The sequence below is a fragment of the Nycticebus coucang genome, chromosome 3, assembly GCF_027406575.1.
Source record: "Nycticebus coucang isolate mNycCou1 chromosome 3, mNycCou1.pri, whole genome shotgun sequence".
Lineage (NCBI taxonomy): Eukaryota > Metazoa > Chordata > Mammalia > Primates > Lorisidae > Nycticebus > Nycticebus coucang.
Window position 1 is genome coordinate 89839054 of NC_069782.1, and position 1153433 is coordinate 90992486.

General features: G+C 42.8%; 1 protein-coding gene and 1 pseudogene across 16 annotated transcripts; one reads left to right on the forward strand and one right to left on the reverse strand.

Annotated features, from left to right (window-relative positions):
- The first annotated feature begins 140388 nt into the window (after nt 1-140388).
- On the forward strand, nt 140389-924396 carry KCNMA1 (potassium calcium-activated channel subfamily M alpha 1). 15 transcript variants are annotated; one of them, XM_053584058.1, is made up of 30 exons: nt 140389-141118; nt 367481-367642; nt 537557-537618; nt 602623-602716; nt 603540-603651; nt 677761-677836; nt 687666-687741; nt 689850-690020; nt 691535-691626; nt 709650-709760; nt 712787-712892; nt 715076-715158; nt 718621-718690; nt 724456-724611; nt 762256-762365; nt 777222-777290; nt 786717-786803; nt 794326-794402; nt 830766-830852; nt 835235-835328; nt 850456-850579; nt 854696-854920; nt 858573-858765; nt 886974-887087; nt 887864-887944; nt 893335-893465; nt 910382-910576; nt 912306-912424; nt 914091-914315; nt 923618-924396. In XM_053584058.1, the coding sequence occupies exons 1-30, from the start codon at nt 140738-140740 to the stop codon at nt 923640-923642; spliced, it is 3708 nt and encodes a 1235-aa protein (XP_053440033.1). In that variant the 5' UTR covers nt 140389-140737; the 3' UTR covers nt 923643-924396. The 15 variants fall into 15 exon arrangements, 13 of the variants coding, with proteins under 13 accessions (XP_053440033.1, XP_053440034.1, XP_053440044.1 ...); XM_053584059.1 differs by having other exon boundaries at nt 923621-924396; XM_053584069.1 differs by lacking the exon at nt 830766-830852 and adding an exon at nt 916606-916634 and having other exon boundaries at nt 923621-923772.
- On the reverse strand, nt 234548-252736 carry LOC128582485 (60S ribosomal protein L7-like; annotated as a pseudogene). Its single transcript, XR_008379055.1, has 2 exons — nt 252499-252736; nt 234548-235302 (listed from the first exon to the last, which is right to left on the reverse strand). The product of XR_008379055.1 is annotated as a 60S ribosomal protein L7-like (transcript).
- Nucleotides 924397-1153433: the final 229037 nt, after the last annotated feature.

Genomic DNA, 1153433 nt, shown 5'->3' on the forward strand with positions numbered 1-1153433 from the left:
GGGAGGTCAAAGTGGGAGGATCGCTTGAGGACAGGAGTTTGAGGCCAAGCTGAGCAAGACTCCATCTCTACAAAATATAGAAAAATTAGCCATTTGTGGTGGTGTGTACTGTAGTCCTAGCTACTTAGGATGCAAGGGCAGGAGTTTGAGGTTGAGTGAGCTATGATGATGCCACTGTACTCTAGCCTGGGTGACAGAGGGAGACCCTGTCTCAAAAAAAAAGCAAAAATTATATAAAGATTTAAAAACTGTTTTATGTAGAGCCAGACTTGAAGTCCTTCTTTGTACCTACACTGGCGGTTGGAGGATGGGGAAGACTCAGCCCCTGCTTTGGGAATTGCACCTTGGGGTTACAGGAGGTGGAGATTCTCTCTTGCAATTTGAGCAGGAGAGTGCCTGTCTAGGTTTGCTCCCTTGGTCTATCTAAGACATGAAGGTAGGCGCTCAGAGGAAGGGACACGGAGAGTTCTTGTCTGAGAAATAACATAAAGAGGGTGACATGGCCGCCCCCAAGAGGAGATGGTGCAGTTTCCACTGAGGACCGAGGAGAGTGGGTGGCCCTCTGTGGGGGTGACGAGGCTGTCTTCAGGATGTGCTGCCGGTCACGGCTGAATAGAACCTGAAAGATACAAGGGCTGGCCACTGGCCGTCTTACGCATTGTTGTATCACCATGGGAATGGACTCTTAATATTTGCAGAACACCTACTATGTGCCAGACACTATACTAGGTAATTTTCATATGCTCTGCACATTTTCCTGGGGTTAAAATTCTTTTCTTTTTATAATGGCCAGTATTTGACTGTAGCATTCTTTTATTCAAATTAAAATTAAACTTAGTTTTATGAGATCAGTTTAATTAAACTGCACCAAACTTTGTCATTTTAAAACCATTTAACGCTGAAGAACATTATTTTGATATATTGAGCCAGGTATACAGAATGTCTTAAAACTGCATACTTTGACGGGCTTATATAAGATGAATTCTACATGAAAAATCAAGCCATGTTTTTATTGTACATTTAATCTAGACACATCCAAACAGTTTAAGTAGGGCCTGAGTTGAAATGTCAAGAGTCCATCCTTGATAATGTGAGGGGTCTGACTGTGAAGACACTTATCAGTAACAATTGCAGACCACCCAAATGAGAGCAACCAAAGGCTATTTATCCCTGGCTTAGGATATAGCTGTGGATCAGCCTCTGCCGCTTGCCTCTGGCAGGGACAGGCAGGGGAGTAGGGAAGATTTGGTGGGAAAGGAGAGGCTTCAGGTATGCCCTGATCAGAGGCTGCTGGCATGGGGTCACTGAGGTGGGCTAACTAGAGGCTGTGTAATGATTGGTTGAGGAGAAGTATTTGGCTTTCCCCTGTTAGTCCTCTGAAGTTGGAGGCGGTGGCGAACGTTCAGGAAGCTGGCAGGTATTGATCAAGGCCCCGCTGTTTGTGGCTGATTGCTACAGGGGTTGCTTGGTCTCCTGGACTGGTTGGTGGCTGCAGGTTGTGGGTCAGAGTTCTAGTTTTAGATATGGTCTGGCCATGGCCTGTTAGTGTATTGCCAGTAAATTCCCTCCTGGAACCTCTCCATCTTATGATGAGACGCAGTGCGAGGTACATGGAACCAACTGTGATGTGTTCTTGCCAAAAATGTTTCACCTGGGTCTCATCAGGCCTTTAAACCCAGCTGCTTGTTGACAGGAAGTTTAGGGAATGAAGAAACAAAGAGGTGAACCTGAAATGAGAGTTATTCTACAATTCAGTGACCTTGTCTCCTCAATGCTACAGATAAAAAAAAGTGTGAGGAAGGAAGGCTGAGGGTGCTGTTTTAGAGTAAGAGTCTTAAGAGACTTGTAGAATCAAATACCAGGGGGGAAAAAGTTATGAGAGACATTTGGGAAACAACTGAGGACATTTGAATATAGATTCAGACTTATGCGACATTGTTCAGTCAGGGCACTAATGGCACTGTGGCAATGCAAGCTTCACTTTTTATTTATTTATTATTTTTTTTAATTTACAGACTTTATTATTATTTTTTTACTAGGCATTCTGCTTTTAGGCTGAACTTAGGTGTTTTTTATTTTATTAAATCATAGCTGTGTACCTTAATGCGATCATGGGGCACCATACACTGGTTTTATAGACCGTTTGATACATTTTCATCACACTGGTTAACATAGCCTTCCTGGCATTTTCTTAGTTATTGTGTTAAGACATATATATTCTACATTTACTAAGTTTCACATGTACCCTTGTAAGATGCACTGTAGGTGTAATCCCACCAATCACCCTCCCTCCGCCCATCCTCCGCCCTCCCTCCCCTTGCTTTCCCCCTTCCCCCTATTCTTAGGTTGTAACTGGGTTATAGCTTTCATGTGAAAGCCATAAATTAGTTTCATAGTAGGGCTGTGTACATTGGATACTTTTTCTTCCATTCTTGAGATACTTTACTAAGAAGAATATGTTCCGGCTCCATCCATGTAAACGTAAAAGAGGTAAAGTCTCCATCTTTAAGGCTGCATAATATTCCATGGTGTACATATACCACAATTTATTAATCCATTCGTGGATTGATGGGCACTTGGGATTTTTCCATGACTTAGCAATTATGAATTGGGCTGCAAAAAACATTCTGGTACAAATATCTTTGTTATAATGTGATTTTTGGTCTTCTGGGTATATACCTAGTAGAGGAATTATAGGATTGAATGGCAGATCTATTTTTAGATCTCTAAGTGTTCTCCAAACATCTTTCCAAAAGGAATGTATTAATTTGCATTCCCACCAGCAGTGTGGAAGTGTTCCCTTTTCTCCACATCCATGCCAACATCTCTGGTCTTGGGATTTTGTGATATGGGCTAATCTTACTGGAGTTAGATGATATCTCAAAGTAGTTTTTATTTGCATTTCTCTGATGATTAAGGATGATGAGCATTTTTTCATATGTCTGTAGGCCGTGCACCTGTCTTCTTCAGAGAAGTTTCTCTACAAGTCCCTTGCCCACCCTGCAATGGGATCCCTTATTCTTTCCCTTATATGTTTGAGTTCTCTGTGGATTCTGGTTATTAAACCTTTGTCAGAGACATAACCTGCAAATGTCTTCTCCCATTCTGAAGGCTGTCTGCTTGCTTTACTTACTGTGTTCTTGGCTGTGCAGACTAGCTTCACTTTTTAGATATGTCTCACAATTTTCTCTGAAAGGGTTCAGTACAAACATTTATAGGTGATACAAAATGTAGTTTTAGACCTGGGTGGTGAGTACATGGGTTTTTATCACACACAAACAGGCTTAGAGAGGCATCTATTGTACTCTATCTCAAATTCTGCTTAAGTAAAAATGGTTACAGTTTCATGGCTGCACAAGCAAAAAAAAATATATTCCCCTTTCACATTTTTTTCTAAACATAATCCACCTGCTTGATATTTTTCCCTGCCCAATGCCATGGAGATTTTCCTACATCAGAGCACATGGGTCTGCCTTGTTCTTTTTCATGGCTATGCATTATAGTTTTTGTGGGGAATGTACCAACACTTCTTTAATATCGATAGCTTAGTTTTTTTTATAGTCTTTCCATTGTTAAAAGCATTATGTAATTCCATTCTTGAAGAAACAGTGAAGGGGGCATTCAAGGAAATAGGCTAGCTGCTCACCCAAACAGACACAGCAAAGTATGAGATGAACTAGGCTTTGGAGCCAAGTCCATGTTGTCCCCAGAGCCCTGGGGTCTTTCTGGTAACCATGGCACACCAAGCAGGTATCATAAAACTGACACGTCTGAGAAACCAGTGTGTTGCTTGGCGTATAATTTTGGGAGAACTTACTTAGGGGTCAGGCACCTCCACCACTGTTTTGGATCTGCTAACAATAGATAGGTCACTTCAAACCATCATCTCTGACTTTTCTTTTACTTTTCTATGAAGGGGGCTGCCATCTCCTTACAACCAGTAAGATAATGTCTTTGAAGAATGAAAAACAAGCAAGGATCACTGCAAAACCAAATGTCTCTGTCACTGTCCTCAGTGGAAAATGTGTCCTGTACAATTCACGGCTCTCTAATTCAGGTTTCCTGCAAAGGTGTCTCAGAGTCACGTGTCTGTCCCCCAGCTGCAAGGGAGTCTGAGAAAGCAAATTTGAGTCTGTAGCTTGGGGAGGCAGGGCCCATTAATGTGAGAAATGTCCCATTATGGAGGACGGCTGCTCAGAAGATACTGGGGAGGCCCAAACACAACAAACGTACAGCAGGAATCTCAATGTCCCCAGATAGGAGAAATGAATAAAGCTGCTTTCACAACACGTAATAGCACGTAGTCATTTATAAGTCTATTTTGAAAAAACAATTAATAGCATGGGAACTACTCAAAACATGTTAGATGGAAAAATATATGAAACCATATGTCTTGAATAGTCTCAAATTTTAAAAGGATACATGGAGGGAAAGCCTTGAAGTTAGCACAAGCATCCATCCAGGCCAATGAGATACAAAAAGTTTACTGGGGAGAGTGCCTGTGAGGATAAAGAGGAGGGGGTGGGGCGGGTAGGGAAGCCTGCAATCTAGACTTTAATCAGAGAGAGAAAGGGAAGGAAGAATTGAGTAGAAAGAGCCTCAAACTGCAGTGCAGTTCTGAGAAAATCTCACCCAGGCCAATGGAAGAAGCCCCAGGCAGAAACTGCTCCTTGGAAGAGTCCCACATGGGGCAGGAACAGTTCATGCTACTACCGTTTGCTGCCCTGAGTCACTGCCTGAAAGTGACTCAGGGCAAGTGCGGCCTTGGGGTTCACGGGTAGCAGCTGGAAGCTGTCAGTCTGTGGGGAGGCACCCACAGTGGTTCTCGCAAAGAAGATCCCAAGGGCGCAACCAGGACACATTAAGAAAATGAGAAGTCAGGCAGCTTGGTGGCTTTCGAGCTGTGTGTCTTGACACACAATGGACGTTTTATAGCCAGCAATGGTCATCGCGCCTGCCCGAGTAAGCCGTTGCTGCTCTTTTCAATGTTATCACTGGGAAGTAGCGCACATACGTAATGTAGGGAAATAAAAAAAGAACGGGCAGCGCGTCACCCAGCGGCTGTCTGCGTGACCAGTGTTCAGGTTGAGAGCTGGACACTGATGGCCCACGGGGACCCCGGGCTTCCTTCCCTGGGCCGTGGAAGCCCCCTGGGAAGGAGCCACCAGCCTGGCTTGAGATTAGCTCCTCTTTGCTTTCCTTGTAGCTTTCCCCTCTGGGTTTGCTCTCCTCCTCCATCTACGGGTTTTGAAAAATTGCCTTAAAAGGGAGGCAAATTGGAAGAGGTTGCTGAAAACACAAACTCTTTTTCTAATGTTACACAGTTTTGAGTTCTAAGTTTGGGGGCTTCAGAAAAGGAAGGGCCGGGCACGGGAGAACCAACCCATGTATACGGAGAAATTTGCCTTTTGTGGTTCTGGTTGGAACCAACTCAGATTTTGCCTTCCCAACACTGCCCGTGCCTGCTGAGGCGGGCTTCTGCCTAAGGGGCATAGTCTTCAGTCCCGGAATTTAGGTTCTGTGGCTTATGACAAAGGTAATCCCAGACGACCACAGGCAACTCTGAGACACTTTAAAATGAGCCAGATACTGAAATGTCAGTGCTTCTATGAAAGAAAACCGCATCTTATGTGGTCCCAGCCTTCCAAACTAGGAATGAAGAGGCTGCCACTTACAGAGATAAAGTGACTTACCCCAGGTCTCAGAGCCACTGAGGGGCTTCAGCTCAGGGGTCTTGGGGTTGGACTGAGCCTCCTGAGGCCACCGTGCGGCCTCCCCATCCCCCCAAGACAAAAGAGGTGTAAGAGAGGTGAGATCCTTGGTAAGGAGAGTCTCTCTGGTCTGTAGGTGCAGAATCAGAGATTGTTAAGTGGTTGTAGAGCACGGCAAAGTGTAAGGATGTCCCGAGGAAACAGTAATACACATAATGAAAATGGTGACATTTTTATGGCCCTTACTGTGTGCAGGCACTTCCCTAAGTCCTCTGTATATTAACTTATTGAACCCTCATCCCAGCTCCACTTGCTAAGTATTGCCATTCCCCTTTACACAGGTACAAGGAAGTCAGAAACTTGCCTAAGGTCATACAGCTAATCAGTGGCAGGGCCAGAGTCTTTGCCCTTCACTGCTACTAGGGAAGGCCTACTAGGGAAAGTCACCAGCCCAGCCAACCTGGGTAACTGCGCAGAGCCCTAGGGGAGGATCAGTGTCTGGAGAAGCTGAAGGGCCTACCAGGGAAAGTCACCAGCCCAGCCAACCTGGGCAACTACGCAGAGCCCTAGGGGAGGATCAGCGTCTGGAGAAGCTGCCAGGAGTACCGGTCTCCCAAGGGACCCAGGATGCCCAAGGGAAGTGGGATTGGAAGACAGGGGACACTGGCAAGAGCCCGGAGCCTCTCCTGGAACCCAGCCAGTATCAGTGAGGATGAGGGCCTATAAGGTTTGGCTGTGAGAAGTCCTTAGGACAGCTGTAAGGGCAGGACCAGCTGCCTTCCAGCCTCTTTAAGCTTTGCTCAGAGGACATGTGGGACCTTGGGGCATTGTCTGTGCTGACTAACTAATGCCATGGCTGGAGACCCAGCATAGCCAGTCTTCCTAATGCCACCTCCAACAGGAAGGCAGGTTTGCAGTGCCCATTAGGGAAGAGCCTAAAAGGGGAGTGTGCATGGACCACATCGGACCCCACGCACTGGTGATTATGACCCAGTCAACATTCGTCAGAGAGAGAAATAGAGATCTCTTCAGTTAAGACGACACAAAAACTTCAAACGTCACCTCACCCTAAGGGGCCCTCCCGTCCTTCCACCCCTGCCTCCCAGAAGTGGTTAGGAAGTGGAAGTGATTCATTTCTAAAGTAAACACCGTTGACAGTGGGAGCGGTAGGCTCCCTAAATGTCTTTTTAAAGGATTCTTTTGAAGAAAAACATTTTTAGAATTTAACTAGAAGAAAATGCGAGAAATATACACAGGTAATTTGCCTGCCGTATAGGTGTATTTTTCAAATATTTTATCAACAAAGCTGCAAAGTGTCCTATGACTTCAGTGTGTAGGTGGGAGCCCCTCTTAGCTGTGCCCACGCCAGATGAGTGGGCAGCCTTGTCCCGCGTGTGGGTAAAAAGGTCTTGGACAAAACTCCAAGCTCCCAGGGACAGGATGGTTTAATGGGCAATCCTCCCGGGAGGCAAGCTTCCTCTAGATTCGTTCTTAGGCTGTAGGCCTTTACAGCCCAGGTCCACTGCAAAGAGAGGTCATACAGAAGGATGAGGGCGTGAGGAGCTCTCCAGCTGGCCCCACGGGCCAGCCTGCAAGGAGTCTCGGTGCATGCCTGTGACCTCAGAGGGGATCTGAACCATCAAGAACACCATCCTATTTGTGGGTAGATGGTGTCTGCCTGCTTGGGACCAGTGGTCAGCAGAAGCACTGCATGGAAGTGGCGGTGGTGGCAGCTAAAGACCGAGGCTAGATGCCTCTTGCCAGGAGAATGCAGAGGCTTGATTCTTGCCCCAGGGGAAATGGGCTGAGCTACCTCTAGGCATTCTTGGACAATGCAAGGGGACCTAGGGGTGCCCAGGAGAGATACTGAGCCTGCCACTAATCTAGAAAGAAGAAGGTCAGGGGTCAGTTGAAAAGAAATATAAAATGTGCTATCAGCCTCGTTTTCTGAAGTTGGTCATCTGACCTGCTCACACAGAGGCAGGAGACTCCAGCAGTGGAGTCTCTTGAGTTCCTGACTCTGTCTGTTGTTCTTTGGAGGCTTTATAAAACCCAGCCTTATGGGAAATCCTTAGGAAAAATCCAGAAATATTCTAGGAGACAGTATCATTGGCTTCAAATATTTGGATGGCCATCAGAACCAGGCCTAAGGACAGAAGTTCAGGAGGCAGATTTCTGCTCAGTATGAGAAATGGCATTCCATGGTGCAAGACCTACAGAGACCCAGCCAGGCAAGGGTGGGCCATGAATAGTTTGGGCCATAGGTCCCCGACACTGCCTCCCCAATCCCAGACCAATTCTTGGTTGGGTTTTCAGCGTGCAGCTTCAACTAATCTGGGGGAGTGGGTTCACAAAGGACCCCTGGGCCCCTTCCACAAATGGTCCTCGCTGGCTCTTTTCAAAGCCTTCTGTGAAACCTAAAGGTACTAGAATATTACTAATTTAAGGACTGTTTAATCATCCTACCAGCCCTGGAGAGAGACCACAGTAAACACTGTAGGGAAGATGAATTCCAGGGGCACATGAAAAAATGGAAGATGACTTATAGGCCATCTTGCAAAATAAATGCACTTCTGAAATGTATGAATATTTTCAGATATGCTTCACATAGTGTCAGTGCCCAGTGTAATGTAGATTTTTATTAAATAAATAAAAGAATCTGGGTTTTGTATTTTAATGCACAGTACACTAAGTATTAATGTTTACAACCCACTGTATGAAAAATCTTTTAGGGATCCCCAATCACTTTTACTTACCTTTGCCCCTTTTTTAATCTGAATTCAGAGGGTTCGGTTAAGTGTGGTACATTGTGTGTTGGAGTGGTATAGAGAGGTTAAATTCAACAAGGACATTAGGGTCATTTTCAACAGATCCAAAAAATGTAATGTTGAGCAAATAAAAAAGTCTCAGTATGATATATACATTGTCCAGCATTTATGTAAAATTTTGTGACACAAAAACAACTTCTCAGTAATATTTATCACGTGGTCAAATACTTTGAAAGTCCATGGAAATAGTGTACAGACCATTCCAAGTGTCGATTACTTCTGGGTAATATTTTTAATAGTACAATAGGACTATTTTACACTATTAACATTTCAGGATCACTGATTTTAAAGACTGTGTATACCAAATATTCATAAAGGAATGATTAATTATTTTACTCACAAGGATATCCCCTCACACACACACAGTCTGCTAATCAGAACGTCTGACTTCCTTAGCATCATCAGTGTAAAAACAGAGAGATGGAATAATTCAAGTTAAAACGTGACTGACGTGTGAACGTGAAGTGTTCCTCTAAGTAAAGATTTGATTTCCAAGAAGCACTTAAACAAATTGTAGAGTTACAAAATTCACCTCTCAATTCCCTCACAAGGACAGGGATGCCAAGTCAGAGAACTACGAGAGGCAGAATAACCAAAACCAGACCAACAACAAAAGAAAAGAAAATTATCTGGTGTGGCCGTTTACACTTTAATCCTTTCTACTCCTTTATCTGGAATAGCAGCTTCCATATCAGAGATACCCACAGTGAGCTTTGAAACCAAGTGCATCCTAAGTAATGCATAATTTTACACAATGTACAAGGAATAAATCAAGACAAACAATGACTATAAATGTCTTACTACTATAACTAAGAAAATGCGGTTGCAGGCTATGTTAACCAGTTTGATGAAAGTATTTCAAATTGTATATAAAACCAGCACATTGGAGCCCATAATGTGCATGAATGTCCACAGCTATGATTTAGTAAAAATAAAACGAAATAAAATAAAAGAATGAATGTCATTACCTGAAACTGAGGTACTATCTTAGAATCCCCGCAAAAAGCAAAGACCACATGCATCAATGTAGACACAAAGCCAAACCTACAGTCCAAGAGAGTTCCTATGGAGCTGAACCCATGTGCCGCACCCTCGGCACCAAGCCGCAGCGAGGTGGCGCTGTCCGCGTTGTAAAACGACGGAAAGGAGGTCTGTGCTCCCCGGAGCAAAGCCCCCAGCACCCCCAGTGTGCGCAGCGACAGAGATGTTGCCCAGCATGCTGTTTTTTGTCGCATTAACCTAAGGGTATGGCTTTCTGTTACAGTGTACGTGTATGTTAAGCTGAATGTCTGTTTGTCCTGATAAGTAAGCAATAAGTCCTTGTCAGAATGAACACAATGATAGTTGATCCAGAAACAGCACTAGAAGTATGACTGTGCCAGACTCAGTGGCTCCAAGTAAGCCTGCACAAAAGCAAGTCCCCACCATAAACGCCAGTGGGCACAGGAAACAAGATGTTCCAACACGACATGCACCATCACCACCCACAGTAAAATTTTCCTTAAAAAACATCTTACTTCACTACATTTCTAATCAATCAAATCACAATAGAATAAGCACATATGATTAATAATAAGCACATAATAAAAGTATATATAACCAACATTAACTTAAAATTTATATATCTAATAAGAGCCTTAAAACAAATTATGCCTTTACTATTACTTAAACACAAATGTAAAGAATTACACTATACTAACATTCCACAGATAAGAGGAAGCAAGAGGAAGCAAGTAGTTTTCGCTGATAACCACTAACCTTTGTTCTCCTTAAGGGCAGGATATTGAAAAATAGTAATGGATAACTACCCACGTTTGCAAACTTAAAATATAACTTGTAAAGGTCAGCAAGTTGTAAAAAAGCTTTGTGTAACCTGTAATGCTTTGTGTAAAATGTATAAAAACCGTACTTAAAACTCAGTAAAGCGCAGCTGCATACTTCACCAAGTGCTGTGTGGCAGACTGTCATTCCTGCGTCGACCTTTCAACCAACCTGACTCCGTTTCCCTGCTTTCCCTCGGACTGAAGCCCACCGACAGGGTGGTCTGCGGCACCCATGAGCTTGGCTTTGAAAACAATTACTTCGGGTTTGGGGCTGCTTTTCTCTCTTTTATTAATTGATTGATGGGTGACCTCTCAATGAAGTTCTAATTTAATTTTCGTAAAGCTACCTGAAAGCAGAAAAAACAGCAGCAAAAAGAATTGTTGGTGTATTTCTCCCTAAGACTGGCTTCCTGAGAGACTCAGAATGACTGCTGCCGTCCTGGCCTCCTTAACAGACTACTTGCATGAAATTAGGGGGAATTCTGACCTGGCTTAGGGTATGGATAGCAAGTAACCCATTTGAATTTTCTATCTTGTATGAAGTTATTAAAGTATTTGCTCTGAGCACAAGAAATCATGTTCTAGGTGTCAGAAATTTCAGTATTTTCTTGACTTTTTTTTTTCTTAAGGAAATCAGGGTTAAAAAGGTTCTGAATACAGGCAATCCCCCAGATACAAGTATCTGGCCCGTGTGTGAGCGGCACTTAGGAAGGCTATTACAGGTAATGGGCAAATGCACCTGTTCTAACTTACTTACAAATTCAACTTAAGAACAAACCTATAGAACCTGTCTCGTTCATCATCTGGGGACTGTATACCTCTGGGTCCTGGACAGAATCACCACACTTGTTTGGGTCTCAATGTTCCCTTCTGTAAGGACAGGGCTTAGAGATCTTTCCTCAAGATGGAGAAAGGGAACTTGGAGACTCCCCCTAGGAGGGCAGCCTGCCTTGTATGGAGTCTGGCCTCTGGAGTTACAGAGACATGTACAGCTGGCTCAGGTCACCTTGTGCATGGGAAGGCTGGCACCAAATGTGGTGGTAGCGATGCCTGCTGGCCTGGGCTTGGACAGGTTGAACTGGAGTCTCAGAGCGTGGGCTGGTCTCGTCAAGAAGAAGGGGTTGTGCCTGCGGCTGTGGCACCTGGTGGGGGCTGGCCCTCCTTCAGACTGGGCTCTAGAGCACTGTCAGCGCAGGACCTGTCCCCATATAGGGTGGGGCTTCCATGCCACTAGCTGGGTCGAGTGGGCCCAAAGTGGGTGCCGGTTACAACCCCTGGCTTTTTTTTTTTTTTGTATGACATAGACAAAATTTTGTAAAAATAACATTTTCCTGCCCAGGTTGTACTGAGCAAATATTTATTCCTGACTTACGATACAGTTTGAATCAAACATATCCATCTGACTTCACAATAATATGGTCTGAGCTTTAACTTTTAATTCTCTTTGAAATTTGAATTTTAAATCAAAGAGGTAACACAAGCTTATTGTAGAGGGTTCACACAATACAGAAGAGTGTACAGAATCTGGAGGGGAAAAGGAAAGTTCTCCACTGTCTCCAGAATCTGTCAGCATTTTCCCTTCCCTGTGGCATTGCTGTAGGGGTCTGCCCAGATCTTTCTCAATGCTTATTCACACAGGGAGTCTTTGTACACAGACATGGAGCGTACCGTATTTGTTTCTTTTTTTAAATAAAATAAAACTATGTGAACTCATTGCAGTAAGAGAAAACAGCACTGTGGCAGAGTCTTAGCGGTGTCTCAGGGGAAAGTCAGAAGTTGGATATAATTGTAAGTTTTAGGATCTGGCTCAAGGGGGTTAAGGCAGATGGGAAACTGATAGAGATCAGCAACATTCAAGATTGCCTAGGTTAGGACTGGTAAGCAGTGAGGACAGAGTCTGGAAGGGAGTCTTGATAAGCACCTTGCTTGCTCAGGTGACTCGAATAAATTGACTTGTGGAAATTTCCTTTATTTTCACCATTTTGGGGGAGTTTTAAAATTTCTTGTGTGGATCCAAGTTTCCATCTGGTATCAGATTCCTTCTACCTGAAGGATACTCTTTATTACTTTTTGTCACGGAGGTCTGTTTGCAATGGCTTTTCTCAGCATTTTGAGGCTGTAAAGCCTTTTACTTTATTAAAAAAAAATTTAAGTGAATGTTTTTCTCAGGCTTTCTTTGCAATGATTTTAAAGTCAGCCACTGTTTGTTTATTAAGCTACCTGGGAGGGTAACTACCCATAATGACACAGATATAAATTTTTGTAGTGTCCCATGACACAGCTTGAGTTATTTGAAAGCAGAGAATGACAATGCCTTTTTGCCTATGATTTTCTATGTTTCTTTTCTTCAATTGAGCTGAAATCCCTATAACACAAAATAAACCACTTTAGGGGAGTATAATTCAGTGGGTCTTCTACTTTCAGAATGTGTGCCGCCATCAGATTTGTCTAGTTCTGAAACATTTTTCTCACCCTCGGGCAGCCACTCCCCCCCACCACCAGCAACCACTGGCAACCACCCATCTGTTGGCTGTTTCTATGGATTTACCTTTTCTGGATGGTTTATATAAATGAAACTAAACAAAATGTGGCATTTTGTGTATGGCTACTTTCACTTTGCATCATGTTTTTGAGGTTCACTCTAGCGTCTACCATCCTTCATTCCTTTGTATGGTTTAATACTATTTTATGGTGTGGATGTACCACACTGTTCATCTATTCATCCATTGATAGGCCTTGGGGTTGTTACTACCTTTCTGCTATTGTCAATAGTACTTCTATAATCATAAAGGAAGTGTTTGTTTGAATACCTGGTTTCAGTTCTTTGGGGTATAGCTTGAGAACGGAATTGCTCATCATATGGTAATTCTCTATTTAGCTTTTTCACAAACCTCACCTTTATTTTTTTTTTAGAAACAATCTTGCTCTTTTATCCAGGCTGGAGTACAGTGCTGCAATCATAGCTCACCATAACCTCGAACTCCTGGGCTCAAGTGATCCTGCTGACTCAGCCTACCACATAGCTGGGACTACAGATGTGTACCACTCACTATACCCTAATTTAAAAAAAAAATTTTTTTTTTTTTTTTGGTAGAGAGGAGGGAGAAGGATTGGTAAACCTAATGCATACAATGTAAGGGTATATAAGTTGAGCCCGGGGTGAAGGGCTCAACTACAACTTGAACTTTACCTAACAGATGCAAACTATGTAACCTAATCATTTGTACCCTCGTAGTAGCCTGAAATTTAAAAAATAATTAAATATATATACATATATTTTTTTGGTAGAGATGGGGTCTTGGTATGGTTCCCAGTCTAGAATTGGGAACCCTGGAACTCCTGCCTCAAGTGATCCTCCCACTTTGGCCTCCCAAAGTGCTGGGATTACAGGTGTGAGGCACTTTGCCTGACTGCCTTTATTTTTGAAAGGTGTGGTTACTGTTATAAACTGGGTTTTCTTCTTCTCTCAGTACTTTAAAGATGACATCTCACTGTCCTCTTAATTGTCTGAATTTCTTGGGTGTATTGTTGGTTGCCTTTAATTTTGAAAATTCGTGACCCTTACATTTTCTTATGTTCTTTCTCTTTTCCTTCTGAAAGTCCAGTTGCGCTAAACTGTTTGACATTATCCCATAACTCTTGGATATTCCTTTCTGGGTTTTATTTGTTACTCTTTTTTCTCTTTGAGCTTCAGTTTACATAATTTCTATTGACCTATTCTTTGAGCTCAATGATTCTCTTCCCCGGCTGTGTGCAGTTTGCTGATGAGCCTGTCAAAGTAATTCTTCATCCCTGACATCATGTTTGTTAATATCTAGCATTTCCACTTGACTTCTTATTTTATAGTTTCCCCTGTGTCTGTTTTCTGAAATCCCCCTTCTGTTTATGCACGTTGCCTGCCTTTTCAATTGGGATTATTTAACATACTACTTGAAGTTATTTTTAAGTCCCTGTTTGATAGTTACAAGATCTGGTTCATCTCTTGAGTCCAATTCTGTTGATTGCTTTATCTTTTGACAACAGGTTGTTTCATCAGCTTTTTGTGTGTCTTGTAAATTTTTATTTAGTGCTGGACATCATTTTAGAAGCCAATAAGAGACTGAAAGAGTAGTGATGCCTGGAAATGGGCATACCTCTTTTGTCAGCTTGTTCTTATAGAGCAGTGGTCCTCAATCTTCCTAATGCCATGACCCTTTAATACAGTTCCTCATGTTGTGGTGACCCCCAACTATAAAATTATTTTCATTGCTACTTCATAACTGTAATTTTGCCACTGTTATGAATTGTAATGTAAATATCTGATATGCAGGATATATTTAGGTGACCCCTGTGAAAGGGTCATTTGACCCCCAAAGGGGTCACGAATCTCAGGTTGAGAACCACTGTTATAGTAGGTTGAGTCAAATTAGTCATGAGATGAACTAAGTTTCTCTTTCTTTTTTTCTTTTTTGTAGAAACAGAGTCTCACTTTGTTACCCTCAGTAGAGTTCCGTGGCCTCACACAGCTCACAGCAACCTCCAACTCCTGGGCTTAGGTGATTCTCTTGCCTCAGCCTCCCGAGTAGTTGGGACCACAGCTGAGCCCATGTCATTATCTCAGTGAATCACAGTGGAGTCTGGGGTGCTATAGGGTTTTCTGAGTGTTCTTGCTATGCCTTCAACTCTCAGTAGTCTCCGTGAGCCTGTGTCACAGAGAAGGTGTCCTCCATGCTCTTGACTCTCCTTCAGCAGTACATTGCTGCTGGCTTGTGTTGGGAGTGGCTGTGTGTTTTCTGTTATCCTGGTTATTGTAAGCAGGGCCTGTGTGTATGAATCTTGGGAGTGAGCCCCCCTCCCAAGGAAAAGTTTCCTGCTGCAGTCCCTAGTGTAGCAGATCTGTGCTTGGTAGAGGCATAGAAATTAGAGTTCAGAGATTTTTTTGTTTTTTTCATTGCTGCCTGGTATTCCAATAGTTTGGAGGTATTGTAATCTACTTAATTATTCCTGTTCTGATGGATAGTTTTGACATAAAATTCCATTAGAAGAGTGCATATCTACATGTGATTGGTTCTCTAGAATTGGTCCCTAGAAGCAGAATTTCTTTTTTTGGCCGGGGCTGGGTTTGAACCCGCCACCTCTGGCATATGGGGCCAGCGCCCTACTCCTTTGAGCCACAGGCACCGCCCAGAAGCAGAATTTCTAAATTGAATGGCACACAACTTAAAGGTTTGATAAACATTTAATTCTTCTTCAATTGTGCTACTTTTTAAAAACCTTCCCTTAGAGAAATGTAAGAAAATGTATTTTATTTACAATCTCTTAATTTAAAAAAAGCTCATTTTTTAACTTTATAATGATTTTTTTTAAATTAGCAAAAAAGAAAAGTTTGATGCTGTGATCAGTCCAAACAATAAAAAGAGCTCTGATTAAAATTTGTATTTGCCTCTGATATAAAAGAAGAGAAGTCATTCTATAATGGATTTTTTTGTACATTCTCATCCCATGTCTTAAACCTCCATCTGATGTTCTTATTATTCTTCATGAAGTGCCGTCCTCTGACATATCCTTTGTAAACTCAGCTCTGTCAGGTGCAAAATGTGACCTTCAGGTCATATTCATTGATTTCTCAGAGCTAGAAGTATGTTCTCCACATTTGGAACACTTTTTCCCACTGCACTATTCTGAGAACACCTCACACTATCTCTGTGACAGCTATTGACAGATTCTGATTTTTTTTTTTTTGAGACAGAGTCTCACTCTGGTGCCCCTGTGGCACCAGCCTGGCTCACAGAAACCTCAGACTCCTGGGTTCAAGTGATCTTCCTGCCTCAGCTTCCTGAGTAGCTGGGACTACAGGCATATGCCACCATGCCCCACTAAATTTTTCTTTCCTTAGTAGAGACAGCATCTCACTCTGGGTCAAGCTGGTCTTAAACTCCTAAGCTCAAGTGATCCTCCTGCCTTGGTATCCCAGAGTACAGGCAAAAGCCACTATGCTTGGATGAGATCCTGATCTTTTTAATGAACTTTTAAATATTACTTTTAACTTTTTCTTAAAATTTAGAATCCCTAATTTATATCATGGTCAAGGCTATTTTAGCAATACCTCCTTTGTATAGAGATCCTTTTACCTAGCAGTCTCAGTTATCTACAATACTCAAGAAAGGAAAAGTGAAAAATCAATGCATTAAAACAGTTGAAAATAGATGCCACAAAGCTCTGCACTCAAGTTCATGACATGTCGTGTTTAAGAGGAAACTCTACAGGCTCTTAGGACATTTTCTGATTCTCAGTATTAATACATTTTATTATGTGTGTTTCAATTGCCAGAAAATTGGAGTAGTTGTTCGAGAGCTTTGTTTTAGGCAGACATACTAAGCCCACAAAGAAGACAGCAGACAGAAAAGCCACTAAGTAAGAGACAACAGCCAGGCAGACTTGCCTGCATTACCTACAGAGGGTCCCCACCAGTCCTGCACCTGACTGACCCTCTTCCATGCAGGTGGCTAGTGGGGAAATCAGGGCAGCAGCAGGCCAGACCGGAGCCTGGTTGCTTGGTGAGCACAAGTGACTGAATCTGTTCTAGGGTTGAGGCAATAATGACCATGATTATCTATGTGAGGCCTACCACGTGCCATACACTTTATATATTTATTCATATCCTCACAAGGACTTTGAAAAATGACTGCTTCTTAGGCACATGAATAAACAGAGAAACCGAGGATGAGAATGGAAAGAATTATGCCCTAGATCACATATCTAGAAAGTGGTAAAGATGGATTGAAACTATGCCCACCTCCCCCTTTCCCTTGCCTCTTCCCAAAGATAATATTTCTAACACTGCGTTTTGGAAAAAGAAGAGACTTTTGGGAAAAGAAGACGCCTCCTCCTGAACTAGGAAGTGATGATTATGGCTGGAGGCTTCTGCGTGGGCCCAACTATGGGGCTCTATGCTCAAGAAGAGGAGTGACTTTTTCAGACTGCATGTGCCCAGTCCCATGCTGGGGCTGGGGGAAGTAGGGAGACACGAAAAGAGGAGCACCTGGTCTTACATTCCAGAAGCCTCTGGTTTAGCTGCAAAGACAAGACGTCCCCACAGAAAATAACCAGAGTGTCACTCATATTCCGAGGTTACTTAACTTTGTTGGTTTTGTTTGCCAATACATGTCCTCCTGACTGGGACGTGTGGGGAGCAGGCTCCAGGAGGTCATACAAAGACAAGCTCCTTTTTGTGGAGGTGCAGAACTGTGGCATGAGGGCGGGGTGGGGGTGGGGTTTCAGCCAGGCTGACCAGAAAAAAACATGTTTTAAGAGGCTTTGACCTATTGGCAGGACTCAGGTAAGGTGATAGACACCCAAAGCTGTCTTGGGATGGTGAGTATCAGAAGCCCAGTTCCCTCTGTCCAGTTTCTTAAGATACTCTGTCTTTATCCTGGCCTGGGAGGACTGGGTTGCTCTTTGTTGCTTAAAATTCGCATTCTCTCCTGAAATCAGGGATCCACTCCAATCCTAGCAGATGGTAGAGATTTGGATTATGTTCCACCCTCCCTGGTATACAACTAGACCTCTAGGTGCTACTTATTGTTTTTATTCCTTGAACACCTACATGTGCTGGAACCAAGGTGAGTAAGACATGTCTCCTATCCCGAGTGGCCTTCAGTCCTGTGGGGTGACAGGTACACCGAGCAGCTGTGTGTCTGCTGCCTAAGCACCACAGTAGAGTGAGCTCTGTCTGTCTAGGCAGCTCCCAACCCACTCGCCTTCTCCATTTGGCACGGTCCTGCATGGCCGCTGGGCCCTGGGTATAGACTACTTTCCCTCTCTCCCCTGTAAGGATGAAGGATCCTTCCAACTCTGGGGCTTTTCTGCTGTTGTGCTGTTGTACTGATGCTGGCCATGGGACAAGGACCCAAGGGCCAAGGTGGCTGATGCAGTGGGGCCCCCCGGGCTTATGGGCAGAGGGTCTGGACACCGGATGAGCTCACAAACAGAAGATAGGGGTGGGAAGGGGGAGGAGGTGGCAGTGAGCAAGTGACATAGCCCATCCCTGCAGAGAGTCCCCTCCTAGCATCATTGAGGTGGTGGGTGCTACGGTAGGTGGGAGGGAGAGCACAGAAATGGGGTACAGTAGTGAATTGCTTGCCTGGGGAAAAGGATTTCCCATGAGTTGGGTACATCTTGGTCAGATATATCTCTTCGAGACTGGTCTGCCTGCGTTGATGTCTTTCCAAGTATACCAGCTTCATTGCTTTGTATATTTTTTTAAGTCACTTCCGGTACCCCAGAGGACAAGGCTGTGAGAAGGGGCTGCTGACTGCAGGATAGAATACTTGAGTCCTTTTGAACTCTTCAGGGATGCCTTCACAGAGCAGCCGATTCTTCCTGAGTGAAGAGTGGGAGGGTGTGAATAGTTTAAGCACAGACCACAGGGCCTGGCCAGCACAGGTGGAGGGGAGGACAGCCAGGGCATGGGGGTGTGGGAAGGAGCCCCGCCTGAGGGGTGGCAGGCTGTAGAATGCGGAAGGGAGCAGGCACGATGATTAACTAGTGGTTGAAAGAAATGCAGCTTTTCACCTAGAAAAGCCGTGATTTATACCCTCAGGTTTGAGTCTCAGAAAAGCAACTGTTGGGGGAGAGCTAACATCTAGGTGGGCCTCGCTCCTGCAGAAGTCAGACGTGCCCCTCCCCTGGGTACTGCTCTGGGAGGGGGTCGAGCCAGCAGCGGGAGAATGCTCGCTTCACAGACTGGGTAGTAGGCAGGGTTTGATGGCCACAGAGGAGAAAGGTCTGTTGGAACCCCGGGGTGGACAATAGGCTGCTGGCCGGGACTGTCACTGTGCCATCAGCACTTTGAGAGGGAAGAGGCCCAGGAACCGGGCCAGCACTGCACTTCAGTTCCCACAGCTTTCTTCTTGCCTCTCCAAACCCATGGCATCTTCAGGTCTGTCATGGGGATGTGCAAGCTGAGAGGAGACTTCCAGCCCTGCTGGCTGTGGGATGAGCATTCAGAGGTCTCTCTCATCCTTTCCTCACTCCTGCCTGACTTTCCAGAGCTGCGATGCGCAGGTTATACTGGGCCAGGGGCACAGGTGGGTATGCAGCAACCATTTGACTCGTCAATAGGGCGCTGACAGTGTGCCAGACTCTCTTCTGAAAACACTCAGAATACAAGGGTATTGAATCAGACATGGGCCCTCTCCTCGAGGTGTGAACAACATTGTGGTGACGCTGATGCTTGAGGCGTTGGCTATCACCTTCACTTAGCCTGTGTCCCGAGTGTGGGCTATGCATTTCCTGTAACAAAGCACTCCCAGCAAAGTGCAAAGTGTCCTTTATGCTGATGTCTCCCCCCCACCCTTTTACCACACTGGCCATCCCTGTTTTTTCAAGCTTCCTGATCATTTAAGAGAACCTCTTTGGTCATTTTGGACCACAGGTGGCTTTTCCCCTATGAATAGCCTTCAAAATGTAATCCCAACACACCCCTTTGCTAATCCTTCACACGAGCCACAGCTCTAATAAATAGTCAACTGACAATTACCCATTTAAGGATCAACAGTCCTGGGAATAAATCAGTTTTTAAACCATCTTCTCAGATACTTTCTCTCAAACATCGTTGGTGTATTGCCAGAGAAGTGAGACTAATTTTTAATTGCCCATATTGGCTTCAAGAAAGAAAAAGAGAAAATAGTGAAGTAGCAAAAGCAGGAGCCAAGAGCCACAACAAGTCCTAGTCTTTGTCGGACGTGAGTTGGCTCACAGGCTTTTCTTTTGAGCATCATTCTCATCATCTGCAAGCTCGAGGTTGCAAACCATTGTATGTGTCATTTATGGAAAGACATAGTGTAGTTTAAGTATAAAATGATACATGGGAGCAATCAAGAGTTTAACAGTTTTTATCAAGGAGGGAAGGAATAGGATGCAAGAAGGGTAAACAGTTCTTAGGGTCTGATTCTGCTGCATGACAGGAGTGGTTAGTATCATAGTGCAGGGCTAACTTGCGGCTAGAAAGAGTTTAAGGAGAAAATAAAGCTGAGGCATGGATTGTTTCTTTAAGTGCATCCTTTTTGTGGGCTGCGTGCTCATCTTTAGCAGGGCTTTGTCTGTGGGACTCCTGTGGGGCCTATCTCGTGGATGGGTCCTTGTAGATATTTTTCATTTGCTTATGCCAGGTCACCTAGGGATATACTAGGCTTAGAGATGATATTTTAGTTCCCCAATATGAAGTACTATGTAATTATACCTCAAAATTTCTGTGAGTCCTAGAGCTTGGTTAAGAATTCTCTGAGGGAAGAAACTTTTCTACCCAGAGCTCAGGTGTAGACACACTCCCTTGTCTTCCTGAGTAAAATTTTCTAGTTCATCTTTTATCTAAGAGTGTTGCTCTTAGACAGTCCCAATATTGTGTGTCTGTGTGAGAGGTGTCCTGGTTCCAACCCCCCCTAGCAAGGCCAAACGCTTCTGTTTCCTCTCCCTATGAGAGTATTCAAAGCCAAGTTTCCTAAAACAGGACTGTCTTACCACACCCACCATGTTCAGAAGCTATAGCAGCCACTTATGTTTAATGTACCATTGGCATTCTGACTCCTGGGAGTTTCCTTTGCCTTCTTGTAAGCTCAGTTATGCATTAAAATTATGTTATGTTTCATAAGTTGTACCCAACATTTTCTAGGTATTTTGTTGGAGAAAGCTCCTCAGGTTACACTGTCCACACTGATGGCAGAACAAAAGCATCTTGGGCATCAGCAGCATTTGACTTTTTAAAAAAAGAATCTGAACCAGAAGAGTAAAATAGTAAGATAAGCTAGAGCTACACAGAGAGGGCAGGGGCACTCATTCTCCAAATTCTTCAGTTTGTCAAAACATTTCATAACCAAGGAACAAAGAGGTCTGACTTCGTATCTGTGGTCCCTTTTTGTTCCAACTGGGAGTAGCTTTAAGTATTTGAACAAGTTCCCACCTGCATCAAGGGAGGCAGGATTCTTTGGGGAGAGGACGTTTGGGGGATCCGGAGAAGAAGCATAACTTTGCTGATACTGGGCAATGGCAGGTTGCAGGCTTGCACCCTTTACCTCTGGCTGGGTGCCTGTGAGCTTTTTCAGCACTAGACACAGGGAGTCCCATTCCATTGACCAGCCAGCTCTTTCTTACCACCTGTCCATTCACATGGGATGTGACTATTTACTGAAATGACTGAAGACCCTTTTTCTGCTCACAGATTCAGCACCACATTGTGTAATACATTGGTGGCCAAGTGGGAATAAGTAGAAAAATTAATTCAATTGCTACTTTTTCCTTTAGTCTGGTCCACTCTGTCTTCACTTTATTCATGGTAGGTAAAGAAAACTCCTAAGGGCACAAAAGGCAGCCAGGGACAGACTGGGAAATGGTGTAGGTCAGATCCAACATCCATGGGGTTACGACCATCTCTCAGGTGTTTTGAAGGTAAGCAGCAAACAGTTTTTTCTTAAAAGTGTGGGATATACTGTTTTAGGTCAATTTATCTAGAGGAATATCTAGCCCTGTGGATAGAAGATCGCCCTTGATTGTGGCTGATTTATTCTGACATGTCTAAAATTAATGTCTGTTACATTAAAAAACTATGTATTACACACATTCGTGTAAGTTCAAGAAAGGGTATTATAAAGCAAGGAAATTGAAACACACACTTCAGTGATAGGTAAAAAATAATCATGCATCAGTTTATCTCTATTCATGTCAAGGTACTGCAAGAGCAGCTCTAGTCAGTTCACTGCCAAGAAAAACATCTTCAAGTTAGAATTTGGGGGGTTGGGTTCTCTTGAGTATCTTGAAGTTATTGTCCACCCCACTCTCAACCCTCTCCACCCACCTCCACTCTTGTTTCCCCTCCTTCCTGGGTTTCTGGTACTTGCTTCTTGGTGACGCCATTCCAGGCAGAGAAAGTAGCATGAGAAAATCCGGTGACCTTCTCCAAGCCTAGGCAACATCCTTTTTGTTTCAATACTGCTGTTTCTCCCATCACCTATGTAAACTCCTCAATCATTTAGGGTTCAGGCCTAGTCCCGCCTCCTCCAGGATCCAGGAGATTTCCCCCAACTGTCCCTGTCCCTTCAGTTCCATGAGTGGCATCACATTCATCTGTACCATTCATTTTACTCAGGGATCCTTGACCAGAGGACAGTTGTGGCCTCCAGGGATACTGGGCTCTTCAGACAAGTCGGCCATCTAGGGAGGAACACAGTGGATGGAGGATGCCACACGGAGAGTCAGCTGAATACTCTTTAGGTGCTGGATGCTACAGTCAACTCTCCCCCACTTTGGGGTCACTCATTCTTGTATCCAAGAGACCCTGCCTTACTCCATTAGTTTCACCTCTGTCTCTTCTCTCTTGAGATCCTAAATTTAATTTCTCAAAGGGAGGTGCCATTTCATTTTCAATTAATGCATCTCTTTTGACACTAACATGTTAAAGGTTACCAACAAATTTGTACAGTATAAATGAATAAATAAATGCTTTTGATTATCAAATGAGTATTCCCCAGTCCTCAATCCCCAGGCATCAGATGACCCTCTCGAAATCCACAATTCTTTCATCAACACCAGTTCAAAATGTCTAAAATTGTCTGTTTTCTCCTTCAAAACTGCCCTCCTTCTCAACCTTCATATCTCTTAATGGTACAGTTAACCTCTAATGCTCAGCAGAAACCTCCATCATCTTAGAATCCTTCCCTTCGTGGTCCCCAAGTCACCAAAAATTTATTGAGTTGGTTATTTTCATCTAGAGCCTAAGTGCAAGCCCTCGTCATCCTCACCTGGAGCCTGAGCACCTCCTACTTCACTACCTTGCACAATCAAACCAGGCTAATCTTCCTAAAACATTGTTTTCTTCAAGTAAGTGGAGTACATATAAAAATAAACATCAGTGGCTCCTGTAAGTATTGAAATATTAATTCCAACGCCTTAGCCTGCATGCGAGGCCTCCCCAATCTGACTTCCCTTCCTACCTTCCTCTTTCCACCCAGACTTTGCACAGTTTCTGTCCTATTGGACTGGTTTGCTCACTGGCACCCCAGCAAGTCTCTGACAGTATTACATCCCTTTCTTCCTCCTGCCACACAGCTCTTTGTATATGGTCTTTCCAAATCTTCCCATTCTTCAAGGCTCAGCCAAGTCCAAGTCCCCTCTTTTTGGCACCTTTGCCAGCCACCTACAAGGACCATAGGCTGTTTACCCTTGAAGTTCTTGAAGCTTCATCTTCAGGGCCTACTACCCTCCACCCCCAAGCCTTGGACCTTATTTTATATTTGTAATTTTGTGTTTGTCTTAAAGAAGTTCTCTCAATATTATGAACTTCAATGTCACATAAAACTTGCACCCACCCCTGCTTCTCATCATCTGTCAACTCTAACTGATCTTTGGGGCTGAGTCTGCTTACATGTGACCTATTATGATAAGACTGAAAACGAGCTCCAAGTTTACACTGAATCTCCTATTTCTTTTCCCTCCATTAGGATCGAATTCTCAAGGCAATGTTGAACATGTATTTTGTGCCAGACTCAAGAGCTCCTGGATGGGGAGGCAGGGAACATCTTGCCCTTGGCATCAGGGCACATATTGTGCAAAGGATTAAATACAAGCAACTATAAAGGCAGGTAGGTAACATGAGCACCCTGAGGGAAGTACAAACAAAGTACTATAGGTAGGGGTTAAAGGAGACGTGACTCCAGGCCTTGCCTCTTACCCATGGCACCTTTGCTGGGCTGGGTTAGGACTTCAAGACTGACAGTAACAGGCCGAGCTTCTTCCTGGTACCCACCTCCACGCCCTTCATGCTCATGCCCCCCAAGGTGTCTAATGAGGCTTTCCCCCTCCTCTTTGACCTGCCCCCTACTCCCCAACTCCTTTCCAACTTTCCCAGGAACATGTGGTCTGAAAAGGAGTCAAAGTTTCTCTCAGTCTAATTTCCCAACATGTACTGCTTTTAGGAGAGCAAGTAACTGCTTTGGCTTTTGTTTCTAAATCACCATCTGTGTCCATGAATTGATTTGAGTTCATAAACTCAATGAAAGAAAAACCCCAAGTCTATAGTTTGCCTGGAAGTGCACAAAGAGAAAAGAGAACAAGGGAAGTCTCGGGGAAGCGGGGTCCTGAGACCAAGCTTCATTTGCCTCAAGGTCGTAGCCTCTGACACCCTCATTCCGCTCTTTGAGCTTTGCTCTGCCCTGTCTTCTTAATCTGGCACCCTCACTGTTACCTCTTTGGGGTAAAAGTTCCCTTTGACACAGGGGCCAAATCCCTGTTTCCAGGAATAAAGGAGAAACTATGGTTTGCTGCTCTGCTCAGAAGCAATTTCTTTTCCCAAAAAATATATGCTACAGCTCCTCTTACTAGATAAATGGGTCTGATGTCACTCATCTGCTCCCTTCTTTGCTTCATCTGCCAAGAAGCTCAGAGCCTCATTTTCTGTACAGTCACTCCAGTCTTCTGAGGCTAACCCTTTGGGATTCTAATTCCCTACTTCTCCTCTCCTTGACTTTGTTTTCCATCCCTTAATTTGTGTTAACAAGCTTTGGCCCTATATTTTGATTCATTTCTGTAGGTCAGTGTAAAGATTTTGCTCAATCCCCATTTTATCATTGCCCTGGACACATCTTCCCATTTTATGAGAAAAATCTGGGCCCAGTCCTGGTTGGGGACTTAGGATGGCAGAGCCTTCTTCCCTTCACTACTGAGCAGAAGGACATTCTTCTCAGCAGTGGCGTCTGATGGCCGCTCCTCCCAGCCTGACCACAACTAGAGGCCTCCTTAAAACTCAGCTTCTGAAAGATGGCTGTAGGAGGTTCTGCATTCACTGGGCTCCTGGCTCCCCAGACCCTTGAAGGGACTTCCCATTTCTCTTTCTCCTCATCTTCAAGCTTCTCTCCTGCCTCAAGAAGGGGGAGCAGCACCTCCGCAGGCTTCTTTGGTAGCTCATCCCTCCTTCTGCCCTCTCTTCACTGGACCAGTCACTCCAGCAACTGAGTCTGGGGGGACCTGGGCCAGTCTCAGTAGACCTGGTTGCTCTGGCAACGTGGGTGGGGACTAAGCCTACCAACTGCCAATGAGATGACAGTTCAGAACTTTCAGTTGGTTCTCACTGGTCTGGAAGTTAAATAACAGGGCAGTGGTTAATTAACTGTACTTTAAAGATGACAGGCGAGGCTTGATCAGTGTCTTCTAAGCTGGGTCTAAAAGCCAACTGTCCTTTCTCAGAATCCATTTGTGGTCTTCCACATCACACTCTTTGTCACTAATAGCTCCAGTGTCACCCTCCAGCCCTCAACAGGAAATGTTAGGCCTGAGGGCATCTCAGAGCCCCTAAAGGTTGGTCAAACATGGCCTGATTCTGACCCAGGAGAGAAATCTAATCCCAAACTTCACTTTGGGCAAGTTTTCCAAAGTGGGATCAGAGGACACCTGAACCAGAATGGTCTAGGGAACTTGTTTCGAGTGCTGGTCTCAAGCCCCACTACCTACCAAATCTCCTAGGGATGGGATATGCCTGGGAAGATGAGTTTTATAATCAAACAACCCTCCCCAGTGACCCCGATGCACACTAACATTCTGAGGACCACAGACATAAGAGATGAGGTTGCAGGGGTGAGCAGAAAATTGTAATATTTACAGTTGATTTTTAAAACTCAACTTTATTGAGGTCCACCTACAAGAATACATGCCTATTTAAAGTGCATAGTTTGAAGATTTTCAATAAATGTGTACACTTTTGTAACTGTCACCACAATCCAAATAAAGGGCATCTTGCTCATGTCCCTTTGGTCAGGCCCCACCCAGATTCCAGGCCCACCGATGTTCTTTCTTTCTGCAGGAACATAGTAGCCTTTGCCTTACTACAGTTTCACATGATTAGAGTTATGCAGAATGTCCTGTTTTTGTATATGGCTTCTTTTGCCCAGCATGAGGTTTTTGAGATTTATTCATGTTGTTGCATTTATCAATAGTTGATTCTTTTTTTTTTTTTTGGCGACAGAGTCTCACTATGTTGCCCTCAGTAGAGTGCTATGGCGTCACAGCTCACAGCAACCTCAGACTCTTGGGCTTAAATGACTCTCTTGCCTCAGCCTCCTGAGTAGCTTGGACTACAGGTGCCTGCCACAACCCCTGGCTATTTTTGTTGCAGTTGTCATTGTTGTTTAGTAGGCCCAGGACGGGCTTGAACTCGCCAGCCTCCGTGCATGTGGCTGGTGCTGTAACCAATGTGCTATGGGCTCCAAGCCAATAGTTGATTTTTTTTGTTCCTGAGTGCTAGTCCATGCTTATACAGACAACAGTTAGTCTATCCATTTGCTTCTTGTGGTTTGGGTTGTTTCCAGTTTGAGAACATTGTGAATAAATTGTAATAAACAAAAACTAAACTGTTTTAAGCAATCTTCAATCCACCTCAAGTTATTTTGGGGTATGATGTGAAGTAAGGGCTGGTTGAGATTTTTTTTTCTTTTTTAAATATGGGTATCTAGTCCTCTCCTTTCACTTATTAAATGATCTTGGCATCTTCGTCAAAAGTTGGTTGGGCCAAATATGTATGAGGTCCTTTTCTGGACCATTTATATATAGTATTCATGTATCATGTTGTGTATGGACTCACGTCATACACCATCAATCTATATGGCTACCCCATGGCCCATTCCATGCTGTGCTGATTGCTATAGAGGTATAGCTTTATAATGAATCTTAAAATTAATTAATGTAAGTCCTCCAAATTATCTTCTGAGTTCTTTGCATTTCCATATAAGTTTTAGAGTCATCTTATTAATTTCTACAAAAAGCTTGCTAAGATTTTCATAGGTATTGCATTGACTCTGTAGATAAATTTGAAGAAAACTGATATGTTAACAATATCTTCTTTTAGTCCCTAAAGGTGAAGTAGCTATTTAATAATAGATAGATTTAATAATTCCATAGTTTCTTCTGCCTTTATGCTAACTGGACTTTTAATGAGAAGAATTATCTTTTCTTTTTATTTATATTAATGTGGTCTCATTTATTTTACACTATGGGTTATAATTCATTACTATCTTTGTATTTACTGATTTAAATTATCCTAGACTTGGCCATTGAATATTCCTTCAAGTTGGCTCTTGTCATGTTCCCATCACCTATGTAATTTGGTTTTTTTCCCTATTAACTGATTTTCCCTCTTACAGGGGTAGCTCTTTATTGCTTCTTCACATGTCTAGTAATTTTTGGTCTGATGCCTGGCATTTTAAACTTATATTTAGCAGTGTTGTATTTTGTTGCAAGAGTGTTTGGTTTTGTTTTGGTAGGTGGTTAAAATACTTGTGGTTCTTCTGAATTCTTTTGAAGATTGTTTTCTAAGCTTATTTAGGGCAGGTCTAGATTATGCTGTACTCTAGGATTATTTTGGCCATACTATGAAGACATGAGTTTTCTGGTGTTTCTACTCATCCCCCACCCCTGTGTGTTCAACAAAGTCTCTCAGCTCTGTCTTGTAGGAATTAAAATGGTTCCAAGCTCTATTTGAGTTCTGATAACTGTTTGGCTTAGAACTGCCTTAAATTTTTTCTTTCACTGGTGATTCTTGTTCAGCCTCATTGAGTTTTACCCTAAGCATGCACAGATTCGTATTTGGTCATAGATTCAAGTGGATGCCAGGCATATTTCTTGAGCTCTTTTTCTGTATAGCTTTCTCTTCTATAATACTCTGCCTTGCAAATTCTAACTGCCTTAGCCTCTGCATATAGTGATAGCTCATCATAGTCTTTAATTTGTACTTCCCTGATGGTTAGCTATGGTGAGTTTGATCATTTACCTTTGTCAGATAAATGATTTGCAATTATTTTCTCCTAGTCTTGCATCTTTGTAAAAGGATTGTTTACAGAGCAAACGTTTTTAATTTTGATTTTCCATGGCAAAAATTCCCTTTTCTTTAATTCTAATTTTTTAAATGTTCATAGAAAACTTTATTCTTTTTTAACTGATGAATAATAATAGTATATATTCATGGCATACATAGTGTTATTTTGATACATATAATGTACGGTGATCCAATCAGGGTAATTAACATTATCCCCATTATCTGAAACATTTATCCTTTTTTTGTGATAGGAATATTCAATATCCTCCTCCTAGGTATTTTAAACTATATAACATGTTGTTGTTAACTATAGTCTTCCTACAGTGGTAGAGAACATGAAAATTAAAAAAAATACCTTTTATTTCTTTTATTTACATATATGTGTAAAATATATGTATGTACTTTACCATTTTTATCATTTTTGAGTATATAGCTCAATGGTAATGAATATATTTATCTAAATTCCCCCTTCATCTTTCCTAGTCTCCTACTCTTTCCCAGTCTCTGGTAACCACTAATCTACTCTCTGCAAGAAACACTTTTTTAGCTCCCACTTATGAATGATATTATATATTTGATTTTTTGTGCTTGTCTTATTTCAGAGACCATCCATGTTGCACAAATGATAGAATCTCATTCTTTTTTATGGCTGAATTATATTCCATTGTGTTTTAGACCACATTTCCTTATCAATGAATGAATATATATTGATGAGCACTTACATTGATTCCATATTTTGACTATTGTGCACTATATATACTATATTATAGTATATAATATACTATTATATATAGTATTATATATACTATATATAATAGTATATACTATATAATAGTATATACTATTATATACTAGTATATAATAGTATATATATTATATACTATAATATATACTATATTATAGTAATACATATAATATAGTATACATAATTATATGTATTACTATACATATAATAGTAATAATATATGTATTACTATTATTACATATATTAATAGTAATATATTAATATATGGAAGTGCAGATATCTCTGTGATATATTGATTCCCATCTTTTGGCTATGTACCCAGTAGTGGAATTGCTGGCTCATACGGTAGTTCAGTTTTTTAGCTTTTTGAGGAATCTCCATACTGATTTTCTTTTTTTTTTTTTTGAGACAGAGTCTCACTCTGTCATCCTGAGTAGAGTGCTGTGGGTCATCATAGCTTACATCAAGCACAAACTCTTGGGGCTCAGGTGATCCTCTTGCCTCAGCCTCTTCAGTAGCTGGGATTATAGTGTCCACCTTGATGCTCAAGTAGTTTTTTAGTAGAGGAGGGATCTTGCTCTTGCTCAGGCTGGTCTTGAACTTGTGAGCTCAAGTAATCCAACTGCCTCAGCCTCCCAGAGTGTTAGAATTATAGGCATGAGCCACCACACCTGGCCGTCAATACTGTTCTTCATAGTGACCATACTAGTTTACAATGATTCTCCCTTTTCCCATCCTTGCCAGCATCTGTTATAACTTTTCTTTTTGATATAAGCCATGATATTTTATTATGGTTTTGACTTGTATTTCCCTGATGATTAGTGATTTTGCCCAGTTTTTCTTACACCTATTTGCCATCTATATGCCTCCTTTTTTTTTGTTTTTTGACATGTATATTTTTTAGGAAAGTCTGTTCAGATCTTTTGCTTACTTTTTAAATTGGAGTATTTGCTATTGAGATGTTTGAGCTCCTTGTATATTCTGGTTATTAATACCATGTCAGATGGTTAGTTTTCAAATATTTTCTCCCATTCTGTGGATTGTTTCCTCACTATGTTGATTGTTTTCTTTGCTGTGCATAAGGCTTTTAGCTTGATGTAATCCCAGTTATCTATTTTTGATTTGGTTTTCCATGTTTTTAAATTTATTTTTTGTTTTTTTAAGGGTAGCTGCTTGTGCTACTGAGGTCTTAGACAAAAGTGTTTGCATAGACCAATATCCTAAAGAGTTTCCCCAATGTTTTCTTCTAGTAGTTTTATGGTTTCAGATCTTAGATTTAAGTCTTTAATCCATTTTGATTTGATTTTGTACATGGGAGAAACAGGAGTCTAGTTTTATTCTTCTGCATACAGTTATCTAAATTTTCCACCACCATTTATTGAAAAGACTATTCTTTTCCTACTGTATGTTCTTGGCAACTTAGTTGAAAATTAGTTGGTTATAAATGTGTGAATTTTTATCTGGATTCTCTATTCTGTATCACTGGTGTGTCTATTTTTATGCTATTGTCATGTTCTTTTGACTAGTTTTGTAGTAAATTTTGAAGTCAGTGTGATGCCTCCAATTTTGTTCTTTTTGCTCAGGATTTCTTTTGTCAGTTGAGGTCTTTTTAGGACACTTTTTCCTACTTCTATGAAGAATTAAATTGGTATTTTGATAAAGATTGCATTGAATCTGTAAAATGCTTTGACTAGTATTGTCACTTTAACAATATTCTTCCAATTCATGGGCATGGAATATCTTTCCATTTTTTGGTATACTCTTATATTTATTTTATCACAGTTTTGTAGTTTTCCTTGTATATGTTTTTCATTTCTTTGGTTAGATTAATTTCTAGGTATCTTATATTGTTTATAGCTATTTTAAATGAGATTTCTTTTTCAGATTGTTCACTCTTGGTATATATAAATGTGGATTTGTACCTTATACCTTTACTAAATTTGTTTAACATTTCTAACAGCTTTTTTTTTTTTTGGTAGCATAGTTGGGTTTTTCTAGGTCATGTCAGGCATGTCAGTTCACGTCATCTGCGAACAAAAATAATTTGACTTCTTCTTTTCCAATTTGGATTTCCCTTGTTTGTTTCTCTTGCCTAATTGCTCTGGCCAGGACTTCCAGTATTATGTAGAATACTAGTTGTGAAAGTGGGCATCCTTATTTGTGCCAGTCCTTAGAGGAAAGGCCTTCAGTACGATGTTAGCCAAAGGTTTGTCATGTATGGCCTTCATTATTTTGAGGTATGTTTCTTCTGTACCCATTTAGATAAGAGTTTTTATCATAAAGAGATGCTGAATTTTATCAAATGCTTTTCAGCATCTGTTGAAAGAATTATATTCTTTTGTTCTTGATTTTGTAATGTGTTGTATCATCTTTATTTATGTACTTATGTTGAATCATCCTAGCATCCCCGAAATGAATTCCACTTGATCATAGCATAACAATTTTCTTAATGTGTTGTTTAATTTTGTTTGCTAGTGTTTTGTTGCAGAGTTTTGCATCTACGTTCACCAGTGATACTGGCATGTAGTTTTCTTTCTTGTTGTGCCCTTGTCTGGTTTTGGTATCAGGGTAATATTGGCTTTGTAGAATGAGTTTGGAAGTAAGTATTTTTACTTATTTTTTTCCTTATCTGTTATTTTATTTTATTTAAACTTAATTTGTATTAAATCATAACTGTATGCATTTATGTAAACATTTATGGGGTACAATGTGATGATTTGATATATAATGTGGAAAGCTTAAATCAAACTGATTAACGTAACCATCACCTCACTTATTTTTTGTGGTAATTTATAATTTACTCTTAATTGTTTTGAAATGTACCCTTGCATTGTATACATTCGGTGAAATCCCACCAAATGTCCTCCCTCCACTTGACTTTCCCCCTTCTCCCTCCTCTCTTTTCCTTCTTTCTGGACTATATTTGTGTTCCCTAGAATTGGTATTAGTTCTTCTTTAAAAGTTTGGTAGAATTCAGCAGTGAATCCATCAGGTCCTTGGCTTTTCTTTGATGAGAGACTTTTTATTATGGCTTCAATCTTGTTGCTAATTATTGGTTTGATGAGGTTTTCTGTTTCTTCATGGTTCAATGTTGGTAGGCTATATGTGTCCAGAAGCTTATTCATTTCTTCTAGGTTTTCCAATTTGTTGGTGAACATTTGTTGATAATGTTCATGAAGCCACAGAACATTTTTTTCATAGATGAGATGAATAATATGTGAAGTGAGTGAGCATGATTACATGTTGTAATGCTATGAAATGCAGGGCACACGGCAGAGTGAGAGATCACACTAGCTAGCATATACGTTGCATGATCCAAACATGGTGGATTAGCTCCTTCCAAAGCAGAGATTTTAGTAGTATAATTTGTGTTGAAATTACAAGTTTTAGGTGGATGATTAAATTTTTAATATGATACTTGAGGGCATTTATCTAGTGTTTTAAAACAGCCAGGCACGGTGGCTCACGCCTATCATCCCAGCACTTGGGAGGCCGATGTGAGTGAGTGTCTGAGCTCACAGGTTTGAGAACAGCCTGAGCCAGAGCAAGAACCTCTAAAAATAGCCAGGTGTTGTGGTGGGCACCTATGGTCCCAGCTGCTTGGGAGGCTGAGGCAAAAGAATGGCTTGAGCTCAAGAGTTTGAGGTTGCTGTGAGCTATGATACCATAGCATTCTAACGAGGGTAACAAAGTAAGACTCTGTCTCAAAATGAATAAATAAATAAGTAAAAAACAATGTTTTGGGGTGGCACCTGTGGCTCAGTGGGTAGTGTGCCAACCCCATATACTGAGGGTGGCGGGTTTGAACCTTGCCCCGGCCAAACTGCAACAAAAAATAGCCAGGCATTGTGGTGGGCACCTGTAGTCCCAGCTACTCAGGAGGCTGAGGCAAGAGAGTCCTAAGCCCAAGAGCTAAAGGTTGCTGTGAGCTGAAATGCCACGGCACTCTACCGAGGGCGATAAAGTGAGACTCTGTCTCTAAAAAAACAAATAAGAACAACAACAAAAAACAATGTTTTAGGACACATTCAATTACTGTGTTTATTATAAGCTAAATTAGAAAAATAAGTATTAATAGTAAAAAAGAGACCAGATTTTAAGATTTCAAAAAGAATAGAATGAATACTCTGAGGAATCCAAGAGCATAGTCTTGAGAAGCATTGTCCCATTTTTGGTTCATCTCTTTTAGTTTGTTGTAACCATAAAGCTTGTTCTTTAATTTAGCCAACATGTAATTCCAATTCCGTGGAGGTATTTATGTAAGCACAGCATGAAGAATTAGCTATAACACAAACACTCTCTTGTTCTGCTAAGATCCAGTCGAGAGTTATGCAATTATCAAGAACTAATAAGCCAAAGAGTCTAAAGATTTTTGTTGGGCTGTTGTCACTATTGTGTTTCATGAGCAATCATTTTTAAGGTTATGAATAGGTTGTGGTGCACATGTTACTGAGCTGTCACTCCACACCAGGGTAGTAAGGCATACCCCAGGAAATATTTATTCTCACCTGGGATTTTCTCTGGGAGATACTGTTTTGGGGGTTTCCACTCAAAATTCCCCTAGTTATTCGTGAAAACAACTTCAGGAAACTGGTATAGCGAATGACTTCTGATATGTTACAGACCAAGAAGGGAGTGGTGAAGAGTCCTAATGAACAAGTGTCCTCCCCTCCATTGTCCAGCTGTTTAAGCATTCATAAGCGCAATGAATTCCTTTTTTGCCTCCACAGACAAAAATACATTCAGGGGCACACAAACAGTACCTGCTTGCATTTGAAAGTTTATAAAGCCATTTGGGGGATAACATTGAGGTCAGATTTTCTTTTTTTTTTATTTATTTTTATTAAACCATAGCTGTGTACATTAGTATGATCGTGGGGCACCATACACTTGGTTCATAGATCGTTTGACACATTTTCATCACATTAGTTAACCCTTATTATGAAACTAATGTAGGACCTTCACATGAGGTCAGATTTTCAAACCAGGAATCTGCGTAAGGGAGTTGATTGTGTCCCTTTGGGGGCTGGCAGACTGCTAGTTTTTTAAAGACTTGAGGAAACAAAGTTTGCTGGTATACTATGGTATAGAGAGGGGTCCCAGCATCCCTATTTGAGGAGGTAAAGCCTTTCTGTGGCTCAAAGGGGTAGGGTGCTGGCCCCATATGCCGGAAGTGGTGGGTTCAAACCCAGCCCTGGCCAGAAACTGCAAAAAAAAAAAAAAAAAAAGTATCTAAAGAGGGTAGTTTTGGAAAAGTTATAGTAGTTGATTTTTTTTTTAATTTTTTAGAATTTTCTTTTATTTTATATATTTATTTATTTTGGCTGGGGTCAGGTTTGAACCTGCCACCTCCGGTATATGGGGCCAGTACTCTACTCCTTTGAGCCACAGGTGCTGCTCATAGTAGTTTATTTATTTATTTTTATTAAATCATGTGTACATTAATGTGATTATGGGGCATCATACACTGGTTTTATAGACCGTTTGACACATTTTCATCACACTGGTTAACATAGCCTTCCTGGCATTTTCTTAGTTATTGTGTTAAGACACTTATATTCTACATTTACTAAGTTTCACATGTACACTTGTAACATGCACTGCAGGTGTAATCCCACCAATCACCCTCCCTCTGCCCATCCTTCCTCCTCTCTCCCCTCCCTCTCCCCCTTCCCCATATTCTTAGGTTATAATTGGGTTATAGCTTTCATGTGAAAGCCATAAATTAGGAGGGCTGAGTACATTGGATACTTTTTCTTCCATTCTTGAGATACTTTACTGAGAAGAATACATTCCAGCTCCATCCATGTAAACATGAAAGAGGTAAAGTTTCCATCTTTCTTTAAGGTTGCATAATATTCCATGGTATATATGTACCACTATTTACTATTCCATTTGTGGGTCGATGGGCACTTGGGCTTCTTCCATGACTTAGCAATTATGAATTGGGCTGCAATAAACATTCTGGTACAAATATCTTTGTTATGATGTGATTTTTGGTCTTCTGGGTATATACCTAGTAGAGGAATTATAGGATTGAATGGCAGATCTATTTTTAGATCTCTAAGTGTTCTCCAAACATCTTTCCAAAAGGAATGTATTAATTTGCATTCCCACCAGCAGTGTAGAAGTGTTCCCTTTTCTCCACATCCACGCCAACATCTCTGGTCTTGGGATTTTGTGATATGGGCTAATCTTACTGGAGTTAGATGATATCTCAAAGTAGTTTTGATTTGCATTTCTCTGATGATTAAGGATGATGAGCATTTTTTCATATGTCTGTAGGCCACGTGTCTATCTTCTTCAGAGAAGTTTCTCTTCAAGTCCCTTGCCCAGTCTGCGATGGGATCACTTATTCTTTTCTTGCTTATACGTTTGAGTTCTCTGTGGATTCTGGTTATTAAACCTTTGTTGGAGACATAACCTGCAAATATCTTCTCCCATTCTGAGGGCCATCTGCTTGCTTTACTTACTGTGTTCTTGGCTGTGCAGAAGCTTTTTAGTTTGGTCAGATCCCAGTAGTGTATTTTTGAAGCTGCTTCAATTGCCCGGGGGTGGGGGTCCTCCTCATAAAATACTTGCCCAGACCGATTTCTTCAAGGGTTTTCCCTGTACTCTCTTCTAGTATTTTTATAGTTTCATGTCTTAAGTTTAAATCTTTAATCCAGTGAGAGAATATCTTAGTTAATGGTGAAAGGTGTGGGTCCAGTTTCAATCTTCTACAGGTTGCCAGCCAGCTCACCCAGCACCATTTGTTAAATAGGGAATCTTTTCCCCACTGAATGTTTTTAATTGGCTTGTCAAAGATCAAATAACGGTAAGTAGCTGGGTTCATCTCTTGGTTCTCTGTTCTGTTCCATACATCTACCTCTCTGTGCCAGTACCAAGCTGTTTTGATCACTATCGATTTATAGTATAGTCTGAGGTCTGGTAGTGTGATTCCTCCTGCTTTGTCTTTATTTCTGAGTAATGTCTTGGCTATTTGAGGTTTTTTATGATTCCATATAAAATGAAGTATTATTTTTTCAAGATCTTTAAAGTATGACAGTAGAGCTTCAATAGGGATTGCATTAAAATTGTATATTGCTTTGGGTAGTATGGACATTTTAACAATGTTGATTCTTCCCAGCCATGAGCATGGTATGTTTTTCCATTTGTTAACATTTTCAGCTATTTCTTTTCTTAGAGTTTCATAGTTCTCTTTATAGAGATCTTTCATGTCCTTTGTTAGATAAACTCCCAAATATTTCATCTTCTTTGGCACTACTGGGAATGGAATAGAGTCCTTAACTGTTTTTTCAGCTTGACTATTGTTGGTATATATAAAGGCTACAGATTTATGGGAGTTGATTTTGTAACCTGAGATGCTGCTGTATTCCTTGATCACTTCTAAGAGTTTTGTAGTAGAATCCCTGGTGTTTTCCAGATATACGATCATGTCATCTGCGAAGAGTGAAAGTTTGATCTCTTCTGACCCAAGTGGATAACCCTTGTTTTCAATTTCATTTAATTCTGTTCTGTTTTTGGTTATTTCTTTTCTTCTGCTGGGTTTGGGGTTGGAATGTTATTCCTTCTTCAGTTGCTTGTGATGTCCCATTAAGTTATTAACTTCCTCTCTTTCCCTTTTCTTGAGGAAGGCTTGCAGTGCTATGAATTTCTCTCTCAGGACTGCCTTTGCAGTATCCCAGAAGTTCTGATAGTTTGTGTCTTCATTGTTGTTTTGTTCCAAAAATTTGGTGATTTCCTTCTTAATCTTGTCTATAACCCATCTGTCCTTCAGCATAAGGTTATTTAGCTTCCATGTTCTTGTATGTGTATGCAGATTCTTGTTGTTATTGAGTTCAACTTTTATTCCATGATAGTCTGAGAAGATGCAAGGAATAATTTCTATTTTTTTTTAAATTTGCTGAGGTTAGATTTGTGGTGTAGGATGTGGTCGATTTTGGAGTATGTTCCATGGGCTGATGAGAAGAATGTGTATTCAGTTTTGTTGGGAAGAAATGTTCTGTAGATGTCTGTTAAATCCAGATGTTGAATGGTTAAGTTTAAATCTGAGATTTCTTTGCTTAGCTTCTTTTTGGAGGATCTATCCAGCACTGCTAAAGGGGTGTTAAAATCTCCAACTACTATGGAAGTGGAGGAAATCAAGTTGCTCATGTCTGTTAGAGTTTCTCTTATAAATTGAGGTGCGTTATGGTTGGGTGCATAATATTAATACTTGAAATCGCATCATACTGAGTATTACCTTTAACAAATATGAAGTGTCCATCCTTATCCTTCCTTATTTTGGTTTGTTTAAAGCCTATTGCATCTGCCAATAGGATTCAATGTCTGCTTTTTTCTGCTTTCCATTTGCCTGGAGTATAGATGACCATCCCTTCACCTTGAGTCTATATTTGTCTTTTAATGTAAGGTGAGATTCTTTTATGTAGCAGATATCTGGCTTGAGTTTTTGTATCCAGTCAGCCAACCTGTGTCTCTTTAGAGGACAAATTAAACCATTCACGTTAATTGAGAATATTGATAAGCCTTTTGAGAGTCTGGTGGACATTTTTAATCCTTTTGTGACTGTGGAAGTTGGAATTTGATCAAAATTTTCTGGGTGGGTTTACTTTTGTGGTGGAGGATTATGCTGGTCTTTATGGAGGATAGGTCTGAGAATATCCTGGAGTGCTGATTTAGTTATGGCAAATTTCTTCAACATGTGAATGTCATTAAAGTATTTAATTTTTCCATCATAAATGAAACTCAGTTTAACTGGGTATAGGATCCTGGGTTGAAAGTTATTTTGTTTTAGAAGACTAAAAGTCGATGATCATCCTCTTTTAGCTTGAAAGGTTTCAGCAGAAAGATCTGCAGTTATTCTAATATTCTTGCCCTTGTAGGTGATGGTTTTCTTTCATCTGGCTGCTTTTAGAATTTTCTCCTTCATATTAACTTTAGTGAAATTGATTATGATGTGTCTGGGGGATGTCTTAGTTGGGTCGAGTTGTGCTGGAGTTCTGAAACTGTCTGCTATCTGAATTTCAGAATCTCTTGGCATGTCTGGAAAGTTCTCCTTCATAATCTCATGGAGAAGAGACTCTGTGTCTTGTGAAGCCACTTTGTCACTTTTGGGGATACCTACAACACTAATATTGATTTTCTTTTAATTATCCCAGAGCTCTCTGAGAGAGTGATCTGTTTTTGCCCTCCATTTCTCTTCTTCTTTGACAGTTTGGGAGTGTTTGAAAGCTTTGTCTTCAATGCCAGAAATCCTTTCTTCTGCTTGCTCCATTCTGTTACTGAGGGATTCTACTGTGTTTCTCAGATCTTTGAGGGCTGCAACTTCTTGTCTCAATGTGTCAAAATCTTTGGTCATTTGGTCTTTGAATTCGTTGAATTCTTGAGACATCTTTTGGGTTACTGCTTAGAATTCTAATTCGATCTTATTTGCTATCCAGATTCTGAATTCAATTTCTGACATCTCAGCTATTTATTTGTGCATGGGATCTTGTGCTGTGTCTGCCCCATTGTTCCTTGGGGGATTTAATCTACTTTCATTATTCATATTGCCAGAGTATTTTCAATGATTTTGCCTCATGATTGTTTTTCACCATTGCCTCTGGCCATCCTCAGAGTTGGGGAGGTATCTCTCCAAGATTAGACCCCAGCGGGATCACTCTATTGTTGCTGGATCTTTGTAAGGAGTGACCCTATGTAGCTCCTCTGGGGCTGCCCCAGCCAGGGAGTTCTGGTTGTGGGGGCAGCTCTGGAGTGTGACACACCTGGATCCAGCAATAGAACCAAGGGTGGTGCACACGGTTCTGGGAGTGCCTGGTGCCCAGTGACTTTGGCACAGAGGGCCCAAGGCTCCAGCAGTCTCTGGCCAGGAAAAGGGCTTCGCACAGAGGCAGGGAGGGCTCTGTAGGGCACGCAGCTACCAGAGTCCCTGGCCAGATGAGCGGGGCGATGTGGAGGCAGGGAGGGTACAGGAGGGAGGATACGGGGTTGTGCAGCTTCTGGAGTTCCTGGTCAGGGCATGCAGAAGCCCGGCGGGCATGGGTCACAGGTCGCTGTGCAGCTCTTACTGGGGTCTGGGCTGGCGCCAATTGCGGGTTGTGGCGCCACTGATACAGAAGTCCAGGCAGGCACCTGTTGTGGGTTGTGGCAGCTCTTACCGGAGTCCAGGCAGATGCCAATCGCAGGTTGCAACACAGGTCTTTGGGAGGTCTGGCAGGCACCCATCACGTGTTGTGGCGCATCTCTTACTGAGGTCCAGGCAGGCACCGATCACATGTTGCGGTGCAGCTTTTCCAGAGGATCGGCACTCACAGGTTGTGGTGCAGCTCTTCCGGAGGTCCAGCCTTTGAACCCCTGGGAGCCAAGAAGCTGGAGGTTGTGACCAAACAGCATAAAACTTCTTCTCAAACTGTGAGTCAGCACTCGTTGAACACCTGATCAATCACTGACTCCCTAATAAAATTATTAATGACATTAATACCATACTTGTATTATATGCTTACATTCCCTAATCTTCCTGAGTCCCTTGAAATTTGCTATTTTAAATACCTAGGAATATACCTAACAAAAGAGGTGAAGGACCTCTATAAAGAAAATTATGAAATCCTAAGGCAGGAAATAGAGGATATTAATAAATGGAATAATATACCATGCTCATGGCTGGGAAGAATCAACACTGTTAAAATGTCTATACTTCCCAAAGCAATCTGCTGATTCAATGCCATCCCTATTAAAACACCAATGTTGTACTTTCAAGACTTGGAAAAAATGATTCTGCATTTTGTATGGAACCAGAAAAAAATCTGTATAGCTAAGGCAGTTCTTAGTAATAAAAACAAAGCCAGAGGCATCAGCATACCAGATTTTAGGCTGTACTACAAAGCCATAGTGGTCAAGACAGTATGGTACTGGCACAAAAATGGAGACATAGACATTAGGAATTGAATAGAAAACCAGGAAATGAAACTAACATCTTAGAACCATCTAATCTTCTATAAACAAAACAAGAACATACATTGGGGGAAAGACTCCATATTCAATAAATGGTGCTGGGAGAACTGGATATCCACATGTAAAAGACTGAAACTGGACCCACACCTTTCTCCACTCACAAAAATTGATTCAAGATGGATAAAGAACCTAAATTTAAGGCATGAAACAATAAAAATCCTCAAATAAAGCATAGGGAAAACACTGGAAGATATTGGCCTGGGGAAAGACTTCACGAAGAAGACTGCCATGGCAATTGCAACAACAAAAATAAACAAATGGGACTTCATTAGACTGAAAAGCTTCTGTACAGCTAAGGAGACAACAACCAAAGCAAAGAGACAACCTACACAATGTGAAAGGATATTTGCATATTTTCAATCAGACAAAAGCTTGATAACTAGGATTTATAGAGAACTCAAATTAATCCACATGAAAAAAGCCAATAGTCCCATATATCAATGGGCAAGAGACCTGAATAGAACCTTCTCTAAAGAAGATAGACGAATGGCTAACAAACATATGAAAAAATATTCATCATCCCTAATTATTAGAGAAATGCAAATCAAAACCACCTTGAGATATCATCTAACTTCAGCGAGAATGGACCACATCACAAAATCTCAAAACTGCAGATGCTGGCATGGATGTGGAGAGAAGGGAATGGTTTTACACTGCTGGTGGGACTGCAAACTAGTACAACCTTTTTGGAAGGAAGTATGGAGAACCCTCAAAGAACTCAAACTAGTCCTCCCATTTGATCCTGCAGTCCCATTACTGGGCATCTACTCAGAAGGAAACAAACAAATCCTTTTATCATAAGGATACTTACACTAGACTGTTTATTGCAGCTCAATGTACAATCGCCAAAATGTGGAAACAGCCTAAATGCCCACCAACCCAGGAATGGATTAACAAGCTGTGGTCTATGTATACCATGGAATACTATTCAGCCATTAAAAGAGATGGAGACTTTACATCCTTTGTATTAATCTGGATAGAAGTGGAACACATTATTTTTAGTAAAGCATCACAAGAATGGAGAAGCACGAATCCTATGTACTCAATTTTGATATGAGGACAATTAATGACAATTAATGACATGGTGGGGGTGAGGAAAGGAAGAGCAGAGAGAGGGAAGGAGGGAGAGGGTGGGGCCTTGGTGTGTGCCACACCTTTTGGGGGAAAGACACGATTGTAAGCGGGATTTTACCAATAAGTGCAATCAGTGTAACCTGGTTTCTTGTACCCTCAATGAATCCCATACAATAGAAAAAAAAAAAAAGAAGAAAGAAAAGAGGGAGAGAGAAAGAGAAAGAAAGAAAAGAGAGGGAGAGATAATTTCTTACTATTGAATATTCAGGCAATGTTCAAGTTTCCTCAGTTGTCTTGTCCATTTTTTCTAGTGATTTGTTCAAATAAGTATCAAAAAAAAAAAAAAGAAATTTGCTATTTTGCAGATCTTAAAGGATAGCAAAAGATTGGAAACAAGCCAAATACTCATTAAAATGAAGAATGCTTAAATAAATTATGATACCTCTCACAGTAGAATACTTTGCACTTGAAAAAAATGATGAGAAAGCACTTCATGTCCTGATACGGAATGATCTCTAAGATGCACATATAGTTATATTCTGCATCGCAATGTTCCTTGGTCAATGATGGACTGCACAGATGATGGTGGCCCCATAAGATTATAGTGGAGCTGCCCTAGTAGATATACCCTTTTAAGTCATTTATAGCATATTTTTCCTGTACCCTTTCTATGCATAGCAATGTTTAGATACTCAAATACTTAGCATTGTGTTACACTTGCCTACAGTATTCAGTACAGTAACATGCTGTAGAAGTTCGTAGTCTAGGAGGAACAGGCTATATCCGATAGCCTACATGTGTAATAGGCTATATCCTATCTAGATTTGCGCAAGTACTCTATGAAGTTTGATCAATGATGACACATTTCTCAGAATGTACCCTATCATTAGGCAACTCATGACTGTATTAAGAAAAACAGCCAAGGCTGGGCAGGTGGCTCATGATGCCTGTAATCCTAGCATCCTGTGTGGCCAAGGCAGGTGAATGCCAGAGCTCAGGAGTTTGAGACTAGCCTGAGTGAGAGCAAGACCCCATTTCTACTAAAAATAGAAACACTAGCCAGGTGTTGTGGCAGGCACCTCTAGTCCCAGGAGGCTGAGGCAAGAGGATGGTTTGAGCCCAAGAGTTTGAGATTTCTGTAAGTTATGACATCATGGCACTCTACCAGGTGACATAGTGAGACTGTGTCAAAAGAAAAAAGAAAGAAAGAAAGAAGAGAGAGAGAAAGGAGGGAGGGAGAGGGAAGAAGAGAGGGAGGGGAGAGAGAGAAACAGAAAGAAAGAACGAAAGAAAGCCAGTTGCAGAACAGAGGTTAGAGAATAATTTCACTTTGGATATAAAGGAGATGTTAGGATGTGTATTCGATTGTAGAAGCATGAAATACTTCTTAAAGATATATCTAAGAATGAGATAACACATGTTGTTTGTTGGGAGGGAAATTGTGTGGCCATAAGGCTGGGTAGAAGGGGAGAACTTTCAATGTGTAGTACATACTCCCAAACTCATCACTGTGTTTTTGCTAAGTATGAGGTCATTCTCTTGCCTAACCACTGTGCAACAATCCAAATTTGGAAATTTAACATCACTATACTATCATCTAATCTATAGTCCAGATTGAAATTGCAGTTGTCCCAGTAATGGCTTTATAGACGTTTTTTCTCAAGTCTAGGCATGTCTTAGTTTATTCAGGCTATTGTAAGAAATAATACTATGTGCTCAGTGGCTTATAAACCACAGAAATTTATATCTCATGGTTTTGGAGGCTGGAAAGTCCAAGATCAATGCTTTGGCAGATTCAGTACCTGGTGATGGATTTCTGGTTCATGGTCAGTGTCCTCACTGACCTTCTTGCTGTGACCTTCACGTTCTTGCTGTGTTCTCACATGGTGAAGGAGTGAGTGGCCTCTCTTACCTCTTTCATAAGAACATGATACAGTTTGGATATTTGTCCCCTCCAAACCTCATGTTGAAATCTGGTCCCTACTGTCAGAGGTGGTGCCTAGTGGGAGGTGTTTGGGTCACAGGAGTGGATCCTTGTCCTCTTACCGTCCATTACTCGCATCATATCCTTCAATAGCTGGTTCAAAAACAGCCTCATCAGGGTCTCTGGTTAAGTCAGGGAAAGTTGAGAGGAGTGACTGGGGGATTCAGGATGGATTGCATTCTTACCGATTTGCCTGCTAATTTGTTCCTTTTTGATTTATGTGTCTGGTGAGTTACAGATATAGTTTATTGCTACTTGACTCTCTATTGTTCTAATCTATGCTTCTCATGATCCTTACAAGGATTTTTATCTACAATTTTTGTCTCTTAATTTGAGCTTTCATTGTCATAAGTGGTTTTGTGATCATGAGGTTATTATTATTTTTTTTTTTGCAGTTAACACACAATTTAATGAGACACAAAATTTGTTTGGGAAATTTGGGGGAGCGGTAGCAAAGAGGGCAGAGTTGTGGTGGGCACTTGAAAATGGAGAGGGTTGGCAGCCTGATGTGCAGGTAGGTTGAGAGGGACTGCTAGGCTCAGGGCAGGGAGGGAGGACCTGATGTGCTGGCCCGGGTACCGGGGTACAGCAGATGCCACCACAGGCCAACACAGAGCTGTGCATTTTCTGTTTCCTGGCAGCACCCCCTGCAGCCCAGACAGGACAGTTCATGTTTAGAGGAAAAAAAAGTCAAGCATTTATTAAGCACCTACTGTTAGTTTATTCAACTGTAGAAGACCTTATTTCTACTTGGTAGATGGGAAAACTGGGGCTCAGGGAGATTAATATCATCATCACAGATTGGCAAGACAGGCTTTGATCTCACGTCTGATGGATCCCAGAGCAAATACCGGTATAAATTGTGGTTCCCAGAGCAGCAGCACCTTCCCCTGGGAACTTGTTAGAAATCTTCATTCTCCAGCTCCATCCTCCCATGAGTTTTTTTTTTAATCTCTTGAGGGACTGGAATCACTTTTTGTGGAATCTCCTCTTCCTTTTTTTCAGATCCTCTCTCTCCTCCGTCATCTTAGTTCTCTGTCCAGATGTAGAAGCCATACATTTATTTAAAAAATAGACATCCTTTACTAGGTTGAGAAAACCCCCTTCTATTTCAATACTTCTCATGAGAGTTTTTTTTTAATATTCGTAAACGTTTGTTTTTGTAGTTTTTTTTAACATCTCTTAATATGATGATTTTTCTCTTCAGTATCATGAATGACATTGATTTTTCAAATATTAAACTGACTCTGCATTTCTGGGGTAACCCTAAGTTGCATGCATTGTCCTTTTTGTATATGAGTAGAATTGATTTGCTAATATTTATGTTAAGATAAGTAGTCATCTGTAGTTTTCTTTTCTTAGAATGACTTTGTTTTTCTTATCAGGATAATACGACATCATGAAATGTCACGGGAAGTGTTCTCTCCACTTTTTTTTGAAAGTGTGAGTATGAGATTGATGGTGTTATTTTTTTCCTTACATATTTTGGTAGACTTCACCAGTGAAGCCATCTGGGTTGGTGCTTCCTTTGTGAAAAGATTTGTTTTTTAAATCAGAAAGAATTCCATTTCTTTCATATATATAGTATCATTTAGATTATCCCTGTTTCTTCTGTCATGTTTTGTAATTTGCTTCTTTTAAGGAATAGGTAATTTCATTGTGTTCATAAATTATTGAAATTATTATTCATTCATGTTGTTCCTTTCTATCATTTTAATATTCATAGGACATGGTTATATCACCTCTTTTTAACTCCTGATATTGGTAATGTTTGTTTTCTCTTGATCAGTCTGAAGCAGTGGTTCTCAACCTTCCTAAGGCTGCAATGTATTTTCTTTTTTTTGGTTTTTTTTGGCCGGGGCTAGGTTTGAACCCGCCACCTCCTGCCTATGGGACCGGCGCCCTACTTCTTGAGCCACAGGTGCCGCCCTACAATGTATTTTCGTTGTTGTTTTTTTTTTTTCCAAAAAAATTTTTAATATATTTTATTTATTTATTTATTTATTTTGCAGTTTTTGGCTGGGGCTGGGTTTAAAGCCGCCACCTCCAGCATATAGGGCCAGCACCCTATTCTTTGAGCCACAGGCGCTGCCCCTTGTATTTTCATTGTTAAAAAGGGGTCGTGACCCACAGGTTGAGAACCGCTGTAAAAGGTTTATCAATTTTATTATTATTTTATTTATTTATTTATTTTTTTATTGTTGGGGATTCATTGAGGGTACAATAAGCCAGGTTACACTGATTGCAATTGTTAGGTAAAGTCCCTCCTGCAATCATGTCTTGCCCCCATATGTACTCAATTTTGATATGAGGACAATTAATGACAATTATGGTTATGGGGGGGGGACAGAAAGAGGGAAGGAGGGAGGTGGGTGGGGCCTTAGTGTGTGTCACACTTTATGGGGGCAAGACATGATTGCAGGAGGGACTTTACCTAACAATTGCAATCAGTGTAACTGGCTTATTGTACCCTCAATGAATCCCCAACGATAAAAAAAAAAAAAAAAAGAAAAAAAAAAAGGCTCTGCCCTCCAGGAGCACAGGACATGAGCTCAGTCACTCAATAAAAAAAAAAAGAATAATGTCTTCCACGTCCATCCAGGTTAATATGAAGGATGTGAAGTCTCCATTTTTTTTAATGGCTGAATAGTATTCCATGGTATACATATACCACAGCTTGTTAATCCATTCCTGGGTTGGTGGGCATTTAGGCTGTTTCCACATTTTGGTGATTGTAAATTGAGCTGCAATAAACAGTCTAGTACAAGTGTCCTGATGATAAAAGGATTTTTTTCCTTCTGGGGTAGATGCCCAGTAATGGGATTGCAGGATCAAATGGGAGGTCTAGCTTGAGTGCTTTGAGGTTTCTCCATACTTCCTTCCAGAAAGGTTGTACTAGTTTGCAGTCCCACCAGCAGTGTAAAAGTGTTCCCTTCTCTCCACATCCACGCTAGCATCTGCAGTTTTGAGATTTTGTGATGTGGGCCATTCTCACTGGGGTTAGATGATATCTCAGGGTTGTTTTGATTTGCATTTCTCTAATATATAGAGATGATGAACATTTTTTCATGTGTTTGTTAGCCATTCGTCTGTCGTCTTTAGAGAAAGTTCTATTCATGTCTCTTGCCCATTGATATAAGGGATTGTTGGCTTTTTTCATGTGGATTAATTTGAGTTCTCTATAGATCCTAGTTATCAAGCTTTTGTCTGATTGAAAATATGCAAATATCCTTTCCCATTGTGTAGGTTGTCTCTTTGCTTTGGTTATTGTCTCCTTAGCTGTACAGAAGCTTTTCAGTTTAATGAAGTCCCATTTGTTTATTTTTGTTGTTGTTGCAATTGCCATGGCAGTCTTCTTCATGAAGTCTTTCCCCAGGCCAATATCTTCCAGTGTTTTTCCTATGCTTTCTTTGAGGATTTTTATTGTTTCATGCCTTAAGTTTAAGTCCTTTATCCATCTTGAATCAATTTTTGTGAGTGGGGAAAGGTGTGGGTCCAGTTTCAGTCTTTTACATGTAGACATCCAGTTCTCCCAACACCATTTATTGAATAGGGAGTCTTTCCCCCAAGGTATGTTCTTGTTTGGTTTATCAAAGATTAGGTGGTTGTAAAATGTTAGTTTCATTTCTTGGTTTTCAATCCGATTCCAAGTGTCTACGTCTCTGTTTTTGTGCCAGTACCATGCTGTCTTGAGCACTATGGCTTTGTAGTGCAGACTAAAATCTGGTATGCTGATGCCCCCAGCTTTATTTTTGTTACAGAGAACTGCCTTAGCTATACGGGGTTTTTTCCGGTTCCATACAAAATGCAGAATCATTTTTTCCAAATCTTGAAAGTACGATGTTGGTAATTTGATAGGAATGGCATTGAATAGGTAGATTGCTTTGGGAAGTATAGACATTTTAACAATGTTGATTCTTCCCATCCATGAGCATGGTATGTTCTTCCATTTGTTAATATTCTCTGCTATTTCCTTTCTGAGGATTTCATAGTTTTCTTTATAGAGGTCCTTCACCTCCTTCGTTAGGTATATTCCTAGGTATTTCATTTTCTTTGAGACTATGGTGAAGGGAGTTGTGTCCTTAATGAGCTTCTTATCTTGACCATTATTGGTGTACACAAAGGCTACTGACTTGTGGACATTGATTTTATATCCTGAAACATTACTGTATTTTTTGATGACTTCTAGGAGTCTTGTGGTTGAGTCTTTGGGGTTCTCTAAGTATAAGATCATGTCGTCAGCAAAGAGGGAGAGTTTGACCTCCTCTGCTCCCATTTGGATTCCCTTTATTTCCTTGTCTTGCCTAATTGTATTGACTAGAACTTCCAGCACTACGTTGAATAGTAAAGGTGACAGAGGACAACCTTGTCTGGTTCCAGTTCTAAGAGGAAAAGCTTTCAGTTTTACTCCATTCAGTAAAATATTGGCTGTGGGTTTGTCATAGATAGCTTCAATCAGTTTTAGAAATGTGCCACCTATGCCTATACTCTTCAGTGTTCTAGTTAGAAAAGGATGCTGGATTTTATCAAATGCTTTTTCTGCATCTATTGAGAGGATCATGTGATCTTTATTTTTGCCTCTGTTAATATGGTGGATAACGTTTATGGACTTGCGTATGTTAAACCAGCCTTGCATCCCCAGGATGAAGCCTACTTGATCATGATGAATGATTTTTTTGATGATAAGCTGTAATCTATTGGCTAGGATTTTGTTGAGAATTTTTGCGTCTATGTTCATGAGTGAGATTGGTCTGAAATTCTCCTTTTTGTTTGGGTCTTTTCCTGGTTTTGGTATCAGGGTGATGTTAGCTTCATAGAATGTGTTGGGGAAGATTCCTTCTTCCTCAATTTTTTGGAATAATTTCTGCAGTACAGGAATAAGCTCTTCCTTGAAGGTTTGATAGAATTCTGAAGTGAAGCCATCTGGACCAGGGCATTTTTTGGTTGGAAGCTTTTTTATTGTTTCTTTGATCTCAGTGCTTGAAATTGGTCTGTTCAGGAGCTCTATTTCTTCCTGGCTGAGTCTAGGGAGAGGGTGTGATTCCAAATATTGATCCATTTCTTTCACATTGTCAAATTTCTGGGCATAGAGTTTCTGGTAGTATTCGGAGATGATCTCTTGTATCTCTGTGGGATCAGTTGTTATTTCCCCTTTATCATTTCTGATTGAGGTTACTAGAGATTTTACTTTTCTATTCCTCGTTAGTCTGGCCAATGGTTTATCTATTTTATTTATTTTTTCAAAAAACCAACTCCTTGTTTCATTAATTTTCTGAATGATTCTTTTGTTTTCAATTTCATTGATCTCTGATTTGATTTTGGATATTTCTTTTCTTCTACTGAGTTTAGGCTTAGATTGTTCTTCTTTTTCCAATTCCATAAGATCTCTTGTGAGATTGTTGATGTGCTCTCTTTCTGTTTTTCGAATGTAAGCATCTAAAGTGATGAATTTTCCTCTCAAAACTGCTTTTGCAGTATCCCACAGGTTTTGGTAGCTTGTGTCTTCATTGTCGTTATGCTCAAGGAAGTTAATGATTTCCTGTTTTATTTCTTCCTTCACCCATCTGTTATTCAACAGAAGGTTGTTTAGTTTCCATGCCTTTGGGTGGGGTCGAGCGTTTTTGTTAGAGTTGAGTTCCACCTTTAGTGCCTTATGGTCTGAAAAGATACAAGGTAAAATTTCAATTCTTTTGATTCTGTTGATATTTGTTTTGTGTCCCAGGATATGATCAATTTTGGAGAATGTTCCATGGGGTGATGAGAAGAATGTATATTCTTTATCTTTGGGATGGAGTGTTCTATATGCGTCTCTGAAGCACAGTTGTTCTAGGGTCTCATTTAAGTCTCTTATATCCTTGTTTAATTTCTGTTTAGAGGATCTGTCCAGCTCTGTAAGAGGAGTGTTAAGGTCCCCTGTTATTATGGTATTATCAGATATCATATTGCTCAGACTGAGTAAGGTCTGTTTCAAGAATCTGGGAGCATTTAAATTGGGTGCATAGATATTTAGAATTGAAATGTCTTCTTGTTGTATTTTTCCCTTGACCAATATAAAGTGACCATCTTTGTCTTTTTTGACTTTAGTTGCTTTAAATCCACATGTATCTGAAAATAAGATTGCAACTCCTCTTTTCTTCTGAATTCCATTTGCCTGAAAAATTGTCTTCCAACCCTTGACTCGGAGCTTTAATTTGTCTTTTGAAGCCAGGTGTGTTTCTTGCAGACAGCAAATGGATGGCTTGTGTTTTTTTTTTTTTTTTAATTAATTAATTTATTTATTTTTTATTAAATCATAACTGTATACAATGATATGATTATGGGGCATCATACACTCACTTCATAAACCATTTGACACATTTTTATCACAGTGGTTAACATAGCCTTTCCGGCGTTATCTCAGTTACTGTGCCAAAACATTTACATTCTACATTTACCAAGTTTCGCAAATACCCCTGTAATATGCACCACAGGTGTGATCCCACCGATTCCCCTCCCTCTACCCACCCGGCTTGTGTTTTTTAATCCAGTCAACCAATCTGTGTCTCTTCAGTGGGGAATTCAAGCCATTAACATTTATTGAGATAATTGATAAGTGTGGTAGTATTCTATTCGTCTTATTTTGTGAGAGTCCATTGCTTAGTTTTATCTTTTGCATCAGTGTGGAGGTTTGGTCCTGTCCTTTAATTTCTGAGTTCTTACTTTGCTGCTGATCCATTGTGGTGGTCAGTGTGCAGAACAGGTTGAAGTATTTCCTGTAGAGGTGGTCTTGTTGTGGCGAATTTCCTCAATGTTTGTATATCTGTAAATGATTTGATTTCTCCGTCAATTTTGAAGCTTAACTTAGCAGGGTACAGAATTCTGGGCTGGAAATTGTTCTGTTTAAGTAGATTAAAGGTAGATGACCATTGTCTTCTTGCTTGGAAAGTTTCATTAGAGAAGTCTGCGGTCACTCTGATGGATTTGCTCCTGTAGGTCAACTGGCGCTTACTCCTGGCAGCTTGCAGAATCTTTTCTTTTGTCTTGACTTTGGACAGGTTCATCACAATGTGTCTTGGAGAAGCTCGGTTAGAGTTGAGGCGACCTGGGGTCCGATATCCCTCTGAAAGCAGTGTGTCAGAATCTTTGGTGATGTTTGGGAAATTTTCTTTTATAATATTCTCTAGTATGGCTTCCATTCCTCTGGGGCATTCTTCTTCCCCTTCTGGAATTCCTATAACTCGTATGTTGGAACGCTTCATAAAGTCCCATAATTCTGACAGTGAACGTTCTGCTTTCTCTCTCTTCTTTTCTGCCTCTTTTACTATCTGAGTTATCTCAAAAACTTTGTCTTCTACCTCTGAAATTCTTTCTTCTGCATGGTCTAACCTGTTGCTGATACTTTCCATTGCATCTTTAAGTTCCCTGATTGACTGTTTCATTTCCTTCAGCTCTGCTATATCCTTTTTATATTCTTCATATCGTTCATCTCTGATTTGATTCTGTTTTTGGATTTCCTTTTGGTTATTTTCCACTTTATTAGCAGTTTCCTTCATTGTTTCCATCATTTCTTTCATTGTTTTCAACATGTGTATTCTAAATTCCCTTTCTGTCATTCCTACCATTTCTGTATAGGTGGAATCCTCTGCAGTAGCTACCTCATGGTCCCTTGGCGGGGTTGTTCTGGACTGGTTCTTCATGTTGCCTGGAGTTTTCTGCTGATTCTTCCTCATGGGTGATTTCTTTTATCTGTTTCCTTGCCCTAATTTTCCTTTCACTTCCTCTTGCTCTTTAAGTTCTCGTGCCTGTGGAAGTTGCGGGCGGGTTTAGACGGATTGAACACACGCGACCACTTGCCGGTTTTCCACTGTTTTAGTCCTCCTCTTGGGGTCCAGAAGTCTCTCGCTGACTCCCTGTATCCTCTCAGGGGTGATGATAGGCAGATCCTACCAGCCAGAGATGCCTGGAGTCCTATCTCCCCAGACTCACGGTGCCCAGATGCAAGGAAGCTGTTACTCGGCTGCCATCTTGCTCCGCCTCTCAATTTTATTATTTTTAAAAGGTAGAGCTCTTGGTGTAATTGGTTTATCTTTACCGTTTGGCATTTTCTATTTCATTATTCTTGTTCATTTCCCCTTTTTCTTCTATTTATCTTGGATTTACACTGTTCTTTTCTTTCTAGTCCTAAATATGTAAGCTGAGATGATCACTTTCAGACCATCCTTCTTTTTCTAAGCATTGCTTCATCTATTCTATAAATGTATTTTCCCCCTTTGCAATCCTGATTGTTCTGTTCCTGGAGGGCACAGGCATTTCAACGTTCCTGCAGCTGAAGCCACCTGAATCATGGCCCCTTATCAGATTTTTTAAAATTAAATCACAACTTTGTACATTAATGCATTTATGGGGTACAATGTGCTGATTTTATGTATAATTTGGAATGCTTACATCAAACTGGTTAACATAGCCTTCGCCTCACTTACTTAAGTATTGTGTTAAGACATTTATACTCTACTCTTAATGAATTTGACATGTACCCTTGCAATATACACTCTAGGTGAGGTCCCAAGGGTTTGTGATCATGAAGTTCTTAATGATTTAAAACCAATGAAATATAGATTTTTAGGTAATTTATTTTGAACCTACCAATTGCATCCTTCTAAGTAATGAAGCCTAGAGCAGTTAACCAAACACTGGGGGAAGGAAGATTCATGTTTCATCTTTTTTACTCTCTCTTGCATCAGGAGAATCCTGGGGCAAAGGGCCCTACAGTCCGTGCTTTGCCTCTGCCTCCCCTATTCTTCTACGTGTGAAACAGCAGAGGCGCTGGGTATGCCCAAGTTTGTTGGCAAGCAGGCAGTTAAACTCTTCAGATTCAGCAGGTTAGAAAAATTGGTTTCTGGATTTGGTTCCAGTGGAGTCTGGATAAAGAAGCAAAAACATATTGAAATGAGGATAAAGAGTATTTTAAGTGATATCAGAAATCCAATTTGATGAAATAGAGGTAAATTCTTTTCACTTCATTTTCCCCAATTCCATTTAAAAACAAGTGGTCTTTTATTATAATAGCAGATGTTTTTGTAGCAGTGGGCATTTGATACGTTAGCCTTTCTGGGCTTTCCTGGCAGGGATATAGCTTCAGCTAAGAGATATAACTGGTTTCTCTGAGACAAGTTAGTGTTAAATGTGGTCCCTAGGTATGGGGAGAGATGGATAACCTGATAGTCTGCAGATGTCAGAAACTTTACTCTCACTCTCCATATATATTAAATTTATGCGTCTTTTTGAAAGAAACATTAAGACTTTCACTTCCAGGGCAGCACCCGTGGCTCAGTGGGCAGGGTGCCGGCCCCATATATGAAGAGTGGCCGGTTCAAAGCCGGCCCCAGCCAAAATGCAAAAAAAAAAAAAGACTTTCCCTTCCAGTTAGGCTACAGAAACGTTCAAGAAACTATTACTCTCACTGTAATAATGTCTGTATGTTGGATAAGCTACAAAATCATTGTTTAAAAAACACCAGAGAGTTGAGGATAAAGAAGTTAAAATGAACTCTATGCCAGAGTGGAAAGAGGTCTTGCTAGGAAAGTGAGACCCAGGGATGCTTCCATCATAGGAGTCTGGCACATGGAAGAGCAAACCCATTATAGATGGGGACTTTTTGCAAATGCAAGGAGAAATCAGTTGAACTTTTAATAAATTTCCATGAGCTGGCTTGATGTATTCAGACTCTCAAAAGTCTCAAATGCAAAATGGTATCCATATAACAATTCTTCTTTGTCGGGTCTTTACCCACTTCATGGTCATATCCCGATGAAAGTTAAGGACAGGAAAGGAGGATAGAGAGATTTCCTTAGGAGATTTCCTTGTACTCATCAAGTCTTCATAAGTCTTTACTGAACACCTTGACAGCAGCAGGGACAGGGAAGGAGAATCAAGAGAAACCCTTCAGGGTGCACCTGCCCATCAGTTTTTTCTTTTTTAAATTAGAAAATAACAAAAAGTAGAAGACATGTAAAAAAAATCAGGAAGATGTGATGAACAATCAAGAGAAAAACGGACAATAAAACCAGGAATGACCTAGATCAGAGGTTCTCAACCTTCCTAATGCCACGGCCCTTTAATACAGTTCCTGTGGGTTGTGACCCACAGGTTGAGAACTGCTGACCTGACCTAGATATTAGAATTAGCAGACAGAAACTTTAAGATAAACATCACAACCCTGTTAAAGTCTTCATAAAAACACTGAGCAAAATGTGCCCACAGATTAGAAATTTCAGCAGAGAATCTGAAACACTACAAAAGAATAAAGTGGAAATTCTAGTATGGACATGAAAAATTCATTTGAAATACTTAGCAGACTGAATAGAGCAGAAAGAAAGATCAGTAAGCTTGAAGATAGATTAATAAAATACATCCAAACTGATCCATCAAGACAGGTAAGTTAAAATAAAATTTAAACTAAATAAAAAAGGTAAAAAAATAGTGTCAGAGAACTATACAACATCAAACGGTATATTTGTAATGGAAGTCCCTAACAGAGAGGAGAGAGAAAATATTTTTAAAAATATTGGAAAAATTATGCCTAAGAACTTTCAAAAATTGATTCAAAAAATGATCAATCTGCAGATCTGAGAAGCTTAGGAAAACTCAAGCAGCATAAATACAAAGAAAACCACACCAAAGCACATCATGGTCAAATTGTTGGAAACCAATACTAAAGAGACTATCTTAAGCACCATTGGAGAAAAGGGGCAGATACATTTAAGGATGTAACGGTAAGAATGATGCCTGAATTCTCATTAAAAACAGTAGAATCCCCAGAAGACAATGTAATGACTTAAAAAATGTTGAAAGGAAAAAAATTCAAAATGTATACTAATGTCAACTGAAAAAAAAGACATATATGAGGTTTATACTCTGGAAAAAAGAGAGTCTTATTTCTTGTTAAGGGTTTTCAGCTCACAGTAGTCATTCTGATTCTGGCCAGCTGGGAAACGGTTTCTGTTTGGCCACACATTAAACCCTTTTCCCTCCTCCTCCCCCCCACCCCAACCAAGACAAAGACACAAAGGATCTGGCTAGCCCCAGCCCCCAAGAACACTGTGTCAATAGACCCTAACTCTGTAGGCAAGCTGTGGAACTTGCCCAACCACTACAACCCCATATAAAGGGGTCTTTAACTGCCTCCGGGCACAGATACCACCTTTGCACTGCCCAGGTGGGCCACCCTGCCTGTTCAATAAACCTAGCCTGAACATCTCCACTGCAACCTAGTTCTGGATTCATTGTTGACACCTCTCAGTTTCAGCCACAAGCCAGATTATAAATTTCAGTATTTCAAGGGTAAGACATGTAATGCCCTAACTCCATTTTGTACATAGAGCCAGACTTACTCCATTTTGCTAAGGGCTTTCAACACTTCTCCTTTAAGTTCAGCTGAAAGCTGCAAAGTTTAGCAAAGAAGTTTAGCTGTGGTTTATCCTGTGAGACCACAGATCTCCCTTGTAAGCACTCCCCTTACCCTAGAGATCTAACGTTGCAGGTGTTGGCTTGCATTGAGGACTTCCCCTCCCCTACCGAAAGCATCTTATAAAAAATTTGTACCCCTGCTTCTGGGTGTCAAGAGACTTTGAGGTGTAAGTACACTCTTGATGTTGGCCAATAAAGGACCCCTGCTTACTTTGGACTCAGTGTGCTGGGCATTTCTCTATTCCACTTCACTCAGGTATAACAGACAAAAAGATCAGGATTTTATCTGAGTGAGATGCCTAAATATACATATTTAACACGCTATAGGAGGAGTCATGAACATTTATGGAAAGAAAACATGCACATGTGTAATTCTGCTGTACACCTGACACTCCACCATGGCTGAGAACTCAACATCTGTTTTTTGGAGACAGTCTCTGTTGTCCAGGCTAGAGGGCCATGGCCTCAGCCTAGCTCACAGCAACCTAAAACTCCTGGGCTCAAGTGATCCTCCTGCCTCAGGCTCTCCAGTATCTGAGTCTACAGGTGACCACCACATCACTCCTCTAATTTTTCTATTCTTAATAGAGATGGGGGTCTCACTCTTGTTCAGGATGCTCTTGAATTCCTGATCTTAAGCAATGTACTGTGCTCAGCCTCCTAGAGTGCTAGGATTACAGATGTGAGCCACCATGCCCGGCTGGAACTCAGTTTGAAGGTTTTTCTGGGGTCCTCTTAGGCCAGATGGGTCTTTACCATTAGTGTAGAGTTTAGGATTTTATTTTTAGTTCACAACCCCCACTTTTGGCAAAGATATGCCTAAGGTAGCAGTGACGACCAAACTCAATTTTGTCTAGTCATTGCCAGGGTGGTGTGGTTATTTGTCCTAAGTCTAGTTAGCCCCCCAATGGGACCCCCTGTGGCTGGGAGGAGAGATTTAGAGCCATAAAAACACAGCCAATTAAACATTTTAAGCCAGATTGGAGTGAGTGTGGACAGGTACTCATTAGCCCCTCAAAACTTTTTAAGCAATAGTGTTGAAAGCTAAAAGCCAAAACAAGGCTATGAAGTTAACTGATCTATAATATTCAACTACTACAGGATTTTGTTTTGTTTTGTTCTTTTCTTTTTCTTTCTTTTTTTTTTTTAAACAGAGTCTTACTCTGTTGCCCGAGCTAGGGTGTCATGATCAGCCTAGCTCACAGAAACTTCAAACCCCTAGGGTTAATCAATCCTCCTCTCTCATCCTCCTGAGTAGCTGACTACAGGCACCTGTCACAACACCTGGCTAATTTTTCCACTTTTAGTAGAGATGGCATCTCACTCTTGTTCAGGCTGGTCTTGAACTCCCGACCTCAAGTGATTCTTCTGCCTTGGCCTCCCAGAGTGTTAGGATTACAGGTATAAGCCACCACATCCAGCCCAGAAGTAAATACTTACTAATGTTAAACATGTCTATCTTTTTTTCTGCATATTTAATTATAAAAATTCTAAAGTATACACAGTTTTATATTCTGCTTCTTAAAATCATATTGTCAGTATTTTTACTCAGAATTCAACATTATTATGAAAACTGATTTCATTGGCTTTGTCATATTTCAACATAATTGTATCAAAATTTGTTTAGGCCTCTTCCTGTTATTGGATTTTTAACACAAATGCTAATTTTTCTTTGTATCTACTACGATTAGCACCTTTGTACATAAATAATCATCTGGCTTTCTGAATAGTTCCTTAAGACTGGTTCTCCACAGTGGAATTACTAGGACAAAGGGTGTAATTAGGAACGTGACTTTGATAATGAGAACTACAAGTAAGCCAAATCTGTTTATATGCCAAATTGTTGTTAGTACATTAGGGGCTATTTTCAATGTGAATTCACTGTGAGTTATTAGTTTTAGGAACCTTATAATTGAGAGTAAAGTAGGTAAGGCTCATTTGGTCCCTCACCACTTTAGCGAGTTTTTTTGTTGAATGGGTAGGTCCGGACAGCTCTTCACTTGAAGGAGTGGTTCTCACCCCTGCAACACGTTAGCATCACCTGGATGCCACCCCACAACAGTTTAATGTGAAACCTTAGGGGTAGACATGGGCATCTTTTTCTTTTCTTTTTATTTTAATTTCCCAGCTAATTCCAATGTGTAATCAGGATTTCGAACAACTGCCTTAAACAAAGTTTGGTCAGTTTGTAGCAGCTGGATGTATTTTAACTGTTGACGTCTTCAGTACCTTTGACGTTTGCCTTCTTAGGAGTTGAATTTTCTTCTAATGATGTTTACACCTCAAGATTAGGGTTCACGAATAAAATATAGGAAGCTCAGCTAGATATAAATTTCAAGTAAATAATAAATAATTCTTTTGGAGAAAGTATGGCCCAAATATTGCATGAGATGTGCATGTGTTAAAAATTACTGATTTCTTTTTTTTTTTTTTTTGAGACAGTCTCACTTTGTCTCCCAGGATACAGTACTGTGGCATCACAGCTCACAGCAACCTCAGACTCTTGTGCTCAAGTGATTCTCTTGCCTCAGCCTCCCGAGTAGCTGGGACTACAGGGGCCCACCACAATACCTGGCTATTTTTTTTTTTTTTCAATACCTGGCTATTTTTTAGAGATGGGGTCTTGCTTTTGCTCAGGCTGGTCCCTAACTCCTGAGCTCTAGCAATCCACCTACCTTGGCCTCCCAAAGTGCTAGGATTGCAGTCGTGAGCCACTGAATTGTTGATTGTTTATCTGAAATTCAGATGTAACTAGGTGTCCTGAAATTGTGTTTGCTAAATCTGCCACCCTTCTCATGGTTTAACTTTAAGGCACCTCTGATTTTCTGTAGTGTTCTGGTCTTGCTGAGGATTGGTACTGGTACTTCCTATTTTGTGAAGTGGTTTCTGTTTATAGCAGGTTTAACCTCAGATTCTTTCTGTCCAAATCAGAAAATTCATCAACCTCCTGAAATAAGTCCACAAGAAGACTTTCAAGACACTATATAGGCCTTTGTGAGCCCCTTACCTCATCCTAAAGTGTGTTGTGGGAAGCTTTTACTTGGTATATAGGAGAAGGCTCCTAATGGCCATAACGTATGTAACAGTGTCTTTAAAAAATGTTTAGTTTTTTTGCTGACTGGGTCAGTAATCCACTCTCCTCAGCCTCCCAAAGTGATGGGATTACAGTTTTTTTGCAGACTGGGTCTCATCTGTCACCCAGGCTAGATTGTAGTTGTGTGATCCTAGTTCACTGTGGCTTCACATTCCTGGGCTCAAGCAATCTTCCTCCCTCAGCCTCCTGAGTAGCTGGTACTACCGGCGTGCACCATCATGATTGGCTATTTAAAAATAATTTTTTATTTTATTTTATTTTCAATCCACTTATTTTATTTTATTTTTTATTGTTAAATCATAGCTGTGTACATTACTGCAATCAAGGGGTACAATGTGCTGTTTTCATATACAATCTGAAATATTCTCATCAAACTGTTCAACATAGCCTTCATGGCATTTTCTTAGTTATTGTATGTAGACATTTGTATTCTGCCTTTTTTGTTTTGTACAGATGGGGGTCTCACTATGTTGCCCAAACTAGTCTTGAATTCCCAGTGTCAAGTAATCCACTCTCCTCAGCCTCCCAAAGTGATGGGATTACAGGCATAAGCCTCCACACCTGGCCTTTTTTTTTTTTTTATTGTTGGGGATTCATTGTGGGTACAAGAAACCAAGTTACACTGATTGCATTTCTTAGGTAAAGTCACTCTTATAATAGTGTCTTGCCCCCAAAAGGTGTGTCACATACTGAGACCCCAAGCCCCCTCCCTCCTTCCCTCTCTCTGCTCTTCCTTTCCCCACCCCTCCCTCCTTCTCTCTCTCTCTGGTCTCCCCTTCCCCCACCCCCACCATGTACTAGGTCATTAATTTCCTCATATCAAAATTGAGTACGTAGGATTCATGCTTCTCCATTCTTGTGATGCTTTACTAAGAATAATGTCTTCCACTTCCATCCAGCTTAATACAAAGGATGTAAAGTCTCCATCTTGTTTAATGGCTGAATAGTATTCCATGGTATACATATACCACAGCTTGCTAATCCATTCCTGGGTTGGTGGGCATTTAGGCTGTTTTCACCTTTTGGCAATTGTAAACTGAGCTGCAATAAACAGTCTAGTGCAAGTGTCTTTGTGGTAGAAGGATTTTTTTCCTTCTGGGTAGATGCCTAGTAATGGAATTGCAGGATCAAATGGGAGGTCTAGTTTGAGTTCTTTGAGGGTTCTCCATACTTCCTTCCAAAAAGGTTGTATTAGTTTGCAGTCCCACCGGCAGTGTAAAAGTGTTCCTTTTTCTCCACATCTACACCAGCATCTGCATTTTTGAGATTTTATGATGTGGGCCATTCTCACTGGGGTTAGATGATATCTCAGGGTGGTTTTGATTTTGCACCTGGCCTTTTAATAGACTCCTTAGAGCAGTGGTTCTCAACCTTCCTAATGCCTCGACCCTTTAATACAGTTCCTCATGTTGTGGTGACCCTGAGTATAAAATTATTTTCATTGCTACTTCATAACTGTAATTTTGCTACTGTTATGAATCATAATGTAAATATCTGATATGCAGGAGACCCCCAAAGGGGTCACGACCCACAGATTGAGAACTGCTGCTTTAGACATAGTTAAAGAGAGAAGCTTCTAGCACTTCTACAGTCAGTAAACAAAACTGTAGACCTGTGTTTAGGCAAGAGTCACTTGAGCCCCTGTTAGTTATGCATAGGGAAGGAGAATGGACACCCATTATTCAAAAAGAGAATACAAAAGAACATCTTTTCTCTTCTTTTTTTCCTTTTTTTTTTTGAGACAGAGTTTCACTATGTTGCCCTCGATAGAGTGCTGTGGCATCATAGCTCACAGCAACCTCAAACTTTTGGGCGTAAGAGATTCTCTTGCTTCAGCCTCCCAAGTAGCTGAGACCACAGGTGCCCACCACAATGCCCAGCTATTTTTTCATTGCAGTTGTCATTACTGTTTAGCTGGCCCAGGCTGGATTCAAACCTGCCTGTATGGCTGGCACTGTAACCACTATGCTACAGGCACCAAGTGAAAGAACATCTTGTTTGTTTGGTTGTAAGTCTGTGTGTGTTTAGGAATGCATTTCCTTTTAGCAGTCAGTCTCAGAGGGGGTGGACCAGTTTGTACAAGTTGTCCATTGCATTGTGTATAAAGGCACTTAGACCAATCACAAGTTTAGTCACTCCCTGAAACTTGAAGTTATGGAGACCTCGTGTGGTCCCTTGGCACAGCCCTTCCCACAGCATTCTGGTAAGAAAAAACTCCAAGGGATCCAAGATGGATCTGTGGAAAGAAAAGGGAGTCTGGGCTAGTGGTCCAGAACCAACATGGGACCAGAAGCTTCTTTGAATTCAGAGCCAGTCACCCCCCAAATGATTTAAGGAACAATATCTAAGCAGCATATGTGAGAACTATGGAAGTGAAGTCTCAGAACCCCAGAAAGGGACCGCACTGTAGCTTGGGCTGGAACCTGAACCAGTAGGAGCCCCCCATCTATAGATGCACCTGCGCCTGCCTTGTGGGATTGGCCTTCAGTAGCGACACCTGGTGGTAGTATCTAGCAATGGCGGCACAGGGCTGAGAGCTTGTTCTTCATTGAGGTGGTGCCCTGGACTGAGTAAGTAGGATTCTGGACCACAGAGAGGAGGAGGGAGGGCTCAGGAAGGAGACCCCGGACTTCCTGTATCTTAGGGTGGGAGGGTGCTTAGGCAGTGATGGGAGGGGGCTCCACTGAGTTCACATCCCTGCTCTGCCAGTGTGTGAGAAGTTGGCAAGTTACTCCATCTCTTCTGCCGCAGTCTCTTTAACCCATCTCCTAAGGCTGTTGTGAGGATAAGGGAAGTCAATGCATATGCCTGGCACACAGGAAGTGATCAGGAAATGTGGGAGGCTGTTGCTCTTATTAGGAAAGATAACAATGTATGAGACCATCTTAGCGCCCAGGTTAGCTTATGCCATAAAATGCAGAGGTAGATGCTATAATTCTCACTTTACACATGGTGAGATTGAGTTTCAGAAAATGCAAAAGGTTTGCTCAAGAGCAGACAGGCTGGATTTAAACTCTGATCTTCTGGTCTGACTTGCATTTCACAGAAGCCTGAATTCACTTAACCCAAAACCCAGGTCTGTGTGATGCTTTGGTCACGATCTGAATCAGAGACAAAGTTTGTTTTTTTTTAATTAATTAATTAATTAATTTATTTTTATTGTTAAGTCATAGCTGTGTACATTAGTGCAATCAAGGGGTACAATATGCGGGTTTCATATACAATCTGAAATATCCTCATCAAACTCTTCAACGTAGCCTTCATGGCATTTTCTTAGTTACTGTGTGTAGGCATTTGTATTCTGCATTTAGTAAGTTTCGCCTGTACCCATTCTAAGATGCCACGTAGGTGTGGCTCCACCCATTACCCTCCTTCCACCAAAACCTCCCCCCTCCCTCCCCCTTCCTTGCGAATCTGAAACACAAGTGAATCTCACAGGGAGGAAAAAACAAAATCCCTGTTTTCATTGCCTCCGTTCCCCCCCCCCCACTCCCCCCACCAGACTCCAGTTTCTCTTTCCGTCTTCAGTGGCTCTGCCTGAGTTTAACCCTCTTCTCCTGTCTGGACTATGCTGCTGTCTCCTAATTGGTTTTCTCCCTCTCAGTCCTGCTCCCTTCCAGCCTCCCCTCCATGCACGCAGAGGGCTGGTCTTCCTAATCAAAAACATGGCCCTGTTTAGACCCTGCCAGTGTGCCCCGAACTCCCATCAGCCTGACCAACCTTCTCAGCCATTTACAATCTGCCCCCATCTCTCCACTGGGCCTCTTTTTCAGCTGCCCTCACAAGAGCTCTTTTCTCTTTCTTCTTGTCCCCGAAGCAAATTGACAGGGTTTTACGGCACCACTCACCATGGTAGACCACAACTATTGTTTGCATTGAATCTTTCCAAGAGACTGAATTCATCGCTAGTTGAAAGCATTATCAGATCCACTGGTGTCCTCTTAGTGACCAGCATAGTCTCAAGCCAGGAAATGTTAATGAGCGAGACAGAACATTTTGGGGCTCATTTATGATACAACGTAGCCACTTGAGTTTAGGAGTAACTTGTCATTGTATCCTGGGTGAAGATGTAACAAATTAGAAAAATGTAACTGACCATCATATACTGTATTGGGTGCCCATTCTACATCTTTTAAGACACCTAAGACCTTGCAGTTTGCCTGTATATCAGAACTCTCTAATAAACAATTGAAAGAAAAAATATTGTTGCCAGGATTTATCCAGGTACTTTGTGGTGATATCAGAGAATAATAGCTCATTTTGACAAGTTTAGGCAGGTCCCAAACATTAATAACCCAGTACTCTGGCACGGCAGAGGCCAGAGTACTGGGTTATTCTGCAGATTTATAGGGGTGTTCTGGGAGAATCATTCTTCTGGCTGGTGGTAGAAGAGTTGAGAGGTTAGGTGCTCCTTACCAGACTGCCTGGATTCAGTCGTAACTGTAGCTGCGCTACTAGCTGCGTGACCTTGGACAAGCACCACAGCCTCTCTGTGACAACATCAACTCACATGTGTTATTAAGAATGAAATGTCTGGGCGGCGCCTGTGGCTCAGTCGGTAAGGTGCCGGCCCCATATACTGAGGGTGGCGGGTTCAAACCCGGCCCCGGCCAAACTGCAACCAAAAAATAGCCGGGCGTTGTGGCGGGCGCCTGTAGTCCCAGCTACTCGGGAGGCTGAGGCAAGAGAATCCCTTAAGCCCAGGAGTTGGAGGTTGCTGTGAGCTGTGTGACGCCACGGCACTCTACCGAGGGCCATAAAGTGAGACTCTGTCTCTACAAAAAAAAAAAAAAAGAATGAAATGTCTGATTTCTGCAAGTATTGACTTTGGCAGTTGATATCTCTGACATTTCAATTTGGCTCTTCTTGTTTTATTTTGATTGTGAAGGTACATCCAAATTCTTTCAAATTTGTTCACATTTCTTTGTGAACAATTATCTTTCAAAAAACTATTAGAGAAATTTTTGTGAAAACATGGATAAGTCAAAAATTCATGTTCTTTTTGAATATGAGTTCCATCATGGAACCAATGCCATGCAGACAGCTCAAAATATCAACAAAATGTTTGGAAATGATGTGGCTAATGAATGCCCAGTATGTTGATGGTTTGAGAACTTCCATTCTGGTGATTTTAATCTTGAAAATAAATCACATGGATGACCTGAGACCAAGATGGATAATGATGAGCCAAAAGCTGTAGTAGAAGCAACTCCATCTCCACCTACCCATGAATTAACAGCAAGCTGGACCATTTAAAAAAATCAGCAAGGTAAAGAAGCTGGACAGGATGGGCTCCGCATGAATTAAATGAGCATCAGAAGAGAAATCACCTCAAAGTTGGCCTTTCTTTGCTGTCATTACATAAAGGCAAACTCTATTGTTACATGTGATGAAAAATGAATTCTTGCTGGCAATCAAAAGCATTTGGCACAGTGGCTGGATAAAGATGAAGTGCTGAGACACAGTCCAAAAATGAGTATTCATCAAAAAAAGCTAATGGTGTCTGTGTGTTGTCCAGCGCTGGTAATATTTGCTACAGCTTCATGAAATCTGGCTAATCTATTACAGCAACAAGTTGGGGGAAATGATGAGGATATTTGTGGTTAAGCAGCTGAGATTAGTCAATAGAGACAGGCCAATCCTCTTCCAAGGCAATGCTTGACCACCTGTCACGCAGACAACAAACTACAGAAGCTGGACTCAGAAGCGCTCTGTCATCCATCATATTCACCAAACCTTGCCCCAAATGGTTACCACTTCTTCCAGGCTTTCCCACTTCTTGCAAGGAAAAATATTCAGTTCTCAACAAGCTATGGAAAATGTTTTTTGCAATTTCATCGCCACTTGCTCTCTAAGCTTTTTGGCCTTTGGCATAAACAAGCTACTGTTAAGATGGCAAAACTGTGTCAATAGTTTAGGAGCATACGTTGATTAATTATTCTGCTTCTTTTTTGAGATATAATGAACTTTTGATTCAAAATCAGACTAAAATGAGGTAGTTATAGTACACCCTAGTGTTGCTGGCAGGAGTAGGTATCTATGACATTCTTAGAACTGTCTTAGTCTGATTGTGTTACAATAAAATAATACCCGAGGCTGGGTAATTTATAAAGAAAAGAGGTGTATTTGGCTCGTGACTCTGCCGGCTATATAAGAAGCATGGCACCAGCATTTGCTTCTGGTGAGAGCTTCAGGCAGCTCCACTCATGGCAGAAAGAAAGAAGAGCTGGTGAGTGCAGATATCACCTGGAGAGAGAGGGAGCAAGAGAGAGGGGAGGGAGGAGATGCCGGGCTCTTTAACAACCAGCCCCTGAGGGAACCAACCGAGTGAGGACTCACTCACCACTGCGCCCTTCCAGGGAAGGCATTGATCCATTCCTGAGGGATCCACTCCATGACTCAAAAGCCCCCCATCAGGCCTCACCTCCAACACTGGGGATCAAATTTCAACGTGAGGTTTGGGAGACAAACATGCAAACACTAGCAGAGTAAGCAGTAAGCAGCACACATGTGTTAGCTCATGTTATATCAACCCAGGAAGCTCAGTCCTATTCTAAGGAAATCTAGCCCCACAAAGTCAAGATGTCCAGGGAAGAGGAGTCTCCCTTCCTTTCATCCACTAAGAAGCTGCACACACAGGCATGTCTAGTTCTTTTGACACACCAGGTATAGCTTGGGCTTGGAAAAGCAGCAAACCTCATTTCCTTCCTCCCGCAGAGCCTTGGTCATCAGCTGGGCTGGTTAATGAGCTATCTTTCCATTCAGAGTAATTCAGCGTGACCCCTCTGACCAGCAAATCATCTTAATGCACTTGGTTTCCAGTGTCCTGCCTCCCTGAGAATTAGCTCCCTTTTCTCACCCCCTTGGCACTGCAAATATACAAACAGAAGCTTTCTGAGTTCTAAGTTATGACTGTTCAGTTTCTGTTGCCCAGCAGTACCAAAAACTGTTCTAGAAATCTTAGGTTCTTCCATTATAGCCAGCAATGTCTTCTTCCCCTGATATATTGCTTAAATTGCACCAATTGATTAAGGACCTACAGAAGTGCATTTTTGTAGGACTTTTCTGTTAGTGTCTTCTGAGTAGGATTGTTCATGAGCAAAACGTGCCCCCTTTTCTCTTTGTCTCTCTTGACTCATCTGCTTTTGGGCGGTGTGGCAGACAGAACATGGGATTTTTATGGCTGGAGGGGACCTGGTTCTGTACGCCATTTTTCATCTACTAACTAGGTTCTTTGATGCTTCAGCTTTTCTCCCACCCCTAAACTCAGAGCTGATCATTCAAGAACCCTATTAAAGAAACCCTCATCTGCTGCAGTTGGAAGAGGCTCAAGAGATACAATAGGCCAGACGGCTCACCTTGGGAACCTCATGTAGAGAACCGGGTGTTCCTAAGGGGACCCTGGATTTTGGGTCAGTGTTGATGACTGTTTGGATAACTCCTTTGGGATCTGGTTGCCAGTTAACCAGTGAAACTAATGGTCACTTCCAAGAGGCTGAGACCAGGCCTATTCCTTTACTTAGGATGTCCAGCACGGGCCTGGGTGCATTGTAAATGTTGCTAAGTATTTCTGAAGAATGGTAAGAATCAATGTTAGGATATGGTTGCAGAGAAATCTACTGTCGTCTCAGACCGCATAAATTACAAGCTTGTTAATTAGAACAAGGGAGGTGATAGCCTCGCCTCTGCATGCTGGAGAGAACTCCCCTGTGGAACTAAGTTTCATTTTGGTTACTCACTAAAGCTATGTAACAGTAGGCACAGTGTTTGTCTCTATTGCTAATAAAAGCACTGGGGCTGTCAGATACCAGGCTTGCAATAAACATGGTGCCCGCCCAACAGAGGGAGAGTTGAATCTCCTTCAAGATTGCAAGGATCCAGTGCTTTGGGAGGCTGAGACAGGAGTAGTTCTTGAAGCCAGGAGTTTGAGATCAGTCCGGGCAACAAGTGAGAATCTCATCTCTATAAAAAATAAGAAGAAATTAGCTGAGAGTGGTGGCAAACACCTGTAGTCCTAGCTAATCTGGAGACTGAGGCAGGAGAATTGGTTGAGCCCAGCAGTGATCTATGACTATGCCACTGCACTCCAGCCTGGGTGACAGAGTGAGACTCTTTCTCTAAAAAAAAGGGAGGTGGGAAGATTGCAAGCAAGTCCATCAGCATGACTTAAGGAGAGCAACTGAAGTAGCTGGAGATATATATGTGTGTGTGTGTGTGTGTGTGTGTATAGATATAGTTTGTTCGTTTGTTTTTTTTTTTCTTTGTTGTTGTTGTTAAGCAGCAGGCTGGGGCGAGGTTCAAACCCACCACCCCTGGTGCTCCAAACACTGTGAAATGACACCCAGCCTAGCTGGAGTTATTTGACTGACTGGGAATCCTGAGAGTCATCTCCAAACATTTGAACAGTTTTTCTATATAGGAAAGGAAGTAGGCCCATAGTGTTAAGTGAGAAGATGATGAATCATAACACCCAGAACTTTCTTTTTTTTTTTATTGCCTTTATTTATTTATTTATTTGTTTGTTTATTTTTTTATTTTTATTGTTGGGGATTCATTGAGGGTACAATAAGTCAGGTTACACTGATTGCAATTGTTAGGTAAATTCCCACTTGCAATCATGTCTTGCACCCATAAAGTGTGACACACACCAAGGCCCCACCCCCCCTCCGTCCCTCTTTCTGCCCCCCCCAACCTTAATTGTCATTAATTGTCCTCATATCAAAATTGAGTACATAGGATTCATGCTTCTCCATTCTTGTGATGCTTTACTAAGAATAATGTCTTCCACTTCCATCCAGGTTAATACGAAGGATGTAAAGTCTCCACTTTTTTTTAATAGCTAAATAGTATTCCATGGTATACATATACCACAGCTTGTTAATCCATCCCTGGGTTGGTGGGCATTTAGGCTGTTTCCACATTTTGGCGATTGTAAATTGAGCTGCAATAAACAGTCTAGTACAAGTGTCCTGATGATAAAAGGATTTTTTTCCTTCTGGGTAGATGCCCAGTAATGGGATTCCAGGATCAAATGGGAGGTCTAGTTTGAGTGCTTTGAGGTTTCTCCATACTTCCTTCCAGAAAGGTTGTACTAGCTTGCAGTCCCACCAGCAGTGTACAAGTGTTCCCTTCTCTCCACATCCACACCAGCATCTGCAGTTTTGAGATTTTGTGATGTGGGCCATTCTCACTGGGGTTAGATGATATCTCAGGGTTGTTTTGATTTGCATTTCTCTAATATATAGAGATGATGAACATTTTTTCATGTGTTTGTTAGCCATTCGTCTGTCATCTTTAGAGAAGGTTCTATTCATGTCTCTTGCCCATTGATATATGGGATTGTTGGCTTTTTCATGTGGATTAATTTGAGTTCTCTATAGATCCTAGTTATCAAGCTTTTGTCTGATTGAAAATATGCAAATATCCTTTCCCATTGTGTAGGTTGTCTCTTTGCTTTGGTTATTGTCTCCTTAGCTGTACAGAAGCTTTTCAGTTTAATGAAGTCCCATTTGTTTATTTTTGTTGTTGTTGCAATTGCCATGGCAGTCTTCTTCATGAAGTCTTTCCCCAGGCCAATATCTTCCAGTGTTTTTCCTATGCTTTCTTTGAGGATTTTTATTGTTTCATGCCTTAAATTTAAGTCCTTTATCCATCTTGAATCAATTTTTGTGAGTGGGGAAAGGTGTGGGTCCAGTTTCAGTCTTTTACATGTAGACATCCAGTTCTCCCAACACCATTTATTGAATAGGGAGTCTTTCCCCCAAGGTATGTTCTTGTTTGGTTTATTGAAGATTAGGTGGTTGTAAGATGTTAGTTTCATTTCTTGGTTTTCAATTCGATTCCAAGTGTCTATGTCTCTGTTTTTATGCCAGTACCATGCTGTCTTGACCACTATGGCTTTGTAGTACAGACTAAAATCTGGTATGCTGATGCCCCCAGCTTTATTTTTATTTCTAAGAACTGCCTTAGCTATACAAGCAGAACTTTCTAACTTTCTAACAATCAGAGCTATGCACAAACATACCGAGTATGGCGAGATGGTGATCTTTCTGTCGCTGGAGGAACTTGAGCCTGGGCTGGGTGGCCATCTGTTGTCATGGAGATTCAAATCTTGGCTGGGGTGGGACACAGGGTGCGTCTGTGGTTTGTCCTGCTTAAGTAACAAGTATTCTGTCTTCTAGTCGCAACATTCTGATTTTGTTTTGGAAATCCCATTGATTTCTAAAATACAGCTTTGAGCTTTGTGTGACTTACTGATCCCACTGAGTACAGGTGTGGTGGAGTTTTTTCTTTTTTTTAATGTGCCTTATGTTCTCTGGATAAGCATGGCACATGACCTAAGCCAGGTTTCCTTAAAAGGGTGGTTTTCATAGTGTGGTGCCCTGGGCACCAACAGCAGCATCTCCCAGGAACTTACTAAAAATGTACAAGTTTTGAGTCCTACCCCAGAATCAAAAACTCTAAGGGTGGGGCCTGGCATTCTGTTTACAGGCCCTCAAGAGACTGCTGGAGTGTTCTTGCTCTTAAGATCCTTGGAGTCTATCCTTTTGGGACTTAAGTCTTCAGTTTTTCTTCAATTCTTTGAACTTCTCCAAATAAACTGATTTTTCTTTTGCTTCAGTTAGCTACATCAGTCAGTTTCTGTTTCTTAGAATTGTAACAGCACCAGACCAGTCTGGCTCAACTTTCATGTACCAAACTTGTGAGCTCTTTATCAGTTGCCACTGACCTTCAGGTCATATAACCTGAGCGTGCCCTAATGAACCCAGCATGTAACCATGGGTGGAACCTAAATGCTTGGCCTGGACTGAGGAGGGGGGACTGAATTAAGAAGTGGACACCACATGGGCTCTAGGGCCCAATCAGATCACACCTCATTACCTTGTGTTTATAAAACCTGACCCAGTCCCCAGCTTGGGAGCCAGATTTGAACATTTTCTCCTGTCTCCTTGCCAGTCAACTGGCAATAAAGCTTTTCATTTCCCAAAGGCTGGTGTCATGGTGTTAGTTTCTATGCACATCAGGCAGTGAGCCCACTGGTTAGTAACAGAATCAAAGAGACCCGCTGACACTATAGGAAAGATTTGGTCAGATGAGCCATAAGGCCCTTCTGGCCTTGCTTCTTTGAATGAATGAGTTAGTCAATGAAGGATAATGGAATTAAACCAGATCACCTCTAGTTTGAGCTTTGAGGGAAAGTAAAATTAGAGCAGGGGGGAGGCTGGGGAAAGGTGAAGAATATGACTGCAGCAGATACTTATTTCAGAATGACTATAGTTTTGCACGGACCAGGATTCTTAACCCTGGTGAGAGCTTTTTATTGATGAGGAGAGTGACCTTGGGGAAGCCATGTAACCTTCCTAGGTTTTATTTTCTTCTCTCTGAAGGAGAGGATTATTCTGTGCTCTTTGCTCCTTCCTCTTCTGTAGCTAAATTAAAACGCACGCGTGACTAACAGCAGCGTTGGGGTGGCCTGCACCGAGTGCTGTCTGTTGGGCTGTGAGCAATTTAACGAAAAAGTCTTCATCGTGGTAATTTGGGCCAGATGCTTCAGTGCAGACCCTGCTGACTCATCAACAGCCCTGCCTTCCTGAGAACTAGGCTGGGGGTCGGCTCTGAGCTAATGCCATCTGCTTTTCCAGAAGCACCCTGCTAGGGTGGTGCAGGGGAGGGGGACAGGAAGAACAGGCACTTAGGGAAAGTATTTGGTGTGGGGGAGACCTGAAGGGTGGGGAGTTTTTCTGGCTGGTATGAAGATTTATTGGATGTGAGCCTTTTCTAAGGAGATATTGGTAGAAATAAGTGTCTATATGTATAACTTAGGGATTATGAAATTTATGTGCATTTGGAAGAGGAAATGTTCAAAAACGCCAGTTCACAATGATTTTTTTTGTTGGTTTTTTTTTTTTTTTTTTTAGTCAGAGTTGCACTCTGTTGCTCAGGCTAGAGTGCCATGACATCAGCCTAGCTCATAGGAACCTTGAACTCCTGGGCTGAAGCGATCCTCCTGCCTCAGCCTCCTGAGTAGCTGGGACTACAGGTGTCTGCCATGATGCAGCCAATTTTTCCACTTTTAGGAGAGATGAGGTCTTGCTTTTGCTCTGCTTGGTCTCGAACTCCTGAGCTCAAGAGATCCTATGGCTTAGCCTCCTAGAGTGCTAGGATCACAGGTGAGCTACTGTACCTGGCCAAGTTCATGACATTTTCATAGCTATTTGGGGGCAGTCTGTGGGCAGAATAACCAATTGAAGGAAAAGCCAGTGCTGGCAGTCTGGGAGGATGGACAAAAGGCCTTCTTGCTTTCTGTACTTTGTTCTTTCTGCTGCTCTCAGCTTCTCTTTCTTCTCTCTTATTCTTCTTGATATTCTGGTCTTCTGGGTTTCAGCCTCTTGTGTTCATCCACATGTCACCTTCTGGGTAAGGACCCATTTTGGTTGTGAGTTTCTGATCCCCAACTTGTAACAATGTCAGAACACAGGGAAACTTCATTGGTTCCTGAAATTGAACTCTGAATTTTGAACAACCAAGTCCTAAGACTTTCTAAAAAGGGACGGGTCAGCGAGACTTTAAGACTTTCTAAAAAGGGACGGGTCAGCGAGACTTTAGGAATGGCTGGAACCAGGGCTTGAACTCTGCTAGCAAAGTCTCCTCTTTTCTCTGGTGGTTTTGTCATCTCTTACCATAGACCAGCTTCAGCCACATGGTGGCAAATATGGCTGCCTTCAGGGCCCACACTCTGCCTTTTGTAATTCTGACTATGGAGAGGGGCTGGATTTTACTTTCTAAGTCCCACGTTGAATTAAAAAAAAAAGCTCAAGTGAAAAAAAAAGCTCAAGTGACTAACATCACAGCTCTGCCAATAACTACCCATGTGGCCTTGCAAAAGTTTACCTCTCTGAACAGCAGTCTTCTCGCTTGAGAAATGGGGATGAAGATAGTTCCCAGATCAGAGAGGCATTTACTGCCTGGTGGTCGGGAGCAGAGACTCTGGACCCAGAATGCCTGGCTTCAATCTCAGTTTTTCTGGTTAGAAGCAGCTCCCCAACGTCTGGGTGCTCCAGCTTTCTCATCTCTAAAATAGGGATAATAATGGCTCCTCCTGGCAGGGGTAGTGTGGGGATTAAATGAATTGTGCCCATAAAGAACACAGGACAGTGGATGGCATTTGGCAAGCAATCTGTGCTAGTATTTATTCCTTGCTCTTGTACAGTTCTTCATGATATTTCTGTAGGGTCTCCCCATGGCTGCCGTGTAACCAAGACAGGTTGTGAGCTCTGGGCCATTCCCTCCTCTGCCAGGGGTCCTTCTGCTACTTCAGAATGCCAGCGAGTAAGAACTGAGAGGGATGTTCTTATAGGAATGAACTCAAATCTGTGCTAATTTATATTTTCACAAAGTAATCATTTTAGAGACTTTGTTCGCTATCATGAATGGGTTGCCTTTAAGAATAGAGTCTATTCAGAGCACTGCGTCAATTGCTCCACATCCACTATTTAATTTAATTGTTACAACAACACAGCCAGGCAAGAGTTCTTAACCTTCTTTTACAGACTGAGAAAGCGCACCTCAGTGAACTAGAGTGGCTATTAGTAGAAGAACTACAGTAGCTACAGGTCACACTCCTGGCTTGCCAAGGAGATTCAAATCCAGCTCTGTTCTGCCAGCGTCATCTTCCGGGGAGGGCTGAGCCTGGGTCGAATGTGAAGACCACCCTTCCTGGGCATCCTGGAGGCCTGGGCCAGGGCTTCCCCGCTGCACCCATCTCCCCTCCTTCCTGAGGGTCAGACCAGCTTGTCTGCACAAAAACTCAGCCTCTTCTGCCCTCACCCTGACTTGTTCACTCTGTGTGCCTTTGGCTGATATGTTTCCCCAGCTAGAGAACAGGTGCTGTGTGGTGGGCGTTGTGCCTAAAATATTTGTCCCCCTAAAACCCTTGCCCTGGCAGAGCTGGGTCCCTAGGTGAACTCGGGGCTGGAAGAGAGAGGAAAGGAACATGTTAGTCCCGCCTCTCGCCAGGCGGTGGCGCCATTCTACAGGCCAGGCCACGCCAGCCTCCGCAGTTGCTGTCACCACTTGGGAGCTGGTGGCCTAGCAGACGCTTCAGGGCCCCACTTTGGAGGAGCACCAGTCACTGTGTTGCCTGTGAGGCAAGGAGCAAGCATACAGGCCCAAGACAGCGGCAAGATGGTAGCAGAGAGAGTTGGCATTTGCCATCCTGCTCTGAGGTGCACCAGGGGTCAGGGCTCCTGCTTTCGGGGGACAACCAGGACAGACACAAAGCTCCCTCTGCCCTACAGGACTCACAGTGCTGGCCACCCACCCTGGGCTGGGCATTGAGGCCTGGGTTTCAGACTTTAGGTACAATCTCCCCGTTGGAGCATGACACGCCCAACCCACAAGGCTAACACAACACCAAGGTTACCTGCAGACAGTCAAGATACACCATGACCTTCACCTGGGCAGCCAGCTATTGCATTTCTTCATCTTTATGCAAGCCAAGGGGCCTCAGAAGAATGGGGGGAGGCCAGGGCCTCCGTCTGTCTCCAGGAGTGCAGGGCTCTGGGCCCCCTCCTCCCCTTCATTCTGCAGAAGGAAACTGAGGCTCTGGTCTTCCCCCAGGACTCCAGCTTCTTCCCTTGTCTGTGAACCAACAGGAGTGAATTATGGGGCTTCAGAGTTTCTGTGAGCTCTACTTTCCTGAAAATAAAATGTAGAATTCTCCCCAGCTATGGGGGTTATCTAGAGCACCTTGCTTGAGGGCTACTATTCATTTATTCAATTCCTCATTTACTTGTTTGGGACTGGTACTGTGTGTACAGGGCACCTGGGCAGGGGTGGAAAACTAAACAGAGAACCCAACAGACATAACCCACTGCTCACGTGGGATCTGAGATTTGGTGGGGGACACAGACAATTGAGGAAGTGATTGCCACGTGGTATAAGAAGTGCCCCAGTATTGGGGTACACACAACAAGGCCCTCAATCTAGCCCAGGACCTTGAAAAGTGAGGAACTGGATCAGACGTGGGACCTTAGAGATTCCTTGCTTTCCAGGCAGCGTATGGAGCTGGCTCGATCCCTCCCTTTTTGTCACTTGTGCTGTAGGGACCCATGACCTGAGGGAGGTAGGAAGTCTGTTTCCATCTGTCCATGTACAAGGTGGTGTCCTGCACGGAAGGATTAAGAATCGGATGAGATCTGATTTTCTCTTTCCACAGGAAAAATATAACCATATGAGCCTTCCCTAGTCTTCCACCTTTGGTAAGTACCCCTTTGGTAAGTACCTTCTTTTCTGAACCAAGTGTACCAACAGGCTGCTCCAGTGCCTCTCACCAAGAGGGTCTTTTCTGCTGACGTGTGTCTGAGTGGGCTCGGAAGGAGGGTGGAGGTGCCTAGTAGGGTGGTTCGCACTCCAGCCTTTTCCCCTGTTCCCCACTTGTGTAGTCTGCTGGCATGGGCCTGCTCCCCTATACAATACCCTTCTAGTTTAGGTGGGGGGCAGGCAAGCCCCCTTCCCTCCATGTTGCAAGGCTAACAGGACAGGTCTGTGCAGCTGGGTGAGAGGTGAAAGGCTTGGTAGCCTCACTGCCTTCCTCATTCTGGAACTTTCATTACCTCTCAGGTGGCAGGATGGGTTCCCAGTGCCTGAATCTTTGGGCCACTGGGGGACTGAGCTTTTGACTTAGCCCCGCTGTTTGGTTAGAGGCCTGGCAGCTCAACTCTTTGCAGAGCACTGTGGTCACTGCCAGGCAAGTATCCCATCCTCTGAGGACCTGTGTCCCAGACAGGAAGAAGGCAGGAGACAGTGCCCTGCATGGGAAGAGGCTTGGGGGCTTAGCGTGAGAGGGCTGGGGTGCTGGTCTTGCTGGATCCTTACCATCTGCTTTAAAAAAGTCCTTCAAACTAAGGTGTGACCCTTAGTTTCCTCTTGTAGGACAAAGATACTCATCTCCACCATGACTTGAGAATGGTATGAAGATAGGAGATAGGACAACAGCGACAGTCACGATAGCAAGGGCTGCCACTTACTGATGTCCGCTATCCAGTTTCCATGCACAGGACATACATGTGAGCCTTTGTGAGCTGTTTACATATTGAAGAACACATTGTTACTGGACGCGAGTGATACACACTGTTTTGGGGTCCCCAGACCTGGTTGAGTCCCACAGCAACTGCAGGCCTCCTGTGCAAACCTGGCTGAATCTGCCCCTTCTTCAGTCCTCAATGCTTTGTCAGTGAGAAGCTTGCCCCGATGACCCCTAAGGGCCATGCGGTGAAGTGGCCTGGGAGAGTTACTGTCAGGAGCCAGTGGGAGGCAGAAGGCGGGGATGGAGGAGGAGACGAGGTGGCTGTGGTGATGATGAGGGGGAGAGGGACCCCGTGGAAGCAAGATCTAAATCTTCAGGAGACCCACGTGTCCTCTTTGACAGTTATTCTCAGCTCTGAGAAGAGCGTGGCGCTTATTGGAGGTGGCACAGAATCACTGAGACTCTTCTGCAGATGAGCACCCTCTCCTGTACCTATGGGGAATCAACCTGCCGTGGACAGACCTGCCTCAGGGAGTCAGCCCTGGGTATCAGAACCAGCACAGGTAGTATGGGAGGAGAAATAGCCTCACCCCATCCCTTAGCTGAAGAAGTTACTTAATGACCTAACTGGTTATCCATCAGTCATGTCAGCCAGTGCTGTGATCTAACTGGTTATCCATCAGTCACTTCAGCCAGTGCTGTGACCTAACTGGTTATCCATCAGTCACGTCAGCCAGTGCTGTGATCTAACTGGTTATCCATCAGTCACGTCAGCCAGTGCTGTGACCTAACTGGTTATCCATCAGTCACATCAGCCAGTGCTGTGACCTAACTGGTTATCCATCAGTCACGTCAGCCAGTGCTGTGACCTAACTGGTTATCCATCAGGCACGTCAGCCAGTCCTGTGACCTAACTGGTTATCCATCAGTCACATCAGCCAGTGCTATGATCTAACTGGTTATCCATCAGTCACGTCAGCCAGTGCTATGATCTAACTGGTTATCCATCAGTCACGTCAGCCAGTGCTGTGACCTAACTGATTATCCATCAGTCACGTCAGCCAGTGCTATGATCTAACTGGTTATCCATCAGTCACATCAGCCAGTCCTCTTGTTTCCAACACTGCAAAGGCCATCATGACCCTGGGGTGAAAACAAAACACCCGATGTGCAGCTTGAGAAAGTAACCAACGGTGAGACCTTCAGCTAGCGATTTGAGGGATGGATGGTGTTTAGCTAAGGATAGTAACATTTGGGGAGGGTATAAGAACTCTGTGAAACTCTCTAAAGTAAGGCAGGCTTTGAGAACGATCTCCCTGTCTCCCTGGGATTGTGAATCTTGGTGATATGGGATAACTGTAACCCACACGAGGGTTTGGCTCACGCTCCTGGTTCTGGCACCCTGGCTATAGTAAAACCCAGCCCCAAGCTCTCTGAAAGCCCCAAGGGGATCCTTAGATCCAATTCATAAGCCTTATTAAACACACTGCCTGCTCAAATGTAGGACTAGTGACCACGTAATGTGTTTGCAGTGTTATTACTAATGTTCGAAAACTTTCTGTGCATCCCCCTACCCACGATTACTACTTTTATTCTCATTGCAGTGTTTTCCATCTCTTCCCATTGACCCAAGACAAATAAAAATAAAAGCCACCGTTTAACGAGCATGTACTATGTGCCAAGTCCCACATTAAGTGCTGTATGTGCACTGTCTGGTTTGAGAGCTCTGTGAGGCAGCGCCATTATCATCACCTCCTCTTTAGAGAGGAGGAAGCTGGGTACAGAGTGGAAGTGGCTTGTCTGAGGTTACATCCTTAGGGAGCAGCAGAGCCTGAATTCAAAATCAGGTCTGTTAGACTGCCCTGAATTGTATCCCACAAAGAAAAGATTGTTTTGGTTTTTATTATTTTTCAAATCCACCCAGTGTGGCCAGTGTTGTTCATTTGACTTCAGGTTGATCTTGATGTTCTCTCCAGAAGGCTGGCCAGGTCACACTTTCTCCTTCCTGCTTCCATCCTTTACCTGATAAGTCTTGGAAAACCCAAGTGTCTCCAAGGAAGTTGCAGGCAAGTCAACCCCTGTGGCCTCCACCTTTGGCTTAGGGTAAGCCCCTACCAATCATTAGCAGGACTTGCCCACCCAGCCCCAGCCCCTGACATCAAAGCAGTGGATTAATGAGGCTCAGAGGACAACAGATGGACGTGGAGGTGTTTTCTTCTTGTTGGCATTCTTTTTCTGGGCAGTGGGCCTCAGAAAGAGCAGAGGGAGGGGAAGAAAGAAATTCCTTCTGTATTGAGACTGGTTTAATGAGCTTCTTTGCCACCAGATCAGTCCAATGATGACGGACTGTGCTAGGTCAGACAAGAAGAAGGTCCAAGGACAGTCAGACGGCAGGTGTTCCTAATGCCACGGAAACGTCATGTAGCCTTTTGGTGATCCTTTCCACTTTGCCCAGGAGCCCCAATACTCCCCCTTCCACTTCTTTGTCTTTCAGGAAAGGAGCCGTAACTCAATAGCAGTGAAGAAAATGTGACTATCAATGCTGAATAGCTCTCTGCTCCCCAGAGGTGGTGAGGGGAGAGGTGGGAGTTGCAACTCAACTGTAAAGTTGAAAGAATGACTCCACTCCTGGAATTTCAAATGTCAGTGAGTGGTTTGGGGAAACAGTATCTTAGGTTGGATGCTGATGCTGCTGGTATTCAAAAAATATCCTTCAAGATTTTTTTTTATAGCTTTTTGGTTTAATTTACAAATGCCAGCCTTTAGTCCCAGACTCATGGATTCTCACCAGACTCACTCCCAGTCTCCTTGAGCACTGCACTCTGGAAACACCTTGTTGAGCTCCCTCATTAGTGAGTGTGATCCCTACCCAGACCCCACATTGAGTGCTCAGTTGTGAATGCCTCGCAGCCTGAGAGCACCAACATTCCAGGGCATGATTTGAGGAGGCCACAACCACTGCCCTCTATGATGTTAGCTACAAAGTTCTGGCTATACCCCAGTGTGGGTTTAGGCTGCTATAATGAGATATCATAGACTGGGTGGCTTCTGGATCTGGAATTCCAAGATCAAGTCACAGCCAGATTTAGTACCTTGTGAGCACCTGCTTCCTGGTTTAGATGGCACCTTCTCACTATGTTGTCACATGGTGGAAGGGGCAAACTAGCTCTCTGGGGTCTCTTTGAAAAGGGTACTAATTCAATTTCATGGCCTCATCACCTCTGAAAGGCTCCATCTCAAAATACTATCACATTAAGGATTAGTTTCAACATATGAATTTGTGGGAACATGAACATTCAGACCATAGTGTACCTACAGTGGGCACAACCCTCTGAAGTCGTAAGAACACCTTCTGTTTGCCAGTCCACGGCAGGCATCGTGGCCCAGATCTGAACTCAGATCAAGGAAACCTGGGACTCAGGGTGGCCATATTTCTATCATGTGAATGTGAGAAAGTCAGTTTACATCCCTGGCTCTCAATTTCCTCATCTGTTATAACTCTTGACAACTTTGAGAGTTTTTTTTCCAGAATCAAACAAGATGACATAAATTAATTTTAAACTGAATCGTGATTATATCTGCTAGGATGCTTTCAATAACTAAGTAGAAGAAAACAAAACTCAAATTGGCTGTCTCAATCTGTTTCTTTTTTTTTTTTTTCTGCTATAACAGAATACTTGAGACTGGGTAACATGAACAGAAATTTATTGACTTACAATTATAGAAACTGAGGGGTTCAATGTCAAGGTGCCTACACCTGACAAGGCTCTTCTTGCAGTGTCGTCACATGGTGGAAGGTGGAAGGGCAAAGACAAGGTAAGAGAAAAACAAAAGGGGCCTGAACTTGCCCTTTTATAACCTCACCCCAGGGGAGGGGGGGAGAGCCCTCCTGGCCTAATCATCTCTTAAAGGTCCCATCTCTTGATACTGTTATGATGCTAATTAAATTTCAACATGAGTTTTAGAGAGGACAAACGTTCAAACCATAGCACTGGCTTAAATAATAAAGGAGACTTATTGGTTCCTGTGAGTGAGGCATGCGTTGGCACTGTAGTTTCTCCATGCTTCCATCAGCTCTCCCCGCTTCCATCAGCTCTCCCCGCCTCCTGATGCCGGCTGCATACTGAGGTTTCGGCTGAGAAGGCCATACGAGTCACATGCTCTTACTACAACCATGGTAGGAGAGACTCTTGAGAAGGAGGAAAATTTCCCCAAAGCATCCCCCAAACAGGGGGCCTTGTATCTCCCAGGTCTGAATTGGATCATATGTCTATTATGGTCTCTGAGGAGGTCCTCAATAAGTAGCATTTTTTTGTCTCAATCTGAGTTATGAAAAACTTGATAAATAAAACAAAAAAGTAAAATGTTATCTCTAGTCCTGATACTGTTGGAGGCTATAACCTAGTACAAGAACAAAGGACCTGCTTCCAGAACCCCAAGTTAGGCAATCTGCTTGCTTACCAGGTGTCTGTGGAAATCCACCATGTAGATAAGACTCCCAGGGAGGAGGAGCAGAGGTGGCGCTGTGCTCCCTGTGGGAAGCCTACTAGAAGAGGAAGGAGAGATGAGCTGACTCAGCACTCACACCTCGTTCTTCCCAGATTTCCACTTTGAGGGGTTACTTTGATGGAGGCCGGGAGCCACACTAAAGGATTTTCTTTCAAGGGAATGAAACATTAGGAGAAGAGAAGACATATTCCCATTCCACCCCCTAAATTCCCATTATAGACCCATCCATTGGCCAGGAAAATGTCTTGCACTAAATGACTTAGATCATTGGCCTTAGATCATTTGCACAGGAATTCGGAGTCTAACTGAACTGATCAGTATGGCAAGGGGCATGGGACTAAACCTATTGGCTTCTGGTCCCATTTGAAGTTGTAATTGAGGTTCCTTGTTCTCTCTCCTCAGTTGTGTGGCTATTATCCAAAGGGAGAATGATAGAGCTATCAAGAAGTTAACTACAATGGCCACTGCAGTAATATGAAAAAGTAAGTCAATCACAATTGTGATTTGCTTAGTGTTTCTTATGCATGACAAGCTGGATTTATCTTCTAAAAAATTGAATAAATTGAAATTTCCACTTCTGCCCATGATGGCATAATTATATCACATTAATTCTTCTTCCATAAATAACTAAAAAACTGGTTGAAATATACAAAATAATTGTTTTTAGACATGAACAACAGGCAACAGAAGACTGTGATCCCTGGGAGATGGACCCTACAATTGTCCTGGCCTTCTTCAGGGAGGCTTTCACCAGACACCAGCACAGGAAGGATCCAGTTAGAGCACTCCAATCTCGCTGAACTGCAGAGTACTGAGTTTAGGAGGCTCCTTATGTTAATCTGATATTCCCAGGCCGGACATGTACTACATGTACTCAGTGGAAGACTGACCTCTATATATTGACCACCTCTGTAAGTTGTATCTTGAGTACTTGGACTATGACAAACAATATTGATTAACTCTATATAACTTGACTGATTGAGTCTGTTCTACATTAAGGGGTAGAAAGTATAGGTTTTACCCCTTAGCTGTATTATTTTTTCTTTAGTGTAAGTTCTTTTCTCATGTTTTAGTATTACCATGTGTTGGGTTAGGCCTAATATCCTGTTATTTATCATGTGTTGTGGAAGGCTTTTCAACATGAAGTACTGGTCTGACTTGTAGGTACATCCTACAATTACTGAAAATTTTTACAGTTAATTGAGACATGATGACCCAAAGGAAAGAATTCAAAGAGCTGACATGAAAAAAAAGATTGATGTCCTACATTTTCTGGAAAAAAGCCAAAGAGAGATGGTGGAACATTTTGGTATTAGCAAGACCATAGTTAGCAACATCCAAAAATTTAAACATGAATACTTGGGGCTATATGGCAAGGAAAGCAGAGACCTACTGCAGAAAAGGAGGAGAACGTCCCTCAGTGAAGCTATAGTAAACTGGTTCAAAAAAACAATGGAAGTTAATGCCAATGAACTAAGAAGTTGCTAAAAAACATTGTACAGGAATTCAAGGTAACAGATTTCCAAACATCAATAGTGATTGGCTCAAGAATTTTTTTTTTCTTTTCTTTTTGTTTTCTTTCTTTCTTTCTTTTTTTATTATTAAGTCAAATACATAGAGATCATGAATACATTCATGCACATGTGGGGTACAATGTGTTGATTTTTTTTTTAATACAATCTGACGTGGTCAGATCAAACCAATCAACATAGCTTTCACCTCATTTACTTGATTATTGTGCCAAAACATCTATGTTCTACACTTGACAGATTTGACTTGTACCCTTGTCACATGCTCCATAGGTGTGGTCCCGCCTCCCTCTGTCAAACCTTCCCCCACCCCTCCCTTCCTACTCCATTTCTCTCCTTCATCCTGGGCTATTGTTGTGTTCTGTCTTTCATAAGAAAATGTGAGTAAATATAAATAGGTTTCATAGAAGTACTGAGTACATTGGATATTTTTTCCTCCATTCTTTTTTTTTTTTCCTCCATTCTTGAGACATTTTACTTAGGAGAATATGTTCCAGATCTCTCCATGTAAACATAAAAGAGGTAAAGGCTTCATCCTTTTTAAGGCTGCTTAGTATTCCATGGTATACATATACCACAATTTATTAATCCATTCATGGGTCGATGGGCACTTGGGCTTCTTCCATGACTTGGCTCAAGAAATTTAAATGGTGACACGAGAGCTCTCAGAAAGTCTTATGTGGTGAATCCAAGGAAGTTCCAGTAGAAGTTTCTGGACTTTGCCGGAGGCTTCAAAGATGATAAAATTTTTAAAAGTGATGAATGCAGACTCTTTTTTAAGGCCATGGCTGATAGAAGCATCATCATTAGGGGTCACAAATGTAATGGTGGAAAACTTTCCAAAGAACATTTCACAGTTCTGCTTTGCACTAGCTCAACCTGAGAGAAACTACAGCCATTGGTGATTGGTAAATTGGCAAAGCCACATGCATTCAAGAACCAGAAGCCTGAAGACCTCCTTATCACTTGGAGATCAAACAAATATGCGTGGATAACTGGTGCTCTGTTTGACAGTGGGTAAAGGGTATTGATTGAGAAAGGAAGAAGAAGAAATGGTCTATTCTACTGATAGTATATAACTGTCCTGGCCACCACAAATGAATCTTTTCAAAAAATACATCATTTCATAAAAGTGGCACTGAAATTTCTGCCTCCAACCATGAGCTTACAAATCCAACCTTTTGACTAAGATACCATCAAAAAATTTAAAATGCACTATTGAGCTCAGATTCTGCAGGGGGTCATTACTAAAACATACTCCTTTGGTCACCTGTGGAAGAAACTTCATTGGTTAATATTCTGGATTCTGTCCTCTGGATCAGTTTTGCTTGGAGTAAAGTTCAGCCAGAAATGATACAGAAGGAAGTTATATTTATCACAGTCTAAGAGCATGCTGTTTTGGCCCCTTCAGACAGTCCATCTTTCATGGTAGAATTTGGAGTAGATTTTGAAGGTTTTGTTGCAATGGATGATGCAGTGGCAACCAGTAATGAACCTGACCCAGAAGCAATTTTCCAAGCAATATTGACCAAAGTACAGGTCAGGGTAAAAGTGTATGAAGCAGCTGACGAAGGGGAAGAAGCAAGTGAGGATACCATAGAAATTTCAGAGATGCCAAAAGAAGAGGATGCCAGGCATCTGATAATACAGCAGGAGTCATTTGCTGTGGAAAAATGTCCAGGAGTGCTGAGTGGTGTAGTGAGCTCCTTATGTTAACCACCTCACAGAGACTAGTTTGTTTCAGTCCTTTGGGCGGTCAAGTTCCAGGGGTTCTACTGTGTAGGAGACCGTTCACCAAACTTGTGGAAGCAGCCACCTGCTCTTGAGGGAGGCGCTGGGAACGGGAAAATCTCCAAGCCAGCCTGGAGATGCTTTGCTGCCTGGAGACAAGCCCTCAAGCAGATGCAGGCATTAATGAGTTATAAGATTGGTCTCTCGCTAGCAAGCAGGCATTATATATTGGACATTCGTGGTGCAGCAGGGTAGGAGTTGAGCTCATGGGGAAAGAGTACATAGCGACCATTAAGCACATAGCTCCAGTGTGTGGCCCCACTACACCTGTTGAATAATGCTTCAATAAAAGGCCACAACAGAGGTTGCTTGGGGGTACCCTGCACTTATGGTTAGCCCACCTCTTGTAAGCTTGTACTTCTATCTGTGTCACACCTGTTTCCTTCATGTGGCAATGGCAATAGGGCATTAGGGTTCATGACACGATTGTACTTACAGCCATGGCTTTATTGGGCCTTTCTCCTTCACCTTTAAGCTGCTTCTTTCACTCTGTCCTGGGAAATGCCTTCCTTGATATGGCTGGACACCCAATTGCTGGTGCTATTAATAGCACTTTTATAAATGACAGGTTGTTATATGTGGTACCAACAAATATTGTCATCCTGGTGCTTAAAAAATGAGAGGCTGTTAGGCTTGAGGGGACATGCATGGCCCCTCTTCCTACAATATGGAAAGGAGACAAAGGTACTTTGGCCTCATGGCCTGTGTTGTTTCCTGGGGAGACCCAGCTCTAACAGACCCCAGTGGGTATATAGCCTACCTTCACTCCCTCCTTGTTCCTCAGCTTCATGGCCTGGGTTGTGACCTGGGGAGACCCAGCTCTAACAGACCCCAGTGGGTATATAGCCTACCCTCACTCTCTCCTTTTTCCTCAGCTTCATGGCCTGGGTTGTGACCTGGGGAAACCCAGCTCTAACAGACCTCAGCTGCTAGCCCTTGCACCCCTTTTCCCCTCCTTACATTCTCTCAAATTGGGACAGGTTTGATCCAGACACTCTGAAGAAGAAATACTTAATCTTCTTCTGGGTGACTGCCTGGCCACAGTACAAACTGGACAGCAGAGAACAATGGTCACCATGCAGGATTCTAAATCTCCCTGCTATCTTACAGTTGGACCGCTTTTGCAAAAGGGAAGGAAAATGGGCTGAGATACCTTAGGTACAGTCTTTCTTTTATTTACTGAAAAATCCTCAGTGGTGCAAGGGATGTCTGGAGCCAAATAAGACTATAGTGTTAAGAGGTCCTCCTTGGGTCCTATCTGTTCTATGTTACACCCATACTCAGGGAGGCCTAAAGGGGGCCTCACAAAGGGGGAAGAGGTGCTATACAAGGGAAGCTCAGCTTCCACCCTTGTTATAAGCAGTGGGAGTTCGGACCAACCCTAGTCTATGAGCCCTTTAGTAGAGTTAAAACAAGTAAAACAGAATCTGGAGGCATACAAATTTGCCACTGGATTACACCTTTCAAATCCTAGATATTGCATGGGTGAAACAGCAGTATCTGTGACTGACCCGGGGTGAGGTAGTAACCACTCAGAAATTGGAGAGCTAACTAACACTGCAGGGAACAGGCAAGTCCTCGAGGCTGTTGGGTGAAAGGTGGTCATTTATTTCAAGGTCATTTCACTCTTGCCTGCTTTTGGTGGGTCTGGTCATTCTTCACGAAGAGCACACCAAGAACCGAGAGCGCATGCAACTGCCTGAACCCGAGCAGAGGGAATGGGAAGGAGAGTGAACGGGACAGAGAGGTGAGAGATCACAGTCAAGATGCTAATGAAAGGAAAAATCTGGAGAAAGAGTATATTACTGTCTACTATCCATGCATCTTTTCTGAAAGTTTAATTACTTTCAAATAAATACATTTAAAAAATTGAAAAAAAAAAAAAAACAAAGGAAACAATTCAAAACCATTGAGTTGCAAAGGATTTGCAATCCAATCATCAGAGTAATTCACTGTCTTACTTTCTGGGAAGTATATCAAAAAGGCTTTTTACCACGCCTTATCAAATGACTATTAATTATCTTCCCAACCCTTTTAGAAAAGGGCACTTTAAACTGCTTTTCACAAAGAGTTGGGGAAAATCTAAACATAAATTTGAATTTATCTTTATCAGAATAACCTTTTTGATAAATGTGTTTTGTCTGAGTGCAAGCTTTAAACATATATTCATCCAAACTTTGGAAAAGTTCCACCAGATGTCCTAGATGGCAAAGCTAGTTCTCATTGCCAAACTAATTAGCCAAGTCAAGATGACTTATTTTAAAATATGATACGATTTGATAAAATTGCACCAGGCAAACTCTTATAAGTTAATAAACAGTCAAAAATTAAACACACAGGTAATTATCACTCTTTGCTGGTGTCCCAGAAACCATACTCCTTCCCCTTCCCCCAGGAAACCACCATCCTGACTTTTACGGTAAGCATGTTTTTCCTCTTTTAACATTTTTCCATCTATGTACTCATCCCTAAACAATAGTTCTGCCTAATTTCAAACATTTCGAAAATGGAAATCTTACCATTTGTTTCTTTCTTTTTTTTTTTTATCCCAACACTGGGTCTGAGCTGATAAATTTCGTGTGTGCGTGCAGGATCAGTCATGTGTTCATTTCCATTGTGGTATAGTTGTCCATTGTATGAAATTACCACAATGTGGTATCTATTCTGCGATTAAAGGACATTAAGGTTGTTTCCGGTTTGACACTGTAATGAATCACGCTGCTACAAATATGCATTTAGTTCTATCTAGAAGTGGAAAAGATGAATTTTAGAGCCTGCATATCTTCAATTAGAGTACGTAGTGCCAATGTTTTCCAAGGTGGTTGTACCAAAATTACACTCCCACCCGTGGATGCTTTTTGCTTCCCATCCTCACCCACACTTAGGCTCATTAGTTCAGAGACTATATGTTTGCATATTCTTTGTAACTCCTACAAATTTGTCAGTCTTTGTGTTTGTACTCCATGAACGTTCTGAAGGGCGCATGGTGATGTCTCCTGGGGCTTTAATGTGCATTTCTCTGATAATGAATGGGAATGATCTCCTCCTGTGTATTGCTTGTTAAGACTTTGGCTGTTTTTTTTATATTGGAATGTTTATTTCTTGCTGTGGGTAGGAGTTCTTTTTATGTTTTGGATATATATCTGATCCCACTAATAGCTATGTGTTGCAAATGTCTTTTCCCACTCTGATGTGTCTTTCTAACCTTTAAATAGTTGTTTTTGATGAACAAGAAGTTCTGAAAAACAATGTTTTCCTTATTGGCTCATGAATTTTGTGTCCTGATAAGAAAATTTCCTCCTACACCAGAACCATAAAAACAGTTTTCCATATTATCTTCCGGAAGTTTTCTCATTTTTTTTTTTTTTTACATTTGGGTCTACAATACACCTGGAATTTGATTTTATGTGAAGTGTGAAGTAGAGATTGTTTCATTTTTTCCTCTTTATAGATATCCAATAGTTTAGCTTTACTAATTAAAAATATTATCCTTTTTCCATTCTCTTTTGTACAGGCACATTGTTAAATATCAAGTGTGCGTGTGTGTGTGTGTGTGTGTATTGCAAAGCCTTTTAGACTCTATTCTATTATTGTGGTCTATTTGTTCAAACCTGTGTCAAAACAATGCACTTAATTACTGTGTTTTCATAACAAATCTTAATATTAAGTAGAGCATGTTCTCTCAACTTTTTCTTCCTCTCGAATGTCTTGGCTGTTGTATTAATCTGGGTCCTCCAAAAAGCAGACACTGAGATAGCATTTAAAATGAATAAATCCATTAAGGAAAATGCTTATGTGAGAGAAACTAGGAAGAGAGCTGGCTAAAGTGGGGAGAGTTATATGAAAATCTGATTCTAAGCAAAGGAGAGAAGAGAAGATTATATAGAAGCCATCTGGGTTACTGTGTACTCAAAGAAAGATCCCACAAGGTTATTGAGGATTCTTAGAGCCAACCTTGTCCATTAGAGGAGTGCTGTGTCTTCCAAAAACAGGTCTGTTAGTGCACAAAAGGTGCGGCCTCAACGCAAACTTAGTAAAGAATTTCAGAGCACAGTAGTCAGGCCCATTGCTCAATTATTCTCCCTACAGCTGGAAATCTGCAAGACTCACTCCTGCAGTGCCACGGTCTACCTTTTGTAGTGGGAAGATCGACTTTTCCACACAGGTTTGGAAGCAGTTTCCCTGTTAGGTTTTGGTCAAAATTTGATCAAATCTATAGATCAGTCTGGGAAGCATTGATATCTTTAAAATATACATCTCCTGATCCATAAAATTAGCTATAGATTTTAAAATTTACATCTTCTTTTATATCTTTTAATTGTGTTTCATTGTTTTCTGTAAGGTCTTATTTGTTGGATTAACTCCTAGGGGTTTAATATCTTTTGCTATTTGTTGCTGTTATGTACAAACACAACTGATTTTTGTTTATTAATGCTTTATCAAGCAACCTTGCTAGCCTCATTATTAATTCTAACAATTTAGCTTGGATTTTCTCTGTGCACAATCAAATAATCTGTTACTAATTATTTTATTTCTTCTTTTTCAGTCCTATACCCTGGACTGGCTACTTCCTATACAATGGTGAATAGAAATGGATGTATTTATCTTGTTCTGAATCTCAAAATACAAACTTACCATGTTTCACTAGTAAGAGTATGCTGCATACCTATTTAAACTTTCCAAGATTCATTTTCCACATTCCTCCACATGCTGTTTGCTCCAGAGGACCACTTACAGGGACTGAATCAATGGGGTCCATTGCCCTTTTGCTGTAGATTGGTTGAAGCCCACAAGAAGAATTATGTGAGATAGGGCGGGGAAAAGAATTCAGTCAGGCTGTCTATTTCCAGACCACTTCACTGCCACATAGGCTGGGTGTGTCTTTTCACCAAAGGCCACAGCTATGTCATGGGGCCCACTCCATATAGCTACTCTTTCCATTTTGTGATCATTGCTGCCTTTCCTTGCCTCTCCCAGTCTTTCCACCCATTACTAACCCTAGGCGCCACATTATTCCTTGTTAATTTCTTGAAACTCTACCTCACCTTTGTAAACAGGTATGTATTAAACTCTTCAACTTACGCCAACTGAAGGTGCGATCTGCTTCCTGCTGGGTCTCTAGAACAACTGAAGTTTACTGCACGTTTTTATGTAGATAGCCTTTATCAGAAGAAATTTCCTTGTATTTTTATTTGGCTGAGTTTTTTGTTACAGTGTGAGTTGAGAGAGAGGCCAAGATAGTGGACTAGAAGCAGCCGGAACACACAGCACTCAAGGAGAGGATCAAAAGTTGCAGGTTGATGCCCATCTATAAATGGACCTTCTTGAAGAAATTGTAAATCAGAGAAGTGACAGGAGACACTCAGAGTGAAGGACATGGAGATGAAGAGATCCACTTACCAAACTGAAAAGTTCTTGGGGAAAGTACCCACATGTGGGGAAGGGATAAAGGAGAGAACCCTGAGGCTCCACACGCCCCTAATAGACATTGGAATCTGAGTTATGAGCGGGCCACCACACCACCTTCGTACTGATCGGGGAGCTGCTTGCAGTAACGTTGTACTGGAAAGTGGGCTCAGTAGGCACCCAGTGGCTTTCACACCTGAGTCACTGCAACCGATGCCATTCTGAGCTCTTGGGTCAGAAGCACCTGGTCTACCTGGGAATTAGCTTCACTGAAACCACCTCCACATCACCCCTGCCATGAGAATGACTACACCTGTTGATTTTGGTTTCTATTTGCATGGAATATTTTTTTTTCATCCCTTCATCTTGAGTCTGTGGAAATCTTTCTAAATTAGACAGGTTTCTTAGAGACATCATGTATTTGGGTTATGAGTTTTTTCATCCATCCAGCTAGTCTGTCTTATAATTGAGGCATGGGTACTGTTCATGCTCAGTGTTAGTATTGATATGTGGGATACTCTTCTGTTCATCGTGTTAAATGATGCCTGGCTTTGTTTTCTCTTGTTTTACTGTTTCATAAGAACTGTGCACTTTAACTTTTGGGTATTTTTACACTGGTGGGTATCTTGCCTCAGCTCAATCTTTGGGAGCTGTGACATCTTGGATTTTATCATCATTTGCCCGTTCACTGTGTTGGACAAGAACTTAATAAGGAAGTGAACATGAAATCTCTCTGCAATGCTGTGGAGTGGACAAGGAACACTTAAGATGCCACCTCAATCCTGACAAATTCAGGTTCCTCTTTCTACATGGTCTCAACCCCTTTTCTGTTCGCGTCAGAACACTCTCCCACATATAATGGTTCTCATTAGACACTATAGTTCTCCCCTGGGAAGACAGAGACAGTAAAATGGGGTGGAAAGAGCTGGGACAATGAGTTTGAAAAAGCCCCCTCCTCAGTCAACAACTCTCCTTCCAAGAGAGTTTTCTTTCCCCATCTCCCATGGAATTCCTGCTTGACCCAGCATTTACCAATGTGGTCTGAAGGAAACAGATGGTCTGGAAGGCGATTCTAGATGGGAGGTAGAGACAGGAATGAATAGCAAGAGCGTATCATGAGGCAAGACAAGTGTTCCCTCTTCAATTCTCCTCAACACTGCCAACTATGTTTAGAGTCTTGTTCGGTGTTAGAGGTTTCCAGCACCTTTCTAACCTTTGTTCATCTCTATTTTTAACAAAGAGAAAAGCTGGTCTTTTCTTCAGGTGGCCACTCTTCAGGCAGGTGGTCTTTAGTTAAACTTTAATAAATTCTTTGGTTTTCATTGTTTCTATTTTTACAGTTATCTCCCATTTACAGAAAGAGATATGCCATAAATAGTAGCTAACACTTCCCAAGTTCTAAGCAGTGTTGTGACTACTTTCTGAGGCTAGGAGTTAGAGACCAGCCTGGACAACACAGTGAGACTTCATATCTACAGAAACCTGCAAAATTAGCGAGGTTTGGTGGCTTGTACCTATAGACCTATCTAGTCTGGAGGCTGAGGTGGGAGGATCACTGGAGCCCAGGAGTTTGAGTTTTCAATGAGCTATGATGATGCTACTCCAGCCAGGACAACAGAGACAGACTTGTTTCAAAAAACAAAAGAAAAGAAATAAAAAGTAGAGGTCCTATGTGGATAGGGAAAAAACTGATACTGGTTCTCAGGAAACCTCAGCTTAAGCCAGTATCCACTATCCTGCCCCAAAGGAGGAGAGTTTTCAGCTCTGATCTGGTCTAACTGGCAGGAGGCAGAGCGGAACTGGCTGGGCCAAAGAAAGAAAGCAAGGGCTTTCCTAGGCTTCTGTTTACTTATTTTTATTTCAGATTAATACGATGGTACAAACAATCAGGTTGCAATGTTTGCATTTATTAGGTAAAGCCCCAGTTATAGTTGTGTCCTGCACCCAGGAGGTGTGCCATATACCCTAACATTGTGCCCATTAAGCGGGAGCACCCAAATCCCCGTCCCCCAACTTGAATTGAATTTTTCTCCTGTTTGGGTGTGTATTAGATCATCTACTGGCTTCATATTAGTATTGAGTGCATTGGATACTTGCTTTGTTAAGCTTCCATTTAAAATCTATCACAGGACACCTCATCCTGGACATAGGCTGACTTATATCCTTTTATCTTTTGTATTTTTCACCATATAATTTTATTACTAATTTGTATAATATGATGATATAAAATGTATATAATATATCACTTGAGCCCAGGAGTTCCAACCCAGCCTGGGTAACATAGGGAGGGTGAATGGTGGGATCACACCTACAGGGCATAATGCAAAGGTACGTGTCGGATCTATTAAGTATAGAGTATAAATGTCTTAACACAATAATTAAGTAAATGAGATGTGATATATATTAACCAGTGTGATGTGAACATTCCTAATTCTATGTGAAATCAGCACATTGTACCCCATAAATGCACTAATGTATACATGATCTATGTGCTTATGATCTAATAAAAAATAAAATACATACAAAAAAGAAAAATGTTTAATAAATTATATGTATAAACCAGAGCTTTCCCCACTAAACCTAGCACAGTGGGTAAGAGTGGTTGTGAAGACTGATGAGCTGATACACATCAAGCTTTTAGAAAGGGGCTCCACACTATATGAGTGCACTTGTGAGAGTTTGGGGGGCTGAGGGCTGTGGAGAAGGGGCAAGTCCTCAGGGAGCTCCTCCCCGTGGCAGCTCAGCAATGGACCTGGCTGATGTGTTTCAGGACTTGCTTCATTTCAGGTGGTGGTCAGATCTGCCAGAGCCAGCCCCAGAGTATGGAAACATTCTGCCCGGTGACTGGAGAAGCCCCATCTGATCCTGGCCCCTGTGCATCACCAGGGGCCCGATCCCACCTCCACAGGAGCTGAACCTTAATAGGCTCCCAAATAAAAACTCACCAACACCTGCCCTGTGTTGAGGGCCACGCAAAGCTGGCTGATGAGTTCAGGGAGTGTGTTTCCAGATACTGGCACCACCAGGCAGAAATGGGCTTTTATTTTATTTATTCATTTATTTTTAGAAATGGGCTTTTAAAACTAGAGGAGATGGATTCTTTCAAACCTCTGTTTTTTTATTGATTTGAAAAATTTTATTTTATTTGTATCTTCATGGGTACATGTGATAATTTAGCACATTCATATAATTTATAAACAACTAATTGGTATACTTGGAATATTCACACCTTATATATTTGCCTTTTCTTTATGTTAGAAACATTCAAATTATCCTCTTCTAGCTATTTTGAAATGTAAACTGTAGTCACCCTACTGATCTATGGAACACTGGTTATTATTTCTTCTATACTTCTTAGGGAGTTAGCCTACGACCAAGAGAACAGGGTCAGGCAGGAACCCAGGCCGCTCTGGGAGGTCATGTGCTGGGGCGCTGGGACAAGCTTCTCTGCCGGCCCTTACCTTCTGCAGAGCTGTTGTGTTCGTAGGGCACCCAGAAGCATGCTGGTGATTCAATGATAGGGCTTGTATAGAACGAACATGCACATGTCATTTGCTAGACATTTAACCCTGGACAATCATTTGTCCCTGTGAGCTTCTCCTGTAAAATGCAGGTTGCAATTAGAACCTAATATACAGGGATGATTCGACAATCAAAGTAGATAAGGTGGGACAGGTGTCTGGCACATCACGTGTGCTCAATCAGTGATAGCATTGATTAATCTTATCTCCGCTGCACTGGGCAGGCAGGGGCTCTAGAGCTCCTTTGTCAGACAAAGATATCGGGCTACAGGGAGGTGAAGTGATTATACCTGTACACACGGGTCATATTCTCAGGCCCCACTGGCCTCTGCCCTAGGCAGTCTGTCTTGGGCACCACGTAATGGCCACAAAATGGAACAAAGAAGTTCAAGACTCTGAGATCAGCCTGAGATTTCTGTAGGCTCAGATAGATAAAAACTTGGTTTGTTTAACTTATGTCACGGCTATGGATGAAAACACGGCCAAAATCTTCAGCTGAGAGTGAGCAGGGGATTCATATACTAAATGATTAGGAGCTTTATTTCATATTGGTCATTAATGCTAATTTTATGGGATTTATTTATTATAAAAGTAAAAATGGGCAACATAAAACTGATGAGATATTTGACATTGTATTTGAGAAACTAAAGCATCAATATCTGGTTGGATGAAAGTAGGTCCTATGCGTTTTCAATGAGATTGTGCACTTGTTATGTGTTGCCCAGACTCAGGGTCTTTTGCAGTGTGGGACTTACACTGAAAGTTCAGCATGAGGCTCTGGAATCACACCCCTGGGTTCAAATCCTGGCTACCCCACTCTTGAGCCGGTGGCCTTCTGGTACACCTTGGTTTTCTCACGCACAAGGTGGTGATAAGAGTGGAACTATTTCACAGGGTAGCTATCCATGAAGACAAGGCTTAATAGAGTCTGTGCTAATAAGGCACTTAGCACAGGGCCTGGCAAACAGGAGTGCCATAATGATAGCTGTTATCATAATTAATTAAGACACAAAATCTCACTTAAACTTACAAAGCATTATCTTTGACAGCCAAAATATGAACAAACAATTCTTCCCAGCCATGGACTTGAATGCTGGCTCAGTCTGCAGCCCTGACAGCTGAGCTCCCACATGCGTCTGACCTTCAGGAAGCCAGCCTCTGCATCTTGGCGGTGTCTGTGCTGCCCTCCCCCGTCCCAGCGCATCCTGCCCCAGGCTCCGTGCTCAGCACGCTGAGGTTCTGTATAATGGTCTGCTCACCAGCATTGAATGTGCCATCCATCAACTGGGGAAAGTAGCTCCAGAAGGGATGGGTGGCATATTGGCGATGCCTGGGGATGGGGCCAAGGGAAAGGAGTCCAGGGCTACCCTCTTGGACAGACCCATGGCTGTGTCTTCAGCAATGCCCTTCTAGATTAAAGGCATTGCTTTCCAAGGAACTTTTCAGACGTCTAATAATTGATGGGGTGCTGGTAACTCATGGTGTCCTTTAATAGCAGCCAATGCTGGCTGGGTTAGTTAGCCTCTCTCTGGCTCAGCTCTTTATCTCAGAAAACAGACAGATATTTGCCCTTATAGGGTTTTGTAAAGACTAAATTATCTCATAAGTGTAATACTGTGTAAAGATTCTCTCTCTCACACACACACAAACAACACATACACTCACATGTACATACACAGTTTTGGTCTTTCCATTTCTCAATCTAACAGGCTGCTAGGAAGATGCGAGGGCCCAGAAGTCTTTTTCCCTACATCCATCTGACCCGGTCCAGATCCCCTTTGGCTGCAGCCTCTAAAGGGAAGAGGCCAACATGGTGCCTACTGGACAGCAGGAGATGGTGGTGATCCCATCAGTGCCTTTCCCAGTCAGCTCAGGAAGGAGGTCTGTCTCGAGTGGGAGATTTCTGAGCAAAAGGAAATCCCTCTTGAGGGCTAACACCTGGGATCTGAGTGCAGCGTGGAGCTGAGGTGCTTACTCAGATTCTGGGGGGAGAGTGTGGTGACACGCTCTGCCTTTCCTCCATGTGAAGTCTGCACTGCACCAGCTCAGCTCAGGCCAGAGCCCACCTCTGAACTGGCCTCCAGCCTTGACTCCAGTTCTAGCTTTGTCGCTTACAAAGGTCAGCAAATAAGTAAATAATTATAATGATGATAAAGGCTTGATGTGGGTTGTTTTATTTAGTTTTATTGGCATCCCAGCAAGGTGGGTACTGTTACTATTCCTTTTTTATAAGTTGCTTAAGAAGGGCTCAGAAAGGGTGAAATGCACTGTGTCATATGCTTGGTGGGTCAGAATTCAAACCCTGCAAGTCTGACTCCAAATTCTAAATGTTTGGCCCTTATTCCTTATTTGTGGCCTTCTTAAATAGAAGAAGGGAAAAAAGGGAGGAAGGAAGAGAGGTAGGAAGGAAGGATAAGAAGTAGGGAGGGAAGGAGAGAAGGAGGGAGGGAGGGAGGAAGGAAGGAAGTGAGTGAGTGAGTTGGGGTTTCACTTGTTGCCTAGGCTGGAGTGTGGTGGTGTGATCATAGCTCAGGTCTAAAATTCTAAACTTGAACTCCTGGGCTCAAGTGATCCTTCTATCTCTGTAATGCCTGAACTCCATTTTGTACATAGAGCTAGACTTACTCCATTTTGCTAAGGACTTGGCTAAGGGCTTTCAGCACTCTCCCTTTAAGCTCAGCTCAAAGCTACAGAGTTTAGCAAAAACTGCAAAATCCTGTGAAACCACAGCTCTCCCCTGTAAGCTCTCCCCTTATGCTAGCAATATACCTTGCAGGTGTTGGCTTTTATGAAACTCATCTTGCCTTAAGGACCTCCCCTCCCTTACTGAAAGCATCTTATAAAAAGTTTGTATCTCTGCTTCTGGGCATCCAGAGACTTTGAGGCGTGAGCCTGCTCTTGACCACTGGCCAATAAAGAACTCCTGCTTAACTTGGACTCAGTGTGCTGGTGTTTCTCTATTCCACTTGCTTCGGGTATAACATCTCAACCTCCCAAGTGCTGGGACTACAGGCACGAGCCACTCCACCAGCTGAACCTTCTCTATAGGCCATTAACCTAATCAACTTCCCCAAAGTCCCCCGTTCTAATACCATCACCCTGTTGATTAGATTTTAACATCTGAATTTTCCGGGGGCACCAACATTCCAGCCATAGTGCCTCCTGTGCCCTTTTACAGGAGTGTCTGCTTGGCATTCCCAATGCAGAATTTTGCCGCTTGCTTTTTCCATGATTGCCATGGGATTGCCAGGTGAATGAGCCTCAGCAAGGAGAGAGAGCCTGCCACCTTCCAAGGACTTTCCTCCAAGCCACGTTGGTTTGAGGACATAGCCTGAGGTCGTACCCACCCAGGCTGGTTGGTCACTGGTGGCCCCCATCCTATAGTAGGGATTACAGGAGATCTGAATCACATTTGAGCTGCAAAGTGGAAACTATGAGCTACTTTTGGTCTAAAATTCTACAAAGGATTAAGGAGCCACATTTTACCGTTTTTGCTTCAGACCAATTGACAAAAAGGCTCAAGAAGAAAAATATCCAACTTTTTGCAGAGATGTTAGCACCAAGGCTTGAAAATCCCCAAGTGCTCCCAGCCTTTCCCAGGCCTGCCATCCCCAGGGGTGGCCAGAGCAGTCATCTGTGTGCTGAGAGCCAGCCAGGATGAAAGGAACTGTGAATTCCGGGACTCCTGAGCTGCCAGGGGAACAACCTTAACTGACCTTTACTGGGTGAGAAGAGGGGCCCCACAGGAGGGAGGAGGGAGGATGCAGGGATAAATGTCACAGCGCAGTGCTGGAGTCTTCTCCAGTTATCAAAGGGATGGGGGGGCAGGTGACCCCAATGCCCAGCAGGAGGGGACTTGTCTGCAAACTGGAATCTACCACTTCTCCCTGTCCGTGGGTCACACTCACTTCCTCCATGTGTACTGATTGGCAGCTAAACCTGGGTGAAAGCAAAAGGCCTTGTGACCTCAGTCCCAGGAAGGAGGAGAGAGGGCAGCTGAGGACACTGCAGCCTGAGAGGATGGGGCTCAGGAAGGAGGCAGCTGGAAGCTGCCCAAGAAGTTGCTAGGGGCGGCAGGACACAGGGAAGGAAGGAGGCCTGGCGTGGAAGGGGTCTGGAGGTCACTTAGCAGTAAGAGGAACACACATCCCTCAAAATGCATGCTGACAAGGCCAGGAAGTGATGGGTGAGGAATATCCTCATGGAACAGGCGTGGAATGGGTGACCTCTTTTGCTCACTGGGCAGAGCCTCATGAGAGTGTGTGTGTGTGTGTGTGTGTGGCAGTGAGAAGCTCAGGATCTGACCCAGGGGGTTCAAGGTGCTTCTGTATCAGAGGCTCACACAGAAAATGAGGCAGTCCTCGCCCCCTTCTGGGCTCCAGAACTTACAGCACAAGGTGTACCTGTGTATAAGCCAGCCTGGCCTGGCCCTGTCTCCTTCCCTGGCCCCAACCCCCAGAACCAGAGTGAGAGAAAGCTCTTTTCCTCCAGCTGGAAGCTAAGAGTTATCAAACAACGCTCTAAACTTGAGTCTGAAACCTTTACTGAGTACTAATGATCCACAGAGCTCAGCCCTAGATATGCTAGGTAAGGGTGGCCAAATCCCATCAATTCCCAAGGGGCAGGGGAAGCGGGATTGTTGTTGGCAAGCATTACACAAACACTTTCTCAGAATTAAACAGGTCACAGTTGTGTTTACTCTCTCATTTTGGATAGTTGGTGCTGTCTAATCATGGACTGGTAGAAACTTACAGGAAAGGTAGTAAACTCTCCATCACTGCCAGGCTGAGACTGGACCAACCACTGGCAGGGATTACATGTGTGCGCATGTGTTTCAAAAGAAGAATAGGTGGGTGATTTACACAACTACTATAGGTTTGGACTGGATTTGTGCGTCTCATTCATCTTTCAGACTTTTGACACATTTGTGACTTGTTTATTTAGATACTACTTTTTAAAAAAATTCACCCTTTTGGACACAAAAACAAATGTATGATTCAGGAAAAGTTGAAATTGATATCTTAAAGAAAAGATGGAATAATCATGGATCAAAATAGAGGCTAACAAAATAGTGGCTAAGCCACCACCTTCCACTACAACAAACCCAAGCAATTAGTCAATCCCAGCTAGACACTGCTGCCTGCCTCGCTGTGTAGGGCAAAATGGAGATCCCAGGTGTTGGGTCTGAAAGAAAGAGAGGTTGTCTCCAAACAAGGCTTTCTCTTTGAGACAACCAGAATTCTCCAGATTACCCTGGACCACTTGCACCTTGGTCTGTTCCCTCTCTGGTTGCCCCATGTGGCGTGGGGCACCCCGACTGCAGGTTGCCCCATCTGTAAGACAATGCTTTTGGTGGGAGAACTGGGCAGCTCTAACATTCCTTCCACTTGGCCTCTTGACTCTTAGAGGACTCTTTTATGCCTGGCCCAGCAGGCAAAACACACTTCACCTTGAGCTGCTGTCTCCACACTGTCCTCGGAGCCTTTTTCTTCCCTATATCTTTCTGCTTCTCAATCTGGCCCCACGAAGAGCTTCGCATAGGCTAAATGTCGGCTTGAAAAATAGGATTCCGTTAAAAGATTATTGTCTGCCTCCCTGCTTGGGCTTTTGAGATGGAGTCTGTCCTTATTCGATTTAGTTCAGGGGTACTTTCAAGAGAAGGGGTGGGGGGAGCTGGGGAAGCCAATTTATCACTGAGAGTGAGACAGTCAGAGAAGCAGGTTTCATCTGAGGCTTTGTTTACATCTTGGCAAAATGCTTTAAACCGTTAGCACCAGCAGGTGGTGGTCAGCGTGGTGCTGGCCCTCGCTGAGCACAGCACCTAAGCCGGAATCCAGCAACAGCTGGCTTGATGAAAGTTCATGTTGTGAAAAATAGGCCAGAGGAACGAAAGGTAAATTGGTAGGTAATTATGCACTTTACAGAGGGAGAACTCTATACGGAACACTTTAGCCAATCCCTGGTGAGCTTTGAGTAAAATTATGTTTTTTCCCCTGGGTGTGGTAAGGATTTAGAAAGGGGACTCCATTTCAACAAGAAGAGTTTCAGGCTTCCTTTCCAACATGGGCCCAGCAGAAGGGCTCCTGCAAAGAAGGGTGGTAGGAAGAGGAAGGGCTGTTCTGCTATCAATGAGGTAATGACCTGAGACTGCACCATCAACATTCAGAAGTGCATCCCTGGAGTGGGCTTCAAGAATTGTGCCCCTGGGGCATTCAAAGAGATCTGGAAAATTTCCATGAAAGCAATGGGGACTTCAGATGTGCCCACTGATACTAGGCTCCACAAAGCTGTCTGGGCCAAAGGAATAAGGACTGTTCCATATTGTATCTGTGTATGGTTGTCCAGAAATTGTAATGAGGATGAAGATTCACCAAATAAGCTCTACACTTTGGCTGCCTATGTACTCATTACCATGTTCAAAAAAATCTATAGAAGGTCAACATAGATGGGAACCAGCCGGTGACAGTCACATGCATCAAAGTTGTAAAACCACAGGTGCACACACACACACACACACATGCACAGATGTGTTTCAGGGTGTGCATTTCCTCCTGGAAACCACTCTTCTCTAGTCTTTCTCTATGGATTGACCTGTTCTGGGCATTTCATAGAGAATGGAATCACATGGGTCCTTTCCTGGCTGGCTTCTTTCAGTTAAGCATAATATGTTCAAGGTCCATCATGCACCAGGATTTCAGTCTGTTTTACAGGTGAATAATAATTTCCATTGTATGTGTGTGATGCACGGAGGCCCATGAACCCGCCCAGTGGCTTCTTGGTTTTGAACTATAGTTTGTGAGCCAGCCAACTAGCGACAGAAAGTTTATTGAGAAAGGCAGACGACAGCTACCACTCCATGGGCAGCGTAGGGGTCTTTTCCTCAGCAGGAGAGGGATCCCTTATGGGGCATTGGTAATGTTTTTAAATGTTTAAAAATCCCATACGTGACTAGCCTTGTTTCGAGATCAGGCTATAAAGGTTAATCATAAATTGTCCCAGAAAGGTAAATGCATGCAGGAAGGCTTAGGAATTTGTCTACCCTCTGGAGGTCTGTGCTGGCGACTTCCTTATTCAGGGTGCTTACAGTTTGGTGTCACTCAGGTTCTCTCAATCTTCCTTTTCTGTCTTATCCCTACATTACTTTTATTCATTCATTGATCTGTTGTCATTTGGATTGTTTTCTCTTTCTGGCTATTGTAACTGATGCTGCTATGAACGTTTGTGTACACATTTCTGGGGGGAAGTGTCTGTTTTCATTTCTCTTGGATATATACCTAGGAGTGCTGAAGCATATGGTAACTCTACGTTTTAGTGTTTTGAGGAGCTGTTGGACTGTTTTCCACACAAAACGCACTATCTTACATTTCCACCTGCACTGTCTGAGGGTTCCGGTCTCTCCACTTCCTGGGCATCACTTCTCATTGTCTTTTTGTTTTAGTCATCAGAGAGGCTGTGAGATGGTATCTCCTTGGGGTTTTGATTTACATTTCCCTAACGCACATCTGCAATTTAAACTCAATTCTGATCCCCAAGTCCCTGTTTATGATACCAAAGGACAAAGATGAGGGGCAATGATCGGGGAACGGAAATCTACCATTTGCTGAGAAATTTGTTCAGATTCCCTAAACAAGAACTAAGTTGGACATAATAAGAGGATGGAATAGCCTGTTTTAGAAGATACAAAAAGCTCAGACAAAAATAAACTTTAAAAGGTGGGGGTCCCATTTAATCCAGCATTTCCTCTACTGGATACTACACAAAGGAAAATAAATCATTGTATCAAAAAGATACCTGAACTCCTGTGTTTATCAGAGCACCGTTCACGATAGCAAAGATCGGGAACTAACCTAAGTATCCATCAACAGGCGATCAGATAAAGCCAAGGTGGTATATTTACATAATGCAATACTATTTAGTCATAAAAAGGAATAAACTCATGTATGTCACAGCAACATGGATAGAACTGGGGTTGTTATCTTATGTAAAACAACTCAGACACAGAAAGGCAAATACTATGTTCTCATTTGTATATGCACACAGGAACACAGAGAGTGGAATATTAGACAGCAGAGACTCAGGGGGTTGGAGGAGATGGATGATGAGAAATTATTTAATGGATACAATATACATTATCCTAGTGATGGACGCACTAAAAGCCCTGACTTCCTTGTTTGCAATCTATCCATATAATAAAATTACACTTGTACTTCATAAATTTATATAAATTAAAAAAAAAAGACGAGGGCAGAGAAGATGCCGTGGAAAGGTGGAACTGGTTAATTTAAGACGTAATAGTAAAAAGCCAAACCCAACCTGTAATAGTACCCAGTAGATGATAGACATTCATGTTGCCAACAGAGTAAATGTTTGCACTGATTCTCGAGAGTAGGTGCCTCCCAGTCCCTCCCTCCAGCCCTTGCTGGGAAGGCTCCGTGATACAGAGTGCCACCATTCCCACTTCAGTTGGGTCTGGTCCCTTGGGAACATGGGGGCAAAATCAATGTTGAGAACCACTGATATCATGACTGATAGTTCCCAGAATAATGCATTTCATCACTTTAAAAATATAATACCAGTTGATGTCTTTTTCAATGGACAAGTACCATAGTTTTACCCATTGAATCCAGAGTGCTTGGCATATAATAGGCTTTCAATGAATGTGTTGAATTCATTCATTCATTCATCTATCCAGTTAGAAAATATTTATTGAACATCAAATTTGTACCAGGTACAATTCTAGGCTTCAAGAATACAGCAATAGACAAAACAGCTAAAAAATTCCCTGCCTACATAAGGCTCACAGTCTCATGGATAAATGAACACAGTGTAAAAGTTTGTGTTTGAGACAATGAATAGAAAGAGAATTTGGATGCTTTACATGCTACATGAAGTGTGGGATGATATTCACAAAGAAACAAATTAATAGCAACCCCACTTACGTGGTGGCATTGACTACATGCCAGTCACTGTTCTCATATAATATCAATTTAACCCTTACACAACCCTATTAGGTGGGAGTTAATATTATCATCTCCATTTTATAGATAAGAAAACTGAGGCTCAGAAAAGTTAAGAAATGTGTCCAGAATCACCCAGCTGGCAGGTGGGGAAGTCAGAATCTGAAGTCAGGCAGGTGGCTGCAGTACTTATGTGCTGAACCACGATGCTGAGGCCCCTTTCACTGGGCAGGAAGCAGCGATGAACTTGGCATGAGTTGGCTTTTGGGCTCTGAAGCCTGGCTGCCACAGTTTTTAGTCACTGGTTCCACTCTGCTTATTGTGTGCCTGGGACATTCAGGTTGACAGCAAGCTAGCCAGGCCATCCGAGTGGATGCCAGAAAAATCTTTAAGGACCGTGCTGTCATCTGTCTGTCCCCATAGGGCTATCCTTATCCTGCACCTCGTGGCCTTGAAGCTGACCCCCCAGAGTGCATTCCTTCTAGCCTTCTAACCACCCCTCTCCTGGGTGACTTTATGGGAATTTTCACTCTGTTCTGGTACCTGCTGAGTGACCTCAAGGCTGTGCTAAGGGTTTGAGATTCAGGAAAAATAGGAAAGTGGCTCCCCAGTCTCACGCCACTGCTTCCTGTGTGTCTTAATTTGGGATCTTTAAGATGGAGAGCACCCTTTGATTATTAGAAGAGTCATAAGATGGACATAAAGATTTCATTATGTACAGGTCCTGGTACTCCCAAAGCCACACACGCAAACATAAGTGAGCACGTGGAAAGAGAGAGGCGGCACCCGTGGGCCAGTGCCTTTACTGATGTTCAGGGCACTATCCTAACAGGTTTCCCCCTTGGGGAGTTTCAATCAGTGGGTTTAAAAGCAAAAAAACAAGTAGACACGAGTCCCAGAGGTCACTCTGTAACCAGGACATAGTCACGGTGGCATATCTGCACAGTCTATGTGGGGTGTGGGTCAGCAGAGCACCAGGCTGCATCTAGCTGCCCCAGGAGGAAGTGCTCACCAGGGAGGGGTGAGTACGGTATGAAGGAACGGGGAAAAGCTGCGAGTTGGAAACTCCCATGAGAACGAGCCCTGCTTCTTCTGTGAGAATGCTAAGAATGTATTTGAAATGGATGCTCAGCAATATGTGATTGTAAGAATTCACTATGCTGTGCCTGGCTCCGTCAGCATCCCCAGGGAAAAGCTGCTGGGTGGGGGAGGCAGTGAGTCACAGGGACTGGGTCGCATATTCTCCCCAACCCTGGTAAGCTGTAAAGGTTTTTTGGGTTTCTTCGTGGAAGACAGGGTGGTCCATCAAAGGCTGGTATCAGCATGGGTGGTTCAGAAACTGCAAGTACCTCTGAGCCCTACTATGAAACTAATTTATGGCTTTCACAGGAAAGCTATACCCCAGTTATAACCCAAGAATAGGGGGAAGGGGGAGAGGGAGAGGAGGGAGGGGGAGGATAGGCGGAGGGAGGGTGATTGGTGGGACCACAGCTTACAGTGCATCTTACAAGGGTACATGTGAAACTTAGTAAATGTAGAATATAAATGTCTTAACACAATAACTAAGAAAATGCCAGGAAGGCTATGTTAACTAGTGTGATGAAAATGTGTCAAACGGTCTATAAAACCAGTGTATGGTGCCCCATGATCGCATTAATATACACAGCTATGATTTAATAATAAACAAAAATAAATAAATAAATAAAAATGAGAGGGAGAGGAAAAAAAACATTCTGGTACAAATATCTTTGTTATAATGTGATTTTTGGTCTTCTGGGTATATACCTAGTAGAGGACTTACAGGATTGAATGGCAGATCTATTTTTAGATCTCTAAGTGTTTTCCAAACATCTTTCCAAAAGGAATGTATTAATTTGCATTCCCACCAGCAGTGTAGAAGAGACAGAGTTTCACTATGTCACCCTCAGTAGAGTGCTGTGGTGTCCCAGCTCACAGCAACCTCCAACTCTTGGGCTTAAGTGATTCTCTTGCCTCAGCCTCCCAAGTAGCTGGGACTATAGGCGCCTGCCACAACGCCTGGCTATTTTTTGTTGCAGTTGTCATTGTTGGTTAGCTGGCTTGGGCCAGCTTTGGTGTATGTGGCTGGCGCCGTAACCACTGTGCTACGGGAGCTGAGCTTTATTTTTTATTTGTATATATTCATAGGGTACAAGGGCAATTTGACTACATTGATGTATTACATTGTGGTGAAGTCAGAGACTTCAGTGAATCCATTAGGATCTTAAAAAAAAAAAAAGTAATTAGCTATAGTAACCAAAACAGCATGGTATGGGTATAAGGGTAGCCACACAGAAGGGTAGCCACACAACGGAATAGAATAGAGAACCCAAAACAAATCCATATAGCTTTGATGAACTGATTTTCAACAAAGGAGACAAAAAGATATACTGGGGAAAGGATGCTTTATTCAATAAATGGTACTGGGAAAACTGAATAGCCAGATGCAGAAAAATGAAACTGGATTCTTATCTCTTACCATATATAAAAATTAACTTAAGATGGATTAAAGACTTAAATGTTATACCCCAAACCATAAAAATTCTAGCAGAAAACAGAGGGAAAACTCTTCTAGACATTGGCCTAGGCTAAGAATTTATGAGTAAGACCCCCAGAAACAAATATGGCAACAGCAAAAATAAATAAATGGGACTTAAATGAAAAAGTTTCTGTACAGCAAAGGAAATAATCAATAAAATAAATAGGCAACCTATGGAAAATATTAGCAAGCTATATATCTGACAAGGGGCTGATATCTAGAACCTACAAAGAACTAAAATATATCAGCCAAAAAAAAAAAAAAAAAAAAAAAAGATGGGCGGCGCCTGTGGCTCAGTCGGTAAGGCGCCGGCCGCATATACCGAGGGTGGCGGGTTCAAACCCGGCCCCGGCCAAACTGCAACCAAAAAATAGCCGGGCGTTGTGGCGGGCGCCTGTAGTCCCAGCTACTCGGGAGGCTGAGGCAAGAGAATCGCTTAAGCCCAGGAGTTGGAGGTTGCTGTGAGCTGTGTGAGGCCACAGCACTCTACCGAGGGCCATAAAGTGAAACTCTGTCTCTACAAAAAAAAAAAAAAAAAAAGCAAACAACGCCATCCAAAAGTAGGCAAATGACATGAACAGATTTTTCTCAAAAGATGATAGATAAATGGCCAACAAAAAAATAAAAAGATGCTCAGCATCACTAGTTATCATAGAAGTGCAAGTTAAAGCCATAATGAGAGCTGGGTGCCATTGCTCAGTGGTTAGTGCACCGCCCCTCCACCCCCTCCCTACACACACACTAGGGTTGGAGGGATCGAACCTAGCCTGAGCCTGATTAACAAACAAACAAAAGCCACAATGAGACACCCTGCCAGAATGACTATTACTAAAAAGTTAAAAATTGCCTCGGTGCCCATAGCATGGCTACAGCGCCAGCCACAAGCACTTAGGCTGGTAGGTTTGAGCCTGGTCCGGGCCAGCTAAACAACAATGACAATTGCAAAAAAAAAAAAAAATAGCCGGGCCTTATGGCCAGCACCTGTAGTCCCAGCTACTTGGGAGGCTGAGGCAAGAGAATCGCTTAAGCCCAAAAGTTTGAGGTTGCTGTGAGCTGTGACGCCATAGCACTCTACCGAGGGCGACATAGTGAGACTCCGCCTCAAAAAAAAAAAAGTTAAAAACCAATAGATGTTGGTGCGGATGTAGTGTAAAGGGAACAATTACACGCTGTTGGTGGGGATGTGAACTGGTATAACTGCTCTGGAAAGGAGTATGGAGAGTCCTCAAAGAACTAACAGTAGATCTGCCCTTCGATCCTGCAATCCCACTACTGGGTATCCACTCAAAGGAAAACAAGTCATTTTATATAAAAGATACCTCCACCAGAGTGTTTATTGCAGCACAATTCACCTTTGCAAAGATATGGAGCCAACAGAGGTGCCCATGAAAATGTAGTGTATACATACTATGGAGTATTACTCAGCCATAAAAAAGAATGAAAAAATGTCTTTTGTAGCAACTTGGATGGTATTGGAGACCCTTATCCTAAGTGAAGTATCATAGGAATGGAAAAACAGACACCACAAGTTTTTACTTGTAAGTGGGAGGTAAACAAACCATATATATAGTATGGTCATAAAAAGATGTAATAGATATTGAAAACTAAGAGGCGGAAGGTGATGGATAAAACTCTCCTTACTGGGTACAACATACACTACTCTGGTGACAGGTACACTGAAAGCTCTGTCTTCAGCATGATACACATATAATTCATCCATGTAACAAAAAGTATTTGTGTCCCTTAAATTTTCTGAATTAAAGAAAAATGAAATAAAAAAATAATAGCCTAAGATAACTAGTACACAGAATGCTCAAGCAGTAGACTATTCTAACTCAACATGCTAAATATGCTTTAGTCACTTTTTTTATAATTTAGATTACTAGGAGGGTACGAATTGTTAGGTTACATTGCATTTGTTAGGTAAAGTCCAGTTGCAGTTGCACCCTCCACCCAGGAGGTGTGCCATATATCCTACATGGTGCTCATTAGGTGAAAGAACACCAATTATCTACCCAGAAGGAAAGATACCGTTTTACTGTAAGGACATTTGCACTAGAATGTTTATCGCAGTTTAGTGTTTGTTTTTTGACCTTTTACGTGCTATTTTTAAATCTACAGATTTCAAATACTCTTTACCTGATCGATACTTTTAATGGCTTTTGAGTTTGGGATTATGCATAAAGAGAATATCCCCAAGATTATTTTCAAGTCATTTTTGTATCTTTCACGAACTTTTAAGGTTTACATTTTACTTTTAAATTTTCACTCCATCTGGAAATTATTTTAGTGTGAAGTGGGTTTCTAGCTTACTAGGTCCTTCCCCCAATAATTAAGCAATTCTTCTCATTTCATGTGGTGACTCATGTATTTTTTTAATCACTGATTTGAATCACGCCCTTATCGTGGATCAGATTTCAGCATGCATGTGGGCTTAGATCCTGTTTTGTGAATGTTTGTCTATTCAATCCACTGTACCAAATCGGTTTAGTTGTTGTAGATTTATCATAAACACATTTAAATATCTGGAGAGGAAGTCCATCTGTCCATTTTCCTTTTTATCTGTCATCTTTTCTGGCTAGTCTCAGATGTCTACTTTCCCATGCAAACTTTAAAATAAATTTGTTTAGTTAAAAGAAATTATGTTGCTACTTTAACTTGGATTGCTTTGAAGGAGGAAGATGGAAATTTCTAGAACTCTGAAATTTTGTGTATAAGAACAAATGTCTTTTAATTTATTCAAGTGTTATTAAAATTTCTCAGTAGGGGTTTAAAGTTTTTTTTTTTTTCTAAAGAGATCCTCACAGTTCTTGTGAAATTTATTCTTGAGTGGTTTTTAAAAATACTATAAATGGTACCTTTTTCCCAGTATATTCCCTTAGATGGCTGTGGTTTGTATAAGAAGAAGCCCATAGCTCATTTTTTTCTCTAATGTTTTTTTCAGTTGATTTATATAATCATATCATCTGAAAATCATATTAAATTTGCTTCCTCCTTTGTAATACATTTACCTCTTATTTCTCTCCTTATCTAATTGTGCCGGCTTGCACTTCCAGAACAGTGCTCAGCCATGATGGTGGTGGTGGTGCCTTCCTGTTTAGAATGACCATTACAGGTGTCCTGAGTCATCTGCGGCTTTCAAGGAGCTCTCTCAGAAAAAGGAGGTGGAGTTTGCCAAGGGAGGCCTCTGAGGAGAGGCAGTGATCCTTAGTTAGAAGGTCCCTCCCTGAGCTCTTTCCACTTAATAGTGACCCTGGCCACCTCGCCCTCCCTAAGTCTCACCGGCTCACCTCCTGTGTATAATACTTATTACTTGTCACTCACTGTCTGTCTCCCTATCAGGGTAGAGATATGGCCTTTTGTTCTCTGCTATTTCCTTTTCACCGGGGCTGGGTTTGAACCCACCACCTCTGGTATATGGGGCCGGTGTCCTACTCCTTTGAGCCACAGGTGCCGCCCTGTTCTCTGCTATTTCCCTCCAGCCTCATGCCCTGCTTGTCACAAGGAAATGCACCATCAAGATGTGTTCAGTGAAATGAAGCCATCACAGAAAGCCTCAGACTGCCTCCATAAAGCGTGTTCTTCCTACTAATTGTCTTTGCATTTTTATATAAAGGACTATCTGTCAACAAAGCCCTTTCATATGCACTATCTTGCTTTACCTTCTCAACAAACACCCTGCAAATGTTTCCTTCTTCCTTCTCCAGATATGGAAGAGGAGGTTCAGAGAGGGTAAGCCACTGGCTCAAGGTTGCTCAGCTAATAAATGCAGAACAGGAATCCAGAACAATTCATTCGATTGGGCTGTGCTGCTTCTTAATTTACCATTCTGAGGATATTCCATACTGGTAATAAAAGGTGGCTTCTTTTGGCTACTAGCTGAGGAAGAAAAGGTGAGTAACTGGGGAAGTTTTGTCCCTGCCAGGTAAAGGTAAGACCGTGGGAAGTTGTGGGGAAGGATGGGGCAGGGCTGGGGTGCGGAAGGCATGGGGGAGGAATTGAAAGCGCAGGCTGGACATTGCTCAACTCTTCTCCAGGTCAGCAGGCCCCAGCTCCTGTTTCTTGGAACCTCTGGGAAAGGTGGCTCATCTTTGGCCTTTTGGGTTTATGTCTGGTCCTCTCAAATGGTGACCTGCAGAGGGTGACTCAGACCTCAAGGCCACTGGCCACTGGATATTTGGTGGCCTTCTCTATGCAAACCAGCCTGGTCCATCCACTTTGGGATGGTCCAGAGGAGTCAGTCCTCATCCTCAGAAGCCCATCTTCATTCTGAAAGGAGAGAAATAACTTAGTACCTCCTGCTGCTCGGCCCTCTTCCATGCATTCATTACTTCTTTTAATCTTTACTCGAGAGTCAGCTATGAGGACATCCATAGATTGGGTCTCAGGCTGATGGAGGGTCACAAGCATCAGAGCTAGAATTCCAACCTACAGACTCCAAAGCCCACGCTCCCTCCCCTGTGCCCTGCTGCCCTCTGGCCACCCTCCCCCAGGAATGAAGGGTCTACCGGAAACAGAGAAGAGTCCAGGGTGGCAGCTCGCCAATCCACCCAGGTTTAGGATCAGGGAAGGCTGCCTCCAGAGTGAGTTGGACAAGGTGCTGTGAAGAGACTTGAGGGAAGGCAGGGAGGCTGGAGACCGCCCGTTCCCGGAGGGGAAGGAAAACAGTTTGATCTGGCAGTAAGGAGAGATGAGAGGGATTAAATCCAGGCTCTGCACTAAAGGGTAGCTTCTGACTCAGCAACCCTGAAGGCCATGTTCCCCTGAAGGGCTGACCTTGGCAAAATGATGATGTCAGTAACATTCGGCTCCTGTTTCAGGCCTCCCAGAGCCCAGGCTGAATTCTGCTCCCATGAGGCTTTGCGTTAGGCTACAGGTTCACCCTCTGCTCCTCCTGGTCCCCTGTTCTCCCTCCACACAGTGGTAAGTTCCTTCCTGTGCCTCTGAGGATATTAATGCCACTCAGGGGGTTCTCAGAGTCCCCAAAAGCCTTCCAGGCTGTTTGTGGAGAAGGAATCACTAATGGGGGCTTTCTGGCAGAAGGGATTCCCAGCACACTTCAAAGTCTTAGGGGCCACTCTTGTCTACTCCTGAGCCCACACTGGCTGTCCACAGGCTCAGGAAGACGGACGGAGAGGCCTATTGGTGGCATTTCTCTTCCCTGCCCTTGGTACAAGCCCTTCCAGCATCACTGACTTCTCTCTAAACAAGCAAAGTAGAGCAACAGTCCTATACAGCAGTTTGCATGGGGCGACTAGATTTCTCTATCAGAACGGAAAATCTTCAAGGGTTACTATTTTCCAAAGGGCTGGCCCCTGACCTCCCTCATCTTCATTAGTAGCTCCTTAAAATGCAATCCAATATCCTGGTGAATATCACTTTGAAACCAAATCTGGTGTCCCTGCTTTGTCTTAATCCAGGTAAACCTCCTGCCATCGCCCAAAGCTGACCCAGCACTGGCCCCCTGTGGCTAGATCTTTAAATGACTTGGCTTGGGTGGTAGGGGTAAATGAAAGTGGCAGCTTATACTTAGGCTGGACAAAAACGGACTGAATCTGAGGCCAATGTCCTTAGTCATTTGGGTCCCCTTCAACTGCAGGTGACAAGTGATCCACAAATAGGTACACCCTCAGCAAGCATGAGAAATCCTTAGTCAAGGGTAATGTTGACATGGAGGAAGGGGCCTGCCAAATTGGAAGGTGGGGTTATAAGTTATAAAATAGCCATGTCCTCTCAAGCTTTCCTGAAGCCAAGGGCACCATCAGCGTCCTAACCCCAGTCCATTTCACCCCTAGCTCTTTCATCTGCCCCCCACAAACCCCAGCATCAGGGTAGCCCTGTGAAGACCTGTTGGATCATCTCCCCAAGGCACCATGGTTGTGCTTGTACAGACACACACTCACACCTTTCCCTTTCTCCACTCAAGTCCTTTTTACTTCTCAGAGAAATTGAGAACCTGAGAGCTAAACTAGCTCCGTGAAGTTCCTCCCAAAGAACAGCATTTCCAAAGAATCTGGATATTGCGCCTTGATGGACCTGCAAAGATCTGTAAGCTAACTTCCATCACCTTACACTCGGCTTGAGAATGCAGAGTGCTGCCCCCCTCTGTCCCCTACATTTTTTTTTTTTTTTATTGTTGGGGATTCATTGAGGGTACAATAAGCCAGGTTACACTGATTACAATTGTTAGGTAAAGTCCACATTTTATCTGATGTTCAAGATCATCCTCTGGGTCTCCACTGCTTTGCAGCTTTTCCTCCTCCCTTCACGGGGTACGCTCTCACTTTCTCTCTTTCTCTTCCGATTTCTCTGTATCTTTTCTTCTCCCTGCCCCACTATCTGCCTGCCTCGCTCTGCCCTCATCCCTCTTTCTCTCTCCATCTGTCTCTCTCTGTCTCTCTCCTCCCTTCTGTCTGCCTGTCTGTATGCCTCTCTCTCTTATCCTTTCACTTTCTCTCTTCTCAGGAAACCTTGTCTCTCTGCTTCTGCCTCGTCCCTCCAGGCTAAGCCCAGTTTAGTTTCTACCTGTAACAGAAGTAAAGGCCTGAAAAAGAGCAAACCTGTTTTGACGAGATGTCTCTTCAAAACTCCCTCACCCTCTTTGGGAACTAAACCCGCATCCTTGCCTGAGGCCAGTGATCAGAGAGGCAGGGGTCTTCTTTTGAGTGACCTCAGGGATGAGTGCTGAACTTTCCTTTTTTTTTTTTTTTTTTGGTTGCAGTTTGGCCAGGGCCGGGTTTGAACCCGCCACCCTCGGTATATGGGGCCGGTGCCTTACCAACTGAGGCACAGGCGCCGCCCGAGTGCTGAACTTTCCATCACATACTTTTGCCTGAGATCTTCTCCTATGCCCAGGTCTTCTTCTCAGAGTGTCAGGAGCATTCAAAAGATGATGCGACCCTCCTTTCTCCCTGTTGTCATTTCTTTAGTGCCTTGTTTTGTGTGCCAGTGCCTGTCCCTAGCGAGATTACCAACTCCACGAGAACATGTGTTTTCAGATATCCCTGGGGTGCCTGGGCCAGGCTTGGGCACATGCAGACCCTCAGGAAATACTGAATTCTTGATTGAGAAGTTTGGTTTCCTATTTCAAGGAATAATTCCTAGTAGCTTAAAAATAATTCCAAAGAAAGCAAATTAAAGAAATGTAATCAGGAAGCATTTGAATAATTTCCACAGAGTGTTCTGAGAGTGCCTGGTGTGCGTGTGTGTGTGTGTGCGCACGCGCGTTCTTGCTCTCAGAGGCATACATGTGGTACTTTGGATCCAAGGTAAAATTAGGCTTATTAAGATGCTTGCTGGCTTGGTGCCTGTGGCTCAGTGAGTAGGGCGTTGGGCACAAACACTGAGGCTGGCACATTCGAGCCCTGCCCAAGCATGCTAAGCAACAATGACAACTGCAACCAAAAAGTAGCCGGGCCTGGTGGTGGGCACCTATAGTCCCAGCTACTCGGGAGGCTGAGGCAAGAGAATCACTTGAGCCCAAGAGTTTGAGGTTGCTGTGAGCTATGATGCCAAGGCACTCTACTGAGGGCAACATAGTGAGATTCTGTCTCAAAAAAACAAAACAAACAAATGAAAAAAAAAAAAAAAACAAAGATGCTTGCTGACCACCTGCATATGGGTGCATCCACATAGTCCTTCACTTGTCCTCATTTGAATGCCTTTTTCTTCATATATTGTACCAGTATGACAGGAGCTGAGGTTGGAATGCCTAATGAGCTGTGGATGAAGAAATGATGTGATAGCATCTTGCAGGTTGTAATTAACAGGAGGCCCCTGTTATCCCCTATCAGAGCAGCATCTTCTTGCTGACAAGTAATTCCCCAAAATAATCACTTGTCTTTCAACATCTCCATGTGAGGACTAATTGTGAAAAGCCCCGCCTGGAAAGGCTACCTGGAACAATTTGGGGACAATTATATAGGAACCGGTGGCTGCTGGGCACAATTACCTGGGCTTAAATACACGGTGAGTGAGATGGAGCATGGGGAATGAGGCTTTGGCCCGGCATTCAGGCAGCACCTGCCCATAGCTGCTGGCTTCCTAACCGGGTTGCTGAAGAAATAACATGTTATCTTAGAGCAGTAGAATAAAGTATCATCAGGAATTCTTGAGAGGATTTGAATCTGTTCTTTTTTTCATAAGTGATACTAGTCAAAATTAGCTGTAGGAAAAAAAATAGATGATATAGATAAACAATTTGGGCCACTACCAGCATCTTGGTTGGTGAAGTTGTCATTGTCACCACCACCACCACCATCATCATCGTTACCATTAAAATTGTTGCAAAGTAGGAGCTACTACTCCACTCCATGTACTCTGGAAGGCACCTTAAATACGTTATTTAATAAAAAAATTTATGTTATGTAATAAAAATTTTACAAAATGGGTCTCTATAGTCCCATTTTACATATGAGAAAACTGAGACTTGGAATTGTCCCAGCTCACTCAAAGCAATAAATATCAAAGGTGTGATTTCCATTCCAGCCTGTCTAAAATCAGTGAGGAGGCTACTACACTTGTCTCTCTTCATCTTTAAAACAGAATGATGACCCTAACTCTCCTGACTGCCACACAAAGTTGTTGTGTTGTGAGAGGTGAGTAAGGTGCTGGATGTGAAAGCACTTTGCAAACGGTAAAGCCCCATATAGATGTAGGGCGTGCTAGCCAGTGCCTGGCATCCATCCAGACACCATACGCAGCTGCCATGTAAGTGAGCAATACTCGTTGGATGGTCTTTAATTGGGTCCCATTGAGTCACACAAAGCGTGCAGAATTTGGGAAAAGGGAAGGAAGTGAAATGAGCAAAGCCAGGCACGGGATCCTGAACACTGTGAGCTGAGGAGTGAAAGAATGACATGACCAAATGGCAGAGTGGATGGAAAAAGATACTGTACTGGGCAGTGGTAACTGCCATTAACTCCGTAATTCCCATTAGCCACCCAAGTAAGCCATCAGTCACAATTAAAACAGTGTGTACAAATGCAGCCTCAAAACAAGTTCCTTAGCCCGTCTTTTAACCAGATAGTCAACTTCTTATTTAAAAAACTCACAGCCACGGTAAATGCTGGGGAATAGGAGGGCTTGAGTTTGAAGAAGTGGAGTGAGCGACAGTTCAGGGGCTGAGTGTACGAGGCGGCAGGGGCAGGCTTGGAAGGCAGCTGACTCTGCCTCTGCACCCGCGTCTCTCAGCTCTTCTCTCTGCTTCTGTCTTTGTTGCTGCCTCTCTCCACCTCTCTTTCTTTCTGGCTCTTGAATTGAAGAAGTATGTGCAAATCAGAGACTTTGTTCTTGCCATGTTTGTGACAGTGCTCAAGTCACGGACTTGTCCTCCTATTGAGGCCCCAACATCCTCAATGTCTTCCCCAAACACTAGCCAAGTCCCCTGCCAGGCCTGGACGCTGAGCTCTGCTCCCACGTTGGAGGTCCTGAAGGCAACGGGGGAAATTAATTGAAGTTCTGTTGGGCAACTGTCTGCCAGGGCAACTCTCCAGCCTCCTGCGGCTTCTGCATTTGTCTTGGAAGACAACCAAGCCAGGAGTGGAGTTTGACCAAAAGTAGGTGGAATTGACTCACATGAGCCAACTCAGGCAGTTGCTACCATCCAAAAACAAAAAGACAAGGTGGGTGGGAGGGAAATTGGAGGGCATCAGTGAAGGTGGACTTTGCTGAGAACAACTTTCAGCCACAGCCTGGGATGCAGCAAAGGCGGCTACGTGCAGCTACACATGTCCTCAAGCAGGGCCCAAGTCAAGGAACAGAGCCTGAACTTGAGCTTCACATCTATGCACTGTGAAGGTCAATCCTCCCAGACCCCGAGTGATGGGCCATCTGGATCTGTCCTGGCATGAAGAAATAACCAGGCCTGGTGATATAACCAATCAGGCTTCTTGTAATTGGCTGTGTGGCCCTGTGTCCAGTGAGCCGGGAGGAGTAGGGAGTAGACAATTGCAATTCTCACTGTGCTGGTGTTGGCACCATGAAGAGGGGACACTAGTGGGCATGAACTTCTTTTTTAGTGTTTTGTTCTATATATCAAAGACCACCTCTACCGTCATTCTTGGAATTGCTTCTATTTCTTTTTTTTTTCTGTAGAGACAGAGTCTCACTTTATGGCCCTCGGTAGAGTGCCGTGGCCTCACACAGCTCACAGCAACCTCCAACTCCTGGGCTTAAGCGATTCTCTTGCCTCAGCCTCCCGAGTAGCTGGGACTACAGGCGCCCGCCACGACGCCCGGCTATTTTTTGGTTGCAGTTTGGCCGGGGCCGGGTTTGAACCCGCCACCCTCAGTATATGGGGCCGGTGCCTTACCAACTGAGCCACAGGCGCCACCAGGAATTGCTTCTATTTCTAATAGAAAAGGTGGTGCATACGTGGTATTTGTTCTGGGAGGTTTTTAGAAGTAAAGAGTGATGTGAGGATGAAGAATAATGGATAGAAGATTTTCTCAGTGGAAAGTAGTGAATGAATGGTTAGGAAATTAAGCTGTTGAGTTGCAGCAGTGAAAAAGTTCTTGGATAATTCAAGATAAAAAATTACATAGGAGTAAAAAAATGTCCAGATGCCTATAATCTAATTGGAGTCAACACCAAGGATCTGCCAACCTATTAACTAGGTTAATTGGTTAAATGGATTATCACCGTTAACCACCATCAATTAGCTGATTTTTACAATGATACCATCGCTCTTTTACCGTCCATAGGCATTTTCAGAGAGGAGAACAAAGATGTCCTCCGTGTTCTGTCCCTGTTCTACTGCAAAATGCCCCTCCACTCTGCCCTGCACCACCACCAGGCTGGCACATGGAGAAGAGCAAGAATTCTACTGCTCGAGGGAGGGACATGGGCCCTGAAAGGCCAAGTTCAACGTCTTCATAGCACAGTTTAACTCTCCACCTAAAGATGGAGAGAGTGACTTTGGGGGGACACTGCGGAACCTCCCTAATGCCCTGCTTAGATCAGCTCACTGAAGAACTTCTACAGCTCTTCTACAGTTCACTGTAGAACCTCAGAAATCATAATTAAATGCAGAATTCTCAGAAATTCAGCCATGGAGCCCTATCAAGCCTGACATTCCTTGGCCAAGGCTCACCCAGCTGATGAAGAAGTCTTCATGGGTCATTGCTCTGGACTGAGACCTGAGAAGCCATTTCTTTGAGCCTCTGACCCAAGGAGTCACTCATTTCTCATCCTGCTCCCTCAGCTTTGAGTCTGTCAAACCACCTGCCCCTCACCTGTGTCCCACCTCACTTTCATGGGACAGGAGTCATCCTCTCTTTGCCTCCCTTGTTTCAATTTCTCAGAATGCTGGACAAGGGTCTAGAGAAGTGGTTCTCAACCGTCCTAATGCCGTGACCCTTTAATACAGTTCCTAGTTCCTCCTGTTGTGGTGACCCCCAACCATAAAATATTTTTGTTGCTACTTCATAACTGTAATTTTGCTACTGTCATGAATTGTAATGTAAATATTCGATATGCAGGATGGTCTTAGGCGACCCCTGTTAGGTCTGGCATTCACAGTTGCTAAAATGCCATTATATTTAATTTTTTTCTAGGAAGTTCTGACTGGTATAATTTCCCAAACATAGTGATAATTTCAGTAAAACAAGAAACCAGACGCAAGAAAACACACGGGGGCCTGTGATCTCTGTCAGGAGAGTTAAAGGGTCATTCGACCCCCAAAGGGATCATGACCCACAGGTTGAGAACCATTGGTCTACAGGGTCTAGAAACCAAGTTTTATGAGGGATGTTTGAAGAATGATAAGATATGCAGATCAGAGAAGAGGAAGGGCTGGGAGGGGCCATGGCTCACTTCAACCCATTTGGTATGTGTACATCTGGGTAGTAATCGGAGTTTGGGTGACTGAGTAGACAGAATTAAGACCAGCTGGGAGTGGGAGGGATTAGATTTAAGATCAGTCTAAGAAAGCCAGTGTTGTGTTTAGGAGCTGAGTGCTCCTGCAGGTGGCTGATTTATCAAGGTCATCATCATCACCGCACTTTGTATGTGTTTTCTCAGTTCCTGCCCCTTTACTTACTGTCACCATCTTTTCTCACCAGGCTTATTCTCCCCATTCCCCAATTCCCCTGGCTGTGGTCTTCAGGAGACTCAGAGCTTCAGAAGAGGAGGCTTGACAGGGCTGGAAAATCCAGGGAGAGGGCCATGGTGTTAGGAACAGGCTCACAGAACGTCAGGGCTTAGGAAATTCCTACCAGATGCAAAGCTATATTCATGCCCCTACCTGACAACCAGGATTCATTCTTTGACTAGTAGCAGATACAATATACCATTTGTCCTTCCTACTCTGAGGTCCCCTTCCCCACACACCATGAGACATACCCTCACCACTGCCCTTTCTGGCATCCTCCACTCGACCCACACAGAAAGCTGTATATGGAAATAAGTCATTCACAAGTTTATGTGAAATTTAAAGATTCTAGTTTCCTCTTTCAGGAGAATTTTTTCTACAAGTGTGATCTCTCCTAATACAATGAAAATCTCTGTGCCTTTATTATTAAACAAACATGGTTCACAGAGCAAGCGGGAGTATTTTGGGAGGATTGGAAGGAAGATGGATGCCCCTCAAACTATGCTCTATGGGCAAGTGTCAGCACATACACATATGGATTGAGGAGATGGGCATTATTGTTAATGTTAACAGAGTTTCAGTTTCAGATGATGAAAACATTCTGGTGATGACCGCGCAATATTGTGTACTTAACACCATTCTATTAAATATGGTTAAAATGGGTTTAAAAAGACAAGAAAGAGTGACTGAGCATAACATTTAGAGACATAGCGGGTAGCTAGGTGAAGAAACAATGAAAAGAATTAAAAGCATCACTTCCTCTTGTACATTGTTTGGAGAGGTGCAAAATGGCACAACCCTAGTGGGGAGCTGCCGGCAATAACTGGCCAGAATCACAGATGCTCAGCCCTTTGGCCCAGTGAGCTCAGTGCTGGGAATTCACGCTAAGGGTGTGCCTATATTGGACAAAATGAGGACCAGCAAGGTTCTGCACTGTGGCAGTGTCAGGAGAGAGAGAGGGCTGGAATTGGAGACATCCCAGGTGTTCATCCAGAGGGGGCTGGTGAAATAAACCTAAATAGAGCAGCAGAGTGGAACTCAAGACAGCTTATGTGTGTGTGAGAGAGAGAGAGAGAGATTGGTGAGCTTACTATATACTAATATGGAAAGATCTCAAGTAGGATCTGTCCATAGTTAAGATTAATAAAGTAAAAACAGCAAAAGGGGAAAAACTGAATGTACGTATCTGCATTAGAGGATTCACGGAAGCTAAAGAAAATGATTTCTAGCTTGGTGCCTGGGGCTCAAGCAGCTAAAGTGCCAGCACATACACCTGAGCTGGTGGGTTCCAATCCAGTCCGGCCAGCCAAACAACAATGACGGCTGCAACCAAAAAATAGCCGGGCGTTGTGGCGGGCGCCTATAGTCCCAGCTACTTGGGAGGTGGAGGCAGGAGAATTGCTTGAGCCCAGGAGCTGGAGGTTGCTGTGAGCTGTGACACCACGGCACTCTGCCCAGGGTGACAGCTTGAGGCTCTGTCTCAAAAAAAAAAGAAAAGAAAAGAAAAGAAAGAAAAAAGGAAAATGATTACCTTCAAGGGGAGCAGTGGAAGAGGGGAACAGGTGGACAGAGATGGGTAGGAGCTGGACTGCCATTGTACATTTATCTATTTTAATTTTTTAATGATATGAATAAATCACCTGGAATGTATAGAATGGCCCCTTGTGAACTCTAAAACAGAGTGAATAATGAAAGGAGTCGATAATGAAAAAATGGTAACACTCTCATAGCTACCATTTCTTAAGTGTTTACTAGGTGCCAGACGCTATGTTAAATATTTTCTTTTTTTTTAATTTATTTTTTTATTAAATCATAGCTGTGTACATTAGTATGATCATGGGGCACCATACACTTGGTTCATAGACCGTTTGACACATTTTCATCACACTAGTTAACATAGCTTTCCTGGCATTTTCTTAGTTATTTTGCTAAGACCTTTACATTCTACATTTACTAAGATTCACATATGCCCTTGTAAGATGCACCGCAGGTGTAATCCCATTAATCCCCCCTCTCTTCACCTACCTTCCCCTTCCCTCCCTCCCTTTCCCCCTTCTCCCTATTCTTAGGTTGTAACTGGGTTATAGCTTTCATGTGAAGGTCCTACATTAGTTTCATAATAAGGGTGAGTACATTGGGTACTTTTTCTTCCATTCTTGAGACACTTTACTAAGAAGAATATGTTCCAGCTCCATCCATGTAAGCATGAAAGAGGTAAAGTCTCCATCTTTTTTTGAGGCTGCATAATATTCCATGGTGTACATATACCACAATTTATTAATCCATTCGTGGATCGATGGGCACTTGGGCTTCTTTCATGACTTAGCAATTATGAATTGGGCTGCAATAAATATTCTGATACAACTATCTTTGTTATGATGTGATTTTTGGTTTTCTGGGTATATGCCCAGTAGAGAGATTACAAGATTGAATGGCAGATCTATTTTTAGATCTCTAAGTGTTCTCCATATCTCTTTCCAAAGAGAATGTATTAATTATTACATGTATTCTTTCCAAAAGGAATGTATTAATTTGCATTCCCACCAGCAGTGCAAAAGTGTTCCCTTTTCTCCACATCCGCGCCAACATCTCTGGTCTTGGGATTTTGCGATGTAGGCTAGTCTCACTGGAGTTAGATGGTATCTCAAGGTAGTTTTGATTTGCATTTCTCTGATGATTAAAGATGATGAGCATTTTTTCATATGTCTGAAGGCCGTGTGCCTGTCTATTATCTTCTTTGGTGCTTACACAACCTTATGGGGATAATGATCTTCATTACTACAGATGGCGAAACCGACAATGATAGTAGTTAATAAAATTGTTTAAGGTCACATACTTCTAGAAAGGTGCAGAACTGGGGTTTGAACCCAGGTCCCTCAGATGCTGATGACTTTTGATTCTACGCCATGCTTCCCTTCACGCCATTCCCATGAATAGGATAGATGGCAGATGGCTTCCCCGGGGGCCTTCTTTCTTTCCCGCCCCACCAGAGCTTTCTCTGGCACGACAAGGCCATTTTCCAAGAAGTTCAACTCTTCCTCCATCTTGTCCATGCCATTCTGGGAAAAACCCAAACACCTTGACACCGCCAGTCTGCCGCAGGCCACGTGGTCATTCTGTCTTCAGGAGGTATTTTTGGTCATAATTTTCCTACGCCATCCGGGCAAGTGCCATGATTAGGCACAATGCTTCCTTGCGGTTGCTCCTCGCCATCCCAAAATATCAACCAGGATCATGTTGGCTCCACCGCCTTGGAAGAAGCCCAGAAGGTTTTTATGGAACACGTCTTTAAAACGGTTAATGATTGAGGAATAACTGGGCTCTGAAGGTAATATGAATATACGTGCACAGAAAACCTTTTTCTGTGTTCAGACAACCTTGGAGCCATGCACTTAAGCTTGCAAATAGGGCCGGGTAATTACATGGTCCCGGAGGAGGCCCAACAGTCAAACCAAAATTTGGTCATAAAAATAATTAGATTGCAGGATATTTTAAAATAGGGTCCAGAAGTAGTGGCACAGGCTCCTTTGACTTCAGAGAAAGGACCCCAGGTGGAGAGCAATTTGAGAAGCACAGTGCTGGTGTTTGGTGGATTGAAATTCCAGGTAGCACATTCTAGGGTTCAGGCCTGCTGCTGGTGGTGCTGCCAGACGGAGGAAGAGGCCTTTCCAAAAGATCCCATCAGAGAAGTTTGCAGCTTACAACAATGCACAGTGTGTTTCCTTAAATGGAGCCCATGCCATCCTTTTCCCAGATCCAGGCTTGATGACTTGTCTCTCCCACCATAGTTTATACGTTTTTAAAGTTGATAGTGCTCTGTGTCCAGAGGGTGAGGCAACTGACGTGCAAGTGCTCCCCCTGCATAGTGAGGTACGAGAGGTCTCCTGGAAACTGAAGGGTCAGTTTGTTTCAGGATAAATGGCCTTGTTGTGTTCTGTTTGCCTTATCTCAGCCGATTTCCCACAGCCGAGCTAGCATGTCTGGGTGTGGTATTTGGGGTAGGAAGAATGCAGAGTTGTTTGTTTTTGCTATGACCAGCAGGTCAGGTGTCTGTGAATATCATCTTCCCTCACGCCACATCCTCCCCCAGGATCCAAACACCAGGTTACAGTGCAAGTCTCCCCACCTGAATCATGTCCCCCTCGGGGTATCTAGATGCCTTCTGGGTGGGTTTCCTGGTGGGGAGATGGCTTTCCCTCTCAGTGATCAGTGAAAGATATAAAGGATGGCACCCACAGACCAGGCTGCAGAGGAGACAGTCAGTGCAAAGACAGCATCTGTGCCGGGAGGGGGACAGTTAGAGACCCCATTTATACGAGGCAGTGGAGGGTGGACACATTCCACAGCTTATTTAGAAAGTTAGAGTGTTTTGGTGCCAACTTCTCAGGGGGGTGGGCTAGCCAGATCCTTTGTGTCTTTGTCTTAGGAGGATAGAAGGAGGTGGGGGAGGGGAAAGGGCTTGTGTGGCTGCATCAGACCCTCCTCCAATGGGTATGTTGAAAATCTGATGTTTTTCACAAAGGTGTTAAGGGTAACTGCAACAGGAAAAATCAGCTAGTTTTCTTTCTACATTCACCCCCAACACAGACTATTTCAGTTCTGGTCACCAAAAATTTGTGTGGGTTCTCTCCATTTACACACATATAAAATGGCCAAATCTCCAACTCCAGCGGGTGTCCCTCTAATTCAATTCAGCCCTGACCTATCTACCTGAAGTTGGAGTTGGATCTCACTCTAACGTCCCACAAGATAGCAAGACTGTCCCCATTCAGATGCCAATCACAAATCCCGGTTGCGACCTGTGCTTCTGACAAGCTGCCTATAAATCGGAGGTTCCCACGTAACTGAGTCAAAGCTCATACCACCTCACCTCAGGACAGCCAATAGGTGTTGGGGAAAGGAAGGTGACTTTTATTCACAGAGCAGGGAAACAAAGATGATGGCAGAATAGTGTCCTAAAACAATGTTTTTGGCACCAGGGACTGTTTTCATGGAAGACAGTTTTTCCCCAGCTGGTGTGGTGGGATTAGATTCTCATAAGGAGCATACGAGATCCCTTGCAAGAACAGTTTAAGTAGGGTTCCCACTCCTGTAAGCATCTAATGCCCCACTGAGGTGACAGGACGTTGAGCTCAGGTGGTGATGTCAGCATGGAGAGTGGCTGTCAATACAGACGAAGCTTCCCTTCCCCACTGCCACTCACCTCCTTCTGTGCAGCCCAGTTCCTACAGTGCATTTCTACAGTGACTTACTGAGTCACTGGCCACAGACCAGTACCAGTGCATGGCCCAGGCGTTGGGAACTGCAGTCCTAAAGAACCATCTTGAGTTAGTGGGAACTTTAGGGTCCTTTTCATGTTGAAAGAAGGGGGAAGAGGAGAGTTTTTCAAGAGGTAACTGAGGACTGCAGACATCCAGAAATCAGTGAGGGCCTGAGGAGGTTGTAAAACTTTTTGTTCTAAAGTCAGATAGCTTTGGATGATGTAAGTCAGGTCAGGATAGTCGCATAAATCTTTAACATGGCATTGTTACTTGTGTGCATACTTTCCTTATCTCCTGGGGAGTTAGTTTTGGGAAAGGAACAGTTATTATCTTTTTTCTAGAATTGAACTACAAACTGAATTCTTCCTGTAATTAGTTAACCTACTGTGCAGAGCTAAGCGGAAGCTTTTAATCTAAAGGTTCTTACGGCAGGGGGTCAGAGGCAAAACAGAGCTGTTTTGGTTAAGCCTTCCTTCTACTGTTACACCGCAGCCCACTGCTTGGGTGTGATTATTTGCTAGATTGGCCCAATGACCTCAGGGAAATAATTTAGTTACTTTTACCGATTTATTATAAGACGATATAACCTAGGAAAAGACAGATAAAGAGATGTGTGGGACAAGGAGTGGAGGATGGGGTGCAGAGCTTCCATCCTCTCTGGGGCCACCCACCCTCCCATCATCCATGTGCAAGCTCTCTGAACTTCAACCTTTTGGATTTTTATGGAGGCTTCATTATGTAGGCACAGTTGATTAAATCATTGGCCATTGGTGATTTACTCCATCTTTAGTCTTTCTCCTCTCTGGAGGTCAAGATAGACTTGGGGATGGGGAAAGGGATGAGTGTTCCAACCCACTAATCACCAGGCTGGTTCCCCTGGCAACCAGCCCCCATTCTCAAGCTATCCAAGTGCCCCTAGCAGGTCAGTCAACTCATTAGCATACAAAAAGACATTTATCATTTTAGAGGCTCTTAAGATTTTAGTAGCTGTGTGCCAAGAAACAGGGATGAATATCAAATATATATATCTTTATTATAAATCACAATAATACATGCTGCAATGGGCAGAGAGAACTCTGATAAATAAGTTCCTGAAATTAGACACTGTATCTGACCATCTCAGTGAGAGTTTTCATCAGAAGCACCACTGGCTCTTGTGCTGGCCTCAGATGTGCCAGTGACCCATGGTCAGCATGGCCCAGAGGACCCCCAAGGTTGATGACCCACTTAGTGCTGGTTGCTCCCAGTGGCTCCTGTGTGCAGGGTAAACCCCTCTGTAAGATACTGCTCCTGTGATTTTGTAGACTCTGGATCTTGCTGATAAAGTTCCCAGTCTGCGCAAGAGGGACTTTGCCTAACAATTGCAATCAGTGTAACCTGGCTTATTGTATCCTCAATGAATCCCCAACAATAAAAAAAAATAAAAATAAAAAAATAAAAAGCCATATGCCCTTGGAATGGAGAAAAAAAAAAAAAAGTTCCCAGTCTGCTTCCTGACAGCTCTTTTCAGGATCTTGTTCAGATCTTCGTAGACTCAGTAAGTCACTGTAGAAACACAACTGTGCCTGGAGCTTCTAACTCCTTAAGGACATGTTTGTGGGATATTAGAGACAATCTTTCAGTCCAAATCTTCCAGTCCCTATCTTCCAGTCCCTTCCAGTGACCATGTCAGATCTCTGATGGCACTTGATAATGAAACTGGCCTTTATGAAATCATTTAATAGCTGGGTACTGTGGCTAAGCTAATGCCTGCACTCTTAGCACTGTGGGAGGCTGAGGCAGGTGGATTTCTCAGACCAGCCTGAGCAAGAGTGAGACTCCATCTTTACTAAAAATAGAAAAATTAGCAGGCATTGTGGTGGGGACATCTATAGTACTAGCCTCTCGGGAGGCTGAAGTAGGAGACTGAAGCAGAATGTTCTCTTGATCCCAGGAGTTTGAGGTTTCGCTGAGCTATGATGACGCCATGGCACTCTACCCAGGGTGATGGAGTGAGACTGTGTCTCAAAAAAAAATTATTTAATAAGGCTCCACAAGCGGGAACTGTGATAGGAGAAACACACACACACATATGCATGCATGCACACGTGTGTGTATGTGTATGTGTGTATGTATGTATGTGTGTGTGTATATATATGTATATTTATATATCCATTTAGCCATTGTCCCCTAGGTTGCTTTCCTATAATTGCTTACTATTCAGGAATCATGTGGTTGATGGTCATAAAGATTCTTAGCTTTCTTCAGTTCTCCCATAGATAACAACACTCTTGCAAAACCTAAGGCTAATTTTTGAGATATCTTCCAGACCCTGCATTCTGGGGGAATGGTGGACCCACCCAGACCAATGGCCCATACCAAGGAACTGACTTAACTGGTTTTGAGATCCTCATCTAAGAATTAACTCGGCAAAGAAAACAATTTCTTCACCCTTATGGCTCTGCTCCAAACCCAGAGAATTAGCAGACCCAGTAGCCCAGGCTTTTTGTGGCCTACTATCTTTAAAAACCTTTTCTCCCAAATTCTCAAGGAGGTTATTTGAGAACTTCCCCCTGCCGCCTCATGCAGTGCCTGTGATACATATTAAACCCTTTCTCTGCTGTAGCCCTTGTTGGCTCAATGTATTGGCTTCCTCTTGAGCAGTGAGCAATGAATCTGGTAAGGCTATACCAATAACAGCCCCAAATTCTCTTTCCTGTGTCCCACCATGGGCTAACCAGGCAAACCAAAGCCTTTAATAACCTGGGTTATCTGTTGCTCCCGGGGATAGGCATGCAGATCATCTCTGATAGGGCCCTGTCTTTGTTTGGGCTGCTATAATAAAATATCTCAGTCTGAGTGGCTTATAAACAACAGAAACTTATTTCTCCTAGTGCTGGAGGCCAGGAAAGCCCAAGACCAAGGTGCTAGCAGATTCAGTGCCTGGTTCATAGATGGTGCTGTGGGAGCTAGGCCCTCAGCCCCTGTAGGTTCCCTGAAAGTCAGTAACATGAGGCAGATTAATTAATGGGAAAAAAGGCATACAAATTTATTTAACACGTATACCCAGGAGCTTTCAGAATGAAGACCTAATGATACAGGGGAACTTGTTCATTTTTGTGCTCAGGTTCAACAAAATATGGATGGTATAGAAATATGACTGGGTCCCTTGCCCACTGCCCAGTAAAGGCCAATATATTGAGACAGAAAGGTTTGCAGAAGAAAAAGAGTTTAATATTGCAACACACCAGAAGATGGGAGTATTTTCCAAACCTGTCTCGCTGAGAATTTTGAGGGTAAGATTTCTAAAGGTGGCTTGGCAAACAAAGGTCAAGAGGGAATGGGGTCAGCTGATTGACTGGGGATGAACTCATAGAACTGGGAAGCAGAAATTGTCTCCTGGGCTGGGACAGTTCCTGGGAAAGGGGGTCACAGGACTTGTTGGATTGGTTCCTTCATGTGGCCTTGGTTGGGTTGATGTCAGTTGGTCCTCCTGAATGCACAGTTTGGAAAGATATCTGAAAGACAAGTCTTAGGTTTTATACTAGTGATGCCATCTATAGAAGGGTTGGGGAAAGTCACAAATTTTTTGATGCCATCTACAGAAGGGTTGGGGAAAGTCACAAATTTTTCATCTGTCGAGGAGCTGTGATATTTAAGCAGGGCTGAGCTGTACAGTACAAATTATAGTGCAAAGGGATTCTAAGCAGGAGGACCAATTATGAAGCCAAATTCATTGGTGTCCATGGGGGGCCTTGGGAAGTGTCCATATGCACCAAGGTTTTTGGCTCTTGGGTTCCTTGTTCTAAAGCCTTTAAGGACAGTGAATAAAAATGGCCAATTGTTCCTATAAACTATAGCTACTTTTAAATTATTAATTATCTTGAAAACTTTATATATTAATTATATCTTGAAAACTTGCTCTATACAAAGTTCTGTGTCTATTCCTTTTAGAGAAAACAAAAACCTGCTTTCCCATCAGCTGTGCTATTAAGAGCTCGAGGCTTTGGACAAGTCCCTCAGCCTGAGTCTCAGAGACTTTAGCTATAAAAAGAAGACAATAAAACCTACTCTTGGAGAACTGGTTGTTTTGTCAGTCCCCCTCTTTTGGAGAAGTGCTTGTTCCTTATATCAATCATGAGATTTTGGCTGGGGGTTTTGATGGTCATGCCCCATGTGCCAGGCTGTGTAGGTATTTGACCCATGTTGGGGAACACTCCTGAACTCTGTGACGAGGTGGGGAGTGGGCCTGTGATCCAAACTTGGTCCACCAGTGCCCTTTCACGGGGTTTTTCTAAAACAAGATCCAGCTCTGTCCTTACTTTTAACTCAGACTGATTCAAATTGGATTTCAGTTTTCTATAACCAAATTTGTACTAACAAAGCACCTTGTGAGATTTATCTGAGGAGTAGAAATAATTTGTGAATAGTTAGCATAGTATCTGTCATGCAGATGCTCAAAAATATACATTTAAAAAATAGAACAAAATGTTACAATGAAGATTCTCTATTTTAACTCATATTTGAACTTGGCTATTGAAATTTATTAGGCACACCCTCCCCCCCCTTTGTATCTTTGTTCATGCAATCCTGACAGCTTTTAACAGCTCTCCCTTCTCCACCCACCACTGCACTTAGGTTCTACTTATTCTTAAAGTCTATCTTTTTCTGTTTTAAAACAGTTCAATTATTTTCCATTGGTTAGAATTTGTCTGGTACATCTTTCCCCAGTTCTTTATTTTCAACTCTTCTAAGTCCTTGAATTGGAGATACGTTTCTGTGGAATAACACATGGCCAAACAGTTTAAATCCAGTCAGGTGCTTCTTTTGATAGGTGAGCTGAATCTATTTATAGTTATTATAACTTCAGGTATGTTCAGCTGTACTGTAGTCTATCATTTCCTTTCATTACTTCGGTTTATCCTACTTTACGCTGATTTTCCTGTCTCTTCTTTTCTGTCTTCTTTACTTCCCCTTTTCACCATTTTCTGATTTGGGGGCTATATATTTCATTTTTATCCTTTTGAAATTTATGGTTACCTCTAAATTTTTAGTCTGTTTAATTGACTTAACAATATCAAGTTAATTCATACCTTGATTTTTTGGCAAACCATCTAGGAATTTTGACGGGCTTTAAATCTGATATGCAGCTGTCTCTGTCCAAGACGTTATTACATCTGATATTTTGGTTCTATCTTGTTTTGGCGCCACCCAAATCTGTCGTTAATATTATTGTTATTTTACAAAGCACTTTTGTTTAGTATTTCCCACATTTTTGCTCGCTAATGCTTTTTCATTATTGCCTTCTGAGTTTTAGTTTCTTTCCTCCTGAAGTTCATTCTTTAGAAATTCTCTCAGGAAGAATCCATTGGCAACAAATTCTCTCTATGTTAATTTACGTAAAAACATTTTATTTCAACCCCAAATTTAAGTCATAATGTAGCTCAGCATAGAATTCTAGGTTGACATAAACTTTCATTTAGTTCTTTGAAGATCTTGTTCCACTGTTTCTTGTTTCAGTTGAGAAGTTGGCTGTCTAAATGTCATCCTCTGTAGAAAGATTTTACTCTTTGACACTGGTGAATTGTAGTTTATGTACAAGGCATCCCAAAGTGGGTTTTTATTTATCCCACTTGGACCTTGTGCATCCTGAATCTGTGGATTCCTGTTTTCGACCCTCACCCATTATCTCTTTGAATATTGCTTCTTCCCATTCTCTTTATTGTTTCTCGAGTTCTCTTTAGATAGATGGTAGGCCTTCTCATCCTCTCCTCTGTGCCATGTCAGCGCTATTATTTCTATCATTTTCTTCTTTGTACTATATTCTGAGTATAGTTCTCAGATCCACTTTTAGATCTGTTATAGTTCTACTGAGTCTAATGTGCTATTTATACTACTTGCTGAGTTTTAAAATTTTAAATGTTTTAGAAATAAAATATTAAAACATTTCTGTGAGTTGTTTTTTTCCAAATCTGCTTGTTTTTTTCCTATTGTGTTTTTTACATATTTAAATTTTATATTCCTTCTTTTATGTCTAATAATTTTTAAGTTACTAATTTTGTGATCTCTAACCTATTATTCAGTTATTTCAAGTTCTTGGTAGTCTTTTCTGATCTTGCTTTCTTTCTACTTATTAACATTTTCTCATGATGTGATGGTTGGAATTTTTTATTGTGAATTCATATTTAATAAGGCTTCTATTGGAGGATCATATGGTCTTTGTTTATGTTGCTATTTATATGGTGAATTACATGTATGGATTTGCATATGTTAAACCAACTTTGCGTCTCTGGAATAAAGTCTACTTGATTTGATGTATTTTTTTTTTAATGTGTAGCTGTAATCTATTTGCTAAGATTTAATTGAGTATTTTTCATTGATATTCATTATTGAGATTGGTCTATAGTTCTCCTTTTTAGTTGGGTCCTTTTCTGGTTTTTGAATCAGGTGATATTTGCTTCATACATAGAATGTGTTGGGGGAGGTCCCTTCCTTCTCAATGTTTTGGAATAGGTTTTGCAGTATAGGTACAAGCTCTTCTTGAAGGTTTGATAGAATTCTGGTGTGAAGTCATCTGGTTCAGATAATTTTTTTTGTGGAAGCTTTTTTATTGTTTCTTCAATTTCAGTGTTTGATAATGGTCTGTTCAAGAGATCTATTTCTTCCTGGTTAAGGCTAGGGAGCTGGTGCAATTCCATGTATTTGTCCATTTCCTCCACATTGTCAAATATCTGGGCATAGAGTTTTTTTGTAGTAGTCAGAGATAATCTCTTGTATTTTGGTGATCTGTCGCTATTTCCCATTTTTTGTTTTTGATTGAGATTATTAGATATCTTACTTTTCTCTTTCTCATTAGTCAGGCCAAAGATTCATCAATTTTATTTATGTTTTGAAAGAACTAACTTATTGTTTCATTAATTTTTTGAATTTTGTTTTCAATTTCATTTATTATTGATTTAATTTTCATTATTACTTTTTTATACTAGGTTTGGGATTAGATTGCTCTTCCTTTTCCATTTCCTTGAACTGTTTCATTAGGTTGTTGATGTGCTCTCTTTTTGTTTTTCAGAAGTAGGCGTCTAATGTGATAAATTTCTCTCTTAGGACTGCTTTTGTAGTATCCCACAGGTTTTCAGAGCTTGTGGCTTCATTATTATTATGTCTGAGGAATTTAATAATTTCCTTATTATCTTCCTGACCCAACTGTCATTCAGTATAAGGTTGTTTGGTTTCTATGCCTTTGTATAGGGATGAAAATTTTTGTTGGAGTTGAGTTCTACCTTTATTGCCTTGTAGTCTGAGAAGATACAAGTTATAATTTCAATTCTTTTAATATTTTTGAGGTTTGATTATTTGTATCCTAGGATATGATCTATTTTAGAGTATGATCCATGGGCTGGTGAGAAGAATGTATGTTCATTAGCTTTGGGGTGGTATGTTCTGTATATGTCTATTAAACCCATTTGTTTTAGGGCCACATTTAAGTCTCTTGTATCTTTGTTTAATTTTTGTTTAGAGGATTTGTTCAGTTCTGTCAGAGAGGTGTTAAAGTCCCCAGCTATTGTGGTGTTATAGGATATCATGTTGTTCAGAGCAGTTGAGGTCAATTTCATAAATCTGGGGGCACTTAAGTTGGGTGCATAAATATTTAGAATTGAAATGTCCTCTTGTTGTATTATTCCCTTGACCAGTATGGAGTGATCATCTTTGTCTTTGTTAACTTCAATTGCTTTAAATCCACTTGTATCTGAAAATAAGATTGTGACCTCTCCTTTCTTCTGATTTCCATTTGCCTAAAATATTGTTATCCAATCCTTCACCCTGAGTCTTGTTTTGTCCTTCGAGGTTAGGTGTGTTTCCTGGAGACAGCACATAGATAACTTGTGCCTTTCTATCCAATCAGCCAGCCCGTGGCTCTTCAGTGGGGAATTCAAGCCATTTACATTTATTGACAGAATTGATACATATGGTAGAATTCTATTCATCTTATTTTGTGAAAGTCCGTTGCTTAGTTTTATCCTTTGTGCCACTGTGGAAACTAGGTTTTGTCCTTGAGTTTCTGGGTGTTTACTTTGCTGGAGGTCCATTGTGATGGTTAATGTGGAGAATAAGTTTGAGTACTTCCTGTAAAACTGGTCTTGTTGTGAATTTCCTCAATGTCAGTAAACAATTTGATTGCTTCATTGAATTTGAAGCTTCATTTAGCAGGATACAGAATTCTAGGCTAAAAGTTTTTTTATTCAAGAAGGTTAAAAGTAGACAACCACTCTCTTCTGACTTGAGAAGTTTTAGCTGTAACGTCTACTGTCACCATGTTGGATTTACCCCTGTCGGTCAATTGGCACTTATCCCTGGCTGCTTGAAGGATTTTCTTTTTCATCTTGACTTGAGACAAGTTCATTATAACATGTCTCAGAGATGCCTTGTTTGTGTTGAGATGACCAAGGGTTCAATATCCCTCTAAATAGAGTGTGTTAGGATCATTGGTGATGCTTGGGAAATTTTTGTGTATGACATTCTCCAGTAGGGCTTCCATTCCTTGGGTCATTCTTCTTCCTCTTCAGGGATTTCAATAATTTTTATGCTTGAACACTTTGTGAAGTCCCATAATTTTCTAAGCAATTGCTGTGCATTTTCTCTCTTCTTTCCTGCCTCTTTAAATGCCTGGGTTAGCTTAAGAGCTAACCATATCCTCTATCTCTGAGATTCTTTCTTCTCCATGGTCTAATATTTAGTGATACTTTGTGCTGAATCTTTAAGTTCTCTGATTGACTCCTTCAATTCCTTAACTCCGCAAGGGCTGCTAAAGAGATGTCTCTAGTCTGCCATCTTGCCTTTAAATCTAATAAGGCTTTATCTTTAAGAGTCTTTTCCATCTTGATTTAAGGATTTGTATCTTCTCACTTTTTTACTTCTGATAATTAAGATGTTTTCATGTATATAACAGTTACCCAACAAACACTTGTTTTTGTTGATGTTCTGGACAATATACAAAAAGACAATAATCTCCATGTTTTCCTTACTAGAAAGGCACCTCATTTCTCTACCATATTCCCTCCATGACATTTTGCTTATGAGTCTGTGAGTATTTTCATTGTTACTGAAGTGTCCATTCTTGAGACAAGAAATATATCTGGCCTTGGTAGAAGAGCAAAGGGGAAAAGAGGAAGGAATAATCCTTCAGTCACAGGAAAGAGAGACAACACCAAACAGCAAACAAAGGCAAGTGAACAAGAATATTACCATTCTTAGATTGACATAAGGGAGAAAAGATATGATTAAAATGGCTATGAACCAAAGGGGTGGAAGGAAATACATCAGAAGATGGAGACTCAGACAAAGCGAAAATAGGTTTATCCATATGTAATACAGTCACTTTTCTGCCTTTATTAGTAGTAAAGGGCAATGAAAAGCCAAGATCTAAGAGCTTTACCTGCATTCTTCCATGTCATAATAACTCATCAAAGGTGTACTTTTCTTCTCCTTACTATGTAGATGAGGAAAATGAAATTCAAGAGACTAAGAAACCTAAGCTTTACTCTATAGTCAGAGAGAGGAGCAGAGCTGGAAGTTGAACCCAGTTGTGTGGAATTCCAGAGCAGGAACACTTAGGGCTGAAATAGTACTTCCACTGAGCTATGATGCAAAATACTTTGTCCAAGTGGGAGTTCCTCCAGGGACCCTCTCATGTGGTGGGGGGAGAGCTGCTGTAGATGGGAAGACGCTTCTTATTAAAATTTCTAATAGCACAAAACATGGAGCACCTGGGAGTGCTTAATAAATCTTTATGTAATAAATAAATAAATAATATTTTTTCCTTTGCGGAACTGAAGAGATAAGCCCTGGTGAAGTGAAGTAAGACATGTTACATTGAGACACTCTCCTCCTTTGTTTCCTCGGGTGTAGAACACTGTGTAGTCAGCTGGAGAGACCACTGCCCTGTCACTTTCCCCAGCACGGAGGCTACGCTGGGTGGGATTGCCACGAAAAGGATCCACCTGGAAGGCCACTAATGGAGGTGGGCAGGCAATGCCTGGCTGTGTGCATCCTCTCCTGCTGTGGCAGCAATTTCTAGATGTCATTTCTGTCAAGTCCTAGTATTATCAATCCTCATCTTGATGGTGAGAACAGAATACACGATGAAACAGATTCCTCCTTTGTCCCCACCTCCTACACACAAGTTCAGGCTCCCCTCCAGCCAGGATAAACCCTCAGACCTTATAGGATTGAATGTCCGTGCTATCAGGGCTCCCTACAATGGGCATCTCAAGCATATATTCCCGCTGGAAAGATAAGCAGCTCAGAATGATATTTGTGTGTGTGTGCATGCACGGATGTGTGAGTGTTGATCAACTGTCAAAAATTTGCAACCAGGAGTCTGTGTCTTTCCTTAACAAGGGAAATGACTTGAATCTTACTGTTGAAACTTTTAGACCCCTTTATATTATAATCATAATCTGTCTGTGCTTCGCTGGGAAAAGAAGAAACCCAGAAGGGACAACAAACTTGGTCAATTATATGTTCTTTTCTCTTCCTTGTTTCTTGGGTCTCCCCATTCTCTCTGTCTTTCTACTTCTCTCCCTTTCTCTTTCCTTTCACTTTTCATGTCTTTCCTTCCTTCTCCTTCTCTACTCCCACACTTTCTCTCTCATGACTCATTTTCATTTTTGTGAAATTTTTCCCAACTCCACCCACCCCCTGCCCTTCCTGTAGTACAATTCCTACATTGGTCTTTCTCCCTCACCCCACCAGCCTCAAAAAAGTCCTGGCTTGCCTGGCAACCCCCGGACTCATCTCACAGAGGTTCTTCAAAGTTCCCACCTTGGCTTCTGGATGCATCTGAGTTCCAGGGAGAGACCAAGGATCCAGGCTCTCAGGTGCACCTGCTGAGTTTAAAGCCTCCCTCCTGGGACATTTCCTGGGCTAACTGGGCCCCAGCCCCTGCAGGGCACATGGAGGTCCAGAAGCCATGGAGCAAGTTCCCTACATGCTCATTGTCAGCTGAGAGACTTCTGAGGCTCCATGTGCTGACTCACAGCCGTGGGCTCACCTGGCAGTGGGGCTCCCAGGTGGGGCAAAGGGCCTCCTGTGTCTCAGAAGCTCAGATTAGCATTTTAAAGAAAGGTCAGCAAGAAAGGATTTCCTAGACCCGCTGGGAGCAGAAAGGAGGATGGTGAGGAAACTTTACCACCCCCAGACTCCCAACAGGCCCATCTGCTGACTGAGAGGGCAGAAAGGATGCCAGATATAAATTCTAACCTCAGTTCAGTCACTGGGGAGCAAAGAGGAGTTGGGTAGGTTATTTAGCATCTTTAAGCTTCACTTTCCTTACTTTATAGAGAAAAAGTCAGACAAAATAATCTCTAAAGTGCCTTCCCCTCTAAATTATAATGGGCCAGTGGAGAGGAGGCTGAGGGCTGGGTGACCACTAAAAGTACTGTTCCCTGACCTTGTAGAAAGGCTTTAGAACAAGTTCTTTGTGTTACTTTGGGCAAATGCTTTCTTAATCTGTTTAAGCCTCAATTTCCTCATCTGTATAATGGGGGTGATACTTTATGGGATCAAGTAACAATTAAACCAATAGGAAAGCACAGTGTTACCCCAAATCTAGGCTGCTTGGCCCCAGCTGCTACAAAGCATTTTAGCTCAAATTCCAGTCCTGAAACTCAATTATAAAATCGTGCCTTGATCAATTCTCTCTTGAATTTGATTGGCATGGAGGCAGTTGGTGTGCCTATAACATTCTACATCACTCACCAATTTTTCCTTCTAGCAAAAGGAGTCTGGGCTCAAGTTAAAGGCTATCAGCTGACATCACCAAGCTCTGATTTAATAACGTTGTTTTCATTAATTGTATTTATTTTTATATTTGCCTTCTATTTGTGCTTTATTTTAATTTTATTTATTATTACAGAAGACTTCAATTCTCTATGGCTTCACTTTCTATACTTTCAGTTGCCCATGGTCATTCATGGTCTAAAGAAAGAAATTCCATGGAAAATTCCAGAAATAATCCATAAATTTTAAATTGCCACCATTCTGGGTAGTGTGATGAAATCTGGCATTATCTGTTCCATCCTTTCTGGGATATGACTCATCCCTTTGTCTAGCGTATCCAGATTGTAGACACTATCCACTCATTTATCACTTAATAGCCATCTTGGCTCTCTAAAGAAATAGTATATACTGTAGAGGGTTCAGTATTACCTATGGTGTCTGGGGATTTTGGTCCATTTCTCCAGCAGATAAGGGGAGACTACCATATTTATGTACCTTCTATTTGTGGTGATAGTGGTTGTCAAAGTAGGTAATGTAATAGAATTTACTTATGAAATAAATTTAAGTAAATAAAGGGAGTCAATTGAAGACAAATATTAAGTAAGTAACTGAAAAGGCAGCATGACCCTTTGTCCAAAATCGTGAAGGTGATCTAAGAATTGGGGAAATGTTTGCATTAAATTTGGGGACCTATGAAGTGTCCACTATAGTCTCTGCCCTCCTCAGTAGGTGATCACAACTGTTACTGTCCTGGAAGGAAGGACACCTGCCACCACGCCATTTCTCCACCGGTTGCCTCAGCTCCCAGGTAGTGCAGATTTACCCGGTTTTCATGGAAGATCCAGGAAGAGAATGCAGAGTGAACCCTCTGCGCATTTGTAGATAAATTCTGCTTAGTCTTTAGATTTGTTCAAATGGTCTCCTCCATTGAATTTAATGGAACATCTTTTCAATGGGCCACCAGATTATGAACAATTGAATTTAATGAAAAGTCATTTCCATGAGCTACCAGGTTATGAACATTGAGTTTCTATACTAATGACAAAGGGACTGGAGCTCCCATCTGGGCCATTGTACTTTAAGTAGAATCTGTATTACCTTCTGAAATAAAAGCCACTTATGTATCCCAACCAATCTATCTCCTTATAGTGTCACCAAGACAGGTCTTGATAGAAGTGCTAAGATTAAGTCAAATAAAAAGCTTTAAGCCCATGACTATGTATCACCCAGGGAGTTCCCAGGGCTGCTAGCACAGTTTGTGGGCTGCTAGCACAGTTTGTGGGTTCCTGTGCTCCACTTACAGCTTTCAATTTTGTTATAACGAGAGAAGAACAGAGTGAGACTTATAAATAAGCAAAAGAATGTTTTGCACGCCTTCAATTTAGCATAGTCCCTTGAGGAAAATACGTTTAGCATAGTGTCTGGGAGCTTGCAGATGCTTTTCCTGAAGTGGGGCTCAGCCACACACTAGGCAGTGCTGGTCTCTGACAGGTTCCCCTGTTCCAGCTGCATGGTGTCGTAGGCAAGGTCTCGTTTTGGAAGATCCTCTGGAAATATCCAAAGTTTGTGCTCAAATAAGCCCATGTCAAAAGTCCCCAGGGAGAAAGAACTGGGGATGTGCTCAGTGGATTTATAAGCTTTGTAGTGGCTGTACACAGCTAGGATTTAATTAAAAAAAAAACAACAACAACAACAAAAGAAACCCAAGGAAGGGGTCATTAAAAAAAAAAAGGGTGGCGCCTGTGGCTCAGTGAGTAGGGCGCCGGCCCCATATGCCGAGGGTGGCGGGTTCGGACCCAGCCCTGGCCAAACTGCAACAGAAAAATAGCCGGGCGTTGTGGCGGGCGCCTGTAGTCCCAGCTACTGGGGAGGCTGAGGCAAGAGAATCGCTTAAGCCCAAGAGTTAGAAGTTGCTGTGAGCCCTGTGACGCCACGGCACTCTACCCGAGGGCGGTACTGTGAGACTCTGTCTCTACAAAAAAAAAAAAGCTTTGTAGTGGCTTCAGCTTCCAGAGAAACCAGAGTTCACGTCTCTTCATGTTTGGAGTTTCTAGAATGGCCAAGGAATTGGCAGAGCCTCCCTCATCTTCAGCTGTCCCTCTGGATTAGTATAGTAGAACAGCTGTGCAAAGTTCATTGGGAAACCCCCTCGTGGTAGCATCAACGACTCAGGTCTTGGCCAGTGGTGAGGCTCTCCATCCCCTTTCTGTTCCCAGGTAGCATTCCTGCAATGGCATTTCCTGCATTCTAGAACTCTAATAGCGTTCTGCTGAAGCGTGGCAAATGCCTTCTATTAAGACTTTTACTGAATGTCCTCTTGAACTCAGAGGCCAATTTATTGGTTTGCATTTATGGCTTATTTTTCTGCAACTCCCAGGACACTGCTAGACTGGGTTTTTATTTTGTTTTGTGTGTCTTTGCAAAAATATAGCAAAAGTGGGATTTCTTGGTTTCACAGCGAGAACCTGACCTCTCATAAAAACATAACAGTTTGTAATTTTTTAAGCTATTTAATTTATTACCTCATCTTTGGGACACAGGAGGCTCATCTACTGTAAGATACTAAGGCTAAAGCAGGAACATAACTGCAGGGGAGGCCAGCTGTCAATCTGAAACTAAGGAATCTTGCTTTGGAGAATGTTATGACCAAAGCAGGCACTAGCGGAGGAAATCAGAACTGGAAGTAAATGAACTTCAGAGATTTCTGACTTCTTAACCTCTCTCCTTATTCCCAAGAGGAATTATAAGTGGGAAGTTTGGTCTGGGCATTGTTCTTATCTGCAAATGCTGCAAAAGCTGGTAGGCAGAGGCAGGAGTAAGTCCCTTGCCTCATCTGCATGGCCTTCAAGATTATGTCACTGTGTCACCATGTAGCGCTAGGGATGGGAAGGTGAGTACAGGACCACCCAGATCTTGAACCAGAGCTTTTGCAAAGATTAAATCAGGAATGCTCTAAAAAAATGTTTAGACAACCTTGGGTAGGAAGGTCAGAAGAACAAGTTGTGTACCCCTGGGGAAGATCTTCCCTTTGGTACCTTCCTGTCCCACTAGTGAGAACGTGTAGACTCACTATTGCCTTGCGTACCTCGCAGGGGCAAGGTGCAGCACTGGTGCTCTGGTGGAGGGACGTGGATCACAGAGGTAGGAAGGTGCAGAATTGTTACTCTGTTAGTCCTGCAGAATGGCAGTGAAAGGTGAATTCTAGCCGGGGCATGTTCCATGCATTTAGACCCAGTCATAGTTGTCATGTTGGGGAACGAAGACTATGTTTTTGCAAATCTTGGCAGGCAGGAGGCTGAATTATTGGGAAGGATATGGTGGGACTATATTTGGGGGGCTATTTTTCCACAAAGGCACTGTCTTTGATGTGTTAGAAAAGGGGAGAATTATTATTTTTTTAATTTTTAATTTTTATTGTTAAATCATAGCTGTGTACATTGGTGCAATCAAGGGGTACAATGTGTGGGTTTCATATGCAATCTGAACTATTCTTATCAAACTGTTCAACATAGCCTTTATGGCATTTTCTTAGTTACTGTATGTAGGCATTCGTATTCTGCATTTAGTAAGTTTCGCCTGTACCCATTCTAAGATGCACCATAGATGTGGCCCCGCCTATTACCCTCCCTCCACCAAAACCTTCCCCCTCCCTTCCCCTTCCTTGGCCCTTTCCCCATAGTCTTGTGCTATAGTTGGGTTATAGTCTTCATGTGAAAGCTATAATTTAGCTTCATAGTAGAGCTGAGTATATTGGATACTTTTTCTTCCACTCCTGAGATACTTTGCTAAGAAGAATATGTTCCAGCTCCATCCATGTAAACATGAAAGAGGTAAAGTCTCCATCTTTCTTTAAGGCTGCATAATATTCCATGGTATACATGTACCACAATTTGCTAGTCCATTTGTGGGTCGATGGGCACTTGGGCTTCTTCCATGACTTAGCAATTATGAATTGGGCTGCAATAAACATTCTGGTACAGATGTCTTTGTTATATTGTGACTTTTGGTCTTCTGGGTATAAACCTAGTAAAGGAATTATAGGATCGAATGGCAGGTCTATTTTTAGGTGAAAAGGGGAGAATTATTTTGAGGTACCATGTCATGGTTCATAAATTCTCCATTGGAATTGGCTGGTCGGAGGCCAGTGATGTGGGGAAGGCTGGGAAGTATCACATGGTAAGATTGACTCTCATACACCTCTCACTCACATGCACCTGCTCTCACTAGGTGCTGGGTACAGGGTGTAAGCAATCAGTGGAAATCTTCTGGACATCTTTTCAACTACAATAAATCATTTGCACACAGTTAAAAAATTTATTTTTATTTCAATTCTTTTTTAAAAATTTCATATTAACATGAGGGTGCAAATGTTTGGGTTACATTGTTTTTATTTCTAAGGTAAAGATCAAGTTGTAGTTCAACCCTTCACCCAGGGGGTGTGCTGTATTTTATTTCAGATTAATATGACGGTACGGATGATTAGGTTACATTGTTTGTGTTTGTTAGGTAGAATCCAAGTTGTACTTGTGTCCCTTACCCAGGAGGTGTGCCAAATACCCCTACATCCTTACACATAGTTTTAGAACTTATTTTAAAATACATATGTTACATTTTGCAATAACCTAAACGTCAGGGGTATATCATCTACTGGAACATTGTTCAGTTAATTGCTTTTTAAAATAGTGGAGCAAATGCTTACAATTAACTAAGGTAAAATAAGATAAAGATTAGACGCTCACTCTAGCCCTAATATTGCAAAAATGCACACAGGGAAACTGTGAAAAAAATATGTAAAAATGTTAATAATGTGGGTGGCAGGATTATAGGTGAGTTTTATATTCTTTTATGAAACTTTTATATTCTAGATTGCTTACAATAAATCGGAATTATTCTTATAAGCAAAAATAAATATGAAATCAACATTTATTTTTTAGGAAAAGCCTTCAAAGCTTGTTCTCTAATCCCTCTCTCCATCCTGGGAACTGGCGTTCCCTTTTGGTTCCCAAATGCTCCTGAGCATAGTTTTCTGATGATTATTTAGAAGAGAACACAATTCTTTTGGGATAATTGTAATGTTGGGAGGGGTAGGGCTACCAAAAGCAGTTACAGCTAAGAAAATCTGACATCAAGTCATTGTAATAATAGGAATCTTGTTAGCTACCTTTAGTATAACAGTTTATATGCTGGTAGGAATAGTAACTAGATATTTACTGCTATTGTGACTATAGATTTTGGTTCCTTGTCAATTTTTTTTTAATTTGACAAAAATTGTTTACTTATAGTATACGACATGATATTTTAAAATACATACACATCGTGGAAAGGCTAAATCAAGATAATTAACATATGTATTGTCTTACATATGTATTTATTTGTGGTAGAAATCTACACTTCTGGCAATTTTCAAGTATACAAAATATTTTTATTAACTATAGTCACCATGTTGTACAATAGATCTCTTGAACTTATTTTTTCTAACGGAAATTTTGTATTCTTTGACCAATATCTTCACAATTCATGCAACCTCCCCCTTCTTCGTGGCTGTAGTTTCCCCCAGCAGGACTCTCCTCTTTGGAATTCCTTTATCTTTAATTTTAGAAATGTTTAGGAAAAGAAGACCCTTTGAGCATTCACGAAATAATAGCATGTGCCAGAAAAAGCCACCAGAGGGCGCTGGATCATTTAATCACCAAATGCTTTATGTCAAGAGTATTGGAACTGGGTCCAGGCTGGAGAAAAATAAAATCCACCATACATTAATGGTGATGCTGGACCAACATTTAAGTACATAAAATTTCTTGTTATCCTTGGATTTTACTTTAGTGACTCTGCTTTTTTAGTTTGTATGTTTATGAGCTTCCTTTTATTTCTTTTAAGTGGGTTGGGACTGTTCAGACAGAATACATACTAAACTTGAAATCCTATGATTTGTTTTGAAAGCCACCATAGACACATGTGCACATATAAAGAGGCTTCTATCTTCACAGGGAAGCTTTTACAGGCATTCAGAAGAAAATCAGGGCCTGCATTGTTTTCAGAACAGGGGTGAAGTTTCTAGGTTGGCATCCCTGTCTTGTGCAATGGTGCACAATTCCCAGCCTGCAGATAAATCTATGTTAGTTGAAGGTGCTCTGGGGCTGTTCCTGGGTGCTTCTCCATGCTGTTTCCATTTCCAAGGCTCCTCACAGTGTAGCAAGATCATGAGTTGACATGAGTGTTGGGGTATCTGACAGCCATTCAGGATGGAGGGGCTCTGAGGCACCCTGGCTTCTGTTCACAGCCTCTAGGCTGTCATGGGATGGCTGTGGCAGAGAGCAGCAACTGAATTACCTTGCCTCAGTTCTCACGAGCAGCCTTGTGGGGTGCCGAATACCAAAGTGGAGCCAGGAAGCAGCAATCCTGCTTCTACTCATCACCACAATGGCGCGGTGCCCAAACGCGTGCAAGTACTGGCTTGGGGGGCCGTGTCAGAAGATCTGGTCCAAGTTTGGCTGTTAGTTTTGGGGGTTGCAGTAATTGTAGCCACAATCTGTATAATGTTGTCTTTTTCACCCTTACAAATAACCTTTTGAAGTAGGCAGGAAAGTTCCGGAATTCATTCTGATTTTACAAATGAGGAAATACAACAAATGAAAGATACCCGAGGTTCTTTTAAGTTTAAGGTTTTGTTGTTTCTGCGCAGAGCTTTTTCCTAAATTTGTAATACCAGGTGCCAAGTTTTCTGAACAGAAGTTTGTGGATGATGTGGAGGTGACCAGAGAAAGCTGGGCAAAGGCCTGACGACGTCTACTTCTGGTGGATGATGGCACCCTCTCATCAGTGCCTGCCAGTCAGGGAGGTGGTAAGGAAGTTGAATTTGTAGGAAAGGAAAGATTTTGACTTTGACATTGGGGTAGGTTCTCTGATGAATCCCAACTAAGCTAAAGTTTTGGATCACACAGAGGTTGCTAAAAGCTTCCGTCAGTAAGGGCAGAGGTGAGAGCAGAGGAAGATGATGTTTGAGGGTCCTGCTAGTCCCCTAGCATCTTGAAAGATGCTGAAATGACCAAGATGACGATGCAGGATGAAGAGCTGGGGACTCTGAAGTTGGGGTGTTAGGAGTCATAGGAACCAGTGGTCTTTTGTTCATAAGCCCCCCATCTGGTGTTCCTGGAGAATTCTGGCTGTAGGGAATGTCTAGGAAGGTCCCAGAGGGGATTTGTTGCTTTGCAGACGTTCAATTTTGTGGGGGAGGGAATTCATTTTGGAGGTTTTCTATCCCATTGGGGAGACAGCCCAATCCTTTGTTTCTTCTTTTATATTATGGATGTTTTATTTTTAAATCGCAAATCTTGGGTTTGATTTAAGGAATGTCCTTAAATTTCTTGGCATATGCTGAGGCACAAAGGCAGCAGAGCACAACCATTTAGAAGGCCCATAAATAAAGGAACCTCGACACCGCAGTCACCTTCCTGCACATTCCCACAGCACTGCTGGGGCCAACTTCTCCAAGCTGATTTGCATGCTTGGACTGATGTGGCAGGGATGCATTCAGGGTGGCTGCTGCGCACCAATGCCAAGGACAGAGGTACCCTCAAATAGCATAGGAGAGACGCAAACAATTTCCCTTTCTGGAAAATACTATCTGTAGCTCCATATGCTTTTCGAGTACCAAATACTCAAGAACTTTTATCTCATTCTATTTTCCCCTTGACTTTGGCTTTGACTCTTTCATAATGGATGTGTATCCTGAGCCCAGTGAATGTGTTCAGAATCAAGCAAGAGAGGCTTCCAACATCCCCTTCCACCTCTCGGTCCAGCTCAGCCTTCCCTGCCCCTCTCCTTCCCTAAGGCCTCCCAGGACAAGGGCAGGGCTGATCTCTGACTCAGGCAGAGACAGTACCCGCCTATACAGTTAAGGATGCTAACTTGGGCCTTTACCACCATTAGAGCTGAAAGGAACCTGAGAATTCCAATTAGGCTTAAACTAATGAGCTGGAAACTTTGGCAAAACCATTGTGGGCAGTGAAGGGGAGAGACTGATCATCTTCGTTTTAATTAGCACTGGAAAAAACCTGTGGTCCAGCTGGTAGCAGGAAGAATGGCAGTGTCCAGAGGGAGCAAAGTTTCTGGGAGTACTGGAGGGGCCTCCCCTGGTAGTGCAGAGGTCCAGGTTACTGAGTAAACCCAGACTTCTTCATCTTTGTGGGTGGGAGGCGGTAGGGAAGACCCTACATGGAGAATGGTGAGACTGAATGAAGCCTGGAGATCCCCTTTCCCAGCTACTCTCCTCACAGGATGGACAGAATCTGAGAGTAGAGAAGGGGGCGACTGTTTAGGGAACTCTAGCGTCTGTTGGGGCCTGTACTATCCCTCAGGCCAAGTCTTCCTGATCATCTCTGCCTACGCTCTTAGGCAGCCTCTGTGGCTTAATAAAGAAAAAAGGAGAAAACCACCTGCTGCTGTCAGAGGCCTCAGACCACCTGCCAGCCTTCCAGATGGCCTTGCCCTCTGGCCACAGGTCAGGCACTGGAGCCTCTCTGAGCAGGGCGAAGCAAGAACTGGGGGTTGGTAATTGTGTGTATTCCGAAGCGGGGTCGTCCTCACTCCAGAAGCCAGAGGATCTTGGGGGCGCTCAGCGTGTGGAATTCCCTGACAGCTGGCCACTCCTCCCCTCCCGACTGGGGGCTCCTTCAGGAAAAACAGGGTTGCCCTGAGCGACCCGCGGTTCTTCCCAGGTGTCCCAGGGCTCTCGGCCGGGGGCGCAGCACCTTGGAGAGAGGCGCTCGGTTCCACGCCTGGGCTGGGGCGCTCTACCTTGCGCCCTGGGATCAGAGGCGCGTGCCGGACCGCAGCCGAGGGGCCCTGCCTGCCCCTGCCCAGCCCGAGCCGAGGCGAGCCAGGGCGGCGAGCCTCTCCCCTCCCTCCTGGGGCGGCCAGAGCCCGCGCCCGCTCCAGTTGCTGCAGCTGCTGCTGCTGGCGGCTGCGGGGAGCGCGAGGCGCGCGCCGAAGAGACTCGGGTGGCGAGGACGGGGACGAGGAGGAGGCGAGGAGGAAGAGCGAGCAGAGGCCGAGGAGGCTCCGCGGCGTGGCGGCGGGACTTGGGGGTCCCGAGAGCATGGGCTAGCGGGCGGCGACAGCCCGGCTGCCGGACACGGTGAACCTGCCGTGGCCCGCACAGGGGAGGAGAGCGGGAGCCGGACGCAGCCGGGAGAGGAAAGCTGGCGCGGGGGCGTCCGGGCGGAGGGGCTGATTTTCCATTATTAACGAGTTGCCGCCTAATAAGCGGAGAGAGGCTCGTTAGCTTTCCGGAAGCGCGCGGGGAGCGGGGTCCCGGGCGGGAGATCGGCGCACAAGCGTAGCGCTCGGCGGGCGGCGCGGCGCCGAGGGCACCCGGGCCCGCGCGCTGAGCCGGGGCGGGCCCGGGGGCGGCGCAGACCCCGGGCGCGGGCGGCCCGTGGCGCCCCCTGGCTCTCGGCGCTCGGGGCCGGAGCAGCCCCGGGCGAGCGGGGCGCGGGCCGGGGAGGGAGAGCTGCCCGCGCGCCTCATCCCCCTCCCCCCCGGGCGGGCCGGCGGCCGGGGGGAGGGCGGGCAGCGGCGGCTCGCTGTATATATCTCCGCGCACCCCGCCAGGTCGCGCACAGCGCCCCGAGCCCAGGCGCCTCCCCGCCCCCCTCCCCGCGCTCCACGGCGGCGGCGGCGGCAGCAGTAGCAGCAATATGGCTGTTGATGGGTGTTCGGGGTGGCGCTGGCGGCGGGAGGAGCTCCCCCGAGCCCCTGCGCCGGCCGCCCGTTGCTAGCTATGGCAAATGGTGGCGGCGGCGGCGGCGGCAGCAGCGGCGGCGGCGGCGGCGGCGGAGGCAGCAGTCTTAGAATGAGTAGCAATATCCACGCGAACCATCTCAGCCTAGACGCGTCCTCCTCCTCCTCCTCTTCCTCTTCTTCTTCTTCTTCTTCCTCCTCCTCCTCTTCCTCTTCGTCCTCGGTCCACGAGCCCAAGATGGATGCGCTCATCATCCCGGTGACCATGGAGGTGCCGTGCGACAGCCGGGGCCAACGCATGTGGTGGGCTTTCCTGGCCTCCTCCATGGTGACTTTCTTCGGGGGCCTCTTCATCATCTTGCTCTGGCGGACGCTCAAGTACCTGTGGACCGTTTGCTGCCACTGCGGGGGCAAGACGAAGGTAACGCGCGCCCCGGGCGCCCTCCTTCTGCGCCAGCCCCGCGGCTTCTCGGCGTGCCCTGCAGCCCACCTCCTCGATCCGCACCGCGCCGTGCCTCCCTCCATCCCTGCCCACCTTCCCCTCGCCCCCTTTCCTTCCCTCCGCACTCTCTCCCTGCGCCCTGGGACTGGAGCGGCGGGTGGCACGCTAGGGGTGAGGAGTTGCCCCCGACCGGTGCGCTCCGGGACGCGGACGCCCAATCCTGTCCCCTTGTTTACTGTAGGGTTATTGGCGGCTGCGGCTGGGGCTGGGTTGGGGAACGTGCGCTGGTCCGGTGCAGTGGTGCTGGGCGGGGAGAGCCAACCCCGAGGGGACAGAGGACGCTGGGTGCCGCAGGTGCGTGTTCCGCACCGCTCACCTGCCGCGGCTCGGCTGTTGGCGGTGGGCGAAGGCGGGCACCTCTTGCCGGCACTCTAGAAACCTGTTGGGGAGATGAGTTCGTGGGGTCAGAAAGAAGGAAAAATTTGGGGGGCACGAGAGAAAATCTCTTGGAGTAGGGAATTCTCCCAGGGGGGAGAAAACAGCCAGAGAAAGTGGGGGACCTGAAGGGGAGCAAGATAAAGTTGGGGAGATGCATCCCAATATTGGAGGCACTGTGGGCTGCCACTTTATGAATGTGGCGAGGTCACCATCTGATGCCACCTCCCACTCTATCTTGTCGATATTCTCGTGAAACATACAACCACCCCAAGTTCTTCAGCCTCTGTCTTCTCTACCCCAGGCCACCCACTCTGGGTTCCCAGAAATGGAGCCCGGCAGCGCTGAGCTGGAGCTGGGGTCTGCCTGAGTCGGCAGAGGCCAAGGCTTCTCTAGGAACTTCTTCCCTGGTGCCTGAGGTGGCTACATGGCTTAAGCTATTCCTGGCGCAGACGCCCACCAGCACCAAGGCTTGCTACACCTAGAATGTGGTTGCTAGGCTGACTGCTGTCCGTCGCAGTCACCCTGGAGATGTCCTTTCCCTACCTCTACTGGCTGGAGGTGGGGGACAGGCAAGGGCAATGTTTGTTAGAAAACTGCAGAATAAAAATAAAAAAGAACCAACTGGGAAAAGAGTGACCCAGCTGCCTTTTTGAGTAATTCCTATCCCAGGGGACTTCGCAGCACCATCCTTTTTGGAGGGTGGGGGTACTAGGGGAGTAGTGAAAGGTAGACTTTTGTCTAGGTCCCCACATGTTCACACCTTTCTAGTGAAGTTAATTCAAGGACCCCTGAAACTTGTAGCAAGTTTCAGCACAACAACTTGTAGCAGCCTCCTGGGCTGTGGAGCTAGAAGTGGGGGAAGCCAGGGGCTGTGGCAAAGGCAGACTGTAAACAGGCAACGAGAACGAAGCTGTCTCCTGATCATTAATTATACATGGTGTTGGGTGCTGGAGCTCAGCTGTGTTTAGTGGCAGCACACTTGTGTTTTGGAAAATACCGGTGTGTTGGAATACGGGAGAAAAATAAAAACTATCATTCTCTTCCTCCTCCTCTCTTTCCAAGGCCTCCAGAGGTTGGTCAGCCAGCTTTCTTTGGAGTTACCTTCTCAATGATAGAGTTTCCTTCTTACTTGTTAAGGAGGACAAGCCGCCACCTTCCAGAGAAGCCCTCAGATCAAGCCAAGTCCTAACTATCAGATGCCTCGCCCTCCCTCTGAGACACTTTATTCATAGAGCCTTCTTACTCACACAGTCTCTCTCTTCTCCTCACGCCTCATAGCCTTCAGTCGTGGGGACTTGTTCTCTTTACTGACATTCAACCACTGTCCTTGGAGGAAAGATAGCTAATAGTCGTGCACATCCGAAATGTTCTTTAGATAGACTATGGTGAACTTTTTAACAGCTTCCTTTCTTTCTGGAAGCCAGGAATTTCTATCATTACGAAAACTTTTTTTTCAATGATTTAAAATAAGTGGTGGTATTTCTGGGATCTCGGCCTTTTAAACACAGCTTCTAAAATCTTTTTACCCTAGAGAGCACATACTTAGGACTGCTGTGCCTGTAATGAAATGCTAATCAGGTAATTCACATAAAGAATCTCTTTCCTAAATGATGACCAAGCATAACTTCTGTCAGTTTACTCAAGGGAATAGGTTTTTGGCAATGATCATTAGTGAAAAAAACAAACTGTAAATATTTGGCTATATTTTGTAGCTGCAAGACCTGCTGAGTGGACGTAACTGAAGTTTGTGTGAGGAATCAACCTGGATGAGAGGTGATTGTGCTTGGTTTGGAGTCAGATATTGACTAGGAGCAGGTCACTTCTAATAGCATGAGTCCATTTCAAAACACACCCAGAATCTCTTGATACCTTCCCCTTGATTTGCTCAGTTAAACTGTAAGTGGCTGGCTCATTATAACCAATAATGGTTAAGTCAGGTCTTTTTATAAGCTTTTCTTTCTGTCCTGGAGGTCTGTATTTTATTGCAATCCTGTTTTTTTTGTCCTTCATTCTTTTTGCTTTCCAAGTATTTGGTAATTTTGTTGAGACTTGGTACAGAAGAATGTATTTGGCTTAAATTTAGAATAATTATTTTTGGGCTAGATTTCCCACGCAATCCTAGGGTGCCTTTCTACAGAATTCCTCAGATGCGTTCACCCTCGTCCTCATCCAGCCATAAGACGGTTTGACCAGGAGCTGGAGTCCAGAGGAAGGCAGGTCATTTTTAACATCTGAAATTCATGAAAGATAAGTTTCAGCAGGGAGCTCCGAAATCACAAACGTTTGGTCTCTAGACTGCATCATCGTTTGTGATCAAAGAACCTGAGACCAGACCTGCATCCTGGGACACCCCTTCATTAAATGAGTGCCTCTGGGCCTCTGCACCTCAAATACTGAATGACTTTAGTTTTTTGAAAAGAATGGTATGTGAACTTTTTTTAGGAAGTGAAGAGGAAAACATTGCATTTCTCCCCTGCTGGGAACTTGGGCATGGTCCTTCCAGCACTGTTCATTGCTGTACTTTTTCACATTGTTGTTTTTTTCTTCATTGGATTTCATCAGAGCTCTCTATTCACTCAGCTGTGACGTTGTGAGGTCTGATCCAGGCGGAGATGGAAGTGAACAGGGAGCTACTCTGGCAGCCTAAAGAAGGCCATGACTTTGAAGAAATCATTTAACCTCTCTTTCCGTGTTGTATAAAATGTGGGGATTGAATTCTGTGAGTTCTAATGTCCCTTCATACTCTGTGATTCAACACGGGAGAGTGGAAGGCATTGAGAAACATCACGTTTCTAGCTCACAATGTGCTCTTCAATTCTCCAGCAATTCATGTAGGAATTCAGCCCTGGAACACATAAGCATCTTTATTCCCGTCTTCTGCTCATCTTCCGGTATACAATCTACTTCTCTTGAAGTGGATGGAGAAACTGAGGCCAACTTCTTGATGGAGCTGTGGTTTGCTGTAGGATCTGAGTGTAGCTGGGCATGGACTCACTCCTATTCTTTTTAAAGCTGTATTTTTTATTGCAATCCTGTTTTTTTTTTTTTCTTTTTGCCATCCTTCTAGATGCTCTGGCTTGATCAAGATCTGCGTGTAATGAATTATTGAGGTGTTGTCTCCATGGCTGTGTCTGAGAAAACAACACGTTTTCTCTGTCAAGCTCGTGACTAATACAAATATCAGATCCCATTACGGCTTGGTAATTACCCAGGGTCTGGCCTGACGCATTCAGTCGGGGCTGGAGCTTCAGTGCCTTGGAACTCTTGATTCCACATTGGCGCTGGCACCTCATCTCATCCTGTCCTGGGGATTGGCACCCCTGGATGACCTTCAGATACTCCTTGTTGATCAGATCACTTGGGGTGGTGTTGGAGTAGTTCACAGGTCCTAGTCACAGGGGTGCTGCAGTTGACCCGCCCTTGTCCAGAGAATGTGTGCTTCTCCTTTCTGGCTCTCTATGGAAATGCCCACTTTTTTGTATACTTCAGTACAAACTGTGCAGTCTGACACACCCACAGTCACATTGCAGATCTCACATTAATTGGCTGGCAACCATGTTGAACTTTGATTTTGTTTTTAAAAAGAGCATAATGATGCTTACTTTGTAGGATTCTTACAGAGAGTGGAAATAATGGGTATGGAAATCCCTGCAAGTGTCTGGCACTTAACAGGCCTCTCATGAGTGGGAGCACCTATGGCTCACAAGATGGTGAGTTTGTTTTCTCTTTGATTCATTGAACTTAATGGCCCCTGACAGCACAGGCTGCAACAAACAGGATTTTTGAGCCAAAAGGAGCCTCTAGATCAGGTGTCCTCAAACTTTTTAAACAGGGGGCCAATTCACTGTCCTTCAGACCATTGGAGGGCCAGACTATAATTTAAAAAAGAAAACTATGAACAAATTCCTATGCACACTGCACATATCTTATTTTGAAGTAAAAAAACAAAACGGGAACAAATATAGTGGGCCGCAGTTTGAGGACCTCTGCCTAGATCCTGAAGTCTACTGTTACGGTTGACCAGCCGGTTAGGGTGAGAGTGAGATGGCTCTTGGCTATTCTAAGGCCAGGAGAACTGGGGCTGACAGCAGAGGCAGGCTCTGTGGATGGGGGCCTGGCAGCATGGTTAATGTCTTGACAGTGGGGACATTGGGGGATGAGTATTTCAGGTTAGGGGACTAGAAACTGCAGGACTGGCGGCAGGGAAACACGGGCATTTGGCAGATGGGTGTGGCTGTCCAGCACTTTACCCTTGAGGAGGGACAAACTCCAACCCTGTTATTCCAAGTTCAGAGCTCAAAGACCTGCCTCCCTAGGATGTAACAAGACTCCTGGCCAGGGCACTGCCCACCCAGACCAGGCTTTTTATTGCAGGGTCTACAGCGTTGTTTCCCAAAGTGTGTCCTGTGGAGTACTTGCCTTTGAAGTTAACCTTGTGAAAGGAATCAGCAGGCATGGCATAGCTGGGCTTCCCCCATGAAGGGTCACGTCGCAGGCTTGGAGTAGTTCTGCTGGTAGAGAAATGGGAAACTGCTGAGCAGTGCCTAAGGGTCAGGCAAGGATTTCACTACCTTATGCCCCAGTTTCCTCATTTGCAGATTGGGGATCATCACAGGGCACTGCCCTGTTGGGTAGGTTTTCTTACTAACTTCACTTTATAGCATTTCCCAGGTGGACTCTGGGGACCCTCTGTAAACCTTAAGCTGACCCTGCTTCTGTTTGCCCAGGGTAATTGACCAGACATGCATCAGGTGGAAAGGAAGAGCTGCCCGGCTGTTTGACCTGGGGGTGAAAGGATTCCAAGGCCAAGGCCAAGTGCGCCCTCTGTTTGCTGCAGCACTATCTTCTTCCTGGGATGGGGGCATTCACAGGCTGCTTGGTAGTAAAGAGCAAGTGCTTGCTTTAGGGCCCTCCCTATCTCTTTCTCACCAGGCACAAAAAGCTTGGTGCCAAAATGGCCAGGTTGGCAGTGGACTGCAGTGCCAGGGCCTCCTTCCCAAGTGGGTAGCAGGGGCATCCTGGCTCACACTGACAGTGGCTGCACTAATCTGGCATCATAGCAGCAGCTAACACTACCTTCCCCAGAATTTAGAGCTGTGGAGCCCCTGGAGAGTCCCCTTGTGGTTCCATAAAAAGGGCTGTGTTTGTGCTGTGATGCTACAGCCCCACGGGGCCTTGTGGTGACACGTCTGGGGGTCAGGCAAGGCCAAGCCTCCCTCAGAGCCCCAAAGATTCACAGCCTTCCTGTGCAGCAAGCAGATCAAGAGTGCCTCCCTTCTAAAAATGCCTCCTGGGCGAGTGGAGCCCTGGCCCTAAGCACGTGGAGAAGGAAACCTGGGCCCCATCCCCAGAGGTGGACTGTGTTAGCATTGTGAATAGGAGGTTCAAAGAATGTTTAGTTGGGATATCAGATCTCTGTCTCCAAGGGCTGGAGAGGGCATGTAGGCCTGGGCTTCTCAACCCTTAATAGGCATGTACATCACCTGATAAACTGTTAAAAATGCAGGTTCTGATTCAGGAAGTCCAGAGTGGGGCCTGAGATTCTGCCTTTCTGGTGAGACACAGGCTGTGCTGATACTGTGCACACCACACTTTGGGCAGGGATCTGATTTCTTGTCCATTCCTCAGCCTTCAGGTAGTCCATCCCTGCAGACATGCCTATTTTAATATGGAAATTCCCAGCTCTTCAAGGCAGGAAGGGATGAGAAGCTCAAAGTTTGCAGTGCCAGACAGTCAGGTTGAGGAAACTCAGCTACAGCATCACTGAGGATCTGTGGTTTAGGCTGGGCGCTTTCTGCTAAAGCTGATTGGTCTAATGCCTGCTTCAGAGAAACCCACCAGGGAGGGCTATTTATTTGGGATTGGCTGGTAATGGCCAGGGCAGAGTTCTGGAGCTTATAGGGTGTGGTCTGAGGGCTGCCCACCAGCGTGTGGGTTCTCGCCTGTGCCAGGTGGTCGTGCTGCAAGGGGTGCGGCTTCCTGAAATCCAGGATGGCAACTCGGCCAAACCACCTTCTTGCAAAATTAAAGGCTGGTGGTGTGGCTAGGGCTGCACTGTGGGCAAAGGTCCAGGAAGGCAGCCGGCAGCCACTCCCTCTGGAGGGTTTGGAGTCAGTGGCATCAAGACTGATTTTCCATAAGGACCTGGGTGGGTCTTCCCAAAGGGAGAGTTCAACTTTAAAGGATTGGGCTCAAGACCTCACCATCAGGTGGGCGGAGCAGACATGTGGCAGCCCTGTGGTGGGGCCCCTCCAGTTGCACTTCTGGAGGATTCCAGCAGAAGAAAGTGAAAGGAGCTCCCAGTCTCACCGTAGTGAGGATTTTCACAGCTCACACCGTCAGGGACTTTCTCCTTGAACTGTGCTTTTTATGTTGTTCCATGGTCAAAGGGGAGAACCTGGAATAAACTTTTCTCTATGAGCAGCTTTGGCAGTCAAAATGAAGAAGGGCTTAGCAGAACGTCCCCCCCCCCCACCCCAGGAGTCCTCCCATAACTCTTTTGGTAGTTATTTTTGTTACTCTTTTTGATTTTACTGCATATTAAGTGTGTGCATACTATATGTGAGGAATCAAGCTAGGTGCAGGGTGGGGGGAAATGATTAAGACCCAGTTCTCATTGCCTGCTCTTCAGGACTCTTTAAACCCAGTTATCTCTGTATAGGGTATGAAACACACAGGTTGGGAAGGCTCTTTCTGTAGCGGTTAGCTGGGGGCTGGGTGGGAATGTGGTGTGTGCGAATACATTTTACTGGTTCTTTTTGCTAGTTAGGTGATACGGAGAAACTTGGGGTGAAAGGGATAGGCTTGGTTTGGTGACAAAATGATGTTTGAGTCATGCCTGGATTTTCTTTATTCACGCCACCAGTGGATAACGAGGATTAGTTCATAACGGGCAGCTGTTTGCAAGGTGGCTGAGTCAGAGAGGGGATGGAAGGGCAGTTTCAAAAGAATGGCTGCTTCAAGAAAGAACTTACTTTGTTTTTGGCATTGTTTGGTGATTGTCTTTGGGACATTATGTCTAATTGCCAATTTGGAAATGTAATGGGCACTCCAGGCCCAGAATGGATATGCTTAATGTCATCAAGCCCAGCCCTGGAATCATCTTCCTATAAGATCTCATTACCTATATGACTAATGCTTCTTCATGTGGCCAAAACGGAAATTATTTAAAACATCTCATTTACTTTCTATTCTTTATGCTGTTTCATTGGCCTCCCTACTAAGTGTTCCTGGGGACCCAGATCCTGTTGCCTGGGGTATTTCCGAGCTGGCTGGCCGGGAAGGCCACATGCATTCTGCCTTCTCCCACGCCTTCCATCGCTTCTCCCTTTCCTTCATAGTCTTCGTCCTCCGCGGTGGTTCCCCTTCTTGATGGCTTTTGTGGAAAGTGGGTGTTGTTTAAACTTGGTTTCTAGTGCAATCGGGAGGATACTTCCATTTGGGGAAGAAATAATTAAAAGCAACACTACATGTATCTCCTCTTTATCAGAGCTTACTTTTCCTGAGAGAGAGGGGCCTTTTTTAAAAAGAAAAAATAAGATTTCAGATTTGTGACTTGAAGTGAAATTAGTTTCTGTCTGTTAACTGCTGAAGTCTGGGACTGTGATGTCTTTTAGTTTTTAAAGCAAGATTTTCCAGTAACGTTCTTTCCAGGGCCTCTTCTCTAACTGTATAAAACTGCTCGGCCCTGTGGGTCTATATCTTTGCCCATCGCTGCAAGGCACTTACCTCCATGCTGCTAGCACGGCTGAACATGGATTTCAAACTGAGTTTAAGATGAGTATTTATCTTGCTCCTTGGCCTCTTTTAGGCTGGGCAATCCTCTTTCCCATCATCATTGGGAGTGAACAGTACATCAGGGTTGCCCTGAGGGTTGGGGGCTTGATGTTGTTGGGGTAGTGGACAGAAATGGTGGCTTGATCTAACAAGTTCAGAAGTCTGTGGAATTATCAACTTATGGTGGTGGAAGGGGGCCTCTGGGCCTCTGGCTCTCCTGTTTTCCCCTCCCAGTGCTGGAAGCTCTGTGCCCCACTGCCACGGGGGACCAGGGTGTTCAACATCTCCTGAGGCCACCATTCTGCTGGCCTTACAATGAACTTGGAAAGACCTTTCTTCTCACACTAGCCCCTCTTAGTTTCTGGCCTGTGTCTCAAAGACACAGAATAATTCTTGGTGGATGACAGATTTGAAATTCCAAATCCAGCCCAAGAATATCTGGAGCTGGGTGGTGCTCAGGTGTCAGCTGTGTTGCTGAGACGTGGGGTGACCTTAACTCTGATGCTGCCATGTAGTCAGCTTTCTTCTCTTCCCTGATGGCTTCCAGGTTTCCTTCCTTCTCCGGAGACAGTGAAGATTCTCTTGCTCCTTTCCCCAAAGTTTGGGAAATGACCTCTTGTGGCTGTTGGTTCTTAAAGTTTGCCCTCTGAAATCTGTTTGGTGTTACTGGAAGCTGTGGATGGAGGTTTTTGGTTGTCCTGGGCCATAAAGCTGCCTCATTCTCAATGGAACGTGCCTTGGATTTCCAAGGTTTAGCTTGCTTCTCAGTTTAGAGCTCAGCTATTGAGCTAAGAATTCAGATGTAGGGTGTGGGTACTCTGTTAGGAAGCCTGCGTTTGATTCTGTTTTCTATAGGATGGCCTTTTGGAGCCCAAAGCACAACAGACAGTGATCTTGAACCTCTTTTTGTGTCACTTGAATTAGCTAGCTGCTCCTTAGAATTGGAGGCCATTTGTTCCACACCTGTTCATCTGGTTGCCTCTCCTCTTGGCCTTCTATATATTCTTGCTTTCCTCTTCCCTATTTTGTTGAATGGAAGGAAACTAGAAAAGAAAAGAATACATATAAAAGGAGAAGGCAGAGGAGGGCTGGGAGTCAAGAGGGAGATGTTCACACTAAGGAAAACTGAATTTCTCCTCCAAGAGTTAGATCTTGGTTAAATATATAATTGGATGGATTTTGATTTTAGTCCTTTCACTTTTTTAAAATGAATAAACCATGACAAACGACCTCACCTCTAAAGAGTGATATGTTATGTCTGTAAAGACCAGTGGGTAGCATGATTTCACATTTGGACAATTTTAGCTTTTCAAGAGATGGTCTGTCTAATGAATGGATAACTTGGGACCGGTGTGGCCCTGTGGCCCAGATGTTAGGGTTCTAAGATGTGGTGGTGGTGGTCTTCTCTGTGTACTTGTTATCCAGGAGCAGGAGAATTCTGCTCATCCTTGGGAGAAGTTGCTGTGTTAATCTTGTTTTCTCTTTATGTAGCTTTGGAAAGTGAACCCTTTGTGGCGCTGGAAGAGGGAAAAGTGGGCATCCAGTGATGTTCAAATAGAAGTGGTAAGCGTTCTAAGGCTTGGAGGAAAAGATTTGCAAGATGAAAGGGCTGATCCAAGTGCTAGGAACTTTTTTTTTTTTTTTTTTTTTTTGGTTTTTGGCCAGGGCTGGGTTTGAACCCACCACCTCTGGCATATGGGACCGGTGCCCTACTCCTTGAGCCACAGGCGCCGCCCGTGCTAGGAACTTTTATGACCAGCATTAGCTGGCAACAGCTTTACACATTGTTTTTGTCTTTTGTGCATCTGGGAGCACTTTCCTCACAGTGCCTAGAAGAATTGGTTCAGCTGCCCATGAATTATGGCCTTTTCTCCTGTGGACTGTGGCAGGCACAGCCGATTGAGTGATAGATTCTTAAAGAGTATAGGAATGATGTTTCTTGTTGAACCCATGAGAGAACGCAATGGTTTGCCTAGGTCTTAAAAACTACTTCTACTTCTTTTATTACGTTCATTCTCAACTCTGTTTTCCCTGTAAGATTTATTTTTCAACTTCAATATTTAATACTTTTGTCCTTCATCTTAAATGCACTGTATGTTCATTGTAGAAAATGTGGCTTAAAAAAAAAATAAAGGACATCTCACACCTTTGGCTACTATCAAAATAATAAATCACAAGTGTTGGTGAGGATGTGCAGAGATTGGAACCCTTGTGCACTGTAGGTGGGAACGTAAAATGGTGCAGACACTATGGAAAACAGTATGGCGGTTTCTCAAAAAAAATTTGGGGCCATGCCTGTGGCTCAAGGAGTAGGGTGCTGGCCCCACATACCGGGGATGGCGGGTTCAAGCCCGGCCCCAGCCAAAACCCCAGCCAAAAAAAAAAAAAATTAGAAATTACATCATATGATCCAGCAATTCCACTTCTGGGTATATATCCAAACAAATTAAAACCAAAGTCTCAAAGACAGATTTGTTCACCCTTGTTCACAGCAGCATTATTTGCAATAGCAACAGGTAGGTACAGTCTGCGCGTACGTCAGTGATGAATGGATAAACTGCATGTGGCATATAGTGAGTGCACTGGAATATTATTCAGCTTTAAAAAGGAAGGAAGTTCTGACACAGTGTAGATGAAGCTTGGAGACCTCAGGCTCAGTGAATTAAGCCAGGCACAAAAGAACAAATTCCACTTACACGAGATACCCAGACTACTCAATCTCCTAGAAACAGAAAGTAGACTGGGGGTTTCCAGGTGTGGGAGGGGACGGGAGTTTCAATGGGTATGGAGTTTCAGTTTTGCAAGATGAAAAAGTTCTGGTGATGGGTCGTACAATAATGTGAATATTGTAACACTACTGTACACCTAAAACGGTTGAGAGAGTAAACGTTTGTGTATCTTTTGTCACAATTAAAATTAAAATTTTTTAAAAAGGAAAAAAAATTCCCTTTCCTTATCCCTTCCTGGAGATGTCTACCATTATCTTTGGACACATTTCTTTCCTTCCCTGGCACATTCTTCCCCGTGGGGCTCTTATTTTGTTGGCAGGGCAGCTACCATCCTTCCTCTAAATGTTGCAGCCTCTTGAGAGGTACCCAGACTGGCCTTGTTAGATTTAGGCGGCATCTGCCTTGAGACCAGAAGAATGAGCAGAACAATCCTCTTTCTGTCGGAGGAGTCTGGTTTAAGGGTGTTACTCTTAGGGCGAAGTTAAGAAAGTGACATGTGAGTATCTATGGTGTCTTAGGCAAGTCATTGTCTCTGGGACTTGGTTTTCTCATATGTAACATGTTTTCTAATTTCATAATTTCTTTTCTTTTAGAACCAGGGTTTTGTTCTGTTGCCCAGGCTGGAGAGCAGTGGTATGATCATTACTCACTATTGCCTTGAAATCCTGGGCTCAGACAATCCTCCCACCTCAGCCTCCTGAGTAGCTGGGACTACAAGTGTGCAGCACTACACCCAGCTCATTTTTAAACATTCTTTTGCAGTCTTACTATGTTAATCGGTCTAGTCTTGAACTCCAGGCTTCAACTGATCCTTCCTTACTTGGCCTCCTGAAGTGCTGGGATTTGAAGTGTAAGCCACCACACCCAGCTGGCAATTTCAGCATAAAGCCATTTCTTAAATCATATTTCAAAGCTGTCATTTTTACCTGACAAAGAACCAGAGATGAAATCATTCAAGGCAGTGGACCCAGAGACTAGTTCTTTTTCTGGTATAAAACACAAGGGTAAAATTTGATCGACATGTTCTCAGAATTTTGGTGTTGACTTTGCTGAGGCGACGTATTTAAGAATTACAATCTGGGGGGTGGCGCCTGTGGCTCAAGGAGTAGGGCGCCGGTCCCATATGCCGGAGGTGGCGGGTTCAAACCCAGCCCCGGCCAAAAAAAAAAAAAAAGAGAAAAAAGAATTACAATCTGGGGACATAAACTTCATTGGAAATATCAAGCCTATCATTAAAAAAAAAAAAGTCTCAGAAAATAGGTTTTTGTGACTCTGCTATTACTTCTAATGACACAGACACACCACTATTGAGGCTTTAATCTTAATTTTCGGTATGGAGGGGAAAGTTGAAAAATCTTAGATTATAGACTGTCTATAGTATGCTATGATAGGCTGGTTTTGTTGAGGTTGGGCATAAAAAGAAACAACTGATTAAAGGGGAGGCCATGCAAGTCAGCTTACTTGGATAGTTTTCCTTCACTCGCCCCCAAAGGCAAGCCTGAAGCCAGAATGTTCATCTCAGCCTTGTTCCACGAAGTGTTCCAGGTGCTGAAAGCAGGCTAGGATTACCGCAGCTTCTGTGGCAAAGGAGCAAGCGTCTAGAGGAACGATCCCCAAACACTCAATGATCTCTGAAATAAATTTCACCCTGAATTGTAAGCAGCCAACACATCAGAACTTACTGGAATCATTCTCTTAGGTTACATAACCTCAATTTGATTGTGCCATGGGGGCCACATAATTACATTTTAACTTGTCACAGATACTTTATACTTCACAGATCCACAGAGTGCCAGGTAGCTTTTGGGTGTTATTAAGGGAATTAATGATTGTATAGGACTTGATATAGCCCAGATAAAAAACACTTAGGTGTACATTTAGTTTCTTTTATATTGTAGTTCAAACCCTCATTGGGGGTGCAAATGTCCTTCAAGTATTTCTTACAAAATAAACATTTAGACAGTAGTGATTGCACCCGCAGCACTGAGAACTTGATTTATGGCCATGAACCAGATATGACAGAGATTTTTAAAACTCTGGGAACCTTTTCATTTTCCAGTGACAGGCAGTGCAAGCGCTATATTTTTAATTGGTCCCTTCTTTAAATCAGGAGCTGAACTGTTACAATGCAAATCTCTCCTGAGTTGCATGGAAACTAATAAAATCATGAAGGTTTCTATTTGTACTCTACGAACACAGACTATAATGAAACTGAAACAGTGATCTCTAGGGATGATGCTATTTAAATTCTAGACAGGGCTTTCAAATGATTTTCATGGTGAAAACTGAAACCAGCAACTGAGACGTTCCTGTTCTTTCTTCCCGTCTTACCAGTGTCTGTTCATCCGTGGTCCTCTATTCCTCCCAACCACAGAAAGAATGAATTTAAAACAAGAATCTCCAGTCTTTAAGATACTCTATCACTTGTTCTAGAAAACAGCAATGATTCACCTTAGGTCTTGCATTTATCTCCAAACTGACTGCTGCTTTTGTTTTGGGAAGTCTTTCTCTGTGAACTGGTGTTACTGACTTCTTAGGGAAAAGACATTGGTAACAACACACGTTTTCAAGTGATTACTATGCGTTAAGCGTTGTTTGAACTCCTTATATTTATTGATATTTAATCAAACAATCCTATTATGTAAGCACTTTTGTAATTCCCATTTTACAGATTAGAAAACTGTAGCACAGAGATAAAAATTCTTGTCTTTTTTTATTATTAAATGATAGCTGTGTACATTAATGCCATCATGGGGCACTATACGCTGGTTTTATACACAGTTTGACGCATTTTCATCACACTGGTTAACATAGCCTTCCTGGCATTTTCTTAGTTATGGTGTTAAGACATTTATATTCTACATTTACTGAGTTTCACATTTGGATCACACACTTGGATTACCATGTATGCAGTCGTTCCTAAGTGGTTTATTTGTATTATATAGTCACCACAGCGACCTGGTGAAGTAGGTAGGATCAGCATTCTCACTTTATGGATTAGGAAGTCGACACCCAGAGAGGTTGAATAACTCATCTAGGGTCACCCACTGAGGAGGGGCAGAGCCAGGTTCAAATCCAGGAAAGCAGGTAGTGGAGCCTGTGCCACTAAACCTAGTCCTGCACACCCCAGTTCGACCTCCTGGCCTGGTGGATTGGCTCCGTACAGTTCATCCCTGCCGCAGGGTGAAAGAAACTTTGACGTGAATAGGACTGAAAAAAAGGAGTTGGTGTGTTGAGATTCATGCACCATTCCTAAATGAGATGTGAGATCCCTTGACAAGTTCAGAGAATGCCATGCTATCAGTATAGGAATGAACTTTAAATGCCATCTGATCCTCTTACATTCTCAAAGAGTTTTAGTTTTTCTTGCTGGAAAAAGAGATAATCACCTTTTCTCTACCTGACAGGCAGTGAACTGTGTACAGTTGTCCAGGTTGCTTACTGTACAACTCTGGGGCTTCTGCGAGATTCACATCAGCTGGTATAATCCATAATTGTCCTTTATGAATTATGGCATATTTGCTTTACCCCTGTGCTGGGCATATGTGGAGGTACAGAACCAATATTGGGACATATTTTTTTTGAGTATCATCAGTCTTCCCCGAAGTTTTAAAGAAAACACTATTTTTAATATTAACACATATATCGTACACAGGCTATTTTAGAAGAAGAATGCAGAATTTCAGTACATGTTTTAAAACTTCAGAGAGATAGGTTTGTGTGGGTGGTGCACACACATGCAGGAGAGCATGGAGGACCAGAAAAGTCTGCCATTCACCAGCAAAGTCTTATCTTTAAACCATGGACCTATGCATCCTGGTGTGGATCGATGCCTTGTTATTCCCACCCACCATCTGCTCATATCTCAAACTCTGAAACTGCGTTAGCAAAAGAATGAGAACTCTATGAATGAGAAAGAAGTATATCTGAGTTCCCAGGCACGTTAGAATTTAGTGCATCTGAGAGGGAAGGAGGGAGGTGGGTGGGGCCTTGGTGTGTGTTACACTTTATGGGGGCAAGACATGATTGCAAGAGGGACTTCACCTAACAATTGCTATCAGTGTAACCTGGCTTATTGTACCTTCAATGAATCCCCAACAATAAAAAAAAATAATAAAAAAAAAAGAATTTAGTGCATCTGGATGTTGGTGGAACAGAGAATTTAATCTGCACACTTAGAAGATAGTAGTGGCAACTCATTCAGTGGTTATGAATCCTCACTTGCCTCGGGAAGATTGATTCCTTGTTCTCCACCTCACAGCTTAGAAATACATTACTGGATCTCAATATGGATTTCTTCCTGGACAGCTGAGTATTGTGGCCTTGGACCTGCCAAATTCCAGGTATAAAGTATTTGGAAGGAGGAGACAGATTGGTCAGTTAGCAAATCCTTATTAGCATGGCTGTCCTTTTCCCTGGGATGTGGAATTATGTAAGACTACGGCTGCCAGTGCTTGGGCCATGGAACAGGACTGGTCTGTGACCTGTTAGGAACTGGGCCACACAGCAAGAGGTGAGCAGTGGGCAAGCAAGTGAAGCTTCATCTGTCACTGTCTCCCATCAGCCCCAGATGGGACCATCTAGTTACAGGAAAACAAGCTCAGGGTTCCCACTGATTCTGCATTATGGTGAGTCATATAATTATTCCATCATATATTACAGTGTAAAAATAATAGCACAATCAATGAAAATACACTTGACTCATCTTTAACCCTGCCCCTCCCCCACCATTTGTGGAAAGATTGTCTTCCATGAAACTGGACCCTGGTGCCAGAAAGGTTGGGGACTGCTGGTGTAAGACATTATTTCATCTCTGGCAACACCAGAGCCACATTCCAGGGGGCTGTGAATGATGCCTCTGGAGTTCTGCAGTGCACAGCCCCTCGTATCTATACATATATCTTTTCCAGGCATCAACTGGGTTGGTCTAAAAAAATCCCCTCACATTACATTAAAATCATGGTGCAAGGCTGATAATTCTTAATGGAAAAATGAATAAGAGAAACATCAAGAATTTAGGACTCAGGCTCGGTGCCCGTGGCATAGGGGTTACATTACAGCACCACCACCCAGCTCGGGCCAGCTAAACAACAATGACAATGACAACTGCAACCAAAAAATGGCTGAGCATTGTGGTGGGCGCCTGTACTCCCAGCTACTTGGGAGGCTGAGGCAAGAGAATCACTTAAGCCCAAGAGTCTGACTTTGCTGTGAGCTGTGATGCCATGGCAGTCTACTGAGGTTCACATAGTGAGACTCTGTCTCAAAAAAAAAAAAAAAATGACTTTAGGATTCAGAAAAGGCAGAGGAAACAGAATTGGTCAGAGAGGGAGTGGCTGGAGAGTGCTCACTGGACATGTGAGGCTGTGATGGGAGCTCTAGCCTGGCCACCTCTGAGCCCAACCAACACAGCAGCCTGTTTCCATGACTGCTGGTCTCTGTGCAGCTTCTGATGTGATGGAAGAGGCCTCTCCCATCCCCGCACCTGTTCTAAGCATGAGTCTTTCAGGAGGGGCAATGCTCAGGTGCCAGCCCATGTGTATCCCTCAGACAAGGAATAACAGAACCCTGAGGACTTAGAAAAGCCTTCTCTATTGCCAGCTGTGCTATTTTTAGCTCCCTCCCATGGCCCCTGCTGTCCCCAGGTATTTGTCAGCAAAGCATCTTGTGCCTACATGGAAAGTGGCAGTCAGGGCCCAGGCCTGCCTTGTGCTGTGCAGGCCACGGCAGTCTCTTTACTAGGCCTGGAGGCCAGGCTCAGCCTCTGAAGCTGGCAAGCTGCGGTGAGGGTGGTTGCATAACTGGCCTTTCTGCTGCTGGTTCTGGGTGAGGAGGTTAAGCCAGAAAAACCAAGTCTGTAGTCCACAGGCCCTCCTGAGCACTGGTGCTTTGGTCAGGCTCATCCCTAGTGATGACCTGTCACAGTGCCTTTGTCCTAGAGCTGTTGCTGATGGCTATAGAGTGCCCCAGGCCTTAGCTCCATCCTTGTTGCTGGGAAATGGTGGCCTGGGATTGCCCATGATGGTCCAGATATGATAGAAGGCTGGAAAGTAGCCTCAGGGATGGCCCCCTCCTCCCTTTTGAACCCTCCACCTACCCCTCCTTTAAGGCATAGCTCTCCTTGCTAGGAATGCTACTCTCCTGGGAAGCCTTTTCCATCTACCCAGTCAGCTCTTTCTCTCTCTATCCCCTACCCCCAAATACTCTCCACTCTCTTTGTCCTTTTCATCATGGGTGGTGATCAGCCATCTGTTGCTGACTTGGCCTGCTTCCTCTGCTGACAGCTCTGTGTGGATAGGGCTGGTGGTTCTTCTTTTTAGATCTGTGCCTGGCAGGTGGTCCTGGAGGGCACTCAGTGAGCATGTGTTGAGCCATAACAGTGTGGTAGCTAGTCTTCAAAGAAGGGCTTCAGTGAACCATGACTCCTAGTTATTCACGCCCTTTGGTCATCCCCTTTGAGTTAGGGTTGGCCCCGTGACTTGACCGTGGAATGTGGTAGAAGTGATACTGTGTGACTTCTGAGGTGAGGTCAAGAAAACTCTTTCTACTACCCTCTGGGTCTCTTGGAACACTTGCTCATGGATACGCTGGCCTTCATAGAAGTCTGACTACACTGTGACCACCATGCTGTGACAATGGAGAGCCACATGGAGATGTTCTGGAGGATGAGCTGCCAGAGAGAGAGAGACCCCGACTCTCCAGTGTCTCTCTAAGAAGCACCAAGGTACTAGGCATGTGGGTGAAGATGTCAGCTTGGAGGTAGATCCTCCAACTCTAGCTGACACAGATCAGAGATGAACCAACTGTGGTTTAAAAATCATGAACAAAATAAAATGATTGTTTTAAGCCACTTTGGGGGTTGGCTTGCTACCCACAATAGATGAATAGAACAAATAATTACTACTTAGTGAGGTCTGGTTACAAGATCTAGCTCTTGCCCTCGCTCCAGGTTCCCTGTAACCTTTCTTCCCAAGTGCTCTGTGTCCAGGCACTTAGGAATTCTCTCATTTCATTAAACTTTTTGTTTTTATACTTCTGAGACTTCACTCATGCTATCCAGCCTGCCAGAATTCTCTTTTTTTGTCCCCCCTTTTTTCTTTCACTTAGCTGACTTCTGTTTATCCAGGGATGTTTAACAAGTGGATCTCTAAAGGACAAAAGCCCCTCTGTGCAGTATTTGTCAACTCTTTTGGTGTAAATACTCCCACCCTGGCTGATTTGAAGATACCAGCATGACATTGCATAACAAGGAGGCAGGTATTGGTAGCCACATTTTCAGATGTGGAAACTGAAGCTGAGAGATGTTCAGTCACTTTCATAGATGAATCACAGGCATGTCTGGACTCTGATATGCTGGGCCTGTGAGGCTGTGCTATTTCCACTATACCCCACTGTTCTCCTGAGGAACCTCTGGTGGACTCTGAGCACAGGTAATGTTGCATCTGGGCTGTCCTGTTTCTTCTAGACTGGTGGTCTGTCCAAGTCTTATCTTGAGTTGCTGCTGGCTCTTCCTTATCAGTACTAAACCTTGCCAGTTGCAGCTGCTGATTTCTCTCTTGGACCATATTGTGGAATCTGGACTCTGATGCATGCAGTGGTCATGTAAGCACTGATGCAACAGGGACCTACGAGTCCACGTCAAGGCGTGATTAACTGTGCATTAGTCAGGCTAAGTCAACTGCTACATGTATAACAAGTAATCCCAACCTTCAATGGCTTGGTCCAGTAGAAGTTTATGTATTGCTCATATAAAGTCCCATTGATTGTGTGTATCAGGTGGGATGGTGAGGACCTGTCCCACACAGCCATTCATGGACCCTGGCTTCTCTCACTTGTGAACCTGAATTCTTCTAGGGGGTACTGAAGGTCTCTGTTGTGTCTTCTGCATCTGTCTGGCTGATGGGGAGTGAGAAATAAGGATCATGAGAGGGTTGTTCTGGAAGTCATTTACACATTTCTGCCCATTGGCCAGAATTTAGTCACATGGCAACTCACTTGCAAGGGATCCTGGGAATGTAGCAGAGCTCCCAGTAGGAGCTTGAAATGGATTTAGAGAGCACCAGACTGCAGAAGGGGTTCTGTAAGGGCTTCTGCTCTCCATAGCTGCTCTACCATAATTGTTATAATGACCCAATAATAAAAGTGGATATTCACTGGGCATCTGCTAGGTATCAGACATGTTGTTGAGCACTTTATATGCTTTATTTTCCTTAATCCTCTCTGTGAGCCTATAACAGAGATATTATCATCATTGTCCCCATTTTACAGATGAGCAAAAACTGAGGCTTGCAATGGCTATGCTATGTTACTGGCCCAACATATGTCCTTAATAGTGACAGGGCTGGTATGAGAGCCCAGGGTTCTCTGACTGAAGAGTGTTAACTTTTAGCCTCCCCCTGTGTTGCTCTGGGGTTTCCACAGCTCTCTCTTTTCTTGTCCCTGCCTTCAGCTTGGAAGCTCCTCTGTTTCTTAGACATCTCTTGGAAGAAAGCAACCAGAGGGCACAACTGCCTCCTCTCTCCATGTTGCGGAGAGAACAAAGATGTCCTGACTGTCGCCAGATGATATTGTCCCTTATTTCCGGCTGTGGGGGGTGGGGGTGGGTGAATTGACAGCGGTCCTGTACCTGCCCTTATGGCTCGAATGCATCATCTCCCACTTACCTCTCCTGCTTTGAATCTTACCTGGAGTGTTTCTTTACCTGGAGCAGTGAGAGTAGAGGGCATGTGGATGGCTGGTTCCCAGGTCTCTCATCTTGCTTCTGTGGTGGTGCCCTTCACCTTGGAAAAGCGCTTCACACTAGCCTCTTCTACCTGGGTCTGATTTCACGTTTAAGCGGAGTGACTTCAAGAGTTCACTCCTAAAAAACAGGTTCCAATGTGAGTGATAACAAGAGTAGCAGAGTTCTTTTTCTAAAATCCAGTGAGTCAGAGTGTAAATGTGGACACTGTCTCTGGTTCTAGACAGTGCAGTGTGGTCATCGGGAGTGCACCTTCTGGAGCCATGCCTTGGGCTTAAATCAGCTCTGCTACTTGCTGACTTGCAGACCGTGGGCAAGCTGCTCTACCTCTCCAGGCCTCAGTTGACTCACCTGGAAGGTGGGACTAGGATAATATGTGTTAATCAATGAAATGCTGAGGGTAGCATCTAATACATGCCAAGTGCTAGGGAACTGTTACTGTTACTTCAGTTTGGTCACCTTTGGGAGACTGACTTTCTTCCCTAATGTGGACCTTGACAATAACCTCCCAGGTCGCTGGTCACTCTGTTTCCTGTAACTCTGTGCTCCTGTCCACCGAGGTTCATCGGCACACCCTGCTCCTTGTAGGGACCTGGCAGCCCTGCACCCAGGAACTGTATGCCTTCCATCTTTGCATCTGCAGTGCCTAGCATGGTGAGGGCTGAGGTCCCTGGCCAAGGTTGCCTGGAGAGTGTCCTCATGTTGAGGGCTCCTTGAAGATTGGAGCCTTATACTCATGTCTGTTTCTTTAGCAAACTACAGCAGTGTCTGTTGTTACAGCCTCACATTTCTTTTTTTTTTTTTTTGCTATCCTTGGTGTGTTTAAAATTTCTTTTTTTTCCTCTTTTTTTTTTTTTTAATTGTTGGGGAAGCCTCACATTTCAATAAATGCAGACTGAAAGAGTGAATGGTTTCCTTCTTTCTTGAAAAATGAGAGTCTTCCTGGGACCAGCCTGGACAATGCTGATGCTGTCTTTTGAATGTTGACATCTCTCAACATTTAAAAGTCAGTTTTATTTTAGGAAATTGTCCAGGGTAGATTGCAGGCAAGTATAATGCTCAAGGAGAAGGAGCCAACAGGAGTGAGGCATTTCTGATCCCTGAAATTCATATGAAGGATTGAATCTGAAGGTTCTGCATGGCCTATGAATGTGCTCTGTAGGCAATTTCCAAAGAAAAGTTCCAGAGATTCTTTAAGTTTTGGCAGCACTAGAATGCGGAAGGGCAGCGCTCATTTTGAATGTTAATTTTGGTCTTTTAAATTCCATACTGTGAGCTCTATAGCTTAGCTTAGAGTTGGTCAAAGGCAGGTTTGAATCTCAGCTCTACCTTGAATTAGCTCGGTGGTTTTGGCCAATTTACTTAACCTTGCCAGGCTCCCTTTCTTTATTGGTAAACTGTGAATACTAAAAATATTCACCACATAAACTTTATTGTGAGTGTTAAGTGAGCATTTAGCACCTTGTAAGTGCTCAATAAATGAACTTGCTTGTCAGTAGCCATAGCCAGGATGCTGCTGAAGTGAGGAAGAGGAGGCTTCCGGACAGAGCAAGGTGGCTGGGGCCAGCAGCGAGTGCCCAGATGGGTCAGCAGCGAGGTGGAGACTATTTTCTTTAGGATGCTAAAGGTGGAGGCAGGGCATAGGGTAAGAGAAAAATGGGTCTAGAGATGCTCCCTTCCCACACCTTCCATCACCACCAGATACCCCCCACGGCTGTAGGTTGCATGAAGGAAGAGGGATTGGAGGGAGAGGAAAGGGCCAATTTTGGAATAAGAGGGATCGATCGCATCAGAAAAGGGTTGATTCTGGGGACTCTCAGTTTTCCCACCTGTAAAGTGAGGATTGGATGAGGCGATTCTCATGGTCTCCTCTGGCTCTAACAAATCGTCACTTTTTGAGGGAATTTTGATTTTGTTCCCACATGGTCTGTCCCTACAACACCCGCCTTCCACAGCCTCAGGCAGATGGAGATGATGGCAAAGGGGGTGGAAGGGGAGGAAAGCACTAGAGGGCCTGAGAGGGCTTCTCCCAGGTGGCTGAGGGTCTGTGAAGAGGCTCTGCTGGCCGGAACGGGAGGGCCGGCTGGGCCCGTCTGTAACTCCTGGGGCTGTGATGTGCCTAGGGGCTGGGAGAGTGGTGAATGGATGAGAATGTGGGCTGGGAGGGCAAAGAAGCCAGCGGCATCTTTGTCAGGCCTCAGCCTTGCTGCCTGGGGGGCTTGGTTGGCTGGCAGTTTTCCTATTTAGGGCCCGTGCTGCCCTGATACACAGGAAGTCCAGGTGCCCGACCTGAGGTTTGCATAACACCTGGGATTTGTCGCCTTGCTTTCCCCCCTGTGGGGGTTATGTGTTCCGTGGCACCCAGAACCTCTTTCTGCGTACACTGGACTCCTCCAGGAAGACTTCCCGTTTCTTTCTTCCCCATCTCCCAACTCATCTCAAGTTTCTTCTGCCACGGGCATGCGGTTCAGCAAGTATTTTGCTCATTGGCAACTTGTCCCTCACTTGGGCCAGGTTATGGAGAAGATTTCAAGAGTGTCACTCATGTGGCACTTCCTCAGGGGAGCCTGTGGAGGAGCCGGGGCTGGGTGAGGGACAGACACTGGTGCTCCTTTCCCTGTGTGTTTGGAGAGGTGGTCAGGGCATGAGGTTGTGGGTACAGGGACCTGGGTTTGGCTCTTGCCTCCCTGTCAATGATCTGGGTGGTCTTGGGACAGTTGTCTACCTTCCTCAAGCCTCAGCTTCTCTTCCCCCTCAGCTTCCCTTCCCTGTAGGAGGAACACTGCAGAGAAAGTTCTACCCAGCCCATAAGAAGGATGCTATAGGTAGTGGCCACTGTTGTTATGAGGCACCCAGGTGGAAGACTGGCATTTAGCAGAGGTAGGTTTCTTCAAGTCACCTATGAATCCACTTTACACTAAGCACTGTGTCTCATAGGGGGATGAAGATAAGCCTTGGAGGTGTCCACATCGCCTCCCCTGCTCAGGTCTCTGGCTAGATTGTAAGCTCCTAAGTCTGGATCCTGCAGGATTCAGCACACTCTGGGCTGTGGACTGCTGAGGTGGGACATGTATCTCCTTCACTCATCTCTGTATTCACAGCACCGAGCTCAGGGCCTTAGATGGCACTTGGTAGACATGGGGTGAATGAATGAACACATGAGCATTCAGAAAACTCTTGCTAATGAATCAACTAATATTCCTCACTGGGTAAACTTATATTTTGGACACTGAATCTCTTTGTTCTCTGTGGCTGTTTGTGCTCTAAGGGCATTGAGTTATTTCTGGAAGCTGAGGTGTAGCATTTTAGAACCACCCTCACCAGGTCCCAGGCTCCAAGTAGATGAGAGACGCCTGCCCAGGTCTGGGCAGTGGCAGGGAAGGAGCAGATCTGGGGGGGGTGGCCCACAAAGTTACTCCTTGTCCCCACATATGCCAGTGGCTTGGCACAGGGCTCCCAAAGCGTCTCATGCCTGACTGCCGCAGAAGAAAGGGTAGTTTGTGAGCTCTGTGGGTGTACGTGTTGAACAGTGGTTTCCACCAGCTCTAATCTTTACCTGTGTTTGTTAGAATGACAGACTCATGCCTCTCTTTTCCACTGCTCTCCATTGCCTTCTTTCCTTCCCCGTGTGATGGGGCCTCTGTCAGACCAGCCCCCAGCCATCATGAAAGGAGCCAAGTTCCTCATTGCTGGGTGCTGAACCGAATTGCAGCAAATTTGGATGGAGGAGGCAATTTTAGCTCGAGTGCAAACATCCTGTTGGAGAACAGAGTGATTATAGTTTTTGCTGCACATGGGAAAATAACAGCACAGAGGTGAATCCTGGCATCTGTTCACTGCTAATTGACCCCTCCATGTACACTGGCATTACATGTGAGCCAGACCGCGGCCCGAACTGCCTCCTAGAAGGAGGGCCCTTGTGGCAACCAAAATCAGTTGGTCCAAATGCCTTGATAAGCTTCTCTTGCTGCCCTTTGCATCTGATTTTAGGTAAAAGCATTGCTTTGGGTCCAGAGAAGCTTTGAGTTCTTTAATGAGGCACTAGCTGTATTGGAGAGAGGCGCAGAGTCCCCAGAGATGAGCTGGCCAATCCTGGTCAATGTGAGTTTACGGGGCTTCTGGGAGGTTTCATACCCTGTGTTACAACTAGGGGAAGGTTGGGGCTGGGTATATTCTGAGCTGGTTCTTCATTTTTTTTTTTTTTTTTAATTGAGTATTACAGTTTTATTTTTTTCACTTAACAATTTTTTTATTAAATCATAACTGTGTACATTAATGCATTTATGGGGTACAATGTGCTGATATTGTATGCAATTTGGAATGCTTACATCAAACTGGATCTTCGTTTTTCTTGTATGTGTGTGTCACTGTAGCTCAAACCCTTGGGCTCAAGTGATCCTCTTGCTTCAGCCTCCCGAGAAACTGGGACTACAGGTGTACACCACCACACCTAGCTAATTTTTCTATTTTTTTTGTAGAAAAGGGGGTTTTGCTCTTGCTCAGGCTGGGCTTGAATGCCTGAGTTCAAGCCATTCTCCTGCCTTACACTCTAGTGCTAGGATTGCAGGTGTAGCCACGCCTGGCCCACTTTGCACCTTAACTGGCAAAATTCTCACAGCGATCCTGAAGGACAAGGTTGTTCAGGTGCTGAGACTCAGAGAGGTGCAAGAATCACCTGGAGTCACACAGACATCCCAAAAGAGACAAGCCCAGACACTGAGGAACTTGCAGACGCACTGTGTGAGTGAGAGTTCCAGACCATTTGTAATGTATTCCCCAAATAAATAATTACTGTGCATTTTTTTTTTTTTTTTGCAGTTTTTGGCCGGGCTGGATTTGAACCCGCCACCTCTGGCATATGGGGCTGGCGCCCTACTCCTTTGAGCCACAGGAGCCACCTTGGGCATCATTTTTAAGCTTGTGATCTATGGGGACGTGGAGGTGGCCCCAGCTTCGTCTTCCAGGGAGCAAATGGCCTCGGGGGGACTCTTCCTTTTCTTGCTTTGTTTTGGGGCCAGAAACTGTATCAGGGGTGTGCTTGGGACCAGGTGAGAAGGAGGAGACTCTTTTAGGCTGTGAAAGGAGAAAGCTGCTTCCACATTTGAGACATGGCTTGAAGGGTGAGAAGGAATTAACCAGTCTCTTGACTTTTGTTTCTTAAACTGAGGCCCGGCGTACCATGCACAGATCTGAAGAGTGCAGGTGGGTGCATTTGTACATACGCAGGCACCTGTGTGACTGCTTGTTCTCCAAGGCAAGGACCCAGCGTTGCATTCTGCTCGGGCAGAACGAGGAGAGTGCCGATGGGGAGGGCTCCAAGGAATTCAGAGGAAATGGAGCTCAGTGAACCCTCTCCAAATCTGGTTTCCAGCAGAAGGGAAATGAAGATGAATATTCATGTATCTTGATCTCGTTTTGCATCATTTACATTTTGCTTTCTCTGGATTCGAGGCTCCCCACCTGCCCTGGGCTTCTGAAGAATAATTGTTTCACGTATCACATTTCCACTGACTGCATCAGGAGGAAAGGAGAGAAGAAGAAAAGAAATCGGGGGGAGAGAAGACGACGGGACTTCTTGATTAGGGGAGTCGGCTGTAGGCCCATGACCTGGCACCTGTCTGGGTCATGGTCATGTCTGTGAAATGTGCAGGTTATCTCTGGGCTTTGTGGGAGCAAAGCCTGAGGCTGGGGTGTGCTGTTGTGTGGCTCCCAGGGTGTTCTTGGAGGGGATGTGTTCAGATCTGGGTGGGCCGTGTGTGGGAATATTGGGAACCAGGAGGAACCAGAAAGCCAGTGGGATTCCTTGGACCTTTTGGCTCTCATCATCATATTCTGAAAGTCAGGAGGAAATCGAAAAGCAATCGGTTAACGTTCCCTACCTATACGTCGTCACATTTAATCCTCACAGCACACCCCCTATGAAATTATCATCCTCATTTACAGACAAGAAAACCGAAGGCACAGAAAGGCTGAGTAATTTGGCTCAATTCACACCGCTCATGGCTCAAGCCAGGAATTGAGCCTGGACAGTCTGACTCCAGAGCCTGCTCTTTTAAACACACCATGGCATCTTTCAGTAAGTCTTTTTCTTTTTCTTTTTTTTTTTTGAGACAGAGTCTCACTCTGTCACCCTGGGTAGAGTGCTGTGGCGTCACAGCTCACAGCAACCTCAAAGTCTTTGATCCAAGTGATCCTCTTGCCTCAGCCCCCTGAGTAGCTGGGACTGCAGGCACCTGCCACCACACTCAGCTAGATGTTTTTCTATTTTTGGTAGAGACAGGGTCTTACTTTTGCTTAGGCTGATCTCAAACTCCTGAGCTCAGGCAATCCATCTGCCTCAACCTCCCAGTGTGCTAGAACAGGCACACCCTTGCTCTCTGTCCCCCGGTGCCTTGGGGATATGTGCAGTGAGGGCTCATTCTGCGTTCTCCAGCACCCCCAGTATTCCAGGCACTGTTTGAATGAAGCCCTGGAACACACGGAATAGGCTGGGTTGGAGGTGAGCGTATTGGGCGGCGGTGAGCAGATAATTGGCACATCAGTAAGTAAGTGAATGAAATAATGTGCAGTGACACAGCAAAGATCACTCAGTGTGTGGGGGGGTCGTGAGAGTCTGAGGGGCACAGTCGGCAGGTGGCCGGGACAGCTCTTCTGAAGAGGAGGAGGCAGGGGTGGTCGCTGAGCTGAGCTCCCAGGCTCTGGAGCAGGGGTGCAAGGCAGGAACAGCGTGGCCTGCAGGCGAGTTGGAGGTGCGGGTGATTCCCGCCCTGTGTCTGCTTTTCCCAAGTGGTTCCTCCCTCTGTTACAGGAAGGTTTGGCCACTGTTGCCAGGCTGTGGGGAGTTTCATCCCTGAAGCCTGTTTGGGGCTTTATCTCCTTCTGTGCTTTTGAAACTTGAGCCCTGACTTCCTCCTGTTACTGACTCAGGCCTGAAAGTGCCATTGGCTGTCTTTATTTATTTGTTTTTAAAAGGAAAATTTGATTAAAGACCTTTATGCTCTTTCTCTTAAATGTTTTCTCAGCCAAAAAGTAAAAAAAATGTTTTCTCAGCCAAATTTCAGGTGTCAGGACTGTAGCCTGAACAGAATGAAAACATGATGGCCCTCACAGCTGGAATGCCAGCTCACAGTTAGTGGATGCCTGGTCCCCTCTGTCAAAGAGGGAGAGGAGGTTCTTTCCTACAGGGAATTCCAGAGTAGAGGGGAAAGACAAAGCCCACACCCTGAAACCCACATTCTTTAACATTTAAATTTTATTAACACATTTATAGTGTATAATAGTTTAAAAATGTACCATTGCATTATGCACAATAGATGAGTTCCCACCAAATACCCTCCCTCCTCCCAGCCTCCCCCACCCCCCAGCCCCTCCCCTCTCCTGCCTCTCCTCTCTTTCTTTCTGGACTATAGTTGTGTTTTATCATTCATGTGAAAGTGTAGGTGATTATATATTGGTTTCATAATAGTATTGAGTACATTGGATACTTTTTTCCCCATTCTCGAGATACTTTGCTAAGAATATGTTCCATCTCCAGCCAGGTAAATATAAAAGATGTGAAGTCTCCATCTTTTTTATGGCTGCATAGTATTGCATGGTATATATATACCATAATTTGTTAATCCATTCATGGGTTGATGGGCACTCAGGCTGCTTCCCTGACTTGGCAATTATGAATTGGGCTGCAGTGAATGTTCTGGTGCAAATGTGTTTGTTGTGAAACGATTTTTGATCATCTGGGTACATACCTAGTAGAGGAACTGCAGGATGGAATGGCAGGTCTACTTTTAGTTCCTTGAGTGTTCTCCAAACTTCTTTCCGAAAAGGACATGTTAGCTTGCCTTCTCAGTCTTACCACAACAAGTAAGTAAGTGAGGTGTTGGTTCTGTGAACAAGTTTGATGTAAGCTTTCCACATTGTATATCAAATTAGCACATTGTACCCCATAAATGCATTTATGTACACACTTAGGATTGAATAAAATATTAAAATAAAAAATAAATTTTATTAACATTTTAAAATTGATAAATACAAATTGTATACATTTGTTGTATGTGTCACGATAGTGCTGTTTTGAAACGTGTACGTATGTGGACTGGCTGGATTTAATTAATTAACATATACATTAACTCACATCATTTTTTTTGTGGTGCTAACACTTAAAATCCACTTTCTTAGCAGTTTTCAGGAGTATAGTAATTAGGCTCAGCACCCATAGCACAGTGGTTATAGCGCCAGCCACATACACCGAGGGTGGCGGGTTCGAACCCGGCCTGGACCAGCTAAACAACTGCAACAAAAAATAGCCAGGTGTTCTGGTAGGCATCTTTAGTCCCAGCTACTTGGGAGGCTGAGGCAAGAGAATCGCTTAAGCCCAGGAGTTGGAGGTTGCTGTGAGCTGTGATGCCATGGCATTCTACTGAGGGCAACATAGTGGGACTTTGTCTCAAAAAGAAAAAAAAAAAGAATATGGTAATTATAGTCACCATGTTGTACAAAAATAGGTCTCTTGTCTCCTGCCTAACTGAAAAGTTTTTGTACCCTCTGACCAACATCCCTTCTTGCTTCCCCCACCACTGTTTTCCTCTCTGCTTCTGGGAGTTCCACTTTTTTCAATCCCACGTGTAAATGAGATCATGCCGCATTTGTCTTTCTGTGCCTGACTTACTTCATTTAATAGAACGTCCTGGTTCATCCGTGTTGTTGCAAATGACAAGATTTCCTTCTTTTGAAAGGCCAGATATTATTCTGTCCTGTCTGCACCCAGCATTTTCTGTACCCATTCATCCACGGGTGGGCACTGAAGGTTCTGCCACACCATGGCTGTTGTGACTATGGGAATGCAGACATATCTCTGACATACTGATTTCATTTCCTTCTCAGAAGCGAAATTGCTGGATCATATGGCGGTTCCATTTTTAATTTTTGGAGACACTCCCATACTGTTTTCCTAAGGACTGTATCAATTTGCATTCCTACTAGCATTGTAAATAGGGCGCCCTGTTCTCCACGTCTGACCACCACTTGTCCTCTTTTGTCTTTTTGGTAATAGCCATTGGAATGGGTGTGCGCTGACATCTCATTGGCTTTGATTTGAGTTGCCCTGCTGATTAGTGATGCTGAGCACCTTTTTATATACCCTTTGGCCATTTGTACGTCTTCTTTGGAACAATGTCTGTGCGACAGCTTGTTTCGATAGAGATGCTAAATAAAGCAGTTCCAGGCAGAAGGAGATCAATGCGAGTGCCTAGCGCCGACTGAGGGTGGATTCAGTGGTGATATTATGTGAAGTGAAATAAGTCAGGCGTAGAAAGACAAATATCACGTGATCTCACTTATATGTGGACTGTAAGGAAGTTGGACTCATAGACGTAGAGGGTGGAACAGTGCCTGCCCTCAGAGGGCTGAGCCATCCCACTGTCAGACACTGGGGTGTGCAGATAATCCCTTCCTACACACGGGCACGCACAAGTCACATTTGGGTGAGACGAGAAACTGTGGACTGTGATAGGGCTCTATCCAACCCTGGGCGGGGGCTTCGGTGTTCTCACTAAGCAGAAGTGAGACCCATCAATGAGATGGTGCCGGCCAGGCCCTAGGGTGGGTGCACATGGACAGGCAGAGGGATGGTGTCTGTGAAGCTGGAACGAAGATGGAGGGAGCTGGAGCTGGAGCTGGAAGGCTGGGGAGGACTTAGAGAGGCAGAGAGCAGCGTAGTCTAGGCCTCTGGGATTCAAGGGAGCAGGCAAGAGAGTAGTTAGTTGCCAGTGCAGGAGGGCAGGGCTGTGTCTGTCTCGTGCACGGCTTAGCCCCTGATGCCAGGGCAGTGTGGAGCAGGAGCGGGGACATCTCAGGTGGCTGCTGCACCCAGTGACCACAGACTCAGTGTCTTAGAACAACGTAAGTTATTCTCCAGTTCTGGAGGCCAGAAGTCTGCACTTGCTTTCACTGGGCTGAAGTCCCAGGGTTGGCAGGGTGAGTTCCATCTGGAGGCTCTGAGGGGAGAGTCCATTGATTGCCTTTTGAGGCTTCCAGTGCCCACATGTGCTCCTACTCCTGCAGCTCCTCCTTCCTCTCCCAGGCGCATCTCTGCAGGCTCAGCTCCCACCATCATCCCATCCCCAGCCTCCTGTAGTCCAGTATATATAGTCCGATATTCCTGTGCCTCCCTCTGAGAAGGACCCATGTGATTGCATGTAGGGCCCCCCTGGATGATCCAGGATAGTCTCCCCATCTCAAGATTCATAACGTAATCACATCTACACAGTCCCTTGTGTCATTGAGGGTAACATTCATAGCTTCCAGAGAGGAGGACACGGACCTCTTGGGAGGCTGTGATTCAGCCCAACCGCAGTGTAAGCTAACAGTGTTTTTACAGGAGTCAGAGACGTGTGTTCAGTGGGGAAGCGGGCCCTGAAGGCAGAGGTAAGGGAGAGCAGCCCTCTTGCCCCATGTTGCATGATCGGATATGTTTATTTCTAAATATTATCCTACACCCTGTGGTGCTGCCCTGCGGCCTCCCCACCTGCAGTCGCCTTCCCCTGCCAGCTCTCGAGCTGGACCAGGTAGCTTCTTCAGCCTCAGAAGCATCCTACTCATACCAGTTTCTGACACTCAGATCCTTCCTTGCCTCACACTTCTTTCTGTCTTTTTTCTCCTTCCTATCTGATAAATATGTGTTTGACATGGACAGACCTGGTTTGACACCCGCGCTCTAGTTGTGTAACTTCTTAGAGCCTCAGAATTGTTTCCACAGATGGAAGATGGAATCACACCCTCCTTACTGGGTGCTTTTAGGTTAGGAAAGCCGAGGGGCCCTCTCCCAGAGTCCCTCCAGCTGCAGGCACTGGGCGGCTCTTTCCTTAAGGAGGGCGTCTGGCGCAGTTCCTGGCAGTTAGTGAGCACCCTGCAAAGGGCCCTTCCTGCCTGTGCTCCTGGGCTGCAGCAGGGTGGTGTCCTTGGGAGGGACATTTCTCTGTGGCTCACGGGGAGCCCGGCAGCTGGCTGCTTTGCCCTGGTCCCTGGTGCATCTGCTGTTAGAGCTGCAGCTTTATGGCTGTTCCCTGTGCTTGGCCTCGGAGCTGTTTTATGGGTTTCTCTGTTCCTGGAGCCACACCTCACACAGGGGCCCAGGCCTTGGAGATCTCCCAGAATCTTTATGGGCCGCAGTGGCATATGGTGGCCATTCGGAGCTGCCTGCCAAAGGAAGGGGCTGGGCGGGCTCAGCAGGTAAGCTGGGGCCCAGTCAGGTCTGCTAAATCTCTAGGAGGAGAAGTTCATCCTGATTTCTCTGATCGACATGTTAGTCTCAAAGGACCCGAGGCGAATTTGGTATCTTTTAAAAACCAATAAATAAAAACTAATAAACACCATGCCTGCCAATTGTCTTTTTATTTTCTTCTTTTTCAGTTTCTATTTCCCTGTCCCCCACTCTGCTTGACAAGAGAGGCTTTTTGTGCCCACTGTGGGGTTAAGCTGAAGGCAGTTTAAAGTAGGGTGGTGGTGACAGCCACGGGCTTAGGGGCTAGACAAATCATGGTTGGAATCCTGTCCTCACTACTAAACTGATTTGACTGTCACCTAGACAAAGGTCATATCCTGTCATGCATGGGGCAGCCCGGGACAATCAGGAGTTGCTGGCTGGCCTTGAAGGCCAGTAGCTCACAAGGAGACACTAGCAGTGGGTTCCCACTAACAGTGCCATCTGTCACACGTCTCTATGTGTCGGCCACTGCGGTAAGAACTTCACAGTGGTCCTGTGAGGCGGTGTCACTGTCCTCATTTACAGGTGGGGGAACTGAAATTCAGTTACTTGGCCAAGGTCACACAGCTAGTAAGTGCCGGGGTGGGATCTGAGGCAGGCGGCCCACATGGAATCTGCACTTGTAATCACTAGGAGCACTATTGCCTTTCTGAGGCTGTTCCCACTATAAGATGTGAGAGTTCTCTGTTAAGAGCCAGTGCTGGGCAGCCCTGGGTGGGGTGGGGGTGTGCAGGTGGTGAGAGGCTGTGCTTCCTGGAGAGCACTGTGAGGGGGGGGGTGGGTAAGCTGTCTGACTTACAGCCCTGTGTTTCCCCCAACTCCTTCCCCTAGGCACCCACCAGGACCCTGGAGGGTGGGGCTAGGGTGTCCAATTGTGGGATGAATCTGTGTCCCCCATTTCCCCTGTATTGACCCAGCACTTGCCCCCTATGTGGCTCTCAAGTGCAGGACCACCCCCCTGAACTGGGACATGAGAAGGAAGTCTGTCCCAGCCTCATGATTCCTAGAAACATGTCCTTCAGTCTGGGCTCCTTGCTGGCCTCTTGGTGCTGCAGAAGCCCTGGCTGGGGTGGGAGGGCTGAGGATCAGGAGGGTGGAGGGGAGCATGTGAGCTTGGCACTGCGGGGGATCCTGAGAACTCTGGCATTACAAATACTTAGCCTGTTGCTTTATTTTTAGTGGCATGAGGGGCCCTGAGGGCTCTAGGGGGAGGTGGGAGTCCTATGTTTTGCTCTGTCTTGCTAATGGAACCTGTAGCAGTTTTCATGCCTGATTTGTTTCCTCTAAAGTCTTTCTGCCTGGAACTGCACTCTTCCTTTCCGAGCAGCACAGAGGCCGGCCTTCCTACCAGCCCGTCTTCCCGGAGAGGCAGGCTGACCTCCCGGGTTTTGTGTCTTTCCCTACCCTGCGCTCGGGTACCCTGTAGTTGCCAGAAAAGCAGCCAGCTCCCCTCCAAATGGGGAAATAGTCCCAGAGGTACTTCCGGGCATGTTCTGAGAATGGTCCCAGGACTGCCTTGAAGTTGCTCGAACCCTCACTCATGGGAAGGATGGGGCTGTCAGGTGGCAGGAGGGGCCAATGGAGGGCTGACCAGATGCCTGTGTGAGGTGTTGGTCCCCCGCGGTGGGAGTGCGGGGAGTGCAGAGCCTGTGAGTACCCAGGGCGACAGGTGGCAAGATGCTGTATAGGGAAGCACTCCTAATTTGTTACCTTCATATTCTTCTCCTCCGTGAAATTAAAAAAACAGACTGCTGGGCTGGGTGCAGTGGCTCACACCTATAATCCTAGCACTCTGGGAGGCTGAGATGGGATGATTGCTTGAGGTCAGGTATTCAAGACCAACCTGAGCCACAGTGAAACCCCATCTCTACTAAAAATAGAAAAAATTAGCTGGGTATGATGATGGGTGCCGATAGTCCCAGCTACTTGGGAGGCTGAGGCAGGAGGATTGCTTGATCCCAGGAGTTTGAGGTTGCAGTGAGCTAGCCTGACTGTGCAGCATTCTAGCCTGGGCGACAGACTCTGTCTCAAAAAAGGAAAAAAAAAAAAACCTGCTTTATCAAGGTGTTACTCACATACTATACAATTTATCCCTTTAAAATGTTTTCTAGTATATACACAGAGTTGTATAAATATCACCATTATTGAATTCCAGAACATTTTTCATCACCCATAAAGAAACAGACCCCATGCCCATGAACAGTCACACCCCATTCCCTCCTTCCTCAGCTTGGCATCCACTGCACTAATTTCTGGGTGTATGGATTTACCTGTTTTGGCCTTTTCATATACCATAAGTGGCCTCTGTGAGTCCATGTCACGCTAACCCAGGGAGCCCCTGTGCTGTTCCGCAGCAGACACAGAGTACTCAGAACCTGACGGTGAGGATTGCGAAGGCATCTCTCTCTCCCTCAACCTGGGCTTCCGTGCCAAGGCAGAGATGGGAGACCCAGAAGTCTGTCCCTAAAATTTGCTGTCAAGTACTGGTAGGTTCTTTGTGCTTCACAAGTGGAAATAAATTCGGAAGACCCCTCCCATCAACTGGGAGGGCAAAAAGTCTGAAAGATGGGCCTCATTCTCAGTGCTACTGACCGTCTTGTAAACACGGGAGCAGAGCTAGGCTCCTGCTACCTCCTTTGCTCAGAATCAAGCATTGCCTGGACCTAAACCTTACCATTGTCTGTGACACCTGCTTTAGCTCTTGGTCCAAATAATTTGTTACCTCCCTTGACCAGCTTGGCCGTGTCCTTGAGAGTCACGGGGTTGCTTTGATGTCCACATGGTTCCTGCTTGAGTCACTAACAAATAAAGTGGCCTCAGTGCTTACCAGGGCCTGTGAGGAGGGGAGGCACCATGGCGATGACCTCAGACAATAAACAGACCATTGGGATTGGACTGTGGCCTCCAAACTCCTGCTGACTCTGGTCTTGGAAACAAATGCAGAAGCTACTTTGTCCTGGGGATGATGGGAACAAACTGCCTGTAGATATTTTGGTGCTTAGCAAATGTGTACTCCAAGTGTATAAAAGTTCTATGGTCTGAGTCTAAGGTGGGGGCATTATTTGTGCTTGATTGACTGAATCACGCAGCAACTGCTTACTCAGTCACTTTGTTGAACATTTATAGAGTGGGGAATGCACTAATCAACACCTCGGATTTGGATTTGAAGATAGGTTCAGTTGATCTCTGCTTTTTCATGACACTTGACAGCATCTTTTCTTTCCACTTATGAGGCTTTGGAATGGAGATAATTGTGGTGGCTTGTGACCCTGGGCACAAGTGTGGCTGCCTGGTGTGAGAATGTGAGCCCCAGGGGCCTTTTCGGTGAGGCCCTTGCCTCTCAAGGATGTGAAGCTCAAAGGAGATGGTGTTTCTGAATAGATTTTGGAAAGGTGGAAAGGGCTGGGCGTAAAAGCCCTGCAGTCAGATCTTCCTGCATGGGAAGGGCCAGGGTGAAGTCTTCCCCTTGCTTCATGGATGAGAAAATTGCCTTTGCTCAGCTGGAGGGACCTTTGACCATCTCAGTCTGGGGAGAATCATTAATAGCCCATTATGTGGCTGAGCTGTGTTTGACAAGCGCTTTTGTGCCTTGTGGCTTGGGAGGCAGAGTGGGGGATGGTGGAGTGAGTGTACAGACTGGAGCCCAGGGCCTTGGTGCAGGCCTGGGCACTATTACCTATGGCCTGTGTGCCCTAGAACAAGGAGTATATTGTGGGCATGTGTGTGTGGATGTGTTTTGTATGGGTTTCTCTGTGTTTTCTGAGAGCTTCTAGGGCCGTTGTGAGGACTGAATGAGGAGGTGTGTGTCACAGCCTGGGAGGGCTCCATCCGTGCTGTTGGCTCAGTACAGTGCCTTTTGATTGAACTCAGTACACTCATTTTACGTGGGTCAGTCTTCATCTCATGTAGAAATACCCTTTGTAACAAATAATCATGGGGGATGTCCCTGCTTCTGTTTACATACCTCTGGGAGTAGGGAGCTCACTACCCACTGAGATACCTTGATCCATTTCGGAATAGTGTCATATGAATCTTAGAATATGCTAAGGTGGGTGTGAAGTCTTTACATGAAAATTATGAGCACATCCTGATGAAAGGATGTGATCAGCTTGCTACCCTGGCGTGGAGATGGTTGGCAGTGAACTTACTCTCATGATGTCCCTTCATGCACAGGAAGGCCTGTGGGATTTTAGGGACTACTTAGAGTTTGGGATGGAGGTGAAGGACATTAGCCCAGGGAATTACAGAGTTGAAGTGAGGAGGGGATGGATGTGGGAGGAAGGGACCATTAGGAATGCTTAGGCAGGGAGTGACTGCCTTCTGTTCAAGGTTACAGCCTTATCTGTCCTGACCCTGAAAGGCAGCATTGGGTTAGAGGCAACCCAGTGCTTTGCAGGTCGAGGGAGGACAGAAAAGTGAAGATGTCTTTTATTGCTGAAGAAGCCTTCACTATAGCCCAGTAGGTACTTCATGATAAAACATTGCAGCACAGCGAGACCTTTCTTAATCTGATGTCAGATAGCTGCTAAGATCTCTAACAAGTGTTATTCTTGACAGATATAGGATGCGTTCCCTACAAGTTAACAATAAGAAAAGAACGCCCAGTGTCCCCTCCCTTATTCAGCACTGATCCACAGTCAGTGCAGGAACACAGCTGGTGGGGTGACCATCTGGCTGGAGGACATCCTTGACCCTCAACCTATAAATTATTAAAAGCAACAAAGTTGAGCCAGGTGGCCAAAGATCAAATATAAAAATGCCTGGCTTTCTAATAGACCATTGGAAAGGCAGTCGAGGAAAGCAGGGTTGTAGGGAGGGCGTGGTTTGGGCATCACCCAGGGCTGCATCCACCGCAGTGATTCTCGTCCTAAACTCTATCCGTGCAGTGCGATGACGCAGGGTCACATACTTGCAGTCCCCTGAGTGAGACAGGTGACTTTAGTTCACTTTTACAGAGGAGGCACCTGTGGCTGGGAGAGGTTAGAGTGCCCTTGCCCAAGGTGACTTAGTGGACAGGAGGCTGAGCTGGGACCGGCCCTTCTGGACCAGTTCTCCTTTCTTTGCGCTGCTTTCTACCCCATTCTTCAGACCTCACCACCTTTTCCACAACTCCTCTTGTTTGGCCAGCGCTTCGTTATCACCTCCAGAAGTGGCTGAGCTCAGGGGGAGGGACAGGCCAGGAAGGGGCATGGGGTTAGTTCTTTTATGAGCAACAGCTGTACCTTCCTAGCACCCCTCCTGTGTGTGGTGCTCTGAGGGGGGACAGGGCCAGGCAGCTGGGGTGTGCTCTGGGTCCACTCTCTCTTCCCTTTGCCTCCCCTCCACACTGCTTCCTTTCAAACTGATTTACATTTTGCTTTTTCATTCTTATTTAATGCCTCATCAAAGGTCATACAAATTGCATGCGTTTACTGCAACGGGTGGAATCATAATATAGAAAAAAAGGGATTCTTCCTCTGTGGTTCGCTGATGCTACACGCTCCTACCCTGCAGCTTTACCAGCCGGTGGTAAGAGCCCGAGATCGACTCTTCCACTCACTTTGCCAGGCTCACGTCAGGATGTGCTAACAGGTTTTCCATTCATTCAGTGACAATTTGCTGAATTTCTATTCTGTGCTGAGTGTCGGGAAGGCCATAGTCAGCAAGAGAAACCGAAATCCCTGCTCTCTCAGAGCTGACAGGCAGAGGCTTAAACTATCTCATATCACACAGTGATAGTCTTTGAAATGCCAGCCAACAATAAGAACCATGGAGAAAAATAACGCAGGATCTCCTGCCCCCAGTAATTTTAAATGAGGAGTCAGGGTAGAATTCACCAACAAGGCGAATTTAAAGGACCCATGGGAGAAAGCTGTGTAGACCTCTGGGGAAGGAGCATGGAGGCTAAGGGTACAGAGGCCCTGGAGCAGGATTGTGCCTGGTCATGTGTTCTGTCAACTGGAGCACAGTGATCGGAAAAGATAGGAAGGGAAGTCACTGAAGGAGGAGGAAGGAGTGAGGGAAGGCAGGTTGGGTGGGGCCTTGGTCTTGTTTACTTTTTTGTTGTTTAATGAGAATGAGACCTTCTTAAACACCTGTCCTTTGCAATTTGCTTTTCTTATTTTTAATTGATGCATAATATTTTACATATTTGTGGGATACATGTAATATTTTGTTAAATGCAGAGAATGTGTAATGATGAAGTCGGGGTATTTGGGGTATCCATCACCTTGAGTATTTATCATTTCCATGTGCTGGGAACATTTCAAGTTCTTCCGTCTGGCTACTTCGAAATATATACTACAGTGTTACTGACTTTTCTTATTTAATGTCACACCACGGACATTCCTTTAGAGCTATAGATACAGATTTGATTTTGAAAAAACAATTACAAAATATTTATGGTGTAGATATGCCATAATTTATTTGATCATTCTCTTTGGATAAATGCTCAGGTTGTTTTCAAAGTATTGTTTCTCTCTCCCCACTGTGGCAATGCTATAGTAAACATCCTTCATTCTGGTGCTTATTCTGTGTTATAGAGAGGGATTTCTAAGTCAGAAGGTGTGTGTCTATATTTAATTTTCATAGATATTGTTAGATTTATCTCCAGAAAAGTTGTGGCTGATTTCTCTGATAGAATTCTGGTCTCCTGGCTTTGCCCTTAACTAGATGAATAGCTATTCTGCAAAGAGGGGAAATCATACCTTTACAAAAAACAGATGGCTCTGGAATCCGTCACCTGGTGGGAAGGTGTGTGGCTTTTTGTGATGTGTGCTGCTGGGAACAATATGTTTTGCTCTTTTTTTGGAGCTTGTATTTGATGGTTGTGACGTCAAGATAGCCAAGAAGATGAGAACACAGCTGTTGCTGTGTTATTTGCATTGTGGCTAATTTTCCATATGCTTAAAATAAGCACAACACCAAGGAACTGCAAGGAAACAGACTCACACCTTGTCAAATAGTGAGTCTTGTTCCTGTAACATCTTAAGGATAGTTCTTCTCCATAGTACCCCTGCTTGTGAGCAGGGAAACGCTGGTCAAATCTCAGTGGGTACATACTTGCTTGCCAACTGCCTCCTGGGACGTTCCGGAGCAGGATCTTATAAACTTTGAAGTTGACTTTTCATCGGTTTAATAGCCAAATGTATTTGTGTGATTTGTACCGCTGGACATTGAAGCTGTTTCCCATCGGTTGCAGTTCAAACAATGAATAATCTTGTGCATGAATCCTTTTGCACATGTATGAGGATAGCTGTTGGGTAGACTTCTGGAAGGAGAATTACTTGAATCGAAAGGAACTTGCCTTTTACCCGTGGATAGATATTACCGAGCTATAAAGAAGGGTCCGGGTCCCTGTCCACAAGTAACACAAGCGAGCACCTTTCCCCCACACCTTCTGCAGCAGAAGGTCTTGCCACACTTTTTGATTTTTGCCACCATGATGGGTGAGATGTCATATGTCATTGTCATTTCATTTTGTATTTATTTCTTGTGAATTAAGGCGAGCATCTCTTCATGTGTTCAAGAGTTATTTCTGTTTATGTCTTTCAATCCTTTGCCCCCTGTTTTTTCTGATGGATTCTTAGTCTGTTCTCCAGCCTTTCCCAGCATGGCCTATTTTAACAGGGCATTTGATACGGTGATCAGAGAACCTGACCTGTCTGACTGGGGTGGGGGTGATCCCCACAGCTGCATTGTGTTTGAGATAAGGAAGGATGGCTCAGCAGCTATCTGTAGATCTGTGTCGCATTTTGACCAGTGTGTTGTACTGGCTGTTCCTTAAACACAGACATAACAGAACTTCTGGACCCTGCAGTCCATCAGCTGGGTACATCTTCTATGTGATCTCATTTTTATCCCGTTACTAGTTTGAGGAAATATGAGAAAACTTGGCTGTTTGCTGTTAACCCCCCTTTCTCCATTTGCTGAGCTTTATAACGCCATTGTGAGAGTGTTCTAAGGAACTATGCTGGGCCATTATGTGAGTCCAGGTGGCCTAACTGCTGTAGCAAACAACTACCAACTTCTGTCCCTTAACACAGTGAAAGGGCATATCTGTGGCTCTGCCCTTTCTAAGCCCCCAGTGTCCTCTTCTCGGCCCTCAGCTGGCAGAGGGGAAGAGAGAGAAGAGGATCGTGCATGTGGGAGAATTTTATGGGCTAGATGGTCTGCCCACATTCCACCAGCTAGAACTTAGTCCCATGAGCCATCTGACCAGCCTCGTGCTGCCTGCATCAGTCCTAACACCGTGTGGGACTTGTAAGTTTCCGAAGTGTCTTCTCAAGTGTGATCTTACTCTGTCCTCACAGAGCTGACAACTCTATGAGGAGGTAAAGAGGTGTGGTTTTAACTCCTAATTTAGAGCCTTGGAGATGGATGTCCAGGGAGATCAGAGTCCTGTGCAAGGCCAGGCACCTTGTTAGGGATGCAGAGGGTATGGACTTGAGCACAAAGCTCCCATGCTGGCTGGCCCTTTCTAACATGGCACAAGACTGGCCACCTGCTCTGGGTGAACTTGGGTCAGCCTCTGTGCCTGGTGGGTGTGGGCCAACGGAGCAGCTTAGTGAGGGGAGATTGGAGCTAGTGGAGCATACCCTCAGCTTGCAGTGTGGCAAGAGGGGAAGCTGTCTCTTGTCAGGGGTGACAGTGTTGCCTCTGGGAAGGCTGAGCCAGCATGTCTCATTGGGACAGAACTGATACACCTGGTGGTGCCCAAGAGCGCTTCCACTCCCCTTGACTTTGGTCATCATCTCTTTCTTATCATTTGCAAGGGATGCCAGCATTGAAACTGGGGCTTTTCTTTCACATTTGCATTTCCCTTGATTTAATCATCTTAAAATATCTGATGTTGTAGTGAGATCAGCTGTGATATCGCATCTGTTTTATTTTGAGCCATGGGGAGATGAATGAGGAATGTTGCTGCCTCCCCTCTGGGTAAGGGGAGCCCATGGGATGGGCAAGCCCGGTGCTCTGGGCTCACTTTGGATGCTTTCCTCTTGGGAGGGATGTTTGGGTTTTCTTACCCTGCAGGTGCTTTGAGCTACCCTGGTCAAAACCTATAGAGGTAGAGTCGTAGATGGTTGCATCGGGTGCCATGGGAGCAAAGACAGTGCCAAGTGACAGAAAGGAGATGAGGCATCCAGAGACCTGTGCTCAGGGCTTAGCACTGTCACTCCTAATTGAATTGATGGTTTTCTCATCTATGCAAAAAAAGTAACATGTTTCCTACCACTCTCACTGTGTCCTTATGACGATCACACAAAAGAATGTGTATAAAAGTGCTTTGTAAATGGGAAAGCACTCTGAAATTTAAGGCATTACTATATTAATAGTAACAATTACCATTTGCAATTCTGGTGATTCCCTTGGGGTAGGAGCCCACAGAACTCATCACTGATCTATTACGACCCCATGTTGTACTTCAGAGCTGCAATTACCATGCACAATTTCATTTGATATGTTACTGATAATGCAGTGTTAGAACTGGAAAGAATCTTGAGGATTAACCAAGTGATCCAACCATATCACTTTTTAGATGGTGGATTGGTGCCTGGTAGGGAGAGACTTGTTCGAGGTCTGTAGAACTCAAGATTCAGACTGTTGGTTCTAGGGAGTGGACTGTTTTGCTCTTGGATTATTGTGTCCTGTCCTTTCTGAAGGGCTGGACATGGGGAGCTTTGGGTGGGACATATACCCTTAGTCATTAGGTGGAGTAGCAGCCTGACTCATGTCTGCTGGTCACACTGACCCCACACTGAGTTCTGCTGCTCCAGGTCCTGGGCACACTTGGAGAATGCCCCAAGAGAAGCTCAGATGCTGAGAGGGTTGGGCACAGGGTCTAAGAGGGAAAGAAATAGGAACTAAAGTGGGTTTCTGGCAAGACAAAGAGACCAGGGCAATTCCAGAACATAGAAGGCAGAGGTGCCTCAGCTCCTGGGTCATTGAGACCCCAGGGCCCCGTGCATTCTCTCTGACTGTCCTCAGCAGGGACCCAGGGCACACTCAGGGCCCAAAGCTAAAGGGCTGCGAGGTTCCTTCAACAGACGACCGAGGGGCCCCCAGCATTGTATTTAAAGGATGGTCAGGCTTGGTCTGGATAGAACAAGCGCCAGTGGATAAACATCCTGGCGAGACAGACTGTGTCCTCATATTCATTTGCAAAGCTTCTTGTTGACCTCTTTCCTGCCTCCAGGTCTCGCCTACATGTCATCTCCTTGATGAGGCACCCCACCTCGACTTCTCTTCCCGACTGGATCTGCTGTCCAGAATATTATACAGAAAAGTTGTTCTTGTCCACAGTTAGCCAGCTTCCCCCAGGGTTCACCTCTTAGGTAACCGTAGGATAGAACAGTGCTGGACCCAGAGTTTGACACTGGGATAAAGCTGCCCACTAAACTACAGCCCCTCTTCGGATAGTACCAGCATCTGCCCCTGTGCTGCTGGTCTTCAGGGTCCAGGATCCCACGTGCATCCATCTGCCACGTCTCCTGAACGTGCACCCGTCTGTGACTCATCTTTCCTTACCTCTCATAACTTAGACATTGTTATTTTCATAAAAGACCCCTCATTTTAGTGGTGTCTGAAATGTTATCTTATGGTTAATATGTGTGGATTTTTTTTCTATTTATTGAGTCTCTTCTTCAACTAAAATGTCAGCTTCCTTTGAGCAAGGATCCTCTTCTGGCTGGTTCTCTCGTGTGCAGAACATCTGTGTGTGCCTGGCACCCACATTCAGTCAATATTTACTGAGTAGATTGATGAGTCTGTGAACTCCCCAGCATTAGTGGAGCACAGCACAGAGCAACGGGTCACTGGCAGAGCCTTGGTGGGCGGCTGGGCTGGATGGGCACTAATGGCTCTTTAATCTTTCAGGTTCTGTGATTTTATAACCCAGTGGTGATATCTGAGTTCAAGCTAATTAAACTTCACGGGTGTTAGTGGAGCATGTGCTTGCTGGGGTGCTATGGGCACCTGAGGTGGGGGATTGATGGGCACCTGAGGGCCAGGCTCTGAAATGAATGCACCCTCTCCCCCAACCCCCCGGAGCCAAGAACACAGGGAAATGCAAGAGAAGCGTCAGTGTCTTGTGAGTGGTCCAGAATCTAGACTTCAGACTTAGTGGTTCCCAAACCAGAGCCTGCCCCCAAGTCACCTGGAAGACAGATTGCTGGGCCTCACCCTCAGAACTTCTCATTTGCTTGGTCTGGGGTGGGACCCAAGAACAGCATTTCCAGCAACTTTCCAGGTGATCCTGATGCTGCTGACGCTTTGAGAAGTGTCACTGTAGATGTTCAGAGAGGAAACAGGTCACTGCTCTCAGCAAGAGCCAGGAAGGCTTCATGGAGGAGGAGGAATTGAGGCCTGGGCCGGGTAGGATTCACCCAAGTGCGTCTGGGACTTGAGTCTGCCCAGCTGCTTTGCTGCTACCCACATGCAATCTATGTGCCTTTTGCCTGCATTTGCCCCGTTGGCACCTAGCCTTACTTAAAACCTTGCCCAATCCTTTTGGTACCATAAGCGCTCTTGGCCAGGAGGGTTGGAGCCCCTAGAAGAGGAGGCTGGCTGACTAAGCCTTTAAGTTGACTGAAGTTGACCTTGGCCAGCTTGGATGAAGTCACTGTGAGGCCTGGACGAGTCCTGCACTGCACAGCCTGCCTTAATGTGTTTATTTGCCTGGGCCTCACTGACTGCCTGCTGGCACTGTGTGAGGTGTTGCTGTTGTGTTGGGCTGCATGGCTCTATTTCTGTTTTCTCGTCTGGCACCAGCACAGCGGGGGCAGATGAGGTGTGTGGCCACCCTTGCTTTCCTCCTGGCTCCATGTTCTTCTTGAGGCCAGCACTTGGTCAAGGAGAGCAGACACGGGAGTGTCTGGTATGGAAGCGGATGGCCCCTTTTTGCAGGGGTAGAGGTTCTGTAAAGGAGGGAGATGGCCTTTAGGAAGTTAAATAAATAATGTTTAGACTTAAAAAGTTAACTAATGTGATGAAAATGTGTCAAACGATCTATGAACCAAGTGTATGGTGCCCCACGATCATACTAATGTACACAGCTATGGTTTAATAAAAATAAATAAATATAAAAAAAAAGTGTACACATATGCATGTGTGTTTGAATTTCTAGACTCATTTAGGGATTTTTATTCCTTTAAGTACACCCACAAATAGATGTTAAAAGTGAGAAGGGGGATCAGGAAGCTTGGGAGAGGCGATGTTGTTTGTGCAGTTGGAAGGCTCTGGACATGAAGACAGCACATCGTCCAAATCATAGAACTCTGGAATCTGGAGGACCATCCCCGTGCTTTGGATCCAATCCCATCATTTTCACAGACCTAGAAAAGCTAAATGACTTGCCTTGTTCCAGTGCCACCTCCCCAGTCATCCCTGGCCAGGCTAAATAATTTTTTTTTTCCACTGGGCTTCAAGGTGGTTTTATTTATAACACATCTCTCTTCTTTTATAGTAGTCTTACACAGGTTTATATTATTTAATAGATTAGGGATCAGCAAAGTATAGCCTGCAGGTCAAATCCAGCCCATTGTCTGTTTTTGTAAATAAAGTTGTATTGGAACACAGCTACACCCATTCATTTGTGTATCCTCCATGGCTGCTTTTCTGTTACTATGGCAGAGGTAAATAGTTGCTGCAGAGACTGACCGGCCTGCACAGCCTAAAGTACTGTCTGGCTCTTTATGGAAAAAGTTTGCCAGCCCCTATGCTAGAAGATGGCATGAATGGTATTTCATTTATTTTGCATCTTCTTTTTCCTTGCTAATACCAGGTGCTCAAAAAGTCTATGTTGTTAAATTGACTTGAAATGCTGTAGATTGATTTGTCAGAAGATGAGCGCAGACACCTGGCTGTTTTGGCTTCCCCAGCTTTCACCCTGCAGTTTGGCTATTTTGTGCCCCAGTTTTCTCTCCATAGAATGAAGATAATAATGTCTATCTTGCTGAGTTCATTGATGTATCGTCAGGGTAGAACAGGATTCTAAACTATCTTATTAGAACCTCAGGCCAGCTCCAGTGTTCCAGATGATTGTAAGCCAGCCTTAGCTGGACTTCTTTGCCTCTGCCATTTCTGAGGCTCCCTTTTGCCTCCAGGCTAAAGTACACACTCTACTCTTGATCTTCCTAACTTTGAGGTGATAAAATATAGGGGCATAGAGGAGGCCAGTCCTGTCTGCAGACTCCAGACCTGCCTGTGTGTCTTGATCTCTCCTCCAGTGCAGCCTGCTTCCAGAATTTCCTGCATGCCATCCTTGACATATTCATTGAACCTTTGCCTGGGCCTCTGCCTCTTCTCCCTGCCACCCTGCCCTCCCCCTGTCCTGTTTCTCTGCTTTTTGCTTCCTGTCTGCCCTTGCAGGTCCCTTTTATGTCTGACCTTGCTGGAATCCTTTGACCTTGGCCAGCATGAGTGAATGACTCATTTGTCACTCAGGATAGTGTCTTTTGTTTTAAATTTTTAATCTTTGGGGCTCAGAATCCAGACACCCATGGACTTAGAATCTCCAGGGGTAGGTTCCAGGCTTCAATTTGCTTATTTTTTTAACAAACTCCCAATGGAGTTGTGATTCTGACCAAAGTTTGAGGAACATTAACATAAAATAGAGCTCTTTGGGGCATTATTTATCTATTTATGGGATTCTTTCTTGTGAATCCAATAAACTTTAAACCCTCCTGAGGGCAAATCTGGGCCTCGTTTTCTTCGTGTCTGAAGCTAAGGTCCCTGAGATGATGGTGGGTGAGGTGAGATTACCTGGCCGTGGGCTGTGTATCTGCTAGGTGCTCAGTAAATGTTTGCCTGTTGATCAGTAGGAGATATGAAAGTACCTGGGAAAGCTAAACAGGTGTGCAAAGCAGGGGAGTATTATGATGAGTAGGCCTGACTATGCCTTCTCTGCTTCTGCTGAGGATGTCCTCAGACCTCAGATCCCTGGATGCTCAGGAGCCCACCTGTCAGCTGCCCAGACGCAGAAAGTCCACCCTGCTGAGAAACGTTCACGGAGCAGAATCCCTCACACACTCTAGCTTTGTTCTCTTTGTTTTGACCTCTCTGTGCTTAGGAGAAAAGGCTCTTTTCTCTCTCTCCCTTGGCTTCTCCCCTAATGCAAAACCACAGAAGTGTATGCTTCCGGGGGAACGTTTGTTTAGACTCTTAAGAATGTAGAAGAGGGTTCAGCTTGTGTAATGCGTTTTGCTTACCCACTTAAAAAACTCCGAGAGAAGTGCAAATGTTTCATCTCTGCCTGAAGAATTGTATACAACCTCTTTGCACAAGCCTCTACCCTGCAGCCTCAGAAAGAGACTTTTTGTCTTTTTCAGGGTGTGACAGTAAAGCCAAGGGCCAAGCCAATATAAGCTTCCCACCAAGCTTGGGCCTCACTTGGTGGGAAGCTTATATTTCAGGAAAAATAAGTTCAAACAGTGCTTTGTTTAGAAGCACGGTGCCAAGTCACTTTGAGGATGCTGTCCTTATATTGAGCAGGGAGAATAGAGTGAAGACATGTAGGTTGTGAACCTGGTCATGAACCTGGTCCTTGTCAGGACTCTCTGTAACTGGAGTAGAACATTCTTAGGCTGTAATGGAAAGGGAATGGGGTCAAGCAGTAAAAGCAGATAAAATAAAAACAGAGCTAGAAGTCCACAGGGAGGGTTAATGCAGAATTCTCTGGACTTCCTTAGAGATTTACAGCCATCTAAGTACAAGTGTGAGCTCTCCCTTCAACAAATAAGCACTCCAGTGTGTGTGTACCAAAGATAAAAACTTCTTTGATCTGTCGTATCATTGTCAATATGTTTTATGTGGGGGAAAAATACGGTTTCTAGAACCTCTTCTCTTCTGTGCTCACGATTTTGCTCCATTAATATTAGGCTGAATTATTCCAATTATATGTATTAGAGACTCATTCTTAGTTGAAATATTGAATGGATTATTAGATTTTTAGTAAACAATGATATTTACTATGTGCTAATGAGGGCTCGAGTTATTTTATTACTGCATCTCTGTAAGATCTCTCGTATTGAGTTCATGAAATGGAACAGGGACACCTACCTAAAACTGGACTTGTCCCCGTTTCTATGAATGTGGACAGTGAAAGGTGGCCTGTGCAGGATCCAGGGCATATTTCATGTGGGACATAAGAAAAGGATTGCCTGAGCTCACGAGTTCGAGTCCAGCCTGAGTCAGAGCGAGACCTCGTCTCTAAAAATAGCTGGGCATTGTGGTGGGCGCCTGTAGTCCCAGCTACTAGGGAGGTGGAGGCAGAAGACTACTTGAGCCTAAGAGTTTGAGGTTGCTGTGAGGTGGGATGCCACGGGCCTCTACTGGGGGTAACAAACTGAGAGTCTGTCTCAAAAAAAAAAAAAGAAAGAAAGAAAAAGAAAAGGACATCAAACACTGTAATTGTCTGCATCTAATTGCTAGAATCATATATATGTGTGACAGAAAGAGAGAGACAGTCCGTGCTCTGACACCCAGGCTAGAGTATAGTGGAGCGATCAGAGCTCACAGTAACTTCAAACTCCTGGACTGAAGTGATCCCCTTGTCTCAGCCATCCGAGACTAAAAGGTATGCACTACCATGCCAAGCTAACTTAAAAAGATTTATATTTTTTATAGACTTGGGGTCTCACTATTGCCTAGGTTGGTCTCAAACTCTTGGCCTCAAGTGATCTCCTCCTACTCACCTCCTGTGGCCTCAGCCTCCCAAAGTGCTGCGGTTATAGGGGTGAGCCACTGCGCTCAGCCAAGAACCATTTTTCTGTCACTTTCTCCAGAACTAAGAGTGTGGTGGGAATAGCTCAGTTGAGTGACTGTGTGATTCAGTGTTACAAGTGAAGACAGATCCTGGCACAGAATCTCACAGGGTGGACTGTGAACCTGACTGGTCTCCCATCAGATTCAAAAGGGCATTGAACTGCATACCGATTTATGAAAAAATGTTGGATGAAAATGGGGGTCCTTTATTAGAGAGAAGGGATAGAAAATGTATATCGATAAATGTGGTGTTTGATGTGGACATTTGATTTTACTGCAACATAAAATGTGCAAGGTCAGACTGGCTTCTATTTTCGATTAAAAGTGAGGTTCTGGAAGGCCATTCTGGCCTATGCATTTATACGAAAGAAGTTACAGAAAGGAGTTGTGGCGTGTCCCCCACAGAAACAGCAGTGTTTATTAGCAATTGTTCTATCACTGGAGTCTTGGCACTGATGAAGCGAGCACAAGTGAGACTCGGGCTTTGACCTGGAGGAGCTAGAGGTCTGGTGGGGGTGTCAGTGCAGCTGCATGGATGGGTCTAACTGAGGGCAGTGAGGACCTGTATTCTCAGATGCCAAAGAAACCTGGGAACCGAATGGGAAAGCTGTTCATCTGGGGAATCACAAAACATATGTAATTTTTAAACAAATAATGATGATAGAGTTGATGAGAACAGAAAAAGCTGGATAGAGTGTGGAGATATTCCAGGCAGGTTGACAAATTATTTCTTGAGGGCCTACTGTGTGCACAGTGTGCCAGTCTAGTGAAAGGAATCAGATAAGAGCTGGGTACCAAACCCAGTCATAGACCTTGGCAAATCTTCACTCTGCTTTTTACAATCATTACTGAATACAAGAAATGTTGTCTATAATTGTCTTAATTCATGAGACTGTGGCAGCAACCTGATGAAGTCCGCACCAGGCTTGTTCTCGTATCATGGAAGAGGAAACGGAGACCCTTGAAGTTCAGTGGCTGGCTTCAGCCCGCGCGGCAGTGCGGCATGAAGCTGAGGTTCACACGGCCAGTCCGGCGCTCAGGCTCCGGCCCTGAGCATGGCACGATACGCTGCCGCTCCTCAGCCTGAGTTGCTGCGATTTGTTTCTCTGCTCACGCCTGGCCCTCCACTGCTTCTGGAGCAGGAGTGGCCTGAGAGTGGGAACACATCTGTTTCATCTTGGTACCTGTCATTCAGCAAACTGCCTGCCATGTGGTCAGAGTTCATTCGGTAAGTGAATGCTGAGTATGAAAGATTTGCTAGGGAGGTTTGTGAGGTGGGCACAATCATATGTTCTGGGTTTTGAGGTGTGGCTTGGAGAAGGTTAGGGAGGGCATTCCAGGGTGAGAGAAGGGCCAGGTGACGAGAGGGCTGGGCACTGAGGGAAGCTCCTGGGGTCCCTTGGGCAGATGAACGGATGCACATAGGGAGCTGGAGGTGATGCTGGAGGAACTCATGGTAGAAGCATTAAGTCCCGGGTTAGCTTCTCTGTGCCAGTTCTCAGGGCCTGAAGGATTGGGCCAGCCCTCCAGCCTTGGAGGACACATCAGAAGGCCAGGCCCTCTCCCAGCTCACCCTTTGGTGTCTCTGTCAGAGACAGAGTTAGACACCAAATTCCAGGGAGCACTTCCTTCTTTAAAAAGACTTATGGAACGATTTAAATGCACCATAAGAGCTGCTTGTGGGTCCTGTCTGTATGCTTGCTGGTGAGGGAAGACTAGTGGGTGCTGAGGACCAAGGCCTTTTTGTTGTTTTGAAAAAAACAAAACAGGCCTGGCACCTATAGTTCAGTGGTTACAGCACCAGCCACAAACATCAGGGCTGGTGGGTTCGAACCCAGCCTGGGCCTGCCAAAGAACAACAACAACAACAACAGCTGGGAGTCCAGGGAGCAGAAGCCAAATGGGCCAGTCCAGAAAGGAGCAGGCGGAACTACAAAGACCAGGCTTTGTGGGGACAGAGGTGGACAAAGGAAACCCTGCACGTGAACTTGGCATCTCAGAGGTGCCATTATCCATAGTCCCAGACCAGGGAGCGATGTTTACAACTAGAAGAAAGTTGGAGGCCGTGATGCTGTGAATTGCAGCAGGAGGGGAGTGAGATACTGGAATAATCTCACCACATCAGAGTTAACTTTGCCTGGCCATTGGCACATGGGGCTCGCGGCCTGTCATGCGTGCAGAGGAATCACAGAGAAAGTGGGGCCTCCCTGGTTGGCTGCTTGCCTCATGCTTTGGGGGCAGTGCACACAGCTAAGCAGTCACATGTCTATTTAAACGTCTCATCTGGATGCTAATATAGAACTGAACATCTGGGTGTCTGCCCAGGCCTCCACCACTCAAGTCAAGAAAGTCCCTGAGGGTCATGGCTCTGTGGGCTGCTCTGGTGGCTGTCCTGGTGGGGGCAGGTGCTTCCCTGCAGACGTACTGCTTGCTTATCTTGGAGATTCCGGGCTGGGTGGGGGAGATTTTTGGCCTGGCTCGGCAGAGACTACTTCCTGGTGTGTGAGTATTTCTTCAAGTCCCTAAACAGAGCTTGAAGATAATGATATTAATGCTAATTGTTAGCAGTTATTAAGTTCTTATTCCACATATATTAGCTTGTTTATGACTCATAATGATATTATGAATCAGATATTTCTGTTTTACAGAGGAGGAAACTGAGGCAAAAGGAGGTTAAGAGATCTGCCAAGGCCAGTCAGCTAGGGAGTGTCAGAGCCAGGATTCAAACCCAGGCTGACCGGCCCCAGAGCCCAAGCTGGACTCAATGTCGTGACAATTTGGATGACCTTGGGCATGGATTCTGCTTTTGCCCTGGATTAAAATGTGTTTTGTTTGATCATGCTGGAGAAATTTCCAATCTTCTCAACCCCTGGAAAATAAGAACAGTAGAACCTCAGCGCTGTGTCCTGAGGGTATGTCTCCTGATTGCCTGAAGTTTTAAAAAGAGGTTTTACTCTACAGCAGGCTTTCTGACTGGGGATCAGAGACCCGTGATGGCTTGCAGAATCCGGCCTCTGTTCCGGTCCTCTCCTATTCCTCCAAAAGCTCAGATGCTCTTTGAAGTTCTTTCTTTCTCTGTCTAGGAGTGTGGGAGCAGGGCTGGCCAGGTAGGGACATTTCTTGTTACCACTGTGGAATAAACAGAGGTGGCTCAGTGAGGAAGGATGCTTCTCAGAGAGAGAGAGAAGGTGGTGAGATGAAGGGAGCTGGGCTCCGTGCTGGATCAGCCCAGGCTACAAAACTCTTTGTCCTGACTGGGTTAAAAGTCCAGAATTGGGTGTCAAACAGATCCTGCTGTCTGTCCTGACTTTGCCTGTTAGTAGGAACTTAAATGGAATGCCAAACTGTGTTGTGCTTGGCAGGCAGGTGCTAGAGTCCTACTGCCTGTATGAAACCTGCCCGATGTCACTCCCAGGCAGCCATGCGATCTGAGCCACATTAAATAGGACCAGCTTTGTAATTTGTGGGATCTGGTGCAGAGTGCATGTGTGGGGCCCCTTGTTCAAAGATTTTGAAGAATTTTATGATGATGACAGCAGAGTAGAAAGTCAAGCGTGGGGCTGTTGTCAGTGTGGGGACCTGTATGACTGCATAGGTTGTACGCTTAGCCTCGGTCTCATCATCTCCAAAATGGAGACGATAGTATCATATCCCTTGTAGGGTTGTTGTGAACTTTGAGAAAGACAGTGCATGTACAGTATTAGGCTATATCAGTGATTGTTAACTGGTGTGCCATGGCATACTGGCGTGCAGTGAGGGGCTCTTAGATGCGCTGCCAAAAATTTTTTAAAGATCATTAATTAAACTATTTTCAAAAGAAATTCAAAGAACAGTAAGTATATATATATGTACACACATATATATTTTTTAATCGAGACAGAGTCTGACTATGTCGCCCTTGGTAGAGTGTTGTGGTGTCACAACTCATAGCAACCTCAAACTCCTGGGCTCAAGTGATCCTCTTGCCTGAGCCTCCCGAGTAGCTGGGACTACAGGCACCCGCCACAACCCCCAGCTATTTTTAGTGACAGGGTCTTGCTCTTGCTCAGGCTGCTCTCAAACAGCTGAGCTCAGGCAATCCCCCTGTCTCGGCCTCCCAGAGCCTGAGCCCAGAGTGGTAGAATTACAGGCATGAACCACTGTGCTGAGCCTAGCATACTCTTTTCTTCTCTCTCTCTCTCTCTCTTTTTTTTTTGATCAACGTAAGTTAAGTGTACTGTAGAAGTTTAACTATAGGTTCAAGTGTGCTGTGAGATGAGAAAGGTTGAAAAACACTGGGCTACGTGGTAAGGGCTTGCTAAATGCTAGCACTGATCAGTTCAGTGTCAGCAATGGACAGCCTTTATGGGGGTGTGGTTATTGGCAAAAGATACACCCACAGCAATGGCTCAGCTTCTGGACCAGGTCTGGGGTCTGCTCTCTGCCCAGGGCTGCTCGTGGCTTGGGACTCTCACTTTCCTTACTGAGCACAGATGCTTCTTTTGTGGGAACAGGAGGCCCCTGACCAGGTGCACAGGCTGCCCCTATGGAGAGACCTCCACCTCCCAGGGATGTGCGCGGGATCCCAGGGCAGGCCGACCTTGCCCTGCGTTTCCCAAGATGTGGACTGGGAGGAGGAGAGTAGAGGTTGGAGCTATTTCTTTGCACTCATCTTTCATATGCTGAAACATGTTGAAGTCAGTCACCAACATCACAGCATTTTACTCCTAAAGATTTTAGTATGCGTTCCTGAAAAATAAAGATATTTTTCTCATATAGGCACAATAACCTTATTAGACACCAAGGCCTTTTTAAAAAAAAATCCCAGCAATTTATGGAATTTATCTAGTTTAGCTAGATGTGTGTGATAGTGTTAATTTGCTTTGCAAGGATGAAGGGCCCTTATCCAAATTCATCCTCAGCATGCTTGTTTAATTGCCATTTGTGGTAGGCAGTGGCTCACAATTTCAGTAAGAAAGATCCTGGGCACTTGCGTCATTGCCCCAAGACTTCCTAGGGGGAGTCTTTTTGCCTCATTTCCTTAACTGGAGTCTCTTCTGTCTTCCAACTGTACTGTTCTAAGGGCCCCCAGAAGGGTCTCCTCACCTCTAGACTACCCCTTCCCTGGTCCCTTCTTTACAGGTCACAAGAGAGGGCTCTTGAAAAGGTAACCAGATCTCGTCCGTCCCTCACTTAAAATCTTCCCAAACCTCTTTATTGCTTATAGCAGGCCACTTCGCTTTGTATGGCCTATGGGCTAAGAATGGTTTGTCTATCTTTAAATTGTTGAAAAAAAAAAAAAACCCCAAAGAATGATTATATTTTTGACACATGGACGTGAGATATTTAAATTCTGGTGTCCATAAAAAAAGTTTTATTGGAACACTGCCATACACATTCATTTATGTATCTTTTATGGCTGCTTTCACACTATAGTGGCAGAGTTGAGAATTGCAACAGATCATTACAGAAAAGTTTGCCCACAGTTGAGTTGCCCACAGGCTTCTTGGCAGGGATCTAAGATCCTCTGTGGCTGGCACCTGTCTGCCTGCCCTAAATGCTCTCAGGAGCCCCCAGCTGCTGCATGGTCCCAGGTGTGGGCCATTTATACCTCTGTGCTTTGCTCTTTCTCTTCTCCCCATCTGTCTATCTTCCTTGGCTACACAGCACTGACTCATCTCTGCAGAAATCACCTCCTCCAGGAAGCCTTCCTGACCTTCTTTCTTTTCTGTCCTTCATCTCTGGCTTAGTGGCTCCCCATTTGGATAGGAAAAATAGGGAGAAGCCCAGAGACTCTGAGAGTTTGGCAGCTAGTTTGCTCAGCATGGAGGAAGAAGGGCTGGGAATGAAATGGCTCATTGAATCAGCAGATGTGCCTGGTACATGGCAGCTGCTGTGGAGATGAAGACCACAGATGCAGGCTCTGTCCCCGGGGCTTACATTTCCATGGGGGATGCAGTCACACGTATGTGTCTATATACGTGTTACTAATATATGGGGATGAATTTTCAGTCCTCCTGAGTGCTCTGGCAAGGGGCTAGGAAGCCATGGAGGGTGAGCTGGCTTGATAAGGAACCCGGGAAGGCCTCTAAGGAAGTGACATCTGAGTCCTGAGTGAGGCAGAGCAGACAGACACTCTGGATCAAGAGGAAAGATGAGATCTCTTTCAATTTCCTTATCAGCCCCATGGAGATGGAGGGAGGCAGTCACTACTCTTCCCCAGGCACATGGTGCCAGCTGTCTGAGGCTGTCAAGTCAGGGTTCCCCTCATGATGGGTGGCACGGCTCCCCTGGGAGGTGTCTTTAGAGCATCCTTTTTTTTTTTTTTTTTTTTTTTATTTTTGGCCGGGGCTGGGCTTGAACCCGCCACCTCCGGCATATGGGACCGGCGCCCTACCCGTTGAGCCACAGGTGCCGCCCTCTTTAGAGCATCCTTAACTGGCAGCCCCTTTTTGAGATCTATGAGAAGGCTGGGATTTTTGAGCCGAGGCGGACTTCAGCAATGGACGTGTCTTTATTTCAAGAGGCAAAACTGAAACCCACAGTGATTGAGTCCTTTGCTCATTGGGCTAATCAGAGGCAGAGCCAGAACTGAGACAAGAATCCTGGCCTCCTGATCCTCAGAGAACAGGGTCACTTATCTTCTTTTGATTTTATTGGGAGATGCTGGGAGAAATCAGTTGCCAGAATTGGGAGAAAGCCATTAAAGGAAGCCTTTGTGTCCGTATAACACCCAGGAGAAAGGCTCTTGGGTGAAGCCGAGCTGCTTGCTTGAAGAGGCTCCCCTCCTGGTCACCAGGGCTACACTGCTAGAGATGTCCAGGAGCATGGTCCGAAGTGGCTGGCCTCTAATCCCACCAGTTTAATTTAGCTCCAGTGCTCAGGGAGGTTTGCTAATTATAGATAGCTGGCCCTGCAGGGAGCTATAAATAGGGCAGGAGGCACCTGTTCGGTCATTAGTAGGCATTTAGCAAGGCACCTATAAAGGATTCAGCCACCCGGATGGGCACAGTGTGGGTGTAGAAAGCACCTGGAGGCCTGTGCTCTTCCCCTACAGTTTAGTCAGGGGAAGCCAGTGTGAGCAGGGGAGGGGGTCACGAGTGTGACCTGGAGACCAGACCGTCTTTGTACCAACTGGCTGTGAGATCAGGGAAGGTCACCCAACTTCTCTGTCCTTCAGTTTTCTTGTCTGTCCAGTGGAGATCTTGGTATTCACCAAACGTGGAACAAGTGTATTAAGTATATGTAGCTTCTGTGTGTGTATGTGTGTGAAATAGTCATCCCCGCATTGGTCCCACCCCACCCGTGCATACAAAAATCTACACATGCTCAACTCTCAAAGTTGGCCCCGTGGAACCCATGGATACAAAAAGTCAGGCCTCTATCTGTGTGGTTTTGCATCCCATGAATACTGTGTTTTTGATCTGCATTTGGTTTGGGAAAAGTCTGCATTGAAGTGAACCCTCAGAGTTCAAACCTGCGTTGTTCAAGGGTCAGCTGTATGTGCGTAGAGTAGCTGGGTATATTAAGTAATGAAATTGTTTGCAGTCTTTTCTTGCGCTTCAAAACTGCCCGAGGGAAGCTTCAGCTGCAGCCTGCTGGGGAGGCCTCCATCTTGGGTGGAGACCTGGGTCCCAGGAGGAGGTGGAGTCCAGTCGGCCTCAGTCCTAGGGGAGGCCGTTCTGTGGGGCAAGTTAAAAAGCACAGCTCCTTCAACCTGGGCTTCAATTTCAACTCTTCCTTCCTGTTTGACTTCAAATCTGTAAGTCTCCACTGTTCCTTGGTTAACTGTGGTGACATGACCGCCAGCATTTTGTGGGGTTGCAGTGAGGATTAAATGAGGCGTTACCAGCAGTGCCCTCTACACAGAGTCTAGCACACACTGAATGTCGCTCAGGGCAAGTTGCTAGTGTCTGTCCTCCTCCTCTTGTATGATTTTGGCTTGACATCCTGTAGTCCCTGGAAAACAGCACTTGCGGCTTAGCTGCAGGTGCTGTTGGTCCTGAGACATCCGGTTGTTAGTGTCGCTCCTGTTGGGGCCTCTTGGAATTTCTCTTTGCTTCCCAAGTTTCTCTTCTCGTGCCCCAGCTGAGCCCCGAGCACCAAGGACCATACACAGCGCAAGGTGGGCCCTTAGGAAGCACGTCCCCAGCAGAGTTTAGTTTATCATGACATAGGAAGAAGAGTTAACGGGATGGGGGGTTCTTCATTCTGTTTAGAGGAAGGCCAGGAGATGGCGGAGGGGACAAGATACTGGGCACTGTCCTGGGAGAGGAACACACTCACTTTGTCCTGTGGCTCAGAGCAAGGTCTGCAGAGTGGAGGCTTCAACGAGGCAGATCTCTCAGGCAAGGGTGCCTTGCTTGGCCCTAAACGTACTTGCATTAGGAAGAGTATGGGCCTGACAGTCCGGCGTGCTTCCTTGAGGGTTAGAGCAGCACAGATCCCACCCCAGACTCTGAGCCTGAATCTGAGTGTTAACAAGATCCCCAGGCATGCACACAGACCACAGTGAAGGAGTGCTGTTCTGGACAAGTGCTTCTCAAACCCGGAACCACTCTCCCCGGTTTACAGCTGAGCAAAGAGACTAGTACGCGGTTCCTGGGCTTCCAAGCGCTGGTTCTCAGTGTTCTAGTCCTTGCTCCGGACCTGTAGTGTCAACATCACCTGGGAGCTTGTTGGAAGTGGAAACTCTTAGGCTTCACCCTTAAGCCAGTGAATTGGAACCTCTTGGATGGTGGTGCTTCCAGGTGGTTCTGAGGCACCAGCGAGACTGATAACCAGGGGACAGAGCACTGGTTCTCAGGCCCTGCTGCACATTGGGGTCTCCTGGGAGACAACAAAGCAAATGCCTGGATAGGACCCAAAGAGCAGTTGGGTGTGGTAGGGACCCCGGCAACTTCAGAGCTCCCGGCTGACCCGAATGTGTGGCCAGCATTAAGAATCAGTGCATAGGTCATGGACAGAGCCTCAGTTTTCTCAGCTGTCAGTTGGGTAGACTCACCCCTGTTTGCCTGCCAGTGAAGTGGAAGTGCCTTGGGGAACATTGCCATTTTAGTTCCCTGGGTCCTAGAAAAGCAAGTGGAAAGTGGGCTTCCATCTGTCCAGAAAAGAGCAGCTAGGATTCCTGCACTGGGACAGGCAGGACTGGGCACTGAATGGAGGCTTAAGCGGGACTGCTGATTCCAACTCTAAGTGCTAAAGATGATGCCTTGCTCTGTGCAACGACTGTGCTTTAGAAAAGAAAATTGCCGGTGTCGTGAGAGCCTGGTTCACACATTTTCCTCATTTTGTGCTTCCCACTCTCTGCCACCAGTGCTTAATTCTGGGGCTCCCCTTTGCTAGGGACTTTTGCTCCGTGATCAGGCAGACAGTGCCATCTGCACCATGCCAGGATCCCGTGGATTAGAATGGGGGCTGTTCCCTAACTTTGCTCTGCGCACTGGAGGTAGCAAGTATGAGGTTTAGAGAAATATTTACTCAAAGTAATCCTTTCACTATGCCACTGCCCGTCTCCTGGGAGGCTGGGCAACAAACACATGGTTCTGGTCAGGATTCACTGAGGGGACAAGCCAAGCCTTTCAAGGACCGGCATGAGGCAGGAAAAAAGGGTAGCAGTGGCCAGGGCCTCTGGGCTTCTGAAAGTAGCCATGAGCTCCTGGTACAAAGGTGCAGGCTGCACGGGCTCCATTCCAGATTCAAAAGCCTTATGAGCCACCAGCTGTGGAAAGGAATCACAGACTAACCTTAGAAACGAGGCCTTACTCTGGGTCAGGAGGAACCATTCTAAGTGTGACCTTGTGGATCCTCCACCACTCTATGAGCTAGCTCATCATTTCTCAAATTTTATGTGACCAGCTGCCCTTCGATGGTCTGTGATGGCCAACCTCTGCATTTCACAAGTGGGGAACGAAAAGCCAGAGATCAGGTAGGTGCCTTCCTGGTCACGGTGAGTGAGTGGCACAGACAAAACGACAAGTTAGGTTCCAGTCGCTAATGCACACCCTGAAAAACAGAATTTAGCAAGACCTTGCCTTAATTTTCAGTCTGGGGTGGCTTGAACACTGTGTGCCTTGGTTAGGAAACACCGGGAAGGATGTTTTCACAGGATATCTGTGATGAAAAGCTTCCGAGACAATCACCTAGAGCACTAAATGTGGAAGATTTTAGACCACATCCCACCGCGCACAGCACTCTATATGTTGGTGAGTATGTCTACATCTGTAGGCATATGCTGTGCGAGATTTTATAGACACACACATAAGCACACGCATGTCTATCTCATAGAAACAGAAGTTCATGAAATCGTGGCTGTTCTTACCACATGAGATGTAGTCTATTCTTTTTATTATTTTTTTTTAATTGTTGGGGATTCATTGAGGGTACAATAAGCCAGGTTACACTGATTGCAATTGTTAGGTAAAGTCCCTCTTGCAAAGTCTATTCTTTTTAAAAATTATTGTTCTTCAGTTATGAAGAACATTATAAGGGAAATAAAGCAAAGCCAGATGAAAAGACATACAGGGTTGAGTCTGGAAGGGTCCCAAGCACAGGAGCTCATGTGCTTGTAGAGTTGAGGTGTAGAGGTTTCTTTTCTATTCCATTTTATTAAAAAATATTGATCATAACCCGTTAAATAGATTCATGACCAACCAGTGGACTCAGGCCTTGAACCTCCCGGTGTGGTCCAGTTCCTGTGCTGCAGAGGAGGAGGCTTGGCCTCACATTACACATCTCTTAGTCACAAATCTGGCACTAACTGGAACTGTATGGATTGCCATACACCCCTACCCCACCCCTGCCATTGCCCCTGAGACTTGCAAGGAGTCTTTTTGGACCACATGCTGTCCTGTCCTATGGTTTTATGACCACGCTTTCCCTCTGCCCATGCCTGCACCGCACAGCTGCACACTGCGGCCTCTGGCCAGTGCCTGTTCCAGCCCATCTCTGCTGTCTGGTTGATGTTCTTTACTCCTCTTCTGAGAACAAAACCCTGACTTTTGAGACTGAGTCTTGGGGAGTTTGGGACCAGTGGATTTAAGTGCAAGGTATTTTAAGAGATGATTCTTTATCTAGTTGTCCCTGTTTCTGAACTCCCCATTACTCTGAAAAGTAAGGATTTTTTTGCCTAATTCATGGGGTTGGGGTGAGGTGGGCAAAGCCATTCTGAACAGATATGAGGCAGTTCATGGTCTTCATTCATTCAAGTGTAGTCTGAATGCGTCTCTGTAGAAACATGGACACGTTTGATTGCCAGGTACAGCCCAAACCCCAAAGATTTATGTTATTAATTTTCTCAAATGTGAAACAGCTGGAATTCTGAAACATATCTGCTGTTGAAGATTTTGGGTGAGGGGTTGTGAACCTGTAGATGTGTTTGGAGTGTGTGTGAGTGTGTCATTGATAAACCAATGGACATTTTTTGGGAGGAACGCCTGAGAGATGTCAGAAGGCATGGAGGATTGGTTATCAGAAAGTTGGCTGCTCTGGGCTGTAAAGCGGACCTCCAAGGGCTTTGTGAGAAAAGGGAGAGACGGCTAGGAAGCTCTGTGGACACTGTAACAGGCTGCACCCGATAAGGTGTAGAGTGTGGTCTGGTGTCTTCAAAACATTCTGAATTCTAGTTTCCAATCACATGCTCTTTCTGACCAGTACAGAGGCCCACATCGTGTATGTTTAGAGCGACAGGTGCCACCTGTTCGGCTGCACTGCAGTTGAAGAATAACCCAGAAAAACACAAAGACAGAGAGAAAGGTCTCTGGGGCTTTTGCAGATTGTGTTCTAATATTTCCTTCTTTTTTGTTCTTCCTTATTCTAATATTTCAGATGCCCCTTAGTTGAACTGCTGACTCTCGCGGTGTACGTTTTTCCCCTCTACCATTAGCCTTGTGGGTCACTGAAACCTACCCACTGCTGCTGCTTTTCTTTCCTTATAAACTTGTAAGTTTCAAAGTTTTGAAAGCTCCTGCCTTAGGGCCCTGGGAAGTCTGGGCTCCTGAGACTAGAGAAAATTGTATCTAGCTTCAAATTAGGTACAGGAAAAAGCACAGACCTAAGCCCTGAGAGAGACTGGGGTATGCCTAAAAGAAATCGGACTTGAGGGAGTGGCAGGCTTTAAGCCAGGATGGAAAGTTTGGCCTTTAGAATAGACAGGGTAACAAAACCTGGAACCTTTGTCAGGTGGGGAACTGGAAATGAAATTCCTACCTAAAGCTGTTCCCTCCAAGGGTGCCATAGCCCTCAGAAATAGGTGGTCTACCAAATACCTGCAGGTGGGCAAAGGGAGAAGATAAGGGATCTTACTTGTATTAAGTTTGGCTTAGGAGTGAAACCATGTCTTGGCAAGAGAGTTTGTAATCACAGATCTGCCTTCACACAGGTTCACGTTTGAATTTACACTACCCAGAAAACTCTAAGCTGCAAAACTTACCTGATATAGTTTGGGTTTGGTAACACCAAAGTGTCTCTCAGAATCAAATGCAAATTCTCTCTGGACAGACATATTCATAGCTCAAGCCTTGAAGAATTCTTGTGGGCAAAATCCAGCCATTCAAATGTAAATTTTTACCCTCATATTTATAAAACAGACGAGGAAACAAGTCACCATGAGTGAAAGTCAGCAGAAACAACAAAGAAGAATCAGACTCCCGAGGGTTTCAGATATAGGACCCGATGGATAGATGGTATGTTTAAAATGTTTGCAAAAAATGCAAAAAATGAGAAAGAAATACTATGTTAGTTTAAAACAAAGATATTTGTACCAGAATGTTTATTGCAGCCCAATTCATAATTGCTAAGTCATGGAAGAAGCCAAAGTGCCCATTGACCCATGAATGGGTTGATAAATTGTGGTATATGTACACCATGGAATATCATGCAGCCTTAAAAGAAAGATGGAGACTTTACCTCTTTCATGTTTACATGGATGGAGCTGGAACATATTCTTCTTAGCAAAGTATCTCAAGAACGGAAGAAAAAGTATCCAATGTACTCAGTCCTAGTATGAAACCAATTTATAGCTTTTATATGAAAGCTATAACCCAATTATAGCCCAAGAAGAAAGGGAAGGAGGAGGGGAGGGGAGAGGATGGGTGGAAGGAGGGTAATCAGTGGGACCACACCTACAGTGCATCTTACAAGGGTACATGTGAAATTTACTAAGTGTAGAATATAAATGTCTTAACACATTTATAAGAAAATGTGGTGAAGGCTATGTTAACCAGTTTGATAAGAATGTTTCAAATTGTATATAAAGCCAGCACATTGTACCCCATGATTGCATTAATGTACATAGCTATGATTTAATAAAAAAAAAAAAAATCCATGGATGTGTGAAGAAAAACAAATAGAACTCCCAGAAATGAAAAATTCAATAATTGAAATTAAAAATAGGATATTCAGCAATTGGTGTATGTGTGTGTGTATATATATATATATATATATACACACACACATATATAATTTTTATTAGAAAAATTAAGACAAATTCTGAATGGGGATATGTCAGAGATAATATTTTTAAAAAAGTAATTGATACAATTTTACAGGATTAAATGTATTATAATGTTTTGAGAAGAGACTAGATTTTGGACCCAGGCAGGCCTATTTTAGACATGAGTGTTTCATTTAATGGCTGTGTAACCTTGGGTGGCAGTTGTAACCTCACTGATTCTTAGTATCTTCTTGTGCAATGTGACACCACAGATTTCCTCCGAGTTTTCAATTAGACAGTTTTTGAAAGGATCTGGATTTCCCTTTCCCTTCACTTCCCTTGGTTCTGGAGACTAAATAATCTCCTTTTCCCTTGGGAAGGGTCACACAATTTCTCATTTAATTAAATCAGCTCCTCAAATGAACAAAGGCACTGTGTCATAATAGCTGATATCTCCTCCAGGGACTAGGGTTTGCTCAAGAGTTACACATGTTTATCTGGAAGCCCATGCAGGAGGCTGGCAACTGAAAGGCATGCTGCCAGCCAGAGGCCGGGCCTGGGCAGCAAGGCTCTGGCCAGCGTCCTACCCCAGGGTGGTGATGGATGGTGGGGCTCTGATTTTAAGAAGGGCCTGAATGTGGTTAACATGGTGACAGATATGGATCTTGGTTGGGCACAGCCTGCAAGTCCTGATTAATCTAATCCCAACCCTTGGGAAAGCTGAACTTTGCATTAAGCTTGAATTTGACTCTGGGGCTCAGGGCCCAGTCTGTGACATTGCCCTGCAGGCATTCTGTGTCTGGTCTCCTTGATCAGGTCTTCCAGAGGAAGAACAGGATCTGCCAGGGCTGTCCCAGGGCACGAGCTCCCTGAGCAGATCTGAGGAGGGAGGAGGAAATAGCAAGGACCTGAATGGAGGTGCTCAGTGGCAGAGCTACTCACCGGGCTGGAGCCCTTTCTTCCTTTTCTCCGATTTCCCTTCTTCCTTCTCTCTCTTCTTTTTTCTTTTCTTTTTTTTTTTTTAATTTTTATTTTTATTAAATTATCACTGTGTACATTAATGCAATTATGGGGTACAATGTACTGGTTTTATATGCAATTTGAAATACTTTCATCAAACTGGTTAACCTAGCCTTCACCTCATTTTCTTTCTTTCTTTTTATTAAGTCATATATACATAGATCATGAATACATTTATGCCTTTGTGGAATTCAATGTGTTGATTATTTGTACAAATCGGAGTGCTTACATCCTACTAATTAACATTGTTTTCACTTCATTTACTTAATCACAGTGTTAAGACATTTGTGTTCTATACTTGATGGATTTGACTTGTACCCTTGCAATATGCTCCGTGGGTGTGGTCCCACCATTAACCCTCCCTCTATCAAACCACTCCCATCCCTTCCCTCCCCCTCCCTTTCTTCCTTCATCCTGAGCTATAGTTTTGATTCATCTTTCATATGAATACTATTCTTTTTTTTTTTTTGTGGTATTTGGCCGGGGCTGGGACTGAACCTGCCACCTCCGGCATATAAGACCAGCGCCCTACTCCTTGAGCCACAGGTGCCGCCCCTCATCTTTCATATGAAAGTGTGAGTGAATATAAATTGGTTTCATAGTAGTACTGAGCACATTGGATTTTTTTTCCACTCCTGAGATATTTTACTAAGAAGACTATTTTCTAGCTCCATCCATGTAAACATAAAAGAGGTAAAGTCTCTATCTTTTTTTAATGCTTAGTATTCCATGGTATACATATATCATAATTTATTAATTCATTCATGGGTCGATGAGCACCTGGACTTCTTCCATGACTTGGCAATTATGGATTGAGTTTCAATGAACAATCTGGTGCAAGTATCTTGGTTGCCAAGTGATTTTTGATCTTTGGATATACACCTAGTGGAGGAATCGTAGGATCAAACGACAGGTCTACATTTAGATCCTTGAGTGTTCTTTAAGCTTCTTTCCAAAAGGAACATACTAGTTTGCATTCCCACCAGCAGTGCAGAAGTGTTCCCTTTTCTCCACATCCATGCTAACATTTGTAGTTTTGGGATTTTGTGATGTGGGCTACTCTTACTGGAGTTAGATGATATCTCAAAGTGGTTTTGGTTTGCATTTCTCTGATGATGAAAGATGATGAGCATATTTTCAGGTATCTGTAGACTGTGCACCTGTCTTCTTCAGAGAAGCTTCTGTTCATGTCTCTTGCCCACAATGAAATGGGATCACTTGTTCTTTTCTTATTAATAAGTTTGAGTTCTCCATGGATTCTGGTTATTAGACCTTTGTCAGAAATATAACCTGCAAAAATCCTCTCTCATTTTGAGGGCTGTCTACTTGCCTTACTTACAGTGTTCTTGGCAGTGCAGAAGCTTTTTAGTTTGATCAGATCCCAGTAATGTATTTTTGATGTTGCTTCAATTGCCCAGGGGGTCCTGTCCCAGGCCAATTTTTTCAAGTGCTTCCCCTGCACTCTCTCCAAGAATTTTTATAGTTTCATGTCTTAAGTTTAAGTCCTTTAACCAGTGAGAGTCAGTTTTTGTTAGAGGAGAAAGCGTGGGTCCAGAAAGGTGTGGGTACAAGTCGCCAATTCACCCAGCACCATTTGTTAAATAGGGAATCTTCCCCCCAATTTATATTTTTGATAGGCTTATCAAAGATCAAATGACGATAAGTGTCTGGGTTCATCTCTTGGTTTTCAATTCTGTTCCATACATCTATGTCTCTATTTTTGTGCCAGTCCCATGCTGTTTTGATCACTATAGATTTATAATATAGTCTGAAGTCCGGTAGTGTGATTCTTCCTGATTTGTTTTTATTTCTGAGTAATGTCTTGGCTATTCTAGGTTTTTTCTGTTTCCATATAAAACAAAGTACTAATTTTTCCGGATCTTTAAAGTATGACAGAGGTGCTTTAATATGGATTGCATTAAATCTGTAGATTGCTTTGGGTACTATAGACATTTTAACAATGTTAATTCTTCCCAGCCACGAGCATGGTATGTTTCCCATTTGTTAACATCTTCTTCTATTTCTTTTCTCAGAGTTTCATAGTTCTCTTTATAGAGATCTTTCACATCCTTTGTTAGGTACACTCCCAGATATTTTATCTTCTTTAGCACCATTGTAAAGGGAATAGAGCCCTTGATTGTTTTTTCACCTTGACTACTACTGTTGGTATATATAAAGGCTACAGATTTGTGAGTATTGATTTTGTATCCTGAGACACTGCTGTCTTCCTTAATCACTTGTAGGATTTTTGTAGGTGAGTCCCTGGGATTTTCCAGATATACAATCATATCATCTGTGAAGAGTCCTTGGGACCCTGGGATGAAACCCACCTGGTCATGATGTATAATTTGTTCTATGTGTTGCTGGATTCTGTTTGCTAGGATCTTACTGAATATTTTTGCATCGATATTCATTAGAGATATTGGTCTATAATTTTCTTTTCTTGTTGGGTCTCTTCCTGGTTTGGGGATCAGGATGATATTTGCTTCATAGAACGTGTTGGAAAGTATTCCTTCTTTTTCTATGTTTTGGAAAAGGTTAAGTAATATAGGTACTAGTTCCTCTTTAAAGGTTTGGTAGAATTCTGATGTGAAGCCATTTGGTCCTGGGCTTTTCTTTTTGGGGAGATTTCTTATAGTTGATGCTATTTCAGAACTTGATATAGGCTTGTTCAACACTTCTTTCTGGCTAAGTCTAGGAAGGTGGTGTGTTTCCAAGTGTTGGTCTATTTCCTTCAGATTTTGACACTTCTGAGAACAGATTTTTTTTTTTGTATGAATTCATTAAGGGTTTTTTGAATTTCTGAGGAGTCTGTTGTTATTTGGCCTTTATCATTTCTGATTGATGAAATTAGGGATTTTACTCTTTTGTTTCTGGTTATGTTGGCTAAGTGTTTATCTATTTTATTGACCTTTTCAATAAACCAACTTTTTGATTAATATGTTGTATAATTTTTTTGGTTTTCAATTTTATTTAATTGTGCTCTAATTTTAGTTAATTCTTTTCTTTGGCTGGGTTTGGAGTTGGAATATTCTTCCTTTTCCAGTTGTTTGAGATGTCCCATTAAATTGTTGACTTCCTCTCTTTCTATTCTCTTGAGAAAGGCTTGCAGCGCTATAAATTTCCCTCTTAGGACTGCCTTTGTGGTATCCCAGAGGTTCTGGTAATTCATGTCTTCATTATAGTTTTGTTCCAAAAATTTGGTAATTTCCTTCTTAATCTTATCTATGACCCAGCTATCCTTCAGTATAAGGTTATTTAGTTTCTATGACTTTGTATGAGTATGCAGATTCCTGTTGTTACTGAGTTCAACTGTTATTCCATGATGGTCCAAGAAAATACAAGTAACATTCTGTTACTGAGGGATTGTTTATTCTTTTAAATTTGCTGAGGTTAGACTTGTGACCTAAGATGTGATCAGTTTTGGAGGATGTTCCATGGGCTGATTAGAAGAATGTGTATTCAGTTAGGATGAAATGTTCTGTAGATGTCTTTAAATCCAATTGTTGAATAGTTAAGTTTAAGTCTAAAATTTCTTAGCTTAGTTTCTTATTGGAAGATCTATCCAACACTGCCAAAGCGGTGTTAAAATCTCTGACTGTTATGGTGCTGGAGGAAATCAAGTTGTTCATATCTGTTAGAGTCTCTCTTATAAATTGAGGCGCATTCTGGTTGGGTGCATAAATGAAAAATAATTGAAATCTCATCATGTTGAGTGTTGCCCTTAACAAACACGAAGTGACCATCCTTATCTTTCCTTACTTTTGTTTCTTTAAAGCCTATTGTATCTGTGAATAAAATTGCCCCACCTGCTTTTTTCTTATTTCCATTTTCCTGAATTATAGATGACCATCTCTTCACCCGGAGTCTATATTTATCTTTTAAGGTAAGATGAGATTCTTATATGCAGCAGACATCTGGCCTGAGTTTTTGTATCCAGTTAGCCAACCTGTGCCTTTTTAGAGGACAATTTAAGCCATTCACATTAATTGAGAGTACTGATAAGCCTGGTAGTATTTTGGGTATTGAATTTTTCAAAAGTCCAGTGAACATTTTTAATCCTTTTACCACTGTGGAAGTTGGAGTTGGATCAAAAGTTTCTGAGTGAGTTTAATTTGGTGGTAGATCATTGTGCTTGTCATGGTGGAGGATGGGTCTGAGAATATCGTGGAGAGCTGGTTTAGTTATGGCAAATTTCTTCAATAAGTGAATGTCATTAAAGTATTTAATTTCTCCATCATAAATGAAACTCGGTTTAGCTGGGTACAGGATCCTGGGTTGAAAGTTATTTTTTTTTAGGAGGTTAAAGGTCAATGACCATCCTCTTCTAGCTTGAAAAGTTTCAGCAAAGAGATCTGCAGTCTTTCTAATTTTCTTCCCTTTGTAGGTTATGGTTTTCTTACATCTGGCTGCTTGCAGAATTTCCTCCTTCATATTAACCTCGGTGAAATTAATTATAATGTGTGTCTAGGAGATGTTGTATTTGGATTGAGTTGTGCTGGGGTTCTGAAACTGTCTGTTGTCTGGATTTCAGAATCTCTTGCCATGTTTGGGAAGTTCTCCTCTATTATCTCTTGGAGTAGAGCATCTGGGCCTTTTGAAGCAACCTCTTCTCCTTCAGGGATTCCTATAAGATGAATGTTTTCTCTTTTGGAGTGGTCCCACAATTCTCTCAGGGAATGGTCCGTTTTTGCTCTCCAGTTCTCTTCCTCTTTGAGTATTTGGGGGCATTCAAAAGCTTTGTCTTCAGTGTCAGAGATCCTTTCTTCTGCCTGCTCCATTCTGTTACTGAGGGGTTCTATTGTATTTCTCAGATCTTTGAGGGCTGCAAGTTCTTGCCTCAATGTGTCAAAATCTTTGGTGATTTTGTCTTTGAATTCATTGAATTCTTGAGACAACTTTTGAATTACTCGTTGAAATTCTAATCCCATCTTTACCTCCATTCTGTTTATCTTATTTGCCATTCTGAACTCAATTTGTGACATCTCAGCCATTTGTTTATGAATGGGATCTTCTGGTGTGTCTGTTTTGTCATTTCTTGGGGAAGTCAGTCTACTCTGATTATTCATGTTGCCAGAGTTTTTCCGCTGATTCTGCCCCATGATTATTTTTCACCATTTGGATAGGTGATCAGGTAAGGTGAAATTGGATTGGGGGCTCCTGGAGTTGTGGTTAACCAGCCCTTTGCCAAGGATCTGGGACTGGTGACTGTGGCTTTTTCCCTTACAGCTTTGCAAAGGACCCGCACAGTATTATAGTCTGAGGCTCTGGGGACCTGCTTGGTGTGGTGGGGTTATGTGTCTCTGTCTTGTATTCAGCTGGTCTTTGTCTGATCCATGTGGATCAGGGACTCTGGGTTGAAGTCTCAGCTGTGGAGAAATACAAGCAACTAAGATACCCTGCCCCCCATGGGCAACAATTAGAAAAGGAAAATCAACCCATCCTATTACCACACAACCAGGGTACCACCCGAGAGGGTCCTTGGGTGATTGGCCCAGGTTAGGAGTTCTAAACCAATTGACCCAGTCAGTACCGAGTCTCAAGTTTTCCAGCAACTAGATAGTAGAGGTCTACTGGATGCTCAAATGTGGCTCGCTCTGGTGGTCTGTGGAGTCAGAAAGGCCCGCCCAGTAGCAGTGTTAGACCAGGGGGCTGGTATCTCTTTCCCCATCTTGTACCTCTTTCACACCCAGTCACTGGTAACCCCATGGGTAATCCCCTATGGTCCTGCTCCCTACAATAAGCAAATGTACCAGGGCTTTGTGCCTGCCAGACTCAAAGGAAAGTCAATGCCCCCTTGGCCCAGCCACTACCCTGTGCCACCAGCCGGCTGGGGGAGCTGAGGCCTGCCTGCCTCAGGTACTCTATGTCAACTGCAGAGTGTTCCACCTGAGCTCAGTCTGTACCTGAGGATAACAAGTCAGCAAGTGATTTTCTCTCTCAGCCACTGCACCTTTGCCCCAGCTGCTCTGCAGCACTGGTAACCCTATAGGGCGATGTCTGGCTTCCTCTCACAGTCCTCAGAGTTGGGGAGGTGTCTCTCCAAGAATTAGACCTTGGTGGGATGGCTCTACTATTGCTGAATCTTCATGGGAGGTGTCCCTGTGCAGCTCCGATGTGGCTCCCACAGCCAGGGAGGGTTGTAGTGGTGGCTCCGAGATTGTGGGGTGCACGGCTCCAGCAGGAGGGTGGAGCATGCGGTATGCAGTTCTGGCAGGGTGTGCATGCGGTTGCTCTGGCAGGGTGGGGCTAATAGCCAGTGAATCTGGCTGGGGGCACAAGGCTCTGACAGGGGGTGTGTGTGGTACTGGGTTCTGGCAGGGCGGAGCACACGGCTCAAAAGCCTCCTCCCGCAGATGGTTTGCACTTTCACAGAGCCAAGCCCAACAGCCTCCTCCCCTTTGTTGGCACTACTGCTGGACTCACTGTTACAGTGCAGCTTTTCTACCACTGCCCTTGCAGTGTCCAGACCTGGCAATGAACTGCAGACATTCTGGTCTCTGCAGGGGTTAGGCTTCTGGACCGTCAGGCAAGTGGGGAAGGGTGGACCAGAAATTCAAAATGGCAGGGAAAACATTAGTTCAACTTTCATGCCTGACAAGAGAGTACTCAGGGTCATAGCAGGGTCCCTGTGGAGTAGTCCCCACCTCTTGCAGTTCTCTCCCATGGGGTGAGATAAGTGGTCCTCAATTCACTGCTTTCCTGTAGAAAACCTACAGTGAGCAAACAAACAAACAAACAAACAAAAAAATCCCAACTCTCTTGGGGGAGGGGACTTTTCCTTTGGGATGAGTTTTGTACCTGAAATTTGCTTTCTTGGATTTGCAGGTTGCCTCAGCAGAGGTGATGTGCAGTTATCACTCTTCTCTCTCAGCTCGGCTCCCAGTCTTCAGCTTTACTGGGTACTTTCTGGTCATCCTTCCCTCTGGACAGGAGCTTCTGTGGAAGGCTGGCTCCAGTCAGCCATCTTGCCCCTCCTCTTTCTCTTCTCTTTTCATTTTCTTCTCATCTTCTTGTTCTTTTGCCTTCTTTCCAATTTTCTCTTTCCCCTTTTTATCTCTCTTATTCTCTCTATAGCAGAGGAATGCAAGACCATTTTATTTTTCACATTAAATGAATATGGTGAGAATTTGGGGTATAGGCTGGGCATGATGGCTCATGCCTGTAATCTTTTCACTTGGGGAGGCTGAAGCAGGAGGATAGCTTGAACCTAGGAGTTTGAGACCAGCTGGGAGTAACATAGTGAGACTCCCATCTCTACCACACAAAAATAAAATTAGCTATTCATGGCGGTATGCACCTATAGTCTCAGCGATTCAGAAGGGTGAGATTGGAGAAGTACTTGAGCCTGGGAGTTTTAGGTTGCATTGAGCTATGATGGAGCCATTACTTTCTACCCCAGGCAACTGAGAGAGACCCTGTCTCAAGCAAATAACAAAACAAAACAAAAATTGAAAAAAAAATTGGGGGAGTAGATCTCATCTGAGCTTGTTTTGACCCAGGACATTGCTCGACATACAGTACAGTTTTAGGAGCAGTGGATGGAATTGTCCTGGACATTGGAATAGCTTCAGAACCTTTCCTGGTCTGCGTCACAGTTATGAAGGAATATTCCCCACAAAGGGGAGCAGCAAACTTGAGCAGAGCCCATCTTGGGGAGGAAATGGCAGGCTCCTCCCTTCCCAGGGATAGGGCTTGGCCTGCAGGGGAACTTTCTGCCCAGCCCAGCCTTGGAACTCAGCACAAGCAGGCCTGTGATGATATCACTGGCCTTCCATGGGACAGCTGCAGCCAGCAGCAGGACACTCCAGAAATGCCAGTGGTAATTGGAAACTTTATTTTCAGATGCTTCCCACAGCATTCACGCATGGTGAGAAGTGCTTCTGATGTGGGACTTTTCAGGTGAGAGACCAAGGAGATCTGAAGCCAACTTCATCTTCCCTGGAACAGGGCTTCTGGGGGATGGGATGGGGGCATATTCTCCAGACAGCAGCTTTCTGTCAGTGGGATTCCATTTGGATGTGCCTTGAGAGGGCCTGTGAAGTACATTTCTAGGCATTCATTTTCAAGGCCCCCTTTGCTATTTTGTTTAAGAAATTGTCTTCATTTTTGCCTGTCATTGCTGCCTAATCTTGTGTGCGCAACAAGTGAATAGAAGGGACAAGAGAAACACAAAGAGATTCTAGGGAAGACATTATTTCGGGGAGGCACAGCAGCTGCCCCCACATGTTGGAAGGTCTGTAAAGGGAAGAGGAATCAGCTGGTTCTGTGTGTCCTGTGGTGAGAGAGTTAGGGCTGTGAGTGGGGATGGGGGGTGCATTTATCTCTGCATTCCAGTGAGGGCAGGGTGGGAGGCTCACGTCCGACACCTCCTGTGGCACAGCCACAGAGCTGGGGGCTTGTTCCTCTAGATGCTAGAGGCAGTTTCTGCTTCTGGAGATAACTTATAGCTTTGCGCCCATCAGAGCTGCCAGTTACTAACCACTTATCCTGTGCCTGGTACCAAGTGCTTACCAGCTTGACTTATTTACTTCCCACAGCTACCTTCTTGGGTGGCAGTTGGCACTAACATCATTTTGCAAACGGGGAAAGGGACTGCCAAGAGTCCAGTGCCCAAGGTCACCCAGAGAGTTGGTGGCTGGGCCTGCATGGGGACCATGGTGACCCACACCAGGGTTCCTGCCCCTCGCTCTTCAGCACCAGGGCCTGCTTCTTGACAGTGTTTAAATCGTGGGTTGAATCCACCAACCTGTGTCTTCCACACCTTTTCCTTTACTGTCTTTTTATCATTGTCTTAACTGCTACATTAACCTATTACTTTGTAAAACTGCTGAAAAGATAGCGCTTTGGGAAAAGGTGCTCAGAAGTGAAAGCTCCGTCACTGTTCTCTCCTTTTAGGGAGAGTTTACTGTCAGAGTTGTCATCTAAAAATGGAATGGCTTGGCCTGGTGGGATTCAGGAGGGGAAATGTAACCACCTGCAGGAGGCTGGTGCTGGGTATAGTACAGGAGAACTAGAGGACACTAAGGGTCCAGTGTAAGAAGGACAGTCACTGAGGGTGGCTCTCAGTGGACCCCTCTCTCCCTGGGATAAAGACAGGTGCTCCCAGAGGGTGGCTTGGCTGGGGAGGCGGTGGCTTCCTGGAACTTTTCACCATCTGCCTGACCGATTGCACTTGCTTCTGACTGCCCTACCAGCTTACTTCACGCCCTCCTCCAGGCTGTCCTGCATGCCAGAATAATAATCTCTCCAAATACTGCTTTTGTGATGTCACCCACTCCTCTGAACTCCCTCTGAGCTCAGAAGCCTGAACTTCTCTACCCCAAAGTCAAAGCCTCTGACCTCTGCTCCAGCATCCCTTCCCACCCTCCCCCCGAGAACCCCACTCTAGCTGGAATTGTCTGCAGTGAGCCCTGAGCATGCCTTGTAGACACACTGGCTCTTACTCAGGATTCCTTCCTCTTCTCCACTTATCCCAGTTCCTTGTTGGTTCAAGGCTCAGATTCTTTCATTTGCTAAATGCTCATCTGTTATGGGCCAACTCAACATTAGGAAGAGGCTGGGAAAACCAAGCCTTAAAGACATGTCAGAGGCCCTTGAAGAGCTCTCAGTCTAGCTGATTGAAGGTGGATGAAAGCACCTTTGATCAGTGTGTTGAGAGCCACTTCAGGCCAGTGCAAAGCCTTCCTCTTCCACAGGGCCTTTATTGATGGTCACTGTGAACTCTCTGTGAGCCCTGTGGATCCTCATCTCTGTCCTTCCTTGTTTTCTGCCTGGCATAACTCATTTTATTTTATTGCTAATATCCCTTGTCCTAGGGAACATACCACAACTGCCTGGCATTGAACTGTGTGCCTAAGAAAAGGAATTGCATTTACATTGCAGTCTTATTACAAAGGCTGTTCACATCTTGGATTCCCCTTGCTCCTGTGACATCTCTGCAGGTCAGGCAGGACAGATGTGATGAGCCCGGTTTGCTGAGCTCACAGGCATATAGAGTGGCAGAGCTGAGGATACAGGCATATAGAGTGGCAGAGTTGGGGATGAGGGCCTGAGGTTTTGCAGAGGTTGTGCTTCCCAGACCCATGGAAGGATAAATGGAGAGATGGAATCTGTCATGTAGACCCTCCCCCAGGCTTGCAGTGTAGGAGTTTTAGGGGTGGATGAGAAGATAAGAGGAGGATCTTGCAGCTGAAATTCAGGAGTTTATTAAGACCAAGGAAGTAAAGGGTGATTTGAATTTGTACTTCTTCTCATCTGGGCACGCCACTTCTCTTCCTCCGTGGAGACTGGGGCTGGCTGTATGGATGGAGGGTGGAAGAAATGGAGCTGTGAGTGTAGGGGCCAGGGCTGGAAGGACGGAAGAGGGAGCAGAAAGGTCTGCGGGGAGGTCCCATCAGGTGACCTGTCACTTCTCTTTGTAATAGCATGAGCTCTTGGCAGGATCAAAGTGCATCAAAGACATGGGTTTTGTTATTATCCAGAAAGGAGGAAAAGCTTGAGGCTCCACTACCCTGTTACAAATTTCAGAATTCTGCTCAGTTAAGTACTTAGTGGAACTGGGGACAGTGTGCCCAGAAAGTGGAATCCCAGCTCCTTCTCCACCACTGCTATTGATTTTTGTCTTGGCAATTACAGCAAAGGTGTTGCCTCTGGGAATGCTAGCTGGTTGGAAAGCTTGGACTTTTGAAGCTCAGCTGTTTGAGTTACCTGTGTGTTTGAAAAAGAAAAATCTCACCCTGCTTTGAGAAGAACAAAGTGTATTTCTTTAGCCTGGGCATGAATCAGTAGTTGAACTTTTTTTTTTCCTTTTTTTGCTCAAGTTTAAAAATAAAAAAAAGTCACCTTTGGGCTGAGACCAAGAATGGAAAATTTCAAGGCATAAGAGTAATTTTTTCCCCATCTGTTCTGGGCAGGGCATGATAAAGTGGTCTGAAGGAAGGTTGTGTGTAAACATCAACCATGATTCTCACCACTTTATTGCTTTGCAGTGTCTACTTTGTTAGGACATCCTCAGTGAAAGACCCCTCCTGGCACAAGTGAATGTGCACAGTACAGGGCAGATGTGTAACTGAATATAAGAACTAATTGAAATAGGCAAAGGAGGAAGTGATTAAAATTAAGCTACAGCTTCTGCAAAGGCGGCTTTATCACATAAAGTACAGGTTAGTCCCACAAATGGTCAATTACTAAAGCTCGAGATTGGGCGGTGACAAGTGCCTGGAGAGAATGTAGGGCCTTGGGAATTGCATTGGCAAGCTAAGGTAGGATGAGGATACCTTTGAATTCTCATTAAAGGAAATCTGGACGGTCCTTCACTGCTATAGTTACCGTTGCAGCTTTGTCTGCTTGAGAGGCTCTATTTTTACAGTTCAGTATTATTAAGGTATGAAGAAGCTGTTTTGTGGAAGTCAATGTTACTGTTTCTGACAACAGCTTGTGAGGAAGTATACATTTGTGCAACAGACTGCCTCGGATGTTAATTCTAAGTTTAGAAGCCGCCTTCAACGGGTGCCGAACTCAGTTATACAAAATTCAGGTGCTTACCCTAAAAATCTGAATACGCATGAGGATGGCTTGGTCCCTGATGGAAATTTGGGGTTGTCAGAGTGTGGCACAACAGCTGTAGACTGGGGCTTAGACACGTACGAAAAGATAAGCCACTGCCAACAAACCCTCCAAGCACCCCCTGGGGTTCTGGGCACCCTGGATTTTTGTCTTGACTCTCCCACTTACTAGCTTTGTGACCTTGGGCATGACGCTTCACTTAGCAGCCTTGGTTTCCTTATTGGTAAAATGAGTCTGTTGGATCCTATATGGCCTAGGGTTCTTTCCAGATCCCAAAAGTACACAAATTCAAAGTTTTAACTAAGAGTTTTAGTCTCTCTTATTTGGGCCATTTGTAGCGGTCAAAATTGATAACATATTGAAAAACTTCCTACTAGTTAAAATAGACATCTCCCTAAGTGCTGTGAGTGTTCCTGTCACCTTCCCCCTTCCTTAGAAGCCTCTGGACTTTCACTTAAGGCAGCACAAAAGGCTCACTGTCCATCACAGCAGAGGGTATCCAGCCTAGGCCTGTGGTGTCCGTTCTGAAGGTCATGGCCCTACCTTACTGGTTGTTAAATATGTTGCCCATCTGTCCCTCTGGCTTGTGAGTACAACCTCTGGGTGGGGTCAGCAGAAATGGTTTTATTTTCCCAAAGCTGTTGTCCTGCACCTGAAAACGGAGTTAACCACAAGCAGTGTGGTGGAGGGAGTTCGGAGGGTGGGGTCCAAAGACTGGACCAGCTGGGCTCAAGTCCCACTTACTATCTGTGTGATCTTGGGCAAGTCATGCAACCTTTCTTACCTCAATTCATTATCCACAACATGGAGATGGTAATAGTACTGACATTATCGAGCTGATGTTGAGATCAGCTAATACATATGAAATGCTTAAGACAGAATAAGCACTGTAGAATATGCACGGCTCTGTGCATGTGTGCATGTGTGTCTGTGATATTAATATGTGCACCTGTATCTCAGGCTTTATTATATATCAAGTGAGATAACCACTACACATTCAGTAAGATAATGTGTATAAAGCCCCAAGCCTGACAAATAGTTTTTGGGAAATGCTTGACAATGCTTGATGATGCCTGACAAATAGTTTTTGGGGAATGTTAGCTCTTATCTAAGTAGGTCCTATTGGGAAAAGACAGTTATATCTTTATATGGCTTCAGTTAGCATCTCATCTGGGATCAATGCTATTTTTAATTGAAAAAAAATAGGTGTCAGTGCATTTTCAGGAGGAATCTCCCCTGTCTCTGTCTTTCACAAAGCACATATTCCTTCCATGATTTTTCCAGTGGTCCAGGGCTGGGTCACTGTTGGAGGTGGGGAGGCCAGCTAGGCAGTGGAAGCATCTCTTGAGAGGGACTCTAGCTGCTTGCTTGAAACTCAGCTTGAGGAAGGTCCTTGGGCCCTTGCTCCACTGTTTGCTTGGACTTTGGAGGAGGGAAGGAGATGTGGAGGCTGGACCCAATCCTGGCCCACAGCCTGACTGTGGGAATGGGAAGCCTTGGATGCTGTATCTCTTCTTAGGGCCTCCTGGCCATGTTTGGGAAGTCCTGTGCTTTCTCTGCTGGAGAAAGTGTCAAGGACACTGGAGACCACTTGAGTGCACCTCTTGGGGGCTGAGGAGCCAACTACTTAGTGTGCTGGAAGCCTACTTAGAGGCCCAGAGCTCCTTAGAGGAGAAGTGAAGGCTGCAGGCTGCGTGGACCGTGAGCCACCTTGCCTGGGGCCGTGCTCTCCAAGTGGCATTATTCTGGTCCCCTGCTTCCCTGAGCCTCAGTTTCCTCGTCAGTGATAGGGTGGAATTAGCCAGATCAGGGGCTTTCAAACAATAAAATACATTTTCTTTCTCACTCTGATATATGCATATAATGCAACAAAAGTTTCAAGCAACTATTTTAATATCCAATACTCTCTATTTTCTGTGCTGGTGTTATTTTGTATTTCAGTTGAAAAATGCTGATTGTGAATGATTAAATTGATTCTGTGACCTGCTGATGGGCCTTATCCTGCAGTTTTAAACACATCAGGCTAAATAATAGTTGAGGGAGTTGAGCGCTGTTATGCTGTGATTCTGCTGGGCCAGGAATGGAGGGAACAGCAGCTTCCTCTGTGTTGGGCCAGAGACGGCTGAAATGTCTCATGTGTTAGTAGACCAACCAGAGTTTTAGTTCCAGAGGTGGAGCTGGGAACTAAAAAAATAAAAAAAAAAAAATTTTTTTTTTCCCCTCAAAACAAGTGGGTAAAATCTATATAAACACTTACAGGAATGGGTGCCTGCCTGTCAGGCTATGGTTCCTTTTCCAGGATTTTCCCCTCTCGGTGGGAATGCAGGTAGGATCCCCGGCCAAAGAGGAGAGTCGGGGGTGATAAATTCTCACCGAAGGAGGGCAGGTGGTGGCGTGGTCTCAACAGGTTCTCACCTAAGCTAGGTCCTTAGACTTCTGACCCGTGGGGTGCCTGTGTCACACTGTGGCACCACTGATGAGGCACACTTGGGGCTGGAGCTCGAAATGTCTCACAATTGCACAGTACAGGTGCCAGCATATTTTTCGAGCAGGGTCCACAGTGCCAGGTGCCAACCCTGAGCCTGAAGTCCCAGCAGAGAGGCCAGGTGATGGCGGTGGGCATGCAGGAATTCAAAGCAGCTGCTATGTACTAAGACGGTGGTCCCCAACACCTTGGCCATGGACTGGTACCTGACTATGGCCTGTTAGGAACCAGGGCTGCATCATCACCCGAGCCCCACCTCCTGTCATATCAGCAATGACGTTAGATTCTCATAGGAGCATGAGCCCTCGTGTAAACTGTGCCTGCGAGGGATCGAGATTGCTGGCTCCTTATGGGAATCTAATGCTCTCACCAGTCTGTGGAAAAAAATTATCTTCCATGAAACTGGTCCCTGGTGCTGAGAAGGTTGAGGACTTCCATACTAAGATAAAAAGTGTATTTCAGTATTTTAACCCTGGTAGGGTTGCGCCAGTGGCTACTTCTCAATCTTGGTCATTAGTGTAGGCCTTATTGCTGGAGGTTGTCTAAAAGAGACCATCATTAAGACTCCAGAGCTTTGAGTGTCCGAATGCTTTCAAGTATTTCTAGGTGACAGGGGATGGACTGGCCAAGGGCATGGAGAGTGACAAGCAAAAACAACTCATCAGCACTTTTAAAACACTTGGCCAGGAGCCAGTCACATTTCCCAGGGTAGCTTTTGAGCCTCTGTGCTGTTGCTGTGTTATGAAGAAGTTGTATCAGGACCCAAGGTGTGCAGGCTATGACCACTTTAAAGAAGGAAAGTCTAATCAGAGAGAGGCTTTGCTTAGCGAGGCTCGAGGCCCAGCTGTGGGGACCTTGCCAGGATTTCTGTGTCAAGGTGCCTGGCTCCATGAGTGCTTCCAAGTGTCCCCTTCTTGAGTTTATTTTGCACCTTCTGCCCTCCTCCATCTGGGGGAACAGTAGGCTTACTTGGAATTCCAGGACCTCTGTGTCAGCAGCTTCTCTTGAGATGCAGTAAGTAATGTTTCCAACTGGCAGGCAGTCTCCCTAGGGGTAAAGTAGTGGCATCTATCTCAGCCCCGTCGGTTTCTTCCCCTGGACCACCTGCTGCTGCTGTCTGTGGACAAAAGGGTCGGTTGATATCAATTTGAATGTGGAAGCCCATCTCCTTGGAACTGGCCAGAAGCCATGGTCTCTTTTCCCCCAGGACACCTGTCAGCTGATACCCTCCCCTGCCCCCGATATCCCAGTGCTGGGTTCAAGCTGGTGAACCATGGGGCAGAGTTTTCCGCTGTTGCCTTCCAGGACCTTGGCTACTCCACTCTCGACTCCCTGTTCATCAGCAGTGTCACGATCACATGGGTCTGATGCAGTCGCTGTTTCCTTATAGCTCAGCACCGAGGGATGTCCAGCATGTCCCTGCCTCTAGAAGTCTGCACCCCAAGGACTGTGCTGCCAGGTCATCACCTGGCTCACAAGGTACATCCTACCAACTGCGTTCTTACTTTTTACTTTTAAAGATCAGAATGAAGAACATTCCAGGGCGGCGCCTGTGGCTCAGTCGATAGGGCGCCGGCCCCATATACCGAGGGTGGCGGGTTCAAACCCAGCCCCGGCCAAACAGCAACCAAAAAATAGCCCGGTGTTGTGGCGGGCGCCTGTAGTCCCAGCTACTCGGGAGGCTGAGGCAAGAGAATCGCTTAAGCCCAGGAGTTGGAGGTTGCTGTGAGCTGTGTGAGGCCACGGCACTCTACCGAGGGCCATAAAGTGAGACTCTGTCTCTACAAAAAAAAAAAAAAAAAGAAGCATGAAGAACATTCCAGTGATCAACTGGAGTCAGGAGAAGCAAGAACCCACTTTTTGAGACTTCTCCTTAGCCCTACACTGGGGATAAGAACACCCCATTGTTGTGAAGATCAGTTGAAATAGAGAACTGGAGAAAGCTTTGCCAATCACTCAGCTCAAGGTGAAAGAAAATGCTTTATTATGATTGGTTACTATTGTTATTATTTAGCATTTCTTAGAACTTTAATTTGACCAGTATAATCTTTCTACAGCTCCAGTCTGGGGTGTCAGCTTAGAGTAGTATTTTTTAACCCTTTTTTTTTAATCTCACAGCACACTTGAACCTATAATTAAACTCCTGCAGCACACTTAAATTATGTCGATCGAACAAAAAGAGTTAAAAAAAATATACTTATTGTGTTTTTAACTTCTTTTTATTTATTTATTTTTAGTTATTTTTATTAAATCATAGCTGTGTACATTAGTATGATCATGGGGCACCATAGATCGTTTGTGTCATAGATCGTTTGACACATTTTCATCACACTAGTTAACATAGCTTTCGTAGCATTTTCTTAGTTACACCTGCGGTGCATCTTACAAGGGTATATGTGAATCCTAGTAAATGTGGAATGTAAAGGCCTTAGTGTTTTCAACTTCTTTTGAAAATCATTTAATTAATGATCTTTAAAATATTTCACGCACACTAGTGTGCCTCGGTACACCGGTTGAAAACCATTGGCTTGGAGAATGGCATCAAGAAAAAAAAAATCACGTCCTGGGCAGTCTGATTTTCTGATCTTGTCCTAGATAGCTTAAAAGACTTTGAAAAAGTGGGGATGGGGGATCCAGACTCATTCATCCCCTCTTTTAGTGGGACATTATTATTACGCTTCTACATCCCCTGTTTGTGTCTGGAAACTCTGTCACTGCCCAGGGTTCTCCCATGACCCTGTAGGGAGCTGCACACATGTCTTATAAACTCAGCTGGGCTAATGTATCTCAGCTGGGCTAATGTTATAGATCCGTTTCTGTCACCTCTGGGTGACTGAGTCTTGGGTTTGTCCACACGCCCTTTATGCCCAGGGCACACGCTGTGTGGGGCGAGCTTGTGCCCTCCCAGCTGGAGAATGCACATAACTTAGGAACCCAGCGCTGGACAGCTAATTGTGGGCCTTGATTCATTGTGTTCCTGAGAGCTTTGGGGCAAGATTAAACTGCTTTTTGACGGTGATTGACAGCGTTCGAGATTGAAATAATGAGCCGGGAGCTCTGATTCCCTGCAAACCACCCTGGAGTTAATTTCCTCATGTAGTAGTCGCCCTACCTTTCAGAAACCTGCCTCCTGTGAGGCTCTGCGCTCAATGGATGTCACATCCATCTTCTGCTCTTTTGCCAGAATTAATTGCCAGCATTAACGGAGGGAGTTATTTATATTAGTCTCAGACCAACCAGCTATTGCAGCTGGAGGACTATCGATATAGTATGTGCTCTATTGCCTTGGCGACTTTAGGTCTTAGCCTTGGTAGGGGTCCTAGGAGATGGATGGGAGGCATTGCAGATTGAATGTGCCTAAAATTATGGGCCAGAAGCTGGAGCTAGGGTAATGCCCCAGGGATTGCATTTTCCTCAGGTGTTTTGGCCTCTTGGCGTGTTGATGGATGGCGATGCCTGGAGTTAGGCTGGAGGCACTTTGTTAGATACTTTCACGAACCAGGATCCATGCTCATCTTGATCCTCAGTTCTGGGTGGATCTGGGCCTTATCTCCAAGCTCCTGGATTCTACCAGATGCAGTGTGATCATGGGTTTGATACCAGGGAGGACTGGAGGACCTGTCCAACTGGGTCACTGTCTTCATCCTCACCACTTCCATAGAGTGCTTTAGAGATGACAGCACCATTGTCTGAGTTATACATTTTTGGGGGAGATAAGTTCTTTCTTTGTCACCCAGGCTGAGGTATAGTGGTAGTACAATCATAGGTCATTGTAATATCTATCATAACTCCTTGGCTCAAGTGATCTTCCCACTTAGCCTCTCAGGTAGCTGAGACTACAAGTGTGTGCTACCATGCCTGGCTTTAAAAAAATTTTTTTTTTTTTTTTTTGAGATGGGGTCTTGCTATGTTGCCCAGGCTGGCCTCCAACTCCTAGTCTTAAGCAAACCTTGCACCTTGGTCTCCCAAAGTGCTTGGATTGCAGGTGTGAGCCACCATGCTTGGCCTCGAATTACGACTTTTAATTCCTTTAATCACTTTAAGAGCTGTAATTGCATTTTTAAAGATGAAAAAAACAGGCCCAGAGGAGTTGCGCGAACTTGTTCTAAGGCCCTCAATGGTAAATGGCAGAAAGGAGCTTAGAACTGACTGGATACCAATGTCCAAGCTCCTTCTGTCTGGCCGCACTGGAGGTCACTCTGCAGATTCTTCTCCAGTCCTCTTTGAGAGGAGTGCAGAATGCTTTTGAAAACCTATGTTTTACTATTGCTCCTCTGCAGGGTATCAATGTTTAAGTTAATTCTCAGGCAGTGATGATCAAGGATGCAACAGTTCAGCAGGAGTTACCTGGTTATTTCAGTACAGAGCCAGCGGCCTCAGAACACAACCCAGGTTCCTGGCCTTTCTAGAACTTACGTCATCTCCAGATGCCCTTCCCTTGGGGCATGTGTGTGTGCAGTGGGCGTGGAGGAGCTAAGTTTGGGACGCTGTACTGTTCCCTTTTCATCTGTTTAGTTTAACCTCCAAAGTATTATACCATGTTCTCTGCGCCAAATGGAAAATAATGTTTGTACATCGTATCGCACGTCATCTTAACCCCGGCATGGGGGCTGGGGTGTTGGAACACTTCAAGACACTCAGCACAGGACTCTGCTTAAAGCTACCAGAAGCTCTCGGATTTTTTTTTGGCTAAGTCGACTGAACTAGTAATTTTTACAACATTTTTTTAAAGTTCCGTTCAGAAAGACAAGCCTGAAAAATAGGCGACGCTGAAGTGTCATTTTAGTAAAGATTTTTTTTTCCTGTTAGAAGGGAATTTGGCTCTTCCTTGATTCTAATTTTTATATTATTTCTCCAAGAGCTACATTTCTTTTTTTTTTTTTCCTACCCCATGGGGTATTTAGTCCTGAATACTCACTTCTTGTAATAGCCAGAAATGACCCTTGATCCATTGAGTTTTATTTGGGTGGAAATCAAGTCCCAAGAAACACCAGTGGGCCTTGTACCTCCATCATGCGGTGCCCTTGGCCTCTGAGGAGGGCTCTGCTGATCCTTTCCTGGAGGTAGAGCAGTTACATGTCATCATTTCTCTGGTCTCCCAGCTACCAGGCCACCTCCCTAGTAGACATGTCCTCCTCTTTTTTAAACTGGATCGAGAGACTTCTTCATCTAATACATTTTCCTGTGTACACATATGTGCACATGTGTGGGGGTTTGGTGTGGGTCAGGGAGAAGAGATGATGGGGAATTAGTAGCCCGGGTGGAGTCTCATTAGGAATGTTTCTATCCAAAGAGAAGTCATTTGCATGTGATGGGAGAAGTCAGAAAGATGTAATGCCTACCCAGCCCTCCCTTTGTTGTGATCGAGTGTCCCTGTTGTTTACTAAGTCCCCCAGGAACTGCCTCGTCTAAGAGGATGCACAGTCGGGGTGGACTGGGCCAGGCTCTTCCATGTGCAAAGGCGTCTCTGGAGATGGCAACGTTTCCAGAACAGGAAGGTCTTGGAAAGTATGTGGGCTCCTTAGCCAGAGGCAGAGGTTCTTTTGGATTTGTCCTTGATCTTTTCCAAGGTGCAAAAGCAATGCCTATGGAATCTTCCGGACCTCATCAGAGAGGCACGACTACTTTGTTGTCAGGGAATGTCTTCAGGGAAACTCGGATGCTATCTTTGTTCTGCTTTGTGCCATAGTGACCTGGGCTTTCAGAGGGTCAAAGACACAGCAGACCTGTCCCTGGCTGTGGAAAATCTGGCTTTGGCTTATTACCAAAAAATTCGTTTGGCCTTCTTCAGAGAGCTTGTGTTGTCCAGTGGGGGGGCCTTGTGCATGCCTCTTCCACTGTCTGTTGCCAGTGGCCAAGGTCAGAGGTGCCCAGTCACAGCCACAGTATCATTTGTTGGACCCCCCCCCAAAAAAAAAAAATCAATCCTCACCCAAGACCTATAGAATTGGAATGTCCAGGAGGGGACTATGAAATCTACATTATTCAACCTAGATCTACAGAGGATTCTGATGCTTCCCCAGGTTTGACAGCCATGGGACTCTTTATTCATTTCCTAGGCAGTGGAGAAGGCAGAGGGTGGGCCCTCCTATTATTTTTGTCGCTGGGAGCACAGCACCTGGTGCTAGAAGCAGCCTGCTGGAAGTGAGCCCTGGGGTGGGCTTAGCAGGATGTGTTCATCCCTGATGGGACCTGAGACAGAGGCCACTTCATGGGAATGGGAAGTCCATGAGGCACAGCAGGTGAGTGCACTGCTGAACAACTCAGCCGCTCCCCCAGGCCACGAGGTAGCCCAGGCCCTGGCTTGGCCCACGTTATGGATGAGCAGCATAGCTCAGGGCCTGTGGTGCACTTCCGGAGCGCTCCCCAGCACTTGAGTGAACAATGCATGTGTTCACTCAAGCGCTGGGGAGCGCGCATCTCCCCAGAGGAGTGTCAGTGCCTCCATTCCCTGCATTCTTAAATGCGATCATGGGCCATCGGTGGTCCCCAGGTCTGAGGTGTCCATGACAAGAGAAAAATCAGCAACGTGACAATGGCAGAAAAAGCAAAACTCTGTCCTCTGAAATCTTAAATTCTGGTGCTTGAAATTTCAAATGTTGAAAGGTGAGCAGAGAGCAGAGGCAGACACGTGTGCTGGCTGCCTACCCAGCTACTGAATCAGCCTCTGCTGGGTGTGTCTGGTAGAGGCTGCAACCTGGATGGTGCTTCTCTGTGTCGGACACTGTGTTAAGTGCTTGGCCTGTGTTAATTCTTTTAGATTTCCCTGCACCCCCACAATGCATGTGTTCAGTTATTGTTCTAGCTTTCAGATGAGGAAACAGACCCAGAGAATTAAATAACCTCATGGGCAGTGCCTGTGGCTCAAGGAGTAGGATGCCAGCCCCATATACTTGGGGTGGCAGGTTCAAACTCCGTCCCAGCCAAAACTGCAAAAAAAAAAAAAAAAAAAAGAATTAAATAACCTCATTAAGGTCCCACTGCTGGTTAATGAATCAGGATTCAAAGCAGCAGGTGTCCTCCAGAGCTCACAGTGGCTCTGTGCTGCTTTTTCCTGAAGTAGGGGAGAAAGTGACCAGGCACCCACAGTCCACCTGACACTGCCAACATGTGTCCATGCCTGGGCTCTCTGCTTAGAGAGTTTTCTCCATCTCTTGGTCTACAATCCTGTTTTCTAGCTTTCTACAACCGAACCCTTTCCTTATCCTGCTGGGTTTCAGAAACTCCTGGAAGTTGCAGATTTGTCCTGTGTGTGTTGGGGGTTTACCACCGTGACTCAGGGAAGTCTGAGCCTCGCTATTGACATCTCACCTTCTTCTTGCTATTTCTGGCCTTTCACTGGGGCTGGACTGTGTAGGTTTCTAGAAGCTCAGGACATATAGTGTCTCTTGTATGTAAATCTGCTTCCCACAGCCATCCCTGGAAAGAGAAGTAGCAAAATTACAGTTATGAAGTAGCAACGAAAATAATTTTATGTTTGGGGGTCACCACACCAACTGTATTAAAGGGCCGCGGCATTAGGAAGGTTGAGAACCGCTGATTTAATCCACGCTGTATCCTCACAGTGTGCTGCTGTGGGCACTGGGCAGGATCAGTTAAGTTGGAAGCAGTTCCTGATCTCTTGAAGGGGTTTGCCTCAGGCTGGAGGGGTGATATGTTAGTGTAGGGAGCATCAGTCATGGGGTTCAGGGGCTTGGGATCTGGTCTGCTGCTGCCCTTCCTGCGGGTCTCGTTTCCTCATCTGTAAAATGATGCCCTTAGAAACTTAGAGCTTTTCAGAATTTCCTACCAGATATACTTCTGTTTGGTACATTTTCTACCATGATTAGGGAGGTCCCGTGCATCTGTCATTGACATTTGATGAATTTGAATTTGGCTGTACAAAATTCTTTAAGGGGAGAGGAGCATAAAGGTGAACAAGCACTTCCCCTCTGCGTATAGCAGCGTAATTCAAAGTCGCCACTCTAAGCACAACATTTACTTAATAACCATGTGCAGGATTTTGTTGTCACTCTATGATGTATGTGTTTTATTTAATATAAAAATAACATTCTACTCCCATCTCTGAATTAATTTTATACTCTGTGAGTCTGTCCCCTGAGTGGGCTTCGTCTGCCCTTGATCCTAAAACCTTGGTTGGGGTCTTACTTCTGGGAGGCAGAGCATAGGGGAAAGGGCTTGTGTCACTGCCTGGGTTGGGGGGCAGTGTACAAAAACAGTACCCTCCCTGGACCTTCCGCATGTCTCAGGGTCCTATTTTCACTCTGTGTCTAGCATTTCTCCTTCACGGACTTGACAATTATGTCAACATCTTACCCCACAAATGCTCCACTTCTGAAAATATGCTCAGAGGGAGTATTTGAAACCTTCCCCACACCACTCTTCCACCCCAACCTGGTTTCTCACCAATGCAGCTTGGTCCCTGGGGAGAGGCTCCCCTGAGTCTGCTGAGATGCTTGCCCAGGATGTTTTCCAAGGCCCCTTCCAGCTCTTAGGCTCTGTGGGTCTATGCGAGGTCACAATGCTAAGACAGGCTTGCTGACACCAGAATAGATAGCACAACAGTATGTCAATCCAAGAGATAAATGGGAAACTGAGGCAGAAGAGAGCAGTGTGAAATCCCAGAGGGAGAGCAAGAGCGTTGACGCCAGGGACTTCCTGTTGCTTCCTGCAGCAGAAGAAAGAGTTCGGCTGCCTCAGCACCCCCCCAGGGACCAGCAAGGGGAAGTGAACCTGGCGGGCGTGCTGGGGGACAGGCAGCCCCTGCCAGAGCCACTATCTTGATGGGAGTGTCTGCGGAGACATGATCTGGTCTGGCCTGGGTGCGGGGCCAGCCCTCTGTCTTCTCCAGCCCTCCACCCTCCCATCCGATCACCGGGACTTCCCTGGGAGGTGCTTCTGTTGCTTCCTTCTTTTCCTTTCTCCTTTGCTTCACCCTGGCCCTGGTGCTGAGCAGGCCAGACGTGAGCCTCACGGCTCAACTTGGGAGAGCTGCTTGCATCGGAGGTCCCCACACAGCCCCTGAATCATGCACCTTTTCTCTTCACCTCATCCTTGCTCCCCGGCTAGCATCCTTCTCTTCGGAATGGGAAGATGTGATATCCTTGAATAAACTAGCACTTTCATCCTTCAGCATCGGCAGTGGAGAAAAATGCTCCGGGAGGGAGGGCGAAAGGCAGCTGGCTGTCTCCAGCCTGGCCTTCCTCTGCGGGAATTTCTCACTTAGTTAGTACTAGCACCAAGATAAGAGTTTTGAGGTGGTGCTGCATTCCTCTAAGTGTGGTGGCCCAACTTGGGTGCATGGTTTTCAACTTTTTCCTGATCCCTTATGTTGTGTTGGAAGTCTGGCTGGGATGTGTAAACAGGACTTCCCTGAAAAGGGGAAATAGCAGAGAGCCACAGAGTCCGATAACTGCCTAGGTCATCCCTCTTAGCTCACAGACCCCTGCCAGCATCATTGCTGTTTTGGCTTGCCTCTGTGGGTTGGGGTCACCCCTCTCTACGTCCCACAATTAGATAGTTTCCCCCCTGGGAACCCCTAGGTCGGAGAGTTGGGCCCAGTGACCACCCCTTTGGAGGAGCTGGAGACCTATCTTCTGGGTGCTGCTTTGCTGTTAAAGAATGTCCTCTTCAGCCGTGACTGAAGTAGGGAGAAAGAGCTTCCTTTCCCATCTGGGGAGACTTTCTTCCTAGTATGGGGGATGCCAAAGGGGGTTCTCTCTTAGTAGAGGTTAGAGGTGATAGAAACCACCTGAGCTTCACTCCTGTCTCTGCCTTTGACTGGTTGAATAATTCTGGGAGTCTGAGTTGCGAGAGCTCATGGAATTGCTATGCAAACTCCTGCCAAAGGGCAGCTTTGGGGAAGGCTTCTTTCTACCCCTAAGCCAAGTGAGGGGTGGAGAGGAGGAACATGTGACCATGTGCCTTCTTGAAGCAGGCATTATCCTCCACAGGCTTCTAGGGTTTGGGCATGGGTGCAGGGTGAGGCTGCATGATTGCACCAGGCACATTGGTTTGGCCTCTCTGAGGTGGTGCACAGATTGCCTGTCTGCAAACAGGAGGTCCAACACCTGAGGCTCTGCTACCAGGCATCTCATCCCTTTTGGCTTCCCGTGGGGCTGGAAGGGACCTCAGGAGCTATATTTTTATCCTTTTTTTCTCCATACAAGACTATACCGAATATACATATCCAATAGATATTATTTGCTCTTAAGAAGGCTCAAGATAGAGGCCTGACCATGTCTGGAAGTTTTTCTAAATCGAGGGTAGGCAAGTGGTTTTTCTGTAAAAGGTCAGATAATAAATATCATAGGCTTTGTAGACCACACTGGTGCAGCTGTTCCACCATGCCTTTGTCAGCCGATGCCAGCCGTAGATGGTACAGACGAGCATGGCTGTGTTCTAGTAAAACTCATTTACAAAACCTTAAGGCAGGCTGGCTCTGGCCCGCAGGCTGCTGGTTTGCTGACCCCGGCTCTAAATGATTGTCTTTGGGGTCAGCCCATTTCTGTTGGTCTTGCTGGTCCTGGGTGCTGCTTGAGTCAGACAATCCAAGGGAAAGGCAATTCCATGTTGACCTCTCTCTAAGGCCTCTGCTTCAAAATGCCTTTCAGAGAATGCCCACTCAGGAGAGGGCCTGGTAGGTTCTGGAAACATGTGCCTTTCATGCGGAAGGCTTACAGCATGGGGAAAGGCTGGCTTTCACCCCAAATTCCAGTTGGTCTGGGAAGGCCACGCAGAGGTGGCCTTGTCTTGGGTGAGGCCGGATTGATGCAAGTGCTTGGGCAGCTGGGTTCTTGGCTCTGTGTTCCTCCCTGCCTTTCTAAAGCCAAGAAAAACGAAAGGCCAGGACTATCTGAACTGGGGCATAGTATCCACAGTTTAGTGGGTAGGGTGGATACAATGGATCAGTTCTGTTCATTCAGCCAAGCCCACCTGGCTCCTTAATGGTGAGGACTGCAGGTCTGTGGGGAGGATAGAGACTCTTCAACAGCTTGGAGTAGATGTCTGCATCCTGGGAGGTATGAGCGTCTAGGAGGGAAATTTGGCATGATTTGTTTTTTTCAGCACATCTCTGCACAAGGAGATTTTTATGGAAATTTGAACACTCCCAGCTAAACACCCTGGCTATTAGCATATTTCATTTTGACAGAGGAGTTTTCTTCCTCTGCCGTGATGGATGGCCTAGGCTGGGCTGGGTTCCCGTGTGGAGTTGTGGGCACTCTTCAGAGGGAACATTTGGTGTGGTAGAAAGATCCTGGTTTTGGGACCAGATTTATGCCTTGCCCATGTGTCATCACTTACAACCGCCTTCGGGCAGGATCTATGACCTCCTGCATCAGGGACCTTCCTGAAGAGGGGACGCTGCCATCCTCACTGTTACAGCAGACTGAATGAGAGCTGGTTTGCAGAGCCCTGATCATGGGGCAGACGCTTAGGAGATGTCCTGAAAGGAAAATGAAGCTTGAGTTGCTAATACCCAGGCCTGCCCCTCCTCCCTAGGGTGTCCGTGTGCGTCCCTGACAAGGAACCACCCAGCCATAGCATTTTAAAATGGGAAAGGGATGTGAAGAGCCAGTGTTCCAGACAATCGGCCTGTCCCTTTCTATCCTGCTGGAGACGCTTATCCAGTATGGGCCCCAGGCAGCCCTGGGAATCTTGAGAGAGAGCCTTGTGTAAACTTTTCTAGAAGAAGGGAACATCAGTGGCCTGGGGAGACCTCAGGCTGTCGGCTTTGAAGATCTTGTCTTCTGCCATCCTTGTCTTGGTGATCAGCAGGTTCTTAGAGGCTGAGGGGCTCCCTAATTGTTCCCCTGTAGGAGGCATCTTCTGTCATTCTGTCCGCCAGGGCCTGATTCCCTGCTTCCTGTGCCCCATGTCTGTGCTGGGGAGTGACTGTGCTCTGCTCTTCTTGGCTGGGAGGCCCAGAGCTTCCTGTGGGTTTTGAGTAGAGCTGGGGGGTGGGGGAGCAGTACACCGTGAGCCAGTGGGTGGCTGTGAGCTGGCAGTTCAGTGGAGGAGGGAGGCCTGGAGGCACAGAGAGAGGGACCAGGATGAGGACCAGGGGGAAGAGGAGGAGGAGGGAGTGGAGATAACTCTCTCACTTATGCAGAAAGTGTGTGATCACAGCCAGCCCCACACAGACTTTTCTCCAAATGAGAAGGGAGTGAGAAAATGTAATTTTAGCATCTGGCTTTTGACTGACTCCCTGTGGAGGTTCCTTCTGGGCTGTGGCGTCGGGTGTCTCCTCTCCTCTGTGAGGGACAGCCAGACCTGAGTAGGTGGATGGGGAACAGTCCTGGGCGGGAGTGGAGAGTCATGCATGTGTCCTAGTGGCCTGGGTGGCTTGGATTCTGGGATGTCAAGGAGATAACATCAAGGACATTGCAGGGGGATTTAGGGACAGGGTAGTGGGGTCAGCGGCCTGGCTCGGTCCAGGCTGAGCTATATTGGGTCTTTGTTCCTACACCGAGGTGTGCTCTTCCAGGCTCGGGGCCATGTTTTCCAGGCCCCGGTCCACGGCCCTGCTGCCAACACAGGTGTGCATTTTCGTAGGGGCCTCTGACCTCTCTGAAAACCGGGGCAGCAGAATATTGCCTTGGAATCTGGGTTCCTGGAACAAGACCCTGCTGGGCAGCTCAAAGTCCTGTTCCAGGTGAGGCCTGGGGGAGGGGGGGAGGGCTTTGTGCTCTGCCACCGTGGCTCTTGGCACGGGAGGTGGCAGGCAAGATGAATTGCCTCTGGACAGGCTGCCATGTCAGCCTGTGAAAATCAGACTCTGGGGAGAGTATCAGCAATGAGAACCCCCTACCCAGCCCAAACAGCTCTCAGGGAGTCGTGTGTGGAGGCTTCACACTTGGTGGAAATCAACTTAACATTTTTATCCTCCTTTCCCTCCCCTCGCTGTCAGTCACTGTGTGTTAGGGGAGTAGAAACTCATTTGAATATGAATCTATGAAAAAGTATAATTAGGAAGATAAATTGAAAAATGCATATAACACACTTCCGTGCCAGATAGAAATTACTTTATCCACACCACTGCACCCATGCATTAACCGAGAGGGCTGGGAGTTGTCTGTGGCTCGAAACCCTCTTAGGAGGGTTCTTCCCCAGGAACCCAACTCTTAGGAACACCTTAAAAATGGAACTTAAATGATGGTATATAGTTTTTTTTTATTATTAAATCATAGCTGTGTACATTAATGCGATCATGGGGCACCATACACTGGTTTTATAGACCGTTTGACACATTTTCATCACACTGGTTAACATAACCTTCCTGGCATTTTCTTAGTTATTGTGTTAAGACGTTTATATTCTACATTTACTAAGTTTCATATGTACCCTTGTAAGATGCACCACAGGTGTAGTCTCACCAATCACCCTCTCCTCCGCCCATCCTCCCCTCCTTCCCCATATTCTTAGGTTATAACTGGGTTATAGCTTTCATATGAAAGCCATAAATTAGTTTCATAGTAGGGCTGAGTACATTGGATACTTCTTCTTCCATTCTTGAGATACTTTACTAAGAAGAATATGTTCCAGCTCCATCCATGTAAACATGAAAGAGGTAAAGTCTCTATTTTTCTTTAAGGCTGCATAATATTCCATGGTGTACATATACCACAATTTATTAATTCGTGGATCGTTGGGCACTTGGGCTTTTTCCATGACTTAGCAAGAACACAGTAAGTAAAGTGAGCAAACAGCCCTCAGAATGGGAGAAGATATTTGTAGGTTATGTCTCTGACAAAGGTTTAATAACCAGAATCCACAGAGAACTTAAACGTATAAGCAAGAAAAGAACAAGTGATCCCATCGCAGGCTGGACAAGGGACTTGAAGAGAAACTTCTCTGAAGAAGACAGGCACACGGCCTACAGACATATGAAAAAATGCTCATCATCCTTAATCATCAGAGAAATGCAAATCAAAACTACTTTGAGATATCATCTAACTCCAGTAAGATTAGCCCATATCACAAAATCCCAAGACCAGAGATGTTGGTGTGGATGTGGAGAAAAGGGAACACTTCTACACTGCTGGTGGGAATGCAAACTAGTATGTTCCTTTTGGAAAGATGTTTGGAGAACATTTAGAGATCTAAAAATAGATCTGCCATTCAATCCTGTAATTCCTCTACTAGATATATACCCAGAAGACCAAAAATCACATCATAACAAAGATATTTGTACCAGAATGTTTATTGCAGCCCAGTGATGGTATATAGTTAAGTTCATGATTCCGTTTAAAGTTATCATTCATCAACCTCATCATGGATCAGAAAAAATATGCAAGCTATTTTTGGGGGGTACATTTTGCATCTGCTGAGGAATCATAAAAGCTGGGCAGATGAGGGCCAGGTGATATTTGTCATCTTCTATTGGGAAGCAATGTTTATGGAAGGGGGTTAGATTTTTTTTGGCATGTGCCTAGAGAACAGGGAAGGGGCTATTGATTAGAAGTTATAAAAAAATGGTTTGGGCGTCCAAATATTCCAAAGCTATATTTTTTTGTGAAAAAAGCTATTTTTTTTTTTTGCGTGTGAAAAATACAGCTTTGGAATTGGCCAGAATGTGAGTTGAAGCCCAGATTTGCTACCTATTAGTTGTAGGACCTTGAGAAAATTCACTCCTCTGGATTTCAGTCTCTTCAACAAGAAAATGAGCAAAATTGAAGTGATACCTTATAACCTCACAGGGTTGCTCTGCGGATGAAAGGAGAATAGAGGACAGTAGGTCACGACCCTTCTGGGGGTCGAACGACCTGTTCACAGGGTTAGCCTAAATACATCCTGCATGTCAGGTATTTACATTATGATTCGTAACAGTAGCAAAGTTACAGTTATGAAGTAGCAACAAAAATAACTTTATGGTTGGGGGTCACCACAACATGAGGAACTGTAATTCAAGGGTCGTGGCATTAGGAAAGTTGAGAACCACTGAGATAGGAGAACATCCTTAGCTCCTAGGGCAATTCAGTGAAAGCTAAGTATTATTATTAGGGCAGTAGTTGACAGAAGATTCATAGGAGTTGCTCTGCAGTGGGATGGGACATTTGGGTATAGTGATTGCTTCATTGTAACTGGAGATTTTGGCAACAGCTTGGCAGAGGATTTTCTTAGGGGTGATGCTTGGAGATTCTTCGGAGAGATTCAGGCATCAGTTTCCTGGGCTTGATTTCCTCAAACTTAGCTGTGACCATCTCAACTACAAAGAAGCTTTTTCCTTTTAAAAATCTTAGCAATTGCTTCTGAAAATATTCACTCTAAGTAATTCAAGAAACAGCAAAGTTCAGAGAACAAATTACTCTGAAAATAAGCATCATGACTATTAGGAGAAAATCACGAAGGAATCTTTCTGTGGAGTATAAACACACACACATAAAGCTGGAATGATATGCAGATCATAGATTGACAAGAGTAATTTTAAAATAATGAGATCGCACTCTACGTCCCAATTTTAACAGAGGGTATTAACTTACTTTGCTGAATTTTCTAAGAGGAGACAAGCACATCTGAAGGAAGTTCTGAGTCTGGATAAATGTTTCTTCTTTGAAACAGATATTTTCTGAGAAAATCGTGCGAAGGTTATGAAAAATATTAAGAGATTGAAAGGATTCCTTTTTATTCATCATTTTAATAACAATAAAATAATTAATAATTTTAGTTTTAGACCTTGGAGTCGATGCTATAAATGAGGAAGAAGTTAGAAATCTCACATTTCCTTCTACTTCCTACCTCTTTTTTTACTTTAATAATAGCATTATTTTTACATTAAGGTTCATAAGATCAAGAAGTCCCAAAGTTGTTTAGTCTCAAGATTTTCCTCTATGCAGGAATTCAATTTTCAGTTGTATTCTTCCTGTTCTAATTTATTCTGCTGTTGAAAATGTGCTATTTTGGTCTGTGGTTTGTTTCCTTTGACCTGCAGTCTGACTTTTCTTGTTTTATTCAGTTTGTGTTCTTATTAATTTCTTCTACAGCGTTGAGTGCTGCCAGGGAATTCTCTCTGTTTCTTTGGTTGTGTTTTCTTCCAGAGAGGGTTCTTCATCTTCTGTCTGTTATGTTTTTTATTTTTCTCCTGTAGCATGTGTTTGTAAGTACCATACTTTTTATCTTGCTTATGCTTAATTTGAGTAGCTCTGTCCATGCCTTCTCATTGCTCTGATACTGTGGGCAGGTGATATATGAGCCTTTTTGTAGCTTATGTGGACAGAGTGGAAGTGTGCCTGAGCAGAAGTTCAAGTGATTTCTGGTGCCTGAGAGCATTGTAGGGGAACATGGAAGATGAGGGAGGTGGGACTCAGAGCTGTGGGCTCCTTCAGGCAGGATGTACTCTGCTCTCTTGAGATTTTGTTAAGTGGCTTGTTCCAAGGATCATTCCATTAACGGGGGTGGGGTTGAGGGGGAGTGCTCTTCCAGTAGGGGATGCCCTTGACATTTAGATGACCTCCTCAATTACGCATTGGGCCCTGGGTCTATGCTTTTGGGAGAGAGAGAGAGAGCACGAGTGCTCTAATTGTCCATGTCACTTCTTTTGTAGCCCTCTTCTTTAAGTTTTTAATTTGTTCCCCCAACTTTCTCCCTGTTAAGTCAGAAAAGGGGAAAAATTATGATTCACCTATAGTCTGCTTCTTCCAGATATGTAGTAATTAGAAGTCTCAGGATTTAAGCCTCAGCAATAAGGCTTCTGGGGGAGGGTATAGGGTTAGGAACCTCACAAGTCAGGCCAAATCCTTGTTCCCCACCCTCATCCCATGTCTCCCCATTAGATGTTGAGAGCATGAGGTTGTGCCAATTCCTTATTTGATTGCTGCTGGCTTTTCCCCCTTTTTATTTGTCTTATTTCTGTTTGTTTTGCTTAATTATGTATTGGGACAGGGAGTTATTGAGCCCTGGTTCCACTCTATTGTATTTCTCCAAAAGCCTCCCTGAGTATCTATTAAAAAACAGTTTCCTGGGCTCAGCCTGGATATATGGAATTAGAGTCCTATAGGCACAGGGTACAGAAATCTATATTTTTATAATGCTTTCAAGGCAATTCTAATAATCAGCCAAGTCTGGGACCCATTTTAAGTTTCCCCTAGGACTCTCCCCAACCTTGAGATTTTGTGATTCATGGTGTTCTCTTTAAGAAACAGGGAGGGGGCATTAGTACAGGGATAACCTGGGGAGGTGCACAGGAGTCGGTCACATCTCCCCTCATTCTAAGTATTTCTTTTTAAAATTGTAGATAGGAAATGTCTTAGGCCATTTGGTCTACTATAACAGAAGCACCTTGGACTAGCTAGTTTATAAACAACAGAAATTTATTTCATACAATTCTGGAGGCTGGAGGTCCAGGATGAAGGTGCTGGTGGTGTCTGGTGAGAGCCTGCATCCTGGTTCACAGATGGTGTCTCCAAACTTTGTCCTCCTATGGTGAAAGGGATAGGGAGCTCTCTGGGGCCACTTTTATAAGGGCATTCATCCTATCTATGTGGGTTAGGATTTCAGCATATTAATTTTGGGGGGACAGAAACATTCAGACCATAGCAAAGGGATGAGTTGAAGGGTCTTCCAATTTCTACTTTTCACGGTAACTTAAAAATACCCTCTATCTTTTAGTAAACTTGCCCTTGAGTTGCATACGTATAAGTTGTTCTCACTCTGGCTGCACGTTAAAATTACTGTCGAAGTTTTTCAAATAGAGATGCCTGAGCCACACGGTATTAATTGGCCTAGGGTAGGGTCCAAAACACTGGCCTTTCCTTATAGCTGGGTAGGATCCAAATCACTGGCCTTCCTTACAGCTGGGTAGGGTCTAAATCACTGACCTTTCCTTACAGCTCCCCTAGATGTTTTATCTTGTGTGCTTCCAGGATTGAGAAAGAATAGATTGTTCTTTCATATTTTTTTAGTGACTTATGACCCAGTCTCCATTCTCCTTACGCATACTCCAAGCCTTATCTATGGAATGTGTACTAGGAGACTTCAAAAAGTTTGTAGAAAAATGGAATTAAAAGATAAAAATATAAACTTTAGTTCAGAAGGAGACAAATTAGGACTGTAAGGTGGATGCTAAATGATTTCCCATTGAAACTCTGGCAAAATTTCCCTTGTTCAATGAAAGGAATAAGCAGAAGCTTTTTTGTAGTGGAGGACTCTTTGGTGAAGCTTTCTTTTTTTTTTTTTTTTCAATTTGAAAGCAGTGAATGTTTATTAACTGACCAGATTACATAAACAATCAGGGCAGATACCTTAGTTCATTCTTCTAATAAGCCTATTGATTTGATCTTCCCTATTACCAGCATCTCCACCTTCTACAAGGTGGGTTGTTTTTTTCTTCATCCCTCCCCGTGGAGATGATAACTTAAAGGGCCACAAGAAGTTATTTGCTTCTTTGAAGCGTTTTCCAACAGTATAGATCTCATGAATCAGATCCTCCATGCAGATGATGCCATATTTACCAAGAGATCACGCAATCAAACTGTTATCAGTCAACGCAATTCGTTTCTTACTGATTTTGCCATAACCACGCTTGTAGATTAGCTCATTTACTGACTTCAGATTTGGGTACCCCCATGCAATATACGGTTCTACAATCCTCAGCATGTTAATGGAAGCCTTGTTGAGCTTAACAAAAGTTCCATTGAAGATCTGGTGAAGGCGAAGAAGCTGCAACACTTTTCGGACCTTTGGACTCACACCATTGATACCTCTGATCCTGATGACAAATGCCGATTTTGGTTCTGCAGGTACATAAAAGTTGCCGGCTTTTCTTGCCATCCTAGCCATCCGAATCTCAGTTCTGTACATCTGCCTGTATTCTTTATGATAATGCTTAGCTTTTTCATAGATAAGCTTCCTCCTTGCCTTTCGAAGCATCTTTTGGGCATATTTCTTTCTCAGACGTTTGATCTTCAGCTCTGCGAAATTCTTTCGCTTTTTCTTAAGGGTTTCTGGCACAGCAGGAACCTTCTTTTTCTTCTCTTCGACAGCCGCTATGGTTCCAGCTGGAAAAGTGGTGAAGCTTTCTTGAGTGTTTTTCTGCTAACCTTGTCTAACTTTCTCAAAACACTCTCATTATAAGCAGATGCTATTGTTTTTTGGCCCTCCAGAAGGTCAACATGCAAAATGCTTTGAGCATCCCCCCCCAACTGTTGTTATGCCCTTTGATTTTGACCAGACCACTTTTGCCTTGTCTGGACCATTTCCACCTCTTGGTAGCCATTGCTTAGGTTGTGCTTTGTCTTCAGGATCATACTAGTAAAACCATGTTTTATCTCTCATTACAATTCTTTGAAGAAATGCTTCAGGATCTTGATCTCACTTGTTTTAAAATTTCTATTGATAATTCTGCTCTTGTCTGAAGCTGATCTGGGCATAATAGTTTTGGCATCTATTGAGTAGAAAGTTTACTCAACAACTTTAACTTTTCTGTCATATTTGAGATGTCTATGATGTTGGCTATTATTTCTGCTATTCATCATCGGTCCTCTTCAATCAGTGCACAAGCAAGATTAATTTTTTCCCTTGCAAATTGATGTTGATGGTCTGCCACTGCAGGCTTCATCTTCAACATCATCTCACTTTTTAAACTAAGTTACCCATTTGTGAACTGCTGTTTTTTTTTTTGATCATTTAAACCTTTATTTCCCATTATTTCTCCATTTTTGTATTAACAAAATAAGAAGTAAAGTTTTCAGGCCTTTTCCCAATACATTTAACATGGTCTATTTTTCATATCCAATCTGGGGTGCAAGGAACATGCTACTCTGGCCTTAGTGGATTTTACCTATTGCCAATAGACTCCTCCAAGAGCCACCAGGGTATATTTTTTATGAAGAGTGGCTCAGAAAGGTGGTAGGATGAAACTCAGAACAAACTGAATTGCTGTTTTTTTGGGGGGTATTATCCCCATAAACTTTTTGTAAATAATCAATGATTTCACTATTTTTTCCTTCCAAGCTTCACCATAAATTTAATGTTCTTGCTTCAATTTTAGCAGAATTCATGTTACTCTGATAGGGGCTCTTTGGAGACTGATGTGTTATTCTTTGTAGTGTCTCAAAGTAGATCCTGTTCAGACATGTTATAACAAGTTAGTATATATGAGTTTATTTTGGCACAAAAAATCGAAATCCATTTATAATTTCTCCATAATATGAATTTTCCATGAACTTTTTGAAGGTTACTCATGTTTTCCATCCACTAATTATTTTCCAAATAATGTTATTGAGATAATAGAGTATTTTGATTACAAGCATGGGCTTTGTAGTAATAGATACCTGAATGTGGATCCTTTCACTGCTCCTGGTGCTTGTGTGGCCTTGACCAAGTATCCTAACTCCTCAGTCTCCTTATATAAAATAGGAATTTCAGATCTACCTTGTACTGTTTTGAGAATCAAAATTAATTTTTGTTTGTTTGTTTTGAAATAGAGTCTCACTTTGTCATCTTGGGTAGAGTGCTGTGCTGTCATAGCTCACAGCAACTTCAAACTCTTGGGCTCAAGCTCTTATCCTCCTAAGCCTAATCCTTCCAAGTAGCTGGTACTACAGGCAGCTAGTACACCACAATACCTGGTTAGTTATTTTATTTTTAGTATAAATTGGGTCTTGCTCTTGCTCTGAGCTAGTTTCAAACTCTTGGGATCAAGTGATCCTCCTGCCCAGCCTCCCAAGTAGCTAGGATAACAGGCACCTGCTATAGGCCTGGCTAGTTTTTTTTATTTTTAGTAGAGATGGGGTCTCATTCTTGCTCAGGCAAGAGTTCAAGCAATCTACTGAGTTCAAGCAATCTACTACCTGCCTCAGCCTTCCACAGTGCTAGGATTACAGGTGTGAGCCACCAAAGCAGGTTCAAAATTAATTTTGAATGATGTTGATTACAAGTTACACGAGTTTTTTTTTTTTTATGTAGTGTTGTAGTGTGTGAGTGATAAATTATTGTTTTGTCCCTTTGTTGTCAGCATTTTATTTTATTTTTCAGTTTTTGGCCAGGGCCAGGTTTGAACCTGCCACCTCTGGTATATGGGGCTGGTGCCCTACTCCTTGAGCCACAGGTGCCATCCCTATTATCAGCATTTTACTAAGCTTTTGTTTTAGATTTGTGTCTTCTAATCATCGAATAATTGGATTTTGTTTAACTTTTTCATCTAGTCTGACAATCACTGTCTTCTAACAGGTAAATTTAGTCCATTTATATTTATCATAATCACTGATGCAATATCTGAGGGTTTTTTCCTGCTGTTTTATTTTGGGTTTCTGTTTACCTATGCTTTTCTTTGCTCCTCCTTTGTCCCTTTCCTATCTGTGTTAATGGATAGTTCCACATTCCCTCCTTTTTTCCTTTGCCTGGGTACCTATTATAGATCATATTCTGTTCTCTTAGTGATTATTTTTAAATTTTTGACACACATACTTACCCATAAATTTTCCTAGGAACCTTGAAATTGAGACAGTAATTTTACTAAAAGAATGTATGCATAGTACCCAGCATAATGCCTGACAGTCATTAAAATGTATAATAAATTGTAGTTACCAGTGCCTCTCTTACTACCACCAACACTACAATTAATATTGTAATTTTTATCCAAAGTGCAAATGAATATTATTTTTACTCATGAGTATGTTATTAAGAAGCTTAATATTATGAAAAGTTGTCCAGAACAAGTTATGGTGTGAACAGTGCCAATTTTTCCTGAAGGAGGGGCTGATAGGAAGGATAGCACTATATCCTGGTATATTTTGCTTCTGAGTTCAGCGCAGCATCTTTTCACATGACTTTGCTCATTTATGCCAAGTTACACTGTGGCAGGCTCAGTGGCTCATGCCTGTAATCCTAGCATTCTGGGAGGCCAAGGTGGGCAGATCGCCTGAACTCAGGAGTTCAAGACCAGCCTGAGCAAGAGTGAGACTGCATCTCTACTAAAAATAGAAAAACCAGCTGGGTATTGTGGTGAGTGCCTGTAGTCCAAGCTACTCGGGAGGCTGAGGCAAGAGGATAGCTGGAACCCAGGGGTTTGAGGTTGCTATGAGCTATGACACCATGGCACTCTACCCAGGGCAAGAGAATGACACTCTGTCTCAAAAAACTCCCCCCAAAACAACAAAAACAAGGTTACACTGAGTATTCAAGGAGAGAGATTTTGCAAAGTGCTTAGCACTTAGTAGGTGATAAATAATTGATAGCTTACATATGGATGCTGAACTGAGCTTGCCTTTTAAAACAGCCCATTCTTGCCTTGTTCTGTGTATGGGTGTCTGGCTTTGACACTTGATGCGAAGCTTTCATCAACTGAGTGTGGATGCGACTTTTTTCTGCTCCACCTGGATGGGGCTCAGCCTGGAGGGAGGCAATGTGGGGCTGTGAAATTGATCATGATGATTCTGGGAGGAAATATTGGTGAATTAGGGGAGAGCTCTGAGGGATGGTCCAGATGGAGGTAGGTGTAAAGCAGAGTTTTGCTGGATGGAGTTGGTTTTGCACAACATATTGATCTCTTTGGGGTGAGATAAAAAAGAAGCAGCAAAACTCCTCGCTGCTCTCCCAGAGTGGTGGCGGGAGAGGACAGGTGGGAGTCTGTGGGCCCTCTAGCTGGCTTTTTTTAGATGGACCATCAGGTATTGCAGCTGCATTCCCCTTGCTTCCCTGGAGATGCAAAGGGCAGATTATGCAGCAGGGCTGGGCTGGCATCGAGCTTTGCTTTGCTTTCTCTCAGCGTCTGGGGTGTTTGCATTGGTGGGTGGTGCAGATACTCAGGGAGGGGGTGATGCCTGTGCCAAGGGCCTACAGATTGAGCACAGAATAGAGAATTAGGGCTGGGAATTCACCTGTCACTCTCCAGAGCCTAGGTTGCTCATCTCTCATGGACCTGGAAAATAGCAGGGACCAGGAATAGGGTGGGGACTTCTGGGTAGGAGGGAACCTGCCAGAGCTAAGTTCCATCCTAGAAGGGTGTCTCCCAAATTTACTCTTGTGAGCGGCTAGAGTTCTGGTCTTCACTCTTAGTTCTGCCTCACTTTCACACTCCACATTATCTAGGTCAGTGGTTCTCAACCTTCCTAATGCCGCAACCCTTTAATACAGTTCCTGTGGGTCACAGCCCACAGCTTGAGAACTGCTGATGTAGGTGATCCTAGGCCACTCACTTATCCCACATGTGTCTGTTCTTTCAGCTGTAAAATGAGAATCACAGATATTTCAGTGGAGTAGGGGTCAAGAGATGAGACTTGGATTTTAATTTCGTCTCCATCTCTATATGATCTTGGGTACTTCACTCTCTATAAAATGTGGAATAATGACCCTTACCCTTGTTAACTCATGGGAAAGCTGGGCAGGGCAAATGAGAGAATGCCTCACAGGCTCTCGAGGGCAGAGAGAGTTAAAGAGAAGAAGGCTGCTTAGAAACATTTGCTTTTCATCACAAGAATGGAGAAGCATGAATCCTATGTACTCAATTTTGATATGAGGACAATTAATGACAATTAAGGTTATGGGGGGGGGAAAGCAGAAAGAGGGACGGAGGGAGGGGGTAGGGCCTTGGTGTGTGTCACACTTTATGGGGGCAAGACATGATTGCAAGAGGGACTTTGCCTAACAATTGCAATCAATGTAACCTGGCTTATTGTACCCTCAGTGAATACCCAACAATTAAAATAAATAAATAAATAAATAAAACACAAACAAAACAAAACAAAACAAAACCAAACAAACAAACAAAAAAAAGAAACATTTGCTTTTTACCCAGGAAAGGGAGCTGGTATATGGGTAACGTTAAGTCTCAGAGTCCCCAGCCTCTGGTCCAGCCTGTACTGGAATCTGCTTAGCTCCATGGGTAGATTCAGGATCAGGAGTAGAGTGTTGGCCTGAGGGAGACAGGTGATCACTCAGAGGGGAAGGAGCTGCTCACAGAGCTGCCCAGCCTTAGAGGTGACTTGTACTAACAGGGCCTTCTTGCTGGACCTTGTACCAAGCAGTCCACATGCAGTGTTCCACTTAATATCTTAACAACTAGCACCCCTAAGGGTAGGGACCAATCACATTAGATGCTTTTTGTGCAGCTAGAGAGAGTCCTAGAGACCCTCTGTAGGCCAGATTTTAACCCTTTAGTTGTTAGGTCACGAGCTGATCAGGGGTACATGGAGAAGGAACCAGACTAAGGGGCACTTGGGGGGCTCAGACTCAGGACTCAGGGTCTAGCTGGTCTGGTGAGGCCTGGATTCATACTAGTTCTGCAATTTAGTATAGCACTCTCCAAGATATAATGGAAGAAAGGGAGGGTCACAGAGGGTAAGTGATTTTGCCAATGTCACACAGCTTGTAATTGGTGGAGCTGGAATTCTAATTCAGATCTGGCTAATTCAGGAGTCCAGGTAGTGATAACGACACTAGAGAAGGTTTTAGAATTGGAAGAGACCCAAGTAAAAGGGGCACGAGGTTACTTCAGTGGCCAAAGGGCTTGGTGGGGCCCACAAGACCACAATGGATTTCCCTGGGTCACCGGTGGCCAAGGGTGAAAGTGTGCGTGTGTATGTGTGTGGACTATGGTATATGCAGGGAGTGTGTGTGGGTGTGTAGGGCATGTTTGTGTGTATATGAGTTTGTGTATGTGTGTGTGCAGAGTTCCTCTGCTTGTCTGTCACTGTAACAGGCTCATAAACCTGCCAAAAAATCATGGCGAGGGAGCATCGTGAAGAGCGTGTATGCCGTGGAGGCGCAGGCTGTATCTTATGGGATGAATGGCCTGTAGGGATGATGTGGGGGACGGGAGGGCCAGCGTTGCCACTGAGACTCTGAGGCTCCTCAGGAGCTGCTGCATCTGTCGTCACAGATTGTTCCCAGTTTCCCAGTGCTGTGTCAGTTTAGAAAAACGATTTCTTCCTTTATAGGCAGATGTGAATGGAAAAGGGGGAGATGGAGAGTAAGTGAGATTGAGAGATGAAGTTCTGAGACTGAGAAGAGAGAGAATTTTTCTGCCATCATGGGAGGGTCTCAATATGGAAGACACCTTTTAAGCCAGTTCCTGACTGAGTCTTGGACTCCAGAAGAGCTCCTCTCAGGCCCTGTTGTGGCATTTGTCCAAAGTTTGCAGAGGTGGGCCAAGGGGGAGAGGGGGAGGGTGGCTTCTCCTATGGCACAGGGTTCTGCTGGGGACAGGGCCCTAATGGCAGAGGAGCATGTCACCTGAGTTGGCATTGGGGGAGACATGGCATAGGAAGGACCAAAGCGGGGGGGGGCATTTCCTGTCGCTGAAAGGTTCAGGGGATGGCAGTGGAGCACAAGTTTGGTTCTAGGAGGATTTGGAGATCTTAACAGTGTTGGGGTAGGTGAGATGGCCTCTTCCTACTCTGGGGCTCCATATATTCCCTTGGAGGTTTTAGAATTGGGGATGCCCAATGTTTAGGGCTGTCTCTGGAAAAGAAATATGAACATAAAATAAGAAAGAAATGAACGGATGAAAGAAACGAACTAGAGTCAGTACATGTTTTTTGCTAGGCACCATGCTAGGTCCTGCAAATTACTCAGAAATGAATCAGATGTGTGTCTGCCCCTTGGATGTCACACTCGTGCTGTAAGCAAGCTGTGTGTTTTGTTTTGTTTTTCTCCCAGTCGTTGGCTGTGTTGAATCACGGGTCCTCCCTGTGTTCATCTGGAAGCATTATCAAAGTGGCTGTTGAGAGAAAGGGGCAGACTTTGGCTGTGTTGGGGAGGAAATCAGCGGTAATATGACTTCCTATTTATCCAGGACCCACTATGGTGTTTTGGATAGCTGGCTTTTAAAATTCATCTGAATGACCTGTCAAGTGGGCCTTTTTGCCTCCAGCTGACAGACGTCAGAGTGTGGGGAGTAGGCTGTCTGGTGGAACCCTTCCCTGCTGCTGACAGCTGTAGGACTCTGAGCAGGTTACTTATCTGTCTGTACCTCTGCTTCCTCATCTCTAAGATTATTCTTCTAATAAGGCTGCTGCAAGGAATAGATGAGTTTGATGACACTTAGCTTTGTGTCTAGCACAGTCTAAGTGATACAAAAATACGGAAATTACTATTAGAAATGAGGAAACTAAGTCTCAGTGAGGTGAGGTAACTCTCCCCCCATCACTAACTAGTGCCCGAGGAAGCTGGAATTCAAATCCAGCTTGGAGGTAGGCCGAGAACTTCTCCCCTGGGCAGAGCTGAGTGGTGCTGGTGGGGGTAGCACCCCAACACTGGCCTTGGCCTTGGCCTCAGCTCTTAACAGTTGGACCAGGGGAGGAGAAATTTCCTACTGTGGAGGTGGTGTTCAGCTGGACAGAGGAGAGGCTCTTTATCTTATGGGGACTCTCTGAGCCTCAGTGGCAGTAGCTTCAGTGGGAAGAAAGACACTGGCAGGATGTCAGCACTCTGGGGATGTCCACACTCTAATTTTAACAAGAAGGGATGATGGCTTCCTCCTGCTCCTAGGTTCCAGGCACAGTGTCCTCGCCAGAGGGAAAAATGTAAACTATCACTAGACAAAGAGTGGTTGCTAAACCAAATAATTGTATAAAATATATTTGCCAGTGTGTTTTCCTTTTTATTCTTTGTCTGTTTTTTTCTTTTTAAAGAAATGACGGGCATTTTCTTTTTACTGATGCATAATAGTTGCACATATCTATGGGGTATGTGCAATACTTTGCCATAAGCATACAACTTATGCTTATGTTGTAATGATCAACTCTGCGTAACTGGGAATTGGGATAGCCATCACCTCAAACATTTGTTATTTCTGTGTGTTGAGAACATTCCAAATCTTCTCTTCTAGCTATTTTGAAATATAGAAAAAATTATTTTTAACTCTGTTTGCCCTGTTGTGCTACTGACCACCAGCTCTTCTTTCTTCTATCTAATTACATCTTTGTACCCATTAACCAACTCCTCTGCCTGCCCCTCCACAACCTTTCCAGCCTCTGGTAACTACTCCCATGAGGTACTGTCTACCTGCATGAAGTCGGTTTGTTTTAGCTCCTGCCTATGAATGAGAACATGCTATATTTGTCTTTCTGTGCCTGACTTATTTCACGTAACATAATGTCTCCCACTTCTATCCATGTTGCTGCAAATGACAGGATTTTATTCTTTTTTAAGGCTAAATAATATTCCATTGTGTATTTGTATCACATTTTCTTTTTCCATTCATCCATTGATACTTAGGCTGACTCTACATCTTGGCTGTTGTGAGTAGGACTGCAGTGAACGTGGAAGGCAGGTCTCTCTTCAGTACAGTGATTTCCTTTCTTTTGGATGTATACTACACAGTAGGCCTGCTAGATCACGTGGTTAGTTCTATGTTTATTTTTTGAAGAACCTCTCTAGACTTTTGTCCATAGTGGCTGTACTAATTTACATTCCCATGATCAGTGTATGAATGTTCCCCTTTCTCTTTATCTTCACCAGAATTTGTTATTTTCTGACCTTTCTCTCTCTCTCTTTTTTTTTTTTTGTAGCAGAGTCTCCTTCTGTCATCCTGGGTAGGGTTCCTTGACATCATAGCTCACAGCAACCTCAGCCGATCCTCTTGCCTTAGCCGCCGGGGTAGCTGTGATATTTTCTGACTTTTTGATAATAGCTGTCTTTTTTATGAATTAAAGCTTTTTCTAGGTATATGTTTCAAAATAAAGTTCTTGGAGCAACCTGATAGGCCCTGAGAAGTATTAGGCAGATGGACAGGAGTCACATGATAGGCATTTTGACTTTTGAGCCCAGGTGGGAATTTGGGGGGGATGTTAACTCTTCTCCTGGAGTTAAGACGCACTTAGTAACTGATGTGTGGTTGGTACTGAAGTTTGTATGTGTGTGTAGATCTCAAGAAGTCATTATAATTTTATGCCTCTCCTTCACTTGGGTGATCCCACAGCCCTTATGACACCCCTACAGTTTGTAGGTGTATGTTTACAGGCTGTATGTTTAGGTCGTGGTTGTACGTTGTAGGCTATGAGTGGTAGGTATAGGGTATAGGTTGTGGGTTGTAGGTGTATGCTGTAGCTTATAGATTCAGGGTGTAGGTTGTAGATACAGATGATGGACTGTAGGTGTAGATGTAGGTTGTAAGTGTAAGATGTAGATGCAGATTGGGAGTTGTGGGTTACTGGTTTTAGGTGTAGGTTGTAGATGAGAAATAGAAACAAAGGGCTTTTAACTTTCCAAGACCATATGCCTTTGTGAATGGACAGATTTGGATCTCGAACCCAGAACCTTTGATTCCGAGATCACTAATCTTTTTGAGTATATGTTTCCCAGGAGAAGGGAGATGTTTTTCAAAAATAATAGAAGAAGGACCATGTGTCTGGTTTCTACCTAGAGATGCCAGTTGGTTACTGTTTGATGCATTTCCTTAAAGCCTCTTTGTACAGATTTTTAAATTACTTCAATTTCTTTAGCTCTGATTGCACCCTTTATACAATTTCATATACTTCCTTTCCTTCTCCTGGTTGCTATAACAAACGTCTCCTCTGTAAGCCTTTTATATGACTACATGCTATTTGGTGTGGCTGCCCCATCATTTCTCTAGTGTAGAATATTTGGGCTGTTTATGCTGTTTGGCTATTGTTATTATAAATAATATAACAACAATCATCTTTGAGCTAAAAGTTTTCTTAATGATTTTATCTTTAGGTTTGCAGGGTGAACATAGGGCTGGGTATTTGCCAGGCTGGGGAGAGGCTGGGGAAGAACCTGGTAACTCTCTGATGGGGAAGCCCATCCTGGAATTCCCTGACCGCCTGGCCTGAGTGTGCCCTTGCCAGGGGCTGCTGGCCCAGAGGCCAGCACTGGGCAGATGAGCAACGGAGGGAGGGAAGGGTTCTCCCTGCTGTCATCACGGGTAGAATATTCAGGCATGAGCTAAGGAAAATGGATGCCTTTGAGAGATTTAGATTTATAGATCCAGTAGAGGTGGGCATGAGGTGGTAAGGAGCAACCACAGGTGTATATCTCTGTCACGATTCATCCCTGTGACATTTCTGTCTGGAGTTATCAATGAGCAAAAGGCAATTCTCTGCCACAAGTAAAGTCCGAGCAGGGGGCAATCAATCCTCTTCTGTCAGGACTTGGAAAACCCTGGTTAGCATTGGTGTTTATCAGAGGGATCTTTGAAGGTCAGTGTCTAGAGAAATAACCCTCTCAGAGGGCTGGGTGAATCCTGCTTGCAAGGCAGTGATGGAGGGGAGCGGGCAGAGCCTGGTGGTGGGATATGAGAAGAAAGACTGGCCCCTGTACTCAGGGAGGTTATGATCCTCAGGATTCCTGGTGCCAGCCAAGCCTTTGCTCTTCCTCCTCCTGGGATGCCTTCCTCCTCTTGGTTAGCTCGAATTCCCAAATGAAGTAAATTCAAGTTCTAGAGGAGTCAAATGACTTGTTTAAAACAGTGTAACCATTGAATGGGGGTGGGCAAGTGGGCCAGGAGCTCCAGCTTCCTGGGTGCCCTTTCTCCCATGTCTTGAGCCTCTTACCCATGTTGGCCCTTCTTCCCGGGAGACTGTCTGCTTCCTGGGGCTCAGTGTTATGTCCGACCTTGTGGAATTGCCCACAGTCATGGCATGACTTTGTCAGGACACTGTGGGCCCGTCAGCAGCACCGAGTGACCAAGGCACAGAGGCTGTTATGGCATGCATGGTCAGCTTCTATTTGTTGAGTGCATGAGTACTTACCCATCAGAAGTACACACACGCTCACTCTGCAAATATCTTTAAACACTTACTGTGTCCCAAGTATAATAGTAGAGCTGCTACTCCTGCAAGGGAGAACATCTTCAACAAGAGTTGCAGAATTAACTAATTACAGATGGTACTAAAGCCGAGGAAGAGAATGATTTCAGGTTGCCAAGAGAACCTTCTCAGAGAGGACTGAGAGGATTTGGGGACACATTTTAGGATTATCAGGATGACCTGGGCTCTGAAGTCAGGGTCTTCATAGAACCAGGGGGAGGGTTTCGGCAAACCTGGATATTGCCTCTTGGACCGTGGTTTGGGCTCTGCTGTCGACCGTCTGGGTTACTTTCAAAAAATCATTTGCTTATTTCTGTCTCATCTGTTGTATTTATAAAATGAAGAGATTGTCAACTCCTGCTGCAAACCATTTACCTACCTGCCCCCCTCCCCTAACAATAGAAACAAACCTAGGATGTCCTAATCCTGTTTTAAAAATATTTAGTACGTGGACTATTTTAGTGTTTGTGTTTTCTCTTTTGAGTAGGGTTTGACCACCGGCTGGTTTTTGGGTGGGTAAAATTTAGAGGGAGATGTTCTCTTGGCTTGCAGGAAGACATAAACAGACCCTGGCTCTCTCCCACCGATGAGTGTCCTTTGTGTTGGGCATCCCTCTGCTGTCATCTGAAGTCAGTCCCTTACCGGCTGCCAGCTTGTTGTCTTTCTGGCTTGGGTAGACAGTCCCGAGAGCCCACCGCCCTGCAGGGGAGAATCTCTCCTTTTTGCACACGTCATGAAAGGCTCAGAGTCAGCTGCTGCTGGAGTCAATGACGTATCAGCACACGCCCGCTCGGGGAATCCTTCTGCATCAGCGAATCTCGTGACACATGGGGGATTTCTTGTCGTGCTGAAGTGCACAGCAAGCCTCTTCTTTCTCCAAACACGATCCAGTGCATTTCTCCCCCAACTGCCGCTTCTCCTGGGATTATTTCTGATGCATATTGACTTGTTACTGGAAACACATTTCAGAGGGATAATGAGCTGGGTGGTTTTCCTCTTCATTTTTCTTTGTTGTTGTTGTTGAATTCATATGGGTAACTGGGCTCTCCACTTACACTTTATTGATTCCTGAATTTAGGGAATGGCTCTGTAATTGGCAATTTCCTTCTCACTGCCACGTGGGCAGAGAGAAGTACTATGCCTGGGGCTGCTGGCCCAGGGGTACTTCCCTCCAGCCCTGGCTGGACACAGATGAGTGCCCTTGGGCAAGTCCCTCGCTGCTTCTTTCCTGGCTCTGGTTGTCCTTTGCTCACCTGTGAGAGGTTGGACCAGATGACCTTGAAGCTGTCACCGCCCCCCAGTTCTTGCATTTTCCGCCCTGAATTGGAAGCTCTGTTCTTTGGTGGTTTTGTGTGTGAAGGGCCAGGTGTTCCTGTGTTCAGGGATGACACCGCTGACCTCACGTGTTCATGCCATTGTTTTCTCTGGAGGCCTGGCGGATGTGTGCTGAGTCACGCACACGCACAGCCGGAATCCCTTGTGACTAAGCTGTGCGTTTTTGGGAAGGCTGGTAGAGCCGGTGGTACAGCCTCTGGGCTTGGACAGCCTGAACCAGCATTGCCAAGATTGGGGCCATAAGCCTTGACCTTGCCAGGGTGGGTGAGGGACACCTGCCCACAGAGCTAACCGGTCTGGGCTCACACAGCGCTCTCCTTCTGTCCATTCCTGTATGCTGGCTGTCAGCTTCGCTTATGCACAAGATGGATTACTCTCCTTCATGATTATCATGGAAAATCTTGCTGCTGGGTTTTTAGGACAGGATTAAGTAGAATAGGTGATAAAGGTCGTTGGCATTATTTACAATCGCTTGACTTTTATCCGTCCCTGTCACCTGTAGACAAGCTGGATGCTTGCAAGAGCGGCAAAGACTTGGGATTTGGAATTAGGCACACCCGGGGCTGAAGTCCCACGGTGGTGCTTTTGGCTGCATCCCTTTAAACACGAGCCTTGCTGAGTCTTTGTTTTCGCTAAAATAGCAAAAACAGCTTTGACCTAAGGGCTTTGCTGGGGAAGACAAGTAAGTGCTGTGCCTCTCAGTGCCTCAGCCTGGGTGGGATTCAAGGGACTGTGAGGAGGGACACAGATGAGCGTCTTGTTGCAGTGGCAGATTGGAGTGTGCTTGTGAAAAAATAGAACTAGCACATCAGAGCTTGTGATTTCACAGAGGTTATTGCTCAGGACAATGCCAGGTGGAAAAAAGTAAGGCAATTTCAAATGGGTTTCAAGAATAATGTCCAGTGAATATTAGCGTGGGGCATGCAGGCACAGCAAAAATCAGGGTGGAGGAGACAATGACAGGATTTGGGGTTCTGCTGAGCTATGTCACACTACAGATCTATAGAATACATGGTCGGGGCGGAATCAAAGTTTCGTTCCTTTCTCGTGGCTCCCGTGTAGGGCGCTGGGGTAAGGAGCTCAGAGAGAAAAGTTGATGGTGGCTCCACTTTGCGCATTCTGTCAGCCAGACAGGGGACGCTGTGTGCTTCTAGGTGTGAGTTCTGCTGAGTGATTATGGACAAGATGGCCACTTTCTAGATCCTTCTGGGGCAGGTGTTAGTTGTCACAGACTTATGGCCCTAGAGCTAGAAGAGATCTGGGAGATGATCTATTCCATTTTACATGAGATGGTTTTTTTACAAATGGAAAAAAATTAAAAAGCCTCAGGAGACTTACTCAAAGATATACAAATCTTTATGTGTAACTTTTCCTGGGAATCTCTCTTTCCTCTGCCCTGGTCCCCAACTGAGGGAAGCACAATGTTACCATATGATCTGACAATTCCACTGCCAGGTCTCTACCTGGACCGCAAAGAAACAAAAACAGATGAGCTAATAAAAACTTTTCAAGTATACAACCACAGTAACATGCAGCTATCTCTGCTACCTAGTCCGAGAACTTTCCCATCCCCCCAAATGCAAACCGGAGTAGAACAGTCAGTCACTCCCCGTTCTCTCCTCCCTCTGCCCCTGGGACCACCCATCTGCTTCTTGCTTCTGGGGATTGGCCTATTTTAGATATTTCATCTGAGTAGAGTGATAACACTTGGCTTTTGTGTCGGGCTCCTTTGACTTATTAGCATAATGCATTGCAGCTCGAGTCAGTGTGTCCTTCCTGTCTAAATGGTATCCCGTGGCGCGGACAGACAATGTTTTGTTCGTCCAGGCCTCAGTTGATGGACATTTCTGTGTCTCCACCTTTGGCTATTGTGACTGGGGCTGCTTTGAACATTTGTATGGAAGTTTTTATTAGCTCACCTATTTTTGTTTCTTTTGGATATAGATCTGGGAGTGGACTTGTTAGATCATACAGTAACATTGTGTTTAACTTAGTGAGAACATTTCTGGATTGTTGAGGGTATATTTTGGCTCTGGCCACTGCTTGGGCCCCCTCCTCTGTCACTTGCTCTGTTGGCATGGACTGACTGGATGCCTGCCTTGTGCCAGGTGTTGTTTTCCATCCTTACAAGCAACCCCAAGAGATGGGCACTATTCTTGGCTCCAGTTTTCAGAAGAGGAAACTGAGGCATGGAGTCATTCAATGTCATGCCAAGGTCATGCAGCCTGTGAGTAGTGAGTCTAGGATCTGAACCCAGACTGTCTCCAGAGCTCAGTTCTTCCCTGACACACCCCACAGTGCCTCAGTCACCACGGTGGTAGAAGTCACCATAATGTGACCCCCTGGACTGAGTCTGCAGGCTTCCTGAGGGTGGTGGGAGCTGTGTGTACACCTCAGTCCATACCAGGTCCTGATGTGAGGGCTGTCTGGGGTCCCCCTCGCCACACCCCGCCCTGTGTCTTTTCTCTTCTTGTCTCCCCTCTGGGCCTCCTCTTTACTCCCCAGCAGCCTCACCTCTCTCTGTCTCTTTTCATAAATGGAAATAGTTCATGGGCTCTGCTAGAAGAAAAACCAGGTCTCACAGAAAGATCCTGTCTTCTGGCCATAACGAGAGAGAGAGAGACCCCTTCGGCAGATCTTGGACAACCCCACAGGACCTCTGGGCCTGAGGTTTCTCATTTCTCATGGTGCTCCCAGGCCTGTTGCAGAAGTGACCCCAAGTTGGGCTGTGGTTTAAGGGCTCCCTCTCCCCCCTCCTCACGTGACCACTCATGGGACAGTACACTTGCTCTGCTGTTGTGTAAGCAGCCCCCACAAGGGACACTCCACTGCTGGGTCACAAGTGCTTGTCAAAGAGCCCCTGTGTGTTCTCCTGGCCGAAGCTGAAGATGGGGGTCCATGGAGAAGTGGGTGGCCTGGTCACGAATGGGGGAGGCCCTCTAGGGTAAATGAAGAGGGAGCCCCAAACCAGTTTGTCCTGTGGGAGTTGGCCCAGATTATGGTTCACAGTGTAAATCTGGGAGTGTGCCAGGTCCATATTAATACTGCATGAGGCAGTAAGGGGACCTTGGGCTTGAAACCCGAGCTGTGGCCTAGAATGGAACTGAACAGTGGGCCTTGTCTTAAAGGGACATGACGAGCTCCCAGAAGTATGTGCCGGCATTATTTCCCTTTAATGCTGTTTACTATATTGGTACACTGTGCCCCCAAAGGATTTAGAAAGGAAATGGCAATGTAATAAGGGAGGTGTTTTTTATTACACTTGGTAGCACCATTTAATGCTCATTGACTTAATTATTGCTTCTTTTGTTACTTTGGTGAGTGAGAGAGGAGGAGAGAGGGAGAGGGAGGGGAGGGAAGAGAGAGAAGGAAGCCTATGTCTGCCTGATACTTTGCTGAAATCTATCTCAGCTAATAAGCAGATTGAGAAATCGTGAACTCATCACAGGTAGAATAAAAAACGCATAACACTTTGAAAGCTCATAGCTGCCAACATAACATAGAAGTTAGCCTTGAAGGTGCCAATTTTAGCTCTTCTGCCCTTTGGATTGAGTTCATGGCTGTATACATCGTCTCTGTGGAGAAGGGCGAGTCAGGGCCGATTCTTGTCAGAATGATCGGGCCACTCACGTTTGCTAAAAACTAAAGCAACTAAAAAGTGAAAATATCTGGATGCTGTTGGCTTATGAGAAAGAAAGGATGTTAGGGATTTAAAAGGGTGACTTCCTTCCAGATGACATCCTGGAGCATTTTCCAGGACATTAAAAAAAGATTTAACTGTGTATAGCAGTTTTAATGTTAAGAGTGTTTCAGAATACTTTTATTCTTTTCAAATTGATCCTACATTAGTTAGGATGCTTTTGATTACAAATAATAAAAAACATGACTCATACTGGCTAAAATAGGAAGGAAATACGTCTCCTGTAAGTAGAACAGAGGTGGGGCTGAGGGGGGCTCCAGGGTGGATGGATCAGTAGTTCAGTAATGTGGGTGAGGCCCTGGATCCTTCCCCTTCTCTACCCTGCTGACCTTGGTGACAGCTTCATCCCACATCTGATTCCTCTCATGGCTGCAAAATGGTTGCAACAGTTCTGGACATCACATCCAGGCATAGCAGTGCTCAGAATCAGAGTGGGGACCATCTCTTCCAGTAAGGACTTAACAGAGAGAAGAAATCTTTCACCAATGCCTCCCAGAAGTTCTCCCATTTGTGTCATTGACCAGAACTAGTCAACTTATCTGCCTCTAAATAAGTCAGTTGTAAGTAGAATAGAAAAGTCCTGGTTGATATAAACTAGACAGGACCCACTGGGTGATGAAGGAGGGAGGCTAGTTTATCTGAGGTGCAAGGCAGTTTAGAAAAGAGTGGGAACCTGAACAAAGTAGGGTCATGCTAGCAAAGAGGAGGGGGGTGACATTTAGCTGTCTTTTGCATCCATGAGTAGCAAAAGGCAGCTCAAGTACCTGGAATGCACCTGGCATCACAGAGTGCTGGAACTGGGAAGGGAAATTAGAGACAATCTTCTTCGCTCCTTGCATTTTGTGTGTGGGAAGAGACTGAGCCTCAAGAATAGGGGTGACTTGCCTAAAAAGTCAGCGATCTACCCTGGACACAGGCTCCTGATGTGTGGGGCTAGTGGGCAGCCGGGGTTGTTGGCAGGTGTTGTTAATATAGTCTGTGGAGCAGTATTATAACCCAGGAAGAGTATCAGCAGGACCTATCATTTCCCTTTCAATAACTTTATTGATCAACTATTGAATCTCTAACCCTGTACTTTTTGGGTGGTTTTTTGAGGAAAAGTAAAGGAAGCCTCAAGGCATCCCCAAGAGCATGTGTTCCAGCCTGTGTTGGCATATCCAAGCCTGGGTATGTCTCTTCTGGGGAGAATTCTTTTTTTTTGTTCTTATATTTCATATTCTCACTATCTGATTCCAAAGACTTATGGCAGTGTCTGGAACATAACTAGTGTCCATAAATGCATGAGGAATTGCAGCCATTAAGACGGCATGCAGCCTAGAAAATGTTGATTTCATCTTATTTTAACCTGTGCAAATTGGCTACAAAATTAAGTCATGGTAGGTATTCTCTAGACAACATTATCCAAAGAAAAATACTACACCACCCACCCTGCCTAAGAGTGAACTCACCTGAGGACAGCGATCCTGATGGTTGCTTATTGACGGGGTTAGGGAATGAGGCAGGGGTGGTGGTCCAGCCCGCTGGTGCTGAGGGAGGCTGGGAGCTCATGCCATACAGGTGACCCATGACTGCCTTTGACCCAAGTTTACAGAGGAAGTGGATGGGCTCACAGTGCACCTTCCTTTCCCCACCTGTATAACCCTCAGGGCAGTCCTCCAGTACCATCAAGGTGGCTGTCGCGTCCATGATAGTGTGATGTCAGCTGCAGAAAATGTGAGTGGGGAAGATAACTAGACTCAGGTCCCTCAGTCCCTCGGTACCACCCTAAATAAAACAATAAAGCAATCTCCAAGCTGCATTGATGCGCTAGGCATTTTCATTTCTTCTCTCGAAACAGGTCTCTAGGGCTGTCAATAATTCAGAACTCAGAACTCCACACATGCACCACCACGCTGAGGTTTCTACAATCAGGCTGTGGTTCCTGTGTGATTTTGAGAGTGTCGGAAACTTCCAAACATTTGGCAGTCCCAGAAGGGAGAGGAGTAGCCTTATTATTCTGCGAGAGCACAGTCTGCACAGTCTTGCCTTCCCTCAACATTTGGGTGCATGAGCCTGCTGGTCTGGGGATGAAGCAGTAACTCCGCCTTTTCCTCTTATCACCCCAATGGACAGTCCCAGCATCTGTTTTATTAGGCAGGCATTCCATGTTCCCTTCCGACATCTCACTCCTGCTTTCCTGGTGGAGTGAAGATTGAGCTTGCTTTATAGGTGGTAAAGCTGAGTTCTCTAGAGAGTGGATTTCTTTTTTTTTTGAGACACAGTCTCATTCTGTCGCCCTGGGTAGAGTGCCATGGCATCATAGCTCACAGCAACCTCAAACTCCTGGGCTCAAGTGATCCAGAGAGTGAAGTTTTGTAGCATAAACCCTTTTCTCACATTGATGTCACTTAGACATTGAAGATAAGGTCCCATAGGGAAAATATTATCTAATCATTTTTTAGTTGTTTTTAAATTGAACTATAATGCTAAAAAGTGAACATATCTCTGCAGATTGTATATGAAACCAGCACATTGTACCCCTCGATTGCATAAATGTACACAGCTATGATTTAACAATTAAAAAAAAATTTTTAAAAAGATAAAAAAGTGAACATACCCTAAAGTGTGTGTTTTTTATTTTATTTTTATTTTTATTTTTATTATTAAGTCATAGCATCTCTTGAAATAAACCCTTCCTAAAGACACAGAGCGCCTGCGTGTTCTTCCAGAAGCATCTGTCCACTACGGCATCTTCCCTCTGATATCAGCCTCACCTACAGGCTGCCACACTGTGGGCATTTCTCTCTCACGTGGAGGTTACCAGGCTTGCCTTTGCTGTGTTTTATCAGAGCCTCCCTCATTGTCTTTTTGTGTATTTATATACCTCCGTTTCAAGTAAACACAACATAGGAAAAGCCATATGTTCCAGGGCGACCAAATAGGGCCAAAGTCTGCTGAATAATTGGGGTTGGGTTTTGTTTTTTCACTTTCCCCATAAATTGTCAAGCTCCAAGGTGATTCCTCTTACCAATCCGAAACTACTTATTTGGCCCCTACTGTGCGCCAGGCATTCTGGCAGCTACTGGGTATGTATCACATGCGTCTGTGGTGTGAGTGCAGTGGGACTAGACCCAGGGATGACTAAGAAGTGGCTTCTCTCCTTCAGGAGGTCCAGTTTGGGAGGGGTGGTGAGACGTGCACTAGCGGGATGTAGTGGGTATTGAGGGAGGACAAGAGAGAGTTCAGGGAAGGGAAAAAACATGTGACCCCTGGATGGGGAAGGTGATTCCGGAGGACTGGTAGACCAGGGCACTTTACCATTCAGAGCAATCTGCCCCTTAATGGGGCCCGCGCTTACGTTGAGGATGTGGAAAATGGAAAGGAGACAAATTGTGTTTTGATAATAGGTGCTGCTGTTGAACGCACGACGCTTACTCAAACGGAAGAGCTTGGATTTATTAAAGGAAATTAGAGCTCTGGGGGTTTGCAGTTGCGTACATTCAAAATGTACTGCAGCAACTGTTGGTTGCCCCGAGACCCAGCTCTTGTGGAATTGGCAGCTTGGCAGAGTTGGACCCTTTGAAGGCCGCCCTCCAAGGGTAAAGAAAGACCGGAAGTGGGCGCTGACCTGGGCCCCCACAACTCTGCTCCGCCTGTATCCTGCCCCTCCCTGCCAGCTTACTCAAGCGAGTCCTGCTCCTGGGCGGTGACAGCTGTGAGGTGTGGGTGAGGGGCTGGTGCTAGGAACAAGGCTCCAGCTTGCCTTTTCTGACGCCTGTGTTTAAATTAGCATCTTTAAATGCAGCTCCCGAGACAGTTATTCAATTTGGAAACTACTGGGGATTTTTGGGCAGGTGGGGGGGGGGGAAGGGTGCTGAGGGGGAGGAGAGGCAAACTGAAAAGACAAAACATTTGGGGGTGTTTTTGAAAAAGTCGAATAAGGAAAAGGTGTCAGCAATGTAAAGCACATCTCAGGCACGGTGGCAGAACCCCTCTGGGGAGTCGAGTCGTAGAAGCCCCCATCCTGCCCCAAGGTGCTGGAGATGACTTGCGGGAGTATGCCGAATGCTCCGATCCTGTTAGGGTCTCCAGAAGTCACTGCAGTGAGTGAGGGTTTGGGATGAGTACATCTGAGGGATAAGGAGCTCCTAGGCAAGAGGGCTGCGGTGTCTGGGAAGCTGGGTAAGAAACGGGTGGGTGTCATTCATCCCTAGGGGCCAGTTATAGAGGGGAGTCTAACAAGAAAAATGACAGTGCTGAACATAGATATTATAGTGCTCACAGTTACTGGGAGCCTCCTATGTGTCAGGGACTGAGCTAAGAGCCTCATGTCTTTTAACTTGTCTAATCCATACAGTAGCTCTAAGAAGTGGTTATCTGTGATCCATTGTTTGCAGATGAGGAAACTGAGGCACAGAGCGGTGGTCAATCACCAAAACAGTAAGTGGCCTAGCTGGGATTGAAACCTGGGCTTCCTGACACCGGGGTGTATCCCTCTAACCTTGCATTTTGCTGCCACCAGGAAAGAAATGGAGGAAATCAGAGAAGAGAAAGAATGTAGAAATAGAGGGCAGGGTATGGGACTCAGAAAGGTTTTCTGAGTTAAAGTTGGTGCCTCTGGTGACTTCTTAAAGGCTGCTTTTGGATAAGGGTGATGCAAAGGTATTGACCTGTCCTGGACGTTATCTGCACTTAGAACCCTGTCCACAGAGAACATGCTGGTCTTTGTATACCTCAGGGCCTTGGCATATGCTGTTCTTTTGGGCTAGAGTCCCTGTTCTTTGTATTATGGCCTCTTCTCATCTGTCACATCTTAACTTGCAGCCACTGCTGGCAGAATCTGAGACACATTAGCCGCCCAATAAAAGTTTGGGGAGTAGATGGCTGAGGAGTAAAGCTCTTGGGCTTCCAAATGAGACGTTTGGAAGACTTTTTTTTTTTTTTTTTTTACAGCAGAGGCTTTTGGGATTTCTATGTCTAAAGGCCAGAGTCATGGGAAGTGGCTTCCATGCCAACATGGGACTTCATCAGCAAAGATTCAGCCAGAGATCTCGTCCACGCCTTTCTCTGAGCCTGGCCATTGAAAACCAGCCTACCAGTCTGCCTCTTTCAAATGGGGACAGTGGGTACTTTCTTCCTGGCTGAGAATGGGAGTAAGGGTGCCGGAGGGGGGCTGGGGGTGAGCCTGGCACCCCGTGTGGGGGGGGTCAAGGCACTGTATATGGTGTGGGATGACGGGGGCCTCCCCTGGGGTGACTGCTGGACGTGGACGGGCAGCACATGTTATTCTCATCTCCATTCCTGGGGGGTGTGGGGCCACATGAGATCTCATGATTCCTACTCAAGATGAACTATCGTTACTAAGAACTATTAATAGAGTGACAGCTAGTATTTGCAGTATTTGCAGTGTGTTTCTCCCTGCTGGGCACTGTGCCAAGCCCTTTCAGTGCTCCTTATTCCAAGTCCTCACTGGCCCCTGTGTGTGGGAACCTGCCAAGATGATTGACTTGCCCCACTTCCATACCTGGTGGGGCTGGAAACCAAACCCGGAGGTCCTAGCCCTGGCACTATTACCCTCAAACAAAGCCCTTTTCTGATTGTGAGTAGCACCACACAGAAGGTGGTGAGCTAGAGGTTCCTAATTCAAACCTTAGAAAATGTTTTCCTTCTTTGTTTCACCAAGGAAAGCCTTAAACTGTTGAGGTAATAATAGCAGAGTTCCTCTGCTTTATAATCTCTCAGGTTATTCATTGTTCTCGTTATTATTAATACAAGCTGTGATAATTCAGTCTTTGGGCTGGAGAGGCAGCCGGAGCCAGCTGAGTGACCTTGGTCATGATATTAACACTTTTTTGCAGTCTACCCTCGGTTATCCAGGCTAATGGAAAGGGAACCGGTGCCTGCAAATAATCATAAAACAAAAAAATCAATTATCTGCTCACCAGGGTGTTGACTGACAAGTAGGTACTAAGCCTTTTATGAGGCTGGCCTTCAAACATGCCTGCTTCTCTGAGGCTCTTTTAGAAAGTGTAAGGTGGAGAGTAATCCGTGCCTTGCGATCAGGCACAGAGAAGTGGCTTGTGTTCCCGCCTTTCATCTCTGGGTAGAGATAGCACGAGGATGTCATCAGCTGCCAAGGCGGGGACCAGTGCTGTTTTTCCCTTTCCTAAAGCAACTCGGGGTGATGGAGCAAGTTGTCTTAATCCCTCCTGAGCATTGTGCTGGCTGATGCGGCCTTATGGAAAATGTCAGCGTGCTGGCCCTGGCCAAGTGGGCTGAAGCCAGCGTGTCTTACAGCTCTGCGGGGCGGCCATGGCGTGCCACTTGCAGGGAATGGAAAGGTCATAAAGGTCTGGGACAAGGGAGTGGACGGAGCCAATGACACTGTCCGGTAACATTATATGGAAGATGAAATTGTAGTGTGGAGCTGAGAGATGCAGGGCTGGGGAAAGAGACCTCAGCATTTTCCATGATTAACTTTCTAATAGTAACCGTGTGTCTACAGTGGTGCTTAGCAACGGAGAGATGATCCTCTCTGAGTGTGCATTAATGTGGTGTGCGTGGCTTCCCACCGTTAGTGGGTTTTCCCCCTTTGGTTGGAGGCAGAGATCAGACCTCAGACCCCTTGTCCTCGATGGCAAAGTGAGGAGGCAGCTAAATTTGTCCCCTCTCCTAATTGACTCATCCCTTCCCCGCAAAGTCCCCACGGCTCAGAGGGCCACAGAGCTCCCTCTCAGCTGTAAGTAGTGTAGCGAGAGATGGTTAAAGAGGTTACCAAAAAGTTGTGGACAGAGCTGGGAGCAGTACCCAAGCTCCCTTCCCTGCAGCCTGTGTCTGGAAAGCGGCCCTAGGCTTTCTCCCTTCTGTCATGCCCCCTTCCCTCCACACACCAGCACATTGTCTTAGATTTCTAAGCAGCCCCTGGGGAGAAGTGACCATTCAATTAGAGTGTTCACGACTTCCTGTGTGGCCTGCCCAAGAGTATTTTTAAAAAGATTCCAGGAGAGGGCATTACTTGACACAGAGGAAGAAAAAGTGGACTATGAAATTTCGGCCTGAGGCCTGCTGCTTGTTGACCTGTTCTAGTTAGAGGCACCTGTGGCTTAAAGGGGTAGAGTGCCAGCCTCATATGCCAGAGGTGGTGGGTTCAAACCCAGCCCTGGCCAAAAAAACCCAAAAAACAAAAACAAACAAACAAACAAACAAACAAAAAACCCCTGCAAGATACAGAGGTGAGCAAGGCACAGTCCCCTCTCCTTTTGGATCTTATAATCCAGTGGGGGAAGCAGAGACATAGTAACTAAATACTAGTTTAACTTCAGATGGTGAGAGCTGGTTTTAATTCATTAATAAATTTCTAGACCATTATTATTCATTTACATCATTATTCCAGAAGATGTCCAGAGCTTGGGAATTGTATACAATGAAAGTATGTATGACAGAAATAGTTATGGTTTCTAGAAAGGATTTTCCAAGTGATTCGAAAAAGAAGAAACTTCAGGAATAAGAATTGTATACCTATCAATGTGATATGAAAACGATGTGCCTCTCATTCCACGACAAGAGATTGGTGACAATGCCTAGAACAGTCTTTGGGCCTCACACACAGTTGATCACTGGTTATAGGAAGAAACTGCCTGTTCAATCTGAAAAACTGACAGTTATTTTTAGAATACTGCTTATGGGGAAGAGTGGACAGACCTGATCATTACTGTGGATATTATGGACTCACAAGCAGGTCCTACAATGGTAGAAAAAATTATTCTTCTGGCTGATGGACATTACAGTTGTGAGCCCCTATATCCCTTCCTTGTTAGGTCAGAAGGAGAGTGGAGAAAAAGTGCAGGCACATTTTCTTACAGGAGAAACCTCTTCACTCAGCTCGTGAGCAACGTGAGGAACAGAAATTCAAGAAAGAGGGGAAGGCCATCATCTCTGAAACCGAGGAGAGGCTAAATGGGAAGATGCGTTTTATAATGCAACATGGAAAAAAATCAGTGAAGGATTTCTACTGTGGGATATGTAAGAGGGAGCCCGGATTTCATCCTGGAGAAGTATCACACTCAAAAAAATTATAAACAGGATGGAAGTGGTGGTTCATGCCTGTAATCTCAACACTCTGGGAGTTCGAGGTGGGTAGATTACCTGAACTCAGGAATTCCAGACCAGGCTGACCAAAAATGAGACCCTGTCTTTACTAAAAACAGAAAAAACTAGCCAGGCATGGTAGTGGGCACCTGTAGTCCCAGCTACTTGGGAGGCTGAGGCAGGAGAATCTCTTAAGCCCAAGAGTTTGAGGTTGCTGTGAGCTGTGATGCTGCAGCACTCTACCCAGGGCCACAGTGTGGGACTCTGTCTAAAAAAAGAAAAATTACAAACAAAAATAATAAAAAATACTTTAACTATTTTATATAACCTAAAATAGATAATAAAACATCCTATATACCTTTTTATCTTTTAAAACTGGAGGATAGGCTTGGCGCCTATAGCTCAAGCGGCTAGGGCACCAGCCACATACACTGGAGCTGGCGGGTTCGAATCCAGCCTGGGTCTGCCAAACAACAATGACAACTACAACCAAAAAAAAAAAAAAAAAAAAATAGCTGGGCATCGTCGTGGGTGATTTTAGGCCTAGCTACTTGTGAGGCTGAGGCAACAGAATCACTCAAGCCTAAGAGTTTGAGGTTGCTGTGAGCTGTGATGCCATGGCACTCTACCCAGGGCAACATAGTGAGATTCTGTCTCAAAGAAAAAAATAAAATAAAAATAAAACTGGAGGATAATTGCAACCCACCAACATCTTTCCTGCTCCAAATGAACAAGAGCTAGGGACAGAAAAATTGGATGGGAAAGTGTTATTAGGTAGGCTAAGGGGATAGTAATGTTTGATCAGGCACCTGCTTTATGTGGGTGGTCAGGAAGGGTCTCTCTAAGGAGGTGACCAATGAATGAAACGAGACTGACCTGCCTGAAAAAGAAAACTATGGGGGAGGTCTGAGGGAACGGTGCTCAGGCCCGTGGAACAGTAGCTGTGAAGCCTCTGGGGGGGGGTGAGCTTGTCTGTTGGAGAGCTTCCATGGCTACACTGTTTAAGGGCCCTTCTTCCTGCCACACTTGTTTATTTTCTCACCAGGGCACTTACCACCCTTGAACATACCTTATATTTGTCTTATCAGTGTGGTTTATTATTGCCTGTTTCCCCAGACACAATGTGTATTCCGAGAGGACAGTACTTGGTCTGGTCTGTTCAGTTCTGTCCCCTGGGAAAGTGCCTGGGAGGTAGCAATACTTGATACCTCTTTGTTGATTGAGGAAATGAATGGATGCTAAAATATGTGGACCCAGCGAGGAAGGCAGAGGGTGGGAGGAGATGTGCTGCTCGAGGTGGGCAGGAGTCTGGGTGCACAGGGAGAACGGAGGAGGCTGAGAACGTGGGCCCTTTAAGGGCTTGTGTCTTTGCCTCACTCCTGCTGAAAAGGCCTGTAGGGAACAGACCTTCTTGAGTCCCAGCTCAGCAGAACAGCCCAGAAGGTCTCAGCATCCCCTGGCATTGCTGTTCCGGTGGCTGCGATGCTCATTAGCTCTGTTATTGGTAATATAATGTCTACAGGCTGTACTGGTGACTTTTTGGAATCTCCAAGGAATTCGAATCCATGTGTTTAGTCCTGGTGCAAAATCATTAGGAGCCTGGCCTCCTTCTGAAGGACACGGGGACCCATGTCAGGGTACGTGAGGTGCTCATGCGTGGTGTTGGCTTGTGTTTTCCAGCGGTAGATTCGCCTGCCTGGTCACTGATGTCTGATTTTCTTCGGGCCTGTTAATCGACGAGGCCTGGGTTCTAGTGACACTGTTTCCTTCCCATATAGGTTAGATGAGGTCAGATAGCAACCACTGGAGAAGGAACTCTTCCTGAAGCCCCCAGGGAAGGCACCCTCTGCTCAGGCTCCCCAGACTGAGTTTGCACAGGCAGCAGAGGTGCCAGCACCTTCCCCACCAACACACCCTTCCCCACCCTCACAAACGTGCACAAGTGGGCATAGGCACACACAGGCTTGCTTCCCCTCACCCTGGCCTCTTCCCACGCACCTCCCAATGTGCACAGACACCCTTACCTTCAGCTCCTTCTCTCCCCCACCGCCCCCCCGCATACCTACTCCCTGACTGTGCTCACTGGCTTCCAGGCCTGCAGTTGCTCAAACTCACCTGCCCTCTGTACTCCTCAGACCCCCTGTGCACACGCAGGTGCTCACCCTGCACCCACCAGAGCCTCTTGCACTCACACAGACAGGGTTCTTCACCTGCTTTGTGGCACCTGAACACAGAAACACGATGAAATGAAAGTTCTGCAGGTGTCGGGCCCAGTGTGGAAAGGAGGAGGAGGCAGGAACCTGGCTGTTTCTTGGCAAGCAGAGGTTCGGGGATCTTTTAGCAAGCAGTGCTTTTTTGGAAATGCCTTGCTCTCTCCTTTCTACATTTATTCATGCAGCCAGCCTTTCCTGTGCACCCACCATGGGTCAGGCACTTTCCTAGGCACCGGGCACAGGGCAGAGAACAGGCAGGCATAGGTCCTGCTCTCACGGGGTGTAGGCTCTAGTGGTGGAGAGAGACCATAAAAAGGACAAATAAGGAAACAGAAGTCAGGTGGCCATAAGTGCAAAAGGACAAATACAACAGGGAAAGGGAAAAAATAGTGGAGGGCTCATGGTGAGAAAGCTCTTTGGAAAGGGGAGTGCAGAACAGATGTCAGGCAAGAGGAGTGTGCACAATGTGATTCAGACCTGAAGGCCAGGAGGAGGTGGCTGTTGGCAGGGGGACAGCAGGTAGAGTCTCTGTGATGGGTTTTTTTTAAACATCTGTTGCCCTCAATAGGCTCCCTTCCCTGTTTACGCTGGACTCATCTCAGAGGCCTTGTGCATCCCTTATGCACCTGGTACAGGTCGCTGCCCGGAGAACATTTGCCCCTCGAGGAGTTGCTTGTCTAGTTCTGCATGGAACTGCTCCTGTGTTCCACGGTCTGTGCTGCTACAGGGATAATGGGGATGAAAAAGACCCAGCTCTTCCCTTGAGGACCTCTCTGCTCGGGAGGGGTCAGCTGCACGCATGGATGTTGTGAATAGTTGTGCAGAGTGTGCTGATTTGCTGGGTGCGGGGAACTTCCCCAGCCCAGGGGCTTCTGGGAGGACCCTAAATAGCAGGCAGCTCTTTGGAGGAGCTGATGCTTAAATGGAGTCTTCAGGAAGGAGAGAAATTAGTGTTACGTTGTTGGGGAGAAGGAAAGAGACACTGCAGGTTGAGGGGTGAGCCAGTAGGCTTTGGGGAATGGCACCAGTAGGGTATATGCTGGGGGGGATTCCCAACATATGCTGGAGGGATTCCCGACTGTTCCGTTCTCTCCTCAGAGTGGTGCAGCCACACATCTTGGCTCGTTGCTGGGTCCTCGCTCTCTGGCTGGTGCTTTGTAAAGTTTGGGAGGCAGCCCAGGAAGACCTCCCTGGGGAGCAGCAGGGGAGGACAGTGACCTCTGAACATGCTCCCCAGAATCCAGTCACTCCACCCTCCTTTTTGGAGCGTGCAAACTGGCAGCCTGCAAGTCCATCAGGTTCGGCCTAATGGTCCTATCTTTTTTTGCATTAATTGCCTCTTTTATCAAAGTAGGAGATTTTGGATAAAAATCTGTGTTGCTAGCTTTTCTTGGGAAAAAGAAAAGAGATTGAAGATGCACATTTGTGGGGCTGGGTCCCCTCAGGGTGACCACTGGCTGGGCAGAGCCGCTGCACCCTGCATCCCTACCGCATGGAACACTCCTCACTTACCCCAGTGAGCTGGCAACTGTAAGCATGTGAGCTTGAATCCCTTTTTTAGATTCAGGGGAAAAAACATGTGGGATGGCACTTCTGCAAATTCTCAGGGATGGCTCTTGAGCCTTTAAGCTCTTCTGGGTCATTCTCATTTCTCTGCTGGAAGCCAGGGGGTGGGAGCTCTTTCTCTGTTTATGTCGGCTGGCAGACAGATTTCACTGTACCTCAGAGAGAAAGGAGGTGGGGTGGGCAGGGCTCTCAACTGCATTGTTGAAAGACACAGGGAACATCCTGAGTTCTGTAAAAATGGTGTCTAGATGTGGGTGAAGAGGCACAAAGACTCAGGCCGTTTGGAAATCTTGAAGGCCTAGCAGAGAGCTCACTGGTGCGACAGGAAAGCTCTGGGTTCTGGGCAATTCCTCTCTCACTCCTCAACTTAACCTCCAGCCTGTTCTCCAGAGCAAGCAGGTGCTCTGTGAGTCTTTATTGAAAGAAATGAGTGAGATTGTTTGATAGGGTGACATGTCTGATGTGACCCTCTCCCCTGCAACTCACAGCCAGGGGTTCCCTTCTGCTTGTGGGATTCACACACAGTCACTTCCAGCAGGTGGAAAGCCCGGGGGCCCCCGAGGGCTGGCACTGCCATGGGGAATCTGCCTCTTGTATCTTTTTCCTGAGGTGGGGAGGCTGGTGATGTTTTCCCACCTCTGCTCCATGCTCTGAGGAAGAGAATGAACTCATACCACCTGGAAAAGTTAATTTGATGTGACCACACACACACATCAGGTGCCAGGTGAGCGCCTGCAGAACCAGTCATTCAGGCAGCCAGGGTGCAGAGTGACTTGCTTCCCCATCGCCAGTACTTTTTGAGGGCCTGGGGTTTGTGTGTAGCTTCTGGTGAGGACCAGCTAGCTCTGAGGGGCAGACCAGCACACCTTTGGGGACAGCAGCTCACCTGTGTGGCACTGCCAGGCCCTCCAGTCCTTGAGTAATGCCTCACGCAGCAGGGCAGGCAGAGGAGAAGCCCCATTGCCCCCCCACTCATGTAGCAGCGAAGCTCCAGACCAGGGCGCCAGACTGGTAAATTGTTCAGCCTGCAGAACTCCTAAAGATAGGCTTGGGTGATGCTCCGCTGGCACCGGGAGTGATGGGCCATCTGTGAATCGCAGGCCAGCCTCTGGGGGAGTGCAGGCCCCGGGCAGGCAGTTAGAAGGATGCAGCTGTGGGAGGGGAGGGCTAATGCAATGAGGGTGAGTCAGTCCTGCTCGCCAGGATCCCCCTCCCAGGCCACTCCTGCCGAGGGTGCTCCACTGCCTGGCTCCAGGAAAACTGCAGTCGCCTGTAATTGATTCAGTTCCTTTGGCTGGGTAGAGCAGACAAGGCTCGAGTAAAATAAATAAATCCTCAGTGTGGTTTGTGCTTCTTGGGCCCTAGGCCTCATGTATTTAACAAAATTTTCCTCCCTTCCTCCCTCCTTCCCTCCCTCCCTCTCTCCTTCTTTCCCTTCCTCTCTCCTTTCTCTTTTATACTTTTATTTTGAAAATTTCTTTTTTACTATATTTTTAAAATTTCAGATTAATATGAGGGTACAGATGATTAGGTTACATTGTTTGGTGTTTGTTAGGTAGAGTCCAACTTGTAGTTGTACCCCTCACCCAGGAGGTGTGCCATATTCCCTCACATTGAAAGCATAGAACCTCCTGCCCCTTGAGTTTAGTTGTGTTTTTTCTTGTCTGGGTGTGAATTTATTCATCAACTGGCTTCATAATAGAATTGAGTATGTTGGATACTTGCTTTTCCATTCTTGCGATACTTTACTAAGTAGAATGTTCTTCAACTCCATCCAGGTTAATACAAAAGATGCAAAGTCTCCCATCTTTGTTCATGGCTGAGTAGTATTCCATGGTATACATGTACCACAACTTGATTTATTTCTTGAAGTCTTCCCAAGTTTACTCTAAATTGACCATCCCTCTCCACTACTTGTCCCTGTTCTCTTTTTTCTTTGAATTATTTGGCTAGCTCCTTGAGGGACTTATGATACTTGCTTACATTTACACATCACTTTACAATTTGCTATAAGTGCTTTCACATACATTATCCAGGCAACACAGATTTACTAAGCTCCAAGGCACTGGACAAAGCACTGGGTAGGGGGGACTCAGCATGAAGTAGACAGCTAGAGTGGCTGCTCTCAGGGATAGGCTGCTGCAGGGAACTCAACAGCGTGAGCTGATGCTGAGAGTTTATGATGGGTGAAAAAGTTCTCTTCAAGGAGGAGACATTTGACTTAAGAGGAAGCCAGCCAGGTGGACATTTGGGAGAAGAGCATTGCAGGCAGAGGGAATAGTTAGTGCAAAGGCCCTGAGGTAGGAATAAGTTGCTTGTTTTGGAAACACCAGAAAAACTCCTTAGAATGGAGTTTTGGGCACAGAGGGAAGGAGGCTTACAGAGCTTGTTTAGTAGGGCTTTGTAGACAATGATGAGGATTTCCTTTTCAGTGCCCTGGGATATTGCTGGAGGGATTTAAGTAGCCATGCATGTGATCTGATTAACAGTTTTGAAAGCCCACTCTTGCAGTAGCAAGGGCAGGAATGGAGGCAGAAAGGCACCTTAGGAGGCCAGTATACTTGTCCTGAGAAGTACAAGTGAGAACTCCTGGTGGAACAGTGGCTTGTACTCTAAGGCTGAATTCAAATATACCATCTTACCTTATAGCAGCCCTGTCGGAGAGAGCAAGATACTGTTTTAAAGAGCAGTGATTACTTGTCCTATGGCCAGCGAGCAGCCAAATTATACCAGAGCCTCAATTTGTGGACTTGCACGATCTCTCTTGGCCTCAGCTGTGGAGCCCCAGGAGGTTGACCTACCTCTGGCTTGTAAGACCTGTGCTGAGCCGTTAGCTGAGAGCTCTTGCATGAATTTTCTGGGACTGTCATAGCAAATCACTGTAGAATGGGTGATATAAGCAATAGACATTTATTTTCTCACAATTCTGGATGCTGGAAGTTCAAGATCGAGGTATTGGCAGGATTGGTTTCTTCTGAGGCCTCTGTGCCTGGCTGGTAGATGGCCATCTTGCCCCTGTGCCCTCACCTGGTCTTTTCTGTGTGTGTATCTGTCTGTGTCTGAATAATGCTCTTCTTATGAGGACACAAGTCATATTGGATTAGGGCCCCCACTAATGACCTCCATCATAATTTAACTACTTTAAATATCCTATCTCCAAATACAGCCCCCTTTATCCTTGGGTGATGTATTCCAGGATCCTCAGTAGATTTCTGAAACTGAGGATACCATGACTCTAAATACTCTATGTTTTTTCTTATACAGATATATCTATAATAAAGTTTATACATTAGGCACAGTAAGAGATAATAATCACTAATAATAAATAGAACAATTATAACAATATAGAATAATAAAAATTATGTGGATGTGGTCTCTGTCTCAAAATACCTTATTGTACTGTACCTTGGGAATGGAAGCCTTAGAAAGCAAAATGTGGGCAAGGGGTGACAACTGCTTACAGTCATAATCTGAGGCCACCTGACAGCAAACTGATGAGCTGTTTACCAGCTAAGGTGGTTAAATGACAAAATTGTTTAAAAGAGGGTGGTGCCTGTGGCTCAGTGGGTAGGGCACTGGCCCCACATACTGAAGGTGGCGGGTTCAAACCCAGCCCTAGCCAAATTGCAACAACAAGAAAAAAAACCCAGCCAGGTGTTGTGGCAGGCGCCTTTAGTCCCAGCTACTCAGGAGGCTGAGGCAAGAGAATCGCCTAAGCCCAGGAGTTGGAGGTTGCTGTGAGCTGTGATGCCACGTACTCTACTGAGGGCGATAAAGTGCGACACTGTCTCTACAAAAAAAGAAAAAAATTGTTTAAAAGGGATAACAAATATTTATTGATATTTACAAATGTTAACAAATATTTATACACCCCATTCTCTAAAATATTATTCAACACAATAATATTATTCAGCAGACTATTATTCAACCTTAAGGAAGAAGGAAATCCTGACACATATCACAAAAGGCATCACTTATGCTAAGTCAAATAAGCCAGTCACAAAAAAGCAAAATATAGCACTCATCCACTTAGATGAGGTACCCAGAGAAGGCAAGTTCGTTAAGAGATAAAAAGTGGAGTGATGGTTGTCAGAGGCCAAGGGAAGGAAGGAATGGGGAGTTTTTTGTTTTGTTTTGGTTTTGTTTTTTTCAAGGCAGTCATCAAGAGGAGGAGTTGTTTAATGGGTCCGGAGTTTCACTTTGGGATGGTAAAAAAGTGCTGGAAATGGGTGGAGGTACAGTTTCACTTTAGGAAGCTAAAAAAAATTCTGGTAATGGATGGTGGTGAGAGTTGTACAGTAACGCGGATGTACTTAGCACTGTAGAACTGTACACTTAAAGACGGCAGAATTTTATGTGATGTTTATCTTACCACAATAAAAAGAGTATAAAAATGAAAGCAGTGATGAAATCCCAGAGACAATTGCTATTAACATTTGGATATGTTTCGTATTAATCTTTTCCCTCTGCATTTTAGATCATATAGAAATCTTTCCATGTTTCAACAGTTCTCTGAAGGTGTGCTTTTTGATGATGTGTGTTCGTTTCTCAAGTGGATGAACTGCAGTTTATTTAATCATCTCTCTATTGTTGGTTCTGTGAGTTATTTTTTAGGTTTCACTGTTTTAGTTTGCACTGCAGTCAAGATCTGAATATGTTCATTTTTATTCACATCACAGCCTATTTCCCTGGGACAGATTCCTAGAAGCAGAATCTTCTGGGATAAAGGATGTGCATGTTTTTAAGATCCATGGCCGAGCACGGTGGCTGACGCCTGTAATCCTAGCACTCTGGGAGGCTAAGGCAGATGAATCGCTTGAGCTCAGGAGTTTGAGACTGGCCTTGAGCAAGAGCGGGACCTTGTCTCTACTGAAAATAGAAAAATTACCTGGGTGTTGTAGCAAGTGCCTGCAGTCCCAGCTACTCGAGAGGCTGAGGCAGGAGGATTTCTTAAACCCCAGAATTTGAGGTTGCTGTGAGCTATGATGTTACAGTACTTTACCCAGGGCAACAGAGTGAGACTCTGTCTTAAAAAAAAAAATTTCTCTATACACATTGCCACATTGTTTTCCAGAAAGGTCATACAGCTTTCAGGAAATTTCACCAAAAGTATTTGAGAGTACCTCTTTCTGTTAGCTTTCCACCCCTTCCTCTGCGGGAGCCCCCGGGGTGCAGAGACAGAAAGAGAAAGGCAGCCTGGTCCCTTTGGATCTCAGAGGTGAGTGGTGGCCTGTGCATGTCGTCTCTCCGGCAGGGAGTGGGCACCTTGTCAGCATGCTGGGACAGAGCTGATTAACACTCTGGCTGGCCAGGAGTGCAGAGCCTGCCTGCAGGAAAGAACAGCCAGTTCACGGATAATCCTTTGATGTCAGTGCTCTGGTTCCAGTCTAGAGATTGTGATCAGGACTGCTCACAAGTTCAGCTCTGGGCTGGGCAGTGTGGGTGGTCTGCCGAACTGGTCAGGCTGAGCCTCTGGTTCGGCCCTACGATCTCATTTCAGGAAACATTAGCAAGGCATCTCCGTGTTGCCTTTCTCCGATATACTCCGATACCACATTTTAGGGAATGAGCAAACAGTGCCTACGTTCTCACGGATGTTTTTTTAAACTAAGCTGAAAGAATATTTATTTTCTTATAGTGTTCCATATAGCTAATTACATTTTTAATGGGAAAAAGAATTCAGAGGCAGCAAAGCATTTTCTGTTTTGACATTTTAAACAAAAAACAATTTTTTTTTTTTTTTGTAGAGTGTAGAAACAAATGTCTCCTTGCCCCAGCCCCTTTGGGAAACAGAGAGCTGCTCTTATTCTGAGCTGACAGCATCAACATTGGCCTGGAATGCATGGTCTATTCCTCTGAAATGATGTTCTGTGATGGGCAGAGAGAGGCTTTGAGTGCTGAGCCAAGGAGAGGGCTGGGAGCCTAAAATTTCAAAGAAGGACCTTTCTTTCTTTCTTATCTTTATTTTTCCTGCCTGCTTCCTTTTTCTCTCTCCCCATATTTAAAAGTGTTTCCCTGCCCTGATGTGTACACACGTGCACGCACACAAACAGGTGGATACACACATGTGCAGAACCTGAGAGTATCAGCCTTGACTCTGTTCCTGGTTTCTCTTAGGGAACCCTGGCAAGGCTCCCTGAAGATCCTCTTTTGATGTTGGAATGTTCTTGAAAGGGGCTCTAACCATTTTCAGAGGAGTGGGGTTCCCTTGGGCTGCCCCCGCCCTGGATGCACTCTAGTCAACGAGAAGGTGGCAGAAGAATCAGGATGACCTGGGGTCTGCCGATCAGAGTCCGTCTAGAAACTCACTGGTGGTGGTGTCCCATCTTTCACAAGAAACTTGAATTATCTCTACACAGGAGTCAGGGTGGGTAAATTCACCAAAGAGTGATGGGGGAGCCCTGCTATAGTTTTAACAGGAAATGGGCAAAAGAGTTGGACTCTCCCAAGCAGCATGGTTTTTAGGAACTAACTTCCCCTGGCACCTTCTTTAGTCAATTGCCAAATCCCAATCCTACTTGGTCCCTCGTGTGTGTCCCTCTTCCCCACCGCTGCTGTCTCTCATCAAGCTCACGCTTCCCTTGCTGCTTGCTTGGACTAGTGCAGTAGACTTCCAGCTGGCCTTGTGGCTCTCTCATTTCTGATTAGTCATACATCTTACTACCCACTTAAACTTTCTAAATGTTAGCTAATTATTTCACTTTCCTCATCACATACTCTTTCATGGCTGCTTATTAGCCAAAGGAAAACACAAAGTCCCAACTTCTTTTTGTGGTGTTCAAAGATATCCATACTTCTTCCTCTTCCTTCTGCTTTGCGTCCTTGGGCTCCAGTCCGTGTCACTACTTAGACCTATCTCTTGCCTCATGTGCGGCATTCTGTCCTTTCTGTTTCCTTGTCTGTGTACCCCTAAGTCCCATAGGCAGTCCCCAAGTCACAAACATCGACTGACTTACCACTTGCACTTTGACAGATGGAGGGTATTATAGGTAAATGTAAACCTATTTCAATTTACATACAAATTCAACTTAAAAACAAACCTACAGAACCTATCTTGTTTGTAACCCCGAGGACTGCCTGTCATTCTTTGTGTCCTGGGGCCAAGGCCAGGAAGCTTCTGTTTCTGATACTCCAAGCTAGAACTGGTATCTCCCTCTTCTAAGCCACCAGCTTCTCCAGCCAAACCCCTTACCCCGTTCTCTCTGTAAAGGCATTAATAATTTGTATCTTCTATTGGACTTTGCTGAATACTAGTCATATCTCCATAAGCCTTGTAAAGCTTTGACTTACCTTTGAGAGCCTCTCATTGCCAGGGTAGGGAGACTTACATAGGGCAAATACCTAGTAATGTTTGATGGATAAATAAATGAAGTGATAACTGAGGATGGCCCATGGTTGTCAATGTTTATTTTCACCCTGCACTACTATTTGCCCAGCACTCCCTTGGTCTGGTTCCTGCTGGTGAGGGACTCACTGCCCGGCACTGCGTATTTTAAGCATCCTTGTGTATCAGTATTTCCAGGCACGTAGCAAGGGGGCAGCGGGTGAGTGATTCATGAGTAGGCCATCGCCTTGAGAGCTGCTGACTCAGCTGCCGACTCAGCTGCCATCCCCTAACTGGGGCTCCTCTGGGTTCTGAATCAGTGAGTGGATGGCATGAATGAACAGATAGCTGTAGAATCTTGGGGGACCTGGGTTTTCTGTATTTATACTTCCTAGCTTCAGAGGTACACAGCTTAGGGCCTCAGAGAATGCTGGAAGGTACAGTGTCAATGTGGCTCATTTTCTTGGAGAACCTGTTCTTCTTGAAGGGTTGGGGATATTCATTAATATTCAATCACATTTATCATGAGAAGGAATGAAATATGCATAGATATTTAAAAAGATAAAATGCAACAAGTTAAAGGAACTTCCTGTCCACGGAAGGCTTGCTCCAGGTTCAAATCCCAGACAGGAGGCAGGAGGTAGAGGTTGCTGCTTCTCTGTCTTCAGGGCCGTGATGGGAAAGTTCAGTGGATCTGGGGCAGTCTGACCCCCACCCCAGTTGCTGGTTTTCCCATCTCTCCACACCCCATATCCATTCCTTGGCAGGGAATAAAATGAGGGGACAGGTTAGATTTGGAGAGTTGGGCAGGGCTGGGTTCAGATCCCTCCAGCTGGGCGGACACCCTATCCAGAGGACGATGGGGGCACATCAGGGATGCTCCCTCTGCTTTTCCAGAGGAAAGCGATGAATGTGAGAAGCGTGACAGCATTGTGGGAATTATGTGGAATAAATTATGTAGTTAGTAAAGCATGAGCCCACGACATTTAGTGTAAGAAACACATTCTTGTCAGGCAGGAAAATTTCCAAAAAAGGACAACCGGGAGTGCTTCAGCTGATGATGTTACTCAAATGTACTGCTGTGGGGAGAACCCTCCCCTCCCCCCCCGCCACCCAGTAGCACATCCCAGGCCCCTGTGCCCTGCTCCCCACTGGGACCGCTCTTCACCTTTAGTCCAGCTGAACACTGCGCAGGTCCGCGTTCCCTCCCTCAGTGTCTGATTGGTTGGTAAATGACAAAATACCTAATGATGACTTATATAAACGGTTTTGGGCACCTTGTGGCTAATGTGGTGCAGACCCCTTCCAGCACTGGAGAGTCCCAAGTATCTGCGGCAGTTCAGACAGGAGAAAGGACCAGTCATTTGCTCCCCTTGGTTTCTTTGGAAATGGTTTAAACAATGTCAGATCCATGAGGACAAGACTGATTGTCTTGCCTGATTTCCCCAGTTTCTACCTGCTGAAGCAGGTGCTCAGTGTGTATGCCTGCTCTGAACCAGGGCTTGCTCATACACCAGGGCCACTGACACCAGAGGATTTGCTCAGGATTTCTGAGTAATTGCTAAAATGTTATGAATTTAATGACTTCTTCAATCTGAAATAAAGCCACCTGGCTTTTCTGGAGCTTTCTTTATTTCTAGGGAGCCTAGGGCTCGCCACCCCAGCTGGGTACAGAGGGAGTCCTCGCATATAGATGTGTCTAGATCAGTATCAGTCTAGACACGTTCTAGACTCTAGAATGTATGAAGGGAAGTGACATTTCTCTCCAAACCACTCATGCTAGGGAGAAAGAGGTGAGAATTATTTCCTTTTAAAGAATTGATGTAGTCTTTGAGCTCCAGAAGAAAGAAAGAAACATCAATGTGTATTAGGTGAGATTTTGTCTGGAAGATGGATTTTATCATCACGTTTTTCAAGTCTGCTACCACCCCATTCTCCTTCCCTGGCCTAGAAGGTTTGGGGTTGAAATATCTGCACAATTTTAACCAAAAACACTCTTACCTGTCTTCACTTCTTTGACAGAGTCACCAAGGGGTCTTAGAAAAAAAAAAAAATTGGGCGGCGCCTGTGGCTCAGTCGGTAAGGCGCCGGCCCCATATACCGAGGGTGGCGGGTTCAAACCCGGCCCCGGCCAAATTGCAACCAAAAAATAGCCGGGCGTTGTGGCGGGCGCCTGTAGTCCCAGCTGCTCGGGAGGCTGAGGCAAGAGAATCGCTTAAGCCCAGGAATTGGAGGTTGCTGTGAGCTGTGTGAGGCCACGGCACTCTACCGAGGGCCATAAAGTGAGACTCTGTCTCTACAAAAAAAAAAAAAAAAAAAAAGAAAAAAAAATTGAAAAGTATGGGTTATATACTATTGATATTTATCAACATCATTATAATTGTTAAAATAGCAATTTCCAGTGCTTGAAAGGGGGTGTTTAGAGCCTTTACACATGTAATCTTATTTAATCCTCACAACAACCAGGGAGGAAGATATTATTCTTGCCGTTTTTCAGATGGGAAAACTGAGGCTCAGAGAGGTTAAGTGGCTTGTCTAATTAGAAAGCGCGGGTAAGAAGTACAGGCAAAATTTGCATTTGGCGAGGTAAGAGTTCAGGCTTTGCCATGAGATGGGCCTAAGTCTCACTCTTGGTGCCCACACAGGTATCAAGAGATGGGGGGTGCGGGGGGGGCTGTGCTCTCTCCTTCCACATCAGACACAGCTGGAAGTTTGACGACTCAGGTTAACCCTGAGATCTGATTCCTCCTGATGATCCAGGATGGAAAAGAACAGGAGCAAGAGGAAATTGCAGGAGAGCTTCCTGGAGGAGAGGACATTTGAGCAGAGAGGAGGAGGGGCAGGCATTTCTGGTGGCGGAAGCGGCCTGAGAAAGGATTCCAGGGCAGGTGGTTTGAGAGGATGAGCCTGTCTCCCCATCTTCCTAGGCACTGTTAACTATGAATGAAGCTGCATGAGAGGCGTATTCTCCATGTAAGGAAAGTGCTATGAAGTAAAGGCATTTCCCATGTCAGAATCACGATGATCAGTGGGAGTGTCAGGCACAAGTTTCTCTTTTCGTGACTTTTTCTCTCTCCCGAGGCGCCTGAGCCGTTAAGTTTCGTGGCATCCTGATGTGGCAGAAAGAATCTTCTTTTGGAGTTCTCAAATGTGGGTTTTAGTCTTCACTGTTAAATTTTTCTGCTGTATGACCCTGGCTTCCCCAGGGACTCACTGTGCTTCCTAAGTCTCACCTGTCAGATGAGAGGCTTGCACTGGGTGATTTCTGTGGGCACTTGTAGCTCTCTAGTTCTCCAGTGTATGATCTAATCACGATGACACACAGTCAGCAATGGTGAAATCCCTGACACATCTCAAATCAGAATTGCATCTTTATGAGTGGAAAAATTGTCCCCTACCCCTCAGGACATTCTGATTTAACTAGGACACACCTGACCCTGGCCTGCTCACAGACACAGAGAATTTGCTGTGTGGCTACCCTGCTGTCCCCAGCCTCCCACCCCTGTGGGTGGTAGTGGCCATGTAGTACCTGAGGCAGCATTCTGGGACATGCCCAGGACTCCCCCAGGTGCTGGCTTTCTCTCCTCTGCAGTGATTTGGACCCATAGCTAGGGACGGCTTCTGCTCAGCTCTGCAGACTCACCGAGGAGGAGGAGGAATTGGGCTGGGAGATGGGGATGGAGGGCTGTGTGGGTGGGGGAAGGAGCCCTCCATGACTCACTCAGCCGTCTGCTCCAGCTGGAGAGATTAAGGGAGGGGGCATAGCACTGTCTCATGCAGCAGTGAGGGACAACCATGAGATGGCATTGATCCGCCCTCCCCGGGCACAGAAGAGAGTTGGGAGACAGGAGAGCAGCGGCGCTGGAGGCACAGCTCTGCCCCGCACTCCTGACTCAGACTGTGGGCACAGTGAGTGCCACACGATGTGATCTCATCCCATCCTCCCCATACCAAGGAGGAGGTGCCATCATTCTTCTCGGTTTATGGATGATAAAACTGAGGCACAGAGAGGTTGGGCAACTTTGTGAAGTCACACAGCAATACTGAAAAGGGGCAGGATTTGACTTTGGAGCCTATGGGCTTAATTACTACATTGGTGATTCTTAGTCTTTTTTTTTTTTTTTTTTTTGAGACAGAGTCTCACTATGTCACCTTGATAGAGTGCGGTAGTGTCACAGCTCACAGCAACCTCAAACCTCAAACTCTTGGGCTTAAGTGATTCTCTTGCCTCAGTCTCCCAAGTAGCCGGGACTACGGGCACCTGCCACAATGCCTGGCTATTTTTTTGTTGCAGTTGTCCTTGGTGTTTTAGCTGGCTCGGGCTGGGTTGGAACCCACTAGGCTTGGTGTATGTGGCCAGTGCCCTACCTACGGAGCTACAGGTGCCACACGTTAAATGTATTTTTTTTTTTTGAAACAGAGTCTCACTATGTCACCCTCAGTAGAGTGCTGTGGCGTCACAGCTCACAGCAACCTCAAACTCTTGGGCTTAAGCGATTCTCTTGCCTCAGCCTCCCAAGTAGCTGGGACTACAGGCACCTGCCACAACGCCCAGCTTTTTTTTGTTGTTGTTGCCGCCATTGTCATTGTTGTTTACCAGGGCCTGGGCTGGGTTCGAACCCGCCAGCCTCGGTGTATGTGGCTGGTGCCGTAACCACTGTTCTACAGGCGCCAAGCCGGTTCTCAGTCTTAAACCTATATCAGAACCACGTGGGGGTCTGGGCCCCACCCCGGAATTAACTATTCTGGATGGGTTTGAGAATGTATGTTTCTAGGTAATGCTGATGCTGTGGTCCAAGGACCACACTTTTCTATTACTGTACTTACTTACCTTCCCATTCCCGTGTCCAGTCTGAAGAAGAGGGTGATCTCCTACCAGTTGTCTTCAGGCGAGCGGTTAGCCCAGGAATGCCATCCCTCTAGTCATCCATAATTATGGACAACTTAATTTATGAAAGAGCAACGGCAGTTTGATGAACTCTCCTGCTGCTACTGGGTTTCCATCACTCGTCTCTTCTTATTTATAACAATTTGCTGTTGTTTGTTTTGATGGTTCCTCCATGCAAAGAGGCCCTTGACTTTTAGAAATTTACTTCACATTACGCTCATTATCATAAAAACCCTGCCATGTCTTATTTACTGTCTTTGCCTTGAATTTCACTTGATTGGATACCATGGCCTCCAACTTGGCGTCACTCCTCTCACTTGACTTTTGCCTGGCATAGTCTGGTCCATTCTTAAACAATATTCTAGGCAAAGGGAATCAGAAGAAAGCAGGGGTTGTAATCTTATTTCGTGGTACACTTGGATTTAAACCAACAAAAATAAGGAAAGATGAGGATGGGTACTATCTACTGGTCAAGGGAACAATATGAAGAGATTTTAGTTCTAAACATTTATGTACCTCACGTAAACACTCCTAGTTACATAAAACAAACCCTAACTGATCTGAATGATGTGATATCCTCCAACTCCATAATAGCTGGACAGAACTGGACAGATCCTCCAAGCAGAAGCTAAACAAAGAAGCAATGGAATTAAACACAACCCTAAATCAAATGAGCTTAACAAATATGTACAGAACATTTCATCCTAATAAAATTGAGTATACATTCTTCTTGTTAGCCCATGGATCATTCTCCAAAATTGATCATATCTCAGGACACAAATCAAACGTCAAAAAATGTAAAAGAATAGAAATTATACCTTCTGTTTTCTTGTACCATCATGGAAGAAAAGCCGAACTCAACTCCAAGAGAAATATTCTGGTCTATTCTTTTACTTTTAACCTTATTTTATCACTTAACCTGAGGTATATTCCCTCTAAAAAGTGTATCATTTGGGCCAGGTGCAGCGGCTCACGTATGTAATCCCAGCACTCTGGGAGGCCGAGGTGCATGGATTGCTTGAGCTCACGAGTTGTAGACCATCCTGACCCAAGAGCAGGACCCCATCTCTAAAAGTAGCCAGGCCTTGTGACAGGTGCCTGTAGTCCCAGCTACTTGTGAGGCTGAGACAAGCGAGTTACTTGAGTCCAAGAGTTTGAGGTTGCTGTGAGCTATGATGCCAGGGCACTCTACCAAGGGTGACAAAGTGAGACTATGTCTCAAAAAAAAAAAAAAAAGAGAGAGGCATATCACTTACCATATGTTATTACATATGTTATACTATCTATCTCATATTTTTTAATAACTAGTATGTTTAGGCCTTTTGTTTTTCTTATGTTTCTTTGCAGTCTCTTTTGTCTTTCAATAATGGATCATTTTAAAATTTTATTTTATACTTTCTCTGGTAAAGTACTAAGTTAGTTCTATTTGTGTTGCTTCTCAGGTATTTAAAAATATTCTTCAACCGTATTTCACTAATGGTTGATGTGCAGAGTGAAATAGTGTTGCATGACTCCTTGCCATCTGCAATAAATAACAATTTTACCTTCTTTTCATTCCCCTACTCCTGTAACACTAAGTTCATGCTTTATTGGGTAATCTGATATTTTATACTTCTACTGTATTGTTATCACATTTTATTCTTTTACATTTTTATCTTCTCTGTAAAGTTTTAGTTGTCATTTTCATTTTGATTTGTAATCACCGTTGTAACAATTTTTTAAACCTACTGGGTCTTAGTTTTCATTGCCAGATCTTTATTACGGCGAGCATCTCTTTAGTATTGAATTCTTTGTTTCGATTAATGTCTTAATCATAAATATGAAATGCTTAACACATGTCTAACTTTCTTGAATAATTTATTCTGATATGTTGCTTTGTTTTCTAATTTAAATGACAACTTGTCCCTGTTGTCGAGGTTTGCAAGAGAAGACATCAGATACCAGCCTGATTCTTCTTCCTTTCATCATAGGTAATATGATATCTTCTGCTTGAATTCTTCTGGTTCTTCGTCATGAAATTAAAAAAAAAAAAGAAATATATATATGCCTAGTCGTTGGCGAGCCTTTTGACCTTCAGGTCTGTCTTCAGTGGTGGACAGTTTTCTTGTCTTTTCATAATGTTTTCAATTCAGTGTATTCTAAGCTGGCTGCCTGTCCTCTAAATCTGTTATCTTTTTGTGTAATCTGTCTTAGACCTCATAATATTTCTGCTTCTCTCTTTTTTTCCCACTTCATTTTGGGAATGCTTTCTGAATGTGTCCTTCACAACACCTTGTTTCAGAGGTAAGCTCTCTTGACTTTTACTGCAGATATAAAAAAGATGGTTTCTCAATGCTTCAATTATCACAAGAGTCATTTGCTGAGCACTGACTATGCTCTGTGCACTGTGGTAAGCATTTTGTATTCATTACCTCATATAATCTTTAGAACAACCCTGAGAGGCTTGTGATGATTGTCCTCACTATACAGATGAGAGGAATATGTGCCCAGAAGACTGTGCCCTACTCAGCCTTGCCTGGGTATTGGGTGGCAGGCCAGGATTCAGGTCCAGCCAGTTTGACAGTAAAACCTATACTATTAGCCATGATGATGTGACTACTTAAGTAGTCATTCTTTTTCAGATGTCTTCTTCATTTTGAGTGCTTTAATCTCTGCCTTTTACATTTAAGAAAGTTCTCACAGGTCTGGTGGGAGGTTTCTGTGTTTTGCAATCATGAATACAGTTAGCTTTTGCCTGTAAATAGGGAGGGTCGATTCTCCTGGGCCTCTTTGCTATTCCCAATCTATCAGCATGCAGAGTGCTCCTCTTGGGTCCTGAAGCAGAGGGGAGTTGATGAAGTGAAGTCTTACAAGATCCAGAGACCTGTGAGGTCAGCTCAGTGAGCTGTAACCATGAGCAGTTCCAGAAGGGGAACATAATCCTGTGATATTTCTTCCCAGCGTTTGGTAAAGCCGCTGTACCCCGTGCCAACTGTTTGCATCTGGCTTGCTGTTGAACCTGGCCACCATGCCAGGTACAAACTGTGCTTGGGCTTGTCCTCCTTCCTGGAGCTGCCACCTGCTGTGTCAGGGACAGGCCCTGCCCCTGGCCCGGTTTCTTCTGGACGTACCTACCATGTGATTCCTGGGGCTTCTCGGGGCTGCTGCTGACGAGTGCTGTGGCGGATCTGCAGTGATGAGAGGGGAGTCCCGGTGCTGTGCACTTTTGCCCGTCTTGGCTCCCGCTCCTGCTTAGTCCTTCCAATTGAGACAGCTCTGACGTGAGGTTCTTCAAGGGCCTCGCTCCTTGTCTCACAACCATTCTGCTGCTTCTCAGGGAGCAAGGCTGCACAGAGGGCTCCCCACCTTTTCTCTTTTTCTGCTTCACTGATTTTTTTTTTTTTATTTTTCTGAGATTCTTTTAGTTTTCTGGCACACGGATGGCATTTGTTCCCAGCTTCCTGAGCAGATTTTCCAGGCTTGCCATATTTGTTTGGTTGTGTCAACAGGAGATTGAGCAGGAAGGCCTTGGCGTGCTGTGCTCATGTTGCTCTGATATTTGTAAATGTTCCCTTTGAAGCCAGTGGCAGGATCTTTCTCTCTCTGCTGTCCGTGTTCCTGAGTATGGCGATCGGGGAGCAGGGTGAGGGGCAGGCACTTCTTCCTCCTGACTTCCCCAAGCCTCACTTACTAAATGCATCTTCCCCTTTTCCCCTTACAGCCCACCTCAGGTGTGAAGTCCTTAGGAGAGGATGAGGGCCTCTGGTTTTGGTCTGAGATGGATGGGGCCACTGTGGCCCCAGATTCTTCAATTCTGTGGCAGCATCGGTCCTGGTGAGCTGTGTTAGGTTAAACTCAGCTCTTTTTCAGGACATCCAGGGGCTTTATAATAAAGATTGGGTTCTCTGCCAGCTCTCTTTGTGTATCATACGGCCTCAGGGTGGGGGAACTCAGGCTTTAGAAGCCTGTATGGGTGTTTCTGGAACTCAGTCATAGACACAACAGTGGGGCATTGTCATTGATGACAGTGGCAGCTTCTGGAATAGAGTCGGTGTGTGAGCTCATTCACTCCCAAGGGGCATCTGCTTCCAGGATTATCACTTCCACATCCATGTGCATCTGGCTCTAGCTCAGGGACTTCCTTGAGGTTTAGTTGATGGGCAGCTCTTTCTACCAAGGTACCCAACACTCCAGAGGCATTAAATGTGTCACACAAATGGCCTTAGCTCCCAGGCTAAAAAGGCAGTGCCCAATAAACCCTGATCATTCATAAAGGACAGTTGACAGTAAAGTCTTGCCTGCTTCAGAAAATTTATTGAGTTGAGATTGCAGAATTTTTTCAGTGAGGGATGGGACAAAAACAGGAAAACACAGTAACCTCAGTGATGACATCCCACTGAGTTTGTCCCCTGAGATGTTGCTTGCTCTTGTGCATAAGCTTCTGCAAAGCCCTTGGGGACATAGGTCCTTTTGTTAGCACCTGTCTGGTAGGGTAAGTGCTGGTACCCTAGCAGGGAGAAAGAATACTGGAAGAGCAAGGTTGAGGGAGGAGGGTGGGAAGGAGTGTAGGGAGCTTGAGGAGGGGAAGATGGTGAGGGGTGGGTTTGAAGTACTCATGGGACAATACGTGAGGACAGCTGGTAGACAGCAGAAGTGGGGGGAAATGTGCCCATCATGGCACAGAGGGTGATGTCAGGCTCCTGTTAGATTTATGTTTTGAGAAACTCAGTGACCTTATCTATAAAATGAGAATGCTGATAGCTCTCTGACAGGGATATTGGGAAATTAAGTAATTAAATAAACATGTTGCTCTGGGTGCCCACTGGCCTGGCAAGGTGCTGAACTTGTCCTCTCTTCCATGAAGGGTGCTCCTTCTAGAGGGTTCCTTGTGACACCCATGAGGTGCTCTCTTATCTCAAAGACCTACCCCAAAGGAGGAGGATCTTGACTAGAAAGGGGCAGATAGATGGGATTTTGTTGTTGAGGAGGAGTAGGAATGGGCCTGGAGTCCAGGGTGGGACTGAGGGAGGGCCTGGCTGTGTGGTCAGGTGGCTGCCGCTGCCTCCAGAAGGCTTCAGGGGCTCTGGGGAGGAGGTGGGAGGGGGAGCCCTCAGGGACCTCCTCTGAGGCTTGGGCGTCTAGGCTTCCAAGGAGGCTCTGTGTCTTTATCAGACTGCTGCTCGGCCAGAGTCTTTGGCAGAGGGCCTCAGCCAGCCTTGGTGCCAACAAGCTTCCCTGTCAGGAAGACTTCCAGAGACTGGCAGCTTTCCATGAGGAGGCTCCGTAGCCCTCTGCTTCTTCTGCCAGGAAAGGAGACTGCTCTCCCTGGTGTGTTGGGTCTCTTCCTGTCCTCTGCTCAGGTTCGGGCTGGTTTTCCTCCTTGCCCACCCCTTGGGCTGGGGCCAGAGCACAGCCTGTCCCCAGCATGGCCGGCCATGCCTGTGTGTGCCAGCCTCTGAGGCCATAGCCTTGACATGGGGTCCTGGTGAGCTTCCTCCTAGGCCTCTCAGGGCAATATTGCAGTAGACATATGGAGAGTTTGCCTTTTGTAGATGAGCAAACAGACTGTGAAGTCACGGGCCCTCCTTGGCTAATGTCCTGCTTGGTGCAGATCACCAAGGGTGCAGCTGTAGGAATGAGTCTGGAGCCCGGCAGGCCACATCTGTCCTCTGGGCAGTGGATGGCCACTGGGGGCTTTAGAATGGGACAGCAGTGCAACTGAGGTGGGCCCGGAGGGTCAGAGTCAAGGTCTGGGAGATTGATGCAGGCCAGAGGCAGGGTCGCCAGCAAGGACTGTGTCACAGAGCAGTGTAGGCAGGAGGCCACAACGGCTGGGGCTGCGAGCGGGAAGTTCTTTCCCATGTCTACCCTATTTCTCAGGACCCTCTGCCTCAGTATATTAGTAATGTTAGATGTTATAACTTGACTTTTTTTTAAACTGTTTTTCCTTTGGGGAACCCACATATTATATTATGTCCCCTTTAGAAAATGAAGTCCTAGCCTCCATACCTGCAAACGTGCATGTATTTGGAAGGAGGGCCTTTGCAGATGATCAAGTTAAGATGAGGACATTAGGTGACTGTGTCCTTATAAAAAGGGGAAATTTGGCATGGACAAACTGGCATGGACGCAGGGAAGTGTCAAGAGAAGATGAAGGCAGAGATTGGGGTGATGCATCCACAGGCTGGGGAGTAACAAAGGTTGCCGACACACCCCCCAAACAGCAGAGAAGAGGCCTGGAACAGATGCTGCCTCACAGCCCTCGGGAAGAACCAACCCCACAGATCCCTTGATCTCAGGCTTCTGGGTCTCCAGGACCGAGAGACAAACATTTCTGTTATTTAAGCCACCCAGTTTGTGGAGCTTTGATACGGTGGCCTGAGCAAATGAATACGTGAAGTTTCCCAGATCCCATTTTTCACTCCCTGGAAAACTGGTGCCCTAGAATCACATGTGTGGCCTCTGCCCTTGAGGGCTTCTAGAATGACAAAGCCTGCCTGTCCAGGTGGTGAAGGCTGCTTGCTCTCTGAGCCACAGAGAATGCGGGCAGCTGGGTCAGCCTCTTTCTGCATGGCCCTCCTTAGGAATGTTCTAAGTGCCTACCCTGCCTAGCCTGAAGCTGAGGAGGGGCTGGGAAGGAAGATTGGGACCTTGTTGCTGAGGAGTTTATTGCCCACTGGGAGAGACATCCAGACTGACCAGAGGCCATCTTTCAAAGTCAAATGTAATGTGGTGAGTTCATATATTCATCAGCTCCCAGAGGGTGAAGGCACTCCTGCCTTGTTTGGCCTCCCATAGGGGAAGCAGATGTTTGCCCAGGGCTTGCCTCCTTCGACCTCATCTGACCGGTGGTCTTAGCAGCATTACCCTACTTGTACAGGGGAGGAAACCAGTTCTCCGGGGTGGAGTGATCGGCCTGTTGTCTCACCCACAGCAGAACTAGACACAGAGGTCTTCCAACACTTAGGAGGTTCACAGGAAATATGTTAACTTTTTTGGTACCACATCAGAGTTCATTGTTTTATGGTTCCTTTCCTTAGTGTTTCCCTACCTGCCAGTCCTGTGTCCTCAGCTAAGACCATGAGCCACTGGGGACAGGGATGATGTCTTCCCTGCAGCCCCCAGCCTCCCAGTTCCGGCCTCAGCATGTGCTCCCCGTCCCGTACACCTGTGCTGATTGATTGGCATGGTGTTAAATGTGTGTGGCCTTTTGCAAGCAACTCTAGGAGGGTGATGAGCTTTGCAAATCTGCCCAGTGCCTAAAATTGAACCACATACATAATTCTCTCACACACACTTGCTCAGCTGGGCTTGCATTCTCCCTGCCATCCTGCCTCCAGCTCACACTTGACGCCTTAGAATTCTGGACTTCTCCTCCAGCATACAGTGGTGTCTGCCCTGGCTAGCCAATACCAAATTCCTGACCTTTGAGCCTTGGGTCCCTGTGGGCAGCTTGTTGCCATCTGAAAACCAGGTCCTGGCCCTTGGTGAGGCTTTCCTGAGTGTTCTGGTAGCTCACATCTGCTTTTCAGGCACCCTGCCTGCTTTAGGGTGGGGTTGAGAAGGGGGTGATAAGCCAGGGTGCCCTGGGAGGGCCAGGGGCTCCTGATCTGTGGCCAGGGCCCTGCATTTAGGAAGCCTTGCCAGAAGCCTATAGCCATAAGTTATTGAGTCTGTGTAAAGGGCTCTACTCAGTGCTAGGAGCTTCAGGGAATTTGAAGACACGATCAGTTCCCAGAGAGACAAAACAACCAGCTGAGGATTCGGGTTAATAAACTCAGCCTTGCATTTAACTACCTGCTTCAAAACCCACTTTACTAGCTCTGACCTAAGGTGAATGATTGTGCTTCCCTAAGCTTAATTTCTTTATAAACTTTCACAAGGGTTTTTGGGCATCCAATATGGTAATACATGGTGTGGATGTATGGATGCATGTGTGTGCATGGCGCATTGTGGACACCCAGTCAGTCTCCGCTTAAGGCACTCTGGCCCCCTCACCTCCACGGCCATTAGAGAGGCCTGCCAGACAGTGCCCACAGTGCCCCTTTAAGAGTGTCCCTTGAGCTTCATAAAGGTTTAGAACGATGCCTTGCACATCGTAAACACTTAGAAATTATAGCAGTTCCTGTAAGAAATACACACGCACAGGTGACCAGAAATACAAGCTGCTAGTTGTAGGATGCCAGGGAGGTGACCTGGCTTTGTCATTATAGGGATTCAGGGCACGGAGCTAAACAGGGGTGCTCCAACTGAGGGATCCTCTTGGGCAGAGGGGAGGAGGCCTCGTGTCAGGAGCAAAGTCCTTCAAGACATGGGCTTGGCCTTCATCAGCTATGTAGGTTTTGACCTGTGGGGTGTGAGCAGGCACTGAAGGTGGTCATCAGCACCCTGGCTGTCATGGAGCACAGGGGCTTCTTGACATTTGTTCAAATCCTGTTATCCTTGTGGGCACCAAGGGAGGGACCAGCAGGGCACATGAGGTGCTGGGCCATTTCCCTCCTTCTGAATTAGGCCTGGAACATCCTAAGGGGCTAGCCCTTCAACTATGGACACACCTAGGCCTATGGCTTTATAGCTTTTCAGCTGCTGTTTGTGTCACAAATGCTTGTCACACAGGGGACATTAAAAATAACCCAATGGCTAATAGCATTTCTCAAAATAACTGCTTGCAAAGTGCTTTGCTGGGATGAATGGCTACTAAAATTAGACTCCCTGGTGGTGGTGTGTGTGTATATGGTGCTTAAGCCTGTCTCCTCCCAGGGTGAGGCCCACAGCTTGGACCCTCTTGTTCCATGGTCCCTCTTGCCATTGTTGGGTATCCCACAAAACCCCGAAATGCACCTTTCCACCATCCAGTCCGCAGCAAATTGGAGCCACTGCCCTACATTGCCCTGTTGTCCTGCTCCAAGGAGCAGAATTTTGAAGAATCTTGGAGGGTGGGGTGGCCTCATTGTAGCAGTGGCCTAATTCCTTGGTGTGCCAGGTAATAATAGCGCGCAGTGGGGAGAATCTTGCTCAGCGTGCTGTCCAAGAGGAAAACTGGGCCATGGAACAGTGTGGCAGCCCCACTCAAGGTGACCTAATAAGTGAGGGCATGGGCACACAATTTTCCAGGCCCTTGTTCCATATGGAAGATCCAGAACTCTTCAGTGGTCTCCTGGGTCCATCCTTTGGGCCACCAGGCAGCCAGGTCACTACAATCCAATACATTCTCCATTCGCCAGTAATGTAGAAGGGATTGTGGGATCCTAAGAGCAGCTTAAGAAGCAAAGTGAATGAGCACATTGGGGAATTTTGGATACAGGGGAAATTTGGGGGGGGGGGGGAATTTTGCAAACAAAACTTGAGACCCACAGCTGATTTCTCTTAGATATTGACTTGATTGAAGAAGGTGGCCCTCAGTGACCCTATCTCTGAAATAGGGAAGCAGTAAGTTATTCAGTTAGCAAAATTTCTTGATTGAGTGCCTATGGTCACTCTGGCTCTGTAGTAGGCACTGAGGTTTCAAAATGTGCTTCAAGGTCAAAGGAAGGTCTAGACATATTTACAAGTCATCCCTATAAAGACTGGGGTTCTGCGTGGTCCTAAGTAAGAAATGTACCTACAACACTCTGACTGGATTGCCGTGCTTCTGGTCCCCAGAGATCTAGGTCCTGGAGATGAAAGCCCACCAGCATTTCCCTGGCATGGAGGCCCCTGGAAGGGCATGAGTTCTGGACTTAGGCAGACTCTGTGACCTTAGCAAATGGCTAAACTACTCTGGACCTGTTTTTTCAACTGCTAAATATGAATAAGCACAGAGCTGACTTCTCAAGGCTGTTGAGAATTAAATGATACAACCCCGAGTGGTCACAGCACACGGCAGGTGCTGTACACATTATAACTATCAGTAGTAAGTAGTGGTAATATTAATCTTAAACTAATAAAATCTGTGTTTGCCCAAGATGTTTCAATAAATCACCTTCAATCGGATGATAGTTTCATTTTTGAATATTATTGAGTCACTGCTGCCTTTAAGGCCGTCAAAGAGGTAGAGCCACTTAGTGGAAACTGGCTAGGCCAGTATCTGAATGTTGAGACGAGGATGGGGGGCTGGTGAGGCAGAGGTACATTTTTAAAAGTTTGCATATAATCAGACCTTGGTAATTCACATCCTGTGCTAGGTTCGTTATGGGAGTTGGATATTAAGAGAAATCTTTTCCACAAACCCATGTGTAAAACCCCAAATTGTCAACTCTTAAAGTTGGCAGGGACCCTAGACATTAGGACATGTAGTCATTGAACCCATGGTCTTTAGGTGTTATTTTTGTTCCCATGAGACATTTGGCACAATCGTGATGGGTGCCGCTGGCATCTGGTGGGCAGAGGTCAGGGATGCTGAATAACACCTTACAAATGCACAGGACAGACACTGCACAAAGACCTATCTGGACCAAAATGTCAAAAGTTCTGGGGTTGAAAACCTCTGTCCTAACCTGACGATGAGAGAACTGACCCACAGAGAGTCAGGGGAGGTGAATGACTTGCCAAAGTCAGGCAGCTTGTCCGAGTCGGGTGGGTCTAGATCCAGTTGAATGGACTGACCAGAGGCTGAGTCCTTCCCTAATGTTCGTGGGTAGCTTCGTTGTGTGAAGCAAATCATCAACTCTAATCATGTTAATGAGATCTTATCCTATATCATTTTCAAGGCCCTTTCTCTTTTGCTATCCCAAGTTCTGCCTCAGGAAATATGGAGTAGGGTTAGTAGATTTAGCAAATGAAAATAAGGATGCTCAGTTGTGTTTGAATGTCAGAAAAGGACATACCTGTTTTTTAGGTTAAGTATTTCCTATGCAACATTTGGGACACACTTACGCTTAAAAATGATCTCTTATTTCTTCTGAAATTCAAATGTAAGTGGTGTCCTTTGTCTTTGTCCACTGTCCTTTGTCTCTGCCAGTGACAAACCTGTGCTCTCTACCACTGCCCTGTGATTGCACGCAGGCTGCGGGGCAGCCCTGGTTCCTGCATGAGACTCTCAGCATCCCTCACTAGACCATCTTCCTGGAGGTTAAAGGGCGAAGGGGCGGGTGAGCCCAGACAGCTGAGCAGGCACCCCCTCTCCTGGCCTGCGGGTGCCTGGGAAGGGCTGGCCATCTACAGTGGGCTAAAGGGCCTATGAGCTGAGCTGGCTGTTGGCCAAGCTGTCCCCTTTATAACTGAAAGTGTCAGCAAGTGACCTGTGTCTCTGGAACACCAGATCTGGAGGAAGTTGTGGCAACTTTGTCCCTGAATGGATAGCAGAGTGTCCTATCTACTCCTGCTGGCTTCTAGAGCACATGGCCATCCCGGCTAAGGAGTGCGTGGCTACAGCGGCTTCCCGGACTGAGGTGCTGTCCCCAGGAGCTGTCCCCAGGAGCTGGAGGTGGGTAGCTGCCTGGTGTGGGGGAGAGGACAAGGGGCAGGGCAGTATATCCACAGAACTGCTGTGGCCTGCTCACCTGAGCCCAGCTCCTGTTTAGAACCTGCGGAGATGTGGAGGCTGTTGCCAAAAGGGTGCTGGCCAACCACTCCACCTCCTTGTCCCTCCCCATCTCCCCTCCCCCATATCCCTGCTGCTTTTCCAGCCCAGACACTGGGCTCCAGCACAGCCAGTGCACAGGTGCTGATGGCCAGTGGCACAGATAGGTGCGGCTCCCTGCCCCCTCCCTTCTGCCTCCACTCGTGGTCCGGCAGCCATTGCTCCCAGGCATCAGGATGCCATCGCCTCTCTCAGAGCAGCTTCCTGCTGGGGAGCTCATCCTCACGGCTCCTCTGGGAGGGTAGTCAGCTGGCCATGGTTTCGGCTTGGTGGCTTTTCCTCCTATTGGCTCAGAACAGCCTTCGAGGGGCTTCAGGGGTGCTTGCTTGGGGGTTCCACCACAGTGCCTGCCATCCTGAGGGCATCCCTGGGCCACCCAACAACCCGTGGCTGCTTGCTTCTGGCTTTTGTGTCTAGGTGCTTAATAGTGTATGCTGAGTACATGAAAGAGCCGAGTACTGCCACCCATACCGCAGAGGGTGTCTGATGGTAAAGGTGAGGTCACCGGTTCTCAAACACGGTGGGCATCCCCCAAGGCCTGTTAATACACAGAGCACCAGCCCAGCCTCTGGATTCCTAATTTCGCAGGTCTGGGGTAGGGGACCAGGACTCTGAATTTCTTATAAGTTTCCAGGTGATGGCATTTGGTCCAGGGCCACACTTTAAGGACCATTGGTACTTAAGTTATTGCCCTTCTCAAAATGTCTTGTATTTTAAAATATTCATTAATTAACAAATCTTTGTTAACTGCATGCTGTGGCCTGTGCATGAAATTTGGGGAATAAAAAGATAAAAATGGCCTGAGGAACTCACAGTACAGCGAGGGAACTACACAATAAAAGCAATCATCACCCCATCTAATTGCTTTTACCGGGGATGTTTTGTGGAAGGTGCAATGGGGATGTGGGAGAAGGGGCCATCGGGAGTGATTCCTTTGAAGGCCAGTGTCATGTATCTTTTTCTCTCTTCGTGGATTGCACTTTTGTGGGGCCTGTCTCCCCAGTTGACCAGTGAGATCCCTAAAGCCAGAGGCTGAAATGAATCTTTGTCTTCTTTCTTTAAGTATTTTCCAGTGTTGGGGAAGAACAGGCAACCAAATTAAAAAAAAAAAATTGCCCAAAGGAAAGATGTTACTATCAAAGACATGAATGTCTAATGGTGGAATTTCAGGGCCAGGAGTGTGTGAGGCTTACTGCTTTGGATTCTGTCGTGTTTGCCTTGTTTTAGCACTGACAGGGATGGAGGTTAAGGTTAAGCTTCCAGGTTAAGCAGGAGGGTACCTTCCCTGGTACCTAACATCCACTATGCTGCTTAAGGTTATGAGGACCACTGCTGGTATTTCACCTGCAAGGATGCTTGAAATCTGCTCTGTACTTAGAAAGCTCATTTCCAAGAGCCTTAAGTGGTCCTGAACTGATGCTTAGCTGGGGACTTGTCATGGCCTGAGGTGACACACCCTCACAGCAGGGGGAGGAGGCCTGTAACCTTTCTTTCTTTAGAACTTAACTGGATATTTAGAAAGAGGAAGCTTCTCCTTATTCTGAACAGAGCCGGGAAAAACCCTCAGGGTTTACCCGGGGCCAGGGCTGGTTTTTTTGTGACTTTTTCTCCTCACACCATCACTCTACTTCTCCCTGGCTTCAGGAGTGACAGACAGGAGCAGAACTAAGCTTGCTGTATCCATCATTAGTAACAAAAATATCCAGAATAGCTCCTTCTTATTGAGAACTTACTGTTCTTTAGAAATAACTTCAATCCAGGAACAAATTGAAAAGGGTCAAGAGAAGTTAAGAACAGTCAATATAGAGAGACCGTGTGCTCTCAGACTCAGCTTCATCCGTTCTGTAGGCAAAATTTCATTTAACCTTTAGCACAACCCTCCGAAGTGGAGTATAATTGGCCCCATTTTAAGGAAAACAATAGCAAGGCTGCAGACATTTGAGTAACTTTCCCAGGAGCATTCCAAAAGTAGAAGGGCAGCACCAGGTCTTGATTTGAACTGGAGACCTAGGGTCTGGAGTTCACTGGTCCGGGGTCCAGCTCTGAGTGGTGCTGGGGAGGGGTGACATGGGATGAGGCTGAGAAAAGCCTCCTGCTGCTCTGTGCTCCCTCTGCAGGGTCTGTCTCAGCTACTGCACCCCACATTATGCCCTCTCTCCAACTCCTGTTTTGACCCCATAATGGCATTTAACTTGGGCCGGCTTATTATTATTTTATCTTGGTAAGATTGCAACACTGTTTTGGGGGAGAGATTGATCCAGTGAGACTCTGTTGCCCCGGGTAGAGTCCATGCCTCAAATGATCTTCTTGCCTCAGCCTCCCGAGTAGCTAGGACTATAGGCACCTACCACAACACCTGGCTAGTTTTCTATTTTTAGTAGAGGGGGGGGTCTCACTCTTGCTTAGGCTGATCTTGACCTCCTGAGCTCAAGTAATCCATCAGCCTTGGCCTCCCAGTGCTGGGATTACAGTGTGAGCCACGGCATTCGGCCTATAGCACCCTTGAGAGTATATGCCCTTTGGCTCTCCTCATAGCAGAGGTCAGGGTGGGGCTGAGAAACACTCAGACTTGTCTGGGTTTTAGCAATAAGATCTGGCCTCTTGGGAGACCCCTCAGCATTGGTTGGTCACCGTGTACTTTATTTGACAGACAAGGACACAGATGTCCAGTGGACACAGCATGGTCCAAGTCTCACCCGTGTGAAGGCAGGAGAGAACTCTGGGTCAGAGGCCAGAGAGCAGGCCCTGCCTCCAGCAGTGAGGGCTTGCTCTTCTGCCCTCTGCCATCCACAAAAGCCCGTCACCTCACAAGCTTTTACAGGCTGCTGCTGGCTGCTCTCTGGGCTCCTGGATGATGCTTATTTGTCACTGGAGAAATGACCACCGTAATCGAGAAGCTTTGCCTGACCCATCCTTACTGAGGGAGCAGTGGTGCTGGGCTGAGTACTTATCTGGGTGACTCTTGGAGAAAGGAACAGCGTGTGCCCTCTAGGGGCTTGTCGTTGACAAAAAGAAAATCACTTTTCCCAAACCACAGAGTTCAAGGTTCCCTCAGGGAAGACCTGTTGGCCAGCAGGGGCAAGGAAGCGATTGGCAAACTCTCATGGCCAGATCTTAGCAATGGGAATACCAAATTCTCAACCAGCCTTCTCCAAAGTGGCACAAAACCATCCTTTGCAGGCGTCCTCAAACTTTTTAAACAGGGGGCCAGTTCACTGTCCCTCAGACCGTTGGAGGGCCGGACTATAGTTTAAAAAAACAAACAAACTATGAACAAATTCCTGTGCACACTGCACATACCTTATTTTGAAGTAAAAAAACAAAACAGGAACAAATACAATCACACCACCGCATGTGGCCCACAGGCTGCAATATAGGAATAAAAACATTAAGTGCTTTAGAGTATAGGAAGAAAAACATTAAATGTTCTGATTATAATTATCAGCCTTTCAAATGAGTAATTCTGTGCACATTTATTGTGTATGTGATATTAGCACAGCCTGGCACCTGATGAGTACCTGCATACACTCAGAGTATACACCGATTTGGGCTGTGGCTTCAGAAGTGCTCCCTGTATTTCCAAAGAGGTACTTTAATGAGAATGAGATGGCCTGGCTAGAAGGTGGATGTTAGACATTCTTTCAGCAGGAGGTCCAGAAGAAGAAGAAAGAGAGCTTAGTGAAAATTGGCTGAGAACATTCCTACGTTGGCCTTGAATGCAGACAATGTTTAAGGGCCTGTGGATAGTGCATGCTCAATTTAAGGGAGTGGTTTTGTGTGGTAGGAAGGGCCCTTCCAGTAGCCACATTTTGCACATCTTGTTTCATCACCTATCTACTGGGATGTTCACATTACTGTTGGGTAACAGCAGGCAGGTCAGAGACAGAGAGGTGCTTAAAGTGGGCTTCCTGCACTGGCAGCTGGGGCGTCACCTGGGGACGTGCTGGCAGCGCAGACTCTCAGGCTCTATTTCAGATCCACTGACTCAGAGACTCTGGGAGTGGGGCCCAGCATGCCTTGTTTGCCCCATGAAAACTTCTAGTATGCATGGTTAGAAGCACAGAGCTTGAGTTCTGCTTCTGCCCTCGCCACTTCTGTACCCTGGGGCAAGTTACTGAACCTTGATTTCCCCATCTGACAAATGAGGCTTCTGACACGTCTCTCCAAGTGTGAGCAGGAGGAGTAAAATAAGAGGGAAGTGATGGAAAGTGCCTGGCACCCTGCACACAGGAGGTGCTCTGTACCTGGCCTCAGTGACTACTTTTATCATTAACTGGATTACGATAGGGAGGGTGGCCACTGCCACTGTAGGAAGGAGGTGCCCAGTTACTTCTGCCAGTAGCTCTGTGACCTTGGGCAAATCAGTCTATAAAATGTGGGCAGCAACACCCATCTAACATGATGAAATGAGAGGAGGTGCTTACTGTGCTGTGTGTTTTGTATAATTCCCATCAAATAGGAGAAATTTCTAGAGAGTTACTTACTGAGGTGGTTCGTACTTTGTCTTCTCTGGAAAATACTGCCCCTCTGCTCAGAGAGTAAATGAGAGGGAAAAGGAAACCAGAAGTCGCACTGCACCCTGCTGGCCCCCCAGGCTGGGCGTGGAGCTTTTTGGCCCCATAAATCCCTTTGCCTTCTGCGCATGCCCTTCCCGTTCCCCCCACTCTGGTCCTTTAGGCTGGAGATCCTGGCCTCAGCTTATATCCTCGGTGGTCCGGTGTTGATCCGTTATTAAAACGTCACCTGCAAGTCATGAAAACTCTGTCTAGTTTCCTGAATGAGGAGAGGGTGGGGTGGCTGTCCAACGTGTCCTTTTGTCATCCTGATAATTGCTTAGGTAGCGGTGCCAAGACATCAAATAAATGGCCTCCTCCCCTTCCATGTTCTGGCGCTGTTTTTGCAACATGAATTGCTCCAATGTGGAGATAAGCTTTGCTTATCTTTTCAGCAGATCCTTAAATCTGGTGAAAGGGCAGGAAATGGGCAGACAGCTTTTCTTTCCCCCACACTTCCATTATTTCCATGACAGCACCCCGTGACCACACATCCATCACCACGAGGCATGGAGCTGGCCAGCGCCGGCTGCTGGAAGGCTGCTGTCCTCCCCTGAGAGTACTGAGGACTGGTGAGGCGTTGGCAGGGCAGGGGTAGAGAGGGAGACTGGGGCAGGTGGCCCTCCACGCTGCTGTTTACTGTCTGGAGGCAGCAGCTCTCGTCCCTGCTTCCCCTGCCTGCTTCCGTAAGCCCCACACCGACAAGGCAAGAGCTATGTCACCTCCACACCTCGTCACAGGCTGGGGATGAGCAGGGACACGGGAGATGAGTTGGGCTCTGCTGTAGCATTTCTGTACCACCCTAGCAAACTGCCGGGATGTCCTTCCCTGGTACAAGTTGAGGGAACAGAGCAAAGGGGAAGGGCCAGTGTAGAGAGATTTCTGATATGCTGCTAGTGCTGCTGCCAATTAAAAAGAAATTAAAACAGAAATCTCTGTTGGCTACTGGAGTGAAACAGTCTCCTCTCTTGGTCCTGCTAAACCATTGAACAAATTAATTGGATGGATGTTGCCAGGGTACCAACTAGTTCAGTTCCTAGATACCAGTTCTCCTTCCAAAGGAGGCCCAGAAAGACAAGGTGTGTGTGTGGGGGGCGCGGGTAAGGGGAGAGAGAGGAAAGAGGAAGTGAGGGAAGGAAAGTGAGTAGGATTACTTGGTGCCTGTAGCACAGTGGTTACGGTGCCAGCCACATACACCAAGGCTGGCGGGTTAGAATCTGGCCCGAGCCAGCTAAACAACAATGACAACTGCAGTAAAAAATAGCTGGGCTTTGTGGCAGGTGCCTGTAGTCCCAGCTTCTTGGGAGGCTGAGGCAAGAGAATCGCTTAAGCCCAAGAGTTTGAGGTTGCTGTGAGCTGTGACACCACAGCACTCTACCGTGACATAGTGAGACTCTGTCTCAAAAAAAAAAAAAGAAAGAAAGAAAGAAAATGAGTAGAACATGGGGTGAGTGGGGCAGTTCAGGGATTGACAGTATCCTGTGTGACACTTGAGCATTCTGCAAGGGGAGAGGACTCCAAAGCTGCTGGAATTCCATTTTGAAGGTAATAAGAAGATTGGGAAAGAGATCTGTAGCCCAGAGGAGGCAGAGTGGGGCTATGAAGGGTGCTTGGCCCCTCACCTCTCTTGTTCTCTGCAGACCCCTGAGCCTCAGGAGGGACACAGTGAATGCTGAGGGGGACCGCGTGACCATGGCCGCATGGTGCTATGAGTTGGCAGAGAGATGCACGGGCCAACCTTGCCCTGTGCCATGTCGTTCATTTATCCAAAAGCTTTGCGTCTGCTGTGTGGTCAGGTGGCCGGGGAAGAGCCAGAAGGAGTAGATGACCTCTCTTCCTGGCCTGGTTCTGTTGGGTCAGCTGGATTCCTCCCTGATCTTGGGATGTCTTAAATCTGTTGTCCCACACTTCTCTTTCCTTTTTGCAGATTATCTTTAAGAACTTTGAAAACAGCTGTAACCTCCCTCCCTGGATGTGGCATGGGTGGCTTATGCAGTCAGGGCAGATGAGTGGGCGCCAGGCAGGCACCATGTGACCTCTTGCCTCCAGCTTCCTCAGCTGGTTGCTGCTCTGTAGCAGGGACAGGGGTGGCCTCCCTGGGAGCAGTTCCCTCCAATCGCTGGGCCATAAATAATTAAACAGCAGGGCTATCAAATATTTAATCTGCCTGATGAATCAACGCTTGCAGGTTCTTATGAATTCTTTGCTTTGATTAAATAAAATTGAAGGATGGGAACTGTCTACCCAGCACTTTAGGAAAAGGAGACTCAGGGCAATTACGTCGTGCCAGGGATTGGTTCCTGAGTCTCGGGGAACTGTCGCTGGCTGTCTGGATTTCAGTTTTGTATGGTGTTCTGACCTTCTTTTTTCTCACTTGTAAAATGAAAGTAATAATAATGATAGTATTACCACCTCATTTAGAAGATTTATATGTGGGATTTATAGCAAACGCCTATACCTGGCACCTGGTAGGTTCTATGTAATTGTTGATGATATCACTTTATTTTTAAAATAGCATGATCAAAGTGAACATCTTCTTGGATTTGGAAAGGCATGGTTTTGGAGCAGGATGACCTGTGTAGGCTGCAGCAGGCATTTCCTTGGAGTTTATCAACTGACCAGTCCATTAACAAGTTCACTTGTTTGTTTATTCATTAATTCAAGTCTGTTGGGTCTACTCTTCAGTTGCATACAGGAAGTATAAGCAATTGGTCCCTTCCTTTAAGGAAAATATGCTTTTATTGGAGAAATAACAGGTTCACACTCTGTGTGTGTGTTTGTCACACAGGGAGAGAAAAGGTGCTCAAGAGAAAAGGTGGGTGGTGCTGCTGGGGCGGGAGTGGGGAGCTTTGCTGGGAGTAGAAGCCTGTGCAGGACTATGGCTCTAGCACCTTGGAGGAACCTGTGGTTTCAAAAGAATTCAGAGAGGGGAGGCATAGCCCAGTCTCCAAATGTGCAGCACCTTCTGGGCAAGCGTGGACCTAAAGGACAGAATTGTAAATGAAATGTCTTCTTCCCCAGGCCTGCATTTGCTAAGTTTTCTGCTCTAGGAGAAGGAGGACTGCCTCCGTTTTTGGCTGTGGTGCTTAAATATATAGTAAAATTAGCGTACTCCTATCTGACTGCCTTTTTTTTTTTTTTTTTTGAGACAAATTCTCCCTCTGTAGCCCAGCTGCATTGGCATCCTTGTAGCTCACAGCAATCTCAAACTCCTGGGCTCAAGAGACCCTCCTGCCTCAGCCTCTGGAGTAGCTGGGACTACAGGTAACACCGCTATGCCTAGCTAATTTTCCTATTTTTTTTGTAGCAACACGGTCTTGCTCTTGCTAAGGCTGGTCTCAAACCCCTGGCCTCAAGCAGTCCTCCCTCCTTGGCCTCCCAGAGCACTAGGATTACAGGTGTGAGCCCCCCCGCCCCTGGCCATCCTGACAGCCTTTGCCGTAGATGGAAGATCTGCTGTAATTTTAGGAGGAGACGAGGAGGGTCCAGCATATGACCAGTTCAGATCAGAGTTCTATGACTGGGATTTGCCTGCTAGAGCCCTGGGCCGCTGTGCCAGACTCAACCATAGGTTAGAAACTGGAACTAGATCCTTATGGCCAGATGGGATGCAGGCAGAGCCAGCCTTTCCCTGTTATTGGCCTGTAGCCAGCCCAGGTCTGGTGGCAAGTGAGGGACACATCCTGATGTCTGAGTGCCCTGGGATTTATTAGCTGGTGACTCAGTGATGCATGGGACAATTGACATACATCTGCGTCCTAGTTGGTGAGGTCAGTGGGTCCTGAGGGAGATACATCCAGCTCCTGTCTTGGTTTCAGGCCAAGGTGCCCATGGGATCATCCTTCTGATCTATTCAGCCAGTCGGTCAATGAGCAGACATTGCTGAGAATAATGCACAGGTGTCAAGGATTGAAGAAATCCCTAGGCTTGACTCTGTAGAGGCATAAGGAGTGATAAGGCAAGGACCCCCTCCTCTGCCTAGGGCGCTCACTGTCCAATAGAGAGAAGCAAGAGAAGCAAGAGAAACAGGTGCACCTGAGAGGCTAAACAACTTGTCCTAGCCTGAAAAAGCAAGACCGAGGCGAACCATTCAGGAAATGTCTTGAGGCAGCATTTTTTCAGTGCTGTAAGAGTCCAGAGGGAGGAATGACACAGGGCCTGGGTACAGGCTTCTGGGGTCTGGCTACAAATTCTGGGACCTCGGCTACCATGCTTTAACTGGTTAAGTCCTGCTCTCTGTATCTCCTAACTGGGCACAATAATTCCTGTTTCCAGAGACATGGTGAGGATTTAGCAGGGTGATGTGTATAAAGGACACAGCAAATTGCCTCACAAAGGGGGAAACACTCACCATGATAATTAACTTATTGTTTTTGGCTACAGGTGCCAGAGGGTCCATGCTGGGGCTCTGGAAGTGAAAACACAGCTGACATCTCCTGCCCACTCCCAGCAGGGTTTGAGTGGATTTTATCATACAGCCGCTGTTTGTCCAGCACTGGACTGGGTCCTAGCATCAGAGAGCTAATGCCTACCTTCTTAGTCAGTGACTCTGTGTCTTTGTTTCATCAGCTTCTCTGTGTGAAAAGAGATAAATGATCTCTGTCTCCTTCCAAATTCCAACAAGGATGAATAGTATCTGTGGATCTTCTTTTCTATTTCTTAATACCTTCCCACTGCTTATGGAAGTCCTTTGGGCCTATTGTAAATTATCTATGAAGAACAGAAGAGTTCAAAGCAGAAATAAAACCTTCCATAATCACAACAGAAATATCTACTACCATTCATATTTTGTTTTGTTTTCTCCTGATAATATAACTGTGCATTTTTCTTTATAATGCTGGGATTCTAGACCATGTGCAATTTAATGTTCTGCTTTTCTCCTTAACATCATATAATCAGCATTTCCAAGTGTCACTGGGACTCTGTAAACATATTTTAAAATGACTACTGTCTTATCATATGGATACCCCTTATATTTGCTGTTTCGTTTCCTCCTTTTACTGTTACAAATAGCATTATACTGAATATCTTTTTGTAGTTATATATCTCACCAAATTTGTGCATTTATTTAACAAACTTTGAGTATCTGCAATGTGCAAGACAATGAGCTTTTAGCCTCTAAGAGGAAAGGTCTTATAGATGCAGTTTGGCATTGAGAATGCTATGTAAGATTTATTCTCAGGAGGAAACCATCTAATATAGCTAAAAGGCATATATATGAGGTAATTAACACGCACAGTTTTATGATGCGTTTCTCTACAGTAACTGTCCCTGGCCTGAAAAATGACTGTAGGCAGGTTAATTATTCTAGGCCTCAGTTTCCATATGTATAGTTATAGATGATTTCAAAGCTGCCTCCTGTCTCCAGCAGACTGTGATTCTAATTGCAAATGTAAGATCATCCAAGGACCCATGTATCCTCATGAATCATTAGAGCTGTTTGTATTTTGAGCATTCTTGGTGCACAGATGATGTTGTTGACAGGCTTGGACACAGTCTGTTCTAATCCTCTCTCAGTCATGATCAGAGTGTTCATTTGCTTAGCTCTCCTTTTTCATAAGTAGTTCGGGGTTGACTGTAGCCTAGCTCTACTGGGAATTAACATAGCCATAATAGAGTTTTATAAAATTGTGAAAAGAGAAACTAAGGATACATTGAGAGAGAGGTTGGTCCCCTTTAAAACTCAAGAGTAAATCTTAGACACGTGGGAAGAATTTTTAGAGCATGAGCCCATAATAGGTGTATTGTCCTGAGAAGTGTTAATGGCAGAACATAGAAGAAACTTCCAAAAACACCATAAAATTAAAGGCTAGAGGGTTTATGGTACCTACTGGGTATTTTGACTAGGTGATTTTGTGTGGCAGTGACCAGAATCCACAAACTCCAGGTAATGACACCCAAATTTATGAGGTGTTGTTCTCAGTTTGTATAAGTAACATGATTGAGACCACCTGGCACGTTTAACCAGGGAATGCAGGACCAGCTAATTTCCTAAAAAATAGCAGTTTTATGCTGGGGATATGTCTTTGGCTTTGCTGGCTCACAGAACTTAATCAACAATACACATGGAATGAATCAGGGTCAGGGGATTGGTCAGTACTCAGCTCACCCTTGAACAAACAGAGGATACAACTCTAAAGGTGTATAGCAAGGGATGTGGGTGTGTGGGAATGTCATCTTCCTAGGTCACAAATGACAAAGTGGTACTCCCCCACTCCTTGCTCATAATGGATATTCTTAATCCTTATGGATAATCTTTACAGCTAAGCCAAGATGTAAGCTCAGAATCCTTCTTAACACAGCATTCCAAGTAGCCACTCCCAAACAGAGTTAATTTGCTCTGGGAGCAAAACTCCCTTGTCATCTCTGGGTATAGATTTATTCTTTCTCCCCTGGGCAACACCATATAAATAGTCACAATATAAACAATTCCTTGGTAAGCAAAGACATATGGTAGCCTGATAAATTGCCTTCCTTTCCCTACTCTAGAACTCTTTGTCCCAAGAACTGGGTGTCATCTCGAGTCAGACTGGTGAGTGTGGAAAAACACAGTATTCTTTTTACTACTAGAATCTCCATTGGTTCATGTTATGATAATGAGTTCCATTGTAGGCTCTTCGCACTGGGCTTGTCTCTGTGTTATGTCATGCGTTCTCCATAGCAACACCTGTGGGGTCCACAAGGATGGTATTATCTCCATGGCACAGATGATGGCAGCTCAGGATGACAAAGGACCTGCAGGAGCCAAGTAGGCTTGCAGCAAGGAGCTTTTCCTGGCACAGGTGTTCTGTCTCCAGGTGCCAGTTCTTTTGGGGGCCTTTTGTCTTTTCGTTCAAAAAATTTGTTTTGTACCTGTCAACTTTGTGCTAATGTGAGTTCCTCAAGGGTGGGGCCATGTCTTATTTATATGTATTTTCTTCTGTTCTCCAATCTCAAGTGCTATGACTAAAACACGGGAAGTACTTAAGGAAATATTTTTGGTATATAAGTCAGCATATTATTTATTTATTCATTCATCCATTCAAGTAAGAAATAGGGAGATGCCCCCACGTCTCTTCCATGGTGGCCCTTCCCAGTCCCCACTGGGACTGTGCCCTCAGCTTTAATCACAAGAGCAGAGTTCTGGCTGTGAGGCTGCCCTGGGCACACACACCTGCACAGCAGAGAATGACATTATCAGTCCACTGGAGACACTTTCTTCCCTATAAAGAGGCTAGTTAATAAATCCTTATTTGCAGCCCATGACAACAGGAGCCAAAAGCTTCTGACCAGCCCAAGACCTAGGTTAGAGCTATATGGGTTGTGCAACAAAGCAGAATTGTTCTTTGCTACATTTCAAGTTAAGTTGCTGTTTAATTGTTCTTTGCTGCATTTCAAGTTAAGTTGCTGTTTAATTTCAAGTTAAACCCATAGGGCAAGGTGGTCTATGGGTTGTGAATATAGGACCCCTTCTAGGATAGCGGCCTTATCTGAGCTGCAAAGGGAGGAGGATTTGGGGAGTAGGAGCCCCCATGCTGGGCCTGGTGCAGGAGGAAGTGGGGCTCACGGGAGTGGGGCTCACGGGAGTGGGGAGTGAGCCTCCCAGGAGCTAGAGGTGGATTAGATTTAGCACCTTCAGAAAGGGCAGGAGGCCAAACAACCCAGCTCCCCAATCCCTTTCTGTGGCCATCTTTGTTTTCTGATTTATAATCCTTTGGGGATGGCCTTTTGACATGTGCTAATTATAAATTGTTCTTTGCTGCATTCTGAGAGTTCTAATAATTAGAATTTCTAATTCTGGACCTCGGAGCTGCTCCCAGCAGCCTTATCCTGTGAGAGGAGTGCTTGACTCATTTGCTTTACTGCTCAAAGTCACTGCAGGAGGCCAGCAGCCCGTGTCCTGGAGGAAGGATCCAGATTTGGGGGTGGGGGTGGAAACATTTCCTCACAACCCAATACAGATATCCTGGAAGACCTTTCTCTTTATGGTTTGTGCATTTTTAAAGAGGAACATTTTCGAGTTAAATCCACAGGTCCAGGTGGTCTATGGAGTAGAAACATGGACTCTGGGTCTAACCCAGCCACATCCTCATCATGGGACCCTAATCAGGAAACTCGCTGGACCCCAACTTCCTTGCCAAAAATCCAAGGGAATCACATCCATGATTAGCAAGGGCCCTTTTAGCTCTGAGATTGAGTCTATGAGAGGTAGTCATGGTGTGTTCTGGGTTGAAGTCCTCAGATAATGTTTTGACCCCACCTGAGCTAGCTCAGGACTGCATTTGCAAGCAATTTGATACTAAATGACTTTGTTTCAGGCCAAGATAAGAGATTTGGTGTTTTTTACTACTCTGTTATATTGTCTTGCTCAACCTTCCCTGGCCTTGGTTACTTCATCTGTAAAATGGAAATGTTAACACCTGGGAGAGTGTATGGATGAAAGCTCTATGTGAAATGCAGACCACTAAGAATAAGGACCTTAATTTCATGCCTTGTCTTTGGAAGAGGCATGTTACAATTTCTTCACTGTCTCGGTTCAGCACAAAACCACAATTCTAATGCATCTTTATGACTGTGTAGCTGTTAGGTGGCTAGGTTAGGTGGCTAGAGGGGAGAAGCTGGGCACTCCTGCACCAACTCTGAAGACCCACCTGCCTTGCTGGGGGAGTCACTTCCCAGGGATTCTGATAGACATGGACGTCAGTCCTGAGAAACCACTGGGTGTCCACCCTTCCTTCTCATCTGCTATCATAATGGCAAGCATGCTTAGCTTGCTGTAGGGTGTTTTACTCTTGCACAATGGTGACACACTCCTGTTAGCTCAGTTATAGAGGTGGGGGTAGTGGAGAAGGCCAGGCAGTTAGCAAGTAAAAGAAGTGGGGACAAAAAGTGAAGTTCTAGCTCCAAGCAATAGCTGAGCCCTCCTTCCTCCACTACAGCCATCCCACTCTGTCCTTCATGGCTTCTCCCTCTGGGCTCAGGCTCTAAGGCCATCCCTTGCTACCCAGGGTCCTCAAGTTCTAGAAATTGGAAGGAGCATGTCAGTACTGGAGGGTGGCTGAGAGGTCACTTAGGCTGACTATTTTATTTATTTATTTACTTTTTGAGATAGAACCTCAAGCTGTTGCCCTGGGTAGAGTGCTGTGGCATCACAGCTCACAGCAACCTCCAACTCTTGGGCTCAAGAGATTCTTCTGCCTCGGCCTCCCAAGTAGCTGGGACTACAGGTGCCCACCACAACACCCAGCTATTTTTTGGTTGCAACTGTCATTGCTGTTTGGCTGGCCCAGGCTAGATTCGAACCCACCAGCTCAGGTGTATGTGGCTGGCACCTTAGCCATTTGAGCCATAGGTGCTGAGCCAGGCTGACTGTTTTAGTTAACGGATAATGGGATCAGGGCTGACATGATGAGTATTTCCCAAGACTGCAGCTTGTTAAGGTAGCCTAGGATGAACCCACCAGCTCTCCCGACCCATGTCCTTTCTCCTTCATGGTGTCACCCTTCTTTACTGGAACTTCCCTCCGGGGGTTACCCACTTGTGAAAGAGAGTCCCAGCTGTTTTGTTTGGCTGGTCCAGTCTTTAAGAGAAAGAGAGAATTCAAAGCCTCTGGACAGGACATGCACCACACTCGTGTGTGTTTACTTGGGCTGCTATGACCAAGTACCACCGACTAGGTAGAAATTTATTTTCTTGTAGTTCTAGAGGGTATAAGTCCTAGATCAAGGCACCAGCCAGGAGCGGTTTCTTCGGAGGCCTCTCTCCTTGGCTTGTGGACGGCCTTCTTCTTTCTGCATCTTTGTCTCGTCTTCCCTCTCTATGTATCTGTGTCTTAATCTTTTATAAAGACATCCGTCCCATTGCACTAGGGCACACTCTTATTATCAAGAGTGTTCTTTAAAGAACCTGTCTCCAAATCCAGTCACATTCTGAGGTCCTGGGGCTTAGGACTTCAACGTATGAATTGGGTGGGTGGCAAAATTCAGCCCATAACTCTCCCCTTTACGTTGTCCTGTGTCCCATCTATACGTTTCTGCTGTCTGGCCCTTGTAGGCATTTGTGTTTTCACCCCTATCTTCTGTTAGAAGTCTTAATGAATGACCAGGAGAGAATGTGGGCCCCCAGAATGGAATGAATGTCCCAAGGGCATTAGAGAAGGGAGACCAGGGTTTCTGCCCATGCTCACTACCCGCTGTCATCCTTATAACTGCTTCAAGGATGGGGAGCCTGGGCCCTGGGTGAGGCTGAGGAGGGTCGTATGCAGAAGACGGCCAGGCTGAAGAGGGAGTTGGCAGCCCTTCTGGGGGAGTAGGTGATTAAAATAATCATATTAATGGGCCCTCAAAGAAGCATATTTATAGATGCAGTGACTCGTTATTAAGGATCTAATTTAGATCAGGACTCTGGGAGTCTTATTTTTAGGCCCAGAGGAGAGCCCTGCAGGCAGGTGACTAGGAGGTCTCAGTGGCTTTGTGTTCATTCTGTTGAGTCAGAGACTCTCAAGGTTGGACGCAATTAGAAAGGTCATGCCAACCGGTCCTCCCACCTGATGCTGTGTCACTGCTCCGGTGTCCTGCCAAGGGGTCATCCGGCCTCTTCTTAAATGCCTCCAGTGCCAGGGAGCCTTTTTCCCTCTAAGGAGCCCCTCCTATCCTGTGAGAGTCAGGTTCAAGTGAAAAGCAAGAGGGAGCTTTCTTCCTTCTTTCTGAGTCTACCCAAGAGTATGGAGAGAATAAGTCTCACCACTGGCAACTCTTCAGACCTTAAAGACAAGGTTGAAGCTCTTCTTGGTATTCACTGTTTCAGGCTAAAGCTCCCAGTTCATCTTTCAGCAGCTCCTTTCAGGAGAGAGTTGCAAGAGCTTTCACCACCCTGTTTCTTGAGGGGTGTGAATGTTCAGTTCTGGGGTCCAGCAGCTCCCCTAATCCCAGTGCTTACCTCCTGGGAATAGCTATGATTCTGGGTGGAGATGAAAGTAGGCCCACTGAAGTCAACTGGCCACAGGGGAAAGCAGGCTTTGTCTAAACTCCCTTAGTGGGCATTGGGCCTCTCCAGGGTCTAGGAGAAGTAAGGTGAAGGCTGAGTATTGATGGGGAGGTTTGCCCATTTGAGGGGCAGCCCATGGGAGGACTGGGTCAGATCACAGCAAGGAAGGGGGTAGGCCAGAGGACCCCAAAGGGTGGCCCTTCTGAGAAACCTCGCCCTGCCCAACCCCAGTTTGGGGAGTGAGCATCTTTGACGGGGATGCATCTGTGCGAGGCTGTGTTCCCTTGGTCATGACAAGCTCACCGTCAGTGTCACACTGCATGGATTAAGTGCACTTCAGACCCAGGGTGAGACCTTGAGCAAGCATGCTTGTGTCGCTTATCTTTGGGTTCTGCTGACCTGCTGATGCCTATGAATAAACGCACGCTCCAGCATTCTCCACAGATGTCAGGGATGAAAGATTGGGCAGCTGTCTCTGCATGCACAGATATTTATATTTTCAGTGCCAAGACACAACAGAACAAAAAGAAAGAAATCGGTTTTTAGATGTGGGAAAAGCAGACTTTAGAAGATGTTTCATAGGCACTGTGGGATCGGGCTAATTGTCCAAACACCTGCTTTCTTCTGCTTCCTTTTAAAGTTCTCTATTTTTTATTAAAGGCAAGAAAACACATAGTACGTGTATATGTTTGTGTGTGTGATATTTGCGTGTTTGGTGTGTGCATGTGTGATGTAGGTATGGAGTGTGTGTTGTGTGTACGCGTGTGTGGTGTGTGTATTTGTGATGTGCATGTGTGGTATGTGCGTGTAGGTTGCTTAGTGATATGCACGTGATGTCTGTGTGGTATATGTGTAGTGTGTGTGCAGTGTATGTGTGTATGTGTGATGTATGGGGTGTAGATGTGTGTCCAGTATGTGTATGTGTGTGCTGTACGTGTATGCATGTATATAGCATGTATAGATGTATGGTGTACATGTGTGTGTTTGTGGGTGTGGGTGTGGTGTGTATTGTCTATTCCTGGACGGGCCGGGGTTCTTCTCGGGGGCAGGAGGCCCTCTTGCCCACCCCACTGCCTGCTGTGGTTTCCTCCTCACCCCCTCAGCTGCCATAGATGTCTTTATTTATTTATTTATTTTTTATTAAATCATAGCTGTATACATGAATGCATTTGTGGGTTACAATGTGCTGGTTTCATATACAATTTGGAATGCTTACATCAGACTGGTTGTCATAGCCTTTGCCTCACTTTCTTAAGTATTGTGTTAAGATATTTATACTCTACACTTAGTAGATTTGACATGTACCCTTGCAAAATGCACCATAGGTGTGGTCTCACTGATTACCCTCCCTCCACCCATCTCCCTGTCCCCTCCCTGATGTCTTTAGAGTACCTCAAGGAACAAGGTAGGAGATTCCAAATTTCAGGAGAAAGCAAAATTGTATTTCTCAAGAAGTAGCTTTTGGTGGCTCTTCTAGAAGAACCCTGGTCCCTTGAAATAAGATGAGAGTTTCCCAAGTTAGACCCAAGCAAGATAGCAGATCATGTGGGCAGGCTTTTAAAATGATGAGATTACTTGTTCAGTCTGATCAGGATTATAGTCGAGTGGCTTCTTTCCACTCTTCTGCCTAGCTTGCAGCTAAAAATAAGGTTCAGGAATTAGATTCTTCTTCTTCTTCACCAGAGAGTACTCTCTGTGAGAGCTGGTGCTGTTAACCGAGACTTCCTGCCCAGAGACCTTGTGTGGGGACGGAACCTCTTGTGCTGGGACGGACAGCAGCTCTGGGTGCCCAGAGTAAAGGCATGTGGCACTTAGTTTATGTCTCTGGTGTCCAGTCCTTCTGCTGACCTGTGCCGTTCCTCCGTCAGGGTGCCAAACTGAGTCTACCCCTTGCAGCACACAGTGGGCAACTTCCATGACTTGATTCTGGGACATCACTTCTTCTGTTTGCTCCAACCAAAATCTATCCTCTTCTTTATCGTGGCATAGTGTAGGCTTTTCATAATAATTGGTGAGATAAATGGATATTTTCATTTCTTAGGCCCTCCCCACCATTGGCACAGGGCACAAAGAATTCCACCTGCTCCTCTTTCCTGGACCAGTGGGGAAGATGGTTCTGAAGTTTATGCCTCAGCCCCAAATGCCTGCATCCCTCCAGAAGAGGCTAGGAGTAGGGAACCGGAGGCCCAAATAGGAGTCGGCCCTGACCTCCTTGCTTACTGCAACTGATGGGATGACTACAATCTTGGCAGCATCATTAGGTCTTCATCTGCTATTAGCTGATTAAAAAATTAAAAAAAAAAAACAAAAACAACTCTGCATCCCTGGATAGCCTATTCCTTGCTTCAGCTGAAGTGAAACAAAGGAGCTATCAGCTACTTCCTGGCTTCTGTGGCCCTGCTTTTGGCCTCAACCCCTTGGGAATTGCTGTCTTTCCCTCCAGCCGTGAACAGGAAGATCCATTAACAAATTAAAATTCCCTTCTGAGTCAGAATGGCTTTGGTTTCTGGGTTTCTAAATGACCTTAAGTTTAATTACTATTGCCATATAGTTTGGGAAAAAGCCACCGTCACCAAATCGCTTGCTCTTTGCTAAGGCAGCACCGTACTGGGGTTTTCACAGCACTTGGTCAAGTTTCCAGATTTATGGGTGATACCGCTGGAGGCCTACAAGTTTCTAAAGGTCATTGTGCCCCTTTCTTCATGGGTCCATCCCAGTTTCTCAGTTAGCTGTTGGTAAGTTTATTCCCCTGGGAACTTTTCCATGACCTCCAACAAGCTTGTTCTAGGCTCTAAGGAGTCTCCTCTGGTGACTGTAATATTCAAGGTCCCTTCTGAAGATAGAATTCTTGAGGAGGCACATTTCTGGGGTTGTCATCAACAGGCTCTGTTATCCTGGGATGGCCAGAGGAGCTGTCCAGGGCTGTGTTGCTCTCCACCCATCTCTGAGGAGGATGTCTTGACTTGAAATCCTCCTCCGATAAACTGAAAGGAGAGGCCTCTGATTTCCCTAAGAGGGGAATCTGGCCTCTGGATCTTTAGTTGCATCCTAAGTTGTCCAAAGTAGGCAAGTCCCGGAGTAGCAGAGTTCCTAGTTGGGCCCCAGAAGGCACTGGGTGGAGAGAAAGCAGCGTTGCCAGGCAGATCCTATGACAGAGAGCAAGATGTGCGGCTAGAGCAAAGAGAAGTCCGTGCTCAGGCAGGCCCGGAACTCATGCAGCTGCACAGTGCTTGGGTTGAGGTGGCTGGGAAGGGCAGCATGGATGTGACATGTTGGCTTTCCTGTTCTCCGTTGTAGACAGGCAAGGTAAAGCAGCATGCCAAGACCAAGTTGGGTTAAGGCTCCTTATTAATAATAAGCATAAGAAACATGCATTGGGCTCGTGCTAAGTGCTAGGCAGTGGGTATTCAATTCCATGGGGAAGGGACTACTATCGTGTCCTTTTTCTTGATGAGGAGAGCGAGGCACTATGTTAGTTTGCTAGCCTTGCTATAGCAAAGTACTCCAGACCAAGTGGCTTACACAACAGACATTTACTTTCTCGATGTTCTAGAGGCTAGAGTCTAAGATCAAGGTGTCAGAGGGCAGGTTCCTTCTCAGGGCTGTGAGGGAAGGGTCTGCTCCAGGTTGCTCTCCAAGGCAGCCTTCTCCCTGAGGCTTCATATCACCTTCCTTCTTCTTATAAGGACCCCAGTCATGTGGGGTTAGGGCCCTAATGATCCCACTTTAATTTTATCTAATCTTTAAAGATGTTATCTCCAAATACAGTCACATTCTGAGGTACTGGGGGTTAGGACTTAAACATGAATTTTTGGGGGGAGGACACATAAGTTAGTAAGTAAAGAGAAGCTAAATAACCATCTGCAGTCACATGCTGTAGGATTAGAAGCCAGGCAGTCTGACTCCAGAATCCCCTGGTTCTAACACTATTGAAAAACAAAAAAAGAAGAAATGCTAAAGCAGGGTTATGCAAATTGTCGTCTATTTAAAACATTTACATGAATTAAACGAGTTCTTTTAAAAAGAAAAAAAAAGAAATGCAATGTGATTGTGCTGTTCAGAAGATAACTGCCTAATGTGTAACCTTAATGCCTAGTGCACTACAGGATGAGATCTGGTAACGGTTAAAAGTTTGAACTTGATGGTCAGTGTCATCTTCTCTCCATTTCAGAGCAGATCTCCGTGAATGTGTATACATAACCCTATCAGGGAGAGCTGCAAGGTTAAAATTCGAGGCCCTATGAATACAGAACTTGGTGAGTGGCCTGCTGTGCCTCCCTGCCCTCTTGGGACAGTCTTTTACAAAGTGCTGGACACCCTGCTCTCTGGTATCTCTTATCACTGTCCTCCTGTTCTCGTTAAGTCTGGAAAATTGAGAACTAACCTTCACTTCACCAGGCTGCAGTGCTAAGCATGGGAAGGCTCAAACGCCTCAAGCTTACTTTCTCTATGGGCAAACCGAAGGCGTTGAAATAAAAGGCTGCCTTCATTAGGGGCTGTGGCAGCTGCACATGTCCACACAACTCTAAGGCTGTGACTGAGAGTTCTGCCATTAGAGTCTGTGTATTAAACCAAACTAAATTGCAATGTCTGAGACCCTGCTGGATCATCCCATCAGCACCCTGGAAGCCCCTTGGGGTCCTCTGTCCCTTAGCATTACATCTGCTGAACGCTGCTCAGCCAGCATTACTGCAGATGGCCGCTTGGAAGATGAGCTTCCTATCATGAAAATGTGTAGTCTGCAGAGAGGTTGGTTCAAGTGAAGATACTTGGTGTCCTGCCAAAAACGTGGCAATAAAGCATGGATTAAGATGAAAACTGACACACTCACTGGCTTTAAGCATCTGAGAAGCAACTGGAATGTCAGATTTTTTAAAACAGGTGAATCTGGAAGGCTGAGAGACCTGGGAGGTGCTAGCGCATGTCACATGGAGGCGGCAATAGCTTTAAAACATGGTGCCCTTCACGGTCCAGCCTAGAGGTCACCTTGAGACCAGGGGACAGGCTCTGTGTTCTTCTAGCTGGATTTCCCCCGGCACAGGGCTCTTTCTACCCCCCCCCCCCATTTCTTCTTCTTTTTTCTCACCTCTTCTTTTCCTGCCTCTTCCCTTTCCTCCTCTCTCTCCCTTTTTCTCACTCTTCTTTCTTCGAGTCCTACTTATGTGATTTAGAGTTCACTTTCTCAAGGGCTTTCAAATCAAAGGTGATAACTTGCCTCCCTGCTGGGTATCAACATTCCACATGGCAGAATAAACAAGCCCTCAGTTCTATGAATGGGAGTCAAAGTGTTCAGAAACCTCTCGTGCGGAAAGCTTATTTGCTCACATTCTCCCGTCTCTCTTGCTTTTCTGGCCCCTTAAAGTCAGCCTGTCTTTTACATCTTCTATGACTGTTGAAGCTTTTAATCGTTGGTTTAAAAATGCAGTGAATTTCTTTCTTGCAGTTTAAGTTAATCACAATTTAACATATACAGTAGAATCTCTGTAAGTTGCCACCCAAGGGGCTGTAACAAACTGGCCAACATAGGGATGTGGTCAAAATAAGGAACTAGGCCTGCTGTACTGATAAGTACATGTAGCTGGTTTATGAAAATTAGGTCAACTGGAGATGGTCACTGTAGGTAGGTGGTCAACTAGGGAGGTTTTGCGGTATATAATATGTAATATTTGCTAGGGTACTCAACTGCCCTTTGTCTCTCAGGAGAGTATAGCAGAGTTTGTCTGCCTTGTTCACGGTTGCATTCTGAGCGCTTAGCACAGTGCACGGCACATAGGAGGTTTTTAGTACATGTCTGTTGAATGAGTGAATGAATGAGTAAGCTCGGGTGGGCTTTCTGACCACCCTGAAAGGAGGGTGGGCAGCTACATCTGTCTTCCTTTGGAGCTGAAGAAACAGCTTGCCAGCAGATGACACAGACCTAGGCTGTCATAGCACATGTGTTCAGCTCAAGAGGATCACAGGGATACCGGTCAGTCCTTTGCCCATGGGGTGCTTACTGTCTAGCCAAGGAGACCAGATGAAGGGGGGACAGGTGAGGGGCCTGTGCTAAGCAGTGTGGGGCATGAGGGGTGAGGGCAGTCAGGCTTTGGAGGAGCAGAGAGGTGGGGTGAGGGACAGGCAGGTGCCTTTGCCTCTGGCCCTGGGCCGTGGACCTGCCTTTACCTCCATGTTCAGCAGCTTGCTGTCAGCTCCTGCTACTCCTGCCAGCTGAGCCCCTGCCAGGAGCACTTTCTTGGGATGGTCCCATTTCCTGCCAGGGTGGATTTGGATCTTTGTGCTGTTAGCATCCCATGGACCAGTGCCCAGCCCTAGAGGGTGCTGTACGTCTAGACCACGATGCGGGCAGCATCCTCTGTAGCTGTGCGGTGGAGTGATGATAGGCTGCAGGACGGAACTGAGAATCTGGCTGGGACTGGTCCACCCTTTTACTACAATGTATGAGGGAATAGAATAGAACTAGGATGACTCTACCACTGGAAAGGTTTTCCTTTTTTTGTTTTTTGTTGGGGGAGGGAGCCCATACTCTCTAGACGATTGCCATTTGCCAGGCACTAATAAGGTGCTTTGTATATGTGGCCTTATTTAATTCTCCCTGTAGTTGGCACTGCAATTATCCCTGTTTTCCAGTTGAGAAAGCTGAGGTTTAGTTATGTTTAAGTGGCTCACCCAAGGTGGGGACAGGTAGATTCAGACTCAGGCTTCTCTCATTACCAAATTCCAAGCATTTCCAGAATACCATGATGCCTTCTAAGATCTGGGAACAGCCAAGCATCTTCAGAGATGGGAGGTGTTGTCCCATCTCTGGACCAGTGAGGGTGCCTTTTCACGTGGATGAAAGGCCCTTACAGCCCAACTGGTGCTCCTGGGTCTGGGGCTTTCAGCTTTGCCTTACCTGCCCTTCCCTAAGCCCAGGGAAAGCTGTCAACTTCCTTGGAAACAAGCGGTGGACAAAGATCCTGGTTTATGCAAAGGTCTGGGTGGAGCTCAAATAGGACCCAGGTCTGGCCTTTTCAGAAATTAAATATCAGACCTACTATGTGAGTGTGTGTGTCTGTGTGTCTGTGTGTTGTGTTCCATTTTGGGGGGTGTGCTTAAGTCTCTCATCTCTTTTTTTGGTTTAGAATTTGTGCTGTGTTCCTTTGTCCTTTACCCAGGTTGATTTACACACAGCACAGTCCTATGGAGAAGACAGGTAATTGGCCATCTCAGCCCCTGGAGCTAATGGAGGGAAGCAATAAATTTGACGAAATAAGTTAAGCAATAATTTAGAAACTTTTTATCTAAACTCTGTAATATAATTTCCTCCCATGGCAGATTTATCTCCTCAATTCTGTCCAGCTTAGACCACTGTCTGATGGCTTTTCCCTTCCTGTCCTCACACCAGTCTGGGCTGACTTTTAAGGCCTTGGGTACTGCCTCATCCTGGCCCTGCCTCTCACTGACTGTGTGTCTTTGACCCTTTCCCTTAAGCACTCTGAGCCTCAGAAATCTCCTTTTTCAAAGGGGAATTCCATAGTGATACTGGAATTGATTGCCCAAAGACAAGGGATAGCACCAGACCTGGGATTTGCAGGTTGCTGTATACTGAGCGTGGCTCAGATTTGATGTTTCCCCATTAGTAAGAGGCTGTCTGTTTTAAACTTTTTTTTAAATTGGGAGACATTAAGGTTTAAAATGAGATTAAGAAGCCTTCTTCCTGACTGCAGAGTGTCTTTAAGGATCATCTCTCCATCTGCCTTTCTGTGCACTAAATGATTCCAGGAAAGGGAAAGAGAGCAGCCTGGTAGAAATGAGATAATGTCTTTGTAAAAGCCTTCCCACTTTTCCAAAGGCCTTGCAGATGAAAGATCTGACTTGAGCATCCTGGATCTCAGGAGAAAAAAACAAGACTTGTTTGTCTCACAGCCCAGATGAGGAAACTCTGGAGCCCAGAGAGTTCAAGTAATTTCCTAAAAACCACACAGCAATTTGATGGCAATGGCTAGACCAGAACTCAAGGGTTTTTTCTCCTTTTTCCTTTTCCTTTTTTTTTTTTTTTTTCTGAGACAGAGTCACTCTGTGCCCTGGGGAGAGTGCTGTGGCTTTCTAGCTTGCATCAAGCTCAAACTCTTGGGCTCAGGCGATCCTCTTGCCTTATCCTCCTGAGTAGGTAGGACTATAGGTGCCCACCACTCCTGGCTAGTTTTTACATTTTTTTTTGGCAGGTTTTTTTTTGTTTGTTTTTTGGCCGGAGCTGGGTTTGAACCCGCCATCTCCGGCGTATAGGGCCGGCACCCTACTCCTTTAAGCCACAGTAGAGACAGGGTCTCGCTCTTGCTCAGGATGGTTTTGAACTCCCGAGCTCAAGCAATCTGCCTGCTCTGGATTACAGGCATGAGCCACTGTGCTGGGCCAAGGGTTTTGACTCCTGATCCAGTACTTCTCAGACTTTAATGTGCATGAGAAATCTCCTGAAGTTCTTCTGAAAATGCAGATTCTGAAGGTCTGGTGGGGGCCTGACGTTCTGTGTTTCTGACATGGGCCCTGGTGATGCTGCTGCTGCTGGTCTGGGTACCTCACTTGCAGTAGCAAGGGGTTCCATGAGGATAGAAGGCTGGGGCTTTTGTACTCTAATCTGGAAGGGCACGATCCCTGACCCTGTGAAACTGTCTGCCTCCTCTTACTGGTTTGCGTGTCATCTCCTTTCCCTGTGCCCCCAAGACCAGGGCTCCCCCATCCAATCCCTCTCGACCCCTACTGTGCTTCCCCAGCTTATTTTTTCTGGCTTCATCTTGTTCAGTGTTTAAGTAAACAGCACATCTCCATTGGTTTCTATGAGGCCCCCGGCTCACGAGCCTCCTGCTCTGGGCTCACAGCTCCTGTTCCACGGAGACTCGAGTGCCTGAATTAACTCCCTCTTGGAGCAATAAACCACCCTGAGTGCTAACCCAATTTGTATTTTTAGAGTGTGCTCCATCAATTACTCAACTTGCAGAGCGGCTCCTCTCTGCTCATCGGGGAGGCACCGCCAAAGAATATTCTTCTTCTGGCTTTCTCGAGTCGCTGCTCTCCTAGGTCCCGTTCCCTGTGAGGTTGGAGTCCTTTTTCCTTGGCGCTGTATTCTTAGTGTTTAGGATGGAGAGATTACTCACCCATTTTATAAAAGTGGAGGAAACACTGAGGCCTGGACGGGGTGACAGATGGGGTTTGGCCAGCACAGCGGAATGGTGCCAAGAAGCAGGTCTCCTAAACTTCTCATCTCCCCACTGGAGACATGCCAAGAAAGGGGTGTCTTCCCAGACCATGCTGGGCCAGGGGCATTTTTTGAGATACTGTTTTGCAAGATGGTGGTTCGAGGGAAGCAGGCACAGGCTACCTCAGGTAGAAGCCAGCATCTGGCTCTGGAAAAGCCGTATGCTGGGCGGTGGGGCCCACATCACTTAAGCCATTGGTTTCTGCCACCCCTTTCCCACCCTAGGGGGATCTTGGGCTCCGTCCACAGACAAGCCACAGAATGGCTTGATTTGAGGTTCATCTCGCTTTCTCCCACTTCTGGCAGAGGCAGCAATCCGCAGCACTCTGCCAAGAGGCTTGAAAGAGGCAGACTGATTCCCAAGCAGGGATGGGCTGGAGAGGGGCTTTCTGGAAGGGGGTAGGAGAGGGAGCTGTTGGACACTCAGGGTGATAGAGACAGTGGCCGGCACTTCTAGAAACCTCTGCTCATGAACAAAGTTCCAGGGATGGGACAACTTCCTTCATTCCTCCATTGAGGAAACATGAGCACCAGGCTATGGGTGGACAGGGCTTGGGGGAGTAAGCAAGACATGGTCCCTTTCTCAGGGACCTTAGACGTCTTCCTAGGAAACTCTCATGGCTGTGTGTAAAGGTGAAAGCTACAGACATCAGGTTTGGTGAGTGTGTGTGAGAGAGAGTGTGCTTGGTTCTGTGGGTGTACACCTCCAGGTGTAGAAGGTTCCCTGTGAGCCTGTGGGCATCTGTAGGGTAGGCGTGTACACATGTTTACGTGTCTGTGTGCATGTGTGTTTATTTATGTGTCTATTTAAGGGCATGTATCTGGTTTCTGTATGTAAGCATGTCTGTGAGAGTGGTTTATGTGCTAGTATGTGCGCATGTGTTCATACACGCGTGTTTGTGTGTATATGTCTGTGTGCATGTTTTTAATGTGTCAGCATGCACACGTGTCTGTCTGTGTAAATGTGTACTCATGTGTGTCAGTGTGTGAATAGAAGTGCCTGTGTTTATTGTATGTTTAGGTGAATGGTTTTGTCAGTGAGGCAAGTGTCCCTCTTCCTGGGTCTGCTGTGTCCGTGTGTGTGTGTGTGTGTGTGTGTGCGCGCGCGTGCGCACACAGGCCTGTGTGTCTGTGACTGACTTACATCTGTGAGCACAGCAGTTTGGTTCTGTGTCTCTATCAAACCCCGCCCTGGGGGGCACCCAAACAGCCCCCTGCTCAGGCTGCTTTGGAGTCAGCCCTGGATAATGAGATAGGACTTGGGCCTGTCACATTCTGTCCTCCTGCACAGAAGGCACTGGGCAGACTCATGGGGGAGGAAGCGGGAGACCAAGCACACGGGACTGATTCCGCTCCACTGGGGCATGCCAGGGCCCACACTGGATGTGTGACACGCAGAAGTAAGCCAAACCTGTCTAACATGGGGGAGGAGCTGCACGATTGCTCTGCCTGCCTAAGGAGCTGAGGCTAGAAGTAAAGAACGGGGGTGGGGGGAGGGGGCAACCTAGCCCAGCCCCTGGAAATGAACAGTAGGCGGCTGGCAGTGGAGCTTCCATTGCTGAGTGAGCTGTGCCCTGCTCCCCTCCAATACTGAAGTCTCATTAAGCCTGCACTGAATTGAGAATCAGGGTACCCTGCCCTCACTGTGTGACCTTGAGGAAGTCTCTTGGGCTTTCTGGGCCTTGGTTTCTTACCTATAAAATGAAGACATTGGATCACCTCCTCATGTAACATCAAACTCTGCTCTGAAACAAGTCACCCCACACACAGCAGGAAGGGACAAATGTCATGATAGAAGATCCAGTTGGAAGTGCTCAGAGGGTGTGCTAAGAAAAGAAGGTGGGATCAGGAAGGCTTCTGGAGCTTGGCCTTGAAGGATGGCTGGAGGAGAAGGCAGAGGAAACAAGGCAAGAAGGACCTAAGAGGCAGGAGGGCACAGCATAGTACTTCACTTATTAACAGACGTTCACACAGCACCTGCTGTGCAGCAAGAATCCTTCTAAGATAAGAGGTCGGCCAACTGTGGCCTGCACACATGGGGATGGACCATTCATTCATCTATGCATTGCTATCACAGCTGCTTTGGTGCTGCAAGGACAGAATTGAGACATCACAACAGAGACGTCTGCAATGCCTTAAATGTTTACTGTCTGTCCCTTTGCAGAAAAAGCTTGCCATCTTTGTTCTTAGAGCTTTATAAGCATGGACTTAAATAATCTTAATCTCCTACTGGGGAGGCATTGTTATTGTGCCCACTTTACAGATGAAGAAACTCAGGCTGAAAGGTACCAAATAATATGCTTGTAGCTACATGGTTAGGAAGTTGGAGATGGGACATGAGCTCGGGCAGTGGAGTCCCAGAAAGTCTGTGCATTGGCCCCTGAGCTGTGCTGAGAACAGGCCCATGGCTGAAGGCCAGGCAGAGAAGATTTCAATCGCTGGTTTTCAAAGCACTACCTTGATCTTGCCAGGTTCATGAGTAGGGAGTATCATCTCAAAGCTCTGTTTCGGGAATTGTTATCATGTGGATATTCAGGGATTAGCTTGCCTAATGGGGACACAGTCTCCAACCATGTCTCTTAAGCTCTAGATAGTTCTTAGAGGCAATACCTACATGACTTAGCTGTTCCCCTCTCATATAGACTTCTCCATAAAGAATTCCTGGTTTAGCTTATTATTCAGAGTTTGTGCATTTGCTGTGGCTTGTGTCCCAACAGCTTGCTTAGAAGGCCAGGACTGTGTATTTATTGTTGTGCTGTCCTGGGGAGAATGGCCTCTCATCAGGTCAGAATCCTCTGTTGGGAAGCAGCTGCCCAAATGCCTGTGCTCCCTAACAAGAACACTGGAAACATTCACCTGGGCTGCCATTGCATCTGAGTGAGAGCACGATTTGATGGATGGTTACTTAGGGCCCCCCATTTGTTCTCCTCTCCCACAAAAAGGCAGTAAACAGTTTAATTAGGTGGTGATCATGAGGCTTTTCATATTTCGCTTTATTTTTTTTTTCCTGGACTGGAACCAGACAGGGTGGGGGTGTTGCATTTGCAGGCAATGTGGGTTTTCCTAGCCCCTCCATTTTCTTGATTTTCCTGGGGGTTTGTATCTTCAGCTAAAACTAGCCTTTCCCAGGAGCTCCAAGGCTTCTGATTGCCCATGCTAAAGGGAGGCTGATTCAGCAGGGACCCAAGAGGAAACCAGAGCTCCCGTCAAGAATGCAGCAGGAGTTTATGCGGCAATCTACTTATAAAGTGTCAGAGACATCAAAGCCATGTGGAAAAAGGAGAGGTAACCCAGAGAATAGCAGTAGCAGGAAGCTGCTAGGATCCCTAGGGCTTGGGGGAGAGGGGACAAGCTGGTTTTCTAGATCAGAACCTGGAAGATGCGGAACCTTTGGAAAGCCTGCTGGGCAGGGTAGGACCCCAGAGAAAAGGGTTCCAGGAGGGCAGGACACCCAGAGGTGATACAGTCACTGTGGTGACACCACCCAGTGCAGATAGGGGGAAATGCCTGGTTTTTCCCTCCTTCAGGTTTCTGCCTGGATTCCTACCCTGAACAGATTGACCCAGAAGGGAGAGCCAGGGGATCTGGGAAGCACAGGCTATAGGGAAAGGTAGAGACTGGGTTTGAGAGCCTTTAAGTGAGATAGTTTCATTCTGGGGCCTGTCAGTGAGCTTCAGGCTTCATACGTTTCTCTATGTATGCACATGCATTTCTCTGGAAAGAGAGTCGGCATCCTTCCTCAGATCTCAAGTCTATCTGTGCTCCCCAAAGATCGAATGTAATCCACAACCCAGCCACCTTATCTCACGGCTGAGAAATCTGAGAGTTGCAAGAAACACGGATGAGAAATCTGAGGTTTCACAGCAAGAGTGTCTAGGCTCCGGGTCTGGGGTCCTTTCTGCTAACTGGCTGTTGTCCTGCACCTGTCCTGGTGGAGGCTGCCTGCTAAGCAACGTCCCTCTCTGCTCCCTGCCGCTCCTGAACAACCCTGCATCTCATTTGCCCGGGCAACCTTCCCGATCTCAAGCATGCAGACCTGTTCCCTCCAGTGGGGCTCTGCAGCCTGTGGCAGCCGTGCCGTGGATGTGGATCCCGGTCTGGGTGCATTATACAGCGCTCCAGGCAATCAGAGTTGGCACTGGAAAGAGAGCCCAGTGTTCTCCGTTCCGTCTCCCTCCTTCAGTAAACATTTGCCTTGCACCTGCCATATGCCAGACGTTTTGCTAACTCCTGGGGATACAGTGCTGATCAAGGTAGCCAATGTCCCCGCTGTCATGGAGGTAGAAGTAGTCAGAAAACAAATGAGAACAGTTTCTGATGGTGATAAGCATTGAGCTGATAATGTAACGGGATGCTGGGATGGAGTGATGAGGGTTTTGGGGTTCAGGGGCTACCTTTATGGTGAAGGCTCTCCCATGAGGTCATATTTAAGCTGACATGTGGGGGATGAATGAGAAGAAGCCAGCTTTCCCAGATGTGGAGAGGAACTGTGTTAGGTGAGGGCATAGCCAGCACAAAGGCCCAGGGTGGGAATGGGGAGAGAAAAATAAGCTGAGCCTGTGTGGCTGAAGACTCGTGAGAGCTCTTACCTCATCTGACTCTTTCAACAGCCCCTATCGTGCCTCATACAGATCTCCTGGCTTTTGTGGGTGACTGGGTGGCAGAAAGTATGATCGTTAGCCATGCCGTGTTGTCCTCAAGGTGCCTGGCAGGTAGCTGGAAGCCACAGCTGAATTTCTGCCGTGTTTCCAAGATGCCACGAGGGCGGCAGAGCCTTTCTGTTCAGGCCATCAGCCGCACAAAAGCCCCAAGATCAAAGAGCATGGGCTTAATTTATTGTTTATTTTGTAGAGGAAATAACGCTTCCTTGGATTGAAAGCTCTGGGGACTAAAAGCTGAATGGAGAGGGGGAGTTGGGATTAAATGAATGGGCTGGCCGGCTCTGACCCAATTTCCACGCTGCACAGCAGTGATGGAGGAGGGAGCTGCATTCTGGCTGTCTCTGCTCTGGTCCAGGGGCTGGTCACTGCCCCAGCCTGCCCTTTTGTAGGGGGATGGGCCTTCTATGTGATCAGGCTTGATGGAAGCATCCTTGAAGGTAGAGGCTTGATGGGGAGGGAGGGAGGGCACAAGGTATAGCTTGTCCTTGGGTCCCTCAGCCCTGTCTTGCTCTTCCCCATCACCTTAACAGGGAGGACAAATGCAGATTGAGGGGAAACTTACCTAAACTTTGCAGGGAATGTGAATGAACTGAGAAGAATAATTAGATGTCAAAAGAGCATTCAGACAGGAGATTCTGAGGCCTGGGTTAGGCTGGGCCAGGAGCGCAGGGGACATTTCCATTCTGTGCTGTGACCAGGTTGGTGCTGTGATTGCAGAAAGACTTGGCTCAGAGGGGTTGGTGCAAAGAGTCCTGGATTCAAGTTCTGTTAGCCCTGGGCCCCAGCTGATTAGTCTCTTTAGAAAGGTCAGCTTCCTCATCTTCAAAGTGGGGGTAGAGATACTTGCCTGTCCTACCTCTGAGACTTGGTGTAAGGTCCCGAAGGGATACAGGGTTTGAAAGTGCTGCCAGGCAACAGTAATTACCTGTTTGCTTACATGAAAGAATGCATGATTACCTGAAGGAGACCATCAGCTCATTTATTATCTTAGAATTTTGTGAGTATAAGGAAGACGGATTAATGTGGCAGTGATAAGTGACATAGTTAAAGCCGATGATTACAACCTACCTGTCTAGGGAGGCGTCTAACACCCCAGTGCCTCTGGCAACTATTTCAGGTGCCTCTTCATTGCAAAAATACCAGGGGTGTGGATAAATTTAACTTTATTCACTTCATATGGGATGGGTTCTTGTGAAATATAATTCCAGGATGCTTGGGCCTGTTAATGACTTTCTTCCTCTAGATTGCTTTAGATAGTAGTTTATAATAAAGATCTTCAAAGGGAATATGGCCCAAGAGGGATGGAAGGCTCTAAGTGTAACATTTTGAGTATGTTGCACTAATCAAATAATCAAATCATTAATCCCTAAGTGAAGAAAGAAAATATGCAGGCATCAAAGTAAGGCAACATGTTCATAGGTACTGATGACTGACCAACTCCAATTTGAACAGACCAAACCTTCCAAATGAGGAACGAGGAGTCATCTAACTTAGGGCATATCAAAAGAGGTTCAGGAAGGCTGACATACAATTAGCTAAAACTGGCAAAAACTGCCAGAGATAGCCACAGACCTTTGTAAAATTACCGACATACAGAAAATGAATGAGATGGGATGGGATAGTGTCGGTGCTTGGGAAAGGTGGCCCTGTTAGCGAACAGAGAAACAAATGAGAAGGGGGCATTTCTGTTTGTTTTGTTTCTTCATTGTCTCTACCTGGGATGACCATCTTTAGAATGAAAAAAGAGAGAGAAAGTCTTTTGCAGGAAACTAGAGAGGCACTTTGAAATATACTTCCAGGAGCAGGTGGGTTCTAGGGCCCTGAAATAGACTGAAGATGGGATTGTAAAACTGGGGAGTCTTTTGATTGATGTTTCCTTTCATTATGGGCTGAATTTTTCTGCTTCTCTGAATGCCTGATAGTTTTGATTGGATACCAGACACTGGAAATTTTACTTTGTTGGCTGATGTTAGTGCTCCTGGAAATATTCTTAAGCTTTTTTTTCTGGAATGTGGGAAAGTTATACAGAAATGGTTTGGTCCTGTTGGGTCTTGTTTTCTGTGAGGTGGACTAGAGCTCTCTTGAACTAGGACTAAGTTTTCTCTGCTATAGAGACAATGATGTTGTGAGTTCTCTACCTGGTGGTCTATGAACTTTGAACTTTCCAATCTGGCTGGTGGAACATGAACTCTCCTTAGCCTTCTCTAATTGTTCTGTCTGGTGCTTTATGGGGTTCCTTTCTCCTGCCTTGGGTGGTTTTCACCCATGTCAGTGTTGATCAGTACTTAGCTAAAGACTCCAGGGCCTCCCTCTGCTGATCTCCAGAGTGTTCTCCGGGTAGTTCTCTTCCCTCTGGCCCCTGCCCTGGGAACTCTAGTCTCTCTGGCATCCTTGCAATGCCACTTTATCTCTTCAACTCAGGGAGACCTCTGGGCTCTGCTGGGGTCCCTCATCTCTACGCTGTGGCCTGGACACTCTCTCCAGACAGGATGCTGGGGGCCACTGTCGGTTTGGCTGCATTTGTGTCCCACGTCTCGAGGATTGTTGCTCTTCCCTGCCTGAGCTCCTATGTCTGAAAACTGTTGTTTCAAATATCTTGTCTGAATTTTTAGTCTTTTCAGGTGGGAGGATAGATGTAGTCCCTGCTACTTCCTTTGGAGAGTCTTAGAATAGTGGGATGAGATTTTTCCACCTCTAGCATTCTGGAACTTCTTGTACTTGTTAGTATTTCCTAGGGGGAGTTAGAAAATGGATTTTGGAATCTCTATTCTGATGGAGCTTATCCTTGGAAATAATTTTGATTGGATTTTTTTTAATCCAATCCAAAATTTCCAACGTCTGGAAAATTTTAATATTCTCTGTTGTAGCTTATCCTTGGAAATAATTTTGATTGGATTTTTAAAAGAATATTTAAAGTTTTTTATTGATTGGGATTCATTGGGGTTACAAAGAATTAGATCACATTGATTGCATTTGTTAGATAAAGCCCCTCTTATAATTGTGTCCCACCCCCAAGAGGTGTGCCATACACTGTGACCCCTCCATTCCCCTCCCACCTTTCCTCTCCCCACTTGCTCATTCCCTTAACCCACTTTGTATTAGCTCATCTACTACATTCATATTAGAATTGAGTACATTGGATTCTTGCTTCTTCATTCTCGTGATGCTTTACTAAGAATGTGTTCCACTCCATCCAGTTTAATACAAAAGATGTAAAGTCTCCATCTCGTTTAATGGCTGAATAGTATTTCATGGTATACACATACCATAGCTTGTTAATCCATTCTTGAGTTGGTGGGCATTTAGGCTGTTTCCACATTTTGGCAATTATAAATTGAGCTATGAGAAACAGGCTAGTGCAAATGTCCTTATGATAATAGGAATTTTTTTTATTATATGAGATTGCAGGATCAAATGGGAGGTTTAATTTGAGTTCTTTGAGTGTTCTCCATACTTCCTTCCAAAAAGGTTGTATTAGTTTGCAGTCCCACCGGCAGTGTAAAAGTGTTCCCTTGTCTGCACACCCACAACTGTGACTTTGTGATGTGGGCCATTTAGGCAGAGTTCTTATGAGTCCTTAGATATCCAAGTGCTGGCCACAAGAGTCAGGCTAGTCTATGCAAACGGGTTAAGCTGAATCACCACTTACCAATCTGTAGGGCTCCCTTTACCATGACTTAATTTAAAGGTCATGGTGACTAGCTTTTATTAGGTACTAGGCTTGCTTCTGCACCAGGTTTTGTCCTTATAGCAACCCCATTAGGCAGGTACCACCATTCCTATTTTCCAGATGAGATTAAGGGACTTTCCAAAATCCAGGGTTCAAATTCACCATTGGTGAATGGTTCTGCTCACCATTAAATGAGTTGCTAGATTGTTCAACATCTTTATCAGCGTTTTTTTTTTTTTTTAAGACCTAAGGTCTCACTCTGTTGCCCAAGCTGGAGTATAGTAATCATAGCATGATGATAGCACACTGCAGCCTTCAACTCCTGGGCTCAAATGATCCTCCAGCCTCAGCCTCCCAAGTGCCTGGGAATACGGGTGCACAATATCAAGACTAGGTGATTTTTAACATTTTTTTTTGTGAAGAGGAGGTCTTGCTTTCTTGCCCAGGCTGGTCTTGAACTCCTGGCCTCAGGTGATCCTTCTACCTTGAGTATCCCAAAGAGTTGGGATTACAGCAGTGAGCCATTGCCTTTATCAGCATCTTGACTAGGGAGGATTCGGGAGCTGGAACTTAAACATGAATCAGTAAAACATAAACAACCGATCAGATACAAGATGAAGGCTCCTTCTGTGTCCCTGAATTGAGATAAGAAAACATCATCAGAAGCAAATGAAGGCAAAGTACTTATCCCTGGAAGAGGCCTCATTTTTAGAAGGGAATTTAAAGATTATTCATTTCCTGAGTTTACAGCTGAGGTTAATGGGAAGCCAGGCTGCCAGGCCAGTAGTTCTCGTGGTGGTGTCATACTCACGGGCACACAGGAGCTTTCCTGACAGGATTTTCCCTTAATAGCTCCAACCCCCATTGTACAAAAGGACTTTTCTTTGTGCATTTGTAAAGGGTATAATTATTCTAGCAGCTAGATACATACAACTTTGTCGATTATAAATAAATCATCACCTCGCCTCCTTATCACCATCAAAATGTCTTTCACACTTCAATTAAATTAACCCACTTACTTCATTCTCTAATAAACTTTTGCAAAAGTTAACCACCCCCACCCCCCACCACATGGCTCCATCTAGAAAAGCACCCTGGTTGGATGTTTGCCATGCTTTTGTTCTCCTGGGCCCCCTCAAGTGTACCCCATCTGAGTGATCATCCTGACCAGTGGAGGGTCTCACATGGGTCTGGGGTGTGGTCACCAGGCATGGCCAGTCTTCCTGCAGTGTCTGGGGGACCTGGACTGCACCAGGGGTTGGTGGGCAGAGGAAAGATTGGAGTCTGGTAATTCTCTCCCGCCTATAGCCAGGTGGGGGATGGGGAAAAGGCAGCATCTTGCTGAATTTTGTTAAGAAGCACTTTGCTCTCTTGGAATGCCTGCTCATGTCTAAGGCAGAGAAGATGATTAGGCAAATATAGAAACTATGATTTTATTTTCACTACTATTAGCAAAGTTTCAGAAGGAAGGAGACATTGAGTAGGGAGTTTAATCAGAGCCAGGGGTGTTCTACAGGAAAATACTTGTTAGATGTAGTTTCTTGTGGTGAAAGTCTTATAAATTTCAGATACACTTTATAACTATCTATACACTTCCTGCTGGCTTGTAATTGAGATATGTGCCCTGGGGAGAAAAACAATCCAGGCCCATAGGTCCTTGGAGACATAGGTGCTCCAGTGTGGTTGTGGCTGGCAGCATTGCCCATGGAGCAGGAGGGGCGTTTGCTGGAACGTGTGGTCCATGTGCTACATAGATTGTCTGCACCTGGGCAGGTGTACACCTGTCGTGTACTTGAATATACCCAGACTTTAAATCCAGTTCATGTGCTGACTGCTATGGAAGATGTCCTTGTCCCTTAGGCTGACAGTGAGCTTTCTTCCTCCAACCCCCAATTGCCCTCTGTTCATACATCTTGTGTGGGGCTGTGTCACTTTCTGCCTGTGATTTGAGTGAGTTCTCTGCCTTCTTACCTCCTCACCTGGGCCATACTCCTTTGAGCATCCAGGTCTAAGTCATCTCTGTGACCCCTAAAGGACATTGCACATAGCAGAGTGGACTCTCACAGGGGGACAGATTGACTACACGGGCATGAAATTCTTCTTTTCATATGCCTCGTGGCCTCCATCCACTATATCGCTCAGGGTAAAAATAAGAGGAAGATTCTCCTCCTGTTTAATTTTGGGGTGCTTCTGGTCAGGCTCTTTTCCCTTTGGGGTCCAAAGCTGAGGGGCTGTGGCTTCAGCTGGGATTTAGGCAAAAGCAATAGAGTTTGGGTCTACTGCCTTGGCTGGCCTCTCATGGGGCCCCTTGCATCTCCTGGACTCACAACAGTAGGACCCTTTGGGTAGGTCTGAGGCAGGACATGAATGGCGAAACCCAAACTCACTACGGACCTTATTAGATCTTACTAATTGGATCTCTTAAAGTTTTAAAAAAGAAGCTTTTGGCTGGGTGCAGTTGCTCATGCCTGTCATTCTAACACTTTCCGAGACTGAGGTGGGAAGATCGCTTGAGGGCAAGAGTTCGAGACCAGCCTGAACAACATGATGAAATGCCCCATCTGTGTAAAAATAAGAAAAATTAGCCAGGCATTGTGGCATGTGCCTGTAGTCCTAGCTACTTGAGAGTTTGGGGCAGGAAAATTGCCCGGGGCCGGGAATTTGAGGTTGTGATGATCTATGATGAGGCCACTGCATTCTAGTCTGGGCAACAGAGACTCTGTCTAAAAAAAAAAACAAAAACAAAAAAACCCAAAACAAAATATCCAAAAACAGTAAAAAAGAGGCTTTTTATAATAATAAAATTGTGTGTTTATGTTAAAAAAACTTGAGAAATACAAAAAAATTCTAAAAAGAAAGCAATGTTATCTGTAATTCTGCACTGCCCTGACCATATTTGGGTGTATTTTATTGTTATATTAAAATGAAATATTCTGAAAAGAATTAGATTAACTAAAAATATACTTATAACTTTAAAAAGCTATAAGCTTTTTTTTTATATAGCTATAAGAGTAACACATGGTAAACATTTAAATAGTTCATAGGGTATAAAATGAAAAGAAAACGTTTTGTGCTGCACCTGTCTCCCCTCAGCCCTTGGAACCTCCCTCCAAAGGTATCCACTCTTCCTAAATTTGTTTAGGAGAGAGGGAAGGATGCACGTGCCAGCATTTATATGCAGGAATACTTAAAGTTATTCGTTACTTTTTAAATCTAGAAAGGCATAATGAGCATTTCTTTCCGTTGTTACATTCTAGAAATGGAATTATTGTAGCAAAGAACAGAAACTTTTTTTAATGGGCCTTGGTAGGTATTGTTGAATTATACAACATTTCTCTATAGGAATAGAGCCATTTCTCTTGCCCATACCTTCTTTTCTAATATTTTGAAGATTAAAAAGTCATACAAGACTTGCCCTTGATAGGAAATTCAAACAATGCAGAGATACGTGGAAGGAACAAAAGGGGCCTTTTCTCTACTTTCCTTTCATCCTCAAAAATAACTCAAGATTAGAGATAAGCAGAGCTAGATGGACGTGAATTCCAATTCAGATGTTGCTGCTGCTCTTTCTTGTGATCCTGGGTTACCTATAGCCTTGCCGAGGTTTGGTTTCCTCATCTGAAAGTGACTACCAACAGTCGCCTTGTAGGGTTGTTGTTAGGATGCAGGGAGCTGTGCAGATGCCCAGCTGAAGACAGGCACTAGGACAATTGCTGTCTTTGTTGCTTGACTGATGGGCTATTCTCTGTTTCATGTGAAATCCGCAGACTCAGGCTGAAATCGTACTAGAAAACAATTCCCTCATTCTGATAAATGCTGGCCCTTCTCTGCAAGACTGCTTTAAAATCGGAGCCGATGGGATCATAGTGCTGCGAGCTCCCCATGGAGGAGACGGCGTTTCTAGCAGCTTGAGGACTGCAACTGCTTCACTGAGCTTCATCTGGGTGTGATTGTCCCACCCTTTAAGTAGCAAGATCTTGTCACCCTTTATAAGGATGGACACACTCTGAATATCTATTCCAGAGAAGTCTGATTTTAGAGAGAGAAGAATCAGGCAAGAGAAGTTCTTGCTTGGGTGGGCATTTTATTGAGTGTGCCCTTTGGAACACCAGCCTGCTCAAAATTTTAGGCATGACCCTGTAAACCCTGTTATTAATATTATACTAAACTCTGCAAGTATCTTCAGTAACACTAAGCCTGGAGTTGTTTTAACTACGTCTGTAGTTATAACTTTTTTAACATTTATGGTGGTGTCACATTGTCCTGATTAACATACCGTGGTGAGCAAAGCTGTTTGTGCCAAGAGGCAGCATTGGGGTGAGAAGATGCCTCTAAAGTTGACCTTCCAGGGAATAAAAGTCTGATCCATCACTTACGATGCTGAGGTCCCAAAGAGCCACTGTTCTGGATCTCAGGATCCAAAATCTCCCAGGTGAGGCCTTTCTCTGTGAGTTTTTTAGGAGCAAGCATGCTGTGTGATTCCCAGGGAAGTCATGTTCTTGGGTGGCATTTTCATTTCATGGCCTCACATCATTTCTTTTTTTCTTTTTTTTTTTTTTGAGACAAAGTCTCAAGCTGTTGCCCTGGGTAGAGTGCCGTGGTGTCACAGCTCACGGCAACCTCAAATTCTTGGGCTTAAGCGATTTTCTTGCCTTACCCTCCCAAGTAGCTGGGACTACAGGCACCCACCCTAATGCCCAGCTATTTTTGTTGTTGCAGTTGTCATTGTTGTTTTAGCTGGCCTGGGCCAGGTTCAAACCTACTAGCCTCAGTGTATGTGGCCGGAGCCCTATCCACTGAGCTGCCGGTGTTGCCGGCCTCACATTATTTCATCTACCTGACCAACAGCTACTGTGAGAGTGCCTGGAAGAGGGGCAGGATCTCCAAGAGCCAGTCAACAAGTGCAAACATTAAATTATCCCGTGTGTTTATTTATTAAAGACTTATTGAGCATTTTCTGTGGGAGAAACATGAACCGCAATAATGGCCAGTGTCTGAATCTGTGGACAGGGATGGATGTGGTACAACTTGGGTTCTCTGGAAACCGATGCTGAGTGTGGGCTCGAGATGTTTATATGGGATCCACACCTGATAAAGGAGGGGCAGAGATATGAGGGATAAGTCAAGGGCCCATATAGGCTCCATAAAATCTCAGCCAGCCCAGCAGGGAGCTCTGGAGTGAATTTGTCCAATAGAGTTAATCTCTTTGGGCTGAAATGACTGGGCCCCCATCTCACTCAGATGCAGGCTGTCTCAGTTAGGGTGACCTTGGAGGAGGCCACTCTCTGTAGCTGAGCCTGGTCCTGGAGGAGCTGTCAGCTGGGGACTTTCCATTAAGCCCACTCCCTGGAGCTGGGCCATATCCTTCCCTGAAGGGGGACTGGGCCAGGGCATCTCCATGGCTGGCACAGCTTGATGAAGGAATTTGAGTTTGATTTGAACCCTGACGGGCAAGCCAGGCTTTGGTTGGCAGAGAGGAACAGGAATGACTTTTCAGGTGAGTGGAACAGTGGGAGCACAGGTATGGGGGTAGGAAAAGAGGATGCTGTAGTCAAGAGGCAGGATGGACGGCATCCCAGTGTGGATGCCTGGGTCGAGAGCCTGTCACCGTGACCTTCTTGCTTGTTTGCTTTCTAGTTATCCTCTGAAGCCTGTTGTACCCACCTGCTCTAAGGAAGCCAGGCCAACCCGGGGATGTGACTTTGTTTGTTGTCCTCCAGCCAGTTCATCTTGGGCAACTGGGGAGATTATCTGCTTCTTCCTGCAGGAGGTCTGGATTTTCAAGGCTCAGCTCATCCTTGACCAAGGTTAAGGTGACTTTCTGGGCAAATGACCAGGGCTTGGAGAATGTCCCTGGGCCTGATCACTCATTCCTACTCATGGGCTCTTCTCAGGGGCATAGGAGATCTGGGTAGAACATCCGCAACTCCCAAGCTTGGCGCAACCCCATCCCCAGCATCTGGGCCAGAAGCCACCAGCCGGGCAGCCTCTATTGCTGGGCACCCTCAGATGGTGACAGGCTGGGCTTGGGTCTGGAAGGCTAGTCTGTCTTGATTTCTCAGATAGCTCCATAGTGAAGGGACCGTGACAGGCAGTGAGTCTGCTCAGTTACTCTGGTGGTCTGTTCAGCTTGGCACTGGGTAGAGGGGAGGGTCAGGAGCCCAGAGAAACTTCATTCCATGGTAGCAGCTTTCTCAGGACCAGTCAGCTTCCTCCCAACACCAGCCTTACCCACGAGTGTCTTCCTTTCTTTCCCACCTGTCCCATTTGCTTCCCCAGCCTCCCATGATCCTTTGCTTCTCCAGCCCTTGCTGCCTCTTGGCTGATGGAGGCCTGTACCTCCAGTCCCTATTGTGTGAAGTTGGATTTCCTCTCGTGTGTCCTCAGAAGCCCTGGTTTGGGTGCTGTTGTGGTATTTGGGGATTTGACGGAGAGTGGCCTGTCTGTGCTAGCCTCCCTCAGCTTTGACTGATGGTTGCGATGACATCTGTGGACAGTAAGCAGGTCCCCGGTGTGATTGAGTTTCCTGAGTTATTCCACATCAGCATTCAAGAAGCCAGTCTCTGGCTGCTAATTGTGCTAGCTGGTACCTGGTGCTGGGTTTGGATTTCAGTTCCCTCTCTTGGTCCCTCTCTCCCTCTCCATGCTGAGTCCCATTAGGAAATATCACATAGCTAAATAACAGTTATGGTACCAGTAGAGTTATAGAAATAACTAGAAACTTTCATGAAAGGATCTTGTTGAAATTGGTCATCCATAGGTATTTTTCTGATCAACAAATCAACCATAGGCTCCTTTGAGCAATGGCAAGACCTTTATATTTTGTTAATTTTGCCATGTGTGCTTGTAATGCATGTGTGTGCGTGTGTTTGTGGAGGGTGTACAGAAAGGAGATACGGCAGATCCAGAGGTGGATTATTTTGGTTTAAAATCGCTAGCACAGCTCAACTGACCCATGGGGCCTGCCTCAGCGGCACACACCAGCTTTAGGTTACTGGATATTCTTGGAGCTTGCTTTATAGAAAGTGAGATATTAGCCAGATTTTTTTCCTGTGGCCTTCTTGATCTTTTCTGAACCTAAATAAAACTTGCTTGCCATCTCTAAATACTGCTGGGTGGGTGGCCCTTGATGTTGGGATTCCAGAATTCTGTCCTGTCTGGGGCAGCCTTGGGCATCCATCCATCACAGGGGTGCTCAGGCAACCTCAGTTGGGTTGCTATAGAAACCAGACCTCATGGTGTGCTGCAAGTTTGTTTAGTGCTCCATGTCCTGCCCCTGTCTGTCTTGGGAGATAATGTTGATGGTGGAACTGTTGTTCACTGCTCAAGTGGGAAAATTCCTCTGTCATTCAGCAAGGCCTTTTGAGGACCCAGCCATGTCCAGGAGTCAGTAACTCTTGGGGTCTGTTTTTCCCTTTGCTCAAGAAAGCTTCAGAGCTTCTCAGTTTCAGAGAGGCTGCCCAGCTGCTCCCCACTGGGACAGGGAGTCCTCCATCCTTTCTGAATGCCTGGGAAACACCCAGGATAGCCTCTAGAGGGGCTGGGATCCCCAGGGTTGATAGCTACCCTGAGGACAGCCTCTACCTCTCAGCATGGGGCACAAGCTAGGCACATCTGTGTGTTATAGCATTTTACAGCTCAGGGACCAGCTGATAAGATAGTGAACAGAATTACCATGTGGCAAATTAAGGTGGCTCCAAGTCGGCTAACAGGTGTCATTTCATTATTAATTCTAATCAAAGTCATTAGTTGCTATTTATGGATCTAGCTGCTTGGCCACCTATGCCATACTTCATCTGGCTGCTGCAGCATTTGAAGAAGAGAGAAAAGGCCTCTTTCTCCTTCCCCTCCTTTTGTTATCCTTGGAGAATTTACTGTGGCGAAACACTGGGGAGTCTCAGGACTAAGCCTTTTCCCAGAGCAGGAGTGTGAACAAGTTGTCACAATAATTCCATATGTAACATGTAAGAAGTCCCAGATGCATTATGTAAGCTCCTACTGTGTGCCTGTCACCTTTTTAGATTAGAACCTTGTAGTCTGAAAACAGTCCCTTGCAGAAGGGTACTTTTATACCCATTTCTCAGGTGAGGAAACTGAGGATTGGAGAGGGTAAAGGAAGCACCAGCATTCACCCAGCTAGGAAGTGGCATAGCTAAAATTTGACCCTCAGATTCCTAAGTGTGCTCATTCATGTTCTACCTGAGATCCAGGGCAGTGCCAGGCAGGGCTGATTGATTCCCTGGTGCTGCGGGCTCTGTGCTCCCAGGGGCTGCCATTCTCTCCAGCTGGCAGCGTCTCACTCTGCTCTCTGCAATCTCCATGAAGTCTAGCCCAGTCACGATCACGTATGCTGTGACCACAGCCCATAAAGAGCTCTGAAAATGCCCATGAGCAGGGTTAGTGTCCCAGAAGCCTGCTGGGACACTGAGAAGACCCTTCCTGTCTCTGAGAGGGACAGCCTTTCCTGCTCCTTGGGGAGTCATTCTGGCCCCTCTGTGGGAGACTTTTGGCCCCCAGAGTATTTTTCCTTCTCCTGGTTGCCCTATCTGCATGCAAGCACCCACCAATACTGAATCCCAGTGTCACCATGGTCTCGTGTCTCTGGGCAAACACGTTAGCTGAAAAGCAAACCTGTGTTCAGAAGAGGGCTCTCCCATACCTTGGCCAGCGAGAGGCTCTGTGCCAGGGAGAAGGGAGATGACAGAGCGTAAACAGCAGGTGTTAGACACTTAGGACCAGGGGCCTCAGGCACAGAGGTTGAATGTGCAGACTCTGGTGGCCACCTGGCCCTTTCTGAGTCCAATGCATATGGGGTGTGAGGAGTGAGACTTAGAGAAAAGCTGCCTGTGATGCACCTTAGCTGGCACTTGCTGTGTCCCTTTCTCTACTGTCTGCTGACAGGTCCTCAGAAACAATCCCAGGAAGCCAGTACTGTTATTGTGCCCATTGTACAGATGAGGACACTGAGGTACTGAGCCTCTCGCCCATGGTTTTAACTAGTGAAGTAGCAGACTCAGGAAGATAAATCAGGCTTTTCTGCCTTCAGCTCTGGGTCCCCGTTATGATTGAGTAGGGTGGGGAGGTGGGAGAAGAGAGGGCATACCTGTAGCATACAAAAAGCCTGTTCTGGATGGAGAGGCAACAGGTTGGGTGGCCCTGGGAATGTTCACTCCGTTCACCTCCTGCTTCTCCGTCTAGAGGAATCTACTCCTTAGGGCAGCTGATCTAAGCTGGGAGTGGGATCTAAGCTGGGGTAGAAGTGAAGGCTGAATGTCGGTGCAGTGGGGGGTAAGGTGGGAAAAGTCTTGGGTGACTGGAACCAGGTCTTGGCCCCATGGGCAAGGAGACACTTACAGCAAATGGACTTTTCCAGTCTCCCAAGTGATGTCCTTCCCAAAACTCATCCCCATTCTAAGAGACATGAGTGACCCTGGCACATCTCCTTGCTGACTCAGCTGGGAGGGACAGTCCCCACCAGATCAAGGGCAGTTCTGAAGCTGCCCTGAGGTTGTCTGGCTCAGGTGGAAGGAAAATTGCCTGGATGGAGGGAATAAAATCCATACTCCCCACTTCTGCCAACTGGTGACCCTGTCTTTGTTTGCAAGATTGAAAAAAAATACAGCCTATTGTCCAATGCTTCTATTTATAGCCACCAAATAATTAAGCAGATCAGCCTGAAGGGGCTGCCTGGCTGGTAGACCATATGGTGTGTGAGCAGGGAGGCCAAGTGGTTAATAGGAGGGGAGAGAGAGTCTGGAGAGCCTCTTGTTGATGTTCATGCTTCGTTTCTTCCCAGTGTTTTTGGTCAACAGAAAGACTAAAAATAGCATTAAAAAAATTCTGTCCACTGGATGTGACCCTGCAGAGGGAGGCGGGGTGGGAGTTTGGATTGAATTTGCTTACTTCCCTGATGACACAGAGTGCCCAAGTCTAAATAATCCTATGAAGAAACCCAACTGAAGACTTCCAGCTGAAGCCCCCCTTCCTAGTTCTCTCTGAGGAGTACTGTGACCTTGACCTCCTGTTTTCCTCGGTCAAGGCCAAGGGCTTCTTGGACAACACTTGAGAGAACTGTGTCATCAGCAGACGTTCTGGTCATGTTACTCCTCTACCCTCAAGCTTCTCCGTAGCTCCCTATTACTCACAGGGGAAAATTCAGACCTGGCCTTGACAAACCTCTCCTGCTCCACTAAGCCATCCTTAGTCACTTGGGACTCCCCTTGTCTCCAAACATGGGAGCTGTGACCCTTTGAATTTTGACTCTTGCTGGAATGCTCTCTCTCCTGCCACACACTCTCTTGTTCAAATCCTGCTCGCCCAGAAAAGCCGGTTCTGTGCAGCCTCCTAGCTTCCTCCAGTCTCAGAATGATGTCACAGTTGTGTGTGTGCATGTGTATTTTTCCTTTTCTGGACCTTTAGAGCAATTTGTCTGAATACTTTCATTTGGCAATTTATCATGTTCTCCCTGGCAATCTCTTTCCCACAATTATCTCAGCTAGTTATTTAAATATTTTATTAGCATTTAAATCTTCACATTTGTCCTGTTCTTTCCCCTGGACTGAGTCTTCCTGGAGGGCAGAAGGGGGCATCTTTGGGCTTCCCTAGCAAGCCCCATTTTGGGGTGGTCACCCATGCCAACTCCAGGACCTGCTGCCCGTGTTTCTTTCGTCTTCCCTCCTTGTCTTACTAACCTTACGACCCCAGGGAAGTTTTAACCTCTCCATGCCTCAGTGTCCTCGCCTGTACAGTAAGGATAAAAGGCACACCCACTTCACAGAGTTGATGTGAGGATTAAAGGCGCTAATACACGCAGAAGGCTCAGGTCAGGGCTCCCGTCTGCTGAGCACATCAGCACTCCTCTTTCCCCTCCTCCTAGTACCTGCTGCTGGGACATAAGGGAAGGACCAGAACTTGATTGTTCTTTTCATTTGGTGTTGTGTCCTTTGCACAGATTAGAAAGCTCTGACCCAGAGAGGTAAGAGGTTTCTTAAGGTCAGACAGCAAGAAGTGGTGGGAGCTTATGTTGGCAGGGCTGAGTGTCCAGGGCTCTCAGGCCCCCACCCCAAGGCTTTTCTTCTCATTGTGGACCTGTTGTGTGGTTTTTATTTTGCATAGGGCACCAGAAAAAGCTGCTTTTTTATGGCTGAACAACTTTTCCATGAGTCAGGTGGACATCCGCCTTGCAGGACATTGCATTCTATGGGTCTGTGTCCACTTTCGGTGCACAAAGAAGCTGTTGTTGGAAATTTCCCTGCCAACCTTCCCACCCCACTCCTGCGCGCCCCCTGCCGCGGGAAGACATGAAGGCTGCTATTACAGTCCCACTGGACAGGTGGCAGGGCTCTGAAGGGAGGTGTGGCTGCTCTTTTCCAAGTGCTGCCTCTAGTCACTTTCACAAAGACGACAGGCTGTTGTCACCCTTAGTGTTCAGGGAGGTATTTTGAGGTGGTGAGGTTTCCCCACGTACTCTTCCCTGTCTGCTTTGTGCCAGGGGAGAAATCAGAGTTGGTTGGGGGGTGTGTGTGTGCTGTGACGATGTGCACAGATGTTTCCAGATCAACAGCACTCCATCTGGCTCCCCAGCCCCAAAGGGAATGGGATGAGTGGGCTTCAGAAGATGCCAAATTATTTCTGATTCAGAAATGGCAACATCTGAGCTCAGCCTCAGAAGTGCTTTTTAGGCTGCTTTTCAAATGGAACCAAAGGAGACAGTGTTTATTTCAATTTGTGATAAAACAATACAGTAAAACGTGATGTTCATGGTGGAATGTAGTGGGCGGGGATACAGGTGCTCTCTGTGAAATCCTGCCAGGCTTGGTGCATGTTTGAAAATTTTGCTAATAAAATGTTGCAGGGAGAAAAAGAGTGAGGACTTTGTAACTGACCGCCTTGGTAGCCAGTCCTGGCTCTGCCTCCTTCCAGCTATGTGGCTTTGGCCATATTGCTTAATTTCTCTGAGCCTTGCTTTCTTCCTTGGTAAAAATGGGGTGAATCATAGAACATATTATAGGGCAATAAGATGATACATTTGAAGTACTTTTTAGGTAGAGATTTGGGACAGTGCATTTAATATCCAACTGATGGATAGCAGCTATTACTGTTCTTATCAAATGGAGAGCTTTGTTTGGAGAGGATGTTAGACAAGGCCATTTCACTAGGCAATTAGAAGGTTATTAGTAACCTGAAAGCATAATTCTAGGAGTGCAGTGGAGTAGGAAATATAAGTCAGATGATGGAATTTAAATAGAGAGGAGCACAGTTGGAGAAGTTGAGGCAACAGGCATAGACATTACATTCAGAAGGTTTGTTAGAAGTAGGGAAGAGGGCTGGGATGAGAGCCTGAGAGGAGGAGGTCATTTGGGGAATAAGCAGATGGGCCCCAGGGAGAAAGAGAGAAAAGGAAGGAGGGCAAGTTACAGATGTAACTTTACCCCTCAAAGTGTGGGCCCCACGGCAGGTGCATCACCTGGGAGTCTGCTAGAAATGCAGAATGCTTGTGCACATGGAGGTTAGAGAAGCTTCAAGCTGGGATTCATGATGGATTCCAGGACTGGAAAAGCCTCAGAAGCCCAGTCTCACATCCTGGGTCAGAGGAACTGAGTCACCTTTTCCCTGGGGCCAAGGAACCTCAGATGGACCAACAGCAGGGACCACCATTGGGATCTGGTGAGTTCTGCCCAGGAGTTTCTGATCATCCTTTTCCTTGCCACCCTTCTACAAGTCTCTTCTGAAGACAGAAATGGTGTCTTGGGGGAGTCACAGGGTCAGCAACACCTGTTCCGTGCAGTGATGGAGCAGGGGCTTGACACCCGGCACTGTCAGAGAAATTATGCAGCATCTAACCCAGAGACCATGTCCATGTTCTGTGCCACTTTCTTTCAGGGTGTTCACATGTTTTTATTTTTTTTTTAAAGTCTGATGCCAACAAAAAAACTAAGAGTGTCCACATCAGGATGTAGATTTGTAGCTTCTTTGAACTAGAAGCATGGAGCCCAGTTCTTAGCTGGGGCTGAGTGCCAGCTGCCCCTTAGGCCTGGGCGTTCAGTCTCTAGGCCACCACAGTCCCTGAGGACCCCTTCAGTTCTGTTCTCAACCTAACTCTTCAAAACATTTTAGCTTATCCCCCCTAGTTGAAGGCAGTCTCTTAAGGAAGAGGAAATAGTTGGCTTGGTTAAGGGATGTTCCTGAGGTCACTCATTTTGTCCCTAGAGTATGGTCCTAGCTCCCAGTGCTGGCTTGCTGCCTCTGCACCCCACAACCTCTCTCTGTGGTGTCCAGGGCCTGCCATGAGAAGCTCTGTGAAATTCAGAAGCCTGGTCCAGTGGGCCTTGGTTCTGATTCTCAGGAGGCCCCTGGCGGATGTGTTAGGGATCATATGTAACACTGTTTTATAAAATTATCACAAACCCAGTTCCCCTTGGTGAGTAGTTCTGAATTTTCTTTGTTTCTTTCTTTTCTTTTTTTTTTTTTTTTTATTAAATCATAGCTGTGTACATTAATGCGATCATGGGGCACCATACACTGGTTTTATAGACCATTTGACACATTTTCATCACACTGGTTGACATAGCCTTCCTGGCATTTTCTTAGTTATTGTGCTAAGACATTTACATTCTACATTTACCAAGTTTCACATATACCCTTATAAGATGCACCACAGGTGTAATCCCACCAATCACCCTCTCTCCGCCACCCTCCGCTCTCCCTCATATTCTTAGTAAAGTATCTCAAGGATGGAAGAAAAAATATCCAATGTACTCAGCCCTACTATGAAACTAATTTATGGCTTTCACAGGAAAGCTGAATTTTCTAAGAACGTTCTCACATCTCTCTGCTCTAAAATCTTCCCTGTTTAAAAACTTTATAATAAGAACTTTAAAGGACATTTACAAAAGCGGTCATAATCCCACCATGATAGCACAGCAGCTATCTCTATCTTTGATGTTTAGAAATGCTTTCAATCACAGAAAAGACTTTTATCCTATGTCACGGACAATGTATTTTAGCCAAATGTCCTGCCTTCTACCCCACTCCCGTCTCTCCCTGTCCTGTCCTTCCCTTTTCCTTCCATCCTTTCCCGCCTGCTGTCTCCTGGGTAATACAGGCCTTCTATCCTGTGTCTACAGTGTGTCTTTGGAGGAGGCTACAGTTGTCCAGCCCAGGCCCACCCTCAGCAAGATCAAGCTCAGGTCCTGGGAGGCAAAAGGGGGAGCAGCAGGTGTCAGGAAGAAGCTAGAAATCTGCCTCCCTGGGACTCATGTGGAATGTATTGACGGAAGGATCGTGTGTGTGTGTGTGTGTGTGTGTGTGTGTGTGTGTGTGTGTGTCTGTCTGTCTGTCTATAAAGAAATAAGCCTGGACGTTAGACACCAGGAATCCCCACCCTCACTAGCCTGAGGTTCAGATAATTTTCTTTTGTTGCTTCTGACCCGTATTAGTTTTTGAGTGCCATAGAGTCATTTTTTATTGGGCATGGTATTCTTAGCATTTCTGTCTGTTCATTTTAGTAAAGTTGTTCCATGGCATGCCAGCAGCTCATATTTTAGTACACGATGATACCAAAATGCGAATGACCCTTCAATAGGCAACATTCCCTGCGCTGCTGGAAACAACCCTTGCTTTTAGTGCCGGAGTAGCTGTGTGACCTTGGGCAAGTTGCTTGACTTCTCTGTGTTCAGTTTTCTTTTCTATAAAATGGAGATTCTTAACCCCATGAGAGGATTAATTAAATGAGATACCGTAAGGGAAGCACTTAGCTGGAAGCCTGGCAAACCAAAGGAGCAGACCTTCCAGTTCCCTCCCCTTCCTTTCTCTTTTTCTCTGGAGTCTGAGAACCTGCCAAGTAGTTAATAATCTGTTAACAAACACTTAAGTGTTCCGGGAAGCTCAGACTACAAAGGACTGCTTCTGGAGAGTGAAGAATCTTCTTGTAATGTAAATAGTCAACTCCAATGTAAGTTTTTAAGTTTAGTAAGCTTTCAGGTTAACTTGTTAAATGAGTTGATCTGGGTTCTGAGGAAATCTACCTAGACGGATGTTGCCTGAGAGGCAGGGCCTGGGGACGTGGCCTGAACAGTTAAGCTTTGCCATGGTCTTTACTGATTTCCTTGGGCAAATGCTTTGGACTAGGCTTGTGCAAGCTTCCCCTAGCAGGTCTTGAGAACGTCTGGGGATTTGGTTCTGTCTTTCTTTCATAATTCAGATACTCTGCACCTACAGGGCCTCTACTGATTCATTACCTCAGTTTCCTGAGCTCCCTTTGGCTGAACTCCACCGTATAGAAACACACATCACACAAATATTGGGTGGTCTAAGGTCAGGAATGAAAGGATTTTACAGTCCTCCCTTTTTTTTTTTTTTTGAGACAGAGTCTCACTATGTTGCCCTGGGTAGAGTGCTATGGTGTCACAGCTCACAGCAACCTCAAACTCTTGGGCTTAAGCAATTCTCTTGCCTCGGCCTCCCAAGTAGCTGTGACTACAGGGGCCTGCCACAACACCTGGCTATTTTTTGGTTGTATTGTCGTTGTTTGGTAGACCCGGGCTGGATTCGAACCTGCCAGCTCCGGTGTATGTGGCTGGAGCCCTAGCCACTGATCTACACCATCTGTACCCAGCATCGAGCTTCTCCCTGCTCTCCCAACTGCAGGCCCTGCTAACTAACCGCACACTAAGGCCAGCCCTGGAACCCAATCCCCCCCTTTTATAGAATGTTGAGTCTCACGGTACAATCCAAGACTAAGAATTTTGAGCGTTGTCTGGGCCTGCTGCATGGATGAGGCCCATTCCCTCCTCTCTCTGGGTTTTTCTGCCCTCATTTGTAATGTAAAGACCAAAGAACAGTGGTTCTCAACCTGTGGTGGGGACCCCTTTTTAACAATGAAAATATATTGCGGCATTAGGAAGGTTGAGAACCACGGCCATAGAATATGCATATGTGTCCAGGTACCTGTGCTGCGTCAAGGAAGGCAAGGATGCAACAGACACTGCACCTGCCTTTGAGGCAGGAAACTCCTGGAGGGGACGGAAACTCTGGCAACCTAATGCGTTCATCAGACCTATGTTGTTTTACTGTTGTCTCTTTTCCGTGTCTTTGATTTCTTTGATGTTCAGTAATAATAGAATCTAGAGGTTGAAAAACATGGTAAAGGTTGTTTAGGCCTTAGGGTTTCCCTAAGTACAAAGAGCACACTGTCAGTGGCATGTCAGAAACCTTCTAGTCACACATGGACAAGACCTTGAGTCACCAAAGAGGAAGTTAGTCATTTCCAGTTTTCTTCCAGTGCTCTGATTATCTCTGGGAAGTCTCTGTTTGCTATTTTAAACATCTCTTTACAGTCACCTGTTTCCCCTTGGAACAAAGGCGGAGCAGCCTTAGGCCAGACTTTTCACGCAGTGGCATCTACCTGGAATTTCATAGCCCAGTTTTGTTTTGAATTTCTATGCATTTTGAAAGTTATCTTCTATTTTTTCCTCTGGTGATACTAGTTTTTCACCTAATGCAATGCTACAAAGTCTCTTTAAAATGTGTTTATTTAATTAAAAAAATGACTCCTTGGAAAGAAAAAGGTTTAGGGAACAGTGGTAGATGCCATATAGATAGGGCAGAAGTTAGGATGGGGGGATGTGAATAACATGCTTTCTTTCTTTCTTTTTTTGCAGTTTTTGGCAGGGGCTGGGTTTGAACCTGCCACCTCCAGCATATGGGGCTGGTGCCCTACTCCTTTGAGCCACAGGTGCCGCCCTGTTTTCTTATTTTTTAAATTATTATTATTATTTTTTATTGTTGGGGATTCATTGAGGGTACAATAAGCCAGGTTACACTGATTGCAATTGTTAGGTAAAGTCCCTCTTGCAATCATGTCTTGCCCCCATAAAGTGTGACACACACCAAGGCCTCGCCCACCTCCCTCCTTCCCTCTTTCTGTTTCCCCCCCCATAACCATAATTGTCCTCATATCAAAATTGAGTACATAGGATTCATGTTTCTCCATTCTTGTGATGCTTTACTAAGAATAATGTCTTCCACTTCCATCCAGGTTAATACGAAGGATGTAAAGTCTCCATTTTTTTTTAATGGCTGAATAGTATTCCATGGTATACATATACCACAGCTTGTTAATCCATTCCTGGGTTGGTGGGCATTTAGGCTGTTTCCACATTTTGGCGATTGTAAATTGAGCTGCAATAAACAGTCTAGTACAAGTGTCCTTATGATAAAAGGATTTTTTTCCTTCTGGGTAGATGCCCAGTAATGGGATTGCAGGATCAAATGGGAGGTCTAGCTTGAGTGCTTTGAGGTTTCTCCATACTTGCTTCCAGAAAGGTTGTACTAGTTTGCAGTCCCACCAGCAGTGTAAAAGTGTTCCCTTCTCTCCACATCCATGCCAGCATCTGCAGTTTTGAGATTTTGTGATGTGGGCCATTCTCAGTGGGGTGAGATGATATCTCAGGGTTGTTTTGATTTGCATTTCTCTAATATATAGAGATGATGAACATTTTTTCATGTGTTTGTTAGCCATTCGTCTGTCATCTTTAGAGAAAGTTCTATTCATGTCTCTTGCCCATTGATATATGGGATTGTTGGCTTTTTTCATGTGGATTAATTTGAGTTCTCTATCGATCCTAGTTATCAAGCTTTTGTCTGATTGAAAATATGCAAATATCCTTTCCCATTGTGTAGGTTGTCTCTTTGCTTTGGTTATTGTCTCCTTAGCTAAGGCGGTTCTTAGTAACAAAAATAAAGCTGGGGGCATCAGCATACCAGATTTTAGTCTGTACTACAAAGCCATAGTGGTCAAGACAGCATGGTACTGGCACAAAAACAGAGACATAGACACTTGGAATCGAATTGAAAACCAAGAAATGAAACTAACATTTTACAACCACCTAATCTTCGATAAACCAAACAAGAACATACCTTGGGGGAAAGACTCCCTATTCAATAAATGGTGTTGGGAGAACTGGATGTCTACATGTAAAAGACTGAAACTGGATCCACACCTTTCCCCACTCACAAAAATTGATTCAAGATGGATAAAGGACTTAAATTTAAGGCATGAAACAATAAAAATCCTCCAAGAAAGCATAGGAAAAACACTGGAAGATATTTTTTAAATTTTTTATTTATTTATTTTTTTAGAGACAGAGTCTCACTCTGTTGCCCTGGGTAGAGAGCCGTGGCATCACAGTTCACAGCAACCGCCAGCTTTTGGGCTTAGGTGATTCTCTTGCCTCAGCCTCCTGAGCAGCTGAGACTACAGGTGCCCGCCACAACATCCGGCTATTTTTTGTTGCAGTTTGGCTGGGGCTGCGTTCAAACCTGCCACCCTCCGTATATGGGGCCGGTGCCCTACTCACTGAGCCACAGGCACCACTCTGAATAACGTGCTTAGAGAGCCCTGACCTAGTCCTCCTTCTGCATCAGTCCAAAACCAGCTGACCTTGACTCTATTTCTGACCTCACCAGACACCACCACCTCGAAGGCAGGTGTAGCGTCTGTTGTGTCCTTGACTTCCTGGGTCCAGCACAAGTACTGGGACACATAATTATTCAGGTATGTAACACGTATTGATGGGGCACCTGCTCCTCACCTTCCTGGTGCTGGGCCTGGGGGTCTGGTAGTGAGAGATGCTGCTGTTGAATGTTGAATGCTTTCATACAAGAGAATTTGCACTGGCTCGCAATGGTCCAAAACACACATCACACAGATCAGTCGGCCTCTCACTTAGGAGAGGGTTGAGCTGTTAAGACCGGCTCCAGCCATGTGGGAGAGGCGTTGTCAGTGATGGTGTTTCTCTGAACACCAGTGACCCTGCTGCCTCCTCATAGTCTGGCCACCAGTTTTACTTCATACTGTCCAGAACAAAGCATGTTCTCACCATGGCAGCTGCCATTTCCCCCAACACAGTAGGAAAGACACCTGTTCTGGTGCAGTTGATTTTCTATCAGTCAGTTCTTCTAGGGGGAAACAGCCCTGAAGGTGAAAGGCAGGCCCTGCTGCAGGAGACTGAGGCTTCAGGCCCTGGTCTGTGGTCAGCAGCCCCCAGGGCTGGCCTTAGTGTGTGGTTAGTTAGCAGGGCCTGCAGTTGGGAGAGCAGGGAGAAGCTCGATGCTGGGTACAGATGGTGGAGATGATCGTCCTGTGTGTGGGATGAGGAAAGCGTGACTCTAGGGCTGGGGCATGTTGGTGACGTAAGGAATCTAATTGAGTTTCCCCAGGGGAAGTCATTCAGAGGTTGAATGTGGCTGTGATGGAATTTCGCTTGTCCTTGTAACCCAGGACCCAGCCTGGAGACCATAAGACACTCTCTTTGGTGCTGCTGTTTCTTTTGAAAAAAGAAACTTTCTTTTGAAAAAATTAGAGCTGATATTATGACTGTTGCCTGGTTCCTGAGCCCCCCTCCTCTCTGACCTCCTTGGTTTTGAACTATGAAGTCACTGTGTCTTTCTTCCTTTTATTTATGTATTTTTTGAGACAGAGTCTCACTATGTCACCCTGGGTAGAGTGCCGTGGCATCACAGCTCACAGCAACCTCAAAGTCTTGGGCTTAAGTGATTCTCTTGCCCCAAGTAGCTGGGACTACAGGCCCCTGCCACAACGCCCAGCTATTTTTTTAGTTGTAGTTATTATTGTTGTTTAGCAGGCCCAGGCTGGGTTTGTACCCGCCAGCCCTGGTGTATGTGGCTGGCGCCCTAATGGCGGAGCTACCGGCACTGAGCCCACTGTGTCTTTCTTATTTATGAACAGGTCTCAGTGATCTTTCCACCCTCTACGTTGACCTGTGAACTTGACTAGTCCTTACCCCTCTCTCTCCTTGGCCTCACACCATCATAACCCTCTCTGGCCTCCCCACCCTGCCCTTTGGCCCTCTCCAGGCTCTCCCACACAGGTGCAGGGTAGGAAAGTCTGCTTTATGTTTTATTTTATTTATTTTTTTTAGCCAAAAAAGATGAATTTATTATTAGTGAAGAAAACAATTACAGGGACGTTTTCACAGATGGCTAAAAAAAAAATGCAGGCCTCCGGGCACAGCCAGCCCGTCCTGGTACAGCTCTGAGGCAGCGCAGCTCAGGTGGAGGGGCCACGCTGTCTCATAATGACAGGTGGCGCCGCTCAGGCCCTCACACCCCGGATCGCCGACTAGGCTGGCGCCTCTGCCTCCTGCGCACCCCACGCCCTGCGCGCCAGGCCGCACTCCGCCTGTTTTATGTTTTACTTGATAATTTTTAAAAAGTCAAAAGTTGAATGATTTTTTTTTTTTAATGTCCCATCCTTGAATGGCTGTGTGAAGACAACCGTGTAGGGGGAACATGGGGCTGAAATTGGGGACCTGTGAATGCTCTGGGGTCTGTCCTGGCTCTGTCACTACCTCCTCCTCTTCCTTTCATGGCACTTGGTTTCTCATGTCTGGGGAAGGGATCTGGGTCCCTCATTTGAGCACATTTCCCCATGTCTGCCTGTGGTTTGCTTGTTGGTGTGATGTGATTCCAAAGCCCATCTTCGGGCCTCCTGTGATTCCCAAGTTGGTGAGTCTGATGTAGGGCTGTGCTTGAGTTGCACAGTCGTGAAATGTAGGGATACGATCAGGGCCGCTGCTTGTCTCCAGTGGCTTTTGTGAGGAGGGCGTCACTATAGAATAGGAGCAACAGGCAGCAGGGGCCTTCTCTGCTGTGTTCAGTGCTTAGAGTGGCACCAATGACCATTGGCTGATTGAGTGAAGGAGTATGAGGCTGTCGTATTAGATTTGTGCAAAGCCCCCAAATTCAGCACTGTCTTATGCTAGCAACCCAAAGACACTGAGGCAGGGAGACAAAAGGAGAAAGGTAGAGGGAAGAGCAGGGTCTCCCAGGAGTGAGAGGTTTGCTGTGTGCTTTTCTAGTCTCTGCCTCTAAGCTCCTTGCTGTTAGTTTTCTAAAAGCAGACTTGAGGGGGACTCTGAAAATATCCAGCAATTGGATTCATGTTGCAGGTGTCGAGACATCCTTAGGCCACTCCTGCCTCGGGCTGAGCCCTCAGCCTCTGCTCAGTGCTCTTCTGGTCACCTCTGTCTACTTTGGACTGACTGGGGCCCTGGGCCTGCCCTCTAGCTTAGATCCTTCACCATTCCTGTGTCCTTACTCTCTTCTTGGAAAATCACAAAGAGCTTGGAGCAATAAGGGCTGAAAGAGGATCCCTGGGACACGAGAGGCCTTGGGGTGTGATTATATTTCAATTCCCATGCTAAACTGTACAATGTCATACCACCCAGTTTCCCTGTCAATATTATTTCTACTGTTTTGCAATCTGAGAATGGGAGCCTCTTCAGAGCTTGGTTTGGGCAACTGAGACCATCAAGAGATTGAGTGATCACTTACTTCATGTTGTCTGGCTCTGAAAGACAAGACAGTGGCACCTTGATGTGCTGTCTTTAGGAGGGACATTGGGCCAGCTGATCTCAGCCAGAAATTTACCTTTTATCTCTTAGAACTGGTGCAAGTGCAGAGATGTTCAGAAGACACGTCAGGGAAGAGGGGAGCTGCCATTTTGAAGAGTAGTTCTCTGTAGCCTGGAAGGTCGGGGTGGAATTTGACCCAAGAAAATATGAGGTGGATGGAGAGAGTGGGGAGGCTTTATTGTGGTGGTGATGATCTGTGAACTACGATCAAGCCATGTTGATGGACAAGGCCTTGGCTTTTACTGGCTGCCTGGCTTCTTCCTTCCATCAAACTTAATTGAGGCCCTCTCTGTGCCAGCCACAATACAAATGTGTATTGTATTATGACAAAGATGAGTCAGGATTGGTGACGCTGTGTGACTTGTGCATAGGTCAGCAGGTGTACAGGGATGTGCAGGGACGTGATGTTGAGTGGATGACAACTTCCTGCACCCTGCCATCTGCAGAAAGTGCCTGCTTTGTTCCCCTGGGGATATGTGTACTGAACTTTCACTAGGCATAGTTCCTAGGCAAATGTTTTGGATGGTGGTGGTAGAACAAATTTAACTGTGGGAGGATGGTTTCTTTTATCTTGTGTCTTGTTATGGGTTACATCTAAATTGTTTGTGTAAGAGGAGGAGGTAGGCTGGGAATTAGAACTTCAGGCTCCTAGCCACGGCTTTGCCACTCATCTGTTAATAGGATTTAGAAATATGACTTGCTTATTGCTTCAGTTCATCTGTTCAATGGGTGGAGGGGAGGGATTGGGTTGCCTGGCATATAATATATATATATATATATATATATATATATATATATATATATATATATATATATATATAGTATGATATATACTAACTCTGTGTATATAAATCTCAATGTCTTCTTTGGAATATTAGCTCTGAGAGATGTAAATAGATAATAGGAACAAAGGAGTTTTGTTTGACAAAGTTTGTGCAATGCTAGGTCAAACAAAATTATTAAACAGTTTCCTTCTTATTGCAGAACTTTCAGAGACTTTAAGATAATAAGGGGAATCACCGAAAGCAGGGACAGTGTGCAGTGATTCCCAAGCCTAGTTGACCCTGGAATCGTTGTGTTATAGGGATGCTTACTCAACTAACATTTCTTGGGATCTACTTTGGGAATTGCAAGGGTAGAGTAACTGATGGTAATTTTGCCCTAGGGGACATTTGGCAATGTCTGGAGACCTTTAAGTTGTCACAACTAGAGGTAGGGGTGGCTGGGTGGGGGTTGCTACTTGCTTGCATTCAGTGGCTAGAGTTCAAGGATGCTGCTAAACCTCCTAAAACACATAGGAGAGCCCCTCACCCTGCCAAAAAATGTTCATCTGATCAAAATTCAATAGTGTTGGGGTTGAGAAACCCTGGACTACATAGTCCCTGAAATGCCCTTTTCTTCCCAGCTCTAACACTTGGGGAATGGGGTGATCTGGTGATGCTCCCAAACTTGGCATGCCAGTTTACCCAGAGGGATCTCTGGCCTTTGAACTGAATAATTTAGAATGTAGGAGAGGTGAGGCCATTCTGATTCATCCTTGAAGAGGCTCACACATTTCTTGTCAAGATCTGTATATCCGTATGTCTACATATTTAGTGACCATGGCCGGACACTGCTGGCCGTTCAAGGCTGATGGCTAGGTGAGAAGCACATCAAGTCTTCCCTTCCTAGGTTTTGTTTCCATACCCAGTGGTCAAGCTGGGAGAAGCTCGCTTTGTTCCGTTGTCTGAGAAACTTGGATTTCAAAGCTCACTGCTTGCCAGGAGCAGTTCCCGCAGACGGAGCTGAGATTCCAAGAAGACTCTCTGGCTCTCAGAGATTCATCATCTTTATGAAGTTTTAAAATCACAGATGGTTTTTATGGATACTCAAGGTATTCCAGACTTTCATGTTTCTTCTTGGCCCCCTCCCTTCTCTACACACACATTTTTCTTCAGTAACCAAAACACAATAGGTAATGGAAATTCCATCACAGCTGACCCACAGAGACCGAATTGGACCAGTGCAATTATGTCTGAAGCAAAGTGCTGTCACGACTAATTAGCATCTCACAGAAATGAATTTTCCTATGAATAACTTCGGGGAAATCAGCCTGCAATGTACACTCCTTGTTAGCTTCCCTTTCTTCTCTGGGCTGGGGAGTTATACTTTCCCTAAGGATTCTCTCCCACTACTGGGCCGCATGAACAGTCTAGCCCAAGGTGGAAATTCATCTCTTGCCTGCCCTCCACTCCATCAGTCCTGTGCTTATTCTCAGCAAAGGATCCCTCGCTGTTTTTAGGGATATGAGCCATTTGTTGAGCACCCTGCCTTCCAAGGCATCAACCCAGCTCTGTCACTGACAGTAACTTAGGAGGCCCTTGGGGAAACCACACTGGGATTTCCCATCCCTCTCTTTCCACCTGTAGGTGGGGGAGCATTATCATGGACCCAGAGATATCAGATATGACTGAATTAGTGAAATTTGTGCAGCAGACTTTACTTGTCATGGGTCTTGGAGAGCATTGTATAAAACATCTTTGTTCAAAAGGATGCCTAGTGATGGATGATTTATTGGGGGAAAATCCTGGGCCCTCACCCTGCCTGGTGCAGATATTTGTTGAGTGTTGCCCATTTACTAGGGAGTGGATAACCTTTCTTCTAAAGGTTGTAGAATCTGTAAATATGGATATGAAGAGAGGGGAAGAAAGGCCGTTGTAAGGTTTTGGTTTAGGCCTAGAGGGGCCAGCAGAGAATTCCCACCAGCATTGACTCAGTATTAAACACCAGAGTGTCCTCAGCATCTCACCTAACACCCCCTGTGGGGCGATTTCCCCTTCCAGAGGAGGGTGGTGAGGCTCAGGGAGACACCTGCATTAGTAACTAGCAGAGCTGGGTGAACTCAGTTCTGTCAGACTCTGAAGCCAAGGCTCTTCCCTCTGTGCCTCCCATGAACACTGACTTGATTTGGCCCTTTTCTCTCAGCCGATATGACTTTCCACTGCCTTGTCTCCCAGCCAATATGACTTTCCAGCCCAGCTCAGGAATCTGGGGGAGGACCTGAGTGACTGTCCAGGCTCTGACACCACTGTAGTGCTTACACCATGGGTGGGAATCATTGGGAAGAATTGCCATGCTCTGTGCTCAGAAATTGCATGTGCTGGATGTTAGAGCTGAATTCCTCTAACAAGAATTTTGTAGGCTGGTAGCTACAACTCATAACTGGATTAAGAAATCAATGTAACGAGTTACAACCAATATTAAAAAAGACACAAGCAACCAAAGCACATGCCTTGTAATAGGGCTAAGTATTGTCTCATGAATCCTGTGTTGCAGTTACTTACACAGTCGGTATGTAGGGGTCACGTTGGAGAACATGTCTTACTTTGAGTTGAGCTTGAATGTTTGAAAATAAGTCCTATAAGCTTTATTTGAGAACCCAACAGAAAGCTTTTTCAAGGCAAGACTTGAAGTAGTTCTTGAAGATTACTCCATTTAATATTCTTCTTCTCTTCCTTGTCATAAATCACTACTATTTTTCTGGGTCATAAATATGTTCCAGACACTGTGTACAGTCCTGCGAATATGTCTTACGATCCAGTAAAGGGGGACGTGTGGTGCCCATTTTACAGATGGAGAAATGAATGTTTAAAGAGGGTCTGAGCCAGGCCCAGGTTGTCTGGCGATAGCCTGTGCTCTTGAATCAGAGAATGCCTTCTGTCTGTCTTTGGCCTGCTGTTGTCGTTTCCTTTGATTCTTTCCCAAGAAAGGGTACTGACATATCTGCTGGGCAGAGGGAGGACTCTGAGGCACAGTCTCCCTGTAGTTCCTGATCCCCCCACCCAACCCCACTCCCCACCCCGACGGCCTTGTCTGTGGTATGCTGAGGTCTGGAGCAGCCTGCTCCATCCCGCACTTGACTTACCTTCCTCGCTCAGCCTCAGAATCCGAGCCCTGTGTGGACAGAGAGCCCTGTGACCAACATAGGAACCTATGGCCAGCAGGCTCCCAAACAGAATATGTGACCTAGCAAGACGCAGCATTTTTAAATGCCTTTCTGCTTTTGGAGGAAAGTTCTTGAAAAATGCTGGAATCATTAGGGCTCTTTGTTATCTAGCTCAGCACTGGGGACCTGAAGGATCTAAGGGTCTGAAGGAACTGAAGGGACTAAGGGAACTAAGGATCACAGCTCTGATCACAACAGGAGAAATCCTGCCATAGGGCAGGGCAGTGGTGGGGAGTGGGGACAGCCCTTGCTGTGACCCTAGGACTGATGCCTCCAGGGCTGGTGTGGGATGACTAGGATGGATTTGCAGACAGGCTTTAGTTAAACACCAGCTATATGTACAAGTCTTACCCAAGCACGCTAGACAAACATGACGGGGAAAGCAGGGCTGCTGCCCTCCTGGAGAGTCTGGTCTAGCTGGAGAGAAGCACCCAGGAGCTTAAGTGCTATAGGAATGTGGAGAGGGGGCGTTTACGGAAACTACGATAGTCTCGAAAAGCTTCCCACAAAGGAGAAAACTCAAGATAACCGAGGATTTGGAATAACTGCAATGTTAGATCTGGGCAGTGTGTTTACCAATAATATCACTCCCTCTGAAAGCAACCACTAGCCCTCCAACACCACATTCATGAATTCAGCAAGTACCTACTAGGTGGACGCTCCGGCCCGGGCCTTGTATAGATTGCAGTGAGTGCATGGCATATGGCCTCTTCTGCTAAGCTCATGTCTAGTGAGAGAGACCAGCATTAAACAAGTACATCTGTGCATAGCTGTGAAATTAAACAGCGGTGAGTCCAACAAAGGAAATAAATGGGTTGCTATGAGGAAGAAAAATAAAAGGGTCTCTAATTTGGACTGAGACTTGCTGTGTGCATCTGTCAAAATGCTGCCCATCTTTCAAGGCTCAGCAGAAATACCTTCTCCTTCATTAAATCAGCCTGTTTCCAAAGAGTGTTTCCTGCCACTTAGCAGGTCGCCTGACACACTCTGTCTTCCTGTTTGGTGTCAGATTCTACCTTTATGTAGTTTGGGACACTTGTCTGTTTACCCTGATAGCCGTTCAGTTCCTGGAAGCAGAGACTGTATTTTATTGTCTGAGATCCTACTGGATCTACTGTGCGCAATCCTTTCTGAGAAGTGCATAGGTAAATGTATTGTTGTTAAATGAATGAAAAAATATAGGTCTTCACTCTAACCCCAGATATCCCCCAATGGACAAGTAGCAATCTCTATGGTGAGAGCACAGATTCCAGAGCCAGTTGCTTACTGGTTGTGTGACCATGGGCAGGTGTTCCAATCTCTGTGAGCCATCATCTGCCACATCTGGAGAGATGTTAGAAATAGACATAAGGATGGAAAGGGTGTCTGTTTGTTACTTAGGTTCATACTTGGCACACTGTGCTTTGTAAGTTAGAGTAATGTGCCAGACACATCCAGCATCTCTCAAAATCCTCACAAACCCACTGCAAAGCATTTATAATTACTCCTGTTATAGCTTAGAGACCTGAAGTTTCAAAGGGTTTACTAACCTGCTCCAGTTTGCACAGCAAATTAGATTTTAATGCAAAACAAAACCAACAAAATGAGACTGATCTGCAAACTCAGGACTGTCTGACTGCAAAAGCTTGTCTTCTATGACAGTGTTCCATTCCTCTGGGCTGGCTGAACTCTCGACTCTGTAGTCAGAGGCTGAGATGTTGGTGATCTGGAATCCACCTGGAGGTCAGGGGATTCATGCTGTTCATGAATCAACTGGACATTTGAAATGTGAAGGGTAAAGTAAGGAACACTTAACTTTCAAGGGATGTCACTGTTCCACTTGTCAAAGAACCAGACCCCCCTCTCATTTGGGGGATGCCTTGGGAGAGGGCATCCCTAAAGGCTTATGATTGGCTGTAGCAGAACCATGGCTTTGCCCCCCCACCCTTGAAACATCTAGAGATTTTTGAGTTCATGCAGAATGCATGTGAGCAGCCAGCCCTGGGTGGGCATGGATTGGAGAGACAGGGGTGGCCTTTAGTTGATTCTGATTTTTCATTCTGTGGCCTCTGAGCTTGAGAATACAGAGTTCCCACCCACTCATGTCCCCTTCCTCCCCTTCAACTTTGGCAAGCTGTGTCCACATTTTCTTTTTGGCTCCTTCCTAAGGTATCAGGCACAAAATTATGTCTGCCTGAGTCTCTTTGGAAAATAAGAATTATACCCTTTATTTTTCTAAAAGGAAAGGGTATAATTTATGACTAAGGCCAGGGTACTCAGGCTGTGAAAATACCTATTGCTTACTCGTTTCTTTGTTGATCTGAGAAGGCATTTATAACTCAGACCCAGAGAAGAAGAAGCCATTTCTTTGTCACTGAGAAGCCCCTTGTGAATATCTCCCAATGAGAAATAAGACCTGTGAATGCGGGATAGGGCAAAGCCAAATCTCCTTATTTATTGACTTTTTTAGTGTAAAAAATAATCACATGCTTTTTTTTTCTTGACCAAAGCCAGCCCCAACACATGAATCCAAGAAAACATTGCATCTATTAGATAACTTAATTTCTAAAGACACACCAGCTCAAACACCCACCAGCTAGCAGATGACAAAGGGCTCGGATAACCGAAGCCATTGCTCCCTTGAAGTTCACGTGGACGCCTACCATGGCCTTAGGTGGAGCTTTATCTGTCCTCAGAGTGGAATCTTCCTTAGGCCTGCCACAACAAAGTGCTACAAACTGGGCGGCTTCAAGCAACAGAAGTGTATTGTTTCACAGTTCCGGAGGCTGAACGTCTGAAGTCCGGGTGTTGGCAGGGCCGTGCTCCCTCTGCAACCTGCAGGCGCTTCTTCTGCTCCCCTCTTCTGTGCCTCGGGTGGTGGCAGGGAATCCGTGCCCTTCCCTGGCTTGTAGCCATCACTCTTGTCTCTGCTTCTGTTGTCACACAGCCTTCTCCTTCCTGGGTGTGTCTCTTCTTCCTCTTCTAAGAATGAAGAGCTCCCTACTCAAGTATGACCTTGTTTAACTCAATTACATCTGTAAATACCTTTTTTCCACATAAGGCTGATGTCATAGGTCATGAGGGTTGGGGCTGAAACAGGTCTTTTTAGGGAGCACACTGCCACCCATTACAAGCGCTTGATACTAAAAAGATGGCTCAGGGCTTCTTCTGCCACTGCGAGGAAATGGACAAGTTGGGGTTCTCCTGAAACTGGATCCCTGGAAGGCGGAGGAAACCGCATCCGGAAGACTTAGCCTTTAAGGCCTTTTTATTCCCCCCAGATCAGTGTTTCTCAAAATGGGGTCCCCAGGCCAACAGCATCAGCATCAGCTGGGTGGTTGTGAGGAGTGTAAATTCTTGGGCTCTGGCTCAGACCTCCTGCATCAGAAACCCAGAGGTGGGGCCTAACGAGCTCCTGTTTAATAAACCTTCCAGATGATTCAAACACACTAAAGTTTAAGAACCAGTCCTCTGTACTCTTTCCTTGTATCCTCACTGCAGCACTTTCTAATGTGGTTGCCCTTGGATACTGGTAAACGTTTGCGGTTAAAGTAGAAAGTTCTTTGGTCAAATATTGGTCTAAGTCAATGTGTTGGTCTAAGTCAATCAAAGTTCTCAACTGAAGGATAGTTCTGACTTTTTGGTATGCTTTATGCATTGAGCATTGAACACTTCTAGGAAGGCAGACTGTAGCGTTTGCAAATTTCATTGATAAGGGAACCACCCTTTTGTGTGAAGTGTCCGGGTGTTCTGTAGAAACACCCTGGGAAACACTGTTCTAGTCCACTCATCCAGGCATTCAAGTCCATTTTTATGAATCACCTTGTAAGAGCCAGGTGCTGGGCTGGGGGGAATACATCAGCGAACAATACATCAGCAAACATAGTTTCTGTCTCCAGGAAACTTACAGTTGAGTGCAGGAGCTGGCAAGCTGCAGGCTGCATGCCAAGTCTGGCCTGCCATCTGTTTTTGTATGGCCCATGAGCTAAGAATGGTTTTTACATTTTTAGGTAGTTGAAAAAAAAATTTTAAATGAAGGATATTTCACGAAACATGAAAATTATATGAGATTCGGATTCTGGTGGCTCTAAATAAAATTTCATTGGAAAACAACCACACTTATGTGTTTGCATATTGCCTGTGGCCACTTTTGTCCCCACAACGACAAAGTGAATAGTCGCAACAGACACCATATGCTGCAGCGTCTAAAATATTTACTATCTGGCCTTCACAGAAACAGTTTGCTGACCCCTGGTCTAGTGAAGCAAAAAGGCCCCGGATAAGTCTTCGCAAATACCTTGAGTGTTACGAAAGAGAGGTGCAGGGGCACACAACTAGAAGGTTTTATTGACCTGCGGGGATGGTGGAGGTAGAGAGTGAGACAGGAAAGGCTTTCTGGAGAAAGATCTTAAGGGTGAGTAGAAAGTCTGCAATATGGCTAGAGAAGGTGGTTACAGGCAAAGGGAAGATAGCACATAGACATCCCTGAGCTAGATGACAGAGCCGCGCACTGAAGGAATGGAAGAAAGCCTACGGAAAGTGAGGTCAAGAGCGGTTCAATGGGTGGCCAAATGCCCAGCAAAAACCAGACATGCCAGAGCATCTTTGGAGGCCACATCGAGGGTTTTAAGTTTCCCTTAAGAGCAAAGGGGAGTCCTTAAAGAGTTTAGGCACAGGAGTGATCTGATTGATCTCAGCCTGGGAAGGTCTCTCTGGCTTCCCTGTGAGATTGAGGGGGAGGGTGGAGTAAGTGGGGCAGGTGTGATATCCTGTGAATGATTATGAAGCTCAGGAGTCGGCCAGGGGAGAGAAACTGGGCTCGGGAGCAGTGGATGGTTTGAGATGTAAAGGTTCTCCGTGATGCTCATCTTCCCTCCTCTGGGCCCTTTGTATTCCTCGACACCCTAACAAACCTGATTTATTAATGCACATTGGTTGCTACTATTACAGATCCATTAGGCCCAGTGCCTAATACAAGGATTAACATGGAAGATAAGAATTAATGAACCCTCTGTTCCCGACCTCAAGCATCAGAGCTGGGAAAATGGTGTGTAGTCTGAGAACTTGAATGTTATGAGGGCAGATAACCAGAGGACAAGTGATGCTATAAAGGGACAGGGAAAAGTGTCTCTTAAACACCCCTGGAAAGTGTTTATTCTAATTGAGAGATCTGGAGTTGCTTCATGGTGGAGGCAGCTTTTAAATTTTGTCTTGAAAGATGTGCAGGATTTGGAAAGGAGGGGCACAGCGGTAAATCCAATGACAGGCTTGTGACAGCCTAGGGTAGATGCAAGAGGCCAGGGGACCTGTGTGGCCAGTGTGAGTGATCAGTGGAGGCTTAGAGGGGTGGGGGATGAAGAGGTACTTTTGGGGCTTCTGACCTGCTTTGGAAACTCAATCCAGAGTCTCAGTGGTTTCATCTTCCTGACACTTTAGTGCAGGCTGTGCTGTGGAACCCTGAGTAGCCCTCAGGAGTGGATTGGAAGAACCTCTCTTTCTCTGATAGCCAGGGCCCTGCCTGCCTAATGTCATGACCTCCCAAGGAAGGTACAAACTGAGTCACATTCCCCTACTGTGACCTTGTTGGAAGGTGCAGCTCTCAAGCTGGGTCAACAGCAAACTGCTGGGGTTTCTAGCCCACCGATCCTGTGACTTTTTCTGATTGCCTTTGACCGCTCCACATTCTCCTGTGACTGGCATTCTGGCCCCTGGGACTAATGACTTACTGAGGTTTTCTGGTTCTTGGTCCTGCTGTCCAGGTACAGGGCTGCTATTGGCACTTAGAGCCTTCCGTCCTGTGCCAGAAGATACTTAATAAACGTTGGAGAGGATGATCATGGGTCCCTTACACGTACTTTGCCTGTTTTATTTACAAAATAGTTTAAAAATAGTGACATACTACAAATGCCTACATACAGTAACTAAGAAAATGCCATGAAGGCTACTTTGAACAGTTTGATGAGAATATTTCAGATTGTATATGAAACCCGCACAATGTACCCCTTGATTGCACTAATGTATACAGCTATGACTTAACAATCAAAATAAATAAATTAAAAAAAAGAAAGAAAGAAAAACAGTGACATGAAACAGATATACAGAAAAGTATAAAAAAAGACAAAAGTACAAAACGGCAGATAATAAGGAGAAAATCCATTTCACTAACTGAGTCAAGAAATAAAATAGTGACGGTACCCCCCAGAAGTTTCCTTGTGTGCTTGTCTCCTTGGCTGGCTTCACACCCTTGACATATCAAGTCTAAGAAATCTTTCTAACAACTATCTCTGCCTGGCTCCTAGTCAGAGGCACAGCTGCACAAGGAGCAGAAAAAACAGAGACTTAGGATTTGGGCAACAACCTGACCTTTCTTTCAGAGCTGCCCACTCGAAGAAGGTCCCTATTTCTCTCCGTGCTAAGGGCCATCCTGGTGGTGGTTATAGAAAGGTGGGGCTCCCGAGATGCCAGCTCATGGCGCTCAAATAGGGGTCCCTGCCCTGCAGGGTTCTTCTCTCCTTGCAGTTGTAGGACCCTTAGAATGTGAGACTTCTGTGGTTTCAAAGAAGCTTCCCTTCTGGTGCTACCTCCATCATGGCACCCACCTGGTGGGGCCCCACCTCAGTGGGGTAACACCCTAAAGGGGCCCTAAGGGGGAGCAGGTGAAAAGCACCGTCCTCTGTGTCCAGGGAAGCTGGTGGCTCCTGAGTGAGGATGTTGCAGAACTGACAACTGTGGAGTCATAATTCATTAGTAAGCTTGACTTTCAGGTTATAGACAATTTTGCAAACTGCATTTTCTAGCAATTGTCTCGGGCCCTCCTCTGGTTAGAGTCTGTAATGGCTGAAGGAAGCCCAGTCTGAACAGGAATGAGGGGAAAGACAACCTCCAGTGGGGAAGGCTCAAAGGCATGGGCCTCTCTTCCAAGAGAAAGGGGTGTGCCTTTTGAGTTTTCACGTGGTGGGCCACTTCCACCTGTAGCTCTTCAAGGATCTATACTGAATGTGTTTCGAGTAGATTCTCCAAGTGATGGTAGGGAAGGAGCTCCCGGTGTGTGAGTGTGTGGACAAGACCTTTTGGCTCCTTCTCTCGCTCGTTTTCTATATCTGACTACATCTCAGGGCTGAACCCTCCACTTTGTCAAGTGTGTCCTCCTCACTAAGGTCTGGAGACAGGGAAAGGGCGTGGGCGCCCCTGGCTGTAGCGAGCTGTCGCTTCCAGACACTCGGTGAGCTCTGTCTGGGTGGAAAACCTCATCTGAAGCCAGACTGAATCACACCAGTTTCTAAGACATTCCTCAACCATGTTAGGTAAAAGAGTCCCCCCACTGACAAGCTAGGGTAAAAGGAAACCTGATATAATTTTGGAAAAACCTTCCTTGAGAAAGAAGGTTCTCACAGCTCCCCATGCCTCTCCCGGAGCCCAGGGTTGGAGGGGACCCAGGCCATGGGGAGGAGATTGATTGGAGTGCCAAGTAGAGCTGAGGCTTTGCAGGGCCAGGGGCTTGCCATTCCCAACTCCCATTGGGGATCTAGAAGGGAAAGGAGAAGGAGTCCTCTGAATCCCGTGGAAAAAGAAGTCCTCTGTCCTTTCCCGGGGCTGTTGAATTATTGTTTATATTTCACATTAGCAGCCAGTCCAGACTCTCTTGTGTTTGGCTGCTGTGTTGGAAACTTAGGTCCAAACTTGGGTGTGTGGGAACCCAGGGGCATAGGAGGCTGAGGTTTCGGTACCCAGCTGGGTCTTCCAAGGGATGTGGACAAGAGCAGGATCCAGGGAACAGAGCAGGTGGTCTGAGCCTGGACCCTCCCACAGGGCCACTCTCAGAGCAGTGGGTTCAGTCTTCCCCTGTGCACCTGATACACCGGCCATCTTTCTGCCTTCCAAGGTCTGTCTGTCTTGCTAGGCCTTGGTTTCCTGAATGAGGGTCATGTTACGAGTTGGGAAAGGCAATCTGACGACCTAATTGCGACAGCTCTTTTGACCTAAAGTCAAACCCCATCCAAGTTCAGCGAATGGAAGAAGAGGCAGAAAAATGTTCAGCCAGTGAGGTCTATAGGCACAGACTGGATTAGGCCCTAAATCACGGTGGAAATTCCCTGGAATGGGACAAATCCTTTTGTAAACAAGAACATTCATCATGATCATCTTCTTTTTTTTTTTGACTGATGTGTCTTGTGAGGCTTGTGCCTCTCAGAAGCCCCATGACATCTGATCTCATTTGGAACTTGGCGTTTGTATTTGCACTGAGGAACAGCCGTGAGGAGCCAGTCCCCAGTTTAAGCTTCAAGTCATGGAAATTGGCTTGCTTTAACTGGATGTCAGTGCTGCCTGCAAAAGCACTTGCTTTTCTGATGGCCACTGAGCGGAGTTTTAATTTACTCCATCAATATATGCCTATTAATCACTTTACTGTATGCCAGACACTTTGAGTTTAAAAAGTATATAGGTCTTGCCTTCAAAGAACTTCCAGGCTCATTGGGACAATGTGACACACCTGGATCAAAAGCAACTGAGGCTCCTAACCTGTGTCTGTCCTGTGTTGAGTTAGGGCAGAGGACTCGGGCAGGGAGCTGGGACAGAGAAAGCTACCGGGGGACAGAGCCAGGAAGGAGGACTTCAGTGGACCCCTGGGACTTGATGGGGCAGGATGCAGGTGGGCGGGAACCACGGCGAGGGCGAACAGCCGGACCAGGTCTGGTGGTCAGGAAGGCCAAGTCATGTCCGAGCTCTCAGACGGGAGAGAAGGTCAGCAAGGAGCCAGAGGGCAGCAGGCAGGCCTGAGCTGGAGGCCTTGGAGGTCAGGGCTCGAGGGGGTTGAGTTCTGTGCCTTGGGCTGTGCGGACTTGGCAGGATGTTGACATTCCAGAAAATAAGAGCGAAGAGTGAAAACAAAGCAGAACAGAACAAAAAGCAGGATTCTTCCCGTCAGTCTTCCAACACGCTGCCAGGTGCTGGCGGTGCAGGCACTGTTCAGGTTCCGAGACCATGGGGAGCAGATGGACTGGCACACACAGGTGTGGCTGGGCGGCGGTGGGGCAGCAGGCTGAGGGCAAGGGCATGTTCTGCTTCATTTGCGCGTTGGGTTGTGACTTGGTGGGTTCTCCTTTTACTCCAAGTTGCTTCTGTCTGTTGACCCAGAGGGGAATATTCAGCCACAGGTAATTAATTGATCTACCTGCTATCTGATAAAGGATTCTTTCTCCCCAACTGCCCCATGAATGGTGACTTGTGGCCATGTTACAGTTGCCACAGAAAATCTGGGGAGGTAATTTTAGTTCTGTATATTCCCTGCAGCAGTGATATAAGGGCATCAGATGCCAGGAACTCAGGGCCTGTTGGTTGGCTCTGAGCTCTGGAAACAGATGCATTCCCTTTTCCCTTGCTCTCTGGGCCAGTGCTAGCTGAGCTGTCAGAGCCCGAGGGTTCATGCCTCCATCCCTCAGGGACTCTTTCTGACCCCTTTGACAGATACTCCCTGGCGTCTACAGAGGGAGATCTGGCCACTAGGATGGTAGCATCTCTGGGCCCTTAATTTTCCCACCTGTGGAATGAGGCATTTGGACAAGGTTGGTGGTACCTAGATGTTTTGTGGGCTGGCCAATTAAACATTAAGAAACAGAGAGAAGATCACAGGGCTATCAGCTTTTTTTTTTTTTTTTTATTAGTATTTTTTTTTTTTTTTGTAGAGACAGAGTTTCACTTTATGGCCCTCAGTAGAGTGCCGTGGCGTCACACAGCTCACAGCAACCTCCAACTCCTGGGCTTAGACGATTCTTCTGCCTCAGCCTCCCGAGTAGCTGGGACTACAGGCGCCCGCCACAACGCCCGGCTATTTTTTGGTTGCAGTTTGGCTGGGGCTGGGTTTGAACCCGCCACCCTCGGTATATGGGGCCGGTGCCCTGCTCACTGAGCCACAGGCGCCGCTCAGGGCTATCAGCTTTTTATTTTGACAAGCAATAATTAAAAAAGAAACTCTCAAATGCCAGCGCCACCATCACTGTCGTTTCATTAAAAGGGCATGTTAATACCCAACAAAGGAGCGACGGCATAATGTCAAAGAAAAGGACAGTTTTGCCTGGGAGAGGCACCTCTGTCGTCTTTCACTGACACGTGCCCAGCATGCTGTGCTGTGGCTTTTCTCTCCACACTTTATCCTGGAGCAGAGCTGCTCCTCGGCTATGCAGGAACCTCGGGACCAGAGGACCTGTGAGCCAGCCTGTGGGAAACTTTCCTGTGGAGTGTGAGACCTTCCCATAAAAGTTAACTTGCAAGAGGGACTTTGCCTAACAATTGCAATCAGTGTAACTGGCTTATTGTACCCTCAATGAATCCCCAACAATAAAAAAAAAAAAAAAAAAAAAGAAAAAAAAGTTAACTTGCCCATAGCCTGAAGACTTCTGCCTTCTTTTATGAATATGAGGGTTTGGGGTTTCCTGTGGATCTCAATTGTCTCTATCCCAGTCTGTGTGGGCTAGATGTGAACATGAGTTTTATCTTCCACGTGGGCCTGGGCAGTGGCCCAGGCAGACATGGCGCTGTCCTGTAGGTGACAATTCAGGCCTGAGTCTCTGCAGGTGAGCAGGCTGCTTTGGACCTGACCGAGGTTAAGGCCAAGGAGCCTTAGCTGAAGTCTCCACTATTCCATTTCAAAGTCTCTGAGGCCCCGGTAGTGAACTCTGGGCAGCCACTAGGCTTTCTCATTTTATTAAGCTCAGGAAGGAGAAGTAGATCATTATTTTATAGATGTGGTGTATTGACTAAGATAGATGCATTAACCTCGCAAGTTTGGGAGTTGACTTATTAATTTTAAGAAGCTAATATGGCCATGTGGGAAGATACCTAATTGCCATTCTATTCCTGGGTTGGTGGAGTTCTCTCTGCTAGTCTGTTTCTCCGTTCTCTATCCATACGTGGCTGATTATAAGTGAATTTAGATGTCTGAATTACAGAATTGGGTGATTTAGAAGCCATAGGGTATGAGATGGCTGTTCCCATGGGAGTAATAAAACAGCATTTCATACGCGATCCCATCAGAGATCCCATCTCTGTTTTGTACATTGTGCCTATCCTGAGGAGTGTGGAATAGAATGAGAAACACAGCCTTTGGACTTAGAATGGACTGGATTTAAATTTTAGTTGAGTAATCTTGGAAAATTACCCAACCTCTCTGAGCCTGAGAACATCCCTATCTTGCAAGTTTTTTGGGGAGGAGGGAATAAGTTGATATAAAATCACCCGGGAGAGAGCAAGAGGAAATCAAGGATCTCCTGAAGACCAGCCCACACCCTTGGTCCTCTGGAGACTGGAGAACAGCTTAACGTGTGGCTCTGAGAAGAGCTGGGAAGGAACCTCTGCCCTCCTCCAGCACTTCCCAGGTGATGGACTGATGCTGACTGACTAGCCGTGGGTCACAGAGCTGAGAAGTATGTGTGCAGAATGAGGGATTTACACTCCAGACCTCAAGGTCAGGTGATTTCAGAGCTGGATAGACCTTGGGGAGCGTTTACACAACCCCTTCACATCTGATAGGAGGAAGCCCGAGGCACAGGCGGTATGGACTTGTTAAAAGTCACTTGGCCTTTTTCTACCATGAAGGCTTCTGAAGAGCAGCTGTTCACACACAGCACAGGGGTGCTTCTAAGAGGGAGAATCCATGTAATATACACAGAAAGGAATAGCGAAGTGTCTGTGATGGTGAAGGTGTTAGGCCTGGCGGGCAGAGACACCCAGAAACTCACAAGGCTTTCTAGCATCCCAGGGCAATTGGTTTTATCCCAGCATCTTTTAAAACTCCTGTGGCTGGGTAGCACCTGTGGTTCAAAGGAGTAGGGCGCCGGCCCCATATGCCAGAGGTGGCAGGTTCAAGCCCAGCCTTGGCCAAAAACTGCAAAAAACCCTGCAAAACAAACAAACAAAAACAAACTCCTGTGGCTGCTGAGTGCGAGTGCAGTGGCTCACACCTATAATCCTAGCACCGTGGGAGGCCAAGGCAGGTGGATTGCTTAAGCTCAGGAGTTTGAGACCAGCCTGAGCAAGAGTGAGACCCCATCTCTACTAAAAAGAAAAAACAGGAAAACTAGTCTGGAGTTGTGGTGCATGCCTGGAGTCCCAGCTATTCGGGAGGCTGAGGAAAGAGAATTGCTTGAACCCAAGAGTTTGAGGTTGCTGTGAGCTATGATGGTGCCACAGTGCTCTACCCAGAGCAACAGAGTGAGAAACTATCTCAAAAAAATCCCCCAAACAAAAAAAACCCATAACATAACAAAACAAAAACTCCCGTGGCCTGAATCCATGGGCAGTGTGTCACCTTCCCTGAAGGTGTAGCCCGTTGTTAGCAAAACCAGTGGGTGCTAGATGAGTTCATAGGGAACAAATGTCTTCAGCTCTGCCAATGCCTGTCTGGATGGACAGAGGTACCAGCAACCAAGGAAAGGTTGAATAATGGAACTTCTCAAGGAAACAGAAACAAACTCCGCCACCCTCACCCCAGCTGTGGCAAAGGCCTGGGGCCTCTGCTACCCTATTTCTCTGGCTACCAAGTCTCGGAGTGACCCCCTCCTCCCCCTTTGCAGAACTCACCAGGAGAATCCTAGCTGGTGGTGCCCACATTATGCTTGATTTACTTGAGCTGCTTAAGGTAATCTGCCTAATCCCCTAATATGCAGGATTATTGGTACCTGGGAGAATGCCCATGGCTGGGCCGCCGGCCCAGGAGGTACATGAGGCTGCTGGGTAGATTTCCTCTTGGCCTGTTTGGTGAGGGAGAAGCAGTGAGTAAGTAGGTGGGGGGGTGGGGGATGGGTGCTGGGAAACCTTTCCCCAGTATTCAGGCCTGGTGACAACCTGAGGCACAGGGACCAGGGGAAGTGGCCTGTGTGGAGGTCCTCGAAGGCCTCGAGGCTTTGAAGTTCAGGCATTTCTGAATCTTAGGCCGTAGAATGTCACAGTCATTGTCTTGAAATAAAGCATTTTTAAAAAGCTAATATGGGCCTATGGACTTTTACTCAGGGGGTTTCAAACTTTTTCCCCCGGAAAACCCCTTCACTCAGATGCAGTCTGGCACAGAACCCTAATGGGTGAAACTGCCCAAGACAGAGAAGCTTTGATTTTCATGGCAGGGGCCTTCTTGCCTCTGTCCTCCTTGGAACCCCCTCACCTCACCCCCCCACCCCTGCCTCAAGGCACTTCACAAGTGCTGGACTCCCAGGAACAGAAATCTGTGGGCTTAACCCACCACTCCCTCTCATCTCCTGGATGGAGAATCTGCTCAGAGAGGTTAAATGACTGGCCCAGGCTGCACACCCTGTCCTGGCAGAGCTGGGGAGAGGATGTGAGTTTCCTAACTTCTGACTCTCTGACAGGAGAGAGGTGTGCTCTGTGCCCAGCTGAAGGGTGAGTTTTGACAGATAGAAGGGCAAATGGGGCTAGGGAGAGCATGGGGTGGGCTCTAGGCAGCCATCCGTATAGGCTTAGGGAACAGTTTCTAATGTCAACTGGAAACTGAGGTCACAGTGGGGGTGGAGGTACAAGGAGAGGACAGACAGACGTTTCCTGGACTTAATCCTTCCCCTGAAGCCCTCTGGGGGTTGGGCTTCCTGGGATTACCCCACGATATCAGGGCCCTGGGCAGGGGGTCCAGCATGGGACTTCAGGGATGGGAGTTGCTTGTCTGTCCATACTGTGGTCCTGGAATTGATTCCTTGCCAGCTTGATCTCTCCTGTTCCCTATCAGACCCCCACCTTCCACCCTGGGGCCCTAGACCCTGCAGGGCTCAGCATCTTGCAGCCTCTGCGTGCTCGGGACCACCAGGAAGATGATGTTAAGGCCTCCCAGGAGGGAGGAAGTCAGCCTTCCCCTTCAGTGGCATCTTTACCGTAGAGGACTTTGGCTCCTAGCAGGAGGGCTTTATAGCCTGTTGGTATAGCCACATTCATTTCTGATTTGATGCTCTGTTCCATGAAGGGTAATTTATGGTTCCAGGCTGGTTCTTGGCAGAGAAAGGAAATGTGTTCCTCTGTCTTTGATATAACTACCCTCCTAAGGCACAGAGACCTTGAAGAAGGGTCGCTTTGGTACACACAGTACCCAGAAGTGGGGGGGGGGGGAATCGAGTGCTCTTCATAATAATAAACCTTTCACGGGCACTCTACACAAGCCAATAATCTTTCCGCATCCATTATCCCATTTAGTCCTCTTACTGTCCCTGGGAGGATGGCAGGACAGCTACTTGTCCCTTTTTGATGTCAGACAGCTAGGGTTTAAATTTGGACTATGTCTTCCTCGCCAGTGCCTGAACCTGTGAGAGGCGGGCATTAGTACCTACCTCACTCAGTTACCGTGATCATGCTTAAAAACAGCAGCCAATATTATAATTGCTGCCACTGTTATTAGCAGTACTGTCTTCTCTAGATACTGTGCACACCGACATTGACCTTCCTTTGCTGGATTCTTCCTCCCTCCGTCCCTCTCTCCTGCCCTTCCTTCCTTCCACCAAGATTATCAGATGCTTGCTCTGAGCCTGCAGTGTTTCAGTGTTGAAGATGCAGCCATGAATAGAACAATAGACAAAAATTCCTTCCCTCATGGAGCCTACAGATAATTGAACACGATTAAGGAAAGTGTAAATGCCCCAGAGAAAAAGAGAGTGCCGATAGGGAGTGGCCAGGGTGAGGTGGGCCTCGTTTCTGATGGTGTGCTCAGGGAGGAGCTTGCTGAGAAGGTGGAGATTTGGGCAAAGCCCCAGAGAAGTAAGGGAGCATCCACTGGGGTGTCTGGGGCCCGCATGGGCTGGGCCTGGAAGTTTCAGGCGGTACAAGGAGGCTGCTGTGGCTAGAGTGGAGTGAGTGAGCCACAGGCTCCAGGGTGACAGGCAACAGGGACAGAGTGGGGGTGAAGACTGTCACTTGTTTTCCCAGTGGGATGAGAAGCCACAGGAGGGTGTCGGGCAGAACAGGGACATGTTGTCACTTACATTTTTAAAAGAGTATTTTTCTTCCCAGATGTCCATTGCCTAAACAGCTTCCTAGGTCTGGCATGACGAGCCAGTGTCCAAAGAACGGAGGTGCAGTTAATCTGGAGACAGACTGGGAGCTTCAGACCTGGCCCCCAGCAGATGGCAGAGAGCGGGCTGTGGGATGGTCCTCACGGTTGGCCCGGCTGGCTCCCCCTCCTGATGCAGTCACCCAGGAGGTGTGGGGCCTGCGGTGACCTTGGCGCCTGGCTCAGCCTGACAGGTGTTGGTGAGAGTGTGCCAGGGGGATGAAAAAGCCCAACCAGGTGAGAGCAGGTGTGGCAGCAGCTCACACCTCACAGGGAGGGTGTGCCCAGCATGCTGCGCCACCTGGCAGGACTTGGCAATTTGACATCCCATCGGGGTACAAGGAGATAACTGGAGCCCTGGCCTGCAGGGTGTAGCTGGGCAGGGATCCGTGTGTTGAGCCTGTGCTCTGCGAGGCCCCTGGCTTGGTGGACCCCTCTCTCCAGAGCAGCCCTGCTTCCTGCCCGGAACCAGAGGAGACCAGCGGCTTTTATCAAGGGCTGCATTCTACGTCACCACTTTAGGCTTCTTGCGAGAACCAAGTGGGTAGATGAGGCAGGACTCAGGTCTGTTCACCAAGAAGATCACTGAGGCTTCCAGAAATGAAATGACCTGCTCACAGCCACCCAGGAAGCTGGACTGGGGCTTAAGTATCTGATTCTCAGAGTTTTTCCTCCCATACCACAGACCTGAGATTCCCAGGATATGGGGCTAAACTCAGGAAGGATGAGAGACAGCCCAGATGTGAGGGGTTGAGGTGTCCTGGAATAGCATGAGCCTGCTCTGCTGTGTCGGGCCAGGGCAGCTTTCACTGCCATGGGGCTGGGCCCTGTAAGGACAAGCAGGGTTGGCACCTGTCATGGCCCTTATACCTGAACTAAGTCCCAGGCTGGGGGAAGCTTCTGCTGGTTCTAGGCACCCCCTGAACTCCAGGTGACAGCTGGGATCATAGAGGGAGCTGCTTACTAGTGAAGGAGTCACATGGGCTAGATTTGGGACAATCATCTTGTTGGAGAGATGACAAGCATCTTGGCTCAGTGCCCTGGCTAGGCAGGGAGGTACTGGGCTCCAGACTTGCGTCCAGGCCCTTTGTCTTCTCACCTGTACAGTGTGTGTGCAGAGTGGCATTCTAAGGCACTGCTGAGGGCCTTTCTCAAGCTTTGGTCTTAGATCTTGTGAGTCAGGGTGGGGGGAGCCCAAAACCAACAGGTGCGTGGTCTGTGCCTTCAGCACCGGGTGAGGGTGGCGTGGTGAGGGGTGAGGCCCTCTGTGGCCATATCAGCAGGAAGTCATTGTGGGGAACACTGCTAAGAGGAATGGGAGAGGGCAACAAGGGCTGACATGGTGTGGTGGGGTTCGGCCCGGGTTAGGCTACCTGGTAAGTGGGTGCAGGAAGGATCTACAGCCACTGTACCCTGTGACGTCCCCAGCCTCATGTTCCTGCACCCTCACTCTGAAGACGTCCTGACCCTCCTGTGTGAGCACCGAGACTAGATATTGTCACTGCTGTCCCTGGGAGGCAGCTGTGGCTTGCTTCATTCTGGTAGGGGAGAGGGCAGGGCTGGAGGCAGAGTAGCAGAGTGGCCTCCAAAGCAAGCCTGGCCCCCTTCTTCAGGGAGCTGAGTGGGGTCGGGAGTGGGCTCCTCCCTTGAGCCCCCTGCCTTCTGGGATGGTCCTTCATCCATGGACCCACATTGCACTTCTCCTGGCTCCTCCCTCCATGTTCCTCTCTTTTCCAAGGCTGGGGGCCTGTGCTCTGAGGCTGGGGTAGCTGGAGCTTGCAGCCAGCAAGATTTCTATTCCTTACATCCTGCCCCAACCACATACAAACTCACGCGTGTGCACACACACTTTCCCACACACATGCACACCCTCCTGCTCACACACACACTCTCACACACAGTGACTTCCTGGCTGACATCAGGGGCATCCTGCTTGGCCCTTCTCAGAAGCCCTCTCTGCCTCAGGCCAGGTCCTGTCCTCTGCAGTGGAAGGTTTGGGGTGGCTAGATGCCCACTTTGCCATTCAGAACAAAGAGCCGTTCCCCTCTTTGTTCAGGACAACTTGGTCCAGTGACAGGAGGCGGCGCAGGGCACTGAGACCCCGGGGGCAGCCTTTCTCTGCCTCTACATCTCAAAAAATGAGAGGCTGATGTATGGGGCTTAGAGCCAGAAGGGTCTAAGATGTGCTTGGTCTAGGGTCCACCTTGTGTGGGGACCCCTGTCCCCACTGCCCTGGGCAGAGGTTACAACTCCTGCTAGAACCCCCCAGAAGTCAGGGCACTTTACCTCCCAATGCCTCTTCAGAGGGTGATAGCCATTAGAACCTGCACTCTTGTATCTTGTTCTGCAGTTAGTCATTAAAGGTTCGCTGGGAGGCGCAGGGTGCCTCCCAGCGCTTCCAGTTGACAGAGGTGGTGCAGCCACACTGAATATCCCTGGGGGCCACCAGTCCCATCAGCAGGTGCTCTGCCGGGGCCGCTGGGCACCGTGCCCAGTGCTGTGTGTGACTTGCCTTACACTTCCCCACCACTACAACTGGTGCAAGCTTATCCCATTTTGCATGGAGGAGGTGGAGTCTGGTGGGTTAACATCCTGCTGACACAGTCAGCCTGCAAGTGGTGGAGTGGACCTGAGCCCAGTGGGCTGTGTGCCTGCCCCTGAGAGACACCTGCTCCCAGTGGTCCTATCTGTAAAATGGGGTAATTCCACCTGCCTGCTGGATCTAAGGTTTAAGCAAGTTTACACACAGAAAACACTAACTCTTAGTTACTGGCACCTGATTCTGGCTTGATCTATGGTGGCCATCAGTATTCTTCCCCTCTGACCCTCTTCTCTTTCATGTCCCCAGGAAGGCCATTTAACCCTTCTGGGTCTCTTCTCTCTTTTCTCTGGAGGTGGGGTTATAATACCTATTGCTGATAAGGGGTGCTTTGGCCAGAGTGAGGCTGTTGATGGAGAAAGTGGCCTCGCCCTCCTGGTGCAGGACCCTGGCGTCCTGGCCAGCTGGCATCAGGCTTTGTATAGCCCTCTCCCCACTTTCCATGTGTGGTAATTAAGCTTATGACATCTACAGCTCAAGCAAATAATAACAAGGGCATTATCTACCTTTAGTCTATGTTTTTCCTCGCCTATCATAAAGTCATTAAAATAATGAATGCCATGTAAAACAATAGGTAAGAGGGCTGGCAAAAGAACATTATCTGCAGCATCCCTCTTGTGCTGTGAATTACTGATGCATTACAGCGCTGTGCCTGGAGGGGAACCTCTGCCTCCTAGCGCTTTTCCATACTCATTCCTCTCCTCCAGGGTCTTCCAGGGCCTGAGGAGCCTGAGCCCCCAGGGTGGAGGAGCAGAGAGCTAGCCATCCAGGGACCAGTTCAGAAATATACTTGGAGGCGTGACTCCAAGGAAAACACCAGAGCCTGGGGTCTGAGGGCCTTCTCTCTGCTCTGGCTCTTTCCTATCCCTGCAACACTGTCCAGTTCTGCAAGAAGCAGGTGGTCCTGCCCCTGGGTGGAGGAAGAGGCTGGAGAAGTCTGGGGGTTAAGGTTCATCTTCCCTCTTGGTTGAGGGCAGCAGTCACCAGGTCATACTAGGCTGGTCAGGACCTGTGGTTCCCCAAGTGTGGTCCCCAGACCAGAGGCATCAGCGTCACCTGGGAACCTGGGACAAATGCAGGTTCTGGGGTGGGCCCAGCCCGGTGTGATTTAACAAGGCCTCCAGCGGGCTTCTGCTTTACCGTGTCAGTGGCAAGAGAGGTGGTGGTGTTGGGACTGATTGATTGAACCAGTATTTTGTGCCACTGGGCACTGTTTATGCTGACAGTGCCTAGGGGGTAGTCTCTGTCTTACAGGGGAGGTCACAGCAGTGGGAGAGCTAAATTTTCACTGAATCGACACCTGCGGTTACTATGGCTGCCCCTAGATCAGGGCCTCTGCCTCCTCCTAGATACCCACTTGTTCAGAGTCTCACAGGACTGAGACTCAGGGACCAGGACTAATCCTAACAGGCCACTGAGACTGACCTAAGGGGCTTGGTCAACAGGTTTCTCACATTCAGCAGGTGGCCTCCAAGCACATTTACCCTTCTGCCTCCTTCCACCAGGTAGCTCCATGGGGCTTAACATAGAACTCAGACTTGGAAATAAGACATTAACATTCAGCTGCTTCCCACTTCCCCAGCTTCCCTGTGTCAGGGGCAGCCAGAAGGAGAGAACAGAGTTAGGGTAAGCATCCTACCAGCCAAGTCCCCACCAGGATGCCTCATGTAATGCGCCCTCCCACCTGCCCCCACCCTGCTCACTGCAGATTTTCACCTCTGCCTTTGGTTCTTCCCCCTTATTCAAAGTCACTGATCCCTAGTGGGGCTTTGCTTTGGAAATGAATTCTAGGGTTTAAAATGATGAACATAATTTGCTAGCATCTTATTAAACATCTTCATCTGCAGTAATAATCTCAGTGGGCATTTGAGTAGGGGTCCAGTGAAATTTATATTCTAGCTAAATAATGAGTGAGTTCTGAGCGTAAGTATGTCCCTGGCGGTATTTGGGACTTATACTAAGACATTGTTGTTTATCTAAAATTCAAATTGAACTGGGTGTCCTGTATTTTATCCGGCAACCCTAAGCCCAGGCTCTGTAGCTGACAAAAGGCTGATACTCATAATTGTTTTTATTTTATTTTATTATTATTAAATCATAGCTGTGTACATTAATGCGATCATGGGGTACCATACACTGGTTTTATAGACCATTTGACATATTTTAATCACACTGGTTAACATGGCCTTCCTGGCATTTTCTTAGTTATTCTGTTAAGACATTTATATTCTACATTTACTAAGTTTCACATGTACCCTTGTAAGATGCACCATAGGTGTAATCCCACCAATCACCCTCCCTCCGCACAGCCTCTCCCCTCCCTCCCCTCCCTCTCCCCTTTCTCCATATTCTTAGGTTATAACTGGGTTATAGCTTTCATATGAAAGCCATAAATTAGTTTCATAGTAGGGCTGAGTACATTGATACTTTTTCTTCCATTCTTTTTTTTTTTTTTGTAGAGACAGAGTCTCACCTTATGGCCCTTGGTAGAGTGCTGTGGTGTCACACAGCTCACAGCAACCTCCAAATCCTTGGGCTTAGGCGATTCTCTTGACTCAGCCTCTCAAGTAGCTGGGACTACAGGCACCCGCCACAACGCCCGGCTATTTTTTTTTGTTGTTGCAGTTTGGCCGGGGCTGGGTTTGAACCCGCCACCCTCGGCATATGGGGCCAGCGCCCTACCCGCTGAGCCACAGGCGCCGCCTTTTCTTCCATTCTTGAGATACTTTACTAAGAAGAATATGTTCCAGCTCCATCCATGTAAACATGAAAGAGGTAAAGTCTCCATCTTTCTTTATGGCTGCATAATATTCCATGGTGTACATATACCACAATTTATTAATCCATTCATGGGTTGATGGGCACTTGGGCTTTTTCCATGACTTAGCAATTATGAATTGGGCTGTAATAAACATTCTGGTACAAATATCTTTGTTATAATGTGATTTTTGGTCTTCTGGGTATATACCTAGTAGAGGAATTGTAGGATTGAATGGTAGATCTATTTTTAGATCTCTAAGTGTTCTCCAAACATCTTTCCAAAAGGAATGTATTAATTTGCATTCCCACCAGCAGTGTAGAAGTGTTCCCTTTTCTCCACATCCACGCCTACATCTCTGGTCTTGGGGTTTTGTGATATGGGCTAATCTTACTGGAGTTAGATGATACCTCAAAGTAGTCTTGATTTGCATTTCTCTGATGATTAAAGATGATGAGCATTTTTTCATATGTCTGTAGGCCATGCGCCTGTCTTCTTTAGAGAAGTTTCTCTTCAAGTCCCTTGCCCAGCCTGCGATGGGATCACTTGTTCTTTTCTTTCTTATACGTTTGAGTTCACTGTAGATTCTGGTTACTAAACCTTCTCGGAGACATAACCTGCAAATATCTTCTCCCATTCTGAGGGCTGGCTCTAGCTCAGCGGTTCCTTCGCCTCAACAGTGAAACTCATAATTGTTTTTAGTCATTCATTTATGTTTATTGAACCAACTATGTGCTAGGCACTCTGTTAGGCACTGGGGCTATAGCAGTAAGGGAGGCAGGCAATAAATGAAGGAAGTAAATGAATTGTAGAATGTATTAGAGAGTTTAAGTGCTGTGGAGAAAAATAAAGCAGAAAAGTGTTGTTGGAAACTAAGAGTTGCAATTTTGTTTTTGTTGTTGTTGTTGGGGATTCATTGAGGGTACAAGAAACCAGGTTACACTGATTGCATTTGTTAGGTATAGTCCCTCTTACAATTGTGCCTTGCCCCTAAATGGTGTATCACACACTGAGACCCCACTCCCCTTCCAAGAGTTGCAATTTTAAAAGGGTAGCCAGGGAAAGCTTCATTGAGAAAGTGATACTTGAGCAAAGACTTGAAGGATATCAGGGAACAAGCCTCTGTGGACGATTATCTAGGCAGAACATGCATTATGTGTAAAGCTATACTAAATTGTAGGGCTCAGTTATTTGATAAGGTCAGCTTTGTTTCCTCAAACACATTTAAAGTCATAAAGGGGAATTAATTCTCTCCTGTGCTTGAAAGGGTCTGGTATGGATTTCAGGCACAGATAGATTCAGGTGTTCAAGCAATGACACCAGTATTTCATCACTTCTACTTTTCTCTGTGGTGGCTTCATACTCAGGGGAGGATTATTTTTCCTAATCATTTCAGCAAATGTTTCAGGCTTGAGTCTTATCTGGTCAGAATGAGTCATGTGACCATCCTAGCCCAATTGTTGTTGCTGGTGGTAGAAAGGACTGATTGACCAGTCTCCGTTGATAGAGAGCCAATGTGGGACCATCAGTCCTCTTTGAGCCACATAGACTAAGTGAAGAGATGGGGATTTGTTTAAGGGTAAGTAGGGGTGCTGCAGTGGAGGCTGGGCAGGCGATGGCTGCAGTGTACCTCTCACACGCCCTTCTAGGCACCTCGTGACCCTAGGCAGGTTTCTTTCCCTCCTGGGCTTTGGGTATTTTCTTTAAAATGAAAAAAAAAAAATGATAGGATGCTTCTTTCTTTCACTAAGATATTTTCAGAGGCAATAAGATAAGATTTTTAAAAAATTTTTTTAATAAAAACAAAGCCATTATCTACTCCTCGTGTGCTTTATGCCTTTCAGCCAGTTTCCACCTCAGCAGGGGGAACCCTTTGGGCTTTGATGCTTTATGAGTAGGGTATGTTATTTAAATCCAATTGTTCTCGACATCTCAACTCTTGTTCTCTCTGTTCTAGGAGGCCCAGAAGGTAAACAATGGCTCAAGCCAGGCAGATGGCACTCTCAAACCAGTGGATGAAAAAGAGGAGGCAGTGGCCGCCGAGGTCGGCTGGATGACCTCGGTGAAGGACTGGGCTGGGGTCATGATATCCGCCCAGACACTGACTGGCAGAGTCCTGGTGAGTCTCCACCCCCTCCTCACACCAGGAGGCCATGCTGTGCGGGCCTGGATGGCTTTGTTCATGAGATGTGGTGTTCTGCGGGGTCTTCTCCAGGTTGCTGGTTGATAGAAAGTGGGGATGCACGTCATGGGAGAGTCTGTGTTCTCATGCATGTCCAGGCCAGTGGCTTGTGGAGAGACTTGCAGACAATGGGCTGCTTAGAAAGGGTCTGTTGGGAGCAGGAGGGGTGCACATATGCACATGTACACGCACATAGCTCAGCTAATGTGAAGAGGGGAAGGGAGTGCAGGGAACATGTGCCAGAAACCTACAGGGCCCATAAATGCAAGGATCTGAGGAGTTCTGTGTGTGTGTATTTGATGGCCTTCAGGATATATGCTCTTGTCCTCTGGTGCTGTGTAGAGAGCCTGTCCTGGGGCAGTTTTCACTCTCCTGCACTGTGACAGCTGGGTCCTAGTCAAGCAAGAGATCTTTGGTTATGCTGATGCTGAGTCTCAGTGGCAGCCCACATGAGGTTGCAGCCTGCGTGAGGCTGCCCAGCCCCCCAAGCCTTGTGCTCTTGTGTCCTTCCCATGAGGTTGTCTTCTAGGCCTGTCTGCCACTAGAACTTACTCCTGCTTCTTCCCTATGATCTGATTATATGAAGCTTGGCTTTACAGCTGGGCCTCAGGAGCCCATGGTTTTTGACAAAGATCATGGGTGGGATAGGCCTGTAAGTAACCAACTGTTCCAGTTTGCCTGGGACTGAAGGGTACATGGGACATGAGTCTTGCAGTGCAAAGACTAGGAAAGTCCTAGGACAAATGGGTCACCCTAGGCAGGCCCAGGCTCTGCTGCAGTTGGCTCCTCCCTGTGGCAGCCCTGCCCACTGGGCTTCTCAGTGATTAATTTCCCATTGCGAGTCTGGAAGCTGTTTTGTATGGGCCACCTGTCCTGGGCCTAAAGCTAAGGCTCAGTCAAGAGTCATTTGGCTCATAGGGACAAACTGCTGGGCAGATCAAAGATCAGGCAGGAAGACTGGAAAATTAATGTTATTACCTCTGTGTTTTATGGCGGAAACTCAGTGAGGAGCTGATTGTAGATGGAAGGAGGTGGTGACAGTTTCACTTATCAGGATCCTTCTTGTGGAGAGCTCAGTGTTATGTTTGGGATATATACCTCACCACCTGCTTTAGGGAAGGAGTAAGAGACCAGGCCTCCTTGCCTGGGAACCTGCTGTGAGTAGGGTCTTCTGAAGAGTCTGAGTATGAAGCCAAGGCCAATGTCAAATGATGGCAAAATAGAAAGAGGAGAAATTTCAAGTTGCTTTTGGAGGAGAGAGACACCAGTAAGGTCAGCTGCTGCCTGAAGGAAAGCAGAGAGGGGAAAAGTCCGGCCCGCAGGACCCAGGAGAGACTGTGTCCTCTGAGGACCTGGGGGTGCCTTGCTGTTGGCTGTGCTATGTAACCCCACATTCCTGTCCCTTCCTGACTTTGCGGTAAAATCTCCACTGCTCTTTTGCATGCTTGTTTGTGAGTAGGTTCTGCATTGGAAACTTAAAGAGGTTGAGTCTATGGCCATCCCATTCTGAATATGCCCCGTCTTGTCTTAAAGAGGTTGAATTCTGGGCCTGGGCACTCACGTGGGACAGAATGGAGGCAGCGTCTTCTGGGCACTTGGCGGGGATGGTGGATGAGCAACAGCAGCCAGTCCGGTTGTACAAGTGACACCTGTTCCTTTCATGTGGCTGTTATACACAGTTCTAATTATCTTCTTCAGCATCAGCCAAGAGTTACTGAACAATAATTCTGGACCAAGTGTTTGTTTATTTGTTTTGTCATCCCTGTGGAAAGTAAGGAATGATCTTGATTGTATTGCTTGGTGTGTGAAAGCAATGTTTATCTGTGGGGTATAGGGGGCCGCTGTAGGGGAAAGTGGAGGGGAGAGGAAGGCTTTGAACTGGAACCTTTATTATATTAATAATATGAACTCAGTACATGATTTATGGAAGGGAAGATATCAAGAATAAAAACATCCCCAAGCTTGAAAATAAGATAGGCTCTGCTTGGTGGGCCAGAAGTTGTGAAGCATAACTAATGAGACAGAAAGCATTTGAGTTGAGCTTTGAAATGCAAGTTAGGATTCTGATAGTCAAAGGAGAGAAAATCCTTCCCAAGTGAAGAGCTGCAGGAGCCCGGTCTTCCAGGGAGGCTCAGGCCTGAAGACCCAGAGGGCTGGGAAGGTGCCCTGGAGACAGCTTGTTGGAACTTCATAAAGGCCAAAGCAGCTAAAGAGTTTGGGCCGAGTTTGTAGGACAAGGAGATTTTGAAGGAGGAGTACCAGGATTGATAGTTGTACACAGAGAGCTAGAGGGCAAGTGGAGACCAGAAGGATGAGGCAGGAGCTTGGAGGTCCTAGGACGAGTTAGCGTGCTGTGCCCCAGTGAGAGGAGGACCAGAGAGGATGACTTCTGGGGTGTGGTGAGGCAAACTCTGAACTAACACCAAGCAGTGGACGAAGGTAGATGGGTGTTCGTGACACTGTGGAAGCAGATCTGATAGGATCACGCACGCCCAGTAGCCAGCCACTTGGCACTGTTGCTAGCAATCACATTATCCAGGGGCCCTTGTGGGCCAGGCACCATGCCAGGCCTTGTATCTTACGATTGGTTGCATGGGCAAGGACCACATGGGGCCCACATCGTATTCATTCCATAGCTCCTATATTGCTGTTGTATTGTAGGGGTTCATTGCAAAGACTTAATCCATGAATTCATCTCTATTTTACACTTGAGAAAATCAAGGGACAGGAAGGGTAATGACTTGCCTAAAAACACGCAAGTTTATGTGACAGAGCCAGGCTATTACCCACGGGCCTCCAAACTCCTAGTCTAGGGCTCGTTCTGTGTCACTACTTCCTAGTCAAGGATAATGCTTTTCCTTTTCTAAGCCACTGCCAGCTGTCACTTTGGCTGTGACATTTTGACATTACCATCTTTGAGCCAATTAGGACCCAAGGCTGCTTGGCCTGATTACTCTTACCATTTGTATGCAGAAGCATGGTCTGCCCAGGCCTCCTTGCCTGGGACTGCCCCTGGTGTCAGCTGCTCTCCGAAGGTCTCCTTGGAGAAAATCCTGCCCAGGCTGCTGGGACCACTCAGAACAGAGCAGGTCCCACTGTGCTGAGAGCAGGCATCTCAGAGTTCCAGGTGGTACCTTGAGAACAGGCCTCTCCTTTAGGAGCAGACAGGTCCTTGCTCTCTGAACAAAGAACATATTTTACATTGAATTCTTGGCACGCAAGAGAAAGCAGCTCTGCCTGTTCGGAACCCAAAGCTGTGTTTGTCTTGAGCCATCCAAATGTTTATCTCTGCAACAGTGGGACCAAAGCAAGACTAGACATGGCTATTCAGTTTCCCTTTTCAATTTATAATTTGTTTTCCTTGACGCACCCTCAGGAGCTCGGCATTTGTATCTGGACCCCTTTCTCACCTGTCTAATTGTCACACGTGAGAAAGAATCTTAAAGATAGGACATGGTCGGTAAGGCCCAGCTGGGGAAAGATTTGCCAAGACGGCCTCAGATCTCTGAGATCTCTCAGAGGAGCATATCAGTCATCCGGTAGATGCTTGCTTCTCACCTGTTCCTGGCACAGCTCCCGCACTGGGCGTAAAGCAGTGAGCAACAGAGATGCAAGCTGTGAATTATTTATATTGATAACTAAAGGCATAAAGCTTCATTTAAGAAATGACCAATGATAATCGCCTTTCACCAATGCTGTTTATAATTAACTCCTGGAGCCTCATTATCAAAAGGATAAAAGTTCCTTGACCTCACAGCTCCAGTTCCTTGACCTCACAGCTCACAGCTCTGTGTCTGCCTCGGCTGTCACTCTGGCACTCAGGCTTAGCTGCCCCTGAACAGCAAGCCTAGACGGAGCCTTCTCTTGGAGCACGTGGCTGAGGGACTCGGCATTAAAGTGGACACCAGGTTGTCAGAGGTTACTGCTTCCTCTTTTTTTTAATTAAAAATTATTTCTTCTCTGATCATAAAAGTAGTATGTTTCCTTTATTTTCCCTTCTAAGTTTATGAACATACTGGAAGAATTGCTGATAAATCCGACTTTGTTTAGAGTTGGTCCAGACTGAGGGAAATTTCAATATGGCCGTAAATGTCACCAGACTGTCTCCCAGCTGTTCAGGTGTCGTTGAGGACTTTGTCCACTGCCTCTCATGTTGCTTGCTTTATTCACAGGCTCATGGCATAAATATGTTTTTTTGCACCAGGGATTGTGGTGGTTTTCATGGTGAAATGATAGCTGGGCGTTGTGGTGGGCACCTGTAGTCGTAGTCCCAGCTACTTGGGAGGCTGAGGCAAAAGAATCGCTTAAGCCCAAGAGTTGGAGGTTGCTGTGAGCTGTGACGCCACGGTACTCTACCAGGGTGACAGCTTGAGGCTGTGTCTCAAAAAAAAAAAAAAAAATAAGTATTCATGGTGAAACGAATGCCCTAAATTGGGAGAGGGATCATATCTTTCCATGGTGGCTGCACAAAGCCAAGTTGGTGAACCATAAAAAATGCAGAGGGCCTCAGGTGCTCACTCTGTTTATTCACGTCCCCCACACTCCAGCCCCCTCTCATCACCTCTCTCTTCTCTTCTCTTTGCCCTGATTTCCTTACTCTCCCATTTGAAATTTACATGTATGCATTTAATGTGCTTCGTGCATTTTTGTGAGGCAAATTAAATCCTTCTAAGAATAAAATGGTATCTAAACAAAGAGGGCAAGAAACACATGCAGAAGGCTTTTGTGTAGTTTGGTTGTATTATATGGAGTCAGAAGCCAAAGTCAATAGGGATGATCAAGTTCAGGGTTGCTACAGTTTTCTGTAAAGGGCCATACAGTAAATTTTGGGGCTTGCAGGCCATGAAGACTCCACCACTGACCTCTGCCATTGTAGTTTGAAAGCAGCCACCAACAGTCCTAGTGAGACTGTGTTCCTGTAAAACTTTATTTATAAAAGCAAGTGATAGAAAATAGTTAGATAGAAGGAATAATTTCTAGTATTCAGTAGTGCAATAGAGAAATGATAGTTAACGATAATTTATTGTATATTCTAAAATAGCTAGAAGAGAAGAAATACAGTGTTCTTAACACATAGTAAAGATAAATATTTGAGGTGATGGATATCCCAGTTACCCTGATTTGATCTTTATACATAGTATACATGTATCAAAATGTCACACGTGCCCTTAAAATATGTACAACTATTTTATATCATTTTTTAAAGAATTTTAAGATAAATGAAACAGGTAGTGGGCCAGATTTGTTTTGCAGACAACAGTTTGCTGACTCTTGGTTTAGTGTATTCCCTTATTTTATACCTAAACAAATTCAAAGGCTGGGGGGAAAGGGATTTTCTAAGCTCTATGGCCTAAGAGTGATGGCACCAGAGAAGCCACTTATAAATGGGATAGTTACAGACACAGTAATACACACATGCACAGGCACATACGCACATCACACTCGCTAGCTACATTGTCACCTAGTTTCTGAATAGTCTTGTTCATTTCCATGTTAATCTCAGAGTGACCATCTCCTTAGGAAAAAACAGGGACAGCCTCACCTCAAGGTGTGACCAATGTCTGTACCACCTGGACTCTACCTCAACCCCTTGACAGATTCTGCGTTTTGTGTGTTTCTTCAAAGACTGGTTGCAGAAATAGAGTCTTTTTCAAAGACTGGTTGCAGAAATTTACCCGCTTCTTGAGCAAAGAGAGCCCTGAAAGTCACTCTTTCTAGTTACTTTCCCCATATTCTTGTGCTGTTGCATTTGAGTATTGCTCAGGAAGAATACACATATGCTACTTGCGTTAACATCTGGGGGATGAATTACCGATGTAAAGAGACAGAAAAATGCCCACCTCTCCCTTTATCTTCCTAAATATGTCACATGTGTGGCATTTTACATTAATGTTATGTACTTAGTCTGGACCATTTATCGTTATCTCTAAGCACTCAAAACAAAATGTGTATCAAGTACGCCTTTCAGATAAAAAGAATCCTACTGGTATAATAGAGTTAAATAGATGTGCATTCACTGCTGCGCTGTTTGCACACGGAATTAGACTGGTTGAACCACGTGGAGGCACACACGGGCAGACACCTCATCTAATATGCAACCGTCATTGTGTTCATTTCTGCCACTAAGTGGCTCCCGTGCTGACGGCATTTCTCATCTGCATCTTTTTTTTTTTTTTTTATTGTTGGGGATTCATTGAGGGTACAATAAGCCAGTTACACTGATTGCAATTGTTAGGTAAAGTCCCTCTTCTGCATCTTATACTTTTCTTTTTCAGTGGTGCCTGGTAGCAAATTCACACACAGCTCACATTTCCATCTCTTTCTCTCCCTTCTTCTCATCTGTGCTCCCTGTTTATTATATTTTAGGCAAATCTACATAAAATTCTTATAGCATCTGCAGAGTCCCTGTGCAACAGAAAGACCAGAGGTTTCCCAGGGCTGTATTTATAATAAGAAAGCCCCTCATAGCAACCAGGTATGCCCTGCTCTGTGCTGTTGGGAGTAAGTTGAGGTTTTATTTGAGTTGTTTTTAACACCCCTAAGGAATACTTCTTTTTAATTTTGTTTTTAAGAGACGGGATCTCGCTATGTTGCCCAGTCTGGAGTGCAGTGGCTATTCACAGGTGTCGTCCCACTACTAATCAGCAGGGGAGCTTCGACCTGCTCCGTTTCCAACCTGGGCTGGTTCACCCCTCCGTAGGCGTGGCCTGCTCCTGGGAGGTCACCATATTGATGCTGAATTTAGGGTGGACAACTGATCGGAATAGTGCACTATAGCCCAGAACTCCTGGACTCAAGAGATTCTCCTGTCTCATTCTCCCGAGTAGCTAGGACTATGGCACATGCCACTGCGCCCGGTGGGACACTTCTTTTTTTTTTGCAGTTTTGGCCGGGGCTGGGTTTGAACCCGCCACCTCTGGCATATGGGGCCAGCGCCCTACTCCTTTGAGCCACAGGCTCCACCCAGGGGACACTTCTTTTTAAAAGAGCCATGTGTTATTTACCTCGAGGACTTAATAATGGCCCCTTGTTTCTTCCTATACTTAGAGAGTTCCTATCTCAGGTATCAGGCAAAATGTCAAAGAAGATAAGCTCTCATTATGTTATTAAACATGAAATTTTATCTTTATCTGATGAGAGATCCACTGGGTCTGTAATTTGTGACCCAGCATCCTTTTACTCAGGAGGGGAACATGAGTCCAAGGAATTACTGCATCAACCTGTCTTCCCTGAGAGGTAGTGAGTTGCCTGTCCCTGGAGACGTTCACGGAGAAGCAGGACCACGTTTGGTGGTGCTGTTGCTAACAGTTGGTTAGACTTTATCCCCCTTGCTTTAATTAGGTTCTACAGAACACTAGACCCAGGAGGTGTTCCAAGATAAAAATGGGCTTGCTGGGAACTTGGACAGACTTCATTTCTCATCCCCCTCCTCAAGGTTGGCAGCACATAGCAGCATATCAAAACCCTCATGGATGCCCTGTGGTGGGGAAGCAGGAAGACTTTGTTTGGCCCAGCGTTTCCCACTCTCATTTCCTGCTGGGACCCTTGCCCCATGAAACACCTGTGGGCCTTGCAGAGCGCTCACTTTGGGAAGCATTTAACCAGCCCAGGGTTCCGTGGAGTTACAGCCTGTGGACCCATCTGGCTCACAGCCTCTTTTGTGCGGTTAACAAGCTAAGGATGGTTTTTGCATTTTTAAATGTTTTTTTCTGAAATCTAAAGAATATTTTTGACATGTAAAGATGATATGAAATTCAAATATCCATGTCTATAACCAAAGTTTTCTTGGCATACAGCCTTGCTCACTCCCTTACACATTGTCTGTGGCTGCTTTCTCAATGTGCTACAACACCAGAGTTGAGTAGTAGCCACAGTGTCCAAAACACCCACTAGCCTAAAATAATTGCCGTCTGGCCCTGCAAAGGAAGTTTGCTGCCCCTTCTGTGAATGTCAGTCCTCCTTTCTGAGTGGCCTGTAGGACTTGCTCTGCATGTTACCCTTGGCATAGATGCATAGTAACGTCTGTCCTTTTCTCCAGGGGACAGGCCTCCATTGACTTGCACAAGCTCAGCTAAGTCTTGCGTTATAGATGGGGAGACAGAGGCCAGAGCCAAGTGGTCCCCGACTTCCATGGCAGCTTCCTAGCTGGGCTCAGCATGTGGATTTCCACTTCCCAAGGTCAGGGGAATGTTTCTGAGAATTTTGGAGCAGGGCCGCACTCTGAGTCTCCCTGTCTGCTTTCCTACTTCTCCTGCAGCCCCTGCACTCTGGGCCCCACCTGGCAGCTCACAGAGTCCAGCCCTGACTGCAGAGAGGGGCTCTGATCTGGGTCCGATGGCCAGCACCTTGACCTGCACTGGCTGCTGGTCTGCAGGCCACTCGCTGTGTGCTGGCTTCTCCAGCACATTCTGCAAAGAGCAGCTGTTAATTTTACTAGCTCGTGTGTTGGCTTCTTTGGTCTCCCCAGGGATGCTGTGAAAATGAAGGAGAGTTTCAGAAATCAATCCTCAGCTAGCTGTGCAGAGAGGAAGAGCATCCTGGCCCCAGAGCAACATGTTCATCTGGCTACGCACCTCTGGCTCCCAGGACCTCTGGGCTCTGGTGGTGAGGGCTTACACTGCTGTGTCTCCTTTCTTCTGGAGTTTGCAGATGTCAGTGGGTGCCATTTGTCCTTCTGTCCATCTGTGCCTACATGTCTGTCTGTCTGGTCCTTATATATTTGTTGGTATCCCCTAGCACACAGAACTAAGGTTAGCACACAGTAGGTAGGGGCCTAATATTATAACAGTATGCAGAGCATTTGTAGTGTCCGTGCAGTGGGCAGGCCAGGCCGGCCTCCCTTTGCCAGCACCCTCTGCCTCTCTCCTCTGTTTCAGCCTCTCTTGGGGGGAGGGTGAGCCCTTTGGCCCATGCAACACGATCTGCACTTTGATCTCTATCTGGTTCTTTTTCTTACTTGGTTGGAACCAGTGCTGAGGGAAGATGGAGCCCTTAGCATTCCCAAACTCCAGCTCCCATTTTTGCTTTCTCCCTGAGACACCTGTCCTAGGGAAGGAGCTGTCATGGCCCTGAGGACTGGTGGCTGCTGCACTTGGTACAGCCGGGTGCTGGGTGCCCGGCCTCCTCAGACAGTTGAATCCCAGCTCCAGCTCTCCTGGGCTTCTAGCCTATTGCTTCATCGTTTGCTGCCTTAGTTCCCTCATCTGTAAAACAGACATTATAATAGTCCCTTTAACTGTCTCTTAATGAGTCAATGCATGTAAAGTGTTCAGAATAGTGCCTTGATGGGGTCAGTGCTTTCTAAATATTGGCTCTTCTTAGTTTTGTTATTGCCCGTGAAGCCCAGTCACCATGTCCTAGAGGAAACGGGTTGATGTGGAAACACATAGGGTCAGGGAGTGGAGAAGAGATCCTTTCCTGGGGCAGAGAGACAGCAGGTGTCACCCAAGCCAGGCGTCCTCTCCGCTTGCTGAAGAGCTCTGGGCATGGCCATCTGAGTGTCCCAGGCAGGCCCTGATTTGGGTGCAGCCAGTGATGATGTTTGCTCTGTGCACATTCTTAATTCACGCCCATCCAGGCTGTGTCCTCTCTGTGGCTGGCTCATGCCAGCCTGAGTCACCATTGTCCAGTCAGCCAGGAAATTCTCACTTCATATAGCCTCCCCAAGCTGGCTGGGGCTGGAGAGAGGGCTGGGCTCCCCTTGGAGCTGTACATTGTGGGCGAGTGTGTCACAGGAAATGCTTTGGCAGGAAGACAGAGGAATCTTAGGGGAAAAGAAGGTCACGTGTGCTTACTGTGGTCTCCGTGTCCAGTCCCCACCCACCCATCAGAGGTGGAGTGAGCCTGGCAGGGAAGAGACAGGCTGGTTTCGGAGGGTGCGTCAGCACCAGCCTGTGGGGAGGTATGTTTAACATGCATTTTGGCAGATAGTGACTGCAGATCCATAGACTGGGAAAGGATACTACACCCCCAAAAGATAAAATCCTACATTCAACGGTACCTGGGAAGCGTCTCCCCGAGCTAGTTTCCACTTCTCTCTCCATGCAGCACGGGTCAGACACTATTCAAGCCATGGGTGGACACATGTTGGTTCTTGTAGCAAAATCTGCAAAATGTTACCATTCAAAGGATTGAAGGTGAAAGTGTGACTCTTGCATTTGCTAGAATGATTAGGTGGCAAGGTTTTTGAAGTAGAGTTTGGTGGTAAGGCAGAGCCTGGAACCTATCCATCAGTCCATTGGGCAGGCCTGAGAGCTCAACTTTCCAAATCCTGATGACACGTCCTGTACATTTCTGCTGCTGGGTCCCAGATTCCCGGACAAATATGTTTACGTGACTGAGGTTGTCTCTCCTTTCTTCCTTCCCTCCTTCCTTTTGTTTCTTCCTTCCTTCCCAACCAGTAAAAGCTGGCGCCCCCTGGAGGTTTTGTAGGAAATGTCTGTATTTGGAGTTCCCACTGTGTGTGAAGAGTTGTATCTGGTTCTCCCCGCCACCCCCAGGGCCTTCAAAGCCTGCTGATGGTTTTGCGGTCCCTATTAATCTGAGAAATATCCTGGTGGACTGAGACTCTCCTTACACCCTCCATTTCAGCTGCGAGAAAGTTTATTTAGCAGGGAGACTCAAAAATAGAGATAATAATGATGACAAAGTCATCAGCCTTTGTGGTTGCTGGGGAGCACATGCTTGGAAAGTCACACCCGGGACCACACGCAGGCCGATGTTCCAAGTTTAGTTTACCCGGCTATGTTTAGGAGGAGGCAGACTGACTCGTGCCTGCGGGCCCCAAACAACCCAATCTGGTGCACTAGAAGCCCCATTTTTAGAGTCTGGGTCCAGAGTGAGGCTTTGTCCAGAAAAAAACCAGCTACTTTAGGGAAATGACAACAACAGAAAGCCACCATTTGCCCTAAAAATTTTATGGTAGAGACTATTTTCTCCTGTTTGGGTAGCAAGGGAACTAGGACATGCCAGTTGCTTCTCTCTCTGTCTTTCTTAAGGAATTAGGACACTTGGAAACTCAATTAAATATACCCAAGCCTCTTAAGCACCAGGGTTATCTTTCTGCTCATCCAGTTAATTTTAGTTCATAAAATTGGCCTTGTGCTGACATGGAGGCATGGCAAAGGTGGGAAGCCAGCGAGTGGAAGCTTGGTTTCCAGTTCGCAAGCCTCCAAGGGTACATATCTTCTTCAGGGTATTGAAGGTGACCTTGGAACCTCTGTGTGCCTCATCCCTGGAAAAGCAGACATTGGGCCCTTCCCTGTTGACTTGAGGCGGGTTAATCCAGAAAGTAAATTGGCCGAACACACTGACTTCTTTGCCAGCATGAGAAGCTGAGGATACAGCAGGTTAATCCAAAGGGTTGAGAAACCATCACCTTCCTAGTACTGTTCCTGGACTATTTAGCAAAGAGGCTGAGTTTTGACGTTTCCCCATTTTCTTTTTCCTTCTTCCCTTTTGGATGGCGATGGGTGAAACATCTGCAGCTCGTTGACAAGGAAAGAGGAAGAAAAGACCCCATTCTCACACAACCCTCCCTCGAGTTTGATCTTCACTTACACTAAAAGTAGCTGGAAACAAAAGCCAAATCACAGAAAGGTGGCATTTCAGGGGCAGAGGCTGCTGGCTCCCTGGCAGCTGCACTAGCCTGTCGAGTTGGTTAGGCTCTGAGTCTTGACTTGCCTAGGAAAGCATGGGGTTTGCAGGCCAACTGAGACAGGTCTGTCTGCATTGGCTGGAGAGTCTGTCTGGAGCTAATTATATCAGTGAGTGCACACAGAGCCCTCTGCCTGGGCTTATGCCTTAGTGGTGGAAAATAACTTTCTGCACAAGGAAAGCATTTGTTTTCAGGAGCTGCTTAATCCCACAGGCTCCTGCATGGGCTCCTGGGGAAGCTGCCATGAGGTTATTGCTTTCCTCTGAGCCATGAGGTGGGCAACTTGGTTTCTTGGCCACTTCAGATGTCTCCAAGAAGAAAGCTCAGCTTATCAGAATGAGAAAAAAACAGTTACTCACTGAGGTTCCAGCTGTGTATCTCTCTGGCCCCTGAGGATTCGTGGCAGTGTTTGAGATCAATTTGGGATCTGAGAGTAAAGATGAGAGTCACTTACTTTTGTCTGAGGAGCTGCACTCAGCAGAAAACTGGATTCTAATCCTGGCTCTGCTGTAACCTTTCTGGTTGACCTTGGACAAGTCAGTTCCCTCTCCAAGGCCTCAATGTCTTTCTGGATGAAATGAAGGGGTAGCTGTAGTTTGTCAGTAGTCTGTTCCGCTGCAGGCCAAAATGTCTCTGTGTTTTCTCATTCCCTTCCTCAGCAAAGGGAGCGGGAGTTTGCCTCTGGCCAGCTGTGTACTTGACCCTGTGCTAGGACCAGGAGCGCTGGAAAAGGAGAACAGATAGTCCTTTTCTCCAGGTCCAGAATGAATGGAGAGAAATAGAATAAATCATGGGGCGTCCCTGCGTGGCCCTCTGCTGGTTTTGCATTTATTTGAAATAAAAACTCAAACTCTTTCTATGGCTTACAAGGCCATGTGGGATGTGGCCCTTGCCTCTGACTCATCTCCTACGATTCTTTTCCTTGCTGACCCCTTTCCAAGTAGATCTCAATATGCAGAGAGGTGAAGTACTTAGACAGAAGCATCTAGATGGGCCTGAGGCCATGGAGTTTGGCAGGAGAGAGGATGAATGCGGGGGTGGGTGGGGGTGGGAGGCATGTTGTAAAGGGCCAGTTCCTGTCCAGAGGAGGTGGCTTCTTTTAAGCCATCTCAGCCCAGCCTTGTATTCTTCTCCTTGAGCTGTCCCCAAACATCCAGAAACCTCTGAGAGAATCATGTTCTGACTTGGTATTAGATGTCCTAACCCTACAAGCCCCAAAACTCACCCGAAGGGCCTCCTTTCCGATGAGCAGCAGCTTCTGGATGAGACGCTGGCTGAGACATGGCCTCTGTCCATTGCTTTCTGTTCTGTGTTGACCAACCTGATTCTGGAGCAAGTCTTCGGGGTTCCGAAAGTCCATTCCTCTTCTGCCACCTCCATCTCTTTGTACCTGTAAACATTTCATAAAAGACACATTTATTTAAAATAATGCCTGCCAGAGACAACCAGGAGGAGTTGAGGGCCCAGGAGACATTACTGTGGTGAAAAGTCGTTTTTTATTTCTGGAGCAAGGCAGTGGACTTGCCAGGAGCCGCCAGGCTAACCCCCAAATTTCCAGTGAGAGTACTAACCACTGGATCATCCGTAGATTAGATATCACAGAGGTTCCCCCCAAGGAAGCTTGATTTTAGGTCAATTTCTTAGATGAACTTGGGAAACAATGCAATGTACCCTCAATGGGCTATTTCAAGTTTTTCCAATTTAATTAACTTGATTTAAGCAAAAGCAGTCCATATCCTCTGGAAGAAGGTCCAGCTCCTTCCCTGCATGCTAAATAATACGACTTCACTGTTCTCCTGCCCTTATGCACAGTTTGTACACCGGTGGGTTTACCTGGTGGGTCCCCCTGAGAGTCTGAGAGCTGAGCTGGTTTCCACGGCACCCTGGCCTAGAGGAGTTGTGGGCTGGGGCTTAGGGCTGTCATACAGAACAAACCCCACAGAGGCAATTTGACAAGCCACCCCGCCCAATACCCAGAGATACAATTCCTCTTCCTCAGGCCAAGATGGCTGAGATCTAGATAGAACAGAAATAAATAAGTAAATAGTTTCTTTTTCATTTAACTCTCTTTCAGGAACAGCCTCTGGTGCTGATTATTTCTGCTATAGATTTTGTCAGACTTTGACTCCTAATCCTTTTGCCATAGGTGATACGTTTCAGAAATGCAAAATAACATGAAAAATAATCTACTTTCCTGAAAGATAATTTTGTGTACATTAAAGAGACACATTAAGCCATTTACAAGAGAGCTGTTTGTTCTCAGGAATCTGGAGGAGATCTGAATTTCTAATTCTGGGCTCTTTAATAATTTTCAAAAGAACTGAGGCTAATAATTGTATGTCTTTGAACTTCCCCAGGCTGTCATCTAGCCCATGATCTCAAAGCATTTGAAAAGGAATAGAATTATCTACCTTGATGAAATCCTTAGGAGGGAAGAGAGGACATCGGGTCCACGAAGAGCTTTCTAGCAGAATGGGGGGACTTAAGGTAAAGAGTCTCAAGAAAAATGCACAAGGTCACTTTCAGAGCTTCAGACATGAAGTTGAATGAAGAGCCTTCATACCAGTTTTTTTTTTTTTTTTTTGAGACAGAGTCTCACTTTGTTGCCCTTGGTAGAGTGCTGTGGCGTCACAACTCACAGCAACCTCCAACTTGGGCTTCAGTGATTCTCTTGCCTCAGCCTCCTGAGTAGCTGTGACTACAGGCGCCCGCCACAACACCTGGCTATTTTTTTGTTGCAATTCTCATTGCTGTTTTATCTGGGCGGGCTGGGTTTGAACCTGCCACCCTCGGTATCTGGGGAAGGTGCTCTACCCCCTGAGCAATAGGCAGTCCCATATACCAGTTTTTAATTCACAGGCTTGGCAGCTAAACCTCGGAAAGAAGGCCACAGAGAAGAGAAAACACAGATAGAACTTAGAGAGGGATGCGTGTGATGAGGTTACACAGGACATGCAATGTTTTCTAGTTCTAGTGTTTAAGGATGGAGAAAATCTCATCTATGGGTGGGGAACAAGTTTTATGTCCTGGGTTCATTCTGATTGATCAGGAGTGGTTACAGCGGTTGCTCTGCTCTAGCAAATGCTGTGAATGCTTAGTGCTGTCTGCTGTGAGTGCTGGCGGGGAGAGTGGCAGTCCCAGTGTTGCTAATGCCCTAGCTACCTGTTCCAGAGTACATTCGCTAAGGTTTGTTTACTTTATATGTGATTAAGGTGGGGCTTGTCCAGGGTCACACAATTGGTTTCAGGCTATATATGGACTGACCCCCATGTCTCCTCTGATCTGTCTGATATTTGATACCCTGGTTCCATAGGTTGGATCTCAGAGGAATAGTCAAGTTGTCAGCTTCCTGAATAAGCTTTCTTTTTCTTTTCTTTCTTTCTTTCTTTTTTTTTTTTTTCATATTGCAGCCTGACTTCAGATTTTTCCATCTGGAGACTTTCTTTAGTATTCGGGGAAGCAGAGGGGGTGGATGTCAGCGCCACAGTGATTCTATAGACAAACAGAATTGCAAGGACAATTTTCCCATTGGTTATGTCCACTCTCAAAATTCTCTTAGCACACAGTGCACGCTGATCACAGCCCTCCCACAGCAAAGCTCTCCCCGCAGCCCACTCCCGGGCTCCATTCTCCCAGTCTCCGCAGACGCCTTTTCCCGCACCCCACTCCCCCGGTACCACCGTAAAAAGCTTTTGGTGGGGGTTGATGCGTCATCATTTCCTCCCATCATAGCCTCACCTCCAATTTCTTCCTGTTTTCTCCCTTAATGTTCTATCTCTTCAGCTATTCATGCTCACATCTTAATGGCCGTGCTTACGGAGATAAATACATTTTGCCTCTGACCAAAAACAGTTTTGGCCCTGTTTTGAATATAAAAGCCTGCCAGAGTTGCAAGGAGGGAGCAAGGGCAGAGTCCTCTGTTCTGTCCTGGGAGCCATAAAAGTTAGCTGAGAGTTTGCATCTCTATCAAGATAAACTGGATCCTGAGGCTTCAAATATGACAGATAAATAACAAGGAAAACTTCAGCTTTTATCAAAGCCAAGTTCTCCTTACCAGTTTTATGAATCTACCTATTGTGCCTGGACTCTGGCATCTGTTTCCTTGTGATGTCAGGTGCAACCTTCCCCAGGAATTTATGTAAATACTGGGACTGGATAGAGGGTTTCAGGCAACTGGTAGAGCTTAGAAGGAGGCTGAGAAGCCATGTTCATTGGCCAAAATTCAGTCTCAAACTCCTCATCCGTTCTTCAATTCTCACTCCTCCCTTTCTAGTATAAAGGGAATTGGAATAACCACAGCCGCATGAGCTGTAAGGCCCAGGCTGGGTTTAGATTCTGGGGTTGTGATTTAGAGGGCAGGATAACAAATAGGGATGTGGTTTGCTGTGCCGGGCCGTCTTTCACATTGGAGGTGTCCAGGATCCTTTGTCAGGACTGAATGTGCCATCTTGGCTTCAGTAACCTGCTGCATGCACCTGAGACAGGCTCGGCCTTGTCTCTAGGGGCTGCACAAGGGATTCCCATGTTCCACCTTCTGTGGACACCAGCGCTGCAGGAGCCCACGTGCCACTCTGGCTGGCCAAGAAAGTGCCCAGTGAGTGCTCCTAGAACTCGCTTCTGATTTGCATGACTTGTGGGAAACAGATGTAGACGTCTTACATCCTGGCCACCTCTTATGGATTTGCCCTTGAAGCTCCTTTTTCCGTTGTCCTGGCTTCAGCCCTGTGACCTCTCCTTCCACTCCTTCTAACTCCTTATGCCCATCTCCTTATCTTGCATGCCATTGCAGATGCATTCTCCTCAAAGCCCGCTTTGCTTAGGTTTCCTCATGGCTTGGAGCCCTTCCATGGCTTTTCATGGACTGAAGCTCAAACTCTTCATGTGGGCTTACCACCATCTGGGCTCCACTCTCTTTCCAACAAGTCCATCCTCTGTTCTCCACCAACTCTGCGTATTTCAGTCTTGTATCATTTTTAAGATACAGTACATGGTCTTCCCTCCTCTGAAATCCACCAGTCTTGTATACTGTTCACACACATTTGTGCGTGTGACTTAACCTCCTTGGAGGCAGAGCAGCTGGGTGGTTAAGAGCATAGGCTCTAGAGCTAGACTGACTGAGTTTGACCTTTGCTCTTCTATGTACTACTATGACCTTGACACACAGTGACAGAAGACAACAATAGTACCTACTTCACAGGGTTATTATGTGGATTAAATGATCTTTCTTTTTATTTATTATCAAATCATAGCTGTGCACATCAATGCGATCATGGGGCACCATACACTGGTTTTATATACCATCTGACAAATTTTCATCACACTGGTTAACATAGCCCTCCTGGCATTTTCCTAGTTATTGTGCCAAAACATCGACACTCTACATTCAGTAAGTTTCACATGTACCCTTGTAAGGTGCACCGTAGGTGTGATCCCACGAATCACCCTCCCTCTGCCCATCCTCCCCCTCTCCTCCTCCCCCCTTCCCTTCTCTCTCTCCCTCTTCCCCCTCCAAAATGATCTAATACCTCTATAGGTGACCACCTTCTTAAATTGACCTAATTTTCATAGAGTGGGACGTGCCCACATGTACGTATCAGTACAGCAGGCCAGGATCCTTATATTGACCATCTCCATATGTTGGTTACAGTCCCTTGGGTAGGTCAACTTACAGGGGTTCTACTGTATTTATAAAGGGCTTAGAACAGTGTCTGACACAGACTAAATATTATATAAATTGTTTGTTAATCAAATCTGGTAAATTAGAAGTTCCTCAAGAGTAGGAAACATGCATTTAAATTTTATAATCCTTTTTGTTTTATACTGGGCTTAAATAATCCTAAACCATATTGCTGTGAAAAGTGGAATTTTTAAAAAAGATAGAGGAAATGCCTGTGAAAGCACATTGTAATCTCTTTATTCAATTGATATTTTTCAGTATCTGGAAGTGGCAGGCTCTCTGTTGATCAAAATGGAATGAGATATGGTCACAATCCTCAATATAAGCTGTGTCTAAACACACTGGATACGACAACTGGATAGAAGAGAAGTGGCAAACATTATTCTCTTCTTCTCCCCATGCTACAGACAAGAAAACCAAGGCATGGAGAGTTTTTAATAACTTAAGCGAGATCATACATCCAACAAGCATGAGAACTGGGCTTTAAACCTGTGTTCCCATTAACTCTGTGGCCTGGGCTCTTTCCACTGTACCATGGTGCTTCTCATTTGAGAATGAGAGAGAGAGTGAATGATGTGAAAGAATGAACCTGAAGATACAAAACACACATGGGTCTAGGAAGAGATCAAACCAGGGACTTTGCAGAGAGGATGAGTTCTAAGTCAGGTTGGTCAGGTAGCAAAACCCTTAAGCCATAACCATTTGTCCAGCTGAGCATTTACTATGGTGGAGAGATGGGCACTTTCATTGCCTCCCTTTTAGGGACCACCTTACCCCTATTGTAATACTTCAGCACCCTCCATCCATTTCCCTTTGTGGCAAGGGTAGCTGTATTTTCATCTCCTTTGGGTAATTCCCAGGATAAAAGGTGGATGTGAGGACGGATGGATGGAGAAGATGGGCCCATTTGGAAGGTTTCCATAGGTACCGGAACAATGCCTTTCCACTGGGCTTCCTCTGCCACGGAATGATCAAGGCGCCAGGGAAAAAGTCTGGAGTGAGGCTGGCTGGTTTCTATGGCAACTGCTGCTTGCCTCAACGCTGCACATACACTGCCCTCTTTCTGCGTAGGTGTGTGTTTATTTATTATTGGCCTGACCTGGAAATGCCTCTGTGGCTCTGTAGGTGCTGTCCCCACCTACACCACTGAGGTCACACACTCAGGCTGGAAGTGGATCCACAGCTGGGTGGTGAAGGCACAGCATTTGCTTCACCAGGACAAGCTTCCCATAGGCCCCAGATCTTGTGTTGTCTGTGAGTACTATGACAGTGATCTCCAGGGGGTTAGAGATGCCGATCTACAACCGCAAGTTAGACACTGTCTGGGTCCTGCAGTGAATCACAAACTGCCCTGGAGAACTGATGGTGACGCACAGACCTCTTTCATAAACATACAGCGGTTACTTTCCCTGGGGGGTGTCCATGAATTGGCTGAGTGTGCATGGGCCTGAGCGACCCTAGATCTGGGCTGTCTGACACAGGGAGGCTATTGAGCATCTAAGATATTGCCAGTCTGAATTAAGGCGTGCTGTAAGTGGGAAATTTAGTACAAAAAGAGCACTGTTAAATGTTTTATTTGTAATTTTTAAATTGATTACATCTTGATAATAAGTTGGATAGTTAGGTTAAATAAACTACATTATCCCTTCAGGAGCCATGGCTCACACCTATAAATCCTAGCATTTTGGGAGCCTGAGGTTGGTGGATTGCTTGAGCTCAGGACTTTGAGACCAGCCTGAGCAAGATTGATGACCCTGTCTCTACTAAAAATAGAAAAACTAGCTGGACATTGTGGCAAGTGCCTGTAGTCCCAGCTACTCGGGAGGCGGAGGCAAGAGGATCTCTTGAGCTCAAGAGTTGAAAGTTGCCGTGAGCTATGACGATGCCACGGCACTCTACCGGGGTGAAAGAGTGAGACAGAGTCAAAACAAACAAACAAAAAAGCTACATTATTAAAATGAATTTCATTTTTTTTCTCTTTACTTTGAAAAATTGTGTCTCTTTCATTTTTTTCAAGGCAAACGTGAAACAAAGTTTATTGAGGAACAAAAAGATGGATTTACAGAGTAAAAGAATTTACAAGGCAGGATATGTTTGCTGCTGTAGATGCCACGGCAAATAGGCCAACGGGCCAAAAATATGCCTATAGGGTAGTGGAGATGCTTGTGCAGCAGCGTGAATGCACTTAATACTGCTGAATGCTACACCTAATAATGAGTAAAGTGGTAAATTTTGTGTTTATTTTATCGCAATAAAAGGAAAACAACAAACATGTCCGATGGGAAAGGAGCCATCTCCCCTGGCCCCTTTCTCTGGAGTCTGGCCCCTGTTCTGAGGGGCCTCCAGCACACCTCACATTTATCTCGGGTAGCTTCTAAAGAAATTGCTGGCAAAGGAATGCGGCTGCCAAGCCTTGCTCAGACTAACCGAGGTCTGCCCTGGAACAGGGCCATGGTCTCGTTCGGTGAGTTACCTGCATCCCCAAACAGAATGAAGATGGAAGGGAGGTGGAGAGGGCTGTTAGGAGCCACCCCATGCTTTAATCTTAAAGGAAAATGCATAAGAAAATTAATGTATATGAGTTATAGGTGAAAGCAATTTGAAAATGTCCTTTCCTCCACTTGGAATATTATTTGTCTTTAAATCTGTCTATATTTGTAAATAAATAAAGTGTCAACAAATGTGACTTCTGGAAACTTTAAAGTTACTATGTGGCTTGTCTTATATTCCTTTTGAACACTGCTCAGTAGCATTAGTGTTTAAACATGGGGTCAGGGCCGTTCTCCCCCATTTACCATCTCTGTGACCTTGGACAAGCTACTTTACTGTCTCAATTGCTTCATCTGTGAAATGAGAATAATACCTACTTCCTAGGGTAGTTGTATGAGTTAATGCATATAAAGTGCTTAGAACACATCTAGCACATGGTAGGAGCTTAACATAAGGGGTTGCATGGGGATCCCTAGCTGCTCGCGGAGCCTTCAGACCCACCCTAACTTCTACACCACAGCTCTTCCTGCAGGCAGACTGCTGACGCCATCATGCAGAGGGATCATCCCAAAGGGACCATTAATCAGACGTGGTGGATAACTACTTGAGGGATAGTTTTTCTTCTCTGAATAGTCCTAAGATGACTTTTCTGTTCTTTTCTTTCTTTTTTATTTTGAATTTGAAGATTATTTTATTTTATTTTTATTTATTATTAAATCATAGTTGTGTACATTAATGCGATCATGGGGCATTTATATACCATTTGACATATTTTCATCACACTGGTTAACATAGCTTTCCTGGCATTTTCTTAGTTATTGTGTTGAGACATTTACACTCTACATCCAGTAAATTTCACATGTACCCTTGTAAGATGCACCATAGGTGTGATCCCACAAATCACCCTCCCTCCGCTCATCCTCCTCCCTCCCCTCCTCTCCCTCCCCTCCCTCTCTCCCTTTTCCCCATATTCTTAGGTTATAATTGGGTTATAGCTTTCATATGAAAGCCATAAATTAGTTTTATAGTAGGGCTGAGTACATCGGATACTTTTTCTTCCATTCTTGAGATGCTTTACTAAGAAGAATATGTTCCAGCTCCATCCATGTAAACATGAAAGAGGTAAAGTCTCCATCTTTCTTTAAGGCTGCATAATATTCCATGGTGTACATATACCACAATTTATTAACCATTCGTGGATCTATGGGCACTTGGGCTTTTTCCATGACTTAGCAATTATGAATTGGGCTGCAATACACATTCTGGTACAAATATCTTTGTTATACTGTGATTTTTGGTTTTCTGGGTATATACCTAGTAGAGGAATTGTAGTCTTGAATGGCAGGTCTATTTTTAGATCTCTAAGTGTTCTCCAAGCATCCTAAGATGACTTTTCTAAGATGAAGGGCCTCTGCCTGTATTAGCTTTGTATTAGCTTCGTGGAAAATAAATAAACAGGGGGAAACATGAAGAAGAAAGCTTTGTTGGGTGGCACCTCTTCGGGGCAAATCTGAATTGATTTAACTCAAGCCTGCTATGGTTACTTACATGGCTCCAGGGCAAGTGGCATTGGCAGCTGGGCTGCTCAGGGCCTGGGCTCCAAGTCCCACTTTATGATGCTTTTTTGGAATTAGTGCCCATCAGGGTAGCTGGGGCAGGGGGATGAAAGGCATAGATTTAAAGTTTTGAAGAAAATTAAATAACCAGGTAATTTGTGATTATCTTCACAAGTATTTTGGACCAAAGGAACACATGTAGGATTTCTTGGCAACTCCAAGGAGTAGGGGTGATTTTTGTCATTGATCAAGTTAGACCCCAATCATTAGATCTCAGTAAAGTGAATTCAAATTGCTATCTATTGCTTAGAGAGATACAATTTCTGGGCTAGAATATACCGTAAGGAGGCTTTGTAGTCCCACCTTATACTACAGAGAAGAAAACCAAGGCTTGGTGGGAGCAGGTGATGGTGTCCATGTTTACACAGCAAATCAGTGTCAAATGTCACATTTTTTTTGGAGAGAGTTTTCCTTATATTTTCTATAACTTTTAGTTATTATAATATATTTCCTTTCTTTTTAAAATCACTCTCCATTCCCTGTCATCTGTATCTTTCACTTTTCTTTATAGCACTTAAAATTCCCTAATACACTGTATCCTTCACTTATTTATTTTCTTATCGCCTCTCTTCCCCTGCTGAGACTGGAATCTGAGCTAGCTCCATAAAGCGGGGAGTTGGGTCTGTTTGGTTCACTGTGGTACTGTTAGCATCTAGCTCCCAGAACACACTAAGTTCTGAATGAATGGATCTGTTCAATAAACGGCTGAGAATCTGAATGGATCTCATAGATCCATCCTGTTCAGAGTAAGTTCTTCCTTGGTCATCTAATTCAGAGACCTTTGGGGAGAAATAGAAAAGCCATTTATACCCTAAATTGTGCTTTAAGGTCAGAAAGGCATAGAGTTGCCCAGGGCTCACTGTAAATACTGACTTTCTAAGAAAGATGTCGTAAGTTTTTGAGACTTGGTGCTTTCTCTTTTGAAGTAGAAAGGCCATTTCATTTTATTGTCCACCAGGCTGCTTGAAGGAAAACAGCACACAGGATGGATGCTTGGGGCATCATTCCTTCAAAATGGAAGCCATCTTCTATGTAAAGGACCAGAAGTATTCTGCTTGGGTATTCCAAGAGGAGGGGGCCAGGAGCAGAGCTGTGTAGGCAGACATGGTTCTTCACTCATCTCAGCACCTACTATGTGCTGGGCTCTGAGCCAGCCACTCATCTGAGCACCTACTATGTGCTGGGCTCTGAGCTGGCCACTCATCTGAGCAAGTACTTTGTGTTGGCTCTATGGCTCATTTATGGGTGCATTTGAAGGAATAAGGACTCATGAATGGAGCACCAACCTAGAGGAGGATTAACATTTTCTCCCAGATTCCTGAAATACGTCTTAATTTTTCTCTAAGGAAGGCTGAGCAAGAGAGTAATATAAGAGCAAGTGTCTTCAAAGGAGCCCTGCTAGGGCTCCACATTAAAGGATTCTTTTATGAAGGAAGTGAAGGAGAGAAATAGATGTGATTCAGTGGTTGAACCACAGACTGAATAAAGGTCTGAAATAAGGGAAATGTGTCTCAGTAGTGTTCAGACTTGTGGCTAGGAGGGTCCACTGAGCTGGGAGATGAAGACAGGTATGGGATATAACATGCAAGTCCGTGGTAAAAATTAAAGAATGCTCTTTATATGGACATTTGGCATGAGAAAAGGATGGTGCTGAGTATGGCACCTCCCACCTAATATAAAAGAGCTTTCACATGACAATATAAAATTCTCAAAATATTTTTATTTAATTCATACATGTGCTTCCATTTTCTTTTCCCCTAAGAGTACCTTTTGCAACCCCAACTAATAATGAATGTTAATGTTTATGAAGGATGTACTAAGTGGCACATATAATGGCAGGTCACCTCTTTAATTCTTACATCCCTGCTCTGAGGGTGGGTACCACATTCATGTCCAATGTCAATGGAGCTTACAGATGAGGAAACTGAGGCATGGGAGGCTAGCTCCCTTGCCTTAATAGCAATCTGATGGAATTATTGATCCGAGGAGAGGTCAAATGTTTTATATTAAAGGAAAGGAAAATTAGGGCAAGAAAACAGATAAAAGAAATCACTCATGAGGAAGAATCAGCAGAAAACTCCAGGCAACATGAAGAACCAGTCCAGAGCAACCCCTCCAAGGGACCATGAGGTACCCTGTTTCCCCTAAAATAAGACATACTCCTAAAATAAGACCTACTTACAGGAAAGATAAAATGTCCCCTGAATATAAGACCTAGTGCATCTTTGGGAGCACACTGTAAAATAAGGCACTGTCTTATTTTCCGGGAAACAGGGTAGCTACTGCAGAGGATTCTACTTATAAAGAAATGTTAGGAATGACAGAAAGGGAATTTAGAATACACATGATGAAAACAATGAAGGAAATGATGGAAACAATGAAGAAAACTGCTAATAAAGTGGAAAATAACCAAAAGGAAATCCAAAAACAGAATCAAATAAGAGATGAATGATATGAAGAATATAGAAAGGATATAGCGGAGCTGAAGGAACTGAAGCAATCAATTAGGGAACTTAAAGATGCAATGGAAAGTATCAGCAACAGGTCAGACCATGCAGAAGAAAGAATTTTGGAGGTAGAGGACAAAGTTCTTGAGATAACTCAGATAGTCAAAAAGGCAGAAAAGAAGAGAGAGAAAGCAGAACGTTCACTGTCAGAATTATGGGACTTTATGAAACATTCCAACATATGAGTTATAGGAATCCCAGAAGGGGAAGAAGAATGCCCCCAGAGGAATGGAAGCCATAGTAGAGAATATTATAAATGAAAAATTTCCAAATATCACCAAAGATTCTAACACACTGCTTCAGAGAGATATTGGACCCCAGGTCACCTCAACTCTAACTGAGCTTCTCCAAGACACATTGTGATGAACCTGTCTGAAGTCAAGACAAAAGAAAAGATTCTGCAAGCTGCCAGGAGTAAGCGCCAGTTGACTTACAGGGACAGTTCCATCAGAGTGACTGCAGACTTCTCTCATTTAATGAAACTTTCCAAGCAAGAAGACAATGGTCATCTACCTTTAATCTACTTAAACAGAACAATTTCCAGGCCACAATTCTGTACCCTGCTAAGCTAAGCTTCAAAATTGATGGAGAAATCAAATCATTTACGGATATACAAACATTGAGGAAATTCGCCACAACAAGACCAGCTCTACAGGAAATACTTCAACCTGTTCTGCACACTGACCATCACAATGGATCAGCAGCAAAGTAAGAACTCAGATATTAAAGGACAGAACCTAACCTCCACACTGATGCAAAAGATAAAACTAAGCAATGGACTCTCACAAAATAAGACGAATAGAATACTACCACACTTATCAATTATCTCAATAAATGTTAATGGCTTGAATTCCCCACTGAAGAGACATAGATTGGTTGACTGGATTAAAAAACGCAAGCCATCCATTTGCTGTCTGCAAGAAACACACCTGGCTTCAAAAGACGAATTAAAGCTCCCAGTCAAGGGTTGGAAGACAATTTTTCAGGCAAATGGAATTCAGAAGAAAAGAGGAGTTGCAATCTTATTTTCAGATACATGTGGATTTAAAGCAACTAAAGTCAAAAAAGACAAAGATGTTCACTTTATACTGGTCAAGGGAAAAAATACAACAAGAAGACGTTTCAATTCTAAATATTTATGCACCCAATTTAAATGCTCCCAGATTCTTGAAACAGACCTTACTCAGTCTAAGCAATATGATATCCGATAATACCATAATAACAGGGGACTTTAACACTCCTCTTACAGAGCTGGACAGATCCTCTGAACAGAAGTTAAACAAAGATATAAGAGATTTAAATGAGATCCTAGAACAACTGTGCTTGATAGATGCATCTAGAACACTCCATCCCAAAGATAAAGAATATGCATTCTTCTCATCACCCCATGGAACATTCTCCAAAATTGATCATATCCTGGGACATAAAACAAATATCAACAGAATCAAAAGAATTGAAATTTTACCTTGTATCTTCTCAGACCATAAGGCACTAAAGGTGGAACTCAACTCTAACAAAAACGTTCAACCCCACCCAAAGGCATGGAAATTAAACAACTTTCTGTTGAATAACAGATGGGTGCAGGAAGAAATAAAACAGGAAATCATTAACTTCCTTGCTCATAACAACAATGAAGACACAAGCTACCAAAACCTGTGGGATACTGCAAAAGCAGTTTTGAGAGGAAAGTTTATCGCTTTAGATGCCTATATTCGAAAAACAGAAAGAGAACACATCAACAAACTCACAGGCCATCTTATGGAATTAGAAAAAGAAGAACAATATAAGCCTAAACCCAGTAGAAGAAAAGAAATATCCAAAATCAAATCAGAGATCAATGAAATTGAAAACAAAAGAATTATTCAGAAAATTAATGAAACAAGGAGTTGGTTTCTTAAAAAAAAAAAAATAGATAAACCATTGGCCAGACTAACGAGAAATAGAAAAGTAAAATCTCTAGTAACCTCAATCAGAAATGATAAAGGGGAAATAACAACTGATCCCACAGAGATACAAGAGATTATCTCTGAATACTACCAGAAACTCTATGCCCAGAAATTTGACTATGTGAAGGAAATGGATCAATATTTGGAATCACACCCTCTCCCTAGACTTAGCCAGGAAGAAATAGAGCTCCTGAACAGACCAATTTCAAGCACTGAGATGAAAGGAACAATAAAAAATCTTCCAACCAAAAAATGCCCTGGTCCAGATGGCTTCACACCAGAATTCTATCAAACCTTCAACGAAGAGCTTATTCCTGTACTGCAGAAATTATTTTAAAAAATTGAGGAAGAAGTAATCTTCCCCAACACATTCTATGAAGCAAACATCACCCTGTTACCAAAACCAGGGAAAGACCCAACCAAAAAGGAGAACTTCAGACCAATTTCACTCATGACTATAGATGCAAAAATTCGCAACAAAATCCTAGCCAATAGATTACAGCTTATTATCAAAAAAGTCATACATCATGATCAAGTAGGATTCACCCCAGGGATGCAAGGCTGGTTTAACATACGCAAGTCCATAAACGTTATTCACCATATTAACAGAGGCAAAAATAAAGATCATATGATCCTCTCAATAGATGCAGAAAAAGCATTTGATAAAATCCAGCATCCTTTTCTATTTAGAACACCGAAAAGTATAGGCATAGTTGGCACATTTCTAAAACTGATCGAAGCTATCTGTGAGAAACCCACAGCTAATGTTTTACTGAATGGAGTAAAACTGAAAGCTTTTCTTCTTAGAACTGGAACCAGACAAGGTTGTCCTCTGTCACCTTTACTATTCAAAGTAGTGCTGGAAGTTCTAGCCAATACAATTAGGCAAGACAAGGAAATAAAGGGAATCCAAATGGGACCAGAGGAGGCCAAACTCTCCCTCTTTGCTGACAACATGATTTTATACTTAGAGAACCCCAAAGTCTCAACCACAAGACTCCTAGAAGTCATCAAAAAATACAGTAATGTTTCAGGATATAAAATCAATGTCCACAAGTCTCAGTAGCCTTTGTATATGCCAATAACAGTCAAGATGAGAAGCTAATTAAGGACATAACTCCCTTCATTATAGTTTCAAAGAAAATGAAATACCTAGGAATATACCTAATGAAGGAAGTGAAGGACCTCTATAAAGAAAATTATGAAATCCTCAGAAAGGAAATAACAGAGGATAGTAACAAATGGCAGAACATACCATGCTCATGGATTGGAAGAATCATTGTTAAAATGTCTATACTTCCCAAAGCAATCTACCTATTCAATGCCATTCCTATTAAAATACCAACATCAGACTTTCAAGACTTGGAAAAAATGATTCTGCTTTTTGTATGGAACCAGAAAAAACCCCGTATAGCTAAGGCAGTTCTTAGTAATGAAAACAAAGCTGGGAGCATCACCATACCAGATTTTAGTCTGTACTACAAAGCCATAGTGGTCAAGACAGCATGGTACTGGCATAAAAATAGAGACATAGACACTTGGAATTGAATAGAAAACCAGGAAATGAAACTAACATCTTACAACTACCTAATCTTTGATAAACCAAACAAGAATATACCTTGGGGGAAATACTCCCTATTCAATAAATGGTGTTGGGAGAACTGGATATCCAGATGTAAAAGACTGAAACTGGGACTCACACCTTTCCCCACTCACAAAAATTGATTCAAGATGGATAAAGGACTTAAATTTAAGGCATGAAACAATAAAAATCCTCAAAGAAAGCATAGGAAAAACACTGGAAGATATTGGCCTGGGGAAAGACTTCATGAAGAAGACTGCCATGGCAATTGCAACAACAAAAATAAACAAATGGGACTTCATTAAACTGAAAAGCTTCTGTACAGCTAAGGAGACAACAACCAAAGCAAATAGACTACTTACACAATGGGAAAGGATATTTGCATATTTTGAATCAGACAAAAGCTTGATAACTAGGATCTATAGAGAACTCAAATTAATCCACATGAAAAAAGCCAACAGTCCCATTTATCAATGGGCAAGAGACATGAATAGAACCTTCTCTAAAGAAGACAGATGAATGGCTAATAAACATATGAAAAAATGTTCATCATCCCTATATATTAGAGAAATGCAAATCAAAACCACCCTGAGATACCATCTAACCCCAGCGAGAATGGCCCACATCACAAAAATCTCAAAACTGCAGATGCTGGTGTGGATGTGGAGAGAAGGGAACACTTTTACACTGCTGGTGAGACTGCAAACTAGTACAACCTTTCTGGAAGGAAGTGTGGAGAAACTTAAAGCACTCAAACTAGACCTCCCATTTGATCCTGCAATCCCATTACTGGGCATCTACCCAGAAGGAAATAAATCCTTTTATGATAAGGACACTTGTACTAGACTGTTTATTGCAGCTCAATTTACAATCGCCAAAATGTGGAAACAGCCTAAATGCCCACCAACCCAGGAATGGATTAACAAGCTGTGGTATATGTATACCATGGAATACTATTTAGCTATTAAAAAAAATGGAGACTTTACATCCTTTGTATTAACCTGGATGGACGTGGAAGACATTATTCTTAGTAAAGCATCACAAGAATGGAGAAGCATGAATCCTATGTACTCAATTTTGATATGAAGACAATTAATGACAATTAAGGTCATGGTGGGGGTGGGGGAAGGGGAAGGGGAGACCAGAGAGAGAAAGAAGGAGGGAGGGGTGAGGAAAAGAAGAGCGGAGAGAGGGAAGGAGGAAGGCGGGTGGGGCCTTGGTGTGGGCCACACCTTCTGGGGGCAAGACACGATTGCAAGAGGGACTTTATCTAAAAAAATGCAATCAGTGTAACCTGGCTTATTGTACCTTCAATGAATCCCCAACAATAAAAATAAATTAAAAAAAGAATAACACAGGCTCAGAACCGGTAGTTCAGTGTTTAGGGCGCCGGCCACATGCATCGGGGCTGGTGTGTTTGAACCCAGCCTGGGCCTGCTAAACAACAATGACAACAACAACAACAAAATAGCTGGGCATTGTGTAGTCTCAGCTACTTGGGAAGCTGAGGCAGGAGAACCGCTTAAGCCCAAAAGTTTGAGGTTGCTGTGAGCTGTGGCACCACGGTGTTCTACTGAGGGTGACATAGTGAGACTCTGTCTCAAAAACAAAACAAAACACGTGGCATGATAGGGCAGGGATGGGGATCTGCTAGTAGAGCTGATCTGTAGTTTTTGTGTGATTTTTACCTAATTGAGGAAACACTTAGCAAGAGTATCATTTCCTTTACTCCTGTAGTCACAAATCTGTGATATAGCTTTATAGTCTTTCACTAATAAGCTTCCAAAATTAGAGGTTTGTTTATGGAAATTTCTCTTTATTTTGCATTTCCTTGTTGTTACTGTTGGTGTGACTGAGTATTTCCTTTTCTGCCTAGGTCTGATTTTCTTTCTCTGACTGCATCTTAGATGCCTTCCCCAGTCTCTTCCCTTTCTGTCCTGTCACTCTTGTTTTCTCCTTGTACATATTTATCCAGCTGTTTTCTTTTCTTTGCTTTTTTCTCTCCTTGCCTATTAGTATTCCATAAGTGCCCATGGAAAAGAATTTCGGAGTATTCTTATTGCTTATCGGGTAGAAGAGTTTTATGCTCCATTTTTAAATGCTTGATGATTTAGTAATACTTCTGTCTTTAAAACATAAGAACATTTAGTTGATTTTTTTACCTAATTAGTATTAGAAGAATACTCTGATTCTCTACAGTGATCATTGCTGGGGTTGGAGAAGGGCTCAAAATTCTGTCAAGCACTATGTCAAGAAGTTCTTATTTGGCCTATTGTCTTTTCTGGTTATCACTCAATTTAATATGGAGATTGTTAAACATACTCTGTTTTCTGCAGTGTCAGAGGGGAAACCTTGTTATCTCCCAAACATCAAATGAAATTCATGCTTGTGCTGATGAACCAAGAATGTCTGAATAGATGCCAGATAACTACCAAGGGTGTCAAAGCATCTCATCCTGGAGTTTGTAATTGAACAATGTACATGTAGGGACCATGGAGTGAGGCTTTTAGTTTGAATCAGAGGATGGGCAACAAGCTGTCATTTATAACACTTTACAAGTTGTCTTATGGTGAATAATAATTCTGTCTTGAGATGACGTCCTTCCTGCTGAGTGGTCACCATGGATCAGGTGGTTTACAATGGCGATGGCCGTGCCTTGTGTCTGCGTACAGTGCTGTCCACCTCTCTAGGTGCTCTGTCTCGTGGTATCTTATGTGGCACCTGACTATCATAAATACCTGGAAAGTAATGCAACTTGGACCGGAAATCTCTCTTTACAATGTGGAAGCTGAGGATCAGAGAGGTTGGGTCACTTGTCTTAACTGCAGCAAGAAGCAAGGGACTACAGTCCCTATCCAGACTCAACCCAAACAAGACCCAGAGTTTTTTTTTTTTTTTTGTTGTTGTTGTTGTTGAATGTGTATGTTGGGAAAGAGGCATCCTGCTACATGCACTAACCATTGTGCAAAAGGGGGAACATGGAGAACTTGGCAGTCAGTTCTCCAGCTTGGTGGCCCTCACCCTCGTAGGAGACAGATTATCCATCTGCTCCCTGAAGAGTGAAGACAAAAGCAAATACCTTAAACTATTCCTAGCTACACCTTTGGCCCAGACTGCAGGCACTTGGGAGATGGGCCTGGGGCGATGAGGAGGTATAAATATTTGAAGCATAGAGAAAAGGCACCCATACTGCCACCTGGGTCCCTGTGACAGCTTCCACCTTGGGCATCAAGCAGTTTAAACACTGGAGATTTCTTGGAACTCAGTAAAGAAAATAAAGCCCCTCTGTCTTTGTATTCCTAGAATTGGAAGCTCATTTTCTATTCCTGATACAGGAGAGGCCAAATTTTCATTGAAAGAAAATTCCTCACACTTACGGAGACTAATTATGAGCCAGGGGAAGAGTGAAGCTTGTACCCAGCGTTACCTGTGTAAAACCCAGCCCAGGAGCTAGCCATGGTAATAATTGCCCTTCTAAATAAGAGGGAACCCATTCTGGGAAACTGAGCTAAATGGATCCCTTGCACTTAGGAGTTTGAGACCAACCTAAGCAAGAGCAAGACCCAGTCTCCAAAAAAGAGAAAAAAGGTACTTGTAGTCCTCAGCTGCTCAGGAGGCTGAGGCAGGAGGATCTCTTGAACCCAGGAGTTTGAGGTTGCTGTGAGCGAGGCTGATGCCATGACACTCTAGCCTAGGCAACAGAGAGACTCTGTCTCAAGAAAAAAAAAAAAAAAAAAAAAAGGAGGTAGCCCAGACCCCGGGTGGATGAGTGACTTGGTGAGGATTTCCTAGTTCTTCCTTGGTTTTTATCCACAGCTCTCCTCAGGGACTAGCAGGGGGCATCTTCTGAGGCCGTAGCTTACCCACTCATAAAAGCCTGGAGCTCCTGTAAACTACCAAAAACTCACCTGCTTTGGTCAAATGGCTGGGGGCCGGGGAGGCTGCTCCCTCACAGGCCCTGCAGGAGTTCTGTGGCCCCCACTCCGGGCCTCCCCCTAAGTGGTGTGCCCCATGCTGACGCCACCTTCTCTGGAAGGGGAAGCCATCGTCTGAGGGACCTATCCAAGTCAGTGCCCATCTGTGGGGCCATGGCTTCCTTACTGGAAAATAGAGTTCTCATTTTGTAGGCAGAGAAGGTCCCAGGAACTCTTGCCCCTTAGCCTGCCTCTTCCTTTATGAGGCAGCCCAAATAAATTCCCGAGGGGTCATCTTTGTCCTTGGGAAAGGGAGAAGGTCCTCTATGGGAGGAAGTGGATCTGTGTGCTGGAGAGAGGAGGCCTCTCAGTAGGCTTTCAGGCCTTTGCTGGAGGGCGGAAATGTTTCCCTCTGGGGGCTGAAGGTTAGTGAAAGGTGAGCTGGGACTCCTGAGGACAGCAGGTTCTGGCACAAAAAGCTCTGAGGAGGAAGCTTCTCTGGAATGTGCTATGAACAGGCTTCTTTTCCGTCTGCCCCAGTCCATGCCAGTGGGCTCTGACTAGGCTTGAGGACACCACGTGAGCTCTGCCCTCTCTGCCTCAACTCACTGCCAAAAAGAACAAAACAGCATTTAAAATCTAAGTGTTCTCACTTTTCATTTAAAAAGTGAAGCATTTCATGTTTTTTTTTTTAACAAAGTTTAAAAAAAAAAACACTTATGTGGCAGTTGATAAAATAATTATTTTGAACTTAGCCATTTATCGTCCAGCAAAAAAATGTTTCTGGCTCTTCCCATACTAGGAGAAGCTTCTTCCTCTTCCAAGGTGACTTTCTAGATGATACCCCGAGGTGACTGTCCTTCATCATTTATTTTTATCTGAGCCATTTGAGGCCCTCCAGGACTCTTGGGATAAACTAAGTGGACGTGGGCCCTGTTCTGTCACCAGGCTCCCTTGATGGCTTCCATTGCTTCATTATCTCCCATCCAGGGCTGATTCTCCCAGATACATGGGGAAATTATAAACCTGGGGGTTCTTGTGGTAGAGAAAATCTATAGAGCCTAACCTCAATTTGAAATTTCCCCAGCCTCTGTTGGAAAACCAGGTGTCTGATTCCCTGAAAGGGACAATCAGAGCTCTCTGTAGTCACAGCACCACCATGTGCCATTTTGCTTACCCTGATCTCTTGACCAAGCAGAAAGAGCACCTTGAACCCAGAGAGGCCCGAATCACACCAAGACTCGGTATTAACTCAGGACTTAGAAGACAGGAGCTCTTGTTTCAGACATTATTCATCCAACAAATACTTAGCAAGTTTGTCACAGGTGGGGTTCTTGGGAACCTGACCCTGATGGAGTTGAGTGGGCAGGATATTTCTGCTGGGAATCAGGGAAGGAAGCAGGACTGCATGGAGGTTGAGCTGTGATGATGCAGACCTGGTGCAGCCTCAGCTGACCCTATGGAGAGCACTAAGATGACCTGCCAGTGTTGTCCCAGAGTGGGCTGACGGGAGCCTTTCTTCTTCCCTCCAATCCCTCTAAGGAGGTGGGCTGCCCCCAGAGGGTGTGACCTGGAGCAAGGTAGTTCTCTGTAGCTGGAGAGGTTGAGACAGACCTCTCAGCAGTTGGGCAGCAAGTCCATCTTTGCAGGGGGTCTGTGTCTGTTGTAGAGTTTTCTCAAGGTGCTGTGTGAAGCCACGGCAGATTGGGTTGAAAAGGCCTAGTCCCTGTGAAGTGCTTGCAGTGGCGCGGCGCAGGCCCCAGTGTGATGGGTGGTATCATGGAGGGCTTTACATGCTGGGTGCTTGGTAGCCCCAGGCAGGCCCCCAACAGGCTCGTGAATCTTCTCGGCACCCCTGTGAGATATGTGCCAGCATCCCTGTTTTGCTGAAGAAGATGTTGAGTAACTTCCAGTGGTCATACAGCCTGTAGGAACGACATCAGGATTCACACTCAGGTCCTACTCAGAAGGCAGTGTGTGCTCCTCAATTCAAAATTCCCTTTGAAATTAGAGGCAGAGCTAGGGACAGGGGCGATGGGATTGTGGTTGCTTAGTACTGTCCCTTCTGCCAGCCTCGCCTCTGTGCCTGGGCTCTACCTGTTCCCCACTGTTGATGCCACAGCCCCACACCTCCATGCAGCCCTCAGGGGGTTCCTCCTCTTATCCTTTCTTAGCACATAGGTGTCAGCCATGATTATGTTCCCTGATTGCTGCATGGGGTAAGGCCTGTCCAGTCCTGTGAGCCTGGATCCTCCAAAGGGCAGGGGCATTGTATACTTGTCAATGGAGGCCTTGTGTGAGATTCCTGGGCTTGGCCAGGAAGTCATGTGTGTGTGGGCAGCTTCCTTCCGCCTAATGTAGACACTAAGCCCCCTGTCTGGAATCAGGGTGTTGTGACATGCTGCCACTCCCTCGGCCCTAAGCGCTCATGGGAACCCACCACCTTGCCCACTAAGCCCCGCTGGTAACATGGTCTCATGTCTGTGCCTTCTTGAGGGTCCGTATTCCCTCCAGCTCATAGAACTGCGAGAAGAGGGATGGGGTAGACCAAGGCATCTCGGAGTCACGACGTCCAGTCATCCTTGTGTTTACTAAAGAGGGAGGCTGGCATTGAAGCCATGTGAAGACAGATTTGGAAAAAGCCCAAAGGTGCCAAGGCCTTGCCATCCAGCCCCTGTGAGTTACCACTTAATCAAATAGCCAAGGATGTGTTAAGAGGGAAAAATGTGTAAATGTTTAGAGAGCAGTGAGTTGTGAGCTGTAAATGATCCTGGCATGTTTATAAGAAATGAGCAGGCCAGAAATGAAACCCTAATAGGTGTTTTCTTTTTTTTTTTTTTTTGTAGATAGAATTACCAAACTGATGGATGGAGGGAGTGTTCTGGTTGTTAAATATTTGGGCCTCAGGAGTCTTTTGATGTAGCGTCTTTTGACAACTGCTTGCAAAGTGAGCTCAGACTAGCTTAAATTAGCTCAGGGCCACATTTTCGGGAAGGGAGGCTAGAGGTTGTAGTGTATTCTCCCCACAGTTGTTTGCAACTCTGCCTTCTAAGAGTCAGGGTGCCCAGGCTGCACCTGAGAGGGCACCTGGGGGAGGGCTCATCTTTGCCTTTTACCACCACACAGGGTACTCAAGATCTGGGTGACTGTACGGAAGAGATCAGATCAAGGAAATTTAAGATTCTCAATCAGTTATTGACAGATACCGAGGCCAAACCCTCTCCCTTTCCATCTCATCCACCCTTCCTGTAGCCTTCTTGGTGGCGGCCACCACTGCCCACTGGTCACTGTGCACGTCTCCCTCCTTTTCCTCCTCCAGTCCATTTTGCTGCTGTTCCTTCCACCAAGGATGCTTGTTTGAGGTCTCCAAATAGTCTTGCTTAAACCCTCAAGGGCAAGCTCAAAGTGGTATGTTGTCTATAAAGTCTTCCTGGCTCTAGCAGCAGGAAGCCATCGCTGCCTCTTCTAAGTGGCTCATCATTCCATTAGCTAGATACAGAGTGGAAGTGGGGACCATCCTTGTTTTGTATCAGCCGGATGGTTGACTGGAAACATGGATGAGTAGACAGGCAAAAAGATGAATGGAAAGAGACATGGGTGGAGTCTTGACCATAGTGCTTCCTGGTTAAAAAGACTATGTTACAGCTTTCTTTTTTTTTTTTTTTTTTGTAGAGACAGAGTCTCACTTTATCACCCTCGGGTAGAGTGCGGTGGCGTCACACAGCTCACAGCAACCTCCAACTCCTGCCTCAGCCTCCCGAGTAGCTGGGACTACAGGCGCCCACCACAACACCCAGCTATTTTTTGGTTGCAGTTTGGCCGGGGCTGGGTTTGAACCCGCCACCCTCGGTATATGGGGCCGGCGCCCTGCTCACTGAGCCACACGCGCTGCCCTGTTACAGCTTTCTTAACCTGGTCTGTAGCTAGTGCTAGTAACAGCAGTGCCTCCCTGGCTCATTATGTACGGATTAAATGGGATAGTTCTGGGAACCTAGGGCAGGTTAAAGTTTGGCTGTTGGTGGTGTTGAAAATAATTCCATAAGATGTTCAACCTTATGAGGGAATTATTTTTTTCAGATTTAGTCTTAAAGATTCCTGGGGGCTGGTAATTTTCCATGTAGACCCACTTCCTCGTGTTAGTAACGAGGAAACTGAGTCCAAAAGAGGGAAGGGAGGGGCTTGCTCACACTCTGTGAGTGGGCTGCAGGCTGGATGGCAAAGTATGATTTTCAAAAAGTTAAAAATGTGGCTCATACAAATATAGAATGTGCACATGTCAAAAATGCTTTTAGCTCATTAATGAGGGAACCAGCAAGATGGCAAAGCAGGTTTCTATACGCACAAGAGAAGGAATGTTGGATGAGATTGCTAGATTAGAAATAAAACTGGTTAATGTTTTATAAGGCCATAAAATCATAAATCTTGGGATTATCTTTTCCGCTGAACAGAAACTATTTGTATTTCTACTAGGCACAACACCAGACGTTAACATGTAACTTCACAGAATCTGGGTCTTTCATTGTCGTTGTTAGAGATTGGCTCCTGCTCCGTCACCCAGGCCGGAGTGCAGTGGTGCCATCACAGCTCACTGCAGCCTCTGACTCCTGGGCTTAAGCCATCCTCCTGCCTCAGCCTCCAAAGTAACTGGGACTACAGGGTGTGCTGCCATGCCTGGCTAATTTTTCTGTTATTATTTTTTGTACAGATGGGGCCTCACTGTGTTGCCCTGGCTGGTCTTGAATTCCTGGGCTGAAGCAGTCCTCCTGTCTTGGCCTGTCAAAGTGCTGAGATTACAGGCCTGGGTCACTGAATCTGGCTCTTTAATTGATGGTAAATATCAAGTCAAAGATACTTCCTTCTAGATAATTAAATATTCCTTGGGCAGGCTGTTAAGCAGTGCTCTGAATATGACAATGAAAAGACATGCTACCCTTCATTGCCTGACTCCTACTAATAGAACCAAGTCTTCTCACCCAACCTGCTTTCCCACATGCAGGGAGCCTGAGTCCTTGCTTCAACTTCCTCATTGGAAAAATGTGTACCATCATACTCCCCTTCTCCACTGGCTTAGTTGTACTCATTTGTGACTTGGAAATGGGTAGGCCCATGGAAAAGGGTCACACAATCCTGGATCTGGAAGAGCTTGGCATGCAAGGGAGAGCCAGACTTGGGCAAATACTGTACCACCCTTTGGCAATGGCTATGACAGTCAAGAGCCAAGGACTGTAGGAACCTAAAGAGAAGAGTAACTTGGCAGAGTGAGGAAAGATAAAAGGACCAAGAGAGAACATCAGACTGGGATTTCCTAAACCCACAGATCTATTTGGTGAAAAGGAAGAAGAGCGTGCTTGGCAAGGTAAGCTGCAGGTGTAAAGATATAGGGAATAAAAAGGAAGACGCTGCACATTTAATGTGTATTTGCTGAGCTTCTATCATGTGGCAGGTTCCGTGTTTGGCCCTGGGGTGTGTGTAGGGAATGGCGGAGACGGGGACATTCATCAGGAAAGCAGAAAACCAGTCCTGGTCCCTTTGGAGCGGTTCCAGGAGACTGGGGCTTGGGGTGTATTTAAGAGGAGGAAAGGAAAGAGTTGGGATGGAATGGAGACAAATGAGGCTGGAGAGGCAGGGGAGCCTAGACTTGCAGGGAGCGATGGTATAAATGGAAATGCTTGACCAAACAATTCATCATTGTCCAGAACCACCTCTGTGCCAAGCCTGTGGCTGCCCTCTGAGTAAGGCAAACAAGTGGAAGCGCCTGGTGAACTCCTCAAGGGTTTACAGCTTAGCTGGAGAAACAGGATACCCTTGCAGGAAGAGCTAACAACTGCAAGGTAATAATCTGCATAAGGCTTTGAGGGAAGGGGAGGTCTTTGTGTCTTGGGTGTTTTGGAAGCTTTTCTGGAGAGGAGACACTCTTGATTGGGTCGGATAAACCGAAGAGCAGGGTGGGCACTGTAGGCAGCAGAATTGTTCCAGCAGAGTCTGGGAAAAGGGAGACTTGTCCAGGGGTCCTTGGCCAGGTGGTGATGGACCTTGAGTATGCAGCTGAGGAACTGGAAATCCATATTGCATCAGGGTGGAAAGCTTAGATGCTGACAAGGGCAAGAAGGGTGGGTGGGGCCCTTGACCAGAGTCTGTTCAGCTGAAGGGAGCAGCTGCCTCAGAGCTCTGGCCACTGAGGCCATTTGGCCAGTTTATGATTTTCCAGGGAAGTCAGAAATCTGCATTTTTTAAATAAATTCATTTTTTTTTACATGTCTTCAACCAAATAAAATAATTATAATCAGTTCATGGGTTAAGAAATAGACCTCTGACCTGTGTGCTATGCAGTGGAGATGGGGTAAGAGGGAACATGGGGGCTCATAGCCAAACGCGTGGCTTCTCTGTTGGCCGGGTGGATATTGAAGGGTCTGTACAGACTTGGGAGCTGCAGGGCAGAGGGAAGAGGGGGAGAACGGAGCTGCAAGCAGGCAGCACTGGGGATATGTGTAGTTGTGGCTGGGACTCATATAATACTGAGCAGGCTCACCTTGGCCAAAACCTACAAACCCAGGACAAATAGAAGGGAAAATAAAAGAAACGGAGCCAATGTGTCTGGTTCAAAGTTGGGTGAGCAGTATGAATCCGGTTTCTTTTCCTTGTTGTCTTTAAAGAAGCCTGGGCAGAAAGGGCCAGAAAACTGGCCCTTACTTGTGAGGAAGGCAGAGAGATTTGACCCTTAACCCAAGTGCACTTATTGGAAGGGCACGTGGTCTTCATATAGCAGGACTGTGAAAAGACTCTACTGGGCTGGTCGTCAGGAAATGTGGTTTATGAAAGTTGCTAGTGTTGGTTACCTGAGTACTCACTGTGTCTCAGGCATTTTGTGCACATTTTCAATAATATCCTAAACTGCCCTATGCGGTAGAGAGCACTGTGGCTCTACAGATAACAGTGTAGCTCATGCTGTGGTTCTGCAGTTGAGGCATTCATGTGTTGAGATTTTATGATTCTAAAGGTCTTTGAATGTTTGGTTTCCAAAGAAAAGCTAGGAGTCAGAGGGGTGTCAGGCAGTGGTGACCGTGTGGAGAATGAACTTGGTAACCTTACCGGACAGGTTGTGTTATATTCATACACAGAAGGAATTTATCTAGGAAATAGTCATCTGGACATCTAAAATATAGGCATTCCAGTCCATCTGTCCTTAAGGCCCCTACCTGGAGGCTCAGAATGCAGCTTTTGCTGTTTTCATATCTTTTTTGCCTTTCTATCCTCCCTGAATGCTCCCAACCTCCTCCCACCCTCCCCACCCCCCCCCACTCCGCAAAGGACCTGCAACTTCAAAGAGAAATATTACATTGATGCAGTGGAGTCTATTTTTAGTCTGCTGGGGTTGGTGCACATCCAAAGCAGAAGCATTAGGTTTTACATCTATTTTATATACATCAGTCCCTCTTTCCCCAAAATCCATTAAAAGATAACAGAAACAGAGTTGGTTTTGTTTGAAAGCATTCAATTGGTTCATATGCGGGGGACCGACATGTCATGTCCCACCTTACTGTAGCTGAGACGTGAATTTAACATTTCCAAGGAGCCACAGAAAAAGACACTGGAAAACATTGATTACCCTTGAAGATTAGAGGAGGGATTCCCCCCCCCCCCAAATCTGGTGCTGTTTCCTTGACTCAGCACGTAAAGGAGGAAGAGGAAAGGAAAATACATGACCTTGCCATGAAACATGCATTTTGGGTCACAGATCTTATTGATCAAACTTGTGCGTTTGGACACTTCACTGCGTTCACTCACATGTTCTCTTTCTTTTCTGGCTCCTCCGACCTCAGTAACTTCCAAAGAGACTTTCAAAAAGAAAGGAGGCTTTTCGTGTTTAGAGTTAAAACTTTTGGAATGTTGCTTCAGTTCCTGGGGTTGGGCAGGGAAGGGCAATCCTCAAGTAGAGGATATGTACTGAACGGTCAGAGGGAGTTTGGTAAATCTGTCAACTAGAAATGCTCCTTAAAAATTCCCAGTGAGGGCTGGGCATGGTGGCTCTTGCCTGTAATCCTACCCCTGTGGGAGGCTGAGGCAGGTGGATTGCCTGAGCTCAAGAGTTTGAGACCAGCCTGAGCAAGAGTGAGACCCCGCTCTAAACATAGCTGGGCATTGTGGTGGGTTCCATAGTCCCAGCTACTCAGGAGGCTGAGACAAGAGGGTCACTTGAGCCCAAGAGTTTAAGGTTGCTGTAAGCTGTGATGCCAGGGCACTCTACCCAGGACAACACAGTGAGATTCTGTCTCAAAAAAATAAAAAACCAAAAACTATTCTCAGTGAGGTAACTGCTATCCTTAGGGCATTCTAAAGTGCTCTAGGGTTGAGAAGAAGAACTAATGGCCTTAAAAAGACTAATTTAATGAGTATGGGGCCAGAACCACAAGATTTTCATAAACCCTCACCCAGTCTAGTGGTTCACTCCTGGCTGCCATTTAGAATCACATGGAGACCTCAGAAAACATTCCAATACCTAAGGCCACATTCAGAGATTCTTGTTCAGATTGTCTGGGTGGTGCCGAGGCATCCATATTTTGCAAATTTTCCCAGATGGCCTCATTATCATTTCCACTCTAGAGCAGTGTTTCTCAAACTTTAATGTACACAGAGAAAAAAATACCCAACCCTCCCCCCTCAAAAAAAAAATACATTATGTACCGAGGAGTTACCTGAGAATCTTGTTAAGATGCATATTTTGAATACCTAGGTAAATGGAAAGACCTACTATGTTCCTGGACTGGAAGTCTCATCATAGTTAAGATGTTAGTTTTCCCCACCTTTCCCTGTAGATTTAACTCAATTTCTAAGCAGGGTTTTTTTGTAGATATAAACAAGTCAATTTCTAAAATTTAATAGAGAAAGCCAAAATAGTAAGAATTGCTAAAATAATTTTCAGAAAGAAGAATATATTTGAAGGGATCACCTTACCTGATTTTAAAACTCATTATAAAGCTATAGCAATCAACATAATGAGGAATGAGCAAAAGGATAGACATACAGCTCAATGGAACAGAACAGAGAGTCCAGAAACAGACTCACAACAAATATGGCCAATTGCTTTTGACAGAGGTGCAAAGGCAATTCAATAGAGAAGGGTGATCTTTTTTATAAATGGTGTTGAGAAAATTGGACATGTAAAGGCAAAAAACCCTTGACTTAAACTTCATACCTTATACAAAAATTTACTCCAAATGGCTAACAGATATAAATGTAAAACCTTCAACAACCTTCATACAACCTTTAGAAAGATACATGGGGAAAAATCTTTATGACCTGAGTTTAGGTTAAGAGTTTTTATACATAACACTGAAAAGATGTCATATGAGGTATGACAGTTAAGTTTGCAAACTTGCCACCACATGCTTATGTTGCAACGCAGCTCTCTCCAAACAACTTGGTAAGGTTTTCTTTATTTATTTATTGTTGGGGATTCATTGAGGGCACAAGAAAACCAGATTACCTTGATTGCATTTGTTGGGTAAAGTCCCTCTTACAATTGTGTCTTGCCCACAAAAGGTGGGTCACATACCAAGACCCCACTCCCCTCTCTCCTTCCCTCTCTCTGCTCTTCCTTTCCCCCATCTTGGTAAGTTTCATAACGTTGGTCTATCAGTGCCTCACAGCTGTGTTCATGTTGATGTGTGGCGGTGTCTTGGTGAGTGGCCTTTATTATTGCTGTTGAATGTTTTTGTATGTTGTCATGAGAACGTTGGGAGCTTGAACTAGTGCAATGAACAAACATTAAATTTCTTGATAAACTTGACAAGAATCAAAGTGAAATCCCGGACATGTTAGTCCAAGTTTATGGAGATAATGCCATGAAGAAAATGGCAGGGTACAAAAGGATCAAACATTTGTCTGAGGGGAAACAAAATAGCACTGATGAAGGGAGGTCAGGACAGTCAATAACAAGAAGAACTGATGAAAAAAGATTGCAAAAATTCATTGAAAAGTGTGTTAAAATTATCAGCTCACTGTGCATAGCAGACAGAGTGAACACCAATAGAGAAATAGGAAACCCTTAACTGAAAATCTTGGCATGAGAAAGGCATAGCTCTTGTATCATGGCAGTGGAAAGATAAAACTGTAGTGGCAGAGAACAAATTAGTGGTTACAGGGGCTAAGAGTGAAGGGTGTGCCCATGAAGGATTGTACAAGGTAGTTTTGGGGGTGATTAAACTATTCTGTATCCTGATTGTGGTGGTGCCTCCACAAACCAATGCACATATCAACATTCTATGCAACTGTACACCAAAAAAAATAAAACACTAAATTTGCCATACAGTGAAGAATGCAGATTCCAATTCAAGAGGGCTAGCAATGGGGTCTGGGACCCTGCATTTCTAATAAGCTCTCAGGGGATGCCCGCACTGCTGGGAATACCCATGCAGCAGCCAGGCTTTATAGAGGGAATGTCACAAAGCCTCATTTGAGTGTCACAAAGCCTCATTTCATTCCTCTGCTGGGAAACCTTTAATTGGCTCCATAGAGGAACTATGGATAAAGTTCAAAGATCTTATCACATGAGAGATTCAGAGTAAACTCTTCCCCCTAAAATCCTCCATGTTGCCTCCATTGCCTGCAGTGGTCTGTATGGTTTGTTTTGTTTGTGGTCTGGAGTGGTCTCTTTCAATCCATCTCCTTGAGGATGAGTGTCCCTGTAGTCACTGGCCAGCTTGAAAGGCACCTTCCTGGCAAAGCTGTGCTCAACTCTGCCAGTTCCCAGCACACCCACACAGAATCAGTGCCTCCCTTCCTGCACCTGCTCAGTGCACCTTCCAGGGCAGGGTGCATGGTTTTCTGCTCTGGTGTTCACTTTCATTCTGCAGATCTTTGTCTCCTTGAGAACACAAGTAGTTCAAGGGCAAGACCCTTGCCTTGTAGGCCCAGTGCATGGCATTGTGGCAAGTAGTGAGGGGACTGAAGACAAACTGACTCTGTAGAAATGATAGGTGTTTCAGGAATAAGGAAGTCTCCCGTTAGGATCCACAGGGAGGAGAATTAAGGGCATTCATTGAATTTTAATGTCAGTGTAGGATAATATGCAGCATTGGTATTCACACCAATAGTCAGAAGATGCCAAGGAAGGAAAAGAGCCCCCCTTTTAAATTAGGTCCTGGTGTGAGACAGTGTAGCTGTGATTCTTCAGGGAGCTGGGGGTACATTTTTCACTCACCCCTCTGTGGCACACCAACTCCACACCCAGCCACTAACTAACTGCTCAGAACTATTGCTCTGCCCTGGGCGAGTAGTAGTGTTGGTCTGTGTTCCAGCTGTGCCTCTGACTCCTTTGTAGCTCCCTACTCTTTCTCTGGCTATTTGCAGGTTTATCCATAGCTTAGTGGAGAGCAATGGTTCTTAAAGTGTGGGAACTTGCTTGAAATTCCAATTCTCAGACCTCTCCCAAGTTACACTTAATTAGAATGCTGGGATAGGGCCCAGGAACCTGTTTTAATTATCAGCCCCATGTGATTCTGATACTGGCTGAAGTTGAGAATCAGTAGCAGAGTGATGAGGAATCGGGAGGATCCTAGTTTCACCTAGTACCAACTCTGGCAGCTAAGAACTTCAGGCCGTCCCCTCTCTGGGCCTCTTGGGTTCCTTACTTTTATCAGGTGACATGAGAACACACACTAGCTGAATGTCCACCTAGTGGCCACTGCCCCTTCCTTTCCTGTGTGTGCTCCTTTGTCCCTGGTACTGGTTCCCAGTTCTTCTGAATAATGCTTACATGTGTCTGTGCTTACTCAGTGCCAGACACTTCACAACAACCCTATCAGGAAGGGATCATTATAATCTTCATTTTACAGATGAGACAGCTGAGGCAGAAAGAACTGAAATAACTTGGTCTAGGTCAACCAAGCATTCTGGCATGATGCCTTCGTGAGCACCTCCTTTGGGCACACCAGCTCAGCATCAGGGGCTCTGGACTCATCCTGGAAGATGCTGCCCTCTCTATGCAGCAGATAGGCTCCACCCACACAGGCTCCTCCCACATAGGCTCCTCCCACACAGGCTCCACCCACACAGGCTCCACCCATATAGGTAAGGCTATGTCTGTGTAGAGCAGGTCTATCATATCAACATCACCACCACCATCACCATTACCACTACCACCATTTTTCTACCAGCATTACTATCATCCTCACTATTGCTAGGATCTATCATCAACAGCATTGCCCCACTATCATCACTGTCATCACCATCATCACCATCATCACCACCAGCACCAGCACCATCATACCATCATCATCAGTCATGATCATCAGTCTCTCAGAGTTACTACAATTTGTGTGATCTAGCAAAAAATACATGCATAGTGCTTCCTCAAAACTAATCCCACCTAAATAAGGAGTATGCACTGAATTATTCACCTTAATACAGTCTATCTGAGTTTGATTCTTTTCTCTAAGTCCTGCTACAATATTCTCTTTGGAAACTCTACATATTTATATGGGGTCCCAGGCAGGGATTTTTCTGCCCATTTTGCAGATAAATATAACTGAGACCCTGGGAGGTTAATGTCATAGAGCTTGTGAGTGAAAGAGCAAGGAGGAAGCTATTTTCTTATTTGGACCCACCAAAATGCTCAAGATCCCCATGAGAGGTGTGTGGAGTGGCCAGAATCATCACGGAGCACAAAGGACAGAGAATAGTTCTCAGATCTCATCTGGGAAGTTGGCTGCAAGTTCACACACCAGGGTGAAGCATAAAAGTCTGGATGAAGGTACAGTAACATGCAGGAGAAAAAGAAAGGAGCGAGGAGACAAAATGTAGACATAAAGTGCAGGTTCAAATGCCTGGCAAAGGGACAAAAGTCGAATCTTTGTCAAGTGATAATCTGCGGGAAGTCATGCCTATCACTTACTCCAAGGTACCCTTCCTCGGCCCCCACAAAAGGAGGTATGTATGAAAGTCCTTCTGTTGAATGAGAAGCTTCTGAGTTTCAGAACATCTGGGTTTCAGTCCTGTTTCAGCTGACAGTTACCTTGTTGAGTGATCTTGAACAAACCAATTACAGCCTCCTCTTTGGCAAGGTGCCTAGAAAGAGTATCTGGGTGGATAAAGGTTTAGGAGTGGCATGGCCATGAATTGCCATTGTCTGCCTTGGGGTGGATGGTGGTGCCTTTGGGGGAGGCAGCGACAGGTGGCCTTATCTTCTGGGTTGGGGCATTGGGTGTGAGGTTGTGAGGCCTAGCACTTGTCCAATCACCCTGCCTGCAGTTAGCATCCTAAGGTGATCCTGGTGTGCGATGATGGCTCTTGCACCTCAATTTTCTTGGAAATTACTCCCCATTGGTCCCCTCCTTGCTGCATTAAAACCTCAGCTAATCCTTTGTTAAAATGTCAGAGAAAGTGAAAGCCTTTTTCCCCTTGTTCCCTTTCCCCCCCTGAGCAGATGGGATTTGTTGTGGCTCCACTGGAAAAGGAGTCCGCTTTGAAAGCAGGTTCAGATTCTAGCCCGGCTCCTATTTATTTATAGCCCGAGTTATTTCAGCAACTGCTGTCAAGTAAAAACTCTGTTGAATCGGAGGCAAGTAAACATGCCAATTCCATTTCATTGCCTACGCAGCCCTCTCTGCCGTGTAGAGGAATGATGCCACTCTGGGTCTGATCCTAAGTGCCATAGGGTCGGGGACCAACACAGTTTTAAGACGTGCTACCCATTCAGGCTTGGACACTCAGCGTGTAGTCACTTGTGTCACTTAGTGAGAAAAGCAAGGAGCTGTTATGAGCCAGGGGTTCCAATTCTGGTTTTGCTACTTACTGACTTCATGACTTCTAAAGACTACGTAGCTTCTTGAAGTCAGGATTTACCTGTCTTAAGATGAAAGTGTTAACTAAATACAAAAACAGTTAAGCTCATGGTAGCCTCAGTACAAGGCTAGGTAGACAGTGGTTTCTTACTTCACGGTTCTTGGAAACCATAAGAATTGGCATTTTGAATAAAGTCAGACATTGGAAAATTGAATGAATGAGCACATTTATAGAACAGAGATTGTTGAGACTCTGCTGGGTGTTGGGCACTGTGCAAACTGGTGGAGAGAGTAAGAGACTATCCCTGGCTTCAGAGTGTCTGCGGTCGGGTGAGAGAGGAAGATAAGCAAAAATGTATAATCACGCATATTGATGTCTGTTTTTAAAGAACAGGAAACTAGAAGAAGGGGATAGGAAGGACTTGCATGGGGGAGTGGTCAGGGGAGTTGTCCTTGAGGAGGCAACATGTGAGCTGAGCTGAGCACGGAAAGGGTGCAGGAATTAACTGGATGAAGAAGAGGACCAGTCTGAGTCTATCTCTGAGTCAAGGAAGAGCTGTGTATAGTCAAGGAAGGAAAAATAAGGGTGCGTGCGGGGGTGGGGGTTGCAAGTGGGTGAGCAAGCCAGTGCCCAGCTGAAAGGAACTGGCCAGAAGGGTACGAACATGTGAGCCTCTGGGCCAGAGGAAGCACTCTGCGTTTCAGCGTGGGTGACATCGAAAGCCTCAGAAGGGTTTTAAGCAAGGAAGTAATATAATTCTATTTATTAATATTAGGGCCAGGTGAGGTTGGATTGAATAAAAGGTTACTAAGAGCACAAATGCCGTTTTCATGGGAAGAGCTTTTGCACTCACCCTGAGGGCAGGGCCAAAGGCAAGGGTGGCCAGTGACGCTTGTCTTTGATGCTTCCTGGCTCTGGTCCCGGCTGTGGCACCAGGAACAGGCTCGTAGATACTGTAGCTTGCTGGGTTCTATCCATCTGAAGCTGCAGACTTTCTCATGACAGGGCCCATTCGGGCTGGGCTGAGAATGGCCAGGAGTGGGAATCCAGCAGGTATCTCGTGTGCAGCCTGAGCTAGAATTCCAACGTGGACATTTAATTCCACTGCCGACTGGAAGAGGAACAGCTGTATTTTTCAGAATCTCAGACTACTCTCAACATTGTGAATCACCACATCAGCACAGGATTTGCATTATTTGGCCCAGGCCTAACAGTCCAGGCACTCCGGGTTGCCTATCCCTACTGGGAGATGGCTCATCTAAGCCTTCCGTGTACCTCTCCTTTCGTGGATTAGAGGGACCTAATCCATGAAAAAGGGGACTAGAAAAGGGACACGTCTGCCCCCTCACCTCTTTAGCCTGATTGTGGGATGCCTGGGCCTTGACAACAACAGGGACTGACTCTTTTCTAAGTGTTCCCCCTTTTTATATAAGCAAGTGGTCCCTGGAGAGATTTGTCAGAGGCCCGTGTGACTGATGCATGTTATTTCATGAGCTAATTATCCAAGGGAGAGTCCCTTCTAACCAAAAAGAAGGGCAGTGGCAGAGGAAAGTGAGAGGAAGTCAGGGCAGACAGACAGCAGCTCTAGTGTCCGGTAAGGCTGTGGCGAGTCCTGTGAGCTGGGCATCAGGCAAGGTCTTTCCACATTGTCTCTCAGCCTACCCCAGCATCCTCTATGTATGTGTCTGCTGGGGGAGGTGGTCAGCGATTCCCTCCTCTCCTGAATATGTGGCCCGGAGCTATGTCATTGTCCTTGGAGGGGCAATGAAGGGGCAGTAGATTGGAAGGGTCCCAGGGTGCTTGTCATCTGGCTGTCCTCCTCTCCTCTGATGCAAGGCCAGCGTGCCCACCTTACCAGCCTGCCCTCCTCTAGCCTTGCATGAGATAACAGATATGAAAGGCCTATAGGGAGGACAGAGACCAGGAGAGGTGACTGAGGTGCTAACGGACAGCCATGACCACCAGCGGCCACTGAGGGAGACCCTGGTCCTAGCTCAGCTACAAATGGGCTGAGCTCCAAGGAAACAGAGAACTGGGCCATGTGTGTCTCAGCGGGGTCAGAAACGGTGATTCCTAAGGCCACATCACCAGCTCCCATTTGCACAGTGGGCCAGGGACCTGGGCTTGCTAGCTGGCCCTGATGGCACATGCCCTTCACCTCTGCTTCTTGCAGCAACACATCAGCTGGGGGCAGCTCTTGGCTCACTGGATAGACCTTGTGGGCACAGCCATAGGCAGTGGCTGCTGTGCCAGGCTGCAGAAAGGGCCTGGGTCACTTCCAGCTGGTGCCAGTGCTCCTGGAGGGGGCTGTGACCTGGGCCACCAATCCTGGGATTCCCCTCCTGCTTCTGCACTTGCCCCCTCCTTTCAGTGACTCTGCAGTGGGGGTGGGAGGTGCTGGAGCAATGAGGTGGAAGCTCTGTTCACGTTCCTCTAGGCTCAAACTCTCCAGGTCTCATCAGTTCCCTGCTGTCCTGCTCCGCCTTCTGGTCCTCTGCTAGCAGCAGATCCAGGGGCAGCAGGTAATCTTGTTGTTGGGGGGATGGCGAGCCTGCAGGCAAGTGGTGCAGAGGCCTCCCTGGGAGGAAGATCTCACATTTTGGAGTATGGAACTGTTTAGGGACACCTCTTAGTCCTGCTGTGCCGTGAGGACTGCCTTGTCATTGTCATCTGCCTGAACAGGTGGCTCTGAATTCAGAGTTGGGAAGCCCAGGGCCTTGCCTGAGATACATCTGACCTTGATGATGATCATGACAATGCTGTACTCATAGAGGAGCTGAAATAGTGGTCATGGCCTATTCTGCATCAGCAGCAATGTAGACCACATCGCCTTTAATCCTAATGACATTCTTGCAAGACAAGCATGATAGTCACTTCGGAGATGAGAACACATTGCTCAGAGAGGTTAAGTGATTTGCCCAAAGCTGAACAACTGGCAGGTGACTGAGCTGAGGTTTTCACCCACATCTTGGTGATTCCTTAAACGTAGCTGTGTCCACTGAGGCACCTTGATATGTTGCTTCTGAGAGCCCCAGCATCACTCATTCAGGGGCTGCCAGAGCTGGCAGGACCCCAGATCACTCTAGCACCCTCACCCTGACAGTGAGGAGATTCAGGCCCCTGTGCCAATGCCCCGGCTGCTTGCTTCTACCCTCCCTCCCTCTGTGTGGCTTGCAGAGATTCTCACTGCCAGATTGCTTCACCCAGAGCACCTCAGCTGGGCTGGGTGCTTGTGGAAGCACCAGGCAGCAAAGGAGATTCGAAGCAGCTTGACTCAGTTTCTCCCCCTGAGTTTCCCTTGGAAGACCTGAGAAACACATCTGGAAAGTGAAGGGAGAGATGAGAAGTAAGTAAAACTGGGAAAAGAAGACTGAAAACCTCAGGTGTGCAGAGGACACCTGTCTCGCCAGGTGCTCGGGGGAGTATTTATAAGTGCCTGATGAGGGAGGCTCCTGGCTCGGCAGGGGTCAAGGCAGAGTAAGATTCCGCTCAACTCAAGAGAATCTGAGGCCAAACAAGCCAGTTTGGACATGGCGCTGGAGGACTGGGAAGCCCAGCAGCTGTCTGGCCACTGGGCCCACAGAGGGGACGGTTCTTGGCCTCTGTTCTCTCAGCCTGGTCCTCTGTGGGCTTCCATCCCTTCTTAGTCCACAGTTCCTCTGCGAGGCCTTTCCTGGCTGTCCCAGAATCACAGCTCTAAGGCCTTTGTTCTGGAACACCTACAGCATTTTCTTGCACCCACTGGTTCATATATTTTTCTTCCTTTTTTCTGGGGCAAGGCCAGCCGCTCCTTTAAGCCTGGGATGGCCTCCTCCTCTGTGCATATTCATTTTCAAGAAATATTTAAAATATCACTGGCATAATTCAGCACACATAATGAGCTGATACACATACTCCAGTGGATTTAAATCAGACGATTTCTCTGTCTTTGTTGTTCATCTGATTAATATTCTTCTTATTACTTTGCTCTGCTTAGTAGCTTCTTTTTGACATCTTTGCTCCCCACCTCCCTTTGCTGCCTTGACATTCGTTTATTCATTCAGCGCATATCCTCTGGCCACTTACTATGTGCTGTGCACTGTTATGGGTGCTGGTGATATAGATGTGAACAAAAAAGGTTGCTTGGCTAGAAATGAAAAGCACAGAATTAGGGCTGACTTAGGCTCAAGCCGGACCCATCAACTCACCAGCATCATCCCGGAGCAGGTGTCCCTAGAGGAGCTTGCACTGTGGGTTAACTGAGTATTAGAGGGGGGCCCTTTCCTGGACATGCTTTGAGATTTTCTTGAATGAGTAGTTCATTTTGTAATGAATGAGGCTGCTCAGGCCCAGGAACACTTGTTCCTGGAGTTGGGGCCACCTTCTAAGGTTTCATAATGAGAACATGCCTTTCTTCGGGGAGCAGGTGTGTGGTAGACGCTGGCCTCCTACGCCGCTGTCTTCTGCTTATTCCCGGAGAACTGCACCTCTCTGCTCTGGTTTTGAGGCTGTTTTATCACCCTTACAGGGCTGTGTTGTTTGTTCCCAAAGCAGAGAGACATCTGTCATCCTCACTGAGCCTTGACAGATGCCGTGTTCAAAGACCCAGCACTGGTCTGAACATGCTGCAGCAGCAGCAGCCCCAGCACACTGTCATTGTGCTCACTCATTCACCGACACCATCCCTTCTTCTTCCTGGTGGAAAACCTTCCCAGCCAGCGCATGCTCCCACATGGGAGGAACAGAATTGGCAGGATCTGCGTGTGCTGTGGCGCTCAGATCTGAGCTAGAAGGTTTGAGCCTGCAAGATGCAAAGGAGGGTTGAGCAGTGGAGCTGCAGGCAGAGGCACCTGCCAGGCAGGGAGCATGCCTCTGGGTTGCAACCAGGTTAAATGGGGGAAAGTAACAGGACATGCCCTCTTCCTGGACACGAACCAGTCTCTTTTGCTCTGTTGTAGGAGATGTTTTGCCCAGCCCCAGTTGCCTTCAGGAGCAACTTTTTTTTTTTTTTTTTGTGGTTTTTGGCTGGGGCTGGGTTTGAACCCGCCACCTCTGGCATATGGGACTGGTGCCCTACCTCTTTGAGCCACAGGCACTGCCCCTAAGGAGCAAAAATTTAGGGAAATGGTGAGAGCACACACATAATGGGGCTTACTTTTAGCATTACGGGGAAACTGAGGATGCTCAGCCCGTTGTATAAGACAGAGAAGGCTTGACCGAGAGTGGCTTCTAAGCAAAACTTAGAGCGATGAAGATAAGGCTGGGGTGGCAGGGTCAGATGGAAACTGAATGAATACTCAGATGAATACTTGTAGAAGACTCTGGACATATTTTATATGATGTAGAATATTTTGCTTTTGAGGACTGTAAAATCTTCCTTGTTCTTGATATCTAGTCACTCCCACCCCGTGGGTCTTAGCAGGAATTGTGCTGAATGGTGTTTGTGAACTTGTTGACGAGAAGGCTGGGTTGAAGTTAGGGGTCGTAGGATTTATTGTCCAGCTTGGTGGCCTCCTAGGGAGAGGGTGGCCTGGAAAAGATGCTTGGGGGGGGGTGTCAGGTTTTAAGGCCTAAGAGAGGAAAAGATGAAGGGAATCCAGAAGTGTCCTGGGGAAGAGAGGGGCCAGCTATTTATTAGGTCCTGGGCCATGTTCCAGAAGAGAGGGTGGGGAAGAGTGGTTGAAAGATAACACCTTGTTCTGGTGGGTGGGCTTGGGAGAGTAGAAGGGGAGACTGAAGTATATTCAGCAAGATCTCCTGCACACAAGCCAGTAAATCTCACTCTGTACCATGCACACTTATAAAAGACCACGAGCAGGAAAAGCCTGATCTAGTCCTGGGAGGACTTCATCTAGCCTAGCTAAGCCCAAGACAGTCATGCACCTCTGGGAGAGGGCCAGTTCGGTGCCTGTTGGCTGGGCTGTCAGTGGGGTGGAGGGATTCTCATTGCCTCTCTTTAATTCCTCCCTCCCCCATGGAAGGAGCTGTTCTACTTGTATTTTTTCTTTCTTGTGTCAGTCTTACATAGTTTATATGTGAAGTCTTCAAGAACTAAAATCTCTCTTCATATCCTCGATCAGATCATCTGCAAACTCCTTCGGACTCTAAGCTGATTTTGTGACTTGGAGTTCCTGAGAGCCCCCAGCCCACTCCACCACACTTGCTTTTGATTTTTAACCCACTCTTTCTTTCTTCAGCTGACATTTGAATTCCTAGGTGGTTCTTTCTGCATTCCCCCAGATTATGCTCGTGACTCATCTCCTCATGTGAAGGAGTGAGGAGAATCTGGATCCAGCAGGAGAACTGAGAGCCATCTTCCTGATGGCGAAAGTTTCTGGAATCCACAATACATCAATTTGTATACAGGAAACTGAAGTTTCAGAAAGGCTGACTTTTCTCTTTATTTAAATTATTGCATCTCTTGGGAAATTTAATTTTTTAAATAAATCTCATGTTTCAATAAAGCAGAAAGCTCTGCTAGATAAACAGTGAAGATATTTGTTTTAAAAACGATTCTTTGTTCAGCTAGACGGGAACCAGGGGAATAGAGGAAGATAAAAAGTACTAAATGGAATATATAAGACTAGATTTTGAGATCAAGGGATGGCCTATTCATGGGCTCAATCTAGCAAAGTCAGGCAGACCCTCTCTGACCCTGTGCCTTGACTCCATCCTCCTCCTCAGAGGATGCTGTCAGGACGGGTATCGGGGTACAAAGCTGAGATTTATTAACTAATAGAAAGTCTCGCCTGGGTGAGTAGATGCTTCTGGGATTTTCTGGTATGTAAGTTAGAGAACTATGGTTCAAGCTGCTTAAAAACCAAAAAAAAAAAAAAAGGGTAACGTTAGACTTCTCTTCAGATTTAGTGACTTCAGACACTTGAATGATGTCCTTGCGTCTCTGCTATCCCTGGTCACTCCATTTTTCCTTCCATCTCACACCTCTTCCTTATCCCGTGTTGGTTTTGTATCCTTCCTTCATGGGGGGGGGGGTTGTATAACAGAATCCAACCTATGTCTGACTTGCTTTTTACCCTCGCTTTTTACCCTCTCTCAGTGGAAAGACCATTTCTCTTTAACATATTTTAGTTCCAGCAGAAGTCCCAGAATTGACTCTCACAGAAGCGGGGTGGTGGTTGTGCTTACTCCAGTCGCCCTGGCTGGGAGGATGTCTGCTGGTCTGACTGGGCGAGCTTGGGTGGATGCCATTTCTCACTGCTGGAGCTGGAGAGTGCATGTGGGGTGCTTCCTGAACCAGAGGGATTTTGAGTGGAGGATAGGGTGAGGTTTTATGACCAGAATGGGCAATGGAGGCCAGCCAGGTAAAGATAATAGCTATCCACTGTGGTACGGTTTAGTCAGGTGTATTGGCAGGGCCAGCTCTGGGTGACCCTGTTTGCCAGCTGATCCTGTTAGCTGATTTCTTCCTGCTTGGTGTCCTGCAATGGATTTCAGTTGTTGGCGTGAGCCTCTTGCCATCTTGCTTCTAGACGCTGGATGAGCATCTGATATAGAGTTGACTGGCATGGACCTGATCTACAAGGCAAAGACAGCCTCTCCACGCACACTTCTCTATAGAGTTCAGAAATCACTTCCATCCTCTCAGCTTCATATTAATTTTGGGCCATCAACAGTGAGTTGACGGCGAGTGAAGATACAGAAATTTATTTATCTATCAATTAAATTGTACTTTTAATTAAACACATTTTTAATAAAATTCCTGTAGGTGCTTGTTATCGAGTACTTTATTACATGCCAGGCAGTTGATTGTTTCATAAATGTTAATTCTTGTGTTCACAGTCCTCTGGGATACACAAGCAGCCCTGTTTTATAGGATAGGAAACAGGGTCAGAGTGGTAGGTGCTGGAGCTATGTTGGGTATATGTGGGGATGAATAATTGCCCTTGATCTGTGTGTAACCGCTGTGTGTTTATAGTTACACAAAAGAGTGAGTAGTATGCTTGTAGGGGACTAAAACAGAAGGAGGTTATTAGTTTTGTATAAAAGTAGTCTAGGAGACAGAAAGGGGCATTTGAGCTGGGTCTTTATGAATGAGTAGAAGTTTCCCATGTGGATGTGGTGCAGAGGGAGTCTGTTCTTTAATAGAGCAATGCTTGAGTTTCACAGGAGATGAAGCTGCCAGTGTCAGGGAATGTAATATCATCCTTGACTTCTGCCTTCTCTTGTTACCAGATGGATGATGGACGAGATCTACATGTGTGTTAGTTTAGATGCTTTCATTTGCAAAAAAAAAAAAAAAAAAAAAAAAGAAAAGAAAAAGGAAAAGAAAAATAGAAACCCTCCCACAAACTGGCTTACAAAATAAAAGGCATTGATTGGCCCGTCTAGTTGAATAGCCTGGAATTTGAGTTGACTTAAGGCAAAGCTTGACTGTTGGCTTGACCATATCACCAAGGATTGTCTCTGTTCTGCTCTATACTATGGTGTCTTTATCAAAGCCTGACACCTGTTAGGGCCCTATGATGACAGACAGAGATTTTTGGGCTGTATGTTTCCTTTATTCTGCCCAACAGAAAGGGAATGGTGTCTGCATCCACCACAGCCAGCAAAAGACAGATTCACTCTGCTTGGACTGGCTTAGGTCACATGCCCATCCTTGAACAAATCACAGTTGCCATGAGGCAGATAACATCGATGGAGTCAATTTCCCTGAAACCACATGGATGCCCAACTGGAACTTGGGGGAGTGACAGAAGGAAGATGTGGACAGTAGATGCTGGGGACATAGTCATTAGTGAGAAGCCATCAAAGAAATTCTTACCAGAATATTTCAGTTGGCATAGTCTCTCTTTGGGGGACAGCGAAGGTGACGTTCCCTGGAGTACATCACCCCTGATGCTCAGTCTGTAGCACCTCAAGCTCTCAACTTACTTTGGGAATTCCAGCCACTGAACGACCTTCTCTTCCCTCCATTGTCTCTCCCCAGTTGGTTCCCTGGACAAACTTGCTTTGACTTTGTCCAAAGATAACTATTCTCTTTAGTATATGTTGAATTTTGAGGACAGATGGTGTAAGTGCCACACAGAATGATGTAGAACTTTACATCCTTCTAGCCCCTTTCCAGAGCTGCTCTATTCAAAGAGGGCAACGAGTTCGATGCAGTGTTCTCTAAAGCTCTTTCCAACCTCCCAAACTACCGCTTCTCCCTGCTGAGGTAGCTAAGTTTATTTACAGTCATGAGATAGCTAAAAGGGGGGGGGGCTTCCTAAGATGTCCCCCACTGATGAGAGAAAGAAATATCCTTTGATGAGACCCACCATAAGACCAGAGGGCAGGCAGGGGGCCTTGAAGAAAGACTGAGTGGTCACTGGCAGGCAGGCAAGCCTCAGTTACCAGTCCTGGCCCAGTCACTTTTTAAGAGGCAGGATGACATTTATACTCTATGCTGATAATTAAGTCAACGAGATGAGGTATATATTAACCAGTGTGATGTAAACACTCCTAATTTTATATGAACTCAGCACATTGTACCCCACAAATGCATTAATGTATACATGATCTATGTGTTTATGATTTAATAAAAAAAATAAAAAATAAAAATAAATGAAGAGACAGGATGCCGTAGGGGTGAGGAATACAGCCCCTGTAGCCAGACTGCCTGAGTCTGAATCCTGGCTCTGTGTTCACAAACCGTGCCTGCATTCATCATGGCCCAGCTCTCCCACTCCCTAGGCCTGGACCCAGAAATAGTCACCACATTCCAATCTTCCAGTTAGCGAGTTGTGTCCTGCTATTTCCTGTTGTCGTTTGGCCTTCCAACTTAGTTGACAGGATGGTGGCTGCCACTTTGCCTTTTTGGTCTCAGTAGTTTCTTTTGTAAAATACGGATACAAATATGGATACCCACATCACAAGGTTGCTGTGAAGATTAGTCCTCACTGAACTTCCTTACAAGTCATATACATAATATATAGCGTGGTGTCCCAAAGGTTGCCATATGTAGGAAAAATTAATGAACTCATGTTGTATTACATTTATTATTTTTAATATTTATATGTCAACACATAGAAATATTTTGTAAAATGTTGCAATGAATATTTTATAAGTAAAAGTACATTTAACTACGATTTCCCATTTTCCCTTTGGTGACCTTTGGGACACCTTGTATATATTTCTGGGTACAATATTTGGAAAACACTTGGAACAGCATCTAGTAAGCACAAACAATAAATAGATATATCTTGAAGGGTTGTTATAAGTCTTAGAGACATTGCATTTATATTATCTGGCATATAGCAGATGCTTGATAAATGTTAGCCATTATTAATAATAATTATATTGATTGAACTGCTTAATAATAATGGGATTCATCTGAATAAACCTTTATAGTTTTTGGAATTTTGACTATGAATATTATCCCCCTTGAACCTTACAACTACTCAGCAGTGGGGCTCCTCCTCCTGCCCAGTGGACTTCAGGGAAGGGCTGAAGGGCTGCAGGGAGTCTCTGGCCAGGTCATTATCAGGACCAGCGTGTGAACCAGGATGAGGAGCTTCTCGGTCTGGGGCTCCTTCCACAGCTCCTCTTTCCCCATTCTGGAGGCTTCCCAGCCATTTGTCTCAGCCTCATTTGAGCCTTTCTTTTTTTTTTTTTTTTTGGCCAGGGCTGGGTTTGAACCCGCCACCTCCGTCATATGGGACCGGCGCCCCACCCGCTGAGCCACAGGCGTCGCCCTCAGCCTCATTTGAAATGCCTGTAGTTCTCATCTCTAATATCCTGATTGTCCCATTAATCTCCTTTAAGCTTCATGAAAAATACGAAGGGCTGGATCAGGAAGTCATCACCAAGTTCTAATTTTGCCTTCAGAGGATTGTTTTCCATGAACGTGAGGAGACTGAGGTTTCCCATTTGGCCTTTGGCTTTCCCACCAAGTTGGGGAGCGCCGTCGCTTTCTGAATCATCAACCAGTTTGGAAGGTCGCATCTGTATTTTGTCTCTAGTGTGTCTGTCCCTTTGTTGCTTCTTTGTCTTCCTGTGCTCTTCTTCTGGATGGATGTTCACAGTACTGCCCAGAGCAAAGTAGGAAGGGAACTTCCTTTGATAAGACCTTGGAACAGAGCAGCACAAAGCCTAGAACTTCTAGTCACCCCCTTTAGCTTATTCCATCGACCCTGATCACAGGCCAGAGATCAGTACAGAAGGAGGGCATACTTTGTTAACACACACGTGTGTGCACACGTACACACCTACACACCTACACAAGGTCTGATGGTTAAGTGCGAAAATTGTCCTAGAAAAAGTGCTACCTACCTCATTGCTGAGTATCAGGTGGTCACCTTCTAAGTACCCCCCTTGGGAAGCCGTGCACCAATGCCAGTGCCTTGTCCAGCTTTAAAGTAATTTTGGAACTCTTTTCCAGGAATGATCAGCAGAAATGTCGTACTACAAGGTCTTGACAATGAAGTTCACAGTCTTGCCACCATGCGCTTATATTAGCAGCACCATACAAACAACTCATTGAGGTTTTAGGACTTGGACATTCTGTGTATCAGGGTCTCACAGCTGCGTTCCTGTGGACGTGTGGTGGTGTCTTGCTACGTGGCCATGATTATTGTTGTGTGTTTTTGTGTGCTGTATCATAACAGCTCTGATAGTCATTCCAGACAAAGAGTTCCAAAATTGCTGTGAGGAGTGGCCTAGGCATTGGCGTTGGTGCACAGCCTCCCAAGAATTGTACTTCGAAGGTGATCAAAGTGGTATTCAGCAATGAGGCATGTCCTAGTTTTTTCTAGGATGAGTTTGCAAACTTAATTGTCAGATCTTGTACGCACCATACTCCCAGGTCCTGAATTTTAGACTTAGTTTACTGTTTAATATGTTAGCCACTAGCCATATATTATTGTTTAAATTTAAATGAAATTACAGATTCAGATCCCCAGTTGCACTGACCACATCCCAAGCACTCCATGGCCACATGTGGTTAGCGGCTGCCATATTGGACAGCACACATAGAGAATGTGGCCGTCAATGCAGAAGAGTCCAGGATAGCATTTAGCATAAAGAAAAAGGAAGCAAAAAACGGCTAGGGTGCCAGCCACATACTCCGGAGCTGGTAGGTTCAAATCTAGCCCAGGCCCGCCAAACAACAATGACAACTATAACCAAAAACTAATCAGGTGTTGTGGTGGGCACCTGTAGTCCCAGCTACTTGAGAGGCTGAGGCAAGAGGATTGCTTAAGCCCAAGAATTTGAGGTTGCTGTGAGCCATGACACCATGGCACTCTACCCAGGGTGACAGTTGAGACTATCTCAAAAAAAAAAAAAAAAAAGGAAGCAATGAGTGTAGCTTTTAGCTACATAGCATCACAGACCAACAAATGTTTAATAGCCCTCTTCCTAATTCTCACCCTGAAATTTCCAAAGGACTGTTACACCAGGAGAAACAAGAGACTATTGTTTCTTAATACAACACCCACAATCAATGAAAATAGGATATTTTTCATATTATAGAGAAATATCAATGCTGATTTTGTTACCTAATTTGAAACCTTGTGCTTAAAAAGCGTATTAGGTATGTTTCTGCCCATGGCTGTAGTCTGGAGTAGCTAGAAAACCGGTGTAGAACATTGCAGGTGTTAGAGAGAGGAGTTCGGGAAGACTGTTCTGGCACCTTGCCCACCACGTCTAGTTCTCATCAAACATTTTGACATTCCTGTCCAATCTGAACTTGGAAATTTCTAGCTGGGCAATCTACTTGTGTGAACAACCCACTGTATTAATTAGTTCATCTCCCCAAAGCATGCACTAGAAATGACTGAAAGAACAGTTACTTTGCCATTATCAGGACCATATTTGCTGTTGTTTTGTTACTAGTATCAAGAGATTATTTAACAGTAATAGATCTGAAGAGCTGAATACTGTTACATGAATATTGCAAGAAAACTGTGGATCTCTTGGGAACCCTTCAGACCTAGTTTTGAGAATGCCTCATAGAATCAGACTGCAGATTTTAATTCATGTTCTCAGACAAAGGTTCTGCTTGGGAGGGGGGCGGGAACAGAGGATAGCTTTGTCTGTCTGAGCTAACAAGATAACAAGAAGAGAACCAGGAGCTGCTCCGAGATCTGAGATCTGAGTGACAAAGCCCAGTTTAGGGAAGGGCTGTCATGCCTGCTTGAAATGGGCTTCTCCAGCAGTGTCCAGACCTCTGGTGAGTATCAGATCATGGTGCTTCAAATCATCTGGCCAGCTTGCCAAACAGGCTAGAGTCTAGCGGAGAGTATCTATATAATTTTCCAGGGACTAAAAGTCTCAGAACAAGAGGACAGTCCAAATGTCCTGGCAGTCTTGCCATTAACTGTGGCATCTTGGGAATTTCAACCCATAGTAGAGGTCATGTTTTCATTGCCCTTTGACCTTTTGTCCTCTCCGAGTTGTTAACATTAAGATGAGAATTTCTTCACTACTGTTACTGATGAAGCTCTTAAAAGATTTAAAATACTCTAAACACATCACAGTAATAAATGTGATAATATCTCTTTACACTTTTGCAGCCTGTTGGATAAAGTTCCCCAGAAGCCCTGTTGCAGTGGTTTTCAAACTCTTCTTTGATCCTTCAAAATGTATGTTCAGGTGACATCTTGGCTAGACCCCAAGGCATATAACACAGATGAGAACGAAGTTGTGACTGAAGGGAGAGAAAGGGTGGAGCCCAGCTCAGGGAACCTCTTCCCCCAACCCTGAACCCTCCCCTTGCCTTTGAGTCAACCACTGAGTCCCTGATGGGCAGTCCCTGGGGATGCCCACTGAGTCCTCCTCTTCACCCTCACAGTGACTTGGCAATGCCCCTGGCGTTAGGCGGGCAACTAAGTGTGGCCCCTACACTGCATGGCCCAGTTCAAGAATGGTCTGTGATAATAAGGATGAAGGAGAAGGGTTTCATCTAGGGTCACTGGTAGGATAGGGACTGAAATTTTGTTGTATTCTTTCTAGAATAGAGCACCATATTTCCTAATAGAATTTAACTCTAGTTTTATGAAGGTTTCCTAGGCAAAATGAGAATTTTTGAGCACTGTCTACAAAGTGGCTGTGCTCTCCACCCAGGTATTCTGCTGTGAAAATGCTCAGGAGACTTTTTTGCCTATTCTGAACTCCATGTTCTTCCAGTTCCTCTTGTTTTGCAAACCCAGGTGTGAGCTTCTGCTCCAGTCGCTTCCCGGGCTCAGGATCCACCCTGCTCACTCAGCCTCCTGCTGTCACCAGCATAGCGTCAGCAGGAGCATTTGATCCTTGTGCAAGAAACAGTTGTCCTCCAAAGACTTGTTCATTCTTGTTTCTGCAAAGTGTCACGTACTTTATGCCTCAGATTCTTATAGCCTATGTAGCAGGCAAGAATCTAGGTAAGTCTCACTAGAAAATTGAAGCATTAAAAAACCAAAATGACAACAGTAAGTTTTCCCAAATAAATGTTGACTTTGGGCCCAGAGAGTTGGAATGGCTGGCTTCTCATCTCAGAGACAGTTACTACCATAATCCATAACATTCCATTGCTGTTCTTATTCTAAGCCGGAAATCAGAGAAACCAAAACTGTGGTTTCTTGTCTAACCATGGCTAATGATTTTCAGATTGACTCTGGACAGAAAGGAACTACTGATCAGTTTCTTATAGGGAAAAGAAGGTAATGGGCAGAAAAGGAGCTGAGTTCATTTTCTAACCTCCGTTTCCCCGCTAACTTACCCAGGGTGTTGTTCAGCGACTTGCTGAATTCCAGGGTTTCTGTATCTACCATAGAAACGGAGTTGATGTTATCCTTTTGCTCAGTCAGTGGGAGGAGGGAAGAGTGGCCTAGTCTGTTTGGGCTGTTATAACAAAAGACCATAAACAACAAATTTATTTCTCACAGTTCCAAAGCCTGGAAAGTCCAGGATCGAGACACCAGCAGGTTTGGTGTTAGGGAGGGCCTGCTCTCTGCTTCCCAGAGGGCATTTTTTCTCTGTGTTCTCATGTGGTGGAAGAGGCAAGGCAGTCCTCTGGAGTCTCTTTTAGGGCACTAATCCCATTGCTGAGGGCTCTGCCCCATGACCAAATCACTTCCCAAAGGCCCCATCACCTAATATCATCACATTGGTGGTTAAGTTTCAATAAATGAATGGAGGAGGGGGATGGACACTAGCATTCAGACCACAGCAAAGAGGATTCCAAGGATTGCATTAATAAAGGAGTTGCAGAGCAAAGGAACTCATCTTCAAAGGCCAGTACAATCCTTATATTCTTGTGAAAAGCTTTCTCAGTTTTAGAAATAGCTTTAGGGAATTTGGCACCAGATTTTAGATTTGCTCAGAGAGAAAACTAGGGGGGAAAGGGATGTGGCTTTTGTGTAGAATTCCAGAACGTTCCTTTGCAAGGTTAGCAATGTTGAAGATATTCCCTAAAGAACAGTGGCAACCTGTCCTCTGAAGGGAAGCACTTAATTTTGTCTAATTGTGGCCATATCTAGAGCCATTGGGAAATTCAGCTGCTAATGAACATGGCCCTGTTCTGTCAGATCTCTCTTGGAATATTCAATATTCTCTTTTGTATGCTTTTCAGCTAAGGGAATTACGGAAATATATTTCTGGAGCCTGTTGGGGATAAGAACAACGATACAAAAACTTCCTTCTTTCCTCCCCTCAGCCCAAGTGCGTGTCACACCTGTGTTAAAAAGCTACTGATCCCCAGCAGGCTCTGACCTGGGCCTCAGCTCCCCAAGACTGCCAGGCCGATGTCCATTCACTGGCTCCCCACTTTGTTGGGACCTCTGTGGACCTCGTGTGCCCTACAGATGTGCAGACACACCTCTGCTGGTCTGGACCAGAGGACTAAAGATACAGGACCAATGATAATGGGCAGTTTACCTTCTCGTCTGTCCTGTTTTGTCCTATACTTCACGTTTCCAGTAGCCCCCGGGAGGCTAGTCTGTTTAGCATAAGTGACTCAGATGTGAGGCTTCTCGACTCTTACTTCAGGGCATCCTAGTGCCCCTCCAGGCTGGAGGATGGCTGCACACTGTATCTCCTTCTTGCTTGTTTCATTCATATTTACATTTTAAAGACTGTGGTTGTCCTGTAATAAAGGAGCCTGCTTTCCTCTGTTAATCTCAGCAATTCCAGTGAAACTGGAATGCTAGCATTCCACAGGACACCATTTGGGAGTGTCGCTTACCTGGATCCACCCATCCTTTCAATAAGATTTAGATGTAGGCAGGTGAACAGAAAGCCTATATATTTTCAGTATTTAATTTTGTGATCTTGAGCAAGTTATCTAATTATTGCATGCCTCAGTTTCCTCATCTGTAAAAGGGATATGAGAAAATATCTACTTCATAGGGTTGTCATGAAGAGTAAGTGATTTATTTAAGCTCTCAGTACAGTTTCTGAAAAATAATGTTCTACATGTGTATGTATTAGCTCCTGGTAGTAGTAGTATCATCAGTTATTATTTATGGAAAGCTTTTAACACCATCGAAGTGTCGCTAATATCTTCTGCTCATGTTGCAGGGCATGGGATAGTACAGCCATCCTATTTTAGGGGAAAGGTCGCAAAGCATCAATCTTCACAACAGTCTTACAAGGAAGACAACATTGTCTCTGTTTTAGGGAGGAGGAAGGTGAAGCCTACCCGAGTGGTAAAGAGCTCATCCCTGAGTCACATAAAACATACAGGACTCAAGGCTAAGCCTTCTGGCCCCAGGCCACTCTCCCTCTGCGTCTCTGTCAAGCTGCCTGTTATCGGTCCCTAGCCAGGGGCCCACAGACAGGAGCCTGGTCCCAGCTCTGGCAGAAAGCACCCACCTCTTGGATTCTCCTCATGTGGTCAAGGGATCCTCGGGTTCAAATCCTAATTCCACCCCTCCTAAGCTGCTTGGCTCTGTCCAGGTTACTTAACTTCTCTGATCTTCAGTCTTCTCTGTTGTCAAACAAAGATGGTAATGCCTATTTCTTACGGGTGCAGTGAGGTTTAAGGACATCATGTATGTGAGGTTCAAGGACAAGGATAAATTTTACAGTGACACTGTGTATCACTGTTTGTGCTAGGGTACATTACATGCATGATCTCACGTCATCCTTATGACACCCCCAGGAAATCTGAACTCTTTGTTTTTCAAATGGGGGAACTGAAGCTCTGTGGATGAAGTGACTCACACAAGGTCGTAAAGCCATAGATTGTTACATTGAGATTCAAACTCAGGCAGCCTTATTCCACGGAAACACCTTTCCCCTCCTCCTTCTTTGGAGCCATGTACTAAGATGCATATGGAGGTTATGCATGGCCATGTTCCTCGGGCAGCAGGGCAGTGGGGTAAGGTGGATTTTAATCATGTCTGTGCTGGACTGTGCTGTCATTTGGGCTTGAGGACAATGTTCTTGACCCAGAACAATGTGGCAGAAGCATAGTGCTGTTTTGTCAGGAAGAGTATGCACCAGTAATTCCAACACAGTTGGTGGTCTATTCCTATATGCATGCTTGGCTGGGGTTAGTCTGTGCCAGTATCACAGGAGCCAGCAACCTCAGTGAGTTTGCTCACCTATTTAATAGTCAAGACCAGAGAGACATTTTCCTACAAGTTACAATGGGAGGTCTTCCACTTGATTTGGGAAAGAAACCTAATGCATTATAGGACAATGAGAGAATGCCTCTGAATTTGTTCCTAATCTGAATTCTCCAGGTAACTGTAGTTAGCAATCTTAAAACTGTGAACATCCTTCCCAGGGACAAGAGCAAAACAAACGAGCCAGAGGTACCAGCTGCAAGACACCAGAAGAAGAGTGAGGAAAGGAAGGTCGGGGAGAGTCCGAGATTACTAATATGCTTTTCTTGCCTAATTGGCTTTCAGAATCAAGGGGAAGAATCAGGGTGGGTTATTAAGGGAGCACTGATATGGATGTGCAGTTGAAATGTTTTTGTTTCCCAGACTTGAAAGCATACTTGGTTTTGCATGATTGGGTTTTAAATTGCTCAGCAGAGCATCACTTGGGGCTAGCCTGAGTCTGTGAAGTCCCGCAATTTGGAAGAATCATTCTTGCAGCACTCCTGAGTTTCAAGGTTCATCAAGAGGAGTAGCAGATTCCAGTGTTCAATTAAAGCACTTTCCTCCTTGATATCCCTTTATGCCTTCCCTGACTTAGGGTCCTGGGAAGCATCCTTTGGGCGGAGAATGTATCTAAGGTTGGTCAGTATGGGCATGGGTACTTGGGTGGTCCAAAGAATAGAGCCGGGTGTCAGCTGGCAGGCATGGGGGTGGGGATGAAGGGAAGGCCAAAGTGGGTAGGGGGAAAGGGATCCCTTATTTATTTATCCAGTCAGCATTTACTAAGCACTGGCCGTGTACTAGGTATTGTTTGAGGCATGGACACAGAGCCATGACGGATGTGTTCAAGTGGAAACATACACAATTAGGTCACAGACAAAGTAAGCCATGGTGTTGCATGGTGCAGAGAAAGGGTGTTCGCTTGGGACTCAAAGACCTGTGTTGTATGACGATGCTTCTGTTGTAAGCTACCTTGGTTTTCTGTCTGTTCTTGGAGCTGATGAAGTAGGAAAAATACCTTCTACCTTCCCTTACTGCCAACCTATGCTGGCATTGATCCCTTGGGCTAGAAAGTGAACATAGGTATGAAACCTACAACTTCATCTCACTGAGATGCAGTTTCTGGACAGAGGGGCTGAGGGAGCCCAGGCTCTTCTAGACTTGCTAAGTCAGAAGCATCTACTCCTGAATCTTTAATTTGCTTTTTCTTTTGAAGGTGCTGAGTTCATGATTTCAGATCAGGGAGGCAGCACGTGGCAAAGGAGGAGCTGGACAATGAGGTGCAGTTCTATGTTCAAGACATGGGACGGATGCCAGGGGGTGAGGGAGATATAAGGGTTCAACCAAACATTGTATGTAAGATATTTAAGGCTCTCCCTGGCACATAGGGCATCCAGTGAAAACCGAAAGCAACCCTGGGAACGAAGGCAGGAAACCCAAGGCAGCCACTCACATTTATTCATTCAGTCCCTTGACAAATATTTCTTAAACACCTATGTCAGAAAAAGCAAGGACCATCTGTCCAGATCGCTGGAGTTCAAATCCTGGCTGTTTTCTTTATTATCCCTGTAACCTTGAGCAGGTTACTTGATGAGTTTCTGTGCCTCAGTTTCTTCATTTCTAAAATGGCAATAACCAATCATAATACATGGAGGTTGTGAAGAGGATGGAGAGACATTGAGAGCTGAATGTGATTGTTGTTAGTACTTTAATTTTCATTTGTTCCACTGTGTCTTTTAGTCTGTTACCTGCCATTGGTCTGGTGTTGGGACATGGCCAGCAGAGACAAGCAAACTCCCTGCCTTTACTCACTTATATTCCAGAGGAAGAGCCAGGTTATAAAATGCCGAATCAACCAGTAGCTACTATAAAGTAATGGTAAGGCAGGAAAAAAGGAGAGCATGATGGGGAGTGAGTGATTATGGGCGAGGACAGATAATACACAGAGAGGGTCAGGGAAGAGAGAGGACAGGCCTTCCACACAGAGGTCAGTCTGTTGAAAAAATGTGAAATAAGCAAGTCTTTGGAATTTACCAAAAAAAAAAAAAAAAGAGAGAGAGAGAGAGGTTGAGAGAGAGAGAGAGAAGGTATTTCTTGAAGTTTCCAAGACAGGCAAGCAGGATGAACAGCTAAAAATAAAAATAGTTAAATAAAGATCGATTCTGGGACCAAATAAGCTTCAAGATCATTATTTCTCCTGGTAGTGAATCATTATGGCTCACAAATGAATTCATCTTTTCATGTTTTTAGCACGAAAGGTCCTTGATGGATGGATCAATCCTCCTTTTCACCTGGCTTCCTTTACCTGATCCCCTCACCTCTCCTTGAATTGAAATTAATTTATTTGGAAAAACCTATTAACTCCCTGCCTCTAGATGGCTGACTTCCTACCTGGGCTGGGCTCCCCGCTATAGTGTGTGAGTCCTCACACGCCTCTGCTGTCTCTGTCAGTGTCCCTTGTAACGCTCACTGAATAGTCTAGTTGCTTCGTACTTCTCCTTGCCCCTTCTGTTAGGCGGGACATGGGAACCTAAGAGATGTGGGTCACTTCTGGGCTGAGGCAGGTGACCCACGCGTGGGGTGACCTGGTCGCTGCCCCCTGCAATAGCAGCTGAAGGGGCCGGTGGCTTCTGGTGGTGCCGTGAGAGTTGGCGGAGCTTCCATGGGCCCCAGAGTGGGCTGCTGGGGCAGAACCTGGGCTCTGTTTGTCTTCATGGTTCTCTAACTTCTTGGCTTCTCAAGAACCTCCCTGCCTGGCTCCTTCCTGTATTTTGCAGGCAATTGAAAACCTCTTAACAAATGATTTATTCAGTCTTGGACAGGCCTGCTCCTAAATAGTTTTCTCTGGTTCTTAAAGATAACTTGTTCCCTCTCTAAAATAACTTCTGTACCTCTTCCTGCTCTGGCCACTCTGACTTCCCAGTTTGAGTTTCTTGATTGATCGCATTGGCCATTTTCTGAAACTGTCTTATTTGTACATTAATGTGGATTTGTGTCTCTTCATCAGAGTATCATCTCATATCTGTGTATAGTTCACTGTATCCTCAGTGCCTAGAATGGTATCTGACAAAAATAAGGTGCCTGATAAAAATGTGAATGAATAAATGCCAGCCGTCAGGGAGGCAGCTCACCACCCTTCCTCTCCCATCCCCTTCTGCCATTCCTCAGGGCTGAGTGTTGCCAACTCTTCGAGGCGATAGACTCTGCAGTTAGGATGATGGATGTCACAGCCTGTCTGCCTGGGATCGAATACTACTACTTCCTACCTGTGTGACTTTGAATTAAGTGAATCCCTCTGTGCCTCGTTTTCCTTAAAAGCAAGACACTAGCAATACCAATTGCATAGGGTTGTTGTCTTAAAAAAAATGAATTAATATATCTAAAATCCTCAGAAAATTAGATATATTAATTCCTGACTCTGTCTCCAAAAATAAAATAAAGTAAAATAAAATAATAAAATAAATTCAGAAAATTGCCTCATAGAAAGGGCCATGTGGGTGTTACCATTGTTATCAATTGGGTTGGGGCGGTAAACGCCCTCCACCTCCCAACACCTGCTTCAGTAACCTGGAAACCTGGCTTTGATTCTCCCTTGTGCTCCCCTGTATCAGTAAGCAGATCCAACCACACCACCTGGATCCTTCAGCCTAGCAGGGGTCCTTAAACCCACTGTGCCTGAAGAGAGATCCCTGAGGAAAATGGTCATCCTGGGTGAAGGCAGAAGGTTCTTTCTCAAGGTCGAGGCCGTCTGAGGCCTGGTGAGGCCCCACCCCCCCATGTCTGTCCTTCCCTCAGCCCTTCAGCAATATTTCTATAATTTTATTAAAAGCCAATGTGTGCTGGCCGGATGAGTGACACTTCCCAGGGGTGGGGCTTTGCTCTGCTCCTCTGGGCATGGAGAACTTGTTCAATTATGTGCCACCCTGTGATGGCCCAGTCATAGGCACACACATTAGCTTCTGATTACACCCTTGTTGAGTTTTTCTTGACAGGAAGGAAATGAATTTACCTCGTGTCACCTCCGTAGTTTGCAAGCAGCCTCGGCTTCTGCTAATAGCACCTTTCATGTTTTATAAGACCAAGGAGAAAACATGCGAGGGTGGCCAGTCCTCCGTGGCCTGTGTGTCCAAGCCTGGAGGTGGCCTTGAGCTGAATCTTCAAGGGACGATTGCCCCTGGGACTCATAGGGAGCTGGTTGGGAGTGAGGGACTCAGCTCACCTCTAAGGTCATGGCCTACTGCAGCAAAAATATCCCTGAAATATTTTCATTGTACACAGCTATGATTTAATTGAAAAAAAAACTCCCCAAATTCCAACTCTTAGGGTCTTGAATCACTAAGACCTTGAAAAAATTACTGTATTTTCCTTTGGTCTCCACTTCTCTCTGTAAAAGAGATGCACTAATAATAGTTATCACGGGGTCTAAGGGAGAGTAAACGAGCTAACGCATGCAAAGTGCTTATGTGTGCCTGGCGAATAGTAAATGCTACACGTGCTTTTTAAAATGAAAATTACTTCAATAGTATCTTGGTTGTTGCTGTTCTTATTGTTGTTGTTATGAAAGGGCCATTTAGTGGCTGTGTGACCTTGGGCGTATCACCTAACCCCTGTGTGCTGGTTGGTGCAGCTGCGAGGATTTCGGTGAGTCAGCACAGAGGCAGCACTGAGAACAGTGTCAGTACAGAGCCAGTGACCCGTGACCATTGCTGTTGTTGGTTGTGGTTGGTGAGTGGCTTCCTCACCCAAAGGGCAAGCTGGGGGACTGTGGAGTCCTAGAGAAGGGTCTTTCCATGGTAGGTTAGGATTATGTGCATGAATCTAAGGAATGATTCCTGACTATAGCGGATTTCAAGTTCTGCTAAGGAATCCCAGGCCAGGCCAGAGAGGGAGGCAGGAATGGAGCCAGTATTGGATCCTTTGGTTCCTTTCAAAGCTTTTAGACTCAGCTGATAAATATAGCCATGAAAGGGACATGATTCCTGGTGTGGGGCAGCAGGCCCCCTCTCACCAAGCCACCCCTCTAATAACAAGCCCCATCCTCAGCAGCTTTTCCCAGCTGGAAGCCACCATGCCCTTCCCTCTCCTGATCACAGGTGCTTAGAACATGAAGGAGCTGGGGGACTCACATCCAAAGAACTGTGGCTGAGAACCTGGGAAGGACTTTCTGTTGACCTGGGAGAGGACAGGATTCCATCAACACCTCTTCTGAAAAATCAACCCTTTCCTTGGCATCATTTGCTGTTTCATAATTATAGTTGACACATTTCCTGTCCCCCAGTTAATTCCCAATGTCAATGTCAGCGTGCAGGGGAGAACTCCTGTGTGGAGTGAAGGGGAAGTGAGGTTCCAGAAAGCACTGGCATTTTTATTTGATCTGAAATTCAGAGACTGAGCAGGACACAACCTCTGGGACTTTCCCTCCCCTCCTGGGTTATAGGATATATCTGGGAAGCTCTACTCTCAATGGAGCCCACTGTGGCCTTGTTGAGGGTTGGGGGGCAAGGTTAATGGGCTCTACTCGGCTTCCTGCACCCACAGTCTCAGTCCTACAAGAGCTCATGTTTCCATAGGACCTTGGGCATGCCTGGTGCACCTGCAGGGGCAATGGTCTTCAGAAACAGGGCAAACTGGGCAAATTGCTATGTCCCTTCACTGTGAAAATGAAGAGAATGAGGGAAGAGGGGAAAACACGCAGAGAGATGGAGAAACAGAGAAAGGGTGAAGGAAAGAGCTAGAGAGATGAGGAGGAAAAGAGCAAACTCTTGGAAAAAGAGGGAACAAGACAGACACACTCACAGGACAGGACACGGACCAACAAAGGGAAAGACCTCGTGATGTGCACCAAGTATTGAGAACAGAATCTGTGCCAGGCACTGAGGTCAGCACTCTATCTCATTTAACATTTGCAACCATTCTGTGTAGTAAGTACTGCTGCCAACTTCATTTTATAGTAAAAACAATGGACATTCAGAAAGGTGAAGTGTATTATCTCAGGTCACACATCTTTTGCTGGGGAGGAGCAGGACTAGAGCCCAGGTCCACTTGACTGCAAAGCCTGTGTCCTCAGCCCCCTGCAGAGGGGCGGTGACCCTGGGAGCTGAACTGTGGCAGAGCGCCTCTGAGTCTCCTCCTAGCCTGGACGTTGAGAGGCATAAAACACTCTCTTTGGTAATAGTTATGTGTTTGTTAGAGACACTTCAGGGAAGGCAGATAGACAAGTATTATGTCTCTCATTCTTGACTTGAGTGTCAATTAGGATGCTCTGGGCTGCAAGAAACAGAGAGAAAAGCATTTTTTCCTCACAAGAAGTGTAGATGTAGGTGATTGCTGGCGTGAGAGCAGCTGCTATGTGGTGTCAAGGTTGGCGCCCTCGCTGTCAAGATTCTCTTGGCTTTCCCCTCATGGTTGCAAGACAGATGGGCAGCTTCAAATTTGGGGTCTATTCAAAGTTAGAAAGAAAAGGAGATGGGAAACATTAGGTGAAGCTGTTCCCTCCTGCTTTTTATCAGACTTCCTATCCTGCAGAAGATGTGGTGTGGCCTTCCATAGATGCAAGGGAGGCTGGCAGGTGATTACTCAGCTTTCCAGCCTCTGGGAAAGGCAGGCTAAGAATCCACTTTAGGTGAGCCAAACTGCAGGGTCTGCCATCTTCCAACAAGCCAACCTAAGTCTACACCCACCAGCAACCCTTCCCTGGAGGAGGGGAGCATTTAGTTCTCTTGGAAGTTGCAGGCATGTCCTTCATTTAAGGAGGCACCACTCTGAGTCAAGCTGGGTGGTGAGGAGCTGGGAAGGGGGAGGCAGGGGTGCTGAGCTCTTTCCCACCCTGGCATTCCTGGGGGTGCATATGAACCCAGTCATATCTGTCGTGTCTGGAAAACCAAGGCTGGAGCCTCCTGGCGCTCCAGTGCCTGCTTTCCTTGCAGCCAATTGCTCGGCTCGCATCCCAGCAGAGGCAGCAGATTAGATCAGTGCAGGAGTAGAGAGGCCCAGCATGGGGTGGTGGAGAAAGGAATTCGATTTGACAGAATTTTCTAAAATATCATATTATTGATTTGGAGGAGACACAAGAGAGGAAATGTAAAGATGGGTGATAAGAGATTCCTCAGAGATGGGCATGTAAGAGTCTGCCTGTGTTTTGATTAGCAGTACCATTGGGCAGTGTTTCTCAGTTTTTTTATTATTGACCACTCACAGAGTCTTTTAAAACATTTTTTTCTTATCCCTCTGTTCTCCCTGTAAGATTTTAATACCACAGGTACCTCATATATCTGAATATGTACCACAAGTGTATCTGTGCTTATACATAAAGGGAGTAAGATGTTTTTCACTCCCCAAACACTAATGCTTGCTGCTATGGGAGAGACACTGCTCCCACTGAGATTATGTGCATTAGACACATCTTTGGGGGGCACATCTTGCTTCCTGTGGGAGGGGAAGAGCTGGTCCCATCCTCTAAGACAAAGCCATATTTTGGGGTACAGGAGAGACATCAGGAAGAGTCTCACATTTCTTGAGTACCTATTATGTGCCTGGCACCAAGGCAGGTGCTTTAGATACATTGAGTCACCTGATGCTCATGTAGTTGTAAGTGGTCAGAGTGGTCAGAGACCCCATTTCATAGAAGAGATTATCTGGATTTGGAGGCTCCCTCTCCTTTAAAGAGATCCAACTTGCCCAGATGAATGAGCTAACACTCATTCATTTCCATGAGGGGGGTCTAGTTAAGGGTCAGATGTGTTCAGAGCTAATGGGATGAGGACAGGATGGGCTGGTGTCCTCAGTGGCCCTTCCACTGGGATGTGGGATGTGAGCTGGGCTGCACAGGAGAGGAAAGGCACAGAGGTGAAATGGGGACAGCAGGGGAAAAGGTTTAGGGCCTGTAGGGGACCCAGCTGAAGGGCAGGACTCTTACTGCAGAACTGAGAGACAGAGCTACGTGGCAAAGAGAAGAAACCTCCAATAGGCTTGTTGATTCCTCAGGCTCTGGTGTGAATGTGGTGATGAGCCACAGATCCAACTTGAGTGCATTTAGCACCATTTCTACAGGGCACAAAAACATTTCTTCACAGTTTCAAGCAGGAGATTGGGATATAAAAGGCAGGAAATCTGGGGTTCCTAATTTAGGGGCTTCTGAAAACTGAGTGGTCTTTTCAGAGTAAACCCAGTGGAGGAAATCTCCAAAAGAAAGTAGCTGAGCCTATGACCCAAGAGAGGCTAGAATCTGTTTCCTTTTCGTTCCCAAGACCCTTTTGGCTCATTCTCCCTTTCCTTTACAGACACCAGATGACACTCTTACTGATGCAGAAGTATCAGTAAGGGTGGGCTGCAGTAACAAACAGCTCCTGAATCTAGTAGGTTATTACAGCAGAGGTGTTTCTTTCACTCATGCTTCATGCTTCATGCTCGTCATAGGCTATACTGAAAGCCAAGCTTCTGGAGCCTATATTTTCTTTTTTCAGAGCCTTTGTTTTAACATGTGCCTCCACTATCACTTCAGAGGGAGAGAATGTGGGGAATAGTGCACAGCTGGGACATGTGCCACTTCTGTTAACACTTTAATTTAATACTTACACTAACATGTTCAGTGTAAGTCCCACGGCTTAGCCTAACTTCAAAGGGAGCAGGGAAATGTAATCCTGCCATGTGTCCAGGATGTGAACAGACAGCAGGAAATATTTTTCAACAGCACTAAGGCCACAATGAGGATTATAAATGAAAAAGATATTACCTTTATTTTTCAATATCAAGTTGAAATATTTTTCTCTCCATATATCATTATCTCCCCATTAGTACTCAAATTATGCTATTTGGTAAATACTTATCGCTGCAACTAAAGTCAAAACTCCTAAGGGCAAGGAGTATGTTGAATGATAGAAATATAAATATTTATTGAGAGTTTGCTCTGCATACTACGTATACTAGGGACAGTGCTAGGTATACAGAGCAAAATCTTAGTGTGTTGGTGTAGTAGATCTAGTGAAGGTGACAGGTGACTTGCCTCTGAGTTCTGGATATTAGGTGCATGCCACTATCCTAGCACTGATCACTATGACTACTTGTTGACTTCCAAAAATGATGGCTGTGATGCACATAGCAGGTGCATTCTTCACTTTCATAGTTCTTTGCTTTTGACAATGGTTCATTCATCCTTTATCCTACTTATTACTTTAAGTAGAGCAGTTATGGTTTGTCCCATTTGACAGATGGGAAAACAGAGTCTCAGAGTTGGGCCATCATCCTGGTCTACTTAGTTCCTTGAGGATGAGCGTTCATCCTGTGGCTGTATCAGCTGAGCAGGACTTGCCAAGTTCAGGCTTCCCATCACTCAGCTCCCAGTACCATCAATCAAGTGTTCGCAAGTTGATGGAGCTTAAAAATGACAGCCATTTGAAATTGAGTTGATTTGGATATTATTAAGATAGCATTCTAAATTTTAATCTTGTGCATCGACTTTTTAATAGCTTCTACTTTCACTAAAAATTATGAACCATGTTCACAGACATCCAATTTAAATACTGTCAGGCAAGACTGATTTCTCTTCCAGCATTGCCAGATTGTCTGTCTGTCTTTGCTTTCTGCTTCATTTCTTTTCTAAAGTACTGAGTTAATTTTTCACTGCTTGGACATATTACAAGGTAAGTAATCTAAGAAAAAGAGCATATCTTTGTGTACAGGTCTTTTGTTCTTTGTTTTCTGTTCTCTCATTGTCTTTCCAGCTTATCCAATGGATGAGTCTCATCCATTGATGAGCTTACCTGGCAGCTAAGGAATGGTGTTTTTTTATATTTTTTCTGGATCACTTTTTCTTATCACACTATCATTATCAGGATGTCAAAGGAGTTTAGTGCTCAGTATTGGTGTCCTCCCTGACCATGTGCTGTTTCATTGTTTTTTTGTTGTTGTTGTTTGTTTCATTGTTAAACCTGTTCAGTCCTTGTAAAATTCTCCTAGCAGATGCTGGCCATCCATGGAAGAATGGTTGTATCCAATACTACTTTTCCTCCCTGCACCCTTTCAGCCTGGTTATCTTTATCTTCTCATTCCCATTCTAGTATCTCACCAGGAACTAAGATTGGGTGCAAGGTTGATAATGAGGAAGGGTAAGGGTGACAGAAAGGGATGAGCATGGGTCTTGGGGTCAGACCTGACCTGGCTTGAATTTCTTGCTTTGTCATTTTCTAACTGTGTGACCCTGAAGAGTGACTTAACTTCTCTGAGCCTTGGTTTTCTCACCTGTAAAATGGAGTTAGTGGTCCTTATCTCAAGGGAGATTAGTGTGAATCCAGTGAGAAAGTGTACATAAAACGTGATGCTTAGCACTGTGATTCATGGCATCAGAGCTTAATGGTCATTCTTTCCTGTACCCTGCAATTTTTACACTCCAGCCCAGAAGTTCCCAGGCCTAGATACACATTGGAAGCACCTAGGAGCCTTTAAAAGATGCCTAAATCTCCAGGCCTCTCTCTACACCAATTAAATCAGAATCAGGGGCCATATGCTTGTGGCATCTTTACTTTCAAAATTCTCTGTAGGTGAGTCTGATGCATGGAAGGATGGAGAACAACTCTAAGTCCCTGGGGCTGCCTAAAGCCTGAATATACTTTTCTTTTATGATCAGAGAAATCTTATTTTAGTGCTTGTGGGCAAGGACCCAGATCTCTCATTAGCACTGGAATGGGATTTCACCTTTCCTGACTATGCCTAAGAGAATGAAGGGAAGAGGCGGAGTGGAGAAAAGACTCTTAGCAGGTGGGACCAAGCACCCCCTTTGTTTTGATCTTGAGAAACCTGTGGATCCCTGCAGCCACACAACCCTTGCTTAACAGGGATGGGGGCAGCAAGAGGGAGAAGATGGAGAAGAAAAGGGGAGGATGGAAGGAGGGAGGAGGAGAGGCTTCTCTCATGGGGCCTGCCCCAGATTCCTCTGCCTACTGTAGTATTTCCCTCCCAGTACTCTGAAGACCCTTTAGGCTAACCCTGACCTGTTCAGTATGGTTTAGTGTGTGCCCACGTGCCACATCTAGCTGTTAGACACTTGAAATATGGCTAGACTGAATTGAGATGAACTGTGTCTTACGTATTCCAAATCTAAGCACAAAAATGAGTATACTTCATAATACCATTTAAAAAATACTAGTTACATGTTGAAATGACAATACAGGAGACCTCTGTATGTTGACTACCTGAGGTACTGTAATAAACTGGTCAATGTATGGAGGTGGTCAACGTAAGGAGGGAGGCCTGCTCTACTGATACATACATGTGGTGCATGTCTGGTCTCTGCAAATTAGGTTAATTTAAGGAGGTGGTCAGTGTTGGGAGGTGGTCAACTATGGAGGGTCTACTACATTTTGGAAGTATTGGGTTATACAAAATATTGTTAAAACTGACTTTACCTCTTTCTTTTTACTTTTTAATGTGGCAACGAGAAAAGTTCAAACTACCCCCTGTAGCTCTCATTGTTCTATTTCTATCAGGTAGCACTGGTTTAATCTCTTGTTCCATACTCAGCATATGTTTCATTTTTTTTTAATTGTTTGGGATTCATTGAGGGTACAAAGAATTAGGTTACACTGATTGCGTTTGTTAGATAAAGCCCCTCTTATAATTGTGTCCCACTCCCAAGAGGTGCGCCATACACTGTGTCAGCATGCGTTTCAATGTAAGTATGTCTCCATGCTTCTGTTAGGTAGACAGTGAGGACAGGGACTTCAGCATCCCTTTCATATTCTGTCCCTCAAACCCCTATTACCAAGTGCATTGTACTCAGCAGACAGTTGGCAAATGTTTTCTGTCATTGTGGACGATGAGGGAGATGCTGGTGATAGCTGTGTTGATGACAATGTAATAAGGCTCAAATGCGGTATTGGGGTCACATTAAAAAAGATTTCTATAATGATACAAGATGGAATGATGATATTTTTTAAATTAAGCGTCCTCAAATACATCTTAATTTTGTTAGTTTACATATATAAAGATGCTTGGTACAGAAACATCATCATTTCTATTCAGAGATGGAACAATTTTTAGACAGACTTAGGATGAAAATTCTTCTAAAATATTTAGTGAATTCTGGGTGGTAGGGATAGACCAATGAATAAATGGGACAAAAATTCATGCCCGATGGACCCTAAACAGTATGAGGCAATCAACATTTCTAAGTAAAATGCTTACATGTCAGAAGGTACTACATATAATAAGAAACCTGGAGAAAAATAAAATAAGGCAGACAAAAAGATGTGTGTGGGGGGAGGGTGGCACATGAATCTTTTATACAGGAGTCACTGAGTAGGTAATAATTGATACAAGGTCTGAAGAAGGTGAGCAGATTTCTTGGAGTTTGCTTGATGTTATTGTTTCAGCAATTCACCTAGTGTATTTCTTTTATTCATTTGTTCATTTAATAAATGCATGTATTTGAATCCTTTTATGTGCTTTAGGCCAGGGTGAGACAAAGGAGTGGGTTTCACCTTCCAAGGAGCTCAGGGCTTAGCCTCAGAAGTATGAAAATACACCAATTACGCATCACACTTACATCCTCTTCAAAGTAGATCCTCAATTAGGCAACACTTCAGCAGCTACAGAATCACTCCTCAGCATTCTAAGGCAACACAAGTGCATCTCATCTGAAATAGTCCCTAGGGCAGGCAGAATGTACTGTAGCTGTTGCCTGGGGAGGTATCTCTCAAGAACTTGGGTTCCACCAGCAAGTACTGCGAAGCTCTGGTTATTATTTTGAGTCCAAAATAAGTGAAAGTCTACAAATGCTGCAATTTCATTGCAGTGTGGTAGTTTGAATTTAGGTGCAAATGTTATATTTGGATTACAAGCATGTGACTACCCTGTTTCCCCAAAATAAGACATCCTCCGAAAATAAGACCTACTTACAGGAAAGATAAGACATCCCCTGAAAATAAGACCTAGTGCATCTTTGGGAGCACACCTTAAAATAAGACACTGTCTTATTTTTGGGGAAACAGGGTAGTTTGGTAATGATGTCTTTTGAGAGGACTGTGGGTTATTTGCAGGCCTGTTCTTGATACAGGGTATATCTCACTCATTGAGTCCAAGAAGGAAGGGGGAGCCAGTAGGCCCTCGGCCAGAGCAGCCCCAGCTACAGGGCTTACTCACATTCTGCTCCACACAATTTATACCATTGCTGTGTCACCTTCTGGAACTGGCTGGCAGAACTGAGACTGTCCTTGACCAGAGGAGGCCATTTGGGGGGCTCCAGGCAGGAAGCAGCACAGAAACGTGTGTCAGTTTCACTCACAGCTGATGAGTGTGTGTTCTCTGCCTCAGAGGCTCCCCTTGTAAAGGGGAAAAGAACATACTGTTTGTTTGTTTCACTTTTGGAACTAGAAAAGTTGTTTTTAAGCCTGTTTTAACACACAGGCTTATTGCTCAGGGAGTCCAATATTTCTTTGTATTAGTCTGCATTTTGGAAGTGGGAAGAGGCTTTTTTCTGAGAGCTCTGTACCTCTGTGGTTTCCATTTCTGTCCTTTGAATCCCTAACTTGCCCTCCTCTGGCCTCCTTGCTGCCATCCAGGGGAGTGTTCTAGCGGGTTTCTAGTTTCCTACCACTGCACAACTCTCCTGGCTCTAGGTAGTGATCCTGCAAATCCCCCTTTTCCCTTGTCTGGGGTTCTGGGGAGGGAAGCAGATGGTAGGGCTGTCCATTCTGCTACCCAGGCAGGGAGGGGGAGGTCAGCTAGGGTGACAGCAGCAGGTGGGGAGGTGTGTTTCTGGGCTGAGCCTGTAGGGGATACAAAATCATCAAGGGCTCCTGGGCAGAACAGCTCACCTGGAGCCAGCATGGCTGGCAGAAGGTGGCAGCAGCTGGCAGTGCTTTATCTCTTGACCAAGAAGAGACTAATGTTGGGGTGGAGCCTGGAGTTGCTGCATTTATGGTTTATGCTTTGAGTTGTTGCACTCAGGTCCCTGAAAATGAGGGTTTTCCCAAATATTTCCTTGATTAAGAACAACTTCTCATTTTCCCTCTCGCCTCCCCTGGACAACTCATGGGCAACCTTTAGGTCTCAGCTTTGAGCCCCAGATTCAGGAAACACACTCTTCCTCTGTGCTCCAGCCCCAACAACTTGGCCCAACTTCATGCTATTTGTAATTGAGTGGCCCCGTCTCCAACCTAGGTGTGGCATCCTTGACCGCAGGGATTGCCTCTTGATCCTCTTCATATTCCCAGGGCTCATGAAAAGTCTGCCTGTTGCTGTTGGTGTTTGTTGACTGGATTGGATCCCATCTATGTGCGTGGCTCCATGTTACTAATTACAGACATCCCTTGATTATCTACCACGTGAAAGGAAGTAGCAGCATGGATAAGCCAAACAAGAAGATAATCCAGGATTTATCTCTTTAGGCTTTGTAGTGCTCCCTAGGGTAATTTGGGAGCAGAGATGGGTTGTCTGTTTTCTTGATCATACCATATTTATTAAATAAAAATGAAGGTTATTTGTGGCATTTGAATATTGATAATTATGAGATGCCATTCGCTGCCCCCTTCTTCAGCCCCATTTCATCCTGACTGGTTCTTCCTAGTCAAAATAGGAATGGTTGTTTATGGAAACTAATATGTTGTTTATGGAAATGGATATATTGTTTATATGTTTGTGTTTTTCATCTGCCCATTGTTGCTGTAATGCCATATATTGTGAAGCCTTTTGTATAGAGTAAAAATAAGGGTAAACAAATTGTTGCTTGTGGTTAAATACCATGCTCCTCATAGACAGAACTGCTGCCAGTCAGTTTAGAGACCTGAAAGTGTGCCGGGTGGGGGAGCTAGGCCAGTGTGGGATTTGTAAGTTCTCCAGATAAGCCGCAGGTAACAATTGAGCTCTCTGCAGTTCAGACATGTGGCTGGCAGGTACATAGCATGGGGCGGGAGAGAGTAAGGTGGTGGATTTTGATTGAAGCCAGTGTATGTTACTGCCTCCCTTAGTCTAAATTCCATGTGGCTTCATACGTTGGAAAGGGGATGTGTCTGGCCCAACAATAGCAATCGTGGCAACAGCATCCTTCTATTTAGCCCCATTGCTGTGCCAAAGAGTAGGCTTAGTTCTTTATCCACCTTATTGTTCGCCATCCATCATCCTGAATGGAAAACACTATTTCTATTTCATGAATGGGGAAACTCACTCCTTATAGGTTAACTCACTTTCCCAAAGTCATTTGGATAGTAAATGGTGGGATTTAAGTAGACTTCTTTCTACCTGCTTTTCCCACTAAATCTAGCTGCCGGAAGAGACATCCCAGGATATCCCAATGTTGCCATTTACTAGTAGCTGTGTGACTTTTAGCAAGTCTCATTAAACTCTGAGTCTCAGCTACCTTTTCTGCGTAGTGGGGAGGATACTAACTGGCTGCTTTGGAGGGATGCTGAGAAGACTGAAGCATCCATGGTGCATGGCTGTGATTAGGAGAGCATTGTGAGTTCAGGACAAGGTGGGATCATTATCAGTGTTTGTCTTCCATCCTGACTCCTGGAAGTTTTAGGTCACGGGCTGGGAACATTGAGCTAACATTGAACATTCTTCAAAGGTGTGAAGCAATCAAGGTCTTGGCTTTGGTGATTTGCACAGTTTATGTGAACCCTGTGAATCAGTTGGGCTTTTATGAAAGCTGATGGAGTGATATGGAAGCAAGAGAGGGTGGCCCCAAGCCTGGGTGGGAAAGGGGGTGGAGAGCAGCTCTGTTGCAATATGGCCTGAGGGCATACAACTCTTCATGGCTTTTAGAGGAATTGTGGCCACTATGTTTTTGCTGACTCCCATTTTAAGAAATTCTTGAGTTCTTTTTATGTTGAACTCAGTTGGTGAATGAGTAAATAAACTTACCCCAACCCTCACTTTTTTTTTTTTTTTTTGTGGTTTTTGGCCAGGGCTGGGTTTGAACCCGCCACCTCTGGCATATGGGACCGGTGCCCTACTCCTTAGCTGTCCATGGTTTACTTAGGAGGGAGGTGATGGAGGGTAGATATCAGGAGAAGAGAAAAGAAAGGGCATCTGTGCAAACCAAGATGTGGTTAAGCCTGATTCAGAACAACAATAATAACAACAATAGTAGTTATAATATTAATAATATTTGTCCCTACTAGGTTCTTATGAGGTGTCAGGTATTTTCCAAACTGTCAGGTGCATTTATCTTATTTAATTTTTTAAATAACTTATAAACCGAGTACTGTTTTATGATAATTTTTGTAGATGAATGAACTGAATCACAAAGAGGTGAAGGAACTTGTCCAGGGTTGCATCCTGATTAGTGATGAAGTTAGGCTTGAAATCCCAGAGCCTTACTCTTAATCAATATTCTCTGCCACCTCTTTGCAGTAAATTAGGGAACAGAAGAATTAACTCCTTTTGGGATAGGAGATCTAAGTTGTTCAATTTCTTATGTATTCAGACCAACAGAGGGCAGCTGTCTTAGTCTCTTTGGGATGCCATAAAAGAAATACCATATACTGGGTGAATTAAAGAAGAAACGTTTTTCACAGTTCTGGAGAAGGGGAAGTCTAAGATCAAGGTGTTGCAGATTCTGTGTCTGGGGGAAGATCTGTTTTCTGGTTTGTAGACGGCAGTCTTCTCACTGTGTCCTTACATGCTGGAAGGGGCAGGAGAGCTCTCTGGAGTCTCCCCCTCATGACCTAATCACCTCCCAAAGGCTTCACCTCCCAACATCATCATATCGGATGTTGAGACTTCAACATGGATTTAGAGAGACACAAACCTTTAGACTATCGCAGGAGCTAGTGCTTCCTAGAGGGATTTGTGTTATCTCTAGCATGCATTGTGTGTTTTTTTTCTTTGCTTCATAAGTTTAGAAGCAGGGACACAAGAGGCAGAGAAGCCCAATTACTGAGAAAAACATATTTATCCTCTATAATTTTGTTCATTTGAACATGATATTAAAGACTCTTTTTCCTCCTTGGAAATCTCTCAGAAGTCACGACTTCCCATATGTATTTTCTTCTGTTACCTTTTGTTAATACCATTTTCATTAATAAACGTCTTCATCTGGTTGCCAAAGGGAAAAACAGAATCATGACTTCCCATCAGCCTACGTGTACGTGTCTGTTCAGGACCACGGACAGTAGCTGAGGCATTTGCGTTGACTAATATTTTAGTTAAGCTGCCAAGTGTTCTTGACTTACTTTATCTTCCTTGGGATATTTTTCTAATTCTTATAGGACGTTATACTACCATTGTCTGAGAACATACCTTGTGGCATCACAGTGGATGATGCTTAAACATTTTCCAAGGGTCAAGCGTGGTGGCTCATGCCTGTAATCCTGGCACTCTGGGAGGCCAAGATGGGTGGATTGCCTAAGCTCAGGAGTTTGAGACCAGCTTGAGCAAAGTGAGACTCTCTGTCTACCAAAAATAGAAAAAACTAGCTGGGCATTGTGACAGGTGACTGTAGTACCAGCTACCTGGGAGACTGAGGCAAGAGGATTGCTTGAGGTTGCTGTGAGCTGTGATGTCACAAAATTCTACACAAAGTGACTAAATGAAACAAAACAAAACAATAAAAACAAACCAAAAAAAAAAAATTCAAACATTTTCCAAGGATAATCTGCAGAATGGGTAATGGCCCCTTTTTGCCTTGCTGGAACTTGACTGACCTTTTGACCTATGTTATAACCTGCCTGCCTGAGATTTTGGCCCTTCAGTGTGGTTGGTGCCAAAAATGGGGGGGGGGGGACAAACATTTAGCTTTTCTTCAACGTCATTAAATGATGATGATGATAATGACGACACAAATAATGACAATACATATCTACTGAGTACTTACTGTGAGGCAAGCACTGCCCTGAGTGCTTTGCATATATTATTTTATTTAAAAAGTCCTAGGGGATATGGCTAGTTTTATAGATAAAGAGAACAAGACACAGTTGTGCAAGATAACCCAGTTGGGTCATAAGCAGCAGAGCAGTCCCACTTTACCATGAGGTCATCCTGTGTACCCTCCCACAAGGTCCTCAGGGTAGAAAGGGCAGGGCCAACTCATCAGAGCACCTGTTGGTATTTGTGCTTCGTGAATGTTATTAGACACGAGGCCTATCTGCTGGGGTGTGTGTTCAGATGAGAATCTCCATTTTGTAGTAAAAAAGCATTTATATGACTTGCCTTAGATCACACAATAGAGAAGGCAGGTTTGTCTGTCTCGAAATCTTTTTGCAGTGGGCTGTGCTCTTTCCAAGATAGCTCTTTTTTCTGTTGTAGAAAGTCTTACTTTACAGTGAAGTCTGGTTTCTCACTCTATGGGAAGAGGAGGCAGGTGCTAGGATTGATGCTCAGTGCCCCGTTCTGCTTAGGATCCAAGCTTGTCCAGACAAGAGGGTAGTGATCCTCTAGCAGCCATGGATGGCAGGTGAAGTTGTCTTAGGAGTCATAAAGCGTGGGCCTAGGAGCGAAAATGGATGTGCATGCAGAAGGGCTAATAAGCACTTCCAGTCTTGATCATTTTGCCACAACATCTGCTGCTAATATGCAGCTGGGAGAGGGGGTGTCAACCATGATGCTGCCGGAAACATTTGCACGGCTGACAGGAATACAGTTGGCGTGCTGACAGGAATCCCAGTTCCTGCCATTTCCCCACCACTGTGCTTGCATTGGTGTGATCAGGTCTACTGGGTAGGGATAACCCATATGGATGGAGTGAAATCTCACTTTGGTGTGGACTAGTCTCGCTGATAACCATATAACTATCATCACTCCGTGGGACCTCAGATATTCTAGAAAATTCATTTATTTATTTACAGCTAGGGAGGCTGAGGCCCAGAGTGAGAAAACAGGACTAAAAGTCAATATTTGACTCCAAATCCAATGCTCTTTCCATGCAAATACAATTAATATCAACAACATGAAAATAGTATCAACATTATTAATATTATCCATAAAGCTCCCACCAGAGGTGAAGCATTGGGCAGTAATACACTTGGAAGTTTGTCAAGACCACGGTAGGTGGTGGTCCTTCCCCTCGAAGAAGGGATTGATAATAAGGGGTTTGAGATGTGAAATAAAGAGATATGGTCATCACTGTCCCCATCGCCATCACCACACCCTCCCCTTTCTCATCATCAGACAATCCTATCCTGAGCCCTAACTGTGTGCCAGGCTCTGCACAAGTGCTTTATTTATATTACGTCCTAATTTAAAATTTGCAGCCGACCTGTTATTAACAGTGCTTACATATTAGGTTCAGAGGTGGTCAGTAACGATTCTGGGAGCTTCCTTTATAGAGCTCCACATGGTGGGGAGGGTGCAGTGAATCAGGTATAATTAGAAGCTTAGGAAGACAAGTAGTGTAGAGGCCTCGTGGAGAAGGTGAGACTTGTGGGGGAACTTGAACTAAGCTGTGGAGAGTGATAAGTACAGCAAATTAGACAGGATGAAGAAGACAGTCCAGACAGTGAGGGCCTACCAGGAGTTTAGAGTGAGAAAGGCTGACATTAGTCTTGAGAACAGTGAGTAGAAAGATCTGAGTAATGAGCAAAGTTTGTTTCAATTACTACTGAGCACGTTTCCTATTCCAGACCCCATGCAAGGCCCTGGGAGAGGCGTGGTCCCTACATTGAGGAATAGGGAAGAAGACCCCAAAGCAGATGGACAGCTGTCATCCTGGATGATAAAGGCTGGGCAAAGGGTGAACTCAAGGGAGCATGTGAGCTCAGAGGAATGTAGTTACATTCACTCCTCAGTGGCTCGCTAAGGGTTTGGCTTTCCATTTGGCAGGATTCTGTGTTAGGAAGTGCTCTGGCCAGAGGATCCATCTGGGGAGACACTGCTGATACTGTGGAGAATGGCCTGGTGGCAGGGAGACCTGTCAGGGCAGTGCAAGGAAGTGCTACACAGCCCCAGCAAAGGAAGCCTCGGTGCCAAAGCAGGGATAAAGCAGAAAGCTGCGTTCATGAGGGGTCAGAGTGGACAGGGATTCCGTGGTTGGAGGAGGGGATGACGGGCCTCAGGGCGTCCATGGGTAGAACATTTGGAGCCCACTGCAAACTGGTCTTGAAGGTCACTCCCTCTCCTTGCCTGCATGTTCTCAGCCTGTAAGCAGACACTGGAGGACCTTTGTTAGTGCCACCCTTGACTTGTTCAGCTGTACAAGCTGTAATCCCAAGAGCACCCCAGTCCAGAACATGTTGGGGATATTGCTCTCCACAAAAGCCGCTTTCCCTCTGTGGTTGGACTGGCTATGTTTGCATTTCCCTTGCCAGCCACGCCTCTCTCCTTAGCACCCAGGGCTGAGCCTGGGCGGCTGCTGAAGGACAGGCTTCCAGGAGCCTGGGCTCACTGTGGTGTGGAAGGAGGAGAGCAGTGCAGCTGGTGCCAAGAGAAATATTAACTTGACATTTAGCAAAAGGGTGAATCTGTTTATTTCATCGCACCAGTAAGGCACCTGCATCCTGAGTGGCCTTCTGGTTTCCTACTGTCTTTGCTTCTCACTGGTCTGGCCAAGCTGCAGTCTTGATGACTTAAGTCAGCATGGGAATGAAGGGGACGCTCCTACTCAAATTTAAAGTCTCTAAGTCTCTCCCTTCTCTCTCTCTCTTGCTTTCTCTCCACCATCTCCCTGGCCCTGCCCACAGTCCCCAGAGCTATACTGATTATTTAAAAGTACCCTTCTCTAGCTCCTTCCTTGACACTCTTAATGTTGTAGTCCCAGCCCAAACAACAGGGACATTTTGAAATGCCTGTTTTGATGGGATTCCCTGTATTCCCTCTGTCACCTTGCTCTGGTTTGGCTTGCCAGCTGCAAACTAAAACCCCCTGTAGGCAAGAAGGAGCATGGATTCAACTCCTGATGTGTATGTACATCTAGGAATGCTGAGGATATGGCAAAGCTCCCCTACACAGCTACAGAAAGATTTCAGCAGCCACAGGGCCGATGCCCTTCCGTCATCTCACATGGTGCAGTGAGCTGGGTGGGAGAGCTGCCATTCTAGGTGAGGAAACTAAAACCGAGGGTATTTATAATGTGGTAGGCTTGGTACTGGGTACTTCAATTGCATGACATCATCTAATTCTTGCCAGGACATAGTGACACAATAGGGTGGGTCTGGTTGTCCCAATTTATAGGTGAGGACACTTGGAAGAATTTAAGAATTTTCTCTGCTGCAAAGTGACATGGGTGAGTCTGAAGGGCCGGCACAGTGGGTGCCATGTGCTCTTGTCCCCACCCCCTCCAGGAGGCTGCAGTGGCTCAGGATGGAGCAGTGTGTTCTGGAGAGGAAGGAAACACTCTTTTTTTTCAGTCCCAGCCCATCCCCAGATCCCACAGAGGAGGCATTTCTTGCTACTCTCTTGTCTTGCCCAAACTGGAAGTCAGCATCCAAATATCTATGTCAGGACTTTTTAGAAGCTCATAGAATATTCTCTCCAGAAATTGCCTCCACCTGGGCTTTACCTGTGACAACCCTGGCCAGTGCATGGCTCCATTGTTTTACGTCCAGGGGTCAAACTCCGGAACACCCCACCCCAGGTTCCTCCCTACAGCTGGAGAGAGAGCCAACAGGTCAGATGTGACTTGGCCCCTGTGATTCACAGTCATACGAGGTGCAGGGGAGAAAGAAGCGGAAACCACATGTAAATACTTTTACTATATACTGTATAACTGTCCTTCAATGACCAGGTCAGCCCTCTTTGCTCTCTCTTACTATCTACACATGGATATCACCCCTCTCACAGCTCAGTAGGTATCTGGTGAATATCTTGCCATGAAATTATGCACTTATAAATTGATGGGCCTGACCACAGTTGGGATGGGCACACGGGAAATCCTGCAGATCCAAAGCTAATCCCTGTTTCTCTGGACCCCATCTGTGTGCCTCTGTGTCCCAAGCTAGCATGGAATAGAAAGGTCAAAGCTTACCATTGTCAAAAGTTTTGCTCATTATAATTTGTCCTCCCCTACAAACCCACTCTTCCAAGCCTACTAACACCCTTCCAGGAAGGTCTACTTGTCACTAAAGGAAACATTCAACTCCTAGTGATCTCGGTTTTCAAATGAGGGGGCCAGTTGCTTCTTGGATGTACCAGTCTGTCCTCAATATGAAGGCCAGCTTCAGCTCCTCTGGCTTCTGTTAGATATTGGTGGGAGCCTGGTGGTCTGCTAAGCTAACAGGATGGCTGTGTCTCTACTGGGTTCTATGAGCATGTGTGCATTGAGCAGTCTATGGAATGTCAAGGCCACATTCCCTTTTTAAAAAAGAGGATGGCTGTATGCTAGAATAGAGTTGACATGAGGCTGAGTTCTGGGGTCACGGATCCCATCTTGGTTTTGTCCAAATCAATTACTTGATTTTTGTTTCCATTTTAATGCTGAATAAGTCAATCCTTATTGACTTATTCAATAAGGGGTAAATTCTTTTAGAGTGTCCCAAATTATGAAATCCTGGTGCTGGTGGGGACCTTAAATTTTCCTCTAGTACAATGACTGCAAATCTCATTGTGCATTGGAATTACCTGGGGATGCAGTACCCAGAATCTAGCATAGACTGAGTGAATTAGAATTTATATATATATATATACACACAGTCAGGCCTCCTTCCAATGTTGGAGACATTGATCTGGTTTATCTACTAGCTCCCAGGCAGAGGAAAATTTGCAATAAAATCTTCCCAATGTGGGTATTCTTTGGCCAGCCCTCACTTCCTTCCCCCATATTAACAAATTTCATTCTGCTTCTAAGGAGCATGGCTCTCATAAAAAGATCAAGGTGACCTTCCTCTGTTCCATTCTTTTCTTCCCAAAGCATAGCATGTTAGTTCTGTCTGGTGCTCCTAGAATACTCAGGACAGAAAGAAGAGAGAAAATTCTGGGTTCTGATAAACACATCTGTACCACACATCTGGTGGGCTGCTCAGTGTTCTGATACAGATCAAATCTCTGATGAGATTTGGTGATGAACTTGGAGCACAATTTTTAAGAGCTGGAATTCAGAAGTTGTTAAGTAGAATAACAACATTATAATGTTTCTTAATGCTGTTGAGAGATAACTGGTGTAAAGGGACATTTAATAACCATCACATATTAATAACTGTGAATTCTCCCATGCTTCCAGTGCTCCTTGCAGTTGGGTGGACTGTGTGCATAAATAATGTGTGTCATTTCTAGTCTTACTCAGTAAAATGCCCCTGTCTGACTTTCTATGCTGTTCCCTCTTCTCTCATAGTAATTGCAGAAGCCATGTGTTAAGATCCAAGAACCCTGACATAAAGTCAGCTTGGATTCCTGAGTTATCTATTTGAAAGAAACTACCTTGGAGACTTAAATTGACCATCAGACTCAAATTGACTTTTCCTAATTGAGAAATAAACAATTAAGCCTTTGAAATTTTAGGACTTATTTGTTAATGCAGCATAACTATACCTGTCCTCATTAGTCCATTTGTTACTATCCTTGCGGAGGAAGCTCTAGTTCATGGTATTTACAGGTTGTTTCTCCTCCTAAAAGCTGAATGGAACTAGAACTTTCTAGGAACCCTTTCAAGCTGCAATCATGATTTACTGAAGCAGAAAGAACAATGTTATTTTGAGCCAAGAAGAAAAGAAAAAACAAAACGAACTGAGGACTGTTGTCTTCCCCCAAGAAAGGAATTCAAAATAGAGGCATATGGACAAGGGGAAAAGAAAAATCAAACAAAGCCACCTGATCTGGTATGGATGTGTTCTTTGAAAGTATTAATTACACTCACTTAAAATATTAATTTAAATGCACACAGCTTATAAATCTCTTCTTATTCTGTGTGCTAGATGACTAGGACAAAGCAAGCTGAGAATTAATTGATTAATAATTAGCTACAACCTAGGTATGTTTTCATTGACAGTATCCTCAGGATTTAGGCTTCTTAAAGCCATGTTTCTGTCTGTAGGAAAAGTGATTTCCTCTTTGGGGAAATTTTGCCACTCAGTGGAGTTACCTCATCTGATCCTTGTTCCTCTGGCTATGGCAGAAGTCACTTATTTGAGGATAAATACTGCTGTGTTATTTTTGGAGTTGTGTTTAGGAGGCTTATTTGACATAATGATATGTAGGGTGAGGGACTCCAGAAAGGGTTTTCTATCCATCATAGTCCCTTGCATAGTGAAAAGCATCACTATCAGCAACACATTAAAATATGCCATCCCCAGAAATTGTTTGATTATATATAATCACTTTGCATAGGGAGGGCAAAATCTGAAGCTGTTAGTGGCAGACACTTGAAATTTTCTTAGAAGGTCCTTGAGATAATGGGACAGGTGAATTTTGGTGGGGGCCATGAACTGGGGACATGAGCCATTTAGGATACAGTCTTGCAGAATGAGCATGAGCAGATGCTGTGCTGGAGAAGCTGGTCAGCCTCAACAGCACAGATTCTTGGAAGTGGGCGATGACATGGGTTCCGGGGATGGAACATTTGGGTGTGTTCAGGGTAGGCTGAAAGTGCCACTTTAGTATGTCACACAGATCCTATGAGCTTGACTTCTTTCACATTAAACACAGGATTCCTGAATATTTTAGAAGAGTATTTGGGTTTTTCCTGTAATTCCTAGAGTTACATCACATCATATATGGGTCAAATGATGTGTCTGCTATCCTCAAGTGTGGTGGTGCTGGAAGCTAAGGAGAGAGAAGTGAAGCAAGGTCTAAATCAGGAAATACATAATAACTCTGTGCATTCCAGCCTGGGGAGAAGGCTGGGAGGAAGGCAGGAAGGAGTGAACAGCCTGCCAGGCTCCAACACTTGTATTGCTCAGAGATGCAGAGCACTGAAAAACATGGGGACTTTTTTCTTCCAATTTACCTGGGGTCTCAAATTTAGCTTGAGCATCCAGAGCCACATTTATATTGGTTTCTTAGGGGATTATCCTCTTTCCTCCTTGCAGAGGTTGGTGGTGGTGATGGATCACATTCTTCCTGAAGGTATCTTATGTCCAAATTAACCCTACTGTTTCCAATATTCCTGCTGTGTTGACATCCACCTTTCTCATGGCACTTCCTAGAGCAGGGGTCCTCAAACTAAGTCCTACAGGCCACAGGAGGCAGTGTGATTGTATTTGTTCCTGTTTTGTTTTTTTACTTCAAAATAAGATATGTACAGTGTGCATAGGAATTTGTTCATAGTTTTTTTTTTTTCTTTAACTATAGTCCAGCCCTCCAACGGTCTGAGGGACAGTGAACTGGCCCCCTGTTTAAAAAGTTTGAGGACGCCTGTCCTAGAGCATATTTCTTTTGTGCTAATTAGAAGCTCCTTCTCCAGAATTCTACTTGGAGTCTATACCACTTCGTTTAGGAAAAAAAGTTGATGAGTCTCTTGGAGTGCAAGATGAAACCTCAAGGAGAATGCTCAACTATTAAAACATGGTCATGCATTGCCCTGTACATTGTAGATTGTGTTACCTGGATAATCTTTTGTTTGATGAATTACTGAATTTGTTGAGTGTGAAAATTTGCCTTTCGGTCAAGGTGGAGCTGAATTGTTCTGCATCAAAGAGAGCTGTATCAGTCAAGTTGGGATGCTCTGCTACCGTAACAAACAGCCCCAAAGGCAGCATAACACAAGAAAGGCTTGTTTCTTGCTCAGTACAAGTGTACATCAGTCATGACGGCAGGGAGTGGGGAAAGGGTGGAGGCTCGTCATTGAAGTGACTCTGAGAACAACACTGATAAAATGCCCTCTTGGTGTTTGCTTCCATCATCCTGACATGAGACAGGAGTGAACCACTTTGGCTAGGAGCTTCCATCCCGAAGTGTTCACGTTTTGTTGGCTGGAACAAACCACTCAGACACACTTAACTTCAAAGGACACTGGAAAGTCCGATCTTACAATTGCCCATAAGGAGGAAAGAATAGGAATATTTGTGAATATCCCTAATGACTTCTACAAGGGGTGGAGCCTGCTCTAGTGGGAAGGTGAGGATCAGGAAGGTTAGGAGGGAGAGTGAGGAACTTTAGCTTCTTGGGGCCTCTGTCCACCTCAAGGGGCTGAGTGGGGAAGGGGTATGGAAGAAAATCTGGGTAGTGCCCTGGCCTAGAAGGAACAGAATCTATTAGAGCTGTTTGCTCTGAGGTGTGTGAGTTCACCTTACCTGTGAAATCTTCATCAGTCTGTGTTATTGCTTTATACCTGTGTCCGAGAGTATGGGGTGGGGCAAGATGGTGGGGTTGGGGGCATAAGGAGGGACTCAAAGAAGTGTCCCCTTCAGGGTACAGGTCATTCAGGGCAAAACAAAAGGCTGTCTACATGGGCCTTGGCACTGGATAAGCCAGAGACAGCTGGGACCTGGGTTAATGTACCTGTTATTCTTCCTCCTATATTACATATTCCTCAAGGTCAAGGATTGTTTCTTATTTATATGCATGTCCCCTGCAGAGGCCAAACTACTCTGGACGCAGTAGGTGCTCAGTTGCTTGAGGCATGTTCCTGGATGAATGAATAAATGAGGACATATGTTTCTGCCTCTTTCTCCTGGGTGCCAAGCCTTGCATCATGCCAGTAGCCAGGGAGGATGTAAGGTGGGCCAGCACCCTCTTTGCTTGGAAAATCAATTTGCCTGGTTCTGCATTTGATCTTGACTTCTAAGCCTATTAAAGGAACAAAGACTCCTACTGCCCTTAGAGTAGGAAGCAAACACCTTTTGTGACTGTTCTCACCAGTGCTTATGAGCATTTGGGCCATGCAGGGTGCCTGAGAGATGGCAGCTGCATAGGAGACTTGAACCAGAATGTTGAGGATGGCAGGCAGAGAAGTGGTGACACCTGTGATGAGTGAGGAATGGGTACATGGGTAATGGGTGAGACATTAGCCTTGGGGTCTCTTTCTTCACTTTCCCATTTAGTCACTTGTTCACTCACTTATTCATTCATTCCCTGTGTCATCTGTAATGATACAGAGGATACAGTGCTTGATACATAATGAGTGCCAAGTAAATGCCTTTGCTCTGTTATTCCTCAGCAACATCTTAGGAGTGCTTGCATGGTACTGGACACCCTACCAGACTCTGTGAGTGTTGTAGGTACTCAGGAGTGACAAGAGTCAAAGAGACAAACCAAGGTCTCTGCTCTCATGGAGCTTATATCCAAGCAGAGCGACAGGAGTTAATGTTATGAGTTTGAAGTATTTATGATGTTTTGGGAATTCATAGAAATTGACAATACAGTCTTACTCCTCGGGGAGAGTAAATACTAGTAGGAGACAAAAGTAAGCACTCAGAATATGAAACATGACACAGTGGCCTGCACAGGGGTCCCAAGGGCTGTGTGGTTGGCACTGTTATACCACAAGTGAGATAACGCTCAGGGCAGGGCATTAGGCTCAGGCAGGGCAGAGGGGAAGGGGAGGCTCTGAGCATGGGTGGGGCACAAACTGTGACTGTGGATTCCTGCATCCCTCCCTAGCTTTGATGACTGGCATGTCACCTCACCTCTCTGTGTCCCTTTTTCTCCTTTATTAAACCTCAGAAGGCTGGTGTGAGATAATATTTTCTGAAGTTCTTGAATCACTTCCAGGTACAAGTAACCACTACGTACAAAGCGGTTATATCACTGCATAAATTTTAGGGGGCAGGAATTGGAGGAGCCATATTGGAGGGTGTAACTGGCCAGGTAAGAGGAGAGCCCTGAACAGCACAGACAGATGTGTATAGACAAGAGCCCACTTGGATGCTCCTTCCCCAAGGAGACATTTAGTTTTCTCCATTTATTTTTGTTCTTCTCCCTCCTCTCTTTGTTACTTTCTCTTTGGTTATGTGCAGTATCCTGATTCACCTTTGCATACCTAGTGCCTAGCGCAGGGCCAGGAAGACAGGTGGCATGTAACTGTCACTACACAGAGTATTCTTTCATCACATATCACTGGGTTTTGTGCAGTTTTATTTAAGAGCCAGCCTCCAAACCCAGGTCCTGATGCCCTCATATGGGATTGCTATGGTCTGAATATTTTGTCCCCACAAAATTCCTATGTTGAGACCTAAGCCCCATGCTGATGGCATTAAGAGGTGGACCCTTTGGGGTGATTAGATTATGAGGGCTCTGCCCTTATGAATGCGATTAGTGTAGGGCCCTTCTTAAAGAGGTTGAGGGGGCTTATGTGCCCCTTCTACCACGTGAGGACACATAGAAGGTGCCACCTACGAGGAATGGGCCTTCTACAGACACTGAATCTGCTGGCATCTCGATCTGCTTCCCGGCCTCCAGAACTGTGAGCAATACATTTCTGTTGTTCATAAATCCCAGTGTAAAGGTGTTTTGTTACAGCCACCCAAACGGACTAGGACTTGAGGAGGCTTGAGGAGGCCAGTGGCCTAGAAACCCTCGTATTCTCCCTGCTTCTCCATCTACTGAATGTCATCCCATGACTGACCTTAGGCTGTTGGTCTCTCATCTGTGCTTCCTCAGGGCACAGGGGGGTGGGGGTGGGGTAGGTGTGTCCTTAGCAGGACTGTCCTGGAGGCATTGCAGACAATGGGGTGGGGTGGGGGGCTGAGCTGCCAGAGACGCCTTAATATCGCCGTGCTTATTCCAGTCTTCCTTCTTCTCCTCAGGAGCCTAGCAGTAGCAATACTGATCATCCTCCTCACCATCATGGCAGCAAATAGCCCTCAGGGTGGGGTGTCTCTTAGTTACCAGGTACTCCACGGAAGCACATGCTCTCAGGGCCTTGCCCACATCCCCGTGTCCAGTCCCTAGATCACCTGAAGACAGACACCGTCCAGTCCACGTCGAGGGCTTCCTGCATCTTCTACCCAAAGGTGCTCTGGTGCTCTCTGTCTCTATAAGGCCAGGGCCAGGCTGGAAGGGCCTGGGAGCTACACCCCCCCCCCCAGCCGTGACCCTCCACCCACATAGAACAAATGACTAACTTCCTCACCCTTGGTGGGATGGCCCTCAGTAATCCACATCACCCCTTACTGAGCCCCATTTGCCCGCAGTGGAAACAGCCCACTCATCACTGCCCACTGCCAGCTTCCTTCCTGACTTCCTGGTCTTACTTCCCAACCTCATAGCATTTCCTTGATCATCTTCCAAACAAATGACTCACACCTGGGTCTCTGCCTTTAGGTCCGCTTTTAAGGGCAACCCAGAAAAGGGTGATATTATTATTGTCCTCTTTTAATGGATGCAGTGAAAGAAGTCACTTGCCAAGGTGACACAGCTGGTAAGTGGTACAGCTGGGTGGCCCCGTGCTGAGCCTAGAGCCCCTATCCTGACAATCTTTGTCTCTTTCCTCCCCCTCTGACCATGGAGTTTAACTCAGGCAGTGAAGGCTCTTTGCTTCAAGTCTTAGGATTTCAAAGGCTGACCTGAATTGCCCACGTGTCCCTGGCTTGGTATCTTTGGGGCCAGTCCAGGGAGTGACACTCTGCCTGGTCAAGGCAGAAGCTCTGCTTCTTCCCTTTTTTTTGTCAAGTAGCTGGCAACCCAGTCCCCACTCAGTATTTGTTGGCAAGATACCATGGAAGGATTTCTGAGTTAAAGGCACAGTGAAATAACACTGGAATTCTCTGGGGAACAATTCTGCTTTGATGGATAAACATGTTAATTACTCCGAATTTAACCTCCAGCTGCTGCCTTTGCTGAGCTCTCTCCTCAGCCTGGGCTTGTGGCCTGGTGTGGCTGGCTCTCAGGGAACTCTCTCTGGCCTAGGAGAACCTTCCCTCCATCCCTGAATTCTGTGCTCACCCAGCCAACACCTGGGAGTCAGTGAGTGGAAAGACTGATAGCCTGGGATCTGGGATTTGCTGGGTTAGGCTTGAACCCCAGCTCTACCACTCATAGCCTGTGGGACCTCGAGCAAGTACTATACTCTCTAGGCCTTACTTTTTCTATCTGTAAAATGGGTTGTCCCGATGATTAAATATGTTGCTATGTGTAAGGGACTTCAGGATTTAAAAGTGTACTCACTGTGTAAAGAAGTGTCTGCAGTAACTATTACTACATGCTGTATGCAGGTGGCCACCCTGGTGCCCTGCCCACAGGACTTATGGGCTGTTGTTTTATTTTGGTGTCCCACTGCCTTGCTCCTTATGCTTTTAGATAACTTGGCAACTCTTTTTCCTGAGCCTAATTTCAACTCTCCCAAAGGAGTGCAGAGTGAGGAACTTTCATAAAGTCTTCTAGGATGTGAGGGAGGATTACCTATAGGTTCATTTATTTATTAAACATTTGTAGAGTTACCTACTAGGTGCCAGGTCCTATGCCAAGAGTTGGGGCTACAAACTCCAGTGAGACATGGCCCATGAGCATAAGTAGGTTTCCTACGGGAAGGCAGAATGACAGGTGAGCTGTGTTCTGCAGTCCTCTCTGGCCATGCCCCTATAGTACCATGTCACAGGGGCAGGCCCTGGCAGCATGAGCTGCAGAGTCCAGCAGACTGGATTCCAAGGCTGGCTGTGTGTCTTGTGGGTGACCTTGAGCCATACACTTAACCTCTGTAAGCCTCAACCCCTAACTCTGTAAAATGGTGATAACAGTGCTTAATCCACAGGCTTCTTGTAAAAATTAAAAGTGAAGGTAAAATCCTATGCTCAGTCACAAAGAAATCACTTAGTGCTAGCCAACATGATGCCATATCATTAATGATAACCTCTTGACCTCGGAATGTCCTCATCTAAAAATATCACCTCCATCCCTGAGCTTACGATATGATATTTAAATGGGATTGTTAGTGTAAGATAGTACCCAACAGAAAACAATGAGTAACATTACCCAAGGATTTTTGTTGTTGTTAATGCCCCTCTTCTATTAGCACCTGCCTCCCCTGGGGCGCTTGGGGGAGTGGAGGTTGGAGATATGAACTCAAAATTCTCCCAGAAGAATTCTAGCCTTCAGGTTGGTTTCTACAGAACTGTGACTTTCTAAGCACCCCAGGCTGGGAATGGCTCACAGTGGATGGGATCATTAAAAGTGCCAGCCAGATCTGAGTGCTGCATTCAGAGGTTTATTAATATCACCTCGAATTTATCTTCCATGATGAGAAAATTTCGCCAGCATCTGATAAAAAATGAAATGTACGATGGCCTTGTGCCAGCGAAAGTCCTTTGCCTGTCATCAGCTGATAGCAGAAATCTAGTGCAGTGGGCTGCAACAGGGCTGATGAAAATATAAAGGGAAAAATGGACTTCACGTCTTCAATGCCGAACCTGGGCTTCAAATCCATCCTTCTGAGGCTCTCTCCTCCCCTCCAACCCAGTCAAATGGGGAAAATACATGTCAGAACCTCGTTTCTCTCTGAGAGTATGGATTCTCTCCTAGGCTCATCCTCTAATACCCATGAGAACATAACACTCCCAGTGAAACCACACTTGTCCCCTCTCAGTGCTTCAAGAATCCCGCTTATCTTGCAGTCTACAATACAACCACAAAAGAATACCAAGGAGAGGTGTGAGTGGGCTGGCTGCAGATGAGAGGAGGAAGAAGTCTCAGCAGAGTGCAGTAGAGCTTTTACAGGAAGGACCCCAGATTGAGCTTAGGCAACATTAGCAGAATCAGGTCAGGCACCTGCTGTCAAGTGGGAGGACCTCCCCACGCAGTCTTTAATTACCCTGCTTTTTCCCAGCAGCGGGAAGTCTGGCATGATGGGGGGTCTTTGGAGTAGGCTCCACTGATATGTTAAGCAGAGTCAGGAGTAAGGAGATTTGGAAGCTTCAGTACATTATAGAATGTCCAGTGACCTCATCTTACTGCAGGGTGTGGACTGAGAGAAGAGAAGTCAACTTCCCAGGTTGTGCAGTAAGTCAGGGACAGCCAGGCTAAGACTGGAGGAGGGTGCTTGGCTTCCCTGGCCAGCAGTCTTCCCACCAGACCACCTCCCTACCTTTCTTGATGTAACTTTATTATTTTATTTAAAATGCACTTTTATTTTTGGATGAGTCAAGGGAAATGGAAGGGAATACTGAGTAGAGGAAGGACTGTTTTAATCTGTAACTACGAACAATCAATTGCGATAATATGCTCCCTGTGGGCCACCCTTTATGTGGTTCACATCAATCAAGCCCTTGCTGCCTGCCAAGCACCATCCTAAAACTGGGAGTTCTCCTTTGACCTTCATGACTATCTTGTGAGAAAGATGCTGTTGGTGCCTTGATTTGATGTTTGGCATCATGGGGCTGGGAGAGTTTAAATGACTTGCTTAAGATTACTGATTTCAGTGGTGGATTCAGGGCTCCAGCCTATGCTGTTGGCTCTCAGAGCCTTGATTGTGTTATGCCCAGATCACGAAGACCACAAAGATCACCACGGAGCAGATTCTGATGCAAAAGCAAAAGAGCCGTTTTATTGCAAGGTCGAGCTTGGGCTTCCGGGGACTCCGCTACAATGGATCTGGCCAGGAGCCCTGAGCTCTGTAACGGGTATTTTATAGTGTAGCACAGCAAAGTGGGCATATACAATTTAAACAAAGGGACTGCTTCTGCATTGGTTGCCACTGGTCCTGCCATACGGCCCACTCCAGAAGGCAGTTTCTGATTATAGGCCCATGACTCAAGGTGGAAAACCAGCGACTCATCAGTTTTGAACAAAATGGCTGACAAAATGGCTGAACTCTTAAAATGGCGTCGATCTGGTTCTCTCAATTGTAATAGGCAATCTAAACCAGGGCTTCTCAGAGTAGGATTCCTGAGGAGTAGGATCTCCTGGAGCTTGTTAGAGATGTAGATTCCTAATGCAGAAACTCTGAGAGTGGGGCCAACCCTCGGTGTTTGAAGATGACCTCCAGGTTATCCCAATATAGGCTCAAGCGCAAGTCTGAGTTGGCTGAAACTACTTAAGCCCCATAATCTTCCAATTTTGTAATGAGTCTTCCTTTTTGTGCTTTGTAAACCAAATATCTGACTTCTCCCGCCTGAGTTAATTTTCAAGGTCACAGCTACTTCTCTGTAGCACATTTTCTGCCTCTTGTTTAACCATGGAGTTCTTCAGAAAGACTGAGATTGGCATGGTTTCTCCCCCACCCAGCGGGGCTTCAGAGCTTGAAGACAGCAAAACTGGTGCTGTTGAACCTTCTGTTGGCCAGAGGGGATTTTGAGAGTCCTGTCTGCTTTCATGTGGAATTGGAAGATATGGTCCTGTCAAGTGGAAAATTAACAAACCAGAAAAGAAAGGACTGTGATTCGAAACACCAAATGTTCATTGTAGCCCGGGTGCCTTCAGACTTCTAAGCTGTTGCTCTTGTGAAAGCACAAGGAATCCCACAGTAGAGATATTTTCCCCTTAATTCAACAGATATTTATCTTGAGCCCACTGAATGCAGGGCAGTTTGCTTATCACTGGGCATATAAAGATGAAGGAATGTGGTCCCTGCCCACAGGGAGCCCACAGTCTAGTGTGATTGTTTTGTGATGGGATTCTCCATCTGGGAAAATGCAGTGGCCTTTAATTGATGTAGTTTTTGATGCCTAGTTAATAGAGCATCACATAAAAATGAATCCCCTGATTGCTCCGTTGCCGATGGGTGGCACTGCCTGCTAATGAAGGCAGCACTTCTTTGGTGGTGTGGGGGTAAAAGAATTACTGCCCAGTGAAGGAGAGTCTGATGAAGACTTCATTATTTAATGAGCCATGTCATTGTGAACAGCTGTGGTGTAAACCAGCCAGGACAATTATGCAAGTTGGATTATGTGTCTAGTACATTGATTCTACTTTATTTGATTAGGTTGGTTCTCCAAAGACAAATTCTTCCAACTTGGGTTAGGAGGAAAAAAAAATCACCATTCAAACTTTGTTTCTAACTTTTAATCTTGAAACTGTTTTTGCTTTAGAATCTTAAGAGGAAACAAACACATGACGCCCCAGACGTTGTTAATAGCAAGAGAACGAAGAATAATCGTCTATCTGTAATAGCTATTAGCATGCTCTGTGCAAGACTCACACTGTCTTTGCTCAATGAGCTTGCCCAGGGGGGTAATAAGAGGCAGGCAGGAAACTGTGACCATTCCTTTGTGAGTTCCCAAAACAGCCTGGCTGCATCTCACCAAGCCATTATCTTCCTTTACACACAACCAAATGTAGGCACATAGCTAAACATAATGAAAAGAAATGGGCCCTGTGTGAAATTCTTTCCAGATGCCCTTCCCTGCCATTTTCAGACTGTTAGACATTATCTAGTTTACTATCACTGGGGTCTTGGTGAGTCACCAGTAGCTTGTGAGATTTGTTGAATAGGTCTTCACCGACATCATAAAAATAAAATCGACTAGAAGAAAATATAGCACCTCTCATCCAGAGTAAGGGTAAGCATAACTTTATAAAGCTGTATTTTCACCTATGCGTGTGTGTGTGTGTATGTGTGAGATAGAGATATGGTGTGTTCTGAACCATGCTGTCAAATAGATTTCTTCCTGAGGGTTGTGATCAAAAACATTTGATGAATACTATTAGTTCAAGTTCTTTATTCACAGATAACAAAAAATGGAACAACAGCATTTAGCTGTGTGGTGGATGTAGGCTTTGGAGCAGATGGCATGAGAACTTTTAAGAAGAGAGCTGGGGAGCCAGCATGGGTTCACCATACTGTGGCCCAGACCTGTGTGTTCTGGTCTCACTGCCTCACTTCAGGGGGCATCGACCAGCTGGAACTTATGTAAACAAGACCAAGGTAGATAATGAGCAAAAGCAAAGCATCTTAGGAGCAATTATTAAGAGGACTGGGTGCGTTTCTGTCCTTAAGCCATTCAGCTGGGACGCAATTGACATTTTGAAATCTTTGCATGTCTGTCATGTGGAAAACCGATTAGATTTCATCTCTATGGCCTCAGCACATAGATGTTTGTTTTGATCTAGGATACGTTTTAATTTTTCTTTTTTGCTTTCCATGCATCTCTGGCCCTAATTCCACAGGTAGACTGTTAGTGGAATGGGCGGCTTCTGAATGAAAGTCATTTCTTGTACAAAGAGGGCTCCTGAAAGTCTGGAAAACCCATGCTCTTGACGTGGCCTCTGAGGACAGTGAAATCAGTGGGTGAAATGCTGGATTCATCAGTGTCCTTTGACCTTGCTGAGACATTGCAGGCCCAGTACACATTCTCTCACATTGGGCAAGTGTGGCTTTCCTGTATTTGTCCCTACACCATGTGACATGCACTGATAGTTACTATTCTAGAATATCCCACTCGGTTCTGTTTGTTTCAGCTTGTTTTGTTCCACTCCACTTCACTCCGTTTTCACTTTCAGGGGTCCTCCAACTTTTTAAACAGGGGGCCAGTTCACTGTCCCTCAGACCGTTGGAGGGCCAGACTATAGTTAAAAAAAAACAACTATGAACAAATTCCTATGCACACTGCACATATCTTATTTTGAAGTAAAAAAACAAAACGGGAACAAATACAATCACACCGCCTCATGCGGCCTGCGGGCCATAGTTTGAGGACCCCTGATACACCATGATGGTTGGGACTCACTAAATTGGTTTCATTATCCACTAATGGGTTGCAACCTGCCATTGAAAAAACACCAAATTAGGTTATATTCAAATTCTCTGTCAGTTTCCAAATCCTGTGATTCCGGTGTAAATCTCCACTACACTAGTTGGATATCAAATTCTTTGCACAGCGTGCATCCTGATAAAGTTGTTGTCTATTAAAACCCTCTGCTATTAATTCATTCCCTCATTCTTCCCACTCATCAGAATGTGGCAGGTGCTGTGCTGGGCTATGGTGACTTAAGGTAAATAATGCCCAGCCCCTGCCCTCAGAGACTTGGTAGTTACAGGAACTTGTCTCTCCCAAGTTCCCCTTGGAAGGGAAGTCCCTTGAACTTTATCTCCAGCACATCCTCCTTGCTATTCTTGGGTGAAGTATTTAGCCCTAAAGGGTTGGCCTAGTAGCAGAGAATTTCACATCCTGTGGTTAATAAAAACCAAAGTCAAAATGAGCGTGTTGTAGAAAACAGAGACTGGCAATGCTGTGAATGCTGTAACCGGCAATGCTGTCTCTTCTTGGACCCTGTTGCAAGGGGCTTTTGGGAAAGAGGAGTCTTCTCTCACAGGTATTGGGAGCCCCAGATACTTCTACATCGATTCACTTCTTACACAGACTGCTAATCCTACCAACTTGCATGTACTCATAAATGAGATTGCTCAGTGTTGAGAGCTACTCAGATTTCATATGTTTAGACCAGGTGCATGCTAGGGTTTAAGGAAGCTCTTGCTTCCTGCACCAGAAATGCTGTTTAACCGTTTATCAGCCAAAGATGAGCTATTGCAGACCAACGTGGAGTCAGATGGGTTAGGGTTGGCTTGGGCCACAGATGCTGAAAGTTCCTTAAGGCTCAAGGGCTACAAGAAGTCCCATTCAACGTTGCTTTCCCTGAGCTTCTGGACTTCTGAGGATGATTATGAGGGTGGCCATGTATCAGCTTTTAAATTATGTTGTTATTTTTTCATGATTTTTTATTTTGCCCACCATCAAGATTGTAAACTCCAGAAAAGAAGCAGCAGACCGATTTGGTGAAATCACGCTATAGTTTGGAGCTGCTGGTGCTTCATGCATAAAGTGGGAGTGAGTACACCCCCAGTGGACCCACAAGGAGGACAAAGTGACAAACCTGGCTGTCAGTAAGGGCCAGTGCCCCAGCCCCCCTGTACTCACACAAAGGCTACCATGGGCATATGGCTTGCACCTGCAGCAGAGAACTTCCTTTCCTCCCCTCAGTCCAGCCCCGGAAGCAGCAGCGTGTATCACACCTCCTGGCAGTCCTCACCCACCTGTCTGTCTTCCCGCTCTACGCTCATCTCATGATGAGCTCTCTCTCTACTCTTGGCCAATCAGCCAGAATTCCAAGTGCTTCCCCAAGCCCTAGGGGCTCCTGGAGGGCACAGCTCCCAGCTGCCGTGTGTGCTTTCCCCCCACCTGGGGAGCTCTCCACCTCACCCTGGGGCCCTCCATACCAACACAACCACCTTTCTGGGTGTCCTTCTCTCCTGAGTTCTTTACCCTGAACACTCACAACAGGCTGGCCCCTGTGGGCTGTGCACATCTGAACTGGGGTCTGCATCGAGTGATGGCAGTGAGGTGGGAGGCGAGTGTCTGAGAAAGTACCGTGATATTCTAGCTCACCTGTCATACTGTGGCTTGTGCGCCCCAGGATAGCCGTGCACCCTCAGGAACATGTGGGATAGATCTGCTGAGATGATCGCAGTGAAATGAGAACCTGCTGTTGTGAGGGAGTTAGAAAGGCTCGGGTCTCTGAGAGAGGCAGATCGACTCTAGTAAATAAGAATGTTGTGCTTATTTACAGCTTTTACACAAAGGGCTATAAGGTGAGGTCAGGAAAGGCCATTTCCTACAACTGTCTAGTTAGCCAAGTCACTGGTCCTGAGGCATCAGAGCCGAGACAGTGCTCCTGGATCGTCTCTGGTTCAGCCCTCTCCTTCCACAAATGAACAAACCCAAGTTCAGAGCTGGGACATGACTTCTCCAAGATGACTAAGAGCTGCCTGGGCTTCAAGGAAAGGAGGTCTGCTGCCCCTTCTCCTCCCTCCACTTGGCGCTGTCTTCTCGAGTCCTTGGAGCTGAGAAGCAGGGGGAAGGAGCATCCATTGCCATGGAAACCAGTCTATAGCATGGGTAGGCTGCTCCCCACATTGGCCAGTGCTCCTCTGGCTGCAGCGGCTGGTAGGCCTTAGTGGAGACATTGGGACCTCCTTTACCAGGAGAGATAGCTGGAGGCACAGTTGGTGTCTTCCAACCTGAGCAACACGGGCTTAGTAAAGTAGAGCGCGTGTCCATCATGCTGATTCCTTTTGCTTTCTTAAACCAGTTTCTCCCCTGCCTCCCAGAGACTCCTACCAGGATTTAAGAGTCTTTCTTAGAAGGAGATCAGCCTTGGGCAGACTTGGGTCTTCAGAGGCCAGACCAAACTTTTGAACTTACTACAGTTGTGGCTGAAAAGGTTGTCAGTCCTGAAGGAAGAGTTGGACTGGAAGAGGTGCTAGGGGGAGGAGAAAAAAGAGGGAACTTATTTTGATTTCAGGCATGTTTAAATGTCCAACATTCTTCAGGAGTTAAATGGAGCTTTGAGAACAAACGGGCTTTCCTATTCACATGGCGCTGGAGAGTTCTGAGGTTGGGAAGGGCCTAGGTAAGAAGCCTCATCCAGCTCTTTGCCTCTGGGCTCATTCTGATGCTTCTTATTTATAAAACTCCCTGGCAGTTTCATAAATTCTCATGATAACCTGTTTTACAGCTTAGCGATTCCTGATCTGAAGACCGTCTTCCTCATAGCAGGGCTGGATTCCTCCTTGTCTGTCTTGCGCCAAGGCTGCTCAGAGGCAGCTGGAGTGTTAGGAAGTGAGCACTGGACTTGGACTTCCTTGTCCTCATTCAAATCCTACCATTTCCATTCACAGACCCAGTGACCTCAGACAAGTCCCTTAACTACTCCAAGCCTCGGTTTCTTAATCTGAAGAAGTTAGTGTGAACATTAGAGGGACTAATGTGTGTAAGTGAAGCCATATGTGCAAATATGCTAAGATGGTGCCTGTCACCTAGACACTTAGCTCATCAGATGTGTGGTGTGGCTTTGGGTGGGCCTAGGGGTGCCATGGTGTGAGTGCCCATCAGATCAAGATCTCAGACATTAACCTTTTAGTCGTTGGGTCATGGGGTGGGGGCTTGCAGCATCAGGGGTCACCGAGGGTCACTCATGGGTGTGTGCTCCTTGGCTGTTTACTGACCAGCACCAAAGGATTCCATACGTGAAAGACCAGTTTAGACAGTATGTACTAAATTATCAGCCCCAGTTGTTCCTTCAAGGATGCCAAACACATTTCTGCCTCCAAGCCTTCATTTTTGCCACTTACACCCCGCCCCCCATGCCTTCTCCGTGTTTTTGAATCCCACCAACTCAGGAAAACCCAGCTCACATCTAGCCTCATACACGAATGCGATTTGGCTCCAAACCTGTAAACCCCACACCTCACGTACTTTATCTAGGAAGGAAGAGGGCAGTTGTTCTGTGTGGCTGGTTGAGCATGTAGCTGACTCAAGCATTCACAGAGCTTCAGATCTCATTCAGTCTGCAGGTCTAGATGAGGAAACAGACAGGTCTAGAATCTTGGTCTCCTGACTCTCTGCTGAGGCTTCTCGACCTTGACCATCCTTGGGACTGAGGTTTTTCCTTGAACCTGGAATTAGAACAGAGTCATCCCCCATCCTGCTGGCACCCCTCCTACCCTGCCTTTACTTGCTGAGTCACACAGAGGCAGTGGGATGGTAGGGGGAATAATAGACGTTTGCCTGGAGAATGGGCCAGGCAGAGTCAGGATGGGTGGGTTCTCCCATGTGGGACAGGACCACAGCAGTCACACTAGGGTTGGGGTGCTGGAGAGTGAAAAGCATTGGTGTCTTTCTTACCCAGCTTGGGGGGCGGAGGCTAACTTAAAACCACCTGTTAGGAACGTGGCAGTTTTACGGAATATTAGATACCTTGCTTGGCTTAGCTTTTATAGGACTTGTTTTTTCAAATAGAAACTCCTTATCTAGAAGGAAGTTCCTGCCAGCCTTAAAGTGTCTGGGTTATAGGAACAGCTGGAGAGTGTTAATCAGGCTAGGAGACTGGGAGATAGATGTTTGTGGGATTTGGTGTGCATATGTGTCTGTCTATGATTCCCTTTGCTGGCTGTAGATTCTGTAATCATGGAAAAATTCTTCCTAAGGCAAGGAGCAGGTGCAAAGATGCTGATGTTGAGTCAACTAAGGAAACACAGTTTTGGTCACAAAAGTGATATTTATGCACTTGGTTGGCCCAGATTGGGGAAAATACTGTTGAGATGGCCAGGCTCTTTTGGGTGAGGGGAGGAAGTGGCTTTCAGAGCATCAGGGGACTGTGGAGGACAGAGGAGCACAGTGCTTTGGAGCTCACTGGTTCAGAGGTCACATGCTGACTTTGCTGCCCTGTAGCTGTGCGGTGTGAGGCAGCACTCCAGCACCTGCAGCCTGCTTTGTGGGTAGGGGCTCAGTGTTCATTCAGGGTTCTTTCCACAAGGCTTCCAAGGATTAGTGTAGCTGGGTATCTCAAGAGAATATGGCCCTTGATTTTGAGTCCTCTCATCTTAGACAGCAGAGTATGCAAGCTGGGGGACATACGTTGTCTGTATGGTGGTGGAGACATATACTTCAGTGACTTGTAATGGCTTGTAATGCCATTTTGGCCCCATCTCAGCATTAGGAAATGACCAGCTGGCTTCCTTCGTTTCCTGAGTTCTGACAGGGCAACAGCCGGAGTCATCTTTGCTGTTATCTGGAACAGCTGCTGGGATTTCATAGTGCACTTAGAGCAGCAGTTCTCAACCTGTGGGTCATGACCCCTTTGTTCAATTGGTAACAAAGTGGGCTTTAGGAAGGTTGAGAACCACTGATTTAGGGGAATTACCTGGAATCACAGCAGGCATTACGAAGTGGGAATGCATTTCTGTAAGCCCAGCTAATGTCTGAGGCTGCGAGAGCAGGGGCTTTCCCTCTGTAGTGGGCGAGACATAAAAAGGACTCGTTTGTCCGGGATGATGCCCTGAGGATGAGCAATGATTTCATGGAGGCTGTGCTCAGCATGGGACTCAGGCTGGGCAGTGCGTGAACATGAGAGACTATATCTGGTTGGAGGGACTATTTTCAGATCAAATGTTCAAGGAAGCCACCATCCCTTGGCCCCTGGCGAGTGACAGCCCTCCTGGCCAGGACTTGAGGGCAGCTCTGGATCAGCAGTTCGAGCCCATCCCCCTCCTCACATCCCCTCATCTCCTGCTGATTTGGGATCATAATATCCCCATTAGGTACCTCCCTGTCTTGTAAGCCCAGAGGTTCCATTCCCTGACATTGGGTAGGTACTCATCTGTGGCACGACATTCCTGGGAGCACTGTGTCTGTCTTCTGGTGGTTTAAAGTCTTTTTTGGAAAATATGATTAATGAACATGCAATTGTTAAACAATAAAGACCATCCAATTGAATCTAAGCAAAGTAGATACAGGTGTTCCTCAACGGATGGTGGGGCTGTGTCCCCATAAACACATTTAAGTTGAAAATAGAAATTCTAAGTGTGCTGGGCACTGTGGCTCATGCCTGTAACCCTAGCACTCTGGGAGACTGAAGCGGGGAGCTCACAAGTTCAAGACCAGCCTGAGCAAGAGCTAGACTCCATCTCTACCAAAAATAGAAAAACTAGCTGGGCATTGTGGCAAGTGCCTGTAATCCCAGCTACTTGGGAGATTAAGTTAAGAAGATCACTTAAACCCAGGAGTTTGAGGTTGCTGTGAGCTATGACCCCATAGCACTCTTTATCCAGGGCAACAGAATGAGACTCTGTCTCAAAAAAATAAATAAATAAATAAATAAAAAAAGAAAATATCCTAAGTCAAAAATGCATTAATACCTCTGACCTACCCAACACCAGAGCTTAACCCAGCCTAAACCTTCCACGTGTTCAGAACATTAACATTAGCCTTTATCTGGGAAAATAATCCAATACAAAGCCTGTTTTATGATAAAAGTGTTGAACATCTCATGTAGTTTATTGAATACTGAAAGCAAAAACCAGAATGGTTGTATGGGTACTCAAAGTACAATTTCTACTGAATATATATTGCTTTCCTACCATTATGAAGTTGGAAAAAATTGAACCATTATAAACTGGGGGGCCAATTGTATGTACAGGGTTGATATAAATGCCTTTAGAGCTTAGGAGAGGAAGAAAATTCTAAAGGCTGGAAGAGATTGGCTTTGGACGAGCCTTGTAAATACTGCAGACTCAGTATGTATTAATGCCCTTGTGCTTACCTTCAGTTGATAAACTTTGGTCCCGAGATGATAGTAGAAGAGTCTGGGTTGAAAAAAGGAAGTTCTGTTTTGTGTGTCCTTTGGAAAGCTGAGTGTTCCCTTTGACCTGGGGACCAGCTGGGCTGCATGTGCCTTGTTGTCCTGGGTAGGTGTTCAATGGAGCGAGTACGGACACTGGCATCTATGTGGCTTCCAGTTATGACCTTGGCTAATGAGATTGGATTCAAAGCACTTTGCAGGTGCTCATCAGTCAACTGTTCACTAATTTCTATTGTGTGCTTCCTAAATGCCTTTCTCTTTTTGCATGAGCCGAGGCTGCCAGCCCCAACCAGTCCTTTCTCCTAGACATCCCTGTGGTCTGTTTGCTTCTTACCTAGTTCAGGCCACTGTCAGTTTTTGTGTAGACCTCTGTCATAATATCCCACTAATCTGCTGACACATTCCCTCCTAGATCCCCCTACCCCATCACATCCGTTGGAAGATCAACAGTGGCCAGTGGAATTTTCCTAAAATGGTTTTCTGACAATGTTCATTCCCTTCTTAAAACTCTTCAGTTGTCCCTATAGTGCTTAGAAGGAAATCCAGTCTCCTCATAATGTCCTAGAGGTTTTCTGATCCTGAATGTTGTCATTCTTTCTGTGCCACTCATGATGTGATTTAATAATAACAAACAGCTGTTTGTTTGGGCTCTACCCATGTGGGGTCCTCGATGACTTGGATGTCTCCCTCCACCTTTCCCCACCTTGCCAACTCTCCCGTCATCCTCCCTAACCTCACCAGGTTGTCTGTTCCTGTCCGGAACCTCACAACTGGCTATACTTTTCCTTGTCCCTAACACACCACCTGCCATGTGTTGTTGGTGTAGTTTTTGTCTAATGTTTAGTGTCTGTTTCCTCCTTTCAATCACTTGCAAGGTCTCTGAACACCCCCACCTTCTTGGCTACTGCACCAGCCCTAGCATAGAAGCCTACAACTCAGCAGGATCTCGGGACATTTGTAGAGGTCATGGACGCTTTGGGTTTCTAGAGCTTTCTTGGTAGGTTTCTGCACTGTGTCCCACTGATTGGAGACTCACCAGGGGTGAAGTGAGCTCCAGGCAACTCAGCCAGATGTTTCCATCTTTAGGTGAGTTTTATGCCCAGTCATGTGGCAGAAAAAAAAACTATTTCTGCTCATAAACTGAGCAAATTTATAGTGGAAATCACTAGGAGAGAATAAATATGAGTCCCCATGATGTCATTTTGTGGGCTGCTTTATAGATTGTAATCACCCATTTAGAGTTTTCAGGCTATTAATTTTGTTTGCGCAGAGCCCCAGGACTCTTGGGGACAGAATTTACAGGGCTATAGTGTCAGACTTGTGGATCTAGGCCTTAAACCCCTGAAATGTTTTGGAAAGAGAATGACAAGCAGCCTTTAGAGTACTTGGGCTTGGAGCCTTTCTTCTGGCTTTCCTCTTGGGCATAGTTTTTAAAATATTTGTTCAGTGTTTTATTTTCTTAATTGTACCCCCGCCTTCAGCCCCCACCTCCCTATAAGCTAAGTGACTAGGTGGAGTTTCACATTCAATAGTCATTCGAGAGAGCTCTCCTCCGAGCCCCAAGGAAGAGCAGCTCAGGGTCAGACAGATCGGGGAGGAATCCAGCTCTACTTCTGGGCTTGTGAGCTTGAGCCAATTGTTCTTGCTGTTGTTAATTTTTGAACCTCCCTTTCTTCATCTATAAATTGAGACCCATGTCCCCAACCTCAAAGCATGATTGTAAAGATAAAGGAGATGAAATGAGAAGCAATTGGTACTTAAAAAGAATTATAGGTCATAAGATTATTGTGACAATTGCTATTTTAAAGTAAGCATGAAAACTGAGGGTCAAGACACCTGGTCCAACTCTGCCATTGCTGGGCTGGGTGACCTGGGACACATTAACTAGCCTTTCTGGTCCCTGAGTCTGCATTAGTGGAATGAAAAGTTTGGCTCAAGTGATCTCTAAGATGGCGCTACTCAAAGTGTGTCTGTCTTTGGTCCAGTGTTGCCTGGGGCCTTGTCAACACTGCAGGTTCTCAGGCTGCATCTCAGCCCCTCCATTCAGAAACTCTGAGGGTGGGGCCAGCCGGCTGCTTCTTCACGGTGCATGTTGGGGGACACCGTGCATGGCTCTGTGATGACTTGGCTCACATGCTCATGTCTGAGGTTGGCCTCCCAAGCAGCTGTCTCCTCTGGAGCCTTCCTCTTTGGGGTCCTGGACCTCCACAGTGGCCTTTGGCAAGAGAGGAACAGATTATGGTAGGAGAATGTGCGCAGAATCCTAAATGGACATGTAGTGGGGGTTTGAGGCCAGGCTGCCTGATGCGGAGTCTGTGTATCGCCACTGCTTTGTGGAGTGTTTGTTTCTTTTTTTTGAGACAGGGTCTTGCTTGATTCCTCTGCCTCAGCCTCCCTAGTCGCTGGGACTGCAGGGGAGCACCACGACACCAGCCACGTAGCCACTCCTTTGATACCTCTCGGTGTACGGTCCCTGCTTCTTCCTTGTCTGGTGACCTTGGCCAAGTTATTCAAACTCAGGGTGCCCCCACTCCTCATCTGTAATCTGGAGAGACTACTAATACCTATATTGGAGGGCTGTCGTTAGGTCAGACAGTGCTCATAGGTCTGCACGTGATCAGTTGTGTGCAACTGCCGATGAGCCATTGCTGCCCTCCCCTCAGCAGGGCTCCCATCCCATAGCCACGTGGAGAAAAGTGGAAGAAAATGCAGGATGAGAGCATGGAGTCCTAACTTGCTGTGTGACCTTGGGCACATCCCTGAGGTGTAGAGAGGCTGAAATTGCTGCATACCTAAAATAGGAATTGTTTTCTTTCCTGCTGGTATTTATAGAATGCCCATCAAGCACAGACTGGGCCCAGGCCCTGAGAAGCAGCGTGAGGAAGGCATAGGGCGTCCCTCACTCTGCCTGCTTTCTCAGAGTCCTGGGGTTGTTGTGGGTTTTGATGAGATAAGGCATAAGAAAACTTATCACGAAAAAAAAAAAAGAAAAAAGAAAACTTATCTTAGTTGTTCATAATTATCGTTTTACTAACATGGACACAAAGTGTGTTGAGAAGTTAAACAACATTGATCATTCTTGTACTGGTGTTTTGGGGATTTATTCCTGGGAATCAGCCCCTGCAGACCCATCAGAGAGAGGGAGAGGGCCTTGCCTGGACAGCCTGGGTGCCTGTAGGTAAACACACCTGCTACACAGGCCTGCTTCTGCCAGCCCGGCCAACTGCCTTCCCTACCCTCCACCCAGAGGTCTCCCTCCATGTTTTGGGCAGCTCTTGGAGGTTAGCCACTGCAATCTTTATGCTCCACCTGTACATGTTCTATGCTGAAGGTTTCTTTGCAGCCTCAATTAGGTGCATCAGCGCCCTAGGGGCATTGGGTATTTTTACATCAACAGGAGACTGAAGCCCTGGAGGGGAAGACAGGGGATGGAGAAAGGAGGAAAGGGCGGGAAAGAATGTCCTTTTGAATAGTAGTAGTTGCTGTTGTCTTTGAGAAGGTGTTTTAAGTATTTACTATGGGAACTGGTGGCCTTGTCCCCAGGCTGACTATAACCACGGGAAGTCTGCCTGTGGCTTAAGTCTCCTGGCAGCTAGAGGAGGAAGGCAATTACATTTTCCCTAATGCCACATTTGGGTGGCAGCTCCTACCCATCTCTGGGACCCTGGAGCCCAGCTTGTCCTGGGGAAAGGAGCATGATGGTCAGGACTTGCTCCTGTGCCCAGTCCCTCTTCCAAAGAGCACCTTCCAGACTGTGTGCTTTGAGCCATGGTCTGTCCCTCCTGTCAACCCAGGGCTTCCTGCACGTAAGTCACAGGAAAAAATGTCGCCACTCAGAGCAGGTGGAATGGAATTTAGGATATGAGTGACACAGGCAGATGAAAGAGGGAGAATCCTGAGGGCTGGGGAGAAGCGAGCACTTCATGGAAGACAGAAGACTGTAGCTGGACCCTGAAGGATGGAACAACAAAGGGGCAGGCTATAGAGGGGGAAAGGAACAGGCAGATATGGGGCCACTGATTAGTCCATAAGCCTAGCACTTGGAATGGATGGCTCTGTTAACAAACTTAAGAATGCGTGCAATAGCATCTTTATTTTTAAATTTTCTAATTAAGTGGAATCTGATTCATCTATATCTTATTGGGGGTGACTTCCCCTACTCAGAGCTTGGCTAAACTATTGGGTCTAAGAAAACACCTGGCCATGGGCCAGCCCCTTCTGGCCACTAAGGATGTGTCCACCTGGTCCCTGCTGAGGTGCTTGCTGTGACATCTGCTGCCTCTGTGCTGCACATGGGCATGGCGATCACTGACAGGCAGGAACCTGTGTCATCAGGACATCCTCCCAGGGACCATACAGAAGTCTTAGCCTTACCAGGAGGGTAAGAATCTCGGCTGCTCATAGTTCCCCAACCTCCCACTTCTTTTAAGTCTAGAGAAATTCTCCGTCTCGTTCATTTGGTTGCCCTAAGACACTTCCTAGCACTCATGTCTTTTGTGAAGCCCCCATTGAATGAACCAGAGTAACAGCCCTTGTAGTCAAGCTGTCTACATTTTCCCATATACAGAAATCCACTCCATAAGACCTCCTGCTGGACATGAGCAACTTACAGGGAGGGCAAAGGTAAAGCAGTTCTGGAAATCGTCCTGCTACACATGTTAGAGCCAGGACATCAGGAGTGACATCTTTGAGTAGCTGAAGTCTTTCCTGCCCTTTGGGAAAATGTTAACTAATTGTGATTACACTGGGTTCAAATACTGAGTCATTGAAGGTGCTGTGAACCACCAAATCGGACAGTTTTCAACCTGTGCCTTGCTTCTGGGTGAACTTAAAGGCAAAAGCAAATATTACTGCCATTCACTCCAAGATGCTTACCCCAAGTCATCTTTCCATCACAGCAATATGTTGGCCCAGCCTAGAAGATGCATTCTCCAGAACCAAGCTAAAAAGAAGAGAGTCCTCCTCCAGTGGGCTGTTATTTAGAGTTCCCTGCTCCATGGCCTCAGGATGGACTGCTGCCTGGGATCTGAAAGACCAGCTCAGAGAAGGCACGGAGGCCCTGGTGCTAGGGGTCCCTCTTCTGAGGGTGATAGGAGGGGTGACTCACAGTGGGTTGGGGGGACCTGAGTGGGATTATCCCCAGAACTCAAGAGTTTCCAAGATGCACTTATTGGCGTTCCCTAAATGATGACAGATGACAAGGTAATAGTATTTTTCCAATTCCTTTTTAATAACATTCAGTCATTTGTGAAAGACCTCCCTTGTTGAGGAAGACACCTGCCGGGGGTGTGTGTGTGAAGATTCTGGCTCCATTTTTTCTCACTCCCACTCTCCCTTCTACCATCTATATTAATGTCCTGCCCCATGTGCAGGAAATTGGGTAGTTAAGGTGTGATTAAGGGACTCATGGTCCCATGGCCTAGCTACATCCCCATCAACATGATTCCTTACCACTGGTCTGTGATAAGCACGTGTGGGTCAGGGCATGATGCCTTCTGTCAATATGCCAGTCTTATCTCTGATACTAAAGATAGTATGTGGGAAGGATGATAAGCTCATTTAATGTGAAAAGCTGATAATGTTTTGAAGTCAAGGGAAGTTGGAACTGGTAATGAGTATACTGCAATGAGTCTTATTCTCGACTTCATTGCCGACAAAGACAATATAGCATAGTGGCTAAGAGCACAGATGCTGAAGCAAGACTCCTTGGGCTTACATTCTGGATCTAGAAGTTTGGGGCCCAACATTTTTATTTCTTCCTGGGGCCCAGGGCATACTGATGCTACTGGTCTGCAGGTCACAGTTAGGGTGGCAAGGTTAGAGCACAGGACAAGAGGGCCTCTGTGCCTGTGGTCCACAGTGGGAGGAAGCCCAGAGGTGACATGACTGACTTATAATATTGATTTTTTTTTCTTTTAAGAAAATTTAGTGAAATATTCTTCATTGTGAAATATAAAGACAAATATAAAATATTGTAAGGATACTAGAAAATCAGGTATACTCTGTTTATCTATGGGTTTTTCTAGAATGGAGATTCAGGGTGGGGAAGTAGGTGGATGGGTTAAGTAGTAGAATTCTGTCAGAGCCCTTTTCAGTTGACAAAATGCCCTCAATGGGCTTCAGTATCCTTTTAGAGACATGCTCATTAAGCATGTATAGTGAGGGGGACCCTGAGCAGCGGAGGGAAGAACAAGATCCGCCCCAAAGGGGTTTAAAAGACAATCACTCATAGAAAGGTAGTTAATGCAGCCCTGTGCTACTAGACTCATTATTAATAATGGGAGAAGGAACAATCACTTCTGATCACTCTTCTAAATGCCATATCATAAATGAACTTGTTTAGCGTTCATGCAGAGTGGGCATTATTATTTTGTTCTCAAACATTGACAAACCGAAATCAGAGAGATTAGGTAACTTACCCAAGGCTACACAGCTTGCAAGTGGTAGAATGGGGATCTGAACTCAAGACTGGTCACAGGACAGCATTAGTTAAGTGCTTAAGAAGGCTCTCAACCAAGAGCTTTTAGAATTCAGAGCAGCACCCCACTGCTCTGGATCCCTGGATAGGGAGCATGTTGCTTCACCTTTGGGTGGAAAGAGGGTTGGTAGGCAGAGGGACCCATGCTGAATCCTAGGTCTGCCATTTATTATCTTTGTGGCCTTGTGGGAGCCTATCTCTGCCTCCCTAGTTAAGTATGTTGAGAGGGAAATTAAGTGAGATAACACATAAAAAGGACCCACCTAACACCTGGCACCTGGTGCACCCTCAATATTTGGTAGCTCTTCTTTACATGGCCCATTGCAACCCTGCTCCCAAGTCTTGGAGTCTAGGACAAGAGGTCAGCTCACCTGGCTTTAATTGGCTTTAATTTGCTGCCATCCCATGCTCCCTGGGCTTACCGGGACTCTGCTTTCTAATGGGTTGACAACATTAAGCTGTTGTGAGATGCTCCCATTCTTGTGATTTAAAAGCATCTCGGATGCCTAGTATAACTTTCTCGCTGAATTGCCCATTTCTCAGAGAATTAAACATTTAGAGCCCAATCAGATATTAGCCTATGCTGAAGACACATGGAAATGTATGCTTGCCCCTCTAGGGGGCCAATTAAAGCGCAGTTGAGGCCGATTCACACTAATTCTGCAAAGTGCGGTGCAGTCTTTGTGGCTGGTGGAATGAATAATGTATATGATTTGCTGGGGTGTATCTTCAAAAGGCAAAGATGGAGGGGAAGCAAGATCTGCAATACAGAGAAAAGCTTGGCATGGATGCAAGAGGGGAAAAAATGGGAAACATAATCCCTCAGAAATGGAACACATTTACCTAGAAACAAATTTACCTAAAAGGCTGGGAGAAATTCGTTTCTGATGGCTCTTCCTATGATTCACCATTTTGTAGGGAATCAAGCCAGCATGAACATTGTCTCACGTTCTCTGCCCGGTTGCTTCAGAGAATTGGGTCATTTGTAAGGCAAAAGATTTCTACAAAATTTAAAACAGGTAAACTTCCAGGTATCTGAGGCTTTGCTGGTTAGGAAGAAGGCTCAATTTAAGGCCATTTTCCTCATTTTCCAGTTTGGAATTGCTTGCAGATATTAGCCCCTGGCCTGGGGGAAGAATCTCTCCTTTTTAGTAGCAGTCCATGACCTAAGTTAGTGAAGTCTTGATTCTGCTGCAATTCAGGAAGATGCTGGCCAGCTACTTGTTAGCTGTGGGGTTGAGGAGATGTCAGACTTCAGATGGAGCTGACACCGATTGGAGTCAGAGTTCTCAATCCCGGCTGTGTGTTACTTTCTAAAGGCCTGGAACACTTTCTAAAATGCCTATTCCTAGGTCGCATTTCCATGAATTAAATCAGAACCTCTGGGGTAAGTGAGCCCCCAAGGATACCTGTAAACAGTCAGGGCTGGAAACCACTGGATCAGATGCTCCCTAAAACCCTCTGGCAAAGATCTTGGGAGGTGTAGGTTTGAGTATCTAGAGGGGCTGAGGAAAAAAGGAAGTGCTGGTGTGGGTGGCATCTATTCCCTGGTGGTGTTAGTGGAGACTGCTGCAAAATTTCCCCCAAAGAAGGGAGTCTTTAGCATTGTATTTGTTACTATGCATGAAATGGTAATTAAAAGATCATATTTTCTTGATTCTAAAATACATTGATTAGTAAGATGCATCATTGACTTAATACCTACTTTTTGGAAGGTAGGAGTGGGAGAAAATTTTATTAAGTACATATTAAAATATGCACTGATTATAAGATATGCCTAGGTTTCACAATCATTGTTATGTTTGGAAATGTGCCTCTTGGAATTGATCTAACAACATAATGATATAGTGCTTTACATAAATTAACTTCCTTAATCCTCACAGCAACTCTACCTTTGAGAGGTGTTCCCATTGTCTCCACTTTATAGGGGAGGGAGTTGAGGCACAGAGAAAGGTTAAATCACTTTTCTAAAGTCATAGATGGTCCAGAGATGGTCAGGATCAGGATTGGAATCTGAAGTTTGGTTTTCAGAGGTCGCCCAGAAAATGTAGCGTAAGCCAAGGCTGTGACTTATCAGGTTTCTTCCCTTCCCCAGAGCCCAGGAAGGTGACTTTCCCTTAATTAGGACACTGAATCCCCCACATACAGGGAAATCCTGTACCGTGGCTTCTGTCGTGCACTGCACAAGGGTGCCTGGCTTAGGGAGTGAATGGGAATGAAATTAGGCTCATGGTCCCTCACTAGGCTACAATCTCAAGGGGTTGCTTCTTCTAATTCCACATGGACTCCACATGAGCTGAAGGAGACCAGCAGGAGGGAGAGAAGCCACTGTGACTGGGCCGAAGGGAGGGCCCTGAGAGGTGGGCAGGAGCCTCCCCACCATTTTCTGGCGACTCTTTTACCTTTCTGGGTATGACTTGTTGAAGAATCATTCTAGTGGGTCTCTTGGCTGGTAGGGGACTAGGGAGGAGGAGTTGAAGGGCCTTCTAGCTCTGGGGCCCTCGATGCTATGCCTTTAGAACACAGCCCCTGCCTTCCATGCCCATTTGCTCAAGAAGTGAGGTGGAAATGAGTAAGAGGAGAGCGAGCTGAGCAGGACCCAGGGGCCACCTTCTGAATTCCTCACCCCAGGCCTTCTTGCACAGGTTTTCCCTTTTTTGTTTTTCTCCTTTCTCAGCCTCCTTGATGTGAGGGCAAGCTGGGCCTCTTAGAAGCTACATTCCAGAACCATCTAGGTAATGGAAAGTATAAAAACAACTTAAACTTGTTTCCAAAGCTTTATGGGTTACACTGACTTCTCAGAAAACATCCATTTGGACCCAGAATGTGAAATAAAATTTTGAGGCTTGCTGGAGGTTGGGGGAGGCAGAGGGTTATGCAGCTATGGGTGTGGGCCAGATGGGAAATCCAGATATTGGCCTGGTGACTGAGGTCCTTTTGCTGCTCATTTAGATTGTCAAAGCAGCGGCCTCCCTAGAACGATCGCTACAAGCTTTAAAGTGTTGCTCCATAGAAAGAATTTCAGATGGGAGGGAAGGCTTAATCAATACATGCAACATTTAGCTAGTATTAGAGCAATAGTCATTTTTGAAGTGGGAGATCAGTGGTAGCACCAGTGGTAACAGTCCCTTCCCCCGGACTGTTATAGAATAGCATTTGTGGCCACTCAGGCCTCATTGTTGGCAAGCCCTTTCTAGATTAGGAGAGCATACTAGGTTATAATTATTTGTTGAATTCTTACGGTACAATTCATGAATCTGCCTTAGACACAAAAGTGTAGGCTACTAGTTTCTTGACAATTTTGAGGGCCTAATTCGTGAGGAAGAGGTTAGGTATAGGCCTTTAGGGTAGATACCGATTGCTGCTCCCAGGTTTAGTCGGCATGATTTGGTGTTGCCACTAGGACCTCCCATGCGCAGTCATTTGAGGGTCAGTCCACACACAGATCTCTTCATTTGGGTCTCTTTCTTGAAGCCCAGGCAGGAGAAATTAACCATGGAATGAAATGCATCTTTCTTTTTCCACTCCTGTTATATTAAAGAGGCTGAGGAAGAGAAAGCAGACATAACCTCGCTGAAGAAGCAACTCTTTCTATTTTTTTCTTCTCCCCTTTCTTTCCTAGGTAGAGGCTGCCTTCTTTATACCATCTGTCTTAGAACCCAGCCAAGTTAATTATGTGTATATTTAGAGCTTTAGTAGCCTGGCCACCAGGCATGTGTAACACTTTACAGTTTACAAAATAGGTCCACACACTAATCAGTTTTGACTTAATGAGATGATGATTCAACAGGTTATAAATCAGCAAAGCAGCACCATGGACTATGTGTTGTCACAAACATGGAGCTAGGGCAAAGCTGTCCCTTGAATGAAAGAAAATGATAAAAGCTTATGTTCCCCAAGCAGGAAGAAAATTGCTGCACATTTTCCATTGAAGTTATTGATATTACATCTTTAGCTCTGTAATAATGTCATGTTTAAGATGCCTAAGACTTTGGGCAACAACATCCTGTTGAAACATGGGTAGAGACAAATGATTTGTCTCCAAGGTACATATGTAAGGGGTGATAGGGCTAAAAGGTTTGGCTGTATTCTTAGGACAAAAAACAATGGGCCAGTAGGTCTCATGGTCCCAACTCCTGAGGCTCCTACCTACCACCTGATGGGAACCACTCCTGTGGTCCAGAGCTCCACTAGGTACCTACTAGCCACAAGCCACCATTGCAACTGGACCTAGGTGGAGTGAACACAGTCAGCCCCAACACTCACAACTACTGCCTAGCCTCTGCCAATTGGCTGCCATTGCCACTACTGTGGAATGCTGGCACAGAGCATGTTCCTGCAATACCAGCCTCTGTGGAGAGGGACTTGTCTATCCCCTGCCTGAGCTTCCAACAGTGGCCTGGGGAACAACCCACTGCTACACATGGAGATCATCCAACACTGGTTTGGACCATGACAATCACAGGACAGCCCAGAACTGTTGCATTATAGGCTGTCAGTGCAACTGCTCCCCTCCTGCTAAGTCAGTCTTCCAGGATATGTCATGATAGTACTATCTAAGAAACTCTTCTTCTTCCCACTAAGTAGGAAAGTTCCTAGCAAAGGAGAATAAGCATGAAGCAAACCTATGTGCCCTGAGCTGAGAGAAGAGGTTTCAGATGAGAAGAAACCAGGAAAAGAACTTTGGTAACGTGAAAAACAAGCTAATTCTACACACTCAAGGAGTCACAACAGATCTTTAGCAATGGACCCCAACCAAAAAAAAAAAAAAAAAATTGTCAAAATGTCAGAATTGAAATTCAGAATATGGATGGCAAATAAGATGAATAGCATTGATGAGAAGGCTGAAAACCAACAGAAAGAAGCCAAAAGTACATTTCGGACATCAATGAAAAGAATGAAAAATTTCTAAAGAGATAGACAACATAAGAAAGGATATAATAGAACTCAACAAAATGAAAGAGTCATTTAGGTAACTTCAAAATAGAACAGAAAGCTTTAACAACAGACTGGACAAAGTAGAAGAAAGAATCTCAGGCCTTCAAAAGCCTTGAAGACCAGACTTTTGAATTAACCCAGTTAGTCAAAGATGCAGAAAGAGGTATAAAGAAGAATGAACAGTCACTCAGAGAAATATGGGACTATATGAAACAAACCAATACACAGATTATAGGAGGGAAAAGAATAAAAGGCAGAAAGCATGAAAAATCTATTCAAGAGAATTATTGAAGAAAGAATCTGGTATCACCAGAGATTCAGACTTCTAGATACAAGATGTTCATCAAACTCTGATAAAATTCACGACAAGTAGGATATCTCTAAGAGACATAGTCATTAACCTGGCAAAAGCCAAAATGAAGGAGAAGATTCTACACGCTGTAAGATGAAAGTAACAACTCCCTTACAAAGGGTCTTACATGCCAGAAGCGATTTTAGTCTTCTTAAATAGAAGTGTAGCCAACCAAAAATATTGTGTCCTGAAATATGAAGTTTCACAAGTGATGGATAAACGAAGACTTTTCCAGATAAGCAAACACTAGGGAAATTTGTCAATACTAGGCCTGCACCATAGGAAATATTCCAAAGTGCATTATAGGTAGAAGAGCACAATAGATGTTCACTAGTTTAAAAACACCTAAAAGTTAAAGCTCATAGTTCTCATAAGACAATAGCACAAGAGGAAAAACAAAACAATAAGGTATAATTCAACATGATGGACAGAACAATACTCCACATATCAGTGCTAACAAATGGTCATAATACCCCAATTAGGAGACAAAGACTAACTGAATGGATGAAAAAAAACATAAGCCAAGTACATACTGTCTCCAAGAAACCCATGTAATAATTCACAAGGACTCATACAGACTCAAAGTAGAGGGATGGAAAAAAATATTCCACCTAAATGGAAACCAAAAGCAAGCAAATGTATCCATTCTCATCACATGAAATAGATTTTAGATCAACAATGGTTAAAAAAAAAAAAAGCCAAAAGTACATTTCAGGACATCAATGAAAAAAATGAAAAATTTCTAAAGAGATAGACAACATAAGAAAGGATATAAAGAGTAAAGGGGGGCAATTCAACAAGAAGATATAGTAATCCTAAATATATGTCCCATAACACAGGAGCTCCCATGTTCATAAAGCAAATTCCACTAAGATCTAAGCAAAGAAATAAACAGTAGCATCATAATTGCCAGGGACTTCATCCCATTGACAGAACTGGACAGATCATTGAAAGCAGAAAATCAATAAAGAAACACTGGCCTTAAATGGGACTCCAGAGCAAATGAACCTAACAGACATTTATAGAGCACTCTAACCCCAAACTAGAGTATATACATTCTTCTCATCAACACATGGACATTTTCCAAGACTGAGCATATCTGAGGTCACAGAACAAGTCCCAGACAATTTTAAAAAGTCAGTATAATACCATATATGCTCTCAAACCACAGCAGAATAAAACTAGAAGTCAAAATGAAATGAAACAATAAAATCATCATGAAGTCATAGAAATTAACCTGCTGCTGAATGATCCTTGGGGTCAACGTTGATATTAAGATGGATGTCAGAAGATTCCTTGAAGCGAATGACAAATGGGACATAATATTTCAAAATCTATGGAATATGGCATGAGCAATTTGAAGGGGAAAGTTTGTAGCCTTAAATGCCTACATCAAAAAAACAGTAAGATCACAAATTGACAACTTAAAATTACATCTCAAGAAACTAGAAAAAGAAGAGCAAACCAAATGTAAATCTAGTAGAAGGAAAGAAATAACAAAGCTCAGAACAGAACTTTAAAAAAATGGAAATTAGAAATAAATAGATAGATAAATGGATCCATGAAAAAGGTTTTTTTTTTTTTTTTGAAAAAATAAACCAAAACACTAGACCACTAGCCAGATTAACAAGAAATGGAACAGAAAGGACTCAAAGGAGCTCAATCAGAAATGGAAAAGGAGATATTACAACTAATACCACAGCAGTACAAAACATTATCTGTGAATTCTACATAAACCTCTGTGTGCACCAACTAGAAAATGTAGAGGAAATAGTAAATTCCTAGAAACACACAACCTCCTGAGGCTGAATCAGGAAGAGATAGAAATCCTGAATAGACCAATTATGAGCAATGAGACTAAAGCAGTAATAAAAAATCTACCAAAAAAAAAATCCTAGACCATTTGGATTCACATATGAATTCTATCAGACCTGCAAAGAAAAAGTGAGACCTATCCTACAGAAATTATTCTATAACATTGAGAAGGAGGAAACTCTCCTTAACTCATTCTATGAAACCAGCATCATCTTGATCCTGAAGGTGGGAAAGGACACAACAGAAAAAGAAAACTACAGACCAATATTCCTTATGAACATAGATACAAAAATCTTTGCCAAAATATTGAATTCAATAGCACATCAAAAAGGTAATTCACCATGATCAAATGTTTTTCATCCCAGGGTTGCAAGAATTGTACAATATATGCAAATTAATAAATGTGATTCACCAAACAGAAGGAAAAAAAAAAGGAAGACTATATGGTTATCTCAATAGATCCAGAAAACCATTGTTAAAATCCAGCACCCTTTAAACATACCTCAAAATTATAAAAGCCTTATGTGACAAACCCACAGACAACATCACAATGAGTAGAGAAAAGCTGAAAGCATTTCCCCTGAGAAGTGGAACAAGACAAGGGTCTCCATTGTCTCCACTTCTATTCAACATAGTACTAGAAGGTCCTAGACAGAGCAAAAGAAAGAAATTAACTGTATCCAGGTTAGGAAAGAGGAGGTAAAATTACCCCTATTTGCTAATTATATGATCTTGTATCTAGAAAACCCAAAAGACTCTACCAAAAGACTCTTAGAATTGATGAATAAATTCAGCAAAGTCTCTGGTTATAAAATCAATGTACACAAATCAGTTACATTTTTATATACTAATAACGGTCAAGCTAGGAGTCAAATCAAGGGCTCAATAACATTTACAATAGCTACAAAGAACAGAAAATACCCAGGAATGTACATAATCAAGAAGATGAAAGATTTCTACAAGGAGAACTACAAAACACTGATGAAAGAAATTATAGATGACAGAAACAGCTGGAAAAAATATTTCATGCCCATGAATTAGTAGAATCAATATTATTCAAGTGTCCATATTGCCCAAAGTAATTTGCAGATTCAATGCAATCCCTATCAAAATACCATCATCGTATTTCATAGCTCTAAAGACAAATTTTTAAGCTTCCTTTGGAGCCATAAAAGAGCCTCAATAGCCAAAACAATCTTAAAGCCTCAAAAAACAAAAACAAACAAACAAACAAAAAAAACTGGAAGTGTTACATTATCTGATTTTAGATTATACTACAAGACTATAGTAAGCAAAAGAGCATGGCACTGGTATAAAAATAGAGACACAGACTAAAGGAACAGAATAGAGAACCCTATAACCAACTGATCTTTGACAAAGCAGACAACATACAGTGGGGAAAGGAAGCCTTGTTCATAAATGGTGCTGAGAAAACTGGATAGCTGTATGCAGAAGAATGAAACAGGACCCTATCTTTTCACAGACAAAAATCAATTCCAGTTAAATAAAAACCTTTAACTTAAGATATAAAAATACTAGAAAGAAAAGTGGAAAAAATCTTTTGTATGTTAGCCTAGGAACAGAATTTTTGACTGATACCCTAAAGGCAAATATAGTAATAACAAAAATGGTATTATAAATAATGGAACTTAAATTACAAAGCTTCTGCACAGCAAAGGAAATAACTGACAGAGTAAATAGACAACCTGAAGAATAGGAGAAAATATTTGCAAATACACATCTGATAAGGGCTAATATCCAGAATTTACAAAGAACTCAAACAAACTAGCAAGAAGAAAACAACTTCACCAAAAAGTAGGCAAAAGACATAAATATAAGTTTTTTTTTTAAGGTAGACAAACGGCCAACAAACATAATAAAATGTTCATCATCACTAATCATCAAGGAAATGAGAGTTAAAACTACAAAGGGATATCATCTCACTCCTGTCAGAATGGCCATTAATAAAAAGTTAATACGTAATAGATATTGGCATGGATATAGAAAGAAAGGAAAACTTCTACACTGTTGATGGCCCTGCAAATTAGCACAATCTCTATGGAAAACAGTATGGACATCTCTCAAAGAAGTAAATGTAGACTTAATGTTACATCTAGCAATTGCACTATTGAGTATGTACCCAACAGGAAAGAAGACATTATATCAAAATGACATCTGCACTCCACTCGAATGTTCACTGCAGCACAATTCACAATTGCAAAGATTTAGAATCAACCCAAATGCCCATCAATTCTTGAGTGGATAAAGAAAACGTGAATTATCTATCTAACTATATATGTGAATCAATCAATCTATCTATCTATATCTACCTTTCTTTCCTTCTTTCCTCCCTCCCTGCCTCCCTCTCTGCCTGCCTGCCTCCCTCCTCCCTTCTTTTTTTTTTTTTTTTTTTGTAGAGACAGAGTCTCACTTTACTGCCCTCGGGTAGAGTGCCGTGGCGTCACACGGCTCACAGCAACCTCTTAACTCTTGGGCTTACGTGATTCTCTTGCCTCAGCCTCCCGAGTAGCTGGGACTACAGGCGCCCGCCACAACGCCCGGCTATTTTTTTTTTTTGTTGCAGTTTGGCCGGGGCTGAGTTTGAACCCGCCACCCTCGGCATATGGGGCCGGCGCCCTACTCACTGAGCCACAGGCGCCGCCCCAGCCTCCTCCCTTCTTTCTTTCCTTTTTTTGTTCTTTCCTTCTTATTTGACTACTACTCAATAACAAAAAGGAATGAAATAATGTCTTTTCCAGCAACTTGGATTGATGGAACTGGAGACTATTATCTTAAGTATTTCCAGAATGGAAAAGTAAACCCACATGTTCTCACCAATAATTGGGAGCTAAATTGTGGACACATATGGGCACGAAGAAATGTAAAGGACATTGGAATCCGAGAAGTGGGTAGGAGGAAGATGAGGGATAAAAGTATTGGGCACAATTAATAGCATTCTAGTGATAGGTGCACTAAAGGCTTTGACTTTATTATACTAGGCAACAAAAACATTTGTACCTCCTTAGTATTTTGAAATTAAAACAAAAAATAAGAAACTTAAAAGAAAAAAAGATAGAGACAGTGGGATTGTGCCCTGATTTTATAGTTCCCCCAAAGCCAGAGGAAGGCTATGATTATAAGCCTATAATCTTCACCCTTAGAGTTACCTCTGTGTTTCAGAAAAGGTCCCCACAGGGACCACGTCCTTTATCCTCACACGTGATGGGATGTTCTTCCCTTCTGCAGCAGTGAGTAATGTCTATACTCCATCATGTCTTGTTTGCAACCAGATGACTGATTCAAAGGCACAGGAAGTTCACAGTCAAAATGGGCTTTTCCAGAGTCCCAGAAACAGCTTTGTTCCTCTCCCCATTAGTCCCCTAGATACTCCTTTTACATTTTATAAACCCCATGAAATAGGTTGGCAGATAGAGCCTGTTATCTGTTCCTTCATAATCCATATCCCCAGCTTGACAAATGGGACTGACAGTGAAAAGATATGACCATGTACTTGGAGACTATGGTGCCTGAGCCTGGCCAAATGCCGTAGTCAGCAGGGCTGTGCCATTTTGCTCACTGATAGCCCCAGGGGCATCTTGTCATAGCCTTGTCTCTGACCACACCTGTCTTCCAGGGAGTAGCTCACTGTTTGAGAGTTAAGTCAAGGATGACAAGTACCCCTTTGAGCAAGCCGCTGTCAACCTGAATCCAGACTTGCAAACGGGACAGAAATGTTTACTAGGCATCATATCCCAAAGTATTGTGTCAAATGCTGGGGACACAATACTGTTTCCTTGAAAACCCCAGATTTCTTCTCTCTCTCCATATTAACCAGAGCTAAACAGCGTTCAGACTTTGATTTGAGGACCCCATTGGCAGGCTATTCTGGGAGGAACAGAATGGGAAGAGGCTGCACATTTGCCAGAGATTGCAGCCGTGCTGGCTGGGGCCAGAGTGCTTGGATGCGATGCCGCTATTGTTTGTGCAAGAGATTTGATGCTTCATTAGAGAAAAACTGTGTACAGAAACCCGGCAGAGATTTCTTAATGGCGTTCTGATTAAGGGAGCAAACAACCCAAATGCCTGATTAGCAGCATTTCGGGGAAGAAATCCACGATGGGGACTGCATTTCTGTTTTGTCTTTTCCCTCAGCCTTGCTTAGAAGCATACATTTGTCACTTTGAGGAAATAAAAAAGGGGCCAGTTGATGTAGCAAGAAAGAACTGGAAAGCAAAACAAAGTGTCGCAACTTGGAGGTCTCTGGCCGTCCACGGGGGCAGGCTGGAGATTCTGACATGGGGTGTCAAACTCCCACAATCCCCAAATAACAGTCTAGACAGGCCAGTGGATCACCTTGGAATGCAAAGCTATGCTGATGTATATGGGTCCTCCTACTAGGAACTTTCCAGAATGATTGAGAGGGGACCCCCAGGCCCTCTAAGTAATAAAGCTATCGGATGTGAATGGTTGCTTACCTGTTTTTTCCTTTGGCCTTGGAACATGGTAGAACTGGTATCAAGGGAACCAATGTTTCTCCCCCCAAACCATGCAACAGGAGCCGTGGCTGACCCCTCTTTGAACAAATTCATTAGGGTGGTGAGTTATTTCTCTCTTAGACCTTGAAGATGAAGTGATATTCCTGGATGGGGAAGCAATTTAGGTCTTTAAGAATTTTTCTCTGTGGACGATGAGAGAAATTCCCTATACCTTGGTCAAAGTGACCTTTTAAAATGTAAATCAAATCAATTGCAAATTCTTAACTGCTTACTATGGCCTTGACCCCATCACTTAAATGCATCAGTTACACTGGATTTCTATGTCTCTCTCTCTCTCTTTTTTTTGAGACAGAGTCTCAAGTTGTTGCCCTGGGTAGAGTGCTGTGGCGTCAACAGCTCACAGCAACCTCAAACTCTTGGGCTTAGGCGATTGACTTGCCTCAGCTTCCCAAATAGCTGGAACTACAGGTGCCTGCTACAACTCCCAGCTATTTTTTGGTTGTACTTGTCATTGCTGTCTGACAGGCCTGGGCTGGATTCGAACCTGCCAGCTCTGGTGTATGTGGCTGGCATCCTAGCCGCTGATCTACAGGCTCTGAGCCGATTTCCATGTCTCTTTAAACACACCAAGCCGATTCTTACTCTAGGACCTTTGTCCTGCTGTCTCTTCTGCCTAGAATGTTCTTCCCTGGCCTAGGAAAGCTAGGCCCTTTGTATTCTTCAGATCTCAGCAGAGATGTCTGGTGCCATCTGACATGGCTCCACCACCTCCCTGCTCCTACCATTGTGCTGCTAACATCATGGCGTGTAACATGATCAGGATCTGGTCTTCCTTCATGTGACTGGCTGCTGCTTAATTGCCTATTGCTCTTCTGCCTACTCAGATGTAAGTTCCATAAAGACTGGGAGTCAGTCTAGTGCCTGTAGAGGTCAGAGGGCAGTCAGGAAAACAGGATGGTTCAAGAGATGGAGTTTAATGTGGGGAACTAAGAACCGCCATGTGGGAAGAGTGGAACAGCTATGTAGGCCACTGTTGGGGCAACCCAGAGGTTAGCAGGAGAAGGGAGGTGGGCCTGGGAGGGCAAAGGAAGGAGGTGGTGTTACGGAGGAGACTGAGGCACTGCTGAAGGTGAGAGAGGGCGAGGGCCAGGCAGATTTCCGCGGCTCCCTTCCTTCTGCCCGCTGGGGCTCCTGTAGTGATCCAGAGCGGGGGAAAGGTGGAGAACACACAACTGAGAAGTGCCTTGTTCTCTCCAGTGGTCCCTGGCACATAAGTAAGGTCCTCAGCAAGTAACTGTTGAATCAATGGGACACACGTCCGCACAAGTCAGTTCCCATGGAGTGGATGTCGACATTAAAATGCCAGCGTGTAAGAGGCAGGTGCCCTGAGAGTGGCCTTGTCAGTTGGGGACCTCCTTCAGCCCTGGCAGGCTCTGAGCCTACTGTGTCTCTGTCTCTGCGGTTCTACCCAGAGGAGGAAGAAGGATTTTTCTTTCTGGAAATAACATTTTTTTTTTTTTTTTCATCTGAGCCCTTTGACACTTTCTGTATGTGCAGGGTATGTGACGTGAAGACTCCCTTTGAAGACAATTTTAAATTTTCATTTCTTTGTTCCATTTTAACTGTTGTAATGTGCCAGACCCTTCCCAGAGCCCAGGATTTATTATTCCTGATGTTAGGGTGTTAAGGAAAGAGCACTGCTGGGGGTGAATTCCGAAGTCCTAGAGATCTTTATCTGGTGATGCTGGGGAATTTACTTAAGATAGTGGAGCCTCTGTTTATCTGGAAGGCAGAGTTAGGGACACTTGGAAGGGAACATGACATAATAAGGTAAATGACACAAGTAAAGCACCAGCTTCCATGAGGCACTTGAAAATGTTCATTCCTTTCCCCCAAACCCTGGGAAATGGCTAGAGTGTCCCTTATCTTGGGTCCCCTAGTAGCTCATCTCAACTGCTAATTATCTGTCATGGAAGAATTTGGTTGTAGCAAAGGAGGAGGTTGGCCCCCTGTTAATACCTGTCCTTCTCCTTGTGATATTTTGCCCTCCTAAAGGAGTAATTGTGGGTTTTCCATGAATTTTCCTTTAAGCATTTTCTGTGTTCAAAAAAAAATGTAGCCTGCCTAAACTGATTTATGTGGGTAATTTATGGAGTGCATGTTTTCCTTTTTTTCTCTTTACTCCTCTCTTTTTGCTGAGGTGGTGCGTTTGCTGCCTGGTCCCTGGAGTTTTGCATGAGGGGTTGATTTGAGCAGCTACAGTTTTTCTCATTTAAATGTTAAGGTTGACTGGTGCTTTATCAAAGCTCTGTAAGTACCTTTTATTATAGGAATTCTCAGCAGGTTAGAATGCAGAGACTTTTATTTAAACCTCTAATGACAATGATAACTGACCAGTAATTAAGGTATTTCTGGAAGTATCTGCAATGGAATTGTAGAAAGGAATTTAAGAGCCCGTGGGGGGCGGGTGCTACATTTAGCACAAGGGAAGGTGAGGTTCATGGGGAGTGTTGGTGTGTGGTGTGGGGCAGACACGTGTTTTAACTTTCTTGGACTTCTGTGTGAATTGCTAATAGGACAGCTAGTGAAGGACATCTTTTCAAGAGAGCTGTGTGGCTAGCGGGCATCCTGCACATTGAATCTCCAGGCCTTCTTTCCAAGGCCCCAGCTACTGATGAGAGATACGCTGTAGCTTTCAAAACAGTTAACCTCTCCCCTCTCAATTCGCAGCACGAGTTTTGTCAAGCTTAGGATGACACAGAATTTTCCTTCCTTTGAAAAGTGCTGGTTAAATCTTTCTGTCTCCTGCTCTTCAAAAGCAGAGTGGTTGTGCTTTTCTTTTTTAGAGGTATCATCAGGGCTGTTGGAAAGGGGGATTTCCCTCAAGACCAGAATTCCGAGACTCACTGCTATTATGAGCACTGAAGGAAAACAGTTTACCTCTTAATGATGGGTCTGTGCACATAAATGATTAAGTAATGGGATTGAAGTGCATGAAGACAGACCCTGCCTCATATGGCCCTTTTCATACTTGAGGAAAGGGAAGTCCAGAAAGCAGGTGACTCTTGGGCAGGAGGGATGGGGGAGCCCAGGCCTTCAGACCCTCACTTAGTGGGCGGTTATAAAGCCTAATGTGACTTCTTTCTATAAACGTTACATCCTCCACGTCCTTTTTATTTTAAAAGCACTTTAATATGTTATTTCATTTAATCTCCACTGTATGTATACACATTTACAATTCTTAATAGGTAATCGATAATGTTCTTTTTAAATTTTTTAATTGATTAATAATTTTGAGACAGAGTCTTGCTCTGTCACCTGGCTAGAGTGCAATGGCATCATCATAGCCCACAGCAACCTCAAACTTGTAGGCTCAAGTGATCCTCCTGCCTCAGCCATTCAAGGAGCTGGGACTCTAGGCACCCTGTGCCCAGCGAATTAGTGCTCTAAATATGATCCAACTTAGAAAAAAAATGAACTCATCTTCAGGAGACAAACCTATTCATGGTCCTTGAAAATATTTTATTTGTTATCATACAATAAATTGACCTTTTTTGGGTATATAGGTCTATAAATTTGGGCACATGCATAGATGCATAGAGCCTGCACTACAAACAGGATATAGAATGGGTCCTTCACCCCATCAAGCTCCCTCTCTTCATTCACAGCCCCTGGCAACAAAGTCTGTTTTTTAAGAATGTCAAATAAGTAGAATCCACAGTATGTGATCTTTTGAGACTGGCTTCTCTCTCTCTTTTTTTTTTTATTATTAAATCATAGCTGTGTACATTAATGTGATCATGGGGCACCATACACTGGTTTTATAGACCGTTTGACACATTTTCATCACACTGGTGAACATAGCCTTCCTGGCATTTTCTTAGTTATTGTATTAAGACATTTATATTTTACATTTACTAAGTTTCACATGTACCCTTGTAAGATGCACCATAGGTGTAATCCCACCAATTACCCTCCCTCTGCCCATCCTCCCCCTTCCCTTATGGCTTTCATGTGAAAGCCATAAATTAGTTTCATAGTAGGGCTGAGTACATTGGATACTTTTTCATCCATTCTTGAGATATTTACTAAGAAGAATATGTTCCAGCTCCATCCATGTAAACATGAAAGAGGTAAAGTCTCCATCTTTCTTTAAGGCTGCATAATGTTCCATGGTGTACATATACCACTTCTACGTAACAATGATTTTGGATAAGCATCTTAGGCCATCTATTTCATCACAAAGGAGATTTTTTTCAATGTAATATTTTGGAGATTCTATTTGTATTTAAATCCTATCCACTAAATTAGTTTCATGTTGAAATAATAGCTGATATGTATCATTTCATTATTTACTCTTTCTGTACAATCTTGGTGCAGTTTGAGTGGTCCCTTAAATGAGAACTTGGTGCTATCACCTTCATTTCTGTCTCACACGCTGGGCCCTTTGTAACTTCAGGTGTTGTTTCCCTTACATGCGTGCAGATGGCAATTAAGAGCCTGGAGGAAGGCCAGGAACTCCAGATGGCTGCTGATACTCAGAATGTCATTGACTGAGTGATGTGTGCCAGAGCCATGAGGTCTTCTCAGACACCAGGGGCTGCCGGCGTAGTGGCCCTGTGCCTTTGGGGTTGGTTGAAGTTGGGAGCATGGGGCTGTCTGCATGGGGGTAAGGGACCACTTGGTTTCAGGTGGAAGAGGAACTTCCGCAGTGGAATCACTTGCCAAAGAGGTAATTGGGAGAATGGGTTTGGCGACCCTGATCTGACAGCCAACACAAGACTTCCCGGGGAGCTGGGGGAGATAAGCCTGTCAGGAGCTCCCGGTTGTGATGGGCCCAGGGTTGTCACAGCTGCGAGGCAGAGCTTTGGTTCTTTCAAAAGGAGGCTAAGGAAGTCGCAGCATTCTTCCTCAAAGCACTGAAGAATCATAGAATCTGTGTATAAGGGGGGGGTGGAACCAACTGTGTCTTGTGGCCAGCTGGTGCCAGTCAGCCTTTCTTCTAGCCAGTGGACAGCATTCGCTTTTGAGACATAAGCTCTGGTGATGCTACAAAATTTCATTGCTTTGTCTCTCAAAAAAGCATGTTAAAGGCAGTGCCTGTGGCTCAGAGGAGTAGGCGCCAGCCCCATATGCCTGAGGTGGCGGGTTCAAACCCAGCCCCGGCCAAAAAAACTACAAAAAAAAAAAAAAATTAAAAAAAAAATAGCATGTTAAAGTGGGAGTGAGAGTGTCTTTTGTTAAGTCTTAGATTTTCTCTACTCAGTCATTCAGCTGGCCATAATTGGTGGCTAGTGTTAACTGTTACTGAAAGGTATTGGGTTACTTAGAGTCCAGTAGTTAAGAGCATCAAGCAATTCTAGAGCCAGACCACTTGGGTCCAAGTCTCAGCTCAGAATCTGGATGATCCACCCTTGGGCAAGTTGCCAACCTCTCTGAGCCCATTGATAAAATGGAGACGGTTAATAGCACCACCTATACAAGTTTGCTGTGAAGATTCAATGACTTAATAGCTGTAAGGCAACCCCAAAATACCAGCCTTCTATTGTAAGTCTATTTGAGGACTCCATATTTGGTGGCCTCCACTACTGGGTTGTCTCGCTCAGATTGAAAACTGCTGTTTAGTTTAATAGTCTCACATTATAGGGAAACAAGCTGAGGTCTGTGTAGGCTTAGTGAGGGACGCAGTGGAAGAACCAGGACTAGAGGTGTCCCTTGCCTCTTAATCTCTTTCTTCACACTGTAAAACAGAAAGCTGATGATCTGTATCAACTGTTTCCTCTTGGGCACTTGGTTACCTAGAATTTTTTTTTTTTTTGCTTGTTTAAGCAGAGATTGCTATTAATTAGAAATTTTTAGTAAGTTAGATTCTCACTTCTTATGAAGACATCAACAACTCCAAGTCACTGGGGAAAGATGTCCCTTACTTCAGAGCTTTGGCATCAGGTGTATTTTTTTTTTTTGCTGTGCTCATTTATCTGTGTGACGACCAGCCATATGTGTAGAAGCAGTGGTACGTAGTCAGCTGAAGCGTGTGCTTACTAAGAGCTTTTTGTTTGCTGACCAAGTGTGATAACAGAGTTTCTTGCCACTTGATCCCCTCGGCCAGCCTATCTGGGTCAACATGTTTCGCTCTGGTGTTCACCCTTTCCATCAAATTGTTCCAGTGACTAACAACCTGACTTCGTGATGACAAGTGTGTTAATAGTGGAGCTCAAGATAAGGCAGTGGTAACACTCATTGCCCTGAGAGTTTGCTGCCTGTTGAGTGATCCAGGGACCTGTCAGCTCTTGAGTTAGCATGTGGGAGGTGCCGGGAGTGGGGAAGAGCACTGGTGTGCTTTCAGCTTCCACGTGTGTGTGTTGCTGCTCGTCACCCCCCAGGCCGTTGCCAGGAAACCTCTCTTCCTTGCGTTAGAGATGATCTTCATCCCAAATCCCATCTAATAAGTTAATGCTTGTGATTTAGAAATACCTTTGCTTAGACAGGCAGACAGTATTCAGAATTTTGGTTATTGCTCAGTCTGTAAATCAGATCACTCTAGACTGTCCAAATGAATGCTCCGCAACCAAATTTAGGATCCCAAATTGGCATCTCCCATCACTGATCAAGTTTCTGGACTAGACAGCATCACCTAGCATTGCTAAAGCAAATGTGACAGGGAGGAAGAGAGGAATTCACCTTGATGGGCGCCTGCCTCCCCGTATAGGGAAATAGTCTGTGCTTTCCTGATGTAGGCAGGCACCATTAATGTGAAGCTCGTGTGAGGGGTGGTTATGCACTGCTTCTGAATTATTTGTGCAAGAGGGTCAGCCCTTTGAATGTGAAGCAGCAGAGATTGTTTTTACATGTGGGGAAGGGTCTGAGTGCACAGAGAACACAACATTTCATTCGTTGTCTTAGAGCACTGCAATCCCTGAAGCGTGAATGAATGGGTCTGTGGCTGAATGAGTTCAGATTTGCTGAGCAGGCCAATTTGGGAACCATCCTGGCTTCCCCTGCAGTTTCCTGGTATAGAGAAAATGGAATATTACGAAGAAAATCATAAGGAAGAGAAAATATATTTGCTATTTGTTAAGTGAAAGTGGATCAACAATAAAAGTCTGCACCATTGTCTTCATGTTGAGGAGGCCATAGCTGAGTATGAAACGTGATTACATGTCTGCTCTGATCCTCAGTAGGCAATGCTGTCCATTTAGGGGTTTTAAAGGACTTATGTTCTGTTGTACTCTTGGACTAATGGAATATTTGGGTTAAAGACATTTGTAGATGGAGATAAAAGGTATGAACCATCAGCTCAACAGTGATGGGGGTCTGAGTGAGGGTGCATGAAGTTTTAGTAATTCTGCTGTGTTTACCCATTTTGTTGTTGCTCGAAAGGAACGCCTGAGGCTGGGTAATTTGTAAAGAAAAGAGTTTTTTTTGGCTCATGGTTCTGCAGGCTGTACATGGAACATGGCCTAGTATCTGCTTCTGGTGAGGGCTTCAGGGAGCCTCTGGTAAAGGCAGAAGGCAAAGGGGGAGCAGGCATGTCACATGGGGGAAGAAGGAACCAGAGAGAGGAAGAGGGGTGCAAGCTCTTTTAAACAACCAGCTCTCTTGTGAACCTATAGAGCAAGCGTTTACTCGTTGTCACCGGGAGGAAGGGCACCCAGCCGCGCATTGAGGGTCTGCTCCTATGACCCAAACACTCCTCTCCTTTCACTATGGGATCAGATTTCAACATGAGCTTTGGAAAAGACTTACACCCAGACCATATCACACTCTTATATACACACACACACACACACACACACTCAAACACACACACACGTGCACTCCATCCCTAGTCAAATTTGTGAAGACTTAACATGTTAATAGCACTGCTGCTTGCTGGGGCAATACACAAATCTGCAAATTCTATGAATTCTAATGTCTCATTCTCCAATTTTAAAAATGAATGGGCTCAAATTAACTAGGAAACTTCCTTCCAAGAGAATTTTGGAAATACTGTTTGTTTGTGCATAAGACCTTACCAACTGCAGTCTAGATGACATGATGACATTGTGAGAGCTGGATATCAGCAGGGGTATGTGGCACGATTTCGGGTGGTAACTTGGCCTGGCATCCCATGACACACAGACTTCTACATTCTCTTTCCCACAGGAGGAAACTCTCCCTAGGTTCTACCAGGTCTTTACCACCGCTCTGAGTTCTGGTAACCAGCCTTAAGCCCCGGGCTCTGAGGCTTTTGCTGAAGTGACAATATCATGATGGCATTTAAATGGTCTGGGTTTTCTTTTCTGCTATATATATTTAGAGTTACTTTCCTATTATAGCAAACAAGATGGGATTTCCATTTTCTAGTAGTAATATAAAGTTCCATTAAAAATAAATTTAGGAGAGTTTAAATAAAAATAATAAGTTGTACAGGGGGCAGAGCCAAAGATGGCAGCCGAGTAACAGCTTCCTTGCATCTGGGCACCGTGAGTCTGGGGAGATAGGACTCCAGGCATCTCTGGCTGGTGGGAGAGATTGCCTATCATCACCCCTGAGAGGATACAGGGAGTCAGCGAGAGACTTCTGGACCCCAAGAGGAGGACTAAAACAGTGGAAAACCGGCAAGTGGTCGCGTGTGTTCAATCCGTCTAAACCCGCCCGCAACTTCCACAGGCACGAGAACTTAAAGAGCAAGAGGAAGTGAAAGGAAAATTAGGGCAAGGAAACAGATAAAAGAAATCACTCATGAGGAAGAATCAGCAGAAAACTCCAGGCAACACGAAGAACCAGTCCAGAACAACCCTGCCAAGGGACCATGAGGTAGCTACTGCAGAGGATTCCACCCATACAGAAATGTTAGGAATGATAGAAAGGGAATTTAGAATACACATGTTGAAAAAATGAAAGAAATGATGGAAACAATGAAGGAAACTGCTAATAAAGTGGAAAATAATCAAAAGGAAATTCAAAAACAGAATCAAATAAGAGATGAACGATATGCAGAATATAAAAAGGATATAGCAGAGCTGAAGGAAATGAAACAGTCAATCAGGGAACTTAAAGATGCAATGGAAAGTATCAGCAACAGGTTAGACCATGCAGAAGAAAGAATTTCAGAGGTAGAAGACAAAGTTTTTGAGATAACTCAGATAGTAAAAGAGGCAGAAAAGAAGAGAGAGAAAGCAGAACGTTCACTGTCAAAATTATGGGACTTTATGAAGCGTTCCAACATATGAGTTATAGGAATTCCAGAAGGGGAAGAAGAATGCCCCAGAGGAATGGAAGCCATACTAGAGAATATTATAAAAGAAAATTTCGCACATATCACCAAAGATTCTGACACACTGCTTTCAGAGGGCTATCGGACCCCAGGTTGCCTCAACTCTAACCGAGCTTCTCCAAGACACATTGTGATGAACCTGTCCAAAGTCAAGACAAAAGAAAAGATTCTGCAAGCTGCCAGGAGTAAGCGCCAGTTGACCTACAGGGGCAAATCCATCAGAGTGACCGCAGACTTCTCTAATGAAACTTTCCAAGCAAGAAGACAATGGTCATCTACCTTTAATCTACTTAAACAGAACAATTTCCAGCCCAGAATTCTGTACCCTGCTAAGCTAAGCTTCAAAATTGACAGAGAAATCAAATCATTTACGGATATACAAACATTGAGGAAATTCGCCACAGCAAAGTAAGAACTCAGAAATTAAAGGACAGAACCTAACCTCCCCACTGATGCAAAAGATAAAACTAAGCAATGGACTCTCACAAAATAAGACGAATAGCATAGAATTCCCCACTGAAGAGACATAGATTGGCTGACTGGATTAAAAAACACAAGCCATCTATTTGCTGTCTGCAAGAAACACACCTGGCTTCAAAAGACAAATTAAAGCTCCCAGTCAAGGGTTGGAAGACAATTTTTCAGGCAAATGGAATTCAGAAGAAAAGAGGAGTTGCAATCTTATTTTCAGATACATGTGGATTTAAAGCAACTAAAGTCAAAAAAGACAAAGATGGTCACTTTATATTGGTCAAGGGAAAAATACAACAAGAAGACATTTCAATTCTAAATATTTATGCACCCAATTTAAATGCTCCCAGATTCTTGAAACAGATCTTACTCAGTCTGAGCAATATGATATCTGATAATACCATAATAACAGGGGACCTTAACACTCCTCTTACAGAGTTGGACAGATCCTCTAAACAGAAATTAAACAAGGATATAACAGATTTAAATGAGATCCTAGAACAACTGTGCTTGATAGACGCATATAGAACACTCCATCCCAAAGATAAAGAATATACATTCTTCTCATCACCCCATGGAACATTCTCCAAAATTGATCATATCCTGGGACACAAAACAAATATCAACAGAATCAAAAGAATTGAAATTTTACCTTATATCTTCTCAGACCATAAGGCACTAAAGGTGGAACTCAACTCTAACAAAAATGCTCGACCCCACCCAAAGGCATGGAAATTAAACAATCTTCTGTTGAATAACAGATGGGTGCAGGAAGAAATAAAACAGGAAATCATTAACTTCCTTGAGCATAACAACAATGAAGACACAAGCTACCAAAACCTGTGGGATACTGCAAAAGCAGTTTTGAGGGGAAAATTCATCGCTTTAGATGCCTACATTCGAAAAACAGAAAGAGAGCACATCAACAATCTCACAAGAGATCTTATGGAATTGGAAAAAGAAGAACAATCTAAGCCTAAACTCAGTAGAAGAAAAGAAATATCCAAAATCAAATCAGAGATCAATGAAATTGAAAACAAAAGAATCATTCAGAAAATTAATGAAACAAGGAATTGGTTTTTTGAAAAAATAAATAAAATAGATAAACCATTGGCCAGACTAACGAGGAATAGAAAAGTAAAATCTCTAGTAACCTCAATCAGAAACGATAAAGGGGAAATAACAACTGATCCCACAGAGATACAAGAGATCATCTCTGAATACTACCAGAAACTCTATGCCCAGAAATTTGACAATGTGAAGGAAATGGATCAATATTTGGAATCACACCCTCTCCCTAGACTCAGCCAGGAAGAAATAGAGCTCCTGAACAGACCAATTTCAAGCACTGAGATTAAAGAAACAATAAAAAAGCTTCCAACCAAAAAATGCCCTGGTCCAGATGGCTTCACTCCAGAATTCTATCAAACCTTCAAGGAAGAGCTTATTCCTGTACTGCAGAAATTATTCCAAAAAATTGAGGAAGAAGGAATCTTCCCCAACACATTCTATGAAGCTAACATCACCCTGATACCAAAACCAGGAAAAGACCCAAACAAAAAGGAGAATTTCAGACCAATCTCACTCATGAATATAGACGCAAAAATTCTCAACAAAATCCTAGCCAATAGATTACAGCTTATCATCAAAAAAGTCATTCATCATGATCAAGTAGGCTTCATCCCAGGCTTGCAAGGCTGGTTTAACATACGCAAGTCTATAAACATTATCCACCATATTAATAGAGGCAAAAATAAAGATCACATGATCCTCTCAATAGATGCAGAAGAAGCATTTGATAAAATCCAGCATCCTTTTCTAATTAGAACACTGAAGAGTATAGGCATAGGTGGCACATTTCTAAAACTGATTGAAGCTATCTATGACAAACCCACAGCCAATATTTTACTGAATGGAGTAAAACTGAAAGCTTTTCCTCTTAGAACTGGAACCAGACAAGGTTGTCCTCTGTCACCTTTACTATTCAACGTAGTGCTGGAAGTTCTAGCCAATACAATTAGGCAAGACAAGGAAATAAAGGGAATCCAAATGGGAGCAGAGGAGGTCAAACTCTCCCTCTTTGCTGACAACATGATCTTATACTTAGAGAACCCCAAAGACTCAACCACAAGACTCCTAGAAGTCATCAAAAAATACAGTAATGTTTCAGGATATAAAATCAATGTCCACAAGTCAGTAGCCTTTGTGTACACCAATAACAGTCAAGATGAGAAGCTAATTAAGGACACAACTCCCTTCACCATAGTTTCAAAGAAAATGAAATACCTAGGAGTATACCTAACGAAGGAGGTGAAGGACCTCTATAAAGAAAACTATGAAATCCTCAGAAAGGAAATAGCAGAGGATATTAACAAATGGAAGAACATACCATGCTCATGGATGGGAAGAATCAACATTGTTAAAATGTCTATACTTTCCAAAGCAATCTACCTATTCAATGCCATTCCTATCAAAATACCAACATCGTACTTTCAAGATTTGGAAAAAATGATTCTGCGTTTTGTATGGAACCGGAAAAAACCCCGTATAGCTAAGGCAGTTCTCTGTAACAAAAATAAAGCTGGGGGCATCAGCATACCAGATTTTAGTCTGTACTACAAAGCCATAGTGCTCAAGACAGCATGGTACTGGCACAAAAACAGAGACATAGACACTTGGAATCGAATTGAAAACCAAGAAATGAAACTAACATTTTACAACCACCTAATCTTCGATAAACCAAACAAGAACATACCTTGGGGGAAAGACTCCCTATTCAATAAATGGTGTTGGGAGAACTGGATGTCTACATGTAAAAGACTGAAACTGGACCCACACCTTTCCCCACACACAAAAAATGATTCAAGATGGATAAAGGACTTAAACTTAAGGCATGAAACAATAAAAATCCTCCAAGAAAGCATAGGAAAAACACTGGAAGATATTGGCCTGGGGAAAGACTTCATGAAGAAGAATGCCATGGCAATTGCAACAACAACAAAAATAAATAAATGGGACTTCATTAAACTGAAAAGCTTCTGTACAGCTAAGGAGACAATAACCAAAGCAAAGAGACAACCTACACAATGGGAAAGGATATTTGCATATTTTCAATCAGATAAAAGCTTGATAACTAGGATCTATAGAGAACTCAAATTAATCCACATGAAAAAAGCCAACAATCCCTTATATCAATGGGCAAGAGACATGAATAGAACTTTCTCTAAAGACGACAGACGAATGGCTAACAAACACATGAAAAAATGTTCATCATCTCTATATATTAGAGAAATGCAAATCAAAACAACCCTGAGATATCATCTAACCCCAGTGAGAATGGCCCACATCACAAAATCTCAAAACTGCAGATGCTGGCGTGGATGTGGAGAGAAGGGAACACTTTTACACTGCTGGTGGGACTGCAAACTAGTACAACCTTTCTGGAAGGAAGTTTGGAGAAACCTCAAAACACTCAAGCTAGACCTCCCATTTGATCCTGCAATCCCATTACTGGGCATCTACCCAGAAGGAAAGAAATCCTTTTATCATAAGGACACTTGTACTAGACTGTTTATTGCAGCTCAATTTACAATTGCCAAAATGTGGAAACAGCCTAAATGCCCACCAACCCAGGAATGGATTAACAAGCTGTGGTATATGTATACCATGGAATACTATTCAGCCATTAAAAAAAATGAAGACTTTACATCCTTCGTATTAACCTGGATGGACGTGGAAGACATTATTCTTAGTAAAGCATCACAAGAATGGAGAAGCATGAATCCTATGTACTCAATTTTGATATGAGGACAATTAATGACAATTATGGTTATGGGGGGGAAACAGAAAGAGGGAAGGAGGGAGGTGGGTGGGGTCTTGGTGTGTGTCACACTTTATTGGGGCAAGACATGATTGCAAGAGGGACTTTACCTAACAATTGCAATCAGTGTAACCTGGCTTATTGTACCCTCAATGAATCCCCAACAATAAAAAAAAATAATAATAAGTTGTGCAGGTGGTAACCTATTATGAACATTATAAACATGTTGTCAGGGACAAGTCCTGGAGGTAAGGAGACCCTGGAAGTAGGAGCTGATGACTGCTTTGATTACAGAAGGAGACAGTAAGGGCTGTTCCACCTTCGTCTTAGAAACACTGCCCTTATTTCCAGCAGAGGAATGCTGATCACTAGCATTTGTAGAGGCACCGTGTTAAGGATTTTTTGTACATCCCATTTACTCATCCAAAAGACTGTATAAGATGGATATTGTAATAAATCTTTCAAAGATGAGGAAACTGGAACTTAGAGGTAGTAACTGACTTTTCCAAGGACATTTGGCTGGTAAGGGGCAGGAGCCAACATTTGATCACAAGAAACTTGACTCCAGAGCGTCCCCTTTTACCCCTCATATTTAAGATCTAATAATAGTATCAGGGAAATGTGATAAGAAAAATTTTGTCATTTTAGTTTGTTACCTGTTGGCAAACGGAATTCCTAGTGAGGGCTATACATTTACAAAAAGATGATCTTAATGTAGGCAGTCAACGTAGGCAGTCAGCGTAGGCAGACTGTGTGTAATACCTGTGTGACATCTTCATTTTCACCTCTGCTTCAGTGTCCTGTTTCTCTCATGCCACTGACTGTTGAAAATGATGTCATGTTCTTGAAATCCCTACTTTGCTCATTAAAGATCAGATGTTTTTATTCTTTCTCTCAAAGTCTAGATCACCAAACGTTTGGATTTATAATATGCTTGGCTTGCAGATACACCAATATTTAGTCGTTGCTAGGAAGTTTTTTTAAACTTTAAAGGAGAGATCCTTTTACAACTAGATTTAGAGTCAATCAGCAATTTTCTTATGTATTTAGCATGAGTATTGTAGGCTAATATATGCTTTCTAAAAATACACATGATGTTCTGCTCAGCTGAATACAATTATTTCTTTTTTTAACTTTTCTGGGTAAATTTCAAGAGTGTCAGGATATTACTTAAGTTGGTAGATTTTATTAAACCTCTAAGAACATAATTGATTCATTTTACAAATTGTTAATGCTTACAGAAATTCACGATAAATGAGATTGCTTCAGACCATTTGGTGAGAACAGGAAAAGATAGTTTGTTAATGCTGGTCCTATTTTCTGATATTGCGAGAAATAAAGGAATGTTTACCCCTAGCTGTTATAACTGTAATTTGAGAATTCTTTAAAAGGCAATTATGTATACTTAGAGGAATCCTGACATTTTGTTCAGTGATTTCAGGTTCACAGAGTCTCCCCTGAAAAGAAGATTACAAAAGTGGGCCAAGCCATTCAAAGATACGTTTGCTTTAGGTCTGCTGTAAATTTAACATTTTAATATGTGTGTATGGCTATTTAGCCCATTTTAAGAAATAAAAAAATTATCCATAGGCAGTCTCAACCTCTGTTCAACTCTTCCAGGGGCCTGGAGGGACTTTAGTTTGGTTGCATATTGTGAGGGATTATTTCTAGTGCAGATTTCTGCAGTGTACTCCCTTCTTCTGATCATGACTATAACCCAGCCACCATTTTTAAACTATTAGCAATCATCCTTTTCTTCCCCAACCCCGTGTTTCATTCCCTTAGTGCCCGGTCTCTGGTCATCTTATCTTCTGCCCATTATACAACCTGCCAGTCTTTCTTGCCACTGGGCTTTGCACATGTTCTTCCCTCTTTGCCCATGCTGTTCCTCTGATTGCCCATGCTGTTCCCTCTGTTTGCCCATGCTGTTCCCTCTGTTTGCCCATGCTGTTCCCTCTGTTTGCCCATGCTGTTCTCTCTGTTTGCACATGCTGTTCCTTCTGTTTGCACATGCCATTCCATCTGTTTGCACATGCTTTTCCCTCTTTCTCTTCTTCTCCCCATTTCCCTTCCCCAAGAATACACATTTCTGCCCAATCAACACCTACTTATCTTTCAGCAGCCAACTCAAGTGCTACTTTCTCAAGAAGCTTCCTGTCATCTTGTTCCCTTGTCAGCCACTCTCCTAGAATTTTGTTGTTCTTTTATGCCTTTCCTTCATTTGGGGTTCACATGTTCATTATCCCATGAATGTCTGTTCCTGTCATTAAGTTACCCTCATTGAGTTACCCTGAAAGCAGCTCTTGTCTGCTTTGTGCCGTGGTTCTGGCCCCAACACTAACTTGGCACACAGCTCATGAGTGTCCTTTAAGCTTTTGTGGATTGAAGTGATGCACATCTACATCCTGCCACTCTTCCCTCGAGGATTCCCACTCTGTATGTCCTCCTTGAACTCACACAGAAATTGCCTCTGAAGGGCCCGCAGGATACTTGGCTCATGCTGGACTTTATCAACAATCTCTCAGGAACCACTGCTGTCTTTGTCAAGCTGTCATGCCCACAGGCCCCATCCTGGTTAGCTGGAGGACCTTTGGGTTTTCCTCTGGAGCAGCAGGACAGCCAGGCTGCAGTAGGCTGGCTGATATGGAAATGGAACCCTGTACCCTCCACCCTCCTTCTCAAGCCAGAGCAAGATAACTACTCCAGTTCTATCCAGATAGCCCTAAGGTTGGCAGAATAGAAAATAGCAAGTTCTTATTGAAATTATTGGTGCAGAAAGATGTTGCTGGTGAAGAAAGAAAATGGGCCTTCACCAGTGGTGTTGCAGGCACTCTGCTAGTACACATAGCTATGATCTCCATTAATTATCCAGTATCACAGATTACTAAACAGGAACACTGACAGCTAGATAAAGGGCTGATTTTTAAACTAGGGTTGTTTGTCTCCAAAGCTAATGTGTTTTCCTCTACAACTTCTTCCATAAAGGAACTTTGGCCCTCACTGGTCTGAGTTGGAAGTACAGAATGCTGATCTTGTCAGAGGTGGGATGGTAGTAGGACGGTCTCAGGGCCCAGGTGCCAAGGCCTCTCTGTTTCTTTCTTCCTGTTTCTTTTTTTCTTTTTTTTGGCTGGGGCCGGGTTTGAACCTGCCTCCTCTGGCATGTGGGGCCGGCGCCCTACTCCTTGAGCCACAGGCGGATCTCTAACCTCTTTGTTGTTGCAGATGGGAGCCTATTTTGGATGGCATGGAGAATGGTGCACATGAGTCTCCTAGGAAAGTTCAGTATGGCTGGGGGCTTGCAGCAGGGAGGGAGGGAGCCTGGTGCCACATGTCAGGGGCCAAATCTGCTTTCATACTCTGTTCTCCTGCCATCCTTTTAGGTAAAGAATGAAGAGGTAAAGGACAGGATCTAAGGGATGATAGGAAAGTGGGAAGAGTTGAGGAGGAAGGTGAAGTGATAGTTAATATTGCAAAAATAGAAGTTGTTAAGGGTACATTTTAAAGATATTGGCAGAACCAGCCAGTAACAAATGTTAGAAAAATCAAGAATGACAATGAGTTTAACCTTGTAGTTAACCTATACTGAAGTCTCCCTGCCTTTTATAATCACCAGTATTATAACATCCAGACATGTATCCCGTTCCCCCAGCCCCAGGCTACCACCAATCTAGCTTTAACTAATCTTATTTTCGGGTTTCCATAGATTTGCCTAATTTGGACATGCAGTATAAATTGATTCAAGTAGTCTTTTATGTCTGGCTTTTCCTCATACCATAATGATTTTAAGGTTCACCTATGTTATAGCACATCTTACTTAACCCTGGAAAAGAGCATCTCGTCACAGGGGAGTTTTGAGTTCCCAGATGCGGCTGGAGAAGGGTGCCTTAGAGTTAGTGATGTCTTCAGTGATGTTGGATCTTAGTGGTTTAGATCAAGTTAGTCTGGATACCAGTGCCTCAGTTTCTTGTTTGTCCTACTGAGCAGCAGCCATTGGTAATTATGTGTCCCTGCTATCATTCTGGGGTCTGGGTTCCTTCCATTCAGGGCCACTATGTACAGCTGTGTAGATTGAGCACTGCACAAAGGTGGCCAGGTATATGCATAAGGAAGAAAGGATCAAATATAATCTGCACCCTACTTGTCAAGCTGTAAGCCCTGGCATGGGGCTGTGTCCAGCCAAAGGGTGAGGGTGTCTTTTTGAACTCATACAGAGCTTCAGGAAGCTTCATAATGCAGTCCTTAGAATAGCATGCAGGTATGTCTTTGCTGCTTGTCAGAGCTGAGATCTTGGACCCAGTTAATACGTCTCATATTTGAGTTAACAAGATCGAAGGGGTGAGAAGATAGAAGATAAAATTACAGACATTTTATGATTTATGGATTTGTTCCTATAAGAAAAACTTCCCTGCTTTGTGTTGGGAGATCTCCAGCTCTACCACAAGCAATGGGAATTTTCAACCTCTCTCTTTTCTCCACCAGTTCTCCTGTGAGCTCTAACATCCCTTGCTGTTTCCATCTGGGTTTCTAACTTTAGGGTTGAGCATTTCTGAGGTTGAATTGGTGTTAAAAATAATTTTCCTGAAAGGGTAAAATCATGACTTTCAGATATCAAAATGAGTAAGTGTTAAAAATTCTATTCTACTCCTTAATCAATAAGAGAACCAGGCAGATATTTTAACCAGTTGAAAAGAACAGACACATTTATAGAGCGGGAATATTAAAACAAGTATGCGAATGGAGGAAAAACTAGCTTAGTTCCTCAAGGGAAGGAGAAAAATCAATGGCATCTCTCCTGGACAGGACAAAATTTGCATATCTATAGACAAGAATTATTTCCACCGCTATCATTTATCTGTATTTCAGAGAATTGTAAAATAATATACAGTCAGAATCAGATAACCCAGTCTGACAATGCATCCTTCTCCTTGGAAACCTTCATTTTCCCCCTGTGTTGGTGATTTGTGGTGTGTCTAGCACATCTATGAACCTAGATAAATTTTTATCATTCCACTCAAGATTTCAAGAGAAGGGCAAGATTTCCCTCAGGTTCCATGTGGTCTTTGGTATGTAGTGTTCTCTATTAGGAAGAAGAATTCGGAAGTTTTAAAAGGCTGCTTGTCGGTTGCTGAGTACAGCGGCTCATGCCTGGAATCCCAGCCACTTGGGAGATCAGGCTGGGAGAATCGCTTGAGCCCAGGAGTTTGAAGCAGCAGTAAGTTACGATTGTAACTCACTGCACTCTGGTCTGGGTGACAGAGAAAGACCTTGTCTCTGGGGGAAAAAAAAAAAATTCAACTGGTTGAGTGTGGGATGTGTGCATTGTGGCTCAGAGGGAGGCACCTGTTAGATCAGAGACTGGAGAATAAGGTCTTGATTTTTTTCAATTTTTTCAATTTAATTTTTCATTAAAATCATAACCGTATTCATTTATGGGGTACAGAGTGATGATTTGATATACAATGTGTAATGCTTAAATCAAACTGATTAACAGAACCATCACCTCACTTATTTTTTGTAGTAAGACAATGAAAATTTACTCTTAGTTATTGTGAAATATACCCTTGCGTTGTGCACATTAGGCAAGATCCTCCCCAATGGCCTCCCTCCCATCCGTTCTCCTTCCTCTCCCCACGCCCTTGCTAGACTGTCTTTGTGTTTGATCCTTGCTGAGTGAGTGTTTATATGTTGGTTTCATAATAGTATTGAGAACATTGGATACTTTTTTCCATTCTTGAGATACTTGCTGAGGGTCTGCCCCCTAAAGAAGGTCTTGATTTTATTCTCAAAATCCTCACGCACTTCCTGTGTGACCTTTGGGCTTGCCATTTATCTCCCTGACTCTTTGAGACAAGAAAATAAGTGTTATCTGTAAGCGTGTTGAGGTTCCCTGACGAAAGGTACCAGTTAACTGCGAAGTGTTCTTATTAATTTGCCCAGCCCTGACCTTTGTCTTCTTGCTGGGATTTTGATGCCATGGGTAGATTTGTCTTCCCAATCTTCCATCTCTTCTCTCTTCCCACCATTAATTTCCACTGCAGCAGGTGAGGACCCCACCAGGAGATTAAGTATGTTCAACGGCTAGGCTGGGATTTTTCTGCTTACCCCTGAAAAAATTCTGTTATAAAAAGCCTTAAACATCTTCCCCATTTTTTTCTTTCCTCTAAAATGATTAAGTAAATAGTTGGTGGAATATTCCAAATGCAGCAGAGTTCCCATTGTTTTGAAAGACTGGCCAAATATTCAAAATAAGTGTTGTCAAAGCTTAATGAAATTCTGTGGCTCTGCCCGAGATGGCTCTCTCTGCACCCCCCAGAAGTGTAAGAATACTTCTAAGATCTACTTATCTAGAATCGAGTATTCCTATTCATCACCAGGGCTTCTTCAGGTATGTGTTCACTCATGTGAGAAAAAGCCATTTCTGTAGGAATGTTTATGAAATGTTTGTGATGTAATACATGCTGTGTGCATCTGCTCAATTAGCTTTACCTCAATGACACTTTCAAAGGGATGGATAGTAGTAGCCGGAAGCCTTATTTTCCCTTTCAGCTGTGATGCTTTAATCACTTTAGCCTGATATTTCCCTTCTGTGCTGAGGGGATATTCTTTAATAAAAAAAGTCTGAACTTTTTTACCACAACAAATCATATATGCCTCACTTTAATCCGTTGAGTTGCTTTGGGTGACCCAGAATGCAGAAATAATCACCATTGTCCTCACCCTCAGTACAGATTTCTACAATTCTGGGTGGAGGCTGGATTTTGGTAACTGCTTTGTCCTTTTTCAAATGGGGTTGGGGAACAGCGGCAGCAGTTCTATCCAGTGCACTAAATATGTGTTGCCTTTCGGGATGCGATGCTCTGACTCATTCGTACTTCACGTGTTTCTCACTTTACTTCCTTGGGGTAGATTAGTTTCCCAGCCATTCTAGCTTCGCTGATTATCCACTCTCAATTCCCAAGGTATTCAGTATCTCTCCTACTGAGATTTCCATTTAACCATATATCATCTGATGTGGTTGTTCATTTTTTGAGGGGAGTGTTTATTTTGTCTCCCCATGGGAATTGTAAATTTTGAAAGGAGAAAATCACATTTTCTATTTCTCTTTTATCCTCTGTAGCACCGAGCAGGTGGCCAGAGACACATTAGGTGCTGAGCAAATTCTTATCCAGTTACCTAAATGCACATGACATTTAGGTAGGCTTGTGCTTCGTTGTATAGATTGTCACAAAGGTCTACAACAGAGCATGTCTGTATATGTAGTCAGAGGACAGAGGGATTTGTCATGCTCATTTTTCTTTGTTGTTTGTTTTCTATTGGGGTGGGGTGGTGATAAGACCCTATTGCTCAGACTGGAGGGCAGTGGCACCAGAATAGCTCACTGCAACCTCAAACTCCGAGGCTTAAGTAAACCTCTTGCCTCAGCTGTCTGGGTAACAGGGGCCACAGACCCATATTACCATGCCTGACTAATTTTTCTATATTTTGTAGAAGTGCAGTCTTGCTCTATTGCCCAGATTGGTCTCAAACTCCTGGCCTCAAGCAGTCCTCCTGCCTCAGCCTCCCAAAGTGCTAGGATTATAAGTGCAAGCCCTGTTTCCAGTCCCCATACTCATTTTTGAATGAGAATGAGCATAGTGTGATGTTTGCTGAATGAACAAACAATCTTTCCATTGATTAATGGAAGTATATAAACCTTTAGTTGCTTGGATGGAAAGGAGATATCTCTGGCATCCCTTTTTCTTTTTTTTCACTTGGACTCTTACAAACAGAAAGGTCTCAACAGTCTATGTCCGGGAGGATAACTGTAGCCTCCTCAGGCAGCTTTCAAAATCAGCACCTTCACTTGCTTGAGGTCAAGTGTAGAAACAGGGACACTACTCAAGAGGATATTATAATGATCTGGTAGAACATGATGGTACCTTGGACAGTTCAGGGCAGTGGGAGTGGTGAGAAGTGAGGTCTGCAGCATCTATTTCTACAGTAGAGCCACATACATGGAGGAAAGATGAGGGCCCTTTTAGTGATTCCAGAAGTCCAGAGAATGAGTCCCAGGAGGAATGCCATTTTCAGTTTGGAGATGCTTTATGTCCTTAGAGGTCAGTTGTCTGAACAGATCTTGGGTGCTGGTGTCTTTGCTGTGGTCAGCACCAGCCTCTTGGGGTTGGCGTATGGATTGTGTGTTGGATAATCTCTTCAGGTCCTCTCAGCTGATTCCTCCCCACAGGGAGATGGCATCAATCACTCAGAAATTTTAAGGCGCATCAGCTTGCTGGACAGTCCCCTCTCATCCTGGTCCTGCCACATCATAGAAAAGCTATTCTCATGCAGCCTCTGCATTTTGCATTGGCTGACCTCTTAATTGCCAGGGATTGAATCTGAGCCCCAGGGATCCACGGTCCAGGGAATGACCGTTGTTGCTGGAGTTTGCTTAGAACATGGGCCTGTAGACATTGCAGATGGGCCTGTTAGTGGCTCCTCACCTCCTGGAGGAGGGCTTCCTCCTGGGAAAGCAAAGCTCTCTATAAGGCAAAGATGACTTCCTGAGGACATCTAAGCAGACTCAGGGCAGAGATGAAGTAGAGAAGGGATGAACCCTGCAACCAGCTGGCATCTCAGGTGCCTTGACTCCGAGCCCCGTCTCCTCTCCATGAACATTATTTACAGGCCAGCAAGTTATTTCCTGATATTTGCTGTATTCCCTTTGCCGTGCAAGGCACTCCTGGGCAGTTATTCGTGACCTGGGCAATGTTCTCGGTTTGTGAGTCTGGCATCTGCAGGTTAGCAGGCACATGTGGAGCTCCCAGAGCAGAGGCCCTCAGAGACACACTTGAGGCACAAAGGTGGAAGGTATCCGGAGGTGGGTTCTGCTCCCAAGGGGTCTGGTTACAGAGGTGGTCATCAAATTAAATGGCAATGCAGAGCAGGCACTGATCCTGGGCATGTCCGTGATCGAAAAGCAGCTCAGTGAATTCACAAGGACTGTGGTACTCATACTATTGCAGCACAGAGAAAGAAGATGACCTGGGAAAAGACAGTCATGGTCAGGAGAAGCTTCCTGAATAGAGCTCCCCAGACAGTAGGATCTGTGAGTTGGAGAAGAGGGATGAGGGTGGGAAGATGGACACCATTGAAAGAAAGACTCAGAGGTGGAAAGAACTGGTGAGAACTCCCACTGGGACATTTCCCACTCTCCCTAGAGAACAGAAGACCTGTTCTACAAAATCAGAGTTTCTTCCACTGGCCTTCCTCTCCGTGCACTGAGTCGGCCCTTGCAGGAGACCTGGGAGTCAGGGCTGATTGCATACATGGTGCGCGCTGGGCCTCCTTGCTGCCCCTTCTTCCCGGTGCTCGTTTCCTGTGCTCCTCTCCTACCCCCTTGCCCTTCTGCTGTGTGATGGTGGTGAGACCAGTGCAGCCTTCTGAGAACTTCCTGAAGACCCTGGATGATGTCCATGTGTTTTGTGGGGTTGTAGTAGTTTTATGTCTTTCGCTTGTGAGTAGTTAGACCAGCTGTGCCCTCTCTGGGGGAGCAACCCCTGGGCCTATGGCAAGGGGAAGGCAGGCCCTCTGGGCTTTTGGAGTTTCCTTCCCTTTCCTCCTGATTTGGCCTCTGTCTCTGACTCACAATAAAACCTTAGACAAGCCAATGCCTCACTGTGTCCCAATTTTCTCCCCTAAAATGCAGGCCCAGGACTGGGTGATCTTGATTACTTCTTGTAGTAACTTTCCGTTATTGTTTATATCCCAGTCTTTGGATCTGTCCTTGGTGGTCAGTTCCCTTGGCTTTGGGAAAACTTCCAGCTTCTCTCTTCTCTGTTAGGCAGGCAGTGGACAAAGAATCCTGACTTTCTGGGCTTTTTTTTTTTTTTTTTTTTGAGATAGGGTCTGGCTCTGTCACTTGGTGTACAGTGCAGCAGCAGCATCATAGCTCCTGATAAGCTCAAACTCCTCATCTGGGGCTCATTTTTTTTTTTCCAGTTTTGGCTGGGGCTGGGCTTGAACTCACCACCTCTGGTATATGGGGCTGGCGCCCTGTTCCTGGAGCCACAGGAGGATATGATGCCACAGTATTCTACTGAATGAGCCTGGCTCATTTTTTTTTGAACCTCTTGCCAGACTGCAGCTAGTCGAGAAGGAAACTGTGTAGCCCAGAGCTATTCTATCAAACCCGAGCTAAGGAAGTTTTAGTTGGTGTATGCTCATTGAGGTCTTTGAGCCTTCCAAATAAGAAGGACCTGCCTTCTCTGTGATCGATCCAGGGATTGCCCATGAAAGAGATTCTCAGCTAAACAGACCTTCCACACATAAGATCATTGTCACCAAGCTTTGGTACTGATGCACAAATCTGAACAGGGCCCTTGGGACTACTCACCATGTGTTAACTGCTGGAAGTAACAGGACCAATCTCCTGCAATGGCAGACACCATGTCCTCCCAGCTTCTGTCACTCCAGAGCTCACCAGGAGATGGCTTCTGTGGTAGTGAGGCTTACTATCCAATAGAAAGAAAACTTTGTGGTAGTTGGCTAACCACCCAAACTTACTCCATTTCCTCTCCCAATTGATAAGTATTAATCACCTACCTTCCCCCAAAGCCTGCTTTCCTTCTGTGTTTCTGGGAGAGCCAGTGAAGCTGGGGTTGGCCGGCCTGGCTTTCTGGTGTTTATTATGCTTGTGTCTGTGCTTTTGGCTGGCTGGTTGCCTTTGCTAGAATGAAATAAATAGCAGCCTTCCACTGGGCATGGCTTAGCAACTCTGCTAGTGTCCTGTGCTTTATTGGGCAATAAATTAATACAGAGCACTGCCAAGGAAACAGATAAATGGATAGGACAACAAGCACATTTTTTAACAAGGAAAATGGCTTTGTTTCTCAGCAGCATCATTTAAATGATTAGCTCAGTTATTATTGTAGGTTCTTTGATTGGGGAGGGAGGAGGGGCTGCTGATTAAAGGCACAGATAGGAAGGACATGGTGGGGGGCATCCTCAATACCTCAGAGGGGAATAGGCAGAGGATTCATTTAGGAGCCTAGGTTCTGAGAGAGGCATTTTACACATGTGTGATAGAATATTTGCCTGTGTTTTAAGCCCATGAATAGCATATGGTTCCTGGCTAGCCATACCTGCAGGCTGTAATCAGGATAGTCACACATGAATGAGTTAGGACAAAATCTTTTATGATTTGTCATGGTCATTAACTGCATTAACTGACATTAACTGACCTAGGGTTAGCAATGGCAAAAAGAGAAGGAGACCCTGAGAGGAAGCTCCTTGTTTGCAAAGCAGATCTCTGCAAAGCCAAGAGGAATGCTAGCCTTCATCACAAAGGAAAACATCTAGGCTCAAGAGAGGGCAATAGAAAACAAACAAAAAAGAGTCCCTTCCTTTCCTGTATATACATGTAAACATCAAACATATGTCTTTCCACAACTAAGTTCTGTAGGAGGTCCTTTCCCCACTAGAATATCAACTGAAGAAGTGACTTGTGTCACTCCTTCTGTGCAATATTCCTTGTGCTGGGAATGGTGCACAGTATATAGTAAGAGATCAATAAATATGCGTGGAATAAATAAAATTTTTTTTGAGACAGAGTGTCACTTTGTCACCCTCATTACAGTACCGTGGCGTCATAGCTCACAACAATCTCAAACTCTTGGGCTCAAGAGATCCTCTTGCCTCAGCCTCCCCAGTAGCTGGGACTACAGGTGCCCATCACAATGCTAAGCTAGTGTTAGAGACGGGGTGAGACCACCCACTTGCTCAGGGAGGTCTCCAACTCATAAGCTTAAGCAATCCACCCGCCTTGGCCTCCCAGAGTGCTATGGAATGAATGAAATTATAAGTGGACTGCTTTTCACCCTCCAGATTCTATCCATTATTTCTTTATAGCTTAACCACTCTTCCCCTGGCTCCTTCCCTGGCTCCTCCTGTCCGAGTGACCATTTTCTCCTCTGCTCACCAATTAACTCTTCTTTTCCTTTCTTTTTAGGAACCAAGGGCTTGTTTTGGATCCTGTTTTCTTATTGTCTCAATTTGACATTAAAATCTTATTATATTGATCTTCTTTTATATTCATTCCACAGATCTTTTCAGGTTGCTATAAAATTTTTATCTGTATTTCTCTAGGAATAGATGAGTTGCCGGAATGCGAACTCAATTCATCTCGCAAGTGTAATAGCTCTTCATAATAGGCTCTTCATGTAATGTAATAAGTACTTCAGAAAATAATCTAGCGCTCACGGGATATTTTCTTTTTCACTTTGAATGATTGGTCTGTGTGCTTAATCCCTCATGAACTCAGCTTTCTGATAGAAATTGAATTTATATTTGCATGTGAACAACCTGCTGATTTTTATTTTAGAAAAACAGAAACAAAGGGAGAATAAGAGAGAAGCAGGAGGAAAGTAAATAAGAGAGAGAGAAAGAAAATATGAATATATGTTTACATTTATAACTTACTTTACAGTAAGTTTTGAGGACTTATTTATAGCTTCTTTATGGAAGATATTTACAAAAAAATAAGTGCTATAGGATTTGACATCAGAGAAAAGGGTAGATGAATAAATGCTTCCTCTGCTTTAGGGACTGTAACCCTGGAAACTTCTGATAATGGGAGCTCTTCAAGCTTTCTCATCTCTGGTACTTACGATATTTCCATGTGTTTCTTCTTGGTAGGGGGTTTAGAAGCAATGGCAGCTCTTTGGCAAGGGGTATTGCAATAGAAATGCATTTACAAGATAGTGTGCTATACCCTGGCCAGGCAGATTAAAGATGACTCAAAGCCTTTTTGAAACACTGCCGTATAATTAAAGAAAACCAACTTAATGATCTAACATTTAACGTGATTCTTTATAGTTTTACTATTGGACTGGAAAAGAGTTGCAAAAATAGCTTCATTTAATTAGGATGAGAAACATAATACACCCATGTAGATGCCTATACATATATATTTACTTCATTTAAGAAATTATTATTTGTATAAATAGTCCACTATGTGTGACCAAGAATATTAATTCAGGATCTATGCTTCATTCGTCCCATTCATTCATCAACATGTGTTCATTGAGGATGTGTCTTACTATAGACTTTACAAAGACCATAAGAGGTACATACATTCAAGATACAACATCAAAGGCTGATAGTCTAATTGGTGAGATGAGACATATACACATCAACAATTAACATGAAGTGGTATGGAATTGTCTGTCTTCAGAATATGAATGATGGAAAATGAAGCAAAGGGAAACTAGAATCTGTGAATCAAGGCGGGTACTCATTCATTTTTTCATTTATCTAACAAGTATAGGTAAAGCACATACTATGTTCCAGGTACTGACCTGGATGCTAGATATACAGCAAGGACTAACTAGTCTGGGTCTCTATCCCTATCAAGTTTATCTTATTTTGAGGCTAGACAAGGAATAGACAAGTAGAAAAGTAAATAAACAAAGTTGTTTTGGGGAATGATAAGCCAATGGAGGAATGAAGCAGGGTGAAGGGCAGGCCAGTGCCAAGGGCTCCTGTGTGTGTGTATACACTCGCTCGCAACTCAGGCTCAGCTTAAAAGGATGGTCAGGAAAGGCTTTGAGGAGAAGCTGGCCTGAACTCATACATGGATAAGGAGAGGGAAACTGCAGATGGGATGGCCTTCTGTCTTATCTTTGGAAGACCAGGAAGGTATGATTGAAGAATGGGAAAGAGATATTCTAGAACATTTCAGACCATCTGAGCTTCTTTCCCCCAAAGATGTGGGGTTGTAGTGTTTTGTATTATACATGAACTGAAGTGAATCAATGCATTATATTGGCAGCCAGGAGAGTGGTAGCTGTTCACAAGGGAGACTTTTGGCTTTTTGTTTGTTTTTTTTTTTTGCATCTTCTAAGAAGGTCACTCTGGAATGAAAAATACCATAGTAATCAGCACCCAGTCAGCAGCCACTGTGCTGGGACTTTATATAACATTTACTTCTAGAGCTCTTACTTTGTGCCAGGCACTATTCTGAGTGCTCTGTAAAAGTATGAACTTATTTAATCCTTGTAGCTATTTGAGGTAGATACCTGTCTTCATCCCTCTGACAGATGCAGGAACTGAGGCACAGAGAGTTCTGTTTATGGTGATGTCACTGGGAAATGGTCTGGTTACATGGTCTTACCCTTTCACTATTGTGCCTCCTTTCCATGAAAGGAGTGGGCATCCGTGTCACTCAGATGCTTCTCAGTGTCCTCAGCCTTGAGCATCCTTGACCAGTGGAAAGAGAATAGAGCCCTTTTCTAATTGCTTAGGGGGTCTGTAGACTTTCTGCTGAGATGGAAATGTTCTCTATCTTCTCTGCCCAATATATACAGTTGCCATGAGCAACAAGTAGCGTTGAATTATAGCTAGTACAAATGAGGAACTGAGTCATTAATTTTTACTTAACAAATATAAATCTAAAAATTAAAGTAACATAAAATATTTTTCTGTTAAATACAGACTAATTGGTAGGCCAAATTTTCACAAGATGCAGTAACTTGTAACATTTGAAACATTGTGAGACAGTAACAGGAGTGTGGGGTGCATGCATTCTTTCTAGTATCTCATTAGTAATTCTTAATCATATGTTAGGTGGAAAATATTTTGGATATATTTGGTTAAATATAAAATACTTTACCCATGACATCTTTAAAAAAAAAAAAGCTAATTAGGATATTTAAGATTACAAATGTGGCTGGAATCCTTGAATGTTTCTATCGGAGGGTGTAGACCCAAAGTTCACCCTCATGCTTCTGGAAAGAGTGCTTGAACAAAATTGTGTTTTGGATGGACATTGAACCATCATCCTAAAGATCAGTACTCCATCATCCTAAAGATCAATACTCCATGGGCTTCTGGGTCCTCTTAGTGTTCACTCCAGTTCCCAGTCCACAGGGACCAAGAAGTGCTGTGGCTCTTTCATCCTTAGATCTTGTTGATGGAGTGCCACAGGGAAGGAGGTTTGTAGGAATTTATACATTGCACACAACATTTGCTTTGTTCAAAAAGATGTGCATTATATTCAAGTTCGGGAGTCTGTTAATCCCTTATCCCTTCTACCTTTGCTCGTTGGCAATGACTGAGGCCTGCATTGCCACTGGCAGGAAGCAACTGTTCACCCATCCTGATGCTTGAGGGTCACATCCCATACTTGGACCCAGAGGTGCTCAGGAGGAGGAAGTGAGAGGGCTGCATTTGCCTGGGGACCCTATAGAGCTGGGAAGAGCCTGCCAAACAACGCTGGCTGCTGAAATCCAGACGACAGCAAATATCCTGATATTGTCTGGGTGTGGCTACAGCCCAGCCGCCACACTTTACTTGTGGCTGGAATCCTTGAATATTTCTACTGGAGGGTGTAGGCCTGAAGGTAGATCCAGCTTGTGGCAATAGGGGTAGAGATCCAGCTGGTGGCAGCCTCCAAGTCATTGTGGTTTCAAGGAAGCATATGAGTGTATGTCAGGGGAGATGGGGCTCCCCCATGGCTGAGCTACCTCAGGATCACTCTTCCAGGACCACTCTGATGCAGACTTTGGGGACTGGGCAGTTGCCTACTCTGCCAGTGTGGAGACCTGATTGTCCAGCGCAGCCTAAGCTACTGACAATTGCTGTATGTTCCACTTTGCTCTGCCTTGCTCCTAAGATCCCTCCCATTGACTGCTTAGGTGAACATAGTCCTGGCTGCACATCGGAATTACCTGTATTCTAATGCATAAAGAAATAAACTAGTACCTGGTTCTCCCTCCGTAGATGCTCATGTAATTGCTCTGGGGTGTAACTTGGAAACCTAGGGTTTTTTTTGTTGTTGTTGTTGTTATTGTTTTGTTTTTTTTAAAAAGACAGGGTCTCACTCTGTCACCCAGGTTGGAGTACAGTAGTATGATCATAGCTCACTGCAGCCTCAAACCCCTGGGCTCAAGAGATCTTCCTACCTCTGCCTTCTGAGTAGTAGGAATTATAGGCCCATGCCACCATGTTCAGCTATTTAAAAAAAAATTTTTTTTTTGTAGGAACGGAGTCTTACTTTGTTGCCTAGGCTGATCTCGATCTCCTGGAATCAAATGATCCTCCCACCTTGACCTTTCAAAGTTCTAGGGTTATAGGCTTGAGCCACCGCACCCAGCCTTCAATCTGGATTTTAAAAACAAGATCTTAAGTTCTCCTTCTACCCAAGGATCTGATAAATTAGAAAGAACATTCTCAAAGTGTGTCAGAACTACAAGGGATGGGGGCATAGGGAGGTTGTCAAAAATGTAGATTTCTGAATTGTTCATGAGACCCTTGGAATCAAAATATTTGGAAATATATTTTAACCAACTGCCTAAATAGACATTCAGTACAATACAGTACAATACAACCTCATCATATTATGTCATTAACAACCAGTATGAATTTGTTCATTATTTCCTGTGTTTTTAAAGAAGGCCAAGAAAGAAAGTTAATGCAACACTCAAACATATCTTTACTGGTGAAATTTCAGGAACTTGGGGAGACCTTTTGGGGATGAGGGGTTCTTCCAGATTCCCTTGAAGTGAAGGCATTAAGGCGACCACAAATTCCTCAAACCAGAGGTGGGACGGTGTTCCAGTTAGTCATTCAGGATGGGGGGCACTGTCTCTATGCAGTGGAAAAGCAGCTTATGTCACAGCTTGGCCAAGCCTTCTTGGGTCATTCTCTTCCTCTTCCTCCAAGGCTGGGGGCTGCAGGGAGCTTCTGCCATGAGATGCTTGGTTTGCATTTCTTTGCACTGCTGCTGTGTCTCCTGGGATCGCTTTTGTTCATTTGTCATGGGGGGCTTGTGTTCAGGGAATTACTACCATACTTGCTCAGGTAGCAGCACAGAGCCACCCTCTGTGCCGAAATCAAGCCAGCCCACCCCACGCGGTCTAACATTTTCTTTAGAAATAGTAGTTGCAAGCAATTGGTTCCAGCCACTCCCTGATTTATTTTTTAGCTACAGAGAGCATATTACACACTCAACCCCTTCACGAGTTAGAGTTCAGTGTGGGATCAGAGGCTGGAATACTCTTTTCATCAAGAAGTGATTCTGAGAGCATGTTGTGTTAGATTGTGCATTGAAACAGCAGATGCTGCTTCCCACAGCCTTAGGACCTGGATATAATGGGTTGCTTCTGATCTGAAATCTTGGGATCCCCATTTTCCTGCCTATCATCCTCCAGTGACTCAATCAGAGTGGGTTGGTCCCCATCATCTCAAGCAATTTATTAATCATGTCCATTGCCAGACAAGATCTTAAAGAAAATAGCCACTCATCCATCAGGGGACCACTAACATTGTAGAAAGAATACCTGCTTCTCTCAGAGACTCTCCTGTACTATGCAGGCTGTGTGTGTGTGTGTGTGTGTGTGTGTGTAAGCAACATAGTGGAGGTTTTAGACACTGTCATTCACCTGCTGGCATGTCGGGTATATCACGTTATTAAGGAGAGAACCTGAAATTCTCTTGGAGTGGCTATAAGAGCACTACTCATTTTAAACTGTGCTTTCTTTCCATCTTCTAGATATTTAGCAGCCAGTGTGTTAGGATGTATTAGGCCTCTCCAGGGCCTAAGTGCAGCTTAAATTGGATGGCCATGTTCTTTGGCATCTACCCAGGGTACTTCTGATACTGAAAAGGAGGTGCTCTTGATAATTATCCCAGAACATCAGGCATACTGGGACGTGGAGTCTCCTTAGGCATATAGACTTGGCACAATTGACTGTTAAGAAGCTTCTATTCTTGGCTTATTAAAATGCTATCATAGCTGGGTGCAACAGAGAATCCCACTGCAATCCCACTGCTTTGGGAGGCTGAGCCAAGAGAATTGCTTGAGCCCAAGAGTTCAAGAGCAGCCTGGGTAACATAGCAAGATTCTGCTTTAAAAAAAAAAAAAAAAATAGCCAGGATGGTGGCAGGTGCCTGTAGTCCTAGCCACTTGGGAGAATGAGGCAGAAGGATCTCTTAAGCCCAAGAATTAAAGATTACAATGTGCCATGATGTCACCACTGCACTGCAGCCCGGGTGACAAAGTGAGATCTTATTTCAATGATTTTTCAGTTGGTGTGCCATGAGAGAATCTTAGGTGTGCTGTAAAAAAATTTTAAAGATCATTAATTTAAATTATTTTCAAAAGAAATTCAAAGCACAGTAAGTATATTCTTTGTTTGCTTTTTTTTAAATCAACATGATTTAAGCGTGACATGGAAGTTTAACTACAGGTTCAAGTGTGCTGTGAGATAAAAAAGGTTGAAAAACACTGCTTTATCTCTATTAAAAAATTTTACCGTCAGAAAGAAGTCAGTCGGCATTGTGTTGTAGCAAAGCCTTTCTTCCACTGTATTCTAAACAGGTACTCTCCTGTGTCAACTTAAATGTCTTCAGGGAAAGGAAACTTGGTACCACCTGGAGCAACTCATTCTATTGCCAGGTGGTTTTTCCTGTTAGACTGAGATTCATTAGAAGATTTTGCTTGGCTCAGCGCCTGTAGCCCAAGTGGCTAGGGTGCCAGCCACATACACCAGATCTGGCAGGTTCGAATCCAACCCAGGACTGCCAAAAAACAATGACAACTACAACCAAAAAATAGCTGGGTGTTGTGGTGGGCACCTATAGTCCCAGCTACAACAGGAGGCTGTGGCAAGAGACTCACTTAAGCCCCAAAAGAGTTGGAGGTTACTGTGAGCTGTGATGCTACAGCACTCTACTGAGGGTGACATAGGGAGACTCTGTCTCAAAAAAAAAAAAAAGATTGGTAAATATGCTAGTAACGTGTATAATAAAGCTGTAAACATACCATTTTCTTGGAGAGGAAGAGAAGGTTGCTGTGGTTTAGGAGTTGAGTAGGGTCCATGCCTACCCTTTGCAAACCCATTTGGGGGGGCTTGGTCATCACAGCCCCCCTTCCAGCCTTGATGCCTTTTCACCAAGGAACTAAAGGAAAGCTGATGAAACTCCATGGAGTTCCATGAGGGAAAGTGTGATGCAGAGGGTTTCTGGGGGCACTGGAGGCCTCATAAACCCAATTTGGGAACTATTTTTGGTGTCGTGAACTAAAAGAACAATGGCAAGGACTTAGACCTGGATCTGAAACTAAGTTCTGCCTCTTGTGCAAGATATTTAAGCTCCCTGTGCCTCAGTGGCTGTACCCTCAGAATGGAAATGCCTCTTCCTTCTTCAAGGCAATGGGTCCTCGCTCAGTTAAATTTAGTTGGTGTTCTGCAGCTTCCTCCACACAGAGCTCATCCCTGCCCCTGTCATGTTGAATGCTTAATCTGTCTTGGTCCCTCAAATGTTATGGTCCCATAACAAATATTCACAAGAGACTCTTCAAGGAGCTCTTTGGATGCCCTGTTTGCTGTGTGAGGAATGTTCATCCTCATTTGGCTCATTCCTTCTCATCTTTCTTCCTTGGGAAAGCACCCCCATCCCTGACCCACCCCTGCCGGCCAGTCAGTGCAGCTCACCTCTCCTTCCCTTCAGAGTCTTCTTTTCAGTGTATAATTGTGACTCACTGGTGGGATCGTTTGTTATCTGTCCATCCTCTAGACTGTAAGTTTCATGAGTACAGGGCTCCTGGGTTTTCTGCTAGATATCTAGGCACGATGCTTAGTAGTCAATCAAGAAATGTTTGTTATGTGAATAATAAATGAATGAGTGGCTGAATGGTGGGAACAGAACAAAGAATAGCACCCTTTCTACCCTCAAGGAGGAGATGTCAGGCTAGAGACCTAGAAGAAAGCTCGTGACTATGATCTAGAGCAAGGAGTGCTTTGATGTTAGCATACTCAGGCTTCCAGAGGCGCCTTCATGGAGTAGCACACTTAGGGTGCTTAGGGGAGCCCAGCAGTTGTCACCTTTCTGTGTCTGTCTGCATAGATTGATTATCCAATAGAAGAAAATAAAAAGAAAAGAAATAATCAAGTCATCAACAAAAGCCCAATCACTTTGCATACTTGAAATATCATTGAAGACAAAATCTTGAGTGGCAACTTATAATTACAAACATGGGTGCTGCTGGAGGGAAGGTGACAAGCAGATAAGTGTTCTTAGGAAGGTTGGCTGGCACAGAGCATGCAGGAGAAGGCACTTTACTGCCAGAAAGTTCTATGGGTGGGGGGACCTGGACAAAGAGTACTGCTCTGTCCTCTGGATATGTCTGGAAAAAATGGATGGTGTCATGACCTTTGGTTCCTTTGTTTTTGGAAGCCAAGTGGACACCATTTATCTTCTTTAACACTATTTCTTTCCAACAGTAAAGGACAGAGTATTCTGATGGACTCCTGTTTTCCATTTGTGGCTCTTTCTGAATACTTTATTTGGAAACCAAAGCCTCCTCAGCCACACCTTTACAAGTCATATAATTCTGGGTGGACACACGTCTTCAGAAATCTAAGCCCTGCACTGGGGGATTTTTTTTGTTTTTTTTTAGTTTTATTAGCAGCAGTGACATCTATTTATTTAGTGAATATCTAAATTCATGAGATGTCTTTTTGCAGAGAAAATGTGTAAACTTAAAAACAAAAGATCTTGCTGGCTTTGTCCATCCCATTGAACTAGACTTTGAAAATGACTGAATAATTATTTCAAGATAAAGAGTTCTCTGCCCTTTGGATGGCTCCCAAGTATCTTTTTATAGGTATATTAAGGGAATTTTGTCTAAATAGTGCATTCCTGAAACTAAATGATTTTCAATGTTTTTATGTCCATATTCAAAGGGGAGAAAAAGAGTATCTTAAAAGAATAAACATTTTATCTTTTACAATGAGTTAAAAGCAGTGATTCTCAAAATGTGGTCCCTGAGCTGACAGCCTGGGCATCATCTGGGACTTATTAGAAATGCACATTCTGGCTTGGCTCCTGTGGCTCAAACAGCTAAGGCGCCAGCCGCATACAACTGAGCTGGCGGGTTTGAATCCAGCCCGGGCCCACCAAACAACAATGATGGCTGCAACCAAAAAATAGCTAGGCCTTGTGGCGGGTGCCTGTAGTTCCAGCTACTTGGGAGGCGGAGGCAGGAGAATCTCTTGAGCCCAGGAGTTGGAGGTTTCTGTGAGCTGTGATGCCACGGCACTGTACCTAGGGTGACAGATTGAGGCTCTGTCTCCAAAAAAATAAGAAAGAAATGCACATTATCAGGTTTCCTCAGACCTACTGAATCATAATTTTTGGGACATTTAGTAATCTGTTTTTGTTTATTTATTCATTTAAAATTTTTTAGAGATAAGAGTCTAGCTCTGTAGCTCCAGTGGGAGTGAAGTGGTATAATCATATTCACTGTAGCCTCAAAATCCTGGGCTCAAGTGATCCTCCTACCTCAGCCTCTTGAGTAGCTGGGACTACAGAGCGTGTGCCATTGTGTCCATCTAATTTTTCTTTTCTTTGCAAGAATAGCATCTCACTATGTTGCCCAGGCTGGTCTCGAAGTCCTGGCCTCAAGAGTTCTTCCTGCCTTGTCCTCCCAAGACATTGGGATTATAGGAATGAGCCACCACTCCCAGCCAGCATTTCATAGGCCCTTCTTCCAGGTCATTCTGATATACACTCAAGTTACAGAAGCACTATTCTGGGGGATAAACACCTCAAAAGGCTTTTGAGGCTATGGACCTCATCTGACATCTGGCATCCTGTTTTGCATCATAAGAATGAGAACAGAGTCCACGTTCTGCAGAGTGGAGGCATTCTTCTTCAGCTCTCTGTCCCCTGCCAACTCAGCCCCGAGCCTATAGCGGATACTCAGCAACTTTGTACAATGAATGAACAAATAACTGGAGGATGATACAGGGAGTTCAGAGAAATTAAATCTTGCATATTAAGATCTTTTAACAGAGCTGTGCTGAAATGAGATGAACAGCTAGATTACAACAATGAGAACCCCTAGGGGTTCTGAAAAGATAAAGGTTCTCCTCACTTATAAATTTGAAACATGGAAGAATCATATAATAAGCTTAAGGAAGCCCAAAATACAATGGGCTGATAACTACGGTGAAGCCCTTATAACTGTGAAATACGAGTTGCTCCTGCATTCTCTGGTCCTGGCTTTGCTGATGCCCTAACCATGTACCTGGTTTGCTCCTTGGAGATCCCGAAGTATGAAGCACCGCTGAACATCACACACACGCTCTTCCTTTTTTAACTTGACCTCAGGAAGACAAGAAGTGACATTCCACAGACCCACTCTTTCTCTCTTCTTTTGTTTTCAGAGTAAGTGTGAGGCTGAGAGCGGCAGAAAGCTTGACTTAACTGCCCACACTCACATCCCCCCACCCCTTGACAAATGCCCATCAAAATGGAGAATGTGTTTTCCTGACTGTGGGTCTCTAGGAAGACAGAGCTGTGTTCCCCTGTGCAGAGTTATAGCCATCTCACTGGGTGAGAGGAGGATTTGTGAGATAGTTGCACGAAGCTAGGTGACAGCTAAGGCTGTGGTTTATCCTTCCTCCATCAGCAGCGATGCATGTGTGAAGGTTTATGCTGCCGACTCCACTTTCTGATTTTCCAGGTTGTCGTAGTGAGAATTTATGAGCGTGAGGGATGCTGTCTTATGTAGCTTACATGTAAGAATTCAATTGCAAATACAAAAATAACATTTTCTTGGAAGTGAGGGGAGGAGGGAGAGATTATCACAAGTGGACAGTTTAAGACCTTCTCCTTGGAGACCTGGATTTCAACCCACTGTAAACTTTAACCAAGGGGCTCGCTTGCTGGTGTCATTCTCAACAAGGCCATCCCACTTGGGGTTTTTTGGTTTTTGTTTTCTCAGACTATTTATTTTTATGGTCAGCAGTAGGTTTCTCAGAGGAGAAAATAAAATGGAGTGTGACACTTTGTGTGCTAACAGTGTGAACATGGGCATGCCTGGGGAAGCCCAGCATGGGGTGGGCAGGTGATTTTGCAGTCTGGTCAATGGCGGTGTCAATGTCATGTTGTTAACTGAATGGTTGTTTAGCATCTTTAGCCAACTCCCTTCACACTAATCTTTTTAAAATGCAAGACGTTTGATGGCCAAGTCATTGCTGTAGAAGATGGAGATCGCTGGTTATTTCTAGTGGTGCCTTTAAGGTTCCACTGACACACTGAAGGGCTGTGACCAGTTCATCACTGCAGCCTGGCCTTGAGGTTTAGACTCGGAGACTGTGTCTATTGCAAAGGGCATTGGAGATTGTTAACTCTTCGTAAATGGCCATAAGATCAAGGGCGCACTCTTTTAAAACCAGGCTACAACTATGATTACAAAAGACAAAATAGGGTCTGGCTCCTCTCAGAGTCCCTGATCCCTAAGGAATTCATGGCAGCTTTGTGTATCAGTGATAGACTGGGGTGCAGTGGGAGGGGACAGTGGGGCCCCAAGGTCTGTGTGGCTAAATAAGGATAGATTCTGGAAACTAAAGAAACTCTAGCTTAGTAAGGGACAAGATGAAACGTACAGAGAGGTAAGATACATCTGTATATAATCCAAGTTTCTTGGAGATATCCACTGCTGCCAAAAGGAGAGGCACCAGTATTCCTGTGGAAGGGTTATTATGTTTGAGTTTTTAAATGTACATATATGACTAAATTCTACTTCAGGGTTCTCAGGATTTTATTACCATTTTCTAAATTGTAGTAAAATATACATAAGATTTACCATTGCAGCCATATCCGCATTGTTGTGCAACTGTTACCACCATCTATCTCCAGAACGCTTCACCTTGCGGAACAGAAACTCTCTACCCATCAAACAATAACTCTCCACTTTCTCCTCCTCCCAGGTCCTGGAAACTTCCGTTCTGCTTTCTGTCTCTTTGAATTTGACTACTCTAGAACCTCATATAAGTAGATTGGTACAGTATTTGTCTTTATGTGTCTGGCTTCTTTCACTGAACGTCATATCCTCAAGGTTCATTCATCTTGTAGCATGTGCCAGAATGTCTTCCCTTTTTAAAGCTGAACCACATTCCATTGTCTGTATGTCCCACCTGTTGTTTATCTGCTCATCTGTCAGTGGGCACTCGGATTGCTTCCCCCTGTCAGTTGTGTAAATAAAGCTGCTATGAATATAGGTAAGCAAATATCTGTTCCATCCTAGCTTTCAATTTTTGTTTAGCCTTTAATAATATCTAATAAAGTAAGAGCTGGCAAGATTTGAGTAGTAGGTCAAAGATGGCCATAAATTTAGTCTTCAGTGACCGTGAGTGGCAGCTGCTGACCTGACAGTGCTACAGAAAATTTCTCATCTTATAAACTTAATTAAATTAAAAATCCAGTTGGCCAAACCCAAGTGCACTTAAGCCAGACAATTTCTTAAAAAGCTCGTTAGCTGCAAACTTGAGAGCTCCACCAGCAGATGGAACATTTTCATCTAGAGTTTTCAATAATTAGATGGGAAAGGTCTCTCAAACTTTAGACCTCAAATGGAAACTTTTTCTCATTTGCCAGTGCATCCGTTTTAATGCCCTGGGTAAAATTATGCAAAAGCAACCTTTTGGGTTTTATGATGCAGTGATGTAGGATTTCACTGTCATTAAACCTCAACTCTCAGGAAGGATCAGGTTCCAGGGAAAACGCTCTGACTTCCTGTTGCACTTGCTTTCCTTCCATGCCAGGCTCTTAGTTCAGTTATAATAAATTAGGGCCTCGGAGGAACACATTTAATGTTTCTGTATTTTTAATTTGGGAGAAATGAGATAAGCATCATCAACAAAATCTGGGATGTAAGACAAGACCCCGTGATGATGGGGGAACACTGACCTGTAGATGGTCACATAACTCCGGCCCTGGAGTCACGTCAACACGAGCCTTCAGGAGGGAAGAGGTTGCCAAACTAGCTGATGATAATTCACATCCCAGATTCTTCTTTGGAGAACTTTGGAAGACAAGAGTCCCTGTCTCCATGTCTGTCAGGATTAGCCAAATTCTTCTCTGCTCTCCCTCTCCCAAAGCCTACGATTGTACTTAATTTTGCCTATCTTCTTGCAGATACTTGATTTATAATAAACTTGTTCTTTGTAGCTTATAGTAAGAGGGGAACCCTTTTGTTTTCCAGATCTTCATTTTTATCTATAGTCATTTTGAAATCACCTGACTTGAAAATGGACAGAGATGCATTGTTGGGCAGGTGGTGGGTTAACAAATAGTGATAGAGGCCAGGTGCGGTGACTCATGCTTGTAATCTTAGCACTCTGGGAGGCCGAGGCTGGTGGATCACTTGAGCTCAGAAGTTAGGGACTAGCCTGAATAAGAGTGAGACAGCTCCTCCCCCAATCTCCACTAAAAAAAATAGAAAAACTAGCTGGGTGTTGTGGCAGGCACCTGTAGTCCCAGCTACTCAGGAGATTGAGGCAAGAAGATCCCTTGAGCCCAGGAGTTTGAGGTTGCTGTGAGCTATGATGCCTTGGGCACTATAGCCTGGGACAACAGAGTGAAACTCTGTCTCAAAAAAATAAGAAATTAAAAAAAAAAACAAACAGTGACAGAGACCCAGTGTTTGTGACCAGAAAGGTTTATCTCTGTGTCCCCTACAGTACGTGTGCTTGTGTATATCAAAACGTACATACAGCTTTACTATAGTGTATGTATTTTCATTTATTTTTGCACACTGCTCTTCATATTACCTTGTTCTCTGTGTCGCTCCTCCTTGTGACTGCTCTGTTTTCACAGACTTCTAGTCCTAATCCAAATCTAGATTCTCTGCTTCTTCACAGAATGCTCCCTACCCCCGCTGCCTTGGTTGGACCTCTTCCTAAAGACGCAGTTTCCCTCACTTCTCCTCCTGGATGTGGCTGTCGCTTCATAACTCAGGGGCCTCTGGACACTCTGCACCTCCCTTCCCCTCTGTTCTCTTAAGGCTCCTGCCATCCACTAAATCTTCCCTGTGTCTGCCCCTCCCCTCAGGGCTGTCCCTTACCTGCCTCCCTGCCCCTCCTGCTACTCATCGTTGGCTTCTGTCCTCAGCTGTTTCTGTTCTCAACCTCGTTCCCACCACGCTCTTCTAATCTGTGTGCATGGCTGCCCTGGCTGTCCCCGTGGGTGTGTCTCAGACCCTCGACCTCGTCCACAATGATGCTCTTCATCCCCTTGCACCTCCTCCAGTTGTCCTCCGAGTCCTGCCATCACCTGGGAGAGGTCTCACCTCTCTCTGAGCTTCTAGACTCTGGGGTCTCACTCAAGGAGTGTGATCCGTGTTCTTCCACCTCTTTTTTGCTTTCACTACTTCAATCTTCAAAGGCATTCTCCAACCTTTCCTGCAAATATGCATGTCTATAACAAATACTGATTGAGATGTTTTGTAGCTTCTGGGGATTTAGCGATGAATGAAGGTGGACACACATCTTGCCTTCCTAGAGCTTGCAGCCCACGATTGTACAAAGAAATGTCAACTTGCTGCTGTGCTAACTGCTACAGAGGACAGACAACACTCCTGGGTGGGAGTGGTGGTGGGGCTGCTTTCTGAAGAATGGGCAGCCTTACGAGAGGAGGTTCGTTTTCTGGGGGAAGGAAGTGCTTGTGCAAAGCCCTTGTAGTAGTTTGAGGAGAGGCAAGCGGTGAATGGGAAGAGCTATGGCTTTGGCAGACTGGGAACTAGACAGGGAAGGCGTGTGAGAGAAACCCAGAAAGGAGGAAAGGGCGAGAGTTTCAGGGTCTTGGTGACTCTGTCAGGGATTTTCTTTTCCATACCAAATGCTACAGAAGTCATTAGAAGTGATTTAAGGAGGGGATTTCTTCAAATTATATGTGTGTCCCAGCAATCCAGTCCATTGCATAGTGAGCATGGCTGCATAATACTGCATTTTTGGAAGTACCAGAGTCAAATGCTTGTTACATCATAGACATTTTCACTAGGCTTCCTTACATATGAATAAACCAGTTTTATTCTTATCTGGAAATTCTATGCATTTTATTTTAACTATTGAAAGCACTTCTTTCTTCTTTTCTTTTTTCTTGAATGCATCTCTACTTACTCCGTAGTTGGGAGTCTTGGTTCCAGTGAATCAATTTATAGCATTTTTGTGTACATACAAAGTCAAATTCAGTGTTCCAGAAGACTCGGTTGAGAATTTAGGGGAATTTTTGGATATTTACATGGCAATATTAAAATATTGATTTTTTATTTCACAAGCCTTTTTCTTATTTAAGAAAACAAAGATACCTTTTTGGGAGCAAAATTTTGTCTTCTTCTGTTGAGAATCCTTAATGACTTAGGAATGAGAGAATGATTTTAGCTACACTTACCAGATTGCGAAGAAGAAAAGAAAAAAATCCTTCCCCTTTTCATTAAGAAAATACTGAGATTTAGAGTGTGATCTTCCAGAGGTAAGACCTGTGAAACGTGGGCTTTTCAAGGACTTGCAGAGGTGAGGAGAGGAGGGTCAGACTGCCAGACAGGAGAGCTGAGACCCAGACCCAGGAGAGGGCTGATCACGGCTCCTCTGTTTTGTTTTGGCTTTGTAGGATGACGGGCTGCATGAACAATTGATCATGCTGCTGGAAACACAAACTGTGAATTCAGGCATCCTTGGAATTTACTCTTGTGATTCTATGAACGAGCCTCTTGGATACAGATCTAGGGACAGGTGTATTGTCATTATGCTGAATTATACTTAGGCGAAAATGGTATCCAGTTACCTACCATAAAGGAGTGCTGCCTTTGGAAACCTGGAGATTTTTAGTTTTTTCACTGTGTGCAATAACCTAACAAGGGCCCCACCTTGATAATTGTCCATTTGAGTTGTACCATTTCACAGATTGCAAAACGGAGTCCCAGACATTTGTGCTTAAGAGGGAACTGCTTGGTGGGGCAGAGTGGAGATTCCAAACCGGCCTCCTGACGTGGAGTCCTGTGTTCTTCCTGCCCCATGTCAGTCGTGCTGTGTCCAAGCTCTCTCCTTCCCTAGAACAGCCAGGTGCACTGGGAATGGAGGGAATTCTTTTCTCTTCCTTGGTTTTCCATTCTTCCCTTCCTCCTCCTCTTCTACTCTCTGAGTTTACAGTAGGGTGAGTGTTACTTCTATCCCTGATGCAGTCCTTCCATTGACCTTCCAAAAATCTCTGTTGACACACATAGCATTTCTTAAATGCATAAAGGATTCCCATGTCATTTACACTTCTGGATTCCATAATCATTGAAAGCAATGGCTTAGGTCTGACTTTGCTGTTTTAGCTTTGCCTTTCCCCATCTCTTACTCGGGGTCTTGTGTGTGGCAATTCAATAAATGTTTGTTGGCGTTGTTAAATTCACCAGCCCAAACGTTATAATTTAGTTGTTCAGATGGTATTACCGCTGGGAAATAAAATGTCCCCAGATTGTTTTGTCTTGAGAGTTTTCATGTCTATTTTTTTATGTGGTGAATTTTATTGTATATAAATTGTACTTCATTTTAAAAAGTCATGTGCCTTTAGGATCATACATGTAGAATCATTAATAAGGGTCATTTGTTCTACTGTGAGCTGTAAAACCTGTTCAGGAGAGAATTAATTCATCCTCTTCTCTGCCCTTTTGAGAGTCCTCCTAGCACAATTCTCTAAGTCTGCAGGCCTCATACATATGTTCTAATGGGCTAATTGGTAAGGCGACATTTGTAAATTAATCTCTGACTTGAGCTAAGTGGTTTCCCCTAATGGCTTTAATTCAGTGACTCCCAAGCTTGGCAGCATGTCAGATTCACTGGAGGAACTTGTTAAGAAAGAGACACCCAGGCTTCCCCTCCCCCAGCTCACAGGTCCTGGGTACAACGAGGGCATCTCTGCTTTTCAAGGAAAGCTCTTCAAGTGATAGGATGCTGGTGGTCGCCATCTTTATAGGCCCTGGCTCCTAATCTTTTAACTAAGGCCCACACAGCCTCACGCGCCCACTGGAAGCACATGGGCCTAAATCCTGCACGGGCAACCCCAGTTCTAGAATGGGCCAAGTCTCTGAAACACCAGCTGTCCTGCTTCAGTTGCCTCTGTATGAACATCCCTGAACCTGCCCTTGCCTTGAAGAGCTTCTCCAACCCAAGGGGGAATGTGCTGTGTTCAGCCACCCTGTTTTCCATTTTTATGAACTTCCTGAGACGTTTGAAAGACCTTCATGGCCTGCTGGGATTTCCATCTAGAAAGATAGCTGTGAAGTTTCCCTCTGTCCTCTCCGTTTCTCACCAGACTCCTCCTTGTGTCAGGCACTTTGTTTTTTCTGTTTTGGGTACACTGTGTGTGTGTGTTCTGGCATTCTTTTGTGCCAACATGTGGCATTCTTGTGCACACAAAGAATGCACAAAGTGTTGAAAATAGATTGTTTGAATGACATTTACCAGGTTGCTTTTGTTTTCTTAGAAATCTAAGCGTGCAGGGCTCATACATATGTTCTAATGGGCTAACTGGTAAAGTGACATGTATAAATTAATCTCTGACTAGAGCATTCAGTATCACCACACAGCATATGGGTGTTTTCAGCCACGAGTACTGTCCAAAGTAGCCGAGGTGATTGGTGAGCCCAGACTATGGGAAGTTAGGGAAACTGGGCAGGTGCCAGTGAAAATGGGCAGAAGTTGTGCCCTGAAAGGCAGTGCTGAAATTATCTCTTATATCACATGGCTGGCTTCAAGCTCTTATATAGACAGTGCTCTGTAAAGTGCTTGGCTGTTGTAAGGATTATTCTATGACTCAGCTGCTGAAGGCCAAGTGTGTTCTCTCTTTCTTTCTCTCTCTCTCTCTCTCACACACACACACACACAGAGCTTAGGGTGTTGTGCTTTCCTGGCCTTATCTTACCAGGCCCCTTGGGCTTTAGTCCTCTTTGTTTCTGGGACTATAGAAGCACAAAGAAGGATTCCCACTGGCCCTGGTCCTTATTGGAGGGATCTTTGGGTAGCATGGAATGTAGATAGAAAGGACACTTTGAGAAAGAAAAGGATATTGAGACAAGAGCCTTTAGTTCCTACCCCTTTCTCACTGCTTCTCCATTTATTAAAGATTCGCTCAGGCAATAGCTTATTATGTAATGGCTACATCCATACTGTAGGATTTATCACTGGTTATATAGCATAGGATCCATCTATGTAAGGACTACTCCATCACAGAGTTTATTTTATTACTCCAAGTGGACTTCCTTCTTTTGTTTTTCTTGGGCTTTATGCATAGTGTATGTTGAATAAATAGGTGGCTATTTGGGGCCTCTATAACAACATGACCATTACAATATAAACTAAAATCGAATCATTTTGTGTTCTCAGACTGATTTTTCTTTTTTTGAGACAGAGTCTCACTCAGCTGCCCTGGGTAGAGTGCTGTGGCCTCATCATAGCTTATAGCAACCTCAAAAAGAGGATCCTCTTGCCTCAGCCTCCTGAGTAGCTGGGACTACAGGCACCCATCACAAAACACCTGGCTTGTTTTTCTATTTTATTACAGCTGGGTCTAACTCTTATTCAGGCTGGTCTTGAACTTCTGAGCTCAGGCAATCCACCCGCCTTGGCCTTCCGGAGTGTTAGGATCACAGGTATGAGCCACTGTGCCAGGCCCCAGACTGATATTTTTCCTATTCAGAGTGGAGTTCTCAGAGAATGAGGGATTTGTTAGAGAGGCAGAGATAGAGGAAGAATAACAAACAAGTCCTTCTATAGTGGCTTTGCTAGGACCTGAGAAAAGATGAATCTCTGCTGGGGTTCTGTTTTCATGCCCGCATCCAAAGGGTTGGGGTGTCTTTCTACAGCACCTGGACCCAGGCTGACAACGTAATCACTTCTGATGGGAGAAAGAAGCGTTTAGCAAGTTTAAAGATTATGTGCACAGTTATCTTAATACTGAGAAGCAGATCCTGTCCCCACAGAGCATTCCATGCTGAGGCAGGTGATGGTGGGTCATGATGTGTGGGGCAGTGTGGCTGTCCTGTGCCTCTTTGGAAGAAAGCCTACCAGCTAGACACGTGGGCCAAGCATAGGTCCACTCAACAAAATCTTCAGTGCTTGGAAGTTGTGGGGTCATTTGCCTCCTGGCTTTCTTCCTTCTCTTATGCTATCAGAGAGATGCTACCATTAGAGTTTACATCTTAAGAGGGCAGCAGGATTCCTGCCCTCCTCCTGTCACTGGCTGATTTGCTTAAATAAGCAAGGCATTAGTCCCCACCGCAGATGCCAAGTGGAGGCAGCTGGAACAAATTAGTGTGAGCTACATCGTCTGGCCATCCTGATGCGGGAAATCATTGCCATTGCTGGAAAGCTTAGATTTTGAGTTCTTTACACAATGCTGTAGATGCTATCAGCAAGGACCTCTTTCCCGTCCTTTCCTGCAGCCGCAGCTTTTAGTGGCACAGGCTTATAGAGCCAGCTCTGACAGATGCCCAGCACTCACAGACACACACACACAGGGAGCCAAATGGCCTGGGATTAGTCTGGGATCAGCTGTTTATGAATGAAGACAAAGCCCTTCCCCTCTATTCTGGCCACACCCCTGCTCTTTGCTGCTTTTTGAGAATGAGGTCAGGGCCAGGATCTAACTGCTTATGTCTCAGAAATAGCAGCACAGATCAAAATTAATCTTAAGCTGTTTGTTTTGCTGCCTCCTTCGGATAATAGAGGAAAAAGCAGAAGCCTGTACGTGTTTTTGTTTGCTTGTTTCTGCGTCTACCTTTGCAAGGAACATGTGAATGAATGTGTGTGGGGGAAGAGATGGAGGTGAGCCAGCTAAGGAGGATTAGTGCCGGGTAGATGGTAATCACTGACAGACTGCAGGAGTTTCCTCGGATTGAACTGGAGCATGTTCATTTTTAAAACAAAATGGAAGAATGAAATAAACCCTAGTGTATTGTTTTAAATTCCCTTTCATAAGGAGATTTTATCAGTTGCTGTGAAACTACATCTTCCTTCTATAGTGCCCAGTTGTTTGACTCTCATTTTCTGGTGGGTTGTAGCCAACCCTCTATCCATGGAGTTTTGCAATGTTTCAAATGAGCATCTTGTGTTCGTCAGATGTGCAGCAACTTGGGGAGGCCCAGGTGGGAGAATCACTTCAGCCTAGGAGTTTAAGATCAGCTTGGAAACATAGGGAAACCCTGTCTCTATTAGATAGACAGACAGATAGATAGATAGATAGATAGATAGATAGATAGATAGATAGATAGACAATATTTCACATAGATTTCATTTTCCATCAGCCACTTTGGCACACACACACAATACAGGTGTGTGTGTATGAGAGAGTCTCTCTTTTTCTTTGTCTTACATACCCGTCCTCTTCAAACACATCCAGCTTGATCATGACCAGTCTTCGCATAAATTGAGAGCCATCTGTATATCCCAGCTAATGCACCAGGGATGTTAGGATGTGTATACTCAGAGGAGACTGACACTTCCAAAGCCCTTCAGTCTGCAGTCTCTTCAGGGTATTAGCATATCTAAAAGGTCTTTGTTGACCCAGCAGGCAGACGTTGTGTGTGGGGTGTTGTTTACTTTTAAGCACGGCATAATTGTTGTCTGATAGCTTCTTTTTAAAAATTTTGACTGTCCTTTATTTTCATCAATAGTCTCCTCTGTGAAAGAGTAAATAAACAGAATGTTCAGTGAGGACAAAAGTGTCAGTGTCAGCCTGATCTGCTACATATTCATTTGATGGACCTAAGCATGACGACAGGTGTCTACTGAAGGAGACACCAATACTGTTTTCCATCAACGGTGATTAGTTTTGAATGAAGAGTGTAAAGAAGGATAAGTATTGTCATATAACTGGCCTAATGGATTACCTAATTTGACTTCTTGCACCTAAACTGTTTTCCTAAACATTTTAGAAGTATTACAGCCTGCACCCCAACACACACATATATAGTAGAACCTCCATAGCTGACCACCTCCCTCTACTGACCACTTCCTTAAGTCGACCTAATTTTCATTGACCGGACATGCACCACATGTACATACCAGTATAGTAGGCCCAGTTCCTTATGTTGACCACCTCCATATGTTGGCCAGTTTGTTACAGTCCCTCGTGTGGTCAGCTGACAGAGGTCTTACTGTGTATATTTAGTATACAAGCTGTGAGTATATCTGTATCTGTATAGTATAGATATAAACATATATACATAAACACACATAGATATAAATAAATACACATAAACGCACACATAAGAATATTTCTGTAAGCAAATTTGTGCTTTAAAATTGATATTCTTGTCTGGAGACAGAAAGTAGATTAGCGGTTGTCTGAGGCTAAGAGATGGGAACAAGGATTCATTGAACAGGTGCCGATCTTATTGGGATGATAAAAATGTTCCAAAATTGGATAAGGGGGCAATTCTGTGAATTTAGGAATAGTCATTGATGAATTATACACTTAAAATGGGTGAACATTATGGTATATAACTTATGCCTTATATAAAACTGTTAAAATTGAAATTTCTGAATTTGAGTGCATTTAGGTCCTAGGTTATATGTAATAGGAAAAATTGTATCACTCCAAATTTTTACCCGCTCTTTTCCCACTGCAGTTTATTGACTTCATCTGCAGAAAAGCTAGACCTTGAGATAACAGGGTCAGATCAGAACCTACTGCCCCGGGATGTAAAAGTTTTCTCTGATACCTATGGGCAAGGGGCAAAGTTGCTGCCCACCACTGAAGAAGGAGCCAACATCAGAATCATTCATCTGTAGGGGCAGCAATGGGTGAGGTTTCCAGGCAGGTCCCCAATAGCAATTGGAAGAGTATTTCAGAGTTACTGCTGCGTGTGTCAGAGCCCCCAAACATGCTGATGACCAGCTCTTGAGTGATATCATTCTTCTCTTCTTTTGCAGGTGGTCTTAGTCTTTGCTCTCAGCATCGGTGCCCTTGTAATATACTTCATAGATTCGTCAAAGTGAGTATTCAAATGCATTGTCTTGCCTTCCTTTCAAAAACAATTATCTCTGTGTTACTCTTTACATCAATCAATTTCCTTACCTAACACTAACCCTTATAAGAGCCTCCTCACTGTTGAAGACTTTTGGAGGAAGGTAGGGCTGATTTTTGGAATGGGAAAGAAAGCTTTTAGAAGGAAGTCTACTTTGATTTTGCTGGCCTAGGAAAGAGAGGTATCTGAGGTCAAACCTCCTTGCTGGGTATTATTTATTTTTTTAATAACTCCTTCCTGCTGAAGTCCTTGCACCAAAGATGTCAAGAATTTGAGAGGGCTTGATGGGAATTTGCAGCCTCTGGGAGGGTTGACAGTGTCCAACAGATGAGAGTCTGAGCCCTTCATTCTTGTCATGTTTGTGGGATCTTTGCCTCATTTGAGTTTCCAATGCCTTGATCTTATTGGAGGTCAGATTCAAAGCCATGGTGTTATCCTTTAACTTGCCAACGAAATATTCAGCTGAAGCATCAGGAAGGGAAGAAGATGGGATGGAGGAGTTCACTATGACTCCCATGGTGAAGGTCCATGACCACCTGAGAATTCCTACAGTGGACACTCGTGCAGACCCCTTGGGGTGACAGCTGAGTGGACTGGTGCTCTAGGGTGAGCCTGGATGACAGATGATGAAGATCTTGCAGGAGGAAGAAGAGGCTGCTGACTAGGCTGCTAAGTGGCAGCAGCCCAATTGGCTCTGTTTCCTGCAAGTGCCACTCTTGAGAGCTTCATTTGTTCCAGCTTTCTATTGCAATCTTGAAGTTGACAGTATCTGGGAGACCAGGAAAGCTGGAGTCTGACTTTTTTTCTTTCTTTCTTTTTTTTTTTTCAGCCAAAAGTCAAATATATTTGCCATCATAATTATTTTATATTGATCACAAATTTCCAACCATTTCATTGAGACAGGAAACAAAAATTAAGAGATATCAATATTTGCAAGAATAAGAATATTTTGTGTAATAAACATTTTTTACTCTACCAAGAAATTTTTGTTAAGGATGAATGGGAAAATTTTAAGAATTAACAATAGTTCAACAAATGGATTATACACAAGATAAGATAATGAAACAAATAAAATTTAAATTTATAAAATAATAAAAACAAGATATTTGCCAGCAATAGTTAATTGGTTAATATAATACAAAAAAATCACAAAACACTAAAAGTAGACAAGTTTAGCAAAGTTGATCAATTCAAGAAGAAATAAAAACTAATCATAACATCATTTGGGTGGTGTTATGATAATTGTAATGGGTTTCATATGCCAGAAATATACATTAGAATACTTAAGGCAGAAAAACATATTCACTAAAAACATCCCAAAATACTAATAATGATAAGAGTGCAGTATGTTGTGACATGAGTTTGGCAGTATGTCTGGTGACAGTGGCCTTGAGCATGTTTCCTTACTGTTTACTGTGAGCATGATTTTAACGTTTTTAACTGTATCCCTGGATACTAGTCTTTGATCCTTGGAAGCCTGTTTGGTGTTCCTGTTGGCTCAGACCACAGTGTGCCTGAATTCTGAGCTCTGTGCTCTTTTTCTGGGGCTCAGAATGGTAGTAATTTCATGCACACCTAAACTCTGAATTTCTCTTGAGCTGTCTGGTCACCAGCCAAAGGATTTTGTGTATTTGGGTGCAGAGACTAAAATGTCATGGCAGGGAAAATAAAGAAAATATCTCCATTAATAACCTGTGTCTGGGAATCAGCCTAGTCTGAGAACATCAGAGGTCCTTCAGCCCATCTGCACACACAAGGCTGAGTCCTTCAAGAAACAAGATTCCACATGCTTCCTCCGTCAGCTCTCCCTAGCCAAGAAGGGAGGAGATTTTTGGAATGCTCTAATTGGCATGTTATTGAAGGTAAGCCCCTTTTAAAATATTTACTCTTAATGATGCAGGTTCATATTTGAATTGAGTTGAAGATCTTCTAAAGTCCCTGCTCTTATTTTTCCAATCTCTCTCCAGAAGTGTTCTCACATGTTGTGTGATGCAGACTCTGTCAACTTCTAATGCTGGGGCTCAGGAAAAAGGTTCAGGCATGTAACCTATACCCCAGAGAGAACAGACCCTTATGTGGAGGTGAGTGTGGTGATGGGTTAGGAGGACAGATGCCCTGGCCAGCGCATTCCTGCCCTTTTCCTACCTTTGGGGTCCTCTGTATTTCTCAGAAATAAAATGCTTTTCAATGGATTTGGATTATGTCCTTTTTTATATATTGTCTTCTATGAGACCGTCTTTTCCTGCATAGATCCTGGTTCTCTCCACTACCATGTGAGAGGATGGAAGGGGATGTGATTCCCCAACACAGACCCTTTTCCCAAAATACCCTGCACCATCTCAATGTCCTTGGCTTTGATTTCGATTCTGCTAGGCCTGGGGAAGCCGACATTAGGGGTCCTCTGATTCTGGTTGGTTTCTTTTAAGAATTTGCCAAGAGTCTGTTCCAAGGATGGAACTTCATTCTTCTCCCTAGCTTTTCCTAGCAAAAATACCAATAAGCTTAGAAACAAAACTGTCCCCACTCATTCTGAAGACTGTCCTAGCCTCATCCCAACTGCAGCCTTTTTCTCTTCTCTGTCTCTAGCCTGAGTAGTTTGGCCCAGCAAAATTTTGTTTATAAGGAGACCTTGTGGTTGTTCATGTGGCCCTTTCCTCTCTTCATTTGCGTTATTTCATTAAGTTTCAGATACCATAGCCCAGGATTCTCTCCTGGGATGTGTCTAATCAGTGGAGTCTGTACAGGGAGTCTTCCATCTTCCAGGGAAAACCAACGAGAATGTTCACCTTAAGTGTGAGGAAGAATTAAAGTAGAACTAGAAAGTCACCTGCATGGTAAATCCACAGATTCCCAGGAATAAAACAAAGCAAAACCTACTGAACAAATTATAATCAAGGTTAGTGAACAAAATGAGATGAAGTTTTATTCACGTATGATGCAAACAGAAAGAGGATAAGAAAATGGGAGGTAAATTTTTAAAATTTCTTTTTCATTTAAAATTGTCCCTCGTTTTACACGGTCATGGTTTGGCTGGCCATCTGGGCATCTTGCAAAGACAGCTTTAAACATCTCTTGGAAGCCATAATCATCACCCTGGAAAAAAGTAGCCTATATTTTCCAGATGAATTTTTCAGGCAGTCCCCAAGTTACAAATATCTGACTTACATACAACTCACACTTACAAACAGAGGCTAATAACAGGTAATAATAGGTAAATGTGCTTGTTTCAACTTACATACACATTCAACTTAAGAACAGACTTATAGCACCTATCTCATTCCTAACCTGAGGATTGCCTATGTTTGCACCTTTTAAGTCAGTCAAGTGACAACCTGTAAGTTGAGTCAACCCATGAGTGACCCTAACTGGGCAGAAATTGTCCGTGGTGGCTTGTCATCATGAATTTTAACCAGAGCTAGCCCCCTCAAAAAATGAAGGGGGGAATATCCCATTAGCACAAGTTCAAGATTCGAGGCTCTTTGTACCCAGCCCTTTGGAAAGTGCAAGGCTTGTAGATTAATGTACTAATGTGACAGACTCCAGTGCTCTGCTCTGCCTGCTCTGTCTGAAGGCAGGCCAGCCCAAGTTGTGCACATGGACAGGAAGGTCAGGAGGTTCGTCCATATCTGTGCATCAGCAGAGGGTTAGGCAGTTCACATGAATGTCATCATTGGTGGGTGTGTGATCTTTTTAACCTTTCGAAGCTCATTTACTCTCAAGAGGGGATGGTTAAATCACCTCCAAAGTAATCATCTTCTGCACATCTTTCATTTTTGGTTGTTAGGCCAAGATAGATCACTCCTTAGGTCTTGTTCATCCAGGGGTTTGAGAAAGCCCTTCTTTGGGTCTGGTCTTAAGTATCCTAGAGTGATTGCAAGGGAAAAATCATTTGTGTAGCATTGATTGGTTACTATCAAGCTACAACAGATTGTCCTCAGCACTCTAAGAGTTGAAAGCCAAAGAGAATTACATTATACTGTGTTAAAATTTTGCTGCATCATCCCAGAAATAGACTCTCTAGAAATACCCAAGCAGGGGGAGATGTCTCTGGACCGAGTCTTTGGTTAGATGTCATGTCAGGGACTTAGCAAACGCAGAGCAGCATTCAGCCCCACGCATACCACATCACAATCCTCGTCCCAGAAGATGTCCTCTAATTAGCCACACAAGACTAATACTACCCCCAAAGCCTCCCTTTCCTTTTCATTCTTTTTAAAAGGTTTCTTGCCCATTTTAGGTCACACTTCACTCCACCTCCTAATTCTGGAGTCTTCTAATGCCTACGCTGACCCTTTCCTCCCACATACCTGGATCCCTGTGAAACAAAGATTTTTAAAATATTGTACAACCAAGTCTAAAGTGTCTGTGGGTGCTAATATCACTGTAGCTGCTTCCATCCTTGTCTATTTCCTCCCTCTGATATAAGAACAGAAATTCCTATCTCATAGATAAGGGAAAAATCCCCAAAGATCCAGTGGTGTCAGCATGAGGGTGAGATTCATGGATTGCATAATAAGGTCTTTGCTGCCTCTAGAATTTCAAGAGAAAGTTGGAGGAGACAGAGGCTCAGAGCTCTGGGTATTTGCATTTTTTTCCCAGGGCATCCTGGGAAAGGATGACTCACATGGGTGAAGGTATTTATTCCTTTCATTCATGTTTAAATGCCTCTACTTCTTATGCTGCGGTTACGTGGATTATGAATATTTAATGCTGCCTATACTGAAAATGAAGGTCAAGTCCCACTCATTGGTGACTTCAATGAAGACTCTTGTCTCTGAAAGGGAAGCTACCCACTGTTAGCACAGTAAAGCTGAAAGGTTATACATTGTTCAATTTTTCCTTAATGACTTTATCTGCTCCAAAATGGCTGGTAAACAGAGGAGGCACCTGCTGATTTTTTCACTCTGTACTCTTGGCTTCTGGTATCAGCACTGCTGTTTTGGGTATAAAGACAATGGGAAGAAGGAAGGGGAAACAGCACAAATTTTACAGAGCACCTACCTCAAGGGCCCGATTCCCAGGGCAACACCGGGGTTATGTTGGGAAAATGGCCTCTCCCCAATCTTTCAAAATTTTTACTTTTGTATTCATTCATTCATTTATTCATTGTGTATTCATTTGAAAGCATCTTTAAATGTGACAATGCTGACTATTTTCTGGGCAATAAAATTGCTGATAGTTAGGTATGGTTAAGAAAAACTGTCTTTAGGGTCAGGCACAGTGGCTCATGCCTGTAATCCTAGCCCTCTGGGAGGCTGAGGTGGGTGGATTGCCTGAGTTCATGAGTTTGAGACCAGCCTTGAGCCAAAGTGAGACCTTATCTCCAAAAATAGCCAGGCATTGTGGCGGGCACCTATAGTCCCAGCTACTTGGCAGTCTGAGTCAAGAGAATCGCTTAAGCCCAAGAGTTGGAAGTTGCTGTGAGCTATGACGTCACTGCACTCTACTGAGGGTGACAAAATGAGACTCTGTCTCAAAAAAAAAAAAAAAAGAAAGAAAAGAAAAAGAAAAGCTGTCTTTAAGATTGTGATAGGAATCGACCAGATTGTTTTCATACTCTGAAATAAAACTGGCACCATAACCCAGAGCTTTAGCAGAGCTGGTTAGTTGTCCTACCATTTCACCCACCCCAGTCTTTGCACAGCCTGGCCTTTCATCCCTCAGCCTAGAAAAGCTCTTTCAAAAGGGAAGAGAAGGCATGTGGTTAGAAGGAACTAACATTTCCCAATGATTATCTGCTGTCTGAAAGCTATAGCACCAGGCATTAGGCACTTTTAAAACAAATAACACATATGATCTCTCTGAGTTCCCCTAATGCCTTTTTGGGGTAAGCGTTACTATCCACTTTACAGATGGGAAGGGTGAAGCTGCGAGCTTAGCCCGCACCACATAGCTAGTAAGCAGTGGAGCCAGGATTTGATTCCAAGGTGGCTTGTTCTAAAGCCATCACTCTCCCCAGTGTCAAGAAATGAAATTCCAGATTGTGGAAATAAAGGAAGGGGTTTAGTGAGATAACGCGAGACTGAGAGGCCATGTGGTCTTATCCTGCCAACTCATCCATCTTGTTTTCTCTTTTGTCCTCTTTCCCTTTTTCTTACCCTGGGAGCCAAGTCTATAGTCAGAGGTGCTCCAGAGGCTCCGATCCCATGCCTTCCCCCCACAATGCTGGCCGGGTCATGTGCTGGTTGATGTCTGTCTGTCTTGGCCTTCATGCATTCCTTCCTGATAATGGCTGAGTAAGACCCACTTCTCTTGTGACTCAGTGGAGTGGCAGCATTTTCTGATGAGTATGGTCAAATGAGCAAAGAACAAGGATGGCTATCTGCTTCTCACAGGCTTCTCTAGGGGATTCTGTGCACACAGAGGGACCCGCTGGTCTCTCCATCCTTACCTAGTTTTTGGTGGCTGTCACTTGGCACATTAAGTAGATGAGAGATGTCCTGTTTCTCCATTAGATAAATGCTTTTATTTCTTAGAGAGTCATAGAATTAGTTTTGATGTAGTTTTACTTTATGTTGCACAATAGTTACATGTCTAAAAAATTAGTAGTATCACTAATAGATTAGAGGAAAATTTGTCTCCAAAGAGGTTTCAATGGAGATAAGACATATGAGATCTGGCTTCCTTTTCCAGCCTCATTCGGACTATGTACAGGTGTTGACCTGGTGCCTCTCATGTGCCAGCCTCATGGCAAGCACTTGGCAGAGATGTGAGGACACCATTGATCCCGTCCGGGATAGTGCATTGTAAACTGTCAAGTACTGTGAACTCTAACTTTCACTGTCATTGTTAGTACAGTGCCCCACAGCATGGCCAGCTGGGCAGCCCGTGGCCTAGGGAAGGAAGCTTACCAGTTTGCTCCATGCCCAGTTCCTTTATGGAACACGGCCTTTCTAGGTAGTGCTCTGGAAAATTAGCCCCCGCCCTCCGCCTTGGTGCCCTTTTGGAGAAGTCACGGCATGCATTTAACCTTTGTTGAAGAAGTCAACACAAATCACTGTGAGTGCAAAGCATCTCCCTATTCCCTTTTTTTTCTTTTAAAATACTTCCCTCCAATTTTCTCCACCCCTCACTGACACTTTTATTACCAGGCTTTGGTTTGGAAAATTATGGGTAGGGAAAGTTCAAGGGCAGGATGTTCAGAACAGCACTGCACATCTGCGAAGGGAACACGACAGGAGAGCCAGCAGCTGTTGAAAGGATGGAATGTCAGATGGTGGAGGAGCCCACTGAGGGATGGGGAGAGGAGCCACCTTCAGGGCGAAGAGCCTATAAATAACTCCCAATGGGGAGTCCTTGTCCCCTTTTCAGAATTTACCCTTTAATGGTAACATTCAGTTCCCTGGTATGGTAGTAACCTTAACTCTTCCTTTCTACCTCGCCTGGTTTTTCACATTGCTATTCTTTCATTAACGGAACATAAATCTGAGAGAGAAGACAGGTGCAGACAATGCCAATTCTATATGTGTCTTTGTCTTCATGTGGGTAGATTTGGGTGACAAGATATTTTGTTCTGTTGTCACCAAATTGACTCTATTCACTTCCAAGTTGAGAGCGTGAGTGCCCTTCCTCCTTCTCCCCTGCACACTGGCGAGGTGATCTGGGCTCTGTAGCTTCTTTCTCACCGTGTAAGTGGCACCTAGACCTGGAAGCATCTAGCAGCATCAGGGAACTGCTTGTCTTTGGCACTTTATTCGAAAGAATCCAGGACTATGGTAGGAGGGGGAGAGAACCGAGCTGGACGTTCCAAGTACACTGCAGAAAGCAACTTGACAGTGTGACCTGAGAGTTGGAAAGTCCTCAGAGTGCAACTGGTACACCATTGCCAGTGCCTCACCATCCTCTCCTGAGGAGTGAGGATTGGGATTTGCTGAAGGTCACCCAACCAGTGAAGGGCACTGCAAGAGCTGGGAGCTGAAGCTCTTCCCTCCCAGTCCAGGCCCTGTTGTACTTGATCTCATGGGTCCTTCCTACTGAATGAAAAAGTGAACAAACATGTGATAGCTTACCCATTGACTAACAAAGCATATTGTGATTTTTTACGCCAGTGGTTCTCAACTTTCCAATGCTGCGGCCCTTTAATACAGTTCCGGTGGGTCGCGACCCACAGGGTGAGAAATGCTGTTTTATGCCAATGCTGGACTTCTAGGCCCTTATGATGGGGCAAACCTCAGGGCCATGGAAAAGAACAAAGATAATCCCAGGTGGAAAAGATCAAACCCAACCAGGTTGCTGCTTTGTCAAGAAGCCTGAAATTCCTTGATTTTATTACCCAGCAACTCTCTCTCTCTGTTTCTCTGTCTCTGCCTCTCTCTCTTTGTCTCTATTATTTCAGCATGGGGGTGGAGAGGGTAAGAGTTCAGCTCTATTGCAGAAGGTTAACAGGCTGAGCTCATTGGTTTGGCCTGTTTGGAATTTATTATGCATTGCTTTTGAGGACATTTTGCCCGATTGCTCATTTGTTTCCCTGTGAAGATGCTATCTGATAACTACATCTATAAAGCCTCATCTACTGTAGCCTCCAAAATTAGAACAAATTCTTTCTTTCACTCTCTAGATCTTAGAAAGAATGCTTTAGATGATCTGACACTCTCTTGGCCATCTTTTTTCTTTTAGAAGAACAGGTATTTCAGGGCCAATGAAGACAATGCCTTCCCTTTCAGGCCCTGTGCTTACTGATGTCCTCTGTAGCAAGCATGAGTTCATACCCCAACAGAGCTGGATCTTTTTCCCGTCGCATGGCACCAGTCCTCTCTCTGAAGTCCCAGGCAGACATGTGTTCAGAAACTGCTGAGAGATCAGGGTGGAAGCCAGCTGGAGTGAAATGTTATAGCTCAGAACAGTTTAATCCAAACCCAAGGGCAGAGCTCATGCCTAACCCAACGAGGGAGGGCACTGGGGAGTGGTGGCAGCTATTACGGTGTCATCATGAGGTTTATAGACTGGAGGAGATGTGATCTCTTTCATGTCTTTTTATCCCTGTCCTTTGTCCTGACAGCCTGACAAATTGTAGCTTTGGGGACACCCTGGTTGGTGATGAGTCATTTGTGGTTTAAAAATAGAATCTGTTGAAACAAGGGTGCCCTTGGGACTTTTTGATGCTTATGTCACTGTTCATAGAATTTGGGAGAAGGAAGTGTGTGTGTGTGTGTGTGTGTGTGTGTGTGTATGTGTGTGTGTGTGAGAGAGAGAGAGAGAGAGAGAGAGAGTGAGTAGGGGACCATCGTGTCCCACCCCTAGATGGAGTAGAGACACAGAGCTTGGTGGAAGGGCTGGTGGGCTCAGCAGCAGATGAGGCTGACATCTACGTACCTGTGGCTGTAAAGGTGTCAGTTAGGTAAAAAGTCTTTATTAAGCACCAACTGTGTGCAAGACCTTTTGCTATTTTTGGAGGATTTTAAATACTTATTTGTAATACTAGATATTTTCCATTAACATATTTAAATTATACATATAGAGTGCCCCCAAAGTCTCCCATAAATTAACCATATGTAGGAGAAAATGGGAAATTGTAGCTAAACTGCCTGTACTTACAAAATATTTAGTACAAAATTTTACAAAGAGGTGGCCTACATGTAGGGAATATTTTGTAAATATTTTATAAAATATTTTCCTGTTTTCCCTGTGGGTGGCAACTTTATGGTCGACTTTTGGGACACCATCTGTGTTTTTGCAAAGGTCATGAAGCCCAGCCGTATATACAGGAAAACAAGTTCATAAAACAAGGAGATACCTTGTAGGCAATATGTCCTCAGTTACTCCTACGAGCATTGTAGATAGTAAGTGCCGAAGTTCGAGGGGCTTAGAAGATAGCTGGATGCTAGAGAATGTTTTGGTTCTGGTGGAGATTTTCAGTTGAGAAAACAGAAAACTCCGTGTTCCCATCCCCCAGCTCTAGGAATCCACCAGAAGGACTGTTATTATGTCCCATACTTGAGCCTTGTGATTTTGATTTTCAGCATGTGCTAAATCAAGCAAAACCCTGCTGAGATGTGTGTTGTGTTTTGTTTTGTTTGTTTTTAGACAGATTCTCACTATGTTGCTCTGAGTAGAGTGCTGTAGCATCAAAGCTCACAGCAACTTCAGACTCTTGGGCTTGAGATCCTCTTGCTTCAGCCTCCCAAGTAGCTAGGACTACAGGCTTCTGTCACACCACCTGGCTAATTTTTTTTTTTTTTCTATTTTTAGTAGAGATGGGATCTCACTCCTGCACAGGATGGTCTTTAACTCCTAAGCTCAAGCAATCTACCTGCCTTGGCCTCTCGGAGTGCTAGGATTACAGGTGTGAGCCACCACGCCCAGCCAAAACACTGCATTGAAATCAGCCACTGAGATTAGGGCTCAAAAACACAACAAGAATGGCATAAGGGGATCAGAAAGGCGAACTCTCTCCAGGGAGAGAGTAATGCCTGTTCTTCAATTGCACATGATTCAAACCTTTGAAAATTTATATTTGAAAATTTCTAGAAGTAGCTGAAAGGCAGCCACTCCATCTTTTTGAAACTGAGGTCAGTGTGTGATGTGCTTCAGAGGGGCCTTGTAGATGACCTTGCCTCATGCAGAGTATCTCAAGGCTATGATGGGGAGGAGGCTGTGTTTGCGAACAGACCATGGCATGGACCCAGGATGTTGGCCAAGGACCACATGGTGACTTCCAGGGGCTCAACATACTTTGCCTGCTTGGGTCCCTTTTTCCATAAAGGACATTAAAAATTGTGTAGCTACTTTAGTATAAAGATGAATATAGTCCAGGCTGCATTTATTATTATTATTATAATATTTGTTTTTTTTCTGATTTTACAGAAGTTAAAATTAAGACTTTGTTTTTTGGACCCTTAGAAGGATAGCAGGTCCAGGCACTATGCCTGCTGCGTCTGCTGGAGAAGTTGGCACTACTTCCCCCTTCCTGTCGGCCTCATCCTTCTGGAAATTTTCACAGATAAGAAAACATGCTCAGAGACAGATGCCTCATACTGCACCCCTCTCCATGTTGTCTAATTGTTTCAGATGAGAAAATAAAAATGCTAATTTTTATTTTCTCATCTGAAACAATTAGCATTTTATTTCAAGCCCTGTCTTCTGACTTGGCTTTTTCCAGCAACCCAGCATTAAAAACAATGGCACCTATGGATACATTAAAAACTTTAAGAAAACCTAATAATCTTGTTTTCCTGCTGAATTTTGAAAAACACATGCTTTCACCATCTTTATATCTGAATGCGAGTCTTAATGGGTGAAGGGATCTGTTTGCTAAGAGTATCACAGTATACAATAACATTTTATTTTTGTGTCCGAGGTTTGCAAAGTTTGGACTGGGGAGGGCAGGTGTTAGTAGTGAGTGAGGCGGGTCTGGTGAGGACTGCCAGGCGCTGAGAGCTCAGGTCTCACCTAATTCATCTTCCCTGCCCCAGCTGAGCGTTCCCAAGCAGAAATGCAGACTCTCATGGCCAGATCTCCCTGTTTCAAAGAGAAGAGTGAATACTAACTTTTGCATTGCATCTCCAATTTTAAAATATTGGCCACAAATCCAGAACTCTTAAAATGCTCTGTAGGCCAAGCAAAATACCTCTGCAGGCCAGATTTGGGCCTCTTGCTTTTCACTCTCTATTCTAAACTGTCTCTCTTTCGGCACTGGAATTGGCTGTGCTCCCCGAGTGCCAGGAAATGTTCTTAACTCTTGGTCCTCCATCTCCCAAAAAAGGCCCCTTCTCTCTCCAAGGTGGGACATCTTTGGTTTTGGGTGCTCTGACCTGTTTATCACTGAACACATTTTCGAACACTGCTTAATTAAATTTCCACTTTTCCTGAAGTAAATTACTGTACGTCACACCAATAAATCACCCACAACTTACTGTAAAGCCCCAAAGCTACATATCACTAACTCGACGTCATCTCTGAAAATAACGTCGTTAGAACCTCATAAACATACACTCTGTTTGTTTAAGAACTGCAAGAGCTTTTTAAACATGGTTGCTAAGTCACAAGGGCATATTTTCCAGGACATAAATGGAAGGGAACATATGCTCCTTAAATTGTCAGATTTTTTTTTTTTATAAGAGAGGCCCAAATCAGCCTGTTCTGCCAGTTATTAACTTGACCGAAACAGAAATGATTATACTAACCTTATAAGTGTTAATAATTGTTGCAGACTGTCTTCTCCTTGACTGACTTAGCTAAATGGGCCCATTACACGAAACGCAGTTGAGTTTTCTGGCACCTGTAAGTATGAAGTGTGGGTTGACATAGATAAATCCTGGTTGTAGTTTTCAGGAAACTTAAAGTTCACAATTTGCATCGTGTTTAACATTGACTGATGACATTCTTCTGCTGCGGCCCCTTCAAAAACAAAATTGGAAGCACATCTAGACCTTTCCCCTGAGATCTGGTTCCAAGTCTGGGCTGCAACTCTGTCACTGACCTTTCACTTTTTACATGGAAACTTGGCAGTTAATATTAGGATAGAAGTAAGCTCTGCTTAAAACGCAGAGCCTAGTGCTCAGATGTTTTCAGAACTAGGAGGAAGATGGCCACATTAATGCTGAGCTCCATTCCTGCAGAGCTATCTCATCAGTCTGTTTTCCATTTGGAAAATGCGGACGCCACCTTTCACTGATGAGGACGTGCTCAGGGAGGGAGGGGAGGGAGGGCTCCAGGACCCCTGATGTTGGAATTCACTGGAAGGCACTGTCCTTATTAAGGATACTCTGCCTATCCTTGTTCCTACTCAGGTCTAGGTAGAGAACCATCTCTTCATTGGAGAGCTGGTACTTTTTAAACATCCCTTATTACCCTGATGTCATGCCAGAAAGTACAGAAAACAAGCCTACCCCCAGTTTGAGATACAATTGATCTTGATGCCCTAGAATAGGAATTGCAGGGCCAGTGTGGAGAGAAAGGTGAAAATAACAGGGATGCTATTAGATGATCCTCCCTGGCCGGTGTTTTGCCTCTAGCAGCAGGAGGAAGTGGGAGAAGAGTGCATTAAGGAGCTTGCCCTCTTCATAATAGCATGAACAGGAATAATAAGGCAGTGTCTGTAAAGAGCAGCATGAATAATTGAGATGTGCTCCAGGCGTCATACAGCCTGTCAGTGCCTTTGAGCACAATCTGTTATCAGGGACGAGATGTGGCTGGGGAGGAGACAGGAGTGTGCATGTGGGGGCTGTGTGCGTGCACACATGTGCCTATGCTTGGAGGAAGCATGAATGAGAGTTGGCAGCAATAGCCAGTAAAATTATAGAACCCAACGTGTGTAGATTACTGTGTAGACTGGGGGTGGTTCTTTTGTGGGCCATGCACCCCTTTGGGAATTGGGTGAAAGTTACATAATTTTTTTTTTTGCTTGCCAAGGACCCTAAAGTTGGTCCATGGAATCCAAACTAAGGATTCCTCCCCTGTGCAGTTGATTCATCTTCTCACTGACTCCTGTTTTGTCTACCATGAAGATGAGGTGATCAACAGAGGACCATCTTCAGAGGTTAAACAGAGACTGATTGGGAACCTTTCTCCTCCTAGAATACAGAACACATCTCCGTGTAAGTCTCTCTACAGTGCCTTCTCTTCTTGAGCAGGTATTCCCTTACCTGCCAATGCATTGGAAGTCTTGACAATGAAGAGGCAATGCTAAGGAAACTAGGGAAGGAGGGCCCTGGGTTCCCTGCTTTTCTCTAATACCAGGCAAGTATGAAGGGAACAGGTCAGGTGAGAGGAATGTATTGGGCAGAGCCTGGGGCCTCCGTGTTTTCTTCTTCCCTTATGCACTGTGCGTTAGCTTCTATCTGTTCATAGAGGAAAAATTCCTCTTTAGACTGCGATTCTGAGATGCAAATAAATTTCCAGTTAAAATCATTCTACACAAACTGATTGTTTTTTTGCACTGGGATCTGGGCACTATTGGGGCACCCAAATGGATACAAACTGCTACCACTTCTCTGCAAGACTGTATGTGTTGCCTACCACTGGGGAGGAAGAGGCGGATGTGGAGATCCCCCGTGGCTCATCCGAACATCTCCAGACCAATTTGACAGAAAACAGAAGAGCAGCTTTGGCAGAGGCCCCATCTCATCTGAATTTCCCACTTCCCTCAGATTTCCCCCTGTCCTCACCTGTCTCCAGGCCAGTCAACTGTGACAGTTTAATTGGTGCACGGGGGGGGGGGGGGGGAGGCAGTGAAGATACAGTCGGGGGTCATGGCATTCTGGGAGAAGGAGTCTCCCCTGAGAGGCATGAGGAAAACCATGATAGATAGACATGGGCACATTTAACTGTCATCTTTGCCCTTTCTACCAAAGGGCAAAGAGGTTTGCTGGGTGGCTCTGGCTGGGAATGAAGATAGGTGAGCAAGCGGACCTTCCTGGCTGAATCTGCTCTTTATAGCTGTGTGTCCTTGGACGAGTCAGTTAACTTTCCAAGCTCTAAGGTCATTCTTTTGTGAAATGAGGTGAGAGCAGTGATGAGGGATGATGATAATACTTGCCTTAGTGTGACATGTGGAATAAATTAGATGATGCGCAGAGAAGGTCTTAGTATAGTGCCAAGTGGGGATGTGGCCAGAAAGTATTAGTTAATGTTGCCATTGTCCTTTTGAGGTTTGTTTTGAAGATTTTAATCAGGTCTTTAGAGAGACAAGATGTGAACACAGTGCAGTTAAGAAACAAAACAAGATGTCTTGTGAGGCAATAATGGGATCTATTATCAAAGTAGTAGACAAGATGATTGCTTCGTAAAAGTATAAATCTCAACTCATTAATGGTTTGGGAGAGCAATCGAGTGGGTCGCAACAAGCATTTTTAAAAGATGAGGATCATCAGCCTTTGATAAAAATATAACTAACAAACATCAGTGTGATTTTACAAAACGTCCATTTCAATTACATCAGAACCTCTGGAAGTTGATCACTCAAGAGACTGTAACAAACTGGTCAACCTACAGAGGTGGTTAGCATAAGGAACCAGGCTCCTGGACTGGTACATGTGGTACATGTCTGGTCTATGAAAGTTAGGTCAACTTAAGACGGTGGTCAATATAGGGAGGTGGTCAACCATGGAGGTTCTCCTGTGTGTACATAGATTAAAAATACCACATAAACACTGTGTGTCCACATGCATCGTAAAATATATCATGATGCCAAATACATTTCTTACTGTGAAATTTGCTAAAAAGTCCTTTGAGAAGCACTAGTTTTGAGTCCAGAAGACTACTCTTCTCCAGGCTGTAGTAATTTAGGGAAGCTTCAGGAGTAAGCAAGCTAGAGGAGCATCTCAAAGTGTGTGTAGAGTTTGGATAACGTAGAAAAAGTGGTAGGGTGAGCAGTCCCCTAGATTATCCTTACTTGTTGATGTTCTCATTGACCCCAACCTGGAACAGTGGTCAGCAAGGGAGCCAGCACTGGAAAAATCAAGAGACTTTATATCAAACTTATAGCATAAAGCCTGGCAGCCTGAAAGGGCATACACTGTTTCATGTGCCAGGTGGTAGCCTGAAATAATGCAGCCTCGATCCTGCTTCTCAATAGTCTTTTATTGGGTACAGCAGCAGAGTAAATGTGCAGTAACACACAGCAGTCAAAGTTAAAAATGAGAGAGGAGAGATTATGGCCCCCAGGAAGGTTGGGTAAAGGATAATGGTAAGATAAACAGGGATGCAGGGTTATGGAACATCTGAAGCAGCCAGATAACATGTGCAAAGCAGAGAGAGTGGGGAGAGCAAGTCTTGTCTCTTCAGGCAGAAGTCTTAGCTTCCCTGATCTAAACTATTGATTGAGCACTTCTGCCTATACTTCTGATTTCCTCATGTGGGGATATTCACACAGACGTTCCCCTGACTGGGCAACCATCAAATTCCTTTCTTCTCATTTAGGAGTACCAGGGTGGCCCACCTGTGTGCTTTAACCTGGGCTGAAGGGCCCGTGGAAAACAGCCTACTCACCTCCCACTCATTTCTGGCACCAACTGCAAGTTTGGGAAGTTCCCTAACTCACATCCAGTTTTGATAATTCATTGGAAGAACCGCAGCACTCACTGAATGCTATTGCACATACGCACAGTTAGAATTTATTGCAGGAAAGGGTACAGATTAAAATCAGCCAAGGGACAGAGTGCACATGGCAGACTCCAGGGAATTTCCAAACACGGAGCTTCCATTATCTTCTCTCCTTCCTGTGGAGTCTTCAACCGTGTTACTCTTGCATATGTGGCCATATGCCAGGAGGACTTCCAATCAGGGAAGCTCACCTAGGCCTTGACCATGTAAACCTGGGTGACTGCCCTCATGGCCAGCCTCAGTCTCCAGCTCCTCTGGAGGTTGACTGAGTCCAGGTGACCCAAAGCCTCCACCATAAATCACACTGTTAGACTTTCTGGTATGGTCAGTTTCCAACCAAAGTAACAGAGTTACTATCTAGCTGGCCTAAGACCCCAGGCAAAGACATTTTTATCCTGTATGACATCCCAAGGGCTTAGAGGTTACCCCCCAGAAGCTGAGGGCAAAGACAAACCTCTCTTTGGACAAAGTTACCATCTTTACAGAATAGTCGGTGAGGGGACTGTGTTGGCTGGAGGAGAGGCCTCCCATGGAGAAAACTGAAGTGGGTCCTTGGATCACTTGCATGAAAAGAGGGAACTGCTGCTCCATGAACTTGGGTGCTTCTGGGTTCTGTCAAGGTCAGCAAAATCACTGCTGAAAACAATACAATTTATCCATCTCCTTGGCCTCCTCTGCACTGCCAGGCTGAATAACCTGTCAGACAATACTGAGGCTGGTGAGGTGAAACAGGGCACGGGAGACAGGAAAGGGGCCAGCCTGCGTGCTGCCCATGTGGGTCAGTGGCCATGGGCCCAGTGACCTTTTGGTGGAGCCCATTTGCTGCCAGCTCCAATGAGCAGTACTTTTCCTGTGTCTCATTCCTTTGCATATTCAATGAGTGGTCCTCCAGGTGCCTCCACAGCTCTAGTGAGAAGAACGTCTGTCTCTCTGTTCCAGTTTAACTTCCTACAGTAACATGTGATGAGGTCAAAGCCAGAAAGCGCTGAGACCTCAAATGGGGCATAAGAAGCAGACCGAGCACGTCATGCAGCCACACCGCCCCTTGCAACCTGACAAATGAGACAACCTCCAGCCAGGGACCATTTATAACTGCAATCAAATTAACTAGGAGTTCAGCTTAATGAAGTGCTTAATGCCCTGAATGAACCTGAGCCCTAATATTTAAGAAAGCAAACTGGACCCCAGGAAAGAAAAGAAGAGGCTTCAGCTAATGCTTGTTAGCATTAACTGTGCCTACAAAGTAAGCCTTTCCTGAAATTCATCCTCTCATAGGAGGCAATCTGTTAGCACCCAGTTCTGCTATATTTTTGCTAAAGGGTTTTCCTGCTGTAGCTCATAAACATGACAGTGGAAAGAACATTCTAGTGGAAATCTCTGCTGAACTCTGGGTTCTGGGGCACATTTCTTAGCTTCACAGGATTTTAGTGTTCTCAAATAGTAAGAAAAATCTCTCCTCTTTTTCTCCGAAATTTCTATTTTTTTCCCCTAGAAGTGTTTTTTTGTAGTTAAAAACTGAGACTCTGAAAGCAAGTATACCTGGTTACAAATCCCAGCTCTGTCACTTACTAGCTGTGTGACCTTGGGTAAGAAATTAACCTCTCTGAGCCTTAGTTTTCTCAATGGAAGATATGGGTAATAATATTCCTGCTCTTTAGTGTGGCGGGCAGTGAATGAGGTTCTGCACGTAAAGCACTTCACACAAGACATAGCTTATATTCGTATTTATTGAATCTAATGATTATGATGGTATAAATGTGAAATTATTTTCAGTATGAATTACACATCACTAATTTGGTAGCATAGGCTTTATTTTCCGTAAGCTGAGGATTTAGCTCTTATTTAGAAAATTACTGATGATTCAGTCATTAATTCAATAAATATTTATTGAATGGCTATTTTAAGCCCTAAACACTTACAGAAAGAGACAAACAATAAACAAGTTGACAAATAGGATCATTTCAGTTGATAGTAAGTGCTGAGAAGACAGTCGAACTGGTAATAGGAAAAGCAGGGTTTCTGAACTTTTCTGTGCTGAGGACTGCTGTGCCCATCTGGTAAAGACCAGGACCTTTTCTTAGAATAATATTATTTACAAAGGCATAACAAAATATTAGATTACTAATACTAAAATATAGTTATCAGAATATAAAAAAATACATGATAAAATAAGCTTTTTTTCTTAATTAGGGCATTTTTAGCAGGATCTGGCAATTGTTCTAATATACCACTATCACTTTAAAGGCTTAATGTAAATCATGCTTTCAGGTACCTGTAACAATTGTGGTCTTATGTGTAAATATCTGAGATTTCTATTGCTGACAAAATCACAGGCATCATTGATATTATTTTAGTTATTGCCTATGTTTGTCATTAAAGGAAATGCCAAATTTGAATTAGAAGCTGATAAAAACAAAGATGCAATTTTTCTTGTCCAAGTTAATGGACTCTCTGAGTACATCTCAAGGACCTTTTGGGAGTGTGTGGTCCCGGTAAAGAAGCCTTGGAATAGAAAGTGACTGGTGTTGGGGGTTGAGTTGTTACTTTAGAGAGATGAATAATGTGATTTGTGCTTTTAAAAAGTTATTCGAGACATATAGAACAATGGAATTGAATTGAGTGTCCAGAAATAAACCCACATATTCTTTAATGACTAATTTGACAAGGATGCCAGTATCATTAATGACAAAAAAAATAGCATTTTCACAATATGGTGCTGGTATGTCTGGTATAACCACATGCAGAAGAATAAAATTGGACTTTTACCTAATATCATTTACCAAATTAACTTAAAATAGATCAAAGAGCTAAATGTAAGAGCAAAATCTTTTAAACCTTGAAAAGAAAACATGAGGTTAAACCTTTGTGACACTGGACTTAGCAATGAATTCTTTAAAATGATACCAAGAGCATGAGCAACAAAAGAAAATAATAGATAAATCGGACCTCATTGAAAAGAAACACTTTTTGCTAAGACCTTTACATTCCACATTTACTAGGATTCACATATACCCTTGTAAATGCCACGAAATCTATGTTAACTAGTGTGATGAAAATGTGTCAAACGGTCTATGAACCAAGTGTATGGTGCCCCATGATCATACTAATGTACACAGCTATGATTTAATAAAAAAAATAAATAAATAAAAAGAAAATAAACACTTTTGTATTTCAAAGAAAAGACATTACAAAGAAAGTGAAGAGATAATCTAATAAGAAAGGGCAAAAGATATGCCTACGAAGTCTGACAATTAACTGGTGAACTCATTCTATAAAAATGCTACATACCTCATTACTGAATCGGTGTGGTCACCTTTGAAATACTCCTTGGGAAGCTCTGCACTGATGTAAGTGCCTAGTCAACCCTTCAAAGCAACTTTGGAACTCTTTCTGGAATGGCCATCAAAGCTGTCATATTGCCCTTGATATCTTGAATGTCATCAAAATGTCTTCCTTTCAATATTTTCTTTATCTTTGAGTAAAGAAAAAAGTTATTGGGGGCCAACTCAGATGAGTAGGGAGAGTGTTACAATACAGTTACTTGTTTACTGGTTAAAAACTCCCTCACAGGCAGTGCTATGCACGCTGATACAAGATGCAATAGTCATGGGTTGTTGGTCAGAATTTTCAGTTAAGCTTTTTCTGACTGTTTCTCTATCCTTGTTTACTTGGTCTGCTATGCTTCTCACAGTTTAGCTAATGATTTTTGCCATACAGTTCAATGAATTTTTGCAACGTTTTCATCAGTTCTTCTTGTTACTGGCTTCCCTGACATCAGTGATACTTTCTCTTCCTTCAGAAAAACATTTAATCCATTTGTGTACTGCAGTTTTCTTCATAATATTATCCCCATAAACTTGGACTAACGTTTCCCTGGTTTCCCTTCCACTCTTGCCAAGTTTAATAAGAAATTTACAAATGTTTGTGTCTTGTTCTAATTCAAGCTCCTACATTCTTGCAACAGAACATAAAATCATGCAACAATAATGAATGCCATTCAGTAAGAGGACATCACTTGGCAAGAACACAAATGTGAGACATCCGTATACCAAGGTTATGAAACCTTACTGAGTAGTTTGTACAGTGCTGCCAACATAAGTGCATGGTGGCAAGTTCACAGACTTAATTATCAGACTTGTGTATCTATTTCCAAAGAAAGTCTAAACAAATGGCCAAAAAGCACACAAAAAGATGTTCAACCTATTACTCATCAGGAAAATGCAAATCAGAACATAGTGAGATGCCATTTCACATTTAGTAGGAAGATTATAATTAAACATAACACGTATTGCAAGAATGTGGATACATTGCAATCTTTATTGTTACTGGTGGAAATGTAAAATGGTGCTGCAGCTTTGGAAAACAGACTGGCAGTTCCTCAAAAAATTAAACATATAATTACCATGATATGCTCATTCCATTCTTAGGAATTTACCCAAGAAAAATGAAAATAATGTCCACATAAAACTTGTACCTGGTATTCATAACAGCATTATTCATAATAGACAGAAGGTGAAAGCAACCAACATGCTCCTCAATGGACAATGAGATTAACAAAATATGCTGTATCTAAGCAACAGAATATGACTTACCCATAAAAGGGAATGAAGTACTGATTACACCACATGGATTTACCTGGAAAATATTACACTAAGTAAAAGAAGTCAGTCATTACAGATCACATATTATAGGACTTCATTTATATGAAATGTCAAGAGTAGGCAAATATATAGAGACCAAGAGTGGATTAGTGTCTGCTTAGGGCTTGCAGGCATGGGAAGATGGGACGTTGATATCTAGAAGGCACAGTGTTTCTTCTGGAGCTGATAAAAATGTCCTAAAGTTGGTTGTACCATTGAATTATACATAGGTGACTTATATGGTATAGGAACCATATCATGGGCAACTTTACATGGGTGACTTGTATGGTATAGGAATCATAACTTAATAAAGCTATTACCAAATAGAATCAATCTGACTATGATGTGGAGAATAGAGCATAGGGAAAGAGAAAAGCAAAGAGAATATTTGAGACGCTGTTTTATTATTGTCAGCTGAGGAGAGGTTGCTTTGGGATGGCATGTGGCAGTGGAAGTGGTGAGCTATGCTGGAGGTATCATAGGCCAAATGGGCTGTTCAGTTGAAAATGGAGAGAAATCAAGAGTGACTTTTAGGTTGGTGACCTTTATACCTGGTATTTCCTTCCTAGAAAATCTGAGCTTCAGTTACAATCTGCAGGGGTGTCAGGAGGATCAGTGGCACACCTCAATACGACAAGCTTGTCAGAGAGTTGAGTTGCCTGGTGTTATCAACTTCATGGTACATTTTTTTTTTTTTTTCAGTTTTGGCCAGGGCTGGGTTTGAACCCGCCACGTCTGGCATATGGGGCCGGCGCCCTACTCCTTTTACAGTGGGTGCTCCCCAAATGTATAAACATTTTAAGAAAGGAAAAAACTGTATTAAAATTGTAATACTCAAGTCACTTTTGACTTCTTCAATTATAAGAGATAGGACATGATACACAAAATAACAAACATTATTGGTATAGACTGAGTATTACAGTTTTAATACAGTTTTTCCTTTCTTAAAATGTGCACACATTTTGACACACTCTTATAGTCATTGGAGACGTGCATATGCACAGACATTCCGACACGCTTGCCCATGAACACTCCCACTCACAAAGCCACAGAATAAAAACCACACACTTCAGAAAACCAAGCCAGTGGAGAACGAATGACCTCTCAGCCCCGTGACTTCTCATGCCTGTGCTTGATTTGTTCAATGGAAATGGATCAGTGATTACAGCAAAGAGGAAAGAATCTCTTCAAGAACTTAGGTATCTTCAACATGTCCATCAAGCATGATTTTCTCCTAGACACGTATAAAAATGTTAAAGGAGAGGAAAGTGTTATTTCAGGGCCTTTGATATTACAGACTTTGTATAATGTCAGCAAAATAATGGATAAAACAACTATAATTTCTCCATCTCTTTGTCCCAACTTAGTCCAGGCTAAGTAACTTGTCAGTCCAGGTGTATTAAAATCTGAGTTCACTCTGGGTCCTCTAGGGAGAGTGTGATTTTGGTTATCCACTTCACCTCAAGCAGAAACAAATCAAACGGACTTCCACAGAAGACTTCCGCCCTGTTGAGTAGAGGCGGGGGTAGTCCATGATGCTGAATTCTCTGTGGTTTGTTTTCACATAGAAATAGGAAGCCACTTTCCCTGAGGAGGGGTGAAGGGAGACTTCCCGGGAATCTGAGCCTTGAGCCAAAGAGGCAGGAGGTGGGAGGCTCTCAGTTATGCTTGAGGAAGATTTATTTCCCTCAACATTATTCTCCTTTCCCCCCAGTGCTCCAGTGGGAGCCTGGTGCCAGCTTGGATAAATTAATTGACAGAGGGTTGATTTCTAAACCCAACTGTGCCAACAAACTTTAGCTGTGTAATTCTCAGCCAGATAGACTTACATCGTTCATTTTCCTCATCGGAAATGGATATCGTGCAATGAAAAGTTGGGAAATTTCTTCTTCTACACTTTACTGCTGTTTTTTAATGGAGATAAAACTCACAGAGCATAAAAGTAATCATTAGCCATTTTAATGAGCACGATTCAGTGGAGTTTAGTACAGTCACAATGTTGTGCAACTATCACATCTGCTTAGTTCCAAGACATTCTTATCTGCAGAAGGAAACCCCACACCTATCAAGTAGTCACTTTCCATTCCTCTGCCCTCCCAGCCCCTGGAAACCGCTGGTCTGCTGTCTGTCTCTATGGATTTAGCTCTTCCGTGTGTTTCACATTAACGAGATCATATATATGTGTGATTCTATTTTATGTCTGGTTTCCTTCACTTGGCAAAATGTTTTTAAGGTTCGTCCATGTTGTCGCATGTCACCAGTATTTTCTTTCCTTTTATGGCTGAATAATATTCCATTGTCTGGCTGTAACACATTTTCTTCATCCATTGATAAACACTGATGAACATTTGGGTTGTTTCCACCTTTTGGCTATTGTGAATAATGCTCCTATGAACATTTGTGCCAAGTGTTTATTTGCATTCCTGCTTTTAATCTTTATATTCATAAAAATAGAATTGCAGGGTCATCTGGTAATTCTATGTTTAGTTTTTTGAGGAATCACCAGTTTTCCACAATGGCTGCACCGTTTTACATTCCCACCAACACTGGAAGAGGTTGGAATAGGTCCACATCCTTGCCAACATTTGTAATTTTCTGTTTTTGCTTGTTTGTTGTGTTTCTGGTTTCCCCGCCCCTTTATGGCTATGACACTTCGATTTTGATCTCTGGAGTATGAACAGCTCACAGTCAGCATTCGAATCCCACCAGGGACAGCCTAGGAGGTTTGCTTCGCCTACAGTGCTAGCTTCAGAGGGGGCCAGAGGGACAATATGGGAAAAGCACAGGGTTTGGGCTCAAATCCAGGGCCAACTCTTCTTAGGAGTATGACTTTGGGCAGGTTATAATCTGTGAGTCTTGGTCTGTTCATCTGTACAACAACAATGATATTGTATATCTTGATACTGAGGCAAAGAGGTGAGGAAACCTCCTAGCACGTGCCTGGCAGATAGTGAGCTGAGCAAATGTCCTTCCTCCTCAGTTTTGGATACCAACAAAATTATTAAATAATTTAAATTATTCTTATTACTATTTTTGGTATTGGGCCTTATCATAGACTGTTTCCTTTGAAGTCTACCAAATCATGATTTATTAAATTAATGTTATAATATTAATATGCTTATTCTCTAGACCAGCCTTAGGGGTGAGGGGGATGGGTCCGCAAGGCAAATTGGGAAGATACAGTGGGATAACCCTTGATCTTGAGATTCCCAGGTGGCTGGCCCACCTTTGTTCATTTCCATCATGTCTGTATTTCAGGATGGACTTGAAGTGGTCATTGCTCCTTGAGTTTATCAAAAGCATGGCCTTATTCATCCTAGAAAACAAAATAATTTTGGTGGTATTAACACTATTTATATTACTTGTGATGTAAGCATGCATCCTTACATAAAAACTCCTGCCACATTTTCCAAGTCATAGCCACTAACAAGTCCTAGTGATGTTGTTTATATGTAAATGGTTCTCTTCCGGGTCCCAAGCACAGCAGGTCCTCACCACAGCACATGCTGTGAAGTGCCGTCCCCTCAGGGTTGGCTCTGATGATAGTGAAGGCTTTGGGCCACCTCCATAGGACTGCATATGGCTTGAGTTGGAATTTATAGTCCAGTGGTGAATAATGAGGGAGAATAAGACAAGCAGTAGCAGGAAGAATGCTTAGAACCAATGTACAATCAGCGCGGGACACAGGAGGCCAAGAAGTTGCCAGAGCAGGCTAATAATGTTGTGTGCCTTCAAATCAATATTCTTTACATCTTTATTAAATATTTATTTAGCAAAGAGACCAAGTCTTGCATGGAGAAAGGGAAGGAGGAGGAGGAAGGAGAAAACCATCATAGACGTGCCTCAGGGACCCTGGGTGGGCTTCTTAGCAGTTTGGAGTCTCTCTTTTGGTCTTTGAACTTGTCCATACAGGAGTCTTAACCTCACAAATGGCTTTTCCAAGTGTTATCCCTTGTCATATGTAGTAAGAACGCGCCCTGAAAATCACATTTGTCCATCTTATTACTCTTCCAGTGATCTCTTGGACACCTTATAGATTGGTTGCCAGGAAACTGGGCATTTGGCTTACTTTCTAATTTATCTCTGGCTGGGAGTTTTATTTAAAAAAATGGTTAAGAAAATGCTCGCTTTCTGGCAGGCACTGTGCTCTTTGTAAGTATCACCTCATTTAATTCTCACAACCCCTTATCAGGTAGATACCAATATTGTCCCCATTTTACAGATGAGATAACTAAGGCACAGAGGAGTTAAAGTGTCTTGCTTAAAGTGTCAGGAGTAGGGTTTGAACCCAGACCTTTAATTTTAATCCTTGCATTTGGCTTGGGCAAAAATCACATAATACTTCTTGTCAAAGTCAGATTCAGACCCCCTGACCATGACAGCAAAATGAAAACAGTTTGAGGACAATGTCACCCATTTACCAAACCTGATTAATTTATTTCTGAATCAAGACTGGTATAATAATGGAATACAAATGTCCATAGTATAGATCTTTCTGGGTACTGGTAGGAGCTACCCACCTACAAAGGCGGCTGTGTTGTCATCTGGTTCCTAAGAAGTACAATCCCTGGCAATACCTCGTAGTCACTGGCTGAGGCCAAAGCATCAGAATGAAGGAATGTTGGCACTCACAAGCACCTTCTGGGGTTTGGTTAACCTCAAAATCAAAGCATGGGTTTAATCAGACATTCAGGAAGGGAAGTGCTTGATCGCTTTTCCTATCTATACATAATTGTAAGAAAGAAGCCAGTTGGGGTGCCGCCTATGGTGAGCAGGGCACCAGCCCCATATACCAAGGGTGGCAGGTTTGAACCCAGTCCCAGCCAAACTGCAACAAAAAAATAGCTGTGCGCTGTGGCAGGTGCCTGTAGTCCCAGCTACTCTGGAGGCTGAGGCAAGAGAACCGCCTAAGCCCAAGAGCTGGAGGTTGCTATGACCTGTGATGCCATGGCACTCTACCGAGGGCAACAGAGTGAGACTCTGTCTGTAAAAAAAAAAAAAAAGAAAGAAAAAGAAAGAAAGAAAGAATGAAGCCAGAAAATAAACAGGGGAAAAAATTTCCCCTCTTTTGCTTTTCTCCACGGACCTCAAATTGCTTGAAATTCTGACTGTTTCCAGGGTGTTGACGTCAGTGGAAACAGCATGCACAGAATAATAATCTATGATGCTATAAACTCCATGCTATGGGCTGGCAAAGAAAATGCTGCCCCAGGCAAAGGGAAAGTTGGATTATATCACCTATTAAAAACAACAACAATCTTTTCCTTAATTACACCCTAAGAAGGGGAATTCTGGCTTTTAAGATGAACTCAAAGTACAAAAAGATCGTATTTTGTGATAAGGGAGATACACCTCTCTTGAAGGACTGCTGTGATTATTCTTCTGGACTTTGGCTTTTAGTAAAGTGGGGCCATGAAAAACCTCCCATTGTACACTCAGGAGTGTATGGCCATCTCCACAGCCCACTCCTCTTTAACCTGAACCCCTCAGAGCAGTTATGATCTATTTCTCTTCTCTCCTGAAAGCAGCAAGTCCAAGGCTGGGCAGAGGAAAGATAAATGACTCCCAGTGGCCGAGCTGCAGATTACTTAGTGCCAGTTGTCAGTTCTTTTCTCCCTGGAAAGGGTTTGAAGTGAGATTGTTTTCGACAGACTGTCCATGATAAATGATTTTCCGAGTAAGAAATTGCTTTCAGTGCTGAACGTCACCAAATCACTCTGACAAATGTTTGTGGCTTCAGGAGGCCTTCTCTTTGCCGTCGCATGCTTGGGGGAGGCTGGGATTTGGAGCCACAATGGCTCAAGAAGCGTGTCTCCTGGCTGAAGACAAAGAGAGACAGGGAATGTCAGCTGTGGAATGTGCATTTGGTTAGCTTCTTTCAGCTGTTGCTAAAAACCAACAAGGGAGGCCCACAAAATTCCAGATCGGAGGGAAGGAGGAGGTAGGCTAAAGGGGTCTGTGTCTCCAAGTTCTGATTATTATGTTGTTTTCCATGTTGGTTATAAATAGAACACACAGCAAGGGCAAGAACCCTCCAGGCAATGTTCTCAACCTGCTATTAGTCCATGACCCTTTCTGAAAAATCATAAAAATAGCATGCCCTCTTTTAATATTATTTGGCATTTCAAAAGAGATTAAATACCATGTCTAAAATTCACAGAGGGCTGTTAGAATTTGCCTTTTCTAGGTGCACAGAGTACCCTTCCCTCTCCCAAATTCTGAGGGGGAGAGAGAGGGTGTGTGTGTGTGCGTGCACGTGCTGAGAGGGGAGAGCTCCTGCAATGACAGTCATATATCACTTGGTCAATAGAAGTCTCAGGACCATGCAGGAAAGTCCCTCTGGTGCTAGAATCTGGAGTCTCTGTCAGTAGCATCATTGGGTTGTTTTTCTCCGGGACCAGGTGGGACAACTATCCTGCAAGAGGGACCCCCAGCGCTGTGTGGGCTGCAGGTGGGACTGCACTGGTTGCGGTCTCAAAGGGCATTGCTACTCTCCTCCATCTGGGCGTGCAGCCCCTGTGGTCCCTTTGCCTGTGAGGTCTGGTCCCGGCTTGCTCCTGAGGCCACAAAGACCTCTCCAGTGATAGACACATAGTGGCCAACAGTTCTGTACGCACCCATGGTTGTCCCTGGAGTGTCACATGCTTCCTGCCGTGTGCAGTCAGAGAGACGCAGTGTGGCTCCCTTGCACCCCACAGGCCTGTGCAGGGGAGGAAAAGCTCTCAGGTTGGAGGCAATGGCCTACCAGCAGCCCCTGGAGAATTAGTGGGGACACTAGAACTGGCTTTTCTGTGACTTCAGGAGCAAGGCCTGTTGAGAGCTTTCTGGTGTTTCCCGGCTGTGGAGGAGTCTCCTGGGGCAGGTGGAGAAAGATGTGAGATGCTCCACCATCCCGCCTGTTCTGCCTGAAGTGATCCCCCATCTTCCTGGTACCTTCAGTGTTTGTTTAGACACACAGATGGCTGGATTGATGCCTGAGGGAAAATTTGTATGTCTAAGACCACCCAGTTGGTAAGGTTCAATGTCAGTCTGTTTCTTTGCAAGTCCGTTCCCCAGGTCTGTCTTTCTCACGTTGCTCAGTTCCTTTTTGCCTGCTGTGCTTGCCCGCTGACAATCCTTTCTCTCAGGATGCTGCAGGGGAGGACACTCTAGGGCAGCCATCGCCTCATCCAGCCAGGCATGGTCCAGCACTGCCTCCTGAACCCACTTTATCCATCAACCATTTCCCTGAGCCTTATCCTGCTCTGTGCTCTGTGTGCAGTCCTGGGACCACAGGAGGGAATAGAACAAGTTTCCTGCCTTCAAGGGGCTCATAGTCTCACCTGGGCTCTGACAAATGGCAGAGCAGCAACAGCACCAGAGGTCTGCTGAGTGCTCACTGTGTGCTGGTGTGTTCTAGCACGCATTCTGAGCATTTTCTTCTTCTTAATTCTTTTGAGCCTTACCACAAAGCCCAAGGTGGGTGCTGTCATCATCGTTTTATAGATGAGGAAAGTAGGCTTCAGATAAGCTAAGTAGCTCCCCCATAGTCAGGGGGAAATGGGTGGCACCACCAAGATCTTAATCCCAGAAATTCTGGCTTCTGGGTGCCACACTCCGAGTTGGTGCTACAGTGGGAGTCAATTAGGGCAGGGGGTGGTCAGCACCTTGCTGGGACAGGGAAAATCATCTTGAGCAGGCTGCTGTCTATACTTCGTGTAGTGTAAAGATCTTTACGGAAGAGGGAGGCCCATCAGTGCTCTCTCTCTGCGTCTTGGGGCTGGGAGCTGGATTAGAAAGAGGAGAAGGTGTGAGATCCATTCACCCTCAGAAGACCATGTCCAACACATTGGACTGAAAGCCTTTTAGGAACTGTGAAGAAGGGATGAGTGTCCTCTCCCGGTCTAGAGCTATGCGGCCAGGGGCCTAGGCCACACCGTGCTGGTCACAGCAGAAACTGGAATAATTGACTCTATTTTGGGAGCAGACACATCTAGGGCTAATTAAATTTGCGAACCCCAAGTGAGTCTGGACCCATGGAACTGTGACATCTCAGATAAATAGCAAAGATGGCAGACTGAGAGATAGAGAGAGAGGCAGAGGCCGTGATTGACCGGCTTGTGGAAAGCACCCCACAATCTGAGTTCCTCTGTAGCCATCATGTTTGTGCTGGGAGAAGCTCTTCTATTCTGGAACCTCTCTGATGGCAGTTGGGTATTTTAAGTCACAGGGACTCTCACACAATTATTTACCAGACTGCTGATTCACTGGGCTGTTTGGTCTGCCAATAAACCAGCACCGGGAAGGCTTTCTACTTCCCTCTTCCCTCTGCCCATGACTTCTGCCAGATCTAAGTGTGCCCTCCTTGAAATTGTGATGTCTGAAATGGGGCAGCCTAGAGAAACTACCTTTGGGTAAGGGACAGTCCCCCACAATTGGGGAAGGGATGAAGGAGAGAGGACAAAGTGCCCACCTTTGAGAATATGAACTTTTGGCCCCATGAGCCTCATCTGCCCTGGCAGGTGCTCTTTGAGCCTTCATCCTGACTTCTGGGTTTCCTGTGACCATGCCTGCATGTCCCATCATGAAGGTATCCTGAGAGGCCACCATCGTCATGGGATTCTCTTTCATTATTCATTCTAGACACATTCCAACTCTTCTGTGCTGTCTTTTCACCTCGTTTTGGGGATAGACAGCTTCCCTAGGTGGGGAGTGAGGCTGATAATAAGGACTCTAAAGACAAAAACACAGGTAGCAGGTGTTACCTGAGCACATCAAGATGAGCAAGTGGCTGGGTCAGTGTTGTCTGAAAAACCAACACATTCTGTGTCAAGACATGGTCTCATGAGAAAAACTACACTCACTATAAATGGCTTCCAAATAATTCATTATAGCCAAAGAGAAATGATGTAATTATTTCAAAGTAGTTATACCTTACAGTAGCACACCCTGCAAACCAGTTCATAATGTAAAATCAGTCTATAGAGAAGTGCAGTCAGCTCCAATCTCCCACCTAGTTTCAGATAATAAAGCTGGAGTTCCTTTTTTGCTGGGGGTGGGGCAACTTTACCTTGGGAAATAGAAATACAAAGAGCGGGGTCCTCTCGTCCTGAGACCTCTTCGCATAGTCTTTCTGGAATTGGGAATCTAGGCAATAAACAAGAGCCATCTAGTTGAGATCTTTCTGGAGTTGTTGAAACTGTTCTGGAAGTCCCACAGCCATAAAAAGATCTAGACTCATCCAGTTGATATTAAGCCCAGGGTCCCCACTTGACCTTGGTGGAACTGGGCTGCCAATGGGATGGGGAGATTTGAGATTTGCAGCAGTCCCCCAGCAGCCCCTTGTGTCCTTTCAGTACCTTTCAGGGATGTAACTTCCTATTTTACATGAGCTTGCTTGTCACATTTTGTTGGGAGTAGCGGGTAGAAAGGGTGGGAGAATAAAGCATTGGTGGCTCGTTTTAATTCCACTGGGCATGTCACTGTCAGAGCTATAAAAAAGATTATCATCTAATAATATGATGCTCGCAAGGAAAAGTGTTCTTCTTATCTGATTCTTATGGATTCCCCAGTGGCTGTCCCTATCCCATGGTCTTGGTAGCATAGTGACCGTCATCTTTAGCAAAGCCTGAGATGGAGTTCCCCAGACAAGAGAGGAGCTTCTCCACTCCTGAACTGAGAACTGCCTTCTTCTCTCACCTACAGAGAAGATTTTCATTTTTCCCTTTCTGTGCATGTATGCCTTGTACTTTCTCATATTATTTTGTGTAGTCATCCGATAAAATAGTTATTATGATCATCATTTTACAGATGATGAAACTGAGGCTCAGGGAAGTTAAAACACTTGTATAAATTCATATTTGTAAGTGACGGAGCTGGGATTTGAGCCTGAACCTGTCTTTCTACATAGCCCAGTCTCTCTCATCATTCATTGTGTTTAGGTAGATAAGGATTAATCCCTTAGTGGTTAATGCTGGGTTTTTTTTTAGAGGGTGAGGGGATGAGGAGCATTGACCTTCTTGAGAATCTGATAAAAACTGGACCTCGGGGTGAGCAGGGAGTCAGGAATTACCTCACTCCCACAATTTTGCACATGATTTCAGCAAGTTTCTGGGGTCCCTGTAACCTGTATATGGATTTTTTAGGCTTAGGGAGTCTCTGGATCTCATATTAAGATAACTAGAGTCTTGGGAAGATTCATTAACTTATTTTTTTTTCAAAGTTTGCATGATCAGAAGGCCATTTTCAGAAATTTCCTTTTGGCTCTTCAGGAATAAAGAGACTAGGTGAGGAGAGGGGAGGATGGCAAGGGGAAAAGGAAGCTGGAAGGCATTAAGAAACTATGTATGTGTATATGACTTAATAAAAGGAAAAAAGAAAAAAATGAAAGAATTCTATACAAACTCTTTAAAAAAATTATCTAGCAGCAGTAAAAGCAGTTTGCATTGTGAATAATTAAGGGTTATTCAGACCCTACGGACTTGGCTGAAGTACCATTCACCAGCAGTTTCTTTTCAGGTTGAAATTAATTGGCATGTTAGTTTATTTATCTTTTCCCTTGGTGAACCAAATGACTCATCCTGATTTATAAACCTTCCAGCTCTCCTCTCGCTATTCAGATCTGTGGGGTGACAATTGATGATCTCACTGAGCTACCTGGGGTTACTGTTTATAGAACCCAGTTGCTAGAGACTTCTCAGAGCCCCCAAATCTCTACTTTCCATAAGAAGGGAAACTCTTCTGCTAGAAGTTTCCTTTTTAATCTCCTGATATTTCAGAAATAAATAAGAGATGGCAATATTTTTCATAGCCTAGTTCTGAGGAAGGCAGTACACTCCATCCAGACCCTGCTGGCCGGTCCTCTGAGCCACTGTAGAGGAGAACAGACTCCATATACCTCCGAGGAGGCCACAGAGCAAGCGCAAGGCTGTCCCTGGAGCTCTAGATTCTGAAAATGCGAGGCTGACTCAGCTCTACCCTTAACCTGTGGTGTGACTATGAACAAGTCAGCTCGAAGTAAAATCACAGTGTTTGGCGTTCAAACTGCCTGAGTTCAAATTATTGAAGCCATTTTCTGTGCCTCTGTTTCTTCATTTGTGATATGAAATAGCCTCAAGAAAGCTTGTGATGAGGTTTAACTGAGTCAACATAGAAAAGCACTTAGATCAGTGCCTGGCACGTGGAGGGGGTCAGAACAGCTCCCTTAATGAATTTTACTTAGAATGATTATTATTTAAACTCTCTAAGTTTCAGGGTCTCCACTTGTGGAATGAAGGTGATAGTTGGGGGGTGGTTGTGAGGATAATGTGACAGTGTACCCCAAATGCTTAGGAAACGATGCTGGGCAGAGTGTGCGTGTTCAATCAGTATTTGGCTGTAGCACGTCCTAACTCTAGAGACAAGAAATAAACCAAGGGATATCTTGACAGTTCTTCTGTGGGTTAATACTTAAAGTTGCTGAGAAAACTGATAGGAGGTGAGAACCCTTACAACTCTGACCTTCACCTTTTGTGCCCTCATAACCTTGGCACAAACCAAAGGTCATAGATACAGAATTCAGGCCAAAGCCAGCACATCTCTTGGGACCTAAGACACCAGCCATGCCAGAGTGGGTGTGGAATATGCACCTCTTTCCTGTGTCCCCCCACCTCCCATTTCAACACAGTGGGCCCAAGGACCTGTGTTTTATTAACTTCTGTTGTCAGCTCACTGGTAATAGTACTTCAAAGAAATGAATGTATTGGGTCTTTAGAAGAATGATATCAAGATTGTATTGTGCTGGTTAGGTGTGGTGGCTCATGCCTATAATCCTAGCACTCTGGGAGGCCAAGACAGGCTGATTGCTTTAATGGAGGAGTTCAAGACCAGCTGGAGCAAGAGTGAGACCCCATCTCTACAAAAAATAGAAAAATTAGTAAAAATAGAAAAATTAGCTGGGTGTTATGGTGGGCACCTGTAGTCCCAGCTACCTGAGAAGCTGAGGCATGAGGATCTCTTGAACTCAAGAGTTTAAGGTGCTGTGAGCTATGATGATGCCACAGTACTCAACCCCAGGGTGACAGAGACTCTGTCTCAAAAAAAAAAGAAAAGAAAGAAAAAATATTGTATTATGCCTTATGGAAAGCAAAACAACAACAAAAAGATCATTGTTACTTTCTAGGCCTTGTGGTCTACACGGGTAAAATTAATTTATCAAGAGTGTCTGTGAAGCAGAGCTCCAGGGGCGTGGCTGTGGTGCTGATTCTCCAGGAAAGCCGTGACATGGAGCAACGATTGTCACTAGACAAAAGGAACCAGGAGGACATTTCAAAAGCAGATGATCTGAAAGAATTTGGGATAAGTCTAAAAATATTCACCAAATTTTTTACAAAGGAAAAAGCAACATTCTCATAAATGTTGAAATGTGACCCATATTGAAGACAGGACCTCCTGAGGTCATGGCTGTCTGTGGGCTCTTGGTGTGAGGGCTGAGGCTCTGCTGCCTCCCAGCTGAAGGGGTGGAGCCATGTGGTGTGGGGGTGGGGCCTTGCTCTGAAGTGCCCTCTTATGAGGTTCAGGTGAAAATGCCAGCAACAGCCAGGCTGGGTACTGTGCATAAGGCATAATGGGATACTTATATCATTGTATATCAGATCAGCACATTTCACCCCATAAATGTACACAGTTATGATTTAATTTAAAAAAAAAGGAGAAGTGGGGAACCAGGACACCTGTCTTCACAGGCATCTGCTCCAATCCAGGGAGTACTCCCCAGTGGGAAGAGAGAGCAAGTTTGTCAGAGCTCCTTTTTACTCAAATAATTCTGAAAATCATTTTTTTTTAATGTATCACTTCTGATCTTTAAACCTGTGTGGGTGATCGTTTTGTAACTTTCGACGAAAGAAGAAGAGCAGGGACCTAGTGAGTTTGTACTTGTGAGGAGGCCATGAGGGCCATTTAGGAATGGGGTGGTGGACTCCAACTGCCGCCTCCCCCTTCACTGTCAACAGAGAAAGGCTCCAGGCTTTTGGGGACCCAAGAGATTCCCTTCTCCTCTGCACTCCCCACCTCCTATTCTCAAATAATCTTCCCCCAATGGTGGGTCCTAGAATTCCATTCCAGTGAAGTATCCTCTCAGCCCTCCCATTAAAAATATTATGGAAATGACTATTATAAATAGGGTAGATAGTCAAAAACTTTAAGCCACAACTTTAAGTAAAACTTTAAGTCAAAAACATTTTGGTGTAATGGATACTTTTGCATATTTAGGACCCCAAGAAGTTTATGTACCAAGAAAAAAGGAAAACTAAATTCCAAACAGAGGCTGAATTGACTATTTTCAGCACAAACGCATTTTTCTCATCATAAAAATTTCCATCACAAGGTTCCATCACACTGTTCTTGCTGAATTTGTAATAGGGCTTAGTTTGTAAATCAATTTGATCTACACGTAATTTTCAGGAAAGCATCGGCAGCATAAATTGAGGTGCACCTGCACATACCACTTTTTCCTCATTTTGTTTTCCATTTTCCACTTTGCTCTGTCTGTGTCACCTCTAAATGTCTCTGTGATTTCATTCCTGCAGCTCTTGGAGACTTCATATCAAACCAACTGAAGGTAGGGAACTCAAGGGTTGCCCCAGACTCCTCTCTGCCACTGGATCCTAATTCCTATCCTATATGCCAGTTCCTACTGGGACGAGGTGGCCAGAGGATGAGATGGTGGGGATTGATGGATATCTCGGTATCTCTACAGCTGGTAGAGGAACACATAGGGCTTATTAAAAAAAATCATCATGAAGGCCTTTGCTCAAGTTTTTGCTTTTGAACTATTCATTCATAATGCAGTGGCAGAGAAGGGACTGTAGAGACATGGCTTTACATCCTTGTTCTGCTCCTTACAATTGGTGGGACCTTGCTGGAGTCCACTTCCTTGTCTGTAAAGTAGGGAGGATAATGCTTACCTTGGAGGATAGTTGTTGGAGGTTTAATGAATGATATGTACAAAGTCAAAGCCACATACAATGCCAGTGTCCAGGCTATAGTACTCATTTGGTTAATGTTATTTGGGTTTTCTAAATGCATGAATGAATTCATAGTTAATAAATTCCCTCTAGAGGAGCAATTTCTTTACCCCTCCAAGGGAAACACTTTTTTTTTTCATTTCAGATTAATATGAGGGTACAAATAATTAAGTTACATTGTTTGTATTTGTTAGGCAAAGTTCAGGTTGTAATTGAGCCCTTCACCCAGAAGGCGCCCTATATCTTTACACTGTGTACCTTAGGGGACACACACTAATCCTCCTCCTTTCTCCCTCTTCCTTTTTCCCTCCTCTCCCCTCCCCTGCTTGAATTTAACTGTGCTTTTCTCTCCTGTGGGCATGTAGTTGTTTATTTGTTGGTTTCACATTAGTATTGAGTACATTGAATACTTGCTTTTCTATTTTTGTGATACGTTACTAAGAAGAATGTTCTTCAACTCCATCCAGATAAATACAGAAGATGTAAACTCTCCATCTTCTTATGGCTGACTAGCCCTCCATGGTTTACATATACCACAGCTTATTAATCCATTCATGTGTTGATGGGCACTTGGGCTGATTACACACCTTAGCGATTGTGAATTGAACTGCAGTGAACATTCTAGTGCAAATGTCTTTATGGTGAGATGATTTTTTTCCTCTGGGTAGATACTCAGAAATGGGATTGTGAGATCAAATAGAAGGTCTCTTTTTACCTTAAAGAAGCAATTTCTGTTTAGAAGGCTTCAGAAACTGGTACCTAGATCTGAAGACAACTACCTGGACCATAGTTCATTAATTCTAAGATACGTTTGTTTTTCATATTTTAACATCTGCAAAATCAGGAAGTGTCCTGTAATTAATGGCCTCTTATAGCTGTAGTTAATAATGTTTTTCTTTCTTGATGGCACATAAAATAGTGGCCCATCTTTTTATGGAGGGTGTCTTAGATTCAACAAACTAACTCAACTAGGCAGGTGCCTTTGGCTGCCACTGTTCACTGGCTCTGTTTTCCCCTCTTCCTCTTTGTCTTCCTCCTTCTTCACAGCTTTATTTTTATTATTTATTTATTTATTTTATAAGACAGAATCTCACTTTGTCACCCTCAGTAGAGTGCTGTGACATCACAGCTCACAGCAACCTCCAGCTCTTGGGCTGAGGCAATTCTCTTGCCTCAGCCTCCCAAGTAGCTGGGACTACAGGCGCCCGCCATAATGCCCGGCAATTTTTTTTGTGTGTGTGTTGTTGTTGTTGTAGTTTGGCCGAGGCTGGGTTTGAACCTGCCACCCTAGGTATATGGGGCCAGCACCCTACTCACTGAGCCATAGGTGCCGCCCCCACAGCTTTATTTTGATATATTGCATATACTATGGCATTCACCCATGTAAAGTGTTTTTATGATTTTCTAGTGTATTCACAGAGTTGTATGACTATCACCACAATTTAATTCTAGAACATTTCGACACCCCAAGAAACCTTAGTAGTTACTCTCCATTTCTCTTCACCCCTTGCATCTCCTCAGCCCCAGGAAAATGCTAATACTAATCTACTTTCTGCCTCTATGGACTTGCCGTTCTGGACATGTCACATAAATGGAATCTTATACTATGTGCCCTTTTGTGGCCACCTGCTGTCTTGCAGCATGATGTTTTTAAGGTGGCAGTAGAGCTGATGGGTCATATGATGTCTTAGTCTTCTCAGCTGCCAAAACTAAGTGCTACAGACTGGAGGGCTCAGACAACAGGCATTTATTTCTCACAGTTCTGGAGAAGTCTAAGATCAAGATGTCACCATATTGGTTTCTGATGAGGGCTTTCTTCCTGGCTTTCAGATGGCCACTTTCTTGCTGTGTCCCCACAAGGCGGGGGGAGAGAGAGAGAGAAAGAGAGGGAGAGAGAGAGAGAGAGAGAGAGAGAGAGAGAGAGAGAATGCCCTCTTCTTCCAAGTGCCCTAATCCATCCCATCCTGGTTATCTCCCAAAGGCCCCATCTCCAAATATCATAACCTTGAGGGTTGGGGTTTCAACATAGGAGTTTCAAGGAACATATCTCAGTTCATAGTGTATCTCTAGGTTTCACTTTTTGAGTAACTTTTTAGCTTTTTTTATTATTATCTCTGTTCTGCCCTCTGCCTATAGATGCCAATGTTGTGGTCATTTGCTATCGATTCAGCAGAAAGTTAATAACCTGTTCTGTGCTGGATGCTGTAAATGAGTAAAACACTAAACACAGTCAAGGAGCACTTAGAGTCTAGTGGGGGAGGCAGGGAAAACAAGAAAAGGCGAAAATAAAAAACAGACAAAACTAAACAATCAAGATCTGTAATCATGCTCAGAAGACAAAGAGGAGGTCAGTCAAACAGAAGATGGCACTGGCCTGACTTAGTGCATTGGGAAAGTAGGGAAGTTAGTGGGGCGAAAGACATTTGGGACAGGACTCAAGATGGACTGGATGTGGAGGGAAAGGAAGGAGGAATCAGGGCCTTCCTAGTGTTCGGCTTGAATGACAGGTGGGTGGTGGTGGGAAGGGAAGGGCTGCATTGAGGGCTCAAGTGTTTGGAGGCGAGCTCGGGATGTCCACCCTGGATATGTTAACTTTGAGAAGTCTGTGAGTCCCGGAAGAGGAGATGCTAAGTAGCAAGGTAGGAAAGTGAGTTCAAAACTTGGAAGAAAGGAGTTATATGTATGCCACATTTGAGCATTGCTGAGATGATTTCCAGAGACTGTCACAGCAAGCTGATGGGATGATCTGGGAAGTGTAGAGATAAGAGAGGGTGGCACGTTTGTCATTTAGAATAAATAATACTCAGCATTTAAAAAAAAAAGAGAGAGAGAGAGAGAGGGTGGCATGGGGTGAGGGCAGGAGGATCCCAACATTTGGCAGTTGAGTCAAGCAGGAGCAAAGAAACTGGATGGGAAAATGAGGAAGAAGATGCCCAGGGATGGCAGAAGCCTAAGGCAGGGAGCATTTGGGGCAGAAGGAAGTACCCAACTGCCAAATGCTGCTGAGACTCTGGGAAGGGAAGAGTGCAGAATCATCTGTGGAGTTTGCAACAGAGACATTGCCGGGGGCCCTGACAACTAATGACTTCGTGAATGGTAGGGAGGGACAAGAGTTAGGTGAGGGCAAGGTCAGATCAGAGGGCAAGGTCAGAGGGCTGATTAGAAATAGAGTGAAACCGGGCTGATTCTCTGTGTGACTTTTAGTGACGGGATGAGGTGAGGTCAACTGCTGTGCAGAAAAGGACATGGGAGGTTAGAAGAGAGAACAACTGTGAAATTATGGACTTGGAAAATTGGAAAGTAAACCAATCGGAGAAAAATAGCAGTTTTCCAGTCAGTATTGAGTGTCAATTTGCAGTTGGAGATCATAAATTTAAAGTGAAGCCAGACATTTGTCTTGTGTGGTTTTACCTAGGAATGTTCATCTTTCCAGGGGCTGGTGCGGAGCAGGGCCGAGGACTTCTGTGAGGGAAAGAGAATGCTGCCCAGGGGTGAGGAGGGCAGCGAGATGGGGCAGGGGGTGGAGTGAGATCCAGGATCTCGAGGTTTCTCTGAGGCTGGACAAGGAGGCCAGTGGGGAGCTCTTGAGCAGGTGAAGCCCGGGTAGGGGTGGCTGTTGAAGAGTGGCATTTCTGCGGCTGGATAACAGACCTGTTGCATTTGCAGCTACTCACTGCTCACTGTGACCGTGGAAGCAGGTGGGTAAGAAAAGGTCTCCAACAATTAGCAGAGTGAGGAACCAGCAGGCCTGCATTTCTGGCCATTCACCTATATCCCATTTTTTAAAGAAAATGACTAGAGTTGGGGGGAGGAGGAGGCCTGGGGGCTGGAAGCTGTGTCGCTAGTCATAATCACTCAGTCCACGTGTGATTGTGTGTGTGTGTGTGTGTGATTATGAGATATTTTCCAGCTCTATTTTCTTATGCCCTGACTACAATTTCAGATTTAAAATTGGCAAGCAAGGCGTGACAATTTCAGCAATTGAAGTTCATTCCTTGAGCTCCTGGTTTATGTTTTAGGGATGGTTCTTGGTGATTTGGGTTTTAGAGATGTAGGACCTTCTGTCCTCACAAGTATCTCCTCCTGGCCTTCTGCCTTGGATTTGCATGGAACTTAAACGTCAAGGGTTAGATTCATGAGATAAAAACAAAAAGGAAGTCCAAGTCTAGATACTGAAAGCTACTGTGGTCTCCAGCCTGAGCTGCCCTCCATGCAGGCGGGAGCTCTCCGAGTGCCCTGTCAGTGTTACCACGTCGTTACACATCATAATTGTATCACTGCACGTCATAACAATGGGATTTCAACAGTTATTATTGCACATTCTAATTATGTGATTACTCAGTCTTTCACCAATTATATAATTAGATTTAATTACACCAATTGCACAAATAAACGATAGTCAACTACAAATTACTTAAAATAAAATCCAGAACTGCGCTTACGTCGGCAGTTGCCCTGAAAACAGGAATAGAAAACAAGAAAAGGAAGAAGGCTTATGAATGCCATTAGCAAGTGAAAGAAAGGAATTACGGGATCTGGACGGGTCTCTGAGGATAACACTGGATCATCTTGTCGGGAAGTTTCCTGTCCCTTTTTTCCTCCAGCAAAGGGTGGTGGTGAGAAGTGAGGATATGAAGTCAGGAGTGCTGATTCCTCTGCACAGTGCCTTGAAGCAGAGATTGTTCTTATACTTTCTTGACCCTTTCACCGTGCAGCTTGATGAGGAAGGGGGAGAGAAGATGGAGAGAGAGAGAGAAAGAGCAACACAATTTGAGAGCAGGGTGGGGGAGTAGGAGGGAGGGAGAATGTAATAAGTTTGACATTTAATAATTAAAAGAAGTACAGTATATTTTAACACGGAGAACAGAATCAGTGCTAAGACAAGTCAGAGTTATTATCTGAAACTTAGTCCTTACCTAACTCACTCTGGCATTTCTGATTTCTTTCTTTCACCCTTGATTTAGCCCCCTAAACACCAGCTGAATGTGTTACGTGAACCTAGAACTTTACGGCTAGTAGCCTATCTTGTTCTGTTCAAGCATCATTTGTAAGACCAAGAATTAATAGGCAAGAAACCCAGTAATTGGTACAGAAATAAATACCATTATTCTTTTCCTTTGCATTACCTGGGGTTATTGGGTAGTTTTGAAGTGGGGTGCCTATAAAATTTTGAGAACTTGGGGTGTGTCACAGGTGACCCTCCCCCCTTTTTTTTCTCCAAAGACATCCACAGCGTGGTCTTTTCTGGAGAATAGATTTTTCTCTGGTGTAATCCTCAGAGCTAGAAAAAGAACAGTGACTGGTATACAAGGTGCCGAGTTGGCTCAGCTGCTTCTGCGCCTGGGGAAGGGACTGTCCCAGAGCTTGAAGAGAGGAGAGTCGAAGAGAGGGCTTGGTGGAGGTGGGAACGCGCACACATCTGGGAGAGTGGGCTTGCCACATTCGCAGTCTTCCAAAGAGATATAATTGGTAGGTGCCGTTTGAGCACATATATACTTAGGGAAAATTACCTGCTGAGCTTGGCTGAGTACTGCATAACCACTGAGCACCAGCATTGCTCAGCTCCTGCCCCGAGATCTTACAGCAGTTGACAGGATGCGGATTACTTCATAAGTACCCATAATGGCTGGTGTGTGTACTTAATACTGCTGTAAAAATAGGTCTCTGTGCTACTGGGGTTCACAGTGGGGGATCACTGTGCTTGGTTAGCTCCTGCCTGTACATTAAAAAATTAACAAACAGCCTCACAGTGATAACACAAATGAGGAAGAAATGTGCTTCAGATCTAAAGGAAATGCATTTTAATTCTTTCTCTTCTACAGTATATATGTCCGTGGAATCCCTGCAGTGGACAGTGGAGAGTAAGGGACCCTGATCTAGACATAGTCATCTGTCCTTTGGTTTCTACATAGCTCCAGGGTTGCGTTTTCTTCCTCTTCGAACATGGGCCTTCATTCCCACATCCAGGGTTAATGCCCATTGATTGATGTCGACTGTAGCTGGGGAAGGTGTCACTTAGAACAGTGGAGCGGCTATGTTGGAAATTTGAACAAATAAGTCCTGAGAAATTGGAAGTAAGAAGGGGAATCGGGCTGGAACTTTGCATCCCAAATAGCCTTCTCATCTACAGAAATCCACCAGAACAAATGAGGATAAGCATTTCAGCAGATGCTTATCAGCGGCTGGTGGTGGCGTGGCATTCCACCCTTCACTTTTCTTGTCAGAAACAAAGAATGTGTGAAGCGGCAGATGTCCTGACATCTAGCAGCTGAAGCTATTTTTTGCTAAATGAGAGCCAAAGAAGCATAACCAGTTTAAACAAAACAAGTGAAGTCTCCCAGCAGTTATAAGCTGCATTCCAGATTCTCAACCCAGAGGCATCATTCCTGGTTGGCTTTTCTGAACGGAAATGCCAGTGTGAAGATTAAAGTGGAGCGCAGCGATGGGGAGAGGTGTGGGCGGGAACTAGCATCAGGGTCGCACAGAGGCATTTGCCTAATGGAGCATTTGTTGTATGCGTGCCATTCTGGCTATCACAGGCTCAAGGAAAGAAAGTCTACAAAATGCAGGGCATCCTTGTGGGAAGAAGCGTCACACAACCAGAAGAGCCACCAATGAAGAAGAGTGGGGGAAGGCACTTGGCACCAGACCAGCCATTCATTCAGCAGAGACCAATCAGATGTTCACTAGGTCAGGCACTGGTGTGGCTGGCTATCATTAGGGTACTCTGCCTTTAGTTCTAGTTTGGTCTGTCTATGTCTACAAGCAGTTTCTATGTTTATCGAGAACTTACTATGTGCAATGTTCCATGATAACCTCTTTAGAAACTTGCCTTATTTCAATCAGCACTGCTATGATTTTCTCCATTTGCTTGATGAAGAAAGGGAGCCCTGGCCGGGCATGGTGGTTCACGCCTGTAATCCCAGCATTGGGAGGCCGAGGCAGGTAGATTGGTTGAACTCACAGGTTTGAGACCAGCCTGAGCCAGAGCGAGACTCCATCTCTAAAAATAGCCAGGTACCATGATGGGTGCCTATAATCCCAGCTATTAGGGAGGCTGAGGGAAGAGAATCGCTTGAGCTTCAGAGTTTGAGGTTGCTGTGAGATATGATGCCATGGCACTCTACCAAGGGCAACAAAGTGAGATTCTGTCTCAAAAAAGAAAAGAAAAAAAAAAAGAAAGGGAGCCTCAGAAGGGTCAAATGCCCCACTGAGTTTAGTAATTTGGACAAGAATTTGAGCCCCTAGTTTGAATCCAGAGTCCTTTATCTTAACCCCTAATTATGCCATCTATTTTGTTCCAGTATCTGTAGAAACCAGGGCAATTTTATCATTGCAAATGCATTCCAAGAGTGGGATCAAAGTTTACTTAGGAATACTCCTCTATTAAATTTACGTATTAAGCAGAGCTTTGCATCAACATGAGACAAGGCTGCCAATTTCCTCTTTACAAAAGCTAGAAAGGAAATTGACAAGGAGATTTTCTGTTTTGCCTGCAAGTGAGATCAGAAATACATGGTTAAGTGTAAGTAAAATGTTGATGGCAAACATCTTTCCAGGTGCATCTATCACAGAATAGTAGATTATGAAGAGATTCCCGATGTTGGAATATGAGAGATGAAAATCCTTTCATGTGGATATGAAAATCCTAACTGCATAGGAAGTGAGGTGGGAGCAAGAATTTTCATGCTGGGAATGATCATGGCCTGACAAGGGAAACGTTAACAAACTAGCCGTGGCCATGGACTTGATCTTAGCGAGGGTGAACTAAGACTTCCTTCCTTCTCTCTCTCCTTCCTTCCTTCCCTCTCTCAATTTCTTTATATCTTTAGACTTTTATTTATTTGTTTGTTTAGTAAAGTCTATGAAATAGTTACAGTGTGTTAGGTTTTAATCTGGGCTTTGGTGAAACGATGAAGAAAACATGTAAGTTCTCTTTCATGGAACTTGCTTTCCAGTGGAGATGATGCCTCAAAACTTAAGGAGAGAAACCAAAAGAAAGTGAATGTGGTTGGAGCTTACTGGGAAAGGGGGAGAGTGACAGGCTGTAGGAAATTTATAGAGAGGTAAAAGAGGTCCAGTTTGCAGTTAGACTTACTTAAGGGAAGCTAAAAGCTTGGTTTGTGGCTTTATGTTGAACAACAATGGTAATAGTCATTGAGCCCTTACTAGATGCCTGTAATTGTCAAAGCACTTATATTTAAACTATGTTGAAAACAATAAATTCAATGTCAAGTTGACAATTTTGAAAATGCTTATTGAGTTAACAGTGAGTTAGGACACAATAAGATTAATTTAAAACATTTTTTTTTCAGTTTCAAACAACTATGATGCTGTACTAATGTAACTGTTTTAGCGCTAATAGATTTTTTTTTTTTTTTAAACTAGGAAAAGTAGTTTGTATTTAACGGGCTTGTTTGTAAGCTTTAAATTAGTGTTCTCTCTCTTCAGGGCAAACTGATTTGTTTGGAAAAGGGTCCACTGAATGGCTTTATTTTGTTCTGTTGGACCAAGCTGTTATATTGTTCCCAGATTCATCTGAGTGAAAGTGATGCAGTGATTCATTAGTTGTTATAAGAGGGTCCTTATCTAACAAAAGCAATCAGTGTAACCTGGTTCTGTGCACCCTCAATGAATCCCGAACAATAAAAAAAAAATCTTACAATGTTATACCTATGCTTCTCTACCATGAACTCACACATAATTGTAAACACTCATGTCGTTTCAGAAGCTAGTGACAACTTTAAAAAATGCTTCTGATTTCATAGGATTTTAAAAATTATCTTAAAAACTTTCAGATCAACATGGAAGTACATAGTGATTAGCTTATATCGTTTGCTTTTGTAGGTAAAAGGCTGAGTGGTAGGTGTGTTCTTCACCCAGGGACTGTGCAATGTCCCCCAGTGAAGTGTCACACCCACTGAGTTACCCAACTCCTTCCCCTGTCCCCCGGACTTGAATTTCATTGAGTTTTCCTCTCGTGTGAACATGGAAGTGTTAATCAACTAGTTCCAATTTAGCACAGAGTACATGGATGTATGTTTGTTTATTTGTTTGTGACAGAGTCTCAGAATGTTGCCCTGGGCAGAGTGCCCTGGTGTTACTGTAGCTCACAGCAACTTCACACTCTTGGGCTCAAGAGATCCTTATGCCTCAGACTCCTGAGTAGCTGGGACTACAGGAACCTGCCACAATGCCCGGTGTACATGTGATGTTTGTTTTTCCATTCTTTTTTTTTTTTTTTTTTTTTTGCAGTTTTGGCCGGGACTGGGTTTGAACCCGTCACCTCCGGCATATGGGGCCAGCGCCCTACTCCTTTGAGCCACAGGCGCTGCCCTGTTTTTCCATTCTTTTTTTTTTGGGCAGTTTTTGGCCAGGGCTGAGTTTGAACCCACCACCTCCAGTATATGGGACCAGCACCCTACTCATTGAGCCACAGGCACTGCCCTGTTTTTCCATTCTTATACTTCACTTGGGAGAATGGTCTCCAATTCCGTCCAGGTTATTATAGAAGATACATCTTGATTTTTAAAAATCCACTCAATATTTAGAAAAAGTGATAACCAGAGGAGCTGCCTATCAAAATCTATTAGTGTATGCTGATTTGAGAGGATACGTCAAAGGGAAAGTCAACATTAAGTGATTTAAATACTTGGTTCACACATAGCATGGAGTAAAGACTATGATAGGGACCACCTTCCTCTGTGTGAGACTGCGTTAAAAATTACTATATTCTTTGAAGTTTAGAATTTATTATATTCGGCCTTCTTGAAAAATTAGAGCATGTTGGTTGATTTCCAGTAAGATGAGCCACTTTCTAAGGAGGCCCTTTAGGTTCAAATCCTCATCCAGACTCTTCCTCTCTGGGTTCTTATGTGGGGATTTCAGTTAGTGTCTTCCCATTGTTTCTTGAACACTTGGTTCTTTAGGTCGGATCCTTGGAGAAATGGATCAGCAAAAGAGACTGAGTTGATTTCCTGACATCTAATGTGCACATAATCTCTAGATGTTTAGCTTGTGCTGCTGGTGTACTTAATATCAAGTTTGGATCCAGCTCCCTGAGCTACCACACACACAATAAAAATAGATCATTTCAAGAAAAAGAAAGGAATGAATTGGGGCTTCGATCATTCCATGTACTATTGCCATCCTGGCCTCCCAGTTATAGAAGATTACCTCCATGTGAGGAGAAAACCACAAATCGGTTAGTTTAAGAGAAATGAGATTTATGTTAGATTTAGGCCTTTTGTTTTGTGATGGACACAGATATCAAATGGCCTGGGAGAGACTCTCTTACTTAGAGCTCAGAATCTTCTATAACCCTCTCAGGACTTTGACCTCTCCCAGCCAGCTAAGTCAGATGGCTTTGCTGAGTGGTGAATCTTGCCACCTCCAACATCTTTCCCGTTCCTCTCCTTACATGTGTTAGGTGAGATAAGCTATAATTCTCCTGGGATAGGGGAGGAGTCCATAAGTCAGTTCTTGGAATGCATGACATCCTCTTTGGATTGTAGTATGCTTGTAGCTGATGTAATTGTCACATGATGTGAGTTCTGTCATGTGATAAAAATTATGAATCAGTACAGGATCCTGGGACCATTTGAAACCATGTTGAGGGGCCAGGTGCCTGTAATCCTAGTGCTCTGGGACACTGATATGGGTAGATTGCCTGAACTCAGGAATTCAAGACCAGCCTAAGCAAGTGTGAGACCTCATCTCTAAACATAGCCAGGGTGTAGTGGCAGACTCCTGTATCCCAGCTACTTGGGAGGCTGAGGCAAGAGGATAGCTTGGGCTCAAAAGTTTGAGGTTGCTGTTAGCTGTGACATCACGGTACTCTACCCAAGGGGACAGAGTAAGACAGTCTTAAAATAACCAAAAACAACCAACCAAACAAACAAACAAAAACCATGTGGAAGATGGGATTTCTCTTGTAGGCTTAGTACTTCATCTTGGCACTGTTGGATTATAATGTTTTCCCCAGCTTCTTCCATTTCCTCCTTCCATCTGTTTATTTTTCTCCTCTTCCTTAAACATTGAGGACCTGGCATTTGAGTACCATGCTAGTGGGAGCACAGACACTAAAAACAAAGCCCCCACCCCCACCCCCCAGGAAGCTCACAATCTAGGAGGGAAGACAGATACAGAAGCAAATAAATCCCCACTGCATGAGCAATGAGTGCTCCGACAGACTATCACAGTGGCCGTGAAGAAAGAGAAACCCTTTCTTTCTAAAGGTTCATTACCTCCTGGTCAGGGAGGGCTTCCTGAAGGAGGGAGCCACTGAGCTGGGTGTGCAAAGGTAGGTAAGTAAAAGTTGGTAAGAAAATAGCATGGGTGTGTAACAGAAATGAAGGTAGTGAGCCCTTCATTCTTGAAATATTTTGGGGAGTCTTCTGTCTTCCACTAGTTATAAAATTCCTCAAAAAACTTAATTAGAATAGGACCCTTCTTCCTAAGTAGGAGTTTCCCAGCTCTTCAGGAAATGCTTTGAAAAATTCACTTGTTCCCAGATGATGCTATTCTAGTTGTTTACCCTTTAAACAGTGAGAGAAAGGTGGGACTTCCAGACTCCTTAAAAGCCCGAGCCATCTGCAGGTAATAACAGTGTCAGGTTAACAGCAGGGACCCACTTTCTATTTCAGGAAGGATCAGATCTGCTCTTCCTGAACATTCATTTGTCGAGGCTTCAGTTCCAGATTTTATTCCTTGCACGCTTTTTTGTTCTTCTTTTGTTTCTGTTCGAGATAGCTTCTCAGAAAGATAAAAACTGTAGCATGTTCCTTGTAAAGTCTTTGGATTCTAAGGATCCATCCTTACTGCTTCATTTTGCTTTCACTTTATTTCCAATGGAATTGCCTAGTACAAGCATCGTTTTAGTAAATAGGGTGGTGGATGGCTACCTTTGGGTATTTTAACTGTAAACACCCTTATACTCCTAAAACATACCCTCTTCCACCTTAAGATTTACCTGAAATTCCATGATTAGACATTCATTCTGGAAGCCTTTTTAGTTTCTTAAAATCTAAATAGTTCGCAGTATCACCTTACACCTTCATCAAAATGGTACTAGTTATTGGCTCTCTGTGTGGTGAGTGCTGAGCTCTGGGAGGAGAGATGGAAAAAACAAGCAAAAGGATGGCTTAGCCCTGGCTGGCTTTATATACAGCGAGGGAGCCATTATAATATCAGCAGCTTTAATCAGCACAGCTTGTTACCTGACATCTGCTTACCTGAGGAGATTACTGTGGGTTAATTCTAGCAGCTCCCCGGTTACATTAACAACTTACCTTTATTGACAGCTGATTCAGTCTTGAGGGATCATCTCTGACAATTGGTGTAGTAGGTAAATGATACCTTTGCTTCAATTAGTGTTCCTTTGTGAAAAGAAATAAGATAGTTAATATTGATTTGTATCTCTGTGGTTGCTCACCGCTCTTTTGTATGTTTTGGAAATTGAGCACAGTACTATGCCTATAACAGGTGCCAAATAAATACTTTTTTTTTATTTTTTTATTTTTTTATTTTTTGGCCGGAGCTGGGTTTGAACCCGCCACCTACGGCATATGGGGCTGGTGCCCTACTCCTTTGAGCCACAGGCGCTGCCCCAAATAAATACTTTTTAAAGAAATCAGTTTATAGGGGTGGTGCCTGTGGCTCAAGGAGTAGGGTGCTGGTCCCATATACCGGAGGTGGCGGGTTCAAACCCAGCCCCGGCCAAAAACTGCAAAAAAAAAAAATAATAATAAAGGAAATCAATTTATAGATTGTTTGAGGCTCATATCACCCCACGTAAGACCAATAGCCTGACATCTGGCTATAGTAAAAGAAAACAGGTGAATAACTTATTTTTTTAATTATAACTCTGTTTTCAAATAGTGTAAGAGTTATAAGAAGTTGCAAAAAACAGTACAGAGTTTCTGTACCCTTTCTCCCACTTTCCTTCCCCAATGATAAAACTCTGCTGCATATCCTTAGTGTACTGTCAAAACAAGGCAATTGACACTCACTGGCACAATGCTGTTAACTCAAGCTCATAGGGCTTTTTTTGGTTTTGCCAGTTTTTACATGCACTTTTTTTTCCTAGGTAGATTTGTGTTATCACCACCTCGATCATTATGCAGACCTCTTCCATCAGCGCGAAGAAACATTCTTATAAGAAACTGAATTTTAAAAAGAAAAATAAGCTACTTAAAAATAAACACCAAAATTGGTGTAAGATCACATTAATGAACTTTAAAATCAGGCTAATTTCATAATGACGTAGATCGAAGTTTAAAATCCACTAAAAAATAATTGTTCTTCAGCTGAATTCCTTAAATGCAGGAAGTGTGGGTTTAAAAAATCCACCTTTTTTTTTTTTCAGTTTTTGGCCAGGGCTGGGTTTGAACCCACCACCTCTGGTATATAGGGCCGGCCCCCTACTCCGTTGAGCCACACCTGTTGTGTGTTTTTAAGCCCCTCTCCCAATAAAAGCATCCTTGAAACTTGATCTCTTCATCAAAATGTAAAGTGCTAACTACTGAAAAATTACTCTCACTTCGGTATGTTCCTCTAAAATCCCGTGTGAGCGTAAACAGGGCAGCATGCACAGGCTCCGGTGTTTCTCAGCAGACCGCAGGGTGAGGTGAAGCCGGCCCACTTGCATTGACTGGGTTGCTGGGAAAGGTGTTGGGAGAGTGTGGACCAGAAGAGGTTTCAGTCCTTGCTATTTCCCGGATGATTTCCATCCTGTAAGATCCAGGAGAGTAACCTGGGGAAGGTGATGGGATTCTGAAGCTGCTTCATATTACTATCTGTTTGGCGTTCTCCATGTGTCTTTGTTTGGAGTGGTAGGGAGAGAACTGGTTTTGTTGAGTCTCCATCTTTTTTTTTTTTAACCCATATAGGAGAGAAAAGCGGTGGTATCAGGTAGCTGAGAATAATTCACACTTTCCAGACCAAGATAGATTTACCTCTTCATCCATTCTTCAGAGGTGACAGCCACCTGGACTGTACCTTTTCTTTTCAGCATTACTTAAGACCTATTGCACTTTCCTTGACAGGAGATCGTGCTCTTCCTGCTGAGTGTCTGCTAAGCAGCAAGGTGGCCATCACTTTAGGGACTCTCTGTCTGTGTCCCTTTCATGAGTTCCATGTTTCAATTCTTTTCTCTGTGAGTTCGTGTGCAGAGGGTTCCTTTTTATTCCTGTCTTGGCATCATGGACGCTCCAACAGAGAATAGACTTCAGACAAGTGGCAATCCACCGAACAAGTTTGATCACATGGACCCAGCAGCTAGACGAACCTTTCCTGTTTCTGCATCACCAGCTGGAGCTGCAGAGCTCCCTCTGCCCTTAGACTTGAAGTTGAGCTCAGTGAGCAGCACCTCATGCATTTAGTCACTTTTTAAAGAGTCAGTGCATTATCAGAAAATGGCATCTTCCTTCTTGTTCTCTTGACTCTGACCACAAGAAAGCCTCACCCTTCAGAGGAACTCTTAGGCAACCCTCTGGGAGCTGAGAATACTTAGTATCTGAACCCTAAAGGACAAGATTCCACGAAGGAAAACCCTCATGAGAGCCCCACGGTGCACAGGGTTGGACGGACCTTTAAAAGGCACTTGAGTATGGTGGCTTGCTAGTGCTGCCAACCCAGGCATTGGGGGGATGAGCAGTGGGTGCCGAGACGGTGTTAGCTGTCACTCCTCTGTGTGCCTATGTGTGATCACATGGAATTTGCAATTGTTGGCAAGTGTCTAATATTTACAGGTGCCCCATAAAATATGTCCATTTTGTGTAGATTCTGAATATAATTTGGAAACCAGTCTCCAAATAGCAGAGGGAACAGCTTCTTAACAGGGTGGGTTCTTTCATAAGGTAAAGGACACATGGTTTAATTTCTTTGGTACAGACTCCACAGTAGACCTGGAAGAAACCATGGGAGGAGAAAGAACCACGTGGCCTAGGAAATTGCTTCAGTGATACCAGGGACCTAATCTTTGCCCTGACAGCATCAGACCCTGAACACGGGGCATTTTCCAGGATATTAGTATACTTTAACCGTATGGCAACAAGAATGATTATCTTCACATGTGCATGCGTGGTTGTTTTCCTCTAGGATTTAGTTTGACTAATTGACCTTCATTCCTTGACATTCTCCTGCTTCTCATTTCTTCTCCATATTCTTCCCAGAATTAATTTGCTACAAAACAAAGATAATGGCACCATTCTCCTGCATTTAAACTTCACCGTTCTCCTGCACTTAAACGTCTATCAGCTTCCTGTTTTCTAGAGGAGAATGAGTAGGCATGCTCCCAAGTGTGCAGAAGCTGCCTGGTCTCCTGGCTGGCTTCATTTCTTGTCACCCCTGCAGTCTATGGAGGCTCTGGTCCTGCAGGCAGACTTCCATTCCTGGGAGGCGCTATGCCCTCCTGTAACTCTTTCTGTTCACGCTTACAGCTCTGCAGAGATACCTTCTCCTCTCTTCTCTCCCTGATACGTTTCTTCTCATCATTCAAGACCCACTTCAAAGGGTAGGCACAGGCCATCTGCTGAAAAGCCCTCTGTTTCTTACCTGTATTTGAGTATTCGTGGTCATAATGGCGATCCCTGAGATAGCATTCAGCAAGCCCTGGCCACTAACAAGGCAGTTCACATTTCCCAGCTCATTTCTCTCAAGAACCCCAGGAAGGAGGTAGAATTTGCATTTCACAGATGAAGAGACTGAGATTCAGAAAGATGAAATATCTTGCTCAAGGTCTTGTCAGATAGCAGAATTTTGAAGCAAGTTGCTCTTGCACGTGTATGTATACGGCCAGAAAGGAAAATCTGGATGGACGTCTCGGCCGTGTGGAAAATGACTCAGGAGCAGGAACCCATGTTTTGTTGAACTTTATGTCTCCAAAACTAGTATAGAGCCCATCACGGAAGGAGAATCTCAGAGATATTTGTTGAATGAATGTACAGACTATTATAAATCCTTTTGAAAATGTGTCATTCAACTTAAGCCTTTACGTTTTTACATTCTAAGAAAGAATAAATTGTGATTAAGAGGATACAGCTGCTTCTGGGGGAACGAGGAGGGTGACACTGGCAGGACTGTCCTGTTTCATTTCCACCTGCATTTGGGTGAGGTTCAAGTTTTGGCTGGTGTTCAGCTCTCACTGAGCATGGAAGTTGAGTAGTGACCGCTCATTCATGTCAGGCCTCAGCTCCCTATCAAGCTTGTCACTGATAGTGATAAGAAGGCTGAGCTCCAGGAGAACATTGTCAAAGGAGTAATTTATAAACATGGGGCTTGCTTCCCTGCTATTTACAGTCAGAAGCAGGAGGGAGGAATTGTCGAGGGAGGATCAGACCACACCATTCTTTGAGTTGTGTTCAATGTGTCAGAAATCACAAAAGGCAGAAAGAGCAGGTAAAAAGCAAACAGACACTGTTAAGCAGATAGCATACAGAAAATTCGTCTTCAGATACTCAGGGTGGCCTTGACATTAGAGGGGAGCTCGATGGACCCCTGCTGAATCAGTACAGTAGTTCAGTAGTATTTTTATCCTTTTAATAAAAACTCTGGAAAAAAATATATACGACCAATTGATTTTGATGAAAACAAACAAACAAAAACTCCTGCAGGAATCTCACCAGTAATGGAGGTTCTGTTAAACGGTCAAGGTTTACAGGGTGAACTGTGTTTGACCGGTCGCACTTGGGAGTGGGGTTATATCCAGGGTTAGAGGTGATTTGCAGGCGTGTATTTGCATAGAGTTACCCAACCTTGCATCACTTGAGCCTCTGTGACTGTTGGGTTCCTTCAACACCATGTTACACTTTTGAGAGTCATGCGTTCTGTGACCAAAAATCTGGCACTTCACTGTCCCTTATTTATCTGACCAGCTTCAGTTCTGCTTCTATAATGAACTGTAACTACAGGAAACCGTGGTGTGTGTATTCATGTAACCGATGCCCTGCTTCTCCTGAGTTTTCAAAACATCTTAACAATTATGGTTGATATTAAACCTCCACCCCCTACGAGGTTACTTGTTGAAGCAAAATACCTTATAAGACTACACACATATGAAAGGATGGCCAGGGAAACCATTTCATCAGAGTAATGGCCAGCTCTGTCTTCCCCTTTGCCTCTTCCCTCCGCGTCCCCAGAGCTGCCTCTCCCGCGTGTAATGCCAGCGCACTTTGTACAGTGTTGTAGTGGTTTGAACATTCCTTTGCCCAGGTCTTTCATTGCTGAAGTAACTCACCTCTCTCATATCGACTCTTACCCAGGAGCCACACTGCAGACTCCCTGATGTAGGTTTTTCTGCATGGTAGCTAAGGTCCAGCTGTGGTTTTCACTGCATGATGCAACCTCACCCTTCGGTTGTGGCCTCCAGGTTAAGCAGATCCTTTCCCTGCATTGCCAAGCATGTTGATGCGCTTTCCCTGATGGCCGTGAATGCCGTGAGCTCTGGACGCATGCATGGAACTAAAGCGGCGAGCGTTCCAGTACACTGAAGTGCTGAGGCTTCTCCTTGGACATTCTTGTGGGCCCCACTTTGCTGAGATGCCACAAAGGACACTCTGTTCCTGAAAAATTCAAGACTAGGATGTTGAGTAAAAGGGGACAAAAATCTTCTGTTTTTAGGGTTATGTTGAGCAAAGGCTAGCAGCAATGAACTCAGAAGCTTGGGTCAATTTTCCATGTGAGCACTCACCTGATGGTCAGTCCTCCACGTTCCCAGTTCTACACCGATGCACCCCAGATGACCAGTATTATGATGCCTTTGCACAGCATTCTGAACTAGATTAACTAGTCTGGTTTTGCGTAGATCTAATAAATATATATATATACACATATCTGCATATATGTCTATATATTTATATAGTTTTCAAAAACGCCTCTTAGGCTGAATACCATGGGGAATACAATCATTGACCTTTCTTATAGTTTGCTTATGTGTCAAAATGCCATTAATTTGACTTTAAAAGGTGTAAAGATGTGGCCTTATAAAGGACTATCACATTCTCACGTTCATTGAAGCATGTTGGTGCTGCATTCAGCATTATTGATTAGTAAATTGTGATCATTTTCTCTTCTTGTTGAAATACATTTTTTGCCTTAGGGCTGTCTAATGGCTTTCTTTAAAACCCTTCCCTCCCCTCCCCTCCCCTTCCTTCCTCCTCCTTCTCCCTCCCTTCCTCTCCTCTCTCTCTCTCTCCTTCCTTCCCTCCTCTCTTCTTCCTTCCTTCCTTCCTGCAGGTGAACTTATTTCCTTCCTATATTTCAAAATGGACTTTCCTGAAACATAATTATCAGGATGTTTTATTACTTTTTTTTTTTGTCGTTTCAAATAAATAGATAATTTACATTTTTGACATGTCTTGGTTGTAAACTGAGAAAAACAAAAGGTGGGGCATTACCAAGCTCTGACAATTCCAGGGTAGGAGTAAGCTTTCCTGAAGATTCCTGATGGTACTAGCTTGTCGGAGGACTTGAGACTCAAACTACGCCTTAAGCAGAATGAAACAAAGTCAAAGGCTTCTTATCTCAGTTTTTATTTTTCCCCTCATGAATTGTGACTTTCTCATGTCCAAGGGCTTTAGTAGATTGAAGCTCTTTCCACACTTCCCTTCCCTGATTCTATTAAACGTGTCCTGTTCATTCTTTTGAAATGGATTTTGCTTAGAATTTCATAACATGGTCTTCTGGTACCCAGTAAAGAAGATTCTTCGAAGGGAAACATTTCCTTCTTTGAAAGGAGCTCAGATGGAATTATAGTACAGACCTGTGTAGGCAGGCAATTCTGACCAGCACGTTGAAATGCTCTCTCTTTATGAGATATTTCATTTGGGGAGTTTGGTAAGGGAGACATCTGGTTCTCCTTTCTGAGCTTCTTTAGTAAAGAGACCCATTCTTCTTTCTCAGAAAAAATAACAGTGCTTCCTGATGAAGTGAAAGCATTTCTGAAGCCCAACAGAGAGTGAGGATAAGTGGATCCTTTCATGGAAACAAACAAGAAGATCCTAAGAAATCTGCTTCCTGTGGGCATCCTTGGTCCCTCACAGAGATGTTTTTACAGTGATGGGGAAAACATCTCTAGAAAGAATCATAGTCATGGCAATAGAATCAGAAAGAGAAACTGCAGGAGAAAGCAAGTAAAAAGGAACTTTACCCCATTGAACCTGTACTTTGAAGATTTTTTTTTTTTTAATTTGGATCTGAAAGTCTAGTGAGTATCACTGATATCATAGAAAAAACTACTTCTGTCTGAGGCATGAGCAGGACAAACTCAATATTGATAAACAAACGACTTATAATATTAACCAGAGCAAAAGGGAAAGGAAAGAAAAAAGGAAAGGAAAATTTCTAGGAGATGTGCTTTTCTTAAAGTCATTAAGAAGGAAATTAAAAGAGTGTATACTTGAAGATACGATGCTATAATTGTGGGACTTAACAAGCCACTACCATTTTTTCACAATGACAGTGTGTTTCTGAAGGTAACCCCTCACGTCTGATTTTCCATGGTGGTGCTGGTCTTTACTGGTCAGGTTGCTTTATGACATTCCTAGGGAATGACTCCAGCCTTGGACTCAGCAGACCCGTGACTTCTAATCAGCAGCATCTCAGACTCTCCTTTTTGGCTGTGAGGCTGCTGAGCTCTCAGCAAAACTCCTAAATAGGAATACTTACAAAACCTCTACCCCTCAGCCATCAGCCAAACACAGAGACAAGACACAGCTATTAATTTCTTTGTGTAATAAAGGTATAATTGTTTTCTAGTCCAGATGTCAAAAAGACTTGCACCAACTCTTTTTCTGTGTCTTCTTAACAGCAACAGCAAAAAAACCCAAAACCCTTAACAACAATAAGGAAAAAAATAAAATCAAATAAACAAACCTCACAATGTCGGAAATAAAGCTATCATAATTATTCTATAGAATCACTTGTGTAACTTCTAAAAAACTGAGGTCCTTATGGTGACGATATATGTTATATGATATTTCTGTTCTTCAAAGTGAAGCTGTAGGTAAATGGAACAACTGTTTTTTTTTTTAATTTTTTTTTTTTTGAGACAGACTCTCACTTTGTCAACCTGGGTAGAGTGCTGTGGCATCACAGCTTATTTCAACCTCATAATCTTGGGCTCAGAGTTCCTCTTGCCTCAGCCTCCCAAGTAGCTGGGACTATACTAGGCTAATTTTTCTATTTTTAGTAGAGACAAGGTCTTGCTTTTGCTTAGGCTGGTCTCGAATTCCTGAGCTCAAGCAATCTGCTCGTCTCAGCCTCCGAGAGTGCTAGGATTACAGGTGTGAGCCACCACACCCAGCCTTTACATTTTTTTTCTTCTCAGATGCTCTCAGGCTTCCTAACATCCTTCCCTGGAAGATCTTCAGTGTTGGAACCCTTTGTTAGTGCAGACCTTGAGCGGGCCACTGAGGGAGTTGTGTGCCATTCTGCTTGAGCGCAGATGTGCCTGGGAGGTGTAAGGTTTGGAACTGTAAGAGGTCTCTTAGGTTGCTGCTGTCTGGGTATTGACATCCACTGAAGAGAATAGGAAAGGGATCTGTCTGAGACTTCCCATTACCCTCATCTGATTAGCTGCCTGGCTGGGCCTTAAAACAGGCTGGGCGGGGCCATAGAATTACTAGTTTTAGCTTCCTCACTCTAAGTCATAGCAAGGTGGCATTGCCAAAGCCACATTGTCCAGGTATGTCAGGACTATGTCAAAGCCAGGGAGAAGTACGAGAGAAGAGAGCATGGCCACGAGCTAAGTAGGGGACCAGTGAGGTGACCAGGGGATACTCAGAAAGTCTAAGACAAATCTCTGGAGAAAAAGGCTCAGACAGAGGAATTTTGAAGTCTACTCTTAGTAACAATGCAGAGAGGTCCCCCAATGCTATACAAACCAGTTATGCTGTGGTGGACGGACTAACCTACCTGCTCACCTTGCCGTGATTCTCCAGGCAGTGGCAAATAGAGGGCTCATGCTTTGTCTTTGCCATCCCCTATGGATTGACGAGAGCTTCTGACTTGGATGCCTTGGTGCTGAAGTGCCTTGAAACCTCCCTGGGCTGCTCACTCTCTCCTTCAGAAATGTGGACACCACGCCATTGCTCCCAATGGCTAGGGACTTTCCATTGTTACTGTTTAGAGATGATTGTTTTTGGGCCTCTTAACACATTTAATATTCACAAAAAAGCCATCACAGGCAGAGGTAGTGTGATAAATTTTCCAGGTCTAACTTTCTATAGTGACAGAAACATACGGATTCCAGAATCAGAGATACCATTTCCTGTGCCAAGATTTCATCTAGTCCCACCTCTCCCTTCAGACCTGGGACTTCTTCTCTTCTCCCTTCTTTCCCCCCTTTCTAATCATCTCATTTAGGCTGTTTTGTGGATGGTCCCACGGTGGGCTTGGAGATGGGTAGAGAGCTGGACAGCTCTGTGTTTGTGCATGTGTGTGTGTGAGACCACCTACACGTACCACCCCATATTTATACATGGCTCATTAGCCCTGCCCTTGAAGAACTCTCAATCTGTTTTCTGGTATAAGTGCGTATGTATTAAGTGCTATCTGAATCATCTGCTCTATCCCTTCCCTGTAGTAGACAAATGAGAGTTTCCTAAAAAAGAAAGGTGGCTAGAATTAGTGGAGGTAGAGAGATGCGTAAGAGTCAGACAGTCATGATTCTTCATATGGTTCAGTGAAAACTAAATCAACCAGCATTTGTTTGGCAAGTTGCTGTTTTATGCAGTAGTTTAACTCTGATTTATTACATGAAAGTTGCTGGCAAATATGAACACTAATTCTACTCTGGTAACAACTGTGATTGAAATAATTGTAGTCTGTAGACGTGCTGGAGAAAACAGGCATTAGTGGGTAGTTGTCTTGGCCATCATTCCAAGAGTCCAGCAGTGGAAAAATACATACTCTTACCGGAGTAGATTTGGAAGAGATATTTAGAAGACAGATGACTAGTTTAAACCTCTGCCTCTTCTCCAGGCAAGGAGGCAAGCAAAACTTTCCCCTCTGCTAAAGTCCTGGGAAAAAGAGAATACACAACCTCCTGTGGTCAACACATTAAAGTGACTCATGGCTTTCTCTGTTAAGAAATCTTGTTTAATTATTTAGCATTTGTGAGACTGTGTGGCTGCCTTCATGGAAATATAATTTTCCCCATTTCTTCTTTAATACTCTGTAGAATCTTAACGGATGTTAGTGTTAGCTCCTCACAGCAGCTCCCTGCACACCCTGTTGAACATTTGTATTATTATACAATGCAACCACACTTGATAAGGAGGCAGTAAAGTAGATACAAATGAAAAAATTAAGTATAGAAATAATTGATTCTATGGTTTTTGCTCATTTGGATCCTTGCCTTTTTTGAACACTTTTCTACAGTTATTATTATCACTACTTTTTTTTAAATAGCTGTCACTTATTGAGTGCTTAGTTATCTCATTTTATTCTTAACCACAGTCTTGGAAATTTATATCCCAATCTCCAGTTTACAAGAAGAGAAAACCAAGACTTGAAGAGGTCAAATTATTTGCCCAGGATCTTGTAGCTAGTAAGCGACAGAGTTGGGATGTTTAACTCGTCCATTGAACTCCGAAACTGCCTAACTGCTAGACTCTTGAAGACAACTTGTAATGCCCACATTTTGCTTTTGATTTATTTATTCATGTTCATTGTGGGTTAGATGTGGAATGAAGACAAGAAAGGAGAACTTAAGCTTAGGTAAGATATTGAATCTTCTTGAGAGAAAATTTAGAACAGCTTCATAAGAAAGTGACAGGGATCTCACCGCTTGAGTTTCATGAAAACAAATTATCTGTGCCTTTCACTGAGAAATTCAATGTGTAAGGACCTGGCATATTTGGTCTTTTCATTAGTAATCTATGTCATTTTCTTTTTCTCCTAGAAGAATGCTTTATTCTTAAGAACAATTATTTAGGTAGACACCTTGAGATAATTGTTCTGAAGTTGCATCATGTTCCCAGGATTTTCCAATGATACTCTAAGCTCAAGAATATAGAGCATGATGGATTCCAAAGAATAGTGAGAGTTTATATACCACTTCCCTACATACTCAATTCATTTCAACCTGGTCCTAATGATGCATATGCTTGTGGCTATTGGATCACATGCATCAATTGGGCAGAGGTGTAATTAGAAGCCTGCTGCTATCAGAAAGATTAATATTCCTATTGATACGAACACATAACTGAAGACTTCCCAACAAAGCCATTTAACCAACTGGCTTGGGATCATGATCGATCAATACTGCAGAGTAACAAAAAGTGTTTTCTATTCACATTAGAGCCATTGCAAGGTCTAAGAAAAGTTTGTTTTTTATTAAGATAAAACAGAGGGCCCGTTTTGAAAGTTATCGTTAGTATTAATTAACAATTGAACACAAACCTACCCATCAAGGATAACACCATCTTAAAAGATAATTACCCCAAGATGTGCTGGGATAAGGATATAATGTTGGTCAGCAGAAGAGGTTTGATTCCATTTGGTAAAACCAATAAAAAACTACACATCTTATTGAATGTATTCCCTGACCAGTATAAATACTAAAGGAACCAATATTGGAGAAAGAAACTCTTAAGTATGCAGCTCTGACAAGGTAATTAAAATGGACACACTAAGAAAAGTAAAAGAATACAAAGCTTTCAACTTGGGTCCACTGAGAACCAGGGCAGTTGTGGGATGCTGTCCAGTTTAGGAGACAATGTTCTATATAAAGGTTTGCTTTCTCAATGATTAGTATCATGTCGTTTACACTAAATCCATTACATTTTTAGCTTGCAAAACATTTTTTCTGAGATCTAAAATTACGTGAATAATCACTGATTTCTTATTTGGAGTAAAGACTTCTAAAATTAGTCAGGTTCATAATATTCTGGCTGGCTAGGTATGGAGGCAGGAAAGTGGAGATGCTTAGTTTATCCAGTATATTGAAACATTACTAGGAAAACTTGAAATCACTTAGACCTGCTCCCTTTTGGTTGAAGATAGATTCCTAGTATCCAAGCTACATGATGTCTTTTCCCTCCTTCGTTTTGATTGGATTGAATAGATGCAAAGCTTATTAATTATCTAGTCTATAATTAGGAGTGTTTGAAGTATCTGAGTATTATAATATTTTGCTAGGTTCATTCTTGTGCTTTCAGAATAGGAGAGGCTGAGGGACAATAGGGGTACCCTGAGAGTCACCCACCTTTAAGATAAGGACGGATAACTAGGAACTGTTCATCTCTAAATAGAAGAGCTTCCCCTCAGCCAACAGGATTAGTCTCCAGGATGCCACCTCCACACAAGGCCCCTGAGAAAACTTTTGGGGATTATTACTATCCCACCTAATAGTCTTTACAGAGCAAAGTTAGAAGGGTCTGTTTCCTCTGCATTCTCCCAGACTACCCAACAAACATATGGTTTTCTTCCCAAGACAGTTTTATGTCCTCCATAAGTCCATCAACCTCATTGCCTTTGCAGGAGTTCTGTGCGAGGCTCAGTAGACAGCGGATACTATGTCTTACCTTTCTTCTTCCTCTCCAGGGAAGAAGGGAGATTTCAGTCCACCTGAAGAGGAAGATGGAATGGCGCTAATGCTATTGAGTTTCTATCTCAAATCTACTCCTTAGCTGCTGGCTCTTGAGGGAGATTCTGACCCTCTGCTTTTCTGTTTGCAAAATGGGAATTATAACAAAATATTTGTGAGAAACAAAGGCAATAGTATGTGTAAACTTTATACAATTTCCAGGTATAATTATACTGAATTGAAAAAGAGTTGAGGATGAACATAGGAAGGCAGTTTAGAACTCTCTGCTCCCAGGACTGTAGGAATTCAGAGATGGGAAAGGTGAGTGAAGGCATGAGTGATTTGCTGAGTCAAATCTTTGGGTTGGCCTTGAAGGCTGCTAAGGTTTGAACACCGAGGGAAGATCATTTAAAGAGCCTAGAACAAAAACATAGATTTAGAACTGGGAACAAATGGTCCCAGTTCTAAATATTCACCGAATATTTCACCGAAATAATGAAGGCACCCACTCAGGGTGACAAAGGGTTTGTACTGAAACACAATACGAAAATAAAGTAGGACTTGTAGGATTAGGCCACATTTTAGAGGTTCTTTCCAGCCAGGCTTAGAGTTGATGTATGAGACAGGAGGGAGCCATGATGGTGGGTGAATGACATCTTTTAATTAAATTAATCTGGCAACATTGCAGAGGTGAGACCAGGAGAAGAGTCTGGAAGCATTAAGCTTATTGAATTGACTCATGTCTATGGTGCCCTTGAGCATGAATTCTGCTGGTCCATAATCCTAATGGGAATTGCAAGGGCCCCATTTAATTTGAAAAGAGACTAACCACAGGAGTGAGGAGAATTTGAATACTGGAAATTACTTCACAAAGTGCTGTTTTGTTCTTTAGCAGTCCCTTCCCTATTAAATCATCTTGGGTGTGTGTTGTTGTTGTTCCCAAGCTGCTCAACATTTCTTTATCCCTTCTAAATGATGGTCTCCATACCCTCTCCCCATTGACATTTATCATGTTTCCTTTTAATCTTAAACTAAAAATGCTCTCAGCGGGTACCCTGTGATTACTAATTGGAACGTCCACTGGTGAAGTTCGCACAGTGGCGTTGTAATTACTTCCCCGTATCTTTATAATTTTTTTTCCCTCTTGTTCACATCTGAACTGAAAATATCTGTTCAACCCCTTGATCTCAGCAATTAGTTAAGTGGTGCGCAGCTGGTTATCTGGGGGCGGCTCACATGCTTAATCATCTTTGTTCAGGTCTGAGTGGGAATCTTCTCAAGCAATGACACCAGCAATTAGTGTGCAGTTAGTTGTGAGAAAGTTCTTTGGGAGCCCGTGGTTCTCAAAGTGGGCAGATGAGCAGCATTGACACCATCTGGGAAATGGTTAGAAATGCAAAATCTCAGACCCTGACCCCAGACTTACTTATATCAAAAAGGGGGGTTGAGGCCCAGCAGGATTTTAACAAGCCCTTTAAGTGCATGGCGAAGTTTCAGGACCACTGTCCTGGATACATAGCTTCATAGGATTAGGTAGCCAGACTCAGGGACTTCAGGAAGCCCCAGGGAGGTGTAGCAGCTGAGAAGAGGGGGGCAGCACATCCCTCTTGGAGATGAGGTGGACATCTAGAGGAGTGGCTGCTGGCAGTGAGATTTGTGCTTAGCCCCTGACCCTTGATGGAAAACCTGGGCAGTCTGTTCTGGCCTTGTGTTTTCCAGGGAGAGGTTCTCAAGTCAGCCTTCAGAAAGATCTGTTGGACTTTCCTGCTCAAGGGTTTTTTTTTTAAATTATGTTATTAAACAGATGAAGAAAGAGATACATTTCATATTTTGGCTGAGTCTTATTTTATTCTGTGGAGATTTCTACATATTGAGGATATACTTGATGGTCAAGAAGAAACAGGAGTTTGTATTTCAACTCCTTTCCTACACTGAACATTTACCCCTGTGAGAAGCAGCTCTTTACTGAAGTTCCCTTGAAGATGTTCCATCATAAAATCTTGGTCCAAACCCAAAATTTAGTTATCACTCTATGGGTACCTACGAATGAGTAGTGTGCCCTTCGACAGAGTATCTTGGATCTTGTATCCTTTAGTGATTAAGTCATTAGTTGCCCAAGAACAATTTAGGGTAAGTCAATTTTCTGCTACCAGAGTCAAAAGTGGTATCCTTTAATTCCTTAAAACTCCACATTATTTTTTTCTATTGGCAACATAGTCCCATGCAGAGCCATTTGTGATGTGGGCACGCCTCATTAGAATGGCAATCTAAGTTTAAGTGTGGGATCCAGAGTCACTTTCTTTTGTAGGTTAAAAAAAAAGTATGATTTATTTGCTAGCTCTTGAAATTTCTGTGAACTTTACACAAGAAGGAAGAGGAGGTTGTATTTCATTCTCTATCCTACAATGAGCATTAATCATTAAGATAAAGTATCTTTAGGAGGAAAATAAATCCTGGTTGATATGGCCAACCCTTCTGTTGTTGAATTGTGTATTCTCTTCTTTAAAAGATCAGTGAACTGCTCCATGGGTTGTTTCCATTTGGGGAATGAAATAATGGGGCTTTGAAACCTCCACTCTGTGATCTCCAATTGTGTGAGTCTGTGAACTCAGGGGATTTATCTCAGGGGGGATCCTGATAAACAGTTCTGTTGCCACTTGACTAAACCAGGCAGAACAGTTCCCTGGGGCTCTGGTGGCAAGCAGGAAATAGCTAAAAGGAATATAAAATACATTCCCTGATCACTCTGGTCCTACCTGGGTCCCAGCGCCTTGCTCTCTTTTGTCCCAGAGTTTTCTGCTTCTCTCCCTGCCCTCACTCCCATGTTATCAGGGTGTGTTCACATCACCTGTGAGCTCCAGCCAGAGGACGAGCCACCTGCATCAACAGCACGATTTACTTCCTTTATCATTTCAGCTCTGATGGGACTCTAGGAATGCCAATGAAACCACAATTAAATCAGTTATAGTTTTTTGAAAGGAGGAGTAGAGAAAAAAGTCTGTTATGGTTGTAACAATTCTTTTTGTAAATCAGGGGTGTTGTTGAAATACATTGACAACAGTGTCCTGTAGCTTGTAGCTTGACGCTCTCTCTTTGTATGAGCAATCTAGGAGAAAACAACAGCAATGACCAGGAAGGCAGGGAAGAGAGGAGTTACCATAGCTTGATTCCTTATGTACTTTTGAATATTTGGCGGTATATTTGGGGGGACTTAACGAGTTCTTAGCTTCTATTAATTCCATGGCCTCTGTGGTTAATTTGGTGGTAACCTTGAAATACATCTAGTTGGAAAAGTATTTGCTAAGCTGTGATAGCGAATGAAAAAAAGGGGAAAGAGATGTTAGCTCAATGCCATTGGGGATATTTTGGTTCAATGTACATGGAAACAGATATTCAAATGAACATAAGGAATCAAGCTATAGTGACTTCACCTTGTTGTTTTGGGGAGGGTAGCAGTAAGGTTGTTGTTTGGCCTTGATGAGGTGACATTGGTCTTCCATGATAATCCTGGAAACCAAGACTTTTTCTCTCTCCCCTTGACTATATGTACATCAGTTTTACCCTGTCTCCCCGAAAATAAGACAGTGTCTTATTTTTAGGGTGTGCTCCCAAAGATGTGCTAGGTCTTATTTTCAGAGGACGTCTTATCTTTCCTGTAAGTAGGTCTTATTTTCAGAGGATGTCTTATTTTGGGGGAAACAGGGTAATGCATATGAATTTCTAGTGCCCAGCTAAGTTCCTGCTGATTCCAGTGAGTTCATGAGGGCAAGATTTGCCTGCAGATCGCCCCATACTCTCTCACTTAGCCTCCTTTGGGGATACACACACTCCCCCTCTATCTATTATAGAGCTTAGTCTTTAGTAACATATCCTGCCAGTGGCTTCCAAGCACAGAAATGCATTGTTGCTTTGACTCGGGAATCTATAGAGAATTTCCTGGTCAGCCTAGTTCTCGTACGTCTTTTCACTGCAATGAGAGCATCGAGGAATTCTGACACCTGTGGAACTGGTGGGTCTTCTTTCTGAAGCTAAACCACACGCCACCATGGCAGAAGTGTCACTGGTTAACCACAGGTCTGGATTTTTCTTTTTTTTTTTTTTTAATCTAAATTAAGTACCTGTGTAGGAGAGTAGGCAAGGAACAGTGGTAGGCCGTGGTATTTAGCTTCTTTTGCTTCTGCCTCCTTTTAGCCCTGGACTAACCAACCCCCATGCTGTCTCCCCTCCCACTTCCCTACTTTAGTGAAAATCTGACAGTTGTCATTTCCTTTATAAAAGAACTATTTTTCAGTATTGTTTTTTGTTCCATCTTCTTAGTTTGTAAATGCAAGTGAATGTTACTCTGGATGCTTGTCTGGAGGATTTTTTGTGACTTGGGAGATGACCAAGGGCATGTTTGACTTGTAGTGGAGATGAAGAATGGATAAATCCAGCGCATGTACAGATGCCCCAGGCTCTGAGTGGGCTCTGCGTTCCCATCTGCACAGATACCTGCCTGTAACCAGCCAACACTGTCCTTACACAAGTATGACTATACTAACTGGTATTGCATATAATGATTCCAAGGTGGCGATACTCAGAAGTCCTTTGTATTGCACTTTTCAAGCTAGCCCTCTCCTGGAAGGAGGTTCACGTTGCTTCCCTTAGGGGAAAATATTTTGCTTCTCCCGATAGTTTCCTCCCCTTTTCCTCACCTCACCTTCTTCGTGGACCCCCTGGCTTGGGTGGCCACCTTTGCTTACAGATAACAGATAACTATATGAATTTGCAGTCGCAGCTTTGAGATGCTTATGAGGCTTTCCTGTTTCCCACCCAGCTCAAACCTTGACCCTTTTGCACATTGTTCTTCTACTCAGTTTGACACAGGAAGGCACACAGAAGCCTTCTACCAGTTTGTATAGTGGTACCCTGTTGAACTGCCTACCCTCGATGTAGAGTGTGTCAGGGATTCGTGTTGGCTGCTGGACACACACACAAAGCCATGTAACATGCATGCTAAAAAAAATAATAATAACCCTTAAAGTACTGCTTCAACATTTTGGTTTAATGTTGAATTTGACCATTTTGTTGGATGGTGTTCTTTCCTCAAATCCAAGAACAACACAGGCTGTTCACACTGAGTCTAGACAGAGCATCAACCAGGATCCTCTCCTCTATAGCTTTTATGAGATATTCTTGGGGTCTTCATTTATTAATCATTGAATGGCTTTATGAAAAACACAGCCTCCATGATTACTTGAAAACACGCCCCTCTCCCAGTGTGCTGGAGGGCATGAAGGACTGTGTTTTAGCTTTGTTGTATTTCCTCTAACACAGCAGTTCTCAACCTGTGGGTCACGATCCACAGGAGCTGTATTAAAGGGCTGCGGCATTAGGATGGTTGAGAACCACTGCTCTAAAAGAAAGAAGTCAGTTCTTTAAGGGTTAATATGCAATGAAAGAATTTGGAGATCTCTCTTGCTTGTCCTTCCTCCATGGTGCCCGCATGGTCCTCTTTAGGTTCTTAGATCAACTGCTGAATGATGATAAAAATAACATACATATATATGTGTTATTAATACCCCCCAAAGAAAAACCAAATACAAGAACAAAACACGAAATGGAAAGGCCATTGGCAATGCTTGCTTGATGATCACAGGGGGTAGAAAGACCAAAGGTTTTCTCTCATGAACATCCATTTCGTCCTCTACCCCAAACACCCCCTATTGTTAGCACTGGGGAAGACTGGATGGTGCTGCCCGTCATTCACCTCTTGCTTTTCCTTCTTCCTGTCTAATAGCCCAATAGAATCCTGCCAGAATTTCTACAAAGATTTCACATTGCAGATCGACATGGCTTTCAACGTGTTCTTCCTCCTCTACTTTGGCTTGCGGGTAAGTTTGTGAAGCATCGCTCAGTGTCACGATGGGGTATGCCAGTCTTCTACCCAGGGGTCACCCCCACCAGCGTCTGCTCTCATGGGCAAGAAGAAGCCCTGTGTTTCTGGGAGAGAAAATGTATCTGCATACTGATCCTTCAGTCCATGGAAGGGCCCTTTCCTTAGCTCAGCATTTTCTAGCATGTATGCCAGTTTTGTTTGAAGGAGGAGGAATAGGGATTGAAATGATGATGATACTGCCACTGGCAATTTTTTTCTCAGCCCTCTATTCAAACATGAATGCTTTGTACCCTTACAAAGTAAATAGGGGGAAAAAAACCTTTAGCTCTTAAAATGATGATGGGCGCCACTTGCTTAGCTGAGCCCTGCGAGGCCACTTGTGAGGGTGAACCCAGGAAGTACACTGGTACAGTTTGCATCCTGGAGGGTTTATGCTAGACCTTATTTATGAGGGATGCTTTGCAAAATGTGCATTGCCAGGATGTATGCATGTATGTGAACAGATGCATTCATATGTGTTTGGTTTGTTGTGTTCACATTACCCAGTCTGATGAAGGTGCTATCACTCAACCTTCCCTATGAAGCTGTTGGAAGCCACAGAAAAATGTACTGTCTGGCCAAGATAGTCGCTTTTCAGAAAATGCTGTGTATCTGACCACATAAGGATGTGATTGGTGTAGAGCTGAGAAGACTCTAACTACTCTCCCTCCAGACTCCCATGAAAACACAGAATTTACCCTTTGACAAAAGAGTATCAGTTGAATGCTGGCACCATGCTTCTCATTTTTTTTCTCTCTCTTATTTCTTCTTTCCCCCAGTTTATTGCAGCCAACGATAAGCTGTGGTTCTGGCTGGAAGTGAACTCTGTAGTGGATTTCTTCACGGTGCCCCCTGTGTTTGTGTCTGTGTACTTAAACAGAAGTTGGCTTGGTAAGTCAATCTCCCTTTCTTTCTCCTTACTGGTTCCTTACTTGTGGTCAAAATATAGAATCTAGGATGGAGCAATGGCTGTCCCCATACTAGGATGTTTCATGGATTAATGTGAACAATTCTCTTGGAGTTCTGAAAGTTGATGGTGGCAGTTCTCTTTGGAGCTCTGCCCCAGAAGGATTTGTATAGTTTGTGTTTCAAGTTAATGCAGTTTTATCAATGTTGAAACCCACCGGTCATCACTGTCCCAGCCAGGGCCTCTACTTTCATGGGTCTGTCACTTTTCATTCGGGAACTTGGAGTTAGGACTGGATATAGCCGTGGGATTAAGACTGACTTTCTGAGAGGCTGGTTCAGGTGCCGGAGAGGCACTGCCAGCCAGGGTTGTCTTCTTTCTGCTTCTCAGTTTTATGAAGAGTGAGTTCTGCATGATCTATTCATAGTTATGAGGTTCTTTATGAAGCTTCTTGAGTCACCTCTCACCTGACAGGAGACCAAGTTCCTTTCCTATGTTAAGAGAAGAGTTGTTGCCGGTGCCATGCTCAACGGGTCACTTTCTGTATTTGTTCAATAAGTACTTCCTGTGTCAGGACGAGGATGATTTGGTGGGGGAGGTAACTTGTTCAGAGGATGGTCATGGGTACCGAGGGCTTAGAGAGACAGCTTCAAGTTACCTTTTATTGTGTTGATTATTTCCCTACTCCCACCCCCAAGAATTCAGAGTGTTCCTGTTGCCCCATCCAGGTTAATACAAAGGCTGTAAAGTCCCCATTTTTTAAATGGCTGAATAGTATTCCATGGAGTACGTATTACCACAGCTTGTTGATCCATTCCTGGTTGTGGGGCATTTAGGCTGTTTCCAGATTTTGGCGATTGTAAATTGAGCTGTGATAAACAGTCTAGTACAAGTGTCCTTATGATAAAAGGATTTTTTCCTTCTGGGTAGATGCCCAGTAATGAGATTGCAGGATCAAATGAGAGGTCTAGCTTGAGTGCTTTGAGGTTTCTCCATACTTCCTTCCAAAAAGGTTGTAGTAGTTTGCAGTCCCACCAGCAGTGTAAAAGTGTTCCCTTCTCTCCACATCCACACCAGCATCTTCAGTTTTGAGATTTTGTGATGTGGGCCGTTCTCACTGGGGTTAGATGGTATCTTAGGGTGGTTTTGATTTGCATTTCTCTAATAATTAGGGATGATGAACATTTTTTCATATATTTGTTAGCCATTCGTCTGTCTTCTTTAGAGAAGGTTCTATTCATGTCTCTTGTCCATTGATATATGGGATTGTTGGCTTTTTTCATGTGGATTAGAGTTCTCTATAGATCCTAATTATCAAGCTTTTGTCTAATTCAAAATATGCAAATATCCTTTCTCATTGTGAAGGTTGTCTATTGGTTTTGGTTGTTGTCTCTTTAGCAGAAGCTTTTCAGTTTCATTAAGTCCCATTTGCTTATTTTTGTTGTTGCAATTGCCACAGAAGTCATCTTCACAAAGTATTTCCCCAGGCTGATAACTTCCAGTGTTTTTCCTATGCTTTCTTTGAGGATTTTTATCATTTCATGCCTTAAATTTAAGTCCTTTATCCATCTTGAATCAATTTTTATGAGTGGAGAAAGGTGTGGATCCAGTTTCAGTCTTGTACATGTGGATATCCAGTTCTCCCAACACCATTTATTAAATAGGGAGTCTTTCCCCCAGTGTATGTTCTTGTTTGGTTTATGGAAGATTGGATGGTTGTAAGATGTTAGTTTCATTTCCTGGTTTTCTATTCAATTCCATATGTCTACGTCTCTATTTTTATGCCAGTACCATGCTGTCTTGACCACTATGGCCTTGTAGTACACCCTAAAATCTGGTATGCTGATGCCCCCAGCTTTGTTTTCATTAGTAAGAATTGCTTTAGCTATATGGGTTTTTTTCTGGTGCCATACAAAATGCAGAATCATTTTTTCCAAGTCTTGAAAGTACAATGTTGGTATTTTAATAGGGATGGCATTGAATCAGTAGATTGCTTTGGGGAGGATAGACATTTTAACAATGTTGATTCTTCTTAGCCATGAGCATGGTATGTTCTTCCATTTGTTAATATCTTCTGCTATTTTCTTACGTAGGGTTTCATAATTTTCTTTGTAGAGTTCCTTCACCTGTTTTGTTAGATATATTCTTAGGTATTTCATTTTCTTTGAAGCTATGGTGAAGGGAGTGACAATGTGAAGGAAATGGATCAATATTTGGAATCAGACCTTCTCCCTAGACTTAGCCAGGAAGAAATAGATCTCCTGAACAGATAATTTTCAACACTGAGATCAAAGAAACAATAAAAAGCTCCCCACGAAAATATGCCCTGGTCCAGATGCTTCACACCAGAATTCTATCAAACCTTCAAAGAAGAGCTTATTCCCATACTGCAGAAATTATTCCAAAAAATTGAGGAGGAGGGAATCTTCCCCAACACGTTCTGCAAAGCAAACATCACCCTGATACTAAAACCAGGTAAGACCCAACTAAAAAGGAGAACTTCAGACCAATTTCACTCATGAAAATAGATGCAAAAATTCTCAACAAAATCCTAGCCAGTAGATTACAGCTTATCATCAAAAAAGTCATACATCATGATCAAGTAGGTTTCACCCCAGGGCTGCAAGGCTGGTTTAACATACGCAAGTCCATAAACGTTATCCACCATATTAACAGAAGCAAAAACAAAGACCATATGATCCTCTCAATAGATGCAGAAAAAGCATTTGATAAAATCCAACATCCTTTTCTAATTAGCACACTGAAGAGTATAGGCATATGTGGCACATTTCTTAAACTGATCGAAGGTATCTATGACAAACCCATAGCTAATCTTCTACTGGATGGAGTAAAACTGATAGCTTTTCCACTTAGAACTGGAACCAGACAAGGTTGTCCTCTGTCACCATTACTATTCAACATAGTGCTGGAAGTTCTGGCCAATACAATTAGACAAGACAAAAAAAATAAAGGGCATCCAAATGGGAGCAGAGGAGGTCAAACTCTCCCTCTTTGCTGACAACATGATCTTATACTTAGAGAACCCCAAAGACTCAACCACAGACTCCTGGAAGTCATCAAAAAATACTGTAATGTCTCAGGATACAAAATCAAAGTCTATAAGTCAGTAGCCTTTGTATACTCCAATAACAACCAAGATGAGAGGCTAATTAAGGTTTAATTATTTTTAAAGTAATATGTATGTATTATAATCAGTGAAAACATTCGAAGATGTACAAAGAAAATATTAATCATTTCTTCCCTTTGCATGCTTTACCAACTTTTCCTTGGGATGCCCAATGTTCACAAGCTTCCATATCTTTCATCCTCATTCCACCATAAACATAAAGGTGCACAAATGGCAGTGTGTCAGAGGTAGTGGTTTTGTACAAAAATTGGATCAAATATTTACATTGCACTGCAATTTGGCTTTCTGACTAATATGTGATGGACATCCCTTCAACTCTGTAATCTTCATTTTAAAACAGTTGCATAAAGTTCCATAATTCGTTGGTACCACATTCTACTCATCGGTAACGATGCTGATGGCCCTGTTTTTTGCCTCTATAAGCAATGGAGTAACAAACACCCTTATTCCATTCTATTTCTGTAAATAGTTTCAGATTCCTAGGAGAGAAATTGGTGGATCAAAGAGCATGTGTGTTTTCTTCGTGAGATATTGATGGATAACTTTAAAAATATATTATGTCAAGGTTGGCTTCCATTAGCAATCTATTTTGATGCCATTGCCAGCACTGTGAATTTATTATATACCTAGTGTCAGGTATTTTTAAAAATAAGCATCTTTTTGTATAATGTATGTGGTAGTCACGTGTGAGTGGATACGTGTGTATGTGTTTGCATCCCATCAGGATTCCATTTGCTACTGGTATTCTCATTAGAATTGTATTCTCTTGCTCAGTGGAAAAATATTCATCTTTGTCCTGAAATATGTTTGCTCAGCCTAGGTTTTCCAGGCAGCATGATGAGGCCATTGTAGCCACACACCAATCTGTGAATTGTCCTGACTGTAACCTATATGTGCCTGGGTGCCAAGGACACGAACTCCCACCCCCATCCATACTCCCCCACCCCCACCTCAGCTTAACTGTTAACTGGCTCTTTGTGACTTGGAGAACTCACTTTTATTCACTCAGCCTTTTTTTTTGTTAATCTGTAAAATAAATGTTGGGCTAGATGATCTTAAGATTCTTTGAGCTTGGAAAATCTTTAAGACTCCTGAGTCATTAATGGGAAATTTGGGATCTAGGTCATTGGGGCAGACAGGGAAGTTAGTGAAATTAAATCACCAAAATCCCTGACTCAGAATTATGGATGAGCTGTTAACTGGGACTCTTTTAAAAATATCCTGTTGCTAAGAGTTCAAACACACACCCATCCTCACATAGGGAAATAGAGAAGGGAAGGAGAGAGGACTGGCCTCTTTGCCTGGCCATACTTAATTATTCTGTGCACTTTATTGTTTTTTTTTTAATTTTTAAAATTATATTTATTTAATATTCATTTAAACTTATGTTGTATTTATTTATTTAACAAGTACAGTATATGATTGTCAATGAATAACTACTTTGCTTTTCTGGATCTTCAATTTTCTCATTTGAAAAGTAAGGTTTTGGGTGAAATTGCATTCCAGTCCTCACATTTCATGAATCTGAATTTTATCCTGGATGTCCATTTTTTCTTGGTCCACTGTGGTCTCGCCCCCAAGAGGTGTGCCATACACCATAACCCCCCATGTCCCTCCCTCCTCCCCTCTCCCGGCTGCCTCATTCTCTTGCCCCACCCTTGCATTGACTTCAGTTTTTCTCATATGAAGATATGTGTTAGATCATCTACTGCCTTCATATTAGAATTGACTACATTGGATTCTTGCTTCTCTATTCTTACAATACTTACTGAGAAGAATGTTATCCAACCCTATCCAGGTTAATACAAAAGATGTAAAGTCTACATCTCTTTAAATGGCTGAATAATATTCCATGGTATACATACATCACAGCTTGTTAATCCATTCTTGGGTTGGTGGGCATTTAGGCTGTTTCCACATTTTGACAATTGTAAATTGAGCAGCGATAAACAGTCTAGTGAAAATGTCCTTATGATAAAATGAATTTTTCTTCTTTTGAGTAGATGCCTAGTAGTGGGATTGTAGGATCAAAGGAGAGGTCTAATTTGAGTTCTTTGAGGATTCTTCATACTTCTTTCCAAAAAGGGTATATTAATTTGCAGTCTATTTAAGTGGTTGCTTTTGAAAAGAAATGTGCTCAGTTTTATGTGCTTCAATTTTTGTTCATTAACTGAACAATATTTATTGAGCACGTACTGTGTGCTGGACGTTATTCTGGATGACTGGGAAACAACAGTGAAGAAATTAGGCAGGAGTCTTGCCCTGTTATATTGCAGTGTGGGGAGAGCCCGAAACAAAGACCCTAATAAATAAGCAAATGCTTATTTGCTTTCCTAAGTGCTACCGAAATCAGAAACAGACCAATTGCCTTTTGGGCCATGACATGATAATAATAATAATAATAAATAGTCTATCCTCCTGTAGGAGAAAACACCTTTAATTTCGGTTCTTTGGTAGCTGATCTCCTTGGGTGATCTGTTTTGGAAGAGAATTTGGTATAATAATATTTCAAAGAAGTCTTCGTCTGATTGAATACACGGGATATTACATCCTGAAACAATTTTTGCAGTGATGAGCTGCCAGAGAGAAAATGAACATTCCCGTGAGCTATGGCTTATGAAGGGGAAGGAGTAATCCTGTTAAAGGAGTGCTGCCCTTCTCCTGGAATATGGAAGAGTGCTGCCTTTTCTGGGGAAGCTTTGGGAGGAGATACAAGAACCAGCAGGCTATCCCAGTTCTCCTGCACAGACGTCCTGGGCCTTGTTGAGGGTATGGGGTGGGGAAAGCAGAGTGCACGCAGGGCCCCTGTCCTTACCTTTCCCAGGTTACTGCCTCACTATGTTTGAGTTCATATTGGTAGTATATGGTTGCGTGCTTTATAGCACAGAACACGCACACTTTATTGCACAGATCATTTTGGTGCAATTAACAACATACTCGTAACCCTAATATGTATTCAGGTTCTGTTGTGCACTAGGCACTCTGCTAAGCCCGTCATGTCTATGAACTAACTCACTCAGTCCTCAGAGCAAACCTATAAGACAGGAATTGCTTTTTCCCCTATTTAGAGAGGAGAAAAACTGAGGCTCAGATAGGTTAATTCTCCTGTCCAACGTCACATAGGCTGGCTGTGGTGGAAGGGGTGATTGACTGATCTGACTCTGTGGGCATGCGTTTCTCTGCTCTCCCACTTCTGTCCTTACCCTTGAGTGATCTGGGGTTTGGGAGGCGGGGTTGGGAATGACTGAGCTGATTTTGCTGCTTTAGGTTGGCCTCACTCCATCTGCTCTTATTCACAGGGAGGAGAAGAGATCTTATTTAAGCCTACACATCCTCGTGTCTCCTCTTTCCCACTGCTTCTTGCCCACTTTCAGTTTCTTGAAATGCTGTGAGGACTGGGGAAACACAGCTTGAGGGCTCCAACCTGCCCACCCAGGAGAGTTGAAAGGGGGCCTCCCACACACTATTGGTTAATAGAGCAGACTGGATCAGAGCCCATCTCTGAGGTCAACCAACTCAATTAGCTCAGCCCCTTGCTAATGGGTCACTGATAGCAAGCTCAATTGATCTGTCTCAGACTCAGTCTTCTCATCTGCACAATGGGAATAATAATAGCACCCACCTCACGGGGATTCAATAGGGTAATGTGAGCGCCTTGTACATAGGGTGAGCTTAAGGCACAGAAGCCATAATTATCCTGGCTTCTCCTTCTAACCTGCCTATCATATTTTAATGCACCAGAGGAGAAAACAAACCAGAATGGAACCAAAAATAAGGCAGCAGGATGTGAGGACGTCCAGGACGGCAGGCAGCAAGTCGCTGCTTATTTTAATTCCTGTTCCCACACACCAACTTCTTCATTTTTGTTTCCCTTACAAATTCCTCATCCTACCTCACTAAAATAAATGCACCTTGAAATGAGAGCTGTATCTTATTTTGAGACTTGAATAACATGCTCTGGAGAGAACTCATTTAGAGCTGTCCGTCTCATTCTTTTGGGAATTGTATACCCACAGCAGCTCAGTGGTCTGGGCTGCCTTTGTTTGTATGTTTTCCTTGAAGGTCATTTTGCGTGGTTGGAGGACAAGATCAGGGAAAAAATAATAATGAACTCACGAGCCCGCTGTCTCAGCCGTTTTAATTGAACATGTACTATGTGCCGGCATGGGGGTAAAAGGCCTGGCCACTCCCTTTCTCACTTGTTCTGTGATGTCCAGCATCATCCGCTGTCCTCTGACTGATGAGATCAGGGTATGGTAGGAGCTGAAGTGTTTGAACCATGAATGGAAACTGGAAACTTGGTCCTCTTGTCCAAGGCAGGGCTGGCCTTCCGCCTCAGACCTAAACGCCTTCAGCCAACTCTGCCAGAAAATAGAAAACTCTGTTCAAAACTAGCAAAATGAGTTAGTGCCCTGTCAGGGCAATTGAAATGATTGAGGGTATCTGCTTATAAATATATGCCTGAGCAGCCCCTTTTTGTGTCAGGTGATAAAAACAGGATTATATATATATATAAAATACAGGTCCTGGAAAACAACAACAGCAAAAGGATAAAAGATAGTTCCTGTTGGAGCCCAAGGTTGCAATCTCGTTTTGGGACCAAAATGAACACACATGCAGCAGCATAAGGTAACACCATCCGCTGTGTAATTAAGGCCGAAATTGCGAGGTACAGGCTGTAAAGGCTGTGGGAGTTCAGAGGAGAGAGAGCGTCCGTGGGCAGGAGAACACGGAGAGGCTTCTGCGAGAGGCTGGGGCTGGGCTGAGGCATGCCGCGGTGGGCTAAGACAGGAGAGGGAGGAAGCTGACATTTCTGAGGGGTGAGAAGCCTGGTGTGTCCACAGATGATAATACTATTGTAGGTAGGAAAGTGTCTGGGCTGGGCACCAAGCTCTAGCCTTACGACCTTGCGAGATGGGCGTAGTATTATAGTTTTCTATTGCCACAGTAACAAACCACCACAACCATCATGCCTTAAAATAAAACAGTGTGTTATCATGCAGTTCTGTAGGTTTCAAGTTCAACATGGCTCTCTCTGGATTAAGATAAAGGTATCGTCAGGATGGTACTCCTATCTGGAGGCTGTGGGAAGCTCCAATCCCTTGCCTTTTTGACTTCTAGAGGCTGCCCAGATGCCTTGGCTCATGGGCCCCACCTCTACCCTGAGGCCAGCAATGGTGGAGGAGTCCCCACCTGTGTCACTCTGATCTTGCTTTTAATCATCTCTTCTTTCTCTCACTCTCCTTTTCTGCCTCCCTCTTCTGCTTTCAGGGACCTTGGTGATCCCACAGGGCTCACCTGGATGCTCCAGGATCATCTCATGGTCTCAAGATCAGATGACTGGCAGCCTTGATTTGACTGCTGCCATAGTTGTACTTTGCTGTGTAACCATAGTCACAGGAAACGTTTGGGTGCGGGTGCATTGTTCTGCCTACCAAAGGGGTTATTACCGTCATTCCCATTTTGCTAAAGAGGAACCTGAGGCTCAGACAGGTTAAGTGACTCACCCAAGGTCATGGAGCTCAGAAGAGTTAGCATTGGGATCAGTCCCCTGTTCAGACCTGCCAGAGGCTCTGCACAGCCCTCCGTAGTCTAAGAGCTCCAGCAGTCATTCAGGGGCCCCTGGGGACTGGGTTTCCTTGTGGTTTTCCATCCTGTCATGGAGGGAGAACCTTGTTGAAGCCTGGGACCCTCTGCCACCCTCACTTCCATGTAGCGATCTTTTTCTTTTCGTAGGAAGAGATGAATCACTAAGCCGTCTGGCCTATTAGCCATTGTTCTTAAGCGACTCACTGAGTTTGGGCCTCCCTTCCTGTGTGGCTGTGGCAACTCAGGGGAACACATCAGGTCTTCCTGTCCTCACTTAAAAGCCCTTGTTTCTTAAGAATTATGCTTTCTTGCTTTTTTTGAGTTTACAGAGAAATGAGAATTTAAGAGTACCAAATGAGGGGAAAGAGTTGTGATGGTACACCACCACTTTCCTAAAGGCAGGGCTGTCTGAGGTCAGGAGGCCACTTTCCCCTTCTAATGGTCTCCCTATCAGCGGCTTGGCTGAAGTCTCCGGCATCTTCCGTGTCCGTCTGCTTCAGAGGACCTGGCCCCAGGCCCTTCCCTTGGCTGAAGAACCCAAGCTCCAGGGAGGTCAGGAGGTTTGGGTTTTTGTCTGCACCTTATGCTGATCAGCCTCTGCATTTGGTAAGAACAATCAGAAGCGAAAGCTGCGCACTGGTTTCGGTTTCCTGACATCAGTAATTTTCAGTGTGTTGAGATTTAAACATACAAACAACAACAAAAAATAAAGAGCTCTCTGGTTTGGCCAGAGCGTGGCGGCAGCTGCTGGCCCAGCCTCACCTTGCCCATGCTGCCTGCCCCAGCCCCAGCACTGGCATCTTTCTTTCTGCCCTTTCCCTGTGCTTTGCATGAGAATGTCCCCCCCCACCCCACGGGTTGTCATCCTTGTCCCCCACAAAGGCACAGCTATGACACCACCTCCGCCTGCTGTGTGAGGTGTCCCCATTCTCATCCCCTTGGAGTGAATTCCTCTCTGACCCTTTCCCTTTGCTCCTGGTTAGTGCTGAGGCGGTAGCATCAACAGTCTGCTCTGTACTTTCAGTAAAATCACCAGTTCCATGGGGGCAACGTAGCAGGGACCTTGGCCGCCTTGCTTTTTTGGCTGTGTCCCTAGTACCTGGAACAGTGCCTGGTACATAGTCCGTGCTTGTTCAATGAATGAATGAGTCTTCTGATGAGAGTGACAGTAATTAACTATTGCTTATTGATTGCTGATCAAGAGCAGGCACTGTGCTCAGTCTGTCATAGGCATTCTCTGAGTTAATATTCACAACAGCTCACTAGTAAATATTCTTAGCCTGTTTTACAATTTAAGAAGTTGAGAATTGGGGGTTAAGCAGTTTTCCTAGGTGGTAAGTGGTGGATCTGGAACTCATCCCAGCTAAGTCCTACATGGGAGCCCATCTTTAAAAATCACGAGACCAGTGGTTCCCAAAGTGTGTTTCCTGGCTCGGGACAGCATCGGCACCACCCAGGAACTTGTTAGGCAAGAAGATTCTTAGAACCCAACCCAAATTCAGGAGTCGGAAACTGTGCGGTTGGATTCAGCAACCTGAGTCTTAGCAAGCATTTCCAGAAGTCTTGATGCCCGCTCAGTTTTGGGAGCTTGGTTTTGTGCTAGGCTGTGCTGAGATGTTTGGCTACATGTTAGAACCTCCAGAGGGCTTTTAAAACTCTCCATGTTCAGGCTAAACCTCTAATTACCTGGGTCATTGTGAAAATTTTAAGACAGACTGTGTTATGGTCCATTATTCACTTCCAAGAAACACAGCTGGCGCATCCTTTCCGATTCACCAGGCGAGTTCCAACTTGCTCGACTTATCCGTGTTGCTGGGGGAGCTTCATTTGTTTCTGTCTATGCAGATTTTACGTTTCTTGATTTTTGTGTATCTAAAACTTTCATAATGATATATACGCAAATGAGTATTTCTGGCTGGGGTGGGTGGGGACCCAAGCTTAACATTGTTTAATGCTCCCCAGTTGTGTCTAAAGTACAGCAAGGATGAGAACCACTTGTATATTTCTTCTAACTATGAATTTTGAATTAATTTATTTTAGAAGAGTGTTTTCTAAACTCAAGTGTTTGAATGCCGTATGAGATCTTGTTAGAGCGCAGTTTCTGATTCAGGAGGTCTGGGGTAAGTTGGGAGATCTGCATTTCTACGGGTTTCTAGGTGTAGTTGATGCTTCTGGTCTGGAACCACATGCTGAGTAGCTAAGACTTTCTTTTTTTTTTGGAGACAGAGTCTCACTATGTCACCCTCAGTAGAAGACTGCGGGCATCCCAGCTCACAGCAACCTCAAACTCTTGGGCTTAAGCGATTCTCTTGCCTCAGCCTCCCAAGTAGCTGGGACTACAGGCGCCCGCCACAACGCCCGCCTATTTTTTTGTTACAGTTGTCATTGTTGTTTAGGTGGCCTGGACTGGGATTGAACCCTCCAGCCTGGGTGTATGTGGCCGGCGCCCTACTCACTGAGCCAAGACTTTTCCAAATTACACTGTGCTGCCCAGTGTCGTAGCTTTGAGCCACATTTGGCTTTAATTTAAGTGTGTGTGAATCAGATTATAAATTCGGTTCCTCAGTTGTACCAGCTGCTTTTCATTGTTGCTGGTAGCTAGCGTTGCACCGCACAGGTGTGGAACTTTCTATCATGGCAGAGAGTCTGCTCTGGACTGTGCTCCTCTAGAGTGGGCATCTGTGACAGTTGTATGCCCAGGATATTCTTGCATACAGGCTTAATGTTCTTTTGAAGTGATTTTGAAGGAAAGGACCATTAGTAAAAAGTCTATACCCAAAAGAAGTCAATACATTTCTTGGATGGATGCCAGAGAAATCATTAAAATCACCATTGAAAGGAAGTCCCCACGACCTTACCCCAATTAAATTAAATATACCTAAGATAGCAGGGCCACAGGGCCTGGCTGGGGCTCCTGTCTCTTTTCCCTTATCTATCTGCAGCTGAAATGGCCTTTTGGGCTCTAGAAGAAAGGTCTCTGGTTCCCCCTACAGGACAGTCCTGAAGCTTTCTGGATCAGTAAGGGATTAAGTAGCTGGCAGAGGGGAGGGGAGTAGATTGGCTCCTGGGCAAATGGGCAGTTTGAGGTTGGCAGTGGTGGCATAGGCTCACTTTGAATTCCCAGAAGCTGTTTGGCATCTGATAACTTGACTCAACCATCTCTGCCCCGTCCACCCAGGCGGGGTTCTCAGTGGTGGTGCCCAAGGTGTGGAAGGAAGGGCCCCAGAGAGCCCCCAGAGTGCACCTGCTCCATGTCCTGAGGCAGCTCAACCTTGGACTTCTATGTTCTCCAAAGCCCAAAGCCTTCTAAGTAAACCTCTCCCTATAGTCTGTGGCTTTATTTAAAATAATAATAATCAAGTAAAATATGATTTCCTTCTGGGGGGACAGGTAACTTTGGGAGGTGGAGAGAGAGAATAATCCAAAAGAAAAAGTGATCCTGTAACAAGGATGAGATTGGATATGTTCATATTACATATCACATAAGCGTGTATAAGCGTGCATGTGTCTGCTTACATAAATACATACATGCATATATGCCTATCTCAGGTAGTCTTCCAAACAGTGCTATGAAATAGGTGTTGTTTTTAGGCCCATTCTATGGATGGGGAAACTGAGCCTTCCAAAGGGCAAGTGACTTGCTGAGAGTTATATGGTAAAGGGCATCATCAGACTTTGAACCTAGGCATTCTACCCCCAAGGTCCATGTTCCTTGACATCGTACTATGCTGGCTGCCAAGCTATGGGCTTATCTAGCCATATATTTACACTTAAAAAATTCTAACAGTCTTGTCCAACACGATCAAATACAAAATGCAGTTTCTTTCTCGTTCTAGACCCCTGACAAAAAGCAAAGAAATTTCTTTTTTTTTTTTTTATTGTTGGGGATTCATTGAGGGTACAATAAGCCAGGTTACACTGATTGCAATTGTTAGGTAAAGTCCCTCTTGCAATCATGTCTTGCCCCCATAAAGTGTGACACACACCAAGGCCCCATCCCCTCCCTCCATGCCTCTTCTTAACAGAATTTTACTGGTACCCCCAGGTGAGAAAGGAAATTAAGAAAAGTAACTCAAATCCATTTTTAAAAAATCAAGTTAGTATAAGTTTTAAAACTTACTGCCTCTAAAATACTTCCTTCACCCCCTTTTTACCAGTCCCTTCCTCTGAGCTTCTTGGCCTGTTCTATAAAGTAGCCACATAAAAACAATCCATGTTACTACTATTAGTCCAATTTTAAAATATTATAATATCATTTTAGAGATTACGGGCAGCTGTGTTTGGAATGTTCATATCCTTCCCCCCAAATTTATATGTTACTACTGAATCCAAGTGCAGTGGAGTTGGCAGGTGGGGCTGTGATTAGGTCATGAGGGTGGGGCCCTTGTGAATGGGATTGGTGCCCTTATAAAAGAGGCCTGAAGGAGCTTGTTTGTCCATCTCTCTATGTGAGGACACCAGGATGTGCCATCCATGAAGCAGAGAACAAGCCCTCACCAGACACTGACTCTGTTGGCACCTTGAACTTTAACATCCCAGGCTCTAGAACTATAAACAATAAATTGCTGTTGTTTATAAATGCCAGTCTAAGATATTTTGTTACAGCAGCCCAAGTCAGGCTTGCCTGAGCCTTCCTTCCTTCCCTTTCCTTCCTTCCTCCCTTCCTTCCTTCTTCCCTCCCTCCCTCCCTCCCTCCCTTCCTACCTTCCTTCCTTCTCAATGGCACCATGTGCCTTAGGAATAGCATTGAGACAGAACTGCAGTAGTGTGGCAAGAAAAATGAACTCATTATTAATTCCTGCCCCAGTGTCTGGGCTCTGAGGAAGGCTGCCCAAGCAAAGTGGAATGCTAAAGACTTGGATATATTTCAGGGAGCTCATTGTCGTTCTGGTAGCTGTGATAGCTGCAATAGCTCCCAGAGAAATTACACCTCTCTAAGAGATTTCCAATTGTGTTCCCTTGATATTGCTTTGTCAGGGACATGCTTTAAATAAGTTGCCCTCTGTAGGTAGCAGAGATTCTAAATCCTCATTGACTTGCACGGCTCTGTTATATGCCAAATTGGAAATAACATCCTAAAATGAATGTCTTCAAGGAATGCATTCAGCAGTAGGTTTTCATAGATGCCAAAACCTCTCCAGATGGTTGTACTTCATCTGGGGTATTATTGGAACAGCTTCCTCGGGCAACCTAAATCTCTAGGGCTGGATGTATATTTACCTTCCCATCATCTTCAAAAGTTAGATGCCTTTATTCTTTTTCATGAGATCAGGGCCATGACAGATTGACCTGGCTAGCAGATAAGGCAGGGAGATGATTGGCACGAGAAAGCAGCACGGACACCACTGGGCTGTTCAGTTGAGCTCCTACTGTATGCACACCACTAGTTCCTAGGAGTGACCCAAAGATGGGGAAAACACAGATCTTTCCTCTATAAGAGGCTGATAATTTAATCAGGTTTGTATTCTACAAAGAACAACAGTAAGTTTATAGGAATTTAGAGGAGTTACAGATGGAGGAACATTGGCCGTCCCAGCCTGAAGTTACATTTCAGTTATCTAAAAAGTAAACAGCACCACTCACGGTGTGGTCTGCAGGCCAGCACAGGATCTGGGAGCTTAATAGAAATGAAAGTTCTCCCGCCCAACCTCAAACCTGGAGACTCTCTGGAAGGCAGGGCTGGGGTGATTCTTACATAGGCTAACATGACGTTGGAGGTCTGTATGAAGCACCTGGGAACTTTGACGCCCCTCCTGGCTGGACTGTACTTCAGACCAAGGACATGAGAGTGGGGTAGAACTTGGCTACCAGAATGTTGAAAATTTCTCTGAATAATTTCAATGTGCAGCCAGGGTTGAGAAGCCCTGCATGGTAGTGGTTCTTATACCAGAGGAACCCTGAATTACCTGAGAAATTTTATTTTGGAAGCACACACACACACACACAAATTAAAGCCTCTTCCCAAATCTGGTCCTGATTAAGGACAATGACTTTGTAGTGTCAATGCTACATATTCTAAATAGACCAGTGGTTCTGAAATTTTATGTATATCAGATTCACCTGGAGTGCTGCTTAAAAATATATTTTGGGGTTTTGTCCTTAAAGTTTCAGATTCAGCACATCTGGGGTGGAACCTGAGGTCTCGTATTGCAAACAAGTTCCCAAGAGATGCTGCTGCTGATCTGGGAGCCACATTTGGAGATCCATGAGTCTAACGTCATATGAGGCTGAACTTGAATTCTGGTAGAGACTACCATGCTAGTTTCCAGGATTCTGGTATTCTAGTAATTTGTGCTATTTTTAATGCTCTACAATATCAGTGTTTTTATTAATATAATCTTTCATTTCAGTATGTTTTTGAGATTAAAATATGAATCATTTACATCTTGAGGTATATCCAGTGTATTATATTGCAAATTGTAACTTTAACTTGAGCAGAGGAACCCTCTTGAGAAAGTCTTCTCACCTCCCATTTGTAATCCCCTTCTAAGGCATTCCAAGTCCTTGGTTCCTAGTGAGAGCGAGGGCCTTTTCTTGTCTTTATTAGTCATGAATATTTTTTCCAAAGCCAGGGTGATTGCTATCTCTTCCTAAACTCCCTGAAACTGGGGTAGGGTAGTTAAGGGAAATAGGATGAGGGTGTGCTGAAGATGAGGGACAGAAAGGGGAGGAGGGAGGTCCCCAGGCCAAATTCCCATCCTTCCTTCAGGGATACATCCCTCAGCTCACTCCTCCAGGGAAGGAGGTTCTTAGAGCTAACCCCTCTTGACCCCCACAATAACTTGTTTTAAACAAAAATTTCCCAGTCATCTCTCCTGCAAGAGATGCCCAGGCTTGGAGCCAAGGCTGCTTGCAAGAGGAAGAACAGGTGATAGGCAGTGAGCAGATCTCCATTTTTAAATAAAATGTATTCGATCATGTGAAATAAATGACAAATACCAGTATGGTGCCACCTTGCTCCCATGTCATAATCACTAAACTCAACTTCTCTCTCTAAGGTCAGATAGAAATTTAGCATCCCACCTCACAAAGAGTACCATTAACTTGCTATTTCCTGCATGAATCGCAAATTTGTTCAAAATGGTGACATAACAAATGCTTCCTTTTCATAAAAGCTCAGTCTCACAGTCTTTGTCCTTTATGTTCTCATCCCGCCTCCCTTCATACCTGGGTCTCCCCTTTAGACTCTCGCCAACCTACTCACCAGCTCCTCCCTCCCCAATCTCAGGTGTGCTCCATCTCCAGGACTTGGAGAGTTCCTTGTCTAGCAGGTGCTCACCCATCCTCTCTGCTTACAACCAGTTAGGATCTTACCTCTTCTAAAGCCACTGTCATCTGAACCACTCTTGTGACTATAGATGGTTTCCTGACGCGTCTGTATTTTTATAAATAATGCGTATGACCTGGCTTAATAATTAGATCCAGAGTTGGCCAATCCAGCCTGCTGCCTGTTTTTGTAAATAAAGTTTTATTGGAACACAGGTATGCCCATTCATTTTCATGTTGTTTATGGCAATAAAACAGAGACTAGGGGGCCCATAAAGCCCCAAATAGTTACTGTCCTGCTCTTAAAAGTGTGCTGATCTCTGGTCTAGATTAGCAGTTATGTTACATACTCTTCTATATTCTTCTAAATGGCTGGCACGATGTTTTACATATATTAGCTACTAATCAGTTTTGATGATATGGGCTTGAACTTTCCTTTGAAATCATTAGAAATGTAACAGTAATAAAATGAAAGCTCACTTTGCTGTCGTTATTATTACAGCCACTGTGCAGTCAGATGCTACATAATGTTTCGGTCCCTGACAGGTTCATATACTATGTAGTTCTATGAGATTATAATCCTCTACTTTTACTGTATCTTTTCTATGTTTAGATATACAAATACTTCTTGTTGTGTTATTTAATACAGTGGCCTACACTATTCAGTATAGTAACCTGCCGTACAGGTTGATAGCCTAGGAGCAGTTGGCTGAACCATATAGCCAGGTGTGTGGGAGGCGACCCCGTCTAGCTCGTTTGTTGTTATCAAGTTTACACAACAACAAAATCACCAGAGGACATGTTTCTCAGAGAGCACTGCTGTCATTACGTGATGCGTGTCAGTATTTTGTGGCAGATATTGGACTAAGCTCTTCTGTGCTTCTCTTAAATCTTCTTGATAGTACTAAAACATAAGTAGAAGAATCTGGAACTTGGGAGGTGCCCTGTCTTCCTAGCTCTCCGACTTCAGCAAGTGATGCGGCAGGAATTTGAGCTCAGGTCTTTGTAATCTCAGAGCCGGAGTTTCTAATCACCAGGCACTCACTCTTCAGTAGCAGCCCTTATGTACGAGAGACAGAAATCTTCAAAACCCTATCAAGGGGGTGATACACGTAAACAAAACCCACCTGTATTTATTTATTTATTTATTTATTTTGAGACAGAGTCTCACTATGTCACCCTCGGTAGAATGCTATGGCATCACAGCTCACAGCAACCTCAAACTCTTGGGCTTGGGCGATTCTCTTGCTTCAGCCTCCAGAGTAGCTGGGACTACAGTGCCCGCCACACCGCCCGGCTATTTTTTTGTTGCAGTTTGGCCGGGGCTGGGTTCAAACCTGCCACCCTCAGTATATGGGGTTGGCGCATTACTCACTGAGCAACAGGCACCACCAACCGGCCTGTTTTCTAAACAGGCCAGGGGTAGGATAATGCCACTGACCCCACAAGTGAAGGCCTCCTTAAATTTGGTTCCCTGGATCCCTTGCTGTGTCACCTTCGTCTCAGCCCTGGTTAGGAAGCTCCATAAATCTTGCCACTTTTATTATTACCGTCCCCTTCACTGTCATCATTATTTGCTCAGTAAGTCTTAAAACCGTGTAATGCGTGAGTTGCTGTGCTGGGCTTGGAGTTTAGACTAGAGACAGTGTTGCCTGATGGTGGGAAAGATGAGTCTATAATCCCAGGTTGCAAACCCAAATGTTCACAGCAACAGGAGGAGAACAAGTGGTTAGGCAGGCCCAGTGGAGGCTGTCTCTAGCAGCAGAGGAATGCCTCTCTTGAAAGGGAGGCTGTTCCAGGAACAAGAATGAAATCCTGTCACTTGCAGCAACATGAATAGAACTGGGGGTTGTGATGTTAAGTCAATAAGCCAGGCACAGAAAAGCAAAGATCTCACATTCTCACTCATATGTGGGAGCTAAAAAAAAGTGGACCTCATGAGCTAGAAAGTAGATGGGTGGCTACCAGAGGCCAGAAAGGGCAGCAGGGAGGGGGAGTTGAAGAGAAGTTAATGAATGGGTACAAATATACACTTAGATAGAAGAAACGGGGCCTAGTATTTGATAGACCAGTAGGGCAACTATCATTAACATTAATCAATTGTAGCTAGAAGAAAATAATTTGAATGTTCCTAGTGTAAAGAAAAGATAAATCCTTAAGGTGATGGATATCACAGTTACCCTGTTTTGATTACATGAATGTATCAAATTATCACGTGTACCCGGAAATGTATATACCTAATATGTACTGTTATCAATTTTAAAAAGGGGGTGAGGCCCTTGATCAAACGTTGGCTGCTTCTCGCTGTATTGAAGTATTCTCCCTCTCCTCTCCTCCTTCCTCGTCCTCTAAATCAATTATTTTTGGCCCTAGTGACCTGGCGTTTGCAAACTGGTGTGGGTTGCAGCATTTTTTTTTTTTTTTTATTGTTGGGGATTCATTGAGGGTACAATAAGCCAGTTACACTGATTGCAATTGTTAGGTAAAGTCCCTCTTGCAATCATGTCTTGCCCCCATAAAGTGTGACACACACTAAGGCCCCACCCTCCTCCCTCCATCCCTCTTTCGGGTTGCAGCATTTTTATATGCCTCTGCTTGAGACAGGAAATTCTGTTTGCTCTGTAGGAAATGGCCACCTTAGACTGTTTCCCTGCTTACCACATCTTTTTTCCAGTACGCATTGCAAGGCCTCTACGTTGGCATCTGCTGTCAGCATCAAACATGTTCCATCAGATAAAAAAAAACACAAGAACAAAAATTCCTACTGTGGTAAGGTGAATATTTTAGTAAATCTATAACACTATAACTTGAATTTGCAAACAGCATTAGAAGAATCCCTTTCTCCAATGTTATAGCATCTAGAGCAAAGTGCACATTATCTGAGGACTTCTTACTAAATTCTTCTGTTTATTTTTGTTTACACAATGCAAAGACTGCTGGTCTGGTAGAGAGGAGGAACACTGGCTCTCTTGGGAGGTCAAGGACGTATAGGAAACAGGTCTCTGGCTTTTCCACGCACTGACCTGCCCCCAGTGCGTGAGCTCTCCCCACAGCCCTCAGAGGGTCTCCCTGTCCCCCTTCTGCCCAACTGCAGGTCCCAGACTGCCGCTCAGAAAAAGATTTCTTGTGCAGTGCTGCCACCTAGTGGGAGAAGGCGGAATGCACACTGTGGTGCCTATTGCTTTCAGAATTCTGTCTCCTCCAATCCTGGTTAATTAACCTTTACTGAAAGAAGGACTGAAGTTTAAAACTCTTATAAGATAAAAAAAATTTTAAAAGACCCCTGGAGGGTCCAAAGACTATGTATAAAACCTAGAGAAAAGACAAATGTGAAGAGAATAGCTAGGATTTTGAAAAGTAGGCATATGTGTTCAGGCCGAGTATAAACTGAAACCAACTCCCTGTAGGAGACCAGTCTGAAGGGCCTTCCAGGGCAGGTCCTCGAGAGGGAGTCCAGCCTGACCCCAGAGTCAAGGCGGTCCCTGTTTCCACTTCTGTCTTTTGACTGGATTGGGTTTGAATCGGGAAGAAACATTGATGTGATCTGCTGCTGTGCTTTTTGCATGTCAAGTTTTCAGCTTCGAGAAATGAGAAGAATGCACAGATTCTGAGTAGGTATGTTTATCAAAGCAAAACAGAAATAGGAACTTTATTAATAAAATCTTGTCTAGTCATAATGTGTGCCCCAATGAATCAAAACTGATTTATGAACCAGAAGTACAAGCATTTAAAGGAAGACGGCCCTGTGTTCCTATGATCAGTGTTATTATTTCGTTCTTTCCTCTTGGGAGGCAAGTGAGTATGGTATTACCATTGACTACCATCGAATGAGTCTCCAAGGTCACGTCTTCAGCAGATAATAGAGCTTTTCATATGATACTCTTTCAGCTGCCCAGCAGTTGCCACATAATATGACAAGAGGCCAAAAAAAGGAGTGAATATTTTTATCCTGAGTTGTCATGGCTTGTATCAACTCATTTTTCATAAAGTCTGTTTTGTTTTGTTTTTTTTTTCTATTATGGCATGTCTGTCATTTCTTTTGACTCTCTGGTTGGTCTTCTGCTCAGCAAATTGAAAAAATATATATTTTAAATGGAGGAGAAAAAAAGATAGGAAGAAACTGAATGACGAGAAGGAGCCATGGCATAAGGAAAGAAAACAAAAAAAACAACACAACTCTGGATTCCTTATTGCTTTGCAAAAAGAAAAGTTCTGGATTTTCAGGAAGAAACATGTTCAAGTGGTTAGTTCTGTTATTCCCGGACTAACAGGAACAGTGGAAGCAGTTGTGTTGATCAAGGAGCACTTTGGCTATGGCCCCTGTAGAACCAGGCAGTTAACAAGGCAAGAAAACCAAGTGGCCCATGCAAATGTACTGTGGTCAAATCTGCTTCCGTGGGGTCTGGACAGCAAAGGAAAACAACTACATCCAGAAAGGGCAAGAGCCTAGGAAGTTATCCTGGAATCAGGTTTTCAGGACTCCTTATGATCCAGGATCTTTAAAAAATAAAATGATCAGGCTCAAAGGAGCAGGGCGCTGGCCCCATATGCCAGAGGTGGCGGGTTCAAACCCAGCCCCGGCCAAAAACTGCAAATAAATAAATAAATAAAGTAAAGTGATCAGCATGTGAGAGGGTGGAGGATGTAGAAGCTGATTTATATGTATATGTGTGCATTTTAAAATAGCTTTCTGTTTCAAAATAGCCATTTAAAAATGCACGTTGAAAGAATATCTTCACAATTCGTAGCCCTAATTGGCCAAATTATGAGGCCAATGCCTTCTCTCTTCCCTGCTGGTATGTATTCAGTCTGGCCACCCTTTATGCCAAAGACCTTGAGCAGACCTTGGCAGAAACCCCAAGGTATACTCCCGTTCACTGTCAGCAGTGATCTGTGTAATGGATTGGTGTGGGCTGCCTTGCCTTGGGCAGGTTCGTGTGTCACTCCAGAGAAGATGCATCAGACTGCCAAGTCAGAGGGAGGCTGCCTTATGTCTGTGGAGACGAGTGAATCAGAAAGCCAGATGGGGGCCAGCTCCCAGGCCCTGAGGAATGACAGTGCTAAACTGGAAGGGCTTGAGTACATCGCGCCTCCTTATTTTACTTATGAGAAAACTTGGGCCCAGGGATGCCAAGGAATTTGCCCACATATCTTCTTCTGAATTAATTCTCACATTCATTCAGCAATGATGCCCAAGTGTCTTTCATGTGTCAGGCTTTGTTCTAGGTGCTGGGATTATATAGAGGAAGAGTGTCACGTAGGGAGCAGAAGCATGTCATGTAAGAGTCGATCTAAAAGATGAATCTGCCTGAGAATGAAAGGAGTCTTAGGGAAGAAAAGAAAGGCAGTAAGAAAAATCCTCCTTAACTCTATAGTGTGGGTACTGATTTGACAAAATGTAATAATTAGGATAACTATTAGTGCATAATGGAAGGTTCCCCCGTGCACCATTTCTTGGCACACATCGCACTGGTAATTGCAAAGGTACTTGGAAGATGATGTGACGAGTTCTTTTCTGCTGCCCCAGGCCCAGTCTGTGGAAACATCATGGCAGGGAACTTTCTCAACTCTATATTTTGTCCCCAGACCAGGGGCAGAGCACTGGTCACATGGGAGATCCTCAGTAAATAGCCATGGAGTGAACAATGGCATGACTGAAAAACTGGTGAGGGCAGTCTATGGGACAGGGCACAGCAACCTTCTTCTGTAAATGTTTTCAGTTTTGGGGGCTATACGGTCTCAGTTGCCATATTCAACGCTGCCATTGTAGCATGAAAGCAGCCATGGACAATACGTAAATGAATGCACATAGCGGTGTTCCAATAAAACTTTATTCGTGGACACCGAAATTTAAATTTCATATAATTTTTATAGTGTATAGAATAGTCTAATATTGTTGAACTATTTAAAAAATGGGGGGGGGACATTTTTAGCTTATGTGCTGTATGAAAACTGGCCGTGGGCCAGATCCAGCTCACAGGCTGCAGTTTAGCAACCCCTGTTATAGGAAGTCTGTGAATTGTTATAGTAAAGGTTTCACGAGTGTTTTAGTCAATGTATTCATTTTTATGCTCAAGAGTTATTGAGCACTTGCTCTGTGCTGGCCTCTGTAGCAGGCGTTGGGCATACAAACAGAAATGATTAGTCACTAATATAAAGACGAGATCAGTATCCTTGGCAGATCGCATCTTCAAAGGATGAGTCACAGCTGTGTGGTAAATATGAACCCTACCATCTGTTTTATTAAGGTATGCAAAGCACTCTAAAATTAATTGGGGATTTCTAGATAACACCCTCCACGCATCACAAGCATCTTTCAAACATACCTGATTTTACAGACTTGGAAAACCAATGTGATGGAGGGATTCTTCCACTATTTCTAAATGAATCCTCCTGTCTAGTGCTTAAAACCTTTTTGCTATTGCTGTCTTACTCTTCCCCTATTGGAGAGGGCCAGTGTGTTTCAGATAACTTCCTTAGAGATGGGAGGGAAAGAATGAAGAAAAAGAAAAACATCCGGCTCCTCTCATTTGGCTTGGGTCTTCCAAGTCTTGATCTTGATTGCAAGTAAAGGCAAAGATGTTATCTCTGCATCGTAGTCACAAAACGATAAAATCCTTGTCTTTTTTGTTTCTGGAAGATGAAAAGTAGTCTAGGAAAATAGTAAACACAAATAGAAGTAAGATGAAGCTAGAACCTTCAAAAGTTTTGCATAATATTTCTTTTTTCCCTCCATTCCTCCCTTCCTCCCCTGCTGCCTTTTTTGGTTTCTAGCCTATCTTAACCCAATAATCGACTATACTACAGCTAATAGTTCCTCCATCACCAACAAATTTTCAATTCTCTAGAATCCTTTTGGGAATGCCAGGACAAAGGGTCTTCCACAGGAACGTAATTGTCTGAGAGATTTTTGTTTGCTTATTAAAACTGGTTCACAGCGTTAGCTGTATGGGAGGATAATTCCCTTAGCTGCTATCAGTTTTACAGTTCCTTGCTCAGAGGATTATAGTTCTTTTTACATAAAAGATGCGTTTTGTGTAGCTTTAACTGGGCCCAAAGTAATAACTATTTATGTAGAATCAGTGTGCTTCTCAATGTCTGTTGGGGTGAGAAAAGGCAGAGGGAGGAAAGAAGAGGATTTGGGATGTAATTTGAGATTAATAACTGATTCCTTCAACAGATAGGTACTGATCATTGCACTGTGCTTGTTCTGTAGGGTATACTGTGAAACGTAAGGCACAATTTTAGCCTAGCATAGACTAATCTAGTTCTAGATATAGGAATTCAAAGTACCTTGTCTACATTGGGACTTTAAAGTCTTTGATGGGTAAATATAACAGAGGAATGAATACACAATTAAATAAGAACACTGAAAAGTAAGTGTGAGAAAATAAGAATTTAAATGTGTGCAAATGCACTTACCGCTTTGGATGTGATTCCCACATTATCCGTGTGTTGATTGCATGATGTGTGTACACATCTATCTATCAGCTTCAAGGGACAGTAATTGAATGACAGAATCTAGTGTGTCTGATTTTTCTGGGATCAGGAATCCGATTGGTACAATGAGGTAACTACTATTAAGACCAGTGGGATATACCAGTGAGTCCAAATGGAAAATCCTGCCCGTCCTGCTCCCCTGGCGCTGAATGAATGAGCACAGGTGTTGGTAAAACAGCTGTAATTTACTTCCTTATCCCACACCTGTCCCTGAAGCCTATCACATGGGCAAGGGCACAGGGTAGACAGTGTTTCCATCACCAGGCAGTTCGAGCCCAGCCCGTGGCTGACCATACTGCAAGAATGAAAAAGCCTTGGAGGGACTGGGCCTCCCAGGGAAATAGACTCGTAAATCAAGAGCAGGGTGTCAGGGCCCTGCATGTGTTTCTTGGTGAGAGTGAAAGCAGATCTAAATTATGAGTTGTTAAGCCTCCTGCTTGAATCTGTTCAGTTCTTCATTTGAAACAAAGCTCTGTGTCATGAGAGTATGACACCAGGAAAGGATGACTAACAGAATCGGGGCCTTTCAGGAATGCTTGAGTTGACTTAGGTGTATTTATAAGTCACAACAACATCTCCACATCTGTTTAACTATCTGGAAACGTTTTGCAAATGCTTCTGTATTTGATCAGCTCTATGAGATGGATGCGATTGTTATCCCCAGTTTGGCAGACACAGATAAGCATGTTCTCAGAGGTCTGCAATGTCACACATCCAGTACACAGCACAGCCCGGGCTGGAGTGAGAGGTATTTTAACAAGTCCCAGTCTCACCATGCTAGGAGCAATGGCAGGCCCCCATACTCTCAGTGCGTACCAATTAGTTCAGGTCTCTGTTCAGATGGTAGGCTGAGTTGTGGTTTGCTGAGGCCACACATGCCACACACTTTGAGTTGAAAGCAGGTAGATGTTGCTAAGGCTCGAGCTGAGCCTTAAAGCCTGGGAAAGGTTTGACGAAATGAAGTGAAGGGCTATGGGAAACGGTGAGCAGGGAGGAATCTGCATGGTGCTTTGGGGAACCAGGTAGTAGCCTAGTCTGGATGTTTCAGTTGGGGGTAGCTGATCGGCAGTGGATAGTTGTAGTAACTGGGGCAGGCAGAGCCACTGAAGCCCTTGGGGGAAGATCAAGGAGGGCCTTCCCTGTTGCCCTGTCATGGACCTTCTCTTTTACCCTGCCCAGTATGTGCCCAGAGGTGGAATTCATCCACCCATGTCTTCCTTTCATGCCATTTTGTTTCACTCAACAGACATTTATTATATGCCTACCATGGTCCAGGCATGCATGGTGTCACATCGTAGAGAAATTACTGAAAGGAACCCTCAATGAATATTGGGTGGATTCGGAAATGAACGAATTAACAAAAGGAAGGAAGTAGGGGTTGGGGAGCTTGCTAGTGGGGCAGAAGGAAGTAAGGAAAGAAGTCCCATGGCTGGCTGAGCACAGCAGTGTGGTGCTGGGGGAACAGGCAGAGAGGAGGCGGCCAGGAGGACTGTCTGAAAAGAAGTGGTGTTCTGGTCGGTTTGGGGAGTCTGAAGTAGAACTTTGCTAGCTAGAGAAGGAGAGAGGAGGCAGGCCAAACTGAGGGCCAGTATTTGCAAATGAGCAAAGACCTCAAAATGGGGGTGTGTGGGGTTGGCGCAATGTAGGTGCAACTTAAACACAGTGGGGAAGATGGTAAGAGCCGGGGAAAGGTTTCCATGACAGATTAAACAGGGCCACCCGGTCCAAGGCCATTCCTACATCTTCTGAAGCAAACCTTGGGCAAAAAATGGTGTAGTTTCTTGAAATTTTTCTCATTCAAAGTCCAGCATTAAGCCAATCTTCCTCATACAATGGCTGAGGGAACATCTATCTAAGAGTTAGATAGCCAGTAGTTTAAGAAGAAAGAGAAAAGGGAATCGTACAGTATGGAAGAAAAGAAAAAAGAAAGAGCAGATGGTGTAACTGTAGGACTATTATTTTCCAAAAACAAAAGCTAGAAATGAAGTATCTTTTAATAGCTGTCCTAGAATGCCATTCTAAGGGCTTAGGGAAAAAAAAATCAAAATGTATTAAAACTCTCTCAGACCTTGGATGGTTTATGGCAGCTTCTAAAATTGCTGGTAAAATTATGACCTTGTAATTCACAGCTGTATCATATATTCTTTAGCACATAGCATAATTTATGCACAAATCTAGTTGTTTTCAAAAAGAATGGGGGGGGGCTCACACAACACAAAGTTTATCAAGCGCTGTTATTTTTAAACCTGTGTTGTTAGGAGGAGGGGTGTACTACTGGTCAAGGTTATTGCCACAGATCTTGCAGTGTCGGTGAGAATGTGAGGATTATTTATTGCACTTAATGTGTATCCACAACACATGGTCTTCCTTCCCTCCTTCCCCCAAAGAGTGCTTTGCCTTGAACCCCCTTCCTCCCTTCAAATTGAACCTGGGCAACTATCCAAGCTTGACCTTGACTCATGCCTTAAACTCAAACATCAAACTTAACCTCCCCTGGGAAACCTTCCTCCCTAGGAAACAAAAGGGCTCTGAGGACAGCTAGCTAGGGAGTCATCAATGAAGTTTACATCAAGCTTCTGCAGTCAGCGTGGCTTTGACCCCAGCTGTGGGTTAGGGTTAGGGTTTGGGTTGGAGCTGGAGAGAAAGGGAGATAGCAGTCAACTAGGCTGCGTGGGGGAGGCACTGTGGGGAATCTCAGATTCCTACAGCTCTCACTTCTATGAGAAGGTGGAGGGGGTGAGAGAGGATACCCCTGGCCCTGTGATCAGGAGAGAATGGCCCTGGGCCTGAGTCCAGATACCTCCTTGTGAGGCAGACTGTGCTCCTGCCAGTCGGTTGCCCTTGAGCAAGAAGATCCAGTCTCTGGATCCTATCACCCTAACCTTATAAATAAGGACATGAGCTCTTGCCTTCACTACCTAAGGCAGTTGTTGTGATGATCAAAGGAAATATTACATCTTTTAATCCTGAGCCAATGACTAGGATCATTATTTTCCTCTTACTCTGCTTGTTCCATTTTCCCCTCATTTCATGCAGCCCTTTTAACTCAAAGAAGATTCCCGAGGACAATGAACTGACTCAAAATACCCTTCTCCTTAGAAGTGTTTTTTTTGTTGTTGTTGTAATTTCTCAGTCTCATTTCTGTCTTTCTAGTTCTTGTGGATTATTTTCTCTGAGCCTCTGAGGTATGGGATCACTTCCCTGCACATGACCTGTTTACCCTCCTTCTCTGACCTGGCCACATGCTTCCCTGGACTGGATCCTTAATTCTTCCAGCTCCCTCCCTGCCAGCCTCCAACCCGTGGGCACCAGGAGCCAGGAGAAGAAAAGCAGCTCAGCACTGAGCAGGTGGAGGACCTTGCTGGGGCTTGTGTAATGCCGGTGCCCCAAGGACAGAACTCCCAGCTATGACCCTGGAGAAGGTGCCAGGATGCTGTTCCCATTAAAGGCAGTGGAGCTTGGAGAGACTGCAGCCATTGGCTCAGGACCTCCCAGATTTGGCCTCTGCTGGGGAATTTGCCTCCTTTGAGTCAGGATGAGGGTCTTGTTTTTCTAGTTAATATGCTGCCTTCCAGAAACCACAAACATGCTTCCAAAACTCTCAAGATTAGGAAATTCTCATTTTATTCTTACATAAGGAGCATTTTATTTTATGGGATTGAATGAAGGAGGTCTGGACATCTTCATCACGTGTTTTCAAAATAATTCTATTAAAAAAATGACATAGTCATTTAAGAGAAATGGAAGCAACATAGAAAATGCATAGAAGAGAGAGTGTATTCAGCAAAGTAAAATAAACCACATACACATTTGTTTGTATTAGGTGAAGATCATTTTTTTGCATTAGATAAATAAGTTATATAGATCAATAGAAATTTATATAAAATGAATTTTACTGTGCATGCTATTTTAAAAAATAAAATGTTTAAGTTTACTTGAACATAGAAAAAAATGGAGAAAAATGAAGGAATTGCTAAACTTTGGTAATGTTTAGTTCCTAAAGATGTGCAGGTATGGTTGGGTGCAGTGGCTCATGCCTGTAAACCTAGCACTCTGGGAGGCAGACGTGGGTGGATTGCTTACGCTCTGGAGTTAGAGACCAGCCTGAATAAGAGCCAGACCCTGTCTCTACTAAAGGTAGAAAAACTAGCTGAGCATTGTGGTGGGCATCTGTAGTCTCAGCTACTCGGGAGACTGAGTCAAGAGGATTGCTTGAGCCCAACAGTTTGAGGTTGCTGTAAAAAAAAAAAAAAAAGAAAGAAAGAAATTAAAAACAGAAAAAGACATGCAGATATGATTACAAGAAAGCAACTAGGAAAAATAATGAAGGTGGAGTCATATTTTTATTTAACTCTATTTTTCGGTGAGTCCTTTTTATATAGGACCAGAAGGATGAGAAGATTAAAGAGCAAGAAGGGAAAAAAGAAAGAAAAAAGAGAAAGGAGAGGGGGTGGGTAAAAGGGAATATTGAGAAAAAGAAGAAAGGCACAGTAAGAGGGAGACAGGAGCAATATAGGTGTACAGTAGGGTACTTTGACTCAACCTTAAAAACCCCCAACCTGTGGGGGTGCCAGGTTGGGTGGTTCCCTTGCGGTCGGCAGCTCTTTGCTAGCCTGTTTGGACACAGTACCCCACCTCCACCAAGTAGAGAGGAAAGGCAAAAATGCTATAAATCAAACAAAAGCAAACAAAACTTTATGGGATAAAATTGGAGGAAAAAACAAATAATAGGGGTATAAACACTAGCAAAAATGAAGTTCTAATTGTTGAAAAAGGCAACAATGGAAAATTATATTTAAACTAGAAAAACGAAGAAAGAAAAGAAAGAGAAAAAAAGAAAAGAAAATCTATAGGGAAAATGTTGAAATTAAAAAAAAAATAACAACCCCCCCCCCCCCCTAAACAAAGCAGTATATATATCTTGCTGAATATTGTCTGGGCAACAGGTGTCTTCTGGGATATGAGATGTTAATCACAATGCTGGTATAGCTGTACAAGATAAAGACAGGAGGCCTCTGCTGATTTCTCAAACCCTGCAGGGTGGAGATCCTGAATCTCTCCTCAGCCCACTTAAAAGGCACTTTAAATTGCTAACCTAGGCTAAGCAGAAGGTTAGCTTGTTGTTGTTAGGATCACTCCTGAAGTGGCTATCCACTTACCCAGTGTGCCAAAACTGGTCTCACTGTGTGCCCCTGAGGACTAAGGCTGTAAGGCGTTTCAGTCCCCACTTTTAGGCTGCTCAGTCACTAGATTACTCACTTCCACTCGATCCTTGCTTTGCGACCCTGAGGGCGGTGCTTGCCTGGACACTTCTCCCACAATGGCTCCGCACGGCCCATAGCCGAACACTATTAGCTCCGTCTGGCTCAGCAGCTCAGTCTGGGGCCCTAGACAACACTTAACGTCCTCTGCACTCTTGCCCAAGTTCTCCCAAGGTAGTTCAACTGAGTGCCAAGTCCAAAAAAAACCAAAACAGCTCACAGGTAAGGCCTTTCCAGTTTGCAATCTCACTGCTGCTGTACTTACAGCTGCTGGCAAGATTAGACTGAATGAACACACGCAACCACTTGCCAGTTCTGCACTTCTTTTGTCCTCCTTATGGGGTCTAGAAGTCTCACACTGACTCCCTGTGTCCCCAAAGGGATGTTTCTGGGCAGATCCCACCAGCCAGAGATGCCTGGAGTCTTCTCTCTCCAGACTCACCGTGCCCAGTTGCAAGGAAGCTGTTAATTGGCCGCCATCTTGCTCCTCCTTGTTTAACTCTATTTTTTAATTTGATGTAATACAGAAGAACTTTCTGTTGAGGAAGGAGAAAAAAGTACCACATGTATATTTCCTTCCACATCTTTTGCCCTCGCTTATTGGTTACATGATTGTTTTCACATTGTCAAGGTTTTATAACATACTCTTCTAGGGCTATAGTTCAATTTTTATTTAGTCTTAGTTGAGTATGTTAAAGTGTTCATCACTCACCCAAGTCTGCTTTTTACATAGCATCTTCTTGCTGTTTTAGTTCAGATCATAATGACGGAGACACTGCCTCCACCAGGCTGGGAAGGAAGATGCTTGGGTTGGGGTTCAGAGTCATGAAGGATGAACACTTGGGAGGAGCAGAGCAGAGCAGCATGAGCAGTGACTCGGGATTCCAGGGAGGCGGAATGGGGCAGGCGGGCAGATGGCTTTTGGAGCCCTAGTGCCTGGCTTTGAACCCCTGTTCCCTCAGCTGCTTGCTAGGTGAACACGGGCAGGCTATTCAATGTCTCTGTGCCTCAATTTGATGCTTCTGTAAAATGGGGACAACCACAGCCACCTCACTGAAGGTGTCCTGGAAATTACATGAACTATTTAAACATGATTGGAAAGGACTCTGATCCACTGCGTTTGTCTTTATTACAGAATCATGCTTTTTGGAGATGGGTCACAGGCAGGGAAGAATGGGCCGAGGATGTCACACTCATCTCCTTTCTCTAGTTGTTTGCAAGGATCTTCAAAAATGTCAACTCTTGGGCGGTGCCTGTGGCTCAGTGAGCAGGGTGCCGGCCCCATATACCGATGGTGGTGGGTTCAAACCCAGCCCCAGCCAAACTGCAACAAAAAAAGTAGCTGGGCGTTGTGGCAGGCACCTGTAGTCCCAGCTACTTGGGAGGCTGAGGCAAGAGAATCGCCTAAACCCAGGAGTTGGAGGTTTCTGTGAGCTGTGATGTCATGGCACTCTACCCAGGGTGATAAAGTGAGACTCTATCTCTAAAAAAAAAAAAAAGTCAACTCTTTTTTTAGCCATAACCATGTCCTTCACCTGTTTCAATTTTTCCCTCTTAGTCCAAAACCCAGCCTTCCTTGTGGCCCACAGGCCTGCCATGGCAGCTCCTGCCTCCTCCTACCCGTGCTCTCTCTCTGCTGGACGGTGCCTGTCCACCCTTCCCTGGAGAGCAGCATTCTCAACCTTCACGTCTCAGCTGATCTGTACCTCATTAGAAAGGCCTTGTCTGACCACACAGTCCAAAGTGCCCTCCACTGGAGTCTCTCTGCTTTGGGACCACTTGTAGCAATTTGTGATTATTTACTGGTTTTCTTAGTTGTACAGTTTCTCTGCCCCACTATATCCTGGTGGTCTGGGATCACACTTGTCTTATTCAGTGCTGTCTTCCAGCATAGCACCAGGCTCGGCACCCAGCAAACATCAGCTGAATGAACTGTCTCCATGTCTGTCTGTGTGTACATTTACATCTGTGTCTCTCTGCATAAATGGATACTGACTGTACAAGTCTACCTACCTAGACAGCTAACTGTACAGATGCAGATACTCGCTAAGCAGCCTGAATTATTCTGACAATATTCCTGCTCATTCGTCATTCCATTTTCTTTTCCCATGACAATTTTCTAAGTCAGTAAGAATTTGAATTGGGGCTTAGTGGGTTGGTGAAAGGAAGAGAGTTGAAAGGTGGGTTGCACTCATGGAGACTCTGTGGTGGGTTGCACTGCACTGGCAGCCTTGTGCTGTCTCCCACTCAATCTTTGTAGTGACCCATGAACTAGAGTCATCTTCTCATTTTTAAAAATGATGCTGGAAAAGCTAGTAAGCGACAGAGATGGGACCGTAGACCTCTGCTTGTTAGGTAAGGCTGCCTCCTGAAGAAGCAGGACTCGGTAGCTGCTAACCAACTAGAGGTGGGTTGCAATACCTTCCTTTCTTTGGAGAGTTGAGGCGCACATATGGATGGATCCCAATGAGAAATTTCAAATGACAAGTCGAAACCAGTATGACCTTGAGAAATGAAAGAGCAAAAGAATCATCAGAGTGGGTTTGGGTGCATTGGAAAAGGATGTGAAATCAGAGATTAAGGAGACATGTGTCCACAGAATTTTGGGGGTGAGCTGGAGATGATGGAAGGTTTTTCTGGGTAAAATTCACCAGTATTGGCTCTTTTTTTCCTGAAAGTTGGTAAGCATTGCTTGTAAAGAGAGCTCTGTGCTGCCCAGTAAGTTTGGGAGATCCTCATTTAATTAAAGAGTTTCTTAACTGTAAGAATTCTCAGAGCCTTTAATATGCTAGTGTGCATTGCCAGTTTCCAAGGACAACTGTGTTCTACCTGACACCTGCTCTCCAGGGCATCAGGCAGGATCTTCCCCCACCCCATGTTCTCTTCTAATAGCGGGAAGCCCTGAAAAAAGGGAGGCTCAGTGTAGAGGCCCTAAGTCCTCCCACACATGCTTTCCTTTAAGCCTCAAGATAACCTATGAGGAGAAAGGCCCTGTGGGTGACCCCAGATCCCCTTGCCTTTACCTGAGGGCTTTCTCCAGTCACTGCAACTTGCTTGTGGGCCTGCCCACAGGTCATAAGTGCCAGGGAGTTCACAGCCCCGAATCAATGGTCAACTGGAGGAGATGGTCCAATACCCCAGCTCTCTCCCCCTCCACGGGAAAGCCCTGCCATGTACCCAGGGAGCTATGTGCAGACACTAGGGGATGACCCCCACTGGCATTTCTCTTTATTGCCCACAGTGAAACTTGCTTGATAATGAACTCTTTATAGATGCTTTCCCACCCCTTTCTCATTACCTCAGTCCCTTACTGCAGTTTCCTGAGATTACCTGCCAAATAAGCTGTTCATCATGAAATCCTTTTCTCAGGTGCTGCTGAGACATCCCACTTTACAAAATAATATTACAGCAACAAAACACACACACACAGAGATCATGGGAAAATGACTCTGTGGTCACAGAGTCTCTAAGCAGTTACTAAGAGAAAATATTACAGATCACAGCTTTACATGTGGTAGAACCAAGGTTAAAATTTAGTCAACGCATTTATTGAGCACCTCCCATGTGCCTTTCATATCCTAAATGTAGAGATGACAAGGTGAAAAGGACAGTCTTAGGGTGGCACCTGTGGCTCAAGGAGTAGGGTGGTGGGTTCGAACCTGGCTCCAGCCGAAAACTGCAAAAAAAAAAAAGACAGTCTTGAACCATCTGTCCTGGACATAGACAAAAATAAATTAGTCCGGGCCTGTCTTAAAGTCTCTACCCTTAATCAGAGTAGTCCCCTGATTCCCAACCATGGACATCTGAACCCTTTTAAAATGGGAAAGTGTGAGTCCTTTTCTGTGCCCAACCCGTGATGACTCTGAGTGACAAGCTGTGGTGTAGGCTTATTCCCTTCCTGTATTGCCCTCTAGTCTACACACACACCAAAAATAGTGCATCGAATCAAGCTTTTAGCTCAGGAAATGTGCTGGAGAAAATTGCAAGATTCGCCGACTCAATGATTTTCCTGCCTAGTATAACATCTTTCTTAATTAATGAGTGGCGATTAGCATTTATCAAAGGAAATCATCCCACAAGGTAAGTCCACTGAGATGTAACATCTTCTCCAAATGCTGTCCTCCTGGTGTGAGTGGGATCATTCAGAAATTAGGCATCTTAATAAGCCTGGTGCTCCAGCATCCCACTGCATCGGTCCAGCTGGGAGGCCAGGTTTGCAACAGGTAGAAGGAAGTTCCAGGAGTGAGTCACGGTGCCTGGACACTAGCTCAGAGTTGTCGGGTAGCTATAGAAACCATAGATTTATGAGAACAAGTATTTTTCTTACCCGGGCTATTTTTATTTTTTAAATTTATTTATTTTTATTGTTAAATCATAGCTGTGTGCATTAGTGCAATCAAGGGGTACAATGTGCAAGTTTCATATACAATCTGAAATATTCTCATCAAACTGTTCAACATAGCCTTCATGGCATTTTCTTAGTTACTCTATGTAGGCATTTGTATTCTGCATTTAGTAAGTTTTGCCTGTACCCATTCTAAGATGCACTGTAGATATTTCTTTGTTGACCTCCAGAAGCAGAGAGTCACATGAGTATAGAAACTTGACCTGAAAGGGTCTACTACTGACACTCCCAATCCTTCCCTCCCTCCATTCTGACGAGAAGCTTGATCTCAGAGAGGGAACAGAACTTGTCTAAGGTAACACATTGTGTTGAAATACTCCTGAAACTGGAACCTAGTTAATTCTTTAAAGGGTCATATGTTCTTTCCGTAGCCTCCAGAAACCTTTGGTTCTTTGTTGTTTTTTTATTGCCTTCTTTTTCTCTCTCAGCAGTTATAAGAATCATCATGAAAGGAAGTTTAAATTATCAACCCATGTGAGTTTTTGCATTATCTCTGAACTTCTGCCTTGTGGACTATGCTCTCAGCACTCATTAATGACCTGTATTTATTAAAATATCAACTAATATTCTATTTATAAGAGTCATATCTAAAAATGAATTTATAGAAGGATTATAAGTAAAATAATGAAAAAATACCATCAAAGGAATAAACAGAATGAAGCTGGTGAAGTTACACTGTATTAATATCATTTAAATCACAATAAAAAAAATTCCAGGCCCCCCCCCCAAAAAATACTCATTGTTGGTTTCATTGAATGGTTACGTATTTTCTGTTTTTCATTTTTGCTTTGATTTTTTGTTATTGTTTGTGCTTCTTTAAAGTAAGGACCACAGCTTATAGTGTTTCTGGATCTAGCTTTCAGAAAAGAGTTTTCCTGTGTGACAGGGTTGGGGTGACTCACTGCTGACTGACTGATTTCAGTTCTCTGCATTCTCCCCTTTGGCTTACTGGGTTTGAAATGTATGCCCATTTATTTCCTCTGTTGTCTCCTGATGTCATTGGTGAAATGGCTACAAGGAAGACATTTGATGGAAGAAAAAGACAAGGCTGGCCTATTTCATATTCTTGTTAGGTAATCAGTCCCGAATGATGGTGGTTTGATTTTATTTGCAAGCCTCCACCTTGGGCAGTCGGTGAAGAGAAACAGCAGAAGCAACAGGGTGAGTGTGGTGTTCATTTACATCCTCAGATCGTCTGTGGCAGGAAGGAAGAAGCCACTCACTGCTAATGATAAAGTGGTAGACTTGCTTTATTTATTTTCCCATAAATCATATCTTGGCAGGCGTTGGTCCGAGACCAACTTGCTGGAGTTTTTCTTATCTATGGGATGGTTCCTGTTGAGAATGAGCTGTTGCGTAGAGATCGAGCATCACTAGGTGATTAGGTGTGATCCCCTTCATCAGTGAAGTGATATGCTGTGAGGACTTCCCTGACATTGCTGACATATGACCATTAAGTGGATGGTTTTGTGCCTTCTGTACTGTTCTGTAAAAAGGTAGCAATTCCAGTTTCCCATTCCCTGTCATTCACGAGTCCTATGCGGAAATGGGTGAGGGGAACAGAATTGGTAGGTCAGTGAAGCCTGCCATGCCTACTCAGATTGGTGACCTCCTTATTCTTAGGGACAAATTGGGGTTGAGATTGAAGATAAATTATTTCCCTAGGTAGTGCTACATGTGGGTTTGCCCAAAATCACCAGCACAAGATTTTGCCCAGAAAAATATTGTAGCCACCTGAACCAGTTGGCAAAGGCCTTTAACACAACCAAGGGCTCATGAACTAAGCCCAACTTGATTCATTTCCTCATTCCTTCAGCACATATTTAGTGAATGCTGCTATACTCTGGACATTGGAACTGTGAACCCAAGTAAGAAGACAGAAGCCATCGCTCCTTTATTCATAGGAAACACATGTTGAAATAAGCACATGAGCCAAGGACTTTGGAATCACTTATTTGTGGTTGGAACAAATTAGTTTCTGCCTTTAGCACAATTTTATTCAAGACTAGTTAGATTAGAAGCATGATGCATGTAAGGGAGTGGGTGACAATCCATCCTGTGAATGAGACTCTTTTCTCTTCCCAAGTTAAACAGATCTCCAGTCCTTGAATGTCAAAACCAAAGATGTGAATCACCCTCATTCAGCCAGGGAAAATGCATTTTAAGCAAGTACAGAGTTCCTGGCTTTGCTCCTAGGCACTACGGATTGTATGTGAAGATAAAGGGCAGAGACCCTGACCTCAAGGAGTTCATCCTCTATTGGAATAGAAATAATTTATACGTGTCTGAATTAGGCTAGAACAATAAAAATAGCATGGTATTAGGAATGAAAGTGAGTATTACGGGGAACAGAAGGAATGACCAATTGTTGCTCATTACAGGAATCTACCTCGCTAAAGGTAGAAATACCTGTTTTTAAATAAAACATTCCTCCCTCCCTCCAAAATGTTAACTAGACTAGACGTTGAAAAACTGTGGCCTGCAGGCTGTATCTGGTCTGTCATCTATTTTTTGGAAATAAAGTTTTATTGGGTGCGGCCAAGCTCATTTATGTATCATGTGAGGCTACTTTTCCCACTGTGATGGCCAAGTTGAGTGCTGGCCACAGAGGTTGTGTGGCTCACAAAGCCTGAAATATTTATGATTTGTCCTTTTACAGAAGAAAATTTGCCAACCCCTGATTTAGATTATCCAGGTTGGTCTTTGTGTTAATTTAGAGCCTCAGAACAAAACATAGCAGAGGTGTGCCTGTTGGCAAATTACCCCCCCCCCAAACAAACACTTCATTTTTTTTTTCCAAGTTTACCTTAAATTAACACGGGGAATCAAAATTACATATCGCTAAATCCTGCGATATCTGAGGGCCTTGTGAAAATGTTTTTATTGACCTAAGAGTCTGTGTTATGCTTTCTGCCTTGGTAGAAAGCTAAATCAAGAGTGCCCTTTTGGAAGGAGTAACTCCGTTCTTTGTAAACTATAATTGAAGATATAATTCACTGTGTTCTCCAGTCTTTATTCAAAGCCACTGGCACAAAAATTCTGCTTGAATTTAATTTTAGGATAAAGTTGATCTCTGAATTGTCTTTATAGGTTTTTCCAGTTCACATAATCATAACCCCATGTGTTTCTCTCTTGCCAGGGGCTGCAGGAAATGCAGAGCCAATTTCAGAGCTGAACTTCGTAGTAGACTCGTTGCCAGTGCCCAGGCTGAGACTAGGATAAGGCAGGAGGAAAGCCCGTGGTGCAGAATTTCAAGGAGACCCTTACTCTGGGGGCTATGCAAGGCAGGGTCAGCCTTAAATTTTGTGCCCTCAGTGCCTCTCTTTCACTCTTGTCCTGGTGCTGGCAGGTGCTTGGTGCCGGCCGGTGCTTGGTGATAGCCATCCCTTCCAATTTTAGGTGGCAGAACCATATCCTGGTTTATCCCTACCTATGGGTTTTGGTTCTTCTTTTTTTGATAACCATGTAATCTGATTCAAGTCTTCCCTGTAGTGGATGGGATAGAAATATTAAAAACCAAACCTGTGGGTATTTCAGTGACCAAGGACTGCCATCTGTCTCCAATGGGTCCAAATGTCAGGCAGGAGGGAAACTTGGAACCATGCGTCCACTTCCCAGCTGGTGCCTACCATGGGAAGTGAGATTAGGGAGGATAAGTCCAGTTCTCTTCTTTGAGCACAGGTTTTCATCATGGGGAAGAGGAGGAGAGATTGGAGCAGGTTGGATTCATTTGTCTCCAACATTCCACATGGTGCACCAGGCCAGACAGTGCCTCAGAGACTGTCACCTTAGAAATGAGAGGAAACTCTAGGGATCCAGAGTGTAGTGACGTTCAGTGCCAGATGACAGCGAGGTGAAGGACAAGGAAGGAACAGGATGAATGGGACTGCTCCACCCCTCAGCTGGTTAGTTCTCAGGAAGAAAGTAGGAAGAAAGTGAAGGAGGGAGGAGGATCAGGGAGGATATTAAGGAGATTAGGAAAGATTCCCTTGAGTAGTCAAGGCAGAGACCAAAGTGAAGTACCTTTTCTCCTTCTAACTTGAAGCTTGTGCAAATGCCACAGGCACCTTAGTTCCTAATTTTAATAACAGTTGGTGTGTGGGAAAATGACCTGGAGGCACTTAATTTAAGCAGTCTGGACTTTAGGAAGTAAATGATAGTACAGGTGATATGAGCCTGGTCATAGATTCAGCCTTGACACTCCGCTATTTCAAATCACAGATGTTGGATGACTCGCTTGTCAGTTAAAAATAGGGCCAGCATTTGCCCACAAGTGGATTTAGGTTTTATTTCATTATCTGTTTCACAGGGAGGCTCTTTCTGTTCCTTCCTCTGTGCCTGGCCCCCTCCCCCATGCCTCTCTCCCTCCCCGACTCAACACGTCTTTCCAACTGAGGGATAAATACCCCCAGGGAGATGGGCATTTTATTTTATTTTTTTACTTTTTATTTTTGTTTTTATTAAATCATAGCTGTATATATTAATGCATTTATAGGGTATGATGTGCTGATTTTATATACAATTAGGAATGCTTACATCAAACTGGCTATCATAGCCTTCACCTCACTTACTTAATTATTGTGTTAAGACATTTATACTCTACATTTAATAGGTTTGACATGTATCCTTGCAAAATGCACCATAGGTGTGGTCCCACCAATTACCTTCCCTCCATCCAACCTCCCCCCTCCCCCTCCTCCCCCTCCTCTTCCCTCCTTTATCCTGGGCTATACTTCTGTTTCATCTTTCATATGGAAGTGTGGGTGATTATATATTGGTTTCATAATAGTACTGGGTACATTGGATACTTTTTTCCCCATTCTTGAGATACTTTACTAAGAAGAATATGTTCCAGCTCCATCCATGTAAACATAAAAGAGGTAAAGTCTCCATCTTTTTTTTTTTGTAAAGACAGAGTTTCACTTTATTGCCCTCGGTAGAGTTCCATGGCATCACACAGCTCACAGTAACCTCTAACTCCTGGGCTTAGGCGATTCTCCTGCCTCAGCCTCCCGAGTAGCTGGGACTACAGGCACCCACCACAACGCCCGGCTAAAGTCTCCATCTTTTTTAAGGCTGCATGATATTCCATGGTGTACATATACCACAATTTATTAATCCATTCATGGGTCAATGGACACTTGGGCTTCTTCCATGACTTGACAATTATGAATTGGGCTGCAATAAACATTCTGGTACAAATAGCTTTGTTGTAAAGTGATTTTTGGTATTCTGGTATTTTTGATATTCCTAGTAGAGGAATTGTAGGATCAAATGGCAAGTCTACTTTTAGATCCTTGAGTGTTCTCCAAAGTTCTTTCCAAAAGGAACGTACTAGCTTGCATTACCACCAGCAGTGTAAAAGTGTTCCCTTTTCTCCACATCTATGCCGACATCTGTAATTTGGGGATTTTGGGCTACTCTTACAGGAGTTAGATGATATCTTAAACTGGTTTTGATTTGCATTTCTCTGATGATTAAAGATGATGAGCATTTTTTTCATGTGTCTGTAGGCTATGTGCCTGTCTTCTTCAGAGAAGCTTTGTTCAAGTCTCTTGCCCACAATGAAATGGGATTACTTGTTCTTTTCTTGTTAATAAGTTTGAGTTCTCTGTGGATTCTGGTTATTAAACCTTTGTTAGAAACATGACCTGCAAATATCTTCTCCCATTCTGAGGGCTGTCTGCTTGCTTTACTTACTGTGCTCTTGGCTGTGCAGAAGCTTTTTAGTTTGATCAGATCCCAGTAATGCATTTTTGATGTTGCTTCAATTGCCCAGGGCGGGGGTGGTGGTGGTGGTCCTCCTCATAAAGTATTCTCAATTTCTTCAAGTGTTTCCCCTGTATTCCCTCCAAGTATCTTTCTAGTTTCATGTCTTAAGTTTAAATCTTTTATCTGGTGAAAGTCAATTTTTGTTAATGGCAAAAGGTGTGGGTCCAGTTGTGGTCTTCTACAAGTCTGTAGCCAATTCACCTAGCACCATTAGTTAAATAGGGAATCTTTCCCCCAATTTATATTTTTGATAGGCTTATCAAAGATCAAATGATGATACGTGTCTGGGTTCATCTGTTAGTTCTCTATTTTGTTCCATACATCTACCTCTCTATTTTTGGACCAGTACCATGGTATTCTGAGCACTATAAATTTATAGTGTAGTCTGAATTCTGGTGGCATGATTCCTCCTGATTTGTTTTTATTTCTGAGTAATGGCTTGGTTATTTGAGTTTTTTTCTGATTCCATATAAAATGAAGCACTATTTTTTCTATATATTTAAAGTATGACAGTGGTGCTTTAATAGGGATTGCATTAAATTTGTACATTGCTTTGGGTAGTATGGACATTTTAACAATGTTGGTTCTTCCTAGCCATGAGCATGGTATGTTTTTCCATTTGTTAACATCTTCAGCTATTTCTTTTCTCAGAGTTTCATAGTTCTCTTTATAGAGATCTTTAATGTTCTTTGTTAGGTAAATTCCCAAATATTTCATCTTCTTTGGCACTACTGTAAAAGGAATAGAGTCCTTGACTATTTTTTCAGCTTGACTATTATTGGTATATATAAAAGCCACTGATTTGTGAGTATTGATTTTGTATCCTGAGATGCTACTGTATTCCTTGATCACTTCTAAGAGTTTTGAGTTGAGTCCCTGAGGCTTTCTAGTTATAAAATCATATCATCTGCGAAGAGTGAAAGCTTGATTTCCTCTGACCCTATTTGGATACACTTGATCACCTTCTCTTACCTGATTGTGATGGCTAAGACTTCCATTACAATGTTAAATAGCAGTGGAGACAATGGGCAACCTTGCCTGGTTCCTGATCTGAGTGGAAATGTTTTCAATTTTACTCCATTCAATATAATATTGGCTGAGGGTTTGCTGTAGATGGCCTCTATCAGTTTAAGAAATGTCCCTTCTTTACCTATTTTCTTAAGTGTTTTAATCATGAAAGGGTGCTGGATATTATCAAAAGCTTTTTCTGCATCGATTGAGAGAATCCTATGGTCTTTATTTTTTGTTTTGTTTATGTGATGTATTATATTTATAGATTTGCGTATGTTGAACTAACCTTATAACCCTGGAATAAAACCAGCTTGGTCCTGGTGTGTGATTTGTTTGATGTGTTGCTGGATTCTGTTTGCTAGGATCTTATTGAATATTTTTGCTTCTATATTCATTAAAGATATTAGTCTACAATTTTTTTTCCTTGTTGGGTCTTTTCCTGGTTTGGGGATCAGGGTGATATTTGCTTCATAAAATGTGTTGGGGAGTATTCCTTCTTTTTCTAGTTTTGGAAAAGGTTATGTAACATAGGAACTAGTTCCTCTTTAAAGGTTTGGTAGAATTCTGATGTGAAGCTCTCTGGTCCCCGACTTTTCTTTTTTGGGAGATTTTATATAGTTGATGCTATTTCGGTACTTGATATAGGTCTATTCAACATTTCCAATTCTTTCTGGCTGAGTCTAGGAAGGTGGCCTGTTTCCAGATATTGGTCTATTTCCTCCAGATTTCACATCTCTGAGGATAGAGTTTTTATAGTATTCATTAAGGATTTTTTGAATTTCTGAGGTGTCTGTTGTTATTTCGCCTTTATCATTTCTGATTGATGGTACTAGGGATTTTGCTTTTCTGTTTCTGGTTAGGTTAGCCAAAGGTTTATCAATTTTGTTAATCTTTTTAAAAAGCCAACTTTTTGATTCATTCATCTTTTGAATGATTCTTTTGTTTTCAATTTCATTTAATTCTTCTCTAATTTTGGTTATTTCTTTTCTTCTGCTGGGTTTGGGGTTGGAACATTCTTTCTTTTCTAGTTGCTTGAGATGTCACATTAAGTTGTTGACTTTCTCTCTTTCCGTTCTCTTGAGGAAGGCTTGCAATGCTATAAGTTTCCCTCTTAGGACTGCCTTTGCAGTATCCCACAGGTTCTGATAATTCGTGTCTTCATTGTTGTTTTGTTCCAAAAACTTGGTAATTTCCTTTTTAATCTCATCTATGACCTAGCTATCATTCAGCATAAGGTTATTTAGTTTCCATGTCTTTGTATGAGTATGAAGATTCCTGTTGTTGTTGAGTTCAACTTTGATTCAGTAGTGGTTCAAGGAAATACAAGGAATAATTTCTTTTTTTTTTTTTTGGCCGGGACTGGGTTTGAACCCACCACCTCCGGCATATGGGACCGGCACCCTACTCCTTGAGCCACAGGCGCCGCCCGGAATAATTTCTATTCTTTTAAATTTGCTGAGATTAGACTTGTGACCTAAGATGTGATCAATTCTGGAGGATGTTCCATGGGGTAATGAGAAGAATGTGTATTCAGTTTTGTTAGGATGAAATGTTCTGTAGATGTCTGTTATGTCCATTTGTTGTAGGGTCAAGTTTAAGTCCAATATTTCCTTGTTTAGTTTATTCTTGGAGGATCTATCCAACACTGCCAAAGGGGTGTTAAAATCTCTGACTGTTATGGTGCAGGAAGATATCAATTGTTCATGTCTATTAGGGTCTCCTTTATAAATTGAGGAGCATTCTAGTTGGGTGCATAAATGTTAATTGAAATCTCTTCATGTTCAGTATTTCCCTTGACAAATACGAAGTGACCCTCTTTATCTTTCTTTACCTTTGTTGGTTTAAAGCCTGTTGTATCTGCGAATAAAATTGCAACACCTGCTTTTTTTCTGATTTCCATTTGCCTGAATTATACATGTCCATCCCTTCACCTTGAGTCCATTTTTATTCTTTAAGGTAAGGTGAGACTCTTGTATGCAACAGATATCTGGTCTGAGTTTATGTAATCCAGTTAGCCAACCTATGCCATGTGTAAGCCATTCACATTAATTGAGAGAATTGATAAGCTTGATAGTGTTTTGGGTATCATGTTTTTCAAATGTCTATTGTATATTTTTAGTCCTTTCCCTACTGTGGAAGTTAGATTTTGTTCAGAACTTCTGGGTGAGTTTACTTTGGCCATGGACCATTCTGCTGATCATTATGGAGGATGGGACTGAGAATATACTAGAGATCTGGTTTAGTTATGGCAAGTTTCTTCAACATCTGTATGTCAGTAAAGTATTTGATATCTCCATGAGATGTGCATTTTAATGGACACCAGTCCACTTGACCCAAGGGAGTGGGGCCAAGTGCTGGGGCTTCAGGAGAGAACAGGAATGAGTATTTATGTAGCACATTCTGTATAAAGGCATTTAAAAATACATGTAGACCAATTTATTGTCATGACCACTTAGAGGTATAATTATTATCTTTATCTTTTTACATATAGTAACAGGCTCACAAGGTTCATATAACCAGCCCGCATTCTCACAGTGCAGAAGAGCTGAGCAGGATTCAAACTCACATCTGTCTGATTTCAGAAATACAGGTCTTTATTACTATGTAATGCTGCCAGTGTGATGGAGAAATTTTAGGCATCAATAAACAAGAAAGGGAAGAAGAATAATTCTTGGGGTGGGGAACATTCTTATACTGAAAGAAAATTATGTAGGTGGCATCTTTGCCATTTTAGCTGAATATAATTGTAGATTGTAAGCTGTTCCACAAGACTGTAAATTCCTTGAAGACAAATTTATAGCAAATCACATATCTTCAGTATCTGGCTCATAGTAATCATAATGGCAAGCACTTATTGAGCACTTACTATGTGCTGAGAACCATTTATTTAACTGTTACAGATACATTAATTTATTTCTTACAACAAGCCTATAAGGTAGGTTACTATGACTGTTCCAATTTTATAGCTGGAAAAATCGAAGACCTTTGAGTTGAAGGAACCTGCCAAGGATCAACTCCCAGCAATGGCAGAGCTGTAATTTAAATCCCATAACTCTGGGATTTAACAGACAGTATCCTGTCTCTCTTCTAAATAGGTACTCATTTGGGATTTGTGGTTGAATAAATGTGCTATCACTTTCTGTAGGGTTAAGGGGGAATAAGACATGTGTTCACTGATGAGGTCAATTGTGTCTCAATTCATTGCTTGGCCAATATGTTCTAATAAATGAATGAATATTATAATGTTATTTTTCTGGCTACTTTCCTCTTAGAGAAACAAGCCTAATGCAGAGCAGAAGAAGCAAGGGTGTTTCCACAGTGACTATAGATGAAAGTCAATGCTTTCAGAGATAAATAAAGCCTTCATGCTTGATGGAGTCCCTTTGGCAGACAATATGGGGTTCCACTGTAGAACACATTGACAGGAGGGGTGGAAAATATGGATGCAGTTTAAGACAGTCTTTTTTTTTTCAACAGATGCCTGTCCAGAGAAATAAGCCCCAATTCATTTGCATGTATACATATATTTGCATAGAATTCTCTTTAACTATTTTAAACTTATAAGAAACTCTTTCTTGTGAAGAACAGATTTATCTTGAGAAGTGTTCACCATTTTAAGAGTCAGGTACTTGAGGCAGAGTTTGAATAACTTTGCCAAGAGCATGTGACTCAACACATGGAGGTGCCAGGATCCAAATCCTTGCAGCTGGCTCCAGAGGACACATTTATTGCCACACCAATGGGGTCTTTGGAAGAAGCTAGAAGATGTACCCCAAGGAGACAGGAAGGAGTTTTTGTTATTTACAGTAGGAAACCAGATGGCCCAGTGATCGTGGGGCATTTGGTGACAGAATATAGACCAGTTTGACTGGGCCCTAGAACTTTGGCAGATTTCTGGAAGAGAATTTGCTGTGTGTCAGTCTCTGTTCAGAGCTTTGCACACATCACTGGAGAGTTCAGCTGTGAAGTAGAATCTCTATCTTAGAGATGAGGAAACCAAAGCTGGGGGTTACATAACTTATTCATCTGTGAAGCTGCTGGGCACACAGCCTGGATGCAAATCCTTCAGTCCTTCAATTAACGCAGCCATCTCTCTGAGGTTGCATGCCCCTACTGCCCATTCAAGGTTAGAAGGGAATTTATATGGTCACCACTGATAATCCCTGTTTGAGGCATCAAGGTCAAGGGGAACTTCAATATCCCCAATAATGGTACAAGCAGCCTTGGTTTGAATACCTCTGGTGACTGGAAGAGCACCCTCTAATGGCAGCCCATCCTTATGTTATGAATGAGGTGGGCACCGCATATGGGGAGCTTTGACCTACAACTTACAGAGAATTTGGATATTTCTCTGTTTGTATTTTTTTTTTTTTGCCTGAGATTATTATTTTTTTTTTATTGTTGGGGATTCATTGAGGGTACAATAAGCCAGTTACACTGATTACAATTGTTAGGTAAAGTCCCTCTTGCAATCGTGTCTTGCCCCCATAAAGTGTGACACACACTAAGGCCCCACCCCCTTCCCTCCATCCCTCTTTCTGCTTCCCCCCCATAACCTTAATTGTCATTAATTGTCCTCATATCAAGATTGAGTACATAGGATTCATGCTTCTCCATTCTTGTGATGCTTTACTAAGAATAATGTCTTCCACTTCCATCCAGGTTAATACGAAGAATGTAAAGTCTCCATTTTTTTTTAATGGCTGAATAGTATTCCATGGTATACATATACCACAGCTTGTTAATCCATTCCTGGGTTGGTGGGCATTTAGGCTGTTTCCACATTTTGGCGATTGTAAATTGAGCTGCAATAAACAGTCTAGTACAAGTGTCCTTATGATAAAAGGATTTCTTTCCTTCTGGGTAGATGCCCAGTAATGGGATTGCAGGATCAAATGGGAGGTCTAGCTTGAGTGCTTTGAGGTTTCTCCATACTTCCTTCCAGAAAGGTTGTACTAGTTTGCAGTCCCACCAGCAGTGTAAAAGTGTTCCCTTCTCTCCACATCCATGCCAGCATCTGCAGTTTTGAGATTTTGTGATGTGGGCCATTCTCACTGGGGTTAGATGATATCTCAGGGTTGTTTTGATTTGCATTTCTCTAATACATAGAGATGATGAACATTTTTTCATGTGTTTGTTAGCCATTCGTCTGTCGTCTTTAGAGAAAGTTCTATTCATGTCTCTTGCCCATTGATATAAGGGATTGTTGACTTTTTTCATGTGGATTAATTTGAGTTCTCTATAGATCCTGGTTATCAAGCTTTTGTCTGATAGAAAATATGCAAATATCCTTTCCCATTGTGTGGGTTGTCTCTTTGCTTTGGTTATTGTCTCCTTAGCTGTACAGAAGCTTTTCAGTTTAATGAAGTCCCATTTGTTTATTTTTTTTGTTGTTGCCATTGCCATGGCAGTCTTCTTCATGAAGTCTTCCCCCAGGCCAATATCTTCCAGTGTTTTGCCTATGCTTTCTTTGAGGATTTTTATTATTGCATGCCTTAAATTTAAGTCCTTTATCCATCTTGAATCAATTTTTGTGAGTGGGGAAAGGCGTGGGTCCAGTTTCAGTCTTTTACATGTAGACATCCAGTTCTCCCAACACCATTTATTGAATAGGAAGTCTTTCCCCCAAGGTAAGTTCTTGTTTGGTTTATCGAAGATTAGGTGGTTGTAAGATGTTAGTTTCATTTCTTGGTGTTCAATTCGATTCCAAGTGTCTATGTCTCTGTTTTTGTGCCAGTACCATGTTGTCTTGAGCACTATGGCTTTGTAGTACAGACTAAAATCTGGTATGCTGATGCCCCCAGCTTTATTTTTCTTACTAAGAACTGCCTTAGCTATACGGGGTATTTTCCGGTTCCATACAAAACGCAGAATCATTTTTTCCAAATCTTGAAAGTACGATGTAGGTACTTTGATAGGAATGGCATTGAATAGGTAGATTGCTTTGGGAAGTATAGACATTTTAACAATGTTGATTCTTCCCATCCATGAGCATGGTATGTTCTTCCATTTGTTAATATCCTCTGCTATTTCCTTTCTGAGGATTTCATAGTTTTCTTTATAGAGGTCCTTCACCTCCTTCGTTAGGTATATTCCTAGGTATTTCATTTTCTTTGAAACTATGGTGAAGGGAGTTGTGTCCTTAATTAGCTTCTCATCTTGACTGTTATTGGTATATACAAAGGCTACTGACTTGTGGACATTGATTTTATATCCTGAAACATTACTGTATTTTTTGATGACTTCTAGGAGTCTTGTGGTTGAGTCTTTGGGGTTCTCTAAGTATAAGATCATGTCGTCAGCAAAGAGGGAGAGTTTGACCTCCTCTGCTCCCATTTGGATTCCCTTTATTTCCTTGTCTTGCCTAATTGTATTGGCTAGAACTTCCAGCACTATGTTGAATAGTAAAGGTGACAGAGGACAACCTTGTCTGGTTCCAGTTCTAAGAGGAAAAGCTTTCAGTTTTACTCCATTCAGTAAAATATTGGCTGTGGGTTTGTCATAGATAGCTTCAATCAGTTTTAGAAATGTGCCACCTAATGCCTATACTCTTCAGTGTTCTAATTAGAAAAGGATGCTGGATTTTATCAAATGCTTTTTCTGCATCTATTGAGAGGATCATGTGATCTTTATTTTTGCCTCTGTTAATATGGTGGATAACGTTTATGGACTTGCGTATGTTAAACCAGCCTTGCATCCCTGGGATGAAGCCTACTTGATCATGATGAATGACTTTTTTGATGATAAGCTGTAATCTATTGGCTAGGATTTTGTTGAGAATTTTTCCGTCTATATTCATGAGTGAGATTGGTCTGAAATTCTCCTTTTTGTTTGGGTCTTTTCCTGGTTTTGGTATCAGGGTGATGTTTGCTTCATAGAATGTGTTGGGGAAGATTCCTTCTTCCTCAGTTTTTTGGAATAATTTCTGCAGTACAGGAATAAGCTCTTCCTTGAAGGTTTGATAGAATTCTGGAGTGAAGCCATCTGGACCAGGGCATTTTTTAGTTGGAAGCTTTTTTATTGTTTCTTTGATCTCAGTACTTGAAATTGGTCTGTTCAGGAGCTCTATTTCTTCCTGGCTAAGTCTAGGGAGAGGGTGTGATTCCAAATATTGATCCATTTCCTTCACATTGTCAAATTTCTGGGCATAGAGTTTCTGGTAGTATTCAGAGATGATCTCTTGTATCTCTGTGGGATCAGTTGTTTCCCCTTTATCGTTTCTGATTGAGGTTACTAGAGATTTTACTTTTCTATTTCTAGTTAGTCTGGCCAATGGTTTATCTATTTTATTTATTTTTTCAAAAAACCAACTCCTTGTTTCATTAATTTTCTGAATGATTCTTTTGTTTTCAATTTCATTGATCTCTGATTTGATTTTGGATATTTCTTTTCTTCTACTGAGTTTAGGCTTAGATTGTTCTTCTTTTTCCAATTCCATAAGATCTCTTGTGAGATTGTTGATGTGCTCTCTTTCTGTTTTTCGAATGTAGGCATCTAAAGCGATGAATTTTCCCCTCAAAACTGCTTTTGCAGTATCCCACAGGTTTTGGTAGCTTGTGTCTTCATTGTTGTTATGCTCAAGGAAGTTAATGATTTCCTGTTTTATTTCTTCCTGCACCCATCTGTTATTCAACAGAAGATTGTTTAATTTCCATGCCTTTGGGTGGGTCGAGCATTTTTGTTAGAGTTGAGTTCCACCTTTAGTGCCTTATGGTCTGAAAAGATACAAGGTAAAATTTCAATTCTTTTGATTCTGTTGATATTTGTTTTGTGTCCCAGGATATGATCAATTTTGGAGAATGTTCCATGGGGTGATGAGAAGAATGTATATTCTTTATCTTTGGGGTGGAGTGTTCTATATGCATCTATCAAGCATAGTTGTTCTAGGGTCTCATTTAAATCTCTTATATCTTTGTTTAATTTCTGTTTAGAGGATCTGTCCAGCTCTGTAAGAGGTGTGTTAAAGTCCCCTGTTTATGATGGTATTATCAGATATCGTATTGCTCAGACTGAGTAAGGTCTGCTTCAAGAATCTGGGAGCATTTAAATTGGGTGCATAAATATTTAGAATTGAAATGTCTTCTTGTTGTAGTTTTCCCTTGACCAATATAAAGTGACCATCTTTGTCTTTTTTGACTTTAGTTGCTTTAAATCCACATGTGTCTGAAAATAAGATTGCAACTCCTCTTTTCTTCTGAATTCCATTTGCCTGAAAAATTGTCTTCCAACCCTTGACTCGGAGCTTTAATTTGTCTTTTGAAGCCAGGTGTGTTTCTTGCAGACAGCAAATGGATGGCTTGTGTTTTTTAATCCAGTCAGCCAATCTATGTCTCTTCAGTGGGGAATTCAAGCCATTAACATTTATGGAGATAATTGATAAGTGTGGTAGTATTCTATTCGTCTTATTTGGTGAGAGTCCATTGCTTAGTTTTATCTTTTGCATCAGTGTGGAGGTTAGGTTCTGTCCTTTGATTTCTGAGTTCTTACTTTGCTGCTGATTCATTGTGGTGGTCAGTGTGCAGAACAGGTTGAAGTATTTCCTGTAGAGCTGGTCTTGTTGTGGCGAATTTCCTCAATGTTTGTATATCCGTAAATGATTTGATTTCTCCGTCAATTTTGAAGCTTAGTTAAGCAGGGTACAGAATTCTGGGCTGAAAATTGTTCTGTTTATGTAGATTAAAGGTAGATGACCATCGTCTTCTTGCTTGGAAAGTTTCATTAGAGAAGTCTGCGGTCACTCTGATGGATTTGCCCCTGTAGGTCAACTGGCGCTTACTCCTGGCAGCTTGCAGAATCTTTTCTTTTGTCTTGACTTTGGACAGGTTCATCACAATGTGTCTTGGTGAAGCTCGGTTAGAGTTGAGGCGACCTGGGGTCCGATATCCCTCTGAAAGCAGTGTGTCAGAATCTTTGGTGATGTTTGGGAAATTTTCTTTTATAATATTCTCTAGTATGGCTTCCATTCCTCTGGGGCATTCTTCTTCCCCTTCTGGAATTCCTATAACTCGTATGTTGGAATGCTTCATAAAGTCCCATAATTCTGACAGTGAACGTTCTGTTTTCTCTCTCTTCTTTTCTGCCTCTTTTACTATCTGAGTTATCTCAAAAACTTTGTCTTCTACCTCTGAAATTCTTTCTTCTTCATGGTCTAACCTGTTGCTGATACTTTCCATTGCATCTTTGAGTTCCCTGATTGACTGTTTCATTTCCTTCAGCTCTGCTATATCCTTTTTATATTCTTCATATCGTTCATCTCTGATTTGATTCTGTTTTTGGATTTCCTTTTGGTTATTTTCCACTTTATTAGCAGGTTCCTTCATTGTTTCCATCATTTCTTTCATTGTTTTCAACATGTGTATTCTAAATTCCCTTTCTGTCATTCCTAACATTTCTGTATAGGTGGCATCCTCTGCAGTAGCTACCTCATGGTCCCTTGGTGGGGTTGTTCTGGACTGGTTCTTCATGTTGCCTGGAGTTTTCTGCTGATTCTTCCTCATGAGTGATTTCTTTTATCTGTTTCCTTGCCCTAATTTTCCTTTCACTTCCTCTTGCTCTTTAAGTTCTCGTGCCTGTGGACTAAGGGTTACAGGACCAGAAGGGTGAGAAGGTTGAAGAGCAAAAAAGGGATGAAAGAAAGGAGGACCGAGTGATAAGAAAAAAAAAAAGATAGAGAAAGGAGAGGGTGTGGGGATAAGGAATATTGACAAAAAGAAGAGAGGCACAGAAAGAGGGAGACAGGGCAATATAGGTGTACAGTAGGGTACTTTGACACAACCTTAAAAAACCCCACCTTCTGGGGGTGCCCAGTTGGGTGGTTCCCTTGAGGTCAGCAGCTCTTTGCTAACCTGATCAGACACAGTATCCCACCTCCACCAAGTAGAGAGGAAAGACAAAAATGCTATAAATAAAACCAAAACAAGCAAACAGAAAACTTTACGGGGATACAATTGGGTGAAAAACCAAATGGTAGCGGTAGAAACACTAGCAAAAATGACGTTCTAGTTATTAAAAAAGGCAGCAATGGCAAATTATAATTAAACTAGAAAAATTGAGAAAGAAAAAGGGATCTGTATGGAAAAGATTGAAATTAAAAAACAAAAGAACATCAACAACATCAAAATAAACAAAAAAAAACCAAACAAACAACCAAACAAAAAAAAAGAAAAAAATACACAACCAAAAACAAAGCAGTTTGTATATGTTATTGAATATTGTCTGGGCAACACGTGGTCTTCTGGGGTATGAGATGTTAGTCACAGTTCTGGTACGACTGGAGGCTGCTGATTTCTCAAACCCCAGCAGGTAGACACCCTAAATCTCTCTTCAGCCCACTTAAAAGGCACTTTGAACTTGTAAACTTGCTGAGCAGAAACTTTCCCAGCTTTCTCGCTGGAATCACTGCTGAAGTGGCTATCCACTTACCCAGTGTGCCAAAACTGGTCTCACTCTGCCCCTGAGGGTTAGGGCTGCAAGGCGGCTCAGACCCCACCCTTAGGCTATTTGGTTGCTGGGTTACCAGCTCCCACCCGTTTCTAGCTCTGCCACCCTGAGGGCGGAGCTTGCCGGGGCAGATCACTGACAATGGTTCCGTGTGACCCGCCGCCAAACACTATTAGCTCCGTCTGGCTCAGCGGCTCAGACTGGGGCCCTAGACAACGGCCAAAGTTCTCCGCACTTCCGCTCAGGCCTTCCCCAAGGCAGTTCAACTCAGTGCCAAGTCCAAGGACATCAAAACAGTTCACAGGTAAGGCCTTTCTAGTTTGCAGTCTCGCTGTACTGAACTTACAGTTGTGGGCGTGTTTAGACGGATTGAACACACGCGACCACTTGCCGGTTGTCCACTGTTTTAGTCCTCCTCTTGGGGTCCAGAAGTCTCTCGCTGACTCCCTGTATCCTCATAGGAGTGATGATAGGCAGTTCCCACCAGCCAGAGATGCCTGGAGTCCTATCTCCCCCGACTCACGGTGCCCAGATGCAAGGAAGCTGTTACTCGGCTGCCATCTTGCTCCGCCTCTTCTCTGTTTGTATTTTTAATGATTGCCCTCTTTCTGTCTGGCTTTATTCTTGCTTATACTCAGTACCCTGGGGATGGAGGCTATCTCAGTCATCTTGGGCTACCATAACAAAACACCATAAACTGGACAGCTTGAACAGCAGTTCTGGAGGCTGGAGGTCCAAGGCCAGTGTGCCAACAGGGTCAGCTTTGGGTAAGGGTTCTCTTCCTAGCTTGCAAATAGCCACCTTCTCACTGTGTCCTCTCATAGCAGAGAGAAAATAAGAGCAAACTCTCTGGTGTCTCTCCTTCTAATGGCACTAATCTCATCTATAGGGCCCCACCTCCAAGACCTCATCTAAGCCTAATTACGTCCCAAAGGCCCCATCTCTAAGCACTGTCCCATTGGATCTAGAGCTTCAATATAGGAGTTTATCAGGGGTAAGGGGTTCACACAGTCTTTAGCAGAGACCTAAGGGGGTGGTGGTGCTGTGGTTGGTAATGAGAGATGATGCTGAGAACTATAGGATGAGGGAGTATAGGGGTCAGAGGAGCTCTAACAAGCGTCTCCTCTCATCTACTCTGGAAAGCTCAGAATCCCCCCTCCACCCCATATAGGATTAGCAGTGGATTTGTGTATTTGGGTTATGGTAGTGGGAGGTAGGAGTGGGTCCACTCAGTTTTTCTGTCTAGTTGGGTGTTACATCCTATAAGGGAGTCCTCCCCATGGATTCCCAGTTGTTAATCAAGGTTCCTAAAATAAAAGAAGTGACTCAGTGGGCCCCAAACTGCAGCCTCTCCCACACCCTATTCTCTTCTACTTGATTTGAGGAATTATATAGCCTTTTCTCTTTCTATCCCCCTAAACCTTGTCCAAAGGAGCTTACATGGTTATTTCCAGAATGAAGCTGTTTGATAAGCTTGTCTGACACAGTGGATCAGAGCGAGCACTTCCCCTCCCCTTGCTCCTCCCCCTGGTCGCCTTTCTGACGTGGCCATATGCATCTCCTGCCCAGAACCAGTTGTAGTTCTTTCCAGTGGGGCTAGTGGGGGAGGAAGGAGAGTGTCTGTTGGCTCTATGAGGACAGATGCTAGTGGCCTGTACTGTGTGGCACAGGGGCCCTGTTTGCAGCACCTGTTAGGTGTGCTGGGGCCCTTGAGCTGCTTCCAGATCCTCAGCTTGTGCAAGAAGTGAACTGCAGGGAGCTGAAAGCCCAGCCTGCCGCTTCCTCTGCTATGATCCCCAGTAAGATTCTGGTATACCATCACCCACCCAGCAGCACCAGCACAGAGGTTTGCAGGCCCACCAGGCGCCGCAAAAAATCCCTGGGGGATTTGTTCCACAATGGCTACCGGGTGAAGTCTGGGCCTGCCACTCTCGACAAGGAGGAACCGCAGAGCTTCTGGCAGTCCCTGGTGTCCTGCAGCAGGCTTTGCGCCTCTTGGGGTAAGGACTCTCCCAACCTTGGTTCTTCTCCTCTCCCGGAGAATCCCATATGCCTGGAGGCTGCCTGGGAAAGTCGTGCTTTCCCTATGGGCTGGCTGCGGGGAAATGTCCAGTGGAGCAGTGACAGTGCCTGCCCCATTCCTGTTTCCTTGGCATACCCACTCAACTCAAGTGTTCTGGTATTATCTTTCTTTTCTAGATGAATTTAACTGGCCTCTAGTGCTCCTGAATATTATTGAGTTATTAAAGAATATATTTCAAGAGTGGTGGGGAAAGTCTAGCAAACGATGGGAACAGCCTGCTTTTTCTATTTGTTAAGTGGCAATAATTTCCAGTGAGTCAGCATTTTCAGAGGAGGTGTTGGGAGTGATTGATAATATTTTTTTCATGGGCAACAATGGAAGTTGTGGTTAAGTTTTTCTGTCCTTACACGGGGCCATGGGAGTGTGATCTTTCTGGTCTTGGGTAGCTCGCCATTATTCTTACCCAGCCAAGATGCTAAGAACAGTTCTCTGAGCAGACTTTCTTTTCTCAATGGCTTTCTGACAGGGATTTGGTTTTATTCAGGCATCTGATCTGTAATGTGCAGGAGTTTTAAATAAATGGCTTAAGTTTACATTTCTAGACCTTAAAAGCCCAGTTATAAGGAGGGATAGCTTTTATTTCCAGAAAGATTTTAAATAAATAGTTTAAGTTTTCATTTCTAGACTTTAAAAGTCCAGTCTTAAGGAGGGAATAGCTTATATTTCCAGAACAAGGAGTGTCTTTAAAATGAAGTGTAGTGCCTTGGAGATCCAGCTGAGGATTCAGATGTGGATAGGCATAGCTCAGATACCTCTTCAACATGTAACTCTGCATAACAAAATCCTAGTTAGCAAGCAAGTGATAGGTGAGTCCTAGTCAATTGTTTTTGTTAGAACTGCAGTAAAAGGTTTCCTTTGGCTAAATATTCATACCTTGGTGTCTAAAACCCTAAAACTGGATGACTAGATTGTTATACTCCCCTTCCCTCCGTTGTGAAGAAGAGTTGCTCTGTGCTTTTTAACGTCCAGCCCTGGTAGGACCAGTATCAAAGCAGCTAGAGGATGGCACTCAAATGGCCCACTGTTGAGCTAAGATCAAGTAGACAGTTTGCTGAGAAGACAAGTAATTGAGCAGAACTGTGAGTTTAGCTTGGTGTTCAATATCTTTCTTGCTTTTCCTTTGAAAGGAATTCTCATAAACGCATTCATTCATCTTCAGGAGTGAGTGCTCCCCACGTGTTACTCTAGAAGAGGGTACACTGGGTGGCGAGCAGGTGAATGAGGTGTCTGCTCCTCTGGAGCAGACATGCTGCTGAGGATGGAGCAGGGAGTGGCTCAGCAAGAGAACAAAATAATTTTCGACAGGGGTAGACACTACAAAGAACAGGCCGATGACAGTGAAGGGTGCTCCAGAGTGAAGACCTCCATGGGCCAGGCTTGCAGTGATCTGGGGGGAGAGCATTCCAGAGAGAAGACTCAGAAGAGAAGGCCCGTAGCTGAGGCTGAACTGGGGATGTTTGCGGAGCAGAGACACAGCATGGATGGCATGAGGACAGAGTGGTAACAAAGTGAACAGGCCCCAGACCCTGGCAAGCCTTCCAGCGCGAGATGAGGAATCTGACTTGTATTTTCAGTAAAAAGGAAGCCATGTGGTGGCTTTTACTGGGGAGAGATGTGATCAGATGGATATTTGGAAAGACCAGGCAAGCTGCTTTCTGAAGAACAGCAATGGTGCCTGGTGGGTGGGGGGTGGGGAGTGACGCAGCAAGGCTAGTGTGTGGGTTCTTTGTCCAGCCAGTGGTGACAACAGTATGGACTGTGGCTATAGCAGTGGAGAAGGAAGAAATAAGTTACTTCATATATACAGGGTGGCCATAAAGTTCTTGTGCAATTTAGTATAGTTGTCTAAAATAGACACAAACTTTTCAGACACAAGTCTAAAAGAGATTCAAGTTTGCACACGAACTTTATGGCCACCCTCTATTTTAAGAGGTAAAGTCAGTAAGACTTGTCTGTTTACCTTTTCTTTTTTTTTATTTTTATTAAATCATAGCTGTGTACATTAATATGATCATGGGGCACCATACACTTTGTTCATAGATTGTTTGACACATTTTCATCACAAAGGTCTTGTCTATTTACCTTTAAAAAAATTGGTTCTCTGCTTTCTGGCCCCTCTATTCCAGAAGGCCCTGGAAGCAGGAGCTTCACCCCTGTGCCTTCCGAGCACTCAGGACACAGGTGTGGGATGAGTGAAGGATGAAGCAGTAGGTGACAGGCCCAGTCTGAATATCAGCTGGTGCTTAGCATTTGTCAGAACAGGAACCAACACTGGGATGAGGTAGGGAGCAAAGCAGTTTGAACAATTACCAGGGGACAAGATTGTGAAAAGGTCAGACAAGCAGGAACTGTTTATAGAACGCAGGTTCTGACAGGAGGAACAAAAGCCCAGGGGCATTTGAGAACAAGAAAGATAGTCATGTTAACCACTGTGATAAAAATGTGTCAAATGGTCTATGAAGCGAGTGTATGATGCCCCATGATCATATCAATGTATACAGTTATGATTTAATAAAAAAAAAAGCCACAGAATTATATTGGCAATTATAATCCCTAATTAAATGCATTCATTGACATACTTGATGTATAAAAAAGAAAAAAAAAAAGAAAGATAGTCCTGTCCCTGTAGCTGGGAAGCAGCAGCTCGGATTCACTCTGTGGGAGGCTGGGAAGTGGGTGGGCCCAACAGTGACTATGCTGGGATGGCAGGTGGAACCTGGTGCCCACCCTCAGGGTGCGGGGACCACCCTGAAGGAGCCTCCTCATGCTGTGTGTGCATCCCCCTTAATCTAACACTTCTGCCCTCCGTTTGATCCCTCTGTGCTGCTGCAAGGACAGATGGCAATGACCTTGTCGGACACCACAAAAATAATTGCTCTTCAGGATTTGCGCGGGGGTGCGGGGATTGGAGACAACAGAGGTTTATTGGAACCTTTTGGCTTTTTGGATTTAAAGATTAGGGAGTGAAAGGGAACGGAAAATAGCAAATCGGAAAACCCTGGCAGGCTTTCCACCGTGGGCTGGGATGTGTTTGCTGTTGTGTTTTGCCTCGTCCTCTCCTGGGACCTGGCAGGCACGAATCTCCTGAGTCTTTTCTGTCTGAGGATAATAGGAAGACTGAGCAATGAATGATTTCTCATTTACCTGTTTACCATTCTTTGTCAGCATAGCAGCTCTGCTTCCACCCGAAAGAAGGGCCCTAACTCCCTAATCTGTCTAGTCGGTCAGCATGGAAACTCCAAGGCACTGGTTATTAGCACAACACAGCCCTCCGGTCAGGCTCCAGGAACTGGCTGGGTGGGATTGGGGGGTGTCCTCTTCACCTGCAGCCAGGGGTCTCAAGTACCTGAATTTGGAGATGGGCACAGGGCTCAGAGCTAGAAAACCTGGGTTCCAGTCTGGACTTGCCAATGACTTTATAACAATAGCAACAAGTAATTATGCATAGAAATAGAAAAATATAATAGAAATGTACAAACAGCTTTAAACATAAAGAAAATTAAAGAAATCCAAAATTCCTGCCTCCCTCATACAATCACTGATATTATTTTATGCTTTTTTTTTACTTTATATTTTTCACATACCTATAGTTTTATCCTAGGGAACAACATGCACTTTGTATTTTATTTTTTGCGTTTTTATGGTTTTTTTTCCAACTCTTCCATTTGAATTTTTTTTTTAACTTTTATTCATTTGTTTGTTTTCAAGACAGTCTCACTCTGTCGCCCCAGCTACAGAGTGCAGTGGCATGATCATTGCTCACTACAACCTCAAACTCTTAGGCTCAAGCAGTCCTTCAGTTTCAGCCTCCTGAGTAGCTGGGACAACAGGCATGTGCCTCCAAGCCCAGCTCATTTTTCTGTATTTTGTAGAGACAGGGTCTTACTGTTGCTCATGCTCATAAAAACGTTTTTTTTTTTTTTTCTCCTGTGGTAAAGACGAAATAACGTAAGACTAGCCATCATTGCCATTTGTAAGTGTACCGTTCAGCAGTTTAAGCATATTGGCATTGTTGCAAAAATAGAGCTCCAGAAATTTTTCATCTTGCAAACCTGAAATTCTATAATCAACACCCATTAAATAAACAACTCCCCTTTTCCTCTCCCCCCTTAGCTCCTGCTGATCCCTAGTCTAAGTTCTATGTTCTCTTTCTTTAACTTAACGTTATATCCTAAGTATTTTCTTTGTTATATTTTTTTGAATATCTACAATATCCCATAAGGAAGATGGATTGTAGTTTTAAAGACCTATTGTAAGATATTAAGCTGTTTTTTATTCTTCTTGCTTAATGAAAAATTTTTGCAATGAACATCTTTGTTTCTGCAGCATTATTCTATATTTTGTTATATTTTCTTAGGCTATATTCCCAGGAATGGAATTAGTTTGATTCATAAGGCCTAATTACTTTTTGAAACGGTTTTATCAATTTATAATTCCACAATGAAATTATAAGACTATTTCATTGCACAGTCACCTCCATTAGGCGATACCCAAATACGTTGCTCGTTAAATAGAATAAATGCCATGCTTACTATATTTTTGTTTAATTTGCATTTTTACCCATTTTCCAAGAATACAATACATTGTTATTAACTATAATTACCATGTTGTACAACAGATAGCTTGAACTTATTCCTTCTATCAAACTGAAACTTTGTGTCCATTTACTTCTAACACCCCAACCACCCCTCCTCACCAACTACCCCAGCCCCTGGTAACCACCTTTATACTCTTTAGTTCCAGGAGATCAACTTTTATAACTCCTACATATGGGTAAGCTCATGCAGTATTTGTCATTCTGTGCCTTGTTTATTTCACTTTACACAGTGTCCTCCAGGTTCATTTGAGTGGCAGAATTTTCCTTCTTTTTATGGCTTAAAAACTACTATACATATAGATCACATATCGGTTCATCTTTTGATATGTACTTAGGTTGATTCCATATCTTGGCTATTGTGAATAATGCTGCAATAAACATGGGAGGGCAGATATCTCTTCAACATATTAATTTTATTTCCTTTGGGTATGTACCCAGTAGAGGGATTGCCAGATTGTATGGTTTTTAACTGTTTTTAACTTTTTGAGGAACCTCCATACTGTGTTCCATAATGACTGTACTAATTTACATTCCCACAGTATACGAGAGAACAAGGGTTCTCTTTTCTCCGTGTCATCCCCAGCACTTACGTTTTGCCTTTTTTTTTTTTTTTTTTTTGTAGAGACAGAGTCTCACTTTATGGCCCTTGGTAGAGTGCCGTGGCATCACACAGCTCACAGCAACCTCCAACTCCTGGGCTTAGGCGATTCTCCTGCCTCAGCCTCCCGAGTAGCTGGGACTACAGGCGCCCGCCACAACGCCCGGCTATTTTTTTGTTGCAGTTTGGTCGGGGCTGGGTTTGAACCCGCCACCCTCTGTATATGGGGCCGGCGCCCTGCTCACTGAGCCATAGGCGCCGCCCACGTTTTGCCTTTTTGATAACAACCATTCTAATAGGTGTGAAGTGATATTTCATTGTAGTTGTACTTTGCTCTTCCCTGATGATTTAGTGGTGTTGAACATTTTGTAATGTACCTGTTGGCTGTTTGTATGTCTTTTTTTGAGAAATGTGTTTTCAGGTCCTTTGCCCATTTTTTAATTGGGTTTATTTATTTTATTACTATTGATTTGTTTGAATTCCTTTTATATATATATATTTTTTTTTTTTTTGGAGACAGAGTCTCACTTTGTTGCCCCTGGTAGAGTGCTGTGGTGTCACAGCTCACAGCAACATCAGATTCTTGGGCTCAGCCTCCCATGTAGCTAGGACTACGGGTGCCTGCTACAACACCCGGCTATTTTTAGAGGCAGAGTCACTCTTGCTCAGGCTGGTCTTGAACCTGTGAGCTCAAGCAGTCTACCTCCCAGAGTGCTAGGATTATAGATGTGAGCCACCGTGCCCAGTCTCCTTTTATATTTTCTTTTTTCTTTTTTTTTTTTTACTTTTTTTTTATTAAATCATAACTGTATACATTGATATGATCATGGGGCATCATACACTCGCTTCATAGACCATTTGACACATTTTCATCACAATGGTTAACATAGCCTTCCTGGCATTATCTCAGTTACTGTGCCAAAACATTTACATTCTGCATTTACCAAGTTTCGCAAATACCCCTGTAAGATGCACCACAGGTATGATCCCACCAATCCCCCTCCCTCTACCCACCACCCCCCTCCATCCCCTCCCTTTCCCACTTCCCCCTATTGTTAAGTTGTAACTGGGTTATAGCTTTCATGTGAAAGCCCCAAATTAGTTTCATAGTAGGGCTGAGTACATTGGGTACTTTTTCTTCCATTCTTGAGATACTTTACTAAGAAGAATATGTTCCAGCTCCATCCAAACATGAAAGAGGTAAAGTCTCCATCTTTCTTTAAGGCTGCATAATATTCCATGGTGTACATATACCACAATTTATTAATCCATTTGTGGATTGATGGGCACTTGGGCTTTTTCCATGACTTAGCAATTATGAATTGGGCTGCAATAAACATTCTGGTACAAATATCTTTGTTATGTTGTGATTTTTGGTCTTCTGGGTATATGCCCAGCAGAAGAATTACAGGATTGAATGGCAGATCTATTTTTAGATCTCTGAGTGTTCTCCATATATCTTTCCAAAAGGAATGTATTAATTTGCATTCCCACCAGCAGTGCAGAAGTGTTCCCTTTTCTCCACATCCACGCCAACATCTCTGGTCTTGAGATTTTGTGATATAGGCTAGTCTCACTGGAGTTAGCTGATATCTCAAAGTAGTTTTGATTTGCATTTCTCTGATAATTAAAGATGATGAGCATTTTTTCATATGTCTGAAGGCCGTGCACCTGTCTTCTTCAGAGAAGTTTCTCTTCAAATCCCTTGTTCAGCCTGCGATGGGATCCCTTGTTTTTTTCTTGCTGATGCGTTTGAGTTCTCTGTGGATTCTGGTTATTAAACCTTTGTCAGAGATATACCCTGCAAATATCTTCTCCCATTCTGAGGGCTGTTTGCTTGCTTTACTTACTGTGTTCTTGGCTGTGCAGAAGCTTTTTAGTTTGATCAAGTCCCAGTAGTGTATTTTTGAAGCTGCTTCAGTTGCCCGGGGGGTTCTCCTCATAAAAGACTCGTCCAGACCAATTTCTTCAAGGGTTTTCCCTGCACTCCCTCTAGTATTTTTATAGTTTCATGTCTTAAGTTTAAATCTTTAATCCAGTGAGAGTCTATCTTAGTTAATGGTGAAAGGTGTGGGTCCAATTTCAGTCTTCTGCAGGTTGCCAGCCAGTTCACGCAGCACCATTTGTTAAATAGGGAATCTTTTCCCCACTGAATGTTTTTAATTGGCTTGTCAAAGATCAAATAGCGGTAAGTAGCTGGGTTCATCTCTTGGTTCTCTATTCTGTTCCAGATATCTACTTCTCTGTTTTTGTGTCAATACCATGCTGTTTTGATCACTATCGATTTGTAGTAAAGTCTGAGGTCTGGTAGTGTGATTCCTCCTGTTTTGTTTTTATTTCTGAGTAATGTCTTGGCTATTTGAGTTTTTTTCTGATTCCATATAAAATGAAGTATTGTTTTGTCAAGATCTTTAAAATATGACAGTGGAGCTTTAATAGGGAGTGCGTTGAAATTATATATTGCTTTGGGCAGTATGGACATTTTAATAATGTTGATTCTTCCCAGCCACGAGCATGGTATGTTTTTCCATTTGTTAACATTTTCAGCTATTTCTTTTCTTAGAGTTTCATAGTTCTCTTTATAGAGATCTTTCACATCTTTTGTTAGGTAAATTCCCAAATATTTCATCTTCTTTGGCACTACTGTGAATGGGATAGAGTCCTTAACTGCTTTTTCAACTTGACTGTTGTTGGTGTATATAAAGGCTACCGATTTATGAATGTTGATTTTGTAACCTGAGATGCTGCTGTATTCCTTGATCACTTCTAGGAGTTTTGTAGTAGAGTCCCTAGTGTTTTCCAGATACACAATCATATCATCTGCGAAGAGCGATAGTTTGATCTCTTCTGACCCTATATGGATACTCTTGATCGCCTTTTCTTCCCTAATTGTAGTGGCTAAAACTTCCATTACAATGTTGAAAAGCAATGGAGACAATGGGCAGCCTTGTCTGGTTCCTGATCTGAGTGGAAATGATTCCAATTTAACTCCATTCAATATGATATTGCTGTGGGTTTGCTGTAGATGGCCTCTATCAGTTTAAGAAAAGTCCCTTCTAGACCAATTTTCTTGAGTGTTCTGATCATGAAGGGATGCTGGATATTATCAAAACCTTTTTCTGCATTGATTGAGAGAATCATATGGTCTTTGTTTTTTAATTTGTTTATGTGCTGAATTACATTTATAGATTTACGTATATTGAACCAGCCTTGAGACCCTGGGATAAAACCAACTTGGTCATGATGTATAATTTGTTTGATGTGTTGCTGGATTCTGTTTGTTAGGATCTTGTTGAATATTTTTGCATCTATATTCATTAGTGATATTGGTCTATAATTTTCTTTTCTTGTTGGGTCTTTTCCTGGTTTGGGGATCTGGGTGATGTTTGCTTCATAGAACGTGTTGGGTAATCTTCCTTCTTTTTCTTTTGGAACAGGTTGAGTAATATAGGTACTAATTCCTCTTTAAAGGTTTAGTAGAATTCTGATGTGAAACCATCTGGTCCCGGGCTTTTCTTTTTAGGGAGGTTTTGTATATTTGATGCTATTTCTGAACTTGATATGGGTCTGTTCAGCATTTCCACTTGATTCTGGCTAAGTCTTGGAAGGTGGCGTGCTTCCAAGTGTCGGTCAATTTCCTTCAGATTTTCATATTTCTGAGAATAAAGTTTCTTGTAATATTCATTAAGGATTTTTGGATTTCTGATGAGTCTGTTGTTATTTCGTCATTGTTGTTTCTGATTGATGATATTAGAGATTTTACTCTTTTTTTTCTGATTAGGTTGGCCAGAGGTTTATCTATTTCATTGACCTTTTCAAAAAACCAGCTTTTTGATTTATTGATCTGTTGTATTATTCTTTTGTTTTCAATTTCATTTAATTCTGCTCTAATTTTGGTTATTTCTTTTCTTCTACTGGGTTTGGGGTTGGACTGTTCTTCCTTTTCCAGTTGCTTGAGTTAAGTTATTAACTTCCTCTCTTTTCGTTCTCTTGAGGAAGGCTTGCAGTGCTATAAATTTCCCTCTTAGAACTGCCTTTGCAGTGTCCCAGAGGTTCTGATAGTTTGTGTCTTCATTGTCGTTTTGTTCCAAAAAATTGGCGATTTCTTTCTTAATCTCATCTCTGACCCAGCTATAATTCAGCATAAGGTTATTTAACTTCCATGTTTTTGTATGAGTATGCATATTCCTGTTGTTACTCAATTCAAGTTTTATTCCATGATGGTCCAAGAAGATGCATGGAATAATTTCTATTCCTTTAAATTTACTGAGGTTAGACTTGTGACCTAAAATGTGGTCAATTTTGGAGTAGGTTCCGTGGGCTGATGAGAAGTATGTGTATTCAGGTTTTTTGGGGATGAAATGTTCTGTAGATGTCTGCTAAATCTAAATATTGGATGGTTAGGTTTAAATCTAAGATTTCTTTGCTCAGCTTCTTGCTGGAGGATCGATCCAATACTGCCAAAGGAGTGTTGAAATCGCCGACGATTATGGAGCTGGAGGAAATCAAGTTACTCATGTCTGTTAGAGTTTCTCTTATAAATTGAGGTGCATTCTGGTTGGGTGCATATAGATATTAATAATTGAGATCTCATCATATTGAGTATTACCCTTAACAAATATGAAGTGACCATTCTTATCCTTCCTTACTTTTGATGGTTTAAAGCCTACTGTATCTGCAAATAAAATTGCAACACCTGCTTTTTTCTGATTACCATTTGCCTGAAATATGGATGACCATCCTTTTACCCTGAGTCTGTATTTGTCTTTTAAGTTAGGATGTGACTCTTGTATGCAACAAATATCTGGCTTGAGTTTTTGTATCCAGTCAGCTAACCTATGCCTCTTCAGAGGACAGTTTAAGCCATTCACATTAATGGAGAGTATTGGTAAGTCTGGTGGAATTTTGGGTATTGAGTTTTTCAAAGGTCTAGTGGACATTTTTAATCCTTTCGCCAGTGTGGAAGTTGGAGTTTGATCCGAAGTTTCTGAGTGAGTTTATTTTTGTGGTATAGGATTGGGTTGGTCATTGTGGAGGATAGGTCTGAGAATATCCTGAAGAGCTGGTTTACTTATGGCAAATTTTTTCAACATATGAATGTCATTGAAGTATTTAATTTCTCCATCATAAATGAAACTCAGTTTAGCTGGATACAAGATCCTGGGTTGAAAGTTATTTTGCTTTAGGAGATTAAAAGTCAATGACCCCCCTCTTCTGGCTTGAAAAGTTTCAGCAGAGAGATCTGCAGTTATTCTAATATTCTTTCCTTTGTACGTAATGGTTTTCTTTCGCCGGGCTGCTTTGAGAATCTTCTCTTTCATGTTAACTTTAGTGAAGCTAATTATGATATGCCTGGGGGATGACTTATTGGGGTTGAATCGTGATGGGGTTCTGAAGTTGTCTGCTATCTGAATTTCAGATTCTCAAGGCATGTCTGGAAAATTTTCTTTCATAATTTCATGCAGAAGGGCCTCTGTGCCCTTCGAGGCCACTTCATCATTCTCCAAAATCCCAATTATTCGTATATTGCTTTTCTTCGAATTATCTGAGAGTTCTCTGAGTGAGTGATCCGTTTTTGCTCTCCATTTCTCTTCCTCTTTGAGAGATTGGGAGCGTTCGAAGACTTTATCTTCAATGTCGGAAATCCTTTCTTCTGCTTGCTCCATTCTGTTGCTGAGGGATTCTACTGTATTTTTCATATCTTTGAGGGCTGTAAATTCTTGCTTCAGTTTGTCTAAGTCTTTGGTGGTTTTGTCTTTAAATTCGTTAAATTCTTGAGACAACTTTGGCCATTCTCCTCGAATTCCTAATTCTACTTTGTTAATCTTGTCTGCAATCCAAATTCTGAATCTGATTTCTGACATCTCAGCCAGTTGTTTATGAATGGGATCTTCAATCACATCTGCCGTATCTTTTCTTGGGGGGATTGATCTATTCTGGTTATTCATGTTACCAGAGTTTTTCCGCTGATTCCTCCCCATGGTTATTTTACTCCCTTTGATTTTTCCCCTGGGGCGTTATTGAGGGCCCGTACAGTGTTGTGGCCTGAGAAACTGGGGCCCTGTCTTGTGTGGTGGGTCTAAGTGGTTCTGTCTTGTTTTCAGCTGGTTTCTGTTCGATCCTATTGTAACATTTACTCTGGCTTGAAGTCTCAGCTGTGTGGAAAAACCAGCAATTAAGTCACCCTGCCCGCCCACCTCTGGCACCAGTTGGAAAAGGAAAATCAAACCTTCCTACAACCGCATACCTAGGGCATTGCCTGAAAAGTCCTCAGTCTATTAGTTCAGTTCAAAAGGTCCAAATCGATTGTCTCTATTGGCACCTGTCTCGGGTGGGAGAGTTCAAGAGGTCTCTGGGAATTGGATCACAGGGGTCTGGTGACTCCTCTGATATGGCTTACTCCAGTGCTGCGTGGAGTCAGGAGGAGCCACCTAGCAAATAGATCAGTCTGGGAAGGTTGATGTCTCCTTCCCCACTTTGCCCCTCCGTCGGACCCAATCAGTGGTATCTCTGCAGATGGCTAATCCAGTTGCCTGTAGTGAACAGATACTCCAGGGGTTTACACCTGCCTGAATTGCAAGGAAGTCTGCCAGGCCCCTGCAGTCTGCCGCTATCTAGCAGGAGGCGATGGGGCCTGACATCTTTGAGTCCTTGATGCAGGTGGTGGGAGGGAGGTGTTCACTCAGGCTTAGCCCCGTCCCTGATTAATGTTGCTAACAGAACAGAACAGAACAGACAACTTTGCGGGTTCTGTCTCTGTTTCTGCTAAAATCGCCTACAGAAGACGGGCTGTTCTGAGTTCAAACGTCTTTGCTGCTGGAGGTTTGTGTCCGATTACCTCTCTGAGTCGGCCCTGCCCTGGAAGCTTCCCGGGTTTGTGAGCAGTGTCAGGCAAATCCTTTGCTCACTGGTGGCCTCTTCTGGTTACCCAGGGAGACAGGGGCTGTGGCTTCAGAATATCCAGAAGTGAGCCGTTTTTCTGTTAAAGAAAAAACGGCTGTTGATTTGCCTCCAGGAACTGCAGCTCTGGTGTGGGCACCCAACTGACTCTTTTCTCCTCTGTCTTGCGCCCCAGAGTCAGCACTGAGCGGCCGCAGTTTATGCTCTGTCCACACCCCTTGAGAGATCTCCCAAGAATCCGGACTCCTGGGGGGCAGGCCCCCAGACCCCCAAGTGAGAGTGGGGGGAAGCTAGAGTTTCATTCAGTTTTATGCCTGGCCGTATTGATGCACCGGGAGGGCTGCTGCACCGCACCGCAGGGAAGTGCCGCCAAGGTGTGACTCTCCCTCAGCCGAGTGCCCTCTCCTCACTCACGTGTCTCAGAGTCAGCCTGACCAGTCACAGCTTGGGCACTGTGCACTACCCTCGAGAAATCACCCAAGGATCCCAACTCCTGAGGGACAGGCCCCCAGAGCCCGAGTGAGAGTGGGGGGAAGCTAGAGTTTCATTCAGTTTTATGCCTGGCCGTATTGATGCACGGGGAGGGCTGCTGCACCGCACCACAGGGAAGTGCCGCCGAGGCGTGACTCCCCCTTAGCCGGGTGCCCTCTCCACACTCACGTGCCTCAGAGTCAGCACTGATCAGTTGCAGCTCAGGGACTATCCACTCCCCTTTAGAAATCACCCAAGAATCCGAACTCCTGGGGGACAGGCCTCCAGACCTCAGTGAGCGGGAGGGGAGTGTTGGGGATTCAGGGTTGCCAGCAAAGGATTTTTAAAGTTTTATACAGTTTTATGCCTGGCAGGAGAACGCCATGGCACCCTAGTAGGGGAGGTAGGTCCAGTTTTTAGAAGGTCTCTCCCGTGGAGTGTAGTGGGAGGGCCTTTAATTTCTTCCCGTTTGTATAATTGTGGGGCTCTTGAGCCAGTCTCATGGGGGAGGGGAACTCCCGTCCCCTTGGTGTTGGATTTTGTACCTTTTGTTTGCGTCCTTGTGATCACAGCTTGCCTCAGTGGTGTTGATGTGCGTTCTTCAACCTTCTTTCTTGGTGCAGCTCAAGTCCACCAGGATACTGACTAAATTCCTGTCCCTTAACTCTCCTTCTGGATGGGAGCCTCTGTTGAAAGCTGGCTTCAGTCTGCCATCTTGTCTCTCCCCCTCCTTTATATTTTAGACATTAACCCCTTAACAGATGAATCTTTCCTTCCTCCCTCTCTCCCTTCCTCTTTTCCTTCCTTCTTTTTTTTTTTGTGAGACATAGTCTCCTGTTTCCATACAGTGGTGTCATCATAACTCACTGCAACCTCAAACTCCTGGGCTCAAGCAAAATTTATGCCTCAGCCTCCTGAGTAGTTGCTGGGTCTTTGGGGTGCCCATTATACCCAACTAGTTTCAAAGTTCGTATTTTTCAGAAAATCATTTCTCTTGCTGAGGCTTTCACAATTTTTTTTCTTGTGTATAATTGTACATAACTTTTTTTTTTCCTATTTTTATTGGATCAGCCAGGATTTCATTTTGTTTGTTTTTCTTATTGTTACTGTTTACCCTCATGAAACAATTTAGAATATTTTATTACTTTTAATCATTATTGGTTTCTGATTATTTAATTATAAACAATAAACTAGAAATCATCTTTCTCCCAAAATCTTAAGCTGTATGCCTTATTTTATAATTAATCTCTTATTGTATTATTGATTCATTTGAACTTATAGTTAGAATGTTCTTTAAAATTAATTTAAGTAGGCAGTGTACTTGATGGGATTTCTTTGAACTTATAGTTGGAATGTTCTTTAAAATTAATTTAAGTAGACAGTGTACTTGATAGGTGGATTACTAGTTTTAAAGTATTTGAGTATTTGAGTGATTACTCAGGTGAAGGGGAATTTGCTATTGAAGGGAAATAAGGTATTTTTTTTTCTTTTGGCACATGATTAGCGACAGTAAATAAATACATCAAGATGGAGCAACAAGTTAAAAGTAAAAAAAAAACTATCCTAAACCAGTAGTTTTCAAACCTGGCTGCACATTAAGTAAATGGCAATTTTTAAAAATTTTTAAAAATTCTGATCTTCAGATCAATTACATATATATTTATAATTATATACATGTAAATATACATATCAGGGGTAGGAGGTGGGCATCCCACCTCTGATATATATATTTACATATATATAATTTCAAATAGGGTGTTTTCAAATCTGTAGGTGATTGTAATGGCGGCAGTCACTGCCCTGCAGGAGAGTTTTCTCAAAGGGTGGCCTTCTGACCACCAACTTAGAGACCAAAAAAAAAAAAAAAGAAAGAAAGAAATAAAGAGGATCAGGCCCCATCTCTGTCCACAGAATCAGACTCTGCTTGTTTACAAATTCCAGGTGATAGTGTGGATAATGAATTTAAACAGTCTCCAAAGCACGTGTAGCAAATTAGTTCTCCTGGCCTTAAATATCAAATTTTACCAGACTAAGCTACACCCATTTTTTAAACTATTGTTTCCTGCAAAGTTGCAACAGAATGGGAAATATTTACTGTTTGTCTAGTTACAGAAAAATTTTGCAATGGTTCTCAACCTTGGTGCCTCACTATAATCATCCTGGAATATTAAAACTCCTCTGCTGGCTGGACACCAGGCTCATGAAGTCAGAATGGTGGAGGGGATGCTGAGGCCCAGGAGTCAGTAATTCTTGAACCTTCCTAGGTGATTTAAATGTACAGCCAAGATTTGGAATCAGTGTCCTAGAGGTATAAAGAGAAAATGAAGGTGCAGTTAAAAAGAAATCTGTGTTAAAGGGATGGGCTTTTTTGGATAGTAAAAAATGCCAAGAAACGGTGACGGAAAGACTAATATATTTAACCTTATAAAAAAGTTAGAATTCAAGGGAAAAAAACCTACATTAAGCAAAATTTTAGGCTTAGAAAAACACTGTAAATGAAATTAAAAGGAGAATTATGAATGATGAGAGATAATATATAATGTATAATATCCTTATTATAAAATAACTCAAATACATTTTAATAATGTATAATAATATCCTTATTATAAAATAACTCAAATACACATTACTATGAATAAGATAAAATACACATGTAAACTGGAAGAGGCCATTATATAGCACTCTGAAGAAGAAAATAAAATGACCAATAATTGTATGAAAAAATAATATTAACTTCATTTGTTAGGATAGAAAAACAAACTAAACAGCAATGAGCTCTAAAGGGGAGCCTATTGAATTGGAACCCTTTCCCTCCATTCCTCCCTGACTACCCTCCTTCCTTCTTTTCTCTATTGCAATACTCAATCCAGTGGGGATGTGGGCAAAAGGGCATTTGCACGTGGATGAGAATGTATCCATTTTGTACAGCAAGTATCAGAAGCTTGCTCAGTGTTTAGAACCGGAACTGTCTAGTCCAAGTCTATACAAGGCAGTAGCTACAAGCTTGGGCTTTGTGTGTTCAACATATTTGGGGTGAAACCTGGCTCCGTTGCTTACAAATTGTGTGCTGGGCACACTCTCTAGCCTGTTTGTCCTTACATGTGGTAAGTGATTATGAGTAGAAGATGATCATTTATAACCAATTTACATCATTGTCAACAATTGTCATCATTTCATCAATAATTTAAAATGAGTAATACGGTGTACCAAGTAGTGTGTACGCAGGAGTGTGAGCGTGGGCACTGTGCGTGTCTTTCCAGCATCCCTTCTCATCTCTGCAACCTCTTGTTACATCTTGACAACTCTTCTTGATTGTTGTATACAGTCCTATGCTGTTTTAATTCTAAAGCTTTTATGGGATGAAATGGCCTTTCATTAAGTACCTCCACTAAGCCCACACATATTAACAGAAAGCCTAGTCTTCTGGTCTACACGTCTCTGGGGTAGGTTTTGATGCTGGAGCCTGGGAGGCAGTGAGAGTGGAGAACGCAGGCTGGATGCAGCTGCCCTGGAAGCCTCAGCCCATCCCACAGGGAGCACTACAGCTGGACACCCTTCAGAATCACCCCAAATGGGAGCAAGGTGGCTGGCCTTTCCTCCACATCAGCAGGTCCTGGCGTGGGGGATGGGGAATCCCTGGGTTGGGGCTGGGGGAATTCCTGGCCTCAATTCCTTGGGTGAGGCACTTCTCTGAAGCAGAGGGAAATATCTATAGAGGGAATAGTTGCGAGCCCGTAGCAGACCACTCTTCAGAAGTCTGGGGCAAGTAAAATCCCCAAAGAGGGAATGTGGGATGCCAAACAGAGCACCCACTGCAACTCCTGGGTGTTATTGACTTAATTCCATCCTGGATTTGATATTCTAGCATTTTATTTAGGATTATTGTTATTTGTCATTAGTGTAATGCACTTGCCTTTTTTTTTTTTAACGTGTGTGGTACCTGTTTCCAGGTAATTCCAACTGTCTAAATCAATACAGAGCACAGAGAACAAGGGATAAGTCCATTTTTACTATTTAATCATATAATGAAGAATATTTAGATAATTTTACTATTTCCTGAAAGTAAAGAAATTCACTCATAAAACTATCTAGATCTGGTACCTTTTGGCCATAAGTATAATTCACTACTTTTTGGTACATACATGTTTTCTCTTTATAGCTCTGTTATAGCCATTTTATATTGCCCTAGAAAATTGTAGTTTTTCATAGATTTTATGGAATAAATAGTAAGAAAATGGCATTATAAAGTAGAGAAGATGAGTCATTTGTCACTGAGGAGTTTCTCTTCCTACCTTTTTTTCTTTTTGATTTTTTTTATTGATTTTAAGCATTTATTTTTTATTTAATTGATTTCTGCCCTTTGTTAATTCCTTCCTTTTTTTTTTTTTTTCGCAGTTTTTGGCCAGGGCCAGGTTTGAACCCACCACCTCTGGTATATGGGGCCGACGCCCTACTCCTTGAGCCACAGGCACCGCCCCCTACCTCTCTTTTCTCGGCCTCCTTTATTAACCTGCAGTTGCCATGTGCGCTCCTCTGGCCCTTTCTATAGCAGGAGTCGCCATTGCTTAAGGCTGCTTTATTCTTCCTGAGAGTGTCAGCCTCGACCTCTGTCAGGGGTCCCCTAAGAACTCACAATTTTTCCCTTTAGTAAGCAGCATATAGTCTCAGAATGCTGAATGCAGATTATTTAAACTTTAACTCTCATCTACCTTATTCTTTCTCAAAACTCCAATTCACTCACTCAGTTCAAACAAGGAATTACCTAGCATGTACCTGTGGCAGACACCATTTCAGGGACTGGAAATATAGCCATGAACAAAATAGCCCTCTGTTCCTTCTCTCCTAGAGCTAATGCTATAGATAAAGAGACAGAAAGTGAACAACATAAATAAGATGCTAATGTGCCATGCTGAGGAGAAAATTACACCATGCAAGAGGAATAAAGAGTTTCAGGGATGATGTGGGAAGAGGTGCAGTTTTAGGTGGGGTATTCAGGGAGGGCCCACTGACCAAGTGACAATGAGTAAGAACCTAAAAGAGGTGAGGGAGTGTGCCATGCAGACATCTGGGGGCCTGCAGTCTAGGCAGGGAGCCCAGCATGTGCAAAGGCCCTGGGGTAGATTCTGCCCATGTATTCAGGGATCTCTGAGGAGGACAGGAAGATCAGGGGGAAAGTAGTAGGAGTAATGGGAGGAGAACATGAGAGCCCAACAAAGATGTGTTGGTCAGGGGTGGCATTACTTTAGGTCTTTGAAGGACTTTGATTTTTACTCTGTGTGAAATGGGGGCACTGGTGGATTCTTGAGCAGAGAGCACAAAGGATACAGGGCAGAAAGCAGTCAGGAAGCTATTATGAATGGTTGCCTGGAGGATACATGCTTCAGACCAACCATTTCTCCAGATGGTCTGGCTTGATCTGAGAATAAAATGTAGACCGACTCTTTTAACCCAGGGAGAGCTTTGTTTACTCATTTGCATTCATGCACCTCAATGCTATGAAAATAACCCATGCAAGGCAGTTGAATAAGCAAAGCCCACTATCATCAGCTCACAAGAGTTTTGCTCCTGTATCACCCTGGGTCCCTTTTGTGGACTGACATCCCTCCAGTCTGTTCTCCTAGGAACCCCTTTGTTTTTCTCTTTTATAGGTATGCTGTTAGTGTTCTATCTCCCTCCTTGCTGTGATTAGGGAGATGGTCACAGATATATCTGAGATTTATCTCTGGCAAGAGTATGGGCCTTTGCATTCATTTTATTCCTACTATTTTTTCATACACCTCAATTAAAAGAAAAGTTTTTATTTTGTTATAATTTTGTGTGTCACTAAAACGTGGCAAGCTACAAACTAACAACAGATGTACAGTGCAAATGCCATCACTTAATGATAAAAAGAAAATCCAGTTTGAAGTTTGAGTCATTTGCATTCTATTTTTAGTTCCATAAATTAAAAAAAGTAGTATATGCTGCATAGGATTTTTGAGATTAAACTGTGAGTGGCTAAAACATTATATGTTTTAGTATGTTATATATCCTATGGGGAAAAGGAATAATGATTTTCTCCTTATCCGTGATTTCACTTTCCACGGTTTCAGTTGTCCCTGGTCAACTGCAGTTTGAAAACATTAAATGGAAGATTCCAGAAATAAACAATTTTGAAGCTGTGTGCCATTCTGAGGAGCGACATGAAATCTCATGCCATCTTGCTCCACCCTGCTTGGGACATGAACCTTCCCTTTGTCCTGGGTGTCCAGACCATCTAGGCTGCCCCCTACCCGTTCATGCTCAAGTAGCCCTTATGTTACTTGGTAGTGCAAGAAGAGTGATGCTGGTAATTGCTCAGTTGATCAGTTCCTATTATTAATCTCTTAGTATGCCTAATATGCCTAATTTATAAATTAAACTGTCATCGACATGTCTGTACAGGAGATAACATGGTGTACAGAGGGATCAGGACCATCTGGAGTTTCGGGCATCCTCTGGGGGTCTTGTGACATGTCTGCCAGCGATGGGGGGGGACATATCTCAGCGATGGGGGGGACTTTGGTATCTTTTGACGGGTTTCAGTGTTAACTGCTAGTTCTTTTCTACTACAAGTTTCTAAATGTGTACATTGTATCTCTCGGCAGTATGCCACGGTGGTGCCACGGTGAGAACAAGTCTAGGTTGGGCTGCATTTTTAGGATAAGGAGTAGCGTCTGTTAAAAGTTTCCTCTCCAGCCTTGCGCCCATTCTGATATACCAAGTCTTGAGAACCTCTTTGAAAAATTTTGAGCAAACAATGTACTTTTGGTACCTCGGATAGTGGGAATTATTTTTTTGTTACCTTTGCTCTTTAACAACCTCTTGACTGGGTATAAAAATAAAATCCTGGGTCAGGATTCTGTTTGTCTGAAAATTCTGAGTGTTGTCCAATTATTGTTTCATCAGTCATTATTATATACGTGGTAAATACCTCCCACCCCAACGCTGATACTTTATTTTTGTTGCTTAATTGACTTATTACTTGAATTTTTAAAAAGAAAAGCCAGATACTTCTTGGCATTGGTCTCTACTCTGGCCATTCATTTTAGTCTCAAGTCATTTTTTTCATATCCAGAAAGTTCTTTTCTATTCTGGCCACTGGCTTATGATCTATGTGCTGTTTGTATTTCCCTTTGGGACGCATTTTGTTTGTGAGTTAGATCTCTGTGATCTCCGCTCCATTTCTACTTTCTTAAGGCTCATCTTTTCCCCTGCCTTCCCCTTTATTTTCTCTGCTTTCTGGGTTACATCTGTCCTGTGCTCTCTGCATCAAGTTCACTTTTCACAGTGTTAAGTCAGCCTTTCATCAGTTAGGTGATGACTGTGTTTCAGCCTCCTGGGCCTTTTCATTTGATCAGCATCCCTTCTCATCTCTGCAACCTCTTATTTAATAAAAGTTTTAGAATTATTATTTAACATAGAATGAGAAGGTTTCTGAAAAAAAAAAAAAAAACTCTTGTTCATAAAAGTCAATCCTTTTCAGAGGAGAAATATTCCTTTTGAGCCATTATCCTTTTTTCCCTCTTTCTGTGTACAGATTTTTGCATCTTCACCATGAGCTGTAAGTGAATTTTTCCTTATTACCTGAACATTTCCACCTTGGGCCCAAGAATTCATCCTGGGGCCTTCACGGACTCACCGCTTCCCCCCCCCCACCCCCAACGTGCCTCACATGCCCCCTTGCCATCTCACATGTAGGGCAGAACAAGATCTCACCCCCCCCTCTGGCTTGGAGCTGTCTGTCAACTCAGTCCCTTGTGGGCTTAGCGCTGTTTTAGGCTTAATAAAGTGCTTCCAGAAAATAAGCAAAAGAAAATGCCCCTGGGAGTGGGTGTGATACTCAGTGTGTCCAAACTACTCTGATCAGCATTTTTATATTAATAAGTCATTCTCCTGTACCACAGCCGAGATGTTATAGCCTGTGACTGACTTAGAATATCTTCTACTCACAAGTTTAACATCAACCGAAATGTAGTTTATTCCTGGCTGTTAGAGCACCATAATAATTTGTATTTTTTTGAAGTCCTTCATTGTGTTTTCCTTCTCTTTTTGTCTTTTACCACCTAGACCACCTAGACCTAGACTAAAACACCACTTCTTCTTTTTCATTCAAGAGAGGTTGCTGGGAGGTCCCTGTGGCTCAGTGAGTAGGGCGCCGCCCCCATATACTGAGGGTGGCGGGTTCAAACCCAGCCCCGGCCAAACTGCACAAAAAATAGCCAGGTATTGTAGCGGGTACCTGTAGTCCCAGCTTTCCAGCTACTTGGGAGGCTGAGGCAAGAGAATCACTTACACCCAAGAGTTGGAAGTTGCTGTGAGCTATGACACCATAGCACTCTACTGAGGGTGACAAAGTGAGACCCTGTCTCTAAAAAAAAGAGAGGTTGCTGATTCAGAAAGGACAAATATTTATCTTAACACTTACTAAAAGTGGAATTATATAAGTTTTGAATCCCACATTTGTAGGACATGCTATCATACTGATCTGGAGTTTTCTTTCTTTTTGTTTTTGATTGGGAGAAAAATAAAGAACTGTGTGAAAAACAGATAACATTGTAGGCCATACTCTTCATTTTATTGGGGCCAAAGATAAAGATAAAAAAAATCTGTCAAAGACATAAGGTTATCCGATTTATTCTTAATCTGCTTCTAGCACAAGAGTTACCCTGAGCTATCACAATTCCCAGCATTTTTCAGAAACTAAATCCTGCCAGACAACTAGGTTCTGAGAAATGGTCCTTAAATCAGAGATCACCAAATGGGAAGCCTCATTAACCTGGGCTCTCTCCACCAGTCCCTTCTCTACAGTGATTCCAAACAGGCCACCTTCATAATGAGAAAATCAGTTTACCAACTGAGATTAAAACAGTCAAGAATCAGAATGTAGGAATATATCCAAGGTACTGGCTGGTTTATCTTCTGCAAGAACTTTCTATCCCTTCCACCCTGGGCAGCTGTAAATCAAATGTGGGACTGAATGTTAAAACCACGCGTTGAAAATAATGTGTCTCTATTTCATTTCTCTTTCCAGGTTTGAGATTTTTAAGAGCTCTCAGACTGATACAGTTTTCAGAAATTTTGCAGTTTCTGAATATTCTTAAAACAAGGTAAGATATATTTTCCCTCACATTTTTTTCTCATTTCAGTTCCCAATGCCGGGGAACTGAATTATAGGGATCAGGAATATTCGCCTTTATCATAATAATTAGAGTTGTATTATTCACAAAAAGAGCGATCGAATACAGTGATGGAGAGAAACCCCAGAGTGGGGCTTGAGAGCTTCTCTTTCTATAGGACAGGAAGGAAAACAGCTGTACACATGGGGAAGTCAGGACAGTTTGGGGGAACTCAGGGCTGGCATTCGGGTACCCAGCACGGTGGCTCAGAGATGAGCCCTGGCACATGGGAAGAGGGGCAGGGTAGATGAGGGAAAGATTTGCTCATTGATCGGGAGGTCTACGCTGCCAGGTTCTGAATCGCCCTTTTATTACATCACTAAATAAGAAATTGAACCCAGTTGTAAAGGCAATAGAAGCAGTGCTGTGAGAGGCAATCACAAACCTCACAGGGCAAACAGGAAATCATTTCATTTCGAAGCACATTTCAGATGTTCACTTTATATCCCTATAGCCCTTGGGGCTTGATCTGTGAATTGCCTTTTGGGGAAGACCTAAAAACCTCCCGCCGAATGCACCATGACCACTTCTGCTAACTGTGTTATGATCTGGAAAACGCAGCTGGACCAGGAGGACAGTCCCCTAGGGGAACTCTTTCCTGATGACCTGCCGGTTTGCAGAGCTGGCCTGAAACCAGGGCTGTCTTGATGAATAAACTAATAAAAGAGGTTAGACGCACTCTAATGGAGAATAAATACAGGCCATAAATTTCTCTTCTAGGAAATTACACTTTAAGAAGCTCACTTCTAATGTTCCATTTCCTCTTTGTAATGTGCTTGATAGATGATTAAAAACAGGACACCTGTGTATTTTGTGATTTATATTGAATAGACCTGCATTTTGGAGAGCCGGGATTCAGTTCCTTTTCCCAGTAGCAGAGGCCAGGACCCAGCTTCCTGCACCCAATGCACCCAGTAAATTTAACCAACTTTCCTCTTTGAGTGTTAGTGCATTTTGTTTATTTTGATTGCTTTAATTCCAAATTAGTTTCTTGTCTCTAACTATTCATCTATGTGAACGTGAGATAAAATTCACTTCCTATTAGCCAAATTAAAGAGAAAAATGGCATCTAATGACACTGATGTCTTTTAAAGCATGTTCATTATTCGAAGGTAAGAATTTAACACTTCTCCATCATTATGTAACATTGTTCATATGTAGCAGGGGTCCTCAAACTGCGGCCCGCGGGCCACATGAGGGGTGTAATTGTGTTTGTTCCTGTTTTGTTTTTTTACTTCAAAATGAGATACGTGCAGTGTGCGTAGGAATTTGTTCATAGTTTTTTTTTTTAAAAAACTATAGTCTGGCCCTCCAACGGTCTGAGGGACAGTGAATTGGCCCCCCGTTTAAAAGTTTGAGGATGCCGGATATATAGTGAATATTGTTATTCTTTATATTTTCCTTTGAGCGGCAATAACCTTGATTTATGTCTTTTTATGGCTCTTGGATGCAATAGGATCATAGTACTCTTGACATTTAAATGTCCATCACCAATATCTACCTATATCACAGTGGTTTTCAACCTTTTTTAATCACACGATGTACTTCACCTATAGTTGTACTTCCACAGCACACATTAATTATGTTGATCAAAAAAAAAAAAGTAAAAATACAAAGAATGTACTTAACATGCTTGGAACTGATTTCCAAGATAATTTAATTAATGATCTTTAAAAGTTTTCAGGGCATACCTAAGATCCTGTCAGGGCACACTGGCCGAAAGTCACTGCTATTACCAGATTTGTTCCACTGAACTGTAGAATCGGTGAACGCCTAGGGCCACGCATAGGGCCTTGTCCTTAAGAGACACTTCCTTTTTCTCCCAGTGGGGATGGTGTCATGAGGAGCTATTCCTACGCTAACACCGTGGAGTGTCTTTCTCTCCCCGCTTCACATTTGCTTCATAAGTTCAGGAGACTCTCATTCTCCGACATCAGCACTTTGTTTAAGAAGGTTCCATTATCCTGAGGAAGAGTAGGCCATGACTGTGCTCTTGCCCTCTGTGTCCTCCACGAAGCCTTTCTGGACTTCAGAGAATGACGCACCATCTGAATCTCTTTCTCTGACCTTTTTCTACCCACTTCCCATTTCCTGGAAAAGATTCTGGGAAAATAGCTGGCATCCCTGGTGAGCAGTCTGCCTGCGACTGTACAGTTCTGGGTGGTTCATTCTCCCCGCAGAGAGGACAGAGCTGAAGCAGCTGGCCAGGGAGAGAGTGGTCCTAGGGCGGGGTCATGTGATGGCAGCTGGTCAGGCATCTGCCATCCTAGCCCCAGAACAGCATCGTCTTAGCACCCCACTTCCCACTCAGTGAAACTCAATTATAGTCAGAGATTGCTTTTCACCATGACCTCACAGCCTGGGGTTTCCAAGTTCCCATCACTCTGGTCATGACCAGGTGATGGAGTTAATTTAAAAAGCCTGATGGGACAGCTGGGTGAGTGCTAGGGTTGAGTCCTGCTGTGGAGCTCACTGGGGTGTGTTGATGTGGGCGGGCCCAGGCTTGGGAGCACAGAGGAGAGGACGTAGGCCAGGTTGGTTAAGTTTGGGGGAAGTCAAGGATATTTTCAAGGGGAAGGTGATGTCTTAGGTAACCCTTATAAAACACTAGGTGTTATCCTGGTGGGGCTGAGGGCTTGGTGTGTGAAGGGTAGGGAAAGTGGAGCCAAATTCTAGTCAAAGACATTACAGAAAGTAAAAAGGTGGAGAACATGGCATTTGGGGACCCTCGAGTCATTCTGTGCTCTCAGACACTGGGGACTCTGTGGTGGAAGGGGGGCCATGGCCAGGTCACAGAACATGGGATTAAAACTTCACATGATTATAAGCACTCTCTCTAGAAGCTGTAGGACAACTCACTGAGCCGTTCTCCATCCGGGTGCCTGGCTGATCTCAGCCCCTTCCCCTGGGCAGCCCCAACCATCAATCTTGAAACTATGCTGTGACACCAACAAATGGAAGCTTTGCTTTTGTAGGGCTTCAGACTTTGGGGGCTTCTTCATGACTCCCCTGCACTGTGCTGCTGTCACGGTGGTACTTCCAGAGGGTGGGTGGAACCACATAGTCATCTTTAGGGAGATTTCTGTCTGACTTTCCCTGGCAGCAAATCCCTGCTGATCTGTGGTGTTAGGTAGGGATGGAGACTTTGCAGTATGACTTATAATGATGACTTATAATGACTTCCAAATAATGATTTGGAATTGCTCTTCCATTTTCTGGCTGCCTTGCTCCAACAAGAACTGGAGGAAACAGGGCTGATGAGCACATAAGGGTGGGAGGGAGAGGTAAAGAATTGCGAGGGCAACAGAAGGGAAGCTGGGGAGCACAGGATGAAAGAGGCAAGCCAGCTACTTGAGTCCCCAGACTGCAAGCCCACAGGAGGCCTAGAATACTTCATATCTGAAATTGGCCTGGTAAAAGGGAGGTGAGGAGACTCCTCATCATTGCCTAAGCTTTTGGCATCTCCTTAGTTGCCCTGCACACGGGCAGGCCGACATGCAGATGCTGGAACACATACGCTACAGCCGGAGCAGAGAAAACAGCTTAGCATGGTTTAAAGGCTGTATTTCCACATCTCAATGACTGTGGGGGATGTTGGTAATTGAAGTGTGGACCATCTAGTAACTTTTTTTCCAAATGGGAATTGCTTTGTGTTTTCTAATTATTAAAATAAGATATGCTCATTGTAAGCACTGCCCAGGTATAGAAAAGCTTAAAGGATAAAGTAAAATTGCCACAACACCACCCACTTAGAAATAGCCATTGCTGTCTACCACACCACTTTGATTCCCTACCTAGTCTTCCGTTACACATCTGGGCTCTCATCTGTCTAGCCGGAAACTAATACTTTACAACATATGTGACCTTAGAAATGGCTCCAAGGTAAAGTTTATAAAAAGAGTACTTGATGTGAAGATTTGGGTGTCCAAGGAGAGGCCTGATCCTGAAAGCTCTTAGATTGGTGGATTGGACTGAGAAGTCGAGGGCTGTTGGAAGATTTTAATCAGGAGAGGTAACATGGTCAGATTTACATTTTAGGAAAGATCCCCTAGTCTACCAGTTGTATAGAGTGAATTTGAAGCCTCTAGGACCTCGAAGACTGTAAGACCAGTCAGGGAGATAGTCCAGGGAAGAGGTATCAGGGAACGGCCTTAGGCAAGGCAGGTCAGGGTGGAGGAGAGGGGATGTAGAGATCACTACGGGGTAGAACTGGTGGAACTTGGTTGTGTTTTACTCTGTGTCTGACAGTTCAGACCATTTATCTCAGTGTGGTACGGTCCAGCTGACCTTTCGGGCATAGGTATTTCACTGCTGTCCAGCAAAGATAGCAGTAAAACAAAAGTAGGCCATTGGTACCTGGATGTACTCGCCACCAGAAACAAAGAGGAAACTTGGAGATGAGCAGAACAGGAATGCATTTTTACTTCTTTGTGCAAAGTGGAAGACATTTCCCGTGTTAACCAAAACATGTTAAATATGCAGAGGTCAAAGGAGGCCTCAAGCGGCTCTGGGTTTGCAGGTGTAATCTCAGGAGTCAGACTCCCTCTTGCAGCCTAAGGGGGTCCTGGAACAGGTCTCTGACCGACAAGAATCTTTTGCCTGCCCTTTGATGATTCACTGTGTCCCCGGAGGTGAACTACTGTAATGGGCAGTGAGATCTCAGAAATTATAGTGGAAGCCTAACAATGATTTTGTTTAGGTGGGTCAGGTTTTCATGGTAAGATCACAATCCATCCCTCCCTAAAGGGATAGGAAAGGATATAGACTCTGAATGATTCAAATCAGTTTAGCCACTGGTGGCTTCATGTTTGGGCCAAACCCTTGGGCTTGGCCATGAAGACTATGACCATCTCATGTGGGCTTTTTTTTTTTTTTTATCATCAAGAGCATATAATTCCACTCCTGGCACTTATATGCTCCTGGCATCTCCCCGCTCTCTCTTTCCAAAGGTTCAATCTGGCAAGTTTCACATTTCAGAATAAGGAGGACGTCCACCAAGCTTAGCATCTTACATCTTTTCTTTCAGAAAAGATAGCTTTCAGATGTCTCCTTGGTCGTAGAGTTTAATTTGGAGATCATATTCCTAAACCTAGGGATCTCTGATAATGCCAATGTTATAAAAATAATCAGATTTCAGAGCTGAATATGTACTGTTTCAGCAATCATGATTAAATGTTCTACACAGAGCAAGCGCTCCCTTAAGCACTATTAATATAACTGTGACAATCATTTAGAGTTTAATAATCACTATATTTAGGTCATTTCCCCAAAGCACTGTGAGTCTCAGAGATTCCAATAGGTTTAATATCTTGAGAGGACTCCACGTGGTTGTTAGAGGGACACTGCTGTGTTCAGGTCCCAATTTGGCATTTAATCGTCCCCTGAGAAAATGCACAATGCATACCCCGTAGGATCTCTCCCTTTGCCCCTGGCTACCCGTTCTACAGCTATTTCTTACTCTCCTATAGTAGAGCACATATTAGAGGCTTATATGGCAGAGGCAGAGAGGGTTCTGCTCCATTTTGGGGTTCCACTGGGAAGCGTGTTGGGCCCTGGGGGGTCTTCCTGAGACAGTGCACAGTTCCTTGACTGTTGGGCTCCTACATCTGCAGGGCTCGCTGCATTGATACCTTGCGTCTCTTTTCCTTATTTCCACTCTGCCAATCTCTGGTTGAAGGGGTTGTCCTTCCAAGGGGAGAAGACCCTGGAAGACCCGAGATTAGGCCTGCGGGCCCTCTCGCTACTCTAGAGAGGAGAAAAGCCAAGGATTATGTTTCCTTTCAGCTCAAAGGAGAAGTTAAGATGTTAGATTTTAAATATTCCTTTGGTCAGTTGGGGGATCTCCATTCACAGCCCCAGAAACTACTTAAAGGCGAGGTAGGGGAAGTATTGTAGTTCCCAACCCCTGGCTGGCAGACCAGTATCTATCCATGAGCTGCTAGGAACTGAGCTGTCCAGCAGGGGCTGCCTCCCCTCCCCGCACCCACCAGTCCAGGGAAAAATTGTCTTTCATGAAACCAGTCCCTGGTGCCAAAACCATGGCCTCTTAGGAACTGAGCCACATAGCTAGAGGCAAGCAGCCAGCAAGTGAGCAAAGCTTCCTTCGTATTTACAGCTGCTCCCATCCCTCACAGCATCACCCAAGCTCCACCTCCTATCAGGTGGTTCCTCACCCCGACCCTGGCCTGTGGGAAAATTATCTTCCATGAAACTGGTCCCTGCTACCAAAGAAGCTGGGGACCACTAGGGTAGTGTGACTCATCGTGGTGACTAGAAAAAGAGTTGAAGGCCAGGATTTAGATGATCTGTGCTTGCCCTTGTGCCTGCCAGCTTTGAACTTCTGGTTGGTGGAACTAATTGTACCATCAGACACAAAAGGAGGTGGCATAGGAGGCTGCCCTCTTCTCTCAGAAGGAGATATCCCCAGAAAGCCCTAACACAGTGCCCAGCATGAAATATTGGCGATTATTGTAATCTAGCAAGTCTAAAATGGACCAAAAAGGACAGAACAGACATATTTGCTGTTTTTTTTAGCCTAAAATTTTAAACCAGAAGGAAGTTACTCCACATGTCTCAAAAGATTGAGTCTAACCCACAAAATTTAGAGTAGCTGCTTATCCTTTTCCTGAACTGTGAAAATCAATTCTGGGAAAAGGTAAGACCTCTGTGCAATTATATATAAGAAGAAAGACTATTGTCAGAATTATATGAGTTAGTGTTTATAAAGTACTTGGAGAGTAGTGCATGTGGTGAGCACTGGAAAAGAACTGTGAACATGTTAGTGTTACTATTACTGTGATCTTCACCTCTTAAAATTTATTTATTTATTTATTTAGAGGCAGAGTCTCACTCTGTCACCCTGGGTAGAGTGCCGTGGTGTCATAGCTCAAAGCAACCTCAAACTCTTAGGCTCAAGAAATACTCTTGCCTGAGTTTTCCCAGTAGCCTGCTACCATGCCTGGCTGGTTTTTCTATTTTCAGTAGAGATGGGGTCTTGCTCTTACTCAGGCTGGTTTTTCGAGCAATCCACCTGCCTAGCCTTCCCAGAGTGCTAGATTACAGGCATCAGACACTGCGCTCAGCCTACTCTTAGAATTAAAATCATTGGTTCCCCATAAGAAAAAGATGAGAGAAGATGGTTGTAACAGCAATGAATGGGCCAAGAAGGATGGGCTGAGCAAGCCTGTAGGCTGTAGTAAGCCATTCCTGGGAAAATGAGACCAACGGAGGGCTGGGCACAGTGGCTCACGCCTGTAATCCCAGCAGTCTGGGAGGCCAAGGCAGGTGGATTGCCTGAGCTCACAGGTTGGAGACCAGCCTGAGCCAGCTGAGCCAGAGTGAGACCTTGTCTCTAAAAATAGCCAGGCATTGTGGTGGGTGCCTGTAGTCCCAGGTACTTGGAAGGCAGAGGCAAGAGGATCGCTTGAGCCCAAGAGTTTGAGGTTGCTGTGAGCTATGAGGCCACAACACTCTACGGGGAGTGACAAAGCGAGACTCTGTCTCAAAAAAAAAAAAAAAAAAAAGAGCAATGGAAAATAGAGTTCTTTTCTACAAAATACATCAAGGAACACAAGAGTTAAATAGCAATCTAAAACTCTACAGGAGACATCTTAACTCAGTAGTATTAATTGCCAATGAATGGCTGGAAGTAAGAGCCAGGAGGAGAATCCACTTTGCATTGCCATGAGAATACTTTAAGGAAGAGGTAGGGATTGAACTAGACTTTGAAAATGGGAAATATTTGGATAGATGGAAAGTTCTTTCTGGCTGAGTAATAGCATACACAGAACTGTTGTAAACAGTTTTGGTCGTGATGACAGTTTCAAGAGTTTTTGTGAATGAGTGGTGGTAGGAGAACCTGGGACTTCACAGGATTTTGTACATGGAAGGGGAGAGTTTGCCATCATGTTTTAGTCAAGAGAAGCCTTTGGACAGCAAAGGGACCTGCTGACAGCAGCCTTCAAAAAGCTCTACCCCTCTGGGAAGGGAGGTGAAGTTTAGTGGGTGATGTACAGGGGAAGAGACCAGTGTATTCAGTAAATGTTCATAGCGGCCCTACGATGCCCAGGGGCCCACTGCTCCTGGGATTCAGATAGGCAAGGTTCCAACTCTCATGGATCTGAGAATTTAATGAGTTCCAATTGATCCACTCAAGGAACACCAGTGGCTGCTACAATCATTAGGCATAAAGTTGGTATGGACAGAATATCCCTGTGGTCTCAGAGTCTCACTTCAAGATGGTGTAATAAATACAAAGGGAAATGGACACCTTTCAGTGTAGAGATTTACTATTCTCACCTTAAATGAATAGACCTAGTATCATTGAGTTAAGGCATTCTGGTGTGATGCCACTGTGGCAGGGATTCTTAACTGAGGATTTAAATAGCTTCTGATCCACCAAGTCACAGACAGGTAAGATGGGTAAGTCTAGAAATCTAATGGGCAACATAAGGACCACAGTTAATAAAATTGTATGGTACTTGGGACTATTGTCCAAGAAGTAGATTTAAGCTGCTCTTGTCACAAGAATAATTATATGGGATGATAAATAGGTTAATTTACATTACTATAGTAATCATTGTATTGTGTATATCCATAACATCACATTATAAAGTTCAAATATACACAATAAAATTTATTTTAAAAAATTAAAAAAAACAGGATCTAATCCTGAGGAAACAATCAGAAAAGTATAGAATATGGGCCATTCTATAAAACAGCCTGGATTTTTACAAACAAACAAAAACGAGCAGAGGAGAGGTGTTACTTAACAATTAAAAGCTACTGAAGCAGGGATTGGCAAACTATAGCCCACGGGCTAATCCAGGCTGCTGCCTGTTTTTGTAAATAAAGTTTTATTGGAACTCAGCCACCCTCATTCCTTCACATGTTGTCTAAGTCTGCTTTTATGCCACAGTGGCAGAGTTGGATATTTGTGATAGTGACTGTCTGGCCTGCAAAGCCTGAAATATGTATTCTCTGTCCTCATACAGAGAAGGTTTCCTGACCCCTGGATTAAAGCCTCATAATAGCCAAATGCAAGATGTGAACCTTGAGATCAGAGGAAAAATGAAAGTGTCGATAAATATAACTTGGGGGCAACCAGAAACACTTAAATAAGAACTGCATATTAGATAATGTTAACGAATTCATGGTAATTGTCTTCGGTGTGACAGTGATCTTGTGATTATGTCACACAATGTCCTTCTTAGGAGTTGAGAGCTGAAGTATTTATAGAGGTTGTCATAGTGCCTATGACTTATTTAAAAATGGTTCAACCAAAAACCAAACAATCAAAGAAACATACACAGACAAAAAAGGAAAGAAGAAGAAAAGGAGAAAACAAAAGAAAAATCATATATAGAGAGAAGACAGATATAAAAGAATGCTCAGAATTGATCAATGTAGGTGAAGGCATGGAAGTATTCTTTATACGTTCTTTCCACTTTTCTGTAGATTGGAAGAATTTTCAAAATAAAAGTTAATTCTTTTTAAGTTTTAACAAAATTAGAGGGGGTTAACCAGGGACCACGTTCAGTAGACTGGGTGGAATTTTTCTGGGGCCTCTGTTGGGACCCTCCTGTTTGACCCACACAAGCCACCCTCCCGAAATTCCCTCACACATGATGGAGACACGGTTGGGAGTTAGAGGGGCCTGCCTCTTCCCAGAAGGGGGCGCTGTGACGCTGTAAGGCAGCCCCCTTCAACAGGGTCTTCCCTTTGTAACTTGGGGATTTTGCTTGTTGTCTCTTTTGCACAGCAATTCCATCAAGCTGGTGAATCTGCTTTCCATCTTTATCAGCACGTGGCTTACTGCAGCTGGGTTCATCCATTTGGTAAGTGTCCTTGAAGACCCTTCAGCCTGGCGTGCCTGCAACAAGCCCCTCTCTGAGGCGTTTTATACTGGAGAGAGGCTTCACTTCATTTGTAGACAGGAAACAGGGAAATTATCACACAATTGTCTGAGTTTCCAACCCTCTTACTCCAAACTAGTTCCAAATGGTAAGTAAATTTGCACTATTAACCTGCATTTTTCAGCATATCCCCGTTGCAATAGGACTTCACTTTTCATTCTGTTTGCAATAAACCCAGTGTGCCACAAGATGGCAGTGCTTCCCTAGCAATGCCTGGAGACGATCTAGGCCAGGACAAGGTTGAAATTTGACCCACATCTCTTAATAAAGGACAAATTCAGATCTTCCAATTTCTCTCGTTTCCCCTTTTCAAAAAGCCGCCTTTGATTCTTTTGCCTTATTACTTGTCAAGTTGTTCTGTACGTCAAAAATGTTAATTTTTTTGTATTAATGACTCTTGGAAAGAGAGCATTGTCTTATTAAGTCAAGCCCTCCTCATCTCCCCAAGGCAGATTTTCCCCATTGCTTTTAGAGCGCACAGCTTGTGCTGGAAGTGTTTCTTGCAAACACAGACTGTTACAACTGGAAGGAACCTTTTCTAACTATGAGACTTTGAATAAAGATGACTTTCCCTTGCTGAGCCTCTATTTGCATAAGGGGCAAAAGGATACATTTAACTACCCAGCGCTTGAGATTTTTATGTAGTTATCAGCCAAAAGAAGAAAGGTCTGGGATGGCAGCCAGGGGTTCACAGTCAGTCAGTAGATCTGGGGTTCCCAACCCAGCCCTTAGTACCGATGGGATTCTTGGCTGAAATCACCCTCATCACCCAAATGCTTCTTGTAAGCAAGTGCCACAGTCCTGTATGTGGAGGAGAGAGCTGTCTTCATTAAGCCAGTGGCCCTACCTTACTATTTTTGTGAAGTCCTCTGGGTCACCAGGAAACCTCTATGAAAATGGTATGTTGAAGACACACTGATGTGTGAATAAGGCCAAGTCCTAGAAACTTCCATAGAGACACAGTGGGAGGCCTGGGGGCCACTGGCCATGGGCCACACAGGTACATCACAGGTGTCAGCTGTAGGCGTGGTGGGGCCAGGAACTGGGTAGAACTTGCCATCTAAAGTACTTCTCTTGCCCACCTCGCAGTCTTGCTGGTAGATCAGATGGGGACTCTGGAAAGCTGGAAAGTGTTAGGTGAAGTCTAAAGCAAGTCTGGGCAAGTTACAGCCCTTGGCTGAAGTTCTCTAAATCTGGCTACACCTAGTTGCTGAAGCTTTGCATCTGTAGGAGGTTGAATAGTTGAAAAATTATGGACCACAAAGTTGAAAGTATTTACTCTTTGACCCTTTAGGGAAACAGTTAGCTGGACTTTGGTCTAAAGCAGTGGTTCTCAACCTTCCTAATGCTGCGACCCTTTAATACAGTTCTTCATGTTGCAGTGACCCCACTACAGTAGCAACGAAAGTAATTTTATGGTTGGGGGTCACCACAACATGAGGAACTATATTAAAGGGTCATGGCATTAGGAAGGTTGAGAACCGCTGGACTCTAAAGGGTTGTGCAAATGCCAACAAATTGTTCTCATGAGCTCGTGTTTTGTGCTCCTGGGGAAGGCCCTGCGGTCTTGAGGGTAGGACCGCCATTTGGCATTGTACGAAGAAAGAGAGCAGGTCAGACTCCTGGAGTTGCTGTCTGGGGTAGGAGAGAAGATGTGGAGGAGCAGGGCCCACAGGCATCTCCTTGGTCAAAATCCCAGCTTTAGATCTCTACTTTTGAGAAAAAAAAAAAACTGGCCTAGAGATAGTGCCCTCCTTCCTTCCCCTCTGGCCCAGTCAGTCGGGAGGGCATTTCCTCCTGCTGCTGCCTCTCCACTTTCTCACTTACCTGCTCAGGGCATCTGAGCCCTTATTCACAGAACTTAGCCCAGGGATGCAAATGTCTTGTGTGGAAAACAGCATGCCTCCGCAAGCAGCTGGGTGGGGGTGGGGGGCAGGCCTGTGCTACTTCCTACTTTATTATACACAGACACACACACAGAAATATGTGATGGTTTTCTCTTTTCTCCCCTTTCCCCTCCCTTGCTTTAGGTGGAGAATTCAGGGGACCCATGGGAAAATTTCCAAAACAACCAGGCTCTCACATACTGGGAATGTGTCTATTTACTCATGGTCACAATGTCCACTGTCGGTTATGGGGACGTTTATGCAAAAACCACACTTGGGCGTCTCTTCATGGTCTTCTTCATCCTCGGGGGACTGGTAAAAACTCTTTCTTATAATGTTGATCTTTATTATCATTAATATTTTCTATGATACATTTTCTTAAAGCTTTTTATGCTGTGTTTCTGCACTAGAAGCAAATGATCGCCTTAATGTTATGATCAGGCTAAGTAAACCCAAACCCCATGGCGACTTTTCGTGACATTTCTTTGGCATACTGCACTTACCCCATAGATCCAAGTGTAGCCAGGGACAAACCTAAATGTCTTAAGAAAATGCTGCTGTTACTAAGTGAGAGTGTCTGTCCCTTAGGAATGTAATTCAACATCTGATATGCTGTGAGGACAGTTGCTTTCACCTGACCCTAGTAGATGCTGTCGAGACTTTGTAGACAGTTTGCGGTTTCAAGAGCACCCCCTTCCCCTGTTTGTTCCTCCCCAAACTTCCAACAAACATTGTGGCTGGGACTTGCCCTAAAGAGAAGGGTCCCCTCATCACAGGACGGCGAACACCTTGGTCTCGTCCAGGTGGACGCCCGCCTGTGACCAGAGGGCAGTTTTTGTAAGCAGCCCACTCCATTCTGCAGCAACAAATGGAATATTTCTCCTCTTCTTTTGTAAGGAAATTTCGCTATTTGTTTTCCTGGTCCATGCAGCTCTTGATGTGGCCCTATACCATCCCTTACTGTGTCCTTCCAGGGGGATTTCTGGCCACACATTGGCAGCGGCTGCATTTTGTCTTTCCAAGTAGCTCATTGTAAGTTTAGATTTCTGATGTGTAGGAAGCAAGTGTGTACACTGCACACACATTTATATTTCGTGATGCATACATGTCTCTCTGTATGCATAGGACATAAACATTAAAAATGTATATAAATGTGCATGTGGGTGTGTACATTAACACAGGCGGTTCAGAAGGGGCGTAGGTGACAAGACCCATTTATCCAGCCACAGGCAAGATGTTTGTTGGACAAAACATGGCAGATTTGTCTTTCTCCTTGCTATCTTTTCCTCCCACGTGATTTCCTAAATTTACCTTTTGTGCTTTTCGGTGATTTTTTTTTTTAATGCAAAAGTGTTATTTTTAATCCTCTTTTGGTGTTTATTATCTTTACTCCCTCATAAAGGCATCGATTCTCCTCTGAATTTTTATGAGAAGGAACGATCTTCTCTTGCAAAAATGTGCGTGTGTCTGGGTGTGAGAGTGCGTATGTGTGAGTATGTGTTCAGTCTCACCATCATGCACCCTTCCACTGATTTTTCTTCAAGAAGAAGAGGGAGCTGTCGCCTTGCTTCGGGCCTGTCTCCTTCGTCATTTTCTCGGTTGTGTTTGTTTTTCAGTGGTCGAGGTCGGCGAATGTGCGTTTTGCCCCATGTATGTTCGGGAACTTGCCTGTTTTTGCGCTTTTATTTTTTATGATCCATCATATCAGTATATTCCTCCATAGGTCTAATCCTTTTGTGTTTTCAGATCTCAGTATCCCCCCTTCTGGAAAGATCCCCCTCTCTTTGGCCTGCCTTTTTAGTCTCTTCTTCTGTCTCCTATCTTCTCAGGCCATGTTTGCCAGCTACGTCCCTGAAATCATAGAGTTAATAGGAAACCGCAAGAAATACGGGGGCTCCTATAGTGCGGTTAGTGGAAGAAAGTAAGTATGACAAGAGGTTTTGCTGCCTCCACTGCGGTAGAATCCTCTCTGCATGCCATTTTTTTTTTTGGCTCTTGTTTCTTTGTTTCATGCATGTAGGCAATGTTTGCCCGCTACGTGCCCGAAATTGCTGCTCTCATCCTGAATCGGAATAAATTCGGCGGGACTTTTAACAAACATGGAGGCAGAAAGTAAGTCAGTTGCATCAGAAGAGATGGTGGTTGAGTGACCTCCAAGAGTCCCTGTGGAGGTGACATCTGCATCCTGCCCCTCCCCCACCCCACAGGGGCTTCTGTGAGGGAAGGCCCACATGCTGCATGGGGCGCCATGTCCTAGGTTCCCCCAGGAAGTCGTCCTGCTTGGGCCAGTTCCCTAGGTCTTAATCCCATTCACAATTTCCAAGGGACGTAATGGATTTGTCCTAGAAGGAGTCCATGTACGTAACTAGGCCCATGTAACATGCATTTTTTAGGGATCTGTTCTGATCTCCAACAAATAGACCAAGCTCATTCATTCTTCGCATTGTCTAAGTGATAAAATTCTGCTTCCTCTGATGAATGTGATGACATCCTATGGTAGTTTCTAGGTTACCATAGATAACCCGGATAAAGCTCTAGCAGGGATCCTTGGGCAGCATTGACTCAGGTCACCTTGCATATGGCAAAGACAGAGTGGCCACCAGGGACCTAGCTCTCCCTTTCAGCCTGGAGGCACCAGTCTTGTCCTCAAAGGGACTCATTACTCAGCTGAAATTCCTTCTGGGCAAGAAGTACTGTGTTTCTGGTGTGTGAGGGCACTCCGTGCTATCCCTGATGAGTCTTTTGTTTGGCTTCCCCAACATGAATGCTTTCTTCTTGGGAACTCTCTCAATCTGTGCTCAGATCACTTTATCACCACGGATAATATCAATGTACAGGTTCAATAGAGACTGGAAGTTTTGCTCTAAGTAAGCGGCAGGGCCTGGCCATCGTGGTCTTCTGCCAGAATACCATTGCAAGAGAGGAATGTTCTATCTGTTATACCTGTACTTGTACCTGGCTAGGGTGGGGCTGGCAGCAACCATCTTCCACTTTTTTTTTACTTTTTATTTTTATTTTTTAAATTAATTAATTTAGAGGCAGAGTCTCACTCTGTTGCCCTGGGTAGAGTGCTGTAGCATCATAGCTCACAGCAACCTCAAACTCTTGGGCTCAAGTGATTCTTTGCCTCAGCCTTCCAGGTTGCTGGGACTATAGTCTCCCACCACAACTCCTGGCTAAGATTAGAGACAGTGGTCTCTAGAGACAAGCATCTCAGGCACTTAGCTTTGTTGTTGTTTTGAGGTATTTACACAGAGTAAAATATACAGCCAGAGGACTTAGTACTTACGTGCATACTCAGAAACTACCATCCTTCCATCCAGATCAAGATACAGAAATTTTTTTTTTTTTTTTTTTGAGACAGAGTCTCAAGCTGTCACCCTGGGTGGAGTGCCGTGGCGTCAGAGCTCACAGCAACCTCCAACTCTTGGGCTTAAATGATTCTCTTGCCTCAGCCTCCTAAGCAGCTGGGACTACAGGCACCCACCACAATGCCCGGCTATTTTTTTTTTTTTTTTGGTTGTAGTTGTCATCATTGTTGTTTGGTGGGCCCAGACTGGATTTGAACCTGACAGCTCCAGTGTATGTTGCTAGCGCCCTAGCCGCTTGAGCTACAGGTGCCGAGCCAAGATACAGAAAATTTTTATCATCTAAGCCTTTTATCATCTAATCCCAGTCATACTCATTCCTATCAGGGAACTGTTTGTTATTGTTGTTTGAGTCTCATTCATTTTCAAATGGACCCTTGAATAACCTGTTTGGTCTTTTAAGAGAAAGTAAAATCAGACTGCTGTCCCTGTGCTTCTGTCCCTCACTGCCCCCTCCTGGTCTTGGCAGCCAGCTGTGTTGGCTGGAGCGGACCCTCCTCTCTGGTCAGTGGTTCCAATGCATCCTGAGCTCAGGTGTCCAGTCCTCTGTTCAGAAAATGAGGAGGTGGGAAAAAAGGCTCATTTTCTTGAACTACCCACAGGGCACTCATTTCCTTTCAAAGGCACGAAGGACAGTGGGTGAGAGGAGGCCAGTTGGCATCTTTTCATGGAGTCAGCACATGCCTCCATCTTCCCGCTAATGGACGCCCTCTCGTCCCTATTATCTTAACAGCCCTGGATGAGGTTTGAACCAAGCTGTTCTGATGTCTGGGCCATTGGTTGGATCCAAAAGGCCCAATAAGTCCAGAGATTCCCATTGGTCATTGATCCCATGCCAAGAGGAAAACGGCATCTTGATTCATTTTGCCTCCAAGGTGTGGACAGGTCGCCGTAAAGCAGAAGGCATTCTGAGGGTCTAGGGCTCTCTTTATGACCTCCCTGGTGTCCCAGTGTCTCTGCCAGCATTTCCTAATCACTGCCCCCAAAGAAGTCTATAAAATCAATTGCCCTGAAGTCTAGGTTTAAAATATTTCTTGATTCTCATTCTAGGTAATTTTTTTTTTTTTTACAAAATAGTTTTTCTAGTCAAATGTGGGTGGGCTGGTGGCTAGCAGCTTTTGGTGATGGGTGACCCAGCTGAGGCCCTCAGTCCTGCGCTCACTCACCACCCCCAAGCCTGATGTGGTCACCTTTCGCCCCAGCACTTCCACTCAACCCTTAGGGTACTGATGACTTCAGATCACAAGCACCCTTACAGTTCTGCCCTGGCTCTGAAATCTTTTATCACCACCGTTAGCCTGGTTTTCTCTCCCTCTTTCTCTCTCTCTCTCTCCCTTTCTTTCCCTCCATTTATGAAAATGCATTTTTGCTTTTAATGTTCTTCCTGAGTCTCCAGTGTCCCCGACCCGGCAGACGCAGAGTCTGTCCTGTCATCAGCACCGTGCCTGTTCACTTTACTTTACGCATTGTTTCCTGGTTCAAAAGCTAATTACTGAGTAGTTTAAAGAAGCCCTTTGGTCACTTAGATCTTTCATCAGAAAATATAAGCTTGGGAAAGGAATGGTAATAAAGGGCCATTAGCACCCTTTGTTTGATGTTGTTTTTCCAGTCAGTAGAACAAGATTGATGAAATGTTATGTTTGGCCAAAATTTGAGTTTTCATTTGGAATTCAGTGTTGAGAGAATGGGCTGTCAGAATCAATAAGTTTTCTTTCACTTGGGATATGGGCATGTGGTAGTAATTAGCAATAGAAGGTCTTTAGTTGAGCAACCAAGCATGGATTCTGGCAGCAAACATAATGAGAAACTACAGTTGTTCTATTTCTAATGTCAAAAAGTTTCCAGATAAAATTAAATGCATTTGCAAAAGGAAAGCAGCTAAACTTTGTTGAAAGATAGAGTTCAGACTCTTAAAATAGCATGCCATGCTCCGAGTTTTTGTGTTTGCATAAGTAATGTGTGCTGTACCGTGGACACACATACATACACACTTCTCTCCAGGATTGAATCAAATAAATGCCCAGAAAGTAATTAAAACATGTACATAGTTAAGGGATTTGTTTATGTGTGCATGTTCGATTCAGAAACAACTTCTCTAATGATATATTAACTTGTCAGAGAATTCAAGGGGATCTAAAGGTACAGAGACATACAACTTTGAAATTCAAAGATTATTTAAAGTAAAAAAAAAAAAAAAATTAGGCAGAGAAACTCCGGGTTCTGTTTATGGAACACCCAAATGTGGGATGTTGGAGAATAGGAAGATGTCTTTAGCATGTCATTTTCAGTCTTAATCTATGTATCTGGAGTAAGGTAAATATTTTGTGTAGCGTTCCCCAACCTTCTTCACCACCAACACGATACCGAGGGCCTAGAGTGGCTTATCCAACATTTCTGTCACCTCCCACGGGGCATCCAGAGCTCACAGTGGGTGTGGGGGTGTGTGCACATGTGTGTCTATTGCTTTCTCATTAATCTCATTGTGATGTATACAGCTCCTAAGAATAGGGATTTGAGTGTCAACAACCAAGTTTTCAGGGAGAGGCTAAAGCAGACAATCTCTCTGAGTTGGAGACATTGGGGACAATTAGCCTCTTGGGCTGAGACCTGGAATTTTATCCCCCCAAATAGCCCTCCTGCAGCCCAGCCTGCCTCTTGCTTCCCTTCATGTAAAGTCAAAGCTGCTTGGAGGTCGGGGAGACGCAGTGGGTGGTGAGGCTCCCATGGCCTTTGGGATGCCCAGCTCGCTCCTTCTTGAACAGCCCTGCGCAGTTTCCCCCAGAGGTTTCCTCTCTGAGTGTGATTCATTCCACTTCTGGTTAGTTTATGAGAACTGACAAGATCATGGTCCAAGGTCACATGGCCAAAGGCCATGGAAAATAATCGGCTGCAGAGAGGAATCCGTCTGCTGTAACCCCCTTGTCGGAGGCGGCCCAGCTGGGGAGCCATCCAGACCTTGTGTTTCCCATCATGGGACTTCAGTGACCTGAAACTGAGGCAGCACCAGGCCAGGTGTTTGGGACAGAGAGAGTGGGGTGGGTTTGGCTTATTCTACTGATTCCTGGTAGCCAAATGCTGAGAGGACACCCAGAAAGAGTAATAAAAAACAAGGGGTAGGCAGAGGGGAGAGGAGAGTGAATGTAAGTGACTTGGGGAAAGGTCCCCAGGACAAGTTAAGCTCCCATTCTGGTTTGGGAAATCATTAATCACAGACTCACCCATCTCTTGCTTAAGAAAGCTGTCTGTGAAACTTCAATGCTGTGGCTTCTTTGAGAATGCCTCCTTATATGGGCAGAAGTAGAGCCACGTACTTCCAGAAATCAGCCCATGAATTAATACAGCTCAAAGCCCCATGCTGCCAGCAATGACAGCTGCAAATACTTGTGTATTTCTGAATCTTCACAGGAACCCCTTGAGGAAGGTCTTATCATCTCCATTTGGAATAGGTAAGGAAAGTTAGAAACAGAGAGGTTAGGTAATTTGCCGGGCACCACCCGGCTAGTCAAAGGTAGGGCTGGGGTTTGAACCCGGGCAGTCTGCTCCTCTGTGCCCTGGTGCCTCTCCAGGTCATCTCTTGACATCAAAACTCTGTGCCCCTGGGGTGGCGCCTGTGGCTCAGTGAGTAGTGCGCCAGCCACATATGCTGAGGGTGGCAGGTTCAAACCCAGCCCTGGCCAAACTGCAACAAAAAAATAGCCGGGCATTGTGGCGGGCTCCTGTAGTCCCAGCTGCTTGGGAGGCTGAGGCAAGAGAATTGTGTAAGCCCAAGAGTTGGAGGTTGCTGTGAGCCGTGTGATGCCACGGCACTCTACCCGAGGGCGGTACAGCGAGACTCTGTCTCTACAAAAAAAGAAATAAAAACAAAAAGTCTGTGCCCCTGCTGGAGTGGAGAAGAAAGATGTGAATTGCACTTTGAGGCTGTCTCATCCTCCTGCTCACTCACTACCACTAAGGGTCCTGGCCCAAGGGAAAAGAAAGTAGAGAGAGGACAGAACTATTTCGTCCTTTGTTTTGCTCATGTGGGTAGATTAGAAATGTAACTACCTCTTATATACTTATAGAAATGAGGGGCTCTCAAGAATGGACAGATGGATTACACCCAGAAAGAGATTTTTGCCTTTTTTCTAGATTTCAACACCTTTTCCCTCTTTCCAGCTCCATCCTTTCAGATAGTTCATTTCTTGGGTTACCAGCCATGGCAGAATGTAGTGATCTGATGAAGACGGACTCCCTCGTGGGCAGATCCTACCTGCAGACAATATCTTAGGAAGAACATTCTAGGCCCTTTATATGTAGCCACCTGCTCCACTTCTCTCCTGGTTGGTCTGCTCAGAGTGGTTCTGTGGTGGGGAGAGGTACAGTACAGTACTAGGAACCTCCAGATGAAAGGTCTCCTGTAAAGTATACTCTGTGTTTACTTCATATCTTTCCCTTGGAATATTGACCCTCAAGAGGTCACTGAAGGGAGTTAGGGCAGTCTGCCTCCAAGATGTGTTCTCCTTTGTAAGGAGCCTTAAAATCACAAAGGTGGGGAGAATGTATCATGCTTTTTCATTTAAAAATGAAAATAGAGTGCTTTACTGTGTGCTCTTTAATCATACAAATGCTCTTGTCTTAAAAAGTACTCAGGCTTTAGAACAAATGATGGAGTATTCATTAATGTAGAACAAAATTTTAAGAATTTAAAATAGCCAGGCACAGTGAGTTACTGCCTCAGTATCCCTTCCTGTCTCTATGGGTCCATTCATTCAGTCGGCAGATGCTCTCCGAGTCACACGTCAGGTGTGATGCCCATTAGTGTTGCCTGGGGTTCAATGAATGAGCTGCCCTTGGAACCTATGCCCATTACAGTCTCAAGGAGGCTGCAAACAATGAGCAAGGATATGACTAAAGAAAACAGCAATCACAAATTTTTAACACATGCTGCAAAAAGCAAACAAGACTAGGATTCTGTGATAGAGCAAAACAGTGGTCTAAGGAGGTGATGCCTTGGAGGATGAGATGTGAAAACTTGTTCAATGACCACTTAGCCCAGCTTGCATGACCCCTAAGCCAGAGGGAACTGATACCCTCAGTGTTAAAATTCAGGTTATGTGACCCCTCTTGCAACCATAGGTCTTTAGTTCTATCTCCACTAGAGTAAGTCTTAAAAACTTATTTCTCTCTCGGGCTGTAATTTGCCTGAGCCGTGTTCTCCGTGACTTATCAGGACAGGGCATCTTTCGTATCTTCCCTACTTCTTTATCGCTGGGTTCTTACTAACTCTGTGTCTGTCTTCTTATTAGAAATAGGCTCCCCATCTCACTCAGATCCCTTTTCCTTTTTGAGATCACATTCTATTTCCTCCTATGGGGCGGTCTCATATCATGAAATTCCTTTCCATTTTCTCTTCCATACTCAGGTTTTGCCTACCATGGTTCTAGACTAATTTTAAAAGGATTTGGAATTTTTAATCATCTAGTGTGTCAGAACATGAATTATTTCTTTACAGAGATTGATCGCATAGACCATTTCATAGTCCCCCGCACACACACACCTTAAAGAGAATTAATATGAGTAATGCCTTCATGTTCATCCATTCCACATGTGTTTATTGAGTGCTTGCTACACTCCAGGCACTGGGGACAGATGTATTTCTACACATCTGTAAGAATTTCCAAATATGCCACAGCTCTCCTGCGCCACGTCACATTATTTGGCCACCTAAGTGGTTGGGAAGTTCAAACTCAGAGCTCATTGAAACCTCTCCTCCTAGTTCCTAGGGATAAGAGTCTTCCTACAATATCATTTCCATTTTTTCTCTTTCTGAGAAGCCCTGGCCTCTAGTAGTTGGGAATAGGATTCAGGGTTAATTCATGTGGTGCTGACATGGCCTGATCCACAGGCCTTTTCTTGCCTGTTTACGTGTTTCTTGGGCAACCCTCACTCTCACTTCTCCCTGCCTGCGAGGGGTGGGCTGCTCTCCTGAGGGATGTTTCCTATAAAACGTCATTTGCAATTTCTCTATCACAGGCATTGCTCTGTGTAAAATGGGACCAAAGCTTTGCATTTTGCACAGACTTAGATCCCTCCTCAAGCAGCCATTCAGGTCAGGCCTCATGAACTCCCAGCAATGTCTTCAGATTCCTAGGTTTTAAAAGCCATAAATTAGCAAATCATCAACATATCACCAGGAAGGATCATCTGGTAGCGATTCTAGTCAAAAGGAAACACAGGCCCCAATAACTGATCTTCACGAAGATATGAAGAACTGTAGACAGACAGATACAGTAAATAGGAAGATAAATAGATAATTCAAGTTGACAGACCATCTTGGATTGATTAGGCATCCTGCTTTGATTAGTATTAAGCTTTTTGGGAACAGGGGTAAAAAAAAAAAAAAAAAACCCTGAGATTGCCTAATACTTTGGGGAAAATGACCCCTTGACTACTTCTGAAATTTGGTACGGAGGGGCAGATACCAAAAGCACTCGTCATTAGATCCTGGATCACCTAATGAAACATGCCAGGTATTCCTTTCCAAGGAGAGGGGTCTTTATGGGAGTGGGATATGGGCATTTCATTCTTGGCATCTGCTTTGGATTCTTCTAAGCCGTATCTTCAGTCCCTTTCAAACTTTCAGTTCTATTTAAAGAGACTTGGATGCATATTAAATCAATTTCCTGATAATACAGATAGAATGAAGACTTGTTTCTCCCACCCCACCCACGCTGTTCTGCTGTCTCTCTTCCCTTGCACGCACTTATCAAAATGTTCCAGCTATTGTTCTGAAAACAAGAATAGAAATGTAGGTGGGAGATGAACTGTGCAACCCGCCCAGAATCATATCTAAGCCTAGACTTCTGCTTTCAAATATTCTTTCATTTAAAAGAAAAGAATTCTGAATGTGCCTTTTGTAGTTGTAATCCCTGAAGATTCTTTCTGCTTAGTATCTACTTTGAGTGAGTAAATTCTTGCTGGGTAGATTCAGAATCTGAGGAACAGATGCCACCACGTGAGACTACATCGCCCTGTGTTTTCTGTTTTCCTGCCATGTCATTTACTCTGCTAGAAGTCTTTCCAGAGCTGTGCAAAATGGTTCCTAGGAGATTTGGGGTTCATCCCACTGCCACTGTCATCATCATGAAAATAAACCAGGAAGCTTCCTAACTGGCCAAGTCGGGTGCCTCTTTTTATTAAAATATGATAGAGGCTGATATAGTGTGAAACTGTAGAAATCTGACCCTGTTGCTCTCAGGGTTCAAGTCTCTACTTTTGTACTGGTGTAGCATGTCAGTGGCCCGCTGCCACCCCTAGAGCCCTGGGCGCTGTTCCGAATGTGGGTGCCAATTGTCAGTAAGAGAAATCTTACTCTCCCCTCCCTGAAACTTTCCAGCAATGGGCATGGAGCAGTATAGAGATAGATACCTGCCCATGACTGTGAGAGATTGTACAACCTTAGTCACTGACCCCAAAGGCAAATGCTGGCTAGTATATAGAGAGCAGCTTTAGGAAAGCTCCCATTCCAATATATTGGCTCAACAACCAATTATTTGAATCCCCCACCTACCTTTATGTGCCAGGGACTATACTAGGTGCTGTGGTTAAAAGGATAAAGCAAGAAAATGTGATTTTTGCACTCCTGGAGCTTACCTAAGACTCTCGACCAATTAGAACCATCCATGGAACTAGTGGCAGCTAAAAGGAAGCTTGATTATGTGGGAGCATCATCCCAGTGAAATGGTTTTTCGGTGGGAATTTTGTTCAATAAAATCATGAAAAATAATCATGAAGGCAAGAAATATATTAGAGGGAATGCTCCTAAAAGCATATGATTATTCTCAATGCTGAATGTAACCATTGGAATAGTGTAGGGCACAGGTAACAGCAGAGTGCTGTGTTCACCTGAAAATCTAAAGATCTAGTGATGGACCTGGTGAAAGAGGGGTGTAGAGAGATATGGGAAGGGAGGGAAGGTCCTGTTGCTTTGCTGAGGTCCGCTCCTCCCCAGAGCCTGAAGATGTCTTGTGGAAGCGGAGCATGCCTGGGGTTGTACTTCCTATTAGGCCTTCTGCCCTGAGGCTTCCTGTTCCTGTGTGTATGACAGCTTCTGGAGGTGTCTCCTTAATGGAATGGCTGGCATCTTACGCTGGCTGGAGAAGGAGGCAAGGCTGTGTCAACTTCATTGTCATGATGAGGGTCCCTAGGGTCATGATGAATGACTCCCTGGGGGTGTTAGGGAGGGAGATGGGGCTCCATTTACAAATGAACATCTTCTCCAGGACAAAATTAAAAACCATTTCTTTGCTTTGACTTATCCTCCCTCTATTCCACCTTTGTCCCCAAAGGGTGAGGCTGACCTGTGTCTGCCTTAGTTCTCCTGTCCTCTTGTTCAGAAGCAGCATGGTCGAGTGAAGGTGGGCAAATCTGCTAAGATCTAAAGAGAAGAAAGTGCCTCCCAGGGTCCTGGTTTCTCTGTAAGAGCAGAGAACCATCTAAGATCAGAAGAGTCAGGTCAAAGGAAGACCGGCTTATTTAAAAATGGCCAAAGGCCACCAAGCCCAGCGTAATGAGATGAATAAAATGCAGAAGGGCAAAGGTGTTGGAAAGAGACAGAAGGAAGAATGACTGCAATTTGGGAGCAATGATAGAATTGCTCACAGAAGGAGGCTGTAGAATTCCTCTTCCAGGGAGGAGGGAAGGAAACAAGGGAGGGAGGGGACTGAAAGAAACCCAGGTTGTGGGGATAGTACTTGCATACTAGATAGTTATGAGAATTAAATGTGAAACTAAAGTGAAGGTAAATGAAACCTACCAGTTAGGGTTGTTTGGTTGTTTTTTTGCTGATTTTTGCTGACTCAAGCAGAAACTGATTTTTGCTGACTCAAGCAGAAAGGTTTTGTTTTGTTTTGTTTTGTTTTGTTTTTTAAGGTTAGAGTACCTTACAGAACCCACGAGAAAGCTGAAGGGCAAGATCCCAAAAGACAGAGACACAGCTCTGAGATTCAGGAAGGAGAAATCCAGGAGCGGTTTTTATGGGGCTTTGTCATCAGGATGAATCACCTCCCACTGTGAACTTACTGTCACTCCATTCAAGATTTAAAAGCACTGATTGTCCTCATTGGGGCCGGAACCTTGATTAAAGGTCTCAAGACTCTATGTAATTGGGGGCGGGGGAAGTGGTCCCCAAATTGACATTGAGGCTCTGTTGACACAAGGGAGGATATACACTGGACAGACAGAAACAAACAATGTCCCTGGTGCTGAAGTTCTCAGAATTTATTTTTAAGAGTGAGGCCAAGGCTCCATTCAGTCAGGAAGCTACAAAAGATGCGTGGTCATTTTTGACCCACAGTCTAATTATGACCATGTGTATGGTCTGACTGTGGTGGTCTCATTATGAGTTGGGATGTTGGAGGTGCAGATCCCTCTATGCTGGGTGAGGTCCTGACTGTCTGTAAGATGCATCACCTTCATGTGAAAAGTTCTGATCTGAGTAGGACCTCCCCATACTCTCTGCTGGGGCTACCAGTAGTCTGTCCTTTGACCTTGAGGCTGTCCTTTGCAGAGGTGCCTTTGCTGCACTAGTGGGATCTATTTTACCAGCCTTCTGGTCCTTTTTAGAAAAGCAGCATAACAGCCTGCCTCCTCCAGAATAGCTCTATTGACAGCTGGATAAGTTGATTACTTTGCTCACTTCCTCACTAGGAGGGAGAGCATTTCTTTCCATGATGATTAGCAAAGTGCTTGATGTAGTCAAGGCTAGGAAATATCTTACCTCTGAACCTTCTTGGTTTTTTTTTTTCTTTAATTTTTATTTTTCAAATTTCTTTCTTTTTTTTTTGGCCGGGGCTGGGTTTGAACCAACCACCTCTGGTATATGGGGCTGGCGCCCTGCTTCTTTGAGCAACAGGCACTGCCCTTTTTCAAATTTCTTTTAACAGGAAATGGTTATTGTCAGAGTTTGGGACTATGGGCTCTATTGTTTTGTTGTTATTTTTCTCTTCATGTGTGTACAGCTTCCTCCCAAAACTGTGATACAGTTGTAGGTTCAGGGTGGCAGGATCAGCCAATGGTCTAACAGGCTTGCAGTTACTTGTTTAACATTTGTTCTGCACTTACCATGGCATAGGGTCTCTAAGCAAAGCATAGTTTGCCAACCAGTCCATCGGTTGACAAATAGTTCTGGAAAAGCCCTGCACATGTCAGGGGCCCTGAGCTAGGCTCTGAGGTAGAGTGAAAGGGGAAGACCAACACAGCCTGGAGTCAGTCTTTGCCTAGGATTCTCTTCTTCCGTGGGGAGTTCCGTGTCTTGGAGAGAGGCTCTCAGTAACAGAGGAAGTGGGAAAGTAGGAGTGGGATCAGCCTTTTTTGTTTTTGGCAGTGGGGTAATGAACTTTATGGGAGAAGCTGAGGAACAGTGACCCTGAGCAATGTGACCCAAATCAGGGGAAACGGAATTAGGACAATGCAGCCAAAAAAAAAAACAACAGGAGCAGGTGAGATGGAATGTAAAATCCAGCTTCCATGTTCATGGGGAAGTGGCAGTCCAGACACTGATTGGTTCAAGTTCAGCCTAGGAGGGAAAACTTTACTGACCACTGTGTGGTTTGGGTTGTTGGGTTTCTAACCACTCTCCCTCTCCCTCCTTTATGATAAAATGCTGTTCGCTTTGACAAGTATTTCTTACAATTCATTCTCATCTTCTCACGGGGCTACCTCTGGTGGGATGCATTTGGGGGGAGGTGGGATGAGGAAAGCATGATTAGAAGGCTCAGCACAAAGACAGAAGAGAGTCTAGCATATGTATTTGATATAAATATTATAGTTTTACAGAGACATCTTGATCAATATATGCCACATTTCATCTACCTCTTTGACAAAGTGAGCACAGTGTATTCAGGGAAAGCTGTATAGGATTTTCAATTTACTCTGTATGATTTATTGTGACAGGATTGCTATGGGTTTTTTAAGTTCTTTATACTTGTTCCAGTAAAAATGGATATAGTATCTTTAAAAATAAACAGCCCAGAGCTGTGCGTTTTACGTTGTCTTCCTAAAGCGAGGCTGTGCTAAAGGGAGATCTAAGACCTCCCTGCCCTTGGGGAATCTGATTGCAGTCAGATTTGCTTCAGTCTTTGCTCTTTAGATTTTTTTTTTTGGGGGGGGGAGGTAGTGTTAGGGGCAGTGGGGGAATAAACAGAGAAATCAATTAGAAAGCTATTGCAGACGTCTAGACAAGATATGATGATGGCGTGAACTAGGGCGGGAGCAGAGAACTGCAGCCCTGTGCAGGGACTCAGTGTCTGGGGGGTACAGTCCAATCTGCCTGGGACTCTTCATTTTAGAGTAGACTGGGCTCATGCCCAGTCTGTCTCTGCCACTAGCCTCTTCCTCTCTCTAGAGGGTATCAAACAGGGGCAGCTGTTCTGCCCTTGGTCTGGCGCTTACCTTACACTGAACCTGGGGACCTCAATTGCACATCAAAGGCAGGTGCTAGAGGAAACATTTGCCAAGGGCCCTTGGGATGCTAAGAAAAATGGGAGACCGTGAGAGGGGCCCATCACTATCCTGCTGTCACAGTTCCTGTTTTCAAAAGCTGAACTGCTAGCTGAGTCTTTGAAGAAGTATGCGGTTTTCATTCTCTTCCAGCTAAACTCATCCCCAGAAGCTCTCAGCGATGCCTCATTTGCCACAACGTTTCTGTCCACTGGCTGCCCCTCCGGTTCTTCTCTTATGCTGCCTACCATATGCTGTCATGTCTTTTGAGTTGTCCTTTCCAAGTGGCACTGATAGAATTGAGCTCTGAAATGGAAGTTCTGACTCAACCTGGGCATTCTGACTTTCCCAGCCCATTATCAAAAAGTGAGGAGAGTCAGGAAGGAGAATGTGTGATATTTCATTCTAAAGATGGTTAATGAGGGGAGAAGCACACCAATGTCTGATTAGTGAAGATCTGCCCATGAAATAAGCAATTAGCAATCTTCTGGTGACCCTTGATAGAGTTCACAGCAGTCACACATTGTCGTCATCATCATCATTATTATTGTTAAGTCCTACTCAAGTACTTGATGCCATGACCTACCAACATGGCCCATCCCTTTTTCTCCCCATCCATGTTTATGGAGCCCTTGTGCACCCCAAGGCACTGCTTGCTTCCATGGGATGCTTAACTCCTTTCCAGAAAATGCTACTATTTTGGCATCTAAGTTGCTTCCTGTGCATCTGAAATGGATCTTTTAATCTAAGTCTTTACTATTAGTTTATGTTTAGTGTACATTACCTTTGCTCAAGAAATATTTGTGTACAGAACTAAACAGTGTTTTAAAGACCAAAAAATCCATCAGATCAGAAATGGTTATTGATTGAGGTTCGTTGGCCATCTTCACAAACCATGTGGTCAGGCCCTCTAGAAATTGGCAGCCTGCAGATTGCCACTGGTCTAAAAACATTCAGACCCAGAGCCACAGATGGGAACAGGTTTAGCTACTTCCCATATATTCTCCATCAGAAATGGATCATTTGGATCCTTCTTTTCCTCTGGATCCCTGGGCTGGGGAAGAAATCCTGAGCAAGAGGCAGCATATAAGTCTAAGTGGACATTTGCATCATTTTGCAGCCCCTTTGGCTTTCCAAATCATGTGCCTTAGGTTACAAGTTTGGCTGAGAGTTCCTACCAGTGGTACTCATGATCTCTGCCCATCATTCAGACTTTTTTAGAAATCTTTGCAGCCAGCATCTAGTGATATTGCAACACTGCAATGCCTAATCCACCCCAGTGCCCAGACCGAGCCTCTCCCCTGCCCCACTAAGGACCCCTTGCTCACCCCCTCCACTGTGAATCCAGGAGGACATCTTTGTGGGTGCATCTTGGCTTGTCTCAAAAGAGCAGAAGCTGAATTCTCCCCACCACCACTTTCACCTTAGTAGGAAGTTGAAAGGGAGACCTGGATCATATCCTTTACTTGCTGTGGGATGCCAGGCGTGTGGCTTAACAAAATCTAAATTTAGAGAGGTTATCTGAAAAGATGCAGATAGTCAGAAGAGGTGGTTGTTCGAGGATTAGGTGAGATTATACAGGCCACAGCATACATTGTACCTCTGTTACACACTGATTTGCAGATGTCATATGGATTCTACTATTTTATAATGCTTACAGCAAGCCAGATTACTAGGCCCTGACACGTATTATATCTTTAGATAAATCCTCAGAATAACCTCATGAATCAGGTACTAGCCCTGGACCCACAAAGGTTCTGGCTTCTAAGTTATAGACTACAAAGTTGGTACCTTATCTGAGACTAGATATTTTTAGTTATTTAGTGTCTGAGCTGAGTTAACCCAGAGCTATCAGAGGGTGAATCTCACATGGTCGATGTATAGCTGGTCTAAATGTCATGGAACAGAACCCAGCAGAGATAATTTGGGGTGGGGATCTTTGTGGCATTCTTCAAATCGTGCTGTGTGAATACCCATCACTCTACTTCCAAAAAAGACACACCCTGCTCTCAATCCCAAAACATTTTCAATTATATTTCCGATAACCAAGGATGCAATCAATTCTGCTTCTCCTTTCTCTCTTATCCAAACTCCTGGAATTTTTGAAAGTCCAGAAAATATTTCTGGAAAATAAATTTTGCCCATTCATTGTTCTTTCTTCATGGTCCTGTAGGGCCTGCCTTAGACACCAGCTGGCAGGCACATATCATCTACTGCCAGTGCTCAGTGAGAGAGGCAGGTTCACCTGATCCATCAATTCTAACTGCATTCAAACATTTTCAATATGTGGGCTCCTTGATAACTTTCACTGTATGGAAAACAAAATGGAGGAAAATGATTATTGGCACAAAAGGGGAAGGCCATAAATCTTCAAATCAGATATAGGACAGATTGGAACAATATGGGTTCTCCAAGGTTTCCATGATAATGTACCTAATAATTCTCCTTGGGCAAAAAGGCAATCTGCTTTCAATCAATCTTGCTTTTTCTGAGCAAAAATACCAATTATGTTGAAGGAAGACTTTTTTCTTCCCTTTTGATAAAGACGGCTCTCCACCCCAGAAATCATGCTGTAGCTAAAAGATATATATTTTCAATTGTCTAGAATGGTATTGGACAGCTAACACCAAATGGAAAAAGTCAATCCTTTTTTTTCTCCCCTCTCTTGTCAGCATTTGTCTACTTCTTAGGAGAAGTGAAAGTTAATTAAGGCTTAAGGGATAATATTGATTGCATTGGAATATATTTCATATGTACCCAGCACATTTTCAAGTAAGAGAACCCTGACTTTTTCTAAGGCTGAATAAATCAGCTGGCTGAGCCTTTGATTCAAGGATAAGAGGGGGACGCATCTCCCTCTCCTTCCACTTGCTCACACATCTTTCCTGGGGATGAATGATTTCAGAAGAGGAAGACGATGGGGTGCTGGCAGATGCTCATTCAGGTCTTTGTGTGCCAGAGAGGAAGGATGAATGTCCAGCCATTTCCCTACACCTATCATTGATTTAAGTCCGGCTTTGAATAATAACCAGGCTTGCTTGCGCTGGTATAGAACTTTGAACTTTACAATGCCTGGCACAGGAGGCTGGCTGGGTGAGGTTAACCCTTCAGCTTCCTCTTAGGAAAGAATATTGATTGGGTGATGCACATCCTTGGTAGCAGAGTAGGGAATCCTATCTGGCTTCCATCCAAGTGATAGAAACAGCCCCACCCACATAGCTATCCTGTTGGGGATACCCGTACCTTAGATTCATGTTGGCCTTATTCTATGTCTTGGATGTCCGTGGGCAGACAGCATTAGGAAGGTATCAAGCAGCCCCATTTTCATGTGTAGGGAGTTCAGGTCAGGAGGGCAATCCCACTCTTCTGTCACTTTGTACACACTGGGAAAATCTGACATCAGAAATCTTATTCAGAACATACAAGTTCATCTGCAGTGTTTTGTTTGTATAAAGGCACATGCCATAAGAAACATTTTAAGATACGATGTGATAAAAATGCATATAACCCAGGTGGTCCATTTATATTGTGTATTACAGTATACTGTGTCTTCCATACCCTTAGAGTAAAGACGGGGTTACTCATGTGGGCTTGGGACATAGAATTTGGATAGGTGGTCAAGGGACTTCTCTCAGCCCAGCAGGTTCTGGCTAGACAGCAAAGCGATCATGTTAAGACGTTGCTTCTGAGTGGCCCATTGGCACTGCTCCCTCCCCACAATCGTCTCTGCTCGCCTGATTGCTAAGTGCACCACCGTAACAATAACAGTCCATAATGGGGATATTATTAACTGCATCGTGCATATTATTGATTTACTCTTTGTTCTGCATCATTATCCTTTCGCCAATGAGTTTACTGCATTATTCTCACATACTTAGTGAAGCACCAAATTACGACGAAAGGGCAAGCTCTTGTAATGGCATCTAATGGAACATTGCATAAGCCATCATCATTGCCTCCCATTATGGGCTGCCTCCAGCCAATGAGCTTTCTGCCTTATTGGAATGTGCACGGAGCAATTATGAAGGGCAAGGGACCTGGCCATTCTAAATTTTACCTGGGAAATAACTACGCTACACGTTCACCACCTGCCCAAGTTTCAAAGCACAGCGAGAGATTCAGCTTCTGTCACTCTCAGCCTGAGGGAAACTGGGATAGGAGTGGGTCCCCTTGCTCTGTGCACTGGAAGCCAGTGGTTTTATTTCCACAGTCAGTCCCCAGCTTTTGGTCTTGCATTAAAAGTGTTTCCTCCTGATTGCCCACAGGAGAGTCTGGTACCAAAGTCAGATTAATCCTAGACTCCGAAGCCGTTGGAGAACAACTCCAGCCTCATCCCTTCCTGGCTTTCCCCTATCATGGGGTAAATTCCTTGGACTCTACTAGAAATCCCAGGTGCCCTAAGGAAGCCACCCTGTAGGGACGCACAGCCAGCTGGCATGTTCTTCCATTCCACAGGCATCCTGTCCCCATTTAGCCCTGAGTAATGCTCACTTACTGTAAAGTGTTACATGCCCCCATTGTCGGAGGAATTATGGTGGAAAAATGCAAAATCTCCTTTTTACTGGTTATGGCCAGCAAAGCCTATAACGTGTCAGGCTGCACATTAGCCACCCTGATAAAAGTCCACTTTCTTACACACAAAATCATCGTTTCAGCAAGATTTGTTACCTCATTACCTGATAAGCTCTATGTCATAAACCAAGACTCATATAGTAAATCTCCCGGAGGACACTTTGTGGGCAGAAAGGGAGAGATATGACTCTGCAAGGGACTTGATAATGCAGCATTTAAGCACAAGCATAATGTCACTTATTGTTAAATGCATAAAACCACTTGGCCAAACTGTGGGGCTTTTAATAGGATTTTGTGCAGCATCAGGTGAGAAGCCATATGCCTTTTCCGTCTAGGACTCTGAGCACCTGCTAGCACCGCCGCTTTGCCTCCCAGGGCTCCAGGGATGGTAGCTGGGCTTCCAAGAGGCGGAGGGGGGAGAGAACTGCTTCCCAGCAGCTGCCACGCTTCCTCTGTCTTGCCACAGGGTGGGATGTGGGGTCATGTCGCTGTGTCTGGCCTGATCTAACTGGCCTTTCCTGTTCAGGCACATTGTGGTCTGTGGACACATCACTCTGGAGAGTGTTTCCAACTTCCTGAAGGACTTTCTGCACAAAGACCGGGACGATGTCAACGTGGAAATTGTTTTTCTTCACAAGTAAGAGGCTCCTGCTGTTGCCAGACCCTCCACCCACCCACACGCCCCCTGGAGAACTCCCTGACTGTCTATAAGAGCCACACGGAGGGGGGTGGCACCGGGGAGCAGGGCAGAGTTGAATAAGCCACGATCCCTGCTGGCCTCATTGGAGAGGACACACCTGAACCAATGGGAAAGGGTAGCCACGTGCTGGTTCGGTCATGAGAGCAGCACTTGTCTCTGTGGGGGCAATTCTGGCACCACATCTGAGTTTCTCTCTGGAAGAAATCACAGTGGAGTTTTTTATTGGTCCAACACGTCATTACTGTCCCTGCAGCAATCTGGTGTATCTGGAGTGTCCACGGTGTCTGGTGTGCGATGACTGGCTGTGTGCTGTGGATACATTAGGCGTGCAGGAAAGAGACCAAGCAAGACACCAGTGTGAGAGCAAGGGGTGGGTAGTGGTAAGGACGGCTGCTGTTCCTAGGAGCCTCCAGCGTGGGGCCCCCAGCCGGATAAAAGTACACGCTCTGGACTCAGACTCCTCAATCTGAATCCGGACTCAACCAATTACTGGCTGAGCAAGGTACTCAACCCCCATGTGCCTCAGTTTCCACATCCACAAATTGGGGAGATTGTAATGATTTCCACCTCGTTGGGCTGTTATGAGAATGAAATGAAGTATCCATGTAGAGTGTGCAGGGCACAGTCAGCTGTACAGTAAGAGCGTGAAGGATGAACTCTATTAGGCTGCATAATCAGTTTTCCCAGCGGGTCTTACCGTGTGTGTTACAGGTGAGAGAAGTGAAGGATTTCCCTTTTATCTGATGTTGTTGGGGTTTTAAGCTTTGCCTGATCCCCACCTTTAGGTAAAAGGTGATCTGCCACAGGAGGGAAAGAATTAGGGGGCTGTGCCGTGTTGACATGGATCCTATCATCGTCCTTATCTTTTATAGAGACAGGGCTATCCTGGCCCCAGGTTGCCATGGCCAGGGCAGAGCTCTCAGGGTAGTGTCAGCTCAGCGTGGTGTTGGCCACCCAATGCTCCATCCTGCTCTGAGGGCCCAATGGGGTGGACTCTTCCTACAAACTGCCCGTTCTGGGCACCCCCTTCCTCTGGTGTTTGTTCACGGAACACTGAACTTCCAACTTGCCACTCCGTTGGAGTGCTAGCATTTTTCTTTTCTGCACTAACTTTTCCAGACTCTCAAAAGACAGACAAGGCTGTGGTGGCACAGGAGCAGGTGCCGACAGGCCCGATTCAGGGTTTAGTTGCTGAATATCAGCTATGGGGCTAGTCTTCTGCTGAGCATTTTGGAAGAGTTCAAGTGTGCAGGTTTTGCCCTCAGATCACTGGGGCATTTTAAGATGAGCACTCGTGCAACCATTAGAACGTTGTGAACCCTGTATTATAAAATTACATGGGCCATCTCTATCAGCAAGAGGCCAGGCTACTGACATTACCAGAGCAGGCTTCCAACAGAGGCTGGGCTTGTGACAGATCTGAAAGAGGGGTGGATTCCCACTCTTCTCTTACCCACTGTGTTAGTTTGAATAAACAAACTGGCTGCTAATGCTTCAATTGCTAGGATTCATCTTTGAATCCCCAGCATCTATCAATGTCAGACTTGTAGAAATTGGCCTAGTTAATTAACCACTCAAAGCTTTGGGTTGGTGACATGTTTTGAGTTTTAGCTGAGTTAATGCTTGTCAATCTCTTAGAACACTGTCTGTCGTATTGTAAATGTGCAAAACATAAACTATTCTTATTATTACTAAGGACTTAATAAATTTATACAAGTGTTGACCCTGGCATATGGTAGATTCTAACTAAATATTGTGGCCCAGTGCCTAGCACAGAGCCTTGTATATTTTTCCTTTCTGCAGAATTAATTAACAAATAATCTATTTTTCATCTTTGTATCCAGTTGGAAAAGTGTCTGTACAGCTCAGCAGGGAGACGTGTGATGCGTAGTGTTCATGTATGTAAATTGAGAACAGGCCTGAGAGCAAATTATGTCTGTGGCTGCTCAGAGGTGACATTTTTCCATCCAGGCCTTGAGGGATGAGAAATCCAAGAGGCAGAGAAGCAGGAGAAGTCTCTTGATGGAGCAAAAAGCTAGATGGTGCTGCCAGGGGAAACTTTGGCTAATCCCTGATTGTATTTCTCAGGGTTCTCCAATGAAGCAGAGCAATCAGAGACAGAGCAAGCTAGAGATATATGTAATCTACGTATCTATTATAGTCATAGATATAGAGACATAGGTATCTACATATTGATATAGCTACCTCTATATGCTCATCTACGTGTATTTTCTTTTTATACGTAGATTTTTATAAGGAATTGGCTCACGTGCTTATGGAGGCTGAGAAGTCCCACTATCTGCCCTCCATAAGCTGGAGATGCAGGAAATCTGGTGGTGGTATAATTAAGTCTGAATCCGAAGGCCTGAGAAACAAGGGAATCAGTGGTATAAATCCCAGTCCAAGGACAGGAAAATGCAATGACCTGGCCCTGCTCACACAGGCAGGCAACAGGCAAAGGGGGCGATCAAGCCCTCCTCCTCTGTGTTTCTGTCTGGTCAGGGCCTCAGAGGACTGGATGACACCCACCTGGGATCATGAGGGCGCTCTGCTGAATTCTCTGATTCAAATGCTAATCACACCCAGAAACACACTCCAGAACACCCCCAGGAATTGTGTTTTCTTAGGGTACCCTTGGCACAGGCACGGTGACATGTAAACCTAACCATTACACTCCTTGCCCAGCTGCTCTATCTATAAAGCAGGATTTCCTTTCTTGATGAAGGCCAAGGCATAGGGCCCCACAGGCCTCAGCTTTGTCAAGGCCATGAACATCTTTATTTTACCTTGATACAGGTTTTGGTTTTCAGCTGGACCCGGGCTTTCTTCTCCTGAGTGTGAGAGGGGCTGCTTTGATGGGAGCCTTGCCCCAAGGCTCCCTGTGGAAATGACAGAAGGGACCCCACGGAGGCAGAATGCCCAAGTCCGTGATGGTAACAGCTGTCTCTTCTCTCCCTGTGCAGCATTTCCCCTAACCTGGAGCTCGAAGCTCTGTTCAAACGGCATTTTACTCAGGTGGAATTCTATCAGGGGTCAGTCCTCAATCCGCATGATCTTGCGAGAGTCAAGGTAAGGAGGAAGAGATGACTTCTGCTTTTACTCCCTCTGGGACAGAGGGGTTCTAACTCTGCGGTGAGAGGAGATGCCTCATGGGATGGACAAAGGTCATCTCTTAACCTTGACATCACTCTTCTACCAGCCTTAGGACCTCATTCTGCCCACACAAGCTAGACCATTTATAAGCACACCATAGTTGGACTGGTCAAAACATGCAACTTACTTTGCTGGTCCTCTCAATACCAGTTGCTGCTAAAGGAAGTAGACCAATAGCCAGGCGTCGTGGTGGGCGCCTGTAGTCCCAGCTGCTCGGGAGGCTGAAGCAGGAGAATCGCGGAAGCCCAAGAGCTGGAGGTTGCTGTGAGCCGTGTGACGTCATGGCACTCTACCGGAGGCAGTAAAGTGAGACTCTGTCTCTACAAAAAAAAAAAAAAAAAGGAAGTAGACCAGTTGTGTAGGCCAAATAGTCTTATACACACAACGTAATAATCCAGTAATTCACATCTTGAATACTTAAACTCCAACATCTACATGTATTATTTACAACAGAAAAAAAAAACCCATTAATGTAAAGTATAAAAATAAAATTGTACTAAACCATAAAACATTTTGTGCTTCTTCCCCCCCCCATCCCCGCCACCAAAGACTCAGGGTGCAAAACTAAACATATAGGTATCTGACATCACTTGGTAATGGTTCATTTTTCTTTCAAGAACCTGCTGCATTAGACTTTTCTCATAAAGCACACCTGAGGCTTACAAGGCAAAGGGACGCAGCCAAATAGCCTCTGCTACCTTACTTGCTTCATGTAGATTTCATAAGCATGTTCAATATTTGCATGCCAGTGGGCGTACATTAATATTGTGAACCCACTGAAGTCTAAATGCTAACTGTGGTCACCACATAATTCTATAAATAAGGTAGTTGACCAATATGAATAATCCAAAAGGATTTAGGTAAATTCTTTGCATTATTAAAGAAATCTATGAGGCAGTGTGTGGCACAGTATGGAGGAAATCATGCCCTCCCTCCAAATGCAGAAATGGCCCATTAAGTACTGCACACCAAGTAGGACAGATTGCAGACTTGAGCCAGCACTGAGAATTCTTATGCTTACATAGCCCAGTTAATCTTAATATTATCCAGACATGACCCAAGTTATGGCTAATGTGAAATCTTATGAGAACATAGAGAAAATAGTTATTGTTTGTGGACCTAATTTAAATGCAAGCAATTATTAGCACATCAAACTCACAGTCCCCTCTAAGGAATAAGCCCCTCAAGGCTGGTGTTTCGGGAAGTCAGTCGGTTGTGTTTTGAGTTCGTCTGCAGCATGTCATTTCATACACATAGATTTGTTGTCTTTTGAACGTCTGAATGCTAATTGAAGGCTAAACAATGTGGAGCTGTTACCTGATTTAGGGTTCTCATCTACAGATAATGGAGATGGAAAAAAGGTTAAATGAAGGACTTTGGGGCAATGCCCATACTCAGTGGGTAGGGTGCTGGCCACATACACCAAGGCTGGCGGGTTCGAACCAGCCTGGGCCAGTTAAAATAACAATGACAACTGCAAACAAACAAACAAAAAATAGGTGGGCGTTGTGGTGTGCACCTGTTCTCCCAGCTACTTGGGAGGCTGAGGCAAGAGAATCACTTAAGCCCGAGAGTTTGAGGTTGCTGTGAGCTATGACTCCATGGCACTCTACCCAGGGCAATAGCTTGAGATTTTGTGTCAAAAAAAATGAAGGACTTTGGGGTCTAAATTTCTGAATCTCTAACTTCTTAGTTAACTTGTTAATCCAGGAGAAGGTGTTTAGCCCACCTGCCTTCATTTCCTGGCTGGAGGAATTAGAAGGATGGTGCAGATGGTTGAGAAAGGAGATGGGGAGGGCTTAATTAATTGTTATTTGAAGAAATCTGGAACTCCTGCTTGTAAGCAACTATGCCAAATGTGAAGAATAATTACCAAGGTACATGTTGTACCCTCCAACAACAAGATGATGAAATGTTTATATCATAACAAGAACTTACAACCTACAATTTTGACAAAAACTATAATCTTTCAAGATTGTGTTTTTATTTTTCCTTCCCTTGCAAAGAAGTTCCCCCAAAGCTGTCATTTTAGAGGGCCTGTAGTCGAGCGTGGCTATTTATTTGTTTGTGTTCTGTGATTTTTTCTTTTGGTGTCTTAGATAGAGTCAGCAGATGCGTGCCTAATCCTTGCCAACAAGTACTGCGCTGACCCGGATGCCGAAGATGCCTCCAACATCATGAGGTAACTCTGGGGGCTGGGGAAGGCCCAGGCTTGGCACCTATGGCCCACTGGTTGCCCTTTGGGGTTGTCTTCAGAGACTATCTCTGTGAGCCCTTCTTCGCCTCCTATGTCCTCATATCCCTGGGGAGCTGAGTCTGCGATGAGTGAAGAGGGCCGTGACGCACAGGATCCTGCCAACAGGAAACTCATGGAGAAACTCACCTGTGAAACGTGGGTAGCCCTGGGTTTAAGATTTCATGAGACACAACTAGAAAAGGAAAGATAAAGTCAGGAGGGTTCAGGCCTGAGTTAAGTTTCTGTGTTTCCTAAGGGGAAGTGGCCTGAGAGATCTCAACTGGGAGGCAAAAGGGCTATTGTGCAACATCTGAAGATAGTTTTGGTCATCATAACAAGGGGAAATGGTGTTGCTGGCATCTTGTGGGTAGAGCCAGGGATGCTGGTACCCATCCTGCAGTGCACAGGACAGGCCAACCCAACAGACAATTATCTGGTCCCAAATGTTAGTAGCGCCAAGATTGAGGAATCTCTTGCGAGGGCATTTCATGAGCCTCTGTAGCATGCTGATGAGTGTCACCTTGGAGTGGAGGTTAAGGACCAATGAGCTTGCTTCAACCAGTTTCCCCAAATTACATGGTGTTCTTCACTACAAGTCTTCACAGTGCTTTTAATCCTCATTCATATCTCTGAGAGAGTAGAGCACAGAGGATTTCTCAAGCCTGTTTTGCTACAAACTCTCCCTGCACTTTTTTTTTATAGAACGTTTTCTAGTGGGGAAGACACTCAGAGAAACACTGCCCAGAAGGGTGAGGCCCATCTACTGCTAATCTCAGCCCCAACTCCAACACCTTGCTTTCTTCTCATTTCAGAAGAAAAATTGCTCAGGTTTTATTCTTTGCACAGATCCATAGTCACACCGTGCTGCTATGAAATGACTAAAACGTCAAGACATTTCACTCCAGGTCATCAAAGGCCTTTTGGAATTTCTCTCTTCTTCTCTGGCAGAAATTGCAGAATAGTTAATGAGGGCTGCGAGGAAATAATAAAGAGAACCTTCTGGAGAAGAGATGAACTGAGAGGAAACATTTCAGTCCCACTGCATTCCCAGGAACTCTTGCCTAATTGTGAACAGGCCTCCCTAGCTCTAGGAAGATCTCCCCCTCCCTCTAGCTTGGTGTACTGTGTCCTGGGAATTCACCTGAGCTGGGAGGGTCGGGGAAGGTACCTCTATGGCATGACAGTGCTTGCAACTCCCTTTCATTGGTGGCCCCAAGTGTCATGAGCTCTTCCATCAGTGAGGTGGGGGAATTCCTCTCCTCTACAAAGCATCTGGTCTGGCAGGCAACATCTGGCACCATCATCTCTTTCCACTCACTTTTCTTTGGCAACAGGCTTAGTGTAGTCGTTTTAAGGAAGTTGATGCATGAACTCTTGTAAGCACTGGGCTTGCCAGGCCACAGAGAGAGGGTGGGGTGGAGACCGGCTTCACACCTGGACCCATCCCTAATGAGTGAAAGCTGGACAGTGACCACTTGAGCCTCAGTTTAGGATGTGTCACTTGTCCCTTTCTTTGAAGTAAGTAGGGTTGTCATCCTTTGACATATTTTTCTGTCATTTGAAATGATAAAAATGTAGCTCTTAAGGAAGCAAGCATTTTTTTTTTGAAAAATTCTAAATGCGATACCAAAAGATAGGCTTAACGTTTCTACCCCACAGAGAAGTTTGGGGCTTGCGTGGTGTTTTATTTCCCCCCAAAGTGAATAATGTGAGTAACCCCTTTGAAATGGACATTGCTCTTAATTGCAAAGGTGACTGTGATAGGGTTAATATGAGGACATGTAGGTATCGGGGTGATGGTCAGCCGGGTACTGGGCAAAGGTAGTATCATAAATTTCATTAAGTAGAGCCAGAACTGAGGCCCAGGCAGCAAAAGGAAACTGGAGGTTCAGGGTTAAACAAGGGCTGTGTTTTTCTCTTATTTGTATAATCCTCTTTCCTCGTTAATGATGCCAGTCACCCCCTTTTCAAATTAAAATACCAAAGATCCATTTGCAATGAGCTAATGAAGAAAACCAGCTGAGGCTGTGAACTGCAAGGCTGGGCCGAGACAGGAGGCTCACAGGCCCTGAGTTATAAGTATGGGCCAGCACAATACTTTTTCAAAAATAAAATAAAATCCTTCAAGTGGGAAAAAACCAGGGTGGATTTGTGCTGTAGAGGCTTTAGCATGATCTATTTCCTAAATTCACAAGTCGCTGCTTTGCAGAAAAAGCTGCTCCCTGGCTGTCTTCTCTTTTTTGTCCAAAAAGGGGTGACCTGGCGAGGGCTAGTGGATAGGGGTGGGGTAATCCAGGCAGTGCATTTCTGATTCAACTTAGGAGGTGGGCCTTTCTGTGGAATTCCATTCTTTAGCCTTCCTTGTCACAGAAGGAAATGTACAATGTCACCTCTGACAGAGTCCGTAATGACAAAAACCATAACTTACACGTGGAGAGAGCTTTTAATGATTTCAAAGCATTTTCACATCTGGCCTCCCATTTGGTGCTCATACCAAGCCTGTGAAGTAAATAAAGCAGGTACTATTGCCCCCAATGTCCAGATGAGGAACCAGGAACAGAAAGCCCAGGGATTTCCTGCAGGTCACCCAGTTCATTAGTACAATAGCTGCGGCTGGAACCCAGGTGTTTCCATCCATCTGTGCCCTGCCCCTCCCTTTAACACCGTCATTGACTTGCAGAGGACATGTGGGGGCCGGGGAGGGTGAAGACTAGCTGTTCCCAGCACTGAATATGGACTGAGGGCTGTGGGGAGCAGTTTTCCATCAGCTCGTGACCCCTGCAGCGTCTTGGCACTCATTTTTAATCAGTGTTTAAGTCATCTTTAGACTCTGTTAGCTACGGAGGGCTGAGACCCTGCGCTCATCCTTAGAGTCCCACTTAGAAATCATTTTTGTGAGAGCGGCCAAGTGTGTGTCACAATTAGAACCATTTGTCATGCTGCTTGTTGGATTTGTCATTGTTGTCTGAGGTTGTTAACTTGGAGAATTGGACTCAGAGCAGATTGTTTCTTGGCTATTCCCTGGGGTGTTGGAGATGGCAAGGCTCAGGTGAGAGGCCCCAGAATTAGAGCTTGCTTTCCCCATCCAGATATATCTATAGGCAGAAGAGCCCTGCTGCAGGGCCTCCACCCTCCCAAACACACATGCGCACACCCCATCCTCTAGGCATCAGAGGGGACCCCCAGACTTTTAATGCCCAGGATGCAGACTGGCTGTTCTATGATTTCTTTCTCATGCTACCAGGAGATATGGTAGCAGAAACACAGTTTAACCCATCTGCCACCCCTCTGGATGGCACTGACTGTTGGCCTCATGAGCACCCCATTTGGAGATAATCATATTAATCTCTCCACCAGACTCCACGGGTAAGGCAGAGCCTGCCTCAGCTTTGCTTTTTTCTTTTTCAGAGTCATCTCCATAAAGAACTACCATCCGAAGATAAGGATCATCACGCAGATGCTGCAGTATCACAACAAGGTGGGAGAAGGAGAGGCGGCTCTGGGCTGAAGATAACACAGGGCTCCAGTGTCTCCCCCTCACCACACAGCCACACACACACACACACACACACACACATGTGTCTACATGTGCACGAGCACACTGTGCAGAGGGCTGGGTGAAAGTTGGGGGGGGTTGAAGATCTCCCTGGCATATTTCTTTAGTCCAGACAACTTGTTTGCTCTGGCTCACTGGAAGGAAATTCCCTTGTGTACTGATTCATTCATTCAGGAAGCATCTCTTGAACCTTTGGTTCAGAAATATTGATGGAGCCCATCCTCATCTAAATTTCCAGGACTTCCTTTTTGAGATGCTGTAGTCTTTCTTCAGCCAGTCTTTATCGACCACCTGCTGTGTGGTTAGCCCTCTGCCTGACATCCAGAGGGGTGTAAGTATGGTGCCCTCAGAGATTTTGCAGTTAAGGTGTAGAAAGTGCCCCAGGTAAGTGATAAGACTTCTCTGAGACTGGGTGAACTTGAAAGGGCATAATGCACACTGGGTGAAAAGTAATATCGAACACATTCTCAAATTTAGGATAAGAGTTTGCAGAGTTGAATTTGGGAAAATAGTTGGCCCTCCAGGGACCCGGCATAAAGCAATTCTCTTAGGGTTACAGCTTACAGTGGGGCATTGACTGGAAGCAAAACAAATGCCAGATTCTATGTTGCGTCCCTTCTCAGTAAAGCAGAGCCCAGTCTCTCATTCAGAGGCAATGCACCTTCACTAGGCCAGTCAGTAAACTTCCAAGAAAACAGCTTTGGGGGAGGGAAGGTGGCACCTTTCTCTGTGTGACATGGTCCCAGTTATCTCCTTAATGACGCTTAGAAACCAGAGGCTGCTTAGTACCTGGAGCCAGGTGTCCTGTCTGCACAGAATAACTCCCTGCTGGGTTATGAGCCAGAGTGTGCCCCATCTTAGAGGCCATATTCCCCACGAAATAGGCAGTCAGGTGACTCAGAGAAAGCCCGTTCTGCCAAATGCACCAGCACCATGCCATTATTTCTTAATTGCTGGCAAGTGCTGGCCCATTTTACTGTGTGGAGGTCCATCAGAGGCCATTGTTGAGTGGAACCTGCTGTCATGACTGGCCCACTGCTCGGAGCCACTGCCCACCGCCAAGGACTGCCCGGCCCTCGGCAGGTGGCTTCACTGTCACCGTGCTGCTCTCCTGCCTGTGGGTTTGGTGGTGGGAACCCAAGGTCACATTCTCCTGTTTGTTTCTGAAAAACCCAAGGACGTTGAAGAGATAAGTGAGGATCTTGGTAACGCACAGGCGTCAAACTGGAGAAGTTTTTGACAACAGCCTCTGCAGGTGGTGGTAAATTTTATTAGCAAGGCTCTGACTGGTGACAGCTCCCGAGGCAACGAGTGCGCCTTCTTTCATTTGTGATTTGAAATTTCATTTAGTGTGGGAGTACTTTAAGCCATTGTTTAGATTTTTGGCTGAGCTTAGATTGAATGGGAAAATTAATGTTGTATGTTTAGAAAGGGATGTCAGTTCCTTTTATTCTCCTTCCAATGAGCGCTGATGCAGCATCTTCAAGAAATTAAGGAGGATTTCTGCTGTGCGGTTCTTGTCAAACTCAAAGTAGCTCAACTGGCCTAGGATCCAGACAGTCCCTGGTCAGTAATCACATGATCGTAGCAACCTGAGTGTCTTTGGCAAACCTCTGCATTGCAATTATTCAGGACAATGAAGAAGATATCAACCGATCCGTGATTATTACTTAAAACACATTTTTATTTAGAAGCATTCCAATCTTTTTGGGTTTCGGGGTTAGGCAAAATCACTTACAGATCCCTGTAAGATTAGAAAGGACACAAGACACAGAGTGACTTTGACACAGGATATTTTGTTCTATCATTTCATGTCTGTCTTCCAGAGCAAGAATAAAAAGCCGGCTCATCATGGTTTATCATCTCATTCCTTGTAGAATTCCAAGTGGATGTTCTTTACCCTGCTTTATCATTGTGCTTTGTCTCCTAAGATGCTTCCACCTACCTCTTCATATATTTGTTTCAGTATTTTTTTTTCTTTTTCTCTTGGCACTTTGTCTACATCCATCCTACATCTCCAGAGATCTCCATCCAATAAAACGTGCTTCCAGGAGAGGACCCGGGATGTTTGTGCAAAGTTAGGCCACTATGAACCTATTCTAAAGGACAGTTGATTCCACACTTGCGCACCAGGCTTAAAATATAAAGAATTCCAGTCCCCTAATATGTAATGATGATGATGTTCTAAGGCTTAGAGGGAAGTAGGATAGCTTCCTACTTTCTCTCCATGTAAAACTGGCCCTGAGTTTGTCATCATCATAATCACAGACATTTGTGTCATATTTTATGGTGTTAAAATAGCTTTGATATCCATTACCTCCTTTAGTCCTCATTGGACCATCTGTGCATTGTGGCATCCAGTATAACTTCAGACCAGGGATTCTAAGCTCTATCACACACAGAGCAACTCTGCTGGGCACAAATCACGATCACTCCGTAACCAAAGCTAGGAGACACAACAGCTAACTGCCACCGTCACTTCAAACAGAGCCCCAGCCCACTGAGCCAAACACTGGTTCCTGAGCGTAGGCTTTATAGAAGGGCTCAGGCTTGCCAAAGTGTATCTTTTTAATATCACTAGAATTCATGGAGGGAAACACTTTCAGTGTGGCCATCTCTGGACACAGAAGAAAGATGGCACTGGGCATTTTCCCATTTGAGTGCAAATGTCCTTGAAGCTCTTTGAGGGAAGAGCGGTTTATGGTGTCTTGGAAAAGTGTCACTCTTGATCATTTACCTATTAATGGATTTTTTATTTTCTAGTAGACTCTAGGAAAAGAAGCCTTGTTCTCTGGAAGCCAAGTCCCAGGTGCTCAATGCAGATGCAAATTCTTTGAGCATTCTTACTCTAAACCTCCACTCTCCAGCAGTAGTGTTAAAGTGTTTCCTCTTAAATGGCCTTCTCTATTCCTCATGGTGGCTTCCCCAGATTTATGAATACTGAGAGATGGAAATGGTTTCCTGTGACGGCCTATTTTTACATTTCTTCTCCAGGGGATGAGAGGTAATCCAGTAGCAGAAAAGGAGGGAGGCCCTGGTCTGCTGGACCTGCTCATTACATTCTCCAAATTAGAGGATTTGTCTCCAAACTCCTGTGTAGCATAGCTGGCATTTTCTCCCAAATCCAAATGAAAAAAAGACAAAGTTGCCAGAAAAAGCAAATTTAAGCTCCTCTCTTGTTTCCTGCAACGTAGATCTCCCTCCCAGCCAGCATGCCACCTTCACTCCCTGCCCTGGAGAAAATATCACAGCCACAAAAGGAGGCAATGGAACCCCAAGACATGGAAAAAACTCGATTTTCTTGTATAATAACATGTAAAATATGCCTCAGGAACTCAAACCACACAGGGACATGAGGGACCCAAGGATGAAACACCTGGGCTTTAGATCCTGAAGGACTTTCTTGGAAAGGTTTTGCTTATTTATCTGAAGATGCAGTGAGGGTCATGAGGTGTCTCTCTATGGCTTGGATCAAAAAACTCTATTTGCATACTATGATTTACTGGTTTATTGCTCAGATTTCATTTCTCTATATTCTTCTCAGATGATGTTACAGCAAAATGAATATTTCTCCACCTGAACTGATGTATTTTCTATGATGTCAGGGAAGGAAAGGGGGAAAAGTAGCCTTCTCACCCTAAGGAAGGGTGAGGAGAGAAATGGGATAAAGGGGCAGCTAGTTGTTGGAATTGAGTGTAAGATGTGAGGAAAGCCCTTTGATGCTCAGCTCAATGGAAATTACCATCTTCTGTGCGCCTCTCCCCACCACGGGACAATTTCAACCACACTGCCATCAGGGAGAATGCAGTCATCTCTCCCAGAAGTAACCACTGCTGACCCAGGATTGCCACAGAAGTAAATTTTGCAAGAAGGAATTTCACGAGAGTGGTATTTTTAAAAGTAGGGGGTGGAATCCTTGGCTTTGTTCTGTGTTTTCACACAGAATCTTCTATGCTTCTAATTCAACAAGCATACATTTTTCAAAAGTGAAGGAACGCCTCCCTTGGTGCTCCTTGGGTTTCTGATATGTGTAGAGAAATAATAATTTTAAGGCCATTGGGTTCTTGGCATTGGCTGGACTTAGAAGGCTCTCTGATTCAACCTCCTATGCAAAGCAAGAATTCTTTCTACAGTGACTTGGGGAAGTACTTACTGAGTCTTAGGGACAGAGACCTCATACTGTTCAAGGTAATCTTCTCTACTTAGTTCACAGATTACATTATTAGGAAGTTCCTTCATAAAACAAACCAAAAAAACTTCTTTCTTGTGCTATAAACGAGTCAATTCTAATTCTGGCTCCTGGAAGGATGCAGGACAAATTCAACCTTGGATGAAGCAGCATTTGGGGTACTCAGCTACAACCAGCCTGTCTCCATGAGGATGTGACCCCTTTTTAGGCTAAACATTGCTGGCTTTCTTAACTGGTCCTCAAAAGATCTTTTCCAGACACACACCTCTTCTTGTCTTTGTCATTTTTCTTTGGAAGTTATTCAATCAATCGTTTTCCATCTTTAAATCTGACTTAAAACTGGAGTGAGTACTTTGGAACTGGCCTGACCAGTTCATGACAGAATGAAATGTTCATTTCCCTTGATCTGGAGACCATTGCTAACAAGCAAATATTGGCTTTCTCTGTAATGTGTCACATGGCTGGCCTAAAATTTGAGGTTTTACTTAAATTTTGCTTTGTGTATTTTGTTTTTCTTTCCCCCTTTCCTGTCTGCTGCCAAGTTAAGTCTTTTCAAAATTTATACAGTTTATTTGTTTTAAACCTAAAGGCTATACTTGACAGTAAGGACTTATAAATCTTTTCACTTTGGTCTTTTGTTGGTTTTTCCAACTCTGGAGAACTTTTTGGATTTCAATTCTTTCATTTATTATATAACCTACCACTTTCTGCTTCCTGTGTCTTGAAATAATTGAGCCTCTGGGTCTTAATTGTTAAATAGGAACAGTCCATCTGCAAGACACTGTAAATGTCTACCCTGTGACATACCTGACGATTTAGGGCAGTGGTTTTCAAAGTGTGGGCCCAGGTCACATCATCAGTGTCACCTCCAACATATTAGAAATGCAAATTATCCAGCCCCGACCTAGATCTACTGAGTCAGAAAGTTGAGGGGCCAGCCATCTGTGTTTTTGCAAACTCCACAGGTGATTCTGATGGCTTCTCAATTTGTGAGTCTCTGATCTGGGGTATTGGGAAGGCGGGTTAAAAGGAAATACAAAGAACACGGGCATGTGGCAGTTTTACAGACTGTTTGAGGAGCTAATTTATGAACAATCCAGCCAGACATCCTAGTATCATGGACTCATGTGTCTATCACAAGAGGAAATTCCCCCTGGACTTTATTTAGTTAAATCACAAACCAGAGGGGAAGACTTAGACTTGGTAGGTAGAGAAGGGATGTTCTAGAGCAGTGATTCTCAACCTTCCTAATACCGCGAACCTTTAATACAGTTAAAGGGGTCGCGACCCACAGGTTGAGAACTGCTGTTCTAGAGAGTCTGAAGTCTGCTGAGTAGAAGAGTTGAATTAAACTCCGAACATCAGACCCCAGTGAGAAAAAGAAAGAATGAGTCTGGGTGACCCCGTGTGATTGGGCATAGCTGCATTTCCCAGAAGAGATTTTAAACAAGTGAACATTTAACAATGCGAGGTCTCATACCTGTTTTTGTTTCTCCAGGCCCATCTGCTAAACATCCCCAGCTGGAACTGGAAAGAAGGCGATGATGCAATCTGCCTTGCAGAGCTGAAGTTGGGCTTCATCGCCCAGAGCTGCCTGGCTCAAGGCCTCTCCACCATGCTGGCCAACCTCTTCTCCATGAGGTCATTCATAAAGGTAACGTCTCATCTTATTAGAGCGCATTAGCCCGGGATTCCATTTGTCGTGGGGTTGAGTAGAGAGCACAGCTTAAACTCAAAACAGATCGACGGGCTTTAACCACTTTGGTTAAGGAGAAATTCCTTGTTACAGATTTGGGCACGAGGCCAGCTTCTTTCAAAATTATGTTTTTATTTTTATTTGGCACATCCACGGCCATTAAATGATTGTTCAAAGCACAGTCCTCTCTTTTTTTGGATAAACCACATGTTTATCTATCAACAAAGCCTCCGCTGTTAAAACAAAAATATGATTTATATACATTCCATATGGCACCAGAGCGCCTAAAGAAAAGAATTATCATTTTGCTCTTTTATATCAAGTGGCTGATGGACCTCTCACAGTGTGGATAAATGCAGACCATGTGTTTGTGCTGAGGCCCAAACCCCAACAACATAATTCATTTATTTATTTCTGCACAATCAAGGAGGCCAGCAGGGCTGACATGCCATGGTTATTTGAATGGGGAGTGGAACAAGGAACTGTGTCCTCGGCAGCAGTGCCCTCTGTACCAAGAGACAGGCGGTCTGGAGGTGTTCATCACCTCGTCAGCCAGCGCCCCCCAATGCTGACAGGGCAGCCACTCCCAAATCTCTAAAGCGGCCACTACCTACCTGATAGACCAACTCAAGCAGGGAGAGAAAGAACCGACTCTGTTCTTGCAGGCTGGGCCAGGTCAGTTTGTTTCTAGGACCTTGAGTTGAGAGGCCACTGCCTGATCAGTCTTCTGGAGCACAGATGGCAGTAGCTCTGGCCCTCATCCTTGGACCTGTCTTAGCCAGGCAAAGTGGCAAACCAGTACATAAAACCTGTCTCGTTGGGCCTTTCTGATTTGACATGGGCAGAAGTTAGCTCTAGACACTGTTATATGTATAATAAGCAGAATCAGTAGCAGCTGAGGTGGGACATTAGTGAGGTCCCACAGAGGGGGACCTCCCATCAAAGGTGGGAGACCTCCTGCCTCCATGGCTGCCATGTCCACTGCTGACGAGTTCCTCTGCCGTGTTGAGGAAATAAACCTAGTTGCAGTTAGAGAGGTGGGTGAGGAGCCATGAGGATGTGGGTGTGTTTGTGGCACCATGGGCAACTCTGTGTTATTTAGAGGAGGCAGTCTATGTCCTTACCCTTTGTATCCACCTACTTGGCATTATGTAACCAGTTGATAGTTAACAATGCTCTACATAAAAGAACGAATCATTTTGGAGCTCCTTCAATCACTGTAGCCATTTTCATAGCGAGGAATACCTTGATTTTAAAACTCCTTCGACTTTGTTCATTATGTGCTTGGAGGCCTCAGCTCAAGAGAACTCCAAGCTCAGACCCAACTTGCAGATCAGGACAATGCATTCATTCAAGCGTCTTCCTTAACCCAGGCTGTTCTTGTCCTGTGTGGATGGAACTGGAGGTGGCGGGGAGCACTGTGTAACTGGGTTTGAGACCAGAACCCATGGAAAGGTGTAGCCCAGGGTCCCCCAGGGCTGATCTACTCAGCACAAGAAGCCCAGATCCAGGCCCAGCGTCTCTGGCTCTCTCAGCCAAAGCAAGTCCTGGTGGTTTTCTTCTAGGAGGGGCCGGCCTGCTGAACCAGCCACATGGACTGAGGAGCTGGGCTCTGCTTCCCCAAGTTGGTGTGACAGGACAGTGGCAGAGCTGGGCTGCAGATGAGGCCACTTGTCCAGCGCATGTTTTGACTGCGTCATGCCTGCGTGGTAGCTGAGCTGTCAGGGAGATTCCTACGGTGAATCCCTTACTGCTCTTCCTTGTTACAGCTGGCAGAGAGAAATACCCAACTTCCCTACGGGCCCTGATGGGCCTTGCCTAGGAAGCCCAGGGTGTCCCCTCCAGCTCAGCTAATCCCACTGCCAAGTGCCTGTTTAGGAAGAGCCTGTGGGGAAGGCTGGGCCAGGCCCTGGTGTAACTGAAAACAGGTTTCCTTCCCAGTGGTTATGTTACCACATTATTTCCGCCCAGGGCCACCTCCCTCGTGTTTGCAAGTAGCTTTCTGAATATGGTCTTTTGACACTGAGGAGGTCTTTGTGTTGGAATTCACTAGGGTGCGTGACCTGGAAATTACAAGGCTTCCCTTCATGTGTCTTTTTTCACGTGCTCCCCATTCTATATTGTTGTCTTTGTGTGCTCACTTCCAAATCCCAGAGCCTTGTCTCTCTTAGATCCTGTTCAACCCCCAAATGATACTCTCCTTGGTGTGTTTTATAAATTATCTCCCATTCCAGGGATCACAAAGCCCTCACTTGTTTTTTCTGGGGGTCAGATGGAGAAGGAAATCTGTAACTAGATTATTGTTTGCAGAAGTTGCTTCCTTCCCTGGTGACCCCCATATCCTATGGTGGAGAATTCATCAGGGTTTCTATGGGGACAGGCAGGCCTGTTAGGACAGAGGGATAAGGGAGGAGGCTTTGGCAGCAGTCGATCCTTCAGGTACACTTAGCTCGCCTTCACCCCTGCCCTGGACAGGTAGTGTTTTCTTGGATCTGCAGAAGCCCTGCTCAAAGAAGAAAGAGGAATAAGACTAGAACAGCGAAGACACATCACAAGCAGACGCATGGAGACTAGCCACTGGGCTTTTTATTATGCCTGAGACCAAAAAGCCAAAAGTGCAAATGAGGGTGATCGAGCTGGTCCAAAGAGAGGGAGACCACAGACAGATAGGAATTACAACAGAGGCCCCACTAAGAGGTGCCAAGAAACAAGGGGGAACGTTTATTTATCGCCTCATCATTGCCACTCTCAAAGATACTAACCCTGAGTAGCTCCAAGTCATGGCTCCTGAAAACCTAATTCCTGTTAGGATATGTTATCTCTGACTAAACATTTTGGGAATCTATTTATACTTTATTTTAGCTCACATCTTTGGGAGTAATGAATTCCTTAAGTTTGCTAACTACTGTTAAAGCTATTTTTTTTTTCCTGGCTATTTGCCTTTAATTTAAACTTTGAGGCATGCACTCTATAGCTTCTGGTGTGTTGGTATGTAACAAAGCCCTGATAACCTCATATCCAGTACCTTTATCAAAGAGGCGCGGTGGGAAGAAGAGCCTTCCAGATCAGCAGCTATTGCTAAGGATGGGTTAAGCATTTTGTGCAATAGCTTCTTGTTTGAACGTCCTGCATTTGTCCTGGTGCCTAGAATGAATCTATGTCTACATTATCAGCTGGGCCTGGAACAGCCTGTTCATTTTCCACTGTCTGATCTCCTTTCACTGGCCTGTCAGCTTCCTGTGAGACTCTCCCTAATGTCTTCTGTAAAGACCAAAGCAATAACCTTGTTTAACCTATCTGCTATCGCCTCATCCCTGCATAAATGGTCACACTTCTTGCTACTTGCCTTCCTCACCTGGATATAATTTAAGATCCATTGGTTTTGGTTTAGTTTAGTTTAGTTTTGTTTACTTTTGTTTTATTTTTAAGCCTTTGTGTATATACTTAACTTTGTCTTCAGCATATGGGGTTTCTAGTTGGGGCTTGAGCTGCCATCTTTATGAATGGTGGTATTATTCTTACTAGGATTAGCTGTCCTTGGACATGACAAATTGTGTGTGTATGTGTTAGAGAGTGATTAATTCTTAAAATTGTTTTTCAGTCTACATTGAGATTTCTAATTTAGCATATTTAAATAGTTTTCAGAATTGGCAACTATTATAACTTGGCTAAACTATCACTTTACACACACACAAAGCATAGAACATGGTATACATTTCATAATTATTTCTGTGTTGAATAAATAAGTTATGAGAATGGAAAACATATAAGAGACATTCCTTTTGTTTTTTTCCTTTAGTTCACAAGGTTTGACATTTGTGGGTGAAATCTTCCTTCATATCAATCACAACATAGCCTCCTCCGTCACACTTTCTATTTCTGAATGAGGAAGTACTAGGGAAATCACACCCAGGCTATTCAGATTGTGTCTTGGCTGAAGTAGATGTGCCTGGACACACAAAGTATTTGTTCATTATCACTGTGACTTTATTGAGATAAATTTTCAGTAATATATAGTCCTTATACTAATTGCAGCTAAGGGAATTATTTTAGTAGCTTTAGTCTGTGTTGTATTTGTGTGAATGTATGTGTTTGCATGTTTGCACATATAAAATCAATCTGGTTTAAGAGCCAGAATTAAATAAAGAAATTTGAACAATAGCTAAAATGTACTGATTCCTGTCTGGTTTAACAATGTATGCGAAGGCATATAGCTTTTTTCTTTCTTTTCTTTTTTTTTTTTTTTGAGATAGAATCTTACTCTTTTGCCCTTGGTAGAGTGCTGTGGCGTATAGCTTATAGCAATCTCAAACTCTTGGGCTCAAGTGATCCTTTTGCCTCAGACTCCTGAGTAGCTGGACTATATGTGCCTAGCTAGTTTTTCTATTTTCAATAGAGAAAATATCTTGTTCTTACTCCGGCTTGTCTCAAACTCCTGAGCTCAAGCAATCCACCTGCCTTAGCCTCCCAAAGTGCTACAGGCATGAGCCACTGTGCCCAGCCAACATATATTGCTTGAAATTGATAAATTCAGGTGTTCAAATCGATTCCATGTTCATTCTTGAGTATACTTGACTATACTAAGAGGAAGTATAATAAATGATAAGAGAAAACCTTAGCTAGTGCCATCATCAGCATAAATCTTGGGTTTCGTAGTTCGTTTTATACAAACTATCTAATAGGGATTCCCTGAGCACCTACTATACTCCAGGCACTGTGCTAACCATACCAGCATCCTCATGGCTAGGAGATCCCAAGAAGCTTTAGAACTTCTATACTGACTTGGATGTGTGGGCACGTGTTTGCAGTTATCCATCCTGTGGGCCTGTTTATCTTTCTCTCTAGCCAGCTCTGTAAGTATAGAGATCACTACATCAAAGAAGACAGTGGGTTAGCCTTGGTTGGGCCGAGTTAGGGTAAGGAGTGAACTAGGCTCCCAAGAAGGGATCAGCATTATGCTCTGCTGTATTTAGGGGGTAAAACTAAATGGAACCTAACCAAGTATATCTTGAAGGGCTGAGGTGGCTTATATGGGTGGTTCTGGGAGAAAGTAAGTAGGTCTCTGGCGTAGGCGTGTGCGCAAGTGCGTGCATGAGTATATGCATATTATTGACAGAGAGAGAGAGATGTTGATTATGAGGAATTGGCCTTGGTTATGGAGGCTAAGAAGTCCCAAGCTCTGCAAGCTGGAGACCAGGATTGCCGGTGGTATAGTCCCTGTCTGAGTCTGAAGAACTGAAAACCAGGCGAATTGATATTGTTAAGTTTCAGTCCAGATCTGAAGGCAAGAGCAGACTGGTGTCCTAGCTCAAGGCTGACCATCAGGCGGAGAGAGCATATTCTTCTTACTCTTCCTATTTGCTTTATTTATGCCTTCAGTGGGTGAGATGAGGCCCACCCACATTGGGAGGCAACTACTTTATTCAATATACTAATTCAAACGTTCATCTCATTCAGAAAGATCCTCAGAGACACACCCAGAGTAATGTTTAACCAAGTATCTGGGAACCTCATGATCTAGTCAAGTTACCAGTAAACATTAACCATCGCAGCAAGCAGTTCTTACTGTCTGGTGGTGTAAGTCACAGACCAGGATAAGGGAGGCATACCAGAAGCAGAGCTCAACCCTGCGTGGAAGGGTGGGGTTGACAAGCTCTCTGAAATGGAGTCAGGGCAGCACCTGAGAAGACTGGGACTGGGGTGTCTGCTTCTAGGAGGAATGCAAATGGTAGCAGACTAGAGAGTTTGGTGAAGGAAACCTCCATGGTGGAAATTAGATAGTAAGATGTAAGCTGTTGCTTACTCCACTACCCATGGTGCCACCCTAACCATGGCATCATAATAACAGACTTCTATACATGTTCCTCACAAGTGGAGAGTGTTCCCAGTACAGTTATACTAACCTCTCTGGTAATCTCAGTTATTCTCACAGCTTTTACACACATAGATGACTTCTCAATTTATATCTCCATCCAGAACCCTCTGCTTGAGCCCAGCACCATCCATTCAGCTGCTACTGAGCATCTCTTTGTGACTCTCTCCCCGCATTTCAGCCTTAACACATCCCCAAATTCCTGTTCTTGCATTTCACTATTGGCAATGCCACCCACCCTCTCATGGGCCAAATGAAGTGGGTTTTTTTGTTTGTTTGTTTTTAGGGTGGAGCTCAAACACCCTGGTCAATTAAATATTAAATCTTCTTGGTTCAACTTTAAAAATATTCTCAGAACAGGAGCCCTTCTTGCCACCTGCATTTTTACTAGCAAACCACTATCATCTCTCTCCTGGAGTTTTACAGAATCCTCCTGACTGGTCTGTCTGTTCTGCCTCAGCCCCTCTCCCTACACATTGTCCTCAGTAAAGCAGCCAGAACAATACTTTTCAATCATGAATCAGATCCTGTTATCTTTCTGCGTAAGTCCTTCCATGGTGACCCATGTCACCAGAATAAAGTTCTCACAATGGTGTGGTGGTCCCATGCAGTCTGGTTCCTGTGACCTCGCTGGCCTAGGTCCTAGCTGCTCTCCTGCCCTCACATCAGCCGCACTCTCTGGCAGGCTAGGGGTTTTGACTCGCTATTTCCTCTGGCTAGGATGTTTTTTTCCCCTAAGCAATTACTTCACTTCCCACTGTCCAACCCTTCTTACTTTTGTTCATATTAATATTAGAGGAAGTGAGTTCTTCCTCATTTTAGAACTGTATGCTAAAATGGATTAAATGAGATTCAAAGCAAACTTTTAATAGAAGTATAATATACAAACATAAAAGTGTTCATATAATGAACGTATTACTTTTTAAATATTTACAAACTGAAAACTCCCGTGTAATCAGGACCCAGATTAAGAAACAGTACGTTGTTAGTACTACAGAACGCTCCCTACCCTGTACTTTCTTAATATCAGTTGACAGTATATGACCGGGTCTGTTTCTGGATTCTCTTAGGGAGAACTGATGTCTCTACAATATTGAACTCTCCACTCCATGAATATGGTATATCCCTTATAAAGGGACACTTTTTGACTCATCACCTTGCCTGGTAAATACAGGAAAATCAAAAAGCTCATGAAAGTTCTCTGGAGCTTCTGAGAATCTCTAGAGAAAGTAGAGGTTCCACTTTACCCTATTATCTAGGAAGGATGTAGATATTCTCTTTGACTTTGTGGCAGGGATAAAATATCCATGGGGGAAAACATTTCATAATTACATTTTAGAAATTTGCCTCACCCTTCCCTCCATACCCCATACATCCATACCCTTAGCGGCTCTCCTGGCTTGGCTTTGCTGCATGGCACTGTTTAGTGTTTATTGCCCCTTTTTCCTGAGATGGTGTCAACACCATGAAGCCTGGGGCTACTTGCCACAATATCTAAAGGAGCACTTTTACTCACAGTAGTGAATGTCTGTTGGGTAAATGAATGCAAGAGTTGGTTTCAGCCTAGCCTCACTAGCCTGCATTGCAGACAGCTGGGTGGGGCTGGGCCCACCAGGGACTTAACAATTTGGTTTGATTTTGGTGCTGAAAACTTCCTTTGCTACTGTACATGGTTCCCTTGCCAAATTAAAAAGCTTTGACTCCATGTAGAAACCCGAAAGCTTTATAATCATTGGCAAGGATTGCATGGAGGCTGGTTAGATTTGGTTATAAACCACTCTGACTGCCAGAAAATCCATTCAGCGCATTGTTTAAATTCACAAATCAAAATAAATGCCCATGAATTGAAATAAGTTTTCCAAATCTCAGTATCCCGTTTGGGTCAGCATCGTTGTGCCTCCCCTTGTCTCCTGACACAAATCTCCTTAGATCAGAGGCTGCCTCCCCCAATGCTATTCAGTCCGTCCAAGATCACCAATGCCCCACCTGAGAGTAGAGCAACTTACATGAGAACTATTTCCAATAAAGAGAGGAGTAATCTGTGAGCTATTAACAGGGATTTTGTTCCCCCTATCACCCTGGTAATTTCTAGAACATTGAATTAAAGAGTTCTCAGACCTTTACAAATTCTCAAGGCAAACATTATTAGCAAAGAGAAGCCCGTACAGCATGTTAGAAGATTGCCAGAAAATGTCAATGGAACTTCTGAATAAAAGAAAAGAAATTGAAACTCCTCTCCTCATCTTCTCCCCTTCTCCCTCCCTCCACCTAACATGATTAGAAAGTCATTGCGTATGTCTTATATGTTTGGTCCATCAAAGGCCAATGGACATGATTGATGGTGACAGGGAACACATTTAACTCATTATTCTTTACTTTGCAGCGAAATGATTTGTGTAAACTGTCTGCCTAGCATTAAAGGTAAAACAAACTTAGAAACCCCAAAATGTTATATTTTCATCTAATATTTTCCTTTTGGTTTTATAGCTATAATCACATATGGATTCTTTTATTTGGCTCTTAGCATGGACTGAACAAAGGGGAAGGCAGCACAGAAAGATTTCAAAACATACATGTACAGAGCCGAGTGCCCAGTGAGGATGGAACCATAATGGGGAAACCCAGTAGAAGCTGATGCTCATCCTGGCTCTTATCACCGGGCAGGATATTGTCACCCATGTAAAATATGGGCCATTTTCTTAAACCTCTGATCAAATATTGAACTGAGGTCTTTCAGATATTATGGACCTTTAATTAATTGTGTGTATTCCTGAGTATGCCTGGGTGTCCACAGGGAGAGTCCACCCTGCCTTCCCCCAATTCCAAGTTTTTAACTCAGGTTTCATGTGCACCATCCACAAAAATCTCAAAATGCTAACTGTGTCCATGTAAAACCATAAGGATCTAATCTCCAACTCCCTTACATCTATTGGTTGTCACTGCTCTAAAGTGATACCAAGGATGAATCTATGTCCCAAACAGTGATGAGGAATTTGTAACTTTGAGATGACTACTCTATACATCCAGAGGGTGCAAAATAAGAAACCACTGTTGATTTAACACTGTGGATGTGTTGTTAAGAACTCTGAAATTGGGCGGCGCCTGTGGCTCAGTGAGTAGGGCACAGGCCCCATATGCCAAGGGTGGCGGGTTCAAACACAGCCCCGGCCAAACTGCAACAGAAAAATAGCCAGGTGTTGTGGCGGGCACCTGTAGTCCCAGCTACTTGGGAGGCTGAGGCAAGAGAATCATGTAAGCCCAAGAGCTGGAGGTTGCTGTGAGCCATGTGACGCCACAGCACTCTACCGAGGGCAATAAAGTGAGACTCTGTCTCTACAAAAAAAAAAAAAGAACTCTGAAATTATAATAGTATCCCAAGTTTGCATAGCCCTTGGCGCTTTGCAAGATGTACATTTTTACTTAAGTGATTTTTTTTATTTGATTAGATACTTAAGCAGTTTTTAGTAAAGTTGGGGTCTTGGTCTTACTCAGGCTGGTCTCAAACTCCTGAGCTCAAGTGATCCTCCCACCTGGGCCTCCCAGAGTGTTAGGATTATAGGCATGAGCCACCACCGGGCTAATTTGCTCCATTTTAATTAAGTTGTGTTCTTTACTGTTTAAGAGTTCTTTAAATATTCTGGATGTCTTATTGGAGATGGAGCTGTATGTATTTCTTCCTCAGACATAGCTTGCTTTTCATTTCCTTAACACTGTCTTTCCTGAAGAGAATTTTAAATTTGAAATATTGGGGTATTTCTAAAAATTTTATGTATGGAGTTACCGTATGACCCAGAATAGTCTCCTAGGTATCTACCCATGAGGAATGAAATGAGATGCATTAGTTTCCTAAGGGTGCTGTACTAAATTTCCATACACCTAGTTGCTGAAAACAATACAAATCTTTTCTCTTCCATTTCTGGAGGCCAGAAGTCGGAAGTTCTGTTTCACTGAAAACTATAGTTAAGATGTTTGTAGGGCTGGTTCCTTCTGGGGGCTTTTGAGAAGAAACGGTGGGCTTGCATTTTGCAGTGTCTGGAGGCCAGGGCCCCATCATCACATCATTCCAACCTTTTGCTTCCATCATCACATCATCTATTTCTTCTTTAGTCAAATATCCTCTGCCTCTCTTTTATGAAGCTACTTGGGATTATAATTAGGGCCCACTCAGATGATCCAGGATAATCTACCGATCTCAAGATCCTTAACTTTATCACATCTACAGAGCCTCTTTTGTCACATAAAGTAGCATTCACAGGTTCCAAGGATTAGGGTGTCTATATCTTTAGGGCCCCACAATAGTCTGTCCTCTGGTCCTCAAAGATCCACATCCATCCCACATGCATCCATCCCACATCCCCATTCACCCCATCCCAACCCCAGAAGTTTCAACCTTGCAAATACAATTCATGTCCAAAATCTCATCTGAAGATCTCCATTTCAGAAGTCCCAAATGTCATTATCTTATCAGTTATGAGTGAGAGTCTGGGTGTGATCCATCCTGGGGCAAAATTCTTCTCCATCTTTGGATCTGTTCCCCAAATGCAGTGATGAGGCGGCCACAGGATTACGGTTATAGACATTGCCATTCCAAAAGAGAGAAAATGGAAGAAAAAAGGAGCTACCAGTCCAAACAACTTTGGAAGTCAATAAGGTGAACTCTTTAGGTTTCGAGGTCTGGGAATAATCTTCTGTGGCTTAAAATTGGTAGCTTGATTCCTCTAAATGTAGTCTTTTTCAGAGATGCTCTGGCTGTTCCAGTGTCTTTGCCTTTACATATAAAGTTTAAAATCGGCTTGTCTATATCTATGTAAATTCCTGCTGGGATTTTGATTGGAATTGTTTAAAACCTATAGAGCCATTCAAAGGACCACTGGCATCTTTATATATTGAGTCTTCTAATCCAGGAATATGATCTCTCCATTATTTAGTTCATCTTTAATTTCTTTCACCACTGTTTTATAATTTCTAGCATAAATAGCCTGTACTTGTTCTCTCATATTTATACATATGTTTTACATTTCTTAGAGCTATTGTAAGTGACATGTTAAAAATTTTAGTTTCTAATTGTACATTGGTAGTATGTAGAAATACACATTATTTTCTACGTTGACCTTGTATCCGGCAACCATGTTGTACTGGCTACTACTTCTTGCAGAGTATTGAGTAGTAGGAGTGAGAATGGATATCTTTGCTTTGTTTATAGTCTCGGGGGGAAACATTCATTTTTTTTTTCCACCATTAATGGATAGTATAAGCTATAGATGTTTTGTAGATGCCCTTCTTTGGAGCTTAAGGAAGTACCTTTTTATTTCTAGATTTGTGAGTTTTTTTTTTCCTGTTCACATCTTTTAATACTGTCTCTCAAAAAAAAGTTGTTGTCATTATTTTTGATGTTTGTCTTTTAGCCATTCTACTCAAGATACGAGTGGTTTATACACTGCAACTACAGCAATAAAGTATTCCATATTTTTGTACTTACCGTTACCAATGAGCGGTACACCTTCAGATGATTTCTTATTGTTCATTAACATCCTTTTCTTTCAAACTGAAGAACTCCTTTTAATATTTCTTGTAGGTCAGATCTGATGTTGATGAAATCTCTTAGCTTTCGTTTGTCTGGGAAAGACTTTATTTTTCCTTCATGTTTAAAGGATATTTTTATGGGGTATAATATGCTAGGCTCAAGGTGTTTTAATTTTTTTTTTCCTTCAGCATTTTGAATAAGTAATGCCTCTCTCTTGTCCTTTAGGGTTTGCACTGAGAAGTCTGCTGCCGGATATATCAGAGCTCCTTTATATGTTATTTTTAATTTTTTTTTCTTGTTTCCCTTAGGACCTTTTTTTTATCCATGATCTTTGGAAACTTGATTATTAAATGAGTTGAGGTAGGCTTGTTTGGGTTAAATCTGCTTGGTGTTCTATGACCTTCTTGTACCTGATTATTGATGTCTTTCTCTAGGTTTGGAAAGTTCTCTGTTATTATTTCTGTGGATAAACTTTCTACCCCAATCTCTCTTTCTACTTCCTCTTTGAGGCCAATAACTCTTAGATTTGCCCTTATGAGGCTGATTTCTAGATCTTGTAGTTATGATTAATTCTTCTTTATTCTCTTTCCCCCCTTTTTCCCTTTTCTGACTATGTATTATCAAACCACCTGTCTTTAAGCTAATTCTTTTTTTCCCTTGGTAAATGCTATCGCTGAGAGACTTTGATGAATTTCTTAGTTTGCTAGTTGAGTTCTTAAGTAACAGAACTATCATTTTATTTTTTTTTTATTTCAATCTTTTTGTTAAATTTCTCTGATAGAGGTGGAAAGTCTTCAACTTTTCTTATGGCTGTATAGTAATTGGATGGAGTTGACACACATTCTTCTTATTAATGTATCTCAAGAATGAAAAAAACATATCCAGTGTACTCAATACTAATGTGAAGCCAGTATATAAACAATTTCCATGCCCACAAAAACAGTAAAACACAAATATAGTCTAGTGTCTAGCTAGAGGGCAATTGGCGGGATCTCACCTAATGTACACAATGCAAGGGTGTTCAGTATGACCCCTGGGTGAAGGGATCAACTACAATTTGAACTTCACCTTGGAAGTGAGAACAATGAACCTAAAAATTTGTACCCTCATATTAATTTAAAATAAAAATTTCTTTGATGGGCTAGGTGTGGTTGCTCACACCTATATCCCAGCTCTCTGAGAGGCCGAGGAGGGTGATTGCTTGAGCTCAGGAGTTGAAGATCAGCCTGAGCAAGAGTGAGAACTCTTTTCTACCAAAATTAGAAAAAAAAACCAAAAACAAAAACAAAACAACCAGACATTATGGTGGATGCCAATAGTCCCCCTACTTGGGAGGCTAAGGCAAGAGGATCACTTGAATCCAAGAATTTGAGGTGGTTGTGAGCTATGATGCTGCCACAGCACTCTACCAAGGAAGACAGAGTGAGACTATGTCTCAAAAAATTTTTTTTCTTTAATAGGCTTCTAAATTCCTTCTCTGTGTTGTCTTGAAGTTCATAGAGCTTCTTTAAGATAGCTATTTTGAATGCATTTGTCAAAGAGATCACATATCTCCATCTCTCCAAAATTGATTCCTGCCCTGGTATTCTTATTTAGTTCGTTTGGTGAGTTCATGATTTTCTGGATGTTTTTGATGTTTGTGAATGTTCATCAATGTCAAGGCATTCAAGATTTAGGCATTTATTTTAATCTTTGCAGTCTGGGCTTGTATGAACCTGTCCTTCTTGAAAAGCCTTTTAAAATACTCAAAGGGAATTGAGTGTTGTGATCTAAGTCTTTGGTCATTGCAGCCATGTCTGCACTGTGCGTGCTCCAGGCCTAGTAATGCTGTGATTCTCGCAGACTCCTGGTGGTACTGCCTTGGTGAATTTGGGTAAGATATGGCAGTATTTCCTGAATTACCAGGCAAAGTCTCTCATTGTCTTTCCTCATTCTCTGTGCTGTGCTGGGCTGCTGGAGTTAGAGAAGGAGTAATGTGGCTACCAGCTCCACGTCACACCTGAAGCTAGCCCAGTCTCCACCAAAGCCTATGGTGACTATTACCTGGCTACTTCTGATGTGTTTTCAAAGCCCAGGGGCTTTTTCGTCAGCAGGTGTTGAATCCTGCCCAGACTGGGTCCTTCCCTTCAGAGCAATATGTTTCCTTGTTACCTAGGATGGGTCCAGAAATGCCTTCCAGGGACTAAGACCTGGACTTGGGGGCTTCAGGAGACTCCTTGACACTTTATTTTACTGTGGCTGATCTGGTACCCAAGTTGCAAACCAAAATCCTCTGACCTCTTTCCTTTCCTGTAGAAGAAGACTCTCCCTGGGCCACACTGCCTGCTGTTGGTGGAGGGATGACACAGGCACTGGCCTGGCCGCCTCTGCTGGTATCTCACTGGGTCATGTGCACCCCAAGTTCACTGGCTCTTGGCCAGCACAGCTACAGGAACTGTTCAAGGACTGCAATGTTGTGGCCTTATAAATTTAGTCCAGGCCTCAGGCTGCTCTTTGCTAGCTGATGGTAGGGCTAGCAGAACTCAGCTTTGGGTAGAGGTAATTCCCTCTGGCTGGGCTGGTCTGAATGTCCCTCCTTGGGCACCAGCTTCATTCTTCCCTGTGTTGTGCTCCCCTGTGCCAGGGCAGCTGTGATTTTTGGTTCCCTGAAGGTGCTGATTTGTGTGTATAGTTGTGAATATTTGTATTTGGTGTTCATATGGAGGGACAATTTGTAGATTTTTTTTTTTTTTAAAGAAAATACCTGTGGATGTTGAATTTTGCCAAATGCTTTTCCTGCATCCATTAATATGATTATATTGTTTTTCTTCTTTAGACTGTTAATATGGAGGATTATATTGATTGATTTTAGAATATTGAACCAGCTGCCATACATTCCTGAGGTAAACCCTAGATAGTTACAGGATGGTTATTCTTTTTCTTGTATGTTGGTAGATTTGATTTGCTAATATTCTTATGAAGAGCTTTTGCAGGTGTACTTATGTTCATTGGGAGGTAGTGGTCTGTGGATTTCTTATACTGTCTTTGATTTTAGTGTCACATAATGTCAGCTTTATAAAATGAGTTGGGAAGTCTTTCCCTTTCCTTAATGAGATTGTGTAAATTGTTGATATTTTTTTCTTTAAATATTTAGTAGAATTCACTAGTGAAACTATTTGTGCCCGGATTTCTTTTCCTGAAGATTTTAAAATACAAATCCAATTTCTTCAATGGCTATAGGACTATTCAGGTTACCTATTTAATCTTGGGTGATTTGTGACAGTTCAAGGTTTTTGAGAACTAGTCTAATTTATCTGAGTTCAATTTATGTAGATAGACTTGTTAATGTGAACAGGGTCAGTAGTGATGTGCTTGTCATTCCTAGTCTTTTTTTTTTAATCTGTCACTCTTACGAGATATAAATGTTGCTAATCTTTTCAAAGAATGAGATTTAGCTTTATTATTTTCTTTATTTTCTTCTGCTTGCTTTTGGTATATTTTGCTCCTCTTTTCTAGTTACTTCTTTAGATGAGGCTTAGATTATGGATTTGAGACCTTTCTTTTTAAATGTAAGCATTTCATGCTATATATTCCCTTCTAAGCAGTGCTTTAGCTGAATTCCACAAATTTTGATTTGTGGTATTTTCATTTTTGTTTGGTTAAAAATATTTTCTAATTTCACTTACGACTTATTTGATGTATGAATTACGTATGAATGCATGCAGCTTCATTTCCAAGTATTTGGAGAATCCCTCTTATCTTTCTATTATTGATTTGTAGTCTGATTCCATTATGGTTAAGAACATCCTTGGCATGATTTCAGTTCTTTTAAAATTGTTCAGGTGCGTTTTATGGCCCAGAATGTGATTTATCTTGGTGAATGCTCCAGGTGAGCTTCAAAAGAATGTATTTTCTGCTGTTGTTGGGTAGAAAGTTCTATAAATGTCAATTAGAGCCAGCTGGTTAACGAACGATGTTCACTTCTTCTGTCCCCTTGCGGACTTTCTGTTTAATAGGTCTACACCTTCCTGTGAGAGGAATACCAAAGTCTCCTGTCAACAATTGTGGAGTTGTCTGTTTTGGTTTTATGAGGTTTTGCTTTGTGTATTTTGAAGCTCTGTTAAGTGCACATACATTTGGATTGTTGTGTTTTATTGGTGGATTGGCCATTTTGTCATTATAGATTGTTTCTATATCCTGGGTGATTTTCTTTGTTCTGAAGTATACTTTATCTGATTTAATATAATCATGTAAGTTGTCTTTTGGATTACTCTTTTCTTGGAAAACTACATCTTTTTCCATTCCTTTTTGTTTGTACCAGACTGTCTTTAAGTTTTAAGTGATTTTCTTATAGACAGTTTATAGTTGGGTCATTAAAAAAAAAAAAATCATTCTGTGAATCTCTTTTGCTTACTTGGCCCAGAGGTGTTAAACACCCTGGAGCTCATGAGCCTCATGTGGATTATGTGAGGACTTTTTTTCCTTATCTGTGGTGGCAAATATCAGGAAAATTGTACACATAGACCTTCTGTGTTTTTTTTTTTTATTTTTGCTCATCAGCCTTCATTAGTGTTTGTGTATTTAATGTGTGGCCCAAGACAACTCTTCTTCTAATGTGGTGCAGAGGAGTGAAAAGGTTAGATATGCCATAAAATCATTTATTTATAATGTTATAATTGACATGTCTAGATGTAAGCCTAATATTTTATTTGCTTTCTGTTTATTTTCTCTGTTTTGGTTCTCCTCTTTCCTTTCTTCTTTTGGGTTATTTTGACATTTTTAGAATTTCATTTTGTTTATAGTATTTTTCATTATATTTTTTGTATAGTTTTTTTATTTATAGTGTTTTAATATATGTCTTTATATTTTTTAATATAATTTTTAATTTTTTAATATACAAAATTTAAGATTGTACTTAAATTTTCAGTCTACTTAGATTCAGCAATTTGCATCTTCAAGTAAAATGTAGAAACCTTCTAACTTCCAGGTTTCTTTACCCTCTCCCTTTTATGCGATAGTTGTGGTATATATTATTTACATTGTAAACGCCATAAACAATGTTATAAGTTTGGCTTTTATCCATCTAAATGTGTTTGAAAGAACTCAAGAGAAGTAGTAGTCTTTTTAGTTATTCCAGTATTTATTATTTTTGTTGTTTTCTCTTCATTCCTGATGTTCCAACTTGCCGTTTGGTATCATTTCTGTTGCATCTGTACAACTTCCCGTCACAATTTTTTTAGAGCAGTCTTTTGACAAGTACTGTTTTCTTTCATCTGAGAATGTCTTTATTTCACTTTTGTTCCCAAAGAACATTACTGGCTGATACAGAATTTTGGATTGACAGATCTTTTCGTTCAGCACTTTAAACATGTTGTTTCTCTTTCTTCTTGACACCATTGTTTCTGATGAGAAATCTATCAACGTTTGGGTTGTTATTAACCTACATATCATGAGTCAACTTTTCCTCTGGTGGTTTTCAAGATTTTCTCTTTGTCTTTAGCATTGTGTTGTTTGGTTATAGTGTTGTTTAGTCGTTAGTCTTTTGGGTTTTCCTGTTGGGGTTCACTGAGAGTCTTCCAACTCTAGGTTTGTCTCAGTGGAATTTGTTAAGTTTTTATTTGTTATTTTTGTACCATACTCTTTCTGCTTTCCTGTGGGAATCCACATCCTGCTGAATCTTTTTCTTGTAGACCACAAGACCCTAAAGGCTTTGTGCAAATGTGAAAAAACAGTTTTCCTTTTCGTTGTTCAAATTGCACAGTTTACATTGACTTAGCTTCAGTTTCATTGCCTCTTTTCTCTATTATCTACATTCTGCTATTGAGCCCATCCAGTGAGTGTTTTATTGTATTTTTCAATTCTATAATTTCCATTTGATTCTTCTTTATGTTTTGATTTTTAAAATAATGCTTTCTGCCTTTTAATTTTTATTTTTTACAAGAGTATCCTTTCTTGATTATCAGAAAAATTTTATAATACTGCTTTAAGATCCTTGCCAGATAATTCCAACATCTGTATCATCTAGAGATTGTCATCTGCTGATTGCTTTTTTCCTTGCAAGTTGAAATTTTCCTGGTTATTCTTATGGCAAGTAATTTTTTTATTATATCTTAGATATTTTAATTTTTTATTATGAAACTCTGAGTCTTGTTTAAACCTTATAAGAATGTTGATAATTTTATTTTAGCATGTAATTGATCTGCTTTGATTTTAAGCTACAAGCTCTCACAAGGTTTCTATGGGCTGCTAACGTGATTCATACGTTAGTTGGGTTTTCAAAGCATTGGTAGTGCTATTTGGATGGGTAGTTAGTCTATATTGTAGTTCACAAAGTCCATATATGCTATGTAGGTCAGTTTCATCCGTGCACAGGTCAGGGGGATCCCAGGCATTCATAAGTAATCATAAGGGGCAGATATTCAAGTCCTCTTTCTCTGTGATTTCTACAGTACTTTCAGCTTCCCTGAGATCTTCCTTTTTGATCCTGTGACCAGAAAGTTTCTGGGGCTTTAGTTACCTTGCTTTCTGTACACCATGGCTGTGTTTCCATCTGGGGCTGAAAGAGACAAAAGTGATGGGGTGTCATCCTCACTGTCTTGAGAACCCAGCTCCTCTGGCCAGAGAGGAAGGTTCTCCTGCCTCCTCTAATCTGGGTCTGGCTTGCATTGCCACCACTGCTGCTGCCACCACTGGATGGCTTGTGGGTGGGGCACAAGAGAAAAGGTGAAAAGAAAGAAAGACTAAAGCAAAACAGTGATTTCCCTCATTCTCTCGGAGCGTTAGGATTTCCCTTTTCTCCTCCATGAGCCAGAATGAAAGCGTCTCACAGAGTGCTCTCTGTCCACATCCTGGTAATCATTTCCAGGTTTTGGGATGCTTGAGGTCAGACCAGAAGGAAATAACAGTAAACTCACTGCTCATTTGGTGGTACTTCCAATTCTAGTCTTCTTCCTTAATCTGTCTGCTACTTACTGTTTACTTCTCAGAGTATTCAAATAGCTGCTCTGTGTATTCTGTCCAGGTCTTATAATTGCATTCACTGGGAGAGACAGGGTGGCCTGTGCCTACTTTGTCTGACCCACAATCAGAAACCCAAATATGACTGTCCCAGTATTACTCTATGTTTGTCCTTTACAGAAGGCAGTGTCATCAGAGTTATGTCATTCTAGCATGTTCATTAATCATTCTCTTTGGGGCAAGTTTGAGGTAGTTCACCTTTTGCATCACAGCCTGTGAATAATGTAATCCCACACATTGCATTACCGTGGCATCCTGCTCATCACCGCATAGAACAATGTGAGGTGGTTCTTTCAACTTCTCGCTCATTTGGCTGATTTAGAGAAACTTTGGGGCACCCATAAAATGGGGCTGAGATCAATTTAGGGAGCCATCTGCCATCTTGAAGAATAGCATGCAATAAAACCTTTCAACTGGGTATAATTTTTGGAGTTTTTTTATCATTAACTGCCATATGTATTTCATAGTAACAAGAGGGATGCAGTCCTACTGATTAGGGTTTCAAGTTCACAGAAATCCAGGTGTCCTGTCTTGATGGCTGTACTCTGTGTGCACTGGGGGATAGGAAGTGGATGGAACTGAGTTGATGGATATGAGTGAGAAGTGTCACTTCCTCTCTCCCCTGCCCTATCAGGCAGGGTATCTCTGCCTATGGAGAAGTGACATGTATCTCTGTGCCCCACTGACCTTGGTGTGCAAAAGCTCTTTGTTGTCAGCCTGCTTTTAGAAGTCTGTGTTCCTTCCTAGCCTTCATATTTAAGCCGTTGCTTTTTAGAGTGATAGATTCAATCAGTTTCGCCTTTTTCAAGACTGTGACAAAATAGGTATCATTCCTTAAAGAATTTCTATTGCTTTCTTGTTTTAACTAAAATTTAGCAATGAGAAGGACATTTCCTTCAGTGGTTAAGTATTTTTTTCTTTTTCTTTGAATTGCCTAGTAAGGAAAGAACTAGTTAAAGAGGAATATTAGGTGCCCCTTTCAGAATTAGGATTAGGTATCCCAATCTAATTGGTATTAAATTTGACCACCCAAAGATGTCAGTTGGTGTTTCCCTATCTGTATGTACCGATGGACCACTGTATTGTCCAATTTCTCTTCCACAACCATCCATAAAGTGGGAGTGTAGTTTCAGGGCAGAGGAGCAGGGAGGTAAGAATTGTGAGACTGATTTAGGACATGATTTCCTGTAAGACCTTGGGCAGGATAATCCACCTCTCTGAGCTTCATATTCATCTGATGTAAAAAATGAAAAAGCTTGAAGGATTGTTGGAAAGATTACGAGGGTACGAAAGCACCTGACCCTTGGCCTATAAATTCTCTCTTCCTTCCTTCTTAGGAGCAGGTGGTAGGGACTAGTTAGATTTCTATTTGTGATAAAACTTGAGGCTGGGTTAGGACTGGGTCACTGATAGGAGAAGACAGAAGCATGTGCCTGATATGAAATTATCCTCCAGGGTAGCATAGAGGCATCGTTACCTATGGTGCTTACAATTTTGTGTTGCCAACATTTTTGCAAATGACTGATGTTAGCAGAGGTCTCGGGAGCTCTTTGTGGTGAGATACAGAGTCAGCAGGATTTTCCGACTGAATACACTTTCTAGAGCAGCGGCATTGTTCATTGGACTAAATGACACTGGTTTCTCCAACTCGCTCAGCCTTTCTGGCATTCCCCACTCCCCCACCCCACCTAGATGGTTTTATCTGCACGGATAGGTGAGAATTAGGTGCATCTGTCTGGCTTTTCTTAGGCCTCTGCAATGAATGTAGATTTGCTGACTGTTATTTCCCATATGTTAATAAAAGCCCATCCAGCAAGTGCAGCTTTGCCCAGGGAGAGCCCTATGGTGGCAGTAAGCTGGAGGAGAATAGCTGTGTGCTGGAATGAATTATCTGCAGAGAACTAGGAGAGAGTAGCAACCTCCCAGCTGTGCCTGGTGGATTGAAATACATTATCGACTTGAACTTGTTTGTGGGACGAGTGAGCATGGGGGCAGAGAGGCCACTCCCATCCAAACAGGATCACCACAAGTCCTCTCTACTCTCGTCTTACTCCACCCGCAGGGTAAGGCCCCGTCTGGCTATTTTCCGGGGCTGCTGAACTATAACGAGTGCTCAAACCTCCCCAGAAATGCAACAAGAGATAGAAAAATGTGTGCCTCCCCCAAAACTCTTCTCAAGAGGCATAAAGTTTGTGGTTCGAAGGAATACTTTTGTTATCTATTCAGAGTGACAAGGATGTCTCCCAAGGTACTTTCTAACTTGCTTTCTAGAAAGTGTGGGTCTGCTTAACTCCCAAGCTTTTCTTTTGCTGAGGGGAATATATGAAATTAGGTCCAAAATTGAATTATGGGGGGCAATAGAGGCTGAGAACTCTGACCAGGGATCATTCATCTCTCTTACCACGCTACCTACTGCCCAGCCTTTCCTCCAAATAGCAGCTGAGCAAGTATTTTTAAAAATACAATTTTGAATGAAGACCAGTTTATTAGCATGTCCATTCTGTGGACCAAGGATCTGCCTGAGGGAGGGGTGGGCTGGAAGGCAGGAGCAAAGCCATGTGGTAGGAAGGAAGATGGAAAATAAGAATAAAGTACAAAGAGTACAAAGTATGGGATGTGGGCAAGTGTCAAGCTAAGAAACCAGGAAGAGCTAATTCATTCTGGCTATCAGGGTCTTGCTGGCTCAGAAATCCCAGGCTTGTTCATGCTGTATCAGCTTAGTGGTGTTCCCCACCCACGGCCCTTCTCTTATTTTGGGAGACCAGCATGTCCTGCAACTTAACTTCTCGCTTACCATCCTATCTATCTGTGCTTAAGTTACTGGCCATTTGAAAAGTACATGGGGGTAGGGAGATCCTCCAAAAAGTATGTCTATCTTTTTTTATTAATTTATGAAAAAATTTAACAAATGTTTTATGTTATATGGATTGTTTTTGTAGTGATTGAATCCTGACTATAGGTGTGCCCATCACTCAAAAATTGTTCATAGTATTCATTAGGTTGGTTTATCCCCCATCCCTCCCCCGCTCCCTCCTTGATTTCCACTGAATTTTACTTCCCTCTGTGTGTGCTTGTTGGTTAGATCCAATTTAATAGTGACTACATGTAGTGTCTGTTTTTTCATTCTTTTTTTTTAGGATATAAAAGTATAGCTGGGTGCAATGGCTCCCACCTGTAATCCTAGCACTCTGGGAGGCTGAGGTGGGTGGATTGCTGGAACTCAGGAGTTTGAGACCATTCTAAGCAAGAACAAGACCCCATCTCTACTAAAAACAAAACAAAACAAAACAAAACCAGCAAAACTAGCTGGGCGTTGTGGCAGGCACCTATAGTCCCAGTTACCCGGGAGGCTTAGGCAAGTGGACTGCTTGACTCCAAGAGTTTGAGGTTCCTATGAGCTAGGCTGATGCCATGGTGCACTATCCTGGGGCAACAGAGTGAGGCTCTGTCTCAAAATTAAAAATAAAGAGTATAAGTTATTTTATATTAGAGGGAAAAGAGTAAGGGGAGAGAGATGAGAAAGAGAGGGAAGGGAGCAGAGAGTGAGAGAGGGGAAATGAGGGTGGTGAAGAGAGAGGGAAGGAGTGAGAGAATGGCATGGCATCCCAAAGAAAGAAAGGAAGAATGCCTGCTATTTTTCCATTTTTGAGATTTTTCACTTAGGAAAATGGTCTCCAGTTTCCTCCAGATTGTTGCAAAACCTATTGATGTACCTTTTTATGGTTGAGTAGTACTCCATGGTATACATAAAGCACATTTTATTAATCTGCTCATGAATTGATGGGCACTTGTGTTGATTCTACATCTTTGTACTGCAATAAGCATTCAAGTGCAGGTGTCTTTTTGATCAAATGACTTCTTTTCCCCTAGGTAAATACCCAGTAGTGGGCTTGCCGGATCAATGGTAGATCTACGTTAAGAGCATTGCTATATTTTGGAGAAAAACTCATACTGCTTTGTGTTTCTTCTCAACCCAGAGGACCATTTGATGTCAGTGATATTCTACCCTTTTCTAGCAGCAGCTAAGCAATAGAAAGCCATGCATCACAGGGCCACCATCTAATTGGCTTAGTTCCTCTCTCTGAACCGTAGAGATATCTTGATCATCACCCTCATCATTATCCCTATTACTGTTAGTTGTCATGGCAGCTGATACTTACAGAATATCGGTAAGGTACTCCATAAATGCCATCTTTAGTATGATTAAACCACGTGAGCACCTGACACGTAGAGGGGGCTCCATAAATGTCAGCTGTTGGCCCAGCACTGTGCTAAGCCCTTTACCTGCATCCCTTCATTTCAGCTGCCTTCCTAGGAAGTAGGTATTATTGTTGCTCTCATTTTGCAGGTGAAGGAATTAAGGCTTGGAGACGTTATGCACCTTGGTTCAGGGGCACACAGTGAGGCTGAGATTTGAACTCAAAGGCTCCTCACATTTGGGCACTGTCCTCCTCTGTGTCTATCCTCCGTGAGCACTTGGGATCATGTTTGTCTCCTTAAAAGGAAACTGCTCAGCCCAGCTAAATACCTCCACAATTTACAGGCTGCCCACTTGTGCAATCCCTGAGCCAAATGTCTTTTTGATGAGGCCTAAAATCCACTCTAGGAAACCACAGAGGAGAATTTCTGAAGTCACATCTAACTTCCTGTGAAAATATTCTCTAACTGGCAAGAGATTGTCCAGATAACAATGAATACACAATAAAGCGGACACCTCTGCCTTTGATACCTGGCTCACACATAACCCATTTGGCTTCCCAATCACTCTGATACCTAAAACTGGCAGAATTTATGCCCTCGGCTGGAATGGCTCTGTTCAGCCAGAAAGCAAAAGTTTATGGCCAAACCCTTTGCTCTGAAATGAAATCTAGTCTCTTTGGCTTGACTTTATTAGGCCATATTGTACAGCGATAGGAGACATAAGTATCCAGAATCTGGTGTCACTAAAACGGGACTGGGTTGGCAAGCATTTTTGTCCTCATACTCAATGCTGTGTCCTAAAATGGGAAAGTTTTATGGAAATTAGGGATGCAAATACGGGCCGTTTTCTGAAACTTTATTTTTAATTGAATTAAATATAGGCATGTCACTGCTTCCATAGCTACACAGCCCTCACTCATATGGAGTGTAGGCTATAATCAGGGTCACTGGATCAATGAAAAAGGACTAAGTAGATCAATCTGGACTCCTGAAATATTGTTTGGACCAATTACCACAACAGCCCAAACACTTGGATCCCCATCTTGTACTTAATTATCTGCAGGCTTCCTCTGTAACTGGGTCCAATATTTAGCAATACTTTATGGAAAGCATGCTTTTTCATCTCAGACTCAGATCCTTTAGGATGCCGTTGATTCTCCTTAATCTCTGCTCCTCAAAGGTGTCATGGAAAATGCTTGTTTTTTATTTGTAAGTGTCTACGGGAACAGCTCTTTGCAACTCAAAGCTCAAAGCGTGGTTCTGGAACAGGAACCACTGTCTGGGAGCTTGATAGAAATGCAGCATCTTAGACCCCCACCCAGGACTTCAGCATCAGAAACTGCATTTTACCAGAACCCCTGGGTGATATACATGCACATCAAGGTCCAGAAAGCATGGGACTCACAGTTGCAGAGGACTTTTACTAACCAGGCCCTCAGACGCATCCAGTGGTGAGAAGTTGTCATTTGGTGAAAGTGGTGGATGTGGTGGGATTCTCACCTGTCTAAAATATTGAAAATTCTTCCACAGCATAAGCAACTCCTTAGTCTTTTGTATCATCAAAAGTAAGTTCCTAATTCCTCTGCTAATTCAAATGTTTTTTCTAACTCCTTTCCTCTTCTTCAAGTTTAAAAAAAAAAGAAAAGATCAACAGTTGTTTTGGCCTCTGTTTCAGAATTTAGGAGTAATAAAATTGCCAAACATAGCCTTGGCAGGGCTCAGTCTATTTCCAGTTGAATCGCAGTTTGACTTTACATTGGAATCCAAAAAGTGTAGATGAAGAGGGTTGAGTCTCAAGTATAAGCATGCAACAGAGGGAAGGGAGCTCCTAGCTAGTGGGAAGAAGGCCGCCCAGCTAGAGCGGCAATGATACACCATTCTTGAGAATTCTTTCTTTCAAATTCAGGCCTCCCTGTTATTGGAGGTAGAATTTAAAAAACCGTGAGCCACTTGCTAAGAAACCCAAGATGTTCTGTATGAAAAATTTCCCAGAAAATATTGCTCATAGTAAGAAGTTCTCCTGAAAGTTTTAAAATGACGAAATTATGCATACCGTTTCTTAAATCCTAAGATTGCAGAATTTTTTTCACATTTAGAAGTCAAAATTGGTTTATTTTATGCCCCTAAGTGTGATGAAGTTATGTGTGCTTACTTCTGAGTAAGTGCCTGGAACAATTGTGCTTGTTTCTTGGTGTCTCTATTTTTCTCTTGCCCAGTTCAACCCAGCAAATGTTAATTGAGCACCTCTTATTTGCAAGGTACTGTGCTGGTTGTTCTAGAAGATTCAAAATTGAGTAAAATAACCTTTCCTTTAGGGAGCATATAGTCTGATGATGGCAATTCCTATTCCTTGTAGTTATCATCAGATGTCCAAGGAATCAAATACTACAGTGGTAGCTGATGGTAACTGCCACATACTGAGCGCTTGCTATATGCCAGGTACTGTTCTAAGCATTGTATACTGATGAGTGAAGTTAGCCTTCACAGCCTCCGGGGGGAGCACACTTATTAAGTATTGCCCTTAAGGCAGGGCAGAGCACAGCAAATTAAGAAAATGAGGCAAAGTAGCACATATGAAGTGGCACGTTATTTGAACTTGATAGGTAAGGTTGGATTTTGACAAATGACAATGGCTATAAAGAGACATATTTCTGACAGAGGGGTCAAGGGAAACAAAGATTCCAGGGTGGAAAATCCAGGAGAGGGAGTTCTTGGATCAGCACATCTTGACCAGTTGCTCCTTGGAAAAAAGGATTCTGTGACTAAATAACATGTTTCTCCACTGGAAATTTATAATTCATGTCAATATGTTAAATACTCTAAGGAGAATCACACTAACAATAAAACAAAGTAATAAAATGAAATAAAATACAATAAAAAACCCAGTTTGGCTTTGTTAAATCCAATGCTTCTCAAATTTATTTCATTTGTTTAAAAAAATATTATTGAATTATTACAATGTACCGTGCATTGTTCTAGGCACTGGAGATTCAGGTAATAATTCACGCCTTCAAAATTACCTACATTCTACAGGGGCACATTCTCTTTTGTTCCAGATAATACCTACTAGTAAGTTCTGTCCACATTGCTTTGTGAAGTCTTAGTTGAGAATAATTTTACCATGCTATAACTTAGCGGAGATTATGAGAATGAGCTTTATATGACCGAGTTTTGCCATGTTGGAGTCCACCCCAACTCCAAGTTGGTCCAGGGTCCACGGATGGGTATTGTGTGTCATGGCATAAGGGCAGAAAATGAGAGTCAGTGCTTAGAAACTTTTAAAAAATGTTGTTGGATTATTATTATGTTGGTTGAACCTAATGATAAAAATTTGGACTTGTACTTTCCATGTCATGTCTTTTCTTGTTTTTTTTTTTTTTTTGTGATCCATTTTTATTAGATTTTGTAAACTAATGGATATTAGAGTAGACCCTACTATTGGCAAAAGAACTGGTATTTGCAAGAAAAGCAGAACCCTTGTTCTTCAGCTCAAGTGGGGTGGGAAGGGCTGCCCTGGAAAATCCTGCATGCCAAGCTGAACGGTCCTGAGGATGGCTTGACAGATGTCTGCCTGAGAACTCTTCATTCCTGCTCAGTCTACTGAGATTAGAATTATTTTTAGTGGTATTTTAGGAGCCTTATTATTTGAAACACAAGTGAAGATGTGTTCTAGCAAGATTGCAAAACCAAATTTCTGTTTGGACAGATAGTGAGTAGGCCAATCTTTACAAAGGTCTGACATTTCTTAAGCATAAATGCCTTTTCTACATTGAAGAGAAAAATAAGGGAACGGTAAAAAAGAAAAAAAAACCAAAACCTTCTACATGTTGAAAAAAGTACCAGTTTCCTACCACATAGACAACACCTTAATAATTCATAAATAATTATTCTTTGAAAACGTTCTCCTATCACTCTTGCTGCTAAGCTTTCCTTTACCTTCAGTTTTCCTGTCACTCTTTGTCTCTCCAGAAATAATCTGGGTTGGGGGAATGCAGTGGGGAAGAATCCACGTATACAAATGCAGTGTGGTCTGTTAATCTCTCTCCCAACACCTCATGTAGGCTGATTTTTTTTTTTTTTTCATAATGCTGATGGAAGAAATTTTGTTTGATAGTCTGCAGCCCACTTGTCTGGGAGTAGGAGATTTGACTCAAGTCCACCTCGATTTTAATCTTTGGAGTTGTTTATTTGTTCCATGCTGAAGCAACCAGTTATCTGGCTTTCCATCAAATTCCAAATAATTTCTTTAAATTGACAATGTCCTGAAGCCTTTGGAAAAATCTGAAATCTTTTTGTCCTGTTCACACATTTTGGAAAATGCAAACTGAAATAAGCCATAATTGTGGAACGCCAAATTGTTATGGAGTTCCTGGAATCCAACCCTTCTCAGAAAGGCAGCCGACCTGAGACCACATCCAAAAAGTGTGGCATGGAGATGCGATTTGGCACAGAGAAGAAATACATTCTAAAAAGGTGCAAATTAGCACTTCCTTCCTTTGCTTTCAACTTTATCACTAGTTTGCTCCACTCTAGAAGCTGTGTAGTGAGGCGGTCTCTGTGCTGGCACCATTCCCACCTCAGCTAGCAAGATGCAAACGTTTCATTTTTTAATTCTGTGAGTTGCTTGTAGGATTTTTAATTATATTGAAGAATGTTGAGGCTAAGAAAGGGTGGAAAAGGAGGACGTGCCTTTTGATCATATTTAATAACTGGGGCAAGTTTGTTGACATTGGAACGTAGAGGGAAATTGAGGAGGAGGGAATCTGAGAAGTCTAATGATGAAGTCTTCTCAATACTTGGCCTTAACATTGTTCTTTCTACCAAGAATTAAGAAGATGCAACATTCAATGAGACTTTTCCCAGTGACAGACTGTGCTATTGAGGAATGGGTACAAGTGACCCCCCCAACACACACACACACACACACACACACACACACTCATTCATTTTAGTAAGCAACCCACACCTATAAGCTTAGTGTCATAAATTCTGTTTTCATGAATTTTTTTATTGTAGTCAAGGGATATATTCTGTGGGTGCTATCTCTTTTTGTCAAAATAAATATGTTTTTATGGGATCTAAGATATGTTGGCCAGTATGTGTCACTGCGTTCTGTTTCAGACTGTCACATTATAAAGGACACTGACAACGGATTGTGTAATTTTTACATGTCAACATTCAGATAGGGCAAATTATTTATTTCTTTCTTTTTTCTTTTTTTTTTGTAGAGACAGGGTCTCACTTTATGGCCCTCGGTAGAGTGCCGTGGCCTCACACAGCTCACAGCAACCTCCAACTCCTGGGCTTAAGCGATTCTCTTGCCTCAGCCTCCCGAGTAGCTGGGACTGTAGGCGCCCGCCACAGTGCCCAGCTAAGGGCAAGTTATTTCTTACCTAACACTTCTTACCTAAAACTTCTACAATTTTAAACTCTGTATCCTTTAGAGAAAGACTATTCACTGAGAATTCAGAGTTTTAAAAAATAGGAAAGGTAACACATAGTTGCAAATACAAGGTACTACCCATTTGGGGCAATGTAAGTGTGTATACGTTACGACTCATCTCTTCTTATTGTAGCCATTAACATAATGGTCATTGTTTTTTATAACTTCCTTTTAGTTTTTTTTTTTATTTTTGATGTGCATAATGTAACATCTTGGGACTAAAACAGTGTGGTTATATTCAATTAAATAAGGATTGATATATGATAATCTTAGAAAGTATTTACATGATTTCAGAAGTAGGGATTGACGTCTGCAAATCTATTTGACTGTAATCAACACAGTTATTCTGAGTCTTTACTGGGAACAGAAATCACCATGGCTGTTAACATACCCTAACATACCTTAAAAATTCAAGGAGAGATGAATTTTTCACATTCATAGGGGCTGTTAGCATTAGAGAAACATAGTTTCACTCTAATCAAAGGAAGCATAAAAAATAAAGGGCGTCATTACCAACCCACCATTAGTAACACATGCACAACCTGGGAGGGATCAGGGAGGTGTGACTCCCGTCCAGCCAAGGCTGACGTTTCCAGTTGGCAGGCACATTTGATGGCAGAGCTGTCTGCCGATGGATTGGTGGAAGACCATTTGCTCTGGAGGTTAAACCTGACTGGCTAAAAAATTAGGTAATGAAGAGTAGATAAATGAGACCATGATAGACAAGCTAGTCCAATGGCTCCATTCCCTCTTCTCACTGATGATTCTGCTTGCATTTGGTGAGTAAGGACCCACAGCCCTGTCCTGCTCATCTTTGCTGGGTGCTCTTCTGAAACAGCTGGGCTTGGACGTGACAGCCAAGGATAAACTGCTGCCTCAAGAAATGTTTTGCCTTTGAATGATTGCTGAGTAGCTGGCAGATTAATTTTGGAACCTTTCCCTAAGTCATTTTTGGCCCCATTCCTTCATTTTTCTGCTGGGAAGTGTGTCTTCACGGTAGAGTTAAAAATACATCTACAACACAAATGTGGGGAACAGCATGTATTATTTGGGGAAAGAAGTTGTAGGCAGGGTTTATATTTATATTTTATCATGTATATAATAGAAACAATGCTTTTATGATCTGCGAGGAGGCCTGGACTACCCTTTCAGTTGGACTCCAAATCAATATTACTTCTCACCAATCTCTCACAGAGTCATGGGCTTTTGAATTCTTAATGAGCTTCTTTTGTGATACTTTCCTCATAAGGACTTTTTGTAGGACATCCTACCTGCCCTATCACCCTCCCCCCAAAATCCAAGCACCACAACTTCACTGGATAATCTATGCTATTATCTCTAGCAAGAGGCACTGTGGGATGGTTCAGCGTGTGAACTCTGAATCTTCTACCACTCTTGGCTTCGTGACCTTCCTTAGGTTACTTAACCTCTCTGTGCCTCGGTTTTATCATTCATAAAAAGAGAATCATAATGACAATAATTCCCTTTAACTCTTTATCCTGTTCAGATTTTTTTGTTCACTATCATTTTCTTGGTGTTAAACTTAAAGCTTTTAAATTCAAAGTATTTTGTATGATTCTTTCCTATTCTAAGAATGCACATAAAAGGAATGTGCATTTTCAGCTTTCTTTTTATTTATTTATTTTTATTAAATCATAGCTGTGTACATTAGTATGATCATGGGGCACCATACACTTGGTTCATAGATCATTTGACACATTTTTATCACACTAGTTAACATAGCTTTTGTAGCATTTTCTTAGTTATTTTGCTAAGACCTTTACATTCCACATTTACTAGGATTCACATATACCCTTGTAAGATGCACCGCAGGTGTCATCCCATTAGTCCCCCTCCCTCCACCTCCCTCCCCTCCCTTTCCCCCTTCTCCCTATCCTTAGGTTGTAACTGGGTTATAGCTTTCATGTGAAGGTCCTACATTAGTTTCATAATAAGGGTGAGTACATTGGGTACTTTTTCTTCCATTCTTGAGACACTTTACTAAGAAGAATATGTTCCAGCTCCATCCATGTAAACATGAAAGAGGTAAAGTCTCCATCTTTTTTTAAGGCTGTATAATATTCCATGGTGTACATATACCACAATTTTATTAATCCACTCGTGGATCGATGGGCACTTGGGCTTTTTCCATGACTTAGCAATTATGAATAGGGCTGCAATAAAGATTCTGATACAAATATCTTTGTTATGGTTTGATTTTTGGTCTTCTGGGTATATGCCCAGTAGAGGGATTACAGGATTAAATGGCAGATCTATTTTTAGATCTCTAAGTGTTCTCCATATCTCTTTCCAAAAGGAATGTATTAATTTGCAGTCCCACCAGCAGTGCAAAAGTGTTCCCTTTTCTCCACATCCACGCCAACATCTCTGGTCTTGGGATTTTGTAATATAGGCTAGTCTCACTGGAGTTAGATGATATCTCAAAGTAGTTTTGATTTGCATTTCTCTGATGATTAAAGATGATGAGCATTTTTTCATATGTCTGAAGGCCATGTGCCTGTCTTCTTCAGAGAAGTTTCTCTTCAAGTCCCTTGCCCAGCCTGTGATGGGATCCCTTGTTCTTTTCTTGCTAATGCGTTTGAGTTCTCTGTGGATTCTGGTTATTAAACCTTTGTCGGAGACATAACCTGCAAGTATCTTCTCCCATTCTGAGGGCTGTTTGCTTGCTTTACTTACTGTGTTCTTGGCTGTGCAGAAGCTTTTTAGTTTGATCAAGTCCCAATAGTGTATTTTTGAAGCAGCTTCAATTGCCTGGGGGGTCCTTCTCATAAAAAACTCGCCCAACCCAATTTCTTCAAGGGTTTTCCCTATACTCTCTTCTAGTATTTTTATTGTTTCATGTCTTAGGTTGAAATCTTTAATCCAGTGAGAGTCTATCTTGGTTAATGGTGAGAGGTGTGGGTCCAGTTTCAGTCTTCTACAGGTTGCCAGCCAGTTCACCCAGCACCATTCGTTAAATAGGGAATCTTTTCCCCACTGAATGTTTTTAATTGGCTTGTCAAAGATTAAATAACGGTAATTAGCTGGATTCATCTCTTGGTTCTCTATTCTGTTCCAGACATCTACTTCTCTGTTTTTGTGCCAGTACCATGCTGTTTTGATCACTATTGATTTGTAGTATAGTCTGAGGTCTGGTAGCGTGATTCCTCCTGCTTTGTTTTTATTTTTGCGTAATGTCTTGGCTATTTGAGGTTTTTTTCTCATTCCATATAAAATGAAGTATTATTTTTTCAATATCTTTAAAGTATGACAGTGGAGCTTTAATGGGGATTGCATTGAAATTATATATTGCTTTGGGTAGTATGGACATTTTAACAATGTTGATTCTTCCCAACCATGAGCATGGTATATTTTTCCATTCGTGAACATTTTCAGCTATCTCTTTTCTTAGAGTTTCATAGTTCTCTTTATATAGATCTTTCACGTCCTTTGTTAGATAAACTCCCAAGTATTTCATCTTTTTTGGCACTACTGTGAATGGGATAGGGTCCTTAATTGTTTTTTCAACTTGACTATTTTTGGTATATATAAAGGCTACCGATTTATGAATGTTGATTTTGTAACCTGAGACATTGCTGTATTCCTTAATCACTTCTAAGAGTTTTGTAATTGATAACAAAAGAATAATACAACAGATCAATAAATCAAAAAGCTGTTTTTTTGAAAAGGTCAACAAAATAGATAAACCTTTGGCCAACCTAATCAGGAAGAAAAGAGTAAAATCTCTAATCTCATCAATCAGAAATAACAAAGACGAAATAACAACAGACTCCTCAAAAGTCCAAAAAATCCTTAATGAATATTACAAGAAACTTTACTCTTAGAAATACGAAAATCTGAAGGAAATTGACCGTTACTTGGAAGCACGTCACCTTCCAAGACTTAATCAATTTGCATTCCCACTAGCTTTTGGAAAGAGATATGGAGAACACTCAGAGATCTAAAAATAGATCTGCCATTCAATCCTGTAATTCCTCTGCTGGGCATATACCCAGAAGACCAAAAATCACAGCATAACAAAGATACTTGTACCAGAATGTTTATTGCAGCCCAATTCATAATTGCTAAGTCATGGAAAAAGCCCAAGTGCCCATCCATCCACGAATGGATTAATAAATTGCGGTATATGTACACCATGGAATATTATGCAGCCTTAAAGAAAGATGGAGACTTTACCTCTTTCATGTTTACATGGATGGAGCTGGAACATATTCTTCTTAGTAAAGTATCTCAAGAATGGAAGAAAAAGTACCCAATGCACTCAGCCCTCCTATGAAACTAATTTGGGGCTCTCACATGAAAGCTATAACCCAGTTACAACCTAACAATAGGGAGAAGTGGGAAAGGGAGGGGAGGGAGGGGGGTGGTGGGTAGAGGGAGGGGGATCGGTGGGATCATACCTGTGGTGCATCTTACGGGGGTATTTGCGAAACTTGGTAAATGTAGAATGTAAATGTTTTGGCACAGTAACTGAGATAATGCCAAGAAGGCTATGTTAACCATTGTGATGAAAATGTGTCAAATGGTCTATGAAACGAATGTATGATGCCCCATGATCATATCAATGTATACAGTTATGATTTAATAAAAAAAATAAAAAAAAAAGACTTAATCAAAATCAAGTGGAAATGTTGAACAGGCCCATATCAAGTTCGGAAATATCATCAACCATACAAAATCTCCCCAAAAAGAAAAGCCCAGGACCAGATGGTTTCACGTCAGAATTCTATCAAACCTTTAAAGAGGAATTAGTACCTATACTACTCAACCTGTTCCAAAAGGTTGAAAAAGAAGGAAGACTACCCAACACATTCTATGAAGCAAACATCACCCTGATCCCCAAACCAGGAAAAGACCCAACAAGAAAAGAAAATTATAGACCAATATCACTTATGAATATAGATGCAAAAATATTCAACAAGATTCTAACAAACAGAATCCAGCAACACATCAAACAAATCATACATCATGACCAAGTCAGTTTTATCCCAGTGTCGCAAGGCTGGTTCAATATACGTAAATCTATAAATGTAATTCAGCACATAAACAAATTAAAAAACAAAGACCATATGATTCTCTCAATTGATGCAGAAAAAGCTTTTGATAACATCCAACATCCCTTCATGATCAGAACACTTAAGAAAATTGGTATAGAAGGGACATTTCTTAAACTGATAGAGACCATCTACAGCAAACCCACAGCCAATATCATATTGAATGGAGTTAAATTGGAATCATTTCCACTTAGATCTGGAACCAGACAAGGCTGCCCATTGTCTCCATTGGTCTTTAACATTGTAATGGAAGTTTTAGCCACCGCAATTAGAGAAGAAAAGGCGATCAAGGGTATCCACATAGGGTCAGAAAAGATCAAACTTTCGCTCTTCGCAGATGATATGATTGTATATCTGGAAAACATTTTCAGCTTTCGTTTTTTTTTTTTTCTTTTTTCTTTTTTGTTGAGAGTGTCACTCTGTTGCTTGGGCTAGAGTTTTGTGGGATTATAGCTCCCAGCAACCTTAAGCTCTTGGGCAACAGGGATCCTCTTGTGTCAGCCTTCTAAGTAGCTGGGACTACAGGTGTACACCACCATGCTCAGCTAATTTCTCTGGTTTTTTAGTGGAGATGGGAATTTCACTTTGCTCAGGATGAGCTCAAACTGCTGAGCTCAGGCAATTCACTGGCCTCGGCTTCCCAGAGTTCTAGGATGTTAGGTGTGAGCCAGTGTACCTGGCCTTATATTGCCTTTTCAAAGTAAGTCAAAAGAGATCATGCTGGACACCTGGAAGGTAAACCTTGATAGGAGGTGACAATTTAAACCCTCACATGGGTGTGAAGATTGCAGTTCTGCTGCCTGAGTTTGTGATACCCTGCAGTGTCCTGATGCTGGGGTCTCACTCCTCACTCATCTGATGGGACTAGTCTGTTCCTGTCCTTGTTCTGGCATGAATTGTCATTTTTGCCCTTAAGAATTAAATGGTTTCTGTATTGATTAGAAGGACTGATTCTTCTGCTCTCATGCAAATGGATTTTTTCAATTTTTAATTGTGTAAATACATATAACATAAAATTCACTACCTTAACCATTTTTTTTTTTTTTGGTTTTTGGCCGGGGCTAGGTTTGAACCTGCCACCTCCGGTATATGGGACCGGCACCCTACTCCTTGAGCCACAGGCGCCGCCCATACCTTAACCATTTTTAAGTGTATACTTCAGTGGTATTAAGTACATTCATGTGGGTGTGAACCGTCACCACCATGTCCAGAAGGCTTCATATCTTGTAAAACTGACACGGTATACCAGTTAAACAAGGCGTGCCTGTTCTGTCTCCCCTGAGCCCCTGGCAATCACCATTCCACTTCTGTGTCCACCTTTGACTACACTAGGTACCTTCTACAAACGGAATCATAAAATATTTGGTGTTTTGTGATTGGGTTATTCCACTTAGTAGAATGCCTTCAAGGTTCTTCCATATTACAGCATCTATCAGAATTTCTTTCTTTTTTAAGACTTAATAATATCCCCTTGTATGCATATGACACACTGTGTCTATTTTCTCATCTAGATGTTCAGGGACACTTGGGGCGTTTTGATCTCTTATGGATGGTCAAGTACCTCTTTGAGACCCTGCTTCCAGTTCTTTTGGTGATATGTCCAGGAATGGAATTGCTAATACCATGGCAGTTTTAAGTTTTATTTTTTTATTTTTTATTTTTTGCAGTTTTTGGCCAGGGCTGGGTTTGAACCTGCCACCTCTGGCAAATGGGGCGGGCGCCCTGCTCCTTTGAGCCACAGGTGCTGTTATCCACAGTGCCTGCACCGTCTTACATCCCCACAAACAGCCTGCGTATTTTGAAAAGATGATAATGTAATTCACTTACCCATTTTAAGCTCTTTGTTTTGTGGAATGTCTTTATCAGAAACCTCCAAAACATGTGGACTGTCCGTATGGAAATAGTTTTAAAGATGTGGAAATCTTGGAGGAGCAAGACAACTGGATTTGTTGATTCTAGTTAGCCCAACACTACTATGTGTAGTGTGTGGATACAGCCCAAGAATTGGCATATGGACATGGAAGGGGCATTTTGCTTTCCAGAATGTTCAGTACATTTTTCCCAATTATCCCCAAGTATTTCAGATAAGCCACAAAGACAAATTTGCAGGGAAAGAGATGTGGAAAAATCAATAAAAGTCAGATATATCTGGTCAGCTATGTCATAGCCAAATATATCTTATGCTTTTCCTGGCAAGGAGAAAAATATGGGAAAGTAAATACTAGTTTTAAATAAGATTTAATCAGTAAAAAGAACAGGTTCTAAGATAAAAAGTATGCTCAGTAAATATTTGCTGAATGAATGAATCAATGAAACCATTTTTGCTTTATAGGATAATGTTGCTATCCTATGAATCATCCATTCCCCAACTCAAGTACAATAAAATCTGATCTAAAGCATAACTCCATTAGGACATAGAGGTATGAAAATATTGGTAATATCTTAAAAAAATTAAAATCATATGAATGAAAAATACCACCAACAATCAATAATAATTAAGATTAAGGTTCGTGTTTTCATTATTTGTGAAATCAGTTGTAATCCTTCAATTAGAACATAAACAACACATCATAAAAGAAACATCTCTGCTAAAGGAATAGGTTGAATTCTTTTACTCCAGGAATACTATTTTCCCATAAAGCTTTGCTATGTGGATTTATAATTTAAAAATTTATAATTTTTGTACTGTATTCATCAGTACAAAAAAATTTTACTGGTATTTTTCCTAAAATATTATGAATAATTTTAAAATTTTTACTAATGCAGACGAGGCTTTCCTCCAATTAGAATTAGTGACCTTTGCTTATAAGTCAAGCATATTTAGTTTGGAAAAAATTCTTGAGATCTCATGATTTGGAGAAATTAAAAAGTTCTTGCTTAGCTAAACACATTGCACTTTATTTAAAAAATCATACTGTTTAGCAATAGAAATGGTTGAGTGACTTTTTTTTTAAAGACTTCACTCTAGGGAAGACCGATTTGTAGCAAACAGCTCATACCCAGCAGCATTGCATAGCTAATGTCTAACCTGTGGGAGCTGGCTGAAAGCAGCTCAAACTAATGAGGTTAACCTACATAATCTAATCACCCAGGCCGTGCACGGAGCAGACAAATAGCATAGAGACAGGGAACACTCCATTTATTTGAGATTTTTTTCTGGCTTTTGTATGTCAAGAGTGTTGCAGGGAGATAGTAGGTATGCCTTTTCCCACTGTTTCCATGACACCTTAGAATCCAAGGGTTGCATTTCTCCCAGTTAACTGATCAGCCACAGGCAAGATGCCTTTTAATGTAAGATCAGCACAAGAAATTGTAAACAGCTGCTTCCTGTTGGCTGGGTGGCTTCTTGTCATCTTCCTCTTCACTGGAAGTGAAGCCTGGGGTGCTGAGGCCTAGGGATAACCAAGGACACCCAAGTTTGCCTTCCTTCCCTCACTGAGGCCAGAGAGATCTCTAACCCCCAGAGGAGCTCAGCATTCTTCCTGTAACTCACTAATTTCCAAAGATTGATGCCAATGTGAAATTCTTCTTGAAATTCCTGGCATGAAGGGGGTTTTTGGGAAAACCAGCTGAAGTTGACTGATTGGAAAGTATACATATCTTAGTGAAATTTGGGAAAAGACTTCTCTGAAAGTATATTTTACTGTTTGCAATATTCCCTGTGGGGTCAGAAAAAAAATCTTTGTTTTTTTCCAAAGTAGAAATATATTGTTCCATTGTAATACACAAGTGTCCATTGTAAAAGCCTTAGACCTTCCAGAAATCTATAGAGAAAAAGTATCATTTTACCACTTGGAGATAACAACTGTTTGTGTTTTGGTATAAAGCTTTCTAGATTTTTTTGTGGCTTTACAAACATTCAGATAACTATAGGGTTTTGTTTTTTTTTTTAAATAGGCTCAGACAGTACACACTCTTTTGTAATGTGCCTTTTTACATAATTTCTTTATGAACAGATACACATTTTCATCATAGTTTTCAGTTGCTTCTCAATATTCCTTTGTGTAAGTGTACCATTTATGGTTATTTCCAATTTTTCTTGAGTAGAAAGAACATTCTTATAAAATCTTTGTACATTTGTACACTTGCTTCTTTGCTATGAATACTTACCATGGAATTGCTTTGTGAAAGAGCATATACATTTACAAAGTTTGATTATCAGTTGCAAGATTGCTCTCCAAAATGGCGCGTCAATTTACTTGCCCATCCGTGTTGTGGGTAAGCACCCACGTCTCCATAATCTTAGAAATCACACAGGTTAAAAAAGAAGTGATGCTTCATAGGGTGCATACTTCAAGCCTAAGCATTCAGGGTTGTTGAAAGCTTCATGCAGGTGTCATGGTGGTGCTCCTGGTTATGCTCCTGGTTGTTGGGGAATGTTGTCATCGTCTAATGAGAGCATTGAATTGTTTGCGAGAGGATGTAACTCAAGTTTCCCTTTGACAGCGTGTGGCCATATATTAAACTCTCCTCCTGTGTTCTTTTCCCTCAGATTGAGGAAGACACCTGGCAGAAATACTACTTGGAAGGGGTCTCCAATGAAATGTATACAGAATATCTCTCCAGTGCCTTCGTGGGTCTGTCCTTCCCTACTGTTTGTGAGTAAGTGACCCTTCCTTAGATGCTTTTTGGCTCTCTGGGGTATTTAATGTGCCTCTTGCAAGAAAATCACCCACCTCTGCTCAGCACAGTTGGGGCACTTGGCTATTGCTGGGGTGTCCTGTGAGCTCAGCCCTATGTGATAGTCCCTGCCTTGGCCACTTCACTGGCCTCACTTTTTCCTCCAAGATTCCTGAGAACCTTGGCTTTGGATCCAGTATTTGTACTAACTTAGGAACTACAGTTATCCCTCATGTCTCCTGTGATGTAGACACATTTATGAAGAGTCACATGCACCCTTGGCTCTCTGATTGTAATAGGGCAAAAACAAATCTTGCCAGCCCCTGGATGAAAGGAATTTTAATTTGCCTTCCAACCACAGAGACATCAGAGAAGATACTGAAATAAAGGCATTAAAAGTGCTTTCACTATTTGCTAAGAAAATGTGGAACCAAATGTACAGAAAGAGGCCTTGAAAACGTCTTAGCAATTTAGCCCTCGCATTCTAACAACTTCCATGTTATAATGATAACAAGTCTTAGCTTCTCTTTCTACTGGCTCAGCAGGGTGTATCAAAGTGAGCACCGTCCTAGCCTGCCATGGCCTTTCTGGATAGAACAGGTGTCACCGATGGGGGATGACTTCTGATGATGCCTCAATTCCTCCCCACTCAGGGGAGGTTAATCTTAATCTCAGAGGTTAAGTTTAAGTCATATGGGGGCTTTGTCCTCTATGAAAACACAAACTACCTGAACACGGTGAAACAGTTAAGTCTGCTCTACTGACACCATAAACTGCCTCACTAATAAACCTGGGAAGAAACGGAAGTGTAGGAACTCACTGGGCTGAGAAAGGAGAGCCATTTGCCTGCCCTCTCTGCCAGCTTATAAAGCAAACCCACCTTCCCAAAAGGGAGTTCTGAGGATGCCAACACAAAACTGAGCACCTTTACAATAGAGGAGGGCACAGTCCCGGCTGCTCCTGGGTTCCTCTGGACCACAGTTTTCTTTTATAAGGCAGGAAGGGGGACAGAGCGCTTGGTAGCTTCATGTGTACCTGGAGACTCCTGTCAGTGAACACAGCAGGTGCACTGTCAGTCCCAGGGCCCAGACCCTGAGCGCTCCCAAATGGTTTGTCTGTTTACTGAAATTTCTCACCCTGTCTCTAAGCGAAAGTTTAAATGCTAAATGGACTGGAAAAATGAATAGGTAATTGATTCGGAAGGAGTTATTTTCTGGAAATGGATGCCCTATTGTAACTCCCATGTGTTCCTTTCTTTAAGAGCTGTTTCTCTTCCTGCCATGGAAAGAAGTTAACCATTCAGAGACACTGGATCCTGGAACACTGAGACTGTCACAGGGGATTTACTCCACTTTGGAGCTTGGCCTGCCTGGGATAGAAAGCCCCAAGGAAGGCAGGATGTATTACTGAGGGTGGTTCTATAAAAAGGCAATTGAAGGTTCAGCTGTTTAATACAGTGGTGGTCTGAGCACACAGCCCAGCTGCCAGCCCCTGCAGGGACTCCTATGGTGTTGGGGCATTAGCAGGGGAGTTGTGATGCCCCCTTCCTTGGCTTTTGAGTTTCTCTGGCTTGACTAGTGTTTATGTCTGACAAGGGTGTTCCCTGGCTCTTTCTGCTTCCCCTCTCTTATTCTCCTGGGATCTGAGTCAGTTCCTTTCCAGAAGGGTAATCTGAAGGGTTAGGACTGCGCTCCCTAGAGGCTCTCGCGGGGATACCCAGAAGGTACCTTTGACTCACACAGTTGCCTTACCCAGTGTTTAATTTCTTAAAACCTTGTTGCTGTTATTTCAAAATAGTGGTATGTCACATACAAACTAGATTTCTTCTTCTTTTCAAAAATCTGATGTGATGACATGGAGCCTGCATTTCTGCTGGCTCCATTGTGCTATAGGGAAGGGGTTAGTAGAGTCCCTGCCCTCCTGATACCTTAGATCTGGCCAGATCTATACATAAATCCAGGCCTGGCCCTGTAGACTGGATTTTTCATCCCTGACTCAGTTGGTGGTGTGGAATTTCACTGGCCTCAGAGCCGGCCCAAGAGCCAAGGGCTACTGGCTGCTGGGAATATTTCCCTTGATTGATCTTCCTATTTAGAACATGTCCCAGGAAGGACAAAAAAACACCTTCAGACCTACCTTGTTGACAGACAATTTAGGATTTGTTCAGTAAAGCTTCTACAATAACAACCACCACCACCAAACCCCCACACTTCTGATGTGAGTGAGAATGTGTTCAACTTAGCACTATTATTCCTTTAATACAATGATACAGCAGAGGTAAAAATAATCAATAAAGAAAGGACATTTAATGAGATTTAGGAACATCCCAAAACATTGAAGCTCTCCTCAAGCATTTGATTATCTGGAGGCTTAATTATCTGTGTTTTCTACTTTAAATTAAAGAAAAGCCATAACTCAAAGTTACCAGCAGTTTAATGATAACACTCTTCAATTCAGGTTAATTAAAGCACAGCCGTAATTAGAGTGTAGTGTTGTATATCACCAGGCTGGCGCATAAGTATTTTCATTACAGTAAGAATTGGCTATTTAATTTCAAGATGACATAAAGGACGCCAAAATATATTTTAAGCTGGTTCATGGAGAAGAAAAAGAATTGGAGAATATTCTGAGGATAATAAAACACAGATAAAATATCCAGATTTTCAGAGCAGTTTCTGTAATTATGCACTGCACTAAAACAATATGCAGCCAATATTGTCTTATAACATGAAAAGAAATAAATTTGCTCTTCCCCTGCACTGGCAGAATGCCCCCATACAGGGTGGATCACCAAGCTGGAGAGTCATTCAATTCAGAGATTTGGGAACAGGATATAGGGGTAAAATCTGAGGTCATTCCCTATGAGAACAGGGAGAGAGTGGGAAGAGAGGTAGGAGGGAAAGAAAGTTCCCCAAAGCTAGCTTTTTAAATTTTTTATTTTATTTAATTAATTTTTTTTTTTTTTTGAGACAGAGTCTTACTATGTCACCCTCGGTAGAGCGCTGTGGCATCACAGCTCACAGCAACCTCAAACTCTTGGGCTTAAGAGATTCTTTTGCCTCAGCTTCCCAAGTAGCTGGGACTACAGGCACCTGCCACAAAGCCCAGCTATTTTTTTTTTTTTTTTTTTTGGAGTTGTCATTGTAGTTTGGCCCCGGGCCAGGTTCGAACCCGCCAGCCCCAGTGTACGTGGCCAGCTCCCAGCAACCTCAAACTCTTGGGCTTAAGTGATTCTCTCACCTTAGCCTTCCAAGTAGCTGGGACTACAGGCACCTGCCATAATGCCTGGCTATTTGTTGTTGTTGTTGTTGTTGTCATTGTTGTTTGGCAGGCCCAGGCTGGGTCCAAACCCGCCAGCCCTGGTGTGTGTGGTTGGTGCCGTAACCACTGAGGTACAGGTGCTGAGCCCAAAACTAGCTTTTTAAAGCCAAGAGATTCACTCCCTTGTCCAGGGTGAGACTCACATAGCTGTATGCTTTGACTTCTCTGCACCATGCGCGTAACTAGACGATACCTCTTTGTTCTCAAACCAGAAACTGATATGGGAGAAGTACAAAATCCCACCTAACCTTTCAGCGACATTTTCTCGTTTTATCCACACAACAATCCTGTGACAATGTTTATGATAATATTTTGATTCTTGTTTTATAAACGAGGACACTGAGACTCAGAGGAGAGAGGCGCTCCTTCCAAAGCCACCTAGTAGACAAGTTATGGAGTCATGATTCCAATGCTGGGGACTTTGTACAGTTGAGAAGGGCTTAGAGTAGGTGGTAGTTGAAGGTCAGAAGTTCGGCTAGTTAAGAGTCTCCTGGGGAGCTTATTAAATACAGCGCTATCTAGGCTCGGTTGCCAGGTGTTAACTGGGGCAAGGCCTGAGAATCTGCATTTTTAGATAATCACCAGGTGATTCTGATTCAAAGTGTAAGGACTAGGAACCCCTTCCTCCCTCCAGCCCTTCACCCCACACTCTGGTGTAATCTCTTCTTATGCCTCACTTTGGGCCCAGCCACTGCAATGTTTCTGATTGGTTTTAGCCAAATCACAGGACTGTAGGTAGGCCACACCTTGCAAGCTGATGATGCTAAGATTGGAGCCGTTGCATGAGCCTCCTTCCCACCTTTCCTTCTTCATGTGGGATATTCTGTAGATATTCTCTAAGGACAGAGGAATTGGGCAGCACTCTGCCGTGCTGGGCCGGCCACTGACTGTTCTCCCCGTGCCTGATCAGAAATATATGTAGGGGCATTGAGCCCTTTCATGCTCTCAGCTGGGTTTTCACTGGGGATTTGAAAAGTAGTTTTAGGTTGGTGAGAACAGATACATGCTAAATGCAGACAAATACTGAGAAGCAAGGGAAGCTTAGGATGCAGCCCTCAAAAACATCTCTTGGTCTTGTTAGAGATTATGGTGGTTTATCCTGTACATTCCTCAGGAGGGTCAACATCTGAGCATCTCCCCTTGGTTCTACCTAGCGGGCTTGCCTCTGGGTCTGTGTGGCAGTCACATCAAGGCAAAAGAGCACTGGGATCTGAAGGAGAGTACACCACCCATTGTCATCTGAACACCATCGAACCATCTACTCCCTTTCCCTCCCTCTTGCCACCTTCCCCTGCAGGCCACCATGGAAGGTGCAGGTGGTGAGCGCCAAGCCTGTAGGAAGCAAAGGCAGGGCTGTCAGACGGTATTTGCTCCTAAAGGGTCCTGTTTTTGAGTGATTCCCAACTACCCTGTTTCCCCGAAAATAAGACAGTATCTTATTTTAAGGTGTGCTCCCAAACATGCGCTAGGTCTTATTTTCAGGGGACGTCTTATCTTTCCTGTAAGTAGGTCTTATTTTCGGAGGATGTCTCATTTTCGGGGAAACAGGGTAGGATGCTTCATGATGCCGTAGCGTATGAGCTGTGACATGCAAAGGCCTGAGATCAAACCCTCAGGCCACTTGCTAGATAGGTGAGAAGACAAGATATCTGATTTCGGTATACCTTCTTTAGTTACCAGTTGCCTGGATTTGGTTTTCATCTCTGAAATAGGAATACTTATCTTCCAGGATGGGTTAATGTCCTTCCCTCTCCCCTACCTCTCCTTTTTCCTCTACCCTTCTTTCCTGCACATCAAATATGATGTAAGTGCTTAGAAGGAAAGAAACATGTTGTATTTCCAAGTAATATTTACTCTTACCCTTCAGGAAGTTCTCCTGTTAAGCAGTCACCAGGCAATTGACCAGATATTTAATGAACTTGGAATATTTGTGCCTTTGTGCCAAGACTGGTGCTGCTTCTAGAGGAAGCTACAATTAGATTTGATCAGATAGATATATAGGAAAAGATTAATAGCAATACTTGTGAATGCCAAGTAAAAGACTCAGTTTCCCTTCAGAGTTCATCGTCTGGCTAAGGGAACTATTACCCAACCTCAGGGAGACATAAGTGCCCGCTGATAAGGGCTTGGTGGGTGCACATAGCTGGAGTGCAGCTGCTGAGAGTTACAGGGACACTTCCCTGTGGACTAGGGGTGACTGAGAGGAGGCTTCTGGAAGAGATGACCTTTGAGCTGTGCCTTATAAGGGGGCTGGATTTAAAGAGGGGAGGAAAGAGGGAAGGGGGTATTCTGAATAGAAGGGAATCAGGATGCCAGACCACACTTAGAAGCTGAACACACAGCAAATTGGTTTCCCTTTTAGACAGGAGAAAGAGACATGTCAGATTTATTTTGACATGTGATACTTTGAGGGGGTGGGGGAAATGATAGTGTTTCTATCATGAGAACTAGGAAACAAGAGGATGTGGCCCTCTGCCCCCAGGTAGGAAAGGGAGGGCAGGGGGACGGTGGGGGCTGAGCAGGAGGCGCTGGAGGAAACCACAGCCTCAGCAGTTGGACTGCCACAGGAACACCACGTTCCAGGTTCTGAGTCTCACAGTGAGCCTATTTGTCAGTCATTCATCACTTGCAAAATATAAAAGCTTAATTGTATCAGGTTTTACAGCTCAGAGGGGATTAGGACAAAAGATGTATTTAAAATACGGTGTGTCTCTTTCTGTCCCTCTGCAGCTGATGGAGCAGTTAAAATTCAGATTGGATGCGGAGTATTTAATGCTTGGTAGCTTGGGGAACTCCGATCGGATCTTCCCTGGCTGTGCTGAAGGGCAGGAGTTCTGTCCCCAAGCCCATATGCAAGTATGGAAGCTACTGTGCTGGGTTAAGAATGCAGGGAGGATTCTCCATTCTCTCATATACCTACATGCATCCTCTGCTCTTTCAACCTGTTTTACCTGGAAAGATCTTTAAAAAGAAGCCATTTGATGAAATTTAAAATTTCAGACTGCCCAGAGAAAGCTGGGCCTCTTGCCCAATGCAGATTATAGTTAAACTTAAGTTCTATGAAATCATTAGTTGAAAAAATATCTGAGAAAGACACCTGAATCTGAGCACAGTGCAGGAAGAAGCCAGGTAGGCCTGGTTGCTGTATGATAGATTTCATTAGCCTGGCTGCAGAAATGAACATTTTAAGTGAATTTATGGAGTGCTTAAGTTTCTTTTTCTTATTATTTATTTATATTTATTTATTTCCCACCCCCCTCTCTCCTTCCTTCTCTCTGCTCTCCCCTTCCCCTGCCCCTCACTCTGTACTAGGTCATTAATTGTCCTCATATCAGAATTGAGTACATAGGATTCATGCTTCTCCATTCTTGTGATGCTTTACTAAGAATAATGTCTTCCACTTCCATCCAGGTTAATACGAAGGATGTAAAGTCTCCATTTTTTTTAATAGCTGAATAGTATTCCATGGTATACATAGACCACAGCTTGTTAATCCATTCCTGGGTTGGTGGCATTTAGGCTGTTTCCACATTTTAGCGATTATAAATTGAGCTGCAATAAACAGTCTACTTTAAGTGTACTTATGGTAAAAGGATTTTTTTCCTTCTGGGTAGGTGCCCAATAATGGGATTGCAGGATCAAATGGGAGGTCTAGTTTGAGTGCTTTGAGGGTTCTCCATACTTTCTTCCAAAAAGGTTGTACTAGTTTGCAGTCCCACCAGCAATGTAGAAGTGTTCCCTTCTCTCCACATCCACGCCAGCATCTGCAGTTTTGAGATTTTGTGATGTGGGCCATTCTCACTGGGGTTAGATGGTATCTCAGGGTTGTTTTGATTTGCATTTCTCTAATAATTAGGGATGATGAATAGTTTTTTCATGTGTTTGTTAGCCATTCGTCTGTCTTCTTTAGAGAAGGTTTTATTCATCTCTGTTGCCCATTGATATATGGGATTGTTGGCTTTTTTAATGTGGATTAATTGGAGTTCTCTATAGATTCTAGTTATCAAGCTTTTGTCTGATTCAAAATATGCAAATACCCTTTCCCATTGTGAAGGTTGTCTGTTTGCTTTGGTTGTTGTCTCCTTAGCTGTACGGAAACTTTTCAGTTTCATTAAATCCCATTTGTTTATTTTTGTTGTTGTTGCAATTGCCACAGCAGTCTTCTTCATAAAGTCTTTCCCCAGGCCAAAGTTTCATCTTTAAAACATATTTTCCCCGGCTCGGGGCCTGTAGCTCAGCTGCTAGGGTGCCAGCCACATACACGGGAGTTGGCAGGTTTGAACCCAGCCCAGGCCTGCCAAAAAACAATGATAACTATAACCAAAAAAATAGCTGGGCATTGTGGCAGGCACCTGTAGTCCCAGCTACTTGAGAGGCTGAGGCAAGAGAATCACTTAAGCCCAAGAGTTTGAGGTTGCTGTGAGCTGTGACGCCACGACACTCTACTGAGGGTGACATAGTGAGACTCTGTCTCCAAAACAAAAAAAGAAAAAGAAAAAATATTTTCCCCTCACATAACTGGCCCACTCCATCTACTTGACTTGGGAGTATTTTTATTAAGGCTGAACATATATGGACACGTGTAGGTAAAATATTGGTTATTTCTACTACAGGAACCCAGAAGGTGACCAGTAATCCTTCCATGACTACACGCAAGTGAATAAACCAGTGACCATAAAAATTCTACTGGCATCTTTGATAGCAGGCTAAAAGGACAATGATAGACCCTGAGTTTTCTACAGAAGAGTCAGGCAGGGAGAAAGTCCAGCTGGAAATGTGGTGGCTGCTAGGGCTTTGACTGTATGCTCGGTGTGCGTAGCAAACAGTTTTTCCTTTCATTTGATGATTCTGATTACTAATAGTAATAGCAAAGTTCTCTAAAAATGCATTTATTCATACCATACAAATTCTAATTGTGTATATCAAGGAATGTCATTATGTTCAAACTCACGTGTCTTAGTGGACATGTATGTGTGTATGTGCACACCCATGAGTGCCAGTGGAGATGTGTGTGTGCACTCCCGTGTGTGCTAGTGGAGATGTGTGTGGTGTGCACACCCATGAGTGCTAGTGGAGATGTGTGTGTGTGCACTCCTGTGTGTGCTAGTGGAGACGTGTGTGGTGTGCATACCCATGAGTGCTAGTGGAGATGTGTGTGTGTGCACTCCCGTGTGTGCTAGTGGAGACGTGCGTGGTGTGCACACCCATGTGTGCTAGTGGAGATGTGTGTGTGTGCATGACTGAGGGTGAAAATTTTCTAAAGCCCTCCCACTCTACTCTCGTGAGAGATCCTTAGAGAAATGGAATTTTCATAACATTTCCATGAACATTTTCAATCACTTCTATTTTCTTGGTGCCAAGTCTTGCAAATCCTGGTGTTTCAAAGTTTAACTAGATGTTTCCATTTTGAGAGCTTCCTGTTTTAAATCAAAGCTCCTGACTGTGAATCTTTTCCATTCCAGCCACTTGATCCTAAAGGCTTGTTACCCAAAGTGTGGTGTTTACATCTGCCTCTACTTCAGCCTGTCTGACATTCGCAGGGCCTGTTGGGATAGCTGAAGAGGGGCTCGTGCCACTGATAGGGTCAGGTATGGGGAACACAGTGACGGTTGCATCTTCCATTTCGCCCACCTGACTTGTGGGGTGAGTCATCTTCAGCAGCCCCAAACCTCTTCTTTGCACTCATTTCCTGAGCATATTACAAGGTACAAACTCTATGACAGGTTACCATGCTTAATTCACACCAGCAAGTAATCTTTCCAGTCAAGGGGGCTGATTTTAATGGCAAGAACTATTTATTTCCCTCTGGGTAGGTAGAAACAGTTGGACTCTAATTCTTAAGAGCCTTTGTTCAGGAACATCTGGGTTGAAACTACTGTAGTTAACAGATGATGCCGGCAATTAAAAAAAAAGGCTTCGTATAATGTCATTGTCAAATTTGGTAGACCTCTACTTCATAATTATCAGGAAAGCAATCTAACTTGTTATTACAACAGTTTTATTGCAGATTGCTGGTTTAAGACCTTTTTGTGACAAGTGGCATTTTTTCTTAAAAAACTAAAAAGTCATTTCTATTCCTCTGTAATTATTTTTGCAACGAGTGACAACTTCCTGCATTGGACATATTGGGACATTTTATTTTAGAACCAAGAATTCAATTCTTACTAGCTGACGGCTGATTTTATCCCATTTATCACACTGTGAAGGCTTTCTTGCTTCTTTTTTGCACCCTACTTCGCCCTCATCCGGCTGCCTCATCCCACACCATCCTGCACACACTGAGAATCTGGAGGTTGAATCAGACTGAAGGAGAACCGTCAGGATTAGATGGTTAGTGCCCATCGTGCCGTGGGTATGGGATGATGCGAGTCAATATTTAACCACAGAACATCAGCTCTGGGGAGTCTGAAAATATATTCTCGGGAGTATACACCTTGTAACAGGATCTCTGGAGGTCCCAAGGATAAATTGCTGTCTGTATCTTAGAATTGGACTTGCATCTTGGCATAGTGGATTGAAAACAAAAATTAGATTCCCAGAGCATATCACCGCTGCTATTATTTCCTTTTACATCCTCCCTTTCCCATCTGTCTGCATCTAACAAAACAAGCTAAGCATCTTGCTTCGTGATCCTATGCTCACTTTCAAACCTTCTCTGCCTAGACTTTCCTAGTTTGCCACTTTATCTCTTCGCTACCACCCCAGCAACCTGTAAGATTCTGTTTCCTATTAATTCATGCATTTATTTATTCAGCCTATATCAAAAACTTACTCTTTGAACTTTGCAAAATGCCAGTGAGGCAGAGTCTGGATCCTATACTGGAGAGGTTTGGTGTAGAGAGGAAAGATAAGTCAACAGTGGTCACCACACCACCTCCCTGCTATATACGCCCCCAGCTCTGCTGTTTCCCACTGGAACCCCCCCCTCCAACAAAGGCTGAACCTCCATTGCAGTCTTATGCCCAGGACCCTAACATTGGCCAACTCTCTGTGCCAGGATCTAACAAAAAGCGGAGCCATGGTTCTACATCTAGTGTAAATCAGAATTTGTCATTCAAGAGTAGTATTCTGCCAATATCCAGATAATTTTAGCGCAAGGATTAAAAACCTACATGTCTGTAGGGGGTAGGCAGTTAGCAATAAAGACTGAAGAGTGAGGAGGTCTGAGCAAAGAGTGAGGAGGTCTGAGCAATAGGGAATGGTGGGGACTGTGGCAAATCATTGGAGAACACGCAGCCCACCCAGGGAGGTAAGTGCTTTCTATCTCTAGCCCCTTTTAGCCACAAGGAATGCGGTGCCGGTGTGGCTATATTTGATTTTTTCAAGGAAAGCTGAAAAGCCAGTTTTTACACGAAATCACCTGTTGGTATGTTCCTAGTTTTTGCTTTTAAAGCTCTGCACGGACTAAGCAGAAAGCATCTGGGCATTGGGCTTGTGACCCCCGCTCCATTGCCTCTATTCTTATGAGAAGCTTCTGCATAGCACACGTTGCGTTGGGACTTGATTTCCACATTTGGCTTTTCTACATGGAAGCCATTTCACCCTGAGATCAGTGTTTCCCCCTGTTTGGACCTTTATTTATCATCGGTGTGAGAAGGGCAGACCCAGTCACTGTTGAAGGGCCTGAGTCTACAAATCTATGGTGTGGCACTGTTTGCATATACTCTCTGTCCACATCGCTCTGTCTTTTGGCCAGTGAACAACAGCTTATTTGGGATCAAAGAGCTTTTTAATAGGAGGCTGCCACAAAACAGTGGAAAATCATCTTAGGTATGGATTTGAAAGTTATGAAGTTAATGGACTTAAAAGCTAGAAGAGGACTCAGACCTTCTGGTCTACTCTTCCTAAGGTTAAGTAACATGCAGAAGGCCACGTACCATTTATGGACCTCCCTGCATTAGGAAGCTCCTTTCTTTTCTTATTCAGTTGGTAAATGATATTGTAGTAGCTAGCAAGACATAATTCACCATTACCATGAACTATTTCTTCCCTTCTTACCAGTAGGATTAGATCTGTAAAAGCAATTAAGATCTTTGATCCCATGAGCTACCAGAGCCCCAAATTGGAATGATTGTTGTTCACAGGATATCAGCAAATTAACCTTTGCATGATCCGTGCTATGTTAAAATGAGACTTCTTGGGTTTTTTTGGCATTAGCTACTATTTACATAAGAAAGTGGTTACTTAATATGGTAATTTGGTTCAATAAACATTGCATAAGCTATCTGATTTTTTAAAAACAATTTTAGCTCCAGGAGCAACAGCCCCCATAAAGGGTGCGTGTGAGTGGTGCTCTATGGGATGTAAATGAAGAAAGGCATTTTCCCAGCTGTAGTAGGATATGTGTGTTAGTGTTTCAGCAAGCTGCATAATCAGCACAAAGACCAGGGCATTAGAGTCTGCTGGCGGGAATCAGAAAACCTGCAAATCACCAGGAGAGCCCAAGTGCTCCTGGATAAAGTTGGTCCTTTGAAATCTCCCATCGCAGGCTGGGCAAGGGATTTGAAGAGAAACTTCTCTGAAGAAGACAGGCGCACGGCCTTCAGACATATGAAAAAATGCTCATCGTCTTTAATCATCAGAGAAATGCAAATCAAAACTACTTTGAGATACCATCTAACTCCAGTGAGACTAGCCTATATTACAAAATCCCAAGACCAGAGATGTTGGCGTGGATGTGGAGAAAAGGGAACACTTTTGCACTGCTGGTGGGACTGCAAATTAATACATTCCTTTTGGAAAGAGATATGGAGAACACTTAGAGATCTAAAAATAGATCTGCCATTCAATCCTGTAATCTCTCTACTGGGCATATACCCAGAAGACCAAAAATCACATCATAACAAAGATATTTGTACCAGAATGTTTATTGCAGCCCAATTCATAATTGCTAAGTCATGGAAGAAGCTCAAGTGCCCATCGATCCATGAATGGATTAATAAATTGTGGTACATGTATACCATGGAATATTATGCAGCCTTAAAGAAAGATGGAGACTTTACCTCTTTCATGTTTACATGGATGGAGCTGGAACATATTCTTCTTAGTAAAGTATCTCAAGAATGGAAGAAAAAGTACCCAATGTACTCAGCCCTACTATGAAACTAATTTAGGGTTTTCACATGAAAGCTATAACCCAGTTACAACCTAAGAATAGGGGGAAGGGGGAAAGGGAGGGGAGGGAGGAGGGAGGTGAGTAGAGGGAAGAGGATTGGTGGGATTACACTAGCAGTGCATCTTACAAGGGTATATGCGAAACTTGGTAAACGGTCTGTGAAGCTAGTGAATGATGCCCCATGATTATATCAATGTACACAGCTATGATTTAATAAAAAAAAAAAAAGAAAAAAAATAATTTTCTAGAGGTAAAAAAAAAAAAAAGAAATCTGTCTGCTAAAGGCAGTGCTGCAACCACTGGCTTCTTGTAGGAATGTGCAATTGGTCTCATTCCCCCTGCAGAGCAGGAAGTCTTCATCAGCACCTTCCTTGCAAGCAGCACATGCCCATGTCCAGAACGTGTGATGCAGTTGCTTCTCTACTGAAAATTTAACCCTCCCACTCCTCTTAGATAAGCTGCAGACTACTTGCTGGGGCAAGCAAAGTCCTCATGATCCTGCTCCAGCCTTGCTGGCTTTATTGTTGGTCCCCAAACAGCCAGTGCTCTTTCCTGCCTCAGGGCCTTTGCATCGGCTGTTTCTGTATCCTTGAAAGCTCTTTCTCCTATCTTCTCATTGCTTGCCCATTCTCTCCATGCTCCTGTGCTCAGAATGGTCTTCCCGAACCATGGCAGATGGCTCACCCCTTCCCAGTTACTCTTTATTCTCTTTGCCTGTTTTATTTTCTGCACAGTACTTGTTATCATCTGGAAATTTATTATTTATTCACTTCTAGGTTTGCTTACTGCCTATTTCTCCCAGTACAAAATAGGCTTCACTGGAGATGAAGATGTTGTATAATGTGGCAGGTATAAGCTGGAAACCTAAGGCAAGGTGAATGGACTTTCTGAGCCTTAGTTTCATAGCAGTCAGATAACTGGGGTAACATCTTCCTTCTAAGCATGGTATGGGAAAGTAAACATACTATTAAACTTCCACCAGGAAGACCCCACCCCCATGTTCCAGCCCGGTTATGAAGCTGGAACTAAGTAACCATCAACCGATTTTTCAATCTGTTAGTCAATCAGCACTTTATTATTCAAGACATCTTTAAAACAGGAATGATACTGTTCATTGTAGAAACTTGTAATGCATCATGTATACAATTCTTTTCTTATTTATGCAAGCTTTTATTTTATGTGAGTATATAAATGTATATTGTCATCTAATTGTGTACATTATTTACATGTTTGTGCCTTTGAATATAATATGATTGGTTGATCTTGTATCTTGAATTGGTCTTCAAGAGTCATCCTGAATGGTGTCTGATATCACGTGGCACTGTACTCTTTTCAACCATTGCCTCGTTATTTGATATTTAGGTTGCTTTCAATATTTTTATTCTATACAAATAACACTATCCAGGCATCTTTATGCATATATATTTTACTGAACCCTTTATTATTTTCTTGGAATCGAAACCTAGTAAGTGGAAACCATTTGTTTTTTGAGCTTCTTTGTATCAGTGGGTTCATTTACTGTGCACTGCAGAGAATCCCAAAGTCCAAACTCTTAAAGAAGTTGCTGTGATTGAGGAGACCAAGTTTAGACACGTGAAACAATAGGGAGCAACCATAGCCAGTATAAAAGGACTAAGGGCTAAATGATTTGGTTACAGACAGGTGCTGGGGGAATTCTGAGAACAGAAACTCAGAGGATAGCAGTAGGTGGTCAATACCTGTGGGCAGAAGATTAGATTTGACATGATCTAGGAAGACGGGTCAGGAGGATAGGAGAAGGCCCTGGGGCTAGGGAACTGCATAACAGATACATGGACAAGCCAGCTTCCACCCAGTCTGGTCTGTAGTTGAGAGTGTTGAGCAGACGAGGTGAGTGGCTTGGACGGAGCCAGGAGTGACAATGCCATAGTCATGCACTTGGCACTTACACGGAGGCTAAGTATTATTACCATCATTCCAAGCACCCAAGGGTCTGCTCAGAACAACAATATGAGCCATTTGTACAAAAGACCGAAATGGAATCCAAATAACAGGTCCAGCTGGTCCAAATCTCTCCCTCCCCCTGTAGTTAACATTTTACTACCCGACCGAGTGACTAATGAATCTGGCCCAGTGTAAATCCCCAGGCACAAATCCCTGCTTGGAGTCTGTGTCTGGACATCCAGACACAAGTGCAATTTGCACTTTGAACATCCAGCACCTTATCACTTGTGAGAAATCAGGTTTAATGGGGAAGATGGGGAGGGGTCGCTTCTACCCCCTCCCTCTGGCACAGTGAGGGTGGAACGAGGATCCCTTTAGGTAATGGCTGCAGTAGGGGACCGAAAGATCTTAAGAGTGTTGGTTATGTGTCTCTGGTTGTTCAGAAGCACTGACCGGGAGGCCTCTCCATCTCATTACAGGCTGTGTTTTGTGAAGCTCAAGCTCCTGATGATAGCCATTGAGTACAAGTCTGCCAACCGAGAGAGCCGGTAAGTGTGCTACGACCCAGCGGCCAGCTGACGTTTTTGGTGGTGAAGAGTGTACTCTGGGAACATTCAGACCACTTCTGCCTTCTTGTGCATTATTGATTTGCTTGGAACTCAAAGCAGCACCTCTCTGACCCTAGGGTACATTACAAGGTGTGCTTCCACAGACACCGCAGCTTCTCCCCCAGACCAGCCTGGCTTCCCAAGCCCCACTGTGCATTCAGGGAGTGTTTCTCCAGGGGAGAGAGATCAACCCTCCAAATGTCTCCATGCCAACCTGGAGTTCCCACCTTCTAACTGTAAAACTGGGGACAGACCCTGTCCTAAAACCCTTTTGGAATGCTGTGAGCAAAAGGCAGGTAGCCTCTGACCTCCTTCCCAGCAGACACAGGGTGGAGCCATAAGGAAAGACACCAGCTTTCTTGATAGCCAAATTACAAGCAGCCTTGTGTGTGCCATATGCACTTCTCCCAGTGCAACCGAAATCCAGGTGGCAGAATATCAGGCTTCATGTAAATTAGCCAGGAGAGCAGGGCTCAGAGGCAGGAGCTCTCTTTATTTATTTTGCACTTTATTATGTGCAAATCAGACTGATGAGGGACTAGGTCTGGTTGAAATAGATAACACCCAGTCACCCTATGAGTTCATGCTGGACCAGGGAAGCATCAAGCTAACAAAAAAATTTGTTGATGGAGTACTATATACAGTACAGATAAAACAGAGAAGATTTTTGCTCCCTAAGTCTTATCAACGATTTTGGAAGAAAGAGAGCTCTTTGAGAGATGCTTAAGCTTTTGTTGTCTGAAATGACACCCATAATCTGTTCCTCTCATAGTACATTTTTTTCCTGCCGATGCCCAAGTGTAAAGTGCAACAAACATCTTTAATAACTGAGCAGAGGCAGGGCAGGCCAAGAAGGTTCCTACTATCATCGCTTAAGGATTTTGCATTATTTGGGTTAATGGTCTGAGAAAGCCGGACTTCCCAATGCACCGTCTGTGTCTCTGACCAAAGAAACCAAATGAAACACTGGATCGTCAGCAAGTCAATCCAATGTTTTCTGTTACCTTAACCACGAGATCAGATTGCTCACAAAGTCAATCTGATCAAATGTTAATCTATTTTGAAAATCCAAATCAACCAAAAAGAAGAAAGCAGTGGTAGATTTGGTGGCCACATGTAGAACCTGGCTGTAGCAATTAACAAGTATGTATACAAATGAACATTTTATTTTCTGTGTTGGCAAACTGAAGAATATTATTTGCAAACAACTAAGAGTCTTGGTTATTTGCTGTTCAAAAGATGAGGTGGAATTACTGTTTGCCGATACTCACCTGCACGTCCCTGTAGGACTTGCATATCCTGGGTTTTTGCAAACGATATTCTTTGTGTTGCCAAGTCAATAGATCTCTGTGTAACTCAGTGCTCGCCCTTTATCACTTTTGTGCATCTTTCAGAAATTGTCATGATATGGATGACACTAGTGCTGCATAGTGCTTTTTGAGCATTCTAGAATAATTTCATGGCAGGAGACTGCACTCTGAACCCTGACTAGTTGTCTCTCCTCTGCTGCCTTCTGGTCCCAAGGAGGCCGAGTGACAGGCTGTTAATGGTTCAGTGTGAATCTGCTGTTACCATTCTAAGAGAAAGAACTCAGTTCTCGCTGCAGACAGAATCTTTTCTTTGACAGACCCTTCAGTTGATTCAATTGAGATGTTTTCAACAAAGCCACATTTATAGATAGAGATAGTTTTTAGATTGTTTTTCAGAAAAAGGCAAAAAGAACGTGGTGGCTTGGTTTTGGCTTTGCGTGTGCCGTTGCCAGCTTTAATCCTCAAATGTGGATTGATCTCAGGGTGGAAGCGCATTGGTTCTTGTGGAAAAAGGTGTGTTTGAGGGGATGAGGATCACGCCCATGAAAAAAAAATACAGGACCTTTCAAACGCAGTTGCCATGTTACAAAGAAACAATTTTTTGATCCTTCCCGAGAAAATAATTTTAGTTCTTTTTCTTTATTTAAAAGTTTCCCATTTCTTTTTCTGTCACATTTCCTAACCGATCGGGTGTTAGAACCCCGAACACCTGCTTCCCCTCCCGCCCTTCCTGCCTTCAACCCGTATTAAACTCTCTCCTTTGTTGTTGATTTCACCCCCATGAGACTAGTTTCACGCTTTGCTGAAAAACCCTTGTTTTCACATGCATCCTTCAAATGATTTGAAACAAAGGTTTTGATTCCTTCTTTCCTTCTGGTGTCAGTCAATTTATTATCAAATTGTTTGATTTTAAATTCTTTTCTTGTCGTTTTGCAGAAGCCGAAAGCGGTATGCACTCTTCGTTAACTTTGCTCCCAACCTCCACCCTCTGTCTTCACTCCTAACCACAGGACTAACCATTTGCCAAGAATTCAAGAAGAGAGAGATTATATATCTGCATATATAATCTCATCCCCTTGTCTAATATACATATTCTATATGTGTATTTATATGTGTGTGTGTATAGACATACACCCCTCTGCAATTAGAGCACATAATCTGAAAGTAGCCTATTTCTGTTCTTGTTTGATTTGTTGATTCTTCTGGATGACGCACTAACTTCTTTGCAGGAAACCTAAAAAAAAAAAAGAAAAGAAAGAAAAGGCACAATTCTGTTTTCCATCATGGCAACAATGATGGGAACAAATACTATTAAAGCCGAAAGGAGGATGCTTCTCTCCTACCCTCTGTGTCTGTTTCTGTCTTGTCCTCCTGTGTCTTGGTGTCCACTGGACTTTGGCACCATCCTGTCTACGTACCCCACTCACATGCCTAGCGACTTTCTCCTTCCTGTGTTGAGTTTCTAGTTTGTAGAGCAGAGTTCATGCCCTTTTATCCACAAAACAGAGACCCAGCCCTTCCACTTCTAATTTCGGTGATAACATTTGGAGTATTTTATTTCATGGTATTCAGTGAAGACTTAGAACACGGCTACTAAATTGCTAGATGATTACACGTGATTTACCAAATGAGTACTACCACTTACTGAGACAAACTCGTGGGTTTATTTTTCCCGAGTGCATTTGGACATACTTCTGAATATAAAGTATCTCCACCTTCACCATGTGACTTCAACCTGTTTTACTGCTGTTTTACATTGCATGAAGCATGACTAAATTATCATCAATGGTATTTTGTAAAAAGAAACTTTGTGGGTTAATACTTCCAGCATAGCTTTTCAATAATGTGTTATCTAAGACAGGATTGTTGAAAACATACTATTGAGATGTCTACTTGTTCATCTTTTTGAGAGTCTCTTTTCTCTGTGATTGTAATCACTATCATGTGTTTGTGTTTGTCATTGTGTGTGTGTGTGTGTACTTGTCTGGACCTCTGTCCAAAGTCAGAGGATTTTGTTTAGATTTGTATAACTAGAGGTGGCTTCCTGTCAGTTTGGTATTATTGATATGACCCAACTGCAAGAAGTTACTGCAACACTTTGCATCTTCAAAGGTCCACAGTGGTTGCACCTGTGCTGTTGGTTTTTGGCCTTTGGTCCTTTTATCTTGTGGTGAAGGCATGTTGTGATGTAGGCATGATTTGTCCCAAAGTATACCAGAAAGTCATTTGGCTTGCTCCCAGAACCAAATATCCAGAGTTATCCTTCCTAGATCAACTTTCTCTTCCCTCTACCATGTGGCTAATATTTTCCGTAGGCACAAAATAGATTTTTAGTTGCCATTTCTTAAATTATCAAAACGGGTTTAGGCTAAACAAGTCCTCACCAGTATCATTGGGGGACCACAGTGGCATCATTTGAGTCTAACCAACTGGGAGCAACCTTCATTGTACTCTCTATGTGCAAGTCAGCTGGGTGTAAGCTTTATGGGAACATGGGATACTCAACTGTGTCTCCTGCATCTATCTGAAAGTGAAAGTGTGTGTGTCTAGTTATGTGGGACTCCAGTAGCATCTATTTGAAAGCCCAGAAGAAATGAAAAGTTCCAGAAAGTTGGTAAATTTGAGATGTGGAGTTTCTCTGAGCTGTGCCCTATGACAGGCCAAAAAACTACATGGCGTAGTCATGCACCTCTGGAGGCAGCACAATTGGTTCAAAATCCCACAATGTAATTGTATATGAAACTTGTGTGATCAAAGAAGCCTCTTCCCAGCGCCATGATTCATCTGGGCACAGCATGAATTGAAGTCCTAATGGTTCTTATTTGCTTGCTCTAGTTAATGAAGTCCCATTAGCTTGCTAGACACAAATATAATTACCATGTTATCAAGTACAAACTATATTTTCACATGCGTCATGATTTTTTTTTTTTAATTGCCCGGGGAATGGTACATCACACCTACCAAAAATGGTGGGGGGGGGAGGGAAGGAGAGACACAACATCTATCATATTTATCCATAATGGATAAAAGTTTCCTTTGGAAATGTATATTTCAGTTGAATTGCCAAACATTGGTTATCTTCAAAACCAGGAGGCAAGTAAAGGTTTACGGTGATTGAGGAAGAGATGACTAGGTGCTTCCCAGTTGTGATACACAAGTGGCAGAGAAAGGGAATAAATCATTTTTCCCCCAACAAGCCCCAGTCTTCCATCATGACCAGTGGTTAGTAAGAGATACCGAATGAAATATGACCCAGCTTAGACCTAGCACGCCCCTCATGGAGCTAACCTCAGAAACTTGTCCCTGTTGGACTGTGCTATCAGTTCCATGTAGATGTGTTTTATGTTTAGGAACACGTATTTTAGCTCTAAGTGAGTGGTATTTCCAATACTGAAATCAATTGCTCCAACTCCCCAAGAAGCGCACTGTTCCCATATTTGTATATTTGCACATTCATACTTAACGCCTCTGAGAGATGACTAGCTCATTGGCCAGCCCCACCAAAAAGATATGGTCAGGCCTTTTATTGGCCTTCCTGATAAAAGTTGCAGCCTGGTCTTTGAAAGAAAGCCATGACTTCCTTTCCCCTTATTCATGAGGGAAAGGAAAACTTTTTGAACTCAGGCTAATGACTTCGAGTTTTTATTCATTGAACCACTAATTGAAAGTGTCATGGCACTCAACCCCACTCAACTGAGACAGAGTGAGACTCTGTCCAAAAAAAAAAGGAAAGAAAGAAAAGGAAAGGAAAGGAGAAAAGGAAGAAAGTCCCTGCTGCATGTGGGACTCTAACTTCCTGCTATGAGAAACTCAAAAGCAAATAAAAGTTACCAGGTTTCTCACCCCTCTATCACAACTAAGGGCTTCTTACAGGAAATATGTATTTGGCTCACACAGTGGGTGAGAAAAAGAATTAGTTTAATCTATATCTAGAAGTACTTTTAAGAGCAAAATAAGAAAAGAGAATGTGCATCCTTGGGGAAGGGATCACCCCAGCCCTGTGCTTCTAGCTGCCACCGGATGTTTTCCATTAAAATATGTAAGGTCATGAAAGAAAGAGCATGATTTATATGTTCTTTGAAATGAAGGAAAGTCCACCTCTGCCAAGAAGATGTCCTTGTTGGAATTCTGCTAATAGATATATGGACTTTTTTTCTTAGATATTTTCTTGATTCTTCACATGACATATCTTCATGTTTATCTCTGATAAGCTAGTGAATTTGACAAAGTTGGGGCCAAAGGACTAATTTAAAGTGGTGAATGGGGTGGAGGAGGCTTTCGGCAGCATAAAATAGACTAACATTGGATATCCTCCTAAAGGAATGAAAGATCTTTGGACAAATTTTCGTATTCCCTTTAGGAGATCAATGACAGATTCTAAGGGTAGTAAGCATTTTGTGGGAATGAAAGGATAAAAAATTTACTTTTATCTAGAATTCTTATCTTTTTATATTTTTGAGAAGCAGAGGATTAGCGTTTTATATAAAGGTTCTAGATTTGGAATGTGAACAGAAGACAATGTCTAAAATACCCCAAACAATAATGTATTTCCCCAAAGAGTTTTTGAAACTCTGCTCTTACTCAGTGAATATTCTATGCCATGGCACCCTGGAACCAGGGGCATACGCTATTCTTTCATATGCTTAAATATATGAGCTGAATCTAGCATCTTTGTGTATCTAGATTTCTTTCTTTTATCATTCTCAAAGAGTGGGTTGATACATTTGGTTCCCACCCAGAAGGCTGCCTAAGTTCTCAGTATCAGCAAATGGTGCTGCCTTGCATCTCACATGGAGATGATGTAAACCCTCTCAGCCCTGTCTATGGAACAAGAGGGCATCCTGGAGTCACACCACCTGCGAGGTCATTGGAGATGCTTTTTGTTCCTTCCACAATCAGCCAGCCTTAAGACTGACTGAATAGGAGATCTCTATCGTGCAGACAAAAGTCAGCCCAAATTAGCCCATCTTCAGATGTTGTTCAGGAAGAAAATGTTTCGTGTGCTTTTGTCAGTGAAAAGGTCTTTCCATGCCAATACGGTATCTCCTGGGTCATTGACTAGCACCAAGGGCAAAATGGAGAGCTGCAGTGCTGTGAGAGGTTCATTGCTCTCATTTAGTTTCATAATCACTTAGCTCACTATTAGTAACAACCAAGTGTTTAAAACCTATTATGTGCCAGTCACTGATCACATAGTATGTGCTTTAATTCTCTTTAAAACACTGTAAGCTAGTGGATATTCACCCCATTTTACAGATAGGGAGGATGAGGCTTAGCTGTGGTCCCATGCCCAAAGCTAGGACCCAAGCGGATGAGACCTGACTTAGGTGCCTGAGTGCTTAACCAACATAGGCAGCAAACCTGAGGTTTGGACACAAATTTGCCAGAATCTTTCCTCTCTCCTCTCTACCGTGCAAACTTGTCTAAAGCTAGCTCAAAAGTGTATAATATAAATATGTAATAAATTATCTCAATGTGCACTCATTTGAATGCTAATCCCAAATTTTCACTGTAGACAAATTCTTGTTTACTATTGATAAAGAACAGCGGAAACAAAAAGAAATTTGTCCTTGCTCAGAACCTTGCTTTCACTGCGTTTCACAGGGACACAGTGGGCTCAACCACTGGAGTATAATTAATGCAGCACGTGGTATGAAAAAAGAAAACAGGTTCTCTGTGAAGCTTGCTTGTGCTTACATGTCACCAAGACGTTGATGTGGGTAAAAATTTTCCCTTTGAATTCTGTTGTTCATATCATGATAGGATTTTTTTTTTTCTATTCAGAAGTTTCCCCCACATTGTTATATAAATCCATAGAAAAAATGTAGGTTTTTTTTTTAAACTTTAAGGACCTAACTCCTTAAAATGCGTGTGATTTTTTTCATGTACGTCCTTATACATCATTCTGGAGTGTACAAGTCTTCACCCTATAACTTTGTCTCATGACGGGCAAGGTTATTTTGATAAGAAGTCCTGTGTTCCATTCCATGAGGCCAGCTAAAAAAAATCTCTGACAATTTTGTTGAAAATTAAATACATGTTGGCTTTTGGGGGGGGGGCAAGGATAACAAAGTAACACAAACCAAAATACTAGAGCCTTGCACACATTACCTTGCTTAATTCTTTGAAAAGAGACTATTATTATCATTACCCCTTCTTGTAGGTAAGGAAATTGAGTACTGGGAGGTTTTGTAATTCGCCCAAAGTCAGACAGCTTTAAGTGACAGTGCTAGGATTTGGACCCAGTTTCTGATTGCAGAGTTCTTATTGCAGGGCATATAAGAACTGTCTTGCAGGAAAGGAGTTAAGAAAATGTGTAAAATCTCAAATTCTGTCTTTCTAAAATGTCAAGTTGAATTGGCTTTGAAAAATAAATCCATCTAACCTGTATAAGCTCTGACTCTTTCCCCTCATGACTGTATGAAGCCAGAGGGTTCCTTGTCCCCATGTGAAGAGGTGGCTGTGGGATGATAGGAGGCGCCGGTACAGTGCTGGGGCTGATCACAAGCTGTGCTATTAGCGTGCATGCTACTCTCTGACATTGAAGGGGTTTCCTTCCTGCCTGTGGTCATAGTGCAGAGCAGTCAACTCTTCCTAGCTTCTTGCTATCATTTAATGTTAGTAATAGAGATGTTGCAGGTTTGGTTTCCTTCTGTCAGGTCTTGTCATACGTAACGGTGGGTACTCTTGTGACCACAATTATTTTGCAATAATGATCTGCTCAGAGTTCTCCCAACTGAGCAAAAGATCACCTGGGCTCTTCTTGTATTCCTACAGACATGTCATCTGTTCACCACAGCACTTTTCAGGAATGGTTTTACCAGTGGAAGAAGATGACATGTTAATTACCACCTCCCATTTGGATCATTTTGGGCAGTGGAGGACTTCCTTTAGACCAGTGGTTCTCAACCTGTGGGTCATGACCCACAGGAACTGTATTAAAGGCTCAGGGCATTAGGAAGGTTGAGAACTACTGCTTTAGACTGATTCTAAATATCTTTTACCTTAAACACTTGCTTTTCAGATCAAAGAATACCTCTGTTGTATCTCCTGCTTCATACAGAGTCCCTAATGTTAAACCCAAAGCCTCATCTCCATCCCTGTGTAAAATATTCCTGTCTTCTGCTTTTGATCTGCAGAAAATTAAACTTGTTTGTTTCATCCATTTATTATGTCAGGATACATTTGTCTCTGCAATCAGTCCAAACACAACATGGTCACTAATCTATTTAGACCACTTTGGAATAGGACAGTGTATATTTTTAGGTTCCTACTTCCCTGCAGGGCAAGTTTTCTTTAGGGGTAATTTCCATTTGTTTTCTAACTACAGTTTGCCTCAATTAGGACATGCATGCTATACACACATCTTATTTAAACACCCCATACGTTTTTATAAACAGCAGACTGGAATAAAGTATATCCACCTGCTGACTTTTTTCTTTTGCACTCTTTGGGTAGATACAACTTTACCTACATAGGCTGTACATGGAATCTACTTCCAGGTCCTTATCAATGTCATGAAGACATTTGGCTGGTTTCTGCATTGGTTACAGGTGTCTTGTACCATTCCCCGTGGAAACATGTGGTGTGTATACGTGTATGGTTCTGAATTCATATAGGGGTCCCATTAAGGCTCTGTTATCTAATGGAAAATTGATGTGGCACTAGCTTCAGTAGGCCAATAATGCTTCAGTGTTAACTATCCATAGATGTTTCAAATGGGATTCATTATGATGGCCTTTGCTTCAAATCAGATGGCCATGATGGAGGCTAGACTGCCTCATCATAGAAACCCAGGTCCTAAAACCTATATGTGCTTTGATTTCCTCAACTGGGTGTGTGCCACGCTGGGAATTCACCAGCAGAGATTAATGATGGCATTATCAAACTAAATGCTTGGGGCTGTGGACATCAGGCTCTGAACAAAATCTGTGGGGAAAGCATTAGACTAGTGGGCCCCCTATAAAAACAAGAGTACAATGTAGCCTTCAAGCCATTCAGAACATGACCTCACAAACGTGTCTTCTTTTTGTTTGTTTGTTTGTTTACTGAGCAGTATATTAATTAATCCTGGAAACCATCTTAAGATCCAAGAAGGTACTTTAGGATTTTTCATCGCAAGTGATGCCAAAGAAGTTAAGAGGTAAGAGTTTGTTTTCATCTGGCTTTCTGTCTGGCTCAGCTATAGACATCTTGACCTACTGAAAGTAGAGTGTGCTTCCAAATGCACAGGGCACTGACCCCAGAGCTTCTTAACGTGTCTATGGGCATCAAATGGTGCAGAGTTTGAGGAAAAGGAGATTGTACCTTAAAATAAATGTTCCCATGGACTTCTTTTCACACAGACAATAACACATTGTTGGAATAATAAAATCTTAGGACTAGGAAGCCTAGTTACCTACTTCATTTTATGAGGAAGAAAACTGAAGCTCTGGGAGCTGAGCGATTGATTGCTCAAGATCATCCTGATTCTTGATGACCCAGCAACATAACAAAACATAACGAAACAACTGTCTCCTTGTCTAGTGCTCTTTACTTAATATTATATGGGGGGATATATTTGAGAATTACCTGTTTACTACTGAAAGTACCAAATAGAATTTCAAAAGGTCTGGATAGGGCAGGTGCAGTGGCTCAAGCCTGCAATTCTAGCATCTGGGAGGCCAAGGCAGGTGGACTGCTTGAGCTCAGGAGTTTGAGACCATCCTGAACAAGAACAAGAATCCATATATACCAAAAAAAAAAAAAGAAAGAAAAGAAAAATTAGCTGAGTGTGGTGGCACATTCCTGTAGTCCCAGCTACTTGAGGGGCTGAGACAGGAAGATCACTTGAGTCTAAGAGCTTGAAGTTATATTGGACTATGATGACTCTACTGTACTCTAGCCGGGGACACAGAGCAAGACCCTATGTCAAAACCAAACAAATTTTGGATCAATTTTGAATGAAATCTTAAACTGGCTATGGTTCTATCTGTAGTTGTCCAGGTAAGTGGCTAAAGTTGTCACCTTCAATTTAGGCCTCCATGCATACAGCCCAGGATTTCATTAGCCTCTACGTTTCATGATATTTTAATTTGTATCTGTAAGCCTTATTAAGCAGCCTGAAGAATCAGAGGGCTCTTTTCAGAACTACGTGGAATATTGTTATATTTGATTGTGTCCAGAGACTTGGAAAAATTTATTAGGAGGAAATGTGAGGCAAATAGCCAGGTTACTCAGTTCAACAAAAATGTTACATAAAGTATTTTAAGAGAATTATTCATGGTGAAGGTCTACACTTATTTATATAAGCCCGTGGTCTTTATTTAATGCACTCCTACTCAAAGCCAGGCCTCTGCTTGGTGTGCTAATTTCTTTATTGTTACTCCTCTAAAAGAGCTCTGGAAGTAAGTCTTTCTAAACACTCAAGGTTTTGGTTTCTTGATCTGTAAATCTGAGGTCAATGATTTATCCCAGGCGATGCAGCACATTAGCAAATGACGGGACCCAGGTTGGAACTGGTCTTTCTTTTTGTAAAATCTGCTCTCTTTCTACCGAATTTAATAATACTAACACATTGTTATGGAGGATTGACTATACACCAGCACTGTTTTAGGTACGGGGTTTTCTGTGTTTTATGAAGTCACTAAATTCTCACAGGGACCTCATGAGATAGATAGGTAGCATTACTATTTCCTACTTCACATATGAGGAAACTGAGGCACAAATTGGTTAACTAGTTTGCGCAAAGTCAATTCCAGCACCTGCACTCTTAATTATTTGCAGGGGTGGGCCTGACATGCTGAATACAGCATGATGATATGTGCGGTGGCTGCTTGTGGTTCTCTTTCTCCTCATCCACTCAACTAAACTGCCCAGACCAGTTACATCCTAGCTCATTATCATCCACTTGTCTAGGAAATCTAGGCTGGAGAAGCAAAAACAAAACAAACAAAACATCCTTAAAACCGAGTTCTCCAATAATTTAAATTTACTTCTGCAAATTGGGGAAAGGTCACCATTAACCAGCTACGGGACAGAAATACCTCCCTCCCCAGTCCATGGAAAGTCACTGTTCTCTGGAGGATCCCGAGAAGAAAAGGCAGGGTGAATGGGGTCAAAGCCCTGCACCTAGTCCTCTAGAAAATAAGCTTGTTCTCTTGTCCAGAGTGTGATACACAAAAGCTCGCAGCAACATCTCAGCGCCAAGTACAGGAGGCTGGGGAGCACAGTGGCACCATAGATCATGTGTACCACCCAGATAGCAAATATAACATGAAAATCCCATTTGTGTAATTCTATTTTCTATTGCATCTCTCACTAATGAATGTCACAAATACCAGGCAGTCCAAAAAACAAATTACCTCCTGTATTAAGGAGTGCAATATGTCTCATTTCAGTGCTTTATGGTATTCACAGATACATGCTGACACAATCAGCTCCAACACCGGCCTGTAATTTTCCATGGTGTGTGATATGTCAGAGCAAATGCTGTCAGTTAGGGGTTTTCAAATAGATGAAGACTGCAGAAAACCACAGCAAGGACATTGGAGATTTGAATGAAACTAAACAAGTTTTGTAAAAATGGAAAAGTAGATTATGATGATCTAGTGTTGAGTTTGCGCCCTCCACTGCAAAACAGCAACAAATGAACTTGATGAATTCTAACTTGTAGAAACTTTCAGAGGCAGAATTTTAGGAAAAGAGGAGTGAAACTGTTCAATTCCAGTCTTATAAAGGTCATTTGGGGATGGGCATTGGCCACTTGCCCTTTGCTCCTTGCCACTAAATATTTTCCTCCTTAAATAATCTTGGAAGATAGTCTTTAATATAGGAGTCACAAACTGGGGTCTTGTTGACTTAATTTGGCTTGCAGATAGCATTCTTTCTGGTCACATTTTAAAAAAAGTAATTTAGTTGCCAAGGTGAAAAAGTCATGAGCTTTTATATAAAAATCCTTATTACTGGTTTCTCCGGAAAAATTGGCAGACCCAGCAATACTGGGAAATATTTTCTGACTCATTTATTCATTCATGAGCTGTCTATTATCAGCCACCTACTGCTTAGTAGGCTGTATACAAGGTGCCAGGGAAACAGTTGTGAACAATGGAGAGAAATCTCTGCTTGCATGGGGCTCACATTCTAGGGAGGAGAAATTATAGTATTTAAAAAATTAATGATGGCTGGGTGCAGTGGCTCACACCTGTCATCCTAGCACTCTGAGAGGCAGAGGCAGGAGTTCAAGACCAGCCCCAGCAAGAGCAAGACTCTGTCTTTAATGAAAACAGAAAAATTAGCCAGGTGTTGTGGCAGGCACTTGTAGTCTCAGCTACTTGGGAGACTGAGGCAAGAGGATCAATTGAACCCAAGAGTTTGAGGTTGCTGTGAGCTATGTTGCTGTAGCATCTACCCAGGGTGACAGAGTGAGAATTGGAAAGAAGGAAGGAAGGAGGAAAGAAAGGAAGGAAGGAAGGAGGGAAGGAAGGAAGGAAGTCGGTCATGGATTTAGATCGGGCATAAGGGAAGGCTTCTCTGAGAGGGTAGCAATTGAGCAAAGCTAGAGATGAGGGGAAAGATTCCATCATGCAAATATTAGATGGAAAGAGGAGATAGATGGAAAGAAGTCTACTCTGGCCAGGGAGGAAAGTGTGACTAAGAGAAGGGGAGAGCGGGATGAGATGGGGGTACAGGCAGAAGGAAAGCTGGTTCCTATACCACTTTATACAAAGGTTGGGTTTGATATAAAATGGAAGTCATGGATGGTTTTAAGCTGGGGGTGAGGTGGTCTGATTATCTCATTAAAAGGTCATTCTTCCCGCATTGTAGAGAATGGGATGAATGGAACAGGAGAGGAGGTAAAAGACTCAGATAGACTATTCCATGGTGTAGGCGAGAGAGGATGGCAGCTGGGGCTGCCGGGGCGGGGGGGTGGAGTGGAGGTGGGGAGAAGTGGGGCTCACTCAGACATGTTTTGGAGAGTCCATAGAACCCACTGATGAACTGGGTAGAAGCAAGGAGAGAAACAAAAGAAAAGGAACCATGGATGAAGCCTAGACTTGGGGCATAAGCAGTTGGGTAATGATGACTCCATCTTTTCAAGGTGCCAAACACAGCAGGAGAAGCAAGTTCTCTGGGTGGTAGGAAGTTAAGGATTCTATCTGGGCTTTTCGGCTGGAGGTGTGCACCAAGCGTGCACATGGAGAAATCATAAAGGCAGTGGGGTCTCAGAATCTAGGGTTCTGGGGACAGGTGAAGGCTGGAGATGTAAATTTGGGTGCTGTATCTATGAGGGTCCTGACAAGAAAGAGAAGAAAGAGATGGGGAAAAGGGAGGAGAGTTTTATGAGGGGACTATGCAGGGGCATCCGACCTGCACCCTGAGGGCTGCCTGCTGATTTTGTGAGAACTTTTTTTGCTTATCTGTGGTGTTAGATATCACAAAAAGTATGCAAGACCTTTTTTTTTTTTTTTTTTTGCTAATCAGCTTTCATTACTATTTGTGTATTTACTCCATGTTCCAAGACAACTCTTACTCTTCCAATGTTTGGAAGAGGAAAAAAAAACTGGACACTGCTGAGTGGGCAGATAGCTAAGGAAAACAAGCACGGGTGTGCTAGCACCCCAGAACCAGCAAGAGAGGGGAGCCATCCTCACCATAGATCTACAGGGTCAAGAGGAAGGGGGATAAGGAGCTGCAGAGAGAGGCTGTGGGGTAGGAATGGCTTCCCTGCAAGGCATCGTCCTTCAGTTACAGAAGTCTCACCAATGCCATTTCACAGCCAGGCGGGGAGGGAGTTGAGGAATCAATGGGATGGATTCCTCTCTTTCTGTGCTCCAGGCTCCTACGGGCCCCTCCCAGGGGCCACACATAACAGGAAACCAGAAGACAGGAGGAGAAAAGCCATCCTTGCAGGAGGCAGAGCTGGGCTTCTTGCTGATGTGTGTGACACAAGGTCACCTGCTGAAGGCGGTCTCTGGGAGGGGTGCATTGAATCAGAGAGGACGCGGAGAAAAGAGCAGAGAGAGCTGTTTTGATGGGTAGTAAAGCAAGTCCCCAGAGAATGGAGTGATCCTAGAGGTGGGGTCGGTGGGAAAGGCCTCTGGAATCTGCAGCTGTGGGTTTAAAAGTGAGCCAGTGTGTTTTCTTCTTTAGCGACACTGTTGCCCAGGTGCAGGTCAGCAGTGATATAGGGACCTTGCCAGGTGACGGTGATGGTGACAGCAGCAGAGGTGGGTGGGGAGAGAATGGTGCGTGCAGAGTGGCATTTCTCTATGAGCACCATTCTAGAGCTTTGCTGCTCTGTCCCCTCCAGTTGCAGGGGTTGCCTCCAGGCGACCTTGGACACAACCCAGCCCTTAGATCATTTCTTTATTAACCTTCCTTGCCTGAAACCTTGAAGACATTATGCTAAGTGAGATAAACAAGGCAGAGGAGTGCAGATACCCCATGATCTGCCTCAGTCACACTCAGAGAATCAGAGAGTGGTGACCATGGTGGTTCCTGGTGGCCTTGGGTGAGGGTGATGGGGACATCTTGGTCAAAGGATACAAACTTCAGTGAGACAGGAATAGTTCAAGAGATCTATCATACAACATCTAACGTCCACCATTGCCCACTTGGAAGTTGCTGAGGGGGTAGATCTTAAGTGTTCTCACCACAAAAAGTAAAGGGCGTGTAAAGTAACGTGTACGTCCATTAGGTTGATTTGGCCATTCCACGGTGCATACGTAATTCAAAACATTGTGTTATATACCTCAAAAGCATTGAACTTTTGTCTATTAAAAATTAAAATTAAATTTAAAAAGAATCACATTTGAATTCATGAAGTAATCACAATTTATCTTTTCAACAGTCTATCCGGGCTCGCCATCATCTTGTCACATCATAGGCAGGTTTGAGGCCCTGGCTCTGGTGTCAGACTGCCTGGGTTTGAATCCAAGCTCTGCCTGTCTTAGCTCTGTGGCCTTGAGAAGGTTGCTTAATCTCTCTGTGCTTCAGTTTCCTTATGTGTAGAACAGAGATAATAATCATTCTTCCTCCAAAGGGTCACTTGAGAATCAGACATGTTAATTTTTGTAAAATGCTTGGAACAGCACCTGGCCTGTCCGTAGTCTGTGCTCTATAAATGTGAGCTGTTATGATTGTTGCCTTTATTATTATTATGTGTTAGGAGCGTCCAATGGGGGAGAAATAGCCAAAGGAAGTAGAAGCAAAGTTACTTTCCCCAATTTGGATGTTTTCTCCTTTTCTTGCCTTCCCGTTTTAAGGCATCTTGATTGGGTTCTTAACCGCATTGCCACTCAGTGTAGACCGTCAGCTCTCTTCTCCTTTACTACACAGCTGACGGCTGGCATGTGAACAAACAGCAGAGGCGGTGCTAGGGTAGACTAAGCCCTGGACTTGGACTTGGAACTCCTGGTGCTGGCCCAGCTCCAGCCTGGGGTGACTTTGAATGGGCTGTAACAACCTCCTCAATTTACAGGGTCCTGGAGATTATGGCTGCAGGATCTCCAAGATCTCCTTTGGATCCAACACTCCTATCATTGGTTAATTGGTGTGAATTATAAGTCTAAGTCCTGCAGAAAACATGAAAAGGAACCTAGGAGTCAAATCAAGAACCATGTTTATTTCTTCGGCCCTGGTCAAGGAAAGACCACGTCTGCCCCTGGCCTTCAACTTCACATGGGCAGGGGTAAAGATGCCAAGCCAAGGATTTTAGTGGTTTCTGAATCCAAAAGGCTGTCAGGTTGTTCCAGTGGGTTTTATCACCTCCCAGCACTGAAGGACACAGGCCTCGTGTGCTGTTTTAGGAACTTCAATTTTAAATAGTGCTTGAATGATCTTATTTTGTCTCATCCAGAATACCTTTGCCACAGCCAATGGACACTTCAGTCAGATTAGGGGTCTTTTTGTTGATTGCTTCTCCCAGGACCCCTGTGCCCACCCTTCCCTCAATAGCCTCTACTCATTCCAGTGGTCAGCTGAGCTTTGCTCTGCAGTAAAAAGAAAACCTTCATTTAGTACACGTTCTCAGGGCTGGAGAGTATGTCCTCACAGCTTGGGCCCGCCAGCTGTGGAGTAAACTCAGCTTTCAGCCTGAAATCCTGGGGTGGGGGTGGGGGGTTCTGGAGACCTGCCTGAGTCATGGCTTTTGTCTTTCCTTCTCTGCCCTCCTCCCCAACTCTCTTTCACTCTGGCTGACAAGAAAAGGTGCTTCCAAGTGACAAGGTTAATATTTTTATTTGACTGAGGAATGGCATGCTGCTGTCCCCTTTAATATCTATTTGACTAGCCAGAGGGGCTTTCAGAGTTGTATTTAAATTTCCCACTCAGGGCCTAGGGCAGACTGCCCACATGTTCCCATGAACAGTATTGAATGCTGTTCTCAAAAATGAGAGATGAGCCAGCAGACGCACTGTGTCCCATTAACAACCTTTCTCCCAGTTCCTCTGCAAGTGGAAGTTTATGAAAAGAAGCACTAACTCCAATCACAGAATCCTGTGTTTGAAAGAAATGGTCTTGCAACAAACATTTCCGTCTGCAAACGTCTAAACCTTTCGAAAGATTAAAGGAAATTAGTGCTGGCGTGTTTCATTAATTTGGCACCACTGCGGGGGGGAAATGTGGTTCTCATTTTATTGGGGTGGATTATGAGACGTGTCAGTTTTTCCATTCTCTTTCTCCAGGGCATTTTTTTACTGCAAGGCCTGTCATGATGACATCACAGATCCCAAAAGAATAAAAAAATGCGGCTGCAAACGGCGTAAGTAGTATTTCTTTCCCCGGCCCCTCCCTCTTCCCTTCCCAGTCCCCAAATCCACTTTCCTTCTCCTTTTCCTATTAGAGAGACACTAAACATCAAGAGTTTTCTTGAACATGTTTATGTTTCCCCCAGCAGTTGAAAGAGATGGGAAAAAGATACCTGCCCTCGCTTTGTTAGAGCAGAGGATGAAACATCACCACTCTTAACACCCAGGAGTGAGCCTAGTACCCTAACCCTCACTTCTGGAGTGTAGGGCTGCCAGATGGGTCCCATCTGACATAGTCAAGTATGATGTATAAAAGGAAGACAGCAAAAGCCATAGGGGAGGGAAAGTTTTTGTATAGTGATTCCCAGGAGATTAGGGCCACGGAGAGAGTACACTCGGGCTGCGAGAGAAACTGAGTCTCCAAAATGGGAGTTGATCATCTTTTTATTTGGAATTTTTGCAGGTTTTAGTACCAAAAGCTAGAGTTGTCAATTGTGATCCCCTCAGACTGCCTCATGAAAACAACTTTGCCATTGTCTCCCATCCAAGTACTAACCAGGCCCGACCCCACTTAGCTTCCAAGATCAGACGAGATCAGGCACGTTCAGGGTAGTATGGCCGTAGACAACTTTGTCATTGTCAATGGGCTTCAATTGACATTGTCCCAAAGGCTGACTTAAAGCACTATTGCTGAAGCACCACTGCTCTTTAGGATAGGCTAGATTTTGCTTCTGACCTATCCTGTCTCAAGCCCCTTCTAAAGCAGTTCACCACTGGGGCCTCCGGAGAAAGATGGGGTGAATTGAGTATTTTGGACTGTGATCTGCTGAGATACCATGTCTTTGCTTTGGGAAGGCTGTGCCTTTTGCAGCAATGATACTTCATTGCCTAATAGAAATTGTCCTTAACCCTAGAAAAACAAAAATAATGATGCCTGCCCTCTTATGGTGATTCATAGTTTTAAATTGATCCTCACCATAACCTGGTCTGACAGGCAAGGGGTGCTATTAATCTTACTTTACACAAAAGAAGAAACCAAGCTTCCAAGTTGAGTGAGAAGATGGGATTGCAGACCGTTTCACAGCCATACACAGGGGCTAGGGCTCTCCCGAAGACTTCTTCTGATACTTGTTCTCCAAGTCCTCTAATCTTTTTTGCAGAAGGGAAAGCTCAAGAGCAGCAATCTTGGGGAAGATGAGTAAGAACATTTATGAATGATTACCCGATAAAATACCATTTCACAAGCAGAAGCTAGCCAGAAGAACACAGCTCCTGATGTGCCAGTGAAGCAAGGACTTTTTTCACTGCATTTCTAAAAGGGAGTGGTGCACAGGAAATGTAAAACCAGTAAGATGTTAACATCACTCTGCTGGAGCACAAAGAAGTTCCCCAGACTCTGGTGCAAATATCCATGGGACACACTTTGGGTTTGGGGGATCCTAAGTCTGGGTCAGCTCAGATCCACAGTTTGGCCCTCCCCTTTCTCACGGATGTAACCCTACTCATGGTCCCCCTCCTTGACTCTGTCACCTTACTAAGTATATATATCTCAGAACAAGAGAACACTCTAAGTTCTTGGGACCTGTGAAGTCCTCTATTCTGAAAACCTACTAAGAAGAGCACCCTCACGCCCCACCCACTCCCCCCAGACACCCTGACTCAGAAGACCCTTCCCACCAGGAGTCTCTGGAGTGGCTGACCCCAGCCCGGCTCGGTGTGCTGTGAATATGGAAGCACAGCCCTGCTAAGCAGGCTCTCCTGGGTCATTTCCAGCAGAGGGAGCACAGCCTTCCAAGGGGAGAGGCAGATAAGAGAGAGCAACAGATACAAGAGGGTGAACTCTTCTGTAAGGAGACTCTTACCATAAGGGGCTGGAAAAGGCAGTGGAGTGCTGAGGCTAGCAATCCACGACTCGATATTTTCTAGCACCCCCCTCCCTACTGGGGTATCAATGAAATGGCAAGACTATGACTCCTTATAGATTAGCCATTCACGTGTATTTGAGTACCTGCGTTACAGTGCTATTTTGGTGTTAGGGATGGAGCCATGGACAAGGAAAGCTCTCCTGAAACTGTCACTCTAGTAAATGGAGATAAACCAGGATCGTGTCAACAGTTACATAAATTCAGAGAGAGCCAAGTGCTAAGAAGAGAGCAGAGGCTGCCTAAGATTGTAGGGAGTCTTACAGGGGTGTTGCTTTACAGCCTGGAAGGTCAGGAAATCCTCCATCAGGAGGTGACATTGAGCCTGAGACCAATCTAGGTAGGGAGAAGAGCAAAGGCGGGACTCAGCGTGCAGTGTTTGGAGGACAGGAGACTGGCTAGTAGAGGGGATAGGGAGAGAGTAGTGTGAGATGAGGTCCGAGAGGAAGGGACAGGCTGTTGTAAGAAGTGTGGGTCCTCATCCTGTACAGGAAGCCATTGGAATACTTTAAGCAAGGAAATGACATCATTAATTCTTAGGTTAAGAGATCTTTCTGCCGAATTCCTAGGATAGAACAGACTCAGAAGGCAGAAGTGGAAATGGAAGGGTAAAGAGAGAACTTCTCTGACCCCTGTTCTAATGCTGGAACATATTCCCTTACAGGATACAGTTGTGGAACACAGACAATTTTTACCATCCCTAGAAATAAGGATTTGGTTTCTAGAGTATTTTTCCATCTTAGTTCCAGACAAACAAACAGGAGTGGGCAGTGGTCAGGTATTCCGTTTCTGGATATCCTGTAGGGAGAGGTACATAATTGTTCGAAATAATTGTATTATCTTCATTTCCATTAAAGTTAGTTGAGCTAGTGAAGGGTAAGGGCACGATCTTCTATCAGATGCAGCACAGATTGCTGCAAAAGGCCTCCCCTCAAAGCCATGCCAGTATGACCGGTCTCTCACTCTTCTCTCCCTATATCCTTCGCCCTCCTCCAACCTTGGGCTCCTCCCAAAGGCCCTCATCTTTGAGGTTAATATTTGATTGCAACCAGAATTGTCCAAATAATTGTTTTTCCTAATTAAAAGGCTAGTAGCACAGAAAGCAGAATACAGCTATGTGTATGGTGAGGGGGTGGTGTGATTAGAATGAAATTAATTATTGAACATAAACCTCCCCATGTAGAACAAATGAGAAAATTTGGGAAGATATGTTATGGTTTCAAAGAAATTTCAATTAGAAGGAACTAGGATGGTTAATGATGCATCAGAGGGTTCCAGTGCCATTGGGTAGACATTGCCTGGTGTATGATGGAGCCAGCTTACCCACGTAGTCACTTATCCAAGCCTTATAATTTAGGTATTAATAATCCCCCGGAGTGATGCACTCCATAAGAGCAGGGCTGCTGATAGTCACTGGCCTTACCCTCAGGTCCTAATCCTTCTCTCCCAACCCATTCTTCCCCTGCCTCTCCCACCCCTACCTTCCTATTCACTTTTATCCAGTAACCTGCAACGTTTCGTGTTATATTATCTGGAGAAATATCGAGTGTGGACATTCCATTCCTGGAAATCCTGTGGTAGTATAGTTTAACGTTTTGCATTTCTTTCCATTTCTTTATAGCTCTCCATCAAGAAAGAGAGTCCAATTCAGCTGTCTGGCCAAGGAACAAGCTCTCAGGGTCTACCATTTACCCATTTTCTTTTTCTGTATAACAAAAATGGTCTAATGATTTACATTTCTTTTTTTTCCCAGCCTCTAAACGTTTGCCAAAGGGTGGATCCCTAGGGGACAAGTCATGTCTAGATTGATGTGTTTGAAAGAAGTTTCTTTAACTTACAATCATTGACATACCTTTGATTTATTTTTTTTTTCTCTTTGCTGCCTTGGAATACGGCCCCCACTCTATTTTAACTGCACACTGGTAGTGATATATTGTGAGTAAAACGGGTTCCCAGCAGCCCGGAGTCCAGTTCCCCCTGTCTTTCTCTAGAAGAGATACTTCTTTTATTTTCTGTACAGTTTTAGTTCCTTTTTTACTTTTGGTATTTATGTTGCATGTAGCAGTGACATCATGCCCCAACTCCCTCATCTCCCAATGCAGTCTGCAGAGTAGCTGGAGCTGGAGCATCCAAAGGGAGCCCACTCTCCGTCCATTCCCCTTCAGCCCCCCCAGCTTGGGCCAGCTTCTGGAACTGTCTTATTTTTTCCACTTGAAAATAAGACCTTGACAACAGTGTGTTTCTCTTAAAGGCTGTGTCTCAGAACTATTAAGGGACACTGATTAGACGGAGGTAATTACCACTTTAGCTCTAAATGCCTTGTCAACTAGGGTCATTGTCATGCTTGCCTTTGAGAAGTTATACTTGGTCTCCTCTGCTATTGAGCTTGAAGTCCTCTCCTAAAAGAAACACATATGCTACATATATATTCCTGTGTGGTGATATGTATGTATATATGATATGTACCAGTACTCTATATGTAAAAATGTATATTTTTATATATAAGAGTCAAGATATTTCATAGATTGATGTATATATTAACAGTGTATGTGCCTCTCTATACGAGGAGTACTTGCTAGACAATTAATTGGATTCCCAACTTTGGGACTGTAAGTATCTAAACTGCCTTTTTGGAGACAAGTATTTCCACAGTGGTAATTATTTCCTACAGTCTATGAAGTTCCTTGGCTTTAAAATAAAGTTTCTTCTTTAGTCAAGAAGGACTAGTCAGTAGGACCCACCCAGTTCCTCTGTGAGTGTTAAGTCAAACATCTTGGAAGATCCATTCAGTTGTTTAAGGGAGGAAAGATGACTCAAAGAGAATGTTCTATGTCACCTGGGAGCTATGTAGACATCTAAATAACTCAATATATGTCTCTGAGCCTCTAAGTTACTGAAGGAGAAGGATGGCATCTCACTTAGTGAGATGGGGCAATTGAGGAGGAGCTTTTAAGGCCAGCAAAGTGAGTAGAGCCATGCTGCTTTCAGTGGTACCAGCAATGAGCTCTGGGTCTTTCTTTACTAATGTACCTAAGAGTCCACTGAAAATGAGACCCAATCTGTAGAATGTTTCAGTCCAATGGCTCTTGGAGAAGATGTTTCGGCACTTGGTCCTTTCACATTTCTTTGCAGCAGAAGAGGTGAGTTGATCATCTGATTTTGGCTAGTCGTCATTGTTTGGAGGGTATAAATCACTCCATGTAAAAACAAAGCAATGACCGTCTTCAATTCAACGTACAATTCTGTCAAGAGAGACTCTGTGGCTCCCTTCATCTGAAGTATCCTTTTTAGGATGGTTTGAGGACTGAAGTATCCTTTTTAGGATGGTTTGAGGACATCAGCCACTTTTATACCTGCAGAGCTGTCTGCCATAACTAATGGTCCTTCAGAATTGGAGGGAAAATGTGATGTCAAACAACAGACAACTCCAGTGCCAAATACTTCTGCCTTCCCCAGCCACAGTACGGTTGCTGAGGGCAGAGTCACCTAGGTCAGTGTGCTCAATACCACTGACATTAACTAGTTTTTTCTTTCTCCTCTTGATGTTTTTGGAAAACCACCTGGAAGACTTTTCTTCTTATTCCAGAAGTTAATGGGAGGAATTTTGCTAAATGAAAACATCATTTCTCACTTTAGGCCTTGATTCCCAGTGCCATATCAGTTGCTTCAACCTTAAACCTCAGTGGACTTTTCCTTCCATGGATATTTTCCTTTGTAATTTTAGTTGCTGCAAAGTATGTGAAAAGTAGCTCTAGGCTTCATGCTTGGACATAATGTTTCCTTCATTGGACTGATTTTAAAACAGAGATTGTAGTCTCAAAAATTCCTATTAATTGAATGGCAGATCTTTTTTTTTTTCTTCCACACCAGCCTTCCCTTGAATTAGCTCCATTTGAAACCTAAAATATTTGTCCCCAGTAGTTGGAAAAGTCTACCTGGGTCTCTCAGTCCAGCACCACTTTTCCTGCCCCTTCCAATCCATACTGGAAATTAAGATTCTGCAATTGGAAATTGGCTGACAATCTGGTTGCTAATGCAGGAGGCAGATGGTGCTGAGGATAGGATGGAATCCAACTGCCCCTTCCATTTCAGACTTGGCTTAGAAGCACCAACCAGCAGAGAACAGCTGACTGTCTGACTCAAGGAAAGAGCAGTAACTAAACCACCTCTGCAGCTGCCACTGCCTATGGGTTTCCTTTCTCATGATCATGGCCTTTGAAAGGAGAGGAAAGGTTGTCCAAGAGCTCGTGTGAGAAATCAATTTTAAAACACTCAAGAGTAGACAGACAATTTTGGTGAAGACCCTTAGGAAAATATCTCTATTTTGTCTCTATAAATAGAACTAGGAAGTCGTAATGGGGATATTGGTTGATTATCCACTTTATTGTGGTGAAGAAAAGCACATTGTGAGAGTGCTAGGGCCAAGTTTGAGGGTACTGAGACTCAGGGTCTAATTGTTGGCAACCACATAACCTCTTTGAATCTATGGCCCCGCTCCAAGAACAGGATCCTTAAAATGTGGGCCAAAGAGAAAACTGAGTCCCTGGGGCCTTATATTGCTGCTTTCCCAGAGTTAAGTTGGCCTCAGGGGGCAATTCATTGAGAGTAGTTCCAAGAGCCCTAAGACAGAGTGACAAGTAGCTATAGTGTTGGCACCTGCCAGAGACACACTCTTGTCTGTTCCCTGTCCCAGAAAGCTGCAGCAGGGCTGCAGAATTGGTCCCACTGTGCTGGCCACAGGGGCAAAGCCAGTGTGCTTGCCAGTTGCCAGTCTGCCCACCCTCAGACCATCTCCCAGGACCTCCAACCCCCTCATCCCTGATTCTCCTAAAGGTCTGCTGTGGATCACAAGAAGCCATTGAATTGAAATGATGCTGCACACTATTTCAATTCTTAGAGACAGCCTGGGCCTCTTTCTGCTCCTTTTGGAGAAAGGCGAGTTCCGGTTGCCTGTGAACTAGCTGCTCTTCCACACTGATCCACTAGATGTCCTCGTAGATCTACTTTGTGTTACCATGGTACTACAGGGGAAAACCTTTTCCCAGGCCGGGGATTTGGGAAGGGAGAGGATGGGTGACTATGTAAGAAAGAAAATTAGCAAACACTAAAGGAGAGAGGACCCGTTGTGTGGCCAGTTAGGCGATAGGAAACTTCTGTTTTAAATAAATGACCAAAGTTGCACTTTGAAACCTAACCTTGGGAGTTTTAAGTGGAACTCTGATATCTAAGAATTAACCTTCTAACATAAATCATCTCTAGAAAAGGAAACAATCACTGAGAAATGGGAACCAAATACCAGCAATTCTGAATATCCATGAGATGAAAATGAAGGATTAGGGAGCCAGAGAGAGATCATTGAGGGAGATGAGAGGGACCTCCAAATTAGGAGGTCCGTGACTTAATTTTAATATAATTTTATTTTACAACTTGAGAGTATCATTTTACACACAAGTGTCCAAATCTTCTGGAACATCTACCGCCAGGGAGGCAAATCCTCATCAGTTTTTAGTTAAAGAGCTTGTCTGTGATTTATATGACGGCCCAGAGGAAATCTCTTCCTGGCCGGTACACGTAGTCTTCAAGCCTGCTGGATCATTCCACCAGATGGGAGTTCAGGATCAGCCTTACCTGTTAAGAAAGTGGACCCAGAAGTGTGTAGGTGAAGACACCCAACAGGGAGTCAATGAAAATGGACTATTCCAGAAGTTGAGAAAAAGGGCCACCCGACCAGTGGGTGGCATCTCAGTTTAAACATTGTGATTCATGAAGGTTTGTTAACGTGTGTGGTGGGGCTGAATTGTTTTTAACTGTTTCTGTATTGTCTGGAAGCCTCTCATTGGTCATTCTTGCTGACATTTTTTTTTTTTTTTGGTATGTGGTGTTATTTGTCATTTGAGATTTCTATTTTGCATTTGGTGTGAGTGTAAAAATGACTGGGAAGGAATGACAAGTAATGGCATGTTTTCTTTTTTATGCATATGCTGCTTTGGAATGTGACTGCTTATAATTAACAGTTAATCTTCTTATAGCAAATGGTTTTTTGCTGCTTCGATGACCAGTTTCAGCCTGTTCCTGCATGCTAACAATATGAAATTTTAGAACAATGCATGGTCTCCAGAACAGCTAACAATGACAGTTGCAAACAGTCCCTGAGAGCCCCTGGCTTGACTCTGCGTTTCCTCCCGAACTGTTATCAAGTAGGAGGTTCACATCACCCATTGTGATATGTTTTCTTCTGACAAAATAGTTTCAGAAGTTATTCCATTCCCATCATCCCTCCCCTTGTCCTTAAAGATGGTATATTTATAAGAACTTTCTTTCCCCATAAATGTGTCAGATTCTATTATTGTATATAAACCCAAAATGGCAGTGTGGAAATGAAAACCAGGGACTGTTGCTAATGAGAAGCATAGCATTTCGGAGTTTGATGGGCTTCTCTTCTGCTACAGCATTTGATTAAAAAGTTTTTTTTTCAAAACAATTTATCTACAGGGAAACAAAAAATCATCCTTGTTTCCCTCTTCCGTGTAAATAACAAATCAATATTTCCAGTAAAACAACTAAGAAAGAAAAATCAAGGGAGTTGTCTCCAAGTTGTACGCCAGATCTGGATGCATTTAAGATAAATTTATTTTCATGTGTTTGATGGAAGACTTTCTTCCCCCTTTCTTGACTTCCACCCTCGCTGTGTGTTTGGAATGTCTCTGGGCATTCACACCATGGCTTCTAAACCCCTCTGATTCAAATGCTGTAGTGGAACTTTTTGTTTGTTTGTTTGTTTGTTTGTTTAAAGCTGAGCTCAAAGGAATGATATACCACCCGTTGAACAGGGCTGGGGCTGCATGATGATTTGAACAACAGACTGGCTAGGATGCTAAAAGAATATGTCACTAAAAATGTACGTCAAGTTTACAGGAATGGAGTTGCTGCTGAAGAGATCTCTCATTCATCTCCCCCAGTACCTGTTCTTCACAATCATAACGTTACCCCTGCTTGACAAATATACTGTATGGCAAGTCATAAAGGTCTTAGAACAGGACTTGACCCATTTGAGAGATTTAAATCCCTCTTCCTGGTGACTGTAACGTTCAAACAGGCCAAAACCACAAGCCATATTTTAAAATAAGAGTGCAACCATTCTCTACAAAGAAAAAGAAAGGTGGAGGGGAGAATGACTTTCAAAATGCAAGGTGTGGGCACAGGGAATAGCACCTCCCCAGTTTAGGTTTACTGTTTGGCTGTGATGGTTGGAATAAATAGGAATTCTTCTCCCACCTTGTGAGAGAAACAGGCTGGTTCATGCTAAGTGATAAACAAACATGTTTGCCTGTTGTAGCATCAAAATGAGTACAAAATGTTTCTTTTGTTGCACTGAAATATAAATTGGCTTGAAGGGTAAAGGGCACTGGAAACTTCCACGGTAACTTCCAGCTACTTCTGCGGGTTAACACTCAGGTTGGATCCCTGGGCAGGGCAGAGCCTACGATACCAGCTTTCCAAGAGCTATCCGTGCTGCATGCAAATCTCAATAAGCTATTTCACATGGGACCTATTTTCTTATTTCATCATGTTTTGTAATATTTCATCTATTTTGGCTAATTATTTTCTGTATAGGAAAAAAGTATGATTAACCCATAGCCTGATTGCTTTCTGAATTTCTGGTGAGTGGGGAGAGAAAAGTCGATGTGATTTTTCAGATTCTCTCGATTTTAAGCAGAAAATACATCCGTGAGTAGCTAAATGCATTCCAACAGACCAACATCTCACATGCTATTAGTGATTTCTTATTTGCGAACTGCCTTTAATGTCAAGTCTGCAGCGTTAGTCTTGAGTAGCTGCATTGCTTATATGGACAGATTTGGATATTTGTTCTGTCAAGAGTAAATTTAAATTCCTGTACCCATCATGTAAACTCACTCTCGGGAAGTTCAGCAAAGGCATCCTCAGATTCTGTATTAACACTTAATCGTTTCACATCTAATTTGATGAAAGCTTGTCCCAGGCTCTGCCTAATGCCCAGAAATGGATGGAAATTAGAAAGCCGACATCTGAGATATTTTTGCATCTTTCAAAAACCATTTATTGCGCCCAGTAAGCCATTAATTTCATTGATTGGCAGTGTGTATATTTTGTCCTCCTGTATTAATTGTGCCAGGGGAAAAAAATGTTGGTTACATTTTTTGCTGTCTGTAATTTGTTCTTCTTTTCATTCAAGAACTCAACTGTATTCAGCCGTGCCCTTTTCCTGCGGTCACCACCTTACCTAGGGGAGAAAAAAATAATACACAACAGCCTTGGGGAATGATAAAGACAATTTATATTTGTGCTGCTTTTTTGATGTACAACCAAACTGTTATAAACGATCACTCTGCATTTTTTTTTTCTGGGTCAAGACTGTTAACATGAACTAAGACCTGTGTTAAATCCCTCCAGCTGCCTTGCTGTGTATGACCTTGCCATTAACTGCCACTCTTCCTCTCCTCCCGTCCACCCACATGGTTATAGCCAAGATGTCCATCTACAAGAGAATGAGACGGGCATGTTGTTTTGATTGCGGACGTTCTGAGCGTGACTGCTCGTGCATGTCAGGCCGTGTGCGTGGTAACGTGGACCCTCTTGAGAGAGCCTTCCCACTTTCTTCTGTCTCTGTTAATGATTGCTCCACCAGTTTCCGTGCCTGTAAGTTCAACCTCGACATACACAGTTCCCCGTGTCTGTGCTGTCTGTGCTATCAGCCCTGTCTTGTGCTGTGCCCTGTGGGTCTGTGAGTCCGGGGGCTGATGTTTCCTCCCTCGTGTGATCTCCCACGTGCTGATGCGTTGCCCCAGCTGCCCGTGTCTTGGTGTCTGTGTGGAGGAAGACCTCCCTTTGGATTTTAATTCATTGTGCTTCTTGCAGTAGCGTGCAGGACTGTGACCTGGCAGTCATCCTCTCTCCTCTTTAAATATAAATGGAAATTAAAGTGACAGCAAATCATATACTATATTAATGGAGAGATATGTAGAAAGGTACATCTTAATATTTCAGAAATGGCTTGAAGTTGGATTATATCAAAGCAAGGAAGGAAAAGGGTATAGGGGGAACAAGCTAGCTCTGGTACTAAGTTGCTTTTGGTGAGTTTAGATAGTTTATTAGATAGTTTCCAAAATACAACAGAGTTTTGATGCAGATAGGTATATATATATATATAAAATTTTTTTTTTCTTTTCTTCTTTTTTAACCATGTCTTTCTAATCTGTTATCTCCTTCCTCCAATGCCAGATTTTGTCCTGTTTTCTGGAAAAGAGTATTCTAAATCTGCCAACCAATGTAGGCTGGTGGATTCTAGAACTTTCCCCAGAAAGGTGACGAATTCAAAGTCTTGTTCCGTTAATATCTTTGGTTTTTCCAACAGTATAGCCTCGGTTTAACTAAGGTAATAGGTAGTTATTGTGATGCCAAATAACAACAAAAAATATAAGTCACAAACCTCGATGATCTCCTTGAGTCCATAGCCCGGGCCACCGAGGTCAGTCTTGTTTGTCACTCACAAGCTCAGAGGTGTTAAGAACCTGCCAAGCAGTTGGTAGCTGGTAAGGCTGAGATGGACCTGATTCCTGAGGCACCACCCCCCACCCCCCGCATTCTAATCTTCATGGTGGACTTTGCAGCTTTACTGATACAGCTCACGGGTAAAGTTACTGAGAGCTCCAGTTTAAGACACAGGGATTGTGGGTCCTTGTCCACATGCAAAAGAGGTTGCAGTTCCACTGGAAGACTCAGGTGCTCTTCAGATATGACTATGACCTTGTTTTCACGTGTTTAATGGTATGGATGGCAGGAGACAGCTCTTGTGTCTGCACTTCATCCCTTCCTCTTTAAAGCATCCAACATAGTGATTGGTGACGATGTGATCACCGTCCTCTCCCCTTCTAAGTGGCCAGAGCTGGTTCAACTGAACTCACTAACAAGCCAGGCTTAGTTTATACTGATGTCAGAGAGGAAGGCGAGCACTTGGCTCTGAAATACTTGTTCCTATGGAAAAATGAACCTGCTCAACTCACATATGCAATGTTGAGGCTGGTCCCAAGCACAGTGCACCTGTGCAGCAGGGACCCATGGAGGCTCCTAGGGCTGAGAGAGCCCTCATGTTGCTGTGTACCATCCCAGCAACGTGAGGACTGTGTACCTGGGATGTTTGAGCTTGAAACTCAGGTGTGAGGCATAGACTATGCATTAGGTTTGTCTTAGAAACCTTTGGAAAACTTTGAAGTAGAACCAGAGAGTCATCCTCTCTGACCCATGATTTCCTGCTCCCCCAGACCAGTGCCAAGGTACAAGATTCATTTAAAAGTGAAACCTAGTGGAGGTTGCATTGAGAGGAGTTCTGGACTGCCCCAAGCACATTGGCTAAAATCTTGGAAAGGAAGTTTCTGCTAAAGTCCTTACAGATGCTGCTGTATGAATGAATCCTTATCCTTCTATTCTCCCTGCAAGAGTTCTCTGCAGTTCACATTCCCCTGCTGAGATCACCTAGGTCACAGCTGCACAAAGAATTTATGTGTCTGCCTTGTGCATCAAGACACCAGGTTCAAGGCAGATGCTGGGGAGGAAGAACAAAGTGGTATGGAGGGGGCAGGATTTGGCTACATCTCTTTTCGTAGTGGTGGGGAAAGTAACTACCAGCCACCTGGGTTGCCCTTCTGCCTAATACACAACTTCTGTTCACAGTCTACTAGGCTCCAAAACCTTGGCCAAACATTCAGTGGAAAAAGAGAAGAAGCTGGGGCCCCGTGGTCACATCTTGTCTTGGCACTGGCGACAGAACCAATCCCAGCAAACTCTGCATCTCCTGCTTAGGGCTCATACGCCCAGCATCTGTAATTTTGATTTTATCCAAGAGAAACCTTAATTAGAGGGATTTCTCAGCTCTGCAATGTAATCCAAGGGTTGATGGAGGCCAGGAGAAGAAAAACTTAGGGTGGTACCGTCTCATCCTCTCAGAAACATTGAGTGTACAGTATTCTTGTCCCCTGAACCTCTAAAATCAGCCCACACCATGCAGCACACGGAGCTTTGGGCTGTAGGTCTGAGCCTTAAGTGGTATTGACAGCTCCGGGGGAGGTTTGCCTTCTCTGTTTCATCAGCCTTCTTGCCGTCATCACTCCATCAAACAAAAGCAGATTTCATCCATCCCCGTGTGAGACCACTCACCTTTGACCACTAATAATAAGTTAGAAAAATCTATGCCAATTTGAGCCCCTTTATGTGCCCACGTAAGCCTTTCTTCTCCAATTAAAAAATGTCTGTCTCTACACAGAATTCCATGGGCAGCGCTCCAACAGCAGTCCCTGGGCATTCCTCGCTTGTGGTGGGGTTGGGTGGTGCCCATGTGATGGAGTGAGTTGACTCCAGAGCAGTGGTGAGAGTGGGCTTTTCATTAAATATGAGCAGATGTGAAATGTAGAGGGTCTGACAATTAGAAATGGCAGGAGAAGGGCCCTTGAATCAAAGTGAGGTCAGATGGGCGGATCAGATTACTTCTCTTACATTCTTTAGTTGTTCTGAAAATCATTTTGAATTAGTGTCAGCAGAGCCATGATGGGTTTTGCCCTTTGTCTTTTATGCTGGGGCTGTATTGTTTCCCAAGACACTCATTAAAGGTCATTATACTATTACGGAGCTCGCTTTGGTCGCTGTGTCCCAGTTGAGCTGGTGTGCTTTGGAGACTGCCTAATTCATTTCTCTCTCTCCTGTCGTCTCCCTCTTGACTATTTCTTTTCCTTTAAGGGAAAAGATTTCTGTTTTCAAGGGACGTTAAATTGAAACACAAACTCCCATTATGTGTTTTCTGAAGTGGGAAGAGAAGTAGCTGGTTCCCAGAGGAGTGGTAATATATTAAAAGTGTTCACACAGCTCCAATGGCAGGGACCACCTCTCGGCACCCCCCCGCAGGGAGAAGGTGTGGCCCATCCCCAGGGCCAGGACCGAGGGTCAGGTGTTGTTATGTTACGTGCTATTCTAACAGTTGTCTTCTTCTGTTGAACTCCTCGTGAGCAGACAGTATTGACAAAAAAACCTTCAGAAAGAAAGGTTTAGAAAAGACAAAAAAAAAAAGAAAAAAAACTTTAAAAAGTGTCAGAAGAGTATGACAAATACCGCTCAATAAGAATACATCGTGAAAGGGTTTCAGTTCTGGCAAGACGAAGTTGTTCAATAGGGTAGCCTGGAATTGGTGCTCATTAGCATCATTTTCTGATCATTCAGATTTTGTTTCTACTTCGGATTGTCCTGGGCAAGAATCCCAGCTCTCTTAAAAGACACCAGGATTGTATGGGCCCTGGCTGTTTTCATAAGTAGCTGTGTTCTAGTGGTAGTTCTGTGTTCTAGTTCTAGTTCAAATGTAAAAATATATATACATATATATACTTGTAGCAAATACAGACAATACGTTCTAATTAGTTCCCTTGCTTCCCCTTAGAATTTTGTAAAAGGGACGTCTCTATCTCTTCGGAATGGATTCTTGTTATTTCTGTCTTGCTTGATCTCTGATTGCCAAGTGAAAGGGACAATTCAAATTATGTAGCAAGGACAATGTAGGACCGTATTGATTTGAACCTGCTGAGACCTGCCTGACATGATTCTGGTCACAACCGTCAGTAGCCCTGGCACAAACAAATTAATCTTGTGGTAGAAGAGAAACAGATCTTCCGATTTGCACTTGGAACCGGTTTTAACCAAAGTACACGTGTGATCACTCGCACTAACCTTTCAATTTGCTAATAGTTTAAACCTGCACTATTACGTGCGCTCTTTAGAAAATGACTGTAACTAATTTTAAATTATACATGACTTTTATTTGGGGCATACATATAATACAAGGAGGCATTCAACCCCAGTGGTTAAGCGGTGAGCAGTCCAACGCAATTAGGTTGAAGGGAGACATACCGAAATCACGTCAGTGTAATCTTGAGTCTTGTCAGATAATAAACAAAAATCAGCTTATCCTGAGTAGCCTTTGGTTTGTACAGGCAGAGAATTAACATTGTCAATAGAACTTAAGTCACTTGAGTGAACTAAAGGCATTTTGAAGTACATAAAATCAGATGCTGGAGCAGGGGGTGGAAACAGCTTCTAGGAAAATGTCTATAATAGGACATACCCTATCAGGACAGTTTCCAACACCTGTTGGGGGAAGATTTCATCGAATAATCTGCATTTGAAACTCAACAGCCTATAATGATCTCATTCCTTTTATGCATCATTTTGGGTGGCTGACTTCCTCAAACTCTCCAGTTCTGACTTTATTTATTCCCCTTCTGGTCCCTGAAACTCATGACTCCCTCTTCCCGCCACCACAAACAGTGAGAAGCAGAAAGACGAGAGCCAGAGGATACTAAGCCCAAATCCATTTAATGATAGTTTTTCACTTTTTTATTTTATTAAGCCTTTTCATCTGTCTTGCTGGTGTGATCACTTTCTTTCTCTCTTCTTCTCCCCCTCTTTCCATCACACACATACCAAATTCTAAAGGAGCCTTTGGATTCTACTTTGGCTCTTTAGCTGCCCCTGGCCATGCAGTCCGATGTGCCCATATGCACTTCATTGCTGGAAGAGAAAACAGGGGAGCAAATAGGTCTAGGCATCCGTGTAGCCACCCACATGACTGGGACCAATAATGGCCCTGGGAGTGGCCTCTTAGGGCAATTTTGCTGGTAGCAGTCAAGGCTATCAAAGCCAAGATTTGATTTCATGGTAACCAAACTGAGAGATCGGCTGACTGGAAATATGTCTCCCTGTGGGCTTCAGGTCACTGTGTAGGCCGTGGTCAGCTTCTAAAATCAGTATGGGAAGGCCCAAGTCCTGCCTGGGTGAGACTGCCTTTGAAAAGAAGCCTTTAAATTGCCCATCTCTACAGAGCTCCAACAAACCAGATTTTCATCCAGAATAAATACCGTTTGTTCCAGTTTAGTATCAGGTGAAGTAGTTGGCTTGCATTGAGGCACCTCGTTGTGCCTCTGTCACCCTCAAAAAAAGAAAGGATTGTTGAATTTCTTAAGATAAATACGCCATGAAAATGGACCATGTATAGGTGAAAGGAGAAGGGAGCAGTAGGCAAAAGGAATTTTGAATTCCTTTTCAAAAGAAATTCTTCAAAATGGGCTCTGGAGAGAAGAAGTAGAAAGGTCAGAGTGAGGGGAGGAGGGATAGAAGGGTCCCTTGTGCGCACTCCATCACTGGGACCCCTCTCTTCCCAGGAACACTGTCCTGTGAGAAGTCCTTTGGCTCTTTAAGGACAAACTAGGAGCAGTGTTGGCATGCCACACGTAAGCCAAGCTGAGGTCCTTATGCGAGGTGACATGGGAATTATGTTTGCATTTTTATTTCAGGACAGTGGCCGGTTGTCAGGATCCTCACCCTGACAGTTTCCACCAGCAGGCAGCGGATCCTTCCTCTAACCTCCACGTTGGAGGGCAGATGTGGCGGTTAGCTCCCCGTCTTCCCTCCTCTGCCGCTATCTCGGGCGGCAGATGCCAGGGCCAGCCTGCCTTCCACTTGAGCTTTCCTGTCAGGCCTCTGCCTTGAGCCCAAATCCTGACCTTTACTGTATGAAACAAAGTCCTGATGAACAAGCAGAGGCTTGAATTAGAGCAGGCTTGGAGCAAATGTCAAATCCATCTCTGCCTCCTTCCTCCACCTGCACCAGGAGCCGGCGTTAGACCCAGTCTGGAGTTTGCAGCGCCTCAGGCTTTATGGGTCTGGGGAGACATAACTTATTAACAAAGAGTTATTAAATTTTTATCAATTTTACAACACAATGTAAATGCCTCCTATGAATCTACATTGTATTCATTATCATTTAAAACGTTAATTAAGTCAAAGTTGCATTTAATTTCGCTCTAAATGGGCCTCTGGGAAGAGGCTTTTAGAAACATCTGTGGGAGCGTGCAGCTCAGGAAACGGGAGTCCCCCAGCCCCCTCTCAGGACAGCCACCTGAGTTGATGGCTATTGCATGTCTGTGGCTAATTTGTTGTGATGTGATTGGGCATGGTCTCAAATTAGTATCAGACCAATAATGGTCTGCTTGAAAATGGTCGAGAGAGGCACGTGGGGCCGTGTGGCACAGACTCTGCAGAGCTCCGCAAAATGGGCAGTTGATCTGCAGCACCTCTGCTCTCCATCACACCTTGGGACTCTCTTCCTCATATGGCGCCCATCATTTCAGTTGGATCCATCCTTCCTGTGAGATGGACGATTGTCATCTGGCCCAACAAATGTGGGACATTTGCCAGCACACGCACAGGAAAGATCTTAGCGCTGGGGACCTTTGACGAAGCCACGAGCACAGAGCAGGCGAATGGAAACCATTTTCAGAATGGAGTGGATGCGGAAATTGTAAACAGGTCACACTCACTGGTGAGGAAAGACATGATGAGATTTGCTGAAAAATTGTTTTCTTCTTTGGAGGCTAGGGTGATGGTTTTGCCCCTACTCACACAGACCTGTAGTTACTGTAGCTTGCTAATCTGGTGGTGCTAGGGAAGGGCCAGTTAGTTAACTAGTTAACTAGGATTCATGTTAAGACTAGACTGAGTGTGGTCTCTTGTTATGCAAAGTGCTCTGGCAACATGGGAAGGCTGTTTGTTGTGTGGTGGTGTTAAGTTTAGCATCTATACATAGCATTTGCTGTACTGAGGCATATGTCTTTGACAAATATTACTTAATTTAACCCTCATGAAGAGGTAGTAACAGTTATGTGCAGTTGAGGCAACTGTATCCTGAGGCATCTGCAAAGCGCCCCATTTACGGACTGCCAACTGAGGCCCAGGAGGTTAAATGGCTTGCTGAGGGCTGCATTGCAATTAAGCAGCCCAGAAGGGATTTGGAGACAGGCCGTGAGGCTGCACAGTCAATGCCACAACATTTTTCAACCTTATTTTTCTTATGACACACTTGAACCTATAGTTAAACTTCTGTGGGACACTTAAATTATGTTGATCAAAAGAAAAGAAAAGAGGTCAGCGCCTGTGGCTCAGTGGGTAGGGCGCTGGCCCCATATACCGCCCCCTGGTGGCGGGTTCAAACCCAGCCCAGGCCAAACTGCAACAAAAAAATAGCCGAGCGTTGTGGCGGGCGCCTGTAGTCCCAGCTACTCAGAAGGCTGAGGCAAGAGAATCATGTAAGCCCAAGAGCTGGAGGTTGCTGTGAGCTGTGTGAGGCCACGGCACTCTACTGAGGGCAGTAAAGTGAGACTCTGTCTCTACAAAAAAAAAAGAAAAGAAAAGAATATACCTATTGTGATTTGAATGTCTTCCAAAATAATTTAATTAAGGATCTTTAAAAATTTTTGCGACACACCATTTGAAAATCACTGGTCTATGCAGTGAGTTAACTTAGTTACTCAGTTAAATAAGATCCATAGGTCAGTTTGTCTCCAAGGAAGGAGAAAAAGACTGCATTCCAGTAATGGAAACTCGAGCCAGCGAGGGGAATGCTGGAGCCTCCTTCTGGGCAGGTGGCCCCCAGTTGGCTGGAGTTAAAGACTTGTTTAGGGGGCGTGCAGGAAGAGGAGGCCCTGAAGGGTAAAAAAGACCCTTTACTGCCAGGTCCCAGGTCAAGAATGTTGTTGGTCCATATTAGGGTGGAAAGCACTTAAAGGGGTTTGTTTAGGGAAATGACCCAACAGAGGCTTTGTTTTTGAGAAAACTGCTATAGCAGCAGGGAAGAAGGGAGTGATAGGAGGTGGTTGGGGACCCCCTCTAAGGGAGGAGAAGACACTCTGAGAAGCCGTAGGAAGGAAGGCACGATCAGTTAGTGCAGGACTTCCCAGCTGAAGCGCATGACCCATGTGCAACTCCAAGAAGTTAAAAGAAAATTTAATTAACGGTGCTGAAGCAGTTTAATTCCATTAGTTAAATTTCAGGAGCCCGAATCTCCCCAGCTGACCTGGCAGCTATCATGAGCCCTATCTGGGCTCAATGGAGTTTCCTTCTTACTGGGGGAAGATTTGTTTACCTTCAAAACTGGAGACCTACTGGCTGTGTCCACGACAACAGGTCTTCAGGATTTTCTCTGTCTATTCCCTTTTCCTAGCCAGTATTTCTTCCTCCTTGCTCCCTTTCCCCCAGTATGAATAAGCCTCATATCTCAAGTGCGTTGACGGTGATAGGAGCACAGCTCTCAGCCACTGCTGTGAGTAGTGTTGGCCCAGGCCGAGCAGCAGACCTGAGGCAAGTGGGAGCCCCCAGCCGGCACGTGTGACCCACCTTGACAATCCTGGCTCTGGCCGCATGTGGTAGCTTCACTTAGAGCTCCTGGGAATTACTTCTTAAATCCCTACTTGTGGCAAGGAGACTTTTCTCCTCCTATCATGCTCAGCGAGACAGCACGTCTCCTTACATCTAGGGAGGAAAGAAATAATGAAGTACTTCACATCCCATTCACTGACAATTCACTGTAGTCTTCAACCACTTAACCTACTCCAGTGGAAATACGAAACACATTTCCTGTGATGTACCACCACACGAAATCCTAGAGAGCTGTGTGGCACTTCTAAGTACCATGCAGTTTTCTTTCCTGTTTTATTTCTTTGGGCTTAAGACCTTTGCCTGTGCTCATAGTCTCTCTGCCAGCGTCCACAGCAGCAGTGTTGGTGTACTCCAGTGATTTTCACCCAGTGTGCTGCGAAACATTTTAAAGATCATTCATTAAATTCAAAGCACAGTAAGTATATTATTTTACTCTTTATTTTGATCAGCATAATTTAAGTGGCTGCAGAGAAGTTTATAGGTTCAAGTGTGCCATGAGATTAGAAAAGTTGAAAAACGCTGTTGTACATTGTTTGATCTCAGAGGGTGGTAAAAACAACCTGGGAGAGGGCTTAAGTCCTGGCTTCCCTCACCGTGATGGGCAGCGTATACTGAGAAAGCCAATGTCTTGAAGTGGAATGTGGTCGAATGTACTAAGCCAACTAGCCGTGTGTGTCCTCTATCGGGGGCTTCCCCCCAAACTAACATGTTGAATTACCTAGATAATCAAATTGGGGAACCCTCCATCCCTGTATTTGCTTGCAAGAGCACTCCTTCCCCTGCCAACCTTTGTACCATCGGGAGTCTAAATGGACACAGCCAAGTCCAGCATTGTCAGACTCACATATTTGAGATCTCAGAGATGGTTAACCTTTTTGTAAATGCGAGACTATAGCTGCTTCGGAGGGAGATTGTAGACGTGCCCAGAGATTCTTGCTGTGGGGAGGTATTTGGTGACCAGTTCAGAGGAGCTGGACTAACACAAGTGGCCTTTCTGGCCATCAACTTTGGTCATCCTCGGGGGGAATGATCCTCTCACATTCAAGGGAAAAGGCAAAAGAAAAACTCCCCTGGCCTCTTCCAGTAAATTGCAAAACCCTCATTCTGTCCCCTTCACTGTGGAAAGGCGACCACCACCAAATGTTCCTACAGCTACAGAAAGAGCCCTGAGAAACTCAAAGTGGCATCTTTTGAGGCAGATCTGCATTAGAGCTGAACAACATGGAGAGACTTTTAAATGAAGTGAAAAGACTCCAGCCCCCGAGCTGGCCCTGTTCCACATGTATTAACAGTGCGTAGAGGGGCATCTGTGGACCACAGGACATGAGCCATCTTCTGGAGTGGAGCTGACCGCTTGCATTAAAGTGGATCTTCAATTTGGCCAATGTCAGCTTTCTGGGCTGGAGCCTGTTGGATCGCAGTCAAGAAAGGACCTAAGGGCTGCCTTCCTTCCCTCCAAGGTTAAAAAATATAGCATGCGGCATCCTTAGCTGGGCTTCTCATATTGGCAAGAATAGTTGACTAGGGAATGGCCTGAAGGATTCCCATTCAGTAAATATTTGATGAGTAAAAGAATGAATAAATTAAGGGATTCTCGTCCACTAAAGGAGTAGGTGGTAGGCCAGAAGCAGGACTGCCTCAGATCCATGATGTTTCCTAAAACTTTCTAAGCAGTAGCTTACTATGTAGTGCACACACCCACACATAAATATAATAAAGAACTTGGAAGAACTTAAACATTATCAACTAGTAGGTACAAGTGAGATTCTTTGTGAAAGACAAATATTGCACGAGAGGGTCTAGAAACAGCACAGGGGAAAAAAATCACACAGGCAAGTGTCTACCAATTTTTCAAATGAGGAGAGGGCAAGAACAACACTACGCACAGAGCATTTCTTCTAGAAAATCAAGAGCGTGTGACATTGCATGTAAGTGTTATTAATTGAAAATCTGACCATTTTCTTGTGAGTCAGGTGGCATGAGAAACAATGCATGGAGTACAGTCACTGTGAGAAAGGGGCCCACTGCAGAGAGGTGTGACCACGTGCAGGTGGCCACAGCAGCCCGCCCATATGTGCGAAACATTTATGACCGCCAGGGTCATTTGCTCTGACTAGAAGTAGGCAGACTGAATCCAACAGCAGCACCCAAATGACAGTTCCTCCCACCTTGAGGCGCCCAAAGCCTGAGTGTGTTGTAGTTGCCTCCCATTAAGTGGCATCTGAATTGCCGTCTGCCTTTCATCAAGGTTGATGTGGTCATTTCTTTGGTGCAGAGCGGTCAATATCCACATATAGCCTGTCCTATCCAACTGAGAGAATATACCTGGCAGGGATGCTTCCAAGCCAAAGCCATGAAGGGGTGTTACCGGAAAAGTAGGTAGAATGACCTGCAGAGAAAAGAGAGGCAGTGTGAAAACGAACTCAGGAAATGTGCCAAGAATGCAGACAGGGAGGAGGGGGCTCAGGGCACGTGGTCTGGAAGTCTTGGGACATGAATGTGAAATTGCAAGTGGCTTCTTACTGGAAGCACCTCCCCTTCACCGATCTCTGAGGATGAAGATGGGAAACAGGCAGACATCTCCTCTCTTTCCTCTTCTGTAGACTAGGGGATTCCCAAGCTACTCTCCTCACCATGCAGTGAGCAAAGGGATCTCATTGGCAATTAAAGCCTAGGGAATGAATTGTTCGAAATTTCCCTATGGAATTCTTGGGAATGTTAGAGAAGAGAAAAAGAGACAAGGGAGTGAGGTTTATGTTTTCTGGGAACTTTGGGAATAAGTCCCAGGGTGGTCATGTTTTGACACGTTCACTCAGGCAATGCCTATGGGTGTGCCAAGCGTAATGTCTTACATATGTTTGAGTCTTTACACTTTTCAAGGCATCAACATCATCTCCTTTCTTCCAGGAATTTCCAGAGTAGATATCTTCCTTTACTACCATGTGACTTTATGAGTAAGTTCCAGAACTTCTCTATTCCTTAGCTTCCTTTGGTAAAATAGAGATAATAATAGTACTGATCTCATAGAATGAGTGAATACACATAGCATTCTTCAAAGATTGCCTGGCACATGTTGAATACTGTGATTAATTATTATTATTATTATTAATCATCATCTTTCATTAACACATGAAATATCAGAAACGGAGGTGAACTTCACCAAGACCACCATAGTTAGTGGATGAGTAGATTTGTAGATAGGAAGGTTGTCGTTCCCCACAATGTTGTAAACCATCCTACCCATAGCTAACGTATTTTTTCCCAAATGATTGAATGCTATTAAGCTGTTCCTATAAAATGCACATCAACCACAGGCAGAGAAACCCATCAGTAGTGACTGAGAGCTGAGCAGCTTAGCATAACAGACCCTAAAATTAAGTCAAAGTACTTAAGTTCTAGATCAGGAAATAATAGTCTCAACAGAAACAAGCCAACAAAATTATTAAGACATGGTTAATCTTCTTGGGATGTTCCTTTCCATTTTGGCTACCTGAAAGGCATTGCAAAATTTTTGTGTAGAATGAGGGTATTGGAATACTGTTTTTTAAGCTTTCTTTCAACTCTGAGTATCTTCATTTTTCTGATTGACATAGACACTAAAAGTCCTCTTTGTTTCAACTCTTACTGGTGTAAATCCTTCTAAAATGCCTTGTCTACTTACCAACATTCTAGTAAGCACTATAAGGAAAAATTGTGAAATTCTTCTTTGGGTGGAGAAATCATGTACTATAGCAATGTGATCTTCTGGCTATGAATTCTCACCTTCTAGGCCAAGAGCTGGAGATATAGGGGTATGTAGAGAGAGCCCAGAAAATTTTTATAAGTTTTTACTTATAGAGCTTGTTTTCTTTTAAGATATCTTTTTTTTTTTTTTTTTTCTCAAGAGAGATATAGAAATAGCCTCTTTTCCACCTGTGGAGGCCTGTGATTATCTGGGTTTCGTTGACTTGGAGGTTATTAATAATCAAAACATTATCAGCTATTGACAATCAAGACCAGTCCACTTGAAGTCTCCCTGCCGACGGCCCCCAATCCTCTCCTAATGAACAGTAACTGCTGATGGCCCCAGCGAGCCTCCTGGTTTATTCTGCCTTATTTTGTTATTGTTGGGTCCTAGGAACAAACTTGTGGAAGCATTTAGGGGCAAATGGGGATTTCCAGGAGCTAGTTTGAATAGTACATGTGTGATAGATGAAAGCAAGTCTATCTGCTTGTTATATCTTAGCCCAACTGTTAGAGTCCTTGCTAGGGTTTTAGATACTGGGTTCTTTAGAAAATGGTGACATTGGGTCTCCTTATCATTCCTAATCCTACGGAAACCCTGCCTTTCTGATTTGTCCATCTCTAACGTGGGCTCGACGATAACAAAATAAGTTTGCTTTGCCCTTTGTAGTTTGGACTCAATCGATTTTCCTAGCTCCATTCTCCATGTGATGATCCTTCATTTAAGCATTCACCAAACATTTCTTATTACTATTATTTGACATATTTCTAGAACTATTTTTACTGCCCATGATTATTTTCCTTTCCTCTGCTAACTGAAACTTGCTTATCTTCTAAAGCAGAGTTCAAGGCCCAAATCTGCCCCCTTCTCCCATTTTAGTAGTAAAGTTTGATTGTAACACTGTCACACCTATTTATTTGCATATAGCCCTTGGCTGCTTTCAAGGTATAACAGCAAAGCTGAGTAGTTGCAACAAGGAGTCTAGACCCACAAAGCCCAAAATAGTTGGTTACTATCTCACCTTTTAGGGAAAAAGTTTGCCAACCCCTGTTGTTAAAGCACAGGTCAAGCATTGCCATCTCAGTGAAGCCTTCTTGGCTGGCCCACCCTGGTCTATCCCAAATCAGAATGAATGAGTCTGTCTTCCGGAAGCCTGTAATATTTAATATAAACTCCATACAGAGCAGTTTTCATGTTGAGGGTTTTTTTCCCTTTGATATAAACAACAATAAACAAGTCTCATTGGCTTTTGAATTCTCAGCATATTGTACCCTGTAGCCAAGGCACACAATGGGAACTCATTAAATATTTGCTGAATAACATGTAAACTCTGCCTGGAACATGTTTCTGTGGTGTATTAAGTACATGTCTTAAGATAAAAGTGGATCTCAAAGCTGGAGATCTTCCTTCTTGTTCCTTTAGACCATTTTGAACAGAACACTTGTTTCCAAACAGCCAATTCCTTTGATTGCTGGACAGCCCTTGAAGAGATAGATCTGGAACTGATCACCGCATCATCTGAAGGAGACACATTTCATCCCTCGCTTCTGCTGACAGGCACCCAGTTTGGCTCTGGGGATGTTGTTTAGTATTTGAGCCCAGGCGGGTATACCTTGGGAAGCCATGGCAGACCCATTGTTTCACTCCTACCCAAGTGACCTCATGCAGCCCTTCAGGTCTATGATACATTTCTAAATCCAAGAAGCTCTTTTCATCCACCGGTGATTCCTCATTGATTTGATTTTATCCCAATTGCTCTTAAGGCGAGCCATGTACCTTTAGTCATTCAGGCCCCTGCCAGCTGTCTAGACCTTATCTGTCTGGACCAATACACTGACCAACTCTAGGAGCGAGGCCTTGGGAGCTCAAATCTTAACAACCCTGAACCCTATCAGGTTCCCCCTCACCCTTCGCATTTGCCCAAAATTGCTCCTGGCAGCCCTGTCTCTCCAGAGCAAGTGGTAGCCAGTTGGAGTGGGTACAAGACATACCCATGGCTTAGGCCTGAGACCTTCCCCCAGCCCCAACCAAGTTTCCTGTGTAGATAACTGGAGCCACTTTGGACTCGAAAGAAGCATTCTGACATTTGATTCTCTTCACAAATGTGCCTTCTCCAGCTTAGACAGATGGGAAGACTGAAAGTGAATAGAGTCCACAGATTTTACCAGAAACAACAAAATTGCACACGTGTGTTTTAAAAGGGATACCCTTTGGGATTGCTACATGAGGTGTTTTTGTTGTTGTTATTGTAAGAGATTAAATCTTAATAACTTTTTGGAACTGGAGTGGGCTTCCCATCAGCTGAATGGGCCATGCACTCATGTCCTTTTCATAGCAATCCAAGATCATCTCTGCCTTCTCCATAACCCCTGGAATGTTATCAACATGGTAGTTTTGCTTACGATCAAATCAGGGCACCTGTCATTTTTCATTTACTGGGGCCCTTTGATCCCATTTGGTGTTTATTTATTACAAGTGAAAAATACAATCCCCATGCATACATCTATGCTTGAGAGTATTTTTATATTTTTATATATTTTTTCCGTTAGAGATCAAATCAGAGTTGTAAGTAGCGTGGTCATTAGTTATCACCACAAGATTTCACAGCCTACATTTTATTACTGTTCTTACAAAATCAGCAACCTTTTGCGTTGCATAACGATCACTTGCAGTGAAGCTACGATATGCCTTTCGTGGGTACTTGGGTGTTAATTTATTTCACAGTTTCCTTTGCAGATATAATCAGAGTCACCTATCACATCCCTGTTTCTTCTTTTTATTATGTTCCTTTGCTATCGCATTTGTGTGATCTTTGTCTGAGAAATGACAGGTAGTGTTTCCTCTGCTCACTGTATCAGTGACTTATATTTTCCGCTACTTCTCTATTGCCGTTTAAAAAATATATAACATTTTATAGATGTAATCTTAGTTGTTTATAACTCAGGTTTTGTTATATGAGAAAATTCCTAAATGACAGTTCGGTGTAGGTACATTTTTTTTAAAGAAAGGGAAAAATACTCTTGGCAAAATATTTCTCTCTCAATTGTACGTGAAGGAAAAGCTCTTGTTAGTAAGATTAATAATGCGTTTTTCCTGATTTCTTAGTACGTCGAAATTCATGTACATTATTTTTATGTAAGTGATTAAGTTGTGGTGTTTAATAACACGTTGTTAGAGCAAAAAGAGCTATCCCTTTTGATTTATTTGTATATTTACTGGGTGACTCACAGTGCTTTGCATATTAGAATTGGTTTGTCAACAATTAACATTCTAGGTTTTTATGTAACCCATACTTCAGGTAATAGAGGATTATTAAACTGCAACCAGTGTGTTAGAAATCTGCCGACTGGTAATAAAATTCTTATGTATAACAGAAGCTGAGAAATACTGCTGTATATTTATGCATAGATGGTAAGATAGATGGCCGGCAAACCGCAGAAGGCCCTGAAATGCAGGTTACCAGCAGGTGGCGCTGCTCTTCTAGAAATGAAAACTACCCGACTGGATTTTTATGGAATATCCTTCTCCCCACTTTCTGCCTTTTCTATCCCAGATTGCCTCCTTTATTTCTCTAAAATGAATATCAAAAACTGTTGCTTTTTCAAGAGCTATATTTTCTCTAAGACAACACCTTTCAATTGCTAAGATTTCTCAGGAAATAGCCCTCCTGAAGGCCCCGTTAGACCGGTTAATGAGTTCTAGTTAAGTAAATATTACTGTATGTTTGAAAGGTAACTACAGCGTATCAAATTCACCACTAATACTGGATGACTTTGGTCATCTGATTATTGTTATGTGTAAATTCACCATTTTTATCTAGTATTTATTTATGCAAATTCATTCCCCAAGTTCAATTCCGCTCAGGATGATGAGTATTTTTATAAAGGTGACTGATATACCTGGACACCTGTCCCATACAAAAATCATTTGAACATGATGCTCCTGCATCAAGAATTACTCTAGAATCCAAGTTAATCAAATAATGTTGCTTTTCTTTCTGGGTTAGAGCTACATTCTGAAAAATAAGAGTAGAGTTTTTGTTTTGTTTTTTAATAAGGTTGTTCACAAAAATGCTGATAAACTTAGTCATCGTCAGTAAGGCAAAATAAAAACAAAACTATTTTTTGATTCCTTTGTTCACATATAGCCTATTTTCACCCCCCTTTAAAGATACAGCTGTATCTTTTTAGTAACATAGGTTTTTTTAATCTACAGTATCCTTTTGTGTGGAAAGTTTGGGTGTAAACATTAGCTTCTGCTGGAGACAATGGATTTACTGAGGTTATGGAAGGGGAGAATTAAAATACATCCCATAGTGACTTATTTAACTGTTTATTTTCTTCCTTCCTACATTCTATCAGGCTATAAAAAACTTTGGACTCAGATACAGCATTTTATTGTTTTTGTAATTTAATCCTCTGAAACTTAATTTTGAGAATCCAATATAAATTTTTCTTTTTTTTTTTTTAAACTTTCCTCAGGTATATGGGGCTAGGGGCTGTCGACCAAAGTTTTGGATAATATAATGTACATTTTTACTTTGTCCACTTATGTGATTTTGACAAGAACATCTTGAAGTGTTATTGATTAGACAAAACCAAGGAATAGAAGATTGGGGGACATTGCCTTCTCAGTGAATCTGCTTTAAAGCATTGGTTTTGTTGAAAATGTTTTTTGAAACTATGGATTATAATCAATTTTTACGTAAAAATAAGACCCTGATAGCTTCCCCTCCAGTTCTCTTTACAGGGGGTGAATGCAACTCCAGTAGTTGAAGACAGGAAATAGCCCTCCTGAAGGCCCGGTTAGACTTAACTGGTTGTGTCGTGAGGAATAGGCCTCATGAGTTTCATGGGGCCCCTTCGTAAGGCATTAAATAACTTTATTTTCCTTTTGGGCACACTTGCCAGAAAAAAAAACCGTTGAGCCCTCCCGTGGAATTGGACCATTGCCAGGGGCCTTCTGATCTCAGTTCCACGCCCATACATGTATCTTGTCTTGGAATCCTTGTAACTTTTAAGTAGCTGGAAAGAAAGTGGGCTGAGCTGGGCAGTTTTTGACAGACTTTTCCAAGGTATAAACCTCATCCACTGTCTTCTTTGAATTGGGATATTTAAATCGAAGGAAAAATAACTTTCAGAGGATCCAGAATGTTACCAAATAGTGTCCAAATTCTGTCATTGGAACGTAAAGCCTTATGCTGTCTGCCCCCTCCACCTACAACTGTGCCCTCAAATACATTTTCCTGCTCTAGCCAAACTGATTTTCTTATAGTTCCCTAGTTCAGTACTGTCCCAGCTTTGCCCTGTACCCAGTGTGCCCTTCCGCTCTTCACTGCAACACCTTAGACGATTGCCATCGTGCCAGGCCCTGTGCTCACTCTGGGGATATTCTGGTGATTAAGGCTGACGTCTCTATCCATCCTATTCTTGTGTCAAGTCTTTCTGTTTTTTCTGAACACCCCACTCCCCAGCACTTACTTATTGTCTAAGCTAAGACATTGCGCTCAGCCCTCCTTTGACAGTACCATGCAAAGTCTTTTGCACATCTTGTGTTATTTCTCTATAACTTGTGAATTACTATCTGTTTTTTGATGCAATCATCTCATTTCTCCAGCTGTAGTTCTCTCTTGTTGCTCATCTTTAAAAATATTTTAAAGAAAAGAAAAGGAAAGGACAAGCAATGCCCCTCATTAAGCCCAGAATCATTATTATAACAGAGTCAGAAAGGTGTGAGGAGGGGTGTGTGTCCTGTCCAGGTCACACAGTTGATCTGGGCCAGGACTAGAACGTGGGTCTCCTGACCATTAAGCTGAGCTTCTCCCCTCTGCGATGCCTTCTCTCTGGCCAATAGGAGCAATTTATTAAGAACCTTACTGGGGCTGGGCATTGTGAAAGAGATAGGTGAACTTCAGTAGAGGAGCTTAAAAGTCCAGCAGAAGGAATAGGACACATTGAAATGGAAAACAAATGAGTAAGTTAGTAACAGTAAGGAAATATCAGGGCATGAGATGAGAAGTGCCAAGGGATTTTAAAGAAAGGAGGGAATCTACGTTGTCACGGTCATCTGGGAAGGCCTCTTGCAGGAGGCAGCTTAGCTTATCCCATGAAGGGGTATTCAGAGCAGCCAGGTGAAGGGAAGGTGTGGTGGGAAGGCCCGGGGAAGGGGCTGCTGTCTCCACCCTGTGGTACCCTGGCTTCCTTTCCATCGTTTGCAAATTAGCAAATGTCTATTGTCCATCCTGCGTCCTCCCACCAGTAATTCAAGGGAAAGAGCCCCCCACAACCCGGCAGCATGCATTTCCCGTCATTTAGAGGGAACAGCGGGGTTTCTCTGCGTTTCCATCTGACTTTCATTTGTTCTTGCCCTGAATGGTCCCAGCCTTCTCTCATTTGAGGTCCATTTAAATGTTTTCTGGTGTGTCTTATTTTTACAACACTTGGCAAAACCTAATTATTTGACCTGAGTGTTCATTGGGACCATATGAAATGTGGGACAAAGGTGACAGTCAAATGAGATGCAAAGGGTGGGGGTGCAGGTGGGCAGAGGACTTGCACCCATCCCAGTGGTGGTCAGTTGCTTGGGAAGGGGAGTGAGGGGGAGCTCGTGTGGGTAACGCGATGTCAGAAGTCAGAAGACCAGAGCTGGGAGAACCAACAGCAGAGCTACCGTCACTCTGAGTCTTAACAGCCAAGGTTCTAGTGGTGGGTCATATCCGGTAAGGGCTTCCCAGGAACTCTTCTAAGCACTCTTTTTTTTTTTAATTAATTAGTTTTTATTAAATCATAACTTTGTCCATTGATGCATCTATGGGGTTCAGGGTACTGCTTTGATATGCAATGTGAAATGTTTACATTGCACTAAGTAACACATCCATCTCTTCTAAGCATTCTTCCTATTTTCAGTCCCCTCTTGCAATGACCCTATGAGATATATACTCCAGTTATTCTCATTTTATAGGTGAGAAAACTGGAGTGAAGTAGTTTGCCAAATGTCCAGGTTCAGATCCAATACTGTGGCTCCAAGGCCTTCCTTCTTAACTGTTACGCTTCTTCCCTCTCAATACATTTGTAGAGGAATATCCCGTGCCTGAAAATCTTTATCTCAGGGACATTGTATTTGAGTATCACTGGGTGCAGGGCAGGAAATGTGAGCCAGGGGTGCCTGCCCTATGCCTGGGGCCCAGTAGGCAGGAGTGGGTATTTGACCAGCTGGTCATCTCTTACCCCGGAAGACAGGTACACTCCTGCAATGGGGTCCCAGTCTTCTATAAGATTTTTAAATAGCAGTTAGAAACTTGCATTTTTAGAGCCATCTTCATACTTAAAGATTGCCCCAGGTGTAAAACCCTGTGGTTCCAAATGCAGCATTACTGGTGACAGTATTTCATTCTCCAGCTGTTCAGCCTGTGGCCCCTGGTTATCTCATTTAATCCAAAGCATCTCCCCAGACTTGGTGTCCTCTTTATAACCACAGATCTTAGGACACTGGGAGTCACTGTGGAGTCACTGTCTGAGATGAGAGCTCTAGAGAGAGTTGGAGCTGGGACTTGGGCAGGCGGCCTGACCCCAGATGAAGCTCACATCTGTACCCTATTGTCATTGACAAAATGCTGGTGGCAAATGATGTGGATTGGAAGTCAGCAGCCCCTGGCCCTCATTCAGGGTTTGCATATTAGATTAGCCTTAAGGCAGAAGGAGGTGAAGCCAGAACATGCCTAACCCCCTTCCAGGCCTGCTGTTGCTCTCCACCCTTATGCTCTGTTATCCAGAAAGGGCCCCACCATACACTAGCTTTTTAAAGTGTTGCCCAGGATGTGTCTGAGGATAAATTATAGTAAAATACAGATAATGATTTTGTAGTTCAAGAGCATCTGTGGAAGGTGACTACGCCCTTAAGAGACATACTAAATGCTGTGTTTAGTGTAAAATCACAATCCACACTGGTCCATACCTCCCAAGGTTAAAAGCATACTGTATTTTGAAAGCATTCTGGCAGAACATTCTTCATCGGGCACCTGGGTTGCACTAAAAACTCATGCATCTTACCTTTATCTGAATTTCAGAGAAAGTATCACTGCACCCATCTGGAATACATATTAGAATTCTTGGGGGCCCTTGACAGGACTGACTGAATGGACTCTATGGTATTTATGGAAGAGACGGTAATGATAATGATGTTAATAATAATAATGGTTCTTATCTGTATCACAGCTTATGGTTTAGGAGATAATTTCATGTATACAATTCGTCTTTGAATAGCAGAATCACTGGGGCAAGCATTAATTTTAGAAATGTAAATAGCAAAGTGAAAATGGAAATGATGTGATTGAAATCTTCAGCCAGTTATTTTTATTTGAAGCTATTCACAGGGAGATTTTACCTTCTTTCTAAGAAAGAATAAGAAAGTTCTTACTTGCTTCCTTGTTAAAATCTGAGTCAAAACAAGTAAGCAAATAAGAACTTTCGCCCCAAAGCAGAAATGTAAATCAACATTGTGTTAACCAGGAGAATTGGATGTGGGATGTGAAGTAAAGTCCCCGACGTGACCCCATCTCTCTTTTCTGTTTTCACCTCACTCTGGGCAGGTGGCAAATCTCAGATCCCCGAGGCAGCATGATCTTTCCCCCTCTCCTTTGGCCGTCTGACAGTCTGTAAACCCACGAGGAAACATTTGTTGCAAGGGCCTTCCTTAACAATCTCATGCAAACAGCATGAAGCGATGAAAAGAAATTAACTGTCGGTTTTACCTTTGCCTTATCCGGTTCCGCAGGGAGGCAGAACCAGCACCTCCAACACCCTTGAGAAGTGGACAGGGCAGGGCTGGGAATGGGGGGAGGTGGGAGAGGCTTTTGCCTTTGGCACCAAATTTAAGGGGGTGTCCAAAACTTGTGGATCCAAGATAAATGAGAGTTGTACTCAATATTTAAAAAATAGCAAAATGAAAAGAAAATTGCAAGATGAACAAAACGTCATCATTTTAAAGCCAGACAGGATGAATAGTGACTTCGGTGCTGGTGTTTAAGTACTGAATTCAGGAGGGGTGGAAGCGATAGCGAGGAGAGAAAAGCAGCCGGGGCACCTGTTACCAGAAGCCCTTTCAATGTGCCGGGAATGGTGTTTGGCATCTTAACAGGCATTTTCCCTTGATACATATCAGAGGCACCTGATCTGACCTACAGTAAATCCAAATCTATCTGATACTAAACAGTATTAGAAAAAGAGTTTCCGTTACAGGCTCCACAAATTCCATTACAGTACATTTTGCCTTTGTTAAATGTCCGGGTTGAAAATTATAATCCCTTTATTCACAATCATCATCTTAGATACCCAGCTCCAAAAGATCAGCATTAACTTAAAAAATATGTATTAGCATGCTTGTATCTATTAAGCCCCATTGCTTTGCAGGCTCCAGCTGATGATTTTATTAAGTGTACTGCAAAAAGGGGAAAATCAAGGATAATTATAAATTCGTAAATACATAATTCATTGGCATAAAGTGATTTAATGGGATGGATGCAAAATTATCCATTTCCTCAAGAAAATAACAGAGATGTTCTGATTAAGCCCGTATGTGAAATTCTCGCCAAACTGATGGGACACATTTTCTCTTCTGAAACTACCTTTGATAAGAAATGCATTACAAACTCATCAGTTTGGCTTCCTGTTAACAAAGAGACAGCAGCCGTCTGGATCATTCTGGATTCACAGTGAAACTGCCACACCATGTATCCTCCAAGTAAAGCTGTGCAAGTTTGACAAGGGGCAGATGAATCCAGGAGTTATTGTGCAGGGGTTTAAATCTATGCGGCAGCTGACGGTTGAAATAATCATCTATATATCGCTCTGAGCTAGCTGGGGAAAGGTTGAAGCTGTATATTTTCAACATATCTAGTCTAATGGTTAATCTGTTGTCTTGTATGGGGCTCTCGCAGGGCGGACTGACAGCAGACACTGACAGCTTCGAGGAATTGCTCACAGTAGATGCGGTCTGCTGTGCTTCCGAAGTACGAAGCGGTGGAATCTAGCTTAGCCTGAGCTGGAATATGTGAGACTCCCCTGATTTGTGACCTCAAACACAAGGGGACCAGCAGGGCTAACAGCAGGTTGGGTGGTAGCGACAGCAGAGTTGCTAAACTATCTCAGTCCAGCCCTCCATCCCCGGGTCTGTACACTCCAAGTGGGCTCCACCTGCATTTCTTGTATTATTTGGCTGTCTTGGCAGGTTGGGGAGAGCATTGTCCTTTTCGAAAACTGGAAAGCTAGGAAATGTGAGAAGATTACATTACTGTGGGGGCAGGCAAACTTGTTCTGTTGGGGGTCAGAGCATTAATCCAGTAGGCTTTGCGGGTCAGCCAGGGACAATAATTAAACAAACAGCTATGGCTGTGGTCATAGAAGATTTTATTCATAGCCACCAAAATTTGAATTTCGTATCATTTTAATGTGTTACAAAATGTTGCTCTTCTTAGCTGTTTTTCCCCCAATTATTTAAAAATGTTAAATCCATTCTTAGGTCATGGGCTGAACACAGTGCGTAGCAGGCTACAGTTAGCTGACCTCTGAACTGGAGAAAGATAAAAGGCAGCTGTTGGTGGCAAGGACATGGTGAATCTCATCCCTGCTCTAAAAGTTGTACCCCCTGACCCCCAAACATGCCGGGCACATGCTAGGGCTGTGGGAAGGAGTCAGGTTTACCTTTTGGCTGCAAAGCCTTTACCATCTAGTCAGCGCTAAGAGTGGGGGGTGTGGGGAGGGGGAGACAGAATAGGTGGGAAGGGGCTATTTTCATTGGATTCTTGTGCTTCTCTCCTCACCCTGTTTGATTTAAATAGGAAATACATTTCCTACTACCTCCCCAATCTCCTACTACCACCCCAATCTCCAGATCCCATTGCAATAATTCAAGGATATGCTTGCATTATTTCCTCTTAGACTTCTGGTGTTCACCTGTCTTATCTCTCAGAAGCTGATACCTCCTGTCATCTTTGTTCCAGCCTTTTCTTTGCCCTTGAGGTGATAGAGACAGTCTGTTCCAAGAAAAAAGAAAGGAAAATGCCAAAGGCAATGAGAAAATTCCAAAAGGAATTTTTCTACTGACTACTGAGCAGGGCACGTGGTTCTCGTAGGTTAGGTTTTTAGATGCATGAGCTGAGATTCGAGATCCGTGATTTTCAACCAATGTGCGGAGGAGCTTAGCTATGCCTTGGAAATTTTTGAAGACTATTAATTAAATTATTTGCAAAAGAAGTTCAAAACACAGTAAGTCTATTTTTTTTTACTCTTTTTTTTTTTTTGATCAAAATAATTTAAGTATGCCACGGAAGTTTGACTATAGGTTCAAGTGTGCCATGAGATTAAAAAAAAAAAAAGTTTGAAAAACACTGTTCTAGATGCAGGAGGCTTTGGGGAGGGTTGTACTCCTGCCAGGATATGTATAGAACACAAGACTTGTGGGTTGATATGGGAGGGGTTCAGCATGGGGATCATAGGTCCAGGAAATGTATTTCCTATTTGATTCTAGAGGATCTGCAAGGCTTTCAATATTTTGTAGAGAACATTGCATTTTAGATCATCTGGATTCTGTTAATATATTTTTATATTGATAGTATTTTTTCTCTGTCCCATGTAGGAGCTGAATTCTTTCATTACTCTGTGTTGATGGACTCAAACTTACACAATTCAGGTTTTCTAGGCAGTTAATAGAGCCAGAAATACACCCTGTGATTAACTTCTACGTAACCCATTATTCCTTAGAGTCTCCCTCCTCATTCTCTTATTAGTTCCATAAAAGCCAGAAATGCAAAAGCTCCAACGAGCCACCTTCCTGGCCCTGGCAGCCCACAGTGGGGCAGTGGGGCAGGTGTTCCCTGTGCCCATGCTAAGGGCCACTCGGAAATACTTTTCTGTTTTCATTGTATGTAATGATGGAGTTTTTTAAACCTATACCCTGTGGGTTTTTCAAATAAATGTATTTCCTATTTATCAGCTAGAAGTTGTGAAATGATCCTGCCAGATAATAGTATGATGATGTGATTGTTTAATTTTACAGAGGTAGATATGTTTAGGATAGTATGCTTGTTGCAGTTGCATTTAAGAGAAAGAGTCTTTCATCTTTTCATTATCTGTGTATTCGTATTAGCCGTGATCTTTCGAAAATCAACCTCATAGACTGCATCAAGAATGCTGCAAATTTTTCATCAATTTCTTGATGAAAAAATACGATATATGATGTACGAAGGTCATCAGACCAGAGAAGGCCATTCTAAGGATATTCCCCCACCCCTGTCACTCCCTGCACTGATGTCGGGCTGCCCCCTCCCCTCTCCGTTTGGAACCTGGCTCGGACACCTGGCTTACCTCTTCCTAGCTATGCTTAACCAGCCTCTTTGATGGGCACAAAACATTCCCCACTGTGGGTTTCATCCTGAAATGGCAGTGAGTTATTCTTTATAGCAATTGTACTACCAAACTCACAGTGTGGGTTGTTTATCTGCATTGCTTAAAGAAGCATCCGCATCCCCTCACCAGTGTGGTTTGTGCTACAGACTGCCAGGGTTTTAATAGCTATGATTACAGGCCAGGAAATGTCTCTCTGTTAAGTCGGGACCATTCCATGTTCCAATCCAAGGATTGCACTCTTTGTGGCCACATTTTAAGACTTTGCTGGTTAAGTAGCTTGGACTTTGTGGTGAAAGGTCCAGACAGTCATGTCAGAGAGAAGTGAGGTCCACTTGGGAGTTTTGTCCATGATGAATTGCATATTGCAAAATGACTTAGATGATTTTTCTTGGGGGAATGTTGGACGAACCTCTAAGAAAATAGGAAGCACACTGTTAGATCTCTATTCCAACAATTTTGCCCTCACTCCTTACCCTTAATTTTGGTAAAACAGCATTTGTAGTCCAAAACGCTGAACCTCCAATTTCCATTGATGCTGCTGACATTAGAAGGAGATACTGCAAACTCCTCTCTCTGAGGAGGGGAAGACACATGACATTTCCTGAAGTTAGGCAATGATATCACACCCACGGGGGCTGACCGAGCCGGAGGCTTGAGGTGGAAAGCAGTAGTGTAACATTGAGGCCTGATGACGTGGAATGTAATGAACCAAGTCTTCTGTGTTTGTATATATTATGGGGGAAGGGGAAACTTTGTATAGTTTGGAAATTATTGCCCAAAGAAGATTGCCTTCTGAATTTCCACAGATATATTATCCTTACCGGCATGGATGACCACAACATAGCAAAAAGAACTTCAGGAAGTCATCAGGATAAAAGAAAAGGGGGAAAAAACCTGCAATTCCATTTTAAGGGAATGGAAGGGAGAAGCTTCCATTTTAATTCAAAGCTATGCAACGTTGAAATTGGTTTGGAACTTTTCTAACAAGGGGATTTCACTAAAGATTAATTTCTATTTTCTTGTCTCCTTATTGTTTGGCAGTCAAGGTTGCAGCTAGATCACGCTATCCCAAAGACCCATTTGAGTTCAAGAAGGCAACTTCCAATTCTCAGCTTGTGACTGAGCCAGGTGAAGGGGGATTGGGATCCATCCCAATTTTTAATAAGCGCCCTGCACTCCCCCCCCCCCCAACATTCTACTCTAACGTGCTGAGCTCAGTTGAAGAAGACGGATGTCCTGCTGTGGATTTCAGCATGCATTTAGCTTGCTGGGCAGCAAAATACCAAAAGGGAAATCCATAAAAAAACAATAAATAATAATTAAAATGACCCCACTCCCAAACTAGCAGCTTGCACAAGACTTCAGTCAGAAGCTCTGTTAGCTACATGCCTTTGTGTTCCAACCACTTTGCATGACTCTTACTCTGAGTGATTCCAGTGTGAATATGACATTACTAATGACCTGCTAAGTGTGTACAGATGTGGGTTTCTGCAGATGTGGTGATTAATAACGTAATGGAGATAGTCGGTCAACTCATGCTTATAGGTTGTTTGCCTTTTATTACATTTTTGAGTTTATTTGCTTTGAGCGATTTTTAAACTCTAGCCAAAAAACTCACCTTGAAGTCTTAAAAGGCACCATCCCCCTAAATCTCTTTGGGGGGACGCAGAGGAGGGAACGAGCCTCAGGCTGGAGCGGAGTGTTGGGTCCATCTTAAGCAGGCATTAGACTGTCTGGGAAAGCTGAGGATTGGAACTGTTGGCCCCTTTCACCCCGAGGACCCATGAAGAGGCATTGGTAAACTCTGACCCAGAGTCTGCCATCTGGCGAGGCTGATAAAGGAAGATATTTCTTTTAAAAATCCAGTAAAATATATGATCATTTTGAAGTAAGCTCAGAGTTTTGGCCAGTGTTTCTGGAAGACATCGCCTTTCTTTTGCTTGAAAACAGAATGCTGATGAAAAGTCGAGTAAAAATGTTGTTACAGATGTTCGACTCTGCATTACGGCTATTGGAATTACCACCACATCTTAAATCAATTCTCAGAACATTGTCTGGAGATTATGTCACTGAAATAACGAATCCTCTTTAGTCAAGTATAAGCAAACATGTTACAACATCATTGTAACTTTAAATTAAACTCTAGCGCAAACCAGGGGATCTGAAGCCTCATTAGACTTGCCTGACATTTTTCTAGCACTGAGTCTTCCCAAACTGTAAAACTGTTAGATTCAGTGCCTATTAGACAAGGGAGCGCTGGGAAGTTACAACAGCACATTAAGTGTTATACTTAGGGATGTGCAAAAACAAGCCCTTGAATTTTATGAGTACTTGGAGACTAGATGAAGTTCACATCCTATAAAAATTCCACATTAGATGCCCAAACTTGTTTGTATTTTAAAGAACCTGGTAAGTCAGGTTTCTTTAAAGGATCATGTCTTCATGTGGCTCCCATAGTACAAAGGCAGGTGAAAATGCTCAAGATAGAGATGTAATTAGCCAAAAAAAGAGATTAGATATGAACCTCTCAATGTGCACTGTCATGAGGTGGTGGCCCATTACTTCCATGCATTTGTCTTTTGTAAAAGTAAGTAAATTGAAGCCTCCCTTTTAATTTCATTTTTATTCCTCTCAGGTAGTCACGGAGGCCATGAAATGTAAATTATATTTTATAGCTTACCTAAAAGTTTTCCTAGATCTGCTTTCTTTAAATGTGCAGAAATTGATAGGATCCATGTAAGGATAATAATTAAATATGGTTTATATCGTACTTAGGAAAAAGAAGTTATCACTGCTCCTCTTGGGGGATCTACACCATATGTAATGGTCTCCATTACACAACGTTCATAATTTAAGCTGGAAATATTTCCCCCATCTTCAGGCCACGAGTGTGGGAGAAAGCCTTTGAACACAAGTTTTATTTAAGAGAACAAACCCCAGTTTCAATGCAGTATGATTATGGTGGATGATCTTTCTGAGTTGCAATGAAAATAAATTGTTTCTTTGCATAGAAGGAGATATAACCTTACTACCAACATGGGGTGTCTCCCTGGAGCTAGCTAACAGGGATTCACTCACAAGAGTCCCATCTGAAGATCAGTGCAAGTAAACAGCGACAAGGTTTAAGAATGGTGACCACTTAACCAAAGTGGACTATTTATTGTACACCCAGTGCGAATGGAGGAGCAAAAATTAAGCAAAAGATCTAATGGACAAGCCAGGGAGGGTGACTTCCTTTGGGGACTTAATTCATATGGACTTACTATATGAGACAGCCATGGTAACATCTGGTGACCTTGAAGAAAGCTAGCCACCGGAGACTAGATTAGATAATAGACTGTTTGGAGAAGGGAAATATTGAACTATAACTTTTAGAAGGCTGTGTAAAAGAGAACCTGTACCCTCACTAGCTCTACTCACATACGCACACAAACACAAACACACACGCTATTTGGTCCAGCATATTACGTGACTACTCGAGGTCACGCTGAGAAGAATGCAGTAGTTGCAAGTGGCCCGTTTTAAGAAGTGACCTTCTATTATGGGTAGAGTCAGTGTAAGACTTTCTACTCTACTCTCTAATGGCGAAAGTACACACACAAACACACACACACACACACCCTCGCTGCCTTTCTACCCCATTATTGCCTGGGACGTCTTGTCCCCTATCCTGGGAAAGGAAGATGGATTCAGGTCAGCTCTGAGTGCCTGTTTGCTTGAGGAGAGATGCATATCAACTCTAAGTGATTTTTTTCGATACCATTTATGTGGCTGTATTTATTTCCTTTAATCTTTTAAGTGCTGTGTAGTCTCTCTGTGATTTGCTCTGGATACTCGTTTCTGATAAGATGCCACATCCTCCCAGCCACGTAGTCTCTGCCTGGAGCGCTGAGTGACTGATCTGGCCCGGCCCGTGCCGGGCACGGAGGAGCAGGTGCGGCAGAGAGGATGGCCGCTCTCTGCAGGTGCTCGCCTGCCTGCATTTCTTCCGCTACGGCCCTCACTTCGCACCACATTCTTGTGCCCATTCCCTGTGTCAGTCAGCCTTTAGACAACGCCGCACTGCAGAAGAATAGGAGGGTGTAAAACAAGCAGCTTTGGTGGGTAGTTGGCTTATCACAGTCCCGCTGGAACCATGTATCGTAACCTCAGAAATTCATTTGGTTTTGAGGGAGGTGCCACACAATGAGTGTACTGATATGGGTCTCCCTGGATAATACCAAGTAGGTGAGGGGGCATCCTCTCCCCCATCTCTGCCCCGCACACTGCTAACATAGCAAGCTTCTTTCGAGATCATCACTGCTAATATTTCTCTTCTTAGGTTTAAGGTCACTGCTGTGCATTGTGAGTTTCCGGGGTGCTTCCTCCTAGTCTGTATTGCAGTCAACTCTAAGAATCTGAGGATCCTGTTTTTCCTTCTTGACGTTACAGCTTTAGCCTGAATTGGGGGGAGAGGGGGGTTATGTGGGGAGGACTAGAATGTTGCTGCTGATGCCCTTGGGTGACAGGCTGGGTACGCATCTGCTAATTATCAAGCAGCTCTCTTAAAAAGAAGCATGATGCAGGCTAATACATCTGCAAAGCTTATTAGTGGGTGTCTTTGGGTGAGAGCAGTAGAGTGTGCTGTGTTTTTTGTGAGTGAAGTTCACACTGCTTAGCGATCTGTGTGGTTCAGACCTTCAGAGCATAGCTTTTGGTTTCCAGTTCCCTGAGCAGTCCCACCATCCCTGCCCCACACCACATCACTGGAGATTTCATTCAGTGGCAATCTCCTCCTTCATTCTGGGGCTCTTCTCCAGCCTGGCTCTCCAACTTTGCCAGCCCTAGTCCTCCTGGCTTAATGTGTTGAGAAAGGACCCTATTTTCACAGCCCCACATGCTCTACCTCTTGGCAGCTGGAAGGAGAAGAGCAGAGTTGGGCTGGGGATTCGCAGCCAGCAGGTGCCAATGTTCTCTGCCCTGACTGATGGAGACATTGGCTGGTGAGGCCTGGAATCCTTGTTTCTCTTCAAGGCTCTTTCTCTGGCGTGCAGGGATTAGGAGCCAGTTAAGTTGGTTCACCTGGAGAAGCAGCACGCGGGCAGTTATCATGCTGACACTTTCATACAACCTCATTTTTTATTTTGGTTACAAGCAAACTCATTCGATTACCGGCAAAGCAAAGTAACCAAAATTAACTAATGATTGATGATTCATTTATAGATATATGTATTTTTGTACACAGATAAATCACAATTTCTACTTTTTTTCTCACGGCAGGGTGTTTACAAACTGTTTTAGTCTATTTGAAGTGCATGTTCAAGGGCTGGAGTGTAAAGAGGTGGTGCTTTCACCTTCCCTAAGCCGGCCTCTTTGACTAACACATTTGGTCTTTGTCATTGGGTCCTAAAAAAATAGCCATGAATTCCCAGTGAGTGACTGAGCCTTGAGTGTGTGTCCTTTGACATTTTGCCTATATTTCAGTCTGCCCTCAAACTGTTCATAATCTCATGAGCTGCCTGTATTTCCAGTTGAAGATGAGCAGCCGTCAACGCTCTCACCCAAAAAAAAGCAGCGGAACGGAGGTATGCGGAACTCACCCAACTCCTCGCCCAAGCTGATGAGGTAAGGAGAGGGGCCGGCTGCCCACCGCTCCCCTCTTAGCTCCTGCTCTCCTCCCTCACCCCTTCTCACCCTGCCCAGGCCCACAGCCTCCCCTCCCCAGCAAGCACAGGCAAAGGAGGGGAGCAAGATCGTTAGATGGCTTCTTAAAGGCTCCAGTATTTATTCTGTCAGCTTGTCAGCGGTTAATGATAGAGCTGAAAAAATTCTGTCATGAAAAACAGTTTGAAAAGCTGTTTGAAAAATACATAGGCTTTAAAGTCTTAGCTGTCACCGTGTCCTGTCTGTGTGTAGTTCCTAAACAGCAGTGGCACTAATGACACCGGTAACCAATCAGAGGAACTCGTGCGGTTAGTTTGCCTGTGGCAAGTCTCTTTCTACTGGGGTCCCTCCGAGGACTGTTTTCTGTACTTAAGGCCATATGTGAGATGTATCATCACAATCAAAAATGAACCTGAAGATTACCTTCCTTTTATCCTGTCGATTGAAATCAAATTTCCGTTAATTGATTTTGACTGATAAAAAAGGCTAATAATCTGTGGACTTGCCAAAGCAAAGTTCAAAAGTAATCCAGTTCTGCTTAGGCTAAAAGCAATATTAATTATGAAATACAGCATAGTGCACCCGCTCCCTTTCTTCTGTCCGTCTTTTCTTTCATTCCTTCCTTCCTTTCTCTCTTCCTTCTGTCTTGACCATGGCCTCCTCCACGAAGTAGCAAGTGAATTCAGATTTCAACAGAGTCCTGCAGATTCCTGTCCGTGGCCTAGTCCCCTTTCATTTCCCCTTTTGTCTTGAATACATCTTTCAATCCCAGAGCTGATTTTCCCCAACATCCTGACTCTCTGACACCTGAGAGAAATAGGAATGATCTCAGATTTGCACTGCTCCTTATAAATGGTTACCAACATGGAAACACCTGTCACCCTGACATTACTTGTCTCTTTTCACCACCTCTGGCCACTTTTCCTTCCTTTGATTATGGAAATAAGTAATGGCGATTTCCATTCTCCACTTTCCAACCACACTCCCATCTCCTTGGCCCTCCAGGTCCACCTTTCTGGAGCTCGGCAAGCACAGCCCTTCTTCATGTGATGGAGGGTGCAAGTCCTCAATGGAAGACCCCCCCCATCCCCATCTCCCTCATCATTCCGGCCATCTACTCCTGAAAAGTGTTTCCTTAGAAGTTCTCTGTCTTCCCCTACACTCAGCTGTGCTTGGGTGCTGCTGATTTACATGCTTGTTTGTAGTTTATGGGGAGGAATAAAATGCGCCAAGTGACAATCTCTCGTTTTTATGATGCAGGTTGTCATACCAGCATTCATTTCCTATTTACTCACCTTTAGGTAATCGCCTTATCTAAGGCTAATAGTTATAGCCATTTAAAGTAAAGAAAAGCCCAGGCTCTTGCCTTCGCCTAAATTTAGGGAAGCAAATAAATAAAGAGAAGTCTGAAAAATCTGAAACCTTTGGAGCCAAATTCCCTGTCCCTGTTTGCTATGTAAAGTATGGCTCATTTCTTTGATCTTGAGTAATAATAATTCTGAGGAGTTATACTGTTTTCATATGCTTCAAAGCTGTGTCAAAGTTTTGCCGCTTAAGGGTACTTCTTTATTCTGTTGGCTCTTGGGTACCAAGATGACAGGTCTTCTGTACGAGGTGGAGGCTTTTTTAAGTCATAGCCTTCAGCAAAACATCAAATTACCAAATCCAGGGTAACATACTTCTACACAAATGCCTTTCCTGTAGATATATTATACCATATATATTAAATACTTTAGTGTTACACGCTACATTTTATGTGCAATAGAAAGTGATGGTTTGAGGTAGCCTTGGGGGACTTTTTTTTTTTCCACAAGCAGAAAAAGCTAGTGTATACCATATCAAGTATGGTTTTTACAGGACTTTCTGCCCGAAGGCCTTTGTAAATAAGTAATGATCAACAGATTGGCTGTGGGTTTTTGAAAAGCATGCCTATGTCAGTTTGCATGATGGGGGAGAATTTTCAAAGTGGATCTTGCTTTCATTGCCTGCCGGAGAGGGGCTGAGGGAGGCCGTCGTCCCAGGCTGGAGCTGTCTGCTCCGTGGTACATCAGAATTGCTAAACGTGAGTCAGGTGGTGAGGGGAAACTTGCCAAGCTGCAGAACCCAGGTTTCTTGTGTTGCTGCCTTTGGGCTGCTGCTGCTGCGGCCATGGCTACTGCCACTGGGATGCTTCATCTCACCAGCCCCCAACAGTCTCCCCGGCAGCCTAGCTAGAACGGGCCGTCCCAGGACAAATGGAAAGTCTTAGATGTTCCATGTCCTGTGTGCTTCACAGATCCTGTCTGACGTGGAGCAAAGACAGGCCCCTTCTGAGCCCTCTCCCCATTTTCTTTCACTTGCAGGTAGTGAAGTGAGTTCTTTGGTTTGCATTTGAGTTTCTGGCATTGCCAATGAGGTAGTGGGGTCTATTTTTGTTAAATTCTTTTTCTTTGATTGGCAGAAAACATAGGGGCTCACTCAGCTTCTTGTGGCTTTTCCAATTGCACCCACCTCTTCAAATGGCCCCTTTCTGCTCTACAAAAGATGGGACTCCCAGGTCCTATTCCTTATGACCCAAAAAATCCATAAAGGAAGCTAATGACTTATTTGAAGTGGGTTTTCGACATGAGTTTGTGGCTTGCTGTTTGAGCAGAATCAATCATTCTGAATGCGGGCAGGTTTTAGTGGCTTGTGGGCAGTGATAGGAAGAGCTCCAAGAGAAATCGGAGAGCCCTAAATGGGCTAGGATGGGCTTTAATTTACCACTGTGGCTTCTGCAAATAAAACAGGCTCCTGCGTGAAGGCTCCTTCCAAATCATCTGCCAGCAGGAAATGCAACAGGGACTCTGTGCTAATGGCCTTTGTCTCCCTTTTGTTCTGGAATCAGGCTTACCCTGGTGTTTAAGTGTCACTTAACTCTCTACACGATCATTAGGTGAACAGCCTCATTTTGTGTGTCCGGATCCCAAGATAGTATGTTTTTTAGTCACCCGAACAGAGAACAACCATCACAACTAGACTGAGCCAAATGGCGAGTGTCTGTGCTCCCAGCTGAAGACACATGATGGGTAACCTTTGGCTTCACATCCACCAAGGAGGAGCGAATATGGAGGTTCCCAAGGCCCTTTCTCTGTCTGCCTCTTATTTCCTTTGCTTGTGGTCTCTTAACTTGGAATTATTTAAGAAGCCTTTCCTAGTTTTCCACTAAAGTCACCAAGTATCCCTGTGCCCAGTTCTTCCTACTTCGTGGATTTGTGCATTGTAAGGACAGTCATGTCTGTCTTCAGATGTAAAGCCCTGGGGTAGGAGGGCACAAACTTGGTCTTTAAATAGCTAAGTCAAGAGTTCTTAATTTGGAGGCCTTACATACCCCATGAACATTCTTTTTTTTGAGACAGCATCTGATTCTGTTGCCCTGTTGTCATAGTTCACAAATCTCAAACTCTTGGGCTCAGCCTCCCCAACTCTGGCACCTGCTATTTTTAAAGACAGGGTTTCACTTTTGCTCAGGCTGGTCTTGAACTCCTGAGTTCCTCCCACAATCTACCTGCCTCAGCCTCCCACAATTCTGGGATTATCAGCATGAGCCACCATGCCAGGCCTCTAGTGAACATTCAACGAACGCTTTCTAGGGAGTCTGTATAGGAAAAAAAAAAAAAGACACTAGATACCATTTTGACTATGGTTGAAATAGATATGTAAATTCCTGAAAACTTGATTCACAACCCCCTGATTTTCAATCAATTCAGTTCATGCCAGACCCACCTTTAAGTCATTGCATTTACACACATTCTTTTAGATGATGAGAATATTTCTCCACGGGGCAGGTGGTACAGAGTAAATGCCTAGGTACAGAGTAAATGCCTTCAAATGGAACCCAGAAGTTCCAGGCACTTCAGCTGCCTGTTTTTCTTTTGTTTTTTTTTTTTTTTTAATTTTTTTATTAAATCATAACTGTATACAATGATATGATTATGGGGCATCATACACTCACTTCATAAACCATTTGACACATTTTTATCACAGTGGTTAACATAGCCTTTCCGGCGTTATCTCAGTTACTGTGCCAAAACATTTACATTCTACATTTACCAAGTTTCGCAAATACCCCTGTAATATGCACCACAGGTGTGATCCCACCGATTCCCCTCCCTCTACCCACCCCTCCCCTTTCACACTTCCCCCTATTGTTAAGTTGTAGCTGCCTGTTTTTATTTCTTCTCAGATTAATTCCCACCCAACAAATGTTTAGTGGAAGCCTACTACGGTTAAGGTCTTGTGGAAGCTCTTTGAGGGATCTAAAATAAGATGGATATGACTAGATCCCTGCCTTGAAAATGATTATAGTTTAGCATCAGAGATAGCGAAACATGTACAGCAAAATAAAGTTAGAAGAACACGGGAGATTATCCTAGCTTGGGCTGTGAGAATGAAAAGAGCTATTGTTACCTCTGGTTTGGGGGGCTGAGCCTGATTTATGAAGAAACTCTCATGGAACCCAGCCCTGTATGATGAGGAGAATAGAATGTTCTATGAATTCTATCACCTACTCTTGTTCATTGTTACCGTTCATTGTTATCCTTACAGGAGTGTAATGCCTGTGAACTGAGTCCTCATAGCAGATGTGTGAATAGATAATGTTGTTTCCCCCATTTTACAGATGGGGAAACTGAGACACAGAAATATAAAGTCCAGTAAATCTAGTTAAGTTTTACCTACCCTGTTTTCCCGAAAATAAGACAGTGTCTTATTTTAAGGTGTGCTCCCAAAGATGCGCTAGGTCTTATTTTCAAGGGAGGTCTTATCTTTCCTGTAAGTAGGTCTTATTTTCGGAGGATGTCTTATTTTCAGGGAAACAGGGTAGTAAGGAAGATGGAGGAAATAGGGAAAATGCTCAGAGCACAGTAAATGGCTTGGTGTGTCTGGAGCCAGAGGGTCCTTGGAGTAGCGCAGCTGGAGTTGAGAGTGGAAGATTATTCTGGTGCCCAGTCATGAGGGCTTTCACCTGTCATAGACATTGGGCAACCCTTGCAGGTTTTTGAGGAGGCAGTGCCCTAACTTACGTTCTTAGAGCAGCAGTTTTCAACCTGTGGGTCACAACCCACAGGAACTGTATTAAAGGGCCATGGCATTATTAGGAAGGTTGAGAACTTTCTGTTTTAGAGGATCTTTGGTGGAAGCATAAGACAGAGTTTGGAAGCCTCCCCGAGGGCCTTTCCAAGACACATGTTACATCAGTACAGAGGTGTGAAACAGAAGGCTCACCCAGCTCCTCTGGGTGCCCAGCCATCCAAGGTGTGCTGTAGAACAGTGGACCGGGACTGGGCTAAGACAGCTTTCCCAAGGACACACTTCATTCCTGCCATCAGAAGAGCAGCACGGTCCACAAGGTTGCACATAGGATATATCAGGTAGACAATTTACACAAAGCGATAGCTCCTGGCCAGGCTACCATGCAGAACTGACATCACCCAAACAGAGAAATGGAACGTTTTGAGGAGCGTTTCCTGTCAGGAGACCCAGGAAATGTTAGACATTAGTTTCCTAAATGGGAAGGGAAATATGATTTGAGGAAAACAAATTATCCTCTCAGGCATCGACTGATCATTAAGTGAAATAAACTCATCTGCTTGTTAAGTCTTGTTGCCTCTCCTTCAACTCAGACCTTTCACGGGGGTCTTTTTATTAGGACTTCCCACATCAGAGCCTGCCAACATGAAAGGTTCTAGTAATAGAAAATGGCAAAGCGCCTGGGCTAAGTCTGAGTTGGAGGCAGAACGCCATCCTCACAATTTCTTCCACTGGACAGAAGAAAGAAGAAAGGCAGGGCAGCTTAGCTAAGTAAATTTGGCTCAGTGCACAAACTAATAGTATATGACGTGCTCCTGCACCCCCAGCACTGGAGAAGAAAGAAAGAGTCAGTATCATGGTACCAAGGCGTAGGTGGACTGGACGCAGCTCCTCAGACAAGGTCATGCTCAGCAGAGAGTCATTATTCCGGCCTCTCATTTCAAGAGTGTCTTGTACAGTCTCCTCTAGGGTTGACAAACATGTCGGTTCTCCCAGGCTGCCTCCCAAGCAGTAGATAGGCAGTAATTTCCTTCTTCCTCTAAAAATGCTAGCTGTCTAGCAAGAGCTGATGTCTCAGGTGGTAGCAGGGAAAATAATACAGGTAGATAGACAAAGAGAAGCTGAAAAGGTACCTAGTTTTGCCAGGGTAGCTGGAGCCTGGTCTGAGAATTTTGTCAATGTGGCTTCCTGGGATGGTCATCAGGTGAGAGATGGGGGCAGGGAGATGGGCAGTGGGGTCTTGGGCACAATGATCATTACCAGGAGTGGGGAAGCCCCACAAAGCATGACTTAAGGCAGGATCTATAATCCAAAAGTCAGGATTCTTGCAAAGTAGCAGGAAATAGTATTTATCCAGGAGCCAAAGGCACCCAAGAATGAGGCAGATCCAGTTGGTGCCATTTATGGTGCTGGGCATGCAAATATGAGCCCTCCTGAGGAAAGTACCTGAGATGGAGCTCAGTCTCTTATGGCTGCCACAGGCTGACATTTTTGAACACTAGTCAATGACTCAGTAATTAGAGGCCAGGTTGTCTTGTGTGGAGTGGAAGAAGAGATGGAAAAAAGGAAGACGGAACAATGAATTCCAATTATAAGTGTTGCACATTACAAAAACTAATATTTAACTTACTTATTTGTGTTTATTAAAATTCTGGTTAGCTCATGGAAAGAAAGGTCAGTCAAAAAAGAATCATTAGTATAGCATCTAGGCTAAGAATCCCCAAGTGTTGCCAAGGTCTCAATTTCTAGAACATTAGAGAGAGGCAGGATGGATGACCAGGGGGAAGATGCTTCCTTTGATTTTGCACCTTGGGCACCTCCCTTGCCTCGGTCTAGTTCTTGCCTTGCTGGAACCATAGCCTTATAGACTATGCATTGCTGAAAGTTCCTAATTTTGGTAGGATTGTTCAAGCCAGATAGATTCTCCATGTGGGAAAAATTTAAGGGTAGTGTTTTCATGCTTTAGCAGGTGTCAGAATCACCTGGAAGGATTTGTTAAAACATAGCTTGCTGGGCCACAGTCCGATAAGTCTAGCAGGTCTGGGCTGGAGCTCAAGACTTGACATTTCTGTGAAACTGTCCAGTGATTCAGATGCTGCTGATTTGGGGCCACACTTTGAGAAGCACCATTTTTAAGAATGAGAGCAGTGAGAGAAGCTTGAAGTGTCAGAAGCCTGCCTCTTAGATGGTCAGCCTTTGTCAAGGCTGGGGCACCAGATAGTTGCTTAAATAGAAACATACGTCTTGAGCACTGTTGATACCACCCACAAGTCCTCCCCACTGATAGTTGCAGTAGTTGGCTGTTGGCGCACCCTAGACAGCCTCGATTGGTGAAAGATTTAATTTAGAGTTGACCTTCACTTCAGGATGACTTCTTTTATGGTGAACACTCTATGTCTTCATTCATGGATAGTCCCTATTGGTGAAAAATGGTACCAGAGCCCTGGTCGTTCCCAAAGCAAACTGTTGCAAAATATCAACAGTAAATAAGAAGGCCGTCCCTGGGCAAATTTCTGGCAGGTCTGGCCTGGTTTGGCAAATTTCTTTGTTAGCTGGTTCAAGACTGTTCAGAGACTAAGGAGCATTTGTCAGATCCTTTTGTTCGTTTGTGTCCTCTGCTGGGTTCTGGAAATACCCGAGGAGTATAATAGGAGATTCCTGCCCTAAGTAAGCTCACCATCTGGTGGATGAGACAGGCACACACATTATTCTCTCTGAAGGAGCGTCTCACACTTCTGTAGGAGTTCCTGGGGAGGTAAACAACTTCTGTTTCTTCGGTTGTCCAGGATAACGGCTTTATGAGGATCATTTGAGCAAAACTGTGCAGCCTGAGAAATGTCCTGGTATCCCCGGCATGGTGCCCAACATAATAGATGCTCAATGAAGTTGGTATTTGCCACTAAGATGAAAGGCCTGCAGGGGAATGAGAAATTCTCCTGCATTTTATCAAGCTTCCCATCTCCCAGGGAGACTGCTGCAGGATTGTCCTTAATTTACATGGGATGTTCATAATGACAGGAAAGACCTTACCAGGCAGTAAGATATAAGGTCTTACAAATCAAACAGAGAAAAGGATGCAATTTTCCAGCCATTTTGTAACTTTCCTCTTTCATAACTTTTTGCTTTGTTGGTTGGTTACTTGTACTGTAATATAAATTTCTGAAATCCAGCATTGAACCCGGTGCCACAGAACAAACTAGGATTTGCTGGCTTTGCCCATAAGGGGAATTGTGCTCTTTAAAATATAACACTGACTTCCTCACAGCGGGTTTGCTAGAAAAGGGATTAGTGGTTTTGCTTTAGGCTGCTGTCTTCAAGGCAGGCTTTCTACATTTCTGCTGTAACAGGGCATTTAGTTCACTTCCCGAGATTAATTGATGGCAAGTGGCATTTCTTGCTCTGAAAACCCTCAAAACAAAGATCTTTCATAGGCATACCTCAGAGATACTGCAGATTTGGTTCCAGACTACTCCAACAAAATAAATACTGCAATTAAGCAAAGCCTGCAATTTGAGGGGGGGATTTCTAGTGCATATATAATTTATGTTTAGACTCTAATGTAGTCTATTAAGTGGGTAATAGCATCATGTCTAAAAAAGCACTGTCAGTACCTTAATTAAAAATGTTGGTCTCTCTCACCTTTTCTTCTTCATGAGAGGGACCGACATCTAACTCTCTTTGGAAGTGGTCTGAACTTTCTCTTTTTTCTTCCTAAATAAAATCTCTCTTTGTAACCCAAGGAAAAAATATGTCATTGGTAAGAAATGCTAATAATCATCTGAGCCTTCAGCAAGTCATAATCTTTTAGTTGGTGGAGGGTCATACCCTGATGTTGGTGGTTGCTGAATGATCACAGTGGGTGCTGAGAGCTGGGGTGGCTGAGGAAATTTCTTAAAATAAGACAACTATGAAAATAGCTTCATTGACTGACCCCACCTTTCACAAAGATCTCTATAGTGCATAATACTGATACTGTTTGATAGCATTTTACTTACAGCAGAACTTCTTTTGAAATTAAAGCCAATCCTCTCAAACTCTGCATTATCAATTAAATGAAACACAAAAGTGTTTTCATTTCAATAATGTTCACAGCATCTTCCTCAGAGGTATGGTTCCATTTCAAAAAGAAAAAAATGATCAGTTTCTTTGTTTACTTGTGAGAAACAACTCCTCATCTGTTCAAGTTTATCATAAGTTTGCAGCAATTCAGCCATTTCTTTCTCCACTTCTAATTCTAGTTCTTTTGCTATTTCTACCACATCTACAATTACTTCCTCTGTTAAAGTCTTGAAACTTCAAAGTCATCCACTTCTTTCAAATTCCTGTTAATGTTAGTATTTAGACCTTCTAGGAATCACAAATGCTCTTAATGGAATCTAGAATGGTCAATCCTTTCCAGAAGATTTTCAATTGACTTTGCCCAGCTCCATCAGAATAATCACTATCTGTGGTGACCATAGTCTTATGATGTGTTTCTTAAATGATGAGATTGAAAGTCAAAATTACTTCTTGATACTTGGCTAAAAAATGGATGAGGTGGTAGCAGGCACGAAAACACCGTTAATCAGAGCTCTTGGGTGACTAGATGCATTGTCAATGAGCAGTGATATCTTGAAAGGAATTCTTTTTTGGTTGGTAGTAGATATCCACAGTGGGCTTGAAGTATTCAGTAAACCTGATGTGTTGTCTCCAGGCTTTGTTGCTGATAGAGCACACACAGAGTGGATTTACCCTAATTGTTAATTCCCCTAGGATTTTCAGAATGGTAAATGAGCAAGGGCTTCAACTTAAAGTCACCAGCTTTAGTCACGCCTAGTAAGAAGGTCAACCTGTTTTTTGAAGGCTTGAAGCCAGGCATTGGCTTCTCTTCTCCAGCTATGAAAGTCCTAGATGGCATCTTCTTCCAATAGAAGACAGTTTCATCTATATTGAAAACCTGTTGTCTAGTGTGTCTAAACCTGGTGTCTAGCCACCTTCATCAGTTATCTCAACTAGATCATCTAAATCAGTGGTTCTCAACCTTCCTAATGCCTCCTAATGCTGTGACCCTTTAATACAGTTCCTCATGTTGTGGTGACCTCCAACCATAAAATTATTTTCATTGCCACTTCATCACTGTAATTTTGCTACAGTTATGAATCATAATGTAAACATCTGATATGCAGAGTGTATTTTCATTGTTACAATGGGGTCGTGACCCACAGGTTGAGAACCACTGATCTAGATAATGTGCTGCAGCTGTATTAGCGCTAGCTGCTTCCTTGTACTTTTATGTTACAGAGATAGCTTCTTCCCCTAAACCCCATGAACCAGTCTCTCAGACTTTTCTTCTGCAACCTCCTCGCCTCTCTCAGCTTTCATAGAATTGAAGAGAGTTAGATACTTGTTCTGGCTTGGTTTGAGTGTACGTTGACTCGGGAGCCAGCTCACCTAACCTCTCTGGCATGCTGTCACTAGGAAATAAGTGGTTTGTTGCCTTGATTAATATCAACTGCCAAATACCCCATTTGGAAATGGGCTTTCTCAGTTTGACTGACTAAATTTACTGGCTAATTTTCAGGTTTCCTCTTTGCCTTATGTTGTGTTGTCATTGGTATAGATCCTCAAATGCAAGTATAAGTTAAAGACCAGGGAGCAGTCAGCACTCTGGCAGAGCAGACAGGTCTAACTAATTCTGTATGTATGTTGCTGATGGGAGATGCGAGGGTGGTGCCAAGGAGGAGAGGGACATTAGCTCAAAACCTTTGAAGAAGATATTGTGTATTACTGGTGTATTTCCATTTATTCCTAAGGTAGTGGCAGGGTGCTTTCTTCCATCAAATGGACGGGAAAACCTAAGATTCAAGAAGGGCTGCCAGGGTCATCAGCTAAGGAGTGCCTTGTGCTTATTTTTCTTCAAAGTTAATGCTATTATATTAATTTGCTAGAAATGTTGTAACACAGTACCACAGACCCAGTATCGTAAAACATAGAAATTAATTTTCTTATTGTTTTATAAATTAGAAGTCTGAGATCACAGTCTCAGAAGTGTTATTTCCTTCTGAGGGTTGTGTGTGAAGGATCTGTTCCAGGCCTCTCTCCGTGTCTTGTGAATGTCCATCTTTTCTTGTCTTCACATGGTCTTCCCTCTGGACAAGTCTGTGTCCAAATTTCTTCTTACAAAGATTCTAGTCAATTGGATTAAGGTCCACCCAATGACATAATTTTAAATTAATTACCTCTTTAAAGATCATTGCCTCAAAATATGGTCACATTCTGAGGTACTAGGGATTAAGACTTCAACATACAAATTTGGTGGTGGGGAAGGAACAAAATTCAGCCTGTAACAATAAAACAGTAGATGTGCCTCACCTCATAGAGTCTCTATTACCCAAAGTTGATAGTGACAAAGGACCCTTGAATTAATTATGGTGCATTTTAAGGAGGTTGGGGATTATTTTGTGAGTGAAAGGAATACACAAAGTCATTAACTATCATCTAGTATTGGTCCTCAGTTCCAAACAAGTCTTTGAGGAGTGGTGGATTTCTTCATCATCTTGTACAAGGAAGATATTGGAATGCCTTTTTCAGGGTGGTTTCTGATGATCCACCTTCCCATGTGTAACAAATTGCCTGATTCATCTGGACCTCCTTGGACCACCACCATGTTGGTTGGTGTGCTCCGTGGCAAAACTTGGACTGACTTCTTGTATTATAAACTCCAGAAACCTTAATTTAGAAGCAGAAGTCTCCGTGGACAACTGTTTTTTGAAGTTATTTTTTACTTTTATTTATAAATATTAGTTGTCTATTTTTTGATACTTAAAAAAAATAAGAAGTTAACTGATGACTCCATACTGAATCTCAGAGTCAAAGTATTCTATAATAGACATAATCTTATTTAGTTGACATTTTAACCATGATCTGGGGTTCCATTCTTTGGCTCTTTTCATTTGGGCCTCATTTCTCTGAGTGGGTCCCAATGGTTTCTGGTGAAGCAACACTAAAATATGCTGTGGGTCCTCTCACTTTTCGTGGCTCAGATAAAATGCTACTTTTTTGCAAAGCCTTCCTTCGTGCTTTTCAAATACCAGGCAATGAACCAGCTTTTTCTTGGTATTCTCATACTACCTTGTATTTTATTTGCTATAACATTTACCACTGTCTACTATAGCCATTTACGTTTTTCCTCTGCTGCCATTTTGTGTACTTCTCTTTGACTAGGCATTTGGTCTTAATCACCCCTCTATTCTCCATGCTTGACTCAGAACAGAGAATTCATGATTATTGATTGCTTTACTGATTCAGGAAACTAAAGTTACAATTCTAAGCACCATGGCTTGTCAGAAAAGGAAAGAATCTTTGTTCAGAGAGATTTTTGATGTTCCTCAAATCAGACCTTTTAGGGTAAATTCTAGATGATTTATATTTAAATTATCCAGGCCTGGCTGAGAGATTTGTCCAGAGTAGAGAGTAACATGGCATACCTCCTGTGTGTTTCTCAATGTTCCAGTGCAAATCATGGCTTGTAGCTGTAAGTTTCAAATCCTGGTTTTTCCAACCCTCCCCTCCAGTTAATGAAACTTGAAATTAGCTGCCTTTGTTTCTTTTTGTTGAGGAACAATTGATCAGGCTTGCTTATTTACTTTTCTAAGATGAAGTCTGAAGGTCACTTCTACCAATGACTGATCCTTCCCAGAGAAAAACTAAACATTCTAATCCAAAATGGACCTCCTCTTCCCTAAGGCACATTTTTCTAACAGGAATTTTTTTTTTTTTTTCAGCTTTCTGTACCATTTGCTTGCTTGCTGATATTGTGTGAGCCCACTCCTGAGTGTTTTTAAAACCATAAATAGACTGGGGGCAGGTTTCAGACCTTCCTGAGATAATACTTTCTCTTCAACCAGTAAACAGGGCAAGAGAATTTGAAACTGGCTCTGTATCTTCAGGGCAAGTTTATTAAGATCATCTTGCAACTGAAATATGTTGTTCAAGTGCTAGACAGAGTTCATTCTGTTCATTTTCTCAAACCATTTCTCTATGGTGGCTTCTTTCTACCTACTTCTTCTAAATTCTGGATATCTATGGAACTATTACAAATTCTTCAAGGACAAAAAGTCCTCAGAATTTGCTTTTTCCATGATCTGCTACCAGTTCTTATCAGCAACCTCATTTATTACTTTTGACCAATTTCAGCATTTGAAAGGTGGCCTGGTGGTTTACAACACTTCAAGACCTCCTAACAACCCAGATATTGAGCTGCTAGTCGGAATTGGATTGTGTTCTGCTTTTAAGATCAGATATGACAATTCCTATAGTAATCTAGCATGTTCCTTGAAGATAACTTTGCAAGATTGCCTCACATGGTATTTGTCATTTGGTGTAACCTAAAAGCAATTCTCAACCATAAATAAATGCAGTGAGAAAGAGTTTTTCTATCTTATGTGGTGGGGGTGGCGAATATAGGGAAGTTATTCAAATGTTTAATTCTAGGTCTATGAGCCATGTAAGAGAGACTCGTAGATCACCCTTTGATGATTGAAATAGATAATTTAAAAGGTAAAAACATTTCACAGTGAATTTCCAGAATTCGAACCTATTTGTATTTTCTGTCTTGGGTTGACAATATTATTTAGGAAAGATAGCTCCATTGTCTGGATAGTTAAGTATGCCTGCAACCATGTCCTAATTATATGAAGTCAATTTCATAGAAACCAACAATAACATTCCTAAAAACTGAGGTGCTGAATCACTTTCAGAGAGAGATTCACAGACATTGACTATGCCCCAAGATTCAGGAGCTCACTAATTATGCAGCAGGATTGTTAGACCTGCCTGTTCTACCATAATTCTTTTTTTTTTTTCTATTTAACTTTTATTAGCTTTTCTTTTTTTTTTATTAAATCATAACTGTATACATTGATATGATCATGGGGTATCATACACTCACTTCATAAACCATTTGACACATTTTCATCACAGTGGTTAACATGGATGGAGCTGGAACATATTCTTCTTAGTAAAGTATCTCAAGAATGGAAGAAAAAGTACCCAATGTACACAGCCCTATTATGAAACTAATTTGGGACTCTCACATGAAAGCTATAACCCAGCTACAACTTGTTCTACCATAATTCTTAAGGCTGTCAGTGAGGCTTTGCCAGCCCACTGGAGGGGAGACTTTGTTAGAAGCCTCTTCCTTTTACATCTATGAACAAGGCCAGAGAGGGTGAATGTAGCCCTTAGAATTTGAGACAAGTTTATTAAGATGTGTCTGAGTCAGAGGCTCTCATCCTAGGAACGCTGCAATTGGGACGTGAGGATGGTGTGGAGCGGGACCATCATTGGATGGTTAGTGCAAATACAGTTGTCAAGGCAAGGAGAGAGGGTGTTGTTTAGGATGGAAATCATGTATTCCAGATGTGGGCATTTGGTAGTCAATCTGCTCTGAAGTGACATGCTGCTGAATCTTTAAAGACCTTCAGCTGGGAAGAGCAAAATCTGATTGGGCAAATTGCTAAAATATTTAAAGTGCAGCCTGTTAAAGCTTTTACTGCGAAGAGCATCACGTCAGAAGTTGTAGTCAGAAAGAGCTAGTAATTGGCTTTCCATCCTCATGCCAGTCAGTCAGCATGAGGCTCTGTTCCTATTCCTTCCCCTTCATTGCTGATGCTAATAGCAACCCTTTGTGTGTGTGGGGGGGTGTGCCTGTGTGTGCTGGGGAGATCAAATAGCTGGTAAAATGAGAGGAAGACAACGAGTAAGGTAGCTGGAAACAGGGAGGCTGAGTCCACAAAATGGTATGAAGACCACTTAGGGAAAGAAGAGCAGGAGACGGGCAGAGTTATTTCCTAACAAAGGTCAGCTGCGCTTCCAGATGGGTGCAGTAGTTGGGACAGTTGTCTTCCAAAGGATGGGCTCTGCAAACCTGAACATTGGCCTTCGGTGACAACCATTTCCTTTGTATCTTTCATGTCCTCTGAAATATAACTCTAGGGGTACTTTCCATTTATAATTGATCACATTTTCCACTTAGGTTTTCTTGTCTTTTTCTCCCCAGGCACGACCCCTTGTTAATTCCTGGCAATGATCAGATCGACAACATGGACTCCAACGTGAAGAAATACGACTCTACTGGGATGTTTCATTGGTGTGCACCCAAGGAGATAGAGAAAGTCATCCTGGTGAGTCAGGGGTAGATAGCAGGATAGATAGCATCAGCTTCTGCCCGAAACTAGGTTTGCCAAGACTAAGGTTTTCCAAACTGGAGAGGGGATGTTATCGTCCCTGTTCCCAATTATTTTTGATGACTGAAATTCTGAACATAGGTTGAAGCTGTTAGAACTCTGATGGAAACAGGAGCCATATTCAGGAGTTTTGATCTCTGAATATTTATTGACCTGTTATAGCAGTGGGCAATGATGTACCATGTGAAAGGCATCTCACGAGGCAGCATGTAGGAAATTCTGGTGGACATGGCTCTGGGTTCTGAACCTGTCTATGCCAGTAACAGCTACACAGCTATGAGCAGTGGCTTGACTTGTGCTTCAGTTCTCTTACATGTACAAAGATGAGATGAGAATGATCCTAACTCATGGGGTTGCAGTGAAGATTAAAACACAACACATGCCTCAATAAGGTTACCTGTTAGTCTTCTTCTCATTAATATTGTTAAATGTCATGAAAAAATCTAATGCTATCCTGTTTGTTATTTGTTAATAACAATGTTTTTTCTTATAGATAATAGCCTTGCATATCTGTGATCCTTCTTAGCACGCATTATAGACAGGCAAATGCCTTTGCTAATGATGACAGTGATGAACCACGGTCATCTTGAGCCCTATTTCTTGGATTGCTCATGAACATTTTCCAAGCAGAAGTGGGGTTCTCCCAGGAATGTCAGCTTAGATAAGAGTCCATGCTACTCCCAGCTCTTGTTCTAGCAACAGCATCAGGTTTAATGCCTCCATCAGCTCTCCTGCAGTTTATTGTCTTGCTAATCCCTGAAAAATGGATTAATAATCAGGGAAGTCAGACAAAAGGTTCTTTCTCCCTCAAACCGCTATTCCCCACATTGCTGTGGGCCTGTTCCTTTCTTTCAGCCAGGAAAATGCTATCATTTCTGAAGTCAGGACCATCCTTCCTAAACCAGGACTATTCCAGCGCCTCAGAATGGCTTTGTCCTAAAACACTCGATTATTTCCTGTGTTTTATCAATGTGTGTGTTTTCTCAACTTAATTATAAAGAAGTAATCAGAGCCAATGCAGCAGCGTGTTGGAGGCTGGCTCAGAGGTGTGGACCTTGTAGGCAAAAGCATAGAAACTCAGCATTCTCAGCAAGCAGCCATTGTCTGGCTAACTAGGTGTGTAGATGGCACTACCTACAAAGCTGCTGCATGTGTGTATATGCTCATGTTGTTCTCTGAGGCACTTTGCGCTGGTGGTCCCCTGCTATCACCACCTGTGCCAGGTTATAGTCTGGATGCCCTATCGAAGACCTAGGGTTTTTATGACTTACTAGATATCCTGAGATGTGGATGCCAACTAATAACCAATCAACATCTGTGAGCATGAAAAAGTTTAGGGAGGTGAGTTACTACCAATCACATCTGAAAAATGACATCAGTTGACAGAACATTTAGAAGAGGCCTACTATGTGCCACACACTGTTCTCTTGTGGATGGAGGCACAACCTCTGGCAACAATTGCTCTCATAGAGCTTGGATTCTAGAAGGGAGCAAAGAGATCTCTAGGCAGACAAATAAGCACGTAATAACATCACTGATATTGATACCTGAGCTATGGCAAAGTAAAGCAGGGTCCTCAGCTAGAAAGAAACTGCAAGGCGCTATCTAGACATATGAGCCAAGAGGCCCTCTCTAAAGTGACACCAGACTAGAGATCAGAATGATAGAAGTGGCCAGCCCCAGGAAGAGGCTCTGTCCGGGGTTGGGTGTACCCACTGTACATAGGTCACTAATTGCTTTGGGGATTAGAATATGTAAGAGATGGACCTGATTGTGAGGAAATCACCGTATAAGATATAAAATGTAATTCTGAAACAATATATATAAAGCTAAGTGGTAACAGGTACAATATGCTAACCTAGGGAAGAAGGATTAGCATGTATTTCAGTGGCCAGGCAAGTCCCGTCAGATACAGACATGTGGCGCATGGAAGGAGTTTAAGGCTGTTAAATCCCATGTTGGGCTGGACCTTGGAGGATGGATAAGAAATAGAAGATACCTGGAGAAATACATGAGTGGTTTTTCCAGTGAGCTTAAACCTGACAGAATCAGACTCTCGAGGGCTGAGGCTCAAGAACTAGGATTTTTACAGGGTTCCCTAGGTGATATTGCTGTGACCAGTCTGAAAATTGGTGTTTGGATCCCCAGATCTAAGATCCTGGGGTCAGCTTCTGTGCCTCGGCCACTTCCCCATTCTAAAACTCCAGCTTCCACCCTTGAACCCAGTTTATAGTCCTGTGGTTCATTGAGGAGAGCTAGCCTCTCAGGTGATGTGGCCAATTAAAAATAATTAGGAGCCCCATCACAGCACGTTACAGACTAGGTGACTCTGCTAGTGGTGCCCTGGCAGTCACACTTCCATGTAGCCCAGATAACTAACTCCAGGTCTTCTCCATGAAGTGATGATATGTGATGTGAGCTCCCCGGGGTCCTCCCTGGTCACAGTTTATAGAGCATTTCTTACAGCCTGTGTCTCAGGTTTCCCTGGACTGTTGCAGAGGGAAACCAATAAATGGTGACAGTCTGTACTTTATCCTAATGATCAGGGAGTGAAAGCTAGCCTCCTCCTCTCCTTGGGGGTTACTATAATAACCCTGACATTGTCGTGCATTGCAATATTGGCATTTAAGCAATCAATGCACTGGTCAATTCTAGGGATTAAATCAAGCAGAGTTTGATTTGTGCAGTGGACATTAATATGCCTCCCCCAAAGAATTGTAAGCCACATGGGGCCATTCTGGCATGCAGTGGGAGGACAGGGATGGGAGGCATTGGACCAGGAGAAGCAGAGAGAGGCCCGTAGCTGGCCTCCTTCTATTATCATCCTCTTCACTGGCACAGTGAGCCAAAGGCCAGCAACGTCTAACTATTTATATGCCCTGGGAAGTTGGGGTCTGCCTCTAAATGGGGTGATTGTGCACTTTCATTTGTCTCCTTTGTAGACGAGTCTGGAGTTGGAAGAAGACATTAGCCTGTTGCTCTTCCTAATCTAGCTCTAGCCCCTTTTAATGATTATTTGAGGGGTCTTTCTCTGAATAATGTATGCAAAGTGGGCTCCTCAAGGAATGCCTCTGGAAACCCCAAGGCAGCCTTGGACAGGGGTCAACAAACTTATTCTGCAAAAGGTCTTATAATGAATAATGTATGTTTCGCAGGCTGTGCGATCTTGGTTGCAACTAATCAGCTCTGCTGTTGTAGCATAAAAGCAGCCATAGGCAAATCTCAGTGTATGAGCTTGGCTGTGTTCCAGTACAACTTTACAGAAATTTGAATTTTATTTAATTTTTTTATATATTATGAAATATTCTTCTTTTGATTTTTTTCAACCATTTAGAAACACAAAGACCATTTTTAGCTCCCTGGACATACAAAAGCAGGTGGTGGAAGGGATTTAGCCTGAGGGCTTTGGATGGCCTCTTGTACTTGCTGATACAATAGTGCGCTGACATCTCACTGATGAGTCTAGAACTCCACACTCGGATTTCTCGAGCTGAGACCAATATAGAGATCTACCATCCTGCCAGTGAGAGAAAAGGCAGCTCCTTTTATCCAAAGTTTCATGGAAACTAAGACTTCCCTTTCCAAATAACAAAAATATTCCTTTTCCCTTTTATTCTTCCTCCCCCAAAATCGTTATGAAAGTGCTGCTTACATATATCTATGGCATACCTTAAATCTTTTGTAAAAGAAGATAGCCTCTGGCATAGTTATTACATAAATATAGTACATACTCAATTTATAGATAAATATGGCATGTATATAACAACTAAAATAAAAATAAAATGATGAAATAAAACTAATTGCACATCATCCCGCATAGCAAGCACTCAGCAAATGTTTTCTTGATTCTTTGTGCAAATGTCTTTTTTTTTTTAATTTCAGAATATTACAGGGGTACACACGTTTTAGCTACATAGTTCATTTTGTACATTCTAGGTTGAAAGTTACAGGTGTGCCCTTCCAGAATTTTGCTCAAATGATTTTTTTTTTCAAGCCTTCCAAGAGCCCTATGACGTCTTCTCTCCAGCAGTCACTCACTTGCCTCTGTTGCAGACCCGAAGTGAAGCTGCCATGACGGTCTTGAGTGGCCATGTCGTGGTCTGCATCTTTGGAGATGTCAGCTCAGCCCTGATCGGCCTCCGGAACCTGGTGATGCCGCTCCGTGCCAGCAACTTCCATTACCATGAGCTCAAGCACATTGTGTTCGTGGGCTCGATTGAGTACCTCAAGCGGGAATGGGAGACGCTTCATAACTTCCCCAAAGTGTCCATATTGCCTGTAAGTCCAAGGTCACATTTTCGATGTTTTTCCTTTTTCTTTTCATTCACAAAAGAAAATCCCAGATGGATGGATGTAAGTGTTGCGGCTTTGTTCCTGCCTCTGCTTCTTCATCTGGGCATGGACCCGAGGCCTTAGCACTTCCCTTCTGCTCTGGCTGAGAAAGCCCAACCACTGGGAGACCTGATTAAAAGGAATCTGTAGCCAAGTTCAGTCCCTTATTAGGGATGAAGTTTAGCTGCATCAAATGTATTAAGCATGTGGGTGTCTAAACACTCTCTTGCTGCTGTCTACACAAAACCTAGAGCATGTCGATGTTGTGATGCTTTTCATACACATTTATAGAACTATTTATAGCATTCTACTAGTGGCATTATTAATGCCTGGAAAAACTTTGATCTGTTCCACCTTCTGTTTTGACTAAATAAATGTAAATGACAGAGTTCTTTATTTCTGCTATACAGTATGTCTACTGTACAGAAAGCTAACCCCTTCTCAATCCTTATCATTTATGCAAAAGCCCAGCAATGTGTTAATGTTTTTTTTTTTGTGTGTGTGTGTGTGTGTGTGTGAGTGCACATACACGTGTGTTTGTGATATTCTTGATTGCAGAGCTAGGAACCCAAGCTAAAAGGAACAATTTGGGAACCCATGATTAGTTTGAAGACATGGAATATGTGACTTAGGAGTCATGTGACTAACTACTTCCTAATCATAATCAATGTATTCTGCACAAACTTGAAAAAATTGTATAGTGTTATGCATTTCCAAATTGGATGTAGTTCTTCATGTCATAAACTCACCCAAATATCACTCAATATAAAATTGGGGAACATGGATTTCTCTACCTATCAAGAGGTTCGGGTTTTCCTCTCCCCACCTATGAAGCTAAAATCCATTATTTCTATTCCTGAACCTCAGAGATAGGAAGGGAGGGAGGGAGGGAGGAAGGAAGGAAGGAAGGAAAGAAGGAAGGAAGAAAGGAAGGAAGGAAGGAAGGAAGGAAGGAAGGAAGGAAGGAAGGAAGGAAGGAAGGAAGGAAGGAAGGAAGGAAGGAGCCAAGTAACAAGTAATATAATTGATTAAAGAACATGTAAGAAACTGCCCCAAACTATTACTCATTAGTAATCACTGTTTTCACATAATACCTATCACAATAGGGGCTCAGAAAATATTTAAGAGAGTGATGAGAAATATCAGATAGATCTCTTTTGGATGTAGAACCAAAAATGTGTTGCATTAGTGAACATATGTAGTTGAAAATAGTCACCTAAAGATAAACAAATAGTGATACTCACAGAAGAGCATGCTAATTTCAGAAATATGGTAGTTCTGATTGTATATTTCCATGATCACCTTCTCACACGTGCTCTTCCACATGGTCCTCTGACCTCTTAAATTCTTTTTGTAAAGAACTTGTTATTTTGCGGAGAGACATGAGTCTGTGTGTGCGTGTGTATGTGTGACGCGTATCTGGAGTTTGTGTGTGCTGTATGTATATATGGGTGTGTTTCCTTCTGAGTCCTCTTGTACACATTCACCCATCTGCCTTCACATATGTAAATGAGCTCTCATATTTTCAGATCCTTGTCAAGTCCTCCCAAACTTAGCGTACTCCAACACAACAGCATTTGTACAACATGGGCCTTCGCCTGTGTCTTCACACAGGTCATTGTTTAAATTGTACCCTCCATAAAGGGCCAGCCCAGAGAAACGCAGGAGACATCTGTGCAGGTCATTTGTGTTTCTTGTGCTTTGAAATCATGTGTATACAACTGCACAGAGATTGTCTTATATCACAATTACTGCTGGCTTCTCTACAAGGTGAAAATTAAAAGAATATGGATGCAGGCAATTGAAGCTTATGTGCTGGCAAAATGGTCCAGGAAGTTGGTCGGACTTATTTTGTACCAAGAGATCATAGGAGAAAAGGGCATTCTTCTTCTTCTCTCAAAAGACACTGCTCCAGAGCTTGGAACTAGTGACTTCCCAGAACATGCAGCACTAAATGTCCCTTCACCTGTAGTTCTACTTTGCCATGATATTTTAGGGGCTGAGAATAGAATCATGACTGCCACTGAGTCATAAAACAGGGTTCATGGGCTCCATCACTGCAGCTAAGTCCCATCTTCTCAAAGCCAGTTCTCCAGAAAGGGAGCTGAGAGGGAGCCATCCAGATATATAAATATCTGCTGTATATTTATAGCAGTTGGCAAACCCTCATTCTACACACTGAGTCGAAGGCAACTCAGATCTCCATGCAGAAAAAGCAAAAGCTTGGATTCAGATCAGAGGACCAGTGAAGCTGGTGTCTATATGGGAACCCCCAAAATGATGTTCTTGGCTGTTCAGAAGCTATGACATGGGATGGCCTTATTAGCTCTGCTGTGGGTCCTCCTGAGGACACAGAGGCCGTGGAGGCTGTGCCCTGTTCTGCAACACCCACATTTCTATTTTACCTACCATTGCATTCCCGGACTCTCTGTTATTATCTCCTCAATCTGAGCTTTTCCCACTGTCTTTTGTTACTATTTTTGATGTTTAAAAACATGTTTACTGGCTTATCTATTTTTAATTGCACCAGTAATATACAGATATGTTCTTGTTATAAAATATTCAAACAATACAGAAGTATATAAAGGCAAAAGCAAACTTTCCCCTTCACCTTCTCAATCCTATTCCCCTCCTCAGAAGTAATTACTGTTATTAGTTTAGTGGGTACTTTCCCTGGGCTTTCTCTCTGAATTTACATACATTTATAAATATGTTTATGAATACATAGCTTTATTTTGTGGGGTTTTAAAAACATAAATGCAACTATACTCTCAAAATTATTCTAGAAGTTTTTTTTTTTTCCCCAACTAACGCTTCTATCTCAGAGATCTTTCCAAGCTGTGCCTATATGGAGAGCTAGCTCAGCCTCTTTTCTGTTGCATCCTATTCCACTGTATACGTGTCTAAAAGTATAGTTAACCCTAATAATGACAGGCCATTTCCCTGAGTTTTATTTGCTTGCTGAAAAGTGAGATACAATTAGATGACTTGAAGCTTAATTCCTTTCCATCTTCCCTTTGCAGGGAGCATGTTAATTCCACTCTGTCCCCTAGCCTCCAAATAAAAATTGAGCAGAGCCTGCAGCCCCACCTCTTCACTCCATGCTCACAGGTGATTTCCCCTTGGTTGCCCTGGAACTGCTGTCTTTAGCCTGAGACAGGAGTGACCTGCTATTAAATAAACAGGCGTTTGAAACCCACCCCCTCGTTACATTCTGAAAGCCAGAGTTTGCCACAGGACAGTTACTTAAATCAAGACAATTTCCAGGCAGGAAGAAGATGTAGAACCCTGGCATTATTCCTCTCCTGCGTTTGTTAGTAATAGCTTGATTGAGTATTGAGAGCGCGCCTAAAATGCTGCCATCAGCACCGACTACCCTTTAGATTAGCGCACAGCTCCTATTCCCTTGAACGTAGTTAGGCCAGCTTAATGTCAAGGCATAAAAAAGATACTTGTTAAATAATTTCCCCAAAGCTCCGACTCAATCTTTAATTTGTTTTTATTTTTTTTTTCTCTCTTCCCCCTTCCCTCTCGGTCTCACTTTGGCCTCTCTCTCTCTCTCTCTTTCCCTCTCTTTTTTCTTTCCTCTATGCCAAAGGGTACGCCATTAAGTCGGGCTGATTTAAGGGCTGTCAACATCAACCTCTGTGACATGTGCGTTATCCTGTCAGCCAATCAGAATAATATTGATGATACTTCGCTGCAGGACAAGGAATGCATCTTGGCGTCACTCAACATCAAATCCATGCAGTTTGATGACAGCATCGGGGTCTTGCAGGCTAATTCCCAAGGTAAGGACAGCCTGTAATACTTCTTTGCTGTGCCTAGGGGGGACAGGGGCTGGCAAGAGGGATATCCTTCACTCAGTAATTCAAAGAGGCTCACATCAGCCTGCCTGGCAGTGAAACCTGAGTTTGCTGTGATGGCTTTCAAAGGGGCATCTGCTCTCTCTTCTTGCCATCCCAGGATGCAGGCTTGAGACTTGATCACCCACACACTGACTAGCTTGCCTTTCCAGAGAATAAACAAGTCTTTAAATGGCCACCCACCCCCCAGCCTTCCCAAATAATGGCTTTGCGAGCAGGGTTATCAGCTGCATGTCAGAGCATTGAAAAGATGCTGTGTGCACAATTCCCAGTGTTGCCTCCCGGGATGTGTTTTTGCCGTTGAGCTGGAATGGGGCTGTGAAGCTTCGCCATTGTTAGAGCTGCCTGTAAGACTCTGTGGACCGGGGCTTTTATCTCCAGAGAGTGGACACTCTACAGACACTAAAATGCATTTAGCAAGAGGTGACGCTTGTCAGCCCGTGTATTTTCCTATAGGACACACAACAGCTTTGAAGGACACACATCTGCATTCCTGTGCTGTCCCCAGTCTTTCCTGTCATTTGCTCTGGGATCCTGGGCAGGTGCTTATAAATAAAGATGTCATCTTGGAGTCTCAGGGAAGCAGCACAGCAAACCTTCTGCAAAATATGGCCTCAGCAATCAGGATCCGGAAGGACAGGAGGAAGAGTATTTCTCTGAATGACACCTCTGTAGGCTTGCCATGAACTGTAGGATCCATGTCACAGGTGTGCCTACGCGGGACAGGGGCTGGCAATAGGGATGACCTTCACCCTTGCTTTTACTCTTCTAGAGGGTGGCATTGGCTGTCTGCTGGGGGCCTGTGTCCCATCAGCCCAGTCTGGAAGGGAGAAGAAACATGGCCCAGGAGAACCACAGCTACTGGGACATAAAGCAGCATGTTAGTGACAGCTGAGCAAGTGTCTGATGACTCCTTGCCCTGTGCAGAGCTTTCTAGATGCTCCACTGAATCACGCAGCCTTGCATCTGTGCCACATTATCTTTTATCAATTGGCATCCACACCCCTTCCTTCTGACATCTGCCCAGCATTGCAGCAACACCGGGTAGTGCCTAGAATCTTCTTCCCTGCATGGTTCTGAGCTAGAGTCAGCCAGTGGGAGAAGGGCACCGGGTGAGATTTGGAAAGTGGAAGAGAAAGAGAGACCTTGATTGTTTGGAGGCAGCTTCACCCGACTCTGGTAGCCTCGGCTCCTCCCAGAGGAGCTTTCTGAGAGCTAATGTCTTCACTGCTGGGGGCTGAGAAGAAAGGGTTGTAGATTCCCTCAGGGTCTTGAGATTCACAGCAGGTTTGGGCCAAGCTCAAAAGAACCTTCCACTGTGGTGTTGCATGGAAAATGGCTTCTGTCCTCCTGACCTAGCCCTGATACAGCTCAAAGACTAATTTTAACCCCTCTACTCCACCATCCTCCCGGCCTCCCCCAAGTCTGAATCTTGGTATCCATCTGCTCAGCTGTGCCACAGGAGACAGCAACATGTGCAGGTCCTTAAGGAGGCCTGCGCTCTTCCTAACAGCTGCATACTGAGGAGGCAGAGGCTGCCTCCTTCCCCGGCAGCACAGGTGGGCAAGGGGGTGAGAAGATGGGAAGTGACCTGCTAGGAGGTGGCAGAGGCAAGCTGACATCTGATTTCTGCCTTTGAGCTTCTGCTCTTCCATAGTGTGTCTCATCAGCATGCCCTCACCCCATAGGGCATCACCTGGAGCTTGTTAGATGTGCAGAGTCTCATTGCACCCCCCTACACACACACCTACTGGGTCAGCATCTGCATTTAACAAGATTCCCCAGGAGACTCAAATATGCTGCTTTAAGGCACCATAAGTCTTCACACTGAGGAACCCTGTCCAACTCCATTAGATGCTCCTTCTCCCCAGGGGAGGAGTGAGCCCCTGAGGGGAATGGAAGGACGTGGAAGCAGCAGTCCTCCCTCTGATTAGAGGTGGAAGCGAGCCAGGAGGGCAGGAGACAATCCCTTTACCCAGCATGTCTTCCTCCTCCCAATTCCATCATCATGATTCCAGACCATAGATCAGAATCTCAGTGTAAAATTAAGTTACATATGCATCTGATATAGGGCTTCCTTCCAGCTCTCTTAAACCCTATCCCAGCCTCTCAGGTTCTGTATAAAGGCCAAACTGGCAAAAAGTGCCTCCACTCTCCAGTGCTCAAAAGCTGCCTTTATTCTTCTTAGCACAGGAATAAGCTTGAGAAATAGGTTTTGGCAGGAGGTAGGAAGGACAAAGAGAGGGAGCTCATTTCTCCTGCAAAGGAGAAAAAGGGGGGGGGCACTCTTTCTTTTGTGCATACACATGCGTGCACTGCTACGGTCTGAATGTTTGCGTCCCTCCTCCCCAAATTCATATGTTGAGCTGTAATACCAATGGGATGGTGTTAGGAGGCATGGCCTTGGGGGGGTGATTAAGTCATGAGGGAGAGTGCTCATGAATGATATTAGTGTCCTCATAAAATGGCCCAAGAGAGAGCCCTCAGCTCTGCCAACATGTGTGCATGCAGCAGGAAAGCCCTCAACAGACACTGAATCTTCTGGTACCTTGATCTTGGACTTCTTACCTCTAGAACTATGAGAAATAAATTTCTGTTGGCTGTAAGGCTCCCAGTTTAGGGAATTTCTTATAGTGACCTAAATGGAGGGACATATGCAAGTGAAGAAGGTGGGGGGTGGGGGTGTTGCTATGCTCAGTAGCCATTCTCCTGGACTCCCATAAATACCTGCCTACCATCCGCCAACAGTCTGTCCTGCTTTCAAGAGAGCGTCCAAGCTGAACCCCCATTCCCCTGGTTTTCTTATCCTGTCTTCTCTCTTTGTTTCCTCCACCATCCTCTGGTGACACTCTGGTCTTCCAAAGACACTGGTCCAGCAGTGGTCGTAGACACAGAGAAGTCCCTTCCTCCCCATTGCTCACTTCTGGGTGCTGACCCTGCACCCTGACTCCTTGGACTCCTCCCAGCCTGTGGGGCCACATGGAAGGGCTGAGTTCCTTGTCACTCATCACTTTTACTTTGAGTCCCTTTTAACTAACTGGAATGCTCATTGGCTTCAGATACTTTTATCACCCTTCATCTGGGCATGACCAAGCTCCAAGGGGATAGGAATTACAGAAAACAGAGAAGATTTCATGTTACTCAACATTTTGGGAAATAAATCTAACATATCCTGAGTGATAAGTACATAGACTTCGGGCCACTGCCACCCCCACATTTGTTACTATGCTTTCTGTGGTCCTTTCTCTGCTCTGTCTGGAGAGAGACGTAACCACCTCTCCAGAACCCAGCTGGACAGAAACATGAACTTAGGGCAAATATTGTGCTCCTGGGCCAGAATATTCACGCACCGTGATAGCATGATACAATTTAACATGAAAAATAGGTTTTAACATTGAGAAAGTGGAGCCTTCATCAGATGCTTACCACTGCGTTGTTTATTAGGGCTCCTAGACTGGAAAAAAAAAAAAACAAAAAAACTCTCTTTTCTCTCCTCTCCTCTGTTCACATTCCCTTTTGGTGTCACTTTTCTAACCCACATGGTGCAAGAACAGACCCAGCTTAGGGATTCTGGACCAGACATTTTCTGAAAAGATCTGAGATGTGATGGCTGGTTGTCAAAAACAATTACGGGAAAAGGTGGCAAACCCCAAGCTGGATGGTGTATCCGATGTGAGAGTTGGGTCTATGAGATGCAGTTTGAATATACAACAGGAAGAACTACAGTGACAATTACATAAAGCAGGTGAAGCCGCTTCTTGCTGGTCAGCAAACATTAGCTCAGAACCACTTTACAGCTCTTTACCAGCAACTAAGTGCCTTTATTTACAGAGTGCCTGTCACTTCCCTTTGGCTGGAGAGCTGGTGTATTATTTAGCACACATTTATCTGGGGAAAACATTTCAATTTAAATCAGCTGGTACAACAGTGGCTCTTGCCAGACTGTTTCCCTGTGGTTCGAAAAGACAAGAACTGAGTGTGATCTTGGGAGGCGGGGGAGGAGCAGAGGGAGGCAGGGTCCATTCTCAGAGAGCCATTGCGTTTGTACCTGAAAAGAGGGAGCGTGCAATGGGGTTTCCTATTCTGCTTTCACATCAAGTTATGAAATGAACATTGTATCGTTTCTTCCTGCTTATCCATTCAGGAAGGGTAACTCCTAAGGGAAAGAAAGAGGAATAAATGAAGTGTTCCCTGTGCATCAGGCATTAGAAAGGCCCAGAACACACAGGGGCTCAGGTGAGTGGAGGAGGCATCCCCGTAGAGGATTTCAGTGCAGTGAGAGAGGACCAGGCTCCATGCAGAGGAACCCCTAGGGCTTCTCGTTTTACACATTTCCTGACATTAAGAAGGCTTTCGAGAAGAGGTGACATCTGCGGATGACTTGAAGAGTGTAACTCAGGAACTGAATTTGTCCTCTTATTTTATTTTAGTAAATATAAATTTTATAAATATAAATATAGATTTGATAAATATAAATGTAAATTTAATAAATATAAAGCAAAATGTAGTGAATGGCTACCATATTGGATAGTACAGGCCTAGAGCATAGACTTGTTCTTCCAAGGGTTTGAATTTGGGGGCATCATCAAAGATTTATAAGGGTAATTGTAAGTCATATTTGGAAAAGGTAAAAGTATGAGTGGTTTAGAGGTGGGGAGAGATGGAGGCACGGGCTCTGTAAGAAGACCAGGCAGTGGACCAACAGGGATGGAGTGAGGCTGCAGGGCAGCCTTGCTGATGTCAGTAAGGAGGGCAGGCAGAAATTGAGCTGGATTTGAAGCACAGGAAGACAGCCTCTGGAACCCAGTTGGGCAGGAAGGAGGATGGAAGAACAAGGGTGAAGAATTAGGGATTAAATATGAGGTTGGCCACTGGTGGATTGAAGTAAGCAGAGGACCCAAGAGCAGAAATTGGCTTAGGAAAGTAAGTAGAGGATTTAGTCCTGGTCCAGGTAATGTCCATCTGAGGCTGAAATGGTGAAGGTGTCATAGAACCAGTGAGCACAGCCCTATAGGGTTCCTTGCAGTGCTTGATGGAAAGAGAAGTAGGACGTGGCTTTAGCTGGAGATGGGGATTCACAGGAGGCCGTTGAGAAAATATGGGATGAGTGGCCACTGGATCTGAGCCAGCAGCTGAAGAAGCCAAACCAAGAGATGGGGCTTCTAGAACTACAGCCAACAGCAAAGTCAGGAGGTGAAAGAGCAGGGGGGTGGATGGGGGTGTGGGAGAGCCAAAGGGCTGAAGGTGTGACCACATAGAGGAATATGTGATGGCCTCAAAGAACAAAATTCTTCTTGTGGAGCTGGGGAAGAGCTCAGTGGTATTGTAGTGAGGACTGTTGTTCCTTATGAAACTCTGGCCCCGCAGCAAAGCCCAGCTGAACACTACAACACCACCACCACAACTGACAGAGTGACTACTGTAATTAACAGTAATAATAATAACAACGCCATTGTTAATGCACATGTGCTGGATTGTGTGGTAGGCATTTGCCAATCAAGAAAATATGCACTTCTTGGCTGGTCCTGATGGCTCACGCCTGTAATCCCAGTACTTTGGGAGACAGAGGCGGGTGGATTGCTTGAGCTGAGGAGTTCGAGACCAGCCTGAACAAGAACAAGACCCCATCTCTACTAAAAATAGAAAAACTAGCTGGGTGTTGTGCTGGGCACCTGTAGTCACAGCTACTTAGGAGATTAAGCCAGGAGAATTGCTTGAACCCAAGAGTTGGAGGTTGCTGTGAGCTCTGATGCCACAGCACTCTACCCAGGGCAACAAAGTAAGACTCTGTCATAAAAAGAAAGAAGGAAGGGAGGGAAGGAAGGAGGAAAATAATGCATTTCTTAGATCCCTGGTTGCATGTTGTACTTACTTGAGACACTTTTAAAAATATCAACATGTAGGGCACGCCTCAGCAATTGTGATTGAATTAGTCTGGGGTACAACTGGGCACCAGGAGTTTAATAAACTCCCATCTGGTTCTCATGTGTAGTGTGGATTGGGGACGACTGCCCGAAGTATTCCTCTGAGGAGGGCTGTGAGGTCAGCAGGTGACCAGTTCAATTGTAAAGATGAGGAAACCGAGGCTTAGAGAAGTATTATTTTGCACTCAGGTCTCCCAGTCCAGGGAACTGGGATCCTAACCATTAAATCCTTTTGCTTCTTGAGGACAATTTTGTTAGGTTAGCTTGGTGGTCTCCATCCTTTCTTTCATAGTATTTTCGATTTGTCATCAGCTTCCCCAAGACTTGAAAAGCCTTAAGTGGAGAAAAGGAGTGTTTGGGGTCATGTGGTAGAGACCACAGGCTCTGGCTGTTTTCTGCCTAACTGGCTGTATTTGTCAATATGGTTCCTGGCATATGCGTCAAGGTGGTAAGTAAAGGGTAGCAGTCCTAATCATGACTTTTGAGCTTTTGAGAGGCAACAGAGCCGAGATCGAGCATAGTGCCACTGTGGCACAGCAATGTTGGCCCCTTCAGAGCCTGGATCTCTTTAAAAGATGGTGCTATGCGTGTATTTCAGTGACTGGGCTCCATTGGAAGGTTAGTATTAGGTTCCTCCGATGATCCTTTTCCTGTTATCTGCAATAACCTGTCCTCTAGATGTCCTCTAGATGTCAATCCAATGCCGCAGATGTTTTTTAAGCACCTGTTGTGTGCCCAAACTGTACATGGCAGGCATTGCTGGGGAGACAGGGAGCATAAAACACATTTCCAGGGTTGGCAACCTCCTATGCAAATATATGCATCTGCTTCGGAATGCTGCATCATTACTGCGAGGGAATTACCCTCTATGTGGGCTAATATGGGGAGCAGAAGAGGACAGTGGGTTTAAGTGGCATTGAAAATCATTCATGGGATTTCAGCAGCTGGAGACAAAGGCAGCTGGCTCAAGTCAGGGAGAAGACTTGAAATTAGGGGGCCGAGGTCACAGGGTGTGTCAGAGGGACAGCAAAGGCTATGATTTGGCTGGAATGTGGGGTATGAGAGTGGGAAGAGATGAAGCTGAAACCTTTTTTTCTTATTGTGTTTGGATGCTGTAAATAATTCAGCAGGCACCAGGGAACTACAGAAGGTTTCAAAGCAAAAGAGAAATAGGCTTCGACCTGAGCCTCAGGGAGATTGATCTGGGAGCCCCATGAGGCATTGTTCGGAGTAGACAGGAAGAGGCTATCCAGGAGGAAGCCGGGAGCCTTGCACTGGAAAGGGACTAACATCAGGGGCTAGTGGGAGTCACTGTAGGTGTGAAGCAGCCAACATGGGTGTGAGCTTCCTTCCTGGCGACAGGACAGCCATGCTGCTCACAGGAAGCGGCCTGCTGCAGAGTAGAACACAGGCTGTGGGGACAAGCAGTGTTGGGAGGGTTGGGTTTTAGCTGTGGTTCATTTCTACAGGGACTTGGTGGAAAATCTAGGTGGGCACAGAAAGCCAAAGGGTGGAATCACAGTCCCCAAGCCAGGAGAAGGTTGCCACTAGAGATCTGGCCCATAGTGAATGGTCTAGGAGTGAAGGAGAGTCTCAGGGACAGTTGAAGGACAGAAGTCTAAGGACCATCTTAGAAAGAGAGGGCAAAGAGAACCACAAAGTAGGCCAGGTCCCAACACCCCAGAAGAGAAGCAAACCAAAATAGAGAATCCAGGACATATGTCTGCTGCCTGGCTTCTCTTGCTTCCTCTAAGTTTATTTTTCTATATTCTGTGCCTCTTTATAGCCACCAAGTTAAAAAACAGTTACAGTGGCTTGCACACAATGCAGCACACTCACCTGTTTCCTCCAGCCCCCCGACCTGAAGCCATAGTTACATGAAATGAACATCCACATGTAAGCGAAAAGCTCCTTTGTCTGCATTTCAACAAAGGTTAAGAGCCTCAAGTAGGGAATGACATTTTTCTTTGCAAGTATGGCAGCAGTCCTTGGAGAGATGGCATTAATTGGGGGCAGAGGGTCCACCCTCCCCATCCTGAAGACTGAGATGTCTCTTCCTGTTCCATAGAAGAAAATACAATTTCTGCTTTATCTTGGTGTGAGACAGCGTGGATGAGGATCTCCAAATTACTGGATGGCAAAAAGCAGGATTCAAAAGGACCTTCTAAAGCGGAGCTCTGGGACAAAGCCCTCAGGATGGAATGTATTGTGGACCTCTGTGTGTTAATGTTCAAATGATCAGTAAAGACAGGAAAGAAACCCTATTGATAAGAGCAGAATTTATTTTGAGCGGTGATTGCTTCATCCTGGTCAGTATGAGAGGAAATATGTCAAGAGTGGTGAAGATTTACAGAGAAAATTTGACACACATGGAAGAATGTTGTAACATGGACAACCAGAATGGGGCCATGTGTGGCCCATGTGTCACTTGCGAAGTGGTTAGGAGCACAAGCCTAGCAGTCTTCAAGAACCATTTTATCTTCTGTTCCATGGCACAAAACCCAGGACCAATGGCTAATAATAAAGGGGAACCAGATATTAGCCTAACCCAAGGGAGGCCTTTGCAGATTAAAATGGACTACCTAACGATGTAGTACGTGTCCTATCACTGCATAACCCTTTGCCAAAGGAAGGTAACTGACGTGCTCTTTGTGATAGAAGGGAGGTGGGATAAGATGAGTTCTGTGGTCCTTTATAACTGAGGGTATCCAGTATTTTCTTGATTTTTATTACACAGGGATCTGTGTTTTATATGATCTACATTCTTACTCCAGAGGGAGAGCTATGGTGTTTGGCAAGATGGGGTCATGGGTCTTATAGTGGGAGCATTCACATCCTTCCTGGACAGGGCTGTCTTTGTGTCTAAAGATGGGGAGCAGCCGGCCTTGTGGGGAGCAACCGCACATCTGGCTTTTCCATTAATCGGCCAGACCACCCCCTCTTCAACTCCCACGCCGCCCTCCCACACCTGCCCTCTCCCTGCTGCTGTCCCTTCTTCTCGTTCTCCAAACCCAGCTTCCCTTCCACCCAGGCTGCTCCCTCTCTCTTGCAAACACACCTATGCACATATCCTCACACACATTCTCCCTCCCTGAAATCAGAGAAGCATTTTTTCAGCTGCTCCCATATAACATTTCATTACCACAATATTCTCTCTCAATTCTGAAATGGCGGTGGGGGAGAAGCCATTTCTCTTTATACCCACAGAATGAACAAAGCTCAGCGCTAAAATATTTTTCTTCCGTTGTAACTGAAACTGCTGTTGGCTTCCGTCCCAAAAACCAGAAAGACAATTATACTTAACTGTTTAGAGATTTATAAATACCACACTGGAGTAGCCTCTAGGTAGTAACTTTAGATACCCAGCCCAATAATTTTCTTTTATTGGTTTGTGATTTAGATCTTATTTTGAGTCCTCTATAATAAGAGTAGTACATTTCATTAAAAGAGCTTACTAAACAATAAAGAAAATCTGGCTTAGGGCTCTGAGCAGGTCTCAAGTACAGAAAGGGGTCTGCCCTGTTACATTTCTTCTGTGGACATCACAAGATGAATCCTAGCACAGGGTGCGTGTGTATTTCAGCAAAGCAGCAATTGCAGCTGTTTTCTAAATGACTTCAACTCAGGAGAACTTTTCCTACACAGCATATTTCATCACGTGAGGGATCCTCTTAAGACTGCCACTTACCATTATGGAAATATATTCCTGGTGAAGGAAACAAGGAAAAACAACAGCAGTGGCTGTAATGAGAGATAGAAAAATTTGTAATACTTTCTGTACCTGTGGAGGCTTTTATGCCCTGCATACCTGAAGCTCTGTCTTAGAGAGTGGATGTGCAGGAGAAAAAGTTAACAAAAAGCTGAAATAATCATTTCCTTCCAACTGCATGCAGGGCAGTTTCACTTCCCTGCTCAGGCTGTGACAACTATTACTAAAAGGACATTGGGACAACTATAATAAAAGGAGACCTTTGCTTCAAAGAGAGAAAACAGAAGTGGGGTGGTGATGGAATTGGACTGAACTCATTGTTTCAGCCTCGGGCTCTCCTATGATGGTTTACTTCACAAAATTTGGGTGCCTAGATAAAGCTTCCTCTTAAAAATTGTAAATCGTTTTGGTGTTTTCCAAATGAATCTTGCACTAGGCATTTTCATACATGATCTCTCATTTAATCTCTCTGGAAACCTGCTGAGATAGACGTTACTATCTGTCTTTTACAGACCAGAAAACAGAGGCTCTGGAAAATTAAGCACCTTTTCCCAAAGTTTTACAGCTGGTCAAGAGCACATGGAGTTGAACTGTATGATTTCAAGGTCTATGCTTTTCTCACCATATGAACTTGTCCCATTAAACTCAAGAAAATGGTCCAGAGAAATTGTCCTATGGGAGGAAAGCACGCTTGTATGTCAGAGAAAGGTAAAGGGAGTCTTATAATCCCATGCACTCCCTAAGGTGAAATTCTGGATAGGTCAACTAACCATTCTTTCCCCAAACATCAGTTTGGTTTATACTCTGTCCCTGGGGTGAGTATCCCTGCTTTTTCCATAGTCTGTGTCATCATACAGTTAACAGGATCTATGGATGAAAGTGACTAAGACACATAAAATAAGTTTTACAGTTGAAATTTGGGGTGTTTTCCAGGTGGTCTTAATGATATAAGATTTGGTGCATTCTAGAATACCTTGCAAACATCATAACATGAACCACTTGTAATTTTCCAAGGCATAGATTTAATCCACCTGCTGTGAAGATGCCACCTATGCCTCCAGTTGGCAAATGAGCCGAGCCAACCACTCAGTGCATTTTTTTCTTTGCCCATCCTTTCAGAGGCAAAAAAAGCATGTGTACTCCTAAAACCTTTATTTTATTTTTTCATTAAAAGTGGCCCTGCAAAGAAGACAACTGATTTATAAATTAAAGTGTTCTGGATTTAGAGAATATTCAAGGATATGAATGGTCCTTAAATTCTTTAATTATATTTTATGAAACGTTCTGGAGGAAAATTCCAGGAAAGTAGCATAGTAGTCATTAAGCACCTTGTTATATAAGTCTGACAAAGATTTTCTACTGGACATTTTCAGTGCCACATGGATGTTGTCATACAGCATGTTAAGAGAAGGTAAAGGTTGCTTTGGGCTACAATAGCCAGGGAGGCTCCAAAGTAAATGGACTTGGATTTGAAAATACATGTAATTATTGTAAGTAAGGGTGCTGACAGGCACATGGAAAGGTCTGAAGCTGACTGATAGAAGGCACATAAGAAGGAAAGGCCAAGTATATGTCACAAAGGGTCGCTTGGTTCTGTATGTACTAGTGAGATAACCAGGGGACTTAGCGGGCTCACCATGTCAAAGGAAATTATTGTAGGTGAGCTTACAGTTAACTTGAATAAGTCCTCAAAAGAGCAGCCTGTTCTATTGTTTTACTGACCTCCTCATGCCCCAGCAACTGTCAGGAATATTTTTAAATGCTTAGCCTAGACCTCGCACTTAGTAGAGAGGTTTGTGGAGGGAGTAATAAATGAACAAATGATTTAATCCCACTGTCTGTTGCATGCAGCCTGCCCTCTCTTGGCTTGCTCTAATTGAGATAAAACAGCTCAATATCTTAATTAAAAAACCTGCATCTTCCCTTGAGGCTTCAATCACCCTTCATTCATTTGACGACTGGGCACTAGACAAGGATTGCAAGGATCAAGATGTTGAATTTGTGGGTAGGAACCTTGGTCAGACAGATAAGTTGTCTCTAACATAAATCATCCTATTCCTTTAACCTTTACTAATAGCTTCTGGCCCCCAACCTATGACTAGTCTCACTGCATACACCGTGACATAGTATCAGCCTAGGGCCTGAAGAGGCTGTAGGACTGAGACCTCTAAATTTTAATAAAAGGCAGAAAATATCTCTGCTTGCTGCTCTCTGCTTGCTTTGAATGGTTCCTGAGAGCTTCCCTGTACACGTGGGGATGGACATTCCTCTCAGCTCCTCAGGAGCAAGAGCAACTCCAAAGATGGGATTCATAATGGTGAATCACAAGGGACACAAGTTTTAAATCTTAATTCTGTCAATCATATGTGATTCGACTTTGGATAAGCCCTCCACATTCTTCTTTATGTATAAAGTGGGATTTGTTAAAATGACTCCACCCAAAATTTCTGAAGAATCAGTATGTGAATTCAAAGAGATGATGACTATAGAAGGGTTTTATAAAACATCAAGGGCTACTTCTGTAGCACTTTGTGTTAGATTTAATCACAGCACACGTGGAGTCTGGAACACACAGCTTGGGTTTGGATTCCAGCTCTGCTCCTTACTAGGACTGGGCAAACTATTTAAACTCTTTGTGTCTCAATTTTCACGTTGAGAATACAAATGCATCTGCTTCATCAAGTTGCTTTGAGAATTCAATGAGATACAGTGTTTCTGTTGTCTATGCAGTACTTTTAAGTAAGAAAGTCACTCTTTTCTCAAGATACTTTATTTCCATCTGCTACAAATTTGTCATAGTGTACTGCTTATGTTGGAACAATATACATTTCTGCCATCTTCTAAGAAAAAATATTGTGATAAATATAGAAATGTACAATGTCCGTGACATGAGTGGTGCCTACTTAGATTAATTATTGTGCAGTGCCCAACCTTCACAACTGTACATGGCAGCCCCATGTGAATGGATGTACAACACTTAGTGCCTAAGATATATAATAGTTGGAGTTCAAGTAGTGTTAGCTATTTTTGTTATTATTATTACTGGACAGTTTTACCATCATTTGCCCCCCCCCCCAAATGAACAAATGACAAGGTATTATTCATTTGTATTTAGTAGTCAGAATTCCTATTGACTCCATTTCTCTAGAAATGTGCGTAGAAAACAGATGATAGTGGAAATGAAGACACCTTTGGGAGATGAGAAGTCTGTGAGAAGCCCATAGAGGAGTTGAGGAAGAACTGTTAGATATCCATTGAAATGACGAAACATCTCTTTTCCCCTCCCCCCACCTTCTCATAGATATGTGAAGAATACTTGCATATAAATTCAATAGGTTTATCTAGCTCAGGGGTTTTCTTCCCTCTACTAAAGTATAATTGACAAATAAGAATTATATGTATTTAATGTGTACAACATGATGATTCAATATACATTTTACATTATGTCATGATTATGAGAATCAACTTAATGAACCCATCCATCACTTCAGGCAGTTACTATCTGCATGTATATAGAGGGGTAAGGACATTTCAGGTCTACTCTTTCAGCAAATTTCCAGTATACTATACCATATTATTAGTTATAGTCACCACACTTTAGATCCCCAGAATTTGTTCATTTCAAAACTGAAAATTTGCACCCTTTCACCATCATCTTCCTATTCTGCACCTTGATCTCAGACCCTGAGAACCACCATTCCACTCTCTGCTTCTGGGAGTTTCACTTTCTTAGATTCCACATGTAAGCGAGATTTGGCAGCATTTGCCTTCTGTGACTGGTTTACCATGATGTCCTCTGGTTCATTTATGCTGTCATGAATAGCAGTATTTCTTTCTTATTTATGGCTGGATAATATTTCATTCTAGTATATATGTGCACACACACTCACACACCCCCAATTTTTTTTTTTTTTTTTATCCATTCAACCATTGACCGACACTTAAGTTGTTTCTGTATCTTAGCTATTGTGGATAATACTACAGTGACATGCAAATATCTCTTTGAGATACTGATTTCATTTCTTTGGATATATACCCAGAAGTGGGATTGCTGGTTAAGACAGAAATTCCATTTTTAATTTTTCATGAAAACATCACACTGTTTTCTATAATTCCTTACTTACCCAAGGAAATCACCCGATCCTCCTACCAGAGCTGCTGATTCACTAAAGCCTCATAGAACTGGCAGCCTCCTAGGAGTGACAGCTGAGAAGTCCGGAAGGCATATAATGGACATTATGAAAGTGCAGGTTATATAAGAAATGAACTTTTATTCACAACCTTCCACATGGTTCCCAGCAGGGAAGCAAGGGAAACAGGGAAAATAAACCCAGGGGTGTCCACATGAGAGATCAAGGCTGTTGGACACAAGTAATTCTTTGACTGCCTCATCGGCATAGGAAATGGGAGAATTTTGAAAATCAATCAGACCATGAGCCTAAAGGCAAGCAAGGAAGGTAAATAATGAGAACATCAGAGTTGAGGTTTCACACTTAATCTATAAAACTACTTTTAATAGGCCCCTAGGTGATTATAAATTCACGGTGGCTTTCTCTTTATTGAGATTATATGGGGCTGTTCCGCATTTCTAAAGGAAGCCCTTCCTATTATGCAGGTGTGTCTCCTTATTTATTTACTTATTTGTTTGCATTTAAGATACTGAAGAATTAAAAAAAAAACCCTCATTTCTGTGAGCATTAATTATATACCATGCAAGGAAGCAATTGTCTCTGTGTTATGAAATATTAAATCAAAATGCTTCCCATTCCCACATGTCCCCGAGATAAATACAGCAGTATTTCGAAGCCCCTCTTGGAGCTGTTTTGCCTGCAAATTTATTGTTTTGTCTCCATTTTCAGAAAGCCCTGTTTTCTATGAACTATAGCACTCTAGGTAGTTTTTAAGGCGCAGACTCCTCTGGAGTTGCCTATGTCGGCAACAACTCTTATGTAGATGGTACACGAGGGATGGTGCGTTGATCGGCTTCTTTAAGATGACAAATGGGCAGAGAGTGTTATTGTCTTTGATTGCACGCCTTACATCATCTGTATGTAGGAATAAGAGGGCCATACTTTATCTTTAGCCATTTTATAAATATTTAAGTCCTTATAGTTGCCTAAAGATATTAAAGCATATTTTACAGTAGTCGGAATATAAATATTATATATAGCACAAGTTACCAAAGTAGTTTAATGAATTCATAATTTTCTGCTTACATTTATTGGAATGTGTTTTATGTTCCAAAAGTTCCATTTCAAGAATAAGATACCCTTCTGCTCCCTGTCAACGCACCAAGTGTTGGCCAGCGGTTGCGGGTGGGGTCTCAGTTCCAATGTATGGCAGCTTCCATTAGGAAGCAGGGAGGCAGAAATCCCCGGCCCTGAGATATATTTCTTCTTTCTCTACGTTTAAAAATATATACATAAATAAATTTTTTTTGAACAAACAATTCTGGTACTTATTTAAGTCCTAAGGTGTTCCTAAGAGCAAACTTTTTATAGCCTCTTTCCTTCATTTCAAGGAGATAAATTCAAGAAACTTAAGTAAGAACGATAAAAATGAAGTTTGCAATTTTCCTGCCTTTCCTTCTCTGACTCCCTTTTGTAAACAGGGATGCAGACCCAATTTCATGATCCAGCCTCTTGATTTGGGGAGTGCATTCTGAATATTTCTCCCTAAGTTAAAAAGGTTCCACGTTCCTTTTTCCTTCTCTTAAATGCAAGAATATTACTGTAATTCTTTTCAAATTTCCAATGAAATATAAAGACTTTCCTCTTTAATATTTCACAAAGTTTCTCCAGCTCCCAGTGGGAGTCCATGCTGGGTAATGTTTGCTAATTACCAACAACAAAACTAGACATACAAGGCTGGTAAATTACCTGACCCTTTCCGTTTTAATGAGGCAACAAGGATTTCGCGAAGTGATGTTATTTCACTGGTTAATGGTGTCAGCAATGTTGTAATTGTGGGTTGAGACACATTAGCTGAACAACCACATGTAGAAAGGGGTTTCTCTCGACAAGCCCTTTGGAGACTAGACCATATTATCATTAAGCCTTTGTCATTTGCATGCTGCTAATCACTTACTTTATTATCCCGCATATCCATTGTCTTTCTTTAATTGCTCTTTAAATTAAAATTAAAAATAGTTCTAAAGCCCACGATGGCTGGGATAGCATCTTGATTATGAAGATAACTTCAAGGAATATGGAACAACTGGTAATATATGGCCAGGATTATGAGAGTCCCACGGTTCTATACTGTGCCTGCAGGCCTCAGGGGCCTAATTGTGGTGGTTTCTCTTCCTTTAGCCTATACTGTTTGTTTAATAAACGGTTATTTATGGCTTTCTCAGCCATTATAGCAACTTTAGATAAAGTACATCCTTATCTTTGGTTTGGGCACTGAAGTTTCATTCTCCAGGCAAAAGAATAACACTGAACGAAAAGCAAGATTTACACCAGAGCTTGTAAAAGGGTCTGAAGGGAGAATTTCTATTTCCTCCAGCTAGTTTATTCTGTAGAAGCTTAGTTTTAAAATTTGGGGTTTGAGAGTAGACTTAGAGTCATCCCCACTTTACAGATGAGGAAACTGAGGGCCAGAGCAGGTGCCACAACTATGACTCCAAAGCAATCAATGAACCTATTTCGGCTGTTAGCAAATGGAGTGGGTACCTGGCTCCTGGAGGGAGGACCATGCCTTAGGCAAAGCTTTAGTGGAGGCGGAGAGGTCTGATGTCATTCCTACAGGTGTGGTATGCTACCCACACGGTTGTGATGGCACAATGTATTAACATGTGTCTCTTCTATACATATATCATTGTGTTTGTTGATACAGACTAAGTGATAGGGTGCCAAAAGAGAGGGCTTCCGCCTTCCACTTCCTTAAAAAAAAACAACCCATGAATGAATCTGTAGCCATTCCTGAATATTGAGTGACTAAAACCAGAATTCTCATGGCTCCCATATTACGTATGATATTTAGATGGGATTTGGGGCATTGCCTGTGCCTTGTTTTATGGATGGGAAAACTGAGGTTGGACAAGCTATTCAATCCTTCGAGGTTTTTACAAAGAGGAGGTGACCTGGAGCTAAAACCCACGTTTTTTGTTTTCTCCATCAACTCTGTGAATAGTCATAAGTTGGTACTTACATTATTCTGTGCCAGGCACTGCTGTCAACAGCTTCCTGTAGTATTATTGTTATTACTATTTACTCATTTAATCTTCATAACATATTACTCTCCCATTATACCAATGAGATACAGAATTTAAATAAATTTCCTTGGATCACAAAGTTCAAAGCTGAAAGGACTTAAAACTTGTTCTTGCTATAGAGTTCAAGTTCTTAACCATGACGTTGTGGCTTCTTTCTGGTTGTCGTCAAAAAGTATTGATCACACTTGGAAGAGAGTTGCTCAGCATCAAACCAGCATGAGTCAAGCCATCCTCTGAGGCAGATCTCTGTGTGTGTGTGTGTGGGAATGCCTGACCCCATGATCCAAGATCCCAGTTGCACATTCATCTGCCTACATAAACATACATACAGGAAACCCCTTAACACTTAAAAGAAAAAACATTTAAATGATGTCTTTTAAAGAACTCCCAAATGTTTGGGACCGCTACAGCTCTGTTGGGCCAGGCATCATGTCTCTAGAAGGGTTCAGAGACAGCTGGCTGAGAAGTTGTTGGTGACGAGGTTCTGCTTTCCTGCACTGCTTGGCGGTGCCTTGGCTCACTTGGCAAATCCATCTTTTACAGCTACTTAATTTTCTGTGAGCTTAAGATATGGATGTTTTAGTTTGCTTGTGAGTCTGTAGCTGTAGTCTTTGCTACGCTGGCCATTGATTCATACCAAACCAAACAACTGGGGCCCATTCGACATTTGGTGTTTTAAATGTAAAAGGACATTTGAACTACATGACAAATGCTGAAAAACAAAGCCCATTGCACTGAGAACATAAAGAAACTGTTTATAATGAAAAGGTGGTTACATTTTCAGTCAATCTATCACTTTAATGAGGTCTTTGCATTTCTTTGATTAATGCCCCAAAAGGGGGAGTGAAAAATTGATGTAATGGAAACAAAATGGTATATGGTCTTGGCAGCCCAAGGAGGGATTTCTGTGTGTTTTATTAGTATCCCTTTCCTATAGATGTCTTGTAATGCATATGTTTGCCTTTTCCCTGGTATAGTAAGCCTCTCGTTTACTGGAAATGTGATCCTGCATGAAAGAGGAGACCCCATGTTAGTGGCAAACAGCTTTGTCCTCTTGTGATGGCGACAAGGAGGGAGGCTCCCAGAGCAGGAATCAAGGATATATAATATGATCAAGAAAAATCTGGCATAATAATAACAATAATGAAATAATAAAGAAAATTCTATGCCATATTGAAACTGAGGAATCCAATAGGAATATGAAGACAAAAAAAGAGAAAATTAAAGATGCTTAAAAATATTTAAACCTCGTATGTAGTAATTAAAATTTTTTTGTAGACAAAAAAATAGAAAATTAAAGATGCTTAAAAAATATTTCAACCAGTATGTAGTAATTAGTACATTATTTAGTAGTAATTCATACATTTTTAAATAACGAGTAACAGGAATGGGGAAGCGCAGAGGAAGATGTCTACGTGAAGTAAATGGCCGTGAGGAGTTAGCATAGTAGGCTTCCTAGAGGGGGCAGAGATGGGGTAGGAGCTGGGTTGGGAGGGAAGTGAGGGGCAGTGTTTCTGAGGGAGATGAGGCTCTGTGGGAGCAGAGATGAGAATAAATAGGTGCTGCTCTCATCTGCACTGGAAACCAGCTCTATCTGCTCCTCCCTCCAGTTGTACGCACAGGACCTGTGGCATTTCTTGGACTTTTCTTTTTTTTTTTATGTTTTTATTATATAATAACTGTGTCCATGAATGCATTTACAAGGTACAATGTGCTGATTTTATATACAATTTGGAATGCTTACATCAAACTGGTTAACAGGCCAGGGTACATATCAAATCTTTTAAGAGTATAAGCGTCTTAACACAACAATTAAGTAAGTGAGGTGAAAGCTATGTTAACCAGTTTCTTGGACTTTTCACAGCCCAGGAGTGCTTTACATGTGTATGGCTTCTGCTTTGCAATTGAGTGGCTTGTATAGGGCCTTGTTCTTCTGAAGTCCTTCTGGAACCTTGAACTGGTTGTTTCTATCTCAAAACTTCAATCCTCCCAACTGCCAGATCAATCGGGTGCTCAACGACCTTTCAGATCCTAAGCGTCAACAAGGCATGCCCATTCATGATGTTGACCAGCCACTGTCAGCCCATAAAGCTTATGTGAGATTTCAAGATGTCAGTGTTTCTTCTTCTATTAATTTATAAGTTTAATTTTTTTCTCATTATACAAATAAAACATTCATTTTAGAAAATTTCACAGCTTATATAAATAAAAAAAGCACATTCCTTATAATTTTACCTTTTAAGAAAGTCAACATACTAGTCTTATGTCCACAGATATAAACACTTTTATCCTCAAAAAAATGGATCATACATGCTAGTACGTGACCTGTGTTTTTCCACAGAGATTTTTATCATGACCACTTTTCTCTGGTTGTATTTTCATTAAAATTTTTTTCTTCATTATTTCTAGTGAATATGTACGTAACATTATTGATTTCCTAAAATTAGACATTCATGCTGTTTTTGATTTAACATTGTTAGTTAATAACTGTGAATGAAGAACATGGCAGCTAGATCTTTACTATTAGGAAATTGTGACTGTATATGTATTTTTAAAGGTGAAATTGCTTAGACCAAAGTGTGGGTAAAAGTTTAAGCTATTTGATTTGTATCACCCAAGTATGTCTTATTTTTAAAATTGGAAGATGACGTGAGGGGGGGTAAAATTCAAAAGTTGAGATGTGGAAATGCTCTGTGGCGCTGGGAATTCTTGGTTAGATGGAGACGTCAGTCCACATGAATAGTAGCTTCTTTACAAATCTGTAGCTTTTGTTGCATTTGAGTTGTGACTAGCTCTATTCTTTTCTTTCTTCCTTCTATTCAGCAGCTCCCCTAAGAGACAGATATTAGACAGTAAATTCTGTAAGCTAATTCTAAGGAAAGAGACCCTCTGATTGGAGAGACATTGCCTGCAAATGTGGGTGGCACGTGTCTAAGTGCCAAATACATTTTATGGAGCTTAATGAGCAAATAACTACAGAGAAGTTTTGTTTGACTGGTTTATTTGCTTTGATTTGGGTCAGACCCAAAATGCAAACTCTAAAAAGGAGGAGACACTTTATAGTGGGTGGAGCCAGCTGTGCAAGGTGCTAATCAAATACAGTCTCTAGAAAAATGTGCCACTAAAAATGTCAACGTTCCTTATTGTAAATAGAATGAAATGTGGGGTTAGGGGGTGGCAATTAATACTTCCAGATCTTATCCCTGGTCAGCAGAAGCACACAGGTAACCTTGAATAAAGATACAGTCATGGTGTTTCAGTAGAAAATCCAACGTGCATGAACCCTTTCAGCACAAAAAGAACAGCAATTTTTCTGTTCTTTCTGTTAGTTGGAGCATCTGGGTGCAAGTGAAATCCAATTCAAAAAGGCTTAAATAAGAAGAGAGTCCTATAACTGGTGAATCTGTGGCTTTAGGCACATTGAGGTGCAGGAGCTCTTGATTCATTTCCCCTGTTTTCGTTCACCCCATGGTGGGGTGCGTGGTCACCAGCAGCTCCCCACTCACAGGCTCCTGGCTTTGCAGCCGCAGAGTTTTAGTCTTTTAAATAAGACCCCGAGGAGAGCATGGATTGACCCCCGCTTGAGGGGAACAGGCCCATTTCTAAACCAGTGGTGTGAGTTGGATGGTGGAGGACCATCTTGGGGCCCTGTGAGGTCTTGCTTCTCCTGTGTTCAGGGTGGCGGAGGGGGGGGGGGACGCTGTGGTTTGGTTTCCTCACATGAAGAAGGAGTTGAAAGGAAGCCGATTCACAACAGATACCAACGATTCCGGTTCTGCCACTAACTGGTTCCATGACTTTGGATATAATAACCTCTCTGCTGTAAGCCTCAAATTCTTTATCTGCAAAATTGGAGCACTTGATTAGGTGATTTCCAGAGCTCTTGTGTCTCTAACATAGAGCGATTGGTAAAATGGCAGTGGAGATCGAACAGCATGGTTTAGGTTCCCCGGAATTGTCTATTTATATGCTTTGCAAGCTCCAACCTTTTCTTCTGGGCAGCAGACAGTTATCAGCTCCAGTTTCTCTACCAAGCACAGAGGTTATTTAGCATAAAGCAGATTAACCACATAGTCAAAAATATGCAGGCGAATTTCCCCAATTGCCTTTCTGACATTGGCCTCCAGCACCCAGTTAGGGTCTCCCACTGCAGGCTCCTAAGTGAAAAGTGGTCAATTGCAGTACCCTTTGGATAGTATTTGAAGAAGCTGCCACCCTGGTAAATAATCATTTTCTATTGAGTAAGCATGGTCAGCAACGTGGCCTTTCTGACTCTGGGCTCCAGTTCTGTGGGAAGCTGCTGCAAACTACCATGAGAAAATATTACAAGGTTAAAGTGAGGTTTTTCCTTCGGTCACATTTTTCTTATAGTCATTTCTGAAAACATATTTCCCAAATCAGCCTGCCTGGTGTGCATGGAATTTTTTTCCCCTACAAGTTAGAAAGAGACTGTGCTTCTCTACATGGAATTTTCTTTCCTTCTGCTGCTGAAGAATTTGCTGGAATACATACTGCAGAAATGACTGCTGTGGCTATTACTATAGTTGCTCAGGGGAGCTATTCAGATGCCTCATTTATTGGAGCTTAATAGATTAAAAGTCCAAATTGAGTCTCATGATATAAGCCTAATCAAGTCCTAATCTGCATAATTTTCCCATAAGCAACAATGAGAAATTTGGATAATTTATGTTTTAGCAGTTGCCAATCATGTGTTAAATAGCATTGTTGCATTTACTTATCAAAATATTTTTATTGATCTGTGCTTCATCTGACATTTGGCTTTGGGACATCCCCCCCACCCCCCCACCCCCAGCATTAACAGGAAATTTAATTCATCTCGTAGATGATGTAATATGAGATGTTTCTCTTGATTTTAACATGTCTTTATAGATCATTTTTAACGGTGATCTTTCCCTTTTACAACTTCATATTGAATACCTGTCTCAGCAAACCTAGATGACTCGGTCTAATTTATTTCCCTAGTTTAACGTAGCATATGGATTCCTAACCATCATTTATATGCACACAATAAAAGATAATTTGGCCTGCCATTTGAACCAATTCTTTTATGTTAAGTCTATGGGGGTGGGAGAAGCACTTACTTTAATTTCTCCATCTCTTCTAGGGGAGGTGATTGATAAGAATTTCCATCTCCCTCTCTCCTTGGAAAAGCTTGGGGATTTAACTAGAGAAGATTTAGAAAGTACTTTGTGTTTCCCCCATGGAAAAGTACTGTAATAAAGCATTTATTATATGTACCGAGTTGTGCATGCTGCTATACTAAAGCAAGTTAAGCATAACTACAATGGGTCCCAGTTGTTATCTGCTATTGTTTAAAAGTGAAAACAATAAAAAAGTAAGACTGGCTTGGGCCTCAAACTTGCCTGGCAGGGAGAGGCCAGCAGGCACACAGGGGGTACAGCATGGCGTGTAGTTATCCCTGGACTCTTAAGATCACACTGCCCAGCTGGAGCTCCCAGATCTGCCACTAACCAGCTGGATATGCTTGAGCAAGTTACTCAACTGCTCTGAATCCTATTTTCCTCTTCTACACAGTGGAAATACTAACAGTCCCTGGACTCATAGTGCTGTTATGAGGAATAAATGAGGTGGCCCATGAAGAAATCTCTTAGTACAGTCTGGCACATAACCTGAAGCTATGTGGTGTGGTGATTTAGGGAAGACGCTGGGATTAGTTTGGCTGGGTTCCAATCTGAGATCTTCCCATTCCTAGAAGTGTGCCCAGGGGCAAGTAAGTTGCCTTTTCTGTGCTTCAGCCTCCTCCCCTATAAAATAGGAGTATCTCTAAAGGATGGTTTGAGAACTAAAGTTATTATATGAACAGAACTGAGTGCACAGTAAGACTCGAGACAAGTCAGCTATTATGATTCTCAGTGCTCTCTGTCTCCTTGAGGTTCCATTTTAGCCATCCCTTGCCTTTCTTCCTTCTCAGTTAAGATAGTCTAGATCTAGAGCCTTCTCACCTTTGCTTTGAGTCCCATATAAACCATGAGATGGGCCCTTTCTCATTCTCTAATGCACTTGTGTTTTCTTTGCCTGGAACCCTTTTTTAGCCATTCCCTCTGTAGGTTTTGTCGGAGTCATAGATTTTCTTATATCATCATGATGCCTCTTAGATGCTGCATGGTAATGCATATATGCATACAGTAAGCCCCCAAAATAATTCATTAAAAAATGAAATTTAGGGAGTGTCTTGTTATGCATGTCATTACTCTTTCTTGAGTAGGCCAAGTATTTGCGTTACATTTTTTAATTCCAAGCCATCCTAATTGATATTAGAGTTGACATTTTACTAAATGACGCATACCCCTCCCATGCCCTCCTTGGCAGAGTCCCAGGACTGTCAGACCCAAGAAAAACCCATATCATAAAAAGAACACCAGACACCACTGGCTTGGTTCAGCTGAACCCAACAGGAGTGCCGATGGCCAAATGCTGTAAAAGAATTTAGAGAATAGTGAAAATCATTCCAGGAGGCCGAGAAACAAAAGAGGAACCTGTGCTGCTAAATAATTGAAGGAAGTAGGAAATTAACTCCAGGAAACGGAATGCTCCAGAGAGATTCTGCAGTTGCCATGAGGAATACGGACACTTTCTTGTGTGAAGACAGGCCATCAGTTTCTTAACATACCTGAAGAAAATCCTAGCTATTCCATTTTCAGACTCCTCCTTCCTTAGATATTTTGGGCTGAATTTCTATCACAGGACTGGTATGATTATTTATACCAAAATATATATACAATGCTGATTGCCCTCTCATTCATTTTCTGGGATTTTCTCTATCTAGCACATGCTTCCTCACTTCTTTATCCATTGGGAACTGATGGTGATCCACAAATATCTTTTGTGTATCTAATAAAATATGAGCATTAGTGGCCAGAATTTGCTTCATACCAGGCACTGTACTAAATATTTTGAATGAGTTATTTTGTCCCTACAATTGTCCTACGTAGGCAGTACTTCTGGTTTATAGATGAAGTAACAGAGACTTGGAGACCTTCTGTGCAATGCTTACAGTTACATGGCTCATGGGTATATGAGCTAGCATTTGAACCCAAGACTTCAAAGCCAGTGCTCGTAACTATTCTATTTCTTCTTTATGTGCCAAGCATTTTGTAGATGATCTGGGGAGCTCCAAGAAAGGGACAACCCAGTCTCTTCCCTAATGTTCTTAAACAGCATGTGGAGTAAGAATATTTGTCCTGAGGCAGTGTTGATCAAGGCATTTATACCTTATGCCAAATGAATAAAACAGATAACAAAATCTGCCACTGAAGATGGGAAGAGGGAGGGACCTTCAATTTAAGAAGCTCAGGCGGTCTTAGGGAGTCATTTTTAGCACATAATTTGCCTCCCATGGTCATGGCTAACCAAGAGCAACGGTGCGTCTGAGAAATCAGGAGCCCATCCCAGAAAGAGCTTGGAATATAGATAATTTAAACTTGAGTCTTTCCTTGACTGAGGGCTTCCCATTCCATTTCTCCAATGCTGATATTCTTAGTCATCTCTCCTGGCAAACTAAGTGGTTGTTTCTAAAATTAATTTCCCAAGTGTTAGTTTAACTAATGAAGGGAGTGTTTCCCAGTTTCTCTGTTCCCTCACTGTAGATCCCTGGTGTATATCCCATGTGCTGGTGCTTTCATATGCAGAACTAGAGCATCGTTTTATACAGAGAGACTTACCGTGCAACCCAAGATGTATCCCCTTCCATAAACAGTCATGGGGTGGGCAGCAGGACCCCCAGACATATGTACATATAGACCTGCCCTTTTGTCAATGGTAGCCATGATGAATAGAGTGGATGCCATCACCAGGTGTCAAAGGCTGATATCTTCATCCCATTAGAAGGAATTTTCCTCTTCTCTGAGGTCATTCGGGTGATCTAGGTCAGCCCTGCCATTTCAGACCACATTTGCCCATATTAAGACCCCTAAGAAACACTAATAAATTCTGTTCATCTTTAACACGGCTCTATACAAGGGGAAAAAAAGAAATCTATTTTTCTGGTTGTCCGTACCCCTTGCTTTTAAAATGTGCAACTAGAAAAGTAGAGTAATAAAAAGTGGCATGATCACTGCTGAAGTTTTCTTGCCAATAAAAGCGTGCTTTCCTTAGGGTCATTCAGAGGAGAGGGACAGACCCTCGATAGAGAGATGTCTTTGGGCACCCACCATACTTTGTCACTTGGCAGATGCTAAAGGAACCAGCCTTGGTGACCAAAGGGGAAAATGGAATATGATAGCAAAATGAAAGTGGACTATGAAGCAAGCATATCATTTCTAAATGAAGGTTTCATGCAAAGGAGTGGAGTCTTTTCACAGCTGAAAATAGAATCTTTAAATAAGATAAAATAAAAGGATGCTTTGGCTTGTTGCAGAATCTGTAATGAAATACAGCTTTCCTAATTCTGTGTGACCTCCATTTCTCCCTGCTTCATGGGTGCTGTTCCTTGACGTCCAAACCCGTATTTTCTCAAGTCAGCATTTGATGACGGATGTCAAAATACAGGCCATGTATTATGCATATGGCATTACCGATTTAAGGTGTTTACTTGTCAAGTTGAAGAAATTCAGAAACGTCACATCCACTGAATCTGCGCAGCTGTCACTTGGAGTTTTTCATGGTTTTGAATGAAACTTCTGATGAAAACAGTTTAGTTTTCTCCTTTACCATTCTAGGGGAAGAAAATGGCTAGGATTTAAAAATGCATGTGTTTGGTTATGTGGTTGGCCAGAAAAGTTGAGAAAGATGGACACCACGGTGTCATTCAAAATGACTTACCTTGTTCACAGGATATGAATATAAAAACCCAAACCAGTGCAATCAGGGAGCTGATACTAAGTAAAACTTTTTTTTTTTTTCTTTTTGGCTTTCTAAAAGTATGGCGCTCGATGATAAGAAATTTATACACAGGAGAGCAGAAAATAAGAAAACTGTTTTATATTTGTCTGGAATTTCATGCATTATGCACTTCCAAAACAACAGGCAGTTACTGAGCACTTGTCATTTCCTTCCTGATTTGCACCTAACCAAAATGCCAGACTCAGCCCACTCTTGTCACATTGCTGGGGCGTGAGTCAGGAATCTGGTTAATCTGGTTACCTCGTAATCTACTGGGAGTTTTGTCCTTTGAAATTTAGCAAAGTGATGTTGTTCATATAAGTCGTTAATTCATTAATAGATCCTTGGAGCAACCACCAAGGGCTAAAAGGAGAAACCTAGGTGAATGTGAACACCTGTCTGTCCTATAAGGTGGGAGAGCCAATTGGGCCTTGCCGCCAGTGCAGAGTGAATGGGACCACTTGCCATTTGTTTCACCTGGAAAAATGGATTTTCAGCAAATGAAAGTATGAGATGAAAGAGTTTCTTATGTTTATGTCCCTGTTCACATCCTTAAAGAGGCATTAAACTTGGCGTTGGGTTAAACTTGACGCTATGGTTGGTTCAAGCCCATCCTGATGTATACTGAGGACTTAGGCATGAGAACTGAAAACCCCCCAAACTACAAAATCATAAACCAAGCAGGCTGTACTCCAATTATTATTCTGTGCCTCCATTACCTTACGAGATTGGTGTTGGCCATGCTGGGAAGTTCAAGGGGTTGATCATAAGCAAGCGGCATATATATATATACACACATACATATACGCACACACATCGTTAGGATTTTTACTGCAAGAAAACTCCTCATAGATGTGTATGTGTACATATATATTTAAATATATATAGAGAGAATGTATAAGTAAATATATACACAGAGTGTGCCAAAAGAGCATAGACATTTTAAGAAAGGAAAGATCTATATAAAAATTGTAATACTCGATGTATGCTGATAACCAAAGATGAATACAAGTCATGTTCGACTTCTGAAATTATAAGATGTGCTCAAAGCGATTACCATCAGTGTCCAGACACCGGTGATTATGGAGAACTACAGCTAGAGCGACACTGACCACGGTGTCCATTTGTCCACGCATCACTGTGCCTGCTGTTTCAATTTCCTCCCGAAGTGCCACCTGCGTACAAGTTTTCCGTGGTACACTACATCCTTTAAGGTCCCCCTACTTACACCTCCATTGTCCTTATCCTTCCACAACGTTCTCAGATTTCAAACACCACTTCAAAATGATTTTGTGCTCCTTGACTGACACAACCGCACTCCTGCCTTTTCTTTAACTGTCCTGCCTGTTGCATGGTGACAGTGACACTAGCATGCATTTGGTTAACACCATGTCTTGAGCAAACGTCATACTATACATTGCTGCCGTAATTCAATTCTGTTTTGAAAAGTAATGTATAGGTAAAGTCTCTAAAAAAGCATCTACGTGTTTTTGGCACCCCCAGTACATAATCCCATTAGTAAGAAAGCCTGAGGTAGATAGTCCAGAGCTGGTTGCCCCAGGAGCTCCAGTTCAGGTCTTCCTGGGGTTCAATCGGCAGGTGTCACTAAGATGCTTTTGTCCTCAGCTGTATTCACCCTATGGCAAGATGGCTGCAACAGTTCCAGGTACCACAGACATATAAACAATGTTCAGTAAATTAAAAGAGAATCTCTTCCTATGTTTTTTTTTAAGAGCAAGCAGTCACTTCCTGAAACGCCCCAAGCAGATTGCCTCCCACATCCTATCTGCCACAAGTATGTCAAAACCCAGGCCTAAGTCACACATGGGCCAAAGGACAGGCGATCAGCTGGTTTAAGGTGACATTTGGGATAGGTCAGGTTACGTTGAGGTAAGGACAGCAACAACAGTGGCTTAAAGGAACACAACTTTATTTTTCGTTCACTCAGAGGGCTTTGTGGGTGTGTCCAGGGCTGCTGTCCAGCCTTCATCTCTGTAGAAACCGGTGTCCCCATAGTTGCTGTGGCCTGGGAAGAGAGAGGTGACCAATCTCATACCGGGCCAGAAGAGATAGGCATTTCTCTGTTCACTTTGTAATGTCATACCTAACTTCAAGGGGGTGTCAGAGCTAATTCCTCTTGTGTACATAGAGGGACAAGGGAACCAAAGTCTATGAACAAGATAAACAATTGGTATAGAGTTTGGATGTTTAGGGAACTAGTGAATTAGAATTACTTATAATGGTCTGCTTATTTGTCCTCCAGAAAAATAGCTCATCAGAGTTTATCTTGAAGAGCTAATTGTTGACCTATAAACAATACATAAGCTACATATTTGGGTCTGTGTATATGCACCGTACTACGACTATTTCCAAATATTCCACTTCTCTGATTGTTCTTCCTCCCCTCTTTCCTTCCCACTAGGGTTCACACCTCCAGGAATGGATAGATCCTCTCCAGATAACAGCCCAGTGCATGGGATGTTGCGCCAGCCATCCATCACAACTGGAGTCAACATCCCCATCATCACTGAACTAGGTAGGGGTCAATGTCAGCTTTCGGGGGGGGGGAGGGTTTGTCCTCTCTTCCAGACCATGTAGAATATGAGGAGGTTGGTCTGCTTCTTAGCCCTTTCAACATTGTAGGTTCTAGTGGGGTTTGTTCCAGGGTGGGGAGGGGTTGGAGAGACATATGGGTAGAATATATGGCCAATTACCCCAAAGGAAAATTGGTCTTACCTCTGAGATAGACAGACTCCTTCGTGCTGGTCACAGTTTACAAAGGAGCATGAGATGTATTGGGGGGCATAAATTCAGGAAGTGGGAGGAAGGCTTAGTCCATGGATTCTTTCTGGTGATTTTCACTGGAAACACCTCTTTGGAGCATTCTGTCTGGACCTCGCCTATGATCTGAACCCTCCACTGACATACAGAGCTTCAGGTCTAAGCCAAACCTATTCTGAGAATGGAGTAGAAGCGATAACATCAAACTTAACCTATCCTAGTTGAACTTCTCAGCCAAAGGCCATTTTCAGCAAATGCCATTCTGGTCCCAAATAGGATGAGATTTTGAGGGCCATGATTGCTGACCAGAGGAATCCAACTTCTGACCTGGCCACAGCACCCGCTGCTGCCATCTGTGAATTTGCAAAGCTGCAGAATGGCCTCTTCCCCGCAAGGCAAATGCAAACCACCTCTGGTCCCTTGGGGGTCCTTTTCCTTGAGAATGTTTCCTCTGTTATTCCCTCACTCTCTTCTTTTTCTGTACTTTCCTCCACTCCCTTTCCCCAATCCTTAAATGCCGTATCCAATTAGCTAAACCGGGCAAGTTGCCTTTGGTATCAGTCAATCAGGAAAAAAACAGTGGGACGCACATTCTAATGATAACTGAACTGGGTAAGAAGCACTGTTTTCCTTCACATCACTATCTTCCTTTGTTCTGTTATTGGTGTTTCCAACTATCATCAGCTTGTTTTTTTTTTTTTTTTTTTTATTTCACCGGCTGTAACAGAAAGGCTACCCCATGGCACTGCTTTGAATGTGTTTTATTTGTGGCTCTGGTTGCAATCGACTGTCTTGTTCTGGCCTTTCTTAATGATTTTTCCCCACACAGCATCAGTAAACCTTTGATCACACCCATCTGACCTGGCAGTTGTTTCCAAAGTATCCTTGCTGTAATGCGTTTTCTTTGGCGGCCTGAGCCTCCCCCCCTACATTTTTTTTGTCACCCCATTCTCCCACCTTCTCCCTTCTATTCCTCTTCCAACACACTGTCAGTTTGACTGACACATCTTCACAGACCTCAAAGGAAGTCAAAGGAGAAATATCAAAATTTTAAGATAAGAAACCTAAGACGGTGCCTTCCCTCCAGCTGTTTATTTTCCTTTACTCTGACTTTATTTGCCTTCCCCCACTCCCCCACTAGGCCCTTTCTCAGAAGCTCTGGTTCTGAAGCTATAAAAACAGCTGGCTCTTAGGGGACCCTTTCTTACTAAAGCCAGCCTTCAGGAAGGGTACAGAGGGTGAGGGTGGCAGATGCCAAGGCACAGCATCTTTCTGACTCCCAGACCCCACCCCCGGAGCTCTCTTTGGAAGATTCACAGTGACTGAAAGACAAAGCCCTCTGGTCATGACTGCATTTGTCAGGCCCTTCCCAATGACTTGGTTAATAACTCCAGGGCAGGCACCCAGCAGCAGCAGGTCTCAGAACTGGGGATTGATTTTCTAAATAGAGACAGCAAAAGTGCTGCTCAGCGGAGGACTGGATAGAGAGGTGGGAGCACCTGCCTTCAAATGACTCACAAATGAAACCCATGCTCCATTTTCTTGGCCCCCAAAATATATTTCAAAATAAGAGAGTAGGCTTTTAACACAGTAGTCTTGCTTACAAGGTGTCTAGAAACTACGGAATAAATTGTCCACCATTCAGCACTGCATTGTTGTAGATGGAGCTACTTATCAGGACAGATTCACTCAGGCCATGGAGTACCACACTATTTTCTTTCTCCAGCCACAGGAGTGGTGTCTTTTTTATGTTTAGTGTAGTTGACTAAAAGCCTAGGTTTCTGGATTGCTCTTCTCAGAGCTGTAGGGCTGCAAGAAACCCAAGGAACTCATGTGGCTTACTTTCTGAAGAAGACAGAAAAATGGCCAAGAAATACATGAAAAATGCTCATCATCCCTAGTCATCAGAGAAATGCAAATCAAAACCACCTTGAGACATAACCTAATCCCTGTGAGATTGGCCCACATCACAAGGTCCCAAAGCCACACATGCTAGGGTGGATGTGGATGGAAGGGAACACTTTTACACTGCTGGTGGGACTGCAAACTAATACAACCTCTATGGAAAGAAATATGGAGAATCCTGAAAGAGCAAAAGTAGACCTTCCATTTGATCTTGTAACTCCATAATTAGGCATCTACCTAGAAGAAGAAAAAAAATCATTTTACCATAAGGACATTTGCACTAGAATGTTCATCACAGGTTGATTCACAATCGCCAAGACATGGAATCAACTCAAGTGCCCATCAACTCATGCTTAGTTTAATAAACTGTGGTATATGTGTAATAAGAAATTCTATTCAACCATTAAAAAAGATGGAGACTTTACATCTTTTGTGTTTAACTAGATGTAGTTGCAGAACATTTTTCTTAGTAAACTATCACAAGAATAGAAAAGCAAGTATCCAATTACACAATACTAATACAAGACCAATGGATAAATCACTATTCCCCCACATGAGGGAAAAACAAAATTAAATTCAAGTGGGGGGAGGGAAGAGGAGAAGGGATGGGGAGCAGGATTGGTAATCTTTCACCTAATGGGCACAATGTAAGGGTGTACAGCACACCTCCCAGTGAAGGACTCAACTACAACTTGAACTTTACCTTAGACATGCAATCAAGGTAACCTAACCATTTGTGCTCTTATATTAATCTGAAAAAAAGAAAATTCATCCAAGAATGTATCTTGGAAACCTGTGGCAGCATTTCAGAATCATCACTGCCAGGAATTTTTTTTTTCTATTTGGAATTTATATGCTGCTGACTAACCTGGATATCTTGATTTGTGATTAGTGGAAGCGAAAATAAGTTTGATACCCCCAATCTGAGCAACAATTCAGGCATTCGCTTAGCATAATTGACTCTCTCGAATCCTTTGTTCTTTGCCAGATTTCTTCTCTTTGCTCCCAGAGCCTGGAGGATGCTCACACCACCCTTACCTTCTGCTGTGAGCCCCATTTCCTGGATGGTAGCCGTGCTGCCATCCTCGGAACACTTTCCCTCCCACATTCCCCACAAACATTGACTATTTACCTGCGTGTTCTGAGATGTGTTCTGCATTACACCAGGCCAGAAAAATGCCCTTTGAAAGACACAGAAGGTGCCAAGGACAGACAAGATTTTTTTAAGCTGTGTGATATGTTCTAGTCTTCATCTGCTTGGACACTCCCAACTGAGGTTAGCATGGCAAAGACTCCTAAAAGTTTCCCAAGAAAGAACTTTGTTTAAGCTGTTTAACTCAACTGTTCCCACCTGTATTTGGTCACAAACATTCTGGGGTGATTACGTGGGTGCCTATTAAGGTCTTTCTTGGGGTCTGTCAAGTGGTAGCATTTCTTTACCTCCCTCCACTTAGCAGGGCCACCTAAGCACTGCTCAGTGAAATTTTCAGGTGACGGTGATTGCTCTGCTTCTGAGCCTGAGTATCCCAGAACAATACACAAGATTTTTGATGAACCCTGACTAGTCTCTTGGAGTTCTTTTCTTTTTTTTTTTTATTAAATCATAACTGTATACATTGATATGATCATGGGGCATCATACACTCGCTTCATAGACCATTTGACACATTTTTATCACAGTGGTTAACATAGCCTTTCCGGCGTTATCGCAGTTACTGTGCCAAAACCTTTACATTCTACATCTACCAAGTTTCGCAAATACCCCTGTAAGATGCACCACAGGTGTGATCCCACCGATCCCCCTCCCTCTACCCACCCCCCTTTCCCACTTCCCCCTATTGTTAAGTTGTAACTGGGTTATAGCTTTCATGTGAGAGCCCCAAATTAGTTTCATAGTAGGGCTGAGTACATTGGGTACTTTTTCTTCCATTCTTGAGATACTTTACTAAGAAGAATAAGTTCCAGCTCCATCCATGTAAACATGAAAGAGGTAAAGTCTCCATCTTTCTTTAAGGCTGCATAGTATTCCATGGTATACATATACCACACTCAGAGATCTAAAAATAGATCTGCCATTCAATCCTGTAATTCCTCTGCTGGGCATATACCCAGAAGACCAAAAATCACAACATAACAAAGATATTTGTACCAGAATGTTTATTGCAGCCCAATTCATAATAGCTAAGTCATGGAAAAAGCCCAAGTGCCCATCGATCCACGAATGGATTAATAAATCTTTGAGTTCTTTTCTGATGGCCCCTAATCCAGGGCTCATCTGAAAACCCAGAATCCTTTTTCCCTACTTGTAGTTACTTTGCTCCCATGTCTCGTGCCAGCCTTTCCCCATCCTTTTGAAAAGAGGTAACAGATGCTGGTCCTTAGGAAGTGTCAATACACACTATCAGTGGCTGGCACAAGGACTTAAAACCGCACTCAGCTGCAGGTAGTCCCAAGTGTACATTTTTTGATTCACAAAGCAGAAAGACTAAATAGTGGCTGAAAACATGCCTTTGGACAAGTGGAGGGAGGTAAAGAAAAGCTTGAAAGACTCCAAGCAAGATATTGAGTAGAGGGAAACTGGACATTTGCATAATGTCTATTTAGCATCAGAAGGGAGATAGTGACAGCAGCTAACATTAGGCATGAAATGATCCAGGTGCTGGGTCACCTCTCCAGGCCCAACCTCATTCACACAGGCTTCTGACAACCTCAGGAGACAGCTGCTATGATGTCCTTGTTCTACAGAGAAACTAAAGTGCAGAATGATGAAATGCTGTGCCCAAGGAAGTGGTGACAGTGGCTGAACTCAAAGCTCAGTTGTCAGAGACTAGTTTGGGACTTTTACCTCAATTCAAGTGCTGCTGAGACGATGGGAACCTAGATGTCATTAACTTCAGAAGAACAGAGCAGAGAATTTCCCCTATTCAGATCTTTCTCTGGGGAAACAAGATGATGTCATTTACAAACACTAATAGCATACCTAGCCTTTTAAACTAGTGTCATTTATTCTGACTCATACAATAAACAAAAGTTTTGTTTTTTTTAAAGAAAAGTTATCAAGAAAGTTGCTTTCAAAAATTAAAACAATAACTCTGCAAAAGAGAATTAGCTGCTGACACATTTAGAAGGGAATCAGAGAAAGACAATCTCATTTGTTCTCTTTCTAAATGTGCAATGATTGTTCCAGAAATCATGAGTGCCCCCGCCCCTCCCCTACTTTTTCTTCTATGACTTGCTCTGCAAAACTGATAATTTCTGAATTATTTTGTCACTTAATTTTTAATAAGTTAAAGACATCTGAGTGACACAACTTATCAGTCTGCACAGGCATGCAGGAGGAGTCCTTGAGGACTCCTCCGATGGAAATGAAACACACATTGAGCGCTGCGTCTGCTTGAGCAGAGGCACATAAAAGATTGAGCTGTTTAGAAGGGGAAAGGGAGAACGTGGGCGTCCCCGTGCAACTCAACATTCAAAGCAAGTCCTTGTCAGCCAACAGCAGGAGACAGCCAGGAAGCCATACTACCCGAGGCTTCCTGCGTATTAAACAGAGCCTGCTGGATGAAGCCCCGGATCCAGGGCATGTCCCCCGGGCAGGCTGTGGGTCACACCTGGGGGTGAATTATTCCCCGCTATCTGCCTTTGCTGCGCTCTGGGTCCATTGCTCTTTGCCCTAATAAGTTGCTTTATTTCTCTGTGGCTAAACTTACCATCCCAGCATGGCTATGCATCATTGAAATATGTATATCTCTCAAAGGACTTGGCTACCAAAACACGCTCCAAGGTGTTTTTTTGGTCATGATTCTAAAACTATACCAAAGGACTGACCAGCACTAAGTGCTGGTCCTCCAGCGGCTTGCCATGGAGCAAGCCTGCTCCAACTTGCCACTCTACAGGTCTCAGAGGCTTAATCAGTCACATGGGAACAGTCCGTTGAGTCCCACTGCCCCTCACCCCAAAGATCCATCCACGGCTTCTGCCATGCTTTTGTTTCCTTTCCAGTGACTTCAGTGTTCTCAGCCTGTAGCCTGGTTTCTCTCTGGCTCCGCTGCCTGTGTGTGGTCTTCGAGGCTAATTCTTATTTCACACTTTTTCTAGTGAATGATACTAATGTTCAGTTTTTGGACCAAGACGATGATGACGATCCCGACACAGAACTGTACCTCACGCAGCCCTTTGCCTGTGGGACAGCATTTGCTGTCAGCGTCCTGGACTCTCTCATGAGCGCGGTGAGTCATCCAGCTCCTTCATCTCTGCACCTCCAACTTCAGAGGCCGGGGCGAACTATGGAGCTATGGTAGGGAGCACAACCCCAGGAAATTTGTACCCTGGAAGGGGATACTGACATTAATCAGACCATCCTACAAGTAAACATTTGGTTATCAGTGCCTTAAAGTTCAAGGAAGGCAAGGAGAGCTGAGGGGTAATATAGGTGAGCACCTGACCTGAAGAGTCCCCAAGGAAATAAGAGATTTTATCCTAGGATCTGAGCCACAGAGAGGGGAGATATTATGGGGAAGGTTAGACATGCAGGACTTCAAAACCTATTTTCACCCTTTTTCTTAAGAATGATGATGAAGCATTGAAGGGTTTTGGTTGGAGACTGATGTAAGCAGTTTCGTGTTTTTAGGGGGCTGCTTTGCCAGTGTGTGTAGGGTGGCTCGGAGATGCATGATGGCTACAGGAAGTCAATTGTGGCTCAGGCTAGAGCCAGTAGAATAGAGGGAGGTGGACGGATTTCAGTAGTATTTGTCAATAAAATTAATAGGACTTGGGAAAACACTGGACATTAGCAAAAGGTGGGGAGGACAGAGGGTCAAGGGTAACTCCTAGGTCATAGAAGCTGCCATCCTCGGGAGAAGACAAGGCCTGGGGGAGGCAAGGCTGGTTCTTTTATTACAGGGAGGTAGGGAATTGGTGACAGAAGAAAGGAAAGTGAGCTGGCCAAGGGATTAAATGCACCTTTGGTTCTTTTCTAACTGGATATGCATCGAACAATCTAGCTGGGTTTTATTTTCCCCACTTTTAATACCACAAAACAAATAACAATTAAAAAATAGATCCCAACTTAATGGAACTATCTTTCACTGCAAACGGCAAAAGCAGACATTTGGAATGAGTCATAACCTGGTATTGTGAAGTGTTCCCACTGAGCGCCTTTATTTATTATGTAGAAAAGCCTCTTTATTTTGGAGTTCTCAAATTATCAACTTGTGAACATGTAGACATAGGCTGGATAAAAACTGACCTTTGGAGAATCCATGAAAAAGAGTTTCGTTGAACACAGTAAAATCATAAACAGAACTTAGAGAGTTTTTATACACGTACATTTCTTAAAGTGCTTAGGAAGGTTATTCTCCTGCATGTGTTAAACTACTGATATGCTAATTATGCATTATTCTCGTCTATTCATTAAAGCTAATCCCAGAAGGACCTCTATTTGAGGAAAGAAAAAACATAAAGCTTTTTAAGACTATATATTCCTGAATGTGGTCCAACTGTAAACGTATCTTAGTTAGAAATCGGAATTATGGATTTAAAAATAACTGTGAAACTACATTCATCCGAATTAGGGTTAACTGACTGGGCATCACGCCATACGATAGCTTCCCAAGCCAACAAGGAGATAAAATGGTGCCTAGAGAAGGGCACTCTTGCTTTCCCTGGGCTCATAACCCTTCTGAGGGCCTGATGACGCTAAGGCTACCTTTTCTACCTGCTAGTGATATTGAGGCAGAGGAATAATAGAAGCTAAGGGTATGCTTGTGAGATCACCCCCAATTCTGCGTCTTAGGCTTTGTGGTTTCTAAACCACTTTCAAGTAGATTTTATAATCCATCTCTTTAGAAATTTCATTTTAATTCTGATCCTAATTAGAGAGATTTCAGAAGACTGTTCTCAGTAGGAGGTGATTAAAATGTTTTCAGTAAAACTTCCTGAAATTTTGTTTTCAGAACCACAAAAGACTGACTTATCCAGTAAAAGTTTTTAAAAACACGAATTTATAAAATTAGTTATGTTTCTACATATCAGACATTGGCTGTGTTTCTAGCAGGACTAGTTGCATGATTTGCAAGGTCACTTTTTCATTAATTATAAAGAATTTCAAGATGGCGATAGCAGAGCATTATACCAAGTGAGAGATTCTGCGGGGCGTAGGCCCTGAGCAACTACATAGGCTGAACATCCACGAAGCCAGCGCTGGTTCCAAGGAATACAACTGGCTTAAACACCATAGAACTTTCTCTCCACTCCAGGGAGGCACATAGTGGCCATGGGGCGATGGTAGGGCACATCTGGATTTGAGCTCCACAGCTGTCCCTCGCATCACAAGGGAGTCAGTTCTTGGAAATCCAGATGAGAAATCAAAGTGAATTAGTTTGAAATTTGTTTTAAAAAGCCCATCTCTAATCTTCTTTTAAACACAAACAGAAATGTTTGGGAGAAGATAGTTGAGGCATAGCTATCACCTGGGAGCAGCATCTGTTTTGCATCCTGGCCTAGGACAAAAGGGTCTCAGGAATCCAGTAACCATCGTTGCATTTATCAGCAGCAGCACCATGTGTTAGAAGCCCAGAATTGAGCAAGGCACTTCAGTTACATTGTCAAATCTTGTGGACAATAAGTTTAAGTGTTGAAGTAAGACCTACTTCACTAGCCCACTGATAATAACTTTTCACATCATTAATCCAAACACCCATCAAATTATTCAAGACCTTGTTTTCATGGCCGGGATGATTGAGCTCCATCGTGTGGTATTAGATTGGGTCTGGTTCAACAGGCCCAGTTGGATCTAGACCTTTTGATAAAAGGTTACCTGTGATGTCTCTGTGTCGCATCCCAACCCTAATTTATGACAAAGCAGATTAGCCAAGTACCAACATAGTTACTAGAAGGATCACAATTGTTTGGCAGGAGTATAAACTGAGAAACGGAGACTCCTGCAAACAGCAGGAGCCAGAGGCAAGCTTCCATCAGAGGCATTCACTTACCAGCAACATCACAACATCCACACACAGATCTCCTCAGATGCCAATGGTCTTTTTCTAGCACTCCTCCCCAATTGCCATTTAGTCACACGTGTGCACATTGTCCTTCATAACTCAACTCCTACTGCTCACTGCTTCACTTGTTAAAATAATAATGTTTTGAACCTTCACAGTCATTCTTGCAATAGTAGGGATGTTACAAACATGGCCTTGTGGCTTTATCCTTCAAATCGACAGCAGAAATTAATGATGAGAAGCAATCATTATGCTTATTATGAGCATATGCCTCAAAGATCAAATATAGAATTATATTTTTCCAGGCTCAGTGCCCATAGCACAGTGGTTACCGTGCCAGCCACATAAACCGAGGCTGGCAGGTTCAAACCCAGCTCAGTCCAGCTAAACAGCAATGACAACTGCAACAAAAAATAGCCGGGCATTGTGGCGGGCGCCTATAGTCCCAGCTACTTGGGAGGCTGAGGCAAGATAATTGCTTAAGCCCAAGAGTTTGAAGTTGCTATGAGCTGTGATGCCATGGCAGTCTACTGAGGGAACATAGTGAGACTCTGTCTCAAAAAAAAAAAAAAAAAAAAATGAATGAATGAATGAAAAGAAATGAAAGAAAGAGAGATCTTTTTCCAAATGATAGCAGCTTTTTGTACACATTACACTCACGCAAACATATACACACAATGAAAGGACTTTTTAGAGCTGAAATTCATATGTAAGTGTTAAAATTTCTTTTCCATCCAGCGGTCAATTCCTCTTAACTCCAATCCTAAGTTCTTTCTGAACCCTGGAAAGAGAATATTAGACATAGACTCAGGAGGCAGACAGCTTGGATGCAGATCCCAGCCCTGCCATTTACTTGCTGTGTAATCTTAACCTCTCCTTGACTCAGTTTTCTCATCTTTAAGATGGGGACAATAATAGTATGTACCTCATAGGGCTGTCGAGATAGGCAAATGGGTAAAAGTTGATTAGTGTAGTACTTAGCACATGACAAGCTCCCTACGTATTTATTGTTGTTGTTGCTCATAACCAATACATACATTAGACACTAAGTGCCAGGCATTATTCCCCATGCTGGTGACTCAACAGTAAAGAAGAAAGATGAGGACCCTGCTCTTGTGTTATTTAAACTTTCATTGTAGTGGGCTAAGAGACTGTAGTGATGTAAATGACTAAGTAATAACGTCACGTAAGGACAATTGATTTGAAGAATGTGAAATAGTTTGAATAGGTGTTAGAGACCTGGTTTAGCCTTGCTGGTCAGAATAAAACTGTTTTAACAGGTAATACTGAATTTGACACCAAAGAGAAAAAAGAAAAACAAAAACAGAAGCAGGGAGCACCTGGTGGGGGGACATTGGCTGGCTTTGCAGACAAAGGTGAAAAGTGGTAAGCGCTGGGTTTTGTTTGAGAGAGCAGCTGAAGGCTGTCGTGGTTGGACTATAGTTGATAGTAGAGAGGGAGGCACAACAAGCAATCAGAGAGGCAAGGCCATGTCCACACTGTGAGTATCCCAAGTATAAGTTCTATGTCTGGGAGTTACACACTTGGTTGGAGGGTGCCCCTTCTTTTACATACTACCAGCACCCTCATAATGCCACTTTTTCCCATGTATGCTGGCTTGGAGGGTAAACCCATCACTAACTTTATTCCAGAAGTGAAACCCCTGATTATTTTCTGTCTAACACCCCATCCTAATGGACTTATTTTAGGAGAAGAAAGGGAGAGAAACAGAACAATATGTTGGCAGGAGTACCCAGCTTGATATCTTGTTTCTTTTCCTTTTTTTTTTTTTTTTTTGAAGTTTTTGGCAGGGGCTGAGTTTGAACCCGCCACCTCCGTATATGGGGCCGGCGTCCTACTCCTTTGAGCCACAGGCCTGGCCCGATATCTTGTTTCTTAAACACGACCTAGGATAGAAGTTTCAAAACAGTGGGTTGCACACTACCTCCAGCCCACACGCAACTTCTGCATTTCTGAAAGTTTTTGTTTTTAAATTGAATTTGTTGCCAATAGTTTAAAATTATAAGGTTTTATATACAATATAGGTATCCAGTTTCTTTTCACTGGAGTCAGAAGGCAGATTCTCAGATTCACACAAAGCAACAATTAGCTAGAACTGAGCAGCTGTTCCCTTTAGCCACAGTCCACACTACTCCCTATTACATCCCACCAGGCCGGCCTCATTCATGTCCTTTCCCTGTCTACACCATTTCACTGACCCAGCCTTACCAACCTCCTCCTTCCCTCTGCCTCTGATTTGATATGCTTGTGTTATAGTGTCTGTAGTCAGATGATATCCTTGGCCTCCTGCTCATTCACTTGTCCTCTGCGTTAGGAGGTTAGGTATGTGATACCCATTTTCTTGGAGCCTTTGACTTTTCTTAAACAAATAATCATTATTGAAAGAGCAGTGAGAAGCCACCCACCACTAAGGAGGACAAATAAGGACATCCTGCTATAAGAGCTAATGAGTCCCAACGGACACAGTTGGTAGTGTTGTCATTTTTTTTTTTTCCAGAAAATAGGAGTTCATGTATTTTCAGGTTTTCAGGGTCTACCTAATCTAGAAAAGTAAGGGAAGAGCATACCCTAATAGTAAGTGTTAAGAGAAAGAGCAGAGAAAAGGAAAGGCCTGCTTTGCTAGTGCACAGGACATCTTAGATGTATTGGAGACACAACAGGGAACACTGTCCTGTGGAGATACACCTCCAGGAACCAGAGAGAGATGCTAATATGAGCAAATTATGCCAGCGGTGTACTTGCTCTGTCCACTGCACCACAATGCCCATGGAAGGGTTTGTGCGTCCAGTGAAGTAGTATTTTCATAACTAAGACAGTGACCAGGAGGAGGGATGCTGGACAGTGAACTAAGACTTGGAGCTCCTGGTCTTGGCTCCCCAGCCACCCTCATGTGTCTTTTCTACCATCTAGCGCTCAGTGGGTCCAACTGTTAAATGGGACTGGTATTGGCAACCCTTTAGGGTAATAAGGTAAGGGCAAAGGTATATGAAATCTTTCACAGAGAAGACACATATTTCTTAAGATCACATGTAACTACAAAGAAGTCAATTCATTTTATATAGGTACGTACATATACAGTAGAACCTCCATAGTTGACCACCTCTTTACATTGACCACCTCCTTAAGTTGACCTGATTTTCATAGACTGCACATACACCATATGTACACCTCAGTACGGTAGACCTATCCTTAAGTTGACCACCTCCATATGTTGACCAGTTTGTTAGAGTCCCTTGGGTGGTCAACTTACAGAGGTTCTGCTGTATATGTGTGTGTGTGCATACATACCCATTCTCCCTCTCACACACACAGCTCTTAGAGTAATGAGATTTGGGAACTAAGTGTGTGGATGAAATGTTTCTGTGTTCTCATCTCTAATACCGGAAAGCTGGACTCTCTTTGCCAGAAATGACCTTATGTTAGTAAGAGTAGAGGGTGTGACTACCTGGAAAATGGGTCCACATGATTTACTGTCTTCATTGTTCTTTTATTAAGGGCCAACCCCCTGAACTGACTTTATGGAGAGGACTAGGTGTCTATCAGGCCAGGCTAACCTAGTGCCGTGTGATTTTATTTACATCAACAAGTTAACGCTTGATGACCCTTTTCCATACATTCCACTCAAGAGCATCCATTTCAGCAGCTCACAGGGAGAAGGCCGGTCCATGGGCTGTCCCGAGGCAGACAAGGTAGCAGTGGTGACCGAGTAGCAGTGGTTTGTCCTTCTGGTCTCAGAACACACCCCTGCTGTCACAGCAAGCCAGGCAGGTCTGGGAGAGGGTAAAAAAAAAAAATCTAATCATTCTCATCCCTCATGAAAGAGAAATACTAAAAATAAAAATCTACACCATGAAAACTAGCAAATATAAAAAATGGCAGCTATGACATGGAAAATGACAATTTTAGAGCAATTATAAACGAAAGGCAGAGAGCCATTAAAGTTAAGGCAATGTTATTAAAAGATGTGTTAATTTTCAGTTAAATTTTCTATAAAAGACCAATTAGTTTAAAAGGCTTGACAGCATTAACTGTGGAACATAAGCTCCGGTAATTATACTTTAAAAAAATAGAAAGGGGAAGATGCGCAAGGGTGCCGGAGACACATGCGCAGAGGGGCCCGGGCCGAGCGGGCTAGATGGCGCTGCCGGCTCAGATTTCCCTGTTGGAATTCTTGGTCCCTTCCCCAGCATTTCCTGATCTCCTCGATGCCTCTTTACAGGACCTGAGAATCATCAAACTTTAGAGGCCGACGGAGTCACACATGTGATCTGGGCCAGCTCTCTGTTGTCAGAGTGAGAAAAGAGAGTCACAGGGAGAGGGAATTTTCTAAATTGGTCACATTGCTGGCCGATTGTTCTTTTCAGAAGCTACCACCATTTATGGAGGATTCATTGTCTATCAGGAGTTACTTAGATTCTCTCACTAAACGCTAATCTGTATGTTGTTTTATTTTTCACTTTTTTATTCCTCTTGTATGGGCAAGGAGCCCAGGGCATTAGACAAGTTAGGTCGCTTTTCCATTGTTGTGACTATCAAATGGCAAAGCAGGGAAGAACAGCCATGCTAGCTGGTTTGGGAAGTATGTGCTTGTAACCAGGGACCACGTTGCCCTACTTAGAAGAAAAGCTTTCCTGGCAAGATGTAGAACCCTGACCGTGGCAGTGGGAAGAGGGACTCCTCTATTCCTTAGACATACCCAGGTCTCCCAATTCCAGTCACTGAACAGGACCCCAACTCAGTTCTCTTATGCTCCCTGATGCCCACGTGCCCCAGGAACAGCCATCAGGAAGGCCTCTGCCCGAAGCCTCCCTGGTAGGGCTGGGGTTCTATGCCAGAACCCTGCAGGAGGCTTCCAGCACAGTGTCGTGAACAAGGGTGGTGGCGAGGCACGGAGAGACTGGCAGTATTGGAACCAAGGTAGCAGAGGATCACACCTGCACAGTACGGTCCTCTCTTTGAAATTTTGTAGTTCTTCAATTCTAGCATTTCTGTTAACCCAGAAAAAAGAATTATGCCTTCTGGGTCATATGAGCTGTAGAGTGGTTTCTTCTAGCTGGCACATCCTCCACGGGAATAGTCGTTGATAACTGGCCTCTGGTTGGCCCCAGGATGCTGACACAGCCACCTGCTATGCAGAAAGCCCTGGAGTGTGCTTAATCACAGACTGCAGAAAGCTCTGTGACCAGCCCTCCCGCATCAAATTGGTGTCTCAGTATGGCCACCTCAATACCCTTTTCCAAGGAAGATATTGTCTTTCCACCAAATTATTCAGATCGCAAAGGGACCTTGATATATGCTCAAAGCATACCAATATGGGATGCCCCAAGTACTTCTCTGGATCTGAATACTGGGGCATTGAAGCAGGAGGCAGAGTGTTGCTGGAAGACGGATATCATAATTCTCAGTCATCACAGACTTAACTGCCTACGGCTCTGCTCCTGCAGGACTGCATGGAAAAATCAAGGAGAACCATCTGGGATGCAGCGCCAGCCCAGAGGACAGAGGACCATGCTTAGAGATGGGGGAGTCCCATAGTTGTTCAGGCACTTATATGTCCTACGACTGACTTTGAAATTACATTTGTTGATGACAATTTTACAAAGGATGTACTCTTTGAATTGCACACAATTTCACCCTAAACCAAGACACAGGGATTAGTATGTTCTCAATAAATGTCAGTGACTGATTGATCAGAAAGAATATGCTGTTTCAGTATAACTGATGTCAACACAGAAGTAGAAACATGTTAGGGTCAAATCCTAATGTTTTGTCAACACTATAACCTCCCAAGTTGACCTTCCAGCCTTATATCATTGCAATGGAGAATTTGTAGTATTCTCTTTTGAGAAATCATTGACTGTATTTTCCTTAGAAAAATTATTTATACTACCTGAGGAAAATTTGGAAAGCACAGAATCATGTAAAGGAAGAAATATGAGGAAGAAAGTTATAATGAACATGTAAACATAAAAATAAAGCATATAAAGAAGGAAATATAAATATAAATGACTCAGATTCCCTACTTCAAGGACAGGTGTGGTTAATATTTTGGTGTATTTCCCTCTAAATGGATAGATAACTATGGCAGCAGCCCCCATCCCTTGGGCCCCAGGGAGGTACTGGTCTATGACCTGTTAGGAACAGGGTCACATAGCAGGAGGTGAGGGCAGGCAGAAGAGAGAAGTTTCATCTGTATTTACAGCTGCTCCCCCTTGCTTGCATTACCACCTGAGTTGCAGCACCTGTCACATCAGCATCAGCGTTAGATTCTCACAGGAGCACGAACCCTACCATAAACTGTGCATGTGAAGATTTAGGTTGCACACTTCTTATGAGAATCCAATGCCTTCCCTGCCCCCAGCTGGTAGAAAAATTGTTTTCCATGAAACCAGTCCCTGGTGCCAAAAACATTGGGGACCACTGAACTATGGAATCATCTGGTTTTATATCTTAGTTATTCTTTCCTTTTTAGTTAATATTTTTTCCAGAGAATATTTTATCATGTCATGTTATTAGAGGTCATGATTTGCAAAGTCATCATATGACCATATGAGACTTCATCCCACGATGTGCCAGAATCTATTTAACTATCACTCTATTGTTGGGCATTTAGATTTTTTTAATTTTGTTATATAATAATAACTAATGTAATAGATATTATTATTATATTAATGTCCTATAATTAAGTCATGCCACATGTATTATTCTTTAATCATTACCATATTGTTGAAAATTTTTTCCAGATAGCTGGCTTCCCTGAAATCATTTATGGAATAAACTTCTTCATCATGTGTGATGCTTTCCTTATCATATTAAGGAATGGATCAACAAACTTTTTTTGTAATGGGTTATATGGTAAATATTTTAGGTTTTTGAGAGCCATACAGCCTCAGTTGCAACTGCTCAAGTCCAAGTCAGACACAGATAATATGTGTACAAAGAGGCTTGTCTGGGTCCCAACAAAACTTTATTGTTAAGAAATAGGTGGCAGGGGCAGATTGCCAATTTCTGCATCTTAATGCTAATAATAGTCTTAAAACTACTAGACTGTAGTTCTCATAAATCCATTCTAATTGATCAGTCTTCTAATTTTTAATATTCTCTACAATGTTCAGTTAGGAAGTCTTTAAAATTTACTTAATACCTGGGAGAACAATTTTGTAAGACTCTTTCCAGAAGAAATTTAGCCTAATTGTATTATGTTTGGGAAAAAAAATCCGATCCAAGCCTAGGCCAACTTAAAATTTTTATTCAATGACATTAAATGTCCCGTTTACTTGTTAAAGAGCATGGAATTTCACTTTTTGTCCTAATAATCTTTTCTTTTTCTTTGAAGATGATAATTACTTTGCTTTTTTGCTTTAAAACAATAGCTATTCTACTTTTTTATTGCCAGAGACAGTTGGCACTGAAGAAAACTTCCAGAATAGTCGTGTGAATTCTCTTACATTTCTGACACTATATTCTCCTAACTTGTAATTTCATTTGTCTTTTCTTTTTCAGTTATATTTGTTATAGGTCTATTTTTTTTTCAAAGAATTATTTCTTGGATTTAGCAGTTCACTAAATATCTTCTTGCTATTTCATTAATTAATGCTTTATTATTTCATCCTTTTAAGAAAAAAAAACAAGGTAATTCTTTTAATGCTTAGTTTTATTTATTGTAATTCTTTTGTATTTAATATAATAGTAATAGCATTTAAGGTTCTGAATTTGTCTCTATAACTTTGGCTTCAAAGCATAGCATTTTTATATGTCATTCTCAATTTTTAAATACTTTGCATGTTTGATTTCCATCTTGACTTAGTAATTATTTAGTATATTTTTAAGAAGAAATTTAAAATTTCAGGATATTTACTTTTGTCTCTACTATGGTATTTTGTTTTTTATATGTAGGTTGTACAGCTTATACTTTGTGTATTCAGATTTGATGCTTTTGCCCATTGGTTGTTATTTATAATTATTGTTAAAAAATTTAGCAAAAATTTACTAAAACAAACTTATTAAATCATCAGTATTCTTTTTTGGTCTATTGGACCTCTGAAAGCTAAAAACCCAGTGGGGATGTTTCATATATTACTCTCAGTCCAGGTTTATTATAATAACATGGTAATTAGTTTTGCTTTCTACATTTAAGTTATAATATTTGTCCATAAGTTATAGCTTTATTACAAATTTTAATTATCAATATAAAGTTAACTTACCTAATGTAATATTTTAAAATTTTCCCTTGAAATATACATTGATATGCTATTTTTCCCTGTTTGTCTTTTATAACAATATCAGGATTTGATAATGATTTTGGTTTCTGAACAAGTCTAAGAATCTTTGCCATTTTATACAATTATTTAGCTCGTTTATATTTAGTTATGTAAATACTATGTTACGATCTTTCATTATGCTTTTTATATGCCTCTATAATATTTGTATCTTGGTCCACCCTTTGGTATATGGACTATATTTTGTATGCTTATTTTATCTAGTTGTATAAACTTTCCATTCTATTTTTAACTCTAGTTAGGTGTTACTGGCCATTCTAGAAATATACTTGAAGCTACCTTTTCTAAGTATTATTACCTAGAAAAATTTATCAGCTCTTGATTCCTCCCTGTATAAGATCAGCCAGTCTTACATTCATCTTCCTCTCTATCTCATTTTTCTGACTTTCAAAAATAATTTTATAATACTACATTAAAAGCTATTTTGTGTCATATATTTTTCTTTCAATAACTGACTTTCACATTTCCATTTAGTTTTATAATAATATTTATGAAATTTTTTTAAAAATTCCATGTTTTAATATATCTTACTAGTATTTTTAAATCAAATTTGCTCATATCTTAGTTATTAAAAGTTTAAAATTATCTTTAAGGATGCTGATATTTGTGTCTGAGTATTTTTCAAATAAATTTTAATTAAAAACCAGTTAAGTATTCAAAGATTTAAAAATATTTCAGTTGCCTTTACAGATGATTGGAAATTTAGCTGCATGTACCCTGTTTACCCGAAAATAAGACATCCTCCGAAAATAAGATCTACTTACAGGAAAGATAAGACGTCCCCTGAAAATAAGACCTAGAGCATCTTTGGGAGCACACCTTAAAATAAGACACTGTCTTATTTTTTTGGGAAACAGGGTAGAATTCTTGGAACAAATGTATCCTTTCAGAACTCAATTGACATTCCTTTTACATTTTCCAGAGAAACTTCAAGTCAGCCTGATTTTGTACTTTCTTTTTCTTACAGCGTTATTTTAGGATATTTTTTATTCTCCATTTAATATTTTTAATTTAAATATTCACCTAGGATAGGTCTAGGTGTTAGCCACATTTGCCTGGTGAGAACTTCTGGTCTCATCCTAGGATCATTTTCTGGCTCAGGACAGGGAGTTTTGGTTTGTTTGCTGGTTTTACATATTTTAATTTTGTTTACAACTTTAACTTGTGAACATGTACTGTTTATCATATTGACCACTGTTGCCTTTTTGTCAATGTCAACCAGCATTCTCATTTAGAAAAAAAAAGAAATAAAGAAAATCTCTAAACCTTTATAAAATTTAAAACTTCCTAGTTTTACTACCTCATCACTATGTGTGTGTGAGAGTGTGTGCACGCGCAGGTATGTGAGAGAGATTTCCAATTCTACCACTTAGCGCTTCTTAGATAAAAAAGTTGGCTATTGCAAATTTAATTACTTTTTAACCATTTCTTTTTATCCTAGTCTTTAATAAGATATAATTGACGTACCATGGGACCCATTTAAAGTGAACAATTCAATGGTTGTTAGTATATTCACAGACATGTACAACCATCACCCCAGTCAATTTTAGAACATTTTTACTTTATCAAAAAGAAACATCATACTTTTTAGCTCTTCTCCTTTCTGCTAAAACGCTACCAACTCCTCCCGACCCCCAGCTCTGAGCAATCACTAATCTACTATTTATCTCTGTAGGTTTGCCTCTTCTGGACATTTTATATAAATCGAATCTCACTGAATATCATGTATTCAAAAACTTCATTTCTTTTTATGGCCAAATAATACTCATTTCATGGATATAATATATTTTGTTTATGCATACATTAGTTGATGGACATTTGGGTTATTTCTACCTTTTGGCTATTAAGAACAATGCTTCTATAATCATTTGTGTACAAGTTTTTGTGTGAACACCTTATTAAATGTATGATTTGCAAACACTTTTGTCATTCTGTAGAGTTTTTCACTTTCTTGATAGTATCCTTCAATGCACAATTTTTTTTATTTTTCACAAAGTTCAATTAATCTCTTTTTTTTACCTTGGTAGCTTATGTTTCTGGTATCATATTTAAGAAACTGTTGTCAGGTTAAAAGACATAAATATTTATCCCTGATTAATAGTTTTAGCTTTGGCATATAAGTCTTTGATCCATTTTAAGTTACATTTTGCATAGGGTGTGAGGGTTAGGTCCAACTTTGTGTTTTTGAATATGGGTACCTACTTACAATAATATCTGTTTAAGAGAATATATTCTTTCTCCACTGAATGGTTTTGCCATTCTCACTGAAAATCAGTTGACAGTAGCTGTATGAGTTCAATAGATTCTCAGTTCTTTCACCCTGGTCCAGGTCTGTCCTTATGTCAGTAGCAAGCTATCTTGATTACTGTAGTCTTGTAGTATGTTTTAAAAATCAGGAAGTGTAAGTACTCCAACTTCATCTTTCTTCTTTAAGATCACCTTAGCATTTTGGGGTCTCTTGTATTTACTTTTTTTTTTCTAATAAAATTTTTATTGGTTCATCTTTCATTTAGGAAGTGATTTTCCTAGTAACTTGGCAGGCATTAGTTACTTTTTTTTTTTTATTGTTGGGGATTCATTGAGGGTACAATAAGCCAGGTTACACTGATTGCATTTGTTATGTAAAGTCCCTCTTGCAATCGTGTGGGTTTCTTGTATTTTCATATGAATTTTAGAATTAGCTTTTCCATTTCTGCATAAAAATAGTCTTTGGGATTTTAGACATTAAATCGGGACATTGTTCAAACTGGTATTTCATCTTAATATTAAGTCTTCCTATCCATGAACATGGATGTCTTTTTATTTATTTATCTTTTAAAAAATTTTTAGTAATATTTTATAGTTTTCAGTATACCCATCTTATATCTCCTTGGATAAATTTATTCTGAAGTATTTTACATTTTGATTTTATTGTAAGCGAGATTGTTTTATTGATTTCCTTCTCTTATTTTTCCTTGCAAATATATAGAAATAAAATAGATTTTTTATGTTGATTTTGTATCTTGCAATCTTCTCAGCTCATTTACTGTGTATTATGATGTTTTACTGGATTCCTTAGGATTTTCTACATACAAGATCATGCTATCTGTTAATGGACATAGTTTTACTTCTTCCTTTCCGGTATGAATTCCTTTTATGTCTTTCTAGCCCTGGGTGGAATCTCCAGTACAATATTGAATAGAAGTTGTGAGAACAGATTTCCTGATTTTTTTTTTCTTCTGATTTTAAAGGGAAAGCATCCTGTCTTTCATCATTAAGTGCAATGTTTTCTGTGGGATTTTTATAGATGACCTTTATCGTATCGAGGAAGTACTTTTTTCTCCCAGTTTTTGCTAAGTGTGTTTATTGGAAAGGGTATTGGATTCTTTTTAATTATTTCTTATATCCATGTGAATGTCAATATATGTATTACATTAACAAAGACTTGGGGGTGGCACTTGTGGCTCAGGGAGTAGGGCGCCAGTCCCATATAACAAGGATGGTGGGCCAGCCCCAGCCAAAAAAACCCTGCAACAACAACAAAAAAAGAAATAAAGAAAAAGAAAAAACGAAGACTTGGATAAGTGCAAAAGTCAATTTTGTATTGTTTTAACTTTTACTTCTTTTTATAGCTAATCTATATTTTAAAAATATTTTTATTCCAAAGCAAATGCTTCATAATTTTCTTTTCTTTCATTTCTTCCAGTAACTATTTAACCAGTCAGAAGTATACTTTTCCTTTATACCTTAAAAAATATATTGGCTTTTTTCCCACTCCTTATATTTGAGCAAGGACAGGTCAGTTTTTCAGTATACAGAGTTATGAATGTTCAGCCCTGCACCTTACATGCTGTTAGAATTCTCTAAAATGGATCTAAAATGGTCATTGTGATACTTGTCAAAGTTTTGCACCCAGCTCTCAGTATCTGTTGTAGTATGCAGGGTGGAGGAGTGGTCTCCTGCTTCTAATGATGGATCATCCAAATGTAGGGAAGAGCATTTACCTCTGAAAACTTGGGGATGTGTCTATACATGTGCCCCCAACCAGCCTCCTCTAGAGCACACTCTGGCAGCCGTGCTGTTGATGCATTCACATCCCAGGATGCCAACCCCAGTGACCTTGACTGTCCAAAGGAGTCCTAGAATGGAGGCAGACTGAGAAGTACAGATTCAAGAGTGAAAGAAAATGGCTTGCTTTAACCCTTCCTCCCTGCCCTCACCTTCCACCTTCAAGAAAAACCAAAATAGGAAAGATAAAATAATGAAGAAAAGGTTGGGGATGGAGTTGACTGTTCCTCTCAGCATAGGCTCATGTCTCTGATAGCAGAGCAGAAGTCTTATGGGTGGATCCTGTGTACCAAGCATTTTCTGAGTGCTTCCTCCCTGTATGTTAAGTTATAGAGTTCCCACAGCTTCTTTATTATTACCTATTATAGATCATGAGACTAAGGTACGAAACCATTAAGTAACTTTCCTGTGGCTTCTGAGAAGTGAGTCAGCGTCAGACCCTCAGCCCCACTCCAGAAGCATTCCTTACCTTGCTCTGCTTCTCTGCCCCAAGGCACTTCTGAACTCTGAATAGAGGTTTCCCTCAGGGTCTGTCAGACTCTGAATAATATTTCTAGTCGCCTTTGTAATTGCAATTTTGGATCACTTTGGGTGTTTTTTTTGTATTTCAATGAGAAAAGTGAATTCAGCCCTACTAGCAGCTGTCATCTTAAGTCTAAAGTGCTCATGCATGTAAACTTAATCTTAATGACCAGGCTTGTTTTACCAATAAGAAAAAGCCCAGAAGCATTCGGCAACTCCTCTAAGACTTAGAACTAGTGGTGGCAAGTAGAGATGAGAACTCATCCTTACCTGGTTTGTTCCCCACGGCGTTCTCCCAGGTAGACTCTCTAAGACGCTGGGGAGCAAAATGCATCTTTCCTAATCTCTTTCCAAAGGTACATACATCCTCAAAAGCCACAGGCAAAATTTGATTCAATTTGATTTAGCCTGCTTGATTTCTTCTTATGTAGGAAAATGGAATGCAAACCTTTAACTGAGATTTTTCTCAAATTAGACTTGGTGACAAATGTCTCTTTAAGCTCTTTTATTTGACATCTTATTAATTTTTAAAACTCTCATTGTTTTGTTCCTGACAAACCTGTTATATTTCGGATGTGAGACAAACGTATACTTGGAGGGAAACTTCTTTAGTGAGCTATATTTGCCTGAGACTACGGAGGTTATTTTACAAAGCAAATACCGAAGAACGCACACACACTGGGGTGTTCACCTTGTCATCCATTTATCTGGCATATTTAATTGATAGAGACTTCTGGGTTAGACAGTTATCAAAGCATGGGATAAATTGTTGAGCGTGTGTCATTAATGATTCTCGTGGCATCTCAGTCCTACACAGAAGAAGGTTTTGTCATTGTTGTGGGAGGCAGCTTCCTGGCACCTGGGTGACAGGGTCTCCGAGGTTATCCTGTTTGGGTTAGCAATGGGGAGGCTGTATTTTATTGCTCCACGTGCCCCAAGTCCTATGGTAGACATGTCGCCTGAGACGTATTTGCATCCCTACGAACACCAATTGCTGTAAACACCAATTATTCAGGCTTGAGCCCTTTAATAAAAATCCCCTGAACTGGTTTTTAAAAGTCAGGCTCTGGAAGCAGAGAGAAGCAGGAGAGAAAAGAGTGGAATAATTGGAGGCTGCTGTCTTTTCGCTTCCCACACAAAGTTATTTGAAGAGACAGGGCAGAACTTTAAACAGGAGATACCTAGAGAAATTGTCATTTGGATGCTGGCTGTCATGACTTTCGGGTGTTTGCTTAAAGGATGATCCCCGCCCCTTTCTCTCTCTCTCTTCAGACGTACTTCAATGACAATATCCTCACCCTGATACGGACCCTGGTGACGGGGGGAGCCACGCCGGAGCTTGAGGCTCTGATTGCCGAGGAGAACGCGCTTCGTGGGGGCTACAGCACCCCCCAGACCCTGGCCAACAGGGACCGCTGCCGCGTGGCCCAGCTAGCCCTGCTGGATGGGCCGTTTGCAGACTTAGGGGTGAGTTCATGGCACAGAGGTCCCTTGAAGCTTGCTGTTTGGAAGAAGCTTAATCTTCCTTCCTTTCCACTGTCAATCCCTGCAGGAGGTGACTCTCACAGTTTACCACATGCACAGTGACAACTCTTCGATGTAGGTGCTAGGCCCCAAAGCCTGGGGAGACTGGGGAGGGCCCTGTCAGGAATTTGCACCAGGGCATCCTGGCTGCAGAGCCTGTGGACTCACTCACTCCTTGTTGCTCTCCTGGGTTGTTGTCCACAAGGTGGGAGGCAGCTGGGAACGGCATTACCCAGTCTGTGTTGGGAAGTATTGCCATTGGGACTTGGCCCGACCCAGGACACCTCAACACAACAGTGCATCAGGGCACATGGGAATCTCCAGCTGCCAAGATTCTCAAGTGTATATCCTTGGATAGCCCAGGCACTTGTGATTTACAAAGCCCTAGGCTGGTCCTGTGGCCAAATAAAGAATCTCATGTGGATCCTTTAAAGTCTCTAACTCAAAACCCAGGTCTTGCAATTTCTGGAGATGGACCCAGTCACCTCCCCCAGGCGCTCTGGATTTTGCCCCAGGCTGGTGCGAGCATTGTGGCAGCAGAAGGGTGCAGCCTCTGCCTTATTCCCAACCCGACTCTGCAGATGCCTTCAAGGGCTGCAGACACAAATCATAGGAACCGATGAACCTGTTGCACACAGAGTTGTGATGCCCAGAAAGACCAAATATGGGAAAACGAGCCAAGGAAGGGTCGGTGTCCATTTTTCCGGAAATACTGATGCACCCTGGCACTGCGTCTCAGGGTGGTTACAGGCTGGGATCTACATTAGAAGGGGCTTGTTTGAAAGGGAACTTGTGTAGCAATTTACTAACTGATACGCTTGGATAGAATAAAGACTTTAATAATGGTACAATTTGGCCCCGTCCGTGTTCTCTAATATGATACCCCTATGGAAATCTCAAGGGTAAGAAGGACAAAGCTTGTCATTTTATTCCCCGTGATGTCATCCTGCAGTGCCCAGGCCCCTTCATATAATACAGGCCCCACCTACCCGAAGCCACTTGGCTGCCGAAGCCAGGGCTTCCAAGTGAACGTGATTCCCCTTGACCTTTTGCATCAGGCCCCAGACCCTGGGAAGGTGGGTATGAGGTGATTAGAACTGTGAATCCTGCTTATTCAGCCTGCAGGCCCCCAGCTACCAGGGAAACACATTCTCCTCCACCCCCGCCATCTCTGAGGTCTGTAAATTATGCTTTTCACACAGTCCTTACCTGAAAGAGTCTATCACCATAGGACCTGGTAGAGTCTTTCCCCTCGCAGTGCTTTTCATTATCACTCAGGCAGTTTTGATAACATGGTCCAGTCACGGCGGCCCCAGCTGAGGTGGGGCTGAGCAGACTCACCGTTTTGCAGAGCTGGTTTCTTCTCCTCAGGGAACGTGCATCTGAGATCTGCAAGCTTTACACCTCACTGAAAGTGAGGGGAGGCACGATCTCCTTAGATCTCTCATTGAGACACACAGGAGGAAAACCCCATTATTGCCTGATCCCCAAAGCACCCACTGCCGGGCAAGTTGCCAACCTGCTGACTTCTTCAGCCACAGTCTCTTGGTACAGACCTTCCAGTTCTGGAGACACCAAAACAAGCTTTAAGGAAAAGGCCTTTTTCTTCCCAGACCTCAACTTTTAGTCCAATAAAAAGGATATTTCTCTCTGTTCTTTTATTGTCTCCCAGGATGGTGGTTGTTATGGTGATCTGTTCTGCAAAGCTCTGAAAACATATAATATGCTTTGTTTTGGAATTTACCGGCTGAGAGATGCCCACCTCAGCACTCCCAGTCAGTGCACAAAGCGGTGAGTATCTGTCTGTCCTCTGCTCTTCCCCCCAAAGGCGGAGACACTCACGTCCTCTCCTGCTCCCGACAAAGGCTGAGGTCTGTGTATGTGCTCTCAACATGCAAACTACTCTGCCAGCATCAAAGCCAACACTGGGTTTAGAGGTTATAGGAAACAGTTTTCTTTAATGGCTAACAGTAGATATAAAGGCGTTGGGGGAAGAATTCAAATTTTGTAGAATAATTCCATCACCCAACTATGAAAGTCTGAATGGAAGCATCTCCCCTGAACTCCAGCTATCAGAATAACCTTTGCAGGCACCTAACATAGAGATATTTCACATTGCTAGTGGTAAGATAAAAAAAATTTTTTGCCATATCTTAGGATCCTGTATGTTACTTAATATATTTTAAATTGACTCACTTTTTAATTTTTATTTATTCATCTGTAAGAAAATTATATATAACCTTAAGCAGAAAAATAAGTTCAAATGTGCTAATTATATTTTTCTAAAATGTATTCAAATAAATTCATAGCTAGCAAAAAATTTAAGTGTATCCTGGAATAACCAAAATCAGTGAGTTTACATAATATCCCCCAGGACACAATACTACATTGATGAGTGTTGCTCAGCCTTGCTTACATAGTAGAATCACCTGGGAAGTTTTTCAAACATACTCTCTGATTACTATGATTTAACTGGTCTGGAAGGAATACACTCACACACGCACACAAAACATACATACAGGGTGGTCATAAAGTGTGTGTGTAATTTAAATTGGCCAAAATGGCAAATTGCACACACACTTTATGACTACCCTGTATGAATCACACACACACACACACACACTATATCTGTACATACATACATAGGAGTGTGTACATATATGTGTATACAGCCTAACAATTAGTGTATAACCAGAGTTGAGAATAATTGCTATAGACCAGTGATTCTTAATGTTTAGCAAGCATGGAATCACCTGCAGAGCTTGTTAAAACACAAATCACTGGACCCCACTCTCAGAGCTGTTGATTCAGGAGGTTTGGGGTGGGGAAGCTTAAGAATGTGCATTTTCAAGAAGTTCCCCAGCGGTGCTGGGTGGCCTGAGGACCACAGTACCAGGGAGACATGCTGCTGTGGAGGAACCTGGCAATTGATTTAGCCTGATCTGATGGAGAGGAACAGTGCATAGTGTTCACAAGTAGGCAGGGAAATGTTTTAGACCCTTCTATCTAGTAAAGGCCCCCACCACAGTAGATTTTTAAAAAGTAAAGCGGACAGTCTAAGGAGACGTTAGGTCCTGATAAACAAAGACCCAGTGCTGTGTGATTGGGCTTGTCGGAAAATTCTAGAATAAAAGTTACATTACAATACTTAAAGCCTCCTGCAGCTGGGCTACAGGGGATTGAAAGTGAACTTGACCTTGTATGGAAACTTGCAGGTAGGCCGTGGGAAGTGCACTTTCTTCTTCCATCACTGGTTCTAATTTAGCATCTCTGCCTGGGTATGAATTGAACAGAGGAAGGTTTGCTTATCTTGGAAGAGAATTTTAAGGTGTTGGACCAGCTAGAAGTGCATTTTGCAGATCCATTGATAGACCTGAGCCAGCAGGCAGTTGCTTTTGGTTGCATTTTCCCGTGGTCACCCAGAGGGTGTGATGTCTTTGTCCCCTCCCCTGTCTAGGTACGTCATCACCAACCCGCCATATGAGTTCGAGCTCGTGCCGACGGACCTGATCTTCTGCTTAATGCAGTTTGACCACAACGCCGGCCAGTCCCGGGCTAGTCTGTCCCATTCCTCACACTCGTCGCAGTCCTCCAGCAAGAAGAGCGCCTCTGTCCACTCCATCCCATCCACAGCAAACCGACAGAACCGGCCCAAGTCCAGGGAGTCCCGGGACAAACAGAAGTACGTGCAGGAAGAGCGGCTTTGATATGTGTATCCACCGCTACTGTGTGAAACTGTATCTGCCACCCATTTCCCCAGTTGGTGTTTCCAACAAAGTTACTTTCCCTTTTTTCCTCTGTAGTTTCCCCCTTTTTTTACACATATTTGCATATGTATGATAGTGTGCATGTGGTTGTCATTTTTATTTCACCACCATAAAACCCTTGAGCACAACAGCAAATAAGCAGACGGACCAAAAGTTATTTATGATTCTAGGGGAAAAATAACCCAAAGGCATGCTCTAGACATAACTAGCTCACTGCAGGAATGAGTTCACAGATTAGAAGGGAGCACTTATGATCAATGTCAGTTAGGCAAAGGGAGTATATTTAATATAAAAGAAAAGTTATTCTGATTTATCAGGATTATCAGGGTGCTTTGGGTTATGTGTTTTTTTGTTTCATTGTTGTGGTTCTTTTCCTTTCTTTCTTCTTTTTTTTTATACACACCAGTAAGTTAGCACCTGTTTATTTGGAACAAGCAACTAAAAAGCAATGAAAATATATCGATTGTTTCCACTCTGTGGGCTGAAGTATCACAACGCATGTGAAAAGCTTTCACAGTTTGTTTAGATGATTATTTAGCACCGGCTTGTAGCAAGAGAACATCAGAGATTTTTCTAATGTCTCACTAAAGCCTTTGTCCCAGAGCTAGCTTCCTTTGGGAGTTCATATGAACATTTCTAACCTTAATATGGAAGGAAGAATAGTATTCCATTCCTAGATGTATCAAATTCTAGTCATTTAATTTAGGTGAAAAGAGGTTTGATTGCATATTAAATTGTTATTCTGTCTCCTTAGGTTGCCATATGAATAGCTATTTTTTTCTTTCACTTTTGACATTTGGGATGAAAAGCCATATGTATCATAAATATCAGATGTAAGTCAGTGAAAACTGCCTTCCTGGGACTTTTACATCTTTTAAAAGGTGATTACTTACCTTATGTACAGAATAAATAATGCTCAAGAAAGAGCAAGTATTTTTCCATGCATTCCCTGGGGACCTTTTTTCCCCTTGGATTAGCTAGGACCCCAAGGCCAGGTAGGAAGAAGGGCTGGGGCAAGAGCAAGAGAAAACAAACCCAGCTATACATCACGTCCTCCTAGGCGTGGACAGCATGCTCAATGAATCAGAATTTAGGAGGATCAAGTCACTGTCGACTCAACAAAGACAAAAGCCAGCTATCAAGTGTTGGCACAGCTGCATAATGCTGGCTGTCCCCAGTCAGAGAGCTGGTGGGGAAAAAGTCCTCCTGGTCCATTTCTTTAACATCACCAATTCCCTTGGGCAGGGTAATAACAGGAATAGAGAGGTGCTCCTAGTCATTATGGGATGGGGACAAGAAGGTGCAACAGTGAGCCAAACACATTTTGGTATAGTCATTTTTTTCTTTTGTTTCTTTTCTTTCTTTCTTTCTTTTTCTTGTTGAAACAGTAAGCATGAGAAGAAAAGTAGAAAAACATCCTTTTTTTACATAACAGTGTGAGATGCTTTATGCATACAAATCATGCTTTTAGGCAATGCAGTCATTGTTAAAAATCGGCCGACTCCACCGTAACCAAATTCTTACACCATGTGTAGCTGGACAAGCCCTGGGCTGACATATACGTATTTAAAACATTTACTTTAAAAAATTCCATCAAACAAAATAGCGGTGTAAGGGAAGAGGAATAAACCTGTCACAGCTGTACCATCTCTATAAAGGTGTTTTTATGGTGAATGTTTTGGGTTTAGATTTTGGATCCCCGTCCCCTCAAGCATGGTAGTTTTGGAGATTTGCTTGCTGTGTGACTTGACAAGCACTTTTACTGACAAAATGGTCAGGCGCCATCAGACCCTCCACCCCCCACACACCAAAGACAGAGGCAGTATAGAATTTCAACCAGTATTGGGGTGGGGAATAATTGTATACATGTAAATTAAAAAGCCCTATGAGTGGAAGAATTTTTTTCAAATTATTTTTGTTCCTATATATTGGTTTATATTACTTATAACTATCTCTTTATATATAACTATATATATATATAAAACTATATATATAACTGCATATATATATATATATAACTATATATACATCTCCCCTAGTTCTGGATCATGAAGGGCTCTTCATGTATTCTTTGCAAAGGAGGTTATAAAGTTAAGCCCTCAGAACATTTATAACTATGAGAATGTGCCAGTTAAAGTGCTCAACAGGAAATATGACAGTTTAAAAGCATTGTAAAACTCACATAGCTTACTTCTCTCTCTAAAGTGCAACAAGGATGAATAGAATGGGCCAAGGTATGACAATTAATGGTTCTGCATGACCTAGCCACTGCCGGGGGTTTTCTTCTATAATGTTGTCCTTGTGAAAACTTTTGTGGAATTAAAAAAAAAAAAAAAGGAGTTACCAATTTTATTCTGTTATTGGTTTGTTTATTTTTATTTCTATTGTTCTATTGTGTTTTTTTTTTAATTTAATTTTTTGCTTTCTCCCCCCCCCCCCTTTTCCCTCTCCTTCCCCTCTCCTTCTTCCACTTTCTAAATTGCTCAGCGCAATGAGGCTGTACTGCTGCTATTGCTAGATTCCTTAGAGTTTGTTTTGGTGTTCTTGGGTTTGGGGTTGGGTAATTTGGGGGGAACTTCTCTCCATCTGGCTTGCCTTTAAATTTGCACGTGGCCTCCCTGCCCACCTTGGTACTTGCTCCAAGTACAAAATCATTTTTCCCATCAAGAATCCCGGCTTCCTTCACTTCCCCTGTTACCGCCACCCCCAGCCCTGTCCCCCATCGGTCTGTTCACATCTCTGTGTTTATCTGGGTAAGACCTACCGAATCAAGGGATGATGCCAGTTGATAAGCTTTTCTGGAAAACATTCACAGCTATTCCATTTGGCAACCCTGCTTCTCCATTAATATTTTACCCTCCATTTATTTAAACCAGGAGGGTTATTAATGACAAAAGCATTGGTCTCCTTCACGGTTGATGAGTGTGATCCAAAGTTAAAAGTGTTCAGCTATTTGTATTAACTCAGTAGCTCACAGCCAGTTATCTGGGGGCTGATGACATGGTCTGTGTGCTACCTAAGTCTCTCCTGCCACTCGCCTTTCAGGCATTTGTTAAATCCTAACCAGAGATTGGGCAGATAGAGAGAAGTAAATCCAAATTGCATTTTATATACAATCTGCTAGCAACTCTGATGAGATGATACTGTGATGGGAATGGAATGGGAGCATATGATGATGTGAGATGAAATTTGGGTTTTTTCCCCGGACTTTGGGCACACAATCTAACCCCACTGGTAGGAAGTTGAGAATTGACCATATTTGGATAATGATATATTTGATGATGGGAAAAGATCACCATTACTTCTATGTTATGAGCTGAAACGATGATATTAACATTTTCCTTAACAGAGAGGAGTGTCTCCTACTGTTATTCGTTTGACCCCCATACTGCCCTTGCACTTTCCAGAGCATCTGCTCAGGAAGGAGGCATACAAGCTTCACACAGTGTGTCTCTCCTCCAGCCCTGCCCCACCCCCCAAAAGAAACAAAGTAGATAAGGAGAGAAAGTGAAAGGTTTCTTAGAAGAACAATTCAAAAAGAACAATAGCTAGGAACTCAGCTACCCGCTGTCCATTCTAGAAGACAATTTATAAGCCATTTGGTCCAATTTGCTCTGGACTTTTAATGGGAGACCAGGAGGGCAAGTGAAGGCTGCTCAGTTTTCACACCCAGATGATCATGGAATCAGTGTCCCTAACGACTGTTACCCAAGGTTCTTCCCAAAGTCAGTTCCAATGGACAAAGAAAAAGCTGGACCTTTATATAGTTAAGTTTCTACCACAATTGGGAAAGTTTTCAAATTTTGTTCTGAATATCAAAGGTTACAACTCAGGACCCTATAGCAGGTACATAATAAATGTTTGAAATGAACTGACCTTAAACATTTCTAAACCTTTAATCATTTTATAAATTAGCCCTGTCCCCTTGGTTTATTTAAAAAAAAAATATATATATATATATATATTGCCTCTAGGAGGGTATTTCATGATGACACTGTTCTGGTGTTACTTTCCTGAGCTGGGACACAGCTCCCAAGAAAGGGGAACAGCTCTGTAAGCTCCCCAAGTAAAGAAACTGACCATACCTCTTGGCAGCCTTGTCAAGAGCCCAGATGACCAGAAAAAACTTTTTGCCTGGCTCTTCTTCAGCCTGGGAAAAGCCTAAAAGTGTCTATATCCCAACAGAGACAATTAAAACAACTGCCAGGTTCCTATAGCAACAGGCTCCTTGGAGGAGGAAGAGGAGAGCGCAGAAACTTCAGGGCCTGTGGAAGTCAGAACAGGGTAAAAATCAATCCTTCAATCGGCTTCTTTCAGCCCATCCCTGATTTCCCATAATGTGATAAAGAAGTAGCTGTGGGCACCCGTCAGTAGTCTGGGTGGCTGTCTCCCATGTGGAGATTGCAAATTCCTTGCAGCTACTGGAGTTGAGAGGGATTATCCCCTGCCACCTGGAAAAGAAGCCTGAAGTCTGTCTTCAGGGTATTGGCTGGACCACAGGCCACAGAGGATGATGGGGAGGGAGCTGTTTGCTCTGCTCAGGAATGGCAGCATTAGAGTTTCAGTGACGAGAGACAAATAGAGTCAGGATAGACAATTGCAAAGAAGTGAAATGGCTTTCATCAACACAAACAGCTCTGGTCCTGGTACAAACAATTTCATCTCTTCAAAATTGCCATATTTTGCTCAAAGAGAGAAGAGCAGGCAGCGTGCATGGGTGCGATTGCCGTGGGCCTCGGGTTTGCAGGGCAGAGGGAGAATGCTAGCCTGCCTTTCAGAGATGTGGCAGGTGAAGCCCCGCGCAGCGCCCAGGGAGGCTGGAGCTCCTCGTTAGCTCCCACTGCTCTTCACTGTTCTCTCTCTCTAAATGGAATCTCTTTTCTCTTCAGGCCTTTCTCTCTGTTTAAACTAAAGCTTGTGCAGTGAGAAAAGGGCCAATTATTCCAAATGCCTTTGCTGTATCGTCGCCTCTCCTTTTCTGCACTCTTCTCCGGGGAGTAGTTGTGTGAAAAGGCCACAGTCCACAGCACTGACAGCCCGGAAGCCAGCAGAGCAGCGCCACTTTCACAGTGCAGCCTGCTGCTTTCTCTGCTTCTGGGGCCCCAGGCAGCACAGTCAGTCCAGGTCTGGGCTCCTGCCCAGCCACAGCCACTCTTCTGGGCTGATACACAGCTCTGTGGCTAGAGGAAGTCCTCACCCTTGTTCTGAACTCTGAGTCTCAGGGTTGAAACTAGCAATGCAAGGTTCAGAGGGCTCTTGGGTGAGGCAGGAAGGCTGTCGAGCGAAAGTCAATATTTCAGAGAGTATAGGAGGGTAGCAGCCTTGAATACTTCAGAAATAACACAGGTACCCCTTCCTTTCCTTCACCTTTCCAATGAAGACTACCAATCAAATCCGTCTGTATCATCTCTGTAGCCACAACTCAAATTCAGGCCAGTCCCACCCTTATACACTTTAGTTCTCTACCCGCAGCTTCTCTGCTAAAGGGCATCATTTATAATTATATTCAAAAGGTACCCATCCTCACATCATCCCTTCTTACTGACAGTACTCAGATCAATGTTAACTAAAATCTAACACCTTACCAATTAATTGAGTTGGGCCAGGCATCTTTTAAGTACTCTACATATACTAACTCATTCAATCCTCCAGACAGCCTCAGATGTAAATGCTGTTGGTGTCTCCATTGGAGACACGCAGAATCTGAGAGACACAAGGATCCTTGAGATTAGCCCCTATGATATAATGCCCACTAATATTATTAACAACACTAAGAATCTTCACAACTCACATGCACTTGCTATGTATTTGAACCTATGCTTTGTGGGCATTCACTTCCATTTATCTAAACAATATTCAGAAGTCCATATCAGCAGGCCTATTTTTACAGATGAGAACTGAAGCTAAGATAAATTAAGTGAAAATTTGCTCAGAGCCACGCAACTTGTACGTGAGAGAGCCAGGTTCGCTTGAGTTGGACCTACACCCCGCACAGTCCCTTTAGCCTGCACCCCATCACTTGTCCATGGTGGAGAGCTCATGGCATGGCTGGTGACATCTGCCAATGACAGTTGTGTTGCTGGGATCTCACTGTAGTTTTTTCCCAGATTTTTCTCTCCTACTAGCCCACTAGCCACAGACTGAAATACCTTTCCTTTCCTAACTTCACTAACTCCTGGGAGGTCACACTTTGTACTCAGAGCAAAGACATTGGCTATCTCACCCTCAAGAAGCTTATTAACACATGGGGATATTTTTCTCTGGCAGGGAGGAAGCCCTCACACCTAGATCCTTTGCCTTTCTCACCTGAGGGATGAACATAAAGCTCCTGAAACTCTTCCTGGCGTGTAGCACGAAGCAAGGGGTGGAGATAAACTTGGGGGTTGGATTTATTCCTGATCACACCAACACTCATTTGAGTCTCTTCTCTGAGTCCTCTTCCTTGTGGCCAATTTTGTAGTCACCCTTTGGCGTTGTTTCTTCTTTGGAAGGCAAGAGTCAATGAATCACGTTGTCATTGTCCTACTTAAAGCACTGTCCTTTAAAGCCGAATGACTGGCAATCATTAAGATGTGTGTTCTTCTGAAACTCATCAGGAGAATCTTTTCATAAAACATCTTGGCCACCAGGAATTTTACTCAAATGCTCAGAGTATTTGCATATATTATAGATAAACATGTACGTATATGTATGTACTCACACACATCTTGGGAGGCACCTGAATTAAATAGCTGGTTGTCAGTCATCATGAAAACCTGAACTCTTCCCAAAATGGGCTTTAGTAAGACTCATTCCTGGTGTTGAGGCTGCATGGCCAATACATGGTCTACTGGGCTTATTTTATTTTTTTATGGCAAGAAATTTAAAAGGAAAGAGAGAAGGTTAAATGGGGGAAATAACGCTCTCTTTCTTACAGACAGCAGAAAGAAATTGATATTCTCTCTGCCGTGAAAGGTCAAAATGCCAACTTTGAATTGTACTGTAAAGACTAAATTCTGAACAATTATTCTCTGCAGCAGTTGTAAAAATTTCAGAAAATTGCATCTGTCTTAGGTCTTTCACCCAAAAGACCTCCTTGTTTCCATCAACAGAGTTCAGTCTTCCAACCTGGCATGTCCAACCTAGCACTAAATCCCTTGGCAAAATCAGCCCACATAACAACATGGCCAAGACCAAGGGCAGCTCAGGCTAGCAAAGCACAGACGCCAGGCTCAACCCCTCTGAAAATCATCTTCACACATAAACCGTTAGAAAAAGTCGTAGTTTGAAATTGTTTCAGCGGCCTGGCAATGCTTTTAAAACATGATAACCATCACACTTTACTCCTCTCTGAAAGGTTAGTTTAATCGTAGATCACAAAAAATTGGTTTCCACAAATGCATAATGGTTCATCTATGTCACACTTGAACTAAATGGTTTTTTAAATGGAGCTGAAATTATTTTGATGTGTACACAGTCCCCGATTTCTATACAACCTTTTTTAACCAGCCCATCAGGAACCTTGCCTCTAAAGCCTCATTAATAATTCAGATGTGCTGATGACTTTAAAAGATCTATGGAATTGAAGCTTAGGAGAAAAAAAAAAACTCTGCTTGACAAAAAGATAAATGAATGTAGAAAGAAGCTGTAGGAGTCTGGCAAGCTGTAGATCATCTCAGAACAGATTGTAACTTTATCATTCTGTCAGGGGGAATAATTTAAAGCACTTAATCAGTTAGCTTCACTGTGAGGATGTAGCATTATGAATTCCTATCGTCCAATCTGTTCAAATCAAAGTGAACTTAATTATAATAGGTGAGAGAGCCAGAGAAGGAGGTGGGTGGGGAGAATGAGGCAAGAGGTAGCAAGTTTCCTGCGGGGTAAACTGAGCTGCTGAACAAAGGGTCGTGAAGCTTCTACTCAGGCACATTCTCACACCAGCGACAGTGCTTAGCAATACTGAGTGTTCAGGATACGCAAAACAGCTAAGGCCTGGACCAAGGAGACACAAGCACTGGGTCATTTGCTGATCGTAGATGCCTGATTTATAAATCATTACCCAAACACACACACACATCAAGCCAGGTGGAGTGATAGTCATTGACAAGTCAGTCCAGGACCACTGACAAGGCAGTTGTGAATTGTTTTGGTAAGCAGAAAAGGAAGCTCTAGAGCAGTGGGTGTGCTTGATAGCTTTCATTCTTTCCCCTCTTTTTCTTTTCTGTCCCTATGCCATTAAAATGAGCCATATAATTCCCAAGTTAGAATGTCCTATTTTCCCAGTCCTATCCTATCTATACACACGGCCAATTTCCCAGAAAATTTCAATCCTAGAAAGAGGCGGGGATGAGAGCTGAGTCTATGAAATAGCTCTGCACTGCTAAGAGCATGCTGGACCATTCTCATTCTCACCCCAGCCCCCGAATGTCCTGACTCAGCATTCTTGTTCAGCCATTTCTGTATTTAGGGTGGAAAGGAAATGCCAAGACTTCATCGGGCTCCCTTGTCGACAGCTTGGGTTATTATAGTCGGTTAAGATGTTGCCGCTCGGAACTCTTTTCATAACTTTATTTCATGGCTTGAAACTAAGAGCCATCTCATCTCAAAATTGTCTTTACAACATTGGTTGCTATTCAGATGCTCACTCTCATTGGCGGGCAACATCTGTGGGTTTACTTTATGACCCCCAAAACGGGTTGCAAAAGAAACAGAAGAATGATAGAGTGGAGCTATGCCTTTAAGTGAGTATTATGAGCAAAGCCAAGTAAATGCTGGTGGAGGCCATCCTGGGTGAGATTCTAGATGACTTGCTCTTCAGCAAGGATGGTGTCCTTCCACTCAATTCAAAAGATGCATGAATCTTTCCCCAGGAAAAGTGCAGTACCCAATATCTGATATACACAACATCCCTCCCTTCCAAAGCTTTTCAGGCCAGTAACGTAACTTCAGAGAACATTGCCAGAGTTCATCTTCCAATCCCTCCTTGTTCTCTGAGGTCCACCTGTGGTACCTTCAAGTCCCAGTGTACGTTTTGTCCATCCCTTGCTACAGGAAGCAGAGGTATGTTTCAGGTTCTGGGGTCTTCCCTACACTGCACTGTCTCTCTTAGCAATTACTCACTGTCAGCTTCTATTGATTACCTTTTTGCAATTTTCAATGAACTTTCCAAAGGCTTTATCCTAGGACTAATTAAACTTCTCATTTCTCCTTCTTGTTCTCTATCCATTTTGCCCTTTAGCAGAAAAGAAATGGTTTACAGATGAACCGGATAATGCCTATCCCAGAAACATTCAAATCAAGCCCATGAGTACTCACATGGCTAACCAGATCAACCAATATAAATCCACAAGCAGCTTGATTCCACCAATCAGAGAAGTTGAAGATGAATGTTGACTCCCAGGAGACCAGAACTATTTTTTTAAAGCCTGACAAACTTCATAAATGGTGACGTGACTTTTCTTCCTTTACATGCTGAATCACTGGTGGAAATGTTAGGATAAGCCAGAATTGCAAGAAAATAAAGTAGACAGCTCTGTCTCTTTGTCTGCCTTGAATATTGCTTCCATGTATTTTGGAAAAGGAAATGATTTCATTTATAAATGAACATACTAAAACAGTCATGTATAGCCTCTAGCATTTTTAATTATTTTTATTTATTAGAAAGAAAATATATATTTTTTCTTTTTTTCATTGTCAAATATCTTCCCACTATCTAAACAAGGCAAAATCGAAATAAGTGGCCAGACTCCTTCATACGTATTTCTCTTTCTTCTCTCCTTCTCTTTGAGGAGAATGATGGTCACCGCCACAATCAGTTGTGATTAAGGGAAAGGAATTATTAAAGCAATTTTAAAATGGCCAATGATGTATACATGTATTTTAGTAAATCTGAAAAAATAAAATAAAATAAAAAAAAGAGAAAGGGGGCAGATAAATACCTGCTGCTCTCCTGGATGGGTGTATATTTTGATCTGCATTGACACCAGCTCTTAATAAATGGAAACTTATTTATTTTCACAGTTGAAAGTCATATTTTTGTAGTTTTAGTTTTCATTCTGTATTTAGCATCCCTTTGTCCATATACTTCCAGGGAAGACCTTTTGGCAGGTTTTCTATAATTTCCAGGTCAGGTTTACTTGGCCAACTAAGAACACGGAGAGGGTTGTGGGCACGCCTGGAATGTGGAAGCCGAGGACCAGAGGCACACACGACGCTGTTCTGTCATTCCAATGCTGGGGACTCCTACTGCTGTTGTGCTTATAATTTCATATTTTTAGACCACCACGCAAGTAATTTCAACTTTGAGAGGGTCTGGTGGCCTTTCTCCCTACTCCCCAAGTCTCAGTGTTTTCAGCCTGAAAGTTTGTAAAACCGATGAATAGTTTTGCTTCACGATAGGCTGTGAGAGGGTATTCATTCTTCTCACTGAGTTGTTGTTTCAAAGCCAAAAAATGTCCATGATCAAAGATATGACATTTGTCCAGATTTTAACTTGTAGACTTTCCTTTATTCAGTTGCTGGGGCAAAACATACAAAAACTTATTATAATAATTCAAAAAAATAATAATAATAGTAACAAATGGAAAGCAATGAATGCACTTATTATAGACTGTTAAAAAAGGCCTTGGAAAATTACCAGCGGTGAAATCAAATGTATCAGCCACTTCATGCTGTGGTCAAGAGATTTTTCTCGCCATCAGACATAATTACAATGCCTCAGAGCTCTACCGTCGCTTGCATGCGTGGTGTACAGTTGCCTGGCAGCTGTTTTGCTCCAAATGACTTAGTAAGTCTTTCAACTTCAAAATTATCAATCTTTGATGTGATCATCAGGGTCTCTGGAGAAGCATGGTTGTGATAGTGATTTTTATTTTCTTAAATGTAAACTGTGGACACTTAAAACGAACCAAAGTATCTCCCAAAGTCCTATGACATCTATTCCATTCACTCGTTAGGCCATGACCCTGTGGTACCTAGTCGCCGTAGTGCAAATCGGATCAGAGCAAAGCAACAAGATCACCAGGAAAGCATTATGTCCACTAAGCACTCCAATTATCAACGTAGACAAAAGGAGCTTCCACCTCTGCCCTCTCCCTGCAGAACCACTACAGTCATGCTTCCACCTCGTAGGCATTGTCCTGCAGTGACTTGTCGGACTGTGGTTACTCTGTCTTCACATTTTGTAGAATTAGTTCTATAAAAGTATTGTGACTATAATGTGTGTCCAATTGGATTGTTTAAAAACTACTTATAAGTAATCACTAGTCTACACAACAGACCAAAATGACATCAACGGTCTATATTCAGGCTTATAAATGTTTCTCAATTTCCAACAGAAGTCACACCTGTTTGTGGGGAGAATCTCTTGCTAGGATTTTGACAACTTTCCTGAAAGCTAGGCCTTCTTTTACATAATAATTTTGCATTGGGGGTCACCTCAGTACATTCATGTCTAGCCACGCTCTTCCTTCCTTCATGAACCACAGTAGGCTCTTCACTCTTGCTCCTGAAAGCCACCTCTGAATTTGTCATAGCCATTTGGTCTTCTCTGGCAGGCTATAGTGGCCACCTAAAAGATCTTGCATTAGAGGGAAATCGAGTGCCCCATTCCCCCTCCCCTCTCTACCTACCTTCTCTCCTTACCAAGGCAGTTTAGAAGCAAAAGTGCAAACTCCATCCCTATCTTAAGTCCATTCATTGCTAGAGATTTGAACCTAATTTTATTTTAATCATAGTGGCTAAGATACTTTCCCATATCAAAGGGCTCCTTGGTTTATAAAGTACCTTCCCAAAACCAAATTGGTAGACATCCATTTTCATTTAAGGTGTAACAATAAGCTCATCCTGTTTTGCCTTTATCATAATGAATTGTTCCGGACTAGTACATTTTTAAAAGAAAGTAAGCAATATGGTTAGTGGCTCCTTTGAAAAAAAACTGGTACCTGGCGATTTGAAAATGGAAATGAAAATAGAAATAAGATTTGTTAAACCACTGGAGGGCTCAAGGGAATGCCAGAGCTTCCCTCTGGTTTATTTCTATCGGTTCAACTCTTTGGCTTTGAGTCCTCATCTGTCTCCACTGTGGCACTGTCTTTCTGCCCACATCCTCCTTAGACCAATGATGGTCTCCTTTGGTACAGTGCATATGATGAGGCTTTGATCTTCCCTCCCTGGGTAGGGTTCAGAAAAGCCATTTTCACAAACTAATGACTCTTGGGTACTTGGGAAATCAAAGTCTCACTAGCAGGCTGTTGACAAAGCAGAAAAGTATCTACTTGGAAGTGCTTTTCCACCATCATCACCTTTCTCATGGAGAAAACTTATTTTTGTCTCAACCATTTCATATTTTATAATATCCCCTCAAACTAATAAAACATTGTAAATAAAAGTGATTGTGACTAAAGCACAAGAATGACTAAAGCAAAGAGTGACTAATGCCAAGAATCCTGGCATCTTGTGATGTATTGTGTAAAACATTTGATTGAAGACTTTAAGTGAACCTGGAATTAGAACGGTTCAGCTGCAGTTGGAAAGAGAAAAGTGAGAAATCTTGAGAATTTGGGGATTTTTTAATGTTGGGGAGAAAGCCCAACTTCCTACTTATAGTTTAATACAAGTTTTCAGGAGCCATGTTTGCAGACAAGTAACTATGAACTTTGAAAATGTTTTATAAACTCTCTGATTTTTGTTTGTACACAAGGACTATTCATCCAGAGGATTGGAAGGTCCCTTTCAGATCCCAGAGGACATAATCTAAATAGGAGTGGGAATGTGGGAGTGGCTGCCTCTCCTGGGCAATGCCTTTGGAGGCAATCTTGTCCAGAGCTGGAATAATATTCCCTTTTGCCTCATTCTCCAAGCAATTGCTCCTGACCTTTATGTAGTCTACATTTTCTGCACAGAGTAGTTAGGTCAATTCCTGTGCTTTTCACTTTGGAGTATCTGCAGGTTTAAGATGCAAATTTTAAAATTCAGATACACCTAAATCACATTGGTCAGATTTTTCTGCTTATTTCTAGGGTTTTCTTCTCAATCTCATCCCTGCCTTCCCTTTTCCTTGGTTCAAGGCCCAGCTTTAGCTAATCCCTTCATTTCGAACCAATATCTCCAATTCCCAGCATGTAGTTTGAGGCTGCAGACCCCCAAATTCCTGCTGCTTTCCCCATTTCTGTTTCCCCACATGGATCTGGCCTTGGGGAAGTAACTGCTCTTACTTCTCACTTCATTTCCTGTCCTCTGTTTATTTAATTTTTTTCTTTCATTAATAAACTACCCATCCCTTTCCTATTTAGATTCATAAATGTAATTTTGAACTATCTTTTTTTTTTCATTGTCAGAGAGAGCACTAAAGGAAGGGAGGGCAAAATGGAGGAAGAAAGTGGGAAGGGAGAGAAACAGAATAGCAAACCACTCAACTGTGTGTGAGCCACAGGAGACTAAACTTGTCCCTTCAACTGGACACTGAGTTCCAGCACAGTGCAGAATCTGTCCATTTTTCTATTCTATTCCTATTTGTTGCTTTTGAAATGGTAGTAAAACCACCAGTCACTACGTCCTTGCAAAGGGCCTTTACTAATTAGGATTTGACTCACCCTCTTTATAAAGAAACTTACAACCTTTTTTGTAAGAATTCACTTACAAACCTTTCTGGTAAATTACCTTCCTGCCTCTTTCCCCCTTGTCCCATGTTCACAAATTACATATTTTTCCTGCCCAACAGAGATGATTCAGCACACAGATCCCATGGTTATCGGGGGAAGTAATGAGGCCCTTTAGATCTGTTTAGGAGAGAGCAGTCAGCCGGTTGATACCACTGTGGCCATACTGGTTGTTTAAGTGGAGTCTGTTCTGATTCTGCCCTCCATGCAGGAGCAGTTGTTAATAGTTTCGATATTTCCATAAAAAATAAGACAATTCAGAGAATGCATTTAATTTTATTTCTCAAGAGATCGCAAAGCCTAAGTTGCCATTTCTATAGTAACCTTGCTTAAAACATATATAAAAAAGAGCCTGTGTGGCCAAGGTCAGCAGCACCTACAACAGTTGGAAGCTCAAGGCTATCACAGCCCCTCCTGGTTAGGTTGGAGAAAGAATACTTAGTCAGCCTATCTGGTACCACACCTTCCTCTATTACTGTATATTTTAGTACAAAAAAGGCTCGGATATTCTTTATTTTGAGACAAGCCAAACTTAGAACATGTATCAAGGATCTGAGAAGAAAGAACGAAAAGGAAAAAAATATAAAAGCAGCGTTTTAAATACTAAGAGCCGTGGGTATGCACATGTGTCAAGAGCTAGTGCTTTGTGTTAAAGGAAGAAGAGCTTGCCTTGAACTGTGTGGCCTGGAAGAATGAAGAGGCATATCATGCTTGATGGGCTTTGGAAGCATTTCAATAGGACATGGGTGGCCAAAGTGGAGAAACGTGGGGTAGGAGAGTTCTTAATGGGCCACAATGCAGTTGTAGGAAAGTGATTGCAATAGATAGAGTGGTTTGCCTACTCCGATAAGCTTGCATAGGACTGCTGAGGGAAACAAAGACAAAATCTCATTGAAAAGTCTGTCAAGTACAGGGTCTGGCGTAAATAATGACTCTTTTATTTGCAGGAAGAAAATTCTACAGAAGGTACTGACAATGCCAAAAGATCATACACTTAATACAAATGAAATGGTAGGACTTTTGTCTTTTCATGTTTCCCCACCAATTTCTACATTTTATATTTATTTGTATAATAATACTACTTTTAAAAAGGGCATTGCGTCTGCTGGACCTTGCATATAGTCTAAGGGTCAAGCTATGCAGTTGAAACCTGACTTAGGATGTCATAGAAAGCCACTAAAACTTCCAGACAAACCGAGGGATAGGCAGAAATAGCTGTGTACCTTGACGGTTGAAAGGTGTGAGATGTTAGTTCTTCCTCAAAATCACTGTGACAGCATACACAGCAGCACGGGGTCCTCAAGGGTGCATACTCCAAGTCACCACGCACTCCACCTACCGTGCTCACCCATTTTGCTCTCTGTCCTGGGACAGTCAGACAGAAGACGTCCCTACTCTACTGAATTACTAGAACGCCAGCAACAGACTCACAGAGCAGATTAGAGGGTAACGGTAGATATTCAGGTTTCTTTTTAAACCTGCCACTCATAGTACTTTCTAGATACCTTAATATACTAAGAGCACAAAGCAGATTATCAACAAATAGTAGAGAATGATAAATAGGCTGGAACTGCCAGATACGAATTCCCATATTAGTACAGATCATCAAGTAAGCAGTGGGCATTCAGTAAATATGTGTAAAGATGAGGGTGGGGAGAAATGGACGCAGAACAGGTGCTGCTCTCAGCTTAGAATCCAACTGAAAACGAAACCTACCACCAGAGGTTTAGGGACTGAGGAAGCCCTGGGGACACAGTATCTATCACCTTTCAATATGGTGGGAGTTAGAACTAGGGAAACATGTTCTGGTTAGAAGTGGTTCAGCAAAGCAGGATTTCTAGAGAAAAGAAGATTTGCAAGTTAGTCAAGCAAAGGGTCTGCATTCAGGTATGAAGGCAGGGTCATCTTGTGTGTGGCAGGGTAGGTGACGCTAACCAGTAACTGCTGATGGCTCCCTGTCCTTTTTGAGTAACCACTGTGTGCTCCTTGCTGTGTAAGGGTTTCCCAGAAAGACACCCGCCTCCCTGACTAATTGGGAACATAGATACACGTACATTTAATAGATGATGTTGCACCTAACGTGTTCAGTAAGTTTTGAAGAACACGTAAATGCTATGGAGTATAATAGTTGTCCAAGTTTGGTTGGGGTTGTAGGGGCTGGATGTTGGGGCAATGGCTGTGAGTCTGGAAAAGGCTCTTTGTGAGAGGAACACGTAATCAGGATCTCAAGGGTGAAACCACGTGGAGGTGAGGCCGTGCATGCAGGCAGCTAAGAGGTGTTGGATTCATCCACCATGGAAGGAGGTGACAGCTTTCCCTAAGGGAAGGCCTCAGAGCCAAGAGGAGTGAGGAAAATGGAGCTAAGGAGAGGGTACAATAAGCCCTGGAGGTGTGGAAGGCAGACCCCCAGAGGTTCTTCCGGGAGGCACCTAGATGAATTCTCCTAAGGAGCAAATGTAGATTCAGAAGATCAGTTGGCAAGTTTATTTGGGGAGAAGAATGAGTAGCTACTCTTGGTTCAGGATTATCTAGAGTATTCCCAAACCAGGAAAATTGGAAACAAGAGAGGAGAATTTTAAGAGAGAGCATCTGGGATGTCTCTGAGGCTGGAGAAGGAGGGTATTGGTGATGATGTCTCAGAAGTAAAAGGACTGGCCAGCAGGGCGGAACTTCCCTTATTAGTCTTCATACCCAGAGCTGGTCATGAGGCCCGATCAGTGGGCCACTACGTACTACTTCAGATGCCATGGAGGAAGGAGGCTGGACAGGACATGCAGGTGACTGGCACTCTTTCTGGGGGACTCAAAAGAGAGAGCGAGATGTTGATGTGCGCATCATTTCCTTGCTCTTGCCACTGCGCTGTTTCTCATCCCCCCCTGAGCAGCACACACACTGGCATCTTCGGTTCGGAGTTCTGAAAATAAACACTATGATCACTTTGCTCTGGGGGCTCTTCTGGCAGGCAGTGTGAGGAGAGATGTTTGAGCCAGGTGAAAACAGGTCTTATTTCTAGATAGATTTTGAAATTCAGAAAGATTTCCTTTGGTTTATTCATCCTCTTGGGGACTTCTGTGTTTCCTCTCCTTTACTTTGATATTCAGCAGAACAGGGACAGAAGGGACACCGAGCCCCCAGGGTGCTTCGTTGGGAAGCATTTCTGGGCCCTGCTGTTGGAATCTTAGATGGAAACGTACACCAGGCACCGGCACACGCCTGCCAGGGCGACCCAGAGCTCCCCTCCCCTGGGATCCAGGGTCAGTGAGTGAAGGCAGCTAGCAGGGAAGGGAGCCCCACCAATGAGGTGGCCTGAGCCCCACTTCCACACTAAACCAGCACCCTGAACACCCCAGAGCAGCGCCCTCCCCTCCCCTTCCTTCCGCTGAACACAGCCCCAGAAGGCTTTGACTAGAACTGTAATATTTCAAACATAAACCAAGATCTGCTGGGAAATCATAGTTAAAAATGTTCAATTCCCACGTGGCACAATCACATCTTGCTTAAAACCTCTGGCCCACATCTCACCACCCAGATGCTGAAAAGCAAACTCCCTCCACTTAACACCAAAACCTGCACTCGAGGTTTCTTCAGGGGACAAAGAAAAAAACTGTATACACACACACAAAAGCAGAGGTCAGCCTACATGTTCATTAAGGAAAAAGAGCGTGGCTTATTCATCTTTCAATCTTTTGATTGTTGGTATTGCAGTTTTAATGATGATTAATTACTAGGACCTAATAGGAACTGAAGAAGAGAAAAATGCTGGTGCTCTGAAATGATCTACCCAACTCTGTCATCTGTAACAACCAGTGATAACTCTCGTCTTGTAAAGAGTTTGTACATAACTTGTACATGGTTTCATTTTGTATTTTTCGCAGATTAAAAATTTATGTATTTGTGTTCTAAAACAAGGAGTGTTTCTTTTGTCTTTGTAGCCATCGCATGGCCACGGGCTGTGGGTAGGTGGTGATGGTGGCAAGGTCCCTTGGTCCCCATCAGGCTTCTTTTGCGCACTCACACGCGCACTGTCTGACAAAGGCAAAGCTGTGGACTGATAGGAGCCATCGACTTATCTGTTCAGCGTCAAATGCTAACAAAACCCCACATCTTTGGGCAGATACTCGGTGGGTGCTGGCCAAAGCCACAGTCGGCAGCGAGAGAGAGGAGGAGCTGTTGCCTTTAGCTGTGGTGCCCACAGGGCCACAGTATGGACAGCAGGACACACGCTTCTGCAGGAGGCTCCAGCAAGCAGGCTTCTAAAGAAATGTGCAACTTGTCCTAGGCTTGAAAGCTGGATCTCCCCAGCCACCTACTCTCGGGCTAGTTACAATGTCTTGCCATTGGCACAGAGAAACAACACTCCTTTGAAATCCTTGTATTTAGCTTATCAAAACCCAGGATGATCTGCCAAAGGTTTGACTCATCCTGCCCCAAATCCACTCCCCAACAGGGCAATAAACAAAAGTTTAACTCAAGGCAAAACAGACCCCTTAAAAAGCAATGCTGCCATGATGGGGTCATGCTTTATACCTTTTTCATAACACCGTGAGTTTGAACTTTTTGGAGGAGAATGGACCTAGAGGGCAAGGCTGGGCAAGCTGGTCTAGCCTCGAGGAAGGGAAGGACTTGGAGAAAGGGAAAATGCCTTCTTCTGGGAGCTGGGGACATAACAGTGAGGAATGCCACGATTCCAGGATTCTAGTTCTCCGGTCTGGGGAGGGATTGGGACCAACCAAATAAACAGGTAATGGTCACGTATTAAAAATTGATCTATAGGGGTAAGTACAGTATGCCACTGGGAACACATCAGAGAGGCTCAGCTATCTGAAGAACAATACACCAATTGATACTCTCAAAAACAAATCTTCCTTCAACTGAAGTCAATACCAGCCCAGCCTGAACCAGAACTCACTCCCCAGGGTCAGCAAATGCAGGTTTACCTGTCAGAATGTGCCAATTCCTGACAGTTCTTTGTGTTCTAGTTTCTCAACTTGCCTTCTCCAATATTTGCTAACAAATCTGAGTGTTGTTGGGGAATGTAATTGCAGAGCATATGGTCCCCATTAGTTAGGCAAACTCCACTGCCAAATTCGGCTCCAAGGAAGGAGTCTGCATCAAGGATGAAGTATTAGGAAAACATCAACAATGACAGAGAAGACAAATAAAAGAGATGAGACAGTGAGTTACAAAATAGCAGTCTCGGCAGTCCCAGCGCGATGAATGTGGAACATATTTTTCCATTTGTTGAGAAAACAATATATGTGAATTTGCAGTCAAATCTCCCTCTAGCAAAAATAAAAGTAGACCATTCACCAGAATCAATGTTAACTGCTTTGCAATGTCAGATAAGATAGATTCTGCCTGGGAGAAAAATGTAGGGGGAACAGAACAGACAGTGTGCTAAGGAAATAAAGCGCGTAGGACATCAAAATGTAAATCCTGACTTAGCACTGTTTAAAATGTTACTGGACCAGGCCTGGGAGAAGAGAGGTAGACTCTTATGCTCACTAACCTCTCACATTCAGAGAGGATGAAAACGTAGGCTTAAGTCAGAGATATAAAGCCCCAGAGATCTGGAAAATATGACTGGGCAAGGTGGGAGTACCGGGCATCCACCACCCTGTTCAGCTTCTGAGAATCATGGAGTGACTCAACCCTGCTACTGGTCCTGCTATTTCTAGGGAGCTAACACCTTCACCTCCATGCCCAATCTAAGCACATTGGTTTTCCCTCTGTTGTAATGATCTCAACCTGTACCTACTTTGAGAGATTTTCTTTTAAACTCCAATTTACCTTCATCAAGTCTTTCAAAAAAGAATCAATTTAGTTTTTCTAGAGTCAATGCTCTCTTTCCTGTACTGCTGTTTCTCTAGTTAACATGTTGTTTCATTCAGTTACATACCACAATAACAAGTCCGGAGGTTTAAACAGGCTTGGGACTGCTCCTCAGCTCAGCTGGGGAAAGCCTGAGGACTCAGGTGGAACCAGGAGCATTTCACGAGGCATGTGATCTCACTGCTCATGGAACGCCATTGGGAGAGAGGCATTAGCTGATCTAGCCAGTGGATAAGCAGCACAGGGTGAAGAGAGCTTCTAGTGAAAATAGCTTTCAACATCTGTCAACGGGGCATTCATGAAGTGAGCTTATTCACCCATTCAATGGAGTACAATGGAGTACTAAGCATCCAGCAAAAAAGATAAAATGACTTAAGCATAGTAGGTGTTGGCAAACGAGGTCTCAAAGGGAAATGCAGCTTGCTGCCTGTACTCTGAATAAAGTTTTATCAAAACACCGCTATGCCCATTTTTTTTATGTAGTTATGGCTGATTTCTTGCCACAAAACCAAGTTCAGTAACCAGGACTGACAGTGAGGTTCACACAAACTAAAGTATTTACCATCTTACCTTTTACAAAAGATGTTACTGACTCTATATTGCCTATACAGAGAAGAGAAAATGTACAGTCGGAACCGATTTCTATTAAACAATTAGATATTTTATACATGTATTAAAATGTGGAAGGAAGTCAGGTAAAGTCATAAACAGTGATCATCAGTCTGGGGCAGGAAGCAGAGGAGAAAAATTAAAAGGCCTAGGCAGGATTTTTGCTTTCGACTTCACATGTTTTTGTTTTGTTTAGGTTTATGTGGATCAAGTAGGCATACTTTTTATTATCAGAAAAATGAAAAAGAGACTTCTTTTCAGGAAAAACGAATAAATAATTTTTAATAAATAAATAAAATTTTCGTAATAAGTAAGAGCCTAAGGCCACAGCTGGTGCAAGTGGCTTTGCCAGGAGTGGATCACAGTTCTGCTGACTCCAAAGAACGCTGTAGGGCTCTGAATCTCACAGCTGCCGATTTCCAAGTGGCCTGTGTCAGCAGGCAGCTGTGAGAGAGCCGGTTTTTCTATCACTCTTGAGTTTGCCACAGTCATGGAGCTCTGGGCCTGCCAGGCTAGCAACCATGAGTTTCATTCCCCAGCAAACTGTTCTTCCTGTAACTGCCTTCCCAGCACCAACTTGGTTTCCTCTACATGCTCACGCACAGAACAGGCCTCAGAACTGAGTTACTTACCACCAAGACTCTGGCTGTGCTCTTCCTCAGGCTCCACCTTGACGCACCTGACTGGGTCCCAGCCCCATTCTATTTTGCACCGTCTTTTTAATCAAGGTACATTCCCAAGAAATAATATATCCTCCTAAACTTTTTATCTTTTTTTTTTTTTTTTTTTTTGCAGTGTTTTGCTGGGGCCAGGTTTGAATCCACCACCTCCAGTATATGGGGCCGGCATCCTACTCCTTTGAGCCACAGGCGCCGCCCCTCAATTTTTTTTTTTTTTTTTACACACACCTGGATTTATTTTTATTTATTTTATCAAAAAATTATAGTTGTATATATTTGTGGGTTACGAAATAGACATACCAGGATTTGAATGTCAACCTAGTTACTACCTTGGTCAAAAATGCCTCAGGTTTTCATAGAAACTCTATGTCCATTGAGTGATAATTTCCCATCCCTTCATGCTCCCAGCCCCCAGTAACTTTAATCTACTTTCTGTCTCCATGAATTTGCCTATTCTAGATATTTCAATATGTGGTATTATACAATGTTTGTCCTTTTGTGTGTGGATTATTTTGCCTAGCATAATAATCTTTAAGGTTCACCCATAAAGTGGGTGAATTTCATTTCTTTTTATGGCTGAATAATATTCTGCTGTATGTATATAGTACAGTGTTTAAAAAAAATTATAATAGGAGATAACACCATAATCAGAAAAACAGACAGTAACAAGGGGCAAAGGGAATGTGGAGAAACTAGAACACTTGCACGTTGCTGGTGGGAATATGAAACAGTGCAGCTGATGTGGGAAAGTTTGGTGGCTCCTCAAAAAGCTGACCATGAGCCCATGGTCATATGTATCACATGACACAGCAATTCCAGCCCTAAGTCTATACCCCCAAAAATTGAAAACGGGGCACAGACATATATACATCTATACAAATGCTGATAGTAGCATTATTCTTCATAGCCAAAAGGTAGAAACAATCCAAGTGTCTGTCGCCCCTCAATTTTTTGTCTATTAATTAATTTTTCTTTTTTGAGACAGAGTCTCACTATGTTGTTCTCAGTAGAGTGTCTGGTGTCACAGCTCACAGCAACCTCAAATTCTTGGGCTTACGGGATTCTTTTGCCTCAGCCTCCCAAGTAGCTAGGACTGCAGGCACCCACCACAACACCTGGCTATTTTTTTGTTGTAGTTTTCATTATTGTTTAGCAGGCCTGTGCTGGGTTCAAATCTGCCAACCCTGGTGTATGTGGCCAGCACACTAACCACTGAGCTACGGGCACTGAGCTATTAACTAATTAAAACAAAAATTGGAATGAGTATGTTAGATCATGTATACTAGTGCTTTAATAAATAAATGGTCCTCTTATTTCTGTCTCAGACACTCAGCTCCCCTCCCTAGTAACAGCCGTGGTTAATAGTTTTTTCTTTATCTTTCCAGAATTCCAGAAAGTCTATGCATATAAAATCATAACCCAAGCACAGCATGCTGTATACTTGGAAACACTTTTATACGCACTTTATATAACTTTTGAAAAATGGTACAATGTGCAGTTGGCTTTTTTGTTCACCCATTAATCTTTCTAAGGGCTGCATAATATTTCATATAAAAAATAATTTATTGAACCTTTCTCCTACTGATGATTATTAGATTGGGATCAGTCTTCTGCTGTTTCACCCACAGCTTCCACGAACATCCTACACATTTATCTTTGTGCTCACCTGTGACTATAACAGTCGGATAAATTACCAAAACTGGAACTGCTCTGTTATTTTTTTTTTTTTTTTTTGCAGTTTTGGCTGGGGCTGGGTTTGAACCTGCCACCTCCAGCATATGGGGCCGGCACCCTACTCCTTGAGCCACAGACGCCACCCTGCTCTGTTATTTTTTAAAAGATGTTTTAAGTGTGTTTGATTTGCCAAATTATCTCCTAAAGAGGATGTCTTCGATTGTAATTCTACCACCAGGTCCCTGGTATTCCACACCTTCTTCAACATGGGATATTACATTTAACAGGATGCCTTTGACTGCAGATAACAGAATGCCCAACTAAGAGTTGGTCATGGAAATGAGAAGTCCAGAGGTGAGTTGTTATGGGTTTGGTTGATTCAGCAGGTCATCATCGTTACCAAGAACTTAGGAGCTTTCCATTTTTGTGTTCTGTCTTTGGAATGTTGAAATGTCCATGCTCATGGCCAAAGGATGACTGTAGCTATTTTAGTGGTCACATATAGACACAATAATGTATTATGCAAAAATAAAATAAAATAAAGAAGAAGAGCAAAGAGAAAGAAACATTTTGCAGAGTTACTCAGTACACTTCCATTTCAGGTTCTCTGACCACAACCCAAATAATAAGGGACTTGAATATGAAAAGGATATAACTGCATATTGGACTTTCAGCTGTTCTGACTTACTCAGGGTGTATTGGGGATGGGAACACTTCTTGTAGTATGTGGAGGTGTTCAAATCAGCCAATCTGAGATTCGAAAAGTGAATTTTAATTTCACTTACATTTACAATTACAAACAAGGTTAAACATCTTTTTATATTTTTTGCCAATTTCCTGTTTATATATTTTTCTTATTGAACTTCTTATGTGATTTATTTTAAAGTTATCTCATTCTTTCATTTGTTGAATTTCTCTTTGTTGAATTTTTCTTTAAAATTCCAAAAGTAGCATAAGTTTACCACAATGAAAAGATACAGCAGTAATCTTCTCATACCTCCCCTACACTTTTCAGCACCCCCCTCCATTCTGATACTAATATTAACATATACAAATGTATAAAAAAATGTGGGGGGAAATGTTTAACTTTTTGGGGAAAAAAGGCTCAGACTACAAAGATAAATTTTCAACTTGCTTTTCTTAATTTAAAAAATATATAAGCATATTCCTTCCAGATTAATAGACACAAATTTAATTTGTCCTTTAACTTACTCTTTAATTAGCTTATCCATTAAGAGCAATTAAATAACAAAATTGAATTTTAATGAATAAAAATATTTGGAAAATTAATATTCTGTATTATTGTTTGTACCTAAGTTAAAAGGCCAGCCACTTTTTATGACAATCAGGTCTTTTCTGTTCCTTCCTGCCTCTGTCTTACAATTGTGACCTGGAGATAATAGCTCTTTCCCTGCTCACAAAAACCCAACCAAGTCTTCAATCTACACCAGGAGAACACTGCTATGAAAGGAGAGTCATACTAGAGGCATTGCAAGTGAATTATATACATTCTGAAATTTCTGAACTTTCAGAATTATTACATCTAACCAAAGCAAAGCAAACATGGGCATTTAGTAGAAGATTATCAAAAAAGATAACAAAAAATAGAAAAGATAGAAAATGTAGTGTTGAATTTGAGACAGAATGTGTTATATAAACAGATAAAAATGAACTAACTTTACTTTTTTATAAAAGGCCTGTTGGTGGAAAAGTAAAACCCAAAGTTAGGCCATATACAATTTTTATTTTTAAAAAAGAAGACTTAGAATAAAGAAAAGCATGTGCACGTCCTTTGTTAGATAAACTCCCAAATATTTCATCTGCTTTGGCACTACTGTGAATGGAATAGAGTGCTTAACTGTTTTTTCAGCTTGACTATTGTTGGTATATATAAAGGCTACCGATTTATGAGTGTTGATTTTGTAACCTGAGACTCTGCTGTATTCCTTGATCACTCCTAAGAGTTTTGTAGTAGAATCCCTGGTGTTTTCCAGATGTACAATCATATCATCTGCGAAGAGCGAAAGTTTGATCTCTTCTGACCCTATGTGAATACCCTTGATCGCCTTTTCTTCCCTAATTGTGGTGGCTAAAACTTCCATTACAATGTTAAAGAGCAGTGGAGACAATGGGCAGCCTTGTCTGGTTCCTGATCTGAGTGGAAATGATTTCAATTTAACTCCATTCAAGATGATATTGGCCGTGGGTTTCCTGTAGATGGCCTCTATCAGTGTAAGAAATGTCCCTTCTATACCAATTTTCTTAAGTGTTCTGATGATGAAGGGATGCCGGATATTATCAAAAGCTTTTTCTGCATCAATTGAGAGAATCATATGGTCTTTGTTTTTTAATTTGTTTATGTGCTGAATTATACTTATAGATTTACGGATATTGAACCAGTCTTGAGACCCTGGGATAAAACCAACTTGGTCATGATGTATAATTTGTTTGATGTGTTGCTGGATTCTGTTTGTTAGGATCTTGTTGAATATTTTTGCATCTGTATTCATTAGTGATATTAGTCTATAATTTTCTTTTCTTGTTGGGTCTTTTTCTGGTTTGGGGATCAGGGTGATGTTTGCTTCATAGAACATGTTGGGTAGTCTTCCTTCTTTTTCTACATTTTGGAACAGGTTGAGTAATATAGGTACTAATTCCTCTTTAAAGGTTTGGTAGAATTCTGACGTGAAGCCATCTGGTCCCGGGCTTTTCTCAATAAAGAGAACTATGAAACTCTAAGAAAAGAAATAGCTGAAAATGTTAACAAATGGAAAAACATACCATGCTCATGGCTGGGAAGAATCAACATTGTTAAAATGTCCATACTACCCAAAGCAATATACAATTTTAATGCAATCCCTATTAAAGCTCCACTGTCATACTTCAATTTTTTTTTTTTTTTTTTTTTTTTTGTAGAGACAGAGTCTCACTGTACCGCCCTTGGGTAGAGTGCTGTGACATCACACGGCTCACAGCAACCTCTAACTCTTGGGCTTACGCGATTTTCTTGCCTCAGCCTCCTGAGCAGATGGGATTACAGGCACGCACCACAACGCCTGGCTATTTTTCTGTTGCAGTTTGGCCGGGGCTGGGTCCGAACCCGCCACCCTCGGTATATGGGGCTGGCACCCTACTCACTGAACCACAGGCACCACCGCCCACTGTCATACTTTAAAGATCTTGAAAAAATAATACTTTGTTTAATATGGAATCAGAAAAAAACCTCAAATAGCCAAGACATTAATCAGAAATAAAAGCAAGGCAGGAGGAATCATGCTACCTGAGCTCAGACTATACTATAAATCAATAGTGATCAAAACAGCATGGTACTGCACAAAAACAGAGAGGTAGATGTATGGAACAGAATAGAGAACCAAGAGATGAATCCAGCTACTTACCGTTATTTGATCTTTGACAAACCAATTAAAAACATTCAGTGGGGAAAAAAATTCCCTATTTAACAAATGGTGCTGGGTGAACTGGGTGGCAACCTACAGAAGACTGAAACTGGACCTACACCTTTCACCATTAACTAACATAGACTCTCACTGGATTAAATATTTAAACTTAAGACATGAAACTATAAAAATACTAGAAGAGAGTGCAGGGAAAACCCTTGAAGAAATCCGTCTGGGCGAGTCTTTTATGAGGAGGAACCCCCGGGCAATTGAAGCAGCTTCAAAAATATACTACTGGGACCTGATCAAATTAAAAAGCTTCTGCACAGCCAAGAACACAGTAAGTAAAGCAAGAAAACAGCCCTCATAATGGGAGAAGATATTTGCAGGTTATGTCTCCGACAAAGGTTTAATAACCAGAATCCACAGAGAACTCGAATGTATAAGCAAGAAAAGAACAAGTGATCCCAACGCAGGCTGGGCAAGAGACTTGAAGAGAAACTTCTCTGAAGAAGACAGGCGCACAGCCTACAGACATATGAAAAAATGCTCATCATCTTTAATAATCAGAGAAATGCAAATCAAAACTACTTTGAGATATCAGCTAACTCCAGTAAGCTAAGCCCATATCACAAAATCCCAAGACCATCCATGTTGGCGTGGATGTGGAGAAAAGGGAAAACTTCTACACTGCTGGTGGGAATGCAAATTAATACATTCCTTTTGGAAAGATGTTTGGAGAACACTTAGAGAGCTAAAAATAGATCTGCCATTCAATCCTATAATTCCTCTACTAGGTATATACCCAGAAGACCAAAAATCACATTATAACAAAGATATTTGTATCAGAATGTTTATTGCAGTCCAATTCATAATTGCTAAGTCATGGAAAAAACCCAAGTGCCCATCGATCCACGAATGGATTAATAAATTGTGGTATATGTATACCATGGAATATTATGCAGCCTTAAAGAAAGATGGAGACTTTACCTCTTTCATGTTTACATGGATGGAGCTGGAACATATTCTTCTTAGTAAAGCATCTCAAGAATAAAAGAAAAAGTATCCAATGTACTCAGCCCTATACTGTGAAACTAATTTAGGGTTTTCACATGAAAGCTATAACCCAGTTATACCTAAGAATAGGGGGAAGAGGGAAAGGGAGGGGGGCAGAGGGAGGGCGATTGGTGGGATTACACCTGCGGTGCATCTTGCAAGGGTATATGTGAAACTTAGTAAATGTATAATGTAAATGTCTTAACACAATAACTAAGAAAATGCCAGGAAGGCTATGTTAACCAGTGTGATGAAAATGTGTCAAACGGTCTATAAAACCAGTGTATGGTGCCCCATGATCACATTAATGTACATGGCTATGATTTAATAATAATAATAAAAAAGAAAAGCATGGGTAAAAGCATTCTGGGAAATTCTATTTTTTTTTAAGCAGAGAATAGCATATTCTTAACATCAGGCAATGTTAACATCAAGACAAAAATTATTGAAAGGGAAAAAATAGGGCAATTTTTATGATAAAAGTACAATGCAATATACAAGACCTAACAACAACAGATATCAGACTCAATATTACATCATCAAATTTCATGAAGCAGGCAGCGCCTGCAGCTCACTGGGTAGGGTACTGGCCACATACACCCAGGCTGGCGGGTTCGAACCCAGCCCAGGCCAGCTAAAACAACAGTGACAACGGCAAAAAAAACCCCAAAAAACAAAAAGAAAAATGGCTGGGCATTGTGACGGTACCTGTAGTCCCAGCTACGTGGGAGGCTGAGGCAAGAGAATCGCTTAAGCCCAAGAGTTTGAGGTTGCTGTGAGCCATGACGCTACAACATTCTACTCAGGGCCACAACATGAGACTCTGTCTCAAAAAAAAAAAGAAAGAAAAGAAAAGAAATTTCATGAAGCAAATACATGTGAAACACAGTGAGAAGCAAATTAATAGGAGATGCTTGTTCATTTTATGATCCTATGAAAAATCAAGCAGATAAAAATAAGCAAGGCTATAAAAGAGCCAACATTATCAATAAGGTGGATTGTATATATAATTTTCATATATATAGGAATATATTTTCATATATTTGGATGTATGTATATAGATATACATGTAAATATACACACAAAACATATACCTTTGTATGTGTCTTCGTGTATAAGTATATATGCTTATGTGTGTGTAAGTGTACTATTATATATGTGTGTGTGTGTGTATATATATATATATATATATATATATATATATATATATATATATATATATATACAGTACTCTATGAGTTGACCACCCTAGGGATTGTAACAAACTGGTCAACATATGGCGGTGGGCAACATAAGGAACTGGGCCTACTGTACTGACACATACACGTGGTGCATGCCTGGTCTATGAAAATTAGGTCAACTTAAGGAGGTGGTCAAATATGGAGGTTTTACTATACATATAAGTTATTGAAAACAGAATATACTCCCTTTTCAGATGTTCATGAGATAGTCCCCAGACTCTACCATATATTATTCTGTAAAATATCAATAAATTCCAAAAATAAAAATCATATACATTATTTAATGTAAGAAAATTGGTAACTAATAACACCACCAGATGTAAAAAATACACCTACTGACTGCAAATGAACTAACTTTTTTTAAGGCAAAAATCAAAACCAAAATTAGAGATAATGGATAGTAGAAATGATAATAATAATGTTGCTGAAACATTGCTCAAAGGAAAATGTATACACTTAAATCATATATGTAAACAAGAGATAATAAAATAAATAAATCCAGTATACAAGATGTTAGAAAGGAAGAAAATGAAATCAACTTTAGAGAAGCAGAAGAAATTAAACTAAAAAAGATTAAAGCAGACAGTAATGAATTAGACAACAAAAAGTTGTAAAATACATATAAAGAGGAATTCTATAAGAACAAAAGGAAATGCATAAATTTATAAAAATACAAGTAGGAAATAACTACAAATACAAATAATAAAATACCAATTGTGTTAAATGCTTTTAGAGTAATTTTGAAAAATTAAATAAAATGAAAATCTTAGGAAGATACACACTGGTACTATTTACCTATTGCAGTAGTAAAAATAGAAATTATTGTTGAACAGTAATCACTCCTAATAAGAAACTTGTTATGTCTATATAACTTTGCAGGTGACTTCCATCCAATATTAAAAAAACAGATACTTTCAATGCTTTTCCAGAGCATAGAAAAAATGTTGATGTTTCCAACTATTTTATGCAAAATCTGACATTATAGCAAAAGATTACAAGCTAATTTCACTCATAAATATTGATTCAAATATAGAAAACATGAAAATATATAACATATATAATGTATATTTTCATCTTTTCTATATTTGAATCAACATATGTTGTCTTACCAACATATACTTATCAATATACGTTGACAACAATATATGTTGTCTTACAACATATATACAAAATACATGTTTCAGTATTAGGAATTACCATAAAGTAATTACTATACTAACAGATCTGAAGTGAAAGTCACATTATAATTTCTATATATAGGGAAAGAAATTTGATACAATCTAACATCTATTTTTTTCTTGTTTTGGGTTTTAAATTTTTTTAAAAATTTCATATCAATATATGAGTACAAATGATTAGGTCACATTGTTTGTGTTTGTTAGGTAAAGTCCAAGTTGTAGTTGAGCCCTATACCTAGGAGGTGTGCTATGTACCCCTATATTGCACCTGTTAGGCCAAGATCTATTCTTGATCAAAATTTATGATAAAATAGGTATCAATTATGATTTTTTAATTTTATAAATAATTTTAATTTATTTAAAAACCAGCATTACACATAAGGATACTCTAGAATTCTTCATATTCAAATAATGATTCAAGAAAGAAAGCTTAGAATATTTAATATTGTTTTTTATGTTTATTATATCTAGCACATTCTATTGGGCACAGCATAGTGATAGAAAACAGATAAGTGGTTGCTTGGGGAAAGGGAGGAGAGAGTTGACTGAGATATGATATGAGAAAAATTGGCGGGTGATAGAAATTTTCTATATTTTGATTATGGTGATGGTTACGTGTTTGTATAAATTTGTGATAATTAGTGGAATGAACAGTTAACATTCATTCATGTCATTGTATGTAAACTATACCTCAATAAAGTGTACTAAAAAACCAAAAAAAAAAAAAATAAAGTGAGAAGAATCAAAAATATGTGGTATTGGTGCTTGATATGGCAGAGAGGTTAGAGAGATAGAACAGGGATATGGGGGAAATTTCTCCCACATATCTAACAATTTAGCATATGACAAAGATAACATAACTTATTAGTGAAGAAAAAAATGGCTAATTCAAATGACATCAAGATAAAATAGGAGGTGAAAAAGAAAACTTTAAGGGTGGCGCCTGTGCCTCAAGAAGTAGGGCAGCGGCCCCATATACCGGAGGTGGTGGGTTCAAACCTGGCCTTGGCAAAAGAAAAAAAAGAAAATATATATATATATAAAAACATGAAAATATACAACATATATATAACATATATTTTCATGTTTTACATATTTGAATCAATATATGTTGTCTCACAACATATATACAAAATATATGTTTCAATATTAGGAATTACCATAATGTAATTCTCTAAACTAACATATCTGAAGTGAAAGTCACATTATAGTTTCTATATATAGGGAAAGAAATTCGATACAATCTAACATTGCATCAGTGTATCAAAAAAAAAAAACTGCAATGAAAAAGACAACTTCAAGCAGTACTGCTGGGGGTTGAACTCTGTCATCCAAAAAAAATAAGTTGAAGTTTTAACCCACAGTACCTCAGAAAGTGGCCTTATTCAGAAACAGTGTCATTGCGATTATTATTAGTGAAGATGAGATCAAACTCACTGGCTTCATAATCTCACATGACATATGTTCTTAAAAAAAGAGACAGACACACAGATGGCAGATAATCATATGATGATGGAGGCAGAGACTGGGTGACACATTTATAAGCAAAAGAACTTCAAGGACTGCTGGCCATCACCAGAAGCTAGAAGAGGCAAGAAAGTTTCTATCCACAGCCTAAGAGACAGCATGGCTCTGCTGTTAACAAAAATTTTGAGCTTCTCACCTTTAGAACTGAGAAGGAATACATTTTTATTGTTTTAAGTCACACAGTCACCCTCCTTTTGTAGTACTTTGCTATAGCCCTAGGAAACTAACATCAGGCCTATGTAACTTCTTATGCAAAAGGAGGGAGGGAGGGAGGGAGGGAGGGAGGGAGGGAGGGAGGGAGGGAGGGCGGGAGGGCGGGAGGGAGGGAGGGAGGGAGGGAGGGAGGGAGGGAGGGAGGGAGGGAAGGAAGGAAGGAAGGAAGGAAGGAAGGAAGGAAGGAAGGAAGGAAGGAAGGAAGGAAGGAAGGAAGGAAGGAAGGAAGGAAGGAAGGAAGGAAGGAAGGAAGGAAGGAAGGAAACTGAAGACATTGAAAAAAAACAGTAATAGAAGAAAACATATAAGACATGAAAAGTAAACTTCAGTTTGGGTAAGATATTATAACTATGACACAGTATTCAAAAGCCCCAAATTAAAACATGACTATAAGCAACTAATTTTTTAAATGTTATAAAATAGTAAAATATGTATATCTCTTATTTGATTTGTGGAGTTTTGAGAGGATTTTCCTATCTATATTCAAGAAAGAGATATTTTGTTGTTTGTGAAGGAAAAATGGCTTTTCTTTGAAAAGTTTTTCCATTTGTTGTCAAGTCTTGGCATCAAGATTATATTGGCCTGATGTAATGAACTAGAAAGTATTTCCACTTTTTCTATTTATTTGAATAGTTTCTGTAAAATTAGTGCTATTCTCCCCCATCATGTTATGGAAAAATTCACTTGTGAATCTACCTGTACTTTGAGATTACTTCATGAGAATGATTTTCATTACAGATTTAATATATTTCATAGATATAGAACTAATTTGATTTTCTATCTCCTGTTGATTTTTGTGAATTATGTTTGCCTAGGGATTTGTCTATTTCATGTAAATTTTCAAAAATTTTCACCTAAAATTATTTATAAAATCCTTTTTCTTCTTAATATTGGAAAGATCTATAGCGATATTCTATATTTTACCTTGTTATTGGTAATTTGTACCTTTCCTTTTTTCAAATATAAATATCCTTTTAACTTCTTTTAGGGAGAGTGCATTTGTGATAAACTCTCTTTACTTTTTTGCTTGTGTGAAAGTATCTTTATTTTTTCACTTCCCCTAAGGTATATAGGAAATATAACTCTAGTTTAGTTTTAGACAGTCTCAGCAGTTCAGTAATCTTTTCTTTCTCTTCTTTCTGGCTGTATACAAGATTCTGTCTTTGTCTTTGGTGTTCAGTGATTTCATAATGAGTAGAATTTCATGTGTGTTATCAACATTTTCGGAGTTGTTAATGATATCCTCTTACTTTTTAATATTAGCAGAATATTCAGAGATGCTCTTTTAAAAATTCTTATTATTGATAATTTTGATTATCAATCAAAAAAATGGAGACTTTACAACATTTGTATTAACCTAGATAGAAGTGGAACACATTATTCTTAGTAAATCATCACAAGAATGGAGAAGCATGAATCCTATGTACTCAATCTTGATTTGATGATAATTAATGACATTATGGGGGTGGGGGAAAGGAAGAGCAGAGAGAGAGAAGGAGGGAGGTCGTGGGGTCTCAGTATGTGACACATCTTGTACCCTCAATGAATTCCCAACAATACGTTTTCATAAAAAAAATTCTTGTTATTGATAACGTGTGCCTTTTTTTTTTTTTTCCTTAAAAGATCAACTTTACGGGTTTATTAGTCTTTTCAAAGAATTAACCCTTAGCCTGGAAGAAGGAAAATAATTTAAAAAGTAAAGTGTGAAATCCAGGATAAAGAGTAGCAAAGAAATTAGTAAACATGTGGTTAAATTAGAAAACAACTTCTGTAAACAGTGAAAGCAATAAATATAAACTAAAGAAAACATAGTTTAATAGTATTAGAGAGGTAGATATAGAGTAATAATCAGAGTTAAAATATTCTACATCTTTAACTTGCTCAAAGAAGGGCAGGGCTATTTTTTTTTTGGACAAAATTAAGTTTAATGTACAATATTAAAATTTAAGAGTATTCATTAAAAGAAAGAAATAAGGTGTGTGGCTTCCAGATCAGTAATGAAAAAATGAAACAACAAAACTATTCAAAATAAGCCAGAAAATAATTTTTAAAAAGAAGCACCAAAAAAGCAGTACAAGAAGCAAACTTAAATAGATGCATAAATAGACATGATTGAGTCAAACGCTTTAGTTAATGATTAATTAAAACACTGTTTATGGAATTTCCAGAGGCAGCCAAGATGAAGTTGAACACCTGTGGCTACTTTCTGACTCTCCGATTATCAATTACTAAATTATTGATACTGATTATCAAAATCTCTGGTCTGAATACTCATAGCAAATACCTGTAGACTCTAAAATGTAAAAAATAAAATAAAATGAAATAGTAGGCTGACTGGGGAAGGAACTAAAAACTTGGAGAATAATTAGCTAACTAGTATTAATATGAGACAGAGTAGACTGAGAACAAAACCCTGGACTTACAATGGGTATGTTTATTGTAGATGTGAATAATTTACCAAAAGTCTATAAAATTCTAAACCCATAGACATTTAATAATCCAGGACCTGACTTCAAACTATTTGTAAAACTTTTATAATGGGGAAATATTAAACACTACCGTAATGAATGAAATGCTCTGTCTCGATGTGAGTTATATCATATAGAACAAAAATAGGTAATATTAGAAATAGTTAGATATAAAATTTCATATAAAAATGAGCTTGTTTAACTGGCATATATAAAATACTGTGTTCAACATTTAAGAATACACATTGTTCTCAAGTACACAAGAAACTTTTAGGAAAAATACCCATGCAACTATCAATAAAATAAGCCTCAATAAACTATTAAGAAATACTCTTAGGTCAAAGAACAAATCAGTTGGGAAATTAAAAAAATCTTTGTACTAAACACTAATGAGAATCATACACAGGAAAATGTATGGGGTACAGATAAATTAGTGTTTAAAGCCATATATATACCTCAATTAGAAATGAAAAAGCTTCCAATAGATGAGTTCAGTATTTCGCCTAAAAATTAAAAAACAGACACCCAATAGAATAAACATTAAGAAAGAAAAAAGAAGGAAATAATCAAAGATAAGAACAGAAAGCTGTAACAATGAAGATGCAAAAAGATGCGTATCTTTAAAGCCAAAAGTTGCTTCTTTAAAACATCAAAGATTAGTAAAATGTAATAGCAAAGAGGGAGCAAATAAATAACATTAGATGTGTAAAATCGGCATAACTAGAGATATAGCTAAGATTTAAAATAATAAGAAAGCATAAACCATATGTACTAATAAATTTACATTTTAAAAACATTAAAATTTTAATGAAAAATAAATATTGGTTTAAGAAATAAAAGTCTAGTAGATATAAAATAATTCATAAAATTGTTAAACCCTCTGATGAACATAAAACTGCAGCCTTGGGGCCACATGTGGCCGTCTGGATCCTGTGATCTTTTGACTAAATCCAAATTTTATTTTGGATTCCTTTTATTAAAAGGATTTGTTCTGTGAAGTCTGACTTAGTTGAGTGAACATGCTTGGGGATTTGGAGGGACGTATGTGGCCTTGAGGCCACAGGTTTCCCCCCTCTGGCTGTTCTTTGTGGCAGTATTTACATTCGAGGAATAAATTTACATTTTTACAAAATTTACAATTTTACAGAATTACATACTGATAATATTTAAAAGCACACAGCACACTAAAGTCTTAAACAAAATACAAGCAGACTAAATTTAGTAATAAAAAAGATGATTCATCAAAACCAAGTTAGATTTAACCCAAACGTGGAAGTTTGGTTAATTTTTGAGAATTTATCACAAAATTTAATAAATTTGTCTTAAAAAGAAAAAAAATTTTTTTTGCAACAGACACAAAGTTTTTTTTTTTTTTTTTGGCCAGGGCTGGGTTTGAACTCACCACCTCCGGAATATGGGACCAACGCCCTACTCCTTGAGCCACAGGCGCTGCCCCAGACACAAAGTTTTTAAAAAGTCCTCACTTATATTTTTAAAAAAATCTTAGCGAACTATTGAAAGTAAGAAATTTCCATAAACTGACTAAGGGTATCTAAAAAAATTGATAACAAACATGTTATTTAATGATGGAAATTTATTTACTTGAAGATTAAGAAAAAGAGAAGAGTCTGTAATGTCACTACTTTTACTTTACAGCACGCTGGAAGTCCGAGTACACTAAGAGAAAGAAGTGGGGGACAGGCAGGCTATGATCTAGGTTGTGGGTTATTTGACTTTGTGTTACATGTTACATGTTCTGCACACTAATCCCTTATCAGATATGTGATTTGCAGATATTTTCTCCTGTTTTCATTTAAAAGGTTCCCCATGTTGTAGTAAAGATCAGTGCATGATTTCATTTTGTGGTTGAATAGTAGTTGATTATATGGACACATGTGTGTTCCACCTTTCACTTATACATTCATTCATTTGGATTTTGTGTATTTTTCAGCTATTATGATGAATGCCACTACCAACATTCATGTGCAAGTTCTTTTCTGAACAGCTATCTTTATTTTTCTTGGGTACATGCCTAGGAGTTAAGTTGACAGGTAACGTGGTCATGCCATGTTTAATCTTTTGAGGAGCCGCCAGGCTGTTTTCCAAAAGGCCTGTACCATTTACATCCCCACCAGCAGTGTAAGAGGGTTCCAAATTCTGCACATGTTCACCAACACTTGTTCCTATATCTGCTTTTAAATAAGGATAGCCAAAATACTTCCTTGTGGATGTGAAATCGTATCGTCTTCTGTTTTTTTTTATTATTTTTATTTATCTGGTTTCTCTGATGACTAATGATATGGTTTATTGTCTGTTTGTTTATCTCCTTTGGAGTACTATGTATTTCAATTCTTTGCTCATTTTTAATTGAATTTTTATTATTGAGTTGTAATTTTTTTAATATGTTATAGATATTACATGATTAGGGACAAAATTGTTCCCATTCTGTGGGTTAGCTTTTCACTCTATTAATAATATTTGACATAAAGTTTTTTAATATTAAAAATGTTAATTTATCTATTACTATTTGTTTGTTTGTGTTTTGGGTATCATTCCTAGGACTTTGCCAGAATCAAGGTCATGGTGACCTACTCTTGTCTTTTCTTCTGAGAGTGTTACGGTTTTAGCTCATTTGGGTCCTTGATCCATCTGAGTTAATTTTTATATATTTTATTTTATACTTTTTACTTTTCATTTTGTATATGCTTCGTATCTTTTTTCCCTTTATATCTCTTACTGCTTTTCTGTGCATTAATTATATATTTTTTATTATGGCATTCTAATTATTTAATATTTTTTCACTGCGTATTTTTAGTAGTTGCTCTTTGGCTTACAATGCATATCTTACCAGAATCTACTTCTAAGTCCAATGAGAAATAGAAATGTTATTAATACGTAGTTCTATTCTCTCTTCATCTTTTCTGTATTATTACTTCATATATGTTACATCTATAAATGATAAAGTCCAAAAATTATATGGTTATAATTACAAGTTAAAATATTATATATTTCTTTCTTTTTTTTTTTTTTTTGTTTTGTTTTTTTGAGACAGAGTCTCACTTTGTCACCATTGGTGGAGTGCTGTGGTGTCACAGCTCACAGCAACCTCAAACTCCTGGGCTTAAGTGATTCTCTTGCCTCAGCCTCCTAAGTAGCTGGGACTACAGGCGCCCACCACAACGCCCGGCTGTTTCTTTTTAGAGACGAGGTCTCACTCTGGCTCAGTCTGGTCTTGAACCTGTGAGCTCAGGCAATCCACCCACCTTGGCCTCCCAAGTGCTGGGATTACAAGCATGAGCCACCTAAAATATTATGCCCAGCCCCTAGAATATTATATATTTCTTAGAGTTATGAAAGGAAAACAAATACATATTTATAGAGTTTTTAAGCTAACCTTTGTATTTGTCATTTCTATTTCTTTGTTTTTGTGGATTTTAGGTTTATCTACTGTCATTTTTTGTTACCCTATAGCTGTGTTCCTTCTTTGTGTTTTTATTGTCCAGTATATTATTTTTTGGTATCATTTGTTCAAAAATATAATTATATGTATATTACTTTATGTAGTCATTTAGAAAATTAAAAAATCAGAAGAAAATATAATAATATGCATTTATATTATGTTTTGTAATTGCTTAATTACCTTTACTGGTGCTCTGTTTTTCATTTGGATTGCATTATAATTACTGTCTGGGATGACTTGCTCTCAGCCTAAAAATATTCCTTAAGTATTTCTAATAAGTTAGATCTGATAGCAACAAATCCTCTAAGTTTTGTTCATCTGGTAATGTATTTATTTTTCCTTCATTAAAAAAAACTATATTTTCAGGTGAGCCATAGTGGCTTGTGCATGTAATCCTAGTACGCTGGGAGGCTGAGGTGGTTGAATCACCTGAGCTCATGAGTTCAAGACCGGCCTGAGCAAGAGTGAGACCCTTTCTCTAAAAAATAGCTAGGCATTGTGGTGGGCTTCTGTAGTCCCAGCTACTTGAGAGGCCAACGCAAGAGAATCTCTTGAGCCCAAGAATTTGAGTTTGCTGTGAACTATGGTGCCACAGCACTCTACTGAGGATGATAAAGTGAGACTTTGTCTCAAAAAAACTTTTTTAAAATTATATTTTCTTTTTTTTCTAATAAATTTTATTTCAAAATATTAGGGGATACTTAGGATTCTTTTTATATTGATGACTTGTCTAATGTTGAAGTCAGGGCTTTTAGTATGCTCATCACTAGAACAGTGTATGTTATACCTAAAAGGCAAGTTTTTGACCTTCATCCCCCTCATAGCTCCACATTCTTAGTTTCCAGTGTCCTTTACACCACTTATGACCATGTGTACCCATCATTTAGCTTCCACTTATTAGCAAGAATAAGTAGCATTTGTTTTTCCCTTCCCTAGATATTTAGGAAAATGGTATCTAATTCCATCCAAGTTGCTGCAAAATACATTATTTCATCTCTTTTTATGGCTGAATATTACTCCATGGTATATATAGCATGGCCATAAAGTTTAAGTTGTCTATTTTAAATTTCACATGAACTTTATGGCCACTCTGTATATTACACCACATTTTCTATATCCACTCATCAATTGATGGGCACTTAAATTGATTCCATATCTTTGCAATTGGAATTGTGCTGCAATAAAAATTTGAATACAGGTGTCTTTTTGGTATGATGACTTCTTTTCCTTTGGGGTAGATATCCAGTAGTGGAACTGGTGGATTGAGTGATAAGTCTGCTTTTAGTTCTCTGAGGAATCTCTATGCCATTTTCTGGAGAGGTTGTGCTAATTACAGTCCCACCAACAGTGTATAACTGTTCCTTTTTCATGGCATCCATGCCAACCAACATGTGTTGGTTTTTGATTTTTAGTAATGGTCATTCTGATAGGGGTGAGATGGTATCTCACTGTGGTTTTAATTTGTATTTAAAATGATGGTTAGTGATGTTGAGCATTTTTTCCATGTCTGTTGGATTAAAGACCTACAGGTATGACCTGAAATCACAAATGTTCTGAAAGTAACCATGTGAAAAACTCCTCTAGACATTGGCCTAGGCAAAGAATTCATGACTAAGACCCCAAATGCAAAATTTATGACTAAGACCCCGCAGAACAGCAAAATTATTAAATACATAAATGAGACTTAATTGGATTAAAGAAGTTCTGCCCAGCAAAGGATATAAGCAACAAATAGCCTTCATAATGGGAGAAAATAATTGCAAACTATACATCTACCAATGGGCTAATAATAGCTCAAATCTTTTCTTTTTTTTTCATTTTTGAAAGATAGTTTTACTATTTTATGGTTTTTGGTTGTCAGGGGTTTTTTTTGTTTGTTTTGGGGTTTTGTTCTGAAACACTGATCCCACTGCTTTTGGGTCTCCATTATTTCTGATGTGAAGTACACTGTTAATCTTAGTAAAGAGCATTTGTAAATAACAAACTGTCTCTTGCTGCTTTCAAGAGTTTCCTTTACCTTTTCACATTCTATGAAGATGTGTCTGGGAGTGAACCTTTTTGTGTGTTTGTTTGTTTATCCTAGTTAGAGTACAATGAACTTCCTGGATGCACAGATAAACTATTTTCATCAAATTTGGAAATTGTTCAGCAATTATTTCTTTAAATATTCTTTTCTGTTCCACTCTCTTTCTGTAGTAGTCCTAATAAAGTCCCACATTTTTCTGAGACTCCATTCTCTTTTTCCATTCTTTTTTCTTTCTTCTTCTTCTTTTTTTTTTAATCTTTACTAATCTATCTTCCCGCTTACTGTTCTTCTGCCAACTCAAATCTACTTTTAAGTCCTTCTACTGAATTTTTTATTTCTGCTTTTGACCTTTTTCACTAAAGACTTTCCATTTTGTTCTCCTGGGAAAAACCCTCATTTATATTTTGACATTCTGTAGTTGTTATGACATTGTCATCACACCTTCCTTTGCTTCCTTAAGCAGGTCCTATAGCTCTTTGAAATGTTTACATGTAAGTAAATTTATAACATACATTTATAGTAGCTGCTTTAAACTCTGCTGAGTCCTGCATTTTAGCCCTCTTTCAGGTAGTTTCTGTTGCCACCCTATTATCTGTTATTTTGTGTGTGGTTCCCTCTTTCCTCTTGCTTTGCTCAGATCATAACTTTTGTTTAAACCTGGACATTTTAGATAATATACTGTAGCAACTCTGGACACTGATTTTTCCTTTCAACTATTCCTTGTAATTATGATTTTATAATATAAGATAAAATTTCACATTTTATAAGGAAGCCTAGAGAAAAAGGAGACTATTTATGGGGATGTTAAACATACTAACTATATTAGTATAGTCTCTTTTTAGGCATTCTGTTATGGTTGATGTTTGCTTTGAATTTCTTTACTCCCTTGCCTGAACTACTTTTGTAAATTCTATTTCTCCCTATAGTTTGAAGCCTCCTCAGTGTAGCTCGGGGTGTGAGGGAAGTCCCCTGGGATTGAAGGGCTTTAATAGAACTTTCTGAAAATATCTGTTCATGTTTCTCAGTTAAAAACCTGCCTGTTGGAAAAAACCCAAGTGCTCATTGACCCACGAATGGATTAACAAATTGTGGTACATGTATACCATGGAATATTATGCAGCCTTAAAGAAAGATGGAGACTTTACCTCTTTCATGTTTACATGGATGGAGCTGGAACATATTTTTCTTTTCTTTTTTTTTTTTGTAGAGACAGAGTCTCACTTTATGGCCCTCGGTAGAGTGCCGTGGCCTCACACAGCTCACAGCAACCTCCAACTCCTGGGCTTAAGTGATTCTCTTGCCTCAGCCTCCCAAGTAGCTGGGACTACAGGCGCCGGCCACAACTCCCGGCTATGTTTTTTTTTTTTTGGTTGCAGTTTGGCCGGGTTTGAACCCGCCACCCTTGGTATATGGGGCCGGCGCCCTACGGACTGAGCCACAGGTGCCGCCCAGGAACATATTTTTCTTAGCAAAGTATCTCAAGACTGGAAGAAAAAGTATTCAATGTACTTAGCCCTGCTATGAAGCTAAATTATAGCTTTCATATGAAGGTTATAACCCAACTACAGCACAAGAATATGGGGAAAGGGCCAAGGGAGGGCAAGGGAGGGGGAGGTTGGGGTGGAGGGAGGGTACTTGGTGGGGCCACACCTATGGTGCATCTTAGAATGGGTAAAGGTGAAACTTACTAAAGGCAGAATACAAATGTCCACATACAATAACTAAGAAAATGCCATGAAGGCTACGTTGAACAGTTTGATGAGAATATTTCAGATTGTATATGAAACCAGCACATTGTACCCCTTGATTGCATTAATGTACACAGCTATGATTTAACAATGATAAAACAAACAAACAAGCAAACAACAACAACAACAAACATGAGGAAATAAAGATCGAGTGGTGAAAAGAAAAAAAAAAAAGAAGCTGCCTGTCACTCTTAGTGTCACACTCAGCTGTTAGGGCACACTAATTACAGGCTGGTAGTTTCTTTTTTTTTTTTTTGACAATGCCCTGGGGGCATAAGTTACATCACAATTTTGATTCAATTAAGTAAGGGCCCCCTTCACTGGGATGATTTTTTTTTGAAGCAAGTCACTGAAGTTTGTTTGACCTTGGGAGGCCTCCTCGTAGTGGTCTTTCTGGTTCTCTGTAGTAAATAGTTGGCCCACAGTTTAACTGATGCTTTCATAGATCTACTTGCCTCCTTTAATTGCTTACAACCCAAATCTCTGTTGTTTTTGCGCATGCTCTTAGGCTTGAACTTTCCTTACACTGTTCCAAATGAAGTCATTCTCTTTAGGAGTGCTTTGAAGCCCTCTGTTCTTCTGGGCTGCTACTCCTTCTAAGTAAAAATTTTTGGCCACTTCTCCAGAGTTGTGGCCGGGGACAGCATCCTGCTTCTCTTGAGTGGCATCCCTGATTTATGAGCATGGTGCTGGTTGGAGGCAATGGTCTCTGGCTATTTTCTTGTCTCCCCAAATGCAGAAAGTTTACCTTACCAGCACTTCAGGCACGGCCAACCAGAAACTTACATTTTTTAAATTAAATTATAACTGTGTACCTTGATGCATTTATGGGGTTCGGTGTACTGATTTGATATACAGTGTGAAATGCTTACATTGAACTGATTAACACATCCATCACCTCACTTACTTATTTATTGTGGTAAGACAATGATACCCTTAATAGTTTTGAAATGTACCTTTACATCATGCACATTAGGTGAGGTCCCCCCCGAATGCTCTCCCCCCTCCCCTTCCCTCTCTCTCCTCTTCCCTCCTACTTTCTGGACTACAGTTATGTTTTACCTCTAAGTGGGAGATGGGTGAAGCAAGGGAACCCCTGGCCTCTTGTCCATATTTGCTGGTAACTTGGCCTCTGCAACATGGAACTAAACATGAATGAAACATGCTGGTGCTCTGCTTATCCTCAGGAGATATACTAGCCCTGAGTAGGAACTGGGTAGAGAGGAAGCCCCTCTGACTAAGCCCATTGAATGAGGCTCATCTGTCACCCTGAGCTGGGAGAAAGGATGGAAAGGAAGTTCATGTGGTACAGCTTCTCACTATTCCTACCAAGATACAATAGATTTTCTTGAATAAACGCTTCTTTATTGCTCTATGTCCTTAAGACAGTTTCAAGAGACTTTTAATGTATATTCTGCCTTAAATTTTTACCAGTTATAGTTATTTCACTCAGGAGAGGATCTGCATAGTTCTTCATGGTACCCTTCTGGATATTGTCTTCTTTGGAAAATTCCTTTGTAAGACAGAAAAAAAAAAATCACAACTTGCAAAAGAAAAGAAAAATGCATATAATTGCATTAAAACTAAGAAATTCTCTTGATGAATAGAAAGCATAGCAACAGTGAAAAGACAGGCCACAGGTTGGGAGAAGTTCATTGGAGCAAGAACAGGCATGTAGAATATCTGAAGAAACTTCCACAATCAATAAGAAAGCACAATCCAAGGGAATAAAATTCATAGTAGATGTGAATAACAGTTTCTGTTAACAGTAACTGAAATGGTTCAAACCCTCCTATTAACACCCAACCTAAGTACTTATCTAGTTAAAGCTAATTAAAAGCACAGTGAGGTGGTATTATACACCTATCAGATTAATAAGATTTAAAATATTTTATGAAAACCTCCAGTGCTGAGATTGTAGACTTGGAATGCCATTTCCCACTGAAAGGATCCAGGGCTCTTTGAGGAAGTGGATGATTTCATGACTTGGCCAGGTTACATATAAGATGAGCATGGAATATTCTGTCACAGTAAACATCAAGAAAGGTATCAAACGGTCAAAGGGAGTCATGATCCAACTCAAGGAGGCTCCATCAGCCAAAGAGGAGAAATCTGAGCATCAGAAAGAATAAAAACTGAAATGGGTTGAAACCCATCACATATATTTAAGCTCATGAGGTTTTATAAATGTATTTATTGTTTTGACCTCAAAATAATAAAAAATAAATGTATTAGTCATTAAAGGACAGTTGTAAACCAAGTCATTTTTTAAATAACTAGTAAATAAATAAAATGAATCACTGTCTCATCTTTACAATATGAAGTCATCCACTAAGTAACCCAATAGTAAGGATGGGAAATTTTTTCTTTATAGAAGTATTCTAGACGTTCAGTCAAGAAAAGATGAGAGAATTAGAATGAAGCATTTTGCAGTACTAAAGGAATTATGAATATAGAGGCTGAGCACTAAATCACAATGACTCAGACAACCAGGCATTATAACAGAAAACCCCTATCCACCCCTGCAGCCCATAGACCCAACCAGCAATCTACTGGAACATATCAAATGACATCAGGGAAATGCAGTCTGCAGAATTCAGTCTACAGGAAATTCTATAGAACAATATACTGGATTTCTCTAAGAAGTAAAAAAAGGGGGATGGGAGGTGAGGAAAAAAAATGGAAAGAGAATTCATAGACTAAAAATAAAGACATGAGACATATCAACCAATTGCAATTGTGAATTTTACTAGATACTGATTAAAACAAATTGTTAACAATGTTTATGATGGTGATGATGCAACTGGATTACAGAAATTAATTTCAGGCTTGGTAATGATATTGTGGTCATTTTATGAAAGACTCCTTACTGTTTTGATATAATGAAATATTTACAGTTTAAATGACAATGTCATCTGTGCCTAAGGTTTGCTTGAAAATAACATGAGAGCCAGTCACTGTGGCTCATGCCTGTAACCCTAGCATTGTGGTAGGCCAAGGCAGGTGGATCACTTGGGCTCGGGAGTTTGAGATCAGCCAGAGCAAAGTGAGACCCCATCTCTACTAAAAATAGAAAAACTAGCCAGGCATTTTGGTGAGACCCTATAGTCCCAGCCACTCAGGAGGCTGAGGCAAGAGGATCACTTGAGTCCAAGAGTTTATGTTGCTGTGAGCTATGATGCCATGGCACTCTCTCTAGGGTCATAGAGTGAGGCACCTCAAATAAATAAATAAAAATTTAAGGAAGAAAACAAACCAAAATAACATATGATGGGGAAGTGAGTAGATGTGCAAATAAAACAATATTAGCTGTGAGATGATAATTCTTGAAGTGCAGTAATGGATACTTAAGGTCTATTACACTATTCTTTTTTATGTTTAAAATTCTCTATTAAAATGCTTACAAGTTTTTGACAACACCAAGTTTTAGTAAGAATGTGGAGCAATTAGTACTGTCAAGAGGAGAGGAAATGAGTTCTCTTTGGGGTAGAAAATAAAGTAGTCTTTGGTATATTTGAAGCTGTATGTAAGCTGCAACTGAGCAATTCCGCTCCTGTATATACAATGACTATAGAGGTACTATCACAAATGTGCACAAGGGGCAGGCAGAACATGTTCAGAGCAGCACATATTTGTATGTGCTCCACATTGGAACCAACCTTGATGTCCGTCAACAGAACAGGCAGGTTGTGGCCTATTCATCAAATGCATTTCACTGGAGCAATAAAAGCGAATGTACGATAGCAACATAAATCAACTTTGATGACTCTCACAGATACCATCTTTAGGTGGGAAAAAAGGAAGATCAGGGCAAAAAGCAAAACAGCAAATTTTACAAAGATCCACATATCTTATATAAATCTTTAAGCATATTTAACAATGAATTGCACATGTTGCAAAATCACAATGCTGTGCAAAGGAATGAGAGGCACCAAAGTATTGGTAGTGGGCACCTGTCTGGCAGAGAAGAAGTGTATTTTGGGAGGGGTAAAGAACAGACTTCGAGTGTATTGGTAATACGCTAATTGTTACACTCAGTAGTACACTAGTATACAAGTGTTTATTTTAACATTATATAATATTTTTTCTGTCTGCAGTTTCACAATTTTAAAATGTCAAAACTAGGGAAGGAGCCAAAGAAATGTCAGGAGCCTCGCAGATTCTGAGCATGGAAGAGGAAGCGGTCCTAGCCTGGGCAGTTCCAGCAAGCTCTGTTCTAAGAGAATAACTGTGCTGATTCTCGAAGGGTGAAAATGAGATGAATACTTTTTTCTAAGAGACAGAAACATAAAGAATGTTCAAAGGAACGTGTGTCAGTTTTCTGTAGGGCCTGCAGGCCAAATCCAGGCAGTCGATTTTTTTGTTGTTTATTTTTGTAGCCAGGGAGCTAACAATAGCTTTTATTTTTTTACATTTTATTATTATTATTACTTTTAAATAGTGTCTTCATCTGTTTGTGCTGTTATAATATTTAATATTAGAGACTGGGGTAATTTATAAACAATAGAAATTTATTTTTCACAGTTCCGGAGGACACAGAGTCGGAGATCAAGGTTCCGGCAGGACAGGGGTCTGGTGAGGATGCTCTCTGCTTCCAAGAAGGTGCCTTGCTCCTGCATCCTCCAGAAAGAAGGGACAGGGGGTCATTCCGTGGCAGAAGGATTGAAAGGGCAAGAGAGCTTTCCTATCAACCCCAAGGGCTTTCCCATTCAGGAGGGCAGAGCCCTTGTGACTTAATCACCTGCCAAGAGCCACACTTCTTAATACAATTATACTGGGGATAAATTTCCACGTGAGTTTTGGAGGAGAAGCCATCATTCAAACCAATGGAAAAGGTTATATAAGTATCTAAATACAATCCTCAATTTTGCCTTTTGGTCTACAAAGCTTACAATTTTCACTATCTACCACTTTAAGGAAAAGTTTTCTGAAGCCTGGAACTTTAAATATTTGTCTCCCAGTAATTCTGTGTTCATCTTTTTGGTGTTGGTATAGGAAAAAAATACTCTTAGTTATAAAGCTTCTTCTGGCCTCAAGGGAATAAATGCAGTTTTTATATTAGTCAGTGGCAAAGGACAGAAATATAACTAAACCTGTCTTAAACAAAAAAGGTGAATTGTTTGCTTATGAGTCTAAAAGTCCAGTTTAATGGCTTCAGGCACAGCTTGCCATGCTCAGCGTGTTCAGTGATAGGATAAGAATCTTTCCCTGTCCCCAGACTCCGCTTTTCTCTGTGCTGACTCCACTCTCAGGCAAGCTGTCCTGTTGAAATGGAACAAATGGCCGACAGCGGCTCCAGGTTCATCACCAGCAGCTGTATTAACACCTCATTCATCATTGTTCCAATGAATGTCTAAAGGACCAGCTTGCTTGCACTGGGTTGGATCAATTGCCCACTCTGAGTTCTGGGCAGGGGGTTATACACCCTTGAAAAAGACATGACACAAAAGTGGAGGGGTTGATTTTTCTGGAGGCAAATTATAGGATGTCCCACAAGAAGAAAGAATGGATATAGGGTAGGCAAAAACCTTCAGATATTCTCTTTAAATTCCATGGAGACAATGTTTTATTATTTAACTAACAGTTATTTTTCCCTGTACCCTGACCCCTACCTGCAGATCACAAGACTGATGATAAAATGGCTCTTACCTTGTTTTGGATAAAGTATTTTTTTCTATACTTCCTATTTGGTCTGGTCACTTTTTGGCACCCCAATGTTTGGAATCCCTATGTTTTGATTTCAGTATGTGGCTTTCATGTTTGCCATATTCTTGAACTTGACTTTTTCCTTTAATTTCCCAATAATACTCTTGAAAATTTCCTTTTCTAACAGTGGTTCCTAACCTTCCTAATGCTGCAACCCTTTAATACAGTTCCCGTGCGTCACAACGCACAGGTTGAGAACTGCTGATCTATAATATAAATTAATAGGAATGTCTATTTGACACCCGGAGCAGTCACTGCAGCTAAGGTTTCCACTCTAGAAGCAAAAAAAGTGTCCTTGTGCTCTTCCTGTCTGTCTTGATTGTTGCATCCAAGACTGAATGAGGAATACAGGAGAAAAACATAGTGCTACAGAGAAAAATGGAAAGAAAGAACTTTCATGGTTCAGAAATACTTTGGAAACAGTGAAGAGACTGAGCCTGTTTTCCTCCAGTGAAGGATCTAAAATTTATGGTTACATGAAATTATTGAAAAATCATTTCCCATACACCCTTACATTCTGGTGAATTCCACCTTTAAAAAAGTCAAAGCTAAAAAAAAATTAAAAAAATAAGAAATTAGTAGGAATTATGGCATATGCATGAATCCAATGATTAACTGATATTTGGAACCCCTGGAACTCACATCCACCTTTGCCTTACAGTATTTATAGCACAATTAAAATGTTTGGGGATAATAATCTACCTCTTAGGGAGTTTCACCAAAACCCAGTCCTGCACTAGGAGTAGGAAGGAGGAAAGGAGAAAAGGAAGTGAAGAAGGAACAATATTCTGCCACTTCCCTGGTGAAAGGCTGGCTAAAGACACACTCCCTCCATTCTGATAGCAGAGTACAAACCGTAGGCTTAGTAATTGTTACTAATATGCCACTGAACTGCATAATTTTATGTCATGTTAGGAAATTAAATATGGATAAAATTTCCAGGTCCTGATACCCTGTTTAAAGCCAAAAGTCTACCTAAATAATACATTTTATGGGAATAAAAAGAAAAGGTACATGGATGTGAACTACCCTAACAGTTCTTCTGATGTCATATTTGGAGACACAGATGTGAGGATTTCAGACAATGTTTCCTTTTGGACTAAGCTAGACCAAAGTCATGGCTGTAGACTCAAACATCAGGCAGCCAGCTCCGAAGAATATCTATTAATAATCCTCTCTTCCTAGATCCTTACACAGAAGCTTGGGTCCCAGGCCCGCCCCCCACCTCTCCCCAAGCCTCACCCCATATTCCTCATATCCGCAAGTGTCTCTTGTTTCATGGGCTGGGTGAGACGTGGACCATCACGCCATCTCTGACATGAGACTACTACCCTATCAGTGGGTGCATCTAGTTCCTCCTATGTGCAATTCTCTAAGCAGAGTCTGGTCGTCCCTGCCCTGGCTCCCAATACTGATGCCCGGTCATGTCCCTACCTGGAGCGCAGCACACTCAAGAAGGTAGCCGGGAAATCTCTGCAGCCAACCTGCCTGGGTTTGAATCCTGCTCTGCTCACCAGGGTCTGTGCAGCCTGTTTCACCTCTGCTCCTTGGTTTCCCTGCTTGAAAAAATGGGGATTTTAATTATGACACCTACAATCATTACTGTGAAACTTGAGCGAGTTAATATTGTGCTTAAGACGATGCCTTGCACACAGTGCTGTGTGCGTTGATCAAAATAACAGCCTGTCCAGCGCTGTCTTCCTTAGACATAGTTGTTCTGCCTCTCATCTTCATCCCCCCACACAGAAAGGAAAACTGTCAAGGATAAGGACAGGCTGAGGAGGAACTGAGCAAAATGGAAACCTGAAAAGAACCAAAGGAAGGTTACTAACGTAGCCCCTCCCGGGGAACAGGCAGCAGCGGACCGGTGCAAGTTCCCACAAAGGCAGCATCTAAAACTCCAGCTCCACTCACAAAAATGGAGACAGAGCCACAGAGTGGGGAGACAGAAGGCTCCAGTGAGAGAAATAACAAGCTTCTGTCCATTTAAGAAAAAGAAATCAGACAGAAGTCCCTAGTTGTAGCAACTGAGACGCTTCCTGGAGGAAGGTGGCTGGCTTTTTATCTGATGTGTCACTTGGTGAAATAATTGCTAGCAATAATGGTGCAATAGCAGCCCACTCAGAGTACTATTTATCTGTGTCTGTTCTATCTTTCAAGTTCAAGGAGCCCACCGCCTCACGGAACACATCAAAATGACACCACTGTTGTTAATGACAGTGGCCTAACGCAATACACAGAGGTCAAGTGATTTCTCTAGATAGGAAAAAAACCCAAAACCAGAACAGAAGAAAAATACCACTGCTCCTAGAGAAGTGAGGTTTGTGTGCATAACCTGACATTCCATTTTTGTTCACAACTGGGGACATAGAAATGGTTTGCAGATTTAGTCACCTTCAGGATAAAGTAGAATCTGATACAGGTGTGGGGGACAGAGGTGAGCCAATGAAGAGATTACAGAAAAAGGAATTGTTTCTCTGGGTTTCTCCTGTATTGGGAGTGACTGGGTCTCTTTGTAATGTCAGGTCCTATGTGTGACCAAGAGGTAGGAGCTTCCATATCCTTTCAGCTTCATTCTACTTCAAGAGTCTACTTGTACCATCGCATCTGTACACCCTCTCCACCCCTACCTCTCCCATGTGTCACCTGCAGGAAACTGACAAATATGATCACATCCTGAAGTCTCTGCCTCAGATAGGGCTCCTCATAAATTCACATCATCCTGGGATCATTTTCACCCTATCTATGTGGTCAACATGTTCTAACCAAATATCCTACACTCTCTCAGTAGCTGCCTCCTAAACCCTTCAGTTTCATCATCTTCTTGACTTTGTGCTCATGTGTCCTGATAATTTCACACGTCCTAGGCCAATACACCCCTCCTTTCTCTTGGAATCCATCTCCAAGCTTGCTACCAAGAGCTTGCACCAAGAATCCCACAGCCATGGAGATCGGCGGCTTTGCCTGCTTGTGATTTCCAACTTCACATGGACCCATAATTCTCCATAATCTATTTCCTCTTCTCTGGTGAATTGCTTTTCATATTTCTACAGCAGTGCTTCGCCAAGTTTAACATGCATAATAGCTGATTGAGGAACTTATTAAAACACATATTTCTGTGCTCCATCTCAAGAGATTCTGATTCTGCAGGTCTGAAATGAAGCCTAAAATTTTGTAGACAAGAATTTGCAACAAGCTTCCAGGTGATACTAATGTGGAAGTGTTGTCCATATCCCACACTTTTAGTGGCCAATATGAACCAATACAACCTTTCAGCCTATAGTAGATTTTTATTAAATAGTTATTTTTAGAAGATTTTAATTCTTTCCTTTCCCCCCATCAGCATACCTCATCTACTTGGCAATGACAAAAATTTACTTTAAAATATGAGCTTTTTAAGCTTACTTTCTTTCCCCCTTTGATGCATATGTTTTTATTCTGGGTATTTTGGAAATCAATTTCTCAAGTTGTGCATCCCTGAGGGACTCAACTGAAAAGTTGTTGCACTGTCCCCAGGGTACCTCAGTCCCTGAAGAGCTCCCATCCACAGTTTGGCTGTTCTCACCTCCCCAATGTGGAAGCTCATTATGGAAGTCATGTCCTCCTTGATTTAAAATCTTTTAATGGACAGCTAGAAGTATAGCCATTACTTCCCACCTGCCATAGTGTCAGTCAATTGGAGGGAAAAAAACCAAAACATTTTTATGTCAATCAAAAAATCCTTGGGGATGTTGCATTCTGTTATGATGCATTATTACCCTTTGACCACTGTGACTCGAAGGCTCTGGCATTAAAGAGCATGTGCCAGAAATAATTAGAAGCTACTCTTAATTGTATTCACATATAAATGTAGCATTTAGCACTGGAGTGTGTTTAGACTGCCTGGTGAAGAAGTCTGGGAAGTTCATCTTCTTTGGTGCCACTATTAGCATCACTATTAATCAAATGTAGCAGGTTGAGATTCAAAGTTATTGCTCTGAAAATATTTAGTACCAATGTGATTACTATTATCCTGTATTAATGTCCTGCCACAAGTGTTAACAAGACCAGTATAGCAAACTGACTAATTTTCAAAGTCCCTAACACCCCATGGTGAAAGAGATGGATTTTCCAGGAAATAGCCATTGTGGAAAACAGCAATATATAGGGCAGAGGCTGGCCTTACACATTTTAGTGGTTACAGAAATGTCTCCCCCCACCCCTGGTGAGTTACAGCTCACTAAGGTTTGCCACTGAATCACCTTATCTCGCCCAGTAACTGCTCTGTTGTGCCTGGCTCAGGGGCATTCATCTGAATGACACCGACCTCAAAATCGGAATTTGGGCTCTAAATCTTGAGCATGTGATATTTTTCTTTATGAGCCAGATTTCAGAGAAGCCAAAAGAAGAGAGAGAACCACCAGCACACACCTCGCTTGCACTTATTCACAATTCATCTAGGCCATTGCAAAATCCTGTCCTTAGAATGACCTTACAGAGAGGGAGAGCTAAAGGGAATAGCTACAAAAATGAGAATGGCTGAGGAGTAAATAAAAGTATAGGAAGGCAGGCAGGAACCACAATGCCCAGACTGAGGCAGAATAAAAAAAAATTCATTATAGTGTAAATTGCTCACACTATATGGGAGTCTATTACGGGGAGTTCGTGAGAACTGGGAAGGAGGTGGTGGATTCCTACTGCATTCTCCCACCGATCACTCCCAAATCCCCAGGGCCAGCGAAATCTAACCGGTGATGGATTGCTCGTGGGGATAGACGGTGAGTAGAGAGAAGGTAAATTAAACATCCAGATTGCCCTGTCTATGGTGTGAAGTACGTTACAGGTCTTTCTTCTGCATTTTAGCTCTGAATGCTTGAGTATAATTTGCCACCAAAAGAGCCCAATATAGGGCCAGAGTGCCTGATGCGAAGTATATTTCTGTTGACTTCAAGAGAATAGTCCTGAAGCGTTAAAGCACTTAGCACATAGCCTACTACACAGTTAGCACTCAATAAATATTAGTAATTCAGTAACTGCACAATTACCTTCTCCATCTAAACTTTCCCCTTTCACCATGAATATATATAATCCACATTATAAGATATGTAAACTTTCTCATTCTCATATCACTGCTTCATTCCAGTCATTCATTCATTCATTCAACAAATATTCATTGAGCAGTTACTATGCACTAGATGCTATCAATCTGTGGTCTGGAGTCTGATAAAAGCTTTAGCCCCAGATGGATAAGGGTCCAAATTCTAGTTGTGTGATAGTAAGCTTCTTAATGTTTTGGGGCTTCAGTTTCTGTTCTGCAAAATGAGCATAATAATAACACCTATCTTGGGTTAGTGTGAGGATTAAGAGGACTTGCATAGTGAGACATTTAGGACAGAGTTTTGTATATGATAAGTTCCATGTGTATGGTGGCATCAAGGCCCTGTCTGAATCCAGGCAGCACTCTGAACCCTGGTCTGGCTCACATAGCCCTGGTGAATTTTGTCTTCCCTTGAGTTCAATTAGCATTTGTTATTTGTTGTCTAAGTTTAATTCTTGACTTTTTGCTTCAGTTGGTAGGCTTTCTTCCCTAGCCCATTATTCCACAAGTGCACACCATCTATATTTTGCCCATGGAGAATGCAGTTGCTAGGAAGCCCAGGTTAGGAGCAAATTATGAGCTGGCATGAGGATCAATGCAGGGAAAATTCTTCTTCACAAAGGTAGAGCGAAGCTTGAAGCAAGATGGATATAGTTTTGCAGGGAAAAAAAAAGATGGGGCTAAGGAAGGAGAAAAATGGAACAGTACGTGACAGTGAGAGAGTAGGGCACACCCTGTGTAGTCCCTCCTAAATCACAGGGACTCAGAAGGGGAAGCTGTTGAGCATAATGTTTCATAGCACCTGGATGCAGAAACAGAAGGTTGCCTATATGAATTATGTGGTACTCCACATAATTTGGGGACATCCACAGTCCTCTTTATCTGATTTCTTCATTTTTAATCTTTAAGTTGTTATAGCAACTTTAGTTTGATAGAAGACTTTACCTCTGTGTTTCCCAAGCCCCTGCCATACATGGATGTCCAGTCAAAGGCTAGGACCCAAGAACAGGATTCTGAAGGACGGCCTGATACACAGCAGAGAGGTGAGAAAGAGGCAGTTACGGCTCCGGTTCTCAATGTTCCTGCTCAATAGGGTCCTTATCACTCTGAAATTGGGAGCAAAGTTTTATGGATGTGGGCATAGGAGGAATTTTTTTTTTTTTTCCTGAGGAGGTTATAAGATTTCACCACATTCTGAAAGAGAACTGAAAATTGTCTCTGCCTTTCTTTGCTTGGAGGAACTTTGCAGGATAGTCTGTGGTCCCCTAACATCCACTAAACTGTCTCAGTGGCTGCCATGGGGGTCAGTAGAAGAGAAGGGCAGAGAATATAGGATCAGGACCTCCATGTCACTTTAGTAAAAAAACAACAACTCATTTTTTAATTTTGAAATGAATTTATTTTTATTATTGAAATAAGGTTTTACTCTTTAAAAGAGTTGTAAATGTGGAATGTAAAGGTCTTAGCAAAATAACTAAGAAAAGGCCACGAAAGCTATGTTAACTAGTGTGATGAAAATGTGTCAAACGGTCTATGAACCAAGTGTATGGTGCCCCATGATCATACTAATGTACACAGCTATGATTTAATAAAAAAATAAATAATTAAAAAATAAATAAATAAAACAGTTGGAAAATAATCAGGAAAAATAAATAATAGAATTATCTAGCTGATACGGCTCCTTCAGCTCTTCTATCTGCTCCCACTTTAGTAGTGAGGCATCTTGTGAGAGGGAGCCCACTGTCTACGTGGTGCCCACTGGCTTCAGCGTGGACTACAGCCACATGGCATATTTCACATTTTCTTGATTGCCCAATTGATGACCCCATTTGTCATTTTCCTATTCCTATTCTTGCTATGCCCATGTAATTTTATTAATTTCTGACAATCACCTTGACTTTTTTCAAGGGTGATTCTGTTTCTCTACACTAGCTTTGATGCCCTAGATCTCTCCAAGTCAGCCCAGTCCCAGTTGACTCTAGGCCTGACTCCTATCACACAGGTAGAATGTCCAGTGAGCTCATTTTGGCCCTAGGTCCTACAGGCAAGACTTGGGTATCCACCATGATTTAGAAAATATGATCACTGCATAGATATAAGCCTTTCCAGCTCTACCTCTTTTCACTGTGTCTTCTGAAACATGGAAGGTGTTCAAATCAGTGCTCAACCAAACACCAATCCCCAAGTGAAGCCCATCACAATACACAGCTCTCTGTGAATTTAATATCTCAAATTTAAATAAAGCAAAAAATGAAAAAAATAACCTTATATTTACAACAATGGAAAAATAGGAAGATATACAGTGGTATATCCATTTAATGTAATGGTATGTAAATGAAAATTTATAAAGAATACTTGATAGTGTATGAAGATATTTGTGATTAAATTCTAAGTGGGAAAAAAGTCAAACCCAATTATACAATAGCCTCCTAAGAAGTAGTGAATATGAAGCAAATTACTTCAGATGTTGCAGATCTTTATGTGTCTTGGCTATCTCTGATGTTTATAAAATGCCTGCTGTAGTTCTAGTAATCAAATCCATATTCCAACAAGAACGAAGGGGAAGAAATAAGCATAAAAGGGTATTGCCTAGATAAGGAAATCAAATGCTTCTCAAGAAATTCCACAGAACAATTCTGTTTAAGTTCCATTGGCCTATACCATGACATACAATCAGTCTGGCTAAAAAGGATAAGGAGGTTGTGGATGGAGATTGGCTGAGCCAATTAATATTAAGTGTCCCACATAACTGAAAAGTCACCCTAACATCTGAGCTTATTCTTTTTTTTTTAAATTTTTGTTCATATATATGTATATATATATATATATTTGTTCATATATATATATATTTTTTTTTATTGTTGGGGATTCATTGAGGGTACAATAAGCCAGGTTACACTGATTGCAATTGTTAGACAAAGCCCCTCTTGCAATCATGTCTTGCCCCCATAAAGTGTGACACACACCAAGTCCCCACCCCCCTCCCTCTGTCCCTCTTTCTGCTTTTCCTCCCCCCCAATAACCTTAGCTTATTCTAGTTTGCCACAGTACCACTGAATTGAGTAAGTCCAAGATATAAAGAGAAATATCCTTCCTTTTCTCTTCTGTTTCCTTCCTTCTTTTCATCTTTTTTTTTTATTGTAAGACTAAAAAATTTCAAGTGCTGCCTTGACAGAGTGTCCTTGTTCTTGCAAGAGAACCCCTCCCTCCCTTCCCACCTAAGTCAGTCCACATCAGCTGGATCAGCTGCACCTAATCTGATTCTCACTAGACCACAAAATTATTCAAACAGGTCAATCACACCCTCCAAGGTGAATAAAGGGACCCCTCTCTCCAGGTCACAGCAAAGCCTGCCTCCTACAACAGATTGGTCCTCTCTGTTCCCAAGTCATCCTTATGTGGGCCAACATGACCTGTGATGTTCTCCTCCTCTGGCCTGCGAGTGTATGTAACTGATAAACTGCTATTTGTCTCATTGGTCTGATGCTGAGTATGTATATTCAGACATCTCATACTAATATCATTTATGGCAGAGAGTACCTCATGCCACATGAGGGGTGGCTGGGAAGTGGTTATAATGCTGTTCCATCACCCTTTCATCTCCCTCTCACCTTATCTCATTCCCTTCCTCCCTTCTTTGCTTCCATGCTTCTGATCTCCCACACTACATGCCAGACATCTCTCTAGGCACCGACATTATATCATAACAGTGAGCAAGATTTCTCAAGCCTTCCCCTTGGGTATCTTACCATCCAGTCAGAAAGACAATTGCTTATATTGCATGTTTTCTTCTTCAAGAACTGGGACTGGGGTAGATTGCTGTAGGGGGATGTGCCAGGAGAAATAAACCTTGAGGTGTGTATGTATTCGTGTGTAGACATCAAAGAAACCTGAAGCAAGAGAGAGGAGATAGCCCAACAGAGGGGTTGAAATGGTGAGAAGAAAGCTTCAGTGTGGCTGAAGCTGAGTGTCTGAGGAGCTTGAGAACATGGTAGAGAGGTGTCAGAGCAAATAACTAGCTGCAGGAAAATCTGGAGAGGAATGCAGGGGCCAAACCATGGAAAGCCTTCTCAATGGCTTGAAGAAGCCAAGACTTTCACGAATGAGCATTGAATACTGCCTTCAGAAGGAAAATGTGAATGGACATTTGATTTTAGGAAAACCACTATGGTAGTCTTGTAGAAAATGACTAGGAGGGCACCGCAGTAGAAAAGGTAATTAGGGAGGATGTGACAGTTGTCAGGACAGGAGAACATCATGCTCTGAACCAGTTGAGTGTCAAAGTTATGGGAAGAAGTGGAGGGAGTATATATTTATGAAATCACAGACTGGTCATCTAGGGAGAGAAGCACATTCATAGGCTCCGAGTAATTTTACACTCAAGGATTTTTGTTTCTGCCATGCTCGTAAAAGTCAGTTCACTTTTAGAAGGATTCAGTTGCCCTTAGCATACACTATTTCCTGCAATTTTATAACAGTATTTTCTGCACCTGCAACAGAAAAATGCAACTGTAGTGGCCTACACAAATACTCTCCCGCACAGAGTGAAAGGTGTGTAGGCAGAAGACATCAGAGTAGACACTACTGCTGGAGTTTCCCTCACTGTTACAGGAAGGCTGCTGCAGCTCCATCCATTATGCATTCGAGTTAGCAGAAGGACTGAGCAGGAAAGATTGTGCTAGCATTATGTGTCCCTTACATCATGAAGCAGATATATTTTACAAATGACCTCTCCCAGAAGAGTCCTGCTTATTCTTTATAGATGTTGGCCAACCCTTAGCTATATGGAAAGATGGAATGACAAGTAATGGTTTTCTGGACTGTATGGGAGGAGGCAGAAAGGGAGAAGGGTTTGGGAATGATAGCTCAGCAGCCAATCAACAGCGTTTGCCAGAAGTGCCTTCCAAGCCTGGGCTGTATCTGAGGGGGAAGGGAGCACTGTGGAAGTAAGCATGTAGCAGAGGTCACCCATAGTCATGAATTTTATGAAAGGTTTGCTGGGAAACTACATTTAAGAAAATATATATGGTGACTATGATTCCCTCGACAGCACGACTGAGTGATTTGTAACGTACTTGCATTTCATGGCCCTCGTTCCAAGTACTGTCACTCACTTTCATGTCAGACACTTGAGTTGTTTCAAAATCACTAGTCTGGCCCACTATCAAATTACATACACATGCACACATGTGTGTGAATGCACACGTGTGCACACACACACCTCCTTTAGAAACCCCCAGTGTATGGTGAGAAGTGTGATTGCTTTTCTGATGGCTGTAGTATCAACACTAGGGAAGTTTGGACAAATATGCTTCTTTTTATAAGACTGGAACCCAAGGAAGATTATAACTGCCCTCTGCCCCAAATCTCTTACCAAAAATATCCAATTATCCAGTCTAAATTCTATTTAACTAATTTTTCACCCCTGGTATTGTTTGATTTTCATGGCAATCCTCCAAAGCATGCTTTGCTTATCATTTTAGAAGAAGAAACTGACCCAAAGATATGAAATGATTTGCTTAAGATCACTTAGTGGAGTGTGGGGTCAGCAGCATTTTCTGGGTTCAGATGTCAGATCCTTCTAATGCTGAGTGACTCAAAAAACTGTTGAAGTAGCAGCAAGAAAAGGTCACTTAGAAATGAAAGAAGTTCAGTGTTGATAAGCTTAACTATAATTGCAGTTTAGAAAAATCTGGAAAGAAGCTGTTCTGTTCACCTATGTGCTAATAAAGTACCCCAAAACTTGGTTGTATAAAACATCAACTATTTTTCAGTGCTCATAGATTATGTGGCTCAGGAACTCAGAAAGATCACAGTGGGAATGCTGGTTTGTGCCATGATGTCTGTAGCTTCCACTGGGAGGAGTTAAATGGCTGTGGGTTAGTTGTTAGCTGGGGGATGGAATCATCTGTAGACATTCACTCATATGTCTGGCTCCTGGACTGGGATGACTCCAAGTCTGAGCTCAGATTGAGCCATTGACTTAAGCACCAATGCGTGGCCTTTCCAGGTAGCATGGGCTTTCTGACAACATGGTTACCTCAAGGTAATTAGACTTTTACAGGGTAGCTCAGAGTTCTAAGAGAATGCATTCCAGTGAACAATGAAAAATCTGAGTAACCTTTTACAGTCTAGCCTTGGAAGTCACATAATGCCCCCTTTACCATACTTTGTTGGTTGAAGAAATCTCCAGTGTAACCATAGGAATTATACCTAGTTTCTCTGAGTCCCATATTCCATGTCTTTAAAATGGGGATAATACTAATATCTCACAGAAGCATTGGGCTTCTTAGCAAAGAACCAGTCAACGTTTATTCAGTGCATACATCTAGCATTCCCTATGTGTAAAACTCTGCTTGAAGTCTTTCCTAAGAATTATCTCATTTAATCCTCATTTACCCTTGTGACATAGATACTGATGTTATTTCTGTATTAGGGATGAAGAAACTGAAGTGCAGAGAGGGCAGTAACTTGCCTGGGGTCACAAAGCACTTAAGTGATAGGCCAGGATTTGAACTGAGTAATAGAGCTCTAGAGTCAATACTCTGCGTGTCCCTTACATCAGGAAGCAGATATATTTGGAGTGTAGTAGGTAGTATAGGTGTAAATATATATGTGAATATGTGATTTCTATACATAATTTCTCAAGCATCCACCAGTGGCAGCATGAGCCCAGAGTTTTGTTTTTTAGCAAAGAATCTGCTGATTACACTGGATGTCTACAAACTACAACTGTGGTCCAAATCTAGTTATTTCACTCACTGTGTGTTATCTGAGACTACTTTCATGCTAAAGCAGAAAGTAGCAGAGTTAAATAGTTAGAGTCCACAAAGCTTGCGAAGCTGAAAATGTTTATTGTTTGTCCCTTTACCGAAAAAGTTTGCCAAGCCCTGTTCTAGACATTACCTGTAACAACCCTTTATCCATGATTTCTTAGAACTTCAAACATCTTTGTCCTGATTAATTCCATCATTTAACAAGTGCTTATTGTGTTCTTAATATATGGCAGCCATAAATCTAGACCCACAAGTTACCTGGCAAATAAGAGACATGTGGTCTTTGATCTCATGGAGTTTATGTCTGGCTGAGGGAAATAAAAGGAATAAAACAGTAAGCAAAACACAGGATGATTGTTGTTTGTAATGATTGCTATGAAAGAAATAAACAGGATAATGAGTAACTGAGGTTAGAAAGTGAATTTCTTATAAATAGAAGTCATTTTAGCTGGGAATTCTATTACTGCAGCTAAAAGCATTCTGGTAAGAATTTATATGGAAGGAAGAAAGTTTGAAATTATCATCTCTGAGGAAGGAATAATTGGAATACCCTTAGATGTAGCACAATTTGGTTCATGCCATCTGTACAAGTTCTTGCTGTGTTCTCTTTTGCCTGTTTTACTCATTTATGTTTCCTGCCTGGCCCTGTAAACTTGAGATTACAAGCATTGAATTATAGTAATAGATGATGGACTCTTACCTGCATGAAAGGAGAGTATAAAGACAGAACTAAAGGATTATGGGAAAGTAGGAGGCTTCATTAGTTGTACTGAAGTTTTGAAGAGGTCAGAAAACTTGTAAAGTTTTTCTAGATGTGCGATGCACAGAGCCATTAGAAAATAGTCCACAAAATAGTCCACAGTCAAGGGCAAGCCAGAGCTAGAATACAGTGAAAACGCATTTCTTTTTCCCGATATCTGTCTATATTTATATACATGTATATTCAAATATCACACCCTCAGAATGAATAGAATGCAGAGAACATGCAAATTTCAATGAAATTATAATTTTAAAAAGAGAAAATATCAAATTCCAGTGAGGAATCGTTCATACTCCCACTATAACTCTTTGAGGTCAGCAGAAGCAAGCCAAAAAAATCTCAGGGAAAGAATAACTTCCTTGGATAAGCAATTGTTAGATGTTAAAGGGTACTATGAAAAACCAAGTCACATGGTAGAAGATTAAATATAAAACCATGGGACTAAGGGCACTTAAAAAGGTATAAGTACAAAGGTAACCAACAGAATAATAATATAAAACTTTCTAAATATTAATATTAAGAAATGAAAGAAAAAATAGAAAATAAAAAATTTAAAAATACACATCAGGTAAAGAAATATAGCAAATATAATATAAACATCATAAGATAGTATGCCAGAGTTGAAACTAAGCATGTAGTTATAATAACAAATTAAGTGGGTCTTACCCCTTAATAAAAGAAACAAATTTAAAATTTACACAAAGTAAAACCCAAGTATATGTTGTATACAAGAGATAGACCTAATTAAAATAATTTGAAAAAAACATTTTTATTTTATTTTTTTCCAGTTTTTTTTATTGTTAAATCATAGCTGTGTACATTAGTGCAATCACCTGTACCCATTCTAAGATGCACCATAGATGTGGCCCCACCCATTACCCTCCCTTCACCCAAACCTCCCCCCTCCCTTCCCCTTCCTTGGCCCTTTCCCCATAGTCTTGTGCTATAGTTGGGTTATAGTCTTCATGTGAAAGCTATAATTTAGCTTCATAGCAGGGCTGAGTACATTGGATACTTTTTCTTCCATTCCTGAGATACTTTGCTAAGAAGAATATGTTCCAGCTCCATCCATGTAAACATGAAAGAGGTAAAGTCTCCATCTTTCTTTAAGGCTGCATAGTATTCCATGGTATACATGTACCACAATTTGCTAGTCCATTCGTGGGTCGATGGGCACTTGGGCTTCTTCCATGACGTAGCAATTATGAATTGGGCTGCAATAAACATTCTGGTACAGATGTCTTTGTTATATTGTGACTTTTGGTCTTCTGGGTATAGACCTAGTAAAGGAATTATAGGATCGAATGGCAGGTCTATTTTTAGGTCTCTAAGTATTCTCCAAACATCCTTCCAGAAGGAACGTATTAGTGGGCATTCCCACCAGCAGTGTAGAAGTGCACCCTTTCCTCCACATCCACGCCAACATTTCTGGTTTTGGGATTTTGTTATGTGGGCTACTCTTACTGGGGTTAGGTGATATCTCAGAATAGTTTTGATTTGCATTTCTCTGATGATTAAGGATGATGAGCTTTTTTACATGTGTTTGTGGATCTTGCATTGGTCTTCTTTAGAGAAGTTTCTCTTCAAGTTCCTTGCCCACCCTGAGATGGGGTCACGTGTTCTTTTCTTGTTAATACGTTTGAGTTCTCTGGGGATTCTGGTTATTAGACCTTTATTGGAGGTATAATCTGCAAATATTTTCTCCCATTCTGAGAGCTGTCTGCTTGCTTTACTCACTATGTTCTTGGCTGTGCAGAAGCTTTTTAGTTTGATCAGGTCCCAGTAATGTAGTTTTGATACTGCTTCAATTGCCTGGGGAGTCCTCCTCATAAAATATTCACCCAGGCCGATTCCTTCAAGAGTTTTCCCTGCACTTTCTTCAAGTATTTTTATAGTTTCATGTCTTAAGTTTAAATCTTTTATCCAGTGAGAGTCTATCTTAGTTAATGGTGAAAAGTGTGGGTCCAGTTTCAATCTTCTACAGGTTGCCAGCCAGTTTACCCAGCACCATTTGTTAAATAGGGAATCTTTTCCCCGCTGAATGTTTTTAATTGGCTTGTCAAAGATCAAATAACGGTAAGTAGCTGGATCCATCTCTTGGTTCTCTATTCTGTTCCAGACATCTACTTCTCTGCTTTTGTGCCAGTACCATGCTGTTTTGATCACTATGGATTTATAGTACAGTCTCAGGTCTGGTAGCGTGATTCCTCCTGCTTTGTTTTTATTGCTCAGTAATGTTTTGGCTATTTGAGGTTTTTTTCTGATTCCACATAAAATGAAGTATTATTTTTTTCAAGATCTTTAAAGTATGACAATGGAGCTTTAATAGGAATTGCATTAAAATTATATATTGCTTTGGGCAGTATGGACATTTTAACAATGTTGATTCTTCCCAGCCATGAGCATGGTATGTTTTTCCATCTGTTAACATCTTCGGCTATTTCTTTTCTTAGAGTTTCATAGTTTTCTTTGTAGAGATCTTTCACGTCCTTTGTTAGGTATACTCCCAAATATTTCATCTTCTTTGGCACTACTGTGAAAGGAATAGAGTCCTTGGTTTGTTCGGCTTGGTTACTGTTGGTATATATAAAGGCTACAGATTTATGGGTGTTGATTTTGTGGCCTGAGACATTGCTATATTCCTTGATCACTTCTAAAAGTTTTATGGTAGAATCCCTAGTGTTTTCCAGATATACGATCATATCATCTGCGAAGAGTGAAAGTTTGATCTCTTCTGACCCTATGTGGATACCCTTGATTGCCTTTTCTTCCCTAATTGCAATGGCTAAAACTTCCATTACAATGTTAAAGAGCAATGGAGACAATGGGCAGCCTTGCCTGGTTCCTGATCTAAGTGGAAATGATTTCAATTTAACTCCATTCAATACGATATTGGCTGTGGGTTTGCTGTAGTTGGCCTCTATTAGTTTAAGAAATGTCCCTTCTATACCAATTTTCTTAAGTGTTCTGATCATGAAGGGATGCTGGATATTATCAAAACCTTTTTCTGCATCAATTGAAAGAATCATATGGTCTTTATTTTTAAGTTTGTTTATGTGTTGAATTACATTTATAGATTTACGAATATTGAACCAGCCTTGCGACCCTGGAATAAATCCGACTTGGTCATGGTGTATAATTTTTTTGATGTGTTGTTAGATTCTGTTTGTTAGGATCTTATTGAGTATTTTAGCATCTATATTCATTAGTGATATTGGTCTATAATTTTCTTTTCTTGTTGGGTCTTTCCCTGGTTTGGGGATCAAGGTGGTGTTTGCTTCGTAGAATGTGCTGGGTAATATTCCTTCTTTTTCTATATTTTGGAAGAGGTTTAGTAGTATAGGCACTAGTTCTTCTTTAAATGTTTGGAAGAATTCTGATGTAAAGCCATCTGGTCCTGGGCTTTTCTTTTTAGGGAGATTTTGTATAGTTGATGCTATTTCAGAACTTGATGTAGGCCTGTTCAACATTTCCACTTTGTTCTGGCTAAGTCTTGGTAGGTGGTGTGCTTCCAGGTATTGGTCGATTTCTTTCAGATTTGCATATTCGTGAGAGTAGAGTTTCTTGTAGTATTCGTTAAGGATTTTTTTAATTTCTGAGGGGTCTATTGTTATTTCACCATTACCATTTCTGATTGATGAAATTAGAGATTTTACTCTTTTTTTCCTGGTTAGGTTGGCCAAAGGTTTATCCATTTTATTGATCTTTAAAAAAAAAACAGCTTTTGGATTTATTGATCTGTTGTATAATTCTTTTGTTTTCAATTTCATTTAATTCTGCTCTGATTTTGGTTATTTCTTTTCTTCTGCTGCGTTTGGGGTTGAAGTGTTCTTCTTTCTCCAGTTGCTTGAGATGTTCCATTAAGTTATTGACTTCCTCTCTTTCCGTTTTCTTGAGGAAGGCTTACAGTGCTATAAATTTCCCTCTTAGGACTGCCTTTGCAGTATCCCAGAGGTTCTGGTAATTTGTGTCTTGATTGTTGTTTTGTTCCAAAAATATGGTGATTTCCTTCTTAATCTCATCTATAATCCATGTATCCTTCAGCATAAGGTTGTTTAGCTTCCATGTTCTTGTATGGGTATGCAGGTTCCTGTTGTTATTTAGTTCAACTTTTATTCCATGATGGTCTGAGAAGATGCAAGGAATAATTTCTATTTTTTTAAATTTGCTGAGGTTAGATTTGTGGCCTAGGATGTGGTCAATTTTTGACTATGTTCCGTGGGCTGATGAGAAGAATGCGTATTCAGTTTTTTTGGGATGAAATGTTCTGTAGATGTCTGTTAAGTCCAGATGTTGGATGGTTGAGTTTAAATCTAAAATTTCTTTGCTTAGCTTCTTTTTGGAGGATCTATCCAGCACTGCTAAAGGGGTATTAAAATCTCCAACTACTATGGAAGTGGAGGAAATTGAGTTGCTCATGTGTGTTAGAGTTTCTCTTATAAATTGAGGTGCATTGTGGTTGGGTGCATAAATATTAATAATTGAGATCTCATCATATTATTACCTTTAACAAATATGAAGTGTCCATCCTTATCCTTAATTATTTTGGTTGGTTTAAAGCCTGTTGCATCTGCTAACAGGATTGCAACGCCTGCTTCTTTCTGTTTTCCATTTGCCTGGAGTATAGATGACCATCCCTCACCTTGAGTCTATATCTGTCTTTTAATGTAACATGCGATTCTTGGATGCAGCAGATATCTGGCTTGAGTTTTTGTATCCAGTCCGCCAACCTCTGCCTTTTTAGAGGACAATTTAAACCATTCACTTTAATTGAGAGTATTGATAAGCCTTTCGAGAGACCGGTGGACATTTTTAATCCTTTTGCGACTGTGGAAGTTGGAATTTGATCAAAAATTTTTTGGGTGGGTTTACTTTTGTGGTGGAGAATTACGCTGGTCTGTATGGAGGATAGGTCTAAGAATGTCCTGGAGAGCTGGTTTAGTTATGGCAAATTTCTTCAACAGGTGAATGTTGTTGAAGTATTTAATTTCTCCTTCATAAATGAAGCTCAGTTTAGCTGGGTACAGGATCCTGGGTTGAAAGTTATTTTGTTTTAGGAGATTAAAAGTCAATGACCATCCTCTTCTAGCTTGAAAGGTTTCAGCAGAGAGATCTGCAGTTATTCTGATATTCTTCCCCTTGTAGGTAATGGTTTTCTTTCGTCTGGCAGCTTTCAGAATTTTCTCCTTCATATTAACTTTAGTGAAATTGATTATGATGTGTCTGGGGGATGTCTTAGTTGGGTTGAGTCGTGCTGGAGTTCTGAAACTGTCTGCTATCTGAATTTCGGAATCTCTTGGCATGTCTGGAAAGTTCTCCTTCATAATCTCATGGAGAAGAGACTGTGTGCCTTGTGAAGCCACTTCGTCACCTTTGGGGATCCCTATATGATGAATATTGGTATTCTTCAAATTATCCGAGAGCTCTCTGAGAGAGTGGTCTGTTTTTGCTCTCCATTTCTCTTCTTCTTTGAGGGTTTGGGAGCATTCAAAAGCTTTGTCTTCAATGTCAGAAATCCTTTCTTCTGCTTGCTCCATTCTGTTACTGAGGGATTCCACTGTGTTTCTCAGATCTTTGAGGGATGCAACGTCTTATCTCAATGTGTCAAAATCTTTGGTCATTTGGTCTTTGAATCCGTTGAATTCTTGAGATAACTTTTGGAATTCTAATTCGATCTTATTTGCTATCCAGATCCTGAATTCAATTTCTGACATCTCAACTATTTTTTTGTGCATGGGGTCTTGTGCTGTTTCTGCCCCATTGATCCTTGGGGGAGTTGATCTACTCTGGTTATTCATATTGCCAGAGTTTTTCTGTTGATTTCGCCTCATGATTGTTTTTCACCATTGCCTCTGGCCGTCCTCAGAGTTGGGGAGGTGTCTCTCCAAGATTAGACCCCAGCGGGATCACTCTATTGTTGCTGGATCTTTATAGGGAGTGACCCTTTGCAGTTCCTCTGCGGCTGCTCTAGCTAGGGAGTTCTGGTTGTGGAAGCAGCTCCGGTTTATGACACACCCAGATCCAGCAACAGGGCTGGGGGTGGTGCGCACGGTTCTGGTAGTGTCAGGCACCCAGTGACTTTGGCACAGAGAGCCCAAGGCTCCAGCAGTCTCTGGCCAGGAGAAGAGCTCTGCACAGAGGCAGGGAGGGCTCCAAAGGGCACGCAGCTACCAGAGTCCCTGTCCAGATGAACGGGCTAGTGTGGAAGCTGGGAGGACACAGGAGGGAGGATGCAGGGTTGCGTGGCTCCCGCAGTTCCTGGTTAGGGAATGTGGAGGCCCAGTGGGTGCGGGTCACCGGTCGGGGGTTGCTGCAGAGCTCTTATGGAGGTCTGGGCGGTGCCAAGCCCAGGAGTTTGAGGTTGCTATGAGCTGTGACGTCACAGCACTCTACCCAGGGCAACAGCCCAAGGCTCTAGTGTGCCAAAACCGTCTCACTCTGCCCCTAAGGATTAAGGCTGTAAGGCAGCTCAGTCCCTGCCTTTAGGCTGCTCAGTCAGTAGGTTACTTTGACCCGCCCAATCCTTGCTCTGAGACCCTAAGGATGGAGCTTGCCGGGGCAGTTCTTTCGCAATGGCTTCCTGCGCCCAGCTCAGTGGCTCAGTCTGGGGCCCCAGACAATGCCCAAAGTTCTCCACACTCCTGCTCAAGCTCTCCTCAAGGCAGTTCAACTGAGTGCCAAGTCCAAGAACACTGAAATGGTTCACAGGTAAGGCCTTTCCGGTTTGCAGTCTCACTGCTATTTGTACTTACGGTTGCCGGCGTGATTAGGTCGATCGAACACACGCAACCACTTGCCAGTTTTCCACTGTTTTTGTCCTCCTCTTGGGGTCCAGAAGTCCCTTGCTGGCTCCCTGTATCCTCATAGGGATGATTATAGGCAGATCCCACTGGCCAGAGATGCTTGGAGTCTTGTCTCCCCAGACTCGCTGTTCCCAGTTGCAGGGAAGCTGTTACTTGGCCGCCATCTTTAATCTCTCTCTGAAAAAAACATTTTTAAAGACATGGGTAGAAAAAGGATACAAAGCAATTTAGGTAACTAAAATTAAAGATAAAGGAGGTGAAAGGAAAACATCCATATAAAAAAATGGAATTCAGACCAAAAAACATTAAATAAAGGATATTTTAAATCCATAATTCACAATAAACATATATTGTTGATATATGTGCACGAAGTAATATAGCACTGAATGTGAAGTATCAAGATGTTCAGAAGCTGCAAGGATACACTTTAGTAATAAGGGAATTTAACACAGTAGTCTCTGCACAAGAACTAATAAGTGGACAAAAAAATACATAAGCATAAAAAGAACTAAAAATACATTATAAAGATGGTAGATCTTAGGGATATGTATTAAATTTGTTTAGCGCATTATGGGTTGACTTGTATCTCCTAAAAAGATATGCTAAAATTCTAACACCCAATACCTCAGAATGTGATCTATTTGTAAATAGGATTGTTGCTCATGTAATTAGTTCCAATGAGGTGCAGTAGGCTAAGGACTTAATCCATTATGACTAGTGTTCTCAGAAGAAGAAAACAAGAGGCACAGAGAACAGAGTTGTACAGAGAGAGTAGGTCATGTGATGATGAAGGCAGAGATTAGAGCAATGCACCTGCCACCTCAAAAATACCAAGGATGGTCAGCAAATACCAAAATCTAGAAGATGGTTTCCCATAGGATTCAGAGGGAGTATGGTCCTGCCAACACCTTGATCTCTGACTTCTAGCTTCTGGAAGCATAACGCAATAAATTTATGGAGTTTTAAGCCACCCAGTTTGTGGTACTTTGTATAGCAGCACTCGAAAATGAATACACATTCTGTTAAAAGAGACTACATTTTTTCAAAGGCTCATGGACCATTCATACACAAGTACACAGACACACACAAAGAAGGTATCAATAATTTCCATGAAATAATAGTATTATATATAACAATCTTTACCAAAATACATTTAAATGAGAAAGTATTAATAAAGTACCAAGAAAAGAAAAATGTACTAATAAAACACCAACAAAAAGAAAAGAGAGACTAGTAGAAGATAGAAAGAACAAACCTTCTATTATAAAAAACTCTTGATTGAAAGAGAAATTAAATAAAACAGGAATGGAAATGAATAATTTCCAAGATAAAAAAACCTAGAAAAAAACCCAAAGTAAGCCATAATAAATTTATAAGGAAGGAACTATTAAAGATAAAATGAGAAAATGAAAATATCATGGATATAATTAATATATAAAGTGCTTTTGTTGATAAAAATTAATGAAATAGACAAACTACTAGTCAACTTAATCAAGAAAAAGAGGAAGAAAGTTCTCTAAACAAATAAATTAGAAAACATAGATTTCCTAGAGAAATAGAATTAGGAAAATTGACACCATTACCAATTTATGTGGAAGGAGTTTAAAAAGGTGATTAAGAAACTAGCCCACAAAAGAAGAACTAAATGGTATCATGGATGATATCACATACAAATTCTCTCAAACTTCCAATGACCTGATAGTTCCGATATCCCACATACTGTTTCAGAGCATTGAAAATGAAGGGAGACTTTTTAATTATTTTATGATGCAAATGTAATATATCTAAATACGGTAAAGACAGCACAAGTGAACTATAGAACAATACCAATTATAAATATTGATGCAAAAGAATTAAATTGAATGTTAGCAAATAAAATACAACATTTTACTACATTAAAAAATAAAACAATTTAACCAAGTGACATTTATTTAAGGAATGCAAAGTAGGCTCAATAGAACAAAATTCATTAATTTAACACTATATGAATAAGTGAGAAAAAAATGATATCTCCACAGATGCTGAAAAATTACCTGACAAAATTTATCACACATTCTTGATTAAATAATTCAAGAATACAGAAACCAATTGATTCTTTCTTATCATGAACAAATATATAAATCCCATCATAAAGCCAGCATTTTTCTTACCTAGAAACAGTTAGAGGTATTTTCAATAATGTCAATCAATTGGAAGCATAATAATGGTAAAGAAGCAGGAAAACTTTCCCTGTTTGCAGACGGTATAATAATACCAGAAACAGGACAAGCAATCTGTCTATCTCTACCTATCTGATATTATATTAAAAGTATTAGCCAGTGCAGTAAGACAAGAGAAATCAAATGAAGAAATCAAATTATCAATTCATAATAATTATAAAGAAGAGGTAAAAGCTCTGGAAGAATCAATAATGCAACTAACATAATAAATAAAATGATTCAGTAAGGTAACAGAACACAAAATCAATATGTAGAAATCATTTGCCCTTATGTACACAATAACCAGCTAGAAGATAAAATGGCAGTAAAACATTATTTACAATAGTAACGAAGAAAATTAAATAATTAAGAACAAGCTTAAAAAGAAACACACAACATTTCTGTGAGAAAAACTTAAAAAAAAACCCAAAAACTTCTGAAAGACACAAAGTAAATTTAAACTTGAACAAATAAATGGAAAGACATTCCTGTTCTTGGATAGAAAGGTTCAACTTTATACAAATGTCAATAGCCCTAAACTAATTTATACATTTAGTACAATTCCAATTAAAATAGCTTCATCTATTTTCTACTTCATCCTAAACCGTAAATGGAAAATCAGACATGATGGAATACTCTAGAAAACAAGAATAAAGAAAAATATATGGGGGAGGGGGGTGGGTAGAGGTGGTAACTAGCCCTACCAGACATTAAAACATACTGTAAAACTTTTATAATTTAAAAAGTGTCATGCAGGTTCATAAATAGTTGAATAGACCAATGAACTAGAATAGAAAATCTAAAAATAGACCCAAGAACATATAGACACTTAGTTTCTGATAAAGATATCTCAAATCAAGGGGGCTTATTTCAAATAACGATGGCCTTTTTATTAAATGGTGATCATACAACTGAGTAGTCAATTTACGACAGAACAACTTAGATTTTTACCTCATACCATACACAAGAATAAATTCCCAAAAGTTTATCTGTGTCAAAGATTTGACTCCCAACCATTTTTACACTATGCTACATTTTGCATAAGAAATTAGAGAAAATACTGAGGCAAGAGAATCACATAATCACCCAAGAGCTGGAGGTTGCTGTGAGCCGTGTAACGCCACGGCATTCTACCGAGGGCAGTAAAGTGAGACTCTGTCTCTACAAAAAAAAAAAAAAGAAAGAAAAGAAATTAGAGAAAATAACAAGAGGTACATGTTAGGCATAAGACACTCCAGAAGGATAAACCAGAAACTAGTTTATAACTTAAAAAAACAAAGAAAGAACAACAGGGACCTTGCCTAATAAATGCAAACGGTGTAACCTAATCATTTGTGCTCTCACATTAATCTTAAATTAAAAATACTAGAATAAAATAAGAATTCATTTATTCATATTATTATAAGTGATTAATTGAATGAACTTAAAAATGGGGATAGAAGAGAACTCTCTGCCCTACAGTTGAATTCTGAGAAAATAAACATAGAAAGAATGAGAGAAATAGAAAACCACCACAGTCTTCTTATTTCAGGGAGTAGCATCAATAAATGTTAAAACTGGGAGGGAGACCACAAGTGTGATGAGAGACAGGATTTTCATGTAGTCCTCATGTAACTTATCCTACTAGGAAAGAAAAAGTGCAAAGGAAAAGAAAAAGTAAAGATAACTGATGTTACCCTTAGCAAAGTGACCAAAATTCACATTATCAGTCATGGGGCAAATTGACCAAAAGAACTGGTTAAGAAGAGGTCAAACTTCTGAATTTGCCCTGAGGAGAACAAAACATCATATTGTTGAATTCCTGTCAAATACATGTAACTTTGATTTAATCATAAATATCAGGCAACCCAAATTGAGGGACATTCTATAACATAGCTGGCCATTACTCTTTAAACTTGTCAAATAATGAAAGACAAAGACTGAAGAATTATTTCAGATTAATGATTATTAACAAGAAAAACAATTACATGTTTTTTTCTACTGGATTGGACTCCGGATTGGACTCTGGTCTGGGAAATGGACATTAGGTGATCATTGGATAAAATTTTCATGACATCTATGGTTTAGATAATACGGTTGTTATCAGTATTAATTTCCCGATTTTGACAATTGTATTGTCAATGTCACTGGAATCTGGATGAAATTAATACAGGAATTCTCTGCAACACTTTTATATGTTTGAAATTACCTCAAAATGAAAAGTTTAAAGAAACAAATCTAATAATCTAATTTCTCTTCTGTGTGCAGCAACACATAGCATTATTTTTCTTTTTCTCTATATAACCATGAAAGAAATTGCCACATACCACCATTTGTTCTCTCAGTGTTCTCTCTCTTTCTTTCTCTCTCTTTTAACAATTATAAGCTTTTATTTGCCTAATGACAGATCATCAAAATATACAAAGCAAAAAATTATATAATTGAATAGAGAAATACATTTCTACAATTATTGAGAGTTCAATATCTCACTTTCAATAATGGATAGATAAGAAAATAAAGAACCTAAATAATATGCAATGATACATTTCTTCAGTGTGCTCTTAATGTGCAGTAGTTAGGAAAAAGCAGTGAAAGCTATTGTTCGCACACTCACCTTCCCAAGCTGAATATATTCCTTTTACTCTCCATCCAGAATATTTATTGGCCATTCATTGACTTCCCTGTCCCCAATTTAATAGTGAAATAAACAACTGTCTTAACTGGAAAATCTTCTTTTAATGGTAAAGTAATTTGTTGTCCATTACCCAGTTTAAAAAAAAAAATAAATAAAGGCTCAAGATAGCACCAAAAAACTTCACTTAGTTTTTCTGCGAGTTGAACAAGGCAAACACTACTTCCTTTCAACAGCTTTAGTTAGGGACCTCAGAGTTAGGATATTAACTCTTTTATCGGGGTAAATGGAAGGTTCGTAATTAACCAAATGTATACAGTCAGGAAATGTTTCTTCTTTGATACATGGTGCTGTTGTTGTTGCTGTGAAAGACAAACTAGTATCAGCGCATGGGCTGGTTTGGAAATTCCAAAATATGCTCGAAGAGAGTCTCATTTTTCCTGCAGTACCCGAGCACTTGCTCTGCCCCTCCTGTAAATGACCCACACTAGCACCGTCTCGCCTATCACCATGGTTTGATCAATACTTGTGCTGAATATAAAGTTATGTCTTACAGGATGTCAATATTAACCTTTCCAGTGCGCATCTTTCATGATTTATCCATCAATAGCACCACTAAATATGTTTTATATGCTGCAAGCACTTATTTTTACCAGGCAGGGAAACTGACATTTTAAAGCTAACTACCTTCCATCTGGACAATTTATCTTCTGAAATCAAAGAGACATCCCACCAGACTGGGCTGGAACTGACCAGCCCAGTACTTATCCCTGGGTGCTGTAAGGCAGCTAGCTCTCCTATAATCTCCTCAAGGGAAAATATATTTTCAATCCACCACAACACCTAAGATTGTCCTGATACTGAATATTTGCTCAATAAACATTTATAAATCTACTTCCCCATGAACCTACATGTCATTAGTTTTCTCATCAATTATTTAACTATTAATTTCTTAATGACATTACTTTCTCAATCACTTGCTACATGGCAGGTACTGATCTAAATAATTTAAATAATTTCATTTAGTCCTCAGACAGATCTGGAAAGGCAGATGTTACCACTTTTCATAGATAAAATAATAGAAATAGAGTAACTTCTCTAAAGTCACTTAGCTCATACAAATGAGAGAGCCAGGATTTGCAACCACGTATGACATAAATGGGACGCTCAATCATTGTGCAGCGTGTCTGCACCACCATGGGGGATATAACTTAGAATTTGGGAGCCCTCCTAAATATTTCAGACCTATACAGACTATAGTCTGTCTGATAGTTAGAAGCTTTATGTGCCGTTAATCCAACTATTCAGATAACCGGATTATCTAAGGGTGTTTTGTGCCAGGCTTACTAGATAAAAAAAATTGAAATTTTGCCTGGGACATCACACTGCCTCTGTTAATTTCATATTGCTGTGATTAACAAATTCTCACAAGTTCTAGCTTGAAACAATATAAATGTATTATTAAAACAGTTCTGGAGATCAGAGGTCTGTAATCAGCCTCACTAGGCTAACGTGAAGGTATTGACAAGTGCTGGTTCTGGTGGCTCCAGGGAATAATCTGTTTCTTTGCCTTTTTCAGTTTCTAAAGGCTGCCTGCATTCCGTGGCTCATGGCCCTTTCCACATATCACCCTGACCTCTTGATTCTGTTGTTACACTTCTTATTCCTGACTCCAATCCTCTAGCCTCCTTCTTATGAGGACCCTAGTGATTACACTGTGGCTGCCCAGATCATTCCGGATAATCTCCCTTTCTTAAGATCTGCAACTTAATTACATTGCCAAGGACCCTTTTATCATGTAAGGTGACAATTAAAAAATCCCTGTGATTAAAATGTGAACATATTTGTAGGGCCATATTCAACTTACCATAATAGCACAGGTATAAAATTTCCCAGTGAGTTTGACATGCTAAAATGGAAATTTTCAAACCAATTAATTGAGTTTGCCTTCATGAATCTTGAAATACTTCAGTCACACTGAGAACATAAAATAGTCAACAGTGGATGTTTTTTAAAAAATCTAATAAAATAATTTATATAAGCACCCATACCAACATCTATTGTTATTTGACTTTTTAATAATGGCCATTCTGACAGGGGTAAGGTGGTACCTCATTATAGTTGTAATTTGCATTTCTCTGAAGATGAGTGATGTTGAACATTTTTTCATATATACATATTTTTATTAAATCATAGCTGTGTACATTAATGCGATCATGGGGCACCATACACTGGTTTTATAGACCGTTTGACACATTTTTATCACACTGGTTAACATAGCCCGCCTGGCATTTTCTTAGTTATTGTGTTAAAACATTTATATTCTACATTTACTAAGTTTCACATGTACCCTTGTAAGATGCACCACAGGTGTTTTTTTGACCATTTGTCTATCTTCTTTTGAAATATTTCTGTTCAAGTCTTTTGTCTACTTTTCTTTTGTGGGGTTCATTTTTTTAATTGCTGATTTGTTTCAGTTCTTTTTGAATTCTTGAAAGTAGCCCTTTGTTAGATGTATAGTTGAGAATATTTTCTTCCATTCCGCAGGTTCTCTATTTATTTGCCATACTGAAGCTTTTAAATTTAATTAATTTACTTTTGTTTTTGCTATGCAGGAAGTCCCTGAGTTACAAACATCTGGCTGATAGACAGTTTGCACTTACAGAGGCTATTGCAGGTAATAGGTAAATGTACCTGCTGCAAACTACATACAAATTCAACTTAAGAACAATCCTACAGAACCTTTCTTATTTGTAACCCAAGGATGGCCTGTATTTGCCTTTGGGGTCTTAATTATAAATTATTTGTCTAGGCTGAATTCTAGATGAATTTTTCGTATTTTACTTTTCTAGAAATTTTATGGATTCATGCTTTACATTTAAGACTTTAATCCTCTTAGAATACAGAAAGAGATAGAAGTCTTGTTTCATTCTTCTGCACATGACTATCCAATTTTTCCAGAACCATTTATTGAATAGGGCTTCCTCTCCCCAGTGTACATTGTTGCCTGCTTTGTTGAAGATCAGTTGATTGTAGGTAGATGAGGTTATTTCTGGGTTCTCTATTCTGGCCAATTGGTCTATGTTTCTACTTTATACAAGTACCGTACTGTTGGGTTGCAGGAGTCTTTTAGTATAGTTTGAAGTCAGGTCGTGTGATGTTTACCATTGGTTATACGGGCTCATTTTTGGTTCCAAATGAAGCTTAGAATTATTTATCTGGATCTTTGAAATACAATGTTAGTATTTTGATGGGGTTTTTGTTGAATCTCTGCATCTCTTTTGGAGGTATGGACATTTTGGCAATGTTGATTCTACCACTCTATGAGCAAGAGGTGTTCTTCCATTAGATTATTTCATTTACAATTTCTTTCATCAGTGTCATCAATTCTTAGGTATTTTATTTTATTTGTAGTTATTGTAAATGGTATTGAGTCCTTGATCTGACTCTCACCTTGAGTGTTATTCATAAACAAAAATGCTTCGAGCCACAGGTGCTCTTTTTTTTTTTAATTGAATCATAGCTGTGTACATTAATGTGATCATAGGGCACCATACACTGATTTTATAGACTGTTTGACACATTTTCATCACACTGGTTAACATGACCTTCCTGGCATTTTCTTAATTATTGTATTAAGACATTTACATTCTACATTTACTAAGTTTCACATATACCCTTGTAAGATGCACCGCAGGTATAATCCTACCAATCGCCCTCCCTCCGCCCACCTCCCCCCGCCCTCCCCTAGGAGAAAGATGGAGACTTTATCTCTCTCATGTTTACATGGATGGAGCTGGAACATCTTCTTAGTAAAGTGTCTCAAGAATGGAAGAAAAAGTATCCAATGTACTCAGCCCTACTATGAAACTAATTTATGGCTTTCACATGAAAGCTATAACCCAGTTATAACCTAAGAATAAGGGGAAGGGGGAAAGGGAGGGGACGGAGGGTGGAGGTGGGCAGAGGGAGGACGATTGGTGGGATTACACCTGCGGTGCATCTTAAGGGTATATGTGAAACTTAGTAAATGTAGAATGTAAATGTCTTAACACAATAACTAAGAAAATGCCAGGAAGGCCTTCTTAACCAGTGTGATGAAAATGTGTCAAATGGTCTATAAAACCAGTGTATGGTGCCCCATGATCACATTAATGTACACAGCTATGGTTTAATAAAAAAAAAATGCTACTGATTTATGCACATTGATTTTGTAAGCTGAGACTTTGCTGTATTTATTTATTAGTTCAAATAATAAATAAATGGCTTGTTGCCATCCTAAGGATTCAGATGAGATACTAGAAAGTCTAACCTTGCAAATAAGCACCTGATCTAGAAAGTCTATTCTAGAACCTCCCTAATGAAGTCTAAAACTACTAACTGACAAAATTCACAGCAAGATGAGAGATTAGAAGGTAAGTCTTTCCAAGTTGAAAAAACAGCTTAGGAAAAAGTTTATGGGTTTCACAGGTTTGGCCCAACAAAATGTAAAACCAAGCCTACACAAATTCAAGTTGATCAGTCCATAATTGAATGTTCACTTGCACAAAAATAAACTATCTTCAGAGGAATATAATAAAACATAGAGTCTCTATAATGTATCAAAATATCCAGTAGAGAATAAAAACCCAGTAGAAATGGAAAAAAGTAAGAAAAATGTAATTCCTAATCAAGGGGAAAAAGTAGTCAATAGAAACAAATCCAAGTTAGCTCAGATGTTATATTTGACATACAGAAATTTTGAAGCAGTTATGAAAAATATATACTCAAAGATCAGAAAGAATATACATTTAAGGAATTGAAATCCAGGAAAAGGTTATCTTCATAAATGGCAAGTCTTATTAAAAGTGATAACTGTTATGACATCATAGTGTTGGTGCATATAGATAGAAATCCTGACCAGTAGATCAGAGTAGTTCAGAAATAGACCCACAAATAACATAGGAGCTAGGTATACATAAGGGTACCAATACAAATCACCATGGGAAGAAAACTTGCTGCTAAGTAAGCGAAGTGGAGGTAAGTGGTTAGCCACATGGAAACAATGAGATCAGGTCCTTACCTCAGACTTTGTAATTTTTCAGATTAAAAAAATGAAAATCAAAACATTTGGGTAAAAGCATCGAGGAATATAACAGAATATCTTTATGGGCTTGTGGTTGGGAAGATAACCTACATAAGACACAGAAAGCATGAATCATAAAGAAAAAGATTGATATACTTGAACACATTAAAATCTTATGTTTAACCAAAGTCTCCATAAAAAAATGTAAAAAGAGAGCCATAAATAGGAAAAAGATGATTACAACAAATGTAACTGACAAAGTTTTAGAATTCTAAATATATAAAGACTCATACACATCAAAAACAAAAAGCTTGAGATCTACTCTCTTAGAAAACTTCAAGTATTTAACACATTACTTACTAGTAACTATTGTCACTGTGCTGTACATTAGATATCCAGAACCTACTCATCTTATAACTACACGTTTCTACTCTTTGAGAAAGTTCCCCCATTCTCCTGCCCCACTCCTAGCAACCGCCTTTCAACTATTTCTATGTGTTGGCCTGTTTTTAGATTCCACATGTAAGTGAGCTCATGCAGTATTTGTTTCTTCAGTGTCTGGCTTATTTCATATTGTCACAAAAGGCAGGATTTCCTTCTTTTTAAAGGCTGAATAATATTCCATTGCATATATATACATCACATTTTCGTTATCGATTGGACACAAACACACAAAAGATGACCATGGGAGGTGATAGACATCTTAATTAGTAATTGTGGTAACCATTTCACAAAATATACATATATCAAAATATATGATACATATATCAAAATATTGTGTTGTGTACTTTGAATTGTATACAACGTTCATTTGCCAGTTATACCTCAATAGATCTTAAAAGAAAAAACTTGAGGGACTTTACCTAATAATGCAATCAGTGTAACCTGGTTCTTTGTACCCTCAATGAATCCTCACCAATAAAAAAAAAAAAGAAAAAGCTGTCAATCTGAAGTCTTGAGGCAATAATAAATAACTCAAAGAGGAAGAAACAAAGTGACAATAGACATTAAAAGATAGGCAGCCTTATTAATAGTTGGGAAAATGTACATTTTAAAAATTAGATATTTCACATTGAATTAGAATTTTGAAAATAAAATATTGATGAGAAGTAAATAAATAGCAATACATACTGATAATGGGAGTCAAAATAGTTTAATGACCTTGAATAATATTTTAGCAATTCCATCTGGCTGGCATACACATGAGATAAACTCACATACAGACACACACACACACACACACACCTGGAGATGTTAAAAAATAATCAATGAAGATTGTTTTTAAGAAAAATTAAGGATATCCTTGATGTCTATCAGTAAGTCAGTAGGTAAATAAAAATGAACTTGGTATATCTATGCAGTAGAACATTATATAGCAGATGAAATGAGTCAGGTACAGCCAAATGTGTTAATATGGGCAAATTAGCAAAGCTTGTGTTTAGTTAAAAAACAAGTTAAAGAATTATCTATGCAGTGCAATGCCATTAACATGAAATTTCAAAACGCATAAAATTGTATATATATTATGAATACTATATATGCATTAAAATTTTAATAATATACAGGAGACAGATATACAAGACATCCTGATAGTTGTAATTTCAGCAAGGGAATTTGGGTTGAGACTAGAATTTGGGTTGGATACCAAAGGGGTTTCAATGGTACCTGTAACGTTTTATTCTTTTAAAAAAGGTTTAAAGCAAAAAATAAAATTAAAATTTGTTAAATATTGATAATAAGTATGTAAGTGCTCATTATCTTATTCTTTCTACTTTTCTGAATTTTTGAAACTTTCAAAACAATAAAAATATAAACAAAATGTAATGGCAAAATTTTATACTCTGATTCAGTTTTGTTTAAACTTTTAAAAATGTGTGTGTGTGTGTGTGTGTGTGTGTGTTTCACTTTGCTAGGACTGCCATAAGAAATCCCATGGTCTGGGTAGTTTAAACAACATAAATTTATTTTCTTATAGCTCTGAGCTGGAAGTCTGAGATCCAGGCACTGGCATGGTTGTTTCTGCTAAGGCCTCTCTTCTTGGCTTGTAGATAGCCATCGTGTCCCTATGTCCTCATTTGGTCCTTTCTCTGTGTGAATCTGTGTTCTAATCTCTTTTTCTTATGAAGAAACTAGAGAAAGGAATGAAGAAACAATTGGATTAAGGCCCACCATAATGACCTCATTTAACCTTAACTGCTCTAACTTAAAGGCTCTATCTCCAAATACAGTCACATTCCGACATACTGGGGACTAGGATTTTAACTTAGAAATTTGGAAAGGTGCACAGTTCAGCCCATGACTCTGTGTATGTGCAGAGAATATTTTTATATCTTCTAATCTTTTCCTCTGCTGCACAGGGTTCCAGTCTTCATGCAAATCACCAGCTCAAGCTTCTCCTTCCTTTTTCTCCTAGAACTTCTGTCACATACACATAGGCATCCCCTGTGAGCATCCCATTTCTTTCCCCACTCATGCCACCCCAAAAATCTGTGTTCCATCAGTGGATAACCCTTAGGAATTTGAGAACCTTTTTTTCTTCCCTTGAAACATCAACTTACAGCACTGGAAACTGAGCCCCACAAAACAACTCTGCCAAGTGTACAGTGGATCATACGCTGGTTTACTCCAATGTTTTTGATCTTATGTGAGTCTTCTTGTAAGATTTGTGTATTTGTGTGTGTATGTCTCCAAAAAAAAAAAGAAGAAGATAAATGAATAATCATTAGTGTGCAGGAAATAAGAATCTAAACTTTAAAAACATGGACAAGATTATTTTTTAAAAGAGGTCAAATTAAAAATGACCCTATAATATCAAAAATGCTGTAAACTTTTCTATTCTGCCTCAATTTGGTGGTTTATTCCATTGACCATTCCCCCTTTATTGGAAATTTTTTAAAAAGTCTAATTCATGTCATGTGACTGGAAGTGGTCACATTTAGAGACACAGCACCTTATCAGAGGTGACAACCAAAGCCATCTCTAAAAGTGGTTTTAAAACGATTGGCTTTTCTGTGGTGTTTGTGTCTAAACACAAATGGATAAATCAGAGGTGAGCCCACTTTTTGCTAGATTTATTATTGCACAGATCCAGAGAAAACTCAGGTCAAATTATTATGCCTGATATTGAACCACTATATATAACACTAGAGAAATTTTAAAAGTTCTCATCTTTAGGAGGAAATCAGGAGGGCTTTTAAGATTTTTAACATTTTAACCCCATTAATTGGAAATTCATGTCTTCAGCAATTATTTTCTGAGCACAAATAGGGTGCATATTCCTTCACTTGGGGTACTTGGGTATGTCCAATGACCTAAGGAAGACCAGGGGTAAACACAATATGAATTCATGCAACCAGCCTCAGCTGTCTTCCAGGATTATTAAGTACCCCCCACTGTAAACTCCCACTTGTTTCTTTAAAAATCATTAAAGCAGAAAAGCCAGCATGTCAATAGCAGAGTAATATCCAAATCATATATTATTCCTTCCAAGAAGCTAGAAAAAGGCAATGCGCATCCCCCAATGAGGATAAGACTAATCACAGAGCCAGCGCCGAGCTGTGGAGATTTCCCTGGGGAGCCCATCATTTCATCACATGTCACAGCTTCATTCTGAGGAAAGAGCGCTCTAGTAAAATCTACCTAGGCTGGGGCTGAGCTGGCACAGGAGCCCACAATAGCAACACATTTAGGAAACAGATATGTAGGCCTTCCCCTGCTTGAGCACAGGAACTTTGACTCTCACCAGCACCTAGACCAGTGATTAGTAATTCATGGCCTTGAGTATTCTACCTTGAGTATTCAGGGAAAATAATACTGACGCTGACAGCCCACATGTCATCTAGAAGCATGAGGGTGTCCCTGTACATGTGTGCATGCACACTCACACACGTGCTTGAATGCACATTTAGAAGGGATTGCCAATATTGTTTGCACTCTGCTTTTGAAATTCCTGCTTAGCTAGATCAAGACACAGAACTCTTAGAAGGCTGCAAGATGTTGTGTTACTGCCTTTATCCTACTCTCGGATTGCTCAGATAGGGTTCACTGTGTCACTTTTCCATCATTTGTAAAACAAAACCTCCTCCCTCCCAGCTTTGCCCATTTTGTCCCAGCCCTACAAGGCCAGAAAACATGCATTCATTGATTCATCCTGATCAGGTGCAATTTTACTTCGTGACGGTGAAGAATGTGGAGCAATGCCACTACACAGAGTGTGGAGAAGTCACACTTAGCAGCATATGGGTTGACCTGGCTTGGGATCGCCAGAAACCAAGAGCTGTCTCTAGCGATAGAGTCCCCAGGCAGATCAAGTGATGGAGGACGATCCCACGTAGAGCACAATGTTAGCCACAGCGCCAAAGAATCCCAGGATTCTTTGGGGTTCCTGGAGGATGGGTGACATTTTTTTCTAGCTCTAAAACTCCATGGTTGTGACTCACAGCTTCCTTGGTCTGGCCAGCCGCAAAGAAGTTAAATACTTGCTGGAGTGGCATTGAATCAAGCTGGCCAGAGATTAAATGTTCTTTCTCTCCTTGATTGTGCCCAAGTTACCCTGCAGTCTGCACAGCCCCCATTTCTGAGAGAGCTGAGATGGACAGTGAGGTACTGTTAAAATATCTTGCTGACACTGAATAGAAATGAAGAGGTTGTCAGCAAAGACTTCTGTGAAGGTGGCAGGGATGACGGGAGATGGTAATTGTTTTCTGAAGTACAGTTGTCACTCTGTGTTAATAACTGTCTATGACCTTTCCATGACAAAGGTTCTTTGCTGGGTTCCACATTGGATGGCCAGAATGATTTAAAAGTTAAGCCCTGACAACAGGGGACAGTCCATTTGAATGAGCAAAGCACTGCACTTTGTTTTCTCCAAAGCCGTTGCCTGTCATGGAAGCCGCGTGGAAGGCAAAAAAGAAGGGTGAAAAATAATACAAGTGTCACTCCCCAGAGCGTGCTAGGCTTGGTAGCTGGAGAGTTTCATGCTTAAAACTGTAATTCAAATATTTTTTAAAAATCAACTGAGCCTCCATTTTTTCTTTTTGCCTTAGGGATAAGTGACTAAAAATAGCTCATAAATATTTGTGAATCTCTGTCCACTGCTAGACCTAGCCTAACCTCCCACGGTAGACTCTCCTTCCATTAAAATTGATCTCCCTATTCACCCTTCACTCTTAAATTGATGTCTTTGTCTAATTCTTGTTGCGAATTCCTCCTGCCAACTTTCCCTGAGCTTTGTGTATACTGATAGCCGGCTGTCCCCTGAGCTGTTGGCATTTATCATGTGCTCTCTAGAGAGTATTTTGGTACATTATCCTCAGTTGTTATTTGGCTACGATCTTCTTTTCTACTTCCTGAACCCATCAAGCTTGTCTTGTCTCTAGGAGCAATAGAAATTTAATTGGAAGATGTTGATTTCATACGGGGACTTATTAGTCAAAGACCCCGTACTAGCTCCTACGGCAAAGCAGGAAGGGTCAGCTGTGAGCCTCATACTCAAATTTCCACACCTGTGGTCAGTCCAGAGACAGCTGAGATGGGAGTTGACTTAGGAGGCCATGTGAGGCTGAGGAGAGAGCTGCCAAATCTGGGTTGGCAGGGGAGCAGGACCCAAGGTCAAAATAGTCCTGACGCTGAAAGTCCTTCACTTTTGTGTATGACCCAACAGAAGCTCAAAAAGTACAATGATTTGCTGTTGTTAAGGGTCACAGTTGGGAAGGCTTCCCACCAGGAGGTGCTAATCATGAAGATCACAAACATTTCATGAGCACTTGCTCAGGGTCAGGCCCTGTGCTGAGAGCTTCACAAACGGACTTTCATGTCATCCTCGTCCCAACCCAAGAGTTTGGTCCTATTGTTTATTTCCTCATGTTTGTAGATGTAGAAATTAAGAGATCAAGTCACTTTTCCAAATCACAGAGTCAGGGAGTGAGTGAACCAGGCTGAGGACCTGGGGTTCTGCCACCATGGTCAGTGTATCTTTGGCCTTCTACTCTTTATCGAACTTCATTCAAACAAGAAGGAAAAAAATGAACTACAATGGAGCAAAAATTCCTACTCCAAGTATATGATTTCCTTGCTCTTTGTGAATCCTGAGTCTGGCCTCTTCAGGCCTGGAATTCCAAGTGTCATTAACAGCATCCATCACCGATAAGATCTTCCATTAAAGGGCCTTGGCTCCCTTGCTTATAAAATGAGAGGGTCGGACCAGGTAATCTCAGAGGTCCCTTCTGATTGTTACCCTCTGTGATTCCATATGAGGGTTGCCATCTGTGAAGACTGTAAATTTCAACCTCTTTTACAAGCCCTAAAAAAGGAAGGAAAAGAAAGCAAAAATTGATTACATGCTTGTGCAAATTTAAGTAATAGAACTCACTGATGCTACCCTTGTGAATACCTGGATGATATGCATGACTTGGAAAAAGAAGAAAAGTATTTCATTCAATACCATAGGGCACCTTTAGCTCAGCCTTTCTTCCTGAAATAAAAATACAACTGAGTTTTTTAAGTTAGTTGGTTGATGTATCACCTTGTTCCTCCTCATCATTCTCGTATGATTCAACAAACATTAGAGAGAAATTTTTCTGCTTAAATTCCTTCCTGCAACAGAAGTAAATATCTCACTTTTATAAAAATACAGTTCTTAAAGATAAAATACAGTTCTACAATGCTGTTTCAGATATATTTGCCATAAGTCAGATACCCTCTTTCAAATAATGGACTATGAACATAATCCATCTCAGGGAGTCAAGAAGTACAGAACTTGGTCTTATTAAGGTGCTCTGTTATGAGGCCCAGTCACTGATACGATGAATTGTTTTTCAATGGTGCTATGGCCGCCACCATAAGTCTTTGCCTTGAATGAAAAGGCAATTAAGAAAGGAACTTGGAACAAGAAACTCAAACTAAATACTCTTCTTTCTCTAGTTCTAACTTAATTAAAATGGTGTGCAACTGCCAGTTGGCTAGAGGTAAATAAAAATGTGCAATTAAGGGACACCAGTGGGATCAACTATATTTCAAAAAGCTCTTTCCTACTAGTGCCATTTGATTGTTTTCTTTCTTGCAGGAGAAGTTTCCACTGTGGTGTAGGAAGCTCTGCATGAGGACAATGGAGAGACTGTATATCCTGACTGCCCACTTCACCACCACCCCCCAGTTGCTTCCCAGCTGGTTGACTTGGAAGGACATAATACTCTTCCCACTGCTTTGCACAAGTGCTGTTAGCCTGAGAGTGTTTGAAATCCGCAGGCCATCTTACCTTTTTCTGTAACCATGATAAGAAAACCTTGGTCTTTCAAGAAGATGCAAAATACTATCCTCCATCAAGAACTATATTAGCAATCTACTGCTATATAACAAAGTACTACCAAACTTAGCAGCTTTAAGAAAATGTGGAATTATTATCTCAGGAACGTAGGCATGCCTCAGCCTGGCCTTTGATTTGAAGGTCTCTCACAAGCCTGATATCAAGTTTCAATGAAAGTAGGATTTGCTTCCTAGCTCACTCAGTGGTTGTCTACAGAGGCTTAAGGGAGACCACCTTTAGTTCTTTGCCATGTGGCTTTTTTAACATGGTAGCTTTTTTCATCAAGGCCACTGAGACCTGAGCCTGCTTGCAGTCTTTTCTAACCATAGAATTGACATCACCTTCCTTACAATATTCTCTTCATTAGACCTACATACCTAGTTTAGTCCATTCACACCTAAGATGACATAGGATGTGGATACCAGAAAGTGAGGTTCATTCTGTTCATCCCAGAAGTTATCTACCCAGAACAAATAGAGTTCCAAGATCTGACCACCCACAAATGATAATTGGGGGAGGTCTAATCAATTAGATTAGCCTCCTTCCCAATTTTTACAGCAAAATTATCACACTAGGCAGGATACAATCATTAGTTGCAGGTGCTCTTCCTGCCCCTACTTCTGCCTACATGTTTGCTTGTCAGAGCTGACTTGAAATATACAGATACAATCTTTTCATATTATCATAGCTAAAATTACACTCATGCATAATTTATTCCACAATTTCCAATGGAAACCCTTATAGTTTATTTGCTGTTGATACTGATGTGAAGTAAACATGTAAAATTGTTCTGAATCTACCAATAAACCCTTCTGGCATCATGGGCAAGTCACTTCCCTATTTTGGACCTGAATTTTCTTACTTAAAGGCCAAGAATTAGGCAGTGAGTAAGGTCCCTTTCAGCTTTGCCATTGTATGGTTTTATTTTGGATCCATCTGAAGAAATACTATTGAAAATCTGGCTGGATTTCTTGTGGTTGATATGACCAGCCAATTGCTTGTATCCAGTATCAGTCTGTTAGGGTTCTCTGTTCCAAGCAACAGAACAAATGCTGACCAGCTCCAGATCAAAATGGTGCTTTGTGGGAGGACCAATTTGCTGGAAAATAATGGGGCTCTCAGGTTAAAAAAAAATAAAAAGATCAGAAAAACGAGGTGACTGGAAGAAAAGGAAGCACAATGCTTTCAGGGTTTTGCAGCAGTGAAGCCATCACTTTCAAGCCCCTACATTCTAAGGTAAACAGTATATATCTTACATTCATGTATGCCTCCTCTGATTAAACTGGCATTTAAACTCACAGGAGAGAGATTCTGATTAGCTTCCCTTGGAGGATTATCATCCTATGCCTGTAGTCAAGGGGAAAGTCTCAAGATTGCTGGATCCACCAGAATCATATTGGTCAGGGAGAAACCTTTCCTTGAAAGAACTGAAGCCAAGTAGGTTAAAACCATTGACACCATAACTTTCAGCCAAAAGAATGACTGGAACCATGGCCAGTTGGGGGAGATATTTTAGGAATACGTTATACACACTGGGCTTCTCTATCTTTATTTATGGGATAAAGTTAGGATATGGAAGATGTATTAAGTTAGGATATGGAAGATGTATTAAGTTTTGCTAAGTTAGCTTTGTTCTAAGAATGCTTTCACGAATCAGTAGTGTTTAACTGTAGTCACATCTATTTGACTGGAGCGTAACCACCACGAGGGCAGGAAGTTTTGGTTGACTGCTACATCACAAGTGCCTAGAAGAGGGCCTGGGATGTAGCTGACCCTCAATAAATATTGGTTGAATAACTACATTGAATACACACTGCTGCCACAAATGTACGTCGGATTCGGTTCTAAAGTCAATCTGTATCATAAAAATTACCACACCAATATCTTTGTTATAATGTGATTTCTGGTCTTCTGGGTATATAACTAGTAGAGGAATTATAGGATTGAATGACAGATCTATTTTTAGATCTCTAAGTGTTCTTCAAACATCTTTCCAAAAGGAATGTATTAATTTGCATTCCCACCAGCAGTGTAGAAGTGTTCCCTTTTCTCCACATCCACGCCAACATCTCTGGTCTTGGGATTTTGTGATGTGGGCTAATCTTACTGGAGTTAGCTGATATCTCAAGGTAGTTTTGATTTGCATTTCTCTGATGATTAAGGATGATGAGCATTTTTTCATATGTCTGCAGGCCATGTGTCTGTCTTCTTCAGAGAAGTTTCTCTTCAAGTCCCTTGCCCACCCTGAGATGGGATCACTTGTTCTGTTCTTGCTTATACATTTGAGTTCTCTGTGGATTCTGGTTATTAAACCTTTGTCAGAGACATAACCTGCAAATATCTTCTCCCATTCTGAGGGGTGTCTGCTTAAAGAGCAAAAATCACATTATAACAAAGATATTTGTACTAGAATGTTTATTGCAGCCCAATTCATAATTGCTAAGTCATGGAAGAAGCCGAAGTGCCCATCAATCCATGAATGGATTAATAAATTGTGGCATATGTACACCATGGAATATTGTGCAGCCTTAAAGAAGGATGGAGACTTCACCTCTTTCATGTTTACATGGATAGAACTGGAACATATTCTTCTTAGTAAAGTATCTCAAGAATGGAAGAAAAAGTATGCAATGTACTCAGCCCACTATGAAACCAATTTATAGCTTTCATATGAAAACTATAACCCAATTATAACCTAAGAATATGGGGAAAGGGGAAAGGGAGGGGAGGGGCGGGGGGAGGATGGGTGAAAAGAGGGTGATTGGTGTGACCACACCTATGGTACATCTTATAAGGGTGCATGTGAAAGTAACTATAGAATATAAATATCCTAACAAAATAACTAAGAAAATGTCAGGAAGGCTATGTTAACCAGTGTGATGAAAATGTGTCAAATGGTATATAAAACCAGTGTATGGTGCCCATGATTACATTAATGTACACAGCTATGATTTAATAAAAATAAAATAAAATAAAAAATAAATAAAAAATGACCACACCAGAAACATCATGACATATTTTGTAAAACACACTGAATCCTGACATTTTGGATCATTTTTCTACAAAACAGCTCCAACAGGGTTCTTTCAGAAAGTATTTTGGTTAAGCACCATAAAATGCATTTCCTTTGTAATAAATGTGTACACTATTAAGCATTTTACCATGGGTCTCGGGAACCAGTAAGAGAAGATGTAGAACACACTCATATGCCCTCCATCTTGTACTTCCTCCAGGACATATGCTACCATTTTGCAAAGTATAAAGACCCCTAAAGACATAGATACTATTGGACATAGTATGACCACAAGTCAAGATTATTACAGGAAAATAATCAGAGATGCATAGGGGTGTATACTGCAGTTTTTTTTTTTTTAGACAGAGTCTCATCTTGTCACCCTGGGTAGAGTGACGTGGTGTCACAGCTCACAGCAACCTCCAACTCTTGGGCTTAAGCAATTTTCTTGCCTCAGCCTCCCCTCTAGCTGGGGCTACAGGTGCCTGCCACAATGCCCAGCTATTTTGTTGTTGTTGTTGCAGTTGTCATTGTTTAGCTGGCCGGGTTCAAACCTGCGCCGTAACTACTATGCTATGGGCACTGAGTGTGCAGTGTTATTTTCAATAGCAAAATTAAAAGCAAATAAAATGTAAAATACTTGGAGAAAGGTTAAATAAACACTGTATTACATGTGATTAAATATTCTGCATCTTTTAAAACTCTTCCTGGTTTGGTCATAAAATGTTACCATACCCAGTGACAAACCTGAAACCAGAGACGTTCAGTTCCCTGTTTGTTAAAGCATCATAACCTCTAAGCTGGAAAGAGGACCTCTGGTTATTTGGTGCAATTTTAATTTAATGCGACAGTTTTCCAGCATACCTGCTACCTCCAATAGGGGGTGTGATAGGCAGAATAATGGATCCCAAGGACATCCTAGTCCTAAGCAGTAAATATGTCATTTTGCATGCCAAAGATGAATTAAATTTGCAAATGGGATTAAGGTTGCTAATCAGCTGGCCTTTAAATTGGGAGATTTTCGTGGAATACGTGGGTGAGACCAGTGTGATGACACAGGTCCTTAAAAGTGAAAAAGGAAAGAAGTTCAGAGGGAAATGTGACATGGAAGAACCATCAGAGACACGGGACATGGCTGGATTGAAGACAGAAGATGAAGCGCACGCAAACGGTGGAAACCAGGCAGGGTCAGGAAACAGATTCTCCCCCAAAGCCTCCGGGGGATCCAACCCTACTCATTTTAGCCCAGGGAGATCCATATCGCACTTCTAGCCCTCAGAACAGCAAAATAGTAAATTTGCATTAAGCCACTAAGTTTGTGGTAATTTGAACACTGAGAGGAAACAAATGCTGGTGGGCAGCTCCCCACCCCCCAAGTGGCTTCCACATTCTAGAATACTATAAGACAATGTGGAAAAATGAATCCAATGTTGATTAATCACAAGAACCTGAAAACACATAGACTTTGGGATAAACTTCAGCTGTCTCTCCTCAAATCTTAATACAAAAGTACATTCCAGTTCATTGAAATTATACGATATAATGGATTTTACCACATTATCTTGCAACTATATTTTGCCTTGGCTGTCTCTGTAGGGGTAAGTTTTACCTGTCACATGTGGAGGTAAATAAAATCTTGAGAGCCTTCGCTTCTTAAAAAGTCTTAAACATAGATACGGTGATGAGTTAAATGTCTGCTGAATGACTAGATTGTAGTAATTGATGAAACTGAAGACTTAAATTCTTATTACCTGTAGCCTAGATATTCTCAAGAGGGATTTAATATTCTTTATTAAATCCTTGTTAACAAGTATAACAGTATAGCAAGGCTGTTATACTGTTTACCAGCCTTGAATTGCTATAGAGGAAACAACATAGTCATCCGATTACATCCGATACATATTAATTATTAGATTCATATTTGGTCATAGTTATTTTGTTTATTATCATTATATGCATAAGGTACAATCTTCAGCAGCATATAGACAGTCACAAATATTTAAGGGATTCAAACCCAGGAAAAGTCAGCTTGCTTTCTCTGTGTGCCCTTTGTTTACTTACGTGAACCAAAAAATGCATTTCTAATTATGTCAGGACAGCACCAGTGATGTGACTGCTGTTAAAGATCACAAATTAAATGGCAAGAACTGAAGGCAAACCGGGGTTTTTTGAGAGCAATCTTAAAGCTTGGAGAATTCATAAACCAAGTAAACCTTCTGACATAACTATAAAATGTGGTATAAACCCTAGAAAAAAATGGCCATCTTGAAAGGGTAACAGCACTTTTATGAGAATTCCAACTGCACCATGGCAACATCAACCCGTCAAAGCAAATGAAGGGTAGTAAAAGTAAAATTAAACATGATGAAGGGGACACCAGCTTGCTAACAGCTTTCCAAGCAGTAAAGCTTTCAAATGTTATCTCTTCATTGGTCTGTTCAATCACACATGCCTGCTACCAAGCTTTATCATATTATGTATCTTTCTCATCACTGCAGCCTGCCACGGGGTTGATGGACTTGTCTGGATATTCACAAAGGAGGGGAAGAGAGCGCTCCCCTCCCCCCCTGCACCTGTCCTATGTACCCTTATTCCTCTTCTGTCATTCTCCTCTCCCACCGTCCTTTCTTGCCCTTGTTCTGGTGTCCAACATGAGTGTCACCGGCATCAACAAAGGTTGCTGTGCAGGCTCTGAGCTTTGGGGACTAAATACAGATCAAAGCCCTATCCTCCACTCAGTCATGCAAGAAGCAGATTCCAGTGTGCATTTGACTTTGTCCTCTCTCTTTGCTTCCAAAAACCATCATCCATCTTTCCTCCTGGTTCTTTTTCCTCCCTACTAATCCCTCTTTCCTATCTCCTTCTGCAACCTCCTGCCAGGAAAATTGTGAGAGTGTTTTCGTGTGTTAACTAACAGACTAGCTAATCCCCTGGTCTGAATACCTTTCCCTGTTTGCAGGGACCCAGACATTTCAAGGTTACATTTATTCCCTGACCTACTCAACCACCAGGGAGTCAGAACAAAATTCTGGCCCTTTCTTTCAGTGCTGTAAACCTCTCTCAACTCTATTTCCCAGTTCGAAACAAATAAGCTTCCCATTCATTGTGTCTGCGGTGTTTGCACATGCCAAATTCCTCAGCCTTTAGACCATATGCGTTATTCAACTGTATGGGAAGAAAACAAGACATACAAATGACTAAGCAGCCAACTTAGGCTTCCCATCGCCCACATGGTGACGAGGAGATACAAGACAAAATGCAAAGCCCGGATACCACGCTGTGGTGCTTACAAATAGTCAATAGGGGGTGAGAAGGGGAAGCAGAGACCAGAACAAGAAAGGCAAGGTTGCCACAGCCAAGTGTCTCATAAAATTGCCATGTTTTAGCCTGAGTTTATTGTCTGTGAGTGTTGGTAATTGAATTGCTTTCTCTGCTGAGAGCTAGTATGGGAACCCACCTCCCTTTTCTATGGTCAACATTGTAGTATGTTCCCAGTTAAATCAGCTCCTTTGATTTATTCATCCATTCAGCATATACTTATGGAGGCTTGACTGTTTGCATAGTAGGAATCAGAAAGCATTTGAAGTCTGAGAAAGGGCAGTATGGTAATTCTGCATGGGTGTTTAGAAGGAGGACATCTAAGGGAGCTCAGCTGGCTCCGCAGTCCCTTGGCGCAGTCTCTCCGTGCCTGCCTCGAGTCCCGTCCCAGGCATTTGGTTGTTCCAGCCCTAGTCCCCAGCCAGCACCTGGATGTCTGTCTGTGCTGCTCCTCTCTCCCTTACACTGTCTCTATAGCGTCCACCTCTTTTCTACAGCTGCTGCTTGAAGTGCAGGCCTGGGGTTGGGGGAAATACTCAAAGTCTGAATGAGTTCCAAAAAGATCCACCTGATTGTGTGTATGCACAACCACACACACGTGTGTGTATTCGTTGTATTCTTCACATTATACTTCTTGGAGGGTTTTCCTATATGCTGAAGATTGAATTGCAGAAATTTGGGCTGGAGAGCAGCATTGAGGTCTTAATAAGCAGAGGGCTCTTTGTCCAATTACGGTCTTTCACCAGTTTTCTCTGTGGCCTAGTCACTTTTATTCAAAAATGGGTGTATGGACAAAAACATACCAATTGGTTTCTATAACATTAGCACCAACTCTATGTGAAAGGTTTGCACCAGGTGTACCATGGTGTATTAGTTTGCTAGGGAATCCATGACAAAATAGCACAGACTCAGTGGCGTAAGCAACAAATATTTATCTTCTCACAGTTCTGAAGGCTGGAAGTACGAGATCAAAGTATCCTTGGCTTTGATTTCTTCTGAGGTTTCTCTCCTTGGTTTTCGAATGGCCTCCTTCTCCCTGTGTCCTTATGTGGCCGTTTCTCTGTGGCCCTTTTCCACATCCTAGAAATCTCTTCTTATCATAATGGCCTTATTGCAATTGACTCACCTCTTTGAAGATCTTATTTCCAAATATGGTTACATTTCAAGGTGTTGGGAGTTGGGACTTCAACATATGAATTTGAAGTGGACACAATTTGGTCTAAAACATTAGGTGCTAGGGCTACAAATTAAATAGGGCATGTTTCTGCTTCCCAAGGATCCAGTCATTGAAACAGAAATAAAGTTAATGATGCCACAGTATAAGAAATATAGTCATACCCTTTTCTCCACATCCACGCCAACATCTCTGATTTTGGGATTTTGTGATGTGGGCTAATCTTACTGGAGTTAGATGATATCTCAAAGTAGTTTTGATTTGCATTTCTCCGATGATTAAGGATGATGAGTATTTTTTCATATGTCTGTAGACCATGTGCCTGTCTTCTTCAGAGAATGCAAACTAATACGTTCCTTTTGGAAAGATGTTTGGGGAACACTTAGAGATCTAAAAATAGACCTGCCATTTGATCCTACAATTCCTCTATTAGGTATATATCCAGAAGACCAAAAATCACATTATAAAAAAGATATTTGTACCAGAATGTTTATTGCAGCCCAATTCATAATTGCTAAGTCATGGAAGAAGCCCAAGTGCCCATTGACCCATGAATGGATTAATAAATTGTGGTATATGTACACCATGGAATATTATGCAGCCTTAAAGAAAGATGGAGACTTTACCTCTTTCATGTTTAAATGGATGGAGCTGGAACATATTCTTCTTAGAAAAGTATCTCAAGAATGGAAGAAAAAGTATCCAATGTATTCAGCCCTATTATGAAACCAATTTATAGCTTTCATATGAAGGCTATAACCCTAGTATAACCTAAGAATATGGGGAAAGGGGAGAGGGAGGGGCTGAGAAAAGATGGGTGGAAGGAGGGTAATTGGTGGGACTACACCTATGGTGCATCTTACAAGGGTACTTGTGAAATTTTCTTTTTTTTTTTTCTTTTTTTCTTTTTTATTTTTTTTTAATTTTTTTTTTATTGTTGGGGATTCATTGAGGGTACAATAAGCCAGGTTACACTGATTGCAATTGTTAGGTAAAGTCCCTCTTGCAATCATGTCTTGCCCCCATAAAGTGTGACACACACCAAGGCCCCACCCCCCTCCCTCCTTCCCTCTTTCTGTTCCCCCCCCATAACCATAATTGTCATTAATTGTCCTCATATCAAAATTGAGTACATAGGTTTCATGCTTCTCCATTCTTGTGATGCTTTACTAAGAATAATGTCTTCCACTTCCATCCAGGTTAATACGAAGGATGTAAAGTCTCCATTTTTTTTAATGGCTGAATAGTATTCCATATACCACAGCTCGTTAATCCATTCCTGGGTTGGTGGGCATTTAGGCTGTTTCCACATTTTGGCGATTGTAAATTGAGCTGCAATAAACAGTCTAGTACAAGTGTCCTTATGATAAAAGGATTTCTTTCCTTCTGGGTAGATGCCCAGTAATGGGATTGCAGGATCAAATGGGAGGTCTAGCTTGAGTGCTTTGAGGTTTCTCCATACTTCCTTCCAGAAAGGTTGTACTAGTTTGCAGTCCCACCAGCAGTGTAAAAGTGTTCCCTTCTCTCCACATCCATGCCAGCATCTGCAGTTTTGAGATTTTGTGATGTGGGCCATTCTCACTGGGGTTAGATGATATCTCAGGGTTGTTTTGATTTGCATTTCTCTAATATATAGAGACGATGAACATTTTTTCATGTGTTTGTTAGCCATTCGTCTGTCGTCTTTAGAGAAAGTTCTATTCATGTCTCTTGCCCATTGATATATAGGATTGTAGGCTTTTTTCATGTGGATTAATTTGAGTTCTCTATAGATCTTAGTTATTAAGCTTTTGTCTGATTGAAAATATGCAAATATCCTTTCCCATTGTGTAGGTTGTCTCTTTGCTTTGGTTGTTGTCTCCTTAGCTGTACAGAAGCTTTTCAGTTTAATGAAGTCCCATTTGTTTATTTTTGTTGTTGTTGCAATTGCCATGGCAGTCTTCTTCATGAAGTCTTTCCCCAGGCCAATATCTTCCAGTGTTTTTCCTATGCTTTCTTGGAGGATTTTTATTGTTTCATGCCTTAAATTTAAGTCCTTTATCCATCTTGAATCAATTTTTGTGAGTGGGGAAAGGTGTGGGTCCAGTTTCAGTCTTTTACATGTAGACATCCAGTTCTCCCAACACCATTTATTGAATAGGGAGTCTTTCCCCCAAGGTATGTTCTTGTTTGGTTTATCAAAGATTAGGTGGTTGTAAGATGTTAGTTTCATTTCTTGGTTTTCAATTCGATTCCAAGTGTCTATGTCTCTGTTTTGGTGCCAGTACCATGCTGTCTTGAGCACTATGGCTTTGTAGTACAGACTAAAATCTGGTATGCTGATGCCCCCAGCTTTATTTTTGTTACAGAGAACTGCCTTAGCTATACGGGGTTTTTTCCGGTTCCATACAAAACGCAGAATCATTTTTTCCAAATCTTGAAAGTACAATTTTGATAGGAATGGCATTGAATAGGTAGATTGCTTTGGGAAGTATAGACATATAAATGTCTTAACACAATAACTAAGAAAATGCCACGAAGCTATGTTAACCAGTGTGATGAAAATATTTCAAATTGTATATAAAACTAGCACATTGTACCCCATGATTGCATTAATGTACACAGCTATGATTCAATTAAAAAAAAAAGAAATATAGTTATAGAGACAGATACTGAATATCTTGAGGGGACAGAAGTGAATTCAACAAGGAGTCAGCCTGACAGGGTTACAGACAGTATTGAGAGGGAGATAATATTTGTTCTGGGTCTTGCAGTCTTAGGAGGTGTTTTCTAGGGGAAAATTGAGGATATAAAAAGGGTAGATATTTAAGATTAACTCAGTGGCCTATGCAGGCAACTGCTATTTTATAGCAAGGATCTCTGGTGATACTTGGGAGGAAAGAAATTTGTCCCAGTCATCCCTAGACAATTAGGCCCCTAACTGCTCTAAATCTCATTTAAGCCTTTTTGAGCCTTAGTGAATTTTATAAGTCTTTACTTTGTATACTGTGCTTTCTTAGGGTACCTGGAAAATAGAAAAAGTACTCAACGTATCTCTCTACAATCCAGATAGGAAGATCAAACATGGTTGATATAACTGGAACATTACAAAGCAACAAACGGACAATTCCCCAAACTACTAACTTCTTTCCCTTTAGGTATATTTTTCCTCCTGGATAAAAAGAAAAACGTTAGACAGAATCTTCTCTAAGCTCTGCTCCAGAATCAAATGGACCGTGACAGTGTTTCTCAACCTTGAGTAATATACTCGAAGGAAAAGCATTTCACTGATCTTCCCCATGTTAGTTTAAATTATCGATTTTATTTAAGAGCGTAGACCGAGGAGCCACATTGCCTAGGTTTGAATCTCAGATCTGCCACTTACTATTTATGTGACTTCGATCAAGTCATTAAACTTCTCTTTGCCTCAGTCTCTTCATCTAAAAAATGGGGATAATAACAATGCCGATTTCCATAATATTGTTAGGAAAATTAAATGAGTAAAAATTTGCAAAGCATTTAAAACAGGTCACTGGCACGTAACAGATGTTCCATAAATGTTAAATAAAAATTTCTATAAATGTATGAACACAAAGTAGGAATGAAATCTTTATACGTATAGCTCTTACTTGACTATAAAAACAATTTGAAAATTACTCAGCTATAAAGCAAAATAATTTGAAAATTAAAATTACTTCAAGATAATTTGAAATTAACATTGAAAATTGCAATGTTTATTCAATGTGATGGAAAATATTGTTTTTGTGGAAACTACATTGTAGAAGTTTCCATTAATTATATAGAGATTTAACCTTACATCTACTTCTACTGTGAATTGTTTCTGTATTTTGACTTTTAAAGTATTAATTCAGAGGAAGTCTGTATGCATGGTAAGCCTTTCAGAGTACTCTGAATACCATCAAGACTGTTTGCTAACTCACAACATTCAGACTTCAATCTTTATCAGCATTCCAACTAGTGAGCAATCCTGGAACGCCAATTTCAACGAAAGACAATGTCATCATTGCATTATTAGTTAATCCTGCACGAAACTGTTCTCTAAATCACAAAGCTTTGGTTTGCTTTTTACTTTTAAAACGTATTTATTAAAAACTAAGATGTGAACACACACATTATCCTACATAGGACCATGACATCAACATCACTGTCCTCTGCTCCCATATCTTGTCCCACTGGAAGGTTGTTAGGGGTGATAACAGGCATAGAACTGTCATGTCCTATGATAACAATGCCTTCTCATAGAATACCTTCTGAAGGACCTGCCTGAGTTAACCTTTTTCTTTAAACAAGTAGAAGTATGTTCTAAAACAATGATAAAAAGTTTAGCATGGTAAATATGTTAACAGAATATAGTTATATATTATCATTAAAATGCATTATGTAATATATATATCATTGTATGTGCTGTGCTTTTATAAGATTGGTAGCACCTGTATCAGCACCAACATGTGAGTAATGTGTTGCACTGTTACATTATAATGGCTACAACAACAGGCAGTAGGGATTTTCAGCTTCACCATAATCCTGCGGGGAGGGGACACTATTGTGTATGCAGACCATCATTGACTGAAATGTTGTCTTGTAGTGACTGACTGTAGAATCAGATAGAAAACACTGGTGAATGGATCATTTGCTGAATTCTGGCTGTCTAAGTTGCACAGGATTTTAAAAAGAGTATTTATATGTTGAAATAAATATTCATTTACCACCCTTATTTATCTACTTGTCACTTTCGGAATTATAATGTTATTTCTATATACGGGATAACTATATATGTGAGCATTATTACTACAACTATTTGCATATGTGTGTACTCTACACATACACACATATATAGGGTGGCCATAAAGTCTGTGTGCAATTTAAAATTGCCCACGAATTTTATGGCCAGCCTGTACATGATAGCACATTCATTTATTGAGCAACTGCTATATGCCAGGTCTGATGACCAGCGTTTTACAAAGTTATTTTTATCCTTACAAAAACCTGTGGAACTGGCATTATTATTACCATTCCCAGAAGAATGGTATTAGATATTAGATAATCACCCAGAAATGGAGGTACCCTATGCCTTAATTTTTTGAAAGATTCCTTAAGAAATACTTGCTCAGCTTAAAAGAGACTTCTTCTATCCTGCATTTGTCCTGAGGAGTTTTGGCCCATGCTCAGAACAAGAACATCCAATGTGGATGGTGGGCAGACAGTAGCCAGGCAGTGGAAAGTACTACTTGAAGCCTGCTACTGCATTACTACAGCTTGAGACCATCCAAGCTCCAGAGGAAGGGTAGTTTTCCTAAAGTCATAATGAACATTTCTGTAATGCTGAGCACATGCCCAGCATTATTTTCAGCTTTTTACTTTGCTTAGCCAATCCTCACAGCACCCATAGAAGGTCTGTAATTATTTAAATCATTTTATAGACAAGGTAAAATGGAGGCCTGGAGGGTTGAAGTAATTTGCCCATGGTCACAGTTAGTAAGTAGCCAGTCAGGTCTTGAACCCAGACAAATGTAGATTTAGTAACTGAGGGCTTAACTCTTACACCAGTATTAGTAGCTTCAACACATCTATTGCCTCCTAAATTCTGTTTCTCCTTAGTTGCCAAGTCCCAATAAATCCAGGGTTTCTTCTAGCCACGTTATGTTGTAACCATCATTACCTTGTGATATTTCATTACCATAACTGTCTCCCAAGTGGCTTTAAGCTGTTCCTCCCATCTGTGCCTCCACAAACCCCCACTGAAGTTGATGGGCCAACGGCACTCAGCTGCCCTTACTTGCAGTCCAAATTTTACTCTTCCCCACTGCTCAAACCATTCCCAGAGTTTTGCCTTCTCGTGCAGATTTGCAAGGGAGTGATAATTGCACAATTACCCACAACCATGCCATGCTGACAATGCAATCATCTGTGAGCAAATGACCTTAGTGGCTCTCGCATGGGGCTGTCTGGACCACACTTGGCAGAATCAGGTTGTTGTTATGCCTTCTAACCAAAGGAGAACAACAGAGCTCTCCATTACCTGGAACAGGAGCACAGTTTTCTCTGGCTTTCCTGAACCCATACTGAGAATCAGACAGAAGCCGCAAAGAAAGGGGCAAAATTTCTCAAGATGGAAACGCCTTTGTCCTAATTCTTCAGCTAAAATGAGTTGATGTTGTTGATGGCTCTTGGAAACCACTTGTAATATTCTGTGCTCATCTTTGCACCGAGGAGTGTCTTCCTAGTGTTATCTGGCAAGTTGGTCTTCTGGAGAGCCAAAATTATTCATTTTATGCGGTCAATGGACGAGGGAAACAATTACCATAGAGACCCACGGGGCACTTAGAACATAAAGCCCCTGTGTCCTAGTAATGCTGAGTAGGAAAGGAAGAAGATCCATCCCATTGCATTAAGAAAAATTTCCCCCTTACATTTTGTTATGAAAAAATTCCAACATGCAAAAAAGTCAAAAGGATTTTATTGTGAATATCCATATTCTACTCCCTTTCCACTTAGATTGGTTCTACTTGCTTTATGTCATACCTATACATCTGTCCATTCCTCTATCCAATTATGAAAGCATGTTAAAATAAGTTGCAGAATTTGATACAACTTCCCTCCAAACACACATTATTAATTAAATTTAAATTTGCTTGTACCTCTCTCTCACTTTTTTAATTTGAGGTGAAATTTGCATACATAGAATATAATGTCACTGGGTTTTGACATATGCATACATCTGCATAATTCAAACCCCTCTCAAGATACAGAACATGAACATAAACCAAGAAAAATTCCTTCATGCTGTATCCCAATCAATCCTCTCCCCCAGGAGACCCCAATCTTCTTCACAGCAGGGACCAATTTCATGGAAGATGATTTTTCCATGGATGGCGGTGTGTGGGGGAGATGGTTTGAGTATTTTTCAAGCTCATTGCATTTATTGTGCACGTTGCTTCTATTACTATTACACTGTAATATAAAATGAAATATTATACAACTCACCATAATGCAGAATCAGTGGGAACCCCGAGCTTGCAACTACACGGTCCCAGTGCTAGCATCACCAACTCGGCACCACCTCAGATCATCAGGCATTACATTCTCACAAGGAGGGCCCAACCTGGATCTCTTGCATGTGCAGTTAACAGTAGGGTTCAAGATTCTCTAAGAATCCAATGCCACTGCTGCTCAGGAGTCAGAGCTCAGGCAGTGATGCCAGCGATGGGGAGTGACTGTAAATACACATGCCGCTTCACTGGCTCAGCCACTGCCCACCTCCTGCTGTGCAGCCCGGATCCTACCAGGCTATGGACTGGTACCAGTCTAGAGCCTAGGGGTTGGGGACCACAGCTCTGCCACACCTCCCAGAGCCAGACACTATTCCATTTCCCATCCACAGATTAATTTCGTTTATTCTAGAGCATCATATATGGAATCTTAGAGGGGGAGCTCTTGTGGCAGGTTTCTTCCCTCAGTGTAATGATGTTGTGATTTGTCCATGTCATTGTTAGTAATGGTAACTTATCCCTTTTACTACTGAGTAGTATCTCCTTGTATGGACATACCACAATTTGTTTACCTACCACTTATTGATGAATGCCTGGGCTCTTTCCAGATTTGGGGTATTCGTGAAGAAGGCTGCCATGGATATTTGTGTACAAGTCTCTGTGTGTACATACTTTCATTTCCCTCATTTCTACATACCAGAGCAAAATTATTGGAGATATTGTCAGTGCAGGTTTTGTTTATAAGAAATTGCTAGTCCCATTTGTCAAAGTAGTAAAAATACTTTACACTCTCAGCAACAATGTTTGAAATTTGTTTGCTGTAGACAGTCATTGTTGTTGGCTGTCGGCAGTCTTTAATTTTAGACATTGAGGGGTACCTTGCTGATTTGCCAGGTACCTGAATTTGGACCCTTTTTCATGGGCTTATGGTCATCCTTCTTTTGTGAACTGTCTACTCAGATCTTTTGCCAACCCCCATATATATATATATTTTTTTAATGAGGGCCTGGTCAAGCCTTGGTTCTATCTCCAGGGAGTGGCAGGACCATGCGTGTAGATATGTGCATGCCTTAGGCAGCTGAATTCATCCTGCGTCTCATCTCCATCACCGGCCTAGGCTCAAAAGAACCTGAAGAGCTAATTTTTGAATAAATGCTGGTTGCACTCCTCATTTGCTGGGTGCTGCCAAGAGGCAGCAGGAATTGACAGCTTGTTAGTAAAGCCTGGCCCCTTTGTGAGATGTTTTCAGAATGATTGATTTACAATAAAGTGGTTCCTGGTGAGTGCATGCAGGTGGAACTGATGCGGATCGATTCCAGGGGTGCTAACTAATCAGCTGTTTAAACTGGCAAGGAGAGCGCTCAGTGACAGACACAGCGCGACCGTCATTTTCCCCCTAAGATTACAAATTAACTTGTTCGGGTTTGCTGGGGTGTGTGACAACTTGGGGCCAGCCTCAGAGGAGAGGCAGGCAGCTGTGGCTTCATGGAAGTCTCCCTGGGATCTGTCTTTGCTATAAGACTGGATCTGGGAAAACAGCACACTGGCTGCAGGAATAGAGATCTCATGGCAGAAGATGAGAGGAATTTTTCCGCATTGAACACCCCCTACCAAGTGATGGGGCCAGTGAATTTTAAAGGGTCCACTCCTCTGTTCCTCTTTTCTCTGAGCTGTTTTTCAGACCTGTTTCCTTTCCCTTCTTCCTTTCTCCACATCGGATGAACACACATCCTTCTTCTTTCCCCTTGCTGCTCTTGAAGAATGTTCAATGTCCTCAAATCCAACTTCTTCCGAGTTGAGGAAGGTTATTAAGATTCTTCATTTTATAGCAGGATTAAACTGTTGTGTCCTTCAGGATAAAAATGTTTGCTTTTATAATAGTAATTACAAAACCTGATCCTGAGAGTCATGAGCTTGTGGGCTGAAGAGGCCAGGTAAGGTGTAGAGAGCGAGGAAGGCAACATTGGAGGCGCTCCTGTGACCATGGCCCATTGATGGCCACCAGTAGGAAGACCCAGCCTAGCTGTAGATGCTGAACAAATTGGGACCTCTTGCATTCAACTGGTACTTCCTAGCCCACAAAAAGCTTCACGGCAAATTAGCTTATCTTCATTATTGTTCAATGAGAGGGACAGGGACTGCCATTTCATATATGAGAAAGTAGAAATTAAATGACAACCTCAGATAGAACATGAAAGGGATGAAACCTGCCCTCAAACACAGGTCTTTGGATTTTAGTATTTCCAATTCCAGTTCTGGAAGACTGAATTAGCAAGCCAGTTAATATACGTGCTCTACGAATTGTCTGGAGTGGCATTCTAATAGTAAAAGGTGAATCTGTTACATTGCAAATTACCACTTCAAAAAGGATTTGTTTCTTCAGAACTTGATAGAATTATTCTAAAGGGTTTTAGAAGAACAACCAGGTGAGAACTGGGACAGGCTGCGGCTAGATATTAAAACTTAGTGTAAAGCTCCCATAATTAAATCAATGTGGCCCCAGGGGTAAACAAGCAGGCAAATGAAATAGAATAGGTGGCTTTGGAGCAAACTATAGCGTTTGAAAGAAACAAAATTGATAAAGGAGGTGTCAAAAACTTGTGAAGAGAAGATGGAAAAGATTAATCAACAAACAGCTGTAGAAAAATTGGATAGTTATCAAGGCAGAAACTTAGATACTTAGATTCTTAACAGATGGCAAAATGTTCCAAAATAATACCAAATATTTCAAGATCAGTGTAGAAATCCAAGTCATAAAAGTCTTCATTACGCTTAGGTGATTATTTAAGCCTTTGAATTAGGAAGATTCTCTCAACAGAAAAGCAAATAAAGAAATTAACGAATAAAAATACTCATTCATTTTTATGCATAAATATATCTACAAAGCAATACAAAGATTAAAAGCCCACAACAACCTCGAAGGAGTATTTGCAACAGTCATGCTGAAGGGTTAATGCAACTTAATATATAAAACCTCGTTCAAATAGATAAGGAAAACAGGAGCTTCAGTGGATAAATTGAAGCCAAGGATAAGAAGAGATAAGTTATAATAGAGGAAATAAAAATGTTAAATTACCTTTTCTTTGTAAGTTCATGGGTAAACAAAGGATTAAAAATTAAGGTAATAGGGATGCCAGGTTTTATCTCAAATTAGCAACAATGAAAATATGATAATCCTTAATGTTAGCAATGATATGATAAAACAGACACTCCCCTACACTTCAGATGAAGGTTAAATTGTACAACTTTTCTGGCCCATATGTCATGCTGCTCTTACTGATTTCTGTAGTCTTATCTCAAATTGCTTTCTCCTTTGCTCTCCGTTCTGGGGTAGGAACATATTTTTTTTTGTTGGTGTCACATGGATGTTCCGTATACCTAGAAAGCTCTCACACTCCCCTTCCCTTTCTCTGACTCATCTTCCTCCTTTTCATTGCCTTCTTTTACCTCCCTTCACCCCTCTCTCTTTCTCCTTTTCTTTCTTTTTTTTTTTTTTATTTTTGGTTTTTGGCCGGGGCTAGGTTTGAACCCGCCATCTCCGGCATATGGGACCGGCGCCCTACTCCTTGAGCCACAGGCGCTGCCCTCTTTCTCCTTTTCTGTTTTCCTTCCTTTCTTGCCTGTTTACCTCTCTTCTCCTCTCTGTTCTTCCTCTTCTTTCTCTTTAGCCTCCTCCCTGTTGTCTCCTTCAGGCCACCTAATTAAGGCTTATTCATCTTTGAAATCTCAGTTCATTAATAGTAGAGGATCAATGTCTAAACACAACAATTAAATAAGGGACGTGAAGGCTATGTTAAGCAGTTTGATGTAAACATTCCAAATTGTATATAAAATCAGCACCTTGTACCCCATAAATGCAGTAATGTACACAGTTATGATCTAATAAAAAACAAAAGAAATCTCAGATCAAACATTAGTCACTCAAGGTAGCCTTCCTATTTTCTCCAAAAGAGTTGCATTATCTGTATATTTGCTCTCATAACACCTTCTAAATTGTCCTTGTAACAATAATCACAACAAGAATTTGTATGTTTGTAATTATTTCATGAATACATCTCTCCCTCAGAGGATTACATAGACTGTGTCAGCTTTTAGTCATCACTGCCCAGTGTCCAGTAAGGTGTGGGAAAGGAAGTGCAAACATGTTTTCCGGATGTCTTTGACTTTCATATAGGCCACTAGAATAAACAGTCACTTAAGCAAAGCTAAACTCATTAAACTTACTGAAGGGTCAGGCATGGTGGCTCAGGTCTGTAATCCTAGTACTTTGAGAAGCCAAAGTGGAAGGATTGCTTGAGACCAGAAATTTAAGACCAGCTAGAGAAAGAGTGAGAGCACATCTGTACAAAATAAATAAATAAATAAAAAAGATAAATTAGCAGAGAGTGGTGGTGCTCACCTGTAATCCCAGCTACTTGAGAGGCTGAGGTGGGAAGATAACTTAAGCCTAGGAGTTTGAGGTTGCAATGAGCTATGATCAAACCAGCACTCCAGCCTGAGCAACAGAGCAAGACCCTGTCTTGAAACAAACAAATAAAACAAAACCACAAATCCCAACCTACTGCAGTAATGGAGAGTACCAATTTATCAGTCTTTTTTTTAAATTTTTTTATTTTTTTTTATTGAATCATAACTGTATACATTGATATGATCATGGGGCATCATACACTCGCTTCATAGACCATTTGACACATTTTTATCACAATGGTTAACATAGCCTTTCCGGCATTATCTCAGTTACTGTGCCAAAACATTTACATTCTACATTTACCAAGTTTCGCAAATACCCCTGTAAGATGCACCACAGGTGTGATCCCACCGATCCCCCTCCCTCTACCCACCCCCCACCCCCTTTCCCACTTCCCCCTATTGTTAGGTTGTAACTGGGTTATAGCTTTCATGTGAGAGCCCCAAATTAGTTTCATAGTAGGGCTGAGTACATTGGGTACTTTTTCTTCCATTCTTGAGATACTTTACTAAGAAGAATATGTTCCAGCTCCATCCATGTAAACATGAAAGAGGTAAAGTCTCCATCTTTCTTTAAGGCTGCATAGTATTCCATGGTGTACATATACCACAATTTATTAATCCATTCGTGGATCAATTTATCAGTCTTAATCATGTCTTGGTAGAAATCTTTAAGGTTTGGAGATCTGGGCTGAACAGGTTTAAAGCAGGCATTTCTGTATGAGGATTTTACTGGATATGACCAAAGCTTGTGATGGTTTAAAATAGGTGATGATAATAAATAAGATAATAATAAAGGGATCTTTAAGCAATTCTTAGTGAATAAAAGTAGTTGGATTTCTGAGTAGTTGGATATGCGTACACGATCAATCTATTGTTTTGACAAAGGATCTGTTCATCCAGATGAACAAATTAATTATTCATTTAAATTAGTTTTCAGAAATTTTCTGAAGCTGCCAGTGAAGCTATTAGTTTATAGCCTTATTTTTTTTTTTAATTGTTGGGGATTCATTGAGGGTACAATAAGCCAGGTTACACTGATTATAGCCTTATTTTAATGTGCAACATTTCCAGGAAGAAGGGGTAAAATTATATTGATATATCTGCCCTTAGTTCTCAGTCAAGGGAGAAGTAGAGAGGAGGTGGAAAAATGTTAAGGATTTATCAATTTTGGTTTTGATCCCTTTATGGAAACCATTTTCAATATCTATTGAGGGTTGCTTCTCTCCTCTGCCCAAATAAGTCACATGTTTCTAAAGAACACACACAGATGACTCAAACTCTAGAGAAGCATCTGATTAAAGCCAGGACTGCAGTCAATCAGTAAGAGGCAGACATGTTGATCTCAGCTCATGTCAAGACTAACAACCACCTGGTGAGACTCCACAGTGAGGAAAAATGCTACAAATTCCAAGAGTGACAAGGCAAGAATTTTTTTGAATACCTGGAGCTCTTTCTCTCGCTCTTTTTTTTTTTTTATCATAACAATGCATATAATGTACAGAATAAACTCATTTCCTTTGTTTTTTTTTCTGTCAAAGGTAATTTTCTTTGGCGGGGGGGCGGTGCTAAAATCCATGGCACTAAGTGTGTGGCAACAATTGAGACCCTAGATGTTTGGCAAGATTGGGAGAGAGTGAATTGTGGCTCTATCTGAGTGTATAAATCCTTAATGGCTGGACTGATATCCCTATATAGCTGCCAAATAAAATCCCTAAAATTAGGGAAAGTATCACATGATAATAGAGAAAGATAACCATTTGTTTTTTCCAAAACATCTAGATGTCTGAGTTTTTGTTTGTTTGCTTTGGTTGGTTTTGGATCAGTGTAACAGTGTGGAATAATTTGAGCTGTTTTGTGAGTACTGGGGGGGAAAAAGAAGCTAGATGTCTGAGTTTTTGTTTGTTTGCTTTGGTTGGTTTTGGATCAGTGTAACAGTGTGGAATAATTTGAGCTGTTTTGTGAGTACTGGGGTGAAAAAGAAGCTCCCACCAGGACCCAAGATGGATAGGATCATTAAGAAAAAATCATGACAGACAAATCTCATTTACTATTTTTGGTATTGTTTGTAGACTAAGAATATGTAGATATTGTAGCTATATTTTTCTATAGCATTTGATCAAGTTTTCAAAATACCTCTGTGGACGAGTATAGAGTAGGGATACTCTCTTACTCAGTAAGGTGGGTAGTACCTGGATAAAGCATTGTACTAGAAGGTGTTGATTAACATATTAGTTTCAGCCTGCATGAACATTTTTACTTATGCATTTTCAGAATAACTCTGACCTAGCAAAGATTAGTCATGGTGAATTAAAAGCTTATATTAAGTAGTGTTAACACCTCAATGTATCAAGGTCATATTCAAGGGTCAGTTAAAACTTAGCATGCCCTGCAACAGAAAATCGCAAAATGTTTCCTTCCTCACAATCTTTTGACAGCTCATGAAACTTGATGTTTCAATGATGATGATGACGATGACGATATTTTTTTCTGGGTTACCTGAAGTGAACAGCACCAGGGTCAAAATGTACAGCTTTGTTGGGTTAGTTCAACAGAGTATGTTGAGTTTCTTTTCTCCTAACACTTATCAATGTCAGATCTACTTTAGTCAAGAACAATAAAAGCTCAAGATCAAAGAAATCTCCAGGAATTAAAGGAAGTAGATGAGCTGGAGCTAATTCTGAAACAATTAGTCAAAGTCTGGGAAAATAAGAAAGATATGAATATTGTATTGCTGCAATCTCATTTAAAAGAGTCATTCTCCTAGCATACATAATTTTGTTCATATCACTCTAGTCACTACCTGCGTCATGTTGAGAAATCAGGCTATTAATAAGTAAAATGATAATCATAAAGTCATGATGTCAATCCCTTTGTATTTACACATAATATAAATCACATAATGCATGTGGTAGTCAGAAAATAGAATGTCATTTTTAATACCACAATATCATATATTCTATAAAATTATGGGAAAATATGTTTTGCAATTATTTATTCAGCAAGTATTTATATGTTCTTTCTTACTCTTCTAGGTACCAGGGATATAGTGAAGAACAAGACACATAAAAAAGAAATGTGGGGGAACAATAGGGTCAATAAAAGAAGTAAAGCAGGGTGATGTGTGAGAGAGAGAGTGCATGTTGGTGGTGAGTGGTCCAATGAAAAAGTGACCTTTGACTTGATTCCTTAATTATGAGGCAAAAGCAGCCAGCCACATGGGATAGAGCCTGAAAGTTCCAGGCAGAGAGAGGGAGGGGAAAACCTGAAGTAAGAATAAGCATAATATATTCTTGGAACCAAAGAAGCCTTTCATATCTGGACTTTTATAAAGAGTTGGGTGAATCTGGTTGAGATTGAGAGATGGGCAGGGGCCAATTGACTTAGTAACTGTTGTCCAACTGCAAGGGGCTGCACTTCATTCTAAGCAAAATGCCAAGCCATTGGAGGGTTTTACGTTGGGGGAACAATATAACCTGATTAGTTTTTTAAAGGATCTTTCTTGGCTATGGAGGGGATTGTGGAGTATAATGAGGAGGCACAGAAATAGGGATAATAGAAACTATCGCATCAGTCCAGGCAAAAAATGATGGTGGCCTGCTCTAGGGAGGGAACTGAAAGATGAAGAGGAGTCTTTCAGGAGATAGTTTGAAGATAGAGTTAAGGGGACTTAATAAGGTATGGATGAAGTGGAATACAAAGAAAATAGAGAAATCCAGAATAGCTTCTAGTTTTGTAGCTTGATTGAATTTAGTGGATGGTGATGCTGTTAAATATGTACATGGAGTATGTAGTAAGGCTAAAAATCTATAGCTTATCTTGACTGGTTTTCTAGACGTTTGGTCAGTGCTTGAGATAAACAGAATCAAGAGCCATGGTAACATTGCCTGAAAACTTTAATCTGGCCATCCTAAAGGCAAACACATGTCTGGACTTGATAGTTACGTGAATTAACAAACTCTTTGCTTCAGCTAGCTTGAGTTGAGTTTTGTTCAGTTGCAAACCAAAGATTAAAGACAAAAATATTGCCTCATTGAATTTGGAAGGGGAAGACAATTAACATTTGAAATCCTTAAAGTTGCCAACCATAATACATGCCAGTCTCGATTAAACTTAAAATAGCGTTATGTTTAAGGTTGAGAGATCTAGGGCTCAGAGAGAAGTGACTTGCTTGAAGTTGCATAAATTTTCAGTAGTGTTATGATTTGTCCCCTGATGTGTCTGACTCCAAAGACCACACTATTTATACGTACATATTATCCCATGTAGTCAGGAACATATTAATAGAAAGTAAACTTGAAAATAATAATATATAATTTTTGGATTTCTCTATTTCTTTTAAATGAGTTTCCTCTAGGGTTCCAAAACTGAGAGAGAAAACAAAGGTGATTCTTGAAACATCAGATAGTTTATAATCTCCAAGAAGTTTCTTTACTACGTGTAGCATGAGCTGTTAAATAATCAATCAGGGGTGGACTTTCAAAGCTACTTTGAATCTATAATTGGAATGTTTCTAGCCTATTAGTCTATAGGTGAAAGCTGGAAAATGTTGCCTTTTTCCCTTGCTTAGGGAGGCCATATTTCTTATGTATATGGGGAATATGGAACCAAGCAAACCCTTCATTTCCATGTCTCTCAGACTGCGGGAGATTGATGAGGAAGGGCAAGGAAGGGATATGAAATCACCATTCCAGATTCATGCTGAGGAAACTCTTCTTCAGAGCTAGATGGAGACAGGCATACAAGAGGGTTTTTTTCCTAGGTGCAAAGAGGTGATAATTAAACATAATTTGTAGAAGAAAATTAATAGTGATGGACTTGAATCCTTTATAGCAAATGTAAATTTCAAAGCAATTTTGTGTGGAGAAGTAAAAAGCTATAATATATGGCTGAGTGGTATATGCTGACAGTAATGGTCCTCTTGTGCAGTGAGTTATTAAAGACTTTCATCTCATGGTTTTCAATAATGAGAAGGGAGGCAGTTTGGGAACATTTTCTGAGATATGTCCCTTGTGTTGATTTAGCTTGTACGATCAGGAGGTTATCTCAACAGCTGTATGGAAAAGGTTAAATTTGCTAAGGAGGTAAAAGACTAAAAATGTGAGAAGCAGGCTATTTTAGAAAGATGTATTATTTCCTTTCTGATACTTACACACTATGACCATAGGCAAGTCATTTAATCTCTCCCGGGTTTGGTTTCCACATCTTATCCAGGAATCTTGCTCATGGATTTTTTTAACTCCAATCATCTATGATTCCTTAATTTGATAAAAATTTCCTCTTGGGCATGAGATTTCTTTCCCTTCTTTAAGGAGTTTTCCCTTAAGAAACCTCAGTGATATTTTTCTTAGAGTCATTTTCCCTCTCTGACTTTTGAGATGGACACTGAATCTCCTTCGCTGAGCAAGATTCCTGGACAAGATGTGGAGACCAAACCATGGAGAGGCTGAATGACTTGTCCATGGTCATACCATGTTTCTATCAGAGAGGAAATAATATGGTGAAGAATCACAGCCATATTACAAAACCTGTTGCTCAAACTCTCACAAAGATCTGCAACTTGTCTGAGAATCTTTTCTTCTGTTTAATTGGATTACAAAGCCAATGACCATGGGTTTGGGATATTCTTGTATGTTCCTGGCTGTGAGGACTGGACCACAAGGAAATGAATGAAATGAAAGATGGGACTCCGAAGGAAGCAAGAAGTCATATTTTTCTCTGATAGTTTACTATATTTATTAAACATCAGAGGGATTAAAAATAAATGCTTAATGTTAATAAGATTTCACAGACCTTAATGAATAATTTAGTTCTAGAACAAACAGGGTCATTTAAAATTGGTATGGTATATATATTTGCCCAGACTAGTTAATCAATAATAACTCATTATTGCTAACTAAAGTCCAAACTTTATTCAGATTTACTCAGTTTTTGCCAAATGTCCTATTTCTGTTCTAGGAGTCCATCTAGAACAGAAGGTTACATTTGGTTATCACGGCTCCTTGGAGCCCTCTTGACTGACAGTTTCTCAGATATCCCTTATTTTGACAGCCTTGGCCCATTAGAAGAGTACTGGTCAGATATTGGGTAATAGGTTTCTTAATTTGGGTTGGTTTGGTGTTTATTCTTGTGATAAGAATGTAATTGGGCATTCTTAGAAGACTGCGGAGTTTGTAAATTGCCATTTTTATCCCAACGTGTCAAGTATATGTGCTATCAATATGAATTATCACTGTTGGTGTTAAACTTCATCAAATGGTTGAGGTAGTGTTTGTCAGGTTTCCCCCTGTAATGTTGTCCTTCCTCTCTCCATTCCCCTGCCCAATTTCTATACTATATTATTTGGGAGGAAGTCATTATGGGCAACCCACATTTAAGGGAGTGGAAAGTTACACTCCACCTTCTTTTTTTAATTTCAGATTAATATAAGGGTACATACAATTAAGTTACATTGTTTACATTTGTTAGGCAAAGCCCAAATTGCAGTTGAGCCCTTTGCCCAGAAGGTGTGCTGTACACCTCTACGCTGTACCCCTGACGTGAGAGATTATGAAACGCCATCCCTCCTCTCCCTCCTCCTTTCTTGCATTTAATTGTGTTTTTCTTTGGTGTGGGCATGTTGTTTTTCATCTACCAGTTTCAAGAATCTACCCAGAAGAAAAAAAAATTGTTTACCATAAGGACATTTGCATTAGAATGTTTATAGCAGCTCAATTCACAATTGGCAAGATACATTCCACCTTCTTAAAAGGGAAGTAAATATGTAAACTATTGAAATTGTGTATGGGAGGATTGTCTATTCCCACTTATTTATTTAATCAATCATTTGTTTATATTAGTATGGACTCATAGATACTTATTTTATACTTTGGGTTGTATTCTAATGCCTGTTATTTATTTTGTTGCCCAAAATATTCCAACTTTAACCACTGGGAACTCTTTCAGTTGGCTCCAGTGTGCCCCGACATAACCCCATTGCTTTGTTTTGTTTTGTTTTTTGGCACTTCCTTACTTTCTTCCTTATTGCTCCAGGATCATCTCATATATTCCTGGCCCCAGCCTTATAATCTGCTCTTTCTCCCAGGAGCCCTGGTTTCTTTTTTTGGAGAATGGTATTTGAAACCAAAATTTGGGTCCTGGGTGTGCTCTTTGCTCATTGATTCTAGTCACTGTCACAAGATGAGGTTGGAAATATGCGTGCCTGCAATACACACATCTCTCTAATTATTTTGACATTTATACATCTGTGTCTGTATTAAGCTAAATGTAAGTTTAAGTTGATATTTTCAGTTCCAATTCAGTATCTTATGACTCATCCAGGCCTTCTCCCCTTGCTAATCTGTAACTTCAACTCCAACAGTGAGAAACCTCCTCCCATTGTCATTCATTTACTTATTTATTCCATTTCATCATACGTGCTTAGTGTTTTTAATTGTTAACCTGTACTCCAGTGAGCAATGACTTTACCAGCTAGAGTACAGTGCTCACAAGCAGTCTCTCTTGCCTTTGACCATGCAATCTCCATTCATTTTCACAGTTACTTGGGTCAGTACTTCTTTCCCCTTCCCCCTTCAGTAAGATTATGTCATATATTTGTAACACAGAGATTCACCTGACACACTTTGCATTCAATCCTGGATCCCCAAAGTTCCAAATGGATTTTTTTAATGTACATGTATTATGCATACGTTCGTGTTCATTTTTTGTACTGTAATGATTCATGAGTCTTGACATGCCTAGTGCGATGTATCCATCACTATAGTATCACAGAGAATAGTTTGACCCCTTCAGTAAAACGTGTGCTTCACATATTCCATCCTTTCCTCCCTCCCTGGCAGGACTCTAACAACCACGGATCTGTTTTCTGTCTCTGTATTTTTGTCTTTTACACAATATAACGTAAATGGAATCATAAAGTATATGGTGTTTAAGTCTGTTATTGGTGAAAGCAACATGTGATATGTATTTAATATTCACCCATGTAGTTTCTTAGGTTGACAGGGGTTCTATTTTATCATTGAATAACATGCCATTAAATAGATATATTTTGTTTATAAATTTACTTTTTCAGGGGCATCGCAGTTGCTCCAGTGTTCAGTAATTATAAATAAAGTTGCTGTAAATGTTTGCTTCTTTTTGTGTGGACATAAATTTTCAGATCAGTTGGCTAAATATCTAGGAGAACAATTGTTGGATTGTACAGTATTCTAAGTTTAGCTTTGTTTAAAAAAGGAGGTAAGCTGAAAGAATTAAAAAGGAGGGGCCTTAACAATAACTTGTTCATAGAAGTATTATTCATAATAGCCAAAAAGTAGTAACAACCCAACCCATCAATGTATGACTAGATAAACAAAATGTGTTACACATATATACAGTTAGCAGAACATTATCTAGCTTTAAAAAGGAAAGGCCAGGCACCATGGCTAACAACTATAATCCTAGCACTCTAGGAGGCTAAGGCAGGTGGGTCACATGTCACTTGAGCTTCGGAGTTTGAGAGCAAGAGTGAGACCCCATCTCTACTAAAATAGAAAAACTATCCAGGCACTGTGGCAGGTGCCTATAGTCCCAACTTCTTGGGAAGCTGAGGCAAGAGGATAGCTTGAGCCCAGGAGTTTGAAGTTGCTGTGAGCTATGATGCCATGGCACTCTACTCAGGGCAATGGAATAATGGAGTGAGGCTCTGTCTCCAATAAATAAATAAATAAAATAAAATAAAATAAATATATATATATTTATGAAGGAAATTCTGACACATGCTACAACACGGATGAAACTTGGAGATACTATGCTAAGTGAAACAAGCCAGTCACCAAAGTATAAATACTATATGATGATTCCACTTATGGGAATTACCTACAGGAGTCAGATTCATAGAAACAGAAAATAGAATGGTGGCTTCCAGGGAACAGAGGAAGAAAGAATGGGAGTTACTGTTCAATGGGCAAAGAATTTTAGGTTGGAAAGATAAAAAATGCTCTGGAGATGGACAATGGTGATGGTTATACAACAATGTGGAAATACTTAACGTTCCTAACCTGCACAGTTTAAAATGGTTAACATGGTCAATTTTATTTATACATGTGTATATTCCACCAGAATTAAAAAAAAAATCTTGTCTAAAAAAATGCAAACAAAAACACTGCCACATTGTTCCCCCACATGGCTGAATCTGTTTTCATTCCCCGCAGCCAGGAATAAGTGTTCCTACTGCTCTGCACCCTAGCCTGCATTTCATGTTGTCAGTTTGTTGTAGCTTTAGCTATGCCAATAGCTGTGCAGTGAAGTTACTATCTCATTGTTTCAATTTGCATTTACCCAATGACATTTGATGTCGAGCATCATTTCATATCCTTATATGTATAGACCCAAGGGTGTTAAGTAGATATTTGGCTCATGTTTTGATTGGATTGTTTCTTTTCTTCTCACAGTTTTAAGAGTTCTTTGTACATTCTGGATCAAGTCCTTTATCAGATACAGTATGTGATTCACAAATATTTCTTTTTTCTTTCTTTTTAGAGACAGAGTCTCAGTTTGTCACCTTCGGTAGAGTGCTGTGCTGTTACAGCTCACAGCAACCTCCAGCTCTTAGGGCTTCTCTTGCCTGAGCTTCCTGAGTAGCTGGGACTACAGGCACCCACCACAATGCCTGGCTATTTTTTTGTTGTGGTTTGTCTGGGGCCGGGTTCGAACCCACCACCCTTGGTATATGTGGCCAGCGTCCTACTCACTGAGCCACAGGCACCGCCCACAAATATTTCTTTCAAGTATGTGGATTTTCTTTTAATTCTATTAACAATGTACTTTACAGGAGAAAGTTTTTAATTTTAGTGATATCCAACTTGTCTAATTTTTCTTTCATGCACTGCATTTTTGGTTTTGTATCTAAATGATAATCACTGAACCTATTTTCTTATAGAATTTTAAGTTTTGCATTTTATATTAATGTCTATATTTGTTTGGAATTAATTTTTGTGTAGGTTGTGAGTTTTGTGTACACACACACACACACACTGCATATGGATGCCCAGTTGTTTCAGCATCATTTGTTAAAAAGACCATATTTTCTCTACTGAACTGCCTTTGCATCCTTTGTCAAAAAGCAGTTGAATAGGGAGGCGCCTGTGGCTCAAGGAGTGGGGCACCGACCCCATGTACCAGGGGTGGTGGGTTCGACCCTGGCCCCAACCAAAACTGCAAAAAAAAAAAAAATCAGTTGAATATATTTATATTGTATTTTATTTCCTGCCATTGACTTATGTGTCAATTCTTTCCCAAATACCATGCTAACTTGAATGAAAGTGGAAAGTAGAGTATGCCTCTAAATTGGGAGGCTGTCAGCCCTCCAAGTTTGTTTTTCTATATTTTCATTATTATGTGGTTATGTTAGGTTTTTTTTTTATAAACAGAGTCTCATTATCTCACCCTTGGTAGAGTGCTGTGACATCACAGCTCACAGCAACCTCCAGCTCTTGGGCTTAGGCGATTCTCTTGCCTCAGCCTCCCGAGTAGCTGGGACTACAGGCGCCCACCACAACGCCCGGCTATTCTTTGTTGCAGTTTGGCCGGGGCCGGGTTTGAACCCACCACCCTGGGTATATGGGGCTGGTGCCCTACCCACTGAGCCACAGGTGCTGCCTGCTATTTTAGGTCTTATTGCTTTTCCATATAAATTTTGGAGTAAGCTTCCTGGGATTTGGATTTGGATTGAGTTTACTCTATGGATCAAGGTGTGAAAAACTGACATCTTAACAAATATGAGTTTTCCCAGGCATGACTGTAAGTTTCATTTACTTAACCTTTAAAAATGTTCTTTTATCAGTGTTTGTAGTATTCTACATACAGACCCTGGGCATACTTTGCAGGTTTATATCTAAGTATTTCATTTTTTCATGACACTGTAAATAGTATTTAAAAATTTTTAAATTCCAACTTTTTATTTGCTGATATATAGAAAAGCAATTGATGTTTTATACACAGAACTTGTATCCTGTGACCTTGCTGTACTCACTAACCAGTTTCAATTTGTTTCATTTGTTTGCCTGTTTTATGTTGAATCTTTAGGGTTTTCTACATAGATATCATGTCATCTGTAAAAAACAGCAGTTTTGTTTCTTCTTTTCCAATCTGTATAACTTTATTTTTCTTGTCTTATTTCACCACCTAGGATTACCAATATATTGTTGAAAAGACGTGGTGAGAAATGACATCCTTGCTCAGTTCTAAAACTGAGGAAGAAAACATTCATTTTTTCCATACATTTGCTCCAGTGTTCTTAATATACTTTTTACTAGGTTAAGGAAGTTTCTTTTATTCTAGGCTTTTTTTTTTTTTTTGGTAAATCATAAGTGAATGTTGAATTTCATCAAATATGTATATTTCCACATCTAGTAATATGACAACATTTTTTCTTATTCAGTCTGTTTTTATAGTGAACGACATTGATTGATTTGTGATTTTGAACCAACTTCCTAAATAAATCCCAGTTTGTAGCAATGTATCATCCTTTTTATATGTCTGGAGTCAATCAACTAGATCTTTGGTAAAAATATTTTTGTCTATGTTTATCAGGTATATCAATCCATAATTTCCTTTCTTATAATGTCTTTACCTGGTTTTCATGTTAGGGTTGTTCTGGCCTAACAAAATGAGTTGGGAAGTACTCCTTCTTTTATTTCATTGAAGAAATTGTGAAGAAATGATATCATTTCTTTTTTAAATATTACGTACAGTTCACCTTCATTTAATCCTTCTCTGATACTCTTCCTTTCTTTATGTAGATCCAAATTTCTGACCTTCTTTTATTCTGAAGAATAATTATACTGAATATAGAAGTCTGTGTTGACAGCCACTTTTTTTAACACTTTAAATATTTCATTGCACTCTTTTTGTATGCACAGATTCTGATGAAGAAGACTATCCCGTTCTTACCCTTGTTTCTATATAGGGAAGATTTTTATCTGATTTGTTTACAGGTTTCCTCCCTATCTTTCCTTTCCTATGGTTGGATACACTATGCTGGAAAGTGTTTCTGGTATTTATCTTGCTTGGTGCTCTCTTAGCTTCTTGGTCATGTAGTTTTATATCTGTCATTAATTTTTATAAAATTTAAGCCATTATTACTGCAAGTATTTCCTCTTCTGCCCTGTTCTCTCTTCTCTCTGGTGTTTGAGCTATGCACGTCTTCACACAGTTCATGAATATTACATTCTGGTTTTGTTCATTTTTTCTGTTTGCTTTTAGGTTGGAAAGTTGCTATGTTCTTATATTCAAGTTCACTGATTTTTTTTCCTTGACTGTGTTGAGTGTAGTAATGAGTCGGTTGAAAATATCCTTTATGTTTGTCACTGTGCATTTGATTGCTAATATTTCCTTTTGATTAAAAATGTCCACCTCTTTGCTTTACTCATTTATTCATGTATATTTTTTTCAGTAGGGCCCTTAGCGTATTAGTCATAATCATTTTAAATTCCTTATCTATGAATTCTAATTCTGTGTCATGTTGGAATGTACATCTGATGATGCCTCATTTCTTCAGGTAGTTTTTTCCTTGATTTTTGGTAAGACTTAATTTTTGGTTGGAAGTCAATACATGGTATCAGTAGTAGCTACTGAGGTAAACATCTTTGGAGGGAGGATTTTTGTAAATCTGGCTATGAGTTCAGCTGTATTTGATGTTGTAGCTTCAGTACCTTAGAGTTCAAATTTTTCTGGTATCATTTCTTTCCTATTTCTTCTGCTGGCATTGAGCCTTCTCTTAGTTTTACTCCTCCAAGTGAGTTTGTATCTCACAGATTTGCAGCTGAAATCCTTTTATTATGCTGAAGGTTTGTTGGCCTGACAGTGAGTATGGGAAAAGAAAGGAGAATCAGTCTTTTGGTGGACCTCTGTCTTTACAAATGTTTTTCTCCTTCCTTCAGGGGTATAGGAGCCACCTTCCCTGACTACCAAGTTCTCAATGTATTTCTGTAAAACTCTGTCTCCTGTTAATTTTGTTTTGTTGTTTGTTGTTTGTTCCCTTCGGTAACATACAAAGCTAAAAGAGATGGCAAAGGGAAGAAAATTCCCTTCCTTGTTTTCAGTAAGGTTTACATATTACTTTATGGTGAAATATTTCTCCTTAGAGAATAAGCCTTTCGACAAAGAAGGAAATTTGAGACTTACGCTTCCTGGGTTCTTTTCTTCCCCTTGTAAGAGACACAAGAGATTTTCCTGGGATCCTCACTGTGAGAACCTGGTGGGATTCCTCATGGAAATCTCAAGAAAATGTGGGGATTCTCCTTTGGTTGCAGCCCCTAGGAATTTGTCACAATCAACCTAGTTAGCAGTATCTCAAAATTATTAGAACCATAAGTGATTCTACAACTTCTGGTTTCCATTTACTTCTTTTCTAGGTGAGCAAATCCCTGGTGTGGTATCTCTCTGAATGCACCTGTCTCTCAGATATTAAGTGGCAGTTTACCCTGTGACCTCAGTTTTGATTTTCAGTTGGCCACGTTTTTGTTGTAATGATGGGAATAATGATTTTCAAGTTTCTTACCTTATCAGAGCGAAATAGCTACCAATTTTAATGGGAAAATTTATAGGTGCTCCATTTCAACCCTAGAAACTCAAACATTTTGCAGAAATAGGAAGGTATATAAATTGAACAATTGAACAAATTTAGGTAAGATGTAAGCAATAATTTAAGAACCAACAAATATATAATATAACATAGGTTTATTGTATTTGCCCAAGGAGGAAGAGTGGAATTGGTGGAAGAGAGATGGAAGGGAGTGACTCTTGAGAGGATCATTCACCATTCTGCATCTCTTTCTTTATAAACATTTTGAGTTCAGGCTGTATCTTTCACTTAAAGTCTTTATAAGACTTTATTTATAATAAAACAAAATAACAGAAAAACATTCACTTAGGAGAAATAAGGTTAACTCCAAAAGCACATCGAAACCCATCAAAAAAGTATACATACTCAACAGGGCGAAGATGTGAAGATGCAACTTCTCTTTGTCCATCTCTTGGTTAGGTTCATTGAACTATAACTTGTAGTTTAAGTTTGTTCCCTGTGATACTGATTGACTGAAAGTGTGTCTAGCAAATAGGCAAATGTGTCTTTGCTTGAAACTGCAATATTGAAATGCCATGTTTTAGAATGCATTTACTTAGTGAAAAAATCATTATACCAAGAAAGAAAAGAAGCTGTGTCCAGAACATGGTGTATTTTTGCACGAGCTATTATGGCAAAACATCATTAACTAAGCAATCCCTATGTGAGGTAATTCTGTAATTAGTTCTAGTTTTGATTTCTTTGAAAGTTTGGAATCGGTTAATTAGTAACTATGTTTCCTCCAGAGCAAAGTAAAACTCACAGCACACTCATTTTTCTCGGCTTTGCCCCTAGCCTCCACCAATGCCCAGGGGACCACTGCCTGAGATTTTAGTTCATATCATTGTTAAAATTCTTTTCTCTTCAGAATAAATACTTATTTAGACCTAACAACAAGTGGTTCTCACTCTTTGCTAATTATTTCTTCACACATATTACTGCCTATTTCTGGGTTCATTTTCTTTCCTGATGTAGTTTTCCCTCTGGTAAGTAGTTGTTTTCAGACGCAGTCTATAATTTTTAGAACTTCTAGACCAAATCTCCCTTAAATGACAAAACGCGTGGGCACAGAATTCTGGAATCAAAGTATTGTCTTCAGCACTTTTGAGACATTACTCATCACCTCCTATGTCCAATATTTCTGATGACTAACCTAGTATACCTAAATTCTTGGAACAGTTTCTGAGGCAAAGATGTAAGAATAAATAGTTTATTGGGGAGATGATCTCAGGAAACACTGGTAAGAAAGTGAGAAAGAGAAGGGAAGGAAACCCAAGAAAGTGTGAACGATCAAGGTCGTCACCACTGTGGGCAACTGGGCTTAGTTTCCCTCAATAGATCCCACTCTGAAGGTGAGGAACCTGCAGTGTTTATGCTCCTACCATTTGTGATCTGTTGGTTTAAGGTTGCTTCTAGGTAGACATCAATTCTTGTTTTCTAATCATTGCATTTAAAACTACAAGGCAGGACAGAGAATTGATAGCACTCGCTACAGTTGGTAAAGATCTCCCTCTTGATAGGTACTACAATTTTCTCTTTCCTGTTAATACTCTATGGTATATCTATGCTAATATAGGACTAGTGGTGTCACTGTTATGTGCATTTTAGCCCTGCTCTGCCATCCCTTGTCTTTCTGCAGTACTTAGAACTTACTAGTTATTTTTTTGAATATTGCTCTTTCATTCCCTGTATTTTTTCTTTTCAAAATTCTGTTACATATATGTTGATACTTCCATTCTACACTTATATAGTTTGCATATATTTAAAATTGATATTTTTTATTATGGAATATTTTACATTATTTCTTTTTATATGTGTATGTGTAAGTATATATGGATATGTGTATAGTCTGGATACGAGTAATTTACTATATATGTAATTTGCAAAAATATTCTCCCCGTCTGTGGCTTATCTCTTTATTCTTTCAAGAGCATTATTCAAAAAGCAGAAGTTCTTAGTTGTGATGAAGTCTAGTATGAAAAATTTAAAGTGGTTTCTCCTTTTATTATCATAGCTAAGAAGACCTTTCTACTACATTTTCTTCTGGAAATTACATAGTTGAATTGTTCTAACTAGGTCTATAATTTACTTTGAGTTAATTTTTATAAATATTTAATGATATGAATCAAAATTTATTTTTTGCATATTGATATCAACTTTTTCCTAGTTTGTTGAAATGCCTACTTATTCTCCACTAAAGAGTTTTTCTACTTTTTTGAAAGTCAACTAATTATTTATGTGGGAGTCCATTTCTACTTTATCTATGTTGTTTCTTGTTCATCTATATTGACTCTAACATCAAATATTTTTTGTTTTTGTAGCTTTATAATAAATCTGGAAATCAGGTAGGATTCCTTCTCCAACTCTGCTCTTTCAAGTTCTAAGCTCTTTGCATTTTCTTTTTTTTTTTATTTTTTATTGTTGAGGATTCATTGAGGGTACAGTAAGCCAGGTTACACTGATTGCAATTGTTAGGTAAAGTCCCTCTTGCAATCATGTCTTGAGCTCTTTGCATTTTCATATGAATTTTAGAAACAGCTTTTCAAATTCTACCAAGAAGTCTTTGAAATTTGATTGCCATTGCATTGAATCTATAATTCAATCTGGGGAGAATTGACATCTAAATAATACTAAGGCTTCAGATCTATGAGGAGAGTATTATTTTATTTACTTTATTTTATTTGCTTTATTTACTTCTCTTTAAATGTCTCTCAGCTATAGGAAGAAAAATTTATGAATATGATAAAAACAAAAACAAAAATGGTGAAAGACTGCTTTATTCTTTGGGTCAGAAACAAACACACGTTTGCTGTAACTATTTTCATTTAATATTGTATAGGAGGTCTTAACTGATACCATAAAGCAAGAGAAAAAAGTACATGGATTTAAAGAGAACATTTCTATACACTAACAATGAACAGTTGGATATTATCATTAAAAATGATATCATTTGCAATATCACAATATGAAATATTTGTAGGTAAGTATATGATAGTCTGTATAAGAGTGTATATTGAAAACTATAAAATACGATAGACTTGTATAGTATTCATGCCTCTGAAGACTGTATAATGTTATAATGTCAAGTTTTCCAAAATTCATCTATAGATCTAATGCAATCTTAATCTCAATCAAAGTCTCAGCAGGATGTTTAAAGATATTGACAAATTGATTCTAAATTTTATAGAAATGCGAAGGTCAGAATGGTCAAGACTATTTTGAAAATGATAATCATTTGAGTACATAAGCTGTTAGCAAGACTTATTATAAAGCCATAGTAATTAAAACAACATGCTAGACATATAGTTTAATGTAATAGAATGGATGTCCAGAAATTATCTCACACCTGTATGGTTAATTGATATTCAACAAATGTGACAAAGTAATTCAATAGGGGAAAAATTTATTTTCAACTAAGAATGCTAAAACAACTGGACCTCCATATGGAAAAAATGACCCTTAACCCTTATCTCACACCACATATAATAAATTAATCATCCTGGGTCGTAGAAATAAAATTAAGAGCTAAAAGAATACAATTTATAGAAAAACTTAATGAAGAAAACATTTTTGATCTGTGACTTTGAGTAAGGTAAAGCCTTCATGACAGCACACAAAATAGTATGAATCATAAAATTAAAAGCAAAAACAAAAACTGTTAAGTGAACTTCATCAAAATTAGGAAATGCAAAACTGGGCTCAGTGTCTCAGGTCTGTAATCCTAGCACTGTGGGAGGCTAAAGTGGATGCATTGTTTGAGCTCAACCTGAGCAATAGTGAGATCTCATGTCCATTAAAAATAGAAAAACGACCCAGGCCAGGCATTGTGGAAGATGCCTATAGTCCCAGCTAGTTGGAAGGCTGAGGCAATAGGATCACTTGAGCTCAAGAGTCAGAGGTTGCTGTGAGCTACGACACCATAGCACTCCAGCCAGGGTGACAGAGTGAGACTCTGACTCCAAAAAAAGAAAAGAAAAGAAATGCGGTAGTGTTTTGAAAATGAAAAGGCAAATCATATACTGGGAGGAAATTTGCAAAGCATATCAGATAAAAGATTAGTATTCAGAATAAGTAAAAGAGTCTTACAATGAATATTGAGTAAAAATGCTTTTAAAAAAATGGCCAATAATTCAAACGGATACTTACCAAAGAGTGTACACAGCTATTTAAGAACACAAAAAATGCTAAACATTTCTATAAAATGGAAATGGAAATCAAAACCAGCGTAGAATACTGTTACATATCCCATAGGAAATCTGAAGAAAAGGTCAAGAAATCTAAGTACTGGTGAAGTTGTGAAGTAGCCAGATGTCTATACATTGTTGGTATAAATGCAAAGTTATACAATCAAAGTTATGTAAGAAGAAACACATAATTTCTTTTTGTTCTTCTTATTGTTGTAAAAACTTATAACAAAATTTACCATCTTAACCAGTTAAAAAAAAGAAACATATCATAGTTTCTAATAAATTAAGTATACATTTATCATTGAGCTAGCATTCCCTCTGGAGTATTTATTCAAGGGAAAGAAAAATGTGTCTGTCAAAAGACTTGTGCCTACATGTTCACATACACTTTATTATAATAGCTGAAAACTGGAAAAACCAAGGATATATCAATTGATATATGATAAACGTATTGTAGCATATTAGTTCAAGAGATATTATTCAATAGCATGAAAGTACAAACTATTGAAATAATCAATGACGTGATGAATCTTGAAAGCATTATGCCAAGTATAAAAGATTACATTGTATATGTTGCCTTTGGAATAAATTCCAGAAAAGGCAGAACCATGATAACAGCAAATAATTCAGTGGTTACTTATAGCTGGGATTGGGGGAAAGGAGTTTGATTGCAAAAGAGCCAGAGTAGACTTTTGGAGGTAATTAAATTGTACTAATCTAGATTTTTGTTTTCATAGGAATACACACACATGCGTTTGCCAAACTCACACAATTGTACATTGAAAACTTATTTTTTGTATGTAAAATTAACTTCTCGATATAGCAGATACTGAAAAAGAAAGGCTTAGAAGGAAAAATTGTGGGTAATATAACAGATCAATTAAAATAAGTTTATTATACTGCAATCGAAAGTGACTCACCTAGGAGACTCTCCTAAATAGGCTAGCTGTGTTATTTATTCCAGATCAAAGCTTTTTCTCATTTCCACCCCTGGTTTCTTTTTCTTGAAGTTAAACATTTATTTTTCCTTCATTGGCCAAGGACTTTTAAAATTTCAGTTTTGCTATGAAATGAGTAAACAAATCCCAAGATTTTCTTTTCCCCATTTCTATGAGGAGACAGGAAGACGGGATTTTGTGGTCCACCTGTGAGATCCTTCTCACATCCGACATACACAGGTGCCGGCTACCTGCGGGCTCCAGGTCTCATTGCAGAACCCTCCACCCTGAGTTTGGAGTTGAGCCTGTGGAACAAAAGCCTTTGTGAATCTTTCCCTTACTTGCCTTAGCAGCTGCCTATTCTTCAAAACTGTCTAGCAATAGAGCATTTGCAGCCCTTCTCAAAAGAGAGGGAGAAACAGACATTCTGTTGTGTTCATAGTATACAATGGCTGAACTCTGTTGCTTTCATCACTCACAGGCATGGTAGGGAATCACAAGGTATGAGTTATGCCTCTTCTCCTCATTCACAGAGATAAAAACATAGAAATGCCGTCCCAAACACTTAGGCAAGATATACATACTATGAATGGCAGGGGACAATAAACTGTCCCAGTGACTCCTATATTCTTTCTACCATAAAATGGTAGAATTAAGAGAAGCAACAGAAGGGTTTGGAGTGAAATCACCACCAAAATCAATCTTCATATTTACTTGTATAATAAAGTCCCCTAGTGTATTGGGTGTTCCGACAACTACAGGGAGCAATTGAAAGACTTTCCAAACACATCTCCTTGCACACAAAATGGACAGATTCAAGTAATAGTTCTCTGGTTCAGAAGCTGAATCTGCTTGAGGGATTTAGGGAAATGGGAGACACTGCAAACTTTCTGATCAATAACTCTAAAATAGAGCTTCCACGTTGTAACCTGGGCCAATCATTCATGTTTTTTTTTTTTTTTTTTATTGTTGGGGATTCATTGAGGGTACAATAAGCCAGGTTACACTGATTGCAATTGTTAGGTAAATCCCTCTTGCAATCATGTCTTGACCCCATAAAGTGTGACACACACCAAGGCCTCACCCCCCTCTCTCCTTCCCTCTTTCTGCTTCCCCCCCATAACCATAATTGTCATTAATTGTCCTCATATCAAAATTGAGTACATAGGATTCATGCTTCTCAATTTTTTTTTTTTTATTAATTCATAGCTGTGTACATCAATATGATCATGGGGCACCATACACTTGTTTCATAGAATATTTGACACATTTTCATCTCATTAGTTGACATAGCCCTCCTGGTATTATCCTGGTTACTTTGTAAATGTCTTGACAAAATAACTAGGATGCTTCTCAATTCTTGTGATGCTTTACTGCATGTTGTGTGGCACCGTCTGAGTTCCTGTCCTTGCACAATGGCCTGTTCTTGAGTTTGCATTTAGGACTCTCATTGAAAAGTTTCCCCATATGGTAAGTTTGTGTATTTGGGGTTCCAGAAATCATGACAATTGATTCTTATTCTTGTTTACGGTAAGAGCTGTCCCACCCAAATTTACTCCCCAAACCGTAATTGCAAGGGAATTTGTAAAGGTATGGTATTAAAATCCTAGGATATATGTGTCAAAGTAATCCAAGGATACTTACTCCAAAAAATAAAAATAACTTTTTCTACAGAAACATGTGGCTCTTTAAAGAATGTTCTTAAAAATAATGAAAATATTTAAAATGTTCTTGTATGTATCCTATAGTATCCTTGCAAAGCCATATAGGAACTTAAAACAAATTAAAAAGACCATTCTAGAAAGGTTTTACATGTGGACTCTTGTTTGTGGCAAAATCATCTTTCATCCTTACTGAGACTATTACAACTGTGCAGGAACCTTAAGGACTGTTAAGATGATTAAGAGCCACATTTAATAGTAATTCCAGTAGCATCTTGACAAACATTTTAATTTCATATCTCTTAAGTAAGCCCGTAAAACAGCATGACCTAAAAATTCTTAACAAACATATTAATAAAAATTTAAACATGCATGGATTACTTATGCTAGTTTGAGTTAATTACATAGTAATATTGCCTTGTAAACACCTTAATTAGATTAAATATTGATCAGTGCACTTTCCATTGATATTTCATTAACATACAATAACTGTCTTGTTAGATGTAGATGTAACTTTAAATTAATTAAAAAGTCTAGCTGGGAATGAAAAGTTACATAAATATATACAAAGCAAGCCCTTTTAAACATAAGAAGGGCTGGAAAACTCGGCCTATGCATTATAGCAGAAAAGAAAAATTAAACTCTATTTTAAGGGTTTGAAGTAATTAGATAACCATTCCCATTTTTTCCCATAGTATTTGAGTTGTAATATCAGTCACATAAAGTTCTTCTATCACTCTGTGTTATGGAAGGGGTTAGGAAATGTCACCATAATTCCTGAGGATTGGGGATCTTTGTTTATTTCAAAAAGATCCTAGGTTTTAAACAGCATCATTGACTTCTTAGCATGCGATTAAGGCTGTTTATTTTCATGCTGATGAGCTAAGAGCTGTTTCAATGGGGGAGATACTGTAATTTTCCCATGATCTGGAAAATAATTCATAGCATTTTTATGTTGTCATTAACTGTCACATCTCTTGAGTTAAATATGAGTCCTGTCATTTGGAAGTCAGAAAGCGGCTCCTAAATTTCTCAATTTCATTAGCAATTGATTCAAATCATTTCCCGAAAATAGTCTGAATTGACACATGAATTGTAGTGGTTCCTCAGCTTGGTGATTAATTAATCAAGCCATCAGGTTCACATTAAACTATTTATCAATCTTACGATTTCCTGCTTTTCAGAAAAAATTAAAAAGCGTTCTAATCATATGAGTTTTGAGAAAAATTAAAGTGGGACCATAGAAAGTAATCTGTCCTTCCTAATTCAGAAGCTTTGTGATGTCAATTTCTGTAAGCTAAGTCACTAAAAAGAGGAGAGGAGGCTGGAATTTATAGCCCAGGAAAGACAGAAGGGTCATTTCTGCAGGCCTCAGTGTCTTCATCTATAAAATAAAGAAACCTAAGTGATCATTGAACTAAATAATCTCTCATATTTCTTTCATCTTTCAAATTGTTAGTCCAGGGCATAAAAAGATAAAAATGTTACTTTTAATTTTATTAGTAGTAATTTGATGTGTGTCCATTGTCCATACTAAAAACCAAACCAACCAACCAAACAAACAAACAAAAACTTGTGGTTACTGATAGAGCCTCAAAGACTCCAAATAAAAATCATAATTGACATCCTTAGTGTCCGATCCTGGTCTGTTCTGCAACTTGCCTTTGAAATGTTATTGTCCACTAAAGGCCACATCAGTCTGTGTCTCTTCTATTGTACGTGACAACAAAGAACCAAAGTCAATGGCTTTAGCCCAGAATGACAGTATCAACCACTCCAAGACTGGGCCACACCAAGAGCCATTTGTTGGCAAAGAAAACTGCTGGCAAGACATCCAGTTGTTTGACTATTTAAATCAACTCACACTTTGCTGAGTTTAGTTAATAGCCAGTTCTCTTCAAAATAAATAACTAGCCAGCCGAATTTAGCCGCTTTCCTTTCACGTTTGCTTTGTGTATAACCACAAAATGAATGTCTCATTCAACACAAAACCCTCTCTGAATTATTTACAGAAAACTGAAGTTTCTCTCTTAAAGCCAAGTGCATTTCAAGTGCTGGGCTTCCTCTGGGCCTCCAGAGCTGAGGGTGCGAGCCCTGCAGAGACTCCCCCACACGTGTAGTGTCAACACCCAGAGGACTCATTTTGTTCTTCTGAGCCCTGAGTGCTGTGCTCCAAAAAATGTCAGGGTTCTGGTGTCTAAAACCACAGAGAGAACTTCAGGGGTTCATCCCTTCAGCCACACCCTTCTCAGGAAGCTCAGGGAGATGAATAGAAATGACATGTCCTCTCTTCCCATTAGTTGTCAGGGCAAGTTGTGGCTATTTCACCCTGCACAGCACAGACTGCGAGCGAGGGGGCCTGGGACTGAGAAAAGACCCCAGAAAGACCACCCCAGCACAGGCTCCCGGAGGCCGGTGCAGCCGCCGTCCACTTTGAAAGCAGCAAAAATGATGTCTCTTGTGCCAAGGAAACAGACTCCATGGCCTGTGGGTCTGAGGTCTCACCTTGAACCACCACAGCTCTGAGGACACGTGTGTCCCTTATAGACAGAGAGCACGTCATCAAGCAAAAAGAAGCAACTCGCCCCAGAACAAACCTGTTTTTTGAATTCTTATTCTTTTTTTAAAAAAATTCTATTCTTAACGAACAAATAATTGCAGGTATGAATGGGCTATAGTGTGATTTTTGATCTATGTATACATTATGGAATCATTAAATCAAGCTAATTAACATACGTCACCTTACACTTACATACATTAATGATAGATACTTATCGTTTTTAGACTTAAAATAAATCTTACCGAGATGGCCATGGCCTACAGGGGAATGAGGTGAAAATGGGAAAACAGAAATGGTATTTGACACACATACCCACAAAGGACTTCACATTTGGACTTTAACTTTATCTTCAAATGAGGTTATTCACACAATTGCCGAGATGCGTGATAGAATTGGGGAAAAAATAAAGTTCATCACACAACCAGAAATTTAGGTTTCTTTATGGAAAAATGCTGTCTGTAATTAGTAATTCAGCAATTTTGTGATTATCTTGTGCACAGCACAATGATACTGCCTTTTTTTTTTACTGAAAGAGTGAATACTTTCAACGTAACCACTTAAAAACATAACACAATTTTTATAATTCTGTTTTAATATTTCTCCTCTCTTTTTTACCCATATACCAAGAGCCTTGAGAGAATAAAGAAGCCCAGGCCTCTTTCCACCTATGACCTTGCACAATTCTTGCCAGATTCTCACCCTGTGGGAAGACAAAGCCTTGGAGTAAATGGAAAATAACTTTATGCAAGAAGCACGTGACAAATGCCAAATGAATGACCAGAGTCCTATAAAGGCCTTGGTACATTGCCAAAAGACACCTCCAATGATATTACTAATGAGAAAGAAAAATCCTCTTCTTTAGATCACAGCCCGCTCCTGCTATTTTGTTATAATGCACTTGTAATGCATAGCTACCCCAAACCCTTTCTAGAATATGCCATGCTTTCAGACTCCTGGGCTTGCACCATGAGGATGGAAAGGAATTGCATTTGCAAATGTCAGCCTACCTCATCCATCTCCCCTCATTCAAACAATACGCATTCGAGGTTCAGCAATCGGAGTTATATATTTTTCCTTAATGTTGTTGTAAGGTAATGGTTCTCTTATCTGAAATTCATCAGCCTGCTATAAATTTAAACTCCATTACTGCCAATAGAGAAAAAGCTAAGCACCAAACCACTTTCAATAAATTTGCACTTATGCAATTGAACTGATACGGCCTCAGAGGAAAAGGTGAAACTTGTCTTGAGATATTTAAGTTAGTCTGAGTCACTGCTTCGTCTGGTGTTAAATTGGATCCATCGAGAAATGTAGGGCAGCACTCATCAGCTCTGAGTTATAAGAAGAGATTTCAGGCTAAAAAGAAAAAAAAATTTCTGTCTCCAGCATTCATTATTAGACGACATAATTCTAAGAAACCACTGGCTGGCTCTGTTATTTGGCATAACTAAATGCTACAAATGGAAAACCTGATGGATGAATATTTTTATGAACACCATTAATCAGGCTCAGACCAGCCCAAGCCCTGGAGATTCGTCATACCAGTCAGGAATCTGGTAAGTGAGGATGTCTATACACTCAGAGCAAAGAGGGGGATTACGAACCTTTGCACAGGGCTTCCCCATGCACAAAAGATGCTGCTTTGAGTCTATGGCCACTCTGGGTCCCACAGTTGTTAATCATCTTGCCTTTCTGATGAGGACACTGAAGCTCGGATATCTGAAATGATCATTCTCTCTCTGGGTGACTTGATAGCACCTCTTCCTGGCTCTGTGGTTTTGAAGTGGAAGATCAAAAACACACCCAATTCAGCAGCCTTAAAAGGCTTGCTAGGATCTGTTGGGGAAGAAGGGCATCTTTTCTGAAACCCAAATTGCCACCTGAGCTACCCAGGGAGTCACCACTGGAGCTTCTTTAGAGAGGAGGCCTCTGGAGGCTGCACTTCTGAAGCAATCCAGCTTCGCGGAGAGGGAGGTGCCTGCTGACCAATTAGATGGACGGTTTGGCAAGGAGAAGGCAGCCTGACAAGAAAGAGTTTGGAGGCTGCTAAGGAGCAGGTTTGGAGATTTAGACATTTAAGATGAGTTCTATTTCTGGTTGAAAAATCTCTTATATTTCTCTGTGGTCCCAAGCTTGGGAAGTTTAACTCCCAGGATGTAACGAGTATGCTACAGGTTGCCAGGGCTTAGCTGTCAGACACACACACACAATCACACAACCCTCCCCCTCCCTCTTCCTACCCCCAGCCTCAGTGCCCATTCTAAGGCCAGAACTGGCATTACGTTCCAGTTGCAAGAACTGAACAGCATTTGCACTTAATTGGACGATATACATTATTCATGAGCCTTGAGTCTGTGATGATTTTGGCATTCATTAGGGGGGAAAAAGGGGACATTAGCTTTCTTGGTATAAAACTTCCATATTCAACTTCATTTGCAATCCACTTTTCAATGTGAGGAATTAGAAATGCTTTTAAGCAAAGTTAGGAACGATGAAATAACTGGGAAACAGCAGCACAAACTTCTAAAGATGGAGAAGAAAGGAGGAAGAAGTGGGATTTTTTAATCTGTGAGTATAGAAGAGGAAGAGTCAGCCTAAAACTCAAACAGGTTAAGAATACTACTAATGACAATGATGATGCACTTCAGCACGCTGTACATATGCTCATCTATGCCACGAATGCATACACTATATGTACTATATACATGAAATACATATTCTCAAAATGTATTTCAAAGCACCAGATGAGTTGTGAAGTTTTTCTCCCTACCCCGATTTATTTTTTACCTAAAAGGCATCATCTCCTCAGAGGTAAATTTGGCCTCGTTTAGAGTTGCATGGCACCCGCCTTCATTCTGGTTAGAATAGACTTTAAAACCTATCAGAAGCTTTAGTAGACTTGAGGTTGAATTCTGCCCCTTTTCCCTTTTCACAAGGGTACCTAGAATTCCAGAATTGAGATTGTGTACATCAATTCCTTTATTTTGCAAAAGAAGAAACTGAGACACAGCAAGGGATTGCTAGTGCGCCCTAGGTAAACTTTCATGATCACCTCTCTCTCTCCCCACACCATCCCACCCAGCATGGCCACAGGTCTCTGGAGAAAACCTCCTAGCCAGAGGCTTTGATGTCAGACAAATCTGGTTCCAACAATCACTCCAGGACGGGAGCAAACATCTTTATCTTCTTCTCATTAAGCCTCAATTCTCAAGGCTTACTTCTTAATTATAAAGGTAATTTCTTTGTATTTTTACTTCTCCAGATTATAAAATGAAGTTAAGTCATGTACATTTGTAGTGAGGTTTAGAGGAAATAACTACAGGCTGTCTTAGAACAGTGCCTGCCATATGCTAGAACTCCATAGAAGTGTGCTATGATTATCCTGTTTTTTAAATGATAAAATCTGAACACACAGCCCACCTGGATATTCTCACTATTGCTTTCTAGTTGTTGCACGAAGGGATGTTTGGCGAACATCTCTGTAGATGTCGGGTTCTTTAGTTCAGGGTCATCTTTTGGTCCTATTAAGCATTCCTCAGCACCAGGCCCTAACTCAACTAGTGGGTGCTCAACAATGGTAAAAATCGTGCTTTACACGGTGGAACCATTTGTAATGTGCAGTCTTTTCACATGTCCCTACTGATGTGATGACAGACCTATCAGACACCAGTGCTGATCTATGCTTCAATATTGCAAAAAAAAAAAAAAAAAAAAAATCCCATTTGGTTTAGTTGATACTCACTAAGACCCAGTGGGTACCACCACCCTCATTTAATAGAAGAGGAGAGTGAGTAAATGGAGTGACAGGCCTGAAGTCCAGTGGCAAAGGGCTGGTGCTAGGAAACAACCTCAGGGTAGGCTCATCACCCATTGTTTCAAGTGGAACTCCACAAAGCAGCGTCACTATTCAAGCATGGTGTTTTGGAAGCATAGATTGGCTAGTTGCTGAGTATTTCATGGTTCAAAACCAGGAATCCAGGGATTGCCTGTCAGTGAGGGGGTGCAGCATAGCTAGTCCCAAGAGGCTCATCCCAAGAGTGAAATTTCTTTGTAGTTTCCCGTCAACATTCACATGCATTTACATCCAACTTCAAGGTATATATGTATTTATTTTGGGACACATTGACCCTTAAATCTGGAAGTAAAATAGACATTCCAAGAAAATGTACTATGTTCGTCCTATAGTCCAAGATATCCGTGACCCCCAGCCATGCAGACCCAGATTAGGAAGAAGGATTAGAGGGGAGCTTTTTCTCTGTGGTAACCCCCAAATCTTGACTCAAGCCCGGGTGTGTGATAACCCTCCACCGCAGTCTATTATCCTCAGGGTGCAGTCACAGGCCTGGGTGAGGGCGTGCCAGCAGACATCCTTAAGGAACCACAGAGGATGTCTGCTTCTCACAAAAGGCCCAGGAGCAGCCGCACTCATTTCTCTTCTGTCCATGTGTATTAATTCCTGTTTCTGTAATGAGATACAGGAGAGAAAAAGAGGAAGAGGACTGATGTGGAGTTAGATTGGGCCTGATGAGTTATGGAGCCTGCCTTCTCATCAGTGATGTAAAATAGCCTGGGCTCTATTTACTGCTGCTGTCAGCAGGATCGATAAATAACATTTTCAGTGACATGAAGAGGGAAAGCGTGAGCTCAGTGAAATGAAGGGGAGCCAGAGGTAGCAGCAGCTAACACCCTTTTTCTCTTCCTGCTCTGGCAGGAGTCACCTGTTTGGCCCCCAGGGGGATGAGGGGATAAGTTTGGGTTGGCTTTTAAGGGAGGAGGATACTTTCCCAGAAGTGGCGGAGTTGGGTCTTTTGTTGAAAAGATGGATACAGAAGGGCACAATTCATCACTATCACCATAATTTCTCTGTAGAGTACCCCTGCCCCATCTAGGACTATGATTTAGCGTCAGGTGGCTGAGGGGATAATGCCCCCCATCTCCTTGGCCACTTCAGAGAGAGGTATTTACTTTTTGTTTATACTTTAGAAAGAGTCCAAGGCTAAGGGAGAAGGCAAAGGAGCCTTTTTTGTTTGTCAGATGGCTGAAAGGGTGCTGACCATTAAGAAAGGCCTCCATGGACCCTTAGGGGTTGGGGGGCAGTAAGGGAGTTGCTCTCCTAAAGCACAGAACAGTCCTTCTAACAAGAGTTTGGAATCAAGTAGTAACGTAATTACAATAAATCCACTTTGAAGGAATGTTTGAGGTTTTCCAACCTTGCACCAAACATCAGAATCATTTCTTCTGCACGTGAGGAGGCTGAGCAGCCTCCTTGCCCAGGGTGATCATCGCCTTCAGAAATAGCTCTTTCTCCTAGAGACCGCTCCATGTGCTGTGGGTGGTGGAAGGATGTGAGTCAGAGTCAGGAGCCTGGGTGACTGCAGTCTGCCTTCCCTGGCTGCCCTGGGAGGCAGGCCAGCAGGGCCGGGTGTCATGAACTCCCCTGCCTTTACTCTGTGGACAGCACTGTTATAAGACACCTCAGCTGAAATACCAGCAAGGAAACTCAGTTTTAGGTTTGGTGAACAAAAACCTTTGAGGGCTTTATTTGCACTCATTTTCCATTTTGCTTGACATTTTTCAAGCACGTTCATTTGGGCTACAAAACCGTGGGCCGCTGAGAGTGATTTATGACTCTTGAATCATTCAGGCTCTTTGTGGCATTTAAAAGTTTTGGCAGAAACCAGTTGTAATGGCTCCAGAGATACTTGGGGGAGAGAAAGGAAAAGAAAGGAAGAGGTCATTACGGGGGGAGGTTTGGTATATAATGGTAAATAGAGAGAGGGGAGATGGACTGAGGATGAGAGGGAGAACAAGGGGGAAAATAGGAAAACAGAAAATAGGAGGAGAGAGAGAGGGAAAAGGAGGGGACTGGGAGAAAGGAAACGGAAGAAGCAGAGGAGGAAGAGACGAACCGCGAAGCCCTGCTTTCAGCACCGCACCTTCCGGTTTACAAATACTGTTAATTTGATGGAAAACAACGTCACCGACAGAAGCTTTTCTTTAGACACTGTGTTGACCAGTGTCAAAAATAGAATTGTTATGTGTTAAAAATACATTTTTCAGATTCTGATTCCAAGTGTCATTGATGGAAAGTCAATGAACTCCCTCTAATTTGACATCAGAATTAAAGTCCTTTTTCTATACTACTAATATTGGGTGCTTACTAGATCATGTGCTTTGTTCAAAGTACTTTACCAGTATTAATGCATCAAATCCACACACCAAGCCCATGTCACTGGGGCCATTGTCATGTCAGTTTTACCAGGAAGCACAGAGGCTGAATAACTAACTGTCCAGGGCCACACAACCAGGAGTGGAGGAGCGGGGATTTGATCCCAGCCAGTCTGCCTCAGAGCCTGGATGTCTGGCCACCGTATGATTCTGCCTCTCATTCATTGCCCTTTGGAATCATTCATTCATCCAATACATATTTTTTGACCTCCTATTACATGTCAGTCAAGATTGGACTTTCCTCCAGTAACATCATGTGGGTACTAAGGATACAAGCAAGAATAGGTATATTGCCTGCTCAGAAAGACAGCTGTCCTGCTGGGGGAACCCTCCCAGGCAAGGATAATTGCATGCTTATTTATCTCCATGCCCTGAAAAGGGTGAGCCAGACAAGGGTAGAAGAATTTGCATTTCTAACCAGCTGCCATGTAATGTCAATGCTGCTTGTCTGGGGATGACACTTTGAGAATCACTGGGTTAGTGATACCTGTTCTCAGCAGAAAGAACAGAATGTGAGCCTAGAATATGATTGGTAGGTTTCTAGGTAAGAGGGCAGGTGGAGAGACTGTCTGTAGACCAGGAGGTGCAGGCAGATGGGCACTTTGGGAAATAGAAGTAAGGCTGGAAGTTGGAGAGGCTAGAAAATCAAACTGAAAGCTAGTGAGTGAAAGGTGATGGCTGCCACAGAGGTAGCTCAGTGGCAAATATATTTAACAAACCTCTCACCTCACCCCAGAGAGGGTCACTCCCCTTTCAAAAGCTCATTGAGGTATTACACAAGGTCGTCTTTGGGTATGAAAGTCAAGTCAGATTTCTAATCATTTATCTGTCCTTCCCCCATCTTCTCTGGGAGAATCAGCTCTAAGCTACACTGATCTCATCTTTCTGCTGCTTCATAGGACCAAGAAACATGGTGTGGCTCTTAATGGAGACCACATACGTGGCTGTCTCTGCAGAGGGTTTGGAAAGGAAGTGGTAGGCTCCACTGTCTGCCCAAGAGATTCCAGTTTCCACCATTGATAACATTCATTTGCATTAAACTATTGGATCACCGCAGGACTGCCATTAACACGCAAATGTGTACACAGGATAAGTAATTTATTACTTCCATGATCCTCATGAATGTAGTTTTAGGATTTTATCAGATTATCTAGTTGCTATCCACGGCCCAGGCTGGGATTGGAGAGATAGAGGGTCTGTCTCACTAAACTCTGCAGATGTGCATACACACCTGTGTCCAGAATCACCTATGTACACATCCAACTTGAGATCCATCTTCTGGTTCATTTCCATCTATGTGGTAATTGCCTGGGGATTCACATAGATAAATATATACATTCTCTCTAGAATTGTTTTATGTTCCCAATTACAAATGGACAACACATTTCTAGGAATGACATCTTAGGGGTGGGATGTGAAAGTGGTGTGTAAATGAGTGATCAGTAGGAGTAAGTAAAATTACAGAATGAGGAAAAAGAGAGGGATGGAGTCATCTCAAAGTGAAATAGGTAAGAGAGGGCTATAGAACAGAGTAGATGGGGCAGGACTGGGGCACCAAATGGAAGACTCCCTCTCACAAGGCTCCTGGGGTAGGATTCTGTTGGGGAAGGAGAGGGTTGGATTCCCACGGCTTGGCAAGCTTGGTCAAGGACTCAACAGAGGTGGGATATTCCTAATCAGCTCTCTAAATTGGCCAGTGTTCTGTGCTGGAATGGTGCCATAGCACAAATCTTTTCTTAAGAGAGAAACTAAACAAAACAATACCAAAACAAGTCTACTAAGTATTAATAAAATATTATTTTTAAGCTCTAAAACATGAATAACAGTTTGACTTTTCTTCTGCCAAAGGTATGCTTCCTTGAGAACTTTAAGGTTTCTGATGATGAACCTGAAATGGCCTAGGGGGAGTGGGGCAGGAGGAGGGATAGGGATAAAGAGTTCCTGACCACTGCAACCACTGCCAGTGTAAAAAAGGGACTCTTCTTTTAAGATTTGGGTTAGCAAGACTCAGGGCACTTGATCTTACCCTCATGAGATGTTGATAGAGGACTGTTAATGTTTTTTCCCCTCTTCTCAAAACCTGCCATATGTCAGGCCCCCAGCTTGTTAATTGCTGATTTGGTTATCATTAGTCCCTGCTTCAGCTGACTGCCCCATTTGTCCTGGCTTCATACATCACCATGCCAACATATGAGGGTATATAGGTATTCTTCCATTATGCTCAAGTAGCACATTGAAGCATGTTTCAATTTCAAGTGACACAAACATCTAACTTTTCTCATCCTTTAATTTGACTCAATAGCAACAGAATATGGGGATAACAAGCAATGTACGGTCTATTAGCAGTTTTACAGTGAATCACTGTTAGAGTCTGTCATCTTAGTATTTATTTAACTGAGTCTCATATGGTCTAATTCAACATTGCCTGCATGCTTGCATTTTGCTGCCTGACATCTGTGTACACAGCCAGCACAGCATATGAAACGTGCATGTATCCTCCCATGAAAATATTTATAAATAAGTGATGTTAATCGTAAAAATAAATTAGACAAGGATGACACAATTGATCCTACTCCATGGTGCACAGTTACGGCATTCTTAAACTCATTAAAGGATGAGCTACATCAGAAGAAGTGGCTTTAAGAAATAGGGATGGTGCATCGGCTTTTGTGTTTCTGAGGCTCTTTCTAAGAGAAAGAGATAGGGAGAGTGTTCAGTTGGCCCCTAGACCATGGCAAAAATACTACAAAACATTTTTTGATTGTGGGCTGATGGTCAGTTGCTGTTTTCAGTTTGTTGATGGAGATGATGACAAGAAGTCCCCTTGACAAAATTCAAATGAGTCCAAAGGCAACTACTAATTCAATCACAATAGAACTTCATAGTTTTGAATAATAAGTATATAATCTACACATACACACGTGAGATAAACATTGTGTGTGTGTGAGTATCCAGTATCATCAATTTTGCTACATGTTTGTATATATATGATGTGAAGAAAAAGTACCTCTCAGTCTCTATGTTCTTAACCTTAGTTTTGAACCATTCTTCTCAACACATTTCATACTTGTCCTTCAAACAATCTTAGATAGCAGCTCTCTTCATGTTCCTTCATACTTTTTAGTTGCCTTGGTGTTGGCTTTATTTAGCAACCATGATTCATTCCTAGAGTATTCAAGTCTTTTTTATTGAGAGTGATAGAGACTTTCTGGTTTATCAGACAGCAGATCTTTGTTTTGTGGTTGTTGGTTTATTTAACTGGCTTGAAAAGGATGATTGGATATACAGCTTTAGGCACTGCTGGATCCAGTACTCAAGGGATGCTGTCAGGAATCCGGCTGCCTTGCTATCTAGGGGTTCCCCTTTCCTCTGTATGATCGTGTCATTCTCTGATAAGCTCTCTCTGCAGGGTGGGGAGGATGGCGTTTGTATCCCCATACCTTCATCCTTATGGTTCATGATCGAGAAGGAAGAGAACACTCCTTCTCTTAGGGTGCATGTTCAGGGGATGTTTCTGACTGGCCCTACTTGGGCCACACCCATCCACCACAGACTCATCACTGGACCTCTTTACACTGGGTCTGCCAAGGTGACCTGAGCCCAGTTTAGGGTCAAGGGATTAAATGGGGTTCCATGACTAAGACACATGGAATGGCTTGTGCATTGAGGAGCTGGATGGGGAGAGAAGCCCCAGGGAAAAGGAGGACTAGAAATAGAAACCGCTTGACCCCTTGCCTATCCAGGTGCGTTGATTCAGATAATCATCTCTTCTTATTTTATTTCACTTGATGCCCTTCCATCTTTACTGGGCCATCCACGTCTTAACTATTGTTTTTTCTAAGCACCTTCTGAATCATAGCTCAAGTAGCTTACGACTTTTCTGGGGAGGTCTGAGTCAAGAGCTGAAGAGATAAAATACTTGGATGATCAATAAGCCTCAAAATTAGCAGTAAAAGATGAGCATATGGTCTCTACCAAAGAGTCTGGAAAAAGGATCCTGACATTCTGCACAGGCTTAGTAAACATCAAACAAATAACAGACCTCCACAAAGATGGGTTCTCTTCATGACCACTGGCTGGATCCCTAGAAGAAAAAGAGAAATACATCCTAATAGTGTTTCCTAGTCCAGTTTCTGCTTTCAGCCCCTATTTATCTCATATATAGCCACTGAGCATAATCCTTTCCTAAAATGACTTGTGGCATAGAACAGAGTACTTGAATACCATCAAGTCATCAAGTCTCTGTAAGCTTGGCTTAGCTTTTATCTGTAGCAGGAAGATGAGAATATTTATTTGGTGGAACAGTTGTAAGCATCAATCACTAACCTCTTTAAGCTTCAATTCTATGATCTGCACAATGGGTATGTAGTAATAACTTGCCCTGGGGGTAATACGGAGACTGGAAATGCCAACTCAATATCCATTTTGCTCTACTTGGTAATAGGCCACAATTTTAAAGAGCCTCAGCCTTCCTTGCAGATAGGGCTGGCTAATAAAATATAAATAAAATTGTTAAGAGCCAAAAATTCTTTTAAAGGGGCCTGATGTTGAAAGTCATACTTTTTGGCCTTTATTTCTCTGCCTATAATTAGGATGTAATATCTTCAGCTTTAGCAGCTCTCTTGGGCTCATGAGGAAAAGACAAAGAACATCGTTGAAACTTTGGCTCTGACACCCTTAAGCTGTTGAAACTGTCAGCAACCTCTTGATTCCGGACTTCTAGTTATTTGAGAAAAATTGCAGTGTGTAACTGGGTAAGGTTTTCTGAGGATTGAAAGGAGTTGGCGCTGTTGTTTTTTGTTCTTACCAGAAGGTGTCAATGGAAGGTTTCCTCTCAGCTATGTCACAATTGCCACCCGGCCGACAACAAATGCAAACTGGGATTGATTCATAAGATGTACTCAATTTCAGAAATGTTAGGATAGAAAAGTCATTTATCTTAGATTCAATGAGATATGCTAGTGGTAATTGTTAACATTTATAGATTATTATTATTATTTTGATTTCAGATTAATATAAAGGTACATATCATCAGGTTATACTGTTTGTATCTGTGAGCCCTTCACCCGGGCGGGGGCGATGGTGGTGGTGGTTAGAGATTCTTACTCATATTTGTAATAGTGCCTAACTCACTGCCAGTGACTCGCAGGTGCTGTGGTACCCAGAGTGCTGGGTCCTTCCCGTACCTGCTCCTTCTACTAATGCCAGCGGTGTCTCTGCAGGAAAAGTCGCCTCTTTCAATCATAGATATTCAGCCCTAGGTTCTAGGTACACACAGGAGGTGACAACATGAATCGCACTTTCTTACTACAAGGAAAACCCAAACATAGACTGGGGAAAAATAATAAGCTTTGTAGCAAACTGTCTTTTACAGGGGGAATGACAAGGCTGGTCTCTAATTCTGGTTGGCTCTTCAGAGTAGGTCTGATTAATGGGCTGGAATTAGTACTCCTGGGACAGACCGGTTTATTGAAATATTCAGAGTCTCCCCATGTCACCCTCCACCCCGGCCTGGTGGGGAGGCAGCGTTTCCATGACAATGCGGTACATTTAGTCCACAGCACCTCCCGAGTAAACAGTAATCCTTCAGAAAAACAAGAAGGTCATTACAGCAACTTGTCAAATCAATGCAGAGGGTGTCGCGGCCGATTAAGGCATCTTCTCTCGCAGCTGACACAGTGTCAATAGTACTGGGCCACCACTGCTCAGGTAGATGATTGAAGTGAAGTGCCCATCAGTCAGGGCGTTGAGGTGGACTAACGATTCCCCGCGCTGCCTATTAGAGCGACATGACAACTCAATCCTGCTTGCTGGCAAAAAGAGAGAGAGAAAGGGAGAGAGGGGGAGAGACTACGGGAAAAATAGTGACCTTGTTGCTTTGTTTGAAGCTGAATTAAATTGACAAGAGCAGCTAATCTTTACCTAGGGCGATTAACGGAATTAAGGTCCACAACAAAGGCACCCGAGGTTTTCACATCTATGCAAGGGCTCAGGATGTTTATGATGTAGGAAGCTCTCCTTGGGTATTCAGGTATGATCCAGATATATATTCTGGGCCAAGCCTTCTCCAAATGAAGCGTGGGTAATCCCATTAACACCCTGCCAAAGCACGGTGTAAGAATACAAGGCATTCGCTGAATATGCCTCCTCCTCCCAGTGGCACATGCTGATCATTTTAGACTTATGAATCTGGGCTGATGAACATCACAAATACGCAGAGTTAAAATATATTTCCTTGGGAAATATTTTGCTTTTAAAAAAAAAATCTTTGAAGCCCATGGTTCCATAGCAATTTCCAAATCATCCAATGGTTCAGGAAAAAAAAAAAAAAAAAAAGAAAGAAACGAAAAAAGAAAAGAAATAAATGAGGTACTTCATGGCAGAAGAACAGAACTCCTGGAGAAGAAAATGAGCAGTTTGAGAGATTCTTGGATGGAAATTATGATTTTTTTTTCTCATTTGAGGGAACTTTCTACCTTTGATGCAATTAAAGTCAGGGTACCTAGCCTGTCTTTTTCTATTAGAACAAACTTGGAACAATGATATCAAGGTGAAAGTTTTACTTTTACATATAAAGTTATATTTATCATTTACTGATAATATTCCAGTGACCAAAATCTTTCTGTAAAAGCCCAGAAAATAAATAATTTAGGCTTTGAGAACTGTATCATGTCTGTTACAACTACTTAACTCTTCCAGTGTAGCATGAAAAAGGCCATAGACAAAATGCAAATGATGGAAGTGGTTGTATTCCCCCCAAAATCATCATTTACAAAAGTAGGGGATGGAACAGATTTGGCACAACAGTTTGTAGACCCCTGGCCAAAAAGAACATAGAGGTTCCATTCAACTGTTTAACAGTTACAGAGTGTTTTCTGGCATATGACTAAATTTGATTAAAAAAAAAAAAAGATGGAACAGACAACAGACATAGTCCTGCATTTGAAGAACTTGCACAGTGATAGGGAAGTGCATGACTATTGAATAACAAAACTCATTAGCTGCTGCAGTTAAAAGAACACAAATGAAAGAGGTCAGAAAAAGTGACAGAAACAAGGAGACTTTGGGGCCTTACATTTAAGAATGTCTAGGTATATAAGGTGGGTATAGTGCTAGAGTCAGTGCAATCAGAGTTTAGTGTGTATATGAGAGAGACAGAGATGGGGGGTGAGAAGAGAGTCAGAGAGAAAAAAAAAACAGGCAAGACAGGTGAAATGAGAGATGAAAAAAATAGGGAAGAAAACTTTGGGGAATGAAGTGTTGGGAGAAAAGGCTAGAAAGGTACATTAGGGCAAACTGAAGGGATTTGTGTGACAGGCCAAAGAATTCAGATGATTTCTCTTCTGACACTTGCTTAATTCATGCAGAACCCATCTATCCAGCCTCCATACCTTGCAATTTGTTTCAAATAGTCCAATACTGTTGGAATAATAACATCAAACCTTGCTGCTAATTCACATGTGGGTTGAGGATGGATTCACTTTTAGCTCATCATTATCCACCTTGGTCCAGGTCCCCTACATGGCTCATTTTCAAGATTCAAATCCCCAAAAGGAGAACTTCTTAAACCATTGATGTACTGTGCCACATCCTTCCCTAACACTTCGTTGATATTACAAGCTGTCAGTGCTGCATTGGTCCCATGACATGAATTTGTGACTTATCCGCAGTTTTACAAAACTTGCACCGAAATAAATTTGAAAGGTAATCATGAGCCAATTTGTGCATTTGAAAGAATAAAGATGTTCCTCACAATAAAAATAAAACAAGAAATGTCAAAGTGAAGTGTCAGAAATATCAACTGTCAAACTTAGTACTTAAAGAAATTGGACATTTCATACTTAATAACCTTAATAGCTAAGACAGAAGATGATGGGGGCAGAGCAATGAGTTTACTGTTGGGGGTGATGACGTGGAAGAGACTACATGCTAACAGCTGGCTTACTGAATGTAATGATGTAGCTTAGCTATAATTGTGAGAATGTGAGGATAATCAGGAGAAAGCTAAAATCCTGTGAAATATACCTGGGGAGAAGGTGAAGAGAACTGACTCACTAAGAGAGAGCAGGATGAGACTGGTCAGAGAGGTGGGAGAAAATCAAGGGAGACAGCAGATGGTTAGGGTCACATGCTACAGGGAAATGAATTCAGAAAATATATGGCAACAGGAAAGTCCTTAGAGTAATGGTGGCAAACTCCAATTATTTTGTGTTGAAATGGAATTGTCATTGTCAAGACTCTTAAAAACAAAAATAAAAGAGAGCTACTGTGGTAACTTTAGGACAATTTACAGTAGAAGCAAGGTGATTTAGAAAATGAGAAATATTTAGAGATATTTGAAGTCAGAAAAAAAGCCACTAGAGTGTGAAGACAGTGTCAATGAGATATAGAAAAATCTAGGAAATTGTTTCCTAAATTAGCCTGTAAACAAGAATTACCTGTAGGTACTTGCTAACTATCTTCCTGGGTCCCAAACCAGACCTTCTAAATTAATGTTTTCATCAGAGCAGACTGGGGATATGAATGTTTAATAAGCATCCAAGGTAATGCTTATATTTAGGCTGGTTTAAAAGATCGCTTTTGGAATCTTTGAGATTAGAATAGTAGTCCACAAACTTGACGGCCCATTGAAATCAATGGAAGAACTTTAAAAAAAATCAGTGCCTATATTCCACCCGTAAGAGATGCTGATTTAATTGACTTGGGATTCTGTCCGTCTGCTGGGAATCTTACCATTTCCTGATGGGATTCTAATGTGTGGCCAAGTTTGAGATACAGATGTGGGAAGCTAAGGATGAGTGAAAGTAAGTTTGGAAGAACAAGAAAGGAAAATATGGTGGTTTCATGCTTCCCTGGCCTCTATTATATTAAAGAGTCCACTACTTGTTGAGAATGAAGGAGCTAGAGTGTTAGGCTTAGGGAAAAAGGCAAAGGGAATGAACAGGAAAACTAAGGATGTTGGTGACAAGATTTAGAAAGAGTAGTTGCGTAAACCTGGTGCTGGGGCTGACAGGGCAAATGGAGCATCTTGACCCACAAGAAGAGAATTGAAGGAATGAGAGAAAGTGGTACTGAAATCATTTTAAAAGGAGGCATGGTAGGAAGGTAAATTCATATAGCTATTATGGAAAACCATATGGAGGTTGCTTAAAAAATTAAAAATGAAACCACCATATAATCCAGCATTCCCTCTTCTGGGCATATATTGAAAGAAAATGAAATCAGCACCTCATAGAGATATCTGCGCTCCCATATTTGTTGTACCATTCTTTAAAATAGACAAGATATGAAACAACATAGGTGTTTTTCAAAAGATGAATAAGTAAAGAAATAGTGGTATATGCATACACACACATACACACAATGCAATACCATTCATCCTTAAACAAGAAGGAAATCCTGCCATTTATGACAACATGGATAACTTGGACAATATTATGGTAAGTGAAATAAGACAGATACACAGAGAAAAAATAATGCATTATCTCACTTATATGTAGAATCTAAAAAGAGAAAAATACATAGGAACAGAGAGTAAAATAACAGTTGCCAGGGGTAGGGCAGGGAGATGTAGGTCTAAGGGTACGAATTAGTAGTTAAGTAGGATAAATAAATCTAGAGATCTAATGTACAGTATGAGGAATATTGTGAACAATACTGTATTATGTACCGGAAATTTGATAAGAAAGTAGATTTTCATATGCTCTTAGCATCTAAAGATGATAAGTATGTAAGATAATGGATAAGTTCATTTGCTTGAGTGTAGCAATCATTTCACATGAATATCAAAATGTCATGTTGTACATCTTAAATATTATACATATATACAGTAAAAATAATAAGTAATAAAAAGGATAAATTATTGTAGTGGAATATGATGATTAGTAAGTCACACTTTTAGTTTATAATCTTGGAATATCAAGTCCACATAGCAAAGCCACAGGGATGACTTGCCCAGGTGATACAGAGGTGAATACTTTTGGAGTAGAGCTGCTTGAGGAATTACAAAGTTTGAGTCTTCAGATATGGGATTGCTCAGTGGGGTAAAGAGCTTAAACACTAGATTTGTTAAACCTGAGACTTTTTCTGACAAGCTGTATAACTTTGAGCAAATTATTCAACCTCTGGAAGCTTCAACTTCTTCCTCTATAAAATGATGATCATAATTATTATTATTATTAGAAAAGTTCATGAAGAACAGAATAGCCAACCATGCCAAAGGTTGGAGAAAAGATCTAACAAAATGAGAAATAAAGAGAAGCTTTTGCATTGGTCAGTAAGATGGTTATCAATAAATTGTTGCTGCAGGAGCCAAATTCCAATGGGCTACAATAGAAGGATATAAAATAGAAACTGTTCCAAGAGTTTGGTGAAGAGAAAGAGATATTGTATGATAAATTTAGGTAAAACTTATAGGCTTATTGTGACAAGGAAATTAAATAATGTAAATAAAGCATTTAGCCAGGGTAGACATTAAAGTACCCAACAAAAATCGTCTCTTGTTATTACTACTGCTATTAACAGTACCACAATTATGTGGATAATAATTATTGGTTTGGAGAAATAGGAATATCATTGCTTCAATAATTTGGCAATTGTGTTGAATAAATGAAAAACTATGACATATAGTGTAAAGTGCATAAAAATGTTATATTTAAAATCTGAGACATTATAGCAAATGTGATGGGCATGGTAGCTGTACAGGCAACCCAAGTCTGTAAGACAATGTTCTGACTATTTTTTTGTCATGTTTGCTGCAGAGTGGAGTTCCATGACAAGTCTATTTATAATTATTTTTTAAACTTGGGGCCATTCTAAACTTGTTTGATGAATGTCTTCATATCTACATCATATTTTTATGCAGCTCATCAGTTTATATTACTGACCTACTCAGTCAAATACAACAAAATGCTGGCAGGAATGGGGGAGAGGATAGTCAGATTGAGAGAACCTATTCCAAAAAAGTCTGAATAAGACAAAACACGAGGCAGGGCATGGTGGCTCATGCCTGTAATCCTAGCACTCTAGAAACTCAAGGCAAATGGATTGCTTGAACTCAGGAGTTAAGACTAGCCCGAGCAATAGTGAGACACCCCCCCCACCCCCCCCGCATCTCTACTAAAATAAAAAAACTAGCCAGGTGTAGTGGCACTCGCTACTTGAGAGGCTGAGGCAAAAAGATTGCTCAAACCCAAGTGTTTGAGGTTGCTATGAGCTATGATGCCATGGTACTATATCCAGAGAGACAGAGTGAGACTCCGTTTAAAAAAAAAGACAAAACACTACAAAAAATCAGAAATAATAACTCATTACTGGTCCTGAGCCATGCTAGGCATATGTACTTTAACATCCAGAGAAAGGAACCACTGTCACAGATGCTCTACTATTTAGAAGGGCTGAATTCTAGAGCAGATCTCAAACGGGGCATTACTGAGAAGGGTCTGGTAGACTTAGCAATTAGGGAAAGAGATTCTTTTATTTTATAAGTCCTTTATCTTATGGACAATCAGGCAAAATTCTAGTTATTTCTACAAATAGAACAGAAACAACCTTCAAAATAATGAAGGCCCCAGGATCTGCAAAGGAAGTCCTAATAGAGCATTTGGTTTTAAATAACTACAGTGAGGCCATCAGAGCACCAGGACTTAGAGTTATTTCAGTTACTTGTAGTTGGTAGGACTGGATACGGGGAATGGAGGTAGAAGAGATGCCAGGTCTACGTAAGGAAAGGCACTTGTACAGCCATAGACACCAAAGCAAAAGGTAGGCTTCCTGGGAAATAGTGATTTTTTTTTGTCTATTTTCATGAGAGACTTGCTAAATAAGATGAAGGATCAATTTCTGGGAAACTTGTAGAATGGTTTAAGTATCCAATGGGCTATTAGACTCAGGTTTTCTTCTGACCTTGAGACTTTTGATGTTTTGAAAAAGTTAGGGCCATGTATAATATTCACATGCTAAGATGACATGTACTCTCCCTTATAGTAAAGGCAAGATTGAGATGGTCAAATCTCTTAGCTATATGGGCAGCAGGATACTGTGGAAAAAAACTATAGCAAAAAGTTTTAAGGAGACATTTTGGGGGTTAAGATAGGCTCCCTTTTATTGAGACGTATTATATTAAATAATTTACTACAGGCTTTTCTTCATTTACATCATTTAATTTTCACAAAAGAACCATGAGATAACTACTATACTCCCTACTGTTCGATGAAGATAATGAGGACTTAGAGTAGTGAAGTCATTCATGATCACAGTTAGAAAGAATGTTTGAAAACAGATTTCTCTTATACTACTGAGATCTTAGTCATATTATTCTTTAGCATCAGTCACTGATTAATGCCTGATTTAGAGTATACGGTTCATCTAGTCTCAAAGTTTCTATCCGTTAATTTTAAAATGGGAGAGTTGTTCTACAATAATACATGGTGGACTTCTGCTAAAAATAATGGCAGCAGATACATTTATATCTTCCAAAATATGCTCTAAAAACAATGGAGAACAACAAGAAAAATTAAAGTACATGCAACCCGCACTCTTAATACAATTAGAAGACAGAGAATTATCAAAATAACTGTCAGTAGAAAGAAAAATTGCCAAATGCCAGTGAGCTGTCATTCATGGTCTTAGAAAGCGTCTTAGAATGAACAAGGGCAATTTGGGGAGAACTATAAGAAAAAAAGAGGATGAGAGCTAAAGGAGTACACTGGTTTGTCTAACAGAGGCGTCCAATCCTCCCCCTCCCCCCCGCTATACCTTGGAAGAATAAGAGTCATCTTGGGGTTGCACGTAAAATACACAAACACTAAGGAAAGCTTATTAGCAAAAAAAAAAAAAAAAGAAAAAGAAAAGAAAGAAAGAAAAGAAAAGGTTCATGCCTATTTTTCATGATATTCTACAGATAAGCAAAAAATGTCCTCACAAAAATCAGCATGTGGCCCATGGGCCTCAGGTTGGACACCCCTGGATCTATCAAGAAAGAGGAAGTCTACCTGTAAAGCCAAACTAATAAAAATATCAATTGATAGATCTTATAACTGATGGCAAGAAAGGTTCAAGGTCAATCTTTGAAAGGCATGGCTTCAGGAAGAGAGGGCCCTTTTGACAATTGGTTTGTAAAAGGAAAAAAGATGATAAAAAGAAATGTTTATGATATTACAAGACAACAAACAAAAACTCCCAAAATTGAGGACACAGAACATCTCCTCTACATCATGCATGTGCATGTGTGAGCATGTACACCACACTTAGAATCCACCTAAGAAACTGGACTTTGCTACACTGGCAGAAGAGGGCAGCATTGAATCAGAAATACTCCACATACCAGCAAATCTTTAAAAAATGAGTGAAGACAACTAAAAAGTATATTCAAAGTTATTATAAAAAAAACAGAAAATGAGAGTCAAACATTTTAGATGATGACAATTCCATCTCAAAAAATCATTATGAAACAGAAAAAACTAAAGACAACATTACAGCATTAATTACAGCATTTGGGAATATAAAAAAATCAGAAATTCATAAAGCAAAAACAGAAATAGACAAAAAGCAGACTGAAAAAGGGAGTGTATTGAAATAGTGAAAAAAGGGGAAAAAAATTAAAAATCATAATTATTTCAGAAATGAAGAATAAAATATAAGCTGTTTAGGAGAAAGTGCACTCTGGACATTTAATAAAGGCAGGAAATAACAAAGAGAATGAAAATGAGATAAAGGCAGAAGAAAAAAGTTAGAGAAAAAGTGTTGGTAATGGAAGACAGGCAAAGAAGAAAGAGCATATATATAATTGGAGACCTCACCAAAGAAACTAAAATAATAGGACAAGTTTAATATTTCAAGAGTGTATAATTTTATTTTTCAAGAAATTAAAGAAAACCTAAATTATTATATTGAAAGGGCCAATCAGCCTCTTGAGATGATTAACACTGAAATGTATCTTGCAAACTATTAGACTTCAAAAATAAAAGAAAAATCTTTGAGGATTCCAAGTAAAAAAAAAACAAAAACCTGAAATACCTTACAAAGACCAAACTATTAACTGGCATCAGAATTCTCAAAACAACATATGAAGCAATGCAACAATGAATAAGCATTTAAAAAATCAATAAAAGTATGAATCAAGATTTTATTTCTAATTACGTATTCTTTAAGTAAGTAACTCTAGGAAAACAATTTTAAACATGCCAGAATTTGTTAATTTATGTAAACATTAGCACTCTGATCTATTAGAAATCTACTAGAGTGAAATCTTCATTTGACCAGGACAAGAATGGGAAAGTTACAATAAGAGACTAATGGTGACTACGAGAGAGACAGAAAGAGAGAGAAAAGAAGAAGAAGAAGAGGAGGAGGAGGAGGAGGAGAAGGAAGGAAGGAAGGAAGGAAGGAGAAGAGGAGGAGGAGGGAAGAAGAAGAAGAGGAGGAGGAGATGAAGAAGAGGAAGAAGAAGACGGCAGCAGAGGAGCCAAGGGATGAGGATAGAAAATAAATGTAAAGGGCGGTGCCTGTGGCTCAGTGAGCAGGGCACCGGCCCCATATGCGGAGGGTGGCGGGTTCAAACCCGGCCCCGGCCAAACTGCAACAACAAAAAAATAGCCAGGCGTGTGGCAGGCGCCTGTAGTCCCAGCTACTCGGGAGGCTGAGGCAGGAGAATCACCTAAGCCCAGGAGTTGGAGGTTGCTGTGAGCTGTGTGATGCCACGGCACTCTACCGAGGGCCATAAAGTGAGACTCTGTCTCTACAAAAAAAAAAAAAAAAGAAAAGAAATGTACAAATATTATCTATTGTGAAAAAGTAAAAACTAATACAATTTACAAAGGGATAAAAAGTGAGAGGGTAAAAAGAAAGTAGAATAGAATTCAAATTTTGCATAGACTGGAGGTGAATGCTAAGGGATACTACACTGATAAACAGGGTAGCTAAAATATTAAATGATAAAACTAGGGATCAAGAGTATTAAAATGTATAGGTGGAAAAATAACCACAGATGAAAACTATAAATCTCTCTAAATACCAAAACATATTAAAAAAAAAAAATCAGGCTGGGCATGGTAGCTCACACCTGTAATCCTAGTACTGAGGATTGGAGGCAGAGGTGGGAAGATCCCTTGAGCTCAGGAGTTCAAGTCCAGCCTGAGAAAGAGTGAGACCCCTTCTCTACATAAAAGAGAAAACCTAGCCAGGCATGGTGGCATCCATCTATAATCTTAGCTACTTGGGAAGCTGAAGCCAGAAGACCACTTGTGCCCAGGAGTTTGAGGTTGCTGTGAGCTAGGCTGATGCCATGGTATTCTAGCCTGGGCAACAGAGTGATACTCTGTCTTAAAAATAAATAAATAAATAAATAAAAATAATTAATAAAAGAATATACATCAGATAAGAAAATTAACATGGGTTATATAATATAATACACATAATTATAAAATAGTATGATGACCTCCCATTCGATCCTGCAATCCCATTACTGGGATTGGGCATCTACCCAGAAGGAAAAAAATCCTTTTATCATAAGGACACTTGTACTAGACTGTTTATTGCAGCTCAATTTACAATCGCCAAAATGTGGAAACAGCCTAAATGCCCACCAACCCAGGAATGGATTAACAAGCTGTGGTATATGTATACCATGGAATACTATTCAGCCATTAAAAAAAATGGAGACTTTACATCCTTCGTATTAACCTGGATGGAAGTGGAAGACATTATTCTTAGTAAAGCATCACAAGAATGGAGAAGCATGAATCCTATGTACTCAATCTTGATATGAGGACAATTAATGACAATTAAGGTTACGGGGGGGGGAAGCAGAAAGAGAGAGGGAGGGAGTGGTGTGGGGCCTTAGTGTGTGTCACACTTTATGGGGGCAAGATATGATTGCAAGAGGGACTTTACCTAACAATTGCAATCAGTGTAACTGGCTTATTGTACCCTCAATGAATCCCCAACAATAAAAAAAAAAAGAAAAAAAAAATAGTATGATGATAAGGAGACCACACATGTCAGTTTGGAAAACATATTCAGTTTTACTCACAAAGTAATATTTATACACATAAACAACACAAAGCATGATATACCCTGATAACAGAGGTTATCTTCCTCTAAATCACTCATGTTGACCTTCACAAAATTGATTCTGTATTAGGATCATTATAAACAAAAATCTCCGATCACTATCCAAAAACAGATACTTAAATATAATCAAGAAAATTTTTAAAGTCTTTTCACTGAAATTAGTAAACAACCTCATCTATAGAGAAAATATGAATTTTAACTATAGGATTTGTAAAAATTAATGATTATAAAAAAACATTGCATAACACAATCTATGGATACATTTAAATCAATGATTAGAAAACCTAGAATAGCCATAAATATACTTACAAATAAAAATGAAAGAATAAAAGTAAGGAAATTGACTTTCCAGCTCAACAAAAATCTAAACAAGATGCAAGAAAATAAATGGAAAGAAAGCACAGAAATAAAATAACAAAGACTAAAATAAAGACATGACCGAGGTAGAAAATGAAAGAGCTTGGAGACAGAGCACTCTGTGGCGCAGATACCTGGGGAGGCTGAAAGTGGAGAGTGCAACAGCAGCATTGAGAAGCCTTTTCTCACATCAGAGGCTCCAGTCTAAACACAAGGGAATGCTACGGAACACAGAGTACATTCTGGGTAACTACAGAAACAGTAAAACCTAATCCCAGCTCATGACCTATCTAGATTGAATAATGACCCACACTAATGATACAGCAGAAGATGTGGGCCTATTTGAAGGCATAAAGGACTACTTTCCTCAGCTGCTACTGGTTTACAGAGAATGTCCGGCATTCCGTCTAAAATGACAAGATACAGAAAAGCAAGAAAATACTATCCACTGTCAAGAGACAAAACCATTGGCAGAACCAGATTCAGAGATGATCCAGATGTTGAAATCATCAGACAGCGCATTAAAAATAACTATGATTAATATGTTGAAAGCTTCAGTGGAAACAGTGGGCAACATCCATGTACAATGAACAAATGGGGAATTTTTTGAAAAATGAAACTGTAGAAAAGATCCATATGGAAATAGTAGAAATAAAACTACATGGTAACAATCAATGGGCTGATCAGTGGAATCAACACAGCTAAGGAAAAAAATTAGTGAATTGAAAGATAGACCAAATGCAACTACCCAACTAAAGTACAGGGAGAAAAATGAGTGGCAACAGGTTGGGGAAGGGGATGCATAGAACAGAACAACTTAGAGCTCTGAGACTTAATCGACATTTAAAATTCTGTTTTTGAAAAGAAACAAAATATATCACACATGGAGCTAGTTACCCTGAGCAAGAAATAAAATGAAACATTGCTAAGAAGGCCCAGAAGCCAACATGAGGGGCTCCCATTTGACCAAGTCTGGACATTTTTGAGAAACAAAATTAATGAAAATAACAAGCAATTATAGCCCATAGATTAGAACAAGAAACTATGGCTCTATACTGATATAATCAACTAAATGAATGGATGAGTGAGTGAATAAATGAGACAGCTTGTTCTTACAGCATAATTCAACTAAGGCATATAGAAGGAATAGTAGAAACACAAAATCACCATTTAATAAACATCACAGTAACAATTACTTTAGGCGACAATCATCAGAGGATGCTAAAATTAATAGTTGGAAGTATGATGAGAAATAAGGTATTACATGGTTTCAAAATATCTCTACATATAATATTTCTTTTCAAAACTGGAAAAACAATAACTACAATGAAGACAACCTAGTCTATATCACCTGAATCAAGTAACATCAATATCATCAATAATGGCACACATCAGCATACATTGAGAGGGACACAACATCAATTTTTCAGCATTTTCCCCAAAACTTAAGTCATAGTTCAATAATGTGGAAATATTAGATCAACTGAAATTGAGGGTCAGTTTACAAAATAAATGTCTGATGCTCTTCAAAAGTGCTACAGCTATGAAAAACAAAGACAGACTGAGGAACTGCCCCAGACTGAAGAAGACACTGGACTAAATGCAGAATAACTAATGCAGAATCATGTCATCACATGGGAATCCTGGACCAGAAATGGAGCATTGGTAGAACAATTGTGAAATTTGAATAAGGTCTAGAGATTAGACAGTAGTTGCCTGTCAATAGTATTGGATCAATCCAGCTAAGAATTACCTGCTGGGGACTCTGAGTGAAGGATATAGAAAAATCCTTGTTCATTTTTTGGTTTTGCACCTTTTGGGTAAATCTGAAATTATTATTATTATCATTATTTTTGAGACAGAGTTTCACTCTGTCACCCTGGGTAGAGTGCTGTAGCATCATAGCTCACAGCAACCTCAAACTCTTGGGCTCAAATGATTCTCTTGCTTCAGTGTTTCATTTTTAGTAGAAACAGGGTCTTGCTCTTGCTCAGGCTGGTCTCCAGCTCATGAGCTCAAACAATCTACCTGTCTCAGCCTCCCAGCATGCTAGGATTACATGTGTGAGCCACCACATTCAGCCAACCTGAAATTATTTTTAAAATACTGTCACATGTTGCTTACCTACAGGGATACTTTCTGAAAAATGTGTCTTTATGTGATTTCATTGTTGTGTGAACATTCTGCTCTTTTTTTTTCCAACAACTGATGCCCAAACACACTGCAGATTCATCTTTGCTACATTATAAGACCCAAAGGATGTCTTCTGTGTAACATGACACTTCCCTTAACACAAAAAACATCTGTTTCAATCTGGGGATGTGGCAGTTGTAAATATTTTTTACCAATTACAAGGAAATGCAGTCCTGAAATTTCAAGCTTCCCTTGATGCTGTCAGGACCATCCAGGGTACCCAGTAAGTGGCTAACCGACCAACAGGAGAACAGTGTCCCAAATCCCTGCCAGGGGCTATACCATCCCAACTGGGGGCCATGCAGCCCACAGCAGGAGTGAACTATCATCGTGACCACCGTGTTCTCCTCTTTCAGTAGATACATAATTGGTGCACGTTAACCAACCTGAACGGCTTCCAATAAGCACAATGTATTTTCCAATTTGACAGAACATGCTCAGAGGAAGAGAAAAAGAGAGCACACAGGGAGAAAGGTGTAGCAATGACTAAATAATCAACATTTTTAATTGGATTTCAAGTTTGAGCTTAAGCCTTTCATTGGAAATTGTTTATTGGATCTATCATTAGCAGAATAACTCTATTCTCTTTTTCTCATTATTTTAAATTGTCCAGCCAAAGAAAAGTGTGATGTCTGAACATGAATATTTCTTGGGGAAAATAACTGAAATGATTGAAATGATAGTTTAAAGCAGTGCTACCTAATAGAATGTCTGCAGTGAATAAAGTATTTTATGCTATACTCTACTGTATAATATAGTAGCTGACAGTCACATGTGGTTATTGAGCGCTTAAAACGTGGCTAGTGCACCTGAGGAACTGATTCTGTAATTTTTATTTAATTTAAACTAATTTAAATGTAAAATAGTCACATGAAGCTAGTGACTACTATGACCAAGAGTGTATATAAGAAACCACAGTAAGAACCAGGTGCACGGAAGGCCACTGTGTTCTCAAAGTACTAGTGTTGAGCTTCTCGCTCGGGGACCTCACACTCTCCTGCATACTGCTCTTCTGCCGTGCTCCACCAAGTCATCTTTAAATTGCTTCCACTGAACTCTAGCTATTGTTTCCTGGATCTATGTCATATGCTGGACTTGGTACGGTGTTCTAAGGCATCTGCAGTTGATTTCTCTCCTTATTGTCTGCCTTGTACCCATTTCTTTTTTAGGTAGTAGCTTCTCAGTTTTCTTTGAAGCAATATTTCTTCCCCTACACAAAATACAAGTGGTTTGGGTACAGTTAACTTCATCCTGGGACTCTGAAATCAATAGACTGGAAATGGAAAGGATTAGGGAACTCAAAAATATGTCCAAAATGTTTTCCCGAACTAAAAAGCAAAGAGAAAAGAGGAATTAAAATAAAATGGAAAAGAATATCCAAGAACTATTACAAATGGTGTAAATATGCCCACAATGGGAGTATTTGAATAATAAGTGAAATAGAAAGAATTATTTTAAGTAATAAGGACTGAGACATTTCCAAAATTAATGACCAACAACAATCCTTAGATCTAGAAAGTTTAGGAAAAAACAAATAAATACCAATTAATTTATATCTGGGCATAACGTGTTCAAACTACATAAATGACAAAGGGAACATCTTAAGAGAAGCTAGGGTTTGGGGAGAAACAAAGTTAAGAATTACATGGCAGGCATGGTGCCTGTAGGTCAGTGGTTAGGGCGCCGGCTACATATACCAGAGCTAGCGAGTTTGAACTCGGCCTGGGCCTGCTAAACAACACTGACAACTATAACAACAACAACAACAAAAATAGCTGGGCATTGTGGTGGTTGCCTGTAGTCCCAGTTACTTGAGAGGCTGAGGCAAGAGAATCAGTTAAGCCCAAGAGTTTGAGGTTGCTCTGAGCTGTGATGCTACAGCACTCTACAGAGGGTGACATACTGAGACTTTGTTTCAAGAAGGAAAAAAAATGACATGGCACTTTTCTTCAGAAGCCACACAAGCAAGAAAAGACTAGATTGAAATATGTAAAGTATTGAAAAGAAAAAATAATCCCACTAATCTATAATTTTTTTATGCTGAATAATTATCCTTCAAAAATAAAGTAGAAATAAAGCCTTCTTCAAATAAATAAAAATTGAGGGAACTTCTCTTAAGTAGAACTGCCTCAAAAGAAATGTTTTTTTTTTTTTATTAAATCATAACTGTATACATTGATATGATCATGGGGCATCATACATTCGCTTCATAATGTTTTTAAAAGTTCTTTATAGAAAAGTAAAATGATATAGATCAGAAGCTCAAATCTATATAAAGAAAAGAATTAGAGAAAGAATAAATGAGAGCAAAATAAAGTAAATTTTTTTTCTTTTGGTTATTTGATCTAACACATAGAGGTTTGTTCAAAATAATTATAGAAACAATGCATTCAGTGATTATCATTTGTGGATAAGTGAAATAAATGAAACAATATTAGTAGGACTGACAAGGAGGAATTAGGAACACTATTTTATAAAGTAACTTTATATATATAGTGTTATTTGAAATTAGAGTAGACTTAGATTAATTGTAACTGCATATTGCAAACTCTGAATCCAGTAACATTTTTTTAAGAAGTTTAATTGATATGCTAAAAAAAGAAAGAAAATGGAAGTATACAAAATGTCCACTTAAAAACAGAGAAAACATAAAAAGGACAGAAAAAGAAAAAAAAAACAGAGCCATGAATAGAAATTAGTCACAAATAATGGAGATATTAGACCATTATATCAATAATCACTTTAAGAGCCAATGATTTGAATACACTAATCAAAAACAGAGATTGCTAGTGTGTATTGAAAAAAATGAGACCCAACTACCTGTTGTTTACAATAAACCCACTTTAAATAGAGAGACATAAACTAGAAGTAAAAGGATATAGAAAGGTATCCTTAGTAGATAGAAATCCAGATGCTAACACTGATCACATCAAAGCTAGAGCAACTAAACTAATTTCAGACAAAGTAATTCTCCAAGAAAAACACATAACGATGCTTAATGTGTATGTGCTAACAGCAGAGCCTCAGAACAGGTGAGGCAAAAACATATCAAGGAAAAATAGACAAATTGGAGATTTCAATACTTACAGCAGTAGACCCAGTAGTAAACTGTTTAAGGATATATATTAAAAGTTAAACAGAGCAGCACCATCCATCCACTGAATCTAGCTGACATTTATATGATACTTAATTCAATGATAGTAGAATATATAATATATTCTTCTGAAGCTCACATGTAACATTCACTAAGATAAACTAAACTTAGGGCAATAAAACCTGCTTTAGCATGGTTCGAAGAATAGAAATTATACAATATTTGTTCTCAGACTGCAATGGAATTAACAATAACAAAAAGATGGCTGGAAAATCCCCAAATGTTTAAAGATTAGATAAAGAATTTCTAAATAACACATGAGTTGAAGGAGAAATCTCAATAGCAATTTTAAAATATTTTGAACTATCATGAATAACTATTAGATTTTGCCAAATGCTTTTCCTGCATCCACTGATGTGATCACATCAATTTTCTTTGGCCTGTTGATGTGATGGATTTGTTTTCTTTTCTTTTTTTTTTCTTTTTTTTTTTGAGACAAAGTCTCAAGCTGTCACCCTGGGTAGAGTGCCATGGCGTTACAGCTCATAGCAACCTCCAACTCTTGGGCATAAGCAATTCTCTTACTTCAGCCTCCCAAGTAGCTGGAGTACAGGTCCCTGCCACAATGCCTGGCCAAATGTGATGGATTTCATTACTTGATTTTCCAATGCTAAAATATCCTTGGATACCTGGGATAAATCTCACTTGATCATAATGTATAATTCTTTTTACCCACTGCTGTATTTAGTCTGCTAATCTTTTATTGAACATTTTTACATCGATGCTCATGAGCGATATTGGTTTATAGTTTTCCTTCCTTGTAATGTCCTTGTTTGGTTTTGAGTCTGGTATTAGAGTGATGATAACTTCATACAATATAGTAGAAACAGTTGTGTCTACTTCTGTTTTCTGAAAAAGATTATGGGAATTTGACATAATTTCTTCCTACATGTTTGGTATAATTCATCAGTAAAACCATCTGGGCCAGGTGCCTCTGCTTAAGAAGGTTATTCATTATTGATTTTATTTCTTTAATAGGGATAGGCCTATTTGTGATATCTATTTCTCCTAGTGTGAATTTCGGTAAATTTGTGTCATTCAAGGTATTGGTCCATTGAATCTAAGTTATCAAACATTGCAAGCATAGAGTTGTTAGTAATATTCTTTTGTAAACCTCTTAAGGTTCATAGGATCAGTAATTATGACACCTCTTTCATTTCTGATATTAGTAATTTGGATTGTCTCTTTCTCTCCTTCCCTCTCTTTTTTTTTTTTTTCCTTAGTATGCCTGGCTACAGAACTATCAATTTTACTTATTTTTCCCCCAAAGAACTATCATTTGTTTTACTGATTTTCCCTACAGATGTTCTGTTTTCAATTTCATTGATTTCTGCTCTAATTTTTCTTCTTTGCTTACTTTGGATTTAGTTTACTCTTTTTTTTTTTATGATTTCCTAAGGCAGATGCTTTGGTTCTTGATTTCGATCTTTCTTCTCTTCTAACGTGTGCATGACAAGGTCAAGGAGGAGCCACCACACATGTCCCCAAGCCCTTCCATCATACCATTCATTGCATGTGTAAGTATATAATGCAAATAGGAGAAGCTGATGTCATTTTAGAAAGAGTCAAGAACAACAAAGTTATATGAAGTGGCATGAAAGTCTTTCCATCAGAGATTCTCTATAGTAGGCATGCTGCAAAACCATTGTGTCAGCACAAAACACATATTAAAGTCTCTGATGAATCCTACGATAAAAAAAGTTCTCAACCACAGATTTTCTAAATTCATTTGCCAAAACAAACACCTTTTCTTGCAGAATTTATGTTATTTGTTTCATTGCTGGACCTCAAATATCAACACTCTCTGTTCCCGCTCTTTACCTCCTAGCCCTTTTCTCTCCCCATACCCTCCCCAATCTAAAGAAGATCTTCGGTCTCTTTTTCACAATGGCCTCTGTATTAATGGGATACTTTTTTTTTTTAAATTGAGATATTGGAAGAGCATGACCCTCTGTGTCATCCCTCTGGTGAGCAAGATTTCCTCTTGCTGTTTGTCATATTCTCTGCATCAGAAAAATCCCACAACAAAAAGAATTCTAAGTTGGTAGGCAGATGTTCAGTCCAGTGAGGGTCTGCTCTGTGTAACATATTAAGTGCTGGAAGGTAATAAATATTCCTCAACAACAGGTGCCAGATCTCATGTGAAACCATAGAGGAGCTTTTTGACAAGAACGCTTAAGGAAGCAAGTCCCAGGACAACTTAATTGGGAAATAAAGGAAGCTGAGAGAAAGCCAGTATTTCTGCCTCCCTTCCCTTTCTGCTTGGAATAATCAATCACAATAATGGCCAAGATTCAAGAAAACCATAAGTCAGGATACAAAACAAATGAATATTAACAAAGAAACACTGTTACCAAAGAAAAGTGAATATCCACCATTTCGTTTTTGGCCCATGAGGTTGTCTTTAAAAGGCAGTCCTGGTCTGAGATCCCATTTGCAGAGCTAGGAAATATATGCCAGATACAGAGCCCCCATGAGACTGTCAAAAAGAATTAGAGGCCCTCTGAACTAGGAGAAGATGCTTCTCTTGGTGGCAGGAACTTATCTTACTCCCTGGCATGTCAATGTGATCACACATCATAGAGTCTGCAGATGAAAGACATTATCCCACCCAGGAAAATACCAGTTATTTCCCCCAATGAATCCGAGGTGGTCAGACTCATATGGATACCATTTGTGGGGTGTTTACATGAAAACGATGAAACTTAACTTAATGGGCCAGAGAAGATGATAAACAAAAAAAAAAAAATTTTTAAAGGCAAGTGTGAAAAAAAAGCAATAAAGGTTTATAGTTGCCTGCAAGGTCTGTCTTAGGAATGTCATTATTTCTCAAACTTCATTCCTTGGAACTTCGGAACTGAACAAGAGAAGAAAAATGGTAGATCAGGAACAGCTGAGAATGATCTGTGCTCTATAGTCTATGTTGGAAAATGACATGTTCAGAACTTTGAAAATCCTAGAATTAAAACACACACACGTGTGTGCACGCAAACACACACACACAAACTTTGTTTCATTTCAGTTTATTTCAACTTTCAATGTATTTTATGTGGAACTTCATTTAAACTCATTACAGTCTAGTAAATGATAATAGTAATCATTTCTTCTCTAGATATCAATCAAGTCTGTTCATCTTTAAATGGAGTCAGAGGATTCAAAGTTAAAATCCCTGCCCCCACTGATTGAATGAGATAAGAATTTTCTTGGGTAGGAGAGTGTTTTGAGAAGCTTAGCATGTTTGTACAAATACAAATTTAGGTCCCATGCTGCTGACTGTTCACAGAAGTGAGCCTGCCCTGATTGGTAAGACTAATTAGCCAAATGATCCTCTCTAGGGCATGCCACCATTTTTTAGGTTCCCCTTCCATGTGAGATTTTTTTTCCTGAACAAATACAGAGTGAACAAAAATGATACACATATAAGTAATGATGTGATTGAAGAAGAAAAATACGAAACTCTGTAAGCTTACATGAGGCAGAAAGGTAACAATTATATCATCTATTTCACTATGAAGGGGTCCACAAAAAGTGGAGGCTTCAGCTGACCCCCAGCACCAACCACGTGGACACCTAGTGGAGGAGGAGCAAGGTGCCCTCCAGAAAAGGGACAAGTGTCCCCACAGACACTTCAGTTCCTGCTGCTGCTTTAAACCACTAAGTTTAGGAGTAATTGCTATGCAGCCATTGTCACTGAAATATAACTTAAAACAGGAAGACTATGGAAGTGTTTCTGGCTCCTGGCGTAGATAGATCAGGGGCTCAGACAATGCCAGCACAGATCAAGTCCTGCCCTTGTCCCTTGGTGTGGCTGTCCTAGCTGACTCTCTTTTTTTAATTGTTATTAAATCATAAATGTATACATTTAAGGTACAATGTGATGATTTGATATACAATGTGGAATGCTTAAATCAAACTAATTAACATAACCATCACCTCACTTACTTATTTTATGGTACGGCATTTATAATATAATTAGTTGTTTTGAAATGTACCCTTGCATTATGTACGTTAGGTAAGATCTTGCCAAATACTCTCCCCCAACTTGCCTTCTCCCCTCCCTTCCCTCCTCCCTTCCCCTCTCCTTCCTCTCCCCTCTTTCTTTCTGGACTATCTTTGTATTTTATCAACTGTATGAATGTATAAGTGTCTAGATATTGGTTTTATAATATCATTGAATACATTGTGTACTTTTTTACCCATTCTTGACATACTTTACTAAGAAGGATATGATCCAGCTCCATCCAGGTAAACATAAAAGATGTAAAGTCTTCTTCTTTTATGGCTGCATAGTATTCCATGGTGTACATTCATGGGTAATGGGCATTTAGGCTGCTTCCACGACTTGGCTATTGTGAATTGGGCTGTAATAAACATTCTGGTGACTGTCTTCCCACATGAGCTCCAGCCCTCTGGAGGTGAGACAGACCCAGTACAGTGAGGAAAGAAAGAGCTTGTTCCTCCACCCTGAGAATCCCAAGGAAATCTTCATACTACTTTCCTGGCCATGATGAGGTCTCTGACCCAATCACCAGATCAGGGGAATTCACACTGCTTGTTGGCCAGACCTAATTCATAAGCCCTCTGGAAATGGGAGCTGGGGGCTTATGTGGCTCTAAAGAAACCACAGAGAGTGAGATTTAGTGAAGTGGGCTCAAAAACCCCAGGGGTTGCTATTTCTTTTTTTCTTTTCTTTTTTTTCTTTCTTTTCTTTTTTTGAGACAGAATCTCACTCTGTTGCTCTGCTCATGCGATCTGCTTGCCTCAGCCTCCCAAGTAGCTGGGACTACAGGCATCCACCACACACCTGGATTTTTTTTTTCTATTTTTAGTAGAGACCAGGTCTCACTCTTGCTCAGGCTGGTCTCAAACTCCTGAACTCTAGCCTCCTAGAGTGCTAGGATTACAGGTGTGAGCCTCCACACACCACCAGGAGTTGCTGTTAGTAAAGGATTGCTTGACTGCTATACAGCTAAGGGGAGAAAACCATAAACCAAAAATTTTAAAAAAGAAATTAGCAACAAATGTCAACTTAAAGCACCCATTATAAGTAAAAGTGAGTATCTACTGAGTGTTTAATTGCTACAAAGCAGAACTGTATGTACTTTACATGTATTAATATATTACACCCATCCCACCTACTATAAGCTAGGTACTTTTAATACTGCTGTTTTACAGAAAAGGAAACTAAGGATGTGTAAGTTACACATATCAACCACATGTCTTCGTGGCTAGCAGATAGCAGAGTCAGGATTCAAATCATCGCAATCCAGCTCTACAGGCAGCCTGAAGGCACTGGGCTGTAAAGACTGGGGGTAGCTTCATTCTATCCAGGTTAGTAGATGTGAGGGTCACAGAAAGGAATAAATGGGCTTATGCCTTAGAAAAACCTTTTCCTACCACAAGAGATTAATATGTAACCAAGTAATTGTAGTCCAGAATTTCCATTTCTCTAAGAAAAGCAGAGCACATAACACACGGCGAGGGCTCAGGCCTGGGAATGAACACCTATCCCTGTATATTTCAAAGTAGCTACAAGAGAAGAATTGTAACATTCCCAACACAAAGAAAAGATAAACGTCTGAGGTGATGGATATCTCAGTGACTCTGATTTTCTCATTACACAGTGTGTATAGGTCTCAAAATATCACAAGCACACCAAAAATATGCACAAAAATCATGTATCAATTTTCAAAATAGCACCAAAAAAGGAGGTTGGCCATGTGCTGGCTCTTAAGATATGAATGGGACTTCTGCCTTGGGAAGGGGTGAGAGAAGGAGGGATATTCCAGGCAGTAGATGGATACATGGAAAAATGACGTATTTTTCTAAAAACTATCCAGAGTTATTCATTCGTTCAAAGGTGCATATGTTGAGCACCTACTATGTACCAGGCACACTTGTGGGGACTAAGGGCAAATCAGTGAGCAAACAGGCAGGGATGCCGCCCTTGGGGGGCCCGTGTGCTCACAGCGAGCCTGGGGTGCTGCCCGGCTTCAGCAAGAAGATTGAACAGCCATCTCTTTGTGGACCTCAAGGCAGGCCATATTTCTCCACAGGCTATGGGTAAAAACAAGAAAACCACATCTAACCCCCTGTAAGAGGCAAAGGAGTAAAGACCCTTCCTTCCTCCTCAGCTATGTACACTAGTCCAGGCCAACACAAGCATGGGACAGGTGTGTGCGAGTGTGATCTTGTGTGCACACTTGCATGCTTGTACATTGAGTATGTCTTGTTGCACATGAGCCATGCACGGGAGACCGCAGGAGGGCAGTGGTGGCTCCATTCCACTGGTGGCTCAGTGGTTCAAAGCTTGCAGAGACTGGCTGGACTTTAATAATGCGGGGGAGGAGATTGCCTTTTAGTTTTTAGCAAATGACAAACTTTATTAGAGAAAGGAAAGCAGTAGACACATCTTGTTCTTTCTCACAGTTCCTCATGAGGCAATCAGAGTTCAGGGAAAGCCTGAAGGAGGAAAGAACAAATGTCCCTTTTCCCAAGGATAATTGAAGCGGTCTGTAGTGTTTTATTAGGGGGAAAAAATTCTCCCCTCCCAACTGGCATCTTCAAAATAATGTACTGAAAATTTCCAAAGAAAAGTCACACCAGACAACGTGAATTTTGAAGATAATCATTCTTGTCGTCTGTTCTGGAATCTGTGCCCTGGGATTTAATTCAAAAATTGAATCCCAAAAAAAGAAAACTATGTCTGCTGGCTTTTTCTCCCTGAACCCTATGCAGTTATACTCAATGCTCTTTCTTTTAAAAATATCTCCGCCCATCACACAGTAATCTCGTTACTCATTCATTCTGTGTATTTGTTTTTAGCACCTGCTATTGTCAGGCAAGGAAGCCACAGAATGAATGGGGCAAACTTTTCCCTGTCCTCATGGAGCTCACAGTCCAGCTGGAGACTTTCTATCTGTGAAGGGGCTATTGGAGATAGGTATGCTTGGGAGAAAAGGACAGAGCCCAGGAGTACTTCAGATCCAGCTTTCCATAGGACTGCCACATGGCAGAGGCTAGCACTCCCAAGCTTGCAATTTAGTGTGCATTTTTCTCCATCGAATTACCAGAAATAGGCATTTGAATGTTATTTTATCTGAACACATTGCGTGGCAGTTGGGAGACATGCACACCAAGAGAGCAGTTGGCCCAGACCTTCTGCTCATTAAGATGTCTCTGCAGCCTTATCAGCTGAGACCCTAGACTCCAGATCCAGACTGCCTAAGATCAAACCGTGGCTTCATCATTTGTTAGCTATGTGAATTTGAACAAATGTCTTAACCTGTAACGGTGACAGTGCTTTTCCTCACATTGTGTCCCTTTTATGGACTAGGAAGCTGAGGCATGGAGGGGTAAACTTATTCAAGGTGTGCGAAGCAGTACTTAGCAGTAATTAGCCCTTTATTTTTGGAAGATTCTCTCTAGACCAGTGGTTCTCAACCTTCCTAATGCCACAAACCTTTAATATAGTTCAAAGGGGTTGTGACCCACAGGTTGAGAACCTCTGCTCTAGACCAATGTTTTTCAACCCTTTTATCTCATGGCACACTTGAACCCATAGTTAAACTTCTGCGGCCCACTTAAATTATGTCCATAAAAAAAAAAAAAAAAGAGTAAGAGAGGGCGGCGCCTGTGGCTCAGTGAGTAGGGCGCCGGCCCCATATGCCGAGGGTGGCGGGTTCGGACCCAGCCCCGGCCAAACTGCAACAGAAAAATAGCCGGGCGTTGTTGCGGGCGCCTGTAGTCCCAGCTACTCGGGAGGCTGAGGCAAGAGAATCGCTTAAGCCCAGGAGTTGGAGGTTGCTGTGAGCCGTGTGATGCCACGGCACTCTACCCGAGGGCGGTACAGTGAGACTCTGTCTCCACAAAAAAAAAAAAAAAAAAAAAAAAGAGTAAGAGAAAGAACATACTTATTGTGCTTTGAACTACTTTCAAAAATAATTTAATTGATAATTTTAAAAAATTTTTGCACCATACCTAAGACCCTCCTGAGGGACACCGGTTGCAAAATCGCTCTAGACAATGGAGGCACTCACTGAATAGATATTTGCTGAATGCCTACTTTAAATGCATTGCAAGGCAAGGGTTATCCCTGTTCTCGCGGAGCTCACATTTTTCTAATGGAAATGCAAATTTACAGCAGGTACCACAGTGGCTATCATTTGGAATGGGTTGATTTCCTCCAACTGATAGTCCTTAACTGTTTCAGTGAGTGCTGCCATGACACCTGGGCTTCTCAACAAACGGAAGCCTCAGCCTCACAACATAACTATTGAATCGGAGTGCCTCTCAAGTGGTTAAGCCATAGATGACCCTTGGGGGCACAGGTGTTGCCATGGCAACACAGGGGCGGCAACTAAAGGACATTTCTCTTTTGGCCACAGAAAAATCCCTTCCCTGTCACTCCTGCTATGAGCACAGGGTCTCTATAACTAAGCAAGTATAGAAATGTTGGGACTGAGGTTCCCTCCAGAGATAGCAAAAGGGATCCTAAGGTGATTTGGAGGGGCAGGCCTTTAGACATAGGTTCTCCTTAGAGGTATATCTCCCATGCAACTGACAAATGTCATATCTCACTCCTTGAACCCTCAGGTCATAGAAACAGTGAAATTCCCTCATTCCAGCAAACCCAGCTTAGCTAAGGACATGGGACTGGAGGCAGGTGTCCATATTCTGTCAGCTTGATATATACTATAGGTGCTCAATAAATGTGAATTTAAAAAAGGATATTACTGAATTTTCATCTCTGAGTTCAAAGTATTTGTGAAAATTGAAAATGTGGAATACTAGATACAGGAAATATGATTGGAAAAAGAGTGAGACATCTTAAAATACTGCTCTTTGGCACTGAATCCTGTCAGCTACCATCTCTGCCTCTAACAGGGATGCAGGCTACAATTAACAACTGTTAGATTTTGAGCACTTATTATGATTCATGTACTTTTCATACTTCGGCAAATCTAGTTGAACTTAACACTTCATCTAATTCAATGCCTGCCACCCCATGAGCACAGACTTGTGATTACCCCCATTTCACTGGTGAAGAAGCCAAGACAGAACAGTTTGCTAAGTTGCCTGAGGTCTCTGAGGTAGGGCATGGGATCTGAATCCAGATGGCCTGGGTTCTGAAGTCCAAGCACTGAGCCAACACTTAGTATTGTCACCCACCAGACACAAGTGAAGAAGAGATGCCAAGCTTATGGGAAAGCCATCACTACCGGAAGGGAGAGAAGGTCCGCAACAGCAATGAGGATTTTGCTCTAATGCAAGTCACATAGCTGAGGTGGGGAGGCGTCTTGAATCGCCTGGGTTGGGCTGGGAATAGGAAGAAGTGGGGAAAGCATCATTGTAGAAGACCCAATCAGACACTTGATCAATCAACAAGTTTTTATTTAACATTTTTGGGGGCCAAGAGCTCATTGGGTCCTTCAGAGATGTGCCACCCAGGGACTCCTTCAGAGGCCTTCATATCACACAAAACAGTTTGGGAAAGGGCTCTCACAGCAGACCTGCTTTCTAGTCTCAGTTCTGTCTCTCATTTTCTATCTAATCCTAAGAAGGCACTTTCCCTCTTTCTGCCTTGGTTTCCTTAAGAGCAAAAGAGAGGGGCTTACATGCAATAATGCTGTGATTCTGTCATCAATGAGAATGAAACATCAGCAAATAAACACAAGATGTATACATTATCACGTATAGAATTCAACACCTAAATTTGAGGATTCCCCAGCTTTTCCCTGCGTCCCTCAACAACTTCTAAGACTCTGCTGAAACTCTTAGAAATACCAAAAGAGCTCATCGCTTTCATCATGCAATTTCTCCACCTCCCACTAAATAATCAAGTAAATGATTTTAATATAGGAACCACAGTAATAATAATCATAATGATAACAATGATTGACACCTAATTATATTCTGATTTTGTGCTAAATGCATTATAGTCATCAGTTTATTAATCCTCACAAAGATAAACACTTCTGTGATTATCCCCACTTTACACAGAAGAAAACTGAGGTCTAAAACAGAGGAAGAACTTTCCCAACCCATCACAGCCTGACTCAAGAGCTTCCCAAACCATACTCTGTAGAGGTGCCACTTTGAATTTCCCAAACACCCTATCTCTCATTACATTTTTTTGTCCATTGTATTTGTCAGGTCTCGCCAAAGAAACAGAACTTCTAGGATATAGCTACCTAACTAAAAAGCTAGCTGGATAGTTGATAGATAGAGGACAGAGTATTTGTTAGGGGAATTGTCTCATAACGGCTCATCTTCAGTGGAGATACTGGGATGCTGGGATGCTTCAGTCCAAGTCTGAAGACCTCAGAACAGAGAAAGCAGACAGTGTAACTCTCAGTTCAAGGCCAAAGGCCTCAGAATTCAGTCGTCCACTTGTCTAAGTACTAGAGTCCAAAGGCTGAACTTGAAGTTCTGATGTCCAAAGGCAGAAGGAGAGTGCCCCACCTCCAGGAGAGAGGGAGTGGGGAAAATCACCTTTCCTCTGCCTGTTGTGCTCTATCGGGGACCCCAGCCAATTGATGGTGCCCATCCACAAGGATGGTACGTCTTCCTCCACTCAATTCACTGGCTCACACACAATTCTCCTCTGGAAACAGCCTCACAGACACATGCAGAAATAACTGTGTGCTCATTCTCTAGGTAATCCTTAATCTAGTCAAACTGACATCTAAAACTAACTCTCACAGCCCCTATGTCTTGGTGGCTTCGACAGCCCTGCCCAACCTCTTGCCTCTCTTAGTCCTGTTGGGATGCTGAGGCAAGGGGTGAGTAAAAGTTGTAGGGATGAGGGGTCTGACTATCCCTTCTCTCATTCCAAAATTATTCTCTGCCCTTTTTTCTATGGAGAACTCAAAAGTTTTTCAGGAAATTAACTATCTTAAAAGCAAAGCAAAACTTTGTGCCTATCACAGCAGTTCACCAGTCCTTAGGTATTAGGAAAATGTAGATATGGAAGAACTTTGCTCTTTGTAAGAACATGTTTGAATTATTAGAGGGACGAATCTTGGCCCAGAATGAGAATGAGAGAACTTCTGTGCCAATAATAAGTGCCCCTGCTGAATTCACAGAAATCATGTCAATATGGGGGTGGTATTTATATTTATGTATTTTCTTATGTAAATTTATATTTATACAATTTTATATATTTATAAATTTATATTTATATTACATTTATATTTATATAAATTTATATTTATATAAATACATTTATATAAAATGTAAATAGTTATGGCAAATTTCTTCAACATGTGAATGTCATTAAAGTATTTAATTTCTCCATCATAAATGAAGAAACTCAGTTTAGCTGGATACAGGATCCTGGGTTGAAAGTTATTTTGTTTTAGGAGATTAAAAGTCAATGACCATCCTCTTCTAGCTTGAAAGGTTTCAGCAGAGAGATCTGCAGTTATTCTAATATTCTTCCCCTTGTAGGTGATGGTTTTCTTTTGTCTGGCTGCTTTCAGAATTTTATATTTATATTTTATATGTATATGTCTTGGTATATTGTTTCCAGAATACAGCTTGTTTTAAAAGAAAAGAAATTCATTCTGTAACCCCAGAAGGCTAGGTTCAAACACCAGTCAGTCCACTTATCAATTATAAAACATCAGACAACTTATGTAACATCTCTGAGCCTCAGTTTCCTCATCTCTAAAATGGCCCTAATAGCACATCATGAGAGTTATGGAGAAATTAAATGTGGGAGCACGGCATAAAATATCTGGCACACTGGCTGGCACAGACGAAGTCTTTTTAGGACCTTTCCTGTGGTCTACATTGAACATTAAGATCAAGTATGGAGACAAACAGGAGGCACTAGCTGGCAGGCCTGAGGGGGCTGAGAAATGCCAAGGACCCAGCCCACCCTGGGCCTTCTTGATGGAACCTTTCCAGCCCCATCTAGAGGAAGCCATCTTCTTTGGTGTTCTGGCTGACAGTCAGAAGTAGGGGTGGGGTGGGGCGAGAGGGGCAGAATAATCCTATTTCTTACATCAATATGATATGTGTAGAGCAGGGTGGTCCTCCTAGAAGTTCCTATCATCTTTCTTCTGTCCTGTCTATTAGCAGTGAAGGACTCAGTGAGAAATACATAAATCAAAGGGGACCCACAACATTTGTTTTCTAGTAAATCTACATTTAATGTCCTTCATAATTGGCACTTGCTTGATGGATAGGTGTTAAATGTTGATTTATAACATATTATTGCTCCTCTCTCATAATCTAGTACTATTTATAATCTAATTTCTAACCTTAACTCTAACAAGATTCTCTGGGGATTTGTCAGACCAGGTCCCACCAGCCCCCACACTTACAGGGCACAGTTGGTAAGTCTCTCAACCTTTCTCAGTTGAATTCCTTGTAAATCAAGTATTGGGATAGGATTGGCAAGGGCCATCCCAACCAGTCTTGTCCTCACAGCCAGATTCTACCCACTGTTCAGGTACTTGTCCACCACCTACTTGAGTTCTCAGCCCACTCCTATCCTAGGTCAGGAAGCAACTAAGAAGCTCACATTTGATGCGAACAGAACACCCTGGCTCTCACTGTGGCTGTTGGTTCCAGTTACCTCTCTCCTGAGGCTGTATGCCCAGTTCCAGTGACTGGGTCCTTAAAACCATGTCCTTTTGGAATTGTGGCAAAGCTGTATTAGCCTACTCGGGCTGCCATAACAAAATCCCATAAAGTGAGCTTAAACAACAGAAATTTATTTTCTCACAGTTCTGGAGGCCAGAAGTCCAAGCGCCAGCATGGTCAATTGTGGTGAAGGGTTCTCTTCCCAGCTTGCAGACAGCCATCTTCCTGCTGTGTCCTCACATGGCCTTTTCTCAGTGCATGCTTGAAGAGCAAGGGATCTCCCTCTTTCTTTTTTTTGAGGCAGAGTCTCACTTTGTCCCCCTCAGTAGAGTGTTGGGGTGTCACAGCTCACAGCAACCTCCAACTCTTGGGCTTAGGCGATTCTCTTGCCTCAGCCTCCTGAGTAGCTGGGACTCCAGGCACCCATCAACGCCCGGCTATTTTTGGAGATGGGGTCTCGCTCTGGCTCAGGCTGGTCTTCAACCCATGAGCTCAGGCAATCCACCCGCCTCGGCCTCCCAGAGTGCTAGGGTTACAGGAGTGAGCCACCCTGCCTGGCCTGGGATCTCACTCTTTTTCTATTCTTTTAGGACCATCAATACTATTGGATTAGGGTCCCATGTGGAAAATGGGCTGTGAGGCAGCAGGGCCCCCACAGCCTGGGGAAACGTCCAGCTGCTTCTCCTCCTTTAACAACAAACATTCTTTTCTCCTCTGCCAGAAGTCATAGAGCCCATGCATACTTTCCTTATTACCTACAAGCACGCAGCTTTTCCTCCTTAAAGTTAATCTTTACCCCGGGTGTTAAGATTTACCTTGTTAAAGATGCTATATAAATGAAACTGTTTCCGCAGTCCAGGGCTGGCTGCAGTCCTCAGCTGCTCCAGTTTTGCTGACCCCATCTTTCGTCTCTGTGTTTATCTTTCTCATTTCCCACCATTCCCACTCAGGTCTCACCTTATTTCTCCTTCCCTTTGCTGGTTCATGAAAGTCCCATACTTATAACCTCATTTAACCTTAATTAGTTCTACATACGGTCACCTTGGGGGCTTAGGACTTCAACATGCTAATTTTGAGCAACACAATTCAGTCCCTATCAGTGGCTATATCCTAGCTAGGCCCCCAGCCTTAAATGTAGAATGCTGGTTCTTGTGGCTGCTCTCCATTCAGGTTGTTCTACTTACCTGGTTCATTATTTCAACTCCTTTGCCTCTACTTTTACCTCCCATTAATACCCTCTACCTGTCACCTGTGGGGACGTACAAACTTCTCAGGAACACCTCTGGTGCTGACACTATGCTCTTTGGAAGGCTCTGTGTCACCATGTACCTAGACTTCCTATCCTGGAAGGGGAGGGATTGAGTTAGAGGCCAAGGGCTTATCCAGCTGTCCCATCTTACTGGGCTCAGCACTACAGAAGATTCTTCAACTAAGAAGTGAGGAGGAGGGGTAGGAAAAGTTGCCATTGACATTACAGTGAATCAGAATCCGGGTCTAAGGAGGAGACAAAAATGGGAAGAGAGGTATTGTAGCTACTGCAACAAAAAAGAAAAGCAAAAACCTTATTTTTTAAAGTATCTCATTTTTTGCTCTTCTATAGCACAGCAAAATTCTAAATGAGCAGGTTGTAAATGAAAAGGCCGAGATAAGGTAAAAGTTACTTATAGACAGAATGTTTGAGGCATTAATAATCCCAGCACTGTGGGATTATTCTCAGGAGGGAGAATTACTTGAGCTCAGGAGTTCCACACTTGCCTGAGCAAGAGTGAGACCCCAACTCCTTAAAAAATGGAAAACCCTCTTGCAATGATTGCAAGAGGGACTTTACCTACTAATTGCAATCAGTGTAACCTGGCTTATTGTACCCTCAATGAATCCCCAACAATAAAAAAAAAATAAAATAAATAAAAAAAAAATGGAAAACCCAGCTGGGTGCCTCTGCATGTGTCTGTAATCCCAGTGGCTTCCAGAGGTTGAGGCAGGGGATGAGATTCTTCTCTTTGGAAGAGACAGAGAATGGTAAACAAATGGTAATACCCTAAAATCTTAAACGTTCACTCTTTCTGTGTTTGTAAGGCTCGTGTTGCTTTATCCAACTGCTTTGCAAACAGAAAAGAAACAAATTCATAGTAATTTGCATTTTACTCATTGGTGTCAAAGCCACAGTTTTACTGACTCCTTAATGTACTAAGCTATGGAAATTAAAATGCACCGAAATGAAGACCTCATGATTGCTAAGTTGCTGCTGGCTTACCTCTGATTTTAGTGAATGCTAAATTCTCACAGTTCCAAATTCTGATGGGTTCCGGTCTGGCTCAGCCTGGATAAATAAGTAGATTCAGTGCTGGGGATCTAAGGCCGCTGTCACCATAAACCAAGGTGCTTCATACAGGGGGTTACAACTTGGAACAGATGGTTGAGTATTTCACCAGGTCGGGTGCAGCCTCTGACCACAATCATTCTCCTGTCTCGTCTCTGGCGGGAGAGGCTGGACAGGACTCTAATGGCTGGCTAATGAGCATGATTAAAACCTGGTAATTACTCATCCTGGGAGAAAATGTTCCATTGTGCAGAATACATTCTGCTTTATTATCTGTGAACTCCTCGCTGATGGGGACTAGAGATTGACAGGCTTCCATTATGTGGAGGGTGTGTAATTTGCCAGAAATAGAAGGTACCTTCAAATTGTCGCTGCTGGAGACTTGGGATGCTCTTCTGTGGACAGGAGGGCCCCTTCCAGGGATGCTCAAAGGAGCACATTTTTTCCCCCATTAAAGGCCCAGTCTCTGATCTAGTAAGAGAAGCCTTCGTTGAGTCTAAACAGAAATGTGTTGTTTTCCACGTAGATTTGATTAACACCCTGCTGTTGAGTCTTTACGGTCAGGGCAGATTATATTATAGTCATGACAAGTAGTTAATGAATTTACATTGACTAATCCATACGATACTAAAGATTTTTCCGTCAAGATTAATATCCAAAATGTGCAAGACACTCTGTCTGATGTAGGCTCTGCTCCTCATGTCCTGGTGATGGGGGGGAGGTGGGCGTTTAATATCCCACCATCAGAGCAAAGTGACAGACAAAGCTGGGCACTGGGATTCAGGACTGCTTAGAGAATCTTGTGGTCAGGTACCAAGGCTGGTCTTACCTCTCTCCGACTAGGCCTCTGCTATCTTGCTTTCCTTTCCTCTAGCAGCTGGGCTTGCCACCTCTAAGAATCTCGGAGGGGTCTATGACAACTCTGGAAATGACCCTGTGTTGCTTCCTTTGCTCTATATGTCTTACCTTTCCAGCCCAGAGATACAATCTGGACTGCTAACCTCTCTGTCTCCTCCTTACCCAGGACCCCACCTGCTCCTGTAGCCAACCTCAGTTCTTCTAAACATCACTTCACTCCATAGGAACGAGCAGAGCTGATGGCTGCCACTCGATGCTGATGGGAGGCTCCTAGTACCCATTTGGATGGGAAATACCAGAGCACAGAGGTGGTCAGAGTCACCTGGAGAGTACACCGAGCATGCCAATTGCCTGCCCTATCTAATAGACCTATACTGAGCCACCCCCCTCAAATCTGCTTTTCGACAAATAGTACCAGGGATTCTTTGTTCTTGATAAAAAGCTGCTCCTGGCTCACTCCTCGGGGACCACAGATGCCCCCTGTCAGGTCATCTCCAGCAGGTTCCTGTCCCTTGGCTGTCCCTTGGCAGCAGCGTCTGCTCTAGGCAACTTTTTGACAAGGGGAGGCAGGTAAATGCAGGAATGATAGGATCAACTCCCTCTCACAATCCCAAACAATTCTGATCTTTTCCACAGTTTGATCTAGGCCTATAAAAACCAAAAGCTTTGCTTACCACTGGCTCTCCTTAACCCAACATTCTTGTGATTAGGGGTGATAAAAATCTGTTATATTGACTAAATGAGAGGCTTTGAGGAGAGAGTATCTGGGACATACTCCAGTGGGAAATCGGCCAGGGAGAGGAAGAGGGGTGGTTTCATGCTCCCAGTGGCTACAACCTCCATGTTGCCATGTATAGCTCAATTAGCTATAAAGCTAAGGCCTATGTGAAACTCAGCCAAGTCCACAATGTGTGGTTTGTACACATGGAAGTCTGAGTGAGATGTAAGAAACTAGCTCTATAGATTGGGGATGACGAAGAGTACCTTGGATTGGGCCTCTCAGTGGTCATCATTCCAGGGCAGCATTATTGTGCACAGCCTGCTCTAAGGACCTGATAGGGCCTGGGGCTTTATGGACATCACTGCTTTTATTCTTCCCAGCAACCCTGGGTTGTGAGTAAAACTGCTACCATTTCCAGGCAGCGCCTGTGGCTCAGTGAGTAGGGCGCAGGCCCCATATGCCAAGGGTGGCAGGTTCAAACCCAGCCCCAGCTAAACTGCACAACAACAACAACAAAAATATCCGGGCGTTGTGGCGGGCACCTGTAGTCCCAGCTGCTCGGGAGGCTGAGGCAAGAGAATCGCGTAAGCCCAAGAGTTAGAGGTTGCTGTGAGCTGTGTGACGCGACGGCACTCTACCCGAGGGCGGTACAGTGAGACTCTGTCTCTACAAAATAAATAAATAAATAAAAACTGCTACCATTTCCCACTTGAGGAAATTCAGATTAAGAAAATCTAAGGAGGCAGCCCTGGGTCCCAGGGTTAGAATCAGACAGATGGGGATTCAGACTCAGGTCAGCCTCTGCCACCCTCGGAACATTGAACATAATCATTGCATAACAAACTATGGAAGCTTTCTGTCTAAAAGATGGTGTCACCACCTTTAGCACTTACCTCCATATCTTCCCTTCTAGGGAACAGTATGGTGTTTGGAAAGGCCCCAGTTGGCTTCTTGAAAGTAGCCAACACACGATTGTGGAGATACATCAGACAAACACAGTGACCAGTTATGTTGCCATCACATTCAATGAATATCAAAACCAGTGTCTTAACTCTACAAACTTTTTCTTCCAAGTAGGTCTCAGCATGGAAACTATACAATCACATTCATTCTCAGAGCCTTGAAAGGTTGGGTGGACCACGTGCTACCCATTTTCTCCTATCCTATCATTTTTTAATTTCAATTTTAGTTCTAACTCCTCCTTCTCCATGAAGCTTTTGATTTTTATAACTGAGATTTGCCTTTCCTCAGTGTCCTCCCATTGTCTTCTGGAACATTGTCTTCTGTTCCACCTGTGGAACATCATCATGCCCCACCATTGTAATTGCTTAGGTCTAATCCATATCCCCATCCCCCCTTCCATTGTAATTGCTTAGATCTAATCCATATCCCCCCTCCAGACTGTACGTACCTAAAAAGAAAGAACTCAGTTTTGTTAATTTTTGCCCAAAGCCATTTTTCAATGCACAATGATTGCATTCACAAATGGGGAATAAGCCGTATTACTAAAGTAGATTCTTTGCTCAAGTCTTCACACCTCATATGAGCCCCAAAGCCCAGGTCTTTCAGACTGTGAGAAGTCAATAATCACAAACATGCCTTACAAGAGGTTGAATGAGAGCCTGGTATTGGCAGAAACGCAGACGAGTAAGTCAGCATCTCAGCCCCGGGTGGCTAAGTCCTACCCGGCCCAGACTCAAAAGAGCAGATCTGGGCAGCTGGAAAAATGAATTCCCCACATTTCCCTCCATTGCAAGAGGCCCATTTTTGTTTAGTCAAGCCAGTCAGTAGGCGTCTTTTCTCTTATTTCATGCCAAATCTGTGACCCCATTTTGTCCTTCCTCAGAAGGGGCCTGGCACATAGCACCATTCCCGCCCTGTCTTCTCTAAACTGCTCCCGTCTGTCTCAATGGCATTTTCCACTTTCCTGGGCCTGAACCATGGCCTAGAAGAGCCCACAGGTTCATGTCAAAGGCTTGTCCCAGCCATGGAGCTGGAACATCACCAGGCTTCCAGGCAGCCTCATAAAGGGGCCAGTTATAACATTCACACTCCCTTGGAACACATTCCTTGTGTCCCAATTAGTTTTGGCTGAAGGGATGGTTGGACAAGAGCAAGGAGGCAGACACATTTCCCAAGTGCAGCCTTGTGACCAGGGCACTGTGGGAACTCGGTGGGAGACCTTCTTTAAAGGCCTTCCTAAAGTGACTACGGTTCCTTAGCATTCTTGGCATTTGTACCCCTTAAAATCATCTATCTGTATGTTTTGTGATATTGTTTGCATGTTTGGAACTATTTCTCTCGGTTTGAAAATTCCTTTTTGGAGCCAGGTTTAGTTTGTTTTTAGAGTGAAGACATTTCTGTTCCTTCCTCAAGCAGAACTGGTGAAGGGTCTTGCCCATCCACTGAGTACCTTCTATGAGAAGAGAAAAGCATATCAAAATATCATTTTTCTTTAGGCATGAGATGGTTGGGAAAAAATGCTAGTTCTGTCTGGATCTAACTAGGGAATCAGCCTTTCAGTATGTATTCATTTGACTTAAAGTTATTAAACACTTACCCCACATTTGGCATTGCAGTAGGTACCCATGTGCTAGAAAGGAAAATGAGGTTCCTATTCTTGGGGCGCTTCCAAACAAGTTACAGATGTAAAATCTTCAGCCAAGACACAGCAGGAGAATGATTTCCAAGCAATGAAAGATAATCTGCACGTGAGTTCTTTATGTGAAATCCCTGGAATCCTGGGAATCCTGGGGCCTACAGACAGGATTCTACACGTCATAGTACTTGTATGTACATGTGTATGTGTTTCTGTGAGATATTTACTTACATGGAAACCTACTTACATACAGGCCTTTTATTCTGGGGAGAAGAATCCATAGTTTACCAAGATCCTCAAAGGGTCCACAAAGTAAACTTCACTGTGTTAGAAGCCATTCTCCAATTGAATATTGGAGCTCTGCTCCCAAATCTGCCTTTCCAGGGTGAAACATGCCAAAGTGAACAAATTCATCTTGCCTTTCTTCTTAGCATTCACCCAATGTGCTAGAATTTTTTTGCCTTTTTTAGCGATGGGGTCTTGCTATGTTGCTCAGTCTGGTTTTGAAGTCCTAGCCTCAAACAATTTTCCCACCTCCGCCTCCTTGTTCTGACTTGGCCAGATCAGGAAAATAATCTTTTAGGTCATATGAGATATAATAAATAATGCACTCCCTGTACGGCTGTGATGGCATTCAGTTATAACAAGGCTGTATCTCAACTGAATCCTTTCTCTAAAGAGAACTTTAGTTCCCAGAAAGAAGAGAAGAACTATGTCTTAAAATGTTATAGCATCCAAAAGTTCAGGATTGAAGACAGCCAGCATTCCATTTAATGATCATAAATTGTGATGATTAATAAGACCTGGTCTCTCAATCTCCACGGGCCCATCTCTGGTAACAAGGCATGTCATTACTTTGGAGGCATCTTTGCTGGGCACAGGGATGCTACATCACATAGCCACAATTTCAATGGCACTTTCTGGAGTTATGCAACATGGTGGCCCAGATGTGACTATGAGAAAGTTCTTTCCTACACAACCTCACTGTACCCTGACATGCTGAATGCACTCTGCCCTCTGGGGTGACCTGGAACATGTGGGAACTCTTGTGAGGGGATTCCTCCCAGTATTAGAAGCTTCAGCTTGGAGCCTGGCAACATGGAGATCTGAGGTAGCAAATCAATAAGAGAATGACAGAGTTTGTAATTGAACCTGTGCTGGAAATAGATCATGGGGAATGACAGTAATCAGAGTGACTCACAGCTTTCTAGGTACACTCACGATGGCAGAGAAACTTATGCTTAGCTCACATCTTTTTATCTCTAGTCCCTTGTGGCTATGTCTGTGGCTGGTTAGCTTGGGAGTTAAAGTACTGTGCCCATAAAACCGAGGTGTCAGATGGAATTCTTCAGGTGCACCTGCCATTGACATTCTTTTTCCTGGCCGATGGCTGTATTCCTCAGTATTCACAGAAAGATTCCCCCTCTCTGTTTAATATACAGACCCACACTACTCTAAAAAGCATCTTCCAAAGAGTATAGAGTTCCTGTGAAGAGAAGCACAGAACTAAAATCTGAAAGGAAACTGGCAAGCTGTTTAGTCCCTTCTCCTATGTAAGGCCCACAGCCCATCTCTAATATCATTGACCTGTATTCACTCAGCTTGGTGGGGACAGCAACTACTCTTACTGGCCTTAGAGCTGTCATTTGTTGACTCTTAGGGTCTAGGCATGATCTCACTTGATTTTTACAACCACCTTATGAGATTGGTACTGCTAATATAAACATTTTATAGATAATGAAGGTATAGCTAAGAAGGGATAGAAAAATTTGCCAAGGTCACATAGGTTTTAAGTGGACAAGCCATATTTTAACCCAGGTCTGCCTGATTCCTAATAGTCCAAATCTTACTCACTCTTCTCTCCTGTACTATGTTTTGGCCCACCTCAGTGACAGAATTCACTCTCTTTCTATGGTCCAGACTGTGATAAAGTTCTTTCTCACCCAAACGCTTATATTTTCCCTTCAATAAAAATCTTCTGGGTGTTCCATCTTGAGTGCTTCACTGTGTGATTCTGTGTGCAGCAGCCTGACGCATCAGCTGCCTGTGCTCATGTGACAACCCCATTTCCTTCCAATGTCTGGAGGCAGCCAAGATAAACCTGTGATGTCTGTCTTACTTTGATCAAAATGTTCCCAGTTCCTTTGAAGCTCTTCATTAAGGACAATTTCCATTGCTTTCCCTTTTCTGAGTCGCTTCTTCCGCCTACACTTGGTCTTCTCAGCAGCCGTGATAATGACCAGCAGACCAACTCAGTACCTGCCCCCTGATTCCTTGCTAGGTAGGGCAGGGCCATCCACCCCTCCTCAAGGAAGCACCCTAATGACCGGGGCCTCTGATGCAATCGTTTCCAATTTCCAGGAGTGGGAGCACCCTGCTCTCCCCTCCACCTCTCTCATTAGACCCTCAACTTGAATTGAAATAAGTTTTCTCCTATATGGGCATGCATTAGATAATCTACTGGCTTCATAGGAGTATACTGGATAAGTGTTTTTCCATTCTTGTGATACTTTACTAAGAAAAGTGTGTTTCAACTCCACCCAGGATATTATAAAAGATGTGAGGCAATCATCTTTTATAGCTGAATAGTATTCCATGGTGTGCATGTACCACAATTTGTTAATCTATTCCTGAGTTGATGGGCATTTAGGTTGTTTCAGTATCCTGGCAATTGGGGCGGTGCCTGTGGCTCAGTGAGTAGGCTACCAGCCCCATATACCAAGGGTGGTGGGTTCAAACCCGGCCCCCGCCAAACTGCAACAATAACAACAACAACAACAAAAAAAGATTCTCAATATCCTGGCAATTATAAATTGAGCTGCAATAAACAATCTAGTCCATATGATAAAGTGATTATTTTTCTTCTGGGTAGATGGCTAGTAGTGGGATTGTGGGGTCAAATGGGAGGTCTAATTTGAGATCTTTGAGGATTCTCCATACTTCTTTCCAAAGAGGCTGTATTAGTTTGCATTCCCACCAACAACATAAGAGTGTTCCACTCTCTCCACTTCCGTGCCAGCATCTGCAACTTTGGGACTTTGTGATGTGGGCTAATCTTACTGAGGTTAGGTGAGATCACAGGGTGCTCAGAAATTTCACAATGTGGAGGAAATGGATCAATTGGTTTTTGGAATCACATGGTTTTTATTTACTCAGGAATGATAGTTCTTGAGCAAATAAGGGCTGCTGTCAGCCACCAAGGCTGGTTCATTTTTCAGTGCGATCCCTTCTGAGATCGCACCTTTCCTTCCTGCCTAGGCTTGGGACATACTCCCCAGCTCAGCAACTTGAGCCTGCCTCTCTGTGTTGCATACTCAAAACTCTTCCAAAATCCTTTTCTAATCCCACACCCAATTTTTCATGGGCTTCTAGGGACATAGGGCATCTTATCTAAAAAAATGTTTCCATTCTCCTTCCTTAAATCCTCCATGAAGGAGACAAAAAGCAAAAATATTACCCCTTTAGCAATTCAGCTGCACTGGGGAAGTGGGTTTGCTTATGAACCACTTAGCTCTTGAAATCATATGTTCCTTAAAACAGTACATATTTTCAAAAAAATCATATATACCAAATTTTTAGTATCTGCCACAAGTCCTTCATATAAACTATGAGTTAAAATTTATTTACTAGTCCTGCCATTCTCAATAGAAAAATATTTTCTAACCTCCTATTATATATGGGCAAAACTTTCAACCCAAAGAGAAAAGCTACATAATCTCAACAGCTTCTTTATTCATAATTTAAAGATGACTCTTTTTTTTGAACATGTATAATTTATGTTTGTGCATTAATTCTGTAATTAATGATTATAAAATACATCAAATATGTAAAGTGCTGCATAAGTGCTTAATTAAAATAAAAACAAAAAGTGATGATAATTAATTGTACATCCCAAAGGCTAGACAGTATTATAGTTCATTGTGACTATCAATTAATATTCCTATTGTTAATAATAAGCTCAAATTTTTATGTAAAGTAGAACGTGTTAAAATTTCCTGGTTTAAACAGTAAGTCAAAAGAAGAAAAAAGTTCCTTAAAAATATTTTTACTGTATGAAGCCTCTCTGGGAAAACAGCTTTCAAATTTCACATTTAAAATCTTTGGTTGGATTCAGTTTCATTATAAATTTTTTAACTCACAATTATACTATTATAATACTACCATTTTTAAATTCTTATTCTTCCCCAAGGAATCCTGAAAATACAGCAAAACCTAGGGAAAATGATCTTAGTTATAAATATTGGTTCATTAGTGTTCGAAATGTCTAATATACAATAACACTCCTGGTATGCAGAAAGGGCTGTCTCAAATGCTTTGGAAGATTTTTTTTTTGTTTGTATGTTTGTCTGACAAATTTAGTGTGTACCCACTGTGTGCAGTGTACTGGCTAGGTGCTAGAAATACAACAGAAAATAAAATAAAATCTGCCTTAGTTTCAATGTTCCATGGTCCACAATCTATGGACATAAAGAAGAATTGTAAACACAATGAGCACTGCAGAAGCAAATGTTCCTACCTTGAGTTCTGGTTTTGAAGATAAGGCAATGCCCATATCAAGGGAAAATTAACTTAAGTTCACTTAATTTTCCCCATTTTATTTTGCTAAGTCAGTTTATTGAGATAGTTTTTAAAAATATCTTCATAAACAATCCATTGGCTTTGATTTAATTAATTAACTAAAAGTGATGAATAAATCAAATGGATATTACTTCGGGCCAATTTCCTGAAAAAAGATGAACTAAAGTGTTTATGCAGATTTGTTCATTCATTAGGTATCTGTACAGGTTCACTGTACTTGCTCAACTTTTCTTTGTCAATTGCACATAGTAGGTCACTGGACCTGCCCACTTTCCCTAGCCTGGACCTGCCCACTTTCCCTGGACTGGACCTGTCCACTTTCCCTGGACTGGCTGGGGTAGGGTGGTATGGGAAGTGGGTGACTTCTGCCAATAGGAGTCCAGTTTGTGAAGAAGCATTTTTTTGCCACCTTTTCTTCAGTCTCAACTGCGTCACACTGCTATGTCCTCTTTGGAAGCAGTAGGTCATTGAAGAGAGACAAATAATCTTATTTTGAAAAATGAAATATAACCTCCTGTCACTATGCTAATGAAGCAATAAAGTTAGAATTCATAAAGTATTGTATTTAATCAAAATACTGCCAAGAAAGGATTTAAGTGTGGTTCATTCTAAAATACCCACCCACATAAAGCTCTTCCTTCTGCACATACTTTGGCACTGGGTCTTACACTTTTCTGTCTCGCTACTTTTAACCCTATGATAGAAAAATCCCTGATCTCAATATTATATTAGAACATCTCCTAGCTGGAAGATTTCCTGGGATCACTGGCAGGCAGGTTTCTCTATATGGAGATACAACATCATCCCTTAGTCAGACAACTTGACCTTCTTGGCCAGGATTTTTAATTTGAGGTCCATGGGTAAACGTCAAAGGATTAAGAGACATAATACGACCATTTTCATGTCATGGATTTGTCTTGGGAAAGCTGATAGTCTTTTTTTATTGAACTCTGAAAATGGTCTGTTGATTATTTATTTATTTTTTATTTCATATTAGTATGAGGGTACAAATGTGTAGGTTACGTTGTTTTCATTTGTAAGGTACAGTTCGAGTTGTAGTTGAGTCCTTCACCCAGGGGGCATGTTAAACACTCTCACATTGTGCACATTAGGGGGGATTCTACCAGTCACTCTCCCTTCTCAACACTTTCCATTCTCTCCTACCCCCTTGCCTTTGCCACGGTATACTTGTGTTTTTCGTTCTGTATGGGCATGTAGTTGTTCCTATTAGTATTGAGTACATTGGATACTTTTTTTCTCCCTTCTTGAGATACTTTGCTAAGAAGAATGTGTTTCAACTCCATCCAGGTAAACTCAAAAGATGTAAAGTCTCCCTCTTTTCTTATGGCTGAATAGTACTTCATGGTATACATATACCACAGTTTGTTAATCCATTCATGAGTTGATGGGCACTTGTGTTGATTATTTTTTAAATGTTTAAGAAACATTGCTCTTTCTAATCCAATGGTAGATTTCATTAATGGCTCAGTTTATTTTTATTTTATTATTATTTTTTTTTACCTTTCCTTTTATTTACACTTTCATCGTGTGGTTCTGTAGTTTGTGCAACCAAAGATGCAGAGTCTACATCCCAACTCCTTGAATTTAGGATAGGCCTTGTAACTTTTACCAACTGAACAAGGAAGAGATTTAGTATGTCAGCTTCAAGAGCAGGCCTCATGAGACATTATGTGTTTCTGCCTGTTCTCTTTAGCTTCTTCCATCACCATAAAGATGTTCTTGGGCTAAACTGCTGAGCCAAAAAAAAGTATGAGAGAATCTTGAACTGTTGCAACAAAGATACTCCAGCTAGGCCCATCTCAGAGTGGACCTCACACATCCCAGACAACAAGAAAAAGCTCAACTGAGATGGGCCAAACCTAGTTTCAATCAGGAATATCCAGCTGATCTACGTATATATAAACTGTAATAATAAACAATTATTTTTTCAAGCTGAATTTATGATAATTTGTTACACAGCAATAGCTAACTCTTCTAACTTCCCAATTCTTAAGGAGAGATTTCTGGCCTGCTCTAAAATCTCTGGAAATTTCCTTGGAATCTGATACTTCTATCCATGCAGACATGCAACTAAAGTCCAATCTTAGATAACTTTTCACAATGCTGGTCCCCTATGTATAAATCTTGGGAATAACAGCGTAAATCCTTCCTTTAGGACTATTCTGTCAGTGTCTTGTGGTGATCTCACCTGACACACTTTGCCCCATGTCTAGAGACTACTGTTTTTACTGTAGACAGGATTCATGAGACATAAAGCCTTCTATTAACTCAGGTTAATAAGAGGAGAGGACATTAGCAGAATGAAAGTGAGATGATAATAGAACATTAGTGCTAGTGAGTTCCTAAGGCCAAGAAGAGGGGCAGGAACATTGGCTATGGCTAATGGGGGAGTAAATGCTTTGATGTCTATCTATTCCATGTTTTAATTCTCCTTAGGATCTTTCGTCATAGTAAAAACAAACTCTCTCACTGGCAACATAATCCCTTGCACACAATCATTACATCTCTCCTTGACCTATGGAGTAAATTTTCCCTCCCTTTCTTAGAAATACTTAAGGGAAGAAGGGTTAGGTCAATTACTTATTGTCCACTGACCTCACCTTACAAAATAGCCAGTAGTCTACATTTCAACCTAACAGAAGACTTCATTGTATCTAAAACACCCAGTTACCCACCCACCTCCCACCAATTCTATTACTCTCTTGTATTATATTTGTATGACCTTGAGCAAGTTGAATCATCTTTCTGGGTCTGGGTTTCCATGTTTCCAGACTTAGGAAACTGGATCACTGGATGGCTTATGAGCATAAAATTCTCTCATGAGTTTTATCTGCTCATACAGATTCACATCAACATCAGTTTTTAACTTTGGAAGGAACTTCTAAAACTATCCATCCCCAATACTTTAATTTATGAAAGAGCAAAACAGAGCTCCCAGCAGATAAGTGGTTTGCACAGGCCCACCCAGCAAGTCCCACCACAGAGCTGACCTGGGAACCTGGGCTGCTTTCCTTGTCAACATTGTCTCTTTCAACTTCCTTGAGGATAGGACATGATTTTACATTTGTCTTTTTTGTCTTTGGCCACACAGTCCAAAAATTGTAACCAGCACTCAATAAATCTCAATAAATATTTTTTGACTTGAATTGGGAATGAGTAAGCATTGGTTATACTGCCAAGAACCAAATTTCACAGTCCGTTCAGCCAAGAGAGCCACAAGGAAGAGGTCGCCTTCCTTCATATGAGGGCAAAGTGTGATTGTGCATAAGGAGTTTCTTAAGTTTCATTTTTGATCAAAGAGTCCAAACAGCTCTTTATCCGGCACTAGGTTGACATTCACTAGGTCTTCAAATACTTGCACTGTTCACCATGAAGGCATGGTGGGGGAATTTACACATAATTTCTCACTCACAGTTAGGCTTTGAGAAAAAAGATAGGCTATGGTCAAGGAAATAATGGATTGCATGCAGGCAGACAGCCACTAACAGTTCTTACTGTTTCAGAGAGAACTAATGTTTCTCTGAATAGAAAATAATGTATACTCACTAGGAAGGTAAAGCAAAGGAATCAACCTTTGAAGACAATGAGGCTTGCCATCTTATTTATCGTAGTCTCAATATTCTTCTCTTTCATGTTTGGAGAGAAAAATAGTTGAATATGGTCCCTTCCTTGGTGGCATTGCTGTTAAAATGAAAAGACAGAGGGCCACACATCATCCTGGCCTGCAGTCTTGGCAAACTGCATTAATAAAGCTCAGCTTACTCCCAAATCAGGCACATAAAGCCTTCCAAGGGGCACTGGATCTACATGTTTATAAAGGTCTTGTCCTCAACCATGTTTGGGAATTTCTCCATTAAATAAGCAGCATCCATAGCTCAGTATGTAGGGTGCTGGCCATATTCCCCGAGGCTGGCATGTGTGAACCCGGCTCAGGCCAGCTAAAACAACAATGACAACTGCAACAACAACAAAAAAATAGCTGGGCATTGTGGTGGGTGCCTATAGTCCCAGCTACTTGGGAGGCTGAGGCAAGAGGATCGTTTGAGCCCAAGAGTTTGAGGTTGCAGTGACACCATGCAAGGGTGACAGCTTGTCTCAAAAAAAAAAAAAGTATTTGTTTTCTCTTTAAAAATTATATTAAAATATGTATTTGATATGGAGAAAGAATATATGGCATATGAATTTTGAAGCTTAATGTAAAATAAATATCCATGATCTCTAATCAACTAAAAAAGAGAATATTGCAAATAATTTGAGTCTACTCATAAATTCTTCCCTACTTCCCTCAATTGCCCCAATACACACACATACATATATATATTTACACACATACACACAGATACTAATACAACATGTATTTATGTATGGGTATATGTATGTATTAGTGGAATTATTTAATTTTGCTTTCTTGTAATTTTATAGTAATCAAATCATGCTATACATAGTTTTCAGTGACTTGTATTTTTCATTCATCTCATGTCTTAAGATTCATCCATATTGTTGTGCATAACTGTACATCACAGAACTGTTAGTGTTCTACAATATGAATATCCTACAACTTATTTATCTGTACTATGGTAGATGGACATTTAATCATTTCCCATTTTTAGCTGTTGTGACTAAAGCTGGAATGAGTAGTCTTATAATGACTCCTATGACAATATGCAAGAGATTATCTAACATGTACATTTTTAGGTGTAGAAATGCTGGGTCATAAGTGATATGCATATTTGAATCTACAAGAAAAAGGCAAATTATTTTACAAAGTTGTTATATTGATAATATCCTCTACCAGCAGAACATAAGCACAGTACTGCCTTTAGACCGAGGCAAGAATTCTCTGCCCAGGCATGACCTCAGGAAGTTGTACATACACCTTGGACTGCCTTCTCTGAAATGTTTGAAGTCTCCCTCTGTTGCCTAAGACTGTCTAGGGTCAGTGTTATCTTGTAGGTAGGACATTCTAGGCCTTATTTCTCTTCTTTTGCAGGCTCTCTGATCCTCTAATCCCCTCCTAACTCCCTTATCCTCTCAAACCACACACATGATTCAGTATAATCATGTGTTCCTACTGAAGCAGTTGTTCTGGAGCCCAAGGGTGGGGTCCCTATTTCAGGGGTTGGCCTGGCTAGCACATTGCTACTTCTGGCCGAGGCATTATTTCTTTTGCAGGATTTCATGCTTTGGGGCTGCCAGAATAGTGCTAACAAGCTGACTTCGTGTGACTCTAATTGTTTATATGAAAAGAGTCCCTGAAAAATATATTTGCTGAGAAGCCCACACATTCTAGCAGTGGTCATGTGTAATAGTTCTCAATATTACACAATCCTATCACTATATAGTACCATCATACTTGATTTTGCACCTTACTAAGTTTGAAATCATATCTTATTGTGGCAATAATTTGCATAGCCCAATTTGATCATCAGAGCTGTCACTGTAGACCAGTGCTTCTCAACCTGTGGGTCGCGACCCCTTTGGGGGTCCAATGACCCTTTCACAGGGGTCACCTAAATACATCCTGCATATCATATATTTACATTATGATTCATAACAGTAGCAAAATTACAGTTATGAAGTAGCAACAGAAATAATTTTATGGTTGGGGGTAGCCAGAACATGAGGAACTATATTAAAGAGTCATGGCATTAGGAAGGTTGAGAACCACTGCTGTAGACAATTAAGTTAGAGAACTTCCCACCATATGCTTACGTCCAGAGCACCGTACAAACAACTCAGTAAAGTTTCATAAAAGGGGTGTGTGTGTCTGTGTGTGTGTGTGTGTGTGTGTGTGTGATCTTTAGGGGTTTCCCTAAAATTATTTTTCTTAATTTATGTATTTTTTGATTTGGAGAACTTTATTACAATTTTTTAACTGATAATTCTTTATTGGTTACATGCAACACAAATACTTCTCACACCATATGGCTTATCTTTCATTCTTTTTACATTGTTCATGTAACAAAAATACTTAATGTGCTTTAACTTAGCTGTTTTTATTGGCAATTTGAGTTTGTTTAAGATATTTTCTAGCTCGTTTATCAATATTTTCTATATATCCTTCCATATATTTCCATAACGTTTTCTGCACAATAGTGACATTCCTTCATTATTTGGCTTTAAAATAAGTCCTAATAACCTGGCAGAGAATGTACCTTTATTGTATTCATTTTATTTAAGAATGTCTTGGCTAATTGGTGTCATTTGTTCTTTCTATATATATTTTAGAATCAGTTTATCAAATTTCATTAAAAACTCAACTGAAAATTTTATTAGAATTCCATTGAATCTGCATTCAGTTTCAGGAACACTGAAGTCATTAGGATTTCTAGTCTTTTCTTTCAATTTATTATCAAGAAGGAATACTCTCCATTTATTTAAGTCTCTTTAAAGTCTTTTTTTTTTTTTTTTAAGGGATAGAGTCTCACTTTGTCACTCTTGGTAGAGTGCTGTGGCATCACAGCTCACAGCAACCTCCATCTCCTGGGCTTAGGCAATTCTCTTGCCTCAGCCTCCCGAGTAGATGGGACTACAGGCACCCACCACAACGCCTGGCTATTTTTTTGTTGCAGTTTGTCTGGGGCCAGGTTTGAACCCACCACCCTCGGTATATGGGGCTGGAGCCCTGCTCACTGAGCCAAAGGCACCACCCTCTTTACAATCTTTAATGCCTGTTTTTAACTATTCTCCATCAAGACACTTCAAATTATTTGTTAAATTATTCCCAAGTATTTTTTTTCTTGTTATTTTAAGAGGTATCCTTTTATCTAAGTTACACCTTCTGAAGGTTTATTATTAATACAATGAGATGTAATTGATTTTTGTACTCTGATCTTATATCTAGCAACCTTGGGAAATTCTTATTAATTTTCACAGTTTATGTTTAAATTCTGTTGAGTTTTCAGTGTAGTTAATCATATCATCTGTGTCTAATGTATTTTTTCCTTTCCATATTTACATGTTTTATTTTTTACTCTTTTCCTACTGCACTGTCTAGAATCCCTATTACAATGTTTAATAAAAGTGATATTGGAACTCCTTTCCTTGCCCTGACTTCTTAGAGGATAATTCTAACTTCATTATTTAGCCTGATATTTGCTACAGTTAACTGTTAAATACTTTTGGTAAAGTTGAGAAAAGACACTTTTATTACTAAGATACTTTTGTTTGTTTATTTCATCATGTTTTTGTTTCCTTTTTATCATAGTTGTTCAAATTTATCAAATCATTGTTTTGGAAGTCTTGTGTTAATTATTTTTCCTTTTAATATCTGTATATTTAATCTTCTTTATTACTTTGCGTACATTTATAAGTTCTTTGATTTTAAACTCATGCTTCTATTTTATTTTCACCTTTCCATAACCTCTATTTTATAATGTGTACCTTAAAAAAAATGGCCAACTTCAAATTAGAATATGTTGTTTAGGATTTTTGAAAATTGCCTACACATTGTTTATATATTGTTTTTTGTATTATCTTTTTGTGGTTTTACTCCAAGTTTATATTGACATCTATTCTCAAGAAGGTGTTTTGAAAATTCATTAATAGGAATCCCCATTTACATCTTGTTTTCTTTTGGCTGGTGATTGAATATGTTAATGGTTATAGGAGTATTGTCTTTGAGTCAATTTTGGTACATTATATTTTAAAATAGTATCTTTGCTTCATCTAATTTTTCAGATTGAAATATATTCGTTCATAGTAGTCTTAAATATTTGTCATATGCTGTGTATATATATATATATATATATATACGGTTATGTATCCTTTTTGTTCTTCTCATCAGAATTTTGATTGTTTTATTACAAAGCACCAGTTTTGGCTCTATACATCTTATATCACATCCCTTTTTCCTATTTCATTAACTCTTATTTTTATCTTTATCATTCTTACATCTGTTATCTTTCGACTTATTTTTTCTATCTTCTCAAGTTGAATGATTGCAACTCCAAATTTTCTAAATTCTAAACAGAATCATCAATTACATTTTCTTCTTTTTGAATATAGGCATTTAGGGCTGTAATTTTCCTTAAAATTGTATTTCTGTTATATCCCTCAAATTTTGAGGGAATATTTAATTCTAAGTATTTTTAAATTTCCATTATAATTTCTTCTTTGCCCCTTGCATTATTTAGACAAATACTTTTAATTTCCAGAAATACGAAGATTAAAAATTTTTGGTTTTGATTTCTACTATAATTGTATTACCTTCAGAAAAGAGTTTATACATATTATTATTCTTAAAAATGTATGGCATAATATGTCATTAGTTTTTCTAATTGTTCTCTATAAGCTTAAGATGATTTGAGTATTTTCTGATTGTGGAATGTAGGTAGGGTTGTGCCTGTGTCCTTAAAACAACTTGTTGATAGTGCTATTCAGTTCTTTATTTTTACTAAATTTTTGTATTTGCTGTTTCTATCAGAAATTACAAAGCATGTATTTAAAATTTCTATTGTGATAGTGAATTAGTATATTTTACCCTATAGTCCTATCAATATTTTGTTTATATGCGATTTTAAGGCTTCATATTTCACAGTTTTTATATTTTTCTGGCAAATGATACTTTAAAATTATGTAGAAACTTTCTTTATCCCTAAAGTCTTTTACATGAAAATTAGTTTTGTATGATATTAACATAACTAGCCACGTTTTTTGAATAATGTTTTCATGGCATTCTAAGTATCTTTTTGAAAGCATTTTCATAATGGAAAATTTATCATACATCAAAGTACATAAAATATTATAATTAGTTGCCATAAGCATATTACTCAGTTTTAAAAATTATCACCATTTTGCAAATTTTGAAATATTTTTCAACTTTTTTACCTTTAATTCTTCTAGGTCTTTCAGGTGTATTTCATGATCATTTCCTTTTAATAATATATAGCCATACTTGTCTATTTTTAAATGTTAGTTTAATCTTTTCTTTTACGTGCTGAGTTTAAACTGTATTTATTGGAATAATGATATACCTGGAATTCTTCAATTTCATAGTTTGTGCTTTCTATGTACCTTGCTTTTTCTATATTTATTCAATATTCTTTCTTAGTTTTACAATTATTCTTTTATTCTTATTTCATTTTTATATAATTTCAATATAATTATAATGGTAACCCTTTAATTTTGACTTAAATTTAAAATAAATTAATTAATATCTTAACCCTCTTTCCAAAGACTACATGCAATGTAGACTATATTTACCCTCATGATTCCTTCTACAATTTACATGCTATGATTTTTCACCATTTTATTTTTTTCTGCTTTTCTAAACCTATGAATTTGCCCTTAACATTATTAATGACTATTTTATAGAGATGTTGTTTTCTTAGAAATATAAATATGTATATTTACTAATTGATGTACAAACATGTCTACACATTTTAGAAGGTATTTGAATGAATATTTGCTGGTGAAAATTGTTGGTAATCTCTCATTATTATTCTAGAAAGGTGGTTTTGCTGCATATACAGCTAGCATTATGTATATATTAATAATCTTTTGCCTGCAATTATTGCTTTGCTTTTATCTCATGATAATTTTTAAATGTCTGATTTTCTTTCTTGCTGCTTTTAAGATCTTTTGTCATTGATGTGATGCAATATTATTATTATATTATTATATTAGATATTATTGCTGCAATTGTGTGAACTTCCTACCATTGAATAACATATATATATTTTTCTATATCTGTACAATTATTATTTTCACAAGGTTTTGAAATTTTACAGTCAATATATCTTTAATTTTTTTTCTTTTTCCTTTTCATTCTACTTGTTCTTTCTTGGTCTAGTCCTTATTATTTTATTCTTTATGCTTCATAATCCCTTTTCTGAATATACTTTCCCTGTCTTGGTTTTTCTGTTTTGTAGTCTGCATAATTTCCTCAGATCTAACTCCAAGGTCACTAATTCTTTCATTTGCTATGTTTAATATGCTCTGTAATCAATTCCTTGATTAACTTTTTCTCATTTCAATAGCTATTTTTTATCTTTAAATTACTTTTAGTCATTTCTTCTGCACAATCACATTTGATAGTCTCTAGTTCTTTCATTTTAAAACTTCTTTCAATTATTTAAACATCTTATGTCACAATTTTATATTTTATAACTGAAAGTTTCTATATGTTTTATCCTTCATGATCTAAATCAATTTTGTGAGTGTTTATTTTTTCTGTTAGTCGCTTGTTTCCTATTTTTCCCCATGTTTGGTGGGTTTAAATTGTGAATTCACATTTTCTTGTATTTAATATGAAGGAATCCAAGTAATAAATGAGATATATACTTTTTTTCTGTGAGGATTTGTGATTGCTTCTTCCAGATGCTGAGAGACTACCAGTTAGGTCTCTGACTTAATAAAGATGCCTTAGATTCAGTTTCCACCTTGCTGAAAACCCAATACAGCATTGATATGGACATCTTGGGGTTTGCTTTCTGCTTGCTCTGAACTAAAGTGGAAGGAAATGGAGGGATTCTCTTGGACTCCTTGCATTCTACTAGTTGGGACCATAGGCTATTTGGCTATGAAAGCATGTTACTCCCCAAGAAAGGGGAGAACCACACTGAGTGTGAACTGGAGATCATCAGGGTTGCCACTGGTTTCTCCTCCATTTCAAACAGTTGAATTGCATCACTGGTTTCTGCTTGCTAGGATGTCCCCATCCCACATCTCCAGGGTGGAGTGCCCTCAGAGAAAGCCCCATGAGCTGGGCACTTGCAGAGAACAGTTAGGGTGACACTTGGCTGAGTCAAAGGAGCAGGGCCACCCCCACAGGGCTGTGGGGGTTACACTGCCACACCAGTGGGCCTTGAAGGTGGGATATCAAGCCAAAGAGAATTATTCTCAGACTTAAAATCCAAAGGTATTTGTCTTTCTAGGTTGTAAACTTCCTTGGGACCTTGATCCTCTTCCTTTTTTCCTGTTTCTCTATGTGGAAAAAGTAGTATTTATTCTATGCCTGTCCAACCATTATATTTTGGAAGCACATAACTCACCTGATTTCACACATTCACAGATGGAAGGAATTTTGCCTCATGATAAATCATATCCTAAGTCTTACCCAGATCTGATTTACATAATATTTAGGTGAGACTTTGGACTTTAGACTTAGTAATTGATATTGAAATTAATTAATGCTTTTGGAGTTCTTGAGATAGAATAAATGTATTTTGCAAGGGATGAAATAAAAAGGTAAATTGGACTTTATTAAAATTACAACTGTTTTTGCAAAAAAGAACATCATCCAAAAAGTGAAAAGACAACCTACAGAATGTGAGAAAGTATTTGCCAATCGTAAGTCTGATAAAGATGTATTATGTAGAATACAGAGTCTTCCTATAACTTAACAACAAAAATATGAAGAATTCAATTAAAGAATGGACAAAGGATTTGAGTAGAAAAATCTCCAAAGAAGGTATACAAATGGCCAACAAAGACATGAGCAAGTGATCAACATCTTGGGAAATATAAATCAAAAATCACACTAGCACTCTGGGAGGCTAGTGGGAAACATAAATCAAAATCACACTAGCACTCTGGAAGGCTGATGCAGGTAGACTGTTTTTGCATCTCAAAAACAAAAAACAATCAAAACCACAGAGATACTACTTCACCTCCACTAGGATGGCTCTTACTAAAATAAAAAAGAAAATATCAATGCCAGTGATGCTGTGGAGAAACTGGAACCCTTATAAATTGCTGGTGGGAATGTAAAATGTTTCAGCTGGTGTGGGAAACACTAAGGCATCTCTTAAAATGTTAAACACAGAATTACCATGAGATCTAGCAGTTCTATTCATTAGGTATGTACTCTAAAAAATTGAAAACAGGCACTAAACACGCTTGTACTTGAATAGGCATAGCAACACTATTCACAGTAGCCAATGTAGAAACAGCCCAAATTGTCTATCCACGGTCTATTGAGTAAGCAAAATGTGGTAAAGATCCGCAACATAGAATATTACTCAGCCATAAAACTGAATGAAATACTGATGCATACAACATTGCAGATGGACTTGAAAACATTATTGCTAAGTGAATGAGGCCAGACACTAAAGATCTCATACTGTATGATTCCATGTATATGAAATATCAGAGATAGTTAAGTGCATAGGAACATAAAGCAGATTGGTGGTTGCCAGTGGTGTGGTGAGTGGAGAATGGGGAGTGACAGCTTAATGAGTACAGGGTTTTCATTCAGGGAGATAAATATTTGGAACTAGATCAATACGGCGGTTGCAGAGCATTGGGAACATACCAAATGCCACCAATTGTACACTATATCATGGTTAATTTTCATATGACGTCTCAATTAAAAAATTATCTGCTCGGGAGGCTGAGGCAAGAGAATCGCGTAAGCCCAAGAGTTAGAGGTTGCTGTGAGCCGTGTGAGGCCACGGCACTCTCCCGAGGGCGGTACAGTGAGACTCTGTCTCTACAAAAAAAAAAAAAAAATTATCTGCAGTATTTTTCCTAATTCTTTGTGTATTTTAGCAAGGAGATTTGTCAGAGTACCCAGTTCATAGTGTGCTTGTATTAGGAGTATTTTTTTTTTTAACTGCAGGATCCCGCCGATGGTTTAACATGCTAATGCACATTGCCAACTTCCAAGCAAGAGATAAAATATACCAGAACTTTGGTGGGGGACAGGTGTTGGAACGTGACCTCAGAGAGTGCCCCAGCATGTGGACTGATGTGTCAGCACTAGCAGTGGAGGTGGCAGTGTTAATAGCAGTCATAGAAGTAGAGATAGGAGTTGCTGTAGTAATTAATGGCTAACATTGTTTGCTTCACACTGGAACACTTAATAGCTGTTAACATCCTTAATACTCACAGCAATGCTATGAAGTAGGCTATGATATTATATTACTAGAGTCCCAGCTACCTACCTATGTAGATAGGGGTCCGGTCTAGTACTCAAATCCATTCAGCAAATACTCAGACTTTACAGTTGGAGTGAATGGTCACAGCTAGTCAAAAGCCCGGGGCAGACCTAAGCACTGATGGGAAGGTGGTCTGAGAAAAACCAGCTGAGAAAACCCTAGAGTACTTCCATTTAAACTCTGCTGGGGAGTTATGAGTATTGGCCCTGGGTTTCTGATTCCCATATTTTCCTGTGAGCATCACTTCCTTCCTGCTCGGAAGCCCTGGTTCCAGAGCTCTCCTTCTCTCCTGCTCCTCACTGCACCAGTTCAACCCAACAGCTGCCACCTACCTCCTGATTATAGTGATAGGTAACCTCCAACATGCTGATACTGGAGCCTCAGGTTCACGCTGCTTTGGGGGATAATGTCTGTTTCTGTAAGGAGCCCGCTTCAGTGCTAATTCAGCATGGGCATGGGTACCAGGAAGGGAGGTTGACTTGGGATTGACGGATTTTCCTCCTGTGCCTACCCGGAACCCGCTTCTCAGCCTCAGCTCCCCGGACTCCCCTCACCCCCAGCTCCATCCATCACAGCTGCAGCTCAGCCTGGTGATGTATTACACTAACATATCATTAGTGCAACGGCAGAGCAAGGAGCTTTGATGATGTATTGGGGCCATACATCATCAGAATGAGTCACTCTGATGATGTATAACTCAAAAGATGGTACTATCCAGGGAAATGTGGACATACCATAAATCAGGGGCAATGTTAAAGAAGAAAACCCAGGACAGCTTCAGAAGGAAAAGAAAGGTTCAGGGGTCTCCTGCAGTAGGAATTGAGAGACAAAACTAGTAAATTCCTAACGGCTCGGATGGAAGCTTTCTGTTAGCTGAAGCATTGTTAAATGACTTAACCAGATCATCAGCATCCCGGGGTGACACCAGGATTTCCTTTCCATCTGGAATACAGTTTGGCCTCTGCTTTCCTGCAAAGCCCCTTTGTCTTGACGGAAATGCAGAGTCCATCAGATCAAATGGGAAACGCTGCAGGCCTGTGTTCCATTGGGGTCCCCGGGGATTGTCACCCAGACTGGATTTGCATTGTATGATGGCTCAAGCTTGTCTTCTCTTCAGAAGTTTTCAGCCTTCAGCCACTGATGACGGAAATTCCTCCGACTCATGAAGGAGTGTGAGTTTGACATCAGATTGTAAAAATAAAGCCGGGGGTGTGGGAGGGAGCCCTTGCTTGGCCCTAGGAGCTGGGATAGAATCTTGATGAAACTTTCTTTTCTTTTTTCAAAATAGCAACAGAAAGGGGAGAAGCCTGTACGAAGTTGAACTTGATGCACAGAAAAACTCCAATTAGATGTTCATGCCGCCGACTACTGGATCAGCCAAGAGATGTTGACGCTTGGCTTTGGTGCCGAAATCCCTACCATTCCTTCCCCTACCTCTTCACTCCACTCCAACTATAGGGAGAAAAATTATGGAAAGGAGCCGCCTCCCTTCAGCCGCCTCAGATTGGGGGTGTGTGTGGCATTTTCATAGTTGCGAGTATAAGCTTCTTTGTAACTTTTAAAACTGGTCGATAAAAAAAATCTTAAGGAAAGGGAATTGAAAGCCAGAGGGCAGAAGGGGGAGGTGAGACCACACGCAGGCACTGGGGGTTGGGGGGGAATTAATGTTCGTGTTTAAGGCTTTATTCATGCTGCACCATCAGCTTGAGGATCTAAGGCCCTAACATACTGGTTCTATCCCACCACCCATCCAAAATGAAATAAAAATCAAAGCTTAGGTGCTTAGGGGCTGGAGAATATCAGAACTCAGCCCTTGGCATATGGGATCCATTACAGACCAGAAGTTTTCCTCTGGGGGTTCCTTCCCCTGGTCCCTAGCCACACTCCAGCAGGGGAGTGGGGCAGCAAGGACAGGCTCTTCCAGTCACCTCTGGTCATGTTGCTGTGACTCATTGCCTCTGTTTGTTACAAGCTCTGCAGTGGCCTCTGTCCTGGAGGGCAGCATACTGGAGGGCTCTCCTGGGGGGCTGCAGGAGGGCCTGAGCCTCCATGAAACACAGCCGCCCCTCCTCGCCTCCCTGTGGGAAGGGCCTCCACCACCTGAGCAGCCCTTAAGAGAACCAAAGTGAGTTTTTTTTCCATTGTTCTCAAATAGCTGTGCCTTCAAAGGCTTTTAAAAGTTGAAACAAAACAGATCTTGCCTCTGGTCTTTATTTATTTTTTGGTGGGGGGCAGGGGAGGAGAATGAAGTTTCTGATAAAGCCAGCACATTCCTTGGGCGTTGTTTATAAAGGAGCTGGCACAGAGAAAAGGTTCTGTGCTGCCTTGGAAGCATTCTCTCTGTGGAAAAGGGGTGGCCATCACCTGCATCTGTCTGCAAGGCTTCCGCTGGCCTGCGCAGTGACGTATCCTGAGTCCTAGGCAGTGGGTACCCAGGGATGTGTGCTCAGATGAGAAAGCCAGGGGATCAGTTCCCAGTAGTGTATTTTTGAAGCTGCTCCGATTGCCCGGGGGGTCTTCCTCATAAAATACTCACCCAGACCGATTTCTTCAAGGGTTTTCCCTACACTCTCTGCTAATATTTTTATAGTTTCATGGCTTAAGTTTAAATCTTTAATCCAGTGAGAGTCTATCTTAGTTAATGGTGAAAGGTGTGGGTCTAGTTTCAATCTACAGGTTGCCAGCCAGTTCACCCAGCACCATTTGTTAAATAGGGAATCTTTTCCCCACTGAATGTTTTTTTTTTTTTTTTTTTTTTTGTAGAGACAGAGTCTCACTTTATGGCCCTTGGTACAGTGCCGTGGCCTCACACAGCTCACAGCAACCTCCAACTCCTGGGCTTAAGCGATTCTCTTGCCTCAGCCTCCCGAGTAGCTGGGACTACAGGCGCCCGCCACAACGCCCGGCTATTTTTTTTTTTTTTGGTTGCAGTTTGGCTGAGGCCGGGCTTGAACCCACCACCCTCAGCATATGGGGCCGGCGCCCTACCAACTGAGCCACAGGTGCCGCCCCCCACTGAATGTTTTTAATTGGCTTGTCAAAGATCAGATACCGGTAAGTAGCTGAATTCATCTCTTGGTTCTTTATTCTGTTCCAGACATCTACTTCTCTGTTTTTGTGCCAGTACCATGCTGTTTTGATCACTATCAATTTATAGTACAGTCTGAGGTCTGGTAAAAGCTTCTGCACAGCCAAGAACACAGTAAGTAAAGCAAGCAAACAGCCCTCAGAATGGGAGAAGATATTTGCAGGTTATGTCTCCGACAAAGGTTTAATAACCAGAATCCACAGAGAACTCAAACGTATAAGCAAGAAAAGGACAAGTGATCCCATCGCAGGCTGGGCAAGGGACTTGAAGAGAAACTTCTCTGAAGAAGACAGGCACATGGCCTACAGACATATGAAAAAATGCTCATCATCTTTAATCATCAGAGAAATGCAAATCAAAACTACTTTGAGATATCATCTAACTCCAGTAAGATTAGCCCATATCACAAAATCCCAAGACCAGAGATGTTGACGTGGATGTGGAGAAAAGGGAACACTTCTACACTGCTGGTGGGAATGCAAATTAATACATTCCTTTTGGGGGCAGTGCCTGTGGCTCAGTGAGTAGGGAGCCGGCCCCATATGTCGAGGGTGGTGGGTTCAAACCCAGCCCGGGCCAAACTGCAACAAAAAAATAGCCAGGCATTGTGGCGGGCACCCGTAGTCCCAGCTGCTCGGAGGCTGAGGCAAGAGAATCGCGTAAGCCCAAGAGTTAGAGGTTGCTGTGAGCCGTGTGACGCCACGGCACTCTACCCGAGGGCGGTACAGTGAGACTCTGTCTCTACAAAAAAAAAAAAAAAAAAAAAATACATTCCTTTTGGAAAGATGTTTGGAGAACACTTAGAGATCTGAAAATAGATCTGCCATTCAATCCTATAATTCCTCTACTAGGCATATACCCAGAAGGCCAAAAATTGCATCATAACAAAGATATTTGTACCAGAATGTTTATTGCAGCCCAATTCATAATTGCTAATTCATGGAAAAAACCCAAGTGCCCATTGAGCCACGAATGGATTAATAAATTGTGGTATACTTACACCATGGAATATTATGCAGCCTTAAAGAAAGATGGAGACTTTACCTCTTTCATGTTTACATGGATGGAGCTGGAACATATTCTTCTTAGTAAAGTATCTCAAGAATGGGAAAAAAAAGTATCCAATGTACTCAGCCCTACTATGAAACTAATTTATGGCTTTCACATGAAAGCTATAACCCAGTTATAACCTAAGAATAGGGGGAGGAGGGAAAGGGAGGGAGGGTGATTGGTGGGATCACACCTGTGGTGCATCTTACAAGGGTATATGTGAAACTTAGTAAATGTAGAATGTAAATGTCTTAACACAATAATTAAGAAAATGCCAGGCGCTGGCCCAATATACCGAGGGTGGTGGGTTCAAACCTGGCCTCCGCCAAACTGCAACCAAAAAATAGCCAGGAGTTGTGGTGGGCGCCTGTAGTCCCAGCTACTCGGGAGGCTGAGACAAGAGAATCACTTAAGCCCAGGAGTTGGAGATTGCTGTGAGCTGTGTGAGGCCACGGCACTCTACCAAGGGCCATAAAGTGAGACTCTGTCTCTACAAAAAAAAAAAAAGAAAATGCCAGGAAGGCTATGTTAACCAGTGTGATGAAAATGTGTCAAACGGTCTATAAAACCAGTGTATGGTGCCCCATGATCACATTAATGTAATAGCTATGATTTAATAAAAAAAAAAAAAAGAAAATAAAAGAAAAAAGAAAGCAAGAAAGCCAGGGGAATGGCTACCGATGGTGCCAAGGGCTGAGCCGAGGGAGCTGTTGGAATCTGTCCTGTAGGACAACACAACCCAATGGTCAACATGGGGACAAGAATGAACTCAAGGGATTTGCCAAAACTATAGTTTGAACTACCTGTGCCAGCTTGCTTCATCCTGGGTTGAGTTGTTTGCTGGCACAGCCACTGACTGTTCCAGCAGGTGTGGCCCACTGGGCTTGCAGCTCATGTCAGTGCTGTGTCCACTGGTCAGACCTGCTAGATCTGGAAATGTTAAAAATGAGAGGCATGGCAGGAGCAGCAGTGACAGGTCACACAGTTACTACACACTGATCACAGCGCTGGGTTCAGCATTTGGCTTATATCTCGTTCAATCTTTACAATGCCTTGAAGGTTAGTTTCATGCACCTCATTTTTAGATGGGGAAACTGAGGCTAGCATCATTGCATATCTGTTCTGCAATCACATGGCTGGTAAGTGGCACAGCAAGATTTCAATCCAGTTTCCTTTGACTGGTGGGCTTTTGCTTATGAGGAGCATGGGACCTGCAATGCAGGCCTTGAACCTCTCTTCCCAGGCTGTTTGTCTTAGAGGATGGCTTAGATGTCCATTCTGGAATCTGTGTCCAACCTCTCTAAAATTGGGAGAAAGAATCATTCTATGTCACAATCCTTGTTATTTTGTGGATGGATTAGAGATCGGAGAAGTAGTTCTAAAGACCAGAGGCCACTTGCCCAAAGACATAAAGTGAAGGAAAAAAATAATTAGGTGGGTCCTTTGCCGGGGGAGCTGCTCTTTGCTAGGCTGAGGCAAGTTTCCATCACCAGCTCTGGAACTGGCCTCCAACCTGTGGCCCGGCCCTTTGACAATACATCCCTCCCAACCCCCACCTGAAAAGAGAGAGGGTGTCTAGAGGTCAGTGGGCAGTAGAGCCACCCAGAGATAGAACAATTTAACTTTTTCTAAATTATCTGAATCTCCAAAATAAATAATAATAACAATTGCAACAAAAACACCCTGACTATGTTATTTCATGCCCCCTTCCACTTGAACATAATAATGCATGGTTTTACAAGATGGAGGCACAAGAACTAATAAAATATATGGTTTAATTAACTAAACTTATGCTGTACTCCACATTAGAAGGCCGTGATTTAGCATGCACTCTCATCCTCAGGACAGAATAATGCAAACAGCATAATTAAAAGTTGATGAGAAGTATATTTATTGGGCACACAGAAAGCAGAGACACCCAGATTTATGATACCTAAGTAAACCTTTAGTTTACAATATAATTAATATTTTAAAAACCACAGCGCCCTTATAATACAGCTGAAGAGTCCACCACCACGGAAGGATCATTTCTTCGGTGCGGTTCTCGGCCCAATTTAATAGTAAATTATGTTCCCGAGCATATACAAATGTAACATGATCTATTATGATCTAGAGATGATGCTCATTGAGATGTCTGCAGCTGTGATAGATTGTGGTTGCGTGTCTTGGAAGACGTGGAGGATGGCTGGAGGACCAATTATTTATCTGTGGCACGAGTTCCATGGCTATTAGTCACACGCGCGGTGACGTAAAATGAGGGTATGCCACTACATTTTAATCAATCCCTGCTCAAGAAAACCCCTCGTTAGCACAGAACTGAGGACATCAGGAGTCTGCAATGGAAGAAGACAGCCTTAGAAAAGCTCAGAGTCACGGACAGCAGCCAACATGCCCGTTGGCTCCGAGGACCTCTCAGCATTTATGAGCTCAGGCTATGGGTTTAATTTCAGGTAATCCTCATAATAATCCGGTGTAGTAGGTACTATTTTTTTGTCATGATTATTGTGGAGATGAAGAAACTGAGGCCCTGAGAAGTAGCCATACCACTGAGGGCAGATCCAGGATTCCCATCCACATCCTACCAACACATTCTGTTCCTCCCAAGGCTTCCGTGGAGGACCTGGGAGAGAGGACAGTCCACACTTCTTCTCAAGGCCAGGGAGCTCTGGAGTTCTCCTCCTGCACAGATTCTGCTTCTCCTCTCTCTCACGCATACCCTGGATTGCTCCTGGGGGTTGGGGGGTGGGGAGAAGTAGGGGCCGTTTCTCATCCTGTACACTGAACAGTCTCCCCAAATCTCACCCTTGACCCCAACCTCAAGGATATTGCAAATAGGATCATGTTTGCGCTATTTAACAGATGTACTTTTCTTTGGGGAAAAAAAAAAAAAAGTCCTGATCTATAATTAACCAGGTTAATTATCTTCCCCCCTCCTGCTATTCTTCTTTATTCCCTTAGCGTACCTTTATTTGTTTAACCTGGGATTGAGTTTAAATTATATATTTGCATTTACTTTTTACTGGAGCAGAAAATATTCAAAAAAGAAATGGCTTTTGTATGTATTCTTTAGTCTTCATCCTATCTAAATTCCCCAGGCTTGTTAGGATCACCAGATGACCAAGGGGAGTACTAGTGATATTCAGCAATGAGGTATGTAGCACCTTTTTTAGGATGAGTTCACGAACTACATTGTCTGACCTTGTATTCCACCTCAGTCCATGGGTTATAAGGAATGTGGACACTGTGTTCATTAGGGCAGTTCTCTTTCAGTTTTCAGTCTGCTCTGCTTATTCTGGCAGCTGGACCATTGCTGGGGGAGCCTTTGAAGAACTTTAAGAAGGGCTATCTGGCTAGATTATTTTACCCAATATCTATGCATCAGGCATCAGGGCACAGTTATAAGCATCTTATAGAGAATGGGCAAGTAATGTTAAAGCCCACGGCAGAACTCTTAGGAGCCATGACTGCCTGGACTTTGGACTTGGGATCCTATTGCTTCTGCCACATCCCAGTTTTGGCCCTGTCACCCAAGTGTCATAACCACAGGCAAGAAGACTTCAGTCCAACATGGGCCACTCATATTCCAACTGCAGCCCACACTTGAAGTGAAAACCAGCACGGCTTCCTTAGCTCCAGCAGAAAGGAATGGCTTTGAGGTTTGAAAAGGAATTCATGGGGGCCTGAGTGACAACACCAAGACCCCAGGGGTGTCATGTCCTGGGTGTGAGCTTTAAAACCTTTTCAGGAGTGGTCTGGAAAGGATACCAAGCAGCTTTCAAATCAGATGTTTGCCAGATTTCAATAGAACTCAGTAAAACATTTATCTAAAATCCTAACGTTGGAAATACTCTCAGGGAAGAGGCGTGCAGAGGAAACATACAAAATAAATTAAGTACAAAGTAGATAAAGAAAATAATATGAGTTCTTCTTCATTATCTGGTTCATTACACTTTTTAGTGCTTATTAAAATGGTTGTTAAATGATTTAATTTTGTTTGGGGAAAAAAAGTGAATGAAAAAAGGAATAAGAGATTAAGGAGATAAACTGCTGAGGACCCCGTTTTGGAACTGGTTGCGGAGCGAGGCTACGAGCAGAAAATTAATTTGTAGGTCTCTCTGGGGGAGTAGTCAAGACCAGGCACCACAACATATACAATTTGCCTTATTTTTTGCTTAATTGGCATGGCCTTCTCTGGGGACAGCTCAGGCTAAGCCAAGTAAGAGGATAAATCACCTTTAGTGTAGCCCTTTCTGGGTCACGGATAATTTTTCTGACAGCCATGTCAGATCAGGATGCTAATGTGTCAGCTAACTCCTCTGTATACTGGCATTGAGAGTGTAATTTCCTTGCTATTAGCACATATACTCACACAAACACGCTCCCCAGGGTGGTTTAATGAAGGTCCTGAGTACAGACTCAGGGAATAAGGGCTCTGAGAGAACCTAGGATGTCTAGGCCAGGACAGATGGCCCTCTTTGCTTATAGAATGGCATTTCTGCCTTCTTCAAAAGGGATGTGGATCTTCTAGTTGCCCCAGATGCCTGGAGACACAGGCTGATGTGTGATCTGGTAGGTCTGCGGTGGTGGTGGTTGTCCTGAGGACGTCTCATGTTTTCATGGCAATTAACCTGGGAACACATGGCCCTTACCAGTAAAATTTTGGGAGCTTAATATACACTATTAGGAGGCCATGCCAGAACTGGTGTGAATAATGCCAGTGGTAGAGATGTTGAGTTTTAAAATAAACTCATAAAAGATATCAGAGAAAGGGAGAGACTATGTATGCTCTTCAAAACCTAGCATGCAGACCCAAATAACTCTAACTGCAGTCTGGATGTTCTGAGGATGGAGTCAGGTGTCAGAAGGTCCAAGTTTGATCTCATAAAGATTTTCCTTAGAAGTGGGTCCTCTTGGGCCCTTGGGTCCAGCCTGGGATCACCAGATGTCAATCTGCAATCCTAGGCAAGAACCTAAACATCCTCTTGACTTCCTGGGTTCAACTGCAACTAGTGTTCCATACATGAAGGCTTCTACTCCTGGAAGCAGGAAGAACCCTCCCTTCCTTGTGTGTGTATTTGTTTCCCACGGCCCTTGTCCCAGTGCTGAGCTCTGCTTGTTCACATCATATCCTTCCTTGTCCGACTGTGGGGTCCTCAAGGGAAGGGACCATGGTCTTATGTATTATTATATGGACATGGAAGGTCCATATAGTAATGCTGAGTAGATTGCATGTGATGTGACAGACACTTCCCTACAGGCAAAGTAGAGGAGATGAGAGATTCTGCAACTACTCCCAAGCCCAGGTAGAAGGTGTTGAGCCCCTTAAGAAAGGTACATGTTTTCATGGCAGTTTGATAGGAGAAAGAACAGAGAAGAAGGCTGTTATGCTGAGGGCCTGTCTCAGCTCTGAGCACTGGTGATTTCAACATGCAGAGATGCACTTACCATGGGGGTGTGACAGTCAGAGAGTGGGGGCGGGCAGGTTGCTGAGCCCTGCATAGAGGCCCACAGATGAACTAGAGAGCTCTGGTTTAAATTCCAGAAGCTGGAGTTTAGCTTTCTGCCCAAATCTGCCTCTCCTGCAGTACTCGCCTCCCTGAACTATAAACCCTTTCCCATCCCATCTTTAGTCTTTGTGTAATGGAAGGACTATGAGGAGCCCAGCCAGCTGTGAGTGGGCTCCCATCAAACAGCTATGTGTGCTAACATTGACAAGTGTGATGACTCCTAAGGGAGGAGAAAGCAAGCCCTTTGCTGCCTTGACAATAGAGAGAAACTAGTCAGATTGGGGGGGGGGGTGTCTGGAAAGCCCTTGGCAGTGAGGAGTCAACATCACCTCCAGCAGAGCATCCAGAAGTTTACTCACCTTCCATGTGAGATGCTCACCTTCTGTGTGAGATGCAGAGAATTTGCTCAGTCCTCTGCTAGAGAGATGCCGTACAGCCACTCCCATCTTTTCTGTTGCCCAAAGACTTCCACCCACTGCTCACTACAAGCAACATCATTAATCTGGAGGAAAACAATCCAGGGAGCTGACACTGACCATCAGCAGAGGCAGGGAAGGGCTGTAGCAATGTACCTGAGCAGGGCCAGCCTGGGCGGCTGCCAGGGACAAGCCAAGCTAAATCTCCCATTTATCCTGATGCCTCCCCTCCCAGGAGCCTTTGGTCTCTATTACTAAATCCTCTGCAAACTGCAGTGAGGGCAAAAAGCAAGCCTCTGCCTTTCGTAATGGATCTGGACATAAATGAGGACTGTTCCTAGGTAACTCACCCTGTCCCACTTTCTCCCACCTGCTTTCTAACAAAGTCAACCAGAGAGCAAACAGAGCTGAGATTCAGAATAGAAAAATCACGGCACCTATACTTACAAATATGTATTCTCTATTTATACAGCATATTAAAACCCAAAACCTACAGTAATGTAACATTAAAGTCAAGAAATGCAAAAGTGAAGGCTTTATGGCATTTTTAGCTTGCCCACATTGTACATTCTGCATAATGAACCTCACCTTGAAATTCAAGCCATATACCATGCATCTGAGCTCACCCCGCTAGGCAAACCTTAAACCTTTTGCATTTTGTGAATTTCATTACCTCAAATTGCAATATTAATAACTGAAATGTGCAGCAGAGAAAATGCTAATTTTCTGCTTTTCCTTTCATTTTATTCTTTCATCTATTTTCTCCTCTAATTAAACAAAAAATGGGGAACGTAAAGAAATAAGAAGAAAGAGAAGGGGAAAAGCCGAATCTATGGAGGAAACCTACCACACAGATTCACAATGTCAGACAAGTTTATGGGAGAAAAAACAGAGGCTGAGAGGGAGATGCCATTTGCTGAAGGTTACTCAGCTTGGTAGTTACCACGTAGTAAGTTTCCCCCTGTAAACTTGGAGCTCTTTAGCTACCAAATTTTTGATGAGGCGCCAAATCCAAATAGATGCCAACAGCAAATAAAGGAAAGGCAAAGGCCTAAACATCCTTGAGGAGCTAGAACTACTTTTTTTTTTCTGTTTATACTGTCCGGTTTATCATCACTTAGCAGAACTCTGATCCCAGGGTGTGGAGAATGACTTTCAATTGCCAGCATCCAAGAAACTCTCATGTTATAAACAATAAAAGGAATGTATTCTCTCTTTGGTTGTGTAATTCCCAAGAAGAAGATTAATTCAAATCAAAGTAGCCTGCATGGGCAGAGACCCTGGAGCCACACATTCTAATCAGCAATACTCCCATTAGCTCAGTAAGCTGGTGCCCTCACAGAGAAAACTGGTCCCCATTTCTTGTAGAGAAGTAAACACAGGTATCTGAGGGGAAGAGCCTGTTGCTAGTCTCAGCTTCCTCGGAAGCAGCCTATTGTCTGGACTGTCTGGGTCATGTGCAAGAAAGAAAAGGTCAATGTGACCTCTAGTCAGACCGCTCAATGAATTAAAGCCAGAGCTGCCTTGGGACTTGGGGTGATCGCACAATCAGCAAAACATTGCAGATGGAGTTTTATTCCAAGAAACTTCACCACAGAACATGCGTGTCTATTTCTTGGCTAGAACACATCTGAAGGCAATGCCAACTTGGCAAATATTAGCTCAATTGAAAGAATGAGAAGAGAGATGAGAAATAAGCAAATGTATGTCCCAACCTCAGAAAGACATACTCCTAGATGTCAAACACCAACTTCTAGAACTTTCTTCACTCAAATGGACTGAGAGTTTCCCTCTAAAGCAATGATTTTCAACCAATGTGCCGTGGCACACTTGTGTGCCAAGAAAGAATCTTAGGTGTACCATGAAAAATTTTAAAGATCATTAATGAAATTATTTAGTTATTTTTGAAAGAAATTTAAAGCCCAGTAAGTATACACTTTTTTTTTTTTTACTCTTTTTTTGACCAACGTAATTTAAGTGTGCCATGGAAGTTCACTATAGGTTCAAGTGTGCCATGAGGTAAAAAGGTTGAAAAATACTGCTCTAAGGGGAAGCTTCCATTGGAGTCATCACTGTCCTTTAGACCTTATAGACCTGGGAGTCATTTCTGTTTTGCAAGATTGTTTGGAATCACAGTGCAATATCCTGGAATATGCTAGAAGTCTAGAGGCCTGGGTCTTTGCTATGCAGAGCTGCTCCTGAGGAAGGGTAGCAACTTCAGGGCAGTGATTCAGCTCCTGCCCCTGCCCACTGGGGCAATGAGAACCAAATGCTCAAAGTGGGAGGTGAGGCAGAGGGGAAGATTGCCCCTAAGAGAGCTTGCTTAGTTAGAGAACTCCTTTTTCAAACGACCTGGAAACCCAGTGGATAGAGTGGAAACAGATTTAATGGGGCAAAAGATGTGGGGAAAGGAAACACTCAAAAGTGGCAGCTGAAAATCAGAAACAAACACTCATCAAATTGAAGACAGGAAGAAAAGGGATTTTCCTCACTCCATCAATCCTGTCCAGAAGTGGCTTATCCTTTCTTGGTCAGTTTATTGAATCCAAAAGGTGCTTACCCCAGCCAATGACAGTCTGCCCTCCCTTCTCCCACCTCACCCCTCAAATCTCTGCTACTCTCCTCCTAACAGATGGTAGCACACACAAGCATTTTTTTTCTTCTGATGCTAAGCATGATTTACAGGCTTGAGTTATTATTTATCATTATTCATTTTCTGTCAGCAGTGCATTGAAGGTTAATAGAAATGCCAGCATGCTCACTGATTTACTTAGTAAAATATTTGTTCCAAGGTTTAGGTCATATGATTGGTGCCTGAGTGAGTTTCAGGTTTATGCATTATGAAAAGCAAGATGACTTGACCTTCAGCCACCAACACTAGCACCATATATTACTTTACTGAGTGACCTTCAGAGACCTGAGATGCAGTAGATGTATTCAACACATGTTAGCCTGCTCCATATTGCTGGCATTGTATACATACCAGCCGAGTTTATGCAATGTAAGCTGAGCCCTGGAGCCCATCTAATGAATGGGAGGCAGATGAGATATAAACTTAGTCTAAACCAGATCCTCCTCTTAAGATAATAAACTGGGTGTGCAGCCCAGCTGCAGAAAGGTTGTGCACACACAGCGACGAATCGTTTCACTTGCCCCCTGGGCTTCTTGCAGCTCAGTGGAGACAAGGACTCAGACAAAAGGACAAGTCAAAGGAAACTGATTGTGGATGAGCAATTAGTCAGGGTCCCAAGGCGAAAGTGGGCTTGGAGGGACCTACCATGCTAGTATCATTGTGCTGTGGGTGCAGGCTGGAGATGCCAGAGGACAGAGATGGCAAAGAAAAAAGAGATATGAGTCTTGGTTTATAGACATTTGAAGCCAGGTTGACAGAAGAGAGTGATGTGGCATTACTATGATGTTAAAAGCAAAGAGTGGGTACTTCCTTTCTAAAGGGCCAGTTCTAACCATTCAGGTAAAGCACTGTCACAATGTAGTGTACGAGGTCAGACAATTAAGTTCGTGAACTCATCCTAGAAAAGTAGTTTGAATGGCGGTGTGGGGCAGTGACATCAGTGCATAGCTTCCCAAGGGGAGTACTTCAAAGACGACTGCAGTGATATTCAGCAATGAGGTAATGTAGCACTTTTTCTAGGATGAGTTTGCAAACTTAATCGTCTGAGCTGGTATTTAAGTCACAAGCCCAGATGTAGGGTGCTTGAGTTTAAGTCATGGCTCCACTGGACAAATTGACTTAATCTCTTAAAGCCTCAGTTTTTTCATTAAAATGAGGATAATGTACCAACCTCTTGAAGCTGTTGTGTGTGATAACACATTTAATGTGCCTAGCACAGGGAGTGGTGCATTCACCAAATGTGGACCACTGTTCTGTGAATCAATGAAGAGATTGCTGAGAACAGCTAGAAAATCTTCATGTTTAGGAAGAGACTCAATCTGCAAGTGGGGAAAAATGGCATCTGTTGGTGAAAAAAAGTGGATCCTGAAAGAACAGAAACCCTACTGTGTCCCAGAAACATATGCTGACTCTGGAGAGAGAAATGAAAGTCAGAATGTCTGAGTCCAATTTATTGTTTTCTGTTCTACACTCTGCTCCTTCCCTAAAGTTCTCCAAGGAGGCCATGAACATGCCTTATCAACAGTTCATGAGTTATCATTTACTTTCAAACCCAAAGAAAAGTCTTTTGGCCTTTAGAATTGCCTGGGACATAGTTTTAAAATTCAGCGATCAAGTGACATTCTTCAAGTCTTTTCAATTACTCCCTAATCCCACATTTCCCTTCCTTGCTGTTGGCACAGACCCTTCCAGCTGGATATCCTACCTTACAGGTAACACCATGCTGTGTCTAAATTCATTCAGCTGGATTTAAGTAACTGGGCCTATTTCATTCATTCATACCAATGGGAGAGAGTAGGTGATTTGTTCCTTTAGTCATTGCCTTTGGTATCTTCTTCCCAGGGAGTTTTAATGCCCTAGAACCCCATCTACTTCTTCCAGAAGTGACATGACCCCTCTTCCCCATATGCATGCTAAGACAATAACCCATACTGGGATAGGGTCAGGGAAGGAGGCTTAATATCCAATGAAAGTACTCTTACCAGGAACTGGACACAAGATAGTTTTCTTCAGAGAAAACAAACATTGGAAATGGATCCAGAGATTTTCTGCACATCAGCACAAAAGAGGATTTGTATTTGAAATAAGAAAAATATTTCCTCACTGCAAATGCTGCAGTGAACTAGATCCAATCTACAGAGAATGGAAGACTGCCCACTGGTTATTCATTCATCCATTAATTCTTGATGTTAAGTGTGCTATGTTCAAAGGCATTCACTCAGTCTAGTAGCCAAACTCCTCAGGCCCAAGGCCATGATACTGGGACTCTGTTCTTCACACTGATCATTTATAATAGGATCACAGAGCCTTAACACTATGCAGGTTCTGAGAAGTCACTGAGTCTAATCTTTTTCCTTTCCCAGTGAGAATTCTGAAGCCCGGATTTTTTCATCTGTGATTGATGGTGGCAGAGACAGGCCTGGAACAGAGATCTCCAGGCTCCTGGAGGTCCTTTTTGGCCCTCTCCACATTGCTTCTGTTCCAGAAAACCCTACTCTAAAACTGGCCTCTAAGGATGAACTGATTTTTGGGCTCCAGCTGCCCAGACTACAGAACCACTCACAGGAGAGCTCCTTCCCTCCTCTTGAAGAAGGGTGAAAATACCAAGAAGTCCATGGTGTGTCAAAAATGTTGATGGTAAAATACTGCAGTGTAATAACAAAGGCAACCTTTGGAGGAATAAGGAAACAAAGCAATTTAAATCTCATTTAAATAATTTTCCCTTCTTCCCCCCATCTTCACCCTAGACTGTTCAATGAGCCCATCTGAATTCCAAGAGCATGTTCATTCTCCCACAGTGGGAGATGAGTACTGGAAATGTCCTTTCATTTAATTTCCAGTACTAGCTAAATTATCTATTGCCATGATCTGTGATTGATTTAGTTTTTATTGCTCTTGGCTGTGACAATCTATAAGGATCCAGCTGATTTTCTCTTTTTGGGTTTTAGGCTTTATTACTGTCATTTTAATGACAGATATTAAACACAGAGAATTCTCATCTGTATTTTCCCCAAAAAGCTAAGTGGTAAGCTGAATTTGATGTAAAATGATCCCAAGACTGGTCCTTCCAAAATCTCCTTCCTCTGCTTTCTCCAGGCAGCCGTATCAGGAATTTATGAGAGTTCTGAAGAACACATGTATCTTCAGACTAATTTTATTCATTATTGCATTACTAATTATATAGTAAATATCTAATGAATATTAGAATGAATTAATGAATGGTGATTTCATTAATCCTTGGGCATATGGACTTTTCTCTGAATTTGCCATTAATCCTCATTTACCACTGTTAACTGAACACCTACTGTGTAAAGGAAATTATGCTGGGTGTAAGAAAATTCAAAGATGTATATTGTCATACTTTCCCTGAACTTAGAATTTGGTGATAAAAATTAAGTGTATGCAAGGCCAGATGCAGTGGCTCATGCCTGTAATGCTAGAACTCTGGGAAGTTGAGGTGGGTGGATTGTTTGAGCTTAGGAGTTTGAGACCAGCCTGAGCAGGAGTGAGACCCTAGCTCTAAAAATAGCCAGGCATTGTGGTGGGCGCCTGTAGTCCCATCTACATGGAAGGCTAAGGCAAGATAATCACCTGAGCCCAAGAGTTAGAGGTTGCTGTGAGCTATGACACCATGACACTCTACCAAGGGCAACAAAATAAGACTCTGTCTCAAAAAAAAAAAAGTGTGTATATAAAAGATCTAAAATCATAAAGTACAAAATGAGTTATACTAAACAATAAGTGAGGTTGCAAATTTCCTAAGGATGTAAAAGAGTGAGATATTCCTTTGAGTTAACCAAGATAAAAGAAGTAGGAAGCATAAGTTAAATGGAAAAGGGAATAATTTGATATCGTATTAGGTCCAACTTAAGTCAATTTATCCACTCATATGACTGGGTTGAGACACTGCAGGTTAAGCTCTGATATAACATTATAAGAATCTGAAAAACCTACTCATTACGAGCCTAGAGGAATCATTCCCTTCTACCCTAGATCTGTACTTTGTTTTATAGAATTTCCTACATGCTTCCCCTTTAGTCTTTAAACCTGGACACAGTTTGTTCAGCATAAGAAATATGTAATTTCTAAATTTGGTTTGTGGGATGTCTACTTAAGTCATGAAAATATATGTTAAACTTAGGCTAAAATCCAAGCGCAATGGCAGAGTTGAGTCTAGTAGGAAGTTGGTAGACAAATGGATTAAAAATTCAGATGTCAACTCTGCCTTCCATTTAGCAATGCTGGCCCCCGAAGGGGGTTATCTTCTTTCTTTACCACTGATACATTCATAAGATGCGTGGCTCAATGACATGCTAGTTCCTGTTCTTGGGTGCTGCTCCTGGTAATATTCTCTCTCTTCTCTCTCTCTCTTTTTTTTTTTTTTTAAATAAACTCAGGTGTTACTCTGGGGTGTCCATTCAGAAAAATGACTCTGTCAGGGGAGAAAAAAATTATTTCTATTTGATCATTATAAGATTATTTATAGATGGTGATAGTGAGAAGGGGAAATTAATAACCTAAAAAATTTTAATAACCCCGCAGAACTGGATTTTTGCCTAGTCAAGAAATACAAAAAAACATGTGTTGGTAATCAATATTTGTATTTAATGTAAGTGTAAGTATTATATGTTAGAAAAGGATAACGTTTGTATAAGGACTTGAATAATGACAATAAAAATAAGATATTAAGCTCTCCTTTCCTTATCTCTTTTTTCCATCTATCCCTCCAAAAAGGTAGTTCTAAGTCAACAGCCCAGAAGTCTGAGCTTCCAGCTGGCCTAACAGACAGGGGCATTTGGATTTCATTTGATAAAGAAAGTTTGGTAATTTGAAAAAATTAAATGTAACCTGAAATTTTAGAATTTTAGAGTTGGATTTTTTTGTTTTGTTTTTGTTTTTGTCTTGGAAAACTTCATTCAGAGAAAAGAGGGTCTATGAGCATCTGCAATGTCAAAGAGCACTAAGTTAAATCAAATTCATTAATACATTCAACAAATGTTACTCAGTGGCTCCCATGTTCCATTTGCAGTTCTACGAGACAGAAATACGGCAGCAGGAAAAAAATTGGTAAAACGTTCTGACTCTTCAATGGTTTACAACTGAGTGGAGAGAAGCCTTGATATGTTCACCTCCATTCACAGGGGAGTTAGACGGGGCAGACCTGGAAAGTGACAAGAACGAGAAAGATGCTGGTTGAAGTGAAGGAGGGAGGGAGCTTTGGGGAATGTCTGCGTTACAAAGAAAACACACACATACACTTCCAGGAATTTAGCAAAATTTCAATCATACTCCCTAGCATTTAAGACTTTCTCATTTGGGGTTTTCTACTCACCTCCATGCAGAAATTTCACAGTGAACATTGCCACCCAACCGGCTTCCTAATCCTCCAACCAGAGACAGCCTGAAATCGACTGTGGTATTGGGAGCCTGTCTATTCCCCTGCAAAGGCACTGGGAGGAAGGAGACTCCAGTAGAGCATCCAGACGTCTCAAACAAATCCAAAATTCAATCAGAGGACTAAAGACTGTCATCCAACCCCAGCAATAAGGAAAACAATAATTACAGATCACTGTGTGCCAGGTGCTCTGTGCATATTATACAGTACTTTCAACATGGGCTTTAAGGTTAGAAAATGCATTGCAATTACAGCTGAGATTACTTTTGGCTATGCATTCAGTGAGAGTTTAAAACACAGTATCTTCTACTAGTATTATTGTTAATGTTAATCTACAACTATTGCTTTCACTACTGTTAGCAATATGATATAACTATCTTGTTGGATGTTATGTAATACTCTTAAATCCTTATAAAGTAGACACTACTACGTCCATTATATCAAGAAGAAAAAAAAAAGGAAACAAAATGCAAAACTAAGTCAAAGAACTATTAGTTTGCCCAAGGCTGTGCATCAAGGAAGTGGTGAGACTAACATTTGAATCCAACTTTGTTTGATTCCAAAGTCTATGTGCACATCCAATAATCCATAGTTCCTACAGGGTGGGTGCCAATCTCACTCCTGTCGGCTTAAGGAAAAGCGAGGCAGGAGAATTGCTTCTGCTTCCCAAGACCCTGTATAGCAGAAAAAGCTCTTAGCAGAACAAGGAGGACCAGGACGAGGCACTCACAGCCTGGCATCTTAAGGATTGGAGAGGCTACATCCAGAGAACTCTTGGGGTATGAATAACAACAAAGAAGTACTTCCTATTGATACACTATTTGTCAATAGAGCCTTGGGAGGAAGGCCAGGTATCCTACAGGTGAGAGATAGACTCTATGAAGGGAGGGCAGGGCTTTTAGCATGGTGTGGGCAGGTGTTTTACCTTGGCTGGCTTATTTAAGCCTCCCTCAGTGCTGGTCAGTGAGGGTGAGATATTTTCTTTCATGTACAAGTGAGGAATTCAAATTCCGATTGTAATTTTCCCAGAGTCAGACAGCACACAGCCACCTGGATGAAAGGATTCCAGTTCTTTTCATGGGTCTACTGTGGCTTTCTCTCCCAGACCACTCAGATGCATGACCCCATCCCCAACAATCGTCTCCAGGGGAGGCAGGTCCTCAGCCCTCACTGTAGAGAATGTTTGGCTTAACCACGAAGACTTCCATATTTGAGAATTTTTTTTAAGCCCAGACTGAGGAGTTCCCATCTGAAAGGCCAGAGTGTGGCTTCACTGTTGAAAGCCCTCCCCTACATCCACAGCACTGGTGAGGAAGCAACGGTGAGAACAGATCCAAACCTCCTCATTATGTGGCACAAACTTCTCCCAAGGTCCTGCCTTCGGAGAGGAGTCAGCATTTTCTCCCTTAGCCCTGGTGGGGCTTCAGCCTTCCTTCTTCTTTGGGGGAATCAATCTCAACCACACTTGCCCATTTGAGGCAAATAAACTTTTGTGATCCTAAGGAATTTTGTTTGCCATTTCATTACATTCTTCCTGAGTGCTCAGTGCTTTAAATGCCCATATTTACTTTATCTTCACGACAACTCAATGAGAAAGGGGTTTTCACATTATAAAAAGCAACCAATCTCTTTTGCCCAGGGTACTTTAATAGGGAGTGGCCAGGCTGGGTTTCAAACCCAGGTCCTTCTGGCTTCAGAGTGTTGCATCTGGAGTGCCCCCATGTCCTTTAGAAGGGCTCCCTTACAGAGGTGGCAGTGGCAGCCTTGGTGTTACTGAACTATTCTGCAAATAGTTACTCCATTTCTATTTGGGATGGAGAGTTTAGGGATTCTGTCAGAGCTTCAGCCCCTAGAGGGAAGGTTTGGGTTTAAAGGTCCAGAGTTTGGGTTCACCTACCTTTCTATTGTCTGTCATTTGCCAAAGAACCAAGAAATATACCTGGTCTTACTGCCATGGAATCACCCTGGTCCAGGTGAAGGCATGATGTTGGGTGTCTACTCATGTTCAGCCTGGAGCAGAAGGGGAAAGGTGCTCTCTGCATGGTGTAATTTATCAGGCTTCCTACCCCTGCAGCAACAAACCTAGGCTATGCCATGCTTCAGGGTCCCAGAGGAAGGATCAGTAGTAAGGAATGTGAGCTGCATAACCTCAGCCCAATCCTTTTCTTTTTATTTATTTATTTATTTATTTATTTATTTATTTTATTAAATCATAGCTGTGTACATTAATGTGATCATGGGGTACCATACACTGGTTTCATAGACCATTTGACACATTTTCATCACACTGGTTAACATAGCCTTCCTGGCATTTTCTTAGTTATTGTGCTAAGACATTTACATTCCACCAAATGGTCAGCAGAACCCATTTGGGACCAACTGCCAAGCCCCAGGCACTCAAACTCCCAGGGATGCAAAGACCCTTTGTTCTTTCAAAAATCTTGCCTTTGTTGGTGAGGTTGCTATTGTTGTGGTCTTGGAAAGGAGGAAAATGCCGACATCTCCAGTTTTTAATATGGTAAATGTCAGTGTTTATGTCTGCAAGGGCTGGCCTAATTATCCCGTGTACTCTAAAATCTTCCGCTGTAATTACCACTCACCGTGGTGACACCTACACTGCTGAGGGGAGAGCCATCAACCACAGGGGCTCCAAGCCCGAGCACACTCAGCAAACTGCAAGCAACACCAGCAGCTGTTTTTGGTTTCGAAATGGTGGGAGCTTCATGAGCCATTTTCTCTGGTCCCTCTGGAGCAAATGCCACCATGGTTGAAAAGTTGGAAATGTTTGTCAGGCCTGGAACAAAGCTGTAAATGAATACTACAGTAATTTGCTCTCCCGCAATCCCCGCCTGTCTCTAAACCAGCCACAGAGGCAACTGACCAGTCTGGGGGCAGGGGGAGGGGGAGCACTATCAGCACGGGTGGCATCCAGTGTGTGGTTGCTGCTACCCGTATCATAGCTCTTGTGCAATCTACATATGGGCTATAATGTGCAGTGAAGTAGCTGAAGCGTTGACACAGCTCAAGAGAATAGCTTTCAAAGAAAACTCTATGTTAAAGAGACCGATCCTCTTTCTTAAGAAAAAAAAAAAAATTCCCATTAGCACACATGGGCGGTATTGAATTGCGTTTGCAGTTTGTAAAGGGAAGAGTTTGGCCTGGCTTTTACGCCTGCGACAGTACAGAAGGATGAGGGGAAGAAGAGGAAGAAAAAGAAAGAGAAGAGGGGGAGAAATCAATAAATTCAGTGTAAGCAAAGTCACAGCAACCTTTAAAATAATAAGACAAATCCATTCATTTCACAAATGTCTTCATTTCCAAATGCCATTGTTTGGGGGCACTCTGCTGTCATTGTCCGTGACATTTTCGAAAACTTGGCTCTTCATCATTTAGGTGTAGCCAGAGTTCTCCTGCAACAGCCAAGTTAAAACATTATCCATTCACCCCACTGCTCTGGCAGGGAAGATCCACTTTAGCAGCCTGTCCTGTGGGATGAAGGAGGGAGCACGGCAGTGGAGGAAGAGGCTCAGAGAAAGGCGAGGCTTAAATATGGACAGAAAAGCTCAGCTGTATTGCTATATACAATGAAAAGTAATTACAGAGAAAAATGAAAGCTGTTTCTTGCTGTTAGCAAGAAGAATAAGAGAATTCTGTACCTTTTTAAAGCTCTGAGTCCATTTTGATGTAATTGGTTCTGGAATTATTTATGACATTAATTGCTGCGCTATCGACTGCCTGTCAGTGGCTCTGGCAGTTAGTCCATCTTTCTTAGCAGAGACAGCCTGCTCAGCCCAAACTAGACTGACAAGCTAATTATACCCATCTTCCCCTTCAATGACAAATGCAGCTCATCGGAAACCTTTCTAGAAATAAGCTCTCATTCTTTTCCCTTTTTCCTGAGCCAGACATAACGGGTATCTCAAGGTGCAGATCGCAGCTAAAACTCAGCTCACAGGGCTATTAGCTCTGAACATCTCACTTGAGCCAAAAAACTTAAGCATCTTATGTTATCAAACTGTATGTCATTCCCTGATGCTAGTTTTCAGGGGTGAGCAGGGCCCAGGCCTGTCAGTCAGAGCAGAGCAGAGAGAGCCAAGCCGACTGAATTAGCCACTCTCTGCTTAACTGTCCACCCGGTCTGACTCAGGTGATGGGGAAAGGCCTGCTGTGCTTTGTTCAGCTGCTGCTGGGGGTTTTGGGGGGTGCTCAGGGCAGGGGAGGTGAAGTGGGGAGTTCCTCTGGCCACTTTATGGTTCTATCCAAGAACTCTCTCATGGATGAATTGTGCAAATGGCTTTTGTACACGGATTTAAGATTTTACTTGTGTGTGATTTTAGTACACTGTCTGAAGAGCACGATGCTTTTGCCACTAAGCATTGTTCTGAACAGTGGGCACCTTCGGATGTGGAACACTAGGAGGAGCACGGGAGAAGACATGATATGATAGATCCTCTTGCGTTAGAAAGGAACAAGGAACATTCAGGCTAGTTTCGAAGACGAGGTGTGCACATAAACAGGCCCACATGCAGGAATGATGGAAAGCCTAACAAAATGAAACAACTCTCCTTTGGAAATACCACCTGGTCTGTTCTGTGCCATGGGTTTTCTTTCTCTCTTTTTGCTCTGTTTTGTGCTGTCCAAAGCAAATCAACAAAATAAATTCTCTTTTTAAATAATAAAGGCACAGGTGAGCTCAGAAAATATGGTCTCACCTGGGCCTTGTTACTCAGCTGGGAGAAAAGTCGAGAGGCTAAGAATGCAAGTCCCCCTCCTTGGGCTGTGGGCAAGACACAGACTCTCAAAATCCAAACATGTATCACGAATTTAACAACCTCATTCCGCTTCCCAGGCAATCCTTGGTAGGAATAAATTTAGTAAAAATGATTGAGGCACTGAATAGAGAAATCTGCCATCCAGCTGCCAAATATGGTGATGATAACAAGGTGTAACAGGGGCTTTGGATCAGGAAAGTCATAGGATACAACGTGCATCGTGGAAGCTCTTGGAAGGCCTGGGAGATGTAGGATCCCTAGGGCAGTGTTCGTACACCAGGACCTTTCATGTGATTTTGCTATTTTTGTTTACAATTGCAAGGAATGCTTATGGATGCTAAGTGGACTGTCGGGGATTTGTATCATATCAGCTTTGCTTAACTGGAGCTACATTTCCTACAATTAGTTCCCTTCTCTGAATGGTTCCAGATTGTTGTAGGAGTTAGGATGAAATCTGGAAGGGGACAGAAGAGGGGTGACCCAGTTCTGTTACTTTTCTCAGGAGGTCAGGGGAGGTGGCTCCTGCATGGTCGTTGTTAACTGCTGGCTCTTCTGCCTGACTGTGGGCAGCGGGCAGGCTTGGGGCTTCCCCAGGCCCTGCTAGGATGGATCTTTTGTACCTGGAAGGGGAGCCCTGAGAAATTAGGCCAGCCTCTCCCCAAAGATGGGGACTGCAGGAGGTGAGAGACCAACATGGGTTCCCTCTCAGCCTCAACCTTGGAGGTGTGGGTTTGTCCTTACTCTCCCTGCTCTGTGTCTGTCTGTCCTTGCTGTCTGCTATGGACTTCAGGCCCCAGCGCTGGTGTGCTTTTCTTTATATAATTATAGTAATTCCATGTTTTTGATCAAATACTGACTGAGTCAGATCCCGAGGGCAGTATTGACCCCAGGTGCCTCAGGCTTACTCACTGTCCAGCTAGTACAAGAAGAACTCTGGAAGATTCCAGTACATGCAGTCCCCGAGTTACAAACATCCAACTTACACACAATTCATACTTATGAACGGAGGCTATTACAGGTCATAATAGGTAAATATACCTGTTCCAACTTACATACAGATTCAATTTAAGAAAAAACTTGTAGAACCTATGTTGTTTGTAACCCAGGGACTGTGTGTGGAGGAATCTTCACCTCAGCATGTGGGAAAGGGAGTCAGCTACTGTGTGCAAACAGACACGAATGTGGGTGTGTGTTACAAAATCTGACTTTCTGGTTGGAGTGAAGCAAGTGAAAGAAGAAAAACTGCGAAATTTTAGCTTTATCTTTATTATCTTAATTAGCTTGTACCATCTGATATTTTTGCCATACCAAATACTCCATGTAGCTAGAAAATGAACTGTGTTTTCATAATGATGACTGATACCCTCAAAACCAGCAATTTTCAACCAGTGTGCCAAGAAGATCTTAGATGTGCTGTAAAAGTTTTTAAAGATAATTAATAAAATTAGTTTCAAAAGAAGTTCAAAGCGCAGTAAATATATTCTTTCCCCCCCCCTTTTTTTTGATATCAGTATAATTTAAGTGTGTGGCGGAAGTTTAACTATAGGTTCGAGTGTGCCATAAGGTTAAAAAGGTTGGAAAACACTCAAAGTCTAAATGCAAGTTACTGATGTGGTGTATTAACACAGTGGAACTTATTTTACAAAGGAGTGTAATTAGAGTAAGCAACTGTTACAGTTTCCCCAAGATGGAGGAATTTCATGGGATACAGGACCTTCATTACAGGCACTAGGACAGCCCTAGACACACTGGGATGGTTAATTACTCTAAGTATAAAACAACTTTCCTACCATAAAAAGCTAACCAGCCAAGTGCTATGATGCTTTTAGTCTTTCTGAGTCTGTTTCCTCACCTCTAAAATAGTTTTCTTGAGAGTAAATAATTTTAATATAAGACATCATTGCTTTTAATGAATAGCAAACACTGTATGTTTATTAATAATTAATGAATAATATTATCAGAAATGGTAACACATGAATATATAAAACTATAATGAGAAATGCATGCAATGTAATATGTGATGTAGTAAGTGTTAAGAGATGCTGACAATATGTGTTGCCAGAGTCTACGGGGAGATAAAAGGTGATATGTAGGAGATTTCTTGTATTCATTCATTCAGTGGAGTACCCACTCTGTGACCAGCGCTGTGCTGGGTTTAATTAGGTGATCCAGGTAGACATTGGTTCCTAGCTGCCTGGTGCTATCAGTCTACTGGGAGAGTATACATGAAACAAAACAAAAGTGAAAAAAAACCATGTATATACACATATATTATATATATACATACACGTGTGAGTACTGTGGCCGAAAACAATTGCTTATACTCAGAGAAAATTTGTGGGAAAGATCTCACTTAGATGGAATGATCAGATAGGGGTTCTTTGATGAAGTGTCACTGAGAATGATTCCTGAAGGATGAGAAGGAGCCAGCCAGACAAAGTTAAGTGAAAGAGCTGCCCACATAGGTGGAAAGAACAAGGTTCAGAGAATGCCTCTTAGAAGAAGAGGACTTGAACTGGGTCTTGAAAAACAGGCGAGGTTTCAATGGACAATGAGAAATAGGCCTTGCATGAGCCTTTCTTATTCTTTCAGGGTATTAAGAAAACTCTTCATCTCTGGGCCTCAGTTTCCTCTTCTATGAAATGATCAGTTTCATCTGAATGATCCTATTGATATGATGGAATTATGTCAACAAGATTGAATACACCCAAGAACTTAAACACATAAGAATCAAAATACAGAGAGAAGAGGAAGAGGTGGAGCAAGATGGCGGCAGAGTAACATCTTCCCTGCAACTGGGCACGGTGAGTCTGGGGAGATAAGACTCCAGGCATCTCTGGCTCATGAGATCTGCCTATACTCATACCTCTGAGGATACAGGGAGTCAGCAATGGACGTCTGGACCACAAAAGGAGGACAAAAACAGTGGAAAACTGGCAAGTGGTTGCATGTGTTCGATCGACCTAATCCCATTGGCAGCCATAAGTAAAGCAGCAGTGAGACTGCAAACCAGAAAGGCCTTACCTGTGAACTGTTTCGGTGTTTTTGGACTTGGCAGTCAGTTGAAATGCCTTGGAGAGAGCTTGAGCAAGAGTGCAGAGAACTTTAGGCATTGTCTAGGGCCCCAGACTGAGCCACTGAGCCGGACAGAGCTAATAGTGTTTGGCTGTGGGCCGTAGGGAGCCATTGTGAGAGAACTGCCTGGGCAAGCTTCGCCCTCAGGGTCGCAGAGCAAGGATCAGGCAGGAGCTAGTAACCTAGTGACTGAGCAGCCTTAAGGCAGGAACTGAGCTGCCTTACAGCCTTAACCTTCAGGGGCAAAGTGAGACCGGTTTTGGCACACTGGAGCCTTGGGCTATTGCCCTGGGTAGAGTGCTGTGGCATCACAGCTCATAGCAACCTCAAACTCCTGGGCTTGGCCCCACCCAGACCTCCATAAGAGCTGCTCCACAACCCCAAACCTGCGACCCACGCCCACTGGGCCTACGCATGCCCTGACCAGGAACTGTGGGTGCCGCGCAACCCTGCATCCTCCCTCCTGTACCCTTCCTGCCTCCACACCGGCCCGCTCGTCTGGCCAGGTACTCTAGTAGCTGTGTGCCCTTCAGAGCCCTCCCTGCCTCTACGCAGAGCCCTTCTCCTGGCCAGAGACTGCTGGAGCCTTGGGCTCTCTGTGCCAAAGTCACTGGGCACCAGACACTCCAAGAACCATGCGCACCACCTCCCGCCCTGTTGCTAGATCTGGGTGTGTCACACTCTGGAGCTGCTTCCACAACCCTGGAGCAGCCCCAGAGGACCTACACAGGGTCACTCCCAACAGAGATCCAGCAACAATAGAGTGATCCCACTGGGGTCTAATCTTTGAGAGACACCTCCCTAACTCTGAGGATGGCCAGAGGCAACGGTGAAAAACAATCATGAGGTGAAACCAACAGAAAACTCTGGCAATATGAATAATCAGAGTAGATCAACTCCCCCAGGGATAAATGGGGTACACACAGCACAAGACCCCATGCACAAACAAATAGCTGAGATATCAGAAATGGAATTCAGAATCTGGATAGCAAATAAGATCGAATTAGAATTCCAAACAGTAACCCAAAAGATATCTCAAGAATTCAATGAATTCAATGACCAAATGACCAAAGATTTTGACACATTGAGACAAGAAGTTGCAGTCCTCAAAGATCTGAGAAACACAGTAGAATCCCTCAGTAACAGAATGGAGCAAGCAGAAGAAAGGATATCTGACATTGAAGACAAAGCTTTCGAACGCTCCCAAACTCTCAAAGAAGAAGACAAATGGAGGGCAAAAACAGATCACACTCTCAGAGAGCTCTGGGATAATTCGAAGAAAACCAATATTCATCTAATAGGGAATCCACAAAAGCAACGAAGTGGCTTCGCAAGGCATAGAGTCTCTTCTCCATGAGATTATGAAGGAGAACTTTCCAGACATGCCAAAAGATTCTGAAATTCAGATAGTAGACAGTTTCAGAACTCCAGCATGACTCAATCTAAATAAGGCATCCCCTAGACACATCATAATCAATTTCATTAAAGTTAATGTGAAGGAGAAAATTCTGAAAGCTGCCAGATGAAAGAAAACCATTACCTACAAGGGGAAGAATATCAGAATAACTACAGATCTCTCTGCTGAAACCTTTCAAGCTAAAAGAGGATGGTCATCGACTCTTAATCTCCTAAAAAAAAATAACTTTCAACCCAGGATCCTGTACCCAGCTAAACTGAGCTTCATTTATGAAGGAGAAATTAAATACTTCAACAACATTCACATGTTGAACAAATTTGCCACAACCAAACCAGCTCTCCAGGACATTCTTAGACCTATCCTCCCTAAAGACCAGGGTAATTTTCCACCACAAAAGTAAACCCACCCAAAAAGTTTTTGCTCAAATTCCAACTTCCACAGTCACAAAAGGATTAAAAATGTCCACTGGTCTCTCGAAAGGCTTATCAATACTCTCAATTAAAGTGAATGGTTTAAATTGTCCTCTAAAGAGGCATAGGTTGGCGGACTGGATACAAAAACTCAAGCCAGATATCCGCAGCATCCAAGAATCGCATCTTACATTAAAAGACAGATATAGACTCAAGGTGAAGGGATGGTCATCTATATTCCAGGCAAATGGAAAGCAGAAAAAAGCAGGTGCTGCAATCCTGTTCGCAGATGCAATAGGCTTTAAACCAACCAAAATAATTAAGGATAAGGATGGACACCTCATATTTGTTAAAGGTAATACTCAATATGATGAGATCTCAATTATTAATATTTATGCACCCAACCACAACACACCTCAATTTATAAGAGAAACTCTAACAGACATGAGCAACTCAATTTCCTGCACTTCCATAGTAGTTGGAGATTTTAACACCCCTTTAGCAGTCCTGGATAGATCCTCCAAAAAGAAGCTAAGCAAAGAAATTTTAGATTTGAACTCAACCATTCAACATCTGGACTTAACAGACATCTACAGAACATTTCATCCCAATAAAACTGAATACACATTCTTCTCATCAGCCCACGGAACATACTCCAAAATCGACCACATCCTAGGCCACAAATCTAACCTCAGCAAATTTTAAAAAATAGAAACTCTTCCTTGCATCTTCTCAGACCACCACGGAATAAAAGTTGAACTAAATAACAACAGGAACCTGCATACCCATACAAGAACATGGAAGGTAAACAACCTTATGCTGAAGGATAGATGGGTTATAGATGAGATTAAGAAGGAAATCACTAAATTTTTGCAACAACACAACAATCAAGACACGAATTACCAGAACCTCTGGGATACTGCAAAGGCAGTCCTAAGAGGGAAATTTATAGCACTGCAACCCTTCTTCAAGAAAACAGAAAGAGAAGTTAATAACTTAATAGGACATCTCAAGCAAATGGAGAAGGAAGAACCAATCCCAAACCCAGCAGAAGGAAAGAAATAACCAAAATCAGAGCAGAATTAAATGAAATTGAAAACAAAAGAATTATACAACAGATCAATAAATCCAAAAGTTGGTTTTTTCAAAAGATCAACAAAATAGATAAACCTTTGGCCAACCTAACCAGGAAAAAAAGAGTAAAATATCTAATTTCATCAATCAGAAATGGTAATGATGGAATAACAACAGACCCCTCATAAATTCAAAAAATTCTTAATGGATACTACAAGAAACTCTACTCTCAGAAATATGAAAATCTGAAAGAAATCAACCAATACCTGGAAGTACGCCACCTACCAAGACTGAGCCAGAATGAAGTAGAAATGTCAAACAGGCCTATATCAAGTTCTGAAATAGCATCAACTATACAAAAATCTCCCTAAAAAGAAAAGCCCAGGACCAGCTGGCTTTACGTCAGAATTCTACCAAACCTTTAAAGAAGAACTAGTACCTACATTACTAAACCTCTTCCAAAATATAGAAAAAGAAGGAATATTATCCAACACATTCTACGAAGCAAACATCACCTTGATCTCCAAACCAGGGAAAGACCCAATAAGTAAAGAAAATTATAGACCTATTTCACTAATGAATATTGATGCTAAAATACTCGATAAGATCCTAACAAAGAGAATCCAACAACATATCAAAAAAATTATACACCACGACCAAGTGGGATTTATTTCAGGGTCTCAAGGCTGATTCAATATATGTAAATCTATAAATGTAATTCAGCACATAAACAAACTAAATATAAGGACCATATGATTCTTTCAATTGATGCAGAAAAAGCTTTTGATAATATCCAGCATCCCTTCATGATCAGAACACTTAAGAAAATTGGTATAGGGCGGCGCCTCTGGCTCAGTCGGTAAGGCGCTGGTCCCATATACCGAGGGTGGCGGGTTCAAACCCGGCCCTGGCCGAACTGCAACAACAACAAAAAAATAGCTGGGTGTTGTGGCAGGTGCCTGTAGTCCCAGCTGCTCGGGATGCTGAGGCAAGAGAATCGCTTAAGCCCAGGAGTTAGAGGTTGCTGTGAGCTGTGTGATGCCATGGCACTCTACCAAGGGCCATAAAGTGAAACTCTGTTTCTACAAAAAAAAAAAAAAAGATAGAAAATTGGTATAGAAGGGACATTTCTTAAACTAATAGAGGCCATGTACAGCAAACCCACAGCCAATATCATATTGAATGGAGTTAAATTGAAATCATTTCCACTTAGATCAGTAACCAGGCAATGTTGCCCATTGTCTCCATTGCTCTTTAACATTGTTATGGAAGTTTTAGCCATTGCAATTAGGGAAGAAAAGGCGATCAAGAATATCTACATAAGGTCAGAAGAGATCAAACTTTTACTCTTCACAGATGATATGATCGTATATCTGCAAAACACTAGAGATTCTACTACAAAACTTTTAGAAGTGATCAAGGAATATAGCAATGTCTCAGGCTACAAAATCAACACCCATAAATCTGTAGCCTTTTATATACCAACAATAACCAAGCCGAACAAACAGTCAAGGACTCTATTCCTTTCATAGTAGTGCCAAAGAAGACGAAGTATTTGGGAGTATGCCTAACAAATGACGTGAAAGATCTCTACAAAGAGAACTATGAAACTCCAAGAAAAGAAATAGCTGAAGATGTTAACAAATGGAAAAACATACCATGCTCATGGCTGGGAAGAATCAACATTGTTAAAATGTCTATACTACCCACAGCAATATATATTTTAATGCAATTCCTATTAAAGCTCCATCGTCATATTTTAAAGATCTTGAAAAAATAACACTTAATTTTATATGGAATCAGAAAAAACCTCGAATATCCAAAACATTACTCAGCAATAAAAACAAAGCAAGAGGAATCACGCTACTAGACCTGAGACTGTACTATAAATTGACTGTGATCAAAACAGCATGGTATTGGCACAAAAGCAGAGAAGTAGATGTCTGGAACAGAATAGAGAACCAAGAGATGAATCCAGCTACTTACCGTTATTTGATCTTTGACAAGCCAATTAAAAACAGTCAGTGGGGAAAAGATTCCCTATTTAACAAATGGTGCTGGGTGAACTGTCTGACAACCTGTAGAAGATTGAAACTGGACTCACACCTTTCACCATTAACTAAGATAGACTCTTACTGGATCAAAGATTTAAACTTAAGACATGAAACTATAAAAATGCTTGAAGAAAGTGCAGGGAAAACTCTTGAAGGAATCGGCCTGGGTAAATATTTTATGAGGAGGACTCCCCAGGCGATTGAAGCAGTATCAAAAATACACTACTGGGACCTGATCAAACTAAAAAGGTTCTGCACAGCCAAGAACATAGTGAGTAAAGCAAGCAGACAGCCCTCAGAATGGGAGAAAATATTTGCAGGTTTTACGTCTGATAAAGGTCTAATAACCAGAATCCACAGAGAACTCAAACGTATTAGCAAGAAAAGAACACGTGATCCCATCTCAAGGTGGGCAAGGGACTTGAAGAGAAACTTCTCTAAAGAAGACAGACGCACGATCTACAAACACATGTAAAAAAGCTAATCATCCTTAATCATCAGAGAAATGCAAATCAATACTACTTTGGGATATCACCTAACCCCAGTAAGAGTAGCCCACATAACAAAATCCCAAAACCAGAAATGTTGGCGTGGATGTGGAGAAAGGGGCACACTTCTACACTGCTGGTGGGAATGCCCACTAATACCTTCCTTCTGGAAGGATGTTTGGAGAATACTTAAGGGACCTAAAAATAGACCTGCCATTCGATCCTATAATTCCTTTACTAGGTTTATACCCAGAAGACCAAAAATCACAATATAACAAAGACATCTGTACCAGAATGTTTATTGCAGCCCAATTCACAATTGCTAAGTCATGGAAGAAGCCCAAGTGCCCATCGACCCACAAATGGAATAGTAAATAGTGGTACATATATACCATGGAATATTATGCAACCTTAAAGAAAGATGGAAACTTTACCTCTTTCATGTTTACATGGATGGAGCTGGAACATATTCTTCTTAGCAAAGTATCTCAGGAATGGAAGAAAAAGTATCCAATGTACCCAGCCCTACTATGAAGCTAAATTATAGCTTTCACCTGAAGGCTATAACCCAACTATAGCACAAGACTAGGAGGAACGGGCCAAGGAAGGGGAAAGGAGGGGGGTGGTTAGGGTGGAGGGAGGGTAATGGGTGGGGCCACACCTACGGTGCATCTTAGAATGGGTATAGGCAAAATTTACTAAAGGCAGAATACGAATGTCTACATACAATAACTAAGAAAATGCCATGAAGGCAACGTTGAACAGTTTGATGAGAATATTTCAGATTGTATATGAAACCAGCACATTGTACTCCTTGATTGCACTAATGTACACAGATATGATTTAACAATTAAAAAAAAGAAAGAAAGAAAAAAAGTGATCCAGACCAGGCATTTTTTTGTTGGGAGTTTTTTAATTGTTTCCTTGATCTCAGTGGTTGAAATTGGTCTGTTCAGGAGCTCTATTTCTTCCTGGCTATGTCTAGGGAGAGGGTGTCATTCCAAATATTTCATCCTTTTCTAATCCATTTCCTTCACATTGTCAAATTTCTGGGCATAAAGTTTCTGGTAATATTCAGAGATAAACTCTTATATCTCTGTAGCATCAGTTGTTATTTCCCCTTTATCATTTCTGATTGAGATTAATGTGTATTTTCTTATGGACTTGTGTATATATTGTTGTGGATTTGTGTACCTATTCTTATGACTTATGAAATGCTTCTAAAATATAAATTGCTAAACATGCAAAAAAAAAATAGAGAAAAGAATAAAAATCCACTTGCCATTAGCCCTGGCCACACACAAATATCCCACAAGATCTGGAGGAAAAGCCCAGTTTACTGTGGTTGCTGTAGTCACTGCCCATTTACTGAATGGGTTAAGGTGTCTGGATGACTTGAATAAATGCTGGGGTGCCAATGAAGACTCTGGAGCACATCTGATGCATGTTCTGGCCTTTTTAGAAGGAATCTTCATTGCTTCTCTTCAGTGAATTATTTCAGTTGGTTGGAGACAAGGAGTTTTCCTTTGGAAGTCCCTTTCCCACTAGAAGGAAGGGGATAATTGAATAGCTAAACTGGACATTTTACTCTAGATGTATTTTTTTCTTATGGTAAACTCCTTTGAAAAAGCCCACATAAATTTAACATGAAGCTTTAAAAATTGGCTTCTTTAAACTACTTTCTGCCTATAAATTGTATGCTGAAGGCAGCTTTCTTAGGCCATTCTTTTCACTAAGCTTGTAGAGCCGCTGAAAAAAGGTGGATCAGGAGATTATTACTCATGTCCTCACCCCACCCCCATTCAGTCCAACAGCTCATTCCCTCAAAATTGTCAGACAAGGAGGAAATTAAGACTTCCCTGAAGACCTTCAGCTAAACCATGAACCTCAGGAGGGCAGAGAAGCCCTCTGCTGTGTCTCTGCCTCACAGCACAGAACCTGGTGCCAAATGGGAACTAGGGAAAGGTCAGTTGGGTGGATGAATTACCTTCAAGCCCAGATCTGGTCTTATTTGATCTGGCTAATATAGAAATTGAGGAATGGCAAGAAGATTGGAAAGCCTTTAAAGAAAGACTAGCACCCTGATTCTTGGTAAGAAAAATAGACTCTTGGTCAAACTTTGGACAAAGGCTTCCGGCCTCCTGGAGCCCTCGCAAGATGACCTTGACCTTGGTAAAGTTGTCTTGACTGAACTCTGCAGGTAAAAACTTCTCTCCTAGCTGGAAATAGTTCATTAAAAAAAGAAAAAGTTTACGTGGCATAACTGCATTTTAAATATGTAGCTTAGACTTTTGAATCGACATTTTACAAGGATGGCTTAAGCTTAGCCCTGATGAAGGCAGAAGTTGTCTAGTAATTACAATAAAAATATCGATGGTGTCTTATGATTACTAAATGTAGCATAGACTCTAAAGCCCTTTTACATAAACTATCCCATTTATAATGGCTTAGCCATGATGTAAGCTTCAATATTTTTTTTAAAAACAAACAAACAAATATTTTTGCTTAAGGCTATATTCTCTTCACTTTGATAAACATTTGCTGAATGAATTAAAGGCGGTGAATAGGATGCTAAAGCTTAGAAATGCCATATAATTTCCCTAATGTCAGATATTAATAGTTCATAAATGGCAGAGCAGTTAATTTTCAGAACAGGTAGCTCAGAATGATTTCCAGGTATGCTCATGACTCCACATCTTGTCATGCTCACACGGCAGGTAGATTCACCTGAAGCTTCATTGATATACGCAACATTCAAGTTGAAGAACTAGAGAAAGTTTTAGAATGATCATAAAAGAATGTAAGAAAACAACATCCCAGTGAAGATTATTTTATAAAAATTAGCCCACTAATTAAAAGAAAATCAACTGTCATTATAGCATTTTGTTATGTTATAGCTTATCATGTTGTGTGGGTTACTATTTTAAGGTCAGTGAATAATTATTGTTAGAGTTTATTAAAATGTTCAAGTGATACTTCTCTTTCATAAAAACTCTTTTGAATTTTCTTTTTTGTTGTTGTTTTTGTTTTTTTGAGACAGTCTCACTTTCTCATCCTCAGCAGTGTGCCATGGTGTCATAGCTCACAGCAACCTCAAATTCTTGGACTCAAGAGATCCCCTTGCCTCAGCCTCCAAAGCAGCTGGGACTACAGGCGCCCGCCACAATGCCCAGCTATTTTTAGAGACGAGGTCTCACTCTGGCTCAGGCTGGTCTCGAACCCATGTGCTCAGGCAATTCACCCGCCTCAACCTCCCAAGTGCTGGGATTACAGGCATGAACCACCACACCCGGCCCTCTTTTGAATTTTCTATGAGAGTATTCTTTGACCAGAATTTAGCCATCAAAGAAATGATATGCATATGTCTTTCATTTTTAAGAATAATAGAGCTCTGCTCTTGGATCGTGGAAAACATCTCCTAGACGCTTTTTACTACTTCTCATGGAGGAAACCCTGTATCTGACCACTTATCGGTCTCTGAGATGTCACCAGGAGTGGATCTTTACCATTAGGCAAGAACAGAAAGTCTGCAGTACTGAACTCCAGGGAAAGTTCTGTGTTCAGTGGTGCTTTTGCTTTTTAATTTCTGAATTTACAGCTACAGTTGAAAGGAAGAAAAATGTGGGAGCCGGTTTATCCATCGATAAGCTCACATCAGCTTGCCCAGCACTCACAGACATTATCTTCACCAGGGACAGGTGGCGAAGGGTGGTTTGCTCCCTGCTCACCCTGTCCTTTTAAGTTTCAAACATTTTCCAGACGTGTAGAATTTTTTTCAGGTGAATGCCACATGAGATCTAATAGAAGATGCATTTGTTTTTGACTTCTAATTAATCAAGATAACATCTCTCTCAACCATTAGACAGTAAAATCAATACCTCAGGCAGCTGCACCGCCAGTTAGACTTATACACCAATACCTATTATTGGCAAATCAGTGATATATTTAACCACGTTGCACTCTATCATTTTATAATATGTGAACAATAAGACTATGTTGAGGTATGGAGAGAGGGCAATTTCTGCTCTTGGAACCAATAAAGGAATTTCTACTACATTCCCAGCTCTGGCCCACTACCTCCCATACCCAAAGCTGGGGTGAAGAGTCATTTCTCATGTTCTGATTGGCATGAAATCACCTAAGTATTATCAGGGATACCAGAATCCCAGGATGTGAGAAAAAATCCTGGATAAAGAGGCAAGACAATATCACCAATCATCAGGGAAATGCAAATTAAAAGCACAGTGAACTATCATCTTACCCCTGTTAGAATGGCTTTTATTTATTTTTTTTTCTGTATTATTATTATTATTTTTTTTTATTGTTGGGGATTCATTGAGGGTACAATAAGCCAGTTACACTGATTACAATCGTTAGGTAAAGTCCCTCTTGCAATCGTGTCTTGCCCCCATAAAGTGTGACACACACTAAGGCCCCACCCCCCTCCCTCCATCCCCCTTTCTGCTTCCCCCCCCATAACCATAATTGTCATTAATTGTCCTCATATCAAGATTGAGTACATGGGATTCATGCTTCTCCATTCTTGTGATGCTTTACTAAGAATAATGTCTTCCACTTCCATCCAGGTTAATACGAAGGATGTAAAGTCTCCATTTTTTTTAATGGCTGAATAGTATTCCATGGTATACATATACCACAGCTTGTTAATCCATTCCTGGGTTGGTGGGCATTTAGGCTGTTTCCACATTTTGGCAATTGTAAATTGAGCTGCAATAAACAGTCTAGTACAAGTGTCCTTATGATAAAAGGATTTTTTTCCTTCTGGGTAGATGCCCAGTAATGGGATTGCAGGATCGAATGGGAGGTCTAGGTTGAGTGCTTTGAGGTTTCTCCATACTTCCTTCCAGAAGGGTTGTACTAGTTTGCAGTCCCACCAGCAGTGTAAAAGTGTTCCCTTCTCTCCACATCCACGCCAGCATCTGCAGTTTTGAGATTTTGTGATGTGGGCCATTCTCACTGGGGTTAGATGATATCTCAGGGATGTTTCGATTTGCATTTCTCTAACATATAGAGATGATGAACATTTTTTCATGTGTTTGTTAGCCATTCGTCTGTCGTCTTTAGAGAAAGTTCTATTCATGTCTCTTGCCCATTGATATAAGGGATTGTTGGCTTTTTTCATGTGGATTAATTTGAGTTCTCTATAGATCCTGGTTATCAAGCTTTTGTCTGATTGAAAATATGCAAATATCCTTTCCCATTGTGTGGGTTGTCTCTTTGCTTTGGTTATTGTCTCCTTAGCTGTACAGAAGCTTTTCAGTTTAATGAAGTCCCATTTGTTTATTTTTGTTGTTGTTGCCATTGCCATGGCAGTCTTCTTCATGAAGTCTTCCCCCAGGCCAATATCTTCCAGTGTTTTTCCTATGCTTTCTTTGAGGATTTTTATTGTTTCATGCCTTAAATTTAAGTCCTTTATCCATTTTGAATCAATTTTTGTGAGTGGGGAAAGGTGTGGGTCCAGTTTCAGTCTTTTACATGTAGACATCCAGTTCTCCCAACACCATTTATTGAATAGGGAGTCTTTCCCCCAAGGTAAGTTCTTGTTTGGTTTATCGAAGATTAGGTGGTTGTAAGATGTTAGTTTCATTTCTTGGTGTTCAATTCGATTCCAAGTGTCTATGTCTCTGTTTTTGTGCCAGTACCATGCTGTCTTGACCACTATGGCTTTGTAGTACAGACTAAAATCTGGTATGCTGATGCCCCCAGCTTTATTTTTGTTACTAAGAACTGCCTTAGGTATACGGGGTTTTTTCTGGTTCCATACAAAACGCAGAATCATTTTTTCCAAATCTTGAAAGTACGATGTAGGTACTTTGATAGGAATGGCATTGAATAGGTAGATTGCTTTGGGAAGTATAGACATTTTAACAATGTTGATTCTTCCCATCCATGAGCATGGTATGTTCTTCCATTTGTTAATATCCTCTGCTATTTCCTTTCTGAGGATTTCATAGTTTTCTTTATAGACGTCCTTCACCTCCTTCGTTAGGTATATTCCTAGGTATTTCATTTTCTTTGAAACTATGGTGAAGGGAGTTGTGTCCTTAATTAGCTTCTCATCTTGACTGTTATTGGTGTATACAAAGGCTACTGACTTGTGGACATTGATTTTATATCTTGAAACATTCCTGTCTTTTTTGATGACTTCTAGGAGTCTTGTGGTTGAGTCTTTGGGGTTCTCTAAGTATAAGATCATGTCGTCAGCAAAGAAGGAGAGTTTGACCTCCTCTGCTCCCATTTGGATTCCCTTTATTTCCTTGTCTTGCCTAATTGTATTGGCTAGAACTTCCAGCACTATGTTGAATAGTAAAGGTGACAGAGGACAACCTTGTCTGGTTCCAGTTCTAAGAGGAAAACCTTTCAGTTTTACTCCATTCAGTAAAATATTGGCTGTGGGTTTGTCATAGATAGCTTCAATCAGTTTTAGAAATGTGCCACCTATGCCTATAATCTTCAGTGTTCTAATTAGAAAAGGATGCTGGATTTTATCAAATGCTTTTTCTGCATCTATTGAGAGGATCATGTGATCTTTATTTTTGCCTCTGTTAATATGGTGGATAACGTTTATGGACTTGCGTATGTTAAACCAGCCTTGCATCCCTGGGATGAAGCCTACTTGATCATGATGAATGACTTTTTTGATGATAAGCTGTAATCTATTGGCTAGGATTTTGTTGAGAATTTTTGCATCTATATTCATGAGTGAGATTGGTCTGAAATTCTCCTTTTTGTTTGGGTCTTTTCCTGGCTTTAGTATCAGGGTGATGTTTGCTTCATAGAATGTGTTGGGGAAGATTCCTTCTTCCTCAGTTTTTTGGAATAATTTCTGCAGTACAGGAATAAGCTCTTCCTTGAAGGTTTGATAGAATTCTGGAGTGAAGCCATCTGGACCAGGGCATTTTTTAGTTGGAAGCTTTTTTATTGTTTCTTTGATCTCAGTGCTTGAAATTGGTCTGTTCAGGAGCTCTATTTCTTCCTGGCTAAGTCTAGGGAGAGGATGTGATTCCAAATATTGATCCATTTCCTTCACATTGTCAAATTTCTGGGCATAGAGTTTCTGGTAGTATTCAGAGATGATCTCTTGTATCTCTGTGGGATCAGTTGTTATTTCCCCTTTATCGTTTCTGATTGAGGTTACTAGAGATTTTACTTTTCTATTTCTAGTTAGTCTGGCCAATGATTTATCTATTTTATTTATTTTTTCAAAAAACCAACTCCTTGTTTCATTAATTTTCTGAATGATTCTTTTGTTTTCAATTTCATTGATCTCTGATTTGATTTTGGATATTTCTTTTCTTCTACTGAGTTTAGGCTTAGATTGTTCTTCTTTTTCCAATTCCATAAGATCTCTTGTGAGATTGTTGGTGTGCTCGCTTTCTGTTTTTCGAATGTAGGCATCTAAAGCGATGAATTTTCCTCTCAAAACTGCTTTTGCAGTATCCCACAGGTTTTGGTAGCTTGTGTCTTCATTGTTGTTATGCTCAAGGAAGTTAATGATTTCCTGTTTTATTTCTTCCTGCACCCATCTGTTATTCAACAGAAGATTGTTTAATTTCCATGCCTTTGGGTGGGGTCGAGCATTTTTGTTAGAGTTGAGTTCCACCTTTAGTGCCTTATGGTCTGAAAAGATACAAGGTAAAATTTCAATTCTTTTGATTCTGTTGATATTTGTTTTGTGTCCCAGGATATGATCAATTTTGGAGAATGTTCCATGGGGTGATGAGAAGAATGTATATTCTTTGTCTTTGGGGTGGAGTGTTCTATATGCGTCTATCAAGCATAGTTGTTCTAGGGTCTCATTTAAATCTCTTACATCTTTGTATAATTTCTGTTTAGAGGATCTGTCCAGCTCTGTAAGAGGAGTGTTAAAGTCCCCTGTTATGATGGTATTATCAGATATCATATTGCTCAGACTGAGTAAGGTCTGCTTCAAGAATCTGGGAGCATTTAAATTGGGTGCATAAATATTTAGAATTGAAATATCTTCTTGTTGTAGTTTTCCCTTGACCAATATAAAGTGACCATCTTTGTCTTTTTTGACTTTAGTTGCTTTAAATCCACATGTATCTGAAAATAAGATTGCAACTCCTCTTTTCTTCTGAATTCCATTTGCCTGAAAAATTGTCTTCCAAGCCTTGACTCGGAGCTTTAATTTGTCTTTTGAAGCCAGGTGTGTTTCTTGCAGACAGCAAATGGATGGCTTGTGTTTTTTAATCCAGTCAGCCAATCTATGTCTCTTCAGTGGGGAATTCAAGCCATTAACATTTATGGAGATAATTGATAAGTGTGGTAGTATTCTATTCGTCTTATTTGGTAGAGTCCATTGCTTAGTTTTATCTTTTGCATCAGTGTGGAGGTTAGGTTCTGTCCTTTGATTTCTGAGTTCTTACTTTGCTGCTGATCCATTGTGGTGGTCAGTGTGCAGAACAGGTTGAAGTATTTCCTGTAGAGCTGGTCTTGTTGTGGCGAATTTCCTCAATGTTTGTATATCCATAAATGATTTGATTTCTCTGTCAATTTTGAAGCTTAGCTTAGCAGGGTACAGAATTCTGGGCTGAAAATTGTTCTGTTTAAGTAGATTAAAGGTAGATGACCATTGTCTTCTTGCTTGGAAAGTTTCATTAGAGAAGTCTGCGGTCACTCTGATGGATTTGCCCCTGTAGGTCAACTGGCGCTTACTCCTGGCAGCTTGCAGAATCTTTTCTTTTGTCTTGACTTTGGACAGGTTCATCACAATGTGTCTTGGAGAAGCTCGGTTAGAGTTGAGGTAACCTGGAGTCCGATAGCCCTCTGAAAGCAGTGTGTCAGAATCTTTGGTGATGTTTGGGAAATTTTCTTTTATAATATTCTCTAGTATGGCTTCCATTCCTCTGGGGCATTCTTCTTCCCCTTCTGGAATTCCTATAACTCGTATGTTGGAACGCTTCATAAAGTCCCATAATTCTGACAGTGAACGTTCTGCTTTCTCTCTCTTCTTTTCTGCCTCTTTTACTATCTGAGTTATCTCAAAAACTTTGTCTTCTACCTCTGAAATTCTTTCTTCTGCATGGTCTAACCTGTTGCTGATACTTTCCATTGCATCTTTAAGTTCCCTGATTGACTGTTTCATTTCCTTCAGCTCTGCTATAGCCTTTTTATATTCTTCATATCGTTCATCTCTGATTTGATTCTGTTTTTGGATTTCCTTTTGGTTATTTTCCACTTTATTAGCAGTTTCCTTCATTGTTTCCATCATTTCTTTCATTGTTTTCAACATGTGTATTCTAAATTCCCTTTCTGTCATTCCTAACATTTCTGTATAGTAGCTCTGCAGTAGCTACCTCATGGTCCCTTGGCAGGGTTGTTCTGGACTGGTTCTTCATGTTGCCTGGAGTTTTCTGCTGATTCTTCCTCATGAGTGATTTCTTTTATCTGTTTCCTTGCCCTAATTTTCCTTTCACTTCCTCTTGCTCTTTAAGTTCTTGTGGCTGTGGACTAAGGGTTACTGGACCAGAAGGGTGAGAATGTTGAGGAGCAAAAATGGGATGAAAGAAAGGAGGTCCGAGTGATAAGAAAAAAAAAGAAAGATAGAGAAAGTAGAGGGGGTGGGTATAAGGAATATTGACAAAAAGAAGAAAGGTACAGAAAGAGGGAGACAGGGCAATATATGTGTACAGTAGGGTACTTTGACACAACCTTAAAAACCCCACCTTCTGGGGTGCCCAGTTGGGTGGTTCCCTTGAGGTCAGCAGCTCTTTGCTATCCTGATCAGACACAGTACCCCACCTCCACCAAGTAGAGTGGAAAGACAAAAATGCTATAAATCAAACCAAAACAAGCAAACAGAAAACTTTACGGGGATACAATTGGGTGAAAAACCAAATGATAGGGGTAGAAACACTAGCAAAAATGAAGTTGTAGTTATTAAAAAAGGCAGCAATGGGAAATTATAATTAAACTAGAAAAATTGAGAAAGAAAAAGGGATCTGTATGGAAAAGATTGAAATTAAAAAACAAAAGAACATCAACAACATCACAATAAACAAACAAACAAACAAAAAAACAACCAAACAAAAAAAAAAGAAAAAAATACACAACCAAAACAAAGCAGTTTGTATATGTTATTGAATATTGTCTGGGCAACACGTGGTCTTCTGGGGTATGAGATGTTAATCACAGTTCTGATACGACTGGAGGCTGCTGATTTCTCAAACCCCAGCAGGTAGACACCCTAAATCTCTCTTCAGCCCACTTAAAAGGCACTTTGAACTTGTAAACTTGCTGAGCAGAAGCTTTCCCAGCTTTCTCGCTGGAATCACTGCTGAAGTGGCTATCCACTTACCCAGTGTGCCAATACCGGTCTCACTCTGCCCCTGAGGGTTAGGGCTGCAAGGCGGCTCAGACCCCACCCTTAGGCTACTTGGTTGCTGGGTTACAAGCTCCCACCCATTTCTAGCTCTACGATCCTGAGGGCAGGGCTTGTCGGGGCAGATCACTGGCAATGGTTCCGTGTGACCCACCGCCAAACACTATTAGCTCTGTCTGGCTCAGCGGCTCAGACTGGGGCCCTAGACAACGGCCAAAGTTCTCCGCACTCCCGCTCAGGCCTTCCCCAGGGCAGTTCAACTCAGTGCCAAGTCCAAGGACATCAAAACAGTTCACAGGTAAGGCCTTTCTGGTTTGCAGTCTCACTGCTACTGAACTTACAGTTGTGGGCGGGTTTAGACGGATTGAACACACGCGACCACTTGCTGGTTTTCCACTGTTTTAGTCCTCCTCTTGGGGTCCAGAAGTCTCTCGCTGACTCCCTGTATCCTCATAGGAGTGATGCTAGGCAGTTCCCACCAGCCGGAGATGCCTGGAGTCCTATCTCCCCAGACTCACGGTGCCCAGATGCAAGGAAGCTGTTACTCGGCTGCCATCTTGCTCCGCCTCTCTGAAATTCATTTCCCAGCTTCAGAGATGTCCCGGTGTCCTCCCTACAGATCTCCCAGTACCTACAGGTCACAGCGTAACAGAGACTGCTACTGAGACAACTGGTACCTCCGGATCAGAATGGCTTTTATTAAAAAGTCCCGAAACAATAGATGCTGGCATACATTCAGAGACAAAGGAGCAATTATACACTGTTGGCAGAACTATGAACTAGTACAACCTCTAAGAAAAATAGTATGGAGAATTTCAAGTAGACCTATCATTGGCTCTGCAATCCTACTACTAGGTATCTACTCAAAGGCAAAAAAAAAAAAAAAGTCATTGCATCAAAAGAACACCTGCATCTGAATGTTTATTGCAGCACAATACACAACTGCAAAGATGTGGAATCAACCTAAGTGCCCATCAATTCACGAGTGGATTAACAAAGGGTGGTATGTATGTACCACAGAGTACTATTCAGCCATAAAAAAGAATGAATTAATGGAGATCATTATCATAAGTGAAGTATCTAAAGAACAGAAAAACAAGCACCACATGTACTCACTATTAAATTGGAACTAACTGATGAACACACATGCACAGAGGGAAGTAAAACTCAATAGAGATCAAGCAGGGGGGAGGGAGGAGGAAGAGATGGGTGAAAACCTACATAATGGGTACGCTGAACACCATCTGGGCAATGGGCACACTTATGGTGATGACTCAAGCATTACAAAAGCAACCCATGTAACCAAAACCATTTGTACTCCCTTAAGATTTTGAAGTAAAAATAAAAAATAAAAAATGAAACGTTGGGATGTCAAGAGGCAGCCATGGCTGGGAGTGGTTGAAGGCTCATTTTATCTGAGGCCCTGTTCTCCAACTGAGTGGGGGGGGGGGTAAGGGAAGAAAATGAAAGGAAAGGGAAGGGAGATCTTCCTCTGGAAATAACATATGGAGGATGACTGAGGTCTAGCTAAGAGGGAAACAAATTTCTGGGGCATTTGTGGTAGGATTTGCATAAGTGACACCTGCCCTGGTCATGGTGAACATGCTTCAAGGAGGAAATCACCCAGTCAAGGGCTACACTGTAGGTGGAGGGCATACTTGAGTCAGCCTGCGGCCTCCTCTTGACCTGGAGCTAGAGGGCCACACATGTGACATATTCCAGCAGCTGGCCCAGCTCTGTGGTCCTGTGTGGCAGATCCAGAGAGTCTGTAAGGACACGACCCCTCATGGCCCTGCCTATAGTCACGTTGGGTCACTCCAGTCCTGCATCACTGTTGGTCCTAACTCAGGCACCATAAGTCTCCTCCTACCTGAAATTTCTCCTAGTTAGTAGGTATTCTGTGAGTAAGACTCTTGAAGGCCTGATGAGTTCCAGGTGACTTTATATTTGGAGAAGACCCTGTTACCAAGGCGAGGAAGGGCTGATAGAGTAACAAGGCTACGGGGTCTGAATAAAGGGACTGCTGTGCTCCAAGGCATACTGGATCTGGTGCTCATCTCCAGATAGAGACACTATTCTAGCTGATCTTTTCCAGAAAGGGCTGCTGACCTCCCTAGGTCTCCTCATATTCACTCTGGTTTTACTTGCAATCCCTTTGCAAAGCTCTAAATAGACATTTCTTTGGTTTTCACTGAGACGTTCTCTCTTTTCCTCAATGTTCCCTCTCTCTCCCACACCTAATGAAGCTTATACCCTTTATGTTCCTTTCGCTGGAAAGTTATCTTGGGAGGTCAATAGATAGAAGAGTAAATTTACAGGAATACAATTTTGATACCAAGATCTATTCTTTTGACAGCAAGATAGTGAATCGTAGATCTTGTCCTGGAGACTTACATGCACAAACCTCCATGGTACATGTGCTGGTTCTGTTGACGCTGCCTCTAATTCAGTGGGTTCAGATATGGGGCCCCAGTTTGTTCCCCCAGTAACTTGATCTGTCAGCTCATTCAGAGTCCTCTTCCATTCCTTGCTTTTTATCCAAACTGATAGGAGCTAAGACTTTATATTTCTTTGTCTATGAATTTGGTTTCCATTTCTCTTTAGAAATATTTTGTTTAAACATGCCCTCACGTGGGGGCTGAAGCTATAATTTGCAGCATGTATTTGTGTGAAATGGGGCATAATGTCTCTGTCTGCAGTTTTCATTGTATTTCCCTCCTAGCAACATTATTTTTCAACCTTGTTTTGTCTTGAGTATACAGTCTGTCCCATTCTAATTGAAAGTCCTATATCAGCCACAACAGGTAGCCCAATACATGGCCTACAGGTTTGTGGAAATGAATCAGTGTTTTGACCAGTTATCTGGCCCCTTTGATGATCAAAGATTGTTAATAGGCTTAACAATACTTCACAGGTTTCTTCTAGTCCATTTGGGCTGCAGTAACACAGTAGCATAGACTAGGTGGCTGAAATAGACAACATTTGTTTCTCCCAATTCTGAAAGTCTGATCTCAGAATGTCAGCCTGGCTGGGTTCTGGTGAGGGCCCTATTCCAGGCTGCAGAAAGCCAACTTTTTGTTGTACCCTCACATAGCAGAAGCCAGTGAGAGACCTCTCTGGACTGTCCAGGGATTAGAGGCACTAATCTCATTCATCAGGGCTGCGAGACCCAATCACCTCTCAAAGGCCCCATTTGCTAATGCCATCATATTAAAAGTTAATATTTTAATATATGTATTTAGGGTCTGGAAATACAAACATTCAGTCTTTTACAATATGTTAAAAAATCTAATAATTGTAATGATAGCTTTTTAAAAATTATATAAAGCCTCCAATTGTTAATGCAGGACAACCAGTCAATTTTCTCTTCAGGATTATTATTTTTATCACTGTTCTTAGGAACCACTGACGATATTCTTTCTTTGTGATAACATTAAGGTATTCATTGCCCCAAACATGCAATGAATATTCTCCAATGAGCCCTGTTATCTATCTATTGTCTATCTCTTTCTCTATTTTTATATCCATCCATCCATCCATCCATCTAATCTGCTCATCATCATCATCTATTTATCTGTGTGTTTATTTGTTTAGATGGTAGTGTTAGAAGCCAAAATTGTCTCTAAGAATGCATATTAATTATTATAAAAGTACTATATGAGGTAGGCAGGGGCTACACTAGCTTATTTCTTTATTTTTAGAAATTTTAAATAAAATTTTCATTGGAATATAACATACATGCAGAACAATACAGAAAACACAACAGAGTAGAGCTCAGTGGATTTTCCACAAAGCAGATATGGGCACAACTTAGCTGTAGAAGTACAACACAACCATCACCCCAGAAGACCCTTTATGTCACCTCCAAAGGTGACAGCTGCTGTGACAACTGTCACATTGATTAGTCTTTGCTCTTTTTGAAATTTGTGTAAAAGAAATCACAAATTATGTACTCCATATCTGGTTTCTTTTGCTCACTATCGTACTTGTGAGTTTCTATCATGTTGTTGAGTGTAGCACTAACTTGTTCAATCTCATTGCTTTATAATTCATTGACTGTATCACAATTTATCCACTCTAATATTGATAGACATTTGGATTGTTTTTCAGATTTGGCTATTATAAATGGTACTTTGATGCACATTTTTGCCCATGTCTTATGCTGCCCACATACATGTATATTTCTGCTGTGTGTATACATTTAATATATCTGGGATCAGAATGAGTGGGTTATAGAATATGTATTTTTCAATGGATCATGCTAAATGGTATTTACAAGTAATTGTGCCCATTTACACTCCCACCAACAGTGTACAAAAGAAATTTTGCTCTTTTTGCTCTATGTACTGATTGCATAGGATTGGTATCACATCTTCTCTAAACGTTGGTGGAATTCACCAGTGAAATCATCTGGGCAGAAAATTTCTTCCTCCTCTTCTTCTTTCCTGTCCTCATCATCTTTTCCTTTTCTTCCTACTTCAAGGCGTGGAACTAAGAATTCAGCTACCTTAAAGGGAATAGGACTATTCAGGTTACTATTTCTTAAAGTTTGGGTAGTTTCTGATTTTTGAGGAATCAAATTATTTCATTTGGGGAACCTAATTATTTCATTGTGACATTGACATTGTGATTTTGTGCAGTCACTATGCCTCTGGGTTACCCACCTATTTACCTTTTCCATTGTGTTCTTCAAACCATCCTGCATGTGTCCTGTCTAGGATAATTTTCCTTCTCCCAGAATACTGTCTAATATTTATTTAGCCCATGTTTACTAGGAGCAAATTTTCTGAGTCATTGTCTAGAAATTGGCTTTATTTTTGTCTTCATTTTTGAAAGATATTTTTGCTGGGCATAGAATTGTAAGGTGGCAATTGTTTTTTTTCAGAATATTAAGGATGCTATTCTGTTGTCTGTGGACTGCCATTATTTCTTTATGAACATAAGTTGTCTGTCCTATTATTGTGCCTTTTGAAGGTGATGTGTCTTTATACTGGCTGCTTTCAAGCCCTAAAAGTGAATTATTTAGGCAGACATTGCTAGGGTATTTGGTGATTAGAATATAATATAGATGGGAACGTGAGCGCTTGTGGTGGCACTTCCTCATATCTCTTGCAGATTTTTGCCCCCACGAGAAGGGACAGTTCAGGCTGCTATAAAAAAATACTATAGACTAAGGGGCTGAAACAATAAACATTAATTTCTCGCAGTTCTTGGAAAGTCCAAGATCAAGGTACCAGCAGATTTAGCTCCTGGTGAGGACACTCTTCTTGTCTTGCTGCTGGCTGCTTTCTTATTGTAACCTCAGATGGTGGAGAGACAAAGAGCTCTAGTTTCTCTTCCTCTTCTGAAAAGACAATAAACCTACGATTGGGGCTTCATCCTTATGATTTCATCTGTACCTTCCAAAGGCCCCAGTTGCAACTACCATTACATTCAAGGGTAGCTCTGAGTCATATGAATTTTGCAGAAACATAAACATTCTGACCTTGACAGGCACAATCAGAGCAAGTAAGGGCCACAGACATGCACCCTTTTGTCCAATAGTGGTACTGATGCTAAATATCTAGTCTATAACAAAGAATAAACTATAAAAATAGGATGAAAAGTAAAATAAAAGTGGTAATTTGGTTGAGAGTACAGAATGCAAATAATACATGCTCCAATAACACAAAAATTATTCCAAAAAAATTGAGCAATGGAGAGAAAAAGAAAATGGAAAAGTATACTGATGGTCTCATCTTTAATGGCTGGAAAACAAAGGGCACTATTGAAAGCTCATGCAGAAGGTTCAGTCTTCATAATGCATAAGCTTATATGCAATTTGAAATTAATTGGTAGAGAAGTTGCTGGTATACTTTAGAAGTCACGCTGATTCATGTGTGATATTTCCCAACATGGGATATTTCAAGCCACCAGAGAATAGCAGATGAAGGCTGTAAGCCACAGATGAGTATAGGACTGTTCACAACGCCAAGGCAACATATTTTTCTTCTTATCTCACCTTGCCCATGTGGGCTAACTTCAAAGACCATTGTGCATTTTACCCCATTTCCAGAACTCAACATAGGTAAGACTTCCTTATGCCTCCTCCTTTCAAACTATCTTAATTTTCATTTTTAAAATGATATAATTATTGTTTACTTCTCTCTCTTTTTTTTTTTTTTTTACAAATTTAATCTTTTTAACTGGACAATTATTTTTGTTGGGACTATAATTGTTTTTTCTCCAATAAAGTAGCATGTATTTTTTGAATAGTCTGTTCTTAACCCTATTTTCCCCAAAAGTCTGTTATATTTAGGAGATGATTTTACAGAAATGAGATTTTTTTTCTGTATACATTCACATATACTTCAAACTTCAATAATACTATGAAGAACATAGAATGCAATCAGCAAATAAGGAAGAGAGTATAGTAAAAATAAACTAATTTATTTATTGCCCATTTTAGGGCAATAAATGGTTCTACTGGAGAAAGAGAACCAATGGTTAAATGCATAAATCAATTCATTGTAGAAAATTGGCTTATGTGATTGTGGGGCTGGCTAGGAAAGTCCACAATCTACAGGGCAGGGTAAAAACCTCTTGGGCAGGAACCGATGTGGTCCAGAGGTGGAAGGTTTTCTTTCTCTTCTACTCTTAAGATGTTTCAACTGATTGAATCACATCCACCCAGATTGTCCAGGACCTTCACCTTTGCCAAAAATAACTGACTGTAGATGTTAACAACATCTATAAGTACCTCACAGCAATACTTAGTCTAGTGTTTGATTGGAAAACTGGGTACTACAGCCTTATCAAGTTGATGCAAAGGTGACAATTTTAGGAATTAATAGGCTTTGTCAGGGGCCAAGAGACAGAGCATGGTGTTAACACCTGTAATCCCCACACTTTGGCAGGCCCAGGCAGGAGGATCACTTGAGGCCACGAGTTCAATACCAGCCTAAGCTATATAGTGAGACCCTGTCTTTACCAAAAATAAATAAACAAACAAATAAATATTATCTGGCCCTGGTGGTGTGTATCTGTAATCCCAGTTACTTAGCTTTATAAGGTAGAAGGATTGTTTGAGTCCAAGAGTTCAAGGTGATGGGGAGCTATGATTGCACCATGGCACTCCAGCCCGGGCAACAGAGCAAAATTCTGTCTCAAAAAAAATAAATAAATAAAATTAAAAAAATCTGAAGACATGATTAGGGTATAGTATGTAGTTATTATATATGTGATACTATCACTTAGCAGAAGCATAAGCCTTCCTAAATATCAAGAGTATGACATAAAAGAGATAAAGTTTCCATCTTTTTAAAGGCTGCATAATATTCCATGGTGTACATATACCACAATTTATTATTCTACATAGCTATGATTTAATTAAAAATGAAAAAAATATATAAAAAAGGAGTATCACAAAATCAAAAAACAGAGAAAAGGACACTACTGGATATTTTTAAGTGAAACAAACAAAAAAGTACATCATAGAATAATATGAATCAAAAGCAAACATATCGATATTTTCAAAGGAAGTAAAACTGTCTCTTAAGACTTAAAGAATTTGGGGTTGGAATTAAAAGCAGAACTCATGGTGTTCACTGTAAAAGTATTTCCACTTTGCTGATAGTTTGGAAATTTCCATTGAAAAGTTTTTAGACATTTGCTTCATAGAGTGTGTTGGGAAATTTTTCTTCTTTTTCTATGTTTTGGAAAAGATTATGTAATATAGGTCCTAATTCCTCTTTAAAGGTTTGGTAGAATTCTGATGTG

Excerpts from the sequence above, each read along its gene's own strand:
- KCNMA1 (XM_053584069.1), top strand. The coding sequence starts at position 140,738 with ATGGCAAATGGTGGCGGCGGCGGCGGCGGCAGCAGCGGCGGCGGCGGC. Across the intron at positions 691,627-709,649 it reads AGTGCGGTTAGTGGAAGAAA|GCACATTGTGGTCTGTGGAC; the intron begins GTAAGTATGACA and ends TTTCCTGTTCAG. Across the intron at positions 786,804-794,325 it reads GATGCCAAAGAAGTTAAGAG|GGCATTTTTTTACTGCAAGG; the intron begins GTAAGAGTTTGT and ends CTCTTTCTCCAG.